The sequence below is a fragment of the Carcharodon carcharias genome, chromosome 7 (assembly GCF_017639515.1).
Source record: "Carcharodon carcharias isolate sCarCar2 chromosome 7, sCarCar2.pri, whole genome shotgun sequence".
Classification (NCBI taxonomy): domain Eukaryota; kingdom Metazoa; phylum Chordata; class Chondrichthyes; order Lamniformes; family Lamnidae; genus Carcharodon; species Carcharodon carcharias.
The window spans coordinates 26823472-27976904 of record NC_054473.1 but is presented as its reverse complement, the minus strand read 5'-3'; the positions used below and the strand labels follow the sequence as shown (position 1 = coordinate 27976904).

The following is a 1153433-nucleotide window of genomic DNA, read 5'->3' as shown; positions in this document are numbered from 1 at the left end:
AGTTAACAAGGTTTGACCTGACCCCATTCAAGCTAAACTTTGTCATGATATTTGTGGGCTGTGAGAATGTGAAGTTAAGTTATCTCAACTTGCTAGACAGTTTAAGAAGGAACAATTTACTGATCAGAAATCCATTAGAAATTCAATTGGTTGTGTAAGGTAAGATGAGATTGAGTCTTATGTCATTGCATTTTGTAAAATGAACATTCATTTGTAATTGGAAAAACTCAGCAGGTCTGGCAGCATCGGCGGAGAAGAAAAGAGTTGACGTTTCGAGTCCTCATGACCCTTCGACAGAACTTGAGTTCGAGTCCAAGAAAGAGTTGAAATATAAGCTGGTTTAAGGTGTGTGTGTGGGGGGCGGAGAGATAGAGAGAGAGAGAGGTGGAGGGGGGGGGTGTGGTTGTAGGGACAAACAAGCAGTGATAGAAGCAGATCATCAAAAGATGTCAATGACAATAGTACAATAGAACACATAGGTGTTAAAGTTAAAGTTGGTGATATTATCTAAACGAATATGCTAATTAAGAATGGATGGTAGGGCACTCAAGGTATAGCTCTAGTGGGGTTTTTTTTTTTAAATAATGGAAATAGGTGGGAAAAGGAAAATCTTTATAATTTATTGGAAAAAAAAGGAAGGGGGAAACAGAAAGGGGGTGGGGATGGGGGAGGGAGCTCACGACCTAAAGTTGTTGAATTCAATATTCAGTCCGGAAGGCTGTAAAGTCCCTAGTCGGAAGATGAGGTGTTGTTCCTCCAGTTTGCGTTGGGCTTCACTGGAACAATGCAGCAAGCCAAGGACAGACAGGTGGGCAAGAGAGCAGAGTGGAGTGTTAAAATGGCAAGCGACAGGGAGGTTTGGGTCATTCTTGCGGACAGACCGCAGGTGTTTTGCAAAGCGGTCGCCCAGTTTAGGTTTGGTCTCTCCAATGTAGAGGAGACCACATTGGGAGCAACGAATGCAGTAGACTAAGTTGGGGGAAATGCAAGTGAAATGCTGCTTCATTTGAAAGGAGTGTTTGGGTCCTTGGACGGTGAGGAGAGAGGAAGTGAAGGGGCAGGTGTTGCATCTTTTGCGTGGGCATGGGGTGGTGCCATAGGAGGGGGTTGAGGAGTAGGGGGTGATGGAGGAGTGGACCAGGGTGTCCCGGAGGGAGCGATCTCTACGGAATGCCGATAAGGGGGGTGAAGGGAAGATGTGTTTGGTGGTGGCATCATGCTGGAGTTGGCGGAAATGGCGGAGGATGATCCTTTGAATGCGGAGGCTGGTGGGGTGATAAATGAGGACACGGGGGACCCTATCATGTTTCTGGGAGGGAGGAGAAGGCGTGAGTGCGGATGCGCGGGAGATGGGCCGGACACGGTTGAGGGCCCTGTCAACGACCGTGGGTGGAAAACCTCGGTTAAGGAAGAAGGAGGACATGTCAGAGGAACTGTTTTTGAATGTAGCATCATCGGAACAGATGCAACGGAGGCGAAGGAACTGAGAGAATGGGATGGAGTCCTTACAGGAAGCGGGGTGTGAGGAGCTGTAGTCGAGATAGCTGTGGGAGTCGGTGGGTTTGTAATGGATATTGGTGGATAGTCTATCACCAGAGATTGAGACAGAGAGGTCAAGGAAGGGAAGGGAAGTGTCAGAGATGGACCACGTGAAAATGATGGAGGGGTGGAGATTGGAAGCAAAATTAATAAATTTTTCCAAGTCCCGACGAGAGCATGAAGCGGCACCGAAGTAATCATCGATGTACCGGAGAAAGAGTTGTGGAAGGGGGCCGGAGTAGGACTGCAACAAGGAATGTTCCACATACCCCATAAAGAGACAGGCATAGCTGGGGCCCATGCGGGTACCCATAGCCACACCTTTTATTTGGAGGAAGTGAGAGAAGTTGAAGGAGAAATTGTTCAGCGTGAGAACAAGTTCAGCCAGACGGAGGAGAGTAGTGGTGGATGGGGATTGTTCGGGCCTCTGTTCGAGGAAGAAGCTAAGGGCCCTCAGACCATCCTGGTGGGGGATGGAGGTGTAGAGGGATTGGACGTCCATGGTTAAGAGGAAGCAGTTGGGTCCAGGGAACTGGAAATTGTTGATGTGACGTAAGGTGTCAGAGGAATCACGGATGTAGGTGGGAAGGGACTGGACAAGGGGAGAGAGAAGGGAGTCAAGATAATGAGAAATGAGTTCTGTGGGGCAGGAGCAAGCTGAGACGATCGGTCTACCGGGGCAGTTCTGTTTGTGGATTTTGGGTAGGAGATAGAAGCGGGCCATCCGAGGTTGGGCGACTATCAGGTTGGAAGCTGTGGGAGGGAGATCCCCAGAGGAGATGAGGTCAGTGACAGTCCTGGAAACAATGGCTTGATGTTCAGTGGTGGGGTCATGGTCCAGGGAGAGGTAGGAGGAAGTGTCTGCAAGTTGACACTCAGCCTCCGCGAGGTAGATGTCAGTGCGCCAGACAACAACAGCACCACCCTTGTCAGCGGGTTTGATGACAATGTCAGGGTTGGACCTGAGAGAATGGAGTGCAGTAACTTCAGAGAGAGACAGGTTAGAATGTTGAGAGGAGCAGAGAAATTGAGACGACTAATGTCGCGCCGACAGTTCTCAATGAAAAGATCGAGAGAAGGTAAGAATCCAGAGGGAGGGGTCCAGGTGGAGGGAGAATATTGGAGATGGGTAAAAGGATCCGTTGAACTGGGAGAGGACTCCTGCCCAAAGAAGTGAGCCCGGAGACGAAGACGGCGGAAGAAGAGTTCAGTATCATGCCGAGCCCGAAATTCATTGAGGTGAGGGCGTAAGGGTATGAAACTAAGTCCTTTGCTGAGCACTGAAGGTTCAGCATCGGAGAGGGGAAGGTCGGGGGTATAGTGAATACACGGCTGGGGTTGGGATTGGAAGAAAGGGTGGGGACGGAGGGACAGGCAGGGGTGGAGGGTCCTAGATGGGTGTTGGTGTCGATGAGTTGTTGGAGCTTGCGTTCCTTAGCACTTGAGAGAAAGAGAAAAAGTTTCTTGTTGAGGCGTCGGATGAGCCGAAGGATAAAATGAAACTGGGGGCACGCGCAGCTTTGAAAAAGGGTACGGCGGTGCTGCTGGAGGGAGAGGTCGAGTGTGTTCATATGGCGGCGCATGGCACTGAGTGTGGATTTCAGAATGTGATGGGAACAGCAGTCCGAGAAACGTTTTATGTCCCGGAGATACCTGTAATCCTGGGTGGGTTCGAAACATGAGGGGTGGAATTTCAGTTGAAATCCACGTGGGGTAAGTCGGAGACGGAGACAGTCACTGAGAAAGGAGATATGGCTGTGAAAGCGGGTTTTAGTAAACACCTTGTCAAACACTAGGAGGGAAATGGAAAGCAAGGAAGGTGAGCAAGACAACAGAGAGATACGGAAATCTTGTCGCAGAGAGGAACAGAACTTCTTCAAGGAGGTAGGCATTTCTTGAAGAGCAGTGGCAGTCAATTAAACACAGAGATAAAAACAAAAAACTGCGGATGCTGGAAATCCAAAACAAAAACAGAATTACCTGGAAAAACTCAGCAGGTCTGGCAGCATCAGCAGAGAAGAAAAGAGTTGACGTTTCGAGTCCTCATGACCCTTCGACAGAACTTCTTTTCTTTTCTTCTCCACCGATGCTGCCAGACCTGCTGAGTTTTTCCAGGTAATTCTGTTTTTGTTTTGGATTTCCAGCATCCGCAGTTTTTTTGTTTTTATTCATTTGTAATTTATTTATTGATTTTTTAAATCATTCGTGGAATGTCAGCATCATTGGGGAGATCAGCATTCATTGCCCACCCCTAAATTGCTCTTGAGAAGGTGGTGGTGAGCTGATTTCTTGAAGCACTGCAGTCCCTGTGGTGTAGGTACACCCTCAGTGCTTCTTCCAAGTGCCAGACCTGCATATTTCCAGTATTTACTGTTTCTATTCCATATCTCCAGTATCTGATTTATTTGCTTTTATCTTAATGTTTAATTCACTGACACTTTTCTTCCAGGAATTCCTGTCTTGAAGAAATTCCGCTTCTCTCCTTGATGCGATTACTGTCTGTCTTTTTGTACCTAGTTCTGATGACAGATCATTGACCTGAAATGCTAACATTGTTTCTCCCTTCACAGATGCCATCAAACCTGCTGGTTATTTCCAGCGCTTTCTGTTTTAATTCATTATTGGTATTTTATCATGTTCATTTTGTAAATTGATGATTCTGCAATGTCATAGAAAAAATAATTGTGTTTCCGCCACTCGTGTGGTGTATGATAGATCAGTCAGGGAGTCCAAATTGCTGTGGCAATATGTGCTATTTTTATACATTCATGTCGTGGTCAGTGGCTATATGAATAGTGATGGTAGAGGCTCCAACTTTCTTTCCGTTATGGCTGACCCAAAATCTCGCCCGCTCTTACCACCTGCCATTTGGCATGTGTTGGAAAGATTTGTAAGTTGATAATCAACCTGTTTGGCTACGTTATGAGCATGCCTTCCTTGGCTGTTAGGTCCTGTTCTTGGATTTAAGCCCAGAGCTTCTGGCTCTCTGGCAGGGACACTACCTGTTGCACCACAAGACCTCCTTCTCCACAAACTGTGACCTGTAAATGTGTAATAATGCAAGGTGAAATATAAAATAATTTGAGTGCTCTTCCTTCCACATATATATGGAGACTTGTTCTTCATAGACATATTTCTGCATGAATGATATATGAGACAGCAGTTGTGAAATTCAATAAGATTCCAAAATGGGCACAGAAATCACAATGCAGGATTAACCCATCCCTGTTGCTCCTGGTGCAGTCAACACACAAACTTTTTAAACAATTGCAAAATGCAGCCAGTGCTAAGCATGCTGCTGAGTGACCAGACGCTTGAGCAGGGGCTGCAAAATCGTGAGTGGCTAGCACGAGTTCAGGCTAGCCTGCATTACTTAAAGTCATCTCGCACCCCTGAAGGGCGGGGGTATGTATTTTGACTGGAGCAGATGGTAGAAGTGACTGGGGAAGAGTGTCTGACCTGCATGAAGAGCGACTATGGTGCAGCAGGAAGAATACGGGTTCCAAGGTTCTCCAGTGCATCACTGGAGGCTTTGGTGCAGGAGGTGGACAGGAGGACAGAGGTCTTCTATCCATGAGAAATCAGGAGGCCCTCCAAACAGCTCCTGTGAAGGCAGTGGGATCTGATAGTCATTGTGGTCAATGCCATTGGGTTAGCAATACGTAGGAGCACTGGGCCAGGCAAAGAGACATGGAAATCAGGCACTAAGGGAATACGCATTTTATGATCAGTTGGCTTATATATAGAACATTGATTGATTAAATTGATAATTTTGTTTTGGAATGTGTGTTTTGTAACCCAGAGGATTCTGTGATGGTTAGAAACAGAGGGGTTAGTTCCTGGAAATGTGCTTTTTTTTCTTTGAGATACTTCCAGCAATACCATTTTGGGTAGAGGGGAAGGAGCCCCAGGAGAAAGTCAGACAGGGAAAGATCTAGCCTTTCCCTCAAAGTTTTAATGACATTCATCAGATCCTGACTCTCTACTCCTTGGCGTCAAGTAGCCTTCTGGGAGTGGTGAGATAACGGATCAAAAACCAGGCCTGATTAGGAGGAAAATCTGGAAAATAACTCTCAGATCCCTGCAGACCTTCAAAATTCGACCAGGACACCACATTGTCCATGACTTACATTATTTGTACTTCTCTCTTGTATGATCCAATTTCCACCCCAATTGGTCTGGCTCTCACTTAAAGGTACACAGCAAATCAGTGCTCACTACACAAGACTGGAGCCTATTGCACAGCTCGACTACACTCTGGGGCAACTAGAACTGCCTAACAAACCTATTCGTGCTCCCCAACCTCTCAAATCAAAATAATTTGTTAGTGTGCACACAATCTAGACCCTACATTAATTTTAAAACTTCAATCAAATCATCTCTAAGTATGCATTTCTCTGAAATATATAGGCTGGAATCTTACCAAGTCCCAGTTTGTCTCAGTGCTGGGACCATCATCCAGTTGAGGATCAGATGGCTGGCAGCACCAGCGATGGAAGTAGCTGCTACTGAAGCCACAGGAGGAAGATGAGGGCACCTCCATGTTGAGGTGCCCTAGAAGGACAGGGAAGCTTTTTTATTTTAGGTGCCAATTATGGCCAAGCAGGCAGACACTGACATTCGAAGGGGTGGCTTCCAGTGCCGGCATCGGAGCTGCAAAGGAGACCATTGCTGCAGGAAGACCCTTGTGTGGGGCATGAGAAACCATAAAGGAAGACCCTCCTGAGAACCCACCACAGTTTATAAAATGCTGTGGGGGCAGGAAGTGGCCATTAATTGGCCAATTAATTGATTTAATTGGCCGCATGCCCCCGATTGGCAGGTGGCCGTGCTACAGCCATTCCCACCCTTCAGAATATCCCATAGCCGCAGGAAGATGCCTTCTGCCACCATTTGATAAGACTTCCTGCCTGTAAGCCGGTCTCCAGAGGGCTGGTAAAATCCAGCCCATCGCTGACCCAATTCTTTAAATCCCTCACAGTAACTAAGGTGCTTTAAACTGAGATTATTCTAGTGGTTCTGTTCTGAACCTTTTTCAAAGTCTCAAAATCAACCACCATGTGAGGTGACTAGAACTGTGCACAGTATTCTAACTGAGGCCTTAGCAAGGTCTTGCACAAGGCCAAAATATTGTTGGCCCCCTGATCTTCAACTGGATGATGGTCCCAGCACTGAGACAAACTGGGACTTGGTAAGATTCCAGCCCATATTCTCACTGAGGCCTTAGCAAGGTCTTGCACAAAGCCACGGATGACACAAAGATTGGCCGGGTGGTTAACAGTGAGGTTGAGTGTCTTGGGCTACAGGAAGATATAGACGGGATGGTCAAATGGGCAGATAAGTGGCAGATGGAATTTAATCCTGAAAAGTGTGAGGTGATATATTTTGAAGGAGTAATTTGACAAGGAAGTATTCAATGAACAGCATGACATTAGGAAGTTTTGAGGAACAAAGGAACCTTGGCATTTGTGTCCATAGATATCTGAAGGCCAAGGGCCATGTTAGTGGGGTGGTGAAAAAGGCATTTGGGACACTTGCCTTTTATCAATCGAGGCATAAATTACAAAAGTAGGGAGGTCATGTTGGAGTTGTATAGAACCTTGGTGATGCCACAGCTGGAGTACTGTGTGCGGTTCTGGTCGCCACATTATAGGAAGGATGTGAGTGCACTGGAGGGGGTGCAGAGGAGATTCACCAGGATGTTGCCTGGGATGAAACATTTAAGTTATCAAGAGAGGTTGGATAGACTTGGGTTGCTTTCGTTGGAGCAGGGAAAACTGAGGGGCGACCTGATCGAGGTGCACAAGATTATGAGGGGCATGGACAGGGTGGATAGGCAGCAGCTGTTCCCCTTAGTTGAAGGGTCAGTCATGAGGGGACACAAGTTCAAGGTGAGGGGCAGGAGGTTTACGGGGATGTGAGGAAAAACCTTTTTACCCAGAAGGTGATGACGGTCTGGAATGCACTGCCTGGGAGGGTGGTGGAGGCGGATTATCTCACATCCTTTAAAAAGTACCTGGATGAGCACTTGGCACGTCATAACATTCAAGGCTATGGGTCAAGGGCTGGTAAATGGGATTAGGTAGGTAGGTCAGGTTTTTTTCGCATGTCGGTGCAGACTCGATGGGCCAAAGGGCCTCTTCTGCACTGTGATTCTGTGATTCAGTGAAAATGGTGCGTATTGTTTAGTAGTGGATAGTTCGGTGAACCCAGTATTATTTTTATATTTGATCTAAGGCTGTGGGAATCACTAAAGGCCAACATTTATTGTCTCTCACCATTTGCCCTAGAGAAGGTCTTCCTGAACTGCTACAGTCCTGTTAGGGAGGAAGTTCCAGATTTTGACCCAGTGACTGTAAAGGCTGGATAATACATTTCCAAACCAGGATGATGTGTGACTTGGAAGAGAAAATTGATGGTGTTCCCACATGCCTGTTGCTCTTGTCCTTCTAGGTGGTAGATACTGCAGTTTGGAAATTTGAATGACTATTGGCAAGTTGCTGCAGTGCACCTTATAGATGGTACACACTGTTGCAGTGGAGGGGGTGATGGGATGCTGATCAAGCAGATTGCTTGTCGTTGGAGCCACATTCTTCCAGGAAAGTGGAGAGTATTCAATCACACTCCTGACTTGTGCCTTGTAGGTAGTGAACAAGCTTTTGGGGAGTCAGGAGGTGAGTTCCCAGCCTCTGACCTGCTTTTGTAACCACAGTATGTATATAATCGTTCAGTTAAGTTTCAGCTAAAACTTCTCTGCATTGGGTGTGAATATTTAAAGAGTTATGAACTATGGTACATATTTCTTTTGTTTGCATGACAGCCTTCAATTCAGTTCCTCATAAGATGTAAGTGTGCGTAATATTGGTCCTGCCCAGATAGATAATGCTGTACCCCAAGATAATTCATTCATCTAATTCTGATCTCTTACACTTCCCCGATTTTAACCAATCCACCATCGGTGACCGTGCCTTCAGTTGGCTTGGCCCTATGCTGTAGAATACCATCCCTCCCTCTCTACCTCTCTATCTTACTTTCCTCCTTTAAGGCACTCCTTAAAACCTACCTCTTTGACCAATCATCTGACCTAATATCTCCTTATGTGGCTCCCTCTCATATTTTGTCTCATAATGTTCTTGTGAAGTGCCTTGGGATGTCGTATTATATTAAAGATGCAATATAAATACAAGTTGTTGTATTTTCCTACACACACAGAGCTATATCAAGAGGGGGGAATATTTGGAGAAGCAGGTGAGATAAGGATTGCTACTGCTGGGTTAAGGTAGGGTAGTACAGAGTTGTGCAGAGAGCAAGAAAGATACAAAGGGGAGTTTTACTTAACGCCTCTGGTAAGGTTGTTAAATTTCTTCCTGCATTATTGTAATACTTGTGGCCTTTAACTCTCTCCATTGCAGTTAAGAAATAAGAAGTTTTCCTGGGTTTCCAGTGCCCGCCACAGGGGAAGAGAACCTCCTTCCTGCAGTTCACTTGCTCAGTTAGCACCTTGAAGAACAGGGAACCCTCGCTGCAGCCACCTGGTTAACAGATTCTAAAGAATGACTACCATTCACCAGCATATGAAAAGTGCACCCCCCTATTAAGAGGTTAATAAATAGGAGCAGCTCCACTTGATTTCCTGCTTTCTCAATCAGCGAGTTGCCTACAAGGACACGAGCAGAGCAAGAACACAAGAAATAGGCCACTTAATGCAATCATGGCTGACCTTGGGCTTCAACTCCACTTTCCCATCTGCTCTCAATATCCCTTAATTTCCAGGAGAGCCCAAAGACCTGTAAATGTATTCTACAATGGAGCATCCACAGCCCTCTGGGATAAAGACTCCCAAAGATTCACAACCCTCTGAGCAAAGTAATTTCTCCTCACCCTAAGAGTGTGCCCCCATGTTTCAGACTCCCCAGCCAGTGGAGACAATCCCTCAGGGTCTACTCTATCAAGCCCCTTCAAAATTTTGTAGGTTTCAATAAGGTAGCCTCTCATTCCTCTAAACGCCAGAAAATATAAGCCCAATTCACTTAGCCTCTCATCATAGGACAAACCCCTCATCCGAGTGTAAATAGATCATTGATTACATTATATTGAGGCCTAACTATGTAAATGACTTGAGCCTCCTCCCGACATCATCGAGGAAGGCAGAGTAGAGCCATTGCCAGTCCAGTTTGCGCAATACACGAAGTATCAACCCTCACAGTCTCTCGTATTATGTCACTGCATCTTGAGTTGGGAAAATAATTCAAATAAAGTGGCTGTGAAAGAATTTCAGCTCCCAGTGGATCAAATACCTATTACTGTATGAAATGAATACAGATAATGAGAGCAGAGAAAGGGGCAGCTCTAATGTTCTCAGTACTTTAATGAGACCTTTGTCCCAACAGTCCGCACAAAACATGTTGGCTGTGTGAACCAACAAACTGAAAAGGGATGTATATTGCACTTTGGACGTGAACATAGAAGGGCTTTGAATCGTGTTGTGTCTTTGAAAATATCTGTATCATTATGGTAATTAGTGTCAATATTGACACCAATGCAAATAATGGCCCTTACTCTGCAAACGTTAATACATATTAGCAATTATTTCTTATCAGTCTAATGATTTATAGACATCTTTACAGTTGTGCAATACTATGCAAGGCACCTCAGACACTGGTTCCATTGAAATATGTTCCCAGAGCACAGTATGAAGCTTTAGTAGCATCATGGCATTGTAACTAGCTATCAGCTGTCTATATGGCCTTGAATTCATGTTTAAAAATAGCAAGCTAAATGCAGAAATAGATGTTTCTATCCTTAATGGCCTTCACAATACAGAGATTGAGAAATGAGAGTCAGTTCAATTCTGGTATGTGAAAAGACTCTGAAATATATGGTTTCTATGAATGAGTTATTTTACACAGATACAGAAACAATATGTTATGGATGGTGTTCATTGTTATCATGGGATGCATTCAACATCAAGACTAAATGTGCCCTGGTATGTCTAAAAAAAGAAACACCATTCATTATATAAATTGATTACTTCTAGAAAAAGAGCAGTGAAAATGTTGAGATAAACAAATGACTACATGTGAACTGTGTACTGTTTTGTCTTGAATTTATACTCAGACATCTAATAATTGGATAAAAGCAAAGAACAGCGGATGCTGGAAATCCAAAACAAAAACAGAAACAGAAATACCTGGAAAAACTCAGCAGGTCTGGCAGCATCGGTGGAGAAGAGCACAGTTGACGTTTCGAGTCCTCATGACCCTTAGCTCTGTTGAAGGGCCATGAGGACTCGAAACATCAACTGTGCTCTTCTCCACCGATGCTGCCAGACCTGCTGAGTTTTTCCAGGTATTTCTGTATCTAATAATTGGATTTCTCCTGTTGCCATTCAATGGCGTGAAAAGAGTTTTGTTCTACAAGCCTTCCATTCAGGGGCATCTTTCAAACAACTTCAAATGTTTCAAAATGTACACAGGTGAGAAGTATAAAAGATGTTGATTTTTTTTTGAGAACAATCAACAATTTTGGTCAGTTGGATAATTCTTCACATTCTCCAGCTGCCTCCCACAGCTGGGCTAAGCATCGCTACAACTGGATCAGATAATCGGTAATATCAAACTGCGCTGACATTAAACTTGCTTAGCTCCAGTTTAAGCCTGAGGCATGTGGATTAACATTGCAACAAACCTAGAATTTAAAAGAACCAAGTTTAACACATTTTGTCTGGCAGGAACAAAGTGGTAGCCGCCCTAATATTTGAAGCACTGTACTTGCTGCCCCATTCCTGCTTAAATCCTATTCATTCGCAATTAAGGGAAGTCTAGGCAAGAGGTAGATGCTTCATTAAGGTATGTAAATTGTAAAATGTCCTGTAATGCCAATGGGATCCCAACACCTTTCTTGCTATTGGGCAATACAGACATGAAACGAAAAACTGAACCTGGTATTTAAAGGGGCATGCCATTGCGAGCACTTAGACCATGATGTTTGTGTACAATTGAGCTGCTTGGATTTCTTCAGGAGTCTTTGCGTTAGAATTTGCTTCAGTTTATTATTGTTCAGCTTCTTCACCTTCAAGAGGCACAAGACTGAAGGTGGAGGTCATCAGAAGAAGCAAAGCAGCAGCCGCAAAGTAAGGGACTGAAAGGAGCTGACACCGGACCTCTCAGGAAACTAGGTATAAGGAGGGCTGCATGCAGGCATCCTCACCCAGTCCATGGAATCCACAAGACCAGAGTAAGTTGCCTTCAATCACACAAGGAGCAGTGTATCAGGAGGCTATGCCTCTCCTTTCTTCAGAAGCTGCTAACAACAAGATCTTGAACCCACTCTTCCAACAAACGATGCATCACCTGCGGCAGTCAAAGTGACAGCAGGCCATGTTTTGTTTTTTTGTCTTGGGCTCATTCTAAGCTGCAGCAAATGTCAGTAGATAAGGCAATCTTCTGTACACACTGCAACGATCAGTTCACTGATGCCTCTTTGCCAATCACTATACATGAATTCCAATGTCAGCAGAAAGGGCTATGAGCTTTGCTGCAATGGCAAGCTTCCATGTGCAGTTTGTCATTGACTGGACACATGTAGCCTTGAGGGCACCTCCCACTAAGCCAGCAGGCTTCATGAATAGGAGAGGCCATCACACCATCGATGCTGAGGTAAGTGAATATCTCTGCCAAATCATGCCGGCCTGTGCTTAGTTGTGCTCAGAAACATAGAAAATAGGAGCAAGAGTAGATCATTCGGCCATTCGAGCCTGCTCTGCCATTCAATATGATGATGGCTGATCCTTTATCTGAACACCATACTGCCATGCTCTCCCCATACCCCTTGATGCCTTTAGAGTTTAGGAATCTATCTATTTCCTTCTTAAATTTATTCAGTGACTTGGTCTTCACAACCTTCTCTGGTAGAGAATTCCACAGGTTCTCCATCCTCTGAGTGAAGAAGTTTCTACTCATCTCAGCCCTAAATGGCCTACCTCATATCCTGAGACTGTGACCCCTTGTTCAAGAATGTCCAGCCAGAGGAAACATCATCCTTGCATCCAGTCTGTCCAACCCTGTCAGCATTTTATACATTTCAATGAGATCCACTATCATTCTTCTTAAGTCCAGTGAATACCGGCCTGGTCGACCTGATCTCACACCATACGACAATCCTGCCATCCCACGAATCAGTCTGGAGAACCTTTGCTGCACTCCCTCTATGGCAAGTGTATCCTTTCTTAGGTAAGGAGACCAAAAATGCACACAATACTCCAGGGGCTGAATTTTGCCATCGGCGAGCAAGGGGCAGGGCCTGCTCGCTGACGCGCAAAAAGACACGGGATGATGTTGGGGGGAAGCCCCGATGTCATCCCACCCCATTTAAATCTTCAGGAAGGCCAGGACACAGCGTGTTCAGCTGTCCGCCCACCGACCTGTCAATGGCCAATTGAGGCCATTGACAGGATCATTAAAACAATTAAAGGACCTGCCCATCCAAATTTAAGGTTAGCGGGCAGGCCAGGAGCCTCGGCGGGGAATAGAAAAAGCATGAAACCTCATCCACCAGAGGGATGAGGTTACTTGTAGGGATTTAAAAAGTTGAATAAAGTTTTAATGACATTTATTAACATGTCCTATCTCGTATGACAATGTTACATGAGGGGGACATGTTAAGGATTTTTTTTCTTTATTTTTAATGTTTATACAACTGTCACTGATCTCCCTGAGGCAGCACTTAGCCTCAGGGAGATGTGCACTCTTTCATGCGCATGTGCGAAAGAGCACACTCTCGCTTTTGGGGAATCCCCCTGCCTGCACAGGGAACACAGAGCATTTCCTTCTGGGTGTCACGCTGGGGAGGCCTTAATTGGCCTGCCCACTTAAAATGGCAGCAGGGCCCGCTTCTCCGGCAGGGATCGGCTCCCCACCCACCAGAGATTGGATCGGGCCCGCCCGCCTGGTAGGCAGAAAATTCTGCCCCAGGTGTGGTCTCATCAGGGCACTGTACAGCTGCAGTAAGACATCATTGCTCCTGTACTCAAGTTCTCTCGCAATGAAGGCCAACATACTATTTGTCTTCTTAACTGCTTGCCACATCTACATGCTTGCTTTCAGTGTCACAATGCCTTCATACTACACCAGCCCACAATGCCCCTATTATTTGATCCAGTTCAGCACCTCAGAGGCCAATTGCTAGACAAAGCGGTCTACCTTCTGCACATATTGGACATAATCCATCCCTGCAGAATAGAGGTATGGTAGGTGACCCCTGCATTTCTTGATATATATTAATGGCCTAGACATGGGAGTTCAGGTCACAGTTTCAGAATTTGCGTTAGACACAAAACTTGGAAATATTGTGAACTGTGAGGAGGTTCGTGTTAAACTTTAAGTGGTCATAGGCAAGCTGGTGGAATGGGTGGACTAGTGGCAGATTAAATTTAATGTAGAGAAGTGTGGTACAATTCATTTTGGTAGGAAGCACAAGGAGAGATAATATAAAATAAAGAATACAATTCTAAAGTAGGTACAGGTGCAGTAGGATCAAGGGGCATATATGTACAAATCATTGAAGCCATCAGGGAAGGTTGAGAAGGCAATTAATAAAGATATGGGTTCCTATAGGCTTTATAAATAGGGGCATAGAGTACAAAAGCAAAGAAGTTATGTGGGTGTACCTCCACCACAGGGACTGTAACGGTTCAAGAAGGAAGTTCACCACCACCTTCTCAAGGGCAATTAGGGATGGGCAATAAATGCTGGCCTAGCCAATGAAGCCCACATCCATTGAATGAATAAAAAGAAACACTGGTTCGACCTCAGCTGGAGTATTGTATCCAAATCTGGATCCTACACTTTAGGAAGGATGTGAAGGGATTAGAGAGGATGCAGAAATGATGCACGAGAATGGTTCTAAGGACGAGGGACTTCAGTTACATGGATAGATAGGAGAATCTGGGGATGTTCTCCTTGGAGAAGAGAAGAATAAGAGGAGATCTGACAGAGGTGTTCAAAATCATAAGGTGTCTGGACAGCTGATGAAAGGATTGAGAACCAGATGACACTGGTTTAAGGTGATTGGCAAAAGAGACAATGGTGACCTGAGGAAAAACTTTTTTATGCAGTGAGTGGCTAGGATCCATAATGCACACACTGAGAGTATAATGGAGGCAGACTTATTCATGGCTTTCAAAGTTAAATTGGATAATTACCTGAAGGGAAAAACTTTTGCAGAGCTATTAGGAAAGGCAGGGGAGTGGGACTAGATGAGTTGCTGTTAATAGAGCCAGCATGAACATGATGGGCCAAATGCCCTCCTTCTGAGCTATTACCATTCTATGATTCTATAAGCCATGACACAATTAACCTGGCATAGTGTGCACCATCAGACTAATCAAACTATGATTTTGTTATCTGTTCAATTCTGAAGGCTCTCTCTGCAGTACAGCCCCCAGCGACTGAAGGCCACCAGTTTGAAGATTGATCAAAGCTACAAGAGCTGTTGATGCAGACTGCTGGTGGGAAGTCCCTGCAGCACCCATAGAGATCACCTCAAATTTCAGACTAGGGTGCTGAAGCCATGCATTAGAAACCATGTAATCTAGATGCAAACTCCTCTGCACTCTCAGACATGGTGTGACAGCTCCATGGCAGAATTTCCGACACCTCATAAAATTGCATTTGTGCAGAAGTTGCTTTGCTTTGAAGGCTGGCTCATTGAAATCAGTATCTCTGTCCTCCTTAGCAGAGCTAGAACTTAAGCTTGCCCATCTGGCAACCATCTCCTGGTCTGTCCTTCCTACTGACCTCTGCCTCTGCTCACTTGTCATTCACCAATGACAAGATTGCCAACTTTTGTGCTGATGCTTGGGAGGGTTGGAGCGACTGTCTGTTATGCTTCAGAAGAATTGTCCTTCTCCCATTGTTCTTCAAGCTCCAGGTCTTCAAGAAAGAGGGGAAAAGGGTAGGAATTTGCTTGCTATAGAAAGGTTAGGCAGTATCAGATAGTTGACAGCCCAATGTAGCACCAAGTTGTCATGCTGCCTGAATGAAAATTGCCTAACGAAAAAGAAAAGGTACAAGCAGCAGGCAGACACCCTGCTGAATGTGGCTTTCAGCCTCTTCCAGTCTTCCAGAATGCCTGATTTTTTTTATGGCTTCCTCCTCTATTTAGATGAGGGACTAGATGGGGGCCTGTTTTCCTCTGATTCTGATCCCCTCCTTAATTTAAGATAGCTTTCCCAGCAGCAAGGGAAGAGAGAGTGACTGACTGTTGAAAAGGTATGTACAGATGTGTGGATCAGCTTCATACAGTGTGTATGCTGACAGGGTGAAGCAGTAAGTTGTGAACAGAATGATGACTGAGGTGATAACTGTGTTACTGTTATATTTACTTGGTAGGTTTTGTTAAGTCTGGAATGCACTGCCTGGAAGTGTGGTGGAGGAAGGTTCAATTGAGGCATTCAAGAGAGCATTGGATGATTATTTGAATAGAAACAATGTACAGGTGTATGGGGAAGAGGCAGGGGAAAAGGCAGGGCAATGGCACTAAGTCATAATGCTCATTTGGAGAGTTGATGCAGACTCAATAGGCCGAATGGCCTCCTTCGGTGCCGTGAAAAATTTTGAAGCGTATGATACTTGGTATTATAAAACTTGACACTCAAGTTACCTAAGATTTTATTTTAGTTCTCAGGATGTATGCAGTTTGACACGGTCACATAGTTGCCCTGAGAAGGTGACGATGGCTCTTCGTCTTAAACCACTACTAGTGGTAAAGCTGCTCTCATGATGGTGCCTGGTAGGGAATTCAAGGTTTCTAACTCATCGACAATAAAGAGATTATGTTATGTATTCAAATCAGGATTGTACATGACTTGGGGGAAACTTGGAGGTGATGGTTGTTGAGATCATAAGGCTAAATTTGTGCTTTCATAATAGGTTTAGTAATGAACCCATTCCCAATTTCAAGATTTAAGAGGTGCAGCTTTAGGAGATTGTTGTGTAAGAGAAGACCCCTGCTTTATTTGGATAACTTTGACAAACTTGGAGCTGCTGTTGAACGTATGGAGCAATACAGAAAGATCTCCCACATGGCCTTGAATAAGCTAATACAAGGTTTTGACTCACCTTGCTGTCATCATCCCTCTCCTCCCACGTGCGCATATGCAGCTGAGTACGAATGCAAACCGAGTCCTCCTACACTTTTTGTTACCTCTTATACATCCTGTCAAAAACACAAGGAATCCTGCTTGTAAAAATGAATATTGTTCTATAAACAGACCAAAGTGTTTCCATTAATAGCTTGGTGACACACCAGTGAATGTTACATTTCTTCACTGAAAATCAGTTGGAGAATGTTGTTGGGCTGTACAAACATAACTTAACTCGATTTCTGAATTCATGTTCATAGCAGCAATGATATGACCTAAATTAACATCAAAATTGTAAATATACAATGCAAAATGAATGAATGACAGACAATGGTTCCTCATGACAGTTATTAACTTGAATGAAAGCTGGAAGATGAGGTCTTGATAAGTACAATATAGATTTAATTTTTCATAATTCTGCATTTCAAAAAAGTGATACGGGTATGCAAATTCAGGTCCACTATGGTGGTTGGCTTGAGTGGTGTTAATAATAAAAATTGCAATTCTTGCAAAGCTATAATTTGTAGTGTGTGAATTTTGCCTGTGTGCTAAATTAAGCTTCTCAGAATGTGAGAATATTTGGCAGATATTATTCTCACACTTGAGAGCTTAAAAGGTATTTGTTTATTTAATTAAAAACTTGTAAACTACAAACCAATAAACATCTTTTTCTTCTATTCTATGTGTTTGATTTTAATTAAAATGGTGGATTGTTAAATGAACTCCTGATGGTGGGGGAGCCCAGAACCAGGGGTCACAGCCTGAGGATATGGGGTAGACTATTTAGGACTGAGATGAGGAGAAATTTCTTCACCCAGAGAGTGGTGAGCCTGTGGAATTTGTTACCACAGAAGGTAGTTGAGACCAAAATATTGTATGTTTTCAAGAACGAGCTAGATATAGTTCTTGGGGCAAAAGGGATCAAAGGGTACGGGGAGAAAGCGGGAGCAGGCCAATGAGTTGGATGATCAGCCATGATCATAATGAATGGCGGAGCAAGCTCGAAGGGCTGAATGGCCTACTCCTGCTCCTAGTTTCTATGTTTCTATGAATATGCAGTTACATGGGGTATATGCTTATAGAGGTGCTCAATATGCACTGCAAGGCACCTTCTCCAGAGGATATCAATGAGCCATTTCTGGCAGCAATTGGTAAGCAGGGTCAATGTTCTGTACAGTACCTAAGGAACATGCAAGGGAAGCCCACTCATAGGAATCTGGCAAAGAAATACTGCCCACCATGACCAAGCAGCATATCATCAATGGGCCAAAGATTACTTGGTTCAAAGTTTTGCTAGTTCCGACAGGAGTCTTTGCCTATTCCATTATCTTGTATGAATTTACAGATGCCTTTTATATCTCATGCATATCCAAGTTTCAAGAAGGCTTACCTCCAAGATAAAAAATACTGTTGAAAGCTTAGATATGCACATCTATCAAGGTCATAGCACCTGAAAGCCTTGTAAATCTATCTAGCTTGTGAAGCACAGCTCTTACTGACCCTAAATAAAATCAGAAGGTGCTGGACATACTCAGCAGATCTGGCAGCATTGGCGCAGAGAGAATCAGAGTTAACATTTCAGGTCAAAGACTTTTTGTAGTTATTGTAGGTAAAAGCTTTTCTATTGTTTTTGGCATCACATGATTGTACGGACAAATCAGCCCTGAGCATGGGTAATCTTAGGGGCGGAGCTTTCAAGTTGTGGACCTGGTTCAAGCTTCTACAAGAGCTCTCCAAAGAAAGTTATCTGTTTCAAATAAGAAACCTGTCCTGTATATCAAGTTTATTACGATTGGCAACGAGGATAAATAGCTCAGACACTGCAACTTGCCTCGTAAATGTGAGTATATCAATTCTTAAGGAAAGAAAGATAAGTATACTCACCAATCATGCCAGAATTGACCCTTTTGACTCGTCCATGGAAGACTGGAGCCAGTACATAGAGCGCCTAGGTTTTTATTTTGTGGCAAATGAAATAGCAGCAGAGGAGAAGCAGAAAGCAATTCTTTTAAATGTCTGCATGAGTGAGACATATAATCTCATCTGTATAAAAGCAAAGAACTGCGGATGCTGGAAATCCAAAACAAAAACAGAAACAGAAACTGTTAATCTCATCTGTAGTCTGATGGCCCTGAACTCGCCCAATTCTAAATCTTTTAACGAGCTGGTAGACCTTGTGAAGACACATTTTCAACCAAAGTCATTGGTAATTATGCAGAGATTTAAGTTCAACTCCAGAGTAAGGGCCCTGGGTGAGTCAATCGCAACTTATATCGTGAAGTTGAAATAGTTGACTGAGCACTGTGACTTCAGAGATTGACGCAATGAGATGTTGAGAGGCCATTTGGAGGTGGTGTACACGACAACACTACCCAGTGCTGTTTACTTGAGTTGAAGTGTGCCATGGAAATAGCGCTGGCAATGGGGAGTGGTGAGAGGGACTCGCAGGCTTTGCAGAGTCTACAACATGGTGCTGTTCTTCACTTGGGTGAGGAACAAACCGCCGCGTGTGGTGCAAAAACCAGAGAGACACCAGCGAAGCAGGTGACAGTCTCCACTGCTCAGAAAATGAAAAGGCATACTGGAGGCATCACACCAGCGATTCAGAAATTAATTTGTTACCAATGTTGGGGTAACCACGTACCGGAAACCCGCAGGTTTAAAGATGCAGAATGCCACTACTATCACAAAAAAGGGCATGTTCTAAAGCAATGCAGGGTGAAATCAGGACAACCAGTCAGACAGCAGACACAGATGATTGAAGTGCACAATATAAATGAACCAGAAGCTGCTGATACTGATATCTATTCCCTACACAATGTCAGAGTAGTAAAAACTAAACCAATCACAACACCCTTCAAGTGAACGGGAACCCTCTAGTCATGTAGGTTGACACAGGAACCTCAACCACAGTTGGGGGAGAACACATCTTTAAGTACCTAAGTGAAGGTACCCAGCCGTTGAACCTGGAGCAAACCATGGCTCAGTTGAAGCCATACATAGGAGAGGCAATACAGGTAAAAGGCATCGCCTCTGTACCTGTGTCCTATAGGCAACAGACAGCCCAGTTTCCAGTGATCATTGTAACAGGTGAAGGACCTTGTCTTCTCGGCTTCGATTGGTTACAAAAAATTAAACTCATCGGTTCAGAAATTTTTCAAGAGAGAACGGGAAGAGATCCTGAGTTGATAAGGGAATATGATAGTGTATTTTGGAATGAGTTAGGAGAACCGAAGAACCTTCACAAGATGCAAGGATCCCTCAGGTCAGAGTTGGTTCTATGGGAAAATCATGAAAAGAAGCAAAACGAATATAATGCGACTCTGAACAAAGTGAGGGAACAGTTGACAGAAAAAGCTCAACAATGTTCAATGTTCCAGGAGGAAGCCAAAAGATACAATAAGGAGACAGAAGAGCTGAAGAATCAGCTGACTGAAACAAAAGAGGCATTAGAAGGAAAAATCCAGGAACTTTCCAAGATACGAGTGGATAGCGAGGCCATGGGTAGCTCAACCACCGAACTGAGCCAAGTTAAGATTTCACCTGAGAGAAATTTGGCTGACTGAAATCAAAATGAAGGACGAGACAAAACTCTGCAGCAAACCTAAGAAGAAAAGACAGAAATTAAAACAGAAAGGCCAATAGGCTATGTCTCCAGAAGCCTCTCTACAGCTGAGAAGGATTACTCACAACTTGATACAGAAGGTTTATCAGTAATACTTGGAGTAAAAGAATTCCATCAATATCTGCATGGTTGACATTTCATCATAGTGTCAGATCACAAGCCACGAATGGGTTCATTTACAGAAGATAAAGCAATTCTGCCGGTAGCGTCCATCAGAATTCAATGATGGGCTTTTGTCAGCATATTTTATGCACTGTCCAGGTGTGCATATTGCAAATACAGACACGCTCAGCCGTCTTCTATTACCAGATAGCATTGCACATGCTCCAATGCCATAAGAAGTTGCACTTCTGTTGAATTTTCTGGACTTTCCATCGGTCTGTGCGAATCAAATATAGAATTGGGCAAACAGGGATCCAGTTTTAGAAAAAGTCCAAGACCAGTAAGCAGTCTCTGAAGAGATAAGATCATTCTATGCCCCTAAAACTGAGTTATGTTGCCAAGGTGGAATCTTGTTGTGGGGATCAAGAGTCGTTGTCCCTTCGCAAGGAAGCGAACCACTCTTGATAGATCTTCACAGTGCGCATCCAGGCATTTCAAAGATGAAGACACTTGTGCAAAGCTATGTTTGGTGGCCAGGTAGGGACAATGGTATAGAAAAAATGGTTAAACACTGTGTCTAGTGTCAGCAACAACAGAAGCTGCCCGTTTCAGCTCCATTGCATCCATGGGAGTAACCTAGTCGACCCTGGGTTAAACCACATATAAACTATGTAAGTCCATTTTTAGATACCATGTTTTTATTGATCATTGATGCACATTCTAAGGTGGATGGATGTATATGAAGTTAGATCACCGACATTGTGTGCAACTATTGAAAAACTGCGCCAATGTCTTTGCGTACATGAGCTACCAGAAATCATTGTTTCAGGTGATAGTACTGCCTTCACTAGTATGGAATTCCAGGGATTCATGAGTTTAAATGGAATTAAACATATTAAAACAGCACCATTTCATCCCTCATCTAATGGGTTAGCTGAAAGAGCAGTGCAAACAGTCAAAACAAGAATGAAGAAGTTATCCGAAGGAATGTTAGCAACTCGAATTTCATGTTTTCTTTCCAATTATCATAGGATTCCTCATGCAACTATGGATTCAATATCGTCTGAATTACCGTTAAAATGCTGCCTTCGTACGAGGTTAAGTATGGTGTTTCCAAACTTAGAGGGGAAGGTGGAGAAGAACCATAGTAGTCAGGAAGTGAATCATGCTATTCATAGCAAAGCTCGAAAATTTACTGTGGGAGATATAGTTTTCATGCGAAATATTGGAACTGGACCCAGTTGGGTTCCTGGTATGATTGTCTTGGAAACTGGACATTTGTCACATCAAGTGGAAATGGAAGACCGGATTGTTCAAAAACATGTGGATCTTCGAAGGAGTAGAGAGTAGAGAGACACTCCAACAACCAGTTATTCCATCTGTAATTGATGTCGAACCTTTAATCCCTGAGGTAACAGATCGACCTAGAATAGACATATTTGATGTCTCTGTTGAATTAAATAATTCTGAACTGCCATTTTCTAAGGATGTCCCTGATGTTGCAGTTCCTGATCATGTCGATCCAGTGGGAGAATCTCAAGTTGTAGAGCTACATCACTCTAACCGAATTAGAAAATGACCTCAGAGGCTTAATCTATAATCGCATGACCTGTGTATATATGTGTATGTTATGGACTAAGATATTCTTGTAAATAAGAAATGTAAAAAATTAAAGGGGGAGGAATGTAGTGATTCTGGGTAAAACCTTTCCCACTGTTTTAGGGGTCACATGATTGTACTGATGAATCAGCCCTAAGCGCAGGTAATCTTAGGGGTAGAGCTTTCTAGTCATGGACTTGGTTCAAACATACAGCTTCTACAAAAGTTCTGTAAATAAAGTTCACTGTTTCAAGTAAGAAACCTATCCAGTACATCAAGTTTATTACACCTTTCTTCAGGACTGAGGGAAGATAGATATGTAATAGATATTGTGCAAGTGAAAGGAAGGAGGGACGAGGACAAACAAAAAGGAAGGTCTGCGCCAAGGTAGAGAAGAGGAGAGATTAAATGACAAAAACTTTCATGGTATAAAAGGCAAAGCGAGTGTTAATGATTGTGGTAAAGAAATAAAAGATTTATCCAGAGTGGCTATGAATGGCAAAATAATGATTAGCTATGTATGAAAGCAAAAACATGAGAAACAGGATTAAGACCAGCACATGCGAGAAAAAAAGGAAACAGAAAGTGGGGACAGAGTTTTCGTCCTGAAATTGTTGAACTCAATGTTTAGTCCAGAAGGCTGTGAAGAGCTGAATTGTAAGGTGCTGTTCCCTAAGTTTGCATTGAGCCTTTTTGGAAAACTGAAGCAAGCAGACGATGGCGATATTAGCCTGAAAGCAAGGTGGAGAATTAAAATGGCAGGTAACAGGAAGCTCAAGGTCAGGCTGACAACTGAGCGGAGGTGTTTTGCAAAATGGCCACCCAATCTGCGTTTAGTTTCTCCGCTGTACAGTAGCGAGTAGTGAAATCAATATACTTAACTGAAAGAAGTGCATGTAAACTACTGCAGCTGGAACGAGTGTTTGGGTCATTGGATGGTAAGAAGGGAGGAGGTAAAAGGGCAAGTGTTACTTGTCCTGTATTTGCATGGGAAGTGCCGTGGAAATGGGTCACGGTGTTGGGGGTGACTGAGGAGTGGACCAGGGTACTGCGGAGGGGATGACCCCTTTAGAATGCTGACAGGGGAGAGGAGGGGAAGTTGTGTTTGTTGGCGGCATCATGCTGGAGGTGGCAGGAATGGTGGAGGATGATACGTTGAATGTGGAGGCTGGTGGGGTGTGAAAGGTAAAGATCCTATTGCTGTATTGGGATGACGGGAAAGGGTGAAAGCAGAAGAGCAGGAAATGGGTTGGGCTCAATTGAGGGTCCTTGCAACCATGGTGGGTGGGGGTGGTGGGGGATCCTTGGTTAAGGAAAAAGGAAAACATACAGAGCGCTGTTATGGAAAATTGCATCATCAGAATGGATTCAATGGAAACGGAAAAACTGGGTGAATGGAATGGGGTCCAATTTGCAGGAAGCAGGGTGTGAGGAATTGTAATTGAAGTAGCGGTGGAAGTTGGTGGGCTTATATTGAATATTAGTTGAATGCCTATCCCTGAAATGCAGACAGAGAAGTCAGAGAAGGGAAGGGTCGGAGATGGGCCATATGAGGGTGAGAGACAATTGGAAATTGGAAGCAAAGTTGATAAACTTTTCCAGTTCCAGGCAAAAGCAGATAATAGCCCTAATACAGTGATCAAATACCAGATAAAGAGTTGAGAAAGGGGGCCCGAGGAGGACTGGACCATGAAATGTTCCACATATCCTACAAAAAAGGAGGCATAGCTAGGACCCATGCAGTTACCCATAGCAGCACCTTTTATTTGGAGGATGTGAGATGGGTTAAGGGACAAATTGTTCAATGAGACAATGTTAGCTAGACAGAGGAGGGTGGTGGTGGATGGGGACTGACAGGGGCTCCAATTAAGGGTAGCAGAAAGCCCTCAGACCGCCCTGCTGGGGTATGGAGGTAAGACCATAAGACATAGGAGCAGAAATTAGGCCATTCAGCCCATCGAGTCTGCTCCACCATTCAATCATGTCTGATAAGTTTCTCAGCCCCATTCTCCCGCCTTCTCCCGTAACCTTTGATCCCCTTACCAATCAAGAACCTATCTATCTCAGTCTTAAATACTCTCAATGACCTGGCCTCCACAACCTTCCGTGGCAATAAATTCCATAGATTCACCACTCTCTGGCTAAAGAAGTTTCTCCTTGTCTCTGTTCTAAAAGGTCTTCCCTTTACTCTGATGCTGTGCACTTGTGTCCTAGTTTCTCCTACTAATGGAAACATCTTCTCCACGTCCACTCTATCCAGGCCTCTCAGTATTCTGTAAGTTTCAATCAGATACCCCCTCATTCTTCTAAACTCCATCAAGTATAGACCCTGAGTCCTCCAACGTTCCTCATATGTTAAGGCTTTCATTCCTGGGATCGTTCTCTTGAACCTCCTCAGGACCCTCTCCAGGGCCAGCACATCCTTCCTGAGGTATGGGGCCCAAAATTGCTCACAATATTCTAAATGTGGTCTGACCAGAGCCTTATAAAGCCTCAGCAGCACATCCCTGCTTTTATATTCTAGTCCTCTCAAAATAAATGCCAACATTGCATTTGCCTTCCTAACTACCGACTCAACCTGCAAGTTAACCTTAAGAGAATCCTGGACTAGGACTCCCAAGTCCCTTTGCACTCCAGATTTCTAAATTCTCTCCCCATTTAGAAAATAGTCTATGCCTCTATTTTTCCTACCAAAGTGCATGACCTCACACTTCCCCACATTGTATTCCATCTGCCACTTCTTTGCCCATTCTCCTAATCTGTCCAAATCCTTCTGCAGCCTCCCCGCCTCCTCAATACTACCTGTTCCTCCACCTATCTTTGTATCATCTGCAAACTTAGCCAGGATGCCCTCAGTTCCTTCATCTAGATCATTAATGTATAAAGTGAAAGTTGTGGTCCCAACACTGACCCCTGCGGAACTTCACTAGTCACCGGCTGCCATTCTGAGAAGGACCCCCTTATCCCCACTCTCTGCCTCCTGCCAGACAGCCAATCTTCTATCCATGCTAGTACCTTGCCTCTAACACCATGGGCTCTTATCTTACTGAGCAGCCTCCTATGTGGCACCTTGTCAAAGGCCTTCTGGAAGTCCAAATAGATAACATCCATTGGCTCTCCTTTGTCTAACCTACTCGTTACCTCCTCAAAGAATTCTAACAGATTTGTCAGGCATGACCGCCCCTTGATGAAACAATGCTGACTTTGCCCTATTTTATCATGCAGTTCCAAGTATTCTGAAATCTCATCCTTAATAATGGACTCTAAAATCTTACCAACGACTGAGATCAGGCTAATTCACCTGTAATTTCCCATCTTTTGCCTCACTCCCTTCTTAAATAGGGGGGTTACATTAGCGATTTTCCTGTCCTCTGGCACCCTCCCTGACTCAAGTGATTCCTGAAAGATCACCACTAATGCCTCCACTATCTCTTCAGCTATCTCCTTTAGAACTCTGGGGTGTAATCCATCTGGCTCAGGTGATTTATCCACCTTCAGACCTTTCAGTTTTCCTAGCACCTTCTCCTTGGCAATGGCCACCATACTCACCTCTGCCCCCCCAACTCTCTTGAACTTTGGGGATGTTACTCGTGTCTTCCACCGTGAAGACTGATGCAAAGTACCTATTCAGTTCCTCCGCCATTTCTTTGTTCCCCACTACTACTTCTCCAGTGTCATTTTCCAGCGGCCCAATGTCCACTTTTGCCTCTATCTTCCCCTTTATATATCTAAAAAAAACTCTTCCAATCTTCTTTTATATTACTGGCTAGTTTACCCTCATATTTAATCTTCTCCCTCCTCATTTCTTTTTTAGTTGTCCTCTGTTGGTCTTTGTAGGCTTCCCAACCCCAAGGCATAGGGAGAATAGACACCCGATTGTGAAGAAGAGGCAGTTATAGCCAGGAAAGTGGAAATTGTTGATATGACGTAGGGCATCAGAGGAGTCATGGGTGTAGATGGGGAGAAACTGTTCTAGGGGAGTAAAATAGAGCAAAAAAGGAAAAAATCAGTTTGGTGGGTGAAATAAAGGTTCTACCTGGATGGTCCTGTTTATGGTTTTTGGGAAGAAGTCAAAGCAGGCTGTTTGGGGTTGTGGGACTATGAGGTAGGAAGTTGTGGAGGGAAGATCCCTGGAGGAGATGAAGTCAGTGACAGTCCTGGAAATGATGGCTGACCCTAGGCTGGTGTGCAGTTTGTGCACATGTCAGTGAATGTGACTTTTCATGGTCACTATACCATGCTATACAACTGTGTCTACAGCTGCCCAGCAATAATGCAAAGTTCTAATCATCCCATTTGCATTGTTTCTGATTCCTCATGATGCTTGAACACTAGGTGCTTTCACCCACCAAAACACCTGCTGAGTGACTAAAATCCCAGTACAATATGCATTGACGTCATTACAGTGGATGAGCAAGAAAGATTCAGAGACCATAGAATAGAACAGCATTAACAGCTCAATTAATAGGTTATATCTCCCATTTTCCCCATATTGGGTGGACCGTGTGGGAGTGGGCATGGGTGGGCACGGACCTGATCGCCACCCACAATTGGGTCCGCACCACCATTTTACGCGGGCAGGCCAATTAAGGCCCGCCCAGCGTAGTTCATGACTGCCATAGATAACGGGAGTGGGCGCACGACGGCAGGCGTGCGCAGACCACCTGGTCCAATGGCGAGCCGGTGGCCTGTTTAAGTGAAGGCCTGGCAGCCTTTGCAAGGCTGCTCACAATGGCTGGGAGAAGAGCACATCAGAGGGACAATGTGCCTGACACAAGTCCGGAGAGTAGGCCATCGGGGCAGGCCAGGCCAGAGGGTGGACCAGCAGGGCAGTGCTCCCCTCATTTTTCCGACGAGTACCTAGCTGCCCTCCTGGAGGAGGTGGCAGTGCAGTGGGAGGTCCTTCTTCTGAGGAACAGGAGGCAGAGGCCTCACCACCTGACCAAACAAGTGAGGGAGGAGGTGGCCGGGAGTGTTAGCTCCCATGATGTGGTGCAGCGCGCATAGTTCCAGTGCCGCAAAAGATTCAACGATTGGGAAGGGTGATTACCATGTTACCTAAAATCACTTAATGCAGCCGTGACCCTTTCCCCCAAACCCCACCCCACCAACACCCCCGTCAACTCTGAGTACAGTAATGGCATTGAATCCCTCACGGGATGGATCCCTCGCTGCGTGTGACAGCAGAGATTGCCCATGCCCAGTTCACCCTGAGAGGGTTGAGCTAGGATGTGTTCTGGATCCACTGTATGTCTGACACTGACACCCAGAGTATAGAATGGGGTTGAAAGTCAAGGGTCTGCATCTAGGCAGAGTGCTGGAACTGTGAAGCATTTCAAAGTCAGGGTGCTAACATTCTGGGAAAGGAGCTTCCAGTTGGCAGGGCACCAATCCATCTGCTGGTCTTTGTGCTCCATGTGCTTGTGCCTCCTTGCTTAGCAAAATGGCACCTTGTGGTTCTATGTGTGAAGGATGCAGCATTTGGCCAATGGGGGCGGGGTCAGCCCCGGCTTGTTTGAGTGAGTGGGCGGCAGCTGCGGAGTGACGAAGAACTGGAGTCCTGAATGTCCCACTCTGGCTGGGGTGGCAGGAATGTGATGGGAATTCCAGTGCAGGCTGGACTAATCAATGCTGCTCTCTCCTTTTCAGGGAAAGACTGCGCACAATGCATCGGAATGAATGCGGACTGGCAGAGGGCAGGCCAAGTTGGCCATCCTAACAGCTTTTGAGCAGCAGGCCATGGATCTGGAGCGGTGCCATGCCCCCAGGTTCACCAGTGGCAGTGAGGCTGAGGTGCCATCGGGAGGTATGTTTGCCGAGTACTGAGGTCACCATGTGTGTCACAGCAGCCATGGCATTGCTGAATGCTCAGCGATTGAAGTTAGCAACATGGGTTTACAATTGATTATTGAAGGATGAGTGCATAATGATCTGGAGGAGCGGCATGCATGTTGACACTGTCTGCACTGTAACTAATCAAATGTCCTTTTCCTTCCTTTCAGCATCACCGGAGCAGAGCCAGGAGGAGGAGGCAGAGGGCCCACCTCTCACCCCTGAAGCCCCAGAGCAAATCCACTCACCAGCATCACACCATCACAGCCAGGCAGGCATCAGCGCAGATACTAGCACCTCAATGGGAATTAGATATTCAGCTAGTGTCCTGGGGCACAGCGGTGAGGGCACTTCACACTCGCTTGAGTTGTGGGCAGAGACATAGAGTGCCTGGGGCGCTACCAGTCGGAGGATTGCTGGGGACCAGGTACATGCTTGGTGGGTGGCTGATGATGTGCCCCTGGAGTTGTCCTTGAGACAGTGAACGCTGGAAGTGCAGCAGGCTATGCGGGGCGATCTGGCGGAGATACATGAGGTTATGGTGCCCATGCTGCAGGAGTCCACGTGGAGCATTACCAATGCAATGAGTCTCATGGCTGAGCGCCATGCATCCTCCATGGAGAGAGTGGTGACTCTCATGGAGAGGCACCTCTAGGAAACCAATCAGGGTCTCCTGGGATTACGCTCGGACCTGCAAGCCCTCACAGCGGCATTGGCCTCAGTTGGTCAGTGCCAGTGTGGGAGAAGTTTGGGCACCAAGTATCCCAGCTTGGTGCCCATCCATCAGCAGTGGGCAGGGAGGTCCGAAGCGACCTCATGTCGGCGCAACAGCTGCCTGTCATCTCTGCGGGCTCCTCTCAGGGCGCTCCATATGAGGGCAGCAGCTCCTCCGCCCCTCTGCCAGTGATCATGGCCAAAAGGACAGCACAGTGAGCAGGCTGTCTCAAGTGCCAGTGCCAGCAAAGGGACACCACCCAGATGTAGCACACATAAGCGTAAATTTAAGGTACCTTAGGGACACCACGGGTTTCTCACTGGTGCTTTTATGTTGGCTCATGGTACTTTGTGGAAGATTTGGTGTGATGCCCAAATATGTTTTTGTTTTGCTTTATGAAGTTACATTTGTTCACTCAATAAATTTTGACATGTTGCCCTGCCTCAGGGTGATTCCTTACTTTTAGATGGGAAGCCATGATGTTATGAGTGAGCTGTTTGACATTGACCTTTATTGACAAGGGCCTTAGTTAATGTTATTATCCAGGCTGATTTAGCACTCAGGTATCGAGTGTGGACCCTGCAGCCCTGGCTTGTGTTGAAGGTCCTTCTGTGGTGTGCTAGCTGAAGGCTCTTCAGATTAAAGCTTCCCGGGTGTCCCTGCCTCCCTGAAGTATGTCCGGGTCAGCGTCTACCCCCTCAATGTTTTTCTGTGCGTGCTCATCCTCGGACTCACTGCTCGACTCATCGTGTGTATCTGGAGCAACTCCATCTACGTCTTCCTTGTCCACTGCATCGCCCCTTTCCAGCACCAGATTGTGGAGAGTGCAGCATGCAACCACTATCAGCAATACATGATCTGGGGGTTATTGCAGTGCACCATCTGAGCGGTCCAGGCATTGGAAGCGCATCTTGAAAAGACCGATGCTCTCCACCACAGCCCTTGAGGAGGCGTGGCTCCTATTATACTGCTGCTCAGCCTCTGTTCTTGGATAGCAGAGACATCATGAGCCACCTTCTGAGGGGATAGCCCTTGTCACCCAGCAGCCATCCATCCAGCCAAGCTGGAGCACTGAAGAGCCTCGGCACCTGGGAGTGTCTGAGTATGTAAGCGCCATGGGAGCTGCTTGGGTACCTTGCACACACTTGCAGAATCAGCATCCTGTGATCACACACTATCTGCACATTCATGGAGTGGAATCCTTTCCTGTTGATGAAGGCACCGGGCTCACCTCCTGGCGCCTTTATGGCCACGTGTGTACAGTCTATTGTACCCTGGATGCGGGGGAAGCCAGTAATCGCTGCAAAGCCTCTGGCTGGCTCTGTCTGGCTGGCATTGTCCCAGCGTTAACGGATGAAAGTCAATGTACGCCTGAATAGAGCGTCTGTCACCTGTTTGACACAAGTATGTACAGCTGATTGGGAGACTCTGCAGAGATCACCCATGGAGCCCTGGAAAGAGCCAGAGGCATAGAAGTTGAGGGCAGCTGTGACCTTCAAAGCCACTGGCATGGGGTGTCCATCCACACAGTTTGCGGAGATCTCAGGCCCAATCATCTGACAGATATAGTTGACTGTCTCCCTTGAGAGACGGAGCCTCCTTCGGCACTGCACCTCAGACATATTGAGGTAGCTGCTTCACTGCCTGTAAACCCTGGCAACAGAATAGTGGGGTCTTCTGCAGCCCCTTCTGCCTTGCACTTCCTGTTGGCCCTGAGCCCCTTGTGCTTATGCCTCTGCTCCCAAAAGTGGCTCCCCTGGAAGCTGAATGTGGACTCCTGGCCTCCTCCCCCTTCTGGCCCTCCCTTCCTCCTCAGAGGAGGTGCCCCCAATGGAGGGCACAACTCCCATTCCCAGACTAAGAGAAGGCTTCCTGAAAGCTGCAGGCCCCAAAAATGATCTTTACTGTAGAGTGTTGACCAAGGCTTTTACACCTGTCCTAGCAGCTCGTATGAGTTTTGAAGTCTTCCTGCTCAAACAGGCAAGTATAAGTAACTTTAACACTTAAATACCTGAAAGGTAACATTCGCAACCCCATTCACCCCTCTTATTCCGCCTGTGGATGAGGTTTATACAAATGTCTCCTACCCGCCTGCCCGTTGCACCCATGCGTCGTCCTGAAGATCACACGGGCTGTGAAAAATTGAGATCAATTGCTGCCTCAAGGGCCTTAACTGGCCCGTTAATTGTTGGTGGGCGCGCATCTGAACTTATAGCGGCCACCTTCCCAAATATCGTGATAGCACGCGGTGACATGGGCACGCTTGCCCGATGTCCTCGCGCATCATTTTGTGCTTAGGCATGCGGGGTCCACCCCCACATTGGGAACCTGTCGTCAGGAACATTTGCGGATCCCAAACCTGTGAATCCCAGCACCAGGCCTGACAGCATAACTTTACTTGAGGTTGCCTCAATGCTCACCGTCCAATGAAGGGTGGAATGGGGATACTGGAAGCACAATGCGTAGGCCTGCAGGACTCAGTGGGGGTGCTGGCAACCCCACTGGGAGATTTGAGCCACGCTGATAAGGCAGAAGATGAGCACAAAGGCACCTCAAAATGGAGGTGTTCTTGAAAAGCTGAACAAGGCCCCATAACAAAGAAGGTCCAGAGAAAGAGATGTGTTCGTACCATCAGTGTGGAGGAGTAACCTCTCCACAAGAATGATTTCTGTGGCTCTTTCAGCTTTGTGGCTCTGCCATAGGGGCATATAGAGCAGGCACTGATGGCCTCTTCAGACCTCGCAAAGAGAGGCCACCATCAAATTGTTGCCAGTCTCCAGACTCAGCGAGGGGCCCGTGCAATGCTGATAAAGTGCCATTGGGATGGGAAAACGGCCCATAAGTGGGGCCTTATTGGCTGCCCACCCTGTGGAGTCAGTAGCCAAGTCCTATGGCAATCCCCCTGGGAAACAGCCAGAGGCAGGCCAGCAGCATGGAGCTGTCCCAGTGGGATTTTCCACCACCTTGTTGGCCCACCCCTGCATCCAAAGCCACCACCTAGGATCTGGGAAGATTCCAGCTAATGGTAGATCTGAAACAAAACCACACAGGCTGCAGACTCCAAAACATTAAAAACTGCTTTGCAGGTAAAAGTCATTGAAATCTCCATACTGATTGTGTGTTTAGTTTAGACATGTGCTGCGAGAGAACAATGAGATGCAGACATGTTTGATCAGGTTGGTCACTCCATCAAATAGTCAACAGTTGTAACCAGTCGATGTGAAAGTTTTAACTTAACATAGAGCAGTGCCAAAATAGTGGTAGTTATGATGTGCTAGAAATAAATTATACTAAGAAACTCCTGCTGGTGGGGTCACATAGAAGACAAAAGATAGCATAAACATACTTATTCAAAGTGTATAGCCTGTGGTTTTAAGCGTACTGCATTAAAGCTCAGGTTAAAGTTCAATGAATGGTCTGAAGGGCTTTCATAATCTTTCTCTTTTTGTTCCATAATATCTGATAATGCAAGCATTGGATATATGCTCAAATTACACATTCGGGTCCATGTGTCTGCTTTATGTACCCAGCTCCATATCATTAATCTCATGTACAAGGTTTTGTTGAGGACAGCTCTTCACTATTTGCAATGTTGTTGGCAAGTTGCAATGCAATACCATTTACATCCATCTTGTGCATCTAGGGACATTGCACTACTTTAAGAAACACGAGCCCTGCAAGGAGTCTCTTGTGACTGCACTAAAACTACATTTTATTCCTAACTGAATAGTGCAAGTATCTCCCAGGTATGTAGGTGTCTGCACTGACAAGGTTAAAAAAAGGCACCACGCTGTGTTGGGTAATCGTCAGAACGAAGTGTGAGAAAAGAATAAAGCCATTATTCCATTGACCTGAAATGTGTATTTCATGCTATTAGTGAACTTTAAAACCTCCAGCTACAAAGAAAGACTGTGAGACGCTTTTATCAGAAATAAAGCCATAAACCTGTCTAGACTTAATTTCTGCACTCGCTAATGACTGTTAAAACTTTAATGCAGACTTCCGCTTTTTACAAGCTGAGATTAATTAGCAAGCCTGTCTTATCTTCCTGGGAAAGTCCAAAGCCCAGCTGACTTGGTGACATGGAACTATGGGAATACTGGAGCACCTTAATGCATAAGTAGGAAAGATGATTTTGTTGTAAGAGCATTGCAACATTCTGCAATATGAGTTGTGAAAGTATTAGTTGCTAAAATAACAGAAGGAATGCAACATCTATGCCAAACAAGATAAAAGCAAAATACTGCGGATGCTAAAAATCTGAAACAAAAACAAAAATTGCTGGAAAAATTCAGCAGGCCTGACAGCATCTGTGAAAAGAAAGAGTTAACGTTTCAAGTCCAGATGACTCTTCTTCAGACTCTTCTTCTACGCCCAAATAGTTGTCTCTGATAACAGGCTGTTCCCCTTATCTGTGCAATGCCGTTTACCATGTTCAGGTGATGATTTCCATAACAATTCCAATTCTCAGTTTATACCTATTCAACTGTTCAACATTTTTTTAGGTTTAGTGGTGGGTTTACCTACTACAACTGGGAGACATATGGAATCACATTTAATTAGATAAGTTAACTGGTATTGGAAAGACACAGGACCCTGGCTTATTGAATACCACAGGGAAAAATATTCATATGAAGATACCCAAGCAAGGAGTGAAAGGGCCCTGATTCACTTTACTTGAACCAATTGTACATTTGATCCATAGAGGACATGCATACTGACCAGACAACTCAAATGTGGATCCTAGTTTTTCCAGCAATTTTTGTTTTTGTTTCAGATTTCCAGCATCCATGGTATTTTGCTTTCATTTTAACTCATATGTGGAGATTGTTATTTTATGACATGGCAGGTTTCTAGGATTAGAACTGAAAAATCAATTCAAATATTCCTATGAACGTTGAAAATCGGTTGAAGGTGCTTTGTGATACAATTTTGTAATTCGAATCATGTTGTATGTTTTTCGTTCCAGTGGTGTTTTCTTCAAATACGGTAAATGTTGCTCTTGTATAATAAAGTCCGAATAGGTATTAGCATTCAGCCCTTTCACCTCTGAGATCTGATGTTGAATCCAGGCAGATGGGACATGCATCTCTCCTCTCACTGACAGATGTTAAGAGTTTCAGATAATATGTTCTTCCTTCAATTCCAACTGGATGTGAGCCACAGCACAAAACTTTCCACAAATTCATCACTGGATGTTAATGATTTAGTTGTTTTGTTTAAACAAAGTTACAAAGATACAGCATAGGAAAAAATATTGGAAGTGGGAATTTGATGCCAAGTCTGAGTACCACAGACTTATAAAGTAATATAATAGGGAACTCCAGTTGAGACCTTAAACTAATGTTTGGTTCCAAAACCTCAGCAGTAGAACTAATTTTGCTTTCTCTTACATGTAGATATCTAGATTTTTAACTACTTATATATGTTTTAACTTTATTTTATCTTGAGAGCACCATGCAAATGTTTTTATCAAGCAGGAGATTCTGGTTGCCTCATCTTATTAATAATCAACTGACAGCAGATATGGATTATATAGCGAGGGTCTAGTTCCATTACTTTTCCCCTTTTCACTTCTAACCTCATTTCACCTAAACTAAGGATGAATTCCTTAACTTGTCAAATTCACCCAGCACTGAAAGCATCTTTGATTAAGTGAAACTACTCAAACCATAATCTCACAGTTATTATAAGGAATTTAGCAGTCAACTATTTTAGATAAGAAGCCATAGTTGTTTGGGACTGAAATGTAATCATGTACCAAAGGTCCTACTTGGCTTGTGTAGTCATGTAACCTTTGCCATGAGGCACAGGCTGGGGCAGCCATGTTACATTCAGTTCTAATAAAAACATTATACTCAAAGTATTGTACTCTTTGAGCTCATAAAAATAGGAATGAATCTCAGAGCATGTTGTATGCCAGGTTTATTGGGTAGTAAATAGTGTGCCGTACAAGGAACTTAAAGAAAAGAAATAAATATTCTAGTTATGTGTTGTTTAAATTTTTTGCAATAATAAGGCTGGGATGGCTTATAGCTTCATGTACAGGAACCACCTGCAAACCCCATCAGATTTATTATTATCCTGCTGATCAAATGCAGTTATACTGATCATGTTTATTCAGGGTTAAGCTTCATAATGCACAATTTAGATATAAGCACAATTGATGGGTTGTTCAGAATATTTTTTTGTCTAATAAGTGTTGAAACAATCCATCTTGAGCGCTAAGGCATAATGTAATTAGATTTAGAGTACATTCCTTTCACTCTGCCCTTCCAATATGACATAGACTTAATCTCAAAAGGTGGCCCCTACTGCACACCAGTGTGTCATTTTGCTGCTCCCTACACCAGCCATTCTGTGGCCTTTCTGATTAAGACTGCCAATTAGTGCTGAATTAGGCACAACTTTGTGATGTGAGTCCCTGCCAAACATAAGCTTGACTTGAGATTGTCCAAAGCCGTTTCACATAGGGTGCTTACAACCAGCAGAGAAGATTTTTGTCTCAGAGATGGTGTCTAACCGACTGGCCTGCCTACTGCTTTTGACCAGCAGGATAATAACAACACTTTTATTTTGTTCATGGGAAATGAGCGTCACTGATTGGGCCAGCATTTATTGCCTTAAATAAGAAGGTGGTGGTGAGTCGCCTTCTTGAACCGCTACAGTCCATGCGGTGTAGGTACACCCACAGTGCTGTTAGGGAGGGGGTTCCAGGGTTTTAACTCAGCAACAGTGAAGGAACGGTGATATATTTCCAAATCAGGATGGAATGGCTTGGAGGGGAACTACCAGGTAGTGGTGTTCCCATTTGTTTGCTGCCCTTGTCCTTTTAGTGGTTGTAGGTTTGGAAGATGCTGTTTAAGGAGGCTTTTTGAGCCGCTACAGTGCACCTTGTAGATGGTACACACTGCTGCCACTGTTTGTCGGCATTGGAGGGAGTGAATGTTTGTGGATGGGGTGCCAATTAAGTGGGCTGCTTTGTCCTGGATGGTATCAAGCTTCTTGAGTGTTGTTGAATATATGCTCATTAAGGGAAGGTGGTGGTGGCATAGTGCTATTATCATAGGATTGGTATCCCAGGGACTAGGGTAATGACCTGGGTTCAAATCCCACCATGGCAGAATTTAAAGTCTGGAATTAAAAGTCTGAGGATGACTGTGAAACCATTGTTGTAAAAACCCATTTGGTTCACTAATGTCCTTTAGCAAAAATGTTTTCCTTAACCTGGTCTGGCCCACATGTGACCCTAGACCAGGCCCACGGTGATGTGGTTGCCTTCGTTCATAGGGCATTTATGGAATATACAGTAAATGCCCACATCCCATGAACAAATGGTATGCCTTGGAGATGGTGGACAGGCTATGGGGAGTCAGGAAGTGAGTTACTCACTGCAGGATTCCTAGCCGCTGACCTGCCCTTGTAGCCACAGTATTTATATGGCTAGTCCAGTTCAGTTTCTGGTCAATGGTAACCCCCAGGATGTTGATCGTTGGGAATTCAGCTATGGTAATGCTATTGAATGTCAAGGGGAGATGGTTAGATTCTCTTTTGTTGGAGATGTTCATTGCTTAGTACTTGTGTGGCGCGAATGTTAAGTCCCACTTGTCAGCCCAAACCTGGATATTGTCCAGGTCTTGCTGCATTTGGACATGGACTGCTTCAGTATCTGAGGAGTCACAAATGGTGCTGAACATTGTGCAATCATCATTTCTGACATTATGATGGAAGGAAGGTCATTGATGAAGCAACTGAAGATGGTTGGGCCTGAGGAACTCCTATAGAACATAGAACATAGATTTTTTATATTTAGGTTGCCTGCACTGCACACCACTTACCATCCAATAAACCTGGCACACAACATGCCCTGAGATTCATTCCTATGGCTTATCTAAAATAGTTGCCTGCTAAATTCCTGACCAATAACTGGGAGATTGTTGTTTTAGTAGCCTCAATTAATCAATGATGCTTTTAGTGCTGGGTGAATTTGGCCAGTTAATGAATTCATCCCTAGTTTAGGTAGGGGATGGGGTTAGAACGGGAGTGTGGTGGTGGGGGGGTGGGTGGGTAGGTGGGGGATGTCTCCAGAATATTGCTTTAATAGGGATAGAGGTTCCCCAAGAGTTTGCCAATCTCCCACTATGAATTCAGTAGAAGATCAGTGAAACCCGAGCAAAATGTCAGTAAATGGGAAATTTCAGATTCATGGTGGGATATCAGTCTTTATTTCAAGTGATGACAACACTTGTGACAACTGACTTTTAAATGAGCATTTATCTCTATTACACTGTGAACTTCTTCTGTAACCTTAAATATCAGTTTACTGGGGTTTTTTGTTGCTTCTTTTAAATTGTTTTCCAATTAGGTTCAAGCTCAGCTCAGTTGGATACATAGCTAGCATGTCATTTAGAATAACACCAACAGCACAAGTTCAGTTCCTCTTGCAGCTGAGGTAGACTTGGGACCTGCTTCCTTGCCTGCGCCATGCTTGCTGTAGAGTGGTACCCCTCAAGTTGTATAACCAATTGTCTCTCTATTAGTTCCTATAGTCCCTTGTGGATTATAGCTACCTACCTAATTAGGTTCAAACTACTTCTTCATGGGAATAAAAAAAACAAAAAGTGCTGGAAATAGAGTTTATTGTGAACACCAACATCTGAAAAGTTAAAATTAGGGTAATGTTTGTATGGAAAGTCATAAAATAAACTAATCTTCCAGTTGCTGGAAGGCCTGATGTCTATTGCCAGCATTTGTGTCTTTTTTATTTTCTCGGCCTCGATTGAGTAAAACTAAAAGTTTAAAACTGCAGTGACTCTGATACATAGAAAAGCAGCATGTGTTTAAATTTTCCTATGTATTTGGAGGCAAATCAGTGGATTTCTGATTATATGAGTAATTTATGAGTCAGCTCTGTTATTTGTGGAATGAACAATTTTTAGGAGCATTCCTTTAGGGCTATTCATTTGCTGAGTGAAAGGACAAGAGCTGCCATCAAACTCACTGGATAAGTGTTAAAGAATGGTAAGTTGTGCACTTACCTTTAACGTTCTTTTGTGAATCATGCATTAAGATTCTGATCAATGATCCAATGTTCTGACAGTCTTATTACCAGTCTGATTATATGTTATCTATTGATACTTCAGAATGGAATAAACTACAATTTGTGGAAGAAAGATGGTACATTACATGCCTAAATGTATCTGTAGCTTGGAAAAAAAGTGGTTTTGTATACCATTTCCGCAATTTTTATTGTTAGCATACTATGTGGTGGCTCTCTTGTTCAATACTAGATTTTTCTACAGACAATATTATATGCCAACAACAATCGATGTCATTTTTAAGACTATTATTAGTCAATATTGCAGGTGACAGTTCCAAACACGGGCCTCTAGAAGATGAGCAATAAGTTAGCACCCAATGTGAAAGTTTCCTCGCCTGTATGGTTATCAAAGGTCAGAGAAGTTACAAGATATTGATCAGAAATATCTAATCACTACTAAATGTCAGATTTTATTTAAAAGCATCTTCAAATCCTATTATCAGAGCCAATTTACAGTTAAAGTGCGTTATTGTAATCCCTAGCGATGTGATATTAGCTCATAGAACCTTATTAATCAAAGTTCAATAATTGTTCATTCTTCGCAAATATGCAAAATGGGATCAGTGTCATGTTGTAAGAATGTCATACTGCACATGTGGACAATCCAATTCCTGGTAATTTGGTGATGATTGTATATCCGCTTTGGGTGCAGTCAGGAAATTGGTGCAAATTGCACTTGCAATTGAGCTGATTAGGTTACAGTTCAAGTATATGATAAAATTCATTTGCATAATTACACACATGAAACCATCCATAAGCCAGCACAATCAGTCAGTGCACTCTAGTAGTGATGTGTACTTGTGTGTTCAGACTTTGTGAAGATACGAATTTTCCAAAATTGGAAACTGAAGAAGTCCAAAACTTCAACTCTAGTGTTCTGTGTACTCGATTCCACAGAAGAGGACTGCTTTATTCACTGGCTATTTACTGGGAATCCTTAGCTGAGAGAATAGGGAAGAAAATCCAGTTATGTGGTTCTAAAAATCCTCATGCAAGTCTAAAGAGTAAAACTATTCAAGAACACAAATAAGCTAAGGTAGAGGGCAGAGGAAATGCCTTCATCAATACTGATTTCAGTATAAACAGGAAGAGTACAACTCTATCCGTGGCCTTGCAAAAAGCCTGCAGCAAGGAAATTATCATTAATTTGAGCTAATTTAAGAAACCAATTTGTAAACATGGAGACAAAGGCTTTCACTTTTTCAAGATCCGAACTACAATTATGGTAGGAAACCAGAAGCCAAATTAATCCGATCAAACAGCGTGTATGGTTTTATACAGAGATGATTTCCTCAAGACTTACACACAGGTCTGTAAGACATAAGGAAATAATTAATTTGATCTGAATGAATGGAACTTTTCCAAGTATTTTTTTCAATAATAAGAAAGCAAAATACTGTGGATGCTGGAAATCTGTCTTAACAGAACGTTAAATAATCATGTGAATGCTAATGATATCTTTATCATCATCAATTAATTATAATGCCAATAATATTTTTATCCAGGGCTTAAAGAAGAAACAAATGACCAGGAACGTACTTTGAGGAGATGCTCCTTTCATGTATATATTTGCAGATATAATTTTTAAAATTTATGCTTCATAGAAAATGTTGCTAATTGCAGAGTCAATTCAACAGCTTGTGGCAATCAGCTGATTGAGGGCTCCCTTCTCACCAGGCAGCCAGCACAACTACTAGAGAATCAGTCTGTGGCTTCATAGACGATCCCCTAGATTGACATTTTATATTAATGTGTATTTATCTGCTATTAAACTTGCTGGCTGGGCCAGTGCCCAAGTTCAGCTCAGATTCTGATCGACAGGACGTCCTGTGGAGATGACTGCTAACATTGCGGGAACTGACATTAGCAGAATGACTCCCCAGTGAATAGGGAGTTCCAAGATGGCAGATTTCAACAGCTTGGGAAACATAACATTTGACAGGAATTTCAGTGGTGTCATGTTTTAGATTCACTGTTACAGGAGAATAATGCAAGCTGTGCATTTTAAAAGCTCAGAGCGCACCAACTCAAATGTTAGTCTCATATGAATGATAGCTTGGAGGGACACTGATGCTTGAAAATAGGCAGAACAGACCGACCTTTGTTCTGTTAATATTGCTGGTGATCACATCAGTGTCTGGAGAGGTGAACAGATTGACAGCAGTGTAAATGATTCAGCAAGTAATATCCCAAACTGGATTAGCATTAGTTCTATTTCAGAAATAATGCACATACCAGTCGACCTAGCTGAAGAACATACATTTCCAGTTTATATCTAGCAGCAGCAATGAGATGAGGTTAAATTGAAACTATTTCTACTGGCAAGAGGGGCAGTAACCAAAGTACCCAAAGTTAAGGTAATTGATCTTAACTGATTCTCATTTACTAATCATAATTCATTCGTTTTTAAGGTCCCGTTTCCTCATGTACTGTAGAAAAGGGGCCTAAGAAAGCAAGGAGTCCTGCTCTATCACCATAACTAGTGGGGCCCCCTTTCACTAGCCATTGCACCTCTAAAAACGCTTAAATGGTGGCGGGTTGTTGGGTGGATGGTGGCCGGGCATTTACATAAACTAGTTCAGCTGGGATGTGATGGCAGGGAGGGGGAGCAGGAGGGAATTTGCAGAGTAAGGCTGCCATAGGGCCAGGTTGACAACATAGCTGGACAACAATGCTGCTGGTTTTTAAAAGCTTTGAGACCGGTTGTCTGAAGGAGAGCAGCCTTTCAAACCATCGTGAGCCCCCATGCCTGCTAGGATGTGATCCTGGGAAATATTTGTTGGTGAGTAACAACATTCCTCTGGTCCAGTTTTTTTCTCTGTTATCACAACTGAAGTGGGCAGTTCCCCTCCAAGTCACTCACCATCCTGACTTGGAAATATATCACCGTTCCTTCACTGTCACTGGGCCAAAATCCTGGAACTCCCTTCCAAACAGCACCGTGGGTGTACCTACACCACATGGACTGCAGCGGTTCAAGAAGGCAACTCACCAACACCTTCTCAAGGGCAACTAGGGATGGGCAATAAATGCTGGCCCAGCCAGCGAAGCCCACGTCCCGTAAATGAATAAAAAAAAGGTGCAGGAAGAACTGTCCCCAGTACGCGAAGAAACTTGACCGGGTCCCATCCCAAAATTTATCCCACCTAAAGACAAAAATTGATTTTCAGCCCCAGTATCTTTTTTTTATTCAAAATAATCTGTACAATTTCAAACAAGCCCGTTTATTACCTGTTGCATGATATAAAACATACTCAAGTGATCATATTCCGCACATTAACCACAGGGCAATCACTTCTAGCAGGCAAACAGGCATCTCATATAAAAATCTTTTTCTTACAACACAACTAAACGCACTATGATAAGGCAGATGTCTCTTTTCTGGGATTGTAAAAGGATGGTATAAATATTGTGCGGGTTTAAAACCTGAGTTCTGTTTTAAGTTTCAACAAAACTGTTAGAGCTTCAACAAAAACATACCAAATATATAAAACACTAAATGATTTTTTAAGGGATCTTAATCTTCCTAGAACTTTGGCCAAAAACATGAGGAACTTATGAATACTAATATATACTCCTTAAGGGATATTTAAGTCAATGCCTACACCCAATCAGAACACTGTCAAGAGATATTTACCCAATAAAAGTGTGCACTGATTTCTAATAAAATACAAATATCCTCTCACGTGAAAACACCGGGTTGTTTTCAAGTAAAATTCCTGAAGTTTGTGGTGTTGGGTTGGCAGCAGGGAGCAGGGCATAGGTTGTAACATTGAGCATTGACCCAAGAATAGGAGTGGCTGCCAAGCCAGGTCAAGAGGATGTGGTGAAGTTGAGAGGGCAAAATGTAGAAGCGACTGTTGAGTCAGGGAGGCTGGCAATGGTAACAGAGACAGAACCACCCCAACAGTGAAGCCAAGAGAACAGAAAACTGTCATAGCGGTGAACTTAGGAGAAAGGAGCAACCATAGCTGTTGGTACACCAAAATTGTGCTGTGAAAATGTTCCTAGAATTTGCAACTGGAATATTGTGAAGGCAATATGATGTCACTGAAAGAACCTGGAAAACAATGGTTACAGCAGAGAAGGAGGCCATTCAGTCCATTGTGTCCATGCTGGCTCTCTGTGAAAACAACTTAGTTGGTCCTACTCCTATACCCTCCCTGTAGCCCTGCAAATTTTTTCTCTTCAGATGTTTATCCAATTCCCTTTTGAAAGCCATGATTGAAGTTTGAGAGAGCTGTAACAGATAGTGAAGTAAGTGAATTGTGGCAAAGTGCTTTTTGATAGTGTCAGGGGAGTTTGAACTATTCAAGGTATGTGCATAGTGCTGAAATATTTTTCTGATTTGTTGAAATTTTGAACAAAGCAGGTTAACTGAACAGTGACAAGATGTTTTATAGCTGTCAAGAGTAATTGGAATTTCTTACATATGTGATACTATGATGAATATGTTTCAAAACATTATCAAATATCTCATAAATCTTTTGTCTAGGCATAATTTTCCCATGTTACATCAGGTATTGCACTTTGACTGATAGGTTTTTCCATAGGCAATTTTTGTATCATAGAACTTGAATGGCTGAAATATCATATTCATTGAACAGCAACAAAATACAACTGATCATGTAGGTAACATTCAATTATAAAAGCACAAATACAACTCCATAGTAAAACTACTAAAGCTGCCTGATGAAATTTTAATGTTCAGAACCTCTCGCCAGCAGTGGGTTGAGAACCCACAAGTTTGAGGAGTGAGTTTTTCAGTTGCTTCTTTAACTGAGCTGCAGCAATAGCTTCCCACTTCATTCTTTCCAATTAGGATGGGCGGCATGATGACAGCCCACACCTGACTTGAAGCTTCACTATTTAAAGGGTCGCTGTGAGGGTCAGAATGAAACAATTGTACAACTGTCAAGGGAGGGTCAGATACTTCAATGAGGGAAGGCTATCCCCTGATGCATCACGGGACATCATACTGAGGGCACACAGAGAAATTCTGTTCCCAGCGGATGTGAGGGAGAAGCCTGCCTTAGAGACCCGGCAGACGTGACTGGAAGTGGCGGAGGAGGGGAGCAGCAGGTGTGTGACGCCTCACTCCTGGTTGCAGTGCCACAAGAGGTTCAGTGATCCCATCTGTGCAAGAATGGTGAGTGGAATACCAATCCCTTCACTCTGGCTTTCCCAGCCTTCTCCTGCACTGCACTCTTCAGGCCAACGCACCTTACAGTTCCAGCCTTCCCTCATTTCCAAGGCACCTCCTCTCATTTCATCTGACCAGCCACCTATTTACCTTCATCTTATTGTCACCTCTCACTTATCTTTCAGAATGATTCTCCACAGATGTGTCCCTCTAACCCCTATGGAGTGGCATCGTGTTTATGTTCCTGTCTTGAGTAATCCAGAGATCTAGATTAATGATCCAGCGACATTTCAAATCTTGCCACGGCAGAGAGGAAATTTAAATTCAATTAATTAAATAAATCTGCAAAAAAAAGCTAGTTTACATAGTGGTGACCATGAAACTACGGAATTGTCATAAAAACTCAATTGGCTCAGTTTCCTATTTCTTGCTGGGGATTGGATGCAATGTCGTGTAAGTCACTTCTACTGCAAACAACAACATTTTTGCAACTAGGGTTTCACTGCTAACTATGGGATGATACTCTGTAAGGTTCCAATTTTTCCAAGGTGATTGGCTGCAAGTCCGCTTCGTCAGGAGAGTGCCCTGAATGTGTCACACATCATGCTGGTATCCACTTTCAGAGCCACTTCCTTTTTCTGGATCATTTGCCACCTCCGTTTGCCCAGACTTCATGCATTTAGAGGGGTGACATTCCCTATCTATACCAAACAAAGCTGCTGATACAGGCAAAATACTGCGGATGCTGGAAACCTGAAACAAAAACAAAAAATGCTGGAAAAACTCAGCAGGTCTGTATATTGACTCCAAATGTTAACTCTGTCTTTCTCTCCACAGATGCTGTCAAAGCTAATGATACCCTCATTAAATTGGTTCTCAGCCGAGGCGAGATACCAGGGTATGCTCCGCTGATGTGCTTTACCAATAATAAAAACAGAAAATACTGGAAATATTCAGCCTATCAGGAAGCATCTGTGGAGAGAAACAGAGTTAACGTTTCGGGTCGATTACTCGTTACCCACTCTGATATCGTGAAGCGTGCAGTTGGTAAGGCTCAGAGGTACTAGACTTGTCACAGAAATTTCCCATGTACCCCCTGTCCTTTAAGGAAGGAGAACTACCATCCTTACCCATTCTGACTTTTATGTGACTCTAGGTCCACAACAATATGGCTGATTCTTAATTGCCCTCTGAAATGGCCTAACAAGCCATTCAGTTGCATTCTGGAAGGCAACTCAAGGGCAATTAGGAATAGACAATAAATATTGGCCTTGTCTAGCAACATGGACATCCCATGAATGAATAATCACAAACCATTTCTCACACTCATTGCTCTCTTTCTTCTCTCCTTGCAGTAGAGGATTACGCAGGACATCAGGGAGAAAATGGTGAAGTTAACATGATCCTGACCGCTGCAGAGGAAGATGCGCTGGAGAGCAGAGTCTTGGAGTGCATGACCAATGGTGAAGGAGAGATGGGGGTCTCCCAGCTACCTGGTGACAGGATTAGATAACACAGTCACATAGCATACATCATTGACTCATGTTGAATTGATGTCAGCAGACGTGATAAATGATGATCTGTTAACTGTGAGCTCCTTCACCTTGTCAGTTCTAATTCAAGTCATCCTTCAAGATTCCCTCAGGCACTGGTGCTGGAGGAGATTGAAGATTCCTCAGAGGAAGTCTTGCACTCTGAGAAGGCACCATCACACAACTCATGCATAACCTCCACCAGCTCAGATACACAAACCTTTCTGGGGCCTTCAAGGCAGGTAAGCTACTTTGTCACAAGGTGAGTCGGACATCACAAAGAAGCAGGAGCAGGGGCTGGACAAAGTCTGCAGTGGAGAGTCCCCATCAGAGGGCACAGGACACTCCAAACTCTGCTCAGTATGAGGGCTCACTGGCCAACTCAGTAAGAGGAATGGATTGAGGATTGTTAATCTGTACTGTACCAAGGGCTGTGGCTGGGCACAGTGGGCTCACAATTGTCAGATAACTGCACTGCCTTAGGTTAGCTGAAGCATAGAAATCTGTAAAGTTCTGTCAGGAAACCTGTAAGGTTCTGTCAGTATTTCCAGAGGGGCTGCGCACCATTGGAGAGATTCAAGAAGTCCATCCTGCACTACTGCCCACCTTTATGGAAAAAGTGGCTGCCTGCATTGAGCATATGCAGGCAACCAAGTGCATGATGACCCTCACCAATGGCACACTCAGACTGCCAGTTTAGACAGGATGGAGGAAAGTCTCACTTTGGCTGTTCAGCATCTCTTTGAAGTGCAGCAAAGTGCTCTCCAGGCCTTGCCTTAGCAGGGAAGTAAAGGTGGACCAGAAGGAGGAAGATAATGAAAGGTGACATGGAAGTGGGGACTCGGCTTCCACTTGTCCAACGTTCACTGCACCACCCCAATCTGTGGGGTAGTCTTTGGCAAGGCCATTATGACCTCCAAAACCCAGAAGGAATCCACCACAAGCATCTAAGTAGTCAGAGCAGAGAAACAAGCTGCCTGCCTCTCATTCTGATGAAATCATTGGGGCAACACCAAGTAGGAATAATAGGAAAAAGAAGAGAAAGAATTTGTTATTGCGCATGGGTATTTAATACTGTGTTAAACCATCAATTTTATGCTCAATGTTCATGCACCATAAACTTTATTTCAAAGCTCTGTTGGCTGGTTATCCCCATTGTTGCCTGTGGTCTGTCAAATGGCCTCCAGCTTTCTGGAAAATAGTACGAGAAGTGTAGAAGATGAGCAGTGAGTGTCAGTGAAAGGAATGGATTGTGGATTGTGAATCTGGATCGTGCCAAAGGCTGTGGCTGGGCACAGTGGGCTCATAATTGGTGTGCCAGATAACTGCACTGCCTCAGGTTAGCTGAAACATGCTGGAATGAGTCCGCAGGCATCTCTTGCAGCTAGGAGACCGGCTAAAGGTGCCCTGGTCACATCAGGTTTCTCCCCCTCTTCCCCTGCACCATCTTTAACTCTCAAGGCTGCTTTATTTAACTCTGGAAAATATGGGAAGAGCCCACCTGCACTTCTCTCCTAGCCAAGAAAGGAAGGGAAAAAAGAATGGAATTGCATTTACATATGAGTCCCCAAGAAATATTTTATAATCCATGGATTACTTTGAAGGCACAGTTGTGTGGGCAAATTTCTCACAGCAAAGTTCAGTAAAATGAATGATCAATGAAACCATTTTAATGATTTGGTTGAGGGAGGAGAGTTGGCAAGGGCTGCAGAAGAGTTCCCGACACTTCTTTGAATAGTGCTATGAAATCATTTATATCGAACAGAATCTTGTTAATTCTCTCAACCAAAGGCCAGCATCCCCATCAATGCACCACTCCCTCAACATCGCACTGAAGTTCAGCCTAGATTAAAACATTAAGCAATACACAAAAGTTATAACATACAACAAAAATAACTAAACTTGCCTGAATATCATTTTCTGTGTTTAAAATCTGTCTTATATTGATTTCTATTGGCTTTCTGGCTCATCCTTGAGTTCATTGGGTTGTGCAGATTGATCATAGGGCACATCTCCCAGAATTCATATTAAGGACAGACTGTTTGTGAGTCCACAATTTCCTAAGCTCTTGTGCATCAATGGAAAATTACTGAAGAAGAACTTTTGGTTGGGGTGGTATGCACCCCTTGTGTTGGCATGCCATTTTTCTCCATGGCCATTAACTTACATGTGTCGGGTGAGCTGGGCAGGAGCGGTCAGGGGCAGGCACAGAGCTGATTGCCGCCCGCAATTGGCTGCGCGCCGCTATTTAATGTGGGCAGGCCAATTGAGTGTGTCCCACGGCCGGTAACGCTTACCTGTGCAGGCGGGTGGAGGGGGAGAGTCAGAGCATGCGCGTGAAAGAGCGCAGGAATCTCCCTGAGGCATGGAGCTGCCTCAGGGACATTAAGTTGATAGTACAAATGTTTAATAAATGATATGACAGTGTCACGTGAGCTGGGATATGTCTGTGCATCTCGCAAATATTATTTAATTATTTTCTTAAACTTTCAGGAAACCTCATCCCGCCCATGGATGAAGTTTCCTGAAAAGAGCAAAGGCCACTTGGGCTCTTCGCCTGCCCGCCAACCTTAAGGTTGGATGGGCAGCACTGTTAATTAGCTTAATTAGTTTCCTAATGGCCTTAATAGGCCTTTGACAGTTCAGCGGGCGCACAGCCACCGCGATGTCCACTCACCGTATGAAGTATTCAAATGACGTGCAATGACGTCGGGACACACGCCCAATGTTATCACGCGTCACTTTGCGCGTCGGCATTTCAGGCCTACTCCTGATGGCAATACTCTGGCCCATAAAGCTACTGGACCACTGGAGCCTTTGTCCCAGTTTGTTGGCACTCTCCCTCTTCAATTTAGCTAACCTGCTTTAAGTATTCATGCATCCTTTGGGCATGTATGTGTTTCATTTCTCTAATTTCTCTCATAATGCCTCCATTTGACTTAGATTATTATCACTCCTGCCAGTTCCTATTCCTAATCACTATCATGTCACTGCAATACATTCTTAATTTTCTTGTGTATGTGATATTTTTCTATCCTTTTTTCTTGCTGCGATCCTCCTTATAAGCTGCTCGTCTATAATATCTTCCAGTTATGGATGGCATGTCAACATTTTGCCTTTTCTTACTGATGTTTCCTGACACAATGAGTGTTTGCTCATGTTTTCTATTCTTGTTTCCAATTTCCAGTATCAGCCATATCTTTTGATTTCTGTGAAAGTTGGCTAGCAGTCCCATTTTCATCCCTCTCTTCCCTTATGTTCCTGTTGATTAGTCGATATAGTTCACAACTTTCCTTCACTGTGGGTGGATCAAAATCCTGGAACTCCCTCCCTAACAGCACTGTGGATGTACCTACACCACATGGACTGCAGCGGTGCAAGAAGGCAGCTCACCACCACCTTCTCAAGGGCAATTAGAGATGGCCAATAAATGCTGGCCTAGCCAGCGATGCTTACACTCCATGAATGAATAAAAAAAAACTAGCCAGAGCTGTCATTCAAAAAATAATGTATCAAAGCAATAGATTGTAAGAATAGGCCATCCAGTGGTTAATGATTAAGTTTTTAATCAAGAAAATCATCCCAAACTGAAAAGGCATTGAATGACCAATTCTTTGTCCTCTATTCCCTTATCTAACTTATTATCAGATCAGAAACCCTGGCCTGCTTATCACAGACCATCTGTCTCTGACATAATGCCATGAAGAAGCGTGTGAGAAAACTTTCATTTCCCATAGCCAATCCACATAACAGATATTTTCACAGATCTTACAGCAGGAAGGAAAACGTAAGGTACAATATGTGAAAAGTTAGGGTTGTGGATTCTGTATTTCACAACTTCCCCCACACACAGGAACAGAGAAGCAAGCACCAAAGAGCATTGTTACAACACTGGAAACCTCTAAATTCCTAATTTTAAAAAAATATATAAATGCTTATGATCTGAAAGAAGACAAATGAGTGTCACAATTTTGTAAGGGAAAGTGTTTAACTTGTGGCTCAGCTAACCCCCCCCCAACACCCACCCCCCCACCCCCCACAACCCCCTCCCCCCTCCCCAGCTGCTACAGGATCTGCTTTGGAACCTTGGCTGTGATCAAAATTCATGATATTGGAGACTGTGAGGAAAATCCTGTAGCCTACTACTCCACAATGTCAGCATTTTAATGCATCATTACTCTGCTACCTTGGTTTTTAGAGAAAATAATGTCTCAAAATTCTGGGAACCTAGTTCAGAATTTGGCCATTGGGAAGGTGGTGGATTTGAGGGCAGGAGTCAGCTATGCCAAGTCCCCACTCCTCATACCACACATCAGACATTCTAATTGATGTAGAACGTTGGGAGGGTGCAGGAAGGCACGTGATAAAGAAAGACTTGCATTTATATTGCACTTTTCATGACCACCGGACATCTCAAAGTGCTTTGCAGCCAAAGAAAATACGTTTGAAATGTAGTGACTGTAATAATGTAGGGAAATTTGTGGGCAAATTATAACACCAAATGAGGGGAAAAGGGCACATTAGCATAATTGGTAAATTTATATCTTCATCACCAGGTAATAATCTAGTGGATAATCTGCACTTCTGAGACCTGTGAGATTTTCATTTCATCCATTTCAATTGAGTGAAGTTCAGATTGGTTCCACAAAGGGTCAGCGATCAGCTCTGATAACAAAGGTATAAATCTACCTCAATTTATGTATTGATTATTTATGTATTTATGATCATTTATGTATTCATTGTTTATCTAAATGGTTGTGTTTTGTATATGAACATTCATCACCAGTCCAGCCAAGCTAATCTTCTAACCAGATCACTCACATTCTTCCTCTCATTTCAGTTTCTGGTTCAAGAAGGGCAGACAGGCATCCTGCTCAGAGGTTCCCTGGTAGCTGTTCTCAAGTTGGCATGTCAGCCTGGCCTGAAGTAGCTCTTCCTTTTGTTTTCCTGCCCAAATGTGGGAAAGACCCTCGTTTTTGCTTAGGCCTTTGACATTCTAGGCTGAATACTATAAGAGGTGGAGGCGGATTGGGGGGTGGGGGTGGAGGGAGTGCCTACTGCTTTCCCCCATCACCACCTCCCAGAAGGAAAGTCGGTCCCAAATGGACCAGTTTTGAAAAGGCCTGTCCTGCAGCGAGAACACACCGGAGGCAGGCTAGACAGGCTTAGGGTTGGACTTCCTCCCCTCAGTGGGACAAAAGCCCACCCTCAAGAGCTGCTGGCCAATCTGGCTGACCGGCAGCTCTAGCAGTCCTAGTAACTGGTGGGTGCTGCTGGGACTGCAAGAGGGCACAGGAAGAAGAGCGATGGCCGATGGAGAAAAGTAGGTCCTAGGGTTTTAGAGCGAAGAGGGATCACAGTGCTTAGTGCGGAAGAGAAGGGACTGGGTTTTGGAGGGCAGGTGGGGAGGAACAAAGGGGGAGGGGGAGGAGGTTGAATTGTTGGAGGGGAGTGCCCCCAATGTGTGCAAGGCACCTCCTGATTGATGTGCACCCCACCTTCCCCCACTTTCCTTCCTGCATTTCAAAGGAACCCTTTCAATAACAGCCTTCGCACTCTGGCCTACCTGCCACTGCCCAGCATTTAATGGCAGTGGAGGTAGATTGAGGCCCTGAATTGCCAATTAATTGGGCAGTTAAGGGCCTCAATAAGCCTAAGGGCAGGCAACTTACCTACTGCCCCCATACCCCGCCCCCTCCCCGGATTATGGGGAATAGGTTGGCAGGAAGGAAGTGGGCTGGGTACCCAACATAATTTACGTGCCCCCCCACCATCCTGCTGAAAATATGCCCATAAAACCCAGCCTTCTTTCAAGATTCAGGACTCATTGCGTGGGCACACAATCAATTAGCACTCCTGTGCAGCACACCACCAGGACAACAAGAACGTCTTTCAACTGATTCATGACATTGATTCTAAAGTAGCCTTCAATGTGGCACAATATTTTGTATATGCTCTATTTACTCCTATACCCCAATGAAAAATAAAAAATATTATCAAAACATTAATTATGTACTTCACATTGAGGATACTGTACACGATGAATTCCCTCAATATTTATCCCAATTATTCTAGTGACTATAAATTTAAAAATATAAGAAATTCTGACAAAATTAAAATTAACGGTAGTGGTAATGTTTATTGTTCCTGTGAATGTTGGTGTTTACCTTGTCCCTCCAATGGGTCACATGAAGGAACTATTTGAGATGAACAGCTGAAGAGCATTTATAGTTAGTCTTGTGAATTGTTGATTTGAAATGATCATGCATTGTTGGAATGGCCATGTTTTCTTTGCATACAAGAAAGTGATATATAATCTAAAATGCTAACGAAGAAAGAGCTGGTCAACATGAATGTAAGAAAATTGATTGACCGGGATTGTAAGCATAAACTAGAGGAGTTGAGTACATAAATAGCAAGCTTCAAGTGTGACTACAGGCGGAACCTTCCGGTCCTGCCAGCAGCGGGAATCATGGTGGCTGGGGGCACTTAAAATGGCAGGAGGCAAAAAATCTGTTTCCCGACGGCAGGATAAATGGTTGGAATTTTGTTCTCCTGGCTTTCAAGGCAGATTAAAGCTTCCCAATGAACAATGTCGGAAAAACCATCAGTAAGCATTGTCATGACAGCAGGCATAGCCTGAATTACTTTCGGACATATTGAACTTTTAAGTAAGACATGTTTTTTGAAAAAAAGGACATACCAGCAAAGGCTGGCTGAGATTGTAAAATAACCACTTGCTGGAAAATTCCTATGTGGGTTACACTTGACCAATTAATTCAGAGAATGGAATGTCACGCCTAAAAATGTTCAAGGTCTTCAGACAGAGACACTTCAAAGGAATAGATGCAATGCAAAAACTGAACTGTCATCTCCTGTGGTTTCAGAGATAATGAAGACTGATTACCATCTCAGCAGGAACCATCTCATGTGAGTTATATCCCAGACTATGGACATGATGTGAGTTGAAAAGAAAACAGATCTTGGGGAAAAGACATGTTTGTTTTTCCCTTCCAGGAATACACAAGAAAAGGGGATAAAAAGCCAACTGCAACCCCGTTTCTGTGTGATAGTTTTGGTGTTTCAGTCCTGGTGTGTGAGGGAGTGCTGTGAAGGTCATAGCTAAGGAACATCAACTGGGCATCCCTGCGCTTGCAGATAAAAAAAGTTTCTCTATGATTGCTTGAAGCAAGTCACAAGTCAGCGAAGCCACAGTCAAAAAGGAAATAGGACAACTCCTTTCAGCTAACCTGCAGACCCAAGAATCTCCGAACCAACTGCTCAACTGCCAATGTCAGCTCTACTAGAATCACCCAACTTAATGGCCACAACATTTCTCTATCTACTCCTCATGGACAAGCCAGAGACTGATTCATATACCTTCTTTTAACTTTTATTACTGGAAGTACTTCTCATTTCTAATCTGTGTGTATGTGTGCTGCATTTTTATTATTTTTTCTCATGTTTTACTAACTAATAACCTCACTCTTTCTTTGACTCAAGAAAGCCTGGTTAAATTAACTCCTTTTAAATCATAAGTATATTTGTACTGGGAAAGGTATCCATGAGGGAAGAGATCCATTTTAAATTAACCTTCTTTCAACCAACCAAGGGGATTGAATAAAGAAGGAGAGCCAGTTTATCCCTCATCACCCGGGAACGTAACAGTTTGGGGAAACCTCACCCGGGGACCGGCTGTAATAGCATTAGCATTTTATGCAGGTTCATTAAAAGGCAACTATTCTGGAATTAAGTTCGCCCTCCAAATTAAGTTCCCCATGGCGAGAATTTATAATCTTCAGTTTTACCACTTTATATAAGTGACGTACACCTGGCGAGCTTCACCTCATCCACAATTGAGGTCAATAGATGCTGATTCACCTTCTTAGGGACTTTGCATAACTTCACGTATTTGGTGCCAGTAGCAAAAGCTGTGCCAAGGCTGGACATGGGACATGAAATGCCAATTAATTGGGCAGTTAAAGGCCTCACTAAGCCTAAGGGCGGGCAGCCTAGCGGGCAGCTTACCTACTGCCCCCATACCCCGCCCCCTCCCCCAGATTATGGGGAATAGGTTGGCAGGAAGGAAGTGGGCTGGGTGGGAGGTGGGGGGAAATGGTGGAGCGAAGGCTAGACAGGGGAGGCAGGTTAAGTGGGGAAGGGGGGGGCGGTAGAGAGGGTGTCCAGGGAAGTCAAGGGAGAAGTGTCTTAGAGGGTGGGATTGGTGGTGTGGGCTTTGGGGTCCTGGGGTGGGGGCACAGTGAACCTAAGGTACTGGTGATAGGGGTGAACAGTCGCAGTCAGAGGAGTGAGTGGAATGCGGTAGGGTGGCAATTCTAGGCTGAGAATCTGGTAGGTGAAGGTCTCATAGGGGGTGTTATGGAGGGCAACTGGACAAGTGGCTCAGATAACGAGGGGGCAGGGTCAGGTCGGCATGGCGACCGTAATGGGTTTCCTTTCTGAGCGGAGCAAAAGGATGGGGAGGTGGATAATGATAGGGTCCAGGGTAACAGGCAGGGTTTCAGGGGTGACAGAGAGGGGAGGAATGGTCACATTTGATGGGGGGAAGTTGGTGGGTGACAGGGGGATGGTAGAAAGTGGTGGACCGAGTCTGGAAGGTGATGCGCATCATTTTTAAAATCTGACCTTGACCACACAGTTAGTCAGTCAGTGAGAACACTCCAAGTGAAAGGATGGTCTTTTTGGGTGAGTGAAACTCAAGGGCAACACACGTGGCCGACTAAAGGGACACCCTAATAATTATGAGGCAACTGGATATCAACCATGCTCAGCTGTGTTCTCCTCTGTCTGGTGAAGCCCACACAGAAGCAAGTTTGTTCCCGACTCATGGGCCTCATAACATTGAGATCCTGGCAATGTGTGGAGCTGCCATTCATTCTGTGTCATCAGCTGCAGTTAGAGGCAGGGATGAATGGAGGGAGGGAGGTGAATGCCTGCAAGGGGCATGGCTGGTGGATGGCCAACTTGCAACTCCAAATTTCCATCCTCCTGGATGAATGGCCATGGTTGACAATGGATCAAGTGGTTTATCTTTCCATGCTGCCAAGGCAATGGTCTCTTTATGGAGTCTTGAGGGTAGTGGATGCAAGCAGACTAGTGTCAGAGGGAGGCTTCTTGCACATGGTTGTCATCACCCTGATCAAAGAGTAATATGTCCATGTGCAGCCATGTATGAATGGGAAGAACACCTCTCTCTGGTCCTCCAGGATGTCCTTCAATTAGAAGAGTTGGGGTGGGGAAACCATATCTAGATGGAGGCCAAGTGAAGGGCTTAGCACTTGCCTGCTGGCTTTGACCTGTAAAGGACATGCTCACGAAATGTATCACCTCAATTTGTTCACACAACCACTGAGGCGTTGATGATGCAGGCTGCAGGCAACCCTGCATTGGTAAAGGCCCTCATCCAAATGAGAAGGAGGGCCCATCTCAGGTTGGCAGAGGGCCAGGAGGAGAAGGGCCTGAGCAGCAAGAGGCAGCAGGCCTCTGGAAGGTCAAGATGCTAGCGAACATGGCCCATTGCAACGGTGAGCATTGGCCTGACCATGGGTGCATGGGTGGTGCTCTTATCTCGAGATAAGTGAAAGGCAATGCTGGAGGCACCCTCATGTGTCCCAGGACGTGATTGCTCACATCTGCCAGCTTCTGCAGTAGAAGCTGTGACCGCAAGGCCTCTGGAGGAGTAATCCGGAACTCCTGGCCTGCATTGAGTGAATGGCTGTCCGTGTGCCTTTTAAATATGGTGCCAGGGCATTAGATCTCATGAGTTAACAGCAGGGTGGGAGACTTCCTCGATCTGCTGAGCTCCTCGTGGATGCATCATTAATGAGCTGAACAGTGGAAGATCGCACGTGTTCAACTGCCCCGACACCCAGTGGGAATCACACCAACTTTCCTACCCACCACCGGACTTGGATACCAGAATGGAAGATTCCACCCTTCAAATTAAACTTAACAATTTGTAGAATAGATTTTTAATGAAGAGGTTAATGTTATCAATGGTGGATTAACTCATTCACAAAATGTTTTTGAGTGATTGCTTCTTTACTGGCTCACTGGGGGAAAGGTCATCCTGTGTTGCAATGAGCCAAAGAACTAACATCGCAAAGGTTTTACCTTTGGTAGATTGCCCTGTCCCCTGAGGGATTCACTAATTTGACAGAGCAAGGGATCAAATTGTGTCATGGGTTGTGGCCATATGTGCTTTTGAATTCATACTCTCCTTAATGTGACAACTCTGATGTAACATTTATCTATCTATATCAGTCCACATGTATGCACAGAGTAGTCTTGTGCAATATGTGCTTACAAAGTTGCTTCATGGTTGCAAAAGAAACGAAAATTGGAAAGTTGTCAAGAGGAAATTAAATAGCAGTTCTGGTGGTTGACATAGCATGACAGCTATCGCCTCACAAGCAAAGCAAGAAGGATGTGGTTTTCTGGTGGTAAATAGGTAGTCAGTGGAATACATGAACCAACTATGGAGAAGGTGAGTCAGCTGCGAGCTGTCTGTGCCTGACTTCAGTTTAAATAGAAAGCTGCTTGAAGATATTTTGATTTTTGCCAGATTTGAGGGTGATGGGGTGGAGAAAGTAGGCTGCTAAAGTCATTATCCATTAAAGTGAGCACATAAAATAGAACATCCCTGGTTACTTTATTATCAGACCATCTAGAGCCCACTGCGTTGTCACTGAGAGACAAGCATTTCTCATGCTGTAACAGGAGCTATACTATCGCAAATGTAGCATAAAATCAAGCTGGAAATTTTGGAAACGGAATCCCTGTATCTTTATAAGAGTCAGTGTTGTAAATGAGGGTGGGGTGGGCTGTATATATTTTCAGTATTAATTGTAGAAGCAGTTTGCATTACTCAGACACGTTGTTATAACCCACACATTACTCAAGTTCTGTGTATGCCTTGGCTACTTACCAATGTGGCCTGGTTTAACCCAAACTGTGGCTCTCTAACAAAATGTTCAATAACCCTTTGTTATCTAAAACTTATTCAATTCTGCAATTTATGGAGCATAAGGGAATCTTAGTACATCAATCATCACTAAATGTTAGAAGCGTAATTCCTGAAAAAGGAATTCCCATTCCTATTTCTGATGATACAGCAGACTCCTAAATGGTTAGTGGTGAAACATGTTATTAAATTTGTAATGAAGGTTGCTCCTTTTTTAAAACACAGTGAACCCTCTTTAATGTACAAAATACTTACCAAAGCGTTACACAGGCCTGCAGTTATGCCTCTCTTTCTGCCTCTTCCCAGTGCAAGGCCCAGTACCATGACATCAGAAGCTCACCTACTAATAGTATAAGCCAACAAATTTAAGCGTTCCGCTCCCTTCGTAGGCACAGCATGCTTCTGTTATGTGTGGTACCTCCAGCTAAGGACGGAAGAGGAAAATTGGCCCTCATTTCTACAGTTCTCATAGTTATGTTTCTCCTGTTACACATGTGCAACATCCCCATCCCTCAATGGTATAATGTTGACTCATTCCCTCAAATGTTGGCCAACCCCCTTTTAAGCTACTTGGGAAATTTCTTCAAGACCCCAGAAGGTCCTGGTTAACCAACCCCTCGATTACCGGAAACATGCCCAAGAACATACTCTGGCTTGATGGATGAAGATTGGTGAAGGCTGATGGATGCAAGAGAAGCACCACTAACCATTTAGGAATTTGCTGTCGCATCAGATATAGGAACGGGTATTCCTTTTTCAGGAATTACAGTTCAAAACTCACCAACAAGATTTCTTCATCTTGTTCCACTCCTCCCAAATGCTCCATGCCTTAGTCTCCATTCCATTCATTTAGTGGGGCAGCTCACTTAGCCTGGGCCTGATAGTGTATAATCTCAATTTCCCATCTGGCCTGAACCTAATGTTTAAATCCCACATTCTTCCAATCATCTGTTTTTACCTCTGCAATATTGACTGCCTCTGGGTTAACCTCACTCCCACTGTTGCATATCCACCCCTTTTTCACCTCCAGGCTTGATTACACCAACATTCTCCAAGTTTCTCCTTTCATAAATTGCAATTTGTCCAAATGTCTGCTGCCCACACCATATCCTGCCCTATATGATTCCAATCGCATCTCTCCTTTTACTGAACAGCTTTCTCTGCCCAATATTGTCAATTAGCACCAGTTTCAGGATATGGGGACATGGAGTGCAGCAGTTCAAGAAGGCAGCTCACCACCATCTTCTCAAGGGCAATTAGGGATGGGCAATAAATGCTGGCCTAGCCAGCAATACCCAAATCCTGTGAATGAATAAATAGATAAAAGATCAAGGTTAGCCAGGAAAAGGTGACTACACAGATAAAATATTCTTCACACAGTGAGTAGTGAACATGAGAAATTCTCTCTTGAGGCAAGGAGCGGAACCTGAAGATGCCATCAGTTTAAAATTAACTTACACCATATTTTGGGCCTAAAAGGGGTGCTGCACATGAAGTGGGCATCCCCAGGAAGCTTGAGGCCACGTGCCACATTAATATTGTTTGGGTGATTTGGCATTGCTTGCCGCATCTCCACAGGCAGCTTGCTCAATAAATGAATTTCGGATCACTTGCCTTGCCAGCAGCATCCCTGTAGTAAGTCCTGGAGGGCGGGTAGATTGGGTGAGGGAAGGGGAATCACAGCTGGCGATTGGGATACTGAGGAGTTCCAGGGACACTCCTACTCTTTTCAGACACACAGGAGCATTTTTTAAAAAAATTGACATTTTTGTAAACTGACATTTTGGTAGCAGCGGCCCTTAGGGCTCAGCAGTCACTGAAGATTGCTCCAGCGCTTGCTCTGCCCCCTACTGCCAAATTTGGCAAAACAAACCGAAAGCAGATGCGAAATTCAGGGTGCATGTGGACTCGAGAAGGGGAGTCAGGTTGACAAAAGTATAAGGTAAAGATAAGTTGTTACGAGTGCAGTTCTCTTCATGCTTAGACACAGGGGACACAACAACACCTTCATTGTCATCTTCTACATATCACAACATGTCATCAATCTCACAATGATCACAGAGGAAGCATAAGTCACCTTCAACCCTAATGATAGGCTTATCCATAGAAGACACAGTGGCCTAGGGGCCATGTTGCTGCTGCAAAATGTACTTTGCACTCCACAAGTGCACATCCTTGAGCAATTACACATAGTGCAGCCCTCTCAAACATGGTGCCAATAGTTTCAGTGGCCATGGCATTGTTCAAGAGGCTGAAGTGCAATTGCACACACGGATGCACTCATGTCTGCATTACAACAGCTTAACAAGACAGCTCTAAGATGAGAAACATTTGCCAATGGTTAGTGCTTGACCATCTCAAGAAGGAGTTACATGTAGACAGCATCATCTCTCCAAACACCAGCCCTCATGCATGGTTAATGCAGAGGCTGCATGATGATACTGAGTCCCAAGATTCTGTCAAGCATCAGGATGCTGTGATCTGTAAGATGACAGCAAGGACCCAAAGCTGGGAGTTAAGTTAGCACTATCCTCACAGAGAGTGAGTTAGTAGGACCATCGTGTGATTATTGACAAACACTCATAACCCTACGTTTGGTGGAAGCGTGCCAAGTTTACATCCTGAATTGCCTTGGCATTTGGGAGAGATGTGCCCAGTCAGCTTTGACACAACGGTCCATGATAACTTATTCCCTTCATCGAAGCTGATGAGCACTCATCAGGAGATGTGCCACAGCATCACTTTCATATCATAACAGTCCTCGACAATGTCCACCTCACAAAGGCCAATCATTCCTAGGAACCCTAAGTCAATGAGTGCACAGTCGTGCTACGAATTACAAATTGATTTGCGTTCTGTCACCTCAGAGGGATTCCATGAAGCAGCCAGTCCATTCAGGAGCAAACTATGATCATCACAGGTAAGTGGACGGGTTCCTCAGGATGAGAACACACCTGTGACATCACACTCTCATTCCCCTCTAACAGACATTTCAAATGCCACTGACATTTCGAATGGAACTGACTTCCATCACTCAGTGTCATGCATGGGGGAGTGGGAATAACAAAACAATAACAGTTAGCCTTCAACATGGAGACAAAGTTACGCTGCAGGGAGGCATGAAAGGCTATGGTGCTCAATGATGAATATTACTTTAAGCAAAAACTCACAGTCATAAAAGAAACATCATTGCAAAGTGCATTTGGGTGAAAAGGACTCCAACGTTAGTCACAACAAATACTTATAATGTCCACATATGACAGCATCAGGATAATCACTAATCTTGATGAACAATTCTCATGAGGTCACAATGTCTGCCTAACTGATGTACAATTCAAGGCAACTTCACTGTGATGAGATTGAGTGAGAACTTAAGGACACTGAGGGATAAGATTAGTGATAATTAGGACTGGTAGGGGGAGTCATTTGGTACCCATGAATGAATATGGGACATTGCATCACATCAGTTAGCCATTCAATACCTGAGACTTGAGGGCGATAAAAATTACAACAGTGCAGATTATGTACAGTGAACAAACACCTATGCCATCATTGTGCATTCAAAACTTCTTAATTTTGCTCTCTATCATCTAGGTGCAGCCACAACATCTGCAGCAGAGGTTGGACCTCACTCTCACCAACCTGCCTGTTGCAGATGCACCTGTCCATGACAATATCAGTAGGAGTGACCACCGCACAGTCATTGTGGAGACAAAGTCCCGTCTTCACATTGAGGACACCCTCCATCGTGTTGTGTGGCACTACCACCATGCTAAATGGGATAGATTTCGAACAGACCTAGCAACTCAAGACTGGGCATTCATGAGGTGCTGTGGGTCATCAACAGCAGCAGAACTGTATTCAAACACAATCTGTAAACTCATAGCCCAGCATATCCGCCGCTCTACCTTTACCATCAAGCCAGGGGATCAACCCTGGTTCAACGAAGAGTGCAGGAGGGCATGCCAGGAGCAGCACCAGGCATACCAAAAAACAAGGTGTCAACCTGGTGAAGTTATAACACAGGGCTACTCGCGTGCCAAACAGCATAAGCAGTAAGTGATAGACAGCGTAAGTGATCCCACAACCAACAGATCAAATCTGAGCTCTGCAGTCTTGCCACACCCAGTTGTGAATGGTGGTGGATAATTAAAGATCTCACTGGAGGAGGAGGCTCCACAAATATCCCCATCCTGAATGACGGGAGACTCCAGAACATCAGTGCAAGAGATGAGGCTGAAGTATTTGCTCAATCTTCAGCCAGAAGTGCTGAGTGGATGATCCATTTTGGCCTCCTCTGGAGGTCCCCAGCATTACAGATGCCAGTCTTCAGCCAGTTCGATTCATTCCATGTGATATCAAGAAACGGCTGAAGGCACTAGATACTGCAAAGGCTATTAGCCCTGACAATGTTCCAGCAATAGTACTGAAGACTTGTGCTCAGAACTTGCTGCACTTATAACCAAGCTGTTCCAGTACAGCTACAAGACTGGCATCTACCCAGCTATGTGGAAAATTGGCCAGGTACATCCTGTAAACACAAAGCGTAACAAATCCAACCTGGCCAATTACCACCCCATCAGCCTCTCTCGATCATCTGCAAAGTAATGGAAGGGTCATCAACAATGCTATCAAGCAGCACTTGCTTCGCAAAAACCTGCTCACTGATGCCCAATTTGGGTTCCACCAGGGCCACTCAGCTCCTGACCTCATTACAGCCTTGGTTCAAACATGGACAATATAGCTGAACTCCCGAGATGAGGTGAGGGTGACTGCCCTTAACATCAAGGTCACATTTGATCGAGTGTGACATCAAGGAACCCTAGCAAAACTGGAGTCAATGGGAATCAGGGGGAAAACTCTCCTCTATTGGAGTTATCCCTACCTAGCACAAAGAAAGATGGTTGTGGTTCTTGGAGATCAATCATCTCAGCTCCAGGACATCACTGCAGGAGTTCCTCAGGGTAGTGTCCTCGGCCCAACCATCTTCAGTTGCTTCATCAATGACCTTCTTTCCATCATAAGGTCAGAAGTGGGGATGTTCGCTGATGATTGCACAATGTTCAGCACCACTTGCAACTCCTCAGATACTGAAGCAGTCCATGTCCAAATGCAACATGACCTGGACAATATCCAGGCTTGGGCTGACAAGTGGCAAGTAACATTCGCTCCACACAAGTGTCAGGCAATGCCCATCTCCAACAAGAGAGAATCCAACCATCACCCCTTGACGTTCAATGGTATTACCATCACTGAATCTCCCACTATCAACATCCTTGGGGGTTACCATTGACCAAGAACTAAACTGAACTAGCAATATAAACACTGTGGCTACAAGAGCAGATCAGAGGCTAGGAATCGTGTGGCGAGTAATTTGCCACTTGATCTCCCAAAGCCTGTCCACCATCTATAAGGCACAAGTCAGGAGTGTGATGGAATACTCCCCACTTGCCTGAATGAGTGCAGCTCCCACAACACTTAAGAAGCTTGACACCGTCCAGGACAAAGCAGACCACTTGATTGGCACCACAGCCACAAACATTCATTCCCTCCATCACTGATGCACAGTGGCAGCAGTGTGTACCATCTACAAAATGCACTGCAGGTATTCACCAAGATTCCTTAGACAGCACCTTCCAAACTCACAACCACTGCCATCTAGAAGGACAAGGGCAGCAGATAGATGGGAAAATCACCACCTGGAAGTTCCTTTCCAAGCCACTCACCATCCTGACTTTTAATTATATTGCTGTTCCTTCACTGTCACTGGGTCAAATTCCTGGAACTCCCTGCTTAACAGCATTGTGGGTGTACCTACACCACAAGGTTCAAGAAGGCAGCTCACAAGGGCAATTAGGTTTGGACAATAAATGCTGGGCCAGCCAGCAAAGCTCACATCCCATTAATGAATAAATAGAAAAGAGGTGGAAGTAGCCTGCTGACTGCTATGCCCTGTTTTCTGAGATGATTTTGGTAGGTGTCCTCTGGAGGCCCGATGCCTGGAGGGCCCTGGCCTGCTAAGGGTCTCCTACACTGAGGCAGGTGTACCCTCCTCGGCCTGACCTGCTGGGTTGGTGAGGTCACAGGCAGAGGGGATTTTGGAGTGGCAGGGCGCTCATGGAGTGTCCTGTGTGGATGCCCCAGGGGTGTCTGTCTGGCTCTCCTCCTCCCTTTGAGTGCCTGAGGGGGGTTCCCTGATTCCTTGAGGAGAAAGTTCACCTGCAGGGAGATCAAGGTGCACCATCTCCCTCTCGCCCAGCCACTGCTGGAACTTATCCATGGCTACAGTGATGGAGTGCAGATCCAAGCACAAATCTGTCAGGAATCGCTGGATCTACATCTCCAAGGTGGCCACCATCCTTCCCGTGGAGACTTCGATGTGGTCGCATACCAGAGCCATGACATCAGACAGAATGTGGACAGACTTCTCCATCCTTTGTTCCAGCCTGGTAATGGCCTCTGACAACTCTGCCTGATGTTCCCCTGCCTGTCCTTGTATCTCCAACATTGCTCTCAGGGCCAAACGCAAATGCCCTATCATCAACTTGGTCTCGGCAGGAGCCCAGTCTCCAGCAGTCCTCCGACTCTCAGAGACCTCAGCTGCCACTGCTGCTGCCTGCAGTGGACACATGCCCAGGAGGTGATCACCAGATTGTAACCCCAAACCTAGTCTAGAACTAGGAGCCACCAAGGTGCATGTATCTGCACTGGTGGAGGGTGGAGGTGAATGCACTGATGGGTCTTCATCTGATGCCTTCTCTATCTTCTCATCTTGGGTGCTCTGTGGGGCTGGGGCTGAGATGCTTGCTTTGCGTCTTCCTCTACCTTTTCTTGCTGGTGACTAGAATAGAGAGAAGAGGTAACTAGTGATTTACCAGGCAGTCTCCTACACTTCAGGTCACTCACAGTCATTGTCCACGTGTGGCCCATGTAATCTGGATGGATGCTAACTGCAGACATTCAGCACACACCCTACCTGCAGTGAGTGAATGTCTGAGCAGGTGCCATTTAAATATGGCAGCAAGGCCTTCAAGCTCATGAGCTAACAGTGGGGTGGACAGATTGCTGCCCACCCTGCAATGAGATTAGAAGAACATGTTCAGCTGGAAAGGCCCCAAACTCTGGAATTCCCTCCCCAAATTTCTCCACCTCTCTACTTCTCCTTCCTCCTTTAACACATTCCTTAAAATCTACATCTCTAACCAAGCTTTTGGTTATCTGGTCTAATATGTTCTTATGTGGCTGGATGGCAAATGTTGCTTTACAATTCATTGATGCATAATTAATGAGCTGAAAAGCAGAAAATCGGGCATGAGAATCTGCCCTGCCACCCAAGTGGGAATGACGCTGACTTTCCCACCAGCCACTGCACTTAGTCTGCAAAATGGAAAATTCCACCCAGTGTCTTTGGCCACTGCCAGAAAATACATTCCATTGCCACTGATTCCATCCATCTCCTTGGCAACTGTCTGAGACTTAACCACACTGTTAGTAAACTTGGTGTCATATTTGAACCCAAACTGAACTTCCTACCAGCTGTTCGCACCATCACTAAGACCATCTACTTTCGTTTCTGTAACATTGTTCAACTTCACTCCTACCTCAACTGCTGCTGAAACTCTAATTGTTAAGTCTAACCTTGACTATTCTAATGCATTCCTGGTTGGCCTTCCTAGTTCTATCCCTTGCAAGCTCTGCTGCCGTTATCCTAAATTACATCAAGTCCCACTCACCCATCTCGCCTGCACTTACTGATCTACATTGACTCTCAGTTAAGCAACACTTTAACTTTAATATTGGCATCATTGTTTTCAAATCCCTCCATGGCCTCAACCTTTCCTCTCTTTGATTTCTTCCAGCCCTGCAACAATCCCCTCCACTCTCTTCCAGATATCTATATTTCATTTATGTGACCTCTTGCATTTTCCTGATTTTAATCACTCCACCACTATCAGTCATGCATTCAGCTGGAAAGGCCCCAAACTCTGGAATTCCCTCCCCAAATTTCTCCACCTCTCTACTTCTCCTTCCTCCTTTAACACATTCCTTAAAATCTACATCTCTAACCAAGCTTTTGGTTATCTGGTCTAATATGTTCTTATGTGGCTGGATGGCAAATGTTGCTTTACAATTCTTTTGTAGAGCACCTGGGGACATTTTATTACATTAAAAGTGCTATCCAATTGCAGATGTTGTGACAACCTTTGACCTGGAAGCAGCACAGTAACAAAAAGTTGTAATTTATTTAAAATGTCCTTAGAATCTGTACTTGATTTTAAGAATGACTTTTAACAGTTTGCATCAATTGTAAAGAGATCAATTGTAATTTTCTTGGATAATAAGAAATGCTGGTCCATGTGATCTGGCAACCCTTGACCTGGAAACAGTACCAACAGGAAGGAAGTTGAAAACAGAAGCCATGTGGCTGACAGGCACAAAGGAGAGCTGAAGGCAGAAGGTGAGTACACAGGTGTAAACACCAACAGAAAGTAGGAGGATTGGTCAGTAGGTTTGTGGATTACATGAAAATTGGCGAAGTGGTAAATAGTGAGGAGGATAGCCTTAGATTACAGGAGGATATAGATGGGCTTTTGGTCAGATAGGCTGATCAGTGGCAAATGAAATTTAATCCAGATGAGTGTGAGATGATGCACTTAGGCAGGACAAACAAGGCATGAGATAACACGATGAATGGTAGGTTCCTGGGAAGTACTGAGGATCAGAGGGACTTTGGTGTGCACGTCCACCGGTCCCTTAAGGTAGCGGGACAGGTAGATAAGATGGTTAAGAAGGCATATGGGATACTTGCCTTTATTAGCTGAGGCATAGAATATAAGAGCAGGGAGTTTATGCTGGAACTGTATAAAACGCTGGTCAGGCCACAGCTAGAATTTTGCGTGCAGTTCTGGAATCCGCATTATAGGAAGGGTGTGATTGCACTAGAGAGAGTGCAGAGGAGACTTGCCAGGATGTTGCCTGGGCTGGAGAGTTTTAGTTATGATGAGAGATTGGATAGACTGGGGTTATTTTCCCTGGAGCAGCGGAGATTGAGGGGGACATGATCGAGGTGTATAAAAGTATGAGGAGCATAGATAGGGTAGACAGAAAGGAACATTACCCCTTGGTGGAGAGATCAATAACCAGGGGGCATAGATTTAATGTAAGCAGCAGGGGGTTTAGAGGGGATGTGAGGAAGAAGTTTTTCACCCAGAGGGTGGTGGGAATCTGGAACTCACTGCCTGAAAGGGTGGTAGAGGCAGAAACCCTCATAACATTTAAGAAGTATTTAGATGTGCACTTGCTGGAAAATGGGATTAGAATAGTTAGATACTTGTTCAACCAGTGCAGACTCGATGGACCGAAGGACCTTTTTCTGTGCTGTAAACCTCTATGACTATGACTAGGTAGAGACAGAACGAGAAACCCAAAAATTTCTTGTGAGGAGAAGAAGCAAATTTCTCTCAGGAGGAGGTCAGTTTTTTTCTGTTTGGCAGCAAAGAAGACAGGAACTCTTGGAGGCACTGTGCAAGCTGGCTAAAATGGTCTAAAACCTGGAAGGCTGTGTGAATAGCTCAAGACTAAAGTGCTGGGTGTTTCACCAGAAGTTTCACCATGAACCAGGGCATTAGCTGGTTGGTCTGTTGAAAAGGGACTCTGGAAATCTACACCATCAGGGTTGTTATGACCCAAGGGAGAGACGGCTTGAAGAAGTGTGCCTTGTTTAACTAAGAAAGGATATGCTTGCCATAGAGGGAGTGCAATGGAGGTTCACCAGACTCGTCCCTGGAATGGCAGGATTGTCTTATGAGGAGAGATTAAGGAAATTGGGCCTGTATTTTCCAGAGCATCAAAGAATGAGAGATGATCTCATTGAAAGTTACAAAGTTCTCACAGGGCGTGACAGGGTATATATAGATAGGATGTTTCCCCTGGTTGCTGAGTCTAAAACCAGGGGACACAGTCTCAGAATGAAGGGCAGGGCATTTAAGACTGAGATGAGGAGGAATTTCTTTACTCAGAGGGTGGTGAATCTTTGGAATTCTCTATCCCGGAGGGCTGTGGAAGCTCAATCATTGAGCATATTCGAAACACAAATTCATAGATTTCAGGATACTAATGACATCAAGGGATATGGGAATAGCACAGGAAAGTGCTGCTGAGGTAGATGGTCAACCATGATCTAATTGAACGGTGGAGTCGCTCGACAGGCCAGATACCCAGGTGACCTACTCCTGTTCCTATGTTCCGTCAACCCGAAGGTGAAAGATGTTGTCAGCTAGGATTCCTGACCTCACCTCCGTGAATAAATAACAGCATATTGTGGAGCCGTGTGGCTACATCGTGCCATACATGATGAAGGGGAATGTTTGCAGTTGTGTGAGGCGCACCTTTGTTGTATCGACTATTTAAAGTCAAATTTAGCTTTTTATTTGCCTGTTAATTCATGTTTAATTTGCATTGACTCTGTTTCCTGTTGTTACAAAGAGTGAAACCTTGTTGGTAGTTTCTTCATTTGGGGTCGTTTGGCACATTTGGTTATTTTGGTTTATGGCTCCCCACCATGATCATAACAGTTGTTGTGTTTATATATTTATATATTTATGTAAACTATGCTGTGACAATTTTATTTCTGCATTAAATTAAATGGCTCATTGTGCTTAAAAGCATAGGGTATAAATTTTATAATAAATAGCACATAAATGAATAGTTAATTGATTATCACTTGTACTGGTAAGAATGAGTAAGGAATATACAATGTTACATTTATGGCCCTTTATAATTAAACACAGACTTCACACAAAATCGATGGTGGGAAACTTGGCTATTTAAAAGCACTTTCAGAGAAAATAAACACGACAGAGGAATAGAGTTAAGTGTTTAAATAAGGAAATGATTTTTCACCAATCATTTCTGTTAATATCTCATTTCAATTAGAGCTGCCTGCACGGAAAAAAAATAAATCTACCAGCATCATCTCCCCATATGGGCTGTTACTTGGCAGCTGAAAACATTCCAACAGAAGGGAAAATTACTAATACTTCTTTTTTTCAAATTGAGCATGTGTTAATAGAATTATATTTTGATCAGCACAAAAATGTTGCCATTTTTTATTCAAACATGGCTTAGAGTAAATGTGTGGTGCTTGTGGCTGCTCAAGGAGTCTTTTTTTTTTTGCTGTTTCATGGCAAGGCCAACGTTTGTTGCCCATCCCACATTGCTGTGGGTCTGGAGTCACATGTAGGCCAGGCCAGGTAAGGATGGCAGATTTCCTCCCCTAAAAGACATTAGTGAACCAGCTGGGTTTTTGTAACAATTGATGATAGTTTCATGGTCACCATTACTGAGACTAGTTTTATATTCCAGAAATTTGAATTGAAATTTATATTCCAGAATTGAATTTAAATTCCACCAGCTGCCACATTGGGGTTTGAACCTGTGGCATTAGCCCTGGGCCTTCTGGGTTACTAGTCCAGTGACATTACTACTATGCCAGCATCTTCCCTATGTGCCAAGGGCCAGTGGTTTGGATGGTGTGGTGATCTTGTGTTTGCCCTGATGAGTGCAAGATAAAAATCTTCGGTAACATGTCTCTCTTTTCAGCAATATTTAGGTTATGGAGGAGGTGAGAAAGTGAAGGTCTGTTACAACTCACAGGTTACCATAAACTTCTCCTGTTCTTCCTTATTATCTTATTTTCTAATTTATTTAACTGCCAGCAAAAAACATTCTTGATCTCTTCATCATTTCTTTCCTACCAAAGGTTTACCTAGGTACCACCGTCACCTGTTTCAGTCTTTTTCAATTGGTGTGCCATAGAGAGTGTGTCAGGCTCATTGCATTCAGCCAAGCTAGCAGTTCACAGCACAGAGCATTGTTCACTCTGTCCTTTGCAGACAGCAAATCCATTACATTTCCCCTGGAATTTCGAGTGTGAGCCAGTGAAGACACTGAATAAAATATTCAGCACAAGTTAGCTGTTTTGTGGTGGCAGAGGATAAAGATATAGAGGAGGAGGAGGGATCCATTGTTCAGAGCTTGAATTCCACCTTGGTTGCTATGCCTGGTCTGAACCTCATGAAATCTATTTGAAAAGAAGCAACAATGCAGTCACGAGGGACCCTGCTAAGCAGCAGGTGACAGTTTGGTGCTTGCAGATGGTTTTGCAATATTACAAACCATTGTAAAGAGTGTGCCAACTCCAGAGGCATTCACATTGGAGCCCTATCCATGCCAGAACTGTAAAGGCAGTCAATGCCACTTGCTCCTGAATATTTAGACTGCTTTCACAAGGAATGCCATTTTGGAATGTGTTCTCCCTTACTGCTTCAATTGACTTGGGGACCAATTCGAAAGAACCTTGAAGTAGAGTTCAGTGACCCTAATAGAGCGGTTGGGCTTGCTGAGATGCCAGTCAGTGAGCATGATGAAACAGTGCCCAGTAACAGTGTTGTTGTTGGAATGGGCATGGATGATACTGCCATGTCTCAGAATCTCAGTAGGTCCAGATCCTGTTACTAGCCCCCACTAGCATCTGCACAGGGATTAGAAAGCACCCGTTCTCAGCAAGCAGTGGCACAAGTGTTCCTGCCTCATGACCCAACTGAAGGGAGACAAAAGGCAACAGCCTGTTGTGGACAGAAATAAAGCAAGAACTTTCTTATGGACACACAGCAGCCAGCCACTGAGGTAGCTTCAATACGCCAATGGTGTACTTGATGATCTCTCTGGGATAAAAGCAGGATTAGGAATTACAGCAAGTGGGTATATGCATGCCATTAAGTACATGTACAGAATTAATGAAGATGTCTTAAACATTTAGGGCAGGGCAAATATAGGGCAGAAATTTACGGTCATGGTGGGGGTAGGGCAGTAAAACGTACGAGCCATTCAAAAGGCCGTTGACCTTGGTGGGACTGTAAAATCCCGCCAGCGTAAAATTCCATCCATAGTACTGTGTACCTATTTATTAATGAACATTTCATGAAAGCCTTCACCTACCAATGCAGTGAATGAATATCAGAAGACCATAAACTGGCTACCACAATTTACCAAACATTTATCACAATACCATAAACATGCTGCTCATAATTGGCCATCTATAGACTTCAATGTGCCTGTGATTCTTTGATTATGCACTGATCGTGTGCAATGCCTGCCTAAGGGCAGATGACCTCACAAATTTACCCAGTTGAATTCTGATGAATATCCTGTACCCGAATCACGCATCCTCCTTTTCTCTTCACGGATGCTGACAAACCTGTTACGTAATTCCAGAAATTTCTGATATTTATTTGTAACATATTATAATAATCAATCCCCACATCACCAGTTAATATTCTCTATTGCTCTACAAGAGACATGGTGATAATTTTGTTTTCAATGTGGTTTTTAGTTCAAAGTGGAGATTTATGTCTCTTATTGCTCAAGAGCAGGCCAATTTTCTGAAGCATAGCATTGAAGGCTCAGAGGTTGTGGTGCAGAGGTATGCAAAATATGTTAATTATGCATCACTTGCTGATATGACTCCTTAAACACATGCCCGCTAGCTTGAAATGAGCAGTTGTATTGTTTATATATTTTCAAGCCTAAGCAGTTATTATAAATAGGATTAAGCATGTTATATTCCATCATTTTCTGCTGAGGAAGTTTGTTCATCATAAAAGAAAAAGGGGAACTGGAACAGAACAGCATCCCACCCAATGTATGTGCATTTTAGCCAGATTACAAAACAGCTAAACCTGAAGAAGAACACTTGCAGTGCATTTGGGATGGAACAATTGGCTTTCAAATAGTTTCAAATAAAGCCTAAAAAGGTTATTGAGATGTTTTCAATGATGGAAGTTGTGTTCTTGAATAGTTCCCCTTTCAGCCATAATTCAAATATTGAATGATTAGATTAAGATATTCAGTGGAGGGAATAGGAAACTTTACTCTGATCCGTTGGTCATGTGACCACTTAGCTCTGCCTATAATGTTCTGCTTTTAGTCTTAAACTCCTCTATAATTTTTTGCTTTATTCTTTAGCCCTGTGTTGTAGCTTGACTAAGTTGAGGCACAAACATTCTAGAAAGCCCCATGATCTCCACAGTTGAGAAAATGGTTATACGATATCTACAAATAAAGGAAGTGCTTATAAGTTGAAGCTGTAACATGCTTTCACTAATAACTGTCAATTATCAATCAGCACGCAATTCACATTGTACCACCATAAGGGTTGGAAAACAATGTGTCATTTCATCATCATTATAATATTATCATGAAGCTCCTCTCTGACCTCAGTTCCCCTGGAGATGCATCAGTTACAACTCTGGGTGCGTCATAGATGTCTTCCCAAGTTCAGTGGAATCAGTTGCTGCCGTAATTGAAATCCATGGGAGTGAAAATGGTCAACGCTGGTAGCACAAAATGGCAAATCAAAAGCCTGCTTTACCCGCACACAATTTACTTTTCCTTTGACAACAGAAAAGAAAATCGGGTGTAGTGTAAAACCAGCTGCCAGTTCGCTATCAGCACATTTTGACTGCTGGTATTGCACAATTTTATTGCCCATGTTCCTTACAGTTCAGAATTGGCTTATATCTCCCATTATCTACTTACATGATAACATAGCCCAGAGGATGTAACAGTGGGCTCCCTCCAAGGTGAGTTTGGAACTAGGGGGTGGGGGTGGCATTTAATTGGGTAGGAGGGTGGAGGGCAGCCTCTGTACCCGAAGGCCACTTGAGGTCCTTAAATAGCCACTCAAGGGCTATTAAAGGGCCTCACCCTGTCGCCGCTGGTGTTCGAGTCTGCCAGTGGCCTACCGGGATGGAGGAGATTTTCTTCATTGACAGGCGCACTGCATCCAATCGAGGGACCTGGTACTGGGTAGGCAGGGCCCACTGAAAGCCACACCCCGCTCCTTGCTCCCAGGTGTCGCTCCCAGGTGTCGCTGCCAGTACTGCCAATCAAAGGCCAGCAGCTCTCAGGGATGGGGTTTCTGCCTTACTGAGGGCTTAATCGAGTAGGAGGCCCGATTCTGTCCAGACTAACAGTAATGGGATTGACTCCTAACTGCTCTCTGAAATAGCCTAGAAAGCCACTCAGTTCAAGGGAAATTAGCAATGGGCAACAAGTGCTGGCCTTGCCAGCAATGCCCACATCCCATGAAAGAATAAAAAAAAACTGACATGAAAATCAATGCCATACTTTTACCTAACTGCTACCTTTGTTTTATCTAGTCAAAGGAATTACTTAAAAGGTGAAATTATGAACGTGTTTCATTTGTGTAAAAGTCAGCAGATTACAATGAAATGCAACTAAGATACACAATACATGTTGGTTTTGATGATGTCATCATACCCAGAATGCACTTTAGACAGAAGTAACTACTTCCCTGCAAAAATGTGAAACACCAGTTAAGATTGGATTTTCTCCTATCACAGACCAGAAAAGTTGGAAAAGATTTGTTTGTGAGTAAATGCTCTTGACTTTGTCCAATTTTTCTAACGGGCTAGAGATAACCTTGTAAAGTGATATGTACAACACAGCTCTTAAACCACAGGGTGGTGTGACTGCCCTAGCTTCCTCTTGGCACCAAAAATGATCTCCTTTTTCAACAACACGATTAACAATAGCATTGGAATGTAGCTTTCTAGGCTATTTTAGAGGGCAGTTAGTAGTTAATTACATTACGGTGGGTTTGGACAGGATTGGGCCTCTTAATTGATTAAGACCTCAGTAGAGTAGAAACCCCATCCCTGAGAGCTGCCGGCCTCTGGCAGTACCGGCAGCGACGCCTGGGAGTAAGGGAAGGGGAGTGGCTTTCAATGGACCCTGCCTACCAGATGCCAGGCTCCTCGATTGGATGCAGCAAGCCTGTCAATGAGGGAAACCTCCCTCCACCCTGGTAGGCCGTTGGCAAACTCGAATACCTCACCAATGTGAAAATGCTTTATTGGGCCACGTTTTCCTCAGTTCGCTTAATTTTAGTGGAAAAAGTAAAGGTGCATAAACAACAGCAAAATGGCAACAAAAGTAGGTGACATACTATTTATATTCTGTGCTGCTTTGCATTTCAATCTTATAAATCAGGGTAATTAGAAAACAGATAAAGGGCACCTATATGGAGCACAAACATCTCAGCTGACGCTCTAGTGTAGTACTGAGGGAGTGCTGTACGGTCAGAGTTTCTATCTTTCAGATGAGATGTTAAATTGAGGACAAAAACAGAATTACCTGGAAAAACTCAGCAGGTCTGGCAGCATCAGCGGAGAAGAAAAGAGTTGACGTTTCGAGTCCTCATGACCCTTCGACAGAACTTCTGTCAAGTTCTGTCGAAGGGTCATGAGGACTCGAAACGTCAACTCTTTTCTTCTCCGCCGATGCTGCGAGACCTGCTGAGTTTTTCCAGGTAATTCTGTTTTTGTTCTGGATTTCCAGCATCCGCAGTTTTTTTGTTTTTATCTCTGTGTTAAATTGAGGCCCTGTCTATCATTTCAGGTGGATGTAAAAGATCCCATGGCACTATTTCAAAGAGCAGCAGCTGCGTTATCTCCCAGTGTTTTGGCCAATTTTTCTCCTTCAAACAAAGTCATTAAAACAGATTATCCAGACATTATAATATTACTGTTTCTGGGGGCTTAATATTTGCAACTTGGCTCCTACATTTCATACATTACAACAGTGACTACACTTCAAACAGTACTTAATTGGTTGTAAAGCACTTTGGGAGTTCCTGATGTTAATAAAGACACAATATAAATGCAAGTCTTTCTTTCTTCTTTCAGATAGTCAAAAAGTGAGGATTTAATTCTAGGCCAAACCTGTGGAGAATGGCCCAGAAATTTGGGAGTGCCTATTTTTGGGCATGTGGGGGCAGGGAGGAGTGACAAATCAATGCCTGGTGCCAGAATGGTGAGGCCCAAATCTTCACAGATATTGGCCCTTGGAACTGATTGTTTTAGAACAGGCACCATGCAAAAGCCCACTGGTGAAGATTGGAGAAATATTGAGCCAAGGGCCAGAATTTTCTGGTCCTGTTGGCATTAGGAGTGGGTGGGGATTGGGGGGTTGGGGGGTTGGGGGGGTGGGGGCGGGAGAGACAATATGGCAAGAGGGGCAAAAATCGATTGCTTGTCATCATGAAGCCAGTTTGTGATCATCTGCTCCACCCATCAACCGTGGGCCACATTTCCCACCACTGCAGGTCAAGAACCCAATTTCAATACTTGAGCATCTCATTATGAGCCTTAAGATAAAAGCAAAATACTGTGGATGCTGGAAATCTGAAACAAAAACAAAAATAGCTGGAAAAACTCAGCAGGTCTGACAGCATCTGCGGAGAGGAACACAGTTAACGTTTCGAGTCCTTATGACTCTTCATCAGAACTAAGGAAAAATAGAAAAGAGGTGAAATATAAGCTGGTTGAAGGGGGTGGGACAGGTGGAGCTGGATAGAGGGCCAGTGATCAGTGGAGGCAAAGAAAAGATTGCCAAAGATGTCATAGACAAAAGGACAAAGGGATGTTGACAGTGGTGATATTATCTAAGGAATGTGCTCATGGTGACATTAAGGGTAGAAAGCAGGACCAGCAAGTGACAGACAGCCCTAGAAGGGGTGGGGTGGGGGGAAGGGATCGAAATGGGCTAAAAGGTGGAGGTAAAATGATAGCTCAAAATAAATTTAAAAATAGGTGGGAAAAAGAAAATATATTTAAAAAATTATAAATTATTGGAAAAGGGGGATCGGAAAGGGGGTGGGGATCAATGATGAGTTTAGCCCTTCTTGACGTACCTGAATAAATTTTCACCTCTCTTCTATATTTCCTCAGTTCTGATGAAGAGTCATACGGACTCGAAACGTTGACTGTGTTCCTCTCCGCAGATGCTGTCAGACCTGCTGAGTTGTTCCAGCTATTTTTGTTTTTGTTTCATTACAAGCCTTGCTCGCCGGAATCATCAGCTGCAGGGCTAGGGCTTGCTTGGGGAATGGTGGGGCAAAGTGGCCTCAGGCAAGGGAAGGGGCTGCAGGGCGAGGGCTGAACTGGGGAAAGAGGGTGTCCCAGGGTGTGTGGGGGGGCACATGTTGATTTGTGCAAGTGGCCTCAAGGTGGTGAGGGCTGAGGAGGCAGTCTCCAGAGGAGATGAGGAACAGATGGAGATGTGAGGGTGTGAGTGAGAGAGCGAATGGCGATGTCCCTTGAGCTGGCAGTGAGTGAGATGCCAGTGTATGTGTGATGGCCTTGTGAGTCTGTGAGTTTAGAGTGATGGGATGATTGCCTTACCATGGTGGCACAGATAAGATCACTCATCCATTTTCTGCACTGGATGGCCAATCTCTTGTGTGCAGCATCGGCACTGACCACCTCTGCCATCACCTCCCAAGCCGGGGTGGTGAGATTAATGGACCTCTTATAGGCAGAGCAGGGGTAGAGGACATCGCAGTGGGCCTCCATGGTGTCCAGGAGGTGTCCCAGTGATGCGTCACTGAATCGGATGGCATTTGGGACCATGTCTTCACTGGAGTAGTCCTCAGTTGCAAGCATTGAGGAGTGTGCACGCAGCTGCAGTTTAAATATGGCATCCTGTGTTAGGAAGCGATGAGGTAATGGCATGGCGGGCAAGTCGGAGGCCGCCCACCAACGAGATGGCGTGTTTCCTGTGACTGCGTAGTGAATGAAGCGGGAATGGGACGATACAGTGTGAAAACCCACCATTGTGGCTGGCGGGTAAGTCAACTTTTTTCCGGCCCACTACCACAGTTTGTTCAAATCTGGGATGGTTCCACCCTGTTTCTCTCTCCTCAGCTGCTGCCCAACCAGCTGAGTATTTGCAGCATTTTCTGTTATAATTTCAGATTTCCAGTATCCGCAGTACTTCAGGTATTATGTACAAAATATTGTAATGGAAAGGCTGGAAGCTTTATTCTGGGTGGGTGAATTAAGTTAGATTGAATGAACATCCTCATCTGTGCTTATCTTGTGAATATACTTGTTTAAGTACCAGTGTTTTAAAGATTGCCGTAAAAGGCTGAATAACTGAGTTAAGGGAATTAAAAAGTAGATTCTTTCCTTTTTCCTGGAGTTCATGAATAAGATAGAGATCACACAAGTTTAGCCTTTCTTGATGTACCTGAATAAATTCATTACTGAAGATATTCCTACATCTCCAGTTGGGGCAATGGGACAAGGCATATTCCCAAATGATCCAGGCTCCTGGTTGTGCATTAGTAAGAAATATGAATATCTTTGGTCTGTGGGATACATTTAGGGCTGAATTGCCGCTCCGCTCCTATTTCTTCACACAGCACCAGAGCTCCACATTTCTTGCCCATACTTTCGAACTGGGCCTCTTCAGAGATATGGAGTGTACCTGTTTACGGACTCCTACTTCATAGGGTAGGATCGTTGGGAGAAGCCTAGCCATGTCCCCTTTTTACAGCACTAGCTCCCATATTTTGCTAAGTCTTCATTCACTAACACACTGAAAAGCATTGGGACATTTAAATAGCTTTTCAATATGTTAGTGAATGAGTGTGAGTCAGGTAAGTGGATAGGGCAGGCAGATGCGGTAGATGGCAGGATGAGTAGGGTGCCAGCTGGCTAGAGTGGTTGGTGGTAGGGTGGTAGGTGGGAGGGTGAATTGGGTGCCAGCTGAGTAGGGTGGTGGGTAGCAGGGTGGGTAGAGTGGTAGGATAGGTAGGGTGGAAGGGTTTTTTAATATTCATTCATGGGATGTGGGTGTCACTGGTTAGGCCAGAGTTTATTGCCCATCCTAATTGCCCTGGAGGAGGTGGTGGTGGGCTGCATTCTTGAATCGCTGCCGTCCATATGTTGTAGGTACACCCACAGTGCTGTTAGGAAGGGAGTCCAGGATTTTGACCAAGTAACAGTGAAGGAACAGTGATAAATTTCCAAATCAGAATGGTGAGTGTCTTGGAGGGGAACTTGTAAGTGGTTGGGTTGGGTCAGGGTGAAGTTGGAGATTCGCGGGGGAGTCGGAGAGTCAGGGGAGTTGGAGAATTGTGGGGAGACAGGGGCTTGGGAAAGGAGTCAAGGTGTCAGGGTGGAGTTGGAGGGTCAGGGTTTGGAGGATCGGAGGTTTGTGGGGGCCAGAGAGCCAGGGAGATCAGAGGGTTCAGCGAGTCAGGAGGGTTGGAGGGTCAGGGGATCCGGATAGCTCTGAAAAAGAGTCATACTGACTTGAAACATTAGCTCTCTTTCTGTCTCCACAGATGCTGCCAGACCTGCTGAATTTTTCCAGCATTTTCTGTTTTTTTGTTCACTGGTGGGTCATGAGGCTATTTGTTTGCAGTGAACAGTCATTGGCTCCCTGTAACATGTCAGTCTGCTAGGACAGCACGCAAGTGTAATTTTACTGCAGAGAACACAAGTGGAAGAGTGGTTGTATGAATCTTCAATTACTGGACAGGCTGTCTTGAGGAGAAATTGAGCTCGTAGGCTGGCTGTTGTCATGGCAACTGTGGAATTATGCCTTTTATTTCTACAGTTGCCAGACCACAGGAGTGCTTTAATCTATCTTTAAACCATTTTCTGTGAATGTAGGAGAAACACACACTTCTGTAACCTAGCAACAGAATTGTGCAACCAACTTTTGTCCAGGTGCTTTTTTGATTGCATTGTGAAAGGAGAAAGCCTTGCTTGGGCATGTTTGCATTCATTTTCAGCCTGATGGTAGTAATTTAAGACAAGCATCTGTCTCAAACCAAAACCTACAAGATTGATCCTTTTAAAAAGATAAACTCACATCTGCCTGTAGACAAAACATAATGGTCATTTCTCAAAATGCAAAGAATTCCTTTTCGTGTTTCATCTGCATCTTGTAAAAATTCAACATAATTTCAAAGCGCTGTTTTTGTCAAGTCGATTATAAATGCGATACAATCCTTATTTGCACGATTAGGTTAATCTCCCATTTCACATTATAATACACTCCCTCTGGGGAAAAACACGTAACTATGGAAACCTTAATTTCATTATGTGCTCACACAGGCATTTGAGGTGTGAATTCAGGAGCCTAAAACCAGATGTTTTACTAAGCGATTAAAGCCCTGTACAAGATTACAAAGAAGTCAACCTGTATCATATGGTTTCAATGTTGTTTTGATTGACAAATTTAACTACACCCTGAGGAATTACAGTTCAAAGTCAATATATCACATATGATAAAGCTCAAATATTTTAAAGCTTTTCCTGTCAATGAACAGTAAGGAAACATGTTGTAGTGTAGTTAGTTTTAAGTATGTAATATGAAAATGCAATGATTCTAACAGATTTTCCATAATGAGACAAGGAAAATATATAGATGTATGGAAATAAAATTCAATTGTACTACAATATAGTCATGTAGGGAAATATTTTAATTTATGATAAAGGTTAGTAACAGATTTTTTATGACATGTTAACAAATTGAAGGGTGAACTTTGCAAAATTGCTTGCTGCGAAGCATAGTGCAGTTCTAAAAGAAGTTACGGGGAAATCTAACACTCCTGAAATAGTTAACAAACCACTTACTCAATATAAAGAATTGACAGGTTGGCAACTCAACTGTGGACAGTGCAAAATTTAGGAGTGATGGCAGGAAGTACTAAAAGCTTGTTTTACCCACGAAGCACTTCATGAATGTCTTCACTTTTGGCATTGCTTGCAATATTTTCTGAATGCATTGACTATCATAATTCTGTGTAGACTATTGTTTACTTCATGTTGGGGATAATGCAATAAAACTACACATAACAATAAAACAATTGGTTAAGATATGTAACTTGATACAGTTTTAGCCTTTACCTGTAGAATTTTCTATAGCAATGTGTTTCACATTAGTTTAGTTCAAGAAGTCAGGGTATGGAACATGCTCGATTAAAAAACAGTTGCATGTGGAAATTTGTGTCAATATGTTCCTTTTGGATATAATTATTTGTGCATCTTTCATGTATCTACACCTAAAATTGAATAATGCAAATCCTTAATCAGGTCAATGTTTTCGGTCAGTTAGTACTTACATCACTAGCGAAGATGCAGAACAATTGTAGACATTCTCGAGTCAAATGTGCACGGAAAGTGAATTCTATGTTAAAGTCTTTGTTTTTTAGGTATTGTATGTTGATCTTGCTTTTTCTTCATGGACTTAAGGTATGGAAATGGCAAAGTTCCAAATTCCTTGGAACTTTAAAGGAAGGACGAGGAAGAAAATAAATTCTGCAGAAGATTAAATTACTTTCATAAACAGATTTGCTTTTGGAAAAGAAATGGATACAAGCAACCTTCTGATGCTGGTGGTGTTGAGAGAGTTACATCTGCTTGAAAAAGCTTCTGTGCTGAAGAGGACACCTGAGGCCTTACCACTCAATAAATCAGCTGTGAGTGTACTTGAGATGTCAATCAAAAAGTTCATGTGAAATCTTAATGCGACACAGTAAACTGACGAATATTTTTTTAAAAACCGAATTTCATTGGCATATTAAAGAAGTTAAGGAATTTAAGGCCCAGATCTTCTGGTCTCCAGATGGTCATACCACAGCAATACCATGGAAGATACACTGGGTTCTCCTTGGAAATCCCAATGCAAGGACTCCATGGGAATTGTATGGGAAGTTTCAACTTCCGATGGGAAATTGCCCTGCATCTGGAAACCCAAACTCTGAGTTGGAGCCGGAGACTTTAGAGGATTTTGATTCGTTTACCAGAATAGCTGTTCATGAAATGTTAAGACAGGAAAGAAACATATTTAATTCCTCAGTAGCTATACAACTGACCACTCATATTCCCCACTAAGCCCTGCAACTTGCCTCTTGACCCTCCAATTTCCCCCAACCCTCCGATTTCCCCCCAACCCTCTGATAAGCCCCACCCAACCCTCTATCCACCTCCAACCATCCAACACCCCTGGACGTCCAACCCCCCTCCACCTTGACTCTTCGAGCCCCCTGACGCCACCACCCCCCACCCTCTGAAGAAGAGTCATACGGACTCGAAACGTTAACTCTGTTTTTCTCCTCACAGGTGCTGCCAGACCTGCTGAGTTTTTCCAGCATTTCCTGTTTTTATGTCAGATTTCCACCATACTAGTATTTTACTTTTACACCAGTGAGCAAAGACTGTTTAGAGTCAAAGCACCTCTGTGAATTCAATCCTCCATCTCCATTAAAATGACAGTCATTTCTAGAACAGATATCTGGGATGTTAGCGTATCACTAAGTATAATAATTGAGTTCAGAAAATCAAGTTTAATAGAGCAAAGCAAGTTTTCACTTTGTTCCTCAGAACTTCTTCATGTTACATGTAGCTGTGCCAAGGGGAAGGAAAAGCAAGATGAGATTGCCCAAGCAATCAGTTAACTAATGACCCATTTAAAGAAAATGGAAATCTGTTGAAACTACATTCAGCACATTAGTTGGACATCAGATCAGTTCTTGACCTATGTTTGAGTAAGAGGCTTCAAACGCCAATGGATGTGCTGAGCTCCATTATGTTTCAGTCGGCTTTTCACCCATTCCTCCTTTAACTGATTCAGGCACTTCTCCAGCAGGAAGGCATTTCTGATATGAACTGCTGCCCCATCGTTGGAGTCATTTTCACATGGGAGCCTGTTCCCCGGCTTTTACTGGAGTGTCATGTGACTCCGACAGTTGGAGGCACAGTTTGCTGCAACAGGAAAAAGAGGCAAGCAAGCTGCCTGTTCAAACTAAAATGGCTAGCTTTCTTAATGGGGCTTATACACAGCAATGCTCTGACTGAACTTGCACAGGCCCCTCTTCAGTTTTTGCTCTGGTGGCCTATCTAATGATCTCCCAACAGTCACTGGCTCCTGCACCTACCAACTCACCAAGATTTGGAACTTCAAAAGGCAACTTAAACTGACAATGTGCTGACAGTGGAAGACAAGCACAGTGAATACCTTTTTTTTTCTTGTTTGCATATATAAGAACATCAAAAAAAAATCTCAAGTTAATCGCCGTCTGTGAAATAAAAAGTGCTCCATGTCTTCATTAAACAATTGGATTTGGCCGGTGAGATTCGAATGAGGTTCAACTGTTAAATTCTGCTGGATTCCATTCCACCACATGACAGCAGGAAATTACTTCACCTGTGTGGTTTTCCCACCAGAAACCTGTTACCGTTAAAATCAAGGTCATAGCCTCATCTGATCATTTAAGTAACCCATCTTCTTAGTTTCTGGGGACCTATAATGAGAGTAGACCCAGAGGATCTATGCTGTAATGATAGGATGACTTGCGCAAATATTTTCTTCAGTTCATTTTGATGAAAAAGTAAATGTGAGTGCAAAGCCATGTCCACATGTCTAAGGAAAGCAAGGTATTGCATCCCTTGTGACCTCCAGAAGTCCCAAAAACACCTCATGGCCTATGAAGTGCTTTTGAAACATAGTTATTGTGGCCATGAAGGCAAATGCAGCCAGGCCCAGCAATCAGTTGTGCGATAAACAATAGGATAATATGCTTTAAGGCCCTTGAATGTCTGATAAATGTTGGGAAGGACAACAAGTGAGCTCCCACACTCTTTATCAAATTATTTTATTGTTGTGGGGTGGCAAAGTTGTTCTATTAGTGATAGAGTTGACCTGCAGATGCTTCTTAGGTGGAAACATTGGCCGAGATTTTCCAGCCCCGTCGCAGGCAGGACTCGCCATGGGCGAGGCGGCACCCCAGCCAGAAGTCCATTGACCCGCGGCGGGACCGGAAGATCCTGGTGGAGGGTGGGTGAGGGAAATCCTGCTGATTATGTTTATTTACAATCTATTCAGCAGCAACTACGCATGTGCTTTCAGCTCCAACTCTAACTCTACACTGACTGCTGAGGTAGCCCGTGCTACCCTCCTATTGGTTAGTACAGACCGTGTGTTCTTCTTTAACAAGTATTATTCTTAAAGGTACATTGCACATTAAATAAAGCCATAATTACTACAGTTATGCTCACCTGAGATTGCCTCCGAGGCTTCGGTTTAGCATTTAATCCGAAAGATGATACCTGCGACAATACACCATTCTCTCACCACTGCCACTGAAATGTCAGCCCTGTCAGATTATGTGGTTAAGACTCTGGAAATTCTGGTGGCTTGAATTCACAACCTTCTGACTTAGAGGTGGGAGCATTACTACTGAGCCAAGACCGATAGAAAATATAGTCCATGGTATTTTGAAATTTAATAACAAGAAACAGTTTGTGACACAAAATTAAATAGTATTTAGGTTTCTCTTATTCATAATATGATGCCTTTAGGTTATGTAACAGAAACCGTTCATGGCTATAGGAAATATATATTACAACTTTGGAATATTACCACAATATGTTGAACCTAAAGACCCATTTTTCAAACCTATGAAGCAGCAGTTTACGTTGATTCTGTGCTGGTGCAAGTGTAATTAGTCTCATCGGTCTTTAGCTAGCAGGCGGAAGGAGTGTTATCAATTGATTTTAAAAATCATGACTGCCCACTTATTGTTGCATAGAATTGCATTGGCAGGGAAATCCATGAATTTATTCATCTTGCCCTCTCAACCACACACCGTGGTTGAGGTTACACTATAGGAAAAGTAAGGAAAAGGCAAATTAGGGAAGCAATTAATTTAGTACTATTTAATACTATTTTGAAATTAAACTTTTCAGACACCTTAATCAAAGAGTTATTAACATTTTTAAATAAAACAATTGGTTCAAAATGATCATGTGAAAAGCTATTGTACCCCTTTTAGTCCAAATGTATGATTTGACCCAGGTATTATCACTGGTATTCGAACAGCTTGCAGTAAACACATTTTTTGCGCTGCAAATGTAAAAATGCAGAGTGACACTTTTTTCCCCCACATTTAAGCTTACCTTATGGTTGGAAAAATTCCTTACTTTCATCAATGGTAGCTTGTTATAATTTGACTTATTTTAATAAAATTCCCTGTTTCCTCTCACGGGAACTGTTCGTCAATGCTGGGTTTTCTTTGGCTAAAAATGCAGCGTAGTCTAGACTATGGATTCTCTATAGCTGATGCCAATTCCATTGTATATTTGGCTCACTGCAGGAGTGCTGTGGTAAGGCAAGAGATGCCATTTGGCTTTTCTATCCCCAGGTCGTGTGCTCCACCTCCACGTGATATCCAGTGCAGTTAAGTAGAGGAAGTTCAATTCAAACTCAGGTTTGGATTTGGATTTACATTGCTCAGACTCAGATCATCCAAATCAGATTTGTTTAAACGCTTTTCTTTTAAGAGGAAAAATATTTATTCTGTGGGTTTTATTATAAGATTAGATTTATCATCAGGTTTAGAGTGAATGAATAAATCAAAACCTGGTTTGATTACTTGGGAGTCTTATCAGTGCTTTGGGGATGACATTCTGTGATTTTGTTGATTTTCTCTGAAGGTTTAGAACCACTGTCCTGAAATGTTTTATTTTGATACAACTTTTGTTCCTTCCACAACTATCACAGAATATACTAAGTATTTAAACTGTAAGTCATTGCTTCCTCTTTTTCCTGAGCATCACACACTAAGTGAGCATTCACACAATGATTGAAACATAACCATTGATGCCAATTTATGGCAACTTTAACAGATTAGTACTTACATTTGTACTCTGTCCTCTGGTTGGATGTGGGCACCAACCTATTTATTTAAATGGTTTAATTCTACCATTCAAATAGGGGATAGAAAATTGAAAAAAATCTTCATCTTTAGAGCACCTTGTCTCTCTCAGGAATAACCCAAAGCTCTTCACATCAATTAATTACCATTTTCTGAAGTGTCTTTTGCTGCACAAAACAAACATGGCCACCATTTTGAACACAAAATCTCACAAACAGTAATGATATGGATGACCAATTAATCTATCATTTGGACATTGGGATGATTCCTGGCTATTCTTTGAATTGTGTCATGGTGTTATTTAATGCTCCCCTGTAGAAGCAGATGGGACCTCAGCTTAATGCCTCATGCTAAGGATGCACCTCTGACTGTGTAGCTACTCTTCATTACTGCACTGAGATATTATCTTAGATTATGACACTATCACACACACATATAGGATGATTTTCAACCTGTTATCTGAAAACCAGCAGCACTGGTGTGGCCCAGCATGATGTTCCCTGTGATTGCTTTCTCCTTTCAGGCTGAGAATTACCACAGCCTTCATTGCATAACAATCCGCAAAACATATCGCTTAAAAACCTCGCTGGCAATCTTCTAACTTGTGGCTACATAACGCAATTAAAAAAAAAACCCTAGCTGAAAGAGAACAGTGAACAAAACTAAAAGTAGGAAAGTATTCTTACTATTTAAATATCACCATATTTAATATCAATAATAGTTTCTAGAGTTAGCAATCAATAATAATCTAACACTGTTCCTGAAATCACACAGTGACTACTGGTATTGATATCTCCGTTAAGTCCGTACATATAAAAAATCTGTTGGTGCAGGAAGTATGCTTTATTAATCATTTTTATTCCTATACAGCAAATCCAGAATAAGATACATTTAGTGTCATCCTACCTTGATATTATACTTATTCACTCCTGAGATACTTTTTGCCTTGTGTATGTTTGGTTTACCAGCTTGATAAAGGGTTGGCCATTTGGATTTGCAATGAGTAGATGCCCTTTCATTCAGATAGTTGTGAATCTTTGGAATTCTCTACCCCATTGGGCTGTGGAAGTTCAGTGAGTGGCATTGAGACGGATGTTGATACATTTTTGAATGCTAAGGGAATCACAGGATATGGAGATGGGGTTATAAAGTTGAGCTGAGGTAGTAGATCAGCCATGATCTTCTTGAATGACAGAGCAGGCTTGAGGAACCATATGGCCTTCTCCTGTTCCTAGCTCACTATTCTTATGAATGGATCTCATATCCACTTGTAGGTCCCAGACATGCACCAACTATACAGGATTCCACTCTATGCAGCTGCTGGTAACTCCATGGCAACATATAGGGTGGAATCTTCCCCTCCCGCCATAAGTTCCATAGCAGAATGAGAAAGTCAGTGATTCCTGCTGCGGATCAGGGTGGGTTTTTACGCGCAATTGTGCGCTCCCCGCTTCATTAGTTATGCACGTGCACATTCTGTGTTGAGTCTCACTGTGGGGTGGGCAGGGAGTCAGGCACCTTGCCTTTATGTCCAGCTGCCATATTTAAAAGGCACCCGGACAGAGGTTCGCTAACAGAAAGAAGGATGAGCAGGAGAAGGCAACAAGCCGCGGAGGCAGTGTAAGAAAGGCAGGGCATCCTCTTGCATAGGGATCACTGCAGAGGCCATCCCAGCTGACCACTGCGGCCTAGGAGAAGGTAGCCAGGACAGTCAGCGCCCAAGGAGTGTGGAGGAGGACCATCCTGCGGTGTAGGAAAAGGGTCAACAATGTAACAATGTAATCCACTCCTCTAGGGTAAGTGAACCTTCTATCCTTCCAACCCACCTCACCCCATCTGTGTTTGGCTCATGGGACCCGGGCATCATTGGCAAGGCCAGCATCTCTCTTGCCCATCCCTAAATGCCCTTGACAAGGTGGTGGGCTGCTGCCTTATTGAACCCATGCAGTCCATGTGCCATGCTGTTAGCGAGGCAACTGCAGGATTTTCACCCAGCCACAGTGAAGGCACAGCCATGGAGTGGAGTACAGAGAAACTTGCTGCTGCTCCCATACATCTGCTGCCCTTATACTTCTAGCTGGTAGAGCTCACAGCGTAGGAGGGTGCTGTTCAAGGAGCCTTGGTGATTTGCTGCAGTACATCTTGTACATGTTACCCATTGCTGCCACTATGGGTCGGTGCAGAGGGACTGAATATTGAGGGTAATGGATGGGTTGTCACTCAAGTGGCCTGTTCTTGGAGCTACACTCATCCAGGCAAGTGGAGAGTGTCCCCTCAAACTCCTCACTTGTGCCATGCACATGGTGGTCAGATTTTGAGGAGTTGGGAGGTCAGTTAGCAGCCAGAGAATTATCAGCCTGTGACCTCTTTCACCATACGTGCTCACAATCCATCTGTATGTCTTTATGCAGGAGGAGGAGGCGCACAACAGGAGGGAGAGAGAGAAGATGGAGGCAAGGGAGGGGATACCTGAGCTCCAGCCCCTCACTCAACTCGAACAACAGGCTGCCAAGCAGGCATGGAAGGACCACGACCGTGCCTGTGCCAATGGCGAGGGCGAGGCCAGCTTCCCCCATGCATCTAGCGAGGAAGCATGAATAATCCAGGCAACCTTGGAAAATCAAGATGATTGATAAGTGCCAGGTTTGAGCCAGCCTAGGCAGTCACTCATTCTCTCCTTTCTCCATTCTAGGTAGCAGCAGGAAGAAGAGGGTAAGGCCGGCCCCCGCAACTGAAGTCAGCTCTGGCCCCTAGGAGACCTCGGAAGAGGACGAGGATGAGGATGACCTCCCAACTGTGCAGCCGTCACAGCATTCACCTTCACCCTCCACCAGCCCAGAGACATATACACCTCGGTGGCTCATATATTTTGTTTAGGCTCAGGCTCACACTCGGGTGGTCACCTCACAGACACATGTCCACAGCAGGAGGAGGCAGTGGCACTCAGAGGAATGCTGGAGAAAAAGTCCCTGCCAAGTCTGAGTCAGGTGATGAGCCTCTGGAAGTGGTTATGGAGGGGATAAGTATCAGCGAGATGCAGGGGAACATCAGGAATAGGTATCAGAGGCCCTCAAAATGGCATGTGAGTGGAAGAGTGCGTCCACATGCCCACTGATAAAGTGGCTCTGACATGTGACTATATCGAAGTCTTCATGGGGAAGCTGGTGGACGCCAAGGAGAAGCTGGTCCAGCAGAATGCCCGGTTTCTACCGGAGATGCTCTTGGACCTGCTCTTGGTCCATTGCTGTGGGGGTGAGCTTTCGCAATGACTACGCAGGAGGGGCACAGGGCACCTCGACCTCCCTCCAGGTGCCCCTTCTCCTCAAGGAGTCAGGAAGGAGCCCTCAGGCACCCAAAGGGAGGAGCAGCATCATGCGGACACCCCAGGGGCACCTAACAAGGAATCTCCAAGGGTATCCAGGTGTTCCCAATGTCCCCTGTCTGTGGCCTCATCATGTTCAGCTGGTCAGACCATGGAGGGTGTACTTGCCCCTCCTCAGAAGGGCCCCAGGAGACCTAAAACAGGCTGGGGGCCCTCCAAACCTCAGCCCTCCAGAGGACGCCCGCTGAAGTCATCACAAACAATAGGGCATGGTAGTCAGCAGGCTGCTTCCACCTCTGCAGCAGGTATCAGGGATGCACCTAGAAAAAGCAGTGTTGTAAGGAAAATTAAGAAATATTGAATGAGCGCTGGTGACACGGGTGTTCAATCATTGTACATTGTCTCTGCACTCCCAAATATATATTACCTTGCACTGTTTGGAAGTCTCCTGGATTCATTCTTGCTGATAGTGGTTTTAGTAGTCATGTGCACTCCACCTCTTCCAGAGGGGACCAAAGATGAGTCTTCCTCCCCCCTTATACATGGCTGCACATGGAAACCTCACTCTTAGACTAGGGGGATGATTGCCACGTGCGAGGCGTCTCCCATTCACACGGTCCCACTTGTGTCCACTGTCCGTGAGACTCTGTGGACAGACCTTGTCACAATGGGAAGACTAACCACATGGGTCCTTGTCAGGCAGGTCCATTTCCCCAGGAGGATGGAGGCTTGCAGCCGCAACTTGGCTGCCAATCACCTGCATGCCTCTTGTAGGCATTACCCGCGGACCCCCCCCCCCCCCCCCCCCCCCCCCCCCCCCCCCCCCCACCCCCCTCCCTCCCCCCTCCCTCACTTCTTTCCTAACTCTGTCTGGAGCCAATAGCCAAAGACTCAGAGTGAACAGGAGCTCCATACCTTGATGCGATCTTGTTGCCATGAGAACCTTCTGTGCCAGACTTGCTGCCGTGTGGCCTTCAGCAAGTAGTGAGGAATAGCAAACGAAAAAGCTCTCACACAGTCTCCACGATTATTAGGTTTCCCTTTAATTGTTCAGTTGTGCTGACCTTCATCTCCACCCACCTAAGCAGACCTCCCCCTGCACCCCACCCCCAGCAATGTTTTGCAGTTGGACATCAAGGGTGTTGCCTTGATCTGAAGCTGGCTCTGTCTCAGGATGGTGCATGTATCATTTCAAACTCTGTGCACCACTTTTTACCCTCCCCCTGTCCTCTACCATCACCGTTGACCCCCACCCCCACCTCCAGTGTCACCTTCACTCTCCTCTCAATAATTCTTGAGCCTCCCCTCCATCACTCCTGACCCAATCATTGTCAATTTGGACATGCCCTCCCTCCCTGCTGAGCCCACCCCAGTCACCAGTCCTATGCCCAACCTGATCCTTCCCACTCCCACAACCTATGTCACAATCCTTGTCCCCCTCAATGACCCCCCAACTGAGAGCTATACCCACCATACCTGGGCCCTGACCCTTCCATACGACTCTGTCCCACTTTCCTCTCTCACGGCTACCATCCCTTCATATCACCAGCAGTCCCTGTTCTCCCCCCAGGATTCCAACTCAACGCTTCAAAACACTCTTAGCCCACTCCACACACTCCTTCCCCTTCATGTCTTCCTCCCTCCCTCCCTCTTTCCCTTCATGCCTTCCCTTCCCCCTTAACTCCATGCACATCCACACCAACCAACCCCCCACCACCACCCCCCCACCTTCTCATTGGGACCCTTGACTCTTCTTCTCTTCTGGACACCCCACCTTCATGCCTTGCACCCACACCACCACCCCCACAACACTTCATTTCTTGCACCCACCTTCCCCCCTTTAATGTCTTGGACCCACTCACTCTTCGTCTCCTCTAGACCTCTCCCTGTCCCCACCATCGATGTCTTCCACATGCACCATGCCTGCGGCCAGCTCCAGTGGTGCAGCCAGCTTCCACTCCAAGGTAAGGGCTTTAAAATTCTCTCTCACTGGGTGCACACCACAAATGTCCAGTCAGTTTACAGAGCAGTGTAAATTCCCACTGGCAGGCCATAAGATTTGATGGGGGTGCACGATTCCTGTCTGTTAGGGTTTTAATGAGCATGCATGAGATGCAAAATGGGTCTCCGCCGAACTTCAACTTGGAGAGCTGATCTGCCATCAGCTTTGGGAGAGGGCGATCCTGACCTGGTTTCTCATCGGGAAAAGGATTTTTCGCTCCCCACCATATCTTCCGCTCCTGCTCACCATGAATCCTGCTGGTATGGCGGGGGGGTGGGGGGAATGATTCTGCCCGTTGACTTGTGAGGGGAATTGCTGAAGCAAATGACTTAAAAGCACCAATTTTCTTACAGGTTGATCCCTACCTGTATCCTTAAAGGTATTAATTATTTGTCATGCTGAAACTTCTGCCTAAGCCAGAAAAGGCTCTTGTGAAATAAACTAGTTTATTTGGAAATAAAAGCACTGACTTATTTATGATGATACAAAGAATCACACAGGCACAACTGGCTCTTTTAGCAGTAGCAATATGACACCACATTTTTCTTTATTCTTTTATGGGATGTGGGTGTCACCACTGTTACCCATCCCTAACTTCCCCTGAACTGAGTAGCTTGCAGAGAGCAGTTAAGACTCAACCACATTTATTGTGGATAGGACTCAAACGTAGGCCAGACCAGGTAAGGATGGCAGATTTCCTTCCCTAAAAGACATTACGGAACCAGGTGAGTTTTTAGGACAATTGGTGATAGTTTCACTCGCTTTCAATTCCAGATTTTATTAATTAAGCTTCAATTCCACCATCTATGGCTATGGCCCCCAGAGCATTAGCCTAGGCCTCTGGATTGCTAGTCCAGTGATATTTCCACTACACCAGTGTCTCCCCAAATAACAGGCAACTGAATAATGCACTACAGCACATAAGTGGATTGGAGACTATAACAGTACATGCCTTGATTCTGAAAAACAGCACAGCCCAGGAAATATAAGACAGTGTGTGCATAGGTCGGAGAATATTCAATGCAGTGGATGCACATCTGTAGTATAATCCACGTGACCTAGCTCATGAGACTATGGCATGGTCCATGCATACACTGAGGAATACAACACAATACATCAAGAAGACACAGGCGAACAGTGCATTGTGTTCTAAACTAAGACACTATTGACAAAAGCCAAGATGTAAAGTAATGTTTCTAATCCACAGATTTGAGAGCAAACTTTGAATATAATTTACCTTAGTGTCTTATTTCAGACAGATCTTAATATTTGATTTACCTGGATGAGAACCAAGCAACATTTGCCTCATGAGCATAGGCTGTCATAGCAGAATCCCGTGGGACTCAGAATCCTAGCTGTGTGGTGGGGATAAAGATGTTATCCATCATTATAATGCTGATCCATTGCTTTTAAAGCTGGGATGAGCATTTTAAAATGTCAGAAAAGGCATGTGGTTTTTGTAGCAGAGGATGATTTATTCCCCACTAACAGAAAGGTAACAAGATATTCAGTCAACTATTAGCACAGAAAATCTATGGATAATTGATTCTTTGCATAAATGAAACCATCTAGATTTCTTTGAAGGCTGATTTCCAGCAGTCAGTCATCTGTGAAGGGTAAGATAACCATCACAAAGCCCCTAGTTACACTGTTATGTGGGTGGATTATGAAATGCGATATAGCATCCATAATCAAACTGCTTGTTCAATCGTTTTAAAAATTTCTCCTTGACAAGATCTTTGGAACGTTTTTAAGCTGATCAGTTTACGGGTGCGGTCAGATAGCTGTTTCCATGGAAAACTACAATTTATATTTACACTGTTAGCATTGAGATTTCGATCAACGCAGGAAATCCTGTTTTGCCAAACAAACATTTGTCTACATGAAAGTATCCAACATGCTACGTAGTTTCTAGGAAGAGGAATTATCCTATAGGATTCTTTCAGGGAAAGGAAGTGCTACATGATTCATACCTTTAACTCTTGGAATGAATGTAATTTTGTTCAAACTGTAATCCATTAGCATGCTGCCAGTTTTATTTTACATTGTATTCGACTTCAATTCTTGGGTCATGGATTAATGAAAATATCTATATTTGACATCTTTTGTTCAAATGAAGGTATCAGCATTGAAAATATTTGGGTCATCTCTAATTTATAGAGATCAAAAGCACTATGGTTCTAATTGTGTTTTCCCAAGTGTTGTAACATTAGATGCAACTTGTAGCTATATAAATGGGCAAAAGTACAAGTCTCCTTTATTGTTCAAGTCTTGATTTAAAAAACACATGGCTTGCCGAGTGCAAATGATAGGAACAGATTAAAAATAGCATAAAATCGAGGAGCATTGTGCTGACACAAAATATTGATTACTCCCTGCTCTCTTAAAGAGAATTCAAGTTTTAGCTATACGGTAAAAAATAAATTACAGATATATTCCACCCCCCCCCCACCACCAACCATTCAAGGTAATTCGGTGCCAAGTGATTATCTCTGGACCTAACAGCAGTGATAGAAAGGTTAAATCTCAGTGAGAATATTTTCGGTTTTGTGTCAGAAAATTTTATTTATTCCCAAGAAGAATTGAATGAATTTTAACTGAAGTAGGACTCAAGTAATGTCACATCCTTTGGGAGCATAAAGAATGCACTGCTTGAAGTTAGTTTGTTCTGGGGTTTAAATGTCAAAAGTCTGCAGATTTGTTCATGGTGTATCAGAACTATTTACACTGATCATCCTCAGAAGACTTTTATTTCCAAAGAATGGCAATTGTGTATCCTTGTAGCTTTTATCGTGGCTGGTTTTCATGCTCATGCTGGCTAGTCTGAACAGAATCCATGCAAGTTAAAAAGATCTTTGTCTCAAAATGCAGCTGGGCCGAACTAAACATCTTTCTGTGGGTGGATTTGCTAACTGATCTGTCATGGTCTGATGTGGTTACAGTTAGTCTGTTGGATACAAGCTATAACTCATTGCTGTTAAACAAAAGATAAGTGGCTTGTACATTAAACAAACTGGCCTAATAGTTGCTTTGTAGGTCTACATCCGCTGGATTTTCAAACTGTCAGATATCAAGCTTACACACAATTCTGTTCTTTACCTGATGGGTTAGAAGTCAGTTGCATTTCTCCTTTTATGTGGTTATATAAAATTCAAAGTCCTATCTTCCGTGCCTGTGAATTTCTCAAACTCCATGCAAACTCTCATACGTTCCCATTCCATGTATTTTCAATCCCCAGAGAGCTGTATAGTGATTACTGTACATTCCCATACAAATGCCTGCATTCCTCAGTTGTGAAAACAATAAACTGTCAATGGGAGCATCTGGGATTCTGCATAGGAATTCCTTGTTAGAGTAATCCCAGTGCAGAAAAAAAACTTTGTCAAATGCCACAATATAGCTAAACACAATATCAAATGCTGTAGGGAATATTTCCTCCATCAATAAGCAGCTACAAATCCAGAGAAGCACAAGGCGTTCCACACACATGCATTCCTGCATGAACCTCCTGGCCCCATGTTCTGGAACCCCAAACCCCTCCAACTCATCCCTTGCATCACTTGCCCCTTCACTTCCATGCACCAGTTCAGATGCCTTCAGCTGAGGGAACAATTGAATAGGATTAGCATGGATAGACCACCAGGGGATGAGGGAATTGGAGGCATCAGTGAATGTCTCTGTTTTCTCAACAGAGGCTGAGGAGAAGGCTCTGAGTTTGGAGTAGTAAGACCTAGTACGCATGAGCAGTCGCATGAAACAAGGGATATTAGAGCAACTTCAAACCTATGTGGTGGCTCTGAGGTCAGTCTCTGAGGGTGTGCAGCAGCTGACAGGTTCGATTGTCAAATCTATGGCTCTCGTTTGCAGCAACATCAGGAAATTTAACTTTCAATTTTTTGCAGACAACAGTAGAATGTGTGGTCACTTCCCAAGAAACAGCCAGCAACTGGAACCCAGAAGGAAAAAAAACAATTCGGGCCAGTACTCTTATTTCCCAGTTTTTACTGGTGTTCCATTTTAAGGTATACAAGACCAGTTCAGACCAGTAGTCTTACTTCCCAACTTTTACTGCTTTTTTGTTCTGGGAAACCAGTGACCAGCTGTATCTCCACCTCCATGGAAGCTCGGTCTCCAACTCTCTGGTGGCAAGAAAGGAGAGAATATAGAGCAGGCTGTTTAATGCCATCCACAACATTGCAGCTGTAATACGTGCTGTTGTCACTCAGGGTTTCCAAGATCAGGTGGGGGACTAAAAACTGCAGGCGGTCTGATCCTGCTAGAAGCAGTAAGAAGCAAGTCCGGATGCCTGGAGGCAGAATGGTGAAAACCAAATCAATGCAGAAAGTGGTTTCTCGGCTCCAGGTTAACGAGCCTCAGAAATACCTTATGTTCGCTGATCCAGGTAACAGCCACAACATGTGATTACGCTAAGTGTATTGCGAGTGTAAAAGCAGAAAATTTGGAGTAGCAGCACCACTGGGCCTTATCATCATATATTTAAATGAGGGCCCTCAGGATAAAGCAGGTGGATCGCAGGAAGTGCCAAAGCAAGGAACTTGGGGAAGCAAGTCAATGGCAGAAATGACTTCTCCCTAATTTTTCTGTCACAACCATTTTCTTACTCTGATTATGCATTAGAAATGTATTGAAAACAGCAAGAAAATCTATCCAGTAATTTAAACCAATTGCTCAGGCCAGTATTTACGAAAACACCAAGGGCACTTCCAATGGTCTTTCAATCGAAAAATTGTACAATGGTGGCCTTCACATAAGTTGTAACTTTTAATAGTTAAAGAATTGCTATTGATTTTGTCATTGCCATTGACTGGAAAAACATGCTTACTGCAGTGCAGACATTTTTCCACATGTAATTTTTTACACTGGTGAATTGTGTGCTAATTTGTCTTAAAATGATACTACCTCTTTGCAGTTGTAAACCATTTCGAGCTGAGTTATGTTATTAGGATATGCTTTCGGTTGCTGTTAAATGCCTTGAAGAATGATAAGATCAGGTCAAAAGGGAAACTCTATGTTACCCATCCACCTTTATAAGGTCACATCCTGCTTCAGTTACAAATTCCTTTGATTGGTGATTGCATCTGTTTGATTTGAAGGTAATCTAGCGATGAAGGTGATTATGGCAATGTGGGATGTTCTAGTAAACTCTGTCAAACTCAGTATTTCTTCAAAGCCCATATTCACCCACGATAAAATATTGAAGCTTCAGAAAAAAAAACACATCACAAATACTTACAACACAGATGGAGTCCATTTGACCATCATGCCTGTGTCAGGTCTTTGAAAGAGATGCTCAGTTTGGTCCCAAGCTCCAGCTTTTTCCTCATACCCTGCAAATTGGTCCTTTTCAAGTATGCATCCAGTCTCTTACTCCAGGACTGACCCAGCTGAAAGACGTGTAGTCCTGGGGTGATGCCTAGCCAATACCAGAGTCCACCCAATGCAACGTCAAACAGGTCTTTGGGCAGGCCACCAGTCCCCTATGAGCGTTTGACTACAATCACACTACAGGATTTGGTGGTACTTAAACCTGATACTTAATACCATGAATATTAATGGAAGGAGCAGATGCACTTATCAATTTTGCATTAATCCAAACTCTGCATGGACTACCATGGTTCATGTATTGCTTCTTTGAAACACTGTTCAATCCATGAGCTTATGTCAAAAATTCTAAACATCACCAGCTGAACATGGCTTGCTGAAACCTACAGTTAGCCGTAGGGAGTCTGTAACTTGCCTGTTGCTAGCCCAATGTGTTCTCAAATTGGATTAGTTTTATGACACATCAGCCCTTGTGACAAGTGTCTTGAAGTACATCCCATTACAATGTCACTGAACAAAAAGATGAAACATCTTTTAAATATAAAGCTGGCAAATCATTGGGAATTCACCACAAAAAATATTTATCTTGGGGATCAACATACATTAACGTAAGATACTCAGCCATTATTATGCAATTATGAGATTTATCTTAACAAAGAGGAAATACCCAGCTTGAACTGGGATGGGCATTAATAGATTTATTGTGCTGATACTTTGTCAAAGATGGATAACAAGAGAGCTTCGGGGAATAAACACAGTGGTAGGTAAGAAGTAAATTCCTTGCTGAATACTTGTAAAATCATGTTATAGTAACACACTGCAGTTATACTGCTGCAGTTTATAATCCATCTTTGTGCGTTGGAGGGGACTCATTATTCTTATCTTTCCTGAAAACCATGCACGTAGTCATATTTTGGAAATGTCGGCCATATTAGAACCAGAGTGAAGCAATATTTTTGATGTAAGGCAATAATGCAATAATACAAAAGCAAAGTACAACAGATACTGGAAATCTGAAATGGAAGGAGAAAATGCTGGAAACACTTAGCAGGTCTGCATCTGCACCCAAACAGCTTCAGAAACACATTCAATGCCATGTTGGTTTAGGAGCTCTAGAACTATCTATGGTATCAGCCTAAAACAGGCATTAAGCTCTTTGAATATGCTAATAAGTGTTTTAGAACCCCTTTTCCAAATTAGTCAAAAATAAAGTGAAGCTCCTATTAGTTGTTCCAGTTGTATAATGGCTTTACCAGGGGCCACTAAGGGTCACCAAAGACTCAGTATGCTTCAACTTTTAACCTATTAATAACTCATCTCAATGAAATGCTTGGAGAGGCAGGATTACACCCCCTAAACACTCAGCTCTCAACCTACCTGAAGGCCATCGCCAGTGTTAGAACCATAGAAAAGTTACAGCCCATCTTGTCCATGCCAGCCCAAGGACATCCAATTGCCCTTTCTAATCCCACCTTCCTGCACCCGGCCCATAGCCCTGCAGCTTACAGCACTTTAGATACAGATCCAGGTACTTTTTAAAAGAGTTTAAAGTTTCTGCCTCTACCACCAACTTGGGCAGTGAATTCCAGACATCCAAATTTCACCTCCACCTTGCCTGGGGGTGTGTGGTCAGCATCCTCAAATCTCAGGACTTAATAAAATGAGGCCTAAATGAAGCCCAATATCAACAGGGCCTTGGACCTAACTGTTCTGATGCCGTGACTGATCCCTGCTTTCTGTTCATGTTGACCTAGAGACACAACTTCTACCATGTTCTTCAAAACTGTTCCACTTGTCAGTTGCTGATCAACCCCAGGTAATTTGTTGAAGCTGTTCTCTCAATTTCTTTAAATTTAGCCCTTTTAAAATGGTTCATTTAGTTGTTGGTCCTTGTTATTCCTGAATCCCATATCTAATCAAACTTGATCATTCTGTGACCAGTATTTCTAAAGTGTGCTACAACCCCTATGAATTGTATGTTAACTAGGTCATTTACCATTGCCAAAACATTACTAAATGATGAATCATTTATCTGTCATGTATTTCATTTATTAACCTGTACTCTTACATGACTACCATTCAACCTAGTGGCCAGTTAATGGGCGTATTGGAAAACACCTCCAGCAAATCTGTTGAATTATTTTTGCCCTAAACCCTTTATCATAAAAATCTTGGCAACCCACCCATTACCATCTGAATTACACATCTTATCCTCCCCAGTACATTATTTAGATTTTGTTCAACATGTCTCCTACCTTTCTTTAAAAAAATTCCTTATTCATGATTCCAAACACCCTATCTCCATCTCCTGTACTTCGCATGTCAATCACAATTGTTCGAAATTATCTCCCTAACAAAAAAATGTTCATCTTTCAAAGAGGTGTCAATGTTTTCTGAAATACTGCACATGTTTGACAACTCTGATTAAAAGATTTTGGGTGGAATTTTCTATTCCTGCCAGTAGTGGGTGGGGGCACAAAATTTGGCATGATGGCAAAAATCAATTTCCTGCTGGTGGGAAATTAATTTGGAATTTTGTCCTTCGGCTTTGATGAATAGTTAAAGGCGGATCGAGTTTCTTGCACATCTATGTTGGAAACCATATTTGCACTCATTTCCATCTCATGAATGCTCATTAAAAGGCCAACTTGCTGGAAATACGTTTGCTGGAATTACGTTCGCTGGAATTAAGTGCCCCGCCAATGGGTAATTAGAATGGTCTGTTTCCCGACCATATATTATTGGCGTGCACCTGGCGAGATTCACTTCATCAATGACTCCGAGACGCATTCAAACTGCTTTCGCGTACCTTTAACAGCATTGCTGCGAGACTTTGGGTGCTTGTATCACAAGCTGCAACAAGGCTGGGCACGGGAGGCAAGACCAGCTGGAAGGGAGAAGAACAAAGACAGAGACAGGACTGGGAGGGGGTGGTGGAACACAGGAGGGAAGGGGGATGACAGAGGCAGGGCTGAGGGGCGGTGCACAATGGACAGAGTAGAGTAGTGAAAGACTGTCCTAGGGCAAGAGTTACAAGACTGTCCAAGGAGGAGTCATAGACTGCCCTGGGGCTGAGGCCGGGCTGCCGGGGACATATTGAACAAACTGTCCTGGGGCTGAGGCTGTGCTGCTGGGGCATATTGAATAGCCTGTGCGGAGATGAGACCATGCTATCAGGGGCATATTGAACAGACTGCCCTGGGATTCTGCGGACCATGTTAGAGAGCTTTGTATTGCACACATATCTTTGTCCTAGTCTTGGGCAGGGGAAGGCCTCTCTGTGCAGTGATGGTCATGCACAGTATGTTGTGCAGGGCATGTCAGTCACCTGAGGAATTTGGTCCTGGGGGTTAGAGTCATGGTACTGTGAGGCAGATGGCACAGTCACGGTCAGGGGAGGCAACTGCATCCTATAGGTTGGAAGCTGGAAAGTCATGGGGGGGTATTGGATGGTCTCATGGGGACATCCCAAGGTGCATGTGAATCCAAGAAGGGGACGGGGCAGATTGACAAAGAGTATGGGGACATCAACATTAAAAGATTCAGGGGGAGAGCAGGAATAGCAACATACACAATGATGGGGTCAAGGGTAACGGGGGAGGCTAGATAATGATAGGACGAAGGGGAATTTGGAGACAGTGACTATGGAGGAGGATGGGAGGAACTTGGTGGGTGATATCGGGAGGTTGGAAGCTGGTCACACCATGTTCATACTCAGTGCTCAATGACACAGTTCAAAAAACAAGTTTGGAAAGAAGCAATATGGGAGAGGACTGAAGGTGTGGAAGGGGTTGTACATGACTATTTTGGGCCGATTGAACGGGCACCCTGTCTTGCTCAAACTATGGAGAGCATGGCTTAGCTGAGTACTGGACTTGAGGGTGTCATGCATAACCAGCAAAGCCCACATCCTGTGAATGAATAAAAAAAGAATGAGCTTGGCTCCTTTTCTAACGGTGCACATTTAGGCAACAATGCATTAAGTTTAGGCGCTGTGGTGCATATGGTCTTAATTGACATCTGATCCTCACAGAGGAATGTCAGATAGATGCAGGATCCAAGAATCAATGGCCACATCTGCTACAGAGGCAGTATGGGCCCTACAAGCCTTCATGTTCCCAATGCACTGGTCATGACATTCAAAGCACCATACTTGAAGTCAGGACAGAAGTGCAAGGATTGGGTATCCATAGTTATTGTCAAGGCCACTGAAGGACAACCAGCACAAGGCTGACTGCGGCTCTTAGGACTTGGGTCTTTGGACCCTAATGAATACCCTCATTGTGAATGTGCATTCACATCTGATGGGAAAGAACAGCCACCTGTCGTCCTCCAAGGTGCTATCATCCTGCAAGGTGCTGTCTTGGTATGCGATGTGCAGACTAAGGGAAAGTCAAGGGCAGGAGAATGCATAGCTGTCTTGTATATGGAGGAAGTCAGAGCTCACCACCACCTTCTCAAGGACAACTAGGGATGGGCAATAAATGCTGGCCCAGCCAGCGAAGCCCACATCCCATGATGAATTAAAAAAAAGACAAATCAACGGGAACTACCATTGAATGCTCAATTGTACCAGTTCACAGATACAAGGAGGAATGGAGAATGCAGGTTGCAGGTAACACTGCCTTGTTGATGGTTTTGATTAGAATGAGGAGAAGAAGGGCCTGTCATTGATTGGCACAGCTCAAGGAAGACCATTGCCCTGAGGAACAAGAGCCAGTGAGACCCCAGGAAGTCCCAGCTGCTGACAAGGAGGGACCAAATCCACAAAGACATTCGGCGTGACCATGGGTCTACAGAAGATGCTTCTCATACATGGAGATGAGCAAACGACAGTGCTGCAGATGCCTTCGCTTGGGTAGGGATGTTGTAGGTCATAATTGCTACATTCTCTGTGACAAACTCACACCACGTGGTCTGGGAGACCATCTAATGCCGGTTGCAATTAAGCTTACCACCTCACTCAATTTTTTTACCAGCGGCTTCTTCCAGGCTCGCACCTGGGACCTCTGCAGAATCTCACAATTGGCGACACACAAATGCATAAGGGAAGTGACTGATTCCTTTTTCAATAAAGCTCACTATTACATGCAGTTCTACATGGATGAAGCAAGCCATGTGGGATTTGCTGCAACCTCAGGCTTCCCACAAGTGCAGGGCGCCATTGACTGCACACATGTGGCTTCATGAGCTCCCTGGCAATAGCCTCTGAGATTTATTAATGGGAAAGGATTTCACTCTCTTAACATCCAGCTTATCTGTGATCACAGAAAGCAGATTACAACTCTTACATTTTGAGTCACTTGCAGGTGTCACAGGCCTTTGAGGGCCCTTGACGCAGAGACAGTTAGCTCCTCAGTGATAAGGGATACCCCCCTAAAGATGTGGCTAATGACGTCCATTTGTCATCCACAGATTGCACTTGTGGAGAGATACAATACTGCACATTCAGTCACAAGGCCCTTAATAGAGTACACTATTGGTCTCTTAAAGATGCATTTCCAATGTTTGGACCAATCAGGCAGGGCTCTCAATACTCAACACAGATGGTGCTCCACATCATCGTTGTTTGCAGTGTCCTGCACAACCAAGTACTGCAAAGAGGGGATGCACTGCCAGAGAGAGACATGGAGGAGCTAAATATCTTCTCGGACAAGGAGGACATTGAAGATGATGAATTTGAAGAGGTTGAGGATTCAGGCGAGCTACATAACGATGCCATTGCATGTGCACAATTTGCAAGGTGTGCCCGTGACAACCGCATAGTTACAAGATTCCAAGAGAAATAAGGTGAAGATTAGCTGACACGAGCACAGTTCTCCTCATGCTTCGATGCAAGGGAGACAATAAGACCTTCACTGTCATCCTCAACATCTCCCAAAAGGTCATCAATCCGAAAATGATAACAGAGGAAGCATAAGTCACCTTGAACCCTTCAGGGAGGCCCTTGAAAGGCACAGTAGCCTAGGCCACTATGTAATGGAACAAGCGCTCCACTAGTGCACATCCTTTAGCAACTGCACATAGCGCAGACCTTTCAACCATGATGAACAAAAGGCCAAGGCAGCCTTCAAGTATAGAAATGCTATTGCATACATCAATGCACCCATGCAAGTGTGAGGAGACCTTAGCAAGGCGGCTCTAAGTTGAACAACATCCATCAATGGTTATTGCTTGACTGTCTGAAGATGGAGCTACATCCGGAAAGCACCGCCCCTCCAAACACTCTCGGCAGAAGCTGCATACCGAGCCCAAAGATGCCATCAGACATCAGGACGCAGTGATCTGTAACACGACAGCATGGACGCAAACCTGGGAGTTAATGTTAGCATTGTACTCACAGCAGGACCATTGTGTTGATTATTGTCAATCACTCATGACCCTACATTCGTCGGAAGCCCGCCAAGTTCATATCCTGTATTGCTTTGGCATTTGGGAGAGACATGACCCGGTTAGTTTTGACACAGCAGTCAATGATAACTTATTCCTTTCATTGATACTGCTAAGCATTCAAGAGATGTGCCGGAGCATCACTTTCATATCATGACAGTGCTTGACAATGTCCATCTCACAAAAGCCAATCATTCCTAGGGCCCCTAAGTCAAGGACTGCATAGTCTGATAATGAAATTCTTTACCGATGGGCATTCTGTTACCTCACAGAGGGTTTCCGTCAAGCAAGGCTAGGCAGCTGTTTAGGAGCACAGTAATATCCTCACAGGTAATTAGATGGCTTCATCAGGATGAGCACACACCTCTGACATCACACACTCATTCCCATCTAGCAGGCATTTCAAATGTCACTGAGTGGAACCGACTTCCATCATTCAGTGTCATGCATGGGGAGAATGAGGATAATAAAGGAATAATGTTCAGCCTTAAAAGCGGAAGCAAAGTCAATCCACAGGGAGGCATGAAAGGCTATGGTGCTCAACGATGGTTAATACTTGTACCAAAACCTCAGTCAGAAAATAAAGGCCATTGCAAAGCACACAGGGGGGAAAAGACTTCAACATGGGTCACAATAAACACTTATAACATATACAATGAACACACTTCAGTGTGGCAGCATCAGGATAATCACTAACCTTCCACGAGCAATTCTCATGAGGTCACATAATGTAAGCCTCAGATGCAAGGGTTACATGTGCATTGTCCAACCACCATTTTCATATAGGAAGCGTCTTTGCTCGTGCCGTTCATGTGGAACTAAAGGCAATTGACTGTGATGAAATTGAGTGACACTTAATGAAACAGAGGGACAAGATGGGAATTATTGGGTGGGGAAGGATGCATTTGGTATCCTTGAATGAACGAGGGACATTGCAACATATCCATGAGCCATTCAATACCTGAGACTTGAAGAGGGATAAAAGCAAAATATATTTACAAAAGTGAAAGTATAAGGACCCTCTGGAGGCTTCGATGCGCTTATGTGCTGTAGCCACTACCATCAGACAGAATGTGGACGGACTCCTCCATCCTTTGTACCAGTATGGTGACAACTCTGATGTTCCCCTGCCTGTCTTTGCATCTTAGGGCTGACGGCAGAAGGTCATCATCGGACTCGGACTCTGCAACGGACTGGTATCCAGCAGTCTTCTGAGTATCAGAGACCTCCACCGGCTGTGGGCCCATGATCACCAGATTGTGAACCCAAGCCTACTCTAGAAGTAGGCCCCACTGAAGTGTTAGTATCTACACTGGTGGAGGGTGGAGGTGAATGCAGTGATGAGTCTTCATTAAATGGGAGATCTGCTTCCTCATCTGAGGTGGCCTGGGAGCTGGAGCTGAGTTGTCTGTAGGTCACCCTCCACCTTTTCTTGCTGGTGGCTAGAATAGAGAAAAGAGATAATTAGTGATGAACCAGGCAGGCTCCTACACCATAGGTCACTCAGTCATTGTCCACCTGTGGCCAATGTAAATTGGATGGACCATCACTGGCTTATTGGGGGAGGCCAATCTCACCTTCCTCACAGGAATGATCTCTATCCTCTCCGGCCAGCTCAGCTGCTTGATCCTCGAACTGGGAGAGTGTCCTCAGCTCCGGGATACCCCCTCTGGTCATCGACCTCTCACATTTGTTGTGCAAAATCTGTCATAAAGACAGATGGATTGGCTCTAAGCACTGCAGATACAAGAACAGTTAAGAAGCATGCATGCTTGCTGTGTGTGCTGAGCCCTCCCCAGTAACTGAGGAAGATGCCATTTGTGCAGGATCTTACATGAGATGGTGATCTTAAAGTGTCTGATGTCCCATCTGCTGGCAATGTGTGACATCCCTGTGGACTCTAACCCTTAGAATCCCTCATGCAGTGAGTTTGTGTGAGGGGAAGGTTCACTTCCCTGGCGGAGCGGATCAAATCATTCAAGCTTTTCCTGTACTATAGGGCAGTGCTTTTTTGTGGCCCACGGGCACAGACCTCTCTGGTGACATCCTCTCAGGCCAGCATGGTCAGGCTGGTGGACCTCCTGCTCCCATCACTCGGAAAGAGGACTTCCTGCCTTTCCTGGATGGCCTGGAAGAGAATCCCCAAGAATTCTTGGAAAGGAGGGTTTATTTCTTTTGGCGGACCATGCTAATTTACACCTTCAGACCACACCTGTCCTGCAGTGAGTGAATGTGTGTCTAGGTGCCATTTAAATATGATGCCAGGACCTTCAACCCCATGAGGTAATGGCAAGTGGACAAATCCATGCCTGCCGCATCACGAGAACTTCTCACTGATACATAATTAATGAGCTGGAAAGCAGGAGACCTGGCATGAAAATCTACCCCATTACCCAGCAGGAATCATGTCGAATTTCCTGCTTGTCACCGCGCTTAGTCTCTAGAATGGAAAATTCTGCCCTTTGTCTATTCAATGGTTGACAGATTTCCAAATCTTCCATTATTTCAGATTTCCCTGAAAGCACAATTATGGAAACAGTGTGAGAGAGAATTCAAATGTCTTAATTAGACGGTTAATTAACTGCATAAAAATGTAGGCAATTAGAGTTGTATAAAATACAAATTGCTGCTGAAAACAGAAAAATTAACAATCACTTTCTGTGCTTTCATCTTGGTAATCATGTTAACTAAAAAGGCACTCATGAATGCATAACTTGTCTGAGATGAACCCTTGAAAATTTTTCTATTCACCAATATTCTTTAAGCTATTACATACACAGGCAAGAGGATTCGGGAATCACTTTAACTTTCAGAAGAACAGATAAGATCAGAATGACCATTCATTTTACATTTCACCTGGTTCGGCTTTCCTTTGAAGTTAATGAAAATGAAAATGACGGGCAGAGGTGTACAACTGGTGGCTGATCCAAAATCACTTGTTTTACAGTCGCCAAAAGTTAAAGTAACTCCCATTAGTGTTTAAGAAGGGGGAAATGAATTTACCTTGACAAAACTTTGTACCAAGATCTTGACTAAACTGTAGTAAATGTTCATGTGCTGAACACAAGGTGATTAAAATCATCAAATGTTCCAGGAATAGTGAACGACACTGACTGTACCTTTGTTGTCAAGTTTCATTCTGCTTCAGTTGTTGGATCACAGTCTGGGTCGTGATATGTAAAGTTCAAGTGGGAATAGTTGTTACTGATGCTCCAGAACATGTGTGAAACGACTCCATATGGCTCATAGATCATTCTCATCTGAGCCAAGAAACACATTGTATACTCATCAAAATGCTGCTGCTTCTTACCATTCTCCTTATTGGGACAGAAATTGCTGGAAAAGACTTACCAAAACATTGCACCTACCCTGAAGGAGATCAGGTAAGAAATATCATTATTAATTTTTCAAAATGAAAGCAAGAAAGATATTTATATAGCACCTTTCACAACATCCCAAAGTGCTTTGCAAACACTGAGGTATTTTTGCATTGTAGTCATTGTTGTAATGTAGCAATCAATTTGCACACAGCAAGCTTCCATAAACAGCATTATGATAATGACCAGATAATCTGTTATAGTGATGCTGTTTGAGGGATAAATATTGGCAAAAGATGCCAGGGATAACTCTCCTACTCTTCTTTGCATAGGGTCATGGGATTTTTTTTTGTCCACCTGAGAAAGCAGATAGCGTCTCAGTTTAACATCTTATCTGAAAGACACCATACCTCCGACAGTGCAGCACTCCCTCAATACTGCAAAGGGGTTTCAAGCTAGATTTTTGTGTTCAAGTCACTAATAGGGAAGCTATAACCTTTGGTTTCAGAGACGATAGAGCTACCACTGAACCACAGCTGACCAAAATGAAGTGATGTAGCCAGTAAGGTGCATGGAAGTGATAAATTAAATAAACCATCAATAAGTCGAAAATAGGACAAATTAAAATAGAAAAAGAGAGTGGTCATTGATGTTTTTATTACAGGAAATAGTGAGAACAGAGACTACAGGAAGAGTTGCCAGGTCAGTCTGGACCAGAGTATTATCTATGGATCAATAAATTTTAGATAATGGAAAATAATCTTTAGTCGCTGCTGCTTTTAGAATTGTGAGTAGCTCTGCAAAATGTTACTTCTGATTTCTCCAATTCCCATTTCATTTTCTTCCTTTTAAAGTGTTTCATTCAGCGCCCACCACCCTTAATCCACCCCCTTTCCTCTTCCAATTAATTTCTTATTGCCTACACAGATTAGTGTAAACTTGTGATATAGTCTACAGCAATGTGACTGGCAGCATGTCACACTCAGTGAAGAGGGGAAGAAAGAAACTGAAAGAGAGCACAAGCTCTCCAATAGAGTGAGTGCAGCAACATGGGAACCGTTGCCAGGTTAATCTGGATCTGAGTATTGTCTGTGGATAAGTAATTTTGTGGTAAATGGAAAGCAATCTTTAATCATTGTTGCTTTTAGGCCAATTTCAACTGGTCTGTGTGATATTTTGAAAAGAAAGAGCAGGAAGAAATGAGATAGCAGAAAGGTTTGGAAAAATAATCCAAAGGAGTACAAAAGTGAAAATTTTTAATGTTTTAATATTTAAATACTTTTAATATTTTCTTCCATTGAAAATGAAAGAAAAGATGTGTTCATCCAACACTAATCTCCTCCACCAGTGTCATTCAAAGATTTACCAGGTGATAATGCTGGGTTTTAGAAGTGATTAGGCACAACTCTGTGACCATTTTCGCTCTCCTGGAAAGCTAATTTCCTGGTTGCAAAAGTCAGGGATAATGGGTGGGCAGCTGATTTGCTGGATTTCTGCCACCTATATGTTGTTCCAGAGTTTCTGGAAATTCCCAGAAGCAGGATGGTTACAACTGGGTCAGCAACTGCCTACATGTTAAAGCAATTGGGAGGGCGAGGGGGCAGTCTCACACTTCACTTTGCTTCATGACATCCCATTGGCTGCCCAATTAGAGGGGCATCAGGAGGAAAGGATATTTAAGCTAGCATTGCAACCCTGACAGATCAATGAAACAGAATGAAGGCATAAGTCATATATATCAAACCCTACTCCAGCCCTAGACAGTTCTTAAGCTTCTAGAGCCTTTGATTGCAGCTCTCCAGCAGTAGCTAGCTGGGGTAGATTGTCCCTGTGGAAAATCAGCAAATTTTCCAACTATGCCCGTGAATAGATACATAATGTCATATTACTGGTCTCCCTATTTTTCTGGGAAAATCCCAAAGACTCCCATGCCCTTTCAGAGAAGACACTTTGCTGCCAGTAGCCAGATGGCCCTGAGGCTGATAGCCTGTGCCAGTGCCTCTTTCCTCTGATGCTAGCACCAGGTCAGGTCGCAGGCCTGCTCCATGGGTGGGAAATAGGTTTTTGGGCCTCAGCATCTGCAGCTTACATCAGATATGCTGCTCCTGTCCAGTTCTAGGTCAGAGGGAAGCCAGGAAATTCAGCCCCTACAGTTCTGTTGTCCTTTCCTTGTATTATTCTCCTCTCCCGCCTTCACTTTTGTCAGTGGGTTGACCCACTTTTCTTTATTAGTTCTGATGAAGGGTATCTATCTGAAGCACTAGCCTATTTTTCCCTTTGCAATTGCTGATATATTCTCAGCATTTTTCTTTTTTTTTTTAAAGACTTTCAATTTTCTGGCTTCATTCTTAATCCAGCAGAAAAAAAAACAGTCTTTTAGAGTACCCAATTTAAACCTTGAAATAGGACAAGATACTGTCCTCATTATCAAACCCTTTGAGTATCTCAACACATTTCTGTACTACTTAAATCATATCACTTCATTACCAAATACAAAGACTTTTTTGGACAAATACTGGAAAACCAAATCCCGGGTCAAGCACAATGTGCTTTGTGTTTAACATTTTCATTTTAATCCAGGATAATTCAGCACAACCTTTTGAAGTATATCCTCAATGTAGTAACACATTTATGTCACTAAACTCTATACACATGATGTGGAAGCTCGAATAAATGTTCATTAAATAGAAATGTTTGGAAAAATGTAAGAGTAGCTCGAGTAAATCTCAGAGGCAGAGCTTGACCTCCTGAAGGATTAACTAAGAAAGAAAGACTTTCATTTATATAGCGCTCTTCACCATCTTTTTTTAAATTCATTCATTCTGAGTGTCACTGGTTTAGGCCAGCATTTATTGCCCATCCCTAATTCAGAGTACATTTTTAAGAGTCAACCACATTGCTGTGGGTCTGGAGTCACATGTAGGCCAGACCAGGCAAGGATGGCAGATTTCCTTCTTTAAAGGATATAAGTGAACCAGATTGGTTTTTACAACAATCATTTATGGTTTCATGGTGATCATTAGACTTTTAATTACAGATTTTTTTACTGAAGTTAAATTTCACCATCTGCCGTGTTAGGATTTGAGCTCACATCCCCAGTCTCTGGAATACTAGTCCAGCGACAAACCACTATGCCACCACCTCCCCTATCTCAGGGCATCCCAAAGCACTTTACAGCCAATGAAGTACATTTAAAGGGTGTTCACAGTTGTAACGTAGGAAATGTGGTAGCCAATTTGGGCACAGCATGCTCCCACAAACATAATGACCAGATAATCTGTATGTATGATGTTGATTGAGGTAAGAATATTGGCCAGGATACCAGGGATAAATCCCTTGCTTTCCTTCGGAATAATGACTTATATGGAATATGAGTAACAAAATCTTTTGCACCCATTTTAGAAATTAAGTGGGGCCTTGGTTTAACACCTGATCTGAAATATGGCGCAGCACTCCTTCATTACAACACAGTAGTGTCAGTGTCAATTTTGTTTGTGCTAAAATCTCTGGAGTGGGATTTGAACCCATAATCTTCTGACTCAGAGGCAAAGTTCCTCTATGTCATGGCCCACACTGAAAAAGCAATCCATACTTTGAAGGAAGAGAACTTGTTGAGAAATTCCCTCTTAAGAGTAAGATTATTGTGCAGGTGGAGAAGAATGTGCCCTTCGCCACTCCAAGTTTTTCCTCCATTCTCTCTCGTGAAGCCATTGATTCCTATTAGGGTACACAGATGACATCCAGTTCCTCATCCAAGTGATGATCATTTATGTGTGAATTTACTTAGTGAGTTTTGGCAATCCATTTAAATGTGTTTGTGAGTGGAAATTATTACAACTAAGCCTGGTTTCATCCTCACCTAATGTTCACTACCACACCAGTGTTCAGCAAAAGTCAGTGAATAACTCAGGGAGAGGGATTATTACCATGATTTCCATCTAACTCAGCACTAACCAGGAATCAAAACTAGTGTCCCGAAAAAGATTCATATTGAAGTCAAAACGTTAACTCCGTCTCCATCTCCATAAATGCTGCCAGATCTGTTGAGTTTTTCCAGCACTTCCTGTTTTTATTTCAGGTTTCTAGCATCTACAGCATTTTGCTTTTATCAAAATTGGGACCTTCTGGTCAATATGGCGCTGTTCTTTTGACAACTGAGCCATTAAGCAAACTCAAAAGGCTGCAGTTGACTGTCTGGTGCCATCCTGTACTACCTTCAAAATAAGAGAGTAATTACCAATCAAAGATCCATGAAATAAAATGCGGCAGACAAGTCCTTGCCAATTAGGCCTCAGTACTTTGCAGGTGAAAGTCACTTTTATTTCAACTATCATAGTGGCTTCTAGCAGGATGTCATAATGGTCAACAAGGTAAAGGTCAGAAATCATGCATGTTTTACTTTACTATGAGTGAAACCAAATGTTGGCAAAACAGGTCTGTCCTATCCATTGTGAAAGTTAAGCAATAATGCTTTTCTTAATGCATTTAGTGGTATAAATCTTGATGGAAATTCCATTAAGATGCATAGTGAAAAGGCAAATCAATAAAGCCAATAAAGCAATCAATGTTAATGAAAACATTAAACACAACTGGCCACATAATTGGAACATACATTAAGAATGAGAGAATATTATTAAATATGGAAAATCTAATATGATATAAAACCCTAAGACAAGGATATACAATTAGGTTTTGATGAGGTCAAGTGACTGAAAATTCAAGGTCCACTAGTGTTCCACATTACAGCTTTGTCAAAGAACCATTTATCATTCAGTCTCTTAAAACACAATACGACACCCAATTCAGGAATCAAAATATATTATTCATTCATGTTGCATTGGTCATAAAATCATATCATTGTTGTATCATGGCTTGGGCTTGGATACTAAGTAGCTGCTGTGAGGAGTCGGGGGGAAATAGTCTCTGCTAGAGCTCAAAGAATAGGATAATGGTTTCTAGGGCCAACTCAGGCTCCTGTCAATCTGACTGACAACTGCCAGGTCCTTCATCCTCGGCTTACCTTCCTCAATTTGGTTAACAGTCCCTTTGTTCATCACTCCAAGTATCTATGACTGGGAAATTGAATATTTGAATTAATGAGAAAAGTAATTGAAGTCCATCAAAAATGTATCCGGAATAGGATCCTAACAAATTCTTTAGAGAGAATAAAAATGCGGCAAGTTGAAGGGATTAGTGCTTTACATGGTTCTACACCATGAATTGTTAGTATTAAAGTAACTTGTTGCTGTCATTGAGATAATCCCCAGGACTGAGAGTTTGGGATGCTCAATGTGTAGACCAAAGAGGTTTTCCTTCCTACGTATTCCCATAGGAATCCTTACAATCAATCACTGTTCTTCTGCATATCTTACCAAAAAGCTGATTAGGATCAGATGGTCAGATGAGAATGATGAGCACCGAGAAAGCCATGTAAACTAACCCACACACCCTTTAGGACAGTCTGCAATCAATAAATTTCTTCAAATATAGAACCACAGAGGCAAAAAGCATTCTTCAACAATGTGCTATTTCCCTTTAAACAGTGTCATTTCCATTGAGACCAGGCTTCAGCTGGAGTCACTGACTCTAGGCACTTGCTCCAAACCAAACAGGGAAAACAAAATAGCACTTTGAGCACATTTCAGTCTGACATACACCATCATTATTGCACTCAAGGGCTCAGAACACCAGGGCCAGGGAGGGAAATCATGGGCCGTGGTGCTTCTCCTGTTTCAGGTACCCTTATCCCACTCCCTTCCACCACCCCACCCCACCCCACTCAGCCCTCCTCCTCACATCCTTTGGGTGGCCAGTGTTGTAATATGCCTTTAACAAATAGCAGCATGACATCACTAGAATGGAGGTGTGTCATGCAATCCAGTCTTAGTTTCAATTTTGCTTTTGATTGGAGCACACACACACAGCTTTGCTGCAGTGTCTTCAAGCTTTGTGCCTATGTATAAATGTTCTCATGTTGTTTTCTCTTGCGGGAAAGTCTAGGACCAGAGGGCATAATCTCAGAGTAAGGGGTCACCCATTTAAGATAAAGATGAGGAGGAATTTCTTCTCTCAGAGGGTGGTTAATCTGTGGAACTCCTTACTACAGAGGGCTGTAGAGGCTGGGTCATTAAGTATATTCAAGGCTTAGACAGACAGATTTTTAATCAAAGGTTATGGGGAAAAGACAGGAAAGTGGAATTGAGGCTTATCAGATCAGCCATGATCTCAATAAATGCAGAGCAGACTCGATGGGTCAAATGACCTACTTCCGCTACTACATCTTATGGTCTTATGGTCTTCAGTATGATACACTTTGCAACCATGGTTTTGCCAGACAATTACACACAATTCATGTTACACAAACAGCTCCACTTCTTTGAACCTGGCCCTAACCAATATTCGGACAGCAACATCCATAAAACCTGAACCTCAAAAGCACTGCAAGCAAATGAGAACATCTTGAACTAACAGTGACAAATTCTATTAGCACATGGCTCCTGGTTCCCCTTCCAAGTTTAAAAATGGCCCAAACTCCCAGTATATTAGCACCAACCAATTGACTAGCAATAATATGCTATTTCTGTCCACACGAGAGGGCATTGTTAACATAAAAATTACATTTGCATTGAATGATAAATATTTTCTCATTTTAAATTGAAATTAGCACTTACAAATGCGCAGCATGGAGCATACAATAAGAGAGCAAAGTACTGCAAATGTTAGAAACCTGAAATGTAAAGAGAAAATGTCAGAAATGTTCAGCCCAGATAGCATCTGTGAAGAGAGAAACAGGTAACGCTTCAGGTCCACGATCTGCACTAGTTCTGATGAGGGGTCACTGACCTTTGTTTCTCTCTGCACAGATGCTGCCAGATGTGCTGAATATTTCCAACACTCCCCATTTTTATTGGAGCAAAATTAACCCCTTTGCCAGCTCTCCATAAAGCAATCAGACTTCTTGTGAGCCACTCATTCCCCTTCAGCAAGAAACCCAGCAGCAGCTGAAGATGGTTGGGCCGAGGACACTATCCTGAGGAACTCCAGCAGTATGTCCTGGGGCTGAGATGACTGACATCCAACAACCACAATCATCTTCCTTTGTGCTGGGTATGACTCCAACCAGTGGAGCTTTTTGTCCCTGATTCCCAGTGACTCCAGTTTCGCTAGGGCTCCTTGATGCCACACTCAGTCAAATGCGGCCTTGATGTTAAGGGCAGTCACTCTCACTCATCTCGGGTGTTCAGCTTTTTTGTCCATGTTTGAACCAGGGCTGTAATGAGGTCAGGAGCTGAGTGGCCCTGGCGGAACCCAAACTGGACGATAGTCAGCAGGTTATTGCTAAGCAAGTGCCACTTGATAGCACTGTTGATGACCCATTCCATTACTTTACAGATGATTGAGAGTAGGCTGATGGGGTGGTAATTGGCTGGGTTGGATTTGTCCTGCTTTTCATGTACAGGACATGCTTGGGCAATTTTCCACATAGCCAATAGATGCAAGTCTTGTAGTTGTACTGGAACAGCTTGGCTGGGGGCATGGCAAGGTCTGGAGCACAAGTCTTCAGTACTGTTGTGGAATACTGTCAGGACCCATAGCCCTTGCCATATCCAGTGCCTTCAGCTGTTTCTTGATATCACATGGAGTGAATCAAATTGGCTGAAGACTGGCATCTGTGATGCTGGGGACCTGCAGAGGAGACCGAGATGGATCATTCACTTGGCACTTCTGGCTATGGTTTGTAGCAAATGCTTCAGCCTTATCTTTTGCACTGATGTGCTGGGCTCCCCCATCATTGATGATGGGGATATTTGTGTAGCCTCCTCTTACAGTGAGTTGTTTAATTGTCCACCACCATTCACAACTGGCTGCGACAGGACTGCAGAGCTCAGACCTGATCTGTTGGTTGTGGGATCACTTAGCTCTGTCTGTCACTTGCTGCTTAGCACACAAGTAGTCCTGTGTTATATCTTCACCAGGTTCACAGCTCATTTTTAGGTATGCCTGGTGCTGCTCCCGCACTCTTCATTGAACCAGGGTTGATCCCCTGGCTTGGTGATAATGGTAGAGTAGGGGATATGCTGGGCCGTGAGGTTACAGATTGTGGTTGAGTACAATTCTGCTTCTGCCCCACAGCCCCTCATGGTTGCTCAGTTTTGAGTTGCTAGATCTGTTTGAAATCTATCCCATTTAGCACAGTGGTAGTGCCACACAACACGATGGAGGGTATCCTCAACACGAAGGCAAGACTTCGTCTTCACAACAACTGTGCTGTGGTCTCTCCTACCAATACTGCTATGGACAGATGCATCTGTGGCAGGTAGGTTTGTGAGGATGAGGTCAAATATGTTTTTCCCCTCACTACCTGCTGCTGACCCAGTCTAGGAGTTATGTAATTTAGGAATCAGCCAGCGGTGCTACCAAGCCATGCTTGGTGATGGATTTTGAAGATCCCCCATCCAGAGCACATTCTGCACCCTTGCCATGGTGTTCAACATGGAGGAGCACTGATTCATCAGCTGAGGGATGGTGGTACATGGTAATCAGCAGGAGGCTTCCTTGCCCATGTTTTGGGCTGATGCCATGAGACTTCATGGGGTCCAGCATCAATGTTGAGGAGTTCCTGGGCAACTCCCTCCCACCTATATGCTGTGTTCAGTCTGGCCTGCACAGTGGGATGGTGATGTCTGAGGATACATGATCTGTAAGGTTTGATTCCTTGAGGATGACCATCATGGTCATCATTAGATTTTAATTCCAGATTTTATCAGTTGTGGCAGGATTTGAACCCAGGTCCCCAGAGCGTTACCTTGGGTCTCTGGATTACTACTATGGCGACAAAACCACTATGCCATCACCTCCCCTGATATTGATGCAACATCAAACATGAATTTCAAAAAAAAGGTTAAAGTGTGACGAAAACATAAACATCAATGTTGAAACAATAAATTGATAATTTAAAATGAGTAATTAATAAAAATTTCCATTAAAAGGGCCAAGGAGCAGAGCAAATGCATAAAAACATTTTTTTCTTTTCATTTAAGAAGCAGAGCTAGAGAGATAAGACCAGGCCCCAAATCCTGGTCACCAGGGAAGGAGAAGGGGACCAGGGCCGAGCTAGGTAGTTGGGTTTAACTAACACCGGCCTTGCATTTATCACCGGTGGTGTACAATCTGAGCTGGTCCTGGTGGAATTCTAATGAAAGTGGGGGTCAGATATGGGTTGCCTTTCAGCCTGGGTTTCCCTCCTTTCCCAGCCTGGTGTGCGGATAGAGTTTTGAGGAGGGAGGAGGAGGAGGATGGTGGGAAGGGCATGTGTGTATGTGTTTCTGCACCAAGCAGCTTGTGTGTATGTGTGTGTATGTGTGTGTGTGTGTGTGTGGGGCTCACTCCCAGTCTCAGAGTTCTCTCTCTCACACACACACACTCACTCTCCCTCTCACACACTCACTCACACACTCATTCACTCGCTCACATACTCACTCTCTCACACATACGGCAGGATCTTTCCCCCGTCGGGGGGATTGTGCGGGAGCGGATGTGAGTGGGCGGGTTCCCGATCAGCACCCCCGTCTGGGGGCGTGCAACCATTTTAAGTTGGCGGGCCCAGCGTGACGTCCGCCAGGAAGCGCTATGCACTCCCTGTGCGGGCGAAGGGGGATTCCTGAGCCGGGTGTGTGCTCTCTCGTGCATGCGCGTGAAAGAGCGCACAGATCTCCCTGAGGCAAAGTGCTGCCTCAGGGAGAACGGCTCAGGTTTGAAAGGTTCCATAAAGAAGAGGAAAAAAATTACTGACATGTTCACTCATGTGCCACTGTCACATGAGCTGGGACATGTCAATTTCTTTTATTTAAACATATTATAAAAATTTTAATACCCTCATGAAACCTCATCCTGCCCGTGGATGAGGTTTCATGTTTTTTCAAAAGCTCGCCTGGGCCCCCAGCCTGCCTGCCAACCTTAAGGTTGGACGGGTAGGTCTATTAATCATGTTAATTACTTTTTTAATGGGCCTTTGACAGTTCGGCGGGTGTGCAGCCGATTCGGTGACATTGGGACGCATGCCTGAAGTCACCTGCGTTATTTTATGCGTTGGCAAGTGGAGCCCACACCAACGCCCCCCCTCACTCGCCGAACGGAAGATTCTGCCAATAGGGGAGAATTTTCTCCCCGTCAGGGGGGTTGGACAGGAGCAGGCGTGGGCGGGCACGCAGCCGATCGCCGCCCGCAATTGGATGCGCGCCGCCATTTTACGTGGGTGGGCCAATTAAGGCCCGCCCAGCGTGACGAGATCCAGAAGTGCTCAGCGCTCCCTGCGCGGGCGGGGGGAGGAGGCTGAGTTGGGGCCTGCACTCTTTTGCCTCAGGGAGATTAGTTTGATTTTTAAAAATTTTAATGAAAGAAAAACATTTTTAAGACTTGCCCCATCATGTGACAGTGTCACTTGAGCTGGGACATGTTGATGAATTTTATTTAAAGTTTTTATTAAACTTTTAAAACCTTCATGAAACCTCATCCCGCCCGTGGATGAGGTTTCATGATAAATGCGAAATGTTTTTGGGGTGCCGTTTGCCTCCCCCCACCACCACTGTATTATTCCGCCCACTTCCTCACTCTCACACTCACTCACTCTCTCAAACACTCTCTCATACATTCACTCACTCTCACCCATACTCACTCACTCTTACATATAATCACTCATTCTCTCACACAGACACACACTCACTCTCACATACACCTTCATTCACTCTTTCACACACTATCTCATACTCACTCAGTCCCACACGCGCACACACACTCACTCCCTCTCACACACCCTCACTTACTCTCTCACACTCACTTACTCTTTCACACACTCTCACTCTCACACACACTCACTTATTCTCTCACACACTCTCTCGCACACACTCATTCTCTGGCACACACTCGCACTCTCGCACACATTCACTCTCTTGCACACTCACTCTCATACACACTCACTCACACTCAGTCACTCTTTGCAGCTTTAGTGAAAAAGCCGACATTTTCTCTTCCTAACCCTGCCTCCTTGCCCTTCATCATATCCATGTGAGCCTACAATTCCCCTTTTCTATTACTTTGATTTACTTTCTACTTGAGGGTGTTCCAAACCGCATACTCTATTCAGAATTTCACCCATGTCGGTCTGGCTTGGCGCTGACAGGTGGGGACAGTCGGGAAGTCGATGGTCACCCGCAATCGGCGCTGGAAGGCGATTTCACGCTGGCGGGTCAGTTAAGGCCCGCCCAGTGTGAAACATGAGCAGCAGCATTTATCACTGCCTGTGCGGGAAGAGGGGAGGGGGGAGAGCAGAACGAACACAAACTTCGCGTATGCATCGCTTCATAATCTCCCTGAAGCCCAGAGCTGCCTCAGGGAGATGAAGAGTTATAAAAAAAATAAAGAAAGTAAAAATGTAATGAAATATGTCCCCTCATGTGACTCATGTCACATGGGCAGGGACATGCTTTTAATTAAATTTTAAAACTTTCATGTTATTTTTATTTGCTTTTGGAAACCTCATCCCGCCCGTGGATGAGGTTTCCAAAAAAATGCAAAGGCCGCTTGGCCTTTTTGCTTGCCTGCCAACCGTAAGGTTGGATGCACAGGGAAAATTTGTTTAATGGCCTTAACAGGCCTTTTAATGTTTGATGCGTGTGCTGCCAACCCCACTAACCAAACTACCACGCGACTGCGCGTTGACGTTGGCACGCTCGGCTGACATCAATGAGTGCCATTTCACGCTCAAGTGGGTTGGATGCGCACCCGCCCACCAAGCTAAACATTTTGCCCTATATGTCCTGCTGCACCTTTCACAATCGGCACTTATTCATCCCAGGCCTGGGAGGTTTGGAGATTTTCACACTGAGGAGACGTTCGGGATGACTGTGAATGCACTCTGATGTCAAAACAAATGGCTGCATGGACTTGGGCTCTTGCTCCAATAGCCCCTCATGCAACAGAACTTTGTCCCGCAGCGGAGCACCCACCGCGCCCTTGTTTGCGAGCACGTTGAGGTGGGCAGGCAGCTACTTGACAGTGGAGGCGATGCTGCCTGAGCCCAGGCGCCCCTGAAGGCATGGGCCCCGGTGATTAGCACTATGTGAATCGCCTTCTCCCAGTCCCTGTGAAACTATAAATGTAGCTCTGTGAGAAGACAATATAATGACAATAAGCTGATACAAAAATAGATTTACGTTATCACATATTATATTTCCTGCCACACACATAAGGTGAAAATTTTCATACAAACCACTTGTGAGTGAAAATAAATGAGTCACAGAATAATACAGCACAGAGTGAGGCCATTCAGCCCATCAGTTATGTGCTGGCTCTTCTGTAAAGAATTCCAGTTAGTCCCACTTACCTCTCTTTCATGATAATTCTGCAATTTTTTTGCTTCAAATATTTATCCAATTCCCTTTTTAAAGCTACTATTAAAGCTTCATTCACCATCTTATTGGGCAGTGCATTCCAAATTCTAACCATTTGTTGCATAAAGAAGATTTTCCCCATGTCATCTCTGGTTCCTCTGCCAATCGTCTAAATCCTTGCCCCTGATTATTGACATGAATGGAACCAGTTTCACTTTATTTACTCTGTCTAAGCCCCTCATGATTTTGAACACTTCTATCAAATCTCCCCTTAGCCTTCCCTGCTTTAAAGTGGACAACCCCAACTAATCCAGTTTATCCACATAACTGTAAGCCTTAGAACCATTCTGGTAAATCTCTTCTGTAGCCGCTCCATCCTTCCTAAAGCAGGTTCTATTTTCATGCTTCCCATTAGCCCATGTTCATTTGAATAGGATTCATGGTAATCTTAGAATCCAGCTCTTGCACAGTGACAGACAGATCATAGACAATGGTTGGGAAATTCAAACACATCCAACAGCAATTAAAACATGGCCCTTGAGATGTTGCAGTAAATTAAACACTGGCCTTTCTGGGACCTCAGTACAAATTCAACACACACTCATCATATTTAGATCTCTATCCCCTGGCTGTACTCATGCTCTATTGACTTTCTAGTGGACAATGGCTTATAGGAAAAAACTGGGTCTAATTTGTCACTGAATTGTCAATTCCACTTAGAGATACACGGTAAAACAAAATTGTCAATCTTGCCCTTTTCTGAAATTGACATACAGTCACAGTGTAGAGCAGAAGGCAGAAGCTGTATTCTGCATTTAACCATACTTTAGTTGACTTGGAAGATACTAATGCTGACATGGGGGTGTGGGGGGGGGTGCGGTGGGGGGTGTGTAGGTGCATGTGGGAGGAGGTGGGTACAATTTTAATTGAAAGTGCCTATCAAGAAACTGATAGATTGGGTGAAACGCTGGCAGCCAGCATGGCCATTTTCATTTGGTGTTATCCCATGCACTGACAGTTTTTTTTTTAAACCTCAATTTCGTAATTTGCTGTCTGGGACTTGAACTTTCAACTTTAATCTGTTACCATAGACATTAGTCTCTTATACCATTTGAAGCCAATGCAGCATTAAACAGAAAGCAAGGATCTCTTGCTCTCTTATGACTGATTTCCTTTAGGCTTTGTGCAGATTGTTTCTCATTTTTAGGCTAGATGAGAGCCCCATGACCCCCCCCCACCCCCCTCCACCCCCTCATGAACCCCCCTTTGCTGCTTGCCAATTGCTCCAGGAGTTTGCTTTTTGGACTGCCAATCAAATCTGTTTCAGTCCCTCAAGGGCTGGACTCCACACAGCTGACTTTCACTTAGTTCAGATGAATGAAGTCATTCTAACGTATCACTCATGAAGCTGGAATGGTTTTAACAAACCTCCATTGTCTCAAGCTTACGCGGGAAACACTATTCCAGATAGACACTTCACATGAATCTACTCGGCATTCTTGGAAGCTGTGAATTATGGATTTCACATCTTGCAAGGCAAACAATTTAATAGCGTCATCTTAATGTAATTCCTTCCAAAATTCCATCTCAGCCAGTCAAAAATCCCAGAAGTGGCAGTGTCCAAACTGGAAAGGTATTCCATTTTCCAATGTTACTATCCCTTTGATGAGTGTAAAATTTACAAAAGCAAAAAAAAAGACTAACCCCTCAAATGGTGCATGTGACCTTACATAATACTACACTGTATGATACATGGTGCTGAATTTTAATGCAGATGGTTGAGGCTCCGATGTTGGGACCAAATGAACCCAGACCATCTGTTTCTGCACCTGCCAGAAGCCAGGCCGGCAGAGCGAATTTCCTGGAAGTGGTTTCCTACTTGGCTGCCTCAAAGTTTGGCATTGCCGGGCTCCTGATGCTGCTGGTCTAATCCTGAAGCCTCGGCAGCCCCATTGGCAGAGGTGGATGCTGCTGAGGCAGGCCGGAGGTCAAGAGGTGCTCTCAGAGCGGCAAGTAATAAATAAACATTCGGAGGGGCCAAGCAGGCAGGGCCCTCTTATGGAAGGGAAACATCTCTGGCTGGTCCCCTGGCGCCGAGGTGCAGGGATGTCTTCCCCTGGCCGCGGCCCCCCAGTTGGGGAATAGAACCTCCGGCTCCGGTAGTCTCACGAAATGCCTCCGCAAAGCTGGCAGACCCCATAACATCAAGAGGCCACTTCGCTGTTGGCAAAATAGAATCATAGTTTAAGGCACAGAAAGAGGCCACTTGTTCCATCATGTCTGCACTGGTCAAAAAATGAGCCACCCAGCCTAATCCCACTTTCCAGCATTTGGTCCATAGCCCTGCAGGTTACGACACTTGAAGTGCATATCCAGACACCTTTTAAATGAGTTGAGGGTTTCTGCCTCTACTACCCTTTCAGGCAGTGAGTTCCAAACCCCCACAAGCCCCTGGGTGAAAATGAATTTCTGGATGAAACTGGGAGAAAAAATGCCGGCAAGCGTGAAAAATTGACCCTAATTTGAGGCCTTTATTACTTGAATTGGTTGATTGCCTCTGTTGAGTGGGCAGCCGATCCACATGCCATACCATCCTCAAGAAATATCCTTGGCTGCAGGAATGCGCTTGAAAGCCATCCTGAAGTGGCTCCCTGCTGTTCTCCCAGCACCCCCGCCTCCCTCCTGCCACCGAGACCTGGACTATCCCACCAATGATGTAATACCATCAACTCTGTGGAGTATTCTCCGTGATGTCAATAGCATCTTTCTACATTCTTGGGTCAATTCGACCCCTATTTAAAAGAATAATTTGCATCCAATTCTCAACATTTTAATTTGAATAGTAACTGCTGCATAAACATGCAATGTAGAATGTGGAAAATGACTGACCATAAATGTACTCCTGTCACTCATGAATTATCACTTAATGAATTAAGTTGCATCTCATAAATTCCTCTACCATCTGTTTTCTATTTTCGCCTCAGAAAGTAAAAACACTCACCATGGACTTTTAATAGTTTAAAAAATCTTTAAATGCTTTTGTCATAGATTTTCTTACTCATATGAACAGGACGTTAATCATCTCAATGCATACCAGTACAAGCTGCTAAGTAACTCAAATCTGGCATGCACAGTTCGTAAAGGTAATTCCCCATCTACACTGGAATCAGGATATATGATGCAGGAAGTTTAAGGGGCCATTTCCTTTCTGTTTGCTGAAAATAAGGAAAGAAATGTTCAAATATGGTTCAAAAGCCAATTGGAATGTGGCCCATTTGTGGTTAGGGCTTGCAAGAACATTGGCATGTTAGCAGTGGCGCAGAGCTCAGATGCTTGTTCAGAGGCGGAACTACTTTATTTTTAAAGTCAGTTGAAGCTTGAAGGATTATATTAATAGTGACAGTGGAACTGAAAGGAAATCCTATGTGGGTGCAACTGAGGAATTTAATTCCAGTGTTATTTCAGTGTACTGTTATATAATGAATGTTACTTTTACCATTGCCATATTAAAAAGTCATCAGAAGGCTCTGGGAGCATATCTGTGGTCTGAATGCAGGCTATTACTTGGGTCTTTTATCTGATCCAGCCGCCTGGTGGAAGGTCCATCGCAAAAAATCAGCAGTGCCAGCAGTGATGGGTAGTTTCTTCATGTGGCATCAATGAAATGCGGTGGGGCCTCTAGTGTAATTTGATGATACGTTTGTTAAATAAAGAGAAGTTTTCAGTTAAAACAAAATCTATTTCAGTTTTCCTTCTGCTCCTTATTAAATTGAAAACATATGACACATTTGTGGCTCATGGTTATGTGTGGGTTTGTGCTTTCATCCCAGTGGTGAGTAAGACCCACGTAACTCACGGTGACTACTAAGTACATTGCATGTGGTTGATTTCTTTTTCGTCTAAGATTTCATACATAACTATCAAGTGGAGCTACAATTGAACTTCTTCATTGCTGTACGGTTATCGTAATGTTATCCTCACATTTTAAATATCCAGATTCTAGGAATTCTGTCATAAAGGATACTAGCTGATTGTGGCATCGAGAAATCGATAATTTAATGAAAAGCATAATCAATCCCATATTTGATTGGATACAGGATTGCATTCCCATTACATGGGAGAGTGATTCTTAGTCATTTTTATGTGGCTTTGGCACTGCAATTGGAAGACAGCTGTTTGTTAACAGTGGGTGAGTGAGGCTCCATCATTAAATTCTATGGAATATCCTTCCTCTGAGAGTGTCTTGCATTGTAATGTGGAAATTGTTGAGTGCCAGTGGCTTCATGTGGGTTTGCTTGGAAGTCATCTTGTTCTGCTTGCAGTCAAACCTCTAATCTTCCAAAAGATATGCCTCCATTAATACATTCAGCCATTAAGCTGATCATGAAGCAAAATCTGTGTACAACGGAACACCTAATGCTAAAATGATTATAAAATTTACACTTGTCAGGTTCAGCCAAGATGGGCGCAACCATTTTGATTTTCATAGCATCAGACTTTTTGTTGGTTAAACTTAAAAGTTTGTGGAGGAAGAATACATATAACAATTGCAATGTTAGTGGAAACAGGACAGGTCAGATCTTAAACACGATTTCTCAGAACAATGTCCTATGCTGAGTCATTGCTGCCTCATAAAACAGGTACTGGTGTTTGATACAGGTAAACGGGGAGCTTGACAGCAAGAAAACAGCAAGGTAGATGCATGTCAGCTGAACAAAATCAAGTTAAATATTAAGATTTTCACAATTTCAGCTCCCGTACTTTTCCATGGAGTCTATTGTTTAAGAGGCAACAAGGTTACAGACCCTCATTAAATAAAAACGTCACTGACTCAAAGCAGCAATTATCATTTATGTTGAAACATGCTCCACCTTTAACATGAATGCGAAAACAACCAAGGATGTTGATCATAGGTGATAATTAGATCTTTTAAAGTTGTACTCATACAGTGTGACTCAATGCAGGCTTGTAAGTCTACAGTTGCATGGTGCATGTGCAAGTCTGAACTGAGCCAAAATTCAAACTATAAGTCATTAGGCCTTTCACTGGAGGCCAGAGGGAACTGTTTGGGACTATAAACAAAAGGCTTAAGGATCAAGAGAAGTCATTCCTGTTGTCTGTCTAATGGGGTGCAGGCTGTAGGCTTCAGGCATCACTTGTTGGCTGTCAAACATTCTGCTTCGCTGATAAGAAGCAGCACGATTGGCTCTCAGTTTGAACGAATGTACAGGACATTATCACCCTGACTACTTGGATACATAAAAAGACCTCGCAAGCCACAAGATGCAAACAGATAAAGAGGAAATCCATAATTGTCAACAAGCAGTTAAAGAGACAGAACAGCTTTTGGCTGCTTCTTGGTCGAACATACCCTGAATCTTTAAATCTATCAACAAACAGACCTTAGCATCATTCTCCTTAAATGTCCAAGCCTTTGCCGATAACTTAGGGCGACGCTAACACCATAGAAATAAATCAGGCCTAATGGAACATCTGTAGAGTTGCATTACTGTTTCATGCTCAGCAGGCCCTTCACCTGGCGAGAGGTTCAAAATTTGCTCTGTCCTCTCAGTAACTATAACATTTTTAAATCTTGCAAATTCCAGCAGCTGTAACTTTGACTCCATTCATGGATGTCATTTGAACAAAAGTAAAATGGGGAACTTCATCCTTTCTTCAGGTGGGCCACCTCATTTTCCTGAAACAGTAGACTGGGACATTTTAGAAATGTTTAGAAGAAATGCTGTCCCAGGTTCCCTGCCATCCTGTACTGATTTCCCATTCAGCCTGGAGCAGAAGGTTGCTTGGGAATGTGCTGCTTCACTCCATTTCCCAAGTGTATTTAAAAAATCTTATTAACCATAATTTGCTTTACTTAAACACCACAAAAAACACCCAGTAGACCTAGCTGGTCAGCATTCTATGGCCATCAGAGAAGTGCACAGCCAATTCTTTATTGTACTAGGACCAGAGTATTACCTTGTACAGAATTAAGAGAGGCTGTAAAATTAAAGAACACCTCTTTTAATCTTCCAGGTAAGACGGAGGCTGCTTGGATCTCCAATCAAGGCCTGAGTAGAACAGCCCTGACCCCCAACACTCCCCCACTCCACCCCACCCCACCCCCTCCACTCTGGCATGACTCCCTGCCTTCAAAATGTAAATGATCTCAAGTGCAGAAGGCCAGGTGTCAGGGGCACGACTCTTACCAGCAGAAATCCAGCCACCACACCCCAACCATTCCAACCCACAATGGAAGGACTGTACAAAGTCCCATCCAGTGAGTTTCCACATCTTTAAACCATAGTTTCACCCAGATTTGAGAATACATTGCAAGTTACACCTGAACAGATGTCTTTTGATCTTGGACTATACATCAAAGATAGCAATCTGCCAGCTTGTCAACAAGTAATAATCTATTATATCAACACACTGCACCAGATCAATAACAACTGATTTCAAATACTGTGCCCAAGCCATTGTTTCTTAGCTTTAGTAAGGCAAATCCTCAGAATCACTGAAAAAAAGAATTGCCTTTATATAGCACTTTTCATGATCACAGGATGTCTCAAAGTGCTTAAGTACTTTTGAAGTTTCGTCACTGTTGTAACATAGGAAACACAACAGTAAATATGTAATATGCATAGCAAAATCCCACAAACAGCAATGTGATAATGACCAGATAATCTGTTTTTGTGATGATTATTGAGGGATCAATATTGGGGAGGAAAAACTCCACTGTTCTTCTTCAAAATGACACTAAGGGATCTTTTATGTCTCCTGAAGAGCATTCAAGGCCTCTGAGAAACAGCATCTCTGACAGTCCTGGTGTAGAATTTGAGCCACAACCATCTAACTCAGAGGCAGGAATGCTACCAGCTGGGCCACTGGTGCTACTCCCATGGTAGAATTAGTTGGATGTTATAACAAAGGTGAATGAAATCAGGAATGGACTGGCCATACATGAAATTGGGAGGTGTTCCTGCGTGCCTCCTGAGTGGTTTCGGAGTGCCCCTGAATGAAATAGTTACCATCGTCGCACAGTAATTATTGCACCTCTTAAGTAATTACAGTTCTCAGTAGAATCACAGGCTCCAAATTAATCATAAACTCTTCATTGTTGTTGACTGGATGATAGCCATTATCATTTCTGTGTATCCAGATCACCAAAACAAGATAGCAACAGAAACACATTGGCCCAGATTTTTGCCATGATGGAAAGGCTCTCCGTCATGGGGAAAATCCTGGAAATGGCCAAAATTTCTAAGTCCCGCCCCCGATCCGGCATTTCCCATTTTCGAAGAGGCAGAAGTGGAGTCAGTCCAGGGTTTGCACATGCACCGTGTACAGAAACAGCTGGCTATTTAAATCACCAGCTGCCTACACTGAAGTGGGATTTTTGTAGGCCAAGAGTGTGAAACCTGGAGTATGCAAATTAGACCAGGTAAGAGGAAGCTTGAGCTTGGTGGATTTGTTTGGATACCCAAGATACCCCTTTGGAGAGATAAGTTGCTCACCCCTGTAGTTAGGGTCCCAGCACCCCTTTGGGAGAGGTAAGGCACCCTTTGGGATTGTTAAAAGCGAACATGCACTTTTTACACACAAACTCATTGAAACTGCCCAGATGTTAAAGAACTCCCCAGCTGTCAAAGTTGTCAAGGAAGTGTCCAAGAATACTAGGTGAGTTGGCATGGAGGGGGTAAGGGCAAAGGGTGATGGGTGGGAGCCATGGGTTGGAATGGATTGGCACCAACTTTGCATTGGCTTATGAGGGGTCATGGGAGGTGGGTAGACTGACATAGGTTTGCATAGGGGTTATGGGGAGGGTGGATAGAGTGGCATGAGTTGGCATAGGGAGTATGAGGTGCATGGGAGTGGATGGGTGGCATAGGTTGGTATGGATGGGGCATAGGGGATATGTGGAAATGTGTGGGGGGAATGATGGGTGAGGGCTGGAGGGCTGTTCTTTGTTTGACTCTTTCTTTTATTTAAACCAGTGCCAGAACACCTAGCCTGACTCCACGCCTGGCAGACTCCACATTCATTCCGGGGTCACGCGCCCTGACTCCTATTTCAACCTGCCTCCCCCCCATCACCCCTGCAACCCGACCAAAAACCCAACCAGTGGGCGGACATTTTTAAAGGTTGGGTTTGCTGAGCCAGGAAATGCCCTGACTCTGCGCACCCGACCCGGGAATGAAAATCTGGGCGATCTTCATCATATTAGTGATGCAACATCATGTCAGGTTGTTCACTAAAGTGATACCCAACTGTCAAGTCGAAGAATTCCAATTTCACTTTGCACATAAAATATTAGATAGAACCTGGAATTTGAAATCCTGTCAACTAGCATTTTTTTTCTGTTTGCTGAGTGACCAAATGAGGCAGAAATGCCATTAGATGGTTTGCAGAGATCAAGAAATTACTTTCTATCATTATATTTTATCAGTTAAATGCTGCCTATAGGATAGCAACTGCTTTTCTGTAAGTAGAGTAACTATTATTTGAAGGGGCGTACAGAATTAAAAGACCTGCCCTCTCAGGTTACACAACATTCTATGATTCCAATATTTCATTCACTGAGGTCTATCCTTGGCCACCTCCGATTTCTCATTTACATGCTGTCCTTAGGTGACATCATCCAGAAAAACGAGGTCAGATTCCATATGCATTATGCTGATGACACCCAGCACTATCTCACCATCAGTTCTCTTGCACCCTCGTCACTACTGCACCACTTCCCATCGCCCTACTAACAGCTATCTCTAATTTGACGCTCTGCTTACCTGACATGCAGAGCTGGCTGAGCAGAAATTTCCTCCAACTAAATTTGGGAAGACTGAAACCATTATCTTGGTTCAGCCCCCGCAACGAACTCCATTCCCTAGCCACTGACTCCATGGCAACTGTCTGAGCTTCAGCCAGACTGTTCACAACAATTGTGTTGCACTGGACTTGGTGATGAGCATTTTACATCGTATCAGCTTCATTTCCAAGGCCACCTACTTCCACTTCCAGAATACCATCCAACTCTGCTCTTCCCTCAGTGTATCTGCTGCTGAAAGTCTCAACCATGCCTCAACTACCTCTAACCTCAACTATTCCAATGCTCTTCTAGTGGGCCTCCCATAGAGTCATAGGCCGGGATTTGCTGGCCCTGCTATGGCGGAACCTGCCACAAGGGATGTAGCAGGTGGGCCCGGATGACCCTGGCACAGGCAGGGCTGGAAAATCCCAGCCTTAGAGTCTTTGCAGCACAGAAGGAAGCCATTCAGCCCATCCTCCACCATCCATAAACTTGATTTTAATTGCTCCTCCATTGGTGGTCTTCAGCTGCTTGGGCCCTATAGTCTGGAATTCCCTAAACCTCTGCACCTCTCTACATCTCTCCCTTCCTTCAAGACACTCCTTAAAGTCTGCCTGTTTGACTAAGCTTTTGCTTATCTGTCCTAATATCTTCTTATAATTGGTTTGTTGTCAAATTCTGCCTGATAATTCTCCTGTGAAGTGCCTTGTAATATGTTACGATGCTAAAGGAGCTATATCAATGTTGCACTCATATGGATATATTGCCGTATGTTCCACAGTGAAATGTGTGCTGCCTATTTTTATTTCTGCCTGCTGAGTAAATGTGTTTCAATGCATCACTTCTGAAATTAATTTTTGGTATTTATTATGCAGAAGGAAGGTGCTTTTGTCAGTTCATACGGCCACCTGTGACTTCTTGTATCTGGAGCATGCTTTTGCAATACCAGTGACATTACCCTCACGCCAATAGATTGTGAAATTCCATTTGTCATTTGTGTCAATGGAAAATGAAGTTAATTGAAAACCTTTAAATATCAGAATTCCCACTGGCATTTAACACTTTGAAGATTACAAGTAATTGGAGGTTTCAATGCCTCGTCGGCAATTTTCCTTCATTCAGATGATCAGCAGGAACTGAAAGGCACTCTGTTGCCCTTACATATTTTGCCAAGCAGTTGTGCACAATTAATGAGGCCAAGTTTTACTCTGTGGCAGCCAATCAGTGGAACATGCTGGCCATCCAGCCGTCAAGCGATTGAGGAAGCTGGGGCCATTTTGAACTTGGGCCTCATTTAAATCCTGCTGGTGGGCTCCATGCCTTGAACCAGCTTCCTGCTATAGCTCAACCCAGTGCAACAGCGGATGGTTCAAACAGTGTGCCAGCCTGAGGGTAGGCCCTGGGAGTGGGGAGGCGAATGCAAGGGTGGCAACCAAGGCTGGCAGTGACATACGGTCATTTTGTAGAGCACTCCTTCTCCTCCTGGTTCCACAAAAATATAACCCTTAACATTAGGAGCCACCAACAGCAGTCATTTTAAGGTCTGTTGATTAGGCTGTTTATTGCCAAAACACAGGGGAAGTGCACACTTTTCCTTTTTAAGTATATATCTGTTTCCCTCTTGAAAGTTGTAATGAATCCTACCAGGAAACCTCTAATGTGACTCCTGGAGGAAAAGGAAATTGGGCATGGTATAAGACCAGTTGATGATTAGCTTTTCAACCGGTTTCACATGACAGACACAGGCCAAGTTTCCCCATTGAAACTTGCTGCATTTTAATTGGAATGAAGTCTTAGAGTTGCCCTTCAGTCACACACACGTTGCATTATCAGAAGTACTTTCCGCAGATATCTATTAAAATCAATCTGATAAATCACAAAAACTGTATGGAACTGGTATCAGTCTGTTACAAGCCTAAAAATGCCGGGCAGCTTTTCATGGAGTGGCATCACACGTGAAGAGAAAGTGCAGCACAGTCTGCTCAATGAATTCATGTGAAATTAGAAAATCCATGATGAATTAAGTTTGAATGCTGTCATATCCCAGTCCTTCGGCATCGATGTGTTAAGCTCAATTACTGTATTGGGCATTAGAGGGACCTGTCCAGTCTACTGTGCACAGTTTGGGCCTCCCAAATTAAAGATGGGTATACTTGCATTGGAGGCAGTTCACTAGGTTGATTCCTGGGATGGAGGGGTTGTCTTAAGGGGAAAGGCTGAGCAGATTGGGCTTATGCTCAATGGAGTTTAGAAGAATGAGATGTGATCTTATTGAAACATATTAGGTTCTGAGAGGGCCTGACAGGATGTTTCCCCTCGTGGGGGGGAATCTAGAACTAGGGGCCACTGTTTCAAAATATGGGGCAGAATTTTGTCCTTGTCGGTGGGGGCGGCCAGGGGCGATCGGGAAGTCAACACCCACCTGCGATCGGGGCCGCACCGCAATTTCACACTAAGGCCCGCCGAGCGGGAAATGTGAGCGGCAGTGCTCAGCACTGCCTGTGTGGCAGGGGAGGAGGAGGTGAACGTGATCTTCGCGCCTGTGCATGGGTGCGCGCTTGAAAACCTCCCCGAGGCAGCTCCGTGCCTCAGGGAGATGAACAGTATTCAGAATCAAAAATTAAGATCTTAAAAATGTTATAAAACTTGTCCCCTCATGTGACTCTGTCACATGAGTAGGGGCATGTTCTTAAATAAATTTTAACATTTTTATTTTATTTTTATTTGATGTTGGAAACCTCATCCCGCCTGTGGATGAGGGCTCCAAAAAATGCAAAGGTCGCTTGGCCTTTTTGCCTGCCTGCCAATCGTAAGGTCAGACAGGCAGCAAAAAATTACTTTTAATTGCCTCTTTAATGGCCATAACAGGCTTTTTAATTGTTGGCAGGCGTGCTGCTGACTGAAATATCGCGCAAGTGCACAATAACGGCGCGACTCTCGCCTGAGGTCATCACGTGTTATTTTACGCTCGGTCGGGTCGGGCATGCGCCCACCCGCCAAGCTAAACGTTCAGCCCATGGGGTCTCTCATTTAAGATGGAGATGAAGAGGAATTTCTTCTCAAAAAGTATCATTAACCTTTAAAAATTTCTCCACCTCAGACAGCAGTGGGGGCTGGGTTATTGAATATATTCAGGGCTGGGTTTGACAGATCCTTGATCTACAAGGGAGTCAAAGGTTATGTGACAGGCAGGAAAATGGATTAAGGCCACAATTATAAAAGTAAAACACTGCGGATGCTGGAAATCCAAAAAAAAATACCTGGAAAAGCTCAGCAGGTCTGGCAGCATTTGCAGAGAGGAACACAGTTAACATTTCAAGTCCGAATGACCCTTCAACAGAACTAAGTAAAAATAGAAGAGAGGTGAAATATAAGCTGGTTTAAGGGGGGGTGGGACAAGTAGAGCTGGTTAGAGGGCCAGTGATAGGTGGAGATAATCAAAAGATGTCATAGACAAAAGGACAGAGGTGTTGAAGGTGGTGATATTATCTAAGGAATGTGCTAATTAAGGTTAGAAAGCAGGACAAGCAAGGTACAGATAGCCCTAGTGGGGGTGGGGTGGGGTGAAGGAATCAAAAAAGGCTAAAAGGTAGAGATAAAACATTGGATGGAAAGACATTTAAAAATAAGGGAAATAGGTGGGAAAAGAAAGATCTATATAAATTATTGGAAAAAAGGGGGGGGGGTATCAGAAAGGGGGTGGGGATGGAGGAGAGAGTTCATGATCTAAAATTGTTGAACTCAATATTCAGTCCGGAAGGCTGTAAAGTGCCTAGTCGGAAGATGAGGTGCTGTTCCTCCAGTTTGCGTTGAGCTTCACTGGAACAATGCAGCAAGCCAAGGACGGACATGTGGGCATGAGAGCAGGGTGGAGTGTTGAAATGGCAAGCAACAGGGAGGTCTGGGTAATGCTTGCGGACAGACCAAAGGTGTTCTGCAAAGCGGTCACCCAGTCTGCGTTTGGTCTCTCCAATGTAGAGGAAACCGCATTGGGAGCAATGAATGCAGTAGACCAAATTGAGGGTAGTGCAAGTGAAATGCTGCTTCACTTGAAAGGAATTTTTGGGACTTTGGACGGTGAGGAGAGGGGAAGTAAAGGGGCAGGTGTTGCACCTTCTGCAGTTGCACAGGAAGGTGCCGTGGGAGGGGGTTGAGGTGTAGAGGGTGATGGAGGAGTAGACCAGGGTGTCCCAGAGGGAACGATCCCTGCGGAATGCCGCCGGGGGAATGAGGGAAGATGTGTTTGGTAGTGGCATCATGCTGGAGTTGGCGGAAATGGCGGAGGATGATCCTTTGAATGCGGAGGCTGGTGGGGTGATAAGTGAGGACAAGAGGGACCCTATCATGTCTCTGGGAGGGAGAGGAAGGTGTGAGGGCGGATGCACGGGAGATGGGCCAGACACGGTTGAGGGTGGACCGTGGATGGAAAACCTCGGTTAAGGATGAAGGAAGACATATCGGAGGAACTGTTTTTGAAAGTGGCATCATCAGAACAGATGCAACGGAGGTGAAGGAACTGAGAGAATGGGATGGAATCCTTACAGGAAGCGGGTTGTTAGGAGCTGTAGTCGAGGTAGCTGTGGGAATCGGTAGGCTTGTAATGAATATTGGTGGACAGTCTATCACCAGAAATTGAGACAGAGAGGTCAAGGAAGGGAAGGGAAGTGTCAGAGATGGACCATGTGAAAATGATGGAGAGGTGGAAATTGGACGCAAAATTAATACATTTTTCCAGGTCTAGACGAGAGCATAAAGCAGCACCAAAGTAATCATCGATGTACCGGAGAAAGAGTTGTGGGAGGGGGCCGGAATAGGACTGGAACAAGGAATGCTCCACATACCCCATAAAGAGACAGGCATAGCTGGGGCCCATGCGGGTACCCATAGCCACACCTTTTATTTGGAGGAAGTGAGAGGAGTTTAAGGAGAAATTGTTCAGAGTGAGAACAAGTTCAACCAGACGGAGGAGAGTAGTGATGGATGGGGATTGTTCGGGTCTCTGTTCGAGGAAGAAGCGGAGATCCATCAGACCATCCCTGTGGGGGATGGAGGTGTAGAGGGATTGGACATCCATGGTGAAGAGGAGGTGGTTGGGACCAGGGAACTGGAAATTGTTGATATGATGTAGGGTGTCAGAGGAATCATGAATGTAGGTGGGAAGGGAGTGGACAAGGGGAGAGAGAATGGAGTCAAGATAGCAAGAAACGAGTTCCGTGGGGCAGGAACAGGCTGACACGATCGGGATCGTTCCCTCCGGGACACCCTGGTCCACACATCCATCACCCCCTACACCTCAAACCCCTCACACAGCACCTTCCCATGCAACCACAGAAGGTGCAACACCTGTCCCTTTACTTCCCCTCTCCTCACCGTCCAAGGGCCCAAACACTCCTTTCAAGTGAAGCAGCATTTCACTTGCACTATCCTCAATTTAGTCTAGTGCATTCGTTGCTCCCGATGCAGTTTCCTCTACATTGGAGAGACCAAACGCAGACTGGGTGACCGCTTTGCAGAACACCTTCGGTCTGTCCGCAAGCATTACCCAGACCTCCCTGTCACTTGCCATTTTAACACTCCACCCTGCTCTCATGCCCACATGTCCGTCCTTGGCCTGCTGCATTGTTCCAGTGAAGCTCAACGCAAACTGGAGGAACAGCACCTCATCTTCCGACTAGGCACTTTACAGCCTTCCGGACTGAATATTGAGTTCAACAATTTTAGATCATGAACTCTCTCCTCCATCCCCATCCCCTTTCCGATTCCACCCCTTTTTTTTTCGAATAATTTATATAGATTTTCCTTTTCCCACCTATTTCCATTATTTTTAAATTTATTTCTATCCATTGTTTTATCTCTACCTTTAGCCCTTTTTGATTCCTTCACCCCACCCCACCCTCACTAGGGCTATCTGTACCTTGCTTGTCCTGCTTTCTACCCTTAATTAGCACATTCCTTAGATAATATCACCACCTTCAACACCTCTTTGTCCTTTTGTCTATGACATCTTTTGGTTAACTCCACCTATCACTGGCCCTCTATCTAGCTCTACTTGTCACAACCTCACCGCTCCCCAAACCAGCTTATATTTCACCTCTTTTCTATTTTTACTTAGTTCTGTTGAAGGGTCATTCGGACTCGAAACGTTAACTGTGTTCCCCTCCGCAGATGCTGCCAGACCTGCTGAGTTTTTCCAGGTATTTTTGGTTTTGTTAAGGCCACACTTAGATTGGCCATGATCTTTTTGAATAGTCGAGCAGGCTGAAGAGGCCAAATGGCTTCCTCCTGCTCATATTTAGTATGCTCTTATTGAAAGATCACTAGCCTATTGAAGCTCACCCTAATAGCAGTTTAGTTACTTCTGCTTACATTAACTATATTTTGAATTGCTGCTCTTATTTGCTTTCTACAACCTTGTCTGGCAGAACCTTTGGAGAAAATAAATTCTTTCTACTATCTGTTTTAACTATACTTTTCTCTAAATTAATTTACGTAATCTAACTTTACCAAGTTGGCCTACTTTGACAGGACATTCCGGATTAATTTATAGCATTTAATATTTTACATTCCTCAGTGAAGCCATCCTTAATCTTCCCTCTAAACTGTACAGCCTGGCCTTCTCTAATACTTACTCATCCCTCAAAACCATTCTTATTGCTCTTCTCTGCATTCCCTCCCATGCATGTACAACCTTTTTCTGGCATCATGTCCAGTTTTAAACATTGTACGCTCATTGTGGTCTGACCTTTATAAAGCCTTGTTGTGACCTCTGCAGGCTTATTCTCTGTTATTCTGGCTCTATCTCCCATTGAAACTCCATATCAAGCCCCTACATAATCTCAGTATGGGGGAATAATGAGGCTTTTCCTGTATGTTATCTTTTCAATGAGTTACATGCGAGAAATACCTGCTTTAATCGCAACTAAACTGGTTTTGCCTGTTGTGCACTACACAGTTTAGTTTTGTTCTTTGAATGAGCAGCATGAATATTGGAAAGAAGGTAATTCTTTTCCTGTGTTATCACAAAAGCACGCTAAGGAAATATGTCAAAATTCTTTGTTCTTTACAACTTGGAAGAATAAACTAACAAAATAAATGTGATCTTCACCCCCATTCATCTGATAAAGTTAATATCAAGGGTGAATCATTTGTTTTATCAGTGAGGTCTGGGGCCTTCTGAAAAAAGTCACAAACTGAGCCAAATTCAGATCAGGAAACTTAATCCTTTCAACCACTCATCACATATATCACCTGTACCTAGTTCCGTTAATTGGGCAGTTGCGTTAGAATGTTTTTAGTGTTTATTTGGTTAAGACACCAAAAAATTCATTAGTGTCTTGATTCATCAGTTCAGAATCTGGAATATTATTGATGAAATAGAAATGGACATCTGTAATAACAGATAGATTTTGTACATCAACCATAAGGGATTTAAATCTCCACAAAATAGAAACTTTGCCTAATTGAAAGGCAATGATAAAATGAAGGTTACTTGTCAGGAACACCTATTGTTAAATTAATGATTTTTTTCCTTAATATTAAAGCTGGTGATAATGATGTCTCATCAAAGGAATTGAATGAGGCAATTGGAGAAGGCTCCAAGAAATACCAACTCATTTCCTGACCTTCATCAGAAAAGGTCATTTTCTCATTAGTTTTAAGAGATGGTTTCTGTGAGACATTGGCTTACTTACTTATCAATAATGTAAATAAGTAGCAGCAGTGTGTACCATCTACAAAATGCACTGCAGGAATTCACCAAGGCTCCTTCGACAGCACCTTCCAAACCCACTACCATCTAGAAGGACAAGGGCAGCAGACACATGAGAATACCACCACCTGGAAGTTCCCCTCCAAGTCACTCACCATCCTGACTTGGTTCCTTCACTGTCGTTGGGTCAAAATCCTGGATCTCCCCTCCTAACAGCCCTATGGGTGTACCTACACCACATGCACTGCAGCGGAACAAGAAGACAGCTCACCACCACCTTCTCAAGGGCAACTATGGATGGGCAATAAATGCTGACGCAGCCAGTGTAGCCCGCATCGCGGGTGAACAAATGAAAAAGAAATGTCCACCTATCCTCACGCACAGTTGGGATCATGCCCTCAATATAAAAGGCCTTCAACATTCTGGTGAAAAGGCATTTGGAGGAAACAAAAACAGTTAAATTGAACCTACTGCTTGAATGGACTTTCCAAATATAACTACCAGCAATGACTGCATTTCTGACGTAAATTTTTTTAACAATAGGGGAGGTCAATGGTCACAGTATTAGGCTGGCAAATTAACTGTTGTCAATGTTTGTTTCACATCTTCACACACACTTTCCCAACCCTCACCCCCACTCTTTTTGAGAACAGTAGGAAGGATTAGTAAGCTGATTATCAACCTATGGAATCGCATTATAAACATCCTTCCCATGGTTAACAGGTCTTGGAGTGGGACTTGAAACTGGAGTTAATGGCTCAGAGGCAGGGGTGTTACTGAGCCACAAGACCTCCTACTGCTGTCAGCAACTCCTGAACCACACTAATCAGAAAGTTAGCGATGGCTTTAAGTGGAACTGAATTTTGAAATAATTTTGATTTTGAATATTGTTGCATACCAGTTGCCAATTTTGTAAAATTAACTCTAATCTGGATTGTGCACCTCTGAATCAGCATTGTGAAAGAGGCTATGATATATAACTCCTCCATTAGGCAGTAAATCAAAACTATTATCATTCACCAAAATTCAGCATTAATCACAAATCTTCTGCAAACGCACCTATGTCAACTGAAACAATGGTAGGGAGGTTTGTGCTTTATCCTTTTTATCTGTTGTACTGTGCATTGGACTACTTAACTAATCAAAGGGTGGGTGTAGACCAGTGTTAACAAAGTGACTTTCTAATAATTGACTTTCTTGCAGGAATAAGTCATATTCTGTCTTGATATCATGCAGATCTAGTATCGACAAAGGGATTTAAAATGAAATGACATATAATTGTTCCATTGGAACACATAGCATTATATGCTTCTTGAAAGCATGTCTTCTTCATTTTTCCCATCCTCCTCACCTCACATCAAGATCTCCTGTAGCCCATAGACACTGTAGATAATCTACTCGTGTAATGGCTTCTATGCTACTTTTAATCTAGCCATTAGGAAATTTTGGATAATTCTCTGGCCTTTCTCTCAGGTATGGCTAAATCAGGAAAGGGGATTAATTGGCATCACCAGACTTGGTAGTGTAATTGCAGGTACAACAACATAAGTTATTTCACGCTACAGTTCCAGGATTGATACTTTGTTTCTCTTTTACATTTTTTGATTAATTATTAATAGATATTAACATGATCTAACAGCTTACAGCTTTGCAAGTCCAAGTCTGAATTGGACAGCCAAGTCACAACACTGTGTGTTGTTAGATGGATTGCTTTGACTCCTGTGATAAATTTCCATAGACCACTTTCATTCAAAACGTGCTGAACAAACTGGATGACCCCAGTTTGGGCTGGGCTGTCCTTGAGATTCCATCTGTGGAGGAGATGCGATGTCCTTGTATAGAGAGTAAAGATCCTGCGTGTAAACCACTGATTTTGACAGAGATATGCAGCTCATATTGATGTGTGAGAATAGAACAGTTAAATTTTCTGAAACTATTGTCAGGAAAAATGAAGAACAAAGCTTTCGCCACCTGAACCACAAATATATCAGAGCCCCCGATATTCAGAGTGGTTTTCCATTTCATTGTCATGCTTATTGATCTAATTGTTGCTGTGTAATTATAAGCTGTGCTAAATTGTGGGCCAAGTTTGCGTTGATCTTGGACCTGAATCCTGATTTCCTGATGTCAATTTATGTACAATCTTTATAGCCAACAGGTTGTCTCAGTGGCTTTAATCCCAGGAACCTGGATTATTTGACCCCACATCCTTGAGTTGAAAGAACAGTGTGAAAATCCACTAGACCACCCAGTTCCTGTGATTCCTAACCTATTTTCTACATCCTCACATGTGGTAAATTAATTTATATTACAGTATAAGAGTATTGCAACATTGTTAAATTTACTGTTGTATTTTAGATGCGTAAGACGCACCCTATGTCAGCATTAATTAAAGTTCATCAAGGTCCAAATAAACAATCGAAGCAGAGTTCACACCCCAGATGGCAAACAATTGTCATAGGAGTTAGTCCCAACTTCATATAAATGGCATAAATATTACCACCTCAACAGGATAGGAGAATTTAAGGCTGTGCAAATAGCATAACATAATTGCAAGTGATTCAGAGATCTTGTAAAAACAAATGTAGATTATGAGGTAACATATTTCTATTAATATGATAGTCATTACAAATGTCTGGGAGAGGAAATATAAAGGGTTGAATAATGCCACAAGCAACGGTCTCAGATAAAGCAGATTGGTACCTACGTATCCCAATCCAGTTTCTCCCAGTGCTTCACTTCAGCTATCACAATTGCTGGATCAATCTGCACAATCATGCAAACAAACATGTATCAGTGCAGACTCCTTTCAAAACTGTGTCAGCAAAACATACAACTGTACCGATGCATTAACTTGTAATTCCTGACATTTTGTAAATAGGGGACAAGGAGGAACTTGTTGATTTTTACTCTTGCAACACTAAGTGAATCCATGTGGAATTCAAGTCTCAGTGTTCATTGTGTTGACAAACACAATATACAATGATGAATACTGATCTCCCTTAGCAGTCATCAAGCCTCAGAGTGTTACTGTAGTTTAATAATAGACAATGCACTTCTTTTGTAGAGACAGGGAGTCTCTTGTGTGCGCAAAATTATGTACATAGGTTCTTAGTCCTTTGGGGGAAAGAAAATCAGGAGATTCAACGATGGTAATCCCCTGTATAATTTCATTGAACAGTCACAGGCAATTTCAAGGGAAATGCTAACAGATTTAGAATGTGGGGAATACTGTGGTGCCTGTAAATAAAGATGTCAACAGAAGAACATGAATCAATTAGCAGGTCTGATTTGAAAAAAAAGATTTGAAAATGAAGGTGTGAAACACCCACAATGTCCTGCAGAGATATGTATCAGTTTGTGGAAGCAGATCTCTCACTGTGGTCCCAACCCTAAAGTTCAAACTTTCATCTCTTCCTACATTCAAAATGATTACTACACACCAGGCAAATCACATTTCGCTTCAGTAAGCTGGCCCAACATTTTTCAGAAACCTATGTGACATTACAAAAATGAGTACAGCTCCATTAACCAAAATAGGTTACCACTCTCGTTCTGTCATAAAATCCTGTAGCTCGTAATGGGCTGACCTTGGCACATTATCAACATACAATCTTTAAAGGAGCATTGCCCACAATTGCTTCAAGGCATTTATGTTTTTCTTTTTGAATGGCTAAATTTTCAACTGAAGCAACAGTGGTGTCGTAAGAGTTTTTCACAGTGGGAATACATTTTTGTGCTTTGCTTTGGTAAGAATTTATGGTGTGTGTCAATCACTTCCTAACTAGATGCTCCTTCTACATAGGACCCTCTTAGGAATGAAAAATGAGGAAGGTGGCTACTCTGTGTAAGGATGGAAGTGCGCTGCTACCTCTTTGCATCAGTTCAGTAAGTGGTCCTGCAGCTGCTGGCACATTGGAGCAGTGAGTATCTAGGCCTGTATAGTATGTGACCCCTAAACAAAAACAAAAATACCTGGAAAAACTCAGCAGGTCTGGCAACATCTGCGGAGAGGAACACAGTTAACGTTTCGAGTCCAAATGACCCTTCAACAGAACTAAGTAAAAATAGAAGAGAGGTGAAATATAAGCTGGTTTAAGGGGGGTTGGGACAAGTAGAGCTGGATAGAGGGCCAGTGATAGGTGGAGATAACCAAAAGATGTCACAGACAAAAGGACAAAGAGGTGTTGAAAGTGGTGATATTATCTGAGGAATGTGCTAATTAAGAGTAGAAAGCAGGACAAGCAAGGTACAGATAGCCCTAGTGAGGGTGGGGTGGGGTGAAGGAATCAAAAAGGGCTAAAAGGTAGAGATAAAACAATGGATGGAAATACATTTAAAAATAATGGAAATAAGTGGGAAAAGGAAAATCTATATAAATTATTGGAAAAAAAAGGGGGGGAATCAGAAAGGGGGTGGGGATGGAGGAGAGAGTTCATGATCTAAAATTGTTGAACTCAATATTCAGTCCAGAAGGCTGTAAAGTGCTTAGTCGGAAGATGAGGTGCTGTTCCTCCAGTTTTGTTCCACCCTGCTCTCATGCCCACATGTCCGTCCTTGGCTTGCTGCATTGTTCCAGTGAAGCTCAATTATTTTTTCCAATAATTTATATAGATTTTTCTTTTCCCACCTACTTCCATTATTTTTAAATGTATTTCCATCCATTGTTTTAACACTACATTTTAGCCCTTTTTGATTCCTTCACCCCACCCCACCCCCACTAAGGCTATCTGTACCTTGCTTGTCCTGCTTTCTACCCTTAATTAGCACATATCACCACCTTCAACACCTCTTTGTCCTTTTGTCTGTGACATCTTTTGATTATCTCCATCTATCACTGGCCCTCTATCCAGCTCTACTCGTCCCAACTGCCCCCCACCCCCCCCCCCCCCCCCACCCCGCCCTTAAACCAGCTTATATTTCACCTCTCTTCTATTTTTACTTAGTTCTGTTGAAGGGTCATTCGGACTCGAAACATTAACTGTGTTCCTCTCCGCAGATGCTGCCAGACCTGCTGAGTTTTTCCAGATATTTTTGTTTCTGTTTTGGATTTCCAGCATCCGCAGTTTTTTGCTTTTATCTTAGTATGTGACCCCTTGTTAGTTAGTTGGGCAGTACAGCTAAGTGACACAAATCTAATGTTACCTAATCTCCATCACCTGTGCTAGTATCAATCACTCTCTCTATACAACAATAGCAACTTTCATTTACATGGCATCTTTAACATAATACAACGTTCCGAGTGTTGCTAAGCAAAATTTGACATTGAGCCACATGAGATATTAGCTTAATCAAAGCTTAAACAAAGAGGTATGTTTTAAGGAACAGCGTAAGGAGGACAGAGAGGAAGAGCAGCAGCTAAAGATTGGCGTGCAAGCAGACTGCTGGGTAGCAGTGAATTTATTGAAACATGACATTATCTGGTTCCCTAATATAGAGAAACTAGATAACATTGCCTGATTTAGTTTGGAGCCAAGGTCTCCCCACTTCCAGTCAAAATATTTATTATGGAAACTATGCCTCAGTTTGGGAACTGGTCTCCAGGAGAACTCTTCCGGAGAGTGTCTCTGGATTAGTGATGCTCTCCATGGTGTTCTGTAGCTCAGTCAGACAGCACTGGTCAGAGGGAGGGTGCAGACTCCTCTAACATTGTCCCAAACTGCGCATTCTCAAATGGCTGCGTGAATTGCTGAAATACCAAACTATGAACATAATCAGGCCTGAATCCCTGGGTCAAACAGCTGAAGGAGACATCAACCTGGAATAATCCCCATTATGCCCAGTATGCCCAGAGCGCTGAACACGTGTTTGACTGGACTGACCTTCCTTTCACCTGACTATTAACTGATGGTTAACTCAGTGTCTAGGGTGCTTGTCATGCCCAAGAAGTATCTGGGCATTATCAGCTTCACCACAGCACTTCATTGGTTAAGTTCTCAGCAGGTTTGTTTTTGGTATGAGGTGATCCTGGGTAAACAGAATAAACCAGTGTCAATCTAAAGGTTTGATTGGCAGTGTATTAATGTTATCCATTTTGACTACAGTTGTTTAAAATATCTTGGCATTTATGAAAATAGTTTGGAATATAAATGCGACAGTTACATAAGGCTGGCTTTTGATACACTTACATTTGATATATTTAGGTTCCAAATGTCAACCATACTTTTAAAGAGACCATATAAGGATCAATTATGTTCCTCAGTTACTGTTATTTATAATATATTGGGATTTATGATCAAGTTTGGTTGGTTATGGGATTGGTCATGCAAGCTAACATTTGATTTCTTTGAAATGTGACCTACTTAGGCCTTGAAGCAAAAGATTGAAAGCCAATAAACGGTTCAGTTTCTTTATGAAGCTCATACTGCTTGAATATCAGTTACAAAGACTTCAACAGGTCTCACTGCATTTTGGATTTGTCACATTGTGTTATGTTTTTCTCTTTAATGCTGATAAAATAGGGGTAAGCTGAGGGACTCAGCGCACTGTGCTCAGTTGTTTTGCTCACCTGGATGACTCCTTGCTCAGAGCTGCCCAGTGTCCGATAGAGCCATGCAGACAGTAGATTAAACCCAGATTTGATCCTGGTCTGTGCTTTATTGACTAATCCCCAACCATTAGTACTTCTGCAATGTACTGCGCGGGCTGGGCATGTATTCTGTTGGAGAACAATTCTTCCAGCATTGGGGTATCTTTTCCACATCAGAGTTTAAAAAAACGCAATAACTGTTCATGGGATATTGTAAAAGTAAGTCCCTGAGAATTGTTTTTAATTATTAGAATGTTTACAAAGATCCAAACATGTATTTTATTTTATTACACTTTGATACGTTCCTCCCCTTTTAAATCATTTGAGTATCACAATTCCTGTGCAGTTCTGAGGAAGCACAGCATTGTGGGGATGAAATGTTAAACTGAGGCCCTGTTTTCCCTCTTAGCTGGAGATTAAAGATCCCATTGCACTATTTCGAAGAAAAGTGGGGGAGGTGGGGGGATGGATGGGTGGGGGTGGTGGGAGTTGTCCCCAGACAACAATTATCCCTTAATTAACATCATTACAACAGATCATCGAAACAACCCAACAATTTTTGCACTTCCTTTGGGGAAATGCTTGGCGCATTAGTATATGTTCCAATGACATGGCCAAGAGCTGGAACTCACTGTGTGGACAGATGGTCTGTGTCACAAAGCATAGAGCTACTTCAGTTCTGCTTCTGTACTCCAGTCCCACATAACCTTGCCTTCTGTCTCAACCAGGGGGTTGGTGGGGGGTGGGGGTGGTTGTTGGTGGAGGGTGAGTAATCTTTCAATATGTGGGTTAATTATTATAATAATAGCCAGCCAGGTAACTACAGAAAGGTGATGATCTTTGAATCTAGTAGGTAAGTTCTTTTCTAGCACTGCTTATGGGCCAGGGGGAGCAAGGGCATGTCCAGCAAGCCCAACAAGCTAACCTGCTGCAACCTGCCCCCATTCGCACAATCTCCACACCACATCATCTCACCCCCTACTTCACAATCTATTCCGCTTCCCGTCTTTCCCCTCTAGGACCTCTCCGTCACCTCCCACCCCATGATCTCACCCTCCTTGCTTTGCTCTCCCCACCCCCCAATCTACTCCCATAAGAAATGCAAAAGTGCCAGAAATACAGGGGGGCAGATTGTTAAAGGGCCACAGGGTCAGGACTGTGGGTACGGCTTGAAGCTCACAGTTCCAGGGGTTGTCTTGGAATCCCAATGCCTCAAGGAGAGTCTGTGATTTTCAAAGGGTGAGCATGGGGGGAGAGAATGGGAAAAACATTCAATGCCAATTAATGGCCCCTTAAGCTCCTTAAGGACCTGGTTAAGGGACCTGTGCATTCGTGATTCTAATGTTCAACCTTTAATGCAACAAGCTTGAACAGTCTGTTTCATGTTAGTTCACTGCGGGACCAAATACAGTTCATTCTTCAGGGAACTACTTGTTTTTTTCAGGGAACTACTTGTACCACTGTGAGCGCTGACCCTTCATTTTCTCCCTCATGGATCTTTTTATTGCTGTGGGCACTGTTGGCCCTGTTAGGAGCTTCCTGCTCTCTTCAGCAAGATACCTATAGCTCCCAACATGGCTATTATCAGCCTTTGACACTGGCAGCAGCTGGGCAGCTCCTGCCTCCTGGAGGTGCTCGGAGCCTCTAGTTATTCCCCAAGCTCACCTCCTGGCCATTTAGGCTTTTTGAATTTAAAAGTGGAGTTGCGAGGGCAACGCTATTGAGGCTTGGGGTCGGGACCAAAATTCATCCGAGTTTTGGGTTCCCGACCCCGCACTGAAAATCCGGCCCAGTGTTTCCATGATTATCCGGGAAATGAGCTGGAGAATCCTGTAGAAATTCAACCCCTCAATTTTCAGCATAATTTTTAGCACTGTTAAGGAAGCCATATGCTCAAACAGAATGAACTGAACACTTTTTAAAATATGCTTCACAATATTGTATTTTTTCTCAGCTACCAACTACATATACCTCTGCGTATATACAATACATATCCTTGGGCGGAATTTTATGTGCCCTCCGGCATCAGGTATTTTCGGTGGCATGAGCGGACAATATGGCACAATTGGTTTCACAATGGCGTTACCCACCATAGGACATCGGGAACCTCATTGTAATACATCAACATATTATTAGGCCTGCCCACTGGATCATCTGTCCACGTCGGTGGGAAAGCACACCGACGTGTTTCACAAGAGCAATAGAAAAGAGTTCATTTGACAGGCTGCACTTTGAAGAAACTCAGAGGTGAGTACACAGTAACGTTGTGCAGCACACACCAGAGTCACCTGTTGGACTTCAAGCTTGAGGGGCATGGGGGGGTTTAGGGTTAATGGCAGCCCAGCCGTTGAGGCAACTCGTGTGGGTTGGGGGTTGCGGGCCAGCAATGACCAGCAACACTGAGATGCAGGCATCAGTAATGTTTCCAGGGAGTGTGAGGCTGGGCCATCACACACAAAAGGCCATACAGAGCACAAGGGAGAGGCCCTAAACTAAGCCACCTGCCTTTTATCTTGTGCAGAAAGGATTCACATCTGAGTGACAAGAACACTGTTCATCAGAACAAGGAGCCATAGGCAGGGAGACATTCTTGGGAGTTTATTGACAATAGTGAACAATATGTACAAGTGATTAACACTCATGCTCAGGCTGTGCAGCTACATCTTCTTAACTTTCCTAACCCTGCTGCTACGTTTTGGTCCTCCCCGGACATCCACAGTGAGGGTGGAGGCAGTCTGCTGACTGCAACGCCCTGTCTGTGATGACCTTGACAGGTGTCCTCTGGAGGGCCAAGACCTGGAGGGCTCCAGCCTACTTTCAGCCTGCAATGCGGCACTGGCACCCTCCTTGGCCTGTGGTGGTGGAGCTGCTGAGGTCACAGGGAGAAGGGATTCTGATGGGCCGGACATTCTCGGAGTCACCTGGTTGGATGGCCCCAAAGTGTGCACCTACTGATCCTCCTCCCTATGGGTGCCCGAGGGCCCCAGGCTGACTCCTTGAGGAGAAGGGGTAGATGGAGTGAGATCGAGCTGCCCAGCACCCCTCTCGCATACACACTGTTGGAGGCCAACTATGGCATCAGCGATGGGGTTAAGCCCACGCAGCAATGCAAGAGCAATGTCCTGGACCAAGGTCTCCATGGTGGCTGCCATTCTATCCATCAGTGTTGACCTCAGTGTGCTGGCATGCCGGTGCTATCACCTCAGCCTGAAGATGGATAAACTCCTCCATCGTGCCTTGCAATCTGAAGGACACAGCGGACATCCCTTCCTGATGTTTCCGAGCTTGCCTTTGCAGCTCCAGCAACTGTGACATGACTGAGTCCAGAGGCTCGTCACTTGACTCGGACCCAGCAAATTTCTGGCCTCCAGCAGTCCTCCGAGTGCTGGACACCAGGGGGGGTCCCTGCCTCTGCCTGCTGTAAAACAGACAGTGCAATGTGTTCACCAGATTGTGATCCCGAGGTTATTCTAAAGCTAGGTCCCACCCAGGTGTGTGGCTCTGCGCTGGTGGAAGGTGTGGGTGAGCGCTGTGGCGGGACTTCGGGGAAAGTGACTTCTGATTCTTCTTCAGAGGTTTCTTCAGAGTTTGATTGGAGGCCCCTGGGTCAAGGACTCCATCGGCTGTTTCCCAGATGTGCCTGCGGAAGGGGAGATAATTAGTGCATGGCAGTGGCCTGTGGAACAGGGCACATTTCTCACAGCATGGTTGTCTGATGGATGTTGCACTGCTGGACCCTCACTGGTCGGGCACCGCCGACCTCACTGCCAGCACAAGACTGGCCCAGATTCTCACTGGCCAGCTGGATGGCTCTGTTTGCAAAGTCCATGAGGACCTTGATTTCAGGCAATCTTCCACCGGTCTGTGACCTCTCCCTGTTGTTGTGTGCCAGCTTGTCCTGCATGAACAGAGATGGAGAAAGTGTAAACAGGACACCTGCCAGGCCAGATGATGTATGTCTGGCCTGTGTGGGTGGTGAATTGTCCCATGGATGGGATGAGGACAATGAAGGTATGTGTGAGAGAGTGAATGGTGATGTCCTATGAACCAGCAGTGAGTGAGATCCCTGTGGATGTGTGATGGGTTTGTGAGTGTGTGAGTTGAGAGTGATGAGAAACGTGACTTTCCCTGGCGGAACAGAGGAGATCATTTATCATCCTGCGGCACTGGTTGGCTGTCTTCTTTTGAAGGCGATGGTGCTGACCACTGCCTCCCAAGCCGTGTTAGTGAGGTTGCTGCCCATCCTGTGACCAGAAGACATCCCAGCGGGTCTCCACAGCATCCAAAAGGTGTTCCAGTGATGCATCACTGAAATGGGGAGCTGCAGTCTTTTTGCCTTTCAGGGCCATGTCGCCTTTGGGGTAGTCGTGGTCTAGAAACACTGAGATGTCTGTGCACAGCTGGATTGATGAAGCGCCAAGGTGATGGTGGGTGAGTGAATGAGAGCCCGCTCACCATGGAAATGGCATGGTTCCTGGAGGTGCATAAATAATGTGGCGGGTTTGGGACGATAAGGCATGAAAACCCGCCATAGTGGCCGGCAGGTAAAATGACGTTTTACCTGCCCGCTACCACACTTAGTGCAAATCTAGGGTGATTCTGCCCCTTATTTTGCTTTGTTCAAATCACTTTTATTTGAATCACTATCATATTCCACTGGTTGAAAAGGAATAAAAGCTGAAGTAACAAGGGCTGTTCGCTGACCCTTTCACTTTCCTTGGATATGCTAAAATATGAGTTGAGTGGGGAAAAAAACATTCACTTGATGCCTATAACCATCTCAGAGTGCTAATGGCATGAGCTTCCCTGACAGCAAGACATGATAATTACACTAAAAGCTGAGCCACATAGTTACGCCATATTTTCTCCAGGTAAGACAGCAACACATGTATTGTGAATAAAATGCCCAGAAACAGAATGTTACAGCCGCTCACAGTCAATAAAGATTTAGGATATGCCTAAAATTGCTTCCCATCACTTTTTATAATAGATACATGTTTCCTTCTTTTGAGAATTATCAGTATTTTACAAGCTCTACCAGCTCAGCAAACACTTTTGGAAAACACAGCCCTCTTTTTTTTTAAACCTGTGTAAAGTAAGCTCTTTTGCAAATGTTCCAATTATACCACAAGAAATTCCTCACACTTAAATGAAGCTTAGTATATTCACTCATGCACATACTGAAACATATTTCCTTTTCCATGAACATATACAGCATACCTACTCATGTACCAGGCCTGTGTGGTTTGAGATATCTTCATCCCCCTGGAGGGTCCTGGGTTTGAATTCAGTCCTTGAATGATGTCCAAGGCCATCTGTATTCATTTCCTGGGTTTTGCCAGTTCTCAGCTGAACCAAGAGGTTGCCATAAAGCAGCAGAACTCTCCTCACATGCAATAAGAACTAGTGTGAGGAGCAAATGTTGTTGTGAAGTAGGAGCCTGAAAACAAAATGACTCAGGCAAAAGCCATCCGCAGCTTAGACTATCCAACTGAAAAAATAAATCTCCCAGGACACAAACTTGGAGAGATTAAAATTGAAAAAAAAAGTGGGAAAGAATATGATGTTTCAACCTGCATTCCAGGTCATTTTAATTGCACTACTAAGCTATTTTTGGAGGGGATTTGATATGGAAAATATGACTTTATAAGGAGATCCAGTACTCATAGTGCAAGACATTTTGAGCTAAAGTAGTGAATCATTTTTGAAATGTTTAAAAATGCCAAAAGTTGCCTTTCTTGATGTGTGAGCCCTTTGGCTTAAACTTTGCAAAGAATGCATGTTTATCATACAATGATGTATGACAATGGAAGAAACTTAGAAGTAGTGCTAAGTGTTGTAATATGCCTTTAAGGAATGGCAGCATGATATTAGGGAAGAGAGTCATGCGATCAGTCTTTGTTTCACTTTTAGCTGTGAGCAGAGTACACACACACACAGCTCTGCTGCTGATGTCTTCAAGCTTTCTACCTATGACTATATGTTCTCATGTGCCTGTTCTAAATAAATGAACCCATAACGTGTTTCTACAAGCCTTTATGAGTGATTTGTTGCTTATATCCTTACAACACAAAACTAAGAATCCCAATAAGATTCCTGAATTCCTACATTTGAACAATGACAATGAGCAGAATTCTTCCAGATTTGCACTAAGTGTGGTATCGGGTGAGAAAAAGGATGTTTTACCCGTTGGGCGGGTTTTCATGCCGCATCATCCCAAACTCGCCTCATCAATCATGCATTCCCGGGAAAGATGCTGGGTCGCTGGCAGGGCTTCCTCTGATTCGCCCGCCCCACTGACAGTGTCACCGGGTGTTATATTTAAACGCAGCCCTGCAAAGAGCTAAACTCTTCAAGGGATAGGAAGCTGCTGCAAACTGATGATTGCCAAGGTTTAGCGACATCACCCTCGAGCGCCTACTGGTTGCAGTGTAGGTCCACCACGATGTCCTCTACCACTGCCCTGGGTGAAGGCCAGCAAGCAAGGTCACCAATCCAGCATGGGATGCTGTGGCAGCAGTGGTCAGCGCCAATGTCATGCAAAAGAAGACATCCATAAATGATCTCATCTGTTCTGCCAAGGTAAGTCAATCTTCTCATCACTCTCAACTCACACAGTCACAAAACCATCACACATCTACAGGGATCTCACAACCCAAGGACTAACCAACCACTAACTCTCATGCACACCCTCACATCTCCATCAGGCTCATATCCTCTGGAGCTTGCGTCCTCATCCCATCCATGGCTCCACTCACCACACAAACATTCCACACAGTGCCATGTGTCTTGCTTGCACTCCCACTATCTGTTTTCATGCAGGAGAAGCTGGCTCAGAGCAGCAGGAAGAGGTCCTAGACCGGGGGTGGAGTGGCCTACATTAGGTCCCTCACTCACTTTGAGGAGCGTGCCATCGTGCTAACTGGTGAGGACGTGGACCGTGCCTGCGGGGACAGTGAGGTCGATGGCAAACACCCAAGTGAGGATCCTGTACCACATCATCCATCTCTCAGTGCAACTGTGTGCTCGTTCTCCTGTTTTTAAGTCAGCTGCCAGGCACTAATCATCTCTACTTTGGTTCACAGGGAACAAGCGACTGACACCCTCAGCCAGCCAGTCCCTCAGCTCCATCCAGGTTCTCACCTCCAGCTAAGAGGGCACCTCCTTCACTGAAGAGCTGGAAATAAGCAGCCTGGAAGACCCGTCACAGCACTTACCCACACCCTCCACTAGCACAGAGACACACACATTGGTGGTACCTAGATCTAGAGCAAGCTTGGGTTCACAATCTGGTGGTGACAGCACAGACACATGTCTGCAGCGGGAGGAGGCAGATTCAACTGAGCTCCCTGGTGCTCGGAGGACTGCTGGGGAAGAGGCATCTGAGAGGCCCTTGTCAGATGATGAGCCTCTGGATTCAGCCTTCCAACTCATCATGGAGGGTCAGCAAAAGGCAGGGGAACATCACACAGAGCTGTTGGAAGCCCTCAACAGAATGGCACACGAGTCGGGAGAGTACGTCCGCCTGCTCTCTGAAAAAGTGATGCCCACGTGTGCGTGTATGGAGGTCTCCATGGGAAGGATGGCGGACGGCATGGAGACCCTGGTCCAGCAGAACCTGGAGATGTGTACAGACCCACCTTCCATCGTGGTAGCCATGGGTGAGTTCCTGCGGAACTGCTGGGGATGAAGGGGTGGGTGGACATGTGACATGGACATGAGTGGCAACGCAAGAGGGAAACAGGGCACCTCGATGTCATCCCAGATGCTCGAGTAAGGTTGGGGGCCTCAGGCGCCCAGAGAGAGGAAGGGCAGCTGGGCACCCCTCAGCCATCGACTCAGGAATCTCAGAGGCTGTCCGCTCCCCCCTTTGCCTGTGACCCCCCTCAACCTCGTCCTCTGTGATTTCAGAGGGAGCACTTGGCCTGCAGGGGAACAGCCAAAGCAAGAGGGGCCCTCAAGGCCTCGCCTCTCTAGAGGACCCACACCGAAGTCATCAGAGGCAACAGGGACAACTATTGCACAGGCTGTCTCCACCCCTCCTGCAGATGTCAGAGCAGCACCTCAAAGATAAGGAAATCACAAGTGGTTGCACAGGTACACATTTTGTCACTTTATAATGTGAAAGTATATTCACTTTCACTGAATAATGTGTAATGGTGTCTTTCAGCTTCATTTACAGGCTTCGCATGTCCACCCACCCCTCCACCCCCAGCAGTTCAGCTGCACACAACTGGCCCACGAGTGAATCTGGAGGGAGAAGTATGTGTGTGGCAGGGCCATTCAGAGCACTATCCCAAGCATGAGGATCCTTCCTCCATCACACTCATTTCACTGTCCCGGGAATTTTCAGTGCTGCCTGCTGGGGCTCGCTTTCAGTTGTCCATCTGAGCCGACCTGCATCTCTGCCCATCCAATGATAGTACTCCCATGTGCCCGTCCAACATGAGGCTCCGCTCACTTTTGATTTTGCAAGACGGTTGTAGTGCAGTATGTTTTCAGCTCCCCTGTCCTTTCCCCTCCTCCAGTCACCTGTGTCCTTTCCTCCATCACTATTGACCCCTCTGGCATCACCTCCACCTCCTCACTGTCATCCACCGGCTAGAACCCTTTTCTTTCAGGGATGTTGAAGTGAACATGCACATTCCCAATCGTCCCAAGAATCCCTCCCCCATCCACATTGACCTCCCCGCCCTGTTTCTTCCCACTCCCAGGGTCCATGTCTGCCTCGAGATCCCAACCATCCTCACCACCCCTTCTACCGCTACCATCGCACCCTCATCCTCCCACCCTATGACTCACTGCCCTCTCTCATTGTCACCATTCCCTGCTACCATGACCCCCACTCATTTCACCCCTCAGGAGGCAGTCATCGACTTCACAGACCCCACCCTTGCACGTTCACCCGGACGTCACCCCCTTACTCCTTATTGCCAAACCATCCCCCCCTTGGACTCCTTCCCCCAATCTGAACTCCGCTCTCCCCTCAAAGCTCTGCCCCCCTCCAAACTCCTTCCTCCCCCCCGGACTCCTTCTCCTGCCGAAGTCCTGCCCCACCCCCAAACTCCTTCTCTTACGGCTTCCTGTCTCCTTACACTTACCTCCTCAGTTGCCGCATTCTCCCACATTACAGCCTCCTCCCCCGTACTCCCCCTCACCTCCCAACCTCACCCCACCAACTTCGTTCACCCCCTCCTACCCTCACTCACCCCTGGTACACACTCCTCTCCTAGTCAAACCCACACCTTCCTCTCCACACCCTCAACGATCATCTGTAGCAGTCCATGGCCTAGACACTGATGTCCCAAAGCAAGCCCCAGACATCAACAGCCACCTTTCGTGAGCTGCTTCACGGCAGAGCCATGTCCACCAGCATGCAATATACATTTTCCTCCAGGGCCCGGTTGCTGTAGGGCTCCAGCGTCTTTTGCTCCCCGAATGTGAGGTGAGCAAGGCTCTAATGGTAAATCTTGGCTTCTGCATGTCACACTTGGCAAGATGTGTTCTGGGCCAGTGTGTTTTCCTGATGATATGGGCGGTAAATTTTGACTTCGGGGGATGATTCCGGCCAGCAGGGCTTATAATAAGATGCAAATGTGTTAAAATTACATTCTTAACATGCAGAGGTGGGAATGGTGGTCCACCATTGACAGGCAGAATAGACGATTGTAAACTGGTTTCACGACAGCATGAAACCAATTGTGGCCTCCTCACCATCTTGTCCACTCATGCCTGCCATGACGCCAACAGAGACGGAAAATTCCACTGCATACTTTACAGAAGTACTTCATTTGCTGTAATGTGCTTTGAGATGTTTGGTGGTTCTGAAATCTGCTATGTAAATATAAGTATTTCTTTTTTCATACAGCTGTGAAACAGCTCTGAGTATTTTGTTATGTTACTGAAGTTCACACAAATTAAAATTAATTTGTGCATCGCTGATTTTCATCGCTCCACCATTGTCAGCTGTGCCTTCAGCTGCCAAGGCCCTAAACTTTGGAATTCCCTCTCTGAACCTCCCTGCTTCTCTACTTCTCTCTCCTCTTTTAAGACCCTCCTCAGAATCTACTTCTGACCAAGTTTTTGGCCACCTGTCCTAATGTCTCCTTACCTGGCTCAAGAACACATTTTGTTTGATGACACTCCTCTGGAGTGGCTTGAATGGTTTTCGTACATTAACATTGCTGCATAAATGCAAATTGCTGCATTAGTTGCTGCAGTCTTATTTGTAATTTTTTAATTCCTCCCCAAGGGGTCAGCAAACATGACAACATTAATTAATAGCCATGGTATAAAAGTCAAAGGGGCTTGAAGTTCATTAGTCTCAGGGCCAAGGAACTCAACTCAAGAGCAAGCAAAGTGCATGGTGCTTGGTAATCTGCAAAACAATATGCCAATTTGCAGATGTGTCTATTCTCTCTCCCTCAATCATGAAATGCATTTTTAATGCTTAATAATTAATTCAAGCCTTTTGGGTCAGAAGTGTGAATGTTTTCATGACATATACCCTTCCCCACCAGCAACAAATCTCAAGATACAGACTAGCATAGTAGAGGAAGTCTCATTGCTTACTATAGTACCAGGCATATCACAGATTTGAGTGCACAGTAGGGAACACAAATGCTGGAATACTGAGATTTAGCAGCATTAATCTTAAACTTGAACCAATTTGGCAAAAATATGAGCAGGGATATGTTATTAATGAAAAATTAAAGTTTTTATTTTATTTTTATTTGCTTTTGGAAACCTCATCCCGCCCGTGGATAAGGCTTCCAAAACCTTTTCGTCACCTGCCAACCATTGATAATTTAATGGGCTTAACAGGCCTTTTAATTGTCGGCACGCCAGAGCCAACTGAGCTATCGCATGACTGCGCATTGACATCGGTATGCTCGGCTGACATTAACGCACGTCATTTCACGCTCAAGTCGGTCGGGCATGCACCCACCCGCCGAGCAAAAATTTCTGCCCTTCAAGTTGCTAGGCAAGTTTTCTTTTGCCTGTGATTTATGCCCAGATGGTATCTGGCATTTCCTTTAATCCATCTAAGAACAAATGTGTTTATGTAATCAGTAGACAAACGCAACAAAGTAAAATCATCTTTCATAAAGGAATAACAAAATGTCATTTTTTGGAATCACCAGAAGACATACTCAATGTGCTGAAGTAGAAAGTGTGTACTTCCTCAATAGGGCTGTGTTCAAACTCCTCAGACACGTGGATGGCAAAAGTTGTCTCAATGTTAATTTTAAACAAAAAGGACCACATTTTGTACTTATCCTAAAACTTTAGCTATTGGCAGTTTATATTTTCCTATTTTGTAATCCATTCTTCAGATGTAGACATCAGTGTGAAGGCCAGCATTTATTGTCCATCTTGAATTGTTCTGAGGAAGTGATTCTTTGTGGTACTGTCTAATACAGCTGAGAGACTTGCTGGACAACTTCAGACAGCAGTTAAGAGTCAATGACATTGGTGTTGGTCACGTCTAGGTCATATTAGGTAAGGGCAGCAGGCTTTTTCTCCCTATAGGTAATTTGTGGGGAAAAAACTATCAGCAATGTTTCCTATCCAATGACCGCTGCTGTAAGAAACAGAATCCGACTCAGTTGTGATGTCTTGTAAAATTAACTACAGGCAATCATAATCTAGGTTTATACATGAAGAAAGCTATAAAATAAGGGTGGCCAGTGCCGTGGAATTGTACCCCAGCATGAAACAAATGCTTTCAGGCGAGAAGGAAAATGTTTTACAATCAATACACTATAATTGCTCATGTTAACACAAACATTGCTGTCTTAATATGGACTTTCAATATTATTCAACAGTATTGCCCTGTGAAGAAGATAGATTGGCTATGCCAGCAGATTGTGCTGTCATCAAGCAGCTGTATCAGGTCACCACCATCATCCACAACATCATCTAATGAATTTGCTGAAAATGTTAATGAAGATGTTTTGAAGGTTTTCAAAAAGGCCTGCCTTCATGTCAAAATGTCACTTTTGTGAGATTAAGATTTATAAGAATAAAAAACCTTTTTACTGATGTTACACTTGACACCAACCACCAGGCCACCATTGCGACAAAAATATAAAGATGTAAAGTACTAAGTGACTGGCTTTGCAATGTGCTGGATCCATAAATGTTCATTGGCAAACCATCAATAAAGAGATTGCCAAGGAAGTAACAAACATGTATCACTATTTGACAATTCTCAGAAAGGTTCAAAGCAGATCATCTGAACCTGGAACAGGGAACTCTAAAAGCAAAATCCATACCCTTGAATTGATAAAAGCAAAAAAACTGCGGATGCTGGAAATCTAAAACAAAAACGGAATTACCTGGAAAAACTCAGCAGGTCTGGCAGCATCGGCGGAGAAGAAAAGAGTTGACGTTTCGAGTCCTCATGACCCTTCGACAGAACTCGAAGGGTCATGAGGACTCGAAACGTCAACTCTTTTCTTCTCCGCCGATGCTGCCAGACCTGCTGAGTTTTCCCTTGAATTGATCTTTGACAAGGTGACAAATGTCATAACATCTAATTTCTTCATATTATTTTATATGGAAAGCTATCCTTTGAAACTCTTCAGGCTAATGGGAATGGTTAATATCATAGCAGGCTCCTCTTCTTACACAATTTTGGATTTACTGAATTGGCTTGTGTGTTCACAAGCAAGAAATTCTGACTTGTGATGACCAGGTGATACTTTTATTGGCCATTTGATAATTGGCATCAGGTGGTACCATAATGCATCACTACAATCAACAATTCATTTATCTGAAAAAGAGAAGTGTTAGCCAGATGAATATTTTTTTTAAGTTGTGAAGAGTTTGTGGTAAAACTTTGGGACAGGAGAAATCAAATTACATGCTGCCACTTGTAGCAGTGCTACACAAGATCAAATCCCCAGGGTTGGCAGTGCCACAGTCTACCACAAGCACAGCCTTTTCATGTTCTCCATTGATATCATTGAAGAAGGATGCTTGCAAGTGTAACATGAAGGCTCTAACCATTGATTCTTGCGTCTGAGAGACACTAGATGACAACAGAGGAAAACGGTAACATCAAATGTGGGCTGGTGTGCACCACCATGATGATCAATTGCCATAGCGGCTTAGCAACAGGCACCAAGACTGAGAACAACAACACCTGGAATCACTTCATTTGCAGCACTTATAGCAGAACCTGTTTCTCATGGATTAGGCTCTTCAGCCATCAGCAAAAGTGCACCATATGAAACTATCCCATACCCAGCAGATTTGATTTGCTGCATGTTTGTCATCTTATGTAGATGAAAGAATGCTAATGATTATATTCCTTTTTGTTGAAATGTTGAAAGTGCCGTTGCTTTCCTCTAATTTTTGAGTACTTGTCCAGTAGTTATGAAGTTCTTTTATTCCTTCATGAGATGTGACCATCATTGGCAAGGCCAGCATTTGTTACCCATCCCTAATTGCCCATGAGTAGTTCTGAAAAACATCAGCCAAACCATCAATAATTATCCTTCTTAATTCCTCACAGGGTTCTGGGATGTGACCCATTTGGCTAAGGATTGATGTAGATATTTAATCATTCCAGTTTCTGTTACAACTCGTTTCTTGTTAACCTCTACAGGTGCCATAACTTAGCTCTATTTCATATAACTACAAATCATTTTCATTAAATTAGTTTGATTTCATTTTTTAAATTACTGGATTTTATTGGAATACTATTTATTACCTCCTGAAGGCCCAGTTCCGACATCAGCTTTTGGTATGTAAAATTGTGGAATGTGAATTTATGCTTGAAACTGAAAGACAGAACATTAGAAAGATTATTGGTGTTTTTATTTCATGTTTTAGAGAAGTTCATAAATCGCCAGTAGAATATTATATTTTAAACTCTTTTGTGGACAAGTATAGTATTAATTCATTTTTAAACTGAAGCAACTTTAATTATTTGAGGATCTAGTTTTGCTAAAGATATCAGTTCTGTACATAAGGGAAAAATTAACATGGCAGGAAGACATTTAATATGAAGCATCATCTGTAGCAGCAGTTTAATAACAATCTGCAAATATTACTTTAAATTCATCATTTTACATAGTGCTAGCAATATTGAACCTCCCTAAGACAGGAAAACATAGCTCAAGTTTCAGAAATGGTATTCATCTGGAATGTATTAGTATCTCCAAACGTATCTGAAAGTCATAGTTAAAGTTCTGCAGGCTTTTAGTAAAAAAGGTAATTTCTTCCATTTCCACAATGAATATGGGTCTGGCTGAGGGCTTCTCAGTGAATGCGTCATGCTGGCCTTTGGGAATATGAGTAATAATCAGAAACACCATCCCATGCACAATGAGCAAATGACAGAAAGCATTAAAATTTCAACATAAATTTGAACAAGATTATCCGGATCATTTTTTATTTTACCTGCGCTGAAACAACTCTGATGAGCCCCTGGGGTCTGACGAAACTGATTCAGGATCTTATAAACAGGGAGTTGAACTTTTCTAACCTTTCAGTCTGAATTTTTTTCACACGGGGCAGGATTTTGCATCCCATGGGCGAGTGCGCGCTTGAGCAGATCAGGCATAAAATAACACGCGATGACGTCGGGCGAGCATCCAGACATCATTGTGCACTCACGCGATAGTCCGGTCGGCGGGCGCGCATGAGAGTCGGCAGTGCACCCGCCGACAGTTAACAAGCCTATTAAGGCCCTTAATCAAGTAATTGAAAGGAATTTTTCACTGCCTGCCCAATCTTACAGTTGGCGAGTGGGCAAATTGGCCAGGCGGCCTTTGGATGTTTTATGAAACCTCACCCACGGTTTCGAACAGTAATTTAAAAAAATTTTAGATATAATTTTTATATGTTTCTGCTATTGTTACTGACTTCCACATTCAGGCAGGTTTTTAACATTTGTAAAATCTGTCTTTTTGATTGTACAATTCTTCAGCTCTGTGAGACACCTCCCTGTCTTCAGGGAGTGTGCATTGCATGCTCCCCCGTGCATGCACAGACTTTTGTGCTTTCACTTCTCCCGCACCCCCAGCCCAACAGCGCTGAGCTCCTCAGTGCGTCTTCTATGCTGGCTAACTGTTAATTGGAGTTGAAAAAGCATGAGGAGTCGGGAGTTGAAAAAGAGCGCGAGAGAAGCTGGGAGTTGAAAGAGAGCGCAGAAAAACCAGGGGTTGAAAAAGAGCATGAGAGAAGCTGGGAGTTGATAAAGAGCACAAGAGAAGCTGGGGGTTGAAAAATAGTGCGAGAGAAGCCAGGGGTTGAAAAAGAGCGCATAAGAAGCCGAGTGTTGAAAAAGAATGTGAGAAGAGCTGGGAGTTGAAAAAGAATGTGAGGGAAGCCGGGGGTTGAAAAAGAGCAAAGAGAAGCCAGGAGTTGAAAAAGAGCACGAGGGAGCCGGGGGGGTTGAAAAAGAGCACAAGAGAAGCCGGGAGTTGAAAAAGAGCGCAAGAGAAGCCGTTAGTTGAAAAAGAGCGGTGGAGAAGCCGGGAGTTGAAAAAGAGCATGAGAGAAACTGGGAGTTGAAAAAGAGCGTGAGAGAAGCCCGGGGTTGAAAAAGAGTGCAAGAGAAACCGGGAACTGAAAAACAGTGCAAGAGAAGCTGGGAGTTGAAAAAGAGCGCGAGAGAAGCCAGGGCTGAAAAAGAGCACAAAAGAAGCCGAGAGTTGAAAAAGAATGTGAGAGAAGCTGGGGGTTGAAAAATTGCGCAAAAGAAGCCGAGAGTTGAAAAAATGCGCAAGAGAAGCTGGGGGTTGAAAAACAGCGCGAGAGGAGTCAGGAGTGGAAAAGAGCGCAAGAGGAGTCGGGAGTGGAAAAGAGCCTGGGAGAACCCAGGAGTTGAAAAAGAGCGCAAGAGAAGCTGGGGGTTGAAAAAGAGTGTGACAGAAACAAGAAGTTGAAAAAGAGAGCGAGAAAAGTCGGGAGTTGAAAAAGAGCACGAGAGAAGCCCAAGGTTGAAAAAGAGCGCAAGAGAAACTGGGAGCTGAAAAACAGTGCAAGAGAAGCTGGGGGTTGAAAAAGAGCGCGAGAGAAGCCAGGGCTGAAAAAGAGCGCAAAAGAAGCAGAGAGTTGAAAAAGAATGTGAGAGAAGCTGGGGGTTGAAAAAGAGCGCGAGAGGAGTCAGGAGTGGAAAAGAGCGCAAGAGGAGTCGGGAGTGGAAAAGAGCCTGGGAGAACCCAGGAGTTGAAAAAGGGCGCAAGAGAAGCCGGGGGTTAAAAAAGAGTGGGACATAAACAAGGAGTTGAAAAGGAGCGCGAGAAAAGCCGGGAGTTGAAAAAGAGCACGAGAGAAGCTGAGAGTTGAAAAAGAGCACAAGAGGAGCCCAGAGTTGAAAAAGAGCACGAGAGAAGCCCAGGGTTGAAAAAGAGTGTGAGCGAAGCCCAGGGTTGAAAAAGAGCATGAGAGAAGCCCAAGGTTGAAAAAGAGCGCAAGAGAAACCGCGAGGTGAAAAACAGTGCAAGAGAAGCTGGGAGTTGAAAAAGAGCACAAGAGAAGCTGGGGGTTGAAAAAGAGCACAAGAGAAGCTGGGGGTTGAAAAAGAGCACAAGAGAAGCTGGGGGTTGAAAAAGAGCACAAGAGAAGCTGGGAGTTGAAAAAGAGCGCGAGAGAAGCCAGGAGTTGAAAAAGAGTGCGAGAGAAGCCGGGAGTTGAAAAAGAATATGAGAGAAGCCGGGAGTTGAAAAATAGCACGCAGAGAGCGGACCTGCAGGAGAAGGGCAGCAGCGGTGGGAGATAAAAACCAGTGGCAGAGAGCCCCTTCAACCTATTACTATCAGTTAGAGCCAAAGTATGAAGTCACAGGGAAAAAGGTAGGTGACTGGTGAGTATCTCTTCCCTGTCTCTTTTGATTGTCCAAGCGGTTTAAATCTGGAGATGTTATTACAGCTGAAGAATACAGTTAAGAAATTCACTTTTAAAATATTTAACATCCAAATTACTTAATTAAATAGAATAGAGATGGCTGGGCAGGCGGTGTGTTGCAGCTGTAGCAGTTGGTACTGGTGGATGGTGGTGCAATCCACAGTGACCACATCTGCAGCATTGGCTGCTTGAGGAACTTTGGCTCAGAGTTGATGAGCTGGAGTCTGAGCTGTGGATACTGCAACAGATCAGGGTGGGGGAGAGTTACCTGGACACTGTGGGGAGAATTTTCTCCCTGTTGGGGGGTGCTGAGCAGGAATGAGAGCGGGCACAGGCAGGTGCGCAGCAGAGCGCCGCCCGCGATCGGCTGTGCACCGCCATTTTACATGGGTGGGCCAATTAAGGCCCACCTAGCGTGACATGCATCCGGAAGTGCTGAGCGCTCGCTGTGCGGGTGGGGGGAGGAGGGGGGGTTAGGGCCCGCATTCTTTTGCACATGCGCACGAAAGAGCACAGAAATCTCCCTGAGGCATGGAGCTGCCTCAGGGAGACTAAGTTGATAATGAAAAATTGAAATAAAGAAAAAAAATAATTCAGACATATCTCCTCAAGTGACAGTGTCACATGAGCTGGGACATGTCAATGAATTTTAATAAAAATTTCTATTGCATTTAAAAACCCTTCATGAAACCTCATCCCGCCTGTGGATGAGGTTCCATGAAAAATGCGAAGGCCGCCTAGGCTCCTCGCCTGCCCACCAACCTTAAGGTTGGACGGGCAGCCCTGTTAATTATTTTAATTGATATTTAACTGGCCTTAATAGGCCTTTGACAGTTTGGCGGGTGCGCAGCCGACTCCGGTGCGTGCCCGCTGAACTGAAGATCTGAATGACGCGCGGTGATGTCAGGACGCACGCCCCCGCACCCTGACCAGAAGATTCAGGTCTGTGTTTCAGGAGACAGTCACACCCCTTCGATTAATTACATCAAATTTGGACTATGGCCAGGGACAGGAGGTGTGACTGCGAGTGAGGCAGATATGGGGATCCAGAATTTAGCTTTGGAAGTGCCTCAGCCAAGTGCCCTTGTCCAATAGGTACAAGGTTCTTGCTCCCGATGCGGACGAGGGCACAGACTGCAGGGAAGGTGAGCGAAATGACCACAGCACCGTGGTACAGAGAAAAGAGAAATGTTGTAGTAATAGGGGATAGCATAGTTATGCGAATAGACACCGTTCTCTGCAGCAAAGACAGAGTCCCAAAAGCTGTGTTGCCTACCCAGTGTCAAGGGTAAGGACATCTCTTCTGGGCTAGAGGGGAGCTTGGAGTGAGAGGGGAAAGATCCAGTTTTGGTGCTCCACGTAGTACCAATGACATAGGTAGGACTAGGAAAGAGGTTCTGCTGAGGGACTTCGAGCAGCTCGGGCCTAAATTAAAAAGCAGAACCACAAAGGTAATAATCTCCAGATTACTACCTGAGCCACCTGCAAATTGGCATAGGGTAAATAAGATTAGAGAGGTAAATGTGTGACTCAAACATTGGTATGGGAGAAATGGGGTGCAATTTATGGGGCACTGGCATCAGTACTGGGGAAGGAGAAAGCTGTTCTGTTGGGACAAGCTTCATTTGAACCATGCTGGGGCCAGTGTCCTGGCAAATCATATTACCAGGGTTGTAGATAGGACTTTAAACTAATTAGTCAGGGGGAGGGTTCAATTTAAGGGAAGTTTAAGAAATCAAAACAAAAACGAGAGAGCAGAGGTGTAGGGTAGTGAAGAGGCGAACAATAATCAAAGTGTGACAGGAAGGGGCAGAAAATATAAGCAGAAGAGTGCAGCAGAAATTAGAACCAGAATGAGTAATAATGGTAAAAAGTCAAAGCTTAAGGCTCTTTATCTGAATGCACACAGCGTTTGTAATAAGATAGATGAGTTGACGGCACAAATAGAAATAGATGAATATGACTTGGTAGCTATGACAGAGACGTGGATGCAGGGTGACCAAGACTGGGAACTCAACATTCAAGGGTATTCAACATTCGGAAAAATAGATAAAAAGGAAAATGAGGTGGGGTAGCTTTGTTAATAAAGAAGGTATCAGTACAGTGGTGAGTAGTGATATAGGTGCAATAGATCGTGAAGTGGAATCAGTCAGGGTGAAAATAAGGAATAGCAAGGTGACGAAGTCATGGGTGGGAGTCGTCTATAGGCCCCCAAAGAACTGCCTCACTGTATGGCAAAGTATAAATCGGGAAATAGTGGAGGCGTGTAAGAAGGGTGCTAAAATGGTCATGGGTGATTTTAATCTGCATATTGACTGGACAAATCAGATGGGCAGGGATTGACATAGAAGACAAATTTGTGGAGTGCATCAGGGATTGTTTCTTAGAGTAATATGTTGTAGAACCTACCGGGAAAAGGCTGTTTTAGATCTAGCAATGTGTAATGAGGTAGGATTAATAAGACAGAGTTAAGGATCCCCTTAGGGGGTAGTGATCACAACATGGTAGAATTTAAAATTCAGCTTGAGGGCGAGCAACTCAGGTCTCAAACCAGTGTCCTCAACTTAAATAAGGGCAATTACAGAGGTATAAAGAAAGAGTTGTTTAAAATGGCCTGGGAAAATTGATTAAGGGGAAGGTCAGTGGATGAGCAGTGGTAGACCTTTAAGCAGATATTTCATAATGCTCAGCAAAAATTTATCCCAGTCAAAAAGAAGGACTCAATGTGAAGGATGAGCCACCCATGGTTAACAAAGGTGGTCAAGGAGAGTATCCAATCAAAACTAAGGCATTCAAAGCGACGAAAACTAGTGGTATGCCAGAGGATTGGGAATTTTTTAGGAACCAGCAGCAGATGACTAAAAAGCTAATAAAGAGGGAGAAAATTGATTATGAAAGTAAATTGGCAAGAAGTATAAAAACAAACAGCAAGAGCTTCTATGGGTATATAAAAAGAAAGAGAGCAGCTAAAGTGAGTGTGGAACCCTTGGAGGATGGGACTGGAGAATTGATAACGGGGAACAGGAAATGGCAGATAATGTAAACCAATGTTTTGCGTCGGTCTTCACAGTGGAAGACACTATTAACACCCCAAAGATATGAGATGAGCAAGTAGCTAATGGGAGGAAAGATCTTGTAACAGTATCTATCTCAAGGGACAAATTACTTGGCAAAATGGGACTAAAGGCTGACAAGTCACCAGGACCTGATGGCCTGCATCCAAATGTTTTAAAGGAAGTGGCTGCAGAGATAGCGGAGAACTCAGTGGATTCCGGGAGGGTCCCAGCAGATTGGAAAACCACTAATGTGACACCCTGTTCAAGAAATGAGGGAGACAAAAAGCAGGAAACTATAGGCTAGTCAGCCTAGCATGTGTCGTTGGGAAAATGTAGAGTCCATTATTAAGGAAGAAATAGGGCATTTAGAAAAGCTTAAAACAATCAGAGTCAGCATGGTCTTGTGAAAGGGAAATCATGTTTGACAAATTTGTTAGAGTTCTTTGAGGATATAACAAGCAGAGTTGATAAAGGGGAACTGGTAGATGTAGTGTATTTGGACTTCCAGAAGGCATTTGGTAAGGTGCCACATAAAAGGTTATTGCCACTTTAACCAGAATGATGAAAGAGTATATTGATAATGGCACTGTCTCATTCTGTATATATAATCATTATTCTTATGCTTTCCCTTATTTTTAAAATATGTTTAATTTGGAGCTACCTGATAGAGAAAGAATGTGCCTTTATATAGCCCCTTTCACAACCTCAAGACAAAAGAATACTTCTCAGCCAATGGCATATGTTTTGGAGTGCAGTTGTTTGGTAATGTGGCTTAAATTTCTTTCATGAAAGTAACTTAATTAGTATAGTTATCAATCATTAGACTTTTTGTACTGACCCATGCCTTCAATACATTCAAAGGGAGGTGTCAAAAGTGAATATGCATCAAGATTCAGTTAATGAGGTACACAAGAATAAATAGCATAAGTCATATTAAGGTCAAACCACTAGTAGTTCCATAAGATGTGAAAGGAGTGAGATTTGTTTGGCATAACCAAGCAGGATACAGAGTCAATGTTAGAACATCATAATCTATAATAATGTTCAATGGAAAGAACAGCACGAGAGTCTCAGCATGTATACCCAGATGCGTCTGATCAAAAAGGTGTAGAAAATGAGAACAAAGTACAGCAGCCGAGGCAATCCGATATCAGTCTTACCAGTAAACACAATTATAGAAGCAATAAAAGGGTACATGTGTACACAGTGTTGCTAAGTTGAGGAAGCATTGGTGATCAAAGGTTAAGCCAGCCAATCTTTCAGTTCTTTTTCAATGTGGCTAAATAGTACATGCAAAGGCCAACTAGTTGTTATGATCCAGAATGGAGTAACTGGTGGGAAGAGATTCAATAGTAACTTTGAAAAGGAAATTGCATTTTGCTTGGAGGGATTTGCAGAGCTATGGGGAAATAATGGGGAATAATTGGATAACTCTTTCAAAGAGCTGGCACAGACACAATGGGCTGAATGGTCTACATCTGTACTGTATAATTCTATGATTCTATAAACTAAATTTTAAGGAGAAATGGTTCCAATTTGACAACAATGGAACATTCACAGCATCAACTAATGAGAGGCAGTAGAATGAGGGCCCACAGCTTAATCAGGGAAAGGGGACCTAGAACCATGAAGGAGAGAAAAACAAATCAATATAACTGGATAATTCCTTAAATGAGAACAACATTAGCTGCTGCAGCATTAAAAAGTTGATTAAAGCTGAATGAACAACAGTAAAAACCCGTAATTTCAATGACAAGTAGCAGACCAACAAAACATTCCTGAATTTCTTCAAGTTAATCCTTTACAAATCAACAAGCCTTGGTTCTATGAATGCCAACTATTGGTTACTTTTACTAATGGGAGCCACACACAACGCCCTGAAACATTATGATCTGGAGTACTATGTTCATTTCTGGGCATCAAGCCTCAAGAAGGATATACTGGCCTTGGAAGGTGTGCAACAAGATTCAGCAGAATGAGATCAAGGCTTAGAAGATTAAATTGTGAAGTCAGATTGAATAGACTGAACTTGTACTCCCTTGATTCTAAAAGAGTAAAAGGGGATATAATTGTGGTGTTTAACATGATCAGATATGATAGAATGGATAGAGACTAAGGCCAGGATGTTCCCCTTTTCATTGGTAGGGGAAAGGAGGAGGAGCATGACTCACACATGAGAGAAACCCAAACTAAGTAGGGCTATGTGAACTCAGACCTCATTTTCTCTGCAGCAAGGGTCTTAACCTATAGTGTCGGTGTTACAAATTTTTAGAGTAGTTGTGAAAACTCTTGAAGGACAGAGGAGGCCTGTAGAATTGTCAAGGTGTCAAATTACTTAAATCCCCAGCCCTTTAAAAATGTTTTTTTAAAAAGTCTGCCTGTGTTGAAAAAAGGTGGCCTAGCAATTATAGTAGTTGTTTGTTAAAATTACCTCAAAGGCTATCATTATGCCATTAGTAGTGCTTGGCTGCTTTCTACAACCTATCATTATCTCAGTAAGGGATCCTAAGTACACAGTTTGATTGACAGCTCAAAGAGGTTATGAAAGGATTAGCTATCTTTGATATGATATTATGCATACAAGCCTGTTTGCTTTTATAAAGGGTTAAGTGCTTGAGGGGGTTTAAATGTTTTGAATGGGCTTTCATGAATAGAGGTGTCTTTTTAATATAGTGAAGACTGTAATAGAGATTTAAAACTTTAATTTATTTCATCTCAACATGGTTCCATCATCTATCCATGGTAGAGACTGGGTGAGTTGGCATGGCAGATGTAAGGGCAAAGGGTTTTGGGTGGATTGGTATCAACTTGGCATAGGGGCTATAGGGTCATGGGGGTGTGTGAGGACATGGGTTGGCATGGAGGCATGAAGAGTGGGTGAGGGAAGGATAAGGTCTAGGAGACCTAATGTTTAACAAAAGAACAGGGACAAAGCCCAGAGAACCAAAGTGGGCCTTTTAAACAGCCCAAATCAGCATTCAGCAGCCCATGTGGCCGCCTCCGATCTGCATCCGGGGGTGGCATACCCAATTCTATCCCGCACCTGACCCCCAGAATGAAGATCCTACCATTTAGGGGAGTTTCTCCTGAGGTGGGCGCCAGGAAATTACCCACCCTGGTAACAAAAATCCAGGCCAAACTATTTCCAGTACAAGGTAAGCATAACCTTAAAGTTCGAGCTAGGCAATTTAGAAGTAATCTTAGAAAGTACTTCTTTACACATAGGGTATTATAAATCTGGAATGTTCCACCCCCAAAAAGCTATTGAGGTTGAAAATTTCAAACTCAGACTGATAGATTTTTGTTAGGCAAAGATGTTAAAGGGAATGAAACAAAGATAAGATACAAATCAGCCATGATCTAATTTATTGACGGAAAAGGTTTGATAGACTGAATTTATTGCCCATTCCTATTGTCCTTGAGAAGATGGTGGTGAGCTGCCTTCTTGAACCGCTGCAGTCAATGTGGTGCAGGTACACCCATGGTGCTGTTAGGAAGTGAGTTCCAGGATTTTGATCCGGCTACAGTGAAGGAACGGCGATATATTTCTAAGTAAGGATGATGAGTGACTTGGAGGGGAACTTCCAGGTGGTGGTGTAACCATCTATCTGTTGCCCTTATCCTTCTAGATGGTATTGGCCATTGGTTTGGAAGATGCAGTGGAAGGACCCGTGGTGAATTCCTGCAGTGCATCTTGCAGATGGTACACACTGCTGCTACTATATGTCGGTGGTGGAGGGAGTGAATGTTTGTGGGTGTGGTGCCAGTCAAGTGGGGTGCTTTGTCCTGGACAGTGACAAGCTTCTTGAGTGTTGTGGGAGCTGCACTCATACAGGCAAGTGGGGAGCATTCCATCACACTCCTGAGTTGTGCCTTGTAGATGGTGGACAGGCTTTGGGGAGTCAGGAGGTGAGTTACTCGTCGCAGGATTCCCAGCCTCTGACCTGCTCTTATAGCCACAGTACTTGTATGGCTAGTCCAATTCAGTTTCTGGTCAATGGTAACCCCCAGGATATTGATAGTGGGGATTCAGTGATGGTAATGCCATTGAACATCAAGAGGTGATGGTTGGATTCTCTCTTGTTGGAAATGGTCATTGTCTGACATTTGAGGGGCACGAATGTTACTTGCCACTTGTCAGCCCAAGCCTGGATATTGTCCAGGTCTTGCTGCATTTGGACATGGACTGCTTCAGTATCTGAGGAGCCATGAATGGTGCTGAACGTTGTGCAATCATCAGCGAACATCCCCACTTTTGACCTTATGGCGGAAGGAAGGTCATTGATGAAGCAGCTGAAGATGATTGGGCCTAAGACACTACCCTGCAGAACTCCTGCAGTGATGTTCTGGAACTGAGATGACTGAGCTCCAACAACCACAGCCATCTTCCTTTGTGCTCGGTATGAATCTGACCAGTGGAGAGTTTTCCCCCTGATTCCCATTGACTCCAGTTTTGCTAGGGCTCCATGATGCCACACTTGGTCAAATGGGGCCTTGATGTTAAGGGCAGTCACTCTCACCTCAACTTGGGAGTTGAGCTCTTTTGTCCATGTTTGAACCAGGGCTGTAATGAGGTCAGGAGCTGAGTGGCCCTGACAGAACCCAAACTGGACATCAGCGAGCAGGCTATTGCTAAGCAACTGCCGCTTGGTAGCACTGTTGATGACCCATTCCATTATTTTGCTGATAATGGAGAGTAGAGGAGGCGGTGGTAATTGGCCGGGTTGGATTTGCCCTGCTTTTCGTGTACAGGGCCTACCAGGGCAATTTTCCACATAGCTGAACATCATTATGGTGATGAACATCGTTATGTTCCTAATTTCCTAAATATCAACTTTGGTTGGGAGACTGGGTAACTGTATTGCCCAAATATTCCATTCCAAGGTTGGGCATGTGCCCGACCCGAACGCATGTGAAATTGCGCGAGATGACTTCGGGCGTGCGTCCTGATGTCATCACACAAGTGAGCAATGTTCAGGTCGGCAGGCATGTGCAGGAGTTGGAGCCGTGCCTGCTGGCCATTAAAGGGCCAATTAAGGCCACGAAAAAGCCAATTGTACTCGATTTTACATTGCCTGTGTGATTTTGTGCTCATCGCACAGGCAAAGTAGCAGGCGGGCAGCCTGTTTTCAACGAATTGTCATCCAAGGGTGGGATAAAAAAGGTCTGGATCATTGCCATTGTGAGCAGTGCAGAGTTTAGGAGATAGTTTGCTGCTGGTTGTTTAGTGAAATTTGACAGATTTATCTCTGTTTTGAGCTTCAATCTTTGCTTGCCTTCATTTCAGGACTGATTGGTGTCTTCAAGGCCCCTGGAGGATTTATATCTGGTGGGCCCTTCCAGTCATGAGACAGCCTTCGGTGTCTCTGGTAATGGGGATTGTGTACTCCACTGGTGGCACCTCCTCTGAGGAGGAAGAGAAGAGCAGGAGGCCGGGTGTCCGTAAGCAGCATCCAAGGAAGCGACCTGTGGGAGGAGAAAAGCAGGCACAGGGGCCTTGATGTTAAGGGCAGTCACTCTCACCTCAACTTGGGAGTTGAGCTCTTTTGTCCGTGTTTGAACCAGGGCTGTAATGAGGTCAGGAGCTGAGTGGCCCTGACAGAACCCAAACTGGACATCAGCGAGCAGGCTATTGCTAAGCAACTGCCGCTTGGTAGCACTGTTGATGACCCAACCAAAGTTGATATTTAGGAAATTAGGAACATAACGATGTTCATCACCATAATGATGTTCAGCTATGTGGAAAATTGCCCTGGTAGGCCCTGTACACGAAAAGCAGGGCAAATCCAACCCGGCCAATTACCACCGCCTCCTCTACTCTCCATTATCAAAAGAGACAAGGGGCGCAGGGCCAACAGGAAGTCCAAGGCGGTAGGGGTGGCAGAAGACACCACTATCCTGCTGCCAGAGTGTACAGGCAGCAATCCAGCTACCTCAACATGTTAGAGGTGCAGTGCCTAAGAAGGCTCCGTCTCTCCAGGGAAACTGTGACCTCCATATGTCAGATGATTGGGCCTGAGATCATGACCAGCTCTGTAGATGAACACCCCATGCCAGTGGCTATGAAGGTCACAGTGGCCCTCAACTTCTATGTCTCCGACCCTTTCCAGGGCTCATTGGGGGATATTTGTGGAGTCTCCCAATCAGCTGTCCATAGCTGGTGACTGATGCTCTGTTCAGGTGGGTCATTTATTCATTTCCGGACGGACAAGGCCAACCAGGCTGAGTGAGCCAGAGGCTTTGCTGCAAATGCTGGGTCCCCCCCGAGTCCTGGGTGCCATCGACTGCAGACATGTGGCCTTCAAGGCACCAGCGGGTGAGCCTGGTGCCTTCGTCAATGGGAAGGGCTTTCACATGATGAATGTCCAGATAGTTTGTGACCACAAGACACAGATTCTGCAAATCTGCACAAGGTACCCTAGCAGTTCCTATGACACATACATCCTGTGACACTCACAGGTGCCAAGGCTGTTCATGGCTCCAGCTCGACTGGATGGATGGCTGCTGGGTGACAAGGGCTATCCATTGAAAAGGTGGCTTATGACGCCTCTCCGGTACCCAAGAACAGAAGCACAGCAGATGTATAATGGGAGTCATGCCTCCACAAGGGCGGTGATTGAGAGGACCATAGGTCTGCTGAAGATGAGATTCAGATGCATGGACCGTTCAGCAGGAGCACTACAATAACCCCCAGATTGGGTGTCTCTGATATGCATTACATGCTGCACTCTCCACAATCTGGCTCTGACAAGAGGGGACACACTGGAGGAAGAGGATCTTGAGGCAGCTCCACAGGCCACAGATGATGAATCCAGTGGTGGATCAGAAGAGAAGCTGGGGGAGAACACAGTGAGGATATGGAGACAACCTTCAAGGAGGCAGGGTTGCCAGGGAGACATCAATTCAATGCTCCGTCAGCTAGGCTGCCAAGGCACTGCTTTCACCTCATGCCAGGGTTGCCACCTTCTTACTGGATGTTTGAAATGACCCATTCTATTGAAACCAAAGTCCAAATCAGTACCTGTGCTATAAAGTTTTAAGCCCACTCATGTCTAACATGACATACTAGCATGCCCTGCACCTACAAAATAAGTGAAGCATGCGCAGGCCGTTAACACAAAAGCAAAATTTATATAACGTTAACGCCCACAGAAAATGAACATAACAATATAAGGTGTTAATGGTCACGCCAGTAAACAAATTAACAAAACATGGCAGAACAGAAGATCACCCGTGAACTGTCCCTTTTGTGCTCACAGTGCTTTAAACTTATGCTTGCGAGTGCTGCCACTACTTGCTGGCAGTGGCAATGCAGGCAGCCTGCTGACCGTGCTGTCCTGTTGGTTTTGATGATTTTGGCGGTTGCCCTCTGGCCGGTGGAGCTTGTGCAGGCCTCAGGAGCATCCAGCGCCATGGCTGGGCACTCCTCAGTCAGCGCAGCCTCATCCGATGCCACGGTCACTGGCAGAGGTGTGGAGGAATTGCTATTTTCATCCAGGGTGCCCTGAAAGGATCCCCCAGAGATGACAACCAGCTTGTGCGCAGTCGCCCCTTGACATGCAATGGCATTACCATCACTGAATCCCCATTTTCAACATGCTGGGGGTTACCATTGACCAGAAACTGAACTGGACTAGCCATATAAATACAGCAGCTCTGGCAGCATCTGCGGAGAGGAACACAGTTAATGTTTTGAGTCCATATGACTCTTCAACAGAACTAAGTAAAAATAGAAAAGAGGTGAAATTCTATTTTTACTTAGTTTTGTTGAAGAGTCAAACGGACTCAAAACGTTAACTGTGTTCCACTCCGCAGATGCTGCCAGACCTGCTGGGTTTTTCCAGGTATTTTTATTTTTGTTTTGGATTTCCAGCATCCGCAGTTTTTTGCTTTTATCTTAGCCATATAAATACTATGGCTACAAGAGCAGGTCAGAGGCTAGGAATTCTGCAATGAGTAACTCACCTCCTGACTCCCCAAACCTGTCAGTCATTGACAAGACACAAGTCAGAAGTATGATGGAATACTTTCCACTTGCCTGGATGAGTGCAGCTAGAACAACACTCAAGAAGCTTGACACCATCCAGGACAAAGCAGGCCACTTGATTGGCCACACATCCACAAACATTCACTCCATCCACCACCGATGCTCACTAGCAGTGTGTGCACCATCTATAAGGTGCACTGCAGGAATTCACTAAGGCTCCTTAGACAGCACCTTCCAAACCCACAACCACAACCATCTAGAAGGATAAAGGCAGTAGATAGATGGGAACACAACCACCTGGAAGTTCCCCTCCAAGTCACTCACCATCCTGTCTTGCAAATATATCACTGTTCCTTCACTATCGCTCGGTCAAAAACCTGGAACTCTCTCCCTAACAGCACTATGGTATACCTACACCATATTGCAGCGGTTCAAGAAGGCAGCTCACCACCACCTTCTCAAGGGCAACTAGGGATGGGCAATAAATGCTGGCCCAGTGAATGGATAAAAAAAGAGACCCCTGCCTCTCCACGACTGATGGACGGAGCTGGCTGTTGGCAATCCATCTCTAAGGCATCCATCTCGTACCTCGTCAATTTGAGCAGGTTTGGGGTGCCTCCACCCATCCTTGGCCTCTCAATGTTGTTATGGCTTCTGTTATCCTGAAAGGACAGAGAAGCATTTATTAGTCCACTCTCTTCCTGCTGAACCATTGGAGCCTGGCCAACCCCAGCTGAGGGACACCTTGCAGGGCATATCCAGGTCCTGGCCCTCAACCTGCAAAGAAATCAGACCAAGCAGCCAGAGCTCACTGCCTGTGCAGTGGCCAGCGCCATTGTCAGTGACAGTTGGCACTCAAACTCTTACACCCCTGAGCACCATGGGGGGGCAGCCAGCCGTTAATGCTTCCCCACGCAGATCCATGCCAACTCGGTATTCGCTTTTGCCAAGCACACCAGATCGTTAAATCTTTTGCGGCACTGCACTCATGTGCGCCACACAACATCATGGCCGCTGACCTGGGCTGCCATCTCTGCCCATGCCTTCTTGGTCAGGTGTGGTGGCCTCCTCTTGCCATCCCTGGAGATAAGGATGTCCCACCTGTCACTGACCTCCTCCAACAGGACTCCCAGTCACTCATCCGAGAACGAGCAGGCTGAGTGCCCACAGGACTTGCCCTCCAGCCTGGTGTGCCCAGCAGCTGCAGATGCCATTGCAGCTCAAAGAAAGGTTTCGTCAAATGACTCCAAAGCTGCAAAGTGTCCCCTGGCAGCCTTCAGGGAGCTGCCTCTGCTGCTTTTAAATCCCCCACCAGGTCACCATTGGACCTGGTGTTCGGCAGGCTCCCGCCCCCGCCCAGCTCTTCCAACCATTGAGCGGAGGCGTTTCATGCTGGGCGACCCTTAATTGGTCACCCAGCATGAAATTGCACTGGAAACGCAATCTCACCCGGAAGTGGATTATACGTCTAATTCCGGGCCCACCCACATCAGGCCCATTTGTTTAATTGCAAATATTTCTAAATAAACTTTTAAATAACCTCAAGGACAGGATTTTATATGTCAGCGAGCAGGGGTGGGGCCCGCTCGCCGATGCATAAAGTGACACGTGGTGACGTCGGGGAGAACTCCCGAGCTTACCGCGCCCCATTTAAATTTTCAGGTAGGCGGGGGCGCAGCAAAATCAGCTGCGCACCCGCCAACCTGTCAATGTCCAATTGAGGCCATTGACAGAGTCAATTAAGTAATTAAAGGACCTGCCCATCCAACTTTAAGGTTGATGGGCAGGCCAGGGGCCCCGGCGGCAAATAGATGAAACATGAAACCTCATCCATGGGCGGGATGAGGTTTCATGTAGATTTTTTTAAATTTTAATAAAGATTTTGTGAAAATCATGGACATGTCCCAACTGATGTGACATTGTCACATGAGGGGATATGTTCAGGAAATTTTACTTTTCTATTTTTAGGTTTTATACATTTTGAGCCGATCTCCCTGAGGCTGCACCTAGCCTCAGGGAGATGAGTGCGCTCTTTCGTGGGCATGCAGGAAAGAGTGCACTTTCGATTTTGGGATTCCCCCCCACCCGCTCGCACAGGGAGTGCAAAGCGCTTCTCTGCGGACGTCACGTTGGGCGGGCCTTAATTAGCCTGCCCACGTAAAATGGTGCTGCACCCCCAATTGGGGGTGCCGATTGGAAGTGCACCTGTGCACGTCCGCTCTTCAACTTCACCCCCAACGGGGGAAAATTCAGCCCCAAGGATGTGTATTATTGAAGCAACGGCCAAGGATAAGCTCTAATTATCGTGTCTTTCCTTTTCCTCATTCTATTATTGTATTTTACCCTTTAAATCTTCGGTGGAGGCTTGCATTCATTAAGGTGAGGAATCTCAGTGCTATTTAAGAAAGGTGAAAGAGGTAAACCAGGGAATTATAGACCAACATCTGTGGTCAGGTAATTACCAGAATCTCTAATTAAGGGCAGAATGACAGAATACCTTGAAAATATTCAGCTGACCAGAGAGCCAGCATGGTAGGTTGTGCCTGACAAACCTGAATGAGATTTTTGAAGAGGTGACTAAAGCAATGGACAGGAAACTGACTATGCATGTTAATTATATGGATTTTCAGAAGGCACTTGATAAAGTCTCTCATACAAAATTATTAGCTAAAGTTAAAGTCCATGGAATTGAAGGCATTTAATTGAGCTGGCTAGGAAATTGACTGAGTGGCATGCGACGGAGAGTAGAGCAAATGGGGCAGCTAATCCAATTGGCAGGATATGACTAGTGGTGCCCTAAAATAATCTGTGTTGGGCCCTCAACTATTCACTGTATTAATTAATGACTTAAATGTTGGGATAGAAAGCCGCAAATCCAAATTTCCCAATGACGCAAAAATAGGCAGCATTGGAAGCCATGTGGGGTAGGCATAATTCCAGATTTGGATTGGAAATGTCTATTTATAAACGTTCAGAATGCTGTATTGCCAATTGTTGTGGTGGGTTACTGGTGTCAGTGTCCATTCTTCACACCATATTCATTATGACCATTGAGGGTGTTTTTAAACTCAATTACACCCCAAAAGTGGACACAGATGGGGAATAGGTGAGCGCTAAGTACAGAGGAGATAAGTTCTGCTTGATCTCCTATTTTCTGCTCTGTCAAATTTCCTAGTCAGGTCTGGGGCAGCAGCTGAAGTCCCATTATAACAGGCAAGTGCTTCATTAATGCAGTCAAAAGGGGTCAGGGATGTTTTGCATGCCACTTGTGCAAGTCTGCAGGAAGCCAAGTGCAACCCCCATACAATGGAAAACTGGCATCCAAGTTCAGTAAGAACTGACTGGTCAGTTAGGAGTAAAGGTCAATGAATAGAACGATAAAAATGTTTAGGCCATTTCTAGTCTTTTATTTTTCATGCTAATACTTAGGTTTGCAAGCCAACATGCTAAGAAGATTACAAGCAGATAGATGCCAAGGCAACACAGGATGACTGAGACGTGCTCTGTGTCCTCCTATTGGCAACTGCTTTCTCAATTTAGCAAGTCAAAGCCCCTGTGAAGGCTCCTTTTCCTTAAAGGAATTGAGATAGCAGACTCACAATGGCATTATCAACATATGTGAGTGCCTGACTGACTCTTATGCTGCAAAAATGCCTGTGACTAGGGCTGGCACATGCAAGGGTGGTGATGATAACTTGAAACATGACTGCACATCCTTGCAGGCATACTACAGTCCTAATGGATAGGGAAAGACAACTCTTCTTGCAAGCTCCTCATGCCGAACTTCCTCACCTTATAGCAGCCATCAACCAGTGTCTGTTTGGGGGGAGGGGGTGGGGGTGTGTGAGGGTTGGGCAGGAAATTGGGTGTCCCTGATGCCTCTTAAAATTAGCCTGCACCTCATGAAGTGGAGGAGCAGTCTGGCTGTACACAGAAGGAACACTTCTAAAAAGAAAAAGTGGTTGTAGATCAAGCTTCCAGATGCTCCACTGCTGCTTTGGGTGTTGTATGCGGGCAGTGAACAGCAGGGTAGGAGATGCTACTGCCCCTGGGGGACACAGAGTATCTCCACTGTCAGTACTGGAGGAGGAGGCTCAACCAGTTGCTGTCTTATCTCTGTAAGGACTAGTATTAACAGGGGCGTTCACTCCTGCATCACTTCATTCTTACACTCTGTTCTTGCACTGTGGTGTCACCCCATTAGAGTGGCCTTGGATCCATTGGAGAGGAACTTGCTGTCCTGTCTCGCTGCAGCAGTGCCCTTGTCAGGACATCAGGCTGCTCCACCACTTGCCTACAGACCTATGTCTGCACTTAGAGTCCTTTTTACCTTCATTCTTGCTTGTTACTTCTTAATCCCCTGCCACATGTTAATGTCTTTTGAGGCTCTCCATGGGCTTTCAGGACTTATATCCAATTATTGTAACATTCCCCTTTAATTGACACCAGCCCTTTCAATTTGACATGCACACAATTTTCCTCTCTGACAATCAAGCTCACAGACTTATGAGTCTTGTGGAACATAATTATGCAAAGAGCTTACACCAGAGGGTTGAGTGCTAATAGGACTGAATCTTTCAGAAGGGATTTAGACTAATTCTTAGCTATTTTGAACAGATAAAAATCAGCCTCCAACCTTTAATAATCAGAGTCTGGCAATGTATCAATGGGACACCAACTTGATTTAGACTGCTCTGAAGAGCATTAAACAAGGAGCACTTCACTGGATGCTAAAATGCCACTGTCTGTAATTTTGGTTTTAAAACATAATAAAGATATTCCTTTTCATTCAAACTTCAATCATGAAAAATCTCCAAAACAAGTTAGGAACTTCGGGACCAGGAGCAGGTCAGTCAACACCTCAGGCCTATTGCATCATTCAGTTAAATTCTGGTCAACTTGTAGCTCAAACATCTGCAGCTTGTGATACCTTTACCTAAGTAAAATTTATCAATTTCAGCCTTGAAAGCTCCAATTGTCCCGATATCCACAATATTTGGGAGAGATTTCCAAATTTCTATTACTCTTTGAGTGAAAAGGTGTTTCCTGATTTAGTTCCTGAATTGCCTAACTTAAATTGAAGATTGTGTCCCTACTATTTGATTCCCCCATCAGAGGAAATAGGGTAAATACATAGAAACTATCAAATCCCCTCAAAGTTCAATATGAAAATACTACTAGTACAAAGAATGGCATGGCCAAATGGTATGTAGTGTATCTAGCTATGCTGTCCCTGATCAGGGGCTGCTTGGTATCAATCATGCACCTTAATTAAAGCCTGCATGATCAATTTCTTTCCTAAACCAACCATTCTTACAGTTGCCATGAGTGCAAATTTAGAAATACTTCACACTTGAGCTATGACACTTAATGCTGTGACTCCTCACCAATTCAAGTCTAAATACATTTCACATGGAGCTGCATACAGCAAATACTTTCATCCTCAATCTCAGGCCCTAAAGGAAGAACAGCTTGCTATAATCCAGTGCTCCACATATTCCCCCACATCTCCCCCCCACTCCTTTTATCATCCCTTTTCTTTGAAAAGAGATACACAGAAATGACAAGAGAAAAAAGATAAAAAGAAAAATGAACAAAAGCAGTTCTCAAGATGGGTTATCATTACAAACCTATTCCTATCAGACTGACAGTCACGATCTCCTTTATCATTTCAAGTATTGCCTCCCTTAACTGACTATGAACAAGCTACAGTCTACATTATTTAAAAGTGAAGGTTATTCCATTGTACTGTATGTAGCATCATCTTAAATACCATTGTGAAAATCTATTCCAGTGACATCATGGCCTAAATACTCATTCACGCAGAAAAACAGGGGTTTAGGTGCATGTCCCAACTGCTTATTAAGGTGGACATAAAGACCCCATGAAATTAGTGGTGGGACCTCATTATAACCTCATTATAATGGGTCAGACATGCAGCCAGCACTACCTGTGTGTCTGTTTGGGTGGAGGGGATGGGGATATGTGAGCGTTGGGCAGGAAATTAGGTGTCCCTGGTACCTCTTAAAATTAGCCTGCACCTCATGAAGTAGAGGAGCAGTCTGGCTACAGACAGAAGGAACACTTCTGAAGAGAAAAATAGTTGTAGATCAGGCTCCCATGTGCTCCAGTGTTGCTTTGGGTGTTGTGTGCAGGCAGTGAACAGCATGTAGGAGATGCTGTTGCCCCTGGGGGACAGAGAACACCTCCACTGTCAGTACTGGAGGAGGAGGCTCAGCCAGTTGCTGTCTCATCTCTATAGAGACTAGCAGGGGCTTTCAGAGCATCACTTCACTCCTGCATCACTTCATTCTTATACTCCGTTCTTGCACGGACCCACCGGAGCGCTGTGGTGTCACCCCATTAGAGTGGCCTGGGCTCCATTGGAGAGGAACCTGCTGTCCTGTCTCGCTGCACCAGTACCCTTGTCAGTGTAACAGAGCTGGCTGGGCCAAATTGTCCTGTCCCACATTCTGTCCTATGCAGTCAGTCTCTCAAGGCTCAGAGAAGCTCAAGCTCATCTACAATGTCCATCTGAAATAACCTCAATTAAAGTTTAGCAGCCTTCTCTCTTGCAAATGTTGCCTCAGGGGTTAATAGCACTGGGAAAGGTGAACAGCACACAAAACAGGCACCAAGGAGTTGCACAAAGGTGATCCCTAATTATTCTCATTGAATATAAACTGAGTTGTTGGGTTTTTTTCTGGATTTGGTGTTAATATTTGTAGTGAGCTGGGGGCAGGATCCATAAGGCTGGACTGGATTGGCAATTGCATGGTGGTATTGAGGATGGTGGTGATAAGGGTTGCAGGACTGTTTATGTACTGGGGAAGGGAGGGGTGGTCAGGCACTCTTGGATCAGGTGCTCTCTAGGAACTGTGCCATTTAGGGGCACTGGTGGTTGATGCTGGTCATGCTCCTTCTAAATCTCCTCTTCCACTCCCTATTAATTAGGTAAAAACAAAAAACCTGCCGATGCTGGAAATCCAAAACAAAAACAAAAACAGAATTACCTGGAAAAACTCAGCAGGTCTGGCAGCATCGGTGGAGAAGAAAAGAGTTGACGTTTCGAGTCCTCATGACCCTTCGACAGAACTTGAGTTCGAGTCCAAGAAAGAGTTGAAATATAAGCTGGTTTAAGGTGTGTGTGTGGGGGGCGGAGAGAGAGAGAGAGGATGCTCGCTCTCTCTCTCTCTCCGCCCCCCACACACACACCTTAAACCAGCTTATATTTCAACTCTTTCTTGGACTCGAACTCAAGTTCTGTCGAAGGGTCATGAGGACTCGAAACGTCAACTCTTTTCTTCTCCGCCAATGTTGCCTATTAATTAGGTGCTGGTAAGGACTGGTCCCTCAGTATTGTGAAGATATGGAGCATGCAGCACACAAACAAAAATTGGACTGTGAATGACCTCAGCTTGCACCGTCCATGTTGCAGTCAGTTTCTTCAGGTGCTCAGCAGCCAAATCAATGGCCCTGATAGCAATCACTGGAGGCTATCAAATGAAGGGAAAGTTGAAAGACTTTTATTTCCCTATTGTGGGTCTAAGAGAGCAGTATTGTACCTTCCATCTGCAGATTAAAACTGTGGACTGCTGTCAGCCACCACTCGACCCCTCCCAATTTTCTGCCCCTCCTCCAACGCACTTGAAATTATCATGGAGCATCTGAAGTGCACAATCTTGCTGCTCCCACAAGTGGAAGCCTCTAGATTGCCAGATGTGGCAGGCAGATATTTTTTTGTCGTAGTCCTGATGCCAGCATTATTGAGGGCGGAAAGCTGGCATTGAACCGGGATCGCTACTCGATTCGGCCACATGCCAAATTCTTAGGTCTGGTTAAACAGCATTCTGTAATTCTGGCTTCAAATTTGTGACTATTTTCAATGGACCATTCAAAAGTAACAATATGTGCACAGATATATTTCATTATTCGCGGAGATTGTGACACTTATGGTTAAACCACATCTTCAAAACTGTTTGTCTGAGTTGTGCAGCAAAACCACCAATTGTTAATACTCAAAACGCTGATAAACAGGAAACACGTACAGATGGCTGAACGAACACTGTAGGGAGTTTCTGGACAGTTCAGAAAAAACACATTGACAAGTAAAAATACATCAACAGAATAAACTTTTCCTTGCAGAGACGTTATTTTAAAACATAAACCCCACTAATTATGCAGTTGAAATGCAAGACCATGTGGGTGCCTGCTTTTGACAACAGCCAGAGCCATAAACAGAGTGGCAGAGTTCCCTCCTGCCATTACCAAAAACTAGGCCCTGTCAGGCAGTGAGTACACACTGGGGGCACATCACTGCAGTGCATATAACCAACTCACAAATCCAGGGTCTGGTTAAGCTTTGGGTGTCCAGATGGTGGACACTGATGGTGAAAACTGATTCCACCCAATCCCACCCAGTCACCCACCATGGAGTTTACAATCAACTCCATACAGCTCAAAGTCCTTTTGATGTGAGAATTGAATTATCAAATCATTTGAATAAAGGGAGTTTTGAGTTAGTAGGAGTGGACTATACTTGCTTCCACAATTCATTGATTTCTCTCTGACTAGCCCATCAAACATGAGGTATGTGCACCATTATCGACTCTTGAATTCCCATTGATCTAGGAGAGCTATACTTAGACCAGATATTAACCTACATTATCCACAGAGATTGAAATAGAATGAAAAACAAGATCAGGCAAACCTATTAGGTTGTCTGTTACTCTCCTGTTCCCTCTGGGCCTGTCTTGGTTGGGCCCCCTGCTCAGTACAGACTTGAATTTCTTTCATCTCCAGTGTTATGCAACACGACACATGAGGTAGAGAATATATGCAAGTATCATTAGTAATTGCACTTGTAAATGTGTTCTCTCATGCCTGGCCTAAAGCCACAAGTAGAAATTAAAACTGAAAATCTATGTGGCCCTGAAATTATGGCAAATGATCAGCAAATGTAGTTACCCAAAACTCTTCTCTTTACTATTTTAGTGGGGATATTAACCCAGTTGTAAAAGAATATACCATTGTTAGGAATGTGTTAGATTTCTTTCCCATTCTTTCCCATTTTTTCCCATTCCCAAACATAGCTCACTTATGACCTCGGCCGGAACATTCCAGCCCTGTTGGAGTCGGTCATCATGGTGGGTGGGGTGGAGCAATATGGCAAGAAGGCCAAAAATTTGTTTCATGCCATCGTGAAACTAGTTTGTGTTTATCCACTCCACCCATGGCGGGCCATGTTTCCAGTAGCCGCACATCGGGAAACTAATTTCAATAATTTAGCATCTCAGTATAAGCCCTGCTCGCCGAAATCACCCCACATGCTGAATTACCCGGGCAATCGGTGTGATTGCTTGCCAACGTGTTTCACAACTGTACATAAGCTGCACTTCACTCGGGACTTCGGGGTTTGTTTGCCTACCTCGTTTCAGGCAGAATTCGTGGTCATCAGCACCAGGCCTCGCAGGCAGCAGCACCACATCACTTTTAGAGGGGCTCATGGGCAGGTCTCTGCCTAGCAGACCAGCTGTAAGGCAGGAGTGGCTGTACAACAGCTGCAGGGCTAGGCCACTTCTCCGCCCTCCCCAAGCAAGCCCGAACCCTGCAGCCACCCCTGCCTTACGGCTGGCCTGGTAGGTAGAGACTTGCCTGTGAGTCCCCCTAAAAGTGGTGGTGCTCCCTGCCAAGCCTGGCACTGATGACTGCGAGTGCTGCCCGAAGCAAGGTAGGCAAACGAACCTCAACGTCCCGAGCGAAGTGTAGCTCACCAAGAGCGTGCCGCTTATATACAGTTGTGAAACACGTCAGTGTGTAATCATGCCAACTTGCCCGGGTATTCCAGCATGGGGGGATGATTTTGGCAAGCAGGGCTTATAATGAGATGCTAAAGTATTGAAATTAGGCTCCTGGCGGTGGCAGAACCATGGTCTGCCATTGATGGGTGGAGCCGACGATCGCAAACTGGTTTGACGATGATGTGAAATTTTTGGCCTTTTCGCCATTTGTTCCACCCCCCCCCCCCCACAACCAACCAAGCGCCATGACGCTCGACACCAACGGGACCAGATAATTCCAGCCCCAGTTCTGTTCCAGACTTCTTGATGGGAGTCAGAATCATACCGCACCATCGCCCAAAGGGTATTTTCTTCTTACAATGTATATCCTAGTTCCGAGATGTGTCAAATAATTTCATCATCTTTGTTGCCTCTAATTCCATCCAACTTGTCCAACTAATTTCTTCCAGTTTTGGATTATATTGTAAACTTGGCAGCTTTCTTTCTTTATAATCCAGTTATACTGTGTATAAACTTAACCTCCGGGGATAACAGCTGTTGATGTCTTAATCCTTTGCAAACCTTCCAATGGTTTTGGTGACATCCTTTCATTGGCTTAATAACTTTCTATTTGATGACTCTTAGGATCAAAATTAAAATTCCGGAGATTGGGTTTCAAAAGAGGTTATGTAACAATGCTTCTTCACATATAAGACCTGAGGTTTAAATGGAACTCAAGCAGATGGTACTGATTTTATTCTCTCCATACAATGCTAGGGGAAAAACTGGGGCAGTTGCAATCCAATCCACACCAGGCCCGAATCCACAGCACAAAGATATCATAATCCTACAGCAGTTAACAATGAGAATTTGATTTTTCTAAACTTCACATTTAGCTTTCGAGACTTGAAGGTTGAGATATTTGGAAAGACAAAGCTAAAACTCAAACATGATACATACCAGTGAGTACATGAACCTCCACAGCTAGCCAGAGAATAGAGCATTGCTCCTATTCTCTCAAGCACTAAGAACCAGGAACCAATACACCAGGGAATGAAAGTGCAGAGCCCTGCCAGATCAATAAAGATCAGAATGATGTTTATTGCCATGCCTCAAAGACTGTGCTGACTAACTAGGGAATAGGGCTATTTATGCTTCACTCGTCTGCCAAGGAATCTGGTTTTGACTCACCTCGAGAGTGTCCAGAATTGAATAACTCTAAACACTGGACCACCAGGGATTAACATGAAACTTAAAGAACAGTATCAGATATATAAAAGGACAACAGAAATATTGGGTGGAATTTTCTGTGCCCGCTGGTGCCGGGTGTGCTCCGTAGCATTAGTGGACAGCATGGCAAGAAGGCCAGAAATCGGTTTCACGACATCGTGAAACCGGTTTGCACTTGTCTACTCAGCCCGTCAATGGCGGCCCACTGGGGAGGGATGTACACCGGTGTAGAACATGTCTTGACTAGTGTGACATACAGAAGCTGGGACTTACCCACCACGGCCTTGCTCACATTGTGGACATCTGAGGAATAGAAGATGCTGGAACCCGACAGCAACGGCAGACTAGGGAACGTCCACGGCATGCTGGGTTGATTCTCATGGGCATGGCTCTGCTGAGAAGCAGCTCACGGAAGTTGGAAGGTCACCATTGAGGGTCTGCTCACAACAGATGATGGTTAAGGGGGTGGAGAGGAAGGTCCAGCTGTGTTTGAGAGAGGAAGATGTACCAGGGGGTGGGAGAGGAAGAGGTGTCAGGATAGGGTGAGGTTGGGAGGAGGGGGAATGAAGGTGTCGGGGGGAGGCAGTACAGGAAGGAGGTGGTAACAGGGGACAAGATGGCAACTGGGGAGGTAGGTGTAAGGCAGGCGGAAAGTGTGAGGGAAGGAGTTCAAAGTGGGAAGGACTGTGGAGAGGGGAGGGAAACAGGGTGTGGAAGGAGTGCGGAGAGGGGAAGAAGTAAGGTCAGAGGAAGAAGTAAGGGTGTCTGAAGGAGTCAAGAAGAGGGAAGGACCAACCAAGCGGGGGAATGGGGGTGAGTCCAGGGGCAGGGGGGAAGGGGTTCCAAGGGGGCAAGGGGTGTGGAGGTGGGGATATACAGGTGAACATGCAAGGGAGTCCATGACTGCCTCCAGGAGAGCAAACTGAGGGTGGGTGTGGAACAAGGAAATGGTGAGAATGACCGAGGGCAGAATGAGGCGGTAGGGTGGGAGAGTGAGGGTTCAACAGTAGCAGTAGAAGGGATGGCGAGGGTGGTTGGTGGGGACTTGAAGGCAGACATGGACCCTGGGGGTGAGAAGGAGGGGGTCAGGGAGGTGAATTTGGATGTGGGTTGGATTTTCGGGAAGGAAGGGAATGTGCACGTTCACCTGGACATCACCGAAGGAAAAGGGCTGCGGCTGGTAGGTCATGAGGGGAGGTGGAAGGTGATACCGGGGGGTGGTGGGGAGGGGGTCAACTGTGATGGAGCAAAGGAAATGGGTGACGGGGGAGGGGAAAAGACTGGGGACCGCATGAAAAACGGAATCTAGACCATGCTGTTCAAATCGAAAGTGAAACAACAGTCGTGGTGGGTGAGATCAGGTGCTGCATGTCCGTGTGATCATTGGGTGGGCGGAGATGCAGGTCAGCTCAGATGGACAAATGAAAGTGAACCCCAGCAGGCAGCATTCAAAATGCTCAGGACAGTGAGGAGTGTGATACATGAAGGAGTCGCGTGCGTGAGAGAATGCTCACACGAGGCTCTGAAAGGCCCTGACACACACACACTTCTCCCTCCAGAATCACTCATTGGTCAGCTGTTCCTTCTGCACTGACAGAGGATGAGAGTGAGGGAGTCAGAGGCAAAGGGGACTTGGAGGGAGAGGGCAGCCTCTGAGATTCCTGAGTGGATGACCCAGGGGTGTGCAGCTGTTGGACCTTCTCCCTTTGGGGCCTGGGCCTGACTCCCTAAGGGGAAGGAGCACCTGGAGGAAGGTCAAGGTGTCCTGTTTCCCTCTCGTGTTGTCACTGCAGGAACTCCCTTGGCTCCCTTGATGGAGTGCAGGTCTGCGCACATCTCCGCATTCTGCTAAAGCAAGGTCTCCTTGGCGTCTGCCATCCTCCCCATGGAGACCTCCATACATGTACATGTGGGCACCACTTCATCAGAGAGCAGGCGGATGCACTCCTCTGACTCGCGTGCCACTCTGTTGAGGACTTCCAACTGCTCTGTGTGACGTTCCCACGCCTTCTGCTGACTCTCCAGGATGAGCTTGAAGGCCAAATGCAGAGGCTCATCACCTGACTCAGACCTCACAGATGCCCTTTCTCAGCAGCCCTCTGAGTGCCGGGGAGCTTGGCCGAACCTCCCTCCTCCTCGTGCAGACACGTGTCCATGCGGTGACTACCAGGTTGTGAACCCAAACCTGCTCTAGATCTAGGTCCCACCAAGGTGTGTCTCTGCACAGGTGCAGGGTGTGGGTAAGCGCTGTGATGGGTCTTCCATTCTGCTTATTTCCAGCTCTTCAATGGAGGAGGATTCCTCTTGGCTGGAGGTGAGAACCTGGATGGAGCTGAGGGACTGGCTGGCTGAGGCTGTCAGTTGCTTGGCAGAGCTCCCTGTGAACCAAAGCAAAGATAATTAATGCCTGGCAGCAGAGTCACAAGCAGGAGAGAGAGCACTCATAGTTGTGCTGAAAGAGGGATGATGTGGTGCAGGATCCTCACAAGGGTGTTCGCTGCTGACCTCACTGTAACTGCAGGCATGGTCCATGTCCTCACCAGTCAGCGCGATGGCACGCTCCTCAAAGTGAGTGAGGGGCCTAATGTGGGCCACTCCACCCCTGGTCTGGGAGCTCTCCCTGTTGATGTGAGTCAGCTTCTCCTGCATGAAAACAGATGGAGAGAGTGTGAGCAGGACACATGGCATTGCGTGGAATGCATATGTGGTGAGCAGAGCAATGGACAGGTTGAGGGCACGAGCTCCAGAAGGTATGAGCCTGATGCAGATATGAGGGTGTGTGAGAGTTAGTGGTGTTGTCCTTTGAGGCGTGAGATCCCTGTGGATGTGTGATGGGATTGTGAGTGTGTGAGTTGAGAGTGATGAGAAGAGTGACTTACACTTGTGGAACGGATGACACCACTGGGTGGCTGTCATTCTTTGCAGGGCATTGGCACTGACCAGCACTGCCACCAGATCCCATGCGGGATTAGTGAGGTTGCTGCCTCTCCTGTGGCCAGAGTAGGGGTTGTGCACATCACGGCAGGCCTCCACGGCATTTGAAAGGCACTTGAGCGATGTGTCACTGAAGTGAAGGGCTGCACTTTTTGCCTTTTGCCTTTTTTGAGCCATCCTGTTTTCCATGCAGCAGCCCTGGGCTGGAATCGCTGAGAGGTGTGCACATGGCTGCACTTTAAACATGGCGCCTGGCATGATGATGTGGCGAGATGATGTTGTGGTGGGTGAATGAGAGCACGCCCACCTTGGAAATGGCATGTTTCCTGGGAATGCATAATTAATGCAGCGGGATTGGAATGATACAGCATGAAAAGCCGCCATTGTGGCTGGAGGGTAAAACTTTGTTTTATCCACCTGCTACCACACTTAGTGCAAATCTAGGACGATTCCACCCATTAAATCATCAGGTCAGGAATGTTTTACGCTTTGCTTTAAGAAGTTAAATAATTAATCCTTTGTTTCAGGTTTTGACCCAAATTTTCTTTCTTTTTTTCCTGTTTCAGCCAGTTCAATCTCTTCCAACTTTTGCTATCTTCTTTAGCAGTCCCTTGAGATCAAGGAGGACTTACCTCCATTCTAGTTCATTGGCTTCTGAGTTGGCTGGAAAATCCAATGGGCAATGTGCTGACTAACATAACATAAGATGACAAGAAATAGGAGCAGGAGTGGGCCATTCAGCCCTTTGAGCCTACTACGCCATTCAATGAGGTCTCATGGTGGATCTTCTACTTCAACACCATTTTCTTGCATTATCCATGTATATCTTAATGTTTTTAAAATATAGAAATCTATCAAACTCAGTCTTGAACATATTCAATGACTGAGCCTCCACAGTCCTCTGAGGCAGATAATTCTAAAGATTTACCACTGTCTGAGTGAAGAAATTCCTGCTCATCTCAGCAATAGCCTGCCCTTATTCTGAGACTGTGTTTCCTGGTTCTAGACTCCCAGCCAAGGGAAACACCCTTATTGCATCTACCCTTCCAAGCCCTATAAGAATTGTGCATGTTTGAATGAGATCACCTCTCATTCTTCCAAACTGCAGAGAATAAAGGCCCAGTCTATTTATTTTGACCCTGTCACATGCGGGGCATGTGGCACTTGAAGGGTTGGGTAAACGGGTTGTTTGGAGGCTTATGCACTCCGTCCGACGCCTTGACTTCACCTCTGCACATTCCTGACAAAGTCTTCGTGCTTTCCCAAATAAGCCTTCTCCATTTTGGTCAGTCACAAGCCAGAGTCTCCCTTGAGTCGATAGGGATGTTTTACCTCTTTAGGGACGCCATGAGGACATCCCTAATGTGTTTCTGCTGTCCTCCTGGGAGTCTCCTGCTGTTACCGAGTTCTAAGTAAAGCAATCCCGGAGTCTGGTGTCACACACACAAAGGAAATGTCCCAAGCAGCGGAGCTGGTTTTGAGTGATTAGCCCCTCAATGCTGGGCGTGTTAGTTTGGGAGAGGAGGCTGCTGTTGGACCGCCTTTCTTGCCATCAGGTTTGGAGGATCTTGCTAAGGCACCTCTGGTTGCCAGTGCTTTGAAGTACCTGCTGTAGGTTACCCAAGCCTAAGAAGTACACTGGAGCATGGGTATCGCTCCTACCTGGTAAACAATGAATTTTCTCTTGGGTTCGAGATCCTGGTCCTCAAATACTCCTTTCTTCAGTCAGTCAAAGACTGAATTGGCAGATTGAAGGCAATGATGAGTTTCATCATCAATGTCTGCCTTTGTCGAGAGGAGGCTCTCAAGATATGGAAAATGGTACACGTTTTCCATGATCTCACCATTGATCTTAATCAACAGCGGGTATAGGTTTTGCTGTGGGAACTTTTGCTGTAGAATCTATTTGCACGCGAGAGCCAAATATCTTAATTTTGTCTGTGTTCATACAAGTACAACCAGAATTTCCATATTTTCATTTCTCTTCATTTGGCTTATGCCAAAGCTTTTATCCAAAAGGAACCTTCATCCATACGATCGAAGTTTCCTAAAAATATATAAATAACATTAATGTTACCAGAACCTTACCAACTTTTGGTTTGGTTCTAGCCAGGAAGAACATTGACTTGGCCAATCGAATGCTGGAAATTTGTGGGAACACAACAATGATATTCAGATCATGCAGAAGGATCTGATTTTTCTGTATACATGTGCCAACCTTTGAAAGAGGAAGTAAGGCTTCTTTAAATGACAGTAAGGTCTTATTTAAATATTTAAAAAGAAACATAGACTCCTTAGAGGATGAGGTTGGGAAAATAATAATGGGCAACAGGAAATGGCAGAGGAGTTGAATAAATACTTTGCATCAGTTTTCACGGTAGAAGACACTAATAGCATTCCAAAAATACTAAATAATCAAGGGGCAAAAGGGGGGAGGAAATAAATACAATAACTATCACTGGAGAAAAAGTACTAGAGAAACTAATGGGGCTAAAGGCCAATAAGTGCCCTCGACCTGGGTTGCATCCTAGGATATTAAAGTAAGTAGCTACAGAGATAGTGGATGCACTGGTAGTAATCTTCCAAGAATCCTTAGATTCTGGATAAGTCCCAGAAGATTGGAAAACTGCCAATGTAACAATTTTATTTAAAAAGGGAGGGAGATAGTAAAACAGATAACTGTAGGCCAGTTAGCTTAACATCTGTCATTGGGAAAATGTTTGAGTCTATTTTAAAGGTGTAATAGCAGAGCATTTAGAAATGTATAATATGATCAAACAGAGTCAGCATGGCTTCATGAAGGGGAAATCATGACTGACAAATTTATTAGGATTCTTTGAGGAAGCAACAAGCAGGATAGATAAAGGGGAACTAGTAGATGTAATCTATTTGGATTTCCAAAAGGCGTTCAATAAGGTACCACACATAAGTCTACCTAATAAGATAAGAGCCTTTGGCGTTGGGGCAGTATATTAGCATGGATAGAGGATTAGCTAACTATTAAAAGACAGGGAGTTGGGAAAGGGGAAATTTACAGGATGGCAACCTATAACTAGTGGAGTGCCACAGGGATCAGTGCTGGGGCCTCAATTATTTACTATATATTAATGACTTAGATGAGGGAAGTGAATGTACTGTTGCCAAGTTTGTGGATGACACAAAAATTGGTGGGATGGCAAGCGGTGAGGATGACACAAAGAGTCTACAGAGGCAGGTTAAATGAGTGGGAAAAAATTTGACAAATGGAATATAATGTGGAAAAATTTGAGCTTATGAACTTTGGCAACAAGAATAGGGGAGCTGAAAATTATTCAAATGGAGAAAGACTGCAGAAAGCTGCAGCACAGAGGGATTTGGGAGTCCTCATGCATGAATCCCAAAAATCTAACATAGACATTCAGCAGGTAATAAGGAAGGCAAATAGAATGTTGGCTTTTATTTCCAAGGGAATGGAGCATAAAAATAGGGTAGTCTTGCTAAAACTTTACAAGGCACTAGTTAGACCACACCAGTTTTTGTCCCCTTACCTAAGTAATGATATATTGGCACTGGAGGCAGTCCAGAGAAGGTTCATTAGGTTGATCCCAGGTATAGGGGGTTTTCTTATGGGGAGAGGTTGGGTAGGTTGGGCCTGTACTCATTGGAGTTTAGAAGAATGGGAGGCAGCCTTATTGAAACATATAAGATTCTTAGGGGGCTTGACAGAGTAGAGGTTATTTCCCCTTGAGGGAGAGCCTAGGACCAGAGGGTATCATTTCAGAGTAAGGGGATGCCCATTTAAGACAGGGATGAGGAAGAATTTCTTCTCTCAGAAGGTAGTGAATCTGTGGAATTCTTTCTTCAGAGAGCTGTAGAGGCTAAGTCGTTAAGTACATATTCAAGGCTTAGATATACAGATATTTAATCACTAAGGGAGTCAAGGGTTATGGGGAAAAGGCAGGAAAGTGGAGTTGAGGATTATCAGATCAGCGATGATCTCATTGAATGATGGAGCAGACCGGATGAGCCAAATAGCCTACTTCTGCTCTTACACCTTATGGTCTTAAGCCCATCCAAACATTCTGGCAATGGAATTGGATTCCATAGTGCTGCTGATGTTGGTGCTACAGAAGCCTCAAAGGATTAAAATGGTGCTGGCCACAGTCCTGGTTGCTTCTGGCACAGCCTGTGCAGCACCCACGCTGTGAAGTATTCTAGCGTGGGTCTGCTATGCATACACAGGAAGCATCAGAAGAGGTCCTAACATGGCATCAAGCAGCCAATTTGTACTCATCTCACTAAATTAGTCCGCGCATGTCCACTCAACAGTCACGCTAATCACTCACTGCTGAATAACAGCACAAGGTACCCCCCCTCTCTCCCCCAACTAGTATTATTTAAAGGCTCATTCACTAACTTGTGGGTGAAGTGCTTTTGACTTAATGTTGTGCTGGCAACTTTTGTACAAGTACTGTGGCTGGTGTTTGGCAAACTGTTGTGTACATTCAAGGAGGCACCCAGATTTAGTGATTCAACTTTGCACAGGATGGGGGGGATGTGGTTCCAATGCCTCTGGTTCTGCAACATTAGCAACAAGTGAAGTGAAGGCTGCAGAGTGAGGAAGCTCTGTGAAGAGGAACAAGGAGGGCTCTTCACAGAAAGCCTTCGTGACCACATATTATTCGAGAGCTCTCCTATCTTCACCTCACCACAGGAACAATTAATACCTGAGGTGTTTCAGCTTTGACAAGGTGGTGATCACAGAACCATGCCACATCCTTTAATACAACCTGAACACTCATATCAGGATGAGGATAAAGCTGGCGGTGGCTGTAAAGACTTTGAATTTTTACACATCTGGGCCTTTACAGATGGTAGAGGAACAAATCTGTAGGGAAATTACAGAAAGAGATGCAGACATTATAGAGTAGTCCCTGGGATGAAGGGGTTATCTTATGAGGCAAGGTTAAGCAGGTTGGATCTATACTGATTGGAGTTTAGAAGAATGAGAGGTGATCTTATTGAAACATATAGGTTTCTGATGGGTTTGACAGGGTGGATGCTGAGAGGATGTTTCCCCTCGTGGGGGAATCTGTAACTCGGGGCACAGCTTAAAAATAAGGGGCCTCCCACTGAAGATGGAGATGAGGAGGCATTTCTTCTCTCAGGGGGCTATCAGTGTTTAGAATTCTCTTCCCCAGAGAACAGTGAGGGTGGATCATTGAATATATTCTAGGCTCAGTTAGACAGATCCTTGATCTACAAGGGAGTCAAGGGTTATCGGGGCAGGCAGTTAAATGGAGTTAAGGTCACAATCAGATCAATCATGAAATTCTTGAATGGCGGAGCAGGATCAAATGGACCGAATGGCCTGCTCCCAGTCCTATTTCTTATGACCTTATGATCAATGAGATGAGAAAGGATCTAGCCAGTGTAAAATGGAATCAAAAACTGACAGGAAGAATGCTAATGGAGCAATAGGTACAAACTAGATCCATTTCAACAAGGGTGAAAGATAGGGGGACCAAAACCAGGGCTCCTTCAATTATGAGGGAGATAGAGATTAAGATGAGGCAAAAGAAAAGGGTGTTTGATGTATGTCAGGTGAATTCTTCAAGTGAGAATCAATTCAAATACAATAAATTGAGAAAGGAGGTGAAGAGGAAAATAAGACTGACAAGGAGCGAGTGTGAGAATAGAATGGTGGTCAACATTAAGAGGAAACCAAAAATCTCCTACTGGCAAGTAAATAATAAGTGGGTAGCAAGAAGTAGAGTGGCCAATTTGGGACAAAGAAGGTGATATATGCCAGAGGCACAGGCAAGGCGAGAACACTTTAATGCATTGGTGTTCCTAAGGAGGAATCTGGCAAAATACCAGTAGAATCAGAGATAGCAGAAGCAATGGTTGGGGTGAAAATTAAGGGGGAGGAGGTTCTGGAAAGGCTGGCTATATTTAGGGTAGATAAATTGCCTGGCCCTGATGACTTGCATCCTAGGTTGCTGATGGAAGTGGGAATAGAAATAGCAGAAGGGCTTGCCAGAATCTTCCATTCTTCCCTAGATACAGGGAGGTAGCCAGAGGATTGGCGAGTGGAAAACGTGACACCCTTATTTAAGGACAGTGGTAGCAACTAAAGCTAGTTAGTTTACATCAATAGTGAGTAAAGTTTTAGAAGCAATAAGCAGGGAAAAAATCAACAGGCACTTGGAGAGGTTTGAGTTACTTGAGGAAAACCAGCATGAGTTTGTAAAAGGCAGATCATATTTGACTAATCTAATTGAATTTTTTGATGAAGTAATGGAGATGGAATGCAGTCAATTTTATCTATATGGATTTTAAGAAAGCTTTCTTGTGAAACCATATCTGGAGTACAGTGCACAGTATTGGTCTCCTTATTTAAGGAAGTATGTAAATGCATTGGAAGCAGTTCAGAGAAGGCTTACTGGACTAATATCAGGAATGGGCAGGTTGTCTATGAGGAAAGGTTGGACAGGCTAAGCTTGAACCTGCTGGAGTTTAGAAGAGTAAGAGATGACTTGATTGAAACATATAAGATCCTAAGGGGTCTTGATAGGATAGATGTGGAGAAGATGTTTCCTCTTGTTGGAGAATTTAGAATTTGGGGTCACTGTTTAAAAACAAGGGGTTGTCCATTTAAGACAGAGATGAGGAGAATTTTTTTCTTTCAAAGGGTTGTACGCCTTTGGAACTCTCTTCCTCAAAAGTCGGTAAAGCAGAGTCATTGAATATTTTTAAGGCAGAACCAGATAGATTCTTGAAACATTAGGAGGTGAAAGATTATTGGGAGTAGATTGGAATGTGGAGTTGAGGTTATAATTAGATCGGCCATGATCTTATTGAATGACTGAGCAGGCTCGAAGGGCCAAGTAGCCTACTGCTGCTCCTAATTCATATGTACTTCAATGGGGACTTTAATTACCCGAACATAGACTGGGACAGTGGTAGTGTAAAGGGTGGAGAGGGGAAAGAGTTCCTAGATTGTGCTCAGGAGAATTTTCTACAGCAATGTGTGTCCAGTCCAACAAGAAAGGATGCACTGTTGGACCTGGTTCTTGGAAATAAGGTGGGCCAAGTAGATCAAGGCCAGAATTTTGTGTCCCACGGGTAGGTGTGTGCCTGACCCGAACGGGTGTAAAATCATGCGAGGCGACGTTAGGTGTTCGTCCCAACATTATCGCGTACTCACACGATATTGCTCTCGGCAGGTGCATGCAAAAGTCGGAAGAGCATCCGCCAACAATGAAGCTGGCAATTAAGCCCATTAACGGCCCAATTGTAAGCAATTTTTTGTGGCCTGTCCAACCTTACAGTTGGCGGACGGGCCAATCAGCTAGGCAGGCTTTACATTTTTAATGAAACCTCATCCAAGGGTGGGATGAAATCTCCTTTAGGATTTAAAATAAAAGGAAATATTTGGGGACTTTTTTTTTGTGAGGTATGCTTTCAGGCTTTCGATTGTGCAGCTTGGACATTTTTTGTGTTTTTTTTATATTTTTTGGAGGTCTGCAGCTCCCTGAGGCAGCTGTCTGCATTCAGGGATCTCAGTGGAAGCGTTCACCGGCACCCACGGTGACATCGGCACCCACCCTCTTCCTGCCCCCATTGGCAGTGCTGAATCTTTCTCAGGCTCGCCAATAGTGGGTGCCCAACGAGTGCAAAATTCAGACCCAAGTGTCAGTGGGGGGAACGTTTAGGAGACAGTGATCATTGTATTGTACGGTTTAGGAGTGAGGTAGAAAAGGACAATGTGCAATCCAAACTAAGAATAATTAACTGGGGGAGAGTCGACTTCAATGAAGCAAGAATGGAGCTGGGCTGGTTAGACTGGAACCAAAGATTCATAGGAAAAACTGTAGCTGAACAATGGGCTACCTTCAAAGAAGAAATGGTTTGGGCACAGTCAAGATATCCTCCCTCATATGGGAAAGGTAGGGCAAACAAATCCAGAGCTCCCTGGTTGAAAAAAGGAGATAGAAATTAAGATAATGAAGAAAAAGTGTGCTTATGACAGGTGTCAGGTAGAAAATACAATGGAGGACCAAGCAGAATACAGAAGGCTCAGAGAGGAGGTGAAAAAGCAAATAAGAGAAGCAAAGATGAATTATGAGAAAAGGCTGACCGCCAGCATAAAGGGGAATACCAAAATCTTCTTTCGGCACACAAATAGTAAGAGTGTATTAAAAGGAGGAGTAGTGCCGGTTAGGGACCAAAAAGGGGATTTACGCATGGAGGGAGGGGCATAGCTGAGGTGTTAAATGAATACTTTGCATTTGTCTTTACCAAGAAAGCAGATACCACCGAGGCCACTGTGACAAAGGAGGAAACTCTGTCACCAGAAATGTTCAAAATTGATAAGGAGGAAGTGCTGGAAAAATTGTCGAAACTTACAGTTGACAAGGCACCGGGACCGGATGAGATGCATCCAAGGATATTGAAGGAAGTAAGAGAGGAAATTGCAGGGAGCACTGGCCATAATCTTTCAGTCTTCCCTAGACTCGGGGAGGTGCCAGAGGACTGGAAAATTGCAAACATTATTGTTCAAAAAAGGTGGTAGGGATAAGGCCAGACCAGTCAGCTTAATTTCAGTGGTGGGGAAGCTTCTTGAACCAATTATTCAGGACAGAATTAATAGTCACATGGAAACTATTGAGTTGATTAGGAAGAGCCAGCATGGATTTCTAAAGGGGAAATCATGTTTTACTAACTTGCTGGAGTTTCTTGAAGAGGTAACAGAGAGGGTTGATAAGAGTAATGTTGTTGATGTGGTGTACATGGATTTTCAAAAGACATTCGATACAATGCCACATAACAGGCTTGTGAGAAAAGTTATAGCTCATGGAATAAAAGGGATAGTAGCAAATGGATACAAAATTAGCTGAGTAATAGGAAACAGAGGGTAATGGTCAATGAGTATTTTTCAGGCTGGAGGAAGGTCGGTGTTGGGACCCTTGCTTTTCCTGATATATATTAATGATCTAGATCTTGGTGTGCAGGGGACAATTCCAAAGTTTGTAGATGATACAAAACTTGGAAGCATTGTAAACTGTGAGGAGGACAGTGTAGAACTTCAAAAGGACATAGACAAGTTGGTGGAGTGGGCAGTTAGGTGTCAGATGTGGAGAAGTGTGAAGGGATGCATTTTGGTAGGAAGAATGAGGAGAGACAATATAAAATAAGGGGTACAATTCTTAAGGGTGTGCAGGAGCGGAGGGACCTGGTGTATATGTGCATAGATCATTGAAGGTGGCAGGACAGGTAGAGAGAGCAGTTAATAAAGCATACAGTATCCTGGGCTTTATTAATTGGGGCTTAGAGTACAAGAGCAGGGAGATTTTAATGAGCTTATATAAGACACTAGTTAGAACTCAGTTGGAGTATTGTGTACAATTCTGGGTGTCACACTATAGGAAGGATGTGGATGCATTGGACAAAGTGCAGAAGAGGTTTACAAGAATGGTTCCAGGGATGAGAAACTTGAGTTATGAAGATAGGTTGGAGAGGTTGGGACTGTTCTCCTTGGAGAGGAGAAGGCTAAGAGGAGATTTTATAGAAATGTTCAAAATCATGAGGGGGCTAGATAAAGTAGATAGGGTGGAACTGTTCTTTCTCATATAAGGATTGAGAATAAGAGGGCACAGATTTAAAATGATTTGCAAAAGAAGCAAATGTAATGTGAGAATATACTTTTTCACACAGTGAGTGGTTCGTGTCTGGAATGCACTGCCTGGAAGTGTGGTGGAGGCAGGTTCAATTGAAGCATTCAAGAGGGCATTAGATAATTATTTGAACAGAAACAATGTTCAGGGGTACGGTAAAAGGCGGGAGAATGGCACAAAGTTTTAATGCTCATTCGGAGAGCCAGTGCAGACATGATACAGCTTAACATTCCTTGATTCTGTGATTCCCAGTACATTGTCTATCACATATCTGGGAAGTGACGTAGGCCACTTCCATCAGGAGAGCCGAAAATTATTTTCTCCCTCAGCAAGGAGAAGCAGGATGAGAAGGTAGGTGGCTTTGCCAGAATAGCAGGATTCCTGATGGTTCAGGGAGTGATCAGCTGCATGCAGGTGGCCCTGCCAACCTCCCAAGCCAACAGGAAGAGACATACGAACCGCAAGGGCTACCATCTATCAATGTGCAGCTGGCATATGAACATGCACTATCTCATATCAGTGAATGCCCCCTGTCCTGGCAGCAGCCACGATGCTTTCACCCTGAGGCTGTTTCTGCTCCTCCACAGGGAACCAGATGCTGGTTCACAGGGACAAAGATTACCCCCTGTACCCCCTGTTCATGGCTCATGACTTCCCTGCATCACCCAATCACACAACAACAACAAGCATATAATAAAAGCCATGGAGCCACCAGATACATCGTGGAGCAGGCCATTGGTGTGCTTAAGCAACGCTTCCAATGCCTGAACTGTTTGACCCTTCAGTATACACCAGAGTGAGTGCCCAAGTTTATCAGTTCTATTGTATCCTCATAACTTTGCCATCATGAGAGAGCAGCCATTTCCAGCAAAACCCAGAGGCCAGCTTGGAATGAGGAGAAGGATGAGGAGGATGAGGAAGAGGAAAAACAGGAAAGATGCACCTTAGACCCATTCTCTCTGGATTTGCTGTCTGAGAGTGCCTGCTCAGCCTCTGGATTCCATAAAACTACTTCGCTTTATCACCATGAACCCATATGACCCTATCATTACATTGACCTGAGGCACCCCAGCACGGCATCCCCTTCGTCACCATCCTACAATAAAAGCCACCCACATTTTTATCTTTATCCAACAACACATCCGATTATACAAACAGAAATAAACTATTTGCCCTGTACATTCCTTTGGTGCCTGTCCTCATGGTACCTTTGCCTGCCCGAGTGCTCCTATGCACTGCTACCTGAGTACCTGGTGGAAGACTGTTGACTTCCATCGGGGGGAGACTGCAGATGGCCTTTCAGGACAACCATGAGCAGCTCTGCCTCCAGAAGGTTCCAGATTTGGATTGCAGTACCTCAGATGGGCGACAGCAGCCTGGGCAGGTTAGCTGAGAGGCAATAGCAAGGGCACTTTTGGAGTGGCACTGGTGGGAGTAAGAATGCTGTCATCCTGAGAGAGGACAGCAGGTTCGTGCTCAGCACTACCACTCCCATGGGCCGACATTTCATCAATTGGAATAACTGGTTGGAGGAGAGATTTTGAGCACTGAAATATGCAGCTATGACAGCAACTGCCTGAGGCAATATGGCAGCAAATATGGACCACATGACCTGTGTCTGAGTCTCCATTGCAACATTTAAACATTGGGTACTTTCCACTTGTGCTTCTGTGGAAGTTGAGACATTAGCCACTGGACACCACATCACAGCTGGGTCTGCAACTGCTACTATCGAGTTGGTCAGGGGATGGGTTCCAAGCTCTGTACAAAGCCCTCTGTCATGTTGGAGTCAGACCCTTCCATACTACTTGATGGTGACAGGAGGCTGCCTGGTAGAACCGTCAAAACACCAAGCACCTCTGTGTGCACATGTTCATCATCGTTCTCCTATAGGCATTCTCATCTGAGTCTTCTGCAGCAGAAATAATCTGCAACCTCATCCTCTGGAAGCTGGTACACAACCTATCCTTGATCCCTGACCTAGCTGCAGCCCACTCATGACGGGTGACACACCATATGCAGACCCTGACTCGATACTAACCTCTAAAGTTTGTACAGTGTCAGTATCTGCTGGTTTCAAGTTTCAAATCAAGGGATGGTGCTTCTTCATCAGAGGTCTGGTGTAGTTCTCTTCCAAAGTTACACCATCTGCAGCCTGAAGTTTATGCCAGATAGCAAGATGAGGCTGGGAGTTGAGAAGGGGCATAAGGAACATACGATCATCCTGAATGCTTTCAGCAGTGACAGATGCTATATACTCTGTGATGTGCAGGACCATCTCCTCCACTGGGATGAAGTCGTGCCTGATCCTCAATGGTTCTTTGCTGCTTTCTTGTATTGTGGGCAACATTGTCTTACAACAGAGGCAGAATGTCAGTGGTTGTATTGCACTGTGTTTGAGTGATGTGCCTGCCTTAGTTGAACGGCTGGAGTTACTTGGAAGCAATGAGAGATGGGTATGAGGCTGGCATTATTGGAAGGCTTGGGAGGTTGAGGTGGAGTATTTGAATGTTAGGTGTGAGTTCTGAGTGTTAGGGAATGCTGATTAGTGAGTGATGGGGTGTGGGGTGGTTGGTGGTATGATGGGTAGGAAATATCATGTGAAAATCCATTCATTAGCCTTGACTACCATGAGGCCATTAAACATCTTGCAGCATTGCCACCAGGTCTTCAGGGCCAGAGAAGCATTGACCTCCCTGGCACCAGCTCCCATTCTATTCAGAGGGCATTCCTTGGGAGCTTTCTGGCCCCTCACAGACACAGAGCAGTGACAGCACGGAGCACGGCGGGGCAGGGCCATGAAAAACGCTGAGCCATTCAAAAGCTCATTGACTTCGGCAGGACCGTAAAATCCCACCAGTGTAAAATTCTGCCCATAGCATCTACCTCCATGACTAAAGCCTTCAATATCACATTTGTGAACCCAGAGTCGCCTCTTTGTCCTGGCACTCCATTTCCATTCTCTTCGTTTGCCACAGTCATAATTCAGTGCAGCTCCTTTTTCAGAGGAACAAATGGCCTTTAGCAGCTGGAGGCTAGCTGGAGCACATCCTAGCCTCGCATGTTGTTAAGCCCCTGTTTTAATTGCCTGCAGCCAGCAACGCAGCTCTCATAGGAAATGGAAATCATGGAAATGAGGAGGTAGCATGTAGTTTGAGTGCTACCTGCTTTAACAGGAATGGGCTCAAACAGATTGTAAATTGTGCCCCTCTGTTTTTTGTGCTTCAAACAAAAATGATCTAGTTGGGCATGTAGCTTGGGTCAGAAGCACCACTGCTACTGATCTGATAAAGTGACTATAATAAGGGCTTTTGTATGAAACAGAATTATTACATTGAAAGTCATTATATTGTAGGAAGGTTCATTTAGTCGATTATAAAACCATCTGATTGACAGAGAACAATCCTCTACAGCAGATAAGTGCCATCCACATTCAGTAGTGCTTTTGAATCAGCAAACATTCAGTGTAACAAAATATTGACCTAATTTATAAAATAGCATCAACCCTTTAAAGAACGGTATGGGTTCCTATGTAAATCAGGGTGCACAGTCCTCTGTATTTCTAAACATATCTTTAGATTTGCATTAAAGATTGACACCATCTCTTGTTTTTTTTGACTGATACCACCCACGTGTTTGAAAGCTACAAAATTCAACATTTAAGGAATAAATTTAAACACAGTTGGCAAGAAATGAGGCTCTAGCGTGCATTTTTTTTTGATGCTATGAGCACCCTTAAATCTCCAAAATGATGTCCACAAAGATTGCATTGAATGGGCACAGGTTAATTGTGCATCGTTTTCAGGGGCTATCCAATTTAGCTCCCATAGTTGCTTGCACTGACTCCAGTTCCTTAAAGTGGCTTTGTCATAATGTTGTGGAGATTATTGGAATAAGTTTACCAAAAGTCCCAGATACCAATTCTGAAGGCTGCTCAAGTTGGTAGAAGCTCTCCTGGCATTAAGCAGCATTGTGTGTTACTGCTGAAATGTTTGGTTGGTTGTAGATCAAAAATTTCCACATGGCTAATGCTGCATATTTGAGATAGAGAAATTGCAAACTAGATACAATCATTGGAAAGTTAAGTGACCATCATAATAAGTGTTGTGACGATGACCATAATTATTTGTATTACAAATTGTTATTTCAGTGACAATGTTATGCTAGCTCGTATTAACCAAACACCATAAGTGCCAGCTGTACCACACTTAACATAATCAGCAAGTAATAATTAAATGACCAATGTGACTGTTTCATCAATTAACACCTTACAAAAATATGAAAAGATGTAAAGTGATGACAAATTAAATAATATTTTTCAATGCTGGAGGTAATAGCTGTCAGTTAGGCAAATCATAACAAAGTGGTATTTCAAATAATAATAATCTCCTCTTTGATGGTATGCTTTGTACTGTCTTCTTAACAGTAGCATTTGACACAAAATAGCTTTGCTTTAATTTTATTTGACACCATCTACCTCCAACCAGTCATAAACTGTCAATTCTTTGAACTCTAATGGTGTCTTCCTCAGCCTGATGGTTGTGTAATTCTGAAGCTCATTAAGAAATACTGAAAGGTACTGATATAAAATAGTGAAGATATTGAAATAAAAGTCACTGAAATAAAATGTAACATTTCAGTAGCAAAATTATTTTCAGTAAGAGGTGTAATTACTGTAATATTGATTCCAAAACATTAAAACACTTCAACATTATTTTAACTGCAAAATATAATTACTAATATTAGTTCTACGCATTCTCCTATTCTTTTGTGTCCCATTCTCACTGTTCCATATTTATTTTTCTAATTTTAGTCTACTTTTACAACTAATTCCTCCTTCCATCTCAACTACTTTAATAAAAACTTTAAATTCTTTCCCTTCTTCCTCCATGCTTAAATCATCAATGGGTGAAAACGAAAACAACTTTCTAAAAAAGTGTCTTGGTTACCTGATAAACAATTTTCATACTTATCAGAAATTTCACATTAGTATGGCCTCATCAGGGCTATAACTACAGATCAATCTTTCATGTCTTCAGAAGTTGTTCAATGAATCTACTCAGGGGCTACTGAACCTGGAGCATGACAGGATTTTTCTTTTTTCATTTTTGGGATGCGACCATCACTGGCAAAGCCATCATTTATTACCCATCCCTAATTGCCCTTGAGAAGGTGATGGTGAGCTGCCTTCATGAGTCGCTGCAGTCCATGTGGTGTAGGAACACCCAATGTTCTGTGAGGAAGGGAGTTCCAGGATCTTGGCCCAGCGATAGTGAAGGAACAGCGATATAGTTCAAAGTCAGGATGCCGTGTGGCTTAGAGGGGAATTTGCAGGTGGTGGTGTTCACACGTGTCTACTGCTCTTATTCTTCTGGGCGGTAGAGGTCGCATATTTGGAAGGTGTAATCGAAGGACGCTGAGTGAGTTGCTCCAATGCACCTTGTGGAATGTACACACCGCTGTTACTGTGCATCAGTGGCGGACGGAATGAATGTTTAAGATGCTCGTTGGGGTGCTGATCAAGCGAGTTGCTTTGTCCTGGATGTTGTCAAGTTTCTTTTTTGTTGTTGGAGCAACACTCAACTAGGCAAGTGGAGATATTCCACCACACTCCTGACCTGTGCATTGTCAATGGTGTCAGGAGATGAGATACTCTCCACAGAATTCCCAGCCTCTGAACCGCTCTTGTAGCCACAGCATTTATATTGTCCATCTAGTTAAGTTTCTGGTCAATGGTAACCCCCAGGATGTTGATAATGGGCGATTCAACAATGGCAGTTCAATGTCATAGGGAGATGGTTAGATTCTCTCTTGTTGGAGATGGTCATTGCCTGGCATTTGTGTGGCATTAATGTTATTTACCACTTATCAGCCCAAGCCTGAATGTTATCCAGGTCTTGCTGCATGTGGGCATAGATACCTTCAGTCTCTGAGGAGTGGTGAATGGTACTGAACATTGTACAAGCCTCAGCAAATATTCCCATTCCTGATTGTATAATGGAGGGCAGGTCATTGATAAAGCAGCTGAAGATGGTTGGGCCTAGGAAACTACCCTGAGGAACTCCTGGACAATTAAACCATCTACAGCACTGGCAGGCTTAATAGTGGTATAAATTCTAACCTCTATAAAGCTGCTGATGGACAAAATGTAAAAACTGTTGGAAAAAACTGGGACATGAGGGGACATAGGGAGTGAATGGGGGTATGAGATGGCATGGGTGCGGCATGAGGAGTGTGTGTGGGGTGAGGGGATGTGAGGGATAAGGGCTAGAGGACCTTATATTGTTTATTATAACTGGGATGATGTCCCACAGCAACAAGGTGAGCCTTTTAAACAGCCCGCCTCAGCACCCAGCAGCCCGCGTGGCTGCCTCTAAACTCTCTCCTGGGGAGGCTGACCCGACTACCGCCTGCATCCACAACCCCCACAATGAAAATCCCATCTTTCCTGGCACTTTTGCCTGAGGAGGGCAGGCCAAGCTGGGAAATTAGATAGGAAATTTCCTGACTCCCCCCTATCCGCCTCAAGGATGAAATCCAGCCCTGAAAGTCTATCCACCATCAGCATAGCTGCTTGACCCATTGTTTACAGATGTGAACATCTTGCACTTTCTTCCCAGTCTCCTGTCCCCATAGCAACCAAGCCACCCAAGCTTGTTGTCAGGCAGAATTCAGCGCAGTTCACATGACTCCCTTCCTTCCTCCATTTTAGCTAGAATTAAAGAGACAGTAAGAGCATAATCATCTCATAAAACATCACATTTATTGAATTGCCCGTACTAACACTCTGATGAAACAATGCCACTGTTGGCACAGAGAAATGCCACCCAACCTGTCCCTTACAGCCTGTGATTTGACCAACTTTCTTTCCCTGTACATTTCTAGTTGGAGATTAATGAGCCGCTTTCAGAAATCAAACGACGTAACTGATGGTGGACTTGACAGGGGTGGAATGGCTTCCCCTGAAGAATGCGGGATTCACCGTTAAACGTTCTGTTGCCATAATAATGTCATTCTTAGTTTGGTAGTTTATTCTAGAACATTCTTCTATGGATCTCTTAACCAGTAACAAGAGGAACAGAATGGCTGCAGGGGCATTCTGAAGGGAGAAGATGAGCAGCCAGAGGTCATTGGGACCAATGACATAGGAAGAAAGAGAAACGAGGTCCTGCAAGCAGACTTTCTGGAGTTAGATTGGAAATTGAAAAGCAGGACTTCAAAGGCAGTAATCTCCGGATTACCCCCTGTGCCAGGCAGTTGTGAGTGTAGAAACAGAAGGATAGAGCAGATAAATGCATGGCTGGAGAGACAATGCAGGAGGGAGGGCTTTAGTTTCCTTGGGCATTGGGACCATTTCTGGGAGAGGTGGGAATTGTACAAGTTGGACAGGTTACATCTGAACAGGAACGGGACCAACATCCTCGTGGCGAAGTTTGCTAATGCAGTTGGAGTGGATTTAAACTAAATTTGCAGAGGGTTGGGATCCTGAAAAGTAGCTCAGAAGGGAGAGAAGCTGAATAGAATTAGAAGTTAAAATGCTAGTGAGTCTGGAAGGCAGAGGAAACATAGGTAGATAAGAAAGAAGTGAGTTTAGCAAGGCTAAATGGAATATGTTTTAATGCAAGGAGCCTGACGAATAAGACATGAGCTGAGGGCACAGGTAGGCATGTGGGTGTATGATATCATAGCTAAGACCGAGGCCTGGCTAAAAGAAGGGCAGGATTGGCAGCTCAGCATTCCTGGTTATAGGGTATTCAGACAAGATAGAGAGGGGGATCGAGGGGGGAGGGGGGGGGTGGGTGTGTGGGGGGTCGCAATATTGATCAAGGAATCAATTAAAGCAGTGAGGACGGGTGATATCTTGGAAGGATCATCAAATGAGGCCATATGGGTAGAAGTAAAAACACAAAAGGGGCAAACCCTCTGTTGGGTGGGTACCATAGACCCCCAAAAAGTCAGGGAGAGATAGAGGATGAAATATATAATCAAATTTCAGAGAAGTGTAAGTGTAATAAGGCAGTAATAGTAGGGGATTTTAACTACCCAAATATTAACTGGGATAGTTTTAGTGTGCAAGGTAGGGAGGGAGCAAAATTTTAAGTTGCATCCAGGTACATTTAGTGGAAAGCCCAACAAGGGAGAGGGCAGTTCTGGGCCTAATATTCGGAAATGAGCTCTGGCAGGTGGAAGGCATATCAGTAGAGGAGCATTTTGGAGATAGCGACCATAACTCAGTTAGATTTAGGATAGTTATGGAAAAGGGTAAGGTTGGGCCAGGAATAAAAGTTCTAAACTGGGGAAAAGCTAATTTTACTAAGATGAGATACAAATTGGCCCAAGTAGACTGGGAGCAGCCACCTGCAGATAAAACTGTCAGAGCAGTGGGATGCATTCAAGGAGATAATAGCAAGAGCACAGGGCAAATATGTTCCCATAAAGAAAAAGGGTCTAAGTCCGGAGAACCCTGGATGTCAAGGGACATAAAGATTAGGATTAAGAAGAAAGGAATCTTATGGCAGACACCAAGGGCTCAATATGGCAGAGTGCCTAGAGGAGTATAAAAAGTGCAGGGAGAACTTAAAAAGGAAGTTAGGAAAGCTAAGAAAGTGCATGAGAAAAATTGGTGGGTAGAATAAAGGAAAACCCAAATGAGTTTTTAAATATATAAGGAGCAAAAGAATAACTAAGGAAAGAGTAGGGCCAATTAGGGACCATAGAGGTAATGTGTGTGTGGACCAAGAAGATGTGGGTACAGCCCTCAATGAATACTTTGCATCAGTCTTCACAATGGAAAAGGACGATGCAGGTATAAATATCAGGGTGGAGGACTGTGAAATATTAGGGGAAGTTAACATAGAGAGAGAGGAGGTACTAGAGGATTTAGCGGCCTTAAAAGTGGATAAATCTGAAGGCCCAGATGAGATGTATCCCAGGCTGTTGAGGGAGGCAAGGGAAGAGATATCAGGGACCCTAGCAGTAATTTTCAAATCCTCTCTGGCCACAGGTGAAGTGCCAGAGGACTGGAGAACTGCTAACATTGCCCCATTATTAAAAAAGGGAGGAAGGGATAGATCAGGAAATTACAAGCCAATCTAACCTTGGTGGTGGGGAAGTTACTAGAAAGAATTCTGAGGGACAGAATATATCTGCACTTGGAGAGACATGAATTAATCAGGAACAAATAACTTGCACTTAAATGTAGGGGGTATGATCAAGAAGTTCGTGGGTGACAGGAAAATTGGTAGGGTGGTAAATAGTGAGGAGGATAGTTGTAAACTGCAGGAGGATATCAATGGACAGGTCGGGTGGGCAGAGCATTGGCAAATGAAACTCAACCCAGAAAAGTGTGAGGTAATGCACTTGGGGAGGGCTAACAAGGTAAGGGATTACACTATGAATGGTAGGACCCTGGAAAGTACCGAGATCAGAAAAATCTTGGTGTGCATATCCATAGATCCCTGAAGGTAGCAGGGCAGGTGGATAAGGTGGTTAAGAAGGCATATGGAATATCTGCCTTTATTGACCGAGACATAGAATACAAGAGCAGGGAGGTTATGCTGGAACTGTATAAAACGCTGGTTAGGCTACAGCTGGAGTACTGTGTGCAGTTCTGGTCACCACATTATAGGAAGGATGTGATTGCACTGGAGAGGGTGCAGAGGGTGTTTACCAGGATGCTGTCTGGGCTGGAGGGTCTGAGCTATGAGGAAAGACTGGATAGGTTGAGGTTATTTTCCTTGGAGCAGCAAAGGCTGAGAAGTGTATAAGATTATGAGTGGCATAGATAGGGTGGATGGGAAGGCACTTTTTCCATTAGTAGAGGGGTCAATAACCAGTGGGCATAGATTTAAGAGGTAGAAGGGTAAGAGGAGAGTTGAGAAGAAAGTTTTTCACCCAAAGGGTGGTGGTAGTCTGGAACTCACTGCCTGAAAGGGTGGTTGAGTCAGAAACTCTCATAACATTTAAGAAGTATTTAGATATTTACCTGCATTGCCATAGCCTCCAGGGCCATGGGCCAAGTGTTGGAAAATGGGATTGGCGAAGTCAGATCTTTGTGGCTAACACAGACATGATGGGACGAATGGCCTCCTTCTGCACTGTAAACATCTGTGAGTCTATGAGGAGCCGCTGGAGTTCATTCATTAAGTATGCCTGCTCCATGGGCCAATGGGACATCTAGAGTTTAATAAATGATTTTCAGGTAAAATGGTTAAGTGGATAGGTCAATATGAAACCTTTCTCCCAATTTCCCATAAGGCTAGTCTTACCCTGCTGTAAACTATGTAAATCAAATGTAAAAAGTATCCTTCCCTTCTCCCTCCCCGTCATGGAATATTTGCTGTCCCTTCTACCTCCCAATGGGCACCACTCGGCCTCAATGACCTCTTTAACCTCCACTGCTTATCCAGAAAAGCTGAACTTGTTTGGTGATTTTCTACATTAAACAAATGATAACTTTGGAGGTAACTCTGACTGAGGAACTGTTTCACATTAGTAATGGCATCAGGAAGAAGGATTGAGCAAAGTAATTACTTTAACCCACAGATTCAGCGCAAAAGCTGGTTTGGTTCCTTGATGCTCCAAACCCATTTTAATAATGTGGCATTTTGGTATGGTTGCAAACAGAAGTGAAATAGAACACAGAAGTCAACAAAAAATGGAACTAGAAATTGTTCAAAAGCATAGTAAAGGCCTACAGGCCAATGAAACATTTTTCTGCTTAGTGCTAACTGTTTGCTGAAAAATTAAAAACGCACAGACAATGCTTCTCAATTCAGTCACAGGTATTCAATGATCATTCTTTAATGCAGTAAAAATTAGGACAAAAAAATTTCCTCAGCCTGCTGGCAGTCCATTGCTATATTACTTATTTTACATAAGATGCATTAGTAGCAAATCCATTTCCTCAGGCACACCATTGTTCAATACTGATCTACATTTCCTGCTTGTCTAAGGTAGCCTGACGTCAGTATGTTTTTAAGTTGTCAACTGACAAAGCCTGTTAAATCTAGAGAGACACACACACAGATGGGCTACTGCCAGCTTTTACAGTTCTTCTCATTACATAGTGATGACTGCACTGATATTGATTCTGACACAGGGAAACCGAACCTTCACTCAAAACATTAAAGACACTGCCATGATCAAGGGATTGAATTCCTCCACAATGACTATCCCAAGGTGTGCTTTGTGGCAGCAGCTGAATACTGAAATTACGTTATTGTTCACTACAATATAATTATTTCTCATCTGCTCGCTGCAAGAGTATTATTTAATCCTACTTCTTGCATAGAAAGAAAATAATTTGCGTTTATATAGCACCTTCCATGACCTCAGAACATCCCAAAGCACCTCACCGCCAGTGAATTACTTTTGAAGTAGGGTCATTGTTGGAATATAATGAAATCCAACTGGAAATTTATGCACAGCTAGGTTCCGCAAACAGCAACAAGATAAATGTTTTAGTGGTGTTTCTGGAGGGACAATGTTATGGCCAAGATGGAAGGAGTGCACTGTCTGTCTCTAGTTCCACCACTCTACAGGTCACAACATATAGTTAAATGATTTTTCCAGCTAGCTATACAGCCAACTCTGCTTTACCAATTAATCCCAGAATGACCGCACAATGCCCAGGTTTCTTCAATAAGCAACAAAATTATTAGTTTATTATAAAAGCACACTTGTCAAATAGAAAGGCAAAGCTTATTAGCATACAGTATGAAATATGACAATATAATAATTACTCTTTCTAAATACCCTAACTCACATGACAAACACACACAATAAAATAAAACAGAGGAATTCTGCCAATGTTTAAAAGTCAATGGTTCAAGGAAAAAGGGTCAATTTGGGGTCCTTCAAATTTTATAGGTTATATGGTTGGTTTCTCAGCACTGGGAACAGTCGATGACCCTTGCACTGCTTTTCAGGTGGACTTCGAGGAAAATTTGCAGTCAGTCAATTTCAGAATGTAGAACAATTTTGGAGCAACTTCCATTCACTTTCTTCTTTGGACTGAGCCCAGAGTTCAGGAGCTGCTGTCTTCTTCACCCAAGCAGTTGATCCTTCTTGTTTCTTCCAACCAGCCAGCCAGCTTTTAAACACAGTTTTCAAAGCTTGTTTTTTTTTAAAGCCATAAATCACCATGCTACCCTTTTGTAAAGTCTACCTGGGTCAAGAGGTTTCCAGTTTCCTTAAAACTGTTTAAATGCCTTTTCTTATAAAATGCTGTCTTTTCCAGTAACAGCAGCAACCAGGCTCCTTGCATTAACCCTTTAACAGACAGTGCCTGTAAAAAACACAAATTCTCCCAGAAAGTTCTTAGTCCTTGAAGATGAACCATTTTCCAAGATTAAAGCATTTACGGCGATAAATGTTGGACACTGTGCTGTTGTTTAAATAATGCCATAGCCATCTTTTATGGTCTCTTAAGAGGGCAGATGACGCCTTGGTTTAACATCTCATTCATAAGTCAGCATCTCCGATACTGCAGCACTCCCTCAGTAATGCACAGGAGTGTCAGCTAAGATTGCATGGCCACACATTTGAATTCCCAGTTTTTCCTTCTGTAAGTATATTTTTTGATCTGAGAACAATTTTACTGTCAATATTGCCTTGTCATATTTAACATATATTTTTATCCCCACATGTTTTACCAGAATCTTAATGTTTCACTGAAGTGATGGAAATGTTCATGCCTATTTCTTAAGCAGCGTGCAGGCACAGACTTTGCAAAATTACGCTGAATGATATTGCAGAAAGTGACTAAGCTATTTGATGCTGACTTTAATTGAGTGAAAAAACGTAGTTTAATAGCATAAAGCTCTTTGAACACGATTCAGAGTGCTGGCCATCCTAAAGTATCAGCAACAGCATCTAATTATAAAAAGCCCACCAGTTCTCCAAACATTGGGCATTCATTGGCACAGGTGCTATTTGGAAGCATGGAATAGGGGATATAACAAGTCATGTACAGTTTTATGCATTTTCCATTTAATTAGAAAGAATCACTGATAGAGGTTTGGGAATAAATGGTCCAGGTGCCTTCATATTCAATCAATCAAAGGGCAGAGGTCGATACGACAAAAAAGAGACATATAATCAATTGTTAAGTGCAGACCTTCAAAGGCAGTGTCACAATTTTATTTTCAACAACAAAAATTGCATTTTTGTCATCATTCCTCATCAAACAGGGTAGTCAAGTGCCTGACCGCATGGCTCTTTACTGTTACCATTGAGCAAATTGTTGGGGTGTATTTTTTTCATTCAAAAGGCGTGGGTGTCAGTGACATGTTCAACATTTGTTGTTCATCCCTAATTGTCCTTGAGAAAGTGGTGTGAGCTGCTTTCTTGAACTGCTGCAATCTATGTGTTATAGATATACCCACAGTGCTATCAGGTAGGAGGATCCAGGATTTTGACCCAGTGACAGTGAGGAAACAACAGTACACTTACCAGTGGGAATGGTGTGTGACTTGGACAGGAACTTGCAGGTGGTGGTGTTCCCATGTGCCTGCTGCACTTATCCTAGTGGTAGCAGTCATAGATTTGGAAGGTGCTGCAAAGGAGGCTTGACAATTTGCTGCAGTACATCTTTTGGATGGTTTACATTGCAGCCACAGTATGCAATGGTGGTGTGAGTGAATGTTTAAGATGGTGGATAGGGTACTGATCAAAAAACTGCTTTGTTTTTGATGGTGTTGAGCTTCTTTTGTGCTTTTGGAGCTGCACTCATCCAGGCCATTACATTCCTGACTTGTATCTTGTGGATGGTGGACAGGCTTTGTGGAATCAAAAAGGAAGTAACTCACCACAGAACACCCAACCTCAGACCTGCTCTTGTAGCCACAATATTTATATGGCTGGACCAGTTCAGTTTCTGGCCAATGGTGGTCCCAGGATATTGATGCTGGGGGATAAAGGGATAGTGGTGCTGTTGAACGTTAAGAGGAAGTGTTTTGCGATTAGATTCCATCTTGTTGGAGATGGTCATTTCTTGGCATTTGTGTGGCACATGTGTTACCACTATTAAGCCAGAATGATGTCCAGGTATTTTTGCAGGCGGGCACAAATTGCTTCATTATCTGAGGATTGGAAATGGTGCTGAACATTGTGCAATCGTCAGTGAACATCCCCACTTCTGACCTTATGATGGAGGAAATTTCATTGATGAAGCAGCTGAAAATGGTTGAGCCGAGGATATTGCCCTTAGGAACTGCTGCAGTGATATCTTGGGGCAGAAATGATTTGCATCTGCTAACCACAACCATATTTCTTTTGTGCTGCATAAAACTGCAGGAAGTGGAGAATTTTCCCACTGATACCCATAGGCTTCAGTTTTGCTAGGGCTCCTTGATGCCACACTTGGTCAAATGCTATCCTGATGTCAAGGCAGCCACTCTCCACTCACCTCTGGAATTCAGCTCTTTTGTCCAAGTTTGTATCAAGGCTAATGACGTCTCGAGCCATGTGGAACGCAAACAACGAGCATCAGTCAGCAGGCTCTTGCTCAATAAGTGCCACTTGATAGCACTGTCAAAGACACCTTCCATCATCTTGCTGATGATTAAGAGTTAACTGATTGGGTGCTAAAGGGCCATATTGGATTTGCCCCTCTTTTCGTAGACAGGACATACCTGGGCAGATGCCCGTGTTGTAGCAGTACTGGAAACAGCTTGGCTAAGGGTGCGGCTAATTCTGGAGCACAGGTCTTCAATATGACAGCTGGGATATTGTCAGGGCTCATAGCCTTTGGAGTAGCCAGTGTGGTTAGCAATTTCCTAATATCATGTGAAGTGCATCAAATTGACTGAATATTGGCATCTGCAATGCTGGAGACTTTAGGAAGAGGCCAAGATGGATCACCTATTCTGGCTGAAGATGGTTGCAAATGATTCAGCCTTGTTTTTTGTACTGATTGCTGAACTCCACCACCATTGAGGATGGGGACGTGCGTGGAGTCTCCTCCTCTCATTCGTTGTTCATTGTCCATCACCATTCACTGTCTGAGGGTGGAATGCAGATCTTTGATCTGATCCATTAGTTGTGGGATTGTTTAGCTCTAACTATTGTATGTGCTTCCTCTGTTTAGCATGCATATAGCCCTGTGCTGTAGATTCACCTGGTTGGCACTTCATTTTTTGGTATGCCTCATGCTGCTCCTGATATGCCATCATCATTGAACTAGAGTTGTTTCCATTGGCTTAATCCTAATGATTGGATGAGGGTATGCCAGGCCATTAGGTTGCAGATGGTGGTGGAATGCAATTCTGCTGCTTTTAATGGTCCACAATGCTTCATGGATGCCCAGTTTTGAACTGCTAGACCTGCTCTGAATCTATTCATTTAGCATGGTTGTAGTGACACACAAAACAATGAAGGGTGTCCTCAGTGTGAAGACGGGCTTCATCTCCACGAGGACTGGGCAGTGCTCACCCCTATTATCACTGTCTTGGTTAGATGCATCTGCAACAGGTAAATTGGTGACAATGAGGTCAAGTAGGTTGAGCCTCCTGTTAGTTCTCTCACCACCTGCCATTAGGCCAGTCTGGTAGATATGTCCTTCAGCTTGGTCAGTTGTGGTGCTACTGAGCCACTCTTGGTGATGGACCTTGAAGTCCCCCCCACGAGACTACATTCTGTGGCCTTGTGATCCCCAGTACTTCTTTCAAATGGTGTTCACCAGGGCAATACATGGTAATCAGCAGGTGGTTTCCTTGCCTATGCTTGACCTGATGCCATGAGACTTAACAGGGTCCAGAGTTCAGAATCAATGTTGAAGACTCCCGACTGGATACCATTGTGCTGCCATCTCCAAGGGTACTGACTTGCCAATGGAACAGGATATATTCAGGGATGGTGATGGAGGAATCTGGGGTATTGGCTGAATGGTATGATTTTGTGAGTATGATTAGTCTGTGGAACAATTTTGTCACCAGTCCCCAGATGTTAGTGAGGAGGACTTAGCAGGGTTAAGTGGGTGTGCCTTTGTCACATCCGGTGCCTAGGTCAATGCCGGGTGGTTCTTATTAGGCCTTGTCAGAGTGGCTTGATACAACTGAGTGGTTTGCTGGGCCATTTCTGAGGACATTTAAGAGTCAAACACAATGCTGTGTGTCTGACTCACATACTGGCCAGACCAACTAAGGATGACAGAATTCCTTTTCTAAGGACATCTGTGAATCGGTTGGGTTTATATGACAATCTGGGTCACCATGTAGCAGCTTTTAATTTCAGATTTATTTAACTGAAGTTAACTTCCTCAGCTGCCATTGGTGGGATTTAAACTCACTGAATCATTGGTTTAGGCCTCTGGATTCTTAGTGCAGTAACAATCACGATGCTACTGTACCCATACATTGTAAGTGTTTGCGAGTAGCCAAAAGTCACATTGTTAAAGGTTATCAGTAATATAGCAGCATCTTTTCAGTGATAAGGGCCCATTACACCCTATACGATAGAGCTTTTAATTTTGGAAGTTCCAAGAAGCAGCGTTTTCTCAATATCATTTGCTAGAACACTGATGGTTGTTTTCCTGGACAAAATTCACTTATTGACTAGGTTATGTACAATGTGTGCACTGAACAATGTGTCATCATTACAGTACTGCACATTTCAAATATAAATTCAAAAAAATATAAAATCACTAACATTTTAAGAAGCCTTTCAACTGGATGTTTTGTGAATAACATCACACCGCAATGATTTGTGTACAATAATTGAAATTGATTCATCCATAGTGAAATGATCTGTGCAGATTGCAAAAGTTCAACATTCCGCTGTGCAGTCATTGTTGGTTTTGCATATTATTCTGGTTTCCTGAATTTTTTTTCCCTCCTTAGATGTAGCCACCCCCACCTATGCACAATTACGAACATTTATATAAATAAACAGAATTTTGAAGGATGAGTCACAAATGAATGCACCATATTAATGAATACAGCATTATTATTAAGGAACGCACATCTTACAGAATTATGGTTATAGTTCTGGCTCCCAGTCTCTTTGGGTGATGCTTCAATGTAACATAAAGGATATCTTTTTGGGGAATTCTTCAGCTTTCAGATGATAAACATGTTTATTCGTTTTAATTTTTCTTTACATTATTTTGTTGTTCCCCAAAATAAGGAGCATCAGTGTTCTAACACTAAAAATGTTCTGCCCTGCAGATTGACAGAAGTAATCCTAAACTACTGAAACCAGCACCCCAGATCTTGAGGACCGCATTGTCCTTCGAGGAGAATCTGGTTCAACTATTAACATAGAAACAGTGATTAAAAAACTTGAACTGTCATGGGTATTTTCCATCCCTCCAAAAATTTCCAACAAACACCTGGAGAGAACATCAGACAGAAGAGAGGTTGAGGTTAAAACTAAATCTTGTGAAATCATCAGAATGGTCAGCAGAAAAACTTTGCTTTGGTAACTGGCTCATTGGGAATAATTGAAACAGGTTTAAGACATTCTCTTTAAGGAAGACTATTGTTAATTTATATCTGTATCTGTGTGTCCAGCATGATACTAAATTACAAACCAAAGAGCACAGAAAAGTTTAACAGATGTACTATAACCTTATAACCATAGCCTTTGTGGAACTCTTAACTGTAAATCGTCACAACAAGGCCTTGGCCTAACTCTAACTCCAGCCTATCACCCTTCCTTCTAAGCAACTAGGCATTAGTGTATATTCTTTCAGGAACGCCAAGAATTAGATTTTACTCAACCTGCGTTACATTGGCATCTGATATATAGGGCTGAATAATACGCTGTGAAAATGGCGCTGCCCTGTGCCTGCACCAACATATTATCAGGCGCAATGACGTCAGGTCAGGTTCCCCGAAGTCATGATGTCGGAAAACGAGAAAGCAATAATGCGCCTGGTGAGAGGCTCTAGAAATTGAGAGCTCACCCACCATATTCCAATTGTCAATCATTGGTCAGTTAAGCTTATTGGCAGCCGAATTGACTGCCATAATACGTGCTGACTATAATAAAATGGTCGGAGTTTGGGAAGAACATCAGGTGAGGAACTCATTTTTTTCAATGGTTGGATGTCAGGGCAGGTTTAAAGGCATCAGTTGGGGTCTTGGTTTGACTTCATCAGGCTGCTGTGCGTGCTGTTAGCGGTTAATGTTAACAGGTGCATAATGAGTGGATTCTTTTGGCTTTTTAAGGCTGAAATTAGCCTGCAGACTTGTGCACTTAGTGCCTCATCTGCACTTCAGCCTGTTTGGTTTGAATAACATGGAGATAGTGGTTTCCATGGGAGACACATCTTTCAGTGAGGAGGAGAGGAAGAGAAGGAGGAGATTGAGAAGGAGAGGGAGAAGGCCAGAGGTTTAGGGTCAGGATACACTGCAGCTGCATGATGATGGAAGACTTGTGCAGGAGCAAGGGGCTGCCAAAGACAGGATGCTGCAACCACAGAGGCACAACAAGGCCTTAAACTCACATTCAAGTATACAGGGAGAAAATGAGATACCTTCAAATGTCTGAGACACAGTTTCAGAGGAGACTGCTGAGGGAGGCAAGGGAGGAGATCACAGGGGCTCTGACCTGAATTTTTAATTCCTCTCTGGCCTTGGGGGAGATGCCAGAGGACTGGAGAACAGCTAATGTGGTTCTGCTATTTAAGAAGGATTGTAGAGATAAAGCCAGGGAACTACAGGCCAGTGAGTCTCACGTCAGTGGTAGGGAAACTATTGGAGAAAGTTCTGAAGGAGAGTATCTATCTCCACTTGGAGAGACAAGGTTTGATCAGGGATAGTCAGCATGGCTTTGCCAGAGGGAGGTCATGTCTAACAAATTTGATTGAATATTTTGAGGAGATGACCAGGTGTGTAGATGAGGGTAGTGTAGTTTATATGGATTTCAGCAAAGCCTTTGACAAGGCCCTACGTGGGAGACTTATAAAGAAGGCAAATACACATGAGATACAGGGTAATTTGATAAGGTGGATTCAAAATTGGCTTAGTTGTAGGAGACAGAGGGTGATGACAGAAGAATGCTTTAGTGACTGGAAGCTAGTGTCCAGTGGCGTACCACAGGGATCTGTGCTGGGTCCCCTATAATTTGTCATTTATATAAACAATATAGATGAATATGTGGGGGTAGGATTAGTAAGTTTGCGGATGACACAAAGATTGGCCAGGTGGTTAACAGTGAGGTTGAGTGTCTTGGACTACAGAAAGATATAGACAGGATGGTCAAATGGGCAGATAAGTGGCAGATGGAATTTAATCCTGAAAAGTGTGAGGTGATACACTTTGGAAGGAGTAATTTGACAAAGAAGTATTCAATGAACAGCATGGCACTAGGAAGTTCTGAGGAACAAAGGGACCTTGGCGTGTGTGTCTATAGATCTTTGAAGGTGGAGGGGCATGTTAGTGGGGTGGTGAAAAAGGGATATGGGACACTTGCCTTTATCAATCAAGGCATAGATTACAAAAGTAGGGAGGCCATGTTGGAGTTGCATAGAACCTTGGTGAGGCCACTGCTGGGATACTGTGGGTAGTTCTGATCGCATATTGTAGGAAGGATGTGATTGTACTGGAGGGGGTGCAGAGGAGATTCACCAGGTTGTTGCCTGGGATGAAACATTTAAGTTATGAAGAGAGGTTGGATAGACTTGGGTTGTTTTCGTTAGAGCAGAGAAGGCTGAGGGGTGAGCTGATCAAGGTGTACAAGATTATGAGGGGCATGGACAGAGTGGATAGGGAGCAGCTGTTCCCCTTAGTTGGAGGGTCAGTCACAAGGGGGCATAAGTTCAAGTTGAGGGGCAGGAGGTTTAGGGGGGATGTGAGGAAAAACTTTTTTACCCAGAGGGTGGTGACGGTCTGGAATGCACTGTCTGGTAGGGTGGTGGAGGCGGGTTGCTTCACATCCTTTAAAAAGTACCTGGATGAGCACTTGGCACTTCATAACATTCAAGGCTATGGGCCAAGTGCTGGTAAATGGGATTAGGTGGGTAGGTCAGGTGTTTCTCACGTGTCGGTGCAGACTCAATGGGCTGAAGGGCCTCTTCTGCACTGTGATTCTGTGATCCTGTGTGATTCTCTGAGACTCAGGAGACACAATGCAGGAGGAGGCTCTCAAGAGCCACAGTGAGATGCTGACAGGGGATTAGCCTCCAACTGTGTGAGTGGTTACCCAATGCCAGTAGCTGTGAAGGTCTCTGTGGCGCTGAATTGTTTTGCTACTGGATCCTTTCAGGCTGCCGGTAGAGACCTCCATGGAATAACGCAGCCTGCTGCCCACCACTGCATAAAGGTCTTCACCCATGCAATGATCCAAAGGGCAAGTCGATATATTGCATTCTCCTTGGACTGCCACAGTCAACTTGAATGGGCCAGAGGTTTTGCGATGATGGCAGGCTTCCCTAAGGGTCAGGGAGGGACAGCATAATGTCGCCACAAAGGTCTATGACTCTATGGCTCCAGCCCTGCATATTTATAAGCAGGAAGGGCTATCACTCTCTAAATATGCAGTTAGTGTGTGACTGTCATTGAAGGATTGTTTTTGTCCGCAGTAGGTACCCAGACAGCTGCCACGACTCCTACGTTCTCAGGAACTCTCAGGTGCCAGACTTGTTACTGGATGGTTGGCTGCTGGGTGACAAGGGTTACCCTTTGAAGAGGTGGCTTATGATGCCAGTGAGGGCTCCTAAACCATACACAGAGAGGAGGTACAACAGCCACGGCACAGCCAGGGCCATCATTGAGCAGACAATTCGGCTTCTAGAGAGGGGTTTCTGATGACTGGATTGATCAAGAGAAGCATTGCAGTTCAATCCTTTCAGAGTGTTGCTGATAGTTGTTGTCTGCTGAACTCTGCACAACCTCACAATTCAGAGAGAGGATGCCCTGGAGGAAGAGGAGTCTCAAGATAGCGATCTTTCTTCTGATGAGTTTGATGAGAAGGTGAGGAAATACTTTGATGGAGAAATGCAAGGGCCTGCACAGGAGTGCATGGATGGCTGTGACACAAGGGAGGCTTTAATTGGGCATGGATTCCAATAGGCCATGCTGTCGATGCCTCCAAGTCGCCTGTACTCCCTTTATTTTGATTTTGTCCCATTTACATGGTGAGTTCTTTTAAGTCCTGTTAGCACAATTACCATCTCCATCCCATAACCATTGCTGCATCTTGACACACCTTCCTATAATAGTCTGCCTGCATCACATCTCCTGTCATTTCCTTAAACCATAAAGAATCTACTCAACTTCTGCATGATGGCTGTGAAGCACATAGTTTATTTACAAATGGCCAATGGCCCCTCTCAAGGATACATAATCTACATGCACCTACGTGAACTGGTATGTGTCTACTGTGGATCTTTCTAAATTTCTTCCGTGTGCTCCAGTGCAGTGCTCCCACTTCATTTTCAGCTGCTTTGGAGAGCGCCTGCTGATCAGTTATCCCCCTTGCCCTGGATGACTTTGGCCTTGAGGGCCCCACCACATTCGATATCTCCTGCAGAGTGTCAGGAGGCCCTTCCATCATTGTAGCAATTGAGGTTGGCTGTGCTAATGGTGGAGGGGGCGGAGGAGAGGCTGCCCCCATTGGAAGTGCCCTTAGAGGTGCTGTTGCTCAACCTCTGCCATGAGGACCATTGGGCCTCCCTGCCTTCCTGAGAGGGACCAGGAGCTGGCTGAGTGTCCAAGTTCCCAGTCCCACTGTTGTCCTGGCTCTGGGCCCTTGAGCTCAGAGCCAGGTCAATGGAGTGCACGTCAGAGCGCATATCCACGATTTCTTCTGCAATCTGCTGGGTTTGCCCCTCCGTGACAGTCGCCTGTCTGTTCATGGATGAAGCTTGGTGCCCCAAAGAGTGGGTAATAGCAGTGCCCATGCCCTGATGAACACCTCCATAGTCCATGCCAGAACGCACAACACTTCAGGTATCTCTGCCAAATCTCCACAAACCTCGCGCTGGATGTCCAGCATCTGCCACTTTACGGATGACTCCAGTAGCTGATCGTCCAACTGAGACTCAGTCTCTGGATCACCTTGAACACTCCTCCAATTGCAAGAGGCCTACTCCATCGCACTCTCTGACAGCTGCATGTGCGATTATCATTATGGTGCCATTATCTGCACTGGTGCATGGTGCAGGGAGATGATGTGCTTCCTTTTCCTCCTCAAAGGCTTGTGTGGGACCCTTGGGACTGGCAATCACAGCAGCCGATTGTTCACCTGCATAGGAGACAAGAAAAGGGCGTTATGTGGCCATTCTCAACCTTCATGGTGTGTGCAAGGTCACAACCTTCAACTACGTTAGCAATACATGGAGATTGAGATGTTACTCTTCTACAATGCTCACATGGTTTCCTCCCTAATCCATGAGAGTCTTTGAATGCATAAAACATCAATGTGCAATTTACAACAGCACACCAGGTATCATGCACCCTCCCCCTCAATCTTTTAACATCTCTCTCTTTCAACTTTTGATAATGCCCCTTGCAACCTCAACACCTTGAGGCCTTCCTCCAATTTGCCTCTACCAATTGACCGGCTCCATTCACTCGCTGATAGCTGCAGAACGTCCTCCTCCCTCGAGGTGAGGATAGCCAAGTTGGGCACATTGCCTCCTGTTCTGCTCCTCTCCGTGGCATTGTGGGCCCGCTTCTCCTGCAACGAGGTGTGACAGGACTACGAATTAGATTCTCAGGGACACTATTTCCTTCACCCTTTCATGGCCTGTGAGAAATATAAATTCTGCACAATGATTAGCAGCCAATACCATGTGCGTCTTCTGCACCTCACATCCCCACACCAGCCCTAGACCCCAGGGCCACGAACATTGTCTTTTGAGCATGATATTGCCTCGGACTTCAGAGCAATACACAAGGCATGACCCAGATAGAGTCTTTCCATAACATTCCATGTCCAAGCAGACTTTTACTCACTCTTGTGGATCTTAAAAGATCATTAAGCAGCTTTTGGCATCGCCTCCAGGTTCTAGGTTCTACACACACGCTGCCCAACTTTGCAGTCACCTCTGTTCAGGTACCCTGCTGATTGGAGGAAGTCTTCTCTTCCCATTGGCTGGCATTAAGGCCTCATGCCTGTTAATCACAGCCTGGAGGAGGGCTCTGAGGAAGTCATCATCGAACCTTGGGGCGGTTCAGGTCCTTAGCCCCTCCCTCTCACCTCACTTCCTCTATCGGCTATTTGTGGAAGCAGAAAGATTATTAGGAGCCAGCTGCTCCATTTTCCCATATTTTCATGATGATTATGCTTGCAATGCATACCATGTCTGTGTCCTCTGCCAAAGGTCCTTAATGCTGGCCCTCTGCAAAAATTGCCAAAATAAGTTGAAAGTTCAATCTTATCTGTGCCAATGATTCTGAACTCCACAAAATCCTTCTTGCTTCCAGATCAATCCAAACCCAACTGGACCTGACATAGACCTATGTCAGGTGCCCCTTTAAATTAGTGGCCTTAACCTCCCTCCGGGATGCGGCCTGCCAGTTCGGGCACCAGATGTCCAGCCCTCCAACTCCCATGGGCAGAAAGGCGACATTGATGGAACGTTGCAGGCTGGAAAACCGCCCAGCGGGTGATAATTGGCTGATTTATACAGCGTGCTGGAACGTCGGGAGTCAGCAAGCCACTCATTCCCGGGTTCGAACTCCTGCCGACAGCCACATATTATTCAACCCATCGCTCTGTATTCAAGAAAGGTAAGTAAAAAACAAATGAATTTACCTTTGCTCTTGGAGCTTTTCACTGCGGTCCTTTGCCAGCCAGAAACAAGTTGGAGGGTGAGCATGTGCTCACCAGTTCCTCGCTCATCCTGTGGGGCAGAAGAAGAAATGATTGCCTTCCCAGTATGAGATGAAGCTCCAGGGGCAGAGTTTTGCCCTCGTTGGGCAAGCTCAGCGGGGTGAGCGGGAGTGGCTGGAAGCTGCCCACCGCCGGCGATAGGGCTGAGGTTTCACATTGACGGGCCAACTCAGGCCCTCCCAGCGTGAACACCGGCTGCAGGATGCTTGAGAAGGGGTGGATGGGGGGGGGGGGGGGGGGGGGGGGGGGGGGGGGGGCGGGTGCGGGGTTGGGGGGTGCCTGTTGGCTGCTGGCTCCAATGGATTACCCGGCGGCCGGTCCAAAAAGGGCACAGGCAGTCCCAGGGAGGCTGCCCGCCTCGGAGTTGCTGCAACGACGCGGCTGCAAATGAAGCTATAGACGACAGATGGGAGGCGAGGTCCACTGGGCACTTGGCGTCCCCCCACCCTCCGTTTTTCCGATGGGTGCCTCGCCGCCCTCCTGGAGAAGCTGGCTGTAAGAAGAGACACCCTTGTCACCAAAGGTGGGAGGAGGAGGCCACAGCACCTCATAAAGAGGGCATGGGAGGAGGCAGCAGACTGGGTGAGCAGCCACATCGTGGCTGGGCGCAGTGCCGGAAGAATTTTAATGGCCTGCTGTGCTCAGGAAGGGTGAGTAACGTGTTGGTATGGGTTGGTGTGTTGAAGTGTTTTGGGCTGGCCAACCCCCCCCCCCCCCCCCGTCATGGAGCTCAGGGGAGCTAGAGCCTGAGTGCCAATTGGCAATGACGCCGGAGCTGGCCAAGGCGGTGAGCCCTGGCTGCTTTGGCTGAGTGCCTTGCGCCTCGAGGGCCATGACCCCTGCAAGGTGTTCCTCAAGTGGGGTTGGCCCAGGCTGCAATGGCGCTGCAGGTAAAGAGTGGACTAATCAATGCTCCTCTGTCCTTTCAGGAGAAGATATCCCATAATAATGTTGAGTGGTTGTGGACTGGTGGAGGACGCCCACATCTCTTCATTCTCTGCAGGAGGCCTTGGAGCTCGAGAAGCGCCATGCGCCTCGGTCAACTGGCCGCCGAGAGGCTGGGGTGTCAGATGAAGCTAGTAGTTCAGTGCACTGGGGTGTGAGTTTCGGATGCTGCTGAAATCATAATTAATGGGAGCCTCCAGACTGGATTCCTCTGTGGTCATTGAAAGATGATAGCACCATGAAGCAGATCTCCATTATCTCACCAGGGTGCCTGGCATGCACAGTGACAGTGTGATGACTTAAACTAATGATATGTTCTTCTTCTCCCTTAGATCTGCCACCAAGCAGCCAAGCGCAGGACCTCCAGGAGCTACCCTTGACACCAGAGGACAACCAGGCTCCAGAAGCACCTGCGCCACACCCATTCTCTGAACCAGCCACCTCAGTGAGCATTAGTTCAGTGGCTAGTATCTTGGTGCGCATTGGTGAGGGCACTTCACACTCGCTTGAGGTGCTGGCAGAGGCAGAGAGTGCCGAGGGCGCTGGCAGTTGGAGGACTGGTGGAGACTAGGACAATGCTCAGTCGAAGGTTGATGATGAACCTCTGGAGTCCTCCATTAGGCAGCAGATGCTGGATGTCCAGTGGGGTGTGCAGGAGGATCTGATGGAGATCCATGAGGGTATGCGTGCCGTGGTCTCTGTTGTGGAAGAGTCCCAATGGAGCATGAGCACAGAGTTGACCCTCATGACTGAGCACAATGCCTTCTCCATGGAGAAAGTAGCGACTCTCATGGAGAGGCTCCTCCAGGACCAGAATCAGGGGTTCCTGGGGTTGCACACAGACCTGCAAGCCCTCACATGGGCACGGACTCAGGTGGTCTGTGTGCTTGTGTAAGATGGATGAGGCACCCAGTTTCCCAGTTAGATGCCCATCCATTAGTGGCAAGCAGGAAGGTCCACAAACAACTCATATTGGTGCATGAGCTGCTTATCGTCTCTGCAGGCTCCTCTCAGGGCGCTCTGGATGATGGCAGCAGCTCCTCCGCCCCTCTGCCAGTGACCCTGGCAACTGATGAGGCTGCGGTGACTGGGGAGATGCCAGCCATGGCACTGGCCACTTCCTCCCAGGCGGCTCCAGCACAGGCTCCACTGGCCAGAGGACGCCCGCCAAGGGCATCAAGGCCAACAAGACAGCAGAGTCTTAGCCTTTTCGACCTTTTCTCCCAGCATCGTCCCCTCCCCCCGCCCCACCCCCACTAGGGTCATCTGTCACTTTCCAGAGTGCTTACCCTGCTCCTGCCATTATCACGTTCTGCTTTCCACTCTTAATGTCACCATTAGCACTTCCTTTAGCCAGTACCACCACTATTAACAGACCTTTGACCTTTTGTTTGTGACAGCTTTCATAATCTCTCATTTGCCTCCACATATCGGTGGCCTACTCTCCAGCTTCACCTGTTCCACCGCACCCACCCCCCCACCCCGACCCCACCCCACCCCCTAAACAGTATATATTTCACCACGTTTCTGCTTCTCTTTAGCGCTGAAGAAGAGCCATAGTGCCTTGAAATGTTAACTCTGTCTTTCTCTCCACAGATGCTGTCAGACCTGCTGAGTTTTTCCAGCATTTTTTGTTTTTATTTAAGACAGCAAAGTCAGCAGGATGTCTCTAATGCCGGTGCCAGCGAAGGGGGAGCACCTAGACATAGCACCCCATAAGCATAAGTTTAAAGCACCTTAAGTACAAGAGAGACCGGTCACGGGTGATCTTTTGTTCCCCCATTTTGTTTTAATTTTTTTAATGGTGTGACCATCAACATCTGATATTGTTCTGTTCATAATCTGTGAGTGCCAACATTATATTATATTTGCTTTTGTGTTATTGGCCTGAGTATGCTTCATTTGTTTTGTAGGTGCAGGTTATGCCAGGATATAATTCTGGACGTAGATGGCTTGAAAATTTGTTGCACTGACACTGAGTGTATCTTGGAGGCAAATGAAAGGGTCATTTCTGAGATCCACGATGGTGGCAGCAGCCCTGGAATGAGGTTGTAACGCTTATTTGGCAACCTAGCTGGATGACCGTTGGATCAAGGTGTCCCTGGTGTCCCTACCTGCCTGGAGGTTACCAAGGTTTGGGTCCATGCCCTCAGTGTCCTCCTCACCTTGCTCCTCTTTGGACTCACTACTGGATTCATCATCAGATCTGTGGAGCTGTGTCAAGATCTTCTTCCTCCAGTGGGTCCCCCCTTGCGAGTGCCAGAGCATGAAACCACTATCGGTGACACCCGCTCTGGGGGCTATTGCAGTGCATCCCCTGAACGGTCCAGGCATTGGAAGCACATCTTGAGAAGACCTATGGTTCTCTCTACTACCACGCTTGTGGAGGTGTGGCTCCTGTTGTGCCGCTGCTCTGCCTCTGTTCTTTGGTGGTGGAGAGGCGACATGAGCCACCTCTTCAACGGATAGCCCTTGTCAGTCAGCAGCCATCCATCCAGTCAGGGTGGAGCACTGAAGAGACTCGGCACCTGAGAGTGTCTGACAATGTATACATCATGGGAGCTGCCAGGGTACCTTGCGCAGACTTGCAGAACCTACATACTGTGGTCACACACTATCTGCACCTTCATGGAGTGGAATCCATTCCTGTTGACGAAGGCACTCGGCTGACTCACTGGCACCTTGATGGCCACGTGTGCAGTCGATGTCACCTTGGACGCGGGAGAACCCAGCAATTGCACCAAAGCCTCTGGCTCGCTCAGCCTGACTGCTCTCGGCGGAAGGACATAAATAAAAGTCAATACCCACTTGAACAGAGCTTCTGTCACCAGCTTGATGCAACTGTGGACAGCTGTTTGGGAGACTCCACACATTCCCCACTGACCCCTGGAAAGAGCCAGAGGCATAGAAGTTGAGGGCCACTGTGACCTTCAGAGCCCCTGGCATTGGGTGTCCATCCACGCAGTCGGATCTGATCTCACACCCAATCATCTGACAAACGGAGGTCACTGTCTCCCTTGACAGATGGAGCCTCCTTCGGCACTGCACCTCGGACATAGTGAGGTAGCTGCATCGCTGCCTGTAAAGCAGGATAGTGGCATTTTCTGCAGCTCCTTCTGCCTTGAACTGCCAGCTGGCCCTGCGCCCCTTGTGCCTGCACCTCTCCTCCCACAGGTCCCTCCCCTGGAAGCTGCATTGGGACACCTGGCCTCCTCTCCCTTCTGCCCCTCTCTTCTTCCTCAGAAGAGGTGCCTCCAGCGGAGACCACAATCCCCATTACCAGGGTAAGGGAAGGCTCTCTGATACCTGGAAGGCTCCACATGGTCTGAATCCTCAGGGGGCCTTGGAGACAGCAATGAGACCTGAAATGAAGTCTGGAAATGCTAAGAATGAAGCCCTGAACAGAGATGAAGCTGCCAATTACCAAGAAGCCACCAGCAGCAAACTATCTCCAAAGCTCCTCACTACTCACACTGGCAATGCTGCTGAACCTTTTTATGCCACTCATGGCTGAGATTTTGCAAATTGTGGGCTGCCTGCCTGCCCATTTTGCTCGTGCGATGAGTGAAAAATCGCACGGGCAATGTTAAATCGCCATCAATTGGGCTGTCAAGTGCCTTATCTGGCCTGTTAATTAATGGTGTGCACGACTCCGACTCCTGCACGTGCCTGCAAGTGCATGATGACGTCGTGACGCTTGCCCAGTGTCATCGCACGCCCGACGAGTGGAAAATTCTGCCCCAGGGTTGGTGTTGAATGTCAGCAAGCCCTTCGATTTTAATTCAGGCCGTGATGTTGTCGCCTTGAGACGAAAGAATGAAACGAAAGAATGATTTTGGAGGGTATTTGAGGCCCACCATGTGATATCTAAGTTGAAATTTGAGATGGAAGACTAAAAACTGAGGCAGGCTCATGAGGAAAGTCAAAAAATATGCAAATCCACCAATGGGAAAAATAAAACAGGGAGGAAATGAGAGTCAGCTGTGCTGACTTTATATTCAGTTCACTAATTGGTGAATGCAGCAACATGCACTCTTGTGCAGGCTAGTAATTGAGTTGGGGCCAAATTACATAACACTCGCCATCATTTGCCATTGCATTGTAAGAGAAGTAATATGAAAAAAAGGAATTCAAATACGCCCACACAGTAACCAAATCTTTGGGCTGAAACAAGTTTTGGCAATAAACATAATTTGTACAGCTATAGAAGTTTAAGGAAGCAACTGAAATATGTCAAAGGTCCAAAAATAACAAATTACTTTGTTTAATTGTCATATATCAAGAGACCAGATGACTGACTGAAATATAATTTCATAAACAGACAAAAATTTCAATTACCACAGCTTGAAGTAGTTAGATAATAATCTGATGGAGATTTCATTGAATTTCATTCTATTGCTCAACTGATTGCAATTTTTCAATTCTATCTGTTACCAAAGAATGATGCCCTTTTTAAAGGTTATTCAGTAACAATTAAATTTTGTCATTTAAAAATATCTACTGAAAAAAATCCCTGCAATCTTCACATTGGTTTGGCACAATCCATATAGGTACCCAGAGCGTTACTTTTCCAATATAACATTATAAAGGCTGGTTGGTGGTGTGGTGTCAGGCCCCTCACTCATTTGGACTTCACCTTAAAACATAAACTATTTTGATGTATCTCATACGGAAATATATAAACCACTCAATGGGGTAGTTATTTGTCTTTACGGCCCATGCATTGAGCATCACCTATTTTGGAAGACAGAGAGGAAAATCAGGTGGAGAAGATTGCAGTCCATTGCAGATGCTGCATGGGGGAAGAAAACTAAGTGGGCTAATTTACAAGCATGAGTCTCCTCCCATTCACCAAGGCAATGTTTAATGTTCAGGCAATAAAGATAAAAATGTCCCTAAATACCTTAAAATAGATTTGCAATCTGTCTGTTTGACATATATTCAATGCTAACATTAGCATTCAACTGATTGCACTCCAGAAAATTAGTTAGATTCCTGTATTTCCTACACAATTGATTTCTGGTTTCAGCTAGGTTATCAGTGAAGAATCACAAAACATTTTGTTCGCAAGGAAGCATTTATAAAAATCTGTGCTTCAAATGGAATCACACTGCCATAACTCTTAGGGCAGAATTTTACGTCCCATGGGCAGGCACCTGCCCAAATGGATTGGGAGTAAAATAGTGCATGATATTTCGGTCAGCGGGCACGTGTGAGAGTTGGCAGCGCACCCACTGACAATTAAGAGGCCGATTAAGGCCATTAAACTAGCAATGAATTTGTTTTCTTCACTGTCTGTCCAACCTTACGGTTGGTGGACGGGTGAATAGGCCAGGCGGCCTTTGCATTTTTTAGGAAACATCATCCATGGGCAGGATGAGGTTTCCAACAGTAATTTTTTTAAAAATGTAAACATCATTTTTAATATGTCCCTGTTCATGTGACTGAGTTATATGTGGGAACATATTTCCCTTATTTTTAAAATCTTTATTTTACATTTTAAAATTCTTCAGCTCCCTGAGGCATCAGTGCGTGCTCCCCCGCGCATCCGCAGGCTTCAGAGCTCGTTCTCCTCCTCCCCCACCCCAGCAGCGTTGAGGCTCTCAGCGCGGGTTTCACACTAGCTGCCCATTAATTGGCCAGCTAGCATGAAATCGTGGTCAGGGCCCAATCGCAGGCAACGGTCTGTCTCGCAGCTGCTCCCAGGCCTGCCTACCACGCCGCCCAACAAAGGAAAAATCCTGCCCTCAGGAACCAATTTTGACACTGTTAGAGACATTCGTTGTTGAGAACAATTGTGTGGTGTGGGAAGCATTACAAATAACGAAAGAAGATTCTAAGCACTGCATTTGGAAATAAAGAGCAAATGTGCTACTACTTAAATTTCCAAAATGGAGGTCAAGGTGAGACTTGCCTAGTGAAAAGCACAGTTCACAAAGTGAACATTGGTTTACAATACCCCAACTTGTTAGGTGTGTGAATCAAGCATGCTGTCACACTCAGATATTAATTGCCACTCCTATTTTTGGCAGTGATACTGAGATAAGCTCCTCAAAGTGCTGGTCAATACTAACATCTCAGAATGTTGCTAAATGGTTACATCTCAGGGTGCTGCTAAACACTATCATGCAATCCTACTTATCAAGACCTGAAATTTGAATTGGAATTATACAAATGAATGAGGGGCAATCTGGGTACTATCAAAGTTCATACCATGTGCTATCACGGTGTATTTGATCCCCAATGAATGGTGATATAGAAGGATGAGATGCAATCTACAGAGAAGTCTCAAGTTCCTAACGCATTGAGTTTCTGATCTCAGTTGCACCACTGCAAGGGAAAATATACACAAAGCCACAGAGAGAATGGGTCCTTATCACATTGCTTTGGAATCTTCTGGCAAAGTGAAATGAGCAGAAGCTTGGGAACAGCTAGTGCCCCTCAACCCACAGTCCTCTCAATGTACATTGTCTGGGAAGATCATTAAAAAAAAGAGGGAGACATCAAAAATAAAAATGTTGATATTTCTTCAATGTATATAGAAAGAAAATTTAGTATTTCATTCTCATTCAACTTTATAACATTCAGCGGCATCATTTTCTACCTGCCTTGAATGTCTGAAATCTTAAATAGTGGACTTGCTGTTTTGGTGAGCAGAGTGGCTCTGCTGGGAATCTTATGTAACTTTTTGGTGATGAACAAAACATTTTACAGTCTGAGTTGGTGGTTGACCTACCTTGTAACTGTACCGAGTAACTATTGGTTCTTTACAGTCTCCCCCTCACACACAGAAAGAAACAAACATAGTGTGCTCTTGTAGAAGCTTGAAACCTTTGAAATCAGCAATTCTTGTAAAAGGCACTTATGCCTGCTCCTACTTGTTGTTTGGAGGTATTCCAATTATCTGTGGTTAAAATGTAGGAACGTCAATCAGTCATTAGCTCCCTCTAGGTTAAACTTGCCAAAAGCAATGAGACTTCTCACAAGACCTCACAAAGTTTACAAGTCAAGCACCCAAGCAATTGGAGGGGTAAGCGATGACAAATGATTTACATTCAGTTAAGTGCCTAGGAAATGTAAAGTCCAACAGGTTTATTTGAAGATTTAAAACCAGACTGGTATACAACTTACCCTGTTGGTAGACTCCTCTGACTGGTTGACACAGTTGTGACCTTCTGATTCTCTCAACCACTAAGTAGATTATTCTACATTTCAGTGATGTGCTGTACCCTCTCTTTCACTGCTGTTCTTGTCAAAAGAACAAAGACATTCTGCATCACTGATAATTTCCAAGTGAAATGAATGAAGACACAAACTTGCAATTAATGGCCTCCTTCTTTACAGGAACATTGCTTAAACAGAGATTGGAAGAATCTGTTATAGAAGCAATTCGAGCAAGTCACTATTATATAGCCACAGTGCTACAAGTGATTAATTAAGTAATTTAACAAATGTAAATACAGAAGCCAAAATAAGATCAAAGTTTTATTAGTGTGTAGTGTGCAGCATATGTAATGGACACAGAATAATTGATAGGAAGAGGGAGATTAGTACAACACATTGATCTACATAAAAGACTGCTCTTGTAGTTTAGGACAGCATTTGAACCAGTCAGCTGCACTTCTACCTTGTAAATCCCTCCTTCCTATCCATTAATCTATATACATTCTAATCTGCCTCACAGCGGGGTGATCTATAGTGATTGTGCACAGGCCATAGCGTTGTTTCAAAACTTAAACAATGACAAAATTATAATATTCAGTAAAACTGGCAACCCCCGGACATAGTTGGTGTTAAATATGTAAGAATGCAGAGGTTACTGAAAGTTCCATTCAAGTTCTAGTGCTCAGTTTCTACAGTCTCCTTTGTTAGCTATCTGACACTGCTGCCCTGCCTTTATGTGCCACTGAACTGTGAATTGTTGCATGAATCCTGGCACTATTCCATTCAGTGGGATGCTGTGTGTAATCAAGCCCTTGTGTGGCCCATATAGTAAACTGAAGACTGGAAACAGTTGCATTCACTCTCCAGGCAGGAGCTAAAATGTAATTCTGAGAAGGGAAGAAAGAGATGACATAAATCATTCAAGCTTCCTTCTGCTGTGGTTCCTGAAGCAGTTTTACTAGAATGTGAAGAGTTCAGGTGGGCTAGTGCCAGCAGACTACTGTAACCTGCAGGTGCTTGTTAGTTCACCACAGCTGCACATTCCCCTGTATCACAGCATATTGGCTTTCTCAGTGGCTCATTAGGCATGAACTTATTGCTCAAAGTTTATAATTCTCTGGCTGCTTGTCAACTGGATATTTGGTTCAAGAAAGGGGTCTACAGCAGTTAACCCTATGTACAATTTTAATTTGGCTGCTGTGGTTGAGGTCAACAGGAAGTCCCAAGTGTTAATGTACTGTTGGGGCCTTTGGCACTGTGGACAGACTGCAACTTAGGTGTGATGTTAGCTCAATGAAATCTCAAGCACCCAAAACACTTCAGAGTACTCCAATGGTTTTGAAAGTATGTCAGAATTATTACATAGAACTGGAACATTTTTTTTATTTGTTAGATTGTCATCAGCTGAAGGAAGTTGAACCTGGTACATTCCATCTCAACTGAAAACAATGCAAGTCAGAATGCTTGTCTCTCCCAGGAAACAACTTTCCTGTCTTTCATTCTTTTGTTGTTTGTAAATGGCCATGAATAATATCTTTTGTTCCTTAACTCTGTCTTACCATCAAACATTTTGTCACTTAACAGGAAAGTTAATTCATTATATAACTATATGGCAAAGCTTTCTGATCCATTGTATTTATTGTTCACTATTGCAAGCATCTGGAGAGAATTATCGTGCGTGTGAATAGTTTACCAGTTTTGTCAAAAGCTTTATTTTTCTTCATTTCAAATTAGTAGTGATACTGTGAGAAATTCCAGGGGCAAAATTGGATAGCCCCCAAAATCAGATGTGGGATCACGATGCACGATTAACCTTCACTTGTTACAAGTGATGCAGGCAGCACGCAATCTTCATGCTACCAGCTCATTATAATGATTGTGTTGTGCAGCCCAGTGCTGAATGCACGGCAGAGCAGGGGGCCCAGTTCATGTAAGACTAACACCACTTAAAGCTAGTCTGTATTTCTTAAAGTCGGACTGCACCGCATAAAGGCAAGGCACATTTTGGCTGCAACAGAGGCTGAAACTGGTTAAAGAAGAGTTCAAGACTACAAACAGCAGGATTGCTTGAGTTCCAATTCCCCTGATGACAAGAGCACACCACAAGTTCTCCTGTAGAGGACTCAGGCGAGGACTTTGATGCGAGGCAAAAAGAAAAAGGCTGATAGACATGTGCACAGAAATGCTCGGTGCATTTGCTGGCCAGCTAGAAAGCTTGCTGTCACTGTCCATGGACATGGAGGAGTCTTGTTCGAGCTTTGCACAAAACTTTACACAGAGCTTGGAGCCCATCCTTTCTAGCATGGAAATGATGGCCAACTCACTGACAATACTTGTGGATTCAATCATCAGGCAGCATCTGATGTCTGATGTCTGAGCTTCCATTGCAACACAAGCCACTCAATGTCTGAGTGCTGTGGTGGAAGATCAGAATAAGATCATAAAGTCTCAGCTTGTTGCGATGCAAGCCCAGCTTGGTGTGATGCAGGCTCAGGGTCGCACAATAGGACAGCAGTACTCCAGCTGAGGGCAAACTGGTGTTTTATAAACGTCCACCATAACTCTTTGGATCGAAGTGTTCCAGATTGGCACTAAGTGCATAGCAGATGGGAAAATTGACATCTTACCCGCCAGCAGCAATGGCAGCTTTTCACACTGCTATCCTCCCCATCGTCAGTGGGGCTTCGTCTTAGAGCAGACTCAGGTTCGCAATCTGGTGGTCACTGTACAGACACATATCCACAGCAGGAATTGGCAGGTTCAGCCTAGCTCCCTGGCACTCAAAGGACTGCTGGAGGAGATGCATCTGTGAGGTCCGAGTCGGATGACGAGCCTCTGGATTCAGCCTTCCAACTCATCGTGGAGAGTCAGCAGAAGGCGGGGGGAAATCACATAGAGCTGTTGGAAGCCCTCGACAGAGTGGCACGTGAGTTGGAGGAGTGCATCCACCTGCTTTCTGATGAAGTGCTGCCCATATGTGCACATATGGTCTCCATGGAGAGGACAGTGGATGCCATGGAAACCCTGGTCCAGCAGAATGCAGAGATGCGTGCAGACCTGCACTCCATCGCTGTAGCCATGTATGAATTCCTGTAGTGGCAACATGAGAGGGAAATGGGGCAACTCGACATCCCTCCAGGTGCTGCTTCCTCTCAGGGGTCTGGCCAGGGCCCTCAGACACCAAAGGGAGGAGGAGTGCCCACTGGACACCCTGGGTCATCCACTCAGGAATCTCAGATGCTATCCTCTCCCCCGAGTCTCCCCTTTGCCCTTGACTCCCTCAACCTCATCCTCTGTCATCGCAAAGGGAGCAGCTAGCCCACAGGAGGACAGCCAAAACAAGCTGGGGCCCTCAAGGCCTCGGTTCTCCAGAGGACGCACACCAAAGTCATCAGTGGCAACAGGGCCAACTATTGTGCAGATTGTCTCCACCCCTCCTGCAAATGTCAGGGTAGCATCTAGAGGAAGTGTTAGGCCTAGAAAAGTTAAGGATTTCTGATCACAAGTGGTTGCACAGGTGAACACATTTTTTCGGTTTATAATCTAAAACTATATTTGCTTTGTTAGGAAGTAGAGATAGTTTAAGTAAGTTATATTTGTATTTGTGGGTGTTAGGAATGAGCTTTAGCTTTAATGTTTAAGTTTGATTTGTGTTTCTGTATCTGTGTGTTAAGAAAAGATCAATTTGAGTTTTAGTTTCACTTTAAAAGGTGCTTGCATTGTTAATGAGAGTCTTACGACCTATGCAGTTAAGTTAAACAAACAAGAGTAGAGAAACTGGGCTGTTGCTTAGCTACAGGGGTCCAGTGGTGAAAAGGAAACTGGGCATGTGGGAGCGACGCTCCCTCTCCATTGCGGGTAAGAACCTGGTCATCAGGTGTGAGGCACTCTCGCTGTTGCTGTACGTGGCGCAGATCTGGCCCATTCCCCACTCCTGCGTGATGGCGATCACCCGAGCCATCTTCCGCTTTATCTGGAGGTCGAAAATGGATCATGTCCACTGGGACGCGATGTACAAGCCTCTAGATAAAGGGGGAAAAAACGTGCCCAACATCGCCCTCATACTGATGGCCACCTTTGTGTGTGGCTGCATCAAGCGGTGCATAGACCCTCAGTACGCAAACACCAAGTGTCACTACATGCTGAAGTTCTACCTGTCCCCAGTATTGCGAAGGATGGGTCTGGCCACGCTGCCGTGGAATGCTCTAAGTAGTTGGACCGTGCTGTACCACCTGACCCTCATGGAAAAATTTATGCAGAGAAACAGCTTTGACCACAAGTCCATCAGGCAGTGGTTAGCATGTAACGTCTTAGAGGTCCTGTGGGAAAAGGAGAGGGTGGATCCTGTGAGTTGGTTCCCCGAGCAGACTGTCAAAGTCATTTGGCAGAGTGCCTCATCGCCAGAACTTTCAAACAAGCACCAGGACGTAGCTTGGCTGGTGGTGAGAAAGGCCCTCCCTGTCATCCTTCCAACACGCCAGGAGTCCCACCCCCTCAGCACGTTGTCCTTGAGGTGGCTGTGGTGGGGACGAGACCGTTGTTCATCTCCTTGTAGACTGTGTAGAAGGTCTGGAGAGAGATGCACTGGTTTCTGTCAAGGTTCATCCCGAGCAGTTCTGTGACACAGGACTCTGTGCTCTACAGGCTGTTCCCAGGGACACACACTGAGACAAACATCAACTGCAGCTGGAGGATCATCAACTCAGTGAAAGATGCTCTTTGGTCTGCCCGAAACTTGTTGGTCTTCCAGCACAAAGAGTTGTCCCCGACCGAGTGTTGCAGACTGGCACATTCCAAAGTCCAGGACTACGTGCTGAGGGACGCTCTAAAGCTTGGGGCAGCTGCCGCAAAAGCGCAATGGGGAAGGGTCGCTGTCTAAGACCTTTCTGCCACAGTGCACCGAGGGACTGGGAACTGGTCAGAGCCCCTTGGGCTGTACAGCTCAAAATGAATGTCTGCAAATGATTGTAATATTCATTGATTGTATTGATGCATCTCATGAGACATGTTGTAAAAGTTAAACCTGATTGTACTTTTGTGATAGTGATTTTGAAATGGTTTGGAATGTTCTTGAAAATATTTTATGAATAAAGTATATTTTTTCAAAAAAAAAGCTACAGGGGTCCAGAGAGGCAGGTCCCTCCCACAGAGACACACAGAAGAAACTAGAAACAGCAGTTTTTGATTTGGAAGCTATTAGAGCTCAGTTGGTTTTGAAAGCAGCTGCCAAGAGAGACTGGAGCCAAGGGGACAGATAGCCAATCCCATGCTATAGAAAAGATCTCAAAATCCAGGGGAGTGGAGCAGTAGAAAGCCCAAAGAAGACCTTCTAGTCAAAGGAAGGACAGGACCCTGGAAAAGGTCCTGTTAAGTGAAATTAAGAGTCAGGGGCAGGGAAAAAGGATCCAAGCTTAGAGGAACCTGGCCTCTTGCAAGCTGTTCTTGGTTTAAATCTGCTTTATGCAGCTTTTGTCTCTTTAACCCCAGAGGAACACATGTATTATTTGCTGGGTGGATTCAAAGTCCTCTCCTCCGTACACCCTTCCAACCTCACTCCCCTCTGGTACACCTTCCTCTCCCACTCACAGCTGGATCTTCCTATATCTGTCCTCCCCCCACCCCGGACAATCATCCATAGCAGACCCTGATGTCCTGAGGAAGACCATAGACATCAACAGAGACCTCCCAAGTTCCGTCAACCGTTTGGCGGCAGAGCCATGTCCATGAGAATCCACCCAGCAAGTAATACTTGTGTTCCCCTGGGGTCCGGTAGCTGTAGGGCTCCAGCATCTTCTGCTGCTTGGATGTCCACGATCTGAGCAAGGCCCTAACGGTAAGTCCCGACTTCTACATTCCATACTTGTCAAGACGTGTCCTGAGCAGGCATGTTTTCCCTCCGACATGGGTGGTAAATTTGACATTGCCGAATGATTCCAGCAAGTAGGGTTTATAATTAGATGCAGATGTATTAAAATGATGTTCGCGACATGCATCAATGGGAAATGTGGCCCACCGCTGGTGGTTGGAGCGGACGATTGCAAACTGGTTTCACAATTGTGCAAACCCAATTTTTGGCCTTCTTGCCATATTGTCTGCTCATGCCCACCATTACGCCCAATGCCAACAGGGATGGAAAATTCCAGCCTTTGTTCTTGTACTCTATGCCACTATATATAAAGCCCATGATCCTGTCCACCTCAGTATTCACTTTCTTAACCTGCCATGCCACATTCAATGATTTGTGCACATATATCCCCAGGTCCCTCTGCTCCAGCATCCTTTTTGTATTGTATCAGACTTTTATCGCCTCTCCTCAATCTTCCAACCAAAATGTATCACTTCATGCTTTTCTGCATTGAATTTCATTTGCCACGTGTCTGCCTATTCCACCAGCCCATGTCCTCTTGAATTCTATCTCTATCCTCCTCACAGTTCACAATAATTCCAAGTTTTGTGCCATCTAAGATTTTGAAGTGGTGCCCTAGATACTCGAGGCTAAGTCATTAACAAGTTATTGACAGTCTCTTTAAATTTAGCTGGGGTCCTTCATGCTGCTGAATGCATCGTCAGTTGTGAGTGCTCAGAGGGAGCGTTAACTAGAGTACAGAGATCTCAAATGGCAGGCCTGGCGTGAAATCAATGTCAGATGCTGACTGACATTTTGATCTGCCTACTATACATACCCTCCAGCACAAGTATGTCACGTATACGTTAATGTCCTCACCAAGATGGTGACCTGCTCAGGCTGCACTGGAAATGGGCGAAGTGGAGCGGATACCATTTTGCTACTAACTGGCACTTGCAACACTGAAATTAGCAGCGCTGCAGGGCCGAATTTAATAACCACCTTAGAACATATAAAGATATTCATTACCATAGTTAGTGCATAACTGTTAAGCCCCAAATTAAAATTTTACTGACAATTAATGATACTCAAGTCAGTTTGTATAACTATAGGTTTTAATCTTTTAATGGGAAAAGTTTTCAACATCTATAAGTTCCTTTCAATTAATCGTAATATCCAATTAATAGTAAGTTAATTTCCTTCAATTTCTCTGAATCTTCCCTTCAATTATTCATGATTGGGAATTCTTTTTACTTAAAGCTGTGAAATGTTACCAATTAACTTACAAAAAATGAAGGCAGGTTTCCTAGCCCCTGGGCTCAGTCCATCCAATGTGGAGGTGTGTACAAGGCCCAGAAAGGAACAACAATCTTCTCACTGGATTCCTGCCAAATCAGTGCAATACGATGTCTTCAAGATACAATGTTTACGTTTAATGTGGCAATGTATGTTCCGAACCTAATCTCCTGTTCTCTGAAGTGTAGCTGTGCTGGTGCCTACAAACAGTGGTCACTGGAATGCAGGCTTGTTTTAGGGTGGCCGGATTGTACTATTAATGATAGAGTTGATCTGCAGGCACTTCTTGGGTGGAAACTTTAAATTTATTTACAATATACTCAGCAGCAACTACACATTTGCTTTCAATTCCAACTCTAATTCTACACTGACAGCTGAGGTAACTCACACTATTCTCCTATTGGCTACTTCAGATCATGTGATCTTGTCTAACAAGTATCATTTTCAAAGATACATTACACACTAAATAAAAGCATAATTACTACATTCCTCCCCCTTTAACTTGGCTATGCATATTATATTTAAAAGTACATATTTTTCAAGACAACATAATATATACAGTGGGTAAGCAATTTACAAGTTCAGTTTTTAAGGTGGTTTCCTGGTACGTGTGGAATTTCGCAGCTCCACAACTTCAGATTCTTTGTCAGGGATTTCTTTTCTGGAGTTACCTGAATGACAGGAGCTTCGGTGGGTACTTGCAGTTCTGGATCCTCAACTTTTACAGCAACATCAGACATGTCTGTCCTGGGTATCCTCAACAGGAAACGCAGACCCAGTCATGATCATTGGTAGAACCAAACCTTGGTGATTTGTTTCTCTCTTCCTTAAATGGTCAACATTTTTATGGATGATCCAGCCTTCCACCTCCACGTGGTAAGGTAGAGGTCCAGTCACCACACATATTTCACCTGGTAACCACTTTGGTCTATCCCCAAATTTTGCGGGTATACCAGCTCTCCCATGGTAAATTTCTTCTCACGACTATGCCAGTCATGTCTAGTTTTCTGGCTTCCCTGACACCTTTCCACCTTCTCCCCTAAATTTGGCATTACTAAGCCCAATCTCATCCTGAGACAGCGTTTCAACAATAACTCCGCAGGTGTGACACTTGTTGTTGTGTGAGGGGTAGTCCTGTAATGAATAAGAAAGCATGCTAGTTTGCTTGCTAAGGAATTGCCAGTTAGCTGTTTCATGCCTGCCTTGAACGTTTGAACCGCCCTTTCGGCCAGTCCAGTTGAGGGAGGGTGTACAGTGCAGTTTTCACGAGTGATACTGTTGAGGTTGATAAAACCATTGAAACTCAGCACGTGTAAATGCCGTGCCGTTATTGGAAATGGCTACTTCTGCTAGTCAGTGAATGGCAAAGCTCTGACGTAGTTTCTCAAATGTAGCTTCACCTCATGTGACTTCAACTCATATACGTCCAACCATTTTGAATGGGCATCAACAATGAGCAGAAACATTGTTCCCAGTCAAAGTAGTCAATGTGTAACCACACCCAGGGTCTACCTGGCCACTCCCATGGGTGTAACGGAGCTATCACTGGCAACTTTTGCAGTTGCTGGCATTGCACACAGTGCTTTACTAAACTCTCTATTTCGCCATCCATCCCAGGCCACCATAGGTAGCTGCGTGCAATGGTCTTCATTTGGGAAATTCCTGGATGGGCACTGTGTAGTTCAATTAAAAGTAGCGCCCTTTCCCTTTGAAGGAACTATCGCTCATGCTCCCCAGAATAAGATGTCATCCTGGCTGATTATTTCATGTCTTTTGTTGAAGTATGGTTCCATTTCATCAGATACGGTCTCCTGTGACCAACCATGTAGCACTTGTTCTCGTACTTGAGATAGGACTGGGTTCCAACTTGTCCAGTCTCTGATCTGTCGAGCACATACCCCGTGAGGAATCTAAGAAATTTAACAGTAAAACAAGTTCCTGTGGAACTGGGATGTGCTCATCATTTCCTTGTAAAGGCAAATGACTAAGGGCATCGGCGTTTGCGATTTGATTGGTAGGCCTATGAACGAGAGTGTATTCGTATGCTCTTAATTAAAGCCCTTCGTTGTGTTCTTGCTAAGGCAAGTGGGTGGTTTGGCCTTGTCCTCACTAAACAATCCTAGCAATGGTCCGTGGTCTGAAACGATTGTAAAATGGCAGCCGTGTACGTATTGGTGAAATTTCTTGACATCAAAGATGATGGACGGGTCCTTCTTTTTCTATCTGTGGATATCCCTTTTCTGCTGTGGTGAACATTCTTGACACGTAACCTATTGGCCGTTCTGTGCTATCATCCATCCAATGAGAAAGCACTGCTCCCATTCTGTAGGGACATGCATCACATGTCAGCACCAATTCCTTTGTCTGATCATAGTCCACTAATAGATTGGACAAGTGCGACAATTGTTTCACCTTTCTGGGGCGCCTCCCAAGACCAACATTGTTTTTTTTTGGAGTAGAGAATGCAGAGGGGCCAGCACTGTAGACAAACTGGGTAAGATTCGCCCATAATAGTTGATCATTTCTAGGAATGATTTGAGCTCTGAGGCATTCTTTGGTGCAGGTGGTTCTCTTATGGCTCTCATTTTCTCCTCAACCAGGTGGAGGCCCTGTGAATCTACCCAGTGACCCAAATAGATTACCTCCCACACTTGGAACATGCACTTTTCTTTTTTTAAACACACTCCAGCTTGCAAGAAATGTTTTAAGACTTCTTCTAAGTTGGTCAAGTGCTGTTTTTCAGTGAATCCTGATCACCAATACATCATCCAAACAGACTACAACCTGAGGCAGTCCCTGCAGTAAGTTTTCCATTATGCTCTGAAAGAGAGCACGAACAGAGGAGACACCCGAAAGGCAACTGTGTATATTGGTACAACCCTTTGTGGGTATTAATTGTGACAAATTCCTGGGAGGCATTATCCAATTCTAGTTGTTGATAAGCATGACTCATTTCAAGCTTTGTGTACGTTGTCCTCCTGCCAGCTTGGCATACAGGTCTTCAATTTTTGGAATGGGCTGCCTGTCTAGCATAACTACTTTATGAACCATCAGTTTGTAGTTTCCACAAATTCGGATGCTTTGGTCAGGTTTAAGGATGGGGACTATGGGTGTTGCACATTCTGAGAACTGAAGAGGTTGTATAACGCCCAGTTTCTCTAGTGTGTTCAGTTCAACGTCAACCTTTTCTCACAGGGCATAAGGCACTGGTCTTGCCTTCATGAAGCAAGGAGTTGCCTCCGGATCCACATGAATCTTGGCCTGCAGGCCCTAGATTTTCCCCAGTTCATCCTTAAAGATGGTGACATGCTTTCTAAGTAGCTCTGGTAGCCCACTTGCTCTCAACTGGAAAATTTCAGCCCACTCTAACTTAATCTCCTTTAACCAATTTTTTTTCCCAGGAGACTTGACCTTTCATCTGCTTCCATAATGGCTTATGCCTCTGCTTATGCCTTTTACTTGAATATCTTCACCCGTATATGATTTTAGTTTGACAGCTGTTTCTTTTAAACTTAATTGATGTTCACCATTATTCAAATACCTGAAGGTATGTTTCACAATTACTGTAGTGGAAGCTCCCGTGTCCATTTCTATTCTAACAGGTTTGCCATTTACTTTCACTGTGACTGGTTCTGTCTTTCCAACTTTCAGGTTAAACAACGAATAAATGTCTGAATTTGTTATTTAAGGCTCTTCAACGTTGTAGATTTCATTGGCTTCTTCTTTGGTTTACAAGCCTGCTTGAATCTTTCCTTGTACTGCCTCATCATATGTCCATTTCTGTGACAATAGTAGCATTTGATTTTTTTAAGCTGCCAATCACTAAAAGACTGATTGTTTCCACCTCTACTAAAATTATTCTTCAGTTTCGCTGCTAAGTTATTCTCATTCTTCAGCTAGCAGGGGATGTTTCCCACTTCTTGACAGAGTCTTGCTTTATCGTGCCACCTTCGGCTGAGGGTTCCCACCCAATGTGGAGGATTATGCTATTTTGTACACCCTGTGTTGCTTTTGAATCTTTTATTGCACTTTCCATGGCCAGGGCAATCTCTAGCACCTTCTTGAAATCCAGATTCAATTCGGTCAATAATGTTTTCTGAATAGAGTCCTCTTTCACACCACACACTAAACCATCTCTGAGCATGTTGTTCAGAGTTGTATTGAACTCACAATGTGCCATTAACTGCCTCACATTTGTCACGTAGCATGCAATTGTCTCACCTGGGGCTCTTTTTTGCAAATTAACCCTGAACCTCTGCACCGTGACTGAGGGCTTGGGTTGAAAGTGACCCTTCAGAGGTCCACCAATTCATCACAATTCTTCAAATCTGGGACACTGGGTCAGATCAGAATGTTGGTTTTGCTCCCACAAGTACTCAAGAGGGTGGCTCGCCTCATCTCTTCCTATGTAACCTCATTCGCTTGAAAAAAGAACATGAGTTGTGTTATGTGTTGAGACCAATTGTCTGTGGCAGGTTCAAAAGGATCAATTCTCCCAAATTGTGGCATTTTGAGAGGGGATTACTTCTTCAATTTTAGCAGAGCTTGCTACTTACAATCACCAGGCGAGGTACAGTGCCGATTTCTTTTTAACTTGATTTCTTCTGTTCAATCCTGTTTTATCATCATCAACAGTTTGTTGTAGGTTACTATTGATGATAGAGTTGTACTATTGATGATAGAGTTGACCTGCGGACACTTATTGGGTGTAAACTTTAAACTTATTTACAATATGGTCAGCAGCAACTGCATGTGTGCTTTCAACTCCAATTCTCTCTCTCTACACTGATTGCTAAGGTAGCCCATGCTACTCTCCTATTGGTTACTACAGATCATGTGATCTTCATAGAATCTCACAGTGCAGAAGAGGCCCTTTGGCTCATTGAGTCTACACTGACAGGTGAGAAATACCTGACCTACCTACCTAATCCCATTTACCAGCACTTGGCCCGTAGCTTTGAATGTTATGACATGCCAAGTGCTCATCCAGGTACTTTTTAAAGGATGTGAGGCAACCCGCATTCCAAACCGTCTCCACTCTCTGGGTAAAATATTTTCTCTTCACATCCCTCCTGCCCCTCACCTTGAACTTATGTCCCCTCATGATTGACCCTTCAACTAAGGGGAACTGCTGCTCCCTATCCACCCTGTCCATGCCCCTCATAATCTTGTACACCTACATCTTGCCTAACAAGTATTATTCTTAAAGGTACATTACACACTAAATAAAACCAAAATTACTATTAGGCTGCTGTTAGAGGACAATGATAGTACTGGTAAGTATTCCTCTAGGGCCTCTTAGACCAAAAAAGGAACAAATGTTAAGAGGCTGGCTTCAAGGCACACCTTCCGACTTTCCTTGCCATTAAAAAAGGCATCCAGATCTTATTTAAAACCTAATCAAACACTTTTATATTATGGTTGATGGTGGAAGGAAGCAGTGTGGTCATGTCAGCTGTACAACACAAACCACATTTCTCATATAGAATTGCATAAAATCTGCAGCATAATAAAAAAATGCTGTTTGGTCCAAGTGATCTCAGCTGGCCTTTATGGACCACATGAGGCCCCTCCCACCCTAATTCTCCTAACCCTATCAGCCTATCCTTCTATTCGTTTCTCTGTCATATGTTCATTCAGCTTAGTGTTCCCAAACTTTAACATCCCATAAACCCTTTTCGTGAAAATGCCAAATTTTGTGAACCCCGCATAAAAATAAATATTTTCCAGGGATTCTCTCCCTTACCTGAGTAAAAATTATAAAAGCAGTGATCTCAGAAATATAAAATTTGTTTTTCTTATGACACTTTATCGCACTCTATTAGTAATTACATTTATTATTATTTAGAAAAAGCAATAAGTGAAGGATAGCTACCTTATACAAATAGATGCACAAAATCAAACCTTGTTATTTACAGGATTGCTAGACTGCAGGTGTGATTGATAGGGGGATGGCCCCATCATTTCTATTCTGACCAGATTATATCACCAGCTGCCACTAAATAGAGCCTTCAATAATGACAGCACATGTGTATAGAGAAGCAATAAAGACATCTTTGATTTTCTACCAACAAGAGAAGCAGCACCCTACCATTCTGATGGGCAAAAATCCTCCCCCAGTCCTTCAACGATGTGTCTGTAATTCTGCAATCCTGTAACTAACTAGGTTCGATTTTGTGCATCTATTTTGAATTAGGTAGCTGTCTTTCGCTTATTGCATTTTCTAAATATTGATAAATGTAATTGCTAATAGAGTGCAATAAAGTGTCATAAGAGAAACAAATTTTATATTTCCAAGATCACTGCCTTTATAATTTATATTCAGGTAAGGGAGAGAATCCCTGGAAAATATTTATTTTTAGGAGGGGGTTCATGAAGTCAGGATGGTCTACATATCTGATTGACTCCTTTGGACATTTACCATCCTGAATGACAGGCTATTCAGCCAATGAGCAACAGGCCTGCCGAGAGCCCGGTCATTTGGTGGGCACCAAACTGACAGCTGTCATTTTCCCATAATTTTGGTGTGCAAACACTTCTGCTTCCGCCAATATGGGATTTTTCCCATGAACCCCCGTAACATTTCTTGAACCCCAGTTTGGGGCCACTGATCTAGCTTCTTCTTAAATGTATCTATGCCATTTCCTTCAGCTACTTCTTGTGGAAGCAAGTTCCATATTCTCGCCACTCTTTAGGTAAATATATTTCCCCTGAATCCCCTCCTGGGTTTATCGGTGACTGTCTTATTTCATATGGCCCCTGGTTTTGGTCTAATCCACAAGTGAAAATATTTCCCCAAGTAACTTACCTTATTAAACCCCTTCATAATTTTAAAGGTTTTTACTTGGTCACCCCCAGCTTTGTCTTTTCTAGAGAAAAGAGCCCTATGTTCAAGTTTTCCTGGTAAGTAAATCTTCTCTATTCTGGTATCATCTTTATGAATCTTTTTTTGTACCTTCACCAGTGCCTCTATATCCTTTCTGCAATATGTAGGCCAGAACTGTGCAAGTATTCTAGGTCAGAAATTTCCCCCCATCAACGGGGTTCTGCGAGGGTGGGCGAGGGCAGACGTGAAACTGATCGGCGCCCCCAATCGCGGCCGTGAGGCCATTTTACATGATGCACGCCTGGAAGTGCTGTGCGCTCTAAGGTGCCTCAGAGAGATTAGTTTGACATGTGACACTGTCACCTGAGCTGGGACATGTCAAAGAATTAATATAAAAAATTTGATTACATTTTAAAACACTCCACAAAACCTCATCCCACCCGTGGATGAGGTTTCATGAAAATGCGAAGGCCGCCTGGGTTCTTCGCCTGCCGCCAACTTCAAGGTTGGATGGGCAGCTCATTTAATTGAGTTAATTAGTTTATAAATGGCCTTAATAGGCCTTTGACAGGTCGGCGGGCGAGCCGTGCAGCGATGTCGGGACACCCGCCCGATGTCACCACATATCATTTTACGCCTATGCGAGATGGCCTCACCCCTGCTCACCGACCAGAGAATTCTGCCTTTAGGTCTTCTGTGCAAGCTTAACACAACTTCTCAATTCTATTCTGTGGAAATGAAAGCGAAAAAGAAAATGTTTTGGGCAGCAGCTGTTTTTCTTAGCACTACCAAAACCCACATTCTCTGAGGATTGAACATGTAATTACTTGCATTGTAGGAGTCTGAATGTGATATTTGTGTGAGAGTGTGTGCGAATGGATGAGAAGAGGAACAAAACATAACAAGAGCAGGATGACACAAGCACTAAGTTTGGAGAAGGCCTTCAGCTTTTACCTTCCCCACCCCCTCAATATTCTTAAAGGCAACATAGTGATGGTCATTGACCCAGTAACAATAGGATAAGTTTGTAATCAATTTAAAACGTTGATGGAATCTGTAATTATTTTTTTTTAAATGTTTGAAAAGGGTTTTTTTTGGTTGAAACTGGTTACTGTAGCCCCTGTTCAGTTTACTATAAATTCAGGGTTCTTTAGTACAGCCTTGACTAACAAAGTGAAGACTTGGAATTTGGTGAGAGGAGAATTTTAAGTGTTAATTTAGTTCATAAATTTTCCTCTTAAGATCTAATCTAGTCTGTAATTAACAGCAAACTTGGAAAGTACCGTGTAAGTAGTCAAAGTTCTTTCTTTCTTGCAATTTAGACAGGATAGGAGCTGAGTAGCTGTAGGAGCTGAGTAGTTAGTTAGCTAACTGATTAAATCTGGTTACTGTAGCCCCAGTTCAGTTTACCATAAATTCAAGATTCTTTAGTGCAGTCTTGGAATTTAGTGAGAGGGGAGCTGTTCATTTTCTCCTTCTATCTTTTTCACCCCACAGAAATTGGCCCTTGCTCTACTACAGGGAAAGGAGCTAGCTGTTTGGTGAGTATCTGGTAAGCGGGTAAGTTCTATTCCACCCCTAAGCTTTAAAATAGTACACAATTTGATGATAAAGTTAATAAAATATATAAGAAAGTAACAAAAATAAGTGATTAATATAATTAAGTAATTATTTAAAACACATTAAGGATGGCAGGACAAGTGATGTGTCGAGGCTGCATCATGTGTCAGATCCAGGGCAAACACATCTGCAGTAAGTGTTTGCGGCTTGAGGAACTTTGGCTCAGAGTCAATGAGTGGGAGGCTGAGCTGCAGGTTCGGCAATACGTCAGGGAGGGGGAAAGTTACCTGGATGCTTTATACCAGGATGCAGTTACACCACTTAGGATAGGGTCTTCTGATTTGGTCAGTGGTCAGGGACAGGAGACTGTGACTGCAAGTGAGGCAGGTAAGGGGACCCAGAGGGCAGGAGTGTGAGCCTCTGCGATTGTCCAACAGGTTTGAGGCTCTCCCAGCTTGTTTGGGTGTGGGGGCTGCAGGGTGGATAAGCAAACTTACCATGGCACCGTGGTACAGGAAGCCATCCAAGTTGGGGGAGCAAAAAGAAATGTAATAGTTGTAGGGGTCAATACAGTAAGGGGGATTGACACTGTTCTGTGTAGCAAAGAGCAATGGCTGTGTTGCCTGCCCAGTGCCAGGGTTCAGGATATCTGTTCAGAGCTAGAGAAGAACTTGCAGTAGGAGGTGGAGGATCCAGTGGTTGTGGTCCATGTAGGTACCAACGACATAGACAGGATAAGGAAGGAGGCTCTGCACAGTCAGTGTGACGAGGCAGGCACTAAATTAAGAAGCAGAACCTCAAAGGTAATAATTTCTAAATTATTACCTGAGCCATGTACAAATTGGCACAGGATAAATAAGATTAGAGAAATGAATGCATGCTCAAAGACTGGTGTGGGAGAAGTGGATTCCAATTTGTGGGGCACTGGCACCAGTATTGGGGAAAGTGGGATCTGTACTACTGCGACAGTCTACATATGAATCGTGCTGTGGCTGGTGTCCTCACAAGCCATCTAACTAGGGAAGTAGAGAGGGTTTTAAACTGAATAGTAGGGGCAAAGGATCAAATTTGGGAAGATGTGGTAAAGCAAAGAGTAGATATGAGGCAAGAGAGAAAGGTATTAATATGGGAAATGATAAATAGACTGTGGCAGGAAGGGACAGATAGTACAAATCTGAGAGTTAATCAGCAGATAAGGCTAGGTGCTACAAAAATAATAAAAGAACAAAACTAAAGGTTCAGTATCGAAATGCACATAGCATTTGAACCAAAACAGATGAATTGATGGCGCAAATAGAAATAAATAAGTACGATCTGATAGCCATTACAGAGACATGGCTACAGGATAACATAGATTGGGACCTGAATATTGAAGGATATGTGACATTTAGGAAGGACAGGAAGTTAGGAAAAGGTGGAGGGATGGCTCTGTTAGTTAATGATGGTATTAGCACATTAGAGAGGGATGACCTAAGTTCAGGAAACCAGGATGTAGAAATGGTTTCAGTTGAAATGAGGAATGGTAAAGGCAAGAAGTCACTTGTGGGATTGGTGTATTGGACCCCTAATTGTAACTACACAGTGGGACAGAGTATAAAAAGAGAGATAATGGGAGCTTGGCAGAAAGGTACAGCAACAATCATGGAGGATTCTGATCTACGTATAGACTGGAAAAATCAGATGGGCAAAAGTAGTGTAGATGAGGAGTTCATAGAATGTTTTCGGGATAGTTTCTTAGAACCACACAGTCTGGAGCCAACCAGAGAGCAGGCTATACTAGACCTGGTATTGAGCAACGAGGTAGGATTAATTGATGACCTCCTAGTGAAGGCATCCCTAGGTAGCAGCGATCATAATATGGTTGAATTTTACATTCATTTTGAAACGAATGTGCCCAAGACTAGTATTTCAAACTTAAATAAGGGCAATTATGAGGGCATGAAAGCAAACTGGCAAATCAGGTTGACAGAGATGTCAATAGAAGTTCAGTGGCAGACATTTAAAGGGATATTTCAGAATACACAGAATATATACACTCCAATGAAAGAGAAAAATTCCAAGGGGAGGGCCCACCATCCATGTTAACTAAAAAAGTTGAAGACAGTATCAAACTTAAAGATAAAGCATATAATTACGCAAAGACGGGTGGCAGGTCAGAAGGTTGGAAAGAATATAAAGAACAGCAAAGAATGACAAAAATATTAATAAGGAGAGAAAAATTAGAGTGTGAGAGAAAGCTAGCTAGTAATATAAAGACGGATAGTAAGAGTTTCTATCGCTATTTAAATAAGAGAAGAGTTAACAAAGTGAGTGTTGGTCCTATAGAGAGTGCGTCTGGGGAATTGATAATGGAAAGTAGGGAAATGGTGGATGAATTAAACAGATATTTTACTTTAGTCTTCACTATAGAGGACACAAGTAACATCCCGGAAATAGCTGTGAATCAGGTAATGGAAGGGAGAGAGGAATTCGGGAAAATTACAATCGCCAGAGAAGTGGTATTGAGCAAATTGTTGGGGCTGCAGGCTGACAAATCTCCAGGTCCGGATGGACTTCACCCTAAGGTCTTGAAAGAAGTGGCTAGTGAGATAGCATTGATTTTAATGTTCCAAAATTCCCTAGACTCAGGGAAGGTTCCATTAGATTGGAAAATAGCAAATATAACTCCTTTATTCAAAAAGGGAGACAAAGAGAAAGCAGGAAACTATAGGCCAGTTAGCCTAACATCTGTCATAGGGAAAATGTTAGAAGCTATTATTAAAGATGTTATAGCAGGGCATTTAGAAAAATTCAAGACAATCAGGCAGAGTCAACATGGTTTTGCAAAAAGGAAAACATGTTTAACAAATTTATTGGAGTCACTTTGAAGGAGTCACTTGTGCTGTGGATAAAATGGAACTGGTGGATGTACTGTACTTAGTTTATCAAAGGCTTTGATAAAGTGCCACATCAAAGTTTATTACAGAAAATAAAAGCTCATGGTACAGGGGGTAACATATTGGCATGGGTAGAAGAGTTGGCTTAAATGGGTCTTTTTCTGGTTGGCAGGATGTGACAAGTGGTGTGTCACAGGGATCAGTGCTGGGGCCTCAACTTGTTATAATTTATATAAATGACTTGGATGAAGGGACCAAAGGAATGGTTGCTTAATTTGCTGACAACACAAAGATAGGTAAGAAAGTAAATTGTGCAGAGGACATAAGGAGGCTACAAAGTGACATACATAGGTTAAGTGAATGGGCCAAGATCTGGGAAATTGAGTATAATGTGGACAAATGTGAAATTGTTCATTTTGGCAGGAAGAATAAAAAAGAACCTTATTACCTAAATGGTGAGAGATTGTAGAGCTGTAAGATTCAGAGGGATCTGGGTGTCCTAGTGCATGAATCACAAAAGGTTAGTATGTAGGTACAGCAAGTAATTAGGAAAGCTAATAGAATATTATCATTTATTGTGAGGGGAATTGATTACAAAAGTAGGGAGTTTATGCTTCAGTTGTACAGGGCATTGGTGAGACCGTATCTGGAGCATTACATACAGTACTGGTCTCCTTATTTAAAGAAAAATGTAAATACATTAGAAGCAGTTCAGAGAAGCTTTACTAGACTAATACCAGGAATCGGCGGGTTGTCCTATGAGGAAAGGCTGGACAGGTTAGGCCTGTATCCATTGGAATTTAGAAGAGTAAGAGGCAACTTAATTGAAACCTTTAAGATCCTGAGGGGTCTTGACATGGTGGATATGGAGAGGAGGTTTCCTCTTGTGGGAGTATCTAGAATTAGGGGTCACTGTTTAAAAATAAGAGGTCGCTCATTTAAGACAGAGATGAGGAGAAATTTTTTCTCTCAGAGGGTTGTGAGTCTTCGGAACTCTTCTTCAAAAGGTAATGGAAGCAAAGTCTTTGAATATTTTTAAGGCAGAACTAGGTAGATCCTTGATTAACAAGGGGGTGAAAGGTTATTGAGGGTAGGCAAGAATGCGGGGTTGATGTTACATTCAGATCAGCCATGATCTTATTGAATGGCAGAGAGGGTCAAGGGGCTGAATGGCCTACTCCTGCTCCTAATTTGTATGTTTGTATAAGTTTGTACTGCTTGTAAAGGAATCAATTATAATTTTTTGATAATAAGAAATGATGGTCCATGTGACCTGGCGGCCCTTGACCTGGAAGAAGTAACAACAGGAAGGAAGTTAAAGTGTGAGGTTGTATGGCACACAGGCGCAACGAGGAAAGGGAAAAGCTGGAGAGAAGGTTTCTGGTAGATCCATACTACCATAACTGATGGGGGCTGAGAGTTGAGAAAGGTCTGGAAATAAGTCTCCAATGGAGGGAAGATTGCACAGTTTACCCAGTTTACACAGAAGCTGCTGTCTGCAGAGGATTAGCTAAGTCCTTGAAGGAAAGGGGCTGGAATGCCGTTGGAAGAAATGTGTGTCTGAAATTGGGACCAGACAAGCAGAGTGGACTGCCAACTAATGCTGTGAGATAGTCTCTTTTGTATCTGTTCTTCTATGTGCGATTTACAATTCATCCTGGTAATGATTTGCCTCTTAATTCATGTTCAATTTATATTGACGCTGATTCATGTTAAAGTAAAAGTTACAAAAAGTGAAATATTATCCAGTAATTTCTTCGTTTGAGGGTCGTTAGGTTAACTTGGTTATTTTGGATTACAGATCCCCATGCAGATCATAATATGTCTAAGGGAAGCCCCACTCTAGGGTCTTCCTTGGATGAGGACTGAATAATACAGAGGGGCCGATGGCACATTCCCACTGCCCCCCACCCCCCCAGAAACCACGTCGGTGTAAAGCTGACTGACAACACACCAAGCAGCCCTGTAGCCATAAAGCATTAACCAGGGCTGAGTGGGACTTCTGCCCCAAGTCCTGCCCTCTGGAGTTCCAGCTAATTCAAATGGCTGGCAGGTCCATCGGTTCCAGCAGCACCAGCAAGACATCAGTGGCAGCTGCTGGGATTGAAGTGAGAAGCCCAAGGTCTAAAAATCAGGCTTCCCACTCCTGCCCTGCTGCCCAGGCCAAATGTATTATGCCATGGGCAGCATATTATTCAGGTCAATAGGCTTGATAGCATGCCTAAATGGCCTTTAATTGGTCATTTCAATATGGCGGTCAGGCCTACACCCCAGCCCCCCCAAAGCCCCCCAGTACCATGGGGATGAGCTTCGGGGTGGGTGAAAAGTTGGTGGGATGGGTGCCCGCCCCATTTTACGTGCTCATCGACCCACCCCCACCCCCCCACCCCACACCCTCCACCCCCGCCCCCCACATGTGGGAAACACGCCCACCGGCGGCACGTAAAATTCAACCCTAGGTCTCTTCCCTTTACTGGGTGCCATCTTATTAAACAAGCAACAGAGTGGTCTAGAAATAAAACTTAATAAGAGTACTTGGAGTGTCCAACAAAACCAATCCTGTAGCTGGCTATGTAGGATGTGGATAGGTTGTGTTATAGTGATTTGCTCCGTAGAGATTTTCTCATATATCGACGTGCCAGTATACTATCAGTTGCAAGTTGCAGCTTGAATGTACACCCTGCTCCAGAGTAGATATGACTGGTAAGCAATTAAATGCTTATAGGTGTGACTGAGGGTAGATCATATTTTGCAGCATGCAAACTTCAGTGTTAGCACCGATTTCCTTCCTCCCAACAGGCAATGGGCTTTATGACAGATACATATGCCTCATGCATGCGTCATGCAGCAGTGCTTCTATCCATAAGGCAACTTTGCTGTTGCACTGTTCCATTTCCTATCTGTAGACTCCAATTTTTTGCCTTCACATGTTTTGCCAGGCATTAATTTTGGCCGCTAAGGCCTTTGAACAGGTTGCAAAAGATTTTTAAACCTTTCCAGCCTTTGTAAAAGTTACTAAAATATTTTGATTCTCCATGTGGTCCCCTACCTTTAAGGAACTACATCCTTTAAATCCCAACTACAGTTTTTTAAGGTCTGCAGCAGTGCTCAATATTGTACCCGATCCCTGTCATTAGTCCCTATTAGGAGGTATAAACCAGCCCAGCAACACGATTTGGCACATCCAATTAATGCTATCCCTCGAAGATTCATTAGAGTTAGCTGTTTCTATTCCATACGAGCTTCAACTTGCAATGCCACAGCCTAAAGGCTGGGATCATAAAATATAGCTCATCAGCTCAGATCGACACTAACAAACATGACAGAGGAAGACAGCATGAATCAAACTTGGCAACTGTCCTCCTAGCTAGAACAATGTGTCCTTTAGAAGATGCAGGGCTTTGGTCCCAGGTGTTTAGAGTCAAGTCTGTTCTAGTTAAAAGACCCAGGAATGCCTTTCAGAACACAAAGGTAGTGCAAAAAACGCAATTAATCCTAGCAATTCCTTGTTCTGCAATGAATCATTTCCTCCCACAAGCAGATGTTAGCTATCTAAAAAGAGAGACAACCCCTTTGTGAAACACTAGTGTAATCCTATTCCATGTTCCTCTTAGAAAACAAAAACAGGAACACACATGAAAGGACCTGCTTCAAATAGTAACTATTCAAAGAATATAAACATTGGATTCCCCTTACCTTGTCTCCATTGAAAACTGAAGTAAACTAAAGTTATTTACTTATATTGCCTTTTCCTGTTTTTTGCATAGTTCCTGAAAATAGCCCAATTAAAAACAAAATACAGTATTATGAATATTTACCATACATATTGAAAGCAATGATTTTTAAAGATCTACCCTGGCCCTGTAATAGCCACCCATATACTCCATTCTGCGAACACATTTTTTTAAAAACTAAGATAAAAGAGACAGCAGATTGTGCAACAAAATGTTATTGTTACAAGCTGTAAGTTGTCCTTTAATTGGCAGGATGTACCTAGTAGTGTACACAAAGATCAGTGTTTGGGCCTCAACTATTGATTGAGCCGTAACTTCTGAGCTCCAGGGCATCGGACTGGGGTGAGGGGGGGTGGTTGTTATCCCAAAGAAGTGCTGAGGAAATCACCCCTCACAACCCACCCCAAGCCCCAGCAATCCCCAGATGTTCCCAGGTAACTCCTGGGATATTATTGCACAGACCCACACTGACCCTGCTACGGGATTTGCCCACACCCTTGAGCCCCCACAGGACTTCCCCACACTCCTGAACCCCCCAGATGACTCCCCGACTACTACCCCATCACACGACTCCTCAGGGGTCTCCCCCACCCTCCCCCAACTACCCCACCATGCGACTCCCAAGGGACTACACTCCCCGATGGGAACTCCCCAGCCTACAGGATTCTTCCCCCACCCCCGCCAGGCCCGATTCTCACTCCCTCGCACCCCCGCCATGCCCGACCCGACCTGACACCCACCCCTCATTGCAGCCCACCCCAGGCCTGAGATGACCCCTCGCCCAAGTCCCAAACTGATCCCTCCCCCAGGCCCGACATAACCTGACCCCCACCCCCGTCGAGGCCCAACCTGGACCCCCAACCCGAGGCCAGACCCGATTGCCCCCTCCCCACCCCTGAGGCCCTGCCTCCACCCCTTCCACCCTCAAACCCATTCCACTTAAATTAGATACTTACCTTCTCCCTGGCCTGTCAAGGACCTTTAAACTTGGCTGGACTTTTAACTCAAGTTCTGTAGAAGGGTCATGAGGACTCGAAACGTCAACTCTTTTCTTCTCCGCCGATGCTGCCAGACCTGCTGAGTTTTCCAGGTAATTCTGTTTTTGTTTTGGATTTCCAGCATCCGCAGTTTTTTGTTTTTATCATTATTTTGGACTTTTAACCTACCTGGTTTAAGGCAGCTAGTGCCATAAAAAAAGTGGGGATGGACTCCTTGCATCCAGCAGAGCTGTCCTTGACACTAGGGCCTGAGTTTTACCCTTGGCGGGCAGGCAACTGGGCGGGGAACAGGCCGCCGCCCACGATTGGCCCCCGAGCGTGATTTCACACTGGCTGCCCAGCATGGAACACGTCCTCCCAATGATCGGGAAGTGGCGGGCGGAGGTGGGAGCCTGTCAGCTGCCCGGTCCAGTGGCGACCTGGTGACCAGTTTAAAATGGCACAGGCAGCTCCTTGAAGGTTGCCAGAGAAGAACATATCTTCTGCATTGTGAACACTAAAGTTATGGCATCAAGTGCGGTTGGAGACGCCAGGTGGGAGGGTAGGCCAGGTGGGCACTCGGCTCCCCCCCGGTTTTCTGATGAGTGCCTTGCGGTCCTCCTGGAGGAGCTGGCTGTCAGGAGGGACACCCTTGTCCCCAGGGATGGAAGGAGGAGGCCACTGCACCTGACAAAAAGAGCTTGGGAGGAGGTGGCAGTGCGAGTCAGCAGCCATGACGTTGTGCAACACACATGGGTGCAATACTACAAAAGGTTTAAGGACCTGCTGCACTCAGTGAATACTATGTTGGCATGGATCAGTGTATTTAATTGTCACGGTCTGGCCATCCCCCTGTGGAGCTCAGGGGTGTTAGAGTCTGGGTGCAAACTGTCAATGACACAAGAGCTGGCCAAGGGAGTGAGCCCTGGCTGCTTGGACTGAGTGCCATGACTCAGATGTGCCCTGCAAGGTGTTCCTCAGGTGGGGTTGGGCAGGCTGCAATGACGCTGCAAGTAGAGAGTGGACTAATCAATGCTCCTCTGTCCTTTCAGGGGAAGACGACCCATAACAACATTGAGAGGTCACAGACAGCAAGCCTCTTAATCCTATCCTGATTTGATCAGGACACCTTGGAGCTGGAGAGGCGCCATACACCACAGTCAACCAGCCATGGAGCAGCTGAAGATAAGAGTGCAGTGCACAGAGGTAAGAGTTTCGAATGGTGCAAATATTCCAGTATAGTCTCATCATTGATGGGAGCCTCAAAACTGGATTCCCCATTGATCATTAAAAGTCGACAGCACTATGATGCAGATCTCCATTGTCTCACGAGGGTGCCTGGCATGCACAGTGACAGTGTGATGACTTTAACTAATGACAAATTGTTGTTCTCCCTTAGATTTGCCAGCACGCACTCAATCGCAGGATCCTGAAGAGCCACCCCTGATGCCAAAGGACCACCATGCTCCACATGCACCTGCGTCACACCCACTCTCTGAACCAGGCACCAGCCCAGATACCAACACCTCGTTGGGCGTTAGCTTCTTGGTTAGAAAGTTGGAGCACAGCAGTGAGAGCACTTTACACTCGATTGAGGAGCAAGCAGAGGCTGAGAGTGCCCAGGGTGCCAGCATCAGAGGACTGCTGGAGGGACGATGCTCAGTCAAAGGCAGGTGATGAGTCTCTGGAGTCATCCAATAGATGGCAGATCCTGGTTATCCAGCGGGAGGACCTGGCGGAGATCCATAACGATATGCGTGTCATGGTCTCCGTGATTGAGAAGTCATTGTGGAGCTTGAGCACTGCGTTGACCCTCATGGCTGAGCGTACTGCCTCCTCCAGTGAGAGAGTGGCGACTCTCATGGAGAGGCAGCTCCAGGGATAGAATCAGGGATTCCTGGGGTTGCGTTCGGACCTGCAAGCCCTCACACAGGCACTGACCTCAGGTGGTCAGTGCCAGTATGAGAAATTGATGAGGCACCCAGTATCCCAGCTAGGTACCCGTCCATCAATGGCGAGCAGGAAGGTCCACAAACGACTAATGTTGGCGCACAAGCTGTTTGGCGTCTGCGTGCTCCTCTCAGGGCACTCTGGATGACAGCACCAGCTCCTCCACCCTCTGCCAGTGATCATGGCATCTGATGAGGCTGCGATGACTAGGGAGATGCCAGGGATGTCTGGGGAGATGGCTCCCTCCCAGGCAGGGCCAGCACAGGCTCCACTGGCCAGAGGACGACCGTCAAGATCATCAAGGCCAACAAGACAGCAGAGTCAGCAGGCTGCCTCCAATGTCAGTGTCTGGGAGGGGGGAGCACCTAGAATGTAAGTTTAAGGCACCATGAGCACAAGAGGGACTGGTCACAGATGATCTTCTGTTGTGTAATGTTTTGTTTATGTTTAATGGTCTGGGAATGAAGACCAGAGAAGGCAATGTTAATTTTTTTGGATTGTTAAAATGAGATCAATTTTGTTTTTGTTGTAATGGCCTGGGTATACTTCACCTTTTTTTTTGGTGTGGGATATGCCAGTATGTAAAGCTGGACATGAGTGGCTCTAAACTTTATTGCACAGGCACTGAGTGGACTTTCGGTTCAAATAAAAGGGACATTTCAGACATCGGGGATGGAGGTGGTAGCCCTGGCATGAGGTGGAAGCAGATCTTCGGCAGCCTAGCTGAAGGATGGCTGGGTCAAGGTGTTATTGGTGTCCCTGCTTCCCTGGAGGTTACCAAGATCTGCCTCCATACCCTCAATGTTCTCCTCACCTTGCTCCTCTTCTGACTCACAACTGGATTCACCCTGTGACCTCTGGAGCTGCTTCAACATCCTTTTCCTCCAGTGGGTCCCTGCTTGCCAGTGCCAGATTGTAGAGAGCGCAGCATGTAACCACGATCAGTGACACCCGCTCTGGAGGATATTGTAGTGCTCCCTCTGAACGGTCCAGGCATCGGAAGCGCATCTTCAGAAGACCTATGGTCTTCTCTATCACCATGCTTGTGGAGGCATGACTCCTATCATAATGCTGCTCTGCCTCTGTTCTTGGGTGGCAGAGAGGCGTCATAATCCGCCATTTCAATAGAAAGCCCTTGTCACCCACCAGCCATTCATCCAGTCGGGCTGGAGTACTGAAGAGCCTCGGCGTCTGGGAGTGTCTGAGGTTATAAGCATCATGAGAACTGCTAGGGTACCTTGCACAGACTTGCAGAATCTGCATCCTCTGGTCACAAACTATCTGGACTTTCATCGAGTGGAATCTCTTCCTGTTGACGAAGGCACTCGGCTGGCCCACTGGCACCTTGATGGCCACGTGTGTGCACCCTGGATGCGGGGGAACTCAGCAATCACTTCAAAGCCTCTGGCTCGCTCAGCCTGGATGGCCTCGTCTTTACAGTTAAGAATAAAGGTCAGTACCCGCCGGAACAGAGCTTCTGCCACCAGCTTGACACAACTGTGGACAGCTGATTGGGACACTTCACAAAGATCAGCCACTGAGCCCTGGAAAGAGCTGGAGGCATAGAAGCTGAGGGCCTCTGTAACCTTCAGAGTCACTGGCATGGGGTTTCCACCCACACACTTGGAGGTGATCTCAGACCCAATCATCTGGCAAATAGAGATGACGGTCTCCTGGAGAGCTGGATTCTCCTTCGGCATTGCATCTCAGACATATTGAGGTAGCTGCATCGCTGCCTGTAAACCCTGGCAGCATGACAGTGGAGTCTTCTGTGGCCCCTTCTGCCTTGGACTGCCTGCTGGCCCTGCGCCCCTTGTGCCTGCGCCTCTCCTTACACAGGTCCTTTTCCTGGAAGCTGCACTGGGACACCTGGCCTCCCCTTCCTTCACCTCCTCTCTTCACCCTCAGAGGAGGTGCTATCAGTGAGGACCACAATTCCCATTACCAGGGTTACAGAAGGCTGTCTGATACCTGCAAGGGTCCACACAGTCAAAATCCTCCAGGGGCCTTGGAGACACCAGTGAGCCCTGAAATGAAGCTCAGAACGGAGATGAAACTGTCAAGTTCAAATAATAAACCAGCAGCAAACTTATCTCAAAACTTCTCACGAATCACGTTGGCAATGCTGCTGGCCCTTTTTATCCCGCCCTTGGATGAGATTTTGCAAAATGTGGGCTGCCCGCTGGCCCATTTTGCCTGTGCGATGAGTGCGAAATTGCATGGGCAACATAAAATCAGGTTCAATTGGGTTTTTAATGGCCTTAAGCTGCCTCTTAGTTGATGGCAGGTGCGGCTCTGACACCCATGTGCACCCACCCTGAAGATTGCACGCCTGCAGGATGATGTCAAGACGCGCGCCCCTCGTCTTCTCACAATATTTTATGCCCAATCGGGTCAGGTGCGCGCCCACCCGTGAAGTGTAAAAATTCTGCCCTAGTCCCGGATCTCGCCAGGACTGAGTCGGAAGGTTGGGCGATGCAGGATGGAAAAGAATTTCAGGTAAGGAAGTAGGAGTGGAGTGTCAATCTGACTCTGATTGCTACTCTGAGGAAGCTCAGGCCCAATGGTATTTATTAATGATTTAGATGATGAGATAGAAATTTTGCATGTCCAGATTTTCCAATGATGTATTTATAGGCAGCATTGTAAGCAATGTATATGGAAGCCTGAAATTACAACAGGATATTGATACATGAAGTGAGCAGGCAAAACCGGCAAATAGATTTCAACATAGGTAAATGTGAGGCCATTCACTTGCACCTGAAAGGGATGGAACAGGATCATATCTAAATGGTGAAAAGCTGGAAACAGAGGTCCAAAGAGACTTGGAAGTCCAGGTACATAAATCATTAAAATATCATGAATAGGCACAAAACACCTAATTGAATCCTAGCTTTTGTATCTAACGGAATAGAATACAAGGGGGTACAATTCATGCTTCAGCTATACAGAGCCTTGAGTTGACAACACCTGAAGTACGGTGAGCAGTTCTGAGCACCATATCTTAGGAAGGATATAGCCCTAGAGGGAACGCAATGTAGATTTACTAGAATGATATCTAGACTCCAAGGGTTCAATTACGAGGAGAGGTTACACAAACTAGGATTGTATTCCTTGGAATTTTGAAGGTTAAGTGGTGATCCGATCAAAGTTTTCAAGACATTAAGGAGAACAAGAGGGCAGGTAGAGCAAAATGATTTCCACTGGTTGGCGAGTCTACTAGAGAGCATAGTCTTAAAAATTAGAACCAGACACTTCAAGAGTGAAATTAGAAAACACTTCTACACACAATGGGTGGTAGAAGTCTGGAACACACTTCTGCAAACGGCAAGTGAAGCTACACCAATTGTAAATTTTAATTGTTTATTTATCCATCTGGCTGGGGAGGTTTGGTGAAGTTTGATGTCAAGGTTAATCCATTCAATGGCTTCAGCTGATGAAGTGTGAATGGTTGAGATGCCATCAAGAATGGATCTCTCAGAGCAGAAATTCAGTATATGGGCGATGGTCTGACTTGGATGGCCACAGTCACAAGTTCAGCTGTTCCTCATGCTCCATTTACAAAGTAAGTGACCATGTTTACCCTGGTCTGTCCTCAAGCAGTTGAGGGTTATCCAGATTTTCCATGGAAAGTTGAAACCTGGGGCTTCACCATTTGAGTTAGTTACCAGATTGAGATTTTTGTTATCCAAAGTTATTAATGGATACAGAACAATGGAGTTGGGTCACAGATTGGAAATGATCTCATTTAATGGGTGAACAGGCTCAAGGAGCTAAACGACTATTCCTGTTCCTATTTCCTAAGTTGGAATTGCATTTTCTTCTCAGTATCATTTCAAAAATGATGAGAGCTTTGAGATAATGTATGGTACGCCCACTCATGCTTTGTTTTGCAAGATTTGGAAAGCATATTTGCCTTCAGATGAGAAGATAAAATGACCATATTTTAATCTGCACTGATGGTTAATGATACTGCATTGTAATCACTGCAGTGTACGCTTGATCTAAAACGTACACAGCCTTTAAATCTAGATATGGATCTAATTGGCACGCAACACAAGTGAAACATTGACACCTACTGAATTCTAAAGCGACAGAAACTCCAATTTTGCTATTTTCAGGTCTATGCAACAAAAATCTGAAATCAGAAATCTCAACCTCTGCAGTTACACGCAATCATTTCTTGTCCTTCCATCAGGTACTAACCTCTGTGGTCAGTGAGCAACAGAAGCAGTATGATTTTTCTCCCACAGAAAGCATTCTGTTTATACCAGACAGTCTAGTCAAAGGATGTTCGATGGGGCATTCGGTGTCTGGTAATCCACTCATGGAATAAGCATCTGTTTCTTAAGATGATTGTGAAAAAGTCTAGTAATCATTGCTTAATGGTGAGTACACATTCATTTTGAGTAATGGAAGAAACATGCAATATCTGCTGGTTTCAGTTGTGATCATTTTGACTTGGCGGCCTTGAGAATGTGAAGGCAGAAGAGATGTAAATGTTCATCATGCTGATTAAAGCGAGCATTCTGCATCTAGTTCCTCAGCAATTAAAGATTGAAATACATTCACAGCCCCAGTGAACTGGGAAGGAGTAAAGGGGAACAGCCATGGGAGGCATTTTTTTCATCCAGTAGCATTGGAGCACCAGTTCAAGTATTATAAAAACAGTGGATAAGCAACAAAGGGACCCCAAGTAACTTGAAGGTTGTAGCTGAAATATTGCAACAAGCTTTTCAAAAGCACTTGCCCTTTTCATACTGTCCTCACAGGTTTCCAGAGGTGTTCATTAAGATCCAGGAATAGAAGAGACACTTTAAGCATTTTAGATAAACTTCTTTCACCTCAGACAGCAGGAGGTGGTCTATCTGAAGAGTTAGTTACCCACTGGGGTCAACACTGGGTTGCATACAGGCTTTGCTTATGTCTATGTAAAGCACTAGAGAGTTTATTCAACCTGGTGGGCCCAATTTTAACTCTGTGAATGAGTTAAAATCTCACCCTGGTGTCCAGGTAGGAATAATGCCACATTTTGATGGGAAGTCTCGTCTCTTAAGCCATTTGGTTAGAACTATTTTGATTTTAGCCGTTAAACAATTGGTGCAAATGTACTAGGTGAAGGTCAAGTCAGTGGGGGTGAGGTGGAGGTGGGTAGGTCGGCGGATGCTGGGTGAAGCTGGCAGTTTTGAAGATTTTATTTGGCTCTTTTGACTAAAAATGGTACCATGAAGGAATTTATAACTACAACACTCAGTTTGAACCTATAGGTGCTAATTGCTGATACAAACACTTCAGGTTTATTTTAGACACCAAGGAACACCCGCACATCCAGACTGATCCTAGTATACATTAACCCATGTTTTCATACTGCTGGATATTTGCTTGTTGATTACCCATAATTTTTGCAACTGATTCTGTGGCCAGAATTTAACGGGTGGTGGGATTTCCCACCCCACCACTGGAAAAGCCTGTGGGGAATTCACCTTCTTTCAGTTGGCTGCCATGCAGCCGCTTAACACTCTGAGGACCTGGGGAAGAAGTCCTGTCCCCTAGAGTCGCCAGCCAATCTGACTGCATCTGGACCTTGAAAACATAGAGCCAGAAGCTGGGTGAAATGTTGGTCTGGGGGCTTTTGGCAAGAGCAGGATGGGAGGCCCGGGGGCAAGGGCGAAGAAATGAGGGACAGGGTTGTAAGATTTTAGCGTTTTGAGGTATACAACCTTTCTAATTAAAATATCTAAGTTCTGAATTGTTAATTTCTAACACTAGGGTCCTCAGTTGTGCCTGACCTAACAAGGTACGAGCAACTAGTATTTATGAATCAAGTAGAATTTATTAAGCAAGATTTTAAAAATAGTTGACAAATCATAGTGAAGACATCATGGAAGTATCTTGTCCCTCAAGTTCCTAGGATTCCTTGAGCTTTGCCAGCTCAGATGATGTGTTTCTCATCTTCTACTCTGAAGTGATGTTGAACTGTGTCACAGAGGAGTCATGGTTAAACTGTGCTAATAAAGATTCTGCTTTTCCAAATTTTATCTCCACATCACTTTATTCAGGAAGCACTTATTCAGAAATAGTCCAAATTCACCTCTTCCATTGGTTTAGGGTGTGGATCATCTGGTATCACCCCACCTCTGAAATTAGAGTCATGTAGACTAAAGACAAGTGTCCACCCCTGTCTCCTGGGCCCCGAGAGTTTACATTCCACTGTGAACAAATGTCACATTTCCTTTAGGTATAGAGCAGTTACAAACAATGTCACATTTTAAACTAAGTCCCACAGATACCAAAGCCACTAAGAACAAATTTAATAACACTTCCAATCACAACATCAAAACAGAAAGAAAAGTTTCCCACTGATACAGATGTTCTGCCTTACAAACATGGTTAATCAATTAAATCAATATATGGGTTTTGTTCAAAGATAGCATCATCCTAAATTTAAGCTGCTCTTTAGCCATTTATTCAAAGCTGATTAAAAGACTCTTAATTGCCCATAATACAATTGAGACAACATACAACTGCTTGAAGCCAGATTCCCAGAATGGAATCTCCCAGATTTGCACAAAGTGTGGTAGTGGGCTGGAAAAATGGACATTTTACCAGCCAGCCACAATGGCAGCTTTTTGCAATATATCGTCCCATTCCTGGCAGGTCCTGTCTCATTAATAATGCATTCACGGAAAACACGCCGGATCACTGCCAGGCAGGCTCAGATTTGCCCGCCATGCCATGACCTCAGTGTTTCCATGCTCCGGGCACCATATTCAAAGTGCGCCGGAGCACAGCCTACTTTATGTCTACAGACCAGGACTGCTCCATGGCCCCGAAAATAAAGACAGTAGCCCCCAAATTTAGTGACGCCTCTCTGGGCCACCTGCTGGACACAGTGGAAGACCACTGCAATGTCCTCTACCCCCTCCCTGTGGCTGGAGAAGGTCCACCAGAGTCTCCAACCAGCTTGGAAGGTGGTGGCAGCAGCAGTCAGCACCACCAGAGCACAGGGGAGGTCAGCCATCCAATGCAGGAAGAGGATGAATGCTCTCATCCCTTCTGCCAGGGTAAGTCAACCATCTCATCACTCTCAACATACCCACTCACAAACCCATCACACATCCACAGGGATCTCACACCTAAAGGTACAACACGCTAACTCTCACACACACCCTCACATCTCCATCAGGCTCATATCCTCTGGAGCTCGGGTCCTCATCCCGTCTTATGGCTCCACTCACCACACAAACATTCCACGCAGTGCCACGCATCCTGCTCACATTCTCTCCATCTCTTTTCATGCAGGAGAAGCTGGATCACAACAGCAAGGAGAGGTCCCAGGTCAGGAGTGGAGTGGCCCACATTGAGCCCCTCACTCACTTTGAGGAGCGTGCCATCGCACTGACTGGCGAGGATGAGGACTGTGCCTGCAGCAATGGTGAAGTCGGCAGTGAACACCCAGGTGAGGATCCTGCACCCCATAATCCATCTCTCCAGGTGCTCCTTCCCCTCAAGAAGTCAGGCTGAGGCCCAGGGGCACCTGAAGGGAGGAGGAGCAGGAGGAGGACACCCCTGGGCCTTCACTCAGAAATCTCCGAAGCTGTCCTGTCCCTCCTAGTCCCCTTTGCCTGTAATCCTCTTAGCCTCATTCACTGTCACCACAAAGGGAGTAACTGGCCCACAGTAGGACAGCCAAAGCAACCCGGGGTCCTAAAGGCCTCGGCTCTCCAGAGGACGCACACCGAAGTCATCAGAGGCAACCAGGCCACCCATTGCACAGGCTGTCTCCACCCCTCCTGCAGATGTCAGAGCAGCAACTAGAAAAAGTGGTAGGATTAGAAAAGCTAAGAAATTCTGATCACAAGTGGTTGCACAGGTGAACACACTTTATCACTTTATATTCTGAAAATATATTCACTTTCACTGAATAATGTGTAATGTTGTGCTTCAGCTTCATTTAAATGCTTCGCGAGTCCTCCCCCTGCATCCCTCCCCCCACTAGCAGTTCAGCTGCACAAAGCCAGACCACGAGTGATTCTGGAGGAAGAAGTGTATGTAACAGAGCCTCATGCAAGCACTCTCCCACGCGAGCAGAGCCTTCCTCCATCACACTCATCTTTCTGTCCTGAGCATTTTCAATGCTGCCACTGGGGTTCTTTTTCAATTTTCCATCGGAGCTGACCTGCATCTCCACCCACCCACCGATCGCACTCCCATGCAGCGCCTGTGCCTGTACAACACGAGACTCACTTTCAATTTGAAAAACATGATCATTGTCAAGTTTCTGGTAAGCTACCCCCATCCTTTCCCCTCCCCCAGTCACCCATGTCCTTTCCCCCATCACTGTTGACACCCCTGACTTTCACCTCCACACCATCGCCTACCAACCCAAACCTTTGACTTTCCAGGATGTCCAGGTGAACATGCATGTTCCCGGCTTTCCTGAGAATCCCACCCCCATCCATATTGACCTCCTGCTTCCCACCATCAGTGCCTGTTTCTGCCTCCAAGTCCCCAACAACCACCCTCGCCATCCCTTCTACTGTTACCAAGGTACCCTCACCCTCCAAACCTTACAGTTCATTCTGTCCCCTCTCACACTCACCATTTGCACCCACCCTCAGTTCACTCCCCAGGAGGCAGTCAGTGACTCCACAGACCCCTTTCTTGCACATTTACCTGGACATCCCCCCACTTCCTCCCCCCATGATCCGAACCCCTTGCCCTCCCCCCCACCTGTCCGAACCCTCACCCCCACCCCCACCCAGTCCAAACTCCTTGCCTCCCCCTCCCCCCCCACCCCCGCTCCCCCCGGTCCGAACTCCTTGTCCCCCCTCCCCCACAGTCCAAACTTCATTCATTACACCATCCTCCCCCATCACGCCTACCTTCCCACCAGCTGCATACTCCCACATCACACGCTCCTCCCCCCCATACTCCTCCCTCCTCCTGACACCTTTGCCCCCCACCCCAGTGGTACACCCTTCCTCTCCTAGTCACACCTAGACCTTCCTTTCACCCTCCTCACCGATCATCCATAACAGCCCATGGCCAAGACTGTGATGTTCTGATGCAGACCCGAGACATCAACAGAGACTTCCCATCTTGATCCAGCTGCTTCAAGGTGGAGCCATGTCCATGAGAATCCACCCCAGCATGTGAGGCACGTGTTCCTCCAGGGTCTGGTAACCGAAGGGCTCCAGCATCTTCTGTTCCTCAGATGTCCGCAACGTGAGTGAGGCCCTAATGGTAAGTCCCAGCTTCTGCACAACGCAATTGTCCAGGCGTGTTCTGGGGCGATGTGTTTTCCCGTCGCTGTAACAGAAAATCTGGCATGGGGGAGCAATTCTAGTTGGGCCTTACTTTACATTCCATTAGCGGGATGCAGAGTGCGTTCACGCCAGCCTCCAACGGGATTGGCGTTCCACCATGGCGGACACCATCGGATGATCCCGCCGTGCTTTCACGCTGGCATGAAACTGATTTTTTGTCTTCTCGTCATATTACCCCCCCCGCAACCCCTCTCCCACTCGCCATGGCACCCGACACCAACAGGACCGGAAAATTCCGGCCTCAGGCAACTTAAAAGTCATAAAATTCATTAAGTGTAGTTTCTCACAAGCAACAGCTGTCATCCTGTTCCCTAAGTGCCTTGACTGCCTAGTGCCTCTCTAACAGGAATTCAAACTAAACTGTTTAAAAAGTGGTTAAGATAAAATCCATAGCTGTTCTGTCAGGCCAACAATTAATCTGAAAAACAAATAGCATTATCAAAATCTGACAGAGTTCAAAGGCTGAAGGGGGAGGTGATGCCTGGGGTGGGGGTCAGAGCTTGGGGAGGACCCCCCACCCTGCCATACCCACCTGAGGCACAAGCAGGGTAACCTGCCAGGCTTCACCCCCACCATCACCAACCTCCTCCTGCAGGTTGAAAAATTTTTACCAGAGCAGAAAGTGATTTTTAAGTGGCCACTCAAGAACCTTAAACTCGCCCACCACCTGTAAAATCACGGCAAGTTGGGGGCGCTGGGAAAGCCAGCTGTAGGATTTTACAGGCCTCCCCACCCGCAACCTGCCTGTGGTGGACCCATAAAATTCTGCTCCATGGCTCCATTGCTGATAAATACATTACCTTTACTTGCATTAATGTGCAACCTACACAGCCAGAATGGATGCCTCTTAAAAATCATCTGCAGTGGGATCACATTCAATTGTTTTAATGTTTCAATCTGTTGTGTACTTAGAACAGGTCTTATGTGGAGCTTATTCTGGTCTTATGGATACTATAATCTTTCTGAAATTACATAGAATTTACCACAGAGAGAACATTTGGCATAACTGATCCATGCTGGGCTTATAATCCACATGAGCCTCCTTCCACCTACTTTCATCTAACCTTATCAGTGGGAGCTTCCATTTCTTACTTCCTCAGGTGTTTATCTTGCTTCATACATATCAGAGTTCATTTAAGTGTTATTTAAAGTGCCAGGAAAGTGGGCAGAGATCTTTATGATACACTGCTGGTCATCACACACCAATTGCACTTAAAATTGAAAGTCCTTGCAATTGTTAAAGGCAGTTGAAATAGCCATATGGATTCAATCAATGGGGTGATTTTTAACTCCCAGGAAGGGGTTGGAGGTTTAAGAAAATGATACACATCAATCAATCCACCCCCATCCACTCCCACCCACAACCCATTCACTTCCAGTTTTAACAGAGCCACATCAAAGAACAGGTGACCAATCCACTCTCAGGAGCTGGGTTGGCCACTGAAATCTTTTAAGGTGACTGCATGCCTCCATGTTAACCCCTGGGGCTTGGGAATTCCAGTAAGTAAAAAGGTGACAAGGGCTGGATCCATAACGTGAGTGCATTCACAGCAGAAGAGGCTGGAGGCAAAAAAAAAGTCAGGGCTGCAGTGACCTTGACTGCAACAGACAATGCCACATCAATTGACTGCAGGTTTTTACATAGGACGTAACTCTGTCAATCCCCCCATGGTGAAGTGAACTGCAATATATAATGTTCCTCAGAGACTCAAAGGTGTGTTGTTCTGGCCCTATAAACACGGTTGAGAAACTAAGGATTTTTGTGAGCATATTCATTAGACTTGTTCTCCCTCCAACCTTGGCTCTGTTCACTCCCTCCTCCTTTTCCTCCTTCTCTTTTTTCTCCCCCTCCTCCTCTCCCAGAGTGGGATTCCTTGAAATATCACCATAAATTCAATGCCCTAAAAGTTTCTTTTGTTAAAATTGTAAGGTTTATAAGCTTATGATGTTTTGGGACTGTGTCTTTAAATTTAGGGTAAAATGAAGGTGGTCCTGTGACCTGTGCTGAAGTCTTCCATTACAACAGGTCTGTGTTATGGGGCTGCTAAAGATTAAAGGAGGGCCTAGATTGTTTTACTGTGAAGAGAGTGTAAGATGTCTTCATTTGGAGACAATGGCAGCACTTTCTGTGCTAATTGTGAATAGACTACAAGTCTCCAAAGTCCCCCAAAAAAACTGAGAATGTTGGGTTTTAAAAGTTGTGCATTAAACTGTCCATTTACTTCCAAGATAAAAGAAAGTTTTGATCTGAAGGATAACTAATCAGCATCTCTACCTAGATAAAAGACCCGTGTGATTCACATTGCCAATGGTGATGGGCTTTGAGATGGGAAGTATGCAGAGGAAACCATTGTGATATCAGGTTACAGGCCTTCCTAAATTATCATTGAATATCATAGACAACGTAGCCTGCCAGAGTCCCGGAGAAAGGGAGAGGAGCTAGAGGCTGAAAGTCTCTACGATTTTCTGTGCAGGAATGCAGTTGGGAGATTGCACTCAGATTGGAATGACCAAATTTGTGAGGAGTTAAAATGAAGCTGGAAGATTCGCATAGCCTGTGCTAGAAACAGGATCTCCAGTGATACTCCACTGTGAAGGACAGTTCTGGGGTTAAAAGTTACCAAAGGAAAAGAACAGAAGTAAACCCTCAGCAACTAAGAATCATTTTAGACTGATTCTGGGAGTGTTGAAAGCCTATTTCAAGGAGTGTGTAAAGGACATCTGTGAAGTCTATTTATTTTTTTGGCTGTGCTAAAAATAACATGAGGGGGTGGTATTCTGTTCAGTGGTTTAATGTACAAGTTGCCTACAAATATAGTGTTTACTCGATAGAGCTTTTAGTCTTTTGTTACTGTAAATATCTTAAAATGTGAAATCTTGTCATGTCATCCTTTCCCCTAATAACTGGAAATTCATTTTTTTTAAAGTTATCGGTCCCCATGGGGATCATAACACTTTACAGCTCAGTTCCTACAACAGTAACTAACAAAACATTTACAAATTTTAAGGTCAAAATACTAACAAACCAGAGCAAAGAAAATATATTCAATTGTTCCATACAGCTTCCCTTGAGAACAATACAGGATCCCTTTAAAGAGCTGCCTCAGAACATTGACCAGCCATGATATTAGCCAGGTGGCAAGGCAGGGAAATCATATCGCATTAGAAATGGCAGCATGGAACCCTGATTTGCATGACATTCCTGTTTTTTTTATATGGGAGCCCTGGCTAACAGGAATTATTGCACCCTGACCATCACCCATACCTACATCCATGCCCCTCCCCCAAACTCAGTCTTGTAGAAATTGGACACGAAAAACGAGAAACGAATGCTTCATTTTCCAATTTTGGAACATGAACGTAACAATGAAAAGATGAAAATCACCATTGTTGCTTTTTGTCCACTTCATCTAAGTTCTTGCCCTTCTTTACGTGTACAGTTACATTGCACATTGTAGCCTGTCACCAGTCATATAGCAACAAAAAAAAGGCCTGTCTCTGTGCTCTATATCCTGCGTAATCCTATGTAATATAATAGGAGCAGGAGTAGGCCACTTGACCCTTCAAGCCGGCTCCAACATTCAATTACTAGAAAATTACTATGGATTATACTTGAGTAACTAGTCCAGAGAGAACATGGAGTGTCACATCTAAAAAGGTGTAAAGGCCTACTTCAGACAGGGACACTTGAAATGAAGAAATGAAATGCAAAAGACTGAACTATAATCTCCTATGGTTGCAGAGACAATGGAGATTGATTACCACATCTCAGCAGAAGCCATCTTCTGTTGAGTTATATCTCAGCATGTGAAAATGATCTAAGTTGAAAGAAGACAGACTTTGGGCAAAAGACATGTTTGTTTTTTCCCTTCCAGGAATACACAATGAAATGGGATAAAAAGTTAGCTGCAGACCTATTGTGTACATCCTAATGTTCTAGCTCTGAGAGTCACAATAGAAGAAGATCGACTAGGCACCCTTTTGCAACTTGTAGGCAAAGGGTCTCTCCTGTCTCTCTGTTGCTGGAGGCAAGTCAGCAAAGCCACGATCAAAAAAGTAAATAGGACAGCTTCTTCAGCTAACCTGCAGAACCAAGTGTCGGCAAACCAAACTGCTAAACTGCTAAAGTCAGCTCTACTGGAATCAACCAACTTAAACATAGAAACGTAAAAAATAGGAACAGGAGTAGGCCATTCGGCCCTTTGAGCCTGCTCCGCCATTCATTATGATCATGACTGATCATCCAACTCAATAGCCTGCTCCTGCTTTCTCCCCATATCCTTTGATCCTTTTTCACCCCAAGAGCTTTATCTAACTCCTTCTTGAAAACATACAATGTTTTGGCCTCAACTACTTTCTGTGGTAGCAAATTCCACAGGCTCACCACTCTCTGGGTGAAGAAATTTCTCCTCATCTCAGTCCTAAATGGTCTACCCCATATCCTCCGACTGTGACCCCTGGTTCTGGACTTCTTCACCATTGGGAACATCCTTCAAGCACCTACCCTATCTAGTCCTGTTAGAATTTTATAGGTTTCTATGAGATCCCCCCCCCCATTCTTCTGAATTCCAGCGAATATAATCCTAACCGACTCAATCTCTCCTCATATGTCAGTCCCGCCATCCCAAGAATCAGTGTGGCAAACCTTCGCTGCACTCTCTCTATAGCAAGAACATCCTTCCTCAGATAAGGAGACCAAAACTGCACACAATATTCCAGGTCTCACCAAGGCCCAGTATAATTGCAGCAAGACACCCCTGCTCCTGTACTCGAATCCTCTCGCTATTAAGCCCAACATACTATTTGCCTTCTTTACCACCTGCTGCACCTGCATGCTTACCTTCAGCGACTGGTATACAAGGACACCCAGGTCTCGTTGCACATTCCCCTCTTTCAATTTATAGCCATTCAGATAATAATCTGCCTTCCTGTTTTTGCTACCAAAGTGGATAACCTCACATTTATCCACATTATACTGCATCTGCCATGCATTTTCCCATTCACTCAGCTTGTCCAAATCACACTGAAGCATCTCTGCATCCTCCTCACAGCTCACTCTCCCACCCAGCTTTGTGTCATCTGCAAATTTGGAGGTATTACATTTAGTTCCCTCATCTAAATCATTAATATATATTATGAATAGCTGGGGTCCCAGCATCGATCCCTGTGGTACCCCACTAGTCACTGCCTGCCATTCGGAAAAAGACCCATTTATTCCTCCTCTTTATTTCCTGCCTGACAACCAGTTTTCTATCCATCTCAATACACTATCCCCAATCCCACGTGCTTTAATTTTACACGCTAATCTCTTATGTGGAACTTTGTTGAAAGCCTTCTGAAAGTCCAAATAAACCACATCCACTGGCTCCCCCTCATCAACTCTACTGGTTACATTCTTGAAAAATTCCAGTAGATTTGTCAAGCATGATTTCCCTTTCATATATCCATGCTGACACTGTCCAATTAGGCCAGTGTTTTCCAAGTGCTCAGCTATTAAATCTTTTATAATGGACTCTAGAAATTTCCCCACTACCGAGGTCAGGCTGACTGGTCTATAATTTCCTGTTTTCTCTCTACCTCCCTTTTTAAATAGTGGGGTTACACTAGCTACCCTCCAATCTATAGGAACTGTTCCAGAGTCTATAGAATCTCAGATGTTGACCACAAATGCATCCATTATTTCCCAATCCATCATTGCCAATTCGCGTCTCATACCATCATAGTTTTCTTTTTTAAGATTCAGGGCCCTCGTCTCAGAATCAATTACGCCACTCTCTATCTTGATGAAGAATTCTATCATATTATGGTCACTCATCCCCAAGGGGTCTCGCACAACTAGATTGCCAATTATTCCTTTCTCATTACACAATACCCAGTCTAGGATGGCCTGCTCTCTAGTTGATTCCTCAATGTATTGGTCCAGGAAACCATTCCATATACACTCTAGGAATTCCTCCTCTACAGTATTGTTACTAATTTGATTTGCCCAATCTATATGCAGATTAAAGTCGCCCATAATTACAGATGTTCCTTTATTGCATGCGTCTCTAATTTCCTGTTTAATGCCATTCCCAACATCACCACTACAGTTTGGGGGTCTATATACAACCCCCACTAACATTTTTTGCCCCTTGGTGTTTCTCAGCTCTACCCATACAGATTCCACATTGTTGGAACTAATATTTTTCCTCACTATTGCATTAATTTCCTCTTTAACCAGCAATGCAACTCCACCACCTTTTCCTTTGTGTCTGTCCTTCCTAAATACTGAATATCCCTGGATGTTCAGTTCCCATCCCTGGTCACCCTGCAGCCATGTCTCCGTAATCCTGACTATATCATACCTGTATACATTTATTTATGTGGTTAATTCATCCACTTTATTGCAAATGCTCCTCACGTTAAGGCACAAAATCTTAAGGCTTGTCTTTTTAACATTACTTGTCACGTTCCCACTATTTTTCACTGAGGTCCTGTTTGATTCTTGCCCTTGATTTCTCTGCCTATCACTTATTCCCCTTTCTGTCTTTTGTTCATGTCCTTGATTTCCCCCTCCTCTGACTCCTTGCATAGGTTCCCACCCCCCTGCCATTTTAGTTTAAACCCTCCCCAACCACTCTAGCAAATATTCCCCCTCGGACATCAGTCCCAGTCCTGCCCAGGTGTAACCCGTCCAGTCTGTACTGGTCCCACCTCCCCCAGAACCGGTCCCAATGTCCCAGGAATCTGAAACCCTCCCCCTCACACCATCTCTTCAGCTATGTATTCATCCAATATATCCTGCTATTTCTACTCTGACCAGCATGTGGCACAGGTAATAATCCTGAGATCACTACCTTTGAGATCCTACTTTTCAACTTACTTCCTAACTCCCTATAATCTGCTTTTAAGACCTCATCCCTTTTTTTACCTATGTCATTTGTACCAATGTGTACCACAGCCACTGGCTGTTCACCCTGCCCCTTCAGAATGTCCTCCAGCTGCTCTGAGACATCCTTGACCCTAGCACCAGGGAGGAAACATACCAGCCTGGAGTCTCATGTGCGGCCACAGAAAAGCCCATCTATTCCCCTTACAATTGAATCCCCTATAACTATTGCATTCCCACACTTTTTATTCCTCCCCTGTGCAGCAGAGCCAACCGTGGTGCAACGCATTTGGCTGTTGCTGCTTTTCCCTGAGAGGCCATTCACCCCAACAGTATCCAAAGTGGTATATCTGTTTTTCAGGGGAATAGCCGCAGGAGATTCCTGCGCTGCCTGCCTAGTCCTCTTGCTCTGCCTGGTGGTCACCCATTCCCTTCCTGCCTGTGGACTCTTAGCCTGCGGTATGACCACCTCTCTATCCATGTGCTATCCACGATACTCTCCGCCTCACAGATGCTCCACAGTGTCCCCAGCCACCGCTCCAGCTCTGAAACTTAGGCTTCCAGGAGCTGCAGCTGGAGATACTTCCCACACACATGCTGGCTCCGAGCACTGGAAATGTTCCTGGCTTCCCACATAAGCAGGAGGAGCACACCATGGCTTTGAGCTCTCCTGCCATGACTTACCCCTTTAAATTAAATTAAACTTTTTGGAAGATACGTAATAGCAAATAATATCAATTACTCTAGGGCCCTTCTTCCCTATTCCTCGTTGTTACAGAATATAGGCCTTACAAATGATGAACCACAAAATAAAACCTTAAAAGCTATAAGTGATAAAAGTAGTAAACGCTTACCCAACCATACTAACGGTACTCAAAGGATCACCTCATTCCCTCCTCAATGAACTCCCTCAGTCAACAAACTCCAATTTAAGCACTCTACTGCAGCCCAAAACATGCACTCCAGTGCAGACATGGTCAGCACTGTAAGATGGCCTATTTTTATACTCTCTGAATCTAGCCTCTGAAAACCTGTTTAAGCTAGTTGTCTAATTAATTGGTTGTAGCTGCAAGCAGAGCCTATATAAGCCCTGTTTTAAAGCTGGCCTAAAACTCACCTTCTTCCAATCCAAACAGCAACTTTTAGTTAATTGATAAATTAAAGAAAGACTAGACTTTAGATAGAAATTAACCCTTAAATTCCCTCAGTCACCAAACTCCAACTTAAGCACTCTACTGCAGCCCTAAGTAGCACTCTAGTGCAGACCAATAGTTTCATGGTCACTATTACTGACACTAGCACTTTTTTAATTCCAATTTTTTTCTTTTATTAAGTGAAGTTAAATGCCACTAGCTGCTGTGATGATACTTGAGCCCATGCCCCAGAGCATTAGCTGGGGTCTCTCAATTACTAGTCCAGCAACATTACCACTATGCCACCACCTCCCCAATATCTGTAACGTTTCATCCACGACCCACGGACAAGCCAAAGACTGATTCGTATATCTTTTAAAATTTTTATTTGGACTCAGCTTCTCATTTCTGATCTGTGTGTATGTATTTTGCATTTTTATTATTTTTTTCTCGGGTTTTTAGTGACTAATAAACTTATCCTTTCTTTGACTCAAGAAAGTCTGGTTAAATTGGTTTCTTCTAAAACACAAATACATTTGGACTGGGAAAAGGTATCCACAAGAGAAGGGATCCCTTTTAAATTAACTTTATTGCAACCAACTGAGGAGGTTGAATAAAGAAGGGGAGCCAACTCATTCCAACTCACCCGGGAGTAAAACAAATTGGGGTCCCATTTGGGAGGTTAACAATTTGGGATACCACATCAGGGATCATAACAAATTAGGGCACCTCGCCTGTGTCTAGTCATAACATGGGGATACTTTTTCTTGTGCTGCAGATGCTCATATCCTGGCATGAAACATCCAGTTATTTTATGGTACACCTGAATTACAGAAAACCAGAATTTTATTGCTGGTTGTGAATTTGTAATTAGGATTGAGGCTCCAAATAGCTGAAGGTTAAAATTCTTCTATCCTATTCTGCTGCACAATCAAAGCCCGAATCTGATTCCAGAGTTATCCTGCCACTTTTGATTATTATCTCATTCCTTCTGCTTCACAACAACACTACTGTGTGACAGTATAACTATAGGCTTCCTATCTGAATGATGAATTCACTTTCACCATAGACTCCAATTTCTGTCACTTTTAGGTTGTCTGTCCAAAATGTCACAGTTGTCACGAATTTAGAGTGACAGGGTTATATTGCAATAGGGGCCTGAATTTTACCTTTGGTGGGCGCACCCAATCGGCAGCCCTGGGAGCAGTCAGGAAACAGACCCTTGACCGCGATCGGCCCCGGACCGTGATTTCACACTGGCTAACCAACTAACAGCCAGCCAGCGTGAAACGTGCGCTGAAAGGCTCACGCTGCTGGGTTGGGGGTGTGAAGGGGTTGGGCGATAACGTTTCCGTGAGTGCGGGTGAGCACTGCAATAAAGTTCCCTGAAGGCAGACAGCTGCCTCGGGTAACTGGAGACCTGAAAAGGCTGAAATAAAGGTTTTCAAAACTGAAAAAAGTGTTCATGCATCATAATCAATCACCTGAAAATGCAGCTGTTAAAATGCTGTGCACAGAAATTTACATTTATTTTATTTCATCACTGAAATTTCATCTTGCCCTTAGGTGAGGTTTGATGAAAAACGCAAAGCCTGCCTGACCATAATGTTGGACGGACAATGAAAAATCAGAGTGAATTGCACTGTTAATCGGCTTAATTTCCCCCTTAACTGTTGGCAGGTTCTGACTTTTGCACTCGCCCAACAAGCGAAATATCGTGCAAGTGCGTGATGACTTCGGGACGCTTGCGCAATTTTAGGCCTGACCGGGTCAGGCATGCGCCTGTCCGTGGGATGTAAAATTCTGCCCAGTGGTGTAGTTTATTGAAACCTTCATGATGAGCTGATTTCTAATCATTCTCTAGAAAGCAAGAGTTTTTTGCAATTAATTTCCAGATTAATCTAGGCTTCATGTCTGACTTTGGATGACTCAAAATGTTTCAGTCTCCTGAAGCTGAAGTCATAGATCAATACATTGCACTAATACTATTATCACTAGAATAGTCTATATCATTTACCCTGTGGACTTTCTCTAAGATCTTTTTTCGGATTACGAACACCCACCTCACTCTGTGCAGAATAGTCAGACCTATTCAAGCCATCGATAGGGATGCTTTGATGTGCAAAATAGCTGGCTAAAGATGTTTGGCTTTCGGAGATCCAAGGCCCTTCACAAGTGGTCCACATTTGCAGAGACTCTGAAGGGTTATTCATCTCGTGAGGAATTCTTCCACTCTGTGATACCATGAATAGACAAAGTAAAAAAGGAACCTTGTTCCAATTGTCAATTTGGATCTAATTACAAATTTGTGGGGTCAGCAGCATAACTCACAGCTACTGACTTGCATTGCTGTAAATACAGATATTGCTCTCAAAACAAGTTCTGAAGAAAATCAACAATATTAAAGACAAACCTGCCATTTCTATGCAATGCTAGCTTTACATATAGTACATCAAAATATTCCACCACAATATCAGTCAGTGAGTAACCTTTTCAAATTATTTAACTAATCAAAAGCTAGGCACTTTAACATCAGCACTCAATTAATGGCTCCTTTGTGATTTCCCATGGAAATATAAAATCAGAAAGCAGATTTTGTGCAATAATTGAATCAATATTAAATGTTGCTGAAAAAGAGACATGCTATCAAAGCTTTTTGTCTTGTACTCATCAGGATAACTTGCAAGAAATTATAAACAGTAATGAGGAAACGATAATTTGTACTGCTTGAGAAGAGTGTGCTGATTGGTTGACAAGTGGTTTATGATTGGTGGAGGCATTATCATGGAGAATGCAGCATGGAACTGTCCAGCTTTTTTCAGATTCAAACTAGGCAGGTCATCTCCAATTGGTCAAGGCATTGCCCTGGGCATGAACAAGGAAATGACTGTTTCCAAAGCTTTTCTTTAGTTGAAAAAGGCCTGGCCCTGTCCTTTGCAGACAGAAGGAACATGTCCACACTTTGTGCAATGACAATGATATTTTTTGGACAAAATAACAGAAAAAAGTCAATTGTAATGTAAAACTATGTATATAAAGTGTAACTGAACAACATCCTGTTTACAGTGCTGTAAGGGAAACTCCAGTTTAAACAAAATAGGCCAGAAGCACAACCTATCTACATACGTTTATACTTGCAATTAATCCTTATTAAAGTGATTTAATTATATGAATCTCTTATCTATTACAATGTACATATGATGTAGCATTTAATACCTGTGAACCGTGCTGATAATACTATGTATTACTAATAAATTAGATAAAAACATATGGTGATGTTGGAGCACTATGACCTCTAAACTAGGACGCTGTCATTATATTATCAACTGAGCATGTGCAGTGGTACTTCCTATTGGTGTTTTAAAACCAGATAATCTATTTAATCAGCCTTGAATCATTACTTGCATCATGCTTGGCAGATGAAGCAGCTACAGATGGTGTTTACGGTGTATCTCTAGTGATTGGCTAACATGCAGCTGAGATCATTAGTTTAGAATGTTTCAAATGTCTTGTTCATAACCAAACGTGACCAGTAGCAAAAGTCAGGTAAGTAATCACTTTGATAATAAATTCAAGGTGGGAAATGGGTAGGTGACAGAAACGAACTTATTTTCAGCCTTCCCTGGACAGGAACAAGAATAGAATGATCAGAGTCAATGCTAATCATGGCATGACAGACACAAACATAAGCTAATCTTCAGCACACAAAACACAAAACAAAAAATGCATGATACTATGAGATGTTATGCTATTACATTCAAGAAATTATGGGCAGAATTTTGCCCTTGGTGGGCGTGCGGGCCCCACCGGATCGGCGTTGGGCCGACAGCCGACCCCCGCCGCCAAAACGGGGCCTGCTGCCATTTTGAGTGGGCGGGCCAATTAAGGAAATGCACTTCCTGTGCAGGGGGGAGGGGTGGGGTGGGGGGGGCGGAGGGAATCCCTAGCTGTCAAAGTGCACTCTTTCCTGCATGCATGCAAAAGAGCACACTGCTCCCTGAGACTAAGTGCTGTCTCAGGGAGATTAGTGAGTGTACAAAACTTAAAAAATAGAAAAATAAAAATTTTATTAAATGTCCCCCTCATGTGACAATGTCACACGGGATGGGACATGTTAATAAATATCACATTATATTTATTAAAGATTTTAAAAAGGAACATGAAACCTCATCCCGCCAGTAGATGAAGTTTCATGAATAATCTGGATCCCACTGGGGTTCTTGGCCTGCCCGCCAGCCTTAAGGTTGGACGGGCAGGGCCTTTAATTACTTTAATTACCCTGTCAATAGCCTCAATTGGCCATTGACGGGTCGGCGGGCGAACAGCTGATTTCACTGTCCGCCTGCCTTCCTGAAAATTTAAAGGGATGTCGGGGGTTCCTCCTGATGTCATCCCGCATCATCTTCCTCCCAGCGAGAGGGCCCCACCCCCAAATCCCCAACAGAAAAATTCAGGCCTATGATTTTTTTGATAGGACAGAGAAATAATTTGAATTATTGGATTCCCAAAGGGTGGAGAAAGTTATTGAAAGTGTATGAGACACCAGGGAAAACAACAATGCTGATTTTACCAAGTACTTCACATTCTTGGACCATTTAGGGTGTCTTCCACTGCTCAAATGACAGGCAGCCAGCTAAAGAAAACCTCCCTGTGGGTACTGTTCAACCTGGACACATGAATCGTCCTTGCCTTTTCAAAGTGCCGTCACATGAACATTCAATAGATTTTACACATGGCACAAGTTCAAGCCATCAGACATGTAAACGGGAATGCAAAAGCACTTTTCGCCAAGATCACCGCGAGATCAATCGTCCTTCTGGGAGACAGCCGAGCAACTCAGGAGGGCTGGAAACCCTGTGATTAGAAGCACTGTTAAAAGATGTAAGAAAGAAATATAATAAATGTAGGTCATCGCCACTGAATTACTCAGTTTCCCTTGGTTATTTTAATTGTTTTTTTACTTTTCATCAAAATGGCTGAAAAATGCATGTTTTTCTACGACTGTATGGCATCTTCTTAAGTGGAAAGCCACAACAAGCCAAACGTTTACAATATTTCTCAGTTTTGGGGGTTTCCTGAAAAATAAATGTAATCCAGACCTCTTTGAATTTGTCAGAAGTAAGGGACAATTCTGTCGTAAAAGAATCTCCAGACATAGCGAACAATTTCAATTACTGGTTAGTTTTCAATTTTGGGAACAGAAAGAGACTAGGAGACCAATGTCTTCATTTTATTACAAAGGTAACATGGATTGGTAATGCAATCCTCATCTTCTGATGCAAATAAAAGCACTAATACAAATAGTAGCGATAAAACTTGTCTAATAACGCTAACTGTTGCAACAATAATCCTTCAATACTTAAATGGGGACCTGAAGCAGAAATGAAAATTAGCCCTAAGAATGAACTGTGAAAATGTCAATCAGAAACAAGAACAGTGAATTTAAAAAGAGATGTTGATTTTCCTTTTGTTGTAAGTGAAAAATAGATCCTTTGGAATTACTTTAGAATGTGAGATAAAACTGAACAGGACAAGGAATGACTATCTTTCCTAACAGTTTTGGAACACTAATTTTGCCTCCCTAGATGTAAATGGTAAAAGAACCATTATTTAATATACAAGGATTGTATATGATTTGCTAACACCCATCTCTCAAATAATTCACGTCGTCTCTTTAAAATGATGAATGATATGGATGACCCCTGCCTTTTTATTTAATCGCCAAGGTGATTTCCTTTCATCATGAGTTTTCTCATCATTTAGGATTGACTTGCATTTATGTCCAGAAGACACCGATTTAAGTTGATGGGCAAAAGAAGCAATGGCGACATAAGAAAAAGTTATTTTACACAGTGAGTGGTTAGGATCTGGAATGCACTGCCTGAGAATGTGGAGGAGACGGATTCAACTGTGTCTTTCAAAAGAGAATTGGACAATTCTCGTCAAAGAAAAAAAAATTACTGAGTTACAGGGAAAAGATGAGGGAATGGGACTTGGGTGGGTTGCTCTTGCAGAGAGTCGAATGGCCTCCTCCTATAATGTAACCATTCTATGATTCTATCCCATATAATGCCTTTCATGATCACAGGATATTCCAAAGCACTTTACAGCCAAAGTACTTCTGAAGAAATCACTGTTGTAATGTAGGAAACGCAGCAGCCAATCTGTGCACAGTAAGCATCCACAAACAGCAGTGCGATAACAGCCAAATAATAAAACAGGAAAGGCGGAAAACAATTCAGCAGGTCTAGCAGCACCTGTGGAGAGAGAAACAGAGTTAACGTTTCGAGTCCGTATGAACCTTCTTCAGTCATATGGACTCGAAACGTTAACTCTGTTTCTCTCTCCACAGATGCTGCTGGACCTGTTGAGTTTTTCCAGCATTGTTTCAGATTTCCAGCATCCACAGTGTTTTGCTTTTAACAACCAGATATTGTTTGAGGGATAAATATTAGCCAGGACACTGGGTACAACTCCCCTGCTTTTCTTCGAAATAGTGCCATGAGATCTTTCACGCATTCCTGAGAGGGAGACGTAGCCTCAGTTTAATGGCTCAGCTGAAAAAGAGATACAACAAAATAAATTAGCAGGTAACTTTTTTAGTGGTTTGAAAAAAATGTTGGCCAGGATACCAGGAGAACTCTCCTGCTCTTTGAATAGAGCAGGGGATCTACTGCATCAATTTGATAGGGAAAATTGGGGCTTCAGTTTAACATCTCATTCTACCACCGAGCCAAGACTAATACTTAGGCCAAGACTTTTAAAAATGGCAGACAGGCCCCAGTTCCGGAAGCCTCTGCCCACTTCCAAAAAATTCCGTTTTTGTCAGTACAGGAAAGAGAGCAGGGCATGACGCACACATAAGGGAAACGCAAACTCAGCAGGGCCATTTGAGCTCAGTGCTGTATTTCCACTGTATTTTCTCTTAATGCACAGTGTGGAAATCATAGATTTTTAGAGTAGTCATAAATGCTCTTGAAGGGCAGGTAAGTTACATCGAACTGTCGGGCTGTGAAGTTATTTAAATCCCCAGCCCTTTAAAAATTAAAAGAATCAGCCTGCCTCAGTCAGTGAGAGATAAAAAAAACTGTGAAGTTATTTAAATCCCAACCCTTTAAAACAAAAGGCTGCCTATGTTAGAGAGAATTTTTTTAAAAATCTATTCTAATAGTTACAATAGTTGTCTGTTGACATTACACCAAGGGCTATCAGTATATATTTATTAATACTTGGCTGCTTTCCACAATCTATCATTATCTCAATAGGAAATCCTAAATTCACAGTTTGATAAATAGCTCAAAGAAGTTTTTAAAGGATTAGTTGTCTTTAACATGAGGTTATGAATATAAGTCGGCTTGTTTTTATAAGGAATTTAGTACTTCAGGGATTTAACTGTTTTGAATTGGCTTTCATGAATGAGATTTTTTTAAATAAATATTTAGAACTTTATTTTATTTCATTGCAACATGCTCCTGAGACCTGTCCATGATGGATACTGGATGAATTGATATGGAGGGTGCAAGGGCAAAGGGCAGTGACATTAAGGGGTTGGCATTAAGATGAAATGGGCCAATAAGGGGCCATGGGGGCGTGGGGGGGGGGGGGGTGTGGGGGGCATGAGTTTGCATTAAATTAGCATAGGGCTATAAAGGGTCATGGGGCGGGTGGTGGTATTAAGTTGCCGGGGGGGCAAAAAGGAACCATGGGGCTGGACGGGGTCCATAGGTTGGCATGGAAGGGGCATGGATAGTGGGTGAGGAGTGAAGTCTAAAGCATCTAATATTTAATAAATCAATTGGGACAGAATCCCAGAGAACCAAGGTGGACCTTTTAAATAGCCCGTCTCAGGGCCACCTCCAATCTGTGTCTGGAGGCCGGGAAGCCGTGGGCCTGACTCCATCACGCACCTGCACCCCCTCACTACCTGGACCGAAGATCCCAACAATCGGGCATGTTTCTCCTGAGGCTGGCATGGCAAGCTTGGAGTTTTCCCAACTCCCGCTAACCAACTCAGGAGCGAAAGCCCGGGCCTTAATCTCATTCATGAGATCAACTTACTGCTCCCTTAACCAATTCCAACTGCTGAACACCCCTCTACACCTGGCTTCCATGCTAGCTGGCATTGTTAATGGCCTCGTATCATCAATAACTCTCTCCAATGCTTTTGAATACCAGTGTATCCTTCCTCAAAAATCCCACCCTCATTATCTGCCCTTGTAAACTATTGCTCTATTTTCCATCACACTTTCCTCTGCATAGTATTTAAATCTGTTATTGCCTTCTAAGTTGATGGCCAGCTCTCCCATAACTCACTGTTTTAATCTCTTCAATCAGTCTTCCACACCTCCCATAGTATCAAAATGGCCCTAACCAAAGTCACAAATGTGTGTGTGTCATGGAGACCTGTTGTCTTTCTTTGTACTCCTTGACCTCTCAGCAGCCTTTGAAACTCTCAATCACACCATGCTTCTCTGATTCCTCTCTTATACAGCTCAGTGAGATTGTACATACTCGTTTCCACTCTTGCCTATCAAATTTTAGATACTGCAACTCCCATAACAGCTTCCCTTCCAGCCCTTGTACCCTTGTGGAATCACCCAATCATCTATGTTTTCCCCTTCCTCTTCCTCACCTGCATGCTGCCTCTCAGCAACATCATTCGCAGACATGGGATCAGACTCTACACGTACCATGATGACACTCAGCTTTACCACTCTCAACCTGCATTCACTGCATGTGTGCTTAGATTGCTTTTTCAATTTCCTCCCTGCTATCTGTTAACCACCTGCTACTCCATGCGTTGGGATTCCCTCACTGAACACCACTCCACTCTAATTCCCCCTCTTCCTTAAAGCCTCTTCTTAAAATCCACTTCTCTGATCAAGATTTCAGTCATCCCCATGCAACCTATTTCTTTGGCTTAACGCTCACATTTGCTGATGATTACAGTATCATTAAGGGCAGAGATTTCCCGTTGGAGTGCGGGAGCAGGACTCGCACACCGACGCGTAAAAGAACACGCGGTGACGTCGAGCAAGCGTCCTGATGTCACCACTCGCCATCACAATATTTCGGTGGGCGGGAGTGCAATGATCTCCAATGCGCGCCCGCCAGTAATTAACGGGCCACTTAAGGCCCTTGAGGCGTCAATTGATGGTGATTTTTCGGGGCCCGTGTGATCTTCAGGTCGGCGCACGGACGCAACAGGCAGGCGGGTAGGACACATTTGTATAAACCTCATCCGCCGGTGGGATAAGAGGGCTCAGTGGGGTCACGAATGTGCTCAGTCAGATATTTAATTTGGAAAGTAATTGATACTTGCCTGTGTGAGCAGAAATACTTCAAAACTAATACCAGCTGCTTGGACAGGACCCACAGCCTTCAGGTCAGCACTCTACAGTGAAGATCGTTTCTGAGGCCTGCAGGTTTCAGGAAGCCTTCCCTTAGCCTGGGAATGGGAGCTGAACTCTCCACTGGAAGCACCTCCTCTGAGGAGGAAGGGAGGGCTAGAAGGGGGAGGAGGCCAGGAGTGCACATTCAGCCTCCAGGGGAGCCACTTTTGGGAGGTGAGGTGCAGGCACAAGGGGCGCAGGGACAAGAAGAAGTCCAAGGCAGAAGGGGCCGCAGAAGATGCCACTATCCTGCTGCCAGGGTTTACAGGTGGTGAATCAGCTACCTCAATATGTCTGAGGTGCAATGCCGAAGGAGGCTCTGATTCTCAATGGAGGCAGTCAACTATATCAGATGATTGGGCCTGAGATCTCCGCTAACTGTATGGGTGGACACCCCATGACAGTGGCTCCAAAGGTCACAGTTGCCCTCAACTTCTATGCCCCTGGGTCCTTCCAGGGGTCAATGGGTGATCTTTGCGATGTCCCCCAATCAGTTGTCCACACTTGTGTCAAGCAGGTTACAGACGCTCTGCTCTGTTCAGATGCGCATTGACCTTCATCCACTACCGCTGCGACCAGGCAAGTCAGACACAGCAAGCCAGAGGCTTTGTGGCTGTTGCTGGCTTCCCCCGCATCCAGGGTGCAATAGACTGCACACATGTGGCCATCAAGGCACCAGCAGGTGAGCCCGGTGCCTTCGTCAACAGGAATGGCTTCCACTGCGTGAATGTGCACATAGTGTGTGACCACAGGATGCTGATTCTACAAGTCTGTGCAAGGTACCCTGGTAGCTCCCACAACGCCTACATCCTCAGACACTCCCAGGTGCCAGGGTTGTTCAGTGCTCCAGCCCGGCTGGATGGATGGCTGCTGGGTAACAAGGGCTATTCCCTCAGAAGGTGGCTCATGACTCCTCTCCACCATTCAAGAACAGAAGCTGAGCAACGATACAATAGGAGAAACACCTCCACAAGGGCTGTGGTGGAGAGAGCCATCGGTCTTCTCAAAATGTGCTTCCGATGCCTGGACAATTCAGGAGGTGCACTCTGGTACCCCCAGATCGTGTGTTGCTGATAGTGGCTGCATGCTGCACTCTCCACAATCTTGCACTGGAAAGGGGGGACACTTGTTTGAAGATGTAGACGCAGTCGTTGCGGCTGAACACGATGAGTCCAGCAGTGAGTCCGAGGATGAGTAGGCACAGGGAAATGCTGAGGGGGCCGACACTGACCCGGGCATACTCCAGGGAGGCAGGGACATCCGGGAGGCTTTAATCCAATGAACCTTCAGCTAGCGCATCACGGATGGACCTTCAACACAAGCCTGTGCTGCAGACTCTATACTCAATACCTGAGTGCTAAATCTGCCTGGAGAGGAACATTAACTAAAGGCCTTGTCAATAAAGTTCAATGTGACACAACTCACTCATAACATCATGGATCACCATTCACCTGCAGAGGAAAAGAGACACCCTCAGCCATGGTCACATGTCTAAATTTAATGAAATGACAAAATGAGCTTAAGGAAACAAAATGACAAAGGTGTGAAATGGTACACCAATTAATCATGACCTCATTGTGGGTCAACACAAAAGCACCAGCGAGAAATCAGTGGTGTGCCTAATGTGCCTTAAATTTAAGCTTTTGGGTGCTACTTCTAGGTGCTCCCCCCTCACTGGCACTGGCATCTGAGACAGCCTGCTGACTCTGCTGTGCTGTTGGCCTTGATGACCTTGGCTGTCATCCTCTGGCCCGTGAAGCCTGTGCTGGCCCTGCCTGGAAGGGAGCTGCCGGTTCCATAGCTGGCATCTCCCCAGTCATCGCAGCCTCATCGGACACAATGGTCACTGGCAGATGAGCTACCGCCCTCATCCAGGGCGCCCTGAGAGGAGCCCGCCGAGACGGCAGACAGTTGCTGCGCTGATGGGAGGTCGTTTCAGACCTCGATGCTCACTATAGATGGGGAGACTGGTACCCAGACCATCTTCCACACTGGCACTGAACAGCTGGGGTCAATGCCGATGGGAGGGCTTGCTGGTCCGAGCGCATGCCCAGGAAGCCTTGATTGGTCTCCTGGAGGAGCATCTCCACAAGAGTCGCCACTCTCACCATGAAGGACGCATGGCACTCAGCCATGAGGCTCATTGCATCGGCGATGATCCGCACAGAATCCTCCAGCATGGTCACCAAGCCAAGCATAGCCTCATGTATCTCCGCCAGATCCTTCCGCACACCCTGCTGGACTTCCAGCGTTTGCTGCCTCACGGATGACTCCAGAGGCACATCATCAGCCATTGAGCCATCGACTGAGCATGTGCCTGGTCCCCAGCAGTTCTCCAACTGCTGGCACAATGAGCACTCTCCATCTCTGCCAGCTCCTCCAGCAACTATGAAGTGCCCTCATCGCTGTGCCCCAGGACACTAGCCGATGTTCTAATTCCCACTGAGGTGCTGGTATCTGTGCTGGTGCCTGCCTGGCAGAGATAGTGTGATGCTAGTGGCTCAGAGACTTCAGGGCCCTCAGGTGTGAAAGCGAGCCCCTGTGCCTCCTCCCCCCCGCCTACCCCCACCCCCACCCCGCCCCCCCCAATCCCCGGCCCTGCTCCAGTGATGCTGAAAGGAATAACAAGGACATTGGATCAGTTAACATGGAGACAATGTCAATGTGCATCCCTGTCCCCCAATCATTGTGCACTCATCCTTCCATAAGCAATGGTCAAGCCATGTTGCCAACTTCAATCACTGAACATTCAGCACTGCCATGGCTGCTGGGACACTAATGGTGACCTCAGTTCTGGGCAAACATACCTGCCCCTGGCACCTCAGCCTCACCAACACCAGTGGACCTGGGCACATGCCACCTCTCCAGATTGAGGGCCTCTTGCTCGCACCTGCTAATGATCGCCAACTGGGCCAGTCCTCTGCCAGTCCTCAACCACTCGGCGGCATTGTGAGCATTCTTCTCCTGAAGAGGAGAGAAGAGCATTGATTGGTGCAACTTGTACCTGGAATCTCTTCACGGACGGCCCACCCCAACCAGACTGGAACATTGCAGAGCTCCAGTGTCTTCTCACCCCGCAGCTGCCCAACACTCACACAAAGATGCCAGGCCTGGTCCTACCCCCAGCTTGGCCAAATGCTGCCTCCGTCACATTTGGCACCACACGGTCTAACCTTGCAAAGCAAGGAGGCACAAGCACATGGAACACAAAGGGCAGCAGATCGATCGGTGCCACGCCACCTGGAAGCTCCCCTCCCAGCATGTCATCACCCTGACTTTGACATGTTTTGCAATTCCAGCACTGCACCTAGGCGCAGCTCCTCCAGGTTGCCCCCAAAACAGTAATGTGGGTCACTCTCCCCACAGATGCTGCCAGGCCTGCTGAGATTTTCCAGCATTTTCTGTTATTATTTCTGTTCTTAGGTTTTCTTTTCAAGGCTTGCAATGCACACTTAGTTTTTCTTTTGCAAGATGCTCTTTCAATATGGTAAGTGGATGCTTACCTCAAGTGGATGCACACAATTCATTTTGCAGAAATTCAAAGCTCTTGTCACGTGCATTCAAGAAGCCAATGAACTTCGCCACAAAATTATCTCATGAGAAACCCCTCTTCCTCAAATCACAGAAAAAGTCACCAAAAACACGCCCTGAACGGGATAACATGGCTTACATACAAGACCCATTTGACTTGCCTAACCTGTATCCACTGCCTTATTGAAGGGAATTGCAAGTTTCCACTGGAGAACTGCCCAAGCACTTTATTTGTTAAATCCAAGTTTGAGTAGAGAAGATTGTGTTTTCCTGAAATTATCACTATTACTAGATTTCCAATTAATTCAGAAACTGTAGTGTGCTCATCACCCACTTAAGACATCATTACTTATTGATAATCCTACTGTATGACTCAGTAAGTGGATTTCATATACAACAAAATGGCCATCGACCATCTCAAGAAAGAAATCAACCATCTGCAACATAAATCGCAAACACTACTTTTAATTGTTGATCTGCGGATATTCTATATCCATTCCCTGCAAAATTTTTTAATAATTAAGCCATCGACTGTCTGATCCACACTGAGAAATCAGTGCAAAAGTTAACGCTTATTAAATTGGAAACAGATGCTAATGGATGTCACAAAATGTATTAAGTCAGTTAACATCTGATACAATTAAATAAAGCATTGTGCACAACCCACTAGGAATGAGTGATTATGGGATTTGCAGCCCATTATAAGTGCATGGTGCAGCCCAATTTCCCTCAGAGAATTATTTTCTGCAACATAGCACTAAGGGCCTCACTGGCAGGAAATGGCTTGTTGACATCTTGAATTTTAATGATGTTGCTATTTTGAGAGTGGATTCAAGAACCTGATACCAACAGTGGAGAAGATTGTAACATCAGTATGAGACCAAGGAAATGAGCTATCGATGTACAGTTGTAGAAGGATAAGACCTTGTTACAAGGTGCTCAGCTTTCATTCAATGGACGTACTTTGGAATAAATTTTATTTGTGCAAGTTGTATCAGCACTCACCGAGACGCTAAATGTAATTTTGTACATTGTGGCACAAAAATATACTTTTGTTCAGCACTATGATGCCTTTGTTAAAATTACAGCTGAGTACTGGAGACCAGATGTGTTGACAGAGTTCAGGAATTTTAAGGGCTATTTTCTCCTCAGTGACAGCACTGAGAAAATGTTCCAAAACAAAATGATACTAATCCCATTGGGTGTCCCTTTCAGTATCATCTGATTTTCTATTTTTCATACATTTGTGACGTATTTTGTGTCATAATGTTTAGTACAGATTGTATTATCACTGTATAAGGTTAGAGCCCGACTGCAGTTCTAGTCATCTAATCATAGAAAGGATATGATTGACCTTGAAAGCTTACAGGCGGGAGCAACAAATCTGAGCTGGAGTATCTGGAATTACATCATGAGGAAAAGGAAGGTGGGCTATGCTTATTTTATTTGTTAAAGGAGAGACTGTAAGGTGATTTGATTCAAATTTTCAACAGTATAACAGGGATTGACAAAGCTTATCCAAATTGTTTAGTATGCTGAAGCATTCCAACACCAGTGAACACAATTTTAAAAATTAGGAAGTTAGGATTGAAAGAGAAATTATATCAAATATATTTTTTTACACGATGGTCAGTCAGCTTGTAGAACGAATGGCCAGAGAAAGCTATTGGATTAGGCAATAGGTTATAGAGATGATTAGGTGTGATTGTGGAGATAAACATGGTTGAGGGATCCAGTGAGAAGATGGATTGACCTATCACAAATAGTATGGATGGTTGGGTCTAACCATGGGGAGAATTTTCTCCCCATCGGGGGGTTGTGCGGGGGTGGGCAGGGGAGGGCGCAGACCCGACCGGTGCCCCAATCAGGTCCACGCCGCCATTTTACGTGGTTGGGCCAATTAAGGCCTGCCCAGCATGACGTGCACCTGGAAGCGCTGAGCAGGCAGGGCAGAGAGGAGTTCCCTGCACTCTATCGCACACGCGTGCAAAAGACCACAGAAATCTCTCCGAGGCACAGTTTAAGTTTTAAAACTTTTAATAAAGAAAAGAAAAAATTTTAAGACATGTCCCCTCATGTGACACTGTCACATGAGCTGGGACATGTCACTGAACGTTAATGAAAACATTTATTTAATTTATAAACCTTTCATGAAACCTCATCCCGCCCGTGGATGAGGTTCCACGAAAAGTGTGAAGGTTGCCTGGGCTCTTCGCCTACCCGCCAACATTAAGGTTGGACGGGCAGCTCAGCTAATTAGTTTAATTGATATTTAATTGGCTTTAATAGGCCTTTGACAGTTCGGTGGGCGCGTGCCCGCCAAACTGAAAATCTAAATGACGCATGGTGACATCAGGAGGCCTGCCCTCATAACCTCTTTGCAGTACCACTCACAGAGAATATGCTGTTTTCGAAGGGCAAGAGCATTATAACCATGAACTGACAATTTATTATTGTTTTGCTATCATGTGTGTGTGGCCTTGAATTTCTTCCAAAGTTGCACCCAGGGCAACACACAACCAGGGTGCAATCAAATATGTGGCCCAAAAATTGCAGAATTTTGGACATAAGTGAGTTACGGGTACAAGAACAATATGTCCAAATCTTGATTTTTTTCATTACCTATCGACCCCTCTGCCAAAGACATTTCCATCTACAAAACTGGTTCCATCCCCCAGTTCATAGACTCTTATGTATAATTTTCCTACGCTTGCACTCGTTCAGGGGCATTCTTCAATTTACAATCAGATGTTCCAGGTGCAGGAGAAAATAGCTGTATTTTTTAAAGCAATTGTAACTAGAGCATTAAAAAAAATCTTCACTGAGATCTTCTGTTTTTTGAATGTATTTCATGGTATAATTTTACCTTTAAGTGTATTCTAATGAGAATTGAAGGAAATTCCATCTTGTGGGAGAATCTAGAACTAGGGGACACAGTTTAAAAATGAAGGGTCTCCCATTTAAGGTGGATATGAGGAGAAATTTCTCCATGCCACAGGGAGCAGCAGAGGTTGGGTCATTGAATATATTCAAGGCTAAGCTGGACAGAGGTTTGGTCGATACAAGAGCCAGGGGTTCTGGTGGGTAAGTGGAGTTCAGACCTCAATCAGGTCACCACCCATGATCTTTTTGAATGGCAGAACAGGCTCAGTGGGTCAAATGACCTACTCCTGCTCCAATTTTCTGATGGTCTTATGATCTTATGAGTTGCAGGAAATTTGATCATCAATCGAGACAGGCAGATTGTGAATGGGAATGGATGTATTTTCAGCTTGAACTTTCATGTTACACCCACAGTAAGCCCCTTTGAAGGCAACAGGGTATAGGTCATGTTCCTTCCTGGCTCAGTTAGAGGCTAATTGCTGTTGGACGACAGGAGCAATGTTTCTGGATAATTAGCACTTGTTTTTTTACCGCCAGTAAACTTGAAAATAACCTACCCTCTGTGTAACATCAGTGGAGATTGACTAAAGACATCGGGCAGAATTTTGCGCTTGGTGTGTGAGCGTGTGCCCAACACGCCTGAGCATAAAATGACACGCAATGAAGTCGGGCATGTCCCAATGTCATCGCGCACTCATGCGATATTTCATTTGGCAGGTGTGCGCCTGCCGATCATTAAAAGGACTATTAAGGCCATTAACAAGCTAATTAAATTCAAATTTACGCTGCCTGTCCAACCTTATGGATGGTGGGCAAGCGAAAAGGCCAAACGGCCTTTACATTTTTCAGGAAACCTCATCCACAAGCGGGATGAGGTTTCCCAAAGCAAATAAACATTAAATAAAAACTTTATTTTGGAATTAAAAACATGTCCCATCTCATGTGACAGAGTCACATGAGGAGACATCTTTTATTAAATTTTTACCGTCTTTACTAATTTTTTTTAAAAAGCACTTCAATCTCCCCGAGGCACGGAGCTGCCTCAGGGAGATTGAAGCACTCTTTTGCGAACTTTGCACTAGGCCCGGCTCTGCCTCCTCCCCTTGTCCACACAGGCAGCGGTCAGCACTGCCGCTCGCGATCCAGGCGATCCACAGAGCGGAGCCAATTGCTGGCGGTGGTCAGCTGCCCCCACCAAGGGCAAAATCCTGCCCATAGTATTATAAATAAATATGATATATAAACTCCTGTAGCTAATACCGATTGCATGCAAGGCCAACCTCATGCTGCTGGAACAAGTTTGCCAGTTTGTCCCCTCCACTCATTTTAACGGGGTCATTTTGCAGTCACACCTGGGACAGGATTTTAGGTCCCGCGTGTGGGTGGGCGTAAAATAGCGTACGATATTTCAGTGGCTGGGTGCGCACGAGAGTCTGCAGCACACCCGCTGACAATTAAGAGGCTTATTATGGCCATTAATCAAGTCATTTAAGGCAATTTTTTGCTGTCCGTCTAACTTTACGTTTGGTGGGTGGGCGGATTAGCCAGATAGCCTTTGGGTTTTTTAGGAAACCTCATCCATGGGTGGGTTGAGGTTTTTGTAATTAAATTTTTAAAAAATAAAGATTTTGGGGCAGAACTTTTCAAATGCACAAGTTGAGGTGAGTGAGTCCGCTGTGAGTACATTTGTTCTGGATTTTTAAGAACTTTATTCAGCGGTTTAAAAACCTTCAGCTCCCTGAGGCAGCTCAGGGATCCCATGAGACTTTTGCACTCGCACTCCTCCCGCCCCCACCCTGGCAGCGCCGAGCGGTTCAGTGCACATTTCGCACTGGCTGGCCATTAACTGGGCCAGTGAGCTGTTTCCCAGCTGCTCCCGAGCCCACCTGCTGCATTCGCCCGCTGACCTGAAAATCCTGCCTCTGGAGTGTAGGAAGAGTAAAAGTGTAACTTTTATGCAACAAAAAAAAAGAATAAAAATGTTTTGACACAAAAGTGATTAATATCTATCATTTTAATTTGTAACATAATGATTAATGCAATTCTATGACCTAACCATAGCTCTCCATGTAAACAGAAATATGCAGACATACTCCCCAGCACTCAGGAAATAAAGCAGGGTCTTCACAAATGATGTACCAATATGTAGAAGACAAAGGCCCAAGAGACTGCTGAAGCCACCAGAGAAAGACCTAAGATAAAAGCAAAATACTGCGGACGCTGGAAATCTGAAACAAAAACAAAAATAAAAATAAAAATACCTGGAAAAACTCAGCAGGTCTGACAGCATCTGCAGAGAGGAAAACAGTTAATGTTTCGAGTATGTATGACTCTTCAACAGAACTAAAGAAATATAGAAATGTGGTGAAATATAAGCTGGTAGAGCTGGATAGAGGGCCAGTGATAAGTGGAGACAAAGAAAGGCCTCATTTGTTCTGCCATTATCACATTCTGCTTTCTTACCTTTATGCCACTATCAGCACCTTCTTAGCCCTTACCACTACCATTAATACTCCCTTTGTCTTTTTGTCCATGACATCTTTGTCAATCTCTCCTTAGCTCCCACTTATCGCTGGCCTTCTATCCAGCTTCATCTGCTCCACCCCCTTAAACAGTATAAATTTAATCACATTTCTACTTCTCTTTAGCTCTGAAGAAGGGTCATACGGACTCGAAACGTTAACTCTGTTTCTCTCTCCACGGGTGCTGCCAGATCTGCTAGGTTTTTTCAGCATCTTCTGTTTTTATCCCAACATTAAAGCAGTCTAGTTTCTTTTTAATCACTATATTAGTTGGGATTTTCCGGTCGCCGGGTGTGTTCGGTGGGGGCGAGTGGGAGGGGCCGCGAAACGGACCGTCGCCTGCGATTGGATCCCGACCGCGGTTTCATGCTGGCTGGCCAATTAATGGCATGAATCGCGGGCTGAAGTGCTCAGTGCTGCCGGGTTGGGGGTGGGGGGTGCGGAGGGCGAGCTCGGAAGTTTGCGCATGTGTGCGCGTAGCAAAAGTTCCCCGAGGCACAGAGAGGAAGCTGAAGATTTTTAAAATAAAAAATAAAGAATTAATAAATGTTAAAACATGTCCCCTCATATGACACTCTGTCACATGAGCAGGGACACATTAGAAATTAGTTTGAAATTTTTAAAAATATATCACTGATTGAGACTTCAGCCCGCCCGTGGACAAGGTTTCGCAAAAAATCCAAAGTCCGCTTGGCCGCTTCGCCTAGCCGCCAACCATAAGCGAAAGATTTATTTTAACAATGACTTTAATTGTCTTAATGGGCCGCTTAATTGTTGGCGGGCGTGCTGCTGACTCCTGTGCACACCTGCCAACCGAAATATCACGCGAGCACACAGTGACATTGGGGTGTTCACCCGACGTTGTTGCGCATCATTTTAGGCTCATCAGTGTCGGGCGCACACCTGCCCGACAAGCGGAATATTCTGCCTATTGTAAATATTCAACTGAACTGTATCTAAGTTGGTGGAAACAACATATAACAGAACCCAAGTAGCCAAGCTTCCTTGGCAAGTAACATTGGAGCCTTTTCATTAAGCTTAATGATATTTTGTCAATTTTTGTCTAATTTTGCCCCTGTGAAGCACCTTTGGAGATTTTACTACTTTACAGACTTTATGCAAGTAATTGTGGTTTAGAAAAAACAATTTAGTCTTTCACTTCAGTAATCAATATTTTTTATACCTTTCCTGAGTGAAAAATAATCCTAATAGCTACATTAGACCCAATCCTTACTGGGAGAGGGCCTTGGAGTGAGTTACTTGGTGGGGTGGGATGCGGGTTTGCAGAGCTGGAGGAGGCGGGTGGTGAGGTTAAGGAGAAATTATGTTCAGGAAACCCAGAAGTGGGAGTTTTAACTCCAGGGCATGTGAAATATTTTTCCCAGGTTTCCCATCTGGGTGCCAGCCTGACTGACAGAATTGGCTGCTCATCAGATGTAAGAAAACTCCAGAAGAGTTGCAGTTTACCAATCCTAGATATTTCTTCTACTGAGGTATGCAATATTTGGTGAAACCAAGTGAATTTTAATCATTATTAAATACTCGAGATGTCAACATGAATGAAGACAGAATGTGTCAGAATTCATTTGATAGTATTAAACATAACAAATATAATGCTCACTATCCATTACTATTTCAGAAGTGGGATGGAGGAGATTTTATGTATTCATGTAAAACTATACCTGCATCCTTTGTGCACATGTTTATTATTTAGCCAGTGATGTCAGAACTGAAAATATATGTTAAAGCTATGGCTGTTTACTCCATATACTGAGAACGCAAAACAATGAAATGGATTATTCATGAATCATTTAAAGAGTGGTTTTCACTAAAGGATGAATGGCAAGACAGTTTCAATTAGCAAACGTATGGTTACTTTCTTTCAGTCCTGAAAATTTACGAACTTTTTTCGATTGCAGCCAAAAATGGAAGGATCGTGATGCATGATTAACCTGCGCCCATTCGAAGTAATGCAGGCAGCATGCCAACTCTGTGCTGCTTGCCAATTTAAATGATAGTGAAGAGCAGCCCAGTGCTAAACTGAATCCTCAGCCAGGGGCCCAAGTTTATGCATGGCTCGCACCACTTAAAGACAGCTTGCTCTACTTAATGTCAGCCTGCACCTCTTAAAGGGGAGGTACATTCTGGCTGCAGTAGATACTGGATGTCATTGTTGAAGATTATCTGACCTACACAAGGATCAAAATAGTGCAACATGGCAGACAGCAGGCTCCAAGATATTCCAGTGCAGCACTTGAGACCCTGGTACAGGAAGTGGACAGGAGGAGTGAGGTGCTCTTCCCAAGGACCTCAAGAAGCCCTAAAGACAAGCATTCAGAGAGGATTGGGAGCAGACAGCTAAGAAGACCAATCTGAACGGTTTTGCTCTGAGGATCTGGATTCAGTGCCACAAGAGGTTTAATGGCCTCACACAAGCGATCAAGGTCAGTGAATTCACCTTCAAATGCCATTCACCTTACAACTGAACACTAGCCATATGCAAGGCTCAGTCCACCACATGTCCTTCACTCAGTTACCATCATTCTCTATATAAACATAACTTATAACTCATAGTTTATGGTTATCCTCATCCTTAAACACTTAGTACTGGTGTAAGCTTTACACGCACGTCTCAAAAGCTTATACACACTGCCAGCTATTCAACCATGACAACTACACCATCGAATGATTTAGATGAAGAGACAGAGGGTAATGTATCTAAGTTTGCTAATGATACCAAGCTTGGTGGGAAGGTAAGCTGTGGGGAGGACACAGAGGCTGCAAAGAGATAGACACAGGTTAGGTGAATTGGCAACAAGATGGCAGATGGAGTACAATAGAGGGAAATGTGAATTTATTCACTTTGGTCATAAGAATAAAGAAAGCAGAATATTTTTTAAAAGATGAAAAACTTGTAAGTGTTGATGTTCAAAGAGACTTGGCTTTGAGGAATGCAAAAAGTTAGCATGGAGGTGCAGCAAGCAACTAGGAAGGCAAATGGCATCTTAGCCTTTATCGCAAGTGGATTGGAGTACAAGAATAAAGAACTCTTGCTACAGTTATGTAGAGTTTTGGTGAGACCACATCTGGAATACCGTGTGCAGTTTTGGTCTCCATATTTAAGAAAAGATATACTTGCATTGGAGGCAGTGTAGCGAAGGTTCACTAAATCGGTTCCTGGGATCCGGGGGTTGTCCTATGATGAAAGGCTGAGTAAATTGGGCTTATATTCTCTGGGGTTTAGAAGAATAAGAGGCGATCTCATTGAAACCCACAGAATTCTGAAGGGAATTGATAGGATAGATGCTGAGAAATTATTTCCACTGGTTGGGGAATCTCATACACGGGGTTACAATCTCAGGTAAGGGGCCAATCATTTAGGACTAAGAAGAAATTACTTCATTGAGGGGGCTGTGAATCCTTGGAACTCTCCGCCCCAGACAGTTGTGAATGCTCCATCGCTGAATACATTTAAGGCCGAGTTAGACAGAATTTTGGTCTCGAGGAATTACGGTATATGGGCAGAAACTAGAGCTGAAGCCCAAGATCAGCCATGAACGGGGGAGCAGGCTCGCTGGCCCGTGTTGTCTGCTCATGCTGCTGTTCCTTGTGTTATGACACTCACTAAAGACACTTCCCTCTCCCTTGTAGCCCAACACAACTGCAGGCAGCAGCAGGTAATACGTCCTTACTCCCATAAAGAAGACAGTGATTGCCATAATTGGAGTGGCCATCACTGAGGCTGTGCTGAGTTCAAAGAACATAACAATATGTTCCTACCAAATCCACTTTCTTATATGCCACTTTTCTCTCATCTCACAATCTCTTCTGATGTCCAAGCTGCAGATGATGTCAGCATGCACCTCTTACTTCCTCCTCACTCCTTCACCAAAAACCTACCCTTGTACTCCTTTTAGATGCCCAGGAACTGCCAGCTGGCCAGATAGCGGTGCAGGTATGTGAAGGCCAAGAGGGGCGGGATAATGATAATGAAGCACCATCACTTGAACTCACACACGCAGCCACCAGCTCAGACACTGGCATTGTGCATAATTTAGAGGGTAGCATAGAGATGGGGTCTGCACATGGTGGGCAGAATTTAATGGTCATAGTAGTGGGCCTGTCCCCCAGCTAGACAGTCAGTGACAACCCTGCTGTGGTGATTCCGGCCCCCCAAGTAACACCAACCTGGTTGGCGACAGGGTGTTCAGCGTCTGCAGGGGGAATGTCACAGCTCCAGAAGCTGCTGGCCAATCAGAGGCCGGCAGCAGTCCAGTACCAGCAGTGCCACTCAAAGCTCCAATGGCATTAGGACCAGGATCATCACAGGAGCCCTGGAGGAGAGGTAGGTGGGACAGGATTTCCAGGGCCAGCCAGGAAGGCCCTGGCAAGGGAAGGTGGAGGATGTCAGTTTAAAGAGTCGGCAGGGGTTTTCCCACATGGGATGGCCCTTGCCACCAGAAGGCCTCTCCGTTGGGCACTGCCTGCCCAAGTTGGGAGGACCTTGGCCCACCAGGCCACAAGTATACCCGTTAGGGTTTCCTGGAGGTTCGCCCACATAGCATGCACCCCCCCCACCCCCCCCACCCCCGCCATCTCTGCTAATGGAGTACCAGCGGCAGTGAGATGAGGCCCTTATGTGTAGAACTTGGAGTCCATCTTTTCCAGCATTGATGTGCTAGCCAGCTCCGTGGAGAGCCGACCATGGTGCACTGTCTGATGGCTGATATCTCAGCTTCAGACTGCTGCCACAATGGCTCTGGATACCAGTGCTCAAAAGGGCTTTCAGGGTTTTATAGCAGTCCAGTCATCTATGTTCCAGTAGATTACTAAGATTACTGAGGTACTGAGCCGAAGGAATGGCAGTGGCTCCGTGAAGCACAAACCCGCTTCCTCTCTGAGCATTCATGCTCCCACTGCTGCCACTCCACCTGTACTCCTGCTGCTGCCAGTCAGGCAGCCAACCAAGACTGCTGCTGCCCATGGGGTGATGGCGCCGTCTGAACTCAGGTCTTTAGCCCAGAGCTGCTCAGGGACGTGGTGCCAGGCTATCTGCAATATCCCCAGTGAAAGTCAGCAGTCTTCCACTGGCCATGATGCAGTCACTGGAGTAGCACTGCAGAGAAGCACTAGGACAAAGACACCTATAAGAAAAGCACTAACGGAATGCTAAGGGTGAATAGTTCAGTTTTTCACTGAATAGTAGATGTTTTGTTGGATAAAGTCAGTTTGGAATGGTTGTTTTGTGGTGGTTTTTATCTAAGCATTATGGCCATGGGGACGCTTTGATGATCTATAAAAGAGGGATGGGCAAGGTTTGGGATTGTTGTACAATGGGAATTTGGGTTTAAGTTCACAGGAACTTTAGTTGAATAAGGTGACCATGGACATCTCAGCCATGGTGTGGATATGCTGGTTGTCTCCTCCCTTCCTCCTCCTCCTCCATTTTATTCCTAATAGCCAGTTGGTGAAGGAAGAAACCAGAGTCAGTCTTTAGTTGGAGTAGATTTATTCACCGAGTGAAACATCTCCTGACTTCACTCTACTGTATCAGTGTCTGCTTATGTGTCAAGTAACCATCCAATCAATGCTGTCCATCTGTATGAACTTAACCTCAACTGATACAATTAACTTCCTCTTCTTCCTCCTCCTCCTGGTTCTGAGCTGCTCGGTAGCAAGAACTGGGTCCTCATAATGACCAGGTTTAAAGGATAGAAGAAATTACCATGAATCATTCCACCCATTAGAGGGTTCCTCCAGAGGAGCTGAGGCAGAGGAACCATTGCTCCTGCAGTCCAATTGTCTGCTCAATGATGTTTCTCATGGTAGCATGAATCTCATTGTACACTGATAAAAACAAAAAACTGCGGAAGCTGGAAATCCAAAACAAAAACAAAAATACCTGGAAAAACTCAGCAGGTCTGGCAGCATCTGTGGCGAGGAGCACAGTTAACATTTTGAGGAAGAATGATCCTTCAACAGAACTGTAGGGTCATTCGGACTCAAAATGTTAACTGTGCTCCTCTCTACAGATGCTGCCAGACCTGCTGAGCTTTTCCAGGTATTTTTGTTTTTGTTCACATTGCTCTGCACCTCACTTGGCCAGCATGTGTACAGAGTCATAAGCTGGGTGCTAAGTGGATAGGCCTTGCCACCCAGCATCTGCCCTCTGTGGTGTTAAGACTGAGGGGACAGTGGACTGGTGCAGAATTAAAGCATTGTGACTGCTGCCAGGGTAGTGGCAATTCACTAGTATGATGTGGTGCGTGTGATCACACACCAACTGCTCAGCAGGCGGTAACTTTTGCATATCTCAGCATTTAGGTGTGGTGCCCCCAAAACTGTGTGTGTGCAGTCAATGGTACTCTGCAGCACGAGGAAGCCCGCTATCCTGGTGAAGCCAGCTTGCTCCAGCTGCTTCTCTCCAGTCAAAGAGAATACTTGAACTCTCCTCTCTTGGCATAAAGTGCCTCTGAAGCAGCAGTTGTGATGACCAACTAAGAGATGTCAGCTATATGTCCTGCTTCAGCCTGGATGGATCCTGACACAAAGAAATTCATGGCCATGGTCACCTTCACCCCACTGGCAGTGCATCTTCGCTCTGCTCTGAGGCTGAAGGTCTGCTTCCAAGGTGTAGCAGAGTTCTGTGAGCACCTGACAAAAAGGGATGACTTGAAACAGCCGCTTCTCTCTCTGGAGCTGCTACCTGACTTGCTAAGCATTTCCAGCATATCCGTGAGCACCTGATTTATAAAGCATAGATGATGCACACACTGCTCATCCTGACTTAGGTGGAGGTAAGAGAAGTGTTCCCCGAAGACCCTAGGAGAATATGGCTTCCCACCAAAAACCCTTCTCCCCCTTCTCCTCCTCCCTCTACAAGCAGCATATCCTCTTCTTTACTACCTCTGCTCCATCTCCCTTTCATTCTGCATTCCAAGGGAAATTGCAACTATAGCATCCATAAGTGGGAGCAAATGGGGAGCATAACCAAGGCCTTCTCCATGTACACTACTTCCTGTAGAAGTCACCAATTGTACACCTCCAAACCCCAGCACTTCCAAAAACTCAGAGAGCCAGTAAAAAGTAATTATCCTGCAATTATCAATCAATCTTTTGAATAGGGCTGGTGGGGGAGTCCTTCCTGCTGCTGAACACCTGTTCAGCTGCACGAGGTTAAGAGCTAGTACGACAAGATTGAAAATGACATTGCTGCTGTCAAATCAGGATTAGGTGCTGATTTAGGTCACAATCTGCATAAATTGCATGCACACTATTAGTGCCCATACTCATCCCCTCACCAAGATGGGGTACGATACAGGGTGTGTTGGAAATACACATGCAATTTTGGTACCAAAATGATACGCTTGGTGCTAAAACCACAGGCATTACAGAACCAATTTTGCAACCTTTGAACATTTATTAATGAAAGGTTTCAATGTCTGGTTGTTTTTATACAGCTGTGACTGATTGGCTAATAAGAAAGCAGCTTATGTTGGATATATGCACAGCCTGACAGATATTACAATGACAAGGTGATGTAAATCATGAAAAAGCCAGTGGATTTCTTGCTCATTGTGGCATTATGCTTAAAGAAAGGCAGATTCTGTTTTGCCCTCATTCAGCCAATATATCTCCAGCAATGGTTTCTTTTCCCATATCCAAAAATTCATGTTTGGGATTCCCCAAGAGTCTATCCTTTACCCCTACTCTTCCTCACCTACAATCTGCCCTTGGTAACATATTTGCAACCTCCTGATGTATTGATAACACTTAGTTGTATCTCTCCTTCATTTCTCTTAATTGGATTATAAATTGGTTTGGGATACAGACCCCAAATCTGGTAAATGATAATTGGGATGAGGAACTTCAGTTGCATAGATAGACTGGAGAATTTGGGAGTGTTTTCCCTGGAGAAGAGAAGATTGAGAGCAGACTTGATAGAGGTATTCAAAATCATAAGGGGGCTGGACAGAGTAGATTGAGAGAAATTGTCCCCACTTGTGGAAGGATTGAGAATGAGTGAGCGCAGATTTAAAGTAATTGGCAGAAGAAGCAATGGAGGTGAGGAGAAACTTTTTCACCCAGCAGTTATGGAATGCACTGCTTGTGAGTGTGATCGAGGCAGGTTCAATCTAGGTATTCAAAAGGGAATTAGACTGTTATTTGAAAAGAAAGAATGTGCAGGGTTACAGGGATAAGGCAGGGGCATGGAACTAGATGAATTGCTCATTCGGAGACCCAGTGCTGGCATGACAGGCCAATTGGTCTCCTTCTGTGATGTAACAATTCTGTGATTGATTCTGTGAAATGAGTTTCAATTAAGAAAGTGCTCAGCTATGCATGTAGGTGCTAAAAGTAAGAGCGTTGTATATGGCATGTTAGTGTTGAGTAAAGGTAACTGTGAGAGAGGGGGAGATTTTGTAGTGATCATTCTCTCAAGGCTCAAATTTATTATCAAGAAGCTATCTGGTATTGACTGGATTATTCATTAAAAAGGAAGGACCGGAATAATAGGGTTATATAAGGATCTGGTTTAATCTTATTCATAATACTATCCCCACCATCACCAGCAAGACCATTGTGACTTTGACAAAGTTTCAGGAAAGGGCATCAAGAATATTCCCAGCATGAGAAATAGAGAGATAAATTTGAGGCTTTGAGTTTGTATTCAGTGAACAGACAAAGATTTAAAGAGGATCTGATCCAGAAATTTAATGATTGAAGGCATCATGCAGCTAGTTGGTATGATGTGATGGGGTTGGTTACAACTGATGTTGCATGTCCAGTGGTTGTACTATTCTCAAACTTGAGCATCAGCGGGGTAGTAAAAACTTTTCTTTTTGCAGTCCTTGCAGAAGGAGTTAGATGGAGTTCTAAAAAAACAAGTGACAACTTCATATGAAAGGTAAGAGTCTTACCTGACCAAGCTATGAGGGAGCAAAGATTTTTTTTTTCCCAGAGGATTCCTGGATTTCCTGTAGATCTCGTGTAGTTCTTTCAGCAGTGAGATGAGTGGGGGAGGTGGGAGGCTTAGTGAGCAGAGAATAAATTATCTGAAAAAGAATAGTGAGCACTTATGGGCCTACTAGTGTTTCCTTGTTTTAAAAGCATAAACGGACCATATGCTTTTAGCCATATGATATTGGGTTGCACATGCAGGGACTGACCTTCACTTAACCACTTAGAATTTATTTTAAGGGATCATGTAATTTTGGAATTAGCCTGCAAGTGCAAGTGCTTAGGGAAAGGAGATCTGCTTCACAGCATTTCAAATGCAATGGGAGCCCACATCATACTAATATGGAATCAGATAGTTCCACAGTAGACTTCCTGAGGAACATGTGATCCCTTACCACAGCTGTCTAAAGTGAGAAAGAATGCCCTAATAATTGCAGAACCAGTATCTTGATTTTATTTACTTTTAAGCTTTTTTTTTACATTGCTGTTATGAGTAGGTAAGGTGACTAATTTTACAACTTTTACTTATTTGCTTCATTTGTATTCTGTTAAAATTTCCTTCCTTCATGTCCTGTTAGTTTCATATATTGCAAACCCCCAATAAACATTTTTAAAAAGCCACATTAAATTTACTGGAGGTTCTTACTATGCATCACAACTGCTGGTTGGAAGCTAAACAGAAGCAACGTTTTTACATATAACTTCATGTGACACTGCACTCCAGTGACATTTGAAATGAAGAATTGTTTCCAAGGTCCACTGTTCCCAATTTTGATGTTATTGGAGCAGAACATCAATGATGCCACATATCACCATGAGTCCACTGTTTTAAAACATGGTAATGAGGAATGACAGAGATGCTGAGAAATATTCAGGTATGTAACAATTCACTAGAATACACTTTATCTTAAGTATATGGTTAAGGTCTGTCAGAGCTACACACCTGCAGAGCAAATGGAATATGTCACCACTAGTGGTAAACTCCAATTATTCTCCTTATTTTGTGAAAGGTTGCAGAATAATTGGGCTTGCACATTCATGAGAACTTCCATAACTGCCTGTCACTGGTGAACTAACCCTCATTTAATCCACAATGAATGTGCATGCTTAGAAAGTAAGCAGGTGACTAGAAAATTTTTTTGAATATCATAAATAGGGTTTCTATAGAAATTATAAAATTGGTAAATTACTTCCTATTAGATCATTGTCATTGAAAAAATGTTATGATCTTCGATAAAGCCTCGTGTTCTTTTTAATTAGTCAAGCTTTGTTTCAAACAAACAGATATGCGCATCCCTGATCAAATATTATGAATGATCAAAGACAAGGGACAGTCCAGTTTAGAAAAATAATCATTTACTGAACAGTACAGCAGGTCGCCAATTATATTGCCAAACTGCAATCGCTGCTGAGACATCAACTAACTCTTAAAATACCTATCAGCAGAATGCTAAAACTATCCTTTCAAATAGAAATCATTCCTTGAAAGCTTAACAATCCGGCAGATGAGAATGGAAGGAGAAGAAAGTGTTTTGCTTTAATGAAAGTGTCAAGTTCTCCCATGGAAATTTCAAATTTCACCTTACCATCAAAATATCAGATGATATGGTCTAAACACTTGAAGCAAGATGAATTCTTCATCCCTGATGCCAGACAAGGTCAATGGATTAAAGTTAACTGGAACTGCTTGTTAATACCAGAGTTGGTGCCAGTCATTTATTTTTAAGTGGACCAACAAAATGAATTCAATGGTTGTTACAGCCAATCTGAATTAGCCAGTCATGTCGGTGCAATAAACATAGACCACTGAAGATCTGTAATTCAAAGTTTACCTTGAAACGGTCAGCTTGGTCAAGCCAAATTAAGAATGATTTGCTTAGGATTGGATTCAAAAATGACCAGTTGGGAATGGTTAAGATTTTGCCATTCAGAATATCAAGTCTGTTCCTCAAAAACATGAAGGGTGTGAGGATCAAAGAGTCCAGAAAAACAGTACTGGAGCCAGAATCTTGATCAATTTAAAGTGGGAGCTGGATTGCTTTTTTGTTGTAAGCTGTAAGTGATGAACATAAGACAGTTGGGGTGAAGTTGATTACCACCATGATTATTAAACAAACAGAACTGCTTTTGCTGACAGTTATGTGACATGTCCAACATCCAGTTCGACTGAAGTCAATGGAACCGAATATCAGGCAGAGCCTATGACAGGCAATCAATGCAATGTTGCCTACATTCAGACCCATGTCCGATTACATACCCAGTGTACATTGTGATATTTTTGAAATTTGGGATTGGCCCAAGAAACACAATGGATTTACATTCCTATGTTCCTACTAGGATATATCAGTTTATATCAGAATAGAAGTTTCCAATTTTTTTTAAACAGTGGTTATCTTATAAGGCAAGGCTAGACAGGTTGAGCCTGTGTCCATCGGAGTTTAGAAAAATGAAGTTATCTTATTGAAACATAAAAGATCTAGAGAGGACTCAAAAGGCTGGATGCTGAGAGGATGTTTCCCCTTCTGGCGAGACCTAGGGGTCACAGTTTAAAACTAAGGGGGTCTTCCATTAAAGGTGGAGACTTTCAGAGATTCGTTAATCTGTGGAATTCTCTTCCCCAAAGAGCAGTGGAATGTGGGTTATTAAATAATTTTAAGGTTCAGTTAGATAGATTTTTGACTGACAAGGGAATCAATGGGTCTAGGGAGTAGGCAGGAACTTAGCGTTAAGGCCACAATCAGATCATCCATGTTCTTATCAAATGAAGAGCAGGTCCAAGGGACCGAATGGCCTTCTCCTGCTTCTACTTCATGGCCAGGATTTCGCAGTCAGTGAGCGGGGCCCACTCGCCGACACATAAAATGACGTGGGATGGCGGCGGGTGGAAGTTCTGATGTCACCGCGCCCCATTCAAATTTTCTGGTAGGCGGGGGCTCAGCAGAATTAGCTGTGCACCCGCTGACCTGACAATGGTCAATTGAGGCCATTGACAGAGTCATTAAAATAATTAATGGACCTGCCCGTCCAACCTTAAGGTTGGTGGGCAGGCCAGGAGCCCTGGCGGGCATTAGAAAAAGCATAAAACTTCATCCATGAGCGGGATGAGGGTTCATGTAGGTTTTTAAAAATGTAATTAAAGTGTATTTATAAGTGATCGACATGTCCCAACTCATGTGACAATGTCACATGAGGGGACATGTCAGGGAAATTTTTTTTTCTTATTTTTTTCAAATTTTTAAACTGTGGAGCCGATCTCCATGAGGCAGCGCTTAGCCTCAGGGTGATGAGTGCACATGCATGCGTGAAAGAGCACACTCTCGGCTCAGGGAATTCTCCCCACCGCCCGCAAAGCACTTCTGTGCGGACATCACGCTGGGCGGGTCTTAATTGGCGGGGGGAAAATTCTGCCCCATATGTTTGTATGTATCTTCATGGTAAAGATAAACAGCCACAGATATCAAATCCAGAATTAGATATTTGAATCTCTTCCTGATCTTTGAAAACAAAGCAAAACGCCTCCAAGACATCAACCCGATATTATTAAACCCTTGTTGCATTCCACAGATGTCGTGGAATAAAATGTTGAAAATAATGAATGGTTAAATCAAGCTTGGAGTTGAGCCAAGTTTTCACTTTGCTGTTGGGAACAGCAAGTTTAATCGTTCACATTTGACTCTGACTTGAGGAGAGGCCTGTGACTCACCAGAAAAAGGAAATGCTTTAGCTATTAATGTCAACAGATGAGTGGAAATTTTTTCTCCTGAAATGAGAGATCCTTCATTCTTGAGCTTCCAACTATGGCAAAGTGAAACAGTGCCAGATCTCGTGTTTCTATTTGTTTGTTCTAAAATGTGATGTTTAGCAGGATTACCCTGGAATGATTGGGGCTAGCGCTGTGTAAAGCTAGCATCTTAATAAAGATGCCACGAGTCCTTTTATTTTACAAACATAGCCCCAATTGTATATCCAGGTTCAGAAACAATAAAAACTTATACTTACATAGCACCATTAATGTAAACGTCCCAAGACGCTTCCCAGGAACATAATAAAACAAAGCTTGACTTATAAAGCCACTTAAAAAGAGACATTAGGTCAAGTGACCAAAAGCTTTTTTCAAAGAGGTAGGTTCTAAGGAGCATCTTAAAGGAGGAAAGTGAGGTAGAGAGGTGAAGATGTGTAGGGAAATTATTCCAGAGGTTGGGGCCAAGTCAACTAAAGGCGCAGCCACCAATGGTGGAGAAATTAAAATCGGGAATGCTTAGGAGGCCAGACTTAGATGAGTGCAGATAAGTTGGAGGGCTGCAGGGTTGGAGGAGATTACAGAGATCGGGAAGGACAAGGCCACAGAGGACTTTGAGAACAAGGATGAGAATTTTAAAATCAAGCCATTGCTTGACCAGGAGTCAATGTAGATCAGTGAGCACAGGGGTGATGGGGGGCGGGGGAGAACAGGATTTTCTGTGAGTTAAGACACGGGCAGCAGGGCTTTGGATGACCTCAAGTTTATGGAGGGTAGAGTGTGTAAGACCAGCCAGGAATGTGTTGGAATAGTCAAATCTAGAGGTAGCAAAGGCATGAATGAGAGTTTCAGCAGCGGATGAGCTGAGACCGGGGCAAAGTCGAGTGACATTACAGAGGAGGAAATAGATGATGGCATGAATATGTGGTTGGAAGTTCATCGTGGGATCAAATGTGACACCAAAGTTGCAGACAAACTTGGCTTAATCTCAGTCTAGGGAGAGGGCTGGAGTTGATAGCTAGGGAACTGAGTTTGGAGTTAGGATTGAAAACAATGGCTTCAGTCTTCCCAATATTTAATAGGAGGAAATTTCTACTCATCCAGGACTGGATGTCAGCTAATCAGTCTGATAATTTCACAACAGTGATAGAGTTAAGAGAGGTGCTGGTGAGGTAGAACTCGGTGTATGTCATCAGCATACATCTGAAAACTAACACTGTGCAAATGGAATGAACAATGTGAATCAAAGGCAAAGTATGACATAGATTTAAAAACATTATGCACATCAAATTAACAATAAATTTCACTTTCATTTGTTAGTAGTCAAAAATATGGAATTATAAAAATTAGTATTGATATAGGCTTACTTCAACATTTATGCATTAACCCACTGAAATCAAGTCAAAATAATTTATTTAGAAAATAATAAAGACAATAATTTTATTAAACGTACCAAGATTAACCACTATGGTATGTAAACTGTGTGTTTTCTGTATGTCAGTGCTTTTTATTCCGTTTCTACCCCTTTAGACGAAAAAGCTGTAGAGTACACTGATGAGAAATTCTAGGTAATCAGGAACAATAAAATCAAGATACCATTGGTACAAAATTATGATGTCTATCTAGCATGACAAAGTGAAAAACTAATAGAAAGAAATGCATGTCGTGTGCCTTATCAGCTAAGGATAGTTAAATAAACTGCAAACAATCTTTATCTTATTTGCTTAACAATCTTTGGCCTAGTTTTTTTCTCGGCAGTAAATGGGTGGTACAGTGTTAACAAATAAAACTCAGTCAGCTGGCACAATGAGGAAAGAATTGTTCTGGGGTCAAGCATAGCAACATCATGAAGATATCAATTGGAATGTATTTACACACTGACCGGAGCAAAGTATTGTCTTTAGTACAACTATTATACAACTTTATTGCCGGTTTAATGTTCTTTCTCATTCACCTGAAAATATTGAATGCTCAACTATCATCGAACACACACAAAATATGAGGTAAATGGTCATTTCACCAGTGAAATTTTTAATCACATTTATTTTTCTGCCCTTCCATCTGAATGTCATTAAAAGGATTCATGAAAGCATCAAATATAAATTTTCTTTCGTGAAAGCCATAGAGCCAAGCACTTGGAATCATAGGCTGGAATCTTGTACTCTCACTGGTGGCGAGTTTGGAGGTAGGAAAGGCATTTACTTAGGTCGGATGGTGACATACCATAACTCCACCGTCTTCCCACCCCAACCTGAATTAAGTTCTGGACAGCAAGGCCTACAGCCGACTTCCTGCCCTGCTCCCTATTGAGGCCCTTAAGTTGCCAATTAATGACCATATAAGGGCCTCATCCTGCCACCACTGGTTTTAATGCAGCTGCAGGCAGGCTTGTTGCCATGCAGAGTGCACAGCAGCTAAAACCGTGCGGCCAGCTTGTCACCTCCTGTTGCTGGAGGAGGGGTCCCTTGGTGAAAGGAGGACTCGACGTTGGGAAGGGAGGGGAGCCACACCCTGCCCTTGCTGCCAACTCCCCCTACATCCCTCTCCCTGCGACACCCACCCCATGAAACCTCAGCCCCCCACATGACTTACCAGTGGCCTGGGTTGCTCCAGAATCCTGGGACTCCAGTGCCTGTCCTTCCAGCAGCCATGGGCTTCCCATGGCACTGCTGAGCTCAAGAGCTGCCAGCCTCTGATACAAACATATGAATTAGGAGCAGGAGTAGGCTACTCAACCCCTCAAGCCTGCTCTGCCATTCAATAAGATCACCGCTGATCTGATTGTACCCTCAACGCCACATGCCTGCCTACCCCCAATAACCTTTCACCCCCTTGTTAATCAAGAATCCATCTAGCTCTGCCTTAAAAATATTCAAAGACTCTGGTTCCATTGCCTTTTGAGGACGAGAGTTCCAAAGATTCCAAGAGAAAAAAAATATCATTTCTGTCTTAAATGAGCGACCCTTATTTTTAAGCAGTGACCCCCTAGTTCTAGATTTTCCCACAACAGGAAACATCATCTCCACATCCACCCTGTCAAGACCCCTCAGGATCTTAAAGGTTTTGTTCAAGTTGCCTCTTACACTTCCAAATTCTAGTGGATACAAGCCTAACCGGTCCAACCCGTCCTCATAAGACAACCCATCCATTCCTGGTATTGGCTTAGTGAACCTTCTCTCAACTGCTTCCAATGCATTTACAAATTTCCTTAAATAAGGAGACCAGTACTGTACACAATACTCCAGACATGGTCTTACCAGTGCCCTGTACAACTGAAGCATAACCTCCATATTTTGTAATCAATTCCCCTCACAATAGATGACAACATTCTATTAGCTTTCCTAATAATTTGCTGTACCTATACACTAGCCTTTGTAATGGGCCAGCAGATCCCGGTAAGCTAGACTAGGTCATTTAAACCATTTGAGCCTGTTCTGCCATTCAATGAGATTGTGGCTGATCTGTGACCTAACGTATGCCCACCTTTGCCCCGTATTCCCTTAATACTTTTAGTTAACAAAAATCTATCAACCTCAGATTAAAAATTAACAATTGAACTGGAAAGAATTTGCAGAAGAGACTTCCAAACTTCTACCTTTGTATGCAGAAGTTTTTCCTAATTTCACTCCTAAAAGGTTTGGCTCTAATTTTTAGATTGTGCCCTTTAATCCTTGTTTCCCAACAAGCAGAAATAGTTTCTCTCTACCCTATTTGTTCCCCTTAATATTTGATCAAATCACTGCTTAGCCTTTTAAATTTCAGGGAATACAACCCAAGTTTATGTAATCTCCCCTTGTGATTTAACCCTTGAAGTCCCATTAACATTCTGGTAAATCTACACTACAGTCCCTCAAAAACCAATATATTCTTCACAAGGTATGGTGCCAAGAACTGCTCCCAGTACGATAGGTGCAGTCTAGGGCTTTGTATAGGTGTGATGTAACTTCTACACCCTTGTATTCTACTCCTCTAGATACTTGCCATCAAAATTGGCACTGCATACCATCAAGCACTTCAAGGTCAAAGGCACCAAGGTGGCTCAGGAATGGCACATTTAATTAGCTACAAAGATGAGGTATCTCAACTCAGACAAAAGGTTGCTATGGAGAAAATGACAATTTTATAAATCAACATCCTGAAGCTACAATGAAAGGAAAACCAGCAAATGGAAAGGCTTTCCTGCAGTAATCAAATTGTGTACAATACTAAATATCTGGAATATTCTCCATAGTTGAGCCATGCTAACTCCTTGCCATAAATCCCTGAATAACCCTTTATAAAAGAATCCAGAGTCAAGTGAGTCGAGGTAATTTTAAAACCCGGTGTAGATGGGAGGTTAAAAGTAAATGGATAAACCAACCCCACCCCACCCCCACCCCACATTCTGGTTTTCACAGAAGCGAGTCAGGGTGAAGGTGATCAGCCCACATTCAATAGGCGGGACAATCCTTAAAATATTTTGAGGCTGTTTACCTCCATTTTATGTCATTTTTATTATTAATACCCAGGCTTCAGGAAATCAAGCAGCTGAAGAAGCCATGAAGGATCAGATCCCTATGGATCTTCAGAACAATACTTGTGGGTCATGAAGAGCAGGAATTATATCCCCCAGGCTCAGCTAGTAAACTTGACACACCTTGACAATCTGTCCACTGTCCCCCACTACTCTCCAGTGATCAACACAATCCACTTCATTGCAATCTACCACAGACTCCTGTCCCCAAGCCCCCACTGCCAATGACCTGACCAACCCCCACCCATCACCTGAATGATCTCTGTTATCAGACAGGCTCCAGCCCACAATTTCACCACTTATCCCCACCATGACCTGACCATATACCACCCCTCCATTCACTAACTGATGCCTCCCCACCCTGTGATCTGTCCAACTCCCCCACAATCTGACCAACCCTGACTCGTGGTCTGACCAAAGGCCTCATATTTCCATGAGCTGACCACCAGTTCCCTGCCATGATCTAACTCACCGCCACTGAACTGACCAACAAACCCACCCCCCCACCGATCCAATTACTCACTCCCCACCTCGATCTGACCAACGCTTCCGAGACCTGACCACTGACTTTACCCATTCCGCAACCATCCCCCCTATGCCCCTGGTGGAAACAATCAGTCATCTCTCCTGAACCTTCCGTAAAAATTCAGCACCCCCTCATTCCTTCCCAGTGATGTCCCTGTGACAATGTTTTATTTAAAAGGCACTGTATAAATGAAAGTTACTGTTAGTGAATGAAAGCCTTTCCCATTCAAAAATGCCTTGGGCTCATGTTATCAATGAGATGCTGCATTTTTGGAAAGCCTGCCTCCCAGTAAAGGTGCTATATCTTCTCACGCTCTTGCCTCATTTTTATGAAGAAAATAATGAAAGTGACAAGGTGTTTACTAAAACCCAATATTATCACCACCTTTAGCACCTCTTTGTCCTTTTGTCTATGACAACTTTTGGCTACCTCCACCTATCACTGGCCCTCTATCCAGCTCTACCTGTCCCAACCTGCAAACCCCCCCCCCTTAAATTAGCTTATATTTCACCTCTTTTCTATTTTTACTTAGTTCTGTTGAAGAGTCATACAGACTCAAAATGTTAACTGTGTTCCTCTCCGCAGATGCTGCCAGACCTGCTGAGTTTTTCCAGGTATTTTTATTTTTGTTTTGGATTTCAAGCATCCGCAGTTTTTTGCTTTTATTATAATGAAAGTGTTTCCTCTGGCAAACAAGACCGAAGGCTAATCAACGTGGTAAATGTCATCTGTGGCTCAGAAAGGTGGAATGCTGTGGTTACCTTTAGGCCACAGGCAGGGTCACTCCTGAGGGAAGTTCTGTTGGGGCTTGGGAAGATGTCACAATGCCATGACAGCACAGCTTGTAAAGGGTAGATGTTAGGCATGCCTGGGTCTGAAGACTCAGCTCCTGGGATGAGAATGAATGGTGGCTGATACTGGAACTGAAATTATACATGCTTCTGTTCCTGTTGCATGAATTCCTCCTCCACCTCCACAGCGATCACTGTTGTTGGACCGCTGAAATTCCCAAACGTGGTTACTTGTTACAAAGCAGTAGCTGTCAGCAATAGAGCTGAGGTAAAAGATACCTGCAGAAGGAATGTTGCAGCAGCAAACAGTTCACCAGCAGTAATGCAGATTCAGCGATTGGAAAAGCAAAGGAAAAATCAGTTTGAAACACTAAACTAAACTGTTGATCACACCTTCCAGGGTCAAGGCTAGAACAGGAAATCCCAGCAGTATATTTTTTAATTGGGTGAATAACACTGAAAGAAAGCACAAATGGAAAAGATTGAAACAAATTTACAAGCAATTGATTAAATGACAGTAACTTGCATTTAATGTGTTTAAACAAAGTCCCAATGGGCTTTCCTAAAGTGAAAAGAATACTGGTCACTTGGCCAGTGAATACTTTAGAAAGATGGGTGACCAAAAACTGGGACAAGAGCTGGTTTTAATGAGAATCTTAAAGGACAGTGGAGATGTGGAATGGCTTATAAAGAGGGAATTCTAGAGCTTTGGACCTAGCTGGGTGAAGACACAGATGGATAAAGGATTGGGGAACTGTGAGGCACATTGAGATTCGAGCACACACTGTTGACATCTCAAAAAAGTTGGAAAACTTTGCAGGTTGCTGAATTGAATTTGGCAGTCTGCCAATTCTGCAATTACCCAATTCTGCAAGCTACATTCCTGGAATGTGAAGGTTCACTTTGTGAGCATAATGTGCTTGAATCAGCCCTGTCAGTATAACTCTGATTTCAATGGTGCCCAAAAAAGTAGAATATGCTAAATTTCAACAGGTTGCCTTCTTATTCACTGCAAGTTAACAAACTTAGGTTACAGAAATGTCCTGATGTTGAAGCATATAAGCAAATTACACTTGTAAAGGAAAGGTTTGCAGGGCTATGGAGAAAGATCAGGGGAGTGGAAATCAATAGATAGCTTTGTCATGGAGCCAGCACAAGCACAATGGACAGAATGGCCTCCTCCTGTGCTGCAACATCCTATGATTCCAATGATTCAGCATGCTTATGGAAAAAAACAAGTTGGGCCTATGTTTTTATGGCGGTATACAGCTGCAGACCAAAGCACCACAAACATTATGCAAGGGTTAGGTTTCTGATTTCAGCCCAAGTTCTGTCTCATCCTGTTCTGTATGCGGAGTCATGTATGAGGTTGGCTCTCCGGTCCCAAAACTAATCTGATTGCCTACTTCTAATCCAGTAGTTGGACATTGACTATAATAGGAAGCGGTTGCACAAATAAAGGGATCCATGCTCAAAGATGACAATTATAATGTGATCCTTGCCACACAGCTCAGATCTGCACATATAAAGCCTGAGTTCTGCCTCAAAAATATTTGGAACATCACACACTGAGTACAACCATCTCAAAATAAAAATGTGTTCAATGCACCCACAAGATCATTTAACACAAGGAAACCCTCCCAGCCTGAGACCAGATCCAGAGAGAAAACTAGCCAAATGATTAGATCAATAAATCTATGGGTATTGTTATATGTATTTGAGGGATAACAGCATGCCATCACTAGAAGGGAAGTGTGTCATGTGATTCAGTCTCCATTTCACTTTGGCCTGTGAGCAGAACACAGCAAAGACCTGATGTCTTCAAGTTTTCTATCCATGTATATATGTTCTCATGTGCCTAGTTTAAATAAATGAACCCACAAGGTGTTTACACAATCCCTTAGGAGTGATTGGTGCTTTTATATCATTATAAAACATGTCAGTGGACACAGTAACAAGGGAAACACATCAATGGTGATTGGACAACCTACCCACAAGCATGGCCCTATTAATAGTCTTCAGCTTTTTCAAACAGCAGGAAAACTAGTCATAGAAACTGAAAAAGGCAATACTGGAGAAAAACCAGGTGCGGTAGTACTAGCACAGCCAGTTTCAGCATAGCAACTCAACCACTGTGCTTGCCCTGAAAACCTTCACAAGCCACAGGCAAGCTCAAACTTAGCCATTGGTGAAACCTAAGATAAGGAGCTTTCCTCTGTTAGTAAACCATCCACAGCACAGGGCATCAAACAGCACAAAAGCCAAGACCTGATTATTGTAATATATACTGGCTTTCATATTTTGTGCTTATATGTGTAGTTGCAACAGGTTAGTGTGAACTGTGTCTGTAGCACCCCATTGTTGATCAATGATGCTGTAAAATATTCAGAAATAATATCATTGCCACTTCCAAATCTGTCCATCATTTAATCCCTAATATAACATTGCACTTGGCACATAAAAAAAAATCAGTGAAATTGTGACAAAGTATTTTAAGTCATACCAAAATTAACCACATTGAATCACGCTCAGTAGCAGTAAATAAAACGGTATTTTTCCACCTTGTAAATCATGCTTTGCCATTAGCACTGCAAAAACACGAATAAAATGTATCTATGTAATTAACTACAGCAAGATATTAGTGCCTGCCTGTTCTTAAAAGCTTGAGACAGAAGATACTAATGACCGTGTCTTTTATGTATGGAATAAGAATGGCCACCTAGCTTTTGAATGTCACAAACTGTGATAAATTATCCAGGGCTGGGACCCAGTGGAACATCAAGCAGACTAAATGGCTTGACTGTTACCCACTCTGCATTTTGAGTATGCTTGTATCTTTAGAATTAAATTATTTTACTTTTTGTTTTAAAGCCATTCCGCTTGGATGAAAAAAGCAATTGGCACAATTAAGCATCAAGATATAAGCAATATTTGTGTGTAAGTACAGCACCAGATTTCCCTGCTATTAAATACAGGCCAGTTATCAATTTTACAATTCCATCTTTAACTTGTCCAAGATAAGTAAGAGATTCCTTTTATGTTATTTATCCCACTATAGCATCACCCTTGCTGTCTGCCATCCGCCAACACATTCACTAGAACAAATGCCAATTTTCCATTTATTTCCTCCTCATTGTACACCCACACAACACTACTGCTTAGTGAATTCAGTCACGATGTGCTGAAACGACACGGAAAATGTACAGTAATTATAATGGCCTGGCTCCGGTCTAGTTTTATTAACAGCACGACTGCTGAAATGTGTTACAATACCTAAAGTCTGTCGTGTTAAACCTGGCAACATAAAAAGACCTCACTATAATTAAAAATCACTGGGGTAAAATGAGTTGGTAAAATTAAGAAAATGTACATTTAAAGATCCTCATCATTATTTTTAGACAGCACTGGGCAATTGGAAAATGATAACAGAGCTGATTTATTTGACAAGTCTCCCCACAGCTCTTAATAGGGTTAACGAGTAAATCTATTGTAAGTGGGAGGTAGCTTTTACTGGCAAACATTGCCTATAATAGGAAAAGGTCTAAAGCAGTAAAGCCTTTGGTAGATGACTTTTAGCAGGGATGGACACAACTGTGAATTGTAAAGCACAGTTGTCATAACAAACAGAAGAGCAATTAACAAGGATTTAAAAGATAAAGTGCTGTAATCTCCAGGATAATGTACTTTATTTATCCACAGAAATCAGTGGAAGTCTAAAGCCTGCGTACATTAGACAGAAGATGAGTAACATTATTTGAACTCTCTCCACCAGCTTCAGTTGCAAACAGAATTGAATTTTTTCCATTGTCCTGCAGATCCTTGTGCAGAAATGGATTAATGTGAGTCATCTGTTTCAAAGCGCGTGTACATTAGCAGCAATTAAAAGCAGGAAGGATCCTTTCCTAACTCTCATTGCTCTCAACAATACTCACTGTTAGTGATGTGAGGTGCAGTCGCCGAATAGAAGCACTCTTTTATCTCTTTCTAATCTTGGACAGCACCAGATGTAAAGTTGAAGTGGTGAGCAAAAACAGTCTGAGTCGCTTTTATTCCACCATGTGCATTAATAATTAGAAACAGCTCTGAAGATGGTGCATGCACAAAGCTAAATGTTGCTCATTTTAAAGTACAAGAGAGCATTCCCAATAAAAAAACATTCTTAGTTTGATGATTGTGTCACAGGTAAGTTAAGGCCAAACAAAGCAAAAACTTAAGAATGAAGCCATACCACTTAAACTGCTGTCAAAAGAATTTACATTGAACTTTTAGCACAGAAACAGACCAGCTAGCACAACTGGTTCATGCCAATGTTTACACTCCATATGAGCCTCCTCCCATCTTAATTTATCTCATCCTATTAGTGTATTCTTCTTGTCCTCTCTTCCTCAAATATTGATCTAGCTTTCCTTAAATATATTCATGCCTTTCTCCTCAACTACTCTATGTGAGAGCTAGTACCACATTCTAATCACTCTCTGGGCAAAGAGGTTTCCCCATTAAATTCCTCATTAAATTTTTTTAGCGCCTATCTTACATTTATTTTCCCTACTCTTGGACTCCTCCGCAAGTAGAAATATCTTCTCTATGTTTTCCTATCAAACACCTTCACAATTGTGAAGACCTCTATTAGGTCATTCCTCAGCCAAACTGTTCTAGAGAAAAAGCCCAGCCTGTTCAGTCTTTGCTAATGGCTATAACCTCTGAGTGCTGATGACATTCTTGTAAAAATTTGAAAACGCTGCAGATTTTTTAAGTTTGAGCTGAAAATGATTGGAAGCATCAAAGGTGACAACCACATTTCATAGGTGATTTGAAATAGACTGCTTGCTATATTCCTGCTTCTTTTTCTCTTTCACAAAGCACGCGGGACCAGGGAATAATTTCATTAACTAATCCAGCAGCGATAGGTTAAAGCTAGACAAAAGTCTACATGTGGAATAATCTTAATTTGAAAGGTCAATCACTTTAAAATAAATGGTAAAAACAAAAAAACTGCGGATGCTGGAAATCCAAAACAAAAACAGAATTACCTGGAAAAACTCAGCTGGTCTGGCAGCATCGGTGGAGAAGAAAAGAGTTGACGTTTCGAGTCCTCATGACCCTTCGACAGAACTTGACTGAGTCCAAGAAAGGGGTGAAATATAAGCTGGTTTAAGGTGTGTGTGTTGGGGGGTGGGGGGGGGGTGTGGTTTGGGTGGGGGGAGAGAGAGAGAAGTGGAGGGGGTTGGTGTGGTTGTAGGGACAAACAACTCTTTTCTTCTCCACCGATGCTGCCAGACCAGCTGAGTTTTTCCAGGTAATTCTGTTTTTGTTTTAAAATAAATGGTGTCCTTTTGCCCAGAGAGACAGTTATTAACTTTGAGAAGCACATCAAATTCTGTAGTTTCAGGTCCAATGACAAACATTGGATAAATTGATGTACTGATTCAGAGATCCCAGATTAAGATCACTGATTTTCCAATAGATTATCCAAGAAATTCATGGAAAAATATATTGTATCCTGTACTTATCCATTATGTGTTGACAAAGGTGAAAATGCACCAAGGAAAATATAGAAATAATGTAATTGTTATACTTTGATAATTAGTCAACACGATAATTACACATGATTCAAACTGACATTTCCTCTCTAACTCACAAGTACCACTTCCACGAGGAACCCATGCAATGAGAATTGCGGGTTTGAGGCTGCCTGGTTATCCCCTCATGGGAGTTACACAGTGGCTGCCTGTTTCCAGATAAGGGGCAGTTTCCCAATTTTAAAATAACTACAGTCCATCAATATAGGACACAGTATGACCCATTCCCCAATTACCAGCATTGTTCATTTTATTTCCAGTACTTCTAAAATGTAGGAACTCCCAAAGATAATGTTACACTGGATTTTGCAGTGTGTGTCCATCCTTATTTATAATTTGGTGGAGGTGGATATTTGCCACTGAGGAAGATCAAAGATGGTCTGACCTCCTCCTTAATTAATTGATGGATCTTTTCCAAAAACAACCTTCACAGTATCTAAATACCTGGTGTTTAGGAACCTGAAATAATACAGGTGTTCATCTCCATTGCTGAACATCTCACTCAAGGAAAACAATCCAGAATGTTTGTGTTCATGTTTAAAGCCTTATTTTCAAGTACAATACTGAAGGCACAAAAGGACTGGATTCTAAAATAGCTAAACTAAAGAGCCCATATAACTTTATTAATCTAAGTTCCTAAAGTTATGAAAGGTATTATCCCTCTCTCTCTCTCTCTTCAGGTACCATGCCCTAAGAAGGTATTGGTGGCCGTGGACCTCCATGTTAATCATGCTCTGGAGGTGTGGATCATCTTTGTTCGTGGTACATTCATCTAGTTTGCGAGGTTCTTCAGAAAGATTGTTCTTTGTTCTTTGTCGACCTCAATCTCTTTTACCATCAATCTTTTCCATCAGCATCAGACTTTCTAATTTATGATTTCTTATTACCTGCCCAAGAAATTCCAAACTTTTTCTTTTTGACATTGGTCAGCAGGGTTCTTTTGGTCTCAGATTTTACCAGCATTTCTTCACTGGTATTGCAACTTGCCCAAGGTATCTTCATTATTCAGATCAAAAACCACAACCCTGCAGCCTCAACTCTTCTCTGTATTGCTTCACTGATCACCCAACACTTGCTCCTGTATATCAAAATTGGTGTGATGTAGCATTATAAGGTAGTATAAGCTTACCAAAATAAATAAAAAGCAGCCTAATATAAAGTTCTCTTGTGCTTTCTGTATTTATCAGTCCAATTGACCCCCCTACATTACTGACATCAGTGAGAATGAATTGCCTGGGTGAGTAACCTAGTAACAATGATGAAAGAAGAATTTGGGATGTCACATTCAATGGCTGGAATTTCCTTGCCCTGTTGGCATTAGGGATTATGGTGGGCGGTGGGGAGTAATATGGTGAGAAGGCCAAAAATTGGTTTCACACCAGCTTGAAAGACAGCAGGATCATCCAATGGTGCCCGGTATGGCATCATGCCAATCTCACTGGAGGGCAGCGTGAAGCCACTTACATCCTACTAATGGGATGCAAAGTAAGAAGGTGGGTGTAAGGGGGGGAGAAGGAGTCCAGGGGGAGGAAGGTATCTGAGGGCAGGAAGGAGTCCAGAAGGAGGAAGGAATAAGGGGTGGCAGGTGTCCAGGTGAATGTGCAAGAGAGGCATCTGTGGAGTCAATGATTGCCTCCTGGGAAACTGAAGATGGCATGGTAGGAGAGAATGGTGAATATGAGGGGGCAGGGGGGAGCTAGAACTGTGGGAGAATGAGGATGTGTAAGTAGCAGTAGAAGGGACAACAAGGATGGTTGGTGTGAACTCGGAGGCAAACACTGGGAGTGGGAAGGAGGAGGTCAGGGAGGTCAATGTGGATGGGGGTGGGATTCTCAGGTAGGAATGGAACATGCACATTCACCTGGACAACCTGGAAAGAAAAGGGTTTGGGTTGCTGGGTGATGGGGAGGGGGAAGGTGATGCAAGGGGGGTCAAGAGTGATGGGAGAAAGGACATGAGTGACTTGGGGAGGGGAAAGGATAGGGGAGCCGAGCAAAAATTGATCCACCATAGTCATTATTGAAATTGAAAGTGAGCGGAGCCGCGTGTTGGATGGGCACAGGCGCTGCTTGAGAGTGCGATCAGTGGGTGGGAGGAGATGCAGGTCAGCTCAGATGGACAACTGAAAGAGAGACCCAGCAGCAGCATTGAAAATGCTCAGGACAGTAAGATGAGTGTGATGGAGGAAGACCCCATGTACGTGGAGGAGTGCTCCAAAAGGTCCTGCCACATGCACACACACTTCTCCCTCCAGAATCACTCATGGTCCGGCTGTGTGCAGCTGAGCTGCTAGTGGTAGGGGGATGCAGTGGGAGCTCTCACAAAGCCTGTAAATGAAGCTGAAAGACAACATTATACATTATAATCTGAGAATATATTCACTTTCTCTGAATAAAGTGACAAAATGTGTTCTCCCATGCAACCACTTGTGCCCAGAATTTCTTAACTTTTCTAAGCCTACAACTTCTTCTAGGTGCTGCCCTGACATCCACAGCAGAGGTGGAGACAGCCTGTGCAATAGTTGGCCCTGTTGCCTCTGATTACTTCAGTGTGGGTCTTCTGAAGAGACGAAGCCTGGAAGGCCCCGGCTTGCTTTGGCTGTTCTCTTGTGGGCCAACTGTTTCCTCTGCGGTGACAGAGGATGAGGTTACAGGCAAAGGGAGCTCAGAGGGAGTGGGCAGCCTCTGAGATTCCCAAGTGGATGACCTAGGGGTGTCCAGCTGCCACTCCTTTTCCCTTCAGGTGCCCAAGGGCCCCAGCCTGGCTCCTTGAGGGGAAAGAACACCTGGAGGGACGTCGAGATGCCCCATTTCCCTCTGGTGTTGCCACAGGAGGAACTCACCCATGACTAGTGCAATGGAGTGCAGGTCTGCGCGCATCTCCGCATTCTGCTGGGCCAGGGTCTCCATGGCATCCGCCATCCTCCCCATGGAGACCTCCATATGCGCAGATGTTGGCATCACTTCATCAGAGGCAGGCAGACACACTCCTCTGACTCGCGTGCCACTCTGTTGCGGGCTTGCAAGAGCTCTGCATGATATTCTCCTGCCTTCTACTGACTCTCCACAATGAGTTGAAATGCCAAATGCAGAGGCTTATCATCTGACTTGGACCTCACAGATGCTTCATCCCTGGCAGTCCTCCGAGTGCCAGGGAGCTCAAGTGAACCTGCCTCCTCCTGCTGTGGGCACGTGTGCATGCAGTGACCACCAGGTTGTGAACCCAAGCCTGCTAGATCTAAGTCCCACCAAGGCGCTGGTGGAGGGTGTGGGTAAGTGCTGTGTGAGGTCTTCCAGGCTGTTTATTTCCAGTTCTTCAAAGGAGGATATATCCTCTTGGCTGGAGGTGAGGACACGAATGGAACTGAGGGACTGGCTGGCTGAGGGCGTCAGTCACTTGGCAGAGCTCCCTATGAACCAAAGTAAAGTGCATGGCAACAGAGTCAAAAACAGGAGAGAGAGCACTTGTTGGGAGAGGGATGATGGGAAGCAGGATCCTCACATGGGTGTTCGCCGCTGACCTCGCCAGCACCACAGGCACGGTCTATATCCTCACCAGTCAGTGCAATGGCATACTGCTCAAAGTGAGTGATGCAGCCTAATGTGGGCTGCTCCACCCCCAGTCTGGGACTTCTCCCTGCTGTTGTTAGCCAGCTTCTCTTACATGAAAACAGATGGAGAGTGTGTGTGTATGGCACTGCGTGGAATGTTTGTGTGGTGTGTGGAGCCATGTATGGGATGAGGATGCGAGAGAATATGAGCCTGATGGAGATGTGAGGGTGTGTGTGAGAGAGTTAATGGTGTTGCCACTTGAGGCGTGAGACCCCTGTGGATGTGTGAAGGGTTTGGGAGTGTGTGCGTGGAGAATGATGAGGTGGTTTACTTACCATGGCGAAATGGATGAGAGCATTCACCCTCTTCCTGCACTGGATGGCTGACCTCCTCTGTGCTCCATTGGCACTGACCAGCACTGCCATCGCCTCCAAGGCCAGATTGGTGACTCTGGTAGACCTCCAGCAGCCAGAGCTGGTATAGAGGACTTTGTGGCAGCCTTCCACTGTGTCCAGCAGGTGCCCCAGCAAGGCTGCCATCATCTTTGCTTTCAGGCCATCTGATGCCTGGAGCAGTCCTGGTTTGTAGACATGAAGTAGGCATGTGCTCTGATGTGCTTTAAATATGGCACCCAGAGCGTGGAAGCACTGAAGTCATAACAGGGAGGGCAAATCTGAGCCTGCCCACCAGCAATCCAGTGTGGTTCCCATGAACGTATTATAAAGGAGGTGGAACACGCGGGGAATGGGTCGACAAAGCATGAAAACCCAGCAGGTAAAACAACTTTCCTCTCCCACCTTGCTACCGCACTTGGTGCAAATCTGGGATGATTCTGCCCAATGTTGCAACAGATGTCTAATTCATGAATGAAAAGCAAAAGCTTGAATTTATATGGTACTTTTCACATCCTCAGGATCACACAAATTGTTTTAAACTAGTGAATTAAGACGTGTGATCATTTTCGTTTTGTGAGCAAACATGGTGACTTGCACACAGCAAACAGCAAGTGATATAAACGACCATTCTAAACCTCCTTTTATGGTGGAATCACTATTAGCCAGCTATACACTGGTAGAACTCCCTTGTTTTTCTCTGGATAATGTCACACAATCTTTTACAGCCACCTGAAAAGGCAGAAGGGGCAGCAGTTTAACAATTTCACTTAAGAGACAGCATCTTTGTTCCAACTCCAAAAAGAACAACAGAGCAAAAATATCTTTCTAGCCCTCATTCCCTCACCCCATACACACTCCCCGTGCCCCATCCCCCATCCATGTCTTCCTATGCCTCCTCATGCTGCACACCCACCCTCATGGCCCCTCATACCCTCCATACCAACCTATGCCCCTCTAACCAGCCCATCTCCCTTCATGCCCTCCATGCCAACCTATGACCCCCACCATCACCCCTTACTCTCCATGCCAAACATGCCCCTCCACTCAACTCCCCATGGTCAATTATAACCACAATGCCAACTTAGTGCCAACTTATGCCAACCCATGCCTCCCCACCCACCACCCTTTGCCCTTACACCCTCCATGCCAAATCACCCAGTATCCATCAAGGGCATACCTCGGAAGCCATGCTGAGAGGAGATAAAATAAAGCTCTCAGGGCAGAATTCTCCCATCCGCCTGCGGTGGGTTTTGTGGCGGGCGGGAGTTGAGAATCCAGCGGCAGGCAAAAAGTCGCAAATCCAGCATCGTAAGAATAGGTTTTTTTATTTGTTTGTGGCGTGTGGACATTACTGGCTAGGCCAGCAATTCTCCCAATGCTGTGTTTACGGCAGGTCAGTTATCCTGCCGACTAGTGGCGCGAATGCTATTTGCATTCATTAATATGTCATGAATGCCCATTAAAACAGCTGCTCGCTGGAATCGTACCGAGCCTTCCAATCTTGCCAGTGGGAACTTACATCGGCCTCAAACCCATTTGAAAAGGGTGAAATGCACAAGTCGGACCTCAGTTTGCTGGTAACTTTGAGGTGAGTGGAACGTACATAGCCTACCTGCCATAGTGCTGCTCTGGTCTTGTTGCGATGAACACCGCACTGTTGGGGCTGTAGGGTTGGTCTGCTCCTGCTCTTTGACTATGTTGTCCCGCGGAACGCCACTGTGCTGTGTCACTCATGCAGGTCTCCACTTTCAGAAACTAGCACATCAACCAGTGGTGGAATGTGAGGCGAGGATGGGATTGCTGAACACGAGATGTGCAATGGGTGGGGTAGGCTCACTGTAATGGCAGTGAGGGAGAAGGGCAAACATGAGGGGAGCAATGGGTAGGGAAGGCTGTGGAATGGCACCTTGGGAGTTGCTATGACTCCTACATCCTGAGTTATTCCCAGATTTTCGAGGGGCCATTATGTTTGCAGGGATGGCCACTTGGGAATAAGCAGTACCCACCAGTGCATCGCCCTCAGTGTCGTTCCGAGGAGAGGTACAATGCTTGCTCACAGCTCCACATGCTCCCTTTTATAGCAGTCCGTAGGGCTTCTGAAGATGTCCTTCAGATACTTGGACCTGAGGGGGCCTTTCTGGGGTCTCCCTCTAACCTCTTGTTGCCGCAGGAGTGAGCAGGAGTCTGCTTAGAAAGAAAAAAAGTAAGACTTCTTGCGATGAAAGCCACTTAAAGCCAAAGGCTTCTTTAGCACTGTTAAAGGGTTACTCAGAACTCAGTAGTTTCACATCAGAGGCGCTGCATTTCAGGAGTAATGCATAGGAATATAGAATTTGGGAATACAGGCAATAGCGAAGGAGGTACAGCTGTATCATATATGGCATTCCATCAATGAAGGCCTGTCACGTTTTCACCTGAATTTACACTCCTCATGGGCCAAAGGGCATCCACTCATTGATCATGAGCAACTGATTGGTCATTAATATGCCACATCAGAGATTGGAGCACAGAGCTAGGTTGGGTCAATCATCTCACTTAAACTTTATCACCCCACACAGGGCTCAAGGTGTTACATATTTGTGATGCCACCTTGATGTGTGGGCAAGTTTCTCAGGGACAAGGCAGCATCAGCCACTATGCAAGTGGGGCAGGAAAAACTATGGACCCTTACAGTCTCCAAATGTATCATCCTCTGAGCTTCACTTTCTTGCCCCTTAAGTCATTAATGTCTTCAATGTTTCCCTTCAGAGAGAAGACAAAAGCAGATATGAATCCAGGGCTCAATGCTGCTTTTGTCAGGGTCCTAATTCAATGGAGGAGGTGAAGCAGGGAGAGGTGAGTCCATGCGCAGCTCCAACAGGAGTTATATGGTCAAGCAGAGCCACAGCATGAACAGGAGGGTCAGGAGGAGACCCCCAGACAACTTTGGGGGGAGGAGACTCATCAGACCTAGGGGTTACCGTAGAAGAGTCTCCTATTTACAAATGAGTGAGAGACAAAGCCACGCATATCTGTGCTTGTCCCAAGATCTTCCTGAAGACCTGATGCCATGTGGTGTTGGAGGCTGTCTCTGCCAGTGACCACAGTGCTAAATTTCTTTGCATCTTGGTCTTTCCAAGGATCAACAGGGGACCTATGCGGCATCTCTCAGTCTGCAACACATTGATCCATAAGCAGGGTCTCAGATGGCCTTTACAGGAAGGCCTATCATTAGGTCAGGTTTGGTCCGGATGAAGGTATCCAGGCTGCAAGATTCCCCGGCTTTGCCACCATCTCAGGCTTCCCAAGAGTGCAGGGTGCAATAGACTGCATCCATGTGACTATACAGGCTCCATGGCAGCAGGCTCTCATGTTTATAAACTGCAGGGACCATCATTCCATCAATGTACAACTAGTGGGTGATCACCAGAAGCACATACAGCACATTTGTGCATAGTACCTTGGGAGTTGCTATGACTCCTACATCCTGAGTTATTCCCAGATTTTCGAGGGGCCGTTATGTTTGCAGGGATGGCCACTTGGGAATAAGCAGTACCCACCAGTGCATCACCCTCAGAGTCATTCCAAGGAGAGGTACAATGCTTGCTCACAGCGCCACATGCTCCCTTTTAGAGCAGTCCATAGGGCCTCTGAAGATGTCCTTCAGATACTTGGACCCGTCAGGTGGCTCACTCCAATTCACTCCCAACAGGGTTTCCCGCATCATTGCTGTGTGTTGCGCCCTTCACAATCTGGCAATAGAAAGAGGTGAACCCCTGCCAGAGGATGACCTGGAGGAGGATGAGGATCCGGAGATCCAGGAACCTCAGGAAGCTGCTGAAGGTCAGTATGAGCACGAAGACGGCATGGAGGAAGGAGGACGTGGGAGAATGTGCCTGTGATACGTTAATTGCTGACAAGTTCCAGGAAAAGTCAACCTAAGTGAGGTAATATGGCCACATCTCTCCTAGCCGCCAATGCCATTTTCTTTCAACTCAGGGGATGTCCACCCACTGCATTCACTCTTGAATCGCCAGGCTCTGATCTTTACTTTGGTCCATGGGACCCTGTAAGTGAGCTCACTCTGGGAACTGGGAGTCCACTTCAGAACAAGAGCAATGCGGGAGAAGACGTGAAGCCTTCACCACCATCCATTAATGCAAACATTGCCTCGGACATTGCGGACATGCCTAGGGATCTCCTCCTTCCGTGCACGTCTTTTCATCTGCCACTATCACTGAGCTGCGCTCACTCAATGGTGTTCCTTGAGGAAGAAGGGTTCAAAACGGTTACATCACACACTTCAAATAAATATTTAAACACATCTCCCTGACATGACACAAAGGTGTGGAGACTAGTTAAACCGAGGTTGACATCACAGTAATATGAATCTCACAGAGGGACATTACCTCCAAGTGGGAGCAAGGCCAAACCAAAGTACAATATCATAACGCCTTTATTGACAGGAACATTCATATAACCATCAAATGTGTTAACAAGTGCAATTTCCTTACTTGTCCAGCATACCCATGATCCAAAAGTGACATCAATTTTTCTAAACTTTCCTAACTCTACAGCTATGCCTGGGTACAGCCCCAACATCCGAAGCAGAGATGGAGGCAACCTGCTGACTGCTTCGTCCTGATGTCCGTGATGAAATTGCCGGGCGTCCTCTGGCAGCCCGAGGTCTGGAGAGCTCCAGCCTAATAAGGGTCTCCTGCTCAGGGACAGATGTGCCCTCAGTGGCCTGAGAAGCTGGAGTGGATGGGGTCAGAGGCAGAGGGGGCTGAGCAGTTGCACACCCTTATAGTGCCCAGAGAGGAGACCCTCAGGGTATCCGGCTGATGCTCATCCTCCCTGTGGGTGCCCCAGAGCCCGTCTCTGACTCCTGCAGGAGATGATGCATCTGGAGGGAGATCAAGGTGCCTTGTCCCCATGTTGCCCACATCTTGATGGTGTCCATCAGGGTGTGTGGCCATGGAGTGCAGGGCCAAGCACAAATCTCGCAAGACCTGCTAGACCAATGTCTCCATGGTAGTCACCAGCCTTCCCATGGTGACCTCGAGGCGCTCGCATGTCACTGCCTCAACAGCAGACAGAATGTGGATGGACTCCTCCATCGTTCGCTCTAGGCTGCTGAGTGACACGAATCTCTGCCTGATGTTCTCCCGCCTGTCATTGCATCTCCAGCATTGATTTGGCGGCCGCTTCCAGAGGCTCATCATCTGACTCAGCAGCCCTCAGTGTGCCGGAGCTTGGGCTGTCCCTGCCTCCAGATGCTGTGGGGACGTGTTATTGAGGTGTTCCCAGAAAGTGCCTAATCTACAGCTGTGCCCCACTGGTGTTGTCTCTCTGAGCTGGAGGAGGGCGCGTGCGAGGGCCATGATGGTTCTTCCGGAGCTTCCCCTTCTGATGAAGTCTGTGGGCTCGGACTGGTGGTGCCGGACTGGCTTGTGGGGCCTTGATTTACTGGTGCCTAGAAAATAGAATTTCAGTTAATGAGCATGAGCTAGATAACACTGCACGTGACTCACTGTGAATGTCAGGATTTGATGAAGTGATGGAGCTGTGACCCGTATTGGGTTGGTGGGTGAGGCCTATCTCCACTTCCCTACAGGGGCAATCCCTGTCCTCCCCTTCCCTACAGGAGTGATCCCTGTACTTCCCAACCAGCTCAGCTGCAGCCTCCTCAAACTCAGTGACGGCGAAGCTGTCAGCCATCTCTCCCCTGGTCTGCACTCTCTCGCGCCTATTGTGCGCCAGCTTGGCCTGTATGAAGAAGAAAGAAAGGCATGTGGTGAGAAAGGATGGAGGAGAGGTTGGGTGAGGTGCATGTCCCCTGCGTGTGATGAGTCCTCCCCAGAAGGGCCAGGGGATGGAGTGTGAGCAGCACAATAGATGGCTCTGAAGAAGAGACATACAGACCAGAAACGTTAACTCTGTTTCTCTCTCCACAGTTGCAGCCAGACCTGCTGAGTTTTTCCAACATTTTCTGTTTTTATGTCAGGTTTCCAGCATCCACAGTATTTTGGTTTTATGTTATGATAGATGGGATGATGACGATGTGAAAGTCCTGGTAAGAGAATGAGTGTTGATATATGCCTCCGCTAATGGTTGCGTGAGATCCCTGAAGAGAGTAGCCATTTGAGTGCATGATGCCATGATGAGAGTTTGATATTACAGAGTGTTTAAGAATGACTTACCCTGGTGGAGCAGATGAGATCATTCATCCTCTTTCTGCATTGCGAGGCATTTTGGGCATGGCTGCCAGCTACGTGCATATGCTTTTGTGCCTACACCCCCCTGATTAAGAGGTCCTGGTGCATGGCATCGTGTGCTGCTTTCTTCTTGAGGCTCTTGGCCTTCCTTTTCTGGCTGCCAGGCATCTCTGGTGGGCTGGAGTGGTTAAGATTGTGTGTTGGGTTGGCCTTTAAATATGGCGCCTGGACCTTCGAACCTGCCAGCTGATGGCAGCCAAATGAATCAACTCCCGACCCACCAGGTGATTCAAACCAATATGTGCCTTTGCATAATTAATGAGGCTCCAAGTGCAAAATCGGGTGCGAGTTCCCGCCGTTCCGGACTGTGGGGTGGCCACTAACTGCACTTTCATTTATGAGAAATTCTGCCCTAAGTGTCTACTGATGAATTCACTATATTAAAAAAAAGTGCTTGCATTGATAAAAACCCATTCACTACATTTATATCCTATTAACCACTAAATCCCTCATAACAACAAACATTTGTATTCTCAGATTCACATCAAAGGCTTTATAACAACTTAGAGCAGTCAATCAAACTGTGAACTGGCAGGCATACCCGTGATAATGACAGGTTGTGAAATCAGTCATGCAACACAAATCCTGTAATGAAAGCCCTCAAGATTTGAATAGAGTGAGAAAGCAAACAATGAATTTTTTTTTAACTACAAACAGCTTTTTTTTTTAATTTAAAGGCCAGGGGATTTAAATCTCTTGACAGTTCCAATGAGCTTTAAAAGTTCCCTTGACAGTTCCTTTGACAGGTCCCATGACAGTTCCAATGAGCTTGACAGTTTGTGAGTTTATCCATTTTTTATGCAACTTCATGTCTATTTTAAAGAATCTCTAAGGACACATTGGCTCTTCCAAAGGTTTCCCTGGGCCTATCCAAAAGGGACCCTACCTTTCCAAAGGGGTATTGTTATAACCAGGTGATGAAGGATGCAAGGAATTGCTCTCTTTTTCCTACTCCTCGGTTGATCGCAACAGGTTTTTTGAAATTTAAATGGATGAATATGCCAATTCAGTGTGTGTACGTACTTAACTATTTGACTCTAATTTTAACCATACATGCTGATTGCAAATAACTCAGTCAGACAGGTTTCCTTCAGTTGAAACAAAGGGTTCATTTTTATTGTGCTAAAAAAACACCCAAGTAAAGATATTAAAAAGGTAAACACACATCCCAACGACACACACATACAAGCATGAACCATATATGAGTTACAAAATAAAGGAGGATTAACTTTTGGCCAAATTAAGACAACAATGTAAAAAGAGTTCACTGGCTTTAAGTAGCTGGTTGGTCTGGCTGTAGCAATTCAAAACCTTTAGCTCTTGGCTGGTGAAGTTTAAAGGTGTAGCTGTTGTTTCTTCTTTCCTAGAATGTGGAAATCGAAGTTTCTCTGTTCCTGTCTGCTTCCCACAGTCTGATATAAGCAAACAGGTTTCAACTTAGTTGAGAGAGAGAGAGAGAGAGAGAGAAGGGGCAAACTGCTTTCTACCCTGTTGCTGGTCTTCTGGTTTCTGATGTTACATCTGTGGGCTGCTGCATAGCAAGCAGAGGTTTTTATAATAAAAGGAACTTCAAAAAGATAGCAAACAGTTTTGATCAAATTACCTCTTTTTCCTTGACAATTGTATTTCCTTGACAATTGTATATTGTACAAAAGGTAAATCTGGACTGACCTTGGCTAGGTGATTAATTTTTTTAAAAGGTCCAAGCAATTACTTCTGAATGACCCATTCATCCATTTGATGAGCTAGGGAGAAAATACCTCCATGGCAGCAATTGTTTCTGTAGACACTGTGGATCCATCCTGGAGAAATGTTATATAATGATGCAAATTGTTATAGCCATTAGGGTTAGATTTCAGTCTTCTTTGAAATATTCATTGTCATTAGCAGATGTGAAATTCTAAAGGAGGGTTGTCTAGCCCTGTCCATTTGTAATCCACATTGGAAGGTTCCAGAGCCTTGGCTAACTTACAGTTGCAGGACAGTCAGGTGGCCTCTTGCTGTCATCTTAACTCAGTGTCTTTGTTTCAACAGTTGAAACTCTCTTTTAAAGTTCCATATATGTGTCCAGCAGATGAAACTGAAATTTAATATTTGAAATTAACTCACCTCCATAACAGGCACCCTATCTCGCCAAAGAACTCTGCCAATTTTAGACTTACTCCTGATAGGTCTAAAGTACCCAAGTTGTGTTTTGGGGCCAGATCACTAGCCAAAACTGGATCTTTAACATGTGCAGCTGCCTCCATGAGCCCTGGATGTGCAAACCTCAACCCACTGCCCCCAATCCACCTCCCCACAACCTGCCCTGACCCCGCAAAAATGAAGGGGGCCAGGTTCAGGGGTGGGACTTCCAGATTTGGTCCTGCAGCACCATTTTCACTAAGATGGAGACTCTCTCCATTTGCGTAAAAACCCAGGCAACAATTTATGACTCACAGGCAGCCTCAACCACTAATCCCAACTGATGCTAGGAAATGCAAAATGCGTGGACATAAGTAGCTGTAAGGTAATTTGTTTTCCAAGTATTTGTTGAAAATTACATTCCAGCAAAAGATATGCCCTACCGTATGGGAATGTACAGATGAGTTGCACTAAATTTACTTGTGTATCAGGCAGCCATTGTGTGGCCACATTCTTCAAAACTACACTTCTCTATCTTCATAGCAGATCTATTTTTGCTTCTAAAAGTGACTCGAAAAATTCAAGAAATATGATTGAGCAATTAATTACAGATCTGCATAGACGGTCTGGACTTGTGTTGCTGACAGCACCAGTCATGCACACATTGGCTCAAAACCAGCTCATGACATTGTCTTGCAAACCACAATATTCTGTACAGTCTAAAATTTATGATACAAGAACCTATGATTTTAGCAAACACCGAGCAGTAAAAGAATTACGTAGATTACAGTTTAATAACATTCAGCTATAATTTGTTGATACAGGCTTTCCTCTGTAGAAAGTGGCTGGGACTTATGGGTAGTCGCTGTTTATTTTTACTGATAAAGTATTTTCAAAAATTGGCCAATTGACATAATACGTTATCTATTATTCAACTTATAGAAACAGACAACATTCCTTTTCATTGGTCTGTAAAGATCGGATGTTCAGCTGTCAACAAATCAACCACACCCAGCCTGTGCCTAGTGATTACATTCTGGATGCTTAATTTCCGTCATAGACCAGAATAGTTGCCCTGCAGAGCGTAGATGTCATTAGTACATTGAACAAGTAATCTGAATTCAACCGGAATTTCTAGAGAAGCTGTGCAAAGTGTTTTGATTTTTTTTTTAATTCAGTATGAAATCATGTCAATGGAAGCTGTTAAAAAAGGCGTCTTCAATAGGTAGCTAATAATAGGAATGATACAGAAGTGGAGTTAACCTCATAAAAGGAAGTGATCAGTATCTAAATCACCAAGTTAAAAGAAGCTGTCAGCAGCATGGTATTAGCTGCTACCTTCTCCTCGCACAAGATTAGCACATACTGTATTCGCCTATGATTCTCTTGCCCTGTTTTATTTAAAGAATTTCTATCCAGCAATAGCAGTGATCAACATGTAAATGCATTTTCACAAGTCTGGAAATAAAGTAATATGAAGCAGGGAGGTGGATTTACTCTCCTCCTTCTAAGTTTATATCTTAAATAAATCATTGGAGATAAAATCAACCAGAAATAGATTTTATTTCCATACAGTTGAATTTGATTTGTTTCTTTCTAACATGACACTTGTCTCCTCTTTTAGATATAGCTAGGCTCCTGTTTTCATTGGGGTTGGGCTTCAGCCTTGTTAAAACACCATGAGGGGGGATGTTGCAACAAAAGAAGCATCTTGGATTTCTGATCTTCTCTTTTGTCAGTGGTGGCTATGCTTCTTTTTTTTAAAAAAGTAATATGAAAATAAACCTGTGCTCAGATTTGCTGCAGGCTAGAAAAGCATCCAGGCCATCAACCCTTAGAGAAAACATTACTAGATGCTTAAGCTATGCCTCTACTTTCAGTACACATTAAGAATTCTATCCTATCCTGCGAGTCAACTAATTATACTCCTGTCACAAAAACAGGTGCTTATAAACAAGTCTGCATTCATTTTTGGGAGTGCAAAGACTTGACTTATTTTGACATGAATATGACTGTTGCTGTGAAACCCAGGTGCTCTCTTCTGTCTTTAGGAAAGGACTGTACAATTTGCATTGCTTTAGCATCATATTACAGTGAGTCATATAGTCGGAGTTCAGGCAGAATTCCACAGCTGAAGCATTTCTGGAGAGGCTGCTTCATGAGTTTATCAATTATTCATGCATTCTGTCTGAGTGCTGTGAATGAGCACACACTCTTCATTCACAAGATATATTCTGCACAGGTGAGGTAAAGTGTGGATTTAAGAATGGAGATTGCAAGTACCATTCTTTGGCTTCAGTGTATCTTTCAGCACCTGTTTTTTTTTGAGAAAAGCAACATCAGAGACTGATTTTTAATACCAAATCTTTTTCTGCTACAAATAAATAACATACAGAGCATGACTTGACTAGTGAATAGGTAATTATAATGAATATTCTGATTAACTGGTTTGATCTAGAGCAGTTTCTCGGTGATACTGAAATTTTCTTTCAGGGCAGCAATCCCCATTGTTTCTTTTAAAGTAGCCTTACCTTTTCGGGTGTCTCAATGTTAGTGGTTGAGAGGCTCCCAAGGATGCACAGGAAGGGCACCTAAGAACAAGCTCAGGATACCATTCCACACCTTCCCAGCCCCACATGCCCCTGGGTTTTCCCACACTTCTGAGGTACCTGGCAGCCACTCAATGGCTTGAAGAGTTGTGGATGAGAACCTGCACTCGATTATCCTGTGGTGAAGCTGTGTTGGCCATGTTACATTGTACCATCACAATGCATATGAGTAATTTGAGTCATGACTAGTGGTGAATGTAGCATGCTTGAGTGTAGCTAGAGGAATAGGTGACTTAGAACTCAAGGTTCTCACCAATGGGGCTTTCCTCACATCCTGTGTGGGTTTGTTGCAGACTAATTGATAGAGATTGATTACCATGCTTATTCAATTATCATTGTATCATGTGACTGGCAGGAATGTAGAACGTAAACTAAATGGATCCTTGTCCAATTTCATCCAGCAGTTCCCATGATCCTATGTACAGCATTTGGTTTTTAAACAATTTGGAGCTTGTTTATGGAGCAGTAAATTGAAATGGCAAAAATCTTTCTCAAAGTGCAGTGTAACAACATTGTGATAACAAATTAGCCAAGAGATGGTATTCATCTTTGTTGTACAAACTACGTATATTTTAGAAAGTTAGAGTTTTACACATTTTTACTTCATATTACTTCAGCCACTTTCTGTATAAGAACATATACAAAATATATTCCATTCCTCTCATCTCTCATTCAAAATCCTTGTTCTGTACTGCCCACCTATGGGCCATGCCAAATTTCTCACTCAAGTACCTTCACTGCTTTCATCCCTTAGCCTCTGTACTAAATGACTTCCAATCTTTGTTGATTTAAATCTGCATCTCAACTCATGTTTGCTCTCCTCCATGTTCACGGGCTTCCTATTCTCTCTTAACCTCACCCTCCATATAAACTTGCCTACCCATATTCATGGCCAGCATTTTGGCCTTGCCATCTCACTTGGCCTCCTTCCACCCTTCATGCAATGCTTCAATGTTAAAATCTCATGTTTTTTGCAAACCTTTCAATGCCCTCTCCCAACTCCATCTCTGTCATCTCCTCCAGGCTTACAACCTTTGCGCTTCTTAAATTCTGACCACTTCACCATCTCCTATTTTAATGTGTTCTCCATTGGCATTCATACCTTCAGATAGCTGGGCCCTAAAGTCTACAGTCCCACCCTAAATATCTCCACCTTTACCTCTTTCTCCTCTTGTAAGATGTCCCTTAAAATCTACCTCTTTAACCAAGCTTTTGTTTTCTCACCAGTAAACTGTGGTAATTCCTTATGTGGGTTTGGTGTCAAATTTTGTTTGTTAATGCTCCTGTGAAGCACCTTGGTATGTTTTATTATATTTCTAGGTGTTATATGAACCTAAGTTGTTGTTGTTTATAAGAAAGCAGGAGGAGTTGTTTATTTCAGTTTGCTTGCCTTTTTATCTGGGCCCGAGTTTTGAATTTCTTCAGACCATATCCATCTCTCTCCTATGTTGGGCAGCAATTGTATGTCCACCCATTTGTTGTTTCAGCAGAGGTTTGTCCATTTCAGTTTGGTTGTTCCTATTGTGTTCATTATATTGGAGATTAGTTATCAAAACAAAGTAGGAACTCCCTGGATCAATTCTCGGCCTTTACTGGCTCAACTGATATCAGCCTGGCAAAGATAAAAATGCTACAATTGACCTTAATGCCCCAGGGTTAGTGTGGGTGGGGGTAGAGACAGAAACCAGACATGGTTCCTTGAGCTCTAGCTAGTGCCCCTTGCGGATAAAGTGCGCAGTAAGCTTTGGGTGAGAGACAGACTCGGCTGCAATGCCTTTTACAATTGAATGCCTTTCATCGCAACATCTAGGTTTCAATCAGATAATTACAGCACAGGAGGCCATTCGGCCCATTGTGCCTATGCCAGCTCTTTGAAGAGCTTTCCAAATAGCCCAGCCTTTTCCAAATAGCCCAGCCCTTTCCCAAACACCCGTAGATTATTCCCCCGTCAAGTATTTATTCAGTTCACATTTGTGATGAATTGTCACTTAGATGATGTAAGGGAAGCTGGCAGCTGGGGATTTCCAAATGTCTTCACTCATTTGCCTCACTGGTGAGAAAACAAGCCAAGTAGAGCCAGAGCTTGTGAAGTGAAAGATCTCGATTACAACTACACGACCTACTGCATTAATAAAAAGTTTTCATTACCTCCATGAATTATTCCTTTCTTTCAGGTAAGAATAATACCAGGAATTACCAACAATGGTACTTACATGTGGGAACACAAGAGATCATGAGAACTTGTGCTCTTGAATTGTTTATTTTATAATAGATCTTAGTATTCTTCTCCAAATAAATGTCAAGCCAGAAAGCCTATAATTCCTAGCATCACGACTGTGAACAATTATCATTGAGAAATCTGCCTCTTCCATTTTTGTACACACAACCTGCCTTAAAAAAAAGAGATTCTTTAGCCTACTAAAAGGCTAATATGCATTATTTTTGTATATGGATATAATGCGTCAACTCAATTTGTAAGTATCTTTGCATTCCTAAGCAATGTTTTTCTTCCAAAAGCACAGTCTGTCTTCAGCAGGTATTCTACCACGATGTACCTTTCTTTGAGTCTGTTGAATACTCCTAGAGGCAGGGTTCTCCAGAATCTTCCTTGAGAGATACTAACTCAAAGCTGTCCTATATCTGCAATTGCAGATTACAACCCTCAGTTTCTTATTATTCAATTAAAAATATAGTTCACAACTTCATTTTGGACACTGCTAGTTTTCATTTTAGCAATAAGTCTCCCTCAAGGAACTCTACTACATGTTTTTCTAAGTATTGAATATTCACCATTTTGTCCTTACTTTCCAACTGTTACATCCTCCAAGAATTCTAATAGATTTCTAGGTCATTGCCTTCTTGCCTTAAGCTTGTGGAGGCGTGGATCAGCTGCCTTTGTTCTCAGTAAAGGTTCTTGAAGTACTCATTGTACAACAGACTTTGTTACTTTTCCTATATAAACCTATAATGTCCATGGTCATGCTTGTGGAAGTTTGTTTACAGCCAACCCTGCCCTTTCCGTTCCCCACACGCAATGCATTTCAAGAAACTCGGCCTCCTTTAATCAATTAAAAATTAGCTTAATAGATGTTTCAAAAGATTCTACAAGCAAACTGCTTTGTGCAGTTGCATTATTATTGTAAATTAAATCATTCAAAAAAATCCATGGAGTCATACAATGAGGATTAAAATAAGGCTACATTTCAAAATGAATGCTCTTTTCTGATCATAATTACTGGGAAGATCATCTTTACATCTGTGTCACAGGATGAGAACTCAAAAGTATCACAGGTTATGGTCCACTTTGGAAGAGTTACCACAGTTGCCTTCTGTAATTTTTACTGGCAATTACTGATTCTTTAGTCCATCCCACTTTTAAAGTATTTGACAGAACCAGTGCTGCTCATGTATTGGTGAGTCATTCATAAAAAATGTACACAAACAGAATGGGCCAATAAATTTTTCATTCTATTCTGTCACTGCTCACTTCATAAGACAGAGCTAAACCAGATACGGGCAGCAGCATAATTATTTTAAAACTCTAATCTGCAGTAACTTTTCAGAGCTGCATCAAGACAAAATAATGCCAGCTTATTTTTGGTCCAATTTTATTAATTCTTTGCCTTCGTGAAAATATGTATCCTTAGATATAGTTCAGAGTTACCATGGGCCAATAAATCACTTAGGTTTTTCTGACAACAAATTTCTAAAACAAGATGAATTGCAGTTGGCAGTGCAACAATATTAGCGAAAAAAAAACCTACTTAAAATGAAAAGGAAAACTAAAATTTGAAGTCCACAATTCCAAAATGGAAAGTTCAGGTTCTCATTGTGGGTTCCAACAGAAAACTCCACAATGGAAATCTCAGAAGAAGCATGTGGTACACCCACGGTTACAATGCAATGGGACAACCCCGAGAGCGTAAGAATAAAGAATATGAGATTCAGGAAGTGAATTGCCTGCAAGTTTCAACAGATCAGTATCCTGAGAAACAGTGATAATCCAGGAATGATACGCTGCAGAAAAATACTTCAAATAGCAAAGAAGAAAAATGCAGAGGTGGGAGACAGAATTTTGCCATAAAGTCCTAAATACCCTGTAAGATTAAGATGAACAACTTCTTCATTGCAATTTTATACAACAGCTTTAGGGCAGCAAGCTATTTGCTATTTTCTTCTTCATAGCTACAAACCCTTTATCAGCATTTCTCTGATGAATCTTTCTTTCATTTTGATTTTGCTGTTAATCTTATAAACAGATTAGTGCCTGCTAAAAACAAAAGAAAAAACTTGCCTGTTTTATTTTGGATTGTATTCAGCTGGACAGAATCATTACATACAAGGATCTCTTGCTCCTCCTCATTTTACATTTGTGAATTAACGTTAATCCTCTATTGTCAATGCTTTGAAATCCATTACTGAGATGGCCCGGGTGTGCTAATGGCTTTAGCAATGATTCATAGGATTAACCATAATCCTTACACAGCAGGAAATGAAAAGAAATAGGACTAGATGGATACTTACACAAAATATTTTCAGTAAATTTCAAATCTCCAAGATTATTTCCCGATCCTTCACAAAAATGCTGTTTCAAAAATATATTTTGTTCTGCTGAACACAAAAATATATCTCGCAGAGATATAATCTTTGTTTATTATTGCACGTTTAAATCATTAGCCTTCTTTGTAAATGTTTTTGTTATCGTTTTTAATATTCTCCTCTCCTAATAACTTTAACCCCCTCACTCGGGAATGGTTAGTACTGCTTGGGGCAAGCGGCCACTCACATGTGAGCTTGACGATGAATGCTGGCAACTTATTGACATTGGAGTACATCTCACCTTAGCCTCACCCCTGTTCAGAACAGGAAGAGAACTTTTGTCCCCTCAATTCTGAGACTACTATTCCCCACGTGAGCCACATAGGCTAGCCACTGCTATCTTCCTGTACTGATTAATATTCTTCCTCAAGCAATCATCTAACTGTCTTTTAAAAGTCTTCTTAGATGTTAAGTTTCAAAAGGACAATCAGGTGTGAGTACGTTGTGAGTTGTCCCTACTCTACATCTTGACACGATGGTCAATTGTGACGGTGCTCTTATAAGGGCAAAGAACTGCGGATGCTGGAAATCCAAGACAGAAACAAAAACAGAAATACCTGGAAAAACTCAGCAGGTCTGGCAGCATCGGTGGAGAAGAGCACAGTTGATGTTTCGAGTCCTCATGACCCTTCAACAGTTCTGCCAGACCAGCTGAGTTTTTCCAGGTATTTCTGTTTTATTGACTGTGCTCTTGCTGGTTTGGCTGAATCAATTCAACTTTACCAGAGAAAGACGGACAAAACTAGAGCTCCTGTTGTTACAACAGAGAATGGCAGAAGGTAATCTGATAAAAGTGTTCAAAATTCTGAGAGGTTTTGATAAGGTAAATAGGGAAAACTGGTCAGTGTGTCAGTAGCCGGAGGGCATAAATTTAAAATAATCACAAAGGAAATGAAGTAAGAGGTTGGGGGATTTTTTTTTAACTTATATTACAACAGTCATATAATAATGTCCTGGGATCTTTTACATCCACCCCAGGAGTAGATAGGGTCTTTGTTTAACAACCAACCTGAAAAATGGCGCCTCCAACAGTGTAGCACTCTTGTCAATATGTACCCTTGGATCGTTCTGCTCTGTGAGGGAGGAATCTTAGATCTCAGGCACTGGGGCCATTTACGGATCCTGACCCCACATAGATCAGATGTGTGCCAACAGGTGGAATTTTCTGAGAGACAGCCAATTAAGAGTGCTCACAACAGGGGCAAGTTATCCTGTTGCAATAAAACCAGAGGGAAAGGGCAAGACCCGCTCCTCCAGATTCGGTCTCCAATTCCATCAGCCGTTTCCACCGGCTGCTGCGCAAGGGTCACTATGCCGAGTATGTCGGTGCCAGAGCCCCCATCTACCTGGCCACCGTCCTCGAGTACCTCATGACCGAGATCCTCGAGCTGGCTGGCAACACAGCCCAGGACAACAAGGCCACCTGCATCATCCCCTGCTACCTGCAGCTCGCCATCTGCAATGACAAGGAGCTCAACAAGCTGCTGGGCGGGGTCCTGCCCAACATCCAGTCTGTGCTGCTGCCCAAGAAAACCGGCCACCCCAGCAAAGTTTATGTCTGAAGGGGCAAGATCAGAAAAAGATCAAATTAAGGACAGTGGGCAGGTTCCTAAGGCAGGAGGCCTCAGCACTGAATGGACAGCAGCCCCACTGGGAGAGGTGGGCGCTACTGAGGTAGGTAGGAAGTCCGAGAGCACCTCAATGTGGAGGCACCCTTGGAAGCCTACTGAAGATTTAAAGATAAGGAAGGCCCACAGCTCTTAGGTCTGTCAGTGTGGATGGAAAACCCCACCCCCTCGGGAATGATCATGTACCTGGCTAAAGACCTTTGGATTCATGCGGCTCAATAATGGGGCCAGTAGGACGAGGGACAGCAGGTCCTCTGGCTGCCTCCCATCTGCTGCTGGCCTCTCAGTTCAGTGAGGTGCTGGTCTGACACCAGAAAAATTCCAGCGGCATCTGCGTCTCAACCCTCAGTGGACCCTTACCTGACCCTGGCCTGGCTGGATAGCCGCTACTACTTAGAGACCGTCTCCAGCGAAAGTACACAATGGTGTGAATACGTCAGGGAGTGGAGCCAACCCAAAATGTTCAGAATTTAGTTCAGTCTCTAAATCCACCTCCATGAGGCTGGGAAGATTTTACCTTTGTCTCAGAGATAGAACGAGTAATAGAATTCAAATGGAGATCCATTATTCTAAACTTCTATAGAACCTTGGTTAGACCACACAGAGTACTGTGCACTGTTCTGCTCTTCATATTTCTTTTCTCTGGAAAAGATACGGCTGAGGAGTGACCTAACTGAGGTCTTTAAAACTATGAAGGGGATTAAATACGGCAGATATAGAGATGAAATTTCCAACCTATGTGGCGAGTCCAAAACAAGGGGCCTTAAATATAAGATAGTCGCTAACAAATCCAATTAGGAACGAAGGAGAAACATCTTTACTCGGTGGTAAGAATGTGGAACTTGCTACCACATGGAAAAATTGAGGCAAGTACCATAGATGCTTTTAAATGGAAGCTAGATGAGTACATATACAAGAAAGAAATAAAAGGATATGCTTATAGGGCAAGATGAAATAACATGGAAAGAGCCTAATAATGGACATAAACAGTGACAGAGACCAGTTGGGCTGAATGCCCTGTTGCTATGCTGTAAACACAATGTCAAACTTACATCGCATCTTAGACTAGGCTCAGGAGCAGTCTTAAGCCTGAATTGTCACTGGTTCAAGGCCCAACTCCAGAAACTTGAGGACAGAATGCATCAGTATAGCAGCATTGTGGTTATGTTACTGCACTAGTAAACCAGAGGCCTAGATGAACAATCCAGAGACACAGAGCTGGATTTTACCAGCCCCCTAAAGATGGACTGGGATACGGGAGGCTTCAAAATAGCAGCAGGAGGCGTTGGGTGGGGAGGCCATGTCTTCCTGCGCTCAAGATATTTTGATCAGTGGGAAAGTCAGCGGTACAGCTGCCCACTGACTGGAGATAGACAACCAATTAATAGGCCAATGAAGTGCCATTTCCTGTCCCCACCAGCATTTTACAGCTGTCAGGACAGTCCAACCATGTAGGGAGACTGCTAGGGGAATTATGGCGGCCTCCCAGCAAGTTGCAGGGGTGGGAGGGTCTTCCTTTATGGTTGCTCCATGGCTCAATGAACTCGGGGCTCCCTGGTGGCCACAGCCACCCCATGGCTCCAGCACCAATATTGGAGTGTTCACTCTTCCAGTCACCAGGGCCTGCCGCCTGGTCCCGGCACATTGAATAAAAAAAGAGCTATCTTGCCTTCGAGAGTGCCTCAACATGAAGGAACTCTCCTTTTCTCCCTGCAGCCTCAGCAGCAGCTAGCTCTATTTGTGGTGCTGCTGAGGCTTTTGAGCTACCAGCCCTCAGATTGGGCTGGCAGCTCTGAGAGGCAGGCCATTGGCCTCAATTGGACAGCGGTCCTGGCAGTGAACTCATAATTGGCCACCACTAATAAATAGCCACCCAAGGACCCATCGCCTGTCCACTTGGGCTCGTGAACTGCTATTGGTCCCCATGGCAGTGAGAAAATTCTGGCCACAAGTTCAAGTCCCATCATGGCAGCTAGGGAATTTAAATTCAGTTAATTAGAAAAATTTGAAATAAAGGCTGATATCAGGATTGATGATATGAATCTACTGGAATGTTATAAAACACCAACGGTGGGATATTCCATCCCTGATACTGGCAGGCATTGTCATGGATGGAAAGGAAAAATTTGGAGGGCATTAAAAGTCAACAGCTCTCTAAATTTGCCCGTCCCACCCACCCACGGTGATGCCCACCACTGGTGTGACCAGAAAATCCCGGCCCAAATGGATCGCTAATGTCCTTGAGGGAAGGAAATCTGCCATCCTTACTCAGTCTGGCCTATATTTGACTCCAGACCTACAGAAATGTGGTTCACCCTTAACTGCCCCTGAAATGGCCCCAAAAGCCAGTCAATTGTACCAACGGCATATAGAAGTTCTGGTTTCGCCAGCAAGGCTCACATCCTGCGAATGAATAAAAAAAAATTTAGACAGACACTTCAGTGTAATACCGCAGAGACTTACTACAATCTTTCCAAGGCCTTAATATATTTCTTAAAGGATGGCACTTGCAACTGGGCACTGACCCTTCCGATCTCCCCCCAAGGTTTCAAATCCCCTCCTCTCCATTCCATAGCCAGGTGTCAAAGGTCTACTTGCCCAACAACCAGTTAGCCTCTCAATCGAGTTGGCTTTGGTAGGAAGCTCAGATGGAAAACGTTGATCAGGTCCCATCTGAGACTTAGGTCAGTGAGCAGATATCACAATCACCCCATCAGTTGCCCAGCTGAAATCCACTCCATCTTAAAAACAATTCGAGAGCTTTAGGTGGGAGTTTTAGGTCTGGGCCCACTTAATTGCGGGGAGGCCCCATGTCAGCCTCCTGGTGGCTAAGCTTCACCTAACAGACTCAGAGGGCAGAAGGGGCTGGCATGCGATCCCCAGCCGTCGGTGGTGGGATGTCAATTAGGCTTGATAATGAGCCAATTGACACTCACTATCCCTGAGCCCATCACTGTTTGGTGGTGGCTCAGGGGTTAAATGGGAGCTGCATTGCATTCCTGCACCCTCAGAAGGCTGCCCAGCAAACCCTGTTGTGTAGGGGGGGAGGGAGTTGGTGGGGGCCACATTATCGGGCACTGTGTGCCTGATTCAGGGACCCAGTATCAGGATGTGGGGCGTGGGGGGGTGGGTGGTGTGTGTGCTAAAAACCACTCACTGCCCTTGCCTCTAACCCTGCTCCTGCCCATTTCAGCGACCCCCCATCCTGTCCGCACTCACCTTTGTCCTGGAGTCCCTCAGTGACCTTGGGCCTCTGATGAGTGCCCACTTCCAGCGGTGCTACCTGTAATGGAGACCTGCCAGCCTCTGATTGGCCAACAGTTCTCAGTGGCAGGACTTCCTCTGTCAGGGACCTGAATCCCAGGAAAGACCTGATAGTGACCACTTAAGGGTGCTCTGAAGGATACTCAATATCATCGGGCCTCCTATATGGAACTGACAGGAGATCCCCACTGGTGCTCTGATCAGTGGGCAAAAGCCCCTTTGGGACAATTAAATCCTGCCATTAGAAAATGTATTGATCTTTTGCACTGAGAAGATTGGAAGCCAAGCTACAAACTTAGGATAATAGTGCTTCATTTTGTTTCACTTAAACACAAATCACATCACTTCATACAACAACAACTTATAGTTATATAGCATCTTTAACGTAATAAAACAACCAAAGGCACTTCAAAGGAGGACATTATGATCTTGGTAGAGACCAGTAACAGTTTTTTTTTAAAAAATATAAAATCCCAGTTCTGTACTAAAAAAATGAAGGCACAATATTCCACAGTTTAAAACAGAAGAAATTTTACGCTACAACAGTCAACATAGCCAATGCTAAATACTCTCTATCCTATATTCTAACATCCAGAATTAATATAAGAGTTAAACATGAACTAACAGGCAAATTGCAGTTGATCATAAACAATAAATTGCACACTAAATTTCAGATTCAAAAAAGGTGGATCTTATGAACGTACTCAGCAGTCCACTCAGATTTTGGTGATCACAATCAATCACAAAGTCCTTCAAATGCCGTCTTCCTCATGGGTAGTTTCAGCTCCTCCCCTCCTAGCAGCTAGTCTGATCCCCAGCCAACTGCTGTGCACAACCAGGCATGGTCTTTGCCACAAATGGCACACATCTGCAGAACCCGCTCAACTCATTCTGGAGGGGATAGATCTACCAATGTTATCTTCAATTAACAGAAACAGCAGCAGCAAGTTATCATCAGATTATAGGTCTGGGCTCTGCCTTCTTCAAATTGCTTGTTCTGTACCATTGGACTTGTCAACTGCGACTGCTCAGCTTGGATTGACCAGTGCCCTTTTATGTCTTTCAACCAGGGTCAGTTTGTTTTTTGTTTCCTTAGAAACTGGGAGGGTCAGTTTCCTTTCTATGTTTACCTGTTCTGTTTCCCTTTGTTTTCGTTTTCAGTTCGGTTTCTGTTTTAGTTAGGGTCTGCCTCAAAAAACATACAGATTAAATTTAAAAACACAGATTCCCTGACATGCATGATAAAACAAAATATAACACTGAGTCACGTAGATCAGGTGACCAAAAGATTGGACAAAGAGGCAAGTTTGAAGGAGTGCCTGAAAGGAGCAAAGTGAAATAGAGAGGCAGGGAGGTGTAGAGAGGGTGTTGCAGAACTTAAGGACTCGGCAACTGAAGGCGCAGCATCACGGTGGAGAGATTAAAATTAGGATGTTCAAATGGCTAGAATTAGATGAGTGCAGATATCTATAAGACTCTGGAGCTGGAGGAGATTGCAGAGAATAGGTGGGTGTGAGGCAATTTGAAAACAAGGATGAGAATTTTAAAGCCCAGATTCTGCTTGACCAAGAGTCAATGTAAGTCAGCAAGCACAAGAGTACCCATAATTATTAGTTTGATAAGTAGCAGTGCAGTTTTACCTTTGCAAAGAAACATGGGTAAGAACTGTTGCTATTTTCAGATTGCCTGCAGGGTTTTAATATTTAGATACTAAATGCTTAGAGCTTAGATAATGAACAAATGCTTACCCACAAAGAGTATTTGAAATCCATATCTTTAGCTCAAACTCTTCCAAAGATTGTGAGCCTTTATTCAATCCTTGTTTACAGGGAATTAATCATAACATAGTGAACAGACTCACAATAAGCCCAATGGAAATGAAATGGGAATTTTTGCCTTAGAAATGAAAAAAAACAAGCACTTCTTGCGAAGGATACACTTCGGTCTGGAATGAAAAACTGTAAAGAGATTAATTGTAAATGGCAAGTCAAATGGTAACCAGGTGAATGGGTCTGGGCATGTATTTTAATTAAAAACAGTGATACTTGGTTAAATGAGACCCGTCTTCATTCAAAACAATTGCAAGCCCGAGCCATTGTAATTCCTTTTTGCCATAAAGCCATGACGCACAAATTACACCTGATATGCTTCAATGGCGTATACAATATCACATCACACATTTGTAAGAAAGATTTATCCAAAACATTTTCATGAGGGCTGCACCCAGAAGGAAGGTATCTTTTATTGAGTATCATGGCCATCTTAAAACCAAGGCTGGATATACTGGGGACATTCTTAATTCAGTTTTGCCAGCTGACAACAGGCACTGACTATCATCAGATGAAGAATTTTACATGAAACTATAAATCACTGAAATCAATTTTTCTGCATCATCAGAGTGCAAAGGGCATCTGATTTCCCTTTGTCAACAAACCAGCCAGTTCACAGATAATCTCTTAAATTCTCTCTCACCGATCCATCTGTTATTCAGAAGAAGCTTAAGGCTCTCTCAGCTTCTTAAGGTTACAGGTCTGGCTTAGATTGATACAACATAACTTATGTTTTGTTGCTGATGCTCTTACAGAGCTATTAGGTCATATTGTTAGGTTATATAATCAATTCATCTTTGACCAAAGATCTAAGTAGAATCGTGCTTAAATTAATCCACTCGATAAAGGTGAATTAAGCACTGTTGTCTACAATTATCACACAATTTCATTTTCAAAGTTATGTTACAATTATTGGTAATGTAAGGTTTCTGAACTCTAATCAATCTGACATTCAATCTTTCTAGTCAACAGCTATTGCTTTTTCCAAATTCACTAATCAAATCTATTCAGTTGCTGATTCCAAGAAACCTGACGTGATTTCTTAGACCTTTAGAAGTCATTGAGTACAATGAGCTACAATGTCTATTGTGAGAATCTATTGAATTTTGGTCCATCACCTACTGCAATGACTGTGCAGTTTAAATCCTACCCAACACTAGAAAATGATAACAATTATTGAATCCAACTTCCAAACTTAGTCCAACTGCCCAAAGACCTCTCTAATAGTACTTAGAATCAAATTCTCCTTTGCGAAACATCATTTTAAAATTGACAATTACTTGGGAAAATAAAGGGTCGTAGTTAAATCCTAAGAGGCAAATGTGACATATTCCATCTGTAACAGTATTGATAATAAATGGCACTCAGGTGGCTATCGTCAAACAGTCCTGGCTTCTGCATTACAAGAAGAATATTTGCCTGTCAAATAACATAATAACAATGTCAGTTCAAGCCACAAGAATGAAATTACAATGATCCATTTCCTCCCCCCCCCCATCAGATGTAAAATGTTTTTAACACTTAATTTGACAGCTATTTGATTCTAGCTGTCTGCTGTCAACACAATCAAAAGTATAAACTGTGCACATTATACATTTACATAGTACATTTACAAAAGCTAGCTGGTGAAATATCATCAATTTGTCCTGAGCTGCTTTTCTATCTGATTTTACAACCAATTTACTGCTGAAGCAGTTTGTCTTACCACACAACAAGCAGACTGGAGATAGATCTGCTTTTATTAGTCTTGTCAATGCCTGAGGCCAGACAAGCTCACCCTGTTAGCTGAAGAAGGAAGTGAGGTGGTAAGCAGTCAGTCACATAGGACAAAGGGTCTGACATTCAAATAAAATAGCAATAACATGTTAAAGACTGGAGTCTGCTCACTGGAACTCACAATACAGCATCAGGTCACTCAAAAATCTTTCGTTTTAATTGTAACCTGGAGCACAATTTCAACTCAACCACTCATTGGTGAGGTCACATTTGGAATCCTGTGTACAGTTTTGAACTTCAAAAGGAAAAACTTACAAAACAGAACTTTATTTCATTAGAGAAAGAAGAGATTGTCAGGGCACACGATCTAAGCTTTGTCTTTAAAATATAAACATTGATCAAAAACCTGGCTGGGAATGGGATTGAACACACCCGACATAAACACAGGTAGAGATAATTGTGTAGAACGTGTTGGTTTTTATGCAGTTCAAAATGAAGACAGGCTGCTGGCCTAGTGTCATAATTTAGGGAGACTTTAGAAAGGTACTGTCAGTTTAGCTTGCTTTACTTTTGTGAATGGGATGTGGAGAAAGTTTGCAGATTCTTTCTGTATTTGGTACATTTAAAATAGAATAAACCGTGCAAAGCTTTGATGCCATGGCTGGATAAATCAAGCGGCCCTTTCTCATTCCATTGTTTCTTTTGCCTTTAATCTTATGTCATTTCTACCTGATTAATATTTTAAAGAAATCTATTTGTACCTAATACTTTTTGGCACATTTCCCTCAACCATGTGTGGGTCCATGTCACATTCAAACTTCCTCTATTTCTTCTGTTTCTTTAACATATGGTTTCATTCCTGCTCTTTTACTTAAGCCAACCATGTCTCAATAATAATACTTTCACCTGTGTCAGAAATGCAAATTGTTTCTCTCTTTTCATTAGCCAGAGTTCCTGATGAGGGAATGTTGCATTGTTGGAGTCTTTCAAGAAAGAATTTAAACCATCTGCTCTCTCAATTGGATGCAAAAAGTTCCATGGTACTTTTTTGAAGAACAAGGAAATTTTCCTGTTGATCTGCTCAACATCTCCAGCCATGCAACACTCCCTCATCACTGCACTGAAATATCAGCTGAGATTATGTGCTCAAGTCTCTGGAGTACGGCTTGATCCTATGGCCTGCTGACACAGAATTAGAAGTATTAGATTGAGCCAGTCAATATTTACCTGCCAACTCTCACTAAAACAGATTCTGTTGTCATCTACCACGTTGTTGCATGTGGGACCTTGATGTACACAATTTGGCTGTTGCATTATCCTCAGTTCAACAGTAACGACATCCCAAATCCTTCAGCGCATCCTGAGGTCATGAAAAGTTCGATATAAATGCAAATTGTATCTTTCTCGTCATTAGCTAGAATTCACCATCAATAGGGGACTTGCTTGGAAAGGTCAAGAGAATAATTTCAGAGTGGTCCGATTAAGTTAATTAATTTGTATAATTGTAACTTGAAACTGATTGGAATGTATTTCTAGCAGGCTTATCCCTGGATCTAACATGAAAAATGGCACCCTGGGACTTTGGAGATGAGCAAATAGAATTAGTACCAAAACCTAACATATAAGAGAAAACTCGGGCCAAGGTGGGGTAGTATAATAGGAAGTATCAAACAATAAAAGGATATAAAATAATTTGTAGGGTTGGCCTATTTGCTGTTCATTAGCATTAAATCTTAATAAACAGCTCATTTAAATGCAGCATGGATGTTTTGTTCAATAATATTGCACTGAATAAAACCCAGTATTGGACAAGTGCATGCATCAACTGCAAAAAAAAAAATTTAAAAACTAATTTCAGTTTATTAATGCACTAGATCCATAATAACGCCATCTGGCTTAAGCACAAGATGATAATTCAATTGATTAATATCCCTTCATTGAAGGTTTATGATTGGTAGTAGCTGAAACAAAGTGAGAAGTATGAGGTCACACACAGACCGTGCTACAAAATCCTTAGACTGCTCTGAGATTTAGTATCTTGCAGTGCCAAAGACCTTCTTGCACAGATTCCTGCCATTCAACTGAACTAACAAACAGATTAAAAGAATCCTTTACAATTAGATCATTGCATTAATAAGCAGACTTCTTCAACTACAACCAACATGGAATTTTACTGCCGTGGTGTAATTGAGAAGTTATACCTGAAATTGCATCGATTTTGCCAGTGTCTATTTGCCTGAATATATCCTGCCAATCTCATTAACATACACCAGAACATAAAAATGAGTGTACACAATAGAAATCAGTGCAAACAATCATGGTCTGAGGAAAATGACAAACTCAAACAAATTTAAGTACGAAAATTAAAGTTTTAAGCCATATAACCATTATTCATGCATGCTAGGCACAGCATGTTTAAAAACATGCAGTCATGGAAGTTTTCCAAATTTTAATATGATTTTTATTTATTCATTCACTTATGGGATGTGGGGTTCGCTGGCTACACCAATATTTATTGCCCATGAGAAGGTAGTGGTGAGCTGCCTTCTTGAACTGCTGCAGTCCATTTAGTGCAGGTACACCTATAGTGCTATTAGGGAGGATGTTCCAGGATTTTGACCCAGTGACAGTGAAGGAACGGTGATATATTTCCAAGTCAGGATGGCGAGTGGCTTAGAATGTAACTTCCAGGCGGCGGTGCTCCAATGTGCCTGCTGCCCTTATCCTTCTAGATGGTAGTGGTCATGGGTTTGGGAGGTGCTGTCTAAGGAAGCTTGGTGAGTTTCTGCAATGCATCTTTTAGATGATACACATTGCTGCTATTGTGCTTCGATGATGGAGGAAGTGAATGTTTGTGAATGGGGTGCCAATCAAGTGGGCTGCATTGTCCTGGATGGCGTCAAGCTTCCTGAGTGTTGTTGGAGCTGCACTCATCCAGGTAAGGGGAGAGTATTCCAGCACACTCCTGGCTTGTATCTTGCAGATTGTGGACAGGATTTAGGGAGTCAGGAGGTGAGTTACTCGCCGCAGGATTCCTAGCCTCTGACCTGCTCTTGTAGCCACAGTATTTATATGGCTAGTCCAGTGTAGTTTCTGGTCAATGGTAAGCCCCCAGAATGTTGATAGTGGGGGGATTCAGCGATGCTAAAGCCATTGAATATCAAGGGGAGATGATTAGATTCTCTCTTGGTTGGAGATGGTCATTGCTTGATACTTGTGTGGTGTGAATGTTACTTGCCACTTGTCAGCCCAAGCCTGGGTGTTGTCCAGGTCTTGTTGCATTTGCAAATGGACTGCTTCAGTATCTGAGGAGTTGTGAATGGCGCTGAACATTGTGCAATCATCAGCAAACATCTCACTTCTGACCTTATGATGGAAGGAAGGTCATTGATGAAGCAGCTGAAAATGGTTGGGCCGAGGATATTGCCCTTAGGGTTTGATGCATGCTGGCTCAATTTATTTTACTTAATGTGAAATAGAATGTAACATTATTTCACAAAATATGAATGAGGAATTGTCTCTCAAGCACTCCACAAATAGTGTTTCAATGCAATCATTAATCGAGGCTAAATCTGATTTAAACAAATTTACACATTTAATGATTTAATGAATGGGGCCTGGCATAGATTCCTAACATGACTAATGGTGTTGTTAGCCACCAAGAAAGCATATACATTAATCACTTTATAAATTCTTTCCCTAATTAATCAGTCAATGTTCCTCTTAACGACATGATCTATAGTGTGAAGATTTTCATTGCTATGCACAGCCCTGTCCTACAAAGTGACAAAGTTGCTAAGATGACAAGTAAAACAGTAGCAGTTGCTATGGCAACATGATTCACCTCTTACATCACTCTGGAAGACATGGGCTTCACCCATGCTGAAGTTTTAATTAATAAGAACTCCGTTTTCATTAAAAAGAAAATCTTACCAATAAGACAATATCACATGAAATGCCAAGGTACATAAAAATTGCGGATGGGTGCTAAGATAGTGCCACCTTTAGACAAGAATTTGTGCCATAAATACACATTATCATTATCAGATCTTTTACCTGATTAGGATAAAGACAAGTCCAAGTGTTGTATCCATCCATTGAGGATTATGGTGAAATCAAATGTAATATCACCTTAAGGAAGAACAATTTTTCTGCCCGTCACAGAGGGATCTGATGGTAACACAATCTACATTGTTATCAGTGTGTCAGCCAAGTGTGAGCCAGTCTTAATCTAATTCCTGTAGGTTCAAGGGACAGTCACCATAGACTAATTCAATACTGGGCCTAATCCAATGATATCACTTTGCTACCTAATATCATTTCTGTTGATAGTATTTTAGAATAGATATCTCTAACATCAGCCTGTACCTGGTTTAAAAACAAGCTCTGATGAGGACTTGCCACCTCATATTAGGTAGTGCTTCAATGGGCAGTTTGCTCAGCAGGATGTAATGTTAAATGTTGAAATTATACTAAATACTTCTGTCTTATTTTTCCAACAGCACTCACACACACTTAGGCAGTTTTAAATTCTTCTTCTCCTGTTTAATTACCCTCCATGCCAATTCCGAGACTAAAAGATTGGTCAAATTTCTTCTCAACATTTGAACCCCTGCAGGGGTGTGTACGTGTACATAAGAACAGTTAACTTATCTTCCAATTCAACTCTACTGCCAAGAGAGCTGTTCAGTGATTTGTTTTAGTAAGATCAAGAAGTTACCATGGTGGAAATCACAGCTATGAGCCTAAACACCACCACGTTGGTGCATATATGCACTCTGCTAGTTGAAGTGCTTTTCCTTAAATGAAAGTGCCAACAAAGACCTGGAAAAGTAATAATGAGTGTCAGAGTCTTCACATAGGCTAATGCTTCTCTTTCACAAGAACTTCCTGATATGAGCAAAGTCCAAGTGACAATATTGTGAGAGAGATCCACACCCCCTGACATTCTCTGCAGGCTTTGGTTCAAATAGTTGAGTTTCAGTCATAATTGCAGCAGCACTTATGTTTCATGTGAACTTTGAGGTCTGGCTTGAGTATTTGTGTCTCTTCTGATGTTGATCTGGTTATCATCTTGTAAAGTACTAACAACCCCATGTTGACCCAGTCAGCCATATTTCCCCATTGTCCTAAAGTGAAGCAAGCATTCTTGTCAATTTCACTGTTCTTAACAACTCTGGACTATTCAGAGGTCAGGAATTTCTCATTCTGTAGTCTCCTTACTCCATTCCTTCACTGCAGATAAAGGTTTTGCAGATACTTAGGCTGATGATTGGAGTGTTGTCAGAAAAAAGAGACGTTTTTGTCAAAGCTTTTTGTCTTGCACTCATCAGGACAATTTGCAAGAATACCAAATATAAAGGGATCAACAATTTATACTGTATGAGGAGAGTGTGCTAATTGGTTAGCAGATGGACTCTGATTGGTAGAGTCATTGCCATGGTGAGTGCACCAATTGATGGTGACTGACAGTTAACTGCTGAGCATTGTTTCAAATTTAAACCAGGCAGCTGGACTCTGATTGGTCACGGCATTGCCCTCAGGAATGAATCAGTGAATGGCTGTTCACATGTGTTAAGAATTACGCTGGCACCAATTTAAGATCATCAGTCGGGCTCGCACTGTGGTGCACTTGCATGTACCAGAAGCCACATATATTAAATATACAGGGCCCTGTTCTCTGCAGACAGAAGAACATGTACGCATACTGCACCTATTTCAGCTAAACAAAATAAGTGACAGTCATGACCAGTTTTCTCCTCCCTAAATCAAAAACTCAAGAATAAAGAGCGGTTGTCATTGACACCCTCTTGCATGGAGCTAAATCATGGGTTCTCTACAGAAAACAAATGTGCTGCCATCAATACTGTTTTAGGATTACCATGAACATCAGAGGTAGGACCACATCAAAAACAATGAAGTCCTCAGCAGCGCCAATCTGTCCAACATTGAATGCATTCTCTTACAATGCCAATTGTACTAGGCCAGACATGTAGGATTACAGAATGCCAAGAGCAGTGCTTTATGGTGAACTATGCTCTGGTAAGCGAGACCATGGTGCACCTCGCAAATGATTCAAAGACCAGCACTCTCTGACTGACATTAACAAATGGGTGAGAGAGTAGGAAGCTGCCACAGACCAACCAGGAAAGCAACCCACAAGGTGTGAGGCTGCTGAAAATAGGCACAGACAAAGGAAGGGGTCTGCTTATATCTGAACCCTTCCAAACCAAGAGTTCCTGTGACCCAATTGCTCAAGAGCCCGTAGACTGAAGAACCTGCTCTCTTCAGTCACTAAAGATCATGCCAACCACCAGAGACAAGCCTTCCCATGATCTTTGCCTGCAAAGAACTTGCTATCACCATCATCGTCAGTTATTCATCTGGTCACCCTGGCTGAGCAGAGCCCAGTGATTCAATTGGATACCTTGGACTTCCCTGAGGGCTGGGCGCATCCAAATATAATTTCTCACTATGAAAAACTGCCTTTGGAGACATATGTGAGCGGCCAAGTGCCTGCCATTTTATGAAAATGAGGCCCAAGACTCAATTTCAGGTGATCCTTTGGCTTCTGGTATAAGTTTGCTAATATGACTATTCCAACAGGCTACTAATTACTGTACACCAATATAACAAGCTAATAGCTCTGTATACTTTTTAAAGTAATTTTTATTCATTTGGCATCAGGGAAATCATGGTTGTGGATTGATACTGGGCAGAATTTTCTGTGCCCGCTGGCATTGGGCGTGTTCAGCGGAGTGAGCAGACAATATGGTGAGAAGGCCAAAAATCAGTTTCACAACGTGAGCCATGTTCCCCACCATCGGACGTCGGGAACCTCATTGTAATACATCTGCATATCATTATCAGGCCAGCCCGCCGGACTCATCCCTCCTCCACCCCCCCCGGCCATTGGATCGTCCACCCATATCGGTGGGAAAACACGCTGGTGCAGAACACGTCTTGACAGCGCAAAAGTTGGGACTTACCCACCAGGGCCTTGCTCACATTGTGGACATCTGAGAAGCAGAAGATGCTGGTGCCCAACAGCAACAGCAAACTGGAGGAACGTCCATGGCATGCTGGGTGGATTCTCACGGACATGGCTCTGCTGCAAAGCAGCTAGCGGAAGTTGCTAGCTCACTGTTGAGGGTCTGCTCACAGCAGATGAATGGTCAAGGGGATGCAGAGGAAGATCCAGCTGTGTTTGGGAGAGGAAGGTCTAGGATTGACTAGGAGACCAAGAGTGTTGGGGTGGTGGCTGCTGAGCTGAGGTGTTGAGGAGGGGGATGGGTGGGGGAGGTAAGAATGGGAAGGGGAATGAAAGTCAGGGGGAGGTTAGCAAGGGGAGAGGAGGGCGTAAGGGGGGAGAATATGACAATTAGGTAGGTGTAAGGGGGTTAGAAGTTGTAAGGAAAAAGGTGCTCAGAGGGGGGAATGAGTGCAGAAAGGGGAGGGAATGAGGGAATCCAAGGGGAGGAAGGAGTGCGGAGAGGGAAGAGAGTCCAGGGGGAGGAAGCAGTGCGGACGGGTGGGGGAGAGTAAGGGTGGAGGAAGAAGTAAGAGTGGAGGAAGGAGTTGGGAAGGGGGAAGGAATGGGGGAAGACTCATGGATCGGGGGAGGTCCGGGGCGGAGAAGGGTTCCGGAGTGGGGGGATACCTAGGTGAATGTGCAAAGGAGGGCTCTGATGAGTCCATGACTGCTTCCTGGGGATCAATATGAGGGTGGGCATGGTACAAGGAAGTGGTGAGAATGATCGAGGGCAGAATGAGGCTGGAGGGCGATTGTGGGGGTGGAGTGGGGGGGGGGGCACTCTGAGGGCTCGATAGTAGCGGTAGAAGGGACGGCGAGGGTGGTTGGTGGGGGCTTGGAGGCAGACACGGATCCTGGGATTGGGGAGGTGGAGGTTGGGGAGGTAAATGTGGATTGGGGTGGGATTTTTGGGAAGGAAGGGAACATGCGCATTTATTGGATATCCCCAAAGGAAAAGGGTTGTGGCTGGTGGGTCAAGGAGGGGAGGTGGAAGGTGATGCCGGGGAATCAATAATGATGGCGGAAATGAAATGGGTGACTGGGGGAGGGGAAAGGATGGGTAAGAGAATGAAGAACTGAATCACCACCATGCTGTCTAAATCAAAAGTGAAATGAGAGTCATGGTGGGTGAGATCAGTGAGTGGTCAGAGATGGAGTTCAGATCAAATGGGCAAATGAAAATGAACACCAGCAGGCAGCATGGAAAATGCTAAGGATATTGAGACGAGTGAGATCCGGGAAGGGTCCGTGTGCATGGGAGAGAGTGTTTGCACGAGGCTCTGAAAGGCCCTGCCACACACACACACTTCTCCCTCCAGAATCACCCGTTGGTCAGCTGCTCCCTCTGCGGTGACAGGGGATGTGGCTGAAGGACTCACAGGCAAAGGGAGCTCGGAGACTGAGGACAGCCTCTAGAGGTTACTGAGTGAATGCCCAGGGCTGCTCAGCTGCCTCTCCTCCTCCCTCCAGGTGCCCAGGGGCCTCAGCCTGATGCCTTGAGGGGAAGCAGCATTTGGAGGGACGTAGAGGTGCCCAATTTCTCTCTCGCTTTGCCACTGCAGAAACTCACCCATGGCTCCCTTGATGGAGTGCAGGTCTGCACACTTCTCCGCTTTCTGCTGGGCCAGGGTTTCCATGGCATCTGCCATCCTTCCCATGAAGACCTCCATATGCGCACGACTTCATCAGAGAGCAAGTGGACGCATTCCTTTGACTCACAAGCTACTCTGCTGAGGGCTTCCAACAGCTCTTCATGATATTCCCACTCCTTCTGCTGACTCTCCAGGATGAGTTGGAAGGCCAAACCCAGAGGCTTGTCATCTGCTTCAGGCCTCACAGATGCCTCCTCCCTTGCAGCCCTCAGCTGAACCTGCCTCCTCCTGCTGCGGACATGTGTCTGTGCAGTGACCACCAAATTGTGAAACTGAGCCTGCTCTAGATCTAGGTCCCACCGAGCTGTGTGTCTCTGCGCCAATGCAGGGTGTGGGTAAGCGCTGTGACGATCTTCCAGGCTGCTTATTTCAGCTCTTCAATAGAGGAGGCGTCCCTTGGCTGGAGGTGAGAACCTGGATGGAGCTCAGGGACTGGCTGACTTAGGGTCACTTGGCAGAGCTCCCTGTGAACCAAAGCAGAGATAATTAGTGAATGGCAGTAGAATCAAAAACAGGAGAGAGCACTCAACATTTGCCTTGTTGGGGGGATTATACAGTGCATAATCCTCATGAGGGTGTTCGCAGCTGACCTCACCGTCATTGCAGCCACAGACCATGTCTTTGCAGGCGCCTAATGTGGGCCATTCCACCCCGCCCGTCTGGGACCTCTCCCTGCTGATGTCAGCAGGCTTCTTCTGCTTGGAACCAGATGGGGAGAGTGTGAGCAAGACTCATGACACTGCATGGATTGTTTGTATGGTGAGCAGAGCCATGGACAGGATGAGGACATGGGCTTGAAAGGATATAGGCCTGATGGAGGTACGAGGGAATGAGAGAGAGTTAGTGGTGTTGTCCCTTGAATGTGAGATTCCTATGGATGTGTGATGGGCTTGGGAATGAGAGAGTTGGGAGTGGTGAGAAGAGTGAGTTACGCTGGCGGAATGGATAAGACAATTCATCCTGTAGCGGCACTGGGTGGTTGTCCTTTTTTGCAGGGCATTGGCGCTGACCAACACGCTGCCACAGTCTCCCATGCTGGATTAGTGATGCCGCTGCCCCCTCTGTGGCCAGAGTGGGGGTAGAGGACATCACGCTGGGCCTCCATGGCGTCCAAGGCACTTGAGGGACGCATCACTAAACTGGGTGGCTGCAGTCTTCTTGCCTTTTGGGGCCATCCTGTCTTTTGTGCAGCAATCCTGGCTGAAAGTACTGAGATGTGGGCACGTGGTTACACTTTAAATATGGCAGCCAGAGTGATGAAGCAGCGAGGTGATAGCGTGGCGGGCGAATGAGAGCCCACCCACCATTGAAATGGCGTGTTTCCCCGAGAATGTATAATTATTTGGTAAAACATCGTTTTCTCTGTCTGCTACCATACTTAGTGCAAATCTGGGCCGATTCCGCCCACTGTGCATAACACTACTTATTTTTTATGATAAGCCAATTTTCAGCTCCAATAATCAAATGCCAGCATGTTACCACTCTTAAATTAGATCAAGGAATGTTTTTAAAGCAATTTTTTTAACATTATGTTTCACAACAATGCCTAATTTGTACTGGCTCATGGCAAATGTTTCATTGTCCAGCAACGTGTAAATAATTTTTTTGAGATGAAATGTGAGGGAAACAAAACACGTGAATTTTGGGGGCAATTTGTGCCTGGAGCATCGATTGCACCCAAAGCAGAAACTCGACAACAATTAAGGTATCATTAAGAAAAATCTGCTCATTATTTCTCACAATTCAAAAATACATTCTGCCAAGCATCTCAACAGGCAGTAAAGCTGTCTCTGCTAGTTTAAATGCCTCCTTCAATGCTGGGAAACTGGTTTTTCCAAACAATATGATTTATATCTTTGACAAAAGTAGTGATCACATCAATGACTCAACTTGGCAAACTTTGAACAGCAAATAAAATCATGGAGAAATTAGGTAGATAGCAGGTGAGGCAAGAGACAGTCACCAGCACAGCAAGTCACATGATGAATTACGCAAATTGCTGTTTTACCATAGGAAATAAAAAAAACACTTTATAAATGTCACGTAGCTAGTTAAGTTGATTGAGCTTGTACAGTCATTATTTCAATATTGAACAAGTCAGTATATTAAATTGAAGAGTTTTGTTATCCTTGTGCAGGACTGAACCACTTTATGACATGGCATTATTATGCTCAGGCAATGCTCATTGTGAAATAAAAAGAGAAAATGTTGGAAACACTCAGCAGGTCAGCTGGCATCTATGGAGAGAGAAATAGCTTTAACAAGCCAGAAATTACTGTCAACACAACGGTGAAGCTAACAATACTCATTTATTGATGCGCAAAATGAACAGCAATTTCAGGCAAAGGGAGAGGCACAGTTAAACACAAACATCTGCAAGTTATTGTACAAAAAGACCCACTCCTATGCAAACTGCACAAAAATAATATCTCGCTGTCTAGCTCCCCATTCAAATGTCTGCTGAATGGTGTGAAGTTGCTGGACTTGCATGCAGACCAAACTCAGCAATGAAAATTACGACTTGTTCATTTCAGTGTAACTTTCTTTACAGGTGTGCTAAGTTTTGATTATTGCCAAGCTACCTCTCCGGCACTGAAAATTACCTTTTGCAAATGTGGCATCTAATTCATTCAGCCTTTAATTGTTAGTCGAGATTCTTTTAAAAGTTACTTTTTTTAAACATTTCATTTATTTTCTCTCTCAATGTAATCTTTCTTTCCCTATATTTGCTTTCCATACATAATTTGACATGTCATGCCCATTAAAGATTTCAGATTCCTAACTTTCAAGATACAGGCTTAATTCAATGTGGGCTTTTTGAAATTGACTTTAAAATGTGCTGCAAGGATGGCTGCTGAGGGTCAGGTGATCTTTTGTGATTTCTGCACAGACAAGGAATTAACTCAGGTCTCTAGAAAGTTCTTAAAATGTAAATGACTGTGGACGGAATGCCTTCCCTTGAAAAGGCATTCAAAATGCAAAGCCACTTGTGAATTTACATCTCCTACTGACCGGGTATTTACCAAAACTCAAAATCAAAAGCCCACCAGACTCTTGTCTGCGAGCTACACTTAGCAAGAGGGGTGCAAAAAACCAATTTATCACAAGCAGATGGGTACAGCTACCATTCATCCCCCCATTGTGTAGCAATGGCTTCTAACTTCAAATCCTTTGTGTGGACAATAGGAGTATTGATCATGTGGTCACATGATCAAAACTGGCTTCAGATAACAAATCTTATTACTCAAAAGAATTAGCCAGAGACAATTCAATTTGGAAACCAACAGGACAAGAGGTACCGTTTCTCCAGCAAGAAGACTAGAACTCTGTCAGATCAACCAGTCAACCCAGGCAGTGAGAGGGGGGGCTAATTTATCTTCACCTGCAAAGATTCATCTCTACAGACACTCGGCCATGACTTCGTCTGGAAACCCAGAGGCTTCCAACTTCCATGCACCCAAAGAACCACGAGAGAGAGAACTTATCCAGGCCCGCGACACGTGCTTCTTAAAGAACTAAATTTATAGACATGATTTGCTCCTTGTATTTCTGTTAATAATCTAAATGCATGCTTTATCTCTAGAGTCCATCTTTACTTGTGTACGTGTGTGATTGTGTGCGTGAGTTTGTCATTGAGTTTACATTTCGGGGTGTTGTGTGAATAAACGTTATCTTTTCTTTTGATTTAAACTTACCCAAAAGCCTGCTTCATGTCTATTACTAAAAGTCACAACACTCAAAAGGTTTTAAAAGACTCCCTTTAAAGAGAGAGGTGAGGACAAAGGGAAAAAAGTTATCCCGCCATCTCTCTCCCATCCGTAACAGACATTAAATTCACTGTTCTAACTTACACAGCTTAGTTCAGACCCTGTGCTGTTCAGTAACGTATTTCAATCTGAATGGCTAAGGAGAAACATATTTACTTGCTCTTTCACACAGATCTCAGATGCCCTATAGAAATGATCATGCTGTTTCAAACTCCCACTTACAGCAACTTCCAGTCATAGCAATAAGGTCAGAGAAATTAAACAAACAGCAGGTACCATTCCTTGCCAGCCACAGTAAATTCTGGTGCAATATTTCAGATTAATAGTTTTCTGAAAGGTCATCAAACTGTTTCTACCTCCACAGATGCTGACTGAGTGTCTCCAGAATTATCTGTTTTTATTTCAAATTTCCAGCATCTGCAGTATTTTGCTTTTGATTCACTGTATTGGATTTGTTTGTTTGCCTGTTGGTGTGAATATGACAAGGTACATGCTAGAATTGGAACCCAAGACAGGTGCTTCCAGTTAATGAGTGAATAGCCAGCATATTATCAATTGTAATGAAAGCAGAACTGTCAATGTTTTTCAGTTTATACTGTATTGAATATGCTGTTCAAATACCTAATTCCTCACCATTAAATGCCCTCTTATGGCAGATTCATACTCTAACTTCTTGCAGCCTGATCTGTCAAAAGACAAAGCGTAGTGAGACTCCCTGGAGGTGGTGGTCTGGAGTGTAGCATCATTGTGAATTAAACCACCAGCAATGCACTCTTATTAGATATATCATATTTGCAGGTCACAATGTTAAACTGAAGTACATAATGATACATTATTGATTAATCTAGCAACTTTGGTCAGCACATATTTTGAACACGTTACCTTGTACAGGATTGCCTTTGTGAAACTGTATTGCTACCTAGGTGTAAGTGAGAAAGGGCGCTTCACATGCTCTGGTTGTCGGTAGCCTTATTTTTCTTAGAGTCTTTCTTGCTTTGGTTACTGTCAAAGTTTACTGTTATAAAAATGGGTTTTCACTCTAATTGGGCTAGGAGCTGGTGCAGGAGAACTATAAATGAGGCTGGATTTTACGTTCCCAAATCGGGCAGGCTGTGCCCCCCATGCGAATGTTAAATAGGGCATGATGGCATTGTGTCTGCAGCATGATGGCATCACACAAGTATCCTAAATTATGGAAGGAGGGTAGACATGGAAAATCGGCAGCCTGCCTACCATTAAGCTTGTTAACAACCCAATCATCCGCAATTTTGCATTGCCTGTTGCATTTTTTGGGCCTTAGACATGAAAATAAGGCAGCACTAATACAGAAGGAAAGGTCTACCACCCAGAGCCATGGCTGAATGCACCAGCAGATTCTGCAGGGGAACACAGCAGCATGTCTATTTTTTTTTTAATGACTTAAAATCTTTTTTCTGCTTTCAATTAAAAACAAACACCGATCTGAGAGCAGGTGGTCTTTAAATTTCTAGCCATGTCCAGCCTCCTATTCGTGGCCGACAGCGTCGATTGGGTGCAGAGTCCCCCTTCACTCCACTAATTGGCCCCGTTGCTGCCGGATGGCCACTAGTTAGATGCCCAGGGATGGCAGGGCCGGGAGTGAGTGGACTCTTCTTTTCTTCCTCCCTCATCCCACCAAGAAAAACTCAAAATCCAACCCATGGTTTTCAACATATGTGGGGCACCAGACAAAACAGCAACTTGTGAATTCTTGTTAATGTTAGTTCAGGAAACAGAGATGGATCTCAGGTTCTGATGACCGAAACGTTGGCTGGGATTTTCCATGCCTGCCGGCATCTCGGCGCATTTGGTGGCATGAACGGACAACATGGCGCGATCAGTTTCATGATGGCTTGAAACCTGTTCGCGATTGTCCGCTAAGCCCGCCGATGGCAGGCCACGTTCTCTACCATCTGATGTCGGGAACTTCATTGTAATACATCAGCATATAAATTAGGCCAGCCCGCTGGATCATCCATCAATGTCAGCAGGAAAACACGCTGTGTTTCACAACAGAACATAAGCGACATGCACTTGGCGGGCTGAAATTCGGTCAGGATTTCAAGGTTTGTTTGCCTACCTTGCCTCGGTCAGCACTTGCAGTCATCAATGCCAGGTTTCACGGACAGCACCACACCACTTCTAGCGGGGCTCATGGCAGGTTTCTAACTACCAGATCATCCATATGTGGGTGGCTTTTCAGTGGCTGCAGGGCTAGGGCTTGCTTGGTTGGTGAAGGGGGAGAAGTGGCCTCAGGCAAGGGAAGAGGCTGCAGGACGCGGGCTATACTGGGGAAGGAGGGTATCCCAGGGAGTGTGTGCAGGCACATGTTGATCTATACAAGTGGCCTCAAGATGATGATGCCTGAGGAGGCAGTCTCCAGAGGAGATGAAGCCAGATGGACATGTGAGACTGTGTGAGAGAATGGATCGTGATGACCCTTGAGCTGGCAGTGGGTGAGATGCCAGTGAATGTGTGATGGGCTTGAATGTGAGTTTAGAGATGGTTGCCTTACCCTGGCTGCATGGATGAGAATATTCATCCTCTATCTGCATTGGATTGGCAACCTCTTCTGTGCAGCATTGGCACTGATCCCACTGCCATTGCCTACTAAGCCGTAGTGGTAATGTTGCTGCCTCTCCTGTGGCCAGAGTGGGAGTAGAGGACATCACAGTGGGCCTCAACAGCATCCAAAGGGTGCTCAAGGGCTGCAGTCTTCTTTGCTGTAGTCCTGGGCTGGAAGCAGTGAGCGCAGCTGTACTTTAAATGTGGTGCCTGGTGTGATGAATTGGCGAGGTGACAGCGTGGCAGGCAAATCGGAGCCTGCCCATCATGGAAACAGCGTATTTCTCAGGAACGTATAAGTACTGCGACAAGTTTGGGATGGTACAGCATGAAAACCATCGTGGCTATCGTTTTACCCGCCTGCTACCACACAGTGAGAATCTGGGACAATTCCACCCATTAACTGTTTCTCTCCACAGGTCTGCCTGACCTGCTGAGTATTTCCAGCATTTTTTGCTTTTATCTTGGGTCTGGAGATGTTTTCAAACACAGAAGTGCGTTTACACTCCACAAGTTTAGCATTGGTTGCCCTTGCCAGTGATGCTCACATACCAGGAATGACAAAGCTGAAACTGCAGCAACACTGCAGGGTAAATTGGGTGCCAAGATCAGAACTAATTGTCAAGTGTAGCGGAGTTAGATTCCTTCATTCAAGGAGTCTCGCCCTCCTCCGTTCCAGTGTCACATAACGCCTTCAAGCGAAATTCAAGCAGTATTTATATTCTAACTGCAGCATCGCAAAGCCACAACATTCCACATAGAACATAGCATAAATGTATATTTGTAACCAAGGAAAGAGACCCAAGCTCTGCAAAATTTATAATAAATGAATGCATTCACCCATAGCATGGCTCATACTGCACTCGAGGTTTGTTGGAAAAGTACCATTAGTTATACACCCCACTGTTTATTTTTGCATTTCCTGTTCCATCCAGGACTTAATTGAGACTTGTTACTGCTATTTCTAACCACTCACTACCTTCACTATACCAATGATCCATTTTATTATTATTATTTTCATGATGCGTTTCCTTTGGTTAATATTCAAGTCACACTTTTTGGTGAGTGAAAACTTAATTTAATTAAATTGATCCTTTGTCACCAATTGATGAGTAACATTTTTCCAGCCATGCTGACTCCAGGGAACTGGGGTGCCAACTTCCTCAATCTGCCTATTCCAGCCTCCTTCACCTGTGAGTTAAATGGAGAAAAGAAGTAAAAGTTTCTCAACGAGGGAATCCAGAAAAATCAGTCAAGTATGGAGCAGGATCATGTGAGGATACATGACTGTTTTGCCGTTGTAATTTTATATCATGCAGGTTAACATAAACAGCTCTAAGTTAACAATTCAGAAAAGAAATACCTTCCTTGCCTTCTGAAAAAAGTACTAAATGCTGAGAGTGGGGTGATTTGAGTAAATTATTACATTGGAAAGACTCAGGCATAAGCCTTCTGTATATCTACTAGCTTTGGGAAGTTAAACCTGAAGGACAAAATTAATATGTTCGAACATTTGCATTTTTCAGAAAGCCTAGGAATGTATTTATTAGTTAAGTCAATAGCTGATGTGACAGCTAGTGCACGCTCAGACTAGCACTGATTGCTAGGCATCAGACAGCTATACATTTTGGAATCCCCCACAACTCAACTTTAGAGCCCACTGATCAGACATGTTCAACTAGTAGTAAACAGGGATAAACTCAAAGGAACATACTCAACCAGTTGTACTGAGAGAATGTCATATATTCAAACAGCAGAACCGAGGTATCAGAAACCTGCTCCCCAATAGAACACAAGAGTCAGAGGGCCACCGGGAGATTAGTTGCATGCTTCACCAATGAATCTGAATAAATTGGAATTTCTCATCCCACCCACAACCTGCTCAATTATTTGCCATCACATATTTTCCATTGAATTATCACAGAGCACCATTTTAACAAGGTAAAAGACCACCAAGCAGAGTGTCATTTTTTGGGTTGTTTCAAGTTACACATTTTGTTTGATATTTCTGAATCTGGTTTTAGTGGCATGATGATTCAGTTTGCCTGTCCACAATAAAATAATTACTTACCCAAAAGTTACAAAACATGGTTATTTTCTCACAATGATTGCGCAAAATATATGAGTCCCTAGTATAACTTCAAATTATCTAAATGCACAGTTGGAAACTGTCCCAAGTGAAAAGTGCTTCTCCTCGAGAGCAACCAGCCAAACAAAATAGCGCTAACTTATGGACCATGGAATTTGTTCTTGTAGCCATAAACCATGCCATTCATACTTGTGACTAAGTCTTTTATCTAAATCGCACTGAAGCATTATTAAATCCAATGCCAAAAGGTGACTAAGTACATGGTTGTTTTGAAGAAGTGGCAAATTTTATGTAAAAATACAATAAAGATGGAGTAATCCATGGACCATATTAGAACAGCAAACAGCAGCCAACAGAGCTTGAACCATTGACTGGCAAAATGAGAATTTATGCCTTGCTAACCCAAAACATTTACAGGGAAAAAAACATTAAAGTAGCAAAATCTATGCAACTAAAGGAAGTATTGCTCCCATTGGTAAAAAAAAGACATATGGATAATTTCAGATCATACTGGAGAATGGGTTCAGTATGTAATTGGAACTCATTACCTCACCAACTGTTGGAACTTGAAATATATTTGTGATGTTGAGAGCCCATTAATTTACTGTGTCCTGCTAAATTATTTTTCTCTAACCCTTTTTTGCCCCTGAATATGCTCAACAAGATTTTCCACAACCTTGAGGAAGTAGCTTTGTAAATGAGTCACTTCTTGCAAGTTTGTAAAGAGCTCTTTGGTGGATTTACTAATAGCACGGTGTGATGACTAATAATTGCATTGGGTAACTCCATTTGTTGGTAAGACGTTCTGCACTTCTGGCTAGCACAGCAGTAATGCTTACATTTGTACATAATCTGAGGGGTTATATATTAACTCCATTAAGAAGCTCTAAAAGCTCGCTACCGGGGCAGTGACCTGAGGAGCCCACATAAAAAGCACTTCAGAATTTCCTGAAGAGCTTTTAGTGTGATCTTTCCCTTGTTAAGGAAAAGCTCTCTTAATGTGATTGATATTCTGTTGTTCCATTTTCAATAGTGCATTTAACATATCCATGTTCTACAAGCTGACTTTAACATATGTTTAATTTAAGTATTAGATTTTTAATATACGTTGATATCCCTTTAATATATGAATTGGACATGTATCATATGTTTATGCATATGCCCTTTAATAATTCTTACAAGAATTATATCACTTTCCCTATTCCTGTAAATTATTTTGATTAACGTGGTGACTTCAATCTTGCCAGGTAAAATGAAAGAAAGAGGGCAATTGTGAACTAAATATCTTCAGCAGGACTTTCCTTCAAATTACTTACTTCTTTTTAAAGAGGGTATTTTGTCATATTTTGCTTTACTCAAAATTAATGATTTTTTAATTAACAGGTTATGAAGTGGAGTGCAATTTTAAAGTGAAGGACTCAGGATTCAGTACATTCAAGTAATGAAGATTTTTATTTTCCACGCTTGTTTTTTATTTTCTCTCCTTCCTTAGATGCTCCAGGCTACATACCAGACCCTGACCAAAAGAGCCAGATATTCTGCTCTTGGGATTCTGTCAAGGCCGCTGTTGAACCATTTGCTTATTTATATATTTTTATTATTTAGAAACCTACGTAAAGGGCCAAATATATAATGTGGAACATCACCAATGTTAGGCAGATTGGAAGATAAGGCAAGAAAAATATTATTAGCTGAGGCTAATCTTGGGGTTTAAAAATTGGAAGTGTAGACAGAAGGAGGCTAAGGAGCTTCAGTGTTGAGGTCCTGGGAAAGACTGCGTTGGAGTAGGAGGCAATGTAAGGATCTTGGACTGTACTTATATGTCCTCAATTAGCGATTGTGTAAATGATTCACAGCTGCAATACACAAGTTATACTGCAAGCTGCCTGGAGCTATAAACTGTACTCCATTCTCTATGCTAGTGTTCTGTGTGTATGGTAATAGATTTTAACTGTCCCTAGTATAGGTGAGACTATCACATTTTGAAAACATAAAAAAAGTGCTTCAGTTAATAAAGTGCCTAGAAATTCCAACTAACTCACGGCTACTTTTTACACTAAGGTTAACAGTGCACTGGCATTAGAATGGGTACATTAATTGATATTGTGCTGCTAGTAAAGAGTTGTTTTCAAAGAGATAATAGATAAGAGAAAGGGTTTCTAAATTGTGATGCCAATTCTACAACCATCCTCCCTTTAAGCTTGGCACCCCAACTGAGGCTTGGGATGGCTGGATTTTCCCAATGCTCAGTGCAGTGACAAGTCTGTGATATGAGATGGCCTCTGAGACAGAGCTTCAAAGCATGGCAAACATGATTCCCTCATCATCATTTCCACTGTCATTGGCATCCTTCCATTCATGTGAGATGATGGACATGCAACAAATTCATTGTAATGGGGTAGCTTGACTTTTGCTGTTGGCTGAAGAGACCAATCCATGACAGGAAGGTTCTGCCACAAGTGTTGCATACAAAGTAGTTTCAGGTGTGGTTTGAGAGCTGTTTTCAGAGTTGGCACAAGTTGCCAAGCTGCTGTAGCCACTGATCATCATGGTGGCACAGATTGGTCCACAGGTAATGTGGTCATTTCCCTTTGTTGTTAGTTAGTGTCTCCCATGAGTGAACACTAATGTTTAGGGCCTTCATATCATACCTGCACGGATCTTTTAAGTGGAGCTTTGGGTGACCTACTGGTCCTTTGGCTCTGGCTACATCATCAAACATAATATCGTTGAGAATGTGTCTAGCTTCCATCCTGCAAATGTACCTGAGCCAGCAAAGTTGTCACTGCTTGACAAGTGCTAGCATAACTGGGAGATTTGCCTTTGAGAGGGCCATCACATTCGTGACTTTGTCCTTCCATGAGATGCTAAGAACACGCAGTAGACACTGAAGATGAAAACCATTGAGCTTCCTTTAAGCTATTCATGCTGCATAGCCATAAAACAAGGTGCTGAGAATACAGGCCTCATAAACCATCATCTTGGTCCCAAGAGTCAGCCAGATGTCATTCCATGTATGTTTTTAGAGTTAACCAAATGTAACTGCTTTCCCTATGCATGTGTCAAGTTCTGTCTCAAGAATCAGATTGTCTGTCACCGTGGACCCAAGGTAGCAGAATCTGCTAACCGCTTCCAATGGAATGTTGTTAATGTGATCAAGGGCAGAGATATGACACCCTGTCCCATAACCAGTCTTCTTGACACATAGTAAGGGAGGACAAGTTACAGGCATGGGGGAGACAGTCCATGACCAGATTTTTTGTTTGAGCGTAAAATCGCACACGATGACTTCAGGTAGCGTCCCGATGTCATTGCGCATTCGTGCAATATTTCGTTGGCAGATGCGAGTGAGAGTTGGAGCTGCACCCGCTATCAATTACCAGGCCAGTTAAGGCCATTAAAAATACAATTAAGCTAAATTTTACATTGCCCATGTGATCTTGCACTCATCGCACAGGCAAAACAGGCAGGCAGACAGCCAACAATTTCAAAAATCTGAGCCAAGTGTGGGATAAAAAGGGTCAGCAGTATTGCCAGTGTGAGTAGTGAGGAGTTTTGGAGACAGCTGTCTGGCAGCTTCATCTCTGTTTGGGGCTTCATTCTTAGCATTTGCAGACTTCACTTCAGGACTCATTGGTGTCTGTAAGGCCCCGGAGGATTCAGACCGTGTGGACACTTCCAGGTATCAGACAGCCTTCCCTTGCCCTGGTAATGGGGATTGTGGTCTTCTCCAGTGGCACCTCCTCTGAGGAGAAAGAGAGGGGCAGAAGGGAGAGGCGGGCAGGTGCCCCAAAGCAGCTTCCAGGGGAGGGACCTTTGGGAGGAGAGGCACATGCTCAAGGGGCTCAGGGCCAGCAGGAAGTCCAAGATGGAAAGGGCTGAAGAAGATGCCACTATCTTGCTGCCAAGGTTTACAGGTGCAGCTACCTCAATGTGTATGAGGTGAAATGCCAAAAGCGGCTCCGCCTCTCAAGGGAGAGGGTGACCTCCATCTGTCAGATGATTGTGTCTGAGATCACCTCCAACTGTGTGGTTGGACACCCCATACCAATGGTTCTGAAGATCAGAGTGGCCCTCAACTTTTATACCTCTGGCTCTTTTCAGCGGTCAGTGGGGGATCTTTGTGGAGTCTCCCAATCAGCTGTCCACAGTTGCGTCAGGCTGGTGACTCTGGCAAGCAGGATACTGACCTTTATTCTTTACCAGTCTGATCGAGCCAGAGACTTTGCAGCAGTTGCTGGGTTCCCCTGAGTCCACGGTGCCATCAACTGCACACATGTGGCCATCAAGGCACCAGTGGGTCAGCCGGGAGCCTTCATTGAACGGAAGGACTTCCACTCCATGAACGTGCATGATAGACATGATGCAGATTCTGCAAGTCTGCACAAGGTACCCTGGCAGCTCCCATGACGCATACATCCTCAAACACTCCCAGGTGCCGAGGCTCTTCAGTGGTCCACCCTGACTGGATAGATGGCTGCTGGGTGACAAGGGCTATCCATTGAAGAGCTGGCTCATGACACCTCTCCGCCAACCAAGAACAGAGTCAGAGCAGCATTACGAGTCATGCCTCCACAAGGGCAGTGGTAGAGAGGATCATAGGTCTTCTCAAGATGAGCTTCTGATGCCTAGACCATTCACGGGGAGCACTACAATACCCCCCAGAGCAGGTGTCACTGATCATGGTTGCATGCTGCACTCTCCACAAACTGGCGCTGGCATGGGGGGTCCAACTGGAGGAAGAGATCATGACAGGTACACAGGCCACAGGTAATGAATCCAGTAATAAGTCAGAAGAGGAGCATGGTGAGGAGAACGCTGAGGGTGTGGAGGCAGACCTCAGTAACCTCCAGGGAGGCAGAGACACCAAGGATGCCTTGATCCAAAGTTCCTTCAACTAGGCTACCAAGGCTCTGCTTCCACCTCATGCCAGGGCTGCCATCTCCATCCCAGATGTCTGAAATCACCCTTTCATTTGCACCCAAAGTCCATTCAATGCCTGTGCAATAAAGTATCAAGCCACTCACATCCAACATGACATACTGGCGTACCCTGCACCAGAAAGAAAAAAGGTGAAGCACACTCAGGCCATCAGAACCAAAGCAAATTTAGTGTTATTGTCACATTGAAAGCATAATGACATTAGTCTTAGAGGTGTTAATGTCCACACCAAACATATAAACCAAATATAAATGAGCTGAAAATCACCCATGAACTGCCCCTCTTGTGCTCATGGTGCCTTTAACTTAATTTCCAAGCACAACGTCTTGGTGCTCCCCCCGCCCCTCGCTGGCACTGGTATTGGGGGCAGCCTGCTGCCTCTGCTGTCTTGTTGGCTTTGATGACCTTGCCAGTCCTCTTCCGGCAGTGGAGCCTGTGCTGGCCCTGCCTGGGAGGCAGCAGCTAGTGCCATGGCTAGCATCTCCCCAGTCATCGTAGCCTCATCAGATGTACAGGTGGAGGAACGGAAGAGCTGCTGCCATTATTCAGAGCACCCCGAGAGGGGCCAGCAGAGATGACAAGCAGCCCGTGTGCCGAAGTGAGGTCACTCTTGATGGACAGGCACCTAAGCTGAGATGCTGGATGTCTCATCCATCTCCCACACTGGCAGTGACCACCTAAGGTTAATACCTGTGTCAGGGCTTGCAGGTCCAAGTGCAACCACAGGAACCCCTGATTCTGTCCCTGGAGCTACCTCTCCATGAGAATCGCCACTCTCTCAATGGAGGAGGCAGTGTGATCGGCCACGAGGGTTCAACACAGTGCTCACACTCCACTTGGAGTCCTCCACAATGGAGACCGTGGCACGCAGGTCCTCATGGATTTCTGCCAGATCCTCATGCAGATCTTGCTGGACATCCAGCATCTGCCACCTAATGGACGATTCCAGAGACTCATCATTAGCCTTTGACTGAGCAGCGTCCTGGTCTCCAGCAGTCCTCCAACTGCCAGTGTCCTGAGCATCCTCTGCCTCCGCCTGCACCTCAAGCAAGTGTGAAGTGCCCTCACCAATGTGCGCCAACACTCTAGCTAATGATCTAATGTCCACCAAGGTGCTGGTATCTGCGCTGGTGCCTGGTTCAGAAAGCAGGCATGACGTAGATGCAAACATGGCCCAGTGGTCCTCCAGTGTCGGGGATGGTCCGTCGGGGTCCAGAAAGTGACTGCCTGCCGGTGAACCTAAAAGGGAGAACAAGGACATCACACTGTCACTGTGCATGCCAGGCACCCTGGTGAGACAATGGAGATCTGCACCACGTCTTTCAATGATCAACAGGGACTCCTGGTTTCAGGCTCAACTACTTTGTGGTAGCGAATTCCACAGGCTCACCACTCTCTGGGTGAAGAAATTTCTCCATCTCAGTCCTAAATGGTCTACTCCATATCCTCAGACTGTGATCCCTGGTTCTGGACTCCCCCACCATCGGGAACATCCTTCCTGCATCTACCCTGTCTAGTCCTGTTAGAATTTTATAGGTCCATAGATCAATATGGAATAATGGATATGCAAAGCCATTGACTAACTGAAGGTTTCAGATACTGTTATACAGTTGGCATTATGCTCTTGTACCTCCTGTTTTATTTGTGAGGGGGAACATTTTGTTTACGCCACTCGATTTTTTTTTTAGCCTTGTTGTTTCAAGCAGTAAAGCTGTGCACTTGTTTCTAATCGGCAGCTGGTAACTTTAATTTAGCCCGTTGTCTTTCTCATGTTGGTGGATAAAAATACTATTTTCTGGCAGCAACAATAATAGTTTTTGGAGGTGTTGCTGGGTTTCTGTAGCAAGCTTGGAACTGAGCAGATTAAAAGGGGGAGAGGGGCTGTGAAGTCATTACTGTGGGTTTACAGAAAAATAAGCTGTAGCTTGTTCAGGAAAAGCTGCTTTTACAATTTAGATAGTGAGAAGAAAGTGGTTAATTGCAAGTGGTCACAAGAGAGTGACCAAGTGAAAGAATTCAACTGACATCCATGAACCATGTTCAATTTAGGATCACCTGTTGAATCCCAATAATAGATTCTTGGGGGCATCACACAATGCATGCGCCATTATTGATTGTATCCTGCAAATTTCATGGTGCAGTTTAACGCAATTTTTGATCCACTTATATTGCCAACAGTACGCATGTTTTTGACGTGATGACATTAACAAAGTAGGCTGAATGACTGCATATTTATCAAGAATATCTAGCAGGTTATTATTGAGAATCTGTATGGCAGTGCATATTATAGAGTGTTCACTGGACAGTTTTTAACTATTTGCTATGGAGCTGTGTCAGTTACATTGCTGTTTGCGATGTCAGAAATTCTTCAGGGAACATTCGAGTCATGCATAAATCAGGGCAACATCACATTTCTTAGCCTTCAGCTTAGAAGAGATTTTGTCTTGTCTGGCTTTAGAATAAGAAGGATTAAAACTGAGTAATATTTAACCATGTCAAGGCTGCAGTTCTTTTGGTTGCCACAATATGAAGCAGTTATCGGAAACAAAAAAAAAATCACTTGCAATGGGATTCCACATTGTATTGCTGCTATTTGATCCGACAATTTGCCATTAGGTTCATTTTAAACTCCTCCTCAGAAAAATGTGGCCCTTGAAGAGCCCACATTATTGACAAAATATGTTAAAGGAAGATACAACAGTTGAAAAAAAAATAGGGGAAAAGGAAAATGATCTGATCAATGGTGGACATTGGAAGGAAAAACATCCTCCGATCACAGGATGAAAACATACCAAAGCATTGTTTGTTTTACTGACAAGTTATAGGGACTATTCCCATTACAACCAAGGTGTTCTTGGCCAGCCTTCCATTTTCCATAATCTTGAGCTCATCTAAAATTCTGCTGTCCATATCCTAACTTACATTCACCTTCACCCAACACTTAGCTACACTGGTTCCCAGTCCAGCGATGCCTCAATTTTAAAATTCTAATTTTTGTTTTCAAATTGCTCCATTGCCTTGCTCCTCCCCATCTTTGCAACCTCCTCCTGTCCTACAACCCTCCAGGATCTCTGCATTCCTCTAATTCTGCTCTTTTGCGCATCCCCAATTTTAATTGCTCCACCAATGGCAGATGTACCTTCAGCTGACAAGGCCCTAAACTCTGGAATTCACTCCCTAAACCTCTCCATCTCTCTCCTCCTTTAAGGCTGAAAACCTACCTCTGAAAAAGCTTTTGAGCCATCTGTACTAATATTTCCTTATGTGGCTTGATGTCAAGTTTTGTTTGATAATACTCCTGTGAAGCGCCTTGGGACATTTTACTATGCCAAAGGTGGTATATAAATACAAGTCATTTGTTGCTGCTGACATTAGCCTGAATTGTCTCTATATTCAAGCTTAAGGGTATTTTAACAAGGTACCTTCTTGTTTCTTTATTTAACAATTAACAAAGCAGCAGAGACTGAAAGCATTCTCAAGTTGCAAACAAAAGCTGACAGAAAATGAAATCAAGGAACGAATACCGTTTCACTATTTCGTAGTACTTCCTAAGCTCTCAAAGTTGCAACATCATGATGACATCTGCAATAATTAAAACACAAGAGAATGGCACAAACAAATTAAAGCTTTATTAAACAAATGCCATTGAGCGTTGCTTTATGATTAATATTCTAGTTGAACAGCATATTGTTATAGCATTGGGATACATCACATTACTTATCAGCAGACCTTGGCCAGTACTTCAGTCAACATCACCATAATTGTGTAACAACCTGTTACTGTGTAACTTATCACCGGATGTGCCAAGTCTTATCTGCTGTGTAGCTTGTCCTTTTACACAATTTTCCATTTCAGAGCATATTGAGACAGGCTAAAGGTTTATCAGGGAATAGCTCTATCTTGCTGTCTGCTGTAGAAATATTCTGACCTTGGAGAACTTAACAGGCTACACTTTTCCCATATTTTTTAAAAAAAGTCTGAAGATTTTAATAATTAGTTCATATTGATGCTTGTGCATACTTGTGCAATTTTACATTTAAAAATCCATTTTGTTGCAATTGTGTGTACACGTATCATACTTTCAACATTTAACCTTGTATTTTAGATTTCCAATTACGCTGACAGAGCAAGCTCAGTGTCCGAGTAAAGTTGGAAAAAGCATTGCCTGAATAAGATGAGGCATCAAATAAAATTCCATCAAACTGGAGGGAAGGGGAGAGTTAGGAGAAAAAGATGTTTCCTGTATTATAGATAATTGCTATGTAAAACGTGTTTTTAAACTTTTATAAATTTGTATAAAATGCCCAATGTTGAATCAAACTAAGTTTCATAACTACAGATGTTGAAATAAAACAATATATTTACAATAAATGGTATTCTTGAAAAAAAAAATATGGACTAGCTTTAAATAAATTAGGTTCAGTTATATCTTGGCTTCCCTTCCGGAAGATATGAGAAACTCTGACAAGCAACTGCTGCCAATTCTGAGAGGAAGAGACATTAGAAGGTCTCTGTGTTCAATATGGAACAGACTAGATGCAAATAAATGGCTGGCTGTTGGTTTTGTACCTCAGCCTGTTCCTCAGCTCCCAGTAGAGTTCCCTTGAAACCTTTTTGAATAAATACTCTTTTATAACTTAGTCTGCTGGAGTGTTTGAAAAGGGCTTAAAAATTCTGAAGATATTATGTTCCAAAACAAAGGAGACCATTTAAAAAAAGATAAATGTTGAAAAAGATAAGATAGTTTGAATTGCTATGCTGGCAACAGATATAGAAAAGCCAGTAGTGCAGGGTCAGTGTAAGACAGAATAGAGGCAAACGTCACTACACTAGTCTTTGGGCCAGTCAACTAAATTTTTCTAACTTATCTAATTATGCAAAATGAGTAATAGGGTTGAACATCATTGTTCAAGTAGGGAGAGCTAAAAGCTGTTGGTGTAACATCAGCCACAGCCTAACCCATAACATTCATAATTAGCGATAAAATTAGTGAGCATTAGTAAAGTATGCATTAATCAAGCTTTGTCAGCATAGATTTGTTAAAGGCAGGTCATGTTTGATACATTTTAATAAGGGTTTTTGAAGAAGTGACTATTTGCATAGGCTAAAGGAGGAATGCAGCAGATACAATGGACACAGGTTTTCAGGAGGCATTGGGCAGGTTATCTCACAAATTCAGGACAAGAGAAACTGTAATAGCTTGGATATAATGATTGAGAGACAGTAAATAAAGAGGAAATGGCTAATTTTCAGATTGGAGAAGGGTTAAAGATGTGGTGTACCCCAAGGATTAAAGCTGGGTATAACTTGGTTCTTGATGTATACATAGACGGTTTGGACTTGGGTAAAGGGAATAAAACCTTGAAATTTGCTGCTGGCACAAAAGTAGGAGGTTTGGCAAACACTAAGAAAGGCGTTTAAAATTGCTGAATGGTAGCATTCTCACCTCGGAGTCAGAAGGATGTAGGCTCAAGTCCACACGGACATGAGTGCACAATCCAGGCTGAACCTTTAGTCCAATACTGAGGGACTGCTGTACTGTTTCGATGATATGTTTAACAGAGACCCTCTGTCTCTTCAAAGATCTAATGGTATTATTCAAAGAAGAACCAAGTGTTCTCCTAGTGTGCTGGCCAACATTTATCCCTCAATGAACATCACCAAAAGACATCATTTGTTGTTGACATCTTTTGATGATCTGCTTCTATCACTGCTTGTTTGTCCCTACAACCACACCCCCCCTCCACTTCTCTCTCTCTCTCCGCCACCCCCCCCCCACCCCGCCCCACACCTTAAACCAGCTTATATTTCAACTCTTTCTTGGACTCGAATTCAAGTTCTGTCGAAGGGTCATGAGGACTCGAAACGTCAACTCTTTTCTTCTCCGCCGATGCTGCCAGACCTGCTGAGTTTTTCCAGGTAATTCTGTTTTTGTTTTGGATCACCAAAAGAGCTTGGCAGGTGAGCTAAATCATTTTGTTTGTGTGACCTTGCTGTTTGCAAATTGGTTGCTACTCATGTCTGAACAACAACAATGACTACATTTTTAAAGTGATTAACTGGCTGTGAAGGATTTGGGGACATTATGAGGATGTGAAGATGCCTTAAAATTGCAAATTCTCTCTCTTTCTTAAAATATTTCAGAAAGACTCAGGCAGGGTGGTGGAATGGGCGGACAAAACAGAAGCAATTTAATAGTTACCAACTGGGGAATCCTTCTGTGATAGCGTCACTCATTTATTATACAATTATACCACGGAACACACCTACATTCTAGCAGCTCTTCGCTGACCTTTTACACTGGATTGAAGAGCCCAGCAAGGGGCAGAAATCTATTGCATTTCTAACTGCAATACCCCCAGCTAAGGAAGGGTTAATGGACAGGAAACAAATATTATTTTTAAATATGATGCCGCAGGGAAGTTGCTTCATCAAACAAACCATTTTTCAACACTTCAAAGGCCTGATTGGATGTTAGTAATATATCAGTGTGTGAACTATAGTGAAAGACTGCAATATACAAACTCGTGCATTATTGCTATATTTTAATATTTCAACATCCAAAATTCTCTCAGTCAGATGTTGGAAACTTTACAGATAATGCTGAACATTTCTGCATCAAGGTAACACTTACCTTGCAATACTTCTGGCTCCTCATGGTGCCAGGTTATCACGGAGATGAAGCCACAATGTTATCTGAGCAAAAGTCTCAGTAAAAACTGCAGTCTGGTCCAATGATTTAATGGCAGCCAATCTGCATATGTAAAGAAGAGCCCCATTGGCTTTCATTGGTTGTCCCTCTTACTGGCTCAGAAGATCAATTTCTGATTGCAAGTCACAGGAAGACAGCAGGATCAGTGCAGATGAGGTGCATTTTCTTTTATTCACTCATGGGATGAAGGCATCACTGACAAGACCAGCATTTATTTCCTGTTTCTAACTGCCTTTGGAGAAGAGTTTGTGATCTGTCTTCTTGAACTGCTGCTGTCCCTGTGGTGCAGGTACATCTACAGTGCTGTTAGGGATGGAATTCCAGAATTTTTGCCCAACAATTGTGAAGGAAGGCAGGATAGTGAGTGACTTGGAGGGGAACTTGCAGGTGGTGGTGTTCCCATGCATGTGCTGCCCTTGTCCTTCTAGGTGGTAGATGGTGCAGATTTGGAAGGTGCCTTCAAAGGAGCCTTGCCAAGTTGCTGCAATGCATCTTGTAGATGGGATAATTTGTAACTGGTGGTGGATGGAGTGAATTGAGAATTAAGGACTGCGGTATTGGTAGAAGGAAGTGGTCCTGGGTATCCTTAATATTGACTCTGGGCCTCTTGAAATCTCACAGCATCAAATTAAACGCAGCCAAGGAAACCTCCTGCCAATCACGACCTACTACCCTCCGTCAGCTGATGAATCACTACTCCTCCACATTGAACGCTACTTGGAAGTAGTACTCGGGACTAAGGGCACAGAATGTACTCTGGGTGGGGGACTCCAATGTCCATCATCAAGGTTGGCTTGGTAGTACCACTATTGACTGAGCTGGCCGGCGTCCTGAAGTACTTGGCTGCCAGACAGGTGGTGAGAGAACCAACATACGAATATAAAAAATAAAAGGGCCCTTAGGCCTCTCGAGTCTGCTCCACCATTCATTAAGATCATGGCTGATCCATTTGTGTTTCGAATTCTACATTCTTATCTACCCCCAATAACCTTTGATTCCCCTGCCTAACAAGAATCCATCTACCTCCGCCTTAAAAATATTCAGTGACCCCCCCACCTCTACCACCTTCTGAGGCAGTGTTCCGAAGTCTCATAACCCTCAGAAAAAGATTTCTCCTTATCTTTGTCCTAAAAGGGCAACGCCTAATCTTAAAACAGTGCCCCCTAGTTCTGGGTTCACCACAAGAGGAAACAGCCTTTCCATGTCCACCTTGTCAAGAACATTTAGGATCTTATATACTTCAATCAAGTCACCCCTCACTCTTCTATACTCCAGTGAAAACAGGCCCAATCTGTCTAATCTTTCCTCATAAGACAACCTGCTCATTCCAGATATCAATCTAGTAAACCTCCTCTGAACCACCTCCAAAACTGCATACAATATTCAAGATGTGATTTCACCAGTGACCTGTATAACTGAAGCATAACATCCTTACTTTTATGATCAATATAAAAGGAGAGCATTCCCTTCGCCTTCTTAATTACTTGTACTTGCATACTAACTTTTTATGACACATCCATGAGAACACCTAGATCCCTCTGCTATTCTGTACCTGTTCTCCATTAAACACTTTTTTTTTATTCTTCCTGCCAAAGTGAACAACTTCACATTTTACTTCATCTGCCATATTTTGCCCACTCACTCAACCTATAGCCATCTGTAACCTCCTTATGTCCTCTTCATAACATACTTCCCTACCTATCTTTGCAAATTTGGCCTTTGCTCCCCTCATCTAAGTCATTGATATAAATTGTAAAAAGTTGAGGCCCCATCATATCTCCTGTGGGACTCCACTCATCACATCCTGCCCCATCAGAAAAAGACCCATTTGTGCACACGCTCTGTTTTCTGCCAGCCAGCCAGCTAATCCTCTAACCATGCTGATACGTTACCCCCATACCATGAGCTTTTACTTTCCACAATAACCTTTGATGTGGCGCCTTATCAAATGCCTTCTGGAAATCCAAGTACAGCATGTCTACAGGCTTCGCTTTGTTCCCAATGAGTTACATGTGAAAAAAAATCTACTTCTCCTCCCTTCAAAATGTTCTTACAACCCAACTTTTTGTCTAAAGCTTTAGTGAACCCTCCTAAACTCTCTCTGCTTGAGTAGCATACTGTCTCTCATTTCTATCCTGTAGAATGCTAGTTAAAGGCATGAGATATTGTTGGTGTTGTTTTATTTTTAGTAGCAATAATAAATTGAAGTACTGGTTTTCAGCTGTCTTCAACTTCTATAAAGTGCACTTTTCCCAAGGTCCTTATACACAGTATGGTACACAGACTCAAGATAGGTTTCATTTGGCTCAGCTTGTAATCATTTCACAAATATACCAATCCTTTGGTATTAACAGGAATATAAAATACCAACAAGGATAATTTTTAAAACCAACAAGTCTTACAAAGAACAACTTCAGAATCCCATATCTTTAGTTCAACATAATTTGTTTATGCCCAGTTTCCAGCATTCCCTTCTCGTCAAGACTCTGCACAGTAATGGCTTGATGATGTTTGGCTATCATCCTGTCTTTGTACTTCACAAAACTATGAAAAAAATCTTAAAGTTTAGAAATTGCGTGGGCTAGATTTTAAATCTGAACTCAGACATCCTGTCAATTTTTCCCATTATAAATTCCTTTGTCCCCTTTCGTAATGGTAACTGCCTCTTAACATGCTGTTAACACCTCCCCAATGGATGTCCTGCAGTGGCAACACTGGTGGAAAAGTGTAATTACCACATGTTAAGTTTACAGAGGCAGTTTCATCATATAGTAAATGTGGCCATAAGGATTTATAGTGGAAATATTAAAGTAAGGGCAGAATGATTAATCACTTTAAAATAGGGGCTGAATTATATCTGTGCACACTCTCCCAACTATTCCCTGTCCTCTGGCCCCCTTTCACCTGAATTGGGAGGCAACTTTGACTTTGTACAGTAGTATGAAATGCACAATATCAGTTCAGCAACTCATTAAAAAGCATTTCCCTATGGAACTGAAAATCAGGAGAAGCACTTACCAGGTTATTAACTCACATTTAATACTATCTTCCAAAGTTAAAATGATCACATCGTCTTTACTCACTATGTAAGATCAAAAGATTGAGGAGTATTTATTTTATATGAATATATTTTACAGTTTAGAACTACTTGGTAGTATTTTACATTTAATAATGTTTTCTTATATATTACCATATCCTTATTAAAAGAGAAGCATACAATTGCAGCAATTAAAATACAATCACCAATATTCACTATTATTTAATATAGAATTCCAAATTTGCAATGTTATCCCATCAAACACTAGCTCGTCATTCAATCCATCAAATCACAAAGCAAGGCATTTTTAAACATAACCGGCTGTCATGTATTTTGACTGGATGCAATATGTGCTTTTTGTCCTCCCTCCATCCTGACCTCAAATCCATCTGAATCTTGAGCCATGCATTTGTTATCTCAAAAAGAATCAAATTTCGAATGTCATCATCAGCCTCTCAAATACCACCCCACACAAATTTTAACTTGTTCAAAATGCCAACACCTCCTTGCCCCTCACTGCTGATTTTTCTTTGGTCTAACTTTTTTTTTTAAATGGACCTATTGAAGGTCTATTGTATGATATTTGGATAGCTGATCATTTTTTCCCAAAAAGCCTCTTAGAACAGAGATAGATCCATTCCAGGGCCACTGACACTTGACTTTCTTCCGCCTGTGAGGAACAGAGAAGTAGTTTGCTCAGCAAGGTAGAATTCTCACACCATCTAACACTCTCCCACTGAGCATGAGGTCAGGATACGTGATTCTTGTTGATCTGCATGAATTATCACCACTTCCGAGAAAGAACATCCACCTCATCTGAACTATCTGGATTCCATCTGGGAGAAAGACATTGCGGGAAAAACCTCTGCCAGTTATTCTTGCCTCTACTCCTGCCTTCCTAGTAAACCATCAGGAAGTACTTTGAAATGTTAGAACAAGGAAAAATCAACAGTATGGACATGGAGTCTTGGACAAGTTGAAGTTGATGTGGAGTTGAGTTTGAGATACAAATCTTGGGGTAATAAATGTGTGGTTAAGGATTCAGATGGAGATGAGGTCAGAATAGGAAGGAGGACAAAAAGCACAAAGTGTAGACAGTTTAAAAAAAAATGTTAGCCAGTCTTGTTTAAAAATGCCTAACTGTAATTTGATAGAATGAATGATGACTGTTGTGTGATTAAATAACCTTGTTTAAAGAATTCTGAATCTACAACATTGATAATTGTATTCTAATGGTTGCAATTTATTAAATTACATTCATATAAAATAAACACTTCTCAATCTCTTGGGGCCTTGCATACAGAGTGTGAAGACCAAGGTGATCATTTTAACTTTTGGGAAGATGGCATCAAATGATAGTGACAATGACTCAGCCACTTGTTAAATACCTCTCCTGATCTTTGGTTCCAAATGGAAATGGAGTTTTACCTGTTTCTTTCATTGCTTCTTCCCTGCTTCCAGCTCCTGTGGTGAGATTAAGACAGAAAAATGCAATGAAGTTTCTGCTATCCATTGTTTTCTTATTGTAGTGCTCATGTGTTTCTTCAGAGTATGAGTGCACAGAAATCAAAATTCTTTTTTGATCTTTGAACATCAGCACTTTTTCTAAAATTAACAACCGAGCATACCTGATCTCTCAGTTTTCCTACCCCACCACCTTAATTGAGAGATCTTTGAATCTTAATTTCCTCCTACTAGGTTAATGGACAAATGTCTGTTCTTCCTCCTTCTGTAGCTTGTTGTTCCCTCAAATTATATACTTTCTGTATGAAAACGGAATGCTAATTACCTTTGGGCACAGACCCATTTACTTAACAACTGTTGGAGATCTTATGTCACTTCTGTTACGGAGTTCTCAGAGTGAAAATGATTCTACAAAGGGTATGCATTGGAGAGTGTTCTATAGTGATGTTAATATTTCCCATAAGGAATGCACGGATTTCATTTGCCTCACAGATTACTGCAATTGTATGATTAATACTGTTTGTAGCATGTAAAGTTTAAAATATGCATGAGTAGTAGTTTGCTGCCATCAGACTTTGCTAACTTTGTCATTAAATCTTGCATTTGTATAATGACTTTCACAACCTCAGGATATCCCAAAGCACTTTATGCCAGTGAAGTATTTCTGAAGTGTAATCACTGTTGTAGAGTAATGTAAAAGGCAGCCAATGAGCACAGCAGAGTCCCACAAACAGCAATGACCAATGACCAGGAATTCCCTTTGTAACTGCATTATGGGTGCACCTACACCACCTAAACTGCAGCGATTCAAGGCAGTGGCTCACAACCACCTTCTCAAGGGCAATTAGCGAAGGGCAAAAAATATCCTAGCCAGCAACACCCACATTCCCTGAATGAATAAAAAAGACTAGATCATCTTCATTACTGGTGAAAGGGAGTCGCTATTCACTAACTGAGCCACCTTCTTCTGCATGGTTCTGGCTATTTGCATAGGTAGGTCTCTGCCATTGCTTCCATTATTCTCTCTCTCGCTCTCATTTGCCTAATTTCAGTCGGGGGATATTTTCATCACACTTTGAGAGGTTTGCTGCTTTCTTCTTATTTGTTCCTATTGGAGCCTTGTCTTCACTTTCCTGTGTATGGTTCAGCTTTACCAGCAGTTGAATGTCCAACTTTCATGTTACTTGTGCATCCTCCACTTTCTCCCCCAAATGTAGTTTAAGTCTCTTAAGCACATCCCACCAATTACTGAACTTGGCACTTTAATCCACCCAGCAAGGCTGTAATGGGCTAACCTCCAAGATTTCTTGGTAGGGGTCAGTCAGTATTGCAGGCATTGGGCAGTTGAAAGTCCCACCTCACAGGACTCAATTTTGGGGCCTTGACTTTGTGATTTAACCAACTTTGTAGTTTATTCCATCGTGCGTATTGTCTTGAATTTCAATTGACTCGTGCCTTAATTCTGGTTTTTGTGTAATACATCATGCTTTAATCAGTTTGCTCTCTTCTCCAGTATGAAAGCCTGCCTGTTGAGACCTAATTGATGAAATAAGATAATCTGTTTATAATTAGAATTGCAGTTATGAAATGTATGTTTTCCTCCTCCAAAATAAGCAGTGTAGTGATTTTTTAAACTATATTCCAAGTCTTTCTAAATTGATCAAAACCAAACTGATGAAGCACAATTATGCTCATGCCGACCATCTGGTGCCTCTACCTGAATTTGCATTTACGTTTAAGTTCATCTCCATGTCTTCCCGCCTCTAAATGTAACTTTAATTCTGCATCAGTTTTGAATGATGTAAGTTTAAGTGTAATCCAAAACTTCAACTAAAAAAAAAAAAAATCCCCCAGAAAAAGCAAGCTCCTGGTGTGTTTCTTTTTGTGTAATTGGAGACATTGTGGACTGAATTGAATACTGAAAGGAAAGACTAAACCGGCAACCCGATAAAAACACACCAGGTGCATGAGAAGGAAATAGAAAGACATTAATGTCCCAAAATATAAATCAGAGGAAGAGAAAGAACCACACTTTTGTATGCTGTAACATGCTCTGATAGAGGGTGCTCCCTGATATTATGTTGTTTCCCATTGGATCTGCATCCAGGATGTGATGAAATGGCGTTAAAGTGGCAGTGCTGTAAAAATTGTTACAACATTGTAACACAATGACTTTGCGTTAGGAAAGCATTCACTGTCACAGTTCACATAAATAGTGGCCACTTCAGCAAAGCACAGTGCCTGTTGATTGTATCTCATTAAGAAGTCAATGATCTCATGAAAAAGATCAGCTTCAAAGAGACCATACAAACACACTAGTGAGCTTAGCCTAAATAGCTAAGTGGTTATGGTACTAGGTTTGTAACCCCAAGATCAAGAGTTCAAATCTTACAATGGCAAACTATGGAACAATATAACTTCATCTGAAACAGATGGAAACGGGTTTGTACTCGAAAGAGTTACAAACACACTAGTACTGGATAGAGCGAACTTTATATGGTACAATGAGGATGAGAGTCATCTGAATAAAGATCATTACCAATAAAGATCATATCCCTGTTTACATTATTTTGTCCAGTAGAGTGATGCAGGCATTACTAGGGCATTGTATAGAAATGTTACTGAATGTCAAAGACGTCAATTTATCAGAGTTAATGGATTTAGAAAAGCAATTATTAATCTTATCAATTCTGTACACAAATGCAAGGACACCTATAATCAGTAATGCCATTCAGGATAAAGTGAACAAAGCTCTACTGGTACAGCTGTCAAAGAGAATACAGCAGCTTTGAAGAATGGTACAATCAGTTTACAATACAAGAAATTTAATCTTGTATTACCTGCAGGAACACCTTGCTTCAATTTTCAATAACATTCCAGCATGTATCATATTAATGAAAGTGGACATGGTCAAGAGTTACTTTTATCCCGATGCTAACTAATAAATGCCTTATTTTAAACTTTCTGCATGAGAAGAAATTAATTCAAAGGCCACAAAAGGAGTGAAAATGCCCAACCAAATGGTGCAAACTGGGATCTGAACCTATGACTTCAAGTTGAATGTTGACGCTTGGTCGCAAATGCCCTGGGTATTTCCTGACGTTTCCTTGTTTTACAGTGCTGCAGCAACGTGTGGCTGAATAATGTGAAGAATCAGTTCACTTGCAACTACTGCTACTCCAGATTGTCCTGTTTCATGTTAAACCGTGCACAGACCACCTAAACTATTTGTACATTTAGATTCTTTTCCTGCAATGTAAACAACATATGCAGAACAATAGTTGGTAAATAGACCATGAACTAGATGTGTCACAACAGAGCGTGTGCGCTTCTCCTCACTCTTAATGGCATCGTTAAGGCTCAACACTACAGGCTCTGAACATTCTTTGCAGATTGCAACATGAGGGTTAACCCATGGTTGTCAACGTGACAATAAATTTATGTGATAAGTTACATGCAGCCACATACATATTTCCTCTCTGCACAAAGTTTAGCTATGAATGCATCTGCAAAGGTGAAACAGTCTTGGTTGTAGGTATGACACTGCTTAGGCATCACTAAGATCCTCCTGTTCATAAGGTATTGTATCACACTAGCTAAAACAGGTTTACCCTGCATTTTTATTGAGTTAAAGAACTTCAGCTTTAAGGGAAAACAGCTCGTGGACTGACACCAATTGAATTTTCATCATATGAATCCTTTTAAAAAAAGTTACCTTCTCATTACCACTTCTCTGGAAAGCATTGACTCTTGCTCAGTTATAGTTCCACCGATGCTGGAAGTTCTGAAATATCATCCGAGTAACCATTCTTCTAACGTGAGCCTGCCTGGTGGCAAAGGTCAGCATAGCTAGGTGAGATCCTGCCCTCATCCAAAATCCATATATATCCCAGATGGATCTCTACACAACAATCAGGAATGGGAATCCTTAATTTTTCTCCTTATTGACCAGAGGTTGGTTGAAACACTCTCCAACCCTGCCTCAATTAAAATAAAAAAAAAAGAGGTTGAACCTGGGAACTTCTGCTCTGAAAAGAAAAATATTACTGCAGGCAACAACATGGGCTATTTCTAAGGCCAACATTTGAAACAAGACAGTACTAATACTGAGGCAAAGTAGCAACTTTGCGACAGTACACACGATTCTTTAATACAAATGTATAGTCAATATTCACATATAGTGGGATCTTGCACGAGTGCCCATGCAGCTACTTGGAATCTATAATATTATCGGAATCAATTCCAAAGATCAAACCTTGCATTTTTCATCTGGATTTAAAAATGCTGCTGGTATCCCAAGTGCCTTCTGTGTAACACATATGGTTTCTATCAGCGTACAGCAGCATTTATAAATTGACAATCTGACTCGAGGAAGTATGCACAATAAAAGAGTAAACTCCAGCACAGCAGTGTACTGTTAGATCAGTGCTGTGCAGGGACTCTGCTTAAAGCAATTATGTAAGGATGGAGTGAAATCACATCACAGCACAGCAAGCAAGCACCAAAGAGAGAGGGTGTGCTGGCCAACTTTAAAAATAGGAAAATTCATTTTAACAGAATCCAAGATTAGGGGGCCTAGCTTTTCCACTTGTAATGAAAATGATGAAACTATCTATTTTTGAGTGTAATGAACAGCTTTCTAGGCCTGAATTTTTCCTGTGTCGGGCAGGTTCAGTGGGAGAGGTCGTAGAGCCGACCATTGCTTGCAATCGGCTCCACACCACTGATTTATGAGGGCAGGCCAATTAAGGCCTGCCCAGCGTAATACATGAGCAGTAGTGCTCAGCACTACCTGTGTGAGCGGAGAGAGAAAAGATAGTCAGGGCCAGCGCTCTTTCGAACAAACGCGCACAGAGCTGCCTCAGGGAGATTGAAGTGGTTATTAAAAAAAGTTTTTTTTTTATATACAGACTTTAAAAATGTAATGAGACATGTCCCCTCGTGTGACTATGTCACATGAGATGGGACACGTTTTTATTTTCCATATAAACTTTTTATTTAAGTAGTAAAAGCTTCAGAAAACCTTATCCCACTTGTGGATGAGGTTTCCTAAAAAACGTGAAGGCCGCTTGGCCTTTTCGCTTGCCCACCAACCTTAAGATTGGACGAGCAGCATAACCATGACTTTAATTACTTTGTTAATAGGTCTAGCAATTATTGGCAGGCGCGTGGAGTCGGCTGCACCCTTGCTGAATGAAACATTGCAAGACAGCTCGATGACTTTGGGAAGCACGCCCGATGTCATCACACATCATTTTATCCACTGGCGTGTCTGGCCCGTCCCCCACATGCCGACTGAAAAATCCTGCCCCTAATGTCATTGCAAAAATGCATGTCTCTAAAATACCTGATGCCTGAAAATGTGATTTTGGAAACAAACAATAAAGTGAACAACTCTATTATGCATCTGCATCAGGACCCTCAACAAACAAACATGTTAGCAACAGTAAACATACTGACATTTGTTCATCCAACTATGGAGGGCATTTTGTTTTAGGAAACTGGTGTAAGATCAAGTAAGTAAAAGATTTAGTAACTATTCTCTACACGTGGTTAACTTCTGTTACTAAGAAACATGAGCACATTTTGGGTAAGAGAGATAACCCCAAGGAGGTATGAAGCTTATTGATCATTCCAAATGTGAGCACTGTTTCAAATACTAGGAGGAGCTGACTAGTCTGGAAGAAGCTGTATGACTTAAAAAGTACAAAGATAGATATGTGCAGTACATACATTTATGAACAGGAGCAAAGAGAATAGCATTAAGGCAAAATATTGACAAGGATTAAAAAACAATTGCAAGGCTGGAGAAGAAGTGGTGCAGGAGGGAGAGTTTCAGATTCCTGGGGCACTGGGACCAGTTCTGAAGCAGGAATGGACCTGTACAAGCTGGATGGGTTGCACCGGAAAAGGGCTGGGATCAATGTCCCCATGGGGAGGTTAACTATTGCTGGGAGGTAGGGTTTAAGCTCATTTATCATGAGGAGGGAAACCAGGATGGAACAGTAGAGAGGAAAGACAAGGTGTAAACATGGACAAATTCCAACAAAGAATAATGCAGAAAAAGCAGGAATTAGATGTAGGAAAAGAGCAACGCTCTTGATAGTAGCTCAGGGTGGGTCTTCCTTTGACGGTTGGTCCTAGGTTGTTGCTGCAGAGGTTCCGAACCTCTCCCCTTTTATAGGGTTTTGTCCAGTTTTCCGACTGTTCCAAGATGTGCTTGGTCACTGAGACTCACGAACCTCATGATTTGAGGTTTGACATCATTAATTCGACGTTGTTAATTCAGTGACCATTGTAAGCAGGACACCTCTGCTCCCTTTGTTCTTCTTATCAGGTCTTTGTTTAATCATCTTGCTGATCACATCTGTTTCACGTCAAGTAACTGGTCATAAGATGTTTTGCTCATCTTGGATGATCTTGTTAAACTGCAGCCACAGCCCTCTTTACAGGTCTTAGGTCAACTGCGGGATTGTCCCTTCTCCCAGCATGCTGTGGAGCCCAGGCCTTAGTCTACAGCTGCAGACCTTGCCAGCATTGCGATGGAAAGCACCCTCACAGGAAAGATCAGTGTCCACCGAGTACTACCCAATGCTTTAACTGCAACCAATAGCGACACTTTGGTAAACTACAAGCCCAAACCCCAGCACTGCACAGACACCCCAAAGGTCATCCATGAGATCGAGACCGAAACCCCGAATGCACACCACCGTGCTTCTTGGGGGTCATCAGAGAATGCAGTTCTTCATTTTGGAATGCTGACATCCTGGTAAATGGAAGGGTTATAAGGCCTCCAAACCACGCGGGCCTCTAACTTAAAAACTTGAAGGGGGGAGATGGGGTAGTGAGAGAATGTTGTTAATGTTAATACTGTACTGGCAATAATGTTGGAATAGCACTAAGGTTGTAACAATAATAAAGACATCATGGTCTCTGAAGTAGGATTCTTCAATATCTAAGTCGTAAATATATTCTACAATGTGCACAACATGTTACATTATTTTGTCCATACACTGAGTAGGCACAGAAGTCTAATAGTGCACATACTAAAGTACCCGAATATGCTTATATAGTTATAATATGGCTCCATTTGCAGGTCCACTTAAACAGCATTGCTCATCTAAACAAGGACAATCATCAATTCCACGTGAAATGCACATGGGGAAAAAGAGATGTTCAAGAGTAAGCACAGGGCAAGGTACAAAGTATTGACAAGAAAAGTTTTCAATTAATGGGGATTGGTGAGCAGCCAGCTGATACGGGGTGGAGGTCAAATATGTTTAGCACACCTACTAGCCTGCGTAAGTATACGTACAGCAGTTAGCAGCTTGATTTTCAAACAAATGCTGTTACCTCAGTTGCTCACTTACATGTCCCCACTATCTCGCCACCAGCACCTACAGACTAAAGTGGCCCAATACTCAGATATTCATAGTTACCTCCCATGAGGGGTTATGGTAGCATAGTGGTCTGATACTGGCCTAGTAATCCAAAGGCCTAGGCTAACAATCCAGAAATATGAGTTCAAATCCCATCATGGCACCTGGGGAATTTAAAATGCAATTGGTGAAAAAAAAAACTATCAGTAATGGCTACCATGAAACTACTAAATTGTTAAAAAACCTATCAAGCTCACCGAGAAGGAAATCTGGCATCCTTACCTAGTTTGACCAATATGACCCACAGCAATGTGGTTGACACTTAACAGCCCTTTGAAATGGCCCAGGACAGTTGCTAGACAAAAATTGCTGGCCTTGCCAGTGACTCCCACATCCTGTGGATGAATTTTGAAATTAAAATAAAAGAGTAAAGCCATTGAATCAGTTTCTACCCAAATAACTATTGCCCTGTTTCGACAGCCAAGGTCAAAGACACAACCAGCTTAATCCCTAACATTCTATATGTGTCAACATGAGAGAGACTGTCAAAGGCAAAGAAAAGGTAACTTGTCAGCATTTCATAGAACAGCATCATACAATTAATCTATCCTCAATGTGCTAAGTGCTGCATTTGTCATAATCTTTATTAAAATGAGACCAAAATTAAATAAAAGTCAATTATCTTACATTGATTAGAATATTCATATTAGAACATTGATTACTACACTGTGGGAGGACGTGAGTCATCATGAGATCATCGCTTTTACTATAAATTGGATATTTCATTGGTGTCCATTGTGTGGCTTCACAACATTAATTACTTACATATTACTCCTTCCCAATTTCAGTTAGGTCTGAAATTACTTTTTTTCCCCCCAGTTAAGAGCTTTCTAATGCACTTTAACCTACATTTCTAAAACTATAAGAGTAATTTGCATAAATTAAGACTATAAAATCTAATATTAATCATCCTTTCTAATTTGGTTAATAAGGCTGTTCTAAATAAACATGATACATGATGGTTACAGGTAACCAGGAAAGGTCAAAAGAAAACCATTTAATCCATCTGTGTGATCAGTGAATAAAATAAAGGGTCTCTGACAAATGATTAATAAATATTACGTCAGATAAGACAATTATAAAAGGTTGATTTATTCTACATCTATTATTTTCCACTGCTTTACTCCACTGAATACATTTTTGTAAGATCTATTGTAAATTTTGTTGTGGAATAGATTTGATCAAATTCTACTTAAAATGTGTGTGCATATGTTGCATAAGGAAGACAATTCAGATTGTTTAATCATTGGTGCAAGTAATCTGTATTTTCCATCAGAATGAATCGTTTGATCGTTTTGCTTAGATATGAATCTTCAGAAACTTCTTCCTGATAGAATCTGCTGAAATATCACAGGCTCTAGGGGAAAATACCCAGCACAGGCTAAACAGAAGACCATTAATGTGAATAGGGCAAATTAAATTGTCCTACTTGACTTCTGGAATTTGTACCATTATTTTACAGGTTCCCTAACATTCCTTGATAGGGAAGGTCTTGTGGTGCAGTGGGCGGCATCTCTACCTCTGAGCCAGAAGGTCTGGGTTCGAGTTCCACTTGATGGCCATTGAAGCCAGAACCTGCAGAAGGCAACAGCAAACAACTGCAGTATCTTGTCAAGTATAACCATGGACCAACACGAAAGTTCATGGTCATGAACCATGGACATGGTACCTGAAGAGAGAGAGGACATATCTTGATATAGAGGTTCCAAACAATGTCATTAGACTTGTATGGTGGCCTTTAGCTGGCTGAATTGGAAATACATTCATAAACTTACTCTCCAAATAAGACGCCAGCATTGGCCCTCTTATTCCTCAAGTACTTCCTATTGTCATGTCTATTTCCATCAACCAGAATAGAATAGTTTGCATCACATTTTTACACAACTCCAAACCACACATCTAAGATGGACCAATGGAAAGAAACGTGGGGCCAGTTTGGCTCATTTGCCCTTTGCCCCATCAGCTCACCCACTACCAACCTGCTGCCCAATACTTCACATCACTCAAGAACCAGAACAATTTACTCACTGTCAGGTGAGTGAATTTCAAAATCACAAAGATGGGGATTGAAGTTCAACACTTTGTTGGGCGTCCAGTAATCCTTTACCCATGCCTGTCTAGCTTTTGTGGCAACTCTTTTGATGATGGCAAAAGTTGGAACTTTCTCCTGCAAGTTTTTCTTGTTAACCAGCTTCCTAAAATGAAGTTTGTTTTGCTGCCAAACTCAACCTGTACTGGAGGAATGTCTATGGTTATTTTCTCCTTCTCCACCATTATTTTTGTCCTTGCTTTTAGATTTTTCTCTATACCAAGCACTATATCGTGGGTTCAGCCAGGACCACTCGACTCCTGACCTCACTACATCCTTGATCCAACATGGACAAGAGAGCTCAATGCAAGAACATCAAAGCAGCACTTGACTGAAGCCAGGACTTTGCTTGCTGGAGTCGGGCGTGTTCACTGGCTTGAGCAGACAATATGGCATAATCAGTTTCGCAATGGCATGAAAGCAGTTTGCCATTGTTCGCTCAGCTCGCCAATGGTGGGAAATGTGGCCCGCCATTGGACATCAGGAACCTCGTTGTAATACTTCTGCATATCATTATTAGGCCAGCCCACCAAAATCATCCCCCAACCCCCCGGATCGTCCAACCACGTCAAAACATGGGAAAACATGCTGACATGTTTCGCAGCAGCATATATAAAAGGCATGCACTTGGCGGGCTGCAATTCACTCAGGACTTCAAGTTTGTTTGCCTACCTTGCTTCAATCAGCGGTCACAGTCATTAGTATCAGGCTTTACAGACAGCACATCACTTTTAGGGATGGCTCATGGGCAGGTCTCTACCTACCAGATCAGCCACATATGGGTGGCTTTCAATGGCTGCAGAGCTAGGGCTTACTTGGGGAAATGGGAGAAGTGGCCTCAGGAGAGGGAAGAGGATGCAGGATGAAGGCTGTACTGTGGAAGGAGGGTATCCCGGGGTGTGTGAGGGGGCACATGTTAATCTGTGCCAGTGGTCTCAAGCTGGTGAGGGCTGAGGAGGAACTCTCCAGAGGAGATGAGGCCAGATGGACATGCAAGAGTATGTGTGTGAGAATGGGTGGTGATATCCCTTGAGCTGGCAATGAGTGAGATGCCAGTGAATGTGTGATGGGCTTGAGTGTGAGAGTTTAGGATGATGAGATGGTTACCTTACTCTGGCTGCATGGATGAGATCATTCATCCTCTATCTGCACTGGATGGCCAATCTCTTCTGTGCAGCATTGGCAGTGGTGATCAGTGCCATCACCTACCAAACCAGAGTGGTAATGTTACTGCCCCTCCTGCAGCCAGGGCATGGTTAGAAAACATCACAGTGGGTCTCCACAGCATCCAGAAGGCTTCTTGACTTTCGGAGTCACGTCTTCCTTGTAGCAGTCCTGGGCTGGAAGCACTGAGCGTGGCTGTACTTTCAATGTGGTGCCTGGTGTGATGAAGGGGCGAGGGGACGTGTGGCAGGCAAATTGGAGCCTGCCATCAAAATCGCATGTATCCCAGGAATGCATAATTAATACGGCGGGTTTGGGATGATACGCCATCAAAAGCCGCCATTGAGGCCAGCGGGTAAAGCATCGTTTTTTCCCCCACCCCCTATCGCAGTTAGGGCGGAATCATCCCAGATTTACACTGAGTGTGACATCAAGGACCCCTAGCAAAATTAAGTAAATGGGAACCAGAGAGAAAATTGTCTAATGGTTGGAGTCGTAACTATCACAAAGGAAGATGGTTGTTGTTGGACGCCAATCACCTCAGACCCACGGCATTGCTGCAGGGGTTCCTCAGGATAGTGTCCTCAGCCCAACCACCTTCAGCTGCTTCATTAATGACCTTCTCTCCATCATTAAGTTCAGGAGTGGGGATGTTTGCTGATGGGTGCCCAATGTTCATGACTTCTCAGATACTGAAGCAGTCCATGCCAATATGCAGCAAGATCTAGATAACGTTCAGACTTGAGCTGATAAGTGGGTAGCATTCTAGCCACACAAGTTGCGAGCAATGATCATCTCCAACCATTGCCCCTTGACATTCAATGGCATTCCCATTGCTGAATCCCCCCACTATCAACTTCCTGGGAGTTACCATTGACCAGAAACTGAAATGTACTAGCCATATATGTGGCTATAAGAGTAGGTCAGAGGTTGGAAATTCTGAGGCAAGTAACTCACCTCCTGACTCCCCAAAGCCTGTCCACAAGTCAGGAGTGTGATGGAATACTCTCCATTTGCCTGGATGAGCGCAACTCCAACAACAATCAAGAAGCTAGGTACCATCCAGGTCAAAGCAACCCAATCGATTGGCACCCCATCCATCACCTTCACTCCCTCCACCATTGGCAGACAGTGGCAGCAGTGTGTACCATCTACAAGATGCACTGCAGGTGCTCAAGGCTCCCTTGACAGCACCTTCCAAACCTGCAACTGCTACCACCGAGAAAGACAAGAGTAGCAGATGCATGGGAACACCACCACCTGTAAATTCCCACCCAAGCCACACACCATCCCGAGTTGGAATTATAATTGCCGTTCTTTCACTGTGGAAAGGTCAAAATCCTGGAACTTCTGACCAAACAACACTGTGGGTGTACCTACATCTCATGGACTGCACTGGCTCATGAAGGCAGTTCACCACCAGTTTCTCAAGGGAAATTAGAGATGGGCAACAAATGCTGGTCTAGCTAATGATGCTCATGCCCCATGAAAGAATTTAAAAATAAACTGGGTGACTAAGCTATCTTCCTTCCCCAGATTTGCAACCAGCCTCACATGGGGCCTACTTCCACCCTTTTGAAGATAAATTTACCTCACTGCAATGAGCATACAGAAGTAATCTTGATTCTTATGGACAGGGGAAATGAGAACTCCCAGTTTACAGAGGCTCCACTGCTGGCCCCGTTACTCTGTATAAGGTCTTGATAGATACTCTACCCCTTACGAGGGTGAGTGCAAGTTCTGAACAAAAATCATCTATTTTGGCCCTTTTCATGCAGTTTTAAATACAAAATTATTTAATATTAAAACAAAAATTACGTTTATATAGCACCTTTAACATAATGAAACATCCCAAGGTGCTTCACAGAAGCATTACAAAGCAACATATGACACCAAGCCATGTAAGAAGATAGTAGGTCAGATGACTAGAAGTTAGGTCAAAGAGGTACATTTTAAAGGGTGTCTTAAAATGAGGTGGAGAGGCAGAGAAGTGTTGGTATTGGAGGTATATCAAAGCCTGGGGCCAGGCAACTGAAAGCACAGCCAGCAGTGGTGAAGTTAAATTGGGATGTCAGAATTAGAGGAGTGCAGGTATTGGATTGGATTGGGTTGTGTGGCTGAAGGAGATTACAGAGATAGGGATGGAACCACGTTTGAAAGTCATTTATTAATGCCAAATATTGATCAATAAAATAAAAATGCAAACATTTTCCATAATCTGTTTTCATCTGGAGTTCAATTTATATTGGGTTGTGGGCAAGTCCAACACTAAAATCTAAAGTCAACATACTCTCCTGAATTCCCTTTAGATTTTTTATCCAAATCTCCTCCAAAACAGTAAGAATAATAAATGTTAATTCAACCCATATGGAAGCTTATTTTATTAGTTAATTTGAGAGAATTTCCAAGAGGGAAACATTCTGTTAATACCACAGCAGTGTTTTGTTAAATCTTATTATGATCTGTTATCTGAATCCAGCATATCCAGCTAAACAATAAGCCAAACAATTTCATATGCTAGTGATTGGTTTGCATACATACATGCCAAATCAACCTGGCTTGTCAGTCTCATCAACCTTAACGAACTGACGCTACAGAACTTCCTTGCATGCAAGGTCTATGCCTTCAGGGGTGGAATTTGCTTACTGGCAGCTCAGACGAAACATGTAATTAATACCCCTGTATATAGTGGAGTTTCTCTGTTGCCTTTCAGATGTTAACTGTCAGGTCCTACAAACCCACAAAACCTGAACACACCTTAGGAAGGTAACACTTGTAATTATACATCCAGTTTGGCTAACCTAGGATTCTGTTTAACATCTGTTCAATTGTTTGTTTTTTTTCTCTATTTTATCTTCTATGGCCCCTCATGCCCTGTTCAAGCTCAGCTTGTCCATTAGACTGAATTTTGCCCACTTGGCCCCTTTCCTACTAAATGACTGACCACACAATTCCCCTTTCAGCACACTCCGATCCCCCACCCCCATCCCAGACAACCCCTACACATGCTGACTGATATTGTAAACGGCCCCACGCCTCAGATATTGTCCCCTTCGTTTCAAAACTGCAACCCTCATCCCAACTGTCCTGGCAAACTCCCATTCCTGTCCAGAAGCTTTCAACTTGCTGTCACCTTCCAAATCCCATGACTGTAACTGTGGTATATTATTCCTCCTTGATGCCCTTGATACAAGTGACCACACCCTTCCCTTCCAATATCGTCCAGCTTAGTGGGATTACTTTTATTTGTTTTAGTTTGTTCCCTTCTAATCGTAGGCAGAACATCTCCAGCAATGGCTTCTTTGCCCACCTCTGCTCTTTCTTCGACACCCCCAAGGATCTAAGCTTAGTCCCTTCCCCAGTTGCATGGAGACACAATTCACAGATGTAGGGCTGAAATTTACAGCCATCAGGGGGCTTGTTTCCCATTTGGGGGGAGGGGGGGGTGGGGGGGGGTGGAGGTTCACATAAAATATGGTGGGCGCCCATCCCACCACCTTCCCACCAATGCAAGCTCTCCCGCACACTAGAGGATGGTGGGTGGGTACCAAAGTTGGCAGCCTGTCTGCCATGTTTAAATGAATAATTAAGGGTCAATTAGGCTTGTTTTCAATGAGTTGGTGCTGTTGCCATCCACCCCACCATATTATTTCACCCATAGTGTCAGCTGACTTAAGTATGCAAATGATGCCCAAACCAACCACCTCACTCATTCCACTGCCTCTATATTGCCAGACTATTTGTCCATTATCCAGTCTTGATGGGTCACTTTTCTCCTGGCTATGCATTGTGAAGACTGGAACCATCATCTATGGCCCTGCCACAAACATCTCAGCTTCAGCATGCAATTCTATCCCCCTCCCTGAAAATTTAGAGTTATAGGAAGATGATTATATAAAAACATAATATAGATGAAGTAGATGCAATTGAGGCAAAAATAAAAGCATATACTGCATCTAGTCTCTGCCTTACCCAATATGGGTGCATTTGATGCTGACAAGATTTTGAGGTCCCATTTGCCAGCCATCAGATTGATGAACATAAACTTGTTAAGACATAATTCAATGAGTTAATAGTCAAACCCCTTTTAATGCACAGCAGTTTTTTTCTCTCAAAAACAAAATCAGTAATTTATACAAATGTTGACAGATCTTCTAAAGCACCACTTTAATTCAAAGTCCTAAAGCAGGTATAGTGATTCTTAAAAAAACTTTAATCAAACCTGAAAATATTTCAGCAACATAATTGTTTTAATAACCAAATTTGCATATTAGGTAAAACCAGGAGTAGAATTCAAAGGGTCTTTCACCAAGACTACTGGCCATAATGGCAGCACGATACTTAAAACTATTTTTTGAAAAGGTTGAAATATACCGTTGTGCAGAAGCTTTATTTTAAAGAAATCTGCATCCTGTGTAGATAAAGAGTGCCTAACTATTTCTCCCACTACTTTGATGTATTTATTTGTCAAGATCTTCTTGTTCTGTAGAATGCTCACTAATTATAGGGTGCATTTGAGATGTTCTAATTCTGCTGGGTTATAATTACATTGTGCAATAAAGCCAAGTGCACACAGTTTTAGAGAAATGTAGAGTTAACCTATCAGTCAAAGAGCCCAACATGTCCGACACATAGTAGCCCTGGGCATTCCCCAGGCAGCTATATATTTTCCTCCTGAATAATAATATCTTGGAAAAGATTAAAATTCCATCAGCCTGCCTAAATTTCTAGTTTACTACAGAATAATAAATTCTACTCGGTATCTCAAATAATTCACTTTGATTTCAGACCCTATAATTCTACAGAAAGAGTCAGGTGAATGAAGACACACTGGGGGAAATTTTCATATCCTCAATGCTCCATTTGCAATAGCAGAATAGCACACAGAAAGAAAGTATAACAGACTGCCAAGTTGTGCGGACCTCAACTTGGTAGGCACAGCGAACTTAGATGTTAATTGGGATCAGAAGGCACAGTCAGGAACCGCAATGCCATTTATCTCTGTCCACATTGCTATTGCCAGTTACTGCTCTTGCCACCAACTGTGGGTGGTACAAGTTGGAAGGCATCTACTGTCAGGATCATTTAAAGGGATCCTGAGCTGCAGTCAGGCAAATCCGGGTGGATATTTGGAACACATTGGTCCAAAACATCTGATCAGAGTCAGAAGTCTCCAACTCGAACTCAGTTTTTTTTTGGGAGGATCGCAGGGAGCAGAGGAACTGCCCATCAGAAATTCAAACTTCCCGTGCAATTCCCACAGTCATTGCATTGCAACTTCTGCAGGGTACCAAAGTGCATCTTGGGGGCTACATCTAGTCTCTGATGATCCAGAGACCAGAATATCTGGGCCATTGTAACCCCAGAGTTCCGGGGCATGGCAACGGGGTGGGGGTGTCTCTCAAAGATGCACTGCAGAACCCTGCCCCCAACCCCACTCCCAGGTGTCCCCAGGTAAGGATTGTCTGGGAAGTTCAAACATCCATTGGTTAAATTCTCTGCTCTGGGAACTATCTAAAAGTATGATACAAATCGTAAACTTCAGATGGTTCTGACCATCTTACAGTAATAGTTAGCTAGAAAATGTTAGGAGATTTAACTTCTAACTTCTGGGTAACTATAATACAGACCCCACAACTCACCATGGAATGCCCCTCCCCCACCCCATGGGACCCCACCCCACCAACTGCCCCCAACTACTGTCCCAACCACCCCCATCCCCCCTTCCTACCCACTTACCTTACAAACTTAACATCTCCCTAAATCTGAAAGTGGTTAGACCTTTAAAAACTTACTTGCTTTACAGCAGCTAGTGCTGTTAAAAAAAGGGACATGGCTTCCTTACCTACGACTCTCTTGCCCTTGACACATGGCCTTAGGAACCTGCTGCACTACACTATTCTCACCCAGCCTCAATCGGAAGGTCGGGCAAGAAAGGAGAGGCTTCATTTCCAGGTAAGTTTGTAGGAGCAATCTGACTCTGATTGCCATTCCACAGAAGTTACAAGCCATTACAATGTAACAGGACTCCCCTGTGAATGGCTGCTATAGTCCAAAATTCTGCAGAAGCTAGTGTACAATGGTCTGTAGACTTCTTGGATGCAGAATGGAATTCTACGCAATGGGTGTGAGGAGAAGCCAGACTACCACAAGGTACGAAATGGCTGAAACTCTATCAATGCTCAACTTAAGAATCATTGGTGGGTACAGTGGAAAAACAGATACAACGGTCACCAAACAGAAACCAAGTTACGAAAGGAACATTTACTGACACACATTTTGCGAGTCAGTCAGGCAGTCTGGGAGGCAAAGAGGCTCAGAGGGGCGAGATCCAGCCCAGCAAAGGAAGGATTCTGCCTCGAATCCACCAAGAGGCACACAAGTGGGGCAAGCCTTTCACCTCAATTTTGAGGAACTAAGCCAGATCTTCACTACAGAGGCTCAACTACAACTAAGCAAGAAACCTGTTGCTATAAGCAATATGCCATTGTGAATCCATTGCCGGAAACTTCCAAACTCCATTTACGTCAGTGAACCAAAAAAGAATCACCAGGCATGCAGCATTTCCAGCTTCCATCTCGAAAAACTACAATGAATCTTTGGACTTTTTCCAAAAAAAATTAAGTGCGTGCTACCCCTTTAGTAATCACCATTTTGTGTCTGCATGTATGGGTCTGCATGTGTGGGCGTGCATGTGTTGTTGCAAATACTTTCAGGTGTTGATAAATAAACAGTTATTCTTACTTATTTCTTATCTTATGAGAAAACTCAGCTCTCCCATGTCCATATCAGTTACAAGGCTCCTTTTCACAATTTTAATGATTAAAAATATCATTTATAATAATTCTAGCATATTTCAGAACTCATAGGCTTGTGCTGATGGTTAGTTCTATCAGTTCTGAAGTGTGATCATATTTCAATTTTCAGTAACATGAAAGATTAGGGTCAGATTACTTGAGTAACTATTCTATTTCAAATCTGAAGGGGCAGTTGTGGGGACAATAGCAAGAGAAGAAGCTTTAGTAATTGTGTGGAAGAGTACAGTTGTATAGTGGTCAAGCTAACCCAGAGGTCATGAGTTCAAATCCTAGCATGACAATGCCTGTGTCCCAGCCTAGGTTATCTGTAATTCCATTTAGTGATGAACTTCAGGTGGTCTAGAAGGTCATTCAGCTATAAACAGAGTCACAGCAAAATAAACTCATGGATGTTTGATATTTTTCCTCTCAGCAGCAATCGAGACACTGGAGCAGCACAATCCCCACCCAGTTAACACTGCAAAGCTATGGACTGTGAAGACAGTTTTTTTCAGTGCCCAATATAGCACTAGCTTCTCTAATTTGATAAAAACAGTATGGAAAATTAGTAGAGTGGAGGTGACACTCTTATGGAACTGCCGAATATATGGAGGCCATCTGAGGGAGACTGGATTCTGGTTCAGGGTTTTTAGTTGAATGTGGTCTGCAAATTGCCTGTATGAAATGTACTACTCAGTAGGCAGCTCACCAAACTGGAGCTAGGTTGGGCCGGGTTGCTGAATGTGAAGATCCTGCAGCAGCACTTTAAAAAAAGGAGGAATTGACACTTTGAGATTGGGTTAAAAAAATAGCATTTCAGAACAATTCTTTACAAAAATATCTACATATTAAATAGTCCCTGCACTATTTTTATAGTATGTTCACATTTCTTTTTATATAGAATACTTCTGCATATGTTTTGCATTTCCTGCTGCTATTTCTAACTATTGGTAGCGTAAGAGCAATTGAACACTTGGATTTGTACTTGCCAAATACTGCATTAATCTAAGAGTTATTATGACACCTACATCAGCAGGTACATTCAATTTGGAAGTCTTTTGTGCTCAAAATCCACAAGTGACTACCAAAAAATGTTGTTTGCATTATAATGTCCTGTCCAGACAAGGAGGCTAACTTCCAGCTTTGCGCAGTTTCATGTACATTGGCAGACAAGAAAAGTCGTCACCTGGCCTCTCAGCTCAATCTTGTTTTAAAGCAAATTGCCCATTCTCCGTTTTGTTTTTAAAAATAGTGTCCATTTTCCATAAATCCATGGTTATAACTTCTTCATGTCACACCCACAAAGTTATCTTCCTGGAATGTGTACAGGAACACAACCATACAAAAGAAAATACGGAGTTCACATTTAACACAATAAACAGTTACACAATTACGGTGCCAACTACTTTATAAATCCAAAGGCCACTGTCAGTAAAGTGATACAACATTTACTACTCATCAAGTTTCCAGTAATCAATTACAAATTACTTCCCCAGTTGAACCATAGCAACTGCGATGTTATAATCAATATCAGCATCACTTAGTTGGTCGCACTCTTGCCTCATAGAACATAGGTTGTAGGTTCAGGTATGGTCATAGGTACCTGAGCACGAGCTCTATGTAGAAAGTTCAGGGAAGTAGTGAGGGCATGTTATATTGACACAGACACTATCTTTTAGATAAAAACTTAAACTAAGGTCCTTAGGAACTAGTTAGACCAGGGAATTTCTCCTTGTGTTCTGGTCAACATTTCAACACCACCAAAAAAAAAAATCGACGATCAATTAATATCATCACTGATTTTTTCATTCCCTACTCTTGCATTGTGTAAATTGGCTGTGCTTCTGAATAATTATTTGGCTGTGAAACACTGACATCCTGAAGATTCAAAAAGGCACCATAAAAATGCAATTTTTTTTTTTTAAAAATGGTCTAGGCAGTGGTCAGGGGGTGCTATGACTTTGGTTGAGATATTAAAATGGAGGCTTGATCATACAGGAAAGTGCTAAAGCACAAATCAAAAAGTAAGATAAAAGCAAGATGTTGTCCCGGTGTCCTGGCCAACATTTCACAGAACCAGTAGCACCAAAAATGTGGATCAACTGATTATTCACTGCCTTACCCATTTCTGGGATGTTGCTGGTCTATTTCCGTAATGACAACACTCATTCTAATTTCAAAGCGTTATTTTAACATGAGGTCACCAAGTATAAATATTAAGTGATGTGCAACACAAAATTACAACCTAAAATGGGAAAAATCACCCTGTTCAATGTACAATTAGAAAAAAAACAGAACAATGACTTGTTTCACATCAGCAATCTAATTGAGGATGAGTGATGCTTTTGCATTAATACTATCTAAAACTCTAATAATATTTACCAGAACCCTTTCGTTCTACAAATGTCCAGTTATTTTTTGAACAATATTTGACATGAGAGAGAGATCTGTACAAGGCAAAAAAGAGAAAACATTGATTTTTGGCCAGCATGCTAACTAGCATCATTTATCACTGGCTCATCTATACTTATGCAAACCACTTCATTTATAGTTTAAAGTTTCAGTGTGCAGTTTGCAGTGGCATTGAAACTATTACTGTTGCATAAATGACATACACCTGAAGGTGGAAAAGCTTGTAGGTGACACTTTAAACATACTCCAAAAATAAAGCTTAAAATATGAGTATTTTAAGCATGTTTGAACTTCTCTGCTCTACCTGTTAATTCTAATTGGAGTAGAGGAATGTTGGGTAATGGATTTTTTTTTCTTCTGGACAGTAAATTATTTACATGATAAAAAAGCTCTCAATTTCCAAGTATGGTTATGGTAATTCCCTAGCACAAGTCCTGCCATCTCAGTTACAGCACTGATTCTGCTGTGAAGAAGCACAAGACACCCAAAATCATTGTTGAAAGGGACTCCAATATTCATTTTATAGGCTTCACTCAAAGAACTCAGCTCATTGCTGTCCAAAAATATTTAAGAATACTTCAAACAGTTGTGTTTATACCCTTCTCATCATAATTATTCAATTGCAAGCCTTTTTTAAAAGATTAATCTGTGCGGTGCGGTCTGTATCAAAAATTATTTTGAATGCGTTCATACTGCAGTTACCCGTGTGAGATGTGTATATGGAATATGGGAGGATAAAAAGGAGCATTAGCCAAAACAAGTATTTATACAACACCGCTAGCCTATAAAAATATGCCAAGGTAATTCACAATGTGAGTAGGGAATAGACACCAAACCATGGAAAGAGATTTAGGACGGTTGACTTAAAAGCTTGTTCAAAAGATGGCTTTGAGTATTTCTTTTCACAGAAAGGATAAAGAGATAAAAGTGCTAAGGTGAGGAGGGAGAGTTGCTAAGGCAACTGAAGGCTCGGTGAGGCAAAAGGAGTGGGAGATGCCAGAATCAGAGGACCAAACATATGTAGGGGAAAAGTCAGGTGGAAATTAGAGATGGGATGGGATGAGGTCATACTATTTGAAGGTATGGATGAATATTCAAAGCTTAATGTGTAAATTAAGGATGGAGGTGGCAAGCATGACAGTATAGCACAGGAGACTAGCTGGAACTTGGGCTGAAAGGAAAACATTGAAATGTCAATAGGAGGTGAGAAATAAGGGTTTCAGTCATAGACGTGTTGGGGTACCCCATTTATTCTGTCAGGTTCAAACCTAAATTTAAAGATGGGCTATTCATGTGGATGATTAAATTTTAATGGCTAAGGGAGAATTTAAACATTCAAAGAGCAGCCTGTACTCTCTATAAGCATTCAAATGAACTCCAGGGGCTGAATTTTGAGGTCATTGGGCAGGCGTGGTGGGTGGGACCGGAAGCGGCTGGGAAATGGCCCGCTGCCTGCAATCGGCCCCCAACCGCGATTTCAGGCTGGCTGGCCGGCCAGTTAATAGCCAGCCAGTGTGAAACGTGCGCTGAAAAGCCCAGCGCTGTCAGGGTGGGGTGGGAGGAGGGAGAGGTGTGGGGAGCGTGCAATTAAAGCTCCCTGAAGGTAGAGAGCTCCCTCAGGGGGCTGAAATATTTTAAACCATGAAATAAAAGGTTTTAAATTGCAAAAAAAATGTCCATACATCGGACTCACCAACCTAAACATATAGATTATAAAAATACTGCCCAAACATTTTTTAAAATTAATATAGGAAACCTCATCCTGTCCTTGGATGAGGGTTCCTCAAAACCTAAAGGCCGCCTGGCCACTTCACTTGTCCGCCAAACTTAACATTGGACGGGCAGCAAAAAATTCATGTTAATTTATACATTAATGGCCTTGGCCTCTTAATCGTCAGTGGGTGCACCACCGTCTTCCGTGTGCGCCCACCAACCAAAATATCACGCAAGTGCGTGATGACGTCGGGATACTTGCCTGATGTCATTGCACGCTATTTTACACTCGGGCAACTCAGGCGTGCACCCGCACGTCGAGGGAAAAATTCTGCCCCAGGTAAATTTACAAGCGATCCTAGAGCACTTCTTAAAATCTGTGATACTCCACTCAGTGTTAAACCCAAGTGCTGCAAGGCTACTGGAGTATTATATAATTTTCTCTCAAGTTAGGTGTGCCTTCAACTCCAGACTGAAATACTGTAACTGTAGTGTAGTATAACAAATACGATAATGCTGCAATTGAGGTTTATAAGATTATTACATTTTGCGACTGTATCTTTAAATTAAGAGTAATTGAAGGAGGTCACCTCAGTTGAGCAGTAAGCCTCAGTGGCTTGATTGTAAGAAATCAAAAGGAGGCTGGGGTTGTTTAACTGAGAAAAAGATGCAAGATATTTATACTTTGAGACAATAGCAGCAGTCTCTGAGTATACCATAAGCATAGCCAGAGTCTTCAAAAGTCACAGAAAGATGTCATTGGTATACAAATTGTCATTTGGTAGTAAAGAGTTTGAATATTGCTTAAAGGAGATACTTTGCTGAAGCTTTTCATCTTGCACTCATCTGGTCAATCACAAAAATACCAATTTTCAAACGATCACAAGAATTTATACTACAGGAGAAAAGGGTGCTACTCTGATTGGCCGAGGCGTTGCCATGGCAAAAACAACAGGGAACTATCGGCTCCCTAAGCTCCTGGGTACTTCAGAGAAGCTTTTAAGGCTTGAACATATTCCATTTATTTGCAGAGAATGGATTCTTGTCCATAAACGTATGTCATTTCTAACACGCATAAAGGAGCCACGTTACAAGCTCAACCGATTTTCATAAATTGTTTGTTCGCATAGCTATTAGCACACTCAAGATTGTTCAGCAGATGCTGCCCAATTGCAGATTTTCTATTAATAGGATGGTACCATCAGTTCAAAAGACATTATGCCTACCAGAAAAAAAGACATCATTTGCATTTAACAGCATTCAACAGGCATAATTTGTGACCAACTCCCCATAAAAATGATTTAGCCATTATTTGACATCAAGTAGCAATTAATTGATATCATTAGTCATTAATTGACAGAGCTCAAGCAACATCATGTGTGATCATATGGCATCACTAAATTACCTTCAAAACACTCGAGCACTCAACTGACATCAAAGCGATCAGAGAATTAAGTTCCAGCGATCACGTCAAAAGTTGACTAAGTTTCAGGCATTAGGTGATATCAACAATATTGTGCCATGGATTTTTCTAAATTACAGCGGATGCAGCAAGTTATGCAAGCATTGTATAGATAGGCAAAGCAGCCCATTGATTGCCACCACATCCAAACATTCACTCCCTCCACCACTAATGTACAGTAGCAGCAGTGTATACCATCTACAAGATGCAATGCAGGAATTCACCAAGGCTCTTTCGACAGCATCTTCCAAACCCACGACCACTACCACCTAGAAGTTCAAGGGCAGCAGGTAGATGGGAACACCACCACCTGCAAGTTCCTCTCCAAGCCACCCACTATCCTGACTTGGAAATATATCACCGTTCCTTCACTGTCGCTGGGTTGAAATCCTGGAACTCCCTTCCTAACAGCACTGTGGGTGTACCCACGCTACATGGACTGCAGTGGTTCAAGAAGATGGCTTACCACCACCTTCTCAAGGGCAACTAGGGATGGGCAATAAATGCTGGCCTAGCCAGCGAAGCCCACATCCCGTGAATGAATAAAACAAATTGTTTAACTGTGCAAAAATCAAGTTATACTGCAAACACACCTTTTCCCCGTACCTGTGATTTTAAGGACCTCTTTTCCTTTCCAATGATGAAAGTTTTGACTCATCTTGTCCATGCCAATCAGACCCCTTCACATCCACTAAGATGTCTTGACCAATCATATCTCCAAGGCAGTGACCCACTGGACTCCTGGCAAAGACATTTCACGTCCCACCTTGTCAGAATCCTACTGGTTCCATTGAGTCTACAATGCATGCAAGCATACAGATGTAATTAAAGTGTATGAAAGGGGCACATATTCAATACATCTTTTTTGAAAACAAAAACAAATTACGATGGGCTGGATATCAAGCCAATTAATATCTGCACAGTTAAGTTAAGAAGTAAAAATATGGTATGCTTTGTAAAGTCATTTCTCAGCCGCTGGACCCAGGACCAGCCATTGCCAGAGAGGCTGGAAGGTTCATAGTTTGGTTAGAGGGATGGAATCTACAATGTAACCCTCACAGTGAAGTCAGTACTGGGATCAGAAGTTACCCAGCTGGGAAAATAAAAAGGAAGCATGCCATTGGGAGCTGAGAATACTTTTAGATTGGTTCCTGGAAAGTGTTCAGTTAAGGAACATTGTAATGGGTAAGCACAGCAGGGGAATTTTGATCCTACTAAAAGTTAATGGAGAATCTCATTTTTTTTAGTATAAAGTTTGAGTTGTCTATAAAAAGACAATAGTGTTTAGTCTAGAGTTTTTTTTTAAAAAAGTAACTTGCTACAGTAAAAGATTTAAAACATGAAATCTTGATGTGTTGTTCTTTCAGCTGTTAACTTTTAATGAGAAATTCGAACTTACAGATATCAGTCTCTATGGAGATCATAACAATAAAGTTGGACTATAAAATGTTCATTGAGAATTTGTTTGGTAGAGAGCATGAAATTATGTTTACTCATTACTTGGGTACGAAATATTAGTCATACACTTAACAGTCGCTAGCAGTTTTAACTATATGGAAAGAGAGAAAAGTATTAATTATTCAATGGCTAACCTTTCCAAAAGGCAAGCATAACAGTAGCAAATGATATTACAAATTTCAATAGAATAGTTAATTTTCCAGGTAATTCATCTTCAGGTGATCCATAAAGGTTTAATGAAAGAAGATAAATGTTGGCTTGATTCTTAGCGGAAAATAACACTGTGACCTTTTCACAAGCCCAATCAGTCACTAGCCAGATGCCTTGCCAAACTTCATGTGATAGTAGCCAACAAATGTCAGTGGATTTCTCTTTTACGGAGGCAAGAGTCGAGTTGGAGTTTCTTTTCTGCAATTTTCTGCCCGTTCCCTTTAGTCAGACAAAAAAAAAAATCCCAGATTGGAGAGTGCAAAAGTGGAAAACACAGGCCTGACTTTTCTTTCCTGTAAGGCAGGGGAAGCAATAATAGTTTAATGTCAGCTTTAACAGTTTATTGAATGGCTTCAACTCACGCAGCATGAATGGTTGTGATGCTACAAGGAATTGATCTCTTAGGGCAGGAATTCAGTCTATAGACAATGGTCCGACTTGGTTGGCCGCAGTCACAATTGACCACCCACAAATACACACTTTCCAATGGGGAGCACTGATAGCTAAGAGAAGCAGAACATGGACTAGCTCCGGAAAGTAAACGGTAATGCTTTACATCCTTCCAACTGAGGCTAGTAAACTCAGCATAGACCACAGATTGAACCACTGACCTTTCTACTTTGTACACCTAAGCAATTGACCACATTTACGCACTGAGCTATTAGAAAATGGAACAGTTTTTAAAACCATTTGCAATCAATATTAAACATTTCTCAGTTCACATATGGTTATTCCTGAATTAGATTTGTTTTTTTTTAGTCTGTCACTCTGAGAAATACTTATAATATAGAGGATAGGGGATAAAGGTAGTCATTCAGATTAGCAAAAGATAGGAAGAGATATTCCACAAGGATTGGTGCTGGAACCAGTTTTGTCTACTATTTACATAGTAGATTTGGGCTCAGGAATCAAATGAATTTCAAAGTTCAAGGGCAATACCATGTGCAGCTGGGAGTGTGTGCTATAGTTCATACAGGAGGACAATAACAAAATATAGGAAGACATTAATAAACTTGCAGGATAGTGTGTAATTGGCAATAAATCTTCAATATAAATAAGTGAGTTTGTACATTTTGGGATGAAGAATAGGGAGATCACAAACTCCTTGGAAAATAAGAATCTAAATGGGATAGAGAAACAGAGGGACCTGGAAGCACAAATAATTAAAAGTACTGTACAGGTTAATAAGGCCATAAAAAAAGCCCTGGGGTTCATTTATAAAGGATAGAATTAAAAAGCAGACAAGTTTTTTGAAATTTATAGAGAACCTTGGGTAGAGCATATTTAAAGTACTGGGAACAGTTCTGTTCTCTGCTATATAGAAAAGATAGAGATGCTGGAGAATGTGCAAGAAATATTTAATGGAATGATATCAGAACTGAAAGGTTATACCCATCAGGCTGGGGTCCTCTAAAAAAGATTGAGGCATAACCTGGTCAAGGTCCTTAAGATTATGAAAGGGTTTTTATAGGATAGATGTAGAGAAAATGCTTCCTCATGTGAGCGAAAACAGAATTGGGGCCATAAATAGAAGATTGTCACTAATCCAATAAGAAATTCAGAAGAAACTGCTTTACTCAGATTTGTTAGAATGTGAAATTTGCTACCACATGGAGTAGTTCAGGCAAATAGCATAGATGATAGGAAGCTAAATAGGTAAGACAGAGAAAGGAAAAGATTATGCTAATGTAGTCCAATCTTGTCGAGTAAGACAAGGCTCACGTGGAGCATAAATGCCGGCATAAAGCTGTTGGGCCAAATGGCCTGTTTCCGAGCTGTAAATATTGTTATAATTGTAATACACAGGTACAACACACAAACTTTTCTATGCCACAATGAAGGGCTTGGATTTGAGATGCATGTAATGTATCTTTGAGTCAGGAAAAGAATTAGACAGACATTATCCAAAAGCCCTTCCTCCTACATACCTGCATACAATGTTCAAATTGCAGCTCAACAAAAGTAGGTCAACATTTTGCAACAATACCCAAGTGCTACACTTTAAATCTTTGAAGGTTACTGTATCATTCTTGCACTATGTCCCAAAATAAAACAAGATTAGATTTGCCAGCTTAATTTTTGTTGTCGGAATGACCTATCGAGGCATACAGCTTAAATTCTATATTCTGTAATGCTGAATATGATGTGAAATTTCTGTGGAGGTTCTCAATCTCCTGTTCCATTGAAGCTAGGTGAAAATGTGGAGAATTCGCAATTATTTCTATGGGGTTTCTGCAGATGCTATGGGAGAACCTCAGCAGAAAATCCAAACAATATATAGCTCTACATGTATGGTACATGGTACAAGGTACACTAAACAAACAGAAAAAAAATTAAAAGCAAAATACTGCAGATGCTGGAAATCTGAAATAAAAACAGAAAATGCTGGAAAAACTCAGCAGGTTTGGCAGCACCTTTGGAGAAAGAAACAGAGTTAACGTTTCAAGTCCGAATGACTCTTTCTCAGAGCTCTGAAGTCATACAGACTCCAAACGTTAACTCTGTTTCTCTCTCCAAAGGTGCTGCCAGACCTGCTGAGTTTTTCCAGCATTTTCTGTTTTTATTTTATATTTTAAAAGTCAATTGGATGAATACATGCCAATAAAAACATTGAGTTAATTACTTAGTGCAGTGCAGCCTCGTGTGCCAAACAGCTTGTCAATGATAAGATGGTGAACATTCATGCTTTTATCAGGTGCAACCACCTTTCCAGAGGGAAAAAGCATGGAGGAAATATACACTTTACGCCATTCTTAATCATGCCTCAGTAACTGATAAGTGCTGCCAGCAGATACTAAGGTGCCTAAGTGTGGTAATGGCACAGACAATTCAAGAGTAAGAATCATCCTTGTTAGAGGAAGAGATTATAAAATATCAACAAATAGAAACTACAGTAAGTGTACAATCTTATCACAGCCCATTACAAAAAGCAGTTATATTAAATAATGTATTAAACAATAACATCCATCATTTTAATTACATTTATTCAAATATGTATTCACACAGAAGCCCTGATAAAGACCTCCTTGGCTGCATTCCTCAATGCAGACCAATTTCTAAAGCCCAAAGTGCAATCTTATCTTATCTTCTGTAGCCCATCTAGCCTGCTCTGTACTGCTCAGCAGTAGGCTGCAGCCTGGTCTGAACTACAAGGTTACAATAACATTTACTATACTACATGCAATACACACATTTAGAGGGCTGTAGCTTGGAAGATTTTCTTTGGGGCACCATTTTTATATGGCTAAAATCAGAATTAAGCACAACATGGAGAAAATCAAGCCATACTAATCCCATGGAGTGACTCAGTGCTTTTGCTAAGCTCAGACAAATTTAGGTATGGAAGTATTACTTACTCTAGACAAGCGCTGCTGAAGCTAAATGCAGCTGCTGCATCAACAATATAAAAATAATCCTCTCTATCTTATTTGTTTTTCTTATAAACAAAATCAATGAGATTTTTACATACTTCACTCCCACACTTTTAAGCTTGTGCTACTCCTCCACCCAGTATGGCACCACTCCACAAGAAGTCAACATATGATTTGCTCGCTCACCGCTGCTGGCTCCAAGGAAACGTGCGAAAACATCCCGGAATCAGTTTTCCCTCTGATCTTTCCTCCGTCCCCAAGGAAGAATGCTTCATTGCTGCTTGGTAGATCCACAGACAGTTCAGTTGAGTTCAGGAATTCCACGTGAAAAACTGTGGACATGAACTAACAAAGCTGCACTACTGATAAATCAGGTGAGCATTTTTAGTTAAGCAGGTGAGAAACTAGTGATGCAACCATTTTAGCACTGGGTTGTCCAAATATCACTTTTTCTAAATTCTATTAATTTAGTTGGATTAGACAATTATTGCAAGTTCCGAATGCAGTATTTTGACAACACTACAAATATTCCTACTTCTGAGATCTTGACAGCTAACCAGGACAGAACACTGAAGCTTATATAAAGCAATGAATCATATCCTACATTGTGGGTGCAGCTCAGCTAGACAAACATATGAATCAATGTGGCAAATACACTTCACTTAGTACAATGCAGTGAACACAAAATCAATTGTGTTATAGACCCCAGGTTGACAGAGTTCAATTCTAACATTGGTCACATTTTGCCCAAGCACTCAAATCAAAGGTGTATCCACAGAAATAAATACTTTGAGAGAAAAAGGATTGCAAAATGTTAAATCTACTAACAGCTCATTCGTACAGGATTCAGCAGCTTTGACTTTTTCCCCAATCCGTTCTTTCTTTCTCCCCCTTTTTTTGTTCAGCCCCTTGAAGGGGCTCATTTATCAACTGGCTTTCAGTTCTAGTGATGAGTCTATATCAAAAGCACTAATTTGGTTCCGCACCACCCCCCTCCAACTTTAAAGATGCTGATGAACTTATTTATTTCCTGGAATTTGTTCTTAGCTCAAAAGGTATTTTGACAGTTGATCACAATTAGATGCATACAATAGTTACAGTAGCAATTAACTTTGCAATCCTCACTAATGAAGGATTTGGCTAGTACTAGCTGTTCTTGCACCAGTAATGGTATTGTTAGGTTTTGTTAAGTAAATAAAAACTCTGTGCCAGGTGAGTCCTGTCAGGAACTTTACACCTTATGATTTTGTTGGTGCCATCACCATTTTTTTTAAACTGCATCTTCAAACACCTGAAAGCAATTGTGATTAAGTGTTTTTACATACCTGCAAATCCCAGCTATGGGCAATTTTAAAATGGAGGAATAAAAAATACATTGGGCCATAACCTCCTCAGTGGCAGTGTCGGATTGCCACTCTGTGCCCACTTACCCATGCCAAATTCCTTCCATGCCTGTCTTGCCCGACCTTCCAACTCAGACCGGGCGAAGTCTAGGCAGCGTAGCTGTCTCTGAAGTCTAGCACTGTCAAAGAACAAAGAAAAGTACAGCACAGGAACAGGCCCTTCGGCCCTCCAAACCTGTGCTGATCATATTGCCTGTCAAACAAAAACATTGTGCACTTCCAGCGTCCATAACCCTCTATTCCTAACCTATTCATGTGTTTGTTAAGCTGCCTCTTAAACACCACTGTTGTACCTGCTTCCACCACCTCCGATGGCAGCGAATTCCAGACACTCACTACCTTCTGCTTAAAAAACTTGCCCCGCACATCTCTTCTATAGTTTTCTCCTCTCACCTTAAATCTATGTCCCCTAGCAATTGACTCTTCCACCCTGGGAAAAAGCTTCTATCTACTCTGTCCATGCCACTCAATTTTGTAAACTTCTATCAAGTCGCCCCTCAATCTCTGTCGCTCTAGTGAGAACAATCCGAGTTTCTCCAAACTCTCCTCATAGCTAATAACCTCCAGACCAGGAAGCATCCTGGTAAACCTCCTCTGCACCCTCTCCAACGCCTCCATATCCTTCTGGTAATGCGGCGACCAGAATTGCACGCAATATTCCAAGTGTGGCCTAACCAATGTTCTATACATGACTTCCCAGCTTTTATGCTCAATACCCCAGCCGATGAAGTTAAGCATGCTATATACCTTTCTGACTACATTATCCACCTGCGTTGCCACTTTGTAACCTGTGGGCCTGTACACCTATATCCCTCTGCCCGTCGAACGTAAGTGTTCTGCCATTTATTGTATAATTTCCTACCTGTATTAGACCTTCCAAATGCATTACCTCGCATTTGTCCGGATTAAACTCCATCTGCCATTTCTCCGCCCAAGTCTCCAACCGATCTATATCCCGTTGTATCCATTGACAATCCTCTTCACTATCTGCAACTCCTCCAACCTTAGTGTCATCTGCAAACTTAATTAGCCCAATTTGTCGAATTAAAGGGGCGGGGGGGAGGGGGTGGTTAGTCAGGTGTGGGGGTGGCCTGGGGCAGGGATAATTGGTATAACCCTGATAGAACCATCTGAATTTTACAATTTAAATCACATTTTCAGATGATTCCCAGCACAGTGCAATCACCCAGAGGAAGCGTGCACCTCTGGGCAATTGCCATACAAATCCTTACTTGGGAGCTTCCCAGAGGGATTCCCCTACACATCTTTAGGGTTCCCCCCAAATCCGATGCTGGGGAGCTCGAATTTTGTGGCCCAACAATTAAACACAAAAGGCTAGTTTCAATATCTATGTGTGCTATATCTTACTGTGCAAATCAAGGCACTTCTAGATCCACAATTCTGCCAACAGGTTATGGGAGCTATTAGTTGGCACACAAATGCAGCATTCCCACTATCTACACTAAACTGTATCACTGTAAAAGCAATTTTGATTGATTTGTACTGCATTGGAAGACCAACATCTAAAAAGGATATTATTGCTTAATCGTTTACAGCTTCTAATTAAGAGCAATGCTTTCTATTATAAAATCTATGACAGTTGACTTAAGGCTAGGTTATTTGTCTGAAAGTTACTTACTGGGTTTCAAGTTATTTATAACTCCACAAAAACTATCTGTACAGTTGCTTCTTTGTAAGCCCTAAGAATAGTAATTTTCAAAATTGTGTAAATTTAGCATGTGTTAATTATTTGATTTTTCTACAGCCTTCGTTCCCTGGATGTGCAAAATTGAATTTAAAACTTGAGTCAAAAACACCAACGATTTAAAGGTCTATCACACGTATGAAATTCAAACCTTTCCAACATCTATGTTTTTAAAAAGCATTTTTTTTTTTTAAAAAAAGCTTTATATTTTTATTGGCTGATTTTAAAGAACTAGACTTAAATACATTAGCCATGATCCATTCATCTCCATTTTCTTATCAACAGTCTCCTAGTTAATACAAAGGGTCATTTTGAGCATCCAAGAACTGGAAGGGGTCATTCTGCAGCAAATAACAGAAAATATCAGTTTCACGGAAACTGAAAACACATCACAAAATTATGATTGACAGGCTTAGAAATTATGACAACCTGAAAAGGCAATACCTCAACCATACATACACTGCAGTCTCGTCTTCATACAGGAGAGAATGAAGTTCTCAATGGCAAGCCAATTCAAGCTGTTAATTACAACACTAACCTCCAGGAAAAAATAACATAAAAAGATTCTGAGAACTCTATTGTGTCAGACCTGATTTATAAAGGAGTCTATATAAAATTCTAACGGGCTCCAATGCCAGTACTTAAGATGGTCATTGCTTAAGAGAGCCTGGAAGTCTAAGTTCCACTTAAAATATATTGAACATGTCTTCAGGCATTTGACCCTCATTCTTAAAACATACTAGCAAAACTTAAAAACTTCTCTTTAAATATGAAAAAAAACCCTTTGCATAAAGTTTGGAGCACAGACAACACCTGAAATATATTTTTAAATTCAGCTGACAGTAAATTGGATTGGTAGCCTGTTTTATTTGGAAGCAATGATGTCTGGAGTTTCTGGGTCACAAGCCAGAAATTCTGTTTTAAGAGGCTGAGTAGCCTGTTAAATTGATCAGGAATGGGTGCAGAAATAGCAGCCATCTGCAGAGATTTTCTGAAATTCACAAATTTTAAAAGGAACAGCCGTTTTGAATTACTCATATGGATTGGGAAGAGAAAGGGGAAGAGAGAGATAAGTTCAGCGGACTCATGTTTCAATGTTTCCATTATTGATAGGAATGTTGCAGTGTGACCACTTAAAGGAGTTCCAAATTATCTACAGCATTGCATTAAAAAACGAGGTAAGTATATTTAACATCCAGCTTGCTATCAAGTTGAACTCATCGTGCTAACCACAGAAAATCTCCAACATTGTTGGTTGAGTAAAATAGTGGGTTTTGGAATTTATAAAAAGCGCATTATATAGTTGAGTAAAGTTCAGAGAAGGAAGACTATTCCAGGTATTAGAAGAGAATGAAAAATATGACAACCTTATCTCAAGAAATACATAAACATGCATAGAAACTTGAAATTTGCACAGTACCCTTATAGGGCAACCCTGATCTGCCCTGACCATGACTCACTGACATTTTGAGGCTGAGGAAGGAAGAGAAACTTCAGTGGTGAGAAATATCGGAAGCAGGCTAGTCACATGATTGTGTGTTTTCAAAACCACAAATGATACAGGAAGCAAAATAGCAACACAGCTGACCTTCAGACAGACACAGTCTCATTGTAGATAAAAAGCGCACATCTTTTAGAACCAAAAGCATTTAGCACTCCAGGAGTTCTGGTCACCACCATTATTTTTCCTTATAGAGTTAAAGTTTTTAAAAATTGTAGTGTTTAACTTTAGTGTTTGCTTTATGACAGATTTAGCTTTAATTGCTTTGCCCATTTATACTGTAAAAACAACTTCTTGGATGGGGTGACATTATAGCAGTAGGCATTATGCTGACCATTTCCTTCTATAGATTTCAGCAGTAATGTAGCTCCATGTCTCAGAGCCTCCATTCATTACCTGCTAGTTCTGGATATTAGAGTCAGAATGTATCACAAGAGGTATCCTAACTGTGGTTCTGAACACAAAAAAAAGGCTACTTCAGCCTGTTTATAATACGTTAGAATTGAGTTTAACTTCCTTATGAATGGGAAAATTTAAATTGCTATAGTTAATTCAGTCAAATCACAACCTCCTAGAGGGCAGGAAGGCTTAGCATTATTTGTAGAGTTCCTCTATTGCATGTGTAAGCAAATTACACGGGGACATGAAATCGAGCAACCAACCCCCCATGATGACGGCACATTATATTAAATATAGGTCTTGCCTTCAGCTGAAGTGCTTTGGCAGAGAAACTTGTCTGATTTCGAAAACCCTCCAATAGTCAGGACATGGACTTAGCTTCTGGCCGTTTGACTGTTGCAGCCACAACCTGTTTAAAAGAAAATCTGAAATTTTTAATGCATTAAGTATTCACCTAGTGAAGTTAGGTATGAAGAACTTGACATTTCACATTATTGAGAAAATAGATTTAGGAAACCGTATCCATTTTATTTTGAAGTTTATGGTAGATATTTTCCTTTTTCAGTATCTTTGTTGCCATGTTAACAGTTCCCTCAGAATAAAACAGTGTATATGCAAAATTAAAACACATTTAAATATAATTTTAAAGTGAAAGCATTAAGTCACATCAATCCAACATGTTCACATGCAACAAATGAAATGCAACCACTTCACCAAGAGGTTAAAGATACTATATAATTTACTATATGCCAATCAGCATTATTTTTTTATATAAAAAAGTGTGTGAACCCAAGGTGCAGGGGTTACCCAAATATTTGACATTCATTCTTTACTTGCAATTCTATCTTCCTTTCTCCTCATACAGCCAAAGGAGAAGGTGAAATTAAGAGACTTCCTGAAGGGCAAACTCAATGAGAGAAATCACAGCCCTGTCAAATAAAAACAGGTACCCCTGTTACAATGGGATAAGTTTCGACTTTGGCATGTCCAGCCCTTCAAACCCTCCCAAAGAAAAAATGGGTGCTTAACAACTACAAGGTACTTTAAACATCCAGTAGCCTATAAGCAAGTATACCTGTGCACCAGAACCATAGTGGAGCTTAATTGTCAAAACAAGCTCAGTACAATGACAAGTCAGGGTGCAAGACTACCAGAGATGAGTATTTAATTTTGAATGCCCTTCCCAAAAAAGTTTCCATTTTTTTTTTTAAACAGGCTAATACTGAATGCTGTTAAACAATGCATATGTCAGAGATAAAAAAAAAAGAGGAAATCCTGATGAGAAACTTTAGAAGACATTAACCTAGTGAACAGGAAGAGCAGGAAAGTACAAAAACAGGAACTGCTAGAAAAAAATTATAACAAAAGGATAGTAAACTAGTGGTTATGGTACCAGGCTAACAACTCAGAGGTCATAAGTTGTGAAACTGAACTCCAGTAAATGACTAAAAACAAAACTGACTCACTCATCTCTTTCAGAACTGCTCTGTGTGTAGTTCTACTCCCATACTATGTGGTTGACTCTTCATGCTCTCAAGGCAACCAAGGAGGGGGAATAAATATTGGCTTGCCAATGTCATTTACATCCCAAGAACAACAGGTTTTAAAAGAAAATGAAGTGGACACAGAAATGTGACGCAGCATCTAAAGAAAAAATAATTCAATATTTATTTGTAGTATAAACATGTGTTGTATTGGTTCAGAATATTATACAATATAGAGTTTTTCCTTCATAATCAGAAAGCAAAAACTACCCTCTACCAAGCTCATATTGAAACATGTATGCATCTCAACCATGTACAGCACAAAAGCTTTACAAATCCACTTAGCTGTAACACGATAACTGATGCATTTTCATAATCCCTGAAAGTCCTCAGTGAGGTAAGATGCAAAATGATCCATTTTGTAATGAACCGATTCCCCCTCCCCCAAATAATGCCTGTGTTCTTTTAACTGCTAAGCCTTTTCTTTGTATCTTACACGGTCACGTTAACATTCCTCCACAAAAAAGGCTAAGAAAATTGGACTTTTCATTAAAAAAAGGAAACAAAATGCACAAAATATTGCAGAAATTTGGACCCAAAAGCTTCGGTCATCAATACAAATCACGTCAAAGTCATTTTTAATACCAAGCATCTCAGTGGATTTTCAATACATTAAAGAGACCATACTACAAAAAAAATGCTGAAATAGGTTACAAGGTCAGCCAAAGCTGAAGCCTAAGACAATTTTCCACCCAGGTATAACAATACAGTAACCTTGGTTTCTGTTATTTGCAGCTCATAAAGGTTTCTATTTCAATTGTGTCTGGGACCTCAGAGTAGCAGCAACAGTAAAAAAAAAAGTTCAGTATGTAATATGCAAGATAAGTGCTGGCATCTACAATTACTTCCCACTGACAGACTGACCTGGATCTGATTTAGCCCAGCTGTTTGACATTAATCATAGCCTGTTGACTATACACAGCTAGGGCAACTTCAAGCATGCTGTAAAGAAATTGGTTTAGGACTTCTAAAGGTCCATCTTCTTCAGCTTTAAGCATTTAGGGAAACAAATTTAACAACTCTCTTCTTGCACTGCTAACTCTCCTACAAAACTCTCAAGGCATGACCCACGTACAAGGAACATCCGGGTCTGCTCCATTCACATTTGCTAGATGCCTACTACAATGAAGTGTCCATTCTCTCTGTGGAGTACCAGTGAAGTGCCGTGGCTTGAAGGCTTCACAACTGTGCAAACTGCATTAGGTCAACAAATAACATAGAAAACAATCATAAAAATGTGACTGAACAATAACTGCTTGTACAACAGTCGGGTTATTAGAGGGAAATACAGAACCCTACATTTTGTAGAGTAAAACTACCTCAAAAGGCAAATCAGAAGAGTACTGGGATGGCACCTTCCTGGAGATGTCCAAGTGCCTAAGTCTTTTCATCACATTTAGCCAACAGATTTGTAGTGGGTTTCAGTGCCAGCCTTTGTGCTTAACGAAATCAGCTGTCACAGAAGATAACTGCGCTCTGAAAACCATTCTTCCCAAAACTTTAATACCTTGAGACTGAAAACCCACTCTTTAGTGAACGTCAGTTTATTTCCTGATTACTATTATCAGGGCGATACGAGATAGTAAGCTCTCCAAACAGTGATCAGATACATCAACCTGGTCAGACCAGTTTTCCCCCAAGATCGCCTGATGGCAAGCTTTTCAAACGGTTAGGATAAAGATTTGCACGTGTTCCTTTCTTCATGTTGACTCAAGAGATTCCAGCTGGAAAACATTGTGGTTGGTAGGAGTGGTGAAATACAGCTGCTCTTTTGGTGCCCTGTTGTCACAAGGGCTGGTAAGTCCTAGAGTTCTTTCAAAGTCTAAAAGCTGCCCCATGAAGTTGAAGTTCGGAGAGATGTTGGACTTTTTCCTTTTTACAAAATCATAAGCGTCATTCAGGGATAGGTTTAATTTCTGCATGAGATAAGCAACAGTCACAGTGACTGACCTGCTAATCCCAGCTAAGCAGTGAACTAGGATGCCACACTTCTTGGATCTGGCTTCATCTATCCCAAAATAAATATAAAAAAAGTAAAAATATTAATTACAATGATACGGATTAGAGCTAAAACTCTTGTATCCTAGATACAAAACTTTTCCACATTTATGCACCTTGATTACATATTTAGGTCAAGAAATGTTCCAACTACTTCTAAACTAATAAAAAAAAATTCCCTGCATGTTATTATTGTTACTGAACAACATTCAGTTGGTCAACATTTAGTAAAATCCAGCAACAATTTAAAAACTATTTGCTAGACTAGTCTCAATGAAGGCTAAACAAAGCAGTTTACTGCCCCCACCACTGCACAAGTGGGAGCAGCTCAAGCATGCAAGCTGTAGGTGTGTTCAAACTTGAACATTGGGTTTCCAGTTTAAAAGCTTTGCCATTATGTAATTCAGTGTATTAATTAATTCTGGGAAATAGTTGTCTCAATTACAGATACACAGAAGCATGGCAGCAACTGTTCATTTTTCCAAATAATTCATAAAAGTATGACTGCAAATATGTACACTAACAAAGTGACAAGGTGTCGGAAAGAGATGAAGGGGAAAATTTGCTGTTGCCACCTGGGACTATTAAGTGGCCATCATACAAAGCAGTCTCTGGCTTTCCAGCCACGTGCATGGAATACATCTAGACAAGAGTAAAAATGGTATTTTTAAACCACAAGATGCATTATGATTTTTAAACGATCTTGTATCCCAGGTATTGCAAACGGACCAAATAAACTTGCGTATGATTATGCAACTAAAGTCACTAGAACTGAGACAGGTAACCTGCTTAACCAAGGGATGGGACTGAAGGAGAAGGCAAATGTAGAAAGGTTCTATACCAGACCATATTAATTGAACTACTTTAGGTTTAAGAACAAATTCATCATCTTATAAGGCATCAACATAGCCGTCTAAAGCAATGTAACAATTTCAGGTGTTCTTTGAACAAAATGTGAAGTTTCCTTCCTAATTAGTTTACTCAAATTTATCAATCCGACTAGTGTTTAATGTTTTAAAATAAATCATGTTATTAAGACAACAGAAAAGTGTGCTACAACATTAAAATTGTAATATTCCAGGCTGTGCATCATAATTAAGTAACAAGTTCACTAACGTGTTCAAACATTAAAATAATGTGGCTTCTTTTCAGTAGTCACTTATTTTAATGTTTAATTTCACATTAAGAACAATTAAAACAAATAGATCAAACAGGACTGATTACGTAAATCATGATTAACAGATTGTTAGGCAATAACTAAGCAACTGAGTTAATTCTCAGATTTGTTCAGAAACTGGCATCTTCAATGTCTACAATGCTTTCCAAGTCCAAAATTATACTATAAAAACTGTAAATTTAGATATTTCCAGGATGACATTAAATCAATGAATTGCTTCTAAATTATATATATTTTTAAAACAGATGGAATATACAAATAGTGAGGACAATAGCAACACAGGCATGAGGTACATAAATACACACATGCCAATACACCCAGAATAAACTTTGAAGTATGGCAGAGGAGCTCAAGGACAGATTAAATCAGCTCCTAACACACAAAACATATTACCGACAATGAATGGGAAACCTCTAAAGAAAAGCTTACCTATGAAAGAAATAGCTTCTGGGAAGAACTGAGAAAGATTTTGGCTCCAATGGTCTGAGATTGGAATCTGCTTGTACTTAAACTGCCCGTCATTTTCAAACATGTTGGGAAGATTAGGGGTTACATTCAGGATATATTTGATGCCATACTTTCCCAGGACATCCAGGTTGGTCGAATCTTTGGCACACCCGAGGTACAAATACGGCAGAATTTGGACAGGAAAAGCTGGCTGATTATTTGGCAGAGGGCTCCCTTCGGACTCGGTAGCGCTGTTGGGCTCGCGATCGGCGTCGGACTCTCCATCAGAGCAGTCGGAACTTATTCGAAGTCCTCCCAGACCCAGCACAGACACGGGAGGCGAACTGCTTGGACAGGAGCAATCCAGGTTGGTCTCGCAGTGCTCTAGGTATTCAGTCTGAAACTTATTAAAGCCCCCTGTGAGAGAGAGGGGAGACAGGCAGACAACAGGAGTTGTAAATAAAAGCAGCCCACTGTACTGCTGACATTTCAGAGCATCCTTTTAAACAGTGAATATTCCGAAATCATAAAAGGTTACGATGATATAAGCCCGTATTTTAGACATTCTAGTAACTTAAAACAAAACACCAAAAGAATCCTTCATTCATGAAAACACGGATTTTACTCAACCAAGACAACATGGCGGAGCCATTTTGGAATTTTTGGTGGAAAGATTTTGTTTCTTTTTCCCCCAAATATTACACGAACTTTGTACACGCATTGGAGCAGTTAACTTTATATATATATATATATATATACACACACACACACACACAACAAAAAGAGTCCCACAACTATTTCCAAAGTTTGAACGCACATCTGATGCACATCAAAGACTGGCGCAAGAGTGATTTTAAAAAAAAAGTTTCACTACCCAACATGTCACTGCATCCAGAACAGAACCAAAGAGTGTCTGTCGTTTTGGGGGGGGGGGGGGGGGGGGGAAGAGGAGGAAGAGAGCCCACATGGAATCAGTGACTTTTCCCACACAGTCCACGAGTAAAGTTGCTCAGAGTGACTTATCGAGAATTATTATCGCACAACATTGAATAAAGCAGCCTGCCTGGAGAAAAGTTGTTTTGAAGCTGCCATCTGATCGTGGGCGGGGGGAGAAGAGAGAGAGAACTAATACCCCTCCAATCAGAAAGTTCATCTTTCATTTAGCAGGGGTTTTTTTTTATTACAGATCTGAGAAGGAAGCTTCTAATCTTACCCTCCAGGTAATAAGCCTTGCAGCCATCATCTCTTAATTTCTGTAGCAACAAGCCCAGGACAGAGCTCGCCCCATTTTCGTGCCAATCGATCGTGCACTCGTCGTACAGAATGACGGTGTCGGTCCTGCACCGTTTGACGAATTTCTCCTTGTCCTCGTTGTTGGGGATGAGCGACTTGATGGGCAGGTTGCCCTTCTTGAGCCTCCTGAGCATCAGCCCCGGGATGACCACATTGATGGCCGACTCAATGTGCGAGGACTCGTACAGCTCGTGAGAGCGGCAGTCAAGCAGAAGCAGAGTCGCCTCCCCGGATTCCAGTTGCTCTTGGAGCCAGTCGACACTCTTGTTCATCGCCATGGCCGAGGTAGTAGAGAAAAGCTTATTTTTCATGAGGAAAACCTTTTGAAGGGAATCGCCGACGGGCTGATGTCCTCTTCTGAACTGGAACGTTGCCCCCACAAATCCTCCCCCTCCTCCCTCCCTCCCCCCCCCCCAAAAAAGAGGCACAAGTCCAATGCAATCGTGTGTTCCTTTTAAAGAGGAGCTAATAAAAATGTTGCTCCAAAGAAATGAACATTCAGAAGCAATTCCTCTGTAAAAGGGTCGGGAGAGCTCATCAAGCAGTAATCCTTACAATTGAAACTACTTGTCTTATCTGGCTGCTCTTCATTTACCATCTCCTATGCAGCTAAGCGTTAATGTTAAAGGACTCAGTTCAGTAGCACTGATCCCCCAGTGTGTTCATTCTCTCCTCCCAACTCCCCGAATTAAGGCAGCGCAGCCCGGCTGACGCTTCTTGATTGACAGGCGGTGCCGCCACTCGCGAACAGAAACCAACTCCCGGCCCTCCCGCCTTGGTTGGCCCTTTCCACCAATCAGCAGCGCCCCCGCTCACGGAGTCGGCCAATCAACGACGAGTACGGACATAGTGGCACCGCCCTCCTGATTGTCACATTGATTTCCAAGCGTGTAACAAAAGCGACGGACCAATGAGAGGCCTTGAACGTCACGTCTCCATGGCAGCGGTCCGGCTGTATCTCCTTGTTTGGGTGGAGAAAGCGCGGGGTTGGTGCGAGTCAATGAGTAACTCGCCCGTGCAATCTTATTAATGAAAGTACAAGATGGGGACATTAATCAGGTTGTGTGTAATCAGTAACAAATCTTACTAACCAGTCATTAATTATTGCTCATCACCCAGTCACTTAAAAATAAAGTGCCCAAGGGTTCCTCTGACATTTCATCTTAGTAAAGTGTAAAGAAGTGAACCAATGGGAGGGGTTTCATGGTTATAGAGACGCATAAACATTGTTTGCAGCCCAAAGGGCAGATGCGCAAAGTAAATATAATTAATCCAGGGTCTAAATATGATCCTGCCCAAGGAACTAGTGTCACCACTCAACTTGTTTTTGGCCCGTCTCCAGGGAAGTTTCAAAACAATTTCCTGCAACGGATAGTCATAATGCGATTTCCTGTAAAACAATCTGAAACACCATCCATAACAGGATTAACAACTTCTGTCTTTACTCAAGTTGCTGAAGTGCAACATTCTTCTTTCATTCTTTTAAACGGGGCAACCTATTTATAATTGCTGAAAAACACTCCATATTATGCTCGAGATACTAAATAAAAATCACATTGCATGAGCCCGGGAATCAGTTTAATGGTTCTCTTACTGAAATTTAACATTTGTTGAGGGATATAAGTTAATAGTCTGATTTCATCGAAATAATATGTCAATTTTTAAAAAATCACTCAAACATAAACTTTAGCAATTCAGATCTCGTAAAATTGAAATGTCTGACCCTCTGCAATACCATCCGATTAATAGCATGTCTTTGGCTCCAATGCCCAAAACTTTAGATTGGTTGACTGAATGTGCTCCACAGCTACATTGTCCGTTGGGAAATGTTGCTTCTGTCACAATATTTTAAGTTAAATGTCACTTGTGAGTTTTTGAAAACATTCTAAACACTGTGATGTTTGTGCAACAAGTAATCGCAACAACAAGACATCAAAATTGCAAATGTATTAAAGTCAAATAAAGTATGACTTTATGTAAGTCCTCAAAAGTGAGAGCAGATCGCAGTTGGGTTATCACGTAATTTGTGCACTGCCAGATTTTTTTTACTAGGCAAGTACTTCTATTTCAACAAATTGTGCAATAATCAGCAATGTCATGAGGATGTGGTTAAATTTGGAAGACCTCGACTGGGATACTATATTTAAGACCTCAAATGTGTAGGAAATACCTAAATTCAACGCAAGATTAGCATTGTGGTTTTGTAACTATGTCCATACTCTACAACATGGCAATCCAATTCTCACAAGCACAAAATCAAACCTGCGACAAAATGCTTGCCATCACAGTGGTCTTTAAAGGAATTTCTTCCTGTAATGTATCAGAATAATATTTATAAAAACATGGCTGGTGCCTCCAAATTTCAATTCATTCAGTCCAAGTCAATGCTACACTGTCCCCCACCACCCCCCTCCCCACACTGTGGCTGACAGGGCTCTCAACCTTGTCTGACCCATTTCCGGCACTTCTGTCCTCACTCCTTCCCCTCCCTCCAGGAACCATGATAGGGTTCCCCTTGCCCTCACTTTCCACACCCACCAGTCTCCATATTCAAAGGATCATCCTCTGCTATTCCTGCTACCTCCAGGATGATGCCACCACCAAACACATCTTCCCCATACATTCCCTGTCAGCATTCTGAAGGGACCATACCCTGTGTGACACCCTGGTCCATTCCTCTATCACCCCCAACACCTCATCCCCTTCCCAAGGTACCTTCCCATACAATCGCAGGAGGTGTAACACATGCCCTTTTATCTCCTCCCTCCTCACCATCCAAGTCCCAAAAACTCCTTCCAGGTGAAGCAGCGATTTACTCATGCTTCTTTCAATTTAGTCTACTGCATTTGCAGCTCACAATGCAGTCTTCTCTACATTTGGGAAACTAAACACAGATTGGGTGACTGCCTTTTGGAACAGCTTCGCTAAGCCTACAAGCATGACCCTGACTGTCCTGTCGTTTGGCATTTCAATTCACCATCTTGCTCTCATGCTCACATTTCTGTTCTCGACGCGCTACAATGTTCCAGTGAAGCCCAACACAAACTGGAGGAACAGCACTTCATCTTCCAATTAGTATTTTACAACCTTCTGGACTCAACATTGAGTTCAACACCTTCAAACCATGAACTCTGTCCTCCATTTTGATTCCCCCCTCCCCCCCGCAAAAAAGTGCCAGTTCTGCCATTAACACATATTATATTTTGCTTTCAGAGATTGCTGACCTTTATTCTGGTTGAACTAAATAGTGTATTAACACCTGTTTTAATCTTTAATACTATTATCACTCCCTTTTTCTTGTGTTCAATGACACCTTTGTCATTTAATCTCTCCTGCCCTCTGACTTTCTAGTTTGCTTCACCTTGCCCTCCCCAATTTTTCAACAGCATCAAACCCATCGGATCTCTACCTCTCTTCAGTTGTTAAGAAGAGTCATATTGGGCTCAAAATGTTAACTCTGTTTTTCTCTCTCTTATTGCTGCCAGACCTGCTGAGTTTTTCCAACATTTTCATCTTTATTTCAATGCAAAACATCCTCCCCAGACCTAACACATGCAGCTGTCTTCTTAATGAAGCCAAATTAAAATTCCCCCTCTTGCCTCAAAAAGAACTAGTATTCAGACCAGATCCAACTTCACAAAAACTTTCCAATGTAGTAAAAAATTAAATTTTGTAGATACACAGTACTACAATGTCAGCTCATCAGATTCATACATCAAAAATGGTTAACTTTTCCTAAAATGAAAATTTATAGTACAAGAACATTTGAACGAGGGAGGAAGGAATACATCCAATTATTCCAGTAGAGATAAACCTGACGATTGTTCTCTCAGTATAATTCACTCCAGATGGCTTGAACATAAAAATCACTCTTGGTGTACTGAGGGAGTGCTGCACTGTTAGAGGTGTTGTCATTTGGATGAGAAGTTGAACTGATGCCAGTCTGCCATCTCACATGGATCTAAAATATCTCCAGGCCCCAGTGTCCTGGCCAACATTTCTCCCTCAATCAACACTGCAGAAAAAGATTATCCGAACCTTATCACATTGCTGTTTGTGGGAACTTGCTGTGCACAAAATGGCTGCTGCATTTTTTATGTTACAATGGGGACTACATTTCAAAAATACTGCATTGGCTGTCAAGCGCTTTGGAACATCTTGTGGTCATGAAAGGTACTATCTAAATAAAAGAAGAAAGACTTGCATTTTGCAAAGGTATGCAGTGTTGGCTAAGTAACTGCGATGCATCAAAACAATATGCTACAAAATGTTGATGTTAACCTTATCCAGGTTTATTTTGATTGTGAAAGTGTTGATCAGTCCACAAATAAAAAGAATAAGAGACACTTTGTTAACCCCCTCAAATATATTTTGATTATTAAAATTTAAGTTCTCTATAATGAATAGATTATACAAGTTCAATTCTCGTCTAGGTAATGGTCCGAAAAGATGAAAACTGATGGTAAATTCCTTTTGACATAAAGGGTAGTATGATTTCTACCCAAAAACCAGTACCCTGAATATATCTAAACCCTGGATTTAAAAGCATGATAGAAAACTAAGAAGTTGAGGTTCACTGTAACATCATGGTGGAAATGACATATAATGAAATAGATGGAATTAAGTAAAAACAGGAAATGCCTGTTAGTTCTTTTGAAAGGTCATTGACCTGAAATGTTGCTCTCTCCATGGATGTCCCCTACTTGCTGAGTATTTCCAGCATTTTCTGTTTTTACTTCAGGTTTCCAGCATCAGCAGTATTTTGCATTTGCAGATGGAATGAAGATTAGATGTGATGTAATAGCCCTTTAAAAAATCATCTTCAACTCCCAAGCAAAGTTGAAAGACGTAATTTGGTCACAAGTCTAGAAAATAAAGACCTTACAATTAAATATTTCTCAAATGAACCATATTTGGCCATACTGAATTCAATTGATAGTACACACAGTAATTGTTCAGTTCTTTATCCTAAACTTTGGTTTGATCTAGATACAATTAAATTTCCTTGCTGCGGATCCATACAGTTTGCTTCTTTGCACCTGGATATGATAAGCTATGTTTTCCTCCATGATTCCACCCAAAATTGGGTAGTACAATAGAATGGTGAAGATTGCAGTTATGACCACACATATTCCACTGATTAATGTCATCTTGTATGTGAACACAAAATTAATGCCATCAATATAATACAGCCATCAAGAAATCCAATAGGGAATTCAAAATAAACTTCCTCACCAAAGAACGTGGAACTCGCTAACACAAGGGCTGGTTGAATTAAATAGTGTGGATGCATTTAAGGGGAAACTAGTCAAGCTTTTGAAGGAGAATAGAATAATGGTTACGATGGTAGATTTAGATGAGAAAAGATGCCAAGAGGCTTTAGTGGACCACAAATACCAGCATGGAACGATTGGCCTATATCTGTGCCATACACCCTATCCTCCGTTTCAATGTGTAACTCATTTGTGATAAGCAACATCTCATCATACACGTGAATTTTTGCTTCCTTCACAGCTGTCAGGAAAGCTCCACTACGAGGAAGCAGGCTATTTATTGACCCCAAAAAAGAAAGTCTTTGGGTGGCTCCTGGGAGATCATGGGTACTCTATGCAACAATGGCTGATGATCGATGTTTCCCAAAACACCAGCTCAACAAACCCTCCATCAATATCCATTTTTCCATCAGAGTCATTTTAGAGCACAGTTGGAATGTTGAAGGTTACTTAAATTGCCCGCAATGGGTGGTTTGTTTGGGAGCAATGCTGTGCACTAGTCTCAGGGATCATGGTATCATCCTGAAATTAGGTATTCTTGGGCAGTGGGCATGAGTGCCAGATGAGTAACAGCATCCTGAAATGGCTGTGGAAGACACCCTGTTGCCAATGTCAATCTGACACAGGAAACCTTCTCTTGACTACCACATTTGACCGCTCATTAACAGTCTTGTCTACATCTTCCCTCTTCCCACCACAAAAATGTCTTCACGTACAGACACTTTTTTGTGTGTGCATCAACTCACACAGTTCTCATTTATGCCACCTCATGAAAGACACTTCAAAATCTTGCCAAAAATAATGTCTGCACACACACTAACTATCGCACAGCCATAAATTTAATTGAAAATCCATACAGCATTTGGGCCTAATGTTTCCTTCCACTGTGTTACTATGAAAGTGTGTTAAAAGTGAACTCAACATTGTGTTGTGCTTCTGCTAGGTGCTGAGTGGCAGGCATGCATGCAATGGCTGTCTGCTCAATTCTAAAATGACCCTAATGTGATTGAGGTGACCCTTGTCCAATTGGCAGCTAAGTGCTGAACTTTCTGCAGGCTACGTGTTTTGTGCTGCTTTATGAGCAGCTTCAATCAGTCTACTTTGTGTTATGTGCATAGGCACCTGAGGTGGGTTGCAGGAGGGCATGGATGCTCTGCAATCCTGCATGCCATAAGTACTGCGTACTGACTCTGTATGGACACTGATCTCTGGGAAAACAGACTGAATGGTAACGATCAGATTAGTGAAGCCGTGAGAGACACCTGTCCCAGGCACCTTGAGGCAATTTTCTACGTTATAAGTGTTGTATATAATGCAAGTTGCTATCTGCACTGCAGCTAATCACTAGGCCAAAATGATATAATCCAAAAGAACAGAAGAGGCAATGTGACCGGTTGTGCCTGTGTCAGCTCTTTGAAAGAGCTATCCAATTAGTCCCATTCCCCCACTTTTTTCCCATAGCCCTGCAACCTTTTCCTTTTCAGCTATTTAAACAATTTCCTTTTGAAAATTACTACTGAATCTGATTCCACAAACCTTGTCAGGAAGTGTATTCCAAATCATAATTCCAGTGTGTAGAGAAATGTCCCCTCTGTTTCATTTGGCAATTATAAAATAACTGTGGCCTCTGGCGACCGATTCACTTGCCAGCAGAAACGGGCTCATCTTATTCTTATCAAAACTTATCAATTTTCAACAATCCTATATAATCAATTGAGGCCCGCCCAGCGTAACTTGCGGCCAAGAATGCTCAGTGCTACCTGTGCGGGCTGGGGGAGGAGGGAGAGTCAGGGCCTGCGCTCTTTCACGCATGCGCTCAAAAGAATGCAACAATCTTTGAGGGACAGAGCTGCCTCGGGGAGATTGAATGGATTATAAAACATTTTAATAAATGAAGTAAAAATTCATTTAAACACGTCCCCTCATGTGACATTGTCTTCTTGACCTTCTCTCCTCTAACAAGCTTAGCTTTTCAAAATTTGCTGATGGACAATGAAGAGTACAATTGTATGAGAATCTAGAAACGGGAAGTCACAATGAACCTGCAGTTAGTACCTGCTCTCCTTCTGTTGGCTGCTTTCCCAGTCGCTCCAGCAATTCTTTAGTGTATGGTTTGAGTAGACAGATGTTGTGGAGACAACCATCTAAGGCCAATCTCTTTCTTGTGTTATGGGCGGTGTCAGGAAGATATAATAATTTTCATAATGTTATTTGGAATTTATTGTAGAGTAATAGTGGGGTCTGTGTCTATGCATGTGTGCGTGTCTGGGTGTGTGGAACTTAATTGAATTAAAGGCAGCTGGTCTGAAGGCTTTGATGTATCAGAAGACAAGCTAGGTTTGAAATTTTAAATAGGTAAACATGGTTGAAGTGTAGAATGTGAGATGTAAAAGAAAAATTTGCATTTTTAAATAAACTAGAGTAGCTTGAATTCAAAAGAGGGGTTGAAATGTTTCAGCTAGCTAGGAGAAGTTAAGAAACAGCATGGGCTGAATCTTCCAGTTGGCGTGCAAGGGCGGGTCCAACACGCTGACATGTAAAATGACACATGATGACTTTGGGCATGCGCCCCGACATCATCGCAATATTTCATTCAGCGGGCATGCGCCAGAGATGGCTGCGCATCCGCCAAAATATTAAGGGCCTATTAAGGCCAGTAAGGGATTAATTAAAGTACTTTAGAATGCTATCCGTCCAACCGTAAGGTTGGCAGGCAGGTGAAAAGCCCAAGCGGCCTTCGGGTCTTTCATGGAACCTCATCCACGGGCGGGATGAGGTTTCCTGTAACTTTTATAAAATAAATAAATTTTCCCAACTTCACAAACATGTCCCAACTCATGTGACAATGTCACATGAGGGGACTTATTTAAATGAATTTTTACTTCATCTATTAAAATGTTTTATAATCCATTCAATCTCCCCGAGGCAGATCTGTCCCTCAAAAAGATTGCTGCATTCTTTCGTACGCATGCGTGAAAGAGCGCAGGCCCTGACTCTCCCTCCTTCCCCAGCCCGCACAGGTAGCACTGAGCGTTCTTGGCTGCAAGTTACGCTGGGCGGGCCTCAATTGGCCCACCTGCATAAAATGGCGGCACGCAGCCGATCGTGTGTGATGATCGGCTCTACACCCGCCCCTACTCCCGCCCAGCCTGCCTGATATAGGAAAAATCCATGCCTGTTTATTTTTCCCAAAGATTACTGGTAAAATTGATACTATGATAGATTTTTATTATTGGAGAGGTAAAGTCCAAAGTGTTATGACACAGCAGTTGGTAAAGGCTAAGTTATTTAAAATCCCAGAAGAAACTTTAAACAACTGTCATAACCTATATTTTCAATTGGTGCATTTCAGATGCATCTCTGAATTCAAGCCTCTAGAGGATTTTTATATAATTTAAATATTTATTAATTTAACAACAAATTTAAAAACATACACGTCTACAAATTACTACCATAATAACTATTAAACAAATCCCCAAATTAATCACTCCAAAGTAATCTTCCCCAAGGCAACAATAACCCATAGACTTAAACCCATAGACACCAGGCAAAGCACATTTTATCTTACAAATTCAAAATGAAGTTCCATTCAATTTGTTCCTTCGCAGACAGTGGTAGGCTTACAGGCTTAGATCTTATGTGCCTCTGACTTCCACACACAAAACTCTTCTGTATATACCTAGCTTTCCCTTTGAATGCAAATTCTCATTGTATCACCAGGCTCTTTGAACTCTACCTCTTCTAACAATAAAACCCCTTTCATAGTACCAATTTCATTAGTAATATAAACATATTGCTTGGTGTCTCCTATCTAATTGCTAAATAAACCAGTCTTTGAATAGTGTATTCAACAAAATGAAAATGTACCCTCTTCCTTATGGTTTACACCTTAAAACTACTATACATCAAAGCACCCAGACTAGCTGGCTTTAATTCCATTAAGACACACACACACTCACACCCACAGACACAGACCCTACTACAAGCCCAATTTAAAATAATTTCCAAAAACATTATATACATTAATATCTCTTCATGACAAAAGAATAGTGAAGCAATGGGAATTTGCATTCAAAGGGGAAAATATGTATAAAGGAGAGAAAGTTGTGTGTAAGGGCAGGCATTCTAAGATCGAACACGAGTGTGAAAAGCTCCCGTCATCTAAGCCTCAAGCTGCTGCCTACAAGGAACCAAAGCTGAGAAAAACTCACTTTGAATTCGACTATTCAAGGTATTGTGTTACTTTGCCTGGGTCTTTCAGAATGTATGTGTCTTCCTGTTGCCTTAATGGAGGTGTAACTGGAAGTTAGGTTAACTAGGGGAGTTAGGAGTTATCATAGTAGTAATTTGTAAACCTATATATGTGCTTAAAATCATTTTAAAATTAAACAAAAAGTTTAATTTAGTTTTGTAAAAAACCTATAAGACTCTGTGGTCTTATTACTACTGAATTCAAAGCACACATCTCAAAATAAATACAAATTGTAAAAATGGCTGTGGCATTTGTTTCAAGTTTCCCTCTGGGATCTGAACAGCTCAGCATTTACTATCTGCTGTACCATAACAAAATTGGGGGCTCTTTGTGAGATATGTTTGAAATTCCTTGATTGATTTGGAGTTGGTGAATCTAAAGGTTATGGGTATGAGAAGCACTTTGAATTCAGTAGTTGGTGTGAGTTTTTTTTTGAAAGTGGTGAGACTGCAATATGGCTTTGGCAGTTGCTGAGGGAGTCTCAGTGTATAGTAGTTTTAAAGTGTAAACCGTAAGGTAGAGTGTACAATTTCATTTTGTTGAATAAACCATTCAAAGACTGGGGGTGAAATCTTGCACCTAGGTAGGAGACACCAAGTCTGGGAGTTGAAGTTATAACGTTGATTGGTTTACAAAAGGCATATAAAGCTAGGTTAATAGAATTGGGAGATAAGTGACAATTAGGGTTACCTGCAGGGGTAAGGAAATCAGACATAATTGAAGGTATAGCACAACATTTGAAATTGGAAGGAATACCTGAGAAATCGAGTTCTCCAAGGGGTGGTTCATTGCAATGGACTCAAATTCAGTTGCAAATGGAAAAAATGGAACTAGAGGCAGCAGAAAAAGGGCAGAGAAAGATAAAGAAAAGGAAAGAGAAAGGACAATCCAAAGGGAACAGGTAGAAAGGCAGGAGAGAGAAAGAAAATAGGAAAGTGAATTAGAAATGGCGAGGTTAGAAAAGGAGGAAAGAGAAAAAAAAAGAGAATTCTAGCTTAAATTCTAGCTTCCGCTTTGCAGAACACCTGCGGTCTGTCCGCAAGAATGACCCAAACCTCCCTGTCGCTTGCCATTTTAACACTCCACCCTGCTCTCTTGCCCACATGTCTGTCCTTGGCTTGCTGCATTGTTCCAGTGAATCCCAACGCAAACTGGAGGAACAGCACCTCATCTTCCGACTAGGCACTTTACAGCCTTCCGGACCGAATATTGAATTCAACAACTTTAGGTCTTGAACTCCCTCCTCCATCCCCACCCCCTTTCTGTTTCTTCCCCCTTCCTTTTGTTTTTTCCAATAATTTATATAGATTTTTCTTTTCCCACCTATTTCCATTATTTTTAAATCTTTTATGCCCCCTACCCTCACTAGAGCTATACCTTGAGTGCCCTACCATCCATTCTTAATTAGCACATTCGTTTAGATAATATCACCAACTTCAACACCTCTATGTTCTTTTGTCTGTGACATCTTTTGATTATCTGCTCCTATCACTGCTTTTGTCCCTACAACCACACACCCCCCTCCACTTCTCTCCCCCCACCCCCCATCTTAAACCAGCTTATATTTCACCCCTCTCCTTGGATTCACCTAGTTCTGTTGAAGGGTCATGAGGACTCGAAACGTCAACTCTTTTCTTCTCCGCCGATGCTGCCAGACCTGCTGAGTTTTTCCAGGTAATTCTGCTTTTGTTCTAGCTTAAACTCCTGGCAGATAAAGAAGAGATCTCAGACTCTGAGGAAAGTTCTGATGATGAAAAAAACCTTTTACCTAAAACTCAGTGGGGAGATGTTTAAATTTGTACAAGATCTTCAGAAGTTTGAGGAAAGCAATTCTTTATTTCATTTGGGAAGATAACTAAACAGATGAAATGAACACAGGAAAACTGAACATTGTTGTTACAATCCCGGTTGGTGGGTAGAGCACATAACGGTTATGCTTCACTATCAGAAGAAATATTGGTGAACTATGATATGGTAAAAAAAACTATTCTGAGTGCATTTGAGTTGGTTCCTGAGGCATACAGGCAGAAATTTAGGAAAATGAGAAAACAGTCTGGGCAAACTTATATTAAGCTTGAAAGCGTAAAACAAAGTAATTTTGACCAGTGGATGCGGGCATTAAAGATAGAGATGACATATGCAGCTCTTAGAGAAGTAATTCTTTCGGAAGAATTTAAAGATTCAATTCCTTCAGTAGTGAGAACTCATGTGGAGGAACAGAGGGTTGAAATGGTAAGACAAGCAGCAGAGATAGCTGATGACTGAGTTAGTTCATAGAGCCAAACCGCTTTCTCGTCACCTTTTTAAATCAGAGAAGGATAGAAAGTGGGAAGTTGAAAGGAAGGTGGGTGGTCAGGGAAGAATGGAGTAGGTGAAAATTTGCAAGCAGATTTTTTTTTCAGAATAAAAAAAGGAAGGTGCTGAGGGTAGAGGTGACACTCCAAAGTTGAGGTGTTTTCATTGTAATAAAGTTGGACACACAAAGTCAGTGTGTTGGAAATGGTAGGGAAAATCTGTTGGGATTATTGGGGTGCACAAAAGTTCTGGAAGTAAAAGTACTGTGGGTTCTGAGTTTCAGGCACAGAAAAAACAGTGGTTTGTGTACAGGTAAAACAGGAAGAATCAGTGATAGGTAAAGACATGGGAATGTGTTCACAATTTACCCAAGAGAGTTCTCTGGGTCCCAGATGTGGATGATGCCTATGGTAGTTGAGCAGCCTGTACAAGTGTTTTCAACAAATTATTGCAGAGAGAACATCCTGGATTGTTTCCAGGTTGTGTGATAACAAGATCACAGGCTCATAGGTTGAAACAAAAAGAGCAGGAAGTTCAAAGGCAAAGAGAAGGTGTGGAAGTCCAATTAGCTGGCACTGTATTTGACAAGGTTGTTCAAGAAAGACTGGAAGAAAATGCAACTGAGGTGTTTAACTCAAGGCAGTTAGTGGAGTTACAGAAAAAGGATTCACAAATAAAACAGTTATATAAGACAGCTTACTCAGAAACAGAGGCAAAATATATTCCAGAATGTAAGGTAATTACCTTAAGGGTAATGTTTTAATGAGAAAATGGCGGCCTTATCATGTTTCAGCAAATGAAAGCTGGAGGGAAGTGCATCAGATTGTAACACCATTTTGATATAGAAATGGGATTCTGAGGGAAGCTCATGAAATTCCAATGGGCGACAGTTAGGAATTAGAAAGACACAGGCAAAAGTACAAAAACATTTTTATTGGTCTGGATTGCACAGAGATGTAGTCAAATTCTATAAAACATGTCACACATGTCAGGTGATAGGGAAACCACAAACAGTGATTAAGCCAGCGCTTTTAATTCCAATTCCAGCATTTGAAGAACCTTGTACTAGGGTCATGATTGATTCTGTGGGATTGGGTGGGACCCCTCCTGGTCATGATTGATTTTGTGGGATTGGGTGGGACCCCACCCTAAGGCTAAAAGTGGAAATCAGTACTTCCTGACAATAATGGATATGCCTACAAGGTTTCCTAAAGCGATACCTTTGAGAAATATTACAATAAAGAGAATTGTGGAAGAGTTGACTCAATTTTTTTTTTACAAGATATGGATTACCTAAAGAGAAACAATCAGACCAGGGTTCAAATTTCATGTCACAGCTGTTTTAGAAGGAATGAACAGTTTGGGAATGAAACAGTTTAAGTCAACAGCTTACCATCCTGAGTCTCAAGGGGCTTTGGAAACTCGAAGAACTATGATAAGGGCGTACAGTCAGGATTATCCATAGGATTGGGATACAGGTATTTGCTAATCGGGATGCTCCTATTGCATTGACTGATTTTAGGCCTTTTTAGCTAGTTTATGCTCATAAGGTAAGGGGACCACTGAAATTGATTCATGAGAAATTGGTGGGTCAAAATTCAGAAACTACTCTCCGGATTATGTATCAAACTTCAGAGAGAGATTAGACAGAGCGTGTGAGTTAGTTAGGGAACATTTGAGGCTTTAAATGAAGGAAAATTTGTAGGCGAAGGCTGGGGAAGTAAAAGGCTCAGAATAACTCTGAGCATTAATGGTAAGTTCTTGAAGCTGTTTAGCACAACGGGCTGGGGTGGTTTCAAGTTGCAGACTTGTTTTGTGCAATTAATTCTTGTAAAGTGTTGATGACTCTGCTGCCTGACCTGGTAAAATTATTGAACTTTTTTGCAGTAAAGAGCTTCATGCATTGGTGCTAGCACTCAAATCTCCTGGCTACCTCCTTCAACTGGATGTCCACACATCCCTTTGAGGATTTTTGCTGTGCAGTCCCAAACAGATCTCCGTCCTCTCCCCTATATGGGTCCAAACTGTAGTGTTGCCCTGCAGTATAACTGTATGATTCTGTCCAATTAACTTTGACGAAAAAAATATTTGATGGCCACTAGGCCCTTAGCTGCTAAAAGGCATTTAAATTCTGTAACAGGACATCATTTACTACTACAAAATGGGCAAGGTTCCAGAGATGTTCAAAAAAATCAGAACTCACCTAGGATGTTTCCTAGGCTGACTCTAGGACCCCCAACAGGGTTGGCATTTATGCAGCTGAGTAGCAGAAGTTCTGCCCATCTCATTTCTGATAATGATTGCATTAGAGAAAAATTGAGTTTCGTTAGAAGCAAAGTTACTAAATGCCATGCAGCTTTGTTATGATGAATCAAATCAAATGTGAAATTCATCTTAAAAATTTGTAGATCAATAATAATCTATTGGAGGTGACTGCAGTTAAAAGTATTCCTTCCGTAACCACTTAACTTCAAAAGGAGGCCAGCGGGTTTGTCACTATTTTAATAGAATCATGTTCATAATATTAAAATGTCTTTCTTTTTCAGATACTGACTAACCTGGATGCATTTCCTGCTTTTGTTATTCAGGTAAAATTCAGTTCCAGTGACAAAGTAGCAGCTTGTCTAGGTAGGGGGTGGGGAGGTGTGGACAGGGCACAGAGGGGAGGTGTGGTGAAATTAGCTAGGTTCTCAGCCTTCATTGCTATCCAATGACACTGCTGGAAAGCATGCATATGGAGAGCTTGTTGAGGGCAGGATAGGGTTCACTTCCAGAGTCTTATCAGGTCGACTTGAACAGAAAATATTTTGCAAAACTCATTTGGCTATATCTACGTTTCAATTTTTATTAAGACGTGTCACAGAAGATTATTTACAAAGAGGCAAAAAAGAACTCCAACTAAAATTCCACCAGTTAATTGTTTTCCCAAGCAGCTTCATCTCTAAAACATGTAAGAACCCATAAGATCACCTGTCATTTCAGGTGCCAAATTGTCATTTGTTATTTTAGGAAATTCTCAAGACCACATGTTGAAATTTTTGAATAACCTGTGAAGTATATTCAATTGTGTCTGATTCTTCTCAACTGACTCTGAGCAAGGTCTATGAAAATACTGGATTTTTAAACTTGAGATAGTGTGGCAGTATTATGCACACCAAGGTCCCTTTGATCTTCAGTACTTTCCAGGGTCCTACCTTTCTCGTGTAATCCTTTGTCTTGTTAGTCCTCCCCAAGTGCATTACCTCACTTTTCCGGGTTGAATTCCATTTGCCCTGCCCACCATTGATATCCTCCTACAGTTTACGGCTATCCTCCTTACTATTTACCACCCTACCAATTTTTGTGTTATCTGTGAATTTCTTGATCATACCTCCTCCATTTAAGTCCAAATCATTTATGTACACCACAAGCAGCAAGGGCCCCAGCACCGAGCCCTGTGGAAGCCCACTGGAAACAGACGTCCAGTCGCAGAAACATCCCTTTACCATCACCCTCCGCTTCCTGCCTCTCAGCCAATTTTGGATCCAATGTGCCACTTTGTCCTGGATCCCATGGACACTTAATTTCTTGACCAGTCTGCAATGAGGGACCTTATCAAAAGCCTTGCTAAAGTCCATGTAGACCATATCAAATGCATTACCCTCATCAACACTCCTGGTTACCTCTACAAAAAATTCAATCACATTTTTCAAACACGACCTTCCCTTAACAAATCCATGCTGACTATTCCAGATTAATTCATGTCTCTCCAATATGCACAACCACAGATCCCTGATGGTAGCAAGGCAGGTAGATAAGTTGGTTAAAAAGGCAAATGGGATACTTGCTGCTTTTAGCCAAGGCATAGAATACAAGAGCAGGCTGGCTACGCTGGAACTGTATAAAACACTGGTTAGGCCACAACTGGAGTACTGCATGCAGTTCTGGTCACCACGTTATAGGAAGGATGTGATTGCACTGGAGAGGGTGCAGAGGAAATTTACCAGGATGCTGCCTGGGCTTGAGGGTCTGACCTATGAGGAAAGATTGGATAGGCTGGGGTTGTTTTCCTTGAAGCAGCGAAGGTTGAGAGGGGACCTGATAGGGGTGTATAAGACTATGAGGGGCATAGATAAGGTGGATAGCAAGGCTCTTTTTCCTTTAGTGAAGGGGTCAATAACAAGGCGGCATAGATTTAGGGTAAAAGGTAGAAGGATAAGAGGGGAGTTGAGGAGAAATTTTTCACCCAGAGGGTGGTGGGAGTCTGAAACTCACTGCCTGAAAAGGTGGTTGAGCCAGAAACTCTCGTAACATTTAAGAAGTATTTGGATATTCATTTACGTTGCCATAGCCTCCAGGGCTATGGGCCAGGCATTGGAAATTGGACTTAGTGTAATCAGATCTTTGTTGATTGACGCGGACAAGATGGGTCAAATGGCCTCCTTCTGTGCTGTAAATGTCTATGGATCTATGAGTCTATTACTCACATTATATCATTAACGGCAGTAAATGCTATTCCTTGCATCTATTAATACAACCTTATAATTCAAGAGGCAGCTGCTGTATATGATCCCTTCATCTGAACCCAAATGTTCACATCTAGAATCTGTTGGTTTCTGTCCGTAAGGAGTAAGTATATAAGTATGAATGGTAAACAGTTTCCCCCCCATTGTGGGGGGGGGGGGGGGGGGGGGGGGTGGGGTGGGCGGGGGGAGGAGGTGAGGGACCGGGTGCAGGCAGGCGGCCCTCTGATTAGCGCCCGTGTTTGGGGGCCGCCACCATTTTACGTGGGTGGGCCAATTAAGGCCCACCCAGCGTGATGTCCACCAGTAAGCGCTATGCACTCCCTGTGCGGGCAGCGGGGCAGGGGATTCCCTCAGCTGGGATTGCGCTCTCTCGCACATGTGCGCAAAAGAGCACACAGATCTCCCTGAGGCAAAGTGCTGCCTCAGGGAGATCAGCTCCGATGTAAAAGTTGAATTTCAGGTATTAAAAAAAATTCTTTGCCATGTCACATGCATTGGCACATGTCCATAACTTTTATTGAAATATTTGTTAAAATTTAGAAAACCTTCATGAAAACTCATCCCTCCCATGGATGGGGTTTCATGCTTTTTCCAAGGCCTGTCTGGGCTCACGGCCTGTCCGCCAATCTTAAGGTTAATTAGTTTTTAATGGCCTTAATAGGCCGTTGTGAACTGAAAATCTAAATGACGCGGGGTAACATCGGGACGCACGCCTGATGTATCCCCGCCTCATTTTACGTGTCAGTGAGTGGGCCCCGCCCCCGCTCGCCAACCGGAAAAACCTGCTTCATATGTTTAAAGATGTCGGGATCATGGAAGGAAACAGAATATGAACTGAAGAATAAAATAAAATAAATTTTTGTTGTACAAACTCAAATTATACTTCTGTTTCACACAGGTTATTAATAGAGGAACGGAATGTATAAATTTATATTCCAGTAATCACTGTTGTTACTTGTTATAATGTAATGGGCCAACCAAGATGATTTTAATTGTGTGAGTTCAATCTCCTATATGAAAATGAGAACAATACCATTTGATTTCATCACAGCTGCACTCTTGAGCATAAAAGCAATTGTGTCACTGGACAATTACAGCTTTATATACCATCTTAACTTCCAGTTACTTGAAACTAACAGCTCTTGTATCTGAATCATAAAATACAGGACCAACAAAAATCACAAATTAAAGGAAAATTTTACTGAGACCTTTGCTTGTCTGACCTTTGGAACCAGAAAGCAGAAGGGTTATCCGTTTGGTAAACATTTACATGTTATTGAATTTTAACCCTGTATCTGATTGACCTAAAGATTCAAATGATTGGAAAACACCTAAATGAAGTGATATTCAATATTCTATCTGCACTTCACACACTAGTGCACATTTTCTTCATAATCTGCCAAAGCAAATTTATTTCAAGTGCAATATTTTGGACTATCACATAATTTACCCATGACGAGTTAAATTGCAAGGCATGTGGCTTTTTCTGCATAATAAAATACCAAATCAACACACAAAAATATCAATCTATGATTTGTGTGGAATTCTGGCAATGAGGGACACAGTGTTGAGGAAAGACATCATAATTGGCATAGCTTGACAGGCTCACATCCAAATTTTGCTTTCATTAAATTTGATTCACCAGGCATTTATTGAAATCATTTTCTCTTGATTCCCTTCCCCAGTGCATACAGTGAAGGACTAACACAATAGAAAATGCTCTGCTGTGCAATTTACTTCCTAAAGCACCAATAAAGTGTGCCTTTGCTGCCTGGTCTCTATCACAGCAATTCCAAAGAACATTTGAATATGTGTTTTGTGTCTTGTTTTCTCAACCTATGAAATGCTCATTCTGCTGATCTGTAACAATTATTTGTTATGGTACATTTGACACTGATTAGCTGTTGTCCATTTTCTGTTTCTGATTTGTATTTTAACTATGTCATGAACTGCCTCTCAGTGTAGTACTTTGATATTTTGCAAAATATCCACAAAAAGTAACCAGAAACGCTAGCTTTTGCTGGCATCATTATAAAAATTAATATCAATTAAATTGACACATAGCATGGCTTTTTCCACAACCCTGTTATAGCACATCAGTAACAGTATATGTGGTTGCCAAATTTCCTATCCTGATTCACACTTAAAATATTGTCGTGACATTTGTAGTATGAAATCACTCAATTCATATCTGGGATGTGGGGTGGGGGTGGGGCGGCGGTGAGGAGTTATCTTATGGGAAAAGAGTGGACAGATTAGATTGATCCTTTGGAGTTTAGAAAAATGAGAGGTGATCTTATTGTAACATATAAGATCCTGAGGGGACATGACTGGGTGGATTCTGAAAGGATGTTTCCCCTTGTGGAAGGGGATGCAGTTTAAAAATAAGGGGTATCCGATTTAAGGAGATAATTTTTTTCTCTGACTCTTCCCTAGAGAGTGGTGGAGTCACGGTTATTGAATATTTTTAAGACAGGGGTAGCTAGATTCTTGACTAACAAGGAAGTCAAAGGTTATTAGGGATAGGCAGGAATGTGGAGTCGGGACACAATCAGATCAGCCATAATCTTATTGAATGGCGGAGCAGGCTCGAGGGGCCCAGTGGCCTACTCCTGGTCTTAAATTATATATTCATATGTAGATGTTCATTTGACTCACTGATTACTGCTTTAACAAAAGCCTTTACTCTGTTATATTGTGTTTGTACTGTGATTTATTGTCCATAGTTATGATTTTTAACAAGTATCCATCACAGGTTATTATCTATAATAGTGGATTTCCCATAGTAATCTTGGAAGATATGGGGACTGAAATTCAACTTCAGTGGGTACGCAAAATTGACAGTCACAGATTATATGTCCACAATACAATTTTCATTCGAGTGAAGTTAAAGTGGAAGTTAAATTTTAGCCCTGCGCTTTTATACCTTGTAACACTATTATCAGGGCTAATAGCTTACAGATATCTTAAGTCAAAAGTAATTTTTTATTTCATGACTTTTTTTTAAACCAGTGCTTTGGAGATAGAAAAATACACAGAATCACATAATTTAAACCGTAAATCAGTAGCTTGATTATTTTATGGGCAGAGTTTTGAGGTCGTTAGGTGGGCGGCCCTGGGAGCGGCGGGAAATGGCCCTTCGTCCACAATCGATCCCTAACCGTGATTTCATACTGGCAGGTCAATTAAGGCCCGCCCAGCGTGAAACGCGGCTCTTCACTGGTCGGGAAGGGCCGAGCTGGGGTGGAAGCCTGTTGGCTGCTGAGTCCAATGGTGACCCAGTGGCTGGTTTTAAAATGGCCCAGGCAGCCCCAGAAAGGCTGCTACAGAATGACATCTGTTCGACGTTGTCTCGATGGAGTCGAGTGCGGCTGGAGACGCCAGTGTGGGAGCAGGCCGTGTGGGCACTCGGCATCCGCTCCCCCCCACCCCACCCCCCCCTCCACCACAGCTTTTCAGATGAGCAGATGAGTGCTTCGCCATCCTGCTGGAGGAAGTGGCTGCCAGGAGGGACACCTTTGTCCCCAGAGATGGGAGGAGGAAGCCACCGTACCTCACAAGGAGGGCATGGGAGGAGGTGGCAGCACTAATGAGCAGCCATGACATAGTGTGATGCACATGGGTGCAGTGCCAGAAGCAGTTCAATGACCTACTGCACTCAGGAAGGGTGAGTACCATGTTGGCATGGGTCAGTGTGCAGAAGTGTTAATATGTGACCACCCCACTGTGGACCTCAGGGGTGCTAGAGTCTGAGTGCCAACTGTCAGTGATGCCAGAGTTGGCCAACGGGGTGAGCCCAGCCACTTGGGCTGACTGCTTTGCGGCTCGAGGGCCACGACTCAGATGTGCCCTGTGAGGTGTTCTTCAGGTGGGATTGGCCAGGCTGCAATGGTGCTGTAGATATAGAGTGGACTAATCAATGCTCCTCTGTTGTTTCAGGAGAAGACGAGCCATAACCAAGCAGAGAGGCACGTACAAGTGGAGGCCTGCACAACCTGCTGCTGGTCAGCAGGTTCGAGCAGGACATCCTAGACCTTGAGAGCTGGCACGCTCCCCGTACAACTAGGTGTAGAGAGGCCAGGGTGCCAGACAAAGGTAAGAGTGCAGTGCACAGAGGTGAGAGTTTCAGATTGTGCAACCTTTCTAGCGTAGTCTCTTCATTGATGGGAGCCTTGAACCTGGAGTCCCCATTGATCATTGAAAGACCATGGCACTATGATGCAGATCTCCATTGTCTCATCAGGTTGCCAAGCATGCACAGTGACAGTGTGGTGACATTAACTAATGACATGTCCTTGTTCCCCCTTCTGGGTTCACCAGCACTCATCTGCTCTCTAGGCCCTGAAAGGCCACCACTGATACCGGAGGACCATAGGGCTTCACTTGGGCCTACATTGCACCTACTATCTGAAGCAGGCACCAGCACTACTGTGGGTATTAGATCGGTGGCTAGAATGTCAGTGCACATTAGTGAGGGTATTTCACACTCACTTGAGATGCAGCAGAGGCAGAGCATGCCCAGGGCACCAGCAGTCGGGGGACTGCTGAGGACCAGAACGATGCTCAGTCGAAGGCAGATGATGAGCCTCATTCATTAGGTGGCAGATGCTGGATGTGCAGGAGGATCTGGTGGAGATCCATAAGGTATGCATACCATGGTCTCCACTGTGGAGGAATCCATGCAGAGTGCGAGCACTATGTTGATCCTCATGGCCAAGCGGACTGCCTCCTCCAATGAGAGAGTGGCAACTCTCATGGAAAGGTAGCTCTGCGGCCAGAATGAGGGGTGCCTGGGTTTGCGCTTGGACCTGTCAGTGCTGCTGAGGCAGATCAGGGACCACGAGGTATCTCAACATAGAGGTGCCCTTGGAGGCATCCATGAAAATCAACGTAGTGAAGGTCAAAGCCCTCAAGAATGGAGCAGAAATCCTGCCAGAGGAATTGTTTGGGCTGCAGATTTTCCTGCCCATGGTCCTATCTGACTCTGATGGCTCACCAGCCTACTGCAGGGAGGCTGCCTCCATTGAGCTAGTGGCCTCCAAATGTGGTGAGGCTGCAAAATCCTCCCTAATTGGAACTTTAACCATCTTAATCGGCTGCCTGCCATGGTGCTGCGGGCAGCTGATCCTATTCCCAACCTGCTCCTAGGGAAGTTCCCTGGCAACAAGAATGTTCCGATGAATCGTCTCAATGTGACCACCCCCCCACCCCCACAATTTTCCTGCCCCCACGGTTGTCACCACGGAGCCAGGAAAATTCAGCCCATTAACTTGTCTCTCCAGCATTACAGCTGGACTTGCTGAGAAATTCCAGCATCATTTTTATACAGAAGTTATAACTGCTTTTTTATCTCGTGGTTATAAGATCCTGGGAAGAACACTCATTGGTCCTAATATATAAACAAACTCAAAGATATCCCGACAGGATGGAATTTTATCAGCGGTGGGGAAAGTGAAATGGCTTTCCCAGCCAAAGGCCAATTGATGCTCTTAAGTGGCCAATTAAGGGCCAATTAAATGCCTCCTCTTGCTACCATTTGCATTTTACCATAGGCCGGGGTATGCACCGCCATATGGGGAAACCACCCCGTAAAACCTGGCAGCATCCCTGTGATCAGGCACTGCCTGGCCCACTGAGGCACCCCTTCCTGGTGGCAAGGGCTGCCCCCAATGAAATACCATGCATGCCCTCACCAATCACTCCCAACCCACCGCTGGAGTCTGCCTGCCTGGCCCCAATGACTCCAACCCCACTTCATCTTGGTCCAAGGCTGGCATCCATACAGTTTCTCCAGGCCGGTGCAGTCCAGCAGTACCCACTGCTCCTGGTGGCGCAACTGGTACTGAAGAGCTGCCAGCCCTTTGACCGGCTGGCAGCTTTTGGAGGTGGTATTTTATCTGTTAAGTGGATGGGAGGCCCAACAGTAGCTCATTAGCTGCCTGATTGGCACAGAATCTGGTCGGGGGTACCCCAAATGACAGAGGCCAGCAGGGTTTGCCATCGCTGTTCGGGTTACCTCTGACTCAACAAAATTCAGCCCTTAACGTCCAACTGAAACTTTTAAAAACAATTAAAGCACATCTGATGGAATTAACAAATTTTAGCTGCTAATTTCAGGATCAAAATGTTATTAGAATATTAAAAATCTAAATACGTATGGATCCCTTTTGGTGTGAAATAAAACAATTTATTGCATAATTAGAAATTTATTGCATTATAAGAAATACTCCCTCACATAGAGGGCATCATTATATAAAACGTACAAAAAGATATACAAATCACTGCTGAAAATGTCAGTGCAGCTGTACTCAGGGAACATATTAACTAAGAAGGATTAACTATTTTACAAAATTTTGATTGGTGATCTGTGGATTAATACACATTAAGATTATCTGCCAGTTCAGATACTTAATCTTTCAATTTCACTGGTGTTTCACTCCTGTTTTCAAACAGTAGACCTTACTTTAATCATGACTTCTGTTGGTTGTCAAGACATTCACGCAGCTTGTCTTCTGTTAATGTAAGTCGCTGTTCAAGAATCGTCACAGTCTAAAGAGTAAAATTAAAAGATAAAGTGCTATTCATTGAAAATAAAGGGAGATGCAACACAATAGCCTTTTCATATGACAGCATTTGGGGCTTGTGATACTGTTTCCTGTCATATGTAAACACTTCTGAGTTGAAAGGAACAGGCACATGTAAAACAGCAATGAATGTACAGGACAAGAGTAACCACAAATAAAATTATACATTATTTTGAGTGGCCTTAGAGTAGCACATCATCTTTCTTGCTACAATCTGGTTGATTTCACACCAGTCACAGAATAAAAGGGTTTAATGCATATCGTCCATACCCAAATAACACACACAAGAAAAAAAATTGGTTCAAAACTTTTATCTAATTCCCAGTTTCTTTTCACTGCCTCCTCCAATATAACTAAAGGCTAAGTAAGACAATAGTATTGCTGCTCTCTTTCTGCCTGCAATTCAGATACCATGACTCTAACTTTATGAGCTCCGACATCTGGTATAGTGAGATTCTTCTAAATGGATCATAGTAAAGCAGTTTCCTTGATATTCCCTTGGGGTTGGGGCCCACATAGGACAAAAACATTCACATCACAGTATACAAGGGGCTTCTAATTCTTCAGAACAATGTTGCAACCTTTATTACATACCATTCTAACCATAATAATATCCCAATTATTAACTAATTTGCAAGAAATTGTAATCTTTGGAATGTTGTTAATACAAATGTCATATTAAATAATTGCTTCTATTAGTTTAATTGACAATCCATTTTATTGAAATGTAATTAACTTGAATAAGTAATTGAAGAAAAGTATCAAGTTGGACCATTAATATGTAAACTAAAATAAGATTGGTTCCATTCAAAACACATTATATGGTTTAAAATCTGCACTTGGAGAAAATATCAACTTAAAGCAGAGGTAGATGAGGCGTCCAAAAGTCTTTTGAAGAATACTATTATGTACTTTTCAGTGAAGTACCTAGGTAATTAAAATGGATAGGATCAAGCGCATCCGAATTCACTTACAAACATTATAAAATACCCCATTTCTTTTACTGAGAATTTAATTTTTATCCCTTACTATCTTTTGAGCTGAGCAAGACAGAATGCAAGATATACCAGTTGGCAACAGTTAGCTGGTCAGGGGGAAGTAAGGATACACTTGATCTGAAATTGCTGCAATCGGTTTGGCTGCAAACAATGTTGATTAGATTTTTATGCTCATCATTGACATTGCACAATATTTGTATTGCAAATCGCACGTCCCAAAAATACGAACTGGCATTGATACGCAAAGATAAAATTTCACATTTGGACAGACAAGATAATATTGAATCAGTAAATACACAGCCGTATATAAAGTCTGAACTGCTGTGTCATTTTCTCAACTAGACCAGTGGGAAAAATAATAGCCCATGGAGCAAGCACAGGCTTAAATTGAGATAGAATTCTTATCAGTTCATTGTAATCCAAAAATATTTATGTAATCAGCAAGGTTTGCGGAACAAAAGACAGAGAAAATTAATAGTTTAAATCAACAACATATAATAGACATGGTAAAGGTCAGCTGTTATTATGGTAATTTCATATTCTGGACAAACTTACATAAATGCATAGGAGTGACCTAACCTTTTGGCTACCACATGGTTACAGAGCTAAGGTCAGAGCTCAGCATGTGATGATGGGGGAAAAGAGATTAATAGATCATTGATGCAAATGTGCATCCCATTACTCTACAGTTCAACAGATGAGTACTCCAACGCCATGCCACTCAGGTTGTTGTACAACTTTTGAAAATGATTATGATAAATTCAAAATACCACCCTATTGGTTAAGTGCCTGTGCGTTCCACAGCCTGAATTTTATGAGGGATAAAATATTTGGGAACAGAATCAACTGCTCAAATAAAACCTTCCAAAGAGCTCCTTTGTTGAGTGCTTCTGACCAATATTCTGTTGAACCAGATGGGAAGCAGATGAGCTCTGCATGGTGCACATCCACTTGTTAGAATACCTCATAGTTACATTGTGTGTAAGGCAATTAATGTACTCTTTGGGCAGCATTTTCCCGTTGGTGAGCAGGGGATGGGGCTCCTTGCCTCGGAGATCTCTGCGTTCTGTCATGCGCATGCGCGAAAGAGCGCAGGGAATCTTGCAGGGAATCCCCCCCACCACGCTCGCACAGGGAGCTCACAGTGCTTCTGGGCAAGCGTCACGCTGGGCAGGCCTTAATTGACCCGCCCACATAAAATGGTGGCGTGGTCCCGATCAGGGGCGCCGATCAGGTTCTTGCCCGCTCCCGCACAATCTCCCCAACAGGGGGAAATTTCTGGCCTTTAATTTTAAATCCATCACCGATTCATTGTCTGAACATAAAATCAACAGGAAACTGGGTATCATTTTATAGTACTCTTCACAAGAGAAATAAGCAGCTCTGATTTCAGTGGCACAGCAATAAAATAGATGAAATGAATTGCTGGCTTCTGTGCATCCAAGATCGACTATAGGAGGTGGTTTCTGTAGATATCTCCAAAGACAGTGGCAGCCCAACAGGAATATAATTCCAAAGACTTTTGCTTTTGGAGGCATTGAGCCAGTCTAATTTAGTTGATAGCTTTGGAACTTTTGAAATAAGAAACAGGAGCAGAAATAGGCCACAATGCCCCTTGAGCCTGCTGCACCATTCAAAATATGATTATGGTTGATCTTCCACCTCAATTCCACTTTCCCACCTTGTCACCATATCCCTTGATTTCCTTAATGTCCAAAAAATATAATTATCCTTGCCTCTGGATTTAAGTTGCACTCTAGGACTTGACCACCCAATCTAGACTGATGCTTCAGTGCAGCACTGAAGAAATGCCATGGTACCAGGGAGCTATTTTATGAATGAGCCATTAAACAGAGGCAAAAGTCCCATGGCACTATTTAAAGAAGGGTAAGGTGTTGATTCTGCAACCATCATAACAAATCAAGTGGTGATTTATCAAATTTGTTGGAACCTTCCTGTACACAAATTGGCTCCCACATTTCCCTGTGTAACAAGTGGTTGAGTTTTCAAAATAATTTATTTGCTATAAGTTGCTTTGGAATGTCTTGATGACATGAAATGTGCTACAGAGATCTAATTAATTTTTCTTTTCCAGACAGCAAAGAGCTGAATGGTTTAGCCCACTAGTAGAGGGCAGCAAGACAGTAATGCACATACATACTTGCAGCCACTGGCAGTTAGAAACAAAGCTAATAATATCAAAAAATACTATGGGTTTGCAGGCATAATTGTTTTTCCTCAATGATTTAGAATGTTATCCATAATATAAATAGAGTTGTTTCCACATCACCAGGGCCATGAGGAGCCATTATAAATGCAGTATTAGCTGCACTGAAATAACTTAACAGAACTCAAGGGTCAATGCAATCTTAATCAAGGTAACTAAATGAAAGAATATTAAATATTATTTAGAAAATAGTTACCAAAATAATTCCAGACAGATATATTTTCAGATGAAAGTGATGTACTGCAAATAAAGCTATAAGGAAAAGATTAAATTGTTTTTAAAGTAGAAAAGATTCCCTTGTTCCTAGAATGTCCATCTTTTTAAAGTGTTAGCAATCAACAAGCTTTACCCATCTGATCCATCCAGCTATGCCCTTTGCCTTTTGGTCTTACTGGCAATCACAAATGACCCAGATTAACTAGGGGAACCACTTTAGGTATCTTTGAAAGTGTGACAGCAACCCTGCAGAACCAGACTGCTAGGTCAGAGGGCAACAGTCTAAGCAAATGGTTAAGAGTATGGAATGTCAATAAATTGTCCAATATGCCTGGAAGCCTTCTTTTCTGTTAGACTTGTGCTATTTACCACATGCCATGAGAGAAACACGGCAGTTTACAAACCTACTTCCTCCAGCAATATAAACCATATGTCCTCTCTCTCAGGTAGACAAAATGGTGGCTTTCAATCCAAATATTAGAAACACATGGAAATAAATGAATTCCTGTGAGTTTACAAAACTTCTTCACATAGGATATGGCTATCTGATTTCAGAAAGATTTCTTTTGTTTCAATCAGCAGTTCAGCCTCTGAAAACAGATTCTGTATCACAGCATCCTATTTGACGATCATCTTTAAACAACTATGGTTAACATTATGTGCTTTTTAAAATCTTCACTGGAATATTTAAAGATTATAATATAGTACAATGTTTCTTCAAATGTGTGAGTTGTATATGAAATACATGGATAGTTAATTTTAATGGGAGAATAGAACACTTTTGGATTGTAATACATGCTTGTAATGTGTTTCTTTAAACTTGTGAACTGTATATATAATTAGATTTAATTTTAACAAGGGTCGCTTTTTTAAAAACAGTAAGAACCATTTATGTTATGGAACCCTTCTGTGCAGAATCCCTAAATTCAGTACCAGTGCGATTATATGCTTTAAAACAGCATGCATCCATTGCAAATAGGGCCAACATCATTTGTAACCATATTGGGACGTTTGTGTGCATTTCCTTCATAACATTCTTACCGTTTATTTTACCCCCATAAACTTTTCTTTAGAAGATGAGAATGGATTTCTATTAGCATTACTCTAACTGTTAGATTATGTTCAATTTGGAAAGCTTTCAATTTGTTTATTTTTCCTTTCCAATAAAATTAGGAGGGAGAAACTAAAATTCCTAATGTGTAATGTTTAACTACTTACTGTAGGTTGGATATTGCCGATTCTCTGAATAAAGTTCATCTTACACAAACAAATCCACAAGGTAAATCACCTCCTGACACACGTAACATTGACCACCTCAGACATGACAGTGATAGAAAGAAGCTGTATTACAAAAAACAAATAACTGGTTTAAATAATAGATAAAGCACATAATATAGGCTTGAACACAGGCAGTTTATTACTGACACAGCATAGGTTGATCTATAAAGCACATAGTATAGGCTTGAACACAGGCAGTTTATTACTGACACAGCATAGGTTGATCTATAAAGCACATAGTATAGGCTTGAACACAGGCGGTTTATTACTGACACAGCATAAGTTGATCTATCTCAGAAAATACTGTCACACTTGTAATAAATTAACGTTGTCCAATTTATGTTCCACTCTAACACAACTTCACAACTATAACACTAACTAGCTGAGTCCCATAGCAAGGAACAGACAAGATCAAAAACAATCATGGGCTTGACTTTCAATTGCCGGTGGGGACAGGAATGACTATGGGTGTGATTTGAAAACATTGCATCCTACTATCTCTAGAACACAATTTTCAAAGGGAGGGCAGGAACCCAATTGCCTCCAATCAAGGGCCTGTTACGATCCTTGAGGAGCTTGTTGCATGAGGTCAGTAAATCATTATTCCCCGACCAGGAATTGAACCCAGGCCGCAGCAGTGAAAGCGCCAAATCCTGACCACTAGACCACCAGTGAAGCTAAAGCATGAGCCCTGTTTACATGGCAGACGCGTGGGGATAAACCTAACTGACCAGGAAGGGTGAGAAGGGGGTTTTTGTAAATCACCGAATGTGAGCAACCAATTTAAGATAAGCAGTCAAACTCAATGTGGCTCATTTATGCTTGTTAGAAGCAACATATATTCATATGCAGGGGCCCATTCTCTGAGAACAAAAGGAACGCGTTCAAACTATGCACCTTTTTTAATTAACTGGGAGTTTGGGGAGCCTATCGTTCCCTGTTGCTTTCTCCAAGATAATACATCGGTCAATCAGAGTCGACTTGCCAGTCGATCAGCACCCTTTTCTCTTGTGGTGTAAATTGTTGTGACTGTTTAAAATTTGGCTTGCTTGCACTTGTCTTGATGAGTACAAGGTGAAAAGCTTCAGCAACACCTCTTTCTTTTCAGCAATATTCAAGTTCTGTACTACTAAGTGACTGTTTCACTGAACGCCTCTCCCATGCAGTTAACTCAGAAAACCCCTCTGGTTATCAACTGGATTATACTGTGGTTTTTCCCTTCTCAAGTTTGTCTAAGGAGCCCAGGCAGAAAGTTCCACTTTTCACTTAGGTTGCTTGCTAGCAATGGAGCTCAGGAGAGCAACTCTCAATTCCAAGAGATTCCTGGGAGATCCAGGAGGACTGACAATCCTAGGGGAGGAATTCCCATTTTATGTTGTGGTACAGGTTAGATCCCTTGGTTGTCATCCAATTTTGAAGAGTTATGCATTTATTTGTTATCATTTCATATTTTGTGCTGATGAATGTTAGTTCTGGGGAATTGTCCTTTTCTTATGCCAAGTATAGTACAGTCAGAGCAATGTACAGTTCAAGGGTAAGTTTTTCAAAGAAAATCTTTTGAATTTCCTCTCATCTATTTACTGAGCCAGAATATTTTCTGTTCAACTATTTATCAAAATGATGAGCTCACAACAGGTATTAAAATTCCTACTGTGTTGTTAACATGTGCTCTACTCATATGTTGCTGATATCTATCTTATAATTTTAAAAACTGTTCATGTCATGTGCTTCGGGTGGGCTTTTTTCCAATCCCCTGTGCAAGAGGCCTCATTCTGAGCTGTGCCCTTGGTTCTTTTATCAGACTACCAAGAACACCAAAATACTCAGATTAAAAATAAACACTACCAAGCCCCAACAGTGCAGCAAGGTTTTCCACCAAGAAATATTGTAATGTGAAAGATATAACTTGCCAGTTTATCGGAAGTCTTCTTTCCAAATAAAACAAAGTGTCTGAATTAGGAACAAACCTACCAAAAGGCTAACGAACAGTGTTCGTTACTTAAATTATACCTTTATTTTCAGTGGCAGAATTTTCAGGTGGCAGATGAAAGGGTTTAGTGACCTAGATGCAAATCCAAGTTCCACCATTCCACCAACATTTAATTAAGTAAATCTGGTAATTTCTGGGCTTGAACCAGAAAATGAATCAGGATAGCTATGGATTATTGTAGAAACCCAACTGGTTCGTTAATGGCCTTCAGGGAAGAAAAAATATCATGTCTACCCAGTCTGGCCTACACTTTGGGTGACTCTTCATATCCTCAGGGTAACTGACTTGCCAGTGTTACCAATATCCCAGGAATAAATTAAAAATATAGAACTTCAGGAGCATAATTTTCTGCGATAAACTATTTTAGCCAATAAAGACAAACATGGTCCAAGAGCTGCTTTAACCAGCTGCCATGTAAGTGAAGCATCATCAATACATGCATTCGGATAATCCATTAGGCCAAAACAAGGCCAAAATGAGCACTAACAAGAGATTGCCAAAATATATATAATGGGCAAGATCTTCCCCCCCATCGGGGGGGATTGTGCGGGAGTGGGCGCAAGCAGGTGAGTTCCCGATCGGCGCCCCTGCCATTTTACGTGGGCGGGCCAATTAAGGTCTGCCCAGCGTGATGCCTGCTATGCACTCCCTGTGCGGGCAAGGGGATTCCCTGAGCCGGGAGTGCGCTCTTTCGCAGGCATCACACAGATCTTCCTGAGGCAAAGTGCTGCCTCAGGGAGATCGGCTCAGGTTTGAAAGGTTCTATAAAGAAGAGGAAAAAAATTACTGACATGTCCACTCATGTGCCACTGTCACATGAGCTGGGACATGTCGATTTCTTTTATTTAAACATTTTATAAGAATTTTAATACCGTCATGAAACCTCATCCCGCCTGTGGATGAGGTTTCATGTTTTTTCAGAAGCTCGCCAGGGCTCCCGGCCTGCCTGCCAAGCTTAAGATTGGAAGGTCTATTAATCATGTTAATTACTTTTTTAATGGCCTTAATAGGTCGAACTGAAAATCTAAATGATGTGGGGTGACGTTGGGACTACGTCCGACGTCACCCCATGTCATTTTATGCCTCGGCGAGCGGGCCCTACCCCCCGCACAGAAGATTCTGCCCAATGTTGGTCCACATTGAAGTAATTGAAAATCTATGACCATTTGACAAGAAGATACCTACAGTAAGTCAAAAATAATGTTTTTACTGGCATTAAAATGGTAATGTGACTGCATTCTTAATTCAGATGCACTCTGCCCACTGCGATCAAACAAAAAAGTGATCAGTCAAGATTTAGAGTCATAGAGTTTTACAATACAGAAAGAGGCCCTTCGGCCCATTGTGTCCATGCTGGTCATCAAGCCATTATCTCCTCTCATCCCATTTTCCAGCACTTGGCCTGTCGCCTGCTATGCTGTGGCATTTCAAGTGTTCATCTAAATACTTCTTAAATGTTGTGAGGGTTCCCACTTCTACTACCCTTTCAGACAGAGTTCCAGATACCATCCCCACCCTCTGGGTGAAAAACATTTTCCTCAAATCCCCTCTAACCCTCCTGCTCCTTACCTTAAATCTATGCCCCCTGGTTATTGATCCCTACACTAAGGGGAAAAGTTTCTTCCTATCTACCCTAACTATGCCCCTCATAATATTGTATACAATAATCAGGTCCCTCCTCAGCCTTCTCTGCTCTAAGGAAAGCAACCCCAGCTTACCTTGTCTCTCTTCACAGTTGAAACGTTCCAGCCCAGGCAACATCCTGGTGAATCTCCTGTGCACCCTCTCCAGTGCAATCACATTCTTCCGTGTGGCGATCAGAACTGCACACAGTACTTCAGATGTGGCCTAACTAACGCTTTATACAGCTCCACCATAACCTCCCTGCTCTTGTATTCAATGCCTTGCCTAATAAAGCCAAGTATCCCGCATGCCTTCTTCACCACCTTATCTACCTGTCCTGCTGCCTTCAAGGATCTATGCACATGCATACCAAGGTCCCTCTAATCCTCTGTACTTCCTAGAGTCCTACCATTCATCGTGTACTCCCTTGCCTTATTAGTCCTCCTAAAATGCATCACACCACACTTTTCAGAATTAAATTCCATTTTCCACTGTTCTGCCTGTCTGACCAGCCCACTTATATTGTCCTGTAATCTAAAGCTTTCCTCCTCACTATTTACCACACCATCAATTTTCGTGTCATCTGCAAATTTACTGATCATACCCTACATTCATGTCTAGATCATGAATGTACACTACAAACAGCAAGGGACCCAGCACCAAACATTGCGGTACACCACTGGACACAGGCTTCCAGTCACAGAAACAACCTTCGACCATCACCCCCTGCCTCCTGCCACTAAGCCAATTTTGGATCAAATTTGCAAAATTGCCCTGGATCCCATGGGCTCTTACCTTCTTGACCAGTCTCCCATGTGAGACCTTGTCAAAAGCCTTACTGAAGTCCATGATGACTATATCAGCTGCATTACCCTCATCTATACACCTAGTCACCTCCTCGAAAAATTCAATCAAATTTGTTAGACGTGATCTCCCCCTGACAAAGTCATGCTGACTATCCTTGAATAAGCCTTGCCTCTCCAAGTGGAGGTTAATTCTGTCTCTCAGAATTTTTTCCAAAAGTTTCCCAACACTGAAGATAGACTCCTATAGTTCCCTGGTTTATCCCTACTACCCTTCTTGCATAATGGTACGAGATTGGCTGTCCTCCAGTCCTCTGGCACCTCTCCTGTGGCCAGAGAGGATTTGAAAATTAATATCAGGGCCCCTGCAATCTCCTCCCTTGTCTCCCATAGACGCCTGGGATACATCTCATCTGGGCCTGGGGATTTATCCACTTATAAGCCTGCTATAACCGCTAAAACCTCCTCCCTCTCAATGCTAATTTGTTCAAGTATATCACAGTTCCCTCCCTGATTTGTATACTTACATCGTCCTTCTCTATAGTGGATACATATGCAAAGTACTCATTTAAAACCTCACCTATGTCTTCCGGCTCCTCACATAGATTGCCACTTTGGTCCTTAATGGGCCCTACTCTTTCCCTAGTTATCCTCTTGCCCCTAATATATTATAAAACGCCGTTTGGTTTTCTTGTATTTTATCTGCCAGTGTTTTTTCATGCCCCCTCGTCGCTCTCCTAATTTCTTTTTTTTAAGTAACTCCCTGCACTTTCTATACTCCTCTAGGGCTTCCACTGGTTTGAGCCCTCGGTATCAACCAAAAGCTTCCCTTTTTTTCCTTATTCAATCCTGTATATTCCTCAACATCCAGGGTTCTCTGGACTTGTTGGTCCCAGTCTTCACCTTTATGGGAACATGTTGGCCCTGCACTCTCTCACTATTTCCTTTTTGAATGACTCCAACTGCTCTAATGTAGATTTTCCTACAAGTAGCTGCTCCCAGTCCACTTTGGCCAGATCCTGCCGTAACATATTAAAATTGGCCTTCCCCCAATTCAGAACCTTTATTTCTGGTCCACCTTTGTCCTTTTCCACAACTACCTTAGTTAGTTCAACACTGTCTAAAGTAGTTCTCAAAAAGGGAACCCTCTCATTCCTCTTCAGAGAAGAATGGCAAGATTGCCTGAACATTTATGGAAACTGCCACTAATTTTAGAAACCTGGTTGAAACCTACAGTATCTTAAGTATGGTGCATTAAAGCCAAAGAAGCCATAAGATTCACTAGTTGGAATGTTCATGAAACTCCTGAATCAAAATCAGACTTACTTTACTGACACCACATTGGAAAAGGTCTGGAGATTTGATTTACAAAAACAATTTAATCACACAAGGATACAGCACAGGAGCTGCTTACAAGTTTCAAATCTAATTCTCTGCAGATGAGGCCTGGTCACAAGAGAATGTGTGTCTCACTTAGCATGAAATGGGATTTTATGTTCTAAGGCCTACTTCCAAAACATTGTTAATTTGCTGGCCTAACTCAAAAGTGGTCCCTTAAACCAGTGTTAGTAAGGTATTAATTTATATCAATAAATTGGTAGAAAGGTGGAAATTCTATTCTATTTCTATTCACCATCATCTATTTTTCCCCATTTGCTTCAAAGTCACTGGCTTGATTATCATGTAAATACATCTGTTGCTAAAATCAAGTGAAATCAGGTACCAGTGCACCACATTATATTTAACATAGAAAATGTTAAACTGATCCATCATCATATTGAAAACTAACATGCATTGAAGAAGAAAAATATGAATTATTATTGAAGGTGAATTCTCTATTTATAAACAAGATTAGTTAGTTGTCTGGGTACAGTCATTCTGTACTTTTGCAGTAACCTGATGCAGTTTCAGATATGTATCAAAATAAAAAAGGAAAAAATGAATTTTAAAGGTCTTTAGATATTCTATAGGATTTCTTGGAAGCTTAAAAATTTTGGAATATAGGTGGAACAAGCTACCATCAAACAAACTATGATGCACCCACACCACACCTAGGATCACAGCTAAGGGTTGTGGATATTTTCCAGTCCGAGATGGTTTTGCTGTCATGGCATGAGGGGAAAAAAAGTGAAAATCTATCCATTTCAAACATATTGCTTCTTGGACATTACCCAATCCATTTCATTTCCTGAGGAAAGTTTCTGCAACGTATTACAGAACCTCTAGGTAATTTCCCCCTGTGGTATAACAGAAATTTATATTTACATGTGGCGTTGACTAGTTGAGGAAGGATTGATGATTAATGGCATACTGTGATCCAGCACAACCACACACCAATTTGGAAAATGACCTGGAATTGAAAGATCTGAGCCTTTCTCAGAAGCACTGGGGGGAGATGGTGGCATAGAGGTAATGGCACTGGACTAGTAATCCAGAGGCCCAGGCTAATGCTCTGGGGACATGGGTTCAAATCCCACCAAGGCAGCTGGTGGAATTTAAATTCCATTAATAAATCTGGAATATAACGCTAATCTCAGTAATGGTGACCTGACAGTTATCATCGATTGCTGTAAAAACTCATCTAGTTTACTTCCTTTAGGGAAGGAAATCTGCCATACCTGGTCTGGCCTACATGTGACTCCAGACCCAGAGCAATGTGGTTGACTCTTAACTGCCCTCAGCTCAAGGGCAATCGGGGATGGATAACAAATGCTCGCCTTGCCAGTGATGCCCACATCCCATGAAAGAATAGAGAAAAAAACATCAATATAGAAGCAACTAGGATGAAAATTGCTGTGTAAGGATCTCACATGGTAGGTCATCCTTAGGTTTTAAAAAAGGAAATCATACATTTATATTACACATTATGTCCCAATCATAAAGTCCAGTTAAACATTGATATGAGTTCAAACCCTACATTACGTCTATTACCAAGACCACTCAATTCTATTTCCAAAAATATCTTCACTATTGATCCTTACCTCAACATAACGGCAGGTAAGACCTCATCTTATGGTTTTGTTAAGTGCAGGCTGCAGTTTTCCAATGGCTTCCCAAACTCCACCTGTAGAAACTCCTGTTCAACCAGTAGAACCCAATCCTATCCAGTTCCAAGTCTGGTTTCCAATCACGCCAGTTCTCAGTTACTTCTACACTTGATTCTCATCATCACTTCACTAAACCTCTGCACTCTGTCAACCCAAGGGAGGAATTTTTCACTCAGCGTGCGGGCACACTCCTGACACGCCTGAGCGTAAAATAGTGCGCAATGACGTTGTGCGTGTGTCCCGACATCATCTCACACTCACGCGATATTTCGGTCGGTGGGGGCATGCTAAACTTGGAAGCATGTCTGCCAACTATTAAGAGGGCTATTAAGCTCATTAATGGTCCAATTAACTAATATTTTTCACTGTCTGTCCAACCTTATGGTTGGCAGGTGGGCGAATCGGCCAGGCGGCTGTTGCATGTTTCAGGAAACCTCATCCAAGGGCGAGATGAGGCTTCTGTCATTAAATTTTTTTAAAAATGTTTGGGCAGAACTTTCATGTTGTATATGTTCAGGTGACTGCTTCCGATGCATAGGCATTTTTTCGCAATTTTAAAAATCTTTATTTTTTGTGTTTAAACTCTTCAGCTCCGAAGCATCTCTCTGCCTTCAACTGAGGCAGTTCCCTGCCTTCAGGGGGCTTTCATTCCGTGCTTCCCTGCACCTGCGCTGACTTCAGTGCACGCCCTCTTCCCACCCAGGCAGCACTGATCGTACCAACGTGCGCTTCACGCAGGCTGGCCATGAATTGGTCAGCCAGTGTGAAACTGTGGTTGGGGTCAGCAGTCCCTTTCCCGACTACTCCCGGGCCCGCCAATCACGCCCACCCGCTGAACTGAAAACGCAGAGCCATGTCTCAGAACTCACACTCTACTATGCTGAATTGAGAGTTGTTGCACCTTCCGTCCATTGCATATCAATGGTCCAACACCTATCAGAACTCTGGAGTTCTTTCTGAACCCTTGCTACATCTCGCTACATTTTGCACACCTTCTGAAAGTTTTCTCAAAGTGAACCTTTTCCATCAGGCCTTTGTGTGCTTCCTATTATCTTCTCATAATTCCTGTTTGCTTTTTCAAAGCAATTTGAGATATTTAACTGTGTTAAAAGGACAATAAATTAAAGTGGAAATTGTTTTCGTAGGTGGAAATCAGAGCAATTGTATGTTATATCCTGCAATTTTGATCAAGCTGAAATATTTTAAAGCTAAAGCTAGTTGCTACGATATACATAGGTAGCATTTAAACATTAGGGTGCTTCTCCAGTAAAATAAAAATAGGTTTACTGTGTTGCTACACTTAAACAAATACTAAGAGTGGTTGTCACAGGTCTTCTACACACACACACAGACAAACACACACAAACCTGCCCGATTTTCCAATCCTCACTGAAACCAGGTAATCCAGATCGGAAATCTTCCCCAATATTTCACTAGTGACAAAGTGCTGCAACTGATGTCACCTACCTGAGTCAGAACATCCAGCTGCCCTACTATGTGTTCTAGAGTATTTGCAAGGGTTGAGGGGATGATGTTCCCTTCTTGCAGATGAAACTGGTCTAAGGGAAGGACAGGTTTTGCATCTGATGCCAGAATGTTGCTTGAATGGCTCTTTTGTTGATTTAGGTTAGTTGACCCAGTGTCTGAAAAGTTTGTCTCCAAAAGCTTCTAAAACACAAGCAGAAGATATTTAAAAGCTGGCACTTTGTTAAGGAGTAACCTTAATCATAATTTTTTTTGTAGAATCACCCTAGATCATTAATATTGACATATTGAGGTCCTACAATACTTCAATTTCGTTAATGAGTTGTATATGAACATAAAGAAGCAGCTGTGCAATAAATTCTTGAAAGTTTAATGTTCTGTTTGTCCTGCACAAATATAATGTTAAAACTTCTCCACCCAGAGACTTTTACTTACCTCTCTCACTAATGCTGTTTTTCATTTTTGCAACGTTACATAGAGCTTTGAAAGACTAGTTTTACACTAATTAGATCTCAAAATATGAAATTCTTGTTTTGCTGTGCTGGAGCAAGACCTCATATGGGCCACATTGTTCAGTTCTAGCTTGTACAGCAGGCTCACATGAATTAGATTGTCAGAAATTTTCTTTTGTACTTTTTATCTAACGTAGATTTAGAGACCCCAGTATATAAAAGGAACTAATTTCTGAATATGGTAGCAAATAAAGGTTTAAAGTAGAAATTCCAATTGGCAATGCATAAAGTCTCAACACATATTACTCATATGTACGCTATTTTTCTCTGGTGTTAAAACTGAATAGTATCAGCATAAAAACATATGCAACAAAGTAGTATCAATGTGCTGTGCAGTTCTATACACACCACCAATTGGAATTCATTCCCTTTATTGCTACTATGGGTGGAATTTTGCGCCAGCGGGATTTTACGATCCCATCAAAGTCAATGGAGTTTAGAATGGCTCACCGCATTTTATGACCCTATTCCTGCCATGATGGAGCCGTAAAATTCCAGCTTATATATTACAAGCATTAACAAGCAAAGTTTGATTCTTTTCCTTCCAGTGTCCAATTATCCCAATTCAGAAGCTTTTCATTCAAAACTGTTATTTCATTTATTTTTTTAAACAACACATTCATTTAACCTGCTGCACAAGTTCCTTTTCTGAATGGCCTTTGAACTGCTGTGGGCTATTTAGGTTTTGCCCGAAATGGTAAGTGTGGTTCCTACTCAGTCTGAATAACTCAGTGTCTAAGTGCATAAGGCCCTTACAAACTTCTTGAGGTGGTAGATCATCCACTTTATTTGAGTAACTGGAAAAGAACTCTGTTTTCTACTATCAACGATTGCCCAAAGGGACAATACTTTTCCTTCAAACAATTTAAATCTAAAATGTTGAAAACTGAAAATCGTGGAAATCAATAAATATAGTCAATAATTCTCAAAGTCCTACTATTATGCAACAGATTAAAATAGAGTGCCAGAAATTTCCAGGACTGTTGATCTTGCTTTCAGTTTTACTTAAATAGACATAACTATGTACAATTCTCAGTGCAGCATTCCAAGCAGCAGTTGCTGTAACATATTTGGGAAAATTCTGACTTTAGGTGATAGTAAAAAGCAGGTGATATCAGAGCCTGTTTATATTTCTCCACATTTTCATTTCCAAAATGAATATCGGCAGCAATGTTTAACCAGTGGTTAATCTGATATCATTTATCGGCCACAATTGTCCTAAGCTAAAGGCTACCCCCTTTGAGTTTAAAATTTCAAACAAATTTTACACTTCATTAAGGAGCCCAGTTCAGAATCATTATCTCACCCATAAGTGAAATTACAAAGATATGTGTGAGCATCATTTGAAGACAAATTTTGTCAGTAGCAGAAACAATTTTTAATGAAGAAAACTAATCACAACTAGTTCTGTATCTTTCCAGAGGTAGTAACCAATTTCGCTTTGAGGAGAAGCTCATAAATATGGCTAACTGACTTCTAGATCAGGAAGTGAGAAAAATAACTCAAGAAACATCTCTCATGTGACAGAAAGTAAGGCATTGCCACTAATGTTGGGGGAAACAATTTAATTGGCCTGTATTTGTCATACTTAAAGTGAGGGAGTCATTTTGCTGTTACAAATTAGGTTTTTATAATGACATTTTGGTATTTTATCCTCCACACTACTAGAACTGATTTATATTCAAAGACAAAAGGGGAGGAATAATCACAATTAAACTAATGACTAAGTATAGCAAGTATTGGACGCAAAGTGACTCAATCACGTCAGCTCGTCACTTGCAACTGCAGCATTCGAATAAAATGATCAACAGCATGACTGGCTTTTGAGAAAACAGATACAGACTGAAAGCATAACCCCTTTGCACAGCCATTTTCACAAATGCAAGTCCAATTGGACAACTTCCAAGATAACAGCAAATCAATTTTTGATTTTTAAACAGGGATTTCAAACCATGATTGTTTATTCACTCTGCAAAATGTGGTAACTTCTCCCAGCTAATGATTTTGAGTAGAGTTTTTGCAACATGTCTATCAACTTATTTCTTACTTTGACAATGGACATTGAAATTGGTAACTTCCCTCCTCAAACAATGACCGTGTCAAACCACAGTATTGTCTAGATATCATTACACTGCCAACATTGCTTGCATATTAAATCATAATTCCTTCCTCAAAGGGAGATGAACCTGAATCCTAAGTTAATGATGAGGACACTGTAGATGTTGATGTATAAGTCGACCTTTGAAGCTTCCAAAAATAATTTCAAAAATAGCAGGTGACTTATATGCCAAGTATAAAATGTGAACCACCGATGTGTAGATGGTTGCCATTTTGAAATGTGAAAAAAACACACTGGTAATACATATTAAATTAACGTGGCACAGTTTATTGAATAAATTAATTGTACAAAGATATATTTTGCCATAATGAAAGCGTTTTAAAACCAGTCAACTTTATTGTCTACAGCATGCAATGCAAAGAGTTCATCGAATTTATCCTAAGTAACTTTGGCAATGGCATCATTTTCAGGTTTCCACTCTGGATCAAATGTTTCGTTTTCACTTTAAAATCATTCATCCACAACAAATCATCTTCCCCTCCATCCAATGAATTGGACATTGTGCATCTTTTGAATTATCTGATGACAGTTTGTGCAATAATAGTATCCCATGATTTGATGACAAAAATCACACAAAATATCCAGTGGGGCAGTGTGCATATTTCCACCCTTTGTGTAGGCTTTTCTCCATCAATCATCCACCTATTCCATTCAGTACCAACATGATTGTTGAATGGCTTGTTGAGGCAAACATCCAAAGGTTGAACTATGGATGTTGGATGCCCTTTTATAACTGCATTGTGGGTATTATAACTTCGCAGGCACTCTTGATCTCATTGGTTATATGGAATCTGAACATATCCACACATTAATGATCCATAACTTCACTCCATCCTCATCCATTCAACCATTGTCATGGACATGTACAGAATCTCAAGGAACTTGATTTTTAGCATAGTTTAAAAAATTACCATAAGCTTTAAATTTCACTCTGTCGGCCATGCAGGCTACCGTAATTCTTGTCTTCTCATGTCCTGTGGTTTTTCACGAGAACTGTTTGTGAACCTTTCCAGTCCACAGTTCAGTTGCTAGGCATATCAAAATTCATAGGTGTTTCATCCATGTTGCCGATGTGGCATATTGGGTGCTCATGTTTTTGCTGCTGTCTCATGATGAACCACTGGAAACTGGTAATTTTGGCACTGAAGTCTCTCGGTAGTCTCTGAGCGATCTTGTCTTCTGCTGTAACACCAGACATTTTTGTTCCATAAAATTACTACCCAACTTGCTGTTGGTGAAATCTTTGCTGAACTCAGGGTTTGATTTGGCCCAATTAAGTGTGTACACATTGCATTTCTGATAACAATGAAACCATCCTGACAATTTGAGGACCCATTCCTATACATGATTCTTAAGATCAGGCCAGTGGTTGGTTCCTGTTTGCATGATGCATCTGATCTTGAGCATCTTCTTCAGGGCTGATTTCTTCTTCTTCCATTCTTGCCCAGTTTTTCACTGCCATGGAACTCCCTTGCTGCAGCACAGTTATTTGATGAATTAGCAAATGTTATGCATTGTAGCTTTCATACTTCAGTTGCTTTGTTGGAAGACTCAATTCTCTTCGTCATTCGCCACATGGGATGTGCTCTGCGTGGACCTGTCTTAAATTCCTGTGCATCTTCGCGACTCAATATCACCTGCTTGATCCCTTGTACCCAACTATAAAGCAAGTAAAACATGCATTTGTGGGGTGAAAAATTGAGGCTGATTATTACTGCATGTATAGCATGTTGTGGCTAAAAAATGGGGCAAGAGGGGTGGTTGATTCATATGCCGAATATATACAGAAACATGATTTTCGGAGCCAAAAAGATGGGGTTGTCTTATATGCCCGGTCATGTTATACATCCTGATCTATGGTAAACAAGCCAAACCTTACTTTCTATCAATTCTTTTCAGCAGCAAACAAATCCCAGGACCAACATGACCTGCAACAGCAACTCAACCCAGAAAAATATTTTCATTAAACTACAAAGAAAGATTTTCATCATGCATGTTAGAGACTTCAATAATGTAAGTTGTAGCTATTTTAAAAGGAAATTGAAAAATATGGAAACAAGAGGACTTAACACACATATTCTTGTTATATGAAATCCTTAGGTACAAGAGGAACAAACAATATAATACATTATAATTATAATAAACTAATATATTGTTGAAAACTCAGGCACATTTGATGAGATATGAAGAAAATTCTGAAATTTAAATCAAATCCAGCTTCACACATTTACTTGTTTCTAGATATGGAGTTCTGCTAACACCAGCAATTCCATTTTAAAGACCACTTTAAGAAAAAAACACACACACATACAGATGAAGAAGTCACAGCAGACAGGAATTTCCTGCTGCAGATAATTCTAACTCAGCTTAATTAGATATCGTCAAGGGCTTGCAGTTGAAAATCTTATTGATGTTGTATTACCATATTGAGTGAAATGACCCATTTGGATACACTTAAAAAAAACCCTTAATTGTCTTTTTAGCTCAAAACGCATGCAATATAGTGCAAAAATAAAACTCCCCAGAAGATGCTATATTTCCCCCACTTGAATTAAAATTGCCAGTTGCTTGCTCATCTTATGTCAGTAACCCTCACATCTGTTGACCAGGTGAGGGTTTTAAACACACGTAAGCAAGTTACATTCCAAGATGGAAATCATCAATATTTACAGAATGCAGCAATGCTGATATTTTTTAAAAATTGAATCATAAGCATTTAGTCACACATTGGTTGATTATTAAGGACATCTGAATCATCCATCCACAATCCCCTAAAAAAGGTATGCATATTATTTCATTTTTTCAGAGATCTGGAGTTAGTAAAAACCACATTATCAAGCAGTTCAGTCACTGCTCAAAACCAGTTTTCCAGCTTTCAAATTTAACGTGTGCTTTTCACTGGATTGACCTTTGGTCTTTCCTGACATGCTCTGTTCTGTTTGAAGGTGAATTTATGCTACTGCCTTCACAAAAGTATCTGGCATGTTAAACTATTTCAAAAGCCTACAGAAAGGTAACAGGAAATAGTATGCACCTGCAACCTATAAATTATTCCATAGTGAACAAACCTATCTAGTGGGTACCTGGAAGTTATCAAATAAACAAATTTAAAACATGTGTTTCTGTCAATGTTTAAAGTAGGTTTCTGATATCAATTCAGAATGCCCTTTTAGTATATTGCATTGATAGGAGTTCACAAATTCTGCCCTTATTTCCTCCTAGGTAAATGACATTTGTATTTCTTAAAGTTAACTGAAATAAATAACTAATGAAAAATACCACAATTTACATCATTTGGTTAAGGGGGTTTTTTATCTGACACTTGTTATTTTTTTGCTGTTCACAGTCCCACACACCAACCATCTGAATACACCATATGTCAGACCAAGTTCAATGTTTCTGTTATTAAATATGTCCTAAATTTCTTCTGAATTTTCAATGAAACAATTTGAGATTAGCTATGGAAGGCTATGAGAGATGTTCTCTTACAGGAGATATTGTTGCAGCAAATCATCTTTCTAAAATGGTTTTAAACTTTATTTAGGTGATGATTTAGTTGTTTCCACAATTTATCAATGAGGTAAAAGTAGACCAAGGGTATTGAATTTTGCTTTATACGAAGAAAGTCAACAAGTGATGTACATGACACATCACATTTATCCTAAGAAAACAGGCTATTTACTCCATGAAAACAGAATTTAAAACAAAATAATATTGTTAATAAAATTTTGTGTTTATCAAGGTGACTAACCATGGTGAGGACTGGAACGCTTTCGCCAATTTTGTTAACCAACGTCAGGAATAGAATGGCAGATGCAGACTAATGTTCTCCCTACTTTGCCTTGGCTTGGTGGTAATGGTAGAGTGGGGAATATGCCAGACCATGAAGTTACAGATTGTGGTTGAGTACAATTCTGCTGCTGCTGATGGCCCACAATATCTCATGGTTTCCCGGTCTTGAGTTGCTAGATCTGTTCGAAATCTATACTATTTAGCATGGAGTATCCTCAACGTGAAGACGAGTCTTCGTCTCCATGAGGACTGGGCGATGGTCACTCCTACCGATATTGTCAAGGACAGATGCATCTGCGGCATGCAGGTTGGTGAGGATGAGATCAAGTATGTTTTTCCCTCTTGATGGTTCCCTCACCACTTGCCACAGTCTAGCAGCTATGTCCTTTAGGACTCGACTAGCTCGGTTGGTAGTGGTGCTACTGAGCCACTCTTGGTGGTGGACATTGAAGTCTCTCACCCAGAGTACATTCTATGCCCATGCCACCCTCAGTGCTTCCTCCATATGCTGCACCATATGGAAGAGCACCAATTCATCAGCTGAGGGCGAGATGGCAGTATGTGGTAATCAGCAGGAAGATTCCTTGGCTGTGATTGACCTGATGCCATGAGATTTCATGGGGTCCAGGGTCAACGTTGAGGACTCCCAGGGCAACTCTCTCCCGACTGTATACCACTGGGCTGCCATCTCTGCTGAGTCTGTCCTGCAAGTGGCACAAGACATACCCAGGGATGGTGTGTTGTGCTGTCTGGGGCATGACCTGTAAGGTATGATTCCGTGAGTATGACTTTGTTCGGCTGTTACTTGACTAGTCTGTGAGACAGATCTCCCAATTTTGGCACAAGCCCCGAGATGGTAGTAAGCAGGAAGTTGCAGGGTCAACAGGGCTGAGTTTGCCGTTGCTGTTTCCAGTGCCTAGGTTGATGCCAGGTGGTCTGTCCAGTTTCATTCCCTTGAGACTTTTTTTTTAGTGGTTTGATACAATTGAGTGGTTTGCTAGGCCATTTCAGAGGGCTTTTAAGAGTCAACCACACTGCTGTCAGTCTGGAGTCAGATGAAGGCCAGGCCAGTTAAGGATAGCAGATTACCTTTCCTTAAATGACATTAGAAGAGTACAGGAGGGCATGCCAGGAGTAGCACCAGGCATACCTAACAATGAGGTACCAACTTGGTAAAGCTACAACACAGGACTACTTGTGTGCCAAACAGCATAAGCAGCAAGTGATACACAAAGCTAAGCGATTCCATAACCAACTGATCAGATCTAAGCTCTGCGGCCCTGCCACATCTAGCTGTGAATGGTGGTGGACAATTAAACAAATCACTGGAGGAGGAGGCTCCACAAATATCCCCATGCTCAATGAAGGAGGAGCCCAGCACGTCAGTGCAAAAGATAAGGCTGTAGTACTTGCTACAAACTTCAACCAGAAATGCCGACTGGATGAACCATCTCGGCCTTCTCCAGAGGTCCCCAGGATCCCGGATGCCAGTCTTCAGCCAATTCAGTTCATTCCACGTGATATTAAGAAACGGCTGAAGGCACTGGATACTGCAAAGGCTATGGGTCCTGACAATACTGAAGACTTGTGCTCCAGGACTTGCCGTGTCCCTAGCCAAACTGTTCCAGTACAGCTACAACACTGGCATCTACCCAGCAGTGAGGAAAGTTGCCCAGGTATGTCCTGTACACAAAAAGCAGGACAAATCCAACCCGGCCAATTACTTCAGGAGTGTGATGGAATATTCTCCCCTTGCCTGGATGAGTGCAGCATCAACAACACTCAAGAAGCCTGACATCATCCAGGTCAAAGCAGCTCGTTTGATTGGCACCTCATGCACAAACATTCACCCCATCCACCACTGACGTAAGTAGCAGCAGTGCGTGCCATGTACAAGACGCACTGCAGAAATTCACCAAGGCTCTTCAGATAGCACCTTCCAAACCAACAACTACTACCATCTAGAAGGACAAGGGCAGCAGATACATAAGAAGTTCCCCTCCAAGCCACTATTATCCTGACTTGGAAATATATCACTATTCCTTCGCTGTCACTGGGTCAAAATCCTGGAACTCTCTCCCTAACAGCACTGTGGGTGTACCTACACCACATGGGCTGCAGCGGTTCAAGAGCAATTAGGGATGGGCAATAAATGCTGGCCTAGTCAGTGAAGCCCACATCCCCTGATGAATAAAAAGGTATTAGATACAACCTCAGGATCTTTAATGTATCATAGGTACATAGGCTGGAATTTCCTGGCCTCGTGGCATTGGGACCTGCTGCAGGAGATTAGGCGGCCCAGCCAAATGTCCATTGATTTTCGGTGTGATCAGATTATCCTGGCGGTGGGTGGGGCCAGAAAATCCTGCCCATAGGAAATAGGAGCAGGACTGGGCTATCGGCCCCTCAAGCCTGCCCTGCCATTCAACTAAATCATAGCAGATTTTCTACTTCAATGCTCTTTTCCCATACTATCCCCATATCACTTGTTATCTTAATAATATCTAGAAATCTATTCATCTCTGTATTGAATATTGATTACCATATATTAACAATAAATTATGTACAATTGTCTGCCACAAAAAAGCTTCAATAGTTTATCAATGCATGAAAAAGGTTTGCATGCAGTGATCCTTTTGGTTTGGTGTAGTCTTCACATAATTCTTTAGAGGTCTGATCCTCCTGCATCATAATTAAAACACAAAGACATTAAAGATGGACAAGGTAGAAAGAGGAGGGAATCACCACTTCAAGGAATCATCGTACTTTGACCTCCCAATGTGATCCCTGCTCTCATCAAAGAGGGAATCTGACAAAGCTTCTGAACTATCTCTCATCCCATGTTTCTGTCATGTGATGAGATTGACGTAATGCCTGAGAGCAGAGTAGTACTTTGCCAGTTCCTCTGAGGGTGCATCCTCTCCTGGGTTCTCAGGTTTGGGAGGATAGGCATCCACCAAAGTCCCGAGGCACACCAACATATAGATAGCAAGAGCAATCAGGGTTGTCCAAGGTTTCAAAATGGCCACCATATTTTCATTTATCTGATATCTGGTCAACGAGCAGAGAAAATCTTAATGAAAATCCTATCCTGACTCTTGCTCAGCCGTGTTCAGTTGTCTTACTCCTGTGCTACTGACCTTCCTAATTGCTTGCTGCATGCTAGCTTTCAGTGACTTATGAGCAAGGACACCCAGATCCCTTTGGACACCAACACTTCTCAATCCCTCACTATTTAAGAAAGAGTCTGCTTTTCTGCTTTTCCTACCAAAGTGGATAACTTCACATTTTTCCACACTATATTTTATCTGCCATATTCTTGCCCACTCACTTAGCCTATCTAAATTCCCCCGAAGCCTCTTTGCATCCTCCCCACAACTCACATTCCCACTTAGTTTTGCGTCATCAGCAAATTTGGAAACAGTACATTTGGTCCCTACATCCAAATCATTGATATAAATTGTGAATAGCTGGGGCCCAAACACTGATCCTTGAGGTACTCCACAAGTCACAGCCTGAGAATGACTCATTTATTCCTACTCTGTGTTCTGACCGTTAACCAATCCATGCCAGTATATTAATCCCAATCCAGCATGCTATAGCTTTGCTTACTAACCTCCTACGGGACCTACTGAAAGCCTTCTGAAAATCCAAATATATCACATCCACTCGTTCCCCCTTATCTTTTCTGCTAGTTACACTCCCAAAAATTCTAACAGGCTTGTCAAACTTGATTTCTCTTTCATAAATCTGTGTTGACTCCGTTCAATCCTACCACTATTTTCAGAAACTATATACTGTGTATCCTGAAAATAAACAAGACTTGGATATGTGTTGTGACATTGGTGAAATTCCCACAGTTATTTCATAGCTTATGAAAAGTATCGGTGTGAAGTTTTTCACTTCTCACATGACATCAACAACTTGCACTTACATAGAATTTAGAACAAAGGATCATAATCAGTTCACAACTTGACAAGGCAAAGACAGAACTATAAGGTAACTAAATGCTGGGCCAAAGAGTAGGTTTTAAGAAGCATCTTATTGGAGTTGGAGAGGAATTGTACTGGTAGAAGAGAATAAGGCAGTTAGATTGCCTCTTTCGGAGAGTCTACGGCAGAAGTAGTCAAGGTTGGTACATAAAAATCCAGAAGGTCATCCAGGAGGGACTCAAGCCAATAACAACAATAGGAAAATTGTTGCATCGAATCGTAAAGAATAACTATCTCAAACTGATCAGAACAGAAAATTGCAGTTAATATCTCAAAAATACTGATCACTTCTACTGTAGCCGTCAAACTTCACATCATGCTTTACCTTAAATACATTTTTAACATTTAGGTAGAACATTGATTTATGCATGACGCAAGAGAAAAATACAACCTAGCATTATGTCTCTAAAAGTAGCTCAAGTTGCTTCACATGCAATGACAGAAAGTAGAAAGGACACTTCCCCCCTCTAACCCAACACAGGAACACATTATTAACCATACAGAACACAATTGTGACATTTAAAGCCATTTCTGAAACTATATACTGTGCATCCTAAAAATAAACAAAATTAGTGAAATTCCCACAGTTATTTCATAGGTATTGAAAAGCAGGCTAAATGATAAATTGCATAAGAAACCAGGCCAGGTCGATTGATCTGGAAATTGGTCAGGACACGAGGTCCGCACTGTTCTAGGTATCAGCAGATATGATGAGGATGTGATAAATTATCCATTCGCATTCTATGTGGTATTTCCTTCTTATTGTCTGTTGTTTCATGGTTGAGTAACGGATATAGCTTTATAGACTCTTGGAACTGTACAAAATTCTCTTGTACTTTTTAAATTTGGGCAGGATGTCCAAACTCCAAGGCCAAAGTGAAATTCACATTGTGTCTATGCATTACTACGGGTGGAATTTAATGGTCACGGTGGTGGGCCTCTTCACCTGCTGGATATCTGGTGGCAACCCCTCACGGTCATTTCCAGGAGACCAGTTATGATTAAGGCCCAATTAGGGAGTCCACTAGCTGTCTTCAGGGTTTCCGACTCCACCAGGAGCAATTTCCAGCCACACTTCCTAGTGTGGGATGAATTTCCTGCCTCCAAGAGCTGCTGCCCAATTAGATACCGACAGCTATCCAGTGCCGGCAGATCGGGGGTCCATGCCAGTACTGCAGTGGGATCATCACTGTAGCCTCCAGATCAGGCAGGGAGGCCCCAGGAGATTGTTGTCAAATGCAGGGGAGTGGCTTCCCAATGGTCCCGCTGTTTCTGCTGGTGGGGTCCCTCCTTTGGACATAGGATGCTTAAGAAGGAGGTCCCTGCCCTTCCGATCCTGCTGCAAACATATCTGCCAGGGTTCACCTGGCAGTTTGCCCACATGGTATGGCCTATTCACTGTTGATTAAATACCAGTGATAGCAGGATGAGGCCCTTAAGTAGTCACTTATGGGCCTCAATTGGCCCTCTGGGTGAGAAGGCCATCCTCAAACCCTATCTGCCCTGGACTTAATGGTGGGAGGTGGGCAGGTGATGGAGTCTCCACTCCAGGGCCCCTTCCACCTGGCCGCCCAGCCCACCTCCATTAAATTCTATCCGACATTTAGAAGGTATACCAAGAGGAAACACCAGGGTGTTATCTGAAAGTCCATTTTTTTTACTTAAAAAAAATCAGCTTTTAGGATATATTGACTGCTTGTGAATTAATCCTAATTTTCTTTTCAAGTCAATCTATTTCAATATTGAATTTTACTTGCAAACTGTCCATTATTTAACTTGTAAATAAGTCTAGTCAAGTAGATTTAGCCTATATGCAGCAGCTGGATGTCATGCTAGTTTTCATTTTTTAATGTGGTAGGCATTTGATGCAATCTCCAGTCAGCAATGCAATGCAATAAAGGAGTTACAAATATCAAACTCAGGCAGAGTAAGTCATACGCGGAATATATAAATGCACAAGCTTCAGTTAATGAGACTCAATCTATTTGTGGAAAATGCCTTCTATACTAATGAGTTGACAAACAGAGCATTAGAGCAGTTGTACAGGACTTTGAACATACATAAAAATCAAGCACTGTATCAATAAATAAACCAGAAGGAAATGCAGGGTGGTAGGTGATAAACAACAATATCAAGGAATATCCTAGAAATAAATTAGTCACTTGTTTTAGTTTCTAGAGCTTGAAAGATAATGAAAGCAAGCCACACTGCTAGTTTTTCCAAGACCTAAAACAACTGGTTTATATTCCTACAAATACTTTGAACAAATGTATGGTCACCCAACAAGAAAACTAAGGGCAGAATTTTACATTTGGTGTGCGGGGGGCGGGTCCCAACACACCAGAACATAAAATGATACGCGATGACGTTGAGCGTGCGTCCTAATGTCATCATGCTGTCTCGCGATATTTCCTTCGGCGGGCACGCACTGGGGTCGGCTGCATGACTGCTGATAACTGAAAGGCCTATTAAGACTATTAATTAGACAAATTAACTCCAAATTTATGGCCCGTCCAACCTAATGGTTGGTGGGCAGGTGAAAAGGCCAAGCAGCCTTTACATTTTTTAGAAAACCTCATCCATGAGTGGGATGAAGTTTCCTAAAGCTAATACTGATTATATAAAAACTTCATTTTGAAAATAAAAACATATCCCATTTCATGTGACACAGTCACGAGGGGACATATTTCATTAAATTTTTACCGTTTTTAATAATGTCTTTACTTCAATCTCCCTGAGACAGCTCTGTGCCTCAGGGAAGCTGAAGTGCTCTTTCGCATGCCCGCTCCCGCCGAGCCTACCCGACTCATGGAAAATCCTGGCCCAAGTAAATAAAATGACATTTCACAATAATAAACTTGTGTAATAGGCATATGAACTTTAATAACAATAAACATGTGGTGGTAGAAAGAAAAATAAGTCCACATACTTTATGGAAAATATAAGGGGAATTTTACCCCCACCCCTGCCCAAAATAGGTCCTTTTTGAAATTAATCTTGGTAAGCTGAGTTTCGCAGGCCTCAAGAAACCCAGCAGCTAAAAGGAGGAAAGGGCCAGTGGATCCAGCCGGTGTGTTTCCACTTATCTGCTGGATCCAATTTGCCTATTTCTCCTCCCCACTAACTCCCTATCCTCATTCTGAGCCACAATCTCAGCTCTCCTCCCACCCAAAGCTTCTGATCTCCCCAGCCCCTCTGCTCTCACCCATACACACACCACCCCCTACAATGCCTACGGTCTCCCCTCTAGCTGGCTACAGTCAGAAAGTGGGGACAAAAATTCTTGAACAGTTCCTGCTGTCAAATTCAGCAGAACCTGAGGGAAGCCCATGCTTCCAGGTTTCCTGACTGTGAAACATCGGTGCCTTCCAACCCTGATCCCTCTCCACTCCTGAGCTGATATCAGGGCCTACGTGTCCAAATGGGATAAAGGAGCAGAAGGATCTGGGGTGACAAATACACTAACAGTAGCAACACAGGTTAACAAAGCCACGAGAAAAAAAACAAAATATCATAGTTCATTTCTAAAGGAATAGAATAGAAAAGCAGAGAAATTACACTGATCTTCTACAGAATCTTGGTTCGACCTCAAAGTGGAGGCACCCCACATAAAAATGAAAATTTAGGGGGGGGCCAAGGGTGGGTAGGCCCAGTGGGACAGAGAGGAAACTTCTCCAGCTGATATCAGCGCTAGGTGCGACCTTTCCTGCCTGCAGTATCCTCTTTGCACCCTAGAGCCTCCGACTTTGATTGCCCCAGACTGTCTCAGGGAGGCTGCCTCCATGAAGCTGATGGCTTCCTATTGCAATGGGACCACCGTGTCTTCGGTAAAATACGGCTGCCTCATAATTGGGCCTTAATTTTCCAATCAGCAGCCTGCCTCCTGCCCACCACTGGTAAACTTCCTTGGTGATGGGGCAACAATGGAGCTTCCCAACATGGTTCCCCAATTCCATTCCTGTCACCTAGATGAAGAGTAAAATTCAGCCCAATACCTCATTACTGGAATGTCAGCCTCAATTATTCTCTTAAATTCTAGTGCGGTGCTTGAAACCAAAATCTTCTTCCTCAGGGGTGAGACTGTTACGAAAGACCATCTCATAAGAATTAAAAATGTGAATGGCACCTATGACTAAAGAAAATGCAGTTCATCCAGGAATTAGGAGACGTGGCAAGGTATTGTGGTAATTATACAACCTGTACCCCAAACTTACGGCTGTGCTGGTATTACTGCAGGACTTGAGGATTGCAGGACTTGATTCCAGCTATTCCAGCAATTCAATTATACACATTATGAACTACTTGTAACATTATAAAACAAACTATGTTCATATAAAATCCTTTGCTGTCATTGCCCAAAGCTTACATATTATGTGCCACTTGTCAGCCTAAATGCTGCCCAGGTCTTGGTGTAGGCTGCATCATTACTGCAGGAGCTCAATCAAGCAACACCTTTAGTTTAAAATTCTCATCTTTGTTTTTAAAACCCTCATGGCCTTTCACCTGCCAATCTTTGGAATCTCTTTCAGTGCAACAACCTTCCGAGGTACCTATGTTATTCTGACCTCTTGAGAATCCCCAATTTTAATCACTCCACCATCGGTGGCTATGCATTCAGCTGCTTAGGCCCAAGTTCTGGAATTTCCTCTCTAAACCTTGCTGCCTATTTTCACTCCTTTAAGAAGCTCCTTAATACCTATCAACTTATAATCATCTGCTTTAATCTCGCCTTATGTGGCTCCTTATGCCAAATTTTGTCTTATAATGCTCCTGCAAAGTGCTTTGGGGCATTTCATTAAGTTAAAGGCACTATATAAATACAAACTGTTGTGAATGAAGCTGCACACTTCAAAATGATCAGAAAATAGTTCTACTCCTGAGCTTTATAGTGGAATAGTTGAAGATGGCTTTGCCAAGGATGCAACTTTGTTTCACCAACAGGAATTCCAGGCAATTATTGGTCTCCAATTGCCATGGCTATTTTCCTTTGTGGGGTACAATTTCAGCCACAGCAGCGTTTTCACTTTGAATTTAGTTTTGCTAGGGCTCCTTGATGCCACACTCACTCAAATGCTGCCTCAATGCCTCATGCAAAGACTGTTATGCTCACCTCATCTCCAGCATTCTGAAATGAAATAGACAATTCTGCAAAAATATTCTTAAAACTGAAAAAGTATTCACTTTTTTCTATGTTGTCTTAGTGAAGATGAAAAGGATCATCATCAGCAAAATTGTCTCTGTGACATTTTATTAGCTTTTCTGTGCACAACCAAGTCAGCAATTTCTAGGAACCCTAGAGTTAAGGCCATTTCAGGAAGCTCTCGACCTACTTTCCAGTCAATAAAATTTAGGAAGTTATAAGCCCTGGAAGTCTGGTGGCGCAGGGGGTAGCTTGCCTGCCTCTGACCAGAAGCTCCAGATTCAAGTTACACTCCAGGATTTGTTGGCCAAGAAGTAGTGTTCATGATACAGCCAAGCAGATTGATAAGCAATCGGTTAATCTTTCCAATACGCCCATAGTAGGCGGTAAGAGTGGGAGGGATTCCTGGTCAGCCATTACGGGCAACACGCCTGCCAGCCCGTCAGTATATGGCAGTAATCCCTCGTGAAAAAAGGACCATAAGGAGGGCTTCATCCTACACAGGATGAACGCAGCCAAAGAAGCAACAGCCCAGGAAATGGGAAGATATAAGAGACACATAAAGAAACACAACTACTGTACAATTTGTAAAGCAAAAATAAAAATACCTGGAAAACCTCAGCAGGTCTGGCAGCATCTGCGGAGAGGAACACAGTTAACGTTTCGAGTCCTTATGACTCCTCAACAGAACTAAGTAAAAATAGAAGAGAGGTGAAATACAAGCTGGTTTAAGGGAGGGGCGGGGGGGGGTGGTGGGACAGGTAGAGCTGGATAGAGGGCCAGTGATAGGTGGAGATAACCAAAAGATGTCACAGACAAAAGGGACAAAGAGGTGTTGAAGATGGTGATATTATCGGATTTTAGTAAACACCTTGTCAAACACTTTCATTGTTTTCTTCACAAAAATGAGGCAACAGCGTGAGAAGATTCATAAGGACTCGAAACGTTAACTGTGTTCCTCTCCGCAGATGCTGCCAGACCTGCTGAGTTTTTCCAGCTATTTTTATTTTTGTTTTGGATTTCCTGCATCTGCAGTTTTTTGCTTTTATCTTACTGTACAATTTGTGCCTGGGTGGAGGTGATGAAGCCAAGAGAAGAACTGGAAATTTTTCTCTTTCTTTCTTCAGGGACACCATAATTAATATATTTCAGAACATAATGCCCCCAAATAAACCTTCTAACTGCAATAATTAATTTATGATGTACTGAAGAGTTGAGAATTTTTTTTTAAAAGAACGAGAAATATCAGTGTATCCGAGATATATACAAAATAGGTTTAAAAACAAGTATTAATGCATCTGGTAAATTTAGCATCTAGTTAACCATAATTTACAGATCAGTGCATTAGAGTTAATTTAGAACAAGAAAAACATGTCCAGCTTTTACAAACTGCAATGTTCAAATTAGTTAAAACTGAATTAACACGGGGATTTACTGAAGGAAAGTAACGTAGTATGACAGTAGCAACGAGCTACCACAAATGTTTTCGTGTGCTTTAAAGGTGCAATACAGGATTACAAAAATAAGCAATATCAAATGAATTCTCTGCTATAGCAAAAGCAAAATTGATTTCATAAAGCTAAATTTGTTATAATATAAACATTTTTCTTTTGCGAAATAGGAAGTGATTTGAGGGTAGTTCTGCTGCATTCTAAAGAATCATGGAATTAAAAGACAACAGGACAGATTTTTAATCTGTTGTTTTCATGCGTCATTTGTTGTTTCAGATATATCTAGACATAAAAATGGGAAACAAACAAGGTATTGTATGCCAGATCAAACTATGAGGCTTCCATTATAACACTGTGTCAAAATGAATTTTGGGAAGGCATTATAAGTAACACTAAATTACTCACAACCAGATATTTAATAACAAAACAAGCACATTGATGAAGAGCTAATCCTTCCATCTGAACCATAACAGATGGTTTGAGTATTTGCAGAGTGTGTTCCTGTCAGAAGTATAATATAAGGCAACCTACTTTTCCTTTAACATCGTATCATTATAACATTTAAACCTCAGTTGACAGAACTGCATTGACAGACCCCCAACACCGCCCTGCCCAAACCCATTTCAAAATATCCAAATTTGAGACTAAACAGTTTGATAATTCACAAACCAGCATTTGATCCTTCCCATTTAATATGCACATGATTTGCTTAAAAAGGCTAGTTTCTGACCCTCCATAGTATGGACATAAAATCAGATGCATAACAGAAAAACGATAACAATAAATTTCACTTACAGAATCACAGAATTGTTATGGGAACAGAAGGAGGCCATCAGCCCATCGTGTCTGCACCAGCTCTCTGAGCATTTCAACTTAGTGCCAATCTCCTGCCTTTTCCCCGTAATCTTGCACATTGTTTCTATTTAAATAATCATCCAATGCCATCTTGAATGCCTCAATTGAATCTGCCTCCACCAGACTTCCAGGCAGTGCATTCAAAACCCTAACTACTCTCTGCGTTTTTTTTAATTTTTTTTCTCACCTTGTATTTGCTTCTTTTGCAAAATACTTTAAAACTGTGCACTCTGGTTCTTGATCCGTTTATGAGCGGGAACAGTTTCTCCCGATCTACTCTGTCCAGACCCCTCATGATTATGAAAACTTCTATCAAGTCTCCTCTTAGCCCTCTCCTCTCCAAGGAAAACATTCCCAACTTTTCCATTTTTCCTCAAAACTGAAGTGTCTCATCCCTGGAACCATTCTTGTAAACCTCTTCTGCACTTTCTCCAATGTGTTCACATCCTTCCTACAGTATGGTGCCCAGAACTTTACACAGTACTTCAGCTGAGGTCTAACCTGTGTCTTTTAAAAGTTCATCATAACCTCCCTGCTCTTGTACTTTATGCCCCTATTAATGAAGCCTAGAATGCTGTATGCTTTAGAAATAGCTCTCTCTACCTGTCCTGCCACCTTTAACGACTTATGTACATATACACCCAGGTCTCTCTGCTCCTACACAGCCTTTAGAATAGTATGCTTTATTTTATACTGTGTCTCCATGTTCTTTGTACCAAAGTGTATCACCTCACACTTCTCCGCATCAAACGTCATTTGCCACCTATCTGCCCACTCCACCAATGTGTCAGTTTGAAGTTCTACACTGTCCTTCTGACAGTTTACAATTCTCCCAAGTTTTGTATCATCTGCAAACTTTGAAATTGTCCCATGCACTCTAAGATTTAGATCATTTATATATATCAGGAAAAGAAGGAATCCCAATACTGACCCCTGGGGAACTTCACTACAAACCTTTTGCCAGCCTTAAAATAACCAATTAATCATTACTCTCTGTTTCCTATCCCTCAGCCAATTTTTTATGCAAGTTGCTACTGTCCCTTCTATTTCTGGAAGTTTCCCCAAGTTAAGCTGATTGGTCTGTAATTGCTGGGCAGATCTTTACAACCTTTTTTGAACAAGTGTGTAATGTTTGTAATTCTCCAGTCCTCCGGCATCTCTCCCGAATCCAGGAAACATTGGAAGATTATTGCCAGTGCCTCTGCAATTTCCACTCTCACTTCATTCAATATTCTTGGATGCATCTCATCCGGTGCCGGTGCTGACAGCTTATGCAATACCTCTTCTTTATCAATTTAAAACCCATTCTAGTGACTGAGTTTCTTCCTCTGCCACCATGACCTGGGCAGCATCTGCTTCGCAGGTAAAGACATGATTTTCAAAGTATTCATTTAACAACTCAGCTATGCCTCTTGCCTCTAAATCCCCTTTTTGGTCCCTAATCGACCCTACTTCTCTTTTTACCACCCTTTTACTATTGATATGCTTATAGAATTACTTTGGGATTTCCTTTTATATTAGCTGCCAGTCTTTTTTCATAACCTCTCTTTGCTTCTCATATTTGCTTTTCCACATCCCTTCTGAAACTTCTGCATTCAGCTTGGTTCTCAATTGTATTTGCTACCTGACGCCTGTCATAAGCACACATTTTCTTCTTTAACTTAATTTTTATCTCCTTGGTCATCCAGGGAGCTCTGGATTTGTTTGTCCTACCGTTCTCTTTTGAGCGAACATAACTTGACACTGCCCAAACCATCTCCTCTTTGGAGGTAGCCCATTGTTGCTTTTCCCACCAAGCTTTGGTTCCAGTCTATCTGGACCAGCTCCGTTCTTGGCCCATTGAAGTCCGGTCTCTGCCAGTTGATTAATCTTACTCTGGATTGACCAATGTCATTTTCCATCGTCATCCTAGATCTGATACAATGATCACTGTCCCCGAAATGTTCCCCTGCTGTCACTTGATCTACTTGGCCCACCTCATTCCCAAGAACCAGGTCTAGCAGTGCCTCCTTTCTTGTTGGACTGGGCACATGCTGCTGTTGGAAATTCTCCTGGACATAATCTAGGAATGCTTGTCCCTCACTGCCCCTTACACTACCACTACCCTATCTATCTATGGGTACTCTATGATATTGACACCTCTCCGTAATTTCCTTGGAGATTTGTTCCTCTATATCCTTCCCACTAGCTGGTGGTCTATATATTATACCTCAATATAACTGCATCCTTTTTATTCCTTAGCTCTAGCCAGATCAATTCTGTCCTTGAATCCTCTGACATATCCTTCTTCTCCAGTTCTGCAATACTCTCCTTTACCAAAAACGCCACCTCTCCTTTTTTCCCCTTTCCTATCTTTTCTGAACACTTTGCAACCAGGAATATTTGACACCCAGATCTGCTCTTCCTTAAGCTACATCAGCATAAACCCACAAGGTAACTCCCCAATTTTATTAAATATACTCTATGCATTCACATACATGCAGCGTAACCCTGATTTAGACTTTATTACTTGCTGCCTTACTCCGACTCCATGTATTAACTTACTATTCTCTATTTTAGTGATATCTGCCTCTCCCAGCATTCCATGCACCCTGATATTACTTTCCAATATTCTCTCCTGGTTCCCACTCTCATGTTGAGTTTGTTTAAACCCTCCCCAACAGCACTAGCAGAACGACCCGCAAGGAACTCAGTCCCGGCTCTGTTCAGATGCAACTTGTCCGGCTTGTACAGTTGCTTTCTCCCTCAGAGCCAGTCTCAGTGTCCCAGGAATCTAAAGCCCACCCTCCTGCACCATCTTTCCAGCCACGCATTCATCTTCCTTTTTACCTTCCTATTTCTGTACTCACTTTCACGTGGGACTGGGAGTAATCTGGAGATTATTACTTTAGATGTCCTGTTTGCTCATTTTCTACCTTGCTCCCTAAATTCCGATTGCAGGGCTACATCCTCCTTACCACCTATGTCATTAGTACCAATGTGGACCACGACCTCTGGCTGTTCACCATCCCCCACAAGAATGTCCTGCAGCCATTCTGTGACATCCTTGACACGAGCACCAGAGAGGCAATAAAGCATCCTGGAGTCATGCTGATGGCCACAGAAATGCCTCTCTACTCCCCTAACTAAAGAATCCCCTATCAGTACTGCCCTCCTGCTCTTCTTCCCCCCCTCCTGTACAGGTGGGCTACGCATGGTGCCATGGGCTTGGATCTTGCTGCACTCCTCCATGGATCCATTGCCTTCACCCATATCCAGAATGGAAAACTGGTTAGTGAGCGGGACCTCTGGGGGTTCCTGCGCTACCTGCCTGTTTCTCTTGGACTGCCTGGCGCTCACCCATTCCCTACCTGCTTGCTTGCCCCTAGCTTGTGGTGTGACCATCTCTCTGAACATGCTATCCATGTAGTTCTCTGCATCACGGATGCATGTCAGTGACTACAGCCGCTGCTCAAGCTCTGAAATGCAGAGCTCAAGCTTGTGCAGCTGGTGTCACTTACTGCACATGGACTCGTCTGGGTCACAGAAGTGTTTACAACTCCCCACATGCCACAGCACGGGCACTCTGCTTCGCTGAGCTGTCCTAACTTTAACCTTAAACTTTTAAATTACTTTTTTACTTAAGCTTTAGTTACTTTTATTTACTTTAACCTTACTTTTGTACTATTAACTATAAACTGGATATTAGTAGAAAGTAGAAATTCTATGCCCTTACTCACAAATCAGCTCCCTTTCCTGTACCTATAAATTCTTACTTACTGTGTGCTTTAGAAATTTACGCTTCTGTACTGACGCGGTTTTCAATCTCCCAACTGTCTCTCCACTTGTGCCATTTTATCTCCCGAACTCTCGCTCTTTTGCCTCCCGACCTTGGTTTTATCCCCCGAACTCTCGCCGTTTTATCCCCCGAACTCTTGCTGTTCAGGGGATAAGCCAAGTAGAAAATTACTTTAATTGGCCCCACTTAATAAACCTTACCAAAAGCACAGTTCCTACTTTATTCTAAACCTTATGAGTAGAATAAACCTTAAACGCTTACTAGATACTCACCAAACAGCGAGCTACTTCTTCAACCAATCAAACTGCTTCTTTCCTGTGATATCACAATTTGTTTTTTTCACTGTCCTTTTGAACTCAGCACAGGCCAGTCCCGAGCAGCTGACAGGTCCCCTGTCCGACTGCTCTTCCCGAAGGTGAGTGATGTAGGCCGTGTTCCCCGGGCTGTATTTATCATCTCCCCGCTCCATATATCTCCACAGGTCTGCCTCTCCAATTGCTCTTCTCAAAGGTGAGTGATGATAGTGCCTGGCTACATTTTGTATGTTAGAAGGCATTAGATAAAATGAAAGCTATTGTCCTTGTAGAAACGGCCAGCAATGGTGGGCCAGCAAGAGAGAGGGACGGACAACGTGTCAGAATTTGAGGAATGGAGAATTCTTGAGGGGAGGGTGGTGCCTAGGGCTGGCGGGAAGCTACAGGATAGGAAGGGTCAGAGCCACGAAGAGTTTTAAATGTCAGGATGGGAATCTTAAATTTCAGACTTCAGGAGAATGGGGCCAACATAGACCAGCTGAGGCAGGGATAAACACATGATTTTATGGATATGGAAGGTGGTCTTTGTGATTGAGAGGGTCTGAGGGCAGTCGCTTATCCCTGATTTGAATAGGCTTTGTGATCGTGAAGTCTCAAAATTCTATTGCTAAATCCCTCTCCTTTCCCTCTCCTCCAAGAACACCCCAGTTAAAATCCAACTGTACACAGTTTCAGCTTATTTGATTTTGTATGAAGTGTAGAAAATATACATTCCAAAAACTAAATTTCCCACGCAAATTAAAAATGACAAACACAATGACATCTTCTAACACAAATGAGCACGTGCAAGCACAAGAACTTTGGGCAGAATTTTCGTGCCCGCTGACATTGGGCGTGTTTGGCGGTGAGTGGACAATATGGCAAGAAGGCCAAAAATCGGTTTTACGACATTGTAAAAGCAGTCTGCAATCGTCTGCTCTGCCTATCAATGGCAGGCCACGTTTCCCGTCGTCAGATGTCGGGTAATTCATTATAATGCATCTGCATATCATTATAAGCCCAGCTCACTGAATGATTCCCCCTTCACATGGGATCATCCGTGCACATGCACGCGGACGTGTTTCGTAACAGTATATGTAAGGCGTGCACTTGGCGGGCTATACTTCAAAGGGAACTCGGAGGAGAGTGCACGGTAACATTGTGCAGTGCTCCCGGGGGTCGCCTGTTGGACTTCAAAGTTGAGGCGTTCAGGCGAGGGACCAGGCAAGGCTCTTTTTCCCAGCTGGCTGACAGTGTAGTGCTGGAGCAAGGGCTGCACTGCAATTGAGGCGACTTGGTTTGTGTTGGGGGGGGGGGGGGTGGAGGGAGAGAGAGAGACAAGGGCTGCACTGCGATTGATGGTAGCGCACAAGCACATGCGGAGTGGGGGGGGAAGAGGGAAACAGCCATGCATTAGGGAAACCTTGCATAAAGTGACCATTCCTCAGCAGATGAGACAGTTCAGATGCAGCCAAATCAACATGCCTGGAGTCGGGCCTCTAGCTTATCTGCCCACTGCAACAACGCAGGGCCATGAAATTGCCACCAGGTGCCCCAGAGCTTTTCATCCCTTGGACACAGACTGCAAACTAATGAGCATTTTAGTGGACTACAGAACAGTTGGATGACTGCGCATGTTATACAATCTCTTTGCAAAAGCTGGCCGTGGAACAATCACTTGTGGAGGCGCTCACAGCCCCTTTCAATATTACGATTTGGACCAGTCTCCTCCATGGTTCAAGCCAACAATGCAGCCTTGCAGTGCAGGTTAGGAGAATGCCTGCGCCAGGGCTGAGGGTACAGCATGCAGTCTAGTGAGCAAACCTGCTGCCAATCGGTCAGGTGGAGTGGGGTGGAGGCGGATGGGGTTTTGGGCAGCCATGCAACACACTAAACTCTGGCCATCCAAGAACTGGCCAACGATCTCCAGGATCTGTTAAGGGGCCATCAGACTTAACCAAGAGAGGTTCTTAGAATGCCCAAGCTAACCCTGCAGGAGGAGTGCATCAGAAACATGGACCTGGTGACCTAGCTGTATGCCTCATGGCCTAAAGAGAGCAGAGATGAAGGAGAAGAGAGTGACAGAGGCAACTGGATGGGTAGAGAGAGGAGCAGCACCCTCAGGAAGGAGGGGTGCCTGGGGCTCCCGCACATGGAACTGAAGAGCCAGCACCTAGCTAGACCCAAGGTCTATAGATGCTACCTTTCATTCCAGCAGGTGACCAAGAATCAGGGTTGCCGAAGGCTGCGCATATCTTGGGAACTGGTTGGTCACAACTGCCACCTGCTGCAGGATTTGGCGCCATGGGGACATGAAGGGCATCCACTGCCTGTGGCCGTGCTGCTCAATTTCTAAGCTAGTGGCTTCTTTCAGACCTCCACAGGTGACCTATGTGGGATAGCGCAAGCTTCCACCCACAAATGCAACCATGAGGCCAATGGACACCACCTTCACGAGGGCACACAACTTTGTGCATTTGCCTGGGACCAGGAAAGACAGGATGCAAGAGCAATTGGATTTATCCAGGTCTCAGGTTTCCCACAGGTGCAGTGTGCCATCAACTGCACTCACGAGGCACTCGGGTCTCCGTCGCAACAAGCGGTCAACTATGTCAACTGCAAGGGCTTCCATTCACCGAAAGTGCAGCTGGTGTGCGACCACCACGAGCGAGTCCTTCAGGTCCGTGTATGGGTCCCAGGGACTATACACAACGCCTACATTCTCAGTCGTCACAGGCTCCTGACGTCTTCCAGGGTCCACAGAGTCTGCAGGGATGGCTCCTCGGGGACAAGGGCAACCTGCTAAGGACGTGGCTGCTAACATCTTTGCTGCGGCCTCAGACTATAGCAGAGCAAAGGTATAATGAGCTCATGCTGCAACTTGTACCTTGGTGGAACAGACCACTGGGATGCTGAAAATGAGGTTCCGGTTATGGACCGGTCTGGTGAAGCCCTGCAATATAGTCCACAGAAGGTGTCATGCATCATTGTTGCCTGCTGTGCCCTTTACAACTGGCATTGCAACGCAGATAGGAGCTGGTTGAGGAGATGCAGGAGCGGGACGTGTCCTCCAAAGAGGAGAATGTCGACGGGGATGAGGGCGATGAGGTCCTCACACTGTCCAAATGAGGCAGGAACACTCAGGTGGCCCTCATTGCTAGATTTGTGGAGGATGATGATGACATGCAGTGAGGAGACACTATAGATCCTCACATTGCATCTGTGGACGTTTGACTCCAGTCTGACTAATGACAGCGCACATACTCTCTGTGATAAGGCTCCTGTCATAGAGATGCAGCAGAGGCCCTATTGGTCACTTGATTCCAGGAGCAGGATGATGACATGGTGTGTGAGGACACTCCATAGATCTTCACACAGCTTCTTTGAATGTCTGACTCCTGTCTGACCGAGGGCAGCTTGCTTGCACTCTGTGATCAGGGTCCTATCATGGAGACACAGCCGTGGAACTTTAAATGCACCTGATCCTTTGCCAGCTGTCAGCACCTGATCCATTCAGGAGCAAAGCCAGGCTCTAGATTCACCAGGCTCCATCATCATCATCCCTGGGTATGTCTTGTCCCACCAGCAGGACAGACCCAGCAGAGGTGGCTGCACAGTGGTGGCGATCTCACAACCAACGGAGCAGATTTAAGCTCTGCAGTCCTGCTACATCCAGTCATGAATGGTGGTGGACAATTAAACAACTCCCTGGAGGAAGAGGCTCCACAAATATACCCCTCCTCAATGATGGAGGAACCCAGCACAGCAGTGCAAAAGATAAGGCTGAAACATTCACAACAATCTTCAGCCAGGAGTGCTGAGTGGATGATCCATCTTGGCCTCCTCCAGAGGTACCCAGTATCATAGATGCCAGTCTTCAGACAATTCGATTCACTCCTCGTGATAGCAAGAAACTGCTGAAGGAACCCTTCAGTCCCTGGCAATATCCCGACAATAGTACTGAAGACTTGTGCTCCAGAACTTGCTGCGCCTCTAGCCAAGATGTTCCAGAACAGATGCAACACTGGCATCTACCCTGCTATGTGGAAAATTGCCCAGGTATGTCCTATATACAAAAGGCAGGACAAATCCAACCTGGCCAGTTACCACCCCATCAGTCTACTCTTGATCATCAGTAATGAAAGGGGTCATCAACACTGCTATCAAGCGGCACTTGTTTAGCAACAACCTGCTCACTGATGCCCAGTTTGGGTTCCACCAGGGCCAGTCAGTTCCTGAACTCATTACAGTCTAGGTTCAAATATGGACAAAGGAGCTGAACTCCCGGATGAGGTGAGAGTGACTGCCCTTGACATCAAGGCTGCATTTAACCGAGTGTGGCATCAAGGAGCCCTAGCAAAACTGGAGTCAACAGGAATCAGGGGGAAAACTCTCCACTGGTTGGAGTCGTACCTAGCACAAAGGAAGATTGTTGTGGTTGTTGAAGGTCAGTCATCTCAGCTCCAGTGCAATACTGCAGGAGTTCCTCAGGGTAGTGTCCTAGGCCCAAACATCTTCAGCTGCTTCATCAATGGTCTTCCTTCCATCATAAGGTCAGAAGTGGGGATGTTCGCTGATGATTGCACAATGTTCAGCACCATTTGCGACTCCTCAGATACTGAAGCAATCCATGTCCAAATGCAGCAAGGCCTGGACAATATCCAGGCTTGGGTTGACAAGTAGCAAGTAACATTCGTGCCACACATGTGTCAGGCAATGACCATCTCCAACAAGAGGGAATCCAACCATTGCCCCTTGATGTTCAAGAGCATTACCATCACTGAATTCCCTGCTATCAACATCCTGGGGGGGGTTACCATTGACCAAAAACTGAACTGGACCAGCCATATAAATATGGTGGCTACAAGAGCAGGTCAGAGGCTAGGAATTGTGTGACGAGTAACTCACCTCCTGACTCCCCAAAGCCTGTCCACCATCTACAAGGCACTAGTCAGGGGTGTGATGGAATACTCCCCACTTGCCTGGATGAGTGCAGCTCCCAAAACAGTGAAGCAGCTGGAAACCTTCCAGGGCAAATCAGTCCACTTGATTGGCACCATATCCGCAAATATTCACTCCCTCCACCACCAACGCACAGTGGCAGCAGTGTGTACTATCTACAAGATCCACTGCAGGAATTCACCAAGGCTCCTTAGACAGCACCTTCCAAACCCACAACCACTACCATCTAGAAGGACAAAGGCAGCAGATAGATGGGAACACCATCACCACCTGGAAGTTCCCCTCCAAGTCACTCACCATCCTGACTGGGAAATACATTGCTGTTCCTTCACTGTTGCTAGGTCAAAATACTGGAACTCCCTCCCTAACAGCACTGTGGGTGTACCTACAGCACATGGACTGCAGCGGTTCAAGAGGGCAGCTCACCTCCACCTTCTCAAGGGCAACTAGGGATGGGCAATAAATGCTGGCCCAGCCCACATCCCCATGAATGAATTTTAAAAAAGCATCACTGGTCACAGATGCTCACAAGATCGGGGTCAGCCCAACCTTAAAGGTGCTGAAAGCACACAGAGAAAATGACAGTACTCTGTGATGTCTGGCCACCACATTCTGGCAGCAATGACAAGCATTGTTGAGGTGCAGTCATCAGTAATGTGTCCAGGGAGTGTGAGGCTGGACCATCAATTAGCCTGAAGGCTGCACAAAGCACAGAGAAGAGACCCTGGACTGAGGCACCTGCCTTTATCTTGTGCAGGAACCAAGGTTTCACATCTGAGTGACACAAACACTGCTTAGCAGAACAAGAAGTCATAGGCAGGGAGACATTCTTGGGAGCTTATTGACAATAGTACAAGTGATTAACACCCATACCCAGGCTGTGCAGCTACATCTTCATAACTTTCCTAACCCTGCTGCTACTTCTTGGTGCTCCCCGGACATCGACAGTGCAGGTTGAGGCAACCTACTGTCTGCTAGCCCTGTCTTTGATGACCTTGACAGGGGTCTTTTGGAGGGCTGAGACCTGGAGGGCCCAGGGCTGCTTTTGGGCTCCTGCTGTGTGGCAGTGGCACCCTCCTCAGCCTGTGGAACTGCTGTTGCTGGGATCACAAGAAAAGGGGATTTGGATGGGCTGGATACGGCCAGGATCACTTGGGTAGATGGCCCCAGAGTGTTCACCTGCTGATCCTCCTCCCTATGGGTGCCCAACGGCCTTTGGCTGACTCCTTGAGAAGGGGTAGCTGGAGTGAGATCATGCTGCCCCGCACCCCTCTCATGTACACACTGTTGGGAGACCAGCTATGGTGTCAGCAATGGAGTTCAGCTCACGGAACAGTGCAAGATCTATGTCCTCGACCAAGGTCTCCTTGGTGGCCACCATCCTACCAGTGTTGACCTTGGTAAATTGACATGCCAGTGCTATCACCCCAGCCTGAAGGAGGACGGGCTCCTCCATTGTGCCTTGCAATCTGAGGAGTGCTGCAGACATCCCTTCCTGATATTCCTGAGCTTGCCTTTGCAGCTCCAGCAACTAAGACATGACCGAGTCCAGAGGCTCATCATCTGACACGGATTCAGCAGATTTCTGGCCTCCAACAAACTTCCGAGTGCTAGACAACTGGGAAGTTCCTGCCGCTGCCTGCTATGGATCAGAAAGTGCAATGGGCTCACCAGATTATGATCCCGAGGCTACTCTAAAGCTAGGTTCCGCCGTGGTGTGTTTCTCTGCGCTGGTGGAGGGTGTGGGGTGAGTGCTGTGACTGGTCTTTAATGAAGGAGTCTACAGATTCTTCTTGGGAGGTTTCTTCGGGGCTTGGCTGGAGGTCCTGGGTCATGGACTCAGTCAGCTGCTTCCTAGACGCACCTGTGATAGCAAGGAGCGATAGTCCCTGGAAGGGGACTATGGAACAGGACACATCACTCACATTATGGTTGTCTGATGGATGTTGCACTGCTGGATCCTCACTTAGTAGAGCACCACCGACCTCACCATTAGCACAGGGAAGGTCCATATCCTCGCTGGCCAGCTGGGTGGCTCTGTTTTTAACATCCACGAGGACCTCAATTTCAGGCATTCCTCCACCGGTCCGCAACCTTTCCCTCTAGTCATGTGCCAGCTTGTCCAGCATGAATAGAGATGGAGAGAGTTTAAGCAGGATGCCTGCCAGGCCAGACGATAAGTATACCTGGCATGTGTGGGTGTTAAGTGGTCCCATGGGCAGGATGAGGACAACGATGGTGTGTGTGAGAGAGTGAATGGTGATGTCCCTTGAACTGGCAGTTTGAGATCCCTGTGGATGTGTGACGGGTTTGTGAGTGTGAGTTGAGAGTGATGAGGAACGGAGGAGATCATTCATTCTTTCTCGGCACTGGGTGGCTGTACTCTTTTGCAGGGCAATGGCATTGACCACCACTGCCACTGACTCCCATGCGGATTAGTGATGTTGCTGCCCCTCCTGTGGCCAGAACGGAGGTAAAGGACACAATGGCAGGCCTCCTCTGCATCCAAAAGGTATTCAAGGGACATGTCATTAAACCAGGGTGGCTGCAGTCTTCTTGCCTTTCGGGGCCATGCCTTCCATGCAGCAGTCCTGGGCTGGAAGCACTGAGAGGTGTGTGCGCACAGTTGCAATTTAAATATGGTGCCCGGCGAGCGGAAGCGGCGAGGTTATGGTGTGGCGGGCGAATGACAGCCCGTCCGCTATCAAAAAGGTATGTTTCTTGGGAATGTATTATTAATGAGGCGGGATTGGGGTGATACAGCGTGAAAAGCCACCATTGCAGCTGGCGGGTAAAAATGTTCTTTTTCCCGCCTGGTACCCTGTTTAGTGAAAATCTGGGACGATTCCGCCCTTTGAAAATAATTGCACAATAGCTGTTTACATACACTGGTACAAAGCCAAGTTTGCAAATGTTACATTTCACATCCAATCTGATATCACCAGATTGCATTAAAAATAAATTCAGATTAACCAATAGTGTAGCGTTTATCACTGCAGTGAAATAATGTTATTAAATTTCACTATATAATGTAGAGGTTCAGCCAGATCCAAATGTCGCATTTGGAAAATCTGAGCTGAACCAATAATATTTAAATATGTAATTAAGTCAAAGTACAATTTTAATAGAGTCAAAGTAATCTATAAAGTTCAATATCGTAACAGAAGTGATAACAGTGTGTGGTTTAAATTCAGTTATCATTTATACAACGTACTGTATTATTTTTACCAAATATTTAAGGAATTGATGCCATTATACCATACACTATTGAATACATTATTTAAAAACTTTCCTTGAAACTACAAAGCAAATTGAGAGCAAGATTACATTATAATGTAACTAATTCAAGCACCAACCCATTAACTGTGCACATATTTTAACAGCTGTTACCAAGAACTCTTGCAATCAAATAAACTTAGTACAGTTAACAACTCATAGGTGTCAGATGTAGCAGCTCAAAGGCAAATGATTTTCCCTGCATTTTCACAATAAAGTCAGATATTCCTAACTTTTTTCCAAGACTAGCATCAATAAAAGGAAACTTGCAGTGGAGAAGTATTCACCATGTTGCCAATGTTGATGGATCAGAAATGGCCTGTTTTTAGCCCAGGTAAGAACTAGTGTCAACAATGTTACAGTATATCTACCATTAGGAGTGGAATTTTGTTGAGGCATCAGGGGTTTCGCCTGCCTCTTTTCAAGAAGGCTCATCCAATCGTGAGCCAATCAGGCAATGGTGAGGCCACTGGCAGGCCCTCCCCTGGAACCAACACCCCGAGGCGAAAGTCTCGCCTACCGAGAGCTCCCGGTCAATCAGAGGCCAGCAACAGAGATAAGTGTTGTGGTGGTTTCACCAATCTCCCTGACCTTGTTTAGATCTCTCTCTTGGAGGTTGCATAGAATTCCGGTTCTCCATGCTCTCTCACTTGAACTCTGTTGAGTAGCTTGTACTATTGGTTCTCTGATCAGGTTGCCCTCCTGATCATATGGATAGTTAGCCCATTCAATTGATGGCCATCTTCTTGTTGACATGAGTACATTTCTATTCCTTCTCACTATCATATTCTCTGTTTCAACCGGATACAATCTTGGACTTAGTGTCTTTTCCAGTATTTGGCCTTCTCTATTCTAGTCTCTAACTCAGGCTGGTTCATCTGGTTGTAGTTCTGGTAACTCATGCATTCTATGGCATCGATTGTAATTCTTTGTCTGATTTGTACAATATTTATCCTTCTTCTTCCTTATTCTCTCGATATCAGAGGTTCTTAGACATGGTATAAGTGTATGTGGAAGAACAGGAAGTTGAATGCATAATCTCCTTCCCATCAATAGTTCTGAAGGAACTAACCCATTCTGTGATGGCGTGGAACTCAGCTCAATAGTGCTAAGTTGAGATCATCATTCTTTTTCAACAATGCTTTGACTGTTCTTACTCCTTTCTCGGCCTCACCGTTTGCTTTTGGGTACCCAGGCGAACTAGTTGTATGGACAAATTCGTAGCCTTCTGTAAATTTCTTGAAACCTTCATTTGCAAACTGTGGACCATTGTCTGAAATGACAAGATCTGGAATGCCATGTGTGGCAAAAATTTATTTTAGTGCACTGATGACTGCTAACGTTGTTCCATGAAGACATTTAACCTCAATCCATCTGGAGTAATAGTCAGCAACAATGAGGAATGTCTTTCCCTTGAGCTCAAATAGATCCATTCCAAGAAGTTCCGTGGATCTGGGTGGAAATGACGATACCATCAAAAGTTTCTTCTGCTCTTGGCAATGGATTGCACAGGTGATGCAGCTTGGAATCATGTCCTTTAGTGAATTTGAACTTCCTGACCACCAAGCTGAATTATGTGCTCGAGCACTTTCTAATGCCTAGGTGTCACTGGTCTTTTCTTTAAAGTATTTTGAGTCTGAGGAATCTTGTTATGACCTACCTCTCATCGTAGATTAATAAGTCATCCACATTATTGAGATGCTCGTGTTGCTCGAAGAATTGTTTTAGGATGATATCGTTAGAAACATATTCTGGCTATCCATTTTCACAGTATTCTCTGATTTTAATACATTCTTCATCTGTTTTTTATGTTTGGTATATTTTGTTCAGCTTCCATGTGATTGTTGGCAAGAAGGTTTTAAGTGAGTTGTATGACTCTACCTCCTCGGCAAGATTTTTGTATTCTTGTTTAGACTTCCCAACAGGATTGTGTGACAATGTATCTGCTGTTATTTGCTGTTTGCCTTGTAAATATTCAGTCTTGGCATCGAATCTCATGAATGTCAGCAGGAATCTCTGGGCTCTACATGGCATCTTTGCTAGTTCCTTGTTATTTAATAAGGTGACCAATGGCTCGTGGTCCATTTCTACTGCAAACTGGAGGCCGAGGACATAGTTAGTGAACTTCTCATTTGCCCATGTGGCTGTCAGTGCATCCTTTCTGATCACCATGTATCTTTGTTCAGTTTCAGTTAATGACTTAGATGCATAATATACAGGTCTGTGGGTTTCATCTTTCTGGATTTGGAAGGGTACTTCTCCCAGACCAGTTGCTAATGCATGCGCAGCAACTTTTGTGGGCAGTTCTGGATCATAATGTGCCAGTACATCTGGTGAAATAAGCATGTTCTTGATGTTCTGGAATGAGATTTGTTGGTGTTCTCCCCAAAACCATGCCTGGTCTTGTCTGAGCAGCTGTCTTAGTGGTTTGTTCATGTGCTAAGTTAGGGAGGAGCTTCCCTGCCTGATTGGCTATCTCAATGAAGTCTGTAACGATGTGGGGCGGTGGACAATTTTTAATGGCCTTGGTTTGTTGGGAGTCATCCCTGATGCCTGAATGATATGTCCCAAGAACTTTATAGTGAGTTGTGAAAACTTACACTTATTGTTGAGAGTTGGCCCTGCTTCTTCCTAGCTTTGTTACACTGCTCTCACTCTTGTATCATGTCCCTGTGTGGTGGACCCATGGATCACGATGTCATCCATGTGGTAGATGACCCCTTCTGATCCCTCCAAAATGGCTGTCATTGTTCTCTGGAAAATCTCTGGAACTGCCGTGATTCCAAAAGGTAAGTGATTAAATCAATACCTCTCGAAGGGTGTGATAAACGTAGTCAGTAGTTTGGATTCCTCGTACAGAGGTAGTTGCCAGTAGCCACTGTTAGCATACTAAATGGTACCTTTTGCTAGTTGTGCCAAGCTCTCATCCACAAATGCTATTGGGTGGATCTCCCCTTCGACTGCCTTGTTTAGCTATGGGAGGTCAACACAGATGTGTATCGAGCTACTTGGTTTTAGGACAGGAACCATGCCTGAACACTAATTCGCGGGTTTGTTGACAGGTGATATGATTCCCTGATGCAGCATGGTTTAAGTTTTCATTTCACTTTCTTTAAAGATGGGTGTGAAACCTTTCTTGGGATGAACAAGCACATTGGTTTTGCATTTGGTCTTATTGTGATGCGATAGATTGTTTTTATCTCTCCTAGACCTCTGAATAACTTTGGAAATATGCCCTGAATGCCGTTGATTTTTCTGAGCTTCCGAGCTCATCAACTTTGTAGATGAGTTGCAGATCTGTGAAAGCTTTCCAGATCAATAGTGAGCATTCTTGATTGTGAATTATATACAAGGTTTCTGTGATTTCTCTTTCTTTGTGTTGGAGTTTTGCAGTCAACTGTCCCTTGACTTTCAGCTGAATGCCTCATGGATCACGGAGTCTTATGGTCAATGGCTGCAGTATCTTAAAACCACGTCTCTGTATTTGACAGAATTGAAGCTCCTGCTCCAGTGTCTAACTTGAAGTTTCTTTTATGTCTATTGACCATAATATCTGTAATCCAATCATTTCCAATCGGTCATTTGATTTTGCCCAAGGGTGATACTTCTGGTTGTTTTTCTTCAACTTTTTCAATGTATTCAATTTCCTGAATGGTATATGATCTTCATTGTTTCTCCTTTAATTGTTTGGTTAAAAGCTGTTTGCTGCAACAAACTGATTTAAAATGGCCTTTCTTCTTGCAGGAATAGCGCTCCATATTTTTGTCAGGGCATTCTTTGTGCCAATGCACCCTTTTCCCGCCACAAGAATACTGAATAATGTACCACGCCCTTTTCTCTTTTTGAGGTTAGGTGCACTGCAATATTTATGTGCTATAAATTGGACTGTACCAGCCCGTTTTCTCCATGAGATTTTGTTTTCACCTCGAATAAAACTTTTGTTTTCTTTCTTCTGTCTACCTCGCTACTTGTACCGTTTTCAATGGGGCCAAGTCTTACCGCGACTGTAAAAAAATCGGAGAATGTCACTTCTAAGACTCCCATGACAATGTGATTTTTAATTAATTTGTCTTTCAGGGCTCCGTATTCACATTTTCTACTAATTGATTTAGCTCATTAATAAAGGAACCTATGCTCTCTCCTGGTCTTTGGGTACACCTATTAAATTTTGCTCGCTCTATAATGATGTTTCTCCCCCAAGGTTAAAATAAGTACCGAAGGCTTTGATAACTTCTTCATATGGTGCCGTGTCTTTGTTTATGTCTTGTGTGACCATAACATCATCTGCACTTTTTAAAAATTCATTCATCGCTGGCCAGAGCAGCCTTTATTGGCCATCCCTAATTGCCCTTGAGAAGGTGGTGCGAGCTGCCTTCTTGAACCGCTGCAGGCAGCTCACCACTACTGCCGATGGCATAGAGTAAGGTACTGATCTGTTCCTTGTTAGTCTTATCTGCTAGTCCTGATGCTGTTCTGTATCTGGTAAAACCTGCAATGCCAGTTCTGCCACTTCTTGGCTTAATCTGGGCCTTCCACATGGTCAAAACACTTTAGTAGAGGTAGGACTTTTCCCATCTCTTCCTTTTTGCTGTTACTTCTTCTGGTGTACAGTTGTAAGAGTTTCTCACACTATCCTTGTGCTGCAGTCGGTTCCATTGCTGCTCCTTTCAGTCACTGCGCTCTTCACTTGTTGGTCCTTTTGTCACCTTTAACCATTGCCACCTGCTGTTGTCATCTTTGGTTTGTTATGTGGTAGTTGTGGTCCTGGGCTTCAAGATAATGTTGGAGGCAATACTGTTAGCAAACTCTTTTTTACTGGCATAATGCTAACTATTTACAAAGTAGTCTCTACATGAGGCTCTATATGGAACGATGTCTCTTCATGCTCTGATATCATGTGAAGCTACGTCACTGATGATGTAGACTGTATATTTACTTTAGAAGTAACATGTTCCATTTGATTAATGCAAAGAAACGAATATCCTTGTGCACATTATATGTGAGAAACATTATATTTGAGAAACATTTTACAGTTTACCTTACTTTACAACTAACCACGTATTCTAAATGACCACTGAATCCAGTCCTTCAAAGCAATATTTAGATCCTGTGAAACATTAAGCAAGAGTGAACAACATTCTCATAAATGATTTCATTAATTGATCAGTTTATTATTTAATTTGTTTTCACATTTTTGTGCTACATAAAACCAAATGTTTTGCCTTCAAATAGCCATGTGAACCACTAACACAATTCATTTAAATGTCCTCACATTGAGGCTAATGTTTGTGCAAATAGTTTAACACACAGGTTGACCTGAATTTTTCAGCTGGTGTGTGGGGGCGGGCCCAACATGCCGGCACATAAAATAATGCACGATGGCATCGGGTGTGTGACCCGATGTCATCTTGCTGTCTCGCGAGGTTTTGTTCAGCAGGCACGTGCCAGAGTCGGCTGCGCACCTGCTGAAAACTGATAGGCCTATTAAGGCTGTTAATGAATTAATTAATGTAATTGTTTATGCTGCCCAACCTTAAGGTCAGAGGGCAGGCGAAAAGGCCAAGTGGCTGTCACGTTTTTTTAGGAAACCTCATCCATGAGCGGATGAGGTTTCCTAAAGTTATCACTTAAATTTCTGAGATATAAAAACATGTCCCATTTCATGTGACACAGTCACATGAGGGGACATGTTTAATTAAATTTCCAAACCATTTATTTATTTATTTTAGAAGTGCTTCAATCTCCCTGAGACAGCTCCATGTATGCGCAAAAGAGCGCTGGCCTTGACACTCCCTTCTCCACCCGCCCGCACAGGTAGTGCTGAGCGCTATGGCTCGCATCTTGCGCTGGCATGCCTTAATTGGCCCACCCGTGTAAAATGGTGGAGCGGAGCCAATCGCGGGCGGCAGTCAGTTCTGCGATCACCACCACCCGCTCCCGCCAAACCCACCTGCTGACTGAAAAACTCAGGCCATTGTTAAACTAATTCATCATGAGCAATTATATTTGTCAACTTGTTCCTTACTTTTTTGGTGGAGTCAGTTGGTCATAATGTACTTTCTATCTATACACATGGAGACCTTGTCATTGTACTCCTGGACTGAAACACTACACATCATTATATGAAGAGCAGTTAAAGGTGTCTTTTTAAAGTTATGATCAAACAGGAATGAGCCTGTGTCTTAGTGGTGGCAGTCCCATCTCTGACTCAAGAGCTGCAGGTATGGAACCCAACTCCTGACATTCTCAGTGAGTGGAATGCTCCAGCTCTGAATTCTTGGTTGACATCCAGTGGGATACTTTCATTCGATGGGTAGAGGTGGCACCCCTCATTGTTGGATTCTGGAGTCCATAAAACCCTCCTGTAATGTTGAACAAACCACCCTATCATCTGGCATGGTTACGCCCATGGAAGAAGCATTCACATCGTAGCCTGTCAGATTGTTAATAAGCTTACGAGCCTTTCCACTCCTTAACTTTGTCCTCCAAGGGAAGAATGTGTAGATACAAAAGCAGCCATTTATCGATTGATCCCAAATGACAAATTAAAAAACTTATCGACATCACGGGCTATATTCAGTATAATAGGAGCAAATTATCTTGTGCAGTCCAACGGTATAATAACATTTCAGTTAATGGTTAAAGTAATTCTGCCCTTACATAACTTGCAAGTGTTGGTTCTCTCTTACGTATGCAACTTGGAAGAATCAGATCACATGAATACAATTTAGTCCTTTCATTATTTTATAAAGCTTGATCAAGTTACCTGATTCTATGCTTTTCTAACGTACACAGAACCAGCTCTTTGAGCCCATCTGGCTAACGGAGGTGTTTTACACTGAGAATTAATCTTATGGCCTTTCTCTGCACACTTTCAAAGTCTCAGTGTCCCCACCATGTGGAGAAACCAAAACCAGACACATGGAAGACAGACAAAAAGACAAACAGAAATGCAGATGGAGAGAGGCAGACAGAGAGATTTGTGATTATATAATGTCTTTCATAACCTCAGGAAATTTTAAAAACAGCCAATTGTAAGAAATGGTAGTTTAGGATATCATAATCAGCAGGTTTAGGGTTGTGAACCTCTAGTAGAAAGTTGGTTCTCTTTCCCTCTATCTTTGGAAAAAAAAGTTCTAAGTAGCCAGGGACAGAGGTAAACAGAGATAATACCAAGGAGAATAGTGCTCTCGGGGGTTTCATGTCACGGTCTCCTGGCACAAGCCTCCATGCTGAAATTGCTAAGCTGATAGGATGGAGTCTTGTACCCTTTTACCAAGGGAAACAGGAAAGGGAAGGCAAACAAATCCAGAGCTCCCTGGTTGAAAAGGGGGATAGAAATTGAGATAAAGAAGAAAAAACGTGCTTATGACAAGTGTTAAGTAGAAAATACAATTGAGAACCAAGCGGGATACAGAAGGTTCAGATGGGAGATGAAAAAGCAGATAAGAGAAGCAAAGAGGGATTATGAGAAAGGACAGGCAGCTAACATAAAGCGGAATCCCAAAGCCTTCTTTTGGCAAATAGTACGAGGGTGGTAAAAGGAGGACCACCAATTAGGGACCTAAAAAGGCATTTACACATGGAGGCAGGGGGCATGGCAGAGTTGTTAAATAAATACTTTAAGAAAACATAAGAAATAGGAACAGGAGTAGACCATTCAGCCTCTCGAGCCTGTTCCGCCATTCAATAAGATCATGGCTGATCTTCTTGTGTTTCGATTTCCACATTCCCATCTAACTCCGATAACCTTTGATTCCCTTGCCTAATAAGAATCTGTCTTTACCAAGAAAGCAGATGCTACCGAGGTCAAGGTGATAGAGGAGGAATCTCTGTCGCTACAGGGGTTCAAAATTGATAAGGAGGAAGTGTTGGATAAACTGTCGGTACTTAACGTTGACAAGGCACTGGGGCTGGACGTGATGCATCCAAGGATATTGAAGGAAGTGAGGAGGGGAAATTGCAGGGGCGCTAGCCATAATCTTTCAGTCTTCCCTCGACCCAGGGGAGTTGCCAGAGGACTGGAGAATTGCAAACATTACGCCCTTGTTCAAAAAAGGCTGTAAGGAAAAGCCCAGCAATTACATGCCAGTCAGTTTAACTTCAGTGGTGGGGGAGCTTCTAGAAGCAATTATTCGGGATGGAATCAATAGTCACATGGAAAAACGTGGGTTAAGAAGAGCCAGCTTGGATTCCTAAAGGAGAAATCATGTTTAACTAATGCTGGAGTTTTTTTGAAGATGTAACAGAGAGGTAGATGAGGGTAATGCTGTTGATGTGGTGTACATGGACTTTCAAAAGGCATTCGATAAAATGCCACACAACAGACTTGTGAGAAAAGTTATAGCTCATGGAATGAAAAGGACAGCAGTATCGTGGATACAAAATTGGCTGAGTAATAGGAAACAGAGGGTCAATGGATATTTTCAGGCTGGAAGAAGATTTGTAGTGGAGTTCCCCAGGGGTTGGTATTGGGACCCTTGCTTTTCCTGACATATATTAATGAGCTAGGCCTTGGTATGGAGGGGACAATTTCAAAGTTTGTGCTCAGTATGAAACTTGGAAGCATTGTAAACTGTGAGGACAGTATAGAACTTCAAAACGGCATAGGCAAGTTGGTGGAGTGGGCAGATAAGTGGCAGACAAGTGTTCAATGCGGAGGAGTGAGAGGTGATGCATTCTGGTAGGAAGAACATGGAGGGGCAATATAAAGTAAGGGGTACAATTCTTAAGGGTGTGCTGGAGCAGAGGGGCCTGGTGTATATGTGTATAGATCATTGAAGGTGGCAGGACAGGTGGAGAGAGCAGTTAATAAAGCATACAGTATCCTGGGCTTTATAAATCGGGGCATAGAGTACAAGAGCAGGGGGGTTATGATGAGATTATATAAGACACTAGTTAGACCTCAGCTGGAGCATTGTGTACAATTCTGGGTGCCACACTATAGGAAGGATGTGGATGCATTAGCAGAGTGCAGAAGAGGTTTAGAAGAATAGTTCCAGAGATGAGAAACTTCAGTTGTGAAGAAAGGTTGGAGAGGTTGGGACTGTTCTCCTTGGAGATGAGAAGTCTAAGAGGAGACTTGATAGAGGTTTAAAATCATGAGGGGACTGGATAGAGTAGATAGGGAGAAACTGTTCCCACTCAAAGGGATTGAGAATGAGGGGGCACAAATTTATTGTGATTTACAAAAGAAGCAAACGTGATGTGAGAAAAAACTTTTTCATACAGCAAGTGGTTCGGGTCTGGAATCCACTGTCTGGAAGTATGGTGGAGGCAGGTTCAATTAAGGCATTGACAAGAGCATTAGATAATTATTTAAATAGAAGCCATGTGCAGGGTTCAGGGAAAAGGCAGGAGAATGGCAGGAAGTCATAAAGCTCATTTGGAGAGCCGGTGCAGATACAATGGGCCGAATGGCCTTCTTCTGCATCATAACAATTCTGCAATTCTGTGAAGTGTCTGGCAGGAGTTTAAAAAAATGGCACCCACTATGAGATAAGCTGAAAGGTGACCTCAAGGCAAGGTGATGGACGGTGGGGGAGTTACCTTAAGTACCTGCCTGGTCATCAGTAACTGGGGATTGAGCAAGAGATTGACATGGGGTAGGTTACCAGACCTTGAAATAAACTGTATAAACAAGCACTCAGAGGGGAAACAGCAGCCTTCTTCAAACGAGGACACTTCACTATAGGACAGAAGGCTGCCACCCCCAGCTACAGAGATCAATACTCAATCTGCATCAGCCGTCCATTTATCCTCCAGGATCTGTAAACCATTCTCACATGTCACAAATCATATGCTTTTCCTGTTTATTTATCTGATGCATCATATTTAAACTTATTCTTCAAAATAAGCTACTCTAAAATCACATGAGCTCGATCCCTTTTTGGGTAATCTGTAACTCCTAAACTCAAACCTTACACAATGAAATACTTCGAAGTATAGTCACTGTTGTAATGTAGGTAGAGATGCTATTTACAGTCCTTGGAAGCAGAAATGGGCTGATTTTTTTTTCTTCTTTCTTGGAATGTGGGTGCCACTGGCAAGGTCAGCATTAATTGCCCATCCCTTGAGCAGGTGGTGATGAGTTGCCTTTTTGAATGACTGCTGTCTAGGTGGTATAGGTATACTCACACTGCTGTTTGAGAGAAAGTTCTAGGATTTTGACCCAGTGACAGGGAAGGATGGCGATATAATTCCAAGTCAATATGGTGTGGCTTGGGGAGGAACTTGCATATGGTGATGCATCCATGTCAATATTAGTAGTCAATGGCAAACAATGGTGGGCTTGGGGTGAGGGTTTGCAAATGTTATAGTCACACAACTACAGTGAAATTCTACCCTGGTTGCAAATCACAGAATCACTGACAAGGTCCCACATAGTGGCTGGTCAGTAAAATGAGATCTCATGGGATACAGGGGAAGGCAGCAGGTTTAATCCCAAACTGGCTCAGTGACAGAAAACAAAGGATATTGGTTGATGAATGTTTTTGCGAATGGGAAACAGTTTCCAGTGGTGTTTCCAGGGCTCAGTGACAGGGCCATTGCTGTCTGTTGTACATACGAATGATTTAGACATAAATGCGGGAGGCATGTTTGGGAAATATGCAGATGACACAAAAATTGGCCATGTAGTTGATAGTGAAGGGGATAGTTGTCGACTCCAGAATTATATCAATGGTTTGGCTGAGTAGGCAGAGAAGTGGCAAATGGAATTCAATCCGGAAAAGTATGAGGTAATGCATTTGGGGAGGGCAAACAAAGCAAGGAAATACTCAATAAACGGAAAGTTATTGAGGGAGGTAGAGGGAGTGAGACACCTTGGAGTGCATGACCACAGATCCTTGAAGGTGGCAGGACAGGTGGACAAGGTGGTCAAGAAAGCATATGGAATACTTTCCTTTATTGGGCGAGGTATTGAATACAAAAGCAGGGACGTAATGATGGAACTGTATAAAATGCTGGTTAGGCCACAGCTGAAATTTAATGTACAGTTTTGGTCACCACATTACAAGAAGGACACAATTGCTCCAGACTGCAGAGGGGATTTACAAGAATGTTGCCAGGGCTTGAAAATTGCAGCTATGAGGAGAGATTGAATAGGCTAGGGTTGTTTTTCTTAGAACAGAGGAGGCTAAGGGGTGACCTAATTGAGGTGTAGAAAATTATGAGGGGCCTAGATAGGGTAGACAGGAAAGACTTGTATCCCCTAGCTTAGGGGTCAATTACCAGGGGCCATAGATTTAAAGTGATTGGTAGAAGGATTAGAGGGGACATGAGGAAAAGCCTTTTCACACAGAAGATGGTGGGAGCCTGGAATTCACTGCCTAAGTTGGTAGGATGGGGCTGAAACACTCAACTCATTTAGAAGGTACCTGGATCTGCATCTGAAGTGCTGTAACCTGCAAGACTACAGACCAGGTGCTGGAGAGTGGGATTAAAATGAGTGGCTAGTTTCTTTTTACTCTTTGGCTGGCACAGACACGATGGGCTGAATGGCCTCTTTTTGTATGGTAACTTTTCTATGGTTCTATTGCATCATATGATTGCGTAATTAGAGGTCTGTATACACTAACTTTATCTGTGAATGCTAACTTCTGTCAAAATATAGTAAACTGTTTAAGTCAGCAGTAATCCTCTTATGATCAGTCAATACAAATATTACATCACTCTGCTTTGCTATAGTTACTGAATTGTATTGCCGGAAAAGTATCTGCAGATGTGCAGACATTAGTCTACTGCATACAGTTTCAAAAAGGAAGTCAAAGACTGATTACAGGAAAACACAGTCAAGATTTTAAGTAACCGACGTTAGGCATGGGCACAGGAAGCATGGACAATTCACATCCATGCTCCTTTCTGGAATACTGCAGTAGATTTCCTCCTATAAAGGTCAGAAATAATGTGCTGAAGATTTAGATTATTTAAGCGACCGGATACTGTTCACAGAAAGACGCCAATGGAGTAAGTGTCACGAAATTAAAATGACGAGCAAATACGAGTGGAAAGAAGTTGATGTTTTCCTGACACTACTAGTTCAAAAGGGAGCCATCTTGTGGAGGTCCTGAAAAACTCTGGTACAGGAAAAGGGCATTAAGGAAACTGCAACTGAAAAGTAGGTTCATGCAAAGCCAAATTAGCCAAAATTCTAATCATTCTCTGAATGTCCACGAAACAACAGGTCTTCGGATCACAAATGCTGACATCTTACAGTTTATTCTTAATTAAGAATTACTGATCAAGAGACTGTGGCACTGAGATTGCACAGTGGTTCCACCAGTTTCAGCAGTAGAAGTCCCATGAAAATTGCTAAGAACCAGTTGCATCACATTTTCAGGAGTGTCTGTAAAGCTATGTAAACTGTGGAACTTCTGTTCACCTGTTACAAGACATATGATGGCAAGGGGTATGAATTCCATAAACCAGGAAGGGAAGAAGGAAAGAAAAAGTATGAGCGGCATGGTCATGGAAGTTAGGATGCTGAGTAGCTGGTTTCCCTAAAGGCGGAAGAAGGGCTCTCTTGCTGGGGTGCAACGCCTGAAGAAATATAATTTTTAAAAATGCTGCAAGACGACAAGATAGGCCCATTGATAGGGTCAGAAAGGGGCCTGATCAAATACCGACTTGCTCTTGCATCCATTTGACACATGTAAATGAGGTGCCCCTTGCCAACGCCTCAAATACTGGCATTGATAGTGTTGGATGGTAATGGAGTGCAATTTTTGTGTAACTATGCTATCATGTGTATCTAACAGATCGATGTGATGCATCTAGCATGTGGGTGAAGAGAGTTAGCATGTTCCTGCTTTTTGTGTGCTACATTGCTTCTCATTTTCAGCCTACACCTTGAGCCAGCAGAAATGCGAAAAGGAGAGCCAAATGCACAAGTCTCTCCCTGTCAGTAGACAGCCTCACCATCAGCAAGTCCTCTGCTGTGCCTCCTTGTGGTAACACACAGACATTGGATACCTCGTAGCCCCAGGCTAAAGCTTCTCAGCAAATCGGAGGAGCTTTGGCCCCTAGACATGCCGTGTGCAAGCCCACTGGTATGTGGATATGTCTGGCACTCATGAACCAAAGTCCCTAGCTATGAGCGAATAGCTCTGTTGCCTTCTGAATACCTCAGGAAGAGTTAAAGGTTAAGGGAGTAAATCCTGGCAAAAAAATCTGGAGTGGGGCCGAAGGGCAGACTAATATCTAATTATGTTATCTTCCCAGGAACTCCTGTAACCAAGCTGGTGCCAAATATGGTATTCCACATTCCTTTGGGCCCCAATGTGATGTTTGTTGCAGCCCAAGGTCTCCATAAAATTTACCCAGGTTTGTGCCCTGGGGAGGCCTAGGAGCGTTAACACAACACAGGAAACAGCAGTTACAAACGGTAAGTCCAACTTGATTGGCGTCGAGACCATGGGCCATCTGCAACAGTTGGGGGGGCCATCTCAAGTTGGGCAGCCCCTGACTAGTAAGGTGCTGACCCACCACAGTCTACCTTCTTCAAAGCCAGGGACTTTGAATTTCTCCTCAACAAGTGGACCAAATTTATTGCACCAGGCAAACAAACAAAAAGAAATAGGATGTGAACTCTTCGATTGGTAAGCTGGAATGTAAGGACCATGTGAATGGAGCTGACAGACGAATTGCAGCTGGTTGGTAATGTGTGCAAGACAGCTGTGATTGACATGGAAATTGAGAGGATGAACATTGACATAGCTTCTCTGCAAGAGACAAGGCTCAACAAGAGTGCATCACTCAATGAAAAACATTCCTCATTCATCTGCCAGGAAAAGAGTGCAGTGGACACTCATGAGCTTCACTGTAAGGAACTCACTAATTTTAATGATAGAACACCACCCGCTCCGCCCCCCCCCCACAAATGGTTCAGAATGTATTCGCTCTATTCACCTCTCAACTCAACAATGGCTAGTTAAACTCATGAGTGTCTATGCTCCAAAGCTGTGCTGCACTACAGAGATAAAAGATCAGTTCTATGAGAAGTTTGACACTGCTGAGAGCAGAATCCCTAAGACAGAACGCCTTTATATACTGGCGGATCTCAATGCAAGAGCGGGCACGGACCATGAGACATGGTCCTCCTGCCTTGGATATCATGGCACAGGAAAGATAAATGTAAATGGACAGAGGCTACTTGAGCTTTGCTGCTACTATGAGCGCTGTGTAACTAACACTTTTTTCGTGAAAAAACCATGCCACAAGTTGTCCTGGAGACTTCCAGGGTCAGAATATTGGCACCAGCTGGGCCTGATCATCACCAGATGTGACTCTCTCAACAGCATTCTCAACATCTTCAGCTACCACAGCGTTCACAGCGATACAGGTTGCTCCCTGATGTGCACCAGGGTTAGGATGCAACCCTGGAAGTCCTTTCCATTTAAAGCAGAAAGGTTGTCCTCATATCAAAGTCAGCCATGCTGTCTATCATATAAGAACCAAAGTGTTCCTTAACTCAACTGAGCAGGCGCTCTCCAGCATTTCCACACAGGGTGCAGAGGCAGAGTGGAACATTCTTCAAGACATTATTTATGATGCTTCCAATATGTTGAGAATGCAGTAAAAGCAGAAAAATCCTGAGTGGTTCAAGACTAACATCGCTGTAATGGAACCTGTCACTGAAGTCAAGCGATTCGCTCTCATTAATTACAAGAGATATTGGTGCGAGAAGACTAGGATACACCAAGAGCTGCTTGAAGCAAAGTCTAACAGGCACAACGCCAATAACTACTGGTTACAACTTTTCCAAAATATCCAGATGTCCTTCAATACAGGCAACACTTAGGGCATGTACAATGAGATCAAACAGGCAACAGGTCCATCAGGAGGAAAACAGTTCCATTGAAAAAAGGGCGGGAGGTCATTGCTGACTGCAATAAACAGTTGGAGAGATAGGTGGAACACTAACTTTAATTGTAGTTGAGGGAGAACATGTTCACTGAGGAAGCTCTGGACAACATTGAGACCCTGCCCATCATGGAAGAGCTGAATGTCAAACCCACAAGCTATTGACTTGTTTGCCATTGGCAAATATCCAGGTAATGATGTTATACCACCTGAACTCATCAAGCATGGCAAAGAGGCACTCCTGCAGCATCCGTGTAAACTTCTCTGTCCCTGATGGAGGGAGGGGACAATGCCCAGGAATATGTGTGATGCAAAGGTTGTGATACTGTACAAGAACAAAGACAAGTGAAGCGATTGCAACAATTATCGCGGTTTCCCAAGATATTCAGCAGAGAGATAAGTACTTGCCTACAACTGTCAGACTATAGACTCTGGCTGAACGCATCTATTCCAAAGTTCAATCAGGTTTCAGAACGGGAAATTCTACAATCAATGTGATCATCTCCATCCGGCAGCTGCACAAGAAATGCTGTGAACAAAGGAGATCACTATATATTGCCTTCATTGATCTCACCATGGCATTCGACCATGTGTGCAGAGTCTGTTCATTTAAGCTGCTGAAAATATTGGCTGCCTGCCAATGCTGCTCAGTGTGATCTCCCCTTCCATGACAAACTAATGAGTAAGATCAGTTAGGGCAGGGCAACACTGGAACCCCCTGAAATCCACAGTGGGGTCAAACAGGGTTGCATTCTGGTGCTGACACTCTTTGGCATATTCTTTTTTGCTGCTGCTGTTATATGCCTTCAGTTTATCTATAGAACAGCAATCTGTTACAGCCTTGCCCACTTGAGATTCAAGACAAAATTGTGCCAAATCATCAAAGAGTTGCTGAATGCCCATAATGCCACACTAACATTTCATACCAAGGAGCACTTTCAACAGCAAATAGACAGACTCTCTCATGCACGTAAAGAGTTCAGTTTGATCATCAGCATCAGGAAGACAAATGTTATTGTCCAGGATATTGCCATTCTCAATCAGCATTGAGAACTTGACGCTGGAGGTTGTTGATAGTTTCACACTTTGAGGCTCCACATCACCAGCAATCTGTCACTTGATGCTGAAATCATCGCAAAAGCTGCAACTGTTACGCAGAAGCTGAGTAAGAGAGCATGGAACGGCAGCAACCTGACCGAGAACACTAAACTGAAAGCCTGCCAAGTCTGCATTCTCAGTTCACTCCTCTACACCGGCGACACCTGGACAACATTATGCTAGATGGGACAAAAGACCGAACAGTTTCCACCTTCACTGTCTCAAACATATCCCTGACATCCCTTGACAGGACAAGGTAACTTAGAGGTCCTGGAGCATGCTAATTCCATCAGCATACATTCATTACAAAGCTAACAATATCTGCACTGGCTTGGCCATGTCCATTGGAAGAATGAAAGCTGTACATCCAAAAGCCTGTAAGGTGAACTGGCCACTGGATCACGACCTGCTGGATGTACATACCTCCACACAAGGATAGCCATAACCTCTGGAGCCTGACTGTTTGGAGGGGAATTGGAAGAGGCAAGGAGAAATGGAAAACTCAGCTAGCTGAGAGAAAACAAAGACCAGCAAATCCTGCACCTTCTCAGCCCACTGCCTTCATCTGCAGCAAATGTGGCAGAAACTGCAATACCAGAGGGTATACTGAGCCACACCAGCTGAGGTTTAACACAAAGTTGACCACCAAGGCATAAACCGTCATCGCATGAGACAAAGGGTGTCAAAGCAAAATAAGTTGGAATCATAATGCGAGAAATTTCTGGGCCACTTGTGTGCACATTATTATTCTCTTTCACGCACATCATTCCATTTCTTTCATTCCAAAATTTGAATACTAAACACAAATCATAATCTGAGAGAGAGTTTTTTTCCCCTTACCAACAGACTGGTGGATGGGGAGAGCATCCAGTAGCACATAGGTACCATGTAATTTTAACTCCATAGTGTATGTCTTTTGGTCCCTCCAGGTTCACTGCCCAGAAGTCAGCCTGATTGGCAAGCTTGGTTTACAGCTGGACAGGGAGGACTCCAGAGGAGGCCACTAAATCAGGTAGGACCAATCCTGGAGGGTGGGACCATTCTAAAGGGCAGTGGGGTCTGATTGTGGGAATGCTTGAGAGGCCGAGAACAAAGCACTCCTGTTCCTCCTGGCACACAAGGAGTGCTGTGAAGCCTGGGAAATCCAGCTCCTAACAGTTAAATCTGCAAAGCAGCTTAAGTCCGAGGCTTCCAGCCTTATCAATATATTTCAAACGCCAACCAGCATTGTATGTGTAGTTTGGCTGCTTGTCACTCTGCCCATCTCAGTAAACCAAAGCCAAAATTGGAATTTTTGCTCATTTAAATACCCATCTGTCCACCCATGGTAAAATATCCCGCTAGATCTCATAGGCTCAGTAAACTTGGAAGTCACCCACACCAAGTTTAATTTTTTTCCCCAAAAGATTCCAGACTATTAAGCTGCGCCTTATAGAAACAAACGTGTTTATGTTTGCTCGTCCATACTTATCATTGATCAAATTGAATTAGTGGGTAGGTGCAATGTACCTACTCAGAAGGCAAAATAAAGTACACACAAATTGTAATAAATAAGTCACAATTTTTGAAACATCGATACTCTACAGGAATCAGAGATATTGGAAAGGTTAAGGCATTGAGCAGTAATGAAGTAGAGATGTAATTATTTAAAGTAATTTCTCTCAAACAGGAAAATGCAAATAATTGTAACACGTATACAAAAATAAAATACTGCAGATGCGAGGAATCTGAAATAAAAACAAAGTGCTTGAAATATTCAGCAAGTCAGGCAGCATGATGGGAGAGAACCACTGTAGAACTGTGACCAAACTGCCAAACTCCTGACATTACACCAGAGGGAAGGTTATTGATGAAGCAGCTGAAGATCACAAGGATATTGCCAGGAATTCCCGCAGAAATGTTCTAGGCTATGATAGTTGGCCTCTGACCGCCAAATCAGATATGAATCCAGCCAAAGTCGGCATTTTCTTCCCTTTCCCCCCTTGATTTTAATATTGGGGATGTAACATTGAGAGATGCCACATTGAGAAGTGTCACATTTGCTGGTGAAAAACAGTTTAAACAGCAGGAGCAGCTTGACTTTCTGGTACTTTGGTATTGTGTTTCAGAGGGGTGCTAAGCCTGCAACTCCCAACATGTAGCCACAGGAGCCCCAAGGTGAACTTGTGGACTAATTTTCACCAGGTCTCTCATACCTGGCATAGGCATATCCAACAAATTTACTTTGGAACTGCTGCCAGTTGTGTAAGACAGTCATTGCCAGTGGTCTTTGAGCGCCAGTAAACACAATATAAAAAAAGGTTTTACTGGAAGAACTGCACTGGAGTATTCATCAGTATTTGTGCATTGATCACACATGTCAGTGCATTTCCAGGAACTTGTGTGTGTGTGTAATACAATACCTGTTTCACTCAAAAAAAAAGAAAAGCAAACTTCTCAGTATTCAAATGAAAGGTGAAAATGTATTTACACAAGATATTTTGTGAAGAAGGTGTAAATACCATAAAGAGATTATGTAAATCAAATAAAACTTACCTCCACCACATGTGACTTTGAAGTATTCTCCAGTAACCGAGAAGGGCCATCTGAATTCTTCAGCATACAATTAACAGTCATTGGTCGAGATTGATTTTTCAACATTTCCCCATAATCTTCAGCATCAAAATTAGTCTTCCATACCATAACCTGAAAAATGTATTAAATAAGTTTAGCAAGATGTTGACTACCACATAATTATAAATTTGAGGACATCATATTGCACTATTTATTTAAAAAAAAGATACACAAGTTCAAAAATAAACCAGCTCAATTTAAAACTATTATTTTTGCTTTTTTAGTGAGATGAGGATTCATAACTGAACTAGGAAGAAAAGAACTTGCATTTATACAGCATCTTTCATGACAGAAGGACATCTCAATGTGCTTTGCAGCCAATGATTTACTTCTGAAGTGTGGTCACCCTTGTAGGGAAAAGTAGCAGTCAATGTACACATAGCAAGGCCCCACAAACAGTAATAATATTAGGAACTAAATAAATTGTTTTAGTAGTTTCCTCCCTGCAAAACCACATTGCAGCTGCCCAAATCTGTGCCCATCTTTAACTGGAACTCCATGTTTGAATCCCTCCAATCAGGTTTCCTCCCTGTCACAGTACGGAAATGGCTCTTATCGAAGTGACAAATAACATCCTATACAAGTGCGACAAGTACTTCTCGACAAGTTTATAGCGTTTGACATGGTTGATCACACCATCTTTCTCCAATACCGCTCCACTGTATCCCAACTAGATGGGGCAGAAATTACCGGGTTTCATTCTTATCCATATAATTGTAGGTAGAGAATTACCCGCAATAGTTTATTTTACCATTCCAGCACTATTACCTCTGGTATCCCTTAAGGATCCATCCTCAGTCCCCGTTAGTTCTCATCTATATGCTGTCTGCTCAGCCATATCATTAGAAAACTCCGTTTCTTCTGAGCTTCAGCCTATATCTCTTGTCCTTCATTGTACCCTTAATAGTAATATTCTTTCCTCCAGGTCAGAAGGTCCATAGGTACAGGCCCCTCTCCAAGGATTTGAAAACATAATCTCAACTGCTCAGTGCAGTACTGAGGCAAAGTTGCACTGAGGTGTTGTCTTTCAAGTGGGATATTAAAATAAGGCCTCTATCCTCTCAGGCGGACATAAAAGATCTCATGACATGATTTGAAGAAAAACAGGAGAGTTCTCCCAGTTTTCTAGCCAATATTTCCCCTCAAACAACAAAGTCAGAATATTTGGTGATTTAATTTATTGCATTTGTGGGACCTTGAGTACAAAATGGCCACCACATTTACCAAGATTACAATAGTTGCTAAACTTCGAAAGTACTTCACTGGCAATAAAGTTGCTTGGGACACTGTGGGGATATCTTGAACAATATACAAATGTAAGATCTTTTTAAAGTTTTTTCTCCATTCTTGGGTATCTCGGTCTCCTGACTTCTTACTATCCCCTAACAACCACCCAGCCTCTAATCTAATCCTGCCCTAAATTCAACCTCTGTCTGCTTCTAGCCTCCAGCGTCATAGTCTTCTCCGGTGCTGATCCAATTATTCACTTCATATTCCATTAACCTGAAGACTAAACTGTCTTGCCTCACCTCGCCATGGGAGACTGACCTATAACCAAATAATTTTGCTGAAGTCTTGCAATAACAAATGAGTCACAATCTTTAAAAGTTAGAATTCCACATTACACCACTCTTAAAATGTAGAAGCATACCATAAGGCTACATAATTTTTAACTGTGACACAGAATGTATATTATGCTCAACTGCTACACAGAAAATTCTTTCAGGGTGAGATTCTTGGGTCCAAGCTAGCCTATTTACTGGAATAATGCTGCTTGCTCATATTGGCCAGTATATATGCAGTAAAAACAACTGAGTAATTTCCAAGAAATGTTGAAATTATGGTTGAAAGACCCTTATAAATAGCTCATTTTATGAAACAAATTGATTCTGGACCAAAAACTAATTAGTGGTAGTAAGTCAAATATTCCAGCATACTTTTCCAAAAAAGCTTAATATATCTTGATAATAATGCTTTTCTAACCTTTCCTCAAGTCATGAATTTAGCATCTTTCTCACATTGACATTTTGTTAAAAATTGCATGATAGAAAAAATGTGTAACTTGTGAACACATCAGTCTTTACAGATTGGAATAGATAGAAGCTTAGGTATTAGGTAAAGTTTCAATACATGTTGAAGAAAAAAATAGTCAATGGAATTATGTTACGATATTCAAAGTTAGGCTTGCAATAGTTCAGTGAATCTATAAACAACTTGGCTTGAGGATGAACTACATGGACCAAGAAAATCCCCAGTTTGACAGCTTGTTTATATGTAGTAACATTAGGTTTACTGTGCATGCATGTGAATATGTAAAGTATGGTAAATGAGGTTGGTGAACTGTAAGCACAGATAGCCACATGGGAATATGATGTAGCAATATCGGAGACCTGGCTCAAAAAAGGGCAGTTTTAGATACTAATCATTCCTGAATATGAGGTGCTCAAAAAGGACAGGGAAGGAAAGAGGGAGGTGTCAACATTAATTAAAGAGAACACTACTATGCTGGAGAGAGAGGATGTCTTCAAGCGGTCAAGGACAGAATCTATTTGGTTACAGGGAAGAAACAATAGAGGTACCATTACACTGCTGGGTGTATGCTTTAGGCCACCATTTAGTGGGAAAGAGATAGAGGAACAAATCTGCAAAGAAACTATGAGAGTTGCAAGAATTATAGAATCATTATAATGGGGGACTTAAGTTATTCTAATATAGACTAGGATAGTAATAGTATAAAGGGAAAAGATGGGGAAGAGTTTCTAGAGAGTGTTCAGGAGAATTTTCTACAACAATATGTTTCCAGTCCAACAAGGAGGAGGCACTGCTGGATTTGATTCTGGGGAATGAGATGAGTCAAGTGAATTACGTGCCAGTGGGGGAACATTTAGGGGATAGCGACCACATTGTCATAAAGTTCAGATTACCTGTGGAAAAGGACAAGAGGCAACCCAGAGTAAAATGAATCAATTGTGGAAGGGCCAATTTCAATGGGGTGAGAATGAACAGTGATGAGAAGGAATTTCTTCTCTCAAATAAACTTAATTTTAGAATTCTCTACCTCAAAAAGTAGTGGAGACTAGATCATTGAATATATTCAAAGCTGAGTTAGATAGATTTTTGATCTACGAGAAAGTCAAGGGTTATGAGGGAGTTGGCATGAAAGTGAAATTAAGGCCACAATCAGGTCAACCATGATCATATTGAATGGTGCAGCAGGCTCAAGGGGCTAAGCTCTCATTTCTTACGTTCTAATGGATCTGGCCTAAATTGGAAGCAAAGACTTGAGGGCAAAACCATAAATGAACAATGGGCTGACTTTAAAGAGGTTTATTCCCATGAGGGAGGAAGGTAGGGCAAGCAAAACCAGAGGTCCCTGCATGACGAAAGAGATAGAAGGTAAGATAAAACATTTAAAAGGTGTGCATGTTAGATGTCAAATTGATAATACAAGTGAGAATCAGGCTGAGTATAGAAAGTTCAGAGAGGAAGTGAAAAAAGAAATAAGAGCAGAAAAGAGAAAGTAGGGTGGAAATTGCACAGGTACTGGCCATAATCTTCCAATTCTCCTAAGATACAGAGGTGGTGCCAGAGGAGAGAAAATTGTAACATTATACCCTTTTCCAGAAAAGGGTATAAGGATAAACCCAGTAAACGCAGGCCAGTTAACCTCCCTCATGGAAAAGCTTTTAGAAACATTTTTAAAAACAATATTCCAGTGCAAAACTAATAGTCACTTGGAAAAATGTGGATTAATTAGGGAAAGCTAGAATAGATTTATTAAGGGAAAATTGTGTTTAACTAATTTGATTGAGTTTTTTGATGAGATAACAAAGAGGATTGATGAGGATAATGCAATTGACATAGTATACATGGACTTCTAAAAGGTGTTTGATGAAGTGCCACATAACAGGTTTGTCAGCACAGTTGAAGTCCATGGAATAAAAGGGACAGTGGGAGCATGGAGGCAGAGGGAATGGCTCAGTGAAGCAAAGAACAATTGTTTATTGGACTGGATGATGGCATATAGTGGAGCTCCCCAGGGGTTGCTAAAAGCTATTACTGCTTTTCATGATCTATATTAAAGACATAGACTTGGGTGTGCAGGGCACAATTTCAAAATTTGCAGATGCCACAAAACTTGGAGACATTGTGAACTGTGAGGAGGATAGTCATCGATTTCAAGAGGCCATAGACTGGTTGGTGGAATGGGCGGACATGATGAAATTTAATTTAGAGAAGAGTGAAGCTATATTTCACTAGGAAGAATGAGGAAAGGCAATATGAAATAAAGAATACAATCCTAAATGGGTTTCAGAAGCAGAGGAACTTGGGGGTATACGTGCACAAATCATTGAAGGTGGCACAGCATGTTGACAAAGCTGTTAATAAGGCATATGGAATGCTGGGCTTTATAAGTAGAGGCATAGAGTACAAAAGCAAAATAATTATAGTGAACCTTTATAAAACTTTAGTTCAGCCTCAACTGGAATATGAATTCTGGACCTTAGGAAGGCATTGGAAAGGGTGCAGTAAAGATTTATGAGAATGTTTCCGGACCTGAGAGACTTCAGTTACACTGATAGACTGGAAAAGCTCAGGATGTTCTTCTTAGCGAAGAGAAACTTAAAAGGAGGTTTGACAGAGATGTTCAAAATCATGAGGGTCTGAAGAGAGTAGATCGGAAGAAACTATCTCATTCGCCAAAGCATTGAGAACCAAAGGACTGCATTTTAAAGTAATTGGCAAAAAACCAGAGGCCGACATGAGGAAAATCTTTTTATGCAGCAAGTGGTTAGGATCTGGAATGCACTGTCTGAGACCACAGTGGTGACAGTTTCAATCATGGCTTTCAAAAGGGAATTGGATTATTATCTGAAGAGAAAAAAATTGAAGGGCCATGGGGTCAAGGTGGTGGGCGGGAAGGCAAGGCAAGATCTTTGGATCAACTGAGTTGCTATTACAGACACAATGGGTCGAACGGTGTTCAGTGCTGTTCTTATTCTAGAATTCTATGAAATAGAATGTCAAATCTCAATGCTTGGGCTCAAATAATAGCCACAGAGAGGGAAGAGGACTATTGGACAACCAGTACTCATGACAATGTACTTGCACAAATTTGTTTCTTTAGTATAGGAGAGGTGAATGGTGTAATAAATGGAGAAAAAATAATTGCCTGAAGTGGTAAGATTTTTGCATTCGCTTAGATACAAGTTCACTGGAGGATATTGGAAGTACCAAGCTGATGTGATATCCATCTCAAGTTAGGAGAGTGTAACAATAGTGCAAAAAATTTACTCGTTTTTACAAAAGAATAAACTGCAACTAAAGTCTTTTTCACAAAACACAGAACTCCCAATAATGCTTTAAAAATCTAAAGCAAAATTACATCTAAGTACAAGAAAAGTTTATTGGGACATTTTAAATGACAGCACTTCAACCACAAAGGTACAAAGAAGAAACGCAATAGATACCCACCTGTTCATCTGAGCCACCTGAAGCAAAGAAGTCCCCGGCACTGGAAAAAACTACACAAGTAGCTGGACCCTTCAAACAGAAAACAAGGAATTGAACAAATTTACTTTTCATCCACACTGCACTAAGGAAAATACCCAGAGTAAATCTGACCACTAACATGTATAGTTGATAAACGTATAACACTGAAATCGCTTACATAATGGCAGAGTTTCCTCTGCCCTGCTCCTAAACAGTGAAACCTAATCCTATGCTCTTATTCTGCTCCCAAATTTTATCAAAATTACACTGTAGGTGTCAGAACCTGGTTATACAATGTAAATGTACACAATTTAATGTCAGAAAGCTTTGAACACATATTTCTCCAATTCTACTAGGTGTAGATCAGAGATAAAATGACCCCATAAAAATCCAGTGCTACTGCCTCATAATCTGCTGTGTAGGTGCTATCTTTCTTAAAGGCAGGCTGACATTGACATTAACAATAAAAAATGGTTTTGTCCCTTCAATAATTGTTACCAAATGTTGTTCATCTTTCACACAGTGATGAAGTCTAAATTCAGCGCAATGCCACCTCTCCCAGCTTTTTGCAACATGGCTTATTTGGAGGTAAATGAGGCAAAACAACCACATCTTTTACAACTGCTGAATAAATTCATCAGGCCTTCTCCTGAGCCACATCAGCTTCCTACCAACAAGCAAAAATCCCTCTTCACCTGCCCACACATCTACTCCGTGCAATCTTGTATAGAACAAATAATCTCAGGGCCAAACTTGCACTCTCCTCCTATTACTTCATCATCGTCCTTCGCATCCACACTCACTTTCTCTGGTTCTCCACTTACCGCTTAACACAACGGCACTGCTCTCTTACCAACTCCCTCCTAGACATAGAACTGAGGCATGAGGCCTCCTTTTGCCATCCTAACGATGGTCCAGAAACACAAGCACATTCACAAGGGACAGCATAGAGATGAAGGCCATTAACAGGCAACTTAGAATTTCTGCCATGTACAAGTGAATTTGAGATGTGCCATCCTTGCTCAGATATTTGCAAGATAAAAATGCCCCCCCATAAACTGTCCTGCAATTTATCTTCCTGGAACTTTCAATAACCATGCCCTTGAAGGATTGCTGCTGCCTTTAGGATCCATACATGCCAGAACTTCCTTTGGGTTGTTCTGCTGCACGTGAGAGTGCTCCCATTGTGAGTCCGCTTCACTATAACAAACTTTAACAGGAAGAACAGGCACTCAAGAGTGGCATGAACTTCAGGTGCACTCTCTACTAATTACTCCTGATCTGAAACAGGAGAGGAAGATCACTCTCACTGCATACCTTTTAAAAAGGCACAAAATCGTTTTTAATTGTTAGAACTAGCGCAATGAATTTTCAAATTTGAAATCATTCTAATATAACAACTTCCATCTACTTCAACTTATTACCACCTCTTCATGGACTTGCATTTTATTCAAGGCCAAAAACTTTGAGCCCTTCTGAAATTTTCCAAAAGCCCATTTTGGAAATGGTTTGAAAACGTGTTCCATAATACAAAAATGTGATGAGTGCTACCTCTATTAAGGCTACTCTAATTACAATATGCCATCAATTATTATCCCAGTACAATATATTTTAACAGCTTTTAGAGCTTGGTTGTGGTTGAAGATTAAATTAAATACATCTTCCATGACCAATCGTGTGGTGCATGTGTGAGAGTGTGAATGAGTGACTATTTTTGGGTGGGTGCTTGTCAGTCCTACTTTTGATGCAACAGACCTACAATGCAATTCTTCATTTACAAAACTGACTGCTTCCGTATCTAGCACTGGAAATGTAACTGTCTAGATTACCTCCAAATCACCAAAATACTTTAAAAGAGTTCTAAATTTTGAATAGAAACACAAAAAAAATTGTGCAATTTTCTAAGTCTTAACTTTCTCACAAACTAAACAACTTGCACTGTTGACTGTAGCAAAAAAAATGCTCAAACTCAAACTGAAAACTATCATCCCAATATTTCCAGTTGCACAGCTTACTAAGGTAACTCCAGGTCTTATTAAAATGGACGTTAAAGAAATAATTTTCTGAGACTGGTGGTGCACATCAGGAAACGTGGTCATGCTGCCAGAACTTCTTCGTCCATTAGAATTAATAGATATAAAATCATGGACATACACCTGAGATTTCCTAATATGTGCAGCTGGCAGGCAAAACATAAAAGTCAGCCTTAATAATTTTGTACATCATCGAGACTTTTCACTAGGCAAAATAGAATGGTCTTAAATCATCACAATTACCCATTGAGCAGCCTAACTGAAATAGCATATGTAAGCATTAACATTTGTTAACAACTTCTTAACTGTTAACATTTGAACTAGTAAGGCAGATCATATCTTGCTAGCAAAATTCAGAACTGTACCAATATTATAAGTCATTAAAGATCTGAGTTCATATTCTTTATTGATTAATTAAACACTTAATCATACTGTTTGTATTGATATAATTATTAAACATACTGATTAAGCTTTTCAACAGTTTCAAATTCTTCTGACATGACTACTTGCAATTTTTTTATGGAACATGTTCTCCAAATGTGCCACATAAAATATTTTGGAACTATTTGAAAAGCAGTGACGGGTGACTTGAGCAGTGACACATGAATCAAGCAATTATAATACTCGCCTCACAGCTATGTAAAAACTAATAAGGTATTCTATTTGGAGGGTCAAGAGAAAAGACAGAGAGAAAAATAATATAAATGAATAAGCCTTGGTATTTCCTAATTTAAATTGTACATTAAAACATTACAAAGGTAAGATGTTTTACAGTCATTTGGTTTGGTCTATGGTTTATGATCAATCATTTCATACAAGTGTGTTTTTTGAGGAATGTACGTGAAGCAACTGCTATTCCGTGTAGGGCATGGTTAGCGAATGAATACAAAGCAACACAATGTCCCACCACCATGCAAACTGAGAGAATAAACAGGCCATCTCACCAGTGACTAAGTACTCACTCATCCAGAAAAACAACTTTTCTGCCACCCATAAGCTTTGGATCTTTCATACTTCAGACAGAACTTTCATAGGTCAGTCATGGGAATGCCCTCTTTGTATATAATATATGAATAATTATGTTAATGCAAGTCACCTAGTAATTACTGAAATAAAACAAATTATGTGCTGTTAGCTTGAAGCAGAATTAGAATGATCAAATGTTAAACAGACAGGAAACCTGTAGGGGCAGGATCTTTAGGTAGACGAACGGGGGGGTGGGGCCCGCTCGCCGACACGTAAAATGACAGGAGCTGACGTCGGGTGGAACTCCCGACGTCACCCCGCATCATCTCCACTTTCAGGGCGGCAGGGGCGCAGCCGAATCAGCCTATTGAGATCATTTAAAAAAATCATTAACCTAATTAATGGACCTGCCCATCCAACCTTAGGGTTGGCGGGCAGGCCATGAGCCCTGGAGGGCTTCAGAAAAAGCATGAAACCTCATCCATGGGTGGGATGAGGTTTCATGGGGGTTTTTAAATTTTAAATAAGGGTTTGAGTTTAAGTGATGGACATGTCCCAACTCATGTGACAGTGTCACATGAGGGACGTGTCAGGGAAATTTTTTAAACATTTATGTCAGAAGTTTTAACTCTGAGTCGATCTCCCTGAGGCAGCACATAGCCTCAGGGAGATCAGTGCACTCTTTCGCGTACATGCGCGAAAGAGTGCACTGCCGGCTGACGGAATCCACCCCCCCGCCCCCCGCCCGCACAGGGAGCGCTTAGCGCTTCCTGGCGGGCGTCACGCTGGGCAGGCCTTAATTGGCCCGCCCACTTAAAATGGCAGTGCCCCCCCAGGTTGGGAGGCCGATGGGAGGCGCGCCCGCTCCTGTACTCCCCCCCACCCCCGGACAGGGGGAAAATTCTTACCTTAAACTTTCTTTCACTGAATTAACCCATCACCATCTTCATTCAAACAAGTGCATATATGGAAAAGCAGCGTGAAATGTCACCAGCGTGAAACTAAAAAGGTCTTAGTTAACAACAACCTTGGAAAGGAAGGACCATCTCAGTTATAATTATATACAAGTATGTAAACTTGGCCCTGCTCCCTGGGTAAGCTAGCGATGATCAGCTGGTATCTTACATACCAGGCGCTTGAAACAGAGGTCTTATTACGTCAAAGCATATTTCTGGAATACTATCACTTCCCCTTCTAATCTATCACTTCCTCAGTTCCCTCCCAGAATACTAGTGAGCTGCCAGACAAAAACATATGTCAAATCTGGAACAGGCACATTCACCCACACAAATAAATACAGCTGGAAGTTTTCTCAGAACAAGCTGTTCTGCAAGTACATAGAACACTACTCTGAAATACTTCACGTTTCCCACTTTTGTTGCTGAGCATTGTTCTATCCATGATATAATAAAAAAAATGTAGATTCATTATTATTTGGAACAGCTACATTTTTAAAGAAAAAATAGATAATACTATTGTATTTTTCAAATCTATTGTTCAAATTAGAATTAGGTTTAAAAATGCTAACATGCACAAATTTCCTTTTCTTTCTTGTGTTTCTCAGTTAATCTTTATCATCTCCCCCGACCTACCAACTGACAAATTTTATCCAAGCACTAAAATATTAATTTGTCAAAGCTTTCACTTTCAGTCAAAAAAAGTTATATCCATAAGGTGATATTTCAAAGGATGTGAAGGAATTTAAAGACTCAACAAAAAAAATAGGAAGGACATTATCTACGTAAACAGCTTATATTCTTCCAGATGATATAAAAAATGAGAAACTACAGTTAAGAGGAGAGATCAGAGAGACTACTATTTCCACTGGTACCAAGAAGGCCAAAGAAATTAACAGAGGTATTGAAAATTATCAAGCATTTTAACAGTAAATTGGAAAATACTACTTCCTCTGGCTGAAGTGTTAATGACAAGAAGTTGCCAATTTCCGATTATCATTAAAAGTGCAATGACAAAGATGAGGGAAAAAATTATGTAGTGTGCTGCTGAGGCATCTTTTAAGGGAAAAGTGCATATATATTTGAAACAGGGAGTGATAAAATATATGTAGAGGTTAATGCTAATTTTGGATTGCTAGCACAAACATAGGGACCCAAACAGCTTCTTTCTGTGCTGTGAAGGTCTATAGTTTTACTTCTATGAAGCACCATGAATGGGACTAAATAGAACTATAAACATTGGGAGCAAGACTAATTCACTCAGGCTGCAACTGATTGCAGTGGCACTAAAAAAAGGCAAAGGCAGATGACTGCCAAAAAAATTTTTTTAAATGTTAAACCCAGCAGATGGCCAGAAACCTGGTGAGGTCAGGTAATGGATTAAACACTGCTCCCTATGGGGAACCAGCAGATTAATGACCAATTAAAATGTTAAATACTATTGCCAGCAGGGAACCTGTGGGCAAAGTCTGCTGACTGCAAATACTTTATAAACAGTGTTCCAGATTGATGGCAGGGAACCTACATACCAGGGTTGCCTGATGACCAGAAAAATATTGATAGTGTTTTATCATTAAAAATGCTAACATAAAAAGTGTAATTTAAAAATCAGGACACAGATAGTACACCTAGCATGTACACAAGTAGACACCATTCACAAGACTTTTCATGTATTACCAATATATAAAAATCTTGCACATATTTCATACACATATGCACTCATACAAAAAGCAGTTGTTACACTTCAAAAGCATCCACTGTGCAAAAAATAGTCACGGTTAAAATCACTTTTAACTATTCATTCTAATTGGTTTAAGAATCCTGTTGGTGTCCAAAGGAGGGTGAACCTAAAAGTATTTAATTCACTAGACAGGTATGGAAAACAAAAACAGAATTACCTGGAAAAACTCAGCAGGTCTGGCAGCATCGGCGGAGAAGAAGAGTTGATGGAAAACTATCCATCAGCAATAAGGAAACAGCACCAAACAAGTTAACAGAAGTGCACATTTTAATCAGTAATTGCTTTCCTTAAACCCAAGAATCTGGAATCACTAACTACCAGAAACCAAGCTTATTCTTTTTTAACTGCTCTCTGCTGCTGTTTATTTTGTTCTTCCATGGTCAGTATATATATATATATATTTAATATATACACATATATATATATATTGGCATCCATCTGTCTCAGGAGACAATGGACTGTACCCAGGGTGAATGTCACCTCTGTACTGAACGTTGTCTGTTGTGGCTGTACAGGCAGATTCGTGAATGGCAATCCCTTCCTCAGCTGGCACAGATGAACAGCATGGGCCTGAGGCCGGCTGATGTTTCTCCTTCTGCTGCACTCTCTTTTCCAGCATCTGGTCATTTCTTTTGTCCTCTGCTTATTCCACGCCCTTCCTGGTTGCTTGCCTCCAGGCACACCAATCAGTAGAGAGGACTTCCTATTATCAACTCTAATCCTGGTCAACTTAAGTCTCGCTGGCAGATATCCTTATGGGCGATCAGTTGGTCTCATGCCGATAGCAAGCTCACCATAGAGCGTCTGCGGAGAGATGCTGCCCGCAGGTGCTGTCAATCTCTGTTTCCCTCTCCACAGATGCTGTCAGACCTGTTGAGTTTTTCCAGCTTTTTCTGTTTTTATTTCAGATTCCCAGCAGTATTTTTTTTTTAATCACCATACAGCATGTCTTTGGGGATATGGACTTCATCCATTCGGCTCATATGACCCAGCCAACAGAGTTACCGCTGAGTCAAAAGGGCAAACATGCTATTTCAGCACTGTCTTGCCAGGAGATATCTGAAGAAATATTTGTCTGAGGCAACAGTGGTGGAAGCTGTTCAGCCGATTTGCTTGGCTTGCATAAGCCATCCATGCCTCACGACTGTAAAGGCTGGTGTTGAGAACACAAGCCTGGTACACATGGAGCTTTGTATTTTCAGTTAGTTTGCTGTTGGTCCACACTCAACTCTTCCAATTTGACATGACAGCTGCAGCCTTGGCAATCCTGGTGTTGATTTCGGCATCTGGCACAGGCTGCTGGTAATTGTTGATCCGTGCCATGTGAAGCTGTCAAAGGCCTCCAGAGTGAGATTGTCAATGTTGATGGAAGGTGGAGTCTCGAAATCCTGTCCCAGAACTTTGGTCTTCCTGATGTTGATTGTCAGGCCAAACTCCTTGCAGGCCTGGGAGAACTGATCTACAAGCTGTTGCAAGTGAACTTCAGTATGGAATATCAGCGTGGCATCATCAGCAAACCGCAACTCATGAACTAGGACATTACACACTTTGGTCTTGGCGTGCAGTCTTGCCAAGTTGAACAGCTTGCCATCGGCTCTGGCATGCAGGCAGACCCCTCATTTGAATCACTGAAAGTGTACAATAGCAGCACGGAGAAAAATATGCCAAAGAAAGTTGGCACAAGAATGCAGCTCTGTTTTACCCCATTGCTGATCTTGAAAGCCTCCAATGATGCTTTATTGTAACTCACGAAACTGTCCATATTCTTGTGGCAAGAAGAAATGATGCCCAGGAGTCCAGCCTGTTTTCCACAGCAGTTTAAAGAGTCTGCCTCTACAAGGTCAAAGACCTTGGTGAGGTCTATGAGAGCAATGTAGACTGGTTTGTGCTGTTTGCAGCACTTCTTCTGTAACTGCCAAAGTGAGAAAATCAAGTCAACTGTCAATCTGCCAGCCGTGAAGCCGCACTGAGACTCAGGGTAAGTGTGTGATGCCAGGATCCGCAATCTGGTCAGAGCAACATGAGCAAACACCTTCCCCACAACACCTAACAAGGAGATGCCTCATTAATTAATGCAGTCACTGCAATCCGCTTTGTTTTTGTACAAGGTGATTTTTGCACCACAAGTTATGAGGCACAAATCTTTTCTGCTAGCAGAGACACAATGATTCATGGAGATGCTGCAGCAGTGCTTGTTTTCCACTTTCGATGATTTCAGGTGAAATGCCTTTGTTTCCTGGGGCTTTACCACTGGTGTAACGAACTCCGATACCTTAATCGGCAGCTGAAGATCGGTTGTTCCGAGGCCAGGCACTGCAGTTCCCAGCAGGCCTTCTCCGTACCTGCGGCTGGAAAAGGGCCGCACATGCACAGTTAGCCTTTTTTTTACTGCACTTTAGGCCAGGAATTGGCTGTGCGCAGAGGTAAAAAGAAGCATGGCCAAAGGTCTGAAAGTGTGCTTGGAGGGTGAATCTTGAGTGTACGTAGAGATCCAGAGAAAACGAATCTCAGAAGGTAAGATGAAACCTCGGAGGTGAATCATGGTTGAAGCCGCCTGAATGGGAGTGACATTTGGAGAAAATTCCAAGAAGAATTCTTCAAACGTGAAAATTAGAAACTCTTGTGAAAAAGACAAAGTTTCAGTGAGGCCAGTTAGCTCACAGTGAAACAAATGTCTGGATAGGTTGTTGAGAAATCCATCAAATCTGCTTTGATTGCAACTGTCATTTACTTTGGAGTGTGGTGTATCTGACCAGAGGTCATCCATTGGTTCACATGTACCGCATATTTACCCTGAATATTAGAATTTAAGATAGAATGGTAAATCATTTTATTTTTCCAAATTTGAATGTGTCTGTAACAATATGGGGTGAAGGTATCGTGAATTATTTTCCTGTGTTTGTACTGAGATCTTTCTAACCTTTTTGTCTGGTGTAATATAGGTCATTTTTCTTGTTTAATAAATGTTTCATTCGTTTTTGTTAGAAGTTCATCAGCAGACTCCAGTGAATTTGTTCAGTAACTTACCTCCACGATCTCTAAAATAATAAAATAAAATTTAGGACCTATCAAGCAGGTTTCACTCTGTGACCTGACTTGTCCAGTAGCAACATCAGTTGGGGTCGCACTACTAGCTCCTCCATGACAGGAAAGTCTGGAATGTTGCTGAGAGCTGCTTCCGTGACAATATTCTGCATTGCGTAGAGTTCAAAATAGTGCTCCACATACCTTTCCATCTGCTTGCTAGGTTAAACGATGATCATCCCTGTAATTGCCTACAAGGGGGCTAATTTGGTTGCCACTGGGATAGTGCTTTCTTCATTCCTTCATTCATGCTTCTAGTATCCCCGGATTCAGCAGCAGATTGTATGCTGTTGCAGAGTTTCAAACAGTATTAATTGGCAGAGTGCCAAGCAGTCTGCTGAGGCTTGATTCTGGCAGTTCTGAGAGCATTTTTTTTATGCTGGAGACTGCTTGTAGTTCATGAGGGCTCTCCTCTTGGTTGCAGTAACTGGCTCCATTTCAGTCCAATAAGCCTCAAGCCAGTCATCATTCCTCTGCACTCTTTTCCATACACATTGAGTGCAGAGTTATAGAATGGTGTTGTGCAGATGATCTACTTTGAGACCACATTCTAGCTTTGGATGTTGTCAAAAAGAGCCTGATCGAGGTTGTTGAGGAACTCCTGGGTCCCTTCTGGATCAGTGGTATGGCAAGTGTTGATCCAAGGATGACATTTCTTCTTGAGTGGTATTGTTTCTTTGGCTAAAGCTTGATCTTGTTACACACCAGAGAGTGGTCAGTGTCACAGTCATGGCTGAGTGATGAGGACACTGTTTAGGATGGTACGCCTAGTGATGATGAGACCTAGCTGGTGCCAGTGGCGTGATTTTGGATGTCTCCAGGAGACCTTAAGGCATGGCTTAGTTTGGAACTAGGTGTAGAGTCCATGGTAACAGCATAGCTCCAGCAACCTCTCTCCATTTCCGCTCTCATCTTGCTGACTCCTGCTGCTTTTATCCTTCCCTAATCAGTATATACAGGTGGAAAGTTTTAACATCAAATGGAGAAATTACACAAGCCTGGAACAAATAACTAAAACAAATCCATTTGCCAAATTGTGATAGACCACACTGCCAGTCTTCTGAAGGTTTAATGCATTTATTCAGCAAGGTCAAATCCATTGATTCGAGTTCACAGGCTGGATTTTTCAATTCTGGGTTGGGAACCTGTCGGTTTCAGCAGTTCCATATCCTGACCCCACACTGGTGTGACACAATTTTTAAATGAAGATGTGCTAATTTGCTCAAGGGCGGGCTTGGCACCCAATCAGCAGTGCTGGGAGTGGCCTGGAAGTGGGACATAGAACTGGAGGGCCTTTTGAAAGGCAAGTAGAGACATGACAGGGCTTGCCACTCAGTGAAAATGTTTGCGCAGTAAGCAAATTGGGAACAGGCTGGCGCTGGAAGGGGAAGGCGGGCATGGGTTGCCCCAAGGTTTACGAATGCCTCCCTTGGAGATCTTCACTGAGGCTGTGCCTGAGAGGCAGGAAGTTTTTACCCAGCCTCTGGCCAAAACCTGCCCTCCAGGGCTGGAAGTGGTGAAGGAGGTCAGCAGTCTCGGCATAACCAAAAGTGTCAAAAGCACGCCAATGTCCTCATAAGATCTGAGAAGTGGTAAGTAGCTCCCGGGGTACAGGCCTCTAACTCTGTACACAGTAGCGTGCACATGAGCTCAGTAGTCTACATGCCCAAAGTGCTCCCTATTATTGTCAGAACAAGTGCCCAGTTGCATTACTGAACATAAGACATAGGGGCAGTAGTGGCCATTAGGCCCCTTGAGCCTGCTTTGCTATTCAATAAGATCAGGGCTGATCTGATTGTGGCCTTAAGTCCACTTTCCTGTCTGTCCCCCTATAACCCTTGACTCCCTTGTAAATCAAAAAATCTGTCCAGCTTAGCCTGGAATATATTATAACCCAGTTTCCACTGTTCTTGAGTTGAAAATGCAAAAGATTAATGATCCTCTAATGCCCTCTGGGATGTCAGCCATCCTCATTTTAGGGTGAAAATGAGAAGAGGGCAGTGCTAAGAAGCAAAATAGCTCATGTCGGTGTCATGCTATGAGAGTTGAGGGAGGGCAGCCTACTCATGCATCATTTTCTCCTCATCGTGCAGGAGAGATGAGCTCACAATACCTGGGAGATGGTGCGCACAGGAATCAGATTGCCAGGTCTGCACTTGCTCAAGGCAATGGAGGAGGCAGCTTGGACAGTGCCATCAAGACAGATCATCTACCATGGTGAGATTGGAAGTCCAAAAGAGCAAAATCACTTGATAGCTCTATCCTCAAGTGAATGTTATTCAGTAGATTCCTGCCAAAAGTACACTGCGGCTCATTGACCACTGTTATCTAAGGAGTTGCTTTATCTGCTGAGTTGCCCGAGTTCTTAACAACTTCTCCTTGTGTCTTCTACGGGACCCAAAGTGGAACAGCACAGGCTTCATTGGCCTCCTCAGTGGGGGGGCACTCCACAGACCCTACATTGTCATAACATATCTCCACACCATCCACAGGCACAGACACAATCACCTCGGTGGGGCAAAATTTAGCTCCGAAGCACAGGGTGAGCAATACATCACCAGTGAGCAGGAGGAGTAGAGTGAGACAGGACAGCTGTGGGCAGTCCCCTGTGGAGGACAGACATTCTCATGCTCCACAAGTCAAAGGTGCCTCAGGTGTCACACACAAGGGTCATCTTGGAGCAAGAAACAGATAAGATCCCTATTATTTGAGATCCTTAAGGTATTGCAGAGTCATGGGCAATCAATGGAGATATCCATGCAGTGCATGTTCTTTAACATGGCTCAGGAATTTGAATGCATGTGCTCCTCCATTGAGAATGGCCATCCTCATAGAGAGCCATATGTAGCACCACTCTGAATGAATGCAGGAGCAATGTGCTGAAATAGTGAGAATGGAATACACAGTGTTGCTGGTGCCGCAGAGATGAGAGGTGCATGCCAGCTGTGACCCAGCTAGTGGCTTCGTCCAGCATTGAAGGGTGCCCATGAAAGGGCTGAGGCAAAGAGGCTGATGAGGGGGGGGCCACTCTCAGGGGGCACCAGTATTATCCCTCCCCTCCTCGGCTTCTCCAACTCAGGAACCATCCCTGCTGCCAGGCCCTATGGCAGGCTGCTGCTGCATGGGTGCAAGCACAGCAGTCTATGGAGGTGCCCCTGCAGGTACATTCAAGACGAGGACAGAAATCCACAGGAATCTCAGCCAGATGCAGGTACAATGGAGCAGGCTGCCTCCACCTCATCCTTAGCCACAGGGGGTGGGCATGGACACAAGGTGAGACACCAGGAGCTGCAGTTGATGGGTTACCTTGGTGAAGTTCTCTGTTTTTTTTCTCATTTGATTTATTTTGTTACAATAATATTGCTTGATGACATTGATCAGTTTTCTGCTTATTAATGGATGAAGGTGAGGGCTGAAAAGAAGGGGGCCTGGGGGGTGGGGGGCATGGCCTTGGTACAGGTGTCCGATCTGTGATGTGAGCTGATGATGGCACTGGAGACACCGTGTTTCAAGTCTTTCAAGTGTGCGTGCTGGACAGTTTATTTATCTGACGGAAGTATTGCAGTCATCTACCACAGGCCATGGAGCCACTCAATTGATGCATTGCTGAATCAGTGTGACTCGCCATAAAGCCTGGGCTGGCCTCAGCAGTCTCCCACCAATGTTTGTTTGTTGGGCTACTCTGCAGTGCCCCCTTCATCCTCCTCTGCAAAAGAGTGGTGCATTATTCCCTCCGCCTCATCCACCTATGGGGAGAAGGTGGTGTAGTGTAATGTCACTGGACTAGTAATCCAGGGACCAAGGTTAATTCTCTGGGGATACAGGTTCAAATCCCACCATGGCAGCTGGTGGAATTCATATTCAATTAATTATCAAAATCTGGAAGTGGAAGCTAGTCTCAGTGACCATGAAACTATAACTGATTGTCGTAAAAGCTCATCTGGTTCACTGACATCCTTTAAGGAAGAAAATCTGCCATCCTTACCTGGTTTGGCCTACATGGAACTCCAGACCCACAGCAAAGTGGTTGGCTCTTAACTGCCCTATGACATGGCCTAGTAAGCCATTCAGCTCAAGGGCAATTAGTGATGTGCAACAAATGCTAGCCCCGTCAGCAATGCCCACAGGCCACAAAAGAATAAATCAAAAGAAGTTCCTTGTATAGTCATGTTGTGCAGTGCACAGATGACGACAGTACAGGGCACCCTGGCTTGCTGGAGGATGCCACCTGACCAGTCAAGACAACAAAAACACATCTTCAACCTCACAATGAGCTATTCAATGCAGGTCTCTTTTAAAAGATAGCTCTGGCCTTGGTACCCCTCTGCCTTCATGTCTGGGTGCAGAACGGGGGCTCAGGAGCCATCTCTTAAAGGGGATAACTCTTATCCCCCAGTAGCCAGCCACTGAATCTGGGTGTTGGTCTGAAGAGACGCGGCACCTGAGACTCTCGCAGGAAAAAGGAATCATGACACCTGCTCAGAAACCGAGCTCACATCTTCAGGACATGCTTCCTGTGGTCACAGACCAGTGGACATTCAGTGAGCGGAATGCTTTTCTGCTGAGGAACTCGCTGGCTGGTGTGTCAGTGCCTTAATGGCTATGTGCAATCAATGAACCCTCAGGGGAGGAATCCATCGATGGTGGCCACGCCCAAAGCCTCCATGTCTACACTGGCCCATCTGTCTCAAAAAGAATGTATTTCCAAGCCCCGGCCTCCAAAATAGGACCTACCTGATGGCATAATTGAACTGCCTACTGCGAGATGCCAGCCAGACGGCTGATTCCTGGAAATGACCAGGATGCATAAAAATGCACGGTGGCCTTGATAGCTGGAGGTGGAAAACTGCCATGGGGCCAAGATGCATCAGGTTATCATGGATCAGGGCGCAAATGTCCAAGACTAGCTGCCTAGATAGGCGCAGGCTTCATTGGCGATTTCACTCTGTCATTTGAAGGTAGCTGACTGGCAAGCAGTACACAGGATGTTGTGAGTAGCACTTTCTTCTCCTCTCTGTGTTCCTCTGGCTTGCTCTTGATCCGGGGAATGCCTCTGTTGAGGCTCCTCCTCACTAATCAGTGCGATGTCACAGTAGCCTGTTCCCATTTCCAGTCACTGAGTTGCAGGGCATCGTCTGCCAACCTCCGCTGCCCAGGTGATGTCAGTAGCCTGATGTTCCTCTCAAGACTTGCATTTCAATGTTGAAAAATGCATGCTTCTCAGCAGCAGCAATGGCAACTCTGTGCCACTAGTTGAGCAGCTGAGCATAATTGTCCATCTTTTAAATGAGTTGACCACTGCTTCCATTAGCCCCGATGGTCCCCGTTGTATACACACCAGGTTTACTGTGACTTGTTCCAGACACTGCCTGTTCCGTGTGACTGCTGATTGAAATTCTGAAACTGGCCCAGTGAAACTTTTTGATTCGCTCTACAACTATCTTAACAGGCACTTAAACTGGAGGCGTGGTGGGTTCCAGACACCCTCCTCCCACTGAAAACTGCATCACGTCCTGGAGGAGCAGGGTCCAGTGCCACCCTCCAGGAATACAATTTTCAAATTGCACACACATCCTTTCCTGTGCCCCACCAGTCAATGAAAATCCAATCCCACCAGTCTGAAGCAGATCTGAACAGGAGCTCCAGTTTACAGTCAATTCTATTTTTAAAGCCAAATCCAAAGCTATAATATAAAATATTACCACTAGTCTTTGCCTCACACCATCATCCTTTTATTATTTAATCACACCTAACTTGCACCCTATCACAGACGTTCCCTTTCCTTCTTTCCCCACCACCTTTTGCTACCTCTGTATCTGTTTACAAACCATTACATCCCTAACGTTTTGCAGTTCTGACAAATGTAATTGGCCTGAAACGTTAACACTGTTTTTCTCTCTGCTGCCTGACCTGCTGCGCACTTTCTGTTTTCATTTCACATTTCCATTATCCGCTGTATTTTGGTTTTGCATTAGTGTTTAACTCATTGCCACTTTTCTTCCAGGAATACCCACATTGAAGAGGTCCAGTTCTTCTCTCTGGGATTTCCATTTGTCTTTTTTACTTTGTCCTTCTTCATTGCTTTCTATTCCCCTTCTTGCCTTTGACCAGATTCTATTCTACTACTCACTTTTATAGTCACATCCCTTTTTCCTGAGCAACTGTCTCCAGTTCAGAATTACTTAATGTGCATTCCAAATTTAAATTCTGCCCCTAATTTTTCAGGTCCATCCATGATTACAGATATCTCCATGATATTCAGTGTTCCTTGAACAATTGCTCTCAGTGTTTCCAGAGATTCACTCTCAAAGTCATGTGATACCACATGCACATCCTCAACTTCTCTTCAGCAGCATCGACTCATTCTACTTGAGGGTTGTCCTGGTCTTCAGTTCCATTTTATCCTTCGCCTCATCCAGGGCTTTAGCAAAATACTTTTTTTTTTAAAACAGTCCTTTCAGTTGTCAAGGGCCATATCTTCAACAACTCTCAGATACCAACAGCCCCCTGGATCCTTCTTCCCATTCATTGTCCATTGACTCCATTCTTCTTTCCAATGTCACAATTAACTTTGTTTTCACTATCCCCTCTGACCCCAAAGGGTTAGTCCTCAGCAAAGGCCTCAGCTTCACCCTGCGTACTTCAATGACCTTTGATCTCAGCGTGATGCATTTGTGGAAGATAGATTGGTGTACTCAAGCACAAGCAGGGTTTCCCCCTCAATTTGGTTCTCTAACCATCTGCCACAGGAGCAGTCTGACAGCTAGTTCCTTCAAGACTAGACCTGCTCACTCAGCTGTGGTGATACCAAGCCATTTTTGGTGATGAATACTGAAATCCCCCCGACCCAGGGTACATTTTATGCTCTTGATACTTCCGATGCTTCTTTCAAATGCTGCTTAACATGAAGTATGGATTCATCAGTTGAGGAAGGGCAGCAGGTAGTAATCAGCAGGTAGACTTGTCCATGTTTTACCTGATGCCATGAGACTTTATCGATTCCAGAGTCAATGTTGAAAGCTGCCAGAGTCATTCCCTACCAACTGTATACCAATGTGCCATCACCACTGGTGGGACTGTCTTGTTGGTGGGATAGGACATAGCCTGTCCTAAAGAAGTCTGGGATGTTGGCTAAAAGGTGTGATTCTGAAAGTATAACTATGTCAGGCTGTCCCCAGATGTTAGTTAGGAGTACTTTGCAGAGTTAGCTGGGTTGGGTGTGCCTTTGTCGGGTTTCACTCTTATCTGACATCCTGTACAGGATGAGCAGAAATTTCCTGCAATTAAATATTAGGAAGACTAAAGCCATTGTTTTCACTTTCAGTTCCAAACTCTGCTCCCTACTATCAACTCCATCCCTCTCCTTTGCAATAGTCTGAAATTAAGCCAGTGTGTTCGCAAAATTGCTTTTATATTTGACCACGAGATGAGCTCCGACCTCAAATTGGTGCTACCAGTAAGATCGCCTATTTCAACCTCCTTAACATTGCCTGACCCCTATTTCAGCTCATCTGCTCTGAAACCCTCATTATGCCTTCATTGACTCTGGACTTTACTATTCATGTGCACTCCTGGCTGGTCTACCACATTCTTTTCCTTCATTAACTTGAGATCATCCATATCTCTGTTGCCTGTGCCTTAATTCAACAACAACTTATATTTATATTGCACCTTTGATGTAATGAAATGTCCCAAGGTGCTTCACAGGAGCATTATAAAACAAAGTATAACATCAAGTCACAAAAGAAGAATTAGGTCAGATCACCAAAAGCTTGGTCAAAGAGGTAGGTTTCAAGGAGTATCTTAAAAGAGGAAAATGAAGTGGAGGGGCAGAAAAGTGTAGGGAGGGAATTCCCATTGTTATAAATTGCTGTTGTTCAGTGCCAAGGTCCACCTTGTTTTCTTATTGTCTTTCATAGGGCTTGCTAGGCCTATTCAGAGGGCAGTTAAGGGTCAACCATATTGCTGTGGCTGAAGTCACAAATGGGCCAACTCAGGTAAGGAAGGCAAATTTCTTCTGCTAAAGGACATTAATGAACCAGTTGGGTTTTTGACGACAATCTGGTAGTTTCATGGTCACCATTACTAATAGTAGCTTTTTATTCCAGATTTTATTTCACTTAATTTAAATTCACTAGCTAATCCTATCTCTAGGCCAACAGCTCCACTGTCGTTATCTACAGTTCCTTTAGACCCATCTTTTGTTTCTTTACTTGTCTCATTACCATTCACTTTGCCTTGAACAAAGACCCTTTTTGTCATGTAAATCACTCCTGCCTTCCACGCTGAGATCTTCTCTTCTGTTCTTTCCTCATCTTCCTACCTCTGTACTGCTTAAACACCATTACATTGCTATACCTCTACATTTTTCCACTTTTGATAGGTCAACAACCTAAAACTTTGGGGTAATATTAAATGCCAAAAACAGGTGGGTTTGGGTTAGCTGGATGTGGAAAAATTTAAAATTTCATACCTGAACTCAACCTGCCTCAAACCCATCTACTTCTGGTTTTAACACAGGTGTAACAGGGGTGACCGATAGACTCGTTCCCAGGAAGTGGGTCATTCATCTAAATATTTTAATGAGCTATGTAGCTCAGATTTTACCTATTGACAGAGCAGATTTCTCAGCCCTGGAAATTCCAGCAGCTAATAAGAAGTGAGGAATGCTGCATAGAACAGGCAAGTGCTTTTCCAGCACTGCCTGTGGGCCAGGATGAATAGGACTGCCACCCTACCCCTCCCAAGCAAATCTGTTTCCACGATTGGAATCCCATGATTGGGATTCCTTTTCAGTGCGATCACTTACCTCCTCCCCAAACCACACTATCTCCAGCATCCCCAACCCTGCTGTTCCTGGGCAGCAGCCTCTTCTCCAGCATTCTTCTACTACTACTACCACCCTCTCTTTGTAAAGTCAATTTTAAAGTGAATCGCAGTCAACTCTCATTAGGGTTAAATCAGAAGTTTTGTTTAGTCATACTTTCAAACCTGGGAGATGGTCGTCACAACTACACACACAAACACATAAGCAGGAGATAGGAAAGAAAAGAGTTTGACATTCTAGGAATAACTTTAAAGAACTCATATATTTGGATATTAATTCATGTGAATATCAGAGCCCAGTGAGGGTTCCTTCACGTAAGAGTTAAGGTTCAGGCGGGTTCAGCTAGCTAAAAGCAGGGATCTCACAATTACTTTAAAGTTGGTGAGGACGCAGCATGATGATGTTGGGATACCGAGATATGGTTTGCTGTATAGACAATGGCAGAAATCTTCCAGAGAACCAGGTTTTTATGAAATTTAGACTTGAGGCAGGCTTTGTTGTCAACCTGGAACCCAGCTTTGATGTTGACAGGCTGGAAGTTTAACGCAGACAATCCTGGGAGTCCAGGAACGTAACATTAAAATTTTCCAAAAGCCAAAGGAGATTAGGTCATGCGGATTTGTCTACTGGTGAGTCAGTTTCAGGGTAATAATCAGTTTCTATGCCTCTGGTCAAAATCTCCATTGTTCACCTTAGGAGATAGATGGTGGCTATAAGTGCTTTTGCAGGTATGATGAGTTTTGACAGCTGTCTTTGTTATAAGTCCAGGCTAGGGAGACACACCACCTGCTGTTCCTTGTTTCGTTGATTGTTATGGGTCCACACAATGATAGGTGTGAGATTCCACAAGGATGAGGGTTGAGCTTTGACTTGTAATTACTGTTGGACTTTTTCAGAACTGTAGCCAATTTGTAAATCATGTGACCTGTAGCAGCCATGTTTTTGGTTCAGCAAAGTCCATTTTTAAATAAGCAGAAGATAAGGTTTTATTTAAACAGTTTATGATCTCTTTCATGTCTTATGTGCACGAAACCCTGTACTGGGGAACATCTGATACTCCAATTTAAATGGCAGTCTTCAGATGGTTTCAACTGTCTTATAGGAATAGTTACCCAGTAAAAGTTAGAAGAATTAAAACCACTTCTATCTCCTGTGTAACTGCAGCACTGACCCCTCCACACCGACTCAACCCCACAACTGACTAACCCCCAACCCCGACTACCCTCTCGGCACCCTTCCAAAGGACCCCCAACTACTCTCCCCAACCCGACTAACCCCACAGCTACCCTCTTCAACCTTGACCACCGCCCCCGCCAATCCTAACTAACATCACCACCACCGCCCTCCCCCCAACTACCCTCCCCACCCCTTATGGGAACCACGACCACCCTCACCACCCCCCGATTACCCCCCAATTGCCTTACTACTCCCACATCCCCGTCCACCGTCCCCCCACCACCTGCCCTCTTCAACCCCCAAATACCATTAGCCCCCAACAGCCCTCCCCACAAGCAACCCCACTAACTGACCAATACCCGACTGCCCCCCGACCCCCGTCACTGACTTTCCCCCAAAATCTCTGCTCCCCCTTATCACAGCCCCTATCCTATTCACTAACTTTGCACACCTACCTTTCTCCTTGGCTTCGTAAACATACCTGCCTTACGGCAGCTGGCATTGTAAAAAAAGGGAGGGCGCGATTTCCTTACCTTCGACTTGTGCTCGACAGAAGGCCTCAGGAACCCGCTGCACTGCACAATTCCCACCCAGCCTGAGTCGGAAGGTCACGAGAAAGGTGCGGCTGCATTTCAGGGTGAGTAACTAGCAGCGGAGTGGCAATCCAACTGTGACTGCCATTCCACAGAAGTTTAGGCCTGCTGGATATTTTCAGCATTTTTTCTTTGCTTTTTTTTTTTCATTTCAAGTTTCCAGCATCCACAGCATTTTGCTTTTGATTAGCTGGGTCACATTCTTGTTGAACTTTAATATATAAATATTAACAGATTATCAGTAAATATTACACAAGCTGTTTGTTACAGGAGGTTTGCAGTAATAGAAATTATTATAAGTCTGCCCCTTCCCTTTGTGAGATTCAACAAACAAGTCCAGTCATTAAACATATGACACAATGGAGAACAACAAAAAACCCAGTTTATTTCACCACTGGCAGGCTCCATATCACCCAAGCATTTGGTTGCAGTTGTATAAGGGTCCTTATTGGGTATTTAATTGTATATTTTTATAAAACTAGTTAGCTTTGAATGTTAAAGCCGACAATCAGGTTTCTTGATATAGATGGGAATTTTAGATAACAGTTTAAAAGAATATTCTCACCATCAATAGTGACAGTAAACCTGTCTCTGATTCCAAAAAAAGGCAACAATAATCTAAAATTTTGAAACAAAAAAGATGAGCAATACTGCAATTTACCATCACTGTTAAAGCTCAAATACTTTATATGGAATAGTGCTTGGAAGCAGACTTTGTAACAAATAGATTATTTAATCTTCATCTAGACAAACAAAATATGTTAGATGGGGAAATTGCAACTCTGCAAATTGAACCCTTTCAACATCATGGACGAGTTTACTTGTCCTGGTGCTGTCAGGCTGAAGAATTCATAGATCTTCAGTCACGTGCACAGCATTTCCACAACCCTCCTGTCGGTTGTAAAGGACATTAATGAACCATTTGGTATTTTTACGACACTCTGGTAGTTTCATAGTCACCATTACTAATACTAGCTTTTCATTCCAGGTTTTATTTAACTGAATAGCTAGTCCTATTCCTTCTGTTCGTTCCTCATCGCCCCACCTCTGTACCTGCTTAAACACTGCTATGCCTCTAAATGTTTCCACTTTTGATGAAAAATCAACGACCTAAAACTTTTTGGGTAATATTAAATGCCAAAAACAGGTGGGCTTGGGTCAGCTGGACGTAGAAATGTTGAAAATCTCATGCCTCAACTCAACCTGCCTTGAACCCACCTACTTCTGGTTTTAATGCAGATGCAACAGGGGTGGCTGATCAGCTCGTTCCCAGGAATGGGTTGCTCATTTAAATATTTTAATGAGCTGCATAGCTCAGACTTTATCTCTATTCTGGCACATTGGCCTGGGCGGATTTCCCGGCCTTGGAAATTCTAGTAGCTAATAGGAAGTGAGGAAAGCTTCCATATCAATGTTAGAAATAGCAGTGGGGTGTAACCCAAAGGCTGATACCTTTTTTTCAGGATAAGCATTTCAAATCCATTCCAGAAGGCTAATTTACTTTCACTCACTGATATCTTGGGTGAAGGACATGAAGGCTAACGAGGAGGATTAAAGTCATATATCCAGTACTAACTGAAGGGCCAGCACAGTTCGATCCAAGGCATCACAGTATCACAGAATTTTAACGGCACATGTGGCCGCCATTCAGCCCATCTTGTCTGCATGGCTCTCCAAATGAGCATTATGACTTAGTGCCATTGCCTGGCCTTTTCCCCATACCGCTGCACATTATTCAAATAACATCTAATGCCCTCTTAAATGCCTCGGTTGAACCTGCCTCCACCACACTTCCAGACAGTGCATTCCAGGCTCGAACCGCTCATGTTTTCTGTCATGGAGGTTATTTCCTCCTTTTGTAAGAAGATGCTCTACTCGGGATTGGCCTGCCGCTAGGAAGTCTTTCTTCAAGATATCTTAAAATTAGCAGCCATGAAGAACCCAAAGTCTTGCTTTCGCTCCAATTGAGCTTCTTTGACAGTTAAAAGAGACCAGAGGAATTGAAACAAACAATCTGAATTGTTGTCCTTGTAGCCTTTAAGAAAAGCCCTCATTATAATATGTACTTCCTTGACAGGACATGCAAAACCAACTAATTTAGAATTGAGAGCCATACTGAAAAAAAAACTCTACAAATATCTTTCACAGACAGTTACACCATGCAAGACACAAAGACCCCTCACTAACAAAATAAAAAGATTCCCACTGAAACAAAGAAATCTGATATAATGAGCTCACCTGATGACCATGTAGAGTGTAGAGTAACTTCCCTTCTAGTAAGTCAAGTATCTTCAGTGTTGAATCATTAGATGCAGTGATGAGATAGTTTCCATTTGGATGAAATGAGAGACAGTTTACCACAGCACTATGCACTGTAAGAAAATAAAGATTACCCAACTTAAGTCATCATTCCTTGAATTAAGTATCCCACACACCACCAGGTTTTCCAAAATAGAAGAGTTTGACCATTTTGAAATTAATGACCTCAGTCAACGCCCAATTCCCCAATTTGTCACAAAGAATAAGAAGGATTCCCCACCTACTGAAAACCATTATATTTTGACTCAGTCCCTGAGAAACAAACATAAGTGTCAATACCAAATTTAAAGCAGCCTCATGGGATGACAGAGTGAGGGCTTGATCTGTGGTGAATGCCTACATTTAAAAAATGGGACAATCCTACAAGATGGGTAGCCCTTCCTTCTTCAGTTGCCATCCTTTACAAACATAAGCACTCTGGGGAGTGGAAACAGGACGAGCAAATCCACCGCAAAGAACATAATGTCTGTCTGTAGAGGAGACTGTCAAAACAGAAACACCTTCATAGTAATAATAAAGCATCACATATGTGTGCAAGTTACTCTAATTCAATCGAGTCCATTCTATTCCAATGAAAGCATGTTTTAAATTAGACCCTTGACTGAGCATAAAGTTTCCTGCCAGTTAGGAGTTATCCACCTGGAATGTATCTCATCATCTATTTCACAAACTTTATTTTACATTAAGAACGACTTATGAAATGTTTTTGAGCTGTAATCTACAGAGTTGCCAGGATTTACAAACAAAATCCAGTGCAGTATAAACACAGCATTAATATATCATCCTCACTCACTCTTATTTACTGTGTCTATGTATACTTCCTCTTTTCACATACATTCCTTTTTCTCACATTATGACACTTTTGGTCCTTTTCTAACTTCTTTCCACTAGATTTTCCACCTTCCACGTTTTGAAAGGATTCTCTTATGTATGTCCCAATTCCCTGTGCCTTCCAGGGTACCTTCACTGGTCTTTATACCTAGCCAAGCTTTCAGTAATGAACTTCAGTAAATCCTGAAGACAATGTCACAAACTGTAGTACAAAAGGTTGCATTGCAATGAGGTTTAAAGTTACATGGGTCGGGATATAAATATCCCTTATAAAATTCCATTTTAGGAACTGGAAAACCTTTACATGGGTGAGCCTGAACTATACTAGTTGAGCAGACAACAGTCTCTATTAGTAGCAAGGAAGTGATGTCTGGGAAAACAGTGCACACTTTCATACTTTCTTAGGGATCACATGATACCAGTTGATACATAGGCTGCAGACAAATTTAGTGACTGCTCTCCTCAGTAGTTCAATTGTTGCATTGGGAGGCCAATTAATTCCAACTGAAGTCAAAGCAATGCCCCCAACACCCACTATGGGTTAACTCAGCAGGTCTGACAGCATCTGTGGAGAGAAAGACAGAGTTGAAGAGCTGAAGAAGCTCTAAAGAAGAGTCATACAAACTCGAAACGTTAACTCTGCCTTTCTCTCCACAGATGCTGTCAGGCCTGCTGAGTTTTTCCAGCAATTTTTTGTTTTTGTTTTGGATTTCCAGCCTCCACAGTATTTTGCCTTTCACCCACTATGGGTTACTGTCTTTAATACTGGCTAGATTAATACATCACACCAGTAATGGACAGCAGAATCGTGGATTCTGGGGCAGATATTTACGTCTGGAAGAGAAGTATTGGAAAAGGGCATGTCATCAACATTTTAAAAAATTTTCCAAGAAAGCAAGCCCCGACAAACTGGAGCCCATCAAACCCGTTATGAGCCACAAATGCCCAAATATACATAAGGCAGAATTCTCCCTTCAGCGAGCGGGGGTTTCTGTGCCTCAGGGAGATTTCTGCGCTCTTTCATGTGCACGCATGGAAGAGCGCAGGCCCCGACTCAGGGAATCCCTGTCCGCCCACACAGAGAGCGCTCAGCGTTTCCGGGCGGATGTCACGCTGGGTAGGCCTTAATTGGCTAGCCCACGTAAAATGGTGGCGCACACCTGATCGGTGTCACTGATCGGGTTCACACCTGCCCCTGCACAACTCCCCCCGACAGGGGAAAATGCTGCCCATAATCTAAAATCACAATCTGACAAAGGGACCTGTAGTTAATAGTAAAATGTTTGAAACAGTTATACGTGAAGATGGTATTACTCAACACCACCAGCTTGTGTCAATGGTTACTTCACCAAAAAAAGCTGAACATGAATAACTTTTGTCAAAAGGTCCATGAGGCTAGCATGGACATCAAGTAAATGAAAGTAGGTTAAAAAGGCAGTTTAAAGCTAAATAACACTATCTAGTTGAAAAACTTGAAGGAATATATCTGTGTAATGTATAACATAATTGATGCTCTATGGGTACTACATCCACCACTTTCTGTGCAAGAACAACAGGGACAACATGTTGCATTTAAAATGTATTTTGAAATAATCGCACCAGCACTGTGATTAACACACGGCCATAAGAATCCCTTTATCCTGCAGCTCTCCTTTTCTGCTTACACACACACATACGCTGGGGGTTCTTCAACGATCAAGTGTAACTTGTGTGACAACCTTTGACCCAGAAGCAGTACAGTAAGGAACATTTATAATTTCTTTAAAAGGTCTGTGGAATGTGTATTTGTTTTTAAGAAAGTTTGAAAAGACCTTTTAAGAGTTTGCATAAATTGTAAAGGGATCAGTTGTAATTTTCTTGGTTAATAAGAAATATCAGTCCATGTCATCTGGCAACCCTTGATCTGAAAACAGTACCAACAGGAAGGAAGTTCAGAAAGAAGCCTTGTAGCCAGGCACAAAGCAGAGCTAAAGACACAAAGGTGAACTACAAGCAGTGGAACTGGGGGGTGAAGGCAATCAGCGCACAGACGCAGACACAAAGAGAAAGCAGACAGAGACAGAAAGAGGAACACAGACCTTTTGTGAGAAGAAACAAATCACTCTCAAGAAGAGGTCAGCTTTTCTGTTTGGCAGAAAAGAAGAAAGGAACTCTTGGAGGTATTGTTTGAGCTGGCTAAAAAGGTCTAAAGCCTGGAAAGCTGTGAGAATAGCTCATAGACACTAAAGGGCTAGGTGTTTCCCCAGAATTAGCCAAACTGTGAACCAGTTGAATCGGTTGAAAGAAACTCTGGAAAGCTACACCATCAAGACTGTCATGGCCTAAGGGAGAGAGGGTACATAGAAGTGTGCCTTGTGATGATAATTGCATCAGTGAAACTCGAAGGTGAAATCAATTGTCGGACAGGACTTCTGACCTACCCTACGTGAATAAAGAGCAGCATATTGTGGAACTCTGTAGCTACATGGTGCCACATTTGTGTAGGGAGTGAACGCTTATGGCTGTGTAAAACATATCTTTGTTGTATCAACTATTTAAAATCAATTTAACCTTTTTATTTGAAATATCATTTGTCTGCCAATTCATGTGTAATTTCTATTGCTTCTGATTTATGTTAAAGTAAAAACTACAAAATGTGGAATATTGTTGATAATCTCTTCATTTGAGGAGCACTCAGTAAATTTTGTTATTTTGGTTTACAGTTCCCCCATGGGGAACACACTTGCTTCAAGCACCCTGTGCCACATCTCAATACATAACTTTTGACTTTCTCTCAATATACCTTTCTCAAGCAATTTTTTCCGCGATGTAAAATTTTCTAGGCCAGAATTTTGCCCCCCCGTTGGAGGGGGGGTGGGGGTGGAGCTGGCACGTGAAGGCGCACCTCTGATCGTCGCTGTCCAGTGTGACATCTGCCAGGAAATGCTATGCGTTCCCTGTGCTGAGAATGCGCTCTTTCACACATATGCGCGGAAGAGCACACTCATCTCCCTGAGGCTTAGTGCTGCCTCAGGAAGATCGGCTCCACATTTAAAAATGCTAAAAACAGAGAAATAAGATTTCCCTGACATGTCCCCTCATGTGACACTGTCACATGAGTTGGGACATGTCCATCACTTTTAGTTTAACTTTTTAAAAAAACCCACATGAAACTGCATCCCACCTGTGGATGAGATTTCATGCTTTCTCTGAAGCCCGCCAGGGCTTCTGGCCTGCCCACCAACCTTAAGATTGGATGGCCAGCCCTGTCAATTATCTAAATTGTTTTATTAATGGCCTCAATAGGCTGTTGACTGGTCGTCAGGCACACAGCTGATTCGGCTGAGCCCCCACCAACCAACTGAAATGACGCGGGATGACATCGGGAGTTCCGCCTGGTGTCATCCCATGTCATTTTACATGTCAGCGAGCGGGCTCCACCCCCCCCCCCCACTCGCTATCCAGGAAATCCTGGCCCTAAATTTTCATGTAAGAAGAACAATTCTTGCTGTAAGCAATGCATTTACTTTTAATCCATAGGCACAACTGGAGTTCAAGATCATTAATTTCAGTTAGTTTAAAATGACGTTTCAAAGTTTGTACGGATCATTGGAAAGTCCTTCCTGCTAAATGATCATAAAAGATACTTCCCATGGACAAAAATGTATAACTTACAAATTTGGATATATTCCCTGGACGTAATTAAAGTCTAAGAATTTGTGGAACTGACCAAAGATATCTAATAAGCAAGTACACAAAACAGTTATTGTAAACACATTTTCAGCTCCCAACACCTCATACTAATTAAAATAAACAAGACCAGGTATCAGAAAATTAATTTAAAGATGTCATCTGCTTCAAGGGTCAGTTAAATATTATAAACCCATATTCATTATTCCAACTCCATTTTCCTCCTATGCATAATATGGAGAATGCTATCTACTTACCTCGATAATGTTGAAGAAGCTTATTCATACGAATGTCCCAAAGTTTAACAGTGTTATCTGTTCCTGCTGCTGCTATACATGTTCCATTGGGATGAAAATCTACATAATTAACAAACCTTTTAGGAAGGAAAGGAAAATAGCTTTTAGTTTGTTTATAGTTCTCACTTTACTCAGAGGAATAACTACTGACACAGGAAAATCAATTTTTTGCATACATTGGGTAACAACAATGCAGACAACTGAGCCAAACTACAACAAAAGTATCTTAGCAGTTGGTAGGAACATAGAACATAGATTTAACTGTTTGGGAACTGGATAAAACAACAGGCTGGATTTTGCCAGCACAAGAATGGCAGACTCGGAGGCAAAGGGGTCAGAAAAATAGCGGGAAGCTGGAAAACTGGGTCAGACAACTCCCCAACACGTTCCTGTCACCTGGGAACTTAGGGGTTGGCAGGAAAGCGGATTGGCTGCCCACACCACAGAAGCCAATTTACATAATTAAGGCCCCAATTAGGGCAATTAAACCAACTTACTGGCATTTTGCCAGTGGCAGAGAGCCCTCGTCAAATGAGGAGGCCTCTCTATGGCAGTCTTACAGTTCCTGTGCGCCTCCCCCCATGGTCCCATCAAGCCAGGCGGAAGGATTTCCCCAACAACCTGAGAGGCCGACAGGTTTCCTTCCCTCTGAAGAATATATTTAATTTTAACCCTTTAAGTGTCCTCCATTTTGAGGTTCCCTCGATGTCTCCTGCCTGCCTCAGCAGCTTCACCTCTCCGGGTGCGGCTGCCGAGACTTCAGAATTGTCAGCCCTCTGATTGGCGCTGCAGCATCAGAAGTTCTGCCCTACCATCCTTAATAGGCTGGCGAGCTTGGAGGCGCCAATTAGGAAGCCGCCTCCAGGAATATCACTGTGCCGATCTCACTGTGGTCAAGTACAGATGTGGAACCCCCATCTGGTCCTGATGTTGTGGTCCCAAAGCCTTCAGGAAAATTTTGCCCAATGTCTTTTTACATCTAGGACTTACTGATGGATAGATATTTCCTTTTTCCCAGTGTCTTCCAAATTATATACGTTTGAGCAATTTTAATCAACAACTTGTTAACAGAGGTTCATAGAAAAAAACTCAATATTGTATTGTATACATACTGGCAATTACACTCAAAGGTAACATGAAAAGCTTCTGTACAAAATTAAAAGCATCACTGGTGCAGCAAATAGTGGGTCGGAATTTACTGTAAAAAATGTTGAGGCTAACGGCATTCACCATTATTTATACATAAACTGGACAGCAGCTTCAGAGCAGTACAACTTTACAGTTAAACATGAAAATCCAGGTGTTGCTGTCCAAGATGTGTTGTTCCTCTGAAAGCTGCATGAAAATGGTATCTTGCTATCTAGCTCCCCAGTCAAATGTATTGAATGGCGTGAAGTTGTTGGACTCGCACAGTCAACATGGACTAACCTCATCACAGTGGGTTAATGTTTGTCTATTTCAGCCTAACTACCTTTTTTAATGGTGTGACATGTCTTAATTACGGTCAAACAATTTCTCTGGCATTGAAAATTAACTTTCACAAGTGTGGCATCCTATTCCTGCAGATGTTAATGGTTATTGCAGATTTTTGATCTTTCGGTCTCTTATTTCTCTCCACCTCACTCCAGTTTTTCTTACCGTCTTTTTATATTGTTCTCTATACCTGATCTGACGTTCAATTCATTATAAAACTTACACTTCCTGGTTGATAGTCTGTGCAGTTCCTTTAACAATACTTCAGCCTGATTGGTTGAAGGAACACACAGTTGCTTGCCCTGTTCACACAGAGTCCAGATGCTCTGTCAAGGGCCCATTCTGTTTTGCTCTCCCACTTCTAGGAGCTTGGGCAAAAATTCAGAGAAATGAAATCTGCAAGGGAAAATCTAACAAGCAACATTGTTGGCATTTGTTTGCCAGTTGCCAGGTCTATTGTTTTTCTAAGGTTGGACCAAGCACTGAGTAAAAGATGAGTCTTGTATCTTAATTCACACTAAAACAAATTCAATGAGTGTTTATAGAGAAAAGTACCATGTCTCAGCCATCAAATCCAAAACTTTCCAAGAATAAACTTAATGCATTAATGGAGCTCCATTGAGCATAAATTTGATAATATTCCAAGCCTGTGTTTCATGAAGAAAATCTCCATCACTAAATTTAGTTTACTGGATGTGGCATAAATCACTCTCCATCTGCTGTATTCTGGAAAGTAGTAATGTAAAGTTTAAGCTATAAACTAGACAAATTCATTAATAAGGTAAGTAGTAGCAAAGGTAAACCAGATGGCAGTAGTTTAGCAAACATATATATCCTTTCCGAATAAAGAAAAAAACAAACACAATCTCTTCCCTAAGCCAAAGGAAATCAAAAATTCAAATACAAATGACATTAAACCACTGTTGGCTAATAATAAGTCAGACCTAAATCCACTTATCATATGATTGCATATTTATTTAAACTTAACGGGCCATCTGCAGGTGACAAAGCAAATTTCAGATGGCATCAATCTAAATGGTTTTGTATAATGAACCCCTATTAACATACAGAATCTAACTAATGTCATAACAGTTAGTTTACTCACAGGAATGAATATGCTGGTATAGTGAAACCCACAGTTCCCAATTTGGTTTGCAAACCTCTTTTAACTCCAGGGTATCATAGCAAATACATCATATGTTAGAACGTACAGAATGTAACTTCATCCATGTTCCTTCCTCCCTTTCAGAGGAAGCTCCACATCCTGCACCAGCTCATAATATCACAACTGAGATTAGGAATTTGGCATGCAGAAAATCATGGGTGCAAACCTACATCCCACCATTCCACTTCATAGTGGAGTGACAGTGCAAGCACTACAGGTAAGAATTTTTCAATTATTAATACAGAAAATTTATTTACAAACATATGGAATTAAAAATCTCACCCTCCATGTTCATAAAATGAATGTATACATTCTCTAGTAGCTTTATCCCAAATTTTAATGGTTTTGTCATCACTTGCAGAAACAATGAGTCGTCCGTCTGGTGAAAATCTTGAAATTGAAAACAAAAAATACAGTTAAATTATTAAAAAATGAGGAAGTATTTTACTCCCAGTTCTATATACTGAATAGAAGTGTGGATGGAAATTACAAAAATAAACATGCTTCAAATATACTGACCAGGAGTTTGTGATAAAAATAATGGTAAGCCTATCAGCGTTCACCATTATTGAAGAGTAAATTGCACAGCAACTTCCAGCAACCACACATGCAAATTTAAATATGGAAATCAGGAAGCTGCTGTTTGAGTTGCCCTGCTCCTTCAGAAGCTTCATTATAACAGTATCTTGTTGAGAGACTCACTATTCAACTACATGGAATGATGTGATATCATAGAATCATAGTTATTTACAGCAAAGGAAGCCATATGGGCCATTCAGTCTGCTTCCTAGTTTAGACTCTATGCTTCATTAAGGATTCTTCAGTCTAATTGGTTAAGGAGACACACCATTGCTTTCCTTGTTCATACAGGTCCCCGGTTAGAGCCCGCTGCACCATTTTGGATTTCAAATCACTGCATCTTCCTGCGCAAAAACCGACAGAAATTCTGTGGGCAAGTCTAAGTGTAATGAAATGGTAGAGAAGTTTGTTTGCTGCTGACTGCAAAATTTGGTCCAATGTACACCTCAGACATGCAAATTTTCTGTGATGTGAAAAATGTGACTCTGTGCTAGCTTTTAATTCTTCTGCATAAAAGGTAGTGTTTTAACACTAACATGATCAGATTTTTAATCAAAGTGACACTGTATAAAAAGGAAGAGTCTTATACACATTTTTACAATATTCATAATGCTCTGTCCATAATGCATAACCTACTGAATTACAATCCCATAAAATGACTCATTTGTAGTGACCTATTCTAATTTATTAATGAACCCAAGTATTACCAACCAAGAAGAACAGTCCACGAAGAAAGGAAAAGCAAATTCTGCCAGTCATATATTAAAAAAAAATCCTCCCATCTGATTTTTAAAAGCTATTTTTTGCATTTCACTTTCTAGATTTCAGGAGGCTACTGGTTGATAATGTGAATAAGCAAATTAGGCCCAGGACTCATCCAATATTGCTCTAAGTTGGCCACATGGAAGTAGAAAGAACTGTTTGTGTGGCACATTCTGCAAGCTTTCTCCTTCCCTCATACTTTTGATTACCTCTATTTATAGTACATAGTTTCCCCAGAGAGTCAGTAGAAATCTAAACTCACCAAGAATGGCAAACAGAAATACAAGCACAAATAATACTAGTACTAGGATATCAAATATAAATATATCGGCCATCCAATCTCACCAAGCAAGGAATAGCAAACAGAAGTACAAATCCTAGTATATAATATAGTATATGTAGCATAAACTAGTATCTAAAAGTAGTGCTAGTGTAGTAAAATAACGTTTTAAAATGAGCACAATACAGCAAACATATTTTAATTTCCTCCAAAAGAAAGAATTTGCAACATGTGGAAAAACAAAAGATAGCATGGAGGATAACTTTCCATGTTATTAAAATGCATATCAGCATTTAGGAGCATCACTGAAATGAAGTAAAACACAGATCACCACCCCCCCCATCCACACTAGGAAGAAGAGTCAAAATGCCTTAAAATACAAAGTTTTAACATTACAGATCTGCTCATAGTCTCTATAATCACACAAAGACTAACCTTTGTATCAAAGATATAGAGGAATGCCAACCAGACCATTTCCTGCCTTCTCTCTTTAAGTATAATTTCTGCCATTTAAGCACTTACTTGGCACAGCGAACCCAATTTATGTGCTGGCTCAGAGAAAAAAGAAACTTCTGCCGATGAACTGTCCAAACTTTGATGGTTTTGTCATCAGAAGCTGTAACCAATGATTGTCCATCACTGGAGAACTGAACACTTCGTATGGTTCCCGTGTGAGCTTTTAACACAGTTGACTCACCCTTTCTGTAGAGAAATGGGAAAATAAATCCAATGAGTCCATGAAAATCAGTATTATGCACCACACAGAAAATGTTTCCACAGATTAGGTGTCCAACCATTGAACCATCTCTCTAAAGGCAACTTCTCTTCCAATACCTCCCACTGACCATTATCATTTCCCAAGGTCCCAGTACTTCCTAACTTCAGGAAACCAGCTACATGCCATAATCAGTTTAGCAAACAAAGGCAGACATTTCAACTTAGAGGACATAAGTTTTAGTGGGAAAAGTCTGATATAAAATTAAAAATCTTTTTAAGGCTCAGTATTCTGCAACTATAGATAATAAAGAAAAGGCCTAATTTTTGATTAAACTGTCCTCATCTCCATATCCTTGGGCTTGGTTGCCCTCCATAAGCAATGAATACTGGTTGGAAGGAAGGGGATGTGCAGGGGTAGTGAGAGGAGTGATAGAGAAAACGTGCTGAAAACCAAACGCATCTTCTTATGATTTCCCAGCCTAAGAAGTGATGCATGAATCGGTTCCAAAGAAGAGTCATACTGGAGTCGAAACATTAACTCCGTTTCTCTCTCTGCTGAATTTTTCCACCATTTTCTATTTTTGTATAACTGATGCTGAGTGACTGGTGTGATCAAGTGACTAGTCAATAAATTCAAAGCAACACAAAAAAAGTAAGCTGGTGGTGATGCAGGGGACAGGGGAAGGAAGAGACAGAAGTAGAGCACATACAGTCAGGTGAACGAAAGTGAGGTGGACTTGAAACTGATTCCTTGAATTCAGACAAAGAAATCAAATTTCAATTCAGAAACACAAGCAAATTTCACATTTCATGTGACTAAAAATAGTTTATGTTTTAAATTTTAAAAGTGTCTCACATAGGTTGTCATTTTGAGGAATAATTAAATGCCTCTGGTCAGACCATCAGAGTGAGTCAGTCATAAAAGGGACTGTTCCACTTAGTCCTATAGCTCTTTTAAAATCCCTCTTGTCGATTAATCCTTGTTACATGCTGTAGACTTAAGCAGTGAATCAGGACATGCTCACCAAACACCTTTGTGAAATTTTAATGATTGCGATGCAATTGCAAAGTATCTTTTCAGAGGATGAAATATTTCTATAGATTACAACCTACACACTATGATTCAACATTAACATAAAAATGATTTATTCTCCAAGTAAAATTGTGAAATAAATTCTTTAACCCATTGGCTCAACCCTTAAACAAAATGTAATTGTCCAATATATTCACACACTTGAGGTCAATATTATCAATCCTGTGGCTATGGATGAAGTGGCATGAAGAGACAGGCATATTGAAAATATTCTTCTCCATTTTATGATTTGTTTATCCCCACTCACCCCCCTCCGCCCCACCCCACCCCACACTCCACTCAACCGTCTGTATATCTGTATTTTTGCAGTGGCCTTCCTTTCACAGCTCAACTGGTTTTAAAACATGGAGTTAGAAGGAATCTCAGTTGCCCCCACGATCCAGGAGAATATTCAGTCAGGGGCTCCACACCCATCTCACCCTCAGCAACAGGCTGCCTTGCCACAACCATCCATTCTCCATCACCTCCTCCTCCATCGGCGTCACCACAGCGATGAATTGCACTCCACCTCCCATCCATTTACACTGGCATTGTGAGTATGTTTCTCCTGCAAACCCATACTGTGTCACTCCTGTCTCAGGCCCAGTAGTGCTACTTGCTCTGAGCCATTGTAAATGTGCAGCAGCATGCTAGGCAGTGGCTAGGGGCCATTCAGTCACCTCAAAACACTGCTCACCTCTGACTGACCATGGGGTTTGGGTGTGCAGAAAACGGGCGCCTTGATGTGGAGGGTGGGTCTGGTCATGCCCCTGGCATGGGTCAACCATCTGGCCTCACATTTCATAGGCATCATTTCATTCATGTTAGGCTGCCAGTTTGCAATTATGAATGGCCACTTACTGTTCCAGACCACATCAGGTCATTGAATCTCTTCTGGCATTGGGCCCATGTTCTTGCAACCATCTCGCGGCTACTCACTTCCTTGATCTTTGAGAGGCTTGCTGGCCTCCTCTTCTTCCCTTCAGTTGGAAACAGCACCTCTCTGTTCCCTTGCTTCCTGCAGGAGCACCTCTAGGGAGGCATCACTAATTCTTGGAGCGAACCTTCCTTGCACTGCAGCCATTCCTCTGCAGGCTTCAAGGCTGGCACCAGCTTCCTCACATCACCCATAATTGGCTGGCTCCCTGGCCTGCTGGTCATTAATAGATTCCACTTGGTAACATCAACAAGGAAGTCCCACAACTGACCGTGCGGCCGGGTGACCAGGATATGGTCCCACTGGCGGATTCTTCACACATAGTAAAACCCAACCCTTATTATCGGATCTATTTCCAACAACTTTTCAGATAGTGCATTCTCAACCATAACAACTCACTGCATTTTTTTCTTTCATGTCCTCTCTGGGTCTTTTGCCAACTACCTTAAATCTGTGTCCTCTGGTTACTGACTAGTCTGCCACTGGAAGCAGTCTCTCATTATTTTCACTATCAAAACCCCTTATGATTTTGAAGCCTTTATTTAAAATTTTCTCTTAATCTTCTGCTCTAGGGAGAAAAATGCAAACATCTTCCAGCTCTGAAGGAAGGTAATCAATCTGAAACATTAACACCTTTTCCAGCATTTTCTGTTTCATTTCAGATTTCCAGAATCTGCAGTATTTTGATAATTCCAATTTTTCTAGCCCTGGCACCATTCTTGTAAATCTCCTCTGCATCCGCTCAAGGGTTCTAAGCAAGGCTCTGTTAATCAAACATTAGTATACAAAATTAGACAGGAATACGGAATCAGCTACTTTTTTAAAAACAGACACCGGAGATTATAATTAGGTACAAATCAGCAATGAGTTTCAATTTTCTGCAACAAAGTAATATTTAACAGTAGGTTGCACTGATCCTTGAATAAGATTCATAATGAACATTTATTACACAATTGATGCTTAATTTTACACTTCGATTTCTATTTTTTGGTTCATCAACAATGTCATAGGATGTTAATTATATGTCAATTAATAATAAGTTCTGGGCTACATGATACAATAACGCTGCAGTAAAACAGCACATCTTCCAACTCAGTGAGCAATGCCACAGGAGATCTGCTTGTTTACAATAGATCTCAGTATACAATAATTGAAGAACTACATAAATTATTCAAGAACACATTTGTCTATCCACTGAATATGAACTAGAACCTTCAAAGAATTAATATCTTTTAATGCTATTGTTCTATTTTTGCATCCAAATAAAAGCTCTAAATACAATGACATTTATTTTAAATCGGGACACACACTTGAAAAATAACTACAAACCCACATTTTAATCAAGGAGCACAACCTCAAGGTATGTACATGAGAACAAATTGCTTATAAGTTCACACTGCTAAACATAGCTACCACATCTCTTTATCACGGGCCATTATTGTTAAATTTATTTTTGGAACATCTATTTGAACATTCTTATGTTGCCCAGCAACAACCTACAAGTACTTTCAGACCTTTTAATCATTAGCTCTCTTGGTCTTGAATCATTCTATATATGGACTACGGTGACTTCACCAGGATACAACATAGTGATGCCCATAAGACTTAATCCTGAGCACCTGCACAATACATCAATTTAAACAAATTTGTTCTCAAGAACTATTGTACCCCTTCAAGCTGAATAAGTGAGCAGCAGACAACATTATTTTTTTTCATTTTCACTAAAGGGTCAAAATCGTCAACAAATTTTATTTTTAATTCAAATGCTGCCAGACCATTTCATAAACAATGTTCACAGTCAACTTCTGCCAATCTAAACAATTATGAATCAAATAAATCACTTGTCAATAGTCTGCATGCAACAAGATATTTTAACCAAGCTGTCTGAATTTAATGTGCATTTAGTATTTTGCTTGGGCAAAGTTTGAAAAGTGTTCATGTTTCAAAACAGAAAGCAATGCAATTAAAACTGAACATCAAAATTTCAAGTACAGAGTTGCTTGCCACTACTTGGGCAAAGTTAGCTGGTTTATGGCTATTGAATGTAGCAGTTCAAGAAGGCGGTTCACCACCATCTTCTCAAGGGCAACTCGCGATAAGCAATATATGCTGGCTTTGCCAGTGACACCCATATCCCATGGAAGAATACAAAAAACATCTCATGAACATGCTGCTCATGATTAGCCTTTCATCCATCAAGGGCACAAACCTGTTGTGGGGATCTGTCTCATGCCAAACTAATTGTGAAGCTCCTGGGGGAAAACTGATAAGGTCTCTGAGGTCAAGGGTAACCTAAGGTGACATGCCTAGTGAATCTAAATCAAATGAACCTACTACTATAAACTCAGTATTCCAAGAATAGCCCACTGGTGGCATCTGGAGGGATAAACCATCACTGGGATCCACACTGGGAGCTCTACCTGCATGAGTCACAAAAATTTAGTATGCAAGTACAGCATGTAATCAAGAAGGCTAATGGAATGTTATCCTTTATTACAAGAGGAATTGAACATAAAAAGTAAGGATGTTTTGCTTCAGTTATACAGGTCATTGGTGAGACCACATCTCGAATACTGTGCGCAGTTTTGGTCTCCTTCTTTAAGAAACGATGTGAATGCGTTGAAGGTGGTTCAGAGGAAGTTTACTAGATTGATACCTGGAATGAGTAGGTTGTCTTATGAGGAAAGATTAAGACAGGCTGGGCTTGTTTCCACTGGAGCTTGGAAGAGAGAGGGGTAACTTGATTGAAGTATATACGATCCTGAATGATCTTGACAAGGTGGATGTGGAAAGGATGTTTCCTCTTGTGGGTGAGTCCAGAACTAGGGGGCACTGTATTAAAATTAGGGGTTGCCCTTTTAGGACAGAGATGAGGACAAATTTTTTCTCTCAGAGGGTTTTTGTGACTTTGGAACTCTCTGACTCAGAAGGTGGTGGAGGCGGGGTCACTAAATATTTTTAAGGCAGAGGTAGGTAGTTTCTTGTTAGGCAAGGGAATCAAAAGGTTATCGGGGGTAGATGGGAATGCGAAACACAAACAGATCAGCCATGATCTTACTGAATGGCGGAGCAGGCTCAAGAGGCCGAATGGTCTACTTCTGCTGCTATTTTGTATGCTCTTGCCACAGCTCCAGGTAGGCATGCAAGCCAATGCCCCAACAAGTAGGCTAGTCCTAGGTGGACAAATAGCATGCTGCAGTTCTGATAAGCATGGTTATAGTTAGGTGAACTCCAGCAGTTCCCCAAGACGTAAACATGGGGATCCCAGAACCTAGCCTCTGCTAACCTGCAAAAGTTCTGTGAACTTGGGTAACTGGGTTGCACCCCTACAAGAGGAATATACAATTTATGTTGGGCAGACAGAAACCTTGCAGGGACTTGATCTGGAGGTTCAAACCTGGTGAGCGACTTTTGCACACCAGAAATCCAATTGCTGAATAAGCAAACTAATAATACGAAACCAAAGCTCGAATGGCTGCAATACATTATTGAAACAAACTCTTCATTGTTTTATTCCACACAATACAAGTTGACTTTAGGGTGATTGTTTTATTCTGTTTTTGGGAATGTATTTGAAGGGTGAAGATTGCGAATGTCACACTGGTTTGCACAGAGTGGCAAACTCATGATTAAACTGCAGTGGTAACTTGTCTTATTTCACTGCCTATTGCAATAGCCTCAGCATACTGTTGCTTCAATATATAAAAATAGACTTAAAACACCTATCCAAACACAGAAAATATTATGGCCCTAAACTAACCCAGAGAGTATGGAAGATGTCACTGAGTGTATTCAAGACAGGGATCGATAGATTTCTAGATGTTAAAGACATCAAGGAATATGGGGAAAGTGTGGGAAAATGACAAAATGACATCAAGTTAAAAGATCAGCCATGATATAGTTGAATGGTGGAGCAGGCTCGAGGGGTGAATGGCTTACTCTGGCTCCTATATTCCAGATGCTGTTCTTAATATATAGTTTTATTTGTTTTAAAATAGCTGTAGATCAGGTTTTTATTGGCCTTCTCATAATATCAAAAGATATTTACTGAAGAAATAAAACAGTGCTCCACTGATTGCAGTATACTTGCATATTATTATAATCTAGCAATTGTTAGATGCAAACTAGATAAGAAACAAATAAAAAACAACTTAATGAAGTGCCTTCAGCTTGTTGAAATAACCTCATTATTTAATCTGGAGACCACTTCAAGTGTATGTTTTGCACACAGAAGAAATACTGGGTAATCACCTCTTATGACATCATTTCAATATGTTACATTGTGTATTGCTTGATGAGTGCACCCCAAAGTATTACAGACCTATAAGAACTTTTACACCCTCAGCAAAAATTCTAACCTCAAAAAAATCTTCATTTTTAAAAGAACAATAGCAATAGCACCACCTAGTGACCATTTAGAAGCACAACAGGAGAAAAGAAAAAATGCACTTTTTCAATAGCGCCTCGTGGTACTTAAAATACAGTAAATTACTCTAAGATGCAATGACTTTTATGCAATATGATGGCCATTTTGCAGACTGCAAAATCCCACAAAAAGTAATAAATGAAATATGAGCTAATCTGCTTTTAATGGTTTTGGTTGAGGGAAGAATCTGCTTCGAATAATGTAATAAAACTGAACTTTGCATTCAAAGGGCAGCATCTGTAAAATGATACACATAGTCAGTACTGTACTACCTGTGTGTCCAAGCCTTGGTGTGAAACTTAAAAAGAAATCAGCATTCTCCAGCAAATAAAAATAAAACACACAGATGCTAGAGATGTGGTAAATGAACTGCTATAAATCCATAGCATACCAGAGAGTTTACTCTTCTGAAATCCTCTCACAAGTTAACTGACTCATCAGCACTCCTTCTTTTCGTTATGGGGAAATGCATCACAGATTGACACAACAATGGGCCCAATTTTAATTAATTCAAAATCCATTTACTTACACGGAAATAAAATTGGGTCCAATGTCGATTTTGAGTTCTCTGTCATTAAAATAATCAAAAGGAGGCTCTTTGTCTTTTTTTTGGCTAATCAAATGTGTTCTTTACCTACTCAAGGTGAAGGATGTCATTGCTGGTAAGAAGAACACTTTCTATTTCAGGAGGCAGTGACAGTATTATGCCCAAGCCAAATACAAACCAGTGAGGTGAAGATTAAAGCTCTTGATACTTTTCGCTAATAATGCACCTTAGGAGAGCAACACCAACTGCACCAAGGTGGCATTTTTACATTTCCCACACCAACTAACCTGGAGCCTAAGTGAGTTTCCCATGCTATTGCCTTTTTCAGATGGTTTTCTTCTGTAGCCCCATGGTTACTTAGAACTGAATAAAGACTGCCCAACTTCATATAGCCAGCACAAAGAAGCAACTTTCAGCCCATCAATCTGTGCTTAAGTTCATCATGGGCCAGGATTTAGAGGTCATTGACAGTGCTCGCTGCTGACATCGAATAAATCTCTGCACAAGCCTACCACGATTCCGGTGGTGAAAATTTCATCTGCCTTTAGGGGGTTTCCCCTCTCGCTCTGGGCTGCAGTGAACCTCAGCGAGTTGGGACAAAAATGACAGGCAGTTGTGGTTTACATTCACTTTTTTAAAAATTCATTCATGGGATGCAGGCTTCACTGGCTGGGCCAGCATTTATTGCCCCTCCCTAATTAAGAAGGTGGTGGTGAGCTGCCTTCTTGAACAGCTGCAATCCATGTGGTGTAGGTACGCCCACAGTGCTGTTAGAAAGGGAGTTCCAGGATTTTGACCCAGCGACAGTGAAGGAACGTAGATATATTTCCAAGTCAAGATGATGAGTGACTTGGAAGGGAACTTCCAGGTGGTGGTGTTCTCATCTATCTGCTGCCCTTGTCCTTCTAGATGGTAGTGGTCATGGGTTTGGAAGGTGCTGTCTAAGAAACCTTGGTGAACTCCTGCAGTGCATCTTGTAGATGGTACACACTGCTGTCACTGTGCGTCGATGGTGGAGGGAGTGAATGGCACCACACCCACAAACAATCAAGCAGGCAGCTTTATCCTAGATGGTGTCGAGCTTCTTGAGTGTTGTGGCAGCTGCGCACATCAGGCAAGTGGGGAGTATTCCATCACACTCCTGACTTGTGCCTTGTAGATGTTGGGCAGCCTTTGGGGGGGTCAGATGTTGAGTTACTCGTTGTACGATTCCTAGCCTCTGACCTGTTCTTGTAGCCGCAGTATTTATATGGCTAGTCCAGATCAGTTTCTGGTCAATGGAAACCCCAGGATGTTGATAGTGGGGGATTCAGTGATGGTAATGCCATTGAACATCAAGGGGCGATGGTTGGATTCCCTCCTTTTGGAGACAGTCATTGCCTGGCACTTGTGTGGCACAAATGTTACTTACCACTTGTTAGCCCAAGCCTGGATATTGTCCAGGTCGTGCTGCATTTGGACATTGATTGCGTCAGTATCTGAGGAGTCGCAAATGGTCCTGAACATGGTGCAATCATCAGCAAATATCCCCGCTTCTGACCTTATGATGAAAGGAAAGTCATTGATGAAGCAGCTGAAGATGCTTGGGCCTAGGACACTACACTGAGGAACTCCTGCAGTGATATCCCGGAGCTGAGATGACTGACCTCCAACAACCACAACCATCCTTTGTACTAGGCATGACTCCAACCAGTGGAGAGTTTTCCCCCTGATTCCTATTGACTTCAGTTTCACAAGGGCTCCTTGATGCCACACTCTGTCAAATGCAGCCTTGATGTCAAGGGCAGTCACTCTCACCTCACGTCTGGAGTTTAGCTCTTTTGTCCATGTTTGAACCATGGCTGTAATGAGGTCAGGAGCTGAGTGGCCCTGGCAGAACCCAAACTGAGCGTCAGTGAGCAGGTTATTGCTAAGCAAGTGCCGCTTGATAGCACAGTCAATGACCCCTTCCATTACTTTACTGATGATCAAGGGTGCAAATTGGCTGGGTTGGTTTTGTTCTGCTTTTTGTGGACAGGACATACCAGGGAATTTTCCACATAGCCGGGTAGATGCCAGTGTTGTAGCTGTACTGGAACAGCTTGGCTATGGGTGCACCAAGTTCTGAAACACAAGTCTTCAGTACTATTGCTGGAATATTGTCAGGGTCCGTAGCCTTTGCAGCATCCAGTGCCTTCAGCCGTTTATTGATATCACGTGGAGTGAATCAAATTGGCAGAAGACTGGCATCTATGATACTGGGGACCTCCGGAGGAAGCCAAGATGGATCATCCATTCAGCACTTCTGGCTGAAGATTGTAGCAAATGCTTCAGCCTTATCTTTTGCAATGGTGTGCTGGGCTCCTCCATAATTGAGGATGGGGATATTTGTGGAGCTTCCTCCTCCAGTAAGCTGTTTAATTGTCCACCACCATTCACGACTGGATGTGGCAGGACTGCAGAGCTTAGATCTGATCCGTTGGTTGTGGGATCACTTACGCTGTCTATCACTTGCTGCTTATGCTGTTTGGCACGCAAGTAGCCCTGTGTTACAGCTTCACCAGGCTGACACCTCATTTTTAGGCATGCCTGATGCTGCTCCTGGCATGCCCTCCTGCACTCTTCATTGAACCAGGGTTGATCCCTTGGCTTGATGGTAATGGTAGAGAGGGAGTTATGCCGGGACATGAGGTTACAGATTGTGTCTGAGTACAATTCTAATGCTGCTGATGGCCCACAGCGCTTCATGGACGCCCAGTCTTGAGCTGCTAGACCTGTTCGAAATCTATCCCATTTAGCACGGTGGTAGTACCACACAATGCAATAGAGGGTATGTGAAGCCAGGACTTTGCCTCCACAAGGACTGTGCGGTGGTGACTCCTACCAATACTGTCATGGACAGACACATCTGTGGCAAGCAGGTTGGTGAGGATGAGGTCAACTATGCTTTATCCTCTTGTTGGATCCCTCACCATCTGCCGCAGATCCAGTCTAGCAGCTATGTCCTTTAGGACTTGGCCAGCTCGGCCACTGCATCACAAGAACTGGGAATAAAAAGTTACTGCAGTAAAAGAGCATTGGAAAATCACGTTAAAAAGATGCTAGAAAATAATATTTTTAGTACACATTAGTTCTACAAAATTTAACATGTTAAAATTTATAAAAATAATTTTGATCAAATAAACAATTTTAAAAAGTGATATTTAAAGAAACTGATCAGTCACGCCAAAAAGTCATTTTACTTTTTAACTGGATTTATCAGATTTTTTTAAAAATCATGTTAATAAAATGAATTGACTTTTTAAAATATTTAACTTTTAAAACGGGATTGGCTTCCTCTAAATATTCACAAATTGAAAGGAAGCCCTTTATGTTTGAAAGTGCAAGCATAAAACTTTAAAAACTAATGAATTCGGAATCAGTGAGCAATTATCCCAAATTTGGGTTGGTTCCTTACTTGGCATTTGAAAAAGCAAACCCTTGGGAGTAGCACTACTGGACCCACCACAACTTTTGGATTAGTGCACTATGCATTCTGGAAGTTGCAGGGCCTCATTGACATCCAGGAGCAGCGAATGCTGAACGTGTCACGCTACTAGCGCCACAATCTCCGGCCCAAGGTCTAGAATGAGAAAGGTTGACCCAGTGTACCACCCAATGCTTTTCAAACCAGAAATATATCCAACGTTGCTTCCATCTTCAAGTTAGTGGGAGCAGGGAGGCGAAAGGAAATTAAAACTAAAACTAAAGTGTTTTTTTTTATTTCTGTTGTGATTTTGGTTTAGGTTCAATACTACAGCAAGTTGAAACAAATTATTACTGTATTTTATCAGCATCACAGTGCAGGAATCAAAAACATGCAAAATTGGTTGGAGTATGGAGAGAAGTTTCCTAGACCTGCCAGTAATTTGAGTTATGCCCTTCAGATAGGCAACTTTGAACTACGCTGCCCACCTTCAGCAACAAGTGCGTTGGAAAAATGTTTTTCTCCAAACCACAGGTTTTAGAGTCATAGGGCAGAATTTTCCCCGTTGTGGGGAAGTTGATGGGCGGGCGCACTTCCGATTGGCGCCCCCGATCCTAGACACGGCGCCATCTTACGTGGACGGGCCAATTAAGGCTATGCACTCCCTATGCGGGTGGGGTGGTGTGGAATCCCTAAAATCGAGAGTGTGCTCTTTCGCGCATGCGCACGAAAGAGCGCACTCATCTCCCTGAGGCTAAGTGCAGCCTCAGGGAGATCGCCTCTATTTCAACAATATTAAAAATAGAAAAAAAAATTCCCTTACATGTCCCCTCATTTGACAATGTCACATGAGTTGGGACATGTTTATAATTTCCTTTACAACTTTATTAAAGTTTTTAAAACCCCACATGAAACCTCATCCCGCCGCGGATGAGGTTCCATGTTTTTTCTAGTTGCTGCCAGGGCTCCTGGACGACCTGCCAACCTTAAGGTTGGACGGGCAGGTCCTTTAATTGCTTAATTAATCCTGTCAATGGCCTCAATTGGCCATTGACAGGTCGGCGGGCGGGCAGCTGATTTTGTTGCACTCCCACCTTCCTGAAAATTTAAATCGGGCACAGCGATGTCGGGAGTTTGCCCCGATGTCACTGGACGTTATTTTATGCATCGGCGAGCGGGCCCCGCCCCCATTCGCTGACAGTAAAATCCTGCCCACAGAGTCATAGAGATCTACAGCACAGAAAAAGGTTCTTTGGCCCATCGAGTCTACACCGGTCAAACAAGTGACTAACTATCCTAATCCCATTGTCCAGTGCTAGGCCCTTAGCCTTGTATGCCGTGGCATCGCAAGTGCACATCCAAATATTTTTCAAGCAAGGGTCTTTGAGAAGTTCCAAGCAGACCACTCTGTATTAGCATGGTAATTCTGTTACATTCAATTAAACATTTTCTACAATGATGGTAATATTCTTCTTTGCTAGCTGGCATTGTGTTTCGGAAGTTAGGGAAGAGAGTTCCCTGAAGTGTATCAACATTAGCGGAGAGTCCCCCACAGAGTAAATTTCAAAAACCATTACTCTAAACTAGTCTGAGATAATTGGCAAATCTAAGCCATCATAATTTAAAGATGATGAATTGGTCATAATTTTGTTACCCACCTACTTCTGCCACCAATTCTAGTGGTTGAGGCCCCAACACAGCTGACCCGATTATCTCAACTGCCTAAATTTCCTCCTTTGAACTGCAGCTCTGAATTGATCAACTGCTGCCTCAATTTTTGCTGCTAATGTCCCACCATCTGCCATTTCTTGGTTCGATTCTATGGTTCATCTATCACCCTGGTTCCCATGGAACATCACAACTACCTTTGTCTCCTTTTTGCTCATGGCTCTCCCTACCTTTCCACAAACTCCTGTATATATTACCATTTCCTTGCATATACTTCATCGACCCTACAGAATCCAACTTCCTTCAATCTTTCTCAATAATCCCAGATCAACCACTGATTACCCCCACTGATCAAGCTCTATTGAAGCCCACTTTCTAAATGACACTTATTGCGCCATCATTTTCAATTCACAGATAAAATTAATCCTCACCTAAACAACCACGGATTGAGTACAGGCCACATGCTGTAAAAGGCATTCGCATCCGATAAATTTAATATAGTTGTTTAGGCAACTAACAAACTGTATTCCTGAAGGAAATGCCATGGATTTTGCATATATGGAATTTCAAAAAGCTTCGAGAGGCAGGCTGTATTAAAGGGACAGTAAGACTATGGATAGGAAAGTGCAAAAAACAGAGGGGAGCAGTTAACTGATGTTTTCTGGGTTGGGAGGATATAAACAGTGCTATGATCTTGTGGTTAGTGTTGGGGCCATCAAGATCTGGACAGGTAACGGAGAGCAAAATATGAAAATATGCAAATATTTTAAATGTGGTTAACTGTAGAGAGCTGCAAGCAGTTTCAGGAAGACACAGGCAGGTTAGTAGATTAGGTAAATAGATGTCAACTGAAATTGATCAGAGAAATGCGATGATACATTTTGGTAAAATAAGGAAAAGACATATACACTAAATGGTAAAAGCTTAAAAGAACAGAGAGACACATAAAGATCCAGATATGTACATCTCAAAGTGAAAGGGCAAAGTGACAAAGTTGCTTAAGGAGGCACATTTGGCCCCAGGTTTCGTAGACTGCAAAAACAAAGAGGCAATGCTAAAATCTATACAAACCATGTTAGACCACAGTTAAAAAACATGCGCCCAGTTTTGACTGTTTTCAGGAAAGATGCCAAGACTACGAAGAGAGCGCAGCAAAGATTTGGTAACATTTTACCAGGGATGAAAAGCTTACGATAAAAAGGAATATTAAAGGAAATTGTGTCTTTTCATTGGAACAAGGAAGATCAGAGGTCCTCAGAAATGTTCAAAATTATGAGGCTTTTGACAAGTTAAAAAGGAAAAACTTTTTCCATTGCTCAATGAGCATAAGTTTAAGATCATCATCCAGAAAACAAGGAAAGACATTAGGAGAATTTTATTCCAGGGTGTATATTTACCTAAGTGTCAGAAACTTTCCTGTTTGCAACCAATAAAACAAAAATTGGCAGGCACAATAAGAATTGGGACTAACATGAATCAGAAATGATAGCTCTAGAGCAGTAATAGGTATCAACCTTTCATGTCCCATTTTAACTCACAAGTACAAAAAAAATTGTTCTTACACACTGGGAACCCAGAGGCGGACTGTTTTGTCTCGGGATGCAGAAGCCACTAAGTGACCAGAGGGAGAGAATTGAACTGAGAGGACTGCATCTTTGTGACCTACAAATCGATAGGCTCTCATCTGTGGTTTCAAATTCCAGATCATGACACAGGAATCCATTGATCCAGTTGCTGTTAAAAGAAAAGAACGGTTTAAGGTTTGTTTCGAACCTACAACTTAACTTTACATTTTCTTTGTTTAAAATTATGCATAAAAGCAGTCTCTTTCAACTCCTTTTCCTAATTGGTAAACTGAGTACATGACCACCAAATTCCATAGTCCTCCAATGCTGTAATTTCCGTGATGCTATGAAAACTATGCCTCATCTGTCTCAAATCTGTCAATTTTGATCAGTGTATAAAAACTGTGAAACATAAGTTGGTGTTACACCAGATTTTGGATCTCTTTGCTCCTTTCAGGAACAGGGACTACCCGAAAGCCCCACCATTGGCAGTACTACTTTTATTTTCTCTCACCAACTTTCGCCCCTCCTATTCTTTTCTCACTGGATGGCATTGATTCCTTATCGTTACTTTAGCCATTATTCATCCAAAAGCCTCATGACCCAGTGTTAGCAAACTAATCAATTGTGAAGGCATCACAGCTAAACATAATTCTGTTCTGACCAAACAAGCATCAAGGACCATCAGACACAGATTAAGAGCCGAATTTCTAACTGGTTTTCCCCTTTTTAAGCCATGGGGGCTGAGGCCAGTTGTGACCTCACCACCGCCTCAACTAATTTGGGGACAAAGCTTTGGGCTTTCCTGACCTATGAGGACCATGTAATCAATGGATAAATTAGCTGAGCCAGCAGATAAACCAGTGAGAAAAATAAGCAACCATATGTCCTTCTTTTCCGATGAAAAAATAAACCAATGCCCTGCCTGCTCTTGAGCGGATGTAAAACATCCCACAAACAATTTCAAAGAACAACAGGGGAGTTATACCGTGGCCAATATTTTATCCCTTAATGCCATGAAGCTATTAATGTATATGGGGAAAAATTTCCCCCCTGTTAGGGGTGGGGGGGCAGGGGGTGGGAGCGGGCGCCAGTTAAGGCCCACCCAGCGAGACATCCACTCGGAAGCACTCCCTGTGTGGGCGGGGTGGGGATTCCCTGAGCCGGGAGTGTGCTCTTTCGCACTTCCGCACGGATCTCCCTGAGGCTAAGTGCTGCCTCAGGGAGGTCGGCTTGGAATTAAAATTTGTAATACAAATGATTAAAAAAATTTCCCTGGCAGGTCCCCTCATGTGACACAGTCACATGAGCTGGGACATGTCCATAACTTTTAGTGAAACCATTAATAAAAATTTAAATAACCTCATGAAACCTCATCCCACCCGTGGATGAGGTTTCATGCTTTTTCTGAAGCCCGCCAGGGCTCCCGGCCTGCCCGCCAACCTTAAGGTTGGATGGGCAGGTCCATTAATGACTTTAATTAGTTTTTCAATGGCCTCAATTGGCTGTTGACAGGTCGGCGTGCACCCCCACCAACCTGAAAATGGAAATGATGCAGGATGACGTCAGGAGTTCCACCCGATGTCATCTCGCATCATTTTACGTGTCAACGAGCCAGCCCCACCCGCGCTCGCCGACTGGAAGATCCTGCCCATAATATTTTAGAAAGTAATTTTCTTTTAAAAAATAAGTTTAGTCTGCAGGTATGTCTTAACTGGATTAAAGCCCGCCTTTCTGGGTGCTTTGATATGTACTAGTTTTGATATGGAAGAGAGATAGTGTGTATTTGCATTTTTTGAACAGAGCATTCTAGAAGTGGGGTGAAAACTTGCCGCCTATCTAGCAGATACCAAGCCATATGTTTATATTACTAATAAAATTGGTACCATGAAAGGGATTTCATTGTTAAAAGATGGAGTTCAAAGAGACTGGTGAGACAATGAGAATTTGAATTCAATCAGTGGTGGTAGGCATAATTTAAGCAGTTTTCGGGTGTGCAGGCAGACGCAGTGTAAGATCAAAAGGCAGCTGCAAGCCTCCAACTGGCTCCACAGTGAAAAGAACCTCATTTTGAATTCATAAGGTGAAAATGCTTTGCCTGGTGTTTGGTTAAGTCTATGAGTTGCTGTTGCCTTAATGGAGATTAGTTTGGGAATTTGTTAAAAGTTATGATAGTAGTAATTTGTAGCCATCTATACATATATTTTAACCTGTGTAACTTAATAAAATGTTTCATTTAGTTTAATGTAAAACCTAAAGAACTAGTGGTCTGATTCCTGAGTTTAGAGTCACATCTCAAACATAACACTTAAATTATTGTTTATGACAGTTGTTTAAAATTTCCCTCTGGGATTTTCAAAAATAACTCCACTTTACCAACTGCATCGGTCATAACACTTAACATTACAATAAACAGATCAACCAGCCATTATCACTTTGCTGTTTGTGGGAGCTGGCTCTACACAAATTGGCTGCTGCATTTCCTACATTATACTGACTATTCTTCAAAAAATACTTCCTTGGCTGTAAAATGCTTCAGAAAGTCCAGTGATCGTGAAAGGCGCTATATAATGCAAGTCTTTCTTTCTTTCACATTATTAGTTTGAAATAAAACAGATGAAGTGTGATGCCATTTTGTGGTGAAAATTTATTGTGTTGAACTTCTCTTCAGAAACAAAGAAATAACAATGGCAGTTAGATGAGCACTGCTGTTTTATTCTATTTTACAAAAATCTGTTTAATAGCCGTAAACAGTCAACACTTAAAAGAGTCAGCTAAAATAATGTTCATTCTTTGATTGTCAGCAGTTTATGTCATGTAAACTTTAAGTATCTTCATAGAAACTCTGGTTTTCAACATATTTGGTATTTAAGATTCGAGCATTCATCAAAATAATCAATCTTAAGAAACTGTCTACTAACTAAAGGCATATTATATTCCTTTTAATGAAAAGAAATACAATATTGAGCTATATTTTCTCCTAACAAATGGTGATCATTAGGATTAGAGTCATGAGGGAAAGAGATGGAAAAATCCAAGATGAAGATACTCATCTGGACAGGGGCTAATTTCAATGAGCCGGAAAAGGGTCTAGCCCAGATGGATTGTAAACAATGGTCGGCAAGTCAAACAGTAACTGGGTATTGGGAGGCCTTCAGGGAGGAGGTAGTTTGAGTACAGGGTAAGCACATTCTTGAGGGGGTAAAGGAAGGGCATCCAAAGACAGAGCTCCCTAGATGACTAAAGGGATTAAAATGAATCAGAGAAAGGAAACATGATAAATGTCAGCTTCAAAATGCAGTAGCGGATCACACAAAGTGCAGAGGAGAATTGTAAAAGGAAATCAAGGATTGTATCAAGTCAAAGGAAGAGGCATATAAAGTTGCCAAAAAAATATGGTAAGCCTGAAAATTGGGAGCATTTTAAAATTCTGCAAAAGAGGACCAAGAAAAAGATTAAAAAGGGAAAACAGGAAATGAGAGCAAACAAGCAAGAAACGTAAATAAGGGCTGTAAAAGCTTCTATAGGTATATAAAAAGAAAAAGATCAGCAAAAACAAATGCGGGTCTAATACAAGCGGAGTCAGAGGAACTTATAATGGGGAATAAGGAAATGGCAGAGAAACTAAGCAAATGCTGTGTGTCTGTATTCACAGAGGAAAACACTAAAAAACCTCCCAGAAATAATTGAGAATCAAAGGACTGGTGTTAATGAGGAACTGCAAGATATTAATATTGTGAAAACAAGTACTAGAGAAATTAACAGGACTTAAAATTGATAAATCCCCTGAACCTGATGATCTATATCCCAGATTGTTGAAAGAGGTGGCTGTAGAGGGAGTAGGTGCATTGGTGGTCATCTTTCAAAATTCTAGATTCTGGAATGGTTCCTGCAGATTGGAAAGTGGCAAAAGTAAGCCCACTATTTAAGAGAGGAGAGAGAGAGAAATGGGGAACTACAGACCCGTTAGCCTGACATCAGTTGTAGGAAAATTGCTAGGATCGATAATAAAAGATGTGATAACAGGACACTCAGAAAATAATAATAGGATTGGGCAGAGTCAACATGGATTTATAGAAGGGAAATCATGTTTAACAAACCTATTGCAGTTTTTTGAGGATGTAATTAGCAAAATGGATAAGAAGGAACCGCCCTCACGCCTTCTCCTCCCTCCCAGAAACATGATAGGGTCCCCCTTGCCCTCACTTATCTCCCCACCAGCCTCCGCATTCAAAGGATCATCCTCCGCCATTTCCGCCAACTCCAGCATGATGCCACCACCAAACACATCTTCCCTTCACCCCCACTATCGGCATTCCGTAGGGATCGCTCCCTCTGGGACACCCTGATCCACTCCTCCATCACCCCCTACTCCTCAACCCCCTCCTGTGGCGCCATCCCATGCCCACGCAAAAGATGCAACACCTGCCCCTTCACTTCCTCTCTCCTCACCGTCCAAGGGCCCAAACACTCCTTTCAAGTGAAGCAGCATTTCACTTGCATTTCCCCCAACTTAGTCTACTGCATTCGTTGCTCCCAATGTGGTCTCCTCTACATTGGAGAGACCAAACGTAAACTGGGCGACCGCTTTGCAGAACACCTGCGATCTGTCCGCAAGAATGACCCAAACCTCCCTGTCGCTTGCCATTTTAACACTCCACCCTGCTCTCTTGCCCACGTCTGTCCTTGGCTTGCTGCATTGTTCCAGTGAAGCCCAACGCAAACCGGAGGAACAACACCTCATCTTCCGACGAGGCACTTTACAACCTTCCGGACTGAATATTGAATTCAACAACTTTAGGTCTTGAGCTCCCTCCTCCATCCCCATCCCCTTTCTGTTTCCCCCTTCCTTTTTTTTCCAATAAATTATATAGATTTTTCTTTTCCCACCTACTTCCATTATTTTTAAATATTTTAAAATCTTCTATGCTCCCTCCACCCCCACTAGAACTATACCTTGAGTGCCCTACCATCCATTCTTAATTAGCACATTCGTTTAGATAATATCACCAACTTTAACACCTATGTGTTCTTTTGTTCTATTGTTGTTGACATCTTTTGATGATCTGCTTCTATCACTGCTTGTTTGTCTCTACAACAACACCCCTCCCTCCACTTCTCTCTCTCTCTCTCTGTCTCCCCCCCCACACACACACACACACACACACACACACACACACACACACACACACACACACACACACACACACACACACACACACACACACACACACACACACACACACACACACCTTAAACCAGCTTATATTTCAACTCTTTCTTGGACTCGAACTCAAGTTCTGTCGAAGGGTCATGAGGACTCGAAACGTCAACTCTTTTCTTCTCCGCCGATGCTGGACCTGCTGAGTTTTTCCAGGTAATTCTGTTTTTGTTTTAGAACATATAGAATTGGGGGGATTATACTGGCATGGATTGAGAACTGGTTAATGGACAGAAAACAGAGAGTAGGGATAAGTGGGTCATTTTCAGATTGGCAGGCTTTGACTAGAGGGGTACCGTAAGGATCAGTGCTTGGGCCCCAGCTATTTATGATCTATATCAATGATTTTGATGTGAGGATTAAAGGTAATATTTCTAAGTTTGCAGATGACACCAAACTAGGTGGAAGTGAGTCGTGAGGGGGATTTGGAGAGGCTAAAGCAAGTGGGCAAAAATTTGGCAGATGGAATACAATGTGGAGAAATGTGAGGTTATTCACTTTGGTAGGAAAAATAGAAATACAGAATTTTTCTTACATGGTGAGAGTCGGGGAAGTGTTGAACTTCAAAGGGACGTGAGTGTCCTTGTTCATGAGTCACTGAAAGTTAACAAGCAGGTACAGCAAACAATTAAGGCGGAAAATGGTATGTTGGCATTTACTGCAAGAGGATTTGAGCATAGGAGCAAAGGTGTCTTACTGAAATTATATAGAGCCTCGGTGAGACCGTACCTGGAGCATTGTGTGCAGTTTTAGTCTCCTTACCTAAGGAAAACTATACTTGCCATAGAGGGAGTGCAACTAAATTGATTCCTGGGATGGAGGGATTGTCCTATGAGGATCGATTAAAGGGCCTTTATTCTCTGGAGTTTAGAAGAATGAGAGGTGATCTCATTCAAACATGATAGATGCAGGATGTTTCCGCTGGCTGGGGTGTCTAGAACCAGGAAACAGTCTCAGAATAAGGGGCAGGTCATTTTGGACTGAGGAAAGGAGGAATTTCTTCTCTCAAAGGGTGATGAATCGTTGGAATTCACTGCCCCAGAGAGGTGAGGAGGCTCAGGCACTGAGTATGTTCACGAGAGAGATTGATAGATTTTTACATAAAAAAAATCAAGGGACATAGGGATAGTGTAGGAAAATGTTGTTGAAGTAGAACATCAGCCATGATTTCATTGAATAGTGGAGTGGGCTCGAAGGGCTGAGTGAATGAGGATAGACGAGCAGATAACATAAAAAGGAGCACCACCGTCTTTTCTGAGCATTTAAAAAGATGGTGAAAGAAGGGTGTGGCCAATTGATTAAGGACCAAAAAGGAAATCTTGAAGACAGAGGGCATGGTTGGCAAAGTAAATGAGTATTATGGATCTGCCTTCACACAAGATGCTGCCGCCAACCTCAGTAAAGGAAGAACAAAGAAATAAAAGCACACACTGCCCAGCCAATCCTACAAAGTCCCCTAACATCTGGGGACTTGTGCCAAAATTGCAAGAGCTGTCCCAAAGGACTGCCCAAGCAAAAGCCTGACATTGTCTCATCAACAAATCATACCTAAAAGCCCATGTCCCATACTTCTCGACCACCATTCATGGGTAGGTCCTGTCCCACTGGCAGGACAGACCCACCAGAAGTGGCAACACAGTGGTATACACTCAGGAAGGAGCAGCCCTTGGAATTCTCAACATTGACTATGGGCCCCTTGAGGTCTCATGGCATCAAGCCAAACATTGGCAAGGAAACCTCCTGCTGATTACCATCAATCATCCTCTCTCAACTGATGAATCAGTATTCCTATGTTGAACACTACTGGGAGAAGCACTGAGGCTAGCACTGAATGTACTTAGGATGAGAGACTTCAATGTCCATCACCAAGAGTCCTGCAGTAGCTCCAGTACCAACAGAGCTGGCTGAGTCCTGAAGGGCATAACCCGACAGACTGGGCCTGCAACCCACAGAACCTTACTAATGGCATTAAGTAAATGGTATAGTGTGTATTTTACTGGAGATTGGATACATAACGTCAAAAAGTGTGGACTTGACGAGCCAATGTTGTGTTTTTCAAATCCATTTTTTGGCTTTGCTTCCACAACAATAATATAAAGTCTGCACCTACAGTGATAGTAGTCCAGTTCAGAATGAGGATTAGGATGTTTTGATTATCCATGATCAACACTGATGTTGACTGAACTCTGGCCTGGTGAAAAAAAACTCTTGGATTTTGTCTAGTGTTGGAACATTTTCCTACATTACAACATTTAGACTTCAAAAGTACATCCTTGGCTATAAAGCACTTTGGAACATCCTACGGTCATGAAAAGCACTGCAGGTCTTTATTGCTAGGTAGCTGGATCTCGAGAAGTCCTCAACGCCTTCTCCCTGGACACAGAAGTTGTCACATATCTGATCCCCTAACTTTATGGGTGTCCCAAAAGATTATAAATTGATAATTTAATCAGGAAATGCAACATACCCAACTGCTTCATGTTAGCGTTAAAGTCGATACTTGTGACAGTGTCACGATGGCCTTTAAAGTGGCGTTCTAATGTTGGATCCTCCTGCAAAATAAAAAAAGTGAAATCTTAAATGTTTGCACATAATGTGTTACAAACATCAGCCGCACCAGTCAATAACTATTGCTACAGTACGTTGTTTTTTTTTAAGTGATGAGCAGAGGTGACTCGATACCCTCTGGCGGTTGTGTGTTTGTTCTGGGAGGATAAAGTAAAGATAAAAATAAACGCGGCGTTCACGGTGCTAGAGGTCAGTCAGTCCGTCCAACCCCCGCCGGCTCCAGTCTCCCACAGCCAGCGAGGGCCTCGGGTCAGGGAAGCCTTGCAGGTCTCGCCTTCCCGCAGCCGGAGCCCCAACCCAGAGCCGGGGCTGACAGCCGCAGGGGTGGAGGCCCTCAGCCACCCAGCCGGCGGGTAGGGGAGGGGAGAGGAGAGGTTAACCTACCAGGCCGGAGTGCATCTTGTCTCCGTGGCTTGAGTCAGGATAAAAAAGGCCACCTGCCCTCTCGGCCCAGCGCTACCTCCGTCTCCCTGGTTACCCCGCCTCCACCAATCAACGCGTTCTCTTCCCGCGCGCCACTCGCCGCCGCCGCCAGGCCACGCCCCTCCCTTAAAGGCAAAGGCACAGATCGAATTTCTCTCGGCCGATTTATATGTCAACCTGTTGTGAAGCAGGGTACCATGTAACTTTAAGAGAATGCAAGTGGACTAACCATGTGACAGTACTGACCAATCACTGTAAAGCGCGGGCTACTGGTTAACTGTAAGTCCCGAGCTGGAGATGGTTGTGGGAGCGTGCAAGGGTTTGGTGCTCTGCCTTCTTTGCAATAAACAATCACAGTTTGTTCTTATGTAGGGCTCTCTCCGTTATTGATAGCGAGCATCAACTAATAGGTGTATATGAAAGTGTTTGATTCAAGTTTATTTGGGTAGTGAACTCATAGACTTAAGACATAAAACAATCACGACAGTGGAAGAACTAGAAACAGCAGTAAAGTCACCTTTGAAAGAATCAGACACTTTTCAAGTCATAGTCCTCCCTACATCATGTCTCCTGTTGCACACGAAGCAACATTTTATTTTACACACCACATTACACTGAAAGATTTTGGCCCAGATCTTCCAGTCTCCGGATGGCCAGAGATCAGACATACAAGATGCACACAGACTCCTTGGAATTGCTAGGTAAGTTTGAATTTCCGATGGGCAACTCCCCTGTTCCACCAGACTGTCCAACAAAGTCTGCAACTTAGAAGACATACATGGATAGTTACCCAGGAAATGTTAGAAGGAAAAATCCTACTCTAACTCCGAGTAACAACAACTGACCCCCCCAATCTTTCACACTAATCTCTCCGCAACCCCCTGATCCCCCCCCCCCCACCATCCCACCTGACTACCCCCGATTCTCCAATTCCCGCCAACCCAACCTGACCACCTCCCACCGCCTGACTACCTCTCCGACCCTCCAACTCCTCCAGACTCCCCACCAACCCCGACCTCATCTACCTTACCCACCCTACCACCTCACCCACCTTACTCCCTTATCCACTTACTTTGCATAGCTTTTCAAAGAAGCTTTGGGACATTTAAACTTCTTACTTACCTGAATAGGGTAGCTAGTGCCGTAAAGAGCGGTGTGGCTTCTGGCAGATTCCCTTCGCTGATGTCTCTGAGGTTTCCTGTACTGAGTGAATTTGGAAGGATCCTCCATTGGAAGATTGCCCTGAAATTTCAGAGGAAGGTAAGTGAATTTTTTTTGTCCGATCAGTGTTGGAAGTAGGGGTTCTGACCCTGATCAGATGAATTGGACCCATGTATCAAAAAGAATAACCCAAACTTTCAGCCACCCCCAAAGCCGCAGGCAGATCTTGGTTTCTCGCCATCATCCAAATTGTTGACAAGTTTAATTGTTTTGGAATTCCACAAGGAACTGCAAGAAAATACAAACAACAAGGTTATTATTGAATGGCTCATTTTTAAACAACAGAAAAAAATCTTGAGGGGAAAGCTAAAAAATGTGAACACAAAAGCAAAGTACTACAGATGATGGAAGCCTGAAATAAAAACAGAAAATGTTGGAAATACTCAGTTGGACTGGCAGCATCTGATGACAGGTCACAGACCTGAAACTTCAATTCTGTTTCTGTCTCCACTGATGCTACCAGACTAGCTGAGTATTTCTAGCATTATCTGTTTTTATTTAATACAAATGCGACTCTTTTATTATGTCAAGTTTAAAAAGAGGAAAAAAAGAAACAGTACTTGGTGGGATTGTAAGAGAACAGAAGGAAAATAACCAAGTTGTAAACCTTTAGATACATCCCAATCTAGAAAACTAGCAAAAGTTGACCAACAGTTTGAAAAAAAACCTCATAAATCAAAGAAAGTCTGGAACAAAAACATAAGACATGTGAAAGCATATTATATTGAAAGTGAAATGGTGCCTGGGCTAGCAATTTGCTATGGATGAACCGAGAGATGTAACCTACACTTGACAGATTACTGTTCGGATGTAAGAGTTACAAGAAATAATGGGACAACACTGAAATTAAACAGTAATATCTTTACTAGGTTTGGTAGGAACAACACCCACTGAATCACCCTCCACAATGATTTTTATACCCTTCTTTCCAAGGTGGACAGGATGTTGCATTGACAGCTTCAAATTGTCTTATCAAAATCCAACTTAAGTTACAATTGTCCAATGGGGCATCTAATTCTTTGTGCAAACAACAATATTAGAATCCATTGTGACGTTGTGTATCTTTTTTAAACTTACTTCATTATCCCATCACTCTTGGATGCTGTAGATATCCAGAGATCATCATCAACAGACACAACAGTGGCCACTGTTCAAACCTGGCGCTGCCAGGACTATGGAGCTGTCGGCTAATCAGATTGGCCGATGGATCTCTAGGGCAGGACTTCCTCCCAGAAGGGGGTGGAGATCCCACTCTGAAACAATGTAATATTGCTGCAGGGCAGCCGGGTTTCGAGTAGGTAGGCTGACAACTGACTTTTCAGTTGGGAGGGCAAAGAATATGGTGCATAAAATCTAGCCTCTGCAGTACTACTTAGGAACATAACTACACATCAATGCAAGAAAAATTTCAAGACATTTATACGAATAAAACAAAATATAAATATTTAAGATAAGATCTTAATTATAATACATAATTAAAATATTTCATAGTAGTTTACAAGGTGTACCAGTCACTTAAAAACCAGGGGAAATATTGCTACTGTTCACTATTCATAGATAATTGTAAATACATATACAAAAAAGGCATTTCTAAGTTTGCCTTCAAGTAGTAAGTAGATCAAATCTCTGCCAAGTTATTTGGAGAGTCTCAGAAACAGCCATTCGATGAAACTAGACATCTTCATCTGAGGGAAATTACCACAACATTTAGTGCAGGAAGTATATTATTTCTACCAATCGTATGAAAAAAGAGTTCATTTCTGTACAAATATTGTATTAACTGCTCCACCAAAATCTGTGCGGTGAAATGGATGCTCAGATTTATTTAAACATACATTATAAATTTATGGAGCATTACTCACATTATGTAACTCCAAAATAATTAATTCCACTTGTACAAGTTATTATCCGCTGATCTTCAGACACAAGCAGAGAAGAAATCAATAAATAGATGCATTCCTCATCATCAAACCAAGAAGGTCATTATGCGCAAGCGATAACTTATGCCATCCACGGTCCCAAGAGGGAGCCTCACCCCAACGAAACACAAGTTGGAGAATCAATGCTATATTGATCTTTCCTCTTCTAATTTTCCTTCTGCATGTCAGCCCAAGATCCCTAAATTTGCCTTTACGTCTAATATTTTGGGTTAAAAGGAGATATGCAGATGCCGGGAATCTGAAATAAAAATATTTCAAAAGAGGAAGGATTGGTTAATAAAACAGAAAATGCTGGAAATACTCAGCATGGCTGGCAACATCTGTAGAGAAAAAAACAGTCTGGTTGAATTTTTGCCACAAAGGTAGGAAACGGAAGCTGGGTTTGTTTTGTGTCAGAACCCTGCCTTTATGGAAAACTGATTAAAGTTCATATTTTCAAAGAGGTTCAGGTGGGCATTGGAGGAGGATCTTAATTGATATGGAGACAGGTTTCCAGTTTAATTAGAACCAATGGGGGCAGGAATGAAGGTGGTCAGATGAAGTGTGGGACTCATTTGGACACTCCATGGCAGCCATCACTGCTGTTTGTCTGCAAAGAAAGATCGGCTGGTTATGCCAAATCCTTCCACTGCACAAGAGGGAATCGAGATATTGCAGAGGAGCTGGAGGCCTGGCACCTGTGGTGGGGCAGACCCTCATTTCATCAATGCTGACCTGAATTGAGACCCTCATTTCATCGATGCTGACCTGAATTGAGACCCTCATTTCATTGATGCTGACCTGAATGGAGACCCTCACTTCATCGATGCTGACCTGAATGGAGACCCTCACTTCATCGATGCTGACCTGAATGGAGACCCTCGCTTCGTCGTTGCTTACCTGAATCGAGATCCTCACTTCATCGATGCAGACTTGAATTGAGACCCTCGCTTCGTCGATGCTGACCTGAATCGAGACCATCACTTCGTCTATGCTGACCTGAAATGAGACCCTCCCTTTGTCGATGCTGACCTAAATTGAGACCCACGCTTCATTGATACTGACCTGAATCTAGACCCTTGCTTTGTCGATGCTGACCTGAATCTAGACCCTTGCTTCATCAATGCAGACCTGAATTTAGACACTAGCTTCGTCGATGCTGACCTGAATTTAGACACTAGCTTCTTCAATACTGACCTGAATTTAGACCCTCGCTTCACCGATACTGACCTGAATCGAGACCCTTGCTTCATCAACGCTGACCTGAATCTAGACACTAGATTCTTCGATACTGACCTGAATTTAGACCCTCACTTCATCAATACTGACCTGAATCGAGACCCTCACTTCATTAGTGCTGACCTTAATCCAATTCCGGACGCAGGGAGGGAGAGGAGGGAAGTCCTTTCCCCAGAGTGGCAGGAGGAGGCAACCTCTTTGTGCAGCAGGCGCTACTCTCTGTTCAGCGTCATCTCCCTCTGCCTCCAATTCCTACTTCTCTCTTATCCTGCTCCTCCCCTGTCCACAAGGTCCATACCTCTCTGCAGGGCACAGCACCACCACAATGACCGAGACTTGCATGAAGGTATTGGAGGACCCCATGCCGCTGGTACAGGCACTGGAATCACATCTTAAGAAGCCCAATAGCCTACTCAATGGCTGTCCTGCTAACCAGGTGGCATTGGTTGTATAGCCTCTGTGCTTCTGTCTCGGGCTTCGGTGAAAGGCTCTGTACACATCTCTTCATGGGATTTCCCTTGTCATATGGGATCTATCCATGTGCTATGAGGATTGGACTGCTATCAGGCAGCTTGGACTGGCAGAAGATGAAGGAGTCGTGGCAGCTGCCAGGAAAACGAGAGCACACATGGAAAAAGCTCTCATTGTTGCAGACCAGTTGAATGTTGAGGGTATGGGAGCCCTTCCTGTTGATGGATCTCACAGGCTGGTCACTTGATGCCTTGGTGGCACCTGGAGGAATCCACCAATGGAGGCAAGACTCAATTCTCACTCTCCCTCCAAGGTCATGTCTGTTATTAAATGAAAATGATGTCCAGCTCTGGCAAAGAAGGCATCAGTGACCAGTGAGATGCATTGGTGTGCAGCCATTTTTATGATGGCACTAAGGTCCACAGCTGATCTTTGGAAGGAACCAAATGTGAAGTTCAAGGCCATAGTTAATCTGACAGCCACTGGCAGGGCATGGCAACCAGTGCTGTTAGATGTGAGGTCTTTAGCGAGGAGGGCATAGATGTCTGTGACCATCTTCCTGGAGCGTCACAATCTTCTGCAGATCTGGGCCTCATCTCCAGGTACCTTCGTCTTCGGCCGTCAATCCTAAGTTAAGAGTTTGGCCTCCATTGCTTTCCTAACCTTCCTTCCTTTCCTTGCCCTCCTGATGCCCAAGGGTCTGCCCTTCTTGTGAAAGGTGTTGCCTCTCATTGCCAAGGGCCCCAAACGCCTACAGTCATGCCCCAAATACCAGCTGCAGGCTTCCTTCTGGGCAGTTGATTGTTCCATTGTCCTTGGTAACCTTGCTCCCAATCTTCTGCCTCACCATACCAACCGCACTCAAAGCCCAGACACTGAGTGCCCCCTGTTCCTGCCACTTGTGCGGTACCAAGGGCACCCCCTCTCATCAAGTGCCCAACTCCCCTTGCTCCACTGATCCTCATATGGGTTGGCATTGATGCCCTGTGGCAGCCTTGACAGGTTCCCCATTGTGCACCCACCTCCCTTTAGCTGTTGTTAGAAAGTTACAGCTTCTAAAACCTGTCCCATCCTCCCCTTTCTGCAAGGTCTAAACATGCTTTTTAACAGTTCTAAGTGGCCTGAAACTGGAGTGTCTTATCAGGAGGGGCGTGGGAAAAGCAGAGGGGAAAAAATGACCAGATGGCGGAAAAGAGAGCCCATCAAAAGGAAAAAATATCAGTTGACCTCCAGCCAACACTATTAATCTGTGCCAGCTGCGGAACGGACTGCCACTCACAAATGTACCTCTACAGCCACAACATACCTTGTTCAATACAGAAGTGACATACACCCTGGACTCTGTCCATCGTCTACCGAGAAGGATGGATGCCTAACTAATTAGGAAACATGGGAAATAGGAGTAGGACCAGGCCATTCAGCCCCTCAAGCCTGCTACACCATTTACTAGATCAAGATTTTCTACCTCAACGCCGTTTTTGCGCACTATCCCCATATCCCTTGATATCTTTAATATCTAGAAATTGACCTGAGTTAGAGGAAGTGCAGGATTCCTTCCCTGCCCTCCCCAGTGCAACTCTTTATTGCAGGTACCAGGATAATGCCAGCCAGCACCAGTATTTTCGGGATCTCCTGCCCCCTTCCCTGTCTTTGGGGGGAGGGGCCCCGCAAGTTCAGACCAAGGTTTCAGGTCTGTGATCTTTCAACAGAGTTCAGGTTTTCAGCATCCATAGTATATTGCTTTTGTAAAGATAGCAATTTTGGGTAAAGACTCCCTGTCAGATGTGGAAAAGGAACCCTTTTTCAGAGAATTTTATAAGCCTGGACAAAACAAACAGCAGCCATGGATAAAAAAGATAATGGTCATAGGGTGGAATTTTACAGTCCTGTCATGGCAGGGGCAGGACCAGAAAATATAGCGAACCGTTCAAATTTCATTGACTTCAGCGGTACCGGAAAACCCCACCAACGGGAGGGGCCGTAAAATTCTGCCCGTTTGACTGAGATTCCTGAAGTGATGAAGGGTGCAGTTCAGATTGATTGATTGCAGATGGAGGCAGGAATCTGAGGCAGAATGCAGATTTGATGGGTTTCTACCCTATTTAAAATCTGTCTCAAACCCTGATCATTGCGGGGTAGTGAGCAAATGGTTTAACTGCTGCCCCGCACCTGTAGCCAGCTTTCGGAACATGTCTGGGGCATTCTTGGAACTTGCAGGATTCTGCCAAATACAACATTGACTTTGTATTTATACAGCATGTTTAATGAAATAAAGTGTCCCAAGGTACTTCACAGGAACGTTAACAGATAAAATTTGACACTGAGCTCCATAAATTGGTCAAATAAATGGTTTTTAAGCAAAATCCTGAAGGCAGAAGCAGCGAGGTTTAGAGTGGAAATTGCAGAGCTTACGGCCTGGACAACTGAATGGCGAAGTGAAGAAAATTTGGGATGCGCAAAAGGCCAGAATTAGAGGAGCTCAGAAATCTTGGAGAGTTGTCAGACTGGAGGAGGCTTACAGAGATGGGGGCAGCAGTGGTGGGTATGAGTCCATTGGGAGAGTTGAAAGCAAGGATGAGAATTTTAAGATTGAGGTGTTGCCCAATCAGGATACAATGGAGGTAGGCGAGTACAGAGGTGGTAGGTAAACATCTCCTCCATAGGCCCAGTGAAAGCTATGCTTGCAAGAGGAGATATGGATCCTGTTTTGGGTTTTCCAAAAGACCCAAACAGCTTAAGGAGAAAGGATAATCGACTCCAGTAGGGATATGCTTAGACTGCTAACCTAGGAGGGAAGTAAGTTTTTTTTAACATTTAACCTAAGGCCTATTAAGTGCCGTAGGTTTCACACCCCCCTCCCCCCCGATCCTATCAGTGTGTTGTAAGGTGCCACTAGCTTTTCTGACAGTTTTTCAGTTTGGGCTTTTGTTGTGACCCTACAAGAATGGAGCCAGTAAAGTCCGAGAAAAGTCAAAGGCAAAATACTGCAGATGCTGGAAATCAAATAAAAAGCTGGAAATACTCAGCAGGTCCGGCAGCAACGGTGGAGAGAAACAGAGTTAATGTTTCAGAGCGATGACCTTTCATCAAAACAGTCAGCTTTTTTAAAAAAACGCTAAATTTCTTTGCAAGCCAGGATGGACAGGTACACCTCCTTATAGGTCTCTGCTCTCCTCCTGTTCACTTACTTTGCTACAAGGGACTATTATCTCTGGTCCCCAGCAATGGCCTCCTACCTACCCCACCACTACCACCACCCCAAATTCAGTTTTAACATCTGGGCAGCGACTGACTTCCAGGCCACTTTGATCAGGAGATCGGCCAGTGTCATGAAGTGCAGCAGTTAAAGTCAGCTAGGCCTCCACTCTACTGCTTTCAGACAGGCCAGCCACTCACTAGAACATTTTCCCAGTTAAGACTTAAAGTCAACCCCCTGGTGCCTCTCTTTTTTGAGACATAGAGATCAAAGAGTTTGATGGCGCTATGATTTGGCTAGATTTTGCCTGAATGACTCGATACGTACCATGAATAAGTCATTGTTTGGGATCAGTGCAAAACAACTGCCCATCCTGCATTTAAATCACCTCTCATATGTATTTTGTTGGCTAACACAGGATAAGGCTGTCTGGAAAAACTCTTCACTTTCAAGCAGATTGCTGCCCAAAACACTCACAGTTCCCACTACTCCTTGTGGGGCCATTGGTGTTGACGCTATTTGCTCAGTACAATAAAACTGTTGCTTTTTTTATTCTTTCGTGGGATGTGGACATCATAAGCAAGGCCAGCATTTGTTGCCCATCCTTTATTACCCTTGAATTGAGTGGTTTGCTGGGTCATTTCGCAGTTAAGAGTCAACCACGTTGCTTTGGGTCTGGAGTCACATGTAGGCCAGGTACATATGGCAGATTTCCTTCCCCAAGGGGCATTAGTGAACAAGATGGGTTTTTATGACACCATTACAGCAACTAGCTTTATATTCCTTTATACAAGAAGCAAAAATTGTGGATTTTCTCTGGGTCCTAAGCCCTGGAATTCCCTGCCTAAAACTGTTCACCTCTCTTCCACTCTTTCCTCCTTTATGATATTCCTGGAAAAAAAGACATGCTATCAAAGCTTTTCGTCTTTCAATCATCAGGTCATCCTATGAAAGATAAACTAACAGTAAAGGGAACAACAATTTATTGGAGAGGCAGATACCCGTGCTGCAAAAAGGACAACCAACCAGTGCCACTAAAGGATGAATGATCTCCTCCATTCTGCCAGGGTAAGTCACTCTTCTCATCACTCTCAATTCACACACTCTCAAACCCATCACACATCCATCGGGATCTCATTCACTGCCAGTTCAAGGGACATCACTGTCATACACACCTTCATTGTCCTCATCCCATTTGTATGATCACTCACCACCTACACTTGCCAGGCATCCTTCTCATCTGGCCTTAAAGCATCCTGGTGACACTCTCTCCATCTTTATTCATGCAGGACAAGCTGGCACACAACAAGAGGGAGAGGTCGCAGACTGGTGGAGGAATGCCTGAAATCAAGGTCCTCGCGCACTTTGTAAATAGAGCCATCCAGCTGACCGGTAAGGATCTGGACCGTTTCTGTGCTGGCGGTGAGATCGGCAGTGCTCTATCAAGTGAGGATCCAGCAGTGCAACTTCCATCAGACAACCATACTGTGAATGATGTGTCCTATCCCACAGTCCACTGCCATGCTCTAATTATCTCTCCTTGCTTTTGCAGGCATATCTGGGAAACCGCTGATGGAGTCCGTGACCCAGGGCCTCCAATCAAGTCCCAAAGTAACCTCTGAAAAGGAATCTGAAGGCGCCCTCATTGAAGTCCCGTCACAGCGCTCACCCACAATCTCCACCAGTGCAGAGACACATTCCTCGGTGGGACCTAGCTTTCGAGGAGCCTTGGATCACAATCGCACAGAGCACTGTCTGACCCAAAGCAGGTGGCAGCAGGGACTTCCCAGGTCTCTGGCACTTGGAACACTGCTGGAGGCCAGAAAGCTGCTGAGCCTGAGTCAGCTGACAAATCTCTGGACTCGGACATACCTCAGTTGGTGGAGCTGCAAAGGCAAGCACAGGAACATCAAGAAGGGATGTCTGCTGCACTCCTTAGATTACAAGGCACGATGGAGGAGTCCGCCCACCTTCAGGCTGCAGTCATAGTGCCGGCATGCCAAGGCACTGAGGTCAACACTGCTAGGATGGCGGCCACCACGAAGACCTTGGTCCAGAGTATTGTTCCTGCACTGCTGCATGGGCTGAACCCCATCACCGACATCATAGTTGGCCTCCAAAAGTGTGTACGCGAGAGGGGTGTGGGGCAGCTTGATCTCACTTCAGTTACCCCTTCTCCTCAAGGAGTCAGCCGTGGACCCTCAGGCACCCATAGGGAGGAGGATCAGCAGGTGCACACCACGAGGTCAACCAGCTCTGGGAGTGTCCAGCCCATCCTTCTTCCTGTACCCCAGCACTCCAGCTCCGTTGGCCGAGGAGGGTGCCACTGTCGCACAGCAGGACCCCAAAAGCAGGCCAGGGCCCTCCAGAGGATGCCTGTCAAGGTAATCACAGACAGGGGTAGTCAGTCAGCAGGCCGCCTCCACCTCCACTGTGGATGCCTGGGGGAGCACCAAGACATAGTGGCAGGGTTGGAAAAGTTAAGAAGATGTAGTTGCACAGCCTGGGTATGGGTTTTAATCACTTGTACATAATGTTCACTATTGCCAATAAACTCGCAAGACTCTCCCTGCCTATGACTTCTTGTTCTGATGAGCAGTGTTTGTGTCACTCAGATGTGAAACCTTGGTTCCTGCACAAGATAAAGGCTGGTGTCTTAGTCCAGGGCCTGTTCCCTGTGCTTTGTGCAGCCATAGACCAAAGTAATGGTCCGGTCTCACACTCAGTGGACACATTATTGATGCCTGCACCTCGATGATGCTGGTCATTGCTGCCAGAATGTCATGGGCAGGCGTTGCAGAGTTCTGTCATTCTCTCTGGGTGCTCTCAGCACTTTAAGGTGGAGCTGGCCCCCATCTCATCAGCATCTGTGACCAGTGATGCTGTGCTCCTGAAGGGGTCAGGTGCTGAAGGCTGACAAGGATCAGGTGCATTGAAGTTTCACAGTTGTGCCTCCATGATATGACCCTGATCGCAGAACACAAGCAAGCTGCCCTCGGCCAGACAGGAGTCAGACATTCACAGAGGCTTTGTGAAGATCTGTGGAGTGTCCTCACTGCAGGTCGTCATCATCCTCCAGGAATCGAGCGACTATTGGGGCCTCCGCTGTATCCCCATGACAGGAGCCTTGTCACAGAGGGTCTGTGCACTGTCATCAGCCAGACAGGAGTCAAACATTCACATATGCAAAGTGAGGATCAATGGTGTCTCCTCATTGCATGTTGTCATCATCCTCCGTGAATCTGGCAGGTATGAGGGCCTCCTGAGCGCGCCTAACTCATCTGGCCAGTGCATTGGCCTCATTGCCATCATCGTCGCCTTCGAGAACCACCTCACCCTCATCCCAGTCAAAATCCCCCTCATCGGAGGAGACATCCAGCTCCTCTATTGCCTCATCAGCCAGCTCCTTTCCCCCATTGCAGCACCAGTTGTAAAGAGCACAGATGATGTGTGACACCCTTTGTAGACTATATTGCTCAGCAAGACTGGTCCAGGCACCAGAAACTCATTTTCAGCATTCCGATGGTTTGCTCCACCAAGGTGCGAGTTGCAGCTTGAGCCTTCGCTCTGACTGAGGCTGCCGCAAGGATGTCATCAGCCACGTCCTTTGTGGTGGCCCTTGTCCTCGACAAGCCATCCCTGCAGTCTCTGTGGACCCTGGAAGATGTCAGGAAACTGTGATGGACTGAGAATGTAGGAGTCATGGATACACTCTGAAAAGCTTGTGCAGCGAATGGAAGTCCTTGCGGTTGACATAGTTGACCGCTTGTTGCGATGGAGATCTCAGCCCCAAGTGAGTGCAGTTGATGGCACCCTACACCTGTAAGAAACCTGAGATCTAGGCAAACCCAGTCGCTCTTGCATTCTGACGTTCCTGGTCCCAGGCAAAATGCACAAAGTTGTGTGCCTTCACGAAGATGGCATCCATGACCTCATGGATGCATTTGTGGGTGAAGGCTTGCGATATCCCACAGAGGTCACATGTGGAGCTCTGAAAGGAGCCACTTGCGTAAAAATTGAGTACCACGGTCACTTTCACAGCCACAGACAGTGGATGCCCTCCATATCCCCGTGGTGCCAAATCCTGCAGTAGCAGATGCAGATGTGACCCCCTAGACATGCTCAGTATTCAGCAACACTGGTTCCCGGCCACCTGCAGGAATGAAAGCCGGTCTCTATAGGCCCTGCGTCAAGCTAGGCGCCGACCAGTGACAGCTCTCTGTGGCTCTTCAGCTGGGGAGGCCCAGCCACACCATCTTCCTGAGGGTGCTGCTCCTCCCTCTGCGCAGCCAGGTGCCTCAGTTGTTCTCTTCTCCTTCACCTCCACTCTCTGTACCTCATGAGACATACAGCTAGTTCATCAGGCTCCATGATCCTGATGTTGTACTCCTGAAGGATGAAAGAAAGAGACATGTGGGTTAGCATGGGTGTACTAAAACCTCTCTTAGTTAAGTCTGAAGGGCCCCTTAACCATCCCAGAGAGTGCTGGCCACCATAAGGCATAGGAGCGGAAATTAGGCTATTCGGCCCATCGGGTCTGCTCCACCATTCAATCATGGCTGATAAGTTTCTCAACCCCATTCTCCCGCCTTCTCCCCGTAACCTTTGACCCCCTTACCAATCAAGAACCTATCTATCTCGGTCTTGGAGAGCCAAAGTTTAGTGCACTGCCTGGCAGCCCAAAGCCCCATCCTCGTCCACCCGACTGCACCTGACCAATTGGCAGCAGCTTTGCCCATTGGACTGCATGCTGTGCTCTCAGCTCAGGTGCAGGCATTCTCCCAACCCACACTGCAAGGCTGCACTGTTAGCTTGAACCATGAGGGAGACTGGTGCAAACTGGAATGATGACATTGCAAGGAGCTATGAGCGCCTCCACCAGTGGCTGCTCCATGGACAGCTTTGGCAAGGAGATTGTACAATGTGCGCAGTTGTCCAACTGTTCTGCAGTCCACTTGTTACCCAGGCTGAGGTGAGAGAGAAGGTAACTGGTACACTAGAAGACTTTACAGTCGAGAAGAAGGAGGTGTTGGAAAGGCTATCTTTACTTAAAATAGATAAGTTACCAAGAGCGAATGAGATGCATCCAAGGGTACTGAGGGAAGTGAGAGTGGAAATTGCAGAGGCACTAGTGATAATCTTCCAGTCTTCCTTAGACACAGGCGAGGTACCGGAAAACTGTGAATGTTACACCCTTGTTCAAATAGAGGTGCAACAATAAAACTAGCAACTACAGGCCAGTCAGTTTGACCTCAGTGGTGGGGAAACTTCTGGAAACTACAGTACGGGATAAAATCAATAATCACTTAGACAAGTACAGGATAATTAAGGAAAGCCAGCATGGACTCATCATGGGAAAATCATGTTTAACTAACTTGCTGGAGTTTTTTGAGGAGGTAACCGAAAAGGTGGATAAAGGAAATGCTGTTGATGTGGTATATATGGATTTTCAAAAGGCATTTGATACAGTGCCACACAATAGACTTGTGAGCAAAATTTTAGGTCATGGAATAAAAGGGAAAGTAGGCACTTGGATAAGAAGTGCAGAGGGGAACTTAAAAAGGAAATTAGGAAAGCTAAGAGAGTGCATGGTGGGTAGAATAAAGGAAAGCCCAAATGGGTTTTTTAAATATATAAAGGGCAAGAGAATAACTAGGGAAAGAGTTTTGTTTATTCATTCATGGGATGTGGGAGTTTCTGGCTAGGCCAACATTTATTGCTCATCCCTAATTGCCCTTGTTCAGGGGCATTTAAGAGTCAACCACATTGCTGTGGGTCTGGAGTTACATGTAGGCCAGACCAGGTCAGGATGGCAGATTCCTTCTCTGAAGGACATTTTTACAACAATCTGCAATGGTTTCATGGTCATCATCAGACTTTTAATTCCAGATTTTTTATTGAATTCAGATTTCACCATCTGCTGTGGCAGGATTCAAACCCGGGACGCCAGCACATTATTCTGGGTCTCTTGAATACTAGTCTAGTGAAAATACCACTATGCCATCGCCTTCCCAATTAGGGACCATAGAGGTAATCTGTTTATGGACCCGGAAGATGTGGGTACAGTCCTCAATGAATACTTTGCGTCTGTCTTCTCAATGGAAAAGGATGCACAGGTATACATTAGACACGATGGGCCAAATGGCCTCCTGTGCTGTAAACATCTATAAGTCTATAAGAAATTAGTTGAGTGACAGCAAACAGAGTAGTCATAAATGTTATTTTTCGATTAGAGGAAGATTTGTAGTGGAGTTCCTCAGGAATCAGTCTTGGCACCCTTGCCCTTCCTGATATACATTAATGATCTCTATACTGTAGTGCACAGGACATGATTTCAAAATTTGCAAATGATAGGAAGGTTGGATTGTGTTGGCAATTGTGATGGGGATAGTCATGAACTTCAAAAGGACATAGACATTTTGGTGGATTGGGCAGACAAGTGGCGGATGAAGTTCAATGTAGAGAAGTGTGAAGTGATTCATTTTGGCAGAAAAGATATGATGAGACAGTATAAAATAAAAGGACAGCTTCTAAAGGAGGTGCAGGAACAGAGGGACCTCGATGTATACGTACATAGGTCATTGAAGATGGCAGGGCATTTTGAGAGAGAAGTTAATAAAGCATATAGTATCTTAGGCTTTATTAATAGGGGCATTGAGTATAAGAGGAAAGAGGTCATGTTGAACTTGTATAACACACTAGTTAGGTCCCATCTGGAGTCTGCATCCAGTTCTGGGCGCTGTATTTGAGGAAGGATGTGAAGGCATTGGAGAGAGCATAGAGGAGATACACAAGAATTATCCCTGCGATGAAGAACTGTAGCTGTGAGGATATATTGGAGAGGTTGGGGCAGTTTTCCTAGAGGTATTCAAGATCCTGATGGCTATGGACAGGGTAAATAGTGAGAAACTGTTCTCAGTCAATAGAACATCAAGAACTAAAGGGCACAAATTCAAAGTAATTGGCAAAAGGAGCAAATGTGATGTGAGGAAAATTTTTTTCACCCAGAGGATGGTTGGAGTCTGGAACAAACTTCATGAAAGGGTGGTGGAGGCAGGTTCAATCGAGGTATTCAAAAGGGAATTGGATTGCTACCTGAAAAGAGAGGATGTGCAGGTATAGTAATTATGGTTTCATTTCAACTTTTTACGATTTACATCAATGACTTAGATGAGGGGAGTAAAGACATGGTAGCTAAATTTGCAGATGACATAAAGATAGGTAGGAAAGTATGTTGTGAAGAGGACATGAGAAAGTTGCCAATGGATATAGATAGGTTGCATGAGTGCCGGAAAGCTGGCAAATGGAGTTGAATGTGGGAAAATGTGAAGTTCACAGAATCACAGAGTGCAGAAGAGGCCCTTTGGTCCATCGAGTCTGCACCAGCACATGAAAAACACCTGACCTACCTACCTAGTCCCATTTACCAGCACTTGGCCCATAACCTTGAATGTTGTGACATGCCAAGTACTCATCCAGATATTTTTTGAAGGATGTGAGGCAACCCGTCTCCACCACCATTCCAGGCAGTGCATTCCAGACTGTCACCACCCTCTGGGTAAAAAAGCTTTTCCTCACATCCCCCTATACATCCTGCCCCTCACCTTGAATTTATGTCTCCTTGTGACTGACCCTTCAACTAAAGGGAACAGCTACTCCCTATTCACCCTGTCCTTGCCCCTCATAATCTTGGATACCTTGATCAGGTTGCCCCTCAGTCTTCTCTGCTCCAACGAAAACAACCCAAGTCTATCCAACCTCTCTTCATAACTTAAATGTTTCATCCCAGGCAACATCCTGGTGAATCTCCTCTGCACCCCCTCCAGTGCAATCACATCCTTCCCATAATGTGGCGACCAGAACTGCACACAGTACTCCAGCTGTGGCCTCACCAAGGTTCTATACAACTCCAACATGACCTCCCTACTTTTGTAATCTATGCCTCGATTGATAAAGGCAAGTGTCCCATATGTCTTTTTCACCACACCGCTTTCAGAGATCTATGGACACACATGCCAAGGTCCCTTTGTTCCTCAGAAGTTGTTCACTTTGGCAGGAAGAACAAAAAAGCAGAGCATTGCTTAAAAGGAGAACGGCTGCATAACTCTGAGATACAGTGGGATCTAGGTGTTCTAGTATAGGATTCACAAGAAGTTAGTATGCAGGTACAACAAGTAATTAAGAAGGCTAATGGAATGCTATCCTTTATTATGAGAGGGATTGAACATAAAAGTAAGGATGTTATGCTTAAGTTATACAGGGCATTGGTGAGACCGCACCTCGAATACTATGTGCAGCTTTGGTCTCCTTATTTAAGAAGGATGTAAATGCATTGGAGGTGGATCAAAAGAGGTTTACTAGATTGATACCTGGAATCAGTGGGTTGTTTTATGAGGAAAGGTTGGATGGACTCGGCTTGTTTCCACTGGAGTTTAGAAGAGTGAAGTGTTTTGATGAAGTATACAAAATCCTGAACGGCCTTGACAGGTAGATGTCAAAAGGATGTTTCCTCTTGCGGGTGAGTCCAGAACTAGGGCGCACAGTTTTAAGATTAGGGGGCACACTGTTTTAAGATTAGGGGTCACCCTTTTAGGACAGAGATGAGAATTTTTTTCTCTCAGAGGGCTGTGCGACTTTGGAACTCTGCCTCAGAATGTAGTCGGGATCATTGAGTATTCTTGTTAAGCAAGGGAATCAAAGGTTATCGGGGTTAGATGAGAATGTGGAAATTGAAACACGAGAAGATCAGCCGTGATCTTTTTGAATGGCAGAGCAGGCTCAAGGGGCTGAATGATTTACTTCTGTTCCTATTTCTTATGTTCTTATTTTGTGTGTAATGTACCTTTAAGAATAATACTTGTTAGGCAAGATCACATGATCTGTAGTAACCAATAGAGTAGTGCAGGCTACCTCAACGGTCAGTGTAGAGTTGGAGTTGAAAGCATACATGTAGTTGCTGCTGAATATATCATAAATAAACTTAAATTTTCCATCCAAGAAGTGTCTGCAGATCAACTTTATCATCACTAGTACAACTCGGCCACCCTACAACAAACTGACAGTGAGGATAAAATAGTGTTGAACAGAAGAAATCAAGTTAGAAAGAAACCGGCACTGTATCTCACCCAGTGATTGTAAGTGGCATGCTCTGTTAGAATTGAAGAAGTTATCCCCTCTCAAAATGCCACAATTTGGGAGAATTGATCCTTTTGAGCCAACCACAGATGATTGATCTCAATATGTAGAACGCCTCACGTTCTTTTTTCAAGTGAATGAGATTATAGGGGGAAGAGAAGAGGCGTGCAATCCTCTACTTGTGGAAGCAAAACCTACAATTTGATTCGAAGTTTGATGGCACCCAGTGCCCCAGATTCGAAGAATTGCAATGAATTGGTGGACCGTGTGAAGAGTCACTTTCAACCCAAACCCTCAGTCACGATGCAGAGCTTCAGGATTAATTTGCAAAAAAGAGCCCAGGTGCAACAATTGCATGCTACATGGCAAATTTGAAACAGCTAACAGAACATTGTGAGCTCGTACGACTCTGAACCACAAGGTCAGAGATTGTTTAGTGTGTGGTGTGAAAGGGAACACTATTGAGAAAAGATTATTGTCCGAAGTGAATCTGGATTTCAAGAAGGTGCTAGTGATAGCGCTGACCATGGAAAGCACAGTAAGAGATTCAAAAGCAATACAGGGTGCACAAAATGGTGCTGTCCTTCACATCGGGTGGGAAATCTCAACTAAAAGAGACGTGAAAAAGCGTGAAGCAAGAAACAGCCCTTGTTAGCCGAAGAATAAGGAAAAATAACTTCGCAGCAAAATTGAAGAATAATTTTAATAGAGGTGGAAAGTCTTTTAGCGATTGGCAGTTTAAAAAAATCAAAGGCAACTATTGTCATAGAAATGGACATATGATGAGGCAGTGCAAGGAAAGATCCAAGCAGGCTTGTAAACAAAAGAAGCCCAATGAAATCTATAATGCAGAAGAGCCTGAAACAACAAATTCAGAAATTTACTCGTTGTTTAATCTGAAAATTGGAAAGACAGAACCAATATTTGTCTCAGTAAAAGTAAATGGCAAACCTGTTAGAATGGAAGTGGACACAGGAGCTTCCACTACAGTAATTGGGGAACATACCTTCAGACATTTGAATAATGGTGAACATCAATTACGTTAAGAAGAAACAGATGCCAAGCTAAAAACATATACGGGTAAAGACGTTCAGGTAAAAGGCATAAGCAGAATAACTGTCCATTATGGAAGCTAATCGGCAAAGCTGCCCTGATGGTGGTAGCAGATGAAGGGCCAAGCTTCCTAGGGCGAAATTGGTTAAAGGAGAATAAATTAGAAATGTCTGAAATTTTCCAGTTGAGAACAAGTTGAAACATTTCAACTCTTTCTTGGACTCGAACTCAAGTTCTGTCGAAGGGTCATGAGGACTCGAAACGTCAACTCTTTTCTTCTCCGCCGATGCTGTCAGACCTGCTGAGTTTTTCCAGGTAATTCTGTTTTTATCCAATTCTAGTTGTTGATAAGCATGACTCATTTCAAGCTTAGTGTACATTATCCCTCATGCCAACTTGGTATACAGGTCTTTGATTTTTGGAATGAGGTGCCTGTCTAGCCTAGCTACTTTGTCAATCATCCATTTGTAGTCTCCACAAATTCGGACACTATGGGTGCTGCCCATTCTGAGAACTGAACTGTCCATCATCTTTGGTGTCAAGGAATTTCATCAGTACGTACACGGACATCATTTTACAATCGTTTCAGACCACAAACCATTGCTGGGTTTGTTTAGTGAAGACAAGGCTATACCACCCATAGCCTCAGCAAGAATACAATGACGGGCTTTAATTCTGGAAGCATAAGAATACAATCTCGTTCATAGGCCCAGCAAACAAATTGCAAACACCGACGCCCTTAGTAGTTTGACTTTACAAGAAAATGGTGAGCACCTTCCAGTTCCACAGGAACCTGTTTTACAGTGAAATTTCTTAGATTCCTCACTGGTATGTGCTCGACAGATCAGTGACTGCACAAGTCAGGACCCAATCCTAGCTCAAGTACGAGAACAAATACCACATATTTGGTCACAGGAGCCCGTATCTGATGAAATGTATAACAAGCCAAGATGGCATCTTATTGTGGGGAGCACGAGTGATAGTTCTTCTAGGAAAGGGAGCCACTTTTAATTGAACTACACAGTGCCCATTCAGGAATTTCCCAAATGAAGACTATAGCACGTGGCTATCTATGGTGACCTGGGATGGATGGCGAAATAAAGAGTTTAGTAAAGCATTGTATGCAATGCTAGCAACTGCAAAAGTTGCCAATGACAGCTCCGTTACACCCATGGAAGTGGCCAGGTCGACTCTGCGTGCAGTTACACAATGACTACTTTGGACCTCTCCTGGGAACAATGTTTCTGCTCATTGTCGATGCCCATTCAATGGTTGGACGTATATGAGGTGAAGTCACCAATGTCGGCCGCTACAAGTAAGAAACTACGTCAGAGTTTTGCCATTCATGGACTACCAGAAGTAGTCATTTCTGATATCGGCATTTATGAGTGCTGAGTTTCAACGGTTTTGTCAGTCTTGACAGTATAACTCATGGTGAAAACTGCACCATACCGCCCTTATTCAAACGGACTGGCCAAAAGAATGGTTCAAACGTTCAAGACAGGCATGATAAAGCTAACTGGTGATTCCTTAGCAACCAAGCTAGCATGCTTTCTTTTTCATTACAAGACTACCCCTCATACAACAATGGGTGTCACATCTGCGGAGTTATTGTTGAAACGCCGTCTTGACAAGATTGAGTTTAATAATGCTGAATTTAGGAGGGAAGGTGGAAAGGAGTCAGGGAAGTCAGAAAATTAGACACGACTGGCATAGTCGCGAGAGGAAATTTACCATGGAAGAGCCAGTATACGTGAAAAACTTCGGGGAAGGACCGACATGGTTACTGGGTGAAATAAGTGCGGTGACTGGACATCTACCTTACCACGTGGAGGTGGAAGGCTAGATCATCCAAAAACATGTGGACCATTTAAGGAAGTGAGAGACAAATCACCAGAATTTGGTTCCAACAGTGTTCATGACTGGGTTAGCGTTTCCTGTTGAGAATACTCAACCCAGGACTAACATGCCTGATGTTCCTGTAAGGGTTGAGGATACAGAACTCCAAGTGCCCACCGTGGCACCTGATGTGCAGCCAACTCCAGAAAAGGAGGTTCTTGACAAAGAATCTGAAATTGTGCAGCTGAAACCACCTGAAAGACAACTTGTAAATTCATTACCCAGTGTAAATATTATGTTGTCTTGAAAAATATGTACTTGTAAATATTATGTGTATAGCCAAGTTAAAGGGAGATGAATGTAGTAATTATGGTTTTATTTAGTGTGAAATGTACCTTTAAGAATAATACTTGTTCGGCATGATCTGTAGTAACCAATATGAGAGTAGTGCGGGCTACCTCAGCAGTCAGTGTAGAATTAGAGTTGGAGGTGAAAGCATATATGTGGTTGCTGCTGAGTATATTGTAAATAAATTTAAAGTTTCCACCCAAGAAGTGTCTGCAGATCAATTCTATCATTAATAGTACAACTCAGCCACCCAACAACAGCAGGGGAGTGGGACTAGGAGGAATGCTCTTTCAGAGAGCCAGTGCCAGACTCAATGGACTGAATGGCCTCCTGCACTGTCAAGGTACCGTGATACTGAGAGATACTAAAATGCTCATTAGTTTGCAGTCTGTGCCCCAGGGATGAAAAGCTCTGGAGCACTTGGTGGCCATTTCATGCCTCTGTGTTGCCTGAGTGAGCAGATAAAATAGATGCCTGACTCCAAGCATATCAATATAGCTTTGTCTGAACTGTCTCAGCAGCGGAAGAATGGTCATTTTATACAAGGTTTCCCTAATGTGGCTGCTTCCCTCCCCCTACCCTGTACCATCAATCATAGTGCAGCCCTTGCCCCCATCCCTGCAACTCACCTCAACCCCAGGGCAGCCCTTTCCTTCCACAATGCGCTTGAAGTCCAACAGGCGACCCTCGTGAGTGCTGCACATCGTCACTGTACACTGACCTCCGAGTTCCCCTTGAAGTATAGCCCGCCAAGTGCCCACCTTATATATGCCATTGTGAAACACATCGGCGTGATTTTGGATGATCCGGCTTGGGGGTTGATTCCAGCAGTTGGGCTCATAATGTTATGCAGATGTATTACAATGAGGTTCCCGATGTCCGACAGTGGGAAACGCAGCCTGCCATTGATGGGCAAAGCAGACAATTGCAAACTAGTTTCACAATCTCAAGAAACCAATTTTTGGCCTTCTCGCCATATCGTCTGCTCATGTTGCCGAACATGCCCAACGCCAGTGGGCACGGAAAATTCCGTCCAATGGTTTTTCTCAATGTGTTTGCAAAAAATATATTCTAATGGTAAATAATTATAGAAACATACAGTAAATAAACAGGCTATTCAACCCATCATGAAAGAGCTCTCCAATTACTCCCACTCTCCAACTCTTTCCCCACTGGCCTGTAATTTATATATTTTTTTCAAGTTATATATCCAGTTTTGAAAGTTATTTTTGAATCTGCTTCTACCAGCTTTCAGATGGGGAAATTGTAGATCATAATAACTTGCTAAAATAATGTCTCCTTATCTCTGCCTCGTTATTTTGCCAGTTATCTTAAATCTGTGTCCTCTGATGATCTGCCTGTCAGTTTCTCCCTATTTATGCTATCAAAACACTTCATAATTTTGAGCACCTCTATTAAATCCATCCTTAACCTTTTCTATTCTAAGGAGAACAATTGCAGTTTCTCCACACATAACCAAAATTCCTCATCCTTGATCACCAGTGTCATAAAACACCTTAACACCATTTCCCAGGCCTTGACATTCTTCCAAAATGTGGTGCCCATAATTGCACACAATGCTGCAGGTGAAGACTAACCAGTGATTTATCAAGGTTATGGATTCTATTGCACTTCTTTTTATAAAGCCAGTAACCCATTTCAACAGCTTTATTAATCTGTCCTGTGACCGCCCCCATTAAAATTATATCTGACTAATGATTTTAAGAACTGCGTTTTAGCTCTAGATCATAATGATGCACCATCAGCACAAACAACTCATTTTCAATAATTAATGTAAAATTAATCATACGTATTGAATTTTCATCTTGAGACCGTACTCATTTTTTCAACAAGAAAGATCCTCTGAGGAATGCAGTATGATGTTTCTTTTTTCATTGCTTTGCTTGTTTTGTTCTGAATTTGACAATTAACCATTTAAATGGGGGGATGTATTGAGTTGTAACTCCCTCCCCCAACTCATGTCCAAAGTCAGGGTCACCATTGACAGCGCAAGGAGAAATTGGCTCTTCCTGTCCCCCTTTATTTTTGTCAGTTTGGGGGGTGGGGGGAGTGGTGTTGGCAGGCTTTTGAACATCCACACCGTTTGACGGTTTGTGAACCTTGGGGGAAGTTTGCTGAAGAGTAAGGAACACTCTGACAGGTAAGTGTTAAATTGTTTGCCAGCTTCAAATGTCATTAGATACTGTTTTATAAGTTAGATGTGTTTTTACTGCAGTGATTTTCAGGCCTCTGTCCTGCAAACGTTAGTTGATCATAACATTGTTCAGCTTTGTGTTAGTATTGAGATGCAGTAGAAGTACTTTTGAGAAAAGTACAATTTTGCATTCAGAATTCAAGAAAACACTGCTGGGCATCGTTAATGCCATGGTCAGAAGTGTTTTATATGTCCAGAGCCCTTAAAAGTTGGAATTAAAAATGGTCTGCAGCTTTGACAGGCCATTTGGTGTAGCTTAGAAAAATCTTAGATATCTGTTTTTGTAATTTCAATAGGCTCCATTGTTTGTATTTCCAAGGGTTTGTTTTAATATGAATGCTTGGCTAAGCTTCAAAAGCTACAGAACCACTTAGCACAGCATGGGGACTGTGTTGACAATGTGATTGGCAGTGTTAAGAGTTTACTAAAGGATTATCTGCCTTTGATGTGGTTTCCGAATGGATGATTATTTGTTTTTACAACAGATTTACCACTTAAAGGAATTTAATCTTTTTTGAATGGCTTCTTTGAATATGATTTTTTTCAGTATGAAGTATGTTTGAATGATAGCTTGATTAGATTGTTAGAATCATGTCCGTTTCAAAGATGTAACTCCTGAGGTCTGCCATAGTCATGCATTCAGTATCCACTATGAAGAACACATGGGGGACATGGAATGTATGAGGGGACATGGAGGGGGGAATGGGAAATATGAGGGAGCATAGGTAATATGAGGGGGCATGAAGGCATGATTGAATGAGGGGTCATGGAGAGGGCATGGGGATATAGACCAGATATGGGACATAGGGGATATGGAGAAGACAAGGGAGTGGGTGGGTGGAGTTGAGGGGGAATAGTGGGTAGAGCAAGGGATGAGGGTTAAGTGGCATAACAACCATGTTGGTGATGTCGCAGTGAACTGAGGGAGCCATTTAACCAACCCATCTCCACATTCGCACTCCTCCGAAGCTGCCTCAGAAATCGGGAAATTTGAACCCTGTACGTCCAAATCTTCAGGAGATGAAAATATGGTGAGTCTGGGTAGAGGTGATGGGTGTGGGTTTCTGAAGTTGGGAAATGGCCCGAATCGCAAACCCAAGAATCCAGCCCATTGTCTCCAAGTCTACCCCATCAATTCCTTTTAAATTTTAAAGAGTTCTATTGGGTCACACCTCAGTCTTTAATTTTCGAGAGATAATAGCCCTAGCCTGTTCAACCTTTCCTGGTAAGTGTAAAGTCACAATTTCTTCTTATGAATTATTTTTTCACCTTCTCTAGTTGAGTTAGTTAATATACATTAACTTACACAGTAGCTCTGTTACGTAAGTTGAAAAAAAGTTGAATTAAAGCCTATGGTTTTTTGTTTGCAGATATTATGAAGTGGCATGCCTATAGATATGGGCCTGTTTACTGGGCTTATTAAAAATGTCCTTTGATGTGGTAATTTTAACTTGATTTATTGTGCCTTCCTTTCTACTACTGTTGGACGTGCTGCTGGCTGGCCTATCTGCCATCCCCTTTCACCAGCATTTCTCAATATCTAAGAAATCTTGCTGCTGAATCTTCTCCAAGTTCCAAGGTGAAAAAAAAGCCAGCAGCCAGAAGCAAGAAAGTCCATTGAACAACTTGCCCCTAATCCGAGGCTGTTCCTTATTCACAGCACCAACATAGGCCCGATCGTGGGCTAGTTCTAAACTTAAGCTATTAAGAGAAATATAGGCATTATTGAACTTGGAATCAGCCAGACCTTATGCAAAAATAAATAATCAAAATACCCTCCCTCCAAATCTGACCTGCATCGTAGCAAGGCCATTTTAATTTATAGACCATTTAACTAAATATTTTTTGCAAGGTTGAAAACCAAGATGAAGTGATAAATGTTAAAAAAAGGATCAAGAGGTTAAGGCTTTTTTGTTAAAGCCTGTGATTCTTAAGATATACACAATATGCAATGATATAACACTAGCCTGGATTTTCGCTATGATGGAAAGCCCTCCATCATGGCCAAAATTCCAGAAATGGCTGGAAATTCTAAGTCCCACCCCCAAATATGGCATTTCCTATTTTCATGGGGGTGGAATTGGAGTTGGGCCAGGATTCACACATGAGTTGTTTACGGAGGAAGCTGGCCATTTAAATCATCAGTTGCCTCCATTGAAGTGGGATTTTGGTAGGCCAAGACTGTGAGACCTGAACTGTACAGATTAGACCAGATGAGAGGAGGATTGAACTTGGTGGATTTGTTTAGATAGCCAGGAAAAGTAAGATGCCTCTTTGGTTATGGTCCCAGGGCACCTTTGGGAGAGGTAAGGCATCTTTTGGGATTGCTAAAAGTCAATAGATTGTGCTTAAAAAGTGCATAAACTCTTTGGAACTGTCAGAGTTGTTAAGGAACTGTCAAAGGATATTAGGCAAGTTGGCTCGGAGGGTGGATAGGCAAAGGGTGGTGGGTGGGTGCATGAGTTGGCATATTGGCTATAAAGGACCATAGAGATGTGGGGAACATAGGGGTAATAAGGGGCATGGGTTGGCATGGGTGTATGGGAGGAGGGGTCATGAGGTATCATAGGGTTGGCATGGATGGGACATGGGGACTGTGGTGGGGGATGGTGGGGTGAGGACTGGTAGGCTTTATTTTCTTTGTTTAAATCTTTTTAAAAATAACTTAAAAGTGCTGGCCTTCATCCAGCCCACCTTCGCACCCTGCAGCCTCTGCACTAGTTCCAGGCGCAGCGGGCCCAACTTCTAATCCAGCACCCCATCCCCATCCCATCCCAGGAATGAAAATCAGAAGACTATTTTTATTCTCCCATCTCTGCACACTCAGCTCAGGGGCAGAAATCTGGGCCACAATATGAAATAATGCAGAGAGATCTGAACAACTAGGATCAAAGAGTAGAGAAGTGACAGAATTCAACACAGATGAATATAAATTTGTGAGACAGGGTAAAAAGAATTGTGAATGTGAAGTGTATATTAAATAGTAACTCTTGAGGTGACAAAGCAGGAGGCTTTGGTAGATTAGTCATTAAAACCACTGGTTTAGTATTTGCAAGCAGCATTGAAAGCAAATACAACATTGCTGTGTATGTTGTAAATGAAAGGAGGTGATTTTGATGTTGTATCATGAGTCTGCATCTTCAGCTAACGCTGTCCAGCACTGACCCCAATATAAAATGGACGTCAGCTCCTTAACAATTTTATTGACATTTCAGTAGTACAATTCTTATGTAACACAGGTTTAGTGCATATTATGGTACTGCATTTGGAAATTTATTTAAAAAGTTAGAAATGGCTGAAGATTATAGCAACAACACCTTGCATTTATATGGCACCTTTAACAGCTTGAAATGTCACAAGGCACTTCACAGTGGCATATCAGACAAATTTTGGCCAAGCCTCATAAAGAGATATTAGGACTGGTCCAGAGCTTGCGGCAGAATTTTCTGGTCTCACCCACAGCAGAAATTGTCGTGAGTAGGACATAAAGATTTGACAGACCAGGAAAAGGTCTGTTGATTTCAGGCGGGAACGGAACAGAAAATCCTGTCCTTAATTTTGAGGAGTGACTTAAAGGAGGAGAGACAGAGAAGCAGAGGGGTTTAGGGAGAGAATTTCAGAATTTAGATGACCGAAGGCATGGCTACCAATGGTGGAGTGAAGAAAATTGTGGATGCACAAGAGTCCAGAATTGGAGGAGCACAGAAATCTTAGAGGGTTGTTGGGCTTCAGGAGGTTACAGAGATAGGAGGAATAAGACTGATCATTAGTTTAGGGGAGCAGTAAGCAAGCGTTAAAGCGTTTGGCACAGTGAGTTGACTGTCAAGTAACTTTAATAAATGCTTCTCTCAGGCCCTAGGACCACAGACCAGTGCTGTAAGAGGTTCAACAACTCAATGATAGCATTAAAGTTAACAGCAGCACAAGTAATCTATTGACTGCTCTGTGGTTAAGAGGGTCTTCAACTCAAGATTTTAAGATATACATTATGCATCTCCCCTAACAGCAATTACTGGCATGGTGACTTTAAAACCACGTGCTCTTCTTTATCAAGGAGAAAGCAGCAGATCATTTGCATCAGCTTTCTGATATCACATGAGAGATACCTCTCAAATGGTAGCCTTCAAATTATTCCCTCAGTTTTGTTAATGGTAAAAAATCATGCATCATGCCTTTGCAAAACAGGGGGCCAAAGGGGACCTGACCCCCTAATAGAAGCAGGTCATTAGTTCCTGGGAAGCACGTGTGCTCTTGCCATCTCCTGTGGATAGAGCAATGTAGGTTAAGAAATACACACCTAGACAGTCACCATTGCATCTCCGTGAAGCTGCAATCAGAAATTTCCATACCCTCTCTATCTCCCGAATCTCAAAGTTATGCTCACCCATTTTTAGCTTATGCATTTCTTTCCAACAGATCTATTAATTCTGCATGGATGGGGGCAGCTGTTAATGAAGAGGAGAATGATGTTAGACAGGACAGGAGGGAAGAAAGTTCTTGCTGGTGGGTTATGAAGATGAGGAGAAGGAAGTTGAGAAGATCTTGTCCCTTGTTGCCCTGTCCTGTACATCTCTATATTATTGAATCATAGAATGGCTACAGTAGAGAAGGAAGCCATTCACCTGCTTTCTCAGTCACACACATCGGGCTGGATTTTGTGATCCCGCTGGAGTGGGAAAGATGGCAGGCAGGCTTGCAGAATCCCACGAGGGGCCATGCATCAGAACCCCGGTGGCAGGAAAATGACTCCCGATTATGGGTAGAATTTTACGCTCCCACCTATGGCTCGTTGCATTTTACGGCCCTGCCACCACCACCAAGTATCAGCTTAAATTTTTATGTTCAAGTCCTGGTGTATAACTTGAATTCACAACCTTGTGACTCAGAGGCAAAGGTGTCATCAGTTGAGGCACTACACTATGAATGCTTGGTCTATTGGAAAGACCCCAACTTTCTCTGATTTCCATCATGCTACACACAAGAGAATAAATGCATCTGATCACCCACAGCAGTAATCATTAAGAACAGCAGAAATTTACCTGCAGGGATTCTAGATAATTCCATCAATTCCAGGTAAGCTTTCTCAATTATATTTTTCAGCTTCAAAATATCACCACATGGAAGACATTTGGAAAAGCGTAAATAGCAAAAATCAATCCACTGTTATAAAAACTGGCTCAAATATTTAAGTGGCAGAATCAAATAGATCAATATTCGTCCTTGTGCTTACATAGTAGAAAATAAATTACACTCGCTTCATATGCTTTTAAGATGAGCTGTATGAATATTTACGTCATTCTTTGCTCTCCCAGAAGATATAAATAATGTAATAGGGAAAACCTATTTTAAAAGATTGCTAAGAGACAGTTACCATAGACATCTTGCATCAGTTTCAAAATATTTCCAGGCAGCTCTTCAGCTTGCACTAAACATGATGTAATGCTTGTGGGATTATTTCTAATGGGATCCTACAAGTTATTCCTTATTCTGTTTGAAAAAAACCTTTTAACCTCACTGAGAAAACTCAACTAATAGATGAGCTTTAAGATTATAAACTGGCTATTTTGTGTACTTTGCTGATGAAGTCATAAATATGCAAAATGGTGGTAAATGATATAGCCGAGGTTTGGCTCACAAATCCCAACGCAGAGTTCCAAATCAATGTGAAAAAATGATAAACAGGTTAAGGATGAAGGGAAAACCAGAGAGCTCCAAAGTACCCTCACACCTTTTGGTTTATTACATCATGTAGGATAGAATTATTGGAGTTCTGTCTGTTATTATTTGGTCGTCTTGGAAAATGTTGGGTGTCTTACTCTTAGCAAGAGATCTGACTGGAGGCACAGATCCTTTATTTACGTACTCAACAATGTACAAAATTACTAAGCATTAGGACAGGGCCACTGCTCATCTCTCAGATATACCTCAATCTCTTCAGTATGGCATCATTATTATATAGCTCCTTATGCACATGCTCAACAGCTATTGTTAGAGTAGTTTTAGAGTTAAGCCTTTACATCTCTGCCCATGTCTTTATCTCTACAAGCTATCCTCTCCCAAAGTCTCTGGCCAAAATTTTCCTGTCGGTGATTTGGGAGTGGGGCCCGATCGCCGACAGGAAAATGACGCCGGATGACGTCGGGAGGAACCCCCGATGTCATCCTGGTTCATTTAAATATTGAGGAAGGCAGGCGGACAACGAAATCAGGTATCTGCCTGCCAACCTGTCAATGGCCAATTAAGGCCATTGACAGGCTAATTAAGATCATTGAAGACCCTGCCCATCCAACCTTAAGGCTGGTGGGCAGACCAGGAGATCCAAAGGGCTCTTGATAATACATAAAACCTCAGCCACTGGTGGGATGAGGTTTCATGTCCGTTAGTAAAAAGTTTAATAAAGTTTATGTCCTTTTTATTAACATGTCCCATCTCGCATGACATTGTCACATGTGGCGGACATGTTAATAATTTTTATATTTTTCTATTTTTAATGTTTTTTACACTTTCAGTGATCTCCCTGAGACAGCACTTAGTCTCAGGGAGCAGTGCGCTCTTTCGCAGATGGGGAATCCCTCCACCCCTTGCACAGCCTTAATTTGGCCTGCCCACTCAAAATGGCGGCAGGCTTCGTTTCGGCAACAGAGTTCGGCTGCCTGCCCGCGCTGCGCCGATGGGGCCCCCCCTGCCCATCAAGGTAGGAATTCTGGCTTCTGTTTTTACAGGGATAGTCTTTGTAGTGGTCTCACCAATGTCCCCAAATGTATATAACGTTCTTTTTGAAACTGTTGAGCATCTGTTCGCTCCAAACCTATTCTTTGAATTTCTTGTTTCCATCATTATTGGATCTGTAGTCATGTTTCCTCCTGATGATCAGGGCATGCAGCCCGTCCAGCTGGTGGCTTTTTGTTCATCAAAATCAAGGCACTCCTATTTCTTCAGATGATACCAACTTCTATCTGGATGAGATATGATCTTGGTGTTGCAACCTCTCCATTATGATACCTTCTTGCTGCTGATCTCTAATCCACACCATTTCTCCCCTTTTGAGTGTGGGCAGGCCATGAACCCTGTGTCATTGGTTGTAAGTGCCAGCTTGGCCTGTTCTATAACCTTCTTCTGTCAGATATGGTCATGGTCCTTTACTGTGATGCTTGGCATTAACTTGTGAGGAAGGGAAGGAAGCTGCGTTCTGAGCCTGCAGCATATCTAAAGCTTGTATGGCATGAAGCCTTTGTGCAAAGGTGTAGGGTGACAGCTGAGCAGGGCTAACTTAAAATCTTAGTTTTTTTCAGAGGAAGCCTTTAATGGTACATACTCCTTTGTCAACAGCCTGTCTGTTGGCCTGAGGGTACCCCAATGAACTTGTGACATGGACAAAGCCATATGGTGCTGCAAAGGATCAGAAATACTCATTGGCAAATTGTGACCTGTTTTTAAAGATGACAATGTCTTAAATGCTGTGCATGGAAAATGTCCTCTTTGGAGAGGCTATAACGGCATCAGAGGTGAGCCCATGTAGCTTTCGCACTCCAATCCATCAGGAATAACAATGATGAGAAATACTTTCTTTTGAATTCGAATAAGTCCTTACCAAGGCGTTACTAAGGATGGAAAATAAAATTAGGGCAGAAGTGGTTCTTTCTGCTGCTGTCTACGAATGGCACAGGTGTCACAGTTGGAGACCGTGTCTTTGAGAGAGCGTGAGATACCTGACCACCATATAGATTGTTGTGCCCTGGCCTGACACTTGGTAATACCAAAATGTCCCTGGTGAATCTTCTGGAGGACCTCCAGGTGGAGAGCTCATGGGATCACCAACCACTCATCATAGACCAAGAGGTCATCAATGATGCTGATGTGGTGACTTTGTTCAAACTACTGCCTCAGGGTAGGATTACTGTCTAACATTCTCTACTAATCCATCAAGACAGTGTGCACAAATCGGCACACATTCCTCATCCCACATTTGCACGTCCCAGAATTCTTGCAACTTCTGCGCTGTTGCTGGCAAATATTGAGTCATTAAGGCTGTGAAGGCCTCAACTTCCTCAATGAAATTTTTATTGTCTTCTTTTTGATCATTGACTTCTGCAACTGAACGCATGAGGTTCCGACCTATACAGGCTTTTCTGCTTAACACAGAGCATTCCTGGTTCTGAATGACATATAGTTTCTCAGAGATTTTTCTGCCTTTGTATCCTAATGTTGCACCAAACAGATCTTTGCCTTTTAGCCTGATTCCTCCCTGACCTTGAAGTTTGTTTGATGAAAGTTGCAGAATAACTTGTTGCAGCTACTTCAGACGGAACTGAGACTTCAGCTCCTGCATCCAATTTAAATTCTGTACGATGTCCATTGACTTCAATGTTAGCACTCCAGTATTGGTTTTTGTTCTGTTTGATTTCACCAATAAAAGTGATTTCCTGGCCATCTGGTTCCTGAACTCCCGAATTCAGCTTCCTTTAAAAGATTTTTTTTTTGCTTTGCAAACACAGGCATTTTTAAATGACTCACGATTTTAGAACGACTGACTTTGCTGCATCCTGACATGCTGCGATTCAGGCATTCTTTGTGCCTGTGGACCTTCTTCCGATCACAACAGGAACATTGTAAAATGGAGGTTGGCGCTCTTTCAGCACATTTCCCTGGTTGCTGCCATAACACATTTTCAGTTTTGCACCCAATAAACTGAATGGCTTCAAATGGCTTTTCCCATAGGAGTTCTCGCTTACCCTTTACGAACACTCAGTTTTGCTTTTGCTTTTCGGCTTGTCTAGCCAGTTGCACTGCTTTGCTCAATGTCAAATCTTCTCTAGATTGTAGAAAGTCTGACAGGGTTTCTTCCAAAACACTGACAACTATTCTGTCTCTTATTAAATCATCTGTTAATGTTCCATACTTACAATTGACAGTCATTCGATAGAGATCCTTCACCTGCTCTTTGATTTCAATAGTCAAATTATCCCCTATGATTATGTTTCAATGAAGGCTAAAATATGTGTTAATGGCTCTAATGACATCCTCGGAGCAGGCTGTCTCCTCATTCACCCTCTACCTGGCCGGCACGTCGTCTGCGATGCTACCAACAGCATATAACAAGGTACTAACCTTGACCTTGTTAGTCTTACCCACAAGACCTGAAGCATTTCAATAACAAGTGAAAATGCATTCTCCAGTTTTGCCATTGCTCAGCCTGTCTGGGTCCCTCTGTCTTCTGGAACGGTTTTGGGGAAGTAGAGTAGAATTCATTGCTCACGCTGGGTCGAGGTTCTCCTTTCCCCGTGCTTTCTGTGCCAGTCACTGCGCTGACCTCGTCGTTTCCCCTCTCTGGTCTGATTGACCTCGAAGTGCTGTCTCTGGTGCTGCTGGGCTTCTCCTCAGGATTTTTCTTGCCAATTTACCCCGCTTTTCTGTGGGTTTGGTCACTGCTGCCACCATCTGTTATTGTTGGATCGTCTTGGAAGATGTTGGGTGCCTTACTCTTAGCAAGAGATCTGGCTGGAGACAAAGATCCTTTTTCAAGGCAACTTTTATTTAAATACTCAGCTATGTATAGGATTACAAAGCACTGGAGCCACTGCTCATCTCTAGCTTCTCCTCTTGCTTTGGTGTGCGATATTATTATTACATAGCTCCTCTGTGATGCTCAGTAGCTCATTGGAGTAGTATTAGAGTTAACTCTTTTCTTTACAGTCTTCAAGCAATTCCAAGTTTGATGCAACATGTGAGAACTTTAAAGTGAATTAATAAAATAAAGGACCTAGAAATAAATGAAGCATTTGGTGGATATCAGTACATCAAACTGAGCTATAGATTACGCAGTGATTAGCTGTTCCTTTCTTTAATGTAACTTTTCTTCCATAAATTATCCTTCAGCTTTCCTGGCATTAACACGCCTGCTCCTGCTGTAAATACTTTGTAACATTTTAAAGATACAGCACAGAAGGAGTCCATTTGGTTCACTATGCCTATACAATCCAACGCTGCTTTGAAATTAGCCCCTCTCCCTGCTAATTATACAATTAGCCCCACTTTCTTACTCTTTCCCCATTGCCCAGCAAATATTTCCACTTCAAGTATTTGTCCAATTCCCTCTTGAAAATTATTATTGAATCTGCTTCCATTACGCTTTTATGCAGTGCATTCCAAATCACAAATCACTGCATAATTTGTTTTTTGTGTTGCCTCTGCTCTTTTTCTAATTACCTTAAGTACTGGACTTTACGCTGCCCTGACAGCAGGTTTGAAGGCAGGGGACAGGTGAAGTCCAGCAGGCAGCTTACCACCACCTACCCACCTGCTCCTGCCCCCACCGCAATTTTATCAGCAGTGGGTGTGGTGTCAGGTGGCCCAGCCACTAGTGGGCCAATTCAGATCCTTAAATGGACAATTAATGTCCACTTAAAGGCCTCATCCCACCACCACCAGGACTTAACCAGCAGAAGGAAAGGCCTAGGCCAGCAGGGTTTTACTGCATTGGCTGGTGGCATGTAGGGGGAACCCTTCTTCAACAGGCCCTCTGGGCCCATCAGAAGGCCCCCCCCCCCCCACCCAGGTGCTACTTCCCCCCTCCTCAGGTTCCTTTCCACCCCACCCCCCTTGCCAGTGTCTGCCAGCTTGGCACCCAGCGAGACCTCCAAATACTTAGAACACAATCCAACACAGCTTGCCTCCTCAAGCCCTGAGTGCAGAACTGGCAGGCACTGCTCTTAGAGTTGCTGCCAGTACTAGAGAGCTGCCAGCCTCTGATTCGCCAGCTGCTCTCTGAGGCGGGATGTCCTGCCTCCAGTCTATTAATGGCCATTCAACCATTAAATAGCTACAGGGCATCCATTCTTTGCCTGAGCAGGCCCCACCGTTGACTTTTTAGCCAGGAGCCAGTGACCACGGCACCATGTAAAATACAGCCCTACGTCTATGTTCTTTAGTTATTGACTCTTTGCTTTTGAAAACAGTTTCTCCTTGCTTACTCTATTAAAGCCAAGGATCTTTCCCATATGCAAAAACAAAATATGGCTGATGCTAGAAATCTAAAAAAGGTAAAATGCTGAAAATACTCAACAGGTCTAGCAGCAACTATGAAGAGAAAAACAGGATTATTGGGTGGATTTAATGACCGCCAGCAACGTTCCCCCCTCCTCCCCCACTGCAGGAGTGGGCCGGGAGGCAGAGGGAACCTATCCGTTCCTCTTAATATCTTGAAAACCTTGATTAAATCACCACTAAGGTAAGGTGCTAAATTCCAGGGAATACAATTGTTGTGTAATCTCTCCTCATAATTTAACCCTTGGAGACAAGGTCATTCTGGTAAATCTACATGCACTTCCTTCAATTGCTCGATATGTAAACTAACCAGGGCTTTATATTAATGAAACATGGCCCCCACAAACATTAGCAGGTCAGCAGCAGTGGTCTTGCGTGGGTTCATCCTGGCTCTAATGCTGGTGGCATTTTGTCCCTGAATCGATGTTCAGGGCTTGGGACTAGATTTTCATTCATCCCTAGCCTGTGGCAGTCTGTCTAGTTCTTACAGTAAGCTCCAAAATATAAAAATGTGTCTGAGAGGAAGAAAGCATTGCTGTTTATCCCACATAGAAATTGATCAGCATTCAATCACTGAGATTTAGAGCTGTAGTAAAATAAACTGAATGTACTGAAACTGTGATAAAATGCAATTTAATTGCTCATTCGCAGCAGATGCTTGATCAATATTGTGTTGCTTCAAGAGACAAAATTAATTTGTAATTGCAGTACTGTTACACTGAGGAAGTTCATGTTAACTGCATGCATTAATGTTTAACATTTCTGTAATTTTTATAAAATTAGGACTTTAATATACAGAAAGCAATTGATTGATTCTGTGAAATTTTGCTACAGTATCGCCAACAACAATACAGAAAGTTATTAATGTATGTTTTAGCACTTATAAGTCCTCAGTTAGAAATATTCTCAGATTAAACATTTCTTAGAGACAGTGAATAAAAAGAACAATTCATAAAGGTCTTTATGTACAGTTGTTTCTACGTTTAATAATATTGTATATTTATTTTAATGAAATATATTTTCAAGCCCTCAAAGAAGCATGTTTGTCATATATACGTTTGTAGGCTTAAAAATCATTGCATGACAAGCTATTTACTGAAAAGTGACTCCGCGCTTGTTGGGCGGGCGTGTGCCTGACCTGAACGAGCGTAAAATGACATACAATGACATCGGGCGAGCGTCCCAACATTATCGCGCACTCGTGCGATATTTTCGTCAGCCGGCGCGCGTGGGAGTCGGCAGCACATCCGCCGATAATTAACAGGCCTATTAAGACCATTAAAATTCTAGTTGAATTACATTTTTTGCTGCCTATCCAACCTTACAGTTGGCGGACAGGCAAGAAGGCCAAGCGGCCTTTGGATTTTTTAGGAAACCTCATCCATTGGCGGGATGAGGTTTCCAACAGCAATTAAAAATTAAATAAATATTTTAACATTTCATTCATAACATGTCCCTGCTCATGACGGAGTCACAGGAGGGGACATGTTTTTCTTAACATTTTAAAATTCTTTATTTTTGATTTTCAAAGATCATCAACTCCCTGAAGCAGCTGTGTGCCTAAGGGAGCTTTTCCTGCGTGCACATGTGCGAACTTGCGCACTCGCCCTCCTCCCCACCTTCCCACAAAGGGAGTGCTGCAGCGTCCGCCCACCCCCGATGAGCCCGCCCAATGAGGGCAAAATTCTGGCCTAAAGGTACTTAAAGGAAGAGCTTGCATTTCTATCGTCATTTCACATCATCAGGACCCTTCCAAAGAGCTTCCTGGCATAAAAGTGGAGCCACTGCTGTTATGTAGGCAACTAATTAGTACATCTCAAGGTCCAACAACCTGCAATAAGATATGTGACCAGATAATCTGTTTAGAAGGATAAAAGCTGACCAGAATAGCAGGAGAACTACTTTGCTCTTCAAATACTGCCAAAAAATCTTTGGGCAGGATTTTCAGGTCGTCGGGTAGGCATGGTGGGCGGGCCCGAAAGCAGCCAGGAAACAGGCCACTGCCCACGATCGGGCTTAGCGCTTGCGGGGCAGGAGGAGAGCAAGCTCTGAAGTCTGCGTGGGCTCAGAAGAGTGCACAATGAAAGCTCCCTGAAGGCACAGAACTGCCTCAGGGAGCTGAAGAATTTTAAACTATGAAATAAAGATTTAGAAATGCAGAAAAAAAGGTCCACACATCAGACTCCCTCAAATGAACATATAGATTATAAAAATTCTGTCAAAACATTTTTTTAAATTAATATCAGAAACCACATTCCGCCTGTGAATGAGGTTTCCTCAAAATAATCCAAAGACCACCTGGTTGATTCGCCCGCCTGCCAACTATGATGTTGGATGGGCAGTGAAAAATTGCACTTAATTAATACATTAATGGCCTTAATAGGCCTCTTAATTGTCGGTGAGCACGCTGCCTACTCTTGCGCACACCCGCCGACCAAATTATCGCGCAAGTGCACAATGATGTCTCTATTTTACGCCCAATCAGGTCAGGCGTGCGCCCACCTGCGGGACGTAAAATTCTGCCCTTTATGTCCATTGAAATACAACATCTGCAACAATGTACCCTTGGTGCTGCACTAAAGTGTTAGCCTAAATTATGAAACTTGCAGTCAGGGTCTCAAGGCCAGATCTCTGACTTAGAAGGGAAGAGTTCTGCTGCTGATCCAAGCTTAACACTTTTTAAAACAACTTCAGTTAAGTTGCATTTTACTTTTTCACATTGATTTTATACAATCAAGAAGCAAATGTGGTTTTCTCCATGATGTCCAAAAGTGGTGTCACTTTACTCCCACAGGGGATCACGATAGCCCCTCTTGAGAGCTAACAAAAATCATTGCAAGCTGTACCCCTTAAAGGATTAAAATTGCTCAGACTAAAACCTGAAAATGAGCATCAGCTATAACATTTACTCTACAAGTGCTGCTTAAAATGATCATGAGCAATACATTGGTCAGTGGTATGGGAGTGGTCATGTCTGTTTGCAACATTGCACAGGGCCCTGATGGCGCTATCCTTTAAACTAATTCTGCTTTTCTCTTTATTCCTTAAGTGCAACTACCTGCAGTGAGACAAAGGGAACAACTTGGTTCTTTTGCAAACAGCACAAAATCTATGCAGTTCATAACAGGTTTTGTGATGAAATACATGTGGGAATAGTATTATTGTTTAAGCTAAAATATGGGGTTAACAATAGGCATTTGTAAAATTAAAATAAAAAAACATTTCCAAAGTGTAAATTAACAGCTTTAAACTTATTTTTAATTCAAAGCTATTTCCATTCTCCTAGCCTATGAAGCAACAGGACCAATTATTTTCAAACAGCTACTAACAGAACACTATACGAAAAAATAATTGATTTCATGAATAGGTGATAAACTGAGATATGCAGAATACTCAAAATATTGTAAGCTCAACTCATTAATATATTAAAAAATGGTGGCTGTCTGCACTATCGTGTTGTAATCACAGTAGAATAACTGATCAATAATATATACCTGGGCTTGTTTAGACGCAAAATAAATGTAATGTCTACCTAAAATATAAGCTCACTTCAACCAGGGGAAGTGAAAACCATTATTCCCTTATCGATAGTCTGATTGAAAAATGAACATTTGAGACATCAGAATGCTTAACCAAAGTCTGCAAATAATGGCAATTCTAGGTAATTGGTCCAGAGAAAATGTTGCTAATTGTCCCATCCCCAATGTCAACTTTGACGCCTGTAAATGGGGCAGTAGCAAGTAGAAAATTGCAATAAATAAAACATCAACTTATCACAGAAGGTCCATCCTTTTTGATTTTTGGTTGGATATTTGATTTAGGCAACCAGTGATCCTATTAGCAAAAAGGCAAGGCTAATGAATATATTTCAGTGGGAGTCAGATGATGCAGTTAAGACCATAATGTGATTCTCATGTTAATTAGCACTACCACTATGATTTCCTTAACATGGTCACAAATTATGGGTACTACAAGTCAGGAGGAAGCTGTTACCAGCATTACTTCAAGGGATTAACTACAGTAATGAATATTAACTACAGTAATGGAAAGCTGGAGGCAGATCCAGTTGGCACTCATTTTTCCTTGATTCTTTGGGATTTTTAAGCATTAGAGCTTCCTTAACTTCAATTCCTTGCTGCTTGATGTGCACTTCAAATTTCAACAACTCTGAAATAAGATACTCCATTGACTCTGCCTCCTCCTGGCTCTTTCCAACTTTAAGGTGGTGCAGACCTCACCAGATTCATCACCCTCTCAGCTGGCAAGCAGCCTTATAAACAAAGTAATTAGCACAGGTAGATCAGCTCTTCAATGCTAATGACGCCCAAACATGGAGATGAATTGGCTCTCACCCCAACATTTTTGGCAGGAAGAGCAAATGTTTACACTGGAGTCAAAAATCAACCCACCAAAGTCATGACCTTTGATTAACTTATTTTCAATTGAAGCTGACCTGATAATTTATGACAATCTCACAAGTGACTTATCCAAAATTGCCACAAAGCATTACTATACCTGCAAAAAATGGTTTTCATTGTTAATTGCCAAAACAAAGAGAGGAATTTTAACCTCCAACTACAAGTGTGTTTTTGGTCAAGTTAGATGTGAACATTTTTTAAAATCTCAAACCCGGCTCCATTTCCAGTTTTAACAGAGGCTGAATGGGAAGCAGGCAAACAACACACACCCAGGAGAAGTGTTGCTCAGTGAAATATTTTAATAGAGCTTTGTGCCTCACATTTAAGCTATTTATCAAGCAGTTACAAGGAGGTAAGGACTGCTTTGTGGTAAAGGTAGGTGCCTATGCAGCACTGCTTGTAGGCCAGGAGGAGCAAGAGTGCTTCCCTCCAGCCTATCAAGCTTACCTTTACTAGCCATTGGATCCCACCTTCTCAACTCTGAGGACTGGGCTGCCCAGGATCTGACTCTCTGTGCACAACTCTACCCACACCCTCCCTGCCCCCAGTCAACAACAATTCCTCCACCCAAGATCTAGACTCCCCACTCCACCCTTCTTGCAAACCCAGCTGCAGGTTCCTTATCTACTCTTGGGCCTGCTGCCTTCTCCAGAATACTCCTCCACCCCATAAGGATGCCAAGCATGTCAGTCTTCAGAGTTTGATGAAAAAGCTCTTCCCTCCCCTCAGAAATCCTGCCCCGATCAATATTGGGGCTAAATATTTTAAAGCCAATTACCTCCCGAAAATTGGGCAGCAATCAGCAGGAAGTACAAGTTCTCAGAACTCCTCTTATCGCCTGAGTTGTTAGCTTACCAGTGGAACTCATTCAGCTGGTTTAAACTAGATTTACAACAGAATTCAAATATGTAAAGGTTAAAGTATGTGCTTTCTCAATGCATCATCAAACCACTTACTCAAAAATATGTATTCTGATAATCAAATTTGAACGCTTTATTCGAATGCATTTACCTTCTGAATAAGATACAATGCATGGCTTCCTTCCATGTCGCAACTGTCTGTGGAGCTTGCATAGTTGCAGATAATATCAACACAGGGCCCTTCTGGAACGTTTACCAGCAGCACTGGAACAGTTGATTCCCCAATTAGATTAACAAAGTTGGTCTTGATACTCACCCCATATTTGAAGAGAAGACACAAAGCAAGGATGGTGACGTGAAGACATGTATGATTCATGCTGCTCTGTGAATTTATTAATTTTTTTGTTTGTTTTCACTTGTGCTCCTGCCACAAGATAATATAACCATTTGACAGTCAGCAGCAAGAGCCAGTTCATGGTTTTCAAACTATAAAATAATTTACATCACATGGTTTACTGACTTCTTAAACCACAAACATTCCAGCAACACATTTGTAAGAATATGAGAATAACAATCAGAAAGCATAACCTTTTTGCATAGTATTAAATGAACAGAGACATTTAGTTCTTTATTTACAATTATTGTCTGGGTAAAAAATTCATAAAAACAGATGGATGAACACGTCATTGCCCAGACAGGGCCAAATTGCCAAATATACTGCTGTAATTTATTATTATTATTATTTTCACAAAACTCATGCTGATAAATACATTATGTAGAAGCAAGCATATTTGCATTGCAGAATGACTTTAATAAATTGATCCTTTAAATTCCCTCATTTTAGGCTGTCCTGCACTAACCAGATGCCAAAAGAAACAAAATCTTCGTAGCTCGTGAAGAAATGTGTGGCCTGTAGCTGTGACTGGCTGGAATTGCATCTAATTTGATTTTAAACAAAAGCTATGTCACACATACATGCTCACAAAAGCCCAGATTTATATGCATCTTATTTTAAATATATCTTACTTTATATGTGTTAATTATATACACAGGATTTACTGGCAAATTCAAAGATGCCTGAACTCAGAACTACAGGCATGTTCCTCTTTCGCAGGGCACAGACAGTTCTTAAAAGTTTCATCTTTCCAACTGGACCTTCAACGGGTCACAGAATCAAAGTGAAAGTTTAAAAAAAAGTTTCTTTGTTGTCCATGATGCAAAGATTGTTTCATGCTCACTGCTTCCTAGACATTTAGCCCCAATACCCCGGATAAAAAATACATAGGGCTATTACTGTCTTGAAGCGCTTCTGTCTCACTCTTGTGACAAGCTTTTAATGGCTTCCCCTTAGGAAAGCACAGTAAGTAGATTTAAAGAATACTGCTGAGATGTTGCAATGTATTTAGTAGGTGTCTGCAGGAAGACAAGCTTGATAAAACCACACAAAGCACATCTAAATAGGTCACAGAAAGTTTCATCGTAGTTGGAGAGTGCAGAATATGAAGATTGTTTAAAAAAAAGAAAAAAGACAAAGCAACCCAGATTGTTTTGTTACTTTTTTTCCTAAAACTTGACAGCCCTCAAGCTGTGATTTTTTAAAAAAAATCCAATAAGCCACTAAAGGAAAAAAAATCAACACAATATCACAAGATTTCAACACTACTTTGATTTTCTTTTCCCCATATAGACAAAGCCAAATATAACTTATTTTGCAATCAGCTCTAATAAACCCATCACAAGCTTGGATAGTTACAGTTATTTTGAAACATCTTATTTTAACAAGCAGGTGTTTATATATAGCAGACAGTTCAATCAAATTACATTTCAAATTGGCCTTTGCGAGTCTGAGAAAGACCAAGATAAAATTCAAGCATTTATTTAAAAAAGAAAAAAAAATCCAGAGGACTTTAGTACCTAAAGATATACTCTAGGAAATAAAGAAAGCCATGCTGCATTTTTTGTCCACGATCAATTAACATTAGGATACCACTTAAACAATATTTCCCTGTTATATTTTGGCTTCTTTGTTTCTGCTAGCAATATCTACAATATTGAACAAAAAAGCAGGCAAATTCAGTACACGGTTGTAATGAAACATCTAGAATTCAATATTACAGAAGTACTCAACAAGAGCTGCCTGTACTACGTCAGCAGAACTTATACCCTACAAATAAACAAAGTTATCTACAGGTTTTGTAAACAAATTACATTCTCTTCAGGACATAAATAAGGTAAAGTCGTAAGAGCCATTAAGCAGAAACAAGGCAACATGCCAAGAAACAAAGAAGATAAACTTTGTAGGTATTTAATAAATGCTTATAAAGTTCCTCTGTTCAATTGGTGCAATTCTACTGTGCAAGTTGAGCATTGCAACTTCAATTTTTAAAGTCGTTTTTCTTAATTTAAACTATACAATTAAGTCCATGCCGCACAAGCACTTCAAAAGTCACAGATCAGTGGATTGGATAAATTGCCTTAGATGCACTCGGTTGTGGTCCTTCCAGTGAAATTTGGGAAATGTACATTCATGCAGGATCTCTATCTTGAGGAGGGTCAGCCAAACAAGAAATCATCCTTCCAGCAGTTTCCCTTCTTGCTACAGAGCATAGAAGAGCACAATCAGAACAGTTTATCAGCCAGCAGTTTTTTTTTGTTCTGTTTTTGCACAGAAATGGTCAGCTAGAGTGATGTTTCCAGGCTATGTAGAGGGCTCCCTGGACTAGAAGAGGTAGCTGATTTACTTGTGTCAGTTGTAAGATTGATTCCACTATCAATAGCATTGTTGTTCTTGTTGGGGGATGAGGGCGGGCTGGAGTTTTGCTTAAGGGCAACGTCTTCTTCTATGTCAGTGTCATCGATAAGGGGAATGTGTGGCTGTGAGTCATCTATCCTAAACTCGGGATGAGTCATGAAGTTGTGAATGGAGGATTTCGACTCTGGTTTCTCTAATCCTTCATAGAGAGAGCTACGGAATGCCTTCACGACGCGAATCTGTAATAGAAAAAGAAAGATCAAAAGTAAACGGTTAGCTCCAGTGATGGCTATAGTAGGGGAATTCTAAAAACAGTAAAGAGGCAGAATTTGTTTAAGGCAGTGCGGTGAGCTGAAGTCCACAGTCACTAGGACTTTATAAGCATACATAAGTGACTCAGTTTCGTGCATAGTGGGGTCGGTGAGAACTGCAATAAAACTGGAAAAAAGGCAATTGTAGAACTCATGGAAAGCACTGGTTAAATAAGCAAAGATCCAATGTGGTGTAACCTAGTAAAAGCCACGTTATTCTGTTACTAAAAAATTTAATGTGATGTATATCCATGCATGTGAAAAAGTCTTGCAGTAGGTAGAAGGGGAAAAAAGTGAAAAGTAGATTTATTTACATCTTATTTTGAAAATATATATGTATTCACATTGTGTGACCAACATATAAAAACATAGACTACATGGGTACACAAATTGAAGTAACAGTTCATTAGAAGATGAACACTGAACAGAATGAGGAGAACTAACAACAGGAAAATGGGAGATGAAATCACATTTTGTTGATATAGATGGAAGCAGCCAGGAAGCACGTCGCTAGACTCACCAGAAGTACAAATCATGCCACAGAACAAAGACTCGTGTAGGTGGAAAAATCTGGCACATAGAGACAGCCATATTCAAAAGCCTGGTTAAATGTGAAACACTAACAAGCATAATCCATGCACAATGGGGTAAACATTCGAGTATAGGCCCAGTGTTCTATCTCTGATCACCATAAGGCCATTTTTGGACTTTTACTCAAGTTCGTGATGTTTCTCAAAACAATTCTTCTTTATCCCAGTCAATTCCGTAAAGATAAAGACTACTTTGTAATATGTTAATTTAATAGTCTGGGGAAAAAAATGCCTTACTGTTGAAATGGATAGCTTCAACTGAAGTACAAAAACTAATTATAGCTCTCTACAAATTTCAGTTGAAGGGTTGGTTCAAATAATGTCCTATTAACATGTCACACGGTAAAGGATTTATTTACTTTGCTGGGGGGTTGGAGGGATGATGCAGATGAATGTGTAAAGTACCTTGATTATGAAAACTTCATGTCAGTGGTTTGCTCATTATGTTTCTGTGGCCAGTGTCAAGCTGATCCAGTTAAATTTGAATTTAATGTGTTACTTAGAATTTAACCACTACCTATATCATTAAGAGAACAGACTCAAAATCTACTTGATCAGAATGTGGACTATAGTCCTCAGCTTAATTTCTCCTGCTTTGTCATCAAACTCAAGTGCATTTGATCACATTAATCAGATTTTAAACAGCTATTGATGATATGTCACTCATCAGTAGGTTGTCCAAGTCTCTGAAGCAAATAGGAGCAATGCCCATTCTCCTATATACTTCAGAGACTTGGACAGTCTGCAGCAGGCACTTCAAAGAGCTGGAAAAGTACCACCGGCTGTGCCCTCGCAAGATCTTCCAAATCCAATGGCAAGAAAGGTGATCCAACAGCATCCTGTCCCAAGCCAACATGCCCAGCATTGAGGTACTAATCACTCAAAACCAGCTCTGCTGGGCAGGGCATATCTTTTGTATGTCTGACATCAAACTCCCAAAGCAACTGCTCTACTCAGAACTCGGTTGTGGCAGAAAGCTCCCAGGAGGACAACGGAAATGCTTTAGGGATGTATCCCTTAAGGTATCTTTGTCATGGTCAAACATCTCAATGGGAGCCCTTGGCTTGTGAACGACCAAAATGGAGAAGGTTCCTATGGGAAGACACCAAATACACCAAGAGACTTTGTCAGGAACACGCAGAGGTGAAATCAAGGCATTGGAGAGAGTGCATAAACCTCCCAATAATACATCTACCCCACTATCCAAGCACCACACGTCTCACATGTGGCGGAGTCTACAGATCACACGCTAGATTTATCGACAGTCTCAGAATCCATTGAACCAGAGCGGAAGCAAGTCATCCTTGATACTGAGGGACTGGCTAAGAAGAGAAGATCACTCATCATAATTAGACTTGTCAGAGACAACCATAAATATTTGTTTCACTCTTTCTCTGTACTGAATTCCACAACTGTCTGGCCATTGTCACACTTCCATTTAGGATTTCCCAATCAGTCCTACCAGCAGCTTTCTTCTCCTAGGTGGTCTTTTGCGAATTTCCATAATCTGAGTTTTGAACTTCAACTATGTAGTCAATCTTTTTACTTTAACACATGCTGTAAATGCACTTTGAATGTTCCTTCTTATTATTTCACACACCTTGTTACTTCCAATAGCGTGATCCAATTTTTACTTCTGCACCTGCATAAGGATCCTGGATTCCAAACCATAGAGAGGTCCTGACTGAATACTAACATCTATTATATGTATCCCTCTCCATGTGGCCTTCATAAATGTCCGAACACATTAAACTTTTCCCCCACATCAATAAGCTCATCACTTTTCTACTTTCTTAACATCAATGTTCTCAGTCTTCGTTTAGATTTCTGTATTCTTCCTCAAATACAGATAACATTCACCTTTGAGAAAAGATGTTGAGACTCTACTTCTTTGCTTCAGTACTCACCTCTTCGGTTATCATGATGGCAGCAGATATGGTGAGGATGAAAACATCGTTTGCATATTCCAGGTCCGACTGCACCCTTACATCTTCCAGCTCACTACCCTTGATGAACCCACCTCCTAATTTGGTCCATGGTAATTTTGGCAGAACCCCCGACATCATCTCGCCCCATTTAAATTTTCAGGAAGGCGGGGGCGCAGCAAAATCAGCTGCAGGCCCACCGACCTGTCAATGGCCACTTGAGGCCATTGACAGGATCAATTAAGCAATTAAAGGACCTGCCCGTCCAACCTTAAGGTTGGCCAGGAGGCCCAGTGGCAACTAGAAAAAACATGAAACCTCATCCAGCGGCGGGATGAGGTTTCATGCAGGGTTTCAAAAATTGTAATAAAAGTTGTTATGTAAATTATGAACATGTCCCAACTCATCATTGTCACATGAGGGGACATGTAAGACATTTTTCTTTTCTCTATTCTTAATATTTTTAAAAGTCGATGCGATATCCCTGAGGCTGCACTTAGCCTCAGGGAGATGAGTGCGCTCTTTTGTGCGCATGCGCGAAAGAGCACACTCTCAATTTTAGGGATTCCCCCCGCCCGCACAGGGAGTGCACAGTGCTTCCCGCCAGATGTCACGCTGGGTGGGCCTTAGTTGGCCCGCCCACATAAAATGGCGGTGTGGCCCCGATTGCTGCTGGCAATCGGCTCCATGTCTGCCCACGATTGGGCCAGGCCCGCCCACCCAACAAACAGAAAATTCTGCCCCATGTGTTTTTATGATGATATAAATGCATCAATCACTCATAAGGGGTTGTGTACGTTGTGGGTTCATTTATTTAATCTTGGCAGATGAGAACATATATTAAAAGGTATAAAACTTGAAGACATCAGCAGCAGGGCTGTGTGTGTTATATCCTGCTCCAGGCCAAAGTAAAACTGACATTTAATCACGTAACCCACTTCCCTTCTAGTGATGGCATGCTGCTGCCCTTAAAGGTATATTTCAACAAGCAATTCCCCTGCTCCTCGGGACCCTCCGAGAAAGTCTCCAACTCAGAGTTGGAGACTTAAGACGGTTGTGACTTACTTACCTGGACAGTTCCCCAGGAAATCTTAGACAGGAAAAACCAGATTTAACACTTGGGTAACTACACAACTGACCCCCAAATCACTGAAACTGACTCCTTACCCCCACCCCCCCCCACCTGAACCCCCAATACAACCTGACTAGTCCCCACCACCCGACAGTAAAATTCTGCCATGGTGTTCAGTGGTGGTCAGAGTGGCAGCAAGATTAAGTACAGCTACAACATGCTGAACAGTCTTAGATTGTGCTACATGACATGAGACAACCCACAACGTTTTGGTCAGACTGCAACAAGCATATGAACATAGGAGCTGGAGTAGGCCACTCAGCCCCTTGTGCCTGCTCCGCCATTCAATAAGATGATGGCTGATTTAATTTTAACCTCAACTCCACATTCCTGCCTACCCCCAATAACCTTTCACCCCCTTGCTTATCAAGAATCTATCTACCTCTGCCTTAAAGATATTCAAAAACTCTGCCTCAACCACCTTTTGAGGAAGAAAATTCCAAAGTCTCTCAACCCTCAGAGAAAAATAAATCTTCATCTCTGTCTTAAATGGGCGACCCCTTATTTTTAAACAGCGATCCCTAACTCTAGATTCTCCCACAGGAGGAAATATCCCTTCCACATCCACCCTGTCAAGTTCCCTCAGGATCTTATATGTTTCAATCAAGTCGCCTCTTAGTCTTCTAAACTCCAGCAGATACAAGCCTAGCCTGTCCAGCCTTTTCTTGTTAGACAACCTGCTCATCCCAGGTATTAATCTAGTAGTTCAAAGAGAATGGCTTCAAGTTGAACTGCTTCCAACACATTTACAAGTTTCCTTATATAAAGAGACCAATGCTGTACACAATACTACAGATGTGGCCTCATCAATGCCCTGTATAACTGAAGCATAACCTCCCTACTCTTGTAATAAATTCCCCTTGCAACAAATGATAACATTTTATTCGTTTTCCTAATTACTTGCTGTACCTGCATACCAACCTTTTTCGATTCATACACTAGGACACCCCGATCCCTCTGTATCTCAGAGCTCTGCAATCTTTTGCCATTAAGATAATATGCTTCTTTTTTGTTCATCCTGCCAAAATGGACAACTTTACATTTTCCCACATGATACCCATTTGCCAGATCTTTGCTCACTCACCTAACCTATTTGTAGCCTCCTTATATCCTCTTCAGAATTTACTTTCCTGCCCATCTTTGTGTCATCAGAAAATTTAGCAACCATACCATCGATCCCTTCATCCAAGTCATTTAAATAAATTGTAAAGCATTGATGCTCCAGCATTTATCCCTATGACACACCACTCGTCACATTCTGCCAACCAGAAAATGACCCATTTATGCCTACTCTCTGTTTCCTGTTAGCTAGCCAATCTTCTATTCCCTACACAATGCGCTTTTATTTCCACGATGACCTTTGACATGGCACCTTAGCAAATACCTTCTGAAAATCTAAGTACAGCACATCCACTGGTTCCCCTTTATCCGTAGCGCATGTGACTCCTTCAAAGTACTTCAATAATTTGACGAAACATGATTTCCCTCTCACAAAACCATGTTGACTCTGCCTGATTACCTTGAATTTATTTAACTGCCCTGCTATAGCATTTTTAAAAGTTGCTTCTAACCTTTTCCCTATGACAGATATTAAGTTAACTGGCCTATAGTTTCCTGCTTTTGAATAAAGGAGTTAGATTAACTATTTTCCAATCTAATGGAACCTTCCATGAATCTAATGACTTTTGGAAAATTAAAACCAATGCATCAACTATCTCACTAGCCACTTCTTTTAAGACCCTAGGATAAAATCCATCAGGGCCCGAGAACTTGTCAAACTGAAGTTCCAACAATTTGCTAAGTACCACTTCCCTGATGATTGTAATTTTCTTGAGTTCCTCCCTCCCTTCCAATTCCTGGGGCAGGGTTTCCCCCCCACCCCCGTTGGGGGCAAAGTTGAAAGGCGGGCATGCACAGGTGTGCTTCCGATTGGCACCCCCAATCAGGGGCACGGCGCCATTTTACATGGGCAGGCCAATTAAGGCCCGCCCAGCGTGACGTCTGCATGGAAGTGCTATGCACTTCCTGTGCGGGGGGGTGGGGGGGGGAGGTTCCCAAAACTGAGAGTGTGCTCTTACGCGCATGCACACGAAAGACCACATTCATCTACCTGAGCCTAAGTGCTGCTTTAGGGAGATCGGTTCTAAATGTAAAAAAGCTCAAAATAGAAAAATAAAATTTTCCTAACATGTCCCCTCATGTGACGCTGTCATGTGAGTTAGGACATGTCCATAATTTTTACAAAAACTTTATTAAAATTTTTAAAAACCTACATGAAACTTCATCCCACCCGTGGATGACATTTCATACTTTTTCTAATTCACGCTGGGGCTCCTGGCCTGCCCGCCAACCCTAAGGTTGGACAGGCAGGTCCTTTAGTTACTTAATTGACTTTGTCAATGGCCTCAATTGACTATTGACAAGTCGGCGGGTGCACAGCTAATTTTGCTGCACCCCCGCCTACCTGAAAATTTAAATGGGGCGGGGTGACATCAGGAGTTCCGCCCAATGTCACCGCGTGTCATATTACACGTTGGCGAGCGGGCCCTGCCCCCGCTCGCTGATGCGTAAAATCCTGCCTTTGGTTTACAGCTATTTTTGGGATGTTACTTGTATCCTTTAGAGTGAAGACCAATGCAGAATACTGGTTCAGTTCATCTGCCGTCTTATTTTCCATTATTATTTCCCCAGACTCACTTTCCATAGGTCCACCGCTCACTTTATTAACTTTTTTTTTTAATATCTGTAGAGACTCTTACTATCTTATATTTCTAGCTAGCTTTCTCCCATAGTCTAATTCTTCCCACGTTATTAATCTTTTAGTCATTCTTTGCTTTTTTTAAATATTCTGTCTAATCTTCTGACCTGCCAACCAGCTTTGTGCAATCATATGCTTTCTTTAAAGTTTGATACTATCTTCAACTTTTTTAGTTAACCACAAATGGTGGGTCATCTCCTTGGAATTTTTCCTTCTCATTGAACTGTATCTATTCTGTGTATTCTGAAATATCCCCATAAATGTCTGCCACTGCATCTCTATTAACCTATCCCTTATCCTAAGTTGTCAGTTCACTTTCGCTAGCTCTGCTTTCATGTCCTCATAATTGCCTTTATTTAAGTTTAAAATACTAGTCTTAGACCCGCTCTTCTCTACCTCAAACTAAGTGTAAAATTCAATCATATTATGATCACTGCTACCTAGGAGCGCCTTCACTGTGAGGTCATTAATTAATCCTATCTCATTGCATAATACCATTGCATAGTATAGCCTGCTCCCTGGTTGGCTTTGGAATGTGTTGATCTAAGAAATTATGCCAAAAATATTCAATGAATTCATCATCTTTGCCCATTTGATTTTTCCAGTCTATATGTCGATTAAAATCCACCAGATAATCGCAGTGCCTTTCTGACAAGTTCCCAATATTTCTTCTTTGACACCCCATTCTATTCAGTGGTTATTGTTAGGGGGCCTGTATACCACTCCCACAAGTGACTTCTTGCCTTTATCATTCCTCACCTCTATCCAAACCACTTGTTTATCCTGGTTCCTGAACTTTAGGTCATCCCTCTCTATTGCGCTGTCATCTTTAATTAACAGAGCTATCTGTCCACCTTTTCCTAATTTCCTATCCTTCCTAAATGTCGCATACCCTTCAGTATTTTGGTCCCAATCTATGTCATCCTTCAGCCATGTCTCTGTAATGGCTATTAGATCGTACTTACTTATCTCTATTTGCATTATCAGTTTATCTGGTTTGTTTCAAATGCTATATGCATTCAGATACACAGCCTTAAGTTTTGTCCTTTTATTATTTTGTAACTTCTGACCTTATCTGTTAGTTTACTGTTAGAGTTGTACTCTCCGTCCTTTCCTGTCATGGTCCTTTTTACCATTTCCCATATTAATACCTTCATCTCTTAGCTTGTCTCTATTCTTTGATATGCCCCCACTATTTAATTTAAAATGCTCTCTACTTCCTTAGTTATGCGGTTCGCAAGAACACTGATCCCAGCATGGTTCAGGTGTAGACTGTCCCAATGGTACAGTCCCCACTTTCCCCAGTACTGGTGCTAGTGCCCCACGAACCAGAACCCTTTCTCCCACACCAGTCTTTGAGCCACGCATTCAGCTCTCTAACCTTATCTGCCCTATGCCAATTTGCAGGCAGCTCAGGTAATAATCCAGAGATTTTTACCTTTGAGTTTCTGCTTCTTAATTCAGTGCCTAACTCCTCATACTGGCTATGCGAAACCTCTTTCCTTGTCCTGCCTATGTCATTGCTACCTACATGGATCATGACTACTGGACCTTCCCTCTTCCCCACTGTAAGTTCCTCTCCAGACCTGAGCAGATATCCCGAACCCTGGCACTGGGCCAGCAACACAGCCTTCTGGACTCTTGCTCTTTGCTGCAGAGAACAGTGTTAATCCACCTCACTAGACTGTATTACCACAACATTCCTTTTTGCTCTCCTGCTCCCCGGCTTGAACGGCTTCCTGTACCGTGGTCAGCCTGCTCATCCACCCTGCACTTTTGTCCAGAAAGGTTGCAAATACCTCAAACCTGTTTGACAATTGCAAAGTCTGAGTCTCCTCTACTCCTGTCTGCTTGGTCCCTTTACCTGCCTCACTCACTGTCACATCCCCCTGTCCCTCACCCCTGACCAAAACAGCCAACCCTATTCTAAGAGGTGTGACCATCTCCTGGAACAAAGTGTCCAGGTACTTCTCCCCCTCCCTTATGTTGCAAGGTGTCTGCAGTTCAGCTTCCAAATCAATAATCCTGATCTGGAATTCCTCTAGCTGCTTACACTTTCTGCAGATGTGTTTGTCCTGGATAGCCTTGATGTCCAAATGCTCCCAAATTCCACAGCTGCAAATGAGTTTGCAGCATTGGACTATGATGAAATCTCAGTGTGGTGACTACACAGAAAAGCTTTGAAGATACAGGCCGGGATAGTGTTCAAATAAAGAGCTGATAAGCAGGTGGATCCCTCTTGGTGAGATTGCAGCACATAGCCTGTCAATACTGAAAGTGGAACAACGTGTCAAAAGGACCAGCATTGGGTTAGCTAGTGTGGACCAGATCAATAGCAAGCAAGGTAGAGTAAAACAAAAAAAAAGCAAACAAAACCATCATAAAACCAGGCCAGAGAAGAATTGAATAAAACAAGGAGGAAGGCCAAAGGGATATTGTCAAAATGTCCACAAAATTCACCAGTTTGAGTTGGGATGCAGCTGACCTACAATCTGAATTTTAAAATGCTAAACAGCGTACGGACCTCTGGTTTCTTGTTTCAGGTGTGTCTGAACCAGACAAGCAAGCCATGAAAAATTTCCTAGCAATTGGGAATGAAAGTCTACCCAGGCTGAACACATCAGGTTTAACAGCAGAAGAGCTAAAGGATTCCAAAAAGTTATGGACTACATTGGAAGACCGGTTTCATATCAGGATAAACTTCAGTATTCATCAACTAGAGTTTGTCTTTTCGACAACAAGTACAGAATCCACAGACCTCCTCATCAGCAGATGCAGAGAAAAGGGTACGTACTGTTATTTTTCAAACGCAGAGCTAGCAGACAGAATTGTCGAGTTGGTGATCACATTCACTCCCGTGGAAATGTCCCAGAAAGATCTGCTGGACAAGCCCAAAACGTATATCATCAAAGAGCTATTTAAGGATGGGCAGAAGTACTAAGCCATCCTCACATGCTGACAAAGCATACAGGTTCTAAACACAACCTCGTTGACGTACTTACTAGAACATCTAAACCTAGCAAGACATGTGAGGTGTGGCCTTATGCTCAAGGAAATGCCCAGCTTTCTATCTATTCTGCAAGCCATGTGACAGAAAAGGCTATTGCACTAGAGCAAAGGCTGCTGCAGCTACAAAGAACTGTGCACTGGTCCAAACAGACCATACACAACAGGTATGGAGAACAGGCAAGAAGAATGGCCATCCAGTAGCCTATCAGAAACATATACATGAGATATTGACAATTCAGAAAATGACGGTGTGCACGATGAGATGAAGAGCAGTGCACACATGTTTCACACCATCAAACTCATGGAAAACATAGATGCTGTCACATCATCTGAAGTGTTTGCCAAGGTTCAAATTATCTGTCTTAAGAAAGTTGGTAACTACCCCATTATTGGCCAAGATTGACACAGGGACAAGTGTTAACATACTACCCCTGTAGATTCTAAAAGGTATGTATCCACAGATGGGGGGGCCAGGGTGAAACCTACAGCTATGAAGCTTTCAGCGTACAACGGTTCACTAATTCCATGTGCAGGATCCATAGCGCTGGAGTGCAAGTACAATCAATCATCCTGGGTGCCACAGATGTTCTACATCATGAAGACCAAAGGCCTGAAGACTGTAGCTCTATCGGGATGTCCTGACCTTGCCCTAATGACAATCCATGGAATCATTCAGACCTCATACAGCAGATAAAGCTCAGAAACTACTTCTATCGCCTCAGTTCAAAACCTAACATCAAAATATCCAGAATGTTTAGACAAAATTGGCAGTTTCAAGGGAGCTACAAAATTACGCTTAGAGGATAATGCAAGTCCATCAGTTGATTTGGTACATTTTACGAAAGACAAATGACAGTAGCTACAAGAAGAAATGGCAAAAGATTCCACACTACATAAATTGTGGAAAACCATCATTGAAGGATCCCCTGATTCAATTCAGCATGTCCACGAACGCGCGAGACTATTTTGGCCTTACAGGGAGGAGCTAGGCATCTCCCAGGGAGTCATTTTTAAAGGCAGGCAGGTCATAATATCTGAATCGTGCGACTTGATATTTTTCAACAACCTCATCACTAACAAATGGGCATAAATCAGACGAGAAGCCTCACAAGAGGGACAGTCAATTGGCCGGGTATGAACAATGACATTGAAGTCACTGTCAAGAAGTGCGAAGCATGTCAAGAGCAATGTGAAGCCAGCACAAAGAACCACTGATTCCACTTGAAACTCCTACCCATCCTTGATCCAAAATCGCATCCAATCTCTTTCATGTCCATGGCACTGATTTCATTGTCATTGTCGACTACTTTACCAAGTACCCCATTATTCTACAATTGCACAATATGTCAAGCACAACTGTCACACACACTCTAAGTCCTATTATCAGTTTATTTGGTGTGCCTAAAGAGATCATTACAGATAACAGTCCACAATTTATCGGTTAGCCATTTCAGGATATATGAGAGAAGTAGAATATTGATCACACTACTTCCTCCCCTCATTACCCTAGATCTAACAGCCTTGCTAAACAAACGATTCTCACAGTGAAATCCCCAATTCTCAAATTGCAGTCCAAGCAATCTGAGAGCAACACCTGTAAATGAACTACTCCATCACCGGCAGAGCTCATTTTTGGCAGACCAATGTGTACCAATTTACCTACTCTTACCCATTCTACTCTCTCAGAAATTAGAGGGCAACTTTTAAAACTGCAAGAGAAGATGATCAATGTGCATGATAAAAATGTGGGTACAGAATTGCCAAGTTTAGAGCTGGGACAAGAAGCTTGTATCTAGGATCCCACCCAAGGCACATGGCAACCAGCCACAATGACAAGGATTTGTCTGGAAACAAGGTCCCTTGAAGGTCCTATGAAGTCATTACACACAAAGGTGCAACAGGGAGGTGTAACCAAGGACACATCAGAGCCATTTCAGCTCCTCAACCATCTATTGCATCTAAGACAAGATCCTAAATGCAACTAGGAATAACATCCAAGAATGACAATCCCACGGATCATTTTGAGCAATTAAAGAAACTTCAGACAAGGTTACCATTGCTAGATCTCGGTGTACCAGCAGATTACCCTTACACTTTAGAGATTCATAGATTCATCAGTTCTATATACTCATTTAATTGTAACTAAACACAAACATGTATTTTAAATAGTTATACTTCTTTGGTAGGGGAGCAAGTATCTTTAAAAAGGGAGATGTTGTAATATGTCTTTAAGGGATAGCGGCATGTCATCACTAGGAGGGAAGTGTGTCCAGCCTCAGTTTTACTTTGGCCTGGAGCAGGAAACAGCACATACAGCCCTGCTACTTATGTCTTTAAGCTTTACAACTTTGTATATTTTTTCTTATGTGCCTAATTTAAATAAATTAACCCACAACATGTTCACACAATCCCTTAAGAGTGATTGGTGCCTATGTATCATTATAAAAACATGACATTGCCCATCGGAAATTCAAACTTCCCAGGCAATTCCCATAGAGTCCTTGCGTTGGGACTTATGAGGGGTCCCATAGCACATCTTCCAGGGCATGTCCAGTCTCCAATTAACCAGAGAATGGAAGATCTGAGCTTATATTCTTCCTGTGTATTGGCACCATTACTGAATATTTCCAGACTGGAGGTACCTTTCCTATTTTGAAGATTGAATGACATGGTAAAACTCTTTCATCATTGCAGGCCTCATATCTTTAAACACCTAAGCACGTCTACAGCTTTGGTCTCTAGCCAAGGAAGGATATACTTGCCTTAGAGTTGGTGAAATAAAAGATAACTAGATTGATTCCTGGGATGAGGGAGCTTCCTTATGAGGAAACATTGAGTAGAATGGACCTATACTCGCTGGAGTTTAGAATATTGAGAGGTGGTTTCATTGAAACACATAAGATTCTGAGAGGGCTTGACAGGGTAGTTGTTAAGGGGCTGATTCAACTTGGCTGAAGAGTGTTGAACTAGCGGGTCAGAGTCTCACCATAAGGGGTTGACAATTTAGGACTAAGATGAAGTAATTACAGCATCAGCTTGATCTTTATTGAATGGCAGAGAAGGTTCGAGGAGCTGCATGTCCTACACCTGCCCATTTATTATGTTCTTATAATGAACAAGGTATTGAAAGTAATTACAGTACAGCTGGTCTCATGAAGTGGGGTTTGTCAATGTTTCAAATTGAAAAAATGATTTTTCATTTAACATTTGATTAAATTAGTTTGATAATCATATCATGGAACTGTTTGGTTTTGAATGCTAGCTTTGAAGACAACTTTCTATTTGCCAGGAATAATTACAGCTAGCACAAAGTCCTGTAGTTTTATATCTATTGACAGCAACACAAGATGAATGACAGCGGTACACCAATAGCAACCCAAAGTCTGTGCAAATAGAAAAAGAATGGAATTATTTTGAATAAAATATTTACTCTACCTGTTTATTTTTCAGTGTATGATCACCATTAAATAATGCAATTTGTTTTAGGACATTTAAACAATTTACTTTAAAAAAGAATATGTCATTTACTAACTGAATCTGTATAACAAATTAATGTTCCATTCGGAAACGAGCGAGGAATTTGTTAAGTGCAGAATTACTGATGGGAAAATAATTCACAGGATGTCAAGACAAGTGAGTTCTACTCTTGACATCTTTAGGTTTGCACTGATTCTAATTTGACAACACTATTTTTTCTGCATTAGGAATAGTCTTAACTAATATAGTTAGAATGCTACTTTTCCCATTAAGGACAACACAGATAGAATCACAGAATCAGTTCAACTTATTTCTGTGTTCATCCTGAGTAATAATTTGGCCAGTATTTTTGGACTGGGTTTGAACTTGGGATTCCAGATCATCTGTTCTACTTTGCCATCTACTGGCACAGAGGTATTACCAATCTTAACATCCCTTTTGATTAAGCCATAAATATATATCATAAATTTTGAAGAAATTGTTGTCCCAGGCTATGAATATGAAACATGCAGTACTACATCGCATGCATGCTTTTCTCTATCCCACTGGGAACAGCCAAGAATATTTTGAACAAAATGAATTGTACTTTAAAATGTGAAAATTTATAATCAACTGTTGCCACATTACTCAGATTTAGTCATATCAAAATATTTCCAATATGCTAAACGATGCCAGTGGGAACCATGTGGAAGCAACTGCCCAGGCAGTCATGGCGCATTACAAGCTAGGCAGTGTCCCTGAACGTAGAATATAAGAAAAAGGACTGACAATGCACAGGCAGGACAAAAATGAGTAAAAACTTTTTTTGTGGCAGAACAGAAAAACAAACAAGAAAATGTATTGTAATTTCACAAAAGACTTTGGGACAAGACTTCATGACATTATCATGTGGTGGTCTTATTCTCCAGGGCCTTCTCGTCTTCTGCTTCTCAGTCACCCAGAAAGGAGGCGAGGCGAGGCTCAGGAGTGTCCTTGGCAATGAATACCACAATGGCTTTGTCTAAGATTTTGCAAGGAAGGAAAAATAGTTTAAGTAAATCAAGCTCATCATCATGCTGTTGGTTTGCCTGGTCTGAGTCGCCACATGAGGGGGGAGAAAAAGCAAGAGGCTGTGTATAGCTCAGATGAAACACTGTAAAATTAAAAAAAAATTTTGGCATTCTGTGGGCTTATACTCGAAAGTTTACACACACTTTTAAACCTAATATCTAGACTCATATGCCCAAGCAGTTCACATTCATTGCAGGCTCAGGTCAGACTCACAACCTTCATTTCACTCCCTCCTGCTGGACCCTTTGCCTAGGGCTGTCTAGTCCTCTAGAGAAAACAAACACATTCACTTCAGACACATAACAGGTCGCCAAGGGGTAAATAATACTGAACTCTACAAAAAGACTGACAAGCTGATTAGTATCAAATAGTTAAAAGCAAAGTGGGGAGAGGTGAAAGATCATCTTGTGCATTAAGAATACACACTCACGCCCAGCAGTAGCAGCAGAAGCGCTGGTAGGAGAGGAAAGAGCATTGGGAGTAGATAACGATACGTGAGTAGGGCTAGAAATATTGGTTACATCTTGATTTTGGCTGGTAACGGATGACTGCCGCCTTAGAGCCCCCTGAAAGGAAGTGCCACTCTTGAATGTATTCACTACTTCGATCTGCAATGAAGGAGAGAATGAGAAAGTTTGTTCAAGGTGGAGATACAAGATTAAAGTGCCTGGGAACCTCTAATACACAAACATGATTCAATTAGCAAAAACATACAGGTCCCAATACTCTGATAATTTTGCAGTAAAATAATGGTAAATTTAAACAAATGCACTCTGAGTAATCAATAAAAACACAAGTTAGCCAACATAGAAATCTCTTGCATCTTCCAGATTTTAATAAGAGCACAGATTAAATAACTAGAACAATTTAATGATAACTAGTGTATGTTCTCACGCACATTAAACAATATATATTTTCACTTGTCACATAAAATACTAGAAGCAGATTGAAATAATCCACATTACCATTTCCAGTGCAATAACTCATATCAGTTTAAGATTATTAAATGTTACAAAAAGGCACTCAATCTTTTGCCAAATAATATGACAAAAATGTAACTTCCTATGTTCACAGTTTGGTAAAATACATTTCAGTATTGTGCCACATCATTATTTATTCATGGCCATCTAGGCACTTAAAGGAAACCAAAATTACTCTTCAAAAATACTGAGCTAGTGCATTCAGTTCCTTTTATTAATAACGTGAAGCTCAAATTTGAATGTAAAGATAAATGAACCATGCAATTGCATTGCAATCAGTTTCCAACCTACACTCTTACTTGCCAGCAAAAAAACTTTTGAAATGAACAATCATTGGACCGAATTTGGGAGTCTACAATTAGAGAGGGATGTCTCCTTTTTATTTTGCATTTTTCTTAACACTTTAATATCAAAATATCAATGTCAAAATATAAAACTATTGGCTCCTTCAATTAGTTAGCAACCCAACCATAAGGACTAGATAGCACCTTAGCATGTTTGTTCGCATCAGCGCAAATAGAATTTATAAGCTCAGTTAACTGATCTCAGTTGGAGCAAATAGTGGCTTTGGCATTCCCAGGCAGGGGTTTAAATTAGCCAATATTCCCACTTTTGATCAATATGCATTATGTCCGGCAGGAGTGAGGAATGAGAGCCTCTATGGTTTAATCACTATGTGGATTCATGTAGCCAGACCACTTGGATAACTGCCCAGAGACCTATATCCAGCATGAGTCATCAGATTCAGGAGGGGATGGAGTGGAAATTAGAGGGAAAAATGGAGAACATTTAAAAAATATATATTTATTGCTGAATTAGAGACAATTAAACTACACAAAGTAGAAATTCTCTTTTTTCGTTGATGAATGTAAAAAGGACAGTTTAATTATATTTTTATGTAGACGCACAAATACTATTTCTGTCCTCAGCTGCTTGAATACAGGTGTTCGCAATATCCATGGGGGTTCTCCAGCAGGATGTTGGTGAAGCTAATGGACGAAGATCAGGATAGACATGTCAAAACTTTTCCCCAAGTAGTTATATAACTTCAGAAGAGTGTGTAACCTTGTTACTTTCACTATTTAAATCTCTCTTAAGTGCAAACTTTTTGCAGAAAATAACATTCTTGTGTTAAAGATTTGAAGGTGACACTTCAAAAAGAGCAGCAGCAAGTATTTGACCTTTTCTGAACTGGAGAACGTGCAATCACAGTCTTCAGTTTAGTGCAATTCTGGTAAACTACCTTAGTGAGGGTTGCAGAAGGGACTGAGGGGATATAATTAGCCTCAAAGCATCAACATGATTTTAAAAACACTGGAAAACAACTTAATAGGAACCCACTTGAAAAGGGTTTGGAATAAAAAAGACAATTTATGAAAAGTGACAATTATTGCTTGACCTGAGGGATAGTATTTTGCCAATTATTATCCAGCAATTTATTATACGAGCAAATACAGGAATAGGCTTCACCTTGAGCTTGTTTTGCCATTCATTAAATCATGGCTGACCTGACTTTTACGCAAGCTGAACTTGTTTGAATGTGGAAATTGGTTACATCTATTTTGGTAAACTATAGCTTATCTTTCAAGCTACCAGTTCTACTACCAGCTAATGTAACTCACCGAGGTCTTCTAGTTGCAAAATAATCTGGTCCAAGGTTAGAATAACAACAAGTTGTATTTATATATAGTCTTTACAGAAAACATCTCAAGGCACTCTCCAGGAGCCATGTATGGAGGTATGTTAAAGGGGGAAAGAGGTTTGGTGTCAGAATTCCTGAGGTTAGTGCTTTGGCAGCAGGAAATGCTGTCGCCAATGGTGCAGCAATTAAAGTTAGGAATGCTCAAGTGGCTAGAATCGAAGGAGCTCAGATTGCTCAGAGTTGTGGGAATAACACTACATATGGTGAGATATATGGTATGATACCATTTCTGAAATATACTGGGACTTTGAAGATTAAGTTATAATGACAGGCTGCATAATCTTGGCTTGTATTCTGTTGAGTACAGAAGATTGAGGTAGGTCGTGTGGCGCTGTGGCATCCCTACCTCTGCATCAGAAGCTCTGGGTTCAAGTTCCACTTCAGGACTTGAATGCCATGGTTCATAACGTGGTCAAACAGGCTGATTATCAGCCTCTAAATTCTTCCAATATACCTGGTAAGATTGGGAGCGTTTCCTGGTCAGGAATACTGCAGAAGGCAACGACAAATATAATCATGGACAAGTCCACTGTCATCAATGCTCTCTTAGGGCATGGTGCCTGAAGGAGGAGGAGGATAGAAGATTGAGGGGTGATCTGATTAAAATATTAAACACCCTAAAATGAAAGTGTAGCTACAGAGAAACTATTTCCTCTGGTCACAAAATCAAGAGTGATGGAGATAATATTAAAACTGGAGCCAGCATCAAGGCACTAATCACTCAAAATCAGCTTCGATGGCTGGGACAAGTTATTCGTATGCCTGACACCAGACTCCCGAAGCAACTGCTCTCCTCAGAACTCAGTCATGGTAGAAGACCCCCAGGAGGACAACGGGAAGGCTTTAGGGATCTCCTAAAAGCATCCATGAAGAGGTCAAACATCCACGCTGACTCATGGAAGTCTCTGGCATGTGACCAACCAAAATGGAGCAAGTTCATTCAGGAAAGAACCAAACAAATTGAGAGACTTTGTTAGGAACACGCAAAGTCAAGGCATCGGAGAGAATGCACAAACTTTCAAATAACCCATCTATCTGTCCTTTTAAATCCCATGTGCCCTGCATGTAGCAGAGTCTGCAGATGATACATTGGATTTATCAGCTATCTTTGAACCCATCGACTGGAAGTGAAGCAAGTCATCCTCGATCCTGACGACTGCCTAAGGAGGAATGCGGGAACAGGCTTGAGGGGCTGAATAGCCTACCCCCTCTTCTTATGTATCTTAATGATATCTGAGTAAGAGAATTTTTATAACGGCCATCATGAACTTAGAACAGAGAATGCATGTTCTAAACATATAGGGCAGAAATTGTGGGCCACTGTTGCAGCAATAGAAGGACTGGGAGTGTTAGTAAAGTGCCTGAAGTATTCTGAAAACCTGAATCAATGCTTCAGTGAAGAAGAGTCATACGGACTCGAAACATTAACTCTGTTTCTCTCTCCACAGATGCTGTCAGACCTGCTGGGTTTTTCCAGAATTTTCTGTTTTTATTTCAGATTTCTAGCAGCATTTTGCTTTTACCTCAGCGAAGGTCTTAGGCATGACTGGATTCTTCAGCAGGAGCTAGAGTGAAGGAATAGGAAGCTCTATGAAGGCCTTTCTCTCCATGGGGGCACCTCAGAACTCTGAACACCACCTTCCACCTTGATGGCTCTGGAAAGCAGTGATAACATAGGAGGACGAGAGGAATCCAGGTCCCACACCGACGTCTATAAATCACAGGCTAAGGGTGAGGAGGAGTGGGCCTGTAGCAACCCCAGCAGTGGTGAGGGGAGGGAAATGTTTGGTCTATGCAAGAGTGGTAGACCTCAGTTCCCATGTTTCATTCACTCTGCTGAATCATGAAAGAGAATTGAGCTCCAAGCTTCAAACTAGTAAAGGGAAAATTTAGACTAATGTCAGGAAATACTACTTCACAGGGAGTGATCAACATTTCTAATGGATTTCCAGGAAAAGTCATGGAAGAAAAACGTTAGTTAATCAAGAGCTTCATGAAGAGGACCGATAGATTTTTTTCTTTTTTGGACAGGTAAAGGTGGGCTTAATGGCTTCTTTGAGTGTATTCACCTTGTGATTATTGAATATATTAAATGGTGGTCGAAATTAGATTAAGAGTAAAGGAATCAATATGTTTTCTTTCTCTATGAGTAATTCCAATGATTCAAATAGATAACTTCCACTCCCTGATATTAAAAAACAGACTGACTTCAACCTGGAAATAATGGACACTAAACAAAATAGAACAAACAATCTTAAGAATTGTCTTAAGCAACAGTAATTACAAAAAAAACTTTGGGTAGAATATTCATGGGCTGCTTCTTCCAGGCGGGGGGGGCGGGGCCCGCTCGTCGTTGCATAAAATGACGCGGGGTGATATTGGGCATGCATCCCAACGTCAACCTGCGTCATTTAGATTTTCGGTTCAGCGGGTGCGCAGCTGAACTGTCAAAGGCCTATTAAGACCATTAAAAAAGTAATTAAAGTGATTAATGGACCTGCCCGTCCAACCTTAAGGTTGGCGGTCAGACCGGGAGCCCAGGCGGGCTTCTGAAAAAACATGAAACTTCATCCATGGGCGGATGAGGTTTCATGAGGGGATTAAAATTTGTATGAAATCTCTAAGTAGAAGAAATTGACATGTCCCACCTCATGTGACAGGGGGACATGTCAGTAATTTTTTTTCTCATCTTTATTTAATGTTTCAAACCTGAGCCAATCTCCCTGAGGCAGCACTTAGCTGCCTTTTTTGTGCGCATGCGCGAGAGCGCACTCCCAGCTCAGGGAATCCCCACCCCGCCCGCAGAGGGAGCGCATAGCATTTCCTGATTCACAGACGTCACGCTGGGCAGGCCTTAATTGGCATGTCCACGTAAAATGGCGGCGTGCCTCCGACCGGGGGTGCCGATCGGGAATCCACCTGATCGTGCCCACTCCCGCAAAACTCCCCGGACGAGGGGAAAATCCTGCCCCATGTTCCCACTTATAAATAAGAAATCTTACCGTTAGTTCAACCAGTGCAAGCATGCTTATAAATCAGAAGTGCCTCATGGGAAAAATTATTCTTGTACTGTACAGTAAGTATTTGAATACTTTTAGGTTCAATGAAGGATACTGAGTTATTGCAAGTAATTAAGGACCTTTTACATTTAGGAGAAAAGTCATGATAGTTGGGAGCAGCAGGAGCAGATGGAACTTTGAGGGAACTGGTGGCTGCACAATTCAATTTAACTTGATGTTCGAGGCTCAGACAGGGTTAGTGGGAGCTGTGTCAGGAGCAGACAGACCTGTGAGAAAACCAGCAGCAGAGGGGTGTGTCAGTATAGCCCGAGGCTTAAGGCTCAGTTAGTTGAGAGCAGCAGCTGAAGGAAATGGACCTCTTTCGAATCAGGAGTTTGAGAAAATGGGGGAAGAAAAACTGAACTGCAACGTCACAGGAAAGCAGTTAAGTGGTTGATTGGTAAATATTTCTCTTGTTTTTCTCTCTAAGCTAGACATTAGTTTAAGTTAAGAGCTGAGAAATGAAAAATTTTACTCAGGGTAAGTAGAGGTGGATTAGTAATAAAAGAATTAGTGCAGAGCAACTTCAGCTGAAAGCCAATTTTGCCAAAGTGCATGGGAATTTGGTAAGTGTGGGAACTTGTTGAGGATTGGGTGGGGCGTGGTGGGGGGGTGGAAGGAGTGCTGCTTGATATACTAAAAATATATAAACAAATAGGTTAAATTATGACTCTGGGCTAAGTTATAGTAAATACTTAAGACATATAACCAAATTTTATTAATTAAACAAGGTTATTACATTGATTAATAATTATAAATAGACAATTGAGTGATATTTCAAAACTTGGAAACCTAATTAATTAGATAAAATACAATAGAGATGGCAGGGCAGGTGATGTGTTACAGCTGCAGCATGCGGGAACTGGTGAACACAAATGCAATCCACAACAACTGGACTAAGTGCCTGCAACTCAACTGGATGGAGACAAACCATTAGACATAATCATTTGGAGAATGAGACTCTGACAATGAAAGCAATGTGCCCAGGCATAATTGAATCATATAAGCCAGGCAACTGGAATCTACTAGCCGTGACCATATTTGGGTCACTAGGCAGTTGGAAAGAGAGGGCCATGTGACAAACCAGCTAACCCTTTGTATATTTAAGCTGTTTTCTCTACAGACCAGCGCATAAGCAATTGAGATGCTGAGGAATTAAGTGGGTTTCTCTCTCTCACCAACCAACTTGGAAGTCTTGAACCCTGCCTCCTAATTTTGACTATCCAGATTCCACAAGCAGAGACCTGTTCAAAGAACTCAAATCAGCAGCTGCTGTCTCCAGAAGAACAGATAAATCATCCATCTACATCTTTATACCGCCTCGACGGTGAACCCAGAAGGACTACTGAGTTCAGCCCAAAGTCAGCCAAGTCAGCATCTTCAGGAGCCACATACCCTTTAGTTCTATTGGACTTTAAATTACTCAATCTATCCTCTACTCTAATCTATTTGTGTGTATCTGAACTTCAAGTCTTTGTATGTGTGTACGTGTGAACTTCATGAACAGGATTTTGAAGTCGTCGGGCAGGCGTGACGGGCAGGCCCGTGAGTGGCTGAGAAACGGCCCGCCATCTGCCATTGGCCCCCAATCATGATTTCATGCTGGCTGGCCAATTAACGGCCAGCCAGTGTGCAATGTACACTGAAAACTCAGTGCTGCCAGGGTGGGGGTGGTGAGCGCTGAAGTCTGCGTGGGCTCGGGGGACCATGCAGTGAAAGCTCCCTGAAGGCAGAGAGCTGCCTCAGGGAGCTGAGGAATTTCAAACCATGAAATAAAGATTTGGAAATGCAGAAAAAAATGTCCACACATCAGACTCCCTCACATGAACATATGGATTATAAAAATTCTTTCAAAACATTTTTTTCTAAATTAATATCGAAACCTCATCCCGCCCCTGTTTGAGGTTTCCTCAAAAATCTAAAGGCTGTCTGGCCAATTCGCCCACCTGTCAACCATAACGTTGGACAGACAGCGAAAAATAACACTTAATTAATACATTTAATAGGCCTCTTAATTGTCAGCAGGCGTGCTGCTGGCTCTCATGCGTGCCCGCCGACCAAAATATTGTGCAAGTGCGCGATGACGGCGGGACGCTCGCCCAACGTTATCACGCGCTATTTAATGCCTGAATGATTGGGCATGCGCCTGCCCGCAGGATGTAAAATTCTGCCCCAAGTGTACATATGTGTGTGCTTGTGTACATGCCTCTGTGCACGTGCGAGAGAAAGTTGGAGCATTTTTATTAATCCTTTTAGACGAGGTTAATTACAATAAAGTTCTGTTGAAGGGTCATGAGGACTCGAAACGTCAACTCTTTTCTTCTCCGCTGATGCTGCCAGACCTGCTGAGTTTTTCCAGGTAATTCTGTTTTTGTTAAGTACAATAAACACTTCTTTCCTAAAAAACTGAAGGAAACCTGTTGGTTTGTGTCTTTTATAGTCACAGCATGGAAACAGTTAAACACTCATTGATTTGGCAAGCACATCCTTTGTAAAATAAAATATAGTCAAATAAGGAGTAGGGAAAGAGAGGGAGCCATTCCATCTCTACTCACCTGATTGTAACAGCTCCGAGATTTCCACTGAACCAGGCAGTTTTGACTTCTTGACATAAGCTGACCCTGTATTTATTTGCGCAGTGTCTCCTTCTCTTTTGCATGGCTTGTCTTGGCTACTTTCAGGTTGTGCAGTGTTTTAGCTGTTGAGTTTATGTTGTGTATCATTTAGGCTTTGTTTTTTTGCACTAAAGACAGATGTCATTACAGCTGAGTAGGTCTCAAACCAGTTCTTGTGGTAGATTCAGCCTTTACCAAATAGTGCTTCTGCTGCTTTACGGATGATTGAGCTTAGTGACTTCCAAGCTTCATCGATACCAGCATTGGCACATCCTGGCAAACCTTTGGTGCGTAATAATGGTTCTAGCAACAGTGCTGGACTTTGGCATCATTATGTGTGCAAGGAATGTTGATACGTGCGTCTTTGGAACTGTGAAACTTTCAGGGGTGCACCTTCACGCTACTGTTGACGAGAGTGGTTGGTGTTCCAGTCCCTGTGGGATGTGAGGTGTGGAGAACACTGGGCAGATCACATCTTACGACAACCAGATCTAGTCAGTGCCATCGTCCAGACTTTTGATACCTTTTGGTGATGTCTACCTTAGAAGAAGGTGTTGGTGATGCAGAGTTCATTCAGGGCACAAAGCTTAAAAAGGCATTGTCCATTATCATTGATCTTGCCCACCCCATGGCAACTGAGACACGATGGCCATGAATCACTGTCTGCCTGAATATATGTATTCAAATCACCCAGGCTTCTTGCCATTTGGAATGTTCCTCTGAATGTCACCAAGGGTCATAGAAATGCAGTTTGTTGAGATGATGGCATACAGAGTTGCTGCCTAGGTGTATACCATGTTGACTGTGCCTCCATCAGATGATAGCTTCAGGGAAATGAGATGTGAGGTTGTTAGTGGCAACTCATTTGACTGTGTCAGCTGCTCGCTGCATTGCCTACACCAAGCTCACGGTGGTCTTCAGCACCATTTCCAGGCCAGTAGAAGGTGTAGTTAGTCTCACAAATAGAGCCTGTGTTGGCTAATCTGGTTCTTTGTAGAGCGGCAATGTCAACACCAAGCTTGTGTTGCTCACCGTCAATCAGGGCCAACTTAAGTAGACTTGCCTTGGAGTGTGGACCATTGATCATACCAAGGCACAAAGTCATCACCTTCCAGCTGAAAGGTTATCTTTCTTTGTTTGCTACGTAGCCTAGGCATGGTTTTAGGAGGTGCAACTTGCCTAGCATCTGGACCCCACTCTCAACCTTGTAGGTCGGTATCCAGTTGCAGGAGTTGCAGGTGGTCAGTTGCAGAAATTTGAGAGAAACACCAACCATCTAATGGAACTCTACTCCAGATTTTGTGTCAGGCTTACTTCCAACTTCCTTGTCCATTAATTCGAGATGTTGTTGCTGTTAATGTTGAAAGGCACTGACCAGCAAGGCCCAGGTTTCCACAGGCATAGATGCGATCTTGCCCTCCAGGTGTGCCCTTCCCTAATCCTCTCGTGATGGTCAGGCCCCACCTCCAGTGCCCGCTGGCAAAACCCAACCTAGCCACTAACCCCCCTTGATGGGGCTCCTATCTCGGCCAACTAAGTTAAATTAAACTCCCTCACTAGCCCACCGCCTCAGCAATTTAACTCCCTCAGTAAAACCCGCTCAGCAATAAAACCTCCCAAAAGGTCCCCACCACAGCACTAACCACCCCCTCCCAAAAGCCCCTCACCATAGTAATAAATTCCTCACCACAGTACTAAATTCCCCAATATTCATTCAATAAAACTCACCTTGGCCTCAGCTCTAAATCTCACAAGATAACTCCTCACCACAGCAAAATCCTCCCAAATAAAGTAATGACACTTTACTATGACACTAGCTATTTCCAATTTTCCACTCACTTAGCACTAAAATCCAGGCCAGAAACATGCAGCCCTCTGGTTAATCTGTGAGCCTCCCCCTGCCACACGAGGCCTCAGGGATGCCCCACCTGGACCCCCGGTGCTGGGAGAGCAGCTCCCCTGGGTTACTGGAGCGCTGAAGGGAAGGGCTCCCTTCCCCGATCCCAAACAGCAGCTCCCAGGGCCAATCCAACCCACAACCTCATGGCTTCCAGCATGCCTGCACTCCGGCCTCACACTGCACCAGGTGCAGGGTCGCTCCACCCCCAGCACACAAGAAAAGCCCCACTTAAAAACAGCCCACCCTCCCGCTCATTGACCCTCTTACCCCCGACTCCTGCTTCTGGCTTTCCTCCCCGAACCACCTGCTCACTGGGTGCCCACCCACCTGCCACGGGACCAGAAATTCTCACCTGAAGGTCCATCAAATTTTCCATCCTGCCCGCGACGATTCCCGGGGCGAGTGGGGACGGAAAATTCCAGCCACCGCCTCACCCGCTCATTGCCTTTATGGGTAGTTGCTTAACATCCAAACATTTTATACTACATACTAGCAAATGATTGCTATGAAGTAGTTAGGATATTTTAATATGCGGTTTCAATGTTGATTGCCATACTGTCCTTCCTGATTCATCTTGCAACCAAATATTGGAGAATATAAGAACATAAGAAATAGAGCAGGAGAAGGCCATATGGTCTCTTGAGCCTGCTCTGCCATTCAATAAGATCATGGCTGGTCTGTTCTTGGCCTCAGCTCTATTTTCCTGGCCATTTCCTTTGCAGTTCAAGAGTCTGTCTGATTGAACATATTCAATGACCCAGCCTTCACAGCTCCCTGGATACAGAATTCAGAAGATTCATGACCCTCTGAGAGAAGGAATTCCCCCTCATCTCCGTCTTAAATAGGCAACTCCTCACTCTGAAACTCTCCCCTCCCGATTCTAGATTTGTCCACACCCTCTCAACATCTACACGGTCAAGCCTCCCCAGAATCTTATATATTTCAATAAGATCCTTTCTCATTCTTCTAAACTAGGTGCAACCTACTCAACCTTTCCTCATAAGACAATCGCTTCATCCCAGGAATCATCCTGGTGAACCTTTCCTGAACTACCTCCAGTGCAAAACTACAGAATTTTCAAATTGTGGTCTCACCAGTTCCCTGTGCAATTATAGCAAACCTTCCCTACTTTTATACTCCATCCCCCTTATAATAAAGGCCAACATTCTATTTGCCTTCCTAATTACTTGCTGTATCTGCATGCTAACCTTTTGTGATTCATCTACAAGAACATTCTGATCCCTCTGTACCACAGCATTCTATAGTCATTTAAATAATATTCTGCTTTTCTATTTTTTCTACCCAAGTGGGTAACCTCACAATTCCCACATTATACTCCATCTGCCAAATTTTTGCCCATTCACTTAACATACCTCTACCCCTTTGCAGACACTTGTGTCCTCCTCACAACTTGCTTTCCCATCTATCTTTCAATCAGCAGTAAATTTGTTACAATACAGTCAGTCCCTTCATCCAAGTCATTAATATAGTTTGAAAATAGTTGATGTCCCAGCATTATTCCCTGTTGTGCATCACTAGTTACAGTTTACAAATTTAAAAACGATCCATTTAACCCAACTCTTTATTTTCTGTTAGTTAGCCCATTCTCTATCCATGCTAATACATTATCCCCAACACCATGAGTCCTTCGTTATCTTGGCTCAGTAACCGTTACATGACACCCTGTCAAATGCCTTTTGGAAATCCAAATACACTACATCTACTAGTCCCTCTTTATCCACCTCAATAATTATATCTTCAAAGAATACCAATATACTTGTCAATCACAATTTGCCTTTCAAAAAAACCATGTTGACTCTGCTTGATTACATGAGATTTTCTAAACGTCCTGCTCCTCCTTCCTTAATAATGGATCCAGCACTTTCCCAATGACCATGTTAGGCTAATTGGCTTATAGTTTCCTGTTTAAGGTTGCCCTCCTTTCTTGAATGGGGATGTACATTTTCAGTTTTCCAATCCACTGGGACCTTTCCAAATTCAAGAGAATTTTGGAAGATTGCAACCAATACATGCACTATCTCTGCAGCTGCTTCTTTTAAGACAGTAGGATGAAGGCCTCAAAGTCCAGGGGACTTGTCAACCTTTAGTCCCATTAGTTTTCGTAGTACCTTTTCTTTCCTTGTTTTCCATTATTAATTCCCCAGTTCCATCCTCTAAGGGACCAATGTTTACTCTAGCTACTCTCTTCCTTTTCATATACTTGTAGAATTACTTACTATGGTAAAGGGGAGTGCTATGCACCTTTAAGAGAATGTAATTAGTTGACCATGTGACTGTATTGATCAATCGCTACACAGCAGGGGCTTCTTGGCTAACTGGAAGTCCAGAGTGGAGGTAATTGAAGAAGCACACATAGTGTTAGTTCTCTGTTCTTAGTTCCAATAAACTACCAGTGTTTGTTCAGATAATCAGTCTCTCTGCCTGAATTGTTTTAAGCACAAACTAATGTGTTAATATCAAGGGCGCGACTAGCGTTCGTCAGACAAAGCGAACCTGATAACCAAAACCATAAAACTGGCAATGAGGATAAACTGGATCAACTGAAAACGGTAAGCCAGCTATGTTATTTCACCACTATCTTGAAAGCTGTTCCTCCTTAGTCATCAAATATACTGCACTTTGGGCATTTTGAACCATTCGATTCCATTTCCGATGACTGGCCTCTTTACATCGAATGCCTAGAATTCTTCTTTACCGCTAATGACATAGCGGGGGAGGACAAGAAGAGGGTGATTCTTTTGTCCACATGTGGGAGCAAAATGCATAGGCTGATCCACAGCCAATCATCACCTAACACCCTTGATATGAAAACTTTTGATGAGCTAGTAAACATTGTAAAAAACCACCTGAAGCCAAAGCCCTCAGTTTTAAATTCAATTTGAGGAATTGGCTTCCAGGAGAGACAATTGCTGGCTATGTAGCTGCTTAAGAGAATTAAGAGAATATTGTAAGTTCATGACTTCAATTAATGACCTGTTGAGAGACCAATTGATATGCGGAATCAGGGACGATGCTATTCAAAAGCGATTCCTATCTGAAACTAACCTCGACTTCAGTAAGGCATTAGAATTGGCAACAGCTATGGAAAGCACTGTTAGAGACTCGGAGGCAATAAAAGAAACACAAAGTGGCACCGCTCATCTTGTTGGGCGGGAAAGGCCGGTAACAAAAGGCACAAAAATTTTGGACTCCGCAGAAAGGTGGGGAATGCCCACTATGTGCAGACCATTGAAGAACTACAGTGAAAACCCACGACATTAATGAGAGAAATTCATCCAGGCAGCCTACAGGCAATCGACAGTTCAGAAATATCGAATGCTTTCTCTGCACTGTAATGGTCACATAATGCGGCACGGTCAAGATAGGCTGAGACAGCATTTTAAAAACAAAGGTAGAAATTGCGAAATCTGTCTCGTTGAAGAACCAGAGAAAGCAGAATCTGCCATCTATTCATCATACAACCTGAAAGTGAATAGAACTGAACTAATCCAGGTAGTCATTAGAGTCAATGGACAGCCCATCAAGATGGAGGTCGATACTGGGGCATCAATGTCTGCCATAGGAGAATATATATTCAGACACTTGAATAAAGGAGTCCATCCTTTAAGTCTGAAACAATCAGACACTAGATTAAAAACATACAGGTGAAGAAATGAGAGTGAAAGGGATATGTCAAATCCTGGTGCAGTTGGGGATCAGTCTGCAAATTTACCGCTTATAGTAGTAGCTAGGGAGGGCCCCAGTTTAATTGGTTACAACAGGCTGAAAAAGATTAAGTTGCAATGGGCTGAGATTTTTCAAATCAGTACGAGAAACGTACAGGAACTGTTATCAAAGTACACTTCCATTTTCAGTGATGAGCTAGGAAGGATTTGTGCACTACAAGCTGAACTCCACATAGGCCCAAACACAACCCCCAGATTTATCAGAGCCCATATGCTCTACAGGACAAGGTCAAGACTGAGGTAAACAGGCTGGAAAAATTGGGTATCTTACAACCGGTGTAATTTTTCAAGTGGGCGGCACCCATAGTACCCATACTGAAGCCAGACCAAAGTGTTCGCTTATGTGGTGACTATAAGTTAACTGTAAACAGAGTGGTCAAACTTGATAGACACTTAATACTGAAAATTGACAAATTATAGTCAAAATTGGCAGGGGGCATCACATATTCAAAACCCGACATGAGCCACGCCTACCAGCAGGTAGAGTTGGAAGAAAGGCTCTAGGTAATTTGTGACCATCAATACACATCGAGGATTGTATCAATATACTCAACTACCCTTTGGGGTCTCATTGGCAAAGGCTATTTTCCAGCATACCATGGAAAATCTACTTCAGGGACTGCCCCACGTCATTGTTTATCTGGATGATGTCTTAGTCACTAGACGAACTGGCAAAGAACACTTAGCTAATTTGGAGGAGGTGCTGAAATGCTTCTCACAAGCGGGCATGTGCTTGAAGCGAGAAAAATGTCTTTTCCAACCCAAAGAGTTAATTTACTTGGACTGTAAGGTCGACACACAGGGCTCGCATCCTGTGGAAGAAAAGGTCAAGACTATTTGCGAGGTACCTGCACCAAGAAACACTACAGAACTAAAGGCCTTCTTAGGCATGATAAACTACTATGGACAATTTCTCCCAAATCTATCGACCGTACTGGGTCCATTATATGCATTGCTTAAAAAAAGACATAAATGGATTTAGTAAGCTCTGTACCAGGAGGCGTTTCTGAAGGTAAAGCAAATGCTAAGATCATCGGTCCTACTGGTCCACTTTGACCCAAAGAAAGAATTGATTTTAACTTGCGACGCATCCCCTTATGGAGTAGGTGCTGTACTTTCACATTGGATGGCGGATGGCTCTGAACGTCCCATTGGTTGTACATTTCACACGCTCGGTGCTGCAGAGGGAATGATATTCTCAAATTGAGGAGGGCTTGTCTGTTGTGTTTGGTGTTCGGAAATTCCATTAATACCATTAATTCCATTAATACCTCCACTGTCACGACTTTCACATTATATCCTACCTCAAGACTCTGCTGAGATTATTTGCAGAGGATAAGGTGATACCCCCAATGTACCCGCTCGCTTCCAGAGGTTGGCACTGATATTGGCTGCTTACGAATACACTTTTATTCACCGATCAGGAAGCCAGATCGCACATGCTGACTCGCTGAACCGCCTCCCCCTGCCAGGTAACAACGTGAAGGTTCAAACTCCCCAGGAACTTTCCTTAGTACTAAATTTTTTGGATTCCTTCCCAGTCCAGGCCAAACAAATCCATCAGTGGACAAGCCGAGATCCACTTTTATCTCACATCCTGGGGCGGGTCTTGAATGGATGGTCAGGCAAGCCAAAGTCTGATGACATGAAACCCTATTTCAATCGCAGATATGAGCTTAGCTGCCAGGACGGCATATTGCTCTAGAGAGCAAGAGTTACTGAGAGGGCAAAGACCATTACTGGCAGAATTACATAGTGCTCACCCTACTTGTGGTGGTCAGGGATGGACGTGGACATTGAAACCCTAGTCAAAAGTTATCTTCAATGCCAGCAGGTGCAAAAGCTACCCCCCCCCCCCCCACCCCCCCCTCCACCTTAGCTCCATTGCACCCCTGGGAATGGCCGGGGCCACCATGGGTGTGCCTCCACATTAACTATGTGGGGCCCTCCTTGGGCACGATGTTCCTTTTATTAATAGACACCCATTCCAAGTGGATGGATGTCTATGAAGTCCGGTCACCCACATCTGCTGGCACCATAGATTGTTTGCAACAGACTTTTGCAGTGCATGGGTTATCAGAGGTCTCATGTCAGACAACGGGACTGCATTTACCAGTAGGGAGTTCCACAGGTTTACAACCCTCAACGGAATAACTCATATCAAAAGCTCACCTTACCACTCCGCCTCTAATGGTTTGACTGAGCATGGGGTCCAAGCTTTTAAGTCCAGGATGAAAAAGCTGGACCGGGATTCCATCAGCGCCAGATTGTCACGGTTCCTGTTTGCGTACCGGACAACACCACACATGGCCACCGGTATTGTCCCTACTGAATTACTAATGAAGAGAAGTCTCTGCACCTATCTAACTCTTATCAAGTCGAATTTAGGGGGTAGGGTGGAGAACAGCCAAGAGGCCCAGAAGGCTGGATATGAAGGCCATGATCATGAAAGCAATTTCACTTGGGAGAAACAGTTCTCACGAAGAATTTTGCAGATGGACCCAATTGGCTATTAGGCAAAGTGAGTGCCACAACAGGACCTCTTTCCTATAATGTGTTGGTAAATAGCGGAATAATTAGATGAAACGCGGATTATCCCTGGAGAAGAGAGACAGTCCCACAAGACGGAATGCTGTCATCATTTGCATTTGAGTCTGCACTGCATGTGGAAGAAATATCACACAATTTGGAAGTACCGGTGGGGCCTTTGAACCCGAGATGGCTGAAGACACAAACTTGCCCACATCCACTCAAGAGCCCGGTGGACAGTTGACCCGAGAAGGGAGTCTCGGGAAAACCAGCTGAGGCCATTAAGCTACGATGCTCAACATGTCCAAGGAAGTCACCTGAGTGACTTGACTTGTAAATAGTTATGAAAATAATTGGGATGTTGTGATGCTTGTCAATTGTACTTTCAAGTAAAGGGGAAGGGATGTAGCAAAATGGAGTGCTATGTACCTTTAAGAGAATGTAGTTAGTTGACCATGTGTCTGTATTGACCGATCCCTACACAGCAGGGGCTTCTTGGCTAACTGGAAGTCTAGAGTAGAGGTGATTGAAGAAGCACACATAGCGTTAGTGTTCTGTTCTTAGTTCCAATAAACTACCAGTGTTTGTTCAGTTAATCAGTCTCTCTGCCTGAATTGTATTAAGCACCAAATAATGTGTTAATATCAAGGGTGCAGCTAGCGTTTGCAGGATAAAGCGAACCTGATAACCAAAAACATAAATTTGCCATCTGTTTTTATATTTCATGGAATTCTAGAATGGCTACAGCTCAGAAGGAGTCCATTTGGTCCGTCATATCTGTGCATTCTATCCATCCATAGGATGGAAAGCGGCTGCGTACCCAAGGACTTTTAGTATGGTGAGGATGCCAGAGTCAAACAACCCACAACGACAAGTGGAAGCTTCATGTGCGGCACTTGTGGCAGAACCTGCTTCTCAAGGATTGGCCTCTTTAGCCATCAGCAAAGGTGCACCACATGAAGACACCACGCCTGAAATGGATTGATGCTGCGTGTTCATCATCTTTTGTAGGTGGAAGGGTGCCAATGACGAACATAAAATGTTTTACAGTATAACATGGATTTTTTAAAAATAACATTTATAATGTCTTAAAACCCAGCAAATTAATGTGTAAAATTAGTTAGCACATTCTAGATCAAGATAAAGAGACAATACACCTGAGTAATAAAGATAGATGAAGGTGCAGCAAGTCAAAGATTGCATCAGTGTAATATACAAACCAACTGCTCATTGTACTGCTTACATACAACATTAGTTATTCTTAATTTGTATTTTACTCCTAGAATTCTGCTAATGCCAAATGGTTGGACAATTTGAATATAAGGACATAACAGATAAGAATGTGAGCAGTCCATTCAACTCATAAAAATTTTACTGATTCAGTCAGGACCTGCTCAAAGCATTGCCCTCTCTTTCTATTTTAATTCCTCTGTTGGATCAGGATTTCACCCAGTTTTGTATACTTACGTCAAATCTGTATTCACTGGGCCAGATGGTGATCTATTCCACATGTTAACAAGCACTTAAGTAGATATTGATTTGTTCTATATATTAACCAGTCACTTAACTGGACAGAAGTTTATTCTATAAGTTAACAATTCACTGAACTAAATGGTTTATTCTATGAACTAACAATTCACTCAACTGATTGTGATCTATTCTCTATGTGAACAATTCACTGAATTAGCTGGTGTCTATTCTAAATGTTAACAAATCACTAAAACAGATGGCAGCTATTCCATATTGTCACAGTTCATTGAACTAGATGGTGTCTTATTCTCCATGCTTACAAATCACTGAACTCAATGGTTGTCTATTCTAAACATTAACAAATGTGAGTCATTGTATCTTTAGTTATATTTATCTGGAAGTTGGTTTCCAATGTAGCAATGTTCCCTTATTTATTTGTCTTGGTCAACTCACAAACTTCTCCGAATCCATGTCATTTATTCTTTGTGATTTAAAAATCGTTATTACTTCTTTCACATAACCTTAGGTGATCCATGAGAAGAAGGTGCTGAGGGTGGGTAACTGATTCCCAGAGGAATATCACAAGGTGAAGCAACCAACCTATTCTTCCTACCAGCTGGAACAACACTACACAGACATTTAAAACAAAAACAGAGAGGGGCACATTAATCTGCCTTGTGTAAATCTGTTTCTACAAGTAGTTCTAGTCATTAAAAAAACTGTATGAAAAAGCAACAATTTAACATAGAATGATGCAGTACAAGAAGGAGGAAAGTTGGCCCATCATGCCTATGGACTACAAAGTAAGGAAATAACCTCCTACCTGATACATGGTACCTGGTTATTATAATATGAGGATGAATATGGCTGTATAATATGTTTTTTTTAAAACAAAGGTTTATAGTCCTAATGGCACTGAGCATACCTGAGTTTGGATCCTGTTCAGACCTCTGAACCAAAGAATCTGCCCACGCCTAAGTTCTCTCTCTGCATGATCAATTTCTTCAGCATCTTCATTAAGTTCTTCTTCTGGGATGTCATCCTTCTGAGTTCCATGGCCTGCTTCCTTCAGAAACTTCAGTCGATTAGTTGGAATGCTGGATATTATCTGAGAAGTGGGTAAATGGACATAGGCTGTTAAATTCTTTTACTTCATTGTGCCAGAGAAGAAAGCATGATGATTTCCACTATTATCTATGAGGAAGCAGCAAACAATATAAAGGATTGGTTTTCCTTTCCTTTTCATCTGGGGAACACTCAGTCCCTAAGTACGAAATGCAGGAAGAAAGGACAAAGGCTTGATAGACTGAATTTTCACCTGCTTTACAATGCCCAATGCTGGTCCCCTAATGGGGCAGAGCAGTCAAGCTCCATGGAAACAAAGCCAAATAAGTGAAATGAGGGGTGTCTGAATGCCCTGTCTTATTTTCCTGCAGAAGGCAGGCAGCCATAAGAAGTAGGCATTAGATCACTCCAGGTGAGTTGCCTGGCCTCTCTCAGAGCAGAGAAGCTGTAAAGAGTAGTAAGGTATGTCACGTAGAGAGTTACTAACATTCCAGAATTATGGAGTCTCTCAGGAATTAAACATTAATGTCCTGGACACTGCTTTGAGCAACCCAACAGAAAAATCATACGGGCATCAAAAAATTGTGTGTTTTCTTCATTTTCTTTGAATGTTATTGTTTATTAGCTATAAACATATTACTGAGGGGGAAAACAGGCTGTTTAACTGGACAGGGCAGTGAGAGACAGCAGATCTAGTGAGAAAACTCTAGGCATATGTCCAACCAGAGTTGATAACCATAACCATGTAAGATCTGAAAAGGTTTCTTTTTATAAAACGGATCCTCATGGAATTATGAATCAGGAGGCCTTCTGGTCGCTATGTTTATTCCCCTGAAGAATATGCTGCTGGTGCGACATACTTTGGTGTTTGGTAAAGAATTAATGTGTCTCTCAAAATTTGGCCAACACCATTTCCTTAGGAAGTCTCTGCAAGGCGGCTTATTCTACTGGACAGCTAACACATGCCTTTTTGAAACAAGCAGGAAGATTTGAATCGAGTTCCATCAGGCTACAGTAACTTCTTATACGCTCAAGCACAGTAATTGGAGACAAGCCATTGTTTAACGTTGTTGCACAGCTCAATTGGGTCTAAGCATCACAAGATAAAAAGTAATCCTCTGTAATTCTTCATTTATAGTGTCACAATTTTGCAACAAAGGTGCAAATTTCAACGTGCATCCTCGTGTAAACAAATTATTTTGAGACCAGTTATACAAGCCTGATTTGGGAGCAATATGGAAACTACATATAATTTAAAGTTTCATAGTTTCATACCTGTACAGATTTTATACACTGCACTTTGGTGGCACATTATGAAAATTAGGTAGTAGAAACCCAGGCACTTCTCTGTCATTCAGCAATCAAGTTTAAAAAGAAATGCTTTTTAATTCAGGGGAAAATGGAAATAATTGCTGGCACCCAAGTTGTTTGATTGTTTTAAACAGGTCTTTGTGGTACTAAAATATACAACAGCTCTTATTTAGATCTTTTTACAGGACTGCTGTACCCACATACTTAATGTCACCTGTTTCAAAGTGCCTCAAAGCTGGTTGTGTATCAAAACATTTTGAAGGGACTACTCAGATACCAGATGTGTTGTCCCCATTTTGCATGGATATAGGTGGCATTTACAACCATGGACTTTGGAAAAGATTAACATATTTTTCAATGTTTCTTTATGAATTCAGAATAAATCATTACCTGTCCCCATAGCAACTCTCCCACTCCCAGAACGATGCACCACAACCACTGGTCTATTTGCAGAGGAATACAACTGAAAGGTTTTCCACCAAACTGAATAATTACAATCTGCAGCAATAGGGAGAGACAACAAGAAAAAAAATTAGAACCTGACTGTCACAATTTTTGATATTTATTCCTAAATTATTCTTATACACGAGTTGAGTCCTATATTTTGAACCACAGAATGGCTACAGCACACAAAGAGCTCATTCAGTCTATCGATTCCGTGCTATAAGACCATAAGACATAGGAGCCAAAATTAGGCCATTCGGCCCATCGAGTCTGCTCTGCCATTCAATCTGGCTGATATGTTTCTCAACCCCATTCTCCCGTCTTCTCCCCGTAACCTTTGATCCCTTTACCAATCAAGAACCTATCTATCTCAGTTTTAAATACACTCAATGACCTGGCCTCCACAGCCTCCTGTGTGCTGTCTATCAGCAAGAGCAATTTAGCTCATCCAACTCTCCTGCCTTTTCCTATGGCCTTGCAAATTTTCTCTCTTCAGGTGTTTTACCAATTCCCTTTGGAAAGCCACAATTGGATCTGCCTCCACCACAGTCTCAGTGCATTCCAGACCCTAACCGCTGCGTAAACAAGTTTTTCTTCATGTTGCCTTTGGTTCTTTTGCCAGTCACTTTAAATTGGTAATCTCTGGTTCTCAATTCATTTGTCAACAGGAACAGTTTTCTCTATCTATTCTTTCTATGCCCCTCATGATTTTGAGCATCTCTATCAAATCTTTTCCCAACCTTTTCTTCTCCAAGAACAACAACTCCAGCTTCTCCAATCTATCCACATGGAGTTCCTCATCCCTGGAACCGTTCTAGTAAATCTCTTCTGCATCCCCTCTAAAGCCTTCACACTATTCCTACAGTGTGGTGCCCAGAATTGGAGATGATACTTCAGTTCTATAAAGTTCATCTTGGCTTCCTTGATTTTGTACCCCATGTCCTGTTTATAAAGCTCAGGACCCCACATGCCTTTTTAACCACTTTCTCAATATGTCCTGTACATATCAAGAAAAGCAGCAATTCTAGTACTGAGCCTGGGGAATCCCATGGTATATGTACCTCCAGTCTGAGAAACAATCATTCATTACTACACTCTGTTTCCTGTCACTCAGCCAACTTTGTATCCATGCTGCTCTTGCCCTTTTTGTTCTATGGGTTTCAACTTTGCTGATAACTCCATAATGTAGCACTTTACCAGACACCTTTTGGAAGGCGATGTGCACCACATCTACCACATTACCCTTATCAACCTTCTATGCTACCTCATCAAAAAACTCAGTCGCTGGTTAAACATGACTTGCCTATAACAAATCCATGCTGGTTTTCCTTAATTAATACACACTTGCCCAATTGATTGTTAATTTTCTCCCTCATTAATGTTTCTAAAAGCTTTCCCCATTCCATCTAGATGACTTGCCAACTTTAAGTACATCCAACCTTCCTAATACTTCCTCTTTAACAATTTGTAGCCCATTGAGTATCTCAATTATTTCCTCTTTCACTATAAATCCAGCAGCATCTTCTTTGGTAAAGACAGATTCAAAGTATTAATTTAGTGTCTCAGCCATGTTTTCTGCCTCCATGCTATATCCCCTATATGATTCCAAATTGGCCCCACCCCTCCTATAATCCTTTTACTGTTTATATGCCTATAGAAGACTTTAGGATTCTCTTTTTTGTTAGCTGCCATTCTCTTCTCATACTCTCTTTTTGCATCTCATTTTTTTTCACTTCCTCTTAGAACATTTTACATTCTGGTTCTCAATTGTATTATGTACCTGACATCTGTCATTGGCCAGAATTTTATGGCACCTCCAGGGGCAGGATGGCAGGTCAGAGGGGCCATAAAATTGGGAGTGCTACACCTGCAGTGCTGTTCCTGGCACCTATCTGCTCCACTGCAATTTTACCAACAGTGGGGGAGATGTTGGGCATCTGCTCATCTGTGGGCCAATTGAGGCACTTAAATGGGAAATTAATGGCCTATTAAATTCCTCCTCCCAACACAATTGGAATTTTACACATGGCGGGAAAGGCCCATGTCTGGTCACCAGGCTGGCAAGTAAAACCTGGCAAGCCTTGGTGCTGCCAGCCTTGCCCTTTCCAGACCACTCCCCCACCCCATCACCAAGGGCTGCCACAGGCAAGACCCCACTCTGACCTTACATCCCAGCTCCAATGCTGAACATCTTCCTCTCAGCCTCATTGCAGCCCCAGCAGTGGCTATCACTCCAGGTGGCACTGCTGGGACATGAGAGCTGCAGGCCAGCAGCTCTCTCTCGGCCCTTCCTCTTGGCAAGATGCAGATGTTCTGCCAAAACAACTAAATGGCTGTCAGCTGCTTAATGACTATGGGAAGAGCCAGCCAAGCAGAAGTGGGTTTGATCTGCTTGGCCAGTTTGCCTCTGACTTTTACACAAGGGAGCAAAACCACCGTCCTGAGTGTAAAGTTCAGTCCATTTTCTCTGTTTCCTCCTATTCTCTATGTCCTTCATCATCCAAGGAGCTCTGACATTGTTTGGCCTCCCTTCCCCCCTCGTGGGAATGTACCTCGATTGTACCCAAACCATTTCCTCTTCAAATGCAGCCCATTGTTCAATTACAGTTTTCCTGCCAATCTTTGATTCTAATTTACTGGGAATAGGAGTGCTCTCAACATTCCGAAATTAGCTCTCCTCTAACTGAGTATTTTACTCTAGGTTTCTACTTCATACCTATTCTAAACCTTCTGATACTGTGATCATAGTGCTCCGAATGGTCTCCTATTGACATTTGCTCCACTTTACCTGCCTCATTCCTCAGAACAAGATCCAGCAATGTCACCTTCCTCATAGAGATAAAAACAAAAAACTGCAGATGCTGGAAATCCAAAACAAAAACAGAATTACCTGAAAAAACTCAGCACGTCTGGCAGCATCGGCGGAGAAGAAAAGAGTTGACGTTTCGAGTCCTCATGACCCTTCAACAGAACTAGGTGAATCCAAGGAGAGGGGTGAAATATAAGCTGGTTTAAGGTGGGGGGATGGGTAGGGGGAGAGAAGTGGAGGGGGGGTGGTGTGGTTGTAGGGACAAGCAAGCAGTGATAGGAGCAGATAATCAAAAGATGTCACAGACAAGATGTCCCTACAACCACACCACCCCCCTCCACTTCTCTCCCCCCACCCAACCCCCCACCCACCCCCCGACCTTAAACCAGCTTATATTTCACCCCTCTCCTTGGATTCACCTAGTTCTGTTGAAGGGTCATGAGTACTCGAAACGTCAACTCTTTTCTTCTCCGCCGATGCTGCCAGACCTGCTGAGTTTTTCCAGGTAATTCTGTTTTTGTCACCTTCCTGATGTTGCGCTGGAAACTTACTGATCAAGACAATTCTCCTGAATATGTTTCAGAAACTCTACTTCCTCTCTGCCCTTTACACTATCATTAAAGCATAAAATCTGAAACAATATGGACCAAGAATATTCTTGGTTCAATTGTTGGACTGTCCCAGTAATTTTTTCTCAATCTACAGCACAGTCAGAGGGATAGACACAGTTCTCTGTCTGATCAAGAGACCAGACGGCTGAGTGCCAGGGTTCCGTACATCTGCACTGAGTTGGAGGGGAACTTGCAGTGGGAGGGGTGGATCCAGTTATTGTGGTCCATGTGGGTAACAACAGCATAGATAGGAGTAGGAAAAGGCTTCTGCTTAGAGAGTATAAGCAACACGGGGCTAAATTAAAAAGCAAAATCTCAAATAGTCTCTGGATTATTACCTGAAAATGAGAAAATTGGTGTAGGGTAAATAAGATTGGAGAAATTAATGCATGGCTTAAAGACTGATGTGGCAGAATTGGGTTTTGATTCCTGGGGTACTGGCACCAGTACTGGGGAAAGTGGGAGCTGTACCATTGAGATGGTCTTTACCTGAGTTGTGCTGGGACTAGTGTTCTGGCAAATCATATAACAAGGGTAGGAGAGAGGGCTTTCAAATAAATTGTGGGGGGAAGGGATCCTGTGAGGGGAGATGTAGTAAATTAAACAGAAACAAAGAGGTAATAGAGAAGGGTAATGATTTGGGTAATGATAACCAGAGTGTGGTAGGAAGGGATAGATCATACAAACTTGAGAATGCAACAGCAGATAAGGCCAGAGATTACAAAAATGGTAAAAAGACAGAGTTAACGCCTTTGTATCTGAATGCATGCAGTGTTTGTTACAAAATAGATAAACTGTTAGCACAGATAGAAATAAGTATGTATGGCTTGATAGCCATTACAGAGACATTGTTGTAAAGTGACCAAGGCGGACTCTGAATATTGAAGGGTACTTGACATTTCAGAAGGATAGGAAGCTAGGAAAAGATGGTGGGTAGCTCTGTGAATTAGGGACGACATTAGTACAGTAGTGAGAGATGACCTGAGCTTGAAATAGCAAGATGTAGAATCAGTTTGGGTAGAAGTAAGAAATAGGAAAGCTAAGAGGTCATTTGCAGGTGTAGTTTATAGGCCCCTTAATAGTTATTACATTGTAAGACAGAGTATACAGAAAGTAGTAAATGGTGTGTGTAAGAAAGGTACTGCAATGATCATTGATGACTTTAATCAACATGTAGATTGGGCGAGTCAGGTTGGTAAAGGTAGCCTGGAAAATGAGTTCATAGAGTGTGTTCAAGACAATTTCATAGATCAGTACATTCTAGCTCCAACCAGGGAGCAGGCTATTCTGCACTTGGGAATGTGCAATGAGATAGGATTAATCAACACCCTCACAGTAAAGGAGCCTCTAGGCTACAACGATCATAACATGATAGAATTTCACATTCAGTTTGAAGTTGAGAAGTGTGGGTCTGCGACTAGTGTTTTAAACCCTAGTGTTTTAAATAAAGGTAAAGGTATCAAGGTAGAGTTGACTAAAGTGAACTGGAAAACTAGGTTTTAAGGGAGGACAGTAGAGATACAGTGGCAGGCTTTTAAATAGATATTTAATAACTCTCAGAAAAGACTTATTCCAATGTGGAAGAAAGAATCTTTGGGGAAAGATGCATCATCCTTGGCTAAATAAGGTAGTTAAAGATTGTAACTAATTGAAAGAAACACTGAGGAGAATTTTCTCCCCGTTGGAGGGGTTGGGCAGGGGCAGGCACGCAGCCAATCGCCGCCTATGATTGGCTGTACACCGCCATTTTACGTGGGCAGGCCAAGGGAGAAGGCCGAGTCGGGGCCTGCGCTCTTTTACACATGCATGCAAAAGAGCGCAGAAATCTCCCCAAGGCACAGAGCTGCCTCAGGGAGATCAGTTTGATATTTAAACATTTAAATAAAGGAAAGGAAAATTTTTAAGACATGTCCCCTCATGTGACAGTGTCACATGAGCTGGGACATGTCTATGATTTTTTTGAAATTTTTTATTAAAGTTTAAATACCTTCATAAAACTTCATCCTGCCCATGGATGAGGTTTCATGATAAAAACGAAGGCTGCCTGGGCTCTTCGCCCAGGGTGGACGGGCAGCTCAGTTAATTATTTTAATTGCTGTTTAAATAGCCTTAATAGTTCTGCGGGTGCGCAGCCGACTCCAGTGCGTGCCCGCCGAACTCAAGCTCTGAATGACCCATGGTGACATTGGAACATATGCCCAACAGCACCGCATGTCATCTGACGCGTTGGCGAGCGGGCCCCACCCCTGCTCGCCGACCCGAAGAATCTGGCCATTGTACACTTCTGTGAAGATTCATGGCAGGTCAGAAGGTTGGACAGATTTTAAGAACCAGCAAAGAACGACTAAAAAAAAATCAAGAGGGAGAAATTAGAGCATGAGAGGAAGCTAGCTAGAAATATAAAACAGATAATAAGCGTTTCTATAAGTACTTAAAAAGGAAAAGAGTAACTAAAGCATGTGTTAGCCCTCTAGAGAGAGGGTCTGGGGAATTAATAATGGAAAACAAGGAAAAGGGGAAACAGGTATTTTGTGTCTATGTTCACTGTAGAAGACTTAAAAAACTTCCCAAAGATACTTAAAAATGAAGAGAAGAAAGGGAGGGTGGAACTTAAAACCATCACCATAACCAGGGTAAAGGTACTGGAAATACTATTAGACCTAAAGGCTTACAAGTCCCCAGGACCTGATGACCTGTACCCTAGGGTCTTAAAAGAAGTGGCTGCAGAGATAGTAAAGGCATTGGTTATAAACTTCCAAAAGTCCTTAGGTTCTGAAAGGCTCCCAGTGGATTGAAAATAGTAAATATAACACCTTTATTCAAGAAAGGAGGGAGACAGTAAACGGGAAACTAAAGGCCAATTAGCCTGACACCTGTCATTGGGAAATTGCTAGAATCCATTATTAAGGAGGTTATAACAAGATACTTAGAAAATCATAATGGAATCAGGCAAAGTTAACATGGTTTTATGAAAGGGAAATTATTTTTAACTAATTTAGAGTTCTTTGAGGAATTAACAATTACTTCCTCAAACAAGGTGGATAAAGGGGAACCTGTCAATGTGTAGTACTTGGATCTCCAAAAGATGTTTGATAAGGTGTCACATCAAAAGGTACTACACAAAATAAGAACTCATAGTGTAGCAAGAAACATATTAACATGGATAAAGGACCAATTAGCTAGCAGGGAGGAGAGAGTAGCAATAAATGGGTCTTTTTTGGGTTGGTAAGCTGTAACAGGTGGAATCCCATAGGGATCAGTGTTGGGGCCTCAATTATTTACAATCTATATTAATTACATGACAGGACTGAATGTATGGTAGCTAAATTTGCTGATGACGCCGAGATAGGTAGGAAAGTAAGTTGTCAAAGGGAGGTAAATAATCTACAAGGAGATATAGATAAAGTGAGTGGGCAAAAATTTGGCAGATGGAGTATAATGCGGGAAAACATGAACTTATCCACTTTGGCAGGAAGAGCATTATACTATTTAAATAGAGAGATTGCAGAGCTTGGTGCTACAGAGGGATCTGGGTGTTCTAGTACATGAACCAAAAAAGTTAGTATGCAGGTGATCAGAAAGGCAAATGAAATGCTGGTGTTTGTTGTAAGGGGAATGGAATATGAAAGTAGGGAAGTTTTACTGCAGCTATATGGGGCTTTAGTGAGACCACACCTGGACTATTGTGTACAGTGTTGGTCTCATTATTTGAAAAAGGATATAATTGTATTGGAAGCAGTTCAGAGAAGGTTCACTCAACTCATGCCTGAAATAAAGGACTTACCTTATGAAGAAAGATTGAACAGGTTGGGCCAATACCCACTGGAGTTTAGAAGAAAAAGAGGTGATCTTATTGAAACATATATGATCCTGGAGACGACCTGATAGGGTAGATCCCAGGAAGATGTTTCCTCTTGTTGAGGAGACTAGAACCAGGAGATACAGTTTGAAAATAAGAGGTCTCCCTTTAAAGATGGAGATGAGGAGAATTTTTTTTTCTCTCAGATGGTCATTGGTCTATGGAATTCTCTTCTGCAGAAAACAGTAGAGGCCGGTTCATTGAATTTATTCAAGACTGAGTTAGATAAATTTTTGATGGATAAGGGGGTCAAGGATTATTGGAAGGCAGACAGAAAAGTGGAGTTGAGACCACATCCAGAACAGTCATGATCTTATCGAATGGCCAAGCAGCCTTGAAGGACCGAATAGCCTACTACAATTGATGTCAGCATGTTTGTACTAAGGGAAGGATTGGAAGGGGGTAAATTTGGGAAAATCAGTCGAGACTTTTGTTCCTAATAGCTCTCCAGCAGCCATTACTGGAACTGAAGTTAATGTGATTGGGTCAGGTTCGTGTGTGATGACCACTGACACTTAAAACTGTGCAGACTCAGCCATGGACATGTCCACTTCAGAAAAGGCTTACAGAGCCCTCACCATACTACAGCAAGAGTGATAGCTTTATGCTGAGGAACAAGGGGAGATCATCATAGAAAAAACTTATGGAGGGAAAAAATGTGAACTGAAAGAGCCTCAAGTCGGATTAAGTAATAAATACTTTAAATGTACAGAACAAATATCACATTACAGAAGGAAACTCAGAATAAACTAGAAGGAATATTACTAAAAAGTTTTTTTTCCAAGTTGCTTGGTATAATACGTGCTGATTTATTAATATTAAGAGTTGCATTTATTAGCATGTTATCACCCCCAAATGCCTCAGGGCATTAATTTGAAGGAAAGAACATACAGCAAAGCTGCAATCTCTCAATATTGAGTTGGAATGTCAGCTGGAACCCTGGTAGGAGTGTTTTAACCCAAAAGCGGCTAGCCCAGAGATAAGACTATTTTTCAGAATAATGGTTGGATAAAGTCACTGGGATGGTTGAACAGCACAATGACATAATTTTATCCAGGCTGCAGAACAAGGCTGAGAATCAATGCACCATCCTGATGAAGGAACTGTTCAATAACAAGCTAAAGCTCTCCAAACTGAGGTACCATATTCAAGGATTAGAACACTTCTCAATGAAACAAGAACAGAAAATGCTGGAAAAACTCAGCAGGTATAGCAGCATCTGTGGAAAGAGAAACAGAGTTAACGTTTCGAGTCCTTATGACCTTTCTTCAGATCCTTCTTCCTCTGAAGTATCATATGGAGTCAAAATGTTATCCCTGTTTCTTTCTCCACAGATGCTGCTAGACCTGCTGCGTTTTCCCAGCATTTTTTGTTTTTGTTTCAGATTTCCAGCATCCGCAGTGTTTTGCTTTTGCTTCTCAATAAAACACTGATAGTCAGCGTAAAACACTGTTTGCGACTAATCTTTACTTGTATCTTTCAAAAGCATTACCTTGCCATTAATAGAAAAACAATTATGAAGCTGTTAATTAATCAGAAGTTTATTTGCTCCAATACCTGAATTGCAAAAGTGCCAAATACAATACTGCAGAAGATGGGATTTCTGAAAATGCCGTCAAACACATTTTTCTCCCCATGTATCTTGCGAGCGTTGATTTCATTGAAGAGTTGCATCAAGACAAAAGTGTTAAAGATGATGGTGTAATGTTCAGATGGTGGGGCATGTAGTGGTGCATTTCTACCACTGTCAATATTAAAAATAGTCTCCCCTAAAAACAAGCAGACAACAGCACAATATTGATACAACTTACTGATTTGAGTAAATATACATGAATAATGCCCTACTTTTAATCATTTCCCCTAATATCATCTCCTTTGGCTCAGCTTTCAATTTTGACTGATTATGCCTCTGAAGTATGTCCCAAGGCACTGCACAATGTGTGATGTGCTATTTAAATGCATGTTATTAATGCTGTTATATACCAATCAATGTTTAATGGTTCACTAATTTTTTCTTTACTTTTACCCATCTCAAGGATGAGCAAAGTCTCTGCCATCCTGAAGACAAGTAAAACTTGTACAGAGAAGTCCGATATCAGACCAAGTATTCCGGATGTACGATAAATAAGTTTGTTTCCTAACACTCCAGATGCTACACAAACATATTTCTTCAGAGAATTCCATAATGGAAATATTTGGAATACATTTTACACTACAATGCCCATTGCTAAATGAAAAACCCTGAGAAGCAAGAGAAAAAAATGAGCAATGTCATTTTTAATGTTTTTTTTTGGAATGAAAGGAACCCTAACTCTCCATTCATCCCGGTGGTAGATTTCCAGTATTAATAAGCTGGTTGGTGCTCATTAGCTTTTCAATAATAGTCAGTGTAGGAGACCCATTATCTTTCCTTGCAACACTGTGGAGGGCTGCAAATCATGAAACACAAGCATTATATTTTCAGAGCAATAAAAGCAAATATTTTCATTACTTATTTCAGCATTACTAATAGTCATTTTTATTTCCCCAAGTTAAAGTAAATGGTTATATGTATGTATAATATATATCTTTCTTGAATTATATTTTATTTGCATAGGCATAAGGCAGCCCAAAAAATTGTGCATATCCTGAAGCAGATTTGTCCAATAAAAAGCTGACTTTTAAGCCTCCATCTCAACAACAACTTTCATTTATATTGTGCCTTAAGGCTTTAAACTTCCTAAGGTGCTTCGCAGGAATGTTATAAAGCAATATTTATCACTGCAGGCAAGGTGATATTAAGGAGATGGTGAAAAGCTTGGTCAAAGGATAGGTTTTAAGGAGCATCTTAAATGAGGAAAGAGAGGAAGAGAATTGGAGAGGTTTAAGAAAGGAATTCCAGAGCTGAAGGAATGGCCACCAATGGTGGGGCGATTAAAATCATGGATGCTCTAACGGCCAGTTATCACTGAGGGTTATGGGGTTGGAGGAGATTACACAGATAGGGAGGGGAGGCGTCGTGGAGGGATTTGCAAATGAGGGTGAGAATTTTACAACTGAGGTTTTGTTTAATTGAGAGCCAATGTTGGTCAGCGAGTACAGGGTGTGGGCAAACAAGCGTTGCTGCAATTAAGGGCAACGGCAGCAGTGTTTTGGATAATCTCAAGTTTATGGAGTGTCAGTTTTTAATACTTGCAGATATTTCTCTCAACTCTCAAGAAAATGTGGAGTCATAGGTTACACTTGGATCAACTGTCTGCCACTACCTATTTTATATGAGTATTGCTAGGTTATTGGTCCATGGAAATTATTACAGATATCACATCCTTTAAAAAGTATCTGGCTGAGCACTTGGCATGTTATAACATTCAAGGCTATGGGCCAAGTGCTAGTAAATGGGGTTAGGTAAGTAGGTCAGGTGTTTCTCACGCGTCGGTGCAGACTCGATGGGCCGAAGGGCCTCTTCTGCACTGCGATATTCTGAGATTCCAGCAAGGGTTACTGCTAGTCATCAGGTTAGGAACATTCACCATACTTTTCCTTTTGTAGCTAAGAAATGTTAAGGATAAGTGTGCTTCTCCAACACTACCCCAGAGCAGATAGTTCAGCCAAGTCCAGGGAATGAACCCAACACCTTTATGGATGACATGACTTAGAATCACACCACATAGTGCAACTACCCACTAAACAACCACCCAATCATGTGTGTTCAAATCTGAAACACAATTTTACAATGTCACCAAGGTAATCAGATGCTGTAAGAATTTTCTTTGTTCAACACACTGGCCCAGGTTTTATAGTCAGTGATGAAGGAATGGGACTCGCCATTCATTTCTCTGACAAAGGCCACAAAGTTTCCATGCGCTAAAGAGCACAGACTTGCTCCAGTCTGTTGTCTGGTCCAGTGCAGCCCTATCTAGAGCACATCTGTTGCATCTGTGAGCATGGCAAGAAATGACAAGGTTCTTCAACCAATTAAATTGGAAAACCCTTGCTGAGACATGCAGTGTCTCAAATAGGAAGTAAGAAACAGGAAATATAAACTAGATTTAAATCCTGAACATGAAGTAAAATAAAGATTGGGAAATACAAGTGAGTTTAAGGGAGAAAGAAAAAGATAGGCAGAAAAAGAAGAAATAAAATTATTCATTTTTAAAATCTCCAACACCAATTATTTTCTGAGCGAGATTCAATACTTGAAAAATTAATTTTTCTGGATCAGTGGGGTTCCTCAGTAGTAATTATCACTTTTCATGCTGTTAACAGCTCACTTGCTCTTGAATGTACCAGCCCTAACGGTTTCAGCCATCTTTATTGGGAAATTAGTGGATAAGTATCACAACTGCACCCTGTTCAGTGCTGAATCTATCAGTGAGGGTTGCACCCTGTAGAAGAGCAGGGTATCTCTGATAGCAACTTCCAGATATCCGTGCTTAACTACACATTGCAAATGTCAGCAGTTCTTTGATTTACCTTGTTTTAACAGTGCTGTTAGCCCCATCATCATTCCTTTTGCAAAATCTGGCCTATTAAGTTCTCCGTTATTTGAGTAATTAGTGAGGAAGTTTCCTCTGCTCAGTGGAAGAAATGTTAATGTCAGCAATGCACATGTGTCAGTGTGTGCTTTTTCCATGAGTACTTATTAGAGAAGGTTTCCTCAGTGTGTAATGGTTCATAATTTGCCATAGCATCTAACATTGTCATTGTTTAATAAGGCATCTAATATTGCCTGCCTTTAGTTAGATTTGCCTTTGTATGTTTAAGCTTTCACACTTTATGCCTGGCATGGCAATTTGTTGAAAGTATGAGCTGATAATGTCACAGTAAGGGTAACAGGTCATCTGTGACCTGGATAAAAGAGACAAAGAACTATTTATCTCCTTAACAAATTAGATTGAATGATTGTGAAATTAACAGCACAGGGACTGAGAAGGAAGTGTAAATTACAGTGGGCGAATTCAGTTTCAAATCAAGCACAGAAAGCGAAATAAAGAAAGGGAAAGAAAGATTGGATTGAGAGGAAGAAAAGAGACAGAATGGATTTTGTTTTATATTTTATATTATATTTATATTAATTTTTTACCAAAAGTTAAAACCTGATGGACTGAGACTCCACACTTGTAATAGTTAATTTGCAATGTCAGATTGCTGAGCAGGAATTAACACTGATCATACTGTTTAAAGGGTGCTTAGGCTGAAATGGAAAATACTTAACTTTCTGTAGCACGTTTTGTTCATATCTACTGTGTAAATACAGCAACTTCACACCATTCAATGCAGCAAGATGCCATTTTTGGATATTTGATTTTAACTGCACATCTGCCCCTATCCTGAAGTTGCGGTACCATTTGCTCATAAATAACAGTCAACACGATTAACCTCACCATTATTTTGACAGAATATCATGGACCAATATATATTCATTCTAAGTGGGTTCATACATGGTGCATAGAGGAAGTCTTTCCTCATTGTGACTAACGTGATTCATGGTCCTTGTTTTTCACAAATAAAAGAAATCTGCCAAATATTTTTTCCAAGAAGTTAATGCCTTCCTTTAGCATGTTTTAAAACATAATGCTGTCTTTAAGATTTATCTCAGTCACCTGAAATGCAGCTCATACTGTTGTGGCCAGGCAGTATGTACAGGCACAAAAGACAATCATAATATAACTACTCAAAACATGGCTCAGAATGGCTATTAGCGAAAGCTTATGGCAGCCTGAATTTTTCAAGTATACTGCATTACAAATCATAACAGCAGTGATAACAGGCATTGAACATTGCATTTCAGCTTGTGTTTTTTTCAATAAAGGCTCACACAAAGCAGTTTTTAAAAGCAAAATGATATACATGTACAAATGAAACAGCATTTCACAAGAGCTCTAACAATCTGAATCCATGAAAATGTACATTTTAGCAGAACAAATTAATTTTTCCCAAAAAAATTTAAATAGAAGTACTATTTTATTTGTTAGAAGTACGGGTACTGTGTAACATACCAGCAAAGAGTAGAGTGAAGATGACTGTAAGCTGGTAAATCCCATGGCCCAGAATATTTTTCATCATGGTTCGTGAAATGAGGGGTTTGTTCCTGCCATATGGTTTCCTCATCAGCAGTGCTTCAGTGGGTGGCTCTGTAGCTAGGGCCAAGGAGGCAAAGGTGTCCATAATGAGGTTCACCCACAACATCTGTACAGCCTTCAGAGGAGAATCCTAGAGAAAAAGAATTATTAAATTGAATTATCAAATCATGTTATTGTTCTCAAGACTGGGTGAAGTAGAATGGATATAAATAGAAAAATATGTAAAATGCCTAATGACAAGTCATACTTTACAGGAGGACACGGGATCAAGGACTGCAGCATAGTACAGTATTTATGACCTCAGAATATCCTAAAACGTTGCATAGCCAATGAAGTATTTTTGAAGTGTAGTTATTGGCCTGGATTTTCATCAAGTCAGGGTGACTAGGGAGCCCTTTAAAAATGGCAGGCGGATTCAGATTCCATGACTTCCAAACCCATTCCCAGTATTTCCAATTTTTGGGAGTGCAGTGCCTTTTAAGGGTGTGTGCTTCTGACCCGAATCAGCCCACATTCTGCACTCCCGACTTAGCTGGCTCCATTGCGGGGGCAGACATATCCTAGTCCTCTGCAATTTTCATGGTCTAGGTTCAGAATATCAAAGAGTCATGAGGCACCTCAGAGATGTCATAAACCATAGTCTGCATGAGGGGACTTTTGAAAGATAAGTTCAAAAAGTCCTTCTCATGCCCCCTATGCCAAGATATACCCCCAAAAACAATCCCCATGGACCCTCATTCCCCCATGCCAAGATATGACACTTCCATGCCCATTCACCCATTATACACTGTATAGAAGCAATGAACCGTACAGTAACAGTAGGATGTGTAAAAAAAAGTGCTTTTTAAAAAATGCCAGTCACTCATTCACAAAGCCCAATAACAGTGTTAATCTTTCAGATCTTTTAAAGTTTCAATAGCAGAAGCTGCAAGTGTTTGAAACCTTTTGATCCTGTGCAAATAAACATTGTGAAATTGACAGCAGAGATCAGGGAGCCAGAGCTGTCAATCAAGCAATATTTTCCCTGGGACTCAGGTGTTGCCAAAGGCGAATGGCTGTCTGAGGTCTCAGCTAAGCCTCATTATGTATTCTATTACAGTACTAAAGCATCTCAGTCCTCAAGAAACCACTGCTTAATTGACAGCTCTGGCTCTCTGGTCTCTTCTGTCAATTTCACAATGTTAGTAACATGGATGGCATAGATGGTGCATGGTGAATGTGTGGGGCATGAAGGGGTGTGAGACATTAGAGGATGTGATGGGTGAGGGCTGGAAGGCCTTTCGGTTTTTTTATTTTAAATCGAACAAAATACCACGACACCGAGGTGGGCCTTTTAAACAGCCCGCCTTTGCACCCGGCAACCCCGGTGGCTGCCTTCGGACTTTCTTCCAGGTCAGCTGGCCCGAATGCAGACTGTATCCACCACCCCTCTGCTCCTACAATGAAAACCCCATCCTTGTGGGCACTTTGTCCTGAAGTGGGTGGGCCAAGCTGAGAATGTTCCTGACTTCTACTAACTGCCTGGATGAAAATCCAGGCCATTGTTGTATAGTGGGGAAATGTGACAGCTAATCACCACACAGCATAATCCTGCAAAATGAAATAAATGACTGGATGATCTGTTTAAATTATATTGATGAGGGATAAAAGTTTGCCAATATGTTAGGAGTACTATCCTTCAAACAGTGGGACTTCATTTTAATATCCTCCCTAAAATTGCAGCACTAAGGGAGTGTCAGCCTAAATTTCTTGAGTGTGACTTGAACCCGCAACCTTCTGACTCAAGAGGTGAGTGTGTTACCACTGAACCAAGGTTGACAATAAGTACTCCAAATAACGATGAACCCCTTATGTGTTATAATGATAACCCTTTTTTCATTCTTTCACAGGATATGGGCATCGCTGGTATTTATTGCCCATCCCTAATTGTCCTTGAGAAGGTGGCGGTGAGCTGCAGGCCATGTGGTGTATGTACACCCACAGTACTATTAGGGAGGGAGTTTCAGGATTTTGACCCAGCAACAGTGAAGGCATGGTGATATAGTTCCAAGTCAGGATGGTGAGTGGCTTGGAGGGGAACTTGCAGGTGACGGTGTTCCCATGCAACTGTTGCCCTTATCTTTTGAGGTGTTGGAGGTCATAGGTTTGGAAGGTGCTGTTGAAGGAGCCTTGGTGAGTTGCTGCAGTGTAGCTTGTAGGTGTTTCACACTGCTGAGACTGCATCACTGGCAGAGAGAGTGAATGTTTAAGGTGGTGGATGGGTTGCCACTCAAGCGGGCAGCTTTGTCTTGGACGGTGTCAAGCTTCTTGAGTATTGTTGGAGCTGCACTCAACCAGGCAAGTAAAGAGTATACCATTACACTCCTGACTTGTGCCTTGTAGTTGGCGGATAGGCTTTAGGGAGTCAGGAGGTGAGTTACTTGCCGCAGTATTCCCAGTCTCTGACCTGCTTTTGTAGCCACAGTATTTATATGGCTCGTCCAGTTCAGTTTCATTTTATCCTTGAAATGAAAACTCATCTACCAAGGCAATGAAGAGTCTTTTTAAGCAGTATGACTCACGTACAAACCACAATAGTTGTTACATTGCAATGAATAAATCAAAACCTACCATTTTGCAAAGTTCAACAATTTTTGAAAACTCAGTTCAGAGTAGGTTTCGAATGTGCGCTTATTTACAGATAACTTGTTCATGACCATCCATGCTTTTGTATTGCTTCTCAATAGAGACACCTTTCAGAACTAAATTGGTTAGATTTTAACAACTAGAATTTATGCTATTTTACTTTGAATATATAAAGGATTAATGAGAAAGAATGGGATGCAACTGACATGAGAGTGGGGAGACCTGATGATATATGAGCAATGAGATTGTGAATGTTTTTTCTCTCTGAAAGAGCTCTTTATTTTATTCCATACACTAAAAGTTTTTCTTTCAAATAGTTATTCACTTTGCTTTATAAGACTATTATGGATTCTGCTTTCACCATTGTTTCCTTGTGTACTCGATGTCCTGAAAATTCTCTGCATAAAGATTTCTTTTAACCTTAATGGCCTCTATTCTTTCAAAGATGCAAGATTTAAATGTATGACCTCTAGCTACTGACTCATTGACAAATGGAAGCAGGTTTTCCTCATTTACCTTATCAAAATCCTTCAGTGGTTTGAATCCCTTAATCAAATCTCCTCAACCTTCTCTACTCTAATGAAAATCCCAATTTCTGTAGTCTTCCCTCAGAACTACAACTTCTCATCTCTGGTAGCATCTTCATGAATATGTTCAGTACTGTCTCCATGGCCTTGACATCCTAAAGTAGGCTTTCCAAGTCTAATCAAATTATTTTAACTGCAGTCTAACCAATGATTTACATAGCTTCAGCCTTTATTTTTGTACTTAGTGCACCACTGATAACACTTATGATTTCATACACCTGTTTTTAAGATTCTTGTTTCTAAACACCTAAGCTTTTCTTGCTTCTGTTCATCTTTTAAAGTTTTACCATTTACCATCTTCTTCCTCCCAAAATAGGTGGCCTCATATTTCTCTGCATTAATTTTCATCTGATATCTAAGGAATAAGGAAGCATTCAGTTTGAGCTGAGCTTCTGAGATCATTGTATTGAATGAAGAATCAAATCAAGATTCCCATCTTTTAAAAGAATGCAGTGCAATTCATACTATGGTATTCTGCTTAGGTTTTCAGTTTTGTGCAAGATTGTTATACTTCAAGCAAAGTAGTATCTGGCTTCATAAAATATGCAATAGTATTGGGAGCTCTGTTGAACAGGAGCAGAGATGTGCTGTCACTGTAGTTCTCAGCAACAGTCTATAAATGATGGAAAGTCAATGCCTTTCAGAAAGTCACTCTAAATATTCTGACTTCTAATTGGCAGTCTTTAATGTTAGTCCCTTTAAAGCATTTACATACTATATCGATCATCTCTATTCAAAAACCTTCTCTAATAATGATGCATTGTCTGGTACACTTTAGTCTTCATCCATAACTGCCATTGGAATTTTACTGCTTTACATAGGATATATGGCACAGAGAGAAGCCACTAAGCCCAATCAGTCCATGCTGTTGTTGATGCTCCACATGAGCCTCCTCCTCTTCTCATCTATGTCTACCATCATAGCCATCTATTCCCTTCTTCCTCAATCGTGCAGTTTCCCCTTAAATGCATCTTTACTCTTCAGCTCAACCACTCTGGTTCAGGCTCAACATTAAACGCTATTTAATTTCAATAATCAGCTGAAATAGAATTTTTATTGAAACCTTACAAATTCTGAGAGACAATAACTAACTGCAGATGAAAATAATCCTTTGATGAAGGCTCCCAAAGCTTCTTCATCCCTTTAAAGTCTGATGGCTCTAACAGGGCGTCAGCTGCACTTCACATTAGCATTCAAACATTTTTTAAAGGACACCACAACAGTCAAGGTTACAGAATGCACTCTAAATTAGATGATCATTGAATAATTTGACTACCAACGCAAAAGCAATTTTCTTAAGGTCTCGGACAGCCCATTATAATATTTAACACCCTGGAGAGAAACATCAAAAGGGATAGTTTAGCTCTGAGCTTGAGATAAACTGAAGCTCACTCTGATCAGGTAACTGCACAGAAATTTCAAGCTAGACCTTAAGAAAGTAGTTTGGTACTAACTACCTCCCATAGAAAAAAGAATAATTTTAGGTGTACTGCTCTTTCAAATGTTATGTTTCCCACACCTTGATTACATCAAAGGAAGGAAATTATTAGAAACACATTCAATAAATGTGCCACGCAAGGGACTCATGACATAGCTCAGTGCTTGTGGAGTCAGGCTGTAGAATGGCTTGAAACATGACTACAAAACAAAACAAAAGAGGGCAGAAGATAAGGGAAGTTCCGCATTCCTGTAGGAAATAGGAACTGGTGTCCGCACGGATCTGTACTAGGATCAGTGTTGTTTACCATATACATAAATAATTTGGACTGAGGAATTGGAGGTATAGTATGAAAATTTGTGAATGATATCAATTTGAGGACTGTAGCTAATAAGATACAGGACTGCAGAAAAAAACACAGGAAGATATAAACACGCTTGCAGAGTGGGTAGATAAATGACAAATAAATTCAATAGAGGAAAGTATGAGATGGTTATCAGACAAATAAGGAAGCCACATTTTCCTTTGAAGACAAGAAACTAACTGGGTACAGGAGCAAAGAGATCTCAGAACCCAGAGACATAAATTGCTAACAGTAGCAGCAAATGTTGACAAGGTCAACCCTGCAAAACAGAAGACCAAGGGAAAGGCTATAAAATGATTTCAAGGTGAAACAGTAATTTACTTGTACTTCTTTCATTTTAATATACTTTAGTTGCTGTTTGCAACGCTGTCTCTTCTGCACTGCAAAGACCATACATAATTTGGGTGATTACTCCACATCTCCGTTCAGTCCTCAAGCATGTCCATGATCTTGCGGTCATCTGCCATTTTAATTTTCCATCCCTCCTGACTCTGACTTGGTCTCCTACACTGTTCAAATGAAACTCAACAGATGCTCAAGAAACAACAACTCATTGTTTGATTAGACACTTCATACCCTTTTGGACTAAACATTGAGTACTATAATTTCAGATCATAACCACTGCACCCATTTTTTCAGCAGCAGCTGCTGGTAATGACTCTCCTGTTGCCATTTACACCTCCTCTTGACCTATATCTAGTTTCTTTACTTGTCCTATTACTATTCAATTTTTCATTGCACCATCATCTCTTTTGCCATTTAATCTCTCCTACCTTCCACCCTATTGCAGATATTTTATTCTTTCCTTCCCTTCCTCTTTCCCTGCCTCTGTACTTGCTATAAAGCTCTTACAATTCTCACTTTTTCAAGTTTTAATGAAGTCTCATCAACCTGACACATTAACTTTATTTTTCACTCCACAGCCCTGACATGCTACATATTTCCAGCGCTTCCTGTTTTTATTTCAAGAGTGACATGGAGAGACTGTTTTCACTTTTGGTGACCTTTCATAGGGGCTATAAATAAAAGATATTTACTAACAGAACAATTGAAGAATTTGGGAACTCCTTTACAATGAGTGCTAAGAATGTGGAACATGCTGTCACATGGAATTGAAGCAGGCAGCACCAAAACATTTAAGGGAAGGCTTGATCCATGCATGAGGAGGAAGGAAATAAAGGAATATGGGTGGAGGGTGGGAAGAGGTCATTAGACTGGAAGGTGGTACACGTGCAGAATAAACATCAGGACACACCAGTTGAGCAGAAGTACAATCTTCTGTGCTGTAGGTTTTGTGTAATTCTATGTGATATGTGTTTCCTTAAAGAAGCAACCAGTTAGAAAGATATAAAGACCTGGATTTTCGAGTGTAATGATAAAACTGTCAGCGTTTTCAGTCATTACTTCCAGAAAAAAAATAACAGCGACTTCAGGGGAAAAACTGCCCCCCCCACCCCGACATGTGGGAGCGGGAGCGGGCACACCTCCAATCGGTGCCCTGAATCGGGGACGCACTGCCATTTTACGTGGACTGGCCAATTAAGGCCCGCCCAGCGTGACGTCTGCTCAAAAGCGCTATGCGCTACCTGTGCGGGCAGGGGGAATTCCCTCAGCCAGGCGTGCACTTTTTCGTACATGCGCGCGTAAGAGCGCACAGATCCCCCTGAGGCTGTGCTGCCTCAGGGAGGTCGGCTCAGAATTAAACTTTGTAATACGAACGATAAAAAAATTTCCCTGACATGTACCCTCATGTGACACTGTCACATGAGTTGGTACATGTCCATAACTTTTATTGAAACCTTTAATAAAAATTTAAATACCCTCATGAAACCTCATCCCGCCCGTGGATGAGGTTTCATGCTTTTTCCAAAGCCTGCCAGGGTTCCCGGCCTGCCCCCCAACCTTAAGGTTGGGCGGACAGATCCATTAACGACCTTAATCAGTTTTTCAATGGCCTCAATAGGCTGTTGACAGGTCGGCGGGCGCGCAGCTGACTCGGCTGCACCCCCGCCAACCTGAAGATGGAAATGACATGGGGTGACGTTGGAGGTTCCACCCGATGTCATCCCATGTCATTTTACGCGTCGGCGAGCAGGCCCCGCCCCCATTCGCCAACCAGAAGATCCTGGCCCAGGAGTCTGTTCACGTGCAGAGTAACATGGTATCCAGAAGTTGCTGTCAGTGTGCCTATGCTTCTTCAGAGGATGCGCTGTTGAGGCACTCCTAAACTGTAATCATGAAATAAATTGAATTAACAAGAATTTCAACCCTTTTAGTCTACCTGTAAGAATCCTCAAACTAGTTACACCTTGTAGAATGAGGTGTAACCAGACCTGTGGCAACATTCTAACGTCATCATTACTAAACACCTTCACTGGCCCTGAAAAGTTAATTTTACAGTTGCGCAATGTCAAATTTCTCCACAATGGTAAAAAAAGATTTTTTTTTAAAGTTTTTCTTTTTAAAAAGCTTTGCTTATCTTTATTTTAGCATATAACTTAATCCAATCATAGTCATTTATTTTGCTATCTGAAAATTTAAATTAATAGTGAAGGATATCAAGTGCTTTTAAATTCCTAGGGCTGAATTTTCCCCCCCGTCAGGGCGGAAGATAAAGGGGGGCCGCGTGCAGGCGCGCTTCCGATCAGCGCCCCCGATCAGATGTATGCCGCCTTTTTACGTGGGCAGACCAATTAAGGCCCGCCCAGCATGACGTCCGCATGGAAGTGCTACGCACTCCCTGTGCGGGCAAGCAGGGAATCCCAAAATCGAGAGTACGCTCTTTCGTGCACTCATCCCCTTGAGGCTAATTTCCCTAACATGTCCCCTCATGTGACAATGTCACATGAGTTGGGACATGTCCATAGTTTTTACGAAACCTTTATTAAAGTTTTTTAAAGCCTACATGAAACCTCATCCTGCCCGTGGATGAGGTTTCATGTTTTTTCCCGCCGGGGCTCCTGGCCTGCCCGCCAACCTTAAGGTTGGACAGGCAGGTCCTTTAATTACTTAATTGACCCTGTCAATGGCCTCAATTGGCCACTGACAGGTCGGCGGGCGCACAGCTGATTTTGCTGTGCTCCCACCTTCCTGAAAATTTAAACGGGACACGGTAATATCGGTAGTTCCGCCCAACGTCACCGTGCATCATTTTACACGTCGGCAAGCGGGCTCCGCCCCGCTCGCCAACATGAAAAATCCTGCCCCCGGTTTTCCGTGCCACCAGATCCAAGCGGCAACCAGAAAAACCACACCGCAGAGATCAGTAGGGGCTGAATTTTTCCATCGGTGAGAAAGGCGCGGGCCCGCTCGCCGACACGAAAATGACATGGGATGATGTCGGGGGGGGGATCCCCCGATGTCATCCCGCCTCATTTAAATCTTCCGGAAGGCGGGGGCACAGCGCATTCAGCTGTCCGCCCACCAACCTGTCAATGGCCAATTGAGGCCATTGACAGGATAATTAAAACAATTAAAGGACCTGGGCAGGCCAGGAGCCCCAGCGGGCTTCTGAAAAAACATGAAATCTCATCCATCGGTGAGATGAGGTTTCATGTCGGTTTTAAAAAAGTTTACTAAAGTTTTTGTGCAATTTACTAACATGCCCCATCTCATGTGAAACTGTCACATGAGGGGGACATGTTAATGATTTTTTTATTTTTCTATTTTTAACGTTTGAAAACCTTTCAGCCATCTCCCTGAGGCAGCACTTTGCCTCAAGAAGATTTGCACTCTTTCGTGCGCATGTGCGAAAGAGCACACTCTCACATTTTGGGAATCGCCCTCCTGCCCGCACAGGAAGCGCAGAGCACTTGCTGCTGGACGTCACGCTGGGCAGGCCTTAATTGTCCCGCCCCTTTAAAATGACGGTGAGGCCCACTTCTCCGGTGGGGATCAGCTCCCCGCCCGCCGGAGATTGGGTTGTGCCCGCCCCTTCGACAGCCAAAAAATTCAGCCCTAGGTCTTTGTGGGTTATTTTCAATGAGCTCAGTGGCACGTGCCATCACTTTGCTGCTGACTGTAAAATATAGGCCAAATTGTTCTCATTCTCTTTGAAAGGTAGCCTAAGTAACCATCGTCAGTTCTTTTTGATGTTAGGAGATAATGATGTAGATAGATAAGTAAAGAGATAATCCAAGACCATTACTTTGCTTTGTTATATATTTTGTTACAACTAGGAATGGCAATATAAAAAGAATTGTAAAAGACAGCATTAAGTTAAAAGAAAAGGCTTCCACAAATGCAATAAAAGTGGAAATCCAGCAGATTGGGATAACTTTAAAAAGTAACAAATGTGTACAAAGGGATGCAAAAAAGTATGAATAAAATTTGCAAAAATATCAAAGTTAACAGGTTATGTTTTTATAAATTGACTAAGAGAAAGTGATAAGAGAGAATGTGGCTCATTAAAAGCAGATGTAGGTGAGTGTATAATAGACAATAAGGTAACGATAGACTTGTTAAATTAATAGTTTGTTTCCAAGTTCACAGTAGAGAGGACAAAATACCAGTGGTACAGAGGAACATAAAAATAAGTCAAGACAACAAACCTAGTAAATATAATAAAAGCAACAAATGGTATTGGAGAAAATAATGGGATTTAAGGTAAACAAATCTCTAGGGTCTGCTGGTTTCCACCTTCAAGTGTAAAGAAACAAGATGAAAAATTGCAGATGCATTTGCCATAATTTTCCAAGGCTCTCTAAATTTGCCAGTTGTCCTATGTGATTGGAAAGTTGTAAATGTCACTTCAATATTTAAGATGGTTGTGGGGGGCGGGGGGGCGGGGGGGGGAGCGGTGCTTGAGGGGAGGGAGGAACAAATTAAGTACAGACCTCTCAGGTATGGGAATATAACTGGAATCTATTATCAGGGATAGAGGTCAATTTTACGTCAGAGGTGTGGTTTTGTGGTCAGGAAGTCCAGAAGAACAGGTTTCCTTTAGATCATGCTGAATTTAATGGCAGGACTTGTTACCATTTTTGTCACCATATCCTGGCTGCAGCTGGCTTGACTGCCTGTCTGGCAGTTAGGTATTCAGCACCAAGCCACAGTCGGAGAGTAGAGGTGAGGAAGAGATTGGAAAGGCTTGTGGGGAAGGGCGGGGGGAGAATGGGGATGAACATCAGAGGTTAGAGGGAAGCCTGGAAGTTGGGTGAAGATCAGGATCCTGTTTCGAAAGGTGGGGAGATTGGAAGGGTAGGAGGGTGTCCTATCAAGGGGGGTTTGGAGAAGCAAGCAAGCGGGACCCAGCAGGTAAATGAAATGGCATTTACACCTCAAGGGCCCAACAGTCCTCATGCTTCCCTTTAGCAGCCCAGTATCCTGAGGCCCAAAAAACTCAGCTGGCCCAGGTTAAATTTAAAATGGTGTTTAAATCTGAGGCTTGCAGCATCATGATAATATTGAAGTGACCAACCTGTTTCTTCTGAGTGGGTTGCTTGCCAACAGCCCCCATCTCACCTCCGCTAAAACTGAAAACAGGCAGACTGGAGTCAAGTTTCAGATTTTTAATCTTGTTACAACCCGCTCAATCCAAATCCACCCGTTTTTGATGGTTTCAAACTTCCCCAGAGTGATTAAGCATTTGAACAAATAGTCACAGTCTTGGCCTGAATTCTGAAGGGTAGGGCATATCTGATTAATCCAGTTAAATTTTTGGAGGAGGTCACTGACAAAGCATACAGGGGAGTGTCCAGGCATCTTTTCCATATTAACTTCCAAAAGGCATTTGATAACATTCAGCATAAGAAGTTATTAACAAAATGTAGAGCGCATGGAATTGGGGACAAGCTTGTGACATAGGCTGGTAATTGGTTCAGAGCTAGGAAGATCGAGACTTGGGATAAAGGGAACAAAGGGCCCACCCCTGCACACCGACACGTAAATTGACGCGCGGTGACGTCAGGCGGGCGTCCCGATGTCACTGTGCGCCATTCCGATCTTCCGTTCGACGGGCGTGTGCCGGAGGAGGCTGCGCACCCGCCGAACTGTCAAAGGCTTGTTAAGGGCATTAGGAGAGTAATTTAAATAATTGACAGGGCTCCCCGTTGAACCTTAAGGTTGGCGGGCAGACAAAGAGCCCAAGTGGCCTTGGCATTTATCACAAAACCTCATCCATGGGTGAGATGAGGTTTCATGAAGGTTTTATTAAATTAATAAATATTTTTTACACATTACATAGAAACATAGAAAATAGGAGCAGGAGTAGGCCATTTGGCCTTTCGAGCCTGTTCTGCCATTCATTATGATCATGGCTGATCATCCAACTCAATAGCACGCTCCCGCTTTCTCCCTATATCCTTTGATCCCTTTCACCCCAAGAGCTACATCTCACTCCTTCTTGAAAACATACAACGTTTTGGCCTCAACTACTTTCTGTGGTAGCGAATTTTACAGGCTCACCACTCTCTGGGTGAAGAAATTTCTCCTCATCTCTGTCCTAAGTGGTCTACCCCATTATCCTCAGACTGTGACCCCTGGTTCTGGACTCCCCCACCATTGGGAACATCCTTCCTGCAGCTACTCTGTCTAGTCCTGTTAGAATTTTATAGGTTTCTATGAGATTGCCCCTCATTCTACTGAACTCCAGTGAATATAATCCTAACAGACTCGATCTCTCCTCATAGGTCAGTCCCGCCATTCCAGGAGTCAGTCTGGTAAACCTTTGCTGCACTCCCTCTACAGCAAGAACTTCCTTCCTCAGATAAGGAGACCAAAACTGCATACAATATTCCAGGTGTGGTCTCACCAAGGCCCTGTATAATTGCAGCAAGGCATCCCTGCTCCTGTACTTGAATCCTCTGGCTATGAAGTCCAACGTAACATTTGCCTTCTTTACTGCCTGCTGCATGCTTACCTTCAGCGACTGGTATACGAGGACACCCAAGTCTCGTTATACGTTCCCCTCTCTCAATTTATAGACATTAAGATAATAATCTGCCTTCCTGTTTTTGCTACCAAAGTGGATAACCTCACATTTATCCACATTATACTGCATTTGCCATGCATTTGCCCACTCACTCAGCTTGTCTAAATCACAGTGAAGCATCTCTGCATCCTCCTCACAGCTCGCCCACCCATCCAGCTTTGTGTCATCTGCAAACTTGGAGATATTATATTTAGTTCCCTCATCTAAATCATTAATATATATTATGAATAGCTGGGATCCCAGCACTGATCCCTGCAGTACCCCACTAGTCACTGCCTGCCATTCGGAAAAAGACCCGTTTATTCCTTCTCTTTGTTTCCAGTCTGCCAACCAGTTTTCTATCCATCTCAATACACTACCTCCAATCCCATGCGCTTTAATTTTACACGCCAATTTTTTTGTGGGACTTTGTCGAAAGCCTTCTGAAAGTCCAAATAAACCACATCCACTGGCTCCCCCTCATCAACTATACTAATTATATCCTCGAAAAATTCCAGTAGATTTGTCAAGCATGATTTCCCTTTCGTAAATCTATGCTAACTCTGTCTGATTCTGCCACTGTTTTCCAAGTGCTCAGCTATTAATTCTTTTATAATGGACTCTAGAATTTTCCCCACTACTGACATCAGGCTGACTGGTCTATAATTCCCTGTTTTCTCTCTATCTCCCTTTTTAAATAGTGGGGTTACATTAGCTACCATCCAATCTGTAGGAACTGTTCCAGAGTCTATAGAATCTCAGAAGATGACCACCAATGCTTCCATTAGTTCTAGGACCACTTCCTCAAGTACTTTGGGATGTAGATTATCAGGCCCTGGGGATTTATCGGCCTGCAATCCCATCAATTTCCCCAACACCATTTCCCTACTCATACTGATTTCTTTCAGTTCCTCCCTCTCACTAAAGCCTGTGTTCCCCAACATTTCTGGTATGTTATTTGTGTCCTCCTTTGTGAAGACAGAACCAAAGTATGTATTTAGTTGGTCAGCCATTTCTTTGTTCCCCATTATAAATTCTCCTGTTTCTGACTGTAAGGGACCTGCATTTGTCTTCACCAATCTTTTTCTCTTCACATACCCATAGAAACTTTTACAGTCAGTTTTTATGTTCCCCGCAAGCTTACCCTCGTACTCTATTTTCTCCTTCTAAATCAATCCCTTGGTCCTCTTTTGCCGAATTCTAAAGTGCTCCCAATCTTCAGATCTGTTGTTTTTTCTGGCCAATTTGTATGTCTCTTCCTTGGATCTAATACTATCTCTAATTTCCCTTGTAAGCCAATGGTTACACTGTGACATGAGGGGACATGTCTAAATAATTTTAATTTTTCTTTATTTTGAACTTTCAATTTGAACTTAATCTTCCTGAGGCACAGAGCTGCCTCAGGGAGATTTCTGCGCTCTTTTGCGCACTTGTGCGAAAGAGCGCAGGCCCCGACTCATCCTACTCACCCTCCTACCCCCACCCGCGCTGAGCGCTACTGGGCACACATCACGCTGGGCGGGCCTTAATTTGCCTGCCCACGTAAAATGGCAGCGCGCAGCTGATCGTGGATGGCATTTGGCTCCACACCCGCTCCCGACCGGCCCACCCGACAGGTAGAAGATTCTGCCCATACCCTCATTGGTAAAATGTGACAAGTAGTGTTCCTCAGTGTTCTGGGACATCTGCTTTTCATCATCTATATCAATGATTTGAATGAAAGGCTAGAGAGCTAAACATGCAAGTTGCCAGGTGATACCTAGGAGTAACAGTTAGTTTATCAAGGGGACCACGAAGTTACACAGGGACAGAGACAGGTCAAATGACTGATTAAAACTGTGGCAGATGGAGTTTCATATATGGAAGTGTGAGGTAATCCAGTTTGGAGGGAAAGACTAGAAACTGTTGGGGAGCAAAGCGATTTGGGTATCCAGGTACAAAAAATAATCAAAAAGACCAATGGGCTGTTATTTCACAAGTCTTGGAGTACAAAGGGATAGAAGTCATGCTTGAGTTGCACTATCTTGATCAGATCCCATCTGGGAACTGCACCTAAGGAAAGATATATTATCCTTGGAGGGGATAGAGTGCAGATTTACCAAAAAGACATTGGGGCTTAAAGGGTTAAATTATCAGGGTAAGCTGCATAAAATTGGGTTATACTGGGTTTAGAAGGCTGTGGGAATTTCAGAAGCAGTAGGAGAGTAAATCTCAGAGCTAATAGCCACAAAAGCCACATGGACAAATTGATGTTCAACAATACTTAAGGAACAGGTATATCTAATAAAGAATGTTCAAGTTGGGACCAGCAGAATATCCAGAACTACAAGAAGAAAGGATATAAAAGTTAACAGGTGTTGATTTGAACCTTCAGGAATAGGGTTTGGGTCACAGAATCAACCATGATGTTTCATCTCCTACCTAGTTTCCCAACTATGAAAAAGACAATGGAAGAGAACAAATTGTAAAATGGCTGTGTTTCTTGTACTTAATAAAGAAAAGATCTTAGCTGTTTTTGACCTTTCCTTTTATTCTTGCTAAAACTTGCAAAGTTGTGGACTGAAGGGAGGCATCAGCTGCGGTGACAGTAGAAAGGATTTCCTGCAGATGTTCAGTTGGAATTGCACAATTTCCTACTGGAGCAGATTCTGAAGGAAACACATGGCATAAATCGGATATCGTACCAAGTACTGAGCCCAAGGATGAAAATTTATATGGTAAAATTCAGAGAAACGTCACATCTATGGGGCAACTTCTATGTGGTTAGTGTCAATAATGAGAACAGAGCATTATTTACAACACAGAAGTGGATGGTAACAAGATACCAGCTATAAAAATAGACAGATTCGTTTTTTCCAGTACTGTTTTCCCCAATGGTATGCTGACCTTATTAACGGTATATGGAGGAAATTGAATGAAAGAGAATAGAGGCAATTACCTTGAATGTCACAAAGTCATAGCTCTCAATGTCACAGTACTCATGGCTTATGCATAGTAATTTCAACAGAAGAGATTTCACAGGTGAACTGCAAAGATGAATACATTGAGCTCCATATACATTATATATATATATGAAAAAAGGCTGTGATAGTTACTGAGAGTCCCTGGGGTAATTTCAAAATAATGAAAAATTAATGAAGGCTTAAATTAAAAATCCCAAATCTTATGACTGAAATAGAGTTTTACAAGTTACCACATGGGCCAACTTGAAGCAATGAATTGAGCAAAAGGGACACATACCAAGGGCTATGCTTGACATAGATATATAGGTAATTAGCGTCTTCTCCCAAAATACACTAATTATTATTCTTATCTACCTTTACACTAAAATTAGCAAAAGAGAAGGACCTAGAAACTGTTCTGTGTAGTATCTCGTTTTTGGATGCAACTTGGTTGACTAAGGTCCAATGTAGCAGGCAGCAAGCATGCTTAAGTTTCTGGCCAGAGGTGCATCACCTACCATATTGGTTAAGGAAAAGAAATATGTCTTTTACCCATGCCTGAACCAGGCAATGGACCATTTACACATACCAATAAGGGCCCTGTGATAAGTTTACCCTGAGCCAACCCATGACAGCATCGGCTGCACACAACCAAGAGGGTGGGGAGCATATCTGAATGTGTAAGAGCACTCTCACATTAAAGGAATTGATCATTATTGCCTCAACTTCACCCCATTGTTGCCCTCACCTGCCAATTCCCCAGTTCCTGGTCCTGATCCCCAATGGCCACCCCTCATGGGCCTTGGCCCCTGTTATGAACCAGCAGTTTGGTTAATGTGGAACTGGGGAAACACTGCCACCCACAGTATGACATAGAGAGTCACACTGGAGTAGTAGAGTGTAGTGGTGTGCCTGGCAAGGTCGGCATGAAGATAACAGCTAGTCAGGACTGTATCCTGTATATATGTATATAGTTACATATTATTAATAAACAATTACTGTTCAACTATACAAGGCTCTAGGCCTCTTCATGAGATAACATGCAAACATACGACATGGTGGCAGCGATTGAAGGACCCCAAAATCCCTAAGCATGAAGAAATAAACAAACTGCTGTGTGACCTGAGAGAAGTGTGCCTAACTTGAAGACCTCAAGTACAAAACTGGAGATTGCCAAAGAAGCTCCATTATAGGCATGGGGGCTGAAGGGCAGAAGAAAAATCCACCTTGCAGTGTAAAAGGACTCCAGCAAAGCATGTGGAGCTTCACTGCAAGACCCGATTGAAAGCAGAGGATAAGAACCTAGCCAGATTGTAAAAAGAGTTAGCAAGCTCCAAAAAAGAAGGCTGAAATAAGCCTTTAAATTTGACACAACAATCAGATAGCACAGGCAGACCGATTGTTTAATCATGCGGCTTGAAGAACGCTGCAGCCTGGATCCATAACACATGTGACTGCAAGTGAATGGGAAAAAAAAATAGAGAAGCCAGACCAAAAAAATCACTTTCAATTCGATTCCCCAAGCTGAGGAAAGCAACTAGCCGGTCAAAATGATTTGTTCAAAAGATTTTCTGCAGAATCGCTGAAGTTTAAAATGGCTCCGTAACCATGACAGGAGCTCTCCAAATCCCAACAAGCATGGGAAGAAAGAAAAAAAGAATGTAAAGCTGTTTTCCCCTTTACTGAAAACAGCTATGAATCAATAATCCCAGACCAATTAAGGCAGATGGAAGGGCCAGACCAGGTGCAAAATTGGGCGTTATGGAGAAGAAAATTTTTAAGATATATGATAGCATCAGGCTTTAATATAAAAATAGAGGCTGAACAAGTGAATACACTATTATATTCAGTAGGTCCAATAACTGACAACATAATTGACAGACAAGGAATAAACTATTCTTTCGGTAACTTTGAAGAGGTCATGAAGTCCTTTTGACACCTACTTTAACTTAAGAAGCAAAAATGTTTTAGAGCAACCAAAATTTAACAAGAGAGTCCAAAGGTCAGGGGAGTCTGTTGTCCCTTTCATAAATGAGTTATACAGATTGGTTGAAGGCTGTGACTATGGTGATCTTAAATCAGAGCACATAAGTGACCAAATAGTATTGGAAATGGTTGATGATACTCTTTTGGATGTATTCCAATCTAAAGAAGATCTGACTTTGGAAAAAGCCATCCAAGTTGTAACACAATCGGAAGCCGACCAACAAAACCAATCCATTATGCATGGCGAAGTTAAACTGCAGTACAGAGCAACCCCAACAGTCCAGCTCATAAAGCAACAAAAGGGCAAGGAGACTCCAGGGCAAAGAAAGCAGTAACCAAGCAAAACACACGATGGAGGCAGACCATGTTAGCGCTGTGACACCAAAAGATCTCATAGGCACGAGTAGCATCCAGCAACCTCTGTGCAGTGCTTTGACTGCAACCACCTGGAACACTTTGGAAAGATGTGTAAGGCCCAAACTTCGAGACATGAGGAGGAACCCAAACGAATCCATGAGATAGATGAGCCACACCAAGAAGAAGTCCAATAATGTTTCTTGGGAGAAATTAAGTATCCCAGATTCACATTTTGGAATGCTAACATATCTGTAAATGATCACCTCACAAATTTCAAGTTAGACACAGGAGCCAGTGTGATGGTCCTGTCGGATAAGGAACCGTGGCTAGTGAAACAATGTCTGAAGTCACCTACAGCACAGTTATATGGACCAGGAGGCATCAAGCTCCAAGTCAAAAGCATGCTGCAAGCAACGGTCCAATATAAAAATAACCAAATACAGGAGACGTTATATGTGCTCCACAACCAAGAATTTTCTCTCCTGAGCAGGAAAGCTTGTGCCGACCTCAACGTCATCCAAAAGATTGATGAGATTAACCAGCAAGGATCTAGCTCCGATTTTAAGAAGGATTTTTCAAAAGTTTTCACTGGGTTGGGGTGACTGAAGACTGCACACAGCATAACACTGAGAAATGATACCAAACCCATGTGCCTGTTTACATCACAGAAAATACTACACCCGCTTATGAAACAAGTACAACAGCAACTTGATGATATGACCAAGATTGGGGGTCATCTCCCCCATCACTCAGCTGACAGAATGTGTTCCAGGATGGTCCCAGTTCCGAAGTCAAATTGGTACATTTGCATCTGTGTTGACCTGACACAACTCAACCAGGCAGTTCTGAGGGAAATCCACCCGACGTTCTCAGTGGACGATAGCTTGACCAAACTCTCCAAGAGCACAGTGTTCTCGAAACCTGATGCCAACAGCAACTTCTGGCAGGTTCTGTTAGGCATGACTTCTAATTTGCCGACATCTTTTGGCACCTCATTTGGCAAATTCTGCTGCAATCATTTACCCTTTGGCATTACCTCATCATCCGGGATTTTTCAGTGCACGATGTCGGTCACCTTACAAGGTCTAAAAGGAGTTATATGGATGAGGTCCTTGTCCATGGTGTGACTGCTGAGAAACACAACAGTAGACTCACGGCTGTCTTGAAATGCCTGCAGGAAGCTGAATGATAAGTGTGAGTTCTCTAAGACCTCTATTCATTTCTTAGGTTATACTGTGAGCCGCAAAGGCATCATGGCAAACGCACACAAATGAAAGGCAGTTAGTGAATTTCCAAACCCATCATCCATTCCAGACCTCCAAAGATTCCTGGGCGTGGTGAACCAACTCACAAAATTTCTGCCCAACCCAGCACAGGTCACACAGCCTCTGTGACACCTTATCAAACAGGCACTAGCATGGTGCTGGGATGCACACCAAGAGCAAGCATTTGGTCAGATCAAATACATGCTGCTCTTACCAGATCTACTGGCTGACTACAACCTGTCCCTGCCAACTGCAATTGCAGCGGATGCCTTGTCAACAGGACTAGGGGCAGTTTCTTTTTATTCATTCATGGGATGTGAGCGTCGCTGACCAGGCCAGTATTTATTACCCATCCCTAATTGCCCTTAAGAACTGAGTAGCTTGCTAGGCCATTTCAAGGGGCAGTTAAGAGTCAGCCACATTGCTGTGGGTCTGGAGTTACATGTAGGCCATACCAGGTAAGGACAGCAGATATCCTTCTCTAAAGGACACTAGTGAAGCAGATGGGTTTTTACGACACTTGACAATAGTTTCATGGTCATCATCAGACTTTTAATTCCAGACTTTTTTTCATTGAATTCAAATGTCACCATCTGCCGTGGTGGGATTTGAACCCTGGTGACTATACCACTATGCCACTCTTCCCCAGTTCTGTTCCAAAAGCAGCTGGATGGGTGATGCCAACCAGTATATTACATGTCTAAAGGGCTGTCAGACGCAGATGCGGTATGCAATTGCTGAAAAACGGGCCTCAAAGTAACGTGGGCTTGTGAGCAGTTCTCTGGCTATATTGGACTGAGGGTGATCATTGAGACAGATCACAAACCATTGGACAAGAAAGAACTCGACAGGATGCCCCCCAGAATTCAGAGATTTCACTTGTACATGAGATAGTGTACATCCAGGGGAAGCATCAAACAACTGCAGACACAGTGTCCAGAGCTACAGTCAACCATCCTATAATAGTGTCAATTTGGTCAACAAGTTCAAGTCCTATTGCCAGTTCATGACAATACAGCTGCCAGCTAGCTCCAAAAAGCTTCAACAAATATGTCAAGAGCTAATGCATGATGGAGTGCATCCATATCCATCAGTACTGCCCACAAGGTTAACCATTGCAGCGTCCAGATGGAAATGTTATGAAAATTTAATTCAAACAGCAGAAACGCTTCACCTCAATTGATGATCTGCTAGTGTGTGATGAGTGTTTAGTCATTTCCATCTCACTCCAGCCTAAGATTCTACAATGAATCCACCAAGGTCACTTGGGCTTCACAAAGTGCAGAGCACGAGCCCAGCCTGCAGTATGCTGGTCAGGAATGTCAAGAGCAATTGAACAGATGATTTGAAACTGTCAGGTGTGCGCGCTGCACATACCAGTCCAGGGCGAGCGCCTTATCCCCACACAGTTCCCTACCAGACCTTGGGAACACTTAGGAATGGATCTATTTATGTTCAACGGCAAGTCCTTCCTCCTCATTGTTGATTACTTCCCTTGGTGGGTTGAAGTGAAGCATTTACACACAACGCACACAGAGTCGGTCACTAGGTCGTTGAAAGAAATCTTTGCGATCCATGGCATCCCGGACCTGATGGTGCCCGATAAGGGTCCAAAATTCACTAATGAATACTTCACTCATTTTGCCAAGAATAAGAGATTTCAACACCTCACTAGCTCCCCAAGGTATCCACAATCTAACAGTGAGTTGGAAAGGGGAGTCTGCACTATTAAAACCTCATGAAGAAAAATGACAATGGCGTTTTTGATATGTAGACCCACCCCACTGCAATGTGGATTAGTCCCAACAACTTCCCATGCTGCCATAGAAATGAATCCCAGGGTTGGCAGTCAGGGACTATCAGAAGGTTCAGGACCAAGAACAGTTCTATAGACAGCTACAAACTTCCACTTACAATAGGAGGTATTGTATTAGAAACCGGTCCAGGCTAAACAGAGGTGACAAGGCTTGGATTACTGACTTGACAGAGAAGGCATCAGTATCCTGAGATGTGAAGATCAAAGATGGTCTTACCAAGAAGGCACAATCAGATGGAATAGAAGGAGTCTTCTCCTGATTCCTCATGACAAACCTCCTATCATACATTTGAGCGAACCAGATGTAGAAACTCAAATAATTGAAGCACCAAGTACTACAACTTCAACCCCAGACCAACAAAGTCAGCCAAAAGCAGCAGTTTAGACTACCAATCAAACTACCTGGTAGTTTAGATTCCTCCAATCTTGAAAAGAACAGGATCTGGAAGAGTCTTAAAGGCTCCAGACTGTCTGAATCTGTAAAGTAAGAGACCTGGGGGGAGGAGGGGTAGCATGTAATTATGTAAATAAATAAATACATTTTAGTAAAGACTTGTGGGAAGGTGTAGCATTAGGGTGTTTGGGACTGTAAGGGTTAATGCGGCACTGGGGAAATAGTGCCCCTCACACTATGATGTAGAGTCACAGGGGAGTAGTAAAGTGTAGTGATGAGTATTGTAGAAGCTAGCATGAAGATAGCACCTAGTCAGGACTATCCTGAATATGTATACAGTGATGTGCTATTAATAAACGATTATTGTTCAATCATACAAGTCTCTAGACCCCTTCATGAGACAACATACAACCATACAACACATAGCCCGAAAGACTTGGCTGAATTCTGTGACACAATAATGCCTGATGTTGTTCTTTTGATAACAGGCCCCAAATGGGCTTTCAGGAAGCATACAACAGGAAATAAACCCTCACCTGGGTGATACATGCTCCAGTAAACGCAACTATGACAGCAACTACATTCACTGTCAGCTGGAATTGTAGAAACTTGGAGATGCTGTCATAAACATTACGGCCCCACATGACAGCCTTCACGATGCTGCTGAAATTATCATCGGTCAAGATAATGTCGGAGGCTTCTTTTGCTACATCAGTGCCAGCAATGCCCTAAAATACAGTAAAAAAAAAAACATTAACCAACACCGCTGGTGACAGAAAATCTCTGTATTTAACAGATTCAGGGGAAGGAAAACAAAAACAAAAACAAATGCAGTAAATGGATTTGATTCTGAAATTAATATTTTTTAACAACCATTGTGAAAAAATGATACTCATTGTTATGATAACCAGAGTTATCATAATTATTAGATATTAATTAAGTTATTATAATAGCCAGACTCTGATTAAAGCAATTAATTAGATGACATTCATTAATAAGGCATTGTCAATACTTGGGAATGAAACACTTTCTCCAACCATTGTTAGTCAGGTCAGGGAGGTCCGATGTTAACATGGTTTTGATGGTCATCTCGTCTGCAAGAACAGTGTGCCTTAATTCAAATCTCAGAAAAATATCTCCTACGGTACCGAAGTGATATTGAACTTCTTGTATCAGCTATTCTTGCACCAGCTCTGGATTGCAGCAAAATCTAGAACCCAGATTGGGCCAGGTTATGTCCATTTTTATGCAATGCACCCACTGGTGATTTGGCTGAAGAATTCCTGGCTTGCCAATTAAAAATTTGTATTCGCAAAACATTGGAAACGCAAGTCGGCTACAATCATTACAGAGGTTTTCGAAAGTGCCATTTACAGATGAAGACTGAGTTAGGGGATTTTCAGGTGAACATGTTCTACTGTCTTTACACGAAACAATCCCCATGCTCACAGCCTTAACATAAAGTTAAAACGAGGCATTCAAAAGATCCATCTCCTTAAAATACATTGGCCTGAATCTTCTGAACGGCAGTAATGCTAGGTAAGTGGGTGAGGGGGGTAGGTGGGTGAGTGGGTAGTTGGGAAGGATTGGGGTTAGTTGGGTCAGGTTGGGGGGGGTTGCGGGGTGGTGCGTGTATTGGGGGGTTAGTTGTGTAGTTACCCAGGTGTTAGACTAAGTTTTAATCTTACATTTCCTGGGTCCCACAGGACTGTCCAAAGTGTCCTATTTAGCTCAGAGTCCCGGGGAGTAGGGGAATTGCCCAAGTTTAAACTTCCCAAGCAACTCCCACGTTGGTCCATATGTCAGGACTTCCACAGTCAGGACTCGCATCTTCTATCATACGCCCAGTCTCCTGATGATCCAGAGACTGGAAGTTTTGAGCCATTACAGATCAGCATTCTTGTCAGTTGGGTAGTAACCTACAGTATAAATATTTGTCACAACATATCTGGTATTGTAATGTTGTCAATATAAACTGATGGCGTGCTACCAAACTGCTGTACATTAGAGAGACAATAAATAGTCCCAAATATCTTATGGTCTTGAAACAATATATATTATGATTAATCTTTTGAAGATTTTGGTAGTATTTTGATCACAAAAACAAAATAAAGCAATTCTTTAGATTTGTTCAGGGAAATCCAGGAGTGTAAAATGTAGCATGTGCTCTCTTAACATGTTCTATGTAGGACCAGAAGTGGAGTCAACACCGTAGGTATTTATGCCTTATAATATCCAAATGATGCTTCTCTTAGATGTGTTATGTAGGTTAACCTTTGTCCTTTTGATATCACACTTTGGGCTCGTACCAACCTACATCTTAAATTCCCTCTCATAAAATGGCTATTTCTGAGAATCTTATCTCTTATAGAGGTTTGAATGGCTGTCCAACCATTCAGCAAAGAAATGTCAAGTCTCCTCAACATCAATGATCATTTCCTGCTCAAGGTAGAATTTTCTCTCAGAAATAACTACAGGGGAAAGTATCTACATTCAGAAAGGCATTTTGCTCATCCTTGATTTCTTATAAAGAACAAAGAACAGAAGAAATTGGAACTGGTGAAGGCCATTTGGCCCCTCAAGCCTGCTCCGCTACTCGATAAGATCTAGGCTGATCTGATTGTGGCTTTAACCCCAATTTCCTGTCTGCCCCCCATTAACCCTTGACTCCCTTGTCAACCAAAAATCTGCCTTGAATCAGCCTTGAATATATTCAATGACTTCCACTGCTTGCTGGCAAGAGAATTCCAAACCCTAATTACCCCTGAGAGAAGAAATTCCTTTTCATCTCCATCTTAAATGGGAGACCCCTTATTTTGAAACTGTGCCCCCTAATTCTAGACTCCCCCATGAAGGAACCATCCTCTCAGCATCTAATCAGTCAGGGCCCCTCAGAATCTTATATTTCAATAAGATTACAGCTTACAGATCATGAACTCTAGGAACCAGCAGGCGTACACCCATTCCTTCACAGGAAACGTAGTTGGGCCTAGATTTGTACAGTCACATTTTTCTAAACTCCACTGACCGTCGGCTCAACCTGTTCAACCTTTCCTGATGAGACAAACCCCCGGGGAGGCAGAGTAGTGAACCGTTTTTTTAATTCTTCCATGGAAAGCGGGACAGCATTTGTTGCCAATCCCCAATCCCTTGAACTGAATGGCTTGCTAGCGCAGTTAGGACTCAACCACACTGCTGTGGGTCTGGGGTCATATGTGGGCCAGACCAAGTTAAAATGGTAAATTTCCTTTCCTAAAGGAAATTAATGAACCAGATGGGTTTTTTATGACAATCAACAATAGTTGTCAGGTCACTGTTACTGAGACTAGCTTGAAGTTCCAGATTCATTAATTGAATTTAAATTCCACCAGCTGCCATGGTGGGATTTGAACCCAGAGCATTAGCCTGGACTGCTGGATTACTAGTTGTGACATTACCATAACACCACCATCTCTGAACTGCTTCCAATGTAAGCATACCCCTCCTTATGTAAGGTGACCAAAACTGAACACAGTACCCTAGGTGTGTCCTCACTAATGCTCTGTAGAGTTGCAGCAAGACTTTTATATTCCATCACCCTTGCAATGATGGCCCACGTTCCACTTGCCTTTCTAATTATTTGCTGGACCTGCATGCTAATGTTTTGCAATTCATGTACAAAGACACCCAAGTCCCTTTCTACTGCAGCATTCTGAAGTCTCTCTCCATTTAAATAATGTTCTGTTTTTCTTTTCTTCTTGCCAAAACGGACAACCTCAGATTTCCAACATTATACTCCATCTGTCAAATCTTTGCCCACTTCCCTAATCTTTCTATATCCCTTTGCAGACTTCTTGTGCCCTCATCTCTGTATGATCAGCAAATTTGGATACAATACAGTTGGTCTCTACATCCAATTATTAATCATGAATATAGATCATAAATAGTCGAAGCCCTGGCACTGATCCTTGTGGCACTTCAGAGAGACAGAGAAAGAGAGAGAGAGAGAAGGGAGTGAGAGAGATGCTGCTGTGTGTGCAAAGCAGAGATGCTACAGCTGTAAGAGCAGGATGCTTGTAGGAGTTTGGTTTTTATTCAGAAAGAAGACGATGGAACAAATGGGACGTTTGGAGACTTAAAAACTAACGAGTCACGAAAGTGAACTTTGCAGCTTGGAAGTTGATTCAATTTGCTCAAAGGGTTGAGTGAGGAGAGTTTTGTTTTAAAGGTCACTGGAATATTCACCTTGATGTGGCAGGGATGGGGGCCTGCTGAAATTCCAGAAAGGTTTTGGTTATTTCTGCTAAGAGCATGGTGTAATGTATAAATGTGGTACGGAGTTTTCAGTTGTGTTAATAAGTTACTAAGGGATACCTTTTCTGTAGCTTAGTGTATTAGTTGCCTACTAAGTAATGTTTAGTCGATGTTGCTTTTAGGTTCTTTGTTATAGTAATAGTCTTAAAACATGACATCTTGTGTGACCCTTTGAGTTAGTCACTGGAAATTTAAATCTATTTTTAGAAGTCATTAGTCTCTACGGGGATCATAACTAGGTTCAAAAGGGATATTCTTCCAAGGTTGAAGTTAAGGCACATTGATGAGGTACAATAAAGGAAACTTTACCTCCATTTGCCCCATACATTACTTGAATGAGTAGAAAATGGAAAATGTTCTGCATTGGTATCTCTTGATGGGCTGAATACAAAAGAATAAGGATCGAGCATATTGTATTGTATTGAACAGCTCCATTACATTTAAACACCAATCACTAGAGGGTGCTCAAAACTTATCAAGTGGTGATGTTTGGCAGGAGGCGGCTTTAAGGTTGCTCTAATTTCAATTACACAGTGATATTCCACAAAAATTAACAGAAAACAGCTATCCCACTGAGGAGGGTGTAAAGGTGAATAATGGACAAATTAGTTACTAACAGCAACAATAGTATTTAATGAGGCCTGCTGCAACATTTTCAACAGTAATATGTTGAAATTGTTTAAACTTTATGCCTTTCTTCTAGGACCGTCAAAGCGATTGCAGGATTGTTGAAATTCCCCTGAACAATATATTATTGAAAAGATGATGACGGATGTCTGCTTTGAAACCTGCTGACTGCTCAGTTTGTTCCAACATTGCTGTTGATAATAATAGTTTCGAAGAAATTATGAGCAAAACAAAGATTTGGTTGTTGATATTAATTAGTTATTAAAGTGGTACCAACATATTAATATCTTAAGCCTTGATTAATGAAGTAGTTTTGAAAACAATAGTTTTCTCTAGATCATTTCTTAAATATATGTGCTAAGGCTGTGCCCATGCCACGAGACCACTGCTGATGCATCAATGTCTGCAATTTTCTTGACTACTCTCGAATAAAAGTTGGTAACCAATGCTGGAGTGTGGCTTTACAGAAGCAATTAGAGCTCCAGTATCTCACCCAAATGACCATTTTACATGCATGAGTTTAGACAATGGGAGGACTTGGCTAGCCCCTGAAAATGGGCGTGGGGTTATGATGTGCAATCAACCTGTACTCATTGATTGAAATGCCTATGTTGCACCTTTTAAAGGGGATTAAAAGCAGAAAGTGCTGCAAATACTCAGCAGGTCTGGCAACATCTGTGGAAAGAGAAACAGAGTTAACTTCTCAGGTCTGTGACCTTGCATCATGTTCTGATGCACCATCACTTAATTTAACATACACAGTTACTAGTTCAGATACTGATCGTGCCCGCATGTTAGAGGATAGATGAGAAGCGCTTGGTGAGACACTGAGCACGAATATGCTGCAGCCAGGGAAGGAGGCAAGGAAAGCACAGATGCCAGCCTGTCAGTGAATAAAGTGGCACACAGGTTCTGCTGCAGGGGACTCCAATGAAAACCTCAATTGGGCAGCCTACAGAAGAACTCTGATGGGTGCAGACAATGAAATTGCTAGTGTGTTGCGAAGCCAGCCATTAAGCCTGTGATTGATGCGAAAGAGCATGGAGCTTTCCAGCAGTAACTTGGCATGGGGTTTTACGCTGAGCCCATCCTTTCCAGCATTTAAGTGGTGACCAGTCCCATTTGCACACTTGTGGACCCAAGCATGATCCAGCATCTGATGCGCAATGTTGCAACCTCCATTGTAGCACAAACAGCAGACACACAATGTCTGAATGCTGCAGTAGAAGCTCACACTAAGGTCATGCAAGGTCAGCCTGCTGCCATGGAAGCTCAGGCTACTGTCATCGCGGCTGTGGCTTATAGCATTCAAGGGGCCTTGGAGGGTCTCACAGCAGTGCTACAATCTGTCCTGCAATAGATTAGTAAGAGTATTGAGACCCTACTCATGTTAACGGCAGTGACTCTGTAGAGCACAGTGCTGCTGGCCTCACTCAGGATGACAGCACACAAGCTCCCAGCTGTATCACTCTGCCAGTGCCCTTGCCTGTCAGCCAGTTCACATTGCTGCTGCCAATGCTGAGATAGTACAGCCCACAGTCAGGTCTTCCAAGCTCAGAGCTGTTTGAGTTCATTCCGCAAGATCATCGCAGTGTCCTCCAGTGAAAGTCAGCAGCCTTCCACCTGCCATTCAGCAGCCCCTTGGGTAAAACTGCACAGGAGCACTCGGATAGGCAAAGGCACATGGAAAACTGGCTTGAAGGGAATGCACAAGGGCAATCGGTTTACCTTTATATGCAATATTACATGATTTCATTTATAAATTTGGATTGGCATGTTTATTTTGGGGTAGATTTTATTTTTGCATCGTAGCCAAGCAGGTGCTGTGACGGTCAGTGACAGGGCGAAGCAAGGGGGGGGTGCAAAAGCAGGGGTGGGTGGGGCCGAAGGCAAGGGGTGGGGGGGTAAAGACAAGGGGTGTGGGGAGCAAAGGCAAAGGGGTGGTGAAGGCAAAGAGGGGGAACTAAGGCAAGGGGGGTGGCAAAGGAAAGGGGGGAAGGCAAGGGGAGGGCGAAGGCAAAGGGGTGTGGGGGGGAGGGCAAAGGCAAAAGGGTGGCAGAAGGCAAGGGAGGATGAAGGCAAGGAGTGCGGGGGCAAAGGCAAAGGGGTGGCAGAAGGCAAGGGGGGATGAAGGCAAGGAGTTGGGGGGCGGGCGAAGGCAAGAAGTGGGCGGGCGAAGGCAAAGGGGTGGCAGAAGGCAAGGGGGGATGAAGGCAAGGAGTGGGGGGCAAAGGCAAGGGGTGGGGGGATGCGAAGGCAAGGGCTGGGGGGATGAGAAGGCAAGGGGTGGGGGGGCAAATGCAAGGGGTGGGGGTGTGTGTGAAGACAAAGGGAACATGTCACCCCTCTCCCTCCAGAACTCGGATCCTCCCCACCCATTTGGACCTCGAACCCCACCCCACACCCGAACACTTCCCCCGGACCTCGGACCACCCCTGGAACATCACACTCCCCAACCACAGAGCTCCAACCCAGCCCCCCCACCAGATCTCCAACCCAACCTGGTCCGCAGACCTCCAACTATCACCCCCCCGCTCACCCTGTCCCCCACTGCCCCATCCCACCAGACCTCCGACCCCCTTTCCCGGATCTCCGTCTCCACCCAACACCACCCCCCGGACCACGGTCCCCCCCCAACCCCCTCCAGAACCTCCGGAACCTAAACCTTGAACTCACCACCACCCCCCTGGACCTCCAACCCGCCTCCATAGCCCAACCCCCCACACATCCGACCAAACCCCCACCCCTCCCGGACCTCTGATACTCCCCAGATCTCGAATACCCTCTTTTCCCACCCAGACTCACCCCTAGCACCCCCCCGGATCTCCAGCACCCGCTAGACCTCCAACCATTTCCCTCCCAACCAACCCTTCCCCGCCACCGCTGGACCATCAACCCCCCCACCACCCCCATACCTCAGACTTCCCCCATCCTCACCCAGACCTCCAACCTCCTCTCCCCTGGACTTCAGACTCCCCCTCCCCCCTGCAGAGCTCGGACTCCCTCCCACACCCACTGGACCTCGGATCCCCTGCACCACCCCGACCTCCTTTATGGCAGCATATGCCGTAAAAAAGGGGGCATGGCTCCCTGAATCCACCGGAGCTACACTTTGCTGGGGCTTCCAAGGAGTCTTTCGATGCAGGCCCCAAGCAGCTCCAGCAAACAGAAGGGTTGGTGTAATTTTCAAGATCAGGTAAATGTGCATTTATTTCTTCTAATTCCTGCGGGGCCAGCATTTCAACAGTAAATGGAAGTTACGGCCCATTGTTTCAGCATGTCAAGACCTACTCTCTTAGATTTTGTGCAGCAGGATGGCTTTCATATATATTCATGCAGCCTATGAGTGCATGGGTTGCACACTAGAGTCTTGGGCAATGTCATCAATAGGTAACCCCTGTCATCCAGTAGCTATCCTTTGTTTTGCCATAGTGACCACAATGCTTCTGGCACAGTGAACTACCACAGATTGAAGGTATGATTACTGCTGTCAGGTGATGGTATATTGACCTGCATGATTCACTGCCAATGGAGATTAAGGAGGTGGAATCCCTTCTGTCTGATATACAGCAGAGTTGGCATCAACGTCCGCAAAGTGATGCAGTCAGTGGCATTGTCTGCAATCATCCCAAAGTCTCGTGCTCACAACACCTACTGGTCTCAAGCCAGCATGAATGAAATATGCTTAGCTCTCTTTGAATACAGAGGCTCGTTGACCTCCCATATGCAACAGTGGATGGAAAACTATGAAATATTGAGTACATCTCCAGCTGCAGCCTAGACCCATCCAGGTAAAGAAAAGTTTATTGCCATGGTCACCTTCAAAGCCATTGGCAATGCAGTCCTTGCCCTGCTTCAAATGCTGCAGCAGGTGGCAGATTTCTGAGAGGACGATTCACAGCATTAGTGTGTGTGTGTGTGTGTGTAGCATATGCCATTTTGGTTCAAAGACAGTAGGGGGTGGGGGAGCCAGTGGGCTAGGGGGAGGATCACTACAGCTAAAGCTCCATCCCATCAACATTTATTATCCAAACAAATGTATTTCCAACAGAACTCGTTGGCTGATATTCCCCCTCCCTGACAAACCACACTTGTGTAGCACTGATGTCACTCTAGCTGAGATTAGCTAACTGAGCACAGATAATTCTCAAATTTTGCTGGTTTGCATTTGCCCAAGGAGCAATGTTTCGATCCTAAATAATTTCTCATATGCAATCCATTTCTTAATCTGTGCACATAAGTACAGATATCAAATAGGAATGTAAGCATATCAATCAGGAACTACGGTTTCCTTTTCACATTCCTTCCACCCATTTCCTTCAGTCTGAAAATGTCTCTAATAACTTCACTCTACCCATAGAATGTGGGTTCCTCTGAACTCTAGCAGCTTACAACAACTGGCTTTCTATATACCATGGACCAAGGAAAAGTGAAATTGAGTGCAAGATTTGTATGTATATAGTATTTGGAGCCTTCTCATTGACAATTAGGTTTGAGGACTTGACCTTCTTATCTATCAATCTATTATTTAAATATTCAGCTTTAATGCATTTTGGTCTATAACAGCATGATAGGGTTGGTAGGATGTTGGACCATTAACACTGCAGAAATCATACTATCAGATTTACTAATTCTATAAAATAGTTTATTAATTCTCAATGGCATAGTAAGTGGGAATAACGAGTCTATCACAATGATTTCCATTGATTTTAATGATGGTGTATCTGAAGTTTTATTTTCTTTGAAATCCAACTTTCCCCTTTTCTTGAAGAGGATGACCCTTTGCTGAGATGGGAGACCCATGGGTACCAAGTAACCTTACAGGGGACATTAAGAGTGATTAATTATCCCATGGATGATTATCACCTACTAAACCAGAGTGCACTCGGGCCAACTGATACAATTCTGCCACCATCCCAGTTCAGATTGCCCCAACTCAGCATGGACTGGAGACCAAACCTGCGACTTCTTCAGTATGGATCGGCTGAATAAACTCACTGAACTGGGAGAAGTTGACTGAGGGGTCTGCATTTTTTCGGCTCATGCAATGGGAAAAACTGCTAACTTTCAAGGGTAAAGGAAGAATCAACACGATATCTATGAACAAAAAATAATTCTGTTAACATATCCATTTTCACTTTACAATTACCACCTTTCAAAAAGCAATAAGCTTTCAAAGCATTTTGGGGATTTTTAAATACCAGGTCGGATCTGTGAAATATTTTTAAACTGGTTTGCCCAAGTTATTCCAGTATGCCTCTAATCCAGGTGGTCTCACCTCCTTCCAGATCAGATGGAATGGACACATAGAACATTGAGCCTATTCTATGTGTACTATTTTGTACAAGCCTCTAGATCTGGGGAAAAGCAGGCTTCAGTATGTTCACCCAGCCCAGGTGTAAAATGCCACTTTTGTCGGAGTAACAGACATGCTGGACTGCTGGAAACTATCCCTTTCGTAAAATTGACAGTTAAGTAACATATGTAAGTAGTGAGCAAATCATGACATTGGGGGTTCCACTTTTAGCAGTCGGTGCAGGAATACAGCTGCACTAACACAATTTGTTGATTCAAATCTTAAACAAAATGCTAATTTAACACATTTTTGAATGCTTTGTCGCCTACCATGGCAAAGCCAACATCCGCTTTCTTCAGCGCTGGCCCATCATTGGTTCCATCACCAGTTACTGCCACAACTTGTCTCCGCTCTCCGTGCAGGCTGTCAATTATACCTGCAACAAACAAAGCCATCCCACTGGAGCTCATTAGGAAGAATAGAAAGAGTAGAAAGAGCTTCACACTCTCGCCATTAACAGGACAATTCCCTCCACCTTCCCAGCGACAATTACATACGTCAGCAAATTGTGCTGGAAGTAACAATTCCACTGAAAATAATGAATAAATTTTTATTCATCAACCATGGCCCCCAGTACTTTCAAGCAACTGTAGTGCTTTTTTTTTAAACAAAACACAAGCAGAGTAACAATCACAAACACTGTGATAAATTAGGGGGCAGTAAAGTAATTAAAAATTAAATTAGGTCTCTGACCCCTTTGGCAAAATACTCTCTGGACTAATTGTTATCAACAATGTTACAGAATTATTGAAAAAAAAGTAAATAATTTGGCCCTCAGTAGAATAGTTGGACAGTTACTGGTTAAGAACTTCAATAATGTAATCATTAATAGTTAAGCATTCCTCTGTAAACATTATAATATGTTTCAGATTTCAAATAATTCAGATTATTTAAAAAATCATTGTAATGTTCAGAGCACATTTCAAAACAATGAATGTTAAATATACAAAAGTCTCACGGGGAAAATGAGATGGATTACACTCAATCTGATTACATTTAATGACATTCATACAGCTCTAATTTTATGCAGTGGAAACTTCCAATATATTTTTTAAAATCAAATTTCAAATCTTTTGTGGATAAGTATGAGCTGAATTATCAATGTTTAGACCTTAAAATGATTTTCAAAGCATTTGAATAACACTTTTTCCATCATTTGATATACTGCACGTTACCCTGACAGAGAAGCTTTGCCTAATCCCAAATGGCAGTTTGCTTTTGTATTTATTTTCTGGTCATTGTGAAGGACAAATACAATAATTCTCAAATGGTGTGCAGGTTAAGAGATCAGGAAAAATAAATAAAACATCAAGAGGTTAGACTGACTGACTTTTTAACTCCTGCACTACTTAGCCAAGTGCATCGCTCAGTTGAACTACATACAAACTGCAAACCAAAAATACAGTGCAATACTTTTCAAAATTAATCGCTGTTCCTTTTTCCTAATGTTTTTGTATCTATTATATACTAAAAATAACAAGTGGCCTTTTATCTCAAAGTAATCTGGAAACCCAATGGGAAAATACCTTTTCACCTACAATACCTATTCTGCTTGCAAGTGATGGATAATTTGTCACATTTATGTTAAGGAAGTTTGAAGACTTTGCACAGGATCTCTGCAGAAACAAGTGATCACCAGTTGGAATTTAGATAGTGATGTATCAACTCAGGTTTTTAAGAAACTGCTTATTACTCTAAGAATATTTTTAACTTGCACTTTACTATTGTGTGCAGAAGCCTGATCTACAGGCAGAATCTTAACCATTCCAGACCAAAGCTTTTGTTGTTTTCATTTCAATTCCATCCTTAAGATGGCAGTAAATTGTCCCTCATGACCAGAAAGTAATTTCCTGTCACAAATTCCAGCAGAACAAAGACTGTTATAATTTTCCTGGCCTGGCAAATGCTGAGAATCTCCTTGAAATGTTCTAATCCACTAAACAGAGAAGTGGCGTTTGGTAGTTGCTGGTGGGGAATGGCCATCGGCTGATCAAGAAAAGGGTGAAGCATTGTCACTCCTTGTCTTCAGTCGCAAGTGTTATCCTAAACCAATGTCAATGCTTCCACTCCCTTCAAAAGTTCAAATCGGAGTGATGCCCGTCTATCCCTTACCCAGCCATCTCCCCTCACTGTCCCCTCCCATTTAACCAATTAACCAAGCCTGTGGAATGTAGACTGAAAACCTGTCCTCTTACACACATAGTAACCAGCTTGAGCTTGGGGGAAGCAAACCCACTACCTAACTCCCCAACCCCCAACACCGAGCATACAACTGGATCCTGAGGAAATGTACACTCAATCATCCAACACAATTTACTGACTCCTGCCTTCCACACTGCATCTTTCCTTCTTGTCCTTTCTGAACTGATCTTATTCCTACTTCTATTTTGTCTCTCCTCCTCCCACCCCCTGTTATCATTTCCCCTTCCCAACCAAGTTGATCATTTCCCATTGCTCATCCTCTTCCCATCTCACTTCCTACTCTTTCTTCTTCCACATGGGAACAGAGGTAGGCCATTCAGCCCCGCAGGCTTGTTCCATCATTCAACTGATCATGACTGATCTGTTCATGCATGAGGAAGTGTCACTTGCATGAGGTACCAGAAGGCACTTGATACCTTTGCAACAACAATACACTAGTAAAGAGTTAACATCTTGGGAAAGAATAGAGAGAGGCGAAGCAATTGGCAGATCAACAGTGTGGTACTGGAAAGGTTTTAGTATGCTGGCAGTCAATGTGCGCTTGTAGTTCCAATTTTTGTTTCAAATGCAGGGGCTCCTTGTGCACATTAATAGACAAATATGCACTATTACCAGGCATAAAGCTTGGCTGAGGTATTAAATGAGCACTTTATCTGTCTTTATCAAGGAAGAAACTGCTGCCAAAGTTATAGTAAATGAGGAGATAGTTGAGACACTGGGTGCACTAAAATTAATAAAAAGGTTTTAAGACTGACTATACTCAAAGTTGGTAAGTCATTGAGAATGGATCAGATGCATCTGAAGATGCTGAGGGAAGTCAGGATGGAAAGTATGGATGTCCTGGCCATAATTTTCCAACTCTCCTTAGATACAAGGGTAGTGCCAGGGGACTGGAGAATTGAAAATATAACAACTCCCTTGTTCAAAAAAGAGCGTAAGGATAAACCCAGCAGCTACAAGCCAGTCAGTTTAAGCACCCTGGTGGGAAAGCTCTTAGAAATGATAATCTGAGACAAAGTTAGCAGTTACTTGGGCAAGTGCGGATTAATTAAGGAAAACAAGCATGGACTTGTTAAAGGCAAATTTTGTTTAATGAACCTGATTGAATTTTTTTGAAGAGGTAACAGAGATAGTTGATGAGAGTAACACGATTTATGTGGTGTATATGGTCTTTCAAAAGGCATTTGCTAAAGTGCCACATAATAGTCTTGCCAGAAAATTTGAAGCCCTTGGAATAAAGGGGATAGTGACAGCATAAATATGAAGCTGGCAGCATGGATATGAAGTTGGCTGGTTGGCAGCATGCAGGCGGTAGTGGTAAAAGGTTGTACCTTCCTCAAGTATGAAAAACATAGTGGGGTTCCCCAGGTGTTGATATTAGGACCACTTGATATTATCATGAATGCTGTATTTTACAGGATGGTTATGTTTTGAAATATATCTTTAACTCAAAGTAAAACAGAAAATTTTGAATAAATGCCTCATCTCAGAGACAAGCCCATGTGATCTGTTTGCCATGGGGAAAGAAACTCACACAGAAACCTACTGAAGTGTGACAACTTTTGATCCAGAAGCAATGACAATAAGGAAAATTTATAATTATGTCAAAATGTTTGGTGAATCTATAAGTATTTTAAAAAATATTTGAAAAGGAGTTTTAAAGACAGAGACAGACAGAGACAGAAAGAAGAAAAGAATCAAGTGTACCATCCAGGGAAGACTGCCTGGGCAGAACCTCATTTATGTGGAAGCAGCTACCTGTGGAGAATCGGCAGAGTCCTTGATGAAAAGGGGCCAGAATTTGACTTGGAAACACGGTAGCTAAAATGGAGTCCAGACAGGTGGAGTGAACAGCCTACTAACTCAATAATGCTGTCTCTGTTGTAACTGTTACTTTAAGTGTAATTTATAGTTCGTACCAACTGTTAATTTATGTTGATTCTGACTCACATTTAAGTAAAAGCTACAAAATTTGAAATCTTGCCTGGGCTTTTTTTACTGGGGGATAGGTCAGTAAATTTAGTTATTTTTGTTTATGGATCTCCACGTTTGGGGGGGGGTGGGGGGGGGGGGGTCATAATATATATTAATGTCCTAGACTTCGGCATGCAGGGCACAATTTTAAAACTTGGAAGTATTGTGAACTGTGAGGAGAATAGTGATAAACTTCAAGAGAACGTAAACAAGCTGGTGGAACGGGCAGACTTAATGCAGAAAAGTGTGATAAATACAATTTGGTAGGAAGACTGAGGAGAAGCAATATAAACGGTACCATTCTAAAATGTATACAGGAGCAGAGTAACCTGAGAGTATAACCTGACTCCCCAAAGCCTGTCCACCATTTACAAGGCACAAGTCAGGAGTGTGATGAAATACTCTCTGCTTGCCTAAATGAGCGCAGCTCCAACAACACTCAAGAAGCTCAACACCATTCAGGACAAAGCACCCCACTTGATTGGCACTCAATCCACAAACATTCAGTCCCTCTACTACAGATGCACAGTGGCAGCAGTATGTACCAGCTACAAGATGCACTGCAGGAACTCACCAAGGTTCTTTAGACAGCACCTTCCAAGCCCAAGGGTGCTACCATCTAGGAGGACAAGGGCAGCAGATGCATGGGAACACTACTGCTTGGAAGTTCTCCTCTAAGCCACACACCATCCTGACTTGGAAATATACAGCAGTTCCTTCACTGTCACTGGGTCAAAATCCTAGAACTCCCTCCCTAACAGCACTGTGGGTGTACACCACAGCGGTTCAAGAAGACAGCTCACCACAATCTTCTCAAGGGCAATTATGGATTGGCAATAAATGCTGGCCTAGCCAGCAATGCCCACATCCCATGAATGAATAATAAAACAAAAATGTACGCACATCATTCAAGGTGACAGCAGATTGAGAAAGTAGTTGAAAAGTCAGATAAGATTGTGGGCTTTATAAATCAAGGCATAGAATACAAAAGCAAGTTATGATGAATCTTTATAAAACACTGGTTCGACATCAACTAAAGTATTGTGTCCAATCCTGGGCAACACACTTTCAGGAAGATGTGAAGGCTTTGGAAATGGTGCAGAAAGGATTTATCAGAATAGTTCCAGAGATGAAGGATTTCAGTTATGTCAATGGACTGGAGAAGCTGGGGTTGTTCTCTTTAGAGAAGAGAAGGTGAAAAGGAGATTTGATGGAAGTATTAAAAATCACGAGGGGTCTAGATAGAGTAGATAGAGAGAAACTGTTCCATGGCAGAGAGGCCAAGAACCAGAGGACACCATTTTAAGGTGATTGGCAAAAGAATTAACAGTGATAGAAGTGGCCACTGGAGGCAGAAAGAGAGTCCTCCTCAATGTTGCAGTATTCTTGAAAGGCCGGGAGCTATCTTTCTTAATGTGCCAGAGCCAGGTTGGTGATAGGAGAGGGATGAACCCTTTAGCAGGGGCACTGGAGCTCCCAAGGGTCCTGCATGGGCTATGAAGCACCCAGAAATAATGCCTGCTTGCCCCACCTGCTGGGAGGCCTTAATGGTTTTCCTGTCAGTCTCCCCATGCAGCAGGGGCTGTCCCAATGCTGGTAAAATGCCAGCGGGGTGGTGAGTTTTTAATTAATTGGCTATGTAATACAATTAAATGACCACCCATCTCTGGTCAGCAGGTGGCCTCAGTGCTGCTCTTCCCTCTTCTGGGAAAATGCTGTGGCAGCAGGAAGATGTCAGGCTTCCTTCCCCATACCTTCCACTGTCATTTTATAAGCCTTCCTATCTCCCAGCCCATCTGCAAAAGAGTGGTTAAATCAAGACCTATAATTCTAATATGTGCCTCAGTGCAGGGGCATACTAAACTTCAGAGCAAACCTACCAACAGGAATGAAAATTACATCATTAAACACTCCTTTTGTAAAAGAGCAGCATAGGGCACTGCGTAAAATAATCTGGATAAAGCAAGCTGGTAAGGTGTCCTTGCAAGTGAACCAGAGGATGAGTTAATTGCGAAAGTTCGAAATGCAATTGCCCCTGACTTCAGTGTTGGTGTTTGCTGTAATCCTTGTTTATGCAGTGCTTGTACCTATGAACCTGCAGAAAAAGCAGTTCAATATGTTTTCCTACAGCAACTTGGACTCTAGCTCTTAAACCCAGTACTTCTCCAGTTACAGGAAAAAAAAAACTATCCATAATATTCCCCACAGAACTTAATCTTGATTATAAACAGTAATGGGAATCTTCACACCATACTCACTCGTTAATTATGTTACTTTAGAAAAAGCTGTTATAAAACAGGAGTTGGCCTAGAAATACTTTGAGATTATCACCACCCCTTTGGGAAATAGTAGTTCCTTGAAAGCTTTTGGCAATCAATTTCCTGTGGGTAATGCTGGCATCATATCACTTTGATCTTTGTTGAAGCTTATATAAGGTTACTCACTATCCTAATCCTCATTCTTTTCTGAAATATCGGGTGCCATACATGTTTTCTGGTCTCTTGATCGGCTATCTACCAACAGAACAACAAATATCCATCAGCGTTTTTTACTGAAATACTCCATTTCCATTCAATCTGTCAGGAAAGTGGGAGGAAAGGCCGATCTTTCAGAGCACAGCTCTGTTCTTGTTTTTCAATGTAATCTTTCAAGTAGAATGGGTGGAATCTTTTCCTCATTCGTAAATCATAAGTGTAGATTCCTTTCAAATGACATCATTATTTACCTGTTGAAGATGTGAACAAGAGCAACATGTCTTTTATTCACGGAATAAGGTTCTGAGGCGCAACACCGTACATCTGTTGTGAGCATTTTCTGCATTACAATTCTGAGTGTGAACATTTCCAGAGCTCTGCATTTTAACGTACAACAACCACTGATGTGTAATTTGGCAGTGATTGAGTTTAAACTCTTCTTTAATTTCATTATAATTATCTTAATATTAAAATTTTGCAGGCAGGCAACTATCAGTATAACAGATGATAGTCATTAGTGTAGAGCATAACAGGTCTATTCTGACTGTTGTACAATCAGGTGTTTTTAAAACTTTCTGATGTCTGTATGTTTATTGAAGTTCCTAAAAAATGCCAACATTCTGAAGGTTGGGATAAATAATTTACAAATTCTTTGACATAATCTGAATGATCCCAATGATTAACAGCAAATGTTTCTATTTATCCAACACTGTGTGTTTATACAGAAGGAAACTGTGTCCTCTTTTTTATCCCATCAACTTTCAAAATGGTTGTCAAAACTCCCTGACAATCACAACAGCTCATCCACCTTTCTCTTGTCTACATCTTATCCCACACCAAAGTCGGAATTTAACGCCCTTCCTGGGAGCGGGCTCAAGCCACATAATCGGTTGGGAAGGTGCAGGGTGGAGAGCCCGACTCCCCTGATTACGTAAGGGGAGGGAAAAGTTGAAGTCGGTTTAAAATTTTCATCCTTACCTTTGAATTCCTTTGTGGTTTCTCTCCTCCCTACCTCTATAACCACCTCCAAATGTTTGAAGTTAGCCTTTTGTGCATTCCCATACCCGCCCATTCTATTGGCTGCTGTGCCTTCAGCAATCCAGGCCCTATGTTCTAGAATTCCTTCCTTATATGTCACCATTCCCCTCTCCTCCTTTAAGACCTTTCTTTGGAGATAGCATTCTTCTTGAAGAAGCATTTTGTCACTCTCTCCTTTTCAGGTTCCGTATCCATTGTTGTTTGAGTATGCTTTTGTGAAATGTATTGGAACATCTTCTCAACATTAACTATTTGTTTTAGAAATTTCAGTTGTTGCTATCGAAGCAAAGATCATCCGTTCAAATCAGGGATCCAAATGTGACTCAAATAAAACCCCACATTGCATGATGCGATTACTCACTGGAGGGACCAACAGGAATGTGAACAAATGTGGAGTTAAAACCAAAACAATTAGACTGGAAGATTAACATTAAGAGGGAAGGAAAAAGTTAAACCAAGTACATGAGCAAAATTGCATGTACAATTTATTCCACTTTTTTTGAGTACTGCGTATTCTTTCCTGCAATTTCTTGGTATTTTTCCTGCATATGAATACCTTAGATCAAGCTAGCTAAATAGCTCAATTGTTCCATTTTTCATTGGTGATTCTGAATCATGTACATACACAGGAATCACAATACCTAACCCCAATGACATTCATGAAAGTAAATACTTCCAGTGCAATTTGCCCAAAATCCGCCAAACCAGAGCAAAATATCAGGAATTTCAAGTGCAAATTATGTCCATTGCAATCTAGCTTCTGTGATCATTTGTGCTAGTTTAAAAAAGTGGTGGACTCAACACTCTCTTTAAAAATGTTTATTTGTATTATAAGGCCATTTTAGCTGCATTAATTTAAGAGTGCAATTTTAGTAGAGTCATTTAAGGCACACAGGGAGGCCATTCAGCCCATCTAGTCCATGCTGACTCCTGGGGGAGCAATTCAATCAGTTCCACTTCCCCGCTCAATCCCTGTAACCTTTCAAGTTTACTTCTTTCAAGCACCCATCCAATTTCCTTCTGAAATCATTGGTGGCTTTCACCTCCTCCACCCTTGCAGACAGCGAGTTCCAGGGAAAATTTTAAATTAAAACTTTTGGTTTCAAATTATAATCTAGAACACAGCATGATTTCACTGGTTAATGGAAGATTTTCCATTTGGCAATATGCAAAGAAGTTTGAGCAGAAACTTGAGCAAAAAATTTAATTGGCAAAACTAACATTGTGTGGCTGAATTGCCAGTGCAAATAGGTAGTGTTTTAGAAAGTAACTCTGTTAAAAAGAATTTGCATCAAAAAACATTCCTTGATATACTTAATAGTGGTAACCTGGTGTTTTACTAATATAACTAAAAATGGTTTATCATAAAAACAATTTCAACAACGTGTCTAGTTCACCACTAAACTAACACAAAAGATGGCAGAAACTGGAGCAAAAAATTCACTTTACAAAATCAGTGCAGTTTTGCACCTAAAGCAGAAACTCTTGGTCACAATCTTTTGGACCTCGTAGACATGCTTGCCCAACATTAAATAAAATAAGACACAAATAAAAAGTTAGTGTCCATAAGACCAGTTTACCATTGCCTCACTTACAACACACATGTTGGTTAGAAAATAATAAATAAGCCCAACTCACTACAATGCAGGAGAAATTCAGTGTTTAGAAAGTTCAGCATTGGCTAGGAAAGGGTCTCATAATATCTCAGCTTTCTGTATCAATATGAATTGTGTACCTTTCACTAATGTGTGTTTGTCAGTGGGTGATGATCGAGCAAGCACCCGGAGTTTTGGCCAGATCTTGTCAATACGTTCTTGTTCAACCTGAAAATCAAAACAATTATTTTAAAAGTCTTCTCGTTAGTCTTCCAAACAACACCTATGCATATGTAATAAAGGTCAATGGCTTCACCATTACCCAAAAGCAACTGTTATAAATTACACAGATTGTATTACTTTTCTTGCTTTTGTGGGTCAAACAAACCTTCCTACAGTGTCATTATCTCACTGGACTATTGGCTGATATGTCCTTGTTCACCAAGATAAAAGATATCAAGCAGGAACACTTCTACTTCAGGCCACTAGTGTCAGCATAAGTCTCCAAATGATGTATAGCGTTGTCAGATGTAGCATTCTACCCAACAACATGCCTTCTCTTTACCTTAGTGTTTCACCCCAGATATCAGTGTAAGATTCCCAGTTTTTGAAACCAGCAAATAACCCTTTTCAGATGGGGTGTCTTCATTTGGCACACCTTTGCTGATGGCCGAAGAGGCCAATCCTTGAGTGGCAGGTTCTATCACAAGTGCCACATATGAAGCTTTCAAGTGTTGTGGGTTATTGTTAATGGCACTGATAACTGTTGCCAAGCTGCAGTAGCCATTGGTCATGGCAGTGGTTCATGCCAGCCCACAGGAGGTATCACCATTTTCCTCTGTCATCAACTCCTGACTCCCAGATGTGATAATCAATGTTTAGGGTATTCATGTCATGCTTGCAAGCACCCTTGAAGCAGAGCTTTGGTGTCCCATTGGTCACCTGGCTCCTGCTACCTCACCATACCCAAAGTCCTTGGGTATGCGACCTTCTTCCATCCTTTGGGAATGCCTGAAGAAATGAGTCACTATATTTGATGAATGCTAAAAAATTTTGGGAGCTCTGCCTTTGAGAGGACTGTCATGTGTGTGATTTTATCCTGCCAGGATATACCCATAATGTGCAGCAGACAGCAAAGACAGAAAGTGTTGAGATTCTTTTCTTGGCAGCTGTAAGTCATCCATGTTTCAAAGCCAAACAGCAAGGTGCTGAGAACACAGGCCTTATAAGCCATCAGCTGGGTCCTAAGGGCAGCCTGACATTATTCCAATGCACATTTCGTGAGTCAGCCAAAGGTGGGAGCTGCTTCCCCTATGTGTGTATCAAGTTCTGCATCAAGTGACAGTGCTTGCTAACCACTTCCAGCAGAGTGTTATTTAGCGTGACCGGGGAAGAGATGCAATACCTTGTCCCATGACCACAGTTTTCTTGATGCTTATAGTCAAGGAGGACAAGTTACAGCCAAGGGAGAGAGAATCCATGAAGAATACTCATTACCTGAGCTCCAAAAGGCCATTGGCTGCTTGGCAAACACAAAGGCACCCAACATCGTAGCTCATTGTAGCTGAGTTTCTGTGTGGGTGACAAGCACAACGCCATCAGCATAAAGGAGTTCTCTGATCAGGATGCGATGTGTCTTTGTCTTCACTTTCAGTCTTGATAGATTGCAGAGCTTGCCATCTGACCTAGTTTGCAAATAGACCCCTTCCATATCTGCAGGGAAGGCGAAGGTCCAGAGCATGGAGAAAAAGATATCAAACAGAATGTGGGCAAGGACACAGCCCTGTTTCATTCTTCACACTGAAACTGTCGGAAGTGGAGCCATCAAAATGCAGTGCATGTTGTCATAGAAGGAGCGGATGAGACTCAGGAGCTTTGGTGGACATCCAATTTTCCCCAAAATCTTGTACAGTCTTGCTCTGCTGTTGGTGTTGAATACCTTAGTGAGATTTACAAAAGCAAAGTAAAAACTTCTCTTGTAGCTGTTGTATGGAGAAGAACATATCCACATTGGATCTGCCGGCACAGAAACTTCACTGTGTTCTCATGTCTGCAAGTAAATGTAGTCTTAGCAAAGGCCTTCCCCATGATGCTAAGGGGTGAGATGCCCCTGTAGTTGTTGCAATCTCCTCTATCACCTTTGTTTTTGTATAGTGTGAACGTTTTTGCGTCACAGATCTCCTGTGGAATGGAGACTACTTTCCAGCAGAGGAGAAGGTCATAACGTTATGGCAATGGATAGAGTTTCTGTATTTGAGCAGATCGGCTGTGATCACATCCTTACCAGGTGCCCTTTTGTTTGCTATGCCTATGACTTTCTACAGCTCAAGTGATGACAGCTTTTCATCTAATTCATCTATGGCAGGAGGTTGCGGGAGAGCATCAAGCACAGACTGACCAACCAAACTAATGGCAGCTCTAAAGGAATGGCCAATATATGTCATAGTGAAAGATTTTGGGGTTTTGAATAGATGCCCACAGAAACAAGAACTTGTTGGCATGATACATTTTTATTTCACTTTGGTCTTTCACAACTAGTAAGAGGCAGGGACTTTCCTACCCTTGGACTAGGATGATTCTGAACCCATGGGACAGGATTTTCCGGGCATCAGGCAGGCGCAGCGGGTGGGCCCGGGAGCGGCTGGGAAAAGGCTGTGATCAGCCCCGGACTGCAATTTCACACTGGCTGCGTGAAAATTGCACTGAGGAGCTCAGCATGGTGGGGTGGGGGGGTTGGGGGGGGGAGGTGGGGGGGTGGGGAGGGAGGAGGAGGAGTGCAAATGCCAAAGACTGCGCATGCGCAGGCAAGCACACACTAAAAGCTGAAAACTTGTAGAAACAAATGGTCTGGATTTTATAGCCCTGCGGAGGGTTGTTAGGTGGTGGTTGGTGGTGGGGGGTGGAGGGTGGGTGGAGTCTGTAAAATGCTATGTGTGCCATGCCCGCTGCTTACCCACCAGCCATCACCACAATTTATTCCCTAAGATAAAAGCAAAATATTGCAGATGCTGGAAACCTGAAATAAAAAGAGAAAATTCTGGAAAAACTCAGTGGTCTGGCTGCATCTATGGAGAGAGAAACAGGTTTAACATTTCAAATCTTCTTCAGAGCTAAAATGAAGTAGAAATATGATGGATTTTATACTGTTCAAGAAGGGGTGGAGCAAAATAGAAGGTCAGGGATAGGTGGGAGCGAAGGAGAAATTTGACAATGATATGTCATGAACACAGGACAAAGGGAATGTTCATGGTAGTGTTAAAGACTAAAGAAAGTGCATAAGGATAAGGTAGCAGGATGTGTTAACAGCAGACCGCACCACCCCACCCCTCCAGCATCTTCCCCATAGTGAGACCATTGTACGCCCCAGTCTTCCAATTAATGCCAAAATTTGCTGAATAACTAATTAGAAAATGCTGCAGTGTGCATAGCATCAAATCAGATGCTACGCCAGAGGTGGTGCAGTCAATAGCTAACATATTGATCCCTTCGCTAATGGCATGTCTGGCCTGTAAAATGACATCTTAAAAAAAACATTGGGCAGGTTGCAACTGCAGAGCAGATTGAAATAAAATCACACACAAGCATCCCCAGGTGATGAATTCTTAGTCTCAGTGGGACTGCTGAGGGAGATATCAAAAAGAAATCAAACTCTTTGCCATAAGAATGGAATGAAAATTTTCTCAGGCACATCAATCCCAAAAATTCATGTTCTTCTTGGTGGCTGGTAAGAGTGGCACTGGAACAGTGCTGGGAAACAAACAACAGCCATGATCATGGAAACATGATACAGAAGAGAGAAATTAAAGTATTTGAGTTGCTTTCAATGGGAAAAACAATGCAATTCCTGAAAGATCAGTGATTTTAAATTTGCTCAATATGTTATTCAATGAGTGATGGTATGCTGTAACCTGCTTTTGTTATTTGAATAATTTGTTGATTTTGTCATGACTAAAGGCATTACATAAAGATGTCAAAATGCAGTACAAATCAGCACAAAATGTGTAATTAAATATGCTAATGATACAAACCAATTGCCTGACAGCTCCAACCATTTTATCGTTGCTGTTTAACACTTCAACCTTCTGCAAATATTGAATGCACTCAGTTACTTATTGATTAAATCAAAGTTAAAAGGAGCTCTGCAGTGAGCTGATCAGAGGCTATTGTCATTGTGCACATATGTTTAAAATATTTATAGTAGAAAACAAAACAGGTTGAACATTGAGTAGTGCTGAAAAATAAGACATGCAGTTGAAACTTTTCATCTTGCATTCATCGGGTCAATTTGCAAGAATACCAAATTATAATGGGAACAACAATTTATACTGCATGAAAAGTGATTGCTGATTGGTTAGCAAGTGGTTGGTAGAGGCCTTGCTATCAAGAATGCACCAGTAACTGGCAACTGACAGTTAGCTGCCAAGCTTTGTTTAAATTCAAACAGGCAGGTTGACTCTGACTGGTCAAGGCATTGGCCTGAGGAATGAACCAGGGAATGGCTGTCCCCTAATCTTTTATTTAGTTGAAAAAGGCACAATGTATATACATACTCCTTGTGTCATCAAAGGACAGGGCCTTGTGTGTGAATATATGTAACTTCTAGCATGCATAAGTGAGCCACACCGCAAGCCCAACTGATAAGGTTGAACATTATTAACATAGATTATTTTGAAATGCTAGTTTAATTTGACATGTACATTAAAAACAATAAAGCCAAGTTGTATTTGCCATTTACTGTGACTAACAGTTCTGCTTTAGCTGTGTCGGAACCACAGACTACATATTCTGCCAACATTTATATGGGCAGCACTAGCTAAACCAGGCATGACCTGCTGAAATGGTAATCCTGATAATGAAAACTTTTAAATGGAAATAATCTAAAGATGGGTCTTGAAGAATTCAAGTTCATATTATGCCCCTCTGATTGCTCAGTTGGTTAAAGTAATGAGTGACTGAGCTGTGCAGACCAGAAAGATCTCAAGCTCCGTCACCAGTGTGTGTAGAGTCAGCTGATCTCAGCCAGTTGGAGGTAGGACTGCTCAAGGACTCAGAGTTTAAATTGGGGGAAGTCAGCCAGAGTTCCAGCTGCTTATTGTGACTCTTGCTGGAAAGGCTGGTTGCAAACGGATACAGGGTCAGTGTGCTTCTCACAGGTAAATACTGGGAACACTCAGGGGGAGAACTTCTCAAGCTGTTCTCCTGCTAATTTGTCAATGTTTTATGGTAAATCAATAGAATTTATTCAAAAAAATGAAAAGAAACAGCTGAACACCTCATATTCATTTGACCATAACCACGGTGCCATTGTATATGCACTTTCACATTTTGATTAAATTATCAACAGGAAGAATTTCACCTTATTAATTACATCAACAATAAATTATGGAAATCATGACTGATTAACTTAATCGAGTTTTTGATGTGGTATCAGAGCGGGTGGATGAGGGCAGTGCAGTTGATGATGGAAGTATGGACTTTCAAAAGACATTTGCCTAAGTAACATGCTAGGCTTGTTAGCAAAGTTGAAGGTCAGGGATTTGAAGGGACAATGGCAATGTGGAAACAAAATTGGCAAAATAGAAAGGCCAGAGTTTTACAGGGCAGTAATGGCTCTGCCCACCAGCTGGAAAGTTGGAAGCAACACCATCTTTTCCAGACCCGGAATTGAGGACTGTATATTACGTTAAGCAGGGGGTTCATTACCTGCAGTCATGGCTTCTTCCACTCTGAGGCAGGATGACCTGCCCCTAAGTGCTGCTGGCCATTTAGAGAGCTGGCTGCTTTTCAGTTCCATCACCAAGAACAGTGGTCACTGTTGGGACTGCAGCAGGCTCTGGAGCAACAGACATTAGGGAGGGCCAGAGTACAGATAAGAGGGATTGGGCCCAATTAAACAGGCCTTAGGGAGGAGTGGGGGTGTGGGTGATGGGGTCAGCCATGAGGCAGGGAGAGGGCCTTCCAGCAGGGTTGGCCCTTGCTGCCAGGGAGCTCAATCTGGGTCCCAGAGTGTCCAATCATGAGGGCCTTACTCCCATGAGGCCACAGGGAGGCTGCCAGGTTTTACTGGGCGGTCTCCCCATGTGGCAGGGCGTGCATCCACTATTGGTAAAACACCACGGCAACAAAAATAGGTCCTTAAGCAGCCATAAAGGCTCAACTGGGGAAGGGCAGGTGGACCACCCAGCACCTACCTCACAGCTTGTAAAATCCAGACAGTACTGGGAAGTTGACAGGTAAAGTACCCTAACCCCCACAATTTTACACCACCTTCTGCTCCCAGGGGTGTGTGGGTGTGTGGTGTGTGTGTGTGTGTGTGTGTGTGTGTGTATGTGTGTGTAAGAATGAAGAAAGACAACACAGCCAAATGGTATAATTTTGAAGAAGGTGCAAGATAAGAAAGAGACTTGGAGGGGATTTGTGCACAAATATCTGAAATTGGCAGGGTAGGTTAACATGGTAGTTAAATGAAGCATATAGATCCTGGGCTTTATAAATAGAGGCATAGAATGCAAAAGTCAAGCTGTTATGCTAAACTTACCTAAAATACTAGTTTGGCCCCAGCTGGAATATTGTGTTTAATTCTAGCCAACATACCATAGGAAAGACATGAAAAGAATGTGCAGAAGGGATTACTAGAATGGTTTCAGAGATAAGGAATTACAGTTGCGTTGATAAACTGGAGAAACTGGGGTTGTTCTCCTTGGAGCAGAGAAGACTAAGAAGGTGTTTGAAATCACGAAGGGCTTAGCTACAGTAGATAATGAGAAACTGTTTCCAATGGCTGAAGGGTTGATAATCAGAGGACACAAATTTAAGATGCCAGCAAAGTACTGTGGATGCTGGAGATCTGAAATAATAACAGAAAATGCAGGAAATACTCAATAGCTCTGACAGCAACTGCGGACAGAGAAACCAAGTTAACATTTCAGGTCAATATTTCCACCATTTTCAGTTTTTTATTACAGGTTCAAGGTGATTGGTAAAAGATCCAGCAGCGACGAGAATTTTGTTTTGCACAACGAGCGGTTAGGGTTTTGAATGCACTGCCTGATAGGGTACAGGATACAGATTCAATAGCAGCCTTCAAAAGGGAATGGAATAAACACTCAAAGGAGAAAAAACTTTCAGGTATATGAGGAAACAGAAGAGGACTAATTGCAATGCTCTTCAAAAGAGCAGGTTTGGTGGGCCGAATGGCCTCCTTTTGAGCTGTACCATTCTATGATTATTTCAGTACACCAACACAATATACTGTGATTACATCCACAAATAAATCACATAATATGCACAAAAATTAAGCCATACAGAACTTTTTGATGGAAGTACACCACACTATATATTCAGAATAACACTACTCTGTGCATTGGGATTTCACTAATATCATAATAGGATTGCCTATGTAATATATGAGGATTATACCAACAAGGTATGGTGTTAACTTGACACCTTCTACTTACATACCATTCCCTTTTGGAATTCTAATAATCTAATCTGAACTGTTGGCCTCTATCATATGGAATTCATTCTCACAATACAAAGATATTAATATTAACTTATGTATTGTTAGCCTACTTTTTCTATTATATTACTCACATCCTACATATGGTGGTACTAAAGCAACACTGTACACTGGGATTACACTACAATGATTTTGTGGGATTAGGCCACATTATATGTACTTTAATATATCAGATTTATCGAACAGTCTCACCTCTCCTTTTTCATTCCGGATCCTTCTGTTGAAATCTTTGCCTTCCAAGCAGATGAAGTCCTCACCCGGATTAATGATGCCACATTTGATGGCAATGGCACGAGCTGTGTTAATGTTGTCCCCTGTAACCATACGTACAGTAATACCAGCTCGTTGGCACTTTCTGATGGCTTCTGGAACCTAAAGAACAAATGAAAAATGAAGGATCCAGGCCACTCAAAACAATTTTGCTTACTAGGCATACACATGAGTGTATTATTTATCAAATGTAAGCACACTACATGGTAAAATGAAATAACTTTGTAACAAAATCAAAGTCGCTCAGGTACACCGGTATTCCAGAAATTCTGTCTGACGACTGGTCCCTTTAGCTTATTATTACAGTTCTATTGGTTTTTTAATCTAAAAGCAAAACAGTGTGGATGCTAGAGATGTGAAATAAGAACAGAAAATGCTGCAGACACTCAGCAAGTCAGGTAGCATCTGTGGAGAAAGAAGTCATGTTAAAGTTTCACGTTGTTGACCTTACATCAGGTATTTTCTGTACTGGATTTACCAAAGGATCCCAGTCCCCACTTTTCTTTCCAGATCCTTGGATGAAATCTTTGCCATTCAAACAGAGGAAGTGCTCACCAAAACAGATGGCATACAACTGCTGATTTATAATCTTTTTTATACACCTAGCAATAATGTGAGGTATATCTGCCTCACGTTGAATTGCTATTGCATTACGGTGTTTTCAATAAACCAGCACAATTAAATTATAATATTTTACAGTTCTATGTTTTGCTTGTAATGATACAGAATAAAACATGCTCATAAATTATTATACTTGTTGACAAAATTCAAAAGCAGCTATTATAACCACAGCCCCACAGCCAATGTTAATTGTTGCGCAAACAAAATCCTAGAGGGGAACTTGGCTTACAGGTCATACCTTTTTTTTGTATTCTGAAAACAAAAAGAAGACATACTGATCTCAACAGCAAGAAGTCCAGTAACACTTTAGGGATTTTAAAAATTAAAAGTAATAGTTTTATTAACAAGAATAAAGGAAAACTCAAGCACAAAAGATTATAGTTACATAGTTAAAAATTAGTCTTACAAAACATTCCCCCAAAAGACTCCCTATTTGGTCAGACCCACAAGTAAACACATTCCAGGCAACACTCCCTCATAGGTAAAAGCAAAAAACTGCAGATGCTGGAAATTCAAAACAAAAACAAAAATACCTGGAAAACTCGGCAGGTCTGGCAGCATCTGCGGAGAGGAACACAGTTAACGTTTCGAGTCTGAATGACCCTTCAACTGAACTAAGTAAAAATAGAAGAGGTGAAATATAAGCTGGTTTGAGGGGGGGGGGGGGGAGGACAAACAGAGCTGAATAGAGGGCCAGTGATAGGTGGAGTTAACCAAAAGATGTCACAGACAAAAGGACAAAGAGGTGTTGAAGGTGGTGATATTATCTAAGGAATGTGCTAATTAAGGTTAGAAAGCAGGACAAGCAAGGTACAGATAGCCCTAGTGGCGGTGGGGTGAAGGAATCAAAAAAGGCTAAAAGGTAGAAATAAAACAATGAATGGAAATACATTTAAAAATAAGGGAAATAGGTGGGAAAAGAAAAATCTATATAAATTATTGGAAAAAAAGGGTGGGGGGAATCAGAAAGTGGGTGGGGATGGAGGAGAGAGTTCATGATCTAAACTTGTTGAACTCAATATTCAGTCCAGAAGGCTGTAAAGTGCCTAGTCGGAAGATGAGGTGCTGTTCCTCCAGTTTGCGTTGAGCTTCACTGGAACAATGCAGCAAGCCTAGGACAGACATGTGGGCATGAGAGCAGGGTGGAGTGTTGAAATGGCAGGCGACAGGGAGGTCTGGGTAATGCTTGCAAACAGACAGAAGGTGTTCTGCAAAGCGGTCACCCAGTCTGCGTTTGGTCTCTCCAATGTAGAGGAAACCGCATTGGGAGCAACGAATGCAGTAGACTAAATTGAGGGAAGTGCAAGTGAAATGCTGCTTCACTTGAAAGGAATGTTTGGGCCCTTGGACGGTGAGGAGAGGGGAAGTAAAATGGGCAGGCGTTGCACCTTCTGCGGTTGCATGGGAAGGTGCCGTGGGAGGGGGTTGAGGTTTTGGGGGTGATGGAGGAGTGGACTAGGGTGTCCCAGAGGGAACGATCCCTGCGGAATGCCACCGGAGGTGGTGAAGGGAAGATGTGTTTGGGGTGGCATCATGCTGGAGTTGGTGGAAATGGTGGAGGATGATCCTTTGAATGCAGAGGCTGGTGGGGTGATAAGTGAGGACAAGGGGGACCCTATGATGTTGAGGGTGAAGAAGGTGTGAGGACGGATGCGTGGGAGATGGGCTGGACATGGTTGAGGGCCCTGTCAACAACCGTGGTTGGAAAACCTCGATTAAGGAAGAAGGAAGACATGTCAGAGGAACTGTTTTTGAAAATCATCATCAGAACAGATGCGATGTAGGCGAAGGAACTGAGAGAATGGAATGGAGTCCTTACAGGAAGCGGGGTGTGAGGAGCTGTAGCTATGGGTGTCGGTAGGCTTGAATTTGAGACAGAGAGGTCAAAGAAGTGAAGGGAAGTGTCAGAGATAGACCATGTGAAAATGATGGAGGGGTGGAAATTGGAAGCAAAATTAATAAATTTTTCCAGGTCCAGACGAGAGCATGAAGCAGCACCAAAGTAATTGTGGGAGGGGGCCGGAGTAGGACTGGAACAAGGAATGTTCCACATACCCCATAAAGAGACAGACATAGCTAGGGCCTATTCGGGTACCCATAGCCACACCTTTTATTTGGAGGAAGTGAGAGGAGTTTAAGGAGAAATTTTTCAGTGTGAGAACAAGTTCAGCCAGATGGAGGAGAGTGGTGGTGGATGGGGATTGTTCGGGCCTTTGTTCGAGGAAGAAGCGGTGAGCCATCAGACCATCTCGGTGGGGGATGGAGGTGTAGAGGGATTGGACGTCCATGGTGAAGAGGAGGCGGTTGGGGCCAGGGAACTGTAAATTATTGATATGATGTAGGGGTGTCAGAGGAATCACGGATGTAGGTGGGAAGGGACAGGACAAGGGGAGAGAGAATGGAGTCAAGATAGCAAGAAATGAGTTCTGTGGGACAGGAACAGGCTGACACGATCGGTCTGCTGGGACTGTCCTGTTTGTGGATTTTGGGTAGGAGGCAAAAGCGGGCCGTCCGAGGTTGGGAGACTATCAGGTTGGAAGCTGTGGAAGGAAGATCTCCAGAGAAGCTGAGGTCAATAACAGTCCTGGAAACAATGGCTTGATGTTCAGTGGTGGGGTCATGGTCCAGGGGGAGGTAAGAGGAAGTGTCTGAGAATTGACGCTCAGCCTCTGCAAGGTAGATGTCACTGCGCCAGACAACAACAGCACCACCCTTGTCAGCAGGTTTGATGACAATGTCAGGGTTGGACCTAAGAGAACGGAGTGCAGCAAGATCAGAGGGAGACAGGTTAGAGTGGGTGAGAGGAGCAGGGAAATTGAGACGACTAATGTCATGCCAACAGTTCTCAGATTTTTCTTTTCCCACTTACTTCCATTACTTTTAAATGTATTTCCATCCATTGTTTTATCTCTACCTTTTAGCCTTTTATGATTCCTTCACCCCACCTCATCTAGGGCTATCTGTATCTTGCTTGTCCTGCTTTTTACCCTTAATTAGCACATTCCTTAAATAATATCACTACCTTCAACACCTCTTTGTCCTTTTGTCTGTGACATCTTTTGGTTTTCTCCACCTATCATTGACCCTCTAACCAGTTCTACTTGTCCCGCACTACCCCCTCCCCCCCCGCCCCTTAAACCAGCTTATATTTCACCTCTCTTCTATTTTTACTTGGTTCTGTTGAAGGGTCATTCGGACTCGAAACGTTAACTGTGCTCCTCTCCGCAAATACTCTCTCATAGATGTTTAACTATATAAATCCAGTAATATTACCCAAGGCAAACTGCTGTAGCTTTAATAAAGGCATATCACATGACTTCTAACTCTCTTCCACTCTGCTGTGGAAATCCAGGACTTAAGAACAATACTGCTTGTTGCAGCCCAAGACTTCTCTGGCTTGACTAGATGGCTGATTCACACTGCATCTTCTCCCAGCCTACAGCTGATTCCACGATATCTTCCTCATACAGCCAACAACTAACAACTCCCAGGTCACCTCCATCTCACAACTCAACCCCTTAGCTCTCCACAGTAACTCTAAAATACCTATTTCGCCCTTTCATCTCAGGTTCCATTGTTCTCACACCTCTTTGAAACTCAAATACTTCCAAATATAAAATACTTCATATTTCTCTCTTGTCTTTGCTTTCAGGTCAATAAAATGTAATATGACCCCTTCTATTTGCCTATGGAACTCCTGCAAGATACAAACATGTTTCTTGGTATCCTCTGACTTCTCTTTGATATTCATGAACAAACTGCCAACTTAACTTAAGATGCAAATTATTAGATCCAACCTATTCACTTGTATCTCAAACCTAACACCTCTACCCTTTCATGGTTTAAACCCCCCAGACCTGTCTCCTAGTAACCCTTTGCCCAACTTAATGATATTATTTACACACACACAGCCTTCTTTACAGAAGAACACAATATTCCCTCAAAATACTTTAAAAAATAACCTCCATTTATCATACAGCAAGCTGTGCTTCATTGATAATACAAGAGCTTATTTAATGTCATAAATCTGTGTTTTGTTTCAATAACTCACTTGCTTCCACCTTTGTTGCTTTTGGCCCCCAGACGTAAGACAGTGGGCTTGACTATGCACCGAGGGTGGTGTCTCCTCACCCCATTGTAAATTTTGGGGTGAACCTGCCTCTGCTTAGCTGGCTCACCCTGCTTCAATTTTTACAGGTGATGGCCCTTTAATTAATATGAGGCAGAACTTCCATCCATCTCCAGGAGGAAGTCCAACCTCATAGAGTTGCTGGCCAATCGGAGTCTAACAACTCTTCACACCCGAAGAGCCAGGAGTAGTAGTCACTGCTGGTGCTGCAGGTAGGCCAAGGTGGTGAGGTTCAGCGATGGATCTGGACATTCAGGTATCTCCAGAATCTTGCTGCAGCCAAGCTGATAGGTCCGAGTGAGGGGGAAGGGTGGGTGGGGGGGCATGTTTGACAGGGCAGGAGGGGAGGGTGGACATGGGAAGGTAAAACTGTGGTGCTGGGCCTCCGGGAGCATGGCAAGAGGCACCCATCCTTTAACTGGCTAGCAGCCCACAGGGCTAGACCTGCCAGGCTGCACATTTAGCATCAGCCTCTCCCACCAGCCATTCGATCAGAACAGTGGTGGGAAGGGCCCTTAATGGGTATTAAATGCCCAATTTATCCACAAGTATGCGGTCATCTTCTGTTAGACTCTGCTCCGTCACCATCATTAACTCTTGATTACTGTACTCTTTAGCTGCCTCTCTAACAGTCTTGGATTCGTCAAAACTTCCTACAACACAATGTCTGCAAATTAAATCCATCCTTTCTACTCCATCAATCTCACTAGTTGTCTGATCAGGCTGAATCTCATGATGCACATTTTAACATTGTCTATGACATTGTACTGAGTTCCTATCCTACATCCAACCTGTTGCCAAGACCACCTTCTGCCACATCTAACACTGCTCAGTAATAATGTCATATGCCCATCTCTCCTGAAGCCTTTCTCTAATGCCATCAGCTTAAGACTTGATTGCATCAAATTTCTGTCCCTCAGAAACTCAGTTAATTTAGAGTTATATACCTAACCTTGGCGATCTTTCATTTTCTTCCTTTTCAGCTTAACTGGCTCGCTGTGACCAAGTGAAACATCTTCAAAATCCACATGCTTATTTTCAAAGCCCTCCATTGTCTCTCATCCACCAAATTTGGTCAATGTACTTTTCCCATGCATCCCAGCCAGCAACAATCATCTCTCATTCCATTGGATGTCAAACTTTCAGTAATTATGCTTCTGCCTTCTGGAATTCCCTTCTAAAACCATTTTGCTTTACTGTCCCTTAAAAACCTTCAACTGTGCCTTTAGCCTTCACTCCAAGTTCATTAGCTTCTTCTATCTGTCTCCTTAAACACATATAACTAGCTTTTCGCAAAGGAGGGATTAGATTATGAGAGGAGGTTACATAACTGGGCAGGTTTTCCCTGGAAGAGAAAAGAAAAGGTTGAGAAGTGACAGGATTGCTAAAGGGATGAGATAATGTAGACCATGACAAACTATTTCACTTTGTCAGAGTGGTAGAACTACTTGAAGTGGGCTAAATCCAAAACTAATCCAACCAACCTCTATTCAGAGAACATACAACATTCATCGTGTGGCAATCTAAGGGTGATGTACAGGGTTACACCATTTAACAAATAAGGTAAGCATTGCTTGATTCAAAGGCCTTTTTTTCACCTTTTTCATAGGTGTGTTCAGATGTTTGTAAAGTACTAGGGTTCTCTTCCAGTGAAACATTTTGAAGGAAAATAATTTAATAAATATAAAAGTTTGATATAAACTATTCAGATCCTGCAACATGCTCCAGAACTCAGTTTGATTCATCAAATGACATATGCAGGGCATTCTAGTCATGAAAAAGGAACATGCTAGCTACCCAGCCTATACTGCAGTTGCAACTGTCTTGGTACAGCCATAACTCAAAAGTGATCTCTGGTAAACTTTACGGAATCATTAATTCAGCAAAGGAATCACAAGATATTTACGTTAAGTGTAACACACAGCAGAATCCAATGACATATGATTAAATCTGACAATCTTACCTCTGGATTCTCATATGGAGGGGCAGAGTTCTAACTGTAGGATTTACTGATGTGGTGATGATAGCAACATATGGAGGAGGAAATTGAACAATATGTATCTTCTGAAGTCAGAAGAATGTTAAGCTTCAAGCACAACTGGGACAAGATTGTGTCAACCTCTGCTCAAGTGAATTCCATGAATAATTAACACAAGGCAACAACACTGCTTTGTGATTTTTTTCGCTTTTTGTTGAAGGGACCAGGAAAGGGCGGTGCTTAAAATTCATCTTCTGTACAGAGTCATGTACAGCTGTAATTTAAAGCTGTCAGAAATCAAAAGTCATCCTTGTGAACTTTCAATCTGCCACAACTTTCGCACTGTTATGTAACCTTAAGGTTTTAATTTATTTGTTTCAGGGATTGCACTTCAAAAGTACTTCATAAACTGCACGGCATTTTTCGGTTATTCTGAGAGCATGAAAGGTAAACGCAAATCAGTTTTATCCTATATTCTCTCCTTCAGCAATGATGAAGGAACAGTCCTGGGTTCTGCAGTTCTGCCCAGCAGATCCGCCGATTACTGGTGCTATCTTTTCTTCTTTATTCTTTTCAGGGGATGTGGGTGCCACTGGCAAGGCCAGCATTTGTTGCCCATCCCTAATTGACTTGCTAGGCCATTTCAGACGGCAGTTAAGAGTCAACCACATTGCTGTGGATCTGGAGTCACATGTAGACCAGACCTTACGAATGGCAGATTTCCTTCCCTAAAGGGCATTAATGAACTAAATGGCTCTTTACAACAATCAATGATAGTTTCATGGTCACCATTACTGAGACTAACTTTGTATTCCAGATTTTATTAATTGAATTTAAATTTCACTAGCTGTTAAGGTGGGATTTGAACCCATGCCCCCAGAGCATGAGCCTGGGCCTCTGAATTCCTAATCCAGTAACATGACCACTATGCTACCATCTCCCCAAAAGTAAAAAAAACTTAACAGTGTCTGTTTTTCTCCCAACTATTACATCTCATTGCAGCATAAAGTGTCCAGTGATCTAACTGAGAATGGACGAGACATATTTTATTAAAATAGGTTATAACCTTTGACAACTTTTAAATTGCATATGGATTTGTAAATCAGGTTACCTGATTGGATATGCAGATTTAGACCACTATATCAACTAAAATAAAACTTCAAACACCAATCATTAGGTCATTCAAACTAGATTTTTCCTGCTTTGCTGCTAAATTTCAGTTATTATTCCAAATATGGCTGGAATAGGTGACAATGATCTGGTGACATCATGAACCATTTTTCCACAATGCTGCCTCTCTTAGGCTAGCCAAAATTAGTGAATGTATAACACAGGCATCCAGGGTTGTGCAGCATTAGAAAAGGCAAAAATCGCTTTCCTGGAGCAATTCCAATTTTTTTTTTATCATGACTGACTACAGCTTAAACGTCTACTTCTACTGTTGCTGTAGCACAGTATCTGGGCAGCAAATGTCCTCAGATCACCTTTGCTTCATTATTTCCCCATTTAGGAGTACTTAAGAAAATCTATTCCTGAAATTGCTCAAGAATTCAACCTGAATTTAAGCCTTGACAAATCACATTACACATCCAATTATATGAGAAGTGGATTACTACTGACATACAAAATTCTGGAACTTTCAAATCCAGCCTGTTAAGGACAGGAGGAAAGGTGGTAAATCTTTAGAATCATGATGGGTTTTGCACCTACAACCAGCTGCATTTTTGGATGCAAGGTATTTTCTAAAATAACAGCTTTCTAGTTTACCATGGATTCTCAATTTTTATAGATGAAGAATGTCTATAATGAAAAGGCTGAAGGGATAAAAGCAGCTCCCATTTCTCACAGCAAGTCTGAATATGATCAGATGCACTGAACGTCAAAGTGTCTCAGCCTAGGCTCCCATTAAAACCCACAGGAAGGAGCAATTCAGTAATCCCAGCAGAAATATAGCCAGTACTCCCCCGATCCATCACTCAACAAGAAAGGGAAGCTGATCTTGTCAGATTCAGCATGGTCAGCTCATCAATATAACTTGTATGGCTTCTGGCTCGCTGTACATTTTCATTGAACATCCTAGTCTCTCCCAATGCCCGCAAATCAGAAATAAAGACCATAAAATCTAGAAATAGATCTGTATTGAATAGCATTGAAGTATAATCATTACATTGGTTCTGCTGTTCCCAAATCACATCTGTGGATTCAATAATTTGAATGTTTCATTATTTACATATTTTTACGTCACTTCTTTGAAGTTACTATTGACATTTCCAGGATGCCGTTAGTGGGTAGAGACAAGAGCTGGGCAATATTCACTTGTAAATATGTGATGCCTTTCAGTCCTTTAAGCAGCTTCAATAAGCTGACAGATGTAATAAGATGGAACCCATGAGAGTGAGATAAAAGAGAGTTGAATAATGCAACACTGAAGCTGATTCTTAACCCACCTCTGCATTTCCTCCACAGATTTATAATGAATTCTCTTTTTTTTCCTGTCTGCGCAACAAGGCTCAAGTCAGCAGTTTGATGAGTTCTCTTCATTTTCCTGGATTGACGCAGGTGCAATAAAAGTTCAAAACCATCCAGAGAAAAGCAGTCCATTTCATCAACATCTCACTCACTCACTAAAAGTACCTCCTCTCCTGCTGGCATACAGTTTCTGTAGGGTGCCCTACTGATCGTGTGCATTGTAGTAACTCACCATGACATCTTTGGCAGCATTTCCCAAATCTGCTACCTCCACCATCTAGAAGGCCTTGGGCAGTAGGTGCATTGGAGCACCTTCAACTGCTCACCATCCTGATTTTAACATCTATCTGTGTTCCTTCAAAATAATCAAGCTGCGTCTAACAGCACAGTGGGAGTGGCTTCACTCTGTGGACTGCAGAGGTTCAAGGAAGCAGCTCACCACCATCTTCTTGAGGGCAACTTGGCCAGCGATGCCAACAGCCCAGAAATGATATTTTCAAAATCATAAGTATCTTGTTAAGGTTGAATTACTTAAGCTTTTATTCAATTTAAAATAGAACAATTGTTTTGTGAATTCTAACTATAATTTAGTCAGAAAATCTAACATGTTAAGTTCTTGTTACAGCTGCCAAATGACATTAAATGGCGGTATCTTCTTGAGGAAATGATTTTTTTTGACCGAGGTGGAGTAAAGTCTTAGTTTCACGCATCATATTCAGTGCCATGCATGATGCTATTCACAAGTATAATCATGGCACATTATAATCTAACTTCAGTCATCATGAGTCATTTTTGCCCAGTTCTACAACTTTTAACAAAAGAAAAATAAATAGTGGTCGTGAATTCACACATGGATCTGCTGGAGGGGCATTGCCTCAATGTTCCCTGCTTCACGTATCCATTAAAAAATGGGAAACTTTGAGGCTAGAAACAGTGACATGGGATTTCAGCTTCACTTCCTGGTTGCAGCAACCGTATGGGGTGGATTTCACGGAAAGGCCTGAGGCCTGGCTACCAGCGCCCGAAGCAGGCGCTGTTGCCATGCGGGTGGAGGTGGGGGCGGACTAAAAGTCATGATTACTTTGCAGCTAGACAATTAACTTTGAGGAGGTCAGGATCCATCCACTCAGGCAGTGTGGGCAGTGTGAGATCATGCCATTTTTGGTGCCATATTTAAAGGGCTGCCAGCATTCTGTTACATGGCATCACCCACACAGGCAGCACAGAGGAAGACTTGAAGAACAAGGAATTACTTGGAACAGCTGAAGGATGATCCACAGCAGCCCAGTTTTCCTGAGGCCTCCCTGCAGGTTCTCCTCCAGGTCACTCAGGCAAGGAGGGTGGTCCTCTTTCTCTGGGATGGGAAGAGGTAACCGGTTCAGCAGGCGCAGCATGCCTGGATGGAGATCACCGAGAGGAGGTCAGCAACCATGCGATCTCTCCTCAAACTTGATTTCAGTGCTGCAAGAGGGTTCGTGACCTCGTACAATCTGGCAAGGAGACTTACACCATGCACTGCTTACCCTACAGCCTTACATATGATTAGGTACGAATGGAAGATTTGCAGAAAGGATATGGCCACCTAGTCACTGGCAGTGGTCTAGCAGCAGCATTGCCTGTCACAGGCATATCAGCCTCTCTGTGAAGGGGCACTGGGCTTTGTGAAGAGTCAGAGTTGACTCCTGCATTACTGTTACTGAGTGGCTGCATGAAGGATGCATTCCTGTGGCACCCTCATTGACTGCCACCAGGATAGGTGTTTTGCTTCTTTTTGATGGTTGAGTAATAATGAACATTTATGTGCCTGAGAGAGAAGATTGCACATGCCAAAGGAAGAGAGGGGATGAGACGAGCGAGATTGACATCGGCGGAGGAAGAGGCTCTAGAATTGGGCAGGTTCAATGCTGATGGTGAGATGGGAATGGAGCTTTAGAGAGTGAGTGGCCTAATGGATCAACACAAGAGAACTTCTGGTGAACATGAGGCAGAGTGATCATGTGTCCACCATTGGTTAATACACACAGAAGACGGGAGTTGAGATTAATGGGTCTTTTTCAGGTTGGAAAGACAGAACTAGTGGAATGCCACAAGGATCAGTCCTAGAGCCTCAATTATTTACTTTCTATCTTAATGACTTGGAGGAGGGACCAGAGTATAATGTATCCAAACTTGCTGATGATATAAAAATAGGTGGGAGAACATGTTGTGGTGAGGACATATGGAATCTGCAAGGGGATATAGATAGGTTGAGTGAGTAGGCAAAAACTTGGCAGATGGAGTCTATTGTAGGAAAGTGTAAGGTCATGCACTTTGGTAGGAAGAACCAAATGGCAGACTATTATGTAAGTGAAGAGAGACTCCTAAAAAGTGCAGTACAGAGGGATCTGAGTGTTCTTGTGCATGAAACACAAAAGGTTAGCATGCATGTGCAGCAAGTAATTAAGAAGGCAAATGGAATTTTGTCTTTATTGCTAGGGGGTTGGAGTTTAAAAATAGGGAAGTCTTGTTACAACTGTACAGGGTATTGGTGAGGCTGCACCTGGAGTACTGTGTACAATTTTGGTCCCCATATTGAAGAAAGGATATACTGGCATTGGAGGCAATTCAAAAGAGATTCACTAGGTTGACTCCTGGGATGAAGGGGTTGACTTATCAAGAACAGCTAAACAGGTTAGGTCTTTATTCATCAGAGTTTAGAAGAAAGCGGGGTGATCTTATTCAAACGTACAAGATTTTGAGGGGTCTTGACAGGGTAGATGTTGAGAAGATGTTTCCACTCGTGGGGCTATCTTGAACGAGGGGACATAGTTACAGAATAAGGGGGACACTCATTTAGAACTGACATGCGAAGGGATTTCTTCTCTCAGAAGGTGGTGTATGTCTGGAATTCTCTACCGCAGAGAGTTGTGGAGGCGAGATCACTGGTATTTAAAGAGGAGGTAGATAGATTTTTGAAATATCGGGGAGTTGAGGGCTATGAGGTGCTGGCATGAAAGAGGAGTTGAGGCCTGGGGCAGATCAACCATGATCTTATTGAATGGTGGGGCAGGCTTGTGGGGTTGAATGGCTTATTGCTGTTCCTATTTCTATTGTTCTTATGTTCTTATGAAAGAGCAAATATGTAGACAGATTTCTGAGTGCAAAACCAATAGGGCAGTAACCGTTAAGGACTTCAACTACCCTCATACCAATTGGGACATGAACAGTGCAAAGGCCACAAAATTCTTGAACTGTATTCAAGAGAATTTCTTTAGCCAGCACATAACAAGCCCAACGAGAGGGTTGCAATTCTAGATTTAGGCCAGGATTTTCCGCTCGGCGATTTGAGGGCAGGGCCTGCTCGCCGAGGGGAAAATGGCATGGGATGACATCAGGAGGAATCCCCAACGCCATCTCGGTCCCTTTAAAATTTTAGGAAGGCAGGCGGACAGCAAAATAAGCTGTCTGCCTGCCGACCTGTCAATGGCCAATTGAGGCCTTTGACAGGCTAATTAAGATAATTAAAAACCTGCCCATCCAAGCTTAAGGCTGATGGGGAGGCCAGAAGCCCCAGTGAGCTCCAGATTATTCATGAAACTTCATCCACTGGTGGGATGAAGTTTCATGTCAGTTTTTTAAAAATTTAATAAACTTTATGTGTTTCTTATTAACATGCCCCATTTCGTGTGACATTGTCACATGAGGGGGACGTGTCAAATAATTTTAATATTTCTCTATTTGTTGACTTCTCTTACTTGTCAGTAAACTCCCTGAGACAGGACTTCACCTCAGGGAGCAGTGCACTCTTTCACATGCGGGAAAGAGCGCACTTTGACAGATGGGGAATCCCTCCACCCTCCGCACAGGAGGTGCATAGTGCTTCCTGTCGGGCAGGCTACTGGGCGGGCCTTAATTGGCCCACCCACTTAAAATAGCGGCAAGTCCCGTTTCGGTGGCGGGGGTTGGCTGTCCGCCTGCCTCCGAGCCGGTGGGGCCTGCCCACCATCTGAGGGCAAAATTCTGCCCTTAGTCTTAGGAAATGAAGCTGGGCAAATGGATGAAGTAGTTTGGGGGGGGGGGAAGGGGGACCATTTTGGAGATAGTGACCACAATACAGTTAGATTTGGCATCATTATGGAAAAGGACAAAGACAGAACAGGAGTAACAGTTCTAAATTGGGGGAAGACGAATTTTGCAAAGCTGAGAAGTGAGCTGGCGAGAATGGATTGGATACAGAAGGATTTTTGTCATATTATTGAGAGGCATTCAAAGGCAAAGTTCTACAGGCTCAGCCTAGACATGTCCCCACAAAGAAAAATGTCTAGAGCCCCCAGTTATCCAGAAGCGTACAGGCCAAGATAAAGCAGAAAAAGAAAGCTTATGACAGTCACAAAAGACTTAATATTGTAGAAAGCCTAGAGGAGTATAGAAAGTACAAGGGTGAAGTAAAAATTGAAATTAAGAAAACAAAGAGAGGATATGACAAAATATTGGCAGGTAAAATCAAAGAAAATCCTAAGATGTTTTACCAATACATTACGTGCTAGAGAGTAACAAAGGAAAAGGTAGGGCCTATCAGAGATGTACATGATAACTTGTGGGTTGATGCAGAAGATGTGGGCCGGGTTCTGAATGAGTACTTTGTCTCTGTCTTCACTAAGTAGGGGGAATGATGCAGACATTCAAGTTAAAGAGGAAGAGTATGAAATATTAGATTACAGAAGCCTAGTGAGAGGAAGTACTGGAGGGACTGGCATCCTTGAAGGTGGATAAATTGCCAGGGCCAGATGGTTTGTATTCCAGGCTGTTGAAGGAAGCCAGGGAGGAAAAAGCAGGTGCTCTGAGGATCATTTTCCAATCCTCACTAGATACAGGTGATGCACCAGAGGATTGGAGGTCTGCGAATGTTGTGCCATTATTTAACAAGGGTGCAAGGGATAGGCTAGAAAATTATAGGCCAGTCAGTCTGACTTCAGTGGTGGGAAAATTATTGGAAACAATTCTGAGAGACAGGATAAACTGTCACTTAGAAAGGCACGGGTTGATCAGTTCGGCAAAGATCATTCTTACTAACTTAATAGAATTTTCTGAGGAAGTAACAAGGAGGATTGATGAAGGTAGTGCGGTAGATGTTGTCTACATGGATTTCAATAAGGCATTTGACAAGGTCCCACATGGCATACTGGTTAGAAAAGTGAGATCTCATGGGATATAGGGGAAGGTTGGCAGATTGGATCCAAAATTGGCTCAGTGACAGGAAACAAGGGGTAATGGTTGATGGATGTTTTTGCAAATGGAAAGTGGTTTCCAGTGGTGTTCCACAGGGCTCAGTGTTGGGGCCTTTGCTGTTTGTTGTATATATTAATGATTTAGACTTAAATGAGAGACGCATAATTGGGAAATTTTCAGATGACACAAAAATTAGCCGTGTAGTTGATAGTGAAGAGGATAGCTGTCGACTTCAGAATGACACCAATGGTTTGGTTAAGTGGGCGGAGAAGTGGCAAATGGAATTCAATCTGGAAAAATGTGAGGCAATGCATTTGCAGAGAGCAAACAAAGCAAGGGAATACTCAATAAACAGGAAGTTATTGAGAGGGGTTGAGGAAGTGAGAGACCTTGGAGTGCATGTCCAGGGATCCTTGAAGTTGGCAGGACAGGTGGACAAGCTGGTCAAGAAAGCATATGGAATGCTTTCCTTTATTAGGAGAGGTATTGAATACAAAAGCAGGGATGTAATGATGGAACTGTATAAAACACTGGTTAGGCCGCAGCTGGAATTTTGTGTACAACTCTATTCTACAGGAAGGACATAATTGTTCTGGAGAGGGCTTGAAAATTGTAGCTATGAGGAGAGATTGGATAGGCTAGGTTGATTTCCTTAGAACAGAGGAGGCTAAGGGGTGACCTAATTGGGGTGTACAAAATTATGAGGGGCCAAGATAGGGTAGACTTGAAAGACTTGTTTCCCCTAGCTGAGGGTCAACTACCAGGGGGCATAGGTTTAACATGATTGGTAGAAGGATTAGATAGGACACGAGGAAAAACTTTTTCACCCAGAGGGTGGTGGGTGTCTGGAATCCACTGCCTAAGTTGGTGTTGAGGCTGAAATGCTCAATTCATTTAAAAGGTGTCTGGATCTGCATCTGAAGTGCTGTAACCTGCAAGGTTACTGCCCAGGTGCTGGAAAGTGGGATAAAAATGGGTGGCTAGCTTTTTTTTTTGCTTTTTAGCCAGAGCAGACATGATGGACTGAATGGCCCCTTTCTGCACTGGGAGGGACCACACACAGTGAGGTCAATGTACTCCGCGTGCTACTGTCTAATGTATTAATAGGTGCAGGGAGAGTATATAGAGAATTAAGGAAATGGCAACAGGGCCACAGAAAATGGTAGGATCATCTGAAACATGCTTGTATTCGGCATCACGAGCCTCCCTTGCATGTGGCTCATGATCTGTGGTTTCTGGAGTTCTTCATCCTGTTGCACCTGGTCACCATCCCCCTCCATATCCTTATCCTCAGAGCAGGCAGCATACTCCATGATGTCCTCATTGTTCAAAGGTTCTCCTTTCTGTAGCACCAGGTTGTGCCATGCACAGCATATCACAACAATACACAAAACCCTAGCTGGGCGAAGTCGAAGGGGTCAACCGGATCTGTCCAGGCATCTGAACCGCATCTTCAGAAGCCCTATGATCTGCTCAATGATCACTGAAGTTGTCCTGGAACCACTATTGTATCTCTCCTCTGCATCTGTGCTTGGATTCCTCACAGGTGTCAGTAGCTATGTTTTCACTGGGTAGCTTTTATCACCCAGTATCCATCCTTGAAGGCGGTAGGAGGCCTGAAAAGTTCAGGCACCTGGGATTGCCTTGGTATGTAGGCATTGTGGCAGCTTCCCAGGACTCTTGCATAGACCTGAACAACTTGTTTGCAGTGGCCGTGGACCAATTGTACATTGAGCAACCCTTGTAACCCTTTCTGTTGATGAAGGCTGCTGCCTGGTCCATAGGATCTCTGATGGCCATATGCATGCAGTCGATGTCACCCTGCACCTGGAGGAATCCAGGAATGGCCCTGAATCCTAGGGTACTCTCAGCTTGACTTTCCAATCAGTACAAAAGCACATGTTTTGGCTGGCCTCTTCAAGATGACTATCTTGATGCAGCAATGAGCAGCAGACTGGGAAATCCCACAGATATCACCAGACGATCTCTCGAACGATCCTGAAATTCCATGCCATGGTGAACTTCAGCACCATAGGCATTGGGTAGTTGCCACTTAGCACAGCTTGATGATAGCCTCCCTGGAGAGGAGCAGTCTTCGGCAACACTGCTACTCTGACATTTGTAGGAAGCTGCGCCTCTGATAGTAGACCACCTCTGGCGGGCAACCACTTTTGCACAGAAGGGGCAGGTTGCATGCCCCTCTGTGACATTCTCCTCTGTGCCCCTTCTAAGGGTGAAGCTCCTGGTGGCCCTCAGGTTGTTATTGGCCTACTGCTTGTGGCTGCAGGCCTCTCCCTCTCTTTCTCACTGGAGGTCTCCAAACCCGAATGAGGCCCATAGCATATAGATGCACATAGTTATCATGACCTCCTACCCGTCTTGGTATGTACATACAAGTGCCAGATTCGAGATGGCACTCAAGCAGTACTTCCTTGCTCTGCTGGCAAGTTAGTCCGGATAAAGGATACTCGACCTGTATCTCAAGTTGGGTTTCCCTCCTGACACCTTTCAGCGCAACATCACAAATCCTCCAGCCTTCCAGCCCATCATTACAGGGCAGTTAAAATCCAGCCCCATATTACAGAACCTGTTCCATTGAGGGAAGGTGAATGCCAGTGAAAGAGAGGGAGGTTAGTTGTTACCATACAAATGAACCTCAATGCTATGCAACTAGCTGTGCTAGCTCCTGGTTTGGGAAGTCTGACCTAGCAGTGAAGGACAGCTTGCATCAATATTACCAGCTTAGTCCAGCAACTCATTATAATTGGGTTCCCACACATCAAAGTTTGAAGGCTTCTGACCATTAGTACATTGTTGTGGGTGGCAACAGCATCTGAGAAGTTCCACTTATGTACACAGGTGGGTTACATTTTACCTGAACCAACAATGAATAGGGTTTTGTATCTCTGGTGCTTTGCCCCATTCTGTGTTGATTGAAGAATGTGGGAACAACTCTCCCATTTGGGATCACAGGTTTTTGAGTCCTCGCACAGGAGGTGTAGCAAAGGAGACTCCCACTGCCTGGATGGGAAGACCTCCCTCCTGTCAAAGCCCCAGCACATGTTGTGGAGAGAGGAGAGTGAGTGAGCGCATGAAATATTTCTAAAATCTAACAAAAATCTCTGGGATCAGCAGGAAGGGGAAAATAAGTCTTCCACCTGTGTTAAAAACCATATTTCCTTATAATATATGGAAGGATACTAAATTATCTGCTCACTTGGAAGCTGGCCTGGATTTTTTTAAAAAGGGTCTTAAGTTTACCAATGGACTGGGAGCAAATATGCCTTTTCCAAGAAATCACCTGACTAGCATGGTACTTGAGAGGGAAGAGCCGTTTGCTTGTTTGCGCTGCAATTATTTTAATTGATGGGCAAATACTGGTTTAAAGGTAAAGGCTAGTGATTTACTGGAAATCACATGACAGGGATGAGCTTTAAGTTTTGGCCTTGGTATTTAGAATTCAGTTGTGACTGAACTGAGAAAGTAAAAAGCTGCCCAGTTTGCCTTCTCCTTGCCTTGCCAACCTCAATAAAGTGGCTGTCAGTATCCAGCTAAGAATCCTGAGAGTGGAACTTGTCTGTCTTTGGAAAACTGAGAGGCTAAGAAAAGGATAGATCCGGCTATATTCTCCTCCACGCTGAAGATCCATTGGTGAGGACCCCCAGACATCTACTGGGACCAGCAGCCTGTCTTCACACGAGGGAGCTCCAAATCAACAGCATCGAAACCCTGTGAACTTTATCCTTTATTTATAAAGTCTATCCTCCAAAGCCCATCTCTGCAGAGACCCTATCTGTTTATTGTGTGTGTGTGTGTGTGTGTGTGTGTGTGCACTGCACAGTGTGCGCATGCAGCACTGGGGAATTTTAAGACAGATAGATGGTTATACTTCCAGATTACAATTGTGCATTAACCAGTTCTTGCAACTTGTTTTAAAAAGGCAGTTTTGTTTTTTAGGAAATCAATCATTCTGAGTCTAATGAAAGAAGCCTGGTTAAGTCTCTTTTATTCTGGGCCTAACAGCAACGGTAAATAATTAGCCATTTTGGTGAGTGAATTAAACTTAAACTAATGGTGTGACCTGCAGAGTAGTGGGGCTAGATAAACTGAGCACTCCTCCCATCCTGGTCATAATACTTGTGCATATGTTCCTATTGTGAGGGGAACATAGGCTTAGAACCAACGTAACTGAACTTCATAATTCTCAGAGGAATACATTAAAAGCACATAGAAATTTTTTGCCCTGTTTCTCGACACTTCTTTATTGTACAAAGGTTGTATGGCATCCATTTGGGGGAAGCATGTGAATAGCTCGGATTAAAACATGGAAATATTCAAAGTTGTGCTCTGAGCCAGTATTGCAAACAGAACCAGCATGTACGCTGCACCTCAACACACAAAAAGGGGTGAATGACCAAATCGACACAACCTCTAATGCTTTGGATTCCTGGGAAGTCTGCAAGAAGATAAAAAGTTCTGCTGCCTCTTTTTCACTGACAAACCACTGAAGGTATTTCTCCTGGCAAGAGTGATGTCAATATTGGTACACGTCCATTTTGGTGTTCTGGAAGGTTTTTGTACCTCAAAAGCTTGAGGCAGAGATGACCTTCACAGCAACGGAAAGAGCTGCCTCAGATCTTGATGTGGTCAGTAGGCCAACCAGGAGCACATGGCAATCTTCTCTCATAACCTCTCTGTTGAGGTAGGAGTTTTTCTGAGGAATATCCAGGTTTGATTGTTACGGTCCACAAACATACGTCTGGGAGTATTGATCAATGCGCTTATTCCTCCTGAAATGACCACACCTGCATGCGATGCCCTTTATGAAGCTGTCCTCCTCATTTAAATTATACAGACCAATGGGAACATCCAAAGGGATTTTCATTCTCAGCATTTTTAGTTGCAAATTACGAAAACTGTAGGACAGTCCTGGATGCAAAGCAGACATTTTAGTTAAAATAGCCAAAGATTACACAAAATTGCTAAAACCTATGCAAACACCATTCCAGCTAGTAGAAGATAACCAAAGCTGGTGAGGCCTGTGGACCAGTCATGCATCCATTTCATATTGGTGAAACATTAGTGTTCGGGCTAGCATCATCAAGTTTGATGTCATTTGAATAATTATTCCATGAAAATGAGACTTTCTAGTGGTGCAGCAACCCATTGTCTGAGTTAACTGTTGATTGAAAAACAAAAATCGGCTTCTTTTGATTAATAGCTTTATGTCAATCGCAAGCTTCCAGATAAATAGTGGAGACTCTTAAAATGGAGGTAATTAGTGATCTTTTTACACCAGCTTGAATATAAATTAATCCAGCAGCAGTAGTAACAATTCAGGCAAGATATAACCCAATCTGCTTCTTCAGACCAATGCTCTGAAACTAATACAATTCAACCTCAACAGCACACTCATTTCTGTACCAGCATGGCCATTCCAGGTCTCCACTCTCCAATTGCTTGGATGAGTGCAGCTCCAACAATACGTAAGAAGCTTGACACCTTCCAGAACAAAGCAGCCCGCTTGATCAGCACCCCATTCACCACCTTAAATACTCACTCCCTCCTCCACTGACACACAGTGGTATCAGTGTGTACCATCTACAAGACGCACTGTAGCTACTTGCCAAACCTCCTTCAACAGCATCTTCCAAACCTGTGACCTCTATCGCCTAGAAGATCAAAGACAGCTGATGCATGGGAACACCATCACCTGCAAGTTCCCCTCCAACTCGCACACTATCCTGACTTGGAAATATATCGCTGTTCCTTCATTGTCTCTGGGTTAAAATTCTGGCACTCCCTTCCTAACTGCAATGTGGGTGTACCTCCATCACATGGACTGCAGCTGTTCAAGAAGGTGAGTCATGGCTACATTCTCAATGACAATTAGGAATGGACAATGAATGCTGGCCTTGCTAGCGACGCTCATGTCCAAGAATTAATTCTTAAAAATATTCAGTTAATACAAAATTATGGGCATTTTTGTCCTGTAGATTCACATCCTTAGGGGAATATATTCAGACTGCTGGAACTTAATACATTTGAGGAAATGTGAAGTCATGAGGGAGAAGAAAATTTAATTCTCTGTTTGAGTTGGAATTGACTCGGACTTCAAAGGTGTTACCATACATTCCTAATTCCCTTCTTGCTCTATGTAATCCTCTAATAAATGCAGTTGATATTTGTTTCAATGTTGTCTGGAATGAATGTGTCTAACTTTGTTGCACAATATCTAATTCATAGATTGTTTTACCCTACTAATGGTTACCTCACCTGCTTAGTAACAGAATATCAAGCCTACTTTAAGTGTACATAGAACTTTATAACGTATTCTGTAGAAAGAGATTATTTTCAAAAAAAAGCTATTTACTATTAAGATAATTTTTCTTTTTATTTGAGGTTAAGTTTCTCTCCAGTTTCCTCCCTCTTCCCTGCTCTCTCAATCTCATTCATCAGCTGAGGAAGGAACTGGCCTCGTTGCTGCTTCTCAGAGTATGCCATTTGTCATTGGGGATGCAACATTGTGGGTGATTCATAAACAAACTGTGCCACCTTCCGTGGACACATTATTAACAATCACTTCTTTTGTCCCATGTCACTTCACATATTTCAAGTGGATGGACCCAAGCAAGTTACTTTTCATTACCTGGACAATTGCATTTGTTTGCAAACTCTTCATTCCAGGATAACAACTGAGTGGCTTTCGCTGAAGTAAAGCTTATTCCCTTGCATGTCCTCAAGGTATACAATTATGCATGTATTTTATAATTAATAACTGATGGACAATGTGACACTTCACAATAGAGTGTGCTCATAAATGTAAACATAACTCACAAGAACTAAGAGCTTACTTGCTTTCATATTACTCCTTTGTAAAGCATTTCACAGCCAATGAGTTAACAGTTCAATATTCCGTAACTAAACTTAAACCTCTTAAATTTGTAGAACTGATATCTATGGACCTTGTTTTTGCACTTCAAATTCTCAAGATAAAGATTCTATCTTTCTTGAATAGTAATGACAACTTGCCCTCAAATCACTGACTAGTTAAAATGGAAATTTGCTTAAGCTTTATTTGGGGGAAATGAAAGATGAACTTAATTTGATATCAAACAGTTGAACTACAATGAGTTTGAAAATTGAGCAATTTAGATAACTATCTTGCGGAATAGTTTTCTTGCTCAAAATAGTTCACTTGCCTGAAGGGGCAGCAAAAGTTTGAAAGGTGTCATCCTCCAAAACCGATAATAATAAATTAATTAGGATTGATCACAGGGTTGTGAAATTGCTAAGTATATCTTTCTGACTTGTGGTTCCAGCAATTATTTCTGTCCTTTCCACATAGGAAATGACTATAGCCTGAAGTAATAATTGTTCTCTGATTCAAACTCTTATGTTCAACACCAAGCTTTTGGTTATAAAATTCCTTCTTTGGAGAGAGAGAGAAAAAAATGTATTTGTGGGATCAAGTTGTAAGTTTCATCTTCTGGTCATTCCTGAATTAACTGGCTCCCTTGAGCTGAATGTCTGAGAATACAACAGCTCAGTCATGAAGTGCTATTATATTGGGTCAGATTAATTGTTATATTGTACCAACATAAGTCTCACTGGCTTTGTAAAGTTACATTTCAGAAGGATTTAAGATGACAATATCTTTTGCTGGTGTGCGACTTTCTAAATGCTACGTTTTGCTACCCTGAAGGTTAGCATGAGTGCTTCACAATATCACCACATAATCCTCTTCAACTTCCAGGGACGTCAGGCTGGCTGGGGTTGGTCATGTGAGTTAATGCAAGTCCTGCAACCCCTAGAATCCACCATTCACTGCTTCTGCCAGTTTTCTGCTAAAAACTGTTTTGGCAAAAGAATAAATCCGAGTCAGTTGCTGAGTGCAGGATGCCACGATAATATTTATTTCCCTTATCAATAAAAACAGCCACTTGTTAAATGGATAGCAACAACTCTGAAACTAATAAATAATTAGATAGCTACAGTGACATCTGAATTGACAGCAGGTCATATGTTTTATTCTCATTCAAATATTTTCTTTTAATTTCAAATCACCTTCAAGCCTCAGGAAATATGCTTGATGGTAAATTAATAAGAGAATAAAAAGAGGGTATTCCAACATAGTTGGCTTATTAGATAATTACAAAAGGATTACAAACAGAGCAGGTATTAGGAACTAAATTCAGTCCGTTCTTTTTGATAGCAATTTAATAATGGTGCATTATTAACTGTGCATGTGTAAAAAAAACAATTGCTTAATCTGCTCTTTCCTTTCCTCTCTATCTATCTATCCTGACATTAGTTCTCCCTATTTCCTGCTCCCTCAGTTTCTTTATCTCTCTTTAAAATGAATAGGTTATGGGAGATAAACCATTGGACCCAAGGACACAAGGTCCCAGCTGCCCATTTGTCGCTGTAAAATTTGCAACACAGGAATAATACTATCCAAAAGGCAAGGTGAAAAAATCCAAAACATGCTGCTCATTGACAGAGGCATCGCACCAGTAGATTCTTGTTGAAATATTCAGCGGGAACATCTGGTGTAATGAGTGTACTCCACTTCTAGATATGTGGAATAAAGTCATACTTTTTTTTTGGCTCATTCACAACCATAATGAATTTTGCACACTGAGAGAGAACATAAAAAAGGTCTAAAGACCTTTGTTCTTCAGTCATTCTTTTATGTTGTTATATTTCAATTTAGCCATTCATTGCCCTCAGCATACAACTGCCTGACATTATTAGCAAGAACTGAGTGCATTTCACATAATTCTCATGAATATCATCTGCCCAAGAAATAATGAAAGACAAATCAAAGGTGAAATTGTGTCACTTTACTTGTATCCATTTATTTTCTATTTAAATAGCAATATGGTGTCAAACTGTATGCAAATAGCAATGCTCTAAAACATAGATATGCTCATGTGCAATTATTTCAGAAAGATCCCTATCAAAAGTTTGTGTTGTTCTAAGCTATTTACTGAGAAAAGATCTGCAATAACAAACAAAATAATGTCCTTATAATCATTTCATTTGATTCTTTGCTTGATGAATCCTAATCAAGGGATCCTCACTTGAGCCTTTGGGTCACATTTTGACTGCGGGTAGAGGGCTTGAGGACTCTATTTCACAAGCCATGAGTTGGCCTGTGGGCTTCTACCTTTTCATATATTGGCCCAGAATTTACAATGCAAATAATGGTGAGCCTTTCAGCAATCACTGTTACAATGGAGAAAATCTGACAATAGCTCTAGAGTACATGCAAACATGGTTAAGTACAGAAATCCAGAGCGCTATTAGAGATAGCCTGCTCCCTAACAGGGTGTGGTGTGGTTGTCCTCACCATTAGGTTTGGCAACAGTGAGAACTTGGAGTACATGTATACTAATTCCACACGAAAAAAAGATGAAAAAGTTAGGAGTGATGCACTCAAAAATAAATGAGTGTTTATAAACATCCTGGGGGTTACCAATGACCAAAAACTGAACTGGACTAGCCATATAAGTAGTGTGGCTACAACAGCAGGTCAGACGCTAGGAATCATGCAGCGAGTAACTCACTTCCTGACTCCCAAATCCTGTCCACCATCTACAAGGCACAAGTCAGGAGTGTGATGGAATATTCTCCACTTGCCTGGATGAGTGCAGCTCCCACAACACTCAGGAAGCTCAACACCATCCAGGAAAAAGCAGCCCACTTGATTGGCACCACATCCACAAACGTTCACTCCCTCCATCGCCGACACACAGTAGCTGCAGTGTGTACAATCTACAAGATGCACTGCAGGAACTCACCGAGGTTCCTTCGGCAGCACCTTCTGAACCTATGACCACTACCATCCAGAAGGGCAACTGCAGCAGATACATGGGAACACCACCACCTGGAAATTCCCCTCTAAGCCACTCACCATCCCTGACTTGGAAATATATCGCCGTTCCTTCACTGTCACCGAGTCAAAATCCTGGAACTCCCTCCCTAACAGCACTGTGGGTGTACCTATAACCACATGGACTGCAGCAGTTCAAGAAGGCAACTCACCACCACCTTCTTAAGGGAAATCAGGATTGGCAATAAATACTGGCCTGGCCAGTGACACCCACATCCATGACGAATAAAAAAAAATCCACGACACATGATAATTACTGCTGAACAATCTCTCTGACACTGAAAAATTATTTTTACAATTGTGGACTCACATTCCCTCAAAAGAAAATCAGTCTTAGAGATTGAGATGCATTCAAGAATACGGGGGGAAGAGAGAGCGGAAACTGCAGAAGCTCTGGCCATAACTTTTCTGCCTTTCTTAGCCTCAGGACTGGAGAACTGCAAACATTATACCCTTGCTCAAAGAAAGGTGCAAGGATAAGCCCAGCAACTACTGGCCAGTCAGTTTAACGTTGGTGGTAGGGAAACTTCTAGAAGTAATAATCGAGGACAAAATTAATAGTCACATGGACAAATGTGGGTTAATTAAGGAAAGCCAGCATGGGTTTCTTAAGGGAAAATCATATCTGACTTACTTGCTGGAAGTTTTTGAGGATGTAACAGAGACAGTTGATGAGGGCAATGCTGCTGATGTGGTGTACACATGGACTTAGAGAAGCCGCTTGATGCAGTGCCACCCATCAGGCTTGTGAGTAAAATTATAGCTTATAGAATAAAAGGGATAGATAGTGCCAGCATGGATACAGAATTTTCTCAGCAACAAGAAACAGTGGTTAATGGATAAAAGCAAAGAACTGCGGATGCTGGAAATCCAAAACAAAAACAGAAACAGAAATACCTGGAAAAACTCAGCAGGTCTGGCAGCATCGGCGGAGAAGAGCACAGTTGACGTTTTGAGTCCTCATGACCCTTCAACAGAACTAAGTGAAAATAAGAAAGGGGTGAAATATAAGCTAGTTTAAGGGGGGGTGGGGTTGTTGGGACAAGAAGCCAGTAATAGATGGAGATAACCAAAAGATGTCACAGACAAAAGGACAAAGAGGTGTTGATGGTGGTGATATTATCCAAAGGAATGTGCTAATTAAGGGTAGACAGCAGGACAAACAAGGTACAGATAGCTCTAGTGGGGGTGGGGTGGGGTGAAGGGATACTAAAAAGGCTAAAAGGTAAAGATAAACAATGGGTGGAAATACATTTAAAAATAAGGGAAATAGGTGGGAAAAGAAAAATCTATATAAATTATTGGAAAAAACAAAAAGGGGGAAGAAACGGAAAGGGGGTGGGGATGGAGGAGAGAGTTCATGATCTAAAATTGTTGAAATCAACATTCAGTCCAAAAGGCTGTAAAGTGCCTAGTCGGAAGATGAGGTGCTGTTCCTCCAGTTTGCGTTGAGCTTCACTGGAACAAAGCAGCAAGCCAAGGATGGACATGTGGGCATGAGAGCAGGGTGGAGTGTTGAAATGGCAGGCGACAGGGAGGTCTGGGTAATGCTTGCGAACAGACCGAAGGTGTTCTGAAAAGCGGTCACCCAGTCTGTGTTTGGTCTCTCCAATGTAGAGGAAACTGCACTGGGAGCAACGAATACATAGGACTAAGTTGAGGGAAGTGCAAATGAAATGCTGCTTCACTTGAAAGGAGTGTTTGGGCCCTTGGAGGTTAAGGAGAGGGGAAGTGAAGGGGCAGATGTTGCATCTTCTGTGGTTGCATTGGAAGGTGCCGTGGGAGTGGGTTGAGGAGTAGGGGGTGATGGTTTAATTAGCACATTCCTTTAGATAATATCACCACCTTCAACACCTCTTTGTCCTTTTGTGTGTGACATCTTTTGGTTATCTCCACCTATTACTGGCTTCTTGTCCCAACAACCCCAGCCCCCCTTAAACCAGCTTATATTTCATCCCTTTCCTATTTTTACTTAGTTCTGTTGAAGGGTCATGAGGACTCGAAATGTCAACTGTGCTATTCTCCGTCGATGCTGCCAGACCTGCTGAGTTTTTCCAGGTATTTCTGTTTCTGTTTTTGTTGTAGTGGTTAATGGATGTTTTTCCTGCTGGAGGTAACTTTGTATTGGAATTTCCCAGGGGTCAGTGTTGGGACCCTCGCTTTGCCTGATATACATTAATAACCTAGACTTCAGTGTACAGGGCACAATTTCAAAGTTTTTGCATGATATAAAACTTGGAGGCATTGTGAAATGTGAGGAGGATAGTGTAGAACTTCAAAGTGGTATAGACAAGTTGGTGGAGTGGGCAGACAGATGGCAGATTAAGTTCAGTGCAGGGAAGTGTCTGGTGATTCATTTTGGTAGGAAGAACATGGAGAGACAATACAAAATAAGGGGTACAACTCTAAAGGGGGTGGAGGAGCCAGAGGGACCTAGATGTACACAAATCATCGAAGGTGGCAGGGCAGGTTGAGAGAACAGTTAATAAAGCATACAGTATCCTGGGCTTTAACAGGGGCATGGAGTACAAGAGCAAAGAAGTTGTGTTGAATTTTTATAAGTCACTAGCTTGGCCTCATCTGGGGCCAGAATTGCGACCAATTCTGGGTGCCACACTTTAGGAAGGATGTGAAAGCATTAGAAAGGGTGCAGAAAAGACTCATGAGAATGACTGAGGAACTTCAGTTATGAAGGTAGATTGGAGAAGTTAGTACTGTGTTCCTTAGAGAACAGAAGGTTGAGAGGACATTGATGGAGGTATTCAAGATCATGAGGGGTCCGGACAGAGTAGATAGGGTGAAGTTATAATCAAACTTATTGAATGGCAAAACAAGCTCGAGGGGCCAAGTGGCCTACTCCTGCTCCTAATTCATATGTTTGTAAACTGTTCCCACTCGTAAAAGGATCGAGAACAAGAGGGCACAGATTTGACGTGATTAGTAAAAGAAGTAAAAGTGATATGATGAGAAACTCTTTTAAGCAGCGAGTGGTTAGGGTTTGGAATACATTGCCTGAGTGTGTGGTACAGGCAAGTTCAATTGAAGCATTCAAAAGGGAATTAGACTATTATCTGAAAAGAAAGAATGTGCATGGTTACAGGGAAAAGGCAGGGGGAATGGTCTTAGGTGAATTGCTCATTTGGAGAGCCAGTGCAGACATGATGGGATAAATGGCCTCCTTCTGCACCGTAACAATTCTGTGATTCTGTGAAAATGAAATCTTAAAACTTTTTTCTGTGTCTTTTATGTCTCTCTCCCTTAATTCCACCTGTATTTCTCAATGGCTAATTTGCTTTCTGAACAAAGTTTAATACCTCCTTCTTTGGACCCTGCTTGGCTTAGTGAGGATTCTTCAACCTTATTGGTTAAAGGGCCCATTCCCTATTCACACACATCACAAATTCACTGTAGAGGGCGTTATGCTGGAAAGGACAGTAGATCTGTTGACAAGCCCAAAAGTAGTCAGCAGCTGGCTGTCAGCAAGGTGAACAATGAATGCTGAAAACAAAATCCGGGCTCTTCTGCTTTTTCACCTTTTGCTTTACCACCTCAAGGTAGCTTCCATCTTTTATTTCCTACTAATCCACTGTAGAGTCATATAATATTAATGGATGGATAAACTGGCAAGTAATTGTCCATTTTTTTGCCTATTTACTATTTATCTACATTAATGAATTTTTTGATATAATTTTCTGACAGCCATAATCCCTATATGCACTTCCTAATGGTGTTACAAATTTGCATTCTATATATTTATCAGTATGCTTTTTCAAAAATACAGAAAAATCACTTGCATCTATTTTGCAATAAAAGTAAAAATGCAGAAGATGCTCAAAAATCTGAAATTAAAAACAGAAAATACTGGAAATACTCAACAGGTCTGAGTTATCATCAGGTTGATAGCTTCCTAGATCTTTGACTGGAAATGTTAACTCAGCTTCTATCCACAGATGCAGTCAGACCTGCTGAGTATTTCCAACATTTTCTGGATCTATGTTGTGTTCATTCAAGAGGAAAACTGTCCTGAAAAACAAAGATTTATGCAACATATTCAGAAAGCTGGAACTTCAAACTAAAATGTGTCAAATTTGCTAAATATTCAAACAAAAAAATTGAATTATATGAGTTCCTGGTGTTTCAAACTATGTGCAAACTACATTTCTTCATTTAAATCTCACAGGAGAATGTTCCTTCATCTACTGTAGACACTTCTAGACCTGGTGAAAAGGTACAGATATTTTAAATGATCATTCAGAACCCACTGTTTGGTACTGTGGAAATAATTCATTTTGTGTTCTGCTGACAGGTCAACACCTGAAATATTAACTCGGTTTCTCTCTCCACAGCCTGGCCTGCTGAGTATTTTCAGCACTTTTGAATTTTATTTCGCATTTCCAGCATCTGCTTCCTAATTTCATGTTATTTTTTGTTGGCAGTTTTATAAAACCTAGAATTATAGGATATCACAGCACAAAAACAGGCATCACCTTTATGCCGGTGTTTTAGTGAACCACATTTTTCATTCATTGCTGATTTAATCTGTACATTTCCATCATTAAAGCTCTCGATCTAAATATTCATCAGAATGCAGATTATAATTTTAATTGCTTACCTCTGGTCTCACTGGGTCCTCAATGCCAACTACAGCTATACAGGTCAGGTCCATTAAAATGTTATTTTCATTGTCCCAGTCAGGCTCTGGACTACCTGGGAAGTCACGGAAGGCGATACAAATGGTCCTCAATCCATCACAAGCCATGGGTTCGATGACCTTCTTTACCATCTCATCACGATCGCGAGGCCTGAAGACCCGTGCCTCTCCAGCAGTGTTTAAGATATTTGAGCATCTAAAACAGAGAAAAAAGGAGTTGCAAATGTTAACTATGTATAGCTATATGAAAATACCTAAATTCTAAATATGTCCATTTAAAGGAAATGGTTAACACTGATAGGAATTGGAACACACTATGCTCAGGAAGAGCACAGTCAAATTGCAATTCTGGACTTCACTCTCTGTTGCCCATGACAATGCATCTCAAGTAAAACCTTAGTAGCTCATCCCAGAGCCTCTCTGGCAGGCTGTTATCATGCTCACATGTTGGAAGGGGTAGTCCAGCTCTAAAGCCTTGTGACAGCAACCAATTATGTGTTTTCCTTCACAGACCTACACGATCACTATTTTTGTTTTATTGAAAGGCTACAGCACATCTATAGAGCTGACTCCATTTATACTACAACTTTAGGACACGTGTAAAGCAGCTTATGGAGCTGCAGCATAAATGCAGCCTTATTTATTACAAATACTACACTCAAAAGATCATAAAACATATCTTCATTTTAAAGTGTGTGCATTTTATATTATTTTAATGTAATTACTTTTTTAAGACAATTTCTGAGGCTCCTTTGCTATACATCCGAAAACTTCCATCTTGCATTTTGATGACGGTACTCATGGATTTTCTCTCAGAGTTGAAAGTGTAGACTTTGTAGAGCTTCTCTTCCGGTGTTTGATCGCGAACAGTTTGGTAATCCCGCTTCAAGTCCAAGACAAATCCCAACAGCCCACACTCAGTCTTGTTACCAACCTGACGGGGTAGACCAACTTCCTTCTCGGGAGGCTGCAAGAGAAAAAGGTTTACAAGTTAACTGCAAAATGACAAGAGAGAGGAGTATAATCTGGTTCCTTCAATGAATCACTAATTTTATCCAATGAGTAACTGACCCACACAGAGCAGGTAAGTCCCTGGCTCGATCCGAGGCCCTGCCCTATGCTAATTTAGCTGATTTCAGGAAAGGCAGAAGTGGTGGTACTTTCATCACACATGGATTAGCAAGAAAGTTCAACCAGGACTCCTGCTCTGGATTGCTATTCAGAGACCGCTGCTGTGCACATGTTAAAGTCAGGAGAACACAAGATTGAACTCAGATGTGATTCAAGTATTTATCCTTCTTGCAAGCAAGTAGCATCAATGGTGATGACCTGTCCTGTTCCCTTAATGCCCATATCCTTTATCCACCATATTAAATTGAACCTTGCATGTTGACATAGTTTCTGCCTCAACCACTAACGCTGGAATTGTACTCCACAGCCTTACTACTTTATGTGAAAAAAGATTTCCCTTGATGTGTGTTCTAAATCCCTTACATTTAATGTTATATTGATGGTCCCTAGCTCTTGACAACCTTAACAACTGGAAATATTCTGCTTCTATTTACGCTGTCCCATCCTTTTTAAACACAAATTTTGATTAAATATAAATTTCATAATTTTAAAACATATCTCCCTTTAAGATATTCCTTAAAACCTCTCTCTTTGACCAAACTTTAGATCTACTGTCCTGCTATCTTCTTCTGCAGCTTGGTGTCAAATGTTCAATGCTAACCTGCTTGTTCAGCACCTATAGCTGTTTTGCTCCTTTAAAGTGACTGAATAAATGCGAGTTGTTCTTGTTTTCAATCGAACATGGAGAGATGGTTTTTATAGCTTGTATTCTACTTTGGAATAAATTAAGAAGCTGCAGTGCACATCTATTAATATTCATGCATGACCCCCGAGCTTCTGATCACTTAAAATTCTCCATCCCAATTGCACTCTGATCTCACTGTCCTCGGCTTGCTGCACTGTTCTAATGAAGTTCAAGGAACGGCTCTTCATCTTTCCTTTAGGCAATTTACAGCCTTCCGGGCTGAACGCTGAGTTCAACATTTTGTACCATAATCAGCTCTCAGCTTATAAGAAAACAGCTGCTGATATTGGTTCTGATGCTGCCATTTACACCTCCTCTAGGCTCACCTTTTGTTTCTTATTCCCTTAACACCCACTTTTGCCTTGCACCATCATCTCTTTTGTCCTTTAATCTCCCCTGCTTTTACCCTTTCTCAGAACTTCCCCTTCATTCTTTCCCACCACCCCTTTCCCTGTCTCTTTACTTACTTAAAGCCTGTTCCAACGTTTGCCAATTTTAACAAAAGGTCATGGCCTGAAATGGTAACTCTGTTTTTCACTCCATCAATGTTGCCTGACCAGCTGAGTATTTCCAGCATTTTGTTTTTATTCCAGATTTCCAGCATTCATTGCATTTTGCTTTTGTATTAATATTCAATGTCAGCCTCTTGACAATTTAAACAAGCAATTTGAAATTCAGCATTGTTATACATTATATATTACAGCAGCATCTGTACTACTGGGTAGCTTAATTAAATTAATTGCATTGAACCTGACAGCATTGTCTCATTCCCAATACAATGCCACTGGCACTTCATTAATTCTTTTTGCATATAATTGCGCATGTCCAGAAAATGCACACTCAGGAAGCAAAGAGCGCAACTGTTGTCTTTCTGTTACAATTTTGAAATAGCAATGTCAAAATACTTGATATGGATCCAAATGTATTCCCTAATTAATGCTGCAAATGAATAACTGAATCCTAGATCTTTTGCCATACACCATACATTCTTGCTGTTGCCACAAAAAATATTTGACAGGGCCACAGGCAGCATAATGCCAGGTTAAGCAATTCCGTATGGCTGCACTTTCCACCCATTCTTTAGCCTTCTGTAATCCTGAGAGCAATGTGGTCAGGTGATCATGACTGCAGGTCCTCTTGAAGTAGCTGTCAGAACTCCCCAATTACTTTTTTGGTCATGTATACTTGTAAAGAAAATATCATTTTTCCCAATATTACTGTGGAATACTGAAGCAGGCTTATGGGGGCTGTATGTGTATGTTTGTGTGTGAGTGTGAGTGAGTGACGAAACTAAAGACAGTCAGACTGTAAAGTTTAAATCGTCAAAGGGATGAGGTGTAAGCAGGCATTTTGAAATGGAGATGGGTGAGCTAAGATGAGGTCCCAGTAGATAGAATATGAATGGAATTTGCATTTGTAGATAGGTTGAAAGGGTGTTTGAATTTCAAAAGGACACGGCCAGATATTTTACAACTGGCAAAATCGTAGATAAATAAGGCAACGTTATTAAGTTATTTTACCTGAAAGTGCTGGTCATAAGGACAACATGAACATTTTTAGATTCTGGGAAAAGTAACTTCCATACCAAGGTTGAAACAATGTGATTTAGAGATCAAAGGGTAGAAATTTATTTAAGGAAAGATTGAAAGCTGTATGTGAGTAGCCATGTAAGATCTTGAAAGGTGGACTTGTGAAGAAGTAATCTCTAGCCACCCCAGAGAAGTGTTTGCTTGTTCCAGAAAGCCTTTGTTGAGTGAGAGGGAGCGAGAAGCTGTAAAACACCTCCCTTATAACAACAGCGAGTGCCTTGCAGTAATATTACTGGATATTTTATAGATTAAGAATTTATTTGGACTGTTGCCTGGAAAAGGGTGTTTAGTTGGGAACCTAGTTAAGTAGCAATCTTTTGGGAAATGTAAGACTAAATTTAACTGTGTAACTGTAATCTTGCATGTTTAAGTTTTCTTTCCTTTTGTTAATAAGTGTTTTAATTTAATATTTAAAATCTCCAAAGGATTCTTTACTTCTGACTTCAGTGTACATACCTTCTTGTAATAAATACAAATTGCAAAATCGTTATAATAGCTTGGCCAAGTTTTCCTTTGGTACTTGGTCAGCCTGGCAACTATCACCTGTCATATCATAACACACTCTTAAAAACAACTCCTAGGAAAGGCACATATATGATCCACCCTCCAGTTTGGTAAGCTGCATTCTTCTTAAATAACAACTTCCTCTTCTTTGCTCCACACATATGCTATCCCTCCTTCTCTTCTTCCATGACAATACATGGTTACGCCCATAGGGAAGGTTATTCTTGCTACTGACATGCCCTCTCAGGTGGAGGTGAAAAAAATATACCAATGGTCTATTGCTGTCTGTTGGGAGAATGGTGACACTTTTTTTAAAAATCCCAACTATAGAAATTAGGATTTAAACTTTCCAAACTCTTCTAGTTCAGAAGCCCCTCACATCGGTAAACTGGTGCCTTACAAATCTCAGATTAAGCTTGCTAGAGTGCATTAGGTGTATAGCACTGGGGAATCTGGAGCTGCTGCAACATTTGATCTCATTATGACAAATGCAAATGGGATAAATTGGGACTCAGAGGCCAGCCATGAGAATTTGAAAAAAAAAGGCAAGGCAACATCTGAAATAATGTTGCGGCAGAAGTGGTTGCTGTCCAAATTTTCCTGTCTGAAAAAAACACTCACCTGAGCAGTTTATGCACCACTAATCCACTAAAGAGACAAGGACATGTATCCCTTATATTAAAGCTATGGCGATCTTTTTAAAGGAAACTTATTTTAGCTGATATTTATAATATCTGGATTCATATTTTCAAAATGCCGCTCTTATACTGAAGGAATGCTGGTTGGCAGTGGTGTCATCCTTTAGATGAAACCAAGGTCCCATCTTTTTGTGCAGATGGACATTAAAGATTCCACAGCATATTTAAGAAAATGCAAATGTTCTGGGCAAAAATTGTCCCTTAAGCAGTAACCACACAGATAAATTATTATCGCATTGCTGATTAAAGGGCATTCGTAGAATCATAGAGGTCTACAGCACAGAAAAAGGCCCTTCGGCCCATCGAGTCTGCACCAGTCAAACAAGTACCTAACAATTCTAATCCCATTTTCCAGCACGAGGCCCACAGCCTTGTATGCCAAGGCATCGCAGGTGCCCATCCAAATACTTCTTAAATCTTATGAGGGTTTCTGCTTCTACCACCCTTTCAGGCAGTGAGTTCCCACTACCCTCTGGGTGAAACAATTCTTCCTTACATCCCCTTTAAACCTCCTGCCCCTTACCTGAAATTTATGCCCCCTATTTATTGATCCCTCCACCAAGAGGAAAAGTTCCTTCCTGTCTACCCTATCTATGCCCCTCATAATTTTAAACACCTCAATCATGTCCCCCCCTCAATCTCCTCTGCTCCAGGGAAAATAACCCCAGTCTATCCAATTTCTCCTTACAACTGAAACTCTCCAGCCTAGGGAATATCCTAGTAAATCTCTAGTGCAATCACATCCTTCCTATAATGCAGATTCCAGAACTGCACCCAATACTCTAGCTGTGTCACCAGCATTTTATATAGTTCCAGCATAACCTCCCTGCTATTATATTCCAAGCCTTGGCTGATAAAGGCAAGTATCCCATATGCCTTCTTAACCACCTTATCTACCTGTCCCGCTACCTTAAGGGACCGGTGAACATGCACACCAAGGTCCCTCTGATCCTCTTTACTTCCCAGGGTCCTACCATTCATCATGTATTCCCGTGCCTTGTTTGTCCTGCCCAAGTGCATCACCTCACACTTCTCCAGATTAAATTCCATTTGCCACTGATCAGCCCACCTGACCAGCCCATCTATATCCTCCTGTAATCTAAGGCTATCCTCCTCATTATTTACCACCACACCAATTTTCGCGTCCAGTGTGAACTTACTGATCAACCCTCCTACATTCAAGTTTTCCAGGTATTTTTGTTTTTGTTTTGGATTTCCAGCATCTGCAGTTTTTTGCCTTTACCGACCTTGTGGAACCCCGCTGGACACAGGCATCCAGTCACTCCTCGACTACCACCCTCTGCTTCCTGCCACTCAGCCAATTCTGGATCCAATTTGCCAAATTGCCTTGGATCCCATGAGCTCTTACCTTTGTTATCAGTCTCCCATGTGGACCTTATCAAAAGCCTTGCTGAAGTCCAAGTAGACTACGTCAAATGCATTGTCCTCATCTACACACCTGGTCACCTCTTCGAAAAATTCAATCAAGTTGGTCAGACATGACCTCCCCTTAACAAAACCATGCTGACTGTCCTTGATTAATCCCTGCCTCTCCAAGTGTAGATTAATTCTGTCCCTCAGAATTGCTTCCAATAGTTCCCCCACGCAGTTTCCCCAGGCAGAATAACTTCTGCAATTTCTTATGTAGCCACAGCACCCCAAATGTAACTCAGTGTGTGGAAAAACTTTTAGACAATTCAATGACAAGGTAAAGTGCTATAAAAATGCAAGTATTTCTTTTCCTTGAAAGCGATAAAAATCCCATAACAAATTCTACACAGGTGGTTAGGCCTCTCTGCTGAATGCCTGTTTAATGACATGGTTTCTTGCAAGTTATGTTGTAATTTCTTCACATCTTTAAGCTCTTCATTTCATATTCCATTACCCGCTGAGAGTGTGGGCAGGTGACCTGCTCTGGGCAACAATTCATTATAACTAGCTGTTAGAACAAGCACAAAAGCAACCTGGTGTGGGGAAGAGTGGGGGCATGAGAAGAATATACAATCTAACTGCCTTCAGGCCATAAGTTCCAGTGGACTATCTAGAATGATTAAATTTAATATGCTCTGCCAGATTCCATTGACAAGCCCAATGTAATTTTATTCTTGTAACATCTGTAGTAATCCTGGCCTAATAAGACTTTTCAATGTAATGTGACAGTTCGTGCCACTTTCACTAGTACACTTCTTAGCTGCTGCTACACTTCTATGCTATCACCATCTGGTGGCTCTGTGGAGCAGTGTTTGGTTCCATCAGCCCTCCCGTTTGACGCAAGTGGCCAGTTAAGTACTAACCTGTTGTAAATCTAATCTTTGAATTTCTTCCCACTGGCAGCTTTTCCCTAATATCTGACAACCTCAGTTTGCCCTATAGAGCAAAAACAGAAATAGCTGGAAAAACTCAGCAGGTCTGGCAGCATCGGCGGAGAAGAACAAAGTTGACGTTTTGAGTCCTCATGACTCTTCAACAGAACTAAGTAAAACCCACCTTAAACCAGCTTATATTTCACCCCTCCTATTTTTACTTAGTTCTGTTGAAGGGTCATGAGGACTCAAAATGTCAACTTTGTTCTTCTCCACCGATGCTGCCAGAGCTGCTGAGTTTTTCCAGCTATTTCTGTTTTTGTTTTGGATTTCCAGCATCCGCAGTCTTTTGTTTTTATTTTTGCCCTATAGAGCATCTGCCCTCCACCATTTCTGCTGCCTACACTCCATTTTCAAGCCTTTATGACACCATTTCTGATTCATATTGGACCTGCTTGGCTGTTGCTACTTGCTTGATCAGCCATTTTATTTTCCCCAGTGACAAGCCTTGACCTGCATCCTCACACTCGTTCCTCAGCTGCTTCCGTAGCTTTCCTGCCCTGTTCCTTCCTATCTCCTGACCAGCTATCCCCTGCCTTGTCCATAATCTGCTACGTCAGCCTTCCGGGATGCCACTATTCTGGCCCTACATTGCTGGCGATTCCTCTGTATAGTTCAATACAGTGCGCTCACTGCTATCCTACTTCATGACATTTATCTCCTCCAATGCCAATGATTTCTTCAGTTGCTTTCCTCTCATTTACTTCCGGTCAGCTTTCTCCAACATGTAAAGTTGAGATTTATTTCTATATTATTATTTTATACTTACCCCTTTATTACAATAATCCCCTCATTTTCCCACCCCCCACTACCTCACTGACTTCTCACCCTCTACCTCTCGCCCTTGGCCTCCTTCTCTCTGTGTACAATGCCACAAGAGATTGTTGAGTTTGAAATATATTCCAAATGAAACAGTAAGAAGAACATTTTCATTCCTATCTGACAGAAAAATGGAACCTGTAGCACAGTCAGGGGGCTTTAAGTGTTGATGATTTGTGCAAATATTTTCTCTTACTCTGTTCCTGCAATTTTCCAGAATCTTGTTTGAATGTTTAAGGTGCTTTGATTTTGATTGGGATTATGTTTTATCCGAATTCACCTGAGCTTTTATTTTGTACATGATTCTACTTCTCCTAACCAGACAGATAGCTCTTGCCTTTCTTGTGATACAATCTGTAAAAAAAAAAAGGCTTTATTAAGGTTCCTAATAAGAATATCAGAGGATTCTCACCATACACTGACACATGAAAAGACAACAGTATTCTGAAAAGGTTCACCAATTAAAGATTTAAATTGAAGGCTTCAGGTGTGTGCAAATTTCAGTCTCTCACTCAAATTTTGCCATTTAAACAGTAAATCACTTTGAAGTGTAGACAGCAGATAGAAAAATCACACATCTACTGCAGTGAAATCATCCTTATTTTTCATACAAATTATATTGGATTACTTTGAAGCACAGCAAGATTTCTAGCCAGCTGAGTCATTTTGTATTCTGGATCTTCCGTCTGGTGGGATATACGTGGTGGCTTGCACACTGAGAATCCCTTCAATCATTAATAAATGGGATGATGCAAATCCCAGGGGAGCCAGACTTTACATTTAAAATTTAATAATTTACAATATTCCGGCTATGCTATTTTAGTTCAATGCACACCTTGGCTTGGGCTTTTTGATCCTGGCTGTTGGCTAAAATGTCACAAACTTAGATCAGTTCTTTCACATAGAGCTCATCACAGTCGCTGAAAGAAAAGCCAACACAAAACCATCTATGGGGCAGGGGGGTGAAGATGTTAATTTTCATTCTTCCCTTCCCGTTCCCCCTTCCCCTCCCACAATAAGACAAAGACCAGGTGGTAACACAATGACAGTGGGAGTGAAACAGTTACTGATCCATTCCCACCAGGGTCCTAGGTCACCACATTTTCCCCATGAAATGGGTAGCCCAAGCGCCTGTCCGAAACAGCTGGGAGCCTCATGACACCATGTAAATCATGGTGCTATGATGTCAATAGGAGCCTGCTGCAATTTTGAGGTACCATTGAGGAGAGTATATGTAATACTTGCTCCTCCAGTTGGTACTTGATTTACGTGGCTAACCAGCGGTCCTTACTGTGGCCATGCTAAAAAAAAAGGTTATTTCACAATTGTTGTAGGCGCTGAAACCGCTGACACCAATGTCCAATGCTCTGCACGTCCTCCACTCATTTAATTTACCTGCTGGGCTCTGCGGCAAAAGGAGCAAATTTCTCAGCCCTTTCAATTGTTGAGCTCCTCCAAAGAGTGCAATCATTAAGCTAGTGGCATGTGAATGAGACCCGGCCATGAGAATGGTTTTGGGACTTAGAACGTTTCCATCCTATGGCAACGCTGTTGGGGCTGAATTTCCAATGGGATCAGAGGAGGGCAACTGAGCCTGCAATTTTCTCTTGCCAGCCGGCATGGTGATCTGACATGATGGTCCTGCGTCGGGGCAATTTTCGTTGAGGCTGGATTGGCAGGAGGATGGGGTTAAGAGTACCAGCCCGCCAGTGGCGGCTGACAAGTAGGCCAGTTAAACTTCCCATCGAGGGCACTTTTCAGAAGCTGTTGGGACAGGCAGGCTCCCCCACTGCCCCTGAAACATCCCCCATACCCCACACACTGAAGCCAGTTGATGAATTGAGGCAGCTTTCCAGCTGCAGACCACACACCACAGCTGCCTCAATAATTTTAACTCCCCCCACAATTGTGACTGTCAGAGAGCCACAGCTACCGAATGATGGTCTGCAACTGTTGGCCACTTTTTAATCTTTGAAAAATTCTTCAGAGGGCTTCTCAACATATAGGGGGCACCATCTCATTTGCTTACCCAGATTCCAAAGAAGAGCACTTGAAACGTTAATTGTGTTTCTCTCTTTACAGATGCTGCCAGACCTGCTGTGTTTTTCCAGCACTTCTGTTTTTATTTCAGGTCTCCAGTATTTTGCTTTGATTTATATTATCACCTATCTACATTGCTAGCCCCCAACTCTGATGGTCAGTCTGCCAATCTTTCAGTGCTGGAGGGGTTCTTAATGACCCTCTAGCCTCAGGAGCCTGTCCTCCATCCTTAATTTGTTTGGGCATTATGGGTGGGGGGGGATGGGTTTCGTGGAGGAGAATGGATCTAGTAGTTGTGTGCCATCATTGTAATCTGTTTCTTGAAGTAGAATGACCTTCAGAAAAAAATATTGAAGGATTATAATTGAAAAAATGCCTTAAACATGTTACAATATGTAACTACATAAATGCCCTGGGGGTGAAATTGGTTTACATCAGCAGTGTGAAGCGGGCTCTTAGAGAATTGACAGCCAATTTTTCACTGCACCAGTTTTTAATTTCTACTGACTTGGAAAATATTGCAAAATAATTTCAAATCAAGTCAAAATGACAGTGAGACAAGGAAATGAGTTTTGAGCTATGTGCACTTCAGTGGAAAAAGGTCGGGCACAGTGGAAAATCAGGAGGAGTCCAGATAAATACATGTTCTTCCCAGGCATTTCATTCATGAACTGCTGATCAGTAATTCAAAACCCAGCATCTTTAACTGACCTAAAATAACAATTTAAATTGAGCAGCAATGAGTTTTATCATTCCAGGGCAACACTTAAGGTTTTGAAACACTGCCAAATAAACTGGTTTTCTACAGTTAATTCCATTATTAGTCATCACCCACATCCCGACGATTTACTTGCATCCCTCACCATCTCTATTTCCTACTTCTTACAACTCCAGTTCCTCTGCATCTGATCTGGTTAAAAAATTAACACCTCTTCCAAGTCACTCCTCCTCCTTCTGGTACCATGCCATTAAAGAAGATTATTGATGACCATGGACTTCCACTGGATTGGTCCATGACTATGCTTTGCAAAGTACTGCATTGGTTTGTTGTTGCCTTCTGCAGTCAGGCTGACCAGGAAACTCTCCCACTCTTTACCACCTGCCATCAGGTGTATTGAAAGGATTTACAGGCTGGTAGTCAACCTTTTTGGCAATGTTATGTATGCACCTTCCACGGCCATCAAGTCCTGAAGTGGGACTTCAAACCGGAACTTCTAGCCCAGGGTGGGGGTGGGGGGGGGACACTCCAACTGCACCACAAGATCTCTCTTCCAGTGCTGGACTTTCTAACTGCTAACTGCCAACTGCCTAGTTTTTGGTCTTTGATTCACCACAATCTGCAATCACTCACTCACCTTCACCACTGTTCCCAGCAAAACCTTTACTGTTTCCCCATTTGGCTTCCAGAGGAGGTCTTGTGGAGCAGTGGTAGTAGTAGTGCTCCTGCCTCTGAGCTGGAAATCCTGGGTTTGACTCCCACTCTAGGACTTATTGGCCAAGGAAGGTGAGTTCAAACCGTGGCTGAACAAGTTGATTATTAACCTGTAAATCCTTCCAATATGCCTATGGCAGGCTGTAACAATGGGAGAATTTTCTGGTCAGCCATACTTTATGTGGACTGGTGCCCCTCAAGCTATAGCCTTTGGTGACAGGCTAGTGACCCAGCTGTTCCAGGAAAACTAGCTCCGCAAACAGACAGAAGCACATGCTTTGTCTGCCTCATGCATCACTAGATGTGGGAAGCTTCAAAGACATTTAGGTTACAACCCCCAGTACATCCTCCGCCACCATGCCCAAGGGGGTGCCTATCTTCACTCCCTCAAGTCCAAGGTATGCAAAAGTGAGCATACCTGACATGAAACCATTTTACAGTGATGGTTGCTGCATCTGAATTACTGGCCTATGCTTGTCTGTACCATGTACTAAAAATAACCACTAATTTTGTAATGTAGTAACATGACTCCATTAAATTTTGCAAGACAAATGCACATAAAACAGAGCACAGAAATCAATTGTTGGCAATCAGTATTATTCAGTCCAAAAGTCTATAATTTAGACGAGAAGCTGAGCTGATCACATTAACAAGGTGTCATGAAAAGGAATTGAGTGAATCATCTCCAATTGATAACATTAGCATAATAACATTAACCAAAGCTAGTTCCATCAATTTCATCTGGACAAATCTGATTGCGTCCAATAATTTACCAAGACCTTCAAACCCAAATTTACTAATGTTACACAGGTACAAAATATAGTATCATTATAATCTGCTTGCAGGTTGAACAATCTCAGTTGTAGGATCTCTTGTACAAAATAATCAGATGCCAGCCTCGCAAAAATATATAAATTAGCACCGACATTACAATTAGAAAAAGAGAGATAGTTTGCTTCAGTATACCAGATTCTCCATGGAAGTCTCACCAGGAGTTTTCTTTATGAATTACACTTCTATATGTCACAGTAAAGGTCGAAGTCATAAAATACTGATTCATGGTATAGTGTCCCAACCCTCAGGTCTTCCAAAGAGCACTACATGTATTTTTCAAGAAAATAAAGGACTTCCAAATATGACCTGTGGCAATAGGAAAGATTATAACTAGAAGAGACACTGACTAATGCACACAGTGAGGAGACATTTACAGATTTGAGACTCAATAATCTGACCCTGCTGGATTGCAAGAATGGGCCTCTGTTCATTTCTGTATGAAACACATGACCATGTACCAAAATAAACAAGAAATGCACCTTGGTTAAACCTATGGCACCTCCATGAAATATTGCATTTAATCATGCATGTTGGTAGGTTACTCTCAGATGGTTCTCATTCTCTAGTATTCACTTATCAATACAGATTTTGAAAAGAAACTCATTGTAAGGTTAATTTATTTTATGGTTTTCCTCATGAAGACAAGAGCACTCCTGCCACTCAAGTTACAGAATTTCATCTGTTATGGGCTATTCCCAATGGTGGGACTGGAAGTGGGTGCGACTTCCACTTTCGTATTGGGAGCCAATGCCTATGCATTCATGTGAGAATTTAAGGAGCCAGCAGCAGGCACATGAAGCGCGTTCAATTACATGGCAGGGACAATTTTCCATCAGAGGATCCTGCCGTCAGGTGACCATTCAGCAGGTCCAGGCGAGCTATAAAGAGCTGCCTGAACAAGCAGGGAGGCTCTGCATCGGGGCCTGATTTCCTTGTCAGGTACTTTTCCTCAGAAGTCTGAGCCATTTGTTCTGTGCACCCCTTAATCCCTCTCTGCCCTCCTCAAATTTCTCCCCCATCACTCCCCACCTGCCCCCTTCCCCATCACATCCAAGCCCCTTACAAGTCACATTGGAGATGTTGGAGCCAAGATGTAGATTGCAGATCCAATCCCTGAATTACTTATGACCATACTGAACTTTTAAGTAAGCCATGTGTTTTTTTAAAAAAGGACATAAAAGAGAAAGCTGGCTGAGACTGTAAGGTAACCACTTGTTGGAAAATTCCTATGTCGATTACTACTTCAGACAGAAACACTTCAAAGGAAAAGATGCAGTACAAGCTGAACTGTAATCTCCAATGATTGCGGAGATAATGGAAAATGATTACCATCTCAACCAAAACCACCTCCTGTTGAGTTATATCCCAGACTGTGAACATGAACTGAGCAGAAAAGAAAATAGATCTGGGCAATAGACATGTTTGTATTTTTTTCCTTCCAGGAATACACAAGGAAAGGGGTTTAAAAAGGCCAACTGCAACCACAGTTCTGTGTGCTAGTCTGGTGTTCTGTTCTGGTGTTTTTGTGCTGTGAAGGTCACAGCTAAAGGACATCATCTAGGTATCCCTGTGCTTGCAGGTAAAAAAGCTCTTTCTCTCTGATTGCTGGAAACAAGTCACGAGTCAGCAAAGCCACAGTTGAAAAGGAAAGAGGACAACTCCTTTCAGCTAACTTGCAGACTGAAGAAGCTCTAAACCTACTGTTCAACTGCCAAAGTCAGCCCTACCAGAATCACCTCAACTTAACGGCCACAATGTTTCACCATCTACTCCTGAAGAACAAACCAAAAGACTGACTCATTTTTTAATCCTTTTTTAAATTTTTATTTTAATTTTTATTTTTGGACTCAAATTCTCACTTTTAATCTGTGTGTATGTATGGTGCGTTTTTATTATTTTTTCTCGCGTTTAGTAACTAATAAACTCACTCTTTCTTTGACTCAAGGCAACCTGGTTAAATTTGCTTCTTTTAAAACATAAATACATTTGGACAGAGAAAAGGTATCCACGAGGGAAGTAACCTTGTTGCGACCAACAAAGGGGGTTGAATAAAGAAAGGAAGCCAGTTCATTCCTCCTCACCTGGGAGCATAACAATTTGGGGTACCTTGTCCAGGATCATAAAAAATTGGGGGAGTCTTGTCCTGCGACCGGTCGTAACATTCAGCAATGACTCTCTTAAGATTTCTCATCCAGGCTGTCGGGGAACAGTGGAAGGTGCTCTTCCCAAGTGATTGCCTGCACAAAGGTAGACTGGATGAAGATAGCATACGAAGTTAGCAACCGCGGGATCCACCAAAGATCATGGGTCCAGTCTCGGAAATGAGTCAATGGTTTCCTTTGATCTGCCAAGGTAAGGGTCAAGGGATTGTCTCTCGTGAGCATTAGGTTATGTATTTTTGTGAGTATGCAGCTGGGCTAGGTTAGTGAATGCGTAATCAGCCTCAGGACTGCATGGCACTTGAGGCCAAAACATGTGACAGTTTGGCTTGAGTGAGCGATTGGATATAAACTAACACATTGATGTATGTGTGATGGGGATGTGTGCAGACAAACGGGTCAGTTGGGATTTGTCAAGTGACTAAATCTCCACTTTCTCCTGCAGAACAAGCAGACTCATAACCAGAAGAAAAGGGCCAAGATGGGCAAAAGGGTGCACAGAAAAAATTGGCTTAGACTCTGACAAAAAGGAGATGGACAAGGTACTTGGGGCTTGATGCAGAGCCCACCCGCTCGTCCTGGTGGCTGTTTTATAGCCTGCCAGGACCTGCAGAATTGTCATTGGGCAGCATGATTCTCTAATGGAAAACTGCTCCCATCACGTAACTACACGTGTTTCACATGCCTGCCATCAGTGCTTTAAATTTTCATATGAATCGAATGGGCTCTGGTTACTGACATGAAAGTGGAAGTGCCCAAATCCAGTTCTATTGTTGAGAAAGGCATGTCACTGATCGAACTCCACCCTTTATCTCAATGGCTAGTTGCCTGTGAAACATTCATTCTTGCCGACTAATTTATTAATCTCAAGTGCGTGGACACATTTAGAAAACTGTTGTGTTGCTCTGGTAATTAAAATGTTTACACCTCTATGTCCACTGGCTTTAGGTAAAACCAAGCACAGAATAGACAAATCCACAAACATGCATTGACATGCAAATGCATTTCGGAGAAAAGCAATCCAGGTTAAGAACTACCGTAATTTGTTGTGAGTTAGTGCATGCTCCCACCTTAGACTTGGCGAGCCTTACTTGTGAGATATATGCTCTTGGGTGAAATTGGACGTGTTGGTATGGTGCTTCAAGATTGCCGAAGAAAGCCATCTAATACAGCCTCCAGGTTTGTTTGTGATTTGCTGATACAGAGTACTGCTACATTGTTAATCTGTTGGCCAAGGATCAAAAGTGAGATCCTCTTTGACATTTTCAATTTAGGAAACAAAACATAAAACATCAGATAAAAGCCAGGAAGTAGCTGAGGTCATTATACTTTCTCAGAGATAAGCAAGGATCATCTTCGTATGCTTTCCTAGCAAGGTGCTGAAAGCAGTCCTGCAGAATATGACTACCCAGTCCCTTCTTTAGGCATCAGTGTAAAGCGCATAGGTCTGAACCTCACAACCCTGTATAAGTTCAAAGAGATCGCATCTGTTTGATTCAGAACTTTGATAACGATTAAGAGTCTAGAGTATTTTAATCATCTGAAATTTCACTAACAATCACAGGATAGCAACCAGAGTTTGAATGTTTGACTATGCATACATCACCAAATGTTGTTAGTAGGTAATTGAGGGTTATTGATGATGACACGTTCCCGCATAAATGTAGTACCACAAATGGTATTAAGCCAAAGGATGATTCTAAATTCAAACCCTGGCTTCTCCAATGCTAGTACATTGCATGCACAATTGAAATAAGGCCAACAGTGTTGACCTCAGTAACTCCATTGGAAAATTTTCATCTGGACATTCAGCAAGGCAAGATTGGGTTCAGCTGCAATCCTTGTCACAGTCAAATTGCCTATCAACATCCACCATCTGGATTCACAGTTGGGTTAGGTAGTAGAAGGCTGCTAGCTATACACCATAATTAAACACTTTCAGGAGAAGATGGAGGAAAATAGAAAAAAAAAGAACATGTTGCAGCAAACTCTCAGTTGCTCTGATTAAGATTCTTTACCAAGTGTAGCATGTTTAGCTATATAGCCTAGGGCTTTTATTTTAAACTTATATTATGATATTTTTATGAAGCTCGATTCAGATTACAAAGGGTTAACTCCCAAAAAACTGCTATTTCAATTTAACATTTAAAGCCATTTAGAATGTTAATTAGAATGGTTTCCAGATAGAGTCACCACACAAGCCTAGCATCAAGTTGTCTACTTTCAGTTGCTACCTTAGAATTGACAATGAGGTTCATTAGATTTGATCTTGACTATTTCCTATCATGGTGATAGCATGGTTTTCATTCATTATGCCTTGTAGGTTGAATAAGATACACAGCATCGATTAGTTCTCAATTAAAATAGCATTTAGATCAAAGTAACAACTGACTGGCAGCCCAATCCTTAACACAGAGTTTGAAGAAGAGTCAGAAGGTTGTCTTTAGTTTTCTCTTTTAGGGTGATCTATGAGAGTTAGTTAGATACCAGAGTGGCTCCAGGCTGATATACAAATGCATACAGCTTTAACAGAAAATGTCATGACAAGTTAGCTTAGGAACTGCTTGTTTCAAAGTCAAATTAGACTACAGTACTGATGGAATCATATATTTTAATATTTCACTGTACGAGTGGTCAAAATAGAGGAAACTCACTATGAAAGCTGTATTATGCTAAGTCAAGCATTTTATGTAAATAAAATCAGTTTGTTGATTTGTTTTACAATCATACTTCGTCTCACTAGTGTCATATTAATGCACATAGCAAGATCATAGTATCCAATACTTGCAATATAGCAATGATTGCTATATTGTCTTAAGAATTTAACTAGATATTGAGCAGGAAGGGTGCACTCCAGATCATGAGATACTCGGTCAACTCACAGGAGTGATCAACGATGCTGAGCCTGAAAGAAATCTTATGCAAGCTCATCAAATTGTTAAACCCTAGACTAAAATGACAGGTTCTATTCCCCCTAGGTCCCACTATCATGTAGCAGCCACTCTTCACCCTTGGTTTTCAAACAAGTTGTTGGAAATACAGAGGTGTGTTTTGAACCTTGCTAGAAGATCAAAGTACAACTATAACTAATTACAGTAACAAGGCATTTGTAAAATGGAAGAGAACAAGACAGAATACGTATCTTTTTGTTCATGAAATGCAATTGTTCTTTCTATTACAGGGAAAAACAAATTGCTTCTGCTACACGCAGCAAGTGGCAATCTATCACACTAAGTCAGGCAAGGCTCACCACATTTTCAATAGTTATGCAACATCCTCGAGCAATTCATTTTGCTTTTCTGACAGAAATCACTGAAATTTCATGTTTTATGTCAATGAAAAGTGAGCTCACTAGATGTAACGTATTCAGAAACTTGAAAAGAATTTTCTTGCACTGTCGACCCTGTGTAGATTTTCAGCTGCTTCTCCAGATATTCTGGCAGATGTACTTAATCAATTTTCAGTCATTGCATGTGTAATCCCCAAACTCTTCAATCCTATTCTTCATTTAGCAATGAAAGTTACTCAAGAGAATGGTCACAATGTACTCACTTAATGAACAGTCCTGTAACTAAGTTAAAGGAAGCATGCCAGAAGTACAAATTAAATTCAGACAAATGGTCACAACGAAAGCATTAACTTGTCTTTCTCCAGTGGATACTGATCTTTTCCAACATTTCTGTTTCAGATTTCTAGCATTTTAAGGTTTTCGTTCTCTGTCCAGCAGACTAAATTCACCATTTTATTCTGACATTAGATATTTGTTGTTTCTCTTACTGTTGATTGAAAGTGAAGTTAAAGAGTCATCACTGAATGTCACACCAGCACAAAGCCTTTAAAGGGCGAGCTGAGTACCTCTGTAACACTTAAAAAATAAATTCAAATAATTGTTAGCTAACTGTGTAATTTTCTCTGGGTTTCCTTTGTTCTTCTTCATATAGTTTGGTCACATAGCTTTATTTGTTTTCTTTTCCTCCTTTTCGCTTTCACTCCTACACACCATTCCCCTGCTGAGAGTGACCTGAGCGCAGACCTCTCAATAATATAATGCATCCTAGGAATGCTCCCAACATAAGAGATGGTTGTGCACCAAAATCTCCTTCCTCCCTTTTTATTCTTTAGATGAAATTACCTTAAAATGATGCCCTTCATACATTGAATGGAAATAGTTATATAAGAGCAAAATGCTGCAGATGCTGGAAATCTGAAATAAAAGTAGAAAATGCTGCAAAAACTCAGCAGCTCTGACAGCATCGGTGGAGAGAGAAACAGAGTTAATGGGCAGAGTTTTGCCGTCGGCGAGCAGGAGGCAGGGCCCGCTTACCGACGTGTAAAATGACACGCGGTGATGTCGGGTGGAACCTCCGACGTCATCCCGCCCCATTTAAATTTTCAGGAAGGCGGGGGCGCAGCAAAATCAGCTGTGGGCCCGCCGACCTGTCAATAGCCAATTGAGGCCATCGACAGGATCATTGAAACAATTAAAGGACCTGCCCGTCCAACCTTAAGGCTGGCGGGCAGGCCAGGAGCCCCGACGGACAATAGAAAAAACATGAAACCTCATCCGCCAGCAGGGGGACATGTTAAGGATTTTTTTCCTCTCTATTTTTAATGTTTTTAGAAGTGTCAGCGATCTCCAAGGCAGCACTTAGCCTCAGGGAGATGGGCGTTCTTTTGTGCGCATGTGCGACAGAGCGCACTCTCGCTCTTGGGGAATCCCGCCCTGCACGCACAGGAAGCGGATAGCGCTTCCCGCCAGACGTCACGCTGGGAAGGCCTTAATTGGCCCGCCCACATAAAATGGCAGAGGGGCCCGCTTCTCTGGCGGGGATCGGCTCCCCGCCCGCCGGAGATTGGGTCGGGCCAGCCTGCCTGGCAGGCAGAAAATTCTGCCCAATGTTTCGAGTCCGTATGACTCTTAATCATACGGACTTGAAACGTTAACTCTGTTTCTCTCACCACAAATGCTGTCAGATGAGCTAAGCTTTTCCAGCATTTTCTGCTTTTATATTATATTGGAAATAGTTATTCCCAATTTAGTTTATCAAACCCTTCAGAGCCCTAAACACCTCTATCCTCCTTTGTTCTGATGAAAAGACACTGATTTCTCAAGTCAGTCCTCAACATTTGTCACCCCTCTTTAACAACCTAAACAATGTCTTCTGCACCATATCCATGACAATGATCTTGCCTAAATTAAGATGCCCAAAATTGGACACAGGGAATTGTTCCTGGGTCTTCGCTCAGCAACTAAACCTGTTTTGCTATCAGTGAACACAAACTATCAATTATCCCAGTGACTGTCCCTCCCTCCAATAGAGTTGCAAGGTATCACTACAGAGTCATGGGGGAGAATTTTCTCCCCGTCATGCGGGCTGAGCAGGAGCAGGTGGGCTGCGCGCCGTCATTTTGTGTGGGAGGGCGAATTAAGGCCCACTCAGTATGATGCGCACCCAGTGCAGGCGGGGGGAGGGGGAAGTGTCAGTGCTTGCACTCTTTTGTGAAGCCTGAAAAAAAGATTTGAAAAAATTAATCGGAAGGGTCCCCTTCATGTGACAGTGTCATGTGGGGAAGAATTCTCCCCCCGTTGGGGGGGAAGTTCAGGTGCCGGCCAATTAAGGTCCGCCTAGCGTGGCGTCCGCTGCCTCAGGGAGATCGGCGCTAAATTTAAAAATGATACATGTAGAGAAATGAAATTTCCCTGACATGTCCCCTCATGTGACACTGTCACATTCCCCCCAATGTTATCCAGCATCATTTTACGCATTGGCAAGCACCCCCCCCCCCACCACCACCACCGACCTCATCCCACCCGTGGATGAGGTTCCATGAAAAATGCGAAGGCCGCCTGGGCTCTTCACCTGCCCGTCAACCTTAAGCTTGGGCAGGCAGCCCTGAGAAGTTTATTTAGTTAATTAATGGCCTTAATAGGCCTTTGACAGTTCAGCAGGCTTGCAGCCGATTCCGCTGCACGCCTGCTGATTGAGGATTGGAATGACGCATGGTGACGTCAGGACACACACCCGACGTTACCGCGTGTCATTTTACACGTCGGTGAGTGGGGCCTGCCCCCGCACGCCAACCAGAAGATTCAGGCCATGGTTTCCTCAGAGGTCAGGGACCTGAGCAGCACCGTCAATGGGTGGAGCGCCTGTCCCTACTATAGGAATGTAGCAGCAGAAGTAGGCCATTTGGCTCTATGAGCCTGCTCTACCATTCAATAAGATCATGGCTAATCTAGCTGTGGTCTCAGCTCCACTTTCCTATCTGTCCCCCACAGCCATTGACCTGCTTGACTAACAAAAAATATGTCTAACTCTGCCTTGAATAAATTCTAAGACCCAGCCTCCACTACTTTCTGGAGAAGAGAATTTCACAAACCAACAACCCTTAGGGAGAAAAACTTTCCCCTCATCTCTGTTTAAAAAGTAGTGGTCTCCTTTTTAAAACAATGTCCCCTAGTTTTACTCATCCTCACAAGAATAAACATCTTCCCAATATCCACCCTATCATGTTCCCTCAGCGTCGTAGATGTTTCAGTAAGATCAACTCTCATTCTTCTAAACTCCAATGGGTATAGGACTAACCTGTTCAACCTTTCTTTATAAGACAACTCCTTCAGCCCAGGAAGGAGTCCAGTAAACCTTCTCTTAACTGCTTCTAAAGTACTTATATATTATTTTTTAATAAGGAGAATTATGAAAATGGTCCCAACTCCAGATCAGAGTCAGGGCAGATGTTTTCATGGAGGTCTGCCTGCCACATTTCCAGGATAGGTGTAAGGACTCCAAAAGTTTCTCAGCTATTTCTGACCATTGTTTTGCTTTATATAGGTTAACAGGTCATTGCACATATTAAAAAGGCTAAAATGATAGAAATATATTTTTTATGGACACTAAGTGGACTGTTAGGTATGTTGTTGTGACATAGAAAATAAATCCCACTTCTGATTCCTGAGCTATGCTGGGTTTGAGCTGTGACAATAATGAGAGACATCCTTCGTAAACCATTAGGAATAAGCATTTTTAAAAAGGTAGCCACTTTTGAACTCCCCTTGAGACTTAATTAATTAAAACAATGAACAGCTAGATGCAAGAGGTAAGTTTAAACCTGGCCGACAGTAAATTTGCTGACCCTGGTTCGGAATGGCACTTGCTTTGCGGGGTCCACCTGCAAAAGTTCAGTTTGGTGCCCACTTTACTAGACAATGATATCAAACACTTAATCTGGTATCAGGTCCACATGCGCAGGAGTTGGAAAAGGTGTGTCTGCAACGAGTGACATGAAAATAAAAGATTGATTTGCCTCACTATTTAAAGTTATCACTGGAGCCAGTCAAGGTCTCAAACACCGTCACCACCGTCCCTGCCTCTGCTGCAACTGGCATTAGAGGCATTCCAAGCATCCTCTACTATCTCAGAGTGGAAAATTGCTCCACATTTTCACTTGCTCATTAACCACCGTCCTCTGCTGGAAGTGCATGTGTGGGATTGTCAAACGAGGAGGGGGTCAGGTTCAGGGGCAAAGCCTGCCACTGATACCTAAAGTGTCGATGCCCACTGTTAAGGCAAAAATGGCATGTGAGCCAGATATCAGAGTACATAATGTTTCCTGGAACCATACTCCAGTAAAGAATCAACAGCCTCCCAGAAAAGGTGAAAAATTGGCAGGGAAAACATAATTGAACGTTAGGGCACAATTAGAGTACTCAGAAAAACGAGTCCCAAACCGCAAGTGATTTTGAACTTTAAATTCATTTGTTCCACACCTGCATTCTTGCTTTGTGAAATCATTTGAATTTTGTCCATTAATCAGTGATGAATGGAATTATGGAGGTGACAAGATATACATTGTGCGGTCAGCTGGACCAACACCCTTTGCAATTATATCTTCAGAACTGACTGAATTTTCTATAAAAAGCCTAGCATGCATTTCACAAATATTATTATTTGTGAGGAGTTGTATATAAGTGAAACAAAGGTTACAATTATTCCCTTCACTTTAACTAATGCTAATCAACAGAGTTTTAACAGGTCATGCATCATTTCGTTCAGCTCAATGTCCTCCAAAATTTGTGTTATACGATTTGCAGAATTCGGAAGCGTAATGAAAACACTGAAAGAAACAGATAAGCTCTTTGTACAAAAGTCAAATTAAAATCAAACTAATGAATGGAAATCCAGGCCACATAAGGCATCTTACCACTCACTGAAGCCTCTCTGCCTGGGTATAGCTTCCACCAAATGCTCTGCCAAAGCCAGCACAGTGGTGACTGTGTAGTCCTCATCACCAAATTGCACCTTGGCCTGCCTCTCTACTCCTCTGATATCTTCTCCTCTTTTGAACACTTTTAACTTCCTCCACGCTCTCACCTTCAAATTTTAAGTTCTTGTTTCCAATCACCCAGCCAAGCTCCCAACAACGTTTCTCACCAAAATATCCTCGTTGTTTTCCTCTCTTGTCCTCTGCACAGAGTAACTTCTCATCCTCAGTGATTTCAACTTCCATCTCAACTCATCTTACCCTCTCTCCCTGACTTCACTTTCCTCACCTCAACCTCTCTCTCTCCATATAAACTCTAACATCCATATTCAAGGTAGACTCCTTGACCTTAAGTCAAAGGGATGAGATTTGAACATTTATAGTGCACAAATAGTTTAGTTATTCATCACCAGATTTGGATGGACAGCATCAAGTCCTATTGGGCCCCCTTCCCCTCTGCCAAAACTCCTCACTACTCCAGGATTATCCTGGAATGCAGAGATAATCCTCAGATTCTTTTCTTTACCACCAACCATGTCCTCAAACCCCTTTCCCATGTCCACTTCACCCATACCTCCAAGAATTTATGTGAGGACCTCATGGACTCCTTAGTCTCAAGGTTAATGACAATCCACTCAGCTTCCTCTGCCTCCTTTCCTATATGCCCACTGTATGCTTCTCCCAAGGTTTCCCCCTGCATTAATTCTCGAGTTTCTTTCATATCTCTCCTCATTTTCTTCTTGAGCTCATGTTATTCATGACCCACCTCCTTCTCTCTTGACCCTATCCCAATAAACTGCTGACCACCCATCTTCCAATCCTAGCCTCGTACTAGCTGATTCTGTAAACAGTTTCCTCTCATCAGAAACTGTCCCCTTTACTTGCAAATCAGCCAACACAACCTCCTAAAACACCCTTGATGTTGCCAGATCCACTTCTGTTTCAGGTATGAAAACAATTTAAACTTGAGCATAAGGAACACAATCTCTATTTGGAGAGAAAAAGCAATGAATAAGAGTATATGCGCAATGGAAAAACACTTAAGAGTGTGGACAAGTGTGGATGCAGGTAGATAAAGGCATCACAAAAAGGCAACTAGTATTTTGGGCTTTATAAATAAGTAAACGAAGTATAAAGAAATGAGGATAAATTTCTGTAAAATATTGGTTTGGCCACTGTAAAAGCATTGTGTGTAGTTCAGGGCTCCCATCATAGCAGAGATATTAAAGCCACAGAGAGCATACAATGTAGATCCATCAGGATGATTCCAAAGATGAAAAACTATAGTTATGAAGTCAGACTTTAGATATCAGAACTATTTTTACTATTACAGAGAAGCTTCAAAAGAGATTTTTACAGAAGTTGTTTTTTAATTTATTATAGGGTGAACAGGGAAAGATTATTTCCTTTGGTTTGGGAGTCAGTAACAAAGGTCAACAATTTAAAATTATTACTAGGGGAAAGGCTAAGAGACATCTTTATATAGAGATGGTTGTTGGAGCATGGCAAACTATGCCACAGGAAATGGCTGAGGCAGAGACCATTGCTTCTTTAAAATGAAAACTGGATAAATATTTGATGTAAAAGAAATAACAGGGCTATAGGGAGAGAGGAAGGCAGTGGGATTAGTATTGAATTACTCCAGTGAAGAGGGCTGAAATGCCTTTTGGGCTGCAAATTTCAGTATCTCTGGGGTTCTATGAAATCTATTTTACGTGGATAACTTTGGGCAAGGATTCACAGTTATAATTTGCCAGCTTCCACTATGCTATTAGGGTGTCTGAAGTCTATTGCAGTAGCATCAAATAACAAGTTCTGTCAATATAATGTATTACACAGACAATGGAATGAGTACAACAAATTCACATTAGGCCAGATTTTATGGTTGTAATGATGTTTAAATTGTCAGCATTCCATATCATTACCCTGTGAGACTGACAGAAAGGTCTGGCGTATGTACATGCACAGCTAAATATGGAAATCCAGAAGTTGTTCTCAATAATTCCTTATCCCTCCTCCTCTTTAGAAATCACTGAACTGACAAGAACTTACCATTTTACACTGTAATAGCGCTGTTAAAAACCCATGAGAAAATTATACCTTGTTAATGAGGCGTAACCAGGATTTTAATGGTGTACTAAGTCATGACTTGATGAACAACCTCTCTGGCCCTGGTAAACAAATTCCATATTTCTGTAATGTCATTTTTTTTCATTATAATAAATATTCCAATTTTCTTATTATTTTTCAAAACTATCTTATGATACGTCAGCTTCTAATGTGTATGCCCCAATCTTTATAAATTTTAGAGCAGATGAAATAAAAAGTGAAGGATAATCAGTGCACTGAACAGTGCACTTAACTTAATCAGTGCACTGAAATCAATGCACTTAACAGCACTGTGTGCTTAACCGCACCACTTGGACTGCAGCGGTTCAATATGGCAGCTCACCACCACCTTCTCAAGGGCAACTAGGGATGGGCAATAAATGCTGGCCCAGCCGCGAAGCCCACATCTCGTGAATGAATAAAAAAAACTTTATTTGCTGGTTTGCAATCTGTGAGAATTCTTCAATGTAATTGGTCGCTTACCCTGCTTGCTGGCATCACTGTTGCTGGACACCTGGAGATCACCTCAACTTGGTAGTGAATTCAAAGTAGAGCCAGGAAAGGTGAAATCCATGCCACAGAGATCACTTGATCTTCATGGGCAACTTTCTTTCAGGCCAGTGGTGAATGCCATCGCATCACTACTGACTAAAAAATCCCAGCAAATATATCCTGGTGCTTTCATCTGGCTAAAATAAACAGAATATTGAAGACAGAAATAGAAGTTTTGTACCTATAATGGAATACTGTATGTTAGGCTGTTGGGATATATCATCAGGGATGGGATGATTATGATATGTGCTAAATGGTAATTGGGTTGGATTTCATCAGCCCTCTGAAGATGGGCTAGGAGGTGGGAAACCTTGTAAAATGGTGGGGGAGGCATCAGGTTGGGAGCCTGATGTCTTCCCTCCACCACAAGATTTTTTTTAAATTTGTTCATGGGATGTGGGCATCGCTGGCTAGGCAAGCATTCATTGTCCATCCCTAATTGCCCTTGCTCAGAGGGCATTTAAAAGTCAACCACATTGCTGTGTAGGCCACATGTAGGCCAGACCAGGTAAGAGTTCCTTCCCTAAAAGGGATTAGTGAACCAGATGGGTTTATGACAATCACCAATGGTGTCATGGTCATCATCAGACTTTTAATTATAAATTTTTATTGAATTCAAATTTCACCATGCCATGGTGGGATTTGAACCCACGTCCCCAAAGCATTACTCTGAGTATCGAGAACATTAGCCCTGTGACAATAACACTATGCCACCAACTCACACCTCTCCAGGTGGGAACTTCAACTGTGTGGTCACACATCAGCATTCCAAATAAACCAATTAAAAGGCCAATTAAAGGCCACTTCCCACCCCTGCCAGCATTTTACTGGCGTGGGGAGGGGCCTCCATCATGTGGGTTTCAATGAGTCTATGGTTTCATTAAATCTGCTTTAAGTGGATTGATTCAGGCAAGGGTTTAGACTTCTATCTTGTTGATTACCATTAGGCTAGAGATCTATTGCAGCAGCTTCAACAAACAGGTTTTGTCAATATAATGTATTCCACAGATCAATGAAATGAGTACAACAAATGCATATTAGTCCAGATTTTATGGCCCCAGTGGGCTCCCTCCTTTATATCCACTTCATGGCCCACAGCAGGGGCCCCCCCAGCAGCAATGGCTGCCCCCATAGCTTTGGCACTGCCTTTGGGGAGGGGGGGGCGCACCCAACCCCAAATATCTGGGGCCTGCATGCCTGGCTCTGGCATAGGAAATCAAAAAAAAGCTCAGCTTGTCTTCAAGATTGCCTCAACATGGAGGCATTCTTTCCTTCTTCCTACAGGCCTCAACAGTGGCCACCTCGATGGGTTGCACCATCAAAACTACCAAGCTGCCAGCCCGATCTGAAAGGTGAGCTACCGCCCTCAATCAGATGGCAATCCCAGTGGTAGTCTCTTAATTGGCTGCAGTCAGTAAAATGCAGCCCCGGGTCCTGCCACTCGTGCACCCGGGGTACAGTCCCACTGTTGATCCCAACAGCAGGACCACTTACCCTTTGGAATAATTCCAACCATTGTTTCCATTGATAGATGAAACAGTTAAGGAAAGACCACAAATTTAAGGTCATCACAAAAAAAAAGAAAAATCAATGGAAGATGAGGCTAGAAATAATTTCTTTGCAAAGGAGGTGATCGGAATGTGGAATTCTCCATGACAAATCATTGCGCACTCTCAATGTATCAATGTGGGATTTGAATCATTCCATTCTTTCTATATTGCTCGCTTTCCAGCAACAAACATTATGTCTGGTACCTAAATACAAACCCAACCCAGACTGATGGGATGAAAGCAATGCTGCAACAAGCCTATCTTTCATGAGATTGGGTAGCCTTGACCCTTCTCATTGTTCGACAAGGTGCTATAAGAAAAAAAATGCATCGAATCGAATACCAATTGTCAATCCCAAAAACAGGGGTCAAAGAATACCTGAAGCCTGATTTAAACTTTGTGTAAGAGAATTAGTTATGAATGAGTTAAAATCACCCCGCTGGTTTGGGAAATGGCAAAAAGGCCACGCGACTTGGACTTACTCTTTTAGTATGGTGTTGAAACACTTTGCTGGAACAGACAGATCTATACTCTGAATCTGGAAGTCCTTTAAGCTAACATTCTATGCCCAAAAATGAATGCTGCCAACATATGATAGACATCACATTTTGTAAATAAAACATCAACTTGCTCTTCAACTATGCCTTTAACATAATCAAACATCCCAAGGCACTCCACAGAATGCTCAGAACTTAAGCAGAAAGTTGAAACATAGCTTGCTATATAATTCAACCTCCCCTGTTAATCATGAACAAAAAAATAAATATCCCATTCCATTCCCCAGCATTAATATCCCTCACTTTGAAAAGCACAAAATTGATGCTAAAATAAATAAAGAAACGTAACCGAATTGTAATTTGGACCTGAATCTATCATTTGCACACCCGGCCTGAGACAAACCTAAAGCAGCAATAGTGCTGGTTGTGAATATTTATGGCTGGACTAATAACTTCTAATGCATCTTGTAATACAACATGTCAGAGCCTGTCTTTCCTCTACAGGTACGCTGTAGACATGATCCACAGAGAGCAACATGTTCAGTTATACAATTACAACATCTCAGCACTGTACCAATGCATTCTAAGTGGACTTTGCAGCTCATTATTAAGAACAAAAAACAGCAGGAGAACTACTCAGATTTGGTACCAGGACTTTGGCCCAAGGTTTATGGGTAGATGCTTTCAAACATTTAAAAGCGATGACTCCAATAAGTCCCCAAATCATAGTTTCTGTATTCACCACATTTTTGGAGGGTTTCAAATATATGGTACAGGTTTTATCTTTGATACTGATTAAAACTTGTTAACTTGAAATGACAATTAAATTATTGCGTATAGGCATGCTCAGTACTCCCAAATTAGCCCAAAGATTACCAATGGGAATGACTGCTTTAGAAAAGCACATTACCAGGCAGCACAGTGCCTTTGTGGCACAGTTATTTCTATTGTATAATATTGATAAAAGCATATAAAACAGAACTATTGAAATATATAAGCCCAAGATGATTTCTATATTCATTATATCCTTGGAGCATGTTGAAATAATTTTTACATTTTACTGAATAATGTTGAAATTGTTATTTTTTTGGTGGAAATTAACAAACCACTATGGAAATGCTTGACAAAAAATATTGAAAATGCAATATATTGGCTGGAACATCAGGGGAATTTTCTTCTGTTTCATGCCAGGGGATCTTTTATACCTGATCAGAGGGATAGGACATTGAGTTTCCAATCCAAAAGCTGGCGCCAATGACAATGCAGCACTTCTGACAGTGCAGCATTGCTCCACTGCTGCGACAGAAGCATCGGCCTAGATTACGTACTCAAATTATGAGTGGGGTTTGTGCGAAAAGGGTGGAATTTAATGTCCTCCCACATGTTGTGTTTGGTGGCAGGAGGGGTATTTAATCAGGCAGGAGGGTGGCAGGTGGACACCCCGCCACTTTTTTGCCTCCTCCCGGATTAGGTCCATGCCAACTGAGACCTTTAAATCGGCAATAAATGCCCACTTAAGGACCTCATCCTGCCACCACTGGTATTCGATCAGTGGCGGGCGGGAGGCTCGCCAAGCAGGGAGCACGACGGGCAAATACTGTTGAGGTTGTTTGCGGGCTTCCAGGCGGGGTCCCTCATTCAAAGGCACTCAGTACCTGATCGAGGGACCCAGCATCAGGAGGGAAGGACAAGCTTGCTGAGAGCCATCTCCCTGCCTGTGACTTAGTGACAGGACTGTGGGTGTACCTAAACCACATAGATTGCAATGGTCAAAAAGGTAGCTCACCACCACCTTCTCAAGGGTAATTAGGGATGGACAATAAATGCTGGCCCAGCCAGCAACATCCAAATCCCGTGAATGAATAGAAAAAAAATTAAATTGGTTACTTCCTCACCATTAACACTCTGACCAGAGGAGATAATCTTTCATTAGGAGACCTTCACACATCCCTCATTGTCCTAACAAGGGCTTTCAGATAAATCTTGAATGTTTGGGTCACTTTTTTGAGAATTAATCCATATTTTCAGGGGCTCCTTAAAGTAGCGTAATAATCTGTTATCACTTCTTGCAGATATTGTACCACTGTTTGCTCAGGTTTACATTTCCACTAAAATTAGAAAATTCAGGAATGTAGGCTCCATCTGATTATACTTTGTAGAAATATTGATGATGCTGTCAAAGGGCTAATGTTTTTTGTGTGAAGAACTGGATTTGTTTAGTTTATTCTCACTGTTATAACGGCATCTTCCCAAATACAAGCCAATATGTTTATTTAATCCAGTAATCCAGCACTTGGCATCTCCTTGAAATAGCAGCTGAAAAACTGAATCATTGACCATAAAACCTTCACCAACCCTATTTTCATCTCCAGGAGGGACCTACACTGAAATGAGGAACAGAGTTGAACATAAGAACATAAGAAATAGGAGCAGGAGTAGACCATTCAGCCCCTTGAGCCTGCTGCGTCATTCAGTAAGATCATGGCTGATCTTCTTGTGTTTCAATTTCCATATTCCCAGCTAATCCCAATAACCTTTGATTCCCTTGCCTAACAAGAATCTGTCTACCTCTGCTTTAAAAATATTCAATGACCCCGCCTCCACCACCTTCTGAGACAGAGAATTCTAAAGGCACACAACCGTCTGAGAGAAAAAAAATTCTCCTCATCTCTGATTAAAGTGTGAAGCAGGAGTGAGATGGCTTAATCAGCTTGGCATCAACAACTTGCATTTATAATTGGGCCTTTAATGTTGTAAAATGTTGCAACGTGCTTCATGGGAATGTCAACAAAATTTGACATTCAACCGCATAAGGAGGGATTAGGGCAGATAACCAAAAACCTGATCAAAGAGGTAGGTTTTAAGGAGTGTCTTCAAGAAGAGAGAGAGGCAGCGAGAGTTAGAAGGGTACTCCAGAGCTTAATTGGGGTCTTGCCAGCTGAAGACACAACAGCTAATGGCGCAGTGATTAAAACCAGGATGCTCACGATGAGCACAGATATCTCAGAGAGTTGTGGGGTTGGATAGGTTAAGCGGATGGGAAGGAAAGAGGTCATGGAGGCTTTGAAAACAATGATGAGAAAATCAAGGTGCATCTTAATTGGGAGCCAGCATAGGAAAGCGAGAGGTAATGGATGAATAGGACTTGGTGCGAATAAGGACATAGGCAGCGGGATTTTGGATGACCTCAAGTTTACAGATGGTCGAATGTGGCAGGCTGACTAGGCATGCGGCAGTATAAGGAAATCTGGTGGTAACAAAGGCATGGTTGAAGGTTTCAGCAACAAATGAGCTGAGGCAGGGGAATATTGCATTGGTGGGAATAGACGTTTTTAGTGATGTGTGGTCAGAATCTCATCTAAGAGTCAAATATGACACCAACATTGACCGGGATTTTCCATGCCTGCTGGCGTCGGGTGTGTTTGGTGGCACAAGTGGACAATGTGGCGAAAAGGCCAAAAATCAGTTTCACGACATCATGAAACCAGTTTGCGATCGTCCACTCAGCCCATAGGTGGCAGGCCGCGTTTCCTGCCATCGGACATCGGGAACCTCTTTGCAATACATCTGTATATCATTATAAGGCCAGCCTGCTGGACTCATCCCCTTCCCAGCTGGATCGTCCGCCCACATTGGCGGGAAAACACGCTGACGTGTTTCATAACAGCACATATAAAACGTGCACTTAGCAGGCTACACTTCACTCAGGACATCAAGGTTTGTTTGCCTATCTTGCTTCAGTCAACACCCACAGTCATCAGTGCAAGGCTTCACAGGTAGCACCACATCACTTTTGGGGGTCTCACACAGATCTCTACCTACCAGGTTAACCATACGTGGATTGCTTTTCAATGGCTGCAAGGCTAGGGTTTGCTTGGGGAAAGGGGGAAGTGGCCTCAGGCAAGTGAAGAGGCTGCAGTATAAGAGCTGTATTGGGAAAGGAGGGTATCCCAGGGAGTGCGGGGGGCACATGTTGATCTGTGCAAGTGGTCTCAGAATGGTGAGGGCTGAGGAGGCAGTCTCCAGAGGAGATGAGACCAGATGGACATGTGAGAGTATGTGTGTGAGAATGGGTGGTAATGTCCCTTGAGCTGGCAGTGAATGAGATGCCAGTGAATGTGTGATGGGCTTGAGTGTGTGACTTAAGAGTGATGAGATGGTTGCCTTACCCTGGCTGCACGGATGAGATCATTCATCTTCTATCTGCACTTGATGGCCAACCTCTTCTGTGCAGAATTAGCATGTTCACTACTGCCATCGCCCACCAAGCCAGAGTGGTAATGATGCTGCCCCTCCTGCGGCCAGAGTGGGGGTACAGGACATCACGGCAATTAGTCCTACTCTCCTGCTCTTTTTCCATATACCTGCAGTTTTATTTTTTTCAAGGCTTACCCCCTGTTCACATTGAATCTGCTTTCACCTTGGTTTCAAGCAGTGCATTTGCGATCATAACAACTCATTGCATATAAAGCAATGATTCTCATCTGTCCCCTTAGTTCTTTTGTCAATTATCTTAAACCTGTGCTCTCTGTGTACCACCACTCCTGCAAGTGGAAACAGTTTCTCCCCAACTACCTTATCAAAAACCCTCAATCTTGTAGAACTCTAATAAATCTCCCCACAATCTCCTGTGCTCCGAGAACAATCTCAGCTTTTTTAACCTCTCCACATAACTGAGGCCCCTCTTCCCTGATGCTGTTCCAGTAAGAACAGAAGGATAAATGAAATTGCAAGAGTAGGCCATTTGGCCCCTCAAGCCTGTTCCATCATTCAATAAGATCATAGCTGATCTAATTGTGCCTTAACTCCATTTTCCTGCCTGCCCCCTGTGACCCTTGACTGCCTTGTTAAACAAAAATCTGTCTAACTCAGCCTTGAATACATTCAGTGGCTGCTATCATTGCTTGCTGGAGAACAGGATTCCAAACACTAATGATCCTCTAAGAGAAAAAATTCCTCCTCATCTCTGTCTTAAATGGAAGATCCCTTATTTTGAAACTGTGCTCCCTCCTTCTAGATTGCCCCATGTCAAGCCCCCTCGTAATCTTACATGTTTCAATAAGATCACTTCTCATTCTTTTAAACTCCAATGAGTATAGGCTCTACCTTTCCTTCGGAAGGCAAACCCCTTCATCTCATGAATCAGCCTAGTGAACCTTCTCTGAACTGCTTCCAGTGCAAGCATGTCCCTCCTTAAGTGGGTGACCAAAACTGCACACAGAAGGTGAGGTCTCGCCAATGCCCTGTACATCTACAGCAAGACTTTCCTGCTTTTATATTCCATCCCCCTTGCAATAGAGGCCAATATTCCATTTGCCTTCCTAATTACTTGCTGTATCTGTATAACATTTTGAGGTTCAAGTGCAGGGACATCCAGATCCCTCTGCACTGCAGCATTCTGTAGAGTCTCTCTATTTAAAATAATATTCTGCTTTTCTATTCTTCCTGCCAAAGTGGACAATCTGACATTTTCCCACATTATATTCTATCTGCAAAACTTATTGCCCACTCACTGAACCTGTCTATATCCCTTTGCAGATTCTTTGTCTCCTCCTCACAATTTGCTTTCCTACCTATTTTCATATTGTCAGCAAATTTGGCTGCAATACAGTTGATCCCTTCATCCAACTCATTAACATAGAGCGTAAATAGTAAATCTCCTCTGCACCCTCTCCAAGGCCGTGACATCCTTCCTAAAGTTTGGAGTAGAGCATTGAGCATAATACTCCAACTGGGGTCTGAGCAATATTTTATACAGGCTTATCAGCACTTATTTGCTTTTATAAAGGCAGAATCTCAACTGAATGGATCCATGTGCAGAGAGAGTCCAATAGTAGGTAGGGAACCTGTTTGAAACTGAAGTTGGTGAGGTGAGAGTGACTGTCCTTGACATCAAGGCAGCAACTGACAGAGAGTCGCATCAAGGAGTCCTGGCTAAACTAAAGTAATTGGGAATCAGGGAGAAACTCTCCACTAGTTGCAGTCATACCTAGCACAAAAGAATATGGTTGTGGTTGCTGAAGTCAATCTTCTCAGTCCTAGGACATCACTACAGGAGTTCCTCAGGGTGGTGTCCTAGGCCCAACCATCTTCATATGCTTCATCAATGACCTTTCTTCCATCATAAGGTCAGACGTGGGGATGTGCGTTCTCAGATACTGAAGCAGTCCATGTTCATAAGCGGCAGGAGCTGGACAACATTCAGGCTTTAGCTGATAAGTAGCAAGTAATATTCATGCCACAAGTGCCAGGCAATGACCATTTCCAACAAGAGAAAATCTAACCATCGCCCCTTGACAATTCAATGGCATTACCATCATTAAATTCCCCACTATCAACATCCTAGGGGTTGCCATTGACCAGAAACTGAAGTGGACCAGCCATATAAATACTATGGTCACAAAAGCAGGTCAGAGGCTGGGAATTCTGTGGCAAGCAACTCACCCCCTAACTCCCCAAAATCTGTCCATCATCTACAAGGCACAAGTCAGGAGTGTGATGGAGTACTCTTCATTTGCCTGGACGTGCACAGCTCCAACACTCAAGAAAATTGACACCATCCAGGAAAAAGCAGTGCACTTGATTGGCACCCCATCCACCACCTTCAACATCTGCTCCCTCCACCACCAATGCACAATATACCATCTACAAGATGCACTGCAGTAACTTGTCAAGCATCCTTCAACAGACACACGACCTCTATCACCTAGAAGGTCATGGGCAGTAAATGCAATGGGAACACTACAACCTGCAAATTCTGCTCCAAGCCACACATCATCCTGACCTGGAACTACATCACCATTGCTTTACTATCGCTAGGTCAAAATCCTGGAATTCATTTCCTAACAGCACTGATTCTCACCACATGGACTGCAGTGGTTTGAGATGTGGGTCAGTACCACATTCTCAAGGGTAATTAGGGGTGTTGAATAAATGTTGGCCTAGCCAGTGAGGGCAACATCTAGTGAAAGAATAAATGACCATAGTTCCTTAGCTGAACCATGACATTAGCACCCTGCTTCCAGTTTTCCTGACCAACCACAGAGTGGGCATCTGTCAAAAGAAGAATTTTGAGTTAAAAGGACCTGTCAATAATTAGAAACTGTGTACCTTCTACACTCAGTGAAGAATCTGTTAAACCATATTGCTCACCTCTACAACCAACCCAATGACCAACAAAACCATGGCAAGATGTCCAAGTAGATACTTCTGGAGAAGTGCAAGTAGCCCCTAACAATCAATGTGTTTGCTTGTTTTTCATGATTTCCATAGCAAATGGCTGGAAATCACTGCAACAAATTCCATTCCACTTCAGTCATCGACATTCTAGACAAGTTGCTTACCAAATGGGATTTGCTAGAGACTATCAGCTTAGACAATGGACCGTAGTTTATTTCCGGTCCATTCATGGAGTTCCTAGCAAGCTACAGAATTCACCTCCATCTGACAATGTGATACAACCCACAATTGAATGGTTGTGTCAAACAATTCATCAGGGTGATCAAAGGCAGTCAGACAGCTAGTATGACGGGGTGGGGGGGGCGGAATGTTTGAACATTCATATTCTACATTGCATATATTGTTCCGCCTCACACACTCTGATCAGAAAGACACTGGCCAAACCTATGGCTGGTTGTAACTTTCACATGTCGCTGACCATTCTTAATTAGTCACCATCATCCAATGAAAATATTAGAGCAAAGGCAGAAGGAATGGCAAAGCGATGAGGTAAAGCAAAAGTGTACTCCGACAAGAGAACACATGAAAAGTTAAGGATTGGGTTCATATAAATTGGCCAAATTGTGACTACAAATTGCTTCATCTCTATCAGGACCAAAGCAGATCAAGTGGTTACTCAGTACCATTGCTCGTCTGTTAGATGATAACACAAAGTGGAATGCGAGATGTTTGATAGCGAGGATAGCAATTATGAAGATACATTTCCTTTTCCAATGTTGAGCATGATGTTGGTCATCCACCTCATCAAGCTGATCATGCAGAACCACAACTTTAAGTTTGTAGATCTCAGCACCATCTTCAACAACCTTCATATCTCAAAGGCTATTCCTGTACTTAAAGTAAACTGCCACTCTGGTCCCTAAGAAATGGCTCGATATACATATGTTTGTTGTTTATGATGGTTTAATTTAAAATAAGGTTCTTTAGTTTTACAAAGGGGAATTGAAGTAGTGTTCAAATGTTTGGTTTTGATTGTGTGTGTCTGTTGATTGTTCTCTGTGCTTTTAAGTCAAGGCTGGGTGTGGTTATAAAGAAAGAAACTAAAAGCAATTAAGCAGACACTTTAAAGCATTGAATAAAACTCCTGTACACATAAAATTCTGGTATGTCATTTCTGCACATCTCCAAGGCATAAAGCACAACACATACTACACTCTCCTGCAGGTTCAAACAATTTCTTACAAAGTCATACAACCTGAGTAAATTTTAGATTATTTTCAATAAATGGAATAAAGCAAAAGGGTGTCGCTATAAGTTGCAGACAAACCTTAAAGATTAGCAAAAGAAAATTTCCTCAGCACTGTCACATAGAAGGGATATGAATACTGAACCTGCCCCTTTTCAATCAATAATTTATGGAAAGAATGAGTATTGTACAAAACAAAGGCAATGAAAGATTTATTAAAATTAAATCTAGCAGCATAAATCCTTGAAATGACCTTGCAATGAATAAGAACAGAAATAGCAGTGCTCCATATCAACCTCACAAGCCTTTGTAGTCAATTCTAATGACTAAAGCACACTTGCATTATTATCAGTAAATAGTGTGTATCTTGATCACAACAAATGAAAATGTTCTCATTAGAATCAGCACTAGAATTTATTTTCATCTGTTCTGGCTCAAGATGGAGGGATGTTATATAGAATTCACTGCAGCTCAAATATATTTATTCACAAGCTCTTGTCAGATCAAGTAATTGTAACAGACTGGAAACTTGGATTTGTTAAACCTGATCATCCATTTGTCAAAGCTGAAACCTCCCCATCTTTGGTATATTGCAGCAAATCTGTAAACTACAGAATCATGCCGTAATTTTCTGTAGCAGAAATCTGCATGCCGATTCATTTTGAAGCCAGGTGTAAAGTAGGGCCTTTTACTTAATACTAGATTTATTTACAGAGTGCAACACTACATATGTCTGCCACTTCCTTAACCAACACCCAGTGTCCCAGAAGTCTCTCTTTTATAGACTCTTTTTGGAAAAACAAAACTCGATAAATTAAACAAAAATCAATAAATGAGGGGGGTGACAGTCCCTGGTGGGGCACTGTAACAAAAAAAAATCAAAATTGTCAAATGGAAACTTACAAAATCAAATCAAAATGTCATTTCTGGGGGGTGATGATGCGCCCCAGCCCCTGTGGTGCCCACTGAACATGGAAAGCCTCCAGCACATGGGTGGACACCACGTGGTCCCTCTCCAGGGCTACCCAGCCACGGACATAGCCATGGTAGAGGGGCAGATAGTCGGGCTGAATGACCCCCTTGGCCACCTGCTGCCTGGACCTCTGGATGGGCACCTTGGCCAGGCCCAGAAGCAGACTTACGAGGAAGTCCTCCTCCCTTCCCACCTCTCTCCCCACAAGGTAAAGTCTCTCTTTATATGTGCTCAAGGTACTTAGTCAATCAATGCCCTTCACCCGTGTATCTTTAACCTTAATAATACAATTAACATACCATTAAGAATGCAAGTTTTAAAATGCAGATTAATTGCAAGAGGCTACATATGGTGCACTGACAATTGACATGCACTTTGGAGCACACCTTCTGTTCCAAATTTGGGGCTGTACTTTGAAGTGCAGTGGCATCAGTTGCTCTTTTAATTAGTACGAGTGTCCAATTGCTGTGGAACTTTACGCAAACTACTCCCTTTTTCTGCTTGTTTGATAGCATAACCACACTTGGAACAATACTTACAACTTACGGCCTGAATGAAACATTTGTGTCTTTGCAGAGTGTCTTAAGTTTCTCGAAATGTGGACTGAGGAGTTAAAACTTGATGAGCCAAGGCTTGATATGAATCATGAAGCTACTTTATTTTACAGCTAGTGATCATATAGGGTCGGATTCATTTGTTTCAATCTATGATAACTCTCCATATAATTATACAAACTAATTGATGCTTCCCTCATCAATGGGTCATTTTGCATTGATTAAACCGAATAACACCTCTCGGGAACAGAAAAAAGCTGTTCAGTGCTTTGAGCCTATGCTGTCACTTAGTTATATCATGGCTTACCCGTAGTTCCACTCACCCATCATTGAACCACAGCCCCTGATAATCTTACGTAACAAAAATCTCACAAGCTCAGTCTTGAAAGTTTCAACTGACCCAACATCCACAGCTTTTTGTAGGCGAATGTTCCAGATTTATAGGGGCTAACTAGGCAGCTCTGATTTCAAATGAGCAACCTATCATAGCCATGGGTGAATAATTACTAGAATGTTAAAACATCTTTCATTGTTTCTAGTAAGCTGATTTGGATGGGTGTTCTATATCTTAATCATAGTTACCAATTCCTATCCTGTGAATTTAACCAGAGTACTCATGTTAGTCCAATGGTAACATTTTTATTATGTATTGCAGCAAGGATTCCTTCAGCCACACGAGCTTCCTCCCCTGCTCCACCCACCCCACCCCTCGCCAAATGTTGACGTTGTCAGAAATCCCCAAACATGCCATCATCTCTTATCACAAGAATCAGACTAGCTATTCTACTTTCCTCAGCAGATGACCTTATGTTGGCAGTGAATTAGTCTCGGGTTTCAATGGTTACATTATTGAGGCTACAATCAATAATACGTTCCTGAGATATTCAAAACAAACATTTTCAATTAGCATCAGGATAACAGCTTCAAGCCCAAATGGAGAATGCGTCCTCCCTAACATTTCCCTCACATACTAACCCTGTGAGTAGTTGGTAATTCTACAGGGTAGAGCTGTGAGTATCAGCTTGACTCATTTGATACACTCTCACCTCTTGAGTCAGAAAGTCACGGATTCAAGTCCTACTCCATGATCTGAGTGTTAAACCCAGGAACAGTATGAAATAAACAACAAAATCACCAGGTCGATATGCAGCTATTTGATGCAGCTGCCAAGCAAACTGCTCTTCAAGGGACAGGGAAGGGAATATGTTGGATAAATCGACCAACCATGCACTGGCTATTTTATGCGCACGCAGAGTTCCAGCAGCTCCATTCCTAAGTTCAACTACACTGTCAGGCCTGGGTGTTACTGGCACATTTTTTTCAAGGTCTTAATAAGCTTAGTACAAGCCTTGTGAGAATTACACCAGCACCATGGATACATCCTGACTGCAAAATCACCCACTAAACATGAAGGGTATATGAGCAGGCCTGAGTGCCTTCCATTGATGTGTCAGTGCTACTTGCGCTGACCCATGGCTTCAGGACACGGCTGTCCACTTGTAAATTTGCTTCACTGGGTATTCTTCATATCTTGATAATAAGCGTTGACAGGCTATTCAGCAATGGGAGCACCACTATCAAGCTTGAAACAGATTCCCTTCCCTGAAGGACATAATCAGTTGGGTTTTAATATCAATCCAGCAACTTTCATGTTGTCAGCCTATTAATTACCTAATTTATTGAATTTAATTTCACAAGTTGCTTGAGTGAGATTTGATTACATGAACACAAGAATGAGGAGTCATTTGGCCCATCAAGCCTGCTCCGCCATTCAATAAGATCATGGCTGATCTGATTGTGCTCTCAACTCCGCTTTCCTGTCTGCCCCCCATTAAAGGAAGGTATCCTTGACTCCCTTGTTGCTCAAAAATCTATCTAGCTCAGCCTTGAATATATTCAATAACCCAGCCTCCAGTACTGCCTGGGGAAGAGAATTCCACTGACTAATTACCCTTTAAGGGGAAAAAATTTCTCCTTATCTCAGTCTTAAATGGGAGGCCCCTAATTTTTAAGTCGTGTCCCCTAGTTGTAGACTCCCCCACAAGGAAAAACATATGCAGCATCCACCTTGTCAAGTCCCCTCAGGATCTTATATGTTTCAATAAGATCACCTCTCATTCTTCTAAGCCTCAATGGGTATTGGCCCAACCTGATCAATCTTTCCTCATAAACTAATCCCTTCATCTTAGGAATCAGTCGAGTGAACCTTCTCTGAACTGCTTCTAACACAATTATATCCTTTCTTAAGTAAGGAGACCAAAACTGCACACAGTACTCCAGATGTGATCCCACTAAGGCCCTGTGTAGCTGCAGTAAAACTTCCCTATTTCTATATTCCATTCCCCTTGCAATACATGCCAACATTCCAATTGCCTTCCTAATCACTTGATGCACTTGCACTTTTGTGATTCATGCACCAGGACACCCAGATCCTTCTGTGCCACAGAGTTCTCCAGTCTCTCTCCATTCAAATGATATTCTTCCTGCCAAAGTGGACATGTTCACATTTTCCCACATTTTCTACCAAACTTTTGCCGGCTCACTTAACTGAAAAAATTCCTCTGTAGACTCTTTATATTCTCTTGGCAACTTACTCTCCTACCTAGCTTTATGTCATCAGCAAACTTAGCTACCATACACTCAGTCCCTTCGAAGGGTCTTTGAAGGGTCATACGGACTCGAAACATCAACTCTGTTTTGCTCTCCACAGATGCTGTCAGGCCTGCTGAGTTTTTCCAGCATTTTCTGTTTTTCTTTCTTATAGTTTCTGCTTTCTGTCTCCCTGCTTTCTTGAATAGCTGTTTTTTTTAGTCCAGCACCATAACCATTGCACAGCCAAGTTCCCACATAAGTCAATTATGCAAGTAGTGTTACAGTAACCATTTGGAAATCTCCTTCAATTTTAGGCAGGCTGACAGGGTCAGATCACTACAGTTTAAAACATACCGCTGAATAAAATTTAATATAACACTTTGGCAGTTTTTTTGAAACTTTTGTTTGGTTAATTGACTAATTGGTCAAATTTCACATTCACAGAACAGCAATTGGTAGAGAGCATATCAAATGACAAGTAGAAAGCAAGAATGACAACAACCAATAAATCAAAAATGGGCAGTCAGCAATTGCTAAATACATTAAAAGGTAGCAAATCCAATAAATTGCTCCTAGTACTTTGGGAAAAATGCCTTTATGCTATTCCCACTGGCTCAAAATAGGCATAGAATAAAATTAAGATGTAACACATTCCTAAATTAATAAATTTGACAGCATGACAACAATTTTTGGTTTTAAAACGTGTCAAACAATGCTTTGTCCCTTTGGAGGCCTGCGCTTCCCCGAGAAGCCTAGAGATTGCAAACTCCAGACCCAATTGATGAGATTTAATGACTAAAACTCCAAGCAAGCTCTTGTGCCAACAACTCTCAGCATGCATCAGTCTAAGTCCTTAAATGTATTGTAAAGAAAGCATCAGTGTGGTTCACTGTGCGCAATCAATGCAGCACTCAAAGCAAAGGGAAAGACTGCCTAAAACAATAATTATGAGCTTGTTTTTCCTAAATATCCAAAACAGGATAAAGCATGAACTTTCGAACTTTTACATTTTGACAGGAAAATATTTCCATGTTTATCTTTGTAGACAGATGCAGACAGAGAAATAAGAATCACAGAAAGACAGTGTGCGAGACAGAGAGAGTCTGCATGTCAAAGGAAGTGTGAGATACAGGACTGTGTGAGTGAGAAGGAGAGAGGTTAAGTGAAGCTTGCATTTGTTTATTGTGGCACCTAGCCCGAAAGTTAGCAAGTGTTCAAACCGCCGAACACTGTTTAAAGTTAGAGTTTGAATTAAATTGTCAGTGAGAGCAGAGCATAAGGCAACTGTACAAGTAGTAGTTACAGTCATGACATAGCTCTGGCTTTGTCATTTGGAAATGAGACTAAAAGCAGAAGGAGAGGGAGAAAGAAAACAGGAACAGAGCAGAGAAATCATCCATCAGGTAGACCTCCAGCTGAGCAGTGCACTCTGATTAGCTTTGCAGGCAGCACTGTGCAGTAGAAAAAAAAATGATATAAATACTCATGCAAACCTCTAATATCCTAGTATTGGATGGTGTCAAGCCATTTTGCAAAAAAGAATGCAATACATGAACAACTAAAAAAAGAGGGTGATTGTGGATATAGATTTTAAGATGCATGAATATTTACAATGCACAGAAGCAGCTGGTGTCAGTAAAATTAAAGCCAGAAAAAGCTAATTAAATTGCAGCAAAACAGTGTTCAGTAATATTTATTCAAGGCAAAACACATCATTAGAGCTGTGGATAGGATTTTAGACTAAAAAGTGTAGGCTAGGGGAGGGGAGATGGTGGGGGAAGGTTTATAGGAGGGGAAATTTATAAAGCTGGAGAGAACAGTCAAGAACACAGGACAGTGTAGCTTTTTTGGGTAAGGATAAACAGAGTGTGACAGGAAGGAATAAAGTATTTGATGGGAATAGCACATCAGCATCAGATCAGAGACGTAAAGAGTTCAAATTAAAGGTGTTTTATCTAAATGCACAGAGCATTTGTGGCTAGATAGATGAATTAATGACTCGAAGAAAGCTTATGTTAGATGCCAAGAGCTCAATACTATACCTAGAGGAGTAAAGAATGTGCAAGGGTGCAATTAAAAAGTAAATCAAGAAAGCAAAGAGAGGGCATGAAAAAATATTGGCAAGTAAAATCAAAGGCCAGAATTTTACAGCCCCATCATGACAGGGGTGGGGGGTCGTTAAATGTGGCAAGCCATTCTAAACTCCATTGACTTCGACAGGACTGTAAAATCCCACTGGCCTAAAAGTTCACCCAAGTAAAACCCAAAGATCTTTTCTAAATACATAATGAGCAAGAGGGTAATAGGGCCAAAGACCAAAAAGCTAACATTTGTGTGGAGGAGGAAGATGTGGGCGTGGTTCTTAATAAATTCTTTTTGGGCAGAATTATGCCCTTGATGGGCGGGCAGGCCTGATCGACTCAGCGGCGGGCGGGCAGCCGATCGCAGCCGCCAAAACGGGCCCCGCCGCCATTTTAAGTGGGCGGGCCTTAATTAGCCTTAATTAGCTATGTGCTTCCTTTGCGGGCAGGGGGATTCCCCAAATGCAAGAGTGCATTCTTTCACGCATGCGCACGAAAGAGTGCATCTCCCTGAGGCTAAGTGCTGCCTCAGGGAGATCGCTGAAAGTTGTACAAACATTAAAAATAGAGAAGAAAAAAAAATCCTTAACATGTCCCCCTCATGTGACAATGTCACAAGAGATGGGACATGTTAATAAATTTCACAAAAACTTTATTACACATTTTTAAACCCTACATGAAACCTCATCTCGCCGATGGATGAGGTTTCAAGTTTTTTCAGAAGCCCGCTGGGGCTCTTGGCCTGCCCACCAACGTTAAAGGTTGGATGGGCAGGTCCTTCAATTGTTTTAATGATCCTGTCAATGGCCTCTACTGGCCATTGACAGGTCAGCGGGCGCACAGCTGATTTGGCTGTGCCCCCACCTTCCTGAAAATTTAAATGGGGCGGGATGACGTCGGGGGTTCCTCCTGACATCAACCCACATCATTTTGCATGTTGGCGAAAAGGCCCCACCCCTTGCTTGCCGACGGCAAAATTCAGCCCAGTGTAAATCATCATTTAGAGAGGCATGGATTAATCAAAGACAACGAGCATTGATTTGTTGAGCGAAGGCCTAGATTTAATTTTTTGAGGAAGTAACAAGGACGGTCAATGAGGGTAGTGCATTTGATGTTTTCAACAAGATTTTAGCATGACAGTTGACAAGATGCCTCATAGCAGAATGGTCAGTACTTTAAAAGCTCATGGCATCCAAGGGAAAGTGGCAAGTTGGATTCAAAATTGGCTTAGTGGCAGGAAGCATAGAGTCTTGGTGAATGGGTGTTTTCGTGACTGGAAGGTTGTTTCTATTGGGTTCCACAGGGCTGAGTGTTGGATCCCTTGCTGTTCATGGTCTACATCAATGATTTAGATTTAAATGTACGGGGCATGGTTAAGAAGTTTGCAGATGATATGAAAATTGGTTCTGTATTTGACAGTGAGGAATAAAGCTGTAGACTGCAGGAAGTTCCACTGAACTGATCAGGTGGGCAGAAAAGTGCCAAATGAAATTCAATACAGAGAAACATGAGGTAATTTATTTGAGAAGGACAAGCAATGCAAGGGAATACACAATAAATAGTTGGATTCTGAGAAGCATAGAGTAACAGAGGGATCTTGGATTGGACATCTAGAGATCTCTGAAGGTAGCATGGTAGGAAGATAAGATGATTAAGAAAGCATACAGGATATGTTCCTTTATGGCCAAGGCCTAAAGTATAAGAACAGGAAGGTTAAATTAGAACCGTATGAAATGTTAGTTAGACCACAGTTAGAGCACTGCACACAGTTCTGGTCACCACATTGCAGGAAGGATGAGATCACACTGAAGAGGGTACAGGAGAGAATAATGAGGATGTTTCCAGGGATGGAGAATTTTAGTTATGAGATAAGATTGGATAGGCTGGGGTTGTTTTCTTTGGAACATGGGAGGTTGAGGGGAAATTTAATTGCGGTTTATAAAATTATGAGGGGTCTACATAGAGCCGATAGCAAGAACCTATTTCCATTAGCAGAGAGGTCAATAACCATGGGGGTATAGATTTAAAGTAATTGGTAGAGGGATTAGGTAGTAATTGATCAGTAATTTTGTTTCACCCAATGCATGGTAAGGGTCTGGAATTCACTATCTGAAAGGGTGATAGAGGCAGAAGCCCTCATCACATTTAAAAAACACTTGGATATGCATTGAAGGTGTCATAACCTACAGGACTACAGGCCAACAGCTTTATTCAGATGCAGCATCTTAAGTACTCAATAGCACTAAATTACGCTCCTAGTGCTGGTAAACCAATAAGTAATGGTTTAACCAATGCCATTGTATCATACATAAATAATAAATGCCAGCCTAGGAAGCCTAAGTGGGTTAGTGATGGATTCATATGGTTGTAGCAGAAATCCAACTCCACTGTTAACCTGTCAATTAGAGGAAAAAGTAGCCCCAAGAGTCTTATTAAATTCACTGTTCAATTTGTTCAACCAATGCAGAATAGTAATTAATAAAGCAAATAGTGTACCACAGTATATACAGTTATACATTGTTATCCATAGCAAGTCAGAGAAAGTTATGCGCAAACTGTATATTATTTTGATCAGAACATACTGAGTACTATCACTTGAAACATTGAGGAAGTAGTCACACCTTGAAGATAGTACAGAAAAGAAAAAGACTGATTGTCCATGTTAGAGACCTGAGTTATCAGGAAAGAAAGCAAAAACTCAAGCATTTCTTCCTTGAAAGAATGCAACTGAGAGGTGATTTTATTGAGGGAAATAAAATCATAAGCAATATAGAATAGGTAAATCTGGAAAATGAATTCAAGATAAAGCAGGAAATAGGGACCCATCTAAACTAATAAAAATCAGATTTAGAAGTGACATAAGAAAGTTATTCTTCTTGGAGAGTAATTAAGATAGAAGATGGATTTTGATATAGGGAAGTGGAGCAAAACCTTGGAACCATTTAAGAAACAATTAGAATTTGCAGTGAAGTTTGTTGGGAGGAACGAGGGGAAGAGAGTGCACTTTGATGGTTGAATTAAGATGGTCCAAACTGCCTCATTCATCGAAAAATATTTTATCATCTTGTGAACAGAGTGATGCGTTTGTGCTTTAATCAATAAAGATCTTCTCTCTAACAAAAAAAGTTTGTAATACCAATTACTGGCTGGGTCAGTTTTCTAGGTTGCTCGTCAGTACTTAACAGTATGCTGGCTTGCTAAGTTTGTTTTAACAACTTGAAATTTCACCAGTCATCAATGTCTGTTCCTCAGCCAATTGAGTCACTTGTTTCAATTAGCCTCCATGTTCATTCTTTTTATTGTAAACTGTGCAACAATATGATGATTTGACTCACTGTCTTAATAAACCCTCTAGGGCTGATGTGCATTTAAAGGCAATCAGTCAAGGAGTTAAATATCTCTTGACCCTCCCCTTAATCCATTGCTACAGAAAATAGATTTTGACTAATTAGCAAGGTCAACAGCCTGGTTTTAGTCAAAGTGTCGTTTCTTTAAACTTGGCAGATTATACTTAAACAGATGATGTCTGGAAGCATGCGACCGCAGCACAATGATCAGAATCTGGCATGAGGTTTACAGGACAGCCAATGGCTCTGAACCAAACAGCAGACAGTTTAGAAGAAACAGCAAAATGACTCAAGCTGAAAATTGTAGACTTTGGCAATGTTGTTCGTTGAAGCATTATTGGTGATTTCTAGTCATTTCCATCTGTATTGGAATGAAAGGCAAACAGTGCAGGAACCTTACATAATATGCATTCTATCTAACAAATTAAATATATTGCTACACTCATGTTGCTTATACTCAAATACATACTAGATATACTCTAGTTACAGTTAGCTTCATAGTAACATAGAAAAGATTCAAATAAAATTTTAGATTAAAATTTTGTAAACTAAACTTAACCATCTTGTTTGAATTCTGATTTTCCTCAGTTGCAGAAATTTAGCAACATTTTCTGTTTCATCATCTCATCAAACCAAATATATTTATTATGGCAAGGAGAACAGAGTGATTCCTTTATGAATCATGGGGAGAATTTTCTCCCTGTCAGGCGGGCTGGTCAGGAGCGGGTGTGGGCAGGCGTGGAGCCGATCACCTGTGATCAGCTCCGCGCCGCCATTTTACGCGGGCGATCCAATTAAGGCCCACCCAGCGTGAAATGTGGCTCCTGAGGACAGCGGGAGGGGGCAGGCGGCGGTGGGACTGCTGGGTCCAATGGTGAGCCAGCGGCCTGTTTAAAGAGCGCACGGGCAGCCTTCCAAAGGCTGTCAACTGTGGCCAGCAGAAGGCTCCCGAGAGCGCTGCTGGTGAGCAGGCCAGACGGGAGGGCAGGTTGGTGGGGCACTGTGCCCCTCGCTTCTCAGACGAGTGCCTTGCTGGCCTCCTCGAGGAGGTGGCAGCATGGCGTGAGATCCTTGTGTTGAGGGATGGGAGGAGGAGGCCCCCCGACATGACCAAGTGTGTTTGGGAGGAGGTGGCAGAAATTGTCAGCTCACACAATGTGATGCGATGCACCTCGGTCCAGTGCTGCAAGCGTTTCAACGACCTCTTGTGATCGGGAAGGGTGAGTACCGTGCTGGCGTGGGTCACTTAACACAGCAGTTAGGTCCCCCGACTCCCCAAACTTTGAATTTACTGCATTGTATTATTCACGGCATGCAGCCTTCGCTGGGTGGGCCAGCATTTATTGCCCATGCTTAGTTCACCCTGAGAGGGTTGTGCTGAGCTGGGCTCTGTACCCACTGCATGTGGTAGACTGATACCCACAGTACTGTTTTGGGGGCAACCGCAAGGATCTGCATCTAAATGCAGTGCTGGAACTCCGAAACATGTCAAAGTCAGGCTGTTGACTCACTGGGAGGGGAACTTCCAGGTGGCAGGACACCCAACCATCTGGTGCTCTTGGCGTTCCATGTGGTTGCGCTTCCTTGCTTTGCAAGGTCATACAGGGAGGGTGGTAAACGTGATGGAGGCAGCATCTGGGCGAGGGGGGCAGCGCTGGCTGCTTGGTGTGAGTGTACAGCCGCTCCAGGGCTGGAGCCCTGCGTTGTTTCACTCAGGTGGGGGTGGCAGGGATGCAATGGCAATCCTGGTACAGAGTGGACTAATCAATGCTCCTCCCTCCTTTTCAGGAGAAGACTGCACACAACACCGCAGAGTGGATGCGGACTGGCAAAAGCCAGGCACAATTGGCGATTATACCCAGATACAAACAGGAGGCGATGGAGCTGGAGAGGCACCATGCGCCCAGGTCCACCAGTAGTGGTGAGGCTGGGGTGCCAGGGGAGGTAAGAGTCCCGTGCACTGAGGTCATGTCTGTCCTTGCAACATTTCCACTGTTGACTGTTTAGTGATTTAAGCTTCCAACACGGGTTTCCTATTGATTATGGAAGGAGAAGCACATTCTGATCTGGGGGACAGGCATGCACATTGACATTGTCTCGACTTCAATTAATCAAGTGTCCTTGTTCTTCTTTTCAGCATCACCGGAGCAGGGCCACGAGGAGGAGGCAGAGGGGCCGCCACTGACCCCTGAGGGCCTGGATGAATTACATGCACCAGCGTCACACCATCTCAGCCAGGCAGGCACCAGTGCAGGTACTAGCACCTCGGTGGGGATTAGGTCATCAGCTGGTGTCCCAGGGCACAGCGGTGAGGGCACTTCACACTCACTTGAAGTGCAGGCGGAGACAGAGAGTGCCCAGGGCACCCGCAGTCGGAGGATTGCTGGGTATCAGGTACATGCTCAGTTGGTGGCTGATGATGTGTCTCTGGAGTTGTCCCTGAGGCAGCAGATGCTGGAAGTCCAGCAGGATGTGCGGGAGGATCTGGCGGAGATACATGAGGGAATGGGTGGCATGTTCTCTGTGATGGAGGAGACCATGCAGAGCATCATCAATGCATTTACCCTCATAGCCGAGTGCCATGCATCCTCCATGGACAGAGTGGCGACTCTCATGGAGAGGATCCTCCAGGAGAACAATCAGGGCTTCCTGGGGATGCGCTCGGACCTGCAAGCCCTCACAGTGGCATTGCCCTCAGTTGGTCAGTGTCAGTGTGGGAGATGGATTGGGCACCATCAGCTAAGTGCCTATCCATCATTGTTGGCGGGGAGGTCCAAAGCAACCTCACGTGACCGCATGAGCTGCTTGTTGTCTCTGTGGGCTCCTCTCAAGGCGCACTGCCAGTGACCGTGGGATCCGATGAGGCTGCGGCAACTGGGGAGATGCCAGCCATGGCACTGGCCGCTCCCTCCCAGGCGGGGCCGTCAAAGGCTCCACAGGCCAGAGGATGGCCGCCAAGGTCATCAATGCCAACAGGACAGCACAGTAAGCAGGCTGTCTCGAATGCCAGTGCCAGCAAGGGGGAAACAACTAGACGTAGCACCCGAAAACGTAAGCTTAACGCACCATAGGCACTTCACGGGCTTCTCACTGGTGGTTTTATGTTGCCCCGTTATTAGCTGATTATAATTTGGTGTGCAACTCAACACCTTTCAATTAAGTATATTTCTGTTTTATTTGCTACATGCATTAAATGCTTTATTTGTGAACAAGGCTCAAGGTGATTCCTTACTTCAGCAGGTGGAAGGGAACCTATTATGAGTGATAAAAAAAAAAACTGCGGATGCTGGAAATCCAAAACAAAAACAGAATTACCTGGAAAAACTCAGCAGGTCTGGCAGCGTCGGCGGAGAAGAAAAGAATTGACGTTTCGAGTCCTCATGAACCTTCAACAGAACTAGGTGAATCCAAGGAAGGGGTAAAATATAAGCTGGTTTAAGGTGTGTGTTGGAGGGGGTTGGTTGGGTTGGGTTGGGGAAGAGAAGTGGAGGTGGGTGGTGTGGTTGTAGGGACAAGCAAGCAGTGATAGAAGCAGATCATCAAAAGATGTCACAGACAAAAGAACAAAAGAACACATAGGTGTTGAAGTTGGTGATATTATCTAAACGAATGTGCTAATTAAGAATGGATGGTAGGGCACTCAAGGTATAGCTCTAGTGGGGGTGGGGGGAGCATAAAAGATTTAAAAATATTTAAAAATAATAGAAATAGGTGGGAAAAGAAAAATCTATATAATTTATTGGAAAAAACAAAAGGAAGGGGGAAGAAACAGAAAGGGGGTGGGGATGGAGGAGGGAGTTCAAGACCTAAAGTTGTTGAATTCAATATTCAGTCCGGAAGGCTGTAAAGTGCCTAGTCAGAAGATGAGGTGCTGTTCCTCCACTTTGTGTTGGGCTTCACTGGAACAATGCAGCAAGCCAAGGACAGACATGTGGGCAAGGGAGCAGGGTGGAGTGTTAAAATGGCAAGCGACAGGGAGGTTTGGGTCATTCTTGCGGACAGACCGCAGGTGTTCTGCAAAGCGGTCGCCCAGTTTACATTTGGTCTCTCCAATGTAGAGGAGACCGCATTGGGAGCAACGAATACAGTAGACTAAGTTGGGGAAATGCAAGTGAAATGCTGTTTCACTTGAAAGGAGTGTTTGGGCCCTTGGACGGTGAGGAGAGAGGAAGTGAAGGGGCAGGTGTTACATCTTTTGCGTGGGCATGGGGAGGTGCCATAGGTGGGGGTTGAGGAGTAGGGGGTGATGGAGGAGTGGACCAGGGTGTCCCAGAGGGAACGATCCCTACGGAATGCCGACGGGGGGGGTGAAGGGAAGATGCGTTTGGTGGTGCCATCATGCTGGAGTTGGCGGAAATGGTGGAGGATGATCCTTTGAATGCGGAGGCTGGTGGGTTGATAAGTGAGGACAAGGGGGACCCTATCATGTTTCTGGGAGGGAGGAGAAGGCGTGAGGGCGGATGCGCGGGAGATGGGCCAGACACGGTTGAGGGCCCTGTCAATGATCGTGGGTGGAAAACCTCGGTTAAGGAAGAAGGAGGACATGTCAGAGGAACTGTTTTTGAAGGTAACACCATCGGAACAGATGCGACGGAGGTGAAGGAACTGAGAGAATGGGATGGAGTCCTTACAGGAAGCGGGGTGTGAGGAGTTATAGTCGAGGTAGCTGTGGGAGTCGGTAGGTTTGTAATGGATATTGGTGGACAGTCTATCACCAGAGATTGAGACAGAGAGGTCAAGGAAGGGAAGGGAAGTATCAGAGATGGACCACGTGAAAATGATGGAGGGGTGGAGATTGGAAACAAAATTAATAAATTTTTCCAAGTCCCGACGAGAGCATGAAGCGGCACCGAAGTAATCATCGATGTACCGGAGAAAGAGTTGTGGAAGGGGGCCGGAGTAGGACTGGAACAAGGAATGTTCCACATACCCCATAAAGAGACAGGCATAGCTGGGGCCCATACGGGTACCCATAGCCACACCTTTTATTTGGAGGAAGTGAGAGGAGTTGAAGGAGAAATTGTTCAGTGTGAGAACAAGTTCAGCCAGATGGAGGAGAGTAGTGGTGGATGGGGATTGTTCGGGCCTCTGTTCGAGGAAGAAGCTAAGGGCCCTCAGACCATCCTGGTGGGGGATGGAGGTGTAGTGGGATTGGACGTCCATGGTGAAGAGGAAGCGGTTGGGGTCAGGGAACTGGAAATTGTTGATGTGGCGTAAGGTGTCAGAGAAATCACGGATGTAGGTGGGAAGGGACTGGACAAGGGGAGAGAGAAGGGAGTCAAGATAACGAGAAATTAGTTCTGTGGGGCAGGAGCAAGCTGACATGATTGGTCTACCAGGACAGTTCTGTTTGTGGATTTTGGGTAGGAGGTAGAAGCGGGCCGTCCGAGGTTGGGCGACTATCAGGTTGGAAGCTGTGGGTGGAACTGTTATGAGTGACTTGTTTGTCATTGAGCTTTATTGACAAGGCACATAGTTAATGTTCCTAACTAGGCAGATGTTGCTGTCAGGTATTGTGTATGGAGCCTGCAGCCCTGGTATGTGTTGAAGGTCCATCTGCAGTGGGCTAACTGAAGGCTCGTTGGATTAAAGCCTCCTGGGTGTCCCTGCCCCCTGGAGTATGTCCGGGTCAGTGTCTACCCCCTCAGCGTTCTCCTGTGCTTGCTCATCCTCTGATTCACAACTGGACTCATCGTGTACATCCGGAGTATCTGTGTCTACATCTTCTTCCTCCACTGCGTCCCGCCTTTCCAGCACCAGATTGTGGAGAGCGCAGCATGCAACCACTATCAACAACACACGATCTGGGGGGTATTGCAGTGCACCCCCTGAATGGTCCAGGCATTGGATGCACATTTTGAGAAGACCGATGGTTCTCTCTACCACAACCCTTGTGGTGCCCTGGCTTCTGTTGCACCGCTGCTCAGCCTCTGTTCTTGGATGGTGGAGAGCTGTCATGAGCCACCTTCTGAGGGGATAGCCCTTGTCACCCAGCAGCCATCCATCCAGCCTAGCTGGAGCACTGAAGAGCCTCAGCACCTGGGAGTGTCTTTGAGGATGCCTGGGTACCTTGCACAGATTTGCAGAAACTGCATCCTATGGTCGCACACTATCTGCACATTCATGGAGTGGAAGCCCTTCCTGTTGATGAAGACACCTGGCTCACACGCTGGGCCTTGATGGCCACATGTGTGCAGTCGACTGCACTCTGGATGCGGGGGATGCCAGCAATTGCTGCAAAGCCTCTGGCTTGCTCTGTCTGGCTGGCCCCATCCCAGCCGTAGTGGATGAAAGTCAAATGCACGCCCGAACAGAGCGCCTGTCATCTGCTTGACACAAGTGTGGACAGCTGACTAGGAGACTCTGCAAAGATCATCGATTGACCCCTGGAAAGAGCCGGAGGCATAGAAGTTGAAGGCAGTCATGACCTTCAACGCCACTGGCATGGGGTGCCCACCCACACTGTTGATGCAGATCTCAGGGCCAATCATCTGACAGACGGAAGTCACTGTCTCCCTTGAGAGACGGGCCTCCTTTGGCACTGCACCTCAGACATATTGAGGTAGCTGCTTCGCTGCCTGTAAACCCTGGCAGCAGGATAGTGGCATCTTCTGTGGCCCTTCCACCTTACACTTCCTGTTGGCTCTGTGCTGCCTGCGCCTCTCCTCCCAAAGGTGGCTTCCTTGGAGGCTGAAAATGGATTCCTGGCCTCCTCCCCCCTTTTGGCTCTTCCTTCCTCCTCAGAGGAGGTGCCTCCAGTGGAGAGCACAGCTCCCATTCCCAGGGTAAGGGAAGGCTTCCTGAAACCAGCAAGGCCCCAAGAATGATGTTTACTCCAGAGTCCTGACCTGAAGCCTATTATTCCTGTCCAAGCAGCTGTGAAGAGATTTTAAGTTGTCCTGTTCACACAGGCAAGTAGGAGTAAGCTTAAACATTAAATGTACACCAAAAACCACTCATGAGCCCACTCACCCCTCTTATCTTGCCTGTGGGTGAGGTTTTTAAAAATGTGGCCTACCCACCTGCCCGTTGCGCTCGTGTGACGCTCTGAAGATCACACGGGATCCGAAAAATTGCTGTCTATTAATGGCTCAAGGAACTTAAGTGGCCCGTTAATTAATGGCAGGCGGACATCAGAGATCATCGCGTGCCCGCCCACTGAACTATCACGATGTCACGCGGTGATGTCAGGACACACGCCTGATGTCACTGCGTGTCATTTTGCATGTCGACGTGTGGGTCCCGCCCCCGCAAGCTAACGTGAAAAATCTGGCCCATGTTTCTATTTCATGAACCTTGTATTTGCACTTAAATGTATTTCAATTACAGACACCTCTGCAGCTCAAGGCGATAAAAACACATTTTAAAGCATTCCACAATGTAACCCAAAAGGGATTGCGAGTGTGTCACACTGTCATTCATATAGGTGTCATTCTGAAAGTGATCCACATGAATCAATCCTTATAGCCAAAAATAGCAAAAGATTAAAAGTGAATCAATACAGCATATATTCTTTTGACACTGAAAATATTACAGTTTGAAACTTGGATGTATTGTTAAAAAGTAAACTGTTGCATTAAGAACTTGATGAATCTCCCATGATGGGGTGCTGTTTGAAAGATGCCATGAAGCACACCACGTATAATCCTGTTGCTAAAGTAGAACTATCTAGCATGTCATTTTGAGGCTAAAATGTCCAACTGTTGTCAATAATTGCATGATTTTATTTTATTCAGCTACAGAGATGGCTTCATGCAATATTAAATAGAGTAGAAATATTTGATTTATATAGCATGTTTCACAACCTCAGGACATCCTAAAGTGGTTTACAATCAATGGAACGCATTTGAAGTGTAGTGACTGTTGTAATGTAGGAAGTTAATTTGCGCACAGCAAGCTTGTACAAACAGCAGTGTGATAATAACCAGATAATCTGTTTTTGTGATGATTCAAGGATAAATATCGACCAGGATACCAGGGATCACTCCTCTTCGAAATACTGTCATGGATCTTTTCCATCCACCAGAGGAAGACAAGGCCTCGGTTTAACAACCTATCCAAAAACGGCATCAGCAACAATGCAGTCAGTACTCCTTCAGCCATGCACTGAAGTGTCACCATAGCTTTTCGAGCTCAAAAGGCAAAAGATCACAGTCATAATAAATTCTATGTTTCTCTGACCTTGGCTACAAAATCAAAGCACACAAACCTGATTATGGCTCACTATATAAACAGGAAAGTATCTCTAAAGAGTTTCAAACATAAATATTTTACCTTCTATGTTTTATTAAAAAATTAATTCAAAAAGGGAATAGTGCCAGTGGACTGATGGACAACCAATATGATTACTTTATGTTAAAAGGGAGATAGAACAAGTCCAGGGAATTATAGACCAGTTGGCTTAATGTTGGTGGCAGTAAAAATAATGGAATCCTTAAAGGTGTAATCATAAAACATCTAGGGCAGGATATTACGCTCGGCGTGCCAATGCATGCCTGACACGTCCGAGTGTAAAATAGCGCGCAGTGATGTCCGGCGTGTGTCCTGATGTCATCGCGCAGTTTCGCGATATTTTGTTTGGTGGGTGTGCGCCGGATTCGCTCGCCAATTGTTAATGGCCTTAACAGGCCTTTTAATTATCTAATTAAATTCAAATTTACGCTGCCCCTCCAACCTGTAGGTTGGCAGGCAGGCGAAAAGACGAAGCGGCCTTTACAATTTTTAGGAAACCTCATCCATGACCGGGATAAGGTTTCCTGAAGCAAATAAACATTAAACAATTATTTTTGAATTAAAAACATGTCCCAGCTCATGTGATAGAGTCACGAGGGGACATATTTCATTAAACTTTTATTCTCTTCACTTATTCTCTTCTCTTCACCTCAGAGAGATTGAAGCGCTCTTTCTCGCACATGAGCAAACTGCATGCAAGGCCCGGCTCCCTCTCCTCCCCCCCGCCCGCACAGGCAGCGTCCAGCACTGCCACTCGTGATCCATGCAGGGCGGGCCTTAATTGCCCTTAATTTCCTGACCACCCCCGCTTAGCACCCTCGCCAAGGACAAAATCCTGCCCCTAGAAACTAAAAATATAGCAAAGTGTAGTCAGCCCAGATTGCAAACAGTAAGGTCATACTTGACCAAACTCATTGGGCTGGATTTTGTGCTGAGCAAATCAGTAACAGCACTTACTGCTCACCTCCAAGACGGCTACCCATAAATACCCAGTGCAAAATTTTCCTCTCGTCAGGCGGGCACGTGCCTGACCTGAACGAGAGGAAAATAGTGCGCAATGATCTCAGTCGAGCGTCCTGATGTCATTGCGTACTCTCACGACATTTCGCTCGGCAGGCACGTACAGAAGGCAGCAGCGCGCCCGCCAACAATTAATAGGCTTATTAAGGCCCTTAATCAATTAATTAAATTGGATTTTTCACTGCCCGTCCAAACATTCAGTTGGCAGGCGTGCAAAAAGGCCAAGCGGCCTTTGGATTTTTTACGAAACCTCGTCCACGGGCAAGATGAGGTTTCCAACAGGAATAAAAAATAAAATAAAAATGTTGAATTCTCATTTATAACATGCCCCTGACAGAGTCGCATGAGTGGGGACATGTTTTTAACTTTTTAAAATTCTTTATTTATGGTTTTAAAAATCTTCTCGGCTCTGTGTCTTTAGGGGGCTTTCAGTGTGCGTTGCAGCGCACAATTCAAGCTAGCTGGTCATTAATTGGCCAAGACAGCGTGAAATCATGGTTGGGCCCCGATCATGGGCGGCGGCCCATTTCGCGGCCGCTCCTGGGCCCTCCCGCTGCACCCACCTGACGAGCTAAAAATCCTCCCCCCGACCAGTGATCTCAGTGGCATAGTCTTCCCCCTTTCCCAGTTTGTTCTGGAGATCTTCAGACATCCAGCAACAGTGATGTCATCAAGCAGGGTAAGCAGCCAATCACATCTTAGCATTCTCACAGACAAACCAGGAAGTAAAATTCACTTCATATTTCTAAATTTTACAGATAGAAAAATAACTGATTTGGAGATGCACATGGGATTAAGGTAGAAACTAAAACAAAATCATAAGTAAATTTAAAATATATTTAAAATAGTGGAAGTTCTCATCATGTAGAAATTTAGCATTAAACAAATATATCATTCTTTCAGGATAGGGAGATGTTTAGCAGTAATTATGAACTTAGTACTTATGAACTTAAAAACCCAGTTACATTTTATTCAACAAGATATGACATTTTCAAGAGTTTTCACAGTATGACTAAGAGCACAAGAGTGGGACTTCTTGTCAGTTAAATGATTTCCAATTTATTGCATTCTGGTGGCAATGTAGCAGCTCACACTCTTGAGAAGTGGTATTTTAACTGCGTATGTTTGTGACCCCAGAGGTTCCTGTCAGTTTCCGTGGTGCAACGATGGAAGACGATGTCAGTTTCATTTTCATTATTAGAGCAAAATCTGGTTAAATTAATTCTTGAAGAAGCAACAGAGATTTTGGTAAGGGTAATACAGTAGATGTAATATAGTTGGATTTCCATAAGGAAAGCCTTCAATAAGCTACCACACAGGTCAGGATATTGTGAGGTAGGGAACAAGTACCGCAATGGATAGCTTGCTGGTTACAAAACAGAAAACAAAGAGCAGGGATTAAAGGAAGTTATTCAGACCGACAAAAGGTGGGAAGTGGTGTTCCAAAAAGATCAGTGCTGGAATTACTTGTTCACTATTGAAATGATTTGAACTCAGGAATGGGAAGCATAATTTTAAAATTTGCAGATGACATCAAAGTCGGTGGCGGGAAGGGGTGTTGTCAATGCAGAGGAGAACTGTAGCAAAATAAAAGAAGACATTGCAGAATAGTGTATAATTGGCAAATGAAATTTAATATACAGAATGTGAGATAATACATTTTGACAGGAAGAATAAGGAGGCCATATATACCCTAGAAAATAAGTACCTATAAAGGGTAGAGATAGGGGAGTTTCTGGCCATGCTGGATCACAACATGTTGCAAGTTAATAAGGCCATTTTAAAAAGCAAACAGAGCACTGAGGTTCATTTCTAGAGGGACAGAATTGAAGAGCAGTGAAATTATGTTAAATTTGTAAAGAGTCTTAGGGTAGAATTTTCCCAGCCCGTTGGCAGCGGGTGTGTTTGGTGGCGTGAGCGGACAATATGGCAACAAAGGCCAAAAGTCAGTTTCACGACATTGTGAAACTAGTTTGCAATTGTCCACTCTGCCTGACAATGGCGGGGCAGCATTTTCCACTGTCAGATGTCAGGAACTTCATTACAAGCTCAGCTCACCGGAATCAACCCCCCATGCTGGATCATCCAAGCACATTGGCATGATTGCACGCCGACGTGTTTCACAACTGTACGTAAGCTGCACTTCGCTCAGGACTTTGAGGTTTGTTTGCCTACCTTACTTCAGGCAGCACTTGCAGTACTCAGCACCAGGCTTCACAGGCAGCACCACATCACTTTTAGGGGGGCTCACCCACCAGACCAGCCATAAGGCAGGGGTGACTTTTCAACGGCTGCAGGGCGAGGGCTTGCTTGGGGAAGGGGAGAAGTGGCCTCAGGCAAGGGAAGAGGCTGCAGGGCGAGGGCTGTACTGGGGAAGGGGGGTATCCCAGGGCATGCTTGGGGGCACAAGTTGATCTGTGCAAGTGGCCTCAAGGTGGTGAGGGTTGAGAAGGCAGTCAGTCTCCAGAGGAGATGAGGCCAAATGGAGATGTGAGGGTGTGTGTGAGAGAGTGAGTGGTGATGTCCCTTGAGCTGGCAGAGAAAGAGATGCCAGTGGATGTGTGATGGGCTTGAGTGTATGAGTTTAGAGTGATGAAATGGTTGCCTTACCCTGATAGCATGGATGAGGTCATTCACCCTCTGTCTGCATTAGATGGCTAACTTATTCTGTGCAGCACTGGCGCTGATCACCACTGCCATCGCATCCCTAGCTGGAGTGGTGAGATTGCTGGACCTTCTGTGGCCAGAGCAAGGGTAGACGACATCACGGCGGGACTCCACAGCATCCAAAAGGCATTCCAGGGATGTGTCACTGAATCGGGGGAGCTGCAGTATTCTTTCCTTTCCTGTGTCTTCTGTGCAGCAGTCCTGGGCTGGAACCACTGAGAGGTGTGCGCTCAGCTACACTTTAAATATGGCATCCGGCATGAGGAAGTGGCGAGGTGATGGCTTGTTGGTAAAATGAGAGCCCTCCCGCTATTGAAACAGTGTGTTTCCTGGGAATGCATGATTAATGAGGTGGGATTGGGATGAGACGGCGGGAAAGGCCACCATTGTGGCCGCTGGGTAAAACATTCCTTTTTCCACTGGCTACCACACTTAGTGCAAATCTGGGACGATTCCACCTTTAGTTACACTGCACTTGGAATAATGTGAGCTGTTCTGGCTTCCATTTGATAAAATGGATATACAGGCACTGGAGACAGTGCAAGTAAGATTTACTACAATGATAACTGAATTGAGAGGCTACCTATTAGGAAATATTGAACAGGCTGGGGCTCTTTTCTTTAGAACAGAGAGAAGAGTGAAGATTGACTTGATAGAGTTCTTAAAGATTAGGAAAGGGTTTGATAGAGTAGGCGAGAAGAAGATGTTTCCACTTGTGGCTGAGACCAGAACGAGGGGACATAAATTAATGATACTCACCAATATATATAATATCGAATTCAGAAGAAACTTTTTTTATGCAAAGGTTAGAACGTGGAATTTGCTACAACAGGAAATACTTGAGTTAAATAGCATAGATGTGTTCAAGGGCAAGCCAGATAAGCAGATGGAACAAGAAATAGGAGGAAATGTTGAAGGGGTTAAATGAAGAGAGATGGAAGGAGGCTCATGTGGAGCATAAACATCCGCATGTGGACATCTTGGGCTGAATGGCATGTTTCAGTGTTGTAAATACTTAGTGTGTTCTCTTCATGTTTGGGGATATAAAAAATACTTTGAATAAAAATAATGGCCAAATCTTCTGAGGAATGACAATCACCAACAGATTGCCACTCTCCTCCAATTTTTTTTTTACACTTAAATGGAACTCGGCTCAGACTTCTGAACCAGGCATCTTCTGAAATGCAGAACGTACCTGTTCTCAGAGTCCTCTATTGTGTAGGATCGTTGGGGAATGTCAAGCCACGCCCCATTTTTACAGCATTAGCTGCTGTATTTTGTTAAGTCTTCATTCACTAACACAGTGAAAAACTTTGGGATATTTAAATAGCGTTTCACTGAGTTAGTGAATGAGTATGAGTAAGATAAGTGGGTAGGTGGGTTGGGTGGCAGGGTGGTAAGTGACAGGGTGTTAGTTGACAGGGGGTGGTAGGGTAGCAGGATGGGTGGGGTGGCAGGGTGGGTGAGTCAGAGGGTCAGGGGGCAGTCAGAGAGTTGGGGGGCGATTTGGAGGATAGGGGAGAGTCGGAGGGTCAAGGGATGAATCGAAGGGTCAAGGGATGAGTCAGTGGGTCGGGGGGGTGAGTCAGAGTGTCGGGGGGGTGAGTCAGGGCATCGGGGGGTGAGTCAGAGTATTGGGAGGTGAGTCAGTGAGTCGCGGGGGGAGGGAATCAGAGGGTCAGGAGAGAACCAGAAGCTAAGGGGGGGACCAGAGCATCAGGGATGAGTCAGAGGGTCGGGAATGAGTTGGAGGCTCAGAGGATTCAGGGTTGGGGGGGAGTAGTGTCGGGGGTGGGGGGAGTCAGAGGGTTGGGGGAGTCACAGGGTCAGGGGATGAGTTGGAGGGTCGGGGGACAGTCTCATAGACGTTTACAGCACAGAAGGAGGCCATTCAGCCCATCATGTCCATGCCAGTCAACAAAGATCTGACTACACCAATCCCATTTTCCAGCGCTTGGCCCATAATCCTGGAAATTATAGCAACATAAGTGAATATCTAAATGCTTTTTAAATTTTACGAGGGTTTCTGACTCAACCAACCTTTCAGGCAGGGAGTTCCAGACTCCCACCACCCTCTGGGTGAAAAGATTTCTCCTTAACTCCCCTCTTAGCCTTCTACTCCTTGTCTTAAATCTATGCCCCCTTGTTATTGATCCTTGTACTAATGGAGAAAGTGCCTTCCTATCCACCCTATCAATGCCCCTCATAATCTTATACACCTGTCTTTCTCTCCACAGATGCTGTCAGACCTGTCTGCTGAGTTTTTCCAGCAATTTTGTTTTTGTTTGGCCTCTCAACCTTTGCTGCTCCAAGGAAAACAACCCCAGCCTATCCAATCTTTCCTCAGACCCTCCAGCCCAGACAGCATCCTGGTAAATCTCCTCTGTACCCTCTCCAGTGCAATCACATTCTTCCTATAATGTGATGACCAGAACTGCACGCAGTACTCCAGTTGTGGCCTAACCAGCATTTTATACAGCTCCAGCATAATCTCCCTGCTCTTGTATTCTTTTATTCTATGCCTCAGCTAATAAAGGCAAGGATCCCATATGCCTTCTTAACCACCTTATCTACCTGTCCCACTACCCTTAGGGATCTGTGGATATGCACACCAAGGTCCCTCTGATCTTAAGTACTTTCCAGGGTCCTCTCATTCATAGTGTAATCCTTTGCCTTGTTAGCCCTCCCCAAGTGCATTACTTCACAATTTTTTGGGTTGAATTTCATCTGCCCACCTGACCTGTCCATTGATAACTTCCTGCAGTTTACAGCTATCCTCCTCACTATTTACCAGCCTACCAATTTTCATGTCATCTGCGAACTTCTTGATCATACCTCCTCCATTTAAGTCCAAATCATTTATGTACACCACAAACAGCAAGGGCCCCAGCACCGAGCCCTGTGGAACCCCAGCAGAAACAGGCTTCCAGTCACAGAAACATCCTTCTACCATCACCCTCTGCTTCATGCCTCTCAGCCAATTTTGGATCCAACATGCCACTTTGCCTTGGATTCCATGGGCTCTTATTTTCTTGATCAGTCTACCACGAGGGACCTTAACAAAGGCCTTGCTAAAGTCCATGTAGAGCACTTCCCTCATCAAACTCCTGGTTGCCTCCTCAAAAAATTCGATCAAATTTGTCAAACACGATCTTCCTTTAACAAATCCATGTTGACTATCCTTGATTAATCTGTGTCTCTCCAAGTGCAGATATATTCTGTCCCTCAGAATTCTTTCTAGTAACTTCCCCACCACCAAGGTTAGTCTGGCTGGCTTGTAATTTCCTGGTCTATCCATTCCTTCCTTTTTTAATAATGGGGCAATGTTAGCTGTCCTCCAGTCCTCTGGCACCTCACCTGTGGCCAGAGAGGATTTGAAAATTATTGCCAGGGCCCCTGATATTTCTACCCTTGCCTCCCTCAACAGCCTGGGGCTGCAGATTTATCCACTTTTAAGGCTGCTAAACCTGCTAGTACCTCCTCTCTCTCTATGTTAATTTCCTCTAATATTTCACAGTCCTCAACCCTGAAGTCTATATCTGTGTCGTCCTTTTCCGTTGTGAAGGGTGACGCAAAGTATTCATTGAGGACTGCACCCATGTCTTCCGGGCCCACACAGATTAGCTCAATGGTCCCTAATTGTCCCTACTCTTTCCCTAGTTATTCTCTTGCTCTTTTTATACTTAAAAAAACCCTTTGGGTTTTTCTTTATTCTACCCATCGGGGGGGGTCAGAGGGTCAATGGGAGTCAGAGGGTCGGGGGAGTCAGAGGGTTCGGGGAAGTCGCTGGGTTCAGGGGATGAGTTGGAGGATCAGGGGAGAGTCGGAGAATAAGGAAGGAGTCAGTATGTCGGGGGTGGTGTCAGAGGGTCGGGGTGATGTCAGAGTGTCGGGGGGAAGTCAGATGGTCGGCGGGGTGCTTGAGGGTCAGGAGGTGGCTGTCGGAGGGTCGGGGTTTGAGTGGGAGAGAAGTCGGGAGTGTCAGTTGTATAGTTACCCAGGAGTTAGACATGGCTTTTCTCTATCTAATATTTCCTGGCTAACAATCCGTAAGTAAGGCAGAATCCTCTGACGTCTCCAACTCAACCTCAGAGTTGGAGACTTCTTCAAAGGCTCCTGGGAGCATGGGAATTGCCCATCAGAAACTTCCCCGGCAATTCCGGCAGAGTGCTTGCATTGGGACTTCTGAAGTGTCCCATAGTGCACCATGGGCCAAATTATCTATCCTTTCAAAATAGTCCTAATCTCTAATTTCAAACAGTCAGAAGGTTCCACACAGAATAGGAGTCATTACATTGAGCAGCAAGAAAATAGATGCATCTTTCCTTTTTTTAACCAAATATCTCTGGCACAGCACCTACTTTCTGTTTAAGTTAAACATGCTTGAATTCAGGATTTTTATTCAGAACCTCCTTCAAACTCGAATAACGATACAATCCTTCAAGATGTTGCCATTCTTTCTGCAATTATTTTAAATTCTGTCTCCGAAACAAAGTAAATGTAGCTGTTCAAGCAATTAGAATAAATATCATAGTAAATTATGAATGTCAAAATGCTGAAATTCACATACATGTAACATGCTATATTTAATAAATGAACCACTGAATATAATGATTTACACCAATTTCCTTCGATAATTACCTCAGATAAAATTCAAGGGCTGAATTTTAAGGGGCTGAATGAGTGGAGGGGTTGGCATGTTGCTCGCTTCTTCTGGGGTTGGCGGGGAAAAAAGTCAGTCCGAAACTGGCTGACTTTAACACACTCAGGGCAGCCTTAACAAGCGGGACTTCCACCCTTTAAAAATGCCTTGGGGGCTCAAGAGCTGCCATTGCCGTCTCAACAGTGCCAGAACTCAGTAGTGGGTGCTGCTGGGACTGCGAGGAGAGCCCTGGAAGAAGATCATGGCGACCGAACCCAGGTAAGTCCTGGGCTTCTAGGGCGGGGGGAGATCGAGCACCCTAGGACTGGGGTGGAGGGCAGTGGGTGCAAGGGTGTGGGGTAAGGGTTTTGCCGGCCAGGCAGGGAGGCACAAAGGGAGGGGTACTATATTGGGGTCGGGTTGGTGCTGGTGGTGGTTGGGGGGGGGAGGGGGGGGGGGGGGTGGAACAGCTGTATTGTCTCTGCTGTGCACAGAGCAGCCTCCAAACGATGTACCCCCTTCCTTCCCCCCTTGTCACCAACTTGGGTGAAGAAACAGCCTTCTCACTCTTACCCGCCTTCCACTGCCCAGTGTATTATCACAGTGTAGGTGAATTGAGGGCCTTAAGTGGGCAATAATTGGCACTTTAAGGCCTCAATAAATCTTACCCAGTCCCCTGTGTTATGGGGGCGGGTTGGAGCTGGGCAAGAAGGCAGTAGACTAAGCCACCTGACATATTTTACCTGTCACCCACCCATCCCCTCACTACCCACCATTTCCACCAACCCCCGCGCCCCCCCCACTTCACTGGCGATAAGAACATGTCAGGTAGGGGGCCGTAAATCCAGGAATTCCTCTGTGTAATGGTGTGAAAAATTAAACGTGATGTCTCCCGAAATTAACACCACCACCATAAAGCAGTGGACGGAATCGTCCCAGATTTGCACAAAGTGTGGTAGTGGACAGGAGAAAGGATGTTTTACCTGCCGACCGCAATGGTGGCTTTTTGTATCATATCATCCCATTCCCGGCATGTCCCGCCTCATTAATTATGCATTCACAGGGAACATGCTGGATCACTGACGGGCGGGCTTGGGTTTGCCCGCACACCGTAACCTCGTGCTTCCTCACTCCAGGCATCATATTTAAAGCGCACCAGAGCACATGCCTACTTCATGTCTTCACACCAGGACTGCACCAACTGACCTAAAAGCAAAGAAGACAGCAGCCCCCAGATTTAGTGATGCCTCTCTGAGGTACCTGCTGGAAGCAGTGTAAGGCCGCAACGATGTCCTCTACCCCCGCTCAGGCTGCAGGAGGTCCACCAAAGTTACCAGTCTGGCATGGGAGGTGGTCGTTACGGTGGTCAGCACCACTGCAGCCCAGAGGATATCAGCCACCCAGTGCAGGAAGAGGAGGAATGGTCTCATCCTTTCCGCCAGGGTAAGCCAACCACCTCATCAGTCTGAACTTACACACTCACAAACCCATCACACATCCACAGGGATCTCACACCTCAAGGGACAACACCACTAACTCTCACACACACCTTCACATCCCCATCAGGCTCATATCGTCTGGAGCTCCTGTCCTCATCCCATCTATGGCTCCGCTCACCACACAAACATTACACGCAGTGCCATGTGCCCCACTCTCTCCATGTGTTTTCATGCGGGGAAAGCTGGCTCACAATATCAGGGAGAGGTCGGGGGTGGAGTGGGCCACATTAAGCCCCTCACTCACTATGGAGGACTGTGCCATCGTGCTGAGTGTTGAGGGCATAGACGGTGCCTGCGGCGATAATGAGGTTGGCGGCGAACACTCAGGTAAGGATCCTACACCTTATCATCCCTCTCTCTATGCAACTGTGAGTGCTCTCTCTCCTGCTTTTGACTCTGCTGCCATGCACTAATTATCTCTGCTTTGGTTCTCAGGAGCTCTGCCAAGTGACTGACACCCTCAGCCAGCCAGTCACTCAGCTCCATCCAGGTCTTCACCTCCAGCCAAGAGGACCTCCTCCATTGAAGAGCTGGAAATAAGCAGCCTGGAAGACCCGTCACAGTGCTTACCCACACCCTCCACTAGCGCAAAGACACACACTTCAGTGGGATCTAGATCTACAGCAGGTTCAGGTTCACAAACTGGTGGTCACCACATGGACACATGTCCGTAGCGGAGGAGGCAAGTTCAGCCGAGCTCCCTGGCACTCGGAGGACTGCTGGGGAAGTGAAATCTGTGAGGTCTGAGTCAGATAATGAGCCTCTGGATTCGGCCTTCCAACTCATCGTGGAGAGTCATTAGAAGGCAGGGTAACATCATGTAGAACTGTTGGAAGCCTTCAAGAGTGGCACGTGAGTCAGAGGAGTGCATCCACCTGCTCTCTGATGAAGTGTGCCCGCATGGAGGTTTCCATGGGAAGGATGGCAGACAGCATGGAGACCCTGGTCAAGCAGAACGCAGAGATGTGTGCAGACCTGCACTCCATCGTAGTAGCCATGGGTGAGTTACTGCATTGACAATGCGAAAGGGAAACGGGGCAGCTTGATATCCCTGCCAGTGATCCTTCCCCTCAAGGAGTCAGGCCGGGGCTCTTGGGCATCCCTCCCAACCTCACCCCCTGACACCTTCATTCTCCCCTCTCCCAACACCCTGACAACTTTGCCCCGCCTCTCCCACCTGACACCTTCCATCCCCCCAACCGGTACGCCTTCCTCTCCCAGTCAAACCTAGACCTTCCTCTCCCGAATCCACCCCCCCGACCCCCGCCAACCCCCCCACCCCCAGCATGCACCACCGTACACCTCCCTCTCCCACTCACTGTTGTGTCTTCTTCTCCCTGCCTCCACCTTGCCAATCATCTATTGCAGCCCATGGCCAAGAACGTGACATTCCGAAGCAGACTCAAGACATCAATGGAGACCTCCTACCTTCCGGGAACTGCTTCGCGGTGGAGCCAAATCCATGAGAATCCACCCAGCATGCGATGCACGTGTTCTTCCAGGGTCTGGTAGCTGGTAGGGCTCCAGCATCTTCTGCTCCTCAGATGTCCGCAATCCAAGCAAAGCCCTAACGGTAAGTCCCAACTTCTGCATGTCACACTTGTCCAGATGTGTTCTGGGCTGACATGTTTTCCCCCATTAATGGGTTGCAAAGTGGGTTCACGCCGGCCTCCAGCGGGACTGGTGTTCCACCATGGCAGACACCATCAGATGATCCTGCTTTACTTTCACACCGGTGTGAAACCAAACTTTGGTCTCCTTGCCATACTGTCATTCCCCTCCCCACCGCCATGATGCCTGACACCAATGGGGTCAACATCAACCAATAAATTTCCAACAGTATGAAAATTCCAGCCAGTGGACTGATCTTCCATTGGGCAATGCAACCACATCATCCATTGTGCAATATAATTCTGATTGTTTTTGATTCCCCCCCACCCCCTGGTTGAATAGAAAATCAACATATTTATTTCTGCTAATAAAATGCAATTGAACCCATCTCCAACAGTGCAATTCAATATTGGAAAATTCTCATTTCAAAGACAGCATGTCAAGCTGCTCTTACCAATCAGACTAGGCTATTGCTGAAGAGACTGCATCAAGATCATGCTAGCGAACTTGAATTATTTTCAACCTGACAGCAGGAATATCTTGTAAAGCCTAATAAATTTCCAACAGTATGAAAGCAATCAGCAATATATCAATGAGCTCATCTATATGTACATTGTGCTATAATCTGTGTTGGATCAATGCACAAGTGCTCGTGACAGTGACCCATGTATAAGGCAAGGTAAAATAAAATTTCATCTATGCATTTAATTCAATTATGAAATCAAATTTGAATAATTTGCTTAGATTGCAGAAAAATCACACCAATATTGGCCTTAAAAGGCAGAATGCAAAGGTTCAGGTGATCTAATAACAAAAAAGTAGCCAGCATATTCCGACTGTCCTTGTCATTAAATTACAAAGTAAAAATTTATTAGTATCCATTAACTGACGAGAACACAACAGCTCAATTATTTTAAGATAAACTGTCAGTTCCAATTATATAATGTGGTTTTCTGACATTTTTATCAACACAGATAAGTAGAAAACTAGCAATGATGCAGCTCATTTAATATAAGCTCATGCCAACTTCAGCCCACATAATGGAAAAGAAAATGAAAATGATATGGAAATCGGGATGGTTCTCTGAGCCCCTGGAGAGTGATTACGACAGTAGGCGCAGCCAAGCGTGAAGAGCAGACTTGGTACTCAGAGGTGATGGACTGATTACAAGTTCTTCAGTATACTGCAGTACTTGTTAAGTACCATCCAAACTAGTCAACTTTGCATGGGAAATATATAAATAATATTGAACTGTAAGCTTCGTTTTACCCCAAATTTTAAACAGACAGTTATGAAGAAATGAAAATGAAAAAATATTTTATTACCCCGGAAATATAAAAATAGTCACAAATACAGCAACTGGGAGAGTAATTAACAATCTAGGGCATTCTAACAAATGGTACAGTTAGCATTACCTTAGCCAAAACAGTGAACTCTATAGATTGCAAACACCAGCTTATCGGTAGATGATTATATGCAGTTTAGTGAACACCTGGGAGTGATTACTAAGCACTCATGGTTCAGCCAATATAAATCCTAACGAAGCTTGGCCTAAATAGCTAAGTGGTTATGGTTCTGGGTTTGTAACCCCAAGATCGAGAGTTCAAATCTTACAACGGCAAACTATGAAACAATGTAACTTCATCTGAAACAGATGGAAACGGATTTGTACTCGAAAGAGTTACAAAAGAAAGAGATGCTAAGCCATGAAAATCGCATAAATCCTAACGAAGTTCTGGTATGATAGCCAAGTGGTTATGGTACTGTGCTTGTAACCCCAAGATCAAGAGTTCAAATCTCACAATGGCAAACTATGAAAAATGTAACTTCATCTGAATAGAAACAGATGGAAATGTGTTTGTACTCGAAAGAGTTAACCTGTCTAAACTGCAAGAAAGAAAGAACTTAGCCTGCTTACACAGTACTTTCCATTCACTGCTAATTATAGATCAAGAGTTCAAATCTCACAATGGCAAACTATAAATCCTAACGAAGTTCTGGTATGATAGCCAAGTGGTTATGGTACTGGGCTTGTAACCCCAAGATCAAGAGTTCAAATCTCACCATGGCAAATTATGAAACAATGTAATTTCATCTGGGTAGGGAAAAGATCCAGAAGGGTGCAGTGGAAATTGCATTTTAAATAAATCCTAACGAAACATTTCCTCCACTGATAAGAGTCATATCCAACATCAAGGAAGATGGCTGTGATTCTTGGAAGCCAATCATCTCACCTCCCCCCCAATGTCCCCCCCACCCAGGACATCGCTGCAGAAGCTCCACAAGTAGTGTGCTAGGTCCAACCACTTTCAGCTGCTTCATCACTGACCTTCCCTCCAACATAAGATTAGAAGTGGGATGTTCACTGATGACTGTACAATGTTCAGTACCAATTGCAATCCCTCAGTTACTGAAGCAGTCCATGCCTGCATGCAGCAAGAACTGGACAACTTTCAGGCTTGGGCTGATAAGTGACAAGTAACATTTGCACTACACAAGTGTGAGGCAATGCCCATCTCTAACAAAAGAGAATCTAACATCTTCCCTTGATATTTGAATCTCCCACTATCGACACCCTGGGGGCTATACCATTGGCCAGAAAGTGAACTGGGCCAAACATATAAATACACTGAAGGAGAGCAAGTGAAAGGCTGGGAATTCTGCAGCAAGTAACTCACTTCTTAACTCCCCAAGGCTTGTCTGCCATCCTCAAGGCACAAGTCAGGAGTCTGATGGAGTATTCTCCACTTGTCTGGATGAATGCAACTCCAACATCACTCAAGAATCTTGAGACCATCCAGGACAAAGTATTGCACTTGATCAGCACTCAACTCACCACCTTAAACATTCACTTCTTCCACCATCATCAGTGCACCCTGGCTGCAGTGTGTATCGTCTACAAGGTGCATTGCAGCAACCATCCAAGGCTCTTTCAACTGCACCTTCCAAACCCACGGCCTCTATGGCCTAGAAAGTCAAGGGCAGGAGACGAGTGGGAACACCACTTTCTGTATATTTCCCTTCAAGTCACACATCAACCTTAGTTGGAACTATTTCATCAGCCACTGCACTTCAAGAAGTGGGCTCTCCGCCATCTTCTCAAGGGCAATTAGGGATGGTAGTAAATGTTTACCTTGCCAGCAACACTCACATCCCAAGAATGAATTTTTAAAAGTTTGCAGGCCTGACTATCTCACTCTGAAGGCTTCAGACGTACTTCCCATTTTGAAGCAGAAAAGTTAAGAAATAATTGTAAAATAATTGGGGAAAAAAGTTACTGGCATCACACAAATGCAAACAAACTGTCTGTTAAACCCAAAAAGAGACTATTAATTAAATTAAGTGTTATATTTGAATGGCTTGGCCCCTTACTGCAGAAAACTGGCTTAGACAAAACAACACGTTCAACTAATGTATGAAAAACAGCCAAAGGCATGTTTTCCTGTGAGTGAAGATGGTTTTCAATCCTTTGTGTGTTGTGACAACATTAAGGACGACAATATCATTTTACGTAGCAGACAAAAACTCTTAATTTTTATTGCACTCACTTTTCAAAATGTTAATTTTTAGAAGGTTTAAGTGTGTTTTTGCCCCAGTTTTGGAGCAGTTTTTGTACTGGTGGATGTTGGTGTCCTTTACCCTTTGGTGTGCAATTATAGGAGAATCAATTGTCACATCATCACTGCTTTCCTATCAGGAAATAATCTACCGGTGAATATCAGGACATTTAATGTTAATTAATGACTGAGCCAGTAAGGAAAATTACTCATGCTTAATCATAACCTATTGCTATTACATTGCAGTACAGCTTTTAATGGAATTCAAATAGAAAGATCACAGCAATGGGAAAATGGGTAATCACGGAATTATTTTCTCACTGTTCAGAAGAATAGCCAAATCTGTTTCACATGTTCAGGGTTTCAATGACTGCATAAGCTGCATAGCTTCAAGTACATTATGGTTCGGAACACTTTGCCAAATGTGGCTGTTCTGGGTTTACATGATTTTTCACAATGTATAAAATGTTGCAAAAGGGGCCTCATTAAATGCTACCTGAAAGCAGTGGCTGACTTTTAAAAGCATGTTAGGATGTAGGTATTTTTATTTGCGGAGTATAACAAGGTAATTCCGGTGGAAATTACTAGGAAGCCTGCAAATGGTGTAAATTCCAACCTAATAGCTACTATGCTTCCTATTTCCAATTACTGATGGTATTTCAGAAGGAAAAAAAACAATTCAAAATGTTCAAATCCCAGTAAAAATCAGTAGTACTGGCACCAGTAATACTGGAGTTCCATCTTAAGGTATACAAGACCAGTTCTGACAAGTTTTACTGGTACCCTTCATTTCAAAGTTTTACAGATCTTTCCTTTTGGAGCAGGATTGGAGGCCAGGGTGGTGGTGGGGGGAGGGGTGGGGGGAGAGGAGGATAGGGAAATCAGGAGAAAAATGCATCAGGCCGTGCCTCTGGCTGCTTTTCCCAGAATGGGCTGGTTGTGATGTTATGAACCTACATGGCAGCAGGAGGAACACAATGAGGTCGGGTCTTTAATGAGGCAATTATAGACATTTTCCCTGGAACAGAATCAGACCCATGCAGTGGCCATAGCTCGTCAACTGGAGGTGATGACACAGTGGGAGGTTAGCGCTGCATGACAGTTACAGGCAGTGCAAACTTTAAATGGTGATATCAGCAAGCTTGATGTCATTGCCGACAGAGGTTTGCCATTAGGGTAGTCTGTCATGGGCATTGCTGTCACAGAGCGGGCTTGGTGTGAATTTGTCTTCCGACACCTTCCACCTCCTCTCGCATTCAATTCGTTATGCCCTTTTGAAAGCCATTCACTTCCACGGTATGCTCATTGCAACCACGACGAAGGCTGCAGACCATTATTTACATCATGCATGATGATTCACCCTCTCGCCTGTCCACCATCCTTAATTGGTGATCCCCGTGGTAGATTCTTGATTGGACACTCCTCAGAAGATTGGACTGGCGGGTGCGGCAATCCCACCTCTGGGTTCCCCAGAAATTAAATTGCCTCTCCTTTTAAAACTGAGGTCACAAAATTCTCTCTATGTCTCCCAATTTAGCAACAATTACCAACATTACCGACAACAAATAATAGCTAAAAGGAAGGTCTGTATTTATGTAATGCCTTATCATGTTGTCGAAACATCTGAAAGTACCTGGCACAATATTCTTTTGGAATGCACTGACAGGTTTTTAATGAGTTAAATTCATACTGTCTCGCTTTTCGGGCGCAAGCTAAAAATCTTTGGCGAAAGTTAGGAAAATTGTGTCCACCTTTAGAGCTGGCGTTAAAGGCTTCACTTTTCTTGGTCAGAACTGGCAATGGGCAGCATAGTGCGAATTTTCACCAAAGCCACACATAAGTCATCTAAAACTCTGATGCTCAGATAAGTTTTCTTTACTTCAGAAGCTATTACTTAAAAGACAGGACGCTGCAAACAGTAAGACATAACATTTGTTAATGCCAGTCTGCTTGAACAAAAGGAAATAGAATGCTGTTTCAAAATTGTGGGACTTCTTTCCTCCTTCAAACTTTCATCCATCAAACTCCCTGAGACTTCACTTCATCTATAATAATACGTAGGCATTTAAAAAACCTGAGCATTATCTAAGGAGCACTTATTAATATATTGCTTCTTTCTCATGCTGTTTTCAACCTTGTGAGTGTCGTCCACTAGAAGCCTCGATGCCTCTTCTCAATTTTCCAGAAGAAAATACACGGTTCAGACAGCTAACCGATGAGAGGAAGTATTATGTTTGGAGCCTTCAACATCTTAAAAAATCACCTCATCAATCAAGTCTATTACACAGTCCTAGGGGATAGAAATACGTTCTTGCATAGGTCCAAGCTAGGCATCATCAATCAATCAGTGAAAAATACAATCAAACTTTTAATTCAAGGGACTGCATCTTCAAAATAAAAAGTAATTATTGTTATTTATAGTTGAGGGGAGTAATTTTTAAATCAAAAGGAAAATTATGAAGAATAGAAGAGCTGGATATTATTTAAGTGGAGAACGACTGCAGAAAGCTGCAACACAGAGGGATTTGGGAATCCTTGTGCATGAATCCCAAAAAGCTAACATACAAGTTCAACAGGTAATAGGGAAGGCAAATGGAATGTAGGCCTTTATTTCGATGGGAATGGAGTATAAAAATAGGAAAGTCTTGCTAAAACTATACAAGGCACCAGTTAGACTACACCTAGAATACTGTGAACAATTTTGGTCCCCCTATTTAAGGAAAGATATACAGGCATTGGAGGCAGTCAAGAGAAGGCTCACTAGGTTGATCCCAGGTATGGAGGGATTTTCTTATGAGGAGAGGTTGAGTAGTTTGGGCCTGTACTCATTGGAGTTTAAAAGAATGAGAGGTGACTTTATTGAAATACATAAGATTCTTAGGAGGCTTGACAGGGTAGATGCTGCAAAGTTGTTTCCCATTGTGGGAGAGGCTAGGACCAGAGGGCATAATCTCAGAGTAAGGGATCGCCCATTTAAAACAGAGATGAGGAGGAATTTCTTCTCTCAGAGGATAGTCAATCTATGGAATTCTTTACTGCAAAGGACCGTAGAAGCTGGGTCGTTAAGTATATTCAAGGCTGAGATAGACAGATTTTTATGAACTTTTAAAACATGGATTCATTAAAGGCAGTATTTATATATATTGATTCCTTGACACGAAATAGATATTTCCACTTGTGAAGCAGGCTTGAGATCATTTCCAAAATGCTTTGTGTGAACCACTTCATCAAGCCTGAAAATGCATTCAGAATTTCTAGCCCATCCTTGATATGGTCCTCATCCTAACTTTAGTCCAAAGCACCTAAGTGCAGTTGTGCAGCAGTGTTTGCTTTCATAAAAATATGAAAAAAAAAACAAATCTCCTGGTTCATTCTGGTCCCTAAGTGTTAATGGCCCAAATCTTCTGATCAGGGTTGGAACCGCTGTTTCTGACCCTTCCTCCGATTTTTCTGGCCAATCTTCCAATGGAGGATCCTGCAAACCCCACTCAGCACAGGAAAACTCAAAGAGAGCTGCGGAGAGAATTGGCGCTAAGCCACGCCCCTTTTTATGGCACTAGCTGCCGTCTTCTGATAAGTAGGAGTTTAAGTCTCTCAATGTGTTAGATGCATAAGTGAATGGGTGAGCGATGGGTGAATGTGTAGGTGTGTGAGTGTGTAGGGTACGTGAGGTAAGTGGGTAGAGTAGTTGAGGTGTGTGGGTGAGATAAGTGTTTCGGGGGTAGGGCAAGTGAGGTAAGTGCATAAGGGGCGCAGGGTTGAGGTAAGTGGGTAACAGGTAGGGTGTTGGGGTAAATGGGTAAAGGGTAGGGTGACAGCTGGGTAGGGTGATGAGGCTGGGTCAAGTCAGGTGGAGGGAGAGTTGGAGGGTTGGGGGAAAATGGGTGCGGGGGGGAGTTGTGGGGGTCGGGGGGGGGAATGAAGTGTCAGGAGGGAAATTGGGTTGTGAGAGCTAGTCAGGTCAGGTCACGGGAAGTCGGTGAGTCGGGGGGAATCGGGGGTGTCTGAGCAGAGTCAGGTGGTGAGGGTTAGTCAGGTCAGGGGAGCAGTTGAGGTGGGGGTGGGGGTTAAAGGGGCAATCAAGGGGTGAGGTCAGTATACAGTTATCCAGGACTTCGACTAGGAATTTTCTGTCAAACATTTCATGGCCAGGATTTTACGGCCCCACCACGGCATCTCCCCCCACCACGGCATGTCTCCTCCTGACAGATGCAGCGAGCCATTTAAATCTCCATTCACTTTGGCAGGACTGTAATATCCTGCCGGGTAACCATGCAGGTAAGTCGGGGGAACCATCCAAAATCTCCATGAGTGAGTAGTGGGGAAGAGGGGAATTGCCAACCCGATGTTCAAACTATCCAGGCAATTGCCATGGAATCAGTACCTGTGGATTTCCGAGGGCACTTGTAATACATCTTGGGGAACATGTCCGGTCTCCGACGATCTAGAGACTGGAAGATCTGGGCCAATGACTCCGGAAAATTAGACCCTATGCGCTTTATAACTTGATACAACCTGGCCGCTTAATATAGTTTAAAACAAAGTGACACAATCTATTTGCAAGGCCAGAGATGGGTTGCTTTTCAAACCCCTCATCGGAAGTTTCTTTGGAACATTTCCAAGTAGCTCTAATGAACAAGAATACTTTTTAACTAAATCTATCAGTAAAACACCATCAAACCAACCAACCACTGCAGCTATTGTTCAAATCTCCACTGGTTCTTTCAAGTTGCAACATTTGTTTTACATAAATAGCATAATTTACAATATGCACATCCTTGTCAAAATCACAACAGAATGAAGGTGTTTAACAGTCTCATAAGCAAACATTCTTTCCATCTGTTAGCAGCTATAACGAATAATCTCATAAAGGTGCCATTTTTCCTAAAACCATTAAGATTTATGTCCTGACCGTTTTACAAGCCACCTGTTCTGCCCAATACAGAACTGTAGAGTGGAATCTAGTGCCCTCCCCCATGGACAGTTTGGTGGCCGGGGGCCATTTAATCAGGTGGCAGGGCAATGGGTGGGGGTCTCACCACTTGCCCACCTCTGTCCTGATTGAGTCCATGGGGTGAAAGGCCTGTGGACAGCCTTCTTGCCTTGCCACCAAATGAGCCCCTTAAATGGGCAGTTAATGCCTACTCAAGGGCCTCATCCCACTGCTGCTGGTATCAACCCAGCGGCGGGTAGGCCAAGCGGGAAGCATCACAGGTAAACCTGGTCTGTTTACTTCTGGGGTCCCAGAAGGGGTGTCCCTCTTTCAAAGGCACTCAGTGGCCAATTGAGGGATTTGGCATCGGGAAGAGGGGGCACAATGAGAGCCGTGCTCCTTGCCCTTGATGTCAACACCCATCCCCCTAATCCACGACTCCCCTCCCTCACCTGTACTTGGGTTCTTCCTTAATCTGAGACCTTGGGTGGGTGTGATACTGGCATAAACCACCGCCCCTCCTCCTCCCCCCTCCCCCCACCCCACTAGTGGCACTGCTTAGGATAGAAGAGCTGCTGGCCTCTTACTGGCCAGCAGATCTTGCTGGGTGGGACTTCTGCCCATGGGGTTCTTGATCCTGGAGGAAGACCCACTGCTGGCTTGTCAAGTGCCTGAGTGGCACGAGATGTGGTGGGCCTTCCGAAAATGGGATGTGAGGGGTCTCGCCCGCTTTCTAGCCAGTAGCTGAGGCCCCCGCCGCCTCTACAAGATTCTTCCCATTGTGCAATTCATCTGTTGCACCAAATGTTGCGTGGCTGTAATCAGCCACTTCTGTGGACGGGCATCAAACTGAGCCAGAGAATTAGACACCTGGACAGATTCAGTTTACAAAATCTAAAAATTTCATGTTTGCAGAATTTTTACAGGGTAACTGTGCATGCAGAAAGTCCCAATTGTGCACATTGCCGCAGTCCTCAAAATACAAAAAGCAGTAAAACAATATCTGCATTTGAAAGCTGAGATATCAATAGAAAAAGAAGTTCAAAAAGCTTAGGTAGAAATGTGACAAACGAGGAAACATTACAATAATGGCCTCAGAGAAAATAAGGCACAGTTCTGACTCCTGCAGATTCTGATGAGAATGAAGATAACCACAGGAGATCTCTTAAGTACCCGAGGTAAATGTTAATAAAAAGATTGGCAATTTTGACTGATGCTAAATTTGCAAAGCATCTTGCCAACTGGTTCTGGTTAAAGTTAGAAAAAGAATGGAGGCAAGGAAAACGGAGACATCAGCACAACTCCCAGCTGACCTAGTTTAGAGAAAGCCTGGAGCAGTTTGATACCAAGAAAAGGATTAGAGGAGAAGAATTCTTCAAGCTTGACAGTGCCATAGTTGTGCATATGCATCATTTTGCAGATAAACTGAGTGATTTTGGGAGCTTTGGAGTGTTAAACTATTAATTTGTACAGACAGAAATTTTTTTTTAATATAAGGAGCACAAGAATATGGTAGGGTAAGTATAGCCCCGGTCCCCAAATTTACCGCCTCCATCTCTGGCACTAGACAGGAGTAATGCACCTGAAGTGCACTCCCCCTGTTCTTGGTCATTGATATGTCATAGGGGCATCCCAGCACAAGTCTGTGCTCTGGTAGAGACTTTGGTAAGCAAAAGGAGATGAAAATGAGATTGGAGGCCAGGAACACTCCCTTGAATTCTACCTCATCTAACCAGCTGCAATTGCCCTGTGGGAAGTCCCATAAATCCTAGGCAACCTAAAAGGGGTGGAGACATGGTTCACTAAATCTTTGCTCTCTCTTCCTGACTAGTGCGCCCAAGAGAACCATGAGGCGGATTTCCTGTGGGGGCATAATCAGGAAGTTACACCTGAAATTACACTCTATTCATGCACCAGCTTTCCCAATGTCTATTCACACCCAAATTTCCTGCCAATCTGACGAGCATGCACAGAATGTAAAAATGGGCAGGTAACGATGGGAAAATTCAGCGGAAACAATTGGGGCCAAAGGAATAGGCCAAACTCACATCATACATACCTTCTATAACTATTAAAATTAAAGCTTCAAACCATCAAACTAAAATTCATGTTCATTAAACACAGAATGATAATGAAAATTATGGAAGCTTGTCAATTTTTAATGTGACAAAGGAAAGTGTGAGTGAGACTGGCAGCTAACAAAAAAGGGATGTGAAGGCATAGGAGAGAGTACAGAGCAAATTCACAAGAATGATTCCAGAGATAAAGAACTGTAGCTATGAGTCTAGACTGGGGAGGCTAGGACTGTTTTCCTTAGAGAAAAGAAGGCTGAGATGAGACTTGATAGAGCTATTCAAGATCTTGGGGGATATGGACAGGCTAAGTAATGTGAAATTGTTCCCACTCAAGACAGCATCAAGATCTAATGGACACAGGTTCAAAATAATTGGCAAAAGGAGTAATAGTGATGTGAGGAAACGTTTTTTCACCCAGGGGGTGGTTGGAGTCTGGAATGGAACTTCCTGAGAGGGTGATGGAGGAAGGTTCGATCGAGGTATTCGAAAGGTATTCAAAAGGATTGCTATCTGAAAAGAGAGAATACACAAGGTTATGGGGATAAGGCAGGAGAGTGGGGCTAATTGGAATGCTCTTTCAGAGAGTCAGTGCAGACTCAATGGGTCAATTGATCTCCTTCTGCACTGTAAAGATTCTGAAATTCTTCAGCACCCTAACGGGCCAATGCCAGCTAGAAAATGGACCAGAATTTAGTTGCTCACATGTGTGACTTAACCAGGGTCACTTTGGAACCTTTTTGCCCCAATAACATCACTGCCATGTCCTATCAACTAACCAGGGGCTGTAGAAAAGCAGAGATAATTAAGCATTTCAATGGCAGTTATAAAGAATACCAGCAATTTGTGGGTGAATCTGAAAATCTCAGGACACTGCTGGCATTCTGCATGCCTCAGAATCCTTCCTTCAAACTTCCTTCATACATTTGTCAGACTCTATAAGGTATAGTAGACCCTCCTTGGCAAATTGTACCCAATTTCCCACCCCCTAACCAGCAAGCTGCTGACCATAAGCACACTTCATGCTGGCAGCTTGTCTAAGTTAAGAAAAAATTAGGGGAGACCCAGAAAAATTGGTCCCCATCTGACACAAACTGATGGCCATCTTTCCCACTCCATCTACTTCCTGCTGAGGCAGCCAGACCCAAATTCAGCCACCCTCACAACTTAGATACAACATAATATTAAACAGAAACAAGATCAAGATAGCTGCAGATATATTTGGATTACAATACTTCAGTTAACCCAAAAAACCTTATCAGGGGTTTCCTTCAACACTTTTACAAATTGGAGCACGTGACCCTGATGAAAAGGTTTGATGTGATTGAATCATCCAGTTGGCTTCAGCCTGTATCAGTGCAGCAAGAAGGAACAAAGGCCACCTGGCTAGTTTAGAAGTCTTTCTCCTCTTTTGATTTTAGCAAGACGAAAGGAAGGAAAGATTGGTATTTTCCCAATTCATCAATTAACTAATTGAAAGAGTTCAAAGACAGCCCATTAGGCAATCTTATTGAATGGCCAATATAACAGTTTGCCTTCTGCAACCAGGCAGGTGGGCAGGATTTTCCCCATAGGCTTCAAACCCTGCCATCATGGTCAAATGTGGGTAAGAGCCCACATTCCATGGGGAACAGCCACCCTGCTGTGTTTTCCCCCAAATTAGTGGCTACAGAGTGGGCTCATCATCCTTATTCTTGAAGCTGTGTGACTAATAGGTGGCCCTCCAGCACTGAAGTAGTACAGGATGTCTTTTCAGCCAAAATGGGGGTGGACGTTTCTCCAACCTTTTTAACTTTAAACTGACAAATTGTCTGAGCAAGGCATCCTGCAGCTGAAGCCAAACAGGTGCCACTAAGTCTACCTGCAGTACTGTCCCACCCCGGTCTGCTGCCTGATGCCTGAGGCCTCCCTAAGGCCTCCAGGGACCTGAAGGCTAACTGGAAAATTCCAGTCAGCTTCCAACAATAGGCCTTAATTAGCTTTTATTAATTGGCTACCTGCCAAGTGCAGGTGGGTAGCCCTGCCATGCCCCATCCCTCTCCGACAAAATACAAAATAGCCTGTGGCTGGGATGGAGCCAGGGAACCAGCACACGCCCGCCTGCCTCTGTAACTGTCCCCATATCACATCCTAAAGATTCAGCCCATGGTTACAGATAGCTGGTGATTGGAATTAATTATTTTTACCACATTGGCAGCTATGACTGTTGTTATGCCATATGGCAACTCAGTCCTAAATAATAAATATTTTAGAAAATGTCTCAGAAATCTGTATGGGTCAGGAATGTGGGTTCCAGCACCATGTTCTAGTACAGAAAAAAAAGACAGGAGAATTTTCTAAATGCAATGCAAGACCAAACCAGAAGTTTTGAACAAAATTATACAATGTATGGATTCATATACACAGAAAATGACAGATTTCCAATCTGCTTTACAGGCTACAGTCTGTAAAGTACCAAGTGCAGCCTCCTCTGGAATTGAAAGTTTAAATACAGATTAGCTCCAGCACCTTACCAAACACCTCCATTTTTTCCAGAAGCGTGATCCTGACATCCATGTGCTCTCCACTTCTGCAACCCTCCCATTCTCATTCTGACCTTTCCATTTATAGTCGCCTGCACTCCTCTAATCAAGCTCAATGCCAGCTTCAAGAACAGTTCATCTTAGTCTTTGAGTCTCTAGTCTAGCTTCCAGCAATTTCACGCTTTAGCTGTCTCCATTTCCTTAGTGAGTACTCCCATTGGCTTTCTGTTCACCTCCATTTTAATGCTGTTTTACTCACTTTCCTTTTCATTGCCTCACTCCATTGATCTGTATTTACCACCTAACAGTTCTCAATGTGTTTCCCCTTTTTGAAAAGAATTTTTTTGCAGGCTGCAATGCATCTTGTAGATCGTACCCGCTGCAGCCACAAGTCAATGGTGGAATGGGAAGCTGATGAAGTGGACTGCTTTGTCCAGGATGGTATCAAGCTTCTTTACTGTTGTTGAAAATGCACCCATCCAGTGAGTGGAGAGTATTTCAACATAATTCTGACTTTGTGCCTGTAGGTAGCGGAGAGGCTCTAGTTTCCTCTTGGTACTAGTAAGGAACACATCTGGCTCACATCCTTTACCTGCTGCTTTCTCCTCCACTTAACTTTGCTCAAACCTGTAAAGTTGTTGTCCCATTGTCCTCTATCAATTCTGAAATATAAACCTAGACTCTCCCTTTTCAGATACCCATGTGCCTGCTGTGTTTTTACATATCTTGTATTTAGTTAATATACAGTTTATATCACCCAAGCAGGTGGAACTCTTCCCATTTTAATTTTGTGCAATAACATGTCACTTTTCAGATTTGAAGATTACAGAAATTTTGTACAGGATATGTACACCTTCAGCTATAGGTATTGCAATTTATTCTGGATTATTTTGGTAAACTTTAAGTCAATTGTTGCCTATTATTGCAGTCTTAACTCTTAACCTTGAACTTCAACTTGTACTTACTTCACAAAACTGAGAGAGAAGTGCGCTGTTGGTTTGTTGCCAATCAGACTCCAATGAGACGCAGGCACACCAAGCAATATTCCAGAATGTAGAACAAGATGAAATTTAAATTACCCTTCTTGACAGTAATTCAGCTTCTCATGAATATTAATTTCAAGAAGCCAGATGTCTTCTCCAACCAGATTAATATCTCATTTCAAAATGAACCTACCTGCAGGTGACTTACTGAAAATCACGAGAATTAAATTAGGTGAGTCATTTCTTAGCATTCTCATACAGGAAATATGATATATATTCAGGTAGACTGGGTAAGTTTCCACTATGCACAGAGCCTCTCCGCTACCTACAGGCACAAAGTCAGAATTATGTTGAAATACTCTCCACTCACTGGATGGGTGCATTTTCAACAACAGTAAAGAAGCTTGATACCATCCTGGACAAAGCAGTCCACTTCATCAGCTTCCCATTCCACCATTGACTTGTGGCTGCAGCGGGTACGATCTACAAGATGCATTGCAGCAACTTGCCAAGGCTTCTTCAATAGCACCTCCCAAAACTGCAATCTCCACACCCAGAAGGACAAAGACAACAGGTGCCCGTGAACATCACCAACTTCAAGTTACAGACCATTCCAATTTGGAAATCTACTCACTGGTCTTTCATTGTCACTGAGTCAAAATCCGCAAACTCCATATCAAACAGCATTGTGGAAGTACTTTCACCACATGGACCACAACTGTTCAAAAAGAAAGCTCACCACCACCTTCTCAAAGATAACTAGGCATAGGCAATAACTGCCAGCCTCAATGGCACCCATATCTTGAAAATTAATGAAAAGAATTAAAAAGCATACTTATTTAAAATTTGCTCATTGGATGTGAGCATTGCTGACTAGGCCAGCATTTTTATTGCCCATCCCTAATTGCCTTTGTTCAGAAGGCATTTAAGAATCGACCACATTGGAGTCACATGTAGGCCAGACCAGGTAATGGCAGATTGGCAATAGTTTTGAGGTCACCATCAGGCTTTTAATTCCAGATGTTTATTGAATTCAAATTTCACCGTCTGTCATGGTGGGATTCAAACCCAGGGCCCCAGAGCTTTACCCTGGGTCTCTGAAATACTAGTCCAGTGACAATACCACTATGCCCCTGCCTCCCCCTCTACATTGATTACTGAAATAGAAAATACTAAAGTTTTAAACAGTATCAGTTACTCCACAGAATCCTGTATGATGTCTGTCCTTACAACAAGGCAACACACACCCGGGATAATGGTAGTAAGAGACAGTGCCAAGAAGCTTTCACCTGCAGACAACGTGAATTATTATTAGATTTTTGGATTCTTTCATCCTCTGGTACCGCCACTGAGAATTAGTTCAAGAAAGCTGGCATGCTCATCATCCATCTGCCACTTCGGGCTAGATTTCGAGCCTCCAATGGGCCCTGGATCAGAGGGGCATTTTCCAGTCAGCCTCCAGCTTTTAGCAGGCCAGTTTTAGCTGGCTGAAAGTGACCTCCTCCAGTACCAGGTCAGGGGCCCAGAGACATTCCTTCCCTGCCTGCCTGCTGCAGCAGCCATTGACCACCCTATGTGGATAGTCCTCACCACCCCAACCTAACTCCAACCTACAGTGGTGGCCTGGCTGCAGAAGCCATTTTTTAATTTAAATTTTAAAAAGTTAGAAAGAAGGCGCCTCCATTTTAAACACCCTCTCCATTCCCTCCCACAGCCTGCAGCTGCTTTCAAACTACGAGATCTCCGGTTGTCCCTCCAGTTTCGAGAGCCTGCCCGCGTGCTTAATTGGGTATGGGTCACTGACAGCAGGGCTCAGAAGCAGTGAAAATCCTGCTCCTAGTTTTCTCTTTAAGTAGGTGAACCCACTTCCATGGTCACCTGTCAGCTATTACACAGCGATGCCCATTCACCATCAACACAATAGGATTCCAGCTTTATTTCTGTGTGGAAAGTCAGCTAGAGGTGTAGCTGGGGAAGCGGGTGAAAAGGCTGACAGAGGGGTTAACAATTAGAGGTGTTCACATTATTGCTGATATCTCACCTTTCTGCAATCAGCTCTAATGATGTTAGGGATAGTCAAAGGTCAGTTTTTGTTTCCATTAAGCACCAGATAAAAAAAAGAAACACTGTTCCCCATTTTTCTGAGATTAGTGATTCAAAAAGAAAGACCTGCATATAGCACCTTTCATGACCTCAGGATGTCCCAAAGTGCCTTTCAGCAAATGAAGTTCTTTTGAAGTGCAGTCACCGTTGTAATGTAGAAAACATGATGATCAATTTTTGCACAGCAAGCTCCCACAAGCTGTAATGAAAATAAATGACAAGATCATCTGCTTCAGGAGTCAGCTGAAGGATTAATGTTGACTAGGACACCAAGAAAACGCCCATGCTCTTCTGGGATCTTCTCTGTCCAGCTGAGAGACAGAGCCTTGGTTTAACGTCTCATCCGAAAGACAGCTCTTCCAACCATGCAGCATACCCTCAATACTGCACTGGAGTGTCAGCTTAGATTTTGCACTAATGTTCCTTGAGTGAGATTCGGTCACAGAACTTTCTGACTTAAAGGCGAGAATGCTACCAATTGAGCCAAAGCTGAGAATTCCAGGTTGCTAAAATGAAAACATTAGATTCAGCAAGTTCAATTTCTTCAGAGCTGCAATCACTCATATCGGTGTCAAAATGTATCCAATTTTGATACATGTCACTTTAAAAAATATTTGAATAGATTTTTGAGTTACTGTTATAATACTTCAGATGCTGACCCCTTTAAGCATCAGATTTAAAGAGAAATAAAGCCAGCTTGTGTCTTCTGACCCTGGGGAGCTTCTAAGCATTTACAAGTAGTAAATCTACCAAGAACTTCCCAGCAATTAGCCTGTAATTGATAGCAAGATTTGTCTATTTCTGTGCAGAAATTGTGTAACCTCTAAGAGACAATCTGATCTCATACATTTCCATTGGCAGAATTCATGTGCATTACATGGTGCAGTGTTTCTGTCCTTATAGAACAAAATAACTTACAACATGCCCAGGGATATGTGCAAGTAGCTGAATGGGTTTTAAAGCTGGCTCAGTTTATTTATTCCTAAATCTCACAGTCATTTCCCTGAAAGGCAATGCTCTCTCCTTATGCCCCTCCTGGGTTGGGAGTGTGCAATTCATTCAAAACATCTCCTACGGATAATGCTGTAATGGGACTTTTCAATGTCAAACATCACAAATGCCATATTGGAGGACACAGAATAATTGCTATTTTATCCTTTTTTGTGTCTTTTAATTCTTGCATTAAAGTTTCTATATGAAGAATTCTTCCAAAATTTTTGTCTGGAACTGTGACAACTGAAGTTGAATTTGGATTGTACAGTGTGAACATGTGCAGTGTACCTAATTTTCAAGGGCGTTGTACTGATGGGATATTTTTCTTCAATTCCTAGCACCTTCTGCTTAAGGTATTCTAAGTTTGAAATTGAGAATAGATGTCAAAAGCTTTACTGAGGTAACATTAATGTCAAATATGTTTTTCTTTAAGAGAGCTGTTTGCATATATGAGGGAAAAATAGTAATTGTATGATTACTTACATGTGGGTTTGTATTATATAGACTTTAAAAAGTATGTTAAGCTGAGGATGAGAACAGAAAAAAGAGAAAAAAAATCAGAGAAAGAGATAGGTGAGAGGGTGGGGTCAGAAAGAAAGGAGGTGAAAGGTTTTTTTAATTTAATTCCATCTTAATCAACTGAGTTTGAGTTTTGAAGCCTACTGATTATCCCACTGATTAATCATTAGAGAAAGCCAGCACTAATCATGTACACCCTGAGACACATACTCTAATTTACAGCACCAAAAGATAGCGGGAAAGAGAGAGGAAAATAACAATGTTCTAATGATCTATTTATATTTTAGCTTTTGTCTGGTGTTGCCAAAGCTTTAATACATGCATTAAAATGGGGGAAGAGTGACAATCAGGTAGAGAAGACAAAGAGAGAGAACAATAAACAATCTCTTTCCTTATTCTAATTTGAGTTTTTTTTAAAGTTAAATTTAAAAGCAAATAAAGGGTGGAATTTTCTGATCTCAGTTCCTGCCAAAATGGTGGGTCAATTAGCATATCTGGAACCCATTGACAGTTGGGGCGGACTTTGGTCACTGTCTTTAACTGGGCCACGGCCTTAACATCTAGCTTCTATGTTCCCTACCCAATCAGGGAGGGAGATTTAGAGTTGCATTGGATCTGTCAAAGGGAGGATTTCTAATTAAAACAACCTTGACGTGGGTTACAATGGCTCACCTGCACATGAATTTTTGAGGCTACAGCAACCACAGAAATGGAGAGGAGACCTGGGAAGGCTACCCACTGAGGATCTCACTCTTATCTGGAGATCCTGCTGTGGGATCTAAGGGGCTCTGGTCAATTCAGTTCTCCTAAAGACGGGCAGAAGAGGTCAAACTTTCCAACCAAGCAGGCATGAGCGGAGGTGGCTGAGGAAGTCCACAACAGAAACTTGGGCGGAATTTTAACACCCTGTCGCAGAAGGGGCAGGACCTGAAAAAGCAGTGAACTGTTCAAAAGTCCATTGGCTTCGACAGGACTGGAAAATCCCGCCGGCGAGAGGGGCTGTTGAATTCCGCCCTTGGTCATTCTAACCTGGCAATAACGTTCCAAGGAGATCCAGGATTGCAGGAGAGGAGGACCGGTGAGTGACATAACACTTTCAGATGGCAAGCCCCATACACTGGCTTGCTCAGCATTCTCCTGCGCAGCTTTCCTCAGGGCAACACACCTTGCAGCTCCACTCGTTCCTCTCTCAGCAGGCACTTCACATGCTCAGCTGAGCAGCCAACACTCACGCAACCTCAGCCTATTGCCCTCTCACACCCCGGCCTCACAATCAACCTCCACAAATGTTGTCCTTCTCTGCTACCAACACAAGTCATCACTAACATTCACAACTTTCTGCCTTCTCTCCTTGTAAAAGAAAGCTTACAACCTCTGCGACAGGCAGAGAATTGAGAGGTGACCCTCCAGTGGCAGACAGCCTCCTTGTCAGCCATTGGCAATGTGGGCTCACCTGCTTCACAGAGAAGGAGGTCTTGTTCCACGAGGGTGCAGATGTGAGTAGGGATCAACCATGAGAGCCTGAATCTCCTGAAGCGTAGCTGGTACTCACACATGTCAAGAGAGCTGAACCTCTGCCTGTAGGCCCTGTGATGAGGGTCTCATCTCCATGGAGCTGGATCTCTGTGTCCATCACCTCTTCCCTGTGGAGTGGCATGTGGCTCAGGAGAAGGCAACTGGTGCTGGTGATGCTGCTGCTGCTCCTCTTCAAAGGTGCAAGATAGAACTGCACAAGCTGCTTTTGTACTGTGATGAAGGCTGGAGCGGGGCAATGCAGATCACGGTGAGTGAAATGACTTCCAAGAAGCTGTCAATCACTTGCCAAAGGCCACATGCACTCTCTGAGGGGAGTGCTGTGAGCAGTTGCCTCTCACCTGGCCAATGGTGTCAGCTCTTCAGTGTCACTGATGAAGACTCCCTGAAGTTCACACGCCTCAGTGACCCTAGCGAGTTGTGGACAGGCCAGAAAAATAGGGCCGCTTGGTTGGTTAAAGCCAGGATCCTTCATTAAAAACAACTTAATGAGCTATTTGATTTTTTAAATTACTTCCCCAACAGCAGTATGTGGAGGTTCCCTGCTCGCCTTTAATCCTGCCTAAGTGAAACACGAAAGAGGCAGAGAACCCAACCAGATGTCAATTTTAGAAGGGTGGGGGGGTAAGAGTGGGAGAGCAATAGTGATAGGGGATTCTATCATAAGGGGAACAGATAGACGTTTCTGCGGCCCTGGTGCCAGGGTCAAGGATGTCACTGAATGGATGCAGGACATTCTGAAGGAGGAGGGTGAACAGCCAGAAGCTGTGAACCATATCAGTACCAATGACATAGGTAAAAAGAGGGATGAGGTCCTGAAAGCAGAATATAGGGAGCTAGGAGATAAATTAAAAAGCAGGACCTCAAAGGTAATAATCTCAGGATTACTCCCAGTGCCACATGCTAGCGAGACCAGAAATAGGAGAATAGACCAGATGAATGCATGGCTGAAGAGGTGGTGTAGGAGGGAGGATTTAGACACCTGAGGCACTGGGGAAGATGGGACCTGTACAAGACGGGTTGCACTCCAGCAGTACTGAGACCAATATCCTCGCAGGGGTATTTGCTGGTACTATGGGGGATGGTTTAAACTAGACTGGCAGGGGGATGGGAACCTGAGCGGGGAGACACAAGATAGAGAAACAAAGATAGGAATGAAAGACAGAAAAGTAGAAAGTAAAAGTGGAAGGCAGAGGGAACAGGGGCTAGCAACAAATAGGGCCATAGTACAAAAAATGTGTAAAAATGTTAAAAAGACAAGTCCAAAGGCACTGTATCTGAATGCATGGAGCATTTGCAAAAAGGTAGACAAATTAACGGTGCATATAGATGCAAATGGGTACGACATGATTGCAATTATGGAGACATGGCTGCAGGGTGACCAAGGCTGCGAACTGAATATCCAAGGGTACTTGATATTTAGGACGGACAGACAAAAAAGAAATGGAGGTGGGTTGATGTTGTCAGTCAAGGATGAAATCAGTGCAATAGTGAGAGAGGATATTGGCTCATAAAACCTAGATGTAGAATCAGTCTAGGTGAAGCTAAGAAGCAACAAGGGGTGGAAAGCATTAGTGGGACAAAAACAAAAAATGCTTTAAAAACTCAGCAGGTCTAACAGCATCTATGGAGAGAAAGACAGGGTTAACATTTCGAGTCCCCATGACTCTTTTTCAGAGTGAAGGAGGGTCATACGAACTCAAAACGTTAATTCTGTCTTTCTCTCCACAGATGCTGTCAGGCCTGCTGAGTTTTTCCAGCATCCACAGTATTTTGCTTTTATCTTAGCATGAGTTGTCTATAGGCCTCCAAACAGTAGTGTTCAGGTTGGGGATGGCATTAAACAGGAAATTAGAGATGCATGTAACAAGGGTGCTACAATAATCATGGGTGACTTTAATCTACATATAAACTGGGTAAACCAAATTGGCAATAGTACTGTGGCGGATGAATTCCTGGAGTGTGTACGAGATGGTTTTTTAGACCAGCACGTGGAGGAACCAACTAAAAAACATGTTGTCCTAGATTTGGTATTGTGCAATGAGAAAAGGCTAATTAATAATCTTGTTGTGCAGGGTCCTTTAGGGAACAGTGACCATAACATGATAGAATTCTTCATTTGGATGGAAAGTGAAGTAGTCCAATCTGAAACTAGGGTCCTAAATCTTAACTAAAGAAACTACGAAGGTACGAGGCCTGAGCTGGCTAAGATAGATTGGACATTAAAAGGAATTATGGTGGATAGGCGATGGCTAATATTTAAGGAACAAATGAACGCATTGCAACAGCTATATATTTCCTTTCTGGTGCATAAACACAATAGGAAAAGCGGCCCAACTATAGCTAACAAAAGAAATTAAGGAGAGTATTAAATCCAAAGAAATCCAAGTTGCTAGAAAAAGTAGATGCCTGAGGATTGGGGGCTGTTTAAAATTCTGCAAGGAGGGCCAAGAGATTGATTAAGAGGGGAAAAATAGAGTATGAGAGTAAACTTGCAAGGAACATAAAAGCGGACAGTCTTTGGATATAGAAGTAAAAACTTCTATAAGTATGTAAAAAGAAAAAGATTAGAGAAGACAAATGTAGGTCCCTTACAGTCCAAAATGGGGGAATTTATAATAGAGAACAAGGAGATGGCAGAGCAATTAAACAACTACTTCAGTTCTGTCTTCACGGAGGAAGACACAAATAACTTCCCAGAAATACTAGGGAACCAAGGGTCCAGAAAGGGGGAGGAATTGAAGGAAATTAGTATTACTAAAATAAAACTGCTGGAGAAATTAATGGGACTGAAAGCCAAAAAATCCCCACAGCCTGATAATCTATATCCCAGGGTACTAAAGGGGGTGGCCATGGAAATAGTGGATGTGTTGGTTGTCATCCTCTAAAATTCTGTAGATTCTGGAACAGTCCTGGTAGATTCGAGGACTATTTAAAAAAAAGTGGGAGGGATAAAACAGCAAATTACAGACTGGTTAGCTTAACATCAGTAGTAGGGAAAATGCTAGAGTCTATTGTAAAGGATGTGATAATAGGACACTTAGAAAATATCAACTGGATTGGACAAAGTCAGCACGGATTTATAATAGGGAAAGCATGCTTCACAAACCTACTGGAATTTTTTGAGGAAATAACTAGCAAAATAGATAAGGGAGAACCAGTGGATGTGGTGCATTTGGGTTTTCAGAAAGCTTTTGATAAAGTCCCACTTAAGAGGGATAGGGAGCAGCTGTTCCCCTTAGTTGAAGGGTCAGTCACGAGGGGACACAAGTTCAAGATGAGGGGTAGGAGGTTTAGGGGGGATGTGAGGAAAAACTTTTTTACCCAGAGGGTGGTCAAGTCTGGAATGCACTGCCTGGGAGGGTGGTGGAGGCAAGTTGCCTCACAACCTTTAAAAAGTACCTGGATGAGCACTTGACACATCATAACATTCAAGGTTATGGGCCAAGTGCTGGTAAATGGGATTAGGTAGGTAGGTCAGGTGTTTCTTACATGCCGGTGCAGACTCGATGGGCCGAAGGGCCTCTTCTGCACTGTGTGATTCTGTGACATGGATTGAGAATTGGTTAGCAGATAGGAAACAGTGAGTAGGAATAAATGGGTCTTTTTCAGAGCAGCATGCGGTGACTAGTAGGGTACCGCAAGGATCAGAGCTTGGGTCCAAGCTATTCACAATATATGTTAATGATTTGGATGAGGGAACCCAATGTAATATTTCCAAGTTTGCTGATGACACAAAACTTGGTGGGAATGTGGTGAGGTGGATGTTAAGAGGCTTTAAGGCGATTTAGACAGGTTGAGAGAGTGGACAAATGCATGGTAGATGCAGTATAATGTGGATAAGTATGAAGGCATCCACTTGGTAGGAAAACCAGAATGGCAAAGTATTATTTAAATTGTGATAGATTGGGAAATGTTGATGTACAAAGGGACATGGGTGTCCTTGTACACCAATCACTGAAAGCAAGCATGCAGGTGAAGCAAGCAGTTAGGAAGACAAATGGTATGGGCTGGCCTTCATTGCAAGAGGACTTGAGTACAGGAGCAAGGATGTCTTACTGCAGCTGTACAGGGCCTTGGTGAGACCACTCCTGGAGTAGTGTGTGCAGTTTTGGTCTCCATATCTCAGAAAGGATATATTTGCCATGGAGGGAGTGCAGCGAAGGTTCACCAGACTGATTTCTGGGATGGCAGGATTGTCACATGAGGAGGAATTGTGCCAACTAAGCCTGTATTCACTGGAGTTCAGAAGAATGAGAGGGGATCTCATTGAAAAGTATAAAATTCTGGCAGGCTGGATGCAGGGATGATGTTGGGGTAGGGGGCGGGTTTGTAACAAGCGGTCACTGTCTCAGGTTACAGGGTAGACCATTTAGGACTGAGATGAGGAGAAGCTTCTTCACTCAGAGGGTGGTGAACCTATGGAATTCTCTACCACAGAAAGCTGTGGAGGCCAAGTCACTGAATATATTTAATACTTCTGGACTCTAAAGGCATCAAGGGATATGGGGAGAGCACGGGAGTACAGCATTGAGATAGAGAATCAGCTGTGATCATACTGAATGGCAGAGCAGGTTTGAAGGGCCAAATGACCCTACTCCTGCTCCTATTTTCTATGTTTCTATAATGCACCAAAGGGCATCACTCGCCTGTAAGAATATCCCCCCAAAATCTCTGAGAGGAACAGATAAAAGAATAAGGAGAAAGAGAAGGGAGAATGGAAACTGACAGAGGGTGAAAGGTGTGCTAACCTTTATGTATTCATCTTTGAAGAGTGCAAGTGGGAGAATACTGGATGTATTAAGGATGGAGTAAGTGAAAATGATGCTCCTGGGAAGAGAGGACACAGGGATTGAGTGGGTAATTCAAAGGGGAAGAGGTAGAGGTTGGGAGAAGAGTGATAGGGTGTTATGGAGGGGAATGGGTAGCAGCAAGATGAAGAAGAAAGGGACTGAATGTGAATTCAGCTGTTCAGGGCCGCATTTTCTCCACAATTTTTCATCTCAAGTGCAGCTACCAGCAGTTGGGAGCTCCTTCCCCCACACCACCTACACACTGTGCCATGCAATTCACCATCTTCTCAAAAGGCAAGAAGGAAAAACGCAGAGAGAAACAAAATGAAGAATTATAGAGAAAGAAGCAGGAAAAGAATAGAATCACGTGGAGATACTGAACAAGAAACAGCAATTTAAAGGCAGCTGAAACAGGCAAGAGATAATATTCGCTACATTACTTAGTGCTCGTAACATCTGCTCTGTCAATAATGATTGAGTGAGGGATTTGGCAGCAAGTTGCTGATGGTCATGTTTTCCCTGAAATCATGAATCCCCAAATGAAGCCTACAACCATTGATGGTTGCTTTACATGACACATCACAACAAACCACATAGCTTCTCCCACCAAAAGGAAAGAAGACAAGTGACAGAGAAAAACAGACAAATACACTGAGGCAGCAGTTTAGGAGAGCTGAGTTAACCAGCAGAGAACAGATAAAGAGAGACTGAAGAGGAGTGAAAGAAAGGAACTACAACACAAAGACATGAGCAAGTGAGTCATCATATTCCTCGCCTTTCCATGTGCATCATCATGTTGATGAAATAAAATACACAAAGGTGATATTATCAAGGCTTGGATAGCACTATGGATTAGAACTTAGGCTATCTGATAGTTGGTGCAAACAATGGACATGTCACACTGACACAGGTCGGGTTGATCTTATGACATTGGACTGAGGGCATACTCTGGGACCACAGCATGCGTTGGTTAATGATGTAAGTAATCTTTCCTGTACCTGACTGAAACAGCAGGATAGGAGGACTGGGCACAAGGAGTGGAAACATGTTATATTTCTGAGGACACCTCAATGAGCAGAAAAAGGAACCTTTTTTAAAGGAAATTTAAAAGGTTAAAAATATATACATAGTTATCTGTTTTTATTTTTTCATGGATGTGAGAGTCGCTGGCTAGGCAAGCATTTATTGCACAACCCTAATTGCCCTTGAGGAGGTGATGGTGAATTGCTTTCTTGAACATCTGGTGCAGGTACATCCACAGTACTGCTGGGAAAGGAGTTTAAGGATTTTGATTCAGCAACAGTGAAGGAACGGCAGTATAGTTCCAAGTCAGGATGGTGTGAGGCTTTATAGGGAAACCTGCAAGTGGTGGTGTCCCATGCATCTGCTGGCCTTGCGCTCCCAGTTACTAGAGGTCAGGGGTTTGGAAAGTGCTGTTGGAGGAGCCTTGGAGATTTGTTGTAGTGCATCTTGTATATAGTACACACTGCTACCACTGTGCACGGTGGTGGAGGAAGTGAATGTTTAGGGTGGAGAATGAGGTGCCGATCATGTGGGCTGCTTTGACCTGGGCGGTGTAGAGCTTCTGGAGTGTTGCTGAAGCCACATTCATTCAGGCAAGCAGAGAGTATTCCATCACATTCCTCACTTGTGCCTTGTAGATGGTGGACAGGTTTTGTGGGGCCATGAGATGAATGAATTGCTCCAGAATTCCTCTGACCTGCTTTTGTAGCCAGATTATTTATATGGTTGGTCCAGTTCAGTTTCTGGTCAATGGTAACCCCCAGGATGTTGATGATGGGGGATTCAGTGAGGCAATGCTGCTGAATGTCAAGGAATGTTGGTTAGATTCTCTCTTGTTGGAGATGGCCATTGCCTGGCTCTTGTGGGGTGCAAATGTTACTTACCATTTATCAGCCCAAGCCTGAATGTTATCCAGGTCTTGTTGCATATTGGCATGGATTGCTTCAGTATCTGCGGAGTCATGAATGATACAGAGCATTGTGCAATTATCAGCAAATATCCTCAGTTCTGACGTTACGATGGAAGGAAGGCATTGATGTGGGGCTGGAATCACATGTAGGCCAGATAGGTGAGGATGGCTGTGGTAAAGTCGAGTACCATGTAACTTTAAGAGAAGGTAAGTGGACTAACCATGCGACAGTGCTGACCAATCACTGTACAGCGTGGGCTACTGGTTAACTGTAAGTCTAGAGCTGGAGGTGGTTGTGCACGCAAGGATTTAGTGCTGTGCCCTCTGTTGCAATGAACAATCACAGTTTGTTCTTATGTAGGGCTCTCTCCGTTATTGATAGCAAGCATCAACTAACAGGTGTATATGAAGGCGTGCAATTCGAGTTTACTTGAACTAGTGAACTCATACTCAAGACATAAAAATGGCAGATTTCCTTCCCTAAAGGGCATTAGTGAGCCAGATATTTTTTTTTTGATATGATAATCGACAATGGCTTCATGGTCACCATTGCTGAGATGAGCTTTTAATTCCAGATTTATTAGTTGAATCTAAATTTCACCAGCTGCCATGGTGGGATTTGAACCCACATCCCCAGAGCAGCCTGGGCATCTGGATTACCAGCCCAGTGACTCTGCCACCATACCACCATCTTCCCATATGGTGAAGCAGCTGAAGATAGTTAGGCCTTAGACCCACCCTGACGAACTCCTGCAGCAATGTCCAGGCTCTGAGATGATTGGCCTTCAACAACTACAATCATCTTCTTTTGTGCTAGGTACGACTCGAACCAATGGAGAGTTTTCTCCCTGATTCCTATTGATTTTAATTTTACCAAGACTTCATGATGCTACACTCAGTCAAATGCTGCCTTGATGTCAAGCGCAATCACTCTCACCTCCCTCATTAAAAAAAAACTTAACCAAGAAACAAAATAGCATAATGAAAACATAAGCTTACAAGCAGTTTATCTTGATATTAACTATTGATTTCGACTCCTGGTGGCTTTGAAGTGAAATGGGCAGAATTGTTATTCCCCTAAAAATCTAAGCCACATGAAAATAGGCAGAAGATCATAATGTCAGAACTCAACTATTTGCCCATCGGGGGAATAAAAACCATTCCAGAATAGCATATGGCACATCACAATCCTTCACAGCCAACACAAGGTCAACCTTCCAACTCACTTCTGCACAGGCCCCATCCATATTAGCAGGCTCAGGACATCGTGACTAAAAGATGATTTCTATTGACTATTGTTGTAGGGCGGCCGAGTTATGCTATTAATGATAGAGTTAATCTGCAGACAATTCTTGGGTGGAAACACTAAGTTTATTTACAATATACACAGCAGCAACTCCAACTAACTCTACACTGACTGCTGAGGTAGCCCGCGCTACTTTCCTGTTAGTTAGTACAGATCATGTGATCTTCTTTAACAAGTATTATTCTTAAAGGTGCACTAAATAAAACCATAATTACTACAACTATCATATGCTGTTCAATACAACCATACTATTAAACAGCATCAACGTCAGGCACAAGCAAAATCGCTATGAAATAAAGACAAGAAAGAAACAGCTACAGAAAGCATTTCAAAAACACATTCCTTTAGTGATCCCAATGAGAAAGGTGTTACATTGCAATTCTGGCATGAGCACTGCTTGGGTACCTTGGTCTTTCCAGTTTCTTATGTTTGTTGCACAGCAAGAGATCTTTTTTAGTTTTGTGATTCTTCCAAGTTCAGACTGTCAATTTCCTTTGCACAATTATCTCTCAAGAATAGCAGCACCAGCTCCTTTATCAAATATTTCTTGCAAGACAAAGCTTTACAGAGGATGGCTCGGTGCAGGGGAACTGGCATTTTAGCATGGTTTTTGAAGTGCTATTTCAACCAGGAAGGCAGATTTCATTGTTTGTCCTTGAAAGATATCACAAAGGGCTGTATTGATGATTTCTGGGTTCCAGCAGAGTAATTCCCTTTCCCAATTTGTCAGGCAGATGGAACAAAATGGTTTCCACCCAGATTTTGGCATTTGTGCTTTTGCAGACTGTTCTTGTGCTACACTTCAATTGTATCCTGTAACTGCAGGCCAGCTCTCGCGGAATAAGTGCATTCTGATTCACTTACAGCTACGGAGGGGCATGATGTTCAAACTAATGGGTGGCTGCACATAATTGAAACATTAGGATAATAGCATTACAGCAAGACAGTGCTCAAGTATTCCTGAATTTAATATGAGCTGCTTTAATTTATCGTTTACCCTCATGCAAAATTTTATATAGTGGCCATCAATTGATGGAATATTAAAATAGGTAATTTATTACTGATGTTAAATGAACTAAAAGGCTTTCTATTCTGTAGATGACTTTTTAACGCACATTCTTGCAATTTAAATAGAATGTGGCCACCATGAAATGTAAGTCAATGGAAATGAATGCCAATTGCAGTGTTAAACCTGCTGCTCATTAGTTATCAGTTTTGCGTTACAGGCTTTGACCAATTTCACCCCCTTCCCCCCATAAATCAACAGATAACTTTCTTTTCAGTTTTGCAGCTTCTTCTTCTTAACACTTAAATAGAACTATCAGCTTCAATTTCTACAGTTTTGGGAGCATTTTATTGTTCACAATGCACGAGCATATAAAAAAACAGACAGGAAAGCACCGTGGGCAAGATTTTCTCCCCATAAGAGGGCGAGTACAGAGGCGGATAGGAATGAAAATTTAGTAACTGAACTATTAAAGCTGATAGTCAGAGGCCAACTGGAATTTTCCAGTCAGCATGTAGACCCCCCAGGGTGTCAGGAACTAGGCCACCTGTCTGAAGGCAGCTTCTCTGTGGCAGATCTGAGCTCAGGGCAGGCTTTGAGGTCCTCTCTGCTGTCACATCTCAGGCTGAAAGAACAACACCGCAAAGTCACAGATTTAACTGCAAGAACATCATCATTTAATTTGCCATGCTGGCCCACTCCCTAACATGTGTCATCTGGCCTTTAACCTGCAGGTCAGGTGACCCTATATGTAGTGTAGAGTGTACCTTACAGTATCTTATCCAAGTACCATATAATGTCTAATACTCAAGTTCACACACACAATCAGCTATCATCGTGACATCACTCCTCTATTAGATCAAAAACATGTCCATGATTTTTCTGCTTGGAGTATGTAGCTTAGACTCCATTCCTTACTAAACATTCCTCAATAACTGTTGAAAACAAACTTTAAGAAACCATTATTTTCCTAACTCAATGAGTAAATTAATTTTTTCACTTAAAAATGCCAGGTAAGTTCAGTGCGTCACAGTCCAATGTAGTTTCAGCCTTTTGTTCAGTATTCTACTTTCTGGAACAGTTATTTCTCTTTCACTATTTAAGTGTGGCATCCTTTGTAATAGTCATCAGTATGTAATTCGAAGCTCCTCAATGATCCAATACAACTGCTTTCTCATGGACTTGCAAACATCACAAACAGGAACTTCAAAAGCAGCATTTTATCCTTTTTATTTTGAACATAACAACAACAACACATAAAATGTCCCATCTAAGCACATGCTTTGTGCCAAGATTTGCTGTTTTCGACTTAAAATCACATTGTTTTCAATCATGAATTGTTGCTCCAAACTATTTCTGTTGTAAGCTGTTGAGCGTAGTTCGGCAAGTCTCATAAAGGCATTCGTAGTCTCAGATAGTTCAACAATATTTATTAACATTAAAGGTCCAAGCTACGAGCTGTCTCCAGGTTTGCCTCTACACACAGCTCTGCCCAAAACGACACAGCTACTGTTTCTCCCTCCCCGGCTACTGAGGCCATTTTTTAATTTAAAACTTAAGTTGCAGACAGGGATGAAGGTGCTCTCTTGCTCTCTTATCTGAATTGCTTGTCTCTTCCGAGCTGAAGGGCTTCTATTAGCCCTCCAGCTTTGAAAGCCCACTCCCCATCCTTAACTGGATGGTGAGCCCATCTTCTGGTGACTAATTAGCCAATCCAGGAATAATCAGTGCCAGGTGACTGCTTCCCACCCAGTCTGAGGTCATGACCCCGACTCAAAATCTTGCCACCCCCGTCTTATTCAGTTATATTGCAGCTGAGTAATGTGTCCCCACTGATTTCACACACACTAGCACCATGTAATCTCCTAGGAGAGACGAAACAACAGTTTTAAAAAATATTTTAGGTAAATTCAGGGAAAAAGAATCTGGTAATTTTCTCTAATCTCCAAAGGTGAGCAAAGATGAGTTCCCGGAGGTAACAGTAACATCCAATACCCAGCTATCTTTTGCACAGACTGTTATGAAAGCAAGGTTTTACAAGATGATTATGGTTTGGAACTGTCTCTTTAATTCAAGGTAAAATGGAAGCGGGTCATGTGATCTGTTTCAGATTCTGCCCGACAAGAAGTCTGGTGACTTGGTTACCATAAGGACAGCGGATCCCAGGTTGAGAGCACATCAACAAGGTGAAAAATGCTCACACCTGAAAAGCTAAGGCAGGATCAGCTGGAGTAACATTGACAAGACTTTTGGTCTCGAAGTTTCTGGACAGAGAAAAGAGGGAGAGGGAGAGCAATCTCAGAGATAAAAGGTTGCAGCTGATGTGGTCAGCAGAGAGAAGGCAGCTGTGAGGCCTCAGTGAGCTACCCAGCTCTGGTAAGGCCAATTGATTAATGTTTAGTCGAGTTTGCCTTTAGTTTGTCAGTTACAGTAAAAGTCATAAAACTTGTAATTTTGTTGTGCGATTCCTTTAAGTTGGTTACTACGAATTCAAATATCTGTTTAAAAGTTATTGGTATCAACCTTGTTCAAGGATGCATCCAGCTCCATTTGAATTATTTTACCTAAAATTATACTGCTCAGGGAAAAGCCACATTGCCAAACTTGTTTAAATAAAGGCAGATTTTACCTATAGTTTACTCATGTAAATGTGATATTAAGTATCAGGAGGCCTCAACATCAAGCCCTGCCCCCTTCCCAATTCAGTTACCATTTTTGGTAAAAACTTCATAGTTCATTGATCTAAGTTGCTCCCTAATATATTTTTCATGCACTTAAATGGCTATTGGCACTTCAAGCATAAAAACCAAATATCATATTATATTAAGAGCTCCTAGTGCAGCAGAACTCCAAAAACTAAGGAGGTTGTTTTAACCTAGTCAATAGAGAATGAAGTCAGGTGAGGTATAAAATGGTGGTCAACCTAATCTCCCTGTTTCATGCTGATTGAGTTAAGATTACCCCTTATATAACTGGGGGTCATGCATAGATAACCGGAGGCAATTTCTGCAACAACCTATTTACTATCATTATGCTGTTTCTAAAGCCAATGGGGAAGGTCTATACAGGCAGTTGTCACATCAGCTGCCATCTTCCTTGACCACCTACAGTTTTGATGTCATGCCACTTTCATTGGCATTAGAGGCAGATTTAGCAATGCTACTTCAGGTGAGATTGACTCGATAGTGTGGAACATCTACAATAACAGCAGCACTACTACAGTTATGGTGGGAGTTCTTTATCAAAATCACGACCCATTTTTTTTGTCAGCCAAATCTATGTAAGCTATCATGAATAAATTCTCTGCTGGTGGATTCAGTGCAATCAGTTCCTTCAATTTGTTTTCCAGCAGCTGACGATCAATACAGCAGAATTTTAAACGATCAACTTACTTCCATTGTGTAGTTAAATCAAGCTTTTAATTTGCATAATTATCTAAATTTTATAAAACAGTCCAACTTTATCAAGGATGCATTCAGAATAGCCCCAGTTCATCTAAAATAAACACAGTATTTGTCACACAGCAAGTTATGAGATAACTCCATCGTAGTATTGTAGGCGATTGAAATTTTCATTATGATAACAGGGTTGAGGCTTGGAATGCCTCATGACATCAAGTCACTCAGTGTTTCCCTAGAATATTATGTAAGATAGACAACTTATATTTCTTAAATACAAATTAACCCTTAATCTTGAATAATGTCACATTAAATGGGAAAATGGCAAATCTTAAAATAATAGAAATCAAACAAAGCCTTTCACGAGACGCAGTTTTATAATTTATCAAAAATTTTCAAGAGATCCAATGTTATGTTTAAAGTTCCTTGAGTATTGTCCATAGTTGTGCTACTTTTTCTTCTGTTGGAAATGATACCAAGCTTTGCACCAATCTGTAACACAATAATTTTAGTTCCTCATGGCCCATGGGACAGTAAATATATTTAACAGCCAAGAAAAAAGTGGTTCCCTGGAATTGTCTGATTGAGAGTGGGACTGCTGGTGCATGTCCTTGGAAAACTTGGGAAGACTGTGAGACAACAGTGCATAGGAAGATGGAAGGGCAGAAGTACAAAGAAGCAGAGAAAAGGAACCAAGCACACACACACCGAGATAAAGAGGCAATAGTGTTGGCTGAGGAGAAAAGTAATGGAAAAAGGGCAGAAGAACATTCAGAAAGATATAATTGAGAGTGTGGGAGCTAGAGAGAGAAAGAGAAAAGACTAATTATGGAATGTGGAACACTATCAAATATAGAGAATGTGCTAAGCATTTCAGTGCGAAGACAAGGCAGTGAAATTCTGGGACCATGCAGAAATTGAGAGCAGGCTCAAGGATGGATCAATGCTGAGAGGGATGGGAGAAGCCTGAATCGAGTCCAGAGGGTGCGTGCATGTGCTTGCGTACGTGTTGCATTCAGGGAGAAGGGAGAGAAAGACGGGGAGGAGTGGGGGTGAGAAAGAAAAAGACAGCAGGAAAGTTTTGTTCACATAGAGAATAGCACAGCTGTGGAATTCAGTTCCAGATTAGTAATTGAGTCAGTAACATTGTAAGTATTCAAAATTAGATTAGACAGGTAGATGAAGGAAAAGGAGTTTAATAGATAAGGGAACCTCCTCCTCCAGGTACCAGGCCCTAATTGAGCGTTGGTGACCATGGACTTCCATTGGATTGGTCCATGATTATGCTTAGCAAAGTACTGCATTGGTTTGCCATTGTCTTCTGCAGTATGGCTGGTCAGGAAACACTCAAGCTCTTGCCACCTGCCATCAGGTATTTTGGAAGGATTTATAGGCTAATCAGATAAAATAATCAACATGTTTGCCCACGTTATGAACACACTTTCTGTGGCCATCAAGTCCCGAAGTGGGACTTGAACCCAGAGATCAGGATGCTACCACTGTGCCACAAGACCTCCAGATATGGGGACAGGTTGGGTAAACCTGATAAGTACTTCCTTCCATGAAGCATGAACATCAACATGTCTAGTTGTGTTGAATGGCCTGTTTCTGTGATGTAACTTCAATGTATTGCTATGAAACGCACAGTTGAACTGATGAACCCAATCTGCACAATCCTTCTAGACCTTGTCAAAGTTTGAACAGGGTATCAACAACTGATTCAATCATGTAGTCATTGGACAATAGGGACATTCAATTTCTTGATCTTGCTATTGCTGATGGAAGCTACCAAAAGGAAACTAACGGTCCAAATCTCCTGTGACACAGTAATCACCATTAGGCTGTTGCTGCGACCATACTTTTCTGTGCCCAAACGCAGCACTGCATTTTTGGCCGGGTCTTTTGAGCCTGGCTTCTTCAGAAACAGAGAGTGTACAGTTCATTAGAGAACGCCATCGCAGCGGAGTTAACATTGGGGAAAGACTGGACATGCCTCCTTCTTGTAGGATTAGCAGCCTAAAGGTAAGTTTAAATGTCCGGTTTGAATATTATTGAATGAGTGAGTGGATGAATGAGTGAATGAATAGGGTGGTAGGTGGATAGGGTGAAAGGTGGGCAAGTGGATGAAGTGGGTGAGATGGGTTGGGGAGGTGTAGTCAGGCCAGGGGATGGTCAGGTTGGGTCAGGAGGGGTAGCCAGATCTGGCTGGGGATTCGTCAGGTCGGGTTGGAAAGGTAGTCAGGAGGGGTAGTTGGGTCAGGCTGGGGGGTTGGTTGGGGGTAGTAATCTTGGGGTCAGGGGGTAGTCGGGTCAGGTCAGGGGGTGGTTGAGGGGTGTGAGTGATTAGGGGGTCAGTTGTGTAGCTACCCAGGAGTTAGACTCTGATTTTGCTGTTTAACATTTCCTGGGTAACTATCTAGGTAAGTACATCAGAACAGTCTGAAATCTCTGACTCTAACTTGGTGAGTTCCAGGGAGCAGGAAAATTGCCTGTCAGAAGTTCAAACTTCCCTGTTAAGTCCCTCGGGGGGGGCTGCACCTCGGGGCTTCCGCAGGGTCCCATCGTGTATCTTGGGTCATACGTCTGCTCTCCAACGATCTGGAGACCGGAAGATCTGGGCCAATGTATGACAAGATACTGACCCATGAGTAATTTCTGTATAACTTTGTAAACAAAACCTTAACGAAGCATTATAATTCATGATGTAAACTTGAGCACATTATAGCATGCTGTGAGCTCAAACAAGTCACTGTGAGGTAAATGATCCTGATGGCTTCCTTCTTTTTGGCCAAAAGGAATTTAGGAATGTTAACAGCTACAAGCCATAAATATAAAATGTTAAAGTGCAAGAACAAACAACTACAAAGCTCAATAAATTGAATGATGACTTTGAAATCAGTATCAAATTATTTACTATAAACCATAATAAACCTGAATGAAGATGGGGAAAGCAGCACACCTTTGGACAAAATGGGCCGTTAAACAGGATATGAATCACTTGAAAATTCTTGACAAAAATTCGAATCTTTAAGCAGAGTTTTGGAATATGACCAATTTTATTCATTAAAAGTAATATATCGCAAAGATAATTTTTACATTAGCAAACAGCATTTGAATGCTACAGTTAATAGAGCCACATAGCTTAAAGCCCAGAGGAATATTGGGGCTTCTCCTCAGTACAAAAGTTCACAAAATACCATTCGGTACCTCTCAATTTCATCAATAACTTGCTCTGAAAAATGTCTAGCCTTCTTGCATTTGCTGACAATATTCACCACATTAAGTGACCGTGTCCAATAGTCAACTTGCAACCTGGAAACAACTTTACTCTTAAAAGACAAGCCAGCCATGCACAGTAATTAACCCACTAATAAGAAGGAAAAACTTACCAGTATTTTGGAAGTATAAGCGCTGTTGAGAGATATTGCGTTAACAAGCATGTCCAGTGATTTTGATGGGAGGGCATCAGGGTCTGGGACTTCTTTATAATGGACGTCCCCAACATAAGCCTGCACAACCGTCATTCGGTTTGTTGTCAAAGTGCCTGTTTTGTCAGAGCAGATTGCTGTAGCATTACCCATGGTTTCACAGGCATCCAAATGTCTCACGAGGTTGTTGTCCTTCATCATTTTCTGGTCAAAAGAGCGACAATATAACAGTTATCTATATTAGAATGTTTGAAATTATTCTTTGTACTCAGATACGTTAATCCTACTGAAGGCTAAATAATTGTAATTTTTATATTTTATTCCAATTTTCTTCTGTTGATAAATCCCCAGATTCCCTGGCTGAGAGATTAAGCAGGTACATCTCCAAACCACAACTCTATAGCTAAGAGGGAGTGATGGTTAAAGTAATGCCTAGGAAGAAATCCCTGGTCTTTCCTTCCTCCTCTTGGCTTGACATCTTGGTTCCTCGTTGGTAGAGCAGATGACCTATACAGAATAAATCATTCCCTTTCTGGTGGAAGTCAGAGTATAAATATGAACCAAATCTGAGCTTTGAATCCAGTTCCTCCAGTGGATGGGTCAGTTAGTTTCAACCTTGTTATATGTTTCAATCATTTAAAACCTTTAAAATTCTAGCTTTTACAATAGGTCACACCCTTCTTAGATCAATGTAAAGTTAATACCCAGCACAAAGGGCTCAGCTAGAAGGGATGTTTGCTTATTTCCTTCCAAGGTAGTATTTGTATTGCTGCTGAAGCGATGTACAGCCTCAAAAACAAACTCATTTCAACAGATGGACCTTGGACCTTGGGGGCAGCAGCATCAATTTATTTGCCAAAAATGCTGCGTAGTATCTCCTTATTCTGCTTCACTGCTGAAAAGTGAATGCAGCACGATTCTTCTCTTTATTTTCACAGAGGGCCATAGAGAATGGATCAAAATTCTCAGGAAACTTCACATTGTAATTATTTTTTTGTTGCTCTACTTTTGGAAAAGGCACAATTATGCACCAGTTTCCTCACATTTATGCTTGCTTTTGGGGTCCAGTCTCCATTGCCTGTGATACTACGATGCAAAATACAGAGGCCCAAATTTATGCGAAAGGCACATATTAATGGAGTGCAATCAATTTACCAGAATGGGAGGCATTTAACTGAATGGGAGATTTGTAGACTGGCCTCATTGTTGGCCTACAAAGCTATCAGTTAGCTGTGGCTCAGGTTGTTGATGCATGCAAGTGTAGTCAATCACCATTTACAATATCCACAGTAATTTTCTAGCTTTTTTACTTGGATGAGTCCTCTTACCTTATCAAACGGTTTAGGGGCAAATTTACCTCAGCCCATCCAGTGGAAATGGGTGGTGGCTGAGTAAAATATCATTTCTTCTCTACCCACATGTACTGGGAAAGCCTCATTAATGTATGCAAATTTGAATCCAATGATGTATGTAGGAACCTGATTCAATTTAGGGCAGTGTTGTCCAATAGGAATTGATGACTCACCACAGGTTTGACTGCAGTGATGCCATGTTAGCCACAATCACTAATTTTGGTAGAAAACATTTCATACACACTGAAATGATACTACACCCATGTATATTTACTTAACCAACATCTATTGCCATTGCATAACTAAGGAAGTAAAGCACTCACAATGATCAAAAAATGGGCAAGCTGCTTTTTGCCTTAACACCTTACCATTAAAACTAACAAAAATGATAAAGTTCACAGGCATATGACAAGCATATGAGTTCTGAGATCACATGCCCGGTAATGGTAAACAAAAATAGGTAATAAATATCATTAAGAAATGTAATTTGCCACATCTAGATTCACAATTATTCGCACATGGCTAATGAATTGAACAACATTGGTTTAGAGGAACTGTACAGGACATTAGATTTGCACACACCAAACAGTTGAATTGGGAAAAAAGGAAGAGGTCCAAAAATGTAAGGAAATTATTATTGATGTGGGACCAGGGGTGCTGTTCTGGGTTCCCCAGGATGAACGTGGGCTGCTGTCGTCCCGGGAATCCCCCCTCCCGGGTACACCTGCCTACTGGCTGTGTCAGTCGCTACACTGCCCAACCTGGACCCATGTGCCGCAGTGAGATGATCATTTGTGCTCATCATCAGCACGATAATGAAGCTCAGCCCTCGAAATGCCTACAGGCAGGCATTCAGCCCGCTGTCCATACCTTCCTTTCCTGGAGTTAAATTTACCATATTGTGTCTTCTCAAAAGCACTGTAGCTTACAGGACAACTCCACTGTTTCTTCCTGGCATAATCGCTCCAACTGCACTGTAGAACCCGTTTCCCCATTCAGCTTTACATTACTGTATGTCAGCACTGAAAATATTCCAAATTGCAGTTTTACTTCTTTATATATCATGTAACACATCTCTAACCATTCCTTCAATTTCCTTTTCACTCAATCATATTATTTATAAATTTCAATATAGACAACATAAAGGATGCCTCACTTGGACATCCCCAAAACTAGCCCAGTCAAAGTTGTTTTAATGCCACAGGTACTTTACTGGTAATATAAATTACACAGTTAAAGCATAATGTTTGGATGAGCTTTATTAGTCATTCGTTCATTGTCACCACAGCCTTAGTGGGGCCATTAGCACCAAATTGCTTCTTCCCTGGGTTTCCTCCCTCAATCCACGTCTCAATGGATAGATTTATAAAAACTGTAACATGCAATTTGACATCATCAAAAATAACTTTTTTTTAAAAACCCATTATGGAGGAAATTGCTTTAATGTTTATCTGTGAAACTAACAGAACAGTATAAGTGGACATATTCATACCTTCACAGAGTAGGCAAGTGAGATGGTGACTGCAAGTGGGAGGCCCTCTGGGACAGCCACAACAAGTACGGTGACACCAATAATGAAGAATTTAACAAAGAACTGGATGTAGACTGGTGTGCATTCAGGCAGCCACTGCAGTTTTTGAATCACAAAAGTATCGATGGCAAAATATAACACAAGAATAATAACTGTGATTGCCGACATCACCAAACCTAGAAAAGATTCAATTAAAAAAAATAGCACGTCACTATTACAGCAGCCGTTTGCTTCATATTTAACATTTTAACTGAGAAGTTTAGACACACAATATTGGAGGTTTAGCAAACAGTGAGAAGGGCTGTAAAAGGCTTCAGGAAGACAGACAGGTTAGCAGAATGTGCAGACAGGTGGCAAATTTGAGTTAATGTAGGTAAGTGTGAGGTAATATATTCTGTGCGAGTGAAAACAAGGACCAACAGTTATTCACTTAATGTAAAGAGACTGAACAGTGTGGGAGAACAGAGAAACCGAAGGGTTAAATAAATGATTTCCTGGAAGTTTGGACACAATCATAACAAGCCAAGAGAATTTTGGGTTTTATGGATATGGGCATGCTACACAAGCTGAAGAGGGAATGGTGAATTTAAACAGAATATTGGTTAGGACATAATTTGAGTGGATCATTTTGGGCACAGCAGAAACCTTGGATAAATGGCCTCAATCCTGTTTCTCTGGGAGTTGTTATTGATCTTCTGTTGAAGTTACAACAGGTAATCAGGGCAGCACCCTTGAAAATTACAGAGTACAGGATTTCTGCCTCTGATGGGATTCAAATAGTCAAATTCCAATCCTCCAGCTTTCTGATATTTTTCACCTTTCAAAAGCAAAACCAACGAAAAAGTGAATATTAGAATTTAGCTCAAGACTTGGCTCATCAATCCGAATATATATTTAGGAACAAAGGAGTGAAAGCGGGTCATTCTATCCATCATAGGAACATATAGGATCACAAGAGCAGGAGTAGGCCATTCAGCCCCTCAAGTGTGCTCTGCCATTTAACTACACTATAGCTAATCTTCTACCTCAATGCCATCTTCCCGCACTATCCCCATATCTTTTGATGTCATTGGTATCTAGAAATGTATCGACCTCTACTTTGAACATACTCAATGACTGACCCTTCACAGCCCTCTGGGGTAGAAAATTCCAAAGATTCACCACCCTCTGAGTGAAAAAATTCCTCCTGATCTCAGTCCTAAATGGCCTACCTGTTATTCCGAGAGTGTCCCCAAACCCTGTAAGAACTTTATACACTTCAGTGAAATCATCTCTCATTCTTCCAAACTCTAGAGGGTACAGATCCTGTCTCCTCAATCTTTCCTCATGAGACAATTCTGCCATCCCAGGGATCAGTTTGGTGAACTTCCGTTGCATTCCTTCTATAGCTAGTATATCCTTCCTTAGGTAAGGAGATCAAAACTGCACACCATACTCCAGGTGTAGTCTCACCAATACAACTGCAGCAAGACTTCCTTATTCCTGTACACAAATCCCCTTGCAATAAAGGGCAACATACTATGTGCCTTCCCAGTTGCTTGTTGCACCTGCATGTTAGCTTTCAGTGACTTACGAACAAGATTGCCCAGGTCCCTTTGGACACCAACGCTACCCAATCTCTCCCCATTTATGATACACTCTGCATTTCTGTTTTTCCTACCAAAGTGGATAACTTCACATTTTTCTGAATTATATTGCATCTGCCATGTTCTTGCCCAGTCACTTAGTGTGTCTAAATCTCCTTGAAGCCTCTTTGCATTCCCTTCACAACTCACTTTCCCACCAAGTTTTGTATCATCAGCAAACTTGAAAATATCACTTTTGGTCCCCACATCCAAATCATTGATACAAATTGTGATTTTTTTTTCATTTAAAGAATGTGGGCATCACTGTCTAGGCCAACATTATTTGCCAATCCCGAAATGCCCTTGAGAAGATGGTAGTGAGCTGCCTTCTTGAACCGCTGAGGTCCCTGTGGTGTAGGTACACACAGTGCTATTAGGGAAGCAGTTCCAGGATTTTGACCCAGCGAAAGTGGAGGAACAGCAATATATTTCCAAGTCAGGATGGTGAGTGGCTTGGAGGAGAACTTCCAGGCGGATGTGTTCCCATGTGTCTGCTGCCATTGTCCTTCTAGATGGTAGCGGTCATGGGTTTGGAAGGTGCTGCCTATGGAGCCTTCGTGAGTTACTGCAGTGCTTCTTGTACACACTGCTGCCAGTGTTCATCGGAGGTGGAGGGAGTGAATGTTTCTGGAAGGGGTGCAAATCAAGTAGGCTGCTTTGTTCTGGATAGTGTCAAGCTTCTTGAGTGTTGTTGGAATTGCACTCATTTAAGCAAGTGGGGGGTATTCCATCACATTCCTGACTTGTGCTTTGTAGATGGTGGACAGGATTTTGAGAATTGGAAGGTGAGTTACTCGCCGCGAGATTCTGAGCTTCTGAACTCCTCTTGCAGCCACAGTATTTATATGGCTAGTCCGGTTCAGTTTCTGGTCAATGGTAACCCCCAGGATGTTGATAGTGGGTGATTCAGTAATGGAAATGCCATTGAATGTCAAGGGTGATAAATAGATTCTTCTTGGGGATGGTCATTTCCTGGCACTTGTGTGGCATGAATGTTACTTGCCTGATCTTGTCCAGGTCTTGCTGCATTTGGACATGGACTGCTTCAGTATCTGAGGAGTTGCAAATGGTGCTGAACATTGTGCAATCATCAGCAAACATCCCCACTTCTGATCTTATGATGGAAGGAAGGTCATTGATGAAGCAGCTGAAGATGGCTGTGCCTATGACACTACCCGCAGACCAGTCTAGCAGCTGTGTCCTTTAGGGTTCAGCCAGCTTAATCTGTGGTGATGCTACCAAGCCTCTCTTGGTGATGGACATTGAAGTCCCCCACCCAGAATACATTCTGTGTCCTTGGCACCTTCAGTTCTTCCTCCAAGTGGTGTTCAACATGGAGGAGTACTGATTCATCGGCTGAGGTGGAGGAGTGGTGGTACGTGGTAATCAGCAGGAGGTTTCCTTGTCCATGTGTGATCTGATGCAATGAGGCTTCAGTGGGGGCCAGGGTCGATGTTGAGGACTCCCCAGGCAATTCCCTCCCAACTGCATACCACTGTGCCTCCACCTCTGCTGGGTCTGTCCTGTCTCACCCAGAGATGGTGATGGTGATGTCTGGGCCATTATCTGTAAGATATGATTCCGTGAGGATGACTATGTCAGGCTGTTGCTCAACTAGTCTGTGAGACTAGGTCGATAGTGGGTGGTCTGTCTGGTTTCATTCCTTTTTATTGGCTTTTTATTAAAAATTTTTATTGAAGTTTAAAAACCTTCTTAAAACCTCATCCCGCCCGTGGATGAGGTTTCATGACAAATGCGAAGGCCGCCTGGGCTCTTCACCTGCCCGTCAACTTTAAGATTAGACAGACAGCCCTGTTAATTATTTTAGTTATATTTAAATGGCCTTAATAGGCCTTTGACAGTTTGGCGGGTGCACACCCGACTCCAGTGCGTGACCGCCGAACTGAAAATCTGAATGATGCGTGGTGATGTCGGGACGCACGCCTGATGCCACCGAGCATCATTTCACACGTCGACGAGTGGGGCCCACCCCCGCCCGACGACCCGAAGATTCTGGCCAACGTTAGAGAATATCTATTCTCTGTATTGCCTGTTAAGTCGTTTTATTGAGAAAAACATTTATTTTAAATGCCAATGCTTGTTCTGACTTTTTGAAATGCTGTTACTTTGTAAAGAAATACAATTTTACGTCCAAGAAATGAAATAAAGAAGAGATTTACATTTATGTAGTGATTTGAAAAACCTCAGAAATAAGTTTTCATGCATATTGCTAAACCATGTGGACCAAAATCTGTCATCTTTAAAAGAGCAGTTTAAGATCTTAAAAAGTACAAAGGATAGCGGGCCAGATTTTACAGCCCTCTGCAGGTGTTTTCGGTGGAGGAGGGGCACACACTGGCACCTGACTGGTCCCTATAATAAGGTAGATGGGTGGGGGCTGAAATTGGGAGCAGATCCGCCACTATGAAAAATAAAATGAATGGCTAATTCAGCTTGTTAACGAGCCAACTGTCCCCAATATTATGCTGCCCAGGCCATAATGTGGCTGGCATGGGCAGGCAGGCAAGAGTGGCGAGTCTGATTTTTCACCATTTGGGGTGAAAAAAACAGGAAGGTAAGGGTGCCCTGAGCTCATCATACCTCCAAGACAATATCTCCCTTTCTGCCTCCCCACCTAGCTTTCAAAACCCTCCCTCCATACCTCTCCCCCCACCCCCCAACTATCCCTAGGGTGCCCAATCCATTCCCCTCCTAAAAACCCCAGGACTTACCTGCATCCAGCATCCATTGCTCTTTTTCCCGGACTCTGCTTGCAGTCCCAGCAGTATCCACTACTGCGTTTGGGCACTGCTGGGACTGCTGGAGCTGCCAGCCAATCAGACCAAACAGCAACTTTTGAGAATGGTGTTTCCTCCCGCTGAAGGGTGGAAACCCCACTCTCTGCTTGTTAAGGCTGAACGCAGCATGTTATCACTGCAGTGTGGCCTTCTTCTAAATCAGTCGATTTGGAATGATCTTTTGTAAAGACCACCGCCCCATGCATCCTCGCCCGCTCCCTGGTAAAATTCAACCCTGTATGTTTGAGCAAAGTTATTAGTTGTGGATGTGTATGGCCTGAGTAAATTAGTGTTACTTCTTGGCGTTGTTCAGTTACTTACCTATATTAATTTTTGTTTAGGAAGGTATTTTTCTTAGCAAGTTGATCGAGGTACGATCTTAAGTGTAAATATGAAGCACAATGGTATGATTGCTGATGGTTCATTTGTTCGCACAAACATTTTTCTAAATTTATTGACTACATAAGGTAGCTTTACAAAAACTGGACCACAGTAGTTCATACAGCACCAGAGATACTGCAGGGCGAACTTCCCTGGGAGCTAACATTGTTTTTATAGCCTGAAAATGCTGAAAATACCCAGCAGGGCCAGCAGCATCAGTGTAGAGAGAAACAGAGTTAATGTTTCAGGTCGACGACCTATCATAAGGAATTCTGATGAAAGGTCCTCGGCCTGAAATATTAACTCTATTTCTCATTCTATAGATCCTGCCAGACCTGCTGAGCATTTCCAGTATTTTCTGTTTTTATTTCAGATTTTCCGCAACTGCAGCATTTTGATTTGGTTTCAGAACAGTTGATTTGAGAAAATTAAGTTGCCTGAAGATTCCCTGAAGGGGCATTAGCAGCAACTGTGGTCTGTTAACAGCATGGTTCATACAACTTCACCTGGTCAAGGTTAATAGTTCTCCGAATTAGCAATCAGCTCACCTGCTTTTCCAATCTGCACTGCCAGTTTGGTGAGCTTGCCCTGCAGTACAGACTTTTCTTTCTTTGGTGTACCGCCCTTCTTCTTCTCCTTGTCGTCTCCATCACCACCTTCCGCACTCTTGAGGGGTTGCATTTCCATGGCAGCTGCACCATCTTGTTTCTTGGCTAAATTTAAATAAATTAAAGAAAGCCAGTCAAAAATACCTTGATCACATATACCTGGTACCCTTTAGCAATCACCTGAGTGCTGAAAGTCTTCTAAAACTTTTAAAATCGATATTTTTCCTTTAATTTGTGATGTGCAAAAAGCGATCTTCCTCTAAATCCCCATCAGTAACTTTCGGGAATGAAGCTGAAGACAAGTGCAGAACTGCAGCACGCCTTACTGTTCAATATTTGCTCAATTAATGAGGTAAATGTTAATTATAAACGACTGACCAGAGAACTGTTGCTGGCAGGACACTCATTCCTGTTGGCAGGGAGATCTGGTCTGTTCTGAGGAATGACTGGTGGTGAACTGCAGCCACCAAATGGGTGCCCATTACTCCGCACCAGCTCCAGCGGCCTGAAGACTGACCCAGCTGGCAGGAAGGTAATCCTGGGGAATGAGGTGCTCAGCGGCAGAGGGGGAAGGATTGCTGAAGGGGGAAACGGATGGTAGCAAGCCACTTAATTCTTGTGGAACCCAGAGAAGCAACAGTTTTCCTCCTGATCTTGCAGCAATAACCTTAAAACTTAACGTTCTGGATTCTTTTTTAATATCTGCAGCGCTTGTCCCATCCTGTGGATTGCCTCAGTATTCTATGTATGTTATTGGACTCTGACTTCTACAGGCTAATGAGGCTATCTCATTTGGTTGGGCATCTCCAGAAATTGGCAGGAAAAATAGCAGTAGAGCAGGAGGAGGACAGCAAGCCCACCACCCCTATTACCACCACCTGAGCAGAAGGAGTAAAAATCTCCACCAATTCATTTAGTGCATCTTTAACTTTGCTTTCTGATACCCTTCATCAGTGCTTAAAAGAGGTACAGGTAGTGTTGCTGTCAAAACTGGAGTTGTGTGCTAAATAAAGATGGTGGCTTAATTTTGTTTCGCAATGGACTATCAAACACCTTAAACAGGTACAAAAAGCAACAAATTATTCTTTGCAGTCTCACACCTAACACGTACATGTAAGACATATTGCTAACTAAACAAAGACTTTCTTTAATGGTAGGAATTCACGATGTGCTTAATATCCAACAATATTTGGCATAATTTCAACAGGTTTTAGCATTTCTCTATTTTCAACAGAAAGCCAGCTGAAACTAAATTTTTTAATAAATACATGGATGTGCGTCCAAATTTTTTCTCGTAAAATGTATTTACAGGTTTCTCTCTCCCCTCTTGCAGTTGCTCTGTCCTCATGTGCTATTCCCAAGGTAACAGACTGTGCTATGCTGGTCCGCTCTTTAATGCATGAGTCATTGGTAAGAGGAAGCAGGAAGATGGAGGGGTATGACTCAATCTTCTTATTTCTAATCTCGCTCTGTGGGATGCACCTGACCTCCACTCTGCACTCCATCCTGACAAGATCAACAATCCATCATTTGCAAAATAGTAGACAAATTTAAAACCATTTCATAAGGAAACCCAGTGCAATTAAGATTCTTTGACAACTAACACATTAGATTTGATTTTTATACTCTCACGTCTTTTAGACGAAAATTCAATTTGGCAATATTGATATTTGCAAAACTTTAATGGATGATGAAACATCTACCAAGTATCTATTGTACTGTTTACGAGCAATACTCTATTATATTGCACCCTCATTCACTCATTAAGAAAACAGCTTTGTACCATACTAATACTCAACCTGAAAAAATATTTCAAAGCAAAAGTATTTGTACAGTTTTGCAAAGCTACATTGATGGAAAATTTCAAAATATGACAATATTAAGGCATCTGTCAAAACAGTCTATAAGAAGGCTGGGCATGAATTAAATGATAGACAGCGGAACTAGAAAACATTTTAAAATTTTAAAATGTTAGAAGATCCTTTACAGAATCATCAGAGATGTGGGAGGCCGCATTACCATATTCATTTTCAATACCAATTTTTTAAAAAAACTCCTGTATGAAAAGAATTGGAAGGGGTTAGTGAATACCAGGTCACCACTTCAGAAAACTAGAGAAAAGAAACATCTTAATTGAATGGTATTGATGTCAATGTAAAATAAAGAGAGATTGATTGACTGTCGAGAAGAACGGTTACCTTTATTCTGGCTGTTCTCCATATTCCCATCCTGCATTTTGCCTATGGTGAAAAAGTACAACAAACAGAACAGAAACAAACAGTGAAGAGTCACAACAGAGACAACATATAGTGTTACATTGCAACCAAAAATAAAAAATGGTGGACACAATAGACAAATTGTAATAGTTTTTAATGGCCAAAAATCTGCAACTGTTTGAAGAGCAGTCTATTTAGCTACACAAGGATTCACAAGTTCAAGGATCATATTTGCAAAAATATCTGAGCACATTACTTAGGAGTAACTGGTTACAGTACACCATGGAGCTTGATATAATGAAAATCTAGACCAAGTGACTAATTTATTTCATGTGCACAGTTGAAAAGGTATCACCCATGTGGTTGTCAGTAAATAGAACTGCTCTATGTTTACAAATAAAGTGATAATGTTGAGATTGTATGGTACACAGATATTGAAATGAATACTATAGTGCTAACTGTGGTTGTTTGAAGCATTGTTTTGGCAGTTTGTAAGAATAGAATTATTGGGGGAAAATGGAAATTGATGACTATAATCTGGAAAGGAAATTCAAATCGGCAGGAGTATTTGTGCAGAGTACATTCTTGTTAGCCTGGTCAATTATCTCAATTTTACTTTAGTCTTAAGTCTTAGCCTTACTTTAACCCGATTTCCTTTGAGAAATTTTATGCACTAAAGCCATGTGTTCCAACAACTTAATTGAGGTTCCCTCATTTTCAGTTTTGAGATGTCCCCAGAAATAACTGTGAAAAGATCACTTCTTCCTAATATTGACATTTTGGACAGTTGTGAAATAATTTGAAGTTTGTCTGCAATTATTGCTGTGAGCAGTATGCAGTACTTTACAAAACAAAAACAGAATTACCTGGAAAAACTCAGCAGGTCTGGCAGCATCGGCGGAGAAGAAAAGAGTTGACGTTTCGAGTCCTCATGACCCTTCGAGAGAACTGTTCTGTCGACGGGTCATGAGGACTCGAAACGTCAACTCTTTTCTTCTCCGCCGATGCTGCCAGACCTGCTGAGTTTTTCCAGGTAATTCTGTTTTTGTTTTTGTTTTGGATTTCCAGCATCCGCAGTTTTTTTGTTTTTATGCAGTACTTTATTTCATCTATACTGCTAAAGTGAGTTTATAAGGCTCTGACCTCAATTTTACTACCGAGTAGAAGACCAATTCTAAGCTTGAATTGAACCGGTGTCTCCAGGAGTCACAGTTCTTTTGTCTGGTGCCTTAAACCAACTACAATACTTACCCTTGTTTGATTTTCCAAGTTTCAATCTGTTTCCAAAACCTCCATGAAACTACATCAGTTTGCACTGACTAATATCAAATCCAAATGATGTGAAATATGTTTCAAGAACAGCTAGGTTAATATTTGGAGAATGGTGAATGAGGTGGCATTTTATTCCAATTAAGTATTGTAATATCGATGTCTATGTTTGCAAGGAAAAATTCAGAAAGGGTATATTACTGCCCTTGTGACAAATGTCCGATCTGTTCTTTGAGTGGTCACCAAACCCCACCCCCTGCCTTAGTAAAAAGCAAATAATACTTTCTAACCTCGCTGCTTGTATCAATGTTTTACAAAAAGGTGAAGTGAAGACTTAAAAAATGCACAGAACTAATAACAGTTGGATGAGCAAACAGCCGATGGGAAATCATGCAAATCCCCATTGCATGAAAGATTCAGCTTATTGCTGGCTTCAGTAGCAGGTATTATGAGAGCCATTTTAATTTAGCCTCACATCTGTCATACGCATTTCATAGAATTACCTATACTGACTATAAAAAATTAAGTGCACATTCTGAAAATGAATTCTGCAGGCAAGTGGTTATGGTCAATGGCTTTTTAGTGTTCCATACAAAAGTGGGAATTATAAGCAACATGGTTATGTACCGTTCCTGACACACATCCGTAATGCACTAATGACGTCAATGCTGAGTCATTGTCCTCCTACTCTATCATTAAAATGCTTATATTTTTTGAGTCTGTGTATGTACTGATGTATATTAGCTTTCAATACACTCAGACATACACAGTTAAATAGCTCCATATCAATATGAATACCAAGAACTGTTCATTCTGTTGCCATAACTGGAGATTACAGATTTTTTTTCCTTCCAAATAAATTTCTAATTTCAGTTATCTTAAAAACAGTGTTGTGTGAAGTGCATCTGCTAAATTTTTAACGCAATTCCTATATGATATCAGTAATGCACTTTGAAATAATGTGAAACATTCAACCATCTGAACAGAAACAGCCCAGATCTCAACATTATCTCAGCTAACAAAGGTCAGTGATACCTCACACTATTACAAGACTAGAAATGCATGAGACAGAAATATAATGTAAAATACATGCACTATACGAGACAAGCATGCTGTCCAACAGAAACTTAACCCAACAGTGCATAAGCTTAAATAAAACTGTCAGATGTTTTGTAATGATGGATTTTACACTCCAAATCGACATTTTCAGGTGGATTTGAGATATCCAAAACAAAACAAAGCACTCAAATATGTTGTGTGCACTTTCTTGGGTGTTTAGTGTTACTTATCTCTGTAAATATAAAGTTTAGAGATTAGCATTGTATGTATGCATAAAATAAACCCACACAAACAGTCTTCTGTCCTTCCTCAGCTTTCAGTTAAATAACCGTAGCATTCGTTTTGTGGTAAGAAAGATAGTTTTCATTTCAGGGGCTTTGAATTGAAGTCAATGGAGTTAAGCAAAATGGAACAGTCACTTCAAATAAATCCATCAATGGAGATCCTGCTGGAAGCAATTTTACTGACAATGTAAAGTTAGGCAACCATGGAACCCGGGACATAAACTCTTGCAAAATACTCTCCCTCAAAATGATGAATCACTCAATATTGTATAAACTGCCATTACACCCCAAGTGAAGCCTCATCAATGTTTTGGTCTTTTTGCTACATCATCAAAAACATATACCAAAAAGTTGTCGGTACAATCATAGAACCAGATCATTCAGTTTACCCAACCAATCTACTTCAAAAGGAAAACAAGAATCACAAGTTTGTTTAGATTCCCCTGTACTTTATCTTACACTATGAAAGAGGGTCTGTGAATCATTGAATAGCCTTTACTAAATGTAGCGGCATGTGATCCGATGATGCATATCTGCTTTGAGGATGGGGTCTAGCAATAGTAAATTACTGATTTCAGCTAAATAGTTAAACCATCTTCACAGAAATCAGTTTTGTATAAATGCTTTGAAAAACCGAAACAGTAGCACTTGGTCAGAATACACTGCAGTAGTATTGTAAGGCAACATCGCAGATTAGGACATAAGTTTCCACTTTGTTCTCCACATTGCCAAGGGGTTTTAAAATCACAGAAGTCCTTCTCCAGGTTACTCTTGGGACTCCACTAGCAGTGGCCTGAGAATTCCACACCTGAGGACTGCACACTGCAATCACCTTGGCAGTAAAGGTGAGAAAATATGGGAGATAGTGTTAATCTCATTGTCAAACTGCAATGTGTTTTATGCAATTTCAAAAATGTTAAAGGTGTCGTAAAATTCCAGTATTTGTCAACAATTTAATGGCATAGATCATTGTGTGCTCAGGCAAACAATTTTGACAATTTCTAACCCACTTGATACATGGTTGGATGAGACTATGAAGCCAGGGTGCTCAAAGAATCTTACAGCCCACAGACAAATTTGCAACAATACACAACCATTTTAAACGCAAGTGTTTGGAATATGACATTCCTCTTTGCTGGTTACGGCATTATGTGAAAAGGATAAAAATCAATCACCTACTGAAAATCTACAACACTTTCTTTAGATTTCATATAATATGGGGGCGGTTTTCTGCAGATGCTGCAGGCAAGGTTCACTGCTAGTTACACACATTCGCAAAATTCACCTTCATGAATTAATAGAAACCAATCTGTAAAGGGGTGATCATTTATCAGTCAAAAATAAATAGAGAGGGGCTGGTTATATGTGTGACCTTTTAAAATTCTCTTATTGTCACCGAAACATGCCATCCCTAGGGATCAGTTAGTGTGAATGAGCAGAAGAAATTACCTCAGCAGTGCTTGTGAGCTGCTGTGTCAAGTGAAAATCCTCAAAAGGAGCCAGTCACTGACAGTACAATAATCCTTCAAGCCTGATAGAGGAGTGCTTTTCAATATTTTTGGGACATTCGCAAAAAAAGCTGTTGATACAATCAAATCTTTGGCTTTGTCTATTGCTTTTATCCCACAGGCTTCCCAGAGCAGTACCCCTCTCCACTCTATATGCCATTTTGAAATATTGAAAAATGCCTGGAGTACAGTTGCTGACAATTGGATTATCGTTGCAAGCCTTATTGGTTAATATATTTTCCCAATAAGTACACTATAATCACATGCATACAAAAACATCTGTGCAGTTTGCAGATAAGGTTTAGAACAGGTGGAGCATGAGAAATTCGTCAAAATAAATAATAAAAAGCCAGGTGTTCTCAACATACCATTGACTAAGCTGGCATTTGTACTATCAGTGGCATTTGCACTTGCTGCACCTTCTGTACCTGAAGTAGACAGGGGCTGGGAGGGAACAGCATGGGAAGGAGGCTGGGGAGCTTCTAGCAATGGATCAAAGGAAAAACAAATAGATCAAATGGGGAAAGAAAAATGAAATGGATTAATATGGCTTCTGCTCAAAACACATCATTTAACTTTGTAAAAGCAAAACAAAAACACGATAAGCATCAAAATCCGCATAATACACGAAAAGCATACTATTTCACAGGTGAAGAGTCCTGCAAGGGAGGACAAATTTATCACTTGAATGGATTAAGTTAACAACATGAAACATGTAGGATTAACATGTTATCAACATAGTTGTCATCACAAAACACACAAAGAGATGTGATGACATAGCAAGGCCAAGCATGAGAGCTACTGTCTGCTCTAGGCATTGCATTTTAATCATCAGAATTTTGTTTGCAAGCTTCCCTGTGATAGCACAAAGCAGCAGGGCCTATGAAGCTCAGTTAGAAGGAAGTGTTGAAACAAGTGTGCGATAGCCAAGGTTGAGCCAGTTAGACAGGGAGAGAGGAAGCCAAAGCCCCTTGCTGCAGCCCTGTTGTAATGGATTCCAAAATTAGTGCAAGCTACTGCTACTTCTTCATTTCTACAGCTGGTTAGTATGTACAATACCTGGTAACTGTTGTTCATCTTCTGTTGTTTGACCTGTATTGTAATTTGCAAATGTTAAGAAAGTAGAAAGGCAAGCCTTGATGTGCACTCAAAAAAGGTACAATCTCTTTGTTTCTTTTTTAAAAATAAAAACGTTTTCAGATAATGCCCTTACACTTTTAAAAGCCTTGTAACAGTAAAAAAAAACAGGTTGTGTTAGATCAAACAAAACAGTAGCATTTCACAGAACATAATGGAACTCTTTCAGCTCCACCTCCTCCCTCATTCCCCCACCCTGTTCCCTCCCACCTCGGCTCATCTGGGAAAGCTACCTGAGTCACATAGATTCGAAAGGTCCAGATTTCACGAGTGGCAGAAGTTGTTTTACATTTAGATTCAATAAACATTGACAAGCAGACACAAGATCATCAAGGATCACTGCTTCTGAGACCCTTGGTGAAAAGTGTGCTTACAGAGAATACGGACATGATAAAGCTCAGCTGTGAAGGTCCTCTTGCTTAATGTTCACTCCAGATTCCTACATAAAGAATGATCAACTGAGCAAGGTATTGGGAAGGTCACTGTTGTGCTAGGATGCAATGCCTGCTGGGAGAAATGCAACAAGAAAAAATGGAATACCTTCAGATCTTACACATTTCAGGAAAAGAGCTGTAGCCTTAGTTTTCTAATTATTTCAGTAAAAAAAATGGAAAAAGGATGGAAAAGAGTGTTTAGATAGGGGTAGAGTTACATAATGCAAAACATTCGCATAAAATGATTGGTACAGGCCCGAACTGGAGTCCCATTTTAAGGTATTCAAGACCAGTTTGGTCCATGCCAGTCATTTCCCCAAAAGATCAGTAATTTTACTGGGTTTTATTTCTGGGAGGTCTGGCAATTACCTGGAAAAACTCAGCAGGTCTGGCAATTCTGTTTTTGTTTTGGATTTCCAGCATCCGCAGTTTTTTGTTTTTATTTCTTTCTGGGATAGCAGTTAACTCAGTAACCTAGGTTCTGGGAGCGTGGGAAAATGTAGTCTAGTCTGTGGTGCAGTTTAAATATGTGAAAGGTGGTAGTTGAAAAAAATGAATTGGAAGAAAAGAACTGATCTAGCAGGAAAAAAAGAAAAACAAAGGCAACTCACCAAAGTATTACCCTAGAAATAGGATCAGAGGAACTACCGCCTGAACACAAATGTATGCAATTTTGGATTAACACTAGATTTCAACTGCAACCTGTTACACTACTATGTATATTGCAAATGATAAGGCTGAGATATTTCAATTCAGGACTGATTTGTAGATTAAACTGTGATGTTTTAATTCTGAAACAAAGTTCAGCATTTTGTGATTACATTGTCAATTATATTTTCTTTATCTGTGCTACAGTGGCAGTAATAGAAGTAAAATAATGTAACGGTTAGAGATATAAAGAGCTAAATGATACTTTAATAAGTCTTGTACTTAACTCTGGATTATGGCCAAACATTTTTGGACGTTTCTAAACTTGAGTTGATTTATGTAGGATGACTCAGAGCCAAATTAGATGCAAGCATAAATCCAGATACATTTCTCCCACATCTTAGCTCTCATTTTTCATTACAAACATTGTTTGACCCTTTGGTTTTAGCTTAAAAATGGTAATGTTAGGCAAGTATTTCTCATTGAAGTATCTGCACTCCAAAATATCCTGCTCACCATCTCCTTCTCACTTGAAGGACATGTGGTACAAGTATTTCACATTGGGGAGAATTTTCTCCCCATCGGGCAGGAGCGGGCATGGGTGGGCAAACAGCCGATCACTGCCTGCAAACAGCTGTATGCCATCATTTTACATGGGCGGGCCAATTAAGGCCCGCCCAGCGTGACACGTGCCCAGAAGCGCTCCCTGTGCAGGTGGGGGGAGGGAGAGAGAGTTGGGGCCTGCACTCTTTTGTGCATGCGAGTGAACGAGTGCAGAAATCTCGCTGAGGCACGGAGCTGCCTCAGGGAGATTAACTTGATTATGAAAACTTGAAAAAAAAAATTTAAAAATTATTCAGACATGCCCCCTCATGTGACAATGTCACATGAGCTGTGACATGTCAATGAATTTTAATAAAAATGTTATAAACCCTTCATGAAACCTCATTCCGCCTGTGGATGAGGTTCTATGAAAAATGCGAAGGCCGCCTGGGCTCTTCGCCTGCCCACCAACCTTAAGGTTGGACAGGCAGCCCTGACAACCACTTCAATTAGGTGATTACTGGCCTTAATAGGCCTTTGACAGTTCAGCGGGCATGCAGCCGATTCCGGTGCCTGCCCCTGCACACCAACCAGAAGATTCTGCCCGTTATCTTAATTTTCCTTAAGGGGATGAGGGAATTGTGTGGAGACAAGTGATGCCTATAAGGAAGGGAAGAAGATCAATCTTATCTAAATTCAGGATTATTTCAGAATCATATTAATTATATGGAATGTGACTATTAGACTTCCCAATTACATTTTCAGTAGATCTTTCCTGCATTTTTTCTAATTTTGCTTTCAGAATTCAGTTTAACTCAAGAGTTTCACCCCATTCACATAAGGTTAATACAGTGACAATGAACAAAAACAAATTAGTGAAAGTGTTCAGTTAAATATATAAATATTCTTCTAATCTCTTTATTTAAAACTTTGCAGAGATACTAATCTATATCATTTGTCAGGCAATAATTTTGCAGAATTTGCCTCAAATATTTACCAACCAATAAAAAATATCAAGCAACAAATGTCACTCAAGGTGTTATGGAACATTTCTCCTACCTATATGACTGATTTCCCATTGTTCTGTTCACTTATCCCATCCATAGCTCAAGGAGTGCACACTAAGGCGTAATTGTCCAAGATTTGCACTAAGTACGATAGCAGGCAGGAAAGAGGACATTTTACCTACCAGCCGCAGTGGTGGCTTTTCTCACTGTATCGTCCCATTCCCGCCTCATTAGTTATGCAGTCACAGGAAACATGCCGTCTCGCTGGCAGGCGGCCTCTGATTTGCCCACCACACCTTTACCTCACCTCTTCTTCACACAGGGCGCAATAATCAAACTGCAGCTGCATGCACACTTCTCAGAGCTTGCAGCCCAGGACTGTTCCAGTGAAGGCATGGCCCCAAAAGTGATGCATCCCTGGGACGCCTTCTGGACAGCATAAGACATAGGATCAGAAGTGGGCTATTCAGCCTATCGAGTCTGCTCTGCCATTCAATGAGATCATGGCTGATCTGATAATCCTCAACTCCACTTTCCTACCTTTTCTCCATAACCCATGACTCCCTTACTGATTAAAAATTTGTCTATCTCAGCCTTGAATATGTTTAACGACCCAGCCTCTACAGCCCTTTGAAGTAAAGAATTCCACAGATTCACAACCGTCTGAAGGAAGAAATTCTCCTCGTCTCTGTCTTAAATGGGCAACTCTTTATTCTGAGATTATGCCTTCTGGTCCTAGATTCTCCCACAAGGGGAAACAGCCTCTCAGCATCTACCCTGTCAAGCACCCTAAGAATTTTATATGTTTCAATGAGGTCGCCGCTCATTCTTCTAAACGCCAATGAGTACAGGCCCAACCTACTCAACCTCTCATAAGAAAATCCCTCCACACCTGGGAGCAACCTAGTGAACCTTCTCTGGACTGCCTCTAATGCCAGTATATCTTTCCTTAGCTAAGGGGACCAAACTGTTCACAATGTTCTAGGTGTGGTCTAACTAATGCCTTATATAATTTTAGCAAGATTTGCCTATTTTATACCCCATTCCCTTTGAAATAAAGGCCAACATTCCATTTTCCCTCCCTATTACCTGCTGAATTTGTATGTTAGCTTTTTGGGATTCATGCACGAGGACCCCCAAATTCTTGCGTGCTGCAGATTTCTGCTGTCTTTCTCCATTTAAATAATATTCAGCTCCTCTGTTCTTCCTGCCAAGGTGCATAACCTCATATTTTCACACATTATATTCCATGTGCCAAGTTTTTGCCCACTCACTTAACCTGTCTATATCCCTCTGTAGACTCTTTGTGTCATCCTCACCACTTGCCTTCCCACCTATTTTTATGTTATCTGCAAACTTGGTGATAGTACATTTACTTACCTCATCCAAGTAATTAATATATGTTGTAAATAATTGTGGCTCCAGCACTGATCCCCTGTGGCACCCCACTAGTTACAGGTTGCCATCCTGAAAATGCCCCCCTTATCCCAACTCTATGTCTTCTATTAGTTAGCCAATCCTCTATCCATGCTAATATACTACCCCCAACACCAAGAGCCTTTATCATATTATGTAGCCTAACGTGCGGTACCTTATCGAATGCCTTTTGGAAATCCAAATATATTACATCTACTGGTTCCCCTTTATCTATCCTGCTTGTTACCTCAATAAATTCTAATAAATTTGTCAGGCATGATTCCCCCTGCTGACTCTGCTTGATTATATTATGTATTTTAAATGCTCTGCTATTACATCCTTTATAATAGACTTTAACGTGTTTCCAATGATGTTAAGCTAACTGGCCTATAGTTACCTGTATTTTGTCTCTCCCCCTTTTTGAATAAGGGTGTGACATTGGCAGTTTTCCAATCCTCTGGGACTTGTCCAGAATCTAAGGATTCTTGGAAGATTACTACCAGTGCATCCACTACCTCTGTAGCTACTTCCTTTAATATCATAGGAAGCAACCCAACAGGTCCAGGGGATTTATCGGTCTTTCGCCCCATTTGTTTCCGAGTACTTTTTCTATAGTGATAGTTATGAAGACTGATGGAAAGTATTTATTCAACTCCTCTGCCATTTCCTGCTTCCTCAGTATTATTTCCCCAGCCTCATTCTCTAAAGGAGCTACGTTCACTTTGGCCTCTCTCTTCCTTTTTATATATTTAAAGGGGAAGTGAGAGAAATGACCTCACCAAGGAGACCCACCGCGATGTCCTCTACCCCCATTCTGGCCACAGAAGGCCCATAAGTCTCACCACTCCATCTTGGGAGGCAGTGGCCAAGTTGGTCAGTGCCAATGCTGCACAGCAGAGGTTGGCCATCCAGTGCAGAAAATGGATAAATGATCTCATCCATGACACCAGGGTATGGCAACCATCACATCACTCTAGACTCACACATTCACAGAGCCATCACTGGCATCTCATTCACTGCCAGCTCAAGGGACATCACCACTCACTCTCTCACATCACCATCTGGCCTCATCTCCTCTGCAGACTGCCTCCTCAGCCCTCACCATCTTGAGGTCACTTGCACAGATCAACATGTGTCCCCACACACACCCACACAACCCCCTTCCCCAGTACAGCCCTTGACCTGCAGCCTCTTCCCTTGCCTGAGGCCACTTCTCCCCCTTCCCCAAGCAAGCCCTTGTCCTACAACTGTTGAAAAGCTACCCCTGCCTTACGGTTGTTCTGGTAGGTAGACACCTGCCCATGAGCCCCCTAAAAGTGATGTGGTGCTGTCTGTGAAGCCTGGTGCTAATGACTGTGAGTGCTGCCCAAAAAAAGGCAGACAATGATGCCATGAAGATATTAATGTATATAATGTTATTGGAAATTAATTTAAATTGGACTTTTGGTAGGGTCTGTGTCTGTGGGTGTGAAAGTGTGTGTGTCGTAATTGGATTAAAGCCAGCTAGTCTGGGTGCTTTGATGTATAATAGTTTTGAGATGTTAACCAGTTACGGTAGAGGGTATATTTGCATTTTGTTGAATAAACCATTCAAAAATGGGAGTGAAATCTTGCACCTAGCTAGGAGTTACCAAGCAATATGTTTATATTACTACTAAAATTGGTGCTAGGAAAGGGTTTTTATTGTTGCAATAGGTGGAGTTCAAAGGGCCTGGTGATACAATGAGAATTTGCATTCAAAGGGAATGCTGGATATATACAGAAAAGAGTTTTGTGTGTGTAGTCAGAGGCACGTAAGATCTAAGCTGCCTGTAAGCCTACAACTGTGCGAAGGAACCAAATTGAAAGGAACCTCATTTTGAATTCATAAGACAAAATGTACTTTGCCCAGTATCTGTTTAAGTCTATGGGTTATTGTTGCCTTGGGGAAGATTTACCTGGGAGTGATTAATTTGGGGATTTGTTTAAAAGTTATTATGGTAGCAACTTGTAGACATGTGTATGTGTTCAATTCCTTGTTAAATTAATAAATGTTTAATTTAATTTATATAAAACCGCTGGAGGCTTGGTGATTTCATTTCTGAATTCAGAGCTGCATCCCAAACATACCAATTGAAAATATAGGTTATGACAGTTGTTTAAAGTTTCCCTATGGGCTTTTAAATAACTCAGCCTTTACCAACTGCTGTGTCATAACAGCAAACAAACCTCAAAGTCCTGACCAAAGTGCAGCTCGCCAGGTGCACGTTGCTTATGTACAGTTGTGAAACACATTTGCGTGCAGTCACGCTGACGTGCCTGGATGTTCCAGCGTGGGGGGGGCTGGGGGGGGGGATAATTCTGACAAGCAGGGCTTATAATTAAATGCAAATGTATTACAATGAAGTTCCCAACATGCAGCAGCAGGAAACGCGGCCTGCCATTGACGGGTGGAGTGGACAATTGCAAACTGGTTTCACGACATTGTAAAACCGAACTTTGGCCTTCTCACCATATTGTCCGCCTATGCCCGCCATGACGCCCATTGCCAACCGGGGTGGAAAATTCTGGCCTAAAATAGCATGGGAGATCCACCAATGAGCTGTACCCGCTAACAGTGAAATACAAACATCAAAGTTGCACTTCTCCAGAGGAATATTGTTGATTTTGGTTATGTTAATATTATGATAAGTGGAAGCTGGGAATTCTCTCATTGGGAGAGGAAAAAGAAATGAGTGGGCAAGTATATCTGGATCCATTCTACTCCAACAGGACACTTAACCATAGCACTGGTAGATCTCAGCTGCGAGACCAAAGGGCAGTTACTAACCTGTCTTCGCAGCCAACTTCTACTGTGTGACAGGAGGACAATAAAACTGTTTATTTAAGACTATTTATTCTTTTAGCAATATCAGAATTTACTTAAAATTTAAGTTTCACCCTGCCTGATGCAAATAGACAGTTTATAATACATCTCTGAACAAATGAACAAAGTAATATTTGTATGGGTGAGAACTGAGCAACATGTACTGTGCACATGAACTGAAGGACTGAATCTTAAATAAGCAAAGTCTAACTGCTGAACAAAAATGAACAGGACAAGTTCACAGACAAATGGGCAAGGAGATTTAGATTCATACAATGTTTTACACTTAACAGATAAGTACTTAAGTGGAACAGACAGTATCATTTTCCCGGCTTAAACTGCCATCAAATAAATCTTTCATCTGATGTTACTGAGAGGGTTCATGTTGTCTCTGAAAAAAAATGAGGCAGTTTATTTATTAATCTAGAAAGGCAGGCAGTAGCTGCTGTCTGTGTTGCATTTTCATCTTCTTCCAGCAGATGCATTTGCAACATTGTCAACATTCTCAGCATTTTAAGAAAAACGGAACTCCATGCTTTTTCAATTTTGACATTTGAAAGGCTGCATCAAAACAGGATATCTAAGTTGAGAAAAAAGTGTTTTAATTGGCTTGTTTTGGTCTTGGCTTTTAAAAGTGTTTGCTCATGTTTATTTTACTTAAACGTCAAGGTTTAGGGCAATCAAAGTTACCAAATATAATCTTTATTGAACTTATCTTCCTTTTTGTTTCTCTTCAATATAGAGAATGAAACATCAGTGAGTAAATTGGCCTACTCTTTGAAAGCTCTAATTCATCATAATTACGGTGCTGATCAATAGACAATGTAATAAAGCAGCTTCTTCACTACTAAATAAAGATTGAAATAAAGGAACACAGTTCACAACCAACTAATAACTCTCTGCTCGTTCTTCTTGTTTAATCAAGTGTGCTCTGGCCTTACCAATTATCCACCTTATAAAGGAACAATACAGAAAAAAACTTACGCAACAGCACATTTTTAACAAGGATGCACTTACTGCAGCTGAACCATGCTGTTGAAAAACCTATACTATTGGGTAAGTTATGCACCAAAGTGACGTGGGATCTGTTATCACAAAATCATTCTTATGGAAAGCATTAGATAGGTCAATTGATAATCAAAATATTAAATTTTAAGTCACAACCAGAGTGAAAATATTTAGAAACATTTCTTGTGCAGGATAGTAGGTTGTATTTTTCCTCCACTTACAACTTATGCAATCAAACTGAAACATGGTATGCCAATTTGATGAATTTACACAATAATATTGTGCAAAGCTGCCTGCAGTATGCCTGTACCATACCGAAGTTTATTACAGCAGGGATTTTTTTTAGCAGAATGGCTGGGGACAGTGCACATTTAGCAAATATAATAACCTACCCATTAAATTATTTAAAGCGTACTGTCCTTATTCAGAATGGTTGGTAGGTCTTTTACAGTTATCACCTCCTTAAATGTATATCATTTTGCTAAAATACCACATTTCAGTAGGATTTATAATTAATCCCAGAGTGTCAAACTATGGCCTGCAATCCACACATGCCTTGCAAGCCAGGCCAATCCAATCCCCAAAGCCCAAGCAATTCAATTTGATTTACACTCATTTTTTTTCCCCAAATCAGTTTGAAGTTCATAGGATCTGAAGGTTAGGAGATAGTTGGTCCGACTGCTACAGCTTTGCTGATAGTTAAATCCTAAATCAGAACACCAGGATCTGTTTGCATAAACTTGAGACATATGGAAATTAATGGGAACACAAATGTAACATTTGTATACATCTTACCTCCCCCCCCTCCCCCCACCCCCCATGAGCAGCCCAATAAAGACAAAAGATGGGCCTAATGTTGAATCCAGATGTCTCGAGATCAGTGAAGTGATGAACAGAGTCACTAAGCTATTCAGAAGAAGAGAGCCCAGGACCTCCTCAATTTCAGATCACAAAATCAACTAAAAGAAACTCCTTTTGCAGTTTTAAGCATGTTTCATTACTTTTTAGACTATTAACTCTTGAGGTGTAGGTATCATACTAGACCAACAAATATAAAATTAACAACCTCCATTCAACTGATGGAAACAGAGACTAATATTTCTTGGCTCTCTGCCTCAACATTGACCTTTCAAATGCATTTCAGCTTGCTTTCATTCTCACTTCAAAAAAGTGCAACATAATGGGCACTGGGCTGTTCAGAGACAGTGACTGGGTTTTCTTTTTAAAAAAGGAATACTAAGAACAAGTTGAACTCCCATTAGAGGCAGCAATTTGGAAAATGGATACTTGCTTTCCGTTTGCCTAACTGATCCTCAATAGGTTGACAGGATGATGGAGACAGGAATGCTTACACATCAGTGAATATCCCCACTTGACAGCTTTTGCTGGAGGGAAATTCATTGATGATGCGGCTGAAGATCATTGAACCTAGGACACTACCCTGAGGAACTCCTGCAGTGAAGTCCTGGGATTGAGATGACTGGCCTCCCACACCACAACTATCCTCTTTGTATTAGGTATGCCTCCAACCAATGGAGAGATTCCCCCAATTCCCATTGACTTCAATTTTACCAGGGCTTCTTGATATCATAATCGGTCAAATGCTGCTTTAATGTCAAGGATAGTCACTCTCATCTCAGCTCTGGAATTCAGCTCTTTTATTCATGTTTGGACCAAGTCTATGAGCTCTGGAGCCTAGTGGTCCTGGTGGAAACCAAACTGAGCTTTGATGAACAGATTATTGGTAAGTGACGTTTAATAGCACTGTTGAAGACATTTCCTATCACTTTGTTGATGACGGAGAGTTGGATAAGGGGAATCTACTTCACCAGAAACTGTTAATCAACTTAATAAACAATAAATGACTAAGTCAGCAGAAGAAATGAAACCCTTTGGCTTGCAATTTTTACATTAACTGTCCATTCTCGAAAGCTTTAAAAAATTCGGTTGTGTCTGCGGTGTTAACTTGTAGTGTAAACTGGACTGAGCACAAGATCGTGAAGTGTAACCTTTCATACGGTGGTTTGTTGCTGACTGCTCATGGCTTCAGAGGAATATAATATTTGAAAAATGGAAAGAAGAGAAAGACTTTTCAAAGAATGACCCAGGTGAATGCAATTTTCAAATATCATTTCAAAATCTGCTTCCAGGCAAACGTGCATGCAAAATAAACTTCTGGAAGATTCCGGAATCTGAATTAAATCATGCAGATGCTCCTTCAGAAACCTTGCCAGAGATAATGGGCTGGAACGGTGGAGCGGGTGGGGGGGACGGAACTTTCCTGCTTTGCCAGGCATAAACCCATTGACGCCAAAATTGCAGTGGTGGAGGGAGGAAGCCTCAAAGAAATTTATCGCCAAAGCTCACATTGTGTGGCTTTGTCCATCAAAACATATTCATTGGAGAAAAAGAAACCTGAAAGGTTACAGACAAACATGGTTCATACTCCCTCCATGTGTTATTAACTGACAGAGCTGAACTAATTAAGTGTCAAGGACAAGTATGCGGTAAAGTAGAAGTACCTCCAGTCTGTTGTTACCTCATCCAGTCTGAAGAACATGCCTTAGAGCAGATGAAATAATTCCTACTACAAAGAGCAGCATGTCTGAACCATGAGTAAGTTGATGAGTGCGCAACCAGCTAGTTATTGTAAATTAACAACTTACATTCATTCATCACAACTTTAAACATTTACCACTTTAATTTTAAATAGGGGCATTTTGAGCTCTAATTAAAATGAAAATATTTGTGTCAAAAGAGTTCTTCCAGAATGCTACAACAATGAGATTTATAAGATTATGTTTTGGGACTGTGCCTTTAAATATAGGGCAAAAAAATGAAGGGGTCATGTGACCTGTGCTGACATCTGCCTGACAGCATGTCTTGATAATGGGGCTGCTAAATGTTAAGCAAGGCATAGATTGTTTTACTAAGAAAAATGTACAAGGTATTCACACTTGCAGACAATGGCAAAGGCAGCAATGAATCTCCATGTCCCAGGAAAGCGTTAAGAATGTTGGGTCATAAACAGCTGTGTTTTAAACTGTCCATTTAGTTCCAAGATTCGATATTAAGTTACAGGCTTTCCTAAAATATCGCTGAATATCACAGACAGTGATATTCACAAGGTTAGTCTGCCAGGGTCCAGGAGAGAGAGAGCGAGCAGCTAGAGGTCAAAAGTCTCTATGGTTAACTGCACTAGTATGAGCGTAGGAGTTCGTGCTCAAATTGAAAACACCAAATTCATCAGAAGTTAAAATGAAGCTGAAGATTTGCCTAGCTTGCGCCAGAGGGAGGATCTCCAGTAATACTCTCACTGTGAAGGACAGTTCTAGGGTTAGAACTTATAACGCTGGGTAAAGAAAAGAACAGAAGTAAACCCTCTGGAGCTAAAAATCATTTTGGACTGATTTCAGGAGTCTACTTAAAGGATAGTGTAACATATACTTGTCAAGTGTTGTTTATTTGGTTGTGCTAAAAATAAAAGGGGATATCCTGTTCTGTGGATTAAAGTATAAATTGCCTATAAAACTAGTAATTAGTCTTAAGTGCTTTCAGTCTTTTGTTACAGTAAATATCTTAAAACATGAAATCTTGTCATTCTTTCAGCTATCAACTGGAAGTTCATCTTTTTAAAAAAGTTATTGGCCACTAGGGGGATCATAACAAGCGGCACAGGAGAAGATTTTGAGACCTTATGAGTAGTGTAATAGCAGACAATCAGGTAACAATCAGTGTTCACTGTGACTTGCAGGTCTCAGTTGCAATGAAAAGATATAACTAAAAATGCTAGAAATCTGCCAAAAAAACCCTAGAGAATGTCGATAAGGTTAATTTTATCCAAGATCTGGCAATAGCTGTATACCCAAAATGTTCATCTGCCTCTTCACTCTGCAGATGCTGGTAGATCTACTGTGTATACTTCCGGTGTTAATGTTTTTGTTACAATGATTAACTGTGATTGCTTTGAGTTTAAGAGTGTGAAAGATTTTGCTTCCTTGTGATAATGGCTTGATTAAAGGTGACCATGTGCACTTTGAACCAATGTGCATTAAATTGGAATATTTGTACAGAATTATGTGCAAATCAATTAGAATTCTGAAAAGAGTGAATTTAAATTACGCATATTTAAGTGACATCCAAAATATTTCAAGTAAAGCATTGTCTTGAGATTTCAGAAAACCAAACATCCATAAATTGTACTTATTGAAATTAAATCCTTTTATAAATAAATTAAAATGTGTTAAATCCATGGTGGCAAAGGTCTGTTTTGCCATTACACTTCAGCGTATTAATCAATTGGTAATTTTGTAGGTTAAAGGCATAATATTTGGTTCACAGGAAAGAGGTTCTTCCTTTCCTGAAGAACGTAGCTGTCTAAATATGCTAACAAATTAAATGCTAATGATTTGAATGTCTAATTTTAAATTAAATATAACAAAACACTTTATCACCTGCTTTGCTATCTTCTGCGCAAATATAAACTGCAAGGGAACAGATGTACTTTCACAAACATTCTGAAAACGTATATGCTAATAGTCATCAAGGTTTGCATTTCAGATGTTTGGACTTGGATGTTTAAGATTTAAACTTAAGAGTGTGTAAGCAATTCATGAGCTGAACCAGGGAGGAGCATTTTTGACCTATATATGACTACAAAAGGAACTGTGTTCATCTCAATCCACTGTACATTTCCCTCAAGTAGAATTTCTTTGTGATTTAGATTGAACCTTTCATTGAAGATGTAGTGTGTTGCAAGATCTGAGCATGTTGTTATATTGTGCCCTCTGCTGCCCTCTCTGTTGGGAAGATGTAAATAAAGTTAGTTCGATAATGGCTGCCTGCAGTTGATCACGTGTTTGTCTTACTCAGTGCAATGCACAACAGAAAGACAACTGCAAGGGTGGGATGGAATTTTGTTTTGCACTTCATTTGAGAAATTAAGTTCTGAAGAACATTGTGATTTTTTTTTGGAACTCCTAAAATTGATTTTGAGGAAGTTTGAGCAATTTTAAAGATTTCTCCTTGCACACATTGTATTCAGGTACACAACTGAGTCAGCATGCTACGTAATTGAAAAAAAGTGGTATGAAGGTATATGAAGGGACAATGGGGAAATTCAACACGAACAAAAGAGGACTGGTGTAATTATGAACAAAGATGACACATTTGGCTGAAAGCAAATAAAATAGGAGATGAGGGTAAAATAAATGTTTTCCTTATTATGATGGGGCCAGATGCTTCCCACAAGACCCCAGCACTGTGGCATATGCTGAAATTATTGAGATTCTGGACTCATATTATGGCACCGGTAAGAATGAGATTGTATTGAGAGTTGCATTCCATAAAACGAAGCAGTTGCCAAGTGACACTGTTGCAGATTACATTCTCAAACTAAAGTAACGCTCTCGCCACTGTAGGCATAAGGAAACTTAGAAATCAATTTTAGAGGCACATTCGTTGGAGGCCTAAAGAACAATAAAATCCAGGCCAAACTTCTGAGCAAAGGCAATAAGCTGACATGGAAGGAGGCCTGTGATGTGGCCACATCCATGGAAAAGGCAGAAAGGGAGTTGTTTTCCTGAGCTGGCAGGGGAGGTCCATTGGATTTCAGTGAGATCCAGGCCAGGGCAGCCAAGCTCACAGTCTCAGAGCCAGAAATTTAGATGTCACTGTTGCCAATGGCAGCCAGCAGCCACTTAAATACCCCCATTTTCAGTCAAAGTGCTGTGCCTGTGGGAAAGTCAGTCAAATCCAGATGGCATGCAGGTGTAGAAGAAACAGAAATGCTTCAGGTCATGTTAAAGCTCCAGGTTGCAGCCTTGCACCTGTTGAGGTCACAGTGAGTCTAAAGCTAGTTCAGCTTTCTGGAAATCCTCAAATGCACATATGATAGATATGGAAACAGAAATTGATGTTATCAAACAGGAAGATCAAGGCTATACTCAGTCAGCGAGCAAGAAAAACAGCACATGAAAGATCAGAGTAATTGGGCTGAAGATAAAATTCCAGCACCAACAGTAGAAACGAAAGTCAGAGATTCACACCTTAATTTCATCGTTGATACAACTACAGCGCCTGTTATCTCGGAAGGAGAGCACAAGAAATCTCTAAGTCACATGCCATTATGCAAAACTGGTGTAAAACTGACTAACTATTCCAATAACAGTATTCCAGTGTTAGGAATGATTTTCTAGAGCAGTAAACATTGTTGTGGAATTACAGAGGACTCTTGCTCACTCACCTCCACTCTTCTACCCTTTGCTTCCTTGTCATTTAAATATGTAATTACATTGTGCAGTGTGAGAGACTGGTCTGGGAATGATTTTTACTTTATCCCCATAGAATTGAGGTTTCGGCAGCAGCATCTTTCCATTTAGTGCGGTCATGAAATAAGTGTCTCCAAGATTCAAACAAAGGAAGTGGAGAGCATTTCCTCAGTGCTCAGAGATACACCACAAGGTTTTTGGTAACTGGTTAGAACTTCTAGGATCTTGTTAAATATCAGAAGTTTGTGTCATAAGTACTTCCATTCCACTCAATCAAAAACGTAATCCACATCAAGGGGATTTGCTCTTTAACTAGTTGTAGTGATACCACTGTTCTGCTCCATCAGGTCCATGCGTATTCCAAACCCTATATTCATAGAATGATACAGCACAGAGGACAATTCAGTCCATTGTACCTGTGCCAGCTCCTTGAAAGACTAATCCAATTAATCACACTTCATTGCTCTTTCCCTGTAACCCTTCTCTTTCCTCCCCTCTTTTTAAGTTTATATCCTCTTCCCTTTTGAAGGTTACTATTTAATCCATTTTCACAGCTCTTTGAGGCAATGCATCCAACTCACAACAATTGTGTAAAAATAATTCTCCTCATCTTTCCCCTGGCATTTCTTTTTAACCAATTATCTTAAATCTGTGTCCTCTGGTTATTTACCCTCCTGCCAGTGGAAACAGTTTTATATATTATAGTTTTACTAATCTAAAGTCAACTTGATTTGTGTGTACAAAGGATTTTATGAATCTGTTCAATCTGTTGGCCAAAATCAGTATATACTGAGAAAGGATGAGTTTACATGGATTTGAGTCAAGAATATCTGTCCCCTATTTATGCACCAGTGTAATCAATTGCAAAAATATAAATTCCTCGGCTTCCTCTGTCCTTATTTCTTCACATGCTTCAAGTACAAGTGGGGAAATTACCTGTTAAGTATAGAATTTATGGAATTAAGAGAAATGGCTGTCATTCTCACGTGATTAGATGACCAACAGTTTCTCTAACCTCAGCATTGAAAGAACTGGCTGACTATCTTTTTGTTTTCAAAAACAAAAATACCTGGAAAAACTCAGCAGGTCTGGCAGCATCTGCGGAGAGGAACACAGTTAACATTTCGAGTCCGAACGACCCTTCAACAGAACTAAGTATAAATAGAAGAGAGGTGATATATAAACTGGTTTAAGGGGTGGGGGGGGTGGTGTGGGACAAGAAGAGCTGGATGGAGGGCCAGTGATAGGTGGAGATAATTAAAAGATGTCACAGACAAAGGGACAAAGAGATGTTGAAGGTGGTGATATTATCTAAAGGAATGTGCTCATTAAGGGTAGAAAACAGGACGAGCAAGGTACAGATAGCCCTAGTGGGAGTGGGGTGGGGGGAAGGGATCGAAATAGGCTAAAAGGTAGAGATAAAACAATGGATGGAAATACACTGAAAAATGATGGAAGTAGGTGAGAAAAGAAAAAATTATATAAATTATTGGAAAAAACAAAAAGGAGGGGGAAAATTAGAAAGGGGGTGGGGATGGAGGAGAGAGTTCATGATCTAAAATTGTTGAACTCAATATTCAGTCCGGAAGGCTGTAAAGTGCCTAGTCGGAAGATGAGGTGCTGTTCCTCCAGTTTGCATTGAGCTTCACTGGAACAATGCAGCAAGCCTAGGACGGACATGTGGGTGTGAGAGCTGGGTGGAGTGTTGAAATGGCAAGCGACAGGGAGGTCTGGGTAATATTTGCGAACAGACCGAAAGTGTTCTGCAAAGCGGTCACCCAGTCTGCATTTGGTCTCTCCAATGTAGAGGAAACCGCATTGGGAGCAACAAATGCAGTAGACTAAGTTGAGGGAAGTGCAAGTGAAATTCTGCTTCACTTGAAAGGAGTGTTTGGGCCCTTGGATGGTGAGGAGAGGGGAAGTAAAGGGGCAGGTGTTGCATCTTCTGCGGTTGCATGGGAAGGTGCCGTGGGAGGGAGTTGAGGTTTTGGGGGTGATGGAGGAGTAGACCAGGGTGTCCCGGAGGGACAGCACCTCATCTTCCGACTAAGCACTTTACAGCCTTCCAGACTGAATATTGAGTTCAACAATTTTAGATCATGAGCTCTTTCCTCCATCCCCACCCCGTTTCTGATTTTCCCCCTCCTTTTTGTTTTTTCCAATAATTTATATAAATTTTTCTTTTCTCACCTACTTCCATTATTTTTCAGTATATTTCCATCCATTGTTTTATCTCTACCTTTTAGTCTATTTTGATCCCTTCCCCCACCCCACCCCCGCTAGGGCTATCTGTACCTTGCTCGTCCTGCTTTCTACCTTTAATGAGCACATTCCTTTCGATAATATCACCACCTTCAACATCTTTTTGTCCCGGGGGGTGAAGGGAAGATGTATTTGGTGGTGGGATCATGCTGGAGTTGGCGGAAATGGCGGAGAATGATCCTTTGAATGCGGAGGCTGGTGGGGTGATAAGTGAGGACAAGGGAGACCCTATCATGTTTCTGGGAGGGAGAAGAAGGTGTGAGAGCGGATGCGCAGGAGTTGGGCCGGAGGCGGTTGAGGGTCCTGTCAACCACCGTGGGTGGAAAACCTCGGTTAAGGAAGGAGGAGGACATGTCAGAGGAACTGTTTTTGAAAGTGGCATCATCAGAACAGATGCGATGGAGGCAAAGGAATTGAGAGAATGGGATGGAGTCCTTATTGGAAGCGGGGTATGAGGAGCTGTAGTCGAGGTAGCTGTGGGAGTTGGTGGATAGTCTATCACCAGAAATTGAGACAGCGAGATCAAGGAAGGGAAGGGAAGTGTCAGAGATGGACCATGTGAAAATGATGGAGGGGTGGAAATTGGAAGCAAAATTAATAAATCTTTCCAGGTTCAGGCGAGAGCATGAAGCAGCAATGAAGTAATCATCGATATACCGGAGAAAGAGTTGTGGGAGGGGGGCCAGAGTAGGACTGGAACAAGGAATGTTCCACATACCCCATAAAGAGACAGGCAAAGCTGGGGCCCATGCGGGTACCCATAGCCACACCTTTTATTTGGAGGAAGTGAGAGGAGTTTAAGGAGAAATTGTTCAGTGTGAGAACACGTTCAGCCAGACAGAGGAGAGTAGTGGTGGATAGGGATTGTTTGGGCCTCTGTTCGAGGAAGAAGTGGAGAGCCATCAGACCTCTCTGTCTCTCTTCCATAACCAAAGTGTTCCACCCACGGTGGTTGACAGGGCCCTCAACCGTGTCCGGCCCATCTCCCGCGCATCCGCCCTCACACCTTCTTCTCCCTCCCAGAAACATAATAGGGTCCCCCTTGTCCTCAATTATCACCCCACCAGTCTCCGCATTCAAAAGATCATCCACTGCCATTTCTGCCAACTCCAGCATGATGCCACCACCAAACACATCTTCCCTTCACCCCCCTGGGGGCATTTCACAGGGATCATTCCCTCCGAGACATCTTGGTCCACTCCTCCATCACCCCCTATAACTCAACCCCCTCCCACGGCACCTTCCCATGCAACCGCAGAAGGTGCAACACCTGCCCCTATACTTCCGCCTCTCCTCACCGTCCAAGGGCCCAAACACTCCTTTCAAGTGAAGCAGAATTTCACTTGCAATTCCCTCAATTTAGTCTACTGCATTCATTGCTCCCAATGCGGTTTCCTCTACATTGGAGAGACCAAATACAGACTGGGTGACCGCTTTGCAGAACACCTTTGGTCTGTTCGCAAGTATTACCCAGACCTCCCTGTCGCTTGCCATTTCAACACTCCACCCTGCTTTCATGCCCACATGTCCATCCTAGGCTTGCTGCATTGTTCCAGTGAAGCTCAACACAAACTGGAGGAACAGCACCTCATCTTCCGACTAGGCACTTTACAGCCTTCCGGACTGAATATTGAGTTCAACAATTTTAGATCATGAACTCTCTCCTCCATCCCCACCCCCCTTCCGATTTTCCCCCTCCTTTTTGTTTTTTCCAATAATTTATATAAATTTTTCTTTTCTCACCTACTTCCATTATTTTTCAGTGTATTTCCATCTATTGTTTTATCTCTACCTTTTAGCCTATTTCGATCCCTTCCCCCCACCCCACTCCTACTAGGGCTATCTGTACCTTGCTCGTCCTGCTTTCTACCCTTCATGAGCACATTCCTTTAGATAATATCACCACCTTCAACACCTCTTTGTCCTTTTGTCTGTGGCATCTTTTGGTTATCTCCACCTATCACTGGCCCTCTATCCAGCTCTTCTTGTCCCACCCCCCATCCCCTTGAATCAGATTATATTCACCTCTCTTCTATTTTTACTTAGTTCTGTTGAAGGGTCATTCGAACTCGAAACGTTAATTGTGTTCCTCTCCGCAGATGCTGCCAGACCTGCTGAGTTTTTCCAGGTATTTTTGTTTTTGTTTTGGATTTCCAGCATCCACAGTTTTTTGCTTTTATCTTTTTGTTTTAACTGGCTAATTGTCCTGTGCTAAACTTGCACTTAGGTCCATAGACTCCGGGAAACATTCTGAGGAATATATTTTGAGAAGGTCACAAATGCCTAATTGAAAGTTACAGATTTTCTCCCATTAACATTCAGTTCTTGCATTTGGAACATTTTTAAGCAGCCTAGTTGACCACATCCCAGCCTCTCTTATAATGTGACATTTGGAACAAAGAAATCCCTACTTCTGTTTTTCCTTGATTAAACCTGTACTTTTCAGCAAGCAGTTCCGAATATTCAAACCCTCTATTTTGACATGAAATTTTATTCAATTCTTACCTCCTGCCTGTTTAAAATCATTATCCCAAAAGCACTTCTAAGAGGAGATTTAACAGAGGTTATTTAGATTATCAAAAGTTTTGATCAGGTGACTAGGGAAAGACTATCTCCTCTGGTTGAGGAGTCAGTGACGACGGTCATCAATTTAAACCTGCCAGAGAGGGAGGAGAGAAGCTAGAAGAAATTTCTTTACACAAAGGGTTGTTGTACAATGGAATGGTTTGCTTCAGGGAGGTTGAGGGATAGACTGGTACATCACTTAAGGGAAAATTGGATACGTTCCTGAAGCAGTGGAAAAAACAGGGCTATGGGAAGAGAGCAGGTTGCAGATTTGTTTCTGGCTTGCTCAAAGTGCTAGTATTGAAACAATAGGGCAAATGGCCTCCTTTTGAGCTGTAAATTCCTATGATTCACTAATGAATGTGCTGCAGGCTGCAACAAATCCAGCCCAGGTCTCAGCTGCCATAAGGTGGGAGCAACTTCAACTCCAAGAGGCTGCCACTAATACACAGCAGCCAACCACTTCATGTCTTCCTGCTACTGAAGTAATATCTGTTTGAAGGACTAGATGGGAGTCAAAAGCACATAGTTTATAAATTGTCACCAAGGGGAAAGAAACACCATTACAGAAAAGAGTGGGTACACATGTATACACACCACACAGACACACTGAAACAGAGCAAATATATGATTGAACTCAGTTCTTGTCTGTGGAGGTTAGGGTTCTGGTTTCATCAGTGGTAAGACACTTAGATTTTCAAGTCATGCTGAAAAGGGAAGGTTTTTTAACTCAGGACCTGTTACATGCTTAAAGAGTATCTTGCTTCCAATGAAATGTCTTTATTAGAACTGAATGTAACATACCCCCAGCCTGTGCCTCATGGCAGAGATCACATGACTACCGCAAACCAGGTACATGGTTGCATTTCAATCCAAACAAAGCCTAAGCATAGAGGGCATGCGGAGGATTTTGAGAGGACAGTTAACGCATTTTCAAGTTGGAAGAAAATCTCTTGTATGGAGCTGAACTCATTTCTCAAGCTGCTTGCAAAATTGTTGTCTTCCATTGAGTCTTCCTGATTGTGCAGCATCTCATGAGGTTCTTCTTGCTGCTCCTGAGGCCCTTCCATTTCCTGCAGCCAAGTTGTACAGCAAACAGCAGTGAGAATCCTAAAATCTAGCTGCGCTGTACTGAAGGTGCCACCAAATTGATTTAGGTTCCTGAAGCACTGCTTCAACATACTATAGTGCACTTGATAACTCCTGTGTAGGTATACATCTCATTATATCTGCATTCAGCTGGTGGTCAGGAAAACCTCAGAGACGGCTGCAAAGGATAACTTTGATGTCCAGGGAGCCATCCTGAGATTTGACTTACAGGGTCAAATATTGGTAGGAACGTGCAGTCCTCAAAATGAATGCATCATTACAGCTACTGAAATAGTGAGCACTACCATGCTTTGTGGTTGCAGACAAGATGCACAATGAGAATACAATACCCTGCAATTTGTATTAGTAGTGGCATAATGTTGTAGTGTTCAATCATTCTTTGTTTGACTGAGAGTCTGGTAACTGATCTATGTTCACTGTGCTTGATTGGTTAAGCCTGTGTGTGCACTCAGAGCTAAAGTAACCACAGAAGTTGCGAGAAGCTAGAGCTGGGATAAGCATGATGCAAACATTGTGTGATTGCAGGGAAAGTTTAAAACTCTTGTAAATAAACCTGTTGCACACTTAGAAACTAGTGTCATCTCAGCATTGCTTGGAGGCAAATCAAATATACAACAAATGTAAGGGGCTATTATGGCTATTTTTGTACAATAACAGCCCACTGCACCAACAGCAATCCTGCTACTCTCTGAAACTGCAGAGTTCTCTCATGCTGTTCCTCGTTGTCCATGGTAAATGGAATGAACTGGATGCCCAATCGAACTATTAATCTGTTGCTTATTTCATAGATCTATGCACTGCTGATTGGCTGACGTTCACTGTAAATCTCGCAGAAGCTTGAAAATGAAAAATTTGTAGTGCTGTGGGAAAAGAGTAGTGGAGTGGGACTAATAGGATGGCAGTGATGGCACACATATGATGGGTTGAATGGCCGCCTTCTGTGCTGTATGATTCTGTGAAAAGACCCAAATGGATAAAAGTTTGAGGACTGTTTAACAGCCACTGGCAGTGCTGCAGCAGGCTTGTGTTTTGCTACCGGTACATCATGTGACACAACTCCATGACTGTTCCTTCAGTGAACTGAAGCCTCCACAGGCACAGGGGGTATGAGCAGCTCAGCCTATGTCCCCTGCAATGGGAGTACATCTCAGGGGGACAGCCTGATCATTCCCTGTTCCTTTTATTTCTCCCAAAGCCAGTGTAGCCAAGTGGCAGCTGGAGTGGAAAAAATGTAGCAGCACAGTGACAGGTCTCTCAAATTCATGTGGTAGCAAAAAAAACAGCAAAAAAAATGCACAATATGACTAGCAGTATTTTAAACATCATAATCCTGAAAGAAACAATTAATGAGGGCGTTGTTAAATGATTTGTGGAAGTGACAGGAAAACAATATATATGATCTCATCATATCATTATACACTAATACTGTATTCCTTCAAAACTTTATTGGAGAATCACAAGAGTTGGAAATCCAACACTCCCATGTCCCTGCTCATTTTTTGAACCAGGAATGCCAACTTTACTCCAAATTAAAGCAAGTGTTCCTGGTTGGAAAATCTATACCAGTGACTCCACCTATAACATATATTAACATGTGCCAGAATCAAACCAGTGCTTCAGGTTAGAGATTTCAGAATCCAGTCATACTGAACCAACTTGCAAGAATTTGATCAATACCTAACTATTTTCTGCAGCAGTGAAATTACCTTTCTTGTCTTTCTTTTCCTCTTCTTCACCACCTGCACCCAGCAATGTGAATATGATGCCAGTCTGTGAGTTAACTCCCACGGCTGTGACAAGCATTTTGCCTGAACCTTCCATGACATGGGTACCTATTGAAAAAAAAAGTGGTCAGTAAAGCAGTTTTACAGAAGCATGATAACCTCACACTCGCTCAAAACCAAATGGAATGTCATTATCATAATGCTAGGTCTAAGCAAGTACCAGTTAATAGTGAGACAAATTCCATTATCAATCACAATTTGTAACTACAGAACATGGTAATTTGTTGATAACGGTGTTGGAGGAAATATCTGATCAAAGGCAATAATGCTTCAGCTTTGATTTAGCACGTACATTTGATCAGAAAAGCATCTGGCTAATCCTTAAACTGGAAGGTTCTTGGCCCATATTGTAATAAATCCATCTTTGAATTAGAAGAAGCACTATTTTAAACTAAATAACATCAGCTTTATTGGCATGCAGTTAGCGACGTGCTGTGATCCTTTGTGACAGTATGGCTTCATTTGCTTCGCAAAACAGTACTGCTATCTTGATTGTTTGAGCAGATTAACATACCCTCCCGCTAATATTGTACAATAAAACCTGTCCTACCGACCAGTTTTATATCCCTCGCGCTAAATAATGGAAACCTGCTGTCCAAGATAGATTAATAATTTTAATTCTTCAGCACTTAGAGAACATATTATTGCCAATTTAGAAGAGTAGATATGTTTTTAATGATGTTTGCTGAACAAAAATGTTTGGATAAAAGAAATATGACTGACATGAGACCTTCCCATTAAGAGGTGATCACAGTAAAACACCTCCTTCCCAACTTCTTGTGGTTTTATCTGAAAATCTACCTGATCTTCTAACTAACATCAACCATTCAGCCGTTAGGTTAGAAAGCCTGGTACATTAATCCCAATTTTCTGATTCCAGGCCCAATTTACACAGGTCAGCATGAGTTGAGTCCATATACAAAATGAGTCCATTCCTACCAAAAGCTGATGCTTAACACAAACATGTTAATATTCAAAAATGAGGAGGATAGATCATCTTTTTGCCTTCTCTTCAACCTTAAATTTGACACTGGAGAAATGGAAACTGGCAATCCACAAAAGAACATTAGCTGTTTATTCCTTTAGGACTCTGCTTTTGAGAATCTAAACTTTTGGAAACCAAATATATTTAATCGATTGTTGGCCTGAATCAAGAAACTAGTTAATTAAATTTTTTTATATGTAATTAATGAGTTAATTCTCAGAATTATAACTATTGTTCGCAGATTTTACATGACTGGCAGGCCTCATCAACACGTCTGATATTTGAACCAATCCGATTTGGAAACAACAATTTAAGTATGTCATGGATCAGTCATAGCATAGGGTCATATGTCACAGCAAATTCCTACTAGTTCCATAAAGTAAACCCAAGGAGTCACTCTAATAACTATATCATGAAAAGACAAACCAAACCCTCAGAACCAGGAAGTCTTTGTAGATGAGTAATACCTAAATGATTGACTCAATAGCAGCTGGGGGGTTTGCGTGAAATGTCCTTTGCAATAATTAGTCTTTTCTACTCACAGAACTCTTTACATTGTGTAACTTAAGAAATGTCTGTTTTATTTTACCCAAAGCAAAGAAAATCGAGTTGAACACAAGTCTCATGACTTCATGAGCAGTGATCCTTTTTAAAAAAAAACACCCACCTCTCAAGGGAAGGACAATATAATGACTTCCTTATGCCAAAAAGTTCTTATTTATATTTAGAGAATGTGGAGCTTTAATTCTTAGGCAATAATTAAAATGTGCAATGGAGCTGCATGAATTTCTAATTTGCCAACAAGGCAGGATCAGCAAGGATAATTGCTTAGGTGAGAAATACACCCTGCAACGTAAAGCATGTTGAGCCATATCTCAAATGGGAAGAAACTGTACAGTTTTACTAACAAACTTGGCATTCAATTTTCCTGATCATGTATATAATGTAAATTGAAGCATCCTTTCGTAAACCCAGAGACAACTTTTAAAATTGTGATTCGTTTTGTTTGACCCCACAATACTTACTGCAATATTGACTAGGACTTGTGTTCTCTATAATCAAAAAAAGAAAATGTTGAAAATATTCAGGTCAGGCAGCCTCTGCGAAAGAGAAACAGAGCGAACGTAGGCATTAACTCTGTTTCTGTCTCCACAGGTGCGAACTGACCTGAGTATGTTCAGCAATCTTTCTTTTCATTTCAAATTCCCAGCGTCTGCAGTTGCTTTGGTTTTAGTATTTTTTCCTGAATTCCTGTAGAACCATTCCTGTCTTTTGTAAATGATCACATCTGAATCAAAAAAGACGTTTTAACACAAACTGTGCCGTATATGCCATGTCGTGGTGACAGTCAACTGTGCTATATGAATCACAGAAATTTTTGAAGGATTGCCCTTTGCACTTGGCCTACTCTATGGTGGGCTTATGGCATAGAAAGAGACCACTTGGCCCATTGTATCTGCACCAACTGCAAAACATCCAGCCTAATGCCACTTGCCAATATTTGGTCCACAGCTCTGCAGGTTACTGTATTTGAGGATTATCCTTGTCATTATCCTGACACACATAGTTAATGGGCTGGGTTTTGGCAGGTGCTTTGAGACCCCCAACGTCGTGAAGAAGTGCACTTGCTCGTAGCAAGACCACATTTTAACCAGAGGTGGCTTCCTAATTGGCCGCCTGCAGTTGGAGGACTGGCAGCTGTAAATCCCCAACACCGCCATCAGAAGAGGTGGCTACTGCTCAGGCTGGTCGGAGACCTCAGAGTAGCCTCAAGATCGAGGTACCCTCTTGGAAGAAAGAATAGGTTAAAATTTAAGATGGCAGAGGAGGCAGGCCCTGCCAATTGGAGGGCAAGCCCCTCCAAGGGAGGGGTGGGGTGGAATTGTTGGGCTACTATTCCTACCTAGGGCCCCCCCGGGACGCATAGAGCATCTGACTCCAATGGACCGACTCCAATGGACCCACCCCTCCAGACTACCATTGGGAGGCCACCTCTATATAGCTAGTGGCCCCCTAAAATAGCCCTTAATTGTCCCTTTAATTATGCCAATTGGTTGTCCACCTCCTCAGAGCGAGCAGCCGATCTGTCTCACAGCCCGCCACTGGGTAACTTCCTTGGTGGCAGGACTATGTTAGGGAGCCATGCTGAAGTGGCTCCTCACCAGGCACCCTCCACCTCTGCTGCTCCACCCGGGGGCTGCTAAAACGCTGCCCCATATGTTGGAATTCAATACAGGCAAGCCGTGTTAACCGAAGATTTAAAGATTTCAACACTTTGAAAACAATGGGGTGGAAAAATGTGAGGCAGCTGTGTCACTGAATCCTCACTGTTCTCGCTTACGAGATCATGATTTCAATTGTGTGACTGAGTCGAGCCACACACTCAGAGAGGAGAAAGAAAACGGAAGGCAAATTACATCAAGTGGCTTCCAGTGCCTGGCTCTGGCATGACATTGATAGATTCCAGGATAACATTATTACTTATCAAACACAATTCTTCATTTACTCTTTGATTTCAGCAAAATAACCTAAGATACGAATATATGAAAAAGGAGCAGAAGTTAGCCATTCGGCCCCTCGAGCCTGCTCCGCCATTCAATATCATCACTGCTCTGTTTGTGCTTCGAGATCTACATTCCCATCTACCCCAATATCTTTGATTCCCCTGCCTAACAAGAATCTATCTATCTGCACCTTAAAAATATTCAGTGACCCCACTTCCTTTGCCTTCTGAGGCAGAGTGCTCTAAAGTCACACAACCCTCTGGGAGAAAAAACTTCTCCTCATCTCTGTCCTATAAGGGTAATCTCTACTTTTAAAACAGTGCCCCCTAGTTCTGGACTCATCCACAAGAGGAAACATCCTTTCCACATCCACCTTGTCAAGGCCGTTCAGGATCTTATGTACTTGAATCGAGTCACCCCCTCACTCTTCTAAACTCCAGTGGAAACAAATCCAGTCTGTCTAACCTATCCTTATAAGGCAACCTGCTCATTCCAGGTATCAATCTAGTAAAATATAAACTCAATACTGATGCAGCAAAAGGTGTTTGGTGTTTGAATGGAATTTTAATAGGAGGCACTTCACAGACTGTCCCCAATCCAGATTAATTCTTCAACACGGTGGGTGTCACCCCTTTGAACAATGCAATGATATGGTGCAAATAAATGTAAAATAAGGTGTTTACACTTCAAGGAGATGTTTAATAACTGTTACCAAAACTAGGAGCTTAAACTTTCAACATAGACCAATTTGAGAACATATGAAGGTTTAATCTTAATCCCCATTTTGACATGTACAGCAGACAGATTGCAGGCTCATTAAGATCTGTTCGTCTCTGTAATTAGCACAGCTGCGAGAAAGAATACATTTTATAATTAGCTTTAAATCTACAATTTTGTTTGTGACAATTGCGGATTTCTAAATCTGTGTCTGAAGCTGCTAGACAAAACCTTGACATATTTCAAAATGTTCAATATGTTTCACACACACTGCAGTGACACATTTCTACAGCACGTGCTGTCTTTCATTATCCTTGACACAGTAAATTAGTCCTTGTACGGTGAAAGTCATTGAAGTACATGTCTGCTGACTGGCTAAAAATAGCCTTGTGGAATGTTTATTGAAGGTAAGGATGTCAAAAAATGGTGTTACAGATTGCATAGCCTTTGAATACTCATTTTTCCCCCTCTGTGAATATGTAAAATCTAGCAGTGAAAGCTTGTCAACAGGTAACTGTCAAAAATCTTCCTGTCAGTCCAGTTCAAAACTGAAAGCTGATAAAATTAATACTCATTGAGAATACATCAGCTTTCCCATTTTTCATTTTCTCCATGATGTGGTGTGGACGTTTCCTATTTCTGATTCTTAATTTATTTTTTGGCTGATGCAATGTTATGAAGAATTGTAATATTCATTTGCTTTCACCTTTGCAGACAGGAATCTACATCAGTTTTCCAAAGAATCAAAATCCACGCTTATTAGTATCACTGGGGTGAATCTTTCCTGTCCTGCAGAGTTGGGCTTGGAGGCAGGACTGAGAGAAAAATAGAGAATCTCATGTCGGGTTCTTCCCAACGGTGGATGGGACCACGCCGAGGCAAAGCTGGCTATTGCCTCGAGTTGGCCTCTGGGCATAAGGCCAGGGACCATTAAGGTCTCCTTTAATCCCCCAGCCCCAGAGCTACAGGAATCACCGGGCTGTTGCTGCTGCTCGCCGTTATTGAGGGGGTACCCCTGAACATGCACAATGGTGGCCTGACTGCTGTGGCTACACTTTATTTTTACTCTTTTATAATTCTTCAGAGGACAGCTCCATCTTGAGATTCTTTTCTGTTCTCCTGCCTACATTTACACCGCCCAAATCTCCCAGTGGGGGGCTGCCAGCTGTACGTTGCTGCAGGCCCTGTGATTGGGCCTGCCGGTTCCCTGGTCCTCCTACCATCCTTAATTGGACAGGCCTCCCAGAGGCAGCTTCTTAACTGGCTACCTCCAGGATGTCCAGCCAAAGTCCGACCCAGAAATGAGCCTGATGTCAAAGTTCCGATGATGTCAGCAAAATCCAGCTATCTGATTGGGCTTGAGAGCTCCTCTCTGCTCACAGAGGACAGAATTTCAGTGGGCTACATTGGAGAACATGTAAAAATCTTATATAACTGAGACAGTTTTTTTTAGATCCATAAATGTATAACTTAATTTAAAATGATTCTGATTTTTGTAGCTTCAGCTCACATTCTGGAAATATTTCATATCACAATATTGTGCCTTTTTCAATTCAAACAGAAATGCTTTCTTCTGACAAAAATGCCACAACATTGTGCATTTGTTCTGAAAAGTATGATTAAACCGATAACCATCTCGTAATCTGCAGTTGTGTTATTATAGCAAGAAAACTGAATTCATATTTAACATAAAATTCGGAAGGGCAAAAACAAAGTTGCAACTGTGGCACAATTCTAAACATCTGCAGCTCCAATCCATTATTTATGATAACAAATGGCTATGCTAGAAAAAAGGAACAGAATTCAAATTGGTTCAACATTACCTCTTCGCTTTAGTACTCTGTGCCCATTTATAAAAATTAAGATCACAATGCTCTTTGACAGTTTTATCAATGTTTCCCCCACTTTTAAATATTTATGTATCTAAACCTCCTAGGGGTGACTGCTCCGCTACTCTAATAAAGTTTTACAATTTAATATATATTTCCTCTCCACATTTTACTCCCATATTGTATCAGCTCATATTTTTCTACATTAAATTTCTTTGGCATCTATCTGACCAATCTATTAACCTGTCCATCTCTTCCCTAAGTCACTTGCAGTCCTCTTCACAATCAATCATGAACCTACAGTCTGGATCATTTACCTGTTTTAAATGGATTTGGCTACAGTACTATTCATATCCCTCCAGTCCAAAACATGTCCATTAACCATAACTCTGTTTTCTGCCCTTCAACCAACTTCCTTTGTATGCTGTCACACTCTTTTAATCCGTGGCTTGATTTTCATCTGTCCTGTTCTAGTGTGAATGGGGCAGTAACAAGATGAAAATTTCTCACCCTCGGTCCTCTTGTTGTGATTTTTTGAGTTGGCTTCGCTTTAGGCAGCCAGTGCTCATGCCAGAACCCAAATACTACATGTAAGTAGGGATATGATAATGTTTTTGGGAACCTGATGTTATTTTGGTCATCATCAACATGTCACTTACTCAATGCTAAACCAACACCCCACACCTAAACCGCCCTTCCCAACAAGACATAGGTGATTGTCAAGAAACCAAAAAAATGTAATATTTTTCTTCTGTTAATAACCCTGTCATATTTCTTATGTACTGGAAGACAGCATGTTCAGGGTGTAAGTACGGTCATTGGAGTAAGAGCCAGAGTGACTTCAAAAGTCTAAAGCCAACAGTAAGAAGTGGTTTTGATATGTTAATGAACCAAGAGGAACTTCAATTAGAGTTTTACATAAAACAATAACAGGAGTAATTTTGAACTGAGTTGTTTTAGTTCAAAAGGGGATATATGCAATTTGTAAAAAGGTGTTAGTAAATAACGTAAAGATAGACTAAGTTTACTTTTTTGAAAATCTAAGAGCTAAAGTAGAGTTTAATCAAGTCTAGGAAGAAAGCATTTCTAAACAGACTGGTTGAGACAATAGAGAGATCAAAAGGCAGGGACATATTTAAGGAAATACTGAAGCCTGTGTGATAAGGTAGCTGATGAGATCTCCCAGAAGACAGCAGGATAGCTGGTCAGAACTCCCAGAAGACAGTGTGGACAGAACCAGACCTGAAGACCAAGTTGCTGTTAGCCTCAGAGGACACCCCAAGGAAAAAAAGGTACAGTGTGGTAAAAGTTACTGGAATTGTACAGATTTTAGAATCTATAAGAATAGTTACTGAACAGAAGATGGGAAGGTTAGCTCTGAGGGTAGCTAAGTTAAGATCTTGTGGAACTGTTTTAAAGTACAGTTCACTGTGTGAAGCTATCCTTGTATTAAGTGTAATTATCTTTTTTTGCTTTATTCTTTTAATAAATGTTTACTTTACTATACAATCATCACAAGTAGCTGGGAACATAATTTCCTGATTTCAGAACCTGTACTGATACTATACAAATTGCAAAAACTGTTTTGGCAGCTGTTTCAAGTATCCCTTTGGGATTTGGGCAGATCAGTATTTATCATTAACCGTGCCATAACATGATGGGAAACAGGATGGGAAATGGGCAGAACCATCATCAGAAAAAGGGATTACGAGAAGCGAGTCTCAGCAGCTTTATTAATGAATGCTTTAAGAAGTTTGAGTATAATCTTATTTTGTGTTGTCCTTAACTTCTTCCAAATCTCAGTCTTTTTATTAATGCCTCCAGTCACACATCACTCTCATCCACTTGGTCAGCCCAGCCCACTCCTTTAACACAGTTAAGTTCCATGTCTGGGCTCGCCCTGTCAGATTTCCTGCATGTTTCTACACGTGAACTGCCTTTCAGTGCTTGAAACACGCAGATTCAAGTGGTTCTCTCATTCTGCACCTTTCCTCCTCTCTAATGGGTTATGAGGTCCTATGATGTTTAATGTTGCTCCAAGATTTATTTCTTACATGAAGATTGTTCATCATTTTTTAACTAATTCCCTCTTTGCTGTCTGATATAGCATACAATAATATCTCCAGTCTACTCACCAGAAAGTAACATGGGGTCCTTGTCGGCAGACTTACGGACATGATCAGATTCTCCAGTTAAAGAACTTTCATCAATTTTAAGGTCATTTCCCTGAATTAAAATTCCATCCGCAGGGAGCAGATCACCTGATAAGTAAAGACAAAATAAAGGGATCAGGAACAGTCTGCCAAGTAATTTATTGTGCATTCTTATTGCAAGCAATTATGGAACAATTAGACTCGCTCATTACAAAAGCTTTAAAAGTAAAGCAAGCCATATGGTTATACAATACAGCAACAAAGCTTTGATCTCTGGAACATGGATCTGCATCCAGCCCAGAAAAGTGGAATTAAAAGTTTTATCTTTTTGTAGGCCATCAAGTCTTACTTAAAATAACTTTGGGTTGAAACGTTCCCAATTCTTGCAGAGCAAGAGGACAAATATAATGTCTATAAATACTGTGGCTACAAGGTCAGGTCAGAGGCTGGGTATTCTATAGCAAGCAACTCACCTCCTGACTCCCCAAATCCTACCCAGCATCCACAAGACATGAGTGTGGTGGAATATTCTCCACATGCTTGGATGAATGCACCTCCAGCAACACAAGAAGTTTGACACCATCTAGGACAAAGCAGCTCACTTAATCAGCACCACCTTAAACATTCACTGCCATCACCATGAGTGCATACAGTGGCAACAGTCAGTACCATATCCAAGATGAACTGTAACAAGTCGTCAAGCCTCCTTTGACAGCATTTCCAAACTCCCAAGAAGGACAAGAGCAACAGACACACAGGCACACCACCACTTCTAAGTCACACACTATCCTGACATGGAACTGTTCCCTCATTGTCGCTGGGTCAAAAACCTGGGAACTGCCTTCCTAACAGCACAGTGGGTGTAACTATGTCAGATGGACTGCAGCAGTTCAAGAAGACAACTCACCAGCACCTTCTTAGTGCAATTAGGGACAGGCAACAAGTGTTGACCTTGCCAGCAATGGCCACATCCAGTGAAAGAGTTAAAAAAAAACTAATGCAAATTAGAATTGACAAGGCTGCTTGCATAGCTTTTGTAGTATTTGAATTGTTAATACTGCTGCAGTAAACAATGATCTTTGAAATCTGATTTACATTTTTCTGTTGGGACAGAGCAGACGGAGATTCACTCTGTGCCTGGCCAGTGCATTCTTACAGGAATGCTCAATGTTGGCACTGGATGTCAAAAATGGCAAAATGGTCTATTCTCTGCATCTGAGTCTGAAGGAAGCCATGTGTGATTAAAGTTTCCACTTTTATTAATTTGTGATGGGCACAGAATTCCTCGAAAAGGTGTGAATGACAAACGAGATAAAAAAAACAGAAAAAATGGAAACCATTAATCAAAGATAACTAACTAGTCAGATACCAAGGGTTTTAATGAAATCATACAAAGCAATTCCATCTCACTAATGAGCAGCCACTACAACTGTCTTAAATTAGATCAAAAATGGATGCTCTGGTACAGCACACCAGAGCTTCAATTGACAAGGATGAGGATTCACACATTGAGTTTCTGATTCATCTGTTCCATCTGTGAAAGCAGAGCTGTTAACACCAGAAACGTATTAGGAGTGATGTTTATTAGCAGAACAAACAATAAGAAAGCAACCCCGTTTAAACCTAAAGATATGTTTGCAGGGTAGCATGTGCAAAAAATAATTGTGCAAAATTGAATAAAAACTTGACACTGAGAGGGAGACAACTGGGGACAGATTTAACCAAGGGGATTCTTTGTGCACCTCCTTTGAGACTATTATAAAACACCACTGAAGTCCACCAGCAGGTTGCCTGCCAGTTCTCTCAGTTGAAAAACAGGGAGACCTAAAGAAACAGAGGGGATTAAATATAAGGTTCCTATCCAAATTTCTCTGGATGTGATCAGCATTCTCCTCAGTAACCATCAAAAATAATTACAAACTGCACTAGCTGCTGCTTATCTGAGCAAAAAGGATAGGGTTCTTTTTGCAATGGTGGCTCAAGACCAAAAAAGCAAGTCACTGCCCTGCTAAAGAGTGTGTCAAGTGGGTCATGGAACACAGGAACCGGAAACAGGCCGGTATAAAAAAAGGGAAGGATTCACAAAAGCAACAAAGTTTTGTCTATAAACCAACCATTCACATAAAAGAAAATCATCTCCATGAATTTCTTCCAGGGGGTACACGGATAAGAGAAAGGTAAGCTTCATTCGATTGCAATCAATTGAATTTATTGTTCAGGCTTACCATATTTAACTTGTGCAATATCACCAGTAACAATTTCTGACACCGGGATTTGGATGACTTGGCCTCCCCTGACAACGGCGAACTTCTGTTCTTGTTCAATCCGACTTTGCAAACCTCGAAACTGTTTCTCTTTGCTCCAGTCATTAAAAGCAGTTACAAAAACCACACAGATAACGGAAAGTAGGATAGCAGCTCCTTCAATCCACCCTGCTTCGGATTCCCCTTCATCTTCCACACCACCTGCAGCACTACCACACACTGTGGAGACAGCAGATAAAGAATTAATTCAACTACATGTTATGGTTAAAGGATGAGCCCAATTGTCTTTTGCCAACTATCCCAACTGAGCCCAACTGTCTATTCAATTCCATCATATTACTGGCTTTGAAAGCAAATGGGTCATCTTTAATCTTACCCATCTGGTTGATACTTACCTGCTCAAAACTTGACCTTTTCTTCCTTTTGGGATTTAACCTTATTTTAATAGAGCAATACTTCTTTAATGGAAGTGTTATAAAGTATTATAAGCACTTGATAGAATAGATCTCCTGGGTTATTATTTAAAGATCAGTTTTAAATGAGGATAAAATTGAAATGGTTGATTTTCAAGTGACGGCATGAAGATACTACTCTATTAGCATCTGACGGTAAGCGTATCATTGTCAATATGCCATTCCCTGCTGTGTGCTATGAGGATTAATGCTCCTGAGGCAACTTTATTTAAATCAGGAGGCAGTGGTAATTGCTAGCTATCAATTTTCCACTTTAAATTGCAAAACCATGTCTGAATATTTTTTTGTACAAGTTGGGAAATTTCAGATAAAGCCTAGGTCCATGGTACACCAAGCCTCAAAAGAATGAAACAGTGGTGAGGTAAGTCAGGGACGAGTGGGTTTAATAACACAATGCCTAGCATTGTCTGAGGATCCCTGGGTAAGGTTTTGGCTAGGTTTACATTGGATTTTCCAGCTCAATTCATCCCAAATCTTCTAAACTGTAAGGCTGAAAGAGCAAAACACCAAAATGCATGTCCAGTGCCATTCGAGTTTTGGTGATCTTATGCATTCGTTCAAAAACATTGTGCTCTAAGTTGGCTCCACCCACAAAACTGGCACCAACCCCACATCGAAATAATCAGCATGCGAGTTCCTGTTAACCATGCTCATTTGCAACCCTGTGAGAAAGCTCTTAGAATTGCTGCTTTTCTTTTAAAAAAAGCATAAAGGCACTAGGAGCCAGGCATCTGTTAAAAGTCTTTAAATATTTAAAAAATTAATTAATAAGGAACTGACTAATGTATTCGAATTAAACTAGTAAATGACTGTGCATAAATTATTTTTAAAAGTCATTTCCAGTTATTTAAAACTGGGTTATTATTAGGAGGATGACTGGACCAGAGGTTCTCAAAGAGTGCTTCATAGACCCTGATCCAAAATGCAAGTCACTGATGCGCAATGGCATGCCTGAGGGCAGATGTGAAGACAGAGCCCTCATTCCCACCATGCACATGACGTCACACAACCAGACTGTGTGCGCGGCATGAGTCTTCTTAATTGTGCACAACAACAATGTAGTTCTATGAGCAAGATTTATGTTAATGTTACATCATACAACTGAGAGATCGAATTTTCAACACGTGGGGTTAAAAACAAAGAAAAAAGAAAGACTTGCATTTATATTGTGCTTTTCATGATCACCGGATGTCTCAAAGTGCTTTGCAGCCAAGGAAGCACCTTTTGAAGTGTAGTCACTATTGTAATGTAAGAAATGTAGAAGCTAATTTGCACTCAGCAAACTTCTACAAACAGCAATCTGATAATAACCATTTAATCTATTTATTGTGATGTTGACTGCAGGATAAATATTGACCAGGACACTAGGTTAACTCCCCTGTTCTCCTTCAAAATAGTGCCTGGGATCTTATACATTCAAGAACAAGAACCGAGTCACCGTGAAGCCTGACATGAGACTGAAGCTGTCCCGTTTGGTGCCAGATGTCATCTCATTGGCATCTCATCAAACACAGCACCATTCTTCCCATTAATTCTGATGAGTATTTTTAGGGTGGCAAGTGAAAGCAGGTGGAGTAAGACCAGTACGTGGTCTGTGGGGTCTTTCACTCCACCTATGTGGTCTACAGGTGAAAAGGTTCAAGAAACACTGGAATATACACTCTTATTAAAAGAATGCTTATTCTTTTAACTGTATTAATAAAACTGTATTAATAAAACTGCACTAGGCTCACTATCAAATATATCATTAATGCTTTTAATGCAAAGGGAAAAAAGTGTTCTAAAATCTAAGATTGTGTTAATTCATGGAAGGTGTTACTTTATACAAATGAGTTTCAGTGGAAAATTGCCAATAACTTCACTTTGGAAAACAAATGTGATTTTGACTAAAATATGCAGCCAGTTTGCTGATTGCACTTAAAGTGAAACCTCTAAACCCTATATTTAAAGCTGTACCTATACTATGTGAATCAGATGATCTATTGCAATGTGCATTATTCAATGAGAAATAAAACAACTTAACAATTGATCTCTAGAGTTGTCTTACCCAGTGCTTTCTTAATCTGTTTCCAAAAAGCCTGAAGAAAGATCGTGTGAAAAATACAAATATGCGCCTTCCGTTCACCAGGACAAAAAAATCTAAAATGTGACACTTGAGTTTTAAAAGTCTGGAAACATCTCCATTCCCTATGATCAGGCAACTGTTACTGGAGAAGGTGGCAGACCTTAAGACAGCTGATAAAGTAAGGATACTCAACAGTACCATACATCAGTTAGTCTGTCTACCTGTCAACCTGCTACAAACTTTCCATTGCCCATAGCTCGTTCACTACATATAGAAAAAGCCCATACTGTAGCAAACAACATATTCAAGCCCAGACTACAAATTTTGAAACACTGACACCTGAAGAGGGCTTCACACTCACAAATCCTTACAATCTAGTTGCATGTTCATATATTACCGTGTACACCTACAGATGGGCTTTTAGCATGTGTCAGTATGGCCTGAATTTTCATCCTCGAGATGGGTAGCAGAGTGGGGAAAATTCCCAGCTCAGCCTGCCCACCTAGGAAAAAAGTGCCTGCAGCCTTTGTGGGCTGGGGTCGGGCCAGCTGAGCTGGGAAGTAGTTTGGAGGCAGCCATAGGGGCTGCTGGGTGTGGAGGTAGGATGTTTAAAAGGCCCGCCCAGATACTGGGGGACTTTGTCCCAGTTAAAATAAAAGCACAAAGGTCCTCCAGCCCTCACCCCTCACATCCCCTCACCCTCCAAACAATCCCAATGCCCCATCCATGCCACCTCATGACCCCCACCCACCCTCTATGGCCCCTCATGCCCTTTATGGCAAGCTCTGCCATTCCACTCAATCTCTATGGGTCCCATTAATCCCCCAACCCCCACATGCTAAGCAATGGCACTTCCATGCCCTTGGACCTCCTATACACTGCCTGGAACCAATAAACCTTGTAGTGACAGCAGGATGTGTAAAAAAAAATCTTTGCAAAAAAGTAATTTATTCACAATTTTCTCCCATGGTGAAAAAAGTCATTTCACTGCAAGCTAATAGAAGTGTCAATTATCCAGACCCTTTAAAGTGTCAATAACAAAAACCACAAACCCTTGAATCACTTAACATTGTGTAAACAAACATTGTGAAATTGAGAGCAGAAATCAGAGAGCCTGAGCTGTCAATCAAATAATGTTTTCTCTGAGAAACAGTTGTTTCAACAAACCTAACGGTTGTCTGGGCTCTCAGCCAAGCCCCATTATGTATGAGGCTTGGCCCAGGGGGCATGAGGAGGACCTTTTGAACTTACCTTTTAAAAGATCCCCTCATGCAGACTAGGGTTTATGACCCCGCTGAGGGGCCGTGAACCACAGCTCTTTAAAAATCTGGTCCGATTCCATGAAAATTGCAGAGGAGTAGGAAATGCCTCCCCCAGCAATCGAGCCAGCCAAGTTGGGAGTGCTGGATGTGGGCTTTTGGCAGGAACCAGCCTGCACCCTTTAAGGCACACCTGAAAATAAGACAGCTTAGGATTGGGGTCAGGAATCCTGGAATTGGGACCCCACTGCTATTTTTAAAGGGCTCCCAAGTCATACCGACTCGGTGAAAATTCAGGTTTCTTTATCTTTAGAATTTTTAAAAGAAAACTGGAGTAAACTAAGGAAGTTCTGCTTCTGTCACATCTGTATCCCCAGCCAATCCTGATGTTCATCAGTGCAGGATTCAACTTGCTACATTGTCTTTCCTTTTGGACAAGGTACAAGGAAAAGTTATGATACATTAATGATCTAGATGAAGGAACTGAGGGCATCCTGGCTAAGTTTGCAGATGATACAATAATAGGTGGAGGGACAGGTAGTATTGAGGAGGCAGGGAGGCTGCAGAAGGATTTGGACAGGTTAGGAGAATGGGCAAGGAAGTGGCAGATGGAATACAACATGGGGAAGTGTGAGGTCATGCACTTTGGTAGGAAGAATAGAGGCATAGACTATTTTCTAAATGGGGAGAGAATTCAGAAATCTGGAGTGCAAAGGGACTTGGGAGTCCTAGTCCAGGATTCTCTTAAGGTTAACTTGCAGGTTGAGTCGGTAGTTAGGAAGGCAAATGCAATGTTGGCATTTATTTCGAGAGGACTAGAATATAAAAGCAGGGATGTGCTGAGGCTTTATAAGGCTCTGTCTGGTCAGACCACATTTAGAATATTGTGAGCAATTTTGGGCCCCATATCTCAGGAAGGATGTGCTGGCCCTGGAGAGGGTCCAGAGGAAGTTCATGAGAATGATTCCAGGAATGAAAGGCTTAACATATGAGGAATGTTTGAGGACTCTGGGTCTATACTCAATGGAGATTAGAAGGATGAGGGGGGATCTGATTGAAACTTACAGAATACTGAAAGGCCTGGAGAGAGTGGACGTGGGGAAGATGTTTCCATTAGTAGGAGAGACTACTAGGGCACAGCCTCAGGGTAAAGGGAAGACCTTTTAGAACAGAGATGAGGAGAAACTTCTTTTGCCAGAAAGTGGTGAATCTATGGAATTCATTGCCACAGAAGGCTGTGGAGGCCAGGTCATTGAGTGTATTTAAGACCGAGATAGATAGGTTCTTGATTGGTAAGGGGATCAAAGGTTACGGGGAGAAGGCAGGAGAATGGGGTTGAGAAACTTATCAGCCATGATTGAATGGCGGAGCAGACTTGATGGGCCAAATGGCCTAATTTCTGCTCCTATGTCTTATGGTCTTATGGTTACTTGTGCAGTGCTACGTGACTGCAAGAATTTTATCTGACATGAATGACAATCAAGTGTTTCTGTGTTCTCCATGCATAGCACTGCTAGAGGGCAGGTCTTTATGAAAATCAACGATCTATATGAATTGAATATCTAAATTATCTCTTTGCACCTCTTCCTCATGGTTGTCTGTAACTGTTATGCAAAGAAATTACATGTCTTGGAGTTTGATCCCCAAAGCAGCAGTAACCCTTCATCTAAGATGTTCTTTTGTCAATGGAGTGCATACCTGAGATTTCCACTGTACATAAAGGTTATGCCATTTCTCTATTATGAAACTGACAAGGTTCTGCATGGTCCTGTTAGCAAAATGGGCATCAGTCATTTGCTGCCGAGAAATAGCTTAAATCTGTTGCAGCTCAGCAAGAGTTGCAGCTTGCTATTTCTTGAGGCGCCTTCTCAAACTTTTATAACTCTTAAATTAAATATTGACCACAGCTGCTGGACCACCATTGTGATGGAGAAACCCCTCCATAAGGTGGCCTGTGGCCTCAGCTGCAACAATGGGGAGGGCCACAAAGCCTGCCTGAAGTACTGGCAAGTGATGCGCTCACCCTCACCATTCCTGCCCCCATGTAAGGTGAAGTTTCTACCCAATAATCCAACTAGTACCACTGCATTAGCACAATCTACAGAACTGGTGACAGGATGAGAATATGGGTAAAAAAGTTACTAAAGAACAATTCAGTCTTTGGTAAACAATCCTGTTCCAAAACTTTAGTAATGAAATACAACCGATCAGCTAATTGAATTTAACAGTACAAGGAAATTTCAATGAACTGGCCTTTATTAAACTAATGAGCATGATTTATCCATTGTAACAAAAACATTCAGTGGACTTTTCAAGCTGAGCCATAAGAGAGTGAATTGAGGCTGTCAGTAACCAGTCAGTTTCTGGAGTGGAAATTTCGAAGGTTCAAGGACAAGGCATGATTTTATCAATTTAATTTTGTCCACAATATATGGAAAAGGGTGAAATTGAGCCTTTGGCATGACCTACAATCAAATCAAAACATACAAACATTCAAGAACCAAAAGAACAATTTGTTTAGGATAAAAACAAAAAAACTGCGGATGCTGGAAATCCAAAACAAAAACAGAATACCTGGAAAAACTCAGCAGGTCTGGCAGCATCGGCGGAGAAGAAAAGAGTTGACGTTTTGAGTCCTCATGACCCTTCGACAGAACTTGAGTTCGAGTCCAAGAAAGAGTTGAAATATAAGCTGGTTTAAGGTGTGTGTGTGGGAGGCGGAGAGAGAGAGAGAGAGAGAGAAGTGGAGGGGGGGGTGTGGTTGTAGGGACAAACAAGCAGTGATAGAAGCAGATCATCAAAAGATGTCAACAACAATAGAACAAAAGAACACATAGGTGTTAAAGTTGGTGACATTATCTAAACGAATGTGCTAATTAAGAATGGATGGTAGGGTACTCAAGGTGTGGCTCTAGTGGGGGTGGGGAGAGCATAAAAGATTTTAATATATTTAAAAATAATGGAAATAGGTGGGAAAAGAAAAATCTATATAATTTATTGGAAAAAAAAGGAAGGGGGAAACAGAAAGGGGGTGGGGATGGGGGAGGGAGCTCACGACCTAAAGTTGTTGAATTCAATATTCAGTCCAGAAGGCTGTAAAGTGCCTAGTCGGAAGATGAGGTGTTGTTCCTCCAGTTTGCGTTGGGCTTCACTGGAACAATGCAGCAAGCCAAGGACAGACATGTGGGCAAGAGAGCAGGGTGGAGTGTTAAAATGGCAAGCGACAGGGAGGTTTGGGTCATTCTTGCGGACAGACCGCAGGTGTTCTGCAAAGCGGTCGCCCAGTTTACGTTTGGTGTCTCCAATGTAGAGGAGACCACATTGGGAGCAATGAATGCAGTAGACTAAGTTGGGGGAAATGCAAGTGAAATGCTGCTTCACTTGAAAGGAGTGTTTGGGCCCTTGGACAGTGAGGAGAGAGGAAGTGAAGGGGCAGGTGTTGCATCTTTTGCGTGGGCATGGGGTGGTGCCATAGGAGGGGGTTGAGGAGTAGGGGGTGATGGAGGAGTGGACCAGTGTGTCCCGGAGGGAGCGATCCCTACGGAATGCCGATAGGGAGGGTGAAGGGAAGATGTGTTTGGTGGTGGCATCATGCTGGAGTTGGCGGAAATGGCGGAGGATGATCCTTTGAATGCGGAGGCTGGTGGGGTGATAAGTGAGGACAAGGGGGACCCTATCATGTTTCTGGGAGGGAGGAGAAGGCGTGAGGGCGGATGCGCGGGAGATGGGCCAGACACGGTTGAGGGCCCTGTCAAAGACCGTGGGTAGAAAACCTCGGTTAAGGAAGAAGGAGGACACGTCAGAGGAACTGTTTTTGAAGGTAGCATCATCGGAACAGATGCGACGGAGGTGAAGGAACTGAGAGAATGGGATGGAGTCCTTACAGGAAGTGGGGTGTGAGGAGCTGTAGTCGAGGTAGCTGTGGGAGTCGGTGGGTTTGTAATGGATATTGGTGGACAGTCTATCATCAGAGATTGAGACAGAGAGGTCAAGGAAGGGAAGGGAAGTGTCAGAGATGGACCACGTGAAAATGATGGAGGGGTGGAGATTGGAAGCAAAATTAATAAATTTTTCCAAGTCCCGACAAGAGCATGAAGCGGCACCGAAGTAATCATCGATGTACCGGAGAAAGAGTTGTGGAAGGGGGCCGGAGTAGGACTGGAACAAGGAATGTTCCACATACCCCATAAAGAGACAGGCATAGCTGGGGCCCATGCGGGTACCCATAGCCACACCTTTTATTTGGAGGAAGTGAGAGGAGTTGAAGGAGAAATTGTTCAGCGTGAGAACAAGTTCAGCCAGACGGAGGAGAGTAGTGGTGGATGGGGATTGTTCGGGCCTCTGTTCAAGGAAGAAGCTAAGGGCCCTCAGACCATCCTGGTGGGGGATGGAGGTGTAGAGGGATTGGACGTCCATGGTGAAGAGGAAGCGGTTGGGGCCAGGGAACTGGAAATTGTTGATGTGACGTAAGGTGTCAGAGGAATCACGGATGTAGGTGGGAATGGACTGGACAAGGGGAGAGAGAAGGGAGTCAAGATAACGAGAAATGAGTTCTGTGGGGCAGGAGCAAGCTGAGACGATCGGTCTACCGGGGCAGTTCTGTTTGTGGATTTTGGGTAGGAGATAGAAGCGGGCCATCCGAGGTTGGGCGTGTCCGGCCCATCTCCCGCGCATCTGCCCTCACGCCTTCTCCTCCCTCCCAGAAACATGATAGGGTCCCCCTTGTCCTCACTTATCACCCCACCAGCCTCCGCATTCAAAGGATCATCCTCCGCCATTTCCGCCAACTCCAGCATGATGCCACCACCAAACACATCTTCCCCTCACCCCCCCTATCGGCATTCCGTAGGGATCGCTCCCTCCGGGACACCCTGGCCCACTCCTCCATCACCCCCTACTCCTCAACCCCCACCTATGGCACCACCCCATGCCCACGCAAAAGATGCAACACCTGCCCCTTCACTTCCTCTCTCCTCACCTTCCAAGGGCCCAAACACTCCTTTCAAGTGAAGCAGCATTTCACTTGCATTTCCCCCAACTTAGTCTACTGCATTCGTTGCTCCCAATGTGGTCTCCTCTACATTGGAGACACCAAACGTAAACTGGGCGACCGCTTTGCAGAACACCTGCGGTCTGTCCGCAAGAATGACCCAAACCTCCATGTCGCTTGGCATTTTAACACTCCACCCTGCTCTCTTGCCCACATGTCTGTCCTTGGCTTGCTGCATTGTTCCAGTGAAGCCCAACGCAAACTGGAGGAACAACACCTCATCTTCCGACTAGGCACTTTACAGCCTTCTGGACTGAATATTGAATTCAACAACTTTAGGTCATGAGCTCCCTCCCCCATCCCCACCCCCTTTCTGTTTCCCCCTTCCTTTTTTTTCCAATAAATTATATAGATTTTTCTTTTTCATTTACATTATTTTAAACTTTTAAATATCCTTGACTTCCTCAAATCATGTTTAAAAGAATTTGGCTTTTTGGAAAAGAAAGCATCTAAGAATTAGAAGAAAGCAGACTGGACGTGGAAAATCTTAAAAATATTGCGGGATTATAAAATAATAATTTCTGTGTCTTGTGAGAACAATGCGACAATGAAAGATATTCTGTTAATTTGTCTTTTCCATTTTATCAATGAACATCCAAAACATCAGTGATATCACTCAGTTTGTTGCATTGAAACAATGCCAACAGAAGGTAGAGTTCACTAAACCGAGAGAAAGTGTTTACACACCAACTCCAATTAAAGAAATCAACTACAACCAAAATAGAGCCCCAGAGTAGCTGCCTTTGTTCAGTTTTCTTTATTTCCATTATTTTTAAATATTTTAAAATCTTTTATGCTCTCCCCACCCCCACTAGAGCCACACCTTGAGTGCCCTACCATCCATTCTTAATTAGCACATTCGTTTAGATAATATCACCAACTTTAACACCTATGTGTTCTTTTGTTCTATTGTTGTTCTTTTGATGATCTGCTTCTATCACTGCTTGTTTGTCCCTACAACCACACCCCCCCTTCCACTTCTCTCTCTCTCTCTCCCCCCCCCCACACACACACCTTAAACCAGCTTATATTTCAACTCTTTCTTGGACTCGAACTCAAGTTCTGTCGAAGGGTCATGAGGACTCGAAACGTCAACTCTTTTCTTCTCCGCCGATGCTGCCAGACCTGCTGAGTTTTTCCAGGTAATTCTGAATTTGTTTAGGATGTTTCCCAAAAAAGAAAACTGAACAAAGGCAGCTACTCTGGGGCTCTATTTTGGTTGTAGTTGATTTCTTTAATTGGAGTTGGTGTGTAAACACTTTCTCTCGGTTTAGTGAACTCTACCTTCTGTTGGCATTGTTTCAATGCAACAAACTGAGTGATATCACTGATGTTTTGGATGTTCATTGATAAAATGGAAAAGACAAATTAACAGAATATCTTTCATTGTCGCATTGTTCTCACAAGACACAAATTATTATTTTATAATCCCGCAATATTTTTAAGATTTTCCATGTCCAGTCTGCTTTCTTTTAATTCTTAGATGCTTTCTTTTCCAAAAAGCCAAATTCTTTTAAACATGATTTGAGGAAGTCAAGGATATTTAAAAGTTTAAAATAATGTAAATGAATTGATACACATAAATGTAACTGTTACTATGTAACTGGCATAATTTTTTTTTCAAGGCATCTCTATTTTCTATGTTGCACACAAGAGGAGCAATAGACATGTCACTGGTCAGACTGCAAGTGTAATTGAGCCAGGCTTAATTAAAGTTCAAGTGTTAGTTGCACATGGTTGTGTACAATTCCAAACTGACACAGAGAACTCACCGATTGGAAGCAGATCTCAACCAAAGGAGTATTGTGTTGGACTAATTATAAGTTTCATACAAAACAAAGGTTACCAACCCTAAAGGATTATCCTGGAGTGTCCATTGAAGATTAATTTCCAGGACACTAATGTGAGCAACCTGGGAGATAAGTCAGAGGCATTCAAGGACATTTGAGACAAAGGGAGATTGTAGATCGACAATAGTTTGCAAGGGTGCTTTTTTTTGAGAAAGGGGTGGTAACAGCAAGGGAAAGGCACATCAGCAAGCATGCCAGAAAGGGAAGATCAGTGGTTATCAGTTTAGTGGGAAGGGGGGGAAGAGGGTCAAGGGAGCAGGGAGAGGGTTTCTGGACAAAATGAGCTCAGCAAGGGCATGAGGAGACAGAGGAGATAAACTAGAGAAAGGCACAGAATCAGGCTAGAGCAGGGGGAGCTCATGTGGGAGGGATGATTAGGAAAAAGGAAAAGCAGCAAAGGCAGCTGAACAGGTAGTCTTAACCTTAAGAAAGCCTCGCATTTATATGGCCCCTTTAACAACTTCAGGATGTTCCAAAGGGCTTTATACCCAATGAAATCCATAAAATCCTCTCATTTGCCCTTGGAAGTGAGGGCAGATGGGACCAGAGGACAGGGGTTGAAGTAGATAGTTGGTTGTGAAGCAAAAAGTCAAAGGGTTATCTTGGCTCTCTAGGCTGATCCTTCAATATTGGAATGGTTTTGACAAGGCGTACAAAGCCAGAAAGCACTTGATGTGGCCCGATCAGATATGATGATGGATGGCTAAAGCAGATGAACAACAGTCACCTTCAAATTTGTACCCGTTGGACATGAACAAACAAAGAAGGGATACCATACCATGGGGAATGACTAGGACATTAGTGTGTAATAGTATTACTGGCAACAAGGGGGTCAAATATGGGGGGTGAGAGAGTGGTTGAGCAAATTGGCAGCTGCAGAAATATTGTGGCAAAAAAAAAGGCTAGGCAGTTGGGATTGCCACCAACAGTCATGCTGGAGAGCAAAGGTGGCAGTTAGATTTTTTTCTTCACTGCCAACTATCTCCTTAAAGCCTATTCCTGGACCCCTAATGTCAATTATAAACTACATTATTAGCACTGGTGGAACATCCCTAGCCAAAATTCTTTTCACAGCAATTTGTCAAATGTTTATTTAAATATATATTTTAATTAATCAGAGCTTTTGCCATGCATTTTATTGAAGCTAATTTTTTTTAGCATATATTTTAATGGTTTGAGGTATGCAGGGGCAATCTCTGCTGTTTTCATTTCTGATCTTCTGCAAGTGCTCTGGAAACCAATAGCAGGATGATAATTAGTCCACTCCTGGCACCCTATTAGGCAGCCCAATACACTGAAAAATCTAGTCCTTTTGCTTCAGCTAGCATGTTAAAAATAGTCTCCCCATGGATACAAAAAGTGAAAAGGAATGTAATAATTCCTTGTCCTCAGCTAAAAATCAATGCATTTGCTTTTAGAGCATACAGCTTGAAACTGCTGAAACAGCAGTTAAAACAGCGTAACCCAGGAGTTAAGTACAGCTACATCAGTTGAAATGAGCAAGCCCCATAGTCTTGACTTTTATCTTAATTTTTGGCACCACATACAGGAACATTCTTTGTATAGTGTCTATTGATACAACTGTGTCAGTCAATGAGTCGGATGTAAACAGGACTTACAACAAACAATGTATTTTGCAAAGCAAACAACGTTTATTTGCCCAGACTATTCAAAAAGATTCTCTACAAGCTGCTTTAAATGGAAACCATCACCATAACTGCAGCAACTTCTCCCGATAAAAGCACGGTGATTTTGCCAGCAAAATGTAGTGAGCAGCAGGTCAGACAAATTACGTGTGTAAAATCAATCCCAGTCACTTACATCAGTGTGGTTTCCAGGCATTATTGACAGCGGAATTATCCAATCTCCATTCGGCTAGGAATCGTGGTGTCACTTAAGCAGTGCCATTGAAACTTTCATTTTAAGTGAATGAAGCATTTTTGAAACAACACAATTGTACAATACATTACTGATTCCTGGTAATGCCAGTAATTTGGTAATCACAGTAAGGAAGATTTCTCACAGGAATCAATTCTTACAGATCATTGTACTGCTCTTGTTAGTGCAATGTGTGTTCTTTGAGTTTCCTAAATTTAACAGGCCATTCAATCACATTTAAACCACCAATGCTGATACTTAAGATGTGAAGCACATGAGTGTCAATGCCCTCAAACAGATGGAGATTGCCACAAAGATAAAAGCCAGGTTGCATATGTTTGTACTGCATAAACTTTCATAGATTGTGAGACCACCATAACTAATTTCATTATATGGTGCAATGCTCCTATGATTCAGAAACGAAGGTAAAGGGCAATGGCTCTGCAGATCAAGGCTGAAAAGATTAGATTTGCACGAGACTAAATAAATCAGGAAGTGTGATTAGGTGATGGGAGAGTTTTTTTAAAACATGAAAATTATAAGAGGAAGGAAATTTCACAAAAGGTGTGGAGTATGACAAAAATGGAGTTTTATTCCCATTTATATCTTAGCTGACTAGCTTAACTTAACTGGCTGATTGCACATCACACTGCACAGGGATAAGAGGGGTAGGGGAGGCCAGGCTGAGTGTAATCTTTAGCTGAAAGAATATTCCTGCTACCAATATCTACTGCTGCTCACTCATACTGGGTGTCGCCTCTGGCTCATTGTGTAGCCCGTATGGAGTGCCAACATCTGAGCTGGTGTTTGCTGAGGGCTGAATGCATGAGGGTGCATCCTTGGAAAGTTTTTTTCTCCTTCAAGGTGCGTTCATCTACATTTTTCAGGTTCTGAGAAGGACCTGGAGGAGAAAGAAAAAGGAGTTAGATGGTAGTGAGAGGCCATAAATAAACAGTCCTCAGGATGCCACCTGAAGCTGTGAAGCTCATTGCATATTTTCAGATGTAAATGAAGTAATATACAATTAAGAAGGGTCCATTGTCTATAATGTATGTGCTGAGAGTTAGAGAAGCAAGATAGAATCAGGATGGGGATGTGATGGAAATGCAACTGGAATGTGATGTAAGGAATAAGTGCTGGGAGGTGTTGGCGATTGAGCAAGTTGTCAGATGTGAGACAAGTACGATGTTTCTGTGTGGTGGAGGGGAAAGAAGGTGAGTATGTTTGGAATGAGAAACGTGTTTCAGTACACTCTTGTAAATGCATGTTGAATGATGAGAGTGAGAAGTGGGAAAGGAGTGATGCCAGGTGTTGTTGAGAGAGATGAAGAGCTGTACTCACACTTGCTGCTCAGGTGAGGTCACTGAATCTCTTCCTACACTGAAGCCAGGTCTTGGGGCTGATGCTGATGACCCTCTGTCTAGGCCTCTGATTGATGGTCCTATGGGTGCTCCTGAGGATGTTGGGGAACAGTAGCTCCCTCCTTGCCCTGATCGCCTCTACAAGGACCTCCAGTGAGGCATCAGGAAACTTTGGGGCCGCTTTCCAACACAATTTCCAGATTCTACTCCTTGCAGTAGTCTGAGGACGAAACCTGGCTTCAAGGGACACAAGATGTTTTCATAGGTACATTCCCTCCTTATAAAGGCCTCGGGAGGCCTGGCGGTAATTGTATGGAGAAAGTGGGCATGTTTCCTGCTCCCCGTTCAAATGCCCATTTCTGTAAATCTAACACTGTAAGTATACCAATCATTTAAATTCAAAGTTGCATTGGGTATTTTTTGATAATTGTGCTATGTTTTTGGTTCCCAGAAAGCAATAATGCAAAATGTATTCGGCAGTTAAAAAAACATCTTGTGTAAAATAGGTAGCAAAATTCATATGCTCAGACAAAGCTGGGATCTAATCCAGTAACCACAGGGGCTGCAAGCAAGTATTGTCATCACCACATGACTTCCACAGTTTCGAAGATTCGCCAAAGCATTTATGGGAACTTTTCAGTCATGAGTGACAACTGATTCTGTATTATCCAGTGGGCAGGTAAAGCAAGCACTCTGGAATGGGGGATTTTATCTTATAGCACAAATCAAAGACATTTGGCAATTTCTTAAAACAAAGGGTTTTTAAAGAATAACACAGTTTCCCAGGGTGTTGGACGGCTGAGCAGGACATTGGCCCAGATCTTCTGTTGTCCAGATCGTCAGGGACCAGATGTAACCCCGCCAAGGCACACATTGGGACCCCTCAGAAGTCCCAATGCACTAACTCTGTGGGAATTACCCAAAAAGTCCAATTCCCTTGTTCCTGGGATCCTCCGAAAGAGTCTCCAACTCCAAGTTGGAATTGGAAACTTTGGATGGTTCCGATTTGCATACCTGAATAGTTACCCAGGAAATGTTAAACGAAAAATACCATATCTAATTCCTGGGTAACCATACAATAGTCCACCCCTAACACCACCCACCCCTTCAGTAGCCCAAATACACCTCCTGAGCCCCCAACTCTACCCCCCAACCTGACCTGATCTGACCTCATCCTTTGACCTCCCGACACAACCTGGCAAGCCCCATAACTCGACTCCCCACCAACTCCACCCCCCGACCAGACCTGACCCAACCTCACCACCCGACCTCACCCCTGACCCCCCTGCCCAGCTTCCCCCTACCCAACACGACCTGACTCCCCCCTGACCCTCTGATTCCCCCCAACCGCCCAACCCAACCTTGCTAGCCCCCACCACCCAACTCCCCACCCTGACCCTCTGACTCTCTGCCTGACCCCCCTAACTTCCCCCAACTAGGCTTGACCTGACCTCACAACCCTACCCTCTTACCTACTTACCTGATCCACCCTATATCCTTACGCACTTACCTCATGCACTCTACCCTCTTACCCACTTACCTCATAAACCCTATCCCCTTACCCACTTAACTCACCTATCCTACCCCTTACCCACTTACCTCATACACCCTACCCGTTACCCACTTACCTCACGCACCCTTCCCCTTAACCACTTAGCTGATGCACCCTACCCCCTTACCTCATACACCCTAGCTCCTTACCCACTTACCTCATCTATCCTACTCTTTACCCACTTAACTCATGCACGCTACTCCTTACATACTTGCCTCATGCATCCTACCCCTTACCCAATTACCTCATGCATCCTACCTCCTTACCCATCTACCTCATGCTCCCTATCCCCTTACCCACTTACCTCACCTATCCTAACCCTTACCCATTTACCTCACCTATCCTACCCCTTACCCACTTATCTCATACACCCTATCCCCTTAACTCACCTATCCTACTCCTTACCCACTTATCTCACACACCCTACCCTCTTACCCACCTACACATTCACCCGTGCACTCGGAGAGAAATACACTGAAAAGCTGTTTAAATGTCCCAAAACTTTTCAGTGTTAGTGAACGCTTACCAGAATAAGGCAGCTAGTGCTATAAAAGGGGCCGTGACTGGTCTTTCCTTGACGATCCAGCGCTCCAAGGAAACAACTGGATTGAAGGTACGCTCTGCATTTCTGAAGAAGCCGTGATCGGGAGTTCCGTCCAGGAATGCGGATCTCAGGCGTGGCGGAGAGGAGGAGGAGCGGAGTGGAAATCAGATGGTGACTGCCACTCCTCGGGAGACTCGGGCCATTAAATTTTATGTGATCCTACCTTGAAAAGCACATACTTAACCTTTGCAAATTTGGTTTGTATTTCGCAATATACCAAGTTATATAGGTAGCATTTCAAACAACATGTTAAATGAATCTTTGCTAATTGCAAATGCAACAGTGATCAATGGATCAATCATATTGGGAAGAACGCCAATATAAATTGAATAAAAAACAAAAACAGAATTACCTGGAAAAACTCAGCAGGTCTGGCAGCATCGGCGGAGAAGAAAAGAGTTGACGTTTCGAGTCCTCATGACCCTTCGACAGAACTTGAGTTCGAGTCCAAGAAAGAGTTGAAATATAAGCTGGTTTAAGGTGTGTGTGTGGGGGGCGGAGAGATAGAGAGAGAGAGAGGTGGAGGGGGGTGTGGTTGTAGGGACAAACAAGCAGTGATAGAAGCAGATCATCAAAAGATGTCAACGACAATAGTACAATAGAACACATCGGTGTTAAAGTTAAAGTTGGTGATATTATCTAAACGAATGTGCTAATTAAGAATGGATGGTAGGGCACTCAAGGTATAGCTCTAGTGGGGTTTTTTTTTAAATAATGGAAATAGGTGGGAAAAGGAAAATCTTTATAATTTATTGGAAAAAAAAGGAAGGGGGAAACAGAAAGGGGGTGGGGATGGGGGAGGGAGCTCATGACCTAAAGTTGTTGAATTCAATATAAATTGAATGTAGTACAAGAAATTGATATTGTCATTTGGCAGTGACGGGCAGAGATGTTTGGAATGGTAAAATACACGAGGGCTGAGTTTAAATCGTTCCGCTAGACTTGAACCAGGCGGTTCCAGCCCTGAAATCAAAGGGCTGCACTTGACCCTAATGCTGCTTCAATCCTGTCTGTCTCTCTGGAGCCTTCACGCGTTCAGTCTGAAGCTGACGGGAACCTTTATTACATGGGTATAATCTGGGCTCCTAAAATGTGCTGAGGATCTTGATTGTAAATTCCCGAGCTATAAATGGTGTGCAAGCTCCACCCATTAGCACAGAGCAGCCTAACCACCGATTTAAAAGGGCCTTTAGAGTACGTTCCTGGGAAATGCTGAATGAGTTTCCCCTGGGGTCTGAATGGGCGCTCCTGTTTTGTGCCTACAGCTCGCTGGCCGATTAGAAGGAAGGTCCTCTCCGCATCATGAATGGGCAGGTAGCTGTCGCAATCCACTTGCTGCCCACCCATTCCCTGCCATCAATTAAATTTAACCCAATTGCTCGAAAACCATGATTTTGCTGCAACTAGCATACAAACTGCAATGATGGCTAAGCGCACAGGAAGCCTTGCGTTGTGTTATGGCACATTTATGTTGCCGATATCTTTTGAATCCTATCATGTTACGTGGAAGTGCCAAAAGCGCTCCAAGTGCATCGGACTCAAAACACAGTTCCTAAAGAAAGTCAATCAAAATATTTACCCAAAAGGATAAATGCCCAACTGGGAATGGAAATAAATTCATTCCTTTCCATAAAGCACCATGTTCTTTGCAGTGATTGGTAAATTAGTCTGTGCTTCAGCCTCACTTTGAGAAATAAAAAGGCCTTTTTCAGTAATTGTCTGTGAATTCGAAAATGGGGAGAGATATGATAATCCAAAAGAATTTTGAGACACCTTAGCCTTCCAGGCTAATCTGAGGTGGACTGGGCACTTTTCAGGACCGAAAATGGCAACCTTAGGCCCATTCATGAGTTTGCGCGAAATACAATGAGCAATGATCTGCTCAGGGTAGCCATGATCCCACAGGATGGCATTGATCCACCCTATTTCAGCATCAAGCTTGCACAGTGAGCAATGGCTCAGGCCCTACACACAAGGTCAATCTCATAGCGTGTGGAACTGTAGGAATCTCAACATATATGTTGACCAGTGAAGGTAGGCTTGTGGTAGACAGTAGTAGAGAACCCATTCACAGATTTCTCAACTAGCACGACGAGGAAGGGGAACTCATTTGACTGTCCCGTTTCAAAGGTGAATTTGAGTGCAGAATGGAGCCCATTAATGTGTATGAAGAATTTCTTACATGCAACTGTGGATTCAAATATAGCAAACATATCATCTACGTATCTGAAATACACGAGGGGTAGGAGGTTAGGTGTCATTCCATCAAAGTTGCATTTTCTCATGGAAACTGACAAAGGGGTTTGTGAGAACATGTTTGAGCAACAGGCGAAACTAGCAGTTTCACGCTGCTACTATGCAGTAGCAACATGAGTGATATCCTCCACTAACATGCTGCTGTCAAGCCAAAAAGATGTTCTGCCTATCACAAATGAGTAATGTGGTATATGAATTTCAGTGCCAGTGTGATGCCAGGTACATACGTCCCAACAATTGGTGGGTTTTAACAAACAGCACATGCCTTCGGCTGTTCACAACAGGCAAAGTAAGACCTCACCCAACCAGACTGCGTTTGCAAAACTGAAAACATAGGCCAGAATTTTGTGCATGCCATTACCGTGCAATCGGCAGACCTGGAAGCAGACACAATATCCTCTTCCTACCACGATTGCAACTAACACGCAATTTTATGCTGGCTGGCCAATTATGGCCCAGCCAGTGTGAAACAAACCCAGACACTGGCACAGCATTGCCAGCAGGAGCAGAAGCATGGTTGGTGCCGGGTCAGATGGTGTCTGGGGGGGGGTTGGGGGGGGGGGGGGGCAGTTTAAAAACCGAACAGGCCACTCCTAGAAGGCTGCCAGGAGTTGGTGTGGAGCCTCAGGAAGCTGTCCAAGAGTCTAAAATCCACAGTAGCTATTGCCTCAGCACCTGCTGAGCATGCCAAGCAGGAGGGCAATGCCAGTTGGCACTCTGCCCCATGATCCTCTGATGAGTGCCTGCGCACTCTTGTGAGGGTAGTGAGTGCCTGGTGTGATATTCTGATTCCACGGGATGACAAGAAGAGGCCAATCCACCTGATGAAGAAGGCCTGGATGGAGGTGGCTGCCCAGGTGAGCGGGCATGATGTTGTGTGTCACACATGGATCCAATGGAACTGTGTCTTGGAGGGTGGCCATTCATCGTGATGCTCAGGAGTGTGAAATGAAGAGTGCCAAATGGCACATATCCCTGTGCTGGTCAAGGCTAATAGTCTGCTTGCCTTGGGTGCTTGGAAGGATGAGGTGGGCCAATCTGACAGGCATCTCAAGCCGGTTGCCCTGGGAATGTGGAGGGTGGTGGGGTGAGGCTGGTGTTGTGTTGCAGGTCAGGGATGGATTAATGAATGCACTCCTGTCCATACAGGATAAGAGAAGCCATAATGTGCCAGAGCGCACATGAATGGGTGGTGGGGTGTCCAACGTCCTGATCCTCTCCAGGTTTGAGATGGACACCATGGACATGGAATGCAAGAGAGGAACATGGTCCACAGAGAGGCAGGGGTCTCAGAGAATTGGAAGGGTGCATTGGGCAGATGAGAGACTGGGGAATGTGCAAGAAAGGTAGGGTACCCATTTCTTGTCCAGTCACAGTGCCTCAGTGAGGCAGTTGTCCTTTGTGACACGTAACCATCGTGCACGCAGTGACTAAGTAATGATGTTCGCAACTGACATATTTTCTTCCTCCCTCAAATGCACCATCCTCACGATGAGCCACAAGACCCCAAGGACTCCCCCCTTGATACCCGAGGAAGAGCCGCTGACTGATGCATCTATGTCACAACCTCTCTCTGCACGAAGCACCAGCGCAGATACTGGCACATCGGTGGGCAATAGCATGTCTGCTCAGTTGGTAGTGCACAGTGTTGAGGGCACAGCACATTCGCTTGAGGAGCTGGCAGAGACAGAGAGTGCCCAGGGCCCCATTAGTCGGAGGACTGCTGGGGACCAGGACCATGCTAAGTCCAAGGCAAATGATGAACCTCATCATGGATGGAGTCATCCATCAGGCGGCAGATGCTGGATGTTCAGCAGGACACAGGGGAGGATCTGGCAGAGATTCCTGAGGGTCTGTGTGCCATGGTGCCTGTCATGGAGGAGTCCATGTAGAGCGTGAGCACTGTGTTGACCTGGAGCTCCGAGCGCACAGTCTCCTCTATTGAGAGAGTGGCAACTCTCACGGAGAAGCAATTCCAGGAACAGAATCAGTGGTTTCTGGGGCTATGCTCAGATCTGCAAGCCCCCACACTGGCAGAGACCACAGCAGGTCTCCGCTAGTGTGAGAAAATGATGAGGCACCTAATCTCTCTGCTAGATGCCCGCCCATCAATGGTGAGGAGGGAGGTTCAAACCAACCTTACTCTGGTGGACCAGCTGCATGTCGCATCCACGGACTTCTCTGAGGGCACTCCAGGTGAAGGCAGCAGCGGATGAGGCCACAATGGCTGAGAAGTGCCCAGACATGGAGCTGGACGCTCCCTCCTAGGCAGTGCCTGCATGGGCTCCAGTGGCCAGTGGACATCCGCCAAGGTAATCAGAGGGAACAGGAGATCACAGTAAGCAGGCTGCCTCTAATGCCTTTGCCAGTAAGGGGTGGTTGGTGGTGGAGGGGCACTAACACACAGCGCTCACAAGCGGAAGTCTACGGCACTATAAACAAAAGAGGTGTTCTTATGGGTGATATTACTTGGGTTGAAACGTGCTCTATGTTCAAACTGTGTAAACATTTATAGGTGTTATGTTTCATGGTCTGAATGTGCTTTATGTTCTCATAGGTGTTGGGCATGGGAGTGGTTTGTGACAGATGGGAAGGGCTGCAAACTTTATTTCAGAGGTAGTTAGTTGTCATAGGGGGGTAACAGGATGGCCTCATCAGGAATGTTCAGTCAGGAGGCATCACTTTCCTCACTTTCAAGCCATGCCTGGGATGCTGAGCTGAATGAACGGAGAATCTAGGTCTCCCTGCCTCCCACAAGGTTCCTCACTGCTGCAGCCACATCCTTACCCTGGGCCTCTTCCAGCTCCTCATCAGTTGAGTCATCTTCTGCAGCTTCCAAAAGATCCCCCCTTGAAATAGCCAAATTGTGCAGAGCACAGCACACAATGACAATAAACGCTCAGGAGGATATTGCAGTGCTCCCCCTGATTGGTCCAGGCAGTGGAACCTCATCTTGAGCAGGCCAATGGTCCTCTCATTTACCGCCCTTGTAGAGGCATAACTTCTATTGTACCTTTCCTCTGCTTCTGTCATTGGGTGTCGGAGTGATGTCATGAGCCACCTTTTTAGGGGATCGCCTTTGTCACCCAGGACCCAACCATCCAAGTGAGCTGGAGCGACCAAGAGCCTTGGTGCCTGGGAGTGCTGCAGGATGTATCCATCATGGGAACTGCCTGCATACCTGCCGCAGACCTGCAAAATCTGCAACCTTTGGTTGCAAATAATCTGGACGTTGGTGGAGTGGAAGCCCTTTCTGTTGATGAAGGCACATGGCTCACCCACTGGCGCTTTATGGCCACATGAATGCAGTCTATGGCACCCTCGATGGGGGGGGAACCCAACAATTGTAGAGAAGCCTCAGGCCCGCTCAGCCTGGCTGGCTTCCTTGGTCCGGAGATGAATGAAGTTCATCGCCCGTCAGAACAGAGCATCAGTGACCAGCTTGATGCAGCTGTGGGCAGCAGATTGGCAAACACCACATACAACTCCCACTGACCCTTGGAAGAGACTGGAGGCGAAAAAGTTCAGGGCCACTGGCATCGGATGGTCACCAACATGGTTTGAGGCAATCTTTGGGCCAATCATGTGGCAAATGGAGGTCACAGTCTCTCTGGACAGGCAGAACCTCCTTCGGAACTGGACCTCCGACATGCCCATGTAGCTGGAGCACTGCCTGTACATTCTCACTGTAGGATAATGGCGTCTTCTGTGGACCCTTCAGCCTGCAATTCCTACTGGCGATGCACCCCATGTGGCTGCGCTTCTCTTTCCACAAGTTGCTCTCTGGTATGCTGCCTGCAGACACCAATCCCCACTCTCCCTTCTGGCCCTCTGTGCCTCAGAGGAGGAGGTCCCTCCAGTGGAATAGACAATCCCCATTTGCTGGAATACAGATGGCACAGGATAGTGCCTTGAAGGGTGCACTCAGCAGTAAGCCTTTAAGAAAGCTTGTAAACCAAAGAGTTCTCCAGAAAACAGGAAAATGCAAATAATTGTCAGAATAGCACCTACAACTAACTCTCACCTAAATTCCTACCTACTCACATAGCCATGACTCTGGTTGACTTTTATCCCATCCTGGATTGAATTTCAATGAAAAATGGAATGACCGCCTGGCCGGTGTGCTATCCGCAAAATTGGAAGGGCCATGTAAAATTTCAGTCAAGTGCCTTTTTAATGGCCTTAATTGCCAAACTAGAAGGATATGGTGCCAGAAAACTTGAGTTGCAGGGTAATGTTATCTTTAATCTATCTTTGCAGCAGATGGCACACCTCAGCAAATGGTCCCTTGATTGTCAGTGGGCGTGCTTCCAACTCCTGCGGCCTCTGCCAACCGTAATACGGTGCGATGATGTCAGGACGTGCGCCTGACATTTTCTCACGCAATTTCACGCAATGTCAGGTCGGCCACATGCCTAATCCTGCAAAGTAAAATTCTGGCCGTGGTGTCCAATATTAAATGTGATTCCGGGATTGGACAACACTTGCCAAATAATCCTGATTGTGCTAAGAATTACACTGCAAACTAATTTAAGATTATCAGTGTGCTCGCAGCGTGGCTCACTTATGCATGCAAGAAACTATATAGATTCACATACAGAGCCTGTCCTTTGCAAACAGAAGGAGCATTGTGCCTTTTTCAACTAAATAAAAGTTTGGGGGCAGCCATTCCCTGGTTCATTCCCCTTGGCAATGCCTTGACCAATTGGAGTTGACCTGCCTGGTTTGAATTTGAACAAAAGCTTCATAATTAACTGTTCCCTGGCGCATTTTCCATGGCAACACATCTACCAGGGTCTATTTGCCAACCAGTTGGCACTTGCTTCTCATGGGGTATAAAGTTGTTTCCTTTATTATTGGTATTCTTGCAAACAGTCCTGATGAGTGCAAGATGAAAAGCTTTGACAGCATGTCTCTTTTTTCAGCACTACTCATGTTCTGTACTACCAAACAACTAATGAATAATTGCGTTTATCAACTGATCTCTGAAGCAAAATATTGTTAAAATAAATAGAGCTAAAAATTAACACTATTTTAAAATCCAGAAACTCTCCAGAATTTAAGTAATGTTTTCTGTGGAGGTCCAAGATAAGGGAATTTCTGATAAGGACTGTCCATAACTCACAAAATTCTAATCTAAGTTTACCACTCACAAAGAAAAATTAAGTTTTCAGTCAGGTCCCTCAGACCTACTATAACTTTCTCAGTTATATTTAATTGGACCTCATCAGAAAACATTATTCCTCATTGATCACTTGAACCTGAATCCAGGTTTTTAGACCTAAACAAAGTGACCTTAGATCTGTGCCTCGGGTAACTATACAACTGCACTTTATATTTCTCATAACAGGTAAAACATCGGAAAAGAGACAATGGCCAGGATTTTCCAGCCCTGTCATGGTGGGACCCACCGTAGGAGATTTGGCGGCCCAGCCAAAAGTCCATTGACTCGGCAAGACCGGACAATCCCAGTGGCGGGCAGGGCTGGAAAATCCTGTTTATAAGTTCATAAAAGGTGAACACCTAATTTAACAGTATCAACTGGTAAATGCTACATGGTGGTACCAGGCATATTGCCATTGGACTATTCCCCTATGTCAATTGCTCCTGCTCCATTTGTGTGGGAGAGTTGCATCCGAGCATTCGACAAATGTTAACAAAGGTCTTTAGCAGGTCCTTTGTGTTTCCAATGTTTGATGGAAGTGTTCCAACTGGCTATACAGCCCCGGTTACAATCATGCATTAATGGCAGTCGAATTCCCAATTTAAAAGGGACAGTAAGGATTTTAAACAATAATGAAATGTTCCTTTTTGTATTTTATTTTTCTGATAACATTTGGAGTATGAATTAATGTTTTAAATACTCAAGATGGTGTTTTGAGAATTCATCTGTTTTCAAATTTTCAGCTGATGTTGAATGTATTTTTTTGATGTTGTGTAGGTCAGAGATATGCAGCTGAATCTTTGTTAACAACACCAAATAGAAATGGACTTTACAGAAACCACTGGGAGAAGGCTCAGCATGCTTTGGATCAGCAAGGGACCATTTGCTGCGGTGCCATCTGCTGCAAATATAGATTAAAGATAAGGTTACCCTGCAACTTTCTGGCTCCACATCCTTTTAGTCCAGCAAATTTGGTGCCCACAGATGTATGGTAGACATTAGTACATCTGTCTGCACAGGCTGATGTAAGATCTCTATTCCTACCAACTTGGCTGCTCAATGTCACCACACTGCTGCATTTCCCAAGGTCCTAAGATTCTTGATGGCAAATCAATAGATTCTCGCTCCTCCTCATTCATGCCTTGTGATTCACCCAGTGCTACTCCCTCAAGCACACTAGCTGCATCTTGTGCAGTGTGTGTGCATGCAAAGACTGTTGAGAGCTATCTTGTGTGCTCTTCAGTGGTCCCTTATCCTGGTTCACTAGCAGTGCTGGCAAGCTAACATTCTGGGCCTAGCAGTGTAATGCCATTTCCAAGTGAGAGGCAGGGGCTTATATTCAAACAACACTAACTGCTGGTAATGTTGCTGCGTAATTTCTTTAAACAGAAATTGATTAGCATGTGGAACTTGCTACCACATGGAGTAGTTGAGATGAATAGCATAGCTGTTTTCAGGGGAAGCTAGATAAACACATAAGGGAGAAAGAAATATACAGAGAGGGTTCAAAGAAGTGAAATGGGTGGAGGCCCATGTACAGCAAAATACCAGCAAAGGCCAGTTGGGCTGAATGGCTGTTTTTCTGCTATAAATTCTATGTTAAACTGAGTGAGTAGAGCAAGATATTCGAACTGGATGGTACTGTCAGGTGGCAAGTCTCTAGATTTGCCCTTTCTAACCCTCAATGCTCTTAGTGGCAAGGTTATCCAAAGTGGCATCTTCTAAATGAGCTCTCTATTTGATTGGTGCCATCTTGTCATACAAGCACATAACTAGTCAGCTTAGTTCAGTGGTTGTATTTCACCTCTGAGCGAAGAGGTTGTGGGTTTAGACCGGACTATGGATTTGAGCATATAACCTAGGCTACTGCTTTAGTGGAGTTGCGGCCATCAGCTTCTGGATAGAACATTAGTGATTCAAAAGACTGAATGGCACTAATCCTCAAAATTCTTCCCTCAACCAATGAGGCAGTACACATTACATATAATAGGGCAGCCTCCCAGCTTGCAACAGGTCAAATGGACATCCTGGTGAGTCAGAGGGATCACTATAGGAGGCTGCAGCTAAGATGGCTGGAGGTAGGGTTGCCAACTCTGATTAAGTGTATTCCTGGAGGTTTCATCACATGACTTGCCCCCACGCGCTAGCCATTTTTTGGTCAAACCATCCATCCTTGTAACGTACTGCCTCCCAATTGGAAAGCAAAAAGACTCATTACCCAATTAGATGATGCTCGACTGTCAGCCAAACAGCTTTTTCTCCCATTTTCAATATTTTTAAAACATGCAAAGAGAAAAGTTCAAAGAAAATGACAAAAAAGACCAATTTTTTTAAAGTCTTCACGTTTTTCTCTAGGTTTGCACACAGCAGTGTCCTGGAGATTGATCTTCAATTGCTGGAGACTCCAGGCCAATCCGGGGGGGGGGTTAGTAATGCTAGGAGGAGGTAGAAGGCTTCATTGGGGTGCACTGGGAGAACACTGCTACTCCTCAAGGACAGCTAAAAGTGTCATTCACTCTGGGCAGCCGACAGCCCCTGTCTTGGATCAGTTGCTGGGAATCCCACAGGTTAGGCCTCCTCCTTCTATGCTATTTGGGGGTTTAAGTCGCAGCACTGATGATGTCATCAAGCGGAGACAGATTTGCTATATTAATTCAGCCTCTGCCTTCCTTTTGTCAGAGCTTCGGCCATGGCTTGTTTCCTGGACTTTAAAACTTAAAAAGGTAGGAAAAGTATGTTGAATTTTTCATCTATTTGCGTTTCCTGGACAGAGCAATTGCTTGCTGTTACACACAACTTTTGAGTATTTGTCACAACCGTGAATGTCATGTTTCAGCGGTCACATTAAATTTTAAAAGAAATCACAAAATAATACTGAACTATATATATCAAAAACCAAGGGTCCTAGTTGTTCCCTACTTTTTTTCTGTCTTTTGAGATAATCTAGAAGTGAGTTGGGACCTGTTGACAGGCTGGCCCAGATTTTACTCTGGTACTCATGCTGAAATCGTCAGCATTCGCCATTTTTCCACTGAAACTCACATCTAGTTCACGGCTCATACATGCACAGAATAACACAAAAATTCCAAAGTTGCTGTCAGGGAGCCTATGCTCCTCCACAGTGTAGAGATTTCCAGAGACTGCAATCTCCATTGCGGTCATTTTTAAATTCTTTCATGGGGTGTTGGCATCACTGACTAGGCCGGCATTTTTATTGCCCATCCCTAATTGCCATTGAGAAGGTGGTGGTCAGCCACTGCCTTAAACTGCTGCAGTCCATGTGGTGTTGATACCTCCACAGTGCTGTTAGGGAGGGAGTTCCAGGGTTTTGACCCAGCGACAGTGAAGGAACGGTGATATAATTCCAAGTGACTTGGAGGGAAATCTGCAGACTCTAAAGAAGAGTCATATGGATTCGAAATGTTAACTTTGTTTTTCTCTCCACAGATGCTGCCAGTCCTGCTGAGTTTTTCTAGTAACTCCTGTTTTTATTTCAGATTTCCAGCATCTGAAGTATTTTGTTTTTATATTAATTCAGGTGGTGGTGTCCCATGCGTCTGCTGCCCTTGTCCTTCTAGGTGGTGGAGGTCATGGGTTTGGAAGGTGCTGTCAAAGGAGCCTTAGTAAGTTGCTGAGTGCATCTGGTAGATCATACACGCTGCTGCCACTGTGTGTTGGTGGTGGAGGGAGTGAATGTTCAAGATGGTGGATGGGGTACCATTCAAGTGAGCTGGCTAGTGTCAATCTTATTGAGTGTTGTTGGAGCTGCACTCATCCATGCAAGTGGAGAGTATTCCATCACAATCCTGACTTGTGCCTTGTAGATGGCTGACAGGTTTTGGGAAGTCAGGAGGTGAGTTACTTTCTGCAGAATTCCGAGCCTCTGACCTGCTCTTATAGCCCCAGCATTTATATGGCTAATCCAATTCACTTTCTGGTCAATGGTGATCCCCAGGATGTTGATAGTGATGAGAATTGACAAGAATTTCCATTCTAATGCTCTTAGTCTGACGGTGAACAACTCTGGAAAACCCTTCTTAAGGGCAATAAGGGATGGTTGATAAATGCTGTCCCAGCCATGAACAATTTTTTAAAATTACATCTTGTTCATTAGGTTTTTAATGGCATACTAACTTCAGAATTACTGCTAAACATCCTGGCTCTGAAAAGCTATTTTTCTATGTCAGATTTCTCCACAATGATTAAAATTTCCACATTTTTTAAAATCATAAACAAATGCATTTTTTCTTAAAGTTTGTTAATTGTTACTTTCCTTTTATAATACAATTATACATTCATTTCACTGTCTGAAAAATTAAATTATAAGTGAAGGATTTTTAAGTGCTTTTAATTTCCTGGCTTGCTCTGTGAATACGTCAATGCGATTGGTTGTCTACCTGCTTCTGACATCACTGCAGCTGCGCTTTGATTTGGCACCAGATTTACACTGCCGTTGGCCATGGGGTTTATTCCTGCCAAAAGAGATCACCACATCTTTGTGGGAGCTTCCTTTGAGGTCAGCAGTGAGCTCCTTTATCACTTCACCACTGACCACAAAATGCAGGCCAGTAAATAGAGGAGTCAGTCTGCAGAATCTTTCAACAATAGCAATTAACCTTTAATTGATCAGTCCCCACAAGGAGTATCTGAGCAGTGACTTTAAAGGGACAGGCTACGTGAGCAGCTGAACATTAGAACTGCTTCAATTCCCAAAACGCCTATAAGCTGCACTACGGGAAATCAATTAGCATTCTAATAATATCATAAAAAGACAAATCCAGGTATTATAAACTGCATTACACAATAAAGATGCATTGTCACTGTATCAACATTGGATGCGAGGAGTCTAATTAGAGCTGGTAACTGCATATGACAATTTAGAAGTAAAATAAATCAGCCAAACTTATGAAGCGAGGTTCCATTTTTTGTCATTTCGACTCTCAAGGAGACATAGCATAACATTCAAATTAGAGCGAGGCCATTCAGGGCTGATGTCAGAAAGCACTTCTTTGCACTAAGAGTAATGTAAGTCTGGAACTCTCTCCCCCCAAAAAGCTGATGAGGCTGGGTCAATTGAAAATTTAGAAACAGAGATTGATAGGTTTTTGTTTGGCAAGGTTATTAATTACTACAGAACTCAAGAGAGTAGATAAAGTTAAAATATAGATCACCCACGATCTAACTGAATGCCAGGGCAGGTCCGAGGGGCTTGATGGCCTAGTTCTGGTTCCTACATAGCTACTATTTCATGAGTTGAACCCGACTATTCTTTTTAAAAATTATCAAATATAAATATGATCTATAGAAAGGGTATTCTCTCTTTAGCAGTCCCTCAGGGTCGAGGATGACTTGCTTCCACTCAGGGTCAATGGCTTCTGAAATGCCTCTTAAGTCCAATGTGTGATTTGCAGACTCTGCCACATGTGGTGCTTGAAGGATTGAGTAGATTGGTTGTTTGGAAGTTTATGTGCTCTCTCTGACACCTTGACTTCACCTCTGAACACTTCTGACAAAGTCTCTCAATGCGCTCGGTGCCTTCCTGAATGAGACTTCTCTATTTTGTTCAGTCACGAGCCAGGGCCTCCCATGAGTCAACAGGGATGTTTGGCCTCGTCAGGGATGCTTTGAGGACATCCCTAATGCGTTTCCAATTCCTCCTGGAAGTTGTCTGCCGTGACTGAATTTTGAGTGGAGCAGTTGCCTCAGGAATCTGGTGTCAGGTGTATGAACAATGTGACCTGTCCAGTGGACATTCACAGGGCACTGATGGTTTGGGAGACTGAATGGATGACTGTGTGATTTGCAGTTTCAACCCCCTACACCCACTAAAGGCATAAAATCAGAAGATTATTCCAAGGATGTAAACTCCCTTCAAATCTAAGCAGCATTATTAGTCATCAAAATGCTTTGAATCTCAAAAAAGTTCTGAAGAATTTAAAGATAACAAGATCTAATAAAATGAAAATCAGGAGAGCTGTTCTGGGTAGCTGAGCCAATAGGGATATTTTATGCACTCGCCCCGTCCAGGTGCCTACAGTCTCCAGGATATAAAGGTTTTCTGTACTGGTGCTTTGCCATTTTGAACTGCAGCTGAACCTCCAATCTGAATGAATTAACTGTACAACAGATTTTTTTAAAAATGAAATCTCTTAGCTGCTTTAAAAGTGTCAATGATCATTATTACAGGTCCATTGCGATTGACAGATCATTACTTTTGCGAAGAAAAGCACTTTCTAAGGAGTCACATATTTTAAAGCCATCAAATTCCTATATCTTGTTAGCGATTCGTTAACTTCAACAAAAAATAAGTACTTCAGAAAAATAGAATTTAGGCTTTCTCCCCAACTCGCTTCATAAGTTTGGCTGATTTATTTTACTTTTAAATCGTTATACACAGTTACCAGCTCTAATTAGCCTCCTCACATCCAATGTTGATACACTGACAATGCACCTTTATTTTGTAACGTGGTTTGTAACACTTGGCTTTGTCTTGTTATGGTATTATTAGAATGCTAATTGATTTCCCAATTTCAATTTGCCTTAGATAAACATTAAGCTCTCTCAGGTCTGCTTTACCAAAGCAACATGTAGTCTAAAGCTTTATGTACACTGACTCAATAATGTACTTAGGTGTCAACAGTGGCATTCTCTCCTCTGAGTCAGAACGCTGTTCGTCTAAGTTGCACCCCAGGGACTTCAGCACAAGATCTAGGCTAACGCACTGTAGTACTGGGGGACGGCAGTTCTGTCAGAGGTTGGGGGTGTCCAAGGTTAGGTGGGGGGTCTGAGGTCAGGGTTCTGGTTGGGGGGGGGGGGGGGGGGGGGGGGGGGGGGTGCGGTTCCGAGGGTAGTGTTTCTGAGGTTTGCGGTGGGGAGGTTCCGAGGTTGGGCTAGCATCTGGGGTCGGCTGGGCGGGGGGGGGGGGGGGGGGGGGGGGGGGGGTTGGGGGGGTGGTGATGGGGGGACTCCGGTGAGTGGAGGGGAGGGGGTGTGTGGGAGTCCTATGAGGTCAGCCTGGGCCTTTGCAATAGTTACCCAGAAGTCAGAAGAGGTATTAATTCTAACTTTTTCTGGGTAATTATTGGTATAACCCTGTTGAAAACATCCGAAGTTTGTGATTTAAATCTCCTTTTCGGATGGTTCCCAGCGCAGCACGATTGTCCAGAGGAAGTTCGCGCTTCTGGACAATTGTCGTGCAAACCCTTACCTGGGAACCTGCCAGAGGGATTCCCTAGTACATTTTTGGGGTACCCCCCAAATCTGACACTGGGGAGCGCGGAAGTTTTAAATCCAAGATTCATTACCGTTAAATTCTTTACATTTGGGAAAAGAGAAGATTTTTTGTTATTTCAGGCTGGGTCACATTAACACTCAGATCAACAGATGTAAGAACCTTGTGCTGGCTGCTCAACAACCTGTTGGGGCAGTTGTGGTGGGCGTTTGGTTCAGGAGCAGTTTCAAATTTCACTGGGGTCCCAGGTATATCATGGGATCAGTATTGACCTTTACTGATGAAGCTTCCACTGGAGTTCTGCAACAGTCTCATCTGCTACCAAATCCAGCCCCATTAAAATTGGAGATCACTAGGGACTGAGTGAGAAATGCAGCTGTTCAATTTTACCTGCTCACACTGCCCCATTCTTGTGCAATCAGGGATATTTAAAATTGCTCTGTCTGCATCGACTACATATTGCGAAGAGACCTACATGACATAACAGCCAGAAATTTTCACAGAGCATACCTGCTCTGCCACTGCAGAGGTGTGGAGCAAACATCGTTTACACGCATGAAAGTGGTCCTGCTGCACTTCCGGCAAAGTTCTCTAGAAGCAAGAACAGCTACTGGGAAATCTCGGCTTAACGTTTTTGCCCACATGACAACTACAAAATAAGGAGTAGCTGTCCACACCCAGATTGTAGAGAAATCAACAAAAGAATGTTAAAATCAATGTCTGAAAGGACCTGATGGTAATACTCAGACTTTAAGTATTCTTGTCACATCATTTTTAATTTTTATTGTATTCTGCTTGTTCATTCCAGGCAAGATATTGAAATGGGAAAGTACTGACGCTGATTTAATTATACCAATAGCATTTGTGGTGTATTTGATGCAGAATGACCCTATTGGGATCTATTTCTCAGACACTCACTTAATGTGAGTGATTAACAGAAAATGCAAACTGGCTTCAGTCACTGAAACACTGGTGAGTAAAATCCCAAGTGCATTATCTGGACAACATTTGCAATATATGCAAACACTGCTTGACTCTCTCACATTGCTGTGATAAGCCGATGCTGCTAAATCCTTCTGACATATAACCACCCTCTTCCCCCTGGACTATCCATTGACTAAGTAACTAGGTTTTGTTTCTCAGCTTCTACACAGTGGGGAAAAAACCTGCTGGGTTGGGCACCAAATTGGCGCAATATCAGGAGTGAGCCCGTGGCAGATAGGAGCGCCTTTCCAGCTCAGTCCTCGAAGATTTTTTTGGAAATTTGCTAATTGCTCATCAGTGAGGAGGAGAATCGCCTACTTAGAGGATGTGTGCAGCTGGCCGCCATGTAATGGTCGTTCAGCGGATGCAGATGGTGGGAGTGGCAAAAATGAGGCAACAGTGAGCTGTAAGGGTATTCGTGGGGCTCCGAGGATGTCAGCTGTTTTCCTCGCCCCAGAAAAGCATTTAAAGAAAATAGTTTTTTGGGAAGACCGCAACCAGTCCTTAAAAACCGCTGGTTAGGCCTCTCTCAGTTTTAAAAGGGAGTGGAGGCACTAAAAAAGTAGGATCCCCAAACATCAACAGTTTAAAGGGAAGGAAGCACTGTCCAGCTGAAAGTCTGTAAGCAGCATGGGAGAAAAAACATCGGAAAGTAACGTCACAGCACAAGAAGAGATGGCAGAGCAATGTTACTAAGATAAATATTTAACTTACCCGCCCCCTTAACTTAAACTAGATTGATTAGTTACAAGACTAAAAAATATAGTTGATTGAATACATAAACTTTCATTAATCAATTAAATAAAATAAGGTTAGATAGGGATGGCATTGCCCATGGTGTGTCACAACTGCAGCATGTGAGAGGTTGTGGAGAACATCATAATCCTGGACAACTACACCTGCAGTATGTCTGCAGTACAAGGAAACTTCTGCTCAGGGTTGTTGAGATGGAATTGGAGGTGTAGACATTGCAGGACATCAGGGAGGGGGAAAATTACCTGGACACTTTGTTCCAATCCTTCAATTAGGAAGTAGTACCAGACCTGTTAGTGATCAGGTACAAGAGGTTATGAGTCTGAGTCAGGCAGGTAAGGGGACCCAAGATGCAGTGTTGGAATAGCCTCGGCTTTTGCCCGTATTCAACAGGTACAAGGTTCCTGTGCCTGTATCAATGAGGGCAAAGTTTATAGGTTGGATGAGCAAACTGACCATGGCACCGTGGTACAGGAGACCATGAAAGTGGGGACAGGGCAAAGGAATATGATAGTGATAGAGATCAGTGTAGTCATGAGGATAGCTACCATTCTCTGCAGCTGTGACTGGGAGTTCCAAAGGTTGTGTTGCCTGCCTGCTGACACTAAGGACTTCTACTCGTGGCTGCAGCAGAGCTTGGAATGGGGGGCGCTAGCGCCAGTTGTCATGGTCCACATAAAAACCTACACCAATAGAAAGAACTAGAAATGAGGTGCTGCTGAGAGCGTTTATGGAGCTAGGGTCAAAATCAAAACACAGATCCTCACAGGTAATAATCTCTGGATTGTTACTCAAATTTCCTGCAGATTGGCATAGATTAGATTAAGGTTTAATGCATGACTGCAAGAGTGGTGTTTTCACAAGTCCCTGGCACCAATACTGGGGAAAGGAGGAGCTGGTCCACTGGGACGGGCTCCACTTAAACTGGGCTGGGATCAGTGACCTGAAGAATCAAATAACTCAAGAAGTAGACAAGGGCTTTAAACAAATGAGATGGAGGTTAGTGGGAGGATTCAGGAAAATTCAAAAGCAATAAGGGAAATGTCAAAGCTGTAGAACAAAGTAGCAAGTTATATAAAAATAAGCAGAGTGGGTCAGGAAGGGAGCTTAACAAAGGTAAGAGGGCATTATTGACCAAGGTGACATCAGGAAAAGTAGAAAATTGTTAAAGTTAAAGGCACTATCTATGAATGCATGGAGCATTTGCAAGAAAATAGATGAAGTAATCATGGATAGAAAGAAAGGGGTTTGATTTAATGTTCATTACAGAAAACTGGTTCCACAGTGACCACATTTAGGAACTGAACAGTCCAGGTTTCTTGACTATTAGAAGAGATAGACAAAAAGGAAGGAAGGGTAGCCCCAATAATAAAGGATAGTTTAAAGACAGAAAAAAATCTTAGTTAACCATATTGAGATGTGGAACCAGTTTTGGTGGAACTAAGAAACAAAAAGGGCTAGAAAACACTGGTGGGAGTAGTTTATAAATCCGCTAACAGTAGTTGCAGTGTCAGGCAGAGTATAAATCAGGCAGTTAGATATGCATGTAACAACGGCAGTACAGAAATTATGGGGGACTTGAATCTTAATATAGACTTCTTTGAGACAAATTTGTTGTAATAGTATGGAGGATGAGTTCATGGAATAGGCTGAAGATAGTTTTCTAGATCAGTACATTGATGAACCAATTAGGGAGCAGCTTATTTTAGAATGAGTATTGTGAAGTGAGACAGGGTTAATAAATAACATTGTAGTAAAGGAGCCTCTTGGGAAGAGTGATCATAAGATGATAGAATTTTATATTGAGTTTGAGAGGGATTTAGCTAAGCATGAAACTAGGGACCTAAGTTGGAACAAAGTTAACTACAAAGGTATGAGGAAATAGTTGGTTACTTAAGATTGAGAGACTAGATGAAAAGATATGATGGGATATAAGAATAACAAACAGTCAAAGAGATAATTCATAATCTGCAACAAATGTACATTCCTTAAGGAATAAAAGCCCCATGGGAAAAGTACTATGGCTATCAAGAAGAGTTAAAGACAGTATTAGATTATACGATGAGGCTTATAATGGGAGGATATTAGAATTCAGCAAAGGAAGGCAAAGAAAATGATAAGGAAAGTGGAATTTGAGCGTAAACTAGCAATAGACATAAAAGTTTCTACAGCTACATACAAAAAAAAGAGATTAGTGAAAAATAAATGTGGGACCCTTACAGGGAGAGACAGGAGAAATTATAATGGAGAATAAAGAGATGGTAGAGATATTAAACATATGCTTTGTATCTGTCTTCATGATAGAAGACACAAAATACAACCCAGAAATACAGGGAAACCAAGTATCTAGTGAGAATGAGGAACTTAAAGAAATTAGTATAAGAAATAGTACTGGAGAAATTAATAGGACTAAAATCTGACAAATCTTCTGGACCTGATAACCTATCTCCTCATGTTTCAAAAGTAGTGGCTTCAGAGATAGTGAATGCATTGTTTTTGATCTTCCAGAATGTCCTGGATTTTAGAATGGTTCCTGCAGATTTGAAGATATCAAAGGTAACCCAATTGTTCAAAAAAAGGGGGAAGAGAGAACCATAGGCCCATTAGCCTAACATCAGTTGTAGGAAAAATGCTAGAATCTAATATTAGGGATGCAGGAACAAAGCACTTGGAAAATCATACTATGATTAAGCAGCATCAACATGAATTTACAAAAGGGGAAGTTGTGTTTCACAGATCAATTAAAGCTTTTTGGGGTTGCAATAATTGAGTAAATAAGAGGGAACAAGTGGATGTTGTGTATTTTGATTCTCAAAAAGTATTTGATAAGTTGCCACACAAGAGGATACTACACAAAACCTGGGATCGAGAGTAATACATTAGCATGGATTGACGGTGGTTGGTAAAGTGGTGGTGGAAGCAATGGGAGGGAAGCCACCATAGGATATTTCCAAAGGGGACAGGAGCAGCTCAGCTGCCTGCTGTCTGGAGTTGGGCAATCACTGTGACCACTATCACAGCCCAATGAGAATCACTTTCACTTGCAGTAAGCTGGCAGCTGATCTGCTCCACCTGACTTTAACGGAACTGAAAATTGAGCATGGTGTCTAATGGCTTTTGAATCTGTGCCTCTGGAAAGGCTTGGAAATAAAGCAGGAACCAGTATAAGTATTTTGTAATGCACGTGCACTTGGTCAACTGATACAACCCAGAGGATGGTGGTACAGGAATTGTTATCAGCCTGAGAGAATACCACCAGGGGGACCCTGGGACCTCTGGGCTCTGGAACCTCTTTTTGTGCAATATTTTCAGAAATGATCTGCAGTTAGGATTCACAGTGACTAAATTTGCAGATAATACAAAGTTAATGAAGGTGGCTGGCTCCAAAGCTGAACAGGTTAAGCTCCAGAAGGATTTGAATGCACTTGGGTATAAGATAGGCAGGTGGCAGATAAAATTTAATGTAGAGAAATGCAAATTGCTTCACTGGGGACAAGGGACACAGGAAGCAATAATCACTATTACTTAAATGGAAAGTAAATAATCTGCATTGAAAATTCGAGATCTAAGGTCCCGATTGACAATAAATTGAAGCTATCGCAGCAACATTTAGTTGCAAGATGTTGGGATCTGTTAAAAGGTAATATTGATCAGAAATTATAACTACATTGAGAAGACTGTAATATTCTGTCGCAGTACAAAAAGGATATTGCTGCTATTAAAAGGATGCGGAAGATTAGATTATGATGAGCATGTATAAATTAATCATATTCTATTTAAAAATGTGACTATGCGTTTGCTATTTGTGGGGTTCTAAAGAAAACTGGATAATTGGCCATGCCAAGCCTTTTCATTGTGTCCAGAATAGTGGAACCAAATGACACAGCCTGCACTATAGGGAAGGTTAATTCAAAACTAATCTGTGGAACCATCATTTCAGTGAGCATGTGGTAAATGTATGAAACAGTCTCCATCAGGACATGGTGAAAGTGTTTATTCATTCAAATGCAAATTAAATAGATTTATTTCAGAAAATAATATTTTTGGATACAATCTAAATTATTTGAGACATGACATATGGCAAGTGGAGCAGGCTTGGGAAAAACAACCATCTTTGCTTCCCAAAGCATTCTTCCACTGGGGGGGTCTTCCTTGTTTAATGTCTGGGTCTGTTGTAGACTAATTGAGAGACTGATTGTCATGAGCAGTAAACAAGTCTATTACGTTATATAATGTGAGTACAAGGAGCTAGAAAGCAAACTAGATTTGGCCATGGTACTTATTTTGCCTTGTAATTCCTATGCAAGTCCAACAGCATTTGCCTTCCATAGCTCCAACCTCACTCTTCCTTCTTTGACTGGTTTTGCTCACCGAACTATTTCCTCTAACCTTAAGTTACAAAGCGTTTGCATTTGTCCAGCTCTTTTCACATCAACAGACCACCTCAAAGTACTTCACTGGTATCACTTGAAAGTATAGTCATCATTAGGAAGGCAAACACTGCAACCTATTTTCACACAGCAATGGAATGAATAATGCTTTTGTTTCCAGTCTTGATAGATGGATCAACGTTTGCCAGAACACCTCCCCTTGATGTTCTTTGAAAAGTGTCATGAGATCCTTGATAACCACTTGAACCACTGGATGTGTAAGATGAAAGACAGCATCAAACCAGCACTTCATCAGGATGTCAGTGAACTGTCAGCTCAGACTTTGTGTGCTTGTGTACTTACAGTATTCAGAAGCAGCAGTGCTCCCACTGGCACTGACATTTGAATGATATTTCCATATTTCCTCAATTGGAAGCAGCCTTGAAAAAGCTTAGTTTACACTTTCATGCCAAACATTAGATTCACCTCAACTACTGAAACCCAAGTCCGTTTAGGATTTGCATAATGCTCCCAACAAATATGGGGAAGATCATCAAACTCTCTCCTATTCTGCTGGTCAGTCGAAAGAAAAAGCTTGCGGTCTTACGATCAATGGCTCTCCCAACTCCAACATGCCAGAATAAAACATATCATAAGAAACAGGACCAGGAGTAAACCATTCATCCCCGCAAGCCTGCTCCACCATTCAAGAAAATCATGACCGATCTGACCTTGGCCTGAATTCCACTTTCCTCCTGTCCCCCATAACATTCAACTCCCTTGTAGATCAAAAATCTGTCAAACTCAGCCTTGAATATATTTAATGACCCAGCCCCCACTGCTCACTCTGGTAGAAAATTCGAAATATAAATTACTCTCTGAAAGAAGAAATTCCTCATCTCTGTTCATTCTCACCCCATAGAAACTGGCCCTCCCACAATTAATTAATTAATTTTACTGATACGAATGGGCAGGGTAAATTAGACACAAGCTTAACATTGAGTACAAATAACAGTAGACCAGTAACAGCACTTAGTGTGTTGGTACTTGCTTGCACCTAATCCTCTATTCTGGGGTGTGAAGAAAGAATCAAACAAAAATACAGGGAGTGAATTTAACCCTACCCAACTGGAGTACATTTAGTGAGTAAGCAGTCAAAATCGATAGGATGACTGACCTATCCGCTAATGTCCCACCTGAATCTAACATCTTCCATTTTAACTTGCTCTTGCATAGAATTACATAGATTGTACAGCACAGAAATATTCAAGCCAGTTGGCCCATGCAAGTCTCCACCAAGGAGAAGAGTGAGGCCTGTTACTGGTCTTCAAAATAATGATTGTCTTTGATAGGGTAATGTAGGAAAGATGTTTCCACTTGCTGGTAAGTTCAAAACTAGAAGTCATAAAAATAAGATTCTATTAATGAATACAAAAGGGAATTCAGGAAAAACGGCTCTTTACCCAGAAAGTGGTTAGAATGTGGAATTCTCTACCACGGGGATAGTTGAGGCAAATAGCATCAGCATGTTTAAGGGAAGGTTAGATAAAGCATGCAAGGGAGAAAGGAATAGAGGAATTTGTTAATGGAATTATGCGAAGCGGGAGGGAAGGAGGCTTGTGTGGAGCAAGAGCACTAGCCTGGACCTGTTGGGCTAAATGGCCTGTGTCAATGCTGTAAACACTTTGTAACCTTACTTCATCCCACCCTATCAATGTCTGAGTAGGCATTGAAGCCACCTTCCTGAAGCTGCAGGATCCTTCTTTAAATATGTAGATTGGGTGACTTCTTACTTTCTTGCCAACAAGCCTTCCATTGGTGGTGGCCGCAGCCTCCTGCAACTCAAACGTCCAGTCCTGCCCACTGACTAGTTGCTACTTCCTGTTTCTTTTAGCGGTGAGTGAGGTTGGGGCTTACAGGCAGCATGCAGATGAAGGCCAGGAGTTAAAATTGCCTAGGCATCATGCGCTTGCCCTGCTCCCTGCCTTGCCCAGTTGTATCACACTGTCAGTTAAAATTTCCCCTAGAATTTCTGAAATGAGCTTCCTTTCTTCAGTTACACCAGGATTTCACAGAAGAAGAATATTTACAATACATAGATATGAGAGCTGAATTCCAGAAAGAGTGAAGCTGACCACCCTTGACATCAAGGCAGCACTCAACTGACATCAAGGAGCCCCGGGAAAACAGAACTGATTGGGGATAGGGGAAAACTATACCTGGCACAAAGAAAGAAGATTGTGGTGTTGGAGGTCAATCATCTTTTTTTTAAGTATTCGTTCATGGGACGTGGACATCACTGGCTAGGCCAGCATTTATTGCCCATTCCTCATTGCCTTTGAGAAGGTGGTGGTGCCATTTCAGAGGAGATTTTTCCGAGTCAATCACATTGCTATGGATCTGGGGTCACATGTAGGCTAGACCAGGTAGGAATGGCAGATTTCCTTCCTTAAAGGACATCAGTGATCTAGGTGGTTTCATGGTCATCATTAGACTTTTGATTCCAGATTTTTTTTGAATTCATATTCAGATTGGTGGGTTTCAAACCCAGGCTCCTACAGCATTACCCGGGGTCTCTGGATTACTGGTCCAGTGACAATACCAATATGCCACCACCTCAGGACGTCACTGCAGGGGTTTCTAGTGACCTAGACTTAACTATCTTCAACTAGCATTTACTGGTGATTGTGCAGTGTTCAACTAAATTCCCATAATTCCTCTGATAATGAAGCAGTCCATGCCCACATGCAGCAAGACCTGGACAGTATTCGGACCTAGGCCGATGAGTGGCAAGTAACATTTGCACTACACAATTGCAGGCAATGACCATCTCGTGCAAGAGAAAGGCTAACAATTATCTATGATGTTCAATCGCATTAGCATTTGAGTCATCATCACTGACAGAGGCTGGGTATTCTGTGGAGAGTAGGTTCCCCTGACACCCCACAGTATGTCCACCACCTACGTGGCACAAATCAGGAGTCTGATGGAATACTCTCCACTTGCCTGGATGAGTGCAGCTGCAGCAGCACACAAATAGCTCAATACTATCCAAGACAAAGCAGTCTGCTTGACTGCACTTCATCCAGCCCTTCCTCTACATATTGTGGCTGCAGTTTGTGCAGTCTACAGGGTGCACTGCAGCAACTCACTAAGGCATTGCCATGGGGAATATACAAGGGAATGGCTGACTCCAAGATTTTGTTTCATTGAAAAAGGCACAATGCATGGACATACTCCTTCTGTCTGCAAAGGACAAGGCCCTGTGTGTGAATATATGTAGCTTCTATGCCTTGATCAATCAGAGCCTGCCTGGTTTGAACTTGAACAAAAGAACATAAGAACATAAGAAATAGGAACAGTAGATGAGCATTCTGCCCCTTGAGCTTGCTCCATCATTCAATAAGATCTTGGATGAACTGCTTGTGTTTTGAATTCCACATTCCTATCTAGCCCCGATAACCTTTGATTCACTTGCCTAACAAGAATCTATCTAGCTCCTCCTTAAAAATATTCAATGACCCGCCTCCACTGCCTTCTGAGGCAGAGAGTTCCAAAGTCGCACAACCCTCTGAGAGAAATAATTTCTTCTTATCTCTGTCCTAAAAGGGCAGCCCCTAATTTTAAAATAGTGCCTCCAAGTTCTGGACTCACCCACAAAAGGAAACATCCTTTTGATGTCCACCTTGTCAAGGCCATTCAGGATCTTCAATCAAATCACCTCTCACTCTTCTAAACTCCCAGTCTGTCCAACCTTTCCCCATAACACAACCCATTCATTCCAGGTATCAATCTAGTTAACTTCCTCTGAACCGCATCCAACGCATTTACATCCTTCCTTAAACGAGACCAAAACTGCACACAATATTCGAGGTGCGGTCTCGCCAATGCCCTGTACAACTAAATCATAACATCCTTACTTTTATGTTCCTCTCGTAATAAAGGATAGCATTACATTAGCCTTAATTACTTGCTGTACCTGCATACTAACTTTTTGTGACTCATCTACTAGAACACCTAGATCTCTCTGCACCTGAGAATTATGCAGCCATTCTCCATTTAAGTAATACTCTGCTTTTTTGTTCTTCCTGCCAAAGTGAACAACTTTACATTCTCCCACATTAAACTCCATTCTGCCAGATTTTTGCCCACTCACTCAATCTATCTATATCCATCTGCAACCTCCTCATGTCCTCTTCACAACATATGTTCCTACCTATCTTTGTCTCATCTGCAAATTTAGCTACCATGCCTTCACTCTCCTCATCTGGATCATTGATGTAAATTGTAAAAAGTTGAGACCCCAGCACAGACCCCTGTGCAACTCCACTTGTCACATCCTGCCAATCAGAAAAAGACCTTTTTAAGCATACTCTCTGCTTTCTGCCAGCCAGCCAATCTTCTATTCATGCTAATATGTTACCCTTACACCATGCACTTTCATTTTCCTTAATAACCTTTGTTGTGGCACTTTATCAAATGCCTTCTGGAAATCCAAGTACAGTATGTCTACAGGTTCCCTTTTATCCATAGTGCATGTTACTCCTTCAGATAACTCCAATAAATTGTTTAAACATGATTTTCCTTTCACAAAACCATGCTGACTCTTTCTGATTGCCTTCAGTTCTTCTAAGTGCCCAGCATAACCTTAATGATCAATTCTAACAACTTCCCCATGACAGACATCAAGCTAATTGGCCTACAGTTTCTGCCTTTCTCCCTTCTTGAATAGAGGGGTTATATTTGCTACTTTCCAGTCTGATGGAACCTTTCCAGAATCTAGAGAATTTTGAATAATTAACACCAACGCATCAACTACCTCATCAGCTACCTCTTTTAAGCCCCTGGGATGTAGTCCATCAGGACCCAGAGACTTGTCAACCCGCAGCTCCATCAATTTACTCAGGACCATTTCCCTAGTGATTTCAATTTCACCTAGTTCCTTTCTCCCTTTCACCTCCTGATTTGCAGCTATTACTGGAACGTTTTTTGTATCCTCTATAATGAACACAGAAACAAAATATTTGTTCATTTCTTCTGCCATTTCCTTATTATCTACTATTAACTCCCCATTCTCACTCTCTAGAGGACCAACACTCACTTTACTGACTCTTTTCCTTTTTAAATACCTGTAGAAACTCTTGTTATCCATTTTTATATTTCTAGCTAGCTTCCTCTCATACTCTAATTTCTTTCTTCTGGTTAACCTTTTAGTCATTCTCTGCTGTTCTTTGTATTCTGACCAATCATCTGTCCTGCCACTCGTCTTTGCGGAGTTGTATGCTTTTTCCTTAAGTTTGATGCTTTTCTTAACTTCTTTAGTTAACCACAGATGGTGGGTCCTCCCCTTAGAATTTTTATTTGTAATAGGAATGTACTTATTTTGAATACTCTGAAATATCCCCTTAAATGTCCACCTCTGCTTCTTTTTTTTAAATTCATTCATGGGATGTGGGCTTTGCTGGCTGGGTTGGCATTTATTGCCCATCCCTTATTGCCCTTAAGAAGGTGGTGGTGAGCTGCCTTCTGGAACCACTGCAGTCCATGTGGTGTAGGTACACCCACAGTGCTGTTAAGAAGGGAGTTCCAGGATTTTGAAGGAACAATGATATATTTCCAAGTCAGGATGCTGAGTGGCTTGGAGGGGAACTTCCAGGTGGTGTGTTCCCATCTACCTGTTGTCTTGGTCCTTCTAGATGGTAGCGGTCATAGATTTGGAAGGGGCTGTCGAATAGCCTTGGTGAATAGATCCATTGATCTATCCCCTAGCCTAGTTTTCCAGTTCACCTCAGCTGGCTCAGCTTTCGTGCCCACATAGTTGCCCTTATTTAAGTTTGAGATACTAGTCTGAGACCCACTCTTCTCCCTTTCAAACTGGATGTAAAATTCAGTCATATTGTGGTCACTACTACATAGGGCTGCCTTTACTCTGAGGTTATTAATTAATCCTGCCACATTACACAATGCCAAGTCTAATATAACCTGCTCTCTGGGTGATTCTAGAACATGCTGCTCTAAGAAACTATCTCAAAAGCATTCTAAGAACTTCTCTGATGGTATTCTGATGAAGAGTCATACGGACCCGAAACATTAACTCTGTCTTCCGCTCCACAGATGCTGTCAGACCTGCTGAGTTTTTCCAGCAATTTTTGTTTTTTTCTAAGAACTCCTCATCAAGTCTACTATTGCCAATCTGATATTTCCAGTTTAATATGTAGATTAAAATCACCCAGGCTTGGCAGATAACTGTTCCTTGGTGCATTCTCCATGGCAACACCTCTACCAATCAGATTCCACTTGCCAACCAATCAGCATTCTCTTCTCATGCAGTATAAATTGTTGTTCCTTTACTATTGGTATTCTTGTGAATTGTCCTGATGAGTGCAAAATGGAACGCTTCAACAACATCTCTTTTTTCAGCTTTACTCAAGTTTTGTACTACCAAACGACCAACAATGACAACATTGATCATTGTTAAGGAAAGGAATTATGGTAGCATTCATGTAGCTGGTTCTCTACCTATGGTCACAAACCCGTTGCATGTTCATGGAGTAGAATCTCTTTGTGAAATAGGTGGCACTGTGGATAAGGGCCCATATGGCCCTGAGTGTAGCATCAATAATGCCCTGGGATCCAACTAGACAGTAAAATTGCAGGGCACATTCATGTTGTTGGCTGGCTCCCACAGAAGAATGAATGAAATCTGTGGCCCAGCCAAGCAATGCATCTGTCATCTGCTTTAGCACTGTAGTTTGTGAGATTTGGCAAATATCTCCTGCTGTTGCTTGGAAAGAACCACTGATTATAGTCCCTGTCCTTGAAATTGTTTCAAGGTCTAGCTGTACAGGTCTGTCATGGTTTAATTTATAGTTTTCACATGCAGCTATGATTGTCTTGACCTGCATATGCGGTTGGTGGCATAAATACGGCTCCTTCGTGAGCAGTCAAGCCTTGTAAGCACACCTGCCTTACATGTCTCAGCAGTTGCGCCTAATCCCGAATGAACCAGCAGATAGAGCGATATGCCCAGTGGAATGCTGATAGATGGTACTGAGCTCCAGCTGATTTGAATTCCCTTTTTAAACACACCCAAATGGAAATGGAGTACAGTTTTAAAAGAAGTCAGTGGTATAAGCAAAAATAAACAGCAAGTAAGCATCAATGGGCATGGCACAGCAACAATGCAGATTCCCTCTTCCAGAAAGAGGACAAATAAAAGAAAAAAGACTTGCATTTATATGGTGCCTTTCACAACCTCAGTGAAGGGCTTCTGATGTGCAATCATATGGCTGTAATGTGGGAATCACAGCAGCCAATTTGGACACAGCAAGTTCCCACAAACAGCAAGGTGATAATGACCAGATAATCTGTTTTATGATGTTGATTGGGGGATAAGTATTGGCAGGACCCCAGGAAGAACACTTCAAAATAGTACCATGGGGTCTTTTATGTCCAAGTGAGCTGGAGCCTTGTTTTAACATCTCCTCTGAAAGATAGAATCTCCAGTTGTACAGCACTCCATTCCTTCAGTGCTGCACTGAATTATCAGCCGAGACTTTATGCTCAAGTCTCTAGAGTGGGACTTAAACCCACAAGAGAGGTAAGTGTGTCACCAACTGAGACACAATTGACATAGCTATCACCAGCAATTGTTTTAGTAAGGACAGTGAGGAAATGAAATGTTTTTCAGGTGCTCTTGGTATCATTTACAAAGAATAAATTCTCATAAAAACGTCAACCAAAATTACTAACAGAAATCCAATAACTAAAACACATTGTAAGACTGGGGAAAAAACATACAAAGCTAAAAGTGTCAAACTCTGAAAGAGCTCCATCACTCAGCCCTCTCTAGCTGGGTAAATAAAGCCCAACCCTGTCTTTTACCAATAGAAAGTCAAGTTAGAATTCACTTTAATATTTTAAATGAAGCAATGCACTGTTGGGAAAACAAGCTCATTCCTAAAGTGCTACAGATTCTGGATCTTTAACAGATTTTCCAGTTCCCAGTACCTAATCCATCATTCCAAGGGGCTCCATTTCCAAAGAATATGCCAAGGTGTTTCTGTGCATCATTATGCTGTCTGGTCCGAAGAGGATCCCACCACCAGTGTATTAGGGTGCCCCTGTATCTGGGTGCCCCATGGGCAAAGAAAACTAATCCTGCTCTGTGTCCATTGCGTGCACAGGCTCAACAAGCAGGGTTTCCCAGAGAATCCTGGAGCTGTGAAGTGGGGGTGGAAACCAAAGATGGTGGATCGCTGCCCCTTTTGCTTCTTGCTGAATGTGTTCCTCAAGTGCAACACAGAGAAAATATTCCCTTTATATTTCATGGAGACCAAATTATTGAATCAAATGGTAATTGTTGTCAGAAATATTAATCAGGTTGTCAGAAACATAGAGCCATAAGAACTGTAATACTGATTTAAAATGTGCATTTAAATTTGAAGTAACAAATAGTAGAAGTTATCTATAGTGGACAAACAGATAGACGCTGTAAAAAAAGTTCTTGTTAAATTCCTCAATCTTCTGCACAAGTTTTCCAATTCTATTAAATTTAATATATTCCCTGTAACATAGCTCATCAACAAAAAAAATGACTATTAATATTTAGTGAAGTTTTGCACATCATGTACTTAATTGCGTCTAGGATCATTCACTGTGCTCAAAAGGAATAAATTCAATTTGTCTTCTGGAACAGTCTTATTGTAAAAATATCAAGTTGCATCACAAACAAATCTCCATGTTGATGGAGCATAGATACTACAGAGGATGATGAAATACCTGCTAGGGAATTGCACATCACAGCTCCCAAAGATAAGACTTAAAGTTCCAGACTTTATTCCAGGCTGACAAACTACAGCTAAGTCCAGCTAGGGTTTTACAAGCCAGAGAATCCACTACAAAAGGTCATAGGAACACAACAGCCCTTAATAACCTTCACCATGCACTTTGGCTATATTGGAGGGCCGTATCAACTGGATCTATCAAATTGTTCAAAATGGCTAAGAAAATATGCTGTTTGGGTTTATACTTGTATGTTTAGATGTTTTGAACTGCAAGAGTAAGGGGGTTATTTTGGGGAAAGGATAAAAATAGGGTCTAAGTGAATGCTATGCTTTTAAGACATACATGCTTAAAAATCTGATTTACATAAAGAATTTCAAGTGTTGCAGATGGGGCAGAATGTTTGTCCAGTGTCAGGATTCTGATGATGGCTGCATTGCTGGTTTGTGACTCCCCCGGTCCCACCGCATTGCGTTAGTGCCTGACGCAATTTTAAATGAGCAGGCTAATTAGTGGCTGGGGGTGTGCTGATTGCCCAATTAGGGGCAGCAGAGGAAGCGAGGCAGCAGTGAGGTGGCCACAATTTAAAAAGGAGCCGGCAGCCATTGTGGGGGAAGACGGCACCTGTGATATTCTATTCCCGTTGAGCAGCAGGAGAAGGCCAGCCAGCCCGACCAAACAGTCTTGGCTGGAGTTGGCAGAGGAGGTGAATGGACGTAACGTGGTGAGGAAGACCTAGATTCAGTGCCGCAAACACTTTAGCAACCTTCAGCAAACTGGCAAGGTGATTGCAGTGTTGCACTCAGGTGAGAGGCTGCAGTCACAAGCATGCACATGAGCTGAACAGCCTGAGGGTACACAGTCCTCCTGAACAGTCAGTACATGAGTGCCCAGAAGCATCACTGACCCATGGGCATGTGGTCAGTGAATCACATGTGTTAGTGCAGATCAATGTAGTGAGAGAGTATACATTGTTCTTAACTATTGACTTTGCATAATGCCAGAGAAAGGGCTTGCTCAGATGGTGGTGTGCAAAATCTGGCCATTCTTATGGCCATGCTGGAGGCAGCCCTTGACCCAGCCAAGGTGACAGCAGTGAGGGAGTAGCCAGTGGTGAGAGGGAAGTCTGTCTTGCACAGGGTGAAAATGTCGGAACATCTCTGGTTTCCTTCTTGCCAAAGCAATAGGTCTAATGGCCTGCTTCAGCTCTGTAGAAACAGGAGCTGACAGACGCAATTTATCATAACTACCTTCTTAATTTTCCCACAGGGTCAGTTTTGGAGGGGGAAGCAACATAAGCCAGAACGTCAGCATTGCCACTGTCTGTAGAGGAGGAAGATTTGAGTGAGGTTGCACCATCACAATAGTCAAGCACACCCTCCACCAATGTAGACACATTTACCTTGGTGGGTCCCCAAGCAACCATACAACAGGTGGCAAAGGATGAGTGACACATCACAGAGGAGGTGAGAGAGTCAGAGGCAGCTGTGGGCAGTGCCCTTGGGAGGATGGAGGACAGACACAGCCATGCTTAACTGGACGGCGATGTAGCACCTCGGGTGTCAACACAAGGCGTATCTTCCTAGAGTAGCAGCAGGAAATGTGCCCAAATGTCAGACTTCCCTGAGCTGTATGGAGAATTGAGGAGTCCACCCATGTGTTCTGCTTTATCACAGGCATATGAGCACATGAGCTCATCCACTGAGAGAGTGGCCAACCTCTTGGGCAGCCATATATATCAAGCTGAGTGAATGCTGGAGCAGCACACTGACTGGCACACAACAAATGCCACTTTATGTAGCATTGACTGGTCCGTGACATTGATGGTGCAGCACCATATGGAATGGATGCCAGATGTGCCCCCGCTGGGGACCCACTCTGACATTCATGACTCCCATGAGGCAGGTAGCGAGGAGTGTGAGGGGGGCCACCCATTCAACATCTGATGCCCCCTTGGCCCCTCCAGTTGAGGTAGCATCAATGCAGGAACGTCCTGTGGCAGTAGCTACCCTTGCATCATTGAAGGTGGGACAGCCCATCACGGTGCCAAAACTGACACTGCAGCCCTGAGGATGACCACCACAAGCACCTTAGTCCCATTCACACACAGGTGAGTAACCTGTCTCCACCTTATCCTTGGCCACAGGGAGAGTACCCTGTAGGAGCAGCTGAGAAGGAAGAGTTCCATGTCGATAGTCTCACAGCTTGGCTCACTTGTATAACCTTTGTTATGCTTGTGATTACAGTATAAAGTACAATGTTAAATATTTAAATATTTAGTTTACATCATCAGTGATGTAAGATCACATGACAACAGAGCATGGAGAGAAATAGTTCTATGTAGAAACTCGTGCTGAGACTGTATTGTACATAGTTAGTATAATGCTCAATAAAAAGTAGAGTTCACCAACAGCCTTGCCTCCAGTATTGTCTGTAAGTCCAGACCCATATCTACCACATCTGAAACCCACAACAATAATAGCAGAGTCATTAATTAAAATGAATCAATGCAATGCAATGTATTGAAGATGATTATGATTGTATCCAGACTTGTGTAATTCTAAAGATTGGTGGTTCAATGACACTTGAATTGGGAGGTGGGAAGAGATGCAATTGAGTGTGTCAGTCAACCTAGTGCGACAGTTGGAGATGAGTCTTTCAGGTAATGTAGAACTTCTATGTTTCATTTGTATCTTGGATTTACATCCTCCCCCATAGAAAAGTGAGGTCATGAGACACTTGTCTTCCAGGCTGAGGGGTCCTCAGGAGAAATGTAGCTGAATCAGCACAGCCTGAGCACCCTTTCATCCTGACTGAGCTTTGAAACTTCAAAGGGATCTTTGGAGGAGATCCTTGAAAGACTGGGTCACCCTGCTTCACTACTTCGTCCTCCTACCCACTCCCAACCCCTCCTCCAGGGAAGTGTGCTACTCCTTTGCTCTCCTTCATTAAGGTCCACACCTCTCTGGTGGTTTATGTTGTGAAGAGTGCAGCAGACCATCACAATCTGATACACCCTGGAGGGAGTGTAATGGAGGGAATCTTGACCGTTCAAGGTACCAGAACCATATCTTGAACAGTCCGATGGTCTGCTTGATGGTGGCCCTTTTACTGGGATGGAAGCAATTGTAGCACCTCTGTGCCTCCATCGGTGTCAGCAGCCATCATTTCAATGGATACCCCTTATCCTCATGTGGTCTCTCCAGTGGCATGAACAGCTGCAGCACCTGCGATTGTCTAAAGATGAAGGAGTCATGGCAGTTGCTTGGATAGCAGATACACACCTGCAGGAAATGTTTGTGGTGGTCACACACCAGGTGAACACTAGGGGAATCCCTTTGAATGCTGCTGGATCCTCTGCCAGTGCCCTGATGGACACACTGGTGCAACTCCCTGCACCTGAGGGATTCCAGTGATGGAGGCAAATCCCACTGCCCTCTGTGGCTGTGTGGCCCCATTAGTGGTGAACTCAATTTAATCCGATGCCCTCTCAAACAGGGCATGTCACCTCCCTTGTGCTGTGATGAGCAGCCGACTGCGAGATGCCAGCAAGGTCAGCTACCACCCCTTGGAAGGACCCAGAGGCAAAGATGCCATGGTCACCTGAAGGCACCTGGCAGAGGATGTCAATGCAACTGGTGAGGATGGATGTGTCCCTCCACTAGTGCATACAACTCTGCTGCTATCTATCTTGATAGGTATGTCCTTCTGCAACACTGGTACTCTGATTCAAAAAGCTAATGTGTTGTTATTGTACCCAAAGGGGAGGGAAATGTCTTCATTCCCTCCCATCCCCTGGCCCAAAGCCACTGCATGCCTCACGTCCAATGGTCTGCACTTGCTATGGGAGTGACGGCTCTTCATCATTGATCATCTACGTATCCGAATAGCTCAGCCCATCCCAACGATTGGCCTACCACCTCCAGTAGCAGTGTCCAAGTTGCATGGGCCTCCGCTGCTATGCCCCTGCAGGGTGACTGTCACCCAGGTGCTCCTGTGCCTGCAATGCTACCTCTATGACATGCTTGCAGGCTCAATAGCCACTGTGTGCCACTGCCAGAGCCATTCCCCTTTAATGCATTCATGTTAAATGAAGCTGCCTCTGTAACTGTCTCCCTGCTGCAATGCCACCTCCTACCTAGGGACAAGGTCTTGATTATTTGTGGTCCCAGTGCCTGCAATCAAAAATCACTTTCTGCCCTTAAATGGGCTGTTAAGTGTCTCATTTCACACTGAAGTGTTGAACTGCTGCATTTGTGTGGCTTGCTGGCATCGAGATCACACCACCTTTTCAAAACAACTTGGCAGGCTGGACCACATTGGAGAGCTGGCATGTCGCTTGGGACCAATTTTGTGTCCTTGCCTGCCACCGGACTGCATCCTCCGGGGATCTAAAATTCTGCCCAGGGGGTGCACACAGACGTAAGTTTTTAATATACTATTGACAGATATGCACAAACATGTGAAAAGACATATAGTAAAAGACCAGCTAGTCCATTGATTCATTGCCATTTAACCAGGTTGCAAGTAGGCAAGGTGACCCCACAATCCCCACCAACCAGCAGCCACGTAATCTACTGGGAGAGGCAACACATCGGTCCCACCACCACATACCCCGCACCCCTCCACCAGTACCACAGTGCAATTGAAAACAAGTCCTAGGAGAGAGCAGTGTGCATGCGATACACTGCCCAACATCATACTTACCTTTTGTCTGCAATAAGCGGATATATGACAGAAGCTACAACCTGACAAAAGCAGCAGCAACACATAAAATGCAATGTTTCATTTGTTAGCAGCTTGACAGTAAAATCAGTACAAGCTGAATATTCATCTGGAGTACAGGCCTGGAATGAAAATTTGGAAAAGACCCAGCACGATTGCGTATTACCACTTTAGCACAATTAATGTGCCCATAAAAATCATCCACATTGCGTCAAAGTAAACTCTTGAAACAAAAAATCTTATGCAACCATACAGATCTGGTTAAGAGTGAATGCTTTCATCATCTTATTAACTAATATTAACTAATATTTATTGCAATAATGCAGCAATATTTAATATATTTATCGCCAGCATGCAAGATCAAGTGCATAGAGTAAAATGCTTCACTCACTTTCACTTCGCTCTCCAGGTGGTTGATAAAATGAGAGACCCAAGGATATAATGGCTGCAAGTTCTAGGATGATAAGGGTCACATCTTGTAGTGCTTCCCAGATTAACTGTAAGAAAGTTTTTGGCTTTTTCGGAGGTATAAAGTTTCTACCAAAAGTTTGTCTTCTGTTTTCAAGATCTGTAGGATTGCCAGCTAAACCTGTAGAGAAAAAATATAATTGTAACTTAGTGAGCAATACTTTTTTAAAATTTATTTGTTCATGGGTTGTTGGCGTCACTGGCTAGGCCAGCATTTATTGCCCATCCCTAGTTGCCCTTGAGAAGGTGGTGCTGAGCTGCCTTCTTAAGTGACAGTGAAAGGAGATACTGATGAAAAAACACGGCTTACATTGTCAGAACCAGGAGGTTAACAATAGATTTGCTTAACATTGCAGAGCGGCAATGGCATGGTGGTATTGTCGCTGGACTAGTAATCCAGAGGCCCAGGGTAATTCTCTGGGGACCCAGGTTTGAATCCTGCCATGGCAGATGGTGGGATTTGAATTCAATAAAAATCTGGAATTAAAATTGGATTGCTGTAAAAATCTAACTGGTTCACTAATGACCTTTAGGGAAGGAAATCTGCTGTCCTTATCTGGTCTGGCCTGTATGTGACTCCAGATCCACAGCAATATGGTTGACCCTTAAATGCCCTCTGAACAGGGGCAATTAGGGATGGGCAATAAATGCTGGTCTAGCCAGTGATGCCCACATCCCGTGAATGAATAAAAAAATAACTTTCTGCTTTTGAACAATGCTATGGCTACACTGTTTTAATCCAAGGAGCAGTTTGAGAAATCAATTTTTCACACACTGACTGAGGTTATGAGACAATTTTAACCCGACCTGGCAGATGGGCAATTAAATTAAACCAAATTACCTAATCTCCTTAGAGCCACTAGGAGCTGGCAGGTTCATATTTTAACCTGCCCTCCATCCTTTTGAAACTTTAAATATCAGGTCCTGATACCATCATTGGGACTAGGCTGCAAAGTTTACTTCATTACCTCAGCAGTAGCAGTGCCTTCCCTGCTAGTCTTATTCAGAGGCAGTGACGTTGGAACTAAAAAAGATCCAAAAGATAAATTTCATAGATTTTAAAAAAAACTTTCCTTGTCGACACAAGTGCTTCGCTGGGCTCACAAGGAAAGCTTAGATCTGTTCTGCCATTACCTTGACCTTTCCCCTTCCCAAATCACAAAACCACTGTGGGATGGTCCAGCAGCTGATGGCACCACATACCTCCAATTATCTGGCAGCCACTAGTCCATATCTGCCCTCCGCTTCCTGCAGACTTCCCACTTGGAATGGGTAAGAAGTCGGCTGGTGGGATTTAAATGAGGCCATTAAAATCAGCTGGATCTCATTCTGCCCTGGGCAGGAGGCAAATTAACTTATGGTATAGTATCTTATTGAAATCTACCATCAGTTAAAATCCAATCCTTGGTCATTTATAATGCATCGTTATCTATTTATATGATTTGTTGGAACTAGGCAATACTGACTTACTGAACATAATAATATGAGAAATAGGAGCTGGAGTAGGCCATACATCCCTTTGAGCCCATTCTGCCATTCAATACAATCGTGGCTAGTCTTCTGCCTCAACTCAACTTTCCTGTCCACTCCCCATATCCCCAAGAGACCAAAAAACGTCTCTCAGACTTAAATATACTCAACAGTGGAGCATCCACAATCCTGTGGGGAAGAACAATCCAAAGATTCACAGCACTCTGAGTGAAGAAATTTTTCCTCATCTCAGTCTTAAAAGATTGACCCCCCTTATCCTGAGACTGTGCGCCCATATTCGAGATTCACCAATCAGCAGAAGTAACCTCTCAGTTTTCACCATATCAAGCCTTTTCAGAATCTTAAACAGCTGACTGAATGTATTTGTTTGACAAAATTAGTATTTAATTTAGGAACAGCAACTTAGTCACTTGAAAATAAATGTTATTACAGAATAACTAGTTTTAAAGCTATAAGGGAAATCACTGAAGAGGGACAGAGAAAGAAAAAAAAAATGATGTTTCCTTGGTGCTAAGATTTGGGTTTTTTTCTTTATTCTTTCAGGAGATGTGAGCATCACTGGCAGGAACAGCATTTGTTGCCCATCCCTAATTTCCCTTGAACTGAGTGGTTTGGTAAACCATTTCAGAGGGCAGTTAAGAGTCATTGCTGTGGGTCTGGAGTCACATGTAGGCCAGACCGAGTAAGGACAGTAGATCTCCTTCTCTAAAGGACTTAGGGAACCAGATGTGTTTTTACAACAAGCAATGATAGTTTTGTGGTCACCATTACTGAGGCTGGCTTTCAATTCCAGATTTTATTCACTGAATTTAAATTCCACCAGCAGCAGTGGTGGGATTTGAACCCATGTCCTCAGAGCATTAGTCTGGGCCTCTGGATTACTAGTCCAGTGATATTACCACTTCACCACCATCTCCCCATTTTCTTTCATTTTGCCTCATTTGCCTGTATTTGGCTGGAGGTTTTAATAACACTGAAAACCATTTATAAAAGTAAGGGCAAAAAAAAATGTTAGCTAAACTGCCCCACATCAGTATATAATGGGCTGAACCTTCCCTGCCCCATACTGTGGGCTTGGAGAAGGGAGGCCAGAAAAATAGAGGGGAGGATGCCGTGTCAGCATGACTGCTCAATTCATTCCTGCAGCCGTGAACTTTCCCAGGAGTGGGGTGAGAAGCAGGTTGGCTTAATTAATTAATCATGGTAGTTAATGCCCCAACTAGATGTTGAGGCAAACATGGCATTTTTCTGCCAGGTGGGAGGCCATCAGAGCCCAGGACTCCATGCCACAAAAAGTGGGCTGTGTACATTAAAGTCCTCAACTACAGTCGAAACCTATCTATTGCAGGGATTTCCCCTCCACCCTGATTGATCTACTGGTCTGTAGGTGTGGCCTTGGGACCTCCATTTAGTCCCATTGGGATCCCGAAACCCACGGCAAAATCCAGCTCAACCAATCACAAAGTGGAGATTCAAAACAGGAGAGTCAACAATAAATAAGATAAATCCCAATTATTTAGGAAAGGAATGGCAGACACACACATGTATCCAATCACAACAACATTTGGAATGAATTGAATGAAGTTCAAAACTAAACGAAGATACATGAGTTGCAAACAACAACTTGCTTTTATGTGATAACTTTAACATAGGGAAAGATTTTCCCAATGTGCTTCACAGAGACAAAAAGAAAAAAAAAATGAACAATATTTCAATAGATGATGTTTGGTTCAGAGACCATGAGCACTACAAGCAAAGTTGGCAGCAAATAGCATATTCCGGTTTTCCTCCTTCTCCCAAGGTGTTACAATTTCAATGATAAAGAACTCAGAAAGCTGCTGCTGTTACAGTTTGGTCCCCTGAGCCACAATTTTCTAAGCTGCATTGAATCTTTGAAATAACTCATTAAAAACAGACTCCATCAGCATCCCTAAAATATTCCTACAGATCTTTTTGTATAATTATGTTTGTGAAATCCTCTTCGTTAATAGACATATGTGTAGTAAATAAAGGAGCGTTCAGTGAGAATTAATGATTTAGGTCACTATTAAAAACAACCTGCCAATATGTGGATCAGAAGTCAGACAGATTACAGCATCTATGGTGTTTAACTGATTCACTTGACTCACTCTCAAATTGAAAATAGCTCAAATGTTTCTGGTCCTAAAATTATGCTGAACATGTTCAGAGTTTTACATAAAACTTTCTTTATCGTGGAAAAGTTTATAGTGCTCAATTGAGCTCAATAGTACAGTAAAATATCTTCAGCTGTTATTAGGCCTAACTTGATTTGCATTGTATTAAGACCTGACTGAATATCAATTAAAATTGCATTCAATTTTCTGGTCTAAGTTAATTTGCATAATTATTCCTAAGTTCCGAAGACACCACTTGGTGAGGAAATTTCTTTAAAGGTCCAATAATGGAGGCAATTAAAGAGAAGAGTGGCGATACAAAAAAGGACCTATCTTGGCAAACTCAGAGTTAAGGCTAAAGTGAGCCAGAAGCCAGAGTCAAAGCATTAACCAAAACTGAAAAATTACAAAAAGTGCCTTCAAAGAGCCTAAAACACTAAATCAGTGAACACCACAAATGACCTCCTGCCTCTAGGTCCACTGGAAGCCTCTTATCTGGAGCATCTATCACTTAAATGGGCTGCAAAATGGTGTGCCACCTTTCCCAACCCTTACTAAATATGTGAAAGAAGCTCCTGAGGACCCTGCACACCAGCAAAATCATCCTCACAGCCCTTAAGAATGGGCAGGATGAAATGCTGCTCCAGTCCCAGTTTTCATTTTTTTTAAATGATTGTCCCTCCACTCGATTACCCTCATACTACAGAGAGGGCAAGTGCGGCACTGAAAACAACCACTAGGAAGGACAGATATCTGGAGGGTTACTGCTCCAAGCAGTGTTTTGAATACTCATCAGTTGTGCTGTTAAATCACAAATATCGCAGAATGATAAAATATTTTAATCAAAATCTATGCATAAATACGGGATAAGGAATATTGACCTTGAAAGCATTTCTTTGCAAACTCAAACCAGTTCACTTTTCTTTCTTCCCAAGGGCATCAAGATCTGTAAGGCACAGTTAACGAAGGGGCCTCCGACTCTTACTCTTTACTGTTAAATCCTTGCTAATCATAGTTACTAAATCATTGAGGTCATCAGCAATCTCTGTGCATCACAGAGATTGATTCCAAGAGAACAATTTAATTTTTTTTTCCAAGATATATAGACAGAGGAAAGAAATCTTTTCACAGGTTTCCTCAGGTCATACCTTTGTAAAAGTGGGACACTGCAGCCTCAAGAGCTATCAGCTGGATTCATCTTTTCTCTGGCTGCAATGCAGCAAGATGCTGAACACAGCTAGCACATACATAATAACTCAATGTCCTTTGCAATTTCTCATTAATCATGAAAAGAGCTTAGACTTTTGGGATTCACACTTTATTGAAGGCTGGTTTCATTAATGTGGAGCTCAAACCAGGTCACTAAGGCACCAAAAAGAATGTGCAAAGTAGGACATATCCTTTAGTAAAAGGTAAAACTCCATCTTAAAACATATTTCTAAACTAATAGTAAATATACTTCGGTGCTGGAAGGAATTTTGTTGAGATAGCAGAAGTCTCGCTGCCAGGACTAAAAGTGAGAGACGACCCTGCTCAGTGGGAGGTGGGACCGAGGGCAACATATTGTCACTGGTAGCCAATTAATAGACCACCACTGAGGCTGCTGTCCAATTTAGGATGAGGGCCCATTCCCAAAAGCCCTCAAAAGGGCTAGCAGCTCAGCAGTGCCACTGCTAGTGGTCTCCATTGCTGAGGCTGCAATGCAGAGAGAAGGAACCTCAATTGCTGGAAGCCCTGGAAAGAAGTTCAGATAGGTTGGGGGAAGAAAGCCCTGGTGATCAGGGGGGATGCAAGGCAGGAGTCATGTGGCACCTTTACCACCATGGGGGCCCCTCCATGGACCTTGGAGTGCCATGCAGCCCACTGGGAAGCAACCAGGTTTCATCTTCACTTAAGTGGCTTAACTTAACTGGCCTCCCAGGGTGGGGAAGCCAGGGGTGGGATGGGTGGTGTTTCGAGCCACCAACTTTCCAGCATATTCCTCACTCTACTATTACCATCAATCAGGGGACCAACCCTGGTTCAATGAGGAGTGCGATTGAGCATGCCAGGAGCAGCATCAGGATCGTAAAAGAGGTGCCAACTTGGTGAAGCAACAACACAGAATTACATGAATGCTAAACAGTGGAAGCAGCAGGTGATAGACAGAGCTTAGCAATCCCACAATCAGCGGATCAGATATAAGCCTTCCAGTTCTGCCACATCCAGTCACGGATCCTGGAAGGCAACTAAACAACTAACCAGAGGAGGAGGCTCCAAAAAATCCTCAACATCATTGACAGTGGAGGCCAGCATATCAGTGCATAAAACGAGGCCAAAGCATTTGTAACCATCTTCAGCCAGAAGAGGTTGATCCATTTCGGCTTCCTCGAGGAACCAAGTGTCAAAAATCTCTGTCTTTAGCCAATTCGATTCACTCCACATGATGCCAAGAAATAGCTGAATGTGCTAAATACCAAAAGACTTGGGGCCCTGACCACATCCCAACTGTAGTTGGGATCTGTGCTCCACACCCAGCCACATTGTTAGCCAAGTTGTTGCAGTATAGCTTCAACACCAACATTTACCTAACAACGTGGAAAATTGTGCCTGTCATAGTGCTGGCCACTCCCTCCCAGATGGGGCCAGCACAGGTTCCACTGGCCAGTGGACGACCACCCAAGGTCATCAAGGCCAACAAGAAAGCGGAGTCAGCAGGCTGTCTCCAATGCTGCTGCCAGCGAGGGGAGAGCACCAAGATGTAGCACTCGCATATGTAAGTTAAAGGCACCATGAGCATGAGAGGGGCAGGTCATGGGTGATTTTATGTTCACTTATGTTTACTTTATCTATACTGACCTGGGAATGAAGACCAGAGAGGTCTATGTAAATAGTTTGGAATTGTCCACCGGATATAAATTTTGTTTTTGTCGTCATGGCCTGAGTATGCTTCACCTTTTTATTTTATTGGTGCAGGGTACGCCAGTATGTAATGCTGGATGAAAGTGTCTCTGCACTTTATTGCACAGGCACTGAGTGTTCTTTGTGTTCAAATGAAAGGGTCCTTTCAGACATCTGGGATGGAGGAGGCAGCCCTGGCATGCGTTTGAATTTGATCTTTGGTAGCCTAGCTGAAGCAGCATTGGATCAAGGCATCCCTGGTGTCCTTGCCTCCCTGAAGGTTACCAACGTCTGGCTCCACACCCTCAGCATTCTCCTCACTGTGCTCATCTTTGGACTCACTACTGGACTCATCATCAGTGGCCTGTGCAGCTGCATCAAGATCCCCTTCCTCCAGTGGGTCCCACCTTGCCAGTACCAGATTGTGGAAAGTGCAGCAAGCAACCACGATCAGTGACACCCGCTCTGGGGATTATTGCAGTGCTCCCCCTGAATGGTCTAGGCATCGGAAGCGCATCTTGAGAAGACCTTTGGTCCTCTCTACCACCGCCCTTGTGAAGGCATGACTCATAGTGTAATGCTACTCTGTCTCTGTTCTTTGGTGGCAGAAAGGCATCTTGAGCCACCTCTTCAACGGATATCTCTTGTCACCCAGCAGCCGTCCATCCAGTCAGACTGGAGCAATGAAGAGCCTCGACACCCGGGAGTGTCTCAGGATGTACATGTCATAGGAGCTGCCAGGGTACCTTGCACAGACTTGCAGAATATGCATCTTGTGGTCACAAACTATCTGCACGTTCATGGAGTGGAATCCCTTCCTGCTGATGATGGCACCCGGCTGACCCGTTGGCCACATGTGTGCAGTCAATGGCACCTTGGACATGGGATAACCCAGCATTCGCTGCAGAGCCTCTGGCTCACTCAGCCTGGCTGGCCTCGTCTGTACGGTAAAGATTAAAGGTCAGTACCCGCCTGAACAGAGCTTCTGTCACCAGCTTGATGCAACTGTGTACAGTTGATTGGGAGACCCCACACAGATCCCCCACTGGAAAGAGCCAGAGGCTTGATACTATCCAGGGCAATGCAACCTGCTTGACTGGCACCCCATTAACCACTTTCAACATTCACTCCCTCCACCACCAATACACACTGACAGCAGTGTGTACTGTCTACAAGATGCACTGCAGCAACTCAAAGGCTCCTTCGGCAACACCTTCCAAACCTGCGAATTCTACCATCTAGAAGGACAAGGGCAGCAGATGCATGGCAACACCACCATCTGCAAGTTCCCCTCCAAGCCAAATACCAACCAGAGTTGAAATTATATTGCTGTTCCTTCATTGCTGCTGGGTCAAAATTCTGGAACTCCCTCCCTAATAGCGCTATGGGTGTACCTACACCACATGGACTGTAGCAGTTCAAGAAGGCAGCTCACCACCATCCTCTCAAGGGCAGTTAGGGATTAGCCATAAATGTTGGTTTGCCCAGTGATTGATACTCATTCATCCCATGAATGAATAAAAACAATAATAAAGCACAGATTAAAATTTCACTGATTAATTTTTCACCTGCTGCATTCCATTACTTAATGCTCTGTTGAACTACATAGAGAATTTGGATCACTTAGATTTGTAACCGAGTATTCCGTTTAAGCAAAATAATGCGACAGAAATCTTTACATGAATTAAAAAGGACATTGTCCTTATTTATTGTCTAGAGTTACAACTCTTTCCAGAATGTCATGTTGAGGTAACATGTTGGCACTGGTATAATACAATGACATGTCACATTAACATAGTATAGTAATTAGACTTGATGTATTGTGCCTCAAGTGCCACCATCTTCTGTTTCACTATCAGTATTTGCCGTTCAAAAACAGGGATGAAAACCGTTAGGATTACCTAAACTAAAAGGTCATTCGCTTCTCAAGTTGCTTGTTGGGTATTGTAGAAAGGTAGATTATTTACCTACATTAAAACTGTGATAGTTCTTTGAACAAAAGCTCTTCCACACACCACAGATCTGATTTCACAGATACCCTTACAAACATTTTGACATGTAAATCTGCTCATGAAGTTTTCTGTTTTATTACCACAGAGGCTATTTCTAGATCTTCAAAAAAAAGGAAAGTGAAGTAGCTTTTACTAAAAATCATGGTAGAATTTGACTTCTAATAATAGAGTATTCAAGTGAGCCAAGATCACACATAGTGCACACACTGCAGGATTTTTCTCATAGTGCTGCCAGCAAAAGGCAAACTTCTGTTACTAGCTGTTCTAAAGATTTCATGTCAAACCTTTCCTTTGTGACCAACTTGGCTTTAATTATTTTTTCTATAAGCCATTGCTTTCAGTCTCTCTGATACAATAGCAAAGCTGTCAAGCTGAAGGTAGATGGGCAGCAGGAAACATATTAATCAGATTTCCAAAGCCACAGTCTTGAGATTTTGCGACCTGATGTTTTGCTTTACATTTTTTAATGTTACAAAGGAGTTGATCTCTGAGTATTCCTATTCTGGGGATTATGTCTGTGATCATCAAATGGACAACCGACTTGTTTGGATGCATTGATGTCCAACTCTGCCAAACTACTCTTTTATCTTGCGAATGATGGCTCACCATAGCCTTCCTCTTATTTTGCATTTGTGCCAGATGAGCCTTCTGATGGGGCAGTTTGCCGCTTGATAGACCAGTATGTCATAGGCAATCACCCTTTCTAAATGAGCACACTTTGGTATTGCCAGGGGTTACTTCTGTCCAAAGGCATTTGATTCCAAATGATGGCAGTGAGAAATTGCCAGCTCATGTTTGGAATATTGGGCACCACTTGCCACCATCTGTGCCACAGTTCTACTGAAAGGTATCATAGCCATAGATTAATACAACAACAACTTGCATCTTTAATGTTGTAAATCATTCCAAGGTGCTTCGCAGGAGCATTATAAAGCCTCATTTATTGCCAGACTCATTCAGAAATTATTTACAACTAGCAAGAAATGCCAGGAATTCACTGGGCTGCAACAGCACGAGGGAAACAGTCATAAAGGTCACAAGTACACAACTGAGAGCATAAATAACAGTAGATACACTAACAAACATTGTCACTTGTTTTTGCCATTAGAGGGTGCCTAACGGGAAGAAGAAAATGGACTAAATTCTCCTCAAGAGCACAATAGCAGTGTGGCGAGACTTCCACCCACTCTGTTCCAGACACCTTACGTCACATCAACAATTTCCAGTTCCCTGGCCCTAACCGCTTCCTCTTCACCGTGGACGTCCAATCCCTCTACACCTCCATCCCCCACCAGGGTGGTCTGAGGGTCCTTAGCTTCTTCCTCGAACAGAGGCCCAAACAATCCCCATCCACCACTACTCTCCTCCATATGGCTGAACTTATTCTCATACTGAACAATTTCTCCTTCAACTCCTCTCACTTGCTCCAAATAAAAGGTGTGGTTATGGGTACGCATGGGCTCCAGCAATGCCTGTCTCTTTTTGGGGTATGTGGAACATTCCTTGTTCCAGTCCTACTCCGGCCCCCTCCCACAACTCTTTCTCCGGTACATCGATGATTACTTCGGTGCTGCTTTGTGCTCTCGTTGGGACTTGAAAAAATTTATTAATTTTGCTTCCAATCTCCACCCCTCCATCATTTTCACATGGTCCATCTCTGACACTTCCCTTCCCTTCCTTGACCTCTCTGTCTAAATCTTTGCTGATAGACTATCCACCAATATCCATTACAAGCTTACCAACTCCCACAGCCACCTCGACTACAGCTCCTCACACCCCACTTCCTGTAAGGACTCCATCCCATTCTCTCAGTTCCTTTGCCTCCGTCGCATCTGTTCTGATGATGCTACCTTCAAAAACAGTTCGTTCTTCCTTAACCGAGGTTTTCCACCCACGGTCGTTGACAGGACTCTCAACCGTGTCCGGACCATCTCCCGCGCATCCGCCCTCACGCCTTCTCCTCCCTCCCAGAAACATGATAGGGTCCCCATTGTCCTCACTTATCACCCCACCAGCCTCCGCATTCAAAGGATCATTCTCCGCCATTTCCGCCAACTCCAGCATGATGCCACCACCAAACACATCTTCTCTTCACCCCCCCGGCGGCATTCTGTAGGGATCGTTCCCTCCAGGACACCCCGGTCCACTCCTCCATCACCCCCTACTCCTCAACCCCCACCTATGGCACCTCCCCTTGCCCACGCAGAAGATGCAACACCTGCCCCTTCACTTCCTCTCTCCTCACCTTCCAAGGGCCCAAACACTCCTTTCAAGTGAAGCAGCATTTCACTTGCATTTCCCCCAACTTAGTCTACTGCATTCGTTGCTCCCAATGCGGTCTCCTCCACATTGGAGAGACCAAATGTAAAATGGGCAATCACTTTGCAGAACACCTGCAGTCCGTTCGCAAGAATGACCCAAACCTCCCTGTCGCTTGCCATTTTAACACTCCACCCTGCTCTCTTGCCCACATGTCTGTCCTTGGCTTGCTGCATTGTTCCAGTGAAGCCCAACGCAAACTGGAGGAACAACACCTCATCTTCCGACTAGGCACTTTACAGCCTTCCGGACTGAATATTGAATTCAACAACTTTAGATCTTGAACTACCTCCTCCATCGCCACTCCCTTTCTGTTTCTTCCCCCTTTCTTTTGATTTTTCCAATAATTTATATAGATTTTTCTTTTCCCACCTATTTTCATTATTTTTAAATCTTTTAAGCCCCACTAGCCTTTCCACCCCACCCCCACTAGAGCTGTACCTTGAGTGCCCTGCCATCCATTCTTAATTATCACATCCGTTTAGATAATATCACCACCTTCAACACCTCTGTGTTCTTTTCTCCTTTTGTCTGTGACATCTTTTGATTATCTGCTCCTATCACTGCTTGCTTGTCCCTACGCCACCCCCCCCCACTTCTCTCCCCCCACCCAACCCCCCCGCCCCCCCACCTTAAACCAGCTTATATTTCACCCTCTCCTTAGATTCACTCAGTTCTGTTGAAGGGTCATGAGGACTTGAAACGTCAACTCTTTTCTTCTCCGCCAATGCTGCCAGACCTGCTGAGTTTTTCCAGGTAATTCTGTCTTTGGTTTTTCACTCTGTCCCAACCTTGGCCAACTTCCCTTGGTCAGTATGAAAGGGAGACAGTCAATGCCTCGTTGTACAATCCCGCTGGTGTGGAAGTGTGCATTTATGGAGCAGTAGAATCCAAAGATCAGTGGAATTGCAGCATTGCAGGACTCAATGGAGACCAAGACCTACAGAGGTAAGAGCAAAGTTGGAGGGAGAGCTGACTTTCAGAGTCTCTCCATCTCTTCCTGAGGGACATTTACTATTATTACACAAGGCCTACTGAATAATCTTTCAGCATGGTGGTCATTCAAAGCAATTTTAATTGGGGCAGACACAAATGAGATGTGCTGGCACCTCAACCCTGCTCCCAATGTCTGCAGGTAGCAGATGAGTAAACAGTGGTTCCAGCAGAGCTGGAGGGAAGTTTGCAGCAGTGATGCAGCAGTCAGCTTCAACATCAGATTTTGCACTATTCCCTGCTGCTGCCTTCCAATTTCAGGGAGGATTATGAAGACGAATCCAGCCCAGTATAATAAAAAAAAGCACCAAGGTTATATTTTAAATAAAAAAAACTCCTTTTGCGGGTGTTTTGAGTTGACAGAAAATTATTCATTTTTACATAAGTTAATTGAGCTTGAAGACCAATGAATATTGTGTAATAGAGCTGCAAATCATACTCGCAGCAGGCAGCTTCTTACAATGTCCTTGGTTTGTCCTTGAGAGTACTGAATACAGTGGTGACTAGCTGTGCCACAACATTTATTTTACTGGCAGAAAATTAGGTTGACTGACACACCATTAAAAGTAAAGGAGTTCTTTGCTCAAGGGACAGTGAGAAGGTCCCAGGCCTGCTACCAGTGAACAGGGTTGAATGACAGCAACCCAAGATATTGCTGCTCCGTTATTACAAGCTTAAATATGTATTCTGCAGGTAGTTTTTTTTTGCCTGAGATTCCAATTTTTATGTAGACTCCTCATAAGAGTTCTCTATCATATCTGTAACTAATAATGAAATGCCTATATGTTCATGCTTTCTATGATCATATCAATTACAAATCAGCAGGCTGAAATGGCAATACAAGTGTGTATGAAACTTACTTGCTTACTATTTGAAAACAGCCTTTAACCAATTAGGAGCCAACATTTCTTAAACGAGCAGAAAAATTTCAGATGAAACACATTAAGACATTCGTTATTAATAACGCACAGTGAGAATTCAGCTTGAATAATATTAATGTATTAACCAATAATTAGTGCCACCAATAATAGTTATATATTTGATTTATACTTCTGTTGTGTATTACTTTAAGGACCACAGCAATTAATATAAATCAAAGAGTGGAACTATTAACATATCTATTTGATCAGTAAACATAAATCATAAATATGAGAGACACAAACTATGAGACATACTCAAACACATTATAAAGCAAGAGATTATTAAAAATCAAAATAGAGAATGGCAATAACAGAAGAGTATGCACATGAGAGAAACAATATACTAGGGATTATTGAATAGCATTATTTTATTTTCACAAATAAAGATGAATGGATTAAATTATGGTGAACCTCAGAACTGGAGATATTTATCTCAATTTCATTATTGGCTACATTACATTCCATTATGTTTATCATAGATTTTTGACAACATTTTGAGAAAATAATTTCACTATGTATTTTAGCTCAGAAAAACTAGAAGGAACTGATTGGTGATATCTCATTCTTACTATAATATCATTCTCATGAATTAGTTTTTAAAATGAGAAAATGAGTAATTGTGATTTCTAAAAGCAAAATACTGCAGATGCTGGAAATCTGAAATAAAACTAGAAAATACTTGAAAAATTCAGCAGGTCAGGCAGTGTCTGTGGGGAGATAAACAGGGCTGATGTTTCAGGTCTGTGAACTTTCATCACAACTGGGAAAAGTTAGAGATGTAATGGGTTTTGAGCAAGCAGTGGGGTAGGGCAAGGGGATAAGGGCAAAAGGAAGGTCTGTGATAGGGTGGAAGAGACAGGAGAGATTAAATAACAGAAAAGCGACAAAGGAAATGGTGTTGGGGCAAGTAAAGAAACAGAAAATGTTCCCAGAGCAGGTGTGTTTCTGACTGAAAGCAAAAATAAGAGAAAAACCTAAACAAGCAATGAGAAGGAAAATTTGACCTATTAACTCTCAAGTTTATACAACTGGTCAGGCAGGCTTCAACCAATCACAAGGAAGCCCAGAGTAATACACCAATGGCAAATTGCCTATTTCAAATTTGCATCATTCTATTCTCTGGAATATCAATGCACAAATTTGTAGATTGGAGATTAACATTGGCTCAATTTCACAATGCGTTGAATACTAGTTGGAACAATGCTGTTTGCACTGTGAAGTGCCAATTTTCAACACACCATGCCTCAATTCAACTAGTTACATCACAAGGAAATACAATAGTAGGCCAGTGAACTATGTTAGTTCATTCACACAATTATTAAAATCAGGGGGGTTGAGATTAAGTAAATAAGAAGCTTCCAATGGCTGAAGGGTTAAAAATAAAAGAGCACAAATTTTAAGGTGACTGACAAAAGAACATGAGAAAAATTATCCAACAAGTGGTTAAGATTTAAAATGCAAAGTCTCATAGCGTGGTGGAAACAGATTCAATAGTAACTAGAATGTACTTCAAAAGAGCCAGCACAGACTTAATGGGCTGAATGGACTCTTTCTGTGCTGAATTACTCTATAATTCAATGATTCTATTTCTTCATATCATCCATTTGGGTTTTATAAGCAGAAATGTTGATATTTGATCTACATTCATGGAGCATCATCATTAGCAAAAAAAGGTGGAATAAACTCAAAAATATGTTGTAAATAACATGGACATTAGTGTTCAAAATTATAAGATTTTACAGTCTATGCCCCATTGCTATCCCACTATTGCAAATGCTAATCTGTCAATTATTTGACTTCCTTATAAGGTCAAACAATTGAAAGCCAGAAATTATCCCATAATCTAAAACATAAATATGAAACACTATTTTCTAAAAATAAATTGCTTGTTGTATTACGTTTTGTATAGATCCGCAATAGTGTGAACTCTCAAAGAATGATTAAGCATAGAAAATTAGTTACACGGTTCACAGGAGATTAATGTACTCATGAGGTTTAATTAGAGGGAGTAAATGTATCATATATCAGCACATTAAAGGAACTATATTATTAATTTTCTTCAATGCATGTTAATGTACCTTCATTCCTCGTTTAAAAGGTTTAGAGAATTGATCATTTAATCTACCTTATCCCATCCCTTTCCCTTTCTCTTGGGTAGGTAGTGATGGACATGATAGTAAACATATATCTCTATCATTGTATGCTGGCTGGGAGGTGGGATCAAGTGAGTAAAAATGCACAACAGAAATCTGCTTATGTTGCCCACATTCAAAACTCGGAGAGACTATTCTATTTTATTATTTGTTACAGTCCTCGTTGAGACCAATAACTTTTAGAAAGATATTTAAATTTCCAGTGACTGACTGGAAGGATCACATGACAGGATTTCACGTTTTAACACTTTTACTATAACAAAGAACCTAAAATCACCCTTGTCTAAATAATGTTTCAGTATGCAGTTTATACTATAAACCACAGAAAAGTTTTCCTGTTTAACTTTTAAAATGAACAAAAATCCCATATTACGGTTATACTTTACACTGTCTCTTAAATGGCACTTCAGTCTCCAGGAACCAGTCCAAAACTATTCCCAGTTCCCAATGACTTGCTTCTTTTCTCCTTTTCTAGCCGGACAACTTTTAACCCTCAAAGTCACTTTCATGGTGAGTGCTATCCTGGAGATTCCTCTTTCTGGCCAAAAACTAGGCGAATCTTCCAACTCTGTTTAAATGCTCATGAGCCGGGTCTCTTCAATTCAAGGGTAAACTCCCACCGACATTCTGCATGATAAACAATAGAGACAAGCTACATCTATCTCTCTGCTCTCTCTCGCTCTCTGTCTCAGATTCTTGCAGGCTAATCTGTCTCTGAGAATCAGGGTTATTTTAGAAAACTTCTAAACCAATCCTACAATAGGTTGTTATGGACTCTTCCCCTCTCAAAGCTCATCTCCATGACAATATGAATCACATAGACCTTGTATTCTGGTAGAAATGCTAATTAGCTATCCTCTATACCCCCAACTCCATTCTAATTGGAATTAAATAGATAGTTAAAGTATGATGGTTTATAAAAACTGACTTTCTGAACACCACTGTGAAAACTGGAGGCTAAAAGTCTATCCACCATCAGCACAATTGCTCTGGTCATTGTTTACAAATGTAAATATCCCACACCTTCTTCGCAATGAAAAAACCTGGGGCTCATTTTAAGCTTTAACAACCAAGTCTCTCAAGCTTGTTGTTGGGCAGAATTCAGAATAGGCCACATGACTCACTTCATTCTTCCATTTTACCTTAAATTAAAGAGGTAGTCCTAAAACAACCATCTTACAAACCTCATATTTGATGTTCAATGGCATTACCATCACTGCATTCCCCACTATCAACATCCTGGGGGTTACCATTGACCAGAAATTGAACTGGACTAGCCATATAAATACTGTGGCTACAAAAGCAGGTCAGAGACTAGGAATCCTGTGATGAGTAACTCACCTCCTGATTCCCCAAAGCCTATCCACCATCTACAAGACACAAGTCAGAAGTGTGATGGAATACTTGCCACTTGCCTGGATCAGTGAAGATCCCACAACACTCAAGAAGCTTGACACTATCCAGGACAAAGCAGCCTGCTTGATTGGCATCACATCCACAAACATTCACTTCCTCCACCACCAACACACAGTAGCAGCAATGTGTACCATCTACAAGATGCACCGCAGGAATTCACCAAGGCTCCTTAGGTAGCACCTTTCAAGCCCACGACCACTACCACCTAGAAGGACAAGGGCAGCAGATAGATGGGAACACCACCAACTGGAGGTTCCCCTCCAAGTCTCTCACCATCCTGACTTGGAAATATATCACCGTTCCTTCACTATCGCTGGGTCAAAATCCTGGAACTCCCTCCCTAACAGCACTGTGGGTGTACCTACACCACATGGACTGCAGCAGTTCAAGAAGGCAGCTCACCACCACCTTCTCAAGGGCAAGTAGGTTTGGGCAATAAATGCTGGCGCAGACAGTGAAGCCCACATCCTGTGAATGAATTAAAAAAACATTATTAATTGTGAAATGAAAAATAATTTAATGACATATACAGGAGGACATCATCTTGTACAACCTAGAACAAAGAACAGGCTACACTGTTTCAAAGAAACACATATTATCATTCATAAAAGGTTGATTTCTACAGTTTAATTTTATGAATTTGTATTTTTCTTCCTTGAGGGCCTTATTTCTGCCAGTTGCCACTGTCATCAACAGACACATTGTCATTGTGGGAAACAAGCTAAACATATGTTGTTCTCAAACAATGCACAAAATACTAAATAGAGAAATTTGCTGATAGGTCATCAATTTTTCAGATTCTAGGAGTATAACTTTTTCTTTGGTCCTCCATCACTTTGAGATCTGCCAACCATCGGTGTCCTTGCATCAACATGAGATGAAGAATATGCAGCAAAACCTTTGGCTCCGGGATAGTTTCAAATGGCACATTTTTGCTGAAGAGAACGATCTGAGAGGGCAGGTTCTACCACAATTATCACATATAAGGTGGTTTCCAGGCGTCGTTGTGGGTTGCTGTTTTTGTTGTTAGCACCTGTTGTCAAGCTGCTGTAGCTAACTGACCAAAAAAATGGCGCACGCTGGCCCACATGTAACGTCGCCATTTCTCTCTGTTGTTGGCTAGTGTCTCCCAAGTAGAGCACCTTCATGTCATGCTTCCAAGCATCCTCAAAGTGGAGCTTTGAATATCCTTCCAGTCTTCTGTCTCTGGCTACCACAACATGCAAAGTATGCTTGGGAATGCATTCATCTTCCATCCTGTAAACATACCTGAGCTGGCAAAATTGCCTCTGTAAGAACTAGCATACTTGGGAGATTTGCCTTTGAGAGGATGTGAGGGATAGGCCAGAAAATTATAGGCCGGTCAGTCTGACTTTGGTGATGGGGAAGATTATTGGAAACAATTCTGAGAGACAAGATAAACTGTCACTTAGAAAGGCGCAGATTGATCAGGGATAGTCAGCAAAGATCGTGTCTTACTAACTTAATAGAATTTTTTAAGGAAGCAACAAGGAGGACTGATGAGGGTAGTGTAATGGATGTTGTCTACATGTATTTCAGTAAAGCATTTGACAAGGTCCCACATGGCAGACTGGTCAGGAAAGGGAGATCCCATAGGATACAGGAGAAGGTGGCAGGTTGGATCCAAAATTGACTCAGTGACAGGAAAAAAGGGGCAATAGTTGATGAATGTTTTTCTGTATGGAAGACGGTTTCCAGTGGTGTTCCACAGGGCTCAGTATTGGGTCCCTTGCTGTTTGTTGTATATATGAATGAATCAGACTTAACTGTGGGAGGCATGATTGGGAAATTTGCAGATGGCACAAAAATTGGCCATGTCGTTGATAGTGAAGAGGATAGCTGTCGACTCCAGAATGATATCAATGTTTGGTTGAGTGGGTTGGCTAGGCTTAGAACAGAGGAGGCTAAGGAATGACCTAATTGAGGTGTACAAAATTATGAGGGGCCTAAATAGGGTAGACAGGAAAGACTTGTTTCCCCTAGCTGGGGGATCAATTACTAGGGCGAATAGATTTAAGGTGATTGGTAGAAGGTTTAGCGGGGACATGAAGTCCTCTGAAATGGCCTAGAAAGCCACTTAGTTCTCAAGGGCAATTGGGGATGGCCTAGCCAATGATGCCCCCATCCCATGAATGGGAATCAGATTGATGTTATTCCATGCATATTTCATGAGCCAGCCTAAGGTGGTAGCTACTTTCCCTGTGTGTGTGTCAAGTTCTGCATCAAGAGTTAGATTGCCTGTCACCATGGACCCAAAGTAGCAGAATTTGCTAACGGCTTCCTGTGGAGTGTTGTTTAATGTGATTGATAGTGGAGACATGACATAACCACAGCTTTCTTGATGCTTTGAGAACAAGTTAAAGACATGGGAGAGACAATCCATGAGTCTTTATTGCTGATTTTCTGTGTGAGTAACTAGCGTGGCATTATCAGCATAGAGGGTGTTCACTGATCAAGACGTACTATAACTTTGTCTTCACATTCAATCTAGACAGATTGTAGTAGTCGCTGTCTGACCTATTATACGGGTAGACTCCTTCCATTTGCAGGGAAGGCAAAGGTCATTAGCAGAGAGAAGAAAATACCAAACAAAGTTTAGGCTAGGACATAGTCCTGTTTCACTCCATTCTTCACCCAGAAGCTTTTCAAAATGGTACCATCAAACTGTACAGTGCAGTGCATGTAATCCTGAATGGAGCAGATGAGACTGAGGAGATCAAGCGGACAGCCAATTTTCTCCAAAATGTTGTAGAGTGCTGCTCTACTGATGGAGTTGAGTGCTTTTGTGAGATTTATGATGGCAAGGTAGAGAGGTAGGTCCTACTCTCTACACTTTCCTTGTAGCTGGTATATGGAGAAGATCATGGTCACTGTAGATCTGCTAGCACAGAACCCATGCTATGTTTCTGGATACACTTGGTTGATGAAGTCTTTCAGCACGATCCTAGCAAAGGCCTTTCCAGTGATGGCCTTTGTTTTTATATAATGTGATGATATTTGCTTCACGCATGTCATGTGGAATGGATCATGCCCTCCAACAGAGGACAAGGAAGTCATGTGAATGTAACAGTAGCTGGGACTTTCTGTGCTTAAGCAGCTCGGCTGAAATTCCATCCTTGCCGGATGTCTTTCTTCTTGCTAAGGAGTAAATGGTCTTTCCAAGCTTAAATTATGAGGCTTCTGCATCTAAGTCAGCCATGACAGAAGATTGTGGCATGTCAAGAGCAGATTGGGAAATGTCAGTCTCATGGAGTACGGTAGTATTCAACCTAATGGGATATCTGTTTCTTCTGTCAGTTGAGAACTTCACCATTTGTTGATTTCAGAGGACAACCTCAATGATGTAGGACCAAACGCCCTCTTGATCCCATCATACACAGCATGTATTTTTCCCATTGTAACAGGCCATTTGGATTTCTTGACATAAGTTGATCCAATGTTTATTTGCACACTGTCTCCCTCTTTTGCACAACTGCGTTCACCACTTTCAAGTCATGTGGTGTTCTTGTTGTTGGGTTTATGTTGTGCATGAGGTAGGCTTTTTTGCTTCAATGTCAGATGTCATCTCTGCATTGTAGGCCTCAAGCCAGTCTATGTTGCGGGTTCCACAAGCCAGTCTATGTTGCTGCTGCTATGTCATAGATGATTGAACTCAGTGATTTCAAAGCTTCATCAATATCAACATCAGTAAGCCTTGGGCAAGTAGCAGTTTCTCAAATGCCAATGCAAACTGATAGTACATTTCTTATACCAGAGATATTAATGCATGGTGGACTGTACTGCTTGGAGCTGTGAAACTTTTGGGGTTGCATCTTCACTCTGCTGCTGCAAGAGTGTGATTAGTGTTGCAATCTGCACTGTGGTAGGTGTGGATATGAAGAACGTTGAGCAGATCTTGCCTTCTCGTGATAATCAGGTCAAGTGGTGCCAATGGCTAGATCTTGGATGATGCCATGATACCTTGTGACAATGTTTGCCCTGAAAGTGTTGGTATGCAGAGTTAATTTTGGGCAAAAAGATCAAGAAGCCCCGTTATCCATTGTCATTAATCTTGTCCACCCGAGGATAAGTGAAACATGTTGGCTATTAATCTCTGTTCAACCCAACTTGTGTGTTGAAATCACCTAGGATGAAGAACTTCTTGTCACTTGGAATGTGCTCCAGAACATCATGGAGTGAGTCATAGAGTTGATCTTTGTCTAAGACATTGGAATTCAAGCTTGGTGAATAATCACAGAAGATGTTGACAAGGCCTCTGTCAGATAATAAATGTAGAGGTTTTCAGAAGTTTCTGCTGGTGGCTTAATTGACTGTGTCAAACTGTTACTGACTGCAAAGCCTACACCAAGATCACAGTGGTCTTCTTGTCATGCCAAGAGAAGGTGTAGTTAGTCTAAATTGGTTTCCTATAGAGCAGCAATATCAACATCAAACTTGTGTAGCTCAGAGTGAATTAGTGCTATCTTGCATGTGCTCACTGTAGACTGTGGGTCATTGTTCATGCCAGGACACACAGTCCTAATGTTCCAGCTGGAAAATTTCTCCTGGTTGTTTGTTGGGTACTCACTTCCCCTCCACTCACTGAGATAAAATACACCTTATACTCCCATATCCAGAGAGAAAGGCAGACGTTGCCAAGTGAGTATTTTACTGTCTGGGTGCTGTCCAGCTAGAGGTGGGCAGTGACTGACCAATAAGATGCAATGATCCATTCCCCTGTTGGAAACAACCAGTGCTGTCCTTGCTCTATTCCAGTTGAATTGGACTTGAATCTTATGTACTGCTACCTCCCATGCTTGTTTCTCACTGATGAGAGTAAAAACCGCACCTCAACATTAAACTCTTCAATTAAACTCCTTCTTCAACATTAAACCCCCTTAATAAGATCCCCACCACAGCGCTAAATTATCTGGGATTAAAACGCTCTTTGCACTGTAACAATTATCCTGCCCTCTCTCAGCTATCAGGGTTTTCCTCACCCTGAGCTCACATTAAACTGCCAGCCTCCCCTCCTTCTGTAAAACAGGTCCAGCTCCACCTCTAGCCAACTACCAAGCTTGAACCCACCAGGAGACCCACCAACCCCCAGCTCAGCTCCCCACATGCATACCCCACCACATCACGTTTTAAGCTTTAACTGCCAAATGATATATGTAAGTTGCTGCTGCACAAACTTAATACTTCTGGCTCCCGGCCCCAGTTTACTGCGCTTCAGACCCCAGCCCTCACTGCTCCTCAGCCCTTGCTGCTCACTGGCCCTCACTACTCCCTGGCTTCTCCACTGCTCCCCAGCCCTCACTGCTCCACTGGAAATCTCCCTATGTCTGCCAAACAGAGCCTATGTTAATCAAGTGAGAATGCACAGTATCTTGTTCCAAAACAGGTTCCCAGCCACCTTGAGATCTGCCAACACTACACAACAATCTCTGGTCAAGGTGCTGTTGTCAGGCAGCTGTGCATGTCATGCAAACATACCACTAACAACTCTACGGACTTGCTCGAGTAGCTGGTTTCCAGCGACTCACTTCCTTGGAATTTCTGGGCTCTACTCAGTACCTCATCCAGGGGAACAGCTGAGATCATACACTCCCACAATTTTAAGTGTGTGGAAAGAGGCACAAAAGTGTTTTTTTTAATATATTCTTTCTTGGGATGCGATCGTCATTTATTGCCCCTCTCTAATTGCCTTCGAGGAGTTGGTGGTGAGCTGCGTTCTTGAACCGCTGCAGTCCATGTGGTGTTGGGAAGGGACCAGGTTTCTGATCCAACGACGGTGAAGGAATGGCGGTATAGTTTCAGGTCAAGATGGTGTGTGGCTTAGAGGGGACTTGCAGGTGGGTGGGGGTGTTTCCATGCGTCTGCTGCTGTTGTCCTTCTAGGGGTTAGAGGCCATGGGGTTCAAAGGTGCAGTCCAAGGAGGCTTGGTGAGTTGCTGTAGTGCATCCTGAAGATGGTACACACTGCTGTTTCTATGCATCGATGTTGAAGGGAATGAATGCTTAAGGTGGTGGAGGGTACGCTGATCAAGCGGGTTGCTTTGTCCTGGTTGATGTCGAGCTTCTTGAGTGTTGTTGGAGCCTCACTCATTCAGGCAAGTGGAGAGTATTCTATGAAACTCTTGATTTGTGCCTTGCAGATGGTGGACTGTCTTTGGGGTGTCAGGAGGTGTGTTACTCATTGCAGTGTTCCCAGCCTCTGACCTGCTCTTGTAGCTACAATATTTATATGCGGTTTCTGGTAAGTTTCTGGTAAACCAGGATGTGGATGGTGGGGGTTCAGCAATGGTAATGCCATTGAATATCAAGAGGTGATGGGTAGATTTTCTCTTGTCGGAGATGCTCATTGCCTGACACTTGTTTGACATGAATGTTACTTGCCACTTATCAGCCCAGGCCTGACTATTGTCCAGGTCTTGCTGCATATTGGCACAGACTGTTTCGGTATCCAAGGAATCGCAAATAGTACTGAGCTCTGTGCAATCCGTAAATATTCTCACTTCTGACCTTATGACGGAGCAAAGATCATTAATGAAGCAACTGAAGATAGTTGGGCCTTGGATATTATCCCTGAGGAACTCCTACAGCAATGTCTAGAGGCTAACATGATTGATCTCCAACAACCACAACCATCTTCCTTTGGAGGCTGAGGGTGGGGTGAAGAAACATGTGAACACCCTGATTATATATGGGGCTAGTTTCCATATCAAAGTCTTGCTGATTCATGTGTCTTGCATGAACAGCAAATTCCATTTCATAATAGGAACGAGATAGGATGTTTAGAAATAGGCTATTTCCAATGGGTCTAGAATGAGGGGGTGGAGATATAACATTAATTATAAGAAATATATTGCTGTTCCTTCACTGTCGCTGGGTCAAAATCCTGGAACTCCCTCCCAACAGCACTGTGGGTATACCTACACCTCATGGACAGCAGCAGTTCAAGGAGGCAGCTCAACACCACCTTCTCAAGGGTAATTATGGATGGGCAATAAATGCTGGCCCAGCCAGCGAAGCCCACAACCTATGAATTAATAAAGAAATGATTGAGAGACACAGAATGTTGTGAGCTTCTGTAATGTACTACCCAAGTTAGTAACTGAAGCAAAGGCCAGATCAACATTTAAAAATAAGTTTGATGGGTGGTTGAAAGAAAGTGAGATAAAGGCATATGAGAACAATGCAGGCAAATGGATTTGGATTGTTGCTTGTATGGAAATAAACGCCGCTGCAGACTGATTGGGCGGAACGGCCTATTTCTGTGTTCTAACTTCTATGTAACAATAGCTTGCCTTCAAAGAATTCTGATAAAATCTTGTGTGGTGACTTTCTTAAATATTCTGCATGAGGTGTACAAATCTATGGTGAGTTCGTTGTCATAGCATTTTACATCAATAGAAAACATGATAGAGTGAATATATTTCACAACTGAAAGTATCTGAAATACCTTAGACATATTTTGTGACTTCCATGAAAGAACAACTGTAATGCTGCAAATCAGTCACGAAAGTCACTATTCGATAATTTTCCGAATCAACATAAATGCTTCTTTTATACACTCAGACCAACAATCTTTGATAAGACCCTATGTTAATTCCGGCCTGCATTAACAGTTTTTTTTGTTGATCAGTATTATTCAAATCGTTCCACGTAAGTCCATTTGAAAATGTTTTCTCACCCAACTGATTTCTCCAGTTTTCTAAAGTGTTATTTGGAAGTATAAGTGAAGCACAAATGTCAGAATGGTTGATAGGTTTATCGTTTACCAGTTCCAGGAATCTATCAAATTAATTTATTTCTGTAACATTCAGCAGTTTATAATGGCCCTGCTTTCTGTTGCAATACACTCTTTGAGGATTGCATCTATATCCATCAACCAAGTGCCATTTTCTGCAGAAATTATAACACCATGCATCATTTATTAGAATTCCGTGAAAATATGAATATTAATTAGAAGCAATAAAAGAAACTGAGAAATTTCATGTTGCAAATTGCTATGTCAGAATTGCTAACAATATGGACAATAAGTTCATAGATTCTGAAAGTAGTACAGCACAGAAGGAAGCCAGTTTACCCATCGAGTCTGTTGGCTCTTTCAAGAATTCTGTTAGTCCTGTGCTCATCCTTTTACCCATATCCCTGCAATTGTTTCTCCTTCAAGTATTTATGCAATTCCTTTTTGAAGGCTACTACTGAACCTGTGCCCACCACCCTATCAGAGAATGCATTCCAAATCCTAGCTGCTCGTTGTGTAAAGAAGTGTTTGCTCATATCATCTCTTTTGCCAATCAACTTAAATCAGTGCTCTCTTGTTATCAACCCTTCAGCCAGGGGAAACTTTCTCTTTATTTACTCTATCTAAGCCCATATTGTTTTTAAAAACCTCTATCAAATTTCTCCTTAGTCTTCACTGCTCTGAAAAGCACAACCCCAATCTCTCTACTCCAGTCTATCCACGTAACTGTAATTCTTCATCCCCAGAACCATAACTTCTAGCAAATCTCTTCTATTCCCCTCTCCAAAGCCTTCATGTCCTTCCTAAAGTGTGGTGCCCAGAACTGTCTGCAGCACTCCAGCTGGAGTTGAACTAGTGTTTTATATAGGTTTAACATAACTTGGCTTTTGTACGAAATGCCTCTATTTATGAAGCCTAGGATTTCAGATGCTTTATTTTACTGCCTTGTTTGCCTGTCCTGCCACCTTCAAAGATTTGTGCACATGCACTGCCATACATATAGTGATTTGCACTTATCACTTTGCATCCTCGTGGATGTTTGTGAAACCATGTTGGAGAAAGTTTCTTTTCTTCACTTTCACCTCAGCAAGTTTATATGTTTAGATACAAAAACAAAGAAAAACTTCTCCAGATAATTTAAGGCTGTGATATGCTTAAATATGGATTTAAAAATATTTGAAGATATTTGCTGCAGAGATGAAGGAAATAAGTTCTCCCTATAAAAAAAAGTGCAGAAGCAATCACCTTTAAACATCAATTGTTTTGTGGGACCATATCTTAATTCAGCAAAATAGTTCAATACAATCCTAAATGGTTCAAAGACAACATTAGAAATAAGCTATGAATGACTGGTTTAACAACTTTAAATACAATGGTATATGCAAATTAATTCGTAGCAAGTAGCGAATTTCATAATTTCAAACATAAGCATGAATGCTGTTCGTGACCATTTTATGAAAGTTCTCTGAACCTTGGGATTATAACCTTGTAATCACGGACAGGTTTTAGAACCACAGCACAGTAGGATTCCATTCAATCAATGAGGCCTGTGCTGGCTCTTTTCTAGAATACAATTCTCCAAGTGAATCAAGAAGGTGCATCTCTACTGGTTATTTGATTTCAGGGGAACCACAGCCTAACCCTATCCTCATCCAATGATGATTTTTTTATACCAATTCTAGTAGGCATTATTGGGTGAGACGGGCAGTTATCACTCTCCGCCCCAACCCCTGCCTCATCTCACCCCCAATAAAACAGCAACTGGAGTCTGCTGTAGCACCCGTACATCTACACCAGTTTAACTTAAGACATACTTGGGACCAAAGCAAGAACTTACTGATCTGCAAAGCACAGTTACTCATCAGATAAATTACTGAAGGACCCCATCCCTCATTTTCAAACATTATCTCAATCCTTTCTTTCTTTGTCTGCTCTGTGAGAGGGTATGGTCCAGGGATGATTTTCCAACCCATTTTCTCTTCCTATGTTCAACCTCTGATGCAGACCTCTCCACAGCAGTACAATAGAATCTGAAAACGCAGCTTCCATGAGACACGTGTACCATCTACATCACACCAATGCTGCAGTGTATCAGTACTCCAGTATACTCTATCCTCCCCCCCTCTATCCTTATTAACAGAAATCAAATTCATTATTTACTTTGGCTATTGTGGAAGCAAGTAATTAGGAATTGAGAACAATCTAACAGTCACATCCAATGTTTCTGAATCATGCAAGACCCATGGGCAATCTTTCCACTCTATATTTTTAACAAATATTCCTGATTGGTTAGCTACTTTAACTCATCTCAATAATGGTATTGTTCTTGACCATTTCTAAAACAATATTCTCAAATTTCAAAACTGTATCTGCCAAATCTGATCTGGCTTGTAAAGACTGGCTTGTGACCTGATAAATGTCTTGAAAATTACGAAGGGTTCCAATCGGATATATGTAAAGATTTTGATAACAGTCCAGAACTAGGGACCATATCTATAAAATATTTAAGAATAAATCCAATGCGGAATTCAGGAGAAACTTCTTTACTCAAGAGAGTAGTCAGAATGTGGAGCTTTTTTTTATTCATTCATGGGATGGAGGTAGCGCTGACTAGGCCAGCATTTATTGCCCATCCCTAATTGCCCTTGTTCAGGGGCATTTAATAGTCAACCACATTGCTGTGGGTCTGGACCAGGTAAGGGCAGCAGATTTCCTTCCCTAAAGGACGTTAGTGAACCAGGTGGGTTTTTACAACAATTGACAATGGTTTCATGGTCATCATTAGACTTTTAATTCCAGATTTTTTTATTGAATTCAAATTCCAAGGTCTGCCATGGCGGGATTACCCTGGGTCTCTGGATTACTAGTCCAGCAACAATACCACTTATGGCACTGCCTTCCCTCATGAAGTGGTAGAGGTAGGTGGCACTGATGTTTAAGGGGAAACTAGATAAGTACATGAGGAAGTAACTAAATATTGAGAAGACCGAAGTCATGGTCTTCAGTCCCTGCTCCAAACTCATTTTTCTAGCCACTGACTCCACCATTCTCCCTGGCAACTGTCTGAGGCTGGAAGGGACTGTTCAAAACCTTGGCGCCATGTTTGACCCTGAGGTAAGCTTCAGACCATATATCCGCACCATCACTAATACTGCCTACGTTCACCTCCGTAACATTGCCCAACTCCACCCCTACCTCAGCTCGTTTGTTGATGACATCCTGCCCCATGCCTTTGTTACCTCTAAACTTGACTATTACAATGCACTCCTGGCCAGTGTCCCATGTGCCACCCTCCACAAACATCATCCAAAACTCTTCTGCTCTATCGTAACTCACGCCAAACCCTGTTCACCCATCACCCCTGTGCTCACTGGTCCACGTTAGTTCATGGTTCAGCAATGCCTTACTTTAAAATTCTCATTCTTGTTTTCAGTTTCCTCCATTTGCTTTGCCCCTCCATATTTCTGTAATCTCCTCCAGTCCTATAACTCTCCAAGATAGCTCCACTCCTTCAATCCTGGCCTCTTGCTCGTCCCTGGTTTTAATTGCTCCACCATTGGCAGTTATGCTTTCAGAGGCCCAGAGCTCTGGAATTCCCTTCTAAAACTCTCCACCTCTCCTTTATCCTTTAAGACACTACTTCAAACTTATCACTTTGACCAGGTTTTGATCACCTGCCCTATGAGCTCCTTCTGTGGCTGGTTGACAAATTTTGTTTGATCAGGCTCTTGAAGAGCTTCTTAGGGGATTTCCCTATATTATAGATGTTATAAAATGTAAGCTGTTGTCGTTGATGTGTTGATAGGGTGAAATTAGGTAAGGTGGCAAGATGATCACATGGAGCATGAACAGCTTCTAGCATTGCATCTTGCTCTAACTCCTCTCCAGTCTCCTCTCATATCCTCTCCAAGCTTATTTTGTCCATGCTAGACCCAGCACCTGCTCCCTCGATCCCACTAAATTGCTGGCCATCCAGCTTCCCTTCACGCTCCTCATGTTAGCTCTTGTTCCCTCTCTTCAGTTACAGCCCCTGTCCTTTAAACCTGCTGTCATCGCCCCTCTCCTCAAATAAGCAACACTTGATCCCACTGTCCTTTCAAACTGCCAACCCATCTCCAACTTCACTTTCCTCTCCAAAATCCTTGAATGTGTCTTTCCCATAACTCCATGTTTGAATCCCTCCAACCAGGTTTCCACCCCTGACACAGTACTAAAACTGCTCTTCCCAAAGTCACAAATGACATCCTATGTGACTGTGACAAAGATAAACTATCGCTGCTTGCCCTTCTTAACCTATCTGTAACTTTCCACATGCTTGACCACACCACTCTCCTCCAATGCTCCTCCACTGTTGTCTCGCTGGTGGTACTGCACTTGCTTGGTTCCATTCTTATCTGTCTAGGCATAGCTAGAGTATAACTTTCTGCCTGGCAGAAGCCCACACAGTCAAAGCTGCCAGGCTGCTCACCTTGCCTCCACCTTCCACAGCCACATATAAAATTGCCACAGAGGCTGAATGAGGCCCTTAACTGGCCACTAATTGAAGAGGACAATGAGGAAAATAAGCAAAAAGATCTTTATGCAACAAATTGTTAGAATCTGGGATGCACTGCCTGAGAGTGTGGTGGAGGCTGATTCAATCGTGGCTTTCAAAAGAGAATTGGATCATTATCCAAAGGGGAAAAGCTTGCAGGACTATGGAGAAAGGCAGGGGCAGAGAGCTGGCACAGGCATGATGGATTGAATAAGAACATAAGAACTAGGAGTAGGAGCAGGCAATTCAGCCCCTCAAGCCTGCTCCACCATTCAAAACGATCATGGCTCATCTCACTTCGGCCTCAACTCCAATTTCCCGCGCCTCTCCCTATAACCTTTCAATCCATGACTAATTAAAAATCTGTCTATCTCGTCCTTAAATTTATTCAGCGTCCTGGCATCCACTGCAATCTGCAATTCCTTTGAGAAAGCTAATTCCTTTGAGAAAAGTAATTCCTCCTCACCTCTGATTTAAATCTATCACACCTTAGCCTAAAACTATGGCCTCTCGTTCTAGAATGCTCCACAAGGAGAAACATCCACCATGTCTACTTTGTCTATCCCCTTTAGCATCTTATATACCTCAATTAGATCTCCTCTCATCCTTCTAAACTCTAGCATGTATAGGACTAAGCTGCTCAATCTCTCCTCATAAGACAAGCCCTGCATCTCTGGAATCAATCGAGTGAACCTCCTCTGAACTGCCTCCAATGCAACAACATCCTTCCTCAAGTAAAGGGACCAAAACTGTGCACAGTACTCCAGGTGTGATCTCACTAATGCCTTGCACAGTTGCAACAACACTTCCCTATTTTTATACTCTATGTCTTTAGCAATAAATGCCAAAATTCCATTTGCCTTCCTTATTACCTGCTGTACCTGCATACAAGCTTTCAGCGATTCATGCACGAGGACACCCAGGTCCCTCTGCACTGAAGCATTCTGAAGTTTCTCTCCATTTAAATAATAAGTCGCCTTTTTATTTTCCAACCAAAATGGATAACCTCACACTTATCCACGTTAAGCTCCATCTGCCAAATTTTGGCCCATTAACCTAACCTGTCCATATCCATTTGTAAATTTCTTATTTCTTCATTGCTACTTACTTTCCCACCTATTTTGGTGTCATCTGCAAATTTAGCTATTGTACCTTCTATTCCTGAATCCAAGTCATTAATATAGATTGTAAATAGTTGGGGCCCAAGCACCGTACCCTGTGGCACCCCACTAGTTACAGCTTGCCATCCAGAAAAAGACCCATTTATCCCGAGTCTGCTTTCTGTTGGTTAGCCAATCCTCTATCCAAGCTAATATATTACCCCTAACTCCGTGTGATCTTATCTTGTGTATTAATCTTTTGTGCGGCACCTTATCAAAGGTCTTCTGGAAGTCCTGATATACTACATCTACAGGATCCCCATTATCCACTTTGCTTGTCACATCTTCAAACAACTCTAGCAAATTAGTCAAACATGATTTACTCTTCATAAAACCATGCTGACTCTGATGGATTGCATTTTGACTTTTCAAATGCCCCATTACTACTTCCTTAATAATGGATTCCAACAATTTCCCAATCACAGACGTTAAACTAACTGGTGTATAATTTCCTACTTTCTGCCTCCCCCCTTTTTGAATAAGGGCGTTATATTAGCATTTTTTCTATCCACTGGAACCTTTCCAGAATCCACGGAATTTTGGAATATTATAGCCAATACATCCACTATCTCCGCTGCCACTTCCTTTAAGACCCTGGGATGTAGGCCATCAGGTCCTGGGGCCTTGTCCCCCTTTAATCCCAATAGTTTGCTCAGTACTTTTTCCCTAGTGATGGTGATTGTTCTAAGTTCTTCCTTCTCTATACCCTTTGCACTACCTGTTACAATTGGGGTGGTACTAGTGTCCTCCACCGTGAAAACAGGCAAAATATTGATTAAGCATCTCTGCCAATTCTGCTTTCCCCACTATTAACTCCCCAGTCTCATCCTCCAAGGGACCAACATTCACTTTAGCTACTCTCTTTCCTTTTATATACTTGTAGAAGCTTTTGCTATCATCTTTTTTACAATTTGCACTAGCTTTCTTTCATAATTTACTTTTGCTCTTTTTATTATTTTTTTAGTAACCCTTTGTTGATCTTTAAGTTTCCCAATCTTCCAGCCTGCCACTGACCTTTGCAATTTGGTATGCCTTAGTTTTTGCCTTCATGTTATCTTTAACTTCCTTGCTTAGCCATGGATGCTTTTTCCCCTTCTTACCATCTTTCTTCCTCTTTGGAATATATTTTACTTGGGAGGAGTTGAATATCTCCTTAAATATCTGCCACTGTTCATCAATTGTCCTATCTTGTCATCTTCTTCGGGCCAAATCTACCCTCATGCCTATGTAGTTACCTTTGTTTAACTCCAGGACACTAGTGTGGGACTCAAGTTTCTCGCTCTCAAACTGAACTAATCCCATCTTATTACACAAAACCAATCCAGGATAGCCTGCTCCCTAGTTGGTTCCACAACATATTGCTCCAAGCAATCTCTAATATACTCTATGAACTCTCCCTCGAGGCTACCCTTGCCAATTTGATTAGTCCAGTCTATATGCATATTAAAATCACCCATGATTATTGCTGTGCCTTTCTTACAGGTTCCCAGTATTTCACTTTTTGGTAACAATCATCCTTGTCACTAACCTGCACTCTTACCCTCTCCTTCTGGGTTGTAACCATTCTATGATACTACTTGCAATGACCTTCCTTCCCATCCCTTGGATCCATTCTTTGCCCTCCTCCTATTTCTCATCTGTATGCTGCCCCTCGGCAACATTATCCAAAAACACCATGTTATAGTTTTCACCGATAACACCAAGCTCTACCTTATTTCTACCCAGACTGATTCTATGTCTTGCACTCCAGTGCCTATATCATTCCTCACTATTGCACTGATCTCTTCCTTTACTCTTGGTGCCCTTGGCTCCTCCACTGTTGCTTAATTGTCAGACTGCTTGTCCGACATCCAGAACTGGATGAGAAGAAATTTCCTCCAACTGTTGGAAAGACTGAAACCGTTGCCTTCAGTCACATATAAACAGCATTGCCTAGCTACCGACACAATCCCTTCCTGCAGCAATTGTCTGAGGGTGATCAGTCTGTTTGCAACCTTGATGTCATATTTGACCAAGTCAAGCTGTCGACCACATATTCACACCATCAATAAAACCGCCCATTTCCACCTCCATAACATCACCCAGCTCCAACCCTGCTCATTTGCTGCTGAAACCCTCACCTGTGCCTTTGTTACCTCTAAATTTGATTATTCCAGGACTTTCCTAGCTGGCCTCCTACATTTTATTCTGCATAAACTTGGGGTCATCCAAATTTCTGTTAGCCCCTGTCTTTACTTGTATCAAGTCCCCTTCACCCATCACCCTTGCACTCGCTGACCTATATTGGCTGCCAGTCAAGCAATGCCTCAATTTTAAAACTCTCATCCTTGTTTTTGAGTCCTTCCACAGCCTCACCCCTCTCCATCCCTGTAATCTCCTCCAGCCACCACCTCCACCCCTCCTCCTACAACCCCCCAACCAGCCATGATATCTGTATTCATCTTATTCTTGATTATATCTTGATCATCCCCGATTTTAATTGCCCCACCATCAGTGGTCATGCTTTGGCTCTAAGCTTGCGAACTCTATCCCTGAACCTCTCCACTCTCTACTACTCTTTCCCCTTTCAAGATCTTTAAAACCTGCCATTTTGAAAAGGCTTTTATTGGCCATCTCCCCTAATATCACCTTATGTGGCTTGGTGACCAACTTTGCTTCATAATGCTCCTGTGAAGTACCTTGGTGTTGGATCCTAGTCACTAGTTTGTTGGGGCTTACGGACACTGGTTGCATGCTTGTGCGATGGCCGAGTTGGTACAATAGACAGAGTTGATCAGCAGACAGTTATTAGGTGGAACACATTCTGTTTATTTACAAAGGTACTCAGCAATTACATTTGTGTACTTTCAGCTCCAACTCTGTCTCCATACTTTGACTACTAACTACAGGCTACTGACTACAGAAATAGCCCATGCTGATACTCTGTTGGTTACATAAGATCATGTGATCTTCCTTTATAACATCCTTCTTACAAGGTATACCACACATTACATAAACCATAATTACCACATCCCTCCCCCTTTACTCAGAAACAGATCTTACATTTGCAAGTACAATTTTCTCAAAATAGCAAGTTATTTACACAGATAAATAATTCACAAATTCTGTCTTTCTGGGGTTTCCTTAAAGCGTGTAGAGCACCTCAGATCTACAACTTCAGATACTTTGTCAGGAACTTCCTTTTCAGGAGATGTATGAATGTCAGGTTCTTCAGCAGGCACCTGCAAATCTGCTTCCTCAACTCTTGCAGGTACAACAGACACATCAGGCACATCTGTACTAGGTTGAGTTCTCTCGACAGGAAACATTGAACCGGTCATGAACACTAACGGAATCATTTCTTGGTGATTTGTTTTTCTCTTCCTTAGATGATCCACATGTCTCTGTATGACTCAGCCTTCCACCTTCACGTGGTAAGATAGAGGTCCAGTCACTGCACTTATTTCACCTGGTAGCCACTTTGATCCTTCTCCAAAGTTCATCACACATACGTCTCTCCTAAGGTAAACTTCCTGTCATGACTATGCCAGCCATGTCTAGTTTCCTGACTCCTTTCCACCTTCCACCTAAATTCAGCATTATTAAGCTCAATCTTGTCCTGAGATCGTGTTTCATCAATAGTTCCACAGGTGTGACACCTGTTGTTGTGTGAGGGTTGGTCCTACAATTGGAAAAGAAAGTGTGCTAGCTTGGTTGCTATGAAATCTCCAGTTAATGTTTTCATACTTGGCTTGAATATTTGAACTGCACTTTTGGCCAGTCCATTTGAGGAAGGGTAGTACGGTGAAGTTTTTGCATGAGTGATACCACTCATAAATCGTTCAAACTCAGCACTCATAAATGCCGTGCCATTATCAGATACGACCACTTCAGGTAGTCCATTAGTGGCAAAACTTTGACGTAGCTTCTCAATTATAGCAGAAAATGTTGATGACTTCACCTCATATACGTCCATCCATTTTGAGTGGACATCAACAATGAGCAGATACATTGTTCTCATGAGAGGTCCCACATAGTTAATGTGTAATCATACCATGGTCTTCTTGGCAACTTCCAAGGATGTAACAGAGCTGTTGAAGTTTTGCAATTACTGACACTGCACACAATTCTTCACTAAGCTCTCTATTTCTTCATCCATCCCAGGCCCCCATTGATAGCTGCGTGCTATGGTCATCATTTGGGAAATTCCAGGAATGGCCTTCTTCCTTCTGGAGGAACAATCACTCATGCTCCCTACAATAAGATACCATCCTTCCTGGTTATTTCATGTCTTCTGTTAAAGTATGGTTTCATTTCATCAGGTACAGGTTCTTGTGACCAACCATGAAGCACTTGTTCTCATACTTTGGATAAAACTGGGTCTCGACTTGTCCAGTCTCTGATCTGCCTAGCACATGCCAGTGATGAATCTAAGAAATTTAACAACAAAACTAGTTCTTGTGGAATTGGGACATCCTCATCCTTTTCTTGTAAGGGCAAACGACTCAGTGCATCAGCATTTGCAATTTGATTTCCAGGCCTATGTACAGAAATACACTCGTAAGCTGTCAGGATCAGGGCCCATTGTTGTATTCTTGTTGAGGTTATGTGTGGTATAGACTTGTCTTCACTGAACAACCCTGGCAATAGCTTGTGATCAGAAATTATAGAAAAATGACAGCCGTATACGTACTGGTGAAATTTCTTGATACTAATGATTGACAGACCTTCATTTCTATCTGTGAGTATTCCTTTTCTGCTGTGGTGAGCATTCTTGATACATATCCTATAGGCCATTCCGTGCACTATCCATTCGATGGGAGAGCATGGGTCCCACTCCATAGGGAGATGCGCCATATGTCAACACTAATTCTTTCCTCTGGTCATAATGTACTAATAGGTTGGACAAGTGCAACAATTGTTTCACCTTAATGAAAGTTTCTTTCTGGGGTGCCTCCCAAGACCAACATTGGTTCTTCTTGAGTAGATAATGCCAGTTCTGTGGACAAATTGGGTAAGAACCGCCCATAATAATTGATCATTCCTAAGAATGATTTGAGCTCAGAGGTGTTCTCTGGTGCAGATGCCTCTCCTATGGCTCTCACTTTCTCCTCAGCAAGTTGGAGGCTCTTTGAATCTAGCTAGTGACCCAAATAGATTACCTCCCTCACTTGGAATGTGCACTTTTCTTTTCTTAAACAAACTCGAGCCTGCAAGAAATGTTCTAAGCCTTCTTCTAAGTTCACCAAATGCTTCTTTTCAGTGAGTCTTGTCACCAAAACATCATTTTATAAACTACAACACGGGGCAGTCCCTGCAGTAAACTTTCCATTGTTCTCTGGAAAATGGCGCAAACGGAGGAGATGCCAAAAGGCAAACAGGTATATTGGTACAACCCTTTGTGAGCACTAATTGTGACAAATTCCCAGGAGGCCTTCTCTAACTCTAATTATTGATAAGCTTGACTCATATCAAGTTTCGCGTAGGCGGTTCCACCTGCCAGCTTGGCATATAGGTCTTCAATCTTTGGTATGGGGTGTCTGTCCAGCTTAGCCACTTTATTAACTGCCAATTTGTAGTCTCCACAAATTCAAGCACTTTGGTTGGGTTTAAGGATGGGAACTATTAGTGCTGCCCATTCTGAGAATTGAACAGGTTGTATAATGCCCAGTTTCTCTAATTCGGTGTCGACCTTTTCCTGAAGTACATATGGTACTGGTGTTGCCTTCATGAATCGGGGGGTTGCCTCTGGATTCACATGAATTTTTGCTTGCAGCCCCTGGATCTTCCCAAGTTCGTCCTTGAAGACTGAGGTGTATTTTTGTAAAAGCTCTGGTAACCCACTTGCTCTCAGCTGGAAAATTTCAGCCCATTCAAACTTAAACTCCTTTAGCCAGTTTCATCCAATGATGCTTGGCCTCTCGCCTGCTACCACCATCAAGGGTAGTTTTACCGATTGGCTTCCATAATGGACAATAAATCTGCTTATGCCTTTGACTTGGATGTCTTCACCCATGTAAGTTTTTAATTTGGCATCTGTTTCTTTCAGATTTAATTTATGTTCACCATAATTCAGATATTTGAAGATATATTCACCAATCACTGTAGTGGAAGCTCCTGGGTCCACTTCCATCCTAATAGGTCTGCCATTTACCTTCACTGTTACATATATTGGTTCTGTTTTTCCAGCCTTCAAATTAAGTAATGAGTAAATTTCTGAATTGTTGCTTCAGGCTCTTCTACATTGTAGATTTCACAGGGTTTTTATTTCGTTTGAAAAGTTGCCTGATTCTTTTCTTGCACTGTCTCATTATCTGTCTGTTCCTATGACAATAAAAACATTTTTTTTAACTGCCAATCGTTATAAGGTTGCTTGTTTCTACCTCTGCTGCAATTGTTCCTTGTATTCCTTGCCATGTCATTTCTTTTTTATTTTTCTGCTAGCGGTGGCTGTCTCCCACCTCTCGGCAGAGTCTTGCATTTATGCGTCTTTTTTGGCTGGGGCTTCCCACCCAAAGTGGAGGACGGTCCCATTTTGCACTCCCTGTATGGCTTTTGAATCCCTTACTGTGCTTTCCATGGCCAGTGCTATCTCCAGTGCCTGCTTAAAATCCAAATTTGTTCATGCAGTAATCTCTTCTGAATCGTGTCCTCATTTACACCACTAAATGATCTTGAAGCATGTCATTTAAAGATGCACCAAACTCGCAATGTTGTGTTAATTGTTTCAGACTTTCCACAAAACAAGTAACTGTCTCTCCTGGGGCTCTATTTCTTGAGTTAAATTTGAACTGTTGTATCATTACTGAGGGGTTTGGCTGGTAATGACTCTTCATGAGGACCACCAATTCATCTAAACCTTTTGAATCTGAGGCACTGGGTGCTGTCAGACTTTGAATGAAGCCGTAGGCTTTACTCCCACATGTAGATAAGAGGATTGCTCGCCTCTTCTCTTCCCCCATAATGTCATTCGCTTGGAAAAAGAACACAAGGTGTTCAATATAATGAGGCCAATCATCCGTGGCTGGATTGAAAGGATCAATTCTTCCAAATTGTGGCATTCTATGAGGGGATTGCTTCAACAATTAGGACAGAAATTTTACTTACAATTACCGTGCAAGGTACAGCCCGATTTTGTTTCTCTTGATTTCTTTCATTAACTCATTTTATTCTCAAAGCTATTCACTGTATCTTTACTTTATCCTCACTTTTTTCTTGCTTTTTCCTTGTCGCCAGTTTGTTGGATCCTAGTCACCAGTTTGTTGGGACTTACAGATCCTGGTTGCACACTTGTTGTAGGATGGTCGAGTTGGTACAATAGACAGAGTTGATCAGCAGACAGTTCTTCATTGGAACACATTCTGTTTATGTATAAAGGTACTCAGCAGCTATACTTGTGTACTTTCAACTCAAACCCTGTCTCTTAACTTCTGACTACTAACTACAGACTACTGACTAAAGAGGTAGCCCCCACTATCCTCTATTGGCTACATAAGATCATGCGATCTTCCTTTGTAACATCCGTCTTCAAAGCATACTACATATGATATTAAACCATAATTACCACACTTGGAATGCTTTATTATTACATTAAAGATGCTATGTAAAGACAAGTTATTGTAGTAGACCTGTTGGGATGAATGGCCCGTTTCTGTTCTGTAAATTCTATGAATTACCCGTCAACTTTAATATTTTAATTTGTCAAGTGCTTGTGGAAACCTCAGTCACCTTTTCAAGCAGATATATTCAGATGGTGGATTTTAAAAGGTTGATTTTAAAAAATATTTTTATGTCCCTGTCAATGCCACCACACCAGAACTCCTTTACACAGATAACTCATCTAAACAGGTGGAAACACTAAACTCTAGATCACACAGCAAACACATCAGTGTCATGTTTCTGCCAGTGCTCAAATTCATCACGACCAACTGAATCTTGCACATTACGTAAACATACCTCATGGCAAACATGGTCAGGTTACCCTGATCCTAAACCACTTAACGGGCTAAGAACCAGAGCTTTTGCTGCATTTCATTTATGCCTTTTAGCTGCATTTTTAACCATTGAATAGAATCCACTTGTCTTTAACAACAAGGTTCAAATCCTTCATGTCAAATTGAACAACAGAGACTGCCTGTGTCTGACCTATTTTTAGTTGTTAGCTAGTTTGTGTAACAGAAACATGTATTATTAATTGCCTCTCTAAACCTCCTTTTCTTGAGATATTAACATTTAATCGATTGTGGATATCTTGGACCAAGAAAATCCAAAGCTGGGTATTTCCATCCTGCATGCATATCATGCTCTATTAAAATATAAAACTGTCGCCATAACCCCTGACATGCCTGCATCATTTGATTGTACAAAAAGCTACTTTGCATTTGGATAAGATGACCTTTAGCCTTCAGGAGAAATTGGTGTCTTAAATTAAATTGGATTATATATTTCAGGAGCGTTTAGCAATATATGGGCTGTGACATTGAGAGAAGATCTCTTCTACAAATGAAGATGAAAATATAATGAAGTCAGACTTCCTTCTTGCAAGATGCCATTGCTGAACCTTGAAACATACCTTTTGCTTTTTGTAAAGGTAGTTTCTTGCTGATAGAAGGTAATTCGTGGTGTAAACGCTCAAATATTTGGACAAAATGATGGAATTTAATTAATGTTTCCAATGGGCAATGACCTTATTGACATTTCAGGTGTAATTAATGCATATACAGTTGCCATACCGTCTGTCAGAAACAACAAAAACAACACTTAGTGAATGTCTCATTTTTATTGCAACATTCAGCCGTAAGAAATCAGCTCAATTCTAGACAAAGATGTGTTGGCAAGATCCAATAGGGAATTATCTCAGCATGTAATAGCCTCTGGATTTCATTTGAAAAAAAACAGCTTTCATTATATGACTTGGCAATGGTAAAAGCAGCATCTGCACGGAGGCCTATATGAATCAGGAAGACCAATCGAAATGATACATCACACAGTCATCTGTCAATATCTTACGTTGTCAAGGAGCCGTTGGAAAGTGGTAGAGCTGAGATCAGTCACAGACAATGAGATGAAAGCTGTATCATGTGGCGCAGAGGAAGTTATACATTAATGCATGAGACAAACCTTCGTTAAAGGATATGGGAACAAATCTACAGATGCCTGCAAAAGAATACAAGGTATATTCCTTTACCCAGCTAACCTGTCCTATAATTAAGGTTAAAGATTTGTCCTGGTGTAATATTCTATCATATGTTACGTGATTTTTTTTTTGTCACCTACTGATTTTGTCCCTAAGCAGAGCAAATTTTAAAATATTTTGCTATTTTTCCTCATTGTACCACATTGTTCAAGATAGAAACTTGAGTATCACATGTCAACTCAACTACTTTACTTTCTCAAAGGGCAGGATTTTGCTCTTGGCGGGGGTTCTCGGTGGAGCGGGCAGGGACGGTCGGGAAGCTGACCACCGCCCACGATCGGCTCTGCACTGCGATTTCATGCAAGTGGGCCAATTAAGGCCCGCCCAGCGTGGATTACGAGCGGCAGTTCGCACAAGAGCAAGAAAGAGCGTCTCAATCTCCCTGAGGCAGGGAGCTCCCTCAGGGAGATTGAGGCGTGTGTAATTCAGAAATGAAGAGAATAAAAATTTAATAAAATATGTCTTCTCATGTGACAATGTCAGATGAGCTGGGTCCTGTTTTTAATTCAAAGATAAAGTTTTTATTTAATGTTTATTTGCTTTAGGAAACCTCATGACCATGAGGTTGGATGGGCAGTGTAAATTTGAATTTAATTAGATTGTTAATGGCCTTAATAGGCCTTTTAATTATGGCGGGCGCACAGCCAACTCTGGTGCACGCCCACCGAATGAAACATCACGAGACTGCGCAATGAAGTCAGGACGTTCGACGTCATCGGGTGTCATTTTATGCTTGGGCGTGCGCCCACACGCCAAGCATCATATTCTGCCCAAAATGTAGTTGCAACATGGCACATGTTGCAGGGACCCTGCAGGTAATCCCTGTGCTCAAGTTTAACTTGCACCGTTTTAAAAGGCACATTTTAATAAGCTGATCCTAAAAAAAAAAATTAGTCGATTAGAATCGATACTAACAGCACTATGGGTGTACCTACACAACATGGACTGCAGCGGTTCAAGGAGGGAGCTCATCACCTCCTTCTCAAGGGCAATTAGGGATGGGCAATAAATGCTGGCCCAGCCAGTGACGCCCACATCCCATGAATGAATAATTTTTTAAAAATTTTGCTGCAACACAATAGCATGTTTCAACAGTTAGTGTTACTGAAATGTGCTATTGCAGCGAGTTCGAATTAGGGCCCTAAAAAGGGGCTGGTTGAATTGTGCTTTTTAGCTAGAGCAGTTGTTAAATTGTAGCTTTCAAAAGAATAGAAATTTAAACTTCTTCACATGGATCAGCTGGAGGGTCAGATGCACTCGATCAGTATTCAATCAGCCATAGCTGTAGCATCACATATCACTTCAGTCAATCACGCTGCTCACATTTAAATCATGGATTTATTAAAAGATTCAACTTGATAACCAGATTTGCTAATAGGAGCATTTCTTTTCTTTTAAATTCAATGTTAGCTTCCTCCCAGAATTTTAACAGCACTGGGCAGTTCACACATCACCCTCAGATTTTCTTGAGGAATGGAGCAGAAAGGTGGGGGTTGGGAAGAAGGTGATGGGGAGATAGAGAGGAGGAAAGGATTTTACCATAACTCCTGCCACCGCCGAACAGGGAGAAGAAATCAGGGAGTCGGCTTCCACTATGGCCACCGGCGCTTGCGTGGTTTCTATAACCATTTACATCATCATTGTATGTCCGCTGCCCAACATGCACTTTTCAAAATCCCAGTTTCCGCCTGCTGCTTGCTCCCTTCGCTACTTCCATCGCCCCGCTCCCCTTAACTCTAGCCCACCACAGCCCCTCACCACTCCCGCACTTAGCCTGCTTTCCCCTCACCATTCCCTTCACCGCTTCCACAAGCCCCCATCCTCTGCCCCGCCCACAAGGAAGGGAGCAGCAAATGGAAGCGGTGAGGCTAATGGGAGATAGTGTGGAGAATCTCAAACCAGTAGTGAAGGGAGGGGCAGCAGGGGAAGCAGGAGGGAGCAAGGGAATGTGAAGGAGTGGAAAACGAAGTAGCGAGGACTGCACGAGGGAATGGGGGAAGGTGGCATGGGAGTGGCAAGGGAAACGGGAGCGAGCAGAGAGGGGAAGCGGCAAGGGAACATGGGGAAAACAGGGGGTGCAAGGGCAAGGTGAAGGAATCGGCAAAGGAAGCAGCAAGGGGCCATGAGGTGGAGCAGATAGGGAGCCAGCGAGGGAAAGCGGTGAGGGAAATGGTAGGGAACAGGTGGGTAGGCAGCAAAGGATGGCTGTGAGGGGCGAAGGGAGGGAGAGGGAGACAGTGAGAGAAACCGGTGAGGGAAGAGAGAGGGAGAGTTGAAGGGAAACAATGAGGGCTGCAGGAGGGAGCGGAGGGAAGCGGCAGAAGGAATTGAGGAGGAATGACAAAGAGAATGGGGTCAAGAAGGAGGGAATCAGAACAGTTTTGTTTTGTATTCCCCCTTTGTTCAATCTTCGCCATCTTTAATGCAGGCAGCTGCCTGGGATGTCGCTGTCAGTGACATCACCGGCACTGACATGGCATATGCAGGAAGTGCTCCCCCTACTGTTATGGCACAAATAAATGCAGTTGAAAGATTAATAGGCCTTTGTGTCTAAATTTGTATGCAAAATGATTCACAGCTCCAGACATCATCTCTGCTGGTCCTAGGGATGATACCAATGGAAGAGGAGAAAAATTGAAAAAGGCTAATTTAAAGTGATAGGGACAATTAAATGGAGAGGCACAAGGTGGGGACAAATATTAAGACTGCTTCTGAAGAGCTAATCAACCTTTGTTAAGGCTGAAGGGGCATGAGATTAAGCAGTAGCAAGCCAGGTTGAGGGAAAGAAATATTCGAATTCAGACATGAGCCCAGCCTCTTCTTGATGGCTACTGAAGTCAATCTTCTAGATCAGATGCTTGCAAGGAAGACTTGTCTCTCAGTCACTCTACAGCATCATCTCATATGTGCTGCTTGGTCATCATTCCCCCTAATGAAGAACCCAGAACACCACCAAGCTAGTGTGGCGTGCCCATTTTACTCACTGGCCATACTTGGTCAATTCGGTGCAACTGGTCAAAATTGTTGGCAGTTTTGTGATGGGTTTATAAGATCCTCCCCAAGAACTAGGTAGAGACTGCCCAAAACAAAAAATAAAAATACCTGGAAAAACTCAGCAGGTCTGGCAGCATCTGTGGAGAGGAGCACAGTTAACGTTTCGAGTCCATATGACTCTTCAACAGAACTAAGTAAAAATGGAAAAGAGGTGAAATATAAGCTGGTTTAAGGGCGGGGGTGGGGGGGGGGGGGGGTGAATACAGGTAGAGCTGGATAGGTGGAGATTTGGCTATCTCGAAACATTAACTATGTTCCTCTCCGCAGATGATGCCAGACCTGCTGAGTTTTTCCAGGTATTTTTATTTTTGTTTTGGACTTCCAGCATCAGCAGTTTTTTGCTTTTATCTTAGAGACTGCCCAAGCTTATTTCACTCAAAAAGCTTAGCCATTAGAGAGGGAAAGCTTTTATCATATAAGGTCTGGGTCACAATTCTGATCCAGGAGAGAGAGGTGCAAAAAGAATATACCGATCCATTGCACCACTCCAGTCCCAAGTTCTCATTTATTAACATTGGAGCTTTCAGTAGTTTAAATATGTAACACAAACGTTTCTATCCACTGAATTTCTTCCCTCAAGAATTAAAGGTAGTTCCATTATGATGAATTATTTGTGTGAGGTTAGCTGAGAAGACTTTTAAGAACATTCTGGATCCTTGGTTTTATAAATTGAGACATGGTGTACAAATATAAGGAAGTTATGCTAAGTCTTTATATAGGTTAGGCCCCAGCCAGAGTGCTGAAGCCAATTCTGGGCACTGTACTTTAGGAATTGTGTGAAAGCCTTAGAGATGCCGCAGAGGAGATTTGCTGGAATGATTACAGGGATGAAAATGTAATCACTTGGGAGGACTACAGGAACTGGAATTGTGCTTAGGACAGAGAAGAACAATCAAGAGATTGTTGATAGAAGTGTTCAAAATCATGAAGGGTTTTGATAGGGTGATGAAGGAAAATCTGTTCCTGTGACATAATGGGCAGTAACCCGAGGACATAAATTTAAAGTAATGGCAAAAGAATCAAAGATGACATGAGGAAAATAAAATTGCATGGCCAGTTATGATGATCTGGACTGCACTGCTTGAAAGGCTGATAGAAGCAGGGTCGATAATAACTTTCAAACGGGAATTGGATAAATATCTGAAGAAGAAAAATCTGCAAGGCTGTGCAGGGAAAGACCAACTGGATAGATCTATCAAAGAGCGAGCATGTGCACAACAGGCAGAATGTCCACCTCTGTTGTCGGACACTGCAGGTGGAAGTTTCTTCCCTTAGTCCCCACTAGAATGGCAGGGCCACCTTCGGGAACCTGATTTTCTATTGGCCAACCTTTTCCAAGGCTCTTTCCCAAAGCCACAGCATTAACATCCTACTCTGGAACCTGGCCATTTAGGAAGGGTGGGCAGGATGAGATGTCCGTTCTTTCCAAGAAAGAATATGTAATTATAGGGACCAGAGCATGGGTTACAATAGCTTACCTGTACTTGGATTTTTCAGGCTGCAGCAACCACACAAATAAAGAGAACACATGGACTGGCTCTCCCTGAGTCTCTCACTCTTAACTGAAGGCCCTGTTGCAGGATCTTGAGGGCTGCAGTGAAGGGAACTCTCTCAAGGAAGAAGGGAAGAGGACAATCTCTCCAACCAAGCAGATGTGAATGGAAGTGGTCGAGGAAGTCAGCAGCAGGAGTATGTCCCCTCCAAGCTGGAGACAGTGCACCAAGAGGATCCAGGACCTCAGGAGGACATGACAGGTGAGTGGTTTAACCCTTCCAGGATTCATGCCCCACACTCAAACTTGCTCAACATTCTCCAGCACAGTGTGCCTCAAGTAAACAAGCATTGTAGCTCCACTCATTCCACTCTCTTGTTCCTCTTGTTGAAGGAGAGGAGGGCATAAAACTTAGCAAGAGGCAGAACATATGCATAGGGAGGAAAAGAATTAATCCAGCGTTTAAGAGGCTCTTGATCATCTTTTTACTTGGAGCAATTGGTTTCCCAGCAGATGCCATTGGAATTTCCCGCCCAAATGAACCTGCCCTAGGGAAAGCCAGGAGAGGACAGGATGGGATCACATCTATTTCAGGTCATTTAACTCCCTACACACACCAAAGCCCATCTCCACTTGGCTTGGAAAATACCACCACCACCCACCCCCACCCCGCCGCCGCCCCCCAAACTCCGGGGGTGGTTTTTTGAATGCATCAGGGGTCCCACTTGCCATTTGGAGTGCCAAGAAAGACCTGTGTTGCTTCCTCTGGAAGACCCGCGGGGCTTCTCAATGCCCAGCAGTGGGGCTTCCCCAAGGTCAAGGTCCCGTGGGGTGGAAATCCCGTTCACAAAGAGCTACCAGCCAATCAGAGGCTGGCAGCTCTTTTGTTTTCCAGCATCATCAGGGAGATGGTGGCTGCTGCCAGAACAACAGCCACTGGAGGCCCAGGATCGCAGACTGGCCAAGCTAGAGGTAAGTTGCAGCTGGAGGGTTTCACGGGGTGGGGGTTGGCTGAGAGAGGAGTGTAGCTGCGTTGGCAGCAAGGGCATCGTGGTGGTGCTCAATGCCCTCTCATCCTGATGCCAGGTCCTTTGATCAAGCACTCAATGTTTCGGAATGAGGGAAACCCCCCTCCCCGTAACACCCCACCCCCAGGATATTACAAGCAGCCCACATAGACTTGCTTGTTGTGTTCCCCGAGTGGCAACAAGCCTTCTGCCTCTGGATTGATACTAATGGGGGACAGAATGAGATGCTGAAATGGTCATTAATTTCTTAAGGGCCTCAGTTGGCGGCTGCACGGGAAATCCAACCACTGGCCTTCCCGCCCTGGATTTAATTCTGACTGAAGCAGGAAGGTGGCGAGTTGCTCGCCCACCATCCTTCAGCCGGATTAAGTGCCCTTCCTGCTTCCAAACAAGCCACAAGGGAGGACATAAAATTCCACCCTAGGGGCGGAATCATCCCAGATTTGCACTAAGTGCAGTAGTGGGTGAGTTATACGTCATTTTAATCATGGCCGCAATGGCAGCTTTTCACACCGCCTCATCCCAAATCTGCCATATTAATTATGCATTCCCGGGAAACACACCACTTCTATGGTGGGCAGCCTCCCATTCACCCGTCACACCATCATCTCAACGCTTCATCATGCCAGGCGCCATTTTTAAAGTCCAGCCACGCGCACACATCTCAGTGCTTCCAGCCCACAGCTGCTACAAAGAAGACATGGCCATGAAAGGCAATAAGACTGTAGCTCCCAGGTTCAATGGCGCATCCCTTGAGCGTCTTTTGGATGCAGTGGTGGTGCCATGATGGCCGCTAGCCCCACTCTGGCCACACGATGAGCAGCAACCTCACTAACCTGCCTTGGAAGTGGTGGCAGCGGTGGTCAGTGCCAACGCCCTTCAAAAGTGGACAGTCACCAAGTGGCGCAAGAGAATGAATGATCTCCTCCATTCCACCAGAGTAAGTCACTCTTTTAACCACTCCCAACTCACACACTCTCAAACCCATCACACATTCACAGGGCCCTCACCCACTGCCGGTTCATGGGACATCACCATTCACTCTCTCACACACACCTTTCTCCTCATCCCATCCATGGGACTACTCATCACTCACACAGGCCAGGCATACTTATCACCTGGCCCGACAGACAGCCTGTTTACACTTTCTCCAACTTTATTCATGCAGGACAAGCTGGCGTACAAGAGGGAGAGGTCACAGACTAATGAAGGAATGCCTGAAATCAAGGTCCTCACCGAATTTGAAAACAGAGCCAACCAGCTGGCCGACGATGACCAGGACCCTACCTGTGCTGACGGTGAGGTTGGTGGTGCTTCACCAAGTGAGGATCGAACAGTGCAACATCCATCAGACAACCATGCTGTGAGTGATGTGTCCTGTTTCACACTGCCATGCACTAATTATCTCCCCTTGTTTCCACAGGCACATCTGGGAAACAGCCGACTGTGTCCATGACCCAGGAGCCTCCAATCAAGTCCCAAAGAAACCTCTGATGAGGAATCTGGAAGCACCCTCCCTGATGTCCCGTCACAGTGCTCCCCCACACCCTCCACCAGCGCAGAGATACATACCTCAGTAGGACCTATGTTTAGAGTGGCCTCGGGATCACAATCTGATGAGCACATCGCACTGTCTGATCCACAGCAGGTGGAGGCAGGGACTTCCCAGGTCCCCGGCACTCCGAGGACTGCTGGAAGCCAGAAATTTGCTGAGTCTGAGTCAGATGATGAGCCTCTGGACTCGGTCATGTCACAGTTGCTAGAGTTGCAAAGACAAGCTCAAGAACCTTAGGAAGGGATGTCCGCTGCACTCCTCAGATTGCAAGGCACGATGGAGTAGTCTGTCCACCTTCAGGCTGAGGTGATAGCGCCTACATGCCAACACATTGAGATTAACATTGGTAGGATGGCGGCTGCCACTGAGACCTTGATCCAGGAAGTCGCTCCTGCACTGCTCAACTCCATCGTTGATGCAATAGTTGGGCCTCCAACAGTGTGTACATAAGAGGGGTGCTGGGCAGCTCAATCTCACTTCAGCTACTCCTTCTCCTCAAGGAGTCAGCCAGGGACCCTTAAGCACCCATAACAAGGTGGATCAGCAGATGTAACCCCCCCCCCCCCCCCCCAACCCCCCACCCACCCGCCTGCCCCCCACCTGGGGCCATCCATCCATGTGACTCCGGGAGTGTCCAGCCCATCTGAATCCCCTCTTCCTCTGACCTCAGCAGCTCCAGCTCCACAGCTTGATGAAAATGCCATTATCACACAGCAGGACCCCAAAAGCAGGCTGGGGCCCTTCATGTCTCGGCCCTCCAGAGAACACTTGCCAAAATCATCACAGACAGGGCGTAGCAGACAGCAGGCTGCCTCCACCTCCACTGTAGATGTCTGGGGAGCACCAAGATGTAGCGGCAGGGTTGGGAAAGTTAAGGAGAATTAGTTGCACAACCTGGACACACGTGTTAATTACTTGTACATACTGTTCATTATTATCAGTAAACTCCCAAGAATGTCACCCTGCCTATGGCTTCTTGTTCTGACGAGCAGTGTTCATGTAACTCAGATGTAAAACATTTCTGCACAAGGTAAAGGCAGCTGTCTCAGCCCACGGCCTCTTCCCTGTGCACTGTGCAGCCTTCAGACCAAAGTGATGGTCCAGCCTCACACTCCTTGGACACATTACTGATGCCTGCACCTCGGTGGTGCTTGTCATTACTGCCAAAATGTTATGGGAAGGCATCACAGCATACCATCATTCTCTCTGTGTGCTCTCAGCAACCCCTCTCTCTTCAGCATCTGTGACCAGTGATGCTGTGCTTTTGACGGGGTCAGGTGCTGAAGGTGGACATAGGATCAGAAGGTTTTATAGTTTCATGGCCGCATCTCTATGATATGACCCTGATCACAGGGTGCAAGCGAGCTGCCCTCGGCCAGAGAGGAGTCAGACATTCTCAGAGATTATGGGAAGATCGATGGAGTGTCCCCTCACTGCATGTCATCCTGCAATCGAGTGACTATTAGGGCCTCCACTGTGTCTCCACGACAGGAACATTAGCACAGAGGGTATGTGCAGTGTCATAAGCCAGACTGGAGTCAAACGTTCATAGATGCAATGTGAGGATATTATGGTGTCTCCTCACTGCATGTCATCATCATCCTCCACAAATCTAGCAGCTATGAAGGCCTCCCTAGCGTGCCTGCATCATCTGGCCAGTGCAAGGGCCTCATGCCCATCATCATCACCTTCGAGGACCTCCTCACCTCATCCTCGTTGGTGTGTTCCTCATCAGAGGAGATCTTCAGTTCCTCCATCTCCTCCTCAGCCAGCTCATCTCCCTGTTGCAGCACCAGGTTGTAAAGGGCACAGCAGGTGATGACGATGCGTGACACCCTCTGTGGACCATATTGCCAGGGTCCACCAGACTGGTCCAGGCACCGGAACCGCATCTTCAGCATCCCGATAGTCTGCTCCACCAAGTTGTGAGCTGCTGCATGAGCCTCATTATAGCATCGCTCTGCTGCAGTCTGAAGCCTCCGCATGGGCATCATCAGCCACGGCCTCTGCAGGTAGCCCTTGTCCCCGAGGAGCCATCCCTGCAGCTTCTGTGGACCCTGAAAGATGTCAGGGATCTGTGACTGACTAAGGATGTAGGGGTCCTGGACACTCCCTGGAATCCATGCGCAGATCTATAGGATGCATTTGTGGTGGTTGCACATTCAGTGAATGTATTCCCTTGCAGTTGACATAGTTGATCGTGTGTTGTGATAGAGATCTGAGCGCCACGAGTACAGTTGATGGCACCTGTGGGAAACCTGAGATCTGGGCAAATCCAAGCGATCATACATCCTGGCTGTCCTGATCCCAGGCAAAATGCACAAAGTTGTGTGCCCTCATAAAGATGGCATCTGTGACCTCATGGATGCATTTGTAGGTGGAGGTTTGAGAGATCATACAGACGTCACCTGTGAAGCCTTGAAAGGAGCCACTGGCACAGAAATTGAGTACCACGGACACTTTCACAGCGACTGGCAGTGGATGCCCTCCATGTCCCCGTGGCGCCAAATCCTGCAGCAACTGGCAGATGTGACCAATCAGTTCTCTAGACATGCACACTCTTTGACGACTCTGGTTCTCAGCCATCTGCAGGAATGAAAGACAGCATCTACAGACCCTGGGTCTAGCTAGGCGCCGACCTGCAACAGCTCACCATGGCTCTTCGGTGGCATGTGCAGCAGCCCCAGCCACCCCCTTCATCCAGAGGGTGCTGTTCCTCCCTCTGCGCAGCCAGGCGCCTCAGTTGCCCTCTCCTCAGTCACCTTTGCTCTCTGTAGGCCATCAGGCATATAGCTAATTCACCAGGCTCCACGATCCTGATGTACTCCTCCTGCAGGATGAAAGAGAGAGACGTGTGGGTTCACATGGGTGTACTAAGAACCTGTCTGTTTAAGTCTGAAGGGCTCTTAACGTATCCTGGAGAGTGCTGGCCACCACTTGGATGGCCAGAGATTAGTGCACTGCATGGCTGCCCAAAACTCCAACCATCTGCGCCCCACTCTACCTGACTGATTGGTGGCAGGTTTGCCCACTGGACTGCATGCTGTGCTCCCAGCACAGGCGCAGGCATTCTCCTAACCCACACTGCAAGGCTGCATTGTTAGCTTGAACCATGGGGGAGACTGGTCCAAACCTGACATTGCAAGGGGCTGCGAGTGCCTCCACCAGTGACTGCTCCATGGCCAGCTTTAGCAAGAAGATTGTACAATGTGCCCAGGCGCCCAACTGTTCTGCAGTCCATTAAAATGCTCATTAGCTGGCAGTCTGTGCCCGAGGGGTGAAAAGCTCTGGAGCACTTTGTGGCACTTTCATGCCTCTGCATTGCTCGAGTGGGCAGAGAAGCTAGGAGCCCAAATCCAATCATAGCAATGTGGCTGTGCCTGAACTGCTTTAGCTGAAGAGAGATGGTCACTTTATACAAGGTTTCCCTAATGCATGGCCGATTCCCTCACCCACCACCCACCCAACCCCTCACGTGCTTGTGCGCTACCTTCAACCACAGAGCAGCCCTTGCCTCCACCCCAACACCATGTGTCAACCTTGAAGTCCAACAGGCGACGCCGGCAAGCACTCTGCAACATTACTGTGTACTCACCTCTGAGTTCCCCTCAAAGTGCAGCATGCTAAGTGCACGCCTTTTACATGCTGTTGTGAAACATGTGGGCAGATGATCCAGTGAGGGTGGAGGGGAACAATTCTGGCAGGCTGGGCTTATAATGATATGCAGATGTATTACAATGAGGTTCTCAATGTCCAATGGCGAGAAACGCCGCCCGCCATCGACAGTCAGACTGGACGATCGCAAACTGGTTTTACGACGTCGTGAAACCGATTTTTGGAACATGCCCAACGCCAGTGGACACAGACGATTCCGCCCTAAGTTTCTATTGTCCTCTTGTTTACAGAGCAATAGTTATCATATTTAACTCACTACATATGAAGTGTTTAGAAATCAGCCAAAAGACAATCTCTCAACTGATCAGTATGTAATGCAATAGCATGTATTTCCACTTATTTCCACTTATTTGCCCACTATTCATGTGGCAGCAACAATATTCATTAGAATGGAGGAGGTCATTAAAGATGGCAACTCAGAATTATGGTACTTACACATTATATACTAATGTGGAAGCAGGGCCAGTCAACCCATAGCCACCAGCATACCTGCATGCACTAATTTGTCACTTGGGAGAAGGTGAATGTTATATTGTTCTGCAGGATTTTTTTTTAATGTTAAGTACAGCGTATAACATTGTATATTACCCAAAGCTGCAAAGGTGATATTTTTCCTGCAGTACCCGATTAATCTTTCTGTGAAAGGCTCCACTGAATTTGAGCTATTTCTATCCATTGTACATTCTGATCAACAGCAGTATTTCCACGTACTTCAGCTGCATTTTTCAGCAATGACCTTCATGCAACCTTCGTCTCTTACTGAGTGGTACTAATAGAGACGTACTTGCTTTATTCACATTCGTCAGCCTCAGTATACTGAAATGTGAGCACAGATTTCGCAATAGATTCTTGCACAATTTAAAAATGAACATTATGAATGAAAGCACACGATAAAGATGAATTCACACCCTTTCTCAACAGAGTTATACAAAAATAGCTATTTCCTTCATTTTTATCAGTGGGGTTATAAGAATATCATTTATTTTATTTTATCTTTTTAAAAATCCGAATCTCTTAATTGGGCTTGTCACAACACTGGGACATCTTAGACCATATAAAGGTCAACATCCCTTTAGAAGGAACAATGCAGACCAGCTGCATTCACCACTAATCTCTCCAAGAACATGCCAATTGCCTCTTAAGCCTAATTTTTGATGCATTGTACTCCACCTGCATTTCATTAACACTCTGCATAACATTAAAAGTTACAAGTACTTACTGTGCTGCAAAATGGTTATTCTAGAGTTGGTCAGCCAAAACTGATTTGATCCAAGGGAATATATGATTTCAAGCTCACATTTGGTCTAATTACTAGCTATAATGAAAGGGCATTCTTCAATACATGTACCTATACCCCAGTATCACTCTAGCATTACTGGCATCAATTTTCTGCAATACTGTATGACCAATTTGTCATGCAAGTGCCTTCTGTTATAATGAAATAAGAAGATCTTACCACTTTCAATAAATGTTTTCATTGCTTATTGAATGCTATCATTCCTAGGTCAGTTGAGTGGAAGGATATCATCTGAGATCTGATTTAAATGCACTGAAGTCAGTCAACTTGCTTTTTACATTTTTTAAATGCAGACACAGTGCATACAATTGCTCATAATTTCTCCAGATCAGAAAATATATGACAAAGGCTAGTCTTTGGCACTGAGATGTTACTGACACTTACAGTGATGTGAAACTTCCTACCCTACACTCTACTGTGGCCAAAATACTCCTCCACTTCAATAGGTGCCACTGCAGCAATATACTAGGGTCTCTGAAAAATATTGCAAATTTATTTTTCTTTTTTTCCCAGGGCTTGTAATGGATCCTTTAACAATTCAGATAACGGGACTAATATACACTGTCCCAGCAACATTGTATATGTAGAAGGTCTCAAGTTCCTGCCCACACGCAAACCATGGAACTACATCCTCACAGAAGCTACCTCCTTAGACAAGTAGAAAAGAGCACTGCTGTCAAAGGGAAAAGGAAATAATCATTAGCAACTGCTTGCTCAGATTGTTTATGCTGATTGCATTTTATTAGAGAGACACATGTAAGATAATCATGGTAAACTGCTAGGGCATCCTATTTGTATTGTTATTCTAACTAACAACAAGAAAATATAAAACAAAAACAGAATTACCTGGAAAAACTCAGCAGGTCTGGCAGCATCGGCAGAGAAGAAAAGAGTTGACGTTTCAAGTCCTCATGACCCTTCCACAGAACTGAGTGAATATAAGGAGAGGGGTGAAATATAAGCTGGTTTAAGGTGGGGGGGGAGAGAAGTGGGGGGTGGTGTGGTTGTAGGGACAAGCAAGCAGTGATAGGAGCAGATAATCAAAAGATGTCACAGACAAAAGAACACAGAGGCGTTGAAGGTGGTGATATTATCTAAACGAATGTGCTAATTAAGAATGGATGGTAGGGCACTCAAGGTACAGCTCTAGTGGGGGTGGGGTGGAAAGACTAGCGGGGCATAAAAGATTTTAAAATAATGGAAATTGGTGGGAAAAGAAAAATCTATATAAATTATTGGAAAAAACAAAAGGAAGGGGGAAGAAACAGAAAGGGAAGAGGGAGTTCAAGATCTAAAGTTGTTGAATTCAATATTCAGTCTGGAAGGCTGTAAAGTGCCTAGTCGGAAGATGAGGTGTTGTTCCTCCAGTTTGCATTGGGCTTCACTGGAACAATGCAGCAAGCCAAGGACAGACATGTGGGCAAGAGAGCAGAGTGGAGTGTTAAAATGGCAAGCGACAGGGAGGTTTGGGTCATTCTTGCGGACAGACCGCAGGTGTTCTGCAAAGCGGTCGCCCAGTTTACGTTTGGTCTCTCCAATGTAGAGGAGACCACATTGGGAGCAATGAATGCAGTAGACTAAGTTGGGGGAGATGCAAGTGAAATGCTGCTTCACTTGAAAGGAGTGTTTGGGCCCTTGGACGGTGAGGAGAGAGGAAGTGAAGGGACAGGTGTTGCATCTTTTGCGTGGGCATGGGGAGGTGCCATAGGTGGGGGTTGAGGAGTAGGGGGTGATAGAGGAGTGAACCAGGATGTCCCGGAGGGAATGATCCCTATGGAATACCGCCGGGGGGATGAAGAGAAGATGTGTTTGGTGGTGCCATCATGCTGGAGTTGGCGGAAATGACGGAGGATGATCCTTTGAATGCGGAGGCTGGTGGGGTGATAAGTGAGGACAAGGGGGACCCTATCATGTTTCTGGGAGGGAGGAGAAGGCGTGAGGGCGGATGCACGGGAGATGGGCCGGACACGGTTGAGGGCCCTGTCAACGACCGTGGGTGGAAAACCTCAGTTAAGGAAGAAGGAGGACATGTCAGAGGAACTGTTTTTGAAGGTAGCGTCATCGGAACAGATGCGACAGAGGCGAAGGAACTGAGAGAATGTAATGGAGTCCTTACAGGAAGCGGGGTGTGAGGCATTGTAGTCGAGGTAGCTCTGGGAGTCGGTAGGCTTGTAATGGATATTGGTGGACAGTCTATCAGCAGAGATTTAGATAGAGAGGTCAAGGAAGGGAAGGGAAGTGTCAGAGATGGACCATGTGAAAATAATGGAGGGGTGGAGATTGGAAGCAAAATTAATAAATTTTTCCAAGTCCCGACAAGAGCATGAAGCAGCACCGAAGTAATCATCGATGTACCGGAGAAAGAGTTGTGGAAGGGGCCGGAGTAGGACTGGAACAAGGAATGTTCCATAAAGAGCCCATAAAGAGACAGGCATAGCTGGGGCCCATGCAGGTACCCATAGCCACACATTTCATTTGGAGGAAGTGAGAGGAGTTGAAGGAGAAATTGTTCAGTGTGAGAACAAGTTCAGCCAGACGGAGGAGAGTAGTGGTGGATGGGGATTGTTCGGGCCTCTGTTTGAGGAAGAAGCTAAGGACCCTCAGACCATCCTGGTGGGGGATGGAGGTGTAGAGGGATTGGACATCCATGGTGAAGAGGAAGCGGTTGGGGCCAGGGAGCTGGAAATTGTTGATGTGACGTAAGGTGTCAGAGGACTCACGGATGTAGGTGGGAAGGGACTGGACAAGGGGAGAGAGAGGGAGTCAAGATAACGAGAAATGAGTTCCATGGGGCAGGAGCAGGCTGACACGATCGGTCTACAGGGACAGTTCTGTTTGTGGATTTTGGGTAGGAGGTAGAAGTGGGCCACCTGAGGTTGGGCGACTATCAGGTTGGAAGCTGTGGGAGGAAGATCTCCAGAGGAGATGAGGTCAGTGACAGTCCTGGAAACAATGGCTTGATGTTCAGTGGTGGGGTCGTGGTCCAGGGAGAGGTAGGAGAAAGTGTCTGCGAGTTGACGGTCAGCCTCCACGAGGTAGAGGTCAGTGCGCCAGACAACAACAGCACCACCCTTGTCAGTGGGTTTGATGACAATTTTGGGGTTGGACCTGAGGGAACGGAGTGCAGTAAGTTCAGAGAGAGACAGAATGGGTGAGAGGAGCAGAGAAATTGAGACGACTAATGTCACGTCGACAGTTCTCAATGAAAAGATCAAGAGAAGGTAAGAATCCAGAGGGAGTGGTCCAGCTGGAGGGAGAATATTGGAGGTGGGTAAAAGGATCCATTGAACGGGGAGAGGACTCCTGCGCAAAGAAGTGAGCACGGAGACGAAGACGGCGGAAGAAGAGTTGAACATCGTGCCGAGCCCAAAATTCATTGACATGAGGGCGTAAGGGTATGAAACTAAGTCCTTTGCTGAACATTGAACGTTCAGCGTCGGAGAGGGGAAGGTCAGGGGGTATAGTGAATACATGGCCGGGGCTGGGATTGGAAGATGGGGTGGGGACGGAGGGACAGGCAGGGGTGGAGGGTCCTAGATGGGTGTTAGTGTCGATGAGTTGTTGGAGCTTGCGTTCCTTAGCACTTGAGAGAAAGAGAAAAAGTTTCTTGTTGAGGCATCGGACTTCTCCGCCGATGCTGCCAGACCTGCTGAGTTTTTCCAGGTAATTCTGTTTTTGTTTTGGATTTCCAGCGTCCGCAGTTTTTTGTTTTTAACAAGAAAAAATAAACATTAGCACTTTTCAGAGGCACCAACAACTCTTAATTATGGTACAGTGATAAGTAGTGATTGGCTGGCATATCAATAGAAATGCATTTTTATTTTCCACTAATAAACATATCATGCTTCCTTTGAAAGGGGCAGCAGTTAGCCACCTTCAATTATTGACCAAAGTCATATGAAGCAATAATACAAATCACTTAAAAAAGAAAGTCAGCAACAGATCAAAAAATGTCACTGCATTACTTGCATTTGACATTGTTGTAACAAAAATAATGCATGCTCCACCTGATAACTGAGCAATCCCCACTTAGAATCTATTCCATCTTATATGATGAATCAGAGTCCAAATTATTGAATCTTAACCATAGTAAAACAAGTCTGTAATAGCAGTACTCATTATAATTTGAAACAAAAGGTTCCTAAATATGATAACTATGCTTGTAAAGAAAACAATTCGTAACCATGATACAGAGTGTCAAACTGAGATTCTATTAACACTATTCTAAATATTATCCATTTGATGCACATTTGAAATGACAACTAAAGTGTCAACAGGGCCCTGTGTTTGTAATGCTACTCATTTTGAATGGATATAAAAGAACATTACATAGACTCCCAAAACAGAAACCTTATTAGACCCCTCAATAATTAAATACTTCCTTTTCTGCTCGCATCTATTTCAAGGTCAAATTTAGAAGAGATCTGATGGCAGCTACTTCTGTTCCAAAAATAAATGTTAAATGGAGCCATCTATCATGTGTTGTTCTTACTTTCAAGTGAATGGAAGACAACATTCAATACTTTCTCCACTTTTTCTGCATGTAATTTTTTTGGGAAAAATAGGTCAGGGTAACACCTAAGTCAAATATACTGCAGATGATATCTTTAAATCCAACAAGGGAAAACAAAACTTTAGTTATACATTCAAAAGCTGCTTATTAAAGAACTGGTATAATCATAGTACATTATGTCCTTCTTCAATACGGGAACATATTTCATGTAATGTGTGTGTGCCAGCTTTGAAGGAATTATTATTGTAATCCAGGGCCCTGATTATTTCATTTATCACTGTGAATTTCAATCAAAAAAAAAGATTAACACAAATCACATGAACTGTTGCCATTGGTCTAATCTTATCTAAAAGCAGGGCTCATTTATCATTTGGTTACCAAATGTTTATTAAATATTACACGCAAGCTTTGGTTATGTGGATAGACTAGAAAAGCTGGGGTTGTTCTCCTTAGAGCAGAGAAGGTTAAGGGGAGATTTCATAGAGGTGTTCAAAATCATGAATGGTTTTGACAGATGGGAAATTGCTTGCAGAAGAGTCAATAACCAAAGGACACAGATTTTAAGTAATTTATAAAAGGATGGGGTAGGAGACGAGGAGAAATATTTTTATGCAGCAAGATCTTGAATACGCTGCGAAAGGGTGATGGAAGTGGTTTCAATAATAACTTTCAAAAGGAAATTGGATAAATACCTGAAAAGGGAATATTTGTAGGGTTGGGGGAAGACAGGGGAAGGAAATTTAGTGAATAGGTCTTTCAAATAGCGAATACAGGCTTGATAGGTTTAATGGGCTTCTTAAGTGCCATATCATTCCATGATTATATGAAATATTTACTGCAATTATAGAAATGAACACAGAGTTTTACCTATTTAAGCTGTTGTTAACAGAAAATTATCAAGCGAGGTTATTTCCTGGTAACAAATGTAGGAGTATTAAATCAGACCTATTCATTTACTATGTAAAGTACACTCACTGCACATATTAGCCTTAGTAAGAAAAGTTAGATTGCCTTTCTTCAAAAATTAGCTCATGCTCCTTGTTTAGTCTGACTCCATTGAAATACTGCAGAACTTATCTTCAATTCCCAAGTAATTGCTGTCAGCTTTGGCTCAGTGGTAGCATTCTCACCTCTGAGTCAAATGCTTGTGCATTCTAGGCCCACTCCAGAGACTGACATCTGATGTTAAATCAGGACCTTGCGTCTTCATTCAGATGGATGGAAAAAAGTTGCATGTTTATACTCATGGATAGAGTTATCATCCTAGCCAACATATATTTCTTTCTCAATATGACAAAAATAGATTATCTGGTCATTTATTTTTGCTGTCCATAGGACCTTGTTCTGTACAAATTGGCAGCAGTGCCATCATTACACTGACTACGCTTCAAAAGTGCTTCCTTGGCTGTGAATCACCTTTGGGATGTCCTGAGGGCATGAAAGAGTCTGTATGAATGCAAGTGCTTTCCCTTTCTAAGCTGCTACATGCAAGAAATTTCAGTGATATATTTTTTCTGAAGCTCAGAACTCAAAATTCTCTGAAGTTCTTGGAGTATCCTAATTTGAGTACTACATAAAATATAACATATCCACAGAAAAAACTTCAGGCTCATTGACCTGTGCAGAGAACAAGTCAAAAGGTATGGCTCTGAAGAACTAATATGGACTTAAAGTAGGCAGATTATTACAAACAATGACAGCAAGGGATGGTTTCCTTCAGGTTTTTCAGTCCACAAAAGTGATGATAGGTCCATATTGGCCAAATTAATTTTGTTGGAACTCAGTTTAAAGATCTAATTGAGCAAAGACTGCAGGATTGGTGGGATATCACATTTTAAACAGTTAGTGATTCTGCTAATCTGTTCCACAGTTATCATCAGCTTCCAAAGTGAAAGATTTGAGAGATGCCAAAAAGCCTCTAGCAGAGAATAAGAACTCCTCAGTTAGCAAGTTGTTCCTCTCAAGAGACAAGCTATTTGTGCGATGTTCCAAGAGTAGTTATGCCACATTTAACAACTAATTTAAGACAAAAGACCTAGCTGGTGTCTAAATCCAGCAGATAAGAAGTCAGACCTTCTTGACTTGTATGGAGCACAAAATTAATCTTCTTTCAGGCTACACTTTCTGGAAAAATCCTCTGGAAGGTGGGTGAAAGGAATACATACAAATGATTAAATCTCATGATTCTTTATTAAAATCCCTCATGGCTCCTCCCCAGTTTCAATCTCCTCCACTCTTATAACCACCCCGCCACACCCTCTGCCCCCACTCCCAAGATCTCTGTGCTCTTTCAATCCCTCTTGTGCATTCCCAATTTTCATCTTTCCACTAATTGCAGCTGTGCCTTCAGCAGCCAATGTCCTAAGCTCTGGAATTTGCTCTCTAAACCTCTTTGCCTCTCTTTCCTCCTATTAAAAACCTAGCCCTTTGACCGAGCTTTTGGTCACCTGTCCAAATATTTCCTTCACAACAAAAACAGAAATTGCCGGAAAAACTCAGCAGGTCTAACAGCATCTGTGGAGAGAAAGACAGAGTTAACATTTCGAGTCCTTATGACTTTTCTTCAGAGCCCCTTCCCATCCCTCTGACCCCATCCCTTCTTCTTATCCAGGCGCTTCCCATCGCATCCCTAATATTTCCTTATATGGCTTGGTGTCAAACATTGTTTGACAATGCTCATGTGAAGCGCCTTGGGATGTTTCACCACATTAAAGGTGCTATGTAAATGAAAGTTGTTGTTCTCAGAAGAAGTGTATATTTTCTCTTCTTCTGAAAGGTGGCTAATGGATGTAGTTCTAAGTAACCACAACTATTGAAGTCCACCTACAAGCAGCACCTTTTCATGGGCATGATCTTCATTGCCAACAACCAAATCAACTCTCCCCTTACAGATGCTGTGCTAATGAGAAAATAATGTTAGGTCTATAGTATGTTTTAGCAGGGGGAGGGAGAGAGAGAGGGTGAGCCTCACCATGTATTTTTTCTGATGGTCTGAATCATCGATTTATTTTCCTAATCCACGGTTCATTTCCGCCTTCTGACATAGGGAAGGAAGATGGGCAGAGTAATAAACATCTTAGAGAATCCCTATCTGGAATTTTTCTCAACTGGTAAGACAGTCTTATCCAGGACAGTCAGAGCTTATTGGAGCGAGGTCCTTTGTGTTCTTGGGAAACAGCCAGAATGTGTCAGTTATCTAAATTTGGATAGACCACTAGAGCATGCTGTAAATAATAAAAGGTTGCCAAAATTGCAATTTTCACACACTCTTAAGGTGCTAACATCAGGCCAGAAAGGAGATTATTGAACTAAAGAATTTTTCGTTTGTAGGCTGTGCATCAGTGCGAAAGTATGCATTGTTGAAATCTTCAGCTGCCAGCCATTTTCCAACAAATATTACTTATGACAGCATTACCATCTTGAACTACTTTTGTGTAACTTAATTCTGGTGGAGGCTATGTCAAACTTGGCTCTTAGGAAGATATAATAATTCTCATAATGTTATTGGAATTTATTGTAAAATAGAGTAATAGTGGGGTGTGTCTATGTGTCTATATGTATCTGTGTGTGTGTGAGACTTAACTGAATTAGTCTGGGTGCTTTGATGTAAGAAGAGAAGTTAGGTTTGAAATGTTAATTAGGCAAACATGGGGAAGCTTAGAAACATAGGTGTCAAGGGAAAATTTGCATTTTTAAATAAACCAGGCTAGATTGTTCTCAAAAGAGGGGTGAAATGTGTCACCTAGCCAGGTGAAGTTTAGAAACTGTGCATACTTTTCCCAAAGATTACTGGTAAAACTTGGGGCAGAATTTTGCCATTGGCGAGCAGGGGTCAGGGAGTCATCCCGGTCCATTTAAATTTTCAGGAAGGCGGGGGCGCCGACCTGTCAATGGCCAATTGAGGCCAATGACAGATCAATTAAAGTACTTAGTGGACCTGCCCGTCCAACTTTACGGTTGGTGGGCAGGCCAGGAGCCCCGGTGACAAACAGATAAAACATGAAACCTCATCCACGGGCAGGATGAGGTTTCATGTAGGGTTTTAAAATTTTTAATAAAGTTATTATGTTAATTATGAACATGTCCCATCTCATGTGACACTGTCACATGAGGGTGACATGTCAGGGAATTTATTTTTTTCTATTTTTAATATTTTTTAAAAGTGTCAGCGATCTCCCTGAGGCAGCACTTAGCCTCAGGGAGATGTGCGCACTTTCGTGTGCACCTTAATTGGCCTGCCCATGTAAAATGGCGGCGGGGCCCGCTTCTCCGGTGGGGATTGTCTCCCCGTCCGCTGGAGATTGGGTCGGGCCCGCCCGCCTGACAGGCAGAAAATTCTGCCCTTAGAGGGTTTTATTATCAGGAGGATAAAATCCAAAGACATGGGCCTGAATTTTTCCCGCGTCGGGTGGGCTCGATGGGAGCAGACGGGAGCAGTCACGGAGCCGACTGCCACCTGCTATCGGCTCCACACCGCCATTTTATGCGGGCGGGCCAATTAAGGCCTGTCCAGCACAATACGTGAGTGCGCTACCTGTGCGGGCATGGGTAGGAGGGAGAGTCAGGTCTAGTGCTCTTTCGTGCACGTGCACGGAGCTGCCTTGGGGAGATTGAAGCGCTTATGAAAAAAATAAATAAATGCAATAAAATTTTAATGAAACATGTCCCCTTATGTGACTGCATCACATGAAATGGGACATGTTTTTATTTTTCAAAAAAAAGTTTTTATTCCATATGTAAAAGCTTTAGGAAACCTCATCCCGCTTGTGGATGAGGTTTCCTAAAAAACGTAAAAGCTGTTTGGCCTTTTTGCCTGCCCACCAACTGTCAAGTTAGACGGGCAGCGTAAATTTGAAGTTAATTAGTTCCTTAATGGCCTTAATAGGCCTTTTTATTATCGGCAGGCACGCAGCCAACTCCGGCGCACGCCTGCTTAAAGAAACATCGCAAGACAGCGCGATGACATCGGGATGCACACCCGACATCATCACGCGTCATTTTACATGCCGATGTGTCGGGCCCACACCCACACGCCGACTGTAAAATCCTGGCCATAGTGAAACGTTGGGTATTTACCTTCAAAAAGGAAAATACGTATAAAGGGCTGTTTGTAAGCGAAGGCATTTTAAGATCTTACCAGTGTGTGAAAAGCCTTCAGCATCTGTGCCTCAAGCTGCTGTCCTCGAAGGACTGAAGTTAAGAAAACTCACTTGGAATTCGACTTATTCAGGGTATCATGTTTGCTTGGATTTTTTAAAATCTAGGTGTCTTACTGTTGCCTTATAGAAAATGGAACTGGAAGTTAGATTGATTAGGAGATTTAGAAGTTATCATAGTAGTAATTTGTAGATCTATGTATGTATTTAAAAATCATTTCTCTTCTTAATAAATATTTAATTTAGTTTTATAAAAACCTGATTTCAAGGCACGCATCTCTAAATTTATACAAACTGCAAAACAAGTTGTGGTAGTTGTTTCAAGTTTCCCTTTGGGATTTGAACAACTCAACATTTACCCCATCGGCGGTGCCATAACAAAATCAACCAAATATAAGCAGCAGCTATCTTTGCTTTCCTGGTCTAAAGAAGTTAATTTAAAGCATTGCTGGGCAACTGCTTCTGAAGTCAAGATCTCTTTGTTCTGACTTCTTTAAAACAGATTATAAGGAAGTACATGTTTTCCATATTCCACAAAAACAATGTTGCAGGCACTTTTAACGTTCAGTGTACTGACTGTTCAAAGCTATCTTTAAGTTGCTAATTAATTATCAACAATTTATCAAAATGCCCATCATATTTCAGACTTCAATCTCCTCTTTCAGAAACTATGTAATAGCTAAACACTAGCTAATGATCACTGGTGTAAGTCTATATCGATTTGGTATTTTCAATCATGTATTAGCCAATACATCTTATCATCTTCAAAATTCATCCATTACTTTGTAGCAGTGAACAAATAACAAAAGCAAACTAAAATTCCATAAAAAACATAAAATAAAAGATAATTCAGTCCATAAAACCAGATCCTTTGAAACAAATGCATAAAAGCAGTCTCTGGTGCATTCGGAAAAAAAAGGTAAACCTGGAAAGAGGTGAAACACTGCCCTGTTCTCCCTGACCCCTCAGGCAGGCATGCAAATATACTTGGATATCAATCTAATATTGCATAGAATGGAATCATAGAATGGTGACAGCACAGAAGGCGGCCATTCAGCTTGTCAGGTCCCTGCCTGCTCTATACAAGGCTAATTCAGCTCATCCCACTCCTCAACCCTTTTTCTGCGCAGTCATCGGCCTAAGAGCAGATCCACTGCTCATTTCCCCAAGCCTTACAACCTTGAACTTCAGTTGCTCATAAGAGCCTCCCATTTTCAAATTCAAGCTGTCCAACATCATCATTCTCTTTGTCCCTCTTGGTTTACATATTATAATATACCTTAAAAGCATTGGCATGCTATCCTTAATGGCATATTATAGCATGACGTCCCTCTAAACTTCCTTCAGGCATAACCTTCAGCAAATTCTCATGCCTTAGAATACAGAGACTGAGTGAGTGGCAAATTAGGTTCATGTGGCAAACTCTGGTAAGTCCTTTTAAGTTTTTAGCTATAAATTAAGAATCAAGATCTGACAAAGTGCTAACCTTCAAGTAAGTTAGATTAACTTGTTAAATAGAGAACTGCTGGGTAGTGGCAGTTAACTGTCAATCAGCTGAAAGCAATTGGTTCAATTCATGCTAATTACTGTAGCAGGACAAGTAACTCACCTCCTGACTCCCCAAAGCCTGTCCAAAGGCACAAGTCAGGAGGGTGATGGAAAACTCCCCACTTGTCTGGATGAGTGCAGCTCCCACAACACTTAAGAACCTGGACACTGTCCAGGACAAATCAGTCCACTTGACTGGCATCACAGCCACAAACATTCTCTCCCTCCACCACCGACACACAATAGCAGCAGTGTGTACCATCTACACGATGCACTGCAGGCATTCACCAAGGCTGCTCAGACAGTACCTTCCAAACCCACGACCACTACCATCTAGAAGGACAAGGGCAACAGATGGATGGGAACACCACCACCTGGATGTTCCCCTCCAAGTCACTCACAATCCTGACTTCACTGTCACTGGGCCAAAATCCAGGAACTCCCTTCCTAACAGCACTGTGGGTGTACCTACACCACATGGATGGCAGTGGTTCAAGAAGGCAGCTCACCACCACCTTCTCAAGGGCAGCTAGGGATGGGCAATAAATTCTGGCCCAGCCAGCGAAGCCCACATCCCGCGAATGAATGAAAAAAAAGGAAGCTAAACTAGCTAGTGACTCATCAGAGGGTCTATGAAAGACAGGCTTTTCAGAACATACACGCAAGGAGACAGGTGACTACGTTGGAATGAGTCAGAGATTGAGTGACTAGCAAATTAGGTTCATGGGGGAATTCAGTGCGGGGGGGAAAGAAGGTGTGGTATACATTATTCTAAGTTAATTAAGTAATTAAATTAAACTAACTAAATAACGTAAGTAACAATGGCAGGACAGGTGTTATGTTGCAGTTGTGGAATGTGGGGTCTTTTGATGCCAAGGTGATCCACGACAAATACATCTACAGAAAGGGTAAGCAGGTAGAGGAATTCCGGGTTACTGCAGACACTGCACAACATAAGGGAGGGGGAGAAATACCTGGACACTTCTTAGAAAAGGGTTGTTTTGGTCAGTGGTGAGGGACAGGAGGATGTGACCGTGAGTGGGACAGGTAATGGGACCAAGCAGATAATAGTGGAGGAGCCTCAGACTTTGCAACTGTCAAACAGGTTGGAGGTGCTCACAACCTGTATGGATGAAAGCAAGGTCTGCAAGGTGCATGAGCAGGCTAGGCAGGGCACCATTGTACAGGAAGCTGTTAAAGTGGGGAGAGCAAACAGGAATGTAGTGGTAGTAAGGGACAGTATAGTGATGGAGATTGACGCTGTTCTCTGCAGCTAGGAGTGAGAGTCCAGAAGGCTGTGTTGCCTGCCCGGTACCAGGATTCACGACATCTGCTCAGGGCTGGAAAGAAGCTTGCAGTGGAAGGGGGAGGATCCAGTCATCATGGTTCATATAGGTACCAATGGCATAGGCAGGACAAGGAAAAAGGTTCTGCATAGTCAATATGAGAAGCTAGGCATCAAATAAGCAGAACCTCAAAGATATTAATCTCTGGATTATTATTTGAACCACGTGCAAATTGGCATAGGGCAAATAAGATTAGAGAGATGAACGTGTGGCTCAAGTATGGTGTGGGAGAACTGGGTTCTGGGTCGTGGAGCACTGGCACCAGTGCTGGGGAAAGTGGGAGATTCTGCTTCTTATTTGTACCATTAGGATAGTGTACACCTGAACCGTGCAGGGACAAGTGTTCTTGCAAATTGTATAACTAGGGAATTAGGGAGGGCTTTAATCTAAACAAGGGGGGTTGGGGGTTGAGGGATCAAACTTGGGTAGATGTGACAAATCAAGAGGTAGACTCAAGGCAGGAGACCATAATAGTAATATGGGAAATGAGGATCATAGGTTGTTTCTCTCTGTCCCTTCCTACTATTCTAAGAATACAGCAATAGTCAAGTCTAGATGTTACAAAGATAACAGAAGGACAAAACTAAAGGCTCTGTATCTGAATATGTGTAGCATTCATAACAAAGTAAATGAATTGATAATGCACATTGAAGTAAATAAATATGATCCGAAAGCCATTACGGAGACTTGGCTGCAGGATGACAAGGATTGGGTCCTGAATATTGAGGAGTATATGACATTCAACAAGAATTGGAAGCTAGGTAAAGGTGTTGATCAAGGATGGCATTTGTGCAATAGTTAGAGATGACCTTGGTTCAGGAGGTCTGGATGCAGAAACAGTTTAGGTGGAGATGAGGAATAGTAGGGGTAAGAAGTCACTGGTGGGAGCGGTCTACAGGCCCCCTAACATTAACCACAATGTAAGACAAAGTATACAAGAAGATGACTAGTAAGGCCAAGAGTAGTATTTTAAACTTAAATAAGGGCAACTACGTGGGCATGAAAACCGAGCTAGCTGAAGTTTACTGGGATATTAGAGTAGGGGACAGATCAATAGAGAGGCATTGGCAGACAGTTAAGGGGATTTTTCAGAATACTCAGAATAAATATATTCCTTCCATAAAGAAAAATTCTAAAGGGTGGATCCACCATCTGTGGTAAACTCAAGAACTAAGGTAAAGCATCAAACTTAAGGAAAACTTATATAACTGCGCAAGGAAGAGTAGCAGGTTACATGATTGGCCAGAATATAAAGAACCACAGAGAATGACTAAAAGATTAATCAGGAGAAAAAAGCTAGAGTTTGAGAGGAAGCTAGCTAGAAATGTAAAAACAGATAGCAAGAGCTTCTACAGGTACTTGAACAGGAAAACAGTAGGTAAAGTGAGTGTTGGTCCTCTAGAGTGAGAAATGGGGCGTTAATAATAGATAAGGAAATAACAGTTGAAATGAACATATATTTTGCTTCTGTCTTCATTATAGAGGATACAAAAATAGTCCAGTAATGGCTGTAAATCAGGAGGTAGAAGAGAGAGGGGAAATTGATGAAATTACAATCACTAGGGAAGCGGTACTGAGCAAACTGATGGAGCTGTGGCTGACAAGTCTCGGGGTCCTGATGGACCTCATCATGGCATCTTAAAAGAGGTGGCTAATGAGGTAATAGATGCATAGGTGTTAATTTTCCAACATTCCCTAGATTCTGAAAAGGTTCCATCAGACTGGAAAGTAGCAAAAATAACCCCACTATTCAAGAAGGGAGGGAGGCAGAAAACAGGAAACAATAGACCAATTAGCTTGTTGTCTGTCATGGGGAAAGCGTTAGAATCAATCATTAAGGAGGTTAGGACACTTAGAGAAACTCACAGAAGGATTCAACATGGTTTTGTCAAAGGGAAAGCACATATAACCAATTCATTGGAGTTTCTTAAAGGAGTAACATGTGCTGTACATAAAGTGGAGCCTGTAGATGTGCTGTACTTTGATTTCCAGAAGGGATTTAATAAGATGCCATATCAAAGGTTATTGTGGAAAATAAAAGCTCATGGTGTAGGGGGTAACATATTAGCATGGACAGTTGATTGGCTGGCTGGCAGAAAGCAGAGTATGCATAAATGAGTTTTTTTCTAATTGGCAGGATGTGATGAATGGAGTCCTGCAGGGGTCTGTGCTGGGGCCTCAACTTTTTACAATTCATATCAATGATTTAGATGAGGGGAGTGAAGGTATGGTAGCTAAATTTGCAGATGACACAAAGATAGGTAGAAGGAATGTTGTACAGTGGACATAAGGAGGTTGCAGATGGATATAGATAGCTTCAGTGAGTGGGCAAAAATATGGCAGATGGAGTATAACGTGGGAAAATGTGAAGTTGCTTTTTTATTCTTCCTGCCAAAATGAACAGAGTATTACTTAAATGGAAAACAGCTGCAGAATTCCAAGGTGCAGAGGGATCTAGGCGTTCTACTGCATGAGTCACAAAAGGTTAGTATGCAGGCTCAGCAAGTAATTAAGAAGGCTAATGGATGCTACCCTTTATTATGAGAGGAATTGAACATAAAAGTAATGATGTTATGCTTCAGTTATACAGGGCATTGCTGAGGCCACATTTTGAATACTGTGTGCAGTTTTGGTCTCCTTATTTAAGATATAAATGCATTGGAGGTGGTTCAGAGGAGGTTTGCTAGATTGTTACCTGGAATGAGTGGGTTGTCTTATGAGGAAAGTTTAGACAGACTGGGCTTGTTCTCACTGGAGTTTAGAAGAGTAAGGGGTGACTTAATTGAAGTGTACAAGATCCTGAACGGTCTCAACAAGGTGAACGTGGAAAGTATGTTTCCTCTTGTGGATGAGTATGGAATGAGGGGGCACTGTTTTAAAATTAGGAGTCATCCTTTTAGGACAGAGATGAGGAAAACAAAATTTCAGGGGCTTGTGAAACTTTGGAACTCTGCCTCCAATGGCAGTGGAGGCAGAGTCATTGAATATTTTAAGGTGGAGGTAGATAAATTCTTGTTGGGCAAAGGAATCAAAGGTTATCGGGAGTAGATGGGAACGTGGCATTCAAAACACAAACTGATCAGCTGTGATCTTATTGAATGACAGAGCAGGCTCAAGGGACCAAATGGCCCACTTCTGGTCCTATTTCATATGTTCATACAGCCAATCCAACCTTGTTGCCTTTTCTTGATTATAATCCCTAACAATCTTTCTTCCTCCACCATCCTGAGAAATTCTTAATTTTCTTGTGTTCTCCCCAACTGACCCTCTTCATCATTCTCCAGAACCACAGTTCACAACTCTCCAGTCTTTGGATTTCCACTTTTCTCAAGGTCCACATTTCAGCCCCATACAAAAAGACACTCCAAATCAGTCTGAATAATTATTTTCTTAAGGTCCTACTCATTCCTATGCTGAGCAGTTCTTTGTTTGTAGAATGCCTTCTTTGCCATTGCTATTCTTGTACTGAATATTTTTATGTCAACAACCATCTTCTGACAAGATGATTCCCAGATATTTAAATTGTGAAACCTTTTCCAGCTGTTTATCTTGATCTCTGTTTTCCCGTCATTATTTCTTCCACTCTTCATACTTAGAAAATCATAGTTATGATCATACAGGGTCAACATGGTTTTATGAAAGAGAAATCATGTTTGACAAATTTATTAGTTTTTTGTGGGTATAACTAATAGGGAAGATAAAAGGGAGCTGGCAGATATAATATACTTGGATTTCGAAAAGGCATTCAATGAGATGCCATACAAAAGGTTGCTACACATGATAAGGGCATGTGAAGTTGGCAGGCTGTAACTAGTGGAGTGCTGCAAGGATTAGCCCTGGGACCTCAGCTATTTACAGTCTACATCAAATGCTTAGACTAAGAGATCAAAAGTAATGTATCCAAATTTGCTGACGATACAAAGCTAGGAGGAATGTAAGCTGTGAGGAGGACACAAAGAGGTTGTAAAGAGATATCGGCAGGTTAAGTGAGTGGGCAACAAGGTGGCGGATGGAGTATATGGTGGTGAAGTGTGAAGTTATTCATTTTGTTTGCAAGAATAAAAAGACAGAATTTTTTAAAAGCATGCAACTTGTAAATGTTGATGTTCAGGAGACTTGGGTGTAGTTGTACAAAGAACAATTTCTTCTGGCTTGCTCTTCTTAACCACTTGGAATTGAAGCTGGGGAAGCTCACAAGTAAAGGAATTCTTAAAATGCCCTTGTAAAGGCTTTTATTTTGCATTATTCTTTGTTGTATAGTTTATTTTAGTCAAATTTAAGTATTATTTATTAATACTTTCTTTCAAAAATATTCATGGACCACTTTGAGACAAGACTTTTGTCAAAAGTTCTGACTATTTTTGTACAAACTCGTTTAACCTAAAAACACAGCTAAATTGAATAATCCAACAGAATTAGATGGATAAATTACAGTATGCTGAAATTAATTCTATATCAATGTGTTCAGGTCTGAATTAGGGAACAAAATTAAATAATTTTATAATTAATAATCATGGTCCAATTATTTTTGGGGGAATGCATGTTAAGGCTCTGAAAACTATGTGAGTGTGCAATTAGATAATAATAATCTCAAACAGAAGAATGACCCAATTCATTCATTTAATCAAATTTTTACAATATGAGGTACCACAAATATGCTTAGCATTTTAGTTAATGAATAAAGGAGCAGGTTTGTTTAGGATTATTAGAACAATTTGGAAAATGAATTTTTTAAAGGAAATTTTAATCTCTCTCTCTATTTTATTTATATATATATATATAAATATATATATAAAATATCACTTTGCTGCACATCCTTTTGCCTAATATAGTTCTAGGCAGTTTGCCATGGATATTAAGCTGTGCCCATGTCAAGCACTGGAAAAGTTAATTTATTGGATATAAAGCAAATCATAATCTCTTACAGTTTTCTCATTAAAGGAATAAAATGGTACTGACCCACATGGGTTTTGCTAAATATAATGGCAGTTACAGCTTGTCTAAATAATTCAGTTTGTGTGATACTCTATACCTTTTAAGGGAGATCTTGATTTATATCAGATGATAAGCTATTGGTGAAATATAGCATTGTTGTAAAAGGAAGTGAATTACAAACAATTATAAAATCAATGGCCGCTACTGACTTAACATAAGTGTCGGACAATCAGACATCGGAATTGGGCCAACTGCATTTCATGTTGTTGTTTGTGCATTTTTAATACAGTGTTCTATCATTCAGTGATATTGAGTGAGTGATACGTTGTACAGCCAAGTTAGCGTCATTAATGCTGATTTTTCATAAAGTTACCACCTTTTCTCATTTGCTATTTTCTCTCTCTCTCATGCTTTTAGTGGTCCTACCAAATCTGGCAATAGGTGGTTAAAGCAATTATGAGCCAAGGGTGTTCAAATCTACATCTGTTGGACTTATGAAAGCGAAGATGAGGTGAAGATGAGAACAATTAGGGTGAGAGACAGAGATTATCAGTTCTAATGGGGATGGGGCATTAAAGGTGGTTGAGAGGGTGTGATTTAGTAAATCAGTAGCTGAAGAAATGTCATAATGAATTGAAGGCCGAAGGCTTGGTAGTTGGGAATTTGGAAATGCAGTTGTAAAGGACTAAAGAGAGAGTTATTTTCCAGTTTTGAGCACAGAGTTAAATGCAGTTGGGAGGGGGAAGGGGAAGACAAGTAGAGAAGTGGAGGGCAATGGAAGGATCAGAAAGTGCCTTATCAGTGATAATAATGACGGAATGGCATGGCCAAGATCGAGAGGGTGGCTGTGCATGTGGGAGGGAGAGTTTGCATAGAAAGAGAGATTAGAGAGGAAAGGAATGCCATAAACTAAGAGGAGAGCACAAAGGGTTGATATGGAGATTGAAATTATTGAGGATGAGAATTCACTGGGTGCAGAAGCCTGAGGGAGAAAGGCAGAGAGGATATCATCTATGGAAACCTAGCATTGTTTGGATGGGTGCATGGAACAGGATTTTAAATGAGAAATTTGAAGGGTGGAACAAGGTGAGCGGTTCAAAGGAGTGGAAGTTAGCAAAGGAGTAGGGAGACAGACCAAGGTGTGATTTAGAGATAAAGGGTACACCAGGGTTTGAGCAGGGTAAGTCGTGGAAAATATGACCATGCAGCAAAGCTCCATAAAGGGCAAAAGTGTCATCATCCCTCAGCCACTTATTCATCAAAGCCATGATGCCAATATGATCATTCACAATAATGCCATGGATGGCAAGGGCTTTATTCACAAGTGAGCATACATTCTGGAGGGAGGTGTGGACTGAAGCAATAATATCTGATCTGAATCCAGAGGAGTCAGAGCTTGGATTGATGAGAGGGATGGGAAAGAGATTGGTGAGATTAACCCCCTATTAGGCATACAGGCGGGAGGTATGGGGAGGCAATAAGATGGGGTAGTTGGATTGTTATTCATTAGAAAACAGCAACAGGTACCTCAACGGCCCTTTCAGAGGATGCCAAGAAAGGCACAAAAGGAAGCTCTGAATAATTTAAGGGAGTCAAGCCTGGAGTAATTGCATGAGAGCAGGAAAAATGATGAGTTATGAAGAATTATGAAAAATTGAGGTTTGTGAAGATAAAGTAACTGAGAACGGGAAAATGTGTAATGAGAGAAGAGGAAAAGGTAGAGAAAAGAAGAAATAGAAGTAATAAACCCAGGTCCAGAATGGTAGTCATCCATGTGAATGGGCATGGGGAAACTGAGCCACAACTAGAACCAACCATGTTCCTCAAACATACCATTCCAGTTTGAGATAATAGAAATAGTTTAATCCTTCCTGCGAACCATCCAAAAATATCAGGCCGGATTCTCCTCTGCACTATACCGTAATAGGCAGGATCACACAGAGATTAAGGGGAAGTTTGGGTGGAGAGATCTACCATTGCTTCATTGGTGAAGTACACAAGGAGGGACATTCTGCAATCCAGTTCATCTAACAAGAAGTTTCATTTTTACTACCCCTCAGGTCACCAGCAAAGGTAAACTCTTGAGAATAAGGGATGTGGCATTCGCTTGTGTGACAGACCATTGTTACAAATCCAGGTTGGCAGTTAGCATTCTTGGATTCAGTACCTAAGGACATAGACAAGTAGAAACTAGAGGATAGATCAATAGAGACGCAGTGGCAGACACTTAAGGGGATATTTCAGAGTATTCAGAATAAGTACATCTGTGGTTAACTAGAGATGTTAAGGAAAGCATCAAACTTAAGGGCTAAGCATACAACTCGACAAAGACGAGTGGCAGGACAGATGATTGGACAGAATATAAAGAATGGCAGAGAAAGGCTAAAGGGTTAATCAGGAGAAAGAAATTAGAGTATGAGAGGAAGTAAGTTAGAAATGTAAAAATGGATAACAAGAGTTTGTACAGGTACTTAAAAAGGAAAAGAGTAAGTAAAGTGAGTGCTGGTCCTCTAGAGAGTGACAGTGGAGAGTTAGTAGTAGATAATAAGGAAATGGCAGAAGAAATGAACAAATATTTTGCTTCTGTGTTCACTACAGAGGATACAAAAACATTCCAGTAATAGCTGCAAATCAGGTGGTGAATGGGAGAAAGGCACTTGGTGAAATTGAAATCGCTAGGGAGATGGTACTGAGTAAATTGATGGAGCTGCAGGCTGGCAAGTCTCCAGATCCCAATGGACAATATCCGAGGGTGGTAAAAGAGGTGGCTAATTAGGTAGTTGATGTGCTGGTGTTATTTTCTAAAATCCTCTAGATCCTGGAAACGTTCAATCAGATTGGAAAGTAGCAAATATAGCCCCTCTATTCATGGGAGGGAGGGAGGTAGAAAACAGGAAACTACAAGCCAGTTAGCTTGATGTCTGTTTTCAAGAAGGGAGGGAAGTAGAAAACAGGAAACTATAGGCCAGTTAGCTTGACATCTGCAGTGGGGAAGTTATTAGAATCGATCATTAAGGAGGTTATAGCTGGTCACTTAGAAGAGCTCAAGGCAATTGGGAAGAGTCAGCATGGCTTTGTGAAAGGAAAATCATGTTTAACCAATTTATTGGAGTTTTTGAAGGAGTAAAATGTGCAGTGGATAAAGGGGAGGCTGTAGATGTACTGTACTTGGATTTCCAGAAGGCACTTGATAACTGTGCCACATCAAAGATTATCATGGAAAATAAAAGCACATGGTGTAGTGGGTAACATATTAGCATGGACAGAAGATTGCTTGGCTGGCAGAAAGCGGAGAATATGCACAAATGAGTATTTTTTTGATTGACAGGATGTGATGAGTGGAGTCCCACAAGGGTCTGTACTGGGGCCTCAACTTTTTACAATTTACATCAATGACTTAGATGAAGGGAGTGAAGTCATGGTAGCTAAATTTTCAGATGACACAATGGTAGATAGGAAAGTATGTTGTGAAGAGGACATGAGGAGGTTTCAGATAGATATAGGTAGGTTGAATGAGTGGGAAAAGATCTGGCAAATGGAGATTAATGTGGGAAAATGTGAAGATCTTCACTTTGGCAGGAAGGACAAAAAAGCAGAGTATTACTTAAATGGAGAATGGCTGCAAAATTCTGAGGTGCAAAGGGATCTAGGTGTTCTAGTACATGATCCACAAAAAGTTAGTATGTAGGTACAGCAAGTAATTAAGAAGGCAAATGGAATGCTATCCTTTATGAAGAGAGGGATTGACCATAAAAGTAAGGATGTTATGCTTCAGTTATACAAGGCATTGGTGAGACTGCACCTCAAATACTGTGTGTAGTTTTGGTCTTCTTATTTAAGGATGGATGTAAATGCATTGGAGGCAATTCAGAGGAGGTTTACTAGATTGATACCTGGAATGAGTGGGTTGTATTATGAGGAAAGGTTGGACAGACTGGGCTTGTTTCCACTGGAGTTTAGAAGAGTGGGGGTTGTTTTTATTGAAGTATAGAAGATCCCGAACGGCCTTGACAAAGTGGACGTTGAAAGGCTGTTTCCTCTTGTGGGTGAATCCAGAACTAGAGGGCACTGTTTTAAAATTAGGGGTTGCCCTTTTAGGACAGATGAGGAGAATTTTTTCCCTGAGGGTTGTGTGACTTTGGAACTCTTTGCCTCAGGTGGTGGTGGAGGCGGGGTCATTGAACATTTTTAAGGCTGAGGTAGATAAATTCTTGTTAGGCATGGGAATCAAAGGTTATCAGGTTAGATGGGAATGTGGAAAATTGACACACAAAAAGACAGCCATGACATTATTGAAAGGTGGAACAGGCTCGAGGGGCCGAATAGTCTGCTCCTGTTCCTATTTTTAATGTTCTTACGTTCACTAATCTCATAGAATCATAGAATGGTTAGAGCACAGAAGGAGGCCATTCAGTGCAACTTTGGAAGGATGTGAGAGAGTACAGAAAAGATTTACAAGAATGGTTCCAGGAATTACGTGGATAGATTGGAGAAGCTAGGGTTGTTCCCCTTAGAGAAGAGAAGTTAGAGAGGAGATTAGATAGTGATGTTCAAAATCATGATAGGTTTTGACAAAGTAGATAGGGAGAAACTGTTCCTGTTGGCAGAAAGGTTGAGAACCAATTAGGGAAACTGATTTAAAGTGAATGGCAAATGAACCAAAGACGATATAAGGAAACAACTTGTTTATGTAACAATTGGTTATGATCTGGAATGCACTGCCTGAGAGTGTGGTGGAGGCAGAATCAAATTGTGGCTTTCAATGATCTGAAGAGAAAATTTTGCAGGGCTCCAAGGCAAGAGCAAGGGAATGGGACTAGCTGAGTAGCACTTGCAGATAGCTGGCACTGACATGAGGGGGCCGAATGGCCTCCTTTTATGCTGCAATCTTTATTTACCCATTAACAAAATGACACTGAGTTGCTGAAAGAAAATTATTTGGACTCTAAATGAAACAATTTCAATAACAGGAATGATGCAGAGATACATCAAGTTTAATGTTTATAAAACAAAAAACTGCGGATGCTGGAAATCCAAAACAAAAACAAAATTGCCTGGAAAATCTCAGCAGGTCTGGCAGCATCGCAGAGAAGAAAAGAGTTGACGTTTCGAGTCCTCATGACTCTTTGAGTTCTGTGGAAGGGTCATGAGGACTCGAAACGTCAACTCTTTTCTTCTCCGCCGATGCTGCCAGACCTGCTGAGATTTTCCAGGTAATTTTGTTTAAGTTTAATGTGTTTAATCTAGTTTCCCCTAAGGCTATCCCCAACCCTAACACACCTCATTCAAATAAACTTCCCACTGGAGTCAGGAGGTCTAACCCCCGACAAAAACATGTGCCATTTTTAAATGTGCCATTTTAAAATTTTTAAGGTCAGGGTTTTACATTGGTCGGGCGGGCTCGGCAGGAGCAGGAACCCAACCGCCGCCCGCGATCGGCTCCGCACTGCCATTTTACATGGGCAAGCCAGTTAAGGCCCGTTCAGCTTAATACACGACTCCGGCATCAGCAAGAAGGGGGCGGGTGGTGACGGGAGCTCAATGTCCACCAGGTCCAATGCCGACCTGACAGCCGATTCAAAAATGGCGCAAGCAGCCATGCGAAGGCTGCCAGTGACTCGGAGGACCGTTGTCATGGAGAACGTCAGTACTGAACACGGCAGGTCGGCGGGGCAGTCGGCCCCGCGGTTTTCCGACGAGCGTCTTGCTGCCCTCCTGGAGGAGGTGGCAGCACACCGGGATACCCTTGTCCCAAGGGATGGGGGGAGGAGGACCCCCCGCTTCACCAAAAATGCCTGGGAGGAGGTGGCATGCAGGGTCAACTCCCATGATGTGGTGGGGCGCATATGGGTGCAGTGCCGTAAGTGCTTCAGTGACCTCCTGCAATCGGGCAGGGTGAGTACCGTGTTGACATGGGTCACTTAGCACAGCAGTTAGGAGCGCCCTGCCCACCCAACCCCCACTGTCCTGGACCATAGTGTGAGTGAGTGGCAAATGTCAATGAGGCAGCATCTGGGCAAGGGGTTGAGCTCTGGCTGCAATGGTTGGAATGAGTCCCTTGTGGCTCCAGGGTTACGAATCGGCTGAGCCCTGTAAGCTGTTCCTTAGATGGGGTTGGCCAGGCTGCAATGGCAATACAGGTACAGGGTGGACCAATCAATGCTCCTCTCTCCTTTCAGGAGAAGACATCCCACGATAGTGCTGAAAGGTTGCGGACTGGTGGAGGACCACCCGACCTTCTAACTCTGTCCAGATACAAGCAGGAGGCGCTGGAGCTGGAGATGCGCCTAGGTCAACCAGCCGCGGTGAGGCTGGAGTGCCATAAGGTGCCGCAGTGCACTGAGGTCAGAATGTCAGTAATTGCAACCATTCCACTATTGCCTCCATATTGATGTGAGCTTCAAACATGGAATCCACATTGATAATGGGGAGACGAGGGCACCCTGATCCGAGTGCCAGGCATGCACAGTAACAGTGCAACAACTTTAACTAATGACATGTCCTTGTTCTTCCTTTCAGGCTCACCAGAAGCCCATCGGGGTCAGGAGCCTGAAGGCCCGCCGCTTACCCCAGAGGATACAGATGAGAGAAACGCACCAGCGTCACATCCTCTCATCCAGGCAGGCACCAGTGCAGATACCAGCACCTCAGCGGGCATTAGATCAGCGGATAGTATCTCGGTGCACATTGGTGAGGGCATTTCACACTCGCTTGAGATACAGGTGGAGGCAGAGAGTGCCCAGGGTGCCGGCAGTCAGAGGATTGCTGGGGACCAGGAAAATGCTCAGTCGGTGGCTGATCATGTGCCCCTGGAGTCGTCCCTGAGGCAGCAGATGCTGGAAATCCAGCAGGATGTGCAGGAGGATCTGGCAGAGATACATGAGGGAATGCGTGCCATGGTCTCTGTTGTGGAGGAGTTCATGCAGAGTATGAGCAATGCAATGACCCTCATGGCCGAGCGCACTGCCTCCTCCATGGAGAGAGTGGTGACTCTCATGGAGAGGCTGCTGCAGGAGCTCAATCAAGGATTCTTGGGGATGCGCTCAGACCTGCAAGACCTCACACTGGCAATGACCTCAGGTGGTCACTATCAGCGTGGGAGATGGATTGGGCACCCAGCTAGGTGCCCATCCATCAACGGTGAGCAGGGAGGTCCAGAGCGACCTCAGGTTGGCACACGAGCTACTTGTTGTCTCTGTGGGCTCCTCTCAGGGCGCTCTGGATGAGGGCAGAAGCTCCTCCGCCCCTCTGCCAATGACTGCAGTATCCGATGAGACTGCAGCAACTGGGGGAGATGCCAGTCATGCCAATGGCTGCTCTGTCCCAGGCGGGGCCAGCACAGGCTCCATGGGCCAGAGGACGCCCGCCAAGGTCATCAAGGCCAACAGGACATGACAGCAGAGTCAGCAGGCTTGTCTCCAATGCTGGTGCCAGCTGGGTGGGGGTGGGGAGCACCTAGATGTAACACCGGCAAATGCAAACTTAAAGCACAACACGGGCTTATCACTGGTGATATTTATTTGCCCCACTTTTAAGTTAGTTATTATTTGGTGTGATGGAGAACACAGTTCCATTTAATTTGTTTTATGTATACCTGGCACCACACAATAAATGTGTTTTGTCCAACAAGCCACTGGGTGTTTCATTAGTTCTGCAGGTGAGGGGAAACCCAAGATGTCATGAGGGACTTGTTTATCATTGAGCTTTATTCAAATAGCATATAGAGCATGTGGTTCACCGGGCAAATGTTCCTGTCAGGTATCGAGTATGGAGCCTGCAGTCCTGGCATCTTTGGCAGGCTAACTGGATCAAAGCCTCCTGGGCATCCCTGCCACCATGGAGGTTGCCCAGTTCAGCGCCTATCCCCTCATCATTCTCCTGAGCATGCTCACTATTGGTCTCATCGTCTGCTGCCAGAGCAGCTGCATCAATATCATCTTCCTCCGCTGCATCCCCACTTTCCAGTGCCAAATTGTGGAAGTGCAGCATGCAACCACTATCTGCAACACACGATCTGGGGGGTATTGCAGTTCACCCCTGAGCAGTCCAGGCATCAGAAGCACATCTTGAGAAGACCGATGTTCTCTCTCTACCACCGCCCTTCTGGAGGCGTGGCTCCTGTACTACCGCTGCTCGGCCTCTGTTCTTGGATGGCGGAGAGACATCGTGAGCCACCTTTTGAGGGATAGCCCTTGTCACCCAGCAGCCATCCATTCAGTCGGGCTGGAGCACTTAAGAGCCCCGGCGCCTGGGACTGTCTGAGGATGTAGGCGTCATGGGAGCTACCCCTGTACCTTGCACAGACTTGCAGAATCTGCATCCTACGGGCACTCACTACCTGCACGTTCATGGAGTGGAATCCCTTCCTGTTGACGAAGGCACTGGGCTCACCCGCTGGCAACTTGATGGCCACATGTGTGCAGTCGATTGTACCCTGGATGCGGGGGAACCCAGCAATCATGGCAAAGCCTCTGGCTCGCTCTGCCTAGCTGGCCTCGTCTGTGTGGTAGTGAATGGAAGTCAATGCATACCTGAACAGAGCGTCTATCACCAGCTTGACACAACTGTGGACAGCTGATCGGGACACTCCACAAATATCACCCATCGACCCCTAGAAAGAGCCGGCGGCATAGAAGTTGAGGGCAACTGTGACCTTCAGCGTCACTGGCATGGGGTGCCCACCCACATAGTTAGAGCTGATCTCAGGGCCAAGCATCTGACAGATGGGGGTCACGGTTTCCCTTCAGAGGTGGAGCCTCCTTCGGCATTGCACCTCAGACATATTGAGGTAGCTGCATCGCTGCCTGTAAACCCTGGATAGTGGTGCCTTCTGTGACCCCTTCCACTTGGACTTCCTGTTGGCCCTGCATACTTTGTGCCTGAGCCCGTCCTCCCTCAGGTCACTCCCCTGGAGGCTGAACAGGGACTCCTGACCTCCTACCCCTTCTGGCCCTCTCTTCCCCCTCAGAGGAGGTGCCTCCAACAGAGACCACAATCCCCATTCCCAGGGTAAAGGAAGGCCCCAAGTGTTAGGTCTCCTCCGGAGTCCTGAACTGAAGCCTGTTATTTCTGTCAAAGCAGCTCTGAAGCGAAATGAAGTTGTCCTGTTCACACAAGCAAGCAGCAGTAACTTACAATCTATAGTACTAACAACTCACATTAGCGAGCCCAGTCACCCCTCTTAGCCCGCCCATGGATGAGGATTTTGAAAATGTGGCCTACCCGCCTGCCCGTGCGATGCCCTGGAAATCGCATGGGCTGCGTAAAATCAAAGACAATTGGTGCCTCAAGAGCCTTAATTGGCTCGTTAATTAATGACGGGCGCACCTCCGTCCTCATAGCCCACCTGCCTACCGAAATATCGCAATGGTGTGCAGTGACGTCGGGACGCACGCCCGATGTCATCGCGTGTCATTTTATGTTCTGGCGTGTCTGGCTCACATCCACATGCCGAATGTAAAATTCTGGCCCAAGAGCAGGAACCTTGCACTTGTTAGACGGAGAACGTGTGATGTTCACTGATGTTATATGGCAGTTATTCCCATGAGTGAGCCTCGAGTTATTTATTATACTGCAGTACCAGCTGTACATATTGTACTTTTAACATTCAAAGCATATCTTCAATTAATTTAAATTAATATTCTAGCAACTGCCGACTCCTGAGAAAGTCAGCTGAATCAACTTTCAATGGGAGAAGAATTTTTATTTACGCAACTATTCCTTCACTGAAGTGTTTGAAATAGTAAATAAGGAAATGATAAAAATTGGCATGTGGTGTCAGTTCTCACTCATCCAACTTAGTTATTCGACTCACTTTCCCTGACAGAGAGGGCATTCTTCATGAATAAGGAGAGAAAGCATATTTCATTATGTCATTATGTCAGATGGGTAGCAAACCTGTTGTTTATTTCTGGTAGAAGTCACTGCTAGATGTACTTTTTAACATGTGCACTTCACACTTACAACTCTCAGGCTTTCAGTTACTTCCTGACTATCAAAGTCTTCACACCACCCATGGAAAGAGGGAATTACAGTTTATCATTGTCCCACTGATCATTAAAAAGATCTTGGAATTTCATAGCAGAGTTTCTGTTGGGGTTTAATTCCCTCCTTAATCTGCAGCATTCTCCCTGAAGACTCCACTATAACAACCTGATTGCTACTGGGCAAAGTCTACACCCTGGTTCAGTGTAGAGTGGAGATAAGTGTCAGATGCAGCCCTTAACATACCTTAGAGTGAGGTACCAATCTAATGAAGCTACAATATAGGGCTACCAGCGTGCTATTTACATAAAACAGGAAACTAGAGTCAGAGCTAAGATGTCCCACAACCAATAGACAAAAGCAAATACCTGCAGCTATACTGCATCCGGTTAATTTTGGTAGTTGACAAGCAGGCAGTTCAAGGGAAGAGGGAGGTCTATGAATAACCCCATCCTCGACCTTGGAGGAATCATGTGAACACAAGGTAAGGCTGAAATTTTGAAGCACCTTTAGCCTAAAGCAGCAAGAAGACAATCCCCTTCAGCTTACTCCTGAGGTGCTCACCATTATAGATGTCACTGCTCATGTGATATTATCACATCATGTGATATTAAGAAGTGACTGAGTAAAATGAGCACAAAGAGAGTCATTAATCCACCTGGAAAGCAAAATTGGTAAAGTGTAAACCAGTAGCCAATCTGAACTGGTCAGCTTTCTTTCTGGGGGGTTTGGCTGAAATAACCCTAAAGGCAATGGGGCACAAGGACTGATGCTTGTGGCTGTCAGAGCCCCAGGATTTTGTTCAGGTACTCCTCAAGGCAACATTTTCAGCCCAATCATCATCAGCTACTTCATCAGTGACCTGTCCTCCATCAAATCAATGATTTGCCTCTTTGTTGACAATTCTACAATATTTAACTCCATTCACAACTCCCAAATAATGAAGCAGTCCATGTCAGTCTACAGGAGGAACTGGAGAATGTTCAGGCCTGAGTTGATAAGTTGCATTTAACATTTATGGCACATAACTGCTTGGCAATAACTATTTCCAATAGAAGAAAACACAACCATCTCTTGCTGAACTTCACTGGTATTATCATAAGTGTTCTCCAATCTTCAACATCTTTAGGGTTATCAATCATGCGAAGCTTAACTGGGGCTCTGTTATTTGGCGAAGTGACTATGGGAGTAGGACAGAGGTGGGGTACATTGCAACAGATAGCTCAAATCCTGAGTCTTCAAACCCTTTCCATCATGCACAAAACAAGACAATGCAATACTCATCATTCACCTGGCCACAAGCAGCCAGAAACTCAACATCTTCCAGGACAAGTTGCTTGGTCAGTTGGACTCAATATCCACCTCCTCCATCATCATTGCACTTTGGCTGTAACCTGTACTATCTACAAAATCCAGGCCAATATCCAAGTTTTTAAAATGGAGACATTGAAGGTATGTGTTAAAATCAAATGAGCCCTTTTAAGGAATATTGTGGCTTCACAGTGTGTTATAAATAGTGATTAAGCAGCTTTATTTTATTGACAGCAAATGAATTTACAAAGTAATGGCTGTAATCAAATCTCATCTCGATTCAACTGACTACAGAACTCTCCTCCATTTTCAGTGGCAGAGAGGTTGTCTGACAGTAGTTAAGGCTTCTAACACTAGAATAGAGAAGCCCTATCTTTGTCTGGCAAGTTGAGTGTGTATTTCTCACATAGGTACAGCAACTTCACACCATTCAATTGGGAGCCTCTTGACTTGATACTGTTGTTGTACAGTTTCTGGAAAAAAGGGCAATCTCTGACAACAACTCCCTGATTTCCACATTTAACTGGGCACATGAGGTCAGCAGAATTTGACGTTCAATTGACACTTTAATAATAATTGAGCGCTGAGAGCGTCAACATTATTTTTTTAACCACAATACTGATCAAGACTCACAGAATGAGCAACACACAATCCATTCAATTAGATCAAATTTTAATTAAGTGCGCATCCCTTGAACTATTATTTGAAATATGAAAAATTCACTGGTGTTGGTTGCCCAATGTTTTGTAAATTGAATACAGATCCCAAGCTAGGAAGTAAGGTGACAATTAAAGTACTTTGAAAAATAAGTGGATCTACTGCAGTTCAGTGGGTGAGTGCACTGATATTATTCTACATGGACCAGAAAAATCCAGTCCCGGCAGTAACAGGAGAGATATAATTTATTTAAATGCCCTCGGGCTATTGTGGAAGGGGTAAAAGAAGAGGAGAGGGAAAATTTAAAAAAACAATCTGCTTGTATCTTGTTCTTGATGGCTATCCAATGATCTCTGTTGCAAAACATATAGTTGACTGATGTTTGGATCAAGTTCAGGAATGCTGCTCCACATTTAAACAGCCGGTCAATATCAGCAGTTTAAATTCCCTCATAAAGTACACTCAGTCAAACAAGGGGTTGCAAATGCGAACTGCTGTCAGTGCTCAACAAGAGTGATGAACTACAGAGCAAGGGGGAAGAAAATTTGGAAAGAATGGTATTGTCCATTTGCACTCATCAATTTGAGTTCCCTTCAGCTACTGGATTGCCTGTTAGTAGAGAGTCACTATGCCTCATTGTGCATTATCTGTTTATAGGCTAACAAATCTATTAAGTGTAACAAAAACTTGCTTGCTTTAAACACCTTTAACATAAGGACATTTTTCCTAGACACTAAAAAGCCATAATAATATTATACACAAAGTCCAAGGAAAAGGGATGAGGAGACGTGACCAAAAACTTGGTCAAAGTGATGAACATTAAGGGGGATCTCGAAGTAGGAGGGGCAGATATTCAAGATTCTGAAGGAGCTTGATAGGATAGGCACTGAGACTCTTTCCGCTGACTGGGGAGCCTAGAACTTGGGGGCATGGTCTCAGGATAAGGGGTTGATCATTTAGGAATGAGATGAGCAGTAATTTCTTCACTCAAAAGGTTGTGAATCTTTGGAATTCTTTAACCCAGAGGGTTATGGATGCTGAATTGTTGAAAAAATGTAAGGCTAAGATAGAGAGTTTTTTGGTCTCACAGGAAATCGAGGGATATAGGGAAAGGGTGGGAAAATGGAATTGAAGCCAAAGATCTGCCATGATGAGATTGAACAGCGAAACAGGCTTGATGGGCTTTATGGTCTACTGCTCCCTCTATTTCTTACATTTTTAGGTAGAGAAGCAGAAGGGCAAAGGGAAGGAATTCTACGGGATCAAGCCTTGGAAGCTGAAAGTGTGAACGCCAGTGGTGGGGCAATGGGGTGGGGGTGCGTGAGGTCAAAGTCGAAGGAACATAGAGTACAGGGGGAAAGGTGGTTGTAGGCTTGAAGAAGGTTGCCGAAAGGGCAATACCTTAGAAATATTTAAACAGATGAATGAAAATTTTAAACCTGAGATTTTGTGGGAGTTGGAGCCTATCTGGGTCAGCAAGAATAGGTGTTATGAGTGAGCATGACTTGTGGTATAGACTAAAGACAGCTGGGTTTTGAATGAGCTAAATTTTATAGAGGTCGGAGATCAATGGGAGAGTATGAGCGCAATCAAATCTGGAAGCGATGCCTTTGATTCCTCTTTCAGGTGTAACTATATCCAGGGTAAATAAGTAATCTGCACTTTCTCAAAACCTTGTATTTGATAGATCCAATAACAGTTCCATTTTTATGTCAGAATCATTTTACTATCTCATTTGCTATTGGTCATCAATTCTCCTGCTAAGATTCTCCAAAAAATTGAAGCAGGTTTCACACAATGGACTTTTATTGTTATGCCAATGAACCACAGCTCTTATCATTATACAGTAAAAGAATATCATATATTAGTTAATATTTTGAAGTACTTCAAAACTTGTAGTTATGAACCAGTGCATAAGTGTTACTGTGACAGTATTAGATAATGCTTTATTTATGGAATGGTACAATTAAGTCTCCTTTATGTAGATCAGGCTGTTCATAGTTTAGGATTACATAACTCCAGCTCAAAATCTAGCCAATCCTGCCATGCATATATATATATATATATATATATGATATATATATATATATTAAGATCTGCTACATTATATAAATACATCACTGTAGCAGTAATGACCTGTTCTGCACACCGTACAAGAGCAGTTAAAGACAAAAATTAAAAATTCATGTTTATAATGAAAGTGGCTGATTCTGCTGAATGAAAAAGAACTGTTAATTGTATTTTGATGTATGCATGCTGTGCATATCATTTATATAATTTACATTATTACTGAGCATTGCAGGAATCACAACTAAATATACCTCTGGCCAAAACAAGGACAACACACTTTCATGTGTTTTACTGACCAAACCCTATAAAGAAATCACCTGCTACAATGAGCTATTGTTCTAAAGGTTAATGTGACATTGTGCAGATGCAAGTCACTGAGCACACTAAAGGAATGTATTAATAGCTCAGATAATCATGATTTTTTACTAAAGAATGCCTCTTTCAGTGCCAGCATGTGCTTATGCTTTTCACCATAAAATAACCCTACCTTCTGTTGGCGAAGTTTTCAAACGTCTACAGAATCCATTCATATCACCATAGGTATCTTGTATCTTTTGCACTGCCTCTGATCCACGTAGCTCCATAAAAGAGCGAAGTTCATTGAGAGAACACCCAAATTCACCTGCATGGTTAGACTCGCCTCTTTGGTTCTTTGGATAGAAATCCACCGCACTGTTCGTCATGTCTCCCATCGTTTCCACAGTATTGTTTACAGCTTTATAAAGATATTGGTGGCAGGTATAATATCAGTGCAGACTGAAATTAAGTTTCAGATCAATCAGGATGATCAAAATATCCACTATTTTATTTTATTTTTGCACTGCAGATTGCTAATGTAGACTTGCTGCACTTCAGTCTCATCAAGGACAGGAACCAAGAACCAGTTAATAGTCAAACGGATTGAAGCAGGCAAGGCTGAAGACCAGCACCACTCCATATAGAGTTTCCCATCGTGGTCGTCTCAAGTTTTCGGATTCTACATGATCAGTTGGTTGAACAAACCTTTAGGAAGAGGGAAAGCAGAAAAAATCATTAGCCTGCATTCTTCACCACAGATATCAAGGGCTCAATAGCCCTGCCCCTGCAAAATTAGATAGTAACAGCTCAATCCTGTAAAAGGCTAAAAGTGCTCCAGTAAAATACAGTTCGTTGCTTGAGCAGCCTTGACTGGTTATGACACTGATGACTGTCACAGGCACAGAGCTTTCCTGCAGCGGCATTCTTTACTTTGATCAGTACCGAGTGCACCAGCCAAATTAGATGGCTCATGAATATTAAACAGTAAGCCTTTATGCCAGAATCTCAGATGTGTCTCCAGTATGTGCCGTTTGTTCAACTGGTATTGTAAATCTTTATCGAAGGAGAAAGGGTAAAAGACAGACTTTCTAGAACAAAAAAATAAATGAATATTATTACCTATCCCTCAATGTGTTATAGAGATGATTTCTCATGGAAAGAAATAAATGTACATTTGATTTTTCACCAAATAACTACCTATCTTGGGTGCATGAAATTTTCAAAGCCTGACAATATTCTCACCTCTGTTCCCTGCTGCTCTTTGGCGTTCAACCCTCTTCTCATTCCATTGACTATTACACAGTGCAAGATGGCAGGGGTTGCTTTCTTTAATTATGCATGCTGCCCTGATGGCTGAAACTGTCAAAGGCTATTCTTGGAAAGAAGTTCTCCTTGAGGATATGAATTTGAACCCAAGAGTCAGGCTGCAGGATCTGCACCAATGAATTAAAATGAATTAATGCTTCTTGTTGCTCTCAGAAACGCCAAGCTAGTCATGCCAGATGAATGGCTTTCTATACTCATGAAGGGACAATTTTACTCTAAGAATTTATTTTCCAATTGAAATTCACACATGCACACACAATTACAATTGACATCAATTATTTGGGGAATATAACTAATGAGGATATTATTTCATCAGGCGTATTTTCTCCAGCTCTAATTGATTCCAAGTGCATTAGTATCAGTACTGATAAGTTTTACTTAATGGAGCAATTCAGTAAGCTTGTTAATTTAATTTCCATCAGGGTGACTCAGTAAACACTCTCTAATTGAAATATAACATGGTGCTTACAAAAAGAGTCGTCAAGGAAAGGGTTGAATGCAGCCCAGACTCAATTCTTGGTTTAAGTTGTCTTGCAGATATACAACTATTGAAGAAGTATAACACTTTACAGTAACATTTTTTAGCAGTTGCATCATCTGATGCACACTGCTGTGGATAAGGTATCACTGTATCTTATAGAAAAATATGCCATTGTACAATAATTTAGAGATGATGAATGAGTTACATTATACACTTTTTAAGTCATCAGTGTTCGAGAAGGTCGTCTAAAGGAAGTAGGAACAGCCGGGTGCCCAGCTTCACACTCATAGCAGGAGCAGCAGATGGTACCGCAGGGATCAGATTTTCCTCACACTTTAACTGTAAGTTTCATCTTTTGAAAAGCAATATCCACATTCTAATCACCAATTTGGCATCAACTACTAAACATTCTGTCAGCTCCAGGTGAGGTCATTTAGTAAAGGCCTTTGCAAGCTGCTCCACAGCCCTCCCACAGGTCTCCAGCATCATAAAATGCTTTAGTATATGGCAAGGGGTTACATAAAAAGTCCATTCACACAACCCTCTTATTTTGATTAGAATGCTTTGTTTCAATTTTTGAAAAGTGTTCGGACAACACCAGCAATCTTGAGAAGAGAGGTGTTGTGAAGTACAGCCTAGTGCATTGGCATTAGTGACAGTTTGTAGCATTAGTTGAAAGACACCTGACCCAGATAGTGAGACTCCTTTATAAGAGACATACAAATATATTGGTATAGATTGCACACAATTACTTTCTTCATCGATTTTTCTGGGACTCAGTCTACTATTTTCTGTGCTTATTTTGTGCCCTTCTTTCGATATTCTCTGCCTGTCCAAGTTAATTATTTTGCCTGACTTTGATCTGTGCTTCAGATTCTATTTTTGCTTGTGTGCAATGTCCTCCCTGTTTTGTTTACATTTCAACTCATATCTCTCATACACTTTCTGTATCCTTTAAAATCCACTTTCATACACTATATAGAAAATATCTATCAAGTGAATAAGATGGCCTGAAAAGTGCAACGACTTGTAATTTTTATTTTGGTTTCAGCTGTATGGAACACAAATGAATTGAACATACCCTGAATATTCAAACCAGGCAGCAATTGTGCTAAAGCAGTTCGACCAGTTGTTATTGGAGACAGAGGTCTTGTCACAGTTCAACCAGGCTGCTGTTTGTTCTTCTCTAGCATATTATAGGTGGTAATGAGCTAACCTTTCTACTGTCTCTTCAATTTATAATCGACATAGCAAAACTTACTGACAATATCAAATTATGAAGCATGGCAAACTGAGAATGCATACAGGAGGCTGCAGAAGGACACAGATTAGCTATGGGAATGAGAAAATATGCAGCGAATGTAGTTCACTGCAGATAAATCTGTAGTAGTCTGTCTTGGGAAAAATAACAAACTAGAAATATATTTCGTGCAGTAAAAGTCTCAATTAAGTGAAGGAGCTGAGAGATCTAGGAATTCAGGTGCACAGATTGCTAAAAGTAAGAGCCTTAAAATGGCGAATGGGATTTCTGAAATCTGATAAATCAAATTTTTTTTAATCCTTGCCCTGTAACTGATCTTGCACATCCATTGGATCTTCATTCCAATAGAAACACTTCCATCGGTGTATCCTGTGATAGCCTGCCCTTTGATTAGTTTCTGGGCTTCACTTGCCTTCCACACCTGCCTCTGAAGTTAGAACAGTTTGTCGATGCTTCATGCCAACTTCACCCTTTGTTAAATTTATCTCCCCACGAGAGCCCTGGCTTTACTCTGGACTATTTACTATCACCTCCTCTCTATTCCACGTTTGCCACTAGGATATATGTAACCTTATAATTACTAAATAACCTATACAACTTGTGTTTTCCCTGTGTCAATATGTGCATGTTTTAGATGCCTCCCTGAACCTGGCACTATCACTTCTATATCCACTTTTTTTCTGGCTTTTTCTTTTACTTTTTTTATTACCCCTCCTAGGTCCCCATCTCCTGATATTATGCCTATTATTGTTTCTTCTTTCTCAGATGCTGTTCCCTCCCAAATCCCCACCCCAACCCTACCACACTCTTTGACCTTCCTACTTTCCTGCTGCTGTCCAAGGCTTGACTCCCTCTCAAATAAGCCTACTCTCCCACAGATAAAACAAAACATGACACCGAGCCACTTAAGGGCATTGTAGGTCAGGAAAGCTTGGTCAGTGAGATAGGTTTGATGAAAGTAGGTCTTAAATGAGGAAAGCAAAGTACAGAGGAAGAGAGGTTTAGGGAGCAAATTTCAGAGCTTAGGACCAAGGCAACTGAAGGTGTGGCCACCAATGGTAGAGTGAATAAAATCAGGGATGCTTACAAGGCCAGGAATGAGATGAGTTGTGGGGCTGGAGGAGATTACAAAAATAGAGGGGGGCAAGGTTATGGAGGGATTCGAAAACAAGGACACAATTTTAAAACCAAGACGTTGCCTGACTCGGAGCCAATGTAGGTCAGCGAGCGCAGGGATGAGAGGTAAATGGGACTTAGTGCAAGTTATGACACAGGAGGAAGAGTTTTGGATGACCTTATGGATGGTAGAATGTGGGAGACCAGCCAGGAGTGCTTCAGAGTAAGTCTAGCAGTAAAAAGGCAGGAATAAAGGTTTCAGCAGTGGATGAGTTGAAACAGGGACAGGATGAAGTCAGCCGATATTATGGAGATGGAAAAAGGCAGCCTTTGTGATGGCGGGAATGTGTGGTCGGAAGCTCATCTCAGGGTCAAATATAACACCAAGGTTGCAAACCGGTTGGTTTAGTCTCAGACTGTTGCCAGGGAGGAGAATGGAACCAGTGGCTGGAGTTTGGAGCAGACCAAAAACAATTACTTCAGTCTTCCCATCATTTAATTGAAGAAAATTTCTGCTCATCCAATACTGGATGTTGGATAAGCAGTCCAATAATTTTGCAACGGTAGAAGAGTTAAGGGAGGTGGTGATGAGGTAGAGCTGGATGTCATTAGCATATATGTGAAAACTAACCCTGTGCTTTCAGATAACGTGGGTCAAGGGCCAGTATGTAGATCACAAATAGCAGGGAGACAAGGTAGATCTTATCCCGCTTATTCCACCAGACTAATGCAGCAGCTATGTGACTCTTATCACTAAGTCATACTTTGTTCTGTCCCTCTACACCCCTGGCACTTTCTCATCCTTTGAGCAACTTACCTTGCACCACCCTCCTTGCCTCTCAATTAAAATCCTCAATCTCTACTGCCCATAAAAATATTCCTACTGAGATATCTTCACTGCTTTCTTCCCTCGACCTCAACACCAAGCAACTTTCCTTGCTCAGTGATTTCAAACTCTCTCAATTTATTGTGCGCCCCCTTCTCGAAGTTCACTGCCCTCCTATCCTCCCTTAATCTCTCCCTTTGTATTAACTCCCCAATACAAATTCACAGCCACCCTCCTGACCTTGCCATCTCACATGGCCCTGCTGCTCCCATTGTGCCAAACACAGATAGACCATCTGTGATCACTTCCATGTGTCACAAAATAAAACCCCCTTCCCCCTCCAAAACCTACACCATTCTGCATCAGATCTGGCTGGACCACAAAGTGGTATCAAGTCCTGCTCTCTTCGGTCAAAACTGCACACTATTCCAGGATCATCCCAGATTACAAAGATAACGACCAGCTTCATTTTTCTCCTGTCTTCTTAAACTTCTCTCCCCTATCTCCTCCACCCTCATCTCCAACTTTAAGTGTGAAGAGCTCGTGGATTGCTTTTGTCACCAAGATTGAGACCATCTGATCGGCTGCTTCTGCCAATTCCCTCTCTGCTTTAGCCCAACGAGCCAACTTCCTCTAAGGTTCCCCTTGCCCCAGCCCTGAACTTGCATCTTTTTTCTAGTTTTCCTCCTGTCTCTTCTCACGTCCTCTCCAAGTTCACCTTGTCCTTGAGACTCACTTCCTGCTCCCTTGACACCGTTCCCACTAAATTGCTCACAACTCAAATTCCCTTCTTGGCTTCCATGTTAACTGATATTGTTAACAGTTCTCTCTCTTCAGGTACTATCTACTTATTTTTCAAATCAGCCATCATCAGTCCACTCCTCAAAAAAGGACCCTAGCCAGCATTGGGAAACTTGCCTTGCACCTGTTCAGTTGTGCATCTTAAAATCAGGAATTGTCTCCGGGCTAGGTAAGTAACCTGGATGGTTTTAAATGCCCAGTCACCTGGTTTTTAACCGGAGTGTAAGGTTATGTACTGGAAAATACTGATTTGTTCACAATTTGAGCACCTTGTGCAATTTTGGACAACCAATCAAAAAAGCAATAATAGAGCCATGGAGAATGAGCAACACAGATTCAGGAGAATGAAAGCAGGAATGAAAGGGTATAGTTATGTTAACTTGAAAATTAGGGCTTCATTCACTGAAGTGGTTAAGAAAAAATCTAATGTAAATGTTCAAAATCTTGAAAGTATTTGAAAGGGTAAACAATGGAAGATTACTAGAATTGGTCAGTGGAATGATAACAAGCAGGTAATTTAGGATTGGTGCAAGAAACATAAAGGGCCAGATTACAAGACATTTTTTCACGGGTATGGTTATGAGAATACAGAATGAATTACCACAAGTGGCAATGGAAATCGAGTTAATCATGACATTTAGAGAAAGTTAGAAGGAAAAAGGCAGAGAAATTAGATGAGAATAGGAATAGTTAGCCCTAAGGATCAACTCATGTCACGACATACTGTATAGAATGAAAGGTCACTTTCAGTCACAATATTTCTAAGGTCCTATTATATCCACAGTTGAACCTACAAGATCTTTAGAAGAAGGCAAGGTATTCTAACCACACAATTGTTTAAAAGTCAATGCCTTACCCTGGACCAATCAGAAATGATATTACAAGAACAAAGAACATTATTCAACTGCTACAACAAGTTGCCTAGACCTGTACTCCCTAAAACATCCATCTTCTGCCAAGTACTATTGATCTACTAGGAGCAATGTTGGATAAAGTCATTTGTGGGAGTTGAACCTTTCAAAAGCAGAATTTATTAAGTAATTTCCATCATTTATAATGTTGCCTTTCACTCACTCTATCCCAGGTCAAATAAATGCGCAGCTAAAGCCTCAATAGTTTTATGAGAGAGCAGCTAAAGCATCAGAGGAGAGCAGCTCAAAGAAGCATTGATATTGTAAATTCATATATACACGAGGGTTCATCTGCATCTGATGCCATTACTCAGAGCAGCCTGAACGTGAGGGCATGGTGAACATTATTGCAAAATCAGTCAGTTGTTAACCAGAATAAATATCAACTGCTGCACAAAATAATAAAAATGCTAATGTAAAATCTAAGTGAGAGAAAATTGGAAGAGACAAAGGTATTAAAATGAGGTTATTTCTGTACATTTGTCTATGATTTCCAACTTTCAAAACACTTTGGGTACTCATTCCAAGTTAGCATGATGAAAACCTGGTCATACTAGAACCTCAAGACAGATTTCCAGTGAAATTAATCCAATACAATGTCAATGCAAAAAGAGAGGGACACCTTAACTCTCCCTGCCAAATGGAAACAATGGGAGGTGGAAGAGGGGCCGTTAAAATGGAGTGATATGTTTACCCACTGGCCTCCTTGCCTGATCCCGCTGACTACAGTTTCACAGGTGACAAGGACACTCACCCAAAGCCAAGCGGTATCCTTCCTTAAGTATGCAGATAGCTATCTGATTATATTGTTGGAATCCAACTCCATTTTAACCTTGGCCCACAAGGGGTAGCTACTCAGCTAGCATGAGAATAATCTACAGAAGAAGATACCCCTCCAGCTAAGATTATTTGTTGAAAAAGGGGGGAGGGTCAGGTGGAACAAAATGAAAGGTCAGGGATAGGTTTAAAGGCATGAGAGAAATAACAAAAATGTCATGGAACAAAAGGCAAAGGGAGTGGTAATGGTTGTAGTAAAGAAACAAAGCATTGGTCCAGAGTAAGTGTTAATGGCAAAATAAAGTAAAGCTCTGTCTGAAAGCAAAACATGAAAACAAGATACAGACTGGCACTTGGCAAAAATAAATACATAAAAATGAAGGACAGAGTCCATGGTCTGAAGTTGTTGAACTTAATGTTGAGTCTAGGAAGCTTTAAAGTACCTAATCTGTGCCCAATGAGGTGATGTTCCTCTAGCTTGTGCTGGGCTTCACTGGGATATTGTTGCAGGCCGAGGACAGAAGTAGGATTGTGACAGCAAGGTGGTGAATTAAAATGGCAAGCAACTGGAAGGTCAAGGTTATGATTGCGGACTGAGTGGAGGTGTTCTGCAAAGTGGTCACCCAGTCTTCATTTGTTCTCCCCAACGTAGAGGAGACTGCATTATAAGCAGCGAGTACAGTATACTAAACTGAAAGAAGTACAAGTAAAGCACTGCTTCACCTGGAAGAAGAGTGTTTGAGTCCTTGGACAATGAGGAGCGAGGAGGTAAAATGGCAGGTGTTACACCTCCACTGATTGCATGGTAGGGGAGATGGTCTTGAGGGCTGGTAAAGGTGTGGACCAGGGTGTTGTGGAGGAAATGGTCCCTTCGGAATGCTAACAGGGGAGGGAGGGGAAGATGTGTTTGGAGGTGACGTCTTGCTGGAGGCAGTGGAAATGGTGGAGGATGATCCTTTGAATGTGGAGGCTGGTGGGGTGGATAGTGAAGACCTATCCCTGACCTTCCCTGTTGTTCCACCTGACCCTCTCCACCTTTTTCAAACAGAATAAAATCCATCAATTTTCCACTTCTCTTCAGTTCTGAAGAAGAGTCATATTGGGCTCGAAACATTAACTGTTTTTTTTTTATTCTTTCAATAAATGTGAACAAAATGCTGGCAGAGCTAGCAATTGTTGCCCATCCCTAATTGCCCTTGAACTGAACATTTCACAGATGCTGCCAAACCTGTTGAAACTTTCCAGCGATTTGTTTTCATTTCAGATTTCCAGCATCCACAGTATTTTGCTTTAAATTTATTTGTTTCCCTTGTGAAACCAGGAGTAGTCCTCCAAGCCTTACAATGTTCCTCACCTTCCACTCTATCAGCCTCCCAATTCAACAGATCATCATCCATCATTTCTTCCCTCCAAAGTGATATCACTACCAAAACTATTCCCCTCCCCTTTTCAGTCTTCTGAGGGACCATTTCTTCCATGACACCAGTGCCCACTCCTCCATCGACCCCAACACCTCTTCCACTTCCCATGGCACCTTTGCATGCAAGGGTAGGAGATGCAACACCTGCCTGTTTAGCTCCTTTCATCTCACGATCCAAGGCCATGAACAGGTGAAACAGATTTGCTTGTACTTCTTTCAGCTTAGTATATTGCATTCAATACTCACCATGCAGTCTCCTCTACTTTGAGAATGGGTGATGCTTGGGGAACATCTCAAAAATTTGAACAACTGGTTAAGCAAGCCATTTCACACTGCTACTATGCAGTAGCTATTTGAGTGATATTTTGAATTAACAGGATGCTGCCATTAGTCCAAAAAGACATTCTGCCAACCACACAATTGAGCAACGTGTATGTATTTAAATGCCAATGTGATGCCAGGTTCATAGGCCATATGTCCCATTGACTGGCTGATCGAATCATACAGCATTCCCCTCAGTTGCTCGTAACAGAGTTCAGACCATAACCAGCCCACGCTTGTGAATCCTAAACCAAAACGTCTACTGTTAGACGTGATTCAGTGATTGGGCAGCACTTGCTGATTAGCTATACTAACAACCAATTTAAGTGGCTCATTTACACTTCCTAGAAGCAGGGACAGGTCATCTGCAAACAAAAGCAACATGTTCAGGTCTTGCACTTTTATGAATTAGCCAAGAGCTCGGGGAGCTGTAGTTGCTGTCTACATTGGCTTCGGCCAATCAGAGTCATCTTGACAACCCATCAGCACCTTTTCTCCTGTAGTATAAATTGTTGTGATTGTTTGAAATTTGGCATTCTGCATTTGTTCTGATGAGTACAAGACGAAGAGCTTTGACAACATGTCTCTCATACGAATTAGGAGCAGGAGTAGGCTAATCAGCTCCTCGAGCCTACTCTGCTATTCATTAAAATCATGGCTGCTCTGATTATGGCCTCAATGTCACTTTCCTGCCTACCACCGATACCCTTTGAGTCCCTCATTAGTCAAGAATCTATCTAGCTCAGTTTTAAAAATATTCAATGACCCTGCCTCTACTGCTGTCTGGGGAACAGAGTTCCACAGACTCACTACCCTCAAGAAAAAAAAGTTCTCTCCATCTCCATCTTAAATGGGAGACCTTTTATTTTTAAGCTGTGTCCTCTAGTTATGGTCTCTCCCACAAGGGGAAACATTCACTCAGCATCCACCCTGTCAAGTCCCCTCAGGACCTTATATGTTTCGATAAGATCACCTGTCATTCTTCTAAACTCCAATGGAATGTGGTTGACTCTTAAACGCCTGCTGAAATGGCGTAGCAAGCCACTCAGTTCAAGGGCAATTAGGGGATGGGCAATAAATGCCAGCCTAGCCAGAGAAGCCCATATCCCTGGAATGAATAAAAAAAGGATACAGGCCCAGCCTGTCCAACCTTTCCTCATAAGATAACCCCCTCATCTCAGGAATCAGGTGAATGAGCCTTCTCTGAACTGCTTCTAATGCAATTAAGTCCTTTCTTAAATAAGGAGACCAAAACTGTGCACAATACTCTAGATGTGGTCTCACCAATGCCCTGTACAGCTGTAGCAAGGTGTCCATATTTTTAAATTCCATTCCCCTTACAACAACATTCCTTTTGCCTTTCTAATCACTTGCTGTACCCGCATACTAAGTCTTTTGTGGTTCATGTACCAGGACACCCAGATCCCTCTGTACCTCAGACTTCTGCAGTCTCCCTCCATTTAGTTAATATGCTGCATTTATATTATTCCTGCCAAAGTGGATAAGTTCACATTTTCCCACATTATGCTCCACCTGCCAAATTTTTTGCCCACTCACTTTACTATCTATATCCCATCATAGATTCCTATGTCCTCTTCACAACTTACCTTCCTACTTATCTTTGTGTCCATAGTAAAGTTAGCAACTATACATTTGATCTCTTCAACCAAATTAAAGTGTTGTGGGAGCTGCAATATAAAAAACATCTGGAATTAAAAGTCTAATGATGATCATGAAACCATTGTCAATTGTTGTAAAAACCCATCTGGTTCACTAATGTCCTTTAGGGAAGAAAATCTGCCATCCTTACCTGATCTGGCCTACATGTGACTACAGACCCACAGCAATGTGGTTGACTCTTAAATGCCCTCTGAAATGGCCTAGCAAGCCACTGAGTTGTATCAAACCACTACAAAGTCTCAAAAAAGGAATGAGACAGGATGGACTAGCTGGCATCGACCTTGGCAGCCGTAACGACAACAGCAAACTCAGCCCTGTTGACCCTGCAAAGTCCTCCTTATTATCATCTGGGGGCTAGTGCCAAAGTTGGGAGAGCTGTCTCACAGACTAGTCAAGCAACAGCCTGACATAGTCATCATTACAGAACTATATCTTACAGATAATGTCCCAGACACCACCCTCACCATCCCTTGGTATGTCCTGCGCCATTGGCAAGATAGACCCAGCAGAGGTGGCGGCACAGTGGTATACATTTGGATGGAGTTGCCCTGGGAATCCTCAACATCGACTCCAGGCCCCATGAAGTCTCATGGCATCAGGTCAAACATGGGCAAGGAAACCTCCTGATTACCACATACCAGCCCTTCCTCAGCTGATGAATCAATGCTCCTCCATGTTGAACACCACTTGGGAGGAAGCACTGAGGGTGGCAAGGGTGCAGAATGTACTCTGGTTGGGGGACTTCAATGTCCACCAGCAAGACTGGCTCAGTAGCACCTCTACTGACCAAGCTGGCCGAGTCCTGAAGGACATAGCTGCTAGACTGGGTCTGTGGCAGGTGGTGAGGGAACCAACAAGAGGGAAAAACATATTTGACCTCATCCCCACCAACCTGTCTGCCACAGATGCATCTGTCCATGTCAGTAATGGTTGAGTGACCACTGCACAGTCATTGTGGAGACAAAGACCCCCTTCACACTGAGGATAGCCTCCATTGTGCTGTGTGGCACTACCACCATACTAAATGGGATAGATTTCAAACAATTCTAGCAACTCAAGACTGGGCATGCATGAGGCCCTGTGGAACGTCAGCAGCAGCAGAATTGTACTCAACCACAATCTGTAACCACATGGCCTGGCATATCCCCCACTCTATCATTACCATCAAGCCAGGGGGATCAACCCTGGGTCAATGAAGAGTGCAGGAGGGCATGCCAGGAGCAGCAGCAGGCATACCTAAAAATGAGGTGTCAACCCGGTGAAGCTATAACACAGGACAACTTGTATGCCAAACAGCATAAGCAGCAAGTGATAGACAGAGCTAAGGGATCTCACAACCAATGAAACAGATCTAAGCTCTGCAGCCCTGCCACTTCCAGTTGTGAATGATTGTGGACAATTAATCAACTCACAGGCTCCACAAATATCCCCATTCTCAATGATAGGGGAGCCCAGCACATCAGTGCAAAAGAGAAGGCTGAAGCACTTCCTACAATCTTCAGCCAAAAGTGCTGAGTGGATGGTCCAACTTGGCCTCCTCCAGAAGTCCCCAGCATCAGACATGCCAGTTTTCAGCCGATTCAATTCACTCCATGTGATGTCAAGAAACGGCTGAAGGCACTGGACACTGCAGAGGCTATGGGCCCTGACAATATTCCGGCAACAGTACAGAAGACTTGTGCTCCAGAACTTGCCATGCCCCTAGCCAAGCTGTTCTAGTGCAGCTACAACACCGGTGTCTATTTGGCTACGTGGAAAATTGCTCAAGTATGTCCTGTTCACCAAACGCAGGACAAATTCAACCCAGCCAATTACCGTCCCATCAGTCTACTCTCAATCATTGGTAAAGTAATGAAAGGAGTTACCAACAGTGCTAACAAGCAGCAGTTATCTAGCAATAACCTGCTTACAGTTTGGGTTCCGCCAGGGCCACTCAGCTCCTGACCTCATTACAGCCTTGGTTCAAACATGGACAAAAGAGCTGAACTCCTGAGGTGAGGTGAGAGTGACTGCCCTTGACATCAAGGCCACATCTAGGAGCACTAGCAAAATTGGAGTCAATGGGAATCAGGGGGAAAACTCTCCGCTGGTTGGAATCATACCTATCACAAAGAAAGATGGTTGTGGTTGTTGGAGGTCAGTCAACTCAGCTCCAGGACATCACTGCAGGAGTTCCTCAGTGTAGTGTCCTCAAAGTTTGAATTTTTACTGTTCTTGTATTCCAACCAGCTGCTTTCTCCAGATATATCCCTTAACCCAACCAATACCTACCACTGGCTATGACAAGCACATTCCTTTGCTCCTACAGGAGAACTGGAGTTGCATTTTAAATGATCACTGACGTTTATTGCCTCAAATCTATCCATTTTAGGCTGTCCAGCATAGGACTTATCACCAGGGAACACAATGACAGTCAAACAGCCAGGCATAAGTGATATTTATCAATACCAATAATGTCCCATGGTTGGCTAACTCTCATGAACTATGGAAAACATTTTTAATTTAAATCTCAGAGCAGGCATTTTATAAGTATTCAAAATCAGTTACTTCCACATTACAGTTCAGAAGTAACTACTTCCAATTAATTTTAGGAGCCTAAGGATTTCATAGGTGTTCAAAGATTCTAAGACTTATTTTATGTCGAGGAGGCTTTAATTGCAGAGCATATTTTATTTTAATTGCTTTACAATGTTTTGTTCTGTTCAGAGTAATGAACTCACTACAAAGGCATTCCTCACTATATCTATTTCAAATTGTTTCCCTCCTGGTCATTCTGTCCATTTCTGTATTTCTTCCTAAGTGACTTTTTTCTCTAATTGTCTTTTTTAACTTTTGGTCTTCTTTCCACATGATCTAACTCATCTGCTTTCCTTCGACACTTAATTGCTACTTGGTTCCCATTGGTAGCAGTTCTTACGTGCAACCTGAAATTGTAACTTTTCTCCCCAAAAGGCTGTTACCAATGACTAAGACAAATAATTTGTCACACGACTCTATCCTGTAACGCATGCTTTTCCAAGGTTGGTAATATGCTCTTAAGTAGCACAGGTTTTTACATAAAGGCCCAGAGACAGTGAATTTCCACTCAGTGGTGTCACTCCTTAACAACAGGTCCGAAAAGGACCAAAGGATGCACATATCACAGGAGCTCAAACAGCAGCAAGCATAAGGAAAAGGTGAGCAAAACCTCAAAGGACTCAACAATCCGTGAGCTAAGTGGTAGACAAAAAGCAGAATGAGCCGTGTGGACAGCATAGGAGGAGGACAATCAGCATTAAAGAAAGGTGCTTAGACACCGAGGGCAGAATTTTCTGCCTGTCGGGTGGGCGAACCCGACCTAATCTCCGGCCACCATTTTACGTGAGTGGGCCCAGCATGACATCCAGCGGGAAGCACTATGTGCTCCTTGTGCAGGCGGGGGGGGGGGGCGGATTCCCCAAAAGCGAGAGTGCGCATGAAAGAGCGCACATCTCCCGGAGGCTGCGTCAGGGAGATCGCTTACAATTTGAAAAATATGAAAAATAGAAAAAAAATTCCCTAACATGTCCCCCTCATGTGACAATGTCACATGAGATGGGACATGTTCATAATTAACATAATAACTTTATTAATCTTTTTAAAACCCTACATGAACCTGCATCCCGCCGGTGGATGAGGTTTCATGTTTTATCTATTTGCAGCTGGGGCTCCTGGCTGACCCACTAACCTTAAGGTTGGACGGGCAGGTCCTTTAATTGTATAATTAATCCTATCAATGGCCTCAATTGGCTATTGACAGGTCGGTGGGCCCGCAGCTGATTTTGCCCTCGCCCTCGCCTTCCTGAAAATTTAAATGGGGCGGGATGACATCGGGGGTTCCACCCGACATCACCGCGCATCATTTTATGTGTCGGGGAGCGGACCCTGCCCCGGTTCGCCGACGGCAAAATTCTGCCCCGAATCCCAACACCAGGTCCCAGCCTGAAAGACACTTCTCCTGTGAAGTTCAGGATTTGTTCTACTATTACAATTTTGTTGCCCTACCAATACCTCATCCAGCCTTCAATAATCATAGGAATTAATTTTGAGACATAAACAACATTTGTCCCAGGATTTTTCCAAGATGGAACAGTAACAAATGTTTCTCATCTTTCAGTGGCATTCCTGCATTTATACAACACTTCAGAGTTGGAAGAAAATTCCTGGCACAATTAATATGCTAATTATCCCTTTGGAAAGGTTGGCTGGGTTATCTCTCCTGATGTCATCATCTCCTCCTAGTCTGCATTATATATTTACTTTCAGACCCCAAGACAAAGGAGTGTAGCTTACGGAGTTACATTTGGACCTCACAATACATTACTAGGTAAAAATTCATCTGAAAATATATAATATTAAAACTTTTCTGATTTCAAACAGGTTGGAAATTCACATCTGTAACAGGCATCACATGGTCATCTGATGGTTAAAGGAAATACATCACAAGTAACTTAGCCTCAACCACACAAGATGAAGCCAGAAGTGTGTTATTACAAAGCAAAATACTGCGATGCTCGAAATCTGAAAGAAATCCAAAAAAAATGCTGGAAATACTCAGGTCAGGCAGCACCTCTGGAGAGAAATGGAGCGAACAATTCAAGTTGATGACCCTTCATTAGAACGGTTCTGGCGAAAGGTCTTCAACCCGAAACATTAACACAATTTCTCTCCACAGATGCTGCCTGAGCTGCTGAGTACATCCAGCACTTTTTGTTTTTATCACAAGTGCATTATGTTGAGCCTGATAGTATCTTCCACTTTTACATAAATTCAAACTGGATAATAAGCAACCCATGAGGCCTGGTAAAATGTTCCTAATTATGGTTATTTCACAATCTGTAACCTCATGGCCCGGCATATTCCCCCACTCTACCACTACCATCAAGCCAGGAAATTACCCTGGTTCAAAGAAGAGTGCAGGAGGACATGCCTGGAGCAGCACCAGGCATACCTAAGAATGAGGTTTCAATCCGGTGAAGTTACAACACAGGACTAATTGCATGCCAAGCAGCGAAAGCAGCATGAAATAAATAGGGCTAAGTAATCCCACAACCAACAGATCAGATCTAAGCTTGGCAGTCCTGTCACATCCAGTCATGAATGGTGGTGGACAATTAAACAATTCACTGGAGGAGGAGGCTCCACAAATATCCCCATCCTCAGTTATAGGGGAGCCCAGCACATCAGTGCAAAAGACAAGACTGAAGCATTTGCAACCATCTTCAGCCAGAAGTGCTGAGTGGATGATCCATCTTGGTACAGAATCATCGATGCCAGTCTTCAGCCAATTCGATTCATGCCCTGTGATATCAAGAAATGGCTCAAAGCACTGGATACGGCAAAGGCTACAGACCCTGACAACACTCTGGTAATAGTACTGAAAATTTGTGCTCCAGAACTTGCCACGCCCCTAGCCAAGCTGTTCCAGTACAGCTGCAACACTGGCATCTACCCAGCAATGTGGAAAATTGCCCAGATATATCCTGTTCACAAAAAGCAAGACAAATCCAAACCAGTCTATTACCGCCCCAACAGTCCATTTTCGATCATCAACAAGGTGATGCAAGGGGTCATTGACCTTGCTATCAAGAGGCACTTACTCAAAAATAACCTGCTCACTGACATTCAGTTTGGGTTCCAGCAGCGCCACTCAGCTCCTGACCTCATTACAGCCTTGGTCCAAACATGGATAAAACAGCTGAACTCATGGGGTGAGGTGAGAGTTATTGTCCTTGACCTCAAGGCCACATTTGACCGCATCAAGGAGCCCTAGCAAAACTGGGGTCAATGGGAATCAGGGGGAAAAGTCTCTGCTGGTTGAAGTCATAGCTAGCACAAAGGAAAATGGTGGTGGTTGTTGGAGGTCAATCATCTCAGTCCCAGGACTGCACTGCAGGAGTTTTCCATGGTAATGTCCTAGACCCAACCATCTTCAGCTGCTTCATCAATGACATTCCCTCCATCATAAGGTCAGAAATGGGGATGTTCAACACCATTCACAACTCTTCAGACACTGAAGCAGTCCAAGCCTATATGCAACAGGATCTGAACAACATCCAGGCTGGGCTGATAAGTAGCAAGTTACATTTGCGCCACACAAGTGCCAGGCAATGACCATCTCCAACAAGAGAGAATCCAACCATCACCCCTTGATGTTCAATGGCATTACCATCACTGAGTTCCCCACTATCAACATCTTGGAGGTTACCATTGACCAGAAACTGAACTGGACTATCCATATAAATACTGTTCTATATGATCTGGTTAGAGGCTGGGAATTTTGCAGTAATTCACCTCCTGACTCCCCAAAGCCTGTCCACCATCTACAAGGCACAAGTCAGGGGTGTGCTGGCAAACTCTCCACTTTCCTGGATGTGTGCAGCTCCAAAAACACGCAAGAAGCTCAACATCCAGCCAGGACAAAGCAGCTTGCTTGATTCGCACCCCAGTCACCACCTTCAACATTCAGTCCCTCCACCACTGACACACAGTGGCAGCAGTGTGTACAACCTACAAGACACACTGCAACAACTCACCAAGGCACCTTGCAAAACCCCGGCCTCGACCTCCAAGAAGGACAAGGGCAGCAGATAAATGGGAACACCACCAGCTGCAAGTTCCCCTCTAAGCCACTCACCATCCTGACTTGGAAATATGTCGCTGTTCTTTCACTGTCTCTGCATCAAAATCCTGGAACTCCCCTTCCTAACAGCACTGTGGATGTACCTACACCACATGGACTGCAGCTGTTCAAGAAGGTAGCTCACCACCACCTTCTCAAGGGCAACTAGGGATGGGCAACAGCCCACGTATGTTGAAAAAGAAAGAAATTCCTAATTGCTAGGTTGTCATTGAATTTCAAAAGCCTGGAGAATTGTGCTCGATATTGCTGCCTTACTGATAAATAAACCCTGAATGACTATATCAAGATCTTTAGCACCTGAAGCTTGTGATACATGAAATTTAAATAGAACACGGCTTCAACTTTATCTGTGGCTCCAATGTAGGCAAGCCAAAAAAACAAAAATGTTAAACACTCCTGTTTATGTCATTAAAAACTTTTGGCCAGATTTTACGATAATAATGACAGCAAAAGTGTCAGTGTTCACCACCATTATTCCTTTGAAACTGACAACTGAGACGGTGACATAGTGGTAATGTCCCTGGACTAGTAATCCAGAGGCCCTGGTGAATGCTCTGGAGACACGGGTTCAAATCCCACCACATTGGTAGAATTTAAATTCAATTAATAAATCTGGAATTGAAAGCTAGTCTCAGTAATGGTGGCCATGAAACTATCATTGATTATTGTAAAAACCCATCTGGTTCGCTAATGCCCTTTAAGGAAGGAAATCTGCCATCCTTATGTGGCCTATACGTGACTCCAGGCCCACAGTAATTTGGTTGACTCTTAAGTGCTCTCTGAAATGACCTAGCAAGTCATTCAGTTCAAGGGCAATTAGGGATGGGCAACAAATGCTGGGCTTACCATCGCCATGCACATCCCAAGAAAGGATAAAGAGAAAAAAAACTCCAGGCATCTGCACATATACAGTTAAATCCAGAAATCCAAAAGCTGCTGTCAATAATTTGATGCTTCCCCAGGGAGTATGTTATTGAGGTGTCCTCAGAATGCAATCAATTAGAAATCATTGCATTGACAAGGACCCTACTCTTAGTCTTACTGTAAAGCTTCCTGAAGAAGTTACACCTTTTTGATTGAGGTAACTGGGACTTTAAAAGCATACTAGGTTCATAATTACTGCTGAAAAGCCTCATTGCCCCTAGAGAGTAATTTTGTATTTGTTGAATGTCATATTTTTCCATTATGATTAAAAAACTCATACATTAATTCTTAAGTTTATGATATATTAGCTTGTACCTTAATCCCATGAGTACATCCCAGTCATTTATTTCACCATTTTATAAGATTAAAAGTGGTGTCTACGATTCAGTGATCTTCTTGGTTTGCAGTCTGTGAGAATGTCAATATGATTGGCTGTTTATCATGCTTGATGGCATCACTGCTACAGCACACTTGGAGAGCCTTCTGACTTTATGCCAGGTTCAAACTGTTGCTTTGCCGCTTACTGGGAAAAATCCAGCCCTTTGAAACTCGTGACACCTTGAACTGCCTGTCAATTTATTTTCAGTTCCATGAAAATGGAGTGAGGCCCATCATTGGACCTGCTATGTACAGGTACGCACCACAGCCAATGGATGTTATTTGGTGGTTTTATAAATCACTTCCATAATGTTTCATGCACCAAATGTTGCAGAAAATTAACATGTTTACCTGGATTCTGTTCAGGGATCAAGAGCAAGTGAGGAATCCATTTTGTATTAGCCCTAAACCTAAAGAGACAGAATTTTGCTGACAGTGGCAGTCTTCACAGAAGTCACAAACTGATTGATCTTATGGTTGAATAATATTTTCAGAAAATTTAAATCTGAATCTTCTCATAATTCATGCACATTTGGAGACGAACTTGTCTGTCGTATAGTTATAGTCAGTACATTTTCTGCTTATCTTGAGCTAAACACTAGCAGATCCTGCTCAGGATTGGGACCACAGAAAACAGATGGTGAGAGCTTGGAGCTTCTTAAAAAAGACTGGTATGAGCTGGTGCAAAGGTCTGGAACGTAATGTTGTTATAAAGATATATAGAGGGCAACATCCTAACTCAAAGTTAGAAGATGAAGCTGAAAGAAAAGGGCTATAGGTTTGAGCTCAACGACTGTAACTTATAATCTTCTAAACAAAACATTGCTGCATGTTTATTTATCCATAACAAACTTCTAAGTGTTTGACTTCTGTCATCAGACTCATTTCTGAAATAGAAAAGGACAGCAGCCTATCTATCCCAACATGCCAAATACTACTGAATTAGTCAATTTTCAAGTTATCACTTATCATAGATTGACTCACTCAGATTCAGTTGAAAAAATGCAGCCCAGAAGATAGAAAGGAAGATTTTCTTCACCCCGTAAGTATACCATTACATTTATAACACTACAGTACCCAGAATTTTTTTCTCCTACAAAAATTTATTGCAGTAAAACCAATGGCTTTACATTGTGGAATCCTAAACCTTTATAACATATAAATCATATCAATATTGGTGCACCATATTATGTGAACAATTTGCTTGTGGAAAGTTTTGATAATGACAAATAATGTTGTATATCTTTAGGAACTGGCATAAATTTATATGTGAATAATTAGAAGACCAATAGGACAGAAGCAGGATCACATGTTAGAGATTATTGAGGAAACTCTTCAAAAACCACACGTCAGACTGCACTGCCAAGTTGGACTCATGAAAACCCTCCATGGTCAATAAATGAGACACAAGACAAAGAAATAATCAATTCAAAAATATTGTTCTAAACAAAAAGCAGATAAATAAAAAATTGGATTGTAAATAAGTTAAAAATTAAATACATTTCCATTCACCTTCAAATTTTAAACTTCATATATATTAATAAGCCAATCTGATAGTTCGGTATTAAACATGACGATCCACATTTGATTTAAAAGCTGCTTCTCAAATGCACCAAGTCCCATTACCTTACTTCCCCTATGCTTCTTGACCAACTGTGGCTCTCAGTCCACCGAAGCTTCAAATTTAAAATTCTCATCCTTGTGTTCATGTCACACCATGGCCTTGCACCCCTGCATCACAGTGATCTCCTCAAGTCCTACAACCCTCCAAAAACTCTCTGTTCCTCCAATTCTGGATATTTGTGCATCCCAACTTCCTTTGCCCTATCTTTGATGCCATGCCTTCAGTTGTCTAGGCCTCAAGCACTTGAATTCCTTCCCTAAATCCCTCTATCACTCTCTCCTCCTTTAAGATACTCAATAAAACTTATCTGTTTGACCAAACTTTTGGTTACCAGTCCAAATGTCTCTTTCTTTGGCTTGGAGTCAATGTTTTTCTGTATGCTTTCCTGTGAAGCACCTTGGGACATTTTACTATGGTAAAAGTGCCATATAAATGCAAGTTGTTGTTATTGACCTCTAGTCAGTTCTAAGTTAGTTGGTCTCAATTGGGATAGCAGAAGAGGTTCTAAAATATGTCTCTGGCCCTGAGTTAGGGAGGTCTTAACTCAGCCAGGTTTCCACTATAGATAACTATCCTGCTGGAAAGTTTGCAATGTTGACATTTGTTAAGGATAGGATCAGGCTCAACTGTGATGACCTCCTTTACTAAACAGCTTGTGAAGCATATCAAGCCCCATAACCATAGAATAGCCACTTGTTAGCAAATGTGATCTGTACCCCAACAGAATCATATCACAGCACTAATGTTTTTGAAAGGCTAAACCAAAATTGGAAAATATTTACTACATATGTAAAATATTAATTTTAAGGTTCATAAATAACATTGTGAATAATAATTTCATTAAAACTGTACAAATTTAGTTCATCAGTAGCTAATGAGCTTTGGAAAATCCTCTGCGGGGTTTTATCCACATAGGATGGAGTAGCATCATCAGCTTAAATGTCATTGTATGATGTCATGATAATTCCCTGAAAATAGCCTTCAGCTGCCTCCGCTGAAGACTAAATGACACCATCCCAGGATTGTAAGGAGGATAGCAGCTGGAGCATCACAATCACGCACATGACATTAACAGGTTAGCATTTAGAATGAATTGCCTCGTAGGTTGGGGGATACATTTTCAGTAAGTGCCCTTTAAAAGAGAATTAGGTGAATACTTGAAGGAGAAAAATAATTGCAGGGATGTGGGAAAAGCTGAGGAATACGGCTAACAGGATTGCTATTTGAAAGAACTAGCAAAGACTAGATGATCCGAATGAACTCATTCTGTGCTGTACCCTTCTAAGATTCTAACTAGTGAGATGGCATAACATGACAATGAGGCTACCCAACATTTACAGTATATTTATGTAGCTGCACATCTAGTCGCACCATACTTGCATACACATCAACGCATACCTGGAGCAAGTGGTCTCTTCTACTTACTCTGGAATTGGAGGAAATAAAGGCTTAATATCTATGAATTGTGTTTGGTGTGTATTCTTGAACCATACTGTCTTCTTGCTCATATCTAACACAAGAGATTGCTGTTCAATCGTGCATTCTCAACGCTGTTCCCCAATGGACTTTTCTGTAGATAGCTACGAACAGTGGGATTCATACGTGACAGCAGTCTCATGAAACCTGCTTGATTACCTTACTGGTCAGAGAGAAATTTCCAGATTAATTTCAATGTTTTTTTTGCATCTCCCAGGAGGTTCTTTAACATGGTATTGAGTAAATGATGAACATGGCTGCACCTTGTCTGCATCAGATGGTTTTGAGGATTCAGATTGTCTTTTCCTGTCCTTTCCATGTTTTAAATAAAATTAATTAAATAAATATATTTAGATAGAATTTACCGAGAGACAGAGACAGAAAGCAGCCAATACTAATTAGAGGAATGATATTGTACTGGGGAGATACACAGGATAGAAAGCCCCAGCGATTGATGCTGAACTAGATCCTAGAAAGGTTGCATCAAATTGGAAAGTAGCAAATATAACCCCTCTATTCAAGAAGGGAGGAAGACAGAAAACAGGAAACTATAAGCCAGTTAGCTCGACATCTGTCGTGGCAAAGTTGTTAGAATCGATCATTAAGGAGGTTATAGCTGGACACTTAGAAGAGCTCAAGACAATCATGAAGAGTCAGCATGGTTTTGTGAAAGGAAAATCATGTTTGAGCAATTTATTGGAGTTTTTTGAAGGAGTAACATGCGCAGTGGATAAAGGGGAGCCTGTAGACCTACTGCCCTTGGATTTTCAGAAGGCATTTGATAAGGTGCCACATCAAAGGTTATTACAGAAAATAAAAGCGCATGGTGTAGGGGGTAACATATTAGCATGGATAGAAGATTGGCTGGCTGGCAGAAAGCAGGGAATATTTGTAAATGAGTCTTTTTAGAATTGGCAGGATGTGACGAGTGGAGTCTGCTGAGACCTCAACTTTTTACAATTTATATCAATGCCTTGGATGAGGGGAGTGAAGGTGTGGTAGCTAAATTTGCAGGGTGACAGAAAGATGGGTAGGAAAGTATGTCGTGAAGAGGACATGAGGAGGTTGCAGATGGATATAGATAGGTTGAGTGGGTGGGCAAAGATCTGGCAAATGGAGTTTAATGTGGGAAAATGTGAAGTTGTTCACTTTGGCAAGAAGAACAAAAAAGCAGAATATTACTTAAGTGGAAAACAGCTGCATAATTCTGAGGTGCAGTGGGATCTAGGTATTCTAGCACATGAATCACAAAAAGTTGTATGCAGCTACAGCAAGTAATTAAGAAGGCTAATGGAATTCTTTCCATTATTATGAGAGAAACTGAACATAAAAGTAAGGATAAAAACAAAAAAACTGCGGATGCTGGAAATCCAAAACAAAAACAGAATTACCTGGAAAAACTCAGCAGGTCTGGCAGCATCGGCGGAGAAGAAAAGAGTTGACGTTTCGAGTCCTCATGAGGGTCATGAGGACTCGAAACGTCAACTCTTTTCTTCTCCGCCGATGCTGCCAGACCTGCTGAGTTTTTCCAGGTAATTCTATAAAAGTAAGGATGTTATGCTTCAGTTATACAGGACATTGGTGAGACCGCACCTCGAATATTGTGTGCAGTTTTGGTCTCCTTATTTAAGGAAGGATGTAAATACATTGGAGGCAATTCAGAGGAGGATTACTAGATTGAAACCTGGAATTAGTGAGTTGTCTTATGAGGAAAGGTTGGACGGACTGAAGCTTAGAAGAGTGGGGGTTGATTTGATTGAAGTATACAAGATCCTGAACAGCCTTGACAAAGTGGACATTGAGAAGATGTTTCCTCTTGTGGGTGAGTCCAGAACTAGGAAGCACCATGTTAACATTAGGGGTCACCCTTTTAGGACAGAGATGAGAAATTTTTTTTCTCTCAGAGGGTTGTGCGGCTTTGGGTTTGGAACTCTCTGCCTCAGAAGGTGGTGGAGGTGAGATCATTGAGTATTTTTAAGGCAGAGGTAGATAGATTCATGTTAAGCAAGGGAATCAAAGGTTATTGGGGATAAATGGGAAAGTGGAAATCGAAACACAAGAAGATCAGCCATGATCTTATTGAATGGCGGAGCAGGCTCGAGGGGCTAAATGGTCTACTTGTGTACCTATTTCTTATGTCCATATATTCTTATTTATCGTCACTAATCTACCCAAAATGACTCAATCACAAACTCCATGCAAGTTGGTGAAATTCAAAAAAAAAATACTAGGCAGGGAAGGGGAGAAACAATAGAATCTACAGAAGCAATCCAGAAATTATAGAGGTACTAGACATTGTTTAGAAGTGGACAGAACTATAGCAGAGGAAATTCAGTACAGGCGAATGCAAGGTCTTACACATTGGAAAAGTTGAAAACCTGCTTATTTAGTGACGGGCATTGAACTAGTGGGAGAAGAGTGTGGCAAGAATAAAGATTTTTGTCCATGATGGATTATTTATTAAATTTTTTACTGTGATCAAAGCACACACAGATGGAAATTTATGGTTAGCTATTTGTTAGCAACCTCAATGTCACATTTGATCCTGAGATGAGCTTCCGACCTCACAATTGTGCCACCTGTAAGGCCACCTGTTTCCGTCTCCATAACTTTGCTCGACTTCACTGGTGTCTCAGTTCATCTGCTGCTGAAACCCTCAACCATGCCTTCATTACCCCTTGACCTAACTATTCATAGGCATGCCTGCCTGGTCTCCCACATTCTACCCTCTGTGAACTTGCACTCATCCAAAACTCTGATGTCCGTGTCTTAACTCGGAGCAAATCCCATTGCCCCATCACTCCTGTGCTCAATAACCTAAATTGATTTCTGGTTGAGCAACATTTTGATTTTAGAATTCTCATCCTTGGCTTCAAGTCCCTCCATGGCCTTGTCCCTCCCTATCTCTGTTATTTCCTCCAACCCCTCAACCCTCCAAGACAACTACGCTCCTGTAATTCTGGCCTCTTGTGCGTTCCCTACAATAATTGCTCCACCACTGGTAGCCGTGCCTTCAGTTGTCTAGGCCCCAAGGTCTCAAATTTTCTCCCTACATCTCTCCATCTCTCTTTCCTCCCTTCAGACACATCTTAAAGCCTACCACTTCGACCAAGCTTTTGGTCATCTGGCCTAATATCTCCCTTGTGGCTCAGTGTCATGCTTTGTTTTATAATGCTCCTCTGAAGAACCTTGAGATTTTTCATTATGTTAAAGATGGCATACAAGTATAAGCGTTTGTTTCTTTAGCAAATTGCAAGGAGTATATTCCCAGTCTTGTATGTCGTAGATAAAATGTGCATCTGAAGACAGTTCCCATGGAAAAGAAAATTTAGTTTACAGCGTTCTGCACAGAATGTGTTCTTGAAAGCTGGGCAGATGTTAAATTTCCTGTTTGATCAAGTAGTTAAATTTCCTGTTTAATCAAGTGATTAGAATAGATCAGTGACTTTTTCTGAGATCATGCAGGGGAGGGGAAGTGGGGGGTGGGGGGTGGTGCTGGAGTTGGAAGTACTTAAGCAGTTGTCTCATTTCCAGATGTATGGGGCTGCTTATCAGATATTATTTGGCAGCTATATCTATTTGGACATTCTAAATCCAGTAAATGTCTAACTGTTGATGTGTAGTCATGGGAACAACCTGATTTAATGTCTGTTATTTTGTGATTTCTTGAAAGAAACCTGAAGCTGCAGGTGCGTTAAGTATGGAACCACACACATGCACGGGGTTGGAGTTTCTGAGTAAGGCGAAAGGGAAGGGAGCTGGAGGAAACTACAAGATGATCCAGATATATTTACTTCTAATTTTACTGATTTGAGTCTCTTTTACATTTTCAATTGTTTATTATCTCATAAATTGCAACGCTGGATGGATGGGGAACCAATTTGGCCAACAAAAGGAAGAGACCTCTATGAGAGATGTACTCCGGGGCAGAAACCTGCTGACACTGAAGACCGTTGACATGTCACCTTTCTGCAGCCAATGGATGTGTGCAGTCAAGATATCTATGTGTATATAGATAGGCATATTTGGCATGACAGACAATGAACCGCACATCAGTGCACGAATTATTTCCATCCAATGCTATATTCAACACAGCAAAAATTTCAACACTGACAGCACAGAGGACTGAAAAATAATTTCAAAAAGAACCTGCAGGATTCACAAAACCATTTTCTTTTTGGCCCGATTATACAGGACAGTGAATTTATCTGCACTATATTTTCTTTCAAAAGGCTAGTTTTATCACAATTTCAGTTTATATACATCATTCGATATATCATGTTTCCTCATGAGGATGAAGACTGCCCTGCAGTCAAACAACAGCAAACACACATTTGCTATTCTTACACCACAGAAAGATGTAGTGAAGTATACATTACTGATTTAGATTAGAAAGATACACTGCTTGTCTGCAGTATAGCTCTCATAGTTCAATACTTAACTTGATTATACCACATTAAAGAATAATTTACTTGCACAATGTTCTAGAAGTCCTACATATACAACAAATTCTCAATCTACAGTCCACCAACTACCTTCTTCAAACAAGTAGGAAATAAATTACCGATTAGCCTTCACCGTAACTGATTTAATGAAGCTGAAGAACATTGGAATGTGTTCTTTGAAATGTTTGCTTTTGTACGCAGCACTTAAAATCAGAGTTTGCAGTAAGGGACAGATAATCCTTCATTTCTTACAATATTACAAATAAATCAGAGCACTGTAGAGAGACTATAAAATAAATTAAACCTTGAAACAGAGAATTCTGGAAACACTTGGGGTTCTGTCCAAGTCTCAAGGTAGATCAATGTTTTAGGCAGAGGCCTTTCGTCAAAAGTGGAAAGGGAAGATAGGCAAGAAGCTTGACAAAAGTGGCTGACGTGACTCTTTATTGCACTGACCAGCGAGATGCAGAAACAGGAATAGGCCATTAAGTCCCTCAAACCCAACACATCATTCAATTAGATCATGCTGCACTGTAGCATCCAAAGCCTTTTAGGGAATCCAGATTTTTATTACCTTTGTGAGGAGATGTGCCTACTGATTTCACTCCTGAAATAACAAGCTCTAATTCTAGAGGAAATAGTTTCTCTGTATTCACAAGATAAAATCCTTTCAGAATTTTAGTCACCTCCATAAGATCACTGTTCAACTGCCATACTCAACAGAATACAGGCTAAATTTATGCAACCTCTCCTCATATTTTAACATTTTAAGCCCTAGCAACGTCATGGTGTCACTACTGCCATGCTAAATGGGATAGATTTCAAACAGATCTAGCAACTCAAGATGGGCACCATTAGGTGCTGTGGGCCATCAGCAGCAGCAGAATTGTACTTGAACACAATCTGTAACCTCATTGCTGGGCATATACCCCACTCTACCATTGCCATCAAGCCAGGGAATCAAACCTGGTTCAATGAAGAGTGCAGGAGGGTATGCCAGGAGCAGCACCAGGCATGCCTAAAAATGAGGTGTCAACCTGATGGAGCTACAACATAGGACTACTTGCATGCCAAACAGCATAAGCAGTAAGTGATAGAGCTAAGCGATCCCACAACCAACAGATCAGATCTAAGCTTGGCAGTCCTGCCATATTCAGTTGTGAATGGTGGTGGACAATTAAACAACTCACTGGAGGAGGAGGCTCCACAAATATCCCCATCCTCAACGGTGAGAGAGCCCAGCACATCAGTGCAAAAGATAAGGCTGAAACATTTGCTCAATCTTCAGCCAGAAGTGCTGAGTGGATGATCCATTTTGGCCTCCTCTGGAGGTCCCCAGCATCACAGATGCCAGTCTTCAGCCAATTCGATTCATTCCATGTGATATCAAGAAACGGCTGAAGGCACTGGATACAGCAAGGGCTATGGGCACTGACAATATTCCAGCAATAGTATTGAAGACTTATGGTCCAGAACTTGCTGCACCCCTAGCCAACTTGTTCCAGTACAGCTACAACACAGGTATCTACCCAGCTATTTGGAAAATTGCCCAGGTATGTCCTGTACACAAAAAGCAGAAAAAATCCAACTCAGCCAATTACTGTCCCATCAGTCTACTCTTGATCATCAGTAAAGTAATGGAAGAGGTCATTGACAGTGCTAACAAGCAGCACTGGCTTAGCAATAACCTGCTCACTGACGTCCAGTTTGGGTTCTGCCAGGGCCACTCAGCTCCTGACCTCATTACAGCCCTGGTTCAAATATGGATAAAACAGCTTAACTCCTGAGGTGAGGTGAGAAGGTGAGAGTGACTGCCCTTGACATCAAGGTCACATTTGACCGAGTGTGGCATCAAGAGCCCTAGCAAAACTGAAGTCAATGGGAATCAGGGGGAAAACTCTCCACTTGTTGGAGTCATACCTAGCACAAAGAAAGATGTTTGTGGTAGTTGGAGGTCAGTCATCTCAGCTCCAGACATCACTGCAGGGGTTCCACAGGGTAGTGTCCTCAGCCCAACCATCTTCAGCTGCTTCATCAATGACCTTCCTTCCATCATAAGGTCTGAAGTGGGGATGTTCACTGATGATAGCACAATGTTTAGTACTCCTCAGATATTGAAGCAGTCCATTTCCAAATGCAGCAAAACCTGGACAATATCCAGACTTGGGCTGACAAGTGGGAAATAACATTCGTGCCACAGAAGTGCCAGGCAATGACCATCTCCAACAAGAGAGAATCCAACTATCACCCCTTGATGTTCAATGGCATTACCATCACTGAATCCACAACTATCAACATCCTGGGGGTTACCATTGACCAGAAACTGAACTGGACCAGCCATATAAATACTATGGCTACAAGAGCAGGTTAGAGGCTGGGAATCCTGCAATGAGTATCTCACCTCCTGACTCCCCAAAGCCTATCCACCATCCACAAGGCACAAGTCAGGAGTGTGATGGAATACTCTCCATTTGCCTGGATGAGTGCAGCTCCCATAACACTCAAGAAGTTTGACACCATCCAGAACAAAGTATACTGCTTGATTGGCACCACATCCACAAACATTCACTCCCTCCACCACCTACACACAGAAGCAGCAGTATGTACCATCTACAAGATGCACTGCAGGAATTCACCAAGGCTCCTTAGACAACACCTTCCAAACCCACGACCACTACCATCTAGAAGGGCAAGGGCAGCAGATAGATGAGAACGACACTAACTGGAAGCTGCCCTCCAAGCCACTCACCATCCTGACTTGGAAATCCATCACTGTCACTTGTTTCAAATCCTGTAACTCCCTTCCTAACAGCACTGTGGATGTACCTACATCACGTGGACTGCAGCGGTTCAACAAGAAAGCTGACCACCACCTTCTCAAGGGCAACTAGGGATGGGCAATAAATGTTGGCCCAGCCAGCAATGCCTACATCCTGTGAATGAATAAAAAAAAGTTCTGGGGAAAATGCACTGTACCCACTTCCAAGGCCAAGGTGCAGTGCCCAGGATGGAATACAGTAATCCACATTGGCTCTGACCAAGGCTCTATCCAACTCAAGAATAACTTGTTCCCCTTTGCATTGCAGTTTCCTTGAGATAATGAGCAACATTCCCATTTTTCGATTGAGTTTAATACTGACCAAGACAGATGTGGGAGGGGTGACAGTAGTTAGTGGATTTGGAAAGGCAAGTTGTTTGTGACAAATTTAATTGTATTGTTTGTGCATATTGATAAGATAAATGTTTTGTATATGGATTTTCAAAAGGTAATGTAGACCACATGAGTTTTGTTGATTAAAAAGTGAGTTGTGAGGAGGATGCAAAAGACTTCAAGGAGATTTAGACAGGCTAAGTGAGTGGACAAGAACATGGCTAAGGGAATATAATATGGAAAAATGTGAAGTTAACCACTTTGGCAGGAAAGACAGAAATGCAAGATATTTCATAAATGGTGAGAGATTGGGAAATGTTGATGTACAAAGAGACCTGGGTGTCCTTGCTCACCAGTCACTGAAAGCTAACATGCAGGTGTAACAAGTAATTAAAATGGCAAATGGTATGTTGGCCCTTTTGCAAGAGGATTTGAGTATAGAAGTGAAGAAGTCTTGCTGCAGTTGTATAGAGCCTTGATGAGACCTGGAATATTGCGTGCAGTTTTGGTCTCCTTACTTAAGGAAGGATATACTTGCCATAGAGGGAGTGCAACGAAGGTTCACCAGGCAGATGTCTGGGATGATGGATCATCCTATCAGGAGAGATTGAGGAGACTGGTCCGTTATTCTCTAGATTTTAGAAGGATGAGAGGTGATCTCATTGAAAGTTACAAAACTCTTACAGGGCTCAACAGATTAGATGCAGGAAGGATTCTTCCCCTGGCTGGGGTGTGTAGAACAAGGGGACACAGTCTCAAAATAAGGGGCCGGCCATTTAGGACCGAGATGGGGAGGAATTCCTTCGCTCAGAGGGTGGTGAATCTTTGGAATTCTCTACCTCAGAGGGCTGTGGGGGCTCTTCAGGGAGTATGTTCAAGACTGAGATCTATATATTTCTAGTTATTAAAGGTGCCAAGAGATATGGGGATAGTGCGGAAAAATGGCATTGAGGTAGATCAGCCATGATCTAGTTGAATAGTGGAGTAGGCTCAAGAGGACAAAGGCCTACTCCTGCTCCTATTTCCTATGTTCCTAACTTTCTAAAAGTAAAGCACACAGCACACAAAACATGGCAACATGGATAGAATATTGTTTGAAGAAAGGGAAATATGGTTGATGGATGTTTTGGAGTTGGAGGATGTAAACAGTGATCAGTAAATAGTAACCAGCAAGGGAGAATTGTTCATACTAATATAGAGAGAAAAAAAGAGAAAGACCTGGATTCCTATAGCGCCTTTCATGGCCCCAGGACATCCCAAAGCACTTTACAGCCAACAAAGTACTTCTGAAGTACAGTCACTCTTGCATGAAATGCAGCAGTTAATTTGCGAACAGTAAGCTCCCATAAACGACGATGAGATAATGACTAGATAACCTGTTTTTGTGATGTTGATTCAGGGGCAGCTATTTACAGGACACCTGGGTAAATCCCCTGCTCTTCTTCAAAATAGTGCCATCTTTTACACCCACATCAGAGAGCAGACAGAATTTAATGCCTCAACCAAAGGATGGAGCGTCTGACAATGCAGCACTCCATCAGTACTGCACTGGATTGTCAGCCTAGAATTTTATGCTCGAGGCCAGAATTTTGCAAAGACAACAGAAATTCTGCCACTGAGGCCAGAAGTGGGGAGCAACCCCGCTTCAATGAGCAGGGGGACCAGGGGTCACATTTTGCCAGTGGCAGCAAATCAACAGCTGCCAGCCCAGATCACCGACAGCTCAGCAGCACCACCACCAACAGTGGCCATTGTTTGGGCTGCATCTGGAGGCTAACAGCACATGAAGACAGCTAATTTGGGTCTGGGACACCTGGACCAAAAAGGCAGGCCCCAGCAAAGGGATTGGGAGTTGTCATTAGCACAAGTGTCGCCTACCACAGGGAGCCCTCCATGGACCATGGACTGTCCAAAAACAAAGGGCCCCTCCCTGCCAGTGCCTGCTGAGGGGCCACCATAGAGGCGGAAAGTGAGCCTTAATTAGCCAATTAAGTGACTTAACTAGGCTTCCGGTGGGCAACTCATTTGCAACCAGTCTCACTGCTGGCAAACTGGCAGAGCATCTGGAAGATGGGCATTCCCTCCTTTCCCATGTCAATGTCTTATCAATTACATTTTTAAAGTTTGTTATTGTCAATTATGAACATATGAAATAGTAGCAGAAGTAGGCTATTCGGCCCCTCAAGCATGCTCCATTATTCAATGAGATCATGGCTGATTTGACTGTGTTTCAAATTCCACATTCTCATTTATCCCCAATAATCTTTGATTCCCTTTCCTAACAAGAGTCCATCTCCCTTCGCCTTAAAAATATTCAAAAGCCCTGCCTCCACCACCTTCTGAGACAGAGAGCTTCAAAGTCACACAACCCTCAGAGTAAAATATTCTCCTCAGCTCTGTCCTATTAGGGCAATCCGCTAATTTAAAACAGTACACCCTAGTTCTGAATTCACCCAAAAGAGGAAAAACACTCTCCTCTTCTCCTTATCAAGATCACCCAGGATCTTGTATACTGCAATCAAGTCACCCCTCACTCTTATAAACTGCAATGGAAGCAAGGCAATCTGTCCATAAGACAACCCGCTCATCTCAGGTATCAATCTAGTAAACCTCCTCTGAACCACCTTCAATGCATTTACATCCTTCCTTGAATAAATAGACCGAAACTGCACACAGTATTTGAGATGTGGTCTCACCAATGTCCTGTATAATTAAGCATAACATGTTCAATTCCTCACGTAATAAAGGCCTTCTTAATTACTTGCTGAAACTGCATACTAACTTCTTGTGACTCGTGCACTAGAACACCTAGATCCCTTTGCACCTCAGAATTGTGCAGCCGTTCTCCATTTAAGTTACACTCTGCTTTTTTACTCCTCCTGTCAAAGTGAAACACCTCACATTTTCCCATATTGTACTCTATTCTGCCAGATTTTTGCCCACTCACTTAACCTATCTATATTCATCTGCAACCTCCTTATGTCCTCTTCACAACATACTTTCCTACCTATCTTTGTGTCATCTCCAAGTTTAGCTACTATAACTTCAACCCCCCTCATCTAAGGCATGCATAGAAATTGTAAAACATTGAGATCCCAGCACAGACGTTTGGAGGACTCCATTCGTCACATCCTGCTAATCAGAAAAAGACCAATTTATGTATACCCCCCTTTTTCTGCCAGCCAGCCAATCTTCTATCCATGCTAATATGTTACCCCTACACCATGAGCTTCTAGCTTCCGAATAACCTTTTAACTGGCACCTTATCAAATGTCTTCTGGAAATCCAATAATAGTACATCTACAGGCTCACCCTTATTCACAGAACATCTTACTCCTTCAAAGAACTCCAATAAGAATGTGAAACATGATTTCCCTTTCACAAAACTATGCTGACTCTTGAATTTTTCTAAGTGCCCAGCTATAAATCCTTAATAATCAATTCTAATAACTTCCCCATGACATATGTCAAGCTAACTGGCCTACAGTTTCCTGTTTTTTGCCTCCCTCCCTTCTTGAATAGAGGGGTTATATTTGCTACTTTCCAATCTGATGGAACCTTTCCAGAATCTAGCAAATTTTGGAAAATTAACACCAATGCACTTACTTACTCACAAGTCACCTCTTTTAAAATCCTAGGATGAAGTCCATCTGTGCCTGGAGACTTGTCAGCCCACAGTTCAATCAATTTGCTCAGTGCCACCTCCCTGGTGATTGTAATTTCATGAAATTCCTCTCCCACTTCAACCTCCTGATTTGCAGCTATTACTCAAAAAAATTTATGCCTTCTATAGTGAAGACAGAGGCAAAATATTTGTTCATTTCATCTGCCATTTCCTTATTATCTGCTATTAACTCCCCATTCTCACTCACTAGAGGACCAACACTCACTTTACTTTTTTCCTGTTTGAATACCTGTAGAAACTTGCTATCTGTTTTACGTTTCTAGGTAGCTTCCTCTCATACTCTAATTTCTTTCTCTTGATTAACATTTTAGTCATTCTCTGCTGTTCTTTATATTCTGACCAATTATCTGAGCTGCCACTCATCTTTGCACAGTTATATGCTTTTTCCTTAAGTTTAATGCTTTCCTTAACTTCATTAGTTAACCACAGACAGTGGGTGGTACCCTCAAAATTTTTCTTCATAGTAGGAATATACTTATTCTGTGTATTCTGAAATATCCCCTTAAATGTTTGCCACTGCTTCTCTATTGATCTATCCCCCAGCCTAGTATCCCAGTTCACTATGGCTAGCTCAGCTTTCATGCCCACATAGTTGCCCTTATTTAACTTTAAAATACTAGCCTTAGACCCACTCTTTTCCCTTTCAAACTGGATGTAAAATTCAATCATATTGTGGTCACTGCTACCTAAGGGTGCCTTCACTCTGAGGTCATTAATTAATCCTGTCACATTACACAAACCAAGTCTAATATAACCTGCTCTCTGGTTGGTTTCAGAACACGCTGCTCTAAGAAACTATCTCAAAAGCATTTTATGAACTCCTCATCCAGGCTACTATTGCCAATCTGATTTTTCCAGTTTATATGTAGATTAAAATCACCCATGATTATTGCCTTCCTTTTATCACAAGTAATCAATATTTCTTCTTGTATACTTTGTCCTACATTGTGGTTACTGTTAGGGGGCCTGTAGGCCACTCTCACTAGTGACTTCTTTCCCCTAATATTCCTCATCTCCACCCAAACCAATTCTACATCCTGATCTCCTGAACCAAGGTCATCTCTAACTATTGTACCAATGCCATCCTGGATTAACAGTGCTCCCTCTCCATATTTACCTAGCTTCCTATTCTTCTTGAATATCACATACCCATCAATATTGAGGACTAAATCCTTGTCATCCTGCAGCTACGCCTTGGTAATGTCTATTAGATCATATTTATTTGCTTCAATGTGCGTCATCAATTCATTTACTTTGTTCTGAATGCTACACATCCAGATACAGAGCTTTAGTTTTGTATTTTTGTTGTCTTTTATACATCTAGTCTTCACTATTGGTGTTGTTTCTCTCTGTCTCTTCCTGCTATTCTATGACCCTCATTTCCCAAATTACTGTTATGGTCTTCTGCCTTGAATCTACGCTTTGATTTGCCACATCCACCCAAGCTTGGTCCCTCATCTCCCCTTATTTAGTTTAAAGCCCTCTCTACTTTCCTAGTTGTGTGATTCGCAAGAACACTCATCCCAGTGTGGTTCAGGTGTAGACTGTCCCAACAGTACAGTCCCCACTTTCCCCAGTGCTCATGCCAGTGTCCCACAAACCAGAACCCACTTCTCCTACACCAATCTTTGAGCCACATATTCATTTCCCTAATCTTATTTGCCCTATGCCAATTTGCACACGGTTCAGGTAATAATCCAGAGATTATTACCTTTGAGGTTCTGCTTCTTAATTTGGTGCTCAGCTCTTCATACTGGCTATGCAGAACCCCTTTCTTTGTCCTGCTTATGTTATTGGTACCTACATGTACCATGACAACTGGGTCCTCCCCCTCCCACTGTAGGTGTTAAATTGTTAAGGTTAAGAGAAACAGGTGTTGGGTATTAATTGCCTTTTAGCACATATAAATAGGGGATAGCTGGGGCACTAGGTTGTGTGGCTGGGGATCTGTGAGACTGAGCAAGTCAATAAACCCTCTCAACAAAGTAAAACTCTTGTGTCTTGGTTTCTGCTTCACCAACCGACTTGGATCCTGTTAACATTACATACCATTGTGCCCGACTTCCTGGCTTCCAGCCCATCACTATTGGGCATGGAAAATTCCAGCCCAAGACCCTGGATCGGGATTTGGTTATGAGGGGCACGATATCAAAATTTGAAGCTGCTTAACCAAGAAAAGAGCTATTAGGAGAACAAGGACATCTTAGTAGATTGGATTAATAGATATCAGATTAAATTTAATAAAATTTAATCAAAATTGAGATATTATATTTGAAGAGGAAGAAAAAAGTGTGCACACAAAAACTGAATGATAAAACTTTAAAAAGAACAGAGAAGCCGAGACTTCAGTCCAGATTTTCACAGAGTTGGGGTGATTCAGCGGGCCTTTAAAAATGGTAGGCGAGACCCAGATCTTGAAGTCCCACCCTCATTTCTGGCAGGTCCCATTTTTATCAGTAGGGAAAAGGGGGCAGATCATAAAGTGCACAGGTGTGAATTATGAATCAGCTGGGCCATTTAAACTCAGTGTAAAATGTTCTGATTCTATGAGTATGTTTGACCTGCATTCTAGAAAAGAGACAACCCATAAGACCATAAGACATAGGAGCAGAAATTAGGCTAATCGACCCATCGAGTCTGCTCTGCCATTCAATCATGGCTGATAAGTTTCTCAACCCCATTCTCCCGCCTTCTCCCCGTAACCTTTGATCCCCTTACCAATCAAGAACCTATCTATCTCGATCTTAAATACACTCAATGACCTGGCTCCCACAGCCTTCTGTGGCAATGAATTCCATTCTCCTTGTTTCATTCTGACAAAGGTTGCCTGCATGAAATAGTGACTGCCTTTTCAAGTTTCAGCCTGCAGTGTACTTCTACCAATTTATTTCAGATTTCTAGCTTTTATGTAAGAATTTAAGAAATAGAAGAAGGAATAAGCTTTACAGCCCTTCATGCCACCTCAGTCATTCAATAAGTTCATGGTTGATCTTTGAAATTAATTCCACTTTCATGTTTAATCTCCATATCCTTCGATTTCAATTGAGTCCAAAAATCTATCGATCTGGGTCTTGAATTTACTTAATGACTGAGAATCCACAACCGTCTGCTGTGGAGATTCATTTTCACAATGAAATGTTTATTCTTATCATCTGCACAAGGTAATTTGGAAATTACTACAAATTAAATATTTCTCTGAACAAAAGTTCCCTGTCAGCTATCTTATCGTAATGCAGGCAATATAATCTAATATATTTACTGAAACTAGCATGAACAGTTTTCTCTGAAGCAAATGTCTGAAGCAAATGAAAACAGCACAATGTTTCACACATGGGTCCTGAAATTATGCTGCATAAACGTTAGTCAGAAACATGCATTTGTAATATACTTTCTTGTCTGCTTTTTTGTTAAAAAAAACATTGCATTTGTCAAATTACATAATTTGGTCTGTTCATTGGCTGCTAAACCAGCCTTTAGAGGCTCTTCTTTCAGGATGTAGAACACTTTAAAAAATCATTGCCACTTCCAAAATGGATGTTTTAAGCAGAGGGCTGGGGAATGAAGCCAAAAGGAAAGTCAAAGCATTTTACATTTTATTATTTTGATCTTAAGTTGTGGCTTTGGGCATTTCATTTGGTAGCAATGGATTATTCCAGTAATAAAATGCTTCCTGAAGTATTCATAGCATTATTAGAATGTGTAAGCTGAAATCATTTGGCCCCGGGAGTTAGGAGATTCCCTGAACCTGTCAGCAGCCTCAGGATTAAATTGCAGACTGTTGTCTAAGGTATTCCCTGAGCTGATTCAATGTTGTTAAAGGACAGGTGGATGACTGCAGCAGTGTTTAATAAAATAAATACTGACTAATTGTTTGGCCAGAAGCATAAAATAGTTATCTCTCATCCAATAATGTCTTCAGCTTTTGGCTTTGCACAGCACAGCGTGTATGTAATCCATTGTGTCCCTAAAGAGCATTCAGCGTCCGCCCTGCTGCCTCCCTCAACAGCAGGTCCTTTCATAATAACAAACAAAAGCACAGTTCATCATGTACCCAACAAATACACAGTAAGTACTGCAAAGCAATCGATGCCAATATTTCAGGTATTATACACTGAGTTGTTAAACTAGTCTTCCATTAAAGGAACAATGCACTAACAATCTTGCTGTATTTCAGTCACTTGCGAGACATTTGCCAATATTATTTGACTGATTTGAAATTTTGAATGCCGATTTATTGTGCACATAGCATGGTGCAATATATTATATTGTTCTGGTTATTTCTAATTAAAATTTAAGATAGCAAGTACACCAGGGAATCTATCCAGTAAGTAGCCTGATCTTAGCTGAGAAAATCAGGATGCAGAATTGTAAGTGCAGCCAAAAAAGCCAGAAGGGTGTCAATAGTTTATAGGCCTCCTAACAGTAATCATAATGTTGGACCGAATTTAAATCAGGAAATTAGAGGTGCATGTAACAAGTGTAATGCAATAATCATGGAGGACTTTTATCTCCATATAGACTTGGCAAACCAAATTGGCAAAAGTAGCTTGCAGAACAAGTTCATGGAATACATTCGGGGCAGTTTTCTAGAAAAATGTGTCAAGGAACCAGTAGGGGAACAGGCTAATTCAGATCTACTATTGTGTCATGAGACTGAGTTAATTAGTAATCTTATAGTTAATAATCCTCTGGGCAAGAGTGATCATAATATGAAGGAATTTCATTTTAAGTTTGAGAGTGATGTACCTAACTCTGAAACTAGGGTCTTAAATTTAAACAAATCAATTCGGAAGTCCTGTATGAGGGGTTGGTTAGTGGAGATAGATAGGGAAAATAGATTAAAAGATATGATGGTAGACCAAGCAGTGAACACTCCTTTCAAGTGAAGCAGTATTTCACTTGCACTTCCCTCAATTTAGTCTACTGCATTCGCTGCTCCCAATGTGGTTTCCTCTACATTTGAGAGGCTAAACGCAGACTGGGTGACCACTTTGCGGAACACCTTCTGTCCGCAAGCATGACCCAGACCTCCCTGTCGCTTGCCATTTCAACACACTACCCTGCTCTCATGCCCACATGTCCATCTTTAGCCTGCTGTAATGTTCCAGTGAAGCTCAACGCAAACTGGAGGAACAGCACCTCATCTTCTGACTAGGTACTCTATAGCCTTCTGGACTGAATATTGAGTTCAACAATTTTAGATCATGAACTCTCTCCTCCTTCCCCACCCCCTTTCCGATCCCCCTTTTTCCAATAATTTATGTATTTTTTTCTTTTCCCACATATTTCCATTATTTTTAAATGTATTTCCATCCATTGTTTTATCTCTACCTTTTAGCCTATTTTGATCCCGCCCTCCCCCCCCCCCCAACCCCCACTAGGGCTATCTGCCCCTTGCTCGTCCTGCTATCCACCTTTAATGTCCCCATTAGCACATTTCTTAGCTAATATCACCACCGTCAACACTTCTTTATCCTTTTGTCTATGACATCTTTTGGGAATCTCCACCTATCACTGGCCCTCTATCCAGCTCTACCTGTCCCACCCACCCCACCCCACCCCACCCCCATCCTTAAACCAGCTTACATTTTACCTCTTTTCTATTTTTCCTTAGTACTGATGACGGACTCGAAACATTAACTGTGTTCCTTTCCGCAGATACTGTCAGACCTGCTGAGTTTTTCCAGGTATTTTTGTTTTTGTTCTTAATTATCTTCTTTATGGCCTTAATAGGCCTTTGACAGTTCAGCGGGCATGCAGCCAATGTGGCTGCTTATCCGCTGAACTGACAATCTAAATGATGCGCAGTGATGTCAGGACGCCCACCCAACATCACCGCATGTCATTTTACGCATCGGCGAGCGGGCCCCACTCCCCGCTTGCTGACCGGAAAATTCTTCCCATGAAATCCAATGGAAAACTGATACTATCCTTAACTTTTCAGTTAAGTTATATTAGGTTAAAAGAACAGGCCTACAATGTTGCCAAAAAGTTAGTTGAGGATAGGGAGGGTTTTAAAATTCAGTAAAAGATGACCAAAAATTGATGAAGACGAAGAAAATAGAATGGGAGTAAACTTGCAAAAAATATAAAACAGATTGTGAGAGCTTCTAAATATGTAAAAAGGAATAGATTAGTAAACGTAAACATGGGTCCCTTAGAGGCTGAGAAAGGGAAAACTATAATAGGGAATAAGGAAATGGGAGAGATGTTAAAGAAATATTTTGAGTCTGTCTTCACAGTAGAAGACACAAATAGAATGAAAAATTGTGGGGAACCAAGGGTCTAATGAAAGTAAGGAAATTAAACTAATGAATATTAGTACAGAAAAATTACTGGAGAAATTAATGGGACTAAATACAACAAATCATCTGGATCTGCTGGTTAACGTCCTAGGGTTCTAAAAAAAGTCCCCATAGATACAATGGATGCATTGGTTCTGACCTTCCAGAATTTCCTGAATTCTGGAACATGCCCCAAGAATTTTAAGGTAGCGAATGTAACCCTTCCTTCAAGAAAGGAGGGAGAGAGAAAACAGGGGACTACAGGTCAGTTAGTTTGACATCAGTAGTAGAAAAATTGTATTAATAAAGATGCGGTAACAAGGTATTTGGAAAATAACAATATTGTTAGGCAGATTTGATACAGTTTTATGGATGGGGAATCATGTTAGATCAATCTATTACAGTTTTTTGAGGGTCTAACTGGCTGGGTAGGCAAAACCAGTAAATGTAACATAGTTGAACTTTCAGAAGGCATCTATAAGGTTCAACATGCACAAGATGATAGTTCATAGGATCATGAGTAATAAATTTGCGTGGATTGAGGACTGATTAATGGACAGAAAAAGACAGTAGGAATTAATGGATCATTTTTGGGATGGCAGGGTGTAACTAGTGGGGTTCTACAAAAATCAGTGCTTGGGCTTCAGATATTTACAATCTATATCGATGAGTTAAATGAGGGGACTGAGCGTAAGTACCCAAGTTTGTCGAAAAGGCTGAGTTAGTTAGGAAAGTAAGCCATGAGTAGAATGCAAAGAGGCTGAAAGGGCATATAGACTGGTTAAGAGATTGAGCAAGAAGGTGACAGATAGTCTAATGTAGGGAAAGGTGAAATAATCCATTTTGGTAGGAAGAATAGAAAAGCAGAATATTTTTTTAAAAAGGTAAAATGCTCGGAAATGTCAGGATTCGGTCCAATTTAGATGTCCTAAAACACAAATAACAGCCTACGTCATTGTGACGAAGGTAAACTTTCCATCCTCATCCTTCTCATTCTTTCTGCAGATTTTTGACACAGTTGATCACACCAGCTTCCTCCATTGCCTTTCCACTGTTGTCCAGCTAAGTTGGACTGGTCTCACTTAGTTCCATTTTACCCAATGGTAGCCAGATTATCACTCTTTCTGCTCCCTCATGTTACCTTTGGCATTCCCCAAACATTTATCCTTGGCTTTTCCATATCTCTTACCTCATCGGTGACATCATCCAAAAGCACAGCATTACTTTTCACGTGTAGGCTGACAACGCCCAGTTCTACCGCACCATGACCTCTCTTGTCTCCTCCAAAGTTGTTAACTTATTAGACTACTTATTCAACATCCAGTACTGGATGAGCACAAGTTTCCCCTAATTAAATATTGGGAAGACTGAAGCCATTGTTTTTGGTCCCTCTCCAAACTCGATGCCTAGCTACCAATTCCATCACTGCCTCTAGCAACAGAGAGAGATTAAACCAGTCTGTTTGCAACTTGGTGTCACATGTGACCCCAAGGTGAACTTCCGACCTCATATTTGCACCATCCACCTCCGTAATATCGCCTGACTTCGCCCATCTTAACTCAGCTGCTGCTGATTGCTTTTGCTACCTGTAGGGGCTTGGCTATTCAACGCACTTCTGGATTGACTCCCACATTCAACCCTCTGTAAACGTGAAGTTATCCAAAACACTGCTGCCCTTGTCTTGACTTGTACCAAGTCAGGTTCCCCTGTCACCCCTGTGCTCACTGACCTACATTGGCTCCTGGTCATGCAACGTCTTGATTTTAAAATTCTTAAGATCACGATTGATCCTTGTTTTCAAATCCCTCCAAGTCCTCACCCTTCCCCATCTCTGTAATCTCCTCCAGCCCCCACAACACTCCGAGATATCTGTGATCCTCTAGCCTCTTGAAAAATCCCTGATTTTAATCATTCCAGCATTGTGGCCATGTCTTCAGTTGCCTAGGCCCCAATTGCTGGAATTTCCTCCCAATGCTTCTCCACCTCTCTACCTTGCCATCCTCCTCAAAGACACTCTTTAAAACATACCTCTCGATCAAGCTTTTGGTTATCTCACTTAATATCTCCTTATGTGGCTCTGTATCATGATTTATATTGCTCCCCTGAAGCACCTTGGGATGGTTCATTACATTAAAGATGCGACATAAATATAAGTTGTTGTTGTTGTACATGAATCAGAAAGTTAACATGCAGGTACAGCAAGCAATTGGGAAGGTAAATGGTAGGTTAGCCTTTATTGTAATGAGTTAGGAGTATAAATGTAAGGAAGTCTTGTGTAAACATATAGGCTTTTAAGAGGCCACACCTGGAGTATCCTGTAAATTTTTGGTCTCCTTACCAATGTAAAGATATTTTTGCCTTAGAGGTGGTGTAACAAAGGTTCAGTTGATTGAGTCAACAACAACTTCCATTGATATAGTGCCTTTAACACAATAAAATATCCCAAGGCGCTTTGCAGGAGATTCATCAAACAAAATTTATAAGTATGGGAAAGTAATTCACTCAGAGGATTGTGCATCTTTGTAATTCCCTGTCTTTAAGGGCTGTGAATGTTCAATTCACGAGTATATTCAAGATTGATAGGTTTGGGGGCAAAAGGAATCAAGGGACATGAGGATAGAGTGGAAAAGCGGGGTTAATTTAGAAAGTCAGCATGATATTGAGGAGCATTTGGCCATTCCTGCTCCTAACTCGTTATGTTCTTATGTAACTACGCCATATATATCTAAGTCCCAGATTCAAGCCTGCAGTGGTATGGGTGCTACAATAGGTCTCAGTGCCCCTAGGGTTAGAAAAAGGAACTTGTTCATGGTTCCCACTCCTGATTACTAGTCAATGATCTCTCTGTAAAATGTTAACGTGTAGGTGTAAGGTGATGGCAAAGTCAGGCTTGGCTGTGATGCCAACAAAGTTGAACAACTTGCCAGTTCTTACTGTCGAGACTCACACACAAATAATAACATTTGAAATAGGAGCAGCATTAGGCCATTTGGTCCCTCGAACCTGCTCTGCCAGTTAACAAAATAATGCATGATCTTCAATTTCAACTCCACTTTCTTGCCCAATTCCCATATCCCTTGATTCCTTTGGAGTCCAAAATTATTTCAGTCTCGTCTTTAATAAACTCAATGACTGAGCATCTTCAGCCTTCTGGACAGAGAATTTCAAAGGTTCACAATTCCCTGAGCGAAGAAATTTCCTATCTCAGCCTATAATGGCCGATCCCTTATTCTGAGGCCACACTCTTCGTTCTAGATTCTCCGACGAGGGAAACAGCCTCTTCACATCGAAGCTAAAGGTCAGCAGAAACTGTGCCCCAACAGTGAGTCAATGATTCAAATATCGAAGTGGTGGGATGTAAGGGGAAAAAGAACATGTAAATAATAAACTGACATTAATTAAATCTCAAGGATGGGTTTGAGTGCTTTGACTTATGCTCCTTATGTGTACCATTGAATTGTTATACTTGATTTGTTTACTATTCTGTATCTAACACATAACCTTTGATTTTCTCTTTGCTTTTTTAATCAATAAGCAAGACATAAGATGGATCAAGTTATTTAATATGCAGGTTTATATTGAAATCAATACCTCAAATGCCTTTTAGTAATAGTACCTTGGCAAATGGAACTGCTTATACAGATAGCAATTAGAGAAAAAGTACTCAGTCCTGAAAGTCAACCATATGCCTGAATATTCACCATTGGAAAGGGCTGGGCAAATAGCAATCTAGTAATATTATGGTATTTGCCATGTAATACCACATATGATCAAGCTCTAAATGTGTCTCTGGAGAGACATGTGCTTGAGGAATAATGTGAGGGTGGGAATAAGTGGGGTTGAGATCAATCACAAAGGAATAGGGCTTTCAGGGTAATGGCTTCTTCCTGTTCCTAAAGCTGGTTTCAGTACGTCTGTCCGTGAAATATTCCCATTTGCTCAAACATAGCAGAGAAAATTATTAGACAGTCAAGGTCTTTCAAATGCCTGACCTCCTGCCAAAAATAGCAGCTAATAAGTCAATTGGCATGAATGTGTCACTTATCCTTCTCCCTCAAGTAACATGCCCTAAGAGGGCATTGGCTATCATGGATTTCCATTGGTTTTGTCAATGATTATTCTTGACAAAGTTCTGCAGTGGTTTACCATTGCCTTCTGCAGTAGGGCTGACCAGGAAACTCTCCTGCTCTTTATTGCCTGTCTTCAGGCACATTGGAAGGATATATAGTCTGTTAATTAACCTGTATGAACACACCTTCCATGGCCATCAAGTTCTGAATTGGGACTTGAATCTGGAGCTTCTGGCCCCAGAGGTAGGGACATTACCACTGTGCCACACAAGACTCCACTATAACTTATACTACAACACAAATTAAAGGAAACTATGGTTGCTATTAGATCAGATAAAAGGTCAATGGACAATGTGCTAGTAATGGGAAGAGCTCTCCAAGCTATGTCAGACCACCAAAGAAAGGTTCTTTAAAAGATTCTCCAGGACAGATTAGAAGGAACTTTTGAGGTATGGCAGAGATATTAAAGGAGTACTTTGTATTCATCCTTATTCTTGATGCAATGTTCAACCAACAGCAAATAACAGTGCTTTTAACAGTATAAATTGTTCATATTAAAATAAGTAAGAATGGTGTCTTACAATAAGAAACCTTAAAATGGATTGGGTGGCTGGTCCAGATGGCATCCACCCAAGGATCCTTAAAGAAATGGGACAGATGCTATGCACACCCCTTACCCTCATCTTTAATGGCTTGCTATAATTGGGAGCTGTTCTGTAAGACTGGAAAGATGCTATTATGATTTCAAATTTTAAGAAGTTGTGATAAAACAGACCTGGGTAACAAAGGCCCATTAATCCATTAATCTAACCAGAAATAGTTAAGATGCTGAAATGTGCCAAAGAATGACTTAGACGATGAGGATGTCATCAGGAGCAGTGAACACAGCTTCTGGAAAATAAGACTGGGACCAAACGCAGGCTGGATGACCACTTTGCGGAACACCTTTGGTCTGTCTGCAGGCCTTCCTGTCGATTGCCATTTCACTACACCATCCTACTCTCATGGCCTCATGTCCGTCCCTAGTCTGCTGCAATGGGTAGAATTTTGCCCTTGGTGGGCGTGCGGGCCCCATCGGCTCAGTGGTGGGCAGACAGCTGACCCCCGCCACCGAAACGGGGCCCGCCGCCATTGTGAGCGTGCGGTGAAAGAGTGCACTGCTCCCTGAGACAAGGTGCTGTCTCAGGGAGATTACTGACAATCCAAAAAACTTTAAAAATAGAAAAATTTAAAAATTATTAACATGTTCCCCTCATGTGACAATGTCACACGAGATGGGACATGTTAATAAATATCACATAAAATGTATTAAAGTTTTTAAAAACGGACATGAAATCTCATCCCGCCAGTGGATGAGATTTCATGTATTATCAGAAGCCCGCTGGGGCTCCTGGTCTAACCGCCAGCCTTAAGGCTGGACAGGCAGAGTCTTTAATTATCTTAATTACTCTGTCAATGGCTTCAATTGGCCACTGACAGGTCAGCAGGCGGACAGCTGATTTCGGGATGACGTCGGGGGCTGCTCCTGATGTCATCCCGCATCATTTTCCCGTCAGTGAGCAGGCCCCGCTCCCAAATCGCCGAGGGGAAAATTCAGGCCAATGTTTCAGTGAAGCCCAACACAAACTGGAGAAAGAGCACCTCATGTTCCAATTAGGCACTTTACAGCCTTCCAGACTTAACATTGAGTTCAACAACTTCAGACCATGAACTCTCTCCTCTATCTTCACCCCTTTTTTTAATCCACTTTTTAAAAAAAATTACTTCTATTCTTTATCCACTTATTTTCATTTTTATTCATTTATTCATTGTTTCATCCCTTTTTTATCCTTTTTTAAATCCCTTTTTTCATCCTTTTTCCCCAACCACTGCCCCTCACCCCACCCATCTGTTCCTTATCTGTTACTACACCCATCAGGGCCATCTATTACTTGTTCCATGCTGCTCCTTCACAGAGTGCTCTCCTTATTCTGCTATTAAACACATTCTGTTTTCTTACCTTTACGCCCTTATCAGCACCTCCTTTAGTCCTTACCACTAACATTAACGCTCCTTTTGTCTTTTTGTCCATGACATATCAATCTCTCCTTAGCCCCCACCTATCACTGGCCTTCTATCCAACTTCACCCTCCTTAAACAGTAGAAATTTCATCACATTTCTACTTTTCTTTAACTCTGAAGAAGGGTCATATAGACTGGAAAAGTTAACTCTGTTTCTCTCTTTACAGGTGCTGTCAAACCTGCCGAGTTTTTCCAGCATTTTCTGTTTTTATTTCATATTTCCAGCATCTGCAGTATTTTGCTTTTATTTCGGAAAATAAGATCGCTTGTTATTAATTTGATTGAAACTTTTGAAGAAGCAGCTACATTAGTGGATGATAATAACCCAGTGGTTATTATCTATTTGAGTGTTCAGAACGTCTTTGATAAGATACCTTACAGGTGGCTAATGTAACTTGGGCAAATTGGAGCATGTTGGATAAGAGGTAGGTGCTATAATAAAATCAAGATCAATATGATCTCCTGGACTATTTTTGTCTGCATAAAGAGTTTGGAAATGAATTTGTTTCCCTAAATGGCCTGGTTTTCTTTGCCTCACTCATGAGATGATATGACTCCAGATGGGTCGAGAACGTCTCCATTGTAGTGTATAGGGTATCACATAAGGGATGGTTGTTCTTTTCCTGATGGATATTATTGTATGAAGGTGATTCTTGAGTAAGAAAATAACTACTTAAAAAGAAAAATAACCAATGGAAAAGAACTAAGAGATGACATAGGCAAATTTATAAAGAGCATACATATTTACAGAATTACAAATATTGCCTGTCATGAGAGAGCAGTCATTTAATGATTTCATTTTCAAGTGTGTTAATCATATTATATTTATAAAATAGCTAGTTGCACTGTTTATTAATTCTTTTCTTATTAGTCAATGTTTATATATACCCTGTAACACTTCGTAATAGATGAAAGGTGCACCATACCGAAACGGGGCTTCATTTCTAATTCTTTTCCATCAGATTGTATATCTCTCCTTTAAAAATAGTTAAGAAATTTTAACTAAGTAAACTAACTAAAATTACAGGAGCACATACAATAGCCAAACATGTGCCTCGTAACTAATTTGACTCATCCTGTGTTTCTGTTATACAATAAAACAGTTGTGTTTAATTCTACAGAAAGGTATCCCATCCTCAAAAGAATGCCCAGTATAAATGCAACATATCCTTTCACATTATCCAGTTTGTATACTAGCTTCAAATTGCATTAGAGTTGACTTAAATATAAAAGGACTTGATAAAAGTTAAGTATGACTTGATAGGAACTGACTTCATATCAGAACAACATAAAGTAGAAACTTTGCCTACTTAATAAGAGCCAATTAACCCAAGTTCATCTCATGATCTTGCAAAATTATATGAAAAGAAATATAATAGCTTTCTGAGACAAGTTATTAATTTAAAGTTGATTAATTCAAGTTACTGGACAATCAATTGCTTTTCTGAGCAAAGAATGACCCTGAATTATCAAAAGGAGACTGCAGCTTTCTCATGGGTTAAACTCACCACATAGTACAGTACTAATATAGAGGATCAAAGGTCAAAGCTTTGAACTCTGGTCTATACTGAGGTAACCAATTTCAGCTTGGTAAGCAAAGACTTAACTAAAATTGGGATTGGGAAGGATTGGCCAGGTATTTATCAAATCCCTGCTGGAAGTGATAGCCCAAAAAAGCAGAATCAGAGGCAAGAATGGGATGCTCTCATGGCTAAATAGGCTGCTGGTACATATGATCACATGAAGGATAGCCCCTTGGTGAGGTATTAATGGGCTGGTGGCCTTACAGGATGATTAAGGGGGCCTTACAGGATGATTAAGGGGTGAAAAGAAATTGCAGGAGACAATTATTCTGTTTTTTTTTAACTCTGGGTATTGTCAGATGGACTGATACACTCCTTTCTGGTCCTGTACATTCCTAGATTCTCAAAATGGCAACTGATAACATTACACCATTTCTTACAGAAGACAAAAATAAAGAAGAAAAGAATTAAACTGAACAATGACTGATCACAAGTTCACCCAAATTGAATCCCACAGCAGACATTCATGTATGTTTGTCGCATCTCGATCCTTCAGGCACACAACATAAGCTTATAGGCTATACAGGATTGCGACTATCACAATTATTGACACAATTAAAATCAGCATTAAAATCAAATAAATGTCAGCTGCATTCCATTATTAACATAGTAAATGATGAGCTTCCAGGAATTATTACCATCTGTTCTCCTTTGACAACCCAAGCTGGTACTGAGCTTTGTGTTTGAAATTAAATTTGTGTCAATACTTTAAGTATCAAAATGGGATGATTTTGTCAATAGAAATGTTGGTGAGTATTTACAGTACTTTGTACAGGCTGTTAGTTTTTAAATATAAGTTATCTAAGGGATATGTTATACCCACTATGAGCATGCAATTGCTGGCCTTCATCATGTTGGCGCTAATTAACGATTGGCTCTTTTTAAAAACTGGGTGTAATAAGCAACTTCAGTCTCAACAACAACTTTTTTTTAAATAGCGCTCTCCGCATTGAAAAACATTGCCCACTGGCTCATGGATGTGCAATCAGACAAACATTGATTCTGAGCCAAGGGTGTTAGGTGGGGTGACTAAAAAAATTGCTCAAAAAGGCTGTTTTTTAAGGATGGCCTTCAAAGGAAGAGTGCAAAATGGGGAGCCGGGTAGGTATATAAAGGGAATTCAGTAAAACTCCAGTAATGTTGAACAAAATGTAAATTATATTTAAAAAACCTGGTCATACTGGTTCTCCTATATGCTTTATGAACTTATTATTGAGAAAGTAGACACTCTCCTAAAATAGAAAGATTAATGCTTGAAGCTTTGTCCCAGCACGTAGAGTGATTTGCAGTGCAAGGCATAATAGCAGCTTTTCACACTACATCTTTGCACTCAATCCAATAGTACAGTATAATTGCAGCCTTAAACATGCCCTGGGAAAATAAAATGGAAGCCTCTGTCTCTTGCAGAATAGACAAGCGACTGTATAGAAGTACATCATGTTCAAATGATCAGTGCCACTGACCAAAGGGCAACAAACTTATGATTAAACATATTTGAAAATATAAAGCTAACTGATCTAATATATCACCTCATGGAACATTGTTTTATTCTCTGATTCCCCACTTTGTACTTTTGTGTTTGGTATGAATGTGAAGTTAATAAGATTATGTTTTAAACCATCTCTTTAAGTCAAGGTGCAATGTAGTAGTGAAGAGGGTCAGGTGATCTGTTATGAGTTCTGCCACACACACGAGCCTGAGTGGCTTGGCTACTATGGGGACAGGGAGGCCCAGGCTGAGATTCACTGGCAGCAAGGAGCAAAATGTTCATACTTGAAAACAAAAACAAGAGCAGCTGTGCTGACTGTGGATAGACTTTTAAGCTCTTCTGTCCAAAAACCTGGAGATGGAAGAGGACAGAGAGAGGGGCTTCGGGCTTCTCACAGACAGAGGGCAGGTTCATCCCAGATTTGCACTAAGTGCGGTAGCGGGCGGGTAAAACGACCGCAACGGTGACATCTCACGTCATATCGTCCCAAACCCACCGCACTAATTGTGCATTCCCAGGATACATGCTGTTTCAATGGTGGGCGGGCTCTAGTTCACCCTCCACACTATCACCTTGTCACTTCATCAGAGCAGGCGCACATTTAAAGTACAGCCGCATACACACCTCTCAGTGCTTCCAGCCCAGGACTGCTGCAAATAAAACATGGCCCCGAAAAGCAAAAAGACTGCAGTGGCCAGGTTTAATGACACATACCTCGAGCGCCTTTTGGACACTGTGGAGGACCACCGTGATGTCCTCTACCCACACTCTGGCTGCAGGAGGGGCAGCAACATTACCTCTCTGGCTTGGTAGGCAATGGCAGAGGTGGTCAGTGCCAATGCTGCACAGAAGAGATTGGCCATCCAATGAAGATAGAGGATGAATGATCTCATCTGTGCAGCTAGGGTAAGACAACCATCACATCACTCTAAACTCACACACTCAAGCCCATCAAATATTCACTGGCATCTCTCTCACTGCCAGCTCAATGTACATCACCACTTACACTTTCACACACACCCTCCATCTGGCCTCCTCTGCTTTGGAGACTGCCTCCTCAGCCCTCACCATCTTGAGGCCACTTACTCAGATCAACTTGTGTCCTCTCACAAACCCTAGGATACTACCCTTCCTCAGCACAGCCCTCACCCTGCAGCCTCTTCCCTTGCCTGAGGCCACTTATCCCTCTTCCCCAAGCAAGTGCTAGCCCTGAAGTTGTACAAGATTACCTCCACTTTACGGCTGGTCTGGTAGGTAGAGACCTGCCCATTAGCCCCCATAGAAGTGCTGTGGTGCTGTCTGCAAAGCCTGGCGCTGAAGGCCCAAAGCAAGATAGGCAAACAAACCTTGAAGTCCCGAGCAAAGTGCAGCTTGTCAGGTGCAGTTGTGAAACACGTTAGCGTGCAATCACACTGATGTGGGTGGACGATCCAGCGTGGGGGGATGGGTCTGGCGGTCTAGCCTTATAATGATATGCATATGTATTACAATGAGGTTCTCGACGTCCGATGTAGGGAAACACAGCCCGCCATTCATGGGCTGAGTGGACCATTACAAGCTGGTTTCACAATGCTGTGAATTTGATTTTTGGCCTTCTTGCCATATTGTCCACTCATGCTGCCAAGCACGCCTGATGCTACTGGGCATGGACGATTCCGCCCAGAGACAAAGGCTACAGCTGGTATGATCAGCTGGTATGAGGCTGTGAGTTTTCTGTGAGCTACCAAACAGAATTGGGGGAGGCAAGACTATCTCTAGTCAAATCTATGGCATCCTACGGCATTCAAAAGAATCCAGAAGATTCAGTCTGGTGTGGCCAGGGAAGAAAGAATTGCTGGAGTGGGTCTTACTGTGAAAGTTAAAGAGGGGTTATGCTTTCGGTAGTTTAGAGTACTGGTTGCTTACTGGGTAATGTTTAGTTGCTGTTGCTTTTCATTGATTTGTTACAGTTAAAGTCTTAAAACTTGAAATCTTGTCATGTAATTCCTTTAAATTGGTCACAGGGAATTATAAACTCTTGTTTAAGGATATCAGTCCCTTTGGGGATCGTTAGCATGTTTCATCCAACTGTTTAGATAAAACCAGTTATCTCACTAATATCCATGATACCTACCAGTTTTCTAAGGACATGCTTCAAATTGAGACTTACTGCCTGTCTTTACTTTCTGTCAACTATCTATATTTTTAAAATTCACCTTAAGCGCTTAAGTGTACCACTCAGCTGATTTTTCATTTAGACTGCGGAAGCTGTTTTCTCAAGGAGACTGCTAACGTCCTTTACTACTTGTAAATAGAAATGTTGGAAATCTGAAATATGTTCTGACAGGGTGGGCCCAATGAAAAATGTTCATCTACTTTTTCTCTTGCCTGGCACTGTTGTGTATTTATAGCATTTTCTGTTTTAATTTGAGTGAGTAGCTGGATGTTTTGGATTTGCCATATTTGGACTCAATGGTCACAAATGAGTGATAATCTGCACCTTAGGATTCAGTTCCCTTCATCAGCTTTTGATATCCAGTAAATAAATTTGATTCAACCCAATCATCCTCTTGTAGGAAAAGTTTTTTTTTTAAAACTTTTGAGTATATACATTGAAGCCAATGAAATAAATTTTATTTTTATTTATAAATTTTATTATTTAGAACTATTTTCTACCATTAAGCAACCTCTTATTCTGAAATGTTGGAAAATAAACCCAGTGCTAAATCAATGCAATTTTAAACAATCTATTAGTTTCCTCAGTTGGAAGCACCATCTCACTGGCATCTAAGATTTCAGTTGACTAATTTGGAGTAATGATTTGTCCTTTGCAGCATCTATAGAGCTGTAGGCTTCTCAACTTTTAAATCTGACCATCAGGCATTGAGTAGTGCCAGGACTTAATAATGTTCAGTTACCATGCTGCCTGGGGGCACAGTGAATATGAACAGAAGACTTATCTCATATTTGCTGCTTTACTTCACACCAAGACTGATGACAAATCAATATGGAACCTATAGCTATAACTCAACTCTCTGTTATGCAAACACAAAGATAAGATGGTTTGTCCTACAAAGTTCAAACCAGCTTCAAAGCAGCATGAACGCTGCCATGTAAACAGGGATATATGCCATGCAGTTGCCTATTTCTACATCAACCTGATAATGACCATATGTCAACCCCAGCAGGACACCTTCATTCATGAGCTCTCAGATTTAAACACTGCCAAATTAGGAGACAAATTGCTGTTCTTTTGAAATTCCAGCATCAAGTTGCCATGGTACCACTGGTACCATTTGGAAATATCAGTCAGTCCAATACTGCTTCCTAATGGCTTTCAGTCATGGTGTTAAGTGTTGTATACACAGTGATCATCAATCGATGTACCATTTGATTCATGTCACTCCAATGCAATGATTGATGAGTGCTGTCCTTTCCTCAAAGTTTGTCTCTCTGAAAAGTCCTTGTTGCAAACATAAATAACTCTCTGCGCAATCAGATTAAACAGTGATGAGGCTGTCTTATTGGCATGGCCATTGTAAATCTGCTTCTTCAAGGTCTTGGCCACAACAACAAAGATGCTCATTCCCTGCCAGATTGGACTCAGCTTTGATTGCACTGAATAGAGCCAAAGATGTCAATACTGCATATGTGAGTGTAATGAAATGGCAAGTTTAAAGGTAGTGGGTGCCAAACTGGATTAAATTCACACATAAATTGAGTCAAAATTTAAGTTTGACAATGACATGTCAAAATGCCATTTAAAGTTAAATTAAACACAGAACAGACTACCACTGACATCTAAAATTATTTGCAATATACTAAACTAACTGAAAAATATAGACTACATTAATCTTTATTTCTTTGAGCAATGAACAACCATCATTGCTGTGTAAACATTCATGTTTGTTCTTGTACAGTGCCTCAGAAATGTTTCCTTGGTATTTCTGATTCTATTTAAAACAGTTAAGGAAAAGTACTGAAAAATAAAGCACGCTCAATGAGGAGTGCAATGTTCTTAGCTGAACTAAAGCTCTAATTTTAACCTGGAGCAGAAATTGGGCAGGTGAGCAGCAAACCCAATTGTATAAGGGAAGCAGGCACTCCACCCATTTTTACAATGCAATTTTCCTTAGTTCTGCTGAAGAGTCAAACGGACTCAAAACGTTAACTGTGTTCCTCTCAGCAGATGCTGTCAGACCTGCTGAGTTTTTCCAGGAATTTTTGTTTTTGTTTTACAATGCAATTGCTGGCTGGCTGGAATTACTATCAAGTAGGCCTGGAGTTCCATTGCAAGCTATCTTTTCTGATTCTGTGTGTTTGAAATTGGCTATTACGATTTAGGAGGCTTGGTTTCATTGATTTCATTGGTGCTAATAGTTCAGCTGTCATGTTGACCAATGACCATGTTGAGGCAATGCCTAGCATAAATGCATGACTGGAATGGCCACAGCCGATGATGCCATCAGCAACAATAAATTGCAATTACATAGCATCTTCAACATAGCATCTTTCACAGAAGCGGTATTAGCAAAACTTGAGCCACTTAATGGGACAGGTGACCAATAGCTTGGTCAAGGGGTTAGATTTTAAGAAACACCTTAAAGGATGAGAGAGGGGTACAGTGGCTTCATATTCTGCAGTTCTCTACCCAAAAGCAGATTCGACCCACAACGCCGCAATCTCCACCACGGGTAGAGCAAGGAGGCAGATGCCGAATCCACCCCAGCCAGAATGGGGATTGAACCCCATGCTGTTAGCAGCAATCTGATTCACACCAACCATGCAGCCAACTGAGCTAACCGACTTCCCAAGTAGTCCAAGTCGCTGTGGCAAAACGCACTTTTACATGCATGTTGTAGTCCGGAGTTACGAATAGTAATTGTAGAGGCTCCAATTTTCTTTCCATCACACAACTAACCAGGAATCTCTCCTGCTCTTCCCACCTGCCATTGACATATGTTGGAGATATTTGCAGATTGATAATCAACCTGTTTGGCTGTGTTATGAACACGCCTTCCTTGGCCACCAAGTCCTGGAGTGGGACTTGAACCCGGAGCTTCTGGCTCAGAGGCAGGGATGCACTGCACCACAAGACCTCCAATGGAGTGGTTTATGGAGCTGGGCACAGGCAACTGAAGGTAAGGCTGACAATGTGGGAGTGATTAAAATCAGGAATGCACAAGAGGGCAGAATTTGAGGAGTGCAAACAATTTTGGAAGTTTATGGAACTGGAGGAGGTTGGGAGAGGGGAGGCTGTGGAGGCATCTGAAAACAAAAATAAAAATTTTAAAATCAATGTGTTTCTGGACCAGAAGCCAATGTCGGTCAACAAGGATTATGGCTGAACAGGACTTGCTGCAAGTTAGGATATGAGCAGCAGAGATTTGGATGTCTCTAAGTTTATTGAGGGAAAATGGCCTGGAGAACATTAGAATATTCAAGTTGAGAGGTAACAGGGACAAGAATGAAGTTTCAGCAGCAGATAAACTGAGGTAGGGGTGAAGATGGGTGATGTTACAGAAGAGGAAGTAGTGGTCTTGCTGATGGAGAGAATGTGTGATTGAAGCTCATCTCAGGGTCAAATAGGACTCTAAGGTTGCAAATGGTCTGGTTCCACCTCAAACAGTGATCAGGGAGAGGGATAACTTCAGTAACAAAGGAACAGAGTTTGTGGCAGAGACTGAAGTTAATAACTTCAACCTCCCCAATACTTAGTTGGAGGAAATTTCTGCTTATCCAGAACTGGATGTCAGACAAGCAGTTTGACCAATCAGAGACAGTGGAGGGGTCAGAAAAGGTGGTGGTGAGATAGAGTTGGGTTTTGTCCGTGTACACTTGGAACCTGATGTCCTGTTTTTGGAAGAGGAGCTGCCAGGTAGATGGGATGTAAGAGGGAGTGCAAGGGCAGACCTTTAGGGGCTGCAGAGCTAACAGTGCAGGAGAGGGAAGAGAAACCTTTGCAAGTGATTACCTGGCTACAACTGCAAAGGTAATAATGGAACCAGCCGAGAGTAGTTAGTTGCCTGCAAGATTTAAGGTAGTGCAGGTTAAGGTCTAATTATAGAAGGCATAAGGAAAATGTAGACAGGACTGTTAACATAGAAATGTGCCTCATACATTTAGGTGGTGAACTGTACGAGAGGTCATTAAATGTTACTTGCACATGAATGAGGTACTATTCTGTTTTCGGACCTCTACTGCTCTGCTTGGTGGTCCCATTCCTGTACCTGGTGAAGCTGACCGGACTTCAATAATGATATCTCTTTACAGGACAAAGTTGTGCAGCATGAAATTTGCAGGATGCTCCCTAGCCTGTCCAGGCACCTAAAGCATGACATCAGAATGCTAATGGTGTGCTCAGTTCTTACTTGGGTCACAGCAGACATATTATGAGCCACAACTTCGGAAGGTGGTCTTCACCACCAAGGAGTCACCCTCAATCTTGAATTTGTGGATCAAATATTTGGGGGAGCATAGGTTTAAAACAAAAGCAATTATTTCAATGGAAATGAAAATGGTGAAAGATGTAAAATGGGCTGTCAGTTTTCTTTCATCCATTTGCACTACCACACAAAAACAAAATTTAACCTTTAGAATCATTTAAGAAATGTTGGATATAATGATGCACATTCTTTATGGATGAATAGGATGGCCAAATGTTTTTCCACATTTATATCCATCTTTTATTTTCCTGAACAGCAGTGAGGCCAATACTGTATGCACATAGCTACTTCCTGAAGTGAACATCTTAAAATGCCATGTTGATTTTTGAGAGAGCAGCCCCTTTTCTGTTCAGCTGAATAAAATACTGGAAGAAAAGGTCCAAAACACTCACACCTCAGATTAATTAAGTCATCAGTTTTGAACAGTGCTAGAAAGTGAAACTACAAACTAAGTAATGTTTAGTGCTTAAATATGGATGCCACGAAATTCAATAAGGCCCGTGCTAAGCGTGCTGTTGAGTGCCTGAGCAGAAGGCACAAGATCATAAGAGGCCAGGGTTGCCAACTGTGATTTCCTGGAGGTTTCATCATGTGACTTGCCCCCATGCTCCAGACATTCAACAGTCAACACATCCATCCTTGTGATGAACTGCCTTCCTACGTCAACTGGAAAGACATTTTACCCAATTGGACGGTGCTTGACTGTCAGCCAAACAGCTGTTTTCCCCCCATTTTCAGTATTTTTATATCTGGTGAAAATAAATGTTCAAAGAATTTTTTTTTAAAAACACCATCTTATTTAATGTCCGTGTGATTTTTTTCCAGGATTGCACACAGCAGTGTCCTGGAGATTGATCTTCAATTTTTGGAGTTTCCAGGTCAATCCTGGAGGGTTGACAACCCTATGAGAGGCCAGCACAAGTTCAAGCTAGCCTGCACTACTTAAAGCCAGCCCACAACTCTTTAAGGGAGGTGCATCTTGACTGGAGCAGAAGCTGGAGGTCATTCTGGAAGTAAGTTTGGCCTAGAAAAGATGCAAGATTAGCACAGCAGGGCAAAGAGCCAGCTCCAAGATTCTCTAACACAGCACTGGAGGCATTGGTGTAGGAGGTGGACAGGGGGTGAAAGGTCCTCTATCTAAAGAGGACCAGGTATATGCTGCGAAAATGGAAAGAGCAGATAGCCAAAGCAATCATTGCCAACATTGTAGCTCAGTGCAGTGCAAAAGCTCAATGACCTTGCACAAGTGGTGGAGATTAGTGAGTGAATCTTCAAATGTCATATTCCACCAACTGTACTACTAGCCTTGCACTCTGCCAAATGCACCCCACTCCAGTCACTCATTCACTAACAATCTATGTCAATCTGGACTCATACCTAACATTCGAGCTTAACCTCACCTTCACACACTGAGCCCCTCTAAAAGCCTCACATGCACATCTTACAGCTTGCACATGCTGCTAGCTATTCAACCATGACAGCCAAGTCACCTACCATATTGCACCACACTGACACTCTCCCCTCTCTTGCAGGGCAAGGTGGCATGCAAGCTCAGGCAGCAGCAGCTAACTGGCAAGGGACACTTCACAGCAGCTTGTCCTTATCCCAATGGAGCAGATGGCGCTCACCATCATTGGAGTGACCATGATTGAGAGCATGGTCAGCAGGACGGCCAAAATCGCCAAACATAAGAACATAAGAAGAAGGAGCAGAAGTAAGCCATTCAGCCCCTTGAGCCTGCTCTGCCATTCAATAAGATTATGGCTGATCTAATTGTGGCTTTAACTCCACATTCCTGTCTGACCCCTCCCATAACTTCTAACTCCCTTTGATTAAAAATCTGCCTTTAATGTATTTAATGACCCAGCCTCCACTGGCATAATGAATTCCAAAGATACACAACCTTCTGAGAGAAGAAACTCCTCCTCATCTCTCTCTTAAATGAGAGACCCCTTATTTTGAAACTGTGGCCCCTAGTTCCACATTCCTCCACAAGGGGAAACATCCCCCAGAATCTGCCCTGTCAAACCTCCTCAGGATCTTATATATTTCAATAAGATCACCTCTCATTCTTCTAAACTCCAATGAGCATAGGCCCAACATGCTCAAACTTTCCCCATAAGACAACCCCTCATCTCAGGAATCGCCTAGTGAATCCTTTTCTGAACTGCCTTCAGTGCAAGTATAAAGCACCAAAGATGAGGCTATGCTCATGCCTAGACCTACTCTTAAATCCCACTTCCCTTCCTCCTGCAATATCTCCAGACACATAAGCTGCAGATGGTCTAAACCTTTTGCTTCATCCCTCTTACCCATGTGCCTTTCTTCTTTCAAATATCCAAGATAAGCAGTGATGCAGGAGCAAGATGTGGAAGAGGAAGAAGAGACCGGTGAATAATTCGCAGTCACTAGCTTAGATACTGGCACTGTGCATAATTTACAGGGGAGCTTAGAGGTGAAATCTGGACATGAATGGCCTGCAGTCATGGCAGGGGGAAAGGATTGCCTAAGTGTCACATAACCAGACCATGAGGTCGCACAAGGGTTCTGCTCCAGGACTTTGTTGGGGTGGCATATAGTATGGGTATGGACAGAGAAATACTTAGTATATTGGTAGCAAAAACAGAATTACCTGGAAAAACTCAGCAGGTCTGGCAGCATCGGCGGAGAAGAAAAGAGTTGACGTTTCGAGTCCTCATGACCCTTCGACAGAACTAGTATATTGGTAGGTCTGGCAAAAAGCCTGCAGTCATTGTCATGGAACATTGAGGGGTCTAACTTACACATGGCTTTGGCAGAGTATGGAGCCCATCCTTTTCAGCATAGAATTGGTGGCCATCTCCAATACAACACTTACTTATGTACTCAAGAATGACGCAGCATCTGACAACTGACGTCTCAGCTTCTATTGCAGCACAGGCAGATGCCACCCACTGTCTAAGTGCTTAGGTTGAAGCTCAGTTCACTGATATGGAAGCTGATTGTTGCTATCGTGGCCTATTAGACAGCCAACCCAGAGTGCTGCCACCATTACTGAGGGGGTGTAGTACAAAGATCAGACCTGCCAAGGGTATAGCTGTGAGAGGTCATCATCAAAGGCCAACTTCAGTCTCACTCACTGAAAGTCAGCAGCCTCCCACCAGCCATGCTGCAGTCACTGGGGTGATAATGCATAGGAGCAATAGGACAGGCAAAGGCACATAGAAGACAGGCACTAAGGGAACTTGCACAGTGATCAGGTGACTTTTGTTTGGAATATTGGATAATTTGGTTGATAAAGTTAGTTTGGAATGTTTATTTCAGCATTTTTGCCAAATGGACACTTTGATGGTCAGTAACAGGTGGAAGGGAAGGTGTGGGACTGTTAGTGAATGGGGCTGTGTTCACTAGTACTGCAGTCAGATGAACCGATCATGAACAACCCAGTCAGAAAGGGGCTGTGTTGGTTGCCTCCTTCCATCCTCCTCCCTTCCTCTTGGCTTTTCCACCTCCTCAGATGCTCTCCTTTTACCTGGTGACAAGGGCTGTGTCAGCATGATGGCAAGATTGTAGGGCATTGTGACACATACTCTGACAGGGCACCTCCAGAGTGACCCAGGTCAATGGCCTGCTCAATCAGATTTCATGAGGCAGCATGACTCTTAAATGCATGCTGCACAAGTGTGTGTGTGGGTTGTTTATTAAAGTCATGAGCTACACGGTCAATGGAGAGTCCTGGTCACCAAATAGCCACCCCTCTAGTTTTTTGTAGTGCCTCAAATGCTGACATTACAGGGGACTAGCACAGAATAATGGGAGCATGACAACTGACAAGACACTGACCAGTGACCTGTATGATCTGTTGAGTATGATCACATTGAGGGAGTGGAATCCTTTCCAATTGTGGTACATCTCTGAATTTACTTGCGGTGCATGCAAAGCAACACATGTGCAGTGATTTGCACCCTGCACCATCAGGAAGCCTGCTATCCTAATGGATGCATATGCTTACACTGCCTCCTTCTCTCTGGAAACAGAGATTGCAATGTATTCTCCTGTCTTTGCGCACAGAGTTTCAGTGATCTCCCTTATACAACACTGGATGGCAAACTATGAAATATTACAGCCAGGAAGAAACCCAGCACAAAGAAGTTCAAGGCCATGTTCACCTTTCCAGCCACTGGCACTGCAGTTCTCACCTTGCTCTGAGTCTACAATCTGCCTGCAATGGGTGGTAGATTTCAGCAAGCACCTCCTTAGTGAAATGGAGATGTCACACACACTGTTCATTGCTGAGATTTAGATAGGAGAATTGCTTACTGAAAAGCCTGGTGGATATGGCCTCCAGCTGAGAGCCCTTCTCCTCCTTCTTTGAGAAGCTTGTCCTCTGCTCATTCTCCCTATCATGCTGCAGGCCAAAGTGGACAGAAACTATAGTGGCCATCACTGGAGCAAGTGGTGTGATCAGAACTCATGAAGTGAGTGGCCTTCGCCACCTGTCACACCACTAACTGCAGACTTCAACTTATCAGTACAATCATAGCAATGGCCAGTAGTCAGCAATAAATCTGCAAATGGTTGACAATTCCTTTAATAGAAATGCTGGGAGTCATTCCTGTTGCTGCACATATGTTCAGCTGTGTGAGGTAAGAGAAGGCATTAGCTGGAGCACTGAGGTTGGAAGTAGCACAGATGGAGTCCAGTCAGCATTACACACTGACTGATGTCACGGTATGCCTATACCTCCGGCCTGCACTCCCAGCACCTGCACTAACGTCCTAACCAAAAATGGCATCAGGTGTAGCAGTGGATGTGTAAGGTACAGACGCCATTTTGAATCCAAATATCAGTAACCCTCAGCACTGAAAATACAGGCCCAAAACAATCTAATCTCAGTGGCGGGTATACTATTGGAAGCAATTCTGAGGGCGAGAATTAATCTGCACTTGGAGAGGCAGGGATTAATCAAGGACAGTCAGCATAGTTTAGTTAAGGGGAGGTCATGTCCGAGCAATCTGATTGAATTTTTTGAGAGGTGACCAGGTGTGTAGATGAGGACAAAGCATTCGACAGTCTACTTGGACTTCAGCAAGGCTTTTAATAAGGTCCCACATGGGACATTGATAATGAAGGTAAGAGCCCATGGGACCCAAGGCAATTTGGCAAATTGGATCCAGAATTGGCTTGAGTGACAGGAAGCAGAGGGTGACGGTCCAGGGGTGTTTTTGTGACTGGATGCCTGTGCCCAGTGGTGTTCTACAGAGATCGGTGTTGGGTCCCATGCTGTTTGTGGTATACATAAACGATTTAGACTTGAATGTAGGAGGGTTAATCAGTAAGTTTGCAGATGACACAAAAATTGGTGGGGGGGTAAATAGTGAGGAGGATAGCCTTAGATTACAGGAGGATATAGGCAGGCTGGTCAGATGGGCTGACCAGTGGCAAATGGAAGTTAATCCGGATAAGTGTGAGGTATGCACTTGGGCAGGACAAACGAGGCACGGGAATACACGATGAGTGATAGGACCCTGGGAAGTACCAAGGATCAGAGGGACCTTGGTGTGCATGTCCACCGATCCCTTAAGGTAGCAGGACAGGTAGATAAGGTGGTTAAGAAGGCATATGGGATACTTGCCTTTATTAGCCGAGGCATAGAATGTAAGAGCAGTGAGGTTATGCTGGAACTATATAAAATGCTGGTTAGGCCACAGCTAGAGTATTGCTTGCAGTTCTGGAATCTGCATTATAGGATGTGATTGTACTAGAGAGAGTGCAGAGGAGATTTACCAAGATGTTGCCTGGGTTGGAGAGTTTTAATTGTAAGGAGAGATTGGATAGACTGGGGTTATTTTCCCTGGAGCAGAGGAGATTGAGGGGGGGGACATGATTGAGGTGTATAAAATTATGAGGGGCATAGATAGGGTAAGCAGGAAGGAACTTTTCCACTTGGTGAAGGGATCAATAACCAGGGGGCATAGATTTAAGGTAAGGGGCAGGAGGTTTAGAGGAGATGTGAGGAAGAATTTTTTCACCCAAAGGGTGGTGGGAATCTGGAACTTACTGTCTGAAAGGGTGGTAGAGGCAGTAACCCCCATAACATTTAAGAAATATTTGGATGTGCACTTGCAATGCCATGGCATACAAGGCTGTGGGCCTACTGCTGGAAAATGGGATTAGAATAGTTAGGTACTTGTTTGACTGGCGCAGACTCGATGGGCCGAAGGGCCTTTTTCTGTGCTGTAGGCCTCTATGACTATGACCCTATAATCAAATTTTGGGCTGTATTTCCCCTTTATAGGCATCTGAGAAAATGTGTGCAATATAATGAACAGTTTTCACTGAGCGACTCTGATTTTAGCTAAATTTTAAAACAAGTTAATATATGCAGTGCATTATAATTTTATTTTAAAAACATTCAGAAGTAAACTTACAATTCCAAGCCTTTAACTCTTTCAAATTTTCTTTTATATCAAGATACTTAGAGAGTCAATGGGCAAGAAAGTTGTAACACTGCTAAAGCGGAGGCCAAATCTGGGTGGATGAAAGGCCAGCAGGAACACTCCCATAACTGTGAAAACAAGACAGGTGGTAAAGGACAGAACACAGAAGCCTAGCCTGTATTCACTTAGAAGTTTTTATTTACGGAGACTCACATCATGTACCTCTAACAGAAAAACCCTCTTTCAGTCTGTTCCTATGTACTTATGAGCACAGCTGAGTTCCCAATTAATACCCACCGCCTGAATACAATTAACGCTCAACTGATAAACAATTAACAGTAACTGCTGGGTTGTAAAGACATCGGAAGCGGAGTGAGTTTGGTCTGGCAGTGGCCCTCTGAAGTATTTCTCTTCCTCCCGGCTCCATTTGAAGGTTTTGTACAAAAGAAAACCTTGCTGTTTTGGTGACAGCCATTTGTTAGGCTACACATACTCCTAGAGAAACTAAACGTAGCAGGTCCAGTGCTTGCACCACTCATGGCAGCCCAATTTCAGGATAAACAGATATTAAGGCCTCTCATTAGCACTTGCAAGGGACCTAATTCCTCTTTTCAGTAGGCAATGATGCTGGTGTCTCTGGAGTACCCAAATCCAAATGTTAGTGGACACCCTTCCAACACTGGTGCTGAAGGTTAGCCGCAGAAATGCGTCTGTGCTCCTGTTTTCCAGGCGTTACAGAATAACTTTGTTGCTATTACAAGAGACTCTGGAATTTTTACCAATGTTTTGGAAATAGAATTCTGCAATTCCATCCAATTATAATTAGGCCCGATATTTTATGATGGTGAAATTAATCATATTTTGCTCTTATTACTTGAGATTTTCTCTTGTGTTTTGAAGAATGTATTCTATAATTCCATAGATTTTTAAGAGAAAACTCAATTCAGTAGTCTTGGTTGTAAATCTGTATCTATACTTCCCACCCTTCTGTTTTCTCAAAAGCTCTGCCATATTAATGACTTTTTCAAAAATCGCTCATGAACTTATGAACCAGGGAAGATGAGTCACATAATTTTTCACTTATTTTTCAGAATTAACTGTTCTGACTCACTAAAATGAATCTTCTTTTCTCATTCCGAATTCATAAATTATGAATTATCTCCATTAAACTTTAATACGTGTGTGCCAATCAGTTGTGTTTCTATGTTTTCCTTAATTAACATTTATCAACATTTTTTTCAACAATTCTTGAATAGGTGAGGTATTCAGTACATTGCATTTTAATGAAATGCAACACCATGGAAAATTATCAGATAAGAGTTATTATGCCCAAAATGTATTGAGGTTAAGCTGATTAATATTTTATAGCATCACACTGTAGGATCACTGATGATAGCCATACAGATATATTCTGGCAAACTATAATGAGAATGACCACCTCACAAATGGCAAAACTTGCTTAAAGCCTTTATAGTTCAGTGTTGAAGTGTGCTATAAGGTTTGTTGACTCTCAAGTTGAGCCAATCATTTGAAATTACCAACAAGATGGTTATCCTGAGAGTGGGCAACAAAACAATGAGAATGTACCAAGAGTCAGTCACCTTTAATTATGTGTACTCTCCAGTTGTGTCCTTTAAACTATCCCCTTGTCTGAACAAAAACATTTGTCATGCTAATAAGCAATATATCATATTCTTTCAGGATTTAATTTGTAATTTTAGCATTTAGGTGCCTCCCCTACCTGCCCCGCAACAGCTTATTCAAAGTGAAAGCACAGTTACAAACTTCATTATGGTGGTTTACAGGAATGAACATGCCTGGAAGGATTATAGCTTTAACGACCACGTGGATGGATCAGGCTAAGTACAGTATCTTCAATGGGTGACATAATTTACCTCACAAAGACTTGACAGTGCTCAATGATCGTTTTTTATACATTCTTATTAAACACCTAGCGGGCATAAGGGCCTAAATTCTTCTTCTGTCATGAAGTGCATGACCCATCTTTGGAATGGATATTTTCTGCAGATAATTGTGACTATGTGCTAAAACCATTTTCTACTGGCAAAGTTGATTAATAAACACAAGTAGCAGACTTGTTCATTGGAAGTGAGGCAGCAGAATTATCTCAACGGGAATTTTTAAAAAATGTAAAAGTAACCATCACTAACTGAAAAATACTCCTCTAAAATGGCCAGTAACTTGTGTCCAATGAGCTAGCTATTAGGCTGTATTAAAATTGCTTTAGAAAGAGGAGAATTGAACACTGAGTCTAAGTTCTCTATTATAAGTGGCTATAAAGCTCTTGGTCTACATTGTACTAGAACAGTACTAGATGGTCATTTGAACATCTTAACTTTAGTTATTGCCATAGCTGGAAAATATACCAGGCAAGAGATTAGAATATTTACCATCAAGATGTTACCATTAACAGCATTGAAAGCAAATTTGACTCTAATTCAAAAATATCCAAAGCATATTGTTTCTCTCCATTATAACTTACTTAGTGTATAGCAAGCATTGGAAGGGCAAATTCTGAATATTTTTGAATGGCAACTTTGCCTTCTACTTTAAAGAGCACTTTCCAATTGACAATGAAAAGAAAATAGAAAATACAATAAATAATTAGACTGTATAAAGAAAGCAAAGGTTAACATTTTGAAGCCTTCTTTAGAGCTCAGGGTCTAATCCCATATTACTCATATGTCCTTTCCCTTTACAGTTGCTGACATTTCTACTGTGTGCTCCCAGATATTTCAATTTTTAGTTTAGATTCTCAGTATTTGCATTTTCTTTTTTTAAAGGCAACCACATAATGTATCCCTCATGGTGATGGAAAGTTACTACGCACACCACTGAAAACACAAGTTCTTAATCTCAGCGGTGATTCATTCCAGAAAGCTGGGGTGGTGAAGGACAGAACTGGAGCCAATCTTTACACACTTTCATAAGCATTTATTTACAGAGATACACATTACAAACAAGCACCTGCTCACCCAACCTCCATAGTTTCAGTCTATTTCTTTTTATAGGGGCACAAGTGAATCCCCAGTTAATGCCCAATACCAGTATCCAATTAAATCTACGTTAAACAAACAGTACTGGCAGGGAGAAGTACAGAGAGAAATCCATTCACTCTTCTATCAGGAGGCAAATAGGGCTGGAGAGTGAATCACCAAGGCCATTTTTTTCAGCTGGGAACAGACTGACAGATGAGCCCTACGATCACAGGATGGGGAAGAAACATGACCGAAGCAAACTAGAAGAAAATTAATGTGAAACAATTCAGTGCATGACCAAGTTAAAAGCTAAAAGGCAAAAGTGCATTAAAGTCTTCATTACAGGTTAAAAGAAATGGAAAATTGGATGATTACTTAAAAAAGTATCCATGCTTCGCACAAACACAGGTTCATAAAAATTATTCCAATTCAAACAAAAAACGTTAAAATTCACAATCAATGTTGGCGAGACTATGGGCTTGCACTATCAGTATATGGCATTATGATAGTGCAGATATTCCCAGAAATTATGTTGTGACTGATTTATGCCATTATATATGTCACACCATAATTTGCCGGAGCCTTTTTGGTGCTCCACAGAGACCCTCACTGAAAAAATTGCGCAGCTAATTATCATATATCTGCCCCAACAAAAAACAACAGGTTGAGATCAAGTTTGCTAAATTAATGCTACTCTGATCGTCACAGCCCCTTTTTTTAATGTCTTTCTCCAGGAACTTAAACTAAATTTCAATCCTCAATTAAGTGCTAAATAAGTGTTTAGACATCCTGGCATATAGTGATTTTCCTGAGGCTCATGGGATTTTATATTAATATTTATTGAGCTCATGTCCTAAAGCAAGCAGTTTCAGCTGGAATTTTGGCTGGAGATTGAATGCATTTCAGGAGACAACCTGATGCATAGGAGTTCCTTCTTAATGCCAATGTATATATTTATACTGTTTCAGTACAAAATCAATGAAATTAAATCTGAGTTGGGCACACTGCAATCCATTCTCCTATCAGATGTCCATATTTCATATGTGCTGTATATGTGAGCTCTCTCCTTACTTTGGGGAGGTGGATTTGAGCTTGGCAAATTCCTGCCTTCATTGCCTGCTCATTTCTCCTGGGGTTCTAAATCTCCTTATATGTTTTAAGTCATTTACCTGATGGTTTGCAATATTGCTCCTAAATATGTTCCTGATGAATACCCTGTTGTTCCTCTCTGTGTCAGGCTCCAATATCATGTATGTTTATTAGACATTGGCCATGCTGTTCCTGATCTGTCACTATGCTCGCTGTGGTGTAGTCTAATTATTTTTCCAGCAAATTGTTGTGTGAATTTAATATTGGAAGATTGAGGAGCACTTAACTTTTGCCGTTTGTTGCCTATATCGCCAATGCAGCAAATTCTGGACCAATGTGTGCAATTCTACATCTTGTGCACTTGAAGTTCAGTAGAGATACAAATATCAAGAGAACAGGTTAGCTCCACTCAGAGTCACAGCATAAGTTATATAAGGTATTTCTGACACAGGTAATGAATATATTATTTCCTCCTATGCTAAATTCATTACAGAATATATAATTTCATTAAATTTAAGGGAGAATTGCATCTTTTAATTTCATGCTGTGATAGAGTTTGAGACTCTTTTATGCACTTGCCTATGAATTATGAAGCGTGAAATATTAGATAGCGCTGTTAGAGAGGGCATCAGAAACTGGTGCTTGCATTTATCTGCTGGCGGTACCAGTCCTGCATTGCACATTTTCAACACCCTTAATAGCCCTCTTGATCTAGCTTAGTAGCTGCACTTGTCACATTGTAGCACTCCTCAGCTGCTTGGGGCACTCAGCTTGGGCTCATCATCCATAGGAGCAGCTCATCACCCAGATATGATTCTAATCTCTGAAGAATTAAGGCAATTGGTCCATTTGGTATGGAAATCGGGGCTCTTATGAATCAAATAGGGTCCAGTGTTGCTTGGAATTTCTTGGAGGGTTCCCTGTACAGGCCCCCATCCTCCATGATTGAGATCCCTCAACTTTTAACTTATCTTACCAGCTGCCCCATTCCAGTCTTGAGGCTACGATCTGACAAGCTGTACTGGGATGTCCATTTGGTGCACTTTTGGTAAAGTTAAATGAGGCCGGCCCTCAAAATGGCATGGGGCCTGCTCAGTCCTAGAAGTCTGCCTGCATACTTCACCGAACTGTTACCCCAAAATGAAAATCGATCCCCCAGATTGTAATAGCAGTGCAGGCCCAGAAAACATGGAACTGCCATGCCACTATCTCTGACTTTGACTTATGCAAGTAAGGCTAGCAAGTGACTGGTGGGAAGGCTAAAAAAACGCAAGGGAATTCAGAAGGGACTGTTGAAGGCGCACAAGTGGCAAAAGCATTTACCACTCAAATATCTCTCGAAAATCAACAGCACCTTCCCAAACTCATGACCGCTACCATCTCGAAGGACATGGGCAGTCGATGCATGGGAACACCACCAGCTACAAGTTCCCCTCTAAGCCACACACTATCCTGACTTGGAACTATATCACAGTTCCTTCACTGTCGCTGGGTCAAAACCCTGGAACTCCCTCCCTAACAGCATTGTGGGTGTACCTACATGGACTGCAGCGGTTCAAGAAGGCAGCTCACCGCCATCTTCTCAAGGGCAATTAGGGATGGGCAATAAATGCTGGCCTAGCCAGCGATGCCCAGATGCTGTGAATTAATATAAAAAATAAAATAAAATAAATGTTGTGTCATTCCAATATGATGACGATACCAAAAATTATGAATATATTCATCACCTTGTGTTATGAGCAAAGTAGGATTAAGTAAGAGATAAGAGTTAGAGCCAGTAGAATCTGGCTCCAAATAATCACCACAATGAAAAATACAGGGAAATTTAAATATCCCCTATTCAGTCTTACCAAGAGAAAGGAAAAGAATTTCCAAATGTTCACAAATCACTTTAGTTAAGGCAATGCACACCTTAAGAGACATCTTTCAGAAAATGGTAACTTCCTACAGATACAATGGCCACTTCAAAAAATCTGTCAGACTGACTTTACTGAAATAAAAGCTACTGTTAAAAATGTTAGAATAAAGCAGCTCTTATGCTGGAGTCGGTAAGAACAAAGAGATTACCCAAGGACAGGGCAATGAAGGATATGCAAACTAACAATATGTTCCAGTGCCAGTAATCTCTGGGCATGCTCATAATAGACAGATTACATAAACAATAATCTTACAGCAGTAGCATATCAAAAAAAAACTAATGGAATCTATTTGATGCATGTTTCTAAAAAAAAATGACCTCCACAGTTGGATGGCTTTCAAAATGATGGAGCCAAAACCTGATTAAGGACAAGATAAATATCTAAAAAGCTGCTTCTTTCTGATTTCTAGGAAAATATTAATGAAAATGTTCATCTGTCCTATTTTTGCTCTTTACTAAGCTGGCATATCTGGAATTTACAGCTTACCTAGCAAATTTAATGTCCACTTTTTTGCTCTTTGATTTAATTCAGAGTAGAATATATGCGAGTGCTGCAGCTAGACCATCTGGCCAGCAGTAACTAGGTTTATAAGCGACTGCTCTGCCAAATTAGATTTTTTTTCCCCTCTTTTGGAGATGAAAATGAGAGATTACGAGGCTCACCCAATGAGATAATTACATTGAAACCATGGAATCTAAGATACATAGGATGATTTCCCAAGGAAATGGTGGCCAAAATAACGGGTTATTCAGGCCTCATGATAAAATCTTTCTAACATGGCAAGCAGATTAGGACTTTGCGCATGTGTCACGCAAACACACTGACCATTAAGGGTTTTTTTTAAGGCATATTGTTAATCCAGGTCATTCCTGAGAAATTAAAACCTTTCTACCTTTCTACCAGTGATTCCTTGAGGTCGGGTACAACATGGCCTGACTGCAGAGGATGAGGAGTAAAAGTCTAGTCACGAGCAACAGCTCTTTCAATATTATCTCAGGAAACATTTAAACTATTCAAATTCACCCCTTGATCCTCAGCCATCATATATCTCACCTATCACAGCACCATTATATTAATTTTCCCATTGACTCTAAACATGCATGTGGGGTGGTTGTTCACATTTGGCTGCTACTCTGGTCCCAAGCCTTCATTCCTAGGTCACATTTTCTGACCCTTTTTTCCTCTTCTCTTTATCCTTCCCAACATCATGCTTTCCTTTGATTTCTCCTCCTTCAGGTACTCCATCCTCACAAACCCCTATTCTTCAGTAGTTATCATTTTTCCTACACTCCTTCCAGGTTTAACTCCCCCTTAAATTATCCTACAGCTTCTCTCTGTGCCTGTCTTGGCATCCTCCACTCATCGCAGCCTCCTAACAAGCAGCAGACCCAATCGTCCATTCTATCTCCCCTGCTCTTGCCATCCTGCTGACCTTCCAGGGGCTAACCTTGCCAACCTCCTTCTCATTGGTTGCATGGGTCCTAGTTCTGACCATCCGGACTCTGCTAGTGGATCAGCTCTCACTGAGCCAGTCCATATCTCTCTCTAGGATGTATGCTCACTTACAAAGTATTTGACCGCTGCCATCTATGAGCTTATTGTGGATGATCATATTGACATTATGATTTAGTGGAGAAATGGTTGAGAGGTGATGAAATTGTTCCTCTTAATGAAACTTCCCTGCCTACCTATACTTTCTGTATTTGCCTCATCCAAACTACTGCAGTTGTGGTGTAGCCCTAGTCTTTAAAGCATATCTTGGTCTGCCTTTTTACTCCTCTAATAACTTCTCCTCCTTTGAGCATCTCACTCATGACACACTTTGAATCTTTGTTCTGCAGCACCTGCCCAAGAATCGCACCAAGCTTCTCACTGAGATATCTTCTATGCTTTTTGTCTCTCTGCTTAGGTACCAAATTACTTCTCATTGTTGGTGACCTGAACCTCCATTGCAATGCCTGGTGTGCTCTCTCCTCTTGCAGTCTTCTCTAAATCTCACCTTCCATATAAACTCTCCTAACCAAATTCACAGACACCCATTCGACATTGTTTTTTTCATGCAGCTTCTCTACATATATCATAACTGGTAAGGCAATCTCTGATCATGTCCTTGTATCCCTCTCTACTCGATATGCCATTCTCCCTCCCAACCACATTTTGTTCAGTGTCCAACCCCGGCAAAAACTCTCCCTCAAATCCCCTACCCCTTACAAATTCCTAACTAGCTAGCCTTTAACCTAAGATGCATCATGATATTTCTGCAGCTACTGATTTGCTAAACTGTGCTGTCTCCACAATGCCCTTGTTGCCACTAAAACCTTACGCTTTCTCCCTCCAACAATTGTTCCTCCGGTATTCCCCCATCCTTGCTCCTTTAAGCCTAAGGGATGTAGATTATCTTCGACAGATAACTGGTTTAATGATCCATTATAAGATTTAACTGGATCACATGAAGCATCATCAGATCCTGCTCTCCATCACAGAAATGCAAATATATAACTCTTCTCCACCACAACCCATCTTGTTAAACCACTCTTTAACAATAAGTGCCGGAATCTCATGGACTTCTTGTTACAAAAATCAAGACCATCTATTCAGATGCCTCCGCTGCTTTACTCCTTTCCCTGAGCTCATCAGGATAAACCTCTTCTTATGTTTACCACTGCTCCAACCCTGAAATCATAACTTGCTCAAGTTTCTCCCCTCATGCCTTCATCTTGTTGATGGATCCATTGTCAAGGTATCAGTAATTACATTGTCAAGGTCCAATAACAATCATCTTGTTAAGAAAATTGCATTGTTAAAACAGGTGATGGGCATTGTTTCACCTATAAATGGGCACAACTGTAACACTCCAGGGTGGAAGGGACTTGGAGAGTATGTCACTCTGCTTAGCTGACTTAAGAGTAAACCTGCTTGAGGTAAAATACTTGCTTTGGACTCATTTTCCATGATAAGCACTTAGGAATTAACAGCCATCTCTTGCTCTCTAGACCCTATTCATACTAAACTGTTGACCACCCAACTTCCCTTCCTGGTCCTCATTATCTGACAGTAATCTCAATTCAATTACTGTTTCCCCTCTCCTTCAAATCAACCAGCATCATCCATAACGTCAAAAAAAATCTAGCCCCTCTTGTCCTTTCAAACTATTGCCCCATCCTCCAACCACCCTTTTTTTCTCTGAAGTTTTCCAACTTATTGCCGTTCAAATCTGTTCCCACATTTCTCATAGTTTCATGTTTGAAGCTCTCCTATCAGGTTCCATCCTGTCGTAAAACCAAAATGGCTCATACTAAAGTTACAAATGACATCCTAGTTGACTGTGACAAAAGTAAACAATCCCTCCTTGTCCTTCTTGACCTGTCTGAACCTTCTGATGCAGTTGATCACAAAATTATACTCCAATGCCCCTCCACCATCATCCAGCAGGGTGGGACTGCACTTGCCAGATACCATTCTAATCTATCCAGTCTCAGCCAGAGAATCACCTTCAGTGGCTTCTTTTCCTGCTCCTCCACCGTTATATCTGACAACCCCCAAGGATTTATCCTTGGCCCTCTTCTGTTTCTCATCTATATGCTGCCACTCAGTGACTTCACCTGAATGCATAGCATCAGTCACATGTATGCTAATACCCAGCTCTATCTCCCCTCCACCCCTTTTGATTCCTCAACTGTCTCTAAACTTTCGGACTGCTTCTTTGACACTCAGTACTGGATGAGCAGAAATTTTCTCCAACTATTGGGAAAGCAGAAGTCATTGCCTTTGGTCCTTGGCACAAAACTTTGTTCCCCAGCCATTATCTCTATCCTTTTCCCTGGCTACTGTCTGAAGCTGAACCAGATAGTTCTCAATCTTGGCATTACATCTGACCCCATGATGTGCCTTCTACCACACAGCTTCACTATCACTAAAGACTGCCTATTTCCACCTCTGCAACATATCACCCAACTCCACCCTTGCCTTAGTTGCAGAAACCCTCATTCATGCCTTTGTGACCTCTAGACCTGACTGTTCTATCACATTCTTTGCCAGCCTGTCACATTCTACCCTCCTCAAGCTTGGTCATTCAAAACTCTGCTACTGCCCTAACATGCACAAAGTCCTGCTCATTCATTTCCCTATGGCTGTTGATTGACACTGGCTCCCAGTTAAGCAACACCTTAATTTTAAAATTCTTATCCTTGTTTGCAAATCTCTCCATGGCCTCAACCCTCCTTATCTCTGTGATCTCCAGCTTTACAGCACACCAGCTGCCCAAGGTCTCTGAGCTCCACCAGTTCTGGCCTCTTGAGCTAGGATGGCTCCCTGTCAAATACTTTGTTTGATAACACTTGTAAAGTGCCTTGCAGCATTTTATATTAAATGCATGATACAAATACAAAATTCTTATTGCTGTTAGTCAGAAATGTAGTTTAACAGTTGCCTTGCAAAGCATGCAGGGTAAGTTCCTATTCTCCACATCAGTCATTATAACCTCTCAAAGTGACTGTGGCAATTTTACATCAAATTACAGACAGTTTTATGCCTGCTGAAAACTGCTCAAGCTCATTTCATGCAAGTGACTTGTAATACATAAAGAAAGCCTAAAAAAACCCAAAAATACTTGGAAAAACTCAGCAGGTCTGGCAGTATCTGCAGAGAGGAGTACAGTTAACGTTTCGAGTCCGAGTGACCCTTCAACAGAACAGAAAGAAAGCCTACCTTCATTTCATCAACCTGGACTGAATACAAACCCAGATACCAGAGGAGAAAGGGTAGAGTGATAAACCACCAAACTTGCTGCAATTAGACATGGTTGCCAGTATTAAATATGAGTTGAAGTGCTGAAATGGGATAAGAGTCATTATAATCCCAAGAAACTGCAACTCATATTTCAAATAGGCATTTTACAAGCTCCCAGCCTCAAAACAGAATTCAACTACTTTAGATCCTATCCATTGCTCCCAGCTGTAAAATCTCTAACCTCCTCCATTTTTGGTGAAAAACCTGATCTAATACATTAACGCTGTTTGTCTCTCTCTGCGCGGATGCTTCCTAACCTGTTGAGTGTTCCCAGCATTTTCTGTTTTTATTGTATATTATAATCCAGAGATGTTTATATCTTAAACTACAACTAATGTAATTTGTCTATATAGGTAATATTAAGTATTTGCAGCAATGCTTTCTTGGCTGCTGAACCAATCTGGCAATGAATACTAGCTTCCATTATCAGTCAAGATAGCATCTCACACAGTCAACTGCAAACTCCACTGCTTTGATATGCATGCAGGTTTGGACCGCCAAATCACCAGGTACACGAACAGTGCAGTAGCACAAGATGGCCAGCAATCAGCGCTTCAGGTACAAACTCACGGGGTAGAATTTTACAGCTCCATTGTGGTGGGGGACCATAAAATGCGGCGAGCCATTCAAAAGTCCAATGACTTCGGTGGGACCGTAAAATCCTGCTGGCATAAAATTCCTCCCATGAACTGTGGCTCAGTTATTAACACTCTGAAGGTTGTCGGTTCAAGTCCCACACCAGAGGGATTGGAGCACAAAATTCAGGCCGATACTGAAATACTGTTGGAGGTGCCGCCTTTTGGCTGAAACATTAAATGAAACCCTGTGTGCTCTTTCAGATGTATGGAAAAGATCCTGCAGCACTCTTTTCATGTCCCTGCCAATATTTATCCCTCAATCAACACAACTAAATAAACAGATTATCTGATCATTATCTTGCTGTTTCTGGGAGAGTGCTGTGCACAAATTGGCTGCAAAGTGCTTTGGGACATCCTATAGTGTTGAAAGGTGCTTCAAAAAAAATGCTACTCTCCCTTTAGACTACCACTGCTCCTGCAATAGCCTCTCCCACCCCCGCACTCACCCCACCTTTCCTCACTCCTCCCTTCGATACTCTCATTCTAAAGGCATGGCCTTATGATTTACACAGTACACTGTTGATTACACTAATACCCTCTGTGTGTTTCTATCGCATTTACTATACAGGTTGTTATTAATAATATATTACCAGATTTCCTTTTACCATGATGCACGACAAAATTCTGAGCACCCAACAGTGAGGCAATAGACCAAAACACAGATTTACCAACACATTTGTATGGAATAAAATTTGACAGCTAGAGTTGAATAGTTCTCAAGTATTTATATATTTTTTCAGTTTGATCATTCATCTGATCTGTTTATCTTTTATTTGGTTTAATTCAACTTTAAAATTTCAGCCCACTTAAGTTCTATGGTGTGGGCGTCAATTGTACTGAATAGGTAATCAAGGCTAAAGCAATTAAACAAATAAATCAAGTCGAGAACAAAACAAACTATTGTATTCATTTCACAATGGAATAAAAAGGACATTCAAATGCAGCTTTGATATAGATTCATACTCCACCTTCTGTTCCCTGTTAGCATTGAAAAACACTCAGTATCGATAATCTGTCAAAAATACAATGGCTGTCCATATTGAAATGTAAATGAATGTTTATAGCACTCAATTCAAAGATAACCTTTTTATTGCAGTTGCTGTTTGAAAGCACCACACACAGTTTTCTGTCCATACCCTAATTCTTGCAACCTGAGTATCACGACAGGGAGAAAGCTACGTAAATAATCACCAAGGTACCATACACATGATACTTACCTTAAGAGGATCATCTCTGAGCAGTCTAACTAAAGGAAAATTTCTGCAGCTTTCACTTCTGTATTGAATGAGCATTCCTGAAAATGTTGGTGTGTGCAGCCAGTTAATAACTCCAGTAGATAAATCAAATGATGCAGTATATAGCCCAGGCCTGAACATTATAGTTACACCGGCTGAAATGAGGCTTACTGCTTCTTACAAATATTTCATGAAGGTAACGTGCTACTGCTCACCACAGGTAATTGAGCCCATCAGAAAGTAGAACACAGTTCACCAACTTCTAACTAGGGACATAAGGTAGTTACACCATTCAGAAAAAGCATGGGCAGGTTCAAGGCATCAAATGTAGTCCACAAGCCTCATTCCATTCAAATTAAACTGCTACCAATCATAGCTCTATCCCTGACAACATGGTTTTGTATACAGTCCTGGGTTACTGTGATATAACTAAGAAATGCTGTATTTACTCATCCAGTCAGGTAGAAACTGTGGAGAGAGGAACACAGATGTTGCTTAACCCGATGCGTGTTCCCAGTACTTTCTGTTCATATTTCAGATTTCCAGCACCAAAGCAGTACTTTGCCTTTGTACCTGGGATTGGTCTTCAGCTGGACGTGTACATCAAAGTACTCCAAGTGCAGTGAAGATCCCTGGAGGAGATTCCAGCTCTAGGCTTTAAAGGAATTGGCAATAAAGGGGAGAAAGAAAGATCGTTAAGTTAAGGAAGCTAAATGAAAGATTGAGAAGCCAGAGCAGAGACAATGGGCTGAATGACCTCCTTCTACACTGTAACAATTCTGTGATTCTGTGAAGATCTTCATTCTGTAACCGCATTGGGGCAAACTTTATAATGTCAACCTTGATGAATTGTGCTAAGCCGCCAGTTCAATGAAGCTGTTGTTGGCAGGCTGGTGGTTTTCAGGTGTATTTAAATCTTCTACTTCTTGGCAATGAGTTCACACTGCTGTGCCATGGCTTGGATAGCAGCAGCAACCTAGGTGCCAAGCGGCAGGTGGAAGGTTAGTGAAAACAAGTGTGGCTATGAAGAACGATAGTTCAGGAATAGCAACAGGTGCTGATTTCTCAGGCTGCTCTTTCTTTATTCCAGGCGACTTGTGTGAAGGGCGAATGGCATTCCGCAATCAATATAGGATAAGGAAAACAATTTTTACTCCAAAAAGCAAAAAAATAAAGTTCTTCCTTGGAAATACCAACCTGTCCCACAGAAGAGATAGCGTTGAATCATCACTTGGTGACAGTAAAGCCGTGTGTGATTGGTTTCACAAACTGACTGGAAGCATTAAAGAAGCATTCATATGCTGGGTACTATTGCAAGCAGTGCATTTCCGAAGGATTTCTGAGCTTGGAGACTGCTCATTTCCGATTTTATTTGCTTTACTCACCCTGAGTAAGTACTCACTGTTTGTTATGGGTGCCATATTTGCATGTTTGCTTTGCGCGGAGGAACAGTCAGAGGAAGAGCAGCAGGAGAAGCAGCAGCCAAATCGAGAACAAGCATGAACAGCAGTGTGCCTAGTGGAACACAGCAGGTGAGGGGGCTTCTCGTAGGAGGCCTCACCCAGCCTCCAGGATTTATAAGCCAAGAGTCGGTTTTCTACATATTCACTTCACCAGGCAGGCTGTTGCTGATCTGTGCTGCCTGGAGATGGCCCCACTCTTCAAGGCAGAATGCTGAAGCCTGGGGAGATGACACCGCACAAACTGGAAACAGACTCCTCCATGGTGCTGAAACACGTTGCCTTCTGACATCTAGCATAACTATTTTCTTGAGGCAAACAAGTTACTTTTTGTGCCCCTGACATCCTCTCACGTGTTCTCATCAGCAGAATTGGGAGAAGGCCTCGCAGTCTGGGAAGCTGTCTGGGTTATCCTTGACCTCATTACTTACTCACTCGTGCATCAATGCATTACCATGATAGAACTCTACCTCTTCTCTGTGCTGGGAGTGCAAGGCAGCCTCCCCTGAAGGATGTGCTCTAGAGGATTTTTTTTTTTTTTGTTGTCTGTGGGTGGTTGTGGCTGTACAGAAAAACCTGCAGGAAATAAAAGCAGGACAGGATAATATTGAGGATGCCTCAGAGGCTGGGCAGTTGAGATGGCATGCATCACAGTGCAGCTTAATGCAGTCAACCTGGCTGAATGTGCCTTTTTCTCTACTCCTTGAAGCAATAAAGACTCTGTTCCTGGGTGTCAAAATCCCTAGTGCACAGAGCTCCTGATTTCTAAAGTTCTCTGCTCCAGCTACAATATGTCCAAGAGATTGGCTAGTCCTCTTCCAATCCTACTCCTCTCCTTTTTCTCGTTAACTGTTTCCTCCTATAGGGAGACAGGGTCAGAGTTAATGACCTACGAAAGAGAGTGTACATGTTTGGGCCTTCTGCTTGCATTGCACAAGCTGAGAGAGATGATAAAAGATACACAAGAAAGGGGAATTACTGAATAGAGAGCAAGCAGCTAGTGTGGTGAGGAAGCGTAATGAGAGAAGTTGCCAAATCTGTGAAGGCTTCCATGTGAAAACAGAATGTACCAAGTGGCTGGTGTGAAAGGAGCAAGAAAGAGGTTAGGGTGTGTTTGGAATGAGAATGGTTTAGTGAGCTCTCATAGTGAATGGTGAACAATGTGATGGAGGCATGGAATTGATCTGAGTGCTGAGATTGAGGGTGAAGGACTATTGCCATGGTTTGAAAGAGATGGAGAAGCTTTACTCACCTTTTCTATTCTTGTACTGGATTTAGATTCCTGGAAGTCATGGCCTCTGTCAATACTTTCCATTGCTGGTACAATTCCAAACAACCTCACAGTCTTGCCTCTAAGCCACAAGGCTGGGGGTTCAACTGCCGCACCAGTACTTGAGCACAACAATCTTGGCTGACACTCCAGTGCTGTACTGAGGGAGCACTTCATTGTCAGAGGTGCCGTCATTCAGATGAGACATTAAGTCGAGGCCCCATCTGCTCTTTCAGCTGGATGTAAAGAATCTGATGGCACTATTTTGAAGAAGAGCAGTGGAGTTAACCCCAGAATCCTGGCCAATAGTTATCTCTAAATCAACATTATCTTGTCATTATCACTTTGTTGTTTCTGGGTGCTTGTTCTGTGCAAATTGGCTGCCAGGTTTCCTACATTTCAATTTTCCAAAGAGTACTTCATTAGCTGTAAAGTACTTTGGGACATTTTGTGATTGTGAAAGATATAAATTCAAGTCATTCTTTCTTTCCTTAAGAGGTGTATTCCTGCTTCATTAGTCCTCCAAAAGGCACCAGAAATTGCACTCAAAGTAGGAGGCAGCTTTCCCATTCATTCTTGCATTGGGCAGCAAACCTGTTTATCAGATTTCAGTGAAACCCAGAGTTATTAGAACACTCGGGCCTGAACTTTCTACGAGTACTTTTTTTTGCAATCACCCTGCTCTGCACTCCTTCCTTCCACCACCCAACTGCCAGCCCAAAACACACCCAGGGCTAAAATCAATTACTTCAAGTAAATTCCTATGGAGTCCTACTAAACATTTTAGGAATTCAGTGACCACAATCCTACAAATTGGCAAACAGAAAATATAAACTCTTCAGCATGGCAGTAAATTATGATCCAGGGTTCTCAATTAATATCCACCTAACACAAACTCATAATAAATAGCAACAGTGCACATGAAACATTATAACCTGTTTTATTGTTTTACATGTATTGACTAACCTACTGTGTACTTCGAACAACTTCTGTTTCTTACTCAGATCTCCGGTATTTGCTGGTTTATTTTTCTTTTCGCCAATAAGTAGCATTAAGTTTGAAATAAACTCAAAGCTGAATGCTTTCCCTGATATAGAGGATGGTGTGCATTCTAAAAACAATGTTGTATTGGTTTACCAAATTTCAGTGAAATGAATATACCACTCAATCACAGATTGTAAGACATAATGGCCAAGATTTTGGACAAGTCCCAAAAGTGGACAAGGGGATTGCCATGTGGGATTACCCCGCACCTTTTGTCTTCTGATGAAGGCAGCAATGGAATCAAAATGATAAGTAGCAGAGTTAAAGGTAGGCTGCACTACTTAAAGCCAACATGCAGCTCTTAAAGGGGAGGTGCATTGCAGCTGGTAACCATTCTAAAAATTACGTTGACATGGAGAATACTCAAGGGTGGCAAAATAGGGCAGAGAGCAGGTGCCAATATTTTCCGATGCTGCACGCTGTCTTGGAGCAGGAGGCGGAGAGAAGGAGAGATCTCATTCAGCTACAGGGGGCCAGCAGACCCAGCAGGCAAGAAAAAAGTGAAGTCAGTGGGTTCAGACAGCCAAGTGTCTATGCCCTGAAGATGTGGATGCAGTGCTGCAAAAGTTCAATGACCTCACACAAGTAGCCAAGGCCAGTGAATAGATTTTCAAATGCCATTTTCTATCAACTGCAGAACTAGCTTCACACTCTGCTCAATGCACCATATGCCTATCACTCATCTGCCAACATTTCTCAATCACAACCCAACTCACACATAACATTCATATGTCTTACCATTCCCTCACACACTTAGCACTGTTGCAAGTCTCACACACAACTTGCAGACACTGCCAGTTATTTAACCATGACAGTCACATCACCCAGATATATTGCACCAAACTCATTGGTACTCTTTTCCCTTTCTATAGATAAGGTGGCCCATAACCAAAGCAACAGCCATCATGGCTGCCAGATATCATTGTTCAAAGGGGTATGCAGGGTGAGACACATCCAGCAGTCTGTCCTCCATCCAACACTTTGCTAGAATTGCTGAGGTAGCATCACAAAGGAGTGGGCAATGGCTCCATGGAGTACGAACCTGCCTTCTCTCTAGATTTCAACAGTCGCCCTCCCATGACTGCCACTCCCCCATTTCACTTTCTGCTCCCCATGGTCAGATGGTGCAGCCTGAAAAAGGCCAGCTAGGCCCAGAGCTGCTTGAGCTCTTCCTCCAAAACCATCTGCAGTCTCCTGTACTGAAAGACAATGGCCTTGCCCCTGCCAAGCTATAGCCACTGGGGAAGCAGAGTATAGGAGCACTAGAAGAGGAAAACGTAAACAGAAAAGAGGCACTGAGGGAATACACAAAGGTGATTAGTTGACGTTGATATGTAATATGACATGCTTTGATTTATAAATTTTATTTGGAATATTTATTTTCTGGTGGCTTTTATTTTTGCCTTGCAGCCAAGTTGGGATGGTCAGTAACGGAGAGAGGGCAAGGTGTCGGACTGTTGATGAATGGGGAATTGGGGTTGCATTACTGGTATCACAGTTGGGTGAGTCCGTCATGGACAGTTGAGTCAGAAAGGAGTTGTGTTGGTTACCTTCTCTCTCCCCTCTGATCAGTGGTGTAGTGCTGCTGGAGTGTTGGGGGAAGGCGGGGGGGGAGAGTGTGTTGGGGGGACAGAAAGTGTACAGGGGGAGAGTTAGTGTGGGTAGAGAGAGTGATTCACATTAACTCCTTGGCTGTGATGGCCTGACAATGTGAAACATGGTATAGTATTTATATTCCCTGCTGGCAGCTTTACATGGAATTTAAAGCACAGAAACAGGCCATTTGGCCCACTCCATCTGTTTTTTTTATTCATTCATGGAATGTGGGCTTCGCTGGCTGGGCCAGCATTTATTGCCCATTCCTAGTTGCCCTTGTGAAGGTGGTGGTGAGCTACCTTCTTGAACCGTTGCTGTCCATGTGGCATAGGTACACCCACAGTGCTGTTAGGAAGGGAGTTCCAGGATTTTGGCCCAGCGACAGTGAAGGAATGGCGATATATTTCCCAAGCCAGGAGCATGAGTGCCTTGGAGGGGAACTTCCAGTTGGTGGTGTTCCCATCTATCTGCTGCCCTTGTCCTTCTAGTGGTAGTGGCCGTGGGTTTGGAAGGTGCTGTTGAAGGAGCCTTGGTGAATTCCTGCAGTGTATCTTGTAGATGGTACATGTTGCTGCTACTGTGTGTCAGTGGTGGAGGGAGCGAATGTTTGAGGATGGGATGCCAATCAAGTGGGCTGCTTTGTCCTGGATGATGTCAAGCTTCTTCAGTGTTGTGGGAGCTGTACTCATCCAGGCAAGTGGGGAGTATTCCATCACACACCTGACTTGTGCCTTGTAGATGGTGGGTGGGCTTTGGAGAGCCAGGAGGTAAGTTACTCATCATAGGATTCCTAGCCTCTAACAGTGGTTTATGTTCCACACAAGCCTCTCCCACCCTTCTGGATCATGCTATCAGGGTAACCTTCAGCTTCTTTCTTTCTCATGTGTTTATCAACTTCCTTGAAAGTATCTGTACTAGAATCATAGAGTGGTTACAGCACAGAAAGAAGCCATTCAGCACATTGCCTTTGTGTCAGTTCTCTGCAACAGCATCTCAGTTAGTCCTACTCCTTAACCTTTCCCCTGTAGCCCTGTAAAACATTTTCTCTTCAGATAATTATCCAGTTCCCTTTTGAAAACCACAATGAATCTGTCTTCACCACATGCTCTGGCAGTGCATTCCAGACTCAAACCACTTGTTGCATAAAGACATTTTCCCTCATGTCACCTCTGTTTCTTTTATTAATCACCTTAGTGTTCTCAACCTTCTGCTGATGGAAACAGTTTCTCTCCATTTACGATATCTAGATCCCTCATGATTTTGAATACGTCTTACAAATCTCCTCTCAACCTTCTCTTCTCCAAGGAGAACAACAGCTCCAGCTTCACCAATCAATCCACATAACTGAAATCTCTTATGCTCGGAACCATTCTGTAAACCTTTTCTGCACCCTTCCTAAAACCTTCACATCCTTCCCGTTGAGCCTGAGCCAACGTTTCATGAAGGTTCATAACTTACTTTTGTACATGTGCCCCTCTTTATAAGACCCAGGATTCAGTATAATTTTTTAGTTGCTTTCTCAACCTGCCCTGCCATCTTCAATAACTAATGCACATATACATCCATGTTCCTCTGCTCCTGTATTTCCTTTAGAATTGTAGCATTTATTTTATATCATCTTCTTCATTCTTCTGTCCAAAATATATCACTTCACGCTGCTCTACATTAAATTTCACCTGCCATTCCACCAGCCCGTCTATATCTTCCTGAAGTCTATCACTATCCTCCTCACAATTCACAATATTTCCAAGGGCAGAGCTTTTTGCTTTGGTGTGCTGGTGCACATCCAACACACTCAAGTGTAAAGTAGTGCGTAATGGCGTCGGGCGAGCGCCCTGCTGTCATTGCACACTCACACAATATTTCGGTCAGCGCGCGCGCGCTAAAGTCGGAAGCGTGCCTACCGAGAATTAAGAGGGCTATTAAGCCCATTAATGGCGCAATTAACTGGGATTTTTCGCTGCCCATCAAACCTTACAGATGGTGGGTAGGCGAATCAGCCAGCCAGCCTTTGCATTTTTCAGGAAACCTCACCCAAGGGTGGGATGAGGTTTTCTTCATTAAATATATTTTTAAAAAGTGTTTGGACAGATTTTTCATGTTGTATATGTTGAGGTGACCGTTTCTGATACATGGCCACTTTTTTACCAGCGTTTAAAATCTTTATTTTTTGTATTTAAATTCTTCAGCTCCCTGAGGCAGCTCTATGCCTTCAGGGATCTTTCATTCTGCGTTCCCCCACATCCTTGCTGAATTCAGCGCTTGCCCTCCTCCCAGGCAGCGCTGATTGTATCAGCGTGTGCTTCATGCTGCCTGGCCGTTAATTGGCCGGCCAGTGTGGCCAGAGGGCCGATCGCTGTCGGCGGTCCATTTCCCAACCACTCCCGGGCCAGCCAATCACATCCACCTGCCAAGCTGAAAATTCAGGCCCAAGTCTTGCATCATCTTCAAATTTTGAAATTGTGCCCTGTACATCCAGGTCTAGGTTAATCAATATAAATCAAGAAAAGCAGTGGACCCTCCATATCCCATCCTCCATTAGAAGAAAGTAATGCTTTCTGTAATTTATGTTTTTAATGGGCTTGAATTAAATAATTAAACTGTTGCATATTGAAATTCTAGCTATGCTAAAGACTAATGATTCAAAATGCCACATGGTTCGAAATAAAATGCCTACCGGCACTAATATTTTTCTCTTAAAAAGCATAGTTTTACTGATGTGTGGGAACTCAAATGATTAATACATAGGAAAATTATCTAACCGTAGATTTAGAAACGATATGGCCAACACATTTTCTTCAAGCTCCTGTACCTCAAAATATGCTCCTATAGCACTGCCTCTGATCATCATAAAGCTGATGGCAGGGACCGGGCCCTCATGATGGTGAGGTTCTGAAGCATGCAATAGACCACCACAAGTCTTGACGTATGCTCTACCGTGTGCTGCAGGGCTCCTCCAAAGTAGACCAGGCAGCAGAAACATTATTTAAGTACCCTAATAGTCTTCTCTATCAGAACTCGTGTGGCAACATGGTTTTCATTATGTGTATTCAGTCCAAGTGTGCATAGGTTGCGAACAAGAATCATAGGCCCTATCATCAGCACACAGCCCTTCTCTCCCTGTAGCCACCCTTTGGTTTGTCATGGTGGCTCATGCAGGTGACGCAGTGGGCTGCCACAGAATGAAGGGATCATGACTGCTGCCAGGATACCAGGCATTGATCTGCAATGATACACTGTATATGGTCACACACCAAATGAACATTGAGGAAATGGAATCCTTTATGATTGCAGTTCATCTGAGAGTTGAGATTTAGTACCCACAAAGTGACACTTTTGCAGTCAATGGCACCTTGCGTCATGAGGAATCTTCAGAAGTCTGTTACTCACACTGCCTGCTTCCCTCTGCAAGAGAGAATTAAATGTATTCAGCTTGAAATACAGAGCCTCAGTGACCTCCCTTATGCAACAATGGATGGCAAACTGAAAGATGTTACTAATATCACCAGCACCAACCTAGAAGGAACAACATGCATACAAGTTCATAAACACATTCACCTTCACAGCCAGTAGCAATGCCATCTTTGCCCTGCTATGAGGCTGAAGCCATGGCAGATTTCAGTGAGGACATCCTTAGTGAGATGAAGATATCTGAAAAGCTGCTCTCGCTAAAGTTCAGGTAGAATTTTACACTGGACAGATATGGCCTCCTCCTCCTCCTAGCAGTTTGTCCTGTTCTGTATTGCCTCTGCTCATTCTCTCAGTCACGCTGTACTCTATGGGAAATTTATACAACTGCACCCATGTCTGGGAGCAAGTAGTTTGTGCAGAATATTTGAAGTCAGGACAAATTTCTTTAGCATGTATCATACCAGTCCCACAGACATCATCAACTTCAGGCACTTCTGTCATTACAGCTAAAGTCAATAGAACCTGAAGGTAGTCGATGATCCCTTTAGCTAGTGTTGAAAGGGGTGGCCTTGTTGCTGCTGAACAAATTTTCAGATGCGTAAAATTAAGTGGATATTAACTGATGGCGTTGATCTCTGAAACGGCAGCACTGATGTAGGGGTGTAACATCATGAACTGCCTACACTGCATGTCGCCCACTGACACTCCCTGCTCACATACTAATCCCCTCACCAAAATGGCATTTGACACAACAGAGAAGCACTGCAGAGGTCATTTTGGAGGCAAAATGTCACACTTAGTAGCATAAAGTGGGCACTTAGGAGCTGAATTTCACCTCCAATATATTCCAACCAGAAAAGAAGAATGCCTTCAGTACTTTTATCTGTGTCTCCGTTCTGTCTTTTCAAATCCTTTGTTTTCAGGAAGTCAGGAAGCAAGGCAGCTTGGTACCCATGAGTGGAAGAAAGTTAGTGAGATTGACAGGTGAGAGAAATATCCTTACACATTGTATTATAACCACAGATTCACAGAATGATACAGCATAGAAGGAAGCCATTTGGCCCATCATGTTTGTGCTAGCTGTTTGAAAAGGCAATCCAATTAGGCCCACTCTCCTGTTCTTTCCCCATATTTTCCTGCCTCCAATATTTACCCTATTCCCTTCTGAAAATGATTATTGTATCTGCTTCCACCACTCTTTCAAAACAGTGCATACCAAATCATAACAAATTGAGCCACAATAAATATTTCTAAAGATCCATCAGTGCGTAAGAGAATGGTCAAAATCATTTTTCTCTAAATTCTAACAGCATGCACTACTGAACTAAGTGCTCTATTTAGTTTGACTATGATAGGCATCAAATAACAATGTATAAGCTATCTGTATCGCTTCTCCCAATAAAATAATCAAGTGATGGCTTCTCAAAGCTTTGCTTGCCCTTTTCTAGTTTTCCATCCTGCCGCCCAGCCAGAAAAACACCTTTCACCAAGAAATGCAGGTGTTTGATTTACTGACTGCAGGCAGAATGCTGTCAGCTTATCTGTAGCCTGTGGCCATTCCATCTGGTCACCATAGTGCAGGCAGCTGCTTTGTCTTCTTACCAAACCTAGTGTACCTTCAGAAGCTGCCTCATGCAAATCTCCCATTTGCACACAATGAAATGGAAACCTGGAACGTCTTAACGTCATCAAGCTGTTCAACCAAGTACATTGTGAGCGACAGCTGAACTTCTTGGCACAGCCTTGCTAATGTTTCACTTAGGGCAAAAAAATAGCAGTAACACTCTGACTGCTCACAAGCTAACGCGCCAACAGCATACCTGAGTAAAGTTACAGGATAGTATTTGACTGGCCATCTGTTCTTACTGCTGAGGAGTGAGCTGTTCTGTATAATGTCACCTATAACCGTACAGCTACAAAAATAATGTGTTACTTATTCCAAATTATGTACACAGAATTCCAGAAAGTATTCACTACATTTTTATATATGAAATGTCTAATTTCCATGTGCTATAGTAGGAAATGGTGACTTCATGCATTTGATTCTGCTGTGGCAATGGGTGCTTCTATTGTAAAGCACGTATATTTGCAGGGAGTGACCTACAGTGATTCTTTGAAAATTGCATAAAATTGGGATTTCATCATTTGTATGTTAACTTGAAATGACTGGGCTTCATGTAAGGCTCAGGGTTACAACTGAACACCTGCCTTAACTGCACAATTGTAATGGTTTTTCCTTTTTGATCCATTTTACAGCAATGCAAGTTAAATGAATATCGGTATATAATACCAATTGTCATCACAGTCAAAGAGTTTGTGCTTTTCCTCATTCTGACCACAGCAAATATCTGCAGGCATACTACACTAAAGAAATTCTGTTTATAGTATTATTACAAAACACCAAGCAGCACTCATTACAAAGTCAAGACCATTTTTTCCCCAACTTTGACCTGAACAACCTTGCATGCTTTCTATTAATATCAGGGGCTTAATGCAAACTTTGAAACTCTCCTTGCTCATTAAGTTGATTGCTGCAATTCTGCCTTTGGATAATTTATTATGACAAGTTGGCAACAGGTTGGAGTAAATGTTGAGCTGGAACTGCCCAAAGGGCTAGGCTAATGTTTATGTCAAACATGCCTGCGGTGACTTTAGTGTTTGACTGTATGACATGGTTTGAGATAAAATGCAGTTTGCAGCTAAACTCTCAAAGTTGGCCGATGATGTCGAAAGTTCTGTAACACTGGCACTGAAAGAAAAAATTCCATCGGTATTGTTGCTCTATACTTTTGAAATGGATGCAAGTCTTAGACAGAGTATTATTGACAAGATATATCTAGCAAATCTCCTAGTAAGTTCAATTAAAGGAAGTGATTTAGTGCTTTGGCTATTATTTCAATTACTGTTTGCCCATAAAAGTATGCTTTCGTTAGCACTCTGAATGCTATTATCATGGAAAATAACGGCCAGGAATTGCATGGAGTGTGTTGGCAAAAATACTGTGCAAGAATGGGGTTGCAATGTTTTTCCTGAGGCAATTTTCACATAACCAGTTTTATGTAGACACACGTGAATTTCCTTGATTGTTTGCACCACCTCATAGATAAATCTGTCAATATCCTCCACTGCTCATTGACATTGTTCTGGCCCTCAAGCAAATTTTCTAGAATGGATCTGTGACCCAAAATTTAGGCAGACAAGACCCGAAGCCACCTAAATATCAATGTAACAGATCTCTGGAGACACGTCGCTTTTTCCATAAAACTTTCTCATCAAGACCTACAGTATACATAACAAAAGTGCGATCAGTCTCAGCGAATTCTTTGGACCCCCGACCCTCAATAATGGTTAGAAATTCTAAGCAGCTAGAATGGCCTGCTCAAAGGATATGCAGTGTTCTGCACAGGAATGGGAGAAAAAGAGGAAAAGATTTTGAAAGTGAAGCATCGTGGCGAAAGATACCAAAAGATTGAAATCACTAGCACAGCAATGCAACGGCTGGAAAATTCCACAGAACCACTCCTCCTCAACTGGCATTATTTTACTGGGCGGGCAGCCTAAACTCCATTTACACACAAATAGAGCTTCTGCCAGACCAACAACGAGGTAATGCCCATGGTGCTGAATTTGCCAGCCACTAATATTCAAATGTGTAACTGCATCTGATAGTGATGTTCACCTCAGACAGTGGGCAGAATGTTGCCCTTGGTGGGCGTGCGGGCCCTACCGGCTCAGCCATTTTAAGTGGGTGGGCCAATTAAGGCCTGCCCAGCGGGCTGCCCGATGGGAAGCGCTATGCACTCCCTGTGCAGGGGGGGAGGCAATCCCCAGCTGTCAAAGTGCGCTCTTACAAGCATGCGTGCGAAAGAGTGCACTGCTCCCTGAGACTAAGTGCTGTCTCAGGGAGATTAGTGATTGCACAAAACTTAAAAAATAGAAAAATAAAAATATTGTCATGTCCCCCTCATGTGACAATGTCACATGGGATGGCACATGTTAATAAAAATCAAAGTTTTTAAAAAGGAACATGAAACCTCATCTCGCCAGTGGATGAGGTTTCACGCTTTATCAGAAGCCCACTGGGGCTCCTGACCTTCTCGCCAGCCTTAAGGCTGGACAGGCAGGGTCTTTAATTATCTTAATTACTCTGTCAATGGCCTCAATTGGCCATTGACAGGTCAGCGGGCGGACAGCTGATTTCGCTGTCCCCCCCCCGCCTTCCTGAAAATTTAATGGGACCGGGATGACGTCGGGGATTGCTCCCAATGTCATCCCATGCCATTTTCCCGTCGGCAAGCGGGCCCCGCCCCCAAATCGCCGACAGGAAAATTCTGGCCAGTAATTCTGAATAATTTAGACTTCAACAGGTTAACAATGGCTTTTTGATATTGGGTTGCCTAAATTGGCACCATGATGAAAGTGTGAAGATCAATTTTTGTTACCGGACATAGCAATACTTCTGTAGAAATGGGAGGCTAAATTACAAATGCTTTCCTCTCCAATATGCCTGGTGGTAAAGTATCAGGGATCTGAATGGGATAACTAGAAGTTCAAACCCAGATTTAACAGAGATTAACACATCAGTCCCCTCTTTATCCATGTTTTGGTGCTTCTTGCCAGACCACTAAATGGTAGCTGTGAAGTTCTCTGATTCACACTCCTAATATGCAAGTTTCTTGATTTTACAAAAAATGTCCACTAAACAGCAATCGAAAAATGCACAGTAACCATTTCCTATAGGCATTTTTAAGAAAACCATCTATCATTCCAACAAAATGGACAATAATTGGTGGTGCTGCCAGTTTTACATTCTGACACCTTCTCAAGGGCAATTAGGGATGGACACTAAATGCTGGCCTAGCCAGTGATGCCCACATCCCATGAATGAATAAAAAAAAATAAGCAAATAAGCTTCACAGGAGACTTGGTGCAAGCTTCCAACAGCAAGAATGCAACAAACTGGCATAAATGTTAACATCATTTCTGTTCAAGTGTGATCCAGAAAATTCAGGGCCAATGATGCCTTTGATAATACCTGTGTTACTCCAACCTTTCAGCTGCATAATAAAGCTGCAGGTACATCATGGGCTCTTTGAAGCACCTATAAAAAGCATAATAGCTTTTCGTCTTCACATTTTTCATAATGCAATTACACCTGCTTTCATACCCTTTTGTGACCCTTACGTAATGAGTCTGTTTGTTGATGCTATTTTGCCATTGAAAATTACCTGAAATATTCCTGAAAGCAAAGCTGATATGCCATCTGATTTGTCAGAACACTTTCCATGCACCTACTTGGATTTGATTCTGAAGTTGAAAGCTTAAGTAATTCCTTTGCTAATTGTTTATCTTCAGACAAGATTCATTGGAGATGTAACTGTAACCAACGGTAAAGCTTGTAGCCATCAAGAAAGATGCCGGAAAATTGAATGATGTTTGCATAATGCATTCTGATTACATAATTGTGCATTTTTTAAACATTTCAGATGCTTTCTGCCCAAAACTAATTTTGACGCTCAATCCAGCCAATCACTAAGGCTACTTGAGTATATAATACAGAGCAATAATGACTATCTATTACTACAAATTACTTTTACTGATAAAAGAGTTTTCCTGTGTTTAACAAAATACTTGGAAATAGGCAGACTAGAATTCCGTCTCTGATGAGGGAAAATTGTAATTAAACTCAAGGTAGGGTATCAAAACTTGCATCAAAAGGCATAAAAGGAGCCTTAGACCTATTGGTGGAGCCTGTTATGAGAAATATAACCAAACAGAGGGAGAGTTTCTCCAATGGGGAAACTCATTATTATGAGCATCATGCAGTTTATTGTTGTGCTGGGCTCTGATGTATAACTATATTTTATATCAGCAGTTACCTGCAATGAATTCTGGTAACTGTGGTCAGTCAGAATTGCTGGAATAAATATAGGCAAATAACCTGCAACCCTGTGTAACAGTGATACGCACAATGAGTGTACTGTCATTTTCACTATAGCCTAAAGCAGATTGTTTGAATATATTGTATGTATACAACAGCTAGAGATGCTCTGTACAATATCTAATATGTCATTTCTTTCGAATATTGTGTGGAAAAAAAATTATAAAAGATAAACAATGCTATTTAAACTGTAAAACATGGAATGAAAACCGAAAATGCTGGAAGTACTCAGCAGGTCTGGCAGCATCTGTGGAGAGAGAAAGAGAGTTAACATGGCAGGTCAATGACCTTTTATCAAAACCCAGAACACAGTGTCATGATCTATGAAACATACTTGAAGGAGGCGATCATGCATTTCTGTTTTATGCTTTTAATAGTTAAGGAAATTTGGTATTGAGCTTTAGTCAAACTTGTCGATTAAAGGATTCTTCTCTAGGTTGGCGTCCTGTGGCAGGGCAGAGGCAGCGCAGGATTTTAGGTGAAATAGGCATCGGTCCAACCACTCTCAGGCTGTTTCTATGGACCTCTGAATAATTACATGCTTGAGAAACATCGAGGGGGTTTCTAGTTCTGCATCACTGTGCTGAGCAAATTGATCAAAAATCCTTCTTGCACAGCTAACCTTTGTGCCCACCTAACTGTATTTTATTAAACAGCAAAATCATTTAATTTTGCAACTGGCATTGAATAGATTGCATTCAGTCATGGGCGTTGCCTATGCTCTGCCTTTCTCTTTTACATTACTCGCTTACATAACTCTTTAGTATTGGAACAAGGGATGCATAAAGAAGTCTGCTTCGCAATCTATTATCCACCAATGAAAATGTTCTTAAACATTTGTGGCACTCCAGAGATACGCCACGAAGAATGAAGTCATAGATTTTTCCACATCTCAGGAGTGGACTATATAATCTCCTCAACAATGATTCTTCTTCCATGACTGTAAGTGATAACTCTTCCTCACTGGTAGATCCTTATAATCATGGTGGGTCTTCAATGCTTTCTGGAATGGAACTCAATGATGACAACTTATCTCAGGAGGATTATGTTTTTTTGTGCATAAGTGTTGTGGGCTGCAAGTGGCTAGCTTTGTTCAGAGAGCTGGCTCAGATGTAATGCACCAAATTGCCTCCTTCTGTGCTGCAAAAATTCAATGATTCTATGATTCTATGGCAACAGTTGCTGCAGATGTCATTTTGAAGGGATATGAAAAATTTAGTACAGTATAATTGGATTATTATTTATAGAACCGTTAATGTATCAGAGATCCATTTTGCATAACATGTTTTTCCAACTACCTTTACAGTACCAGAAGATTGCATGGGAGGAAAGACAATAGTGTGAAAACCTAGTAGATAAGTAGAACTTTTGGTCCACATATTCTCCAATCTTGGGTACAATTTCAAATATTTTGCCAATCAGTTTATCCAGCTAGGTTCCTTTGCTGGCATATCACCAGGACTATGCCCATTTTCTCCTTTCTTGCTATACTCATTTAACAAGCCATTTCAGGCTATTGATTCCTTGCCAATAGCTTTGCCCAATTCAATAAAAGTTGGACAGTTGACTTGCAGTTCAGAACTTGAATATTGCTGAAAAGAGAGACATGTTGCAGAAGCTTTTCATCTTACGCTCACTAGGACAAATGCAAGAATGCCAAATTTCAAACAATTACAACAATTTATATAACAAAAGAAAAGGGTGCTGATTGGTTGGCAAGCCAGCTCTGATTGGCTGAGGCATTGCAATGGAGAAAGCAACAGGGAAATAAAGACTCCCCAAGCTCCTGGGTAATTCAAAAAAGGGACAAAGCTTGGATTTTTTTTTTTTGTTTGCAGAGAGCGGGTCCTTCCATATGAATGTATGTCACTTCCAACAAGTGTAGATGAGCTACATTACAAGCTCAGCTGATTATCTTAACTAACAAGCTCAGTGAAAGCTCTTTCACCTCTGGATCAATACATCATGGGTTTGTGACGCACTCAACAAATGTGAGCACAAAACCTAGGCTGACATTACTGCAATACAGAGGGAGTGCTGCACTGTCAGATGAGAAGTTAAACCAAGGTCATGTCTGTTTTCTCAAGGGGATGTAAGATTCCATGGCACAATTTTGAAGAACAGCAAGCTATTCCCCTCTAGTGTCCTGGCCAATATTAACCTTCAACTAGCACCACTAAAACAGGTTATTTGGTCATTATCTCCTTGTATTTTGTGGGACAATGCTGTGCAAAATTGATTGTTGTGCTTCTTATAATACAACAGCAGCTACAGTCAAAAGTATTTAAAACCTGTAAAGCTCATTGGGACATCCTGCGTCATGAAAAACAAGCATTAATGCAAGTCTTCCTTCTTCCTATTGTCTGGCATTGCTTATTCAGTGTGGCTTCTTTTTGGCAAATTCAGAAAAGTTTTGAGTTAGTTCTACAGGGAAAACAGAAAACGTGAAATTCAGATGTACCACAACCTTGCAAAGAACAGTATATCCAGAAGTGATTGAGCATTCTTTGGATCTAGGGCTCGCTGTTGGGCTCCTCACTCTTCATGATATATATTACTGACCTCGACTTAGTGCACAGGGGCAATTTCAACATTTGCAGATGATATGAAGTTTGGAAGCACTGTGAACTGTGAGGAGGATAGTATAGAATTTCAAAAGATCAACAACAAGATCGTGGAATAGGTGGACAAGTGGAAGATGACTTTAATGCAGAGAAGTGTGAAGTAATTCATTTTGTAGGAAGAACATGGAGAGACAATACAGTCCTAAAGGGGGTGCAGGAGCAGAAGGGCCTGGGTATGTATCTGCATAAGTCATTGAAGGTGGCAGGACAGGTTGAGAGAGCAGGTAATAAAGCATACAGTACCCTAGGCTTTATTACGAGAGGCATAGAATACAACAGCAAGGGGTTATGTTAAACTTGTATAAAACACTGATTCAGCCTCAACTGGATTATTGTGTCCAGTTGTGCCCACCACACTTTAGAAAAGATCTGAAGACATTAGAGAAAGTGCAGAAAAGATTCATGAGAATGGTTCCAGAAATGAGGAACTTCAGATACATAGATAGATTGGTGAAGTTGGGACTGTTTTCCTTGGAGAAGAGAAGGTTGAGGGGAGATTTGATCGAGGTATTCAAAATCATGAGGGTTCGAGACAGAAGAGATAGAGAAAAACTGTTCCCACTGGTGGAAGGATCAAGAATGAGAAGACACAGGTTTAAGGTAATTGGCAGAAGAATCAAGGCATGAGAAAAAACTTTTTCATGCAACAAGTGGTTAAGATCTGGAATGTGCTGCCCGTGAGTGTGGTGGAGGCAGGTTCAATCGAGCCATTCAAGAGGGATTTGGGTTATTGTCTGAAAAGGAAGAATGTGCAGGGTTAGAGGAGAAGGTGGCAGAATGGCACTAGATGAATTATTCATTCGGAGAGCTGACATACACATGGTGGGCAAAATGGCCTCCTCCTGTGCTGTAACAATTCTGTGACCTGTATCATACATTCTGACCTCAATCATTTATGTTTTGGTTAGCTTGTGAACAGTTTTATAGTGTGATGGCAACAGAATCATTACCACATTACCTTGCCCACCGACCCAAACATTATAAGTACAAAGAACAAAAGTCATCAATTATTCAGCCTTATTAATGTAATCTTCCGAAGGAACATAATGTCATGTTACATTTGCCATCTCTTCAGTAATGCGGCAGTTGACAACTACTCCATTCAACAGGTCAAATACAGAAAATGTGAAAATTACAATTTCAGAATGTACAAACTGGTGGCTTCACAGCTGCCTGGTACAATCCATCCCATTATAATGGTTTTTTCCACAGTCTCCAAAGGGTGGGGGAACCTTCGATTTATCCTCATCTCAAATCTTGCTAGGTTCAATCTTCCTCAGTAGGACAATGCTTTCCATTACAATTGCGCTATATACCTTAAATTATATTTAGAGCAAGTAGCACTGATTAGAATTGTATTCATGTACTTAAAAACACATGAAATAAATTAAGTAGGATATAAAGTATACAAGCTATCTGAAAAGCAGAAAATGGTGAAGTATTACGACTATCATGTTCTGCATAAGCTTAATTAGCTCTGAATTATACTTAATAAACAAACAGACTACTTTATTTTAGCAAGACTAAAGACAATCAACCTGGTCACAGAAGCTTTGAATCACTGTTAAATTACATAATTTACAATCATACGTCCAAAAATCCAATTGTGCACAGCATTAGCAGTGTCTCAGCCAGCAAACTACCTGATTATTTTAAAGAAAATGTGGAAGCTTCTGATGAGACCAGCCTTCTGAAGAAGCATCATCACTGAACCTATTTCTTACTAGCACAAGCTCAGATATTGGCACACAGGTATTTTTTTGACTAGGTAAGAGAAAGTACCTGCACATTGTTATGATCTGCATAGAGATCTATAACTTTTAAAAAGAAATTTGAACTTCCAGTTCATAGCTGAAAGAATGACACAACGAGATTTCAACCTTTCAAAATTTTTACTGTAACAAATGACTAAAAGCACTCTTGGCTAAACACTATTTTCTATTCGTAGGCAACTTAGACTTTAAAGTACAGAAAGGAACCCTTCTCTTCTATACTTATCAACATCACACTCTCCACAAAATTAAGGTCTTTACAGCTCCCAGCTTCTAATCCCTGTTCTAATCCCGTATCCCTGTTCCACCAAGTAGTGACTTAAAGTGACCATCTCCAGGTACTTTCCTTAGTTTTCAGAGAATTCACTATATCCACCACCAGCATTAAAGCCTCTTCTGACAATTCTCCTTCCCCCTGGCATGGCAGGACAAATCTCCTGGAATCCTTAGATGGCTGTGGGATGTGCCTCTTTGAGTAGAGACCGTCTCCCTCCCACATCCAGTTGTTGTAGCTCGCAAGTCCAAAGACAACCTCTTCTTTTTGCTGATCACTAAAAACTGCTATCAGTCTGATATTCATTAACCTGTAAGGAAACCTGTAACCTGATCTCAAAAAATGGTTTCCTCTGCACTCTTCCCCATGGCCTACAAGGCTGCCAATAAGAACAATCTTATGGCATGCAGAACTGTAAGAATCCCAAAGCATATATTGTCTAGTAAAGGCAGGCTTGCAGTAGACCATGGTAGAGAACCCCCTGGCAGATTTCTCAATTAGTACATCAAGGAAGGGGAGTTCATTTGACTGCTCCATTTCCGAGGTTAATTTGGCAGCAGGATGGAGCTCAGTGTGCTAATCCTTGGTGTGCCAAGAATTACACTGACAACCAATTTAAGATTGTCAGTCAGGCTCACAGTGTGGCACTTTTGCATGTACTGGAAGCTACATATATTAATACGCGGTGCCTTGTTCTTTGCAGACAGAAAGAACATGTACACACATTGCAGGCAAACACAATATGTGACAGCCATTTGCTGCCTCATTCCTCAGGGCAATGCTTTGACCAATCAGCATCAAGCTGCCTGGTTTAAATTCCAAACAATGCTTGGCAGTTAACTGTCAGTCACCATCAGTGGTGCATTCTCCATGGCAATGCCACTTCCCAACCAATCAGCACTCTCTTCACATACAGTATAAATTGTTGTTTTCCCCTTCTATTGGTATTCTTGCTAAGTGTCCTGCCAAGAGCAAGAAGAAAAGCTTAGACACGTCTCTTTTTCCAGCGATACAAAAGAAATTATGAAATAAAATATAGGAGCAGTAAGAAGTAAAAGGAAATTTGGAAAGGGTGAAATTGGCTTACCTCATTGGGTTCAAATACACAACAAACAAACATACAAGAGATTCCTTGGAGCAGATGTACCAACAGGACATTCTTTGGCAAAGAGGTCATGTCAGCCGCTGCATTATCTACAAACAGCTCCGTAAGCTCAGGAGTTTTATGAAACCTCAAATCCTCTGTACCATGACTGCACAAACCAGACATATTGATGGCATGATTCCTCATCCAGTTTGTTATATGTTTCCAACAGCTCAAATTGCACAAGAAAAATTAGAACATTAGGTTTCCAATATTAGATTTCTACCCTTAACCGAGGAAGCTGCTGAAAAGCAAAACAACAATTTCTCTGGATTTTTCAGATCTCCAGCATCCACAGTATTTTGCTTTTAAATTCCCCTACTGTCCTTGTGGCCACTTTCCTGACTAAAGCAAGACAGCCAATATTTGGAACAAGAACAATTGGGGAACCAAAAGTCTACCAGGCAGACATATCAAAGCATAAATGCCAAGATGCGCTCATCCTGAAGCTCTGCTACAGAAGCCAACAAAGGTCACTAGGTCAAGGACAGACCCAAGAATCAGCATAAACAGCAGCACGCTCACAACTCAGGGTTGAGTATAGATTCCTGCATAAGGCCTGGAGCCATTACATCCCTGGCCAACATGTATTCCAGCCTATCCAGTTGACTTTCAATGAACTTACAGTCAACAACAATCCATTTAGGGTGGCCAGATGTCCCGGTTTGGCCAGAACAGTCTGGGATTTTCACGAAGGGTTCCAGTGTTCTGGCAGTTTTCTCCAAATTTGTCAAATGTCCGGGTTTTCAGTTCTGCTGAGGCCCCTCTCCTTGATCCCGCTTCTTGTATTCGAACCACTAACATTTGGGTCGCCTTTCAGAGCCCTGATTGACCATTCTGTCAGAATGGTCTGATTAGCCAATCAGGGATTCCATGGAGGAGGCCTGCGGGGGATGATGGGAAGTCAGGAGAAAGGACAGGGGGCTAGCGGAGGAGACACTGATTTATAAAAAATTACTGAGGGAAATTTATAGGAGGTCATGGGCATAATTTAGCCCGATGACCACCTATAAATTAGCCCCATGATCATCTCAGAACTGGAAGGGAATCAGCCATTTGCTGACGACACAAGATTTACAGCGGTGTTCACAAATCGCAGGCCACGCTTGAAGAGGTAGTTGGATGACATCCATCGGTAAGCCACCAATCAAGCTGAGGAAGGATGCAGGCAAGTTCGGTTGAGCTGTGACACATTCAACCAAACTTCTCATTGAAAGATTGCGTGCTTTCTTGCTTGCGGCTCTGGGTGCAAACAAAATCTCCACACTTGAAGTATGTTTGCAAGTTTGAAATCCCAGCTTCTGGATGAAAATATCTATTGTTGGAACCCAGTGTGCAAAAGAAAATAAACTAGGCTTTTAAATAGAAATTGGTCTTATCCATTGCACAGTAAAATTAGAGCGGAATAGAAGATTCTGGAATCTTGTGACAAATAAAGCCTTGGTTCAGTCTTTTGGGGGAAAATGAGACAGAAATGTCATTGAAACAAAAGTCAGTGGTTTGTAACTGCTGTCTTCAATAACTGGGTGCCTTATTGGGTTGCCCACTCTGGCCAGACATATTCTGGGAGATGTCATCACATGACTTCCTACCTTCAACTGCTCCTCCCTCAGACTCTGGCCATTGGCTGTCCAACATGTCAATCATTACACAGCCCCGCCTTCCCAAGGCTTTTCAATGTGTCCCAGTTTTGATATTTTAAAATCCGGTCACCCTAAATACAATGCCAACAACATCTTTTTCTCAGCAAGTGAACTTTCAAGAGTGATAAAACACACGACAAACACCCAAAAGTTAACCAGCAGCTGAAATGAGGAAGTATTAACCTAACTGGAGGTATGGCATAATTCCTTTAAATATTGCTGGTGAGGGATCCATGCTCCCCTGTTAGCAGGGTGCAAGCTCAACATGTGGCAAATAAAGTGCTGGGGCATTCTGATATTGAAAATGGGTCCTGAAAGAAGCACAAGACCCTAATTTTGATCAATTATTCTTCCCTTTACAAACTGGCAACATGTGCTACTGTCATCACCACATCCAACTTCACTATGGCAAGCAGCACATTTTCTGCTGGAGATGTGCGCGTGCTTTCTGTCCATTATATTAATTTTGAACCCTTACCCAATTAAATGCCCAATTAGAAAAGGGTACTGCCACCCCACTTTAACACAATAAACAAAAACTTCAAAAGAAACTTTTCAATTTATATTAAATTATCATTTCCAGTATCAATGATGCATTCAAGCCTGCCCCACCCCCCTGAAGCCCACTGGTCACAGTCTAAAGTGTCCATGTGGACACTGCGTGCTCTCTCCCTAAGGGCACCCAGGCACATATATACCCATAGAAGAGAGGGAGGCAGTCAGCCCAAACAATTCTGTTCACTGCCTGCTGTCTGGTCCTGTTAATGGCCACCTTGGCCAGGCCCAGGAGCAGACTCACAAGGAGGTCCTCTGACCTGCCCACCCCCTTCCGCACTGAGTGGCCAAAACTCAGGATCATGGGGCTAACGCAACCAAAAATTGAGAAGGAGCCTCTTCAGATAATGGAAGAGGGGTGACAACCTCTAGCATAAATATGAAAAACAAACTCCACCAAGCTGCAGAAATTTCTGCCCACTATTTTTGTACCTTGTAGAATCTTTACGTTTGGGTAGAGTGCACCCTAAAAGCCATATGTTTTGGGTTATGTTTGTGTGAAAAATGATACCTCTGAATGATTGGACAGGATTAACAGTCTCTCAGTCCCTTTGGGCAAGTGCATAGGAACAGCTCTCCCAGTCTCCTGGCTATTGTACCGGGCTTATTAAACTCTAAAAGGTTCATTTTAATGTGAGCTATTTCCAGGCCAAAGAAAGGGAGGGAAATCCCTGACTATTTTATCTCCTGGACCTCATTTGAATATTTTGTAATGGTCTTCTGCCCAAAACAAGTGAAAATGAAGGCACGGCTGGAGAGATGGGATAGAAATTGTTTGGGTGGCTTGAGAGCATCATGGACCCCGGGGAACAATTCTCAGAGTGTAGGATAAGTTTCCCAAGGATGCTGGGATTAGAAGGAATGAGGATGCCCAAGGACACCTCTCAGGGTCCAGAGTAGTTCTCTTGCTCCTCCATACCCATAAGAAACCTTAGAACAGGTAACCCAAGTGCTTACTTTGTCCTTTTAAATGGCTTGTGCCATGGTGTTAGCTGTTGGGGTTGGGCCTGTACAGGCATCTTGATTTCAGCAATTAAAATTCCACCAGAGTGATGATGGCATCATAAGGCTGTACCTTCTTCAAAGTAGCACCTTGCCTGCCTGGTGCCTGTTTTGAGGTAAGTTGTGACAAATGGGTTGGTTTGCACTGGGAACATAGTGAACACCTTTGCCCCACACTATACCTGCTGAATTAGCAATCTTATTCACAGAGACCACTGGGCAACTCATATGAAAAATGAAAAAAATTGCTACTATAGTGAGGTAGGAGGTGTTGTTCTGCAATTGGGCTGAGATATGTTGTTGCAATGGAGCAGCAGGAGCTTTACTCTGCAAGTAAGCTGTGTACCTGATCTGGGAATGCTCTGGCAGTAACATTAGCAGCCCACACCTTGAGGAGCACAAGAGAAATTACATTTTTTTTTCATTTTCATTCTTGTGGCTTACCACTCACATTAGTGCAATCTTATTTAAGATTGCTATGATTTCAACAGCTGCCACCTGTTTGGGTAACTTAGTGAGATCATGTTACCACTGGACAGAAAAGTGATCAGTAAGGAGTAAAAATATATGGAACTTCTTTGAAGTAGGTGTTTTGAGATTTTTTAAGGTTAAGAACACTAAGATATACTATGTCGTATTTTGTATCTAAACATGAAGTACAATCTGCTCTGAAGCTAACGCTGTCACTTCTAATGCACGTCTATCTGATACATGCAATGCATCTAAACAGATATTAAATTACTCTGATTAAGACTCACAAAACAGGTATCAGAAAGAACTGATCTCGATGGCAATATAGTTGGAGGAAAGACATACTGAGGCACTTTTCAAATCACATCTGAGTGTCTAAGCTTCCACCTTTTTTAATCCTATCATAATATGTATCTGTTTCTTCCTTGTACCAATTATGAGGCTTCAGTATAGATGCACAAAGAATTTGGGAGACAAATAGCACTAGAGGGAGAAACAGTAAGATATTAGATGGGATCAGACTGAGAACGAAAGAAATCAGATCTAAATTGGGTTTACAGAACATAGGATTGGCGAGTGGCAGGCACAAATAGCTACATGGAAATATAATGCCGTAGCAATGACAAAGGCCTAACTCATAAAAGGGCAGGACTGGGTCCAAGATATTCCTGGATATAAGGTATTCAGGAAAGATAGGGGAAGAAGGAAAGGAGGAGGGGTGGCAGTATTGATTAAGGAGAACATGCCACTGCTGGAGAGAGACGATGTCTTGGAAGGGTCAAAGACAGAATCTATTTGGTTAGAGTTATGAAATAATAGAGATACCATTACACTACTGAGTGTATTCTATAGGCCACTAACTAGTGGGAAACATATAGGGCAGATAGTTGCACTGAATGGGCGGACGTGCGCCCAACCTGCTCAAGTGTAAAATGACGCGTGATGACATCGGGCGAGCATCCCGGCGTCATCGTGCACTCGCGCGATATTTCGGTCAGCACACACCCACCGACAACTAATAGACCTATTAAGGCCAATAAAATTATAATTGAATTAAAATTTTTCACTGCCTGTCCAACCTTATGGTTGGCGGGCAGGTAAAAAGGCCAAGCGGCCTTTGGATCTTTTTGGAAACCTCATCCATGGGTGGGATGAGGTTTCCAACTGCAATTAAAAATTAAATTAAAAATTTTACATTTAACTTATAACATGTCTCTGCTCATCTGGTAGAGTCACGTGAGGGGACATGTTTTTAACATTGCTAAGTTTTTAATTTCTGATTTTTTAAACCTTCAGCTCCATGAGGCAGCTCTGTGCCTCAGGGAGCTTTCATTGCATGTGCTCGTGTGCATGCGCAAATTTCCATGCTTGCCCTCCTCCCACCCCCACCCCAGCGCATTTCACACTAGCTGGCGTTAATTGGCCAGCCAGCATGAAATCAATGTCGGGGTCTGATCACAGGCAATGGTGAGTTTCACGGCCGCTCATGAGCCCACCCAACATGGGGGAAATCCTACCTATAGAGAAGCAAATTTGCAGCAAAATGACACAGAGGCGCAAAACTATAAGGTAGCAAGAATGAGGGACTTTCATTATCCTAACATGGACCGGGATAGTATTAGTGCAAAAGGCGGAGAGATTAAGAATTTCTCAGATGCATTCAGGGGAATTTTCTTGATCAGTATGTTTCTAGCACAAAGAGGAAGGAAGCATTGCTGGATTTGATTCAGGAAAATAAAGTGGATCAAGTGTTAGTAGGGGAACATTTAAGTAGACAGTGATCATAGTGTTAAAAGGCTTAGGTTAGATATGGAAAAGGACAAGGAACAACCTAGAGTAAAAATTGGAGGAGGCCAACTTCATGGGAGGGAGAACAGATCTGTCCTGGGTAACTTGGAATCAAAGTCTAGCGGGCAAAAAACTGTAACGGAACAATGGACTACCTTTAAAAAGGAGGCATTCCAGATACAGTCAAGGTACATTCCCAAGAGTGGAAAAATAGGGCAAGGTAAGCCAGAGTTACCTGGATGACAAAAGAGATAGTAAGATGAAGGTGTATGATGTCAGGTTGATAATTCAAGTGAGAGCCAGGTTAAATATAGAAAATTGAGGGGAAGTAAAAAGGAAATAAGAGATACAAAGAGACAGTATGAGAAGAGACTGGCAACTAACATAAAAAGGGAGCCAAATGTTTTGATAGGCATATAAATAGCAAAAGGGTACTAAGAGGATGAGTGCGATGGGTTAGGAACCCAAAAGGAGATTTACACATGGAAGCAGATGGAGGTACTTTTTAAAAAATTAATTCTTGGGATATAAGCACTGCTGGCAAGGCCAGCATTTATTGCCCACCCTAAATGCCCTTGAGAAGGTGGTTGTGAGCTGCAGTCCATGTGGTATAGGTACATCCACAGTGCAGTTAGAGAGGGAGTTTGCATCTGTCTTTACCAATTAAGAATGTGCTGCCAAAGTCATAGTGAAAGAAGAGGTATTTGAGATACTGAATGGGCTAGAATTTGATAAAGAGGAGGTATTAGAAAGACTGGCAGTACTTAAAAGTTGAAAGGATCAGATTCATCCAAGAATGCTGAGGGAAGGGTGGGAATTCTAGAGGTACTGACAAGAATCTTCCAATCCTCAGTAACGTGGGGCTAGTGCTAGTGGATTGGAGGACTGCAAATGTTAGACCTACGTTCAAAATGGTGTAAGGATAAACCCAGAAAATACAGGACAGTCAGTTAAACCTTGGTGGTGGGGCAGCTTTTAAAAAAGAATAATCTGGGACAACGGTTAACAGTCATTTGGACAAGTGTGCATTAATTAAGGAGAACCAGCTCAGATCTGTTAAGATAAAAGCAAAATAATGCGGCTGCTGGAAATCTGAAATAAAAACAAAAAATGCTGGAGAGACTCAGCAGGCCTAACAGCATCTGTGGAGAGAAAAACAGAGTTAATGCCTCAAGTCCTTATGTCTCTTCTTCAGAACTAAAGAGAAGTAAAATGTGATGAAATTTATACTGTTTACGGGAGGGGGGGTGGGTGGAGCTGGATAGAAGGCCAGCGATAGGTGGGGGCTAAGGAGAGATTGACAAAGATGTCATGAACAAAAGGACAAAGGGGGTGTTAATGGTAGTGGTAAGGGCTAAAGTAGTTGCTGATAGTGGTATTAAGGTCAGAAAGCAGAATGTGATAATAGCAGGACAAGGGTAAGCAGTCTGAAAAGAACAACATGAACACAAGGGCCATCTGTTACTTGTTCATGTTGTTCTTTTTAGATTGCTTACCCTTGTCCTGCTATTATCACATTCTGCTTTCTGATCTTAATGCCACTATCAGCACCTCCTTTAGCCCTTACCACTACCATTAACACCCCCTTTGTCCTTCTGCTCATAACATATTTGTCAATCTCTCCTTTGTCCCCATTTATTGCTAGCCTTCTATCCAGCTTCACCTGCTCCACCCCCTTAAATGGTATAAATTTCATCACATTTTTACTTCTCTTTAGCTCTGAAAAAGAGTAATACGGACTCAAACCATTACTCTGTTTTTCTCTCTACAGATGTTGTTAGACCTGCTGAGTTTTTCTGGCATTTTCTGTTTTTGTTACAGATTTGTTAAGAGCAAGCAGTGTCGACCTATTTCAATTGGGTTTTTGATGAAGTAAAAGAGAGGGTTAATGAGGGTAATAGGGTTGATGTGGAATACACAGAGTTGTAAAAGGTGTTGGATAAAGTGTCACCTAACAGATTTGTCAGCAAAGTTAAAGCCCCTGGAACAAAAGGGACATTGGCAGCATGGATACAAAGTTGACTGAGTGACAGGAAACAGTCGTGGTGAATGGTTGTTTTTGGACTGAACGAAAGCATACAATGGGGTTCTTCAGGGACTTAGACTATTGTTTTTCTTGATATATATTAATGACCTAGTCTTGGTTGTACAGGGCACAATGATGACAAAACTTGGAAGTATTATGAACTGTTAGGAGGATAGTGATTGACTTCAAGAGGACACAGACAGGTTGGTGGAAAAGGCATTCACATGGTAGATGAAATTTACTACAAAGAACTGTGAAGTGATACATTTTGGTAGGAAGAATGAGGAATGGCAATATAAGGGGTACAATTCTAAGTGGGGTGCAGGAACAGAGAAACATGGAGATAAAGGTGCACAAATCAATGAAAGTGGCGGAAGTGGCTTAAAAGGCATACGGGATCCTGGACTTTATAAATAGAGATATAGAGTACAAAAGCAAGCAAGTTTTGATGAACCTTTAGAGAACATTGGTTTGGTCTCATCTGGAGTATTTCATCCATTTCTGAGCACTGCACTTTAGGGAGGATGAGAAGGCATTAGATGGGATGCAGGATGATGTTAAAATTGGAATATTTCAAAAGGATGCTTGGAAAATAGATTAATATGTATATAGCAAAGCTCCTCAAAAATGTGCCTGAGTTTTACTTGGACTTTTTGTACTGGAGAGTAATTCTGCACTCCATGGAACAGCAATTCAATTATACTTAGTAGCTCCACATGCAAGATTTCACTTTAAACCATGAATAAATTAATTAGGAGGGAAACAGGCTCAATTAACACTTAAAATGAAAAGATCAATTTTGTTAACCAAAAGATGAGGCACAACACAAATGACAGGAACAAACCATCACAAGAAGTAAATTGAGGATGCTGCATAAACAGAGATTGCATTCTGAATTCACAGAAGTCAAACTTTGCCCCCTCCCCACTGCTGTGAAATGAATTGCCTCTTCTCAATTTTTGATTGACACTTTTATCGAATGTGGCAGCATTTTACCCCCAATCTCCTGTTTCCAAGGAAGCAGCATTGCCAGCAACAGGTATGGAGCCCTGTGTTGTCATAAGACCAATTTAGCAACTGTTGCAACACCTTTAAACACCACAGAAATACTACCCAGAAGGAAAAATCTGTTTGGACCAGTACTCCTATTTCCCTGTTTTTACAGGTGTTCCATTTTAAGGTATACAAGACCAGTTCGGACCAATATGCTCATTTTCCAGTTTTTACTTGTTTCTCATTCTGGGTACTGACCCCCTCCAATACAAGATGCTGGAACAGTCTGAACTACTGGAAATGGGGGAGGGGTGGGAAGTGGAGGGTGTACACTTCAAAGACGTTGCAATGTTTGCAAACCATATATTTGAAAATTTAGTTCATAGTCTTCATTCTGCTTTTGCAGGCTGCAGATGTTTTTGGATGATACAGATAACTGTGCTCCACCTATCAACTGTGTAATAAATTCTGTATGTGGTTGCACGTTTCACTGGAAGCTCATTAGAAGTATCTGCAAGGTTTGGTACTCCTGGAGGTGGCACTATGAAAGGTCTTGTTAATGTAAAAAGTGTCACACTGTGTGACACATGATAGCTTCTCCCTAAGTGGTAGCTATCACCCTGTGATTGCACAATTGTGCCCCAAGGTTCCGATAAATTACTCAGAATGTATTTTAAAGTCATTATTTTCTCAGTATGTGCAATTTCTAACATCAAAAATAAGCATTCAACCAACATTTTAAAATTGTACATTCTAATATTATCCTTCCTGTCTACCCTTTGGCCCTCTGTTTACTATGACATTTTTGTAGCTACTGATCTGCTCAACCATAGCTTCACCTCTCCTTTTGATGCCATCATCACCATTAAAACCATTACACTCGCTCACCCTGGCCATTCCCTTAAATCCAAGGGATGTAGAATTGAATGGAAATGGCGGACAACTGATTTAGCCATTCACCACCAGATCTGGCTGGGTTTGCCTTTATCTGCCGCAACTGCTCATGATTCCAGGATCATTCTGGAATGCAAAGATAACCCCAGGCTAGTTTCTCTACAGCAAACCATCTCCTAAAACCTCTTTCCTCTGACTCCTCCACCCTTACCCCCAAAAACATGTGAGGTGCTCATGGACTTCCTTGTCAGTAAGTTTGAGACCATCTGATCAGCTACCACTGCCACTTCCCTCGCTTCCCCTTGCCCACCAGGCGAAACTTCCTCAAAGATTCTTCCCTACCCAAATCCTGAACTTGCAGTGCTCTCTCATTTCTTCTGTATCACGCCTCATGTCCTGTCTGAGCTCATTTTCAGTTACGTGGATAGAATTGGAGAAGCTGGGGTTGTTCTCATGAGAGAAGGTTGTGAGGAGATTTGAAAGCAGAGTTCAAAATCATGAGCGGTCTGGACAGAGTAGGTAGGGAAAAACTGTTTCCATTGGTAGAAAGGTCGAGACCCAAGGAACACCGATTTAAGATGAATTGCAAAGCAGTCAAAGGTGAAATAAGGAAAAATATTTTTACACAGCGAGTGGTTAGGATCTGCAATACACTGCCTGAGAGTGTGGTGGAGGCAGGCTCAATCATGGCTTTCAAAAGGGAATTGGATAATTATTGGAAAAGAATAAAATTTGAAAGCCACAGAGGATAGGCAGTGGCGTGAGATGAGCTGAGTTGCTCCTGCAGAGAGCCAGCATGGACACAATGGGCCTGTTGGCCTCCTTCTGTACTGGAACTATTCTATGTCTCTATGATTCATAGAAACATAGAAACTAGGAGCAGGAGTAGGCCATTCAGCCCTTCAAGCCTGCTCCACCATTCATTATGATCATGGCTGATCATCCAACTCAATAGCCTGCATCCGCTTCCTCCCCATACCCTTTGATCCCTTTCGCCCCAAGAGCTATATCTAACTCCTTCTTGAAAGCATAAAATGTTTTGGTCTCAACTACTTTCTGTGGTAACGAATTCCACAGGCTCACCACTCTCTGGGTGAAGAAATTTCTCCTCATCTCAGTCCTGAATGGTCTACTCCATATCCTCAGACTGTGACCCCTGGTTGTGGACTCCCTCGCCATCAACAACATCCTTCCTGCATCTACCCTGTCTAGTCCTGTTAGAATTTTATAGGTTTCTATGAGATCCCCCCTCATTCTTTTGAACTGCAGCAAATATAATCCTAATCGACTCAATCTCTCCTCATATGTCAGTCCCGCCATCCCAGGAATTATTCGGGTAAAATTTTGCTGCACTCCCTTTATAGCAAGTACATCCTTCCTCAGATAAGGAGACCAAAACTGCATACAATATTCCAGGTGTGGTCTCACCAAGGCCCTATACAATTGCAGCAAGACACCCCTGCTCCTGTACTCGAATCCTCTCGCTATTAAGGCCAACATACCATTTGCCTTCTTTACCACCTGCTGCACTTGCATGCTTACCTTCAGTGACTGGTATACAAGGACATCCAGGTCTCGTTGCACATTCCCCTCTCTCAATTTATAGCCATTCAGATAATAATCTGCCTTCCTGTTTTTGCTACCAAAATGGATAACCTCATATTTATCCACATTATACTGCATCTGCCATGCATTTGCCCACTCACTCAGCTTGTCCAAATCACCTGAAGCATCTCTGCATCCTCCTCACAGCTCACCCTCCCACCCAGCTTTATGTCATCTGCAAATTTGGAGATATTACATTTAATTCCCTCATCTAAATCATTAATATATATTATGAATAGCTGGGCACCCAGCGCCAAACCCTGCGGTACCCCACTAGTCACTGCCTGCCATTCGGAAAAAGACCTGTTTATTCCTTCTCTTTGTTTCCTGTCTGCCAACCAGTTTTCTATCCAACTCAATACACTACCCCCAATCCCATGTGCTTTAATTTTTCATGCCAATTCTAAGGGCAGAATTTTTTGTCCTGCGGGCAGGCACATGCCTGACCCGAATGGGAGTGAAATAGTGCATCATAATGTCGGCCGAGCGTCCCGACATCATCGCGCACTCTCGCAATCTCTCAGTCGGAGGGCGCACGTGAGAGGGGGCAACACGCCTGTCGACAATTAAGAGGCCTATTAAGGCCCTTAAGCAATTAATTAAGTTGCATTTTTCGCTGCCCGCTCAACCAGCATTTTCACTGCAGAATCAATTGATCATTCGCTGAAGCCAGAGCACAAATATATAGATGTAGCTTAGCAACCATTTGGTTGGTGGGCAGACGAATTGGCCAGGCGGCCTTTTCATTTTTCACGAAACCTCATCCACAGGCGGGTGGAGGTTTCCAACGGTTACTGAAAAAAACAGTAAAAATTTTTGAACATCCTTTTTCACATGTCCCCCCGTCATGTGACCGAGTCACATGTGGGGACATGTTTATATCATTTGTAAAAAATTTCTTTTTGTATTTAAAATTTTTCAGCTCCCTGTGTCGGCTTTGTGCCTTCAGGGAGTGTTCAGTGCCCGCTCCCCCACGCATGCGCACACTTCAGCGCTCGCTCTCCTCCCGCCCCTAGCCCAGCAGCACTGAGGCTCTTAGCGCGCCTTTCACACTGGCTGGCAGTTAATTGGCCAGCCAGTGCGAAATCGTGGTCAGATCCCGATCACGAGCGGCGGCCGGTCTCACGGTCATTCCCAGGCCTGCCCGACATGCCCGCTTGACGAGGGGAAAATCCTGCCCTAAGTGTGTAAGAGGCACACGTGGTGACAAAACGAGTGGAAGATAAACACAAAAAGATGGAGACAAGGTATTAGAGTACAAGAGCAAGACACAATTACAGGAAGAATGGCACACAATTTCTGTCTGTCAATAGCATAGATCAGATCAATGAATAAACGTCTTTGATTAAATTCATTGACTATTGCTGAAAAAAAAACAGTAAGCAGCCAAGAAATGGTTGCTAAGCTACATCTATATATTTGTGCTCTGGCTTCAGCGAATGATCAATTGATTCTGCAGTGAAAATGCTGCTCTAAACAATGAAATGAATTACTGCCTCCCCAATAAAACACTTATACATCATTTGTGCTTTCAGCAAATGATTCAAAGAAACAATATTTCTTTCAAAACACATGTTGGAAGACCCAATTTGTGGATTTTGTTTTTGTTTGGAATTTTTAAATTTCTTATGTTGCCCTTAGTCATAAATGTTTAAACATGATTGCTTTTTGGAAATGCACCAAACGGATGCAATATTGCACTGAGATCAGTACAGAGCTCAGGTAAAAGACATCTTTGGAACAAGTGAACGAGCACTTGTCCAGAATATTATATCCATGTGAACACATACGATCCTGATTTTGTGATGAATTTAAATTATCTACTGGGGTGGTGGATTATTGACTCTAATGCATTGCACTTACTAGAAGATATAGAATGAAAAGGCCAGGATTTTACTGGCAGCAGCCAAGTCCTGACATGGCTGCATGGGGTAGAGTTGCCAACGTGATATTCTCAGGGTCAATCAATTAACAGCCAGCAGGCAGGACAGTGGCCAGTTGGGTCGCATGGGCTGGGAGTGTGGAACTCTGGCTCAGGCTATGCTGGCACCATCTTTAGAAGACAGCCAGCAGAACCTGTACATCCAACAGCCCCGAGGGGATAGTGAGGGAGCCTTGACGATTGTAAACATTGATGACATGGTGAAGGCAGATCAAGCTCCATGATTCACTGATCCCTCCCTGGAGGTACCTTTCCAAGCTGTAAGGGTACAGAGGGAAGTCCTGTTCCATCGGGACAGGGGAAGATGACCAACTCACGAAACCAAGCCATCTGGATGGAGATAATAGGAGAGGTCAGCAACCATGGGGTTGATCCCACATCTGAAAAAGGGTCAATGATCTGATACATTTTGGCAGGATGAATGTAGCACATAATATTCATTTGTAGCCTCAAATGTGACTGCAGATGAATATGAAATTGGAGAAGTGGGTGCCCACCCAGTTAGTGGAAATGCCCAGGCATCAACATTGGCTGTCAGATGCAGAGGTGGCTCCTGCAGAGCCAGTGCAGACTGGTCACATGCAGGGTGCATACCTGTGACACCATGAGGGACAGTTAAGCTGCCACCAGGATAGGCCTCGTGCATCTCTTTGATGGACAGGTAACAATCGGAACTTACATACTTGCAAAAGAGAGCTCACAACACAAAGGAAAGATCAAGAATTGAGGCAGCAGCCCTACATGGCTGTTGTCAGGCCTATGGTGGAAGAGGGATTGGGGCTGGGAGGAATGGGGACAGTCAAGGTAATCGCTGATGGTGAGACAGGTGTGAAGCCCTGACAGAGTGAGTGAATATGCATAAAGCAGAGAGCTCATGTGTGCACCACTGGTGGCAGAGTTCCAGATAACAAATATTCAGAAGGATATGTTGGACAGCGCATGTCCCACTCTTCTCTCTCGTATAGGTCACAGACAAAGTTGCCGAGCCAGAGTGACAGCTTTGTACCTCTGAGGAGGACGTGGGGTCCTCAGAGTGTGCATTGTCACATCATTGTCCCGCACCTTCCACTACTGCAGATGCTCTCACCTCAGTGGGTAATTGCCCACGAGCATTAATGGGTCACAATCTGATAAACACAGCACAGCGGAACCTGAGCAACTGATGGAAGCAGGGGCAGCCGAGGCCACTCACACTCAGAGGCCAGGTAGATGGTAAGCTTCAGGCTGATGCCATGCCTCTGGCACCATCAACAAGGCGGCAGATGCTGCAGCTGTAGTGTGAGGCATGTGAACATCTGGCAGAGCTTCTAGAGGCTTTGCACACTAATGCACAGATGATGGAGGAGTCCATCTAGGCCATGAGTGCAGCCATGACTCTGGGGTGTGTACATATGGCTTCACCCACTGAGAGATTGGCAGTCCTCATGAAGAGCCACATCCAGCAAGCCATGTGGGATGCCAAAGATGCCTTGGACGTGCATGCTATCACCCCACCTTCATGAGCTTTGTAGAGCAATGGCTGGGCGAGAGGAGCCAAGGTGCCAGGAGTCATTGGCAGGCCCTTGGGCTCTTAGGTGTGCAGGGGTGGGGCCTAGTATGCTATCTGCAAAATCCATGTGCACTTCTTGGGGATGATGGCTCCTCAGCCCCTCTAACACAAACAATCCATTACCTGAGCAGCAGGTCCTCAATATGCTGGAGCCCTCCAGGCCTCAGGGTACCAGAAGACAACTGCCAGGGTTGTCGAGAGCCATGGAGCAGAAATGTCAGAAGGCTGCTTCCGCCTCAGCTGACAGCACAGAAGGATCACCATGTAGGAGCATCCACAAGCATGCAAAAAGGTCCAACTGGCTATTTTTGAGTTTCACTGGTTTATATTTTGATATTGAATGTGTGTATGTGTCTTAGATGAATACTGAAATGGTGCCCCACTAAAAGAATCTCTTCCTTTCTCTTTTGTACACTACTGGGTCATTAACAGCTCGGTGGGTCCAGCAAAGAGTGTAATAGGAAGGTCCATACCGAATGAGATCTATGCATTTCCCATACCATTGCCTCATGTGATGAAGGGTCCCGGAAAACAGTAAGGGACTTCAAGCAAACAGCAACAAGGGCTGCAGTAGGTGAAGGATTTATTAGATTGATTGGGTATATAAGGCTCTTGTGAAACATGCCTGTATTAGTGAGGCGAGACTCCCTTGTGTGTATCCCGTTGCACCTTGCTTGCTGTTCCTCAGGGTTTTTCATCCAATTGCACCATCCCCCCCCCCCCACCATATCTTCAACCTCAGAGGAGGCATCATGTTCCAGAATGTCCTCATTGTTCAAAAGTTCTCCCCTTGGTAGCCCTGGGTTATGCAGGGAATAGCACATCACAACAATACATGAGACACTTGCTGGGCTATTGACGGCCTCCACCAGATCTGCCCAGGCAGCTGAACCACATCTTCAGAAGCCCTATGTCCTGCTCAATGATTACTCAACTTCTCCTGTGAAAGCTGTTATATCTCTCTTTTGCAACTGTGCTTGGATTCCTCAAAAGGGTAATTAGCCACTTCCTTAGTGGATAGCCCTTGTCACCCAGTATCCATTCTTGAAGGTGCAAAAGCCTGAAAAGTTTGGGCAGCTTGAATATGTTGGTGTCAAGGCAGCTTCCCAATATTCTAGGAGAAGGACCCATTTACCGTGGTCACAGGCTAATTTTACTTTGATGAAGGCCGCTGCCTGCTCCGTGGGAGCCTTGATGGCCACATGCATGCTGTCAATGATATGCAGTCAGTGAATCTGGGGGAATCCAGCAATGGCCCTGAATGCTATGACCCTCTCAGCCTGACTGTACAGATTGGTGCAAAACTGCACATATTGGCTGGCCCTCTTGAACGTGGCATTTGCCACAGTCTTGATGCAGTGATGAGCCGCAGACTGGGAGAACCCACAGGTATCTCCAGTAGATCCCTGGACTGATCCTGAAATGTAGAAATTCAGCACCTCTGTGACCTCCAATGCCACAGGTATTGAATGCCCACCATTCCCACAGGGCTCAGCTCATCCGCCATCATGGCGCAAAGCTGTCTCCCTAGGAGCAGTCTTCAGCAACAGTGCTGCTCCGACATCCGTAGAAAACTGAGCCTCTGACAATAAACCTTCTCCAATAGGCATTGACATCTGTGTGCAAGAGGCTGGTTGCTCTCCACATCCTCTTCATCCGTGATCCCTTCCAGGCTCATGGCCTTAGTGTCCTTCGTGTGCTGCCTCCTGCTCCCTATGGCTGAAGATCTCTCCCTCTCTGATGCCTCTGCTTACTGGAAGTTTCAAAGCCTGAATGAATGAGGCCCATGGCAAATAGCTGCACTCATTTTCCTGGGCCTCCCACCCACCTAACCCTTCCCAATGTCCCCACCCCCCACTGCTCTGCACATGCAAGTGCCAGGTCAGTAAGGACACTGAACCAGAATGTCTCTGCTGTGTTAGGCAAGTTTGTCTTTCCTCCAGATTGTTACTGCCATTCACTAAGTTTCATCCTCCCTACCAAGCCATGTTCCCTTTCACAACGGCTGCCGACTGCAACCAACACTGACCTTCTGGCTCATTATGGCTGGAGAGGCTCTGAAGCTCCATTGTTTCCATGTGACCCTTGTAAAATGGAAATAAACCTAATAAAATCACAGTTAATTGCCTTCCCGCCATGTTCCAGCATGGCCTCTTCCCGCCAGTCCAGCCACCTCTGGTAATATCTGTTCACAAGGTAAGCGCATCAGACTTCCCTCCCAACGCTTTTTGCTGCCATTTTACCAGCCCTACTGCCTCCCAGCCCATCTCAAATGTGGTGAGAAAATCCCAGCCATGGTTGCCAAAGATACATTTGGAGTATTGCTGAAAAGAGACATTTTGTTGAAGCTTTTTGCCTTGCACTCATCAGGACAATTGCAAGAATATCAATGTCAGGGGAAGCAGCAACTTTATACCGCATGAGAAGAGGGTGCTGATTGGCAAGTGGACATTGATTGGTAGAGATGTTGCCACAGAAAATGCACCAGTTAATGGTGACTGACAGTTGACTGCCAAGCATTGTGTGAAATTTAAACCAGGCAGCTAGACTCGCAGTCAAACTGATTCTCTTTCCCTGATGTTTTGGTTGAGAAATCTGCCAGGGGGTTCTGTACCATGGTCTACCGCAAGCCTACCCTCACTGGTCAATACAGACGTTTGGATTCTTACAGTTCCACGCGCTATAAGATTGGCTTTATCAGCAACCTCGTAAATAGGGGCCGAGCCATTTGCTCACTGTGCAAGCTTGATGCTGAAATAGGGTACATCAAAGACATCCTGCGGGATATTGGCTACCTTGTCAGATCATTTTGTACTGTATATCACGCAAATTCAGAAACGGGCCTAAGGCTGTCACTTTCAGCCCTGAAAAGTGCCCAGTCTACCTCAGATTACCCTGGAAGGGCAAAGTATCTCATAAATTTGAGCAACAGGTGAAGCTAGCTATTCCACACTGCTACTATGCAGTAGCAACATGAGCGGTATTCACCATTAATGGGATGCTGCCATCAAAGCCAAAAAGATGTTCAGCCTATCACACAAATGAGTAATGTGGTATATGAATTTCAGGGTCAGTGTGATTCTAGGTATGGAGGCCATACATCTCAAAGACTGGCAAATTGTATCAAACAGCATGTCCCTTCTGCTGCTCACAATAGGCAAGGTACAGACTGTACCCAACCAGCCCGTGCTTGCAAAATTCAAAACATAATGTCCAACATTAGATGTGATTCTGCGATTGGACAGCATTTGCTAAATAATCCTCAGTGTGCTAAAAATTATGCTGACAAACCAATTTAAGATTTTCAGTTGGACTCAGTGTGGCATATTTGCGTGTACTGGAAGCTCCATATATTAATACACAGGGTCCTGTTCTTTACAGACAGAAAGAACATGTACACACATTGCGCCTGTTTCAGCTACACAAAATAAGTGATGGCCATTCACTGGTTAATTCTTCAGGGAAACACTTGACCAATCAGAGTCAAGCTGCCTGGTTTAAATTTCAAACAATGGTAGCAGTTAACTGTCAGTCACCATTAACTGGTACATTCTCCACGGTAATGCCTTGACCTATCAGTGTCCACTTGCCAACCAATCTCTTCTCATACAGTATAAAGTTGCTGCTTCCTCTATTCTTGCAATCGTCCTGATGAGTGCAAAACAAAAGGTTTCGACAAAATGTTTTTTTCAGCAATACTCAAGTTCTGTACTACCAAAAGGCTAAAAGATTCAATTCTTAGAAGGCCTAGGATGTACCAATGCTACGGATTTGATACATTATTTTGGAATCTTACATATAACATTCAAGGAAACCAACTATTATGATCCTAAGATTTGTCCAGAAAACTTTATTTTGGAAGCTACTTTTAATTATCTGCACATCAGTTTCATCCTCAGTTATCACCTGACATGAATTATAATCACCTATATAGGCACCACTCAAAAGCTATTACTCATTCCTTGCTGGAAGTGCTGCTTCATCCATCTTTACACAATCCATGTTTGTAGGATGAGCAATAACACACAATGCATTTTATCCAGAAGGGTGGCATGTATGTTATTCAGCAACTGTACCAACCCTTCAAATGGTTCATAAAGATCAAGTGCTGCAAGTGCCAGCAAACTGCAGGCAATGAAGGTGAACTGGAAAGAGGCAGACTCACAAAACTACTTTGGTATCTACCATTTTTGAAGAGTAAGATAGATCTAATACAGTCTTTGTGGCCTACTGCCAAAGTCCCCAGCTGACATCTCAAATGGCCTTGACATCTTCAACAGTGTCTATAACGTCAAAACAAAAACAAGTGCAGCCTTACTGACATGCAAGTCTTTCCAATTGATGAGTAATACTTAGGAAAATACATGCATGGGTATATTATCTATGTCACAATACTTATAGATTTTCCCATTCATTTTCAGCATCAATCTTTTAAAAATGTTTTCAGAGCATCCATCACACGTCAAGCTGTAAAAGGAAAAAAAAGTCTTTTCTTGTTGCACACTTCTGACATGAAGCCAGGAATTTACAAGTGCCATCAAATCTTCAGATTTTCCTCAGCAAATCACCATTAAAACCTGATGCATCTCAGGTTGCGTTCACTTGTGTTCAATTAGTCTTTGTGGCTTTAGAGACAGGCCACTTTAAATAAGAGAATAATACATTGCTCTTGTCACTGTAAAACTGTGTATCATCCTTGCTTGTGGGTAATACTTCCATGTGTTACAGTGCCACAGGAGATCCACTTGTAAAATATACAAGAGCATCTGTCACGTTTCAAAATGTCAGAAGTATTTTAAAGAGACTCAGCCACTTCATCCGGGTGAACTGTAGGTTACTTGTTGTCGAGGAGGGGAATTACAGATTGACTTGGAGCCAGAAAATCAAGGGCAATGGAGTTCGGGCAGGAAAGTGCTGAGGTAAATGTTCAGCAATGACCTTACTGAATGGTGAAACAGTCTCCAGGGGCCATTTGGCCTGCTCCTGCTCTTATTTCTTATGTTTCTTTGAGCCAGAAATGTACAAGCACCTGGCAATCTACAAATTTCTTTCACTTACACAAACCTTTAACTAACATTCGGCTTATACTTCTTTTTACGGCAATTAGATAGTGCGGTTGTAAACATTTAATGAGGGAGATGTGGAGTCTGAACAGGACTTGCTGAGCTAAGGTTCAACAGGAGATAATCTGTACAAACTGGGATCCACCCTACATCTTGTGGATCAATCAGGAGATTCCTTTATCTTCACAAGTTGCCTGGGTTTGAACCTCAAATGTTCTCTGTTCTGCTCAGCTACATAAACTCCAAATGGGACTCTCTTGACATATTTTCACCTCTGTACAATTGTTAGCATCTTCTGGCACATCATTACAACATTTCATTCCTTTAGCTTGTGTTAATTATCTTGCTGCTCAGCTGGAATAGTATGCTTGTCGCTTCGTACTTTAATAGCCTTTTGAAAACACCTTCCACAATTCCTGATTCTCGAAGGCACGCAGCAGTTAGAAATAACACCTTGATTTTTCAACCCATCAGTCTCCCTGGAGAAAATCAAACCCCTCCAATGGTGTGAGATTTTCTCCAATCAAGTAGAACTTGTTGGTATAACTAGGCTTTCTTCGGCAAACTTGTTATTCTAACCACATTCTTTAATTTGATATTGAATTGTGCATGATTCAAAAATGTTAAGTGCCTACCCATTGCAAAAATTTGTTGAACACCAACACTGAGATCTGAAGTCCATTATCATGGTACAGGATGGCTGGTATACCATAATGAGCAAATTGATTTAAGACTTAAAATGATTCTACAAGTCCTGTGTTATTGGAGTAGGATTACAAGACAAATAACTTGAATAGTACTCGGCAGGAATGATGACATATTCCATCCAGGATAAAAAAAAGTCTACTCTTGCTTTTGGCTGGTGCTTGTCAGGGTTATCAGCCATTCATTGATTTATTTTCAAAATGTTTTATATTAAGGAGGACCAGCACACATGAGTGCCATTGCATGGCTGACCTTGTGCAAACGCCCTCCAACATCAACATGAGTGGAGTGTATTTCTGCATTTCCACTGCCTTCATATCTCTAGGTACAAGGACTGATTTCTGTGAACAAGACCATGGTGTTACTCTGCCAATTCAGTCAGCTGCTCTGAACAGTCACTGCTGGAATTGGCATAATGTGCTTGCCTCACCTATGTGAAGGACCAGCTCACAATAATTTAGATCAGAGCTTGGGCCACTCTGTTCAAGAGGACTTATGTATTCATTCTGCCATTCTTCTTCCACGAGAAAGGCCACACAGTGTATCAGAGCCAAATTGTTTTCAAACTTCTGCTATTCTGTATAGGAATGTACATTTTATCCGGAATAGAATTTCTATGATTCAGATCTATTAAATCATTTTAGAAATGTTTAAAAAAGCAGAAAGATCAGCTTTTCACACTTGTGCACAATTATTTAATAAAACGACCTGCAACCTAGCTGTGCATTATATGCAAGATCTCTATATACAAAATATTTTAGAAAAGGGGTAATGTGTCCATTGCAGGTGTAATTCTTTGATTTTACACTCTGAGGGGAACCTCACACATCAAAAGTGCAAAGTCAGAACATTATCCCTTATAACGTGAAAGGCCGCATTTATCCTCTCTGAATGATTATTTCAATGACTTTGTGCTCATTTAGCAACGTGCATCCTCATGTCCACTGGCTCTGCACTGGTCCAAGCTTTTAGGTATCATGACAGTAACAAGAGTGAGAACTGAAGAAAACAGAGAATGGAAACAGAATGGAATCAGGTCAATGAAGGCCGGGTATCATCATTCTTTTGTGTAATTTAGTTTTTCAACAAACTCTGTAAAGGTAATTTTAAAAGAAAAATTCTAGATTTTACTGGAAATTAGATTTAATGTCTAAAAATGTATGCAGCTGATATATTGTATCTCCTACGTAACTGGAATTATGTTAATGAAAGGTAGGGTCAAACGGAAGGAAGAAGCTAAAACAGTCAGCTTATAATATTCGCAATCCTCAGTTCATGAAACCTGTGGGGAAGTCACATGCTAATTAATTTGTCTCTTTATAATGCTGAGAAACCAAGGAGAGTCAAATGCAGCTGCCGGCTGTGAGGCATTCATTTGAACATCACCGGGACTCTCACTGAAGAGGAAGGTGGGACAGAAGGGATAAAGAAAAATTGAATTCGTAAGATAAAGAAAAGATAAAGAAAGCTTCAGACAATCTGTTTCATTGTGACGAAATTTGTACTGTCACATTTTAATACTTTTTGGTTGATGCTGCTAGGAGTTGAGTCATCTTATATTTTCTCTGCTCCATGAAGAGACACTCGTCTTCTACATAGCGCTCCACACACCTACACAGCACCCCACCCACCTCCAACACAGCACCCCACCCACCCCCTACACAGCGCCCCACCCACCTCCGACACAGCACCGAACCCACCTTTGACTCAGCACCCCACTCACATTTGACTCAGCAGCCCACTCACCTCCGACACAGCACTCCACCCACTTTTGACTCAGCAGCCCACTCACCTCGGACACAGCAACCCACCCACCTTTGACTCAGCAGCCCACTTACCTTTGACTCAGCAGCCCACTCACCTTTGACACAGCACCCCACCCACCTCTGACACATCTCCACTTATTCACAGAGCTGAAACTGGAAAATTCCTCTCTCAGGGAAATGCCACATCATATTTTAGAACATTTTTCTCCCTTTAAGTAAATGTACCTGTTAATAAAAAAATTCTACCAGTCTCATGTGGCTTTTATTTTCCACGCTTATTGCCAGCAAAAAATGTTATGATTTGTTTCCATGCTTATACTTTGAAATTGAGATATATTTGTCAGCATTTCTTTTAAATTGCTGCAAGTTTTCTTTGGATGTAAACTAATACTATATGTTGCATTCATAGTGTATGATTCACAAGATGTGGTGTACATTCCAGTACTACTTACATTGGTGGAAAAAACATATGACGGCATGTCCAGTTTGGCCTCCTGAGATAACGGGTGGAAAAATGAGGTACCTCCTGTAAAAAATCTTAGTGGACAGGTTGATGTGATATGTTCCATCGCCTGAAACTCATGGCTATAATCGCACTTTGGATGTTCATCATCTTCCACTTGTGCAGCAGGTGACCACATCATCCATGCCGAGTGCAGATTTAGTTGAGTACTGTCCACCATCCACTGTCCTCGAGAGAGGTGAAAACCAGGGATCTCTGCTGTTCGGTCGCTGATGAAGGGGTAGTTCTTTTTGCTGCATACATCCCACAATTCAGTCCATCTGCATGGTAGGTTGATACCAGACTGCATGAATATTAGCTGCTGTTTCCCAAAATGGCGATGGTGGATTTTGTTGGTAGGTTTCTGTAGGTTTTGTAAAGGGGAGGTTGGTGTTGCACATGATTTTTTTTCCCCATCTCACAGACTTGGTGGCTGTCAGCATTGTGCCCATCTCTTAGGCGGTGTACATAGGAACCAGCCTTACCAAATAATTTACCTTGCAGAGAGTGACATTCGTAGTTAGCTATACTATTCCACTCACCAACCTATTCAATGTCTGGTAGATTTGGGCACAGTGTGATAGCTTTGTGAGTTGCTATATTCAGATTTTATTATGTTCTAAGCTTTCATTGATGTCTGTCAGTCATAAACAGGTTAGCTTTGGGGGCTGTTTGCAGGGTGCTGGGCAGGGTAAGCAATGGCCTTATTGCAATCTGGCCATACTTATTAGCAACAGTATTGTCAATAGGGAGAGGTATGCAATCTAAAAAGCTTGCACGTCTTCCTTAGAGATGGTATCAATGAAGATAATGGTGAAGGAATGAGAAAAGAAAGTATAAATCTAAGAATAAAAATGAAGTTAGATGGTCTATCAAAAGTCCTGCAGAAAAGGGGCTTTTGCGTGTCTTAACTTGCACAACCCTCCAAGATGTCTATACTCATCTAATTCTGGTCTTTTCAGCATCCCTGATTTTATTCACTCCACCACTGGTGGCCATGCTTTCAGCTACCTAGGACCCATGCCCTGGAATTCCTTGCTGACATCTTTCTGTCTCTCTATCTCGCTTTTCTAAGTTACATCTTAAAATCTATCCCTTTGACCAAGCTTTAGGCCATCTGACTTAACATGTGGCTCGTTGTCATATTTTGTTTTATAATGGTCCTCTGAAGCACCTTGGGACATTTTATTGTTAAAGGTGTTATATAAATATAAGTTGTTGTTATTTTCAGATTATGAGCTGCCACTTCATAAAGGTGTCATTTTCAGGGACAGATGGAAGGAACAGAGAGAAATGGATATAAATCTGCTGAGAATTTCTGTTAAAAAAATCTACTAAATAGGCCAAACCTTATTCACCGCTTCACTGGGGCATGGGAAGGAGTCAGAGCTCCATGAAATGTGATTAAATATATACTTTCAATGATTGCCAGTAATAACTGCCATTACCTGAATTCTATTGCAATCTTTTTAGTGATGCTTTGCTTAGGAGGCTGTAGTTCTTAAAATATACATTGACGGGGTTAGATAGGCCTTAAGGTGTTAGACTAATGGAAAATTTCATGTCCCTCTCCATCCATGTTAATGTAGTGCAAATATTCTGCACTATTTATTTTGGTGCTATTTGACTTTTGCCTTGTATGTACCTAACCAATAGGAGTGCTATATCAAATGATTATCAATTAAATTTAATTGAATCATAGATATTGGTCATTTAATTTCATTGCAAATGCTTTAGGACAGGACATTATGATTAATTAAAGTGTTTCTGAAAGAATGAAAGGCTGAAGTATATTTGGTACCACCCAATGGAATAACTTCTGCTGATATAAAATGGTAGGAGGCATCTAATCCAGTGTTAACTATAATGGGAATTTTAGTTCTGACAAAGCCTAGGATCATGTTGTACATTGCACTGAGAAAAACTCACCATGGATTCACAGCAGACAGCCATTATTGAACAACTTTATTTACACTTCCTCAACAGAGAGGGTAATATAACAAAGTGCTCAGATCTTGTGATATACCACACTCCCTCCCTACTCAAACAAACTTTACATTAAAATGTAAAATGGTACATGTACATAAAGTTCTCAGAAAACAATATGACTAAACCAACAACAACAATATCTGAAAATTTAACAGCTTGGGTTGCATATTTGATTTTATTGTAATCACAACCAACATACATATGCCTAATACTGCTAGAGAAATTTACATGTAAAGAAAAAAATCATTTTCCTTTACACCAGTATGTGTTTAACAAAAATATTATTTCACAAGGAATAATGAAAAGAATAACGTTTTTATTCTTCCTTCCTACATGCTTTCAATTAACCTATCTGGCTTCTTTCTCTTTCTGTCTGAGTATTAGCTTGATCCTGCTCTCCAAACATCTCTGACTGCGTCAAACCTGAACTTTGACTACCAACTCCAATTAACGTTTGGGACTGTGACACTGATTCATTTGTCTTAATCAAAGAATGTGACTCATTTTGCTCTCCTGGTGGATTATGTGATATCAATAAACTTTCAGTTTCTTTGTGGCTTTCACTTTCTTTGTGACTTTCACTTTGAGCTGTAAGAGGAATTTGGACTATAGGAGGTTTCTCATTCTCTCCCTTTGTCAGATTTCCTCTTCCAATCAAATGATCTGCATGTCACTGACAGAGTTTCTCTCCAAACTTCAGTCAATATGTGAATGCATCTAGTCTCTTTCCAAAAACTCCAATCACATACTCCTCCTCATCACCTCAGTGGGTTTCCGCCATGACCTCTGACCAGTACTGAAGACTCTAAGTTTCATGCCTCATGTATCATCACTTTGTCTTGCTTTTCTCTTACATTGCTATTGATGTCAGGCTTAAGTAAACTAAACCTTGTCTTAGGAGCATGTTTAAACACTAACTGGTAAGGTGAGCAACCTGCTGTAGACTGTGGTGTTATTCTGTAAAGGAACAGTAAATTGTCTAGCCTGTGTTGAAGAGAAAGATGCAAATTACTGCCTAACAAATACTTCTGCAAAGTACCTCTTCATAAGCTGTACACTTTTTTTCTGCAACACAATTTGACGCTGGGTGATATGAGAGTGTATTCAATTCCATTCTTACTCAGAAATATTTCAAACTCTTCCGACCTAAACTGTGGACCATTAGCTGTTACCAACATTTCTGGCAACCCATAAATTGCAAACCAATTTCTCAAAACCTCAGTAGTTTTGGCACTTGCGATATTTGGCATAGACTCAACAGCTATCCACTTGCTATAGTGATCAACCAAAGCAAGGTACTCTTTCCCTTCCACTTCAAAGAAATTGACATGTACACATTCCCACAGTTTTCTTGTGTTTGACCATGGAATGAAAGGAACCTTGGTTGGATCATTTCTCATTATCAGACGCCCTTCACAACTTTTCACCAACTCTTTAAGATCTCTATCTACCATTGGATACAAAAAACAGTTTCTTGCTACTGCTTTCTTATCGACTATCCCTGTATGCTCTTTATGAAGTTCCTCTAACAATCCCTCTCTAAACCTTGGCAGAATAATGACTCTTAAACCCCATAGGAGCCAGCCTTTCTCTATACTCATTTCATTTCTATGGGTGAAATACTGCTGCAATTTCTCATCATCTCACTCTTCAGGCCAGCCATTCATGACACAATGAAGCACTTTACTGAGCACCACATCTTTGCAAATTCCTTCATTAATTTCTCTGGCAGACACTGGCAAGTTATTTAAGTACGTAAAATAATTCACAGGTAACTCAGTGGCGAGAAATTAATCGGCCTTTAATGGAAATCTCAAAGGAGCATCCACATTTGCATCATCTGTTGACTCATCATGGTATTTAATACTGATGGTTAGTTTTATCATTTGATCCCCCTTGCTAAAGGATCATTTTGTACTCACTAAGCACTTTCTCAATGTCAGACATATTCCTACTGATCCCAACTGTAAATAACCTAGCCCAGTTTAACCTATATATCCTCCACTAGGGAGGCTTTTTTCCTTCCTACAACTGCCTATGACAAGTAATAGGATGTATCATCATATTCCATCCTAACACTAACTTCACCTAATGCTGGACTACTGTAATTGGAATAACTAGTCAGTTTCACTCTAGTTTTCCAAAGGGAATGTGACTTAGGGACTTCTCGTACTCTCCTTCCGAGATAACAGAAACTGCTGCAGCTGTATTAACAATGAAAGTAAGCTGTGAACCTCTGACTTCCACTTCCTGGGCACTGTAATTGTTTTCAGCCCTTTTACTCTCATCTTCCATGTGCAGTTTTTTTTGCTCTCTGACTGAGTATAACTCTTTATCTTCCTGCTTGATAACATCAGCTTATGTTTCCATTTCTATCACATGCACATTTGAGGACATCCAGATGCCTGAACTAGCTTTAGACTCATCACAACCTCAATCTAGTGCACTGCTGTAACTTGTATGCCATCTGGATATCACCAACTTTCCCACAGGCATAGCACTTTGGCTGGAAATGGGGTATTTAAATGGCTGCTGGCTACCATTAGCAACAATAGCATCTAAATTTCTGGCTCTGAGACTGAGCTTGGCTGTCCTGGCCTGGATCTCACTAAAATCCAATGGACCTCCCCTGCCAACTCAGGAAAACAACTCCCTTGCGATTTGCAACTATCCCTTTCTGCCTTTTCTGTGGCTGTGGCCTCATCACAGGCCTCCTTCCAGGTCAGCTTATTGCCTTTGTTCAGAAGTTTGGCCTGGATTTTATTGTTCTTTAGGCCCCCAATGAATGTCTCTCTGAGGATGATTTCTAAATTCACACCATACCAACAGTGGCAAGGGAATTTCTTTAATTTGATAAGGTTATCTGCAACAGTCTCACTTGGCAACTGCTTCCCTTGATGGAATACAACTCACAATGCAACTTAATTCTTGGTCATGCCATAATACAAGTCCAGAGTTTCATTAATTTCAGCATATCCCACAGTAGTGGGGTCTCGCAGGTCTTGCAACATTGATTAGACACCACCTCAAAAGCATCCAGCCCTATCATAGTGAGGAAAACATTGACTTTATCCTCATCTATTTTATTCACTTTCAGCCAAATGTGTAACATTTGTTCATAATTATACCAGTTCTCTTTGTTAGGGTTGAATTCCCTCATCATCCTCAAATATATTTTCTGTGCCATTTTTCTTTTTAAAAAGCATACTATGGTGAATTACTGTGTACCTGAATATGATGCGCACACAAACAGGGTTCTTTCAAATTGCTCAAACTTCATCAAAATCAACTTTAGAAGCTCCAAAGTGTGTGTCACAGTGTTTTTCAGTCCTTAATTTCTCAAATAAAATGCAAAAAAAAATCCTATTCTATGCTCATCGACATTGTGTATTGCATCAAGAAAAACTTACCATGTGGATTTACAGCAGGCAGCCACTATTCAATAACTTTATTTAAATCTCCCCAACAGAGAGGGCACTAGAGAGGGTAGTACAACAAAATGCTCAGATCTTGCAACATACTACAAATCATGTGAATGGCCAATATTCTAAAGCCATACTTTTTTTTTTGTTTTTCATTTACAGGACGTGGGCATCGCTGGCTAGGCCAATATTTATTGCCCATTCCTGGCTGCCCTTGAGAAGGTGGTGGTGAGCTGCCTTCTTGAACCGCTGCAATCCATATGGTGTAGGTACACCCACAGTGCCGTTAGGGAGGGACTTCCAGGATTTTTACCCAGCAAAAGCGAAGGGCCGGTGATACATTTCCAAGTCAGGATGGTGACTGGCTTACAGAGGAACTTGTAGCTGGTGGTGTTCCCATGTATCTGCTGCCCTTATCCTTTTAGATGGTAGTGGTTGTGGGTTTAGAAGGTGCTGCCTAAGGAGCCTTGGTGAGTTTCTGCCATGCATCTTGTAGATGGTACACACTGCTGCCACCTCCAACTATCAAGCTATGGTAGTGCAAGTAAACCTCGGGCTTCAATGGACAACACAGAATATTCTTCCAGCTTTAACCCTTAATTAAAACAGTTAATTAATCAGATTTAAGGATTATTGTTAAATTTATAAACCTCAAGTTGCTTTTACCTGTACTATCCAGAGTCAGAATGTTTTCACAAATTTTTATCCTAAATGTACATTCCAACTCTAATTTAGTTTACCTTTGGAGAATGACTGCAAAGAATGTAGGAAGTGAAGAGGGGGTTAAGGTTGTTACAGCTAAATTCAAAAAGACTGATTATCTGCTAAATTTGCTGAAAGTCCTTGGTGATATATTCTGAATTAATGAAGGTCTAAAAGTAGGTCACCAGCACCCAGTAAGATATCGAGATATATTTGGTATCAATCAACCACGGTGCACCTCTTCAAGGTCGGTGGATTAACTAGCTTTCTACTCTAGTGTCCATAGTAAAACCATATCATCCAACATAGATTTTCTAAACTTCACATGCACTTACTATTACTTGTGTTAATCAACTCTTAGTAGCATTGTTTGGCTCTGGCATGGCTGCTGGTGAACCGTTCAATTATTGACCAAAACAGGATTTTACCAATGAGGCTGCATAATTCCTATCTACTTACAAAAAGAAAGGTCCGTAGATGAGAATGAATAACATTTCATCAGCAAAGTAGACCTCATGCAGAGTCAAAGGGACTACAATTGTGTGGAGAGACTGGAGAAGCTGTTTTAGTTCTTACAGCAGCGAAGGTTAAGGGAGATTTAACAGAGGTGTTCAGAATGATGAGAGGTTTTAATACAGTAAATAAGGAATAACTGTTTCCACTGGCAGATGGCTTGGTAACCAGAGGTTCAGGTAATTAGCAAAAGAACCAGAGGGGAGATCAGGAGAAATGTCTTTAAGGAATGCATTATGATGGTCTGGAATGCACCGTCTGAACAGATAAAGGAAGTAGATTCAATAGTAACTTTCAAAAGCAAAATTGATAAATACAGTAAACCTTGTGTTATCCGGCATTGTACCAATCAGAATACTCTATTAACCAGAATTTCTGACAGCTCAATTTTTTCTTAAAAGCCGGTTCTGAAGGTCGGAAACGAAGAGTCAAATGGCAGATTTCTGAAACCCCAATGTCAGGGTTGATCTTCAGTGCGCGGGTGATCTGTTTGGTTCCAATTTTTAAAAAATTTCTTTTCAATGTTTACTGTAAGGGGAATGGGACATAAAAGTGGGGGAGTTTTACTGCAGCTGCACAGGGCCATCGTAAGACCTCATCTGGAGTACTGTGCAGTTTTGGTCTCCTTATTTGAAAAAGGATATAATTGCATTAGAAGCAGTTCAGAGAAGATTCACTTGACTCATTCCATAAATGAAGGACTTATCTTATGAAGAAAGATTGAACAGATTGGGCCTATACCTATTGGAGTTTAGAAGAATGAGAGGTGATCTTATTGAAACAGAAAAGATCCTGAGGAGACTTGACAGGGTGGATGCTGAGAGGATGTTTTCCTTTGTGGGAGAGACTAGAACTAGGGAATACAGTTTAAAAATAAGAGGTGTCCCTTTTAAGACAGAGATGAGGAGAATTTTTTTCCTCTAAGGGTCACGGTATATGGAAATCTCTTGCCTAGAAAGCAGTGAGGCTGGGTCATTGAATTTATTGGATAGATTTTTGATAGACAATTAAGGAGTCATGGGTTATAGGGGGGCAGAGAGGAAAGTGGAGTTGAGGCCACAACTAGATCAGCCATGATCTTATCAAATGGCAGAGTGGACTTGAAGGGCTGATTGGCCTACTCCTGCTCCTAAGTCCTATGTTCTTATTAAAAAGTCAGCTAGAAACCTATGAAGCTGGCTAAAGTTTGGAAGCAGCAGATACCACCCGGAGCAACTATCAACCAAACTGACAGCTCGATTTTTTTTAAAAGCCGGTCTGAAGGTCGTGGTGTCAATTGTGTTGTCAGTTTGGTCTTCAGTTATAGTGGTTTTACAGTGATGTGCTGGAGCCCCTGACTGTCCAGCAACTTCCCCTCGTATCTCAACCCCTCAAAGACAGAGCAGCACTTTGTCTTGTGTCCAGAATAATATAACACTCCATTAACTGGCATTTTTGATTAACTGGCACCATCCACTCTTGGAACATGCTGGATAACAAAAAATTTACTGTACTTGAGGGGGGAACAGAATTGCAGAGCTCCAGTGGAAAAGCAGGGGAGTGGGACTAATTGTAAAATTCTTTCAAAAAGCTGGCACAGGCATAAAGGACTGAATGGCCTCCTTCTGTGTAGCATGATTCTATGAATGGACAGTCAATGACCACATTTTGTTATGCATTTGCAGCTCCTGTAGACTCTTCCCTTTGTGTGAGCTTCTGGTGGTTCCCCACAGCAAAACTTCAATTTTCAGCTTCTGTGAAATATGCATCATTTTACATATTATTTGTGCATTTCCTACGTCCCTTAGCTGGGTTAGATGCACAGTTCAGACCAAGGAAAACCTCACTTTGAACTGCAGTTGTGAAATTCCTACTCTTGACCGTGGCCGGGATTTTCAGTGCCCGCCAGCGTTGGGCGTGTTCGGTGGCGTGAGTGGACAATAGTCTGAGGTCAATACTTGGCAAACTCTCACTTACAAATTTCTGATGCCTATTTATGAATGGATGGGAAATGAGGCACAGAAATATGTAAAGATGCAAACCGAGTATGCTGAAGGGAAGCTGTATGATCTGTACCGGTTAATTAAGCATTATTGAAGCATCATACCTGTTTTCAAGAGGGCATGCTATCTCAATCTCATGACATTGACATTCAACAATCTCACGTGTGCCAGCTGTGGCCCAGTTGACAATACTCTCACCTCTAAGTTAAAAAGGTTTTGTGGTCGAGTCCCACTCCGGGGCTTGAAGGCAAAAATTAAGGCTAAAGGATGCTGTCCTGTCTTTTAGATGAGACTTTAAACCGAGGTCCCATCTGCCTGTTCTAGTGAATGTAAAAGATCCCATGGTATATTGTGAAGAAGAGCAGGGGAGCTATCCCCAGTGTCAGGGCCATTTGTCCCTCAATCAACATCACAAAAACAGATTCTCTGGCCATAATCACGATGCTGCTTGTGGGAGTTTGCTATGCGCAAATTGGCTGCCACAATTTCTACATTAAAACAGTGGCTACACTTCAAAAGTATTTCATTGGCTATAAAGTGCCTTGAGACGTCTAGTGGTTGTGAAAGGTGCTATATAAATACAAGTCTTTCTTTTTATGAAAAGATTGACCAACAAAAAGAACAGTGCAAAAATGGCAAACATTTCTAGATAGTGAATCTGACACATAAATACATTTATTCATTAGCTCCTAATTTATCCATCTGTTCGCAAGCAGACCCATCAATTAATTATATTTCAGAATGCACTGGGATAGACAGCGACACATTTCCACTTGAAAGCCTATGCGAAATAAGTGAAATACAACATTAATACTCAATGAACTTTTGGCAATTGGCTTTGGCCAGCCCTATTTACCTCCATTACTGTTAGATCAGCAATATGGTTTTGGTGCAGCATTTTTTTCTTTGCCGAGCCAAAAATATTATAAGGAGAATTTAGTACTTTTTTGACACTGCCAAGCCAACTCTTCACTCAGAAACAGCTTGCTTTTTCTTTGGGCAACAAAGATTCCTGATTTTCCTTTTCTTAATTACCTTCAAGTCACATGTTAAGCATCTCAATTACTTTGTAGGAATGTGGAATTCAGAATACTATGAAGAGTCAGATAATAAAAGCCTTTTACAGTAATGAAAACTGTTGTTGATATGACTGTTCAAGCAATAGCTCACCCACCTAACCACCCACGCTGCATTCTATTACCAGCCTGGCTTCTGTACAGAGGTGCTGTTGACAATAAATTTTTGTAGTGACACCTTCTGCAAATCTCACTTGCATTGCAAAACAAGTGGTTGGCTGCCACACCACAGCGACCCTTCCATTTATACCAAATATACGTTTGGACCTTGCAGGCCAAATGCTTTGAATAGTATTTCCCCCCCCAAAACAGATTTCAAAAAACCACTGAGAATTGATGCTTTCCGTTAATGATTTGTGAAGGTTAATGGATAATTTTCTCTAATACAATTTGTTTTGTGAATACTATAAATCAGTAGTTCCAAACTTTTATTTAAGCCCCTCCTTTGGAGACACAGGTCTGATGGACTTGGTAATTTTGGGCAGCTCTTTCCTTATCTCATTAATAAGTTGCTTGCCACTTTATAGTCATTACTTACTTTGAGTTTGGTTTTCAGTTATTTAGGACACGTTCCCAGAACACACCATTTCACAGACCTCTATGTGACAACACAGTGCACATTTTCACATCTTTGTGCAATTAATCCAGAGAAAACAACATGTTTGAAATGTTAAGCACCTCTGGCTGAATCAGAATAAAATCAAATTGGTATCGAGGAAAAAGAGTCAATCTCTAAACTACATATCACTAGTGATGGTTTACTTAAGAGCAAATTTAAAAATTCTGCATGATATCCTCACCAGAATAAGAATTAGAATAGCACAAGAGTGCCTCTTCATTTAAGGAAATATATTTGACAAGTAAATAGAAAATATGTACCAAAGAAGGCCAATAAGAACATTATATTCACGCACACTCACAGGCTTTCTACTTGGTGCCTTCATTCCCTGAAGAGCTTTTGACACTTTTAAAATAAATGCATCTATATATTTAGCACAGTACACCTTTATGTAGGTGATCTACTAACCTCTGTAGACAACCATTTTGGGTAGAGAGACTGACTGGGTAATAAGCCCTGTGAGATTGAAAATGAACCATACATCGCTAGAGAAATGAGGCCAGGCTATAGATAAGAGGAAATGTATGCCTAAAGCCTTCCAGACAGGTTCAGTTTTAAAATGAAAAACCTATGTAGGACAGAGGCATAATCATCTCATTTTGTTGTTTCAAATGGCATACCTAAGCCTGTGAAGGAAAATTACAGCTTGCTCATAAATATTGGCCCAGATTTTGCTAGAGTAGAGAACTCGCAGAGTGCCCCATTAATTGCACTTCTTCACTCACCCTTCAGCTCAAAAAGTATTTGCCCTGCAGGTGCGAGTTGATAACGGCACAGTGACGGCAACAGGGCATCTGGGAACTAGGTGAACAATGGGACCAACAATGTATTTCCTTAACCAAGTGAGAATTAAGAAATGAGAGGAAAAAATGGAGAGGATGAGGAAAGGAAACAGCGAATTAGAGTCAAATAAATAGAGAGAGAAATAAAGAGAGGGAAAGAATGATTTGATTAAGAGAGGATAGAGGCAGAAAGGAAAAGTCAGAAAGAAAAATGCAAATATTAAATTTCAAAAATCTCTAACAACAATTTACAACAATGAAAATGAATATCCAGAGTTTCAATTGTTTCCTTTCTGGACCAGAGAAGTTGATTGGCATTCCAGTAACATAAATCTGGTGAATAAAAACATACTTACGTTGTCAAACAGCTGCCGTAACTTTCTGCTGCCAGGTTAATTGGCAATTAGTGCAAAAAATCAGCAATTTGGTTGCGGGCAGGCTGCAGTTTCCACAAGGTTAACAGCAGAGTGGCACAAATCGGCCTTGCAAAATGTTGAAGTTCTCTCACCGCAAGTTGCTGCATGATTTACACATTAACAACAACATGCACATTAAACTCACCATTATTTTGGCAGCAAAACTTGGCCCTTGTTTGATGCTAATACTGACTGCAGCTGGGAAAGCGAGGTCATTTATTCCTACTAATGCCGTATATCTTTTTCACTGTTTCAAACATGCTCTTTTTCCCTCAGCAGATCAGATAGCACGAATAGCGGGAAACAGAATTAATGCTTCAAGTCAATGACCATTTCATCAGAATGGTCATCGACTTGAAACATTACCTCTGTCTCTCTTCACAGATGCTGTCTGACCTGCTGAGTATTTCCAGCATTTTCTGGGTTTTTTTGCAATATCCAGTAGCGCAGTATTTTGCTTTTGCTCTTCTTTCCTGTTACACAACACCTTCAAGATTAATTTTGTGTAAATTTCTAATCTTAAAAAAACCCTTGAGATCAGTTTGTGCAAAGTGTGAAGTGCTATAATTAAGTACAGTATCTGCAGCTTTGACAGTAATGCCACTATCATATGAGTGGCATTTTGGATGCCTATATTCTCACTGTATATCACAGTCAAGAAGCTGACGTAGTGAACATTTTTAACTGTTTGATATTTGAAGTCAGAATTAAAACATATTAGCTGGGAACACTGCCTTTAGGCTCTATAAAACACTGCATTATAAATAGGTTCATTATAACCTGTGTCCTCCATTAATAGAGGAGCCATGAGCCATTTTGGTTTAACTGTAGTCAATCAACTGGATTTCAAAAAAGGTCACTACTCTGTGTGAAACCACCTAACCTTAATATAGCTTTGCCCAAATTTATTTAAAGATTTGTTTAGGTTTAGCCCACAAACAATGCTGCGTTTTTCCACATGCATTTGACCCTTTATGAACATGGTCCCATGATGGACTATGAAGAAAGCTTAGACATGTGGCATAGAATGTCACCTACCAAATCATATGACTGCACAGTTTGAAAATTGTTGCAACATTGCGGAAGCAATCATCCATCGTGAGAAATATTCATATTTAATAAAACCTATATAAAGGTGAAACATATATTTTATACAATGAAATTATAGATATACCTCACAAATACATTGTGGAACATGAATCCAATTGAACAAAACACTGCCATGACTTCACTGCTCATGTTTGTTTGAATATGGATCATGGAATATTCTTTTTACATAAAAGGGAGAACCTTCAAAATGCAAAAAATCAAGATTAACAAAAAAATTGAATAGACTTGCATATTGCGGGGATTGGAATCAAAAATGCCCTTATTATAGCTGAACAACTGTATGTTTTTTAAATTTAAAGAACCTAAATTTAATTACAAAAAAAACATAGTTTGATTAATATTTTTAAATGACTGCTCATAAGCAAATTCACTTTTCATTAAAATGTGATTGCATTTTACTTTCACCTCTGGGGACCTTCTCGCGGTTCTGACATGCAGCCTGATTGCATCATCATGCAGTAGATTGTAAGAGACAAACCAACCGTGACAGGATTTCTTTTTTTCTCTCGAAATTGTCACAATTTCAGCCGGTAATATAACAGAAGGAATAGGCTGGGAAGTAGCTCCTCTAACTTGGAGATTAGATTCCAGAACACGAAAAAATATTTTCTTAATAATCTACCATGCATCGATAAGTCTACTTCTACTGAGGCAAATTAGAAAAGGAGAACAGCATCATCGACTATTTTCACAACAACCTGAGCTGTAAAATGCAGGCATGGGCGAACGGGACTGCTTTCAAAGTTAATGAACATGAAAAAGTATCCTGAAAGTCAGGAAAGTTTATTACTTTTAAATGTTTGACTTTTATGATTAAAAAAAAATCCAGATTACATGACCTGTCTATCTTTGCATTATCATTTGACTTTTGCGCAACTGGAAGTCTCAATCAAGGTTTTAATATTTCTAAGCAGCCAATCAATCTCAGAACTTGAAGCAGTAAACTGTTTAACACCCACAACAGATCACTAATCCAATGCTAAATAAATGGGGCTGCTGAAACAGAGGATAGTCATAAATCACTAATCTGTACAAACTGGAAGGTTTCAGCACCTGCAGTGAAGGCTCATAGGTAACTCAGATTGATTATCATCTACTTGGTTTCAGAACAATCACTCAAACCTCAGTACCATTTACCTGCAGAATGATGGTTAACTGTCTTCTTTCAAATAAAAGTACATTTTCTTTGGAGCTTTATCCTAGCCACCATGGTTCTGACAGCATCATTTTATGACACTAGCACTAAGGAGAAACGTCAACATCATAACTAAATTGACAAAGTGACTCTTTTAAGTTCATGATACAAGTATGGGAAATCAAGGCAAGCTTTTCATGCTAACTTAGATGTCTTAATTCTGCATTTTATAAATCATGCTAAATAATTAAAGAGCCGCGAGCTGGATGACAGCAATTATGTGGAATTTCTTCATGCAGCTATTTCTCAGCCACCTGCATTTTCTTTTTAGTTTCATCTTTTTAAATAACCTTCAGAAGAGTGTTGAGGGGTGGTGGTGATGGAAATGATAGTCTTGCTAAGCCACATGTCATCCAGTGTTCGGCCATGGCTTAGTGTTTATGAGCCCCCTGTATCCAAGTTTGAAGTTTCAGCTAAACCACTGGAATCATCAAGCACTGGGGAGATTTATATACTTTGAAGTTTTGATATATGTAATAAGTCCCAATGGAGTAAAAAGTTGGCTTAGAATAGAGCTGTCCATTGCAGAATTGACAAGTGTGGTCGGGGGTGAGGTTGGGGGGGTAATAATGGAAAAGCAAGCAAATTCACTCTCAATCAAATGTTTTATCAAGTTATCTTCATTTATGTTAACTTTAAACACCAAATTTCAAAATATGATCAAAATATGGGCCCATGGAAAATAAATATTGTTGTTAAATTCAGCATAAATACAAAATAAAACAAAGTTCCTTGTTTGTTTATCCAGGGGATGCTGTTAAATGCTCAAACATTAATAATTTAAAGATAATATTTTATTGTATTTGATATTGAATGGGAAAGCATTACATGAACATTTAGTGCTCACAGAGTTAATGCCAACCTGCAGCAAATCCTGTTCAAACTGGAATACCATTTGGAAAGTGCCGTCAAGCTTTTCCCTGCAGATAGGGTGGGATAAAGTGGAAAGTGAGCCAACCCGTGCCACTCTCGTGCATCTCCTAGTGGTCAGTCCAGGAACGGCACTGTCAGAGGTGTGGAACCAGCTTACCTGCACATTCTCAGCCAGAAAATGGCATGCATTATTGGTGTATGTTTGTGTATATATGGGAAATGGAACTTGGAAATGAAAGGTGCTTAAAGAATAGTTTTTAAAAGCAGAAAATTTCACAGGAAGATGACATGAAATTCCAAGTATATAATTATTGCCCAATTAAAGGGCATCCCAAATGTTGAAATGAAATTATGAAATATCATTAACAGATGACAATACCTTACAGCAAATTAAATTGTGAAAAAGGAAGTGCCCTGTTCAATTTCAGGAACATTATTTTAAATTCAGCCCTACCAAGAAATGACTATTGCTTTTATGAACCATTATGGATCTGCTGGTGTTCAATACACTGCTGAAAAATGTGTCTTTAATCACATTAAAGTTGACAAGGTTAGTTATAATGGAAGCCTGCCCACAATGTCACACTATCGGCAAATGCCAAATAAATGCAAGGTCTTAACAGCAATTACAATCTATTCACAAAAGAAAATTACATCTAAAACTTTTTCGCTCCAGAATTGAAACAATTTTCAAGTGAACAAATGCACACAGGAGGAATTTCATTAACAAAAGATTAAGCTGCTTAACTTTTAGGAATTGTGCAAAAAAGAGTCACTCAATCTTTCTTTTAATTGATTATGTAAAATTTGATATGCAGGTACAATTGTATAAAGCACAAAACTCAATGTAATACAGCTCCAGGCTATTTACCTTCACATCAACGTGCAGAAATATGCCACTGCTTGTACTGCAGGGCAAGCATACAGTTCATCCCCTGCAGGTGGCAATTTATACACTGCAGTTACAAAAATGAGTGGATGCCAAAAAAATCAAAGCACAAGCATTAAGAGGCAAGAGGAATAGAGCACAGAATGCCCCTTAAATACAGACTATAAGCAGGTAAGAAAAACGCAAAGTCTTGACACATAACAATTATTTTCAGCTTCCCCCTCATCCACCACCAACGTAATGTGACAGTAGTACATACAGGAAAAAATGCCTACTGTTGATGGAAACATCAATAAAAAAATGATTTATTTGCTTTGTTGCCTACCTTCTGGATGAAAGCAACAGGTTAGACAAATCTGTCTGATAACTCCATGTTTCCAGAAAATATTAAGGCATTTTAAAACTAGAACAGTGTAAAGCCACTGGTTAGGCTTGTGCAGAACCACTTAGCTGCCACTGAAGCAGGAGTCCAAGGACAGACGATAAACTGAACTACTGCAGACTACAAATTGACAGCTTTCCTGCCAGCCTCTCTCAATGCCTGGAGAATTCACACTGCCCACAAGAATTCATGTACTGAAGATGCTAAACCAGGAATCAAATCATTGCATCTAAAAAAAAATAAATAAATAGATCACTTACAGTTTTTCTGTCTACAAACAGACCGAATCACTTGTAACACATTATAATCCCGAAGTGAGCAATGAATATTTCAGGCTGAATAACTAAATCTGGAGATTATAACGAAGCTGCATTTACAACAGTTCTGAGTTGGCTGGGAACAGATTATTTAAAACACAATTATTCTCTAAATGCAATAAGCACAAATAAAAATGGCAAAATCATAGATAATATCAATGTACTGACAAGGCACTAAAGCTAAAAAATAATCATTCCTGCCAATAAGCAGGATGAAAAAAGGACAGCTTGCAAAAAATGATTTTTTTTTTGGTATTCCGAAGTAATATTTCTCCAATTAGATTACCTTCTAGGAACACATGCAGTCGGAAACATAATGCATCACTCTCCCTAAGCAATAGTATCCACACCATTTTCTCCATAACCATAGTCTCTGAGAAAAGCAAACACCCTAACAAGTCACAATCAAATCTGCCAGTTAAAAAGCCTCAGATTTTTATGCAGACGCTCCAGTTACTTACTTGGCTATGTTATAATCACAAATCCAAAATGATTTCAATTATACAGCAGACTAATCACAGTTCAGCATCTGTATGGGGTTGATAAGTAGGACTACATTACACGAGTCCCACTGCAGACTGCACCATTTCAACAAGAAGAGCAGGGGGGCCTGAAATTCTCGGATAATATGTTATTAATAAACTGAGGGAAGAAGCCATGCAGGCTCCTGAGTCTCAAGCCTTCAGAACCGGACTAAATCAAGAAGCTGAGGATACTGCACCAAGCAAGGGTGAACTAGAAATATTTTAAAAATGTACTGTACAGCATCATTTGGCAAATTTCAGTTTATCCCTTTGGGGCAATGACAAATATGGAAGATGACACACCACCAGGAACATGCCACTTAATCAGAATAGGGAGAAAGCTTCAAGGACACAGACCGTCAACCTTCATCAGCAGCACTGCATGATCATACACCTCTGCACTCACCTACTTTCTTCCTGAATTGAACATCTGTAGAATTTATGGCAAACTGTGTATAAAACGTCTCTTTTTTAACCATCTATACGATTCATTTTCTCAACTTGAAAACCCTTGCCAAAATTTGCTTGTTCATAATTAATTACTTTCTTGTGAAGCAATGCCTCAATTACAGAATTCAAGATAAAGATATAAATCATATTTTAAAATGTTAGTCCAGCCTCAATCATTTAATCACGGAATTCTTTAACTATGCATGTACAGTAGAAGTAACACTGCCAGAAGAGGCTTTGCAGCGAACATGATAAAACGTGGATAAATGAATTCTCTCAGATAGGAAAATAAATGTGTCCTGAAGTTCCACAAGCGTCTCTTGGCAGAGGAACAAACAGCAATGTGCCTGTAGAGCCAGCTTGCCACAACTTCTGGGAGTCTTCTCAATGCCTTGTAAGAGGACATACTTTCATCTGCCCCTTAAAAGGCAAACAACTGGCAGAGGCAGGGTCAAGGACAAGGACTCCCTGCATTGAGAAATGCCCCTCCTGAGCCTTGATTGAGCTGCAGGATTGCAGAGATGGTCAGTGGGTGGTCAGGGTGATGGCCGATCAACCATAACTGCTTGGCTTGTGACCAGAGCAAGTTTGGGCCTATAATTCGAAGCACAAATAGAAAGTATCATTTGTGAGACATTAGAATTGAAAAATTGTGTTGAAAGATGTGGTAATCTGAGGTGTAATGTGCTTTTAAGAGAATGTGAGCAGATTGATTGTGTGACTGTAAGATCCAGTAGCTGTGTAGCGCGGGCTAAAAATAACATGTTAATGTTAGTAGGGTCTGGTTGGAGAAGCACACATCAATTTAGAGCTTTATTGTTTGTGTAAATAAATAGCATGTGCTCATTTCATATTGGTCTCTGCATCTGCTATATATTGTAATCGACTCACCTGCTGACAGATAAGTGTGCAACCGGTTCGCGAGCAAAGTGACCCCATAGTAAAACATAACAAAAGGTTAAGTTAGCACTGTTTCTCTCTCCACAGATGCTGCCAGACTTGCTGTGTATTTCCAGCATTTTCCATTTTTATTATGGTTGAAAAACCCTTTGTAAACCCAGTACTTTTTCTTAAGTCACTCTTTCTCTGCCATGGTTCTGAACCATCTAACATAGGGCTTGGTTTTCTATTTTTTTTTAACTAATGGGATATATAATTTGTGAACAATCATCCTGGCTGTGGTGATCACACCTTGTTTTCCCATTAACCTGAGGATATCTTACACTAGCATAATCTTTGCCAAGAGCTTTTGTGGCATCAATCAATCTGAACTGAGGTGGCACTCTCTTTGAATACAAAATGCCATTTATTCCAAGTGCCAGCTCAAATAGTCACTTGCATTTTGTGCGGCAGTGTTGTAAAATCTTATATAGAAGTGACAGATGCAAAAACACAAACAAAAATGCAATCAGATGTGGACTCATTGTTATGTAACAAGAGCCTAGCTTGATACGAGTTATTAGGCAAGGGAAACCCTGAAGGTTACTGTGGCTATCGTCCTGCTTATTGATAAATTCAGCTTGATTTTCACGGAGCAGTTGCATTCACTCAAATTATTACATCATAGGGGATGCCATTATAGAAATCAGAAAATAACAGTGGTTAGTGACTATGCTGCTCTAAACTGAGGAGACAATACCAGGCCAGCTTCGTGCCATAGACAGTTAACAAAAAGTAGCTATGTTGATGCTTTCTCGGTCTCTTTCACGTGCTCTTCTGAATACCAATACAACTGTGTGAACAACAAGCCACACCACACTAAAATGAGGTAAAGATATGACCTTGCAGGTATGTTGCTTTATTCCACATTGTCTCATATGAGCTATAGCACAATGTAGGGCACAGCAATGCAGAAAAGGAAGGTAATTTCAGTGCATAAAGCAGTGCAGCTAATCATTTCAAATCATATGTGATATTAAGCAATAAAAAAGCAATTAAACTTAAATACTTGATCAACAGAGGTTTAGAAACCCCAGCTTAATGACTATAATTAGTGCAACTACTGTTATGCACATCTGATGCACAATGGGCCAAAAGGTAATACTTTCAGCGACATATAAAACAAATAGCTCAGAAACATCAGGAAATTTCTCATTCCAACCCCAAATGCATATTTTCCTTTTAAGTGGTTCTTTGAATTTCTACATGAAATTTAGAACTTTTTCCAAGACTAATTCAACTTTTTCTCCCAATATGCAGAATCGAACACATGCAACATACTGGTGACCTGTACAAGGAAACTAGTTTGTGTGGAACTTGGAACTGTCCTTAAAAAGCAAGTGTTTATAGTGGGAACTGGCTATCCTGGTACAATTTCACTTTATCCTCCCAATTGCCCTAACTTTTCCTGCTCCTATCTCCACTCTTCCTCTCACTATGCCCATTCCTCGCAGATTCTTTCTACTTCTGCTCACAACAGATGAGGGAGTGTTAAAATCCTGTCAAGGAAGATGGATCAATTCTATGCCTCATAACATAGGTGAAACTTTGGTTGCCATATGGAACTTTCTCACCACTCCACTAACAGGAAACAGATATACGCTTTAAGAAGTGGGTTAACAGAAGACAAAGGGTTATGGCTTGTGAAAAATAGGCTCTCTGTGCCACATTTTCACATTTGTAATAGCCTAAATCCAATGCAAATATCTATTTAAACTATTTTTTCGAGTCCAAAACAACTCAAACGGCATTGCTTTTGTTGAGACCCACCTGAGGTGCTAGTCGGTCAACCATATTTCCTGCAAATTGTCTTCCACATTTGTATACACTATTGGATGGTCCTGTTGTTAAAGTATCAACAATTTGTTTATTTCTGTACCATAATTTAAGTGGCAGAGGTCTGCACTAAAAAACTTTTGGAAACCTATGCCAATTTCTGTAGACCTAATATTTCACCTTGATAGCCTTTACATCACAGTAACTTCCATCTATATACTGCCTTTGATGTAATAAAATGTCCCAAAGCACTTCGAGGAGCATTATCGAACAAAACTTGACATGGAACCACCTAAGTTTTTTTCTAATTCATTCATGGAATGCAATGCCAGTCTTAATTACCCATCTCTAACTGCCCTCAAAGAAGCTGGTGGTTCTTGAATTTAACTGAGTGGTTTGCTTGACCACTTCAGAAGGCAGTTAAGAGTTAACCACATTGCTGTGGTTCTATAGTGACACGTAGGCCAGACCAGCTAAGAACAGATTTCCTGACCAAAAGGACATTTGTGACCCAGATGTTATTTTTTGACAATCCAGAAGTTTCATTGTCACCATTACCGATTCTGGCTTTTTATTCCAGATTTATTTAATAAACTGAATTTAAATTCCTCAGCTGCCATGGTGGAATTTGAACTGTAATCACAAGTCCAAAGCACTGGATTGCTAGTCCTGTAACATAACCACTATGCTACTATACCCTCCACTTGGACAAGTGGCCAAAGCTCTGCCAATGATGTAGATATTAAGGATTGCCTTAAAGGAGAGAGAGGTGGAGATACAGAGAGGCTTGAGGAGAGAATTCCAAATCTAAGGGCCTAGACAGTTGAAGGCAGGGCATCCAATGGCGAAGTGATGCAACAGGCCTGGAAAATTCTGGCCAGGGAAAGAGACAAGTGATTTTTGGTGCTACATTAATGAGTGCATGAACATTGTCACAATGATGTGCTTTAAAATTCAAAATTTCGATAAAAGTTTAACAGACCGCAAAGGTTAAAAGACTGGAAATATTCTTGATTTGAGAAATAGTGCAATGCTAAGGTTCACTGTTTATATGCTACAGGCAATGGAATTACAGTTGCTAAACTGCTTGTATCTATTACCTGCATTCTGTGCTGCTATATCAAGGCCACAACTCTGTCATGTTAACCATGTTTTACACATGTACAACTGGAATTTATGCTCAATGCTGAATGGGAATTCCATCTCTTTACATATTAGACATATACAAAAGTATAAATTTTGACATTTTAAATCTTTGCAGACAGGTGTTACATTTGTTTATTAACATTGAGGGAGTAACTTGTTCACCAGATATGAATAGAACGCATTTGAATTCCAAGATGTAAAATCCAGCAACATGTTGTCTTGAGTAACTGTAATTATTCTGAACATTATGGGCTGAATTTTATGTTGATTGGGTGGGTGCGCATCCGACCCGATTGGGCGTGAAATCATCCGAGATGATGTAGGGTGAGCGTCCCGACAACATCGCGCACTCACGCGATATTTCACTCGTGCGCGCACAAAAGTTAGAAGCAGGCCCGCCGACAATTAAGACGACATTTAATCCCATTAACGGCGCAGTTGTCTGCTATTTTTCGCCGCCCGTCGAACATTAAATTTGGTGGACGGGCGTATCGGCCAGGCGGCCTTTACATTTTTTATGAAGCCCTCACCCAAGGGCGGGATGAGATTTCAGTTATGAAATAAAATAAAAAATAAAAATCTGTGGGCGGCATTTTTATCATCTATATTTTCAGGTGCCTGACTGTGACGCTCAGATGTTTTTTTCTACTTTTTAAAACCTTATTGAAACATTTTCGGCTCTGCAGCTCCCTGAGGCAGCTCCCTTGCCTTCAGGGAGCTTTCTCTCAGCGCTCGTCCGCACCCGCATTGACGTCATTGTCCACCCTCCATCCCAGCAGTGCTGAGCTTCACGCTTCACGCTAACTGGCCGTTAATTGGACAGCCAGCGTGAAATCGTGGGAGCTGATCCCGGGCCCACCGATCGCACCCACCCACCGAGCTAAAAATTCAGGTCTATCGGTTTTAGTAAATAAATATGGAAACTTGGATAGCTTACACACAATTAAATTTCTTTTGCCACAATGACAGCAATCCTTTCATAGGTATGATTATTGTTTTTAAACGTTATAACAGCATCAACAAAAGTAAGATATGGAGTGCAATCTTCAACTGTCTCACTTCCCAAACCAGCCCCCACCCCCCCAGCCCTGACCCCTTGACTGAAAAATTAACAAATCGGGAGCTGACAGTGCCTGCCTGATGTAATTTTGTGAATCAGTAAAGGGGAAAAAAAACACTCCTGTCCAAAACAAGCATGGGGTTCTTTATATATACAAACCAGGATCATACTATGATGCATGTTCCCATCGCACACCCTCTCCCAGCCCAACGCCCTCCCACCTCCCTCCCCCCCCCCCCCCCCCCCCGCACACAAACCAACCCCAATTGTAATGAAGAAGTACAAACAGGTTAATTTACTGTCCTCCCACCAAATGGTCGGCTGCAGTCGAGTACCAGTTTGGCACCTGCAGCTGACCAGCTGAGGCCCGAACCCGAAAATGGCTTCAGCCCCCTAGCGCCAGCTTCTGGAGGACAGCGAGGACTCTGGCCCCCTGTCTTAGGCAGAAGTCGAAAACCCCTACCAACTTCCTTGAACGACTACCTAATTAACTCAATAAATTACGGACTATACCTCACTTTTACAGGTACTTCTCTGCAAATGCAGTTTAAAATAAAAAGTGTTGCATTTTACATTTACTGAAAATTATAAATTTATTGAAAAAGCTATCACTGCTTAGGTTTAGTGATTGGTGCAGAAAAATTTGAGCTTAGTGGTAGAAATATTAAGCTATGCAGTGAGTCATGCAGGCAACCAAAGATAAGAAATCATAAAATACAGATTGCTAAGCTACCAAAGTTTCTTCAATGGACCCTATAAGGCGCTCTCTGACATGAACCAATCATCAAGCTATTAACCTCGCTGCTCGTCTCATCCGGTATCAGTCCATTCCACCTACACTTCGATTGCTATCTGCAATGCTGCTTTTACCTCATCTTAATGCTCTGAGTCACCTCACTGTCACCCAGTGACACAAACCAGCTGACAGCATACAGAAAAATCCCATCACATTGTGCCCTGCTGAATAACAAGCTGCCAATCCAAAAAAGCACGGGTGTTTATGAGAATCATTTTGTGGCACCTGGTGTTCATGCAAAGCTTTGTACTCATTTCTGAATGGTTACATTTACACTTATTTATAAAGCTGTAACATTCTGTTATTTCAAATGGGCAAAAATCAGATTTTCAGCACAATTTAATTTATATAGGTGCATGTGAACAATTGTGTTTAATCCCTCACTAATGACACATTTTGGTTATTATTTGCTTATTAATATTTATATCAGCATTGGTCATTGCAAACTAGCAGCATCTTGATTCAGTTGATGGTACTCTTATGGCTGAATCAAAAGGCTGACTTCAAGGCTCACTCCAGGACTTGTGCACAGGAAACTAGGTCATCATTCCTGTGCAATGCTGATCAACCATTGTCAGAGGTAGTGTACTTCAGCTTTTTTTTATTCTTTCATCGGATGTGGGTGGTACTAATGTGATGATGGATTCTATTTTATTTAATACTTTGTGTGTGTGTGTGTGCGCTTATAATTTAATTAAGCTGAACAAGAGTTTGATAGGAGTCAGGTTGGCTGGGGGTTTGGAAACATGAACAGGATAGGGGTGTTATGTTTGAGGCACAAGTAAATAGGTTATATCTAACATCTGCATTTTTAGATAAGTTGGGAGTTTGTTTGAACATCAAAGGAGAATCAGAGGTGACAGGAAACATGTTTTCATCTTGCAGGAGTTCCATAGATAAACAATACTGGGGATATTATATTTTATTGACCCGAAAGGAAAGTCAAGATGGAAACATGAAATATATTATATTTGGAAAGGTGTGAGTTTCAATGAGGTTTGAGAACAATGGATCTGTGATGAAATTGGCAAAAAAAATGTATTTTTGAGATGCTGTTGAACTGGAGATAGGTGGAGATAGCTGGAACTGTTTCAGCTGTTGAGCTATAGCTGGAGCTCTGGGCTGGGAGAGGATGCCCTTTGACCCAGTCATCCAATCAAGCCAGAAAAGTCTTGGACGGCAGCAAGTAGTTTTATTCTGAAGTGGATTCCAGCACAGAGTGGGAGAAGGGTAAAGGTTATGTGGTACACCTTTCTTGAAGCTGCAGTGGTTTGCCTGGTGCAATTTTACTGGATTTCATAGTGGACATCTATAAGGGCGTGTTGCCTGGAGGGTGTTTACTTGTGGGTTTGGCCAAGTAGAGAGTTTTTGGGGCAATGTTTTGTAAGACTAACCTCAAATGTGTAACTGCAAACTTGCGTGTTTAAGTTTTCTTTTATTTTTATCAATAAAACTTTTGCTTTTAATTTTTAAAAAAGTGTTACTGGGCCTCTTACTGCTAAGATTGGTACATCGGTTCTTGTTTTCAGAATACAAAAAAAAATAATGGCTCGTAAGCTGAGCTTCCCTCTGGGATTTGGTTTGCACAGCAATTAACACCAGCTGACAAGACCAGCATTTGTTCCCCATCCTATAATTGCTTTTGAACTGAGTGGCTTGTTAGGCCATTACAGAGGGCAGTTAAAAGTGACCATATTACTATGGGTCTTTAGAGGAGCATTAGCTCGGGGCTTCCGGATTAGTAGTCCAGTTACGTGATCACTATGCTACCATCGCCTCAAGATATTAGGCTGAGGTCCACTTTGAGGCCTAGTTCTGTGGTTCAAGTAAATGTTCCAAAGTCTCCTGGTACTATTCAAAGAATTGTAGAGCTTTTTTCTAGTCCCCTGGCTAACATAAATAAGACAACCAAAAATGAATGATTGATCCTTCCTCTCATTGCTATTTGTGGGCAGTAATGGCTGCTGTGTTTGTCTACACAAGGAAACAAAATGTTTGCTGTGGAACAGGCTGAGTGATGTGATTAGGTGCTTTGTAAATGTTATTTTCCCCCTAACATCTAAGCATAATTCAGAGGATACATGTCAAGGATTTCCCATTGTATTATATCTACAGAGCATATCTTATGTTGACGTGTATTTGTTGTAAATTTCCTATGTAAACTTGTCACACTGTAACCACACCCTCCCTCCAGCTAAAGCAACATGGCTTGTGTGAGGGTGTAATTACAAAGTGATGCGCTTATACAGTTTCCATTGTAAATATGGACATATCTAAAATAAGACTGCATGACTTCAACATGAAGACTGAATTACAGCCTGCACTTGGGTCCAATTAACTTCCACCTTCTAACTGTTAGATCTAACCTATTTACTTTTACCTCAAAAATAACATCCCTATCCTTTTCATGTTGCCAAACCCCCTGCCAACCTGACTCCTATCAAATCTTGTCCAACTTAATTAAATCATACACACACACACAAAATATTAAATAAAATAACATCCATTATCATATCAGTAACGCCCACATCCAATGAAAAAAAAATCTGAAGGACACTACCTCTGAGAATGGTCCATTAGCATTGCACAGAAATGATGACCTAGTTTCCTGTGCACAAGTCCTGGAGTGAGCCTTGAAATCAGCCTTTTGATTCAGACATAAGAGTACTATCAACTGAATCAAGATGATGCTAGTTTGCAATGACCAATGCTAATATAAATATCAATAGCTTCACCTGAAGAATATACTTGGGGCTTAATTTTCCTTCAGGGCAGGAAACAGAAGTGGGGGCTGCTTCTCTGTCCTGAACCTGACCCCAAGGGGAAACACAATTGCTTATGATTTTCCCCAAGATAGCCAATTAATGGCCAGAGGGCAGGCTCACCATGCAATAAGGGATGATGGACAGACTCCTGAAGCTGGGAGGCCAATCAAAGGCCTTCCAGCTTGAAAGAAGCAAGAGGCTGCAAAGGGAGGGAAGTAAGAAAGAAGGCTGTTCATGAAGGAGTTGCTCTCACTATTGAACTTTTTTTAAATCTTTAATTTAAAAAATCAGATTCAGCAGCCAGGCCACCACTGTGGTTGGAGAGCCCCTCTATAGGGTAGCCTGTGGCTGTTCGTGCCCTCAAGCAGGCAGGGAGGGCCTCTAGGCCTGCCTGTAACAGGAGGTCTTTGGCCTGCTACTGAGAGGCCGTCTCCAGCACCTAAGCTCGTCCCAATCCTGAGGGAATTAAGCTCTTAAGAAGACTGATTTGCTATCTGTCATGTGCAGGCAGGTAACCCTGCCAGTTCCCATCCCATCTCCAAAAAAATGGTCCAAGGGTGGCGATGGAGCTGGGGAATCGGCGTGCTGGCTGGCAGGGTTACGTTCAACTCTCACCCGCCTACAGTCCCAGCTCTGCTTGGGGCCAAAAATCCAGCCCTTGATCTTTACCCCCTATGTTTGTTCAGATAAACGCTAGTGTTCTTCTTGAAGCCAGCTCCCCAAGCATTCAGGCAAAATTCCTGCAAAATGAACCACGATGGGCTGGGCATTGTCCAGATGGCTGAAAAGCATCGCCCCCAGCCTGGTCCTGTTTTCTCAACTCTCAAATAGTCAGCATTCCAAGAGAGGACAAAGAAATCGCTTTAAAGACAACCTGAAGCTCTCCTTGAAGCACAACAGCATTAACCCTAATGACAGGGAGCGGCTTGCTACCAATTGTTCAAAATGGCAACAACTTACCCATCGAGCAGCACTACACTTTGAGTTCAAACGCCTTAATGATGAGGCAGAGTGGCGGTGGAAAAAGAATGAAAAGGAAGCAGCCTGCACTCCGGATCCTGCTACCTCATGGGACATCCTACCGCATGTGCCCAAAGATCTGCTGGTCAAGAATCGGCCTGTTCAGTCACATGAAGACCCATGGCAGAAACTCACAACCCTGAGTACTCATCATCCTTGAATTGGGGACAGCGACAAAGACAACACTCCACGTGTAATTCAAGGGCAATGAACAAGTATTTAATAAAATCTTAGCCCATTTATAAAGAATGTTGTTACCATTTTGCTAAACATTGCACATATAAGAATTCTAAGCAGTATTATTTCAGAAGTCATTTGATGCATATTTATAATCACATGAATAAGATAATTCCCACATTCAGGTTTTCCAAAGGTTGATTTATAGTTCATAGTTAATCTGAAAAGAACCCCTTGATATACCAAAAGCATTTGCATGCAGTTATGGTATGGAGCAGCAGCTGCAAGTTGCAGAAATTGGTAAATATTTGTATAATCTATCTGTTCAGAATACTAAGAAAGAGTGAAAACTGTCATTGTGGTTTTATTAGTTTCGTAGCTATCCATTTCATGATCATTTCCATGTTCCTTTTAAGGATACTCTAATGCTATAATTAAGTGCATCTCCAGAGATTTCAGCACAAAATCCAGGCTGGAACGCCAGTATAGGACCTAGGGAATGCTGCACTGTTGGAGGTGCCATCTTTCGAATTAGATCTTAAATTGTGGCCCTTATCTGCTCTCTTGATAGACATAAAAGATCCCATGGCACTATTTCGAAATGAGCAGACACGTTCTCTGGGAACATTTAGGTCAACATCACTAAAACAGAGTACTAGGTCATTTATCTTAATGCTGGTTAGGGGACCTTACAGTAAATAAATTGACTGCTATATTTTCTACCTCACAACAGTACCTACACTTTCAAACTATTTCATTGGCTTTCAAATGCTTTGGGGCATCCTGAGGTCATGGACTGGGCTATATAAATGCAAATTCTTTCTTTAAGAAGGTTTAAAAAAATACAAAATGACAAAACCAATTAAAACCAAAACCAATAATTAAATATATGTTCAAAACTATTACAGGGCATTTAAAATAATCAATGAGGCAACAAAGCCATTAAAAAGCACGTAAATCAAACCGATGCTCCTCACAATTTCTGAAGATCCCAAAAATTCAAGCCACTTTTCATAAATCGTTATTCCACCTACCCCATTCCCCTGACCAGAATTCATGAAGAACGTCACTCCCAAGAAAAACAAAAAAACATGTTCCATAAGAATGACTGTCATGGGGGAAAAAAAAGAGTGCTAGAGAGAGGCTAATAGAAAAGAAAGACCACATCATGAAGCTGACATACTTCCAATAGTACACCAGCATACCATCTTTTTAACAATCTTGTATTCCATAAAAGGATTTCCGAATTAAACTAAGGAAAGCATGCAACCAGTTCAAAAAAATTACAAGAGTTTTAAAGTATCTTTGCAGTCACAAAATATCTGCACCATGCTTACTGTTTTAGCTTCCAGATCTTTCTACAGTTTGTTTACTTCTGAATCCACACCCAGGCTTAACTAATCAAGCACAGCAAGCATCAATAATAAATAGACTCATAAAATCAAACTCCGAACAGTTGAACACCACAATTTTCATACTCTGGCCTGATTCAGGTAGATGCCTACATCACCCAGCGAAAGACCCCAGGAAATATCACAGTAAATGGTGCACAATGATTTAAACCCAGCTGCTGACCTAATTTCCAACAGGCAGGCCAAGTTACCATTTCATAGAATCCCATAGTACAGAAGAGGCCCTTCAGCCCATCAAGTCTGCACCGACACATGAGAAACACCTGACCTACCTACCTGATCCCATTTACCAGCACTTAGCCCATAGCCAAGTGCTCATCCAGGTACTTTTTAAAGGATGTGAGGCAACCCACCTCCATCACCCTCTCAGGCAGCACATTCCAGACCGTCACCACCCTCTGGGTAAAAAAAGTTTTTCCTCACATCCCCCCTAAACTGCCTGCCCCTCACCTTGAACTTGTGCCCCCTCGTGATTGGCCCTTCAACTAAGGGGAACAGCTGCTCCCTATCCACCCTGTCCATGCCCCTCATAATCTTGTACACCTCGATCAGGTCACCCCTCACTCTTCTCTGCTCCAACGAAAACAACCTAAGTCTATTCAACCTCTCTTCATAACTTAAATGTTTCATCTCAGGCAACATCCTGGTGAAACTCCTCTGCACCCCGTCCAGTGCAATCCTATAATGTGGCGACTAGAACTGCACACAGTACTCCAGCTGTGGCCTCACCAAGGTTCTATACAAATCCAGCATGACCTCCCTACTTTTGTAATCTATGCCTCGATTGAAAAATGCAAGTGTCCCATTTGCCTTTTTCATCACCCCACTAACATGCCCCTCCGCCTTCAGAGATCTATGGACACACCACCAAGGTCCCTTTGTTCCTCAGAATTTCCTAGTGTCATGCCATTCATTGAATACTTCCTTGTCAAATTACTCCTTCCAAAGTATATCACCTCACACTTTTCAGGGTTAAATTCCACTTATCTGCCCATTTGACCATCCCGTCTATATCTTCCTGTAGCCCAAGACACTCAACCTCACTGTTAACCACCCGGCCAATCTTTGTGTCATCCGCAAACTTACTAATCCTACCCCTCACATAGTCATCTATGTCCTTTATATAAATGATGAATAATAGGGAAGCCAGCACAGATCCCTGTGGTACACCACTGGATACTAGCTTCCAGTCACTGAAGCACCCTTCTGTCATCAACCTCTGTCTCCTACAACTAAGCCAATTTTGAATCCTTATGAAATTACCCTGTATCTCATGTGCATTTGTCTTCTTTATAAGTCTCCCATGCGGGACCTTGTCAAATGCTTTGCTGAAATCCATATAAACTACATCAACTACACTACCCTCATCTACACACCTGGTCACCTCCTCAAAAAATTCAAATTTGCCAAACTGTTTCAGTACATTGGGTTTTTTTTGTTGCACATATTACTGTAATCTCAAGTTAACAACCAATCTCAGTTGACAACTTTATCTACCTTTCATTGAGACTAACCCAATCTTTGGCCTGAGTTTGATGAATGCAGAAATCCCAAATACTGGATTCAATCCATGTGAAGAGACAGAAAATAAAAATCTGCCAATGATAAAACAAACCTATTCAGCCAAGCTTGCCTCTTGTCTTTCAACTTTTATAACATTAAAAACTCATTTACTCATCTGAAAGAGGAAACAGGCAAGATGAAGAAATTAAGAAAGACAAGCAAGAAACTATGACCATCAGCACCCTGGGGATTACCATTCATTACAAACTCATACTGTGGCTACTAGAGCAGGTCAGAGGTGTGACAAGTAACTCACCTCCTGACTCCCCAAAACCTGCCCTCTATCTACAAGGCACAAGTAAGGAGTGTGATGGATTACTCTCCACTTGCCTGAATCTGTCCAGCTCCAACAACGCACAAGATGCTTGACACTATCCAGGACAAAGCAGCCTGTTTGATTGGCACCCCATCCACCACCTTAAACATTCATTTCCTCCATCACCAACAAACAGTGGCAGCAGTGTGTACCATCTACAAGATGCACTGCAGCAAATCACCAAGGCTCCTTCAACAGCACCTTCCAAACCCATGACCATTACCATCTAGAAGGGCATGGGCAGCAGATACATTGGAACACCACCAGCTGCAAGTTCCCCTTCAAGACACCACCCTGACTCTGAATTATATTGCCATTCCTTCACTGCTGCTGGGGCAAAGTCCTGGGATTATCTAAAAGCTGTGTGGGTGTACCCACATCACATGGACTGCAGTGGTTCAAGAAGACAGCTCACCACAGACCCTGATAAATGTACTAGTTCTTCTCAAAAGAATTAACAATTTTCCAACAAAAGCAAGAAACTAAAAGCGCTGTATAAATATTTTTGCCTTTTTACTGCCAAAGTTTTAGCTAAAAACTGGTGGAACATAAGTGAATGTCTCTGTAAAAGTTGAATTTTCAGGAAAATGACTGCTAGCAGAGTAAACAACATACCTTAGATTGCAGCATATAAGTCAACCCTGCGTATACGATGACCCCTATTGTTTGGACATCAAAGCACATGTTTAGGCCTATATTCAGCGTATAAGTTGACCCCCCATTTTTCAGCTAATGAATGCATGTTTAGGGCTATACTCACATAAGGGGTGGAATCGTCCCAGATTTGCACAAAATGCTGTAGCGGGCGGGAAAAGGGACGTTTTACTCATCGGCTGCAATGGTGGCTTTTCGCACTGTTTCGTCCCATTCCCAGCACATCCCACATCATTAATTATGCATTCACGGGGAACACACTGGGTCGCTGGCAGACAGGCTGGGATTTGCCCGTCACACCATAACCTCAGCGCTTCCTCACTCCGGGCACCATATTTAAAGCACACCAGAGCGTATGCTTCCTTCATGTCTTCAAACCAGGACCACTCCACAGATGGTCCTAACAGCAAAGAAGATGGCAGCCCCCAAATTTACTGGCACCTTTCTGGACGCCGTGGAAGGCTGCCACAATGCACGCTATACCCGCTCTGGCCATAGGAGGTCCACCAGAGTCTACAATCCAGCCTGGGAGGCAGTGGCAGAGGCAGTCAGCACCAATGAAGCACACAGGAGGTCAGCCATCCAGTGCAGGAAGAGGATGAACGCTCTCATCCGTTCCGCCAGGGTAAGTCAACCAGCGCATCACTCTCACCACACACTCACAAACCCATCATACATCCACAGGGATCTCACACCTCCGGGGTCAACGACACTAACTCTCACACACACCCTCATATCTCCATCAGGCTCACATCCTCATCCCATCCCTGGCTCCGCTCACCACACAAACATTCCACTCAGTGCCATGTGTCCTACTCACACTCTCTCTATCTGCTTTCATGCAGGAGAAGCCTGCTCACATCAGCAAGGAGAGTTCTGAGGCTGGGAGGGTGGTGTGGCTCACATTAGGCTCTGGACTCACTTTGAGGAGCGCGCCATTGTGTTGACTGGTGAGGATTTGGACTATACCTGTGGCAACAGTGAGGTCAGCAGCAAACACCCACCTGAGGATCCTGCACCACTTCATCCCTTTCTCAAGGCAACTGCAAGTGTTCTCTCTCCTACTTTTCACTCTGCTGCCATTCACTAATTATCTCTATTTTGGTTCTCATGGAGCTCTGCCAAGTGACCAACACCCTCTGCCAGCCAGTCCCTCAGTTCTCCCTAGGTCATCACCTCCAGCCAAGAGGACACCACCTCCAGTGAACAGCTGGAAATAAGCAGCCTGGAAGGCCTGTCACAGCGCTTACCCACACCCTCCACCAGCACAGGGTCACATACCTCAGTGGGCCCTAGATCTAGAGCAGCCTTGGGTTCACAGTCTGGTGGTCACCGCACAGACACATGTCCACAGCAGTAGGAAGCAGGTTCATGCAAGCTCTCCGGCACTCGGAGGACTGCTGGGAAAGAGGCATCTGTGAGGTCTGAGTCAGATGACGAGCCTCTGGATTCAGCCTTCCAACTCATCGTGGAGAGTCAGCAGAAGGCAGAGAATATCACACAGAGCTATTGGAAGCCCTCAACAGAGTGGCACGCAAGTCGTAGGAGTGCATCTGCTTGCTCTCTGAAGAAGTGGTGCCCACATGTGCACGTATGGAGGTTTCTTTGGGAAAGATGGCAGATGTTATGGAGACCCTGGTCCAGCAGAATGCGGAGATGTGTGCAGACCAGCACTCCATCACAGTAGCCGTGGGTGAGTTCCTGCAGTGGCAATGTGGGAGTGAAACTGGACACCTCAATGTCATCCAGGTGCTCCTTCCCCTCAGGGAGTCAGGCCGGGGCCCTGAGGCACCCAAAGGGAAGAGGAACAGCAGCTGGACACCCCTGGGTCATCCACTCAGGAATCTCAGAGGCTGTCTTCTCCCTCCAATTTTCTTTGCCTGTGACCACCCCCCACCCCACCCCCCCCACCCCCCCCCCCCCACCTCATCCAAAGCAAGAAAGGGCCCTCAAGGCCTTGGGGTCTCCAGGGGACGCATGCCAAAGTTATCAGAGACAACATGGCCAACCATTGCACAGGCTGTCTCCACCCCTCCTGCAGATGTCGGGGCAGCACCTTGAAGGAGTGGTAGGCCTAGAAAAATTAAGAATTTCTGATCACAAATGGCTACACATTCTGTCACTTAATAATCTGAAAAAATATTCACTGTCAAGGAATAACGGTGACTTTCAGCTTCATTTACAGACTTTGTGAGCTCTCCCACTGTACCACGCATGATCCCCCCCCCAAACCCCCAACTAGCAGTTCAGCTGCACACAGCTGGACCAGGAGAAGTATGTGTGTGGCAGTGCATTTCGGAGCCTCAGGCAAGCACTCTCCCGCACACTCTCCAGATCCTTCCTATATCACACTCATCTCAATGTCTCGAGTATTTTCAATGCTGCCCACTGGGGTTCTCTTTCAGTTGTCCATCTGAGCTGACCTGCATCTCCGCCCACCCACTGATCGCACTCCCATGCAGCGTCTGTGCCCGTCCATACGAGGCTCCGCTCACTTTCCATTTCAGAAAAGTGGTAGTCGTCACATTTCTGCTCAGGTCCCCTGTCCTTTCCCCTCTCCCAGTCACCCATGTCCTTTCCCCCATCACTGTCGACTCGCCTGGCATCACCTTCCAGCTCCCCACCATCAGCTACCAGCCAGAACCCTTTTCTTTTCAGAATGTTCTGGTGAATGTGCACATTCTCTAACTTCCTGAGAAACCCACCTCCATCCACATTGACCTCCCGATCCCCTCCTTCCCACCCCCAGGGTCTGTGTCTGCCTCTGAGTCCCCACCAACCACCCTGACTATCCCTTCCACCACTGCCATTGCACCCTCACTCTCCCACCCTTCTGGCTCCCTCTGCCTCCTCTCATACTCCATTCCCTCCTACCACGCCCACCCTCAGTTTGCTCCCCAGGAGACAGTTGTTGACTCCACACACCCCTTCCTTACACATTCACTTGGACATCCCCCCTTTCTCCCTCCTCCATCCTTACTCCATCCTCCACCTTCACTCTCTTCCCCACCCTTACTCCTTGCCTCGCCCTTCCTCCTCTCAGACTCCTCCCTCCCTCTGGACTCCTTCCCCTCCTCAGAATCCTTCTTCCCCCTGGTCTCCTTCCTCCCCATGGAATTCTCCCCCCCACCTTCAAACTCCTTCAACTCCTCCAAAATCCTTCCATCCTCTGAATTCCTTCCCTTACACCTTCCCCCCCTTGTACCTACCTCCCCACTTGCCACATCCTCCCTGTCACACCCTCCTCCCTTGTTCTCTCTCTTCCTCCCTTCCAACCTCACCCCCCTGACACCTTCATCTCCCGCTCACAACCTCACACCCTCCTCACACCTTCGTCCCCTCCCTCCTAATCTTAACCCCCCAAAACCCGATACATCTTCCTCTCCTAGCTGAACCTAGACCTTCCTCTCTTACTGCCACCCCTTACACCTTCCTCCCCTACTCTCACCCAATCTGAGCAAGGCCCTAACGTTAATCCTGACCTCTGTATGTCACACTTGTCCAGACCTGTTCTGGGCTAGCGTGTTTTCCCACTGGCGTAATGCTAAATCTGGCTTTGGGGGACTATTCCGGTCAAGCCTTACAATGCATCCCATTAGTGGGATGATCCTGCTGTGCTTTCATGCCAGGGTGAAACCAATTTTTGGCCTTCTTGCCATGTTGTCCCCTCTGCCTACCAACAGGGCCTGGAAATTCCGGCCTAGGAGTCAACCTCAATTTTTCAGCTCAGGAATACATGTGCAGGGTTATACTCACCTCATAAGTCAGATAACTTAAGGCATCAAGCAGGCGGTATGGACCATGTTGCCAGGAAGATGTGCAGGAATTTAAGGCACGCCCATACAGAGCAGAATGCATGTCTAATGAATGTGATTCTTCCAAAAACATTAATTACAGCTTAAATAACCCATTGGTATCTTCAAAAGAAACTCGACAACGTACAACTTGTAAAAGGAAGATTGTGTTCTAATTTTGTATATCTCTTGGTCCAAATCATCTTGAATCCATGGATTAACCTCAACTCACTCTCAGGTGCTCATAATCTCTAATAATTATGGAACTAATACATTATGGCCATATAGCAAATGACAAAGTGTAATGGGAAAGAAACTGGTATATGTTGTGTCCTTTCTATGTGGCATAGAACAGATGCAATGTTCTAACATGCTCTAGCATTTCCAGCTGTACAGAATCCTGACCATCAGTTCCAACAGGAACCATTGGATGCTGTGGAAAAGATCAATAAATGTTTTGATCTTATATTTATGTGGAGTCAGCAAGGAACAGAGTAGCTCATCCCGGCTCTGTTACACACTGTTGGTCTCTGCTGGCCCTCATCACGCCCCCTCGTTCTTCTCTCCCACATTTACCCCACCATTATTGAGACATGAGAGCAATTCTAGAAGATCCTCAAGCCAACCACTTGGGCTCACACAGCATGTTTTTTTTAAATGTATTCCCTCGAGTACATGATTCATTTACTGCTTTCCCTGTTACCATTGAAATAAATAAATAACTCTCCTCAGGCCTGGGTTTCATAAACCCATTAATTATAGGATTAAAATGTTTCAATGTTAATATATTTATAATTGACTTGCGTGCTGTAGGTTTTCAGTGCAGCTGATCATATATTATTTACTAAATTATGCCATTATGCATTTTTCTTGACGAGATCTGCTCTCAAAGAATTTTGACAGAAGTATGAAGTGTCATGAACAATGAGAATCACCTCTTATTTCAGTATTACTGCTGGTTGCATTCAGGGGAAAGGCTACTATCCCGCAGATGCAGGACAAATTGGTTTCTGAACTCACTTGTGCCATTCTCTACAAGGGTTGGCATATGGATGAGGATAGGACTCACTGATCCTTTTATGTATTGGAATAATTTTTAATACATATTTTAATTAAAGTTTGATCTCTGTGATAGGGTAATTTTCATTTGTTTATTGCTATTGTTCCTTTGTAAGTATTTTTTTAAACAAATGAGCGATGTACCTGAAATGGATTTCCAAACAGACAGTGAAGGGAATTGAAATTTATATAGCATCTGTCATGACCTCATTCAAAAGAAGACACTTTTGACTCAGTAATGCACTGAATTTTCAGGCTAGATTTTCTGGTCAAATCTCTGAAGTGGGACTCAAATCAACAATGTTCTGATTCAGAGGCAAGAGTGCTGCCAATTGAGTCAAGACTGATTCCTTGCAACCAAAAAAACTTCTAATTTTCACTACTTCGGTTTAGAACCTAAATAGCAATTTTAAATGTAAATACTCACCATTTCAATGTCTTTTCCAATTCCAGCAATTTAAACCACTAAATAATATTTTGTTTTAGATAATAAATAGTATTATGTAGGGACTTAAAACCAAAGCTTCCCAGCTAAAATATTTTTAATTGCATAATGCAATCTAATTTCCACATACAATGGACTTAAGAAATGTCAAGGCAAAAAAAATATTCATGAAAGAGAAAGTTGGAC

General features: G+C 42.8%; 3 protein-coding genes, 1 long non-coding RNA gene and 1 pseudogene across 12 annotated transcripts; 1 reads left to right on the top strand and 4 right to left on the bottom strand.

The window, feature by feature from the left end:
• The first annotated feature begins 63718 nt into the window (after nucleotides 1-63718).
• LOC121280527 lies at nucleotides 63719-149651 on the top strand. Of its 2 annotated transcripts, none has more exons than XR_005943631.1 (5): nucleotides 63719-63771; nucleotides 77447-77673; nucleotides 133338-133479; nucleotides 134992-135074; nucleotides 149544-149651. It is a non-coding gene; the product is annotated as an uncharacterized LOC121280527 (long non-coding RNA). The 2 variants fall into 2 exon arrangements; XR_005943630.1 differs by lacking the exon at nucleotides 63719-63771 and adding an exon at nucleotides 70694-70765.
• A 252314-nt stretch (nucleotides 149652-401965) lies between these two features.
• On the bottom strand, nucleotides 401966-407163 carry dusp7 (dual specificity phosphatase 7). The gene is made up of 3 exons (XM_041191495.1): nucleotides 406700-407163; nucleotides 405469-405903; nucleotides 401966-403872 (listed from the first exon to the last, which is right to left on the bottom strand). Exons 1-3 carry the CDS (start codon nucleotides 407088-407090, stop codon nucleotides 403565-403567), a joined length of 1134 nt encoding a protein of 377 aa, XP_041047429.1. The 5' UTR covers nucleotides 407091-407163; the 3' UTR covers nucleotides 401966-403564.
• On the bottom strand, nucleotides 405584-550979 carry LOC121279921 (POC1 centriolar protein homolog A-like). Of its 8 annotated transcripts, none has more exons than XM_041191488.1 (12): nucleotides 550892-550979; nucleotides 550407-550491; nucleotides 542716-542887; nucleotides 528864-529043; nucleotides 527003-527110; nucleotides 524044-524159; nucleotides 519206-519339; nucleotides 497574-497642; nucleotides 492021-492170; nucleotides 443338-443538; nucleotides 429568-429653; nucleotides 405782-405903 (listed from the first exon to the last, which is right to left on the bottom strand). In XM_041191488.1, the coding sequence occupies exons 1-11, from the start codon at nucleotides 550904-550906 to the stop codon at nucleotides 429573-429575; spliced, it is 1311 nt and encodes a 436-aa protein (XP_041047422.1). In that variant the 5' UTR covers nucleotides 550907-550979; the 3' UTR covers nucleotides 405782-405903; nucleotides 429568-429572. The 8 variants fall into 8 exon arrangements, 7 of the variants coding, with proteins under 7 accessions (XP_041047425.1, XP_041047422.1, XP_041047423.1 ...); XM_041191489.1 differs by lacking the exon at nucleotides 405782-405903 and adding an exon at nucleotides 411453-411644; XR_005943526.1 differs by lacking the exon at nucleotides 405782-405903 and adding an exon at nucleotides 434348-434470 and having other exon boundaries at nucleotides 429270-429653.
• On the bottom strand, nucleotides 452520-452810 carry LOC121279924 (annotated as a pseudogene).
• Nucleotides 550980-590321: 39342 nt separating the features above from the next.
• On the bottom strand, nucleotides 590322-1133886 carry atp2b2 (ATPase plasma membrane Ca2+ transporting 2). Its single transcript, XM_041191496.1, has 25 exons — nucleotides 1133813-1133886; nucleotides 1132978-1133263; nucleotides 999972-1000486; nucleotides 916847-917044; nucleotides 866058-866315; nucleotides 863815-863940; nucleotides 855567-855692; nucleotides 833676-833708; nucleotides 832985-833098; nucleotides 828479-828520; nucleotides 826221-826385; nucleotides 820830-821044; nucleotides 817947-818189; nucleotides 718765-719006; nucleotides 718001-718235; nucleotides 689008-689187; nucleotides 681437-681524; nucleotides 672283-672389; nucleotides 662274-662465; nucleotides 640970-641183; nucleotides 636549-636760; nucleotides 627659-627766; nucleotides 625818-626000; nucleotides 607413-607499; nucleotides 590322-592878 (listed from the first exon to the last, which is right to left on the bottom strand). Exons 3-25 carry the CDS (start codon nucleotides 1000174-1000176, stop codon nucleotides 592567-592569), a joined length of 3885 nt encoding a protein of 1294 aa, XP_041047430.1. The 5' UTR covers nucleotides 1000177-1000486; nucleotides 1132978-1133263; nucleotides 1133813-1133886; the 3' UTR covers nucleotides 590322-592566.
• Between the last annotated feature and the right edge of the window lie 19547 nt (nucleotides 1133887-1153433).

Excerpts from the sequence above, each read along its gene's own strand:
- atp2b2 (XM_041191496.1), bottom strand. The coding sequence starts at position 1,000,176 with ATGGGAGACATGACGAACAGTGCGGTGGATTTCTATCCAAAGAACCAA. Across the intron at positions 855,693-863,814 it reads GGACCCCATGTTACTTTCTG|GTACCCATGTCATGGAAGGT; the intron begins GTGAGTAGACTG and ends TTTTTTCAATAG. Across the intron at positions 689,188-718,000 it reads AGGACCCAGTGAGACCAGAG|GTTCCAGAAGCCATCAGAAA; the intron begins GTAAGCAATTAA and ends TTTGTTCTTTAG.
- dusp7 (XM_041191495.1), bottom strand. The coding sequence starts at position 407,090 with ATGAAAAATAAGCTTTTCTCTACTACCTCGGCCATGGCGATGAACAAG. Across the intron at positions 405,904-406,699 it reads CAAGGCTTATTACCTGGAGG|GGGGCTTTAATAAGTTTCAG; the intron begins GTAAGATTAGAA and ends TCTCTCTCACAG. Across the intron at positions 403,873-405,468 it reads AGAAGCTATTTCTTTCATAG|ATGAAGCCAGATCCAAGAAG; the intron begins GTAAGCTTTTCT and ends ATTTTGGGATAG.
- LOC121279921 (XM_041191488.1), bottom strand. Across the intron at positions 527,111-528,863 it reads AATTGGGTTCGCTGTGCCAA|ATTTTCACCAGACGGACGAC; the intron begins GTAAGTGCTTAA and ends TTCAATTTCAAG. Across the intron at positions 519,340-524,043 it reads GCTTCTTCAACATTATCGAG|TGCATAGTGCTGTGGTAAAC; the intron begins GTAAGTAGATAG and ends ATTTTCTTACAG.